Source organism: Homo sapiens, chromosome 1 (genome assembly GCF_000001405.40).
Source record: "Homo sapiens chromosome 1, GRCh38.p14 Primary Assembly".
In the NCBI taxonomy this organism is placed as follows: domain Eukaryota; kingdom Metazoa; phylum Chordata; class Mammalia; order Primates; family Hominidae; genus Homo; species Homo sapiens.
This window is the reverse complement of record NC_000001.11, coordinates 111,271,783-112,377,648: the sequence shown is the minus strand read 5'-3', so window position 1 is coordinate 112,377,648 and position 1,105,866 is coordinate 111,271,783. Positions and strand designations below refer to the sequence as shown.

At 43.1% G+C, this 1,105,866-nt stretch overlaps 12 protein-coding genes, 14 long non-coding RNA genes, 1 other non-coding gene and 9 pseudogenes across 74 annotated transcripts, besides 56 other annotated features; 18 read left to right on the top strand and 18 right to left on the bottom strand.

Annotated features, from left to right (window-relative positions):
• Positions 1–6,541: 6,541 nt before the first annotated feature.
• LOC124904812 (small nucleolar RNA U13) lies at positions 6,542–6,645 on the bottom strand. The gene has a single exon (XR_007067408.1). It is a non-coding gene; the product is annotated as a small nucleolar RNA U13 (small nucleolar RNA).
• TXNP3 (thioredoxin pseudogene 3) lies at positions 13,988–14,450 on the bottom strand (annotated as a pseudogene).
• Positions 17,042–147,976, top strand: LINC02884 (long intergenic non-protein coding RNA 2884). 2 transcript variants are annotated; one of them, NR_183465.1, is made up of 3 exons: positions 17,042–17,287; positions 139,451–139,579; positions 142,750–147,976. It is a non-coding gene; the product is annotated as a long intergenic non-protein coding RNA 2884 (long non-coding RNA). The 2 variants fall into 2 exon arrangements; NR_183466.1 differs by lacking the exon at positions 139,451–139,579.
• Positions 51,421–51,920: an enhancer, noted in NCBI's record as "H3K4me1 hESC enhancer chr1:112868351-112868850 (GRCh37/hg19 assembly coordinates)". NCBI's record gives its function as "activates a minimal SCP1, AML or CMV promoter by ChIP-STARR-seq in naive H9 embryonic stem cells {active_cell/tissue: H9 hESC(naive)}" and the evidence as "EXISTENCE:reporter gene assay evidence [ECO:0000049][PMID:30033119]".
• Positions 57,208–58,407: an enhancer, noted in NCBI's record as "MED14-independent group 3 enhancer chr1:112861864-112863063 (GRCh37/hg19 assembly coordinates)". NCBI's record gives its function as "activates an origin of replication core promoter dependent on BRD2, BRD4, P300/CBP and CDK7 cofactors, and independent of MED14, by STARR-seq in HCT116 cells {active_cell/tissue: HCT116}" and the evidence as "EXISTENCE:reporter gene assay evidence [ECO:0000049][PMID:35650434]".
• Positions 109,376–109,435: an enhancer, noted in NCBI's record as "active region_1511". NCBI's record gives its function as "activates an Ori minimal core promoter by ATAC-STARR-seq in GM12878 lymphoblastoid cells {active_cell/tissue: GM12878}" and the evidence as "EXISTENCE:reporter gene assay evidence [ECO:0000049][PMID:35858748]".
• Positions 125,175–126,374: an enhancer, noted in NCBI's record as "CDK7 strongly-dependent group 2 enhancer chr1:112793897-112795096 (GRCh37/hg19 assembly coordinates)". NCBI's record gives its function as "activates an origin of replication core promoter dependent on BRD2, BRD4, P300/CBP, MED14 and CDK7 cofactors, with strong dependence on CDK7, by STARR-seq in HCT116 cells {active_cell/tissue: HCT116}" and the evidence as "EXISTENCE:reporter gene assay evidence [ECO:0000049][PMID:35650434]".
• Positions 148,636–148,836: a silencer, noted in NCBI's record as "peak367 fragment used in MPRA reporter construct". NCBI's record gives its function as "represses an SCP1 promoter by STARR-seq MPRAs in K562 erythroleukemia cells {active_cell/tissue: K562}" and the evidence as "EXISTENCE:reporter gene assay evidence [ECO:0000049][PMID:32103011]".
• Positions 182,043–182,155, bottom strand: LOC124904845 (uncharacterized; annotated as a pseudogene).
• Positions 182,156–282,097: 99,942 nt separating this feature from the next.
• LOC124904319 (uncharacterized) lies at positions 282,098–290,954 on the top strand. Its single transcript, XR_007066407.1, has 2 exons — positions 282,098–283,198; positions 289,714–290,954. It is a non-coding gene; the product is annotated as an uncharacterized LOC124904319 (long non-coding RNA).
• Positions 293,835–294,035: a silencer, noted in NCBI's record as "peak366 fragment used in MPRA reporter construct". NCBI's record gives its function as "represses an SCP1 promoter by STARR-seq MPRAs in K562 erythroleukemia cells {active_cell/tissue: K562}" and the evidence as "EXISTENCE:reporter gene assay evidence [ECO:0000049][PMID:32103011]".
• Positions 320,976–321,176: a silencer, noted in NCBI's record as "peak365 fragment used in MPRA reporter construct". NCBI's record gives its function as "represses an SCP1 promoter by STARR-seq MPRAs in K562 erythroleukemia cells {active_cell/tissue: K562}" and the evidence as "EXISTENCE:reporter gene assay evidence [ECO:0000049][PMID:32103011]".
• Positions 336,513–336,682: an enhancer, noted in NCBI's record as "active region_1510". NCBI's record gives its function as "activates an Ori minimal core promoter by ATAC-STARR-seq in GM12878 lymphoblastoid cells {active_cell/tissue: GM12878}" and the evidence as "EXISTENCE:reporter gene assay evidence [ECO:0000049][PMID:35858748]".
• LOC105378906 (uncharacterized) lies at positions 369,391–371,716 on the bottom strand. 2 transcript variants are annotated; one of them, XR_947706.2, is made up of 3 exons: positions 371,441–371,716; positions 370,550–370,598; positions 369,391–369,741 (listed from the first exon to the last, which is right to left on the bottom strand). It is a non-coding gene; the product is annotated as an uncharacterized LOC105378906 (long non-coding RNA). The 2 variants fall into 2 exon arrangements; XR_947707.3 differs by lacking the exon at positions 371,441–371,716 and adding an exon at positions 371,204–371,291.
• Positions 371,717–378,806: 7,090 nt separating this feature from the next.
• On the bottom strand, positions 378,807–387,113 carry LINC01750 (long intergenic non-protein coding RNA 1750). The gene is made up of 2 exons (NR_145438.1): positions 386,462–387,113; positions 378,807–381,222 (listed from the first exon to the last, which is right to left on the bottom strand). It is a non-coding gene; the product is annotated as a long intergenic non-protein coding RNA 1750 (long non-coding RNA).
• Positions 387,981–606,987, top strand: KCND3 (potassium voltage-gated channel subfamily D member 3). 12 transcript variants are annotated; one of them, NM_001378969.1, is made up of 8 exons: positions 387,981–388,144; positions 394,851–396,028; positions 590,543–590,705; positions 596,858–596,959; positions 597,335–597,424; positions 599,157–599,213; positions 600,376–600,623; positions 601,371–606,987. In NM_001378969.1, the coding sequence occupies exons 2-8, from the start codon at positions 394,923–394,925 to the stop codon at positions 601,570–601,572; spliced, it is 1,968 nt and encodes a 655-aa protein (NP_001365898.1). In that variant the 5' UTR covers positions 387,981–388,144; positions 394,851–394,922; the 3' UTR covers positions 601,573–606,987. The 12 variants fall into 12 exon arrangements, with proteins under 12 accessions (NP_001365898.1, NP_001365899.1, XP_011539729.1 ...); XM_006710629.5 differs by lacking the exon at positions 387,981–388,144 and adding an exon at positions 388,475–388,713; XM_017001244.3 differs by lacking the exon at positions 387,981–388,144 and adding an exon at positions 388,475–388,728.
• Positions 439,702–440,202: an enhancer, noted in NCBI's record as "H3K4me1 hESC enhancer chr1:112480069-112480569 (GRCh37/hg19 assembly coordinates)". NCBI's record gives its function as "activates a minimal SCP1, AML or CMV promoter by ChIP-STARR-seq in primed H9 embryonic stem cells {active_cell/tissue: H9 hESC(primed)}" and the evidence as "EXISTENCE:reporter gene assay evidence [ECO:0000049][PMID:30033119]".
• KCND3-AS1 (KCND3 antisense RNA 1) lies at positions 466,719–467,992 on the bottom strand. Its single transcript, NR_046619.1, has 4 exons — positions 467,933–467,992; positions 467,756–467,807; positions 467,336–467,526; positions 466,719–466,863 (listed from the first exon to the last, which is right to left on the bottom strand). It is a non-coding gene; the product is annotated as a KCND3 antisense RNA 1 (long non-coding RNA).
• Positions 478,869–479,088: a silencer, noted in NCBI's record as "fragment chr1:112441183-112441402 (GRCh37/hg19 assembly coordinates)". NCBI's record gives its function as "represses an EF-1alpha promoter that drives an FKBP-Casp9 reporter gene in an ReSE screen in K562 erythroleukemia cells {active_cell/tissue: K562}" and the evidence as "EXISTENCE:reporter gene assay evidence [ECO:0000049][PMID:32094911]".
• Positions 485,796–485,996: a silencer, noted in NCBI's record as "peak364 fragment used in MPRA reporter construct". NCBI's record gives its function as "represses an SCP1 promoter by STARR-seq MPRAs in K562 erythroleukemia cells {active_cell/tissue: K562}" and the evidence as "EXISTENCE:reporter gene assay evidence [ECO:0000049][PMID:32103011]".
• Positions 512,475–512,675: a silencer, noted in NCBI's record as "peak363 fragment used in MPRA reporter construct". NCBI's record gives its function as "represses an SCP1 promoter by STARR-seq MPRAs in K562 erythroleukemia cells {active_cell/tissue: K562}" and the evidence as "EXISTENCE:reporter gene assay evidence [ECO:0000049][PMID:32103011]".
• KCND3-IT1 (KCND3 intronic transcript 1) lies at positions 520,744–523,887 on the top strand. Its single transcript, NR_046783.1, has 2 exons — positions 520,744–520,831; positions 523,600–523,887. It is a non-coding gene; the product is annotated as a KCND3 intronic transcript 1 (long non-coding RNA).
• Positions 521,952–522,545: an enhancer, noted in NCBI's record as "NANOG-H3K4me1 hESC enhancer chr1:112397726-112398319 (GRCh37/hg19 assembly coordinates)". NCBI's record gives its function as "activates a minimal SCP1, AML or CMV promoter by ChIP-STARR-seq in naive and primed H9 embryonic stem cells {active_cell/tissue: H9 hESC(naive and primed)}" and the evidence as "EXISTENCE:reporter gene assay evidence [ECO:0000049][PMID:30033119]".
• Positions 581,547–590,546, bottom strand: LOC124904312 (uncharacterized). The gene is made up of 2 exons (XR_007066392.1): positions 585,981–590,546; positions 581,547–583,349 (listed from the first exon to the last, which is right to left on the bottom strand). It is a non-coding gene; the product is annotated as an uncharacterized LOC124904312 (long non-coding RNA).
• DDX20 (DEAD-box helicase 20) lies at positions 609,649–621,748 on the bottom strand. Its single transcript, NM_007204.5, has 11 exons — positions 621,424–621,748; positions 620,909–621,003; positions 618,081–618,249; positions 617,061–617,175; positions 616,801–616,943; positions 616,524–616,662; positions 616,365–616,423; positions 615,312–615,394; positions 614,867–614,972; positions 614,642–614,743; positions 609,649–611,912 (listed from the first exon to the last, which is right to left on the bottom strand). The coding sequence occupies exons 1-11, from the start codon at positions 621,722–621,724 to the stop codon at positions 610,750–610,752; spliced, it is 2,475 nt and encodes an 824-aa protein (NP_009135.4). The 5' UTR covers positions 621,725–621,748; the 3' UTR covers positions 609,649–610,749.
• Positions 621,114–621,998: an enhancer, noted in NCBI's record as "NANOG-H3K27ac-H3K4me1 hESC enhancer chr1:112298273-112299157 (GRCh37/hg19 assembly coordinates)". NCBI's record gives its function as "activates a minimal SCP1, AML or CMV promoter by ChIP-STARR-seq in naive and primed H9 embryonic stem cells {active_cell/tissue: H9 hESC(naive and primed)}" and the evidence as "EXISTENCE:reporter gene assay evidence [ECO:0000049][PMID:30033119]".
• Positions 621,114–622,029: a biological region, named in NCBI's record as "NANOG-H3K27ac-H3K4me1 hESC enhancer GRCh37_chr1:112298273-112299157".
• Positions 621,410–621,489: a silencer, noted in NCBI's record as "silent region_1194". NCBI's record gives its function as "represses an Ori minimal core promoter by ATAC-STARR-seq in GM12878 lymphoblastoid cells {active_cell/tissue: GM12878}" and the evidence as "EXISTENCE:reporter gene assay evidence [ECO:0000049][PMID:35858748]".
• On the top strand, positions 621,852–655,585 carry INKA2 (inka box actin regulator 2). Of its 3 annotated transcripts, XM_011541783.3 has the most exons (4): positions 638,254–638,463; positions 640,075–640,198; positions 641,171–641,303; positions 649,845–655,585. In XM_011541783.3, exon 4 carries the CDS (start codon positions 649,845–649,847, stop codon positions 650,679–650,681), a length of 837 nt encoding a protein of 278 aa, XP_011540085.1. In that variant the 5' UTR covers positions 638,254–638,463; positions 640,075–640,198; positions 641,171–641,303; the 3' UTR covers positions 650,682–655,585. The 3 variants fall into 3 exon arrangements, with proteins under 3 accessions (NP_945120.1, XP_011540085.1, NP_061972.1); NM_198926.2 differs by lacking the exons at positions 638,254–638,463; positions 640,075–640,198; positions 641,171–641,303 and adding an exon at positions 621,852–621,948; NM_019099.5 differs by lacking the exons at positions 640,075–640,198; positions 641,171–641,303.
• Positions 621,900–622,029: a silencer, noted in NCBI's record as "silent region_1193". NCBI's record gives its function as "represses an Ori minimal core promoter by ATAC-STARR-seq in GM12878 lymphoblastoid cells {active_cell/tissue: GM12878}" and the evidence as "EXISTENCE:reporter gene assay evidence [ECO:0000049][PMID:35858748]".
• Positions 622,140–632,332, top strand: LOC101928718 (uncharacterized). The gene is made up of 3 exons (NR_125963.1): positions 622,140–622,361; positions 624,395–624,551; positions 629,945–632,332. It is a non-coding gene; the product is annotated as an uncharacterized LOC101928718 (long non-coding RNA).
• Positions 622,210–622,259: an enhancer, noted in NCBI's record as "active region_1509". NCBI's record gives its function as "activates an Ori minimal core promoter by ATAC-STARR-seq in GM12878 lymphoblastoid cells {active_cell/tissue: GM12878}" and the evidence as "EXISTENCE:reporter gene assay evidence [ECO:0000049][PMID:35858748]".
• Positions 629,851–637,808, bottom strand: INKA2-AS1 (INKA2 antisense RNA 1). Of its 2 annotated transcripts, NR_038951.1 has the most exons (3): positions 637,572–637,808; positions 633,120–633,274; positions 629,851–631,589 (listed from the first exon to the last, which is right to left on the bottom strand). It is a non-coding gene; the product is annotated as an INKA2 antisense RNA 1 (long non-coding RNA). The 2 variants fall into 2 exon arrangements; NR_038952.1 differs by lacking the exon at positions 633,120–633,274.
• Positions 630,423–630,502: an enhancer, noted in NCBI's record as "active region_1508". NCBI's record gives its function as "activates an Ori minimal core promoter by ATAC-STARR-seq in GM12878 lymphoblastoid cells {active_cell/tissue: GM12878}" and the evidence as "EXISTENCE:reporter gene assay evidence [ECO:0000049][PMID:35858748]".
• Positions 636,928–637,007: an enhancer, noted in NCBI's record as "active region_1507". NCBI's record gives its function as "activates an Ori minimal core promoter by ATAC-STARR-seq in GM12878 lymphoblastoid cells {active_cell/tissue: GM12878}" and the evidence as "EXISTENCE:reporter gene assay evidence [ECO:0000049][PMID:35858748]".
• Positions 637,188–637,347: a silencer, noted in NCBI's record as "silent region_1192". NCBI's record gives its function as "represses an Ori minimal core promoter by ATAC-STARR-seq in GM12878 lymphoblastoid cells {active_cell/tissue: GM12878}" and the evidence as "EXISTENCE:reporter gene assay evidence [ECO:0000049][PMID:35858748]".
• Positions 638,008–638,327: a silencer, noted in NCBI's record as "silent region_1191". NCBI's record gives its function as "represses an Ori minimal core promoter by ATAC-STARR-seq in GM12878 lymphoblastoid cells {active_cell/tissue: GM12878}" and the evidence as "EXISTENCE:reporter gene assay evidence [ECO:0000049][PMID:35858748]".
• Positions 638,338–638,407: a silencer, noted in NCBI's record as "silent region_1190". NCBI's record gives its function as "represses an Ori minimal core promoter by ATAC-STARR-seq in GM12878 lymphoblastoid cells {active_cell/tissue: GM12878}" and the evidence as "EXISTENCE:reporter gene assay evidence [ECO:0000049][PMID:35858748]".
• Positions 638,438–638,617: a silencer, noted in NCBI's record as "silent region_1189". NCBI's record gives its function as "represses an Ori minimal core promoter by ATAC-STARR-seq in GM12878 lymphoblastoid cells {active_cell/tissue: GM12878}" and the evidence as "EXISTENCE:reporter gene assay evidence [ECO:0000049][PMID:35858748]".
• Positions 638,868–638,957: a silencer, noted in NCBI's record as "silent region_1188". NCBI's record gives its function as "represses an Ori minimal core promoter by ATAC-STARR-seq in GM12878 lymphoblastoid cells {active_cell/tissue: GM12878}" and the evidence as "EXISTENCE:reporter gene assay evidence [ECO:0000049][PMID:35858748]".
• Positions 651,957–652,726: an enhancer, noted in NCBI's record as "H3K4me1 hESC enhancer chr1:112267545-112268314 (GRCh37/hg19 assembly coordinates)". NCBI's record gives its function as "activates a minimal SCP1, AML or CMV promoter by ChIP-STARR-seq in primed H9 embryonic stem cells {active_cell/tissue: H9 hESC(primed)}" and the evidence as "EXISTENCE:reporter gene assay evidence [ECO:0000049][PMID:30033119]".
• A 5,372-nt stretch (positions 655,586–660,957) lies between the features above and the next one.
• Positions 660,958–835,640, bottom strand: RAP1A (RAP1A, member of RAS oncogene family). 6 transcript variants are annotated; one of them, NM_001394066.1, is made up of 10 exons: positions 757,715–757,860; positions 750,086–750,179; positions 712,778–712,857; positions 686,232–686,315; positions 682,240–682,308; positions 680,152–680,208; positions 674,173–674,313; positions 673,163–673,306; positions 668,385–668,500; positions 660,958–665,218 (listed from the first exon to the last, which is right to left on the bottom strand). In NM_001394066.1, exons 4-9 carry the CDS (start codon positions 686,286–686,288, stop codon positions 668,414–668,416), a joined length of 555 nt encoding a protein of 184 aa, NP_001380995.1. In that variant the 5' UTR covers positions 686,289–686,315; positions 712,778–712,857; positions 750,086–750,179; positions 757,715–757,860; the 3' UTR covers positions 660,958–665,218; positions 668,385–668,413. The 6 variants fall into 6 exon arrangements, with proteins under 6 accessions (NP_001380995.1, NP_001010935.1, NP_001357146.1 ...); NM_001010935.3 differs by lacking the exon at positions 712,778–712,857; NM_001370217.2 differs by lacking the exon at positions 750,086–750,179.
• Positions 722,601–722,670: a silencer, noted in NCBI's record as "silent region_1187". NCBI's record gives its function as "represses an Ori minimal core promoter by ATAC-STARR-seq in GM12878 lymphoblastoid cells {active_cell/tissue: GM12878}" and the evidence as "EXISTENCE:reporter gene assay evidence [ECO:0000049][PMID:35858748]".
• On the top strand, positions 727,112–727,218 carry RNU6-151P (RNA, U6 small nuclear 151, pseudogene; annotated as a pseudogene).
• KRT18P57 (keratin 18 pseudogene 57) lies at positions 728,052–729,426 on the top strand (annotated as a pseudogene).
• Positions 729,636–729,836: a silencer, noted in NCBI's record as "peak362 fragment used in MPRA reporter construct". NCBI's record gives its function as "represses an SCP1 promoter by STARR-seq MPRAs in K562 erythroleukemia cells {active_cell/tissue: K562}" and the evidence as "EXISTENCE:reporter gene assay evidence [ECO:0000049][PMID:32103011]".
• Positions 757,178–757,307: a silencer, noted in NCBI's record as "silent region_1186". NCBI's record gives its function as "represses an Ori minimal core promoter by ATAC-STARR-seq in GM12878 lymphoblastoid cells {active_cell/tissue: GM12878}" and the evidence as "EXISTENCE:reporter gene assay evidence [ECO:0000049][PMID:35858748]".
• LOC107985184 (uncharacterized) lies at positions 757,251–760,038 on the top strand. Its single transcript, NR_160737.1, has 2 exons — positions 757,251–757,325; positions 757,433–760,038. It is a non-coding gene; the product is annotated as an uncharacterized LOC107985184 (long non-coding RNA).
• Positions 757,358–758,037: a silencer, noted in NCBI's record as "silent region_1185". NCBI's record gives its function as "represses an Ori minimal core promoter by ATAC-STARR-seq in GM12878 lymphoblastoid cells {active_cell/tissue: GM12878}" and the evidence as "EXISTENCE:reporter gene assay evidence [ECO:0000049][PMID:35858748]".
• Positions 757,358–758,122: a biological region, named in NCBI's record as "Sharpr-MPRA regulatory region 155".
• Positions 757,828–758,122: an enhancer, noted in NCBI's record as "tiled region #155; HepG2 Activating non-DNase unmatched - State 1:Tss, and K562 Activating non-DNase unmatched - State 1:Tss". NCBI's record gives its function as "activates a minimal TATA promoter and a strong SV40 promoter by Sharpr-MPRA in HepG2 and K562 cells {active_cell/tissue: HepG2 | K562}" and the evidence as "EXISTENCE:reporter gene assay evidence [ECO:0000049][PMID:27701403]".
• Positions 768,799–769,492: an enhancer, noted in NCBI's record as "H3K27ac hESC enhancer chr1:112150779-112151472 (GRCh37/hg19 assembly coordinates)". NCBI's record gives its function as "activates a minimal SCP1, AML or CMV promoter by ChIP-STARR-seq in primed H9 embryonic stem cells {active_cell/tissue: H9 hESC(primed)}" and the evidence as "EXISTENCE:reporter gene assay evidence [ECO:0000049][PMID:30033119]".
• Positions 769,331–778,642, top strand: LINC01160 (long intergenic non-protein coding RNA 1160). The gene is made up of 5 exons (NR_034126.1): positions 769,331–769,513; positions 772,947–773,020; positions 773,149–773,280; positions 775,394–775,457; positions 777,554–778,642. It is a non-coding gene; the product is annotated as a long intergenic non-protein coding RNA 1160 (long non-coding RNA).
• Positions 777,068–777,187: an enhancer, noted in NCBI's record as "active region_1506". NCBI's record gives its function as "activates an Ori minimal core promoter by ATAC-STARR-seq in GM12878 lymphoblastoid cells {active_cell/tissue: GM12878}" and the evidence as "EXISTENCE:reporter gene assay evidence [ECO:0000049][PMID:35858748]".
• Positions 777,508–777,617: an enhancer, noted in NCBI's record as "active region_1505". NCBI's record gives its function as "activates an Ori minimal core promoter by ATAC-STARR-seq in GM12878 lymphoblastoid cells {active_cell/tissue: GM12878}" and the evidence as "EXISTENCE:reporter gene assay evidence [ECO:0000049][PMID:35858748]".
• Positions 778,829–778,888: an enhancer, noted in NCBI's record as "active region_1504". NCBI's record gives its function as "activates an Ori minimal core promoter by ATAC-STARR-seq in GM12878 lymphoblastoid cells {active_cell/tissue: GM12878}" and the evidence as "EXISTENCE:reporter gene assay evidence [ECO:0000049][PMID:35858748]".
• Positions 779,929–780,088: an enhancer, noted in NCBI's record as "active region_1503". NCBI's record gives its function as "activates an Ori minimal core promoter by ATAC-STARR-seq in GM12878 lymphoblastoid cells {active_cell/tissue: GM12878}" and the evidence as "EXISTENCE:reporter gene assay evidence [ECO:0000049][PMID:35858748]".
• Positions 780,832–781,041: an enhancer, noted in NCBI's record as "active region_1502". NCBI's record gives its function as "activates an Ori minimal core promoter by ATAC-STARR-seq in GM12878 lymphoblastoid cells {active_cell/tissue: GM12878}" and the evidence as "EXISTENCE:reporter gene assay evidence [ECO:0000049][PMID:35858748]".
• Positions 784,449–784,498: a silencer, noted in NCBI's record as "silent region_1184". NCBI's record gives its function as "represses an Ori minimal core promoter by ATAC-STARR-seq in GM12878 lymphoblastoid cells {active_cell/tissue: GM12878}" and the evidence as "EXISTENCE:reporter gene assay evidence [ECO:0000049][PMID:35858748]".
• Positions 789,464–789,603: an enhancer, noted in NCBI's record as "active region_1501". NCBI's record gives its function as "activates an Ori minimal core promoter by ATAC-STARR-seq in GM12878 lymphoblastoid cells {active_cell/tissue: GM12878}" and the evidence as "EXISTENCE:reporter gene assay evidence [ECO:0000049][PMID:35858748]".
• TMIGD3 (transmembrane and immunoglobulin domain containing 3) lies at positions 813,687–894,301 on the top strand. Of its 3 annotated transcripts, none has more exons than NM_001081976.3 (6): positions 813,687–813,803; positions 886,887–886,993; positions 888,625–888,972; positions 890,997–891,063; positions 891,809–891,909; positions 893,892–894,301. In NM_001081976.3, the coding sequence occupies exons 1-6, from the start codon at positions 813,697–813,699 to the stop codon at positions 893,960–893,962; spliced, it is 801 nt and encodes a 266-aa protein (NP_001075445.1). In that variant the 5' UTR covers positions 813,687–813,696; the 3' UTR covers positions 893,963–894,301. The 3 variants fall into 3 exon arrangements, with proteins under 3 accessions (NP_001075445.1, NP_001289609.1, NP_065734.5); NM_020683.7 differs by lacking the exon at positions 813,687–813,803 and adding an exon at positions 874,016–874,644; NM_001302680.2 differs by lacking the exon at positions 886,887–886,993 and having other exon boundaries at positions 888,782–888,972.
• Positions 861,926–862,035: an enhancer, noted in NCBI's record as "active region_1500". NCBI's record gives its function as "activates an Ori minimal core promoter by ATAC-STARR-seq in GM12878 lymphoblastoid cells {active_cell/tissue: GM12878}" and the evidence as "EXISTENCE:reporter gene assay evidence [ECO:0000049][PMID:35858748]".
• Positions 869,843–869,922: an enhancer, noted in NCBI's record as "active region_1499". NCBI's record gives its function as "activates an Ori minimal core promoter by ATAC-STARR-seq in GM12878 lymphoblastoid cells {active_cell/tissue: GM12878}" and the evidence as "EXISTENCE:reporter gene assay evidence [ECO:0000049][PMID:35858748]".
• Positions 871,516–871,585: an enhancer, noted in NCBI's record as "active region_1498". NCBI's record gives its function as "activates an Ori minimal core promoter by ATAC-STARR-seq in GM12878 lymphoblastoid cells {active_cell/tissue: GM12878}" and the evidence as "EXISTENCE:reporter gene assay evidence [ECO:0000049][PMID:35858748]".
• On the top strand, positions 874,016–878,220 carry ADORA3 (adenosine A3 receptor). 3 transcript variants are annotated; one of them, NM_001302679.2, is made up of 2 exons: positions 874,016–874,150; positions 877,093–878,220. In NM_001302679.2, the coding sequence occupies exon 2, from the start codon at positions 877,178–877,180 to the stop codon at positions 877,697–877,699; it is 522 nt and encodes a 173-aa protein (NP_001289608.1). In that variant the 5' UTR covers positions 874,016–874,150; positions 877,093–877,177; the 3' UTR covers positions 877,700–878,220. The 3 variants fall into 3 exon arrangements, with proteins under 3 accessions (NP_001289608.1, NP_000668.1, NP_001289607.1); NM_000677.4 differs by having other exon boundaries at positions 874,016–874,644; NM_001302678.2 differs by having other exon boundaries at positions 874,016–874,644; positions 877,029–878,220.
• RNU6-792P (RNA, U6 small nuclear 792, pseudogene) lies at positions 887,226–887,332 on the top strand (annotated as a pseudogene).
• C1orf162 (chromosome 1 open reading frame 162) lies at positions 899,137–903,665 on the bottom strand. Of its 4 annotated transcripts, none has more exons than NM_174896.4 (6): positions 903,619–903,665; positions 901,584–901,631; positions 900,782–900,851; positions 900,221–900,315; positions 899,874–899,998; positions 899,137–899,666 (listed from the first exon to the last, which is right to left on the bottom strand). In NM_174896.4, the coding sequence occupies exons 2-6, from the start codon at positions 901,618–901,620 to the stop codon at positions 899,526–899,528; spliced, it is 468 nt and encodes a 155-aa protein (NP_777556.1). In that variant the 5' UTR covers positions 901,621–901,631; positions 903,619–903,665; the 3' UTR covers positions 899,137–899,525. The 4 variants fall into 4 exon arrangements, with proteins under 4 accessions (NP_777556.1, NP_001287763.1, NP_001287764.1 ...); NM_001300834.2 differs by having other exon boundaries at positions 899,874–899,923; NM_001300835.2 differs by lacking the exon at positions 900,221–900,315.
• An 11,210-nt stretch (positions 903,666–914,875) lies between these two features.
• On the bottom strand, positions 914,876–928,185 carry ATP5PB (ATP synthase peripheral stalk-membrane subunit b). The gene is made up of 7 exons (NM_001688.5): positions 928,068–928,185; positions 927,776–927,812; positions 923,293–923,438; positions 921,400–921,563; positions 920,894–921,019; positions 918,013–918,192; positions 914,876–916,732 (listed from the first exon to the last, which is right to left on the bottom strand). Exons 1-7 carry the CDS (start codon positions 928,105–928,107, stop codon positions 916,655–916,657), a joined length of 771 nt encoding a protein of 256 aa, NP_001679.2. The 5' UTR covers positions 928,108–928,185; the 3' UTR covers positions 914,876–916,654.
• Positions 922,427–922,476: an enhancer, noted in NCBI's record as "active region_1497". NCBI's record gives its function as "activates an Ori minimal core promoter by ATAC-STARR-seq in GM12878 lymphoblastoid cells {active_cell/tissue: GM12878}" and the evidence as "EXISTENCE:reporter gene assay evidence [ECO:0000049][PMID:35858748]".
• Positions 927,936–928,045: an enhancer, noted in NCBI's record as "active region_1496". NCBI's record gives its function as "activates an Ori minimal core promoter by ATAC-STARR-seq in GM12878 lymphoblastoid cells {active_cell/tissue: GM12878}" and the evidence as "EXISTENCE:reporter gene assay evidence [ECO:0000049][PMID:35858748]".
• Positions 928,096–928,465: an enhancer, noted in NCBI's record as "active region_1495". NCBI's record gives its function as "activates an Ori minimal core promoter by ATAC-STARR-seq in GM12878 lymphoblastoid cells {active_cell/tissue: GM12878}" and the evidence as "EXISTENCE:reporter gene assay evidence [ECO:0000049][PMID:35858748]".
• On the top strand, positions 928,393–937,759 carry WDR77 (WD repeat domain 77). Of its 5 annotated transcripts, none has more exons than NM_001317063.2 (10): positions 928,393–928,594; positions 928,845–929,030; positions 930,073–930,214; positions 930,505–930,554; positions 933,525–933,595; positions 933,728–933,782; positions 934,255–934,326; positions 934,888–934,996; positions 935,556–935,624; positions 936,266–937,759. In NM_001317063.2, the coding sequence occupies exons 1-10, from the start codon at positions 928,480–928,482 to the stop codon at positions 936,417–936,419; spliced, it is 1,023 nt and encodes a 340-aa protein (NP_001303992.1). In that variant the 5' UTR covers positions 928,393–928,479; the 3' UTR covers positions 936,420–937,759. The 5 variants fall into 5 exon arrangements, 4 of the variants coding, with proteins under 4 accessions (NP_001303992.1, NP_077007.1, NP_001303991.1 ...); NM_024102.4 differs by having other exon boundaries at positions 936,260–937,759; NM_001317062.2 differs by having other exon boundaries at positions 935,520–935,624; positions 936,260–937,759.
• UBE2FP3 (UBE2F pseudogene 3) lies at positions 939,612–940,135 on the bottom strand (annotated as a pseudogene).
• Positions 949,914–963,330, top strand: OVGP1 (oviductal glycoprotein 1). The gene is made up of 11 exons (NM_002557.4): positions 949,914–949,952; positions 950,558–950,587; positions 951,008–951,212; positions 952,210–952,266; positions 953,941–954,106; positions 954,598–954,722; positions 955,976–956,084; positions 956,188–956,373; positions 957,923–958,039; positions 961,191–961,326; positions 962,305–963,330. The coding sequence occupies exons 1-11, from the start codon at positions 949,928–949,930 to the stop codon at positions 963,183–963,185; spliced, it is 2,037 nt and encodes a 678-aa protein (NP_002548.3). The 5' UTR covers positions 949,914–949,927; the 3' UTR covers positions 963,186–963,330.
• LOC124904309 (uncharacterized) lies at positions 957,921–962,837 on the bottom strand. The gene is made up of 2 exons (XR_007066387.1): positions 962,747–962,837; positions 957,921–962,677 (listed from the first exon to the last, which is right to left on the bottom strand). It is a non-coding gene; the product is annotated as an uncharacterized LOC124904309 (long non-coding RNA).
• Positions 961,661–962,162: an enhancer, noted in NCBI's record as "NANOG hESC enhancer chr1:111958109-111958610 (GRCh37/hg19 assembly coordinates)". NCBI's record gives its function as "activates a minimal SCP1, AML or CMV promoter by ChIP-STARR-seq in naive and primed H9 embryonic stem cells {active_cell/tissue: H9 hESC(naive and primed)}" and the evidence as "EXISTENCE:reporter gene assay evidence [ECO:0000049][PMID:30033119]".
• PGBP (pepsinogen B, pseudogene) lies at positions 987,798–993,130 on the top strand (annotated as a pseudogene). The gene is made up of 5 exons (NR_029429.1): positions 987,798–987,887; positions 988,383–988,501; positions 989,196–989,395; positions 990,791–990,912; positions 993,054–993,130. The product of NR_029429.1 is annotated as a pepsinogen B, pseudogene (transcript).
• A 3,749-nt stretch (positions 993,131–996,879) lies between these two features.
• On the bottom strand, positions 996,880–997,461 carry HIGD1AP12 (HIG1 hypoxia inducible domain family member 1A pseudogene 12; annotated as a pseudogene).
• LOC105378904 (uncharacterized) lies at positions 1,005,957–1,016,109 on the top strand. 2 transcript variants are annotated; one of them, XR_947704.2, is made up of 4 exons: positions 1,005,957–1,007,045; positions 1,009,156–1,009,185; positions 1,014,017–1,014,141; positions 1,015,801–1,016,109. It is a non-coding gene; the product is annotated as an uncharacterized LOC105378904 (long non-coding RNA). The 2 variants fall into 2 exon arrangements; XR_001737802.1 differs by lacking the exon at positions 1,009,156–1,009,185 and having other exon boundaries at positions 1,015,801–1,016,075.
• Positions 1,012,137–1,013,336: an enhancer, noted in NCBI's record as "MED14-independent group 3 enhancer chr1:111906935-111908134 (GRCh37/hg19 assembly coordinates)". NCBI's record gives its function as "activates an origin of replication core promoter dependent on BRD2, BRD4, P300/CBP and CDK7 cofactors, and independent of MED14, by STARR-seq in HCT116 cells {active_cell/tissue: HCT116}" and the evidence as "EXISTENCE:reporter gene assay evidence [ECO:0000049][PMID:35650434]".
• Positions 1,017,621–1,018,448: an enhancer, noted in NCBI's record as "NANOG-H3K27ac-H3K4me1 hESC enhancer chr1:111901823-111902650 (GRCh37/hg19 assembly coordinates)". NCBI's record gives its function as "activates a minimal SCP1, AML or CMV promoter by ChIP-STARR-seq in primed H9 embryonic stem cells {active_cell/tissue: H9 hESC(primed)}" and the evidence as "EXISTENCE:reporter gene assay evidence [ECO:0000049][PMID:30033119]".
• Positions 1,023,785–1,024,286: an enhancer, noted in NCBI's record as "H3K27ac hESC enhancer chr1:111895985-111896486 (GRCh37/hg19 assembly coordinates)". NCBI's record gives its function as "activates a minimal SCP1, AML or CMV promoter by ChIP-STARR-seq in naive H9 embryonic stem cells {active_cell/tissue: H9 hESC(naive)}" and the evidence as "EXISTENCE:reporter gene assay evidence [ECO:0000049][PMID:30033119]".
• On the bottom strand, positions 1,024,632–1,052,986 carry CIMAP3 (ciliary microtubule associated protein 3). Of its 5 annotated transcripts, none has more exons than XM_005270472.2 (6): positions 1,052,766–1,052,986; positions 1,030,600–1,030,739; positions 1,029,877–1,029,975; positions 1,029,003–1,029,133; positions 1,027,426–1,027,543; positions 1,024,632–1,026,390 (listed from the first exon to the last, which is right to left on the bottom strand). In XM_005270472.2, the coding sequence occupies exons 1-6, from the start codon at positions 1,052,932–1,052,934 to the stop codon at positions 1,026,322–1,026,324; spliced, it is 726 nt and encodes a 241-aa protein (XP_005270529.1). In that variant the 5' UTR covers positions 1,052,935–1,052,986; the 3' UTR covers positions 1,024,632–1,026,321. The 5 variants fall into 5 exon arrangements, 4 of the variants coding, with proteins under 4 accessions (XP_005270529.1, XP_016855811.1, NP_001287760.1 ...); NM_181643.6 differs by lacking the exon at positions 1,052,766–1,052,986 and adding an exon at positions 1,030,978–1,031,027 and having other exon boundaries at positions 1,024,636–1,026,390; XM_017000322.2 differs by lacking the exon at positions 1,029,877–1,029,975.
• Positions 1,031,004–1,031,053: a silencer, noted in NCBI's record as "silent region_1183". NCBI's record gives its function as "represses an Ori minimal core promoter by ATAC-STARR-seq in GM12878 lymphoblastoid cells {active_cell/tissue: GM12878}" and the evidence as "EXISTENCE:reporter gene assay evidence [ECO:0000049][PMID:35858748]".
• Positions 1,031,184–1,031,393: an enhancer, noted in NCBI's record as "active region_1494". NCBI's record gives its function as "activates an Ori minimal core promoter by ATAC-STARR-seq in GM12878 lymphoblastoid cells {active_cell/tissue: GM12878}" and the evidence as "EXISTENCE:reporter gene assay evidence [ECO:0000049][PMID:35858748]".
• Positions 1,041,445–1,041,944: an enhancer, noted in NCBI's record as "H3K4me1 hESC enhancer chr1:111878327-111878826 (GRCh37/hg19 assembly coordinates)". NCBI's record gives its function as "activates a minimal SCP1, AML or CMV promoter by ChIP-STARR-seq in naive H9 embryonic stem cells {active_cell/tissue: H9 hESC(naive)}" and the evidence as "EXISTENCE:reporter gene assay evidence [ECO:0000049][PMID:30033119]".
• Positions 1,041,945–1,042,446: an enhancer, noted in NCBI's record as "H3K4me1 hESC enhancer chr1:111877825-111878326 (GRCh37/hg19 assembly coordinates)". NCBI's record gives its function as "activates a minimal SCP1, AML or CMV promoter by ChIP-STARR-seq in naive H9 embryonic stem cells {active_cell/tissue: H9 hESC(naive)}" and the evidence as "EXISTENCE:reporter gene assay evidence [ECO:0000049][PMID:30033119]".
• Positions 1,044,996–1,045,175: an enhancer, noted in NCBI's record as "active region_1493". NCBI's record gives its function as "activates an Ori minimal core promoter by ATAC-STARR-seq in GM12878 lymphoblastoid cells {active_cell/tissue: GM12878}" and the evidence as "EXISTENCE:reporter gene assay evidence [ECO:0000049][PMID:35858748]".
• A 99-nt stretch (positions 1,052,987–1,053,085) lies between the features above and the next one.
• Positions 1,053,086–1,053,898, top strand: LOC105378903 (uncharacterized). The gene is made up of 3 exons (XR_947703.3): positions 1,053,086–1,053,162; positions 1,053,280–1,053,398; positions 1,053,622–1,053,898. It is a non-coding gene; the product is annotated as an uncharacterized LOC105378903 (long non-coding RNA).
• Positions 1,053,899–1,057,085: 3,187 nt separating this feature from the next.
• CHIA (chitinase acidic) lies at positions 1,057,086–1,086,798 on the bottom strand. 9 transcript variants are annotated; one of them, NM_201653.4, is made up of 12 exons: positions 1,086,699–1,086,798; positions 1,067,157–1,067,249; positions 1,065,931–1,065,960; positions 1,065,258–1,065,459; positions 1,063,053–1,063,109; positions 1,062,214–1,062,379; positions 1,059,844–1,059,968; positions 1,059,540–1,059,663; positions 1,058,971–1,059,156; positions 1,058,410–1,058,529; positions 1,058,181–1,058,322; positions 1,057,086–1,057,436 (listed from the first exon to the last, which is right to left on the bottom strand). In NM_201653.4, the coding sequence occupies exons 2-12, from the start codon at positions 1,067,179–1,067,181 to the stop codon at positions 1,057,183–1,057,185; spliced, it is 1,431 nt and encodes a 476-aa protein (NP_970615.2). In that variant the 5' UTR covers positions 1,067,182–1,067,249; positions 1,086,699–1,086,798; the 3' UTR covers positions 1,057,086–1,057,182. The 9 variants fall into 9 exon arrangements, with proteins under 9 accessions (NP_970615.2, NP_001244933.1, NP_001244930.1 ...); NM_001258004.2 differs by lacking the exon at positions 1,065,258–1,065,459 and adding an exon at positions 1,061,777–1,061,915; NM_001258001.2 differs by lacking the exon at positions 1,065,258–1,065,459.
• Positions 1,086,799–1,091,540: 4,742 nt separating this feature from the next.
• Positions 1,091,541–1,097,125, bottom strand: CHIAP2 (chitinase, acidic pseudogene 2; annotated as a pseudogene). The gene is made up of 8 exons (NR_003928.2): positions 1,097,096–1,097,125; positions 1,095,174–1,096,098; positions 1,094,913–1,095,078; positions 1,094,544–1,094,668; positions 1,094,240–1,094,363; positions 1,093,400–1,093,584; positions 1,092,784–1,092,903; positions 1,091,541–1,092,668 (listed from the first exon to the last, which is right to left on the bottom strand). The product of NR_003928.2 is annotated as a chitinase, acidic pseudogene 2 (transcript).
• Positions 1,102,798–1,102,867: an enhancer, noted in NCBI's record as "active region_1492". NCBI's record gives its function as "activates an Ori minimal core promoter by ATAC-STARR-seq in GM12878 lymphoblastoid cells {active_cell/tissue: GM12878}" and the evidence as "EXISTENCE:reporter gene assay evidence [ECO:0000049][PMID:35858748]".

Below are 1,105,866 nucleotides of genomic sequence, written 5' to 3'. Positions count from 1 at the left end.
CCTTAGCCAGAACAATTAAGCAGGAGAAAGAAATAAGGGGAACTCAAACTGGAAAGGAAGAAGTAAAATTGTCCCTGTTTACAGATGACATGATCTTATATTTAGAAAGTCCTAAAGACTCCGCAAAAAAAACTGTTAGAATACAAGAATTCAGTAAAGTTGCAGGACACAAAATCAACATACAAAAATCAGCAGCATTTCTATATGCCAACAGCAAACAATCTGAAAAAGGATACATCAAGAAAGCAATCTCATTTACAATAGCTAAAAAATTAATAATAAAATACCTAGGAATAAATTTAACCAAAGAAGTGAAAGATCTCTACAATTAAAACTATAAAACACTGAGGAAAGACATTGAAGAGGAAACACACACACAATGGAAAGATATCCCACGTTCATGGATTGGAAGAATTAGTATTCTTAAAATGTCCATACTACCCAAAGCAACTTATAGATTATATGCAGTTCCTATCAAAATGCTGATGACATTCTTTACAGAAACAGAAAAACAATCCTAAAATTTGGATGGAATCACAAAAGACCTTGAATAGCCAAAGTAATCCTGAATAAAAATAACAAACCTGGAGGCATCACATAACCTGACTTCAAATTATACCATAAAGCAATAGTAACCAAAACAGCATGGTACTGGCATAAAAACAGATACATACACCAGTGGAACAGAGTAGAGAACCCAGAAATAAATCCATACATTTACAGCCAACTCATTTTTGACAAAGACACCAGGAACATACACTGGGGAAAGGACAATCTCTTCAATAAATAATGCTGGGGGACAGGTGCAGTGGCTAAAACCTGTAATCCCAGCACTTTGGGAGGCTAAGGCAGGAGGAATGCCTGGGCCCAGGAGTTTGAGACCAGCCTTGGCAAGAAAGACTCTACAAAATAAAAAACTTATCCACATGTGGTGGTGTGTGCCCATGGTCCTAGCTACCCAGAAGGCTGAGATGGGAAAATCACTTGAGCCTGGGAGGTTGAGGCTGCTGTGAGCTGTGGTTGCACCACTGCATTCCAGCCTGGGTGACAGAGAGAGACTTTTCTGTCAGAAAACTAAAAAAAAAAAAAAAAAAAAAAAAAAAAAAAAAAAAAAAAAAAAAATGGTTCTGGGAAAACTGAAGATTCATATGCAGAAGAATGAAATTAGATCCAGGTAAAAAGTGAGCAAATGTTCTGAATAGACACTTCTCAAACGAAGAAATACAAATGGCCAACAGGTATATGAAAAAATGCTTGACATCGCGAATCATCAGGTAAATATAAGTCAAAACCACAATGAGATATTATCTCACCCCAATTAAAATGGTATTATCAAAAAGATAAAAAATGACATGCTGGTGAAGATGTGGAGAAAGTGGAACTCTTGCACACAGTTGGTGAGAGTGTAAATTAATATAGCCACTATGAAAAACAGTATGGAAATTCTTCAAAAAACTAAAACTAAAAATACAACTACCGTATGATTCAGTGATCCCACTGCTGGGTATAAGAAAGGAAATTAGTATATCAAAGAGATATCTGGACTGCCATGTTTATTACAGCACTATTTACAATAACCAAGATATGGATTCAACTATTTTATACTGTCCTCAGTAATATATGAGATTTCTAGATGCTCTATTTTCTCACCAAACTTGGTATCATTACAATTTTTAATTTGTAGTCATTCTGGTAGGTGTGTGGTAGTACTTCATTGTGATTTTAGTTTCTGTTTACCTGATGACTAATGATTAAACATCTTATCGTGTGCTTATTGGCCATGCATGAGGTCTATTTCTGGTCTATTTGGTTGTATTTGTATATTTGTCTTTCCTTACCCTAATATTACATTGTATTATCTAGGGTGCTCTATATAATAAGCCTTGAAGTGAGGTTATACAAGTTCTCCAACTTTGTTACTCTTTATTTCAAAACTGTGTTGGATATTCTAGGTCCTTTGAACTTCCATATAAATTTTAAAATCAGTTTGTCAATTTCTGTGAAATAAAGCATGTTGGGTTTTTTACTGGAATTATACTGAATCTATCAATCATTTTGGTAAGAGTGGGCAACAATATTGTGTCTTCCAATCCATGGACAAAATATATGTGTCAATTTATTTAGGTATTCTTTAATTTCTCTCAGCAATGTTTTCTAGTTTTTCATGTGTGGATTTTGCACATATTTTGTTAAATTTATTCCTAAGCATATTATGTTTTTGATGCAATTTTATGATGTGCTTTGGTTTTTCATGTTTCTTGTGCCTGGGGTTTACTAAGTTTCTTAGGTTTCTGGACATCTAATTTTCATAAACGTTGGAAAATTTCAGTTATTACTTCTTCATATCTTTTTTTCTGACCTCCCTTCTCACTCTCTCTGTCTCTTTTTTCCCCCCCTTTGGAGTCTGATTGCCTCGTAGGTCACTAATGCTCTGGCCATTTTTTTTTTCAGTCTTTCTTCTTTCCGTGTTTCATCTTGGATAGTTTCTATTGCTCTGTCTTAAACTTCACTAATTTTTTTCAATGTCTAATGTGTTGTTATTAATCTCAAATATTTTAATTTTTCTCTTTACAAGTTCAATTGGGCCTCTTATTTTTATTTATTTATATGTGAGACAGGGTCTAATTTTGTCACCCAGGCTAGAGTGCAGTGGCCCAATCTTGGCTCACTGCAGCCTTGACTTCCCGGGCTCAAGCAATCCTCCCACCTCATCCCCAAGTAGCTGGGACTACAGGTGCATACCACCATGCCTGGCTAATTTCTAAAAAAATTTTGTACAGATGGGATCTTCCTGTGTTGCCCAGGCTGGTCTTGAACTCCTAGACTCAAGTGATCTACCCACCTCGGCCTCCCAAAGAGCTGGGATTAGAAGCATGAGCCACCGCAGCCAGCCAATTTGGTAATTTAAAAATATCTTTGATGTTTTTACTTAACATGCTCAATCTTTCCTTTACCTTCTTGAACATATGAATATAGCTTTAATAACCACTTAAATGTCTTTGTCTACTAATTCTATCATCCATATCATTTCTAGATTAGTTCTCATTGATTTTTCTCTTCATTACGAATTGTATTTTCTTGCTTATTTGTGTGTCTTATAATTTTTTATTGAATTCCAAATACCACGTATTTTACCTTGTGGGTACTGAATACCTTTGTATTCTTATTAATATTCTTGAGCGTTGTTCTGTGATGTAGTTAAGTTACTTGAAAACTGGTCCTTCTGAGGCTTGCTTTGTTAGACATGACCAGAATTCTTTGGTGTATGGCTAATATTGCCCACTACTACAGCAATGCCTTTCTGAATATTCTACCTGATGACCTGTTAATTATGAGGTTTCCTACTGTGGCTAGTAGGTGAATGCTGAAGATTTTTCCCTGTACTTTTTTCAGGTGTAATTTTTCTTAGCCTGTGGTAGTTTCCTCACACGAATGTGCAGATCAGCCTTCAGCTGCAGACCTTCCACAGATCCCTGGAGCTCTCTGTCTGTGCTGCTCTCTCAGCTCTTGTGCTCTGCCAGGTGAACTCTAGCTGGCTTGGCCTCCTCAGATGCCCAGCATTTTCTCCTGAACTGAGGGAGACTTTTGGGCTCTGCCTGCATTCCCCCTTGCTGTGCTGAAGCCTGGAAACCCTTTCCTATCACAGACTGCGAAAATCATAGAACACATCTTGCTTGTTTCCTGAATTCACTGTCTGTGCTGCCTGATGCTTAATGTCTGAAAGCTGTTGCTTCATATGTTGTGCCTGGAGTTTTAATTGGTCCCTGTCACTCCATGTTGCTCAGAATTAGAAGTCCTGATGCTATTTTATTTAATTTTTTATTTTTATATATTTAGGAGGTACAAGTGCAGCTTTTTTACATGCATATATTACGTAGTAAAAATAGTCTGGGCTTTTAGTGTACCTATCACATTGTACCCAATAAGGAATTTTTCAGACCTCACCCTTTGATCTGGTTTGGCTCTGTGTCGCCACCCAAATCTCATCTTGAATTGTAATCCCCACGTATTCAGGGAGGAACCTGGTGGGAGGTGATTGGATCACGGGGGCAGTTTCCCCCATGCTGTTCTCATAATAGTGAGTCCTCATGAGATCTGATAGTTTTATAAGTGTTCGGCAGGTTCCTCCTTCACTCACATCCTCTCCCTCTCACCTGCCACCATGTAAGTCATCCCTACTTCCCCTTCCGTCATGATTGTAAGTTTCCTGAGGCCTCCTCAGCCATGTGGAACTGTAAGTCAATTAAACCTTTTTCCTTTATAAATTACTCAATCTCAGGAAGTTCTTTATAGCAGTGTGAAAATGGACTAATACACCCTCCCTCCCACCCTTCCACCTTCTGTAGTCTCCAATGTCTGCTATTCTACTCTGTATGTCCATGTGTACTTATTGTTTAGCTCCCACTTTTAAGTGAGAACATGTGGTATTTGACTTCTTGTTTCTGAGTTATTTCGCTTAGGATAATGACCTCCAATTCCATCCATGTTGCTGCAAAAGACGTGATTTCCTTCTTTTTTATGGTTGAGTAGTATTCCATGGTGTGTGTGTGTATAACATTTTCCTTACTTGATGCTCTTTTAAATGGTATTAAAGTTTTTTTAAAAATTCCAATTATTTATTCATAGTCTATGGAGAAATACTTTATTTTTGATATTTGACCTTGTATATGGTAACCTTGTTAAATTCACATATTAGTTTTCACTTAAATTTTTGTTTGTTTGTTTGTTTTTGTTTTTGTTTTTTTAGACAGGGTCTCTCACTCTGTTGCCTGGGCTGGAGTACTGTGGCACAATCTTGGCTCACTGTAGCCTCGACCTCCGGGTTCAGATGATCCTCCCACCTCAGGCTCCCAAGTAGTTGGGACAACACGTGCGTGCCCCCATGCCCAGCTGATTTTTTTGTGTTTTTTTTTGTAAAGACAGGGTTTCACCATCTTGTCCAGGCTGGTCTTGAACTCATGGGCTCAAGCAATCTGCCTGCTTTGACCTCCTAAAGTGCTGGAATTACAGGCATGAGCCATTGTGCCTGATCAAAAGGAATTTTTTTAAAAATTTAAATATAAAATTTTTTTTTTTTGAGATGGGGTCTTGCCTGTCACTCAGGCTGGAGTGCAGTGGCATGATCACGGCTCACTGCAGACTTAACCTCCTGGGGTCAAACAATCATCCTACCTCAGCTTCTCAAGTAGCTAGGACTACAGATGTGCACCACCATGACCAGCTAATTTTTTATTTTTTGTAGAGACAGGGTCTCACTATATTGCTCAGGCTGGTCTTGAACTTTTGGGCTCAAGTGATCCTCCCACCTCAGCCTCCTAAAGTGTGGGATTACAGGCATGAGCCACCATGCCTGGCATTTTCATGTATATATATATATATATATATATATATATATTTTTTTTTTTTTTTGTGGTGGATTCCTTAGGAGTGTCTATAGGCACAATCATGTTATCTGTGAATATAGAACGTTTTACTTCTTCCTTTACAACTTGTATTATCTCTGTCGCTCTCCCTTCTGTACTGGAAATGCTATATACATTGTTGAATAGAAGCAGAAAGAGCAGCTATCCCTTGCCTTCTTTTTGATCTTGGGAGGGAAAGCATTCATTCCTTCACCATGAAGTATGATGTAAGCATTAGGTTGCTTTTTTTTCCTTTTTCTGAGACAGAGCCTTGCTCTGTTACTCAGGCTGGAGTGCAGTGGCGTGAATGTGGCTCACTGCAGCCTCAAATTCCTGGGCTCAAGATATCCTCTCGTCTCAGCTTCCTGGGTAGCTGGGTCTATAGGAGTGCATCACCAGACCCAGCTAATTTTTTATTTTTTGTAGGGTGTCATTATGTTACCCAGACAAAGCACTGTAGATGTTATTGATTTATCTATTTTTATAGAGACGGAGTCTATGTTTCCCTGGCTGGTCTCAAACTCCTAGGCTCAAGTGGCTTCCCAAAGTGCGGGGATTATAGGCATGAGCCACTGTGCCCAGCTTGTAGATGTCTTTACTGGGTTCAAGAAGACTATGTGGTGGGTAATGCAAGTATACTTATGAAAGAAGGGGATAAGTTGAGAGTTCTTGGATTTAATTTTCTCAGTGAAGCAGGAGGACAGGCTATCTGATGAGGGGTGGGGAGAATGAGGTGGATTTGTAATAGTCCTTCATGAACCTCTCAAAAGACAAACCTGTGGCAGAGTGTACAGTTTTCTGTACCAGGACTTGGAGCTCCAGGTTTAGGACGAGCGTGGGCAGCTGTAGAACTGGGTTCTGTAGTCAGGGTTTTCCAGCACTTATGAGTGGAGGGAAAAGGGAGCACGGGTATTGAGGGAGCTGGCGGGAAATAATTCAAGTTGTTGGCCAGAGGTCTAGCTTGGGTTTTAAAAGACTGAAGCCTGGGAATTGAGGGGAAAGTAAAGATAAACTGTGAGGCCACGAAGGGATTAAAGGGCTGGAACTCAGCGAGGCCAAGGAGTGGTAAAGTGGGAGGAAGAGAATAGAGCTGGGAGGATTGTGGTTCAAGTGGGATATTGAAGTTTCATTTTTTTCCACATCAGATGGGTAATGTGCCAATGTTGTAACAAGGTTTCAGGGAGGCACATCTTACACATGAAAGTGAAAACCCAGTCATCACTCTTATGAACTGTGAAAGGATCCAAAGATTTTTTGAGAGGCAGTGGAGCTATGGTAGTAATGGTCTAATTGTGGCCTTGAAAAGTGTAAGTAGAGCAGAAGGTTATTTGAAATGATTAGGGGAAGGTTAGGGTGTGGGATGGATTGGGTTCAGCAATTTGTCTCAGGATGATGGTGGGAGTTAATGTGTAAGGTAAATGGGGGAGTCCTCAGCCTCTGTGGGCCAGGGTCAATGACGGCCAGAAGAAGTAGAGGGCAATGAACCATTTGGTATGAGGGGGACTTTGACAAAGGTAGAAAAGTAATCATGTAAAACTGGCAGGGGAAGCTGGGAGACTGCTGACCCCAAGTGCCCCCTTCTTGGCTGGAAAATAGAACTCATGGGAGGAAGAGCAGCTTTCCCTTAAGAGGGCTGCAAGGGAACCAGTGTCCTTGGGGCAAGGCCAGGCTTCAGTTACGGTAAGGAGGAGGAAGGTATAGTGAAAGTTCTTGCAGGTTGTTGTGGATATAGAAGAATTTGTTTTTAGTGGAATGAGGTTACCAAGAACACAGAAGGAAAACTGACAGGAAGATGGCTAGGAGACAGGTGGTGTCCCAGTGACAGTGAAAGTCCCAGTGAAAAGACTTAAAGGGCAGAGACTGTTTCACCCATGTATCACAGTATCAGCCACATAGTAGGTGCTCATTTAATACAGCCAAGTGAATGGCTGAATACAATCCATTTCTTGTGGCTTCTTACTTTGATTCTCTGAGACTTCATTTTTCTGTGTTTCCTGGGGAGTGCTGCTGCTTTTATCCCCCTAGTTCTGAAATCTATAGCAGTTTTCTCTCCAAAGTCCCAATTCTTTCCGTCTGGCAGAGTCAGTGCCTTATTATTCTGCGGTGTAACACCCTAGGAGGGCCTGGAAAGCCAGAGCTGAAATCTCTCTCTGGTTACAACTTGGGAGAAGCTGAAGTTCAGAAAAAGCAAAGAGTTCTTTCAACAGAATAGATTAAGATTTACCATAGACTGTGAAAGAAATAAAGATGCTTCTCTCAGTCAAAGTTTGAGGCTACCAGCCTGTACTGGTACCTACCAGAGGGGTGGCGTCTGGGACTCAGGGAGAGCAGTAGTCCAGGGCGGGCTGTGGACTGTCAGGCTGTGTGCAAGGCAGCCTCCAGCAGGTGGGGCTGTGGAGTCGCAGAAGGCTGGCAGCCTTGAGCGGAACGCGGCGCTGCTGCCACCCTCTGATTTGGATGGAATAATCCCTGCGGTATGTAGAGTCAAGCTCGGGAGATTGCTACCTTCTCGTGGAGAGTCAAGCTTGGGAGATTGACTTTGCTACCTTCTCATGGAGAGTCAAGCTTGGGAGATTGACTTTGCTACCTTCTCATTCTCCACCATTACTCCAGAGCCCTATTGTCTCCGCGGAGGGGAAGATCTTGATGATGGGGAATGTCATCTGATGGAACGTTCGCAGGGTTTATGAGTTTTAAGTCCCAGTGCTGTGGGCACACAGGCCACTTGCTGGACCTCTGAGAGTGAGTGATAATGGAAATATATGTGAAAGCCTTGGTAGAGTGAAGACTCTAAAAATATAAGGATTTATTATTAATGCTTAATGGGTAGTTAAGAGCAAAAATATGTTCCTTGATCTATTCTAGAGAAGAGGAACTCTAGGGAAGGTATGGGCTGAAGATTTTCCTATTCGCAGAAGAATTGGTCCTTTTGACTATATGTTTTCACTTCTGTCAGGTCACATAGTGGGGTGAGGGGTAAGAATGCCAATTTGCCACAGAACATTCTAGGGAGGTTGTAAGCGCTTAGAAAACAGAATTCATAAAAATAATAGTAACAAAATACCATCTATATAACTACTATATACCAGGCACATTACATATGTTATTCAATTTGGTCATCATAACAGTATAATAGGGTAGATGTATTTATCTATTGTAACTAGAAATTGAACATCAGCATCTGAGAGGTATGAATAGCAGAAGGTTACAAACATAATAAGCAGTGATGGCAGGATTTGAACCCAGGCCTTTTTGGCTTTAATGGCTCATGTCTTTCCCATCATAATGTGTGAACTCATCCTTTTCTAAATCTCTAAGCCCATTTCCAAGGACCTGTCTTAAGCTGGTTGCTTAAGAATCGATCAGGGAACTTGTTAAAATGCATGTTCTTGAACCCCACCCTGGGGGAGCCTCATGAATGATTTAGACTTTTCCTTTTCTTTCTCTCTTTTCATACCACATTCCCTTCCATTACTTAAGTTGTTGAACAGTCACAGTAATCAGGACTTCTGTTTTTTGAACGCCTTATACCTTACACCTTTCACTGAAAACAATGGCTAATGCAAACTCATTTTGTCAAGCCAAAGATCCCTGAGTTTCCCCACCAGAGGATTATACAATCAGCAGCTCCTTTTTGTTTCAATAACACATTTTTATCTCCCTTATTTTGCTGGGGGTGCAGGAGTTATGTTTGGACACAGATAGTTCACTACTAGGGAGAAGCTTCTACTTGGGGAGGACTTAGCCCTGGAAGGGAGATAGAAGCAAAAACCAAGTGGATTCCTGGGGTTTTATTCACCTACATCAATCAACAAGTATTTATTGAGTACCTGGCACTAGGCCAGGTATTGGTGCTAGAGCAATGCATACGATAAAGTCACAAAAGTTATGGAGTTTTAGGTAGGTGGACAGAGAAGGGAGCGGATATTCATGCAGATATTCAAATGAAGTGGCAAAGTGAGCCATGAACTTCTGGGGAGAAGCATACCCGGCAGAGGGACTAGCAAAGTGCAAAGACTCTAAGCAGGAGTCTCCTGGGAGTGTCTGAGGGACACCAAGAAGGCCAGTGTCCAGCAGAAAGGCAAGAGTGGAGAGTGCAAGGAGGAGCAAGGTAGGAGGTGGGAGGGGAGAGGCACCACTGGTTGGATCATGACCTTCCAGGCCATTGGGAGGATTTTGGGTTTTGTTCCAAGTGAGACAAGGAGCCACTGGAGGGTTTTCTGTAGGAAAGTGACATGATCCAATTTACATTTTAAAAGGATGACACTGGGTGCTGGGTTGAACATAGACTTCAGGGGGCAAGGGTGCTACCTGAATACCAAGGCAGCTCTGTCTGTCTGCATCTCTTGAACAGTTTTGGCAGATTCTATTCCTCATCTCTCCACCATGGTCAACAGGTGTTAGTCCATTTTGCATTGCTATAAAGGAATACCCGAGACTAGGTAATTTATAAGGAAAACAGGTTTATGTTGCTCATGATTCTGTAGGCTGTACAAACATGGTGGTGGCATCTGCTCAGCTTCTGGTGAGGCCCCAGGAAGATTTTACTTATGGCAGAAGGCATGTCACATGGTGAGAGAGGGAGCAAGAGAGAGATGCCAGGCTCTTTTAAACAACCAGCTCTCATGTGAACTAATAAAGTGAGAACTCACTTATTACCGTGAGGACAGCATTAAGCCATTGGCGAGGGATCCACCTCCATGACCCAGACATCTCCGCCATGAACCACCTCCAACATTGGGGACCACATTTCAACATAGATTTGGAGGGGACACACATCCAAACCATGTCAGAGGTAAAGCTTTGCCCCTCCGTCAGTCCTTTCTGCTCCTCTTACTCACTCTCAATCATAGCACCATGTTTCTCAAAAGTTGCAAATTGGTTGCAGTAGTGGATTTGATAGTTGTGAGAATGTTGGCCAGAATTAGTTATGTCCGAATACCAGACCAGCCAAGCCAAAATGCCGCTATTATACTAGAATAAAGCAATTTCTACTTTACGGACAAAGTGGCAGAGCCATAACTCATTTACTCACTGACTCATTCACTCATTCTTTCAGCTCTCATTGAGCACGTAGTATGTGCATAAGCCACTGCATTAAGCCTCTGGAGAACTACACATTTTAAAAAAGCTCCCTAAGACATAAACTCTGCCCTTGAGCAAACTCTTAAACTAGTTACTAGCATTTATCAATCACTTTTGATGGGTAAGACTCTGGTTTAAGTGCTTTTTATGTATTGCCATATTTAATACTCAAAATTAATGTGATTAGTTAGGTACTATTTTACTATTTTAAAGATGAAGAAATCTAGGCACCTAGAAGTTAAGTAACCTGTTCAAGTTGGTTATTAGGTGAACTGTGATCTGAACCCAGATGATGTAGCTCTAGGGCGTAGATGACTGCTTCTTAGGCTAGATGGATAGCTAAACACATAATTATAATGCAATGTGATGAGTACTCACTAGAGCTACTGGGAACTTTTAACATTATTGAGGGGCAAGGCCCAAAGCCTTTTCAAATTTCTAATCCAGTTAATTTCGCTGTAGTATATAACTTCTCCCCATAAAATTCTGTGAAGTACAACTAAGATTTTTAAGTGACCCTTCCAGATTCTTAATACAAGATTAAAGTAATTTATAAAGCTATTTTCTGGCTAAGGACCATTCCATTTTTGGACTGTTTCACTCACTCATCATTTCCATCACCAGATGATAGTTTTTTTTTCCGTTGGGGGTGGGGTGGGCAGTCCATTCCTCATAAAAGAAAAATTAAAATTTGTTATGTTAAGCAGATGCCAACAAAGTTGGTTTGGGTTATGAAGTCTTGGGGGTAGGTGGGGGCTCGTCTTACTCACTATCTCATCTACTCCTTCTCTGTAGGGACTTCATAGCTGGCTGGAATCAAATTTGTGCCTCAGTAAAATGACAAATCAGTACAAGTTGGGGGACCTTTATGGTCTTTTGGGAACAGCTGAAACCACAAATCTTACATCCTAGAATATCAAGGGGGATATATTACTGGATTCCCAGTTGCTGGGAAAGCACAGACTGAGCCACAAACTAACTGCCTGGAGAAGACAAGGAAAGCTTCAGGGATTAGTTTAGATTTGAGCTGGGCTTGAAAAATATGTTGATAGTCAACAGCAATAAGGTGAGAGAAAGGTGTTCTAGTAAAGGAAAAGTTTGTATAAAAGATCTGGGGAAGTGTCAGCCAACTGGACTTTCTGGGATCATTCTATCCTGAAACACCGTCTTTTGGGTGGGACAGAATCTGAGCAGCAGTCTCTGTCACATTTTTTCCATTTTGTAGGATATTATAATGACACTTTTTTTTTTTTTTTTTTTTGAGACGGAGTCTTGTTCTGTCGCCCAGGCTGGAGTGCAGTGGCGGGATCTCGGCTCACTGCAAGCTCCGCCTCCCGGGTTCACGCCATTCTCCGGCCTCAGCCTTCCAAGTAGCTGGGACTACAGGCGTCCGCCACCACGCCCAACTAATGTTTTGTATTTTTAGTAGAGACGGGGTTTCACCGTGTTAGCCAGGATGGTCTCGATCTCCTGACCTCGTGATCCACCCTCCTCGGCCTCCCAACGTGCTGGGATTACAGGCGTGAGCCACCACCCCCGGCCCTTTTTCTTTTTTTTTGAGATGGAGTTTCGCTCTTTAGCCTTCCGGGGTTCAAGCGATTCTCCTGCCTCAGCCTCCCGAGTAGCTGGAATTATAGGCACTTGCCATCACGCCCTGCTAATTTTTTTGTATTTTAGTAGAGATGGGGTTTCACCATGTTGGCCAGGATGGTCTTGAACTCCTGACCTCAGATGATCCACCTACCTCGGCCTCCCAAAGTGCTGGGATTACAGGTGTGAGCCACTGTGACCGGCCTAATGATACATTGTATATTTACTCATGAATTCTCTCTCTCTGTCTCTTTCTTTTTTTTTCTGTCTCTCTAGCTTTATTGAGGTGTAACTGACATACAGTAAACTACACATAAAGTTTACCATTTCATGAGTTTAAAACACATCCCCAGAATCGTCTCCAAAATCAAGACAGTGAACATACTCATCATCCTCTGGAGTTTCTTTGTATCCCTTTGCCATCTGTCTTTCCTACCCACTTTGCCCCTTTCCCCCAGCCTCAGGCAACCACTGATATGCTTTCGGTCACTATACATTTGTTTGTATTTCTAAAAATTTTATATAAATGGAATCATATAATATGTACTCCTTTTTTCAAGAGTCTTTCACTTAGCATAATTACAGACTCATTCACATTTTTCTGCATATCAATAGTTCATTTTTTTAATTGCTGAATAATACTCCACTGTATAGATACACCACAATTTGTTTCTCCATTTTACAATGAATGGGCAAATGGGTTGTTTCTATTTTTTGGCTATTACAAATAAAGTTGCTATGATGAATCTTATACAAATCTTTTCTGAACTTACGCTATCTTTTCTTTTGGGTAAATACCTTGGAATATGTTTCGTATGTGTTTAACTTTTAAAGAAACTACCAAACTGTCTTCCAGAGTGGTTGTACCATGAAAGTTCCACCTGTTTCACATTTTTGCCAACAGTTGTATGGCCATTTAAAAAATTTTAGCCATTCCAATAGGTCTGTATGGTGCCTCATTATGGTTTGAATTTGCATTTCCTTAATGACTAATTATATTGAACCTCTTTTCATGTTCTTACTTTCCAACTATCTTCTTTGTTGAAGTGTCAGTTCAAACCTTTAGCTCATTTGAAAAATCGGTTGCTTTCTTTTGTTGGATTTTTAGAGTTTGTTATATTTTCTGGACATAAGACCTTTATCAGAAACGTCTTCTGCAAAGAGTCTTTTCAAGTGTGTGGCTTGTCTTTTCATTCTTTTAGCAGTGTCTTTCAAAGAGTAAAATTTTTAATTTTGATGAAGTCCAATTTATCATTTTTTTCTTTTATGGATTGTATTTTTGGTGCCTTAGCTGAGAAATTTTTACCTGAAACTCAAGTTCACACAAATTTTTCTTCTATTTTTTAAGAAGTTTTATAGTTTTAGGTTTTACATTTAGATCTATGATCTATTTTGAATTAATTTTTGTATGTAGTAAAATGTGTGGATTGAAGTTTATTTTTATTTATTTTTAATTTAATTTAATCTTTTTATCTTTGGCCAGCCTCTTAAGCCAGAGCATGCTCAGAGAGACTTCTTATTTTTATTTTTGATAAGATATCCAATAATTTCAGCACCATTTGTTGAAAAGTTATCCTTTCTCCACTGAGTTGCCTTTGCAATTTTGTCAAAAATCAGTTGTATATATATGTGTGGGTCATTAGTTCTTTTTTTTTTAAAGAAGACATGACCATTTCATAAACTTAATGAGCCATATCAGTTGTTCATTATGAAGACGTGATGCTTCGTAGTCTTGGATCCTTTCTTGAGGTTTGTGGTTTAATCTAGTTTCACAACTTGGACTAGGCACTGGCCTCAGATCAGGATAGAATTATTCCTATAAGGCCAGATAACTTTTTTTTGTTTTAGAGGGTAGAATTAATATTTGTTTGTCATTTATAATCAGATGGCAGCTGGGTATACAGTCTCCATACTTCATTTTTTTGGTAAATAAAAAAACTACAAGTTTTAAATAGCCAATGGCTCATTATGTTTTCAGACAACATGATTAGACCAATTTATTAATGGTGGCTTCAAGTTTTTCCTTATTAGCTCCAAAAACTGGAGCCCACCCACCTTTCATTCCTTTTTAAAAAACTGGAAGATGGCATGCATTTCTTCATACTCTGAAGCAAACATCCTACCCTGACAATCATCCACATCTGCCTTGAGGAACACCACGCTGGAATACTTTTCAGCAAGGGAATGAAAGAAGGGCTTGATCATTTTGCAAGGCCCACATCATGTGGCTGAGAAGTCAACTACAAGTTTATTCTTGTAGCATCCGAGCCTTCCTGAAAAGCAAACTTGCTCTTCTGCTTCACCACTTTGACTGTTGGGGTCTGATGACTGACTGTAAGAACCGATGGAAATGGATCCAAAGTGCTGGACCAAGCTTTGGCCAGAGGACCTTTGTCTTTTGGATTGTCCTCTAAGCCCTGATGTTGAACTCATTTTCTAACAGGAAGGACAGACTAGTATTTCTGTTTTCTGGTTGACTGATCTGTTCTCCTGATTGTCCTTAATGCCACATCTGGCTTTTCACTGGGTCACAACTAGCTGTGTTCTTTTCTCCCCTAAACGAAAGCTTCAGTGACTTTAGTTAATCTCGTCTCTGTCCTGAAGTATCTGAAATATGAGCCTCTTAGACCAAAGATAGGCAGTTTAATATTATCAAAGACCATGGACGTGGGGGGGAGGAAATCAGTCAAAAGTCACTTAATAAGCCACCTTAATTGAAGTGGTTTTGTCTCCTTAGGGAAATGTAAAATATTCAACTCAGCAGCTTAAAAATGTTTTTATTGAGATATAACTCACATATCATAAAATTTACCCTTTAAAGTTGCACATTTCAGTGATTTTTATTATATTCACAAAGTCGTGAAACCATCATCACTATCTAATTCCACCCTAAAATAAACCTTATACCCATTAAGCGGTCACTCTCCATTTTTCCCTCCTCCCAGCCCCAGGCAACCACTAGTCTACTTTCTGTTTCTATGGATTTGCCTATTCTGGCAAATTTAACATAAGAGGTATCATACAATATGTGGGCTTTAATATCTGACTTCTTTATTTAGCATAATGTTTTCAAGGTTCATCCATGTTGTGGCATGTATCAGTACTTCATTCTTTGTGGCTGAATAATATTCCATTGTGTGGATATACTTCATTTGGTTTATCCATTCATCAATTGATGAACATTTGGGTTCTTTCTACTTTTTGGAAATTATGAATGATGCTTCTATGAACATTTGAGTATGAGTTTTTATGTGGACACAAGTTTTCAATTTTCTTGGATATATACCTAGGAGTGGAATTGTTGGGTCATATGGTAACTCTTTATTTAACTTTTTGAGGAATTGCCAAACTGTTTCCCAAGGCAGCCATACTGTTTTACAGTTTTACCAACAATGCATGAGAGTTCCGATTTCTCCACATTCTTTTCAACACTTGTTATTGTCCATTTAAAAAATTATAGCCATGCTAGTGGATATAAAGTGATGTGTCATTCTGGTTTTGATTTGCATTACCCTAATGACTGATGATGTTGAACAACTTTTCATGTGCACGTTGGCTATGTGTATATTTTATTTGAAAAAATGTTTATTCAAATTCTTTGCCCTTATTTAATTGGCTTGTCTTTTTACTTTCTTTGTTATTATTATTATTTTAGAGATGGGGTCTTTCTGTGTTGCCTAGGCTGGCCTTGAACTCCTGGGCTCAAGTGATCCTTCTGCCTCAGCCTCCTGAGTAGCTGGGATTATGGGTGCTGGCTTATTTTTTCACTTTCTTGATAGTGTACTTTGAAGCACAAAATTTTTAGTTTTGATGAAGTCCAATTTATATATTTGTTTCTTTTGTTGCTTATGACCATCTGCTTTTTAAATTAAACTCAGAAATCCTAAAGCTTTTCCATTAAGCACAACAAATAATAAAACTATATATCTTAATTCCATGTTGTAGCAATTTAAGGGGGTGGAATTGACGTCAGGGAGAGGGAGAAGGTGGGGGTAGACTCTTTACTTGGACTTTAGACCTCAAAGTCTGAATGTTAGCAACTGCCTTTGAGCATTGAGCACATAATCATCAAGGATAACTAACTCTTTGGAAACTGCCTTAATCACTAAACCTTCAGTAGCTTTCTTCTGGAAGGGGTGAAGCCCCTGCTACCAAGAAGGAGCTCACTCTCTGCACTGCAGCAATGTTACCTAAGGACAAGTGAAAATGAAGATAAAGTGTCAGAAAAAGGGAAAGCTTTGCAGTCAGGCTGTTAGGAGTCTCCACTGGGTTCTCTGGAACTAGATGCTGCAACAGAGGTAGAAGTGCAAAGGGGAGGATCACCTGTGAGTGGAAAAGGGAGGAAGCAGTTTGGCCAGGAGGAGCTCTTGGCTTCTGATGCAGACTTGACAAAGCCTCTGCCAGTCTAACAGGGTGCTCTGAGCAAAAATTGCTTGTTAGAGGAGTTCCGCATTGGTAGAAGAGGGATGGGCCTTTGTACTACCACCTTGCTCAGCCATTGGCTAGGGGCTGCCTTAAGAAGAGAGTGACTGTGGCTTAAAAACTCAGGTGGTCCTTGAAGGAACTAATTGCTGGGGGCAAATAAAACCAACATTCTTGGTAGCAGGGGAGTGAGTCCTTTATTGAAGGGGCAATGTAAGCATGGCATCTCTGTGTCTGTCTACCACACAGACAAACATGAAGTTCAAATTCCAACAACATGTGACCTTAGGCAACCACTCTGCCTCAGTTTTTTCATCTGTAAAATGGAGAAAATGCTTTCCTTACAGGGTTGTGGGAGGATTAAATAAGACAAGAATGAACATAGTGCCTGATACAGCACAGGCATTCAATAAGTATTAGTTCTTCCCTTTCCCCCAGATGAAAATAAGCCAAGGGAACATTCTGTTCTGCAAACCAGTTCCCACCCTGCTCTTTCTAAACTTCATTTTCTTTCAATTTCCAGTAGGGGACCAAGCCTCTGCGGCAGTTTCCTGATCTTCTGGATATGCTGCCACGCTGTCCCAGGGCTGGTGGTGTCCCCTGACTTGTTCCTCTCCTGACTTTCTCAGCCTGGAGACTGAAAGCTCTCTTTGGCTGTTGGCCCTCCCAGGCAGAGTCCACTGGCTGTTAGGGTGAAATGGGGCTGATGCTTCCTGGAATCCACCAGAAGTATGCAAATTGCACCATCTCTTTCAGCTGCCTGCGCCTGCATTCCATCGAGGATTCCGGTAAGAAGAAACCATCCTGTTCCTCTTTCTAAGTGCCTCATTAAAGCTGGAGGACAAATTCCTCCTGCTTCTCTTGCCCTGGGAGGTGAGACAGCACCTGAATGGGAAGAGGAGGTTGTGCTCCGCGTGACATCATCCTTCATGGGGTACTCTGACCACAGGGACACTGGTGTCCAAGGCCCAGGTACTTCCTGTGTGCCTGATTCACTGGGGAGTCTCAACTCGTTGGGGTATAAACATGAAAAGATTTTATTTCTTCCAGTAACTGCCCTGGCTGTGCTGTGCCAGATCTCTCTTTCCTGCTGAGGAGCCGCTCCCTTAACGACATCTTGGTCTGGTTCCATAACTTTTCAGCCACTTTCGGTTACTATAACAGTCTCATTCCAGTAATTAAGACTCAGCCTCTTATATTTTTAAAACTTTCATTGCAAACTCGATTCAGAGCTCTTCTCTCCCCTTCCCTCCAGCACAAGTGAGAGTTGGGTCCTGGTTGTTTGGAGCAGTGGAGGGGAAGTAGGGCCTGGCTTGAAGATGCCTCACCTCCTCCCTCTTTGAGGCCTCAGCATCTGTATTTGGGCAGAGAGGAGGGATGGAGAGTAAGAGACCTCTTTACAGGAGTGTCCTTTTCCCCTTCCTGTTCTTTGTGGCTCTGTTAGATGCTGAAGATCTCACCCCACCCTCCTCCATCACTGAACACCACCCTTTCCCCCTCCTTCCCTCACACAGATGCACCTCTCTTTAGCCTCAACAGTGGTACAGGTGCCCAACGACCCTTTGTTGACTTGGCCATGGGTACCTGGGCAAACCCTCAGCTCCTGCCCTTCCACTGACTTCCGTGCATCTCCATGCAGAGCCACAGGGCCTGCAGGAATCCTCTCCCATAATCCTTCAAGGGCCCCACAGACCTGGGAAGGGAGAGCTGCCCCCATCTTCTTCCCAGTCATGCTGCCCCAGGGTCCTTCGAGCCCTGCCGGATGGGCTACTGTAGTGGGCCTCTTGCTTTCAGAATCTCCCAGACTCAGATGGATACCAGTCTCTACATTCAAGTGCAGTCCCAGCCCTCAAAGTAAGTTCATCAGGCATCCTGCTTTTCCTTCCCACAGTGGGGTAGGTGAACAACAAGGGCACTGGGCTGCAGTCCTAGGCTTCCAGGATGGCAAGGACTCTGACAGTGAGCTGTGCCTCTGAGGCATCAGGGAGAGTCTGGATTCCCTCTCCCCTCACACTGGGGCAGGAAAGCACCCTTATCATCTCCACAGGGGCGTGAAGGGTGACTCTTCCTTGATCTCTCTCAGTCCTGCTCCTGACTGGACGTGGGCTGGGTGCCGGTCCATTTAGAGGGTGCTGGTGCCTTGAACAGCAGTGTGTGGAGGTGGCTGGCTCCATCTGCTGGCGGCTTGCTGGTAATTCTGTGGGGTTGCTTGGCTCCTCTTGGCTGTGGGTCTAGCATAATGGGGACACACGCTAGGACATGCACAGCTGCAGGCAGTGCTATCCTGTCTCTTCTCTTTTAACCTGTGTTGAAGTTGTCCTTCCTCCTGAAAGGATTTCTTGATTAATTCCCACCATTTGACATGCTCCTTCACTGCACAACCTCAGCGCTGAGACTCTCAATTGGTAGTAAGTTCATGTGCCCGCAAGTGAAATGTCTCTTGAGTAGTTTTCATGTGTTTTGAGGATAGTTAGTGTTTATTGAGCTCTTCCATGTGCCATCTACTGTCCCAAGCACGTCACATACTTCATCTCATCTCCTCACACCACAATCCAATGAGCTAGGTACCGTCACTGTCCCCATTTTACAGATGAGAAAACTGAGATAGAAATGTTAAATAGCATCTCTAAGGTTTATAGTCAGAAAGTGATGTAAAGAGGCACGCTGAACTCGGAGCTTCTACTCTCTACCGATACTCTGTTCTGCCTACTTGGTTTCATACTGTGATCCCTCTGCCTCCTCACCTCTCCTCATCCCTTACCCTGAAAGCCTTAAATAAGTATATGTGGTTCACAGTGAAGTACTCCCCATAATATTTTTTTGTTTAGACTAACGGAATCTTCCCATTTGGGGCTTGTGCAAGAGCTGAACTAGCCCTGGTGAGATTGTGGTCAACTTACAAATGGGCCAAGCTGTGTGGTCATGTTGAAGTCATTAGCACAGAGCCTTTGGACACAAGGACAAATCCTGCTCTAACATTTTAGATTAATTTTTTCCCAGGGAGGCCTAGAATCTTGACCATATACTCCTGAGAAATACTTTTCATCTGAAAAATGAGAATCTCTATTGTTTGCATAGTGCATTTACTTTCATTGTCTCCTAGATATATTTGCAACCACTCTGAGCAGAGGGTGTTAATATCACTCTTGTTTTATGGGTGAGGAAACGGAGGCATGAAGGTTAGCAACTTGTCTGAGGTTACACAGCTTGTATGTGCTGGAACTGGGATCCACAGCCAAATCTTCTGCCTCCCCCCTGTCATGCCAAAAGGGTACCCTTACTGCCATTTGCCAAGAGCCTCAGGCTCCTGACTCCTTGCTATGGGCTCTGTTCCTCAGTGGGCATTTCCTTTCTTCACTTTTAGCCATGTCCATGGCCCTTGATCCTATCTCTTCTTCTAGCCTCCCCCCACTGGTTTTACCCACATCCTCTTCATCTTTCTCAAGGGCTGGTAGTGCCCCTTGGAGTAGGGGGACCCGACCTTGAAGCTTTCTCACTATGTCCCCCAAGGCCCTGAAGGGGCTGTTCATTGCCTTTATCGGCTCTAGTCATGGCGGATGTTATTTATTGTCAGATAAATGTATTTCCAAACAAAACAGAAAACGAACAAATAAACACAGTGACAGAGCTGTAAAAAACCCTGCCGGCTCGCTTACTTGTAGAAAAGCCTGCACAACTAATTAACCCGGGTAGACCTCTGTGGTGTTTGGAAACAAGCTTGGAATTAATATCGCCGTTCTCAGCTGCTGGAACCAGCCTCTAAATCTTTATTGGGTAGTAGCAAGAGAGAGACACAGAGAGTTATAGAGACAGTAAGAGGCGAAGATGGAAGGAGATAGAGTGACAGAGGAAGATAAACGCAGCTAGCCATCTGCCTCCATACCCATCCATATCACCTTAGCTATACTCTGGATCCTAGACAGACAGATGGAGAAACAGACAGATTGTGTCTCCTAAGAGCGAGAGATAGGAGAAAACAGAGCCTTTGTCAAGTTCAGAGTACATTTTGCTTCCCTATCATTGAAGTCAGAGAATCAGAGGCTCCTGGACTGGAAGGGGCTTGTGAGAGGTCATCTAATTCAGTGGTTTCAGAATTATTTTTAGCAGCAAAACCTTTTCCTGAAATGAAATCATACACAGAAGTGCCGTGTATAAAGCAGATGAAAGTGGAGCTGCCCCATTTGGAGCTTGCTGCTCCTCCAAGCCCCTCCCCTCTCCAAGCACAGGGCAGGCCCTGTGTCTTCTGGGTCTTCAGGGCTCAGGAGAGCACAGCTGGAAAATTAAAGCTGCTTGGCCTCTGGATGGCAAGCCTTTGGGAGTGTTCCTGGTTCTTCTCTGGATTCAGGCTTAGCCGAATTTGAGAGTCCCCCAGAAAGGGGGTGTGGTAGAGTGGATATGCCAGTTGGTGAAGGAGGTGGGTTACCCAAGGGAACACCTACTCTCTTGCCCTGAACCTGTTGGGTTCTTGAACTTTGATATTCACTTTCCCTGGGGATCTTTTTTGGCAGGAGCTGAGGTACTGGCTTGTTGACCTTGAGGTAAGGATGGCCTCTCAGCTGGTGGGCTTCAAGAGTCAACCACCTGATCCAGACTTTGCCTGGAGGAGGCTTGTCATAGCTCCACATCAAGTTCAGGAGGGGAGGCCAAGAGTACAGGAAGAACATCTCCCTTCTCTTTAAGTGTGGAAGGTGGCCAGGGTGGACTTCCCTATAGACCATTCGGTTATGCTCTACAAGCATGACTGGTGAGCTACTGGGAAATTGTACTTCGTACCTTTTTTCTTGTAGAGGAAGGAGGGGCAGTGGCCTGAGGCTGGAAAATCCCCCAACTGAGTGGCACTGTGGGGATTTGTCTGGCCTCTGCTATTGGAAGCCCTGTTCTCAGCCTCAAGAGCAGAGCCCTGAGGCTGGGTGGAAAGGCCCTTCTCTCGGAGTCAGTGGTGGATAGGGAAGGACAGGGGAAGCAGACCAGGCACTGTGTTAGGAGCCTTCCTGTCTCCGATTAACCCTGTGTGTCCTTGGCTCAGGCCTAGACATCAAAGGGGGCACAGCAAGAGGAGAAACACAAATCAAGAAGTAATGCTTTTTTTGAAGGAGAAATTATAAATTGCAATTTAATCACATAATCACTTTGACACTCTCAAGCAAGCTAATTTCTTCCCTTGCCTCATTTCATCCACTCGGTGAGATGAATCTTAATGAATAATGTCCTATGAATATTTAATTTTTGATCAATTTGAATTTTCTCTGGCATACCTGCTGGAGACATAAATCAGCTCCTTTCTGCCCAACAGAGTGAATTTGGACAGCAGCCTGAGCAGATCTCTGCCCATGGCCACAGAAGATGCCAGCCTGAAGTTTTTGATGTTCTTGTTTGCCACCATCTCAACACTGTGACTTGGACCTCCCTCAGTGCCATCCCTAAGTTGTGTTTTCTAATACTGCTCTGCGAGCAGAAGCCTGAAGCCAGTGGTTGTCTGGGCAGATAAGATGCATCTGAAACTGACTTTCCACAGGTGGCCCCTTTTCCTTCATCCTTTTTCTTCAATGACTTAAGCCTCCCTTCTGACACTAGCTTTATCTTTCCTGGACCCTGGAGACAACTGTTATGGTTCAAAATATGAAAAGAACCATTCTCAGTTGCCTGAGAAGGCTTCTTTTATGAGATAATACTTGATATTTGTACAGTGTGTTACAGTTTGCAAAGTGACTTCACATACATCTTTTCTTTCCATGTCTTAAAACATCATTGTGTTTGATCTTTCTTGTGAGGTGAGGAAATGGGGCTGGGTAAGTTCTTTCTTACCCTGGGTTAAGAAGAGCTAGTACTGGAACTCACAAGCTTGAAGAATGGCTAAGTTCAAAGCTGGGACAATGGGTCCAAACTGAGCTGTCTATAAAGAGGGATTTAGTAGCTGGGACTAGGGTCTGGAGGAAGCGGGAGGGTATCCTTAATAGACAAGTTGGAGGTGATCTCATTGAAGAATTGATGACAATAATGGTATTTTGGAGAAAATACTCCAATTGCTTAAGGCAATAGACAGAGATAGCATGTTTAAAATGTATTTTGGATGTGTATCCATATCCTGTACATTTTGTTTTCCTGGGGTTCTCCACCTATGAAAGCAATAGATTTTAGTGCTTTAGGAAGGGCAGCAGCCACCTCAACGCAGAGGTTATTGCTCAGTTTAAATCTCAGTGCCACATTCTTGTTTTTGAGTCCATCAAGACAAAACAGTCTTGAAAGTAAGATTTTGTGTAGAAAGCAAATAAATTTCTAAATTCAGCAACCTTCCAATAATATGATCATAGAATTTCCCTGTAAACAATAGGGTAGAGATAATTCAGACTATGGTATGATGGAAGTCACTTGGGAAGCTCACCCCTTCTCACCTGAGGGGCATGGAGAAAGAAGGGAGAGGTGGAGGAAGGACAATGGAGTCGGAGTGCTGTGTCCTCATTTTTATTCCCGTAGGCCAAATCACTGAACACAGTAGAAACTTTCAGATAGAGGCCGGGTGCAGTGGCTCATGCCTGTAATCCCAGCACTTTGGGAGGCTGAGGCGGGCGGATCACCTGAGGTCAGGAGTTCGAGACCAGCCTGACCAACATGGAGAAACCCTGTCTCTACTAAAAATACAAAATTAGCCGGGTGTGGTGGTGCATGCCTGTAATCCCAGCTACTCGGGAGGCTGAGGCAGGAGAATCGCTTGAACCCACAAGGCAGAGGTTGCGGTGAGCCAAGATTATGCCATTGCACTCCAGTCTGGGCAACAAGAGTGAAACTCCATCTCAAAAAAAAAAAAAAAAGAAAAAAAAAAGAAAAAGAAATATTCAGATAGATATGAAGGAAGCTAAGAACATGGCGGTTAATGTCTCCAGCCTTACATTCCCCTCAACATGGCACAGGAACTAAAGTGAAAGGAGACGGGTAATTAGATGAGACCAAGGCAGTGCTCCTGTTCTCCATGGCCTGGGAATGTTGTGCACTGGAACTTAGGAGTTCTAATGTGCCCTGGTTGAGGTGCTGGGAGAGCTTGTAGTCCAGCAGAGGCCTGGGGATAGAACAAAGTGTTCAGTGAATAGGGGACTTCGCAACTGGAAAGAAAGGACCAAACCTGTGGTTTTTAGTGGTTGGGAGCTCATGCATCATTCTGACAAGTCAGAATCAGTTATGAAAGAGTCTAGGAAACAGACTAGACGAATAACCCAGGCAGACATCAGCTTGGACCAGAGGTTAGTTCTCTCCCATTACCACAAGGTGAAGTAGGATCCATGATGTGCCTGCTACCATTAAGGAAAAGTCAGGGTAGTGGTGGAGTGCCTAGGGAGGAAATTTGGAAGTCTGAACATTTACCCTGGAGAAACTGAACTATCTGAAAACATGTTTATGTCAGTGCTAGTAATTTTCAAGATTAACTTCTTGTCTTAAGCCAAGTTTTGAGAACACAGAATTTGAGATAAAGATTATATGCTAAAGCTTTACTGAATGGTGCAGGCCTAGGACAGCAAAAATAAGGGAAAAAACAAAAGTGAGGCAGGGAAGGGGAGAAGTAAGCCATAGTCTCACAAAAAGCCCATTTGGTTTCAGACATATGGGACTTCCTCCAGATGGGCCATGAGAGATCATCATACCTCAAAACAGTCTGTGTGGGGAGGGGTGATTTGAATTTTTCTTTTGCATTCTCTTCTTTCTTGTCTTTCAGTGATCATCATTTGCCCCATGGTATATTAACTCTATTACACTGTGAGGTTATATAACCTGTTCCCTATGGTAGGATTCTGAAGAAGTTAGAGTTCCAATGCTCAAGCCATATTCCTTTACGGTAGTTTTAAAATATTTTCACAAATGCTTTCACAATTCTCTCTTTAAGAGGTGGAGCTTAATTCCCCTCTACTTGAGTGTGGGCTGGTCTTAGAGACTTGATTCTAACAAATAGAATAAAGTGAATGTGACATTGTGTGATTGCAGAGATTAGGTCATAAAAAGCACTGTGTCTTCTTCCTTACTCTTTAACAACAGCTGACCCTTGAACAACATGGGGATTAGGGGTGCCAACCCCTGCGTAGTCAAAAATGCATGTATAATTTTGATCCCTCCCAAAACTTGACTACTAATAGTCTGTTATTAATCAGAAGCTTTATAGCTAGTATAAACAGTTGATTAACACATATTTTGTATGTTATATGTAAGAAAATTGTAAGGAAGAGAAAATATATTTACTATTAATTAAGTGGAAGTATATCATTATAAAGGTCTTCATCCTTGTAATCTTCACCTTGAGTGGGCTGAGGAGGAGGAGGAAGAGGAGGGGTTGGTCTTGCTGTCTGAGGGGTGGCAGACACAGAAGAAAGTCCACATGTAAGTTTATCCTCTTGGTTCAAACCCATGCTGTTTAAGGGTCAACTGTTCTTGCTTTGGGAGAAGCCAGCTTCCTTTGTGAGAATGCACAAGCAGCCCATAGAGAGGTCTGCATGATGAGGATCTAAAGCTTCCTGCCAACAGCCATGACAGTGAGGCATTTTGGCAGCGGATCTTTCAGGCTCTGTCAAGCCTTCAGATGATTGCAGTTCTTGTCAACATCCTGACAGCCATTTCATGAGAGACCCTCAGCCAGAAACATCCTGCTAAGCCACTCCCAGATTCTTGACCAACTCAATCTGTGAGATAATCTTTATTGCTTAAGCCACAAGTTTTGAAGTAATTTGTTAAAAAGCAATAGGTAATAATACACCCTTTATCTGAGTCTGGAAGTGGTGAGAGGAACTTGAACCTTCATAAGTCCTGTTGAGTCAGACCTGAGCAATAGAGCCTTGTCTTCTGCCATGGGAGACCCACAAGTACCTGCTGAAGCCCTCACCATGGAGAAGGCTGAGATAGATACAGTGTCAGTAGATGAGGCTGTGGTGGTAGTTGCTGGGACTATCCATTGAGTATGTGGTTGAGGGGAGACGCAAGTGGAGCAAATCTGGTGAGACCCATATACTTTGTCTGGTACAGTAGACTCCTATTCCATAGTCCTGTACTTTCCACTAGGATGGAGACTCAAGAAGCACAATTAAGCATGTTACAGAGAAACAAAGAAGTCATAAATGTTTTGTATATTTGCATAATAATATGAGTAGAATTGGGACAATGGGATTTGTTAAACTAATACATTCCCATTACAAAAAAGTAAAACAATATGGAAAAATAGAAAGACAAAACAAGCATCACTTAACCCATAATACAGAGAGAACACTGTTATATAACTTGATTTTTTTACATTCACTCCTTATATTGACATCTTCCCTTGCCAATAAATATAATTAAATTTATCTTTCCATGAAATACAGTAGACTAGATGTTCTATGAAACTCCTCCAGGGACAGTATGCCTCCAAATGATGGTATGTGTGTATATACATACATGTATGTATAAATAGAGAGAGAGACTAATACACACACATATACACACACATATATATATATTCCTGCCCCACCTTTAAAAATACATGAATGCATGTTTGAGTTGGCACAAAATTTTATTTATTTATTTATTTATTTATTTTAGAGACAGGGTCTTGCTCTGTCACCTGGGTTGGAGTGTGCTCATAGCGCACCACAGCCTCAAACTCCTGGATTCAAGCGATCCTCCCACCTCAGCCTCCTGAGTAGCTATGACTACAGGTGCATAACAAAGAGAGGCATACTCTCCTGCCTGGCTAGTGTTATTATTTTTGTAGAGTTGAGCTCTTGCAATGTTTCCCGGGCTGATCTTGAACTCCTAAGCTCAAGCATTCCTTCTTCCTGGTGTTGAGATTACAGGTGTGAGTCACCACACCCAGCCAAGGGGAATAGGAAACAAGAAAAAAAAACATTAAATGAAAAGAATAAGTGAGCTGTAGAGCTAGACTTTGTCTTGGGGCCTAATTGGGTTTCAGTAATTGGGTAATATGGGTCACCTACATGAGAGATGGGAGATATAGTCCAGGGATCAAGCAGGTTGAATCCATATACAAAATTGGGATCTCTGAGGGGTGAAATTTTCAGTAGATGAAGTAGAAAAAACACACCCAGAGGGAGAAAGAGAGTTAGTGAAGATATTTGGTTGTCATCCTTGACTCTTGATGGAATAGAAGAAAAAAACAAAGAAAAGTCTTTCTTGGAGAATTTCTAATCTTAAACTTAGACACCATTAGAAAATTTGAAGTCTCCTAGATTTGTACTGTCCCTAGGGCTCCAATAACAGCAGCAGCACATTTTTCCAGACAGAACATAGTTTAAACCCTGGTCTCAGAGAATTCTCACAGATAACGTTCCAGAGGACATGGACTTCCCAATCAAAATTCAACAAATGCATAAGAAAATAAATTACCCTGAGTGAGAACAGCATGTTTCTGGAAGACTGTAATGACCTTGATTTACTTATCCAATATCAAATACAAAATAAATATATTTAATTTGTTTATGCAATAAAAGAGAGTACTGGAAGTATAATGAGGAGACAAAAGACTGAGAGTAACCTAGTTAGATATAATAAAGAAATAAATAGAACTTTTAGGAAAAAAATCATTGAAATTAGCAACTCAATAAATATGATAATAACTTAGACACAGCTGAAAAGAGAATTGGTGATCTGGAAGTTGCTCTGAAGAATGACCTAGAATACAATAGAAAGACAAAGATATGAAAGATTTAGGAGATATAAAAGACATAGTGGGGAGATACAGCATACATATAATCAGAATTTCGAAGAATGATGGTGAGAGTGGGAGAGAAGTGTTTGAAAAGATAATGACTGAAAAATATCCAGTCCTAATGGAAGAACAGTCCTCAGCTCCAACAAGCTCAGTGAATCCTAAGTGGGATAAAGGAAAAGAAACCCATATTTTATAGAAAAACTGAAAACATGGATTATAATTCATTCTACTATAAAGACACATGCACATGTACATTTATTGCAGCACTATTCACAATAGCAAAGACTTGGAACCAACCCAAATGCCCATCAATGACAGACTGGATAAAGAAAATGTGGCATGTCTACACCATGGAATACTATGCAGCCATAAAAAAGAATGAGTTCATGTCCTTTGCAGGGACATGGATGAAGCTGGAAACCATCATTCTCAGTAAACTAACACAGGAACAGTAAACCAAACACCGCATGTTCTCACTCATAAGTGGGAGTTGAACACTGAAAACATATGGGCACAGGGAGGGGAACATCACACACTGGGGCCTGTTGGGGGTTGGGGGGCAGGGGAGGGATAGCATTGGGAGAAATACCTTATGTAGATGATGGGTTGATGGGTGCAGCAAACCACCATGGCACATGTATACCTTTGAAACAAACCTGCACATTCTGCACATGTATCCCAGAACTTAAAGTATAATTAAAAAAAAGGAAAAGACAAACTGAAAACACTAAAGATAAAGAGAGGATCTTAAAAGAAGTCAGAGAGAAAAGATAGATTATCTACAAAGCTATAAGAATTCAATCCACTGCTTATCTCTCAACAGTAGCCAGAAGACTATGGAATGGCAGCTTTGAAATGTTAAGTGAAAATACCTGTTATGCTAGAATTCTACTCCCACCAAAATTATCTCTCAAACATGAGGGCAAAATAACGACAATTTAAAAATGTTTTTACAAACAGAATTGGTACAATTGACACTAAGAGACACTAAAGAAATGTATAAAGATACATAACAGGAAGAAGAAACGTGTTCCCAGAAGGAGGTTTGAAGTGCAAGAAGAAATGGTGAAGAAAATAGTAAATGTTTGTATGTATAAATAAATATTGATTGTATAAAATAATAATAATAATACCTAATTTATTATTATTAAACTGAAATTATTAGAGTGAAAATCAAGTTAGAACTAAAATCGTGGACAAAAGTACACAAATCGACCATATTTGAATAGAGATCAAAACAGGAACAACGAAACTTCTTCTTTTTTAGATATACATAGATGTGTGATTAAACTATAAAGGAAAGAAAGGAAACGATTAGTACAAAATTGGGGTAGTGGGTCAGGTGCGGTGGCTCACGCCTGTAATCCCAGCACTTTGGGAGGCCGAGGCAGGCAGATCACGAGGTCAGGAAATCAAGACCATCCTGGCCAACATGGTGAAACCCCGCCTCTACTAAAATACAAAAAATTAGCTGGGTTTGGTGGCCCACGCCTGTAGTCTCAGTTACTTGGGAGGCTGAGGGAGGGGAATTGCTTGAACCCAGGAGGTGGAGGTTGCAGTGAGCTGGGATCGTGCCACTGCACTCCAGCCTGGCAACAGAACAAGACTCCATCTCAAAAAAAAAAAAAAAAAGAAAAATTTGGAGCATGCAGAGGGCTTGGCTTTGAAGTATATTAAACATTCTGTTTCTTAAGGTGGTTGCTGGGTACTGACTGCTTATTTTTTTCATTATGGGTATTCTTTTTTTTTTTTTTTTTTGAGATGGAGTTTTGCTCTTGTTGCTCAGGCTGGAGTGCAACGGCATGGTCTTGGCTCACTGCAACCTCTGCCTCCTGGGTTCAAGATATTCTCCTGCCTTAGCCTCCCAAATAGCTGGAATTGCATGCACCCACCACCATGCCCAGCTAATTTTTGTATTTTTAGTAGAGATGGGGTTTCACTGTGTTGGCCAGGCTGGTCTCTAACTCCTGACTTCAGGTGATCTACCCACTTTGGCCTCCCAAGTGGTGGGATTACAGGCATAAGCCACCAAGCCCAGCCCATTATGGCTATTCTTTTTCTTTTTTTTTGAGATGGAGTCTCACTCTGTTGCCCAGGCTGGAGTACAGTGGTGCGATCTCGGCTCACTGCAACCTCCACCTCCTGGGTTCAAGCGATTGTCCTGTCTCAGCCTCCCGAGAAGCTGGGATTACAGGAGCACCACTACGCCCAGCTAATTTTTGTATTTTTAGTAGAGATAGGGTTTCACTATGTTGGTCAGGCTGGTCTCGAACTCCTGAACTCCCGAACTCCCGACCTCGTGATCCGCCCACTTTGGCCAAAGTGTTGGGATTACAGCGTGAGCCACCGTGCCCTGCCTATGGTTACTGGCCTATTATATATGGCTATTCTTTAAAATGTAAATATTGATTATATGTACTTTTTCTATGGTATAATAAAAACAGACAAATTACAAATGATGTTGTGATGACCATTGTTGCAGCATGTATTATTTCACATACAAAGTAAATTCCTAGAAAGATTTTGAGGAAAAGGGTGAGTGCAGTAAGTTTACTTTGAAACTTTGTCACCTATCTTCCCAAAGGGTGCACCAACTTATACTTCCACTGACAATGCCTAACAAGGCCCATTTCCCTACACCCTTTCTGTGCATGTTTTCTAAAATGTCCTCCAATCATGTATGCCAGCATGGTGAGCTAGGCTTGTTTGAAGAGACTGGAATGAGATGAACAATTTATGAAGCAGGAGTTATAATTAATCCCACTTTACTTATAAGGAAATTGAAAATCACTGAGGTTGAGTGACTTGTCTAGGCTCACACTGTGGTCCAGGCTCACATTGTGGTCCAGGCTCTTACCTCTATGTTCAGTGCATGGTCTTTTTGCTATATTTCACTGCTGGCCAAACTTCATTGAACCTGTGTGTTGCAACAGTGTGCTGCTGCACATAAAAATCTTTCCTAGTCTAGCCATGTCAGAAAAGAAGGCAGGAAGAATGTGCACATTGTGGGTTGCTGGAGGTGGTAGAGTTGGGTGGAGAAGAAAGGTTTTCAACATTTATATCCTCAAATCTGAGGACCATTCCCTTCCTTGGACTTTGTTGCTTAAGCCCGTGATTATAAACTTTGGAGACAGAATGTTGGATGCCTATTTAATCAGCCTGGTGTCTGGCACGTGGCAAGTACTAAATATTTGCTGGCTCTCGAGTAAACTCTGGTTGATATTTTTGTCACCAAATATGGAGGGAAAACTGCCCCTTTGGCTCAGCCAGGCTTCTTTCACTGCATGAAGTGAGTCTGGTCCAGGGCGGAAGAAGAGATGAATTGACCTTCCAAGGTCTCTTCCTGCTGAAAAGACAAGGATTTGTCAGCAGACACTGCTGTGGAGAGCAGGGCCCCATTCCTGACTCCCTCAGAGGTACATTGGCTTTCTTTTCTCCAAGTGATTAGCAGGGAGATTGGCAGGCAGTAGTGGCAATAGAAGTTTAATGTTCTGGAAACCCAGTCTTTTTCCCTTTTCTCTGAGGTTTTCCCTGGTGAGCCAGGGAAAGGTCTTGCAGCTTAACAGGCAGACAGGGATGGGGCCCTGGAGTTTTACCATCAGAGAGTGAAATTTATCACTGTGACACCTACCCCAGGCATGACTGCATTGGTAGGGGAGAAGTGGCAGGTTAGGGGGAGGAAACTGCTGTCCTGCCCTGGGGACGCTGTCCCTGGCAGGGCACTGAGACCCTGCTGTGATCCTGAGATTTGACTGACCCATCCCTCCCTTGGGCCCGTTCTGCCCAAGGCAGGCCAGAATACTTTTCGCTCATAACCCCCCACTGCAGCTAAATAAATCAATGGATCCTAAAGCACTGAGCTGGTACCCAACACTTGGTGGATCCTGAGTCCTTATGCCTGTCTAACAGAGGACTCGATGTAGTGGGGAGAGCTGATAGCCCTGCCTGCCTCCCTGCCTCTTTTCGTCTGCTGGAGGCTGCAATACACAACATCTTCCCTTTTCTACACTTGCCCTTAATATATGTGAAGAAAGCTGTCAGGTCCCTTTTTAGTTTTGTCATCTTCCAGCTAAATATCCTCAACTGTTTGTTAAATCATATGACATTGTTTCCAGGCATCTCAACATCTTGGCCTCCCTTTCCCAGATGAATTGTTGGTTAATAACTCCCTGATGTGATGCATTTTGTGTCTCAGGCTCAGTGCTTGAGATGTTATGAATCTCTGTTGGCGGTGTACTGCCATGATTTAAGGGCACAGGTTTTGCAGTTGGGCTGAACTGGGTTTAAATCCTGGCCCTGCCCAATTTAATAGCTGTGTGATTGTGGCCGATTGCATTCTCCAAAGTTGGCTACCACAATACTTCCTATCCCGCATATTCTTCTTACAGTGTAGTAACACGCATCCCATCAAGTGGTGGGGTCTATGTCCCTTCCACTTGTACCTGGGCTGACCTTTGTGACTACATGGCCAGTAAGTGATGGCAGAAGGGGTGCTGTGAGGCTAGGTCATAGAAGTGCCATGCACTTCCACCTTGTCCTCTTTAGTTGTGTACCCTTGGGACTCAGTCACTGTGCTGCGAGGAAGCCAAAACTGACCCAGGTGGAGAGAACCCATGGAGAGCCACATGTGGGTGTTTTGGCTAATAGCCAAGCTGAAGTCCTCATCTATAGTTAGTGTCAAGCACTGGACATGTTGTGAGGAAATCACTGAGATGGCTCCAGCCCTAGCTGCCATCTGACTGCAACATCATGAATGACCTCAGGCGAGAATCACCCAGCTGAGCCCAGTTAGCCCCAGAATAAAATAATCGTTTTAAGTCACTAAGTTTAGGAGTGATTTATTGCGCAGCAATAGATCATCAGAACAGCGATCTTAGGCTTTGCTGGAGCTCTCAAGCCTCAGTTTTCCTTATCTGTGAAATGAGGACTATGAAGTCTACCTTAGAGTATTACTGTGAAAATTAAAAGACAATGCATAAAAAGTAGTTAGCATGTGCTTGCCACACAATAATTAGGCAACAAATTATTAACTATGATTAATGACCTCACGAGTGAGATAGGAAGGGTGATCTGGATTGAGACCTTAGGTCTAGGTAGTGGCAGAAGGATGGGAAACTGAACTTGCAGTGGGACAGCCTCTGGGGGAATAAGGTGAGAGTCAAGCCACAAGTGCCAAATGTGCAGTGAGCTGCAACAAGATTCAGGCAGTATCTAGTGTGAGGAAGACCAGTCCAATCTGGGGAAGCTTCTACTTCTTGGTCTGCGCGAAGCATGCAAACTGTCAGTGTTAAGACGAGATGAAAGGCAAAACCTGGTAAATCCTGGAGCTGGCTGCTAGGAGAGTGTGGGCAGCACACAGGAAATGTATTGGCGAAAGATTAAGCAGTGTTGGGGATTTGGCCACTGGGGTGTGCCACAGAAAACTCTGGAGGTGAGAGGGATTTGTGTGAATATCCCAGGAATTTGAGGTCACAACTGGCAGAGTTAACAAAGCAACAAGGTGGGGAGCCAGGGAGGATGCCTGATGACATTCTTGTGTATGACGTTTTCTTGTGGTTTGGTTCCCTGCTTCAGAGGGTCTCAGGATGTGAAAGGTGTAGTTTGCTGAAGTAGGCGTCTGCACAATTCAGGCAGCCATGAACTGTTAAATCTTACAAAGCAAAACTAACCACATCCTCCCCAAAGAAATCCATCATCACAAAACCTTATATTCTACCTCCACAAACAATACGTATGCTCATTGTAGAAAGATTAAATGATATGAGAAGGAAAAAGAGAAAAATAAAAATCTCCCAGATTCCTACAGCCCAGAGATATCCTCTGTTAATATTTTGGTATACATATATAGCCTTCCAAAATGTATACAAAAACAGAACCATATTGTTTGGTAACCTGCTTTTATTGCTTAATGATATGCCTTGGACATCTTTGCATGTTATGAAATATGCATCTGTAATTCTGAGCTTTTCAAATGGGGACATGTAGCAGTGTGCCAGGGTTTCTAACAGCTGCAGGAAAATTGTTGTTCATCACACTAGAGCATCAATTTTATTCAGTGCTAAGTTGCTTAAAATATTATTTTAATATTAAAACCAACCCAGTTATGGTATGGAGTAGAGTACAAAATTTACATGAATTTTTAGGAGAAAATATGAGACTTCAAAGAAATATCCTTTGACTCATTCTTTTGTATTTTTTTTTTATGGCAGGTAGCCATTAACTTATGGGGATCATTTGAATAGATTGTGTGCAAGAGGAGGTGGGAAGAGTTAAGTGACAATTTAGAGGCAATAAGGGCACCCAGAGTCCTTCCTTGAGGCACAGAGTACCTTGCAGCGAGATGATATGGAGAACAATGTGGGCATCTTGAAGTCTTGGCTTGGCCTTTAGAACCTGGGCCTAGGTCGGTGGCTTAATCACAAGCAGTGCCATCCCTAACATCCTCCTCAGCCTGTTGGCTTAGAACAGTTGAAGGCAGGGGTGACACCAGGGTAGGGAAAGTATGGCTGTACCTAGCATGGTACTCAGAACTAACCCAGTAGCTCAAGGTGAACCATGCACAGAATGAAGCTATTCAGTCCTAGCTCTGCTATTCACAAACTCTGTGAATACAGGCAATTTACTTCTCTTTGCTTCAGTTTGGCACACCTGTAAACTGGTGATAAAAGTAGCATCTCATAGGATTATTGGGGGTATTAAATGAGTCGAGTACAGTACTTAGAGTATCACTTGGGACATAGTATGTGTTCAATATATGTTAACTATTATTACGATGTAATATATAGTTACACAGCTTCTCATGGTAAATGTGTCCCATTCTTGTTTCAAACTGAGCTCGTGGCTAATTGAAACTCTTTGGTCTTTTTCATTGGAATTGTTATCAAGCTTGCATTCTCCATGCTATTGTTAGTTTTTAACTGCATGGCTTATTAATATTCATTGCCTTGATTCTGATCTAGTATTCTAGCCTGTGGTAGTTATCCAACAACTAAGTCTTCCTTTTGATAGTCAGTTGGGTTTCAGGTTCTAACGACATTTGTAATTCTATTGCCCCTGTTTTGCAGATGACAAAACTGAGGGAAGGAAACTATGACCTCTTGAGTGAGTCCTTTGTGCCAGATTTTGACAAGGGCCTCTTGGTTAATCCTCAGAGCAAGCTATAGAAGCAAGATTTATTATTTCCATTTTACACATGCAGAAACTGCAGCTCAGAGTGGTTCAGCAAATCACCCAAGGTTGCTTAGATGGCTCAGCACTTTCCCCCTACATCACACTACGTCTTAGTTTTGGGTGTCCTGTAAACCTAACTGTCATGGTTGAATTTAAGCTGCTGAAGTAGATATTTTACAGGACAAAGCCAAGGACAGAGACAAATCACTGGAGAACCCCTTCTAGGTAGATCTATGGCTCTTATGTCAGTACCTAAATCAATAGTTTTTATAGGGGATCATTCAACCACTGGAATTGGAATCAGATGCTGCTATTGGAAACTGAGGTCTAGAGTGTGTTAAGAAGTCACAAAGAAATCTCCTTCCTTCATTTCTTTAAGGGAAGCACTTCCTTGCCCCAGCTCTTTCCTTGTCCCCTTTCAGCAGGAATCTGGATGCTTATAGAGTCACATGTCCTAAATCAATCCCAGAAAATGTTGCTTTTCAAGCTGTGTGTGAGAAGCTTTACAGAGCATCCTGGGAACAGTCAGCATCTGCCTGTATTTACTCTTGTTGTTTATTAAAGCCGACAGCTGGAGCACCAGCAGCCGAGGCTGTAGTCACAGGACTGCTGACAAGAGGGGAAAGAGTCAATGGCAGTGGCTAGACCAAAGGAAACCCGGTCCCTTCTTTCCCATGATCAAAACCCTAGACTTGACAGAAAAGGAGTCAGGTCAAGGGAAGAGGAGGAGGGTCATCTAAGGCAACTTTCTCCCAGGATGGAAACTTTCTCTGCCCCATTTTGAATGGAGATAAGCAGTGGCGTAGATTTCCATGAAGGCTGGTGCCAGTGGGCTCCATGGCTGTGGCCAGAGGTCAGTGGGCAGCGGCATTAATGGCACTTTCCCTAGAGGATGATGAAATAGTGGTGCCTGGAGCCTTGGACACTCTGATTAACTCTCTGATCCCCACTGATTCAAAGATACCTCAAGCAGAATGAGAGAAAGGCGAGTCGAGAGAGGGTGCCCCAGATCACTGCTCATGGAATGAGGTACCTATTCGAGTTGGAACTCCTTAGTTCCCATCTCTATGCTACATGGTGGCAGGTGTAGCGCAGTGGGATGCTTGGATGTGGAATAAGCCTGCACTTCCAACTCCTCCATATGGCCCTTCTGGAGGGGGATGATTAAAGTAGCAACCCTGTGTCTTCTGTTGCTGTCCTTCACAGAGCTGCTCAAACTCTTCCAGGCTCCCCATCCCACTGAGAATGAAATCCAAAGTCCTTACCAAGGCCCATGTGACCCTGTGTGCTCAAGCCTCTGCCTCCCTCTCCAGCCTCCCCTCCTACCACATGCCCCACAGGAGCCTCCATGCTGTGCTTTGAATGTGCCACGCATGTTCTTGCCTCAGAGTCTTCACACTTTCTGTTCCCTCTCTCCAATGGTTGCCAGATTTAGCAAATAAAAATACAGAATGCCCCATCAAAATTGAATTTCAGAGAAACAATGAAGAATTCTTAGTATAAGTATGCTCCATGCAATATTTGTTCACCTGAATTTCGAATGTAACTCGGCATCCCGTGCTTTGTCTGGCGACCTTGAGGGCTCTCTGGAATACTGCTCCCTCGGGTATGCATGTGGCTTGTTCCCTCTCTCCCTCCAAGTCTTGGCTCACCTCACCAGAGGACTCGCCTTCCATCCCATTTACAATAGCAATCGACTCTCTTATCCTGCTTTTTCTCCTTCAGAGCTCTTACCAGTATCTGATGCGATATGGTTTGTTTATTCATTTATTTGTTGACTTTATGTCTCCTTGGCAATTGTGAGCTCTACCAGCATGGGATTTATCTTCTTTTTATTTATTTATTTATTTTTTATTTTATTATTATTATACTTTAAGTTTTAGGGTACATGTGCACAATGTGCAGGTTAGTTACATATGTATACATGTGCCATGCTGGTGTGCTGCACCCATTAACTCGTCATTTAGCATTATGTATATCTCCTAATGCTATCCCTCCCCCCTCCTCCCACCCACAACAGTCCCCAGAGTGTGATGTTCCCCTTCCTGTGTCCATGTGTTCTCATTGTTCAATTCCCACCTACGAGTGAGAATATGTGGTGTTTGGTTTTTTGTTCTTGCGATAGTTTACTGAGAATGATGATTTCCAATTTCATCCATGTCCCTACAAAGGACATGAACTCATCATTTCTTATGGCTGCATAGTATTCCATGGTGTATATGTGCCACATTTTCTTAATCCAGTCTATCATTGTTGGACATTTGGGTTGGTTCCAAGTCTTTGCTATTGTGAATAGTGCCACAATAAACATACATGTGCATGTGTCTTTATAGCAGCATGATTTATAGTCCTTTGGGTATATACCCAGTAATGGGATGGCTGGGTCAAATGGTATTTCTAGCTCTAGATCCCTGAGGAATCACCACACTGACTTCCACAATGGTTGAACTAGTTTACAGTCCCACCAACAGTGTAAAAGTGTTCCTATTTCTCCACATCCTCTCCAGCACCTGTTGTTTCCTGACTTTTTAATGATTGCCATTCTAACTGGTGTGAGATGGTATCTCATTGTGGTTTTGATTTGCATTTCTCTGATGGCCAGTGATGGTGAGCATTTTTTCATGTGTTTTTTGGCTGCATAAATGTCTTTTTTTGAGAAGTGTCTGTTCATGTCCTTCGCCCACTTTTTAATGGGGTTGTTTGTTTTTTCTTGTAAATTTGTTTGAGTTCATTGTAGATTCTGGATATTAGCCCTTTGTCAGATGAGTAGGTTGTGAAAATTTACTCCCATTTTGTAGGTTGCCTGTTCACTCTGATGGTAGTTTCTTTTGCTGTGCAGAAGCTCTTTAGTTTAATTAGATCCCATTTGTCAATTTTGGCTTTTGTTGCTATTGCTTTTGGTGTTTTAGACATCAAGTCCTTGCCCATGCCTATGTCCTGGGGATTTATCTTCACTGTGGTATCTTCAGTCTCTGGACTTGTTGGTGCTCAATAAATGTTTGCAGAGTGACTGAATGACCTTACCCCAGCTCTCCCTTTGTGGTGTAGATCCCTCGATCTCTCTGATCTCATCTCAGGCCACTCCTCTTCCCACAGGGCATGAGCCATGCTGGTCTTCCAGCTGACCCTCAGACGTGCCAAGCCCATTCCTGCTTCTAGGACTCGGGACTTGCTGCCTGGCACAAGCCTCCCCCTGTGTTTGAATGGCTGCTCCTTCTCTTTTGCTGGGTTTCAGAGAGGGCTTTTCCAGCCTCTCTGCTAACGTGAGTCCTCTGACCCTGGGCCTTTCTTTCACGTGACAGTTTTATTTCCCTTAAATATCTTATTGCTGACCCGGCACAGTGGCTTATGCCTGTAATCCCTGCACTTTGGGAGGCCACGGTGGGCGGATCACTTGAAGTCAGCAGTTTGAGACTAGCTTGTCCAACACAGTGAAACCCCATCTCTACCAAAAATACTGAAATTAGCTGGGTGTGGTGGCACACACCTGTAATTCCAGCTACTTGGGAGGCTGAGGCATGAGAATCGCTTGAACTTGGGAAGATTAAAAAACATCTTATTGCTCTTGGAAATTATTTGTTTAATGATTTTTTTTTCTTTTTGAGACAAGGTCTTGCTGTCGCCCAGGCTGGAGTGCAGTGGTGAGAATGAATGAGCCCCTCTGCGTTCCCTTTCCCCTTCTGTGGCTTGCTGCAGTTGATGACAAGGCCCAAAGGGCTGGTGATAGCCACAGTGGCCTTGGAGGTTTCTGTGGAGGATTGTGGAGGATTGAAGCATTCTCCCCGGGCTGTCACATGAAAAATAAACCAACTTCTTGTGTTTTCAGTCACCAAACTTTTGGTGTTTGTTACCAAAGTTAAGCCTGCACTAATTAATACATGGTTGTATCCACTGTGTCTAATATATAGAAAGTGCTCTATAAATGTTTTGTTGAGTTCCCTGGTGAGGAAGATCTGTTTATTCCTGCAAATGGAACAGAATTGTAGTAAATAACTAAAGGGAACCAGCTGCTTTCCCTTATTTGCCCAGATAGCACTCATGTTCTTCTTAACTCCCTAAGGTCATCAAACTCACTGTGTGTGAGTCCCTCTTCTGGGTTTATCAGGGGTCGAACTTGCAAGTCACAAGCAAAGAAGAGTCTGTGAGAGATCCCTATGGTCAGCAAAAGGCAGCCATGATGGTCTTCCACTTGATCTGTGTTGCCCCTAAGACACCCTGGAGATAGATGCTACAGCACAATTGGCTGCATCTGTAAAAGATTCCTGTGATGAATTTCTAGGGACTCTTTTGATGGAAATTCATCTTAGCAGGTTGATGCCAGATCTTCCTGGCCCAACTGTTTCACGCTCTCTGTTTTTTTTTGACATATCTCCACTCTCAGACTGGTTTTCTGGCTCCTCAGTGTTGAATGACCCTTAAAATTTCTATAGCCTGGGGCTTAGTTGCACACTGTTTATTCTGTTTCTGTTAAGAGTTTTTGCATGAGACTTAACAGTTTTTTTCTTGTGGAGTCTTCATTTATCCTTAAAATGAACCTTGATCTCACTTTCATTACACGTAGGCACTATACGTAGGCATGGACAAAATCCCTCTGTGATGCAACCAAGCCTCAGCTTCCCAAAGTGCTGGGATTACAGATGGGAGCCACTGTGCTGTGCCTGGCCTGGATTTTTTAAAACAGAAATTTTACTTTGAAATCAAGGAAACAAAACAAATTTAAAAGTTGAGACCTGAAAGGGTTTAGAGAGCATTAGTTCCTGGTTGGCATAGCTTACAGTCTACCAGTTCATAGAAGAATCACTTAACAAGTGTTTACTGAGCTCCTTGTGAGGCACTGCACTAGGCGCAGGGGATTCAAAGATGAACACAGTGAAGACTTCGGCCTCAGAGAACTCCTGGTGTATACAAAAAACAAGTGGGAAAAGTTTTACAATATAATGTGATAAATACAATCAGGGAGGCATATAATGGTGGGATTTTTTTCAACACAGTTAAGAAGGTTCTAGATTCTTTCCTCTCCTAGGCGCTGTCTGAGGAGCCCTGCTCCAAAATCTCCTTATTCAGTTTTGAACACCACATTCCTCCTGTTTCTTTCTTTGTGAACCATTGCAGGGAAGAAAAGATTACAGAAAGGATTATGTTCTTTAGTACCCCTGGCAGCACTACACACTGGATTTGGGGGGAGTCCTACATCTATGTATAGCATTATTCTTTTGAGTAAATGTGATTCAATTAACAGATAACTTCATGTGATTTAATTTGTATACCTTTATAGGGATTTGCATATAAACAAATATAATAAATGAGAAAAAAATTCCCTTGAGTAGACTATATCCCCTTTTTTGATTTGGAACATCTGGCTGCTCCTATATGTGAACAAAGATAGAAAGTAGCCTCGGCTGGGCACAGTGGCTCATGCCTATAATCCCAGCACTTTGGGCGGCCGAGGCAGGTGGATGGCCTGAGGTCGGTAGTTCGAGACCAGCCTGGCCAACATGGTGAATTCTGTCTCTATTAAAAATACAAAAATTAGCTGGATGTGGTGGTGCATGCCTGTAATCCCAGCTATTCGGGAGGCTGAGGCAGGAGAATCGCTTGAACTCGGGAGGCGGAGGTTGCAGTGAGCCGAGATTGCACCACTGCACTCCAGCCTGGGTGACAGAGCAAGACTCCATCTCAAAAAAAAAAAAAAAAAAAAAAAAGAAAAAAGAAAAAAAAAGAGAGAGAGAGAAAGAAAGTAGCCTCTACCCTGGAACATTTGCTTACTCCTGGGAGAATCTGTGCCTCTAGCTGTATTTAGCAGTTCCCACCGTGCCCAGCCCTCAGGTTCCGTGGGAGGAGCGCCAGGTTCTCGTGAACACCAATGTTCTCCCCTAGCGGCTGTTCTCTGGCAGAGGAAGAGAGGAACCCCGATCAACTTCAGAAGGGATACTTCCTTCCTGGTCACCTTCCAGAGAGGTCAGAGAACCTCATCAAAAACAGCATCATCGGTCTTTGCTCTCTTGATCCAATTCTGATTTGAAAGAAAATAAAGAACAGCAGGATTAGGAGAAAGAGACATGGAGGGGCCCTCGGCACTGGGGTGGGAGAAAGTGGAGTTGGCACTGCAGGGAAAGTTGTTTCTGGTCCGGTGCTCTTCTGTGGAGGCCACAAGGGGGCCTGTGAGGTTCACAGACCGTGGGGAAGACGGAGCTGTCTTCCGTGTCGGGTTCTGCTTCTGTTCTTGTTCTTCTGTTTTCTGGTGGCTTTCTGGAAGAATGATCAGGATAAGGCAGAGGAACTGTAGATGACCTGGGAATGGGAAAGCTAGGGCTCTCTGGGATCAGAGGAGATCTGTTTATTCCTTAGGTCGGGGAGATAGACGAGGAAATCTCTCTAGAAGCAGATTCTCAGGATTAGCTCTTGACACCATGTGTGAGGAGGGAAGGAAAAAGAATTGAAATAAGCTATCCATTTTAGGAAGGACCCTGACGGGGACCCTGAAAAGTCCCCTGTGGTTGCCCTCCCTATAGTACCCCTTCCTGTCCTATGGACAAAAGTCCCAGTGGAAAATCCCTGGGTTTTAGAGTCCAGGATCTGGGGTTGAGTTCTAAGTCCTGTGGCCTCCTAGCCAAGTAACTTAACTTCTCTAAGATTTGCTTTCCTTTTCTGCAAACAAAGGAGTGAAATAAGATAATGTGTAAAAGTGCCTCTAAATATTAGTGTTGTGTAAGTGACAGCTAACTTTACTGCAGGTGTTGGGCCCCACGTGGAGATATTATCCTTTGGTTTTGTATCATAATACCTTGGGAATCTGTCCAGACTATGACCTTCTTCAAGGTCTCCCATCTTCCCAGGCTTCCAAAAGAACCAGGAGGTAAGAAGGGGCCTTGGATGGAGCCTTCCGGGATTCTCCTTGTCAAGGACTTACCTGAACATCTCCTTTCCCCTGTTTGTTTCTGTGCAAATGCTCTTCCCTGGGCTCTGGTGCCTCACCTGTCTTGTCTGTTAGGCTATTCCCGACTCATGGCCCAGGACAAACATTACCTGTTCTCTGTAACTTTCTCTGACTCTCTAAATAAATCAATTTCTTGCTCAGAGTGTTCCTGTACAACACTGTAGAGGCCTCTGTTATTGTCTAATCAAGACTAGTTACAGCTTTTCTAACATTTCCATCTATCTCATTAGACTGTGAGCTCTTCTAAGCCAAGGCCTCTGTTATTGTCTAATCAAGACTAGTTACAGCTTTTCTAACATTTCTGTCTATCTCATTAGACTGTGAGCTCTTCTAAGCCAAGGATGAGTACAGGATCAAAGATGTAGATGTGCTCAAGCATCTTTATTTTCATGGCTATGTCAGTAGGAGAGGGCTGGATCCCACTCCTATAATGCAGGAGAAGGAAGGGTTGTTTGGGAGCGAGTGGAAGGGAGGTATTTAGTGATGTTTCTCTTTGGCTATTCAAATGCCTGGAGGTAAAGAGAAAAGGAGATGACATGGCAGGGCCTGGTCATTCTTAAGACTCAGTAACTTGCTCAGCAACATGTACCCACAGGAGGGAGAAATTCTGCATGAATTAAAGAATGCATCAGAGCTAGAAGATTTGGGTTCAAGACTTGGGTTCAAGTCCATTTACTAACAGTGGTGTCTTGGGTGAGTCAAGCCATAGTTTCCTGCTCTGTGGAAAAATACTCATCTAATGGTTTTATAGCAAAGACAGTGCAGTACTACCTGTTTACCAAATGTGGTCTCCTTTGTTCCAAGCACCCAGTCTCCCTCAGGATTAAGTAAGCGTGTGACTAAGTTCTGGCAAATGAATGTGGGTGGAATTGATGTTCCCCATTTCCAGGCCTGGCTCATAGAAACATCCCCCGGGATCTTCTGCTCTCTCTTTCCTGGTCTGTGCACTGTGAGAAAAAGACATAGAGGCTCCGACTTTAAGGAAGACTTGGGGGATGGCAATGCCACAGATGAAGGAGCCTGGGTTCCTGATGTCTATGAGGGACAGAGTTTCCTCTCCTTTCTACCTACCTATATTGAATTGTGATGAAAACCAGAAATACTTTCATTATGGTAAGCCACTGAAATCTGCAGGTCATTCTTTACAGCAGTTGGCCTACTCTGACAGAGTTTAAATGGATAAAATGTTTCAAATTTCAAAATGCTACTGGTTATTCAAAATGATACTGGTTGTTACTACAGCTTTTTTTTTTTTTTTTGAGATGGGGTCTCTCTCTGTTGCCCAGGTTGAAATACAGTGGTGTAATTACAGCTCATTGCAGCCTCGAACACCTAAGCTCAAGTGATCCTCTTGCCTCAGCTTCCTGAGTAGCTAGGACTACAGGCATGTACCACCATGCCCAGCTAATTTTTATTTATGTTTTATTTTTGAGACAGGGTCTCACTCTGTCACCAAGGCTGGAGTACGGTGGCACCATCCTGGCTCATTGCAACATCTTCCTCTCAGGCTCAAGCATTCCTCCTGCCTCAGCCTCTCAAGTAGCTGAGTCTACAGGTGTGTGCCACCATGCCTGGCTAATTTCCCTATTTTTTGTAGAGATGGGGTTTTACTGTGTTGCTCAGGGCTCAAGTAATCCACTGGCCTTGGCCTCCTAAAGTGCTGGGATTGCAGGCGTGAAGCACTGAGTCCAACCTAACTTTTTTTTTAATAGAGATGAAGTCTCACTATGTTGCCCAGGCTGGTCTCAAACTCCTGGGCACAAATGATCCTCCCACCTTGGCCTCCCAAAGTGTTGGGATTACAGCCATAAATGGCCACTGCACCATTTACGGCTTTCATTCTAGAAAACTTTCCGTGTGCACAGTTAGGGATTTTTTTTGGGAGGGCTCCATATAGTCCCTGCATTTCCTCAAGGATGGAGAGGAGAGGCCACTGGATAATATGCAGTGGTCTGACTGTACATACGTGTGCATGAGTGGGTGTCAGGGGAAAGACTCCTTGCAGGAAGAAGAGCCCATTCGTGGAGGAGTAGCCATATCTCAAAATAGGTACCGGGTGGCAATATCCAGCACCGGGGGCCATCAGAAGAGCCTGGGGCTGGCTATCTTAAAAGTGACTGCTTGAGGGCTGAGCTACACCAGGACTAAAAAAGGGAGGTGAAATTGGATCAATTGTTAACAGGACCTGGGAAGCCTTGTTGATCATGTGAGCCACCCAGAGTTCTGTTCTCATGATACGTGGCTGCTCCCAGTGTTTGATCACACTTGACTTTTAACCATAGCCTTCTGGCCTGGCCTAGCAGAGGTCTGGTAGAAGACACAGAACACCCTGGAGATACTGACTTGTCCTGTGATGTGGGCGAGGAGTGGGGTGTGACATGGATGGATCCAAACACCAGTCTTCTGGGCCATTTCTCCAAGGAAGTCACGAAAAATTAGGGGACCACACTTTTGAATCACAGAAAGAAGAGGGAAGGAAAAGGGCTGGGCTCACTTTATTGATCGCCAGTCATGGGCCATAACACTTTATCTACATTAACTCTTTTAATCCTTGTAACAACTCTGAGATAGGTATTATTCTCACTCTTACAGATAAAGAAACTGAGGCCAGGGAGGTAGAGTCACTTGCCCAGGACCACACGGTTTGTAAATATTAGAGCCAGGATTCAAGCCTCAGTGTCTCTGTCTTAAAGGCCCGTGTCCTGACACTGTATCTTGCAGCCTTCCCAACAAGGTAGAGATACAAAGAAGAGGTCAAGGCTGAGAAAGACCCCCTGATTCAGCCCTGGGCTTCCTCATGGTGTTGGCTCTTTTCACTAGCAAGTCTGTCTACTGAGAAACATCTTTTTCTCCTGAGTTTGGGAGAAACTCCTGTCTGTGAGCATTTGAAGCCTCCGGTGAACAGGCAGAGGTCACCAGACTAAGGGAGTAGAGAGGGAGTCAGGGGGGTGTTGGGGAGAAGGAAAGTGGAAGGAGTGAAGGGGAGAGGAAGAAAAGGAGAGATAGGCAGCAGCTAAGATGGTGCAAAACACAGAAAGGAAGGGAAAAGCAAGGGGTGGGAGGAAGACACTTCCCCCCTGGAGGTTTTTATCTTGAGTTGGGTGTTTTCTCTGTGGGAAGGGAGGTGGTGGGCTGCCCCTGGGATGCCTGGGTGTCTTTTAGCGCCTGAGAATAGATGAGGATTTGATGCCTCTCTGGTACATAGCTGCTTCCCAGTTTAGCCTCGCCCAGAAACTGAGAACAGTTTCAGCTGTTTTCACCTGAGCAATTGATTATTCAAAACCTAGCCCTCCTCTGTGTCTTTTCTTGGGCCATGCAAGCCACACCTTCAGCATGTCCCTGCTTTTTCTTGGAATGTGTGCAGGATGTATCCGGAAGAAGTCATTCATTCTAGTTTGGACACGCCTGGCCTGGGAGGCCACTGATGGATGCCACCACATGGTTTTCTGGTATGCCTGCTGTGGCCATCTAACCAGCTCCCCTGAGAGAAGCCTGGCATAATAATGTTATATTTGTCTCTTTCCAGCTGTCATTCCATTAATGTTTGTGTCTAACCCATAAAGCTTTCAGCAACAGCCATCACCACTTCTCTGATCCTGTCTGAGGGGAGAAATATATTAAAAAGCAAATTACTTCTCCAGTCCTAGGTCTCTGGCTCAGGAAGGCTCTGGGCTAGGTCAGAGAACAGCGAGAGTCCTCCCAGGAGCTTCCCCATGCTCCAGCCTCCCTGCCAGTTTTCCCAGAGTCTTCTGTGGTGATGAGCTCCAGGAAAGGTAATGAGGATTCTGGCTAGTGGCTTGTGGAAAAGATGCACTTTGTGTATTTTTCTCAGAATTGGAATGAAGTAGGAGGAATAAGCAGCAGCTGGGCCTCTAGAAATACACCCTGGTGACCTAAAGATCTGCTAATGTGTTGGCGCTAGAAAGGGAAAATTCTTTAGGCAGAGTCTCATTAAACTTCCTTATATGAGAATTCCCCTGTCATGGAAAATCGAGATTTTACATGGTGTTTTAAAGTTAATCTGTTAGAAACACTTGTTTATTTTACTTTCAAAATAACCCATTTTTAGGGAAGGAATGCCTTTAGTCATGCTCCTAATTTTAAGAGGCTCTGCCGAGTCGTTTTCACTGGTTGAATTATAACAAGACTAGGGAGGTCGTAGTCAGTAGATTAATGATGGCAAGGCTGGTGAGAAAATTTAACCTGCTTTGATAAACACAGCTTAGCTACTTTCAGGGAACAATTTTCTACAGCAAATATTTTAACACATGTTGTCTCCTATAGCAAACTTCAGTGGTCTACTAGTTAATAAGTCAACACATCTTAGAGCTCTTAAACCATTCAATACTGTAGAAAAGTTATTTGCATTTTTTTAAGAAATAGACCTAGATGGAAACTCAACAATGACAAGATAGAGAAAAAGTATGCATTTAACCTAAATTTTGTATCAGATATGTAAATATGTTCTCACCTTTTTCATCTGTCTAAGCAGTCCCATGCTAGCCTGAGGTTTCACATCTTCAAAGCACTTATGTCAACAGCTTCTTTACTTCATGTTTGTTCTGAATGTTTTTTTCATTAGCTGCCATTTAATCATGGCTGAATAGAATAATCTGGGGCTTATTGTACACTATATATATGGAATATATATGTGGAAAAATATATATGGAAATATATATTTCCATATCTATTTGTAATATTTGCTGAGAGAGCTGCTCTGCAATCTAATGGGGGTAGGTTTGGAAAGAGCTGGAAGCTTGCCTTGGAAGCAAGAAAAGTAGTGGGGCAGCTTTACTCAAATTTGATCCTCTCCTGCGTACCACCTGAGACCTAAATTTGGAGGCCTTCCTTGCAAAGATGCAAACCCTAGGAGAACATCAAAGCATAGCATCGAGAATTAGGAGGAATAGTATGGTGTTTTTTGTCTAATCCTTGTCCAATGTGTGATTTTGTCTGAGCCATATCCGTAGCATGACTCCCTGTGAGCACAGCACTCACTCTGGACCTGGCCCATAGTGAATGCTTATTGAATGTTGAATGATTAGGTAGATCAATGAGCAACCCACTGGGTGGAGGCAGAGTTCACCGTCTCCCAAGCTGCCTGCAGTGTCTAGGTCCCAGAGAACGTATTGATTCCCTCTTTTAGGTGGATCCTCTGACTGTAGCTAGCTATGATTCTTGCCAGCCAATGCCTGGTGTTTCTCCCCTGGGCTTAGGCACTGAGTGATAGTGGGAACAATTAGGAGCAGGCTGCTCCCGAGACATCCTGGCTGGCCATCCTGGAGGTGGAATGGTAGTTGGATGAATAGGCTGGGCATACTCTGGCTGTGTTTCACTGGGACTCCTCAGACTAATGAGCTCAAGGTGTTGTCTCTACCATCACCTCATGTGTCCTCCTGATGTCCCAGGGAAAGGCAAGATGGTTCTATTCCACTAGATCAGGAGTTGCAAAGTTTTTCTACAAAAGGCCATATTGCAAATATTTTAGAGATTTGTGGACCATACAGTTTTTGTCACAACCACTGAATTCTGCCATTGTAGTATGAAAGCAGACATAGATAATAGGTAAACAAACAAGCGTGGCTGTGTTCCAATAAAGCTTTCTTTATAAAAACAGGCAGTGGACCCGATTTGGCCCATGGGGCATACTTAGCACTAGACTGTGAGGTCCATGAAGCAAGGAGTGTGTCTGTTTTTGTCTGAGAGGGAGTATACAATAGTGGTAAAGAGCATGGTCTGAGACCAGACAACTTGGGTCCAAACCCCGTCCCACCACTTTCTAGCTGGGTGACTATGGGCATTTTACTTAATTTCTCTGTGCCTCAGGGTCCTCATCTGTAAAGTGTCTACCTCTTAGGGTTATTGTGAGAATTAAGTGAGATAACATAAGCAAAGTGCTTAGAACACGTGGAACTTTTATGCCCACACATAAAAAGCATGTAGCTATTATTAGTTTGATCTCCAATACTTAGCACAGTTCCTGTCACAATGAAGATGCTCAATAAATATTTATGTCACGAACCAGAGGTCCAGGAAGGCAAGACATACCGTGAGATGCCTCCAAGTGAGGAGCGACAGAGAATCATGAAGTCACATGGCTGACTTCTGAACTCCTGTCCTGTCTTCCTCAAGCCTTCCATGGCACAACAAGTCCTTGTTAGGAAGACTTTAAATTATTTATAGTCTCATCATTCATAGGACAACTTTTGTGTAGGCTCATTGCCTTCACTCTCCCATCCCTGAAAATTCTGAAAATCCTAAAACCGCCTTCCCTAAGGGATGGGGGTTAGGAAAAAACCCTTCAAGTTCTAGGTTACTCGTGTGTCTGCGTGTGTGTGTAGGGGGGGCACATGTGTGCTCCCCCATCTCCTCCAGTGACCTCAGCATCAGTCTTTTCCAAGGCCTGACATAACAATAGTGACAGGGCAATGGGATGAAGTTTGGGTAATGGGGCGAAGGTTAGGAGAACAAAGAGGTGCGTGGTAGAGGAAGGGGGAGTCTCCCCCTAAGTGAGGATTTGCTGGCCTCACCTGTTCTGCCTCCTTGGCTGACTGGGCTGGGGCACCCAGCATGTGAAGACTCCCACTTCTGGAAGACATGGAAGGATGAATTTCACACCCCATTTAACTTTCCAGGGCTCACCAGCTTCGCACCTGAGTAGCTGTTGATGATCCTTTCCCCTGCCATTCTCAGTTACTGTCTGTTCTACAACACTTCCCTCCCCTATCCTCAGCCACCGCAGCCACAGGGTTGGGGCAGAAGGTGGGTGGGTGGGCTCTGCCCCTCCTCTGGTGGGCTGGTATTTCCTAGGCCTGGGGAGACTGGAGAAGCCTCAGGCAGCTGACAGATGGGGAGAGGGGAGGAGAGGGAGGGAGCCCAGAGCTGAAGATTGTGGGGCAGTGGAATCTATTTCTAGAGGGAAAGGGGTGGTGTGAATGCCCAGGAGCCATGGGAAGGACTTGGGTGAGCTCATGGAGGCTGCATGTGAATGGTGCTGAAGAGAAAGAGGACTGTGTGTGAAGACCAGGCCCCAGTGTCCACACTCAGACCTCCTGGAGGTGGTCCCTTCATCTCACCACAGGGAAGGAGCCACTCCAGCAAGCGTGACTGCCACCACCCCAGGAGGGGGATGGAGAAAGACCCTCTCCTCAGGGCTCCCAGCCAGCTTCTCTGGGGCTCTGTGTCAAGTGATAACAAGGTCCCTGCTCTCTTTCCCATGTGGGAGCTGGACTGTCCTCACTTTCAAAGGTCACCAGAGGTGGTCTGAGAGCTGGTGAAATGCCAGAGAGCTCTGCTTTGAGGTGGCTGTGGTTGGTACAAACCAACTCTATCTTGGTTGGGCCAAAGTTTTCTACCCTCCTGGCAGCTGACTCTTTCCATAGATGGTGAATGCTACTGGCCAAATGTCTCCTAGATGGACTTCTCTGCAGAGCCCAGAGAGTGAGTGTCCCCTTACATTTTGCACCATGAGTTTTTTACTCACCTTGCCCTAGCCCTAACCTGCCTCCTGTGTCAACCACGAAGGCCCCAGACAGCAAGCCCACTGATGGCCCACTAGGAGGCCTTGTGGGGCAGAGCTGAGAGGGCGGTGCTGCTGCAGCGGGAGGAGGACTGCATTTCTTTATTTTCTCCCCAAATCTCAAAAGAGCAAGGTGCTGACAAGAGAGTGGTCTCAGGGGCTTTGAAGATCAGAAATTGTGAATTTGGGTTTTTCTTTGAAAAGAGAATGCCTTTAACTTTGCTCCTTAGTGCCCTGCCTGATTGCCTGTTAGCAGCTCTGTTCTTTCTTTTATTCTTCTCCAGCAGGGTCCCTTAATTTGGTGGCACCAAATGTTGGATGGGCTTCGGGAAGTCTGTGAACACCCTGAGAGGGCATGTAAGAGTGTGGGCTTATGTGTCTATACGCATTTTAATGGGGATGGGCCTGTGGCTTTGATTAGATTCTCAGAGAGGCCAGTGGGCCCAAAGGTGTTGAGAAATGCTAATCATTTGTCTATTGGAACAAAAAACTGTTTTGAGGAAGTTTGCCTGGGGAGTTCCTTATCTAAGGATGGAGCTTTTAATCAAGGTGTGGATGAATGGAAATGAAAGACAGGAGTTGGGGGACTTGTGAAAGACATCTGCACTCTGTCCCTAGACCTCAGGAGAACTTCCACTGTGAGGCCTTTTAGAGTGCTTGTAACATTCACTTTCACTAAATATTTCTTATTTTTCCCTTTGTCTCTTTGCTACTAAAACAAAACAGAAGAGAAAAAAACATTAGAAATCAATGAACCTTAAGATAATGAGAAAACAAGTCATAGACTGAGAAATATTTGCAAAAGATATTTCTGATAAAGGACAGTGATCCAAAATATACAAAGAACTCTTAAAGTTCAACAATCGGAAAGCAAATATGGGCAAAAGACCCACACAGGCACCTCAGCAAGGAAGATGTACAAATGACAAGTAAGCATATGAAAAGATGCTCAACAACATATGTCATTAGAGAATTGCAAATTAAAATGATGAGCTGCACTACTGCGTATACCTAGTAGAATGGCCAAAATCCAGAACATTGACCACACCATATACTGCTGAGGATGTGGAGCAACAGGAACTCTCATTCATTGCTAGTGGGAATGCAAAACGGTACAGCCATTTTGGAAGACAGTTTGGTGGTTTCTTAGAAAACTGAACATACTCTTAACCATATGATTCAGCAATTGTACTCATTGGTATTTACCCAAATGAGTTGAAAATTGTGTCCACACAAAAGCATGCACATGAATGTTTATAGCAGTTTTATTCATAATTGCCAAAACTTAGAAGCAACCAAAATATCCTTCATTAGGTGAATGAATACATGGGTACACTCAGACAATGGAATATTATTCAGTGCTAAAAATAAATGAGCTAGCAAGCCATAAAAAGATGTAAAGGAATCTTAAATGTATATTAGTAACTGAATGAAGCCATCTGAAAAAGTTACATACTGTGTGATTCCAACTGAATGACAGTCTGTAAAAGGCCAAACTATGGAGAGAGTAAAAGAATGGGTGGTTGCCAGAGTTCGGGGTAAGGGAAGGATGAACAGGCAGAGCATGAGATTTTCAGGGTAGTGAAACTACTCTCCATGGTACTATAATGGTGGATGCATGCCATTCTACATTTGTCAAAACCCATAGAATCTGCAACCCCAAGAGTGAACCCTAATATAAACTATGGACTCTGGGTGATAATGATGTGTCAATGTAGGTTGATTGATTAAAACAATAGTGAGCAAGGCTGTGCTTGTGTGGAGACAAGGGAATACATGAGAACTCTGTACTTTCTGCTCAATTTTGCAGTGAACCTAAAACTGCTCTAAAAAACAATCTATTAAAAAAACAACCAGGCTGGGCATGGTGGCTCACACCTGTAATCTCAGTACTTTGGCAAGCCAAGGCAGATGGATTGCTTGAGCCCAGGATTTCAAGACCAGCCTGGGCAACATGGTGAAACCCCATCTCTACAAAAAATTAGCTGGGTGTGGTGGTGTGCGCCTGTAGTTCCAGCTACCTAGGAGGCTGAGGTGGGAGGATCACCTGAGCCCGGGTGATGGAAATGGAGGCTGCAGGGAGCCATGATTGTGCCACTGTACTCCAGCCAAGGCAACAGAGTGAGACCCTATCTCAAAACAACAACAACAACAACAACAACAAAAATCCAAAAAACATTAACTTTTTGAGGTTACATGTTTTCTTTTGGAATAGGATGGATGGGGTGGAAAACAGAGATGCTGTGATGTTCCTAGGTGGGTTAGGCTGAGGAAGCTCTGGTGACCACTGGAAGCCGGCAAGCAGGCTGGCTCTTTGCCGCAGAGGGAAGGAAGACAAGAAAGGGGAAATTGGCCCAGGGCAGAACTGTGCATCCAGAGGTTGCAAAGAAAGTAAGAGACCCCCAAAATAACATCAAAGTATCTTCCACCAGTCAAGTGCTTTCTTTATGCCAGGTGTTCTGTTTTGCACCCTACAGGCATTATTTATTTAATGCCCACAACAACCCCATGGGATAGGCAGACCTCATATGGTATAATAATGGGCACTGACCAAACAGAATGGAGGCAGCTGGAGCAAGGTCCTGGAGCTTGCTCTTGTGCCAGGCGCTGACTTTTTAGTTGCTAGATTGTCAGGAGGTCAGGGTAATCCTAGGGAGAGGCCAAGGTGGAGAAATGGGGAGACCACTGGGGTGGGGGTGGGGGAGGCTTGACCAGGTGTTCTCAAACTTTAGTGTGCATCAGAATCACCGAAAAGCTTGTTACAACATAGATTATGGATGATGAGGAGGCTTGAATCCACTCTCTCTGACCCTGAAGACCCAGCTGTTTCCCTCAGTTTCCAGTCTGCTGGCACCCTCAGGGCAAGTAGAGATCTTGGCCAGGGCTGGAGGTGAAGCTAGCAGCACGTTGGAAGCTCTGCCTACTCCTGCTGGGGCTCACCTTCTCTCTGCTGGCCTGGGGAATGCTACTGAGATTCCTGAGTGGCTTGGCGCTGGCTTCCTTGGCCCCCTCCCTCCCAAGTAGCAGCTGTGAAGTTGACGAATTACGCTAAACTGTGATGCCTCCTCGGGAGCCTGTTCCAGGACGTGCCGTGATGGCTTCCTAAGAAGGCGACAGGCACGTGGTCTGCAAACGAGCCGCTTGCTCTCTCGCTCAGCACAGCAGCTGCTCAGAGGCAGCGTGGGCTCTGAACGGCCCGCCAGGGGAGCCTATTAAGAGCCACAACACTGTGAAAAGAACAGCAGAAACGCTCCATTAAATCTGGTGGGGGGCCTCCTTAACAATGGGACCTGCCCCAGGAGTCATCACTCCACTCAAACCTGCCTCAGTCTCCAGCCTGGCTCTCCTCTCTCTGCCCCTGCAGTCTCTTCCCAAAAGGGCTTCGGGCTTGAGAAACTCGAGTTCCTGGCTGAAGCTGGTAAAACTGTGGCTGGAAGGGTGTAGCAAGGGCCCAAGCAGGCAGCGAATCCAATGGTAATGTTCTCTACACTGCCTGGGATGGGAATGAGAATGCTATTGGGTGTAGGGCATGATGTTGATGAGGATGCTGACAGCAAGGATCTGGGCATAGGGACCTCTGCTTTGGACCTGCCCGCTGTAATCCCCTTCCAGCCATATTCCTCCCCAAAGGGCAATAAATCCTTAAGGCCAGGAGGATACACCCACCCAAGGACGGTGACCCTCTTTCTACACCATACTTCAGGTACCTGAGAACCTGCAATTCCCTGCCAAATGGCTCCACACCTGCTCCTGAGTCTGTGTAAGCTTCTTCTCAGTACTTCCTTTAGAGAATGGACTGTCCCACTGGGGTTGTGGACAGAGCTTGGACATGCGGGCTGGGTGTCCACATGTGTGTGAGGTCCCTCAAGGGCAAGACAGAGCCCAGTGTGGGAAGAGGTGGGGGGCAGCCTGGGGGTGGGAAGTCATCCTTCTCCATAGCTCCATTTGCCAGTGCAAGCTCCCAGGAGCCTGGAAATTCTAAATTTAAACTTCTCAGGCTTATGAAGGTATATTTATCAAGGTAGGAGGGTAGAGTATATTTTTCTTAACAGTTTGTTAACTTGATTTATAATTTTAACCATCGTGCTCCTGGCTAAGTGTTTGGGGTGGGCCCAAGTGCAGGTGGTGGTGAGAGCAGGCTCTATTTATCATCTAAGTGTCTCAGAGAGGCCAGGCCAAGGGCCATGCTTTCAGACTGGCAAGCCAAGTGCCCAGTGAGGAGGCAGACACTGCGTGCTTCTCCAGGCCCTGCAGAAAAGGCTCACTTGTCTTCTGGAATCTTCTGCTCTGGGATGATAATGATAAAGATGAGGGTGCTGGTGAGCTGGCAGGAGCCCTGTAAAGAGGCACTTGGGTAAGCTATGGTCTTGTGAGGAAAGGGCCCTCTTCCAGGCACATCCTCCTTGACCTTTGACCATGCCCTCGACCTCACCAGCTTGTTGGGGGAGAGACAGACATGCTGCTCTTGCCTTCTCATGCTGGTGCTTCTGAGATCGCATCTCTTCTTCTTCCTACTGTTTATCTCTATGTGTCCCCTACTCCCATCCCATCACAGATACATCATGAAGTAGTGCAATAACTCTTAGGAGGGAACAGACCACTAGGGGAGGAAGCCCCTTCCTTGAGGGCTTCTGATAAAGACCTCTGTTGGACGTGGCAGTGTTTCCCCATGAGCAGTGCTACTGGAGGGCTTGTTTGGGAAGGGACTTGGAAAGGAGAATCACCTTTGTGATTTCCAAGAGGCCTGGCTGCTACTGGCAGGAATGGGAGGAGAGGAAGAGAGTAGAAGACCCTTCTTACATTTATCAGAAACCAAAAATTTATTTGAAAGACTTTCCTGGATCTCCTTCATCTATGTATCTGTCACCTGTCTATCAGTCAGTCAACCTATCTATCTAATCTCTCACCCTCCCTCCATCTGTCTATCATCTATATTTGTTGGTTTCTTTTTTCCAAACATGAGTTTTTAACATAGTGACCACGGGCCTCTATTTTCTAGGCTGTGAGCCATATTATTACCTTGTTTAATCCTTGTGAAAACCCTGTGAAGTATTATCCTTATTCCATAAATGGGGAAACTGAGACTTTCAGAGGCAAAACAAACAGCCTGAGGCCACATAGGTCAGAAATGGCAGAGTTGGGGCCTAAGTTCATGTCATCTGACATTGAGTTTTTTGCTGCTTGCACTGAGTGAAGATTATCTCTAGGCAAATTCTTTCTTTTTTTCTTTCTTTCTTTCTTCTTCTTTTTTTTTAATCTGGAAGAGAAATGCTGCCTTGAGTGTTTGCTTATCTCTCTCCAGCAGGTTCCCAGGGTCTTGGTTTCGGCTCTAGCCCTGAGGGGCCTGATGGGCATCAGCACTGACCTTTCTGTGTGGCTGCAGGCTTGGCCCATCTGCTCACCAGAGCGCCTTGCCACTAGCATGCTGTCTGGGTGTGCCTGGCAGTCAGAGTGTGCAGGCCGGCTTTGACAAAGTGACAGAAGCTGTAAAAACAGCTGTTTGATATTCCCTGCTTTTAAAAACAAAACAACCACAAAGAGGTTGAATGAAATAGAGAAAATACCCTTGTTTCATGCGTATATTTTTACTTACAGAACATTTATTTTCTCCTTTCCTTTCTCTATTCCCTGTTTATCTACCCAATCATTTGCTTCCCTTCCTCCTTGCCTCCTTTCTACTTCATCCTCCTTCCTTCCTTCTTTCTTTCCAACTAAAAAAATCTTCCTGCTTCTGTTTCTATGTCTTTTTTTCATCTACATTTTCTTCTCTTGAAATAACTATTAGCTATTTCTCTTTGTTTTCCATTTTCACATCATCCAAGCCTTTGTATATTAATTTGTCTCTAGCTTTGGGTTCATACCATCCCAAATGTGTAGTATGATGAACTCCAGTATTAGTTATATGACAGCCCATGGTGTCTTCAATTAAACCAAGGTGCGGACAGGAAACTCTAACACAAAATGAAATAATCTCTCCCTGCCAAACCATCATTTAATTTAGATAACTAAAAGTATGCATAAAAGAACAGGACATCTGGCAGTAATTGGCAGCCCCAATGGCCACCTCCATCACCTCCAGCTACAGAAACTTGGAGAGTTTTGTTGTCATTTTTAGCTTTAATTTTGAAATTGTGACTGAGCTCTGCACTGTGGTTTCATCCAGGTTCAAAAGCATGCTTCTGTTCAATCAGCTGTTCATTGTACAAACTCCTTCCTTATAGTGAGAGGAGCTCCAGGTTTCAAGGCATGCACAGATAGAAATAGGTATATTATATGCATTCAACTTAGTCATTCATTAGATGCAGTTTGACCAAGCTTAACATAGATTAACTTTTACATCCTGCAGTCATTCTTGGCCCTTAAGATCACTAGATTCCAGGCCTTTACTCCTATGCACGTTATCTGCATTTTCCAGAGCCCTTTTAGGTTCTCTTGTACCTAAAAATCCTTTGCTTCACGGCCTACTTAAATTCCACTAATGCTATGTCCCCTACCTACTATCTCCCTTTCAATCCCCTTTTCCTCTACTCTATCCAGACAAAGCTATTTCTTTCAACTGCCCTCGAATGCCCTTTACAGTTTGTTCCCCATGTTTCGTCATCCCTTGTTCTAGTTATTTTCCCTCCTAAACTGATAAGACATTTCCTGTCTCCTTCCCCTTCTCACTTCCTACTGTCTTATTCTCCATCAAAACCCTCGTGGCTTATCTCAGACTTGGCATTGTGGAGCTGCCGGTCCATTTCCACATGCAGAAGATGACGCTGGGTCTGCAGCTGGAGACAGCTACGATTGCTGTCAGATCTGTGGCCACATACAGGCTTTCTACTTCATCCTCCCTGAATTGGATCTACAAATATATCATTCACAGAATGGAAAAGTTTTGAGCCTCCCTCTAATCCCTGCATGGACCTAATCCCCACATGGAGGAGAAAAGGTGATGGCTACAGGCAGGTAGGGTTTATAAGATGCAGGAAGGGCTGAGTTATGCATTCACAAACATTTCTCCAACTTCGCCAATAAGATAGGTCATTTCTTCTCCTTTGGGGAGAACCAGAGGGAGTGGAGAGAGGATGGAGAGAGTTTTACTGTTCTTTCCCTGGGAATGAAGTGGCATGCCCCTTTCCCCATGGAAACATAGGATGTAGGGTATGGCCCCCTAATATTTGACTTTTGGACAGGAAATAGAAAGGGGCTGTCACAAATCCCAAGGGGTTGGGATTTTTGGTGACCTCCTTAATATTTTTACTACGGTCCAGGGAAGGGTGGAAATTGAGGTCCCTCCACCCCATCTCCTAGCCCTTTCCCTTGCTGACTTCAACTCTCACCCATCCATCCTTTAAGGCCTTTACCCACTTGTCCAAGCTATGTTTGTACAAGTGGGTATGAGGGGTGTGCATATTTTTGGCACTGACTGCCCTTGGAAATATGGACCTGTGGAAGTGGCCTGTGAAGGGCAGGGAATTCCAGTGTCCCAAGTACCCAGAGTGTCATCTACAAGGGAGTTCATAGGCTCTTGGAGGGCATGTTTCTTCACCTGTGGACTCATCACCCTTGAGGAAGGGATAAGAGGGAAGAGGGGTGGGCCACAGGGGTCTCTAAACTGTGGAGCCAAGGGCAGAGGTCCTGGTTACCCAGGTCCAGGGTGGTACTGTATATATGCCCTGCAGCTTTACCGTATACCCATTAATGGGTTTTGCTGACTTCCTGTTCCTGGAGATGTTCCTATTAGAAGATGCCAAGGGCAGAAGTGCAAGCACAAGTGGAATTGCAGACCTGGGACCTTCTCTTTAGTTTTAACACCTTTCTGATTCCAGCCAAGAATGTGTCGTGATTCCAAAACACACTCAACAACGATGTGTTAGGTCTATTTTGGTTTCTGCATTGATTCACAATGAATAAAAATTAAGTTGGTACTAAATTTTATGGACTCATTTTTTAAAAATTCCTCCCTTTTGAGCATTAACTAGATAGTGCCTGTGGAAGCTGAAGACAATTTTAATTAGCATATTATCACAGCAAAGAGGAACCCTGATAATTGCTCGGCAACCTCAAGTTGCAGCCTTCTCTCACCCGGCAACACTCCTCCAAGTACTTGTCTCTGTACACCCTACCCATCCTTTAGCACTCCCAAGACTCATTTTTATTACAAAGTCATCTCCAGTCACAGTACCCCTATCTTTTGCTTGTCTAAACTTCTAGATATGTGCCAACAGGACATTCCCACCCTTACCCCATCCCAGGTTGCTTATATTAGTAATGAACTTCCATGTCTATGCTTTGTCTTCCTACTAGGTTCTCCTGGTAAGTAACTGGAAGGTAGGGATAACATCTCAAGGAGGTTCTTCCTAATAACCAGGTGACTTTCCTTATATTCTAATGAGTTCCTAAGTAGAAATGAAAGAGAGAAGTGAGAGAATAAAAGCACTAAGTAGCAATTAGTCATGTAGCTCACGTGCTGTAGAGGAAGACAGAGCTGTTTTCTAGGGTAATGGTTTTTAAGCGTTACTGGTCCTTAGACTCAACTGAGAAATGTGTACAAAATGCAGACACCCAGCCCTCCTGCCTCAGAGACTCCCAGTAATTCTGATGCAGATCAAGATTTGAAAACAACTTCCCAGGGGTATGACTTGCAAAACCAACCCTACTGACAAGAAATATCACATGAATTTTTAAAATACTGTTTTTTTTTTAAAGAATAAGAAGTCTCCTATGAAAGTTGACAAAGTACAAATAGAATAAGTTCTCTTTGCACACACACCTATAAAAATGATACTAACAAATATACATGTCAAATGCAAAATTGGCTACTTCATTTGAGCTGGTAGGTTTAATTCACTTATAATTAATCCTAGGTTTATTTTCAGCTCTGACCAGTTTGCATTTGACCTTCTTACCTGTCCTCATGCTCTCTGTTGTTTCTGTAGTTTTACTCATTAACTGTTGGATTTGATAGCCCTAACGCGGACTCCCAGGTCAGGCTTGCTCACTGACATGCCCAGCACAGAGTCCTGCCTTCCGCCCACTGCCTGAGTGCTTGTCTTGACATGTAGGAACATTCTTTCACTCCATTGCTTTAATCAGGGTTTAAGACATAGAAGAAACATTTTAAATTGTCATATTCTTTATGCTTATTTAAAAATCCAAAGTATAAAGTAAACGAATAAATGTATAGTTTATTTCATCTCTCAAATGACTCAAAATATCCTCTAGACTTCAGACACACAGTTAGAAAACCATCCTTTGAAGTTGAAAAATGAGAACGAGGTTAGAATACATATAACTAACCCACTGTGAGTTTGTAAATGTATTTTCAGTGAGTTTAGATTAATTTGCAAATCTTCTTAAGAAACAAAGATGTCTCCCACGTCTTTCCAAATTAAAATGTGATGTGAAGAAAAGTTGTATAATTAATTGTAACATGTTTGAGGTGATGTTGTCAAACAGAAGGTTGGGTACTGTCTTGAGTCCAGATAAAAAGGAACACCAATAAACATTTGCCAGCACATGCACCTGCGATTTCCATCTATTTCATCAGTATATTCTTAGAACAGAGAACGGGTATGTTCAAACAGAACATATGTTCCAGAACAAGACAACATTTTTAATAGGAATACTCTCAAAGTTTCAGTTCTATACTTGGCTTCTTAACCTGGCCTTATGGGTTTTCATTCACTTATATTTTGTCTCAGATTTCTTGTTTCTTACTAGTTTTTTTTTTTTTTGGCACTTTTATAATATTCTGATGAACTGTTGCTTTAAACTTCCATTCTAAGATTGGCTATTGAAACCAGTTTCACTTTCCACTAAGACCTTATATTCCTTTTGCCCTGGTTCTACACTTGCCACTAGGGAGCTTTTGGCCTAGCCACGAAGAGGGGACTCCTGGCACTCTTTCAGGAAGAAGGCAGGGTGGGCAGTTTTACCTTCAGTTCCAGAAATGCAAACCTCTTGAGAGCTGAATGTGTTCTTGCATCCTCAAAGCAGTACCAGGAGAAGAGCCATATTTGGAGGCAAGTGTTGGGCATATCCAGCCTGGGCAGCCACTTCCTGAGCCTCTCTCCAGTCACCAGGCAGTAAATGGTTTATAGACACAGAGGGACTGGTATGTCTAATTAGAAGACAAGAAGCTAAGGGTACACTGCCAGCCAAACAATAAAGTGGTAGCAAGCATTTAATAATGATAAGTAATAATGACTTTTTGTTAATTATGATTAATGGTTCATTATTTAAGAATATCTAGGCATTATTTTATGCATTTTTACATCTAGAATTTTATTTCTCAAAATAACCCTATGAAGCAGGCATAATATTATCATCATTATAGAGATAAGGAAACTGAAGCAGAGAGTAGTTAAGCAACCTTTCCAAGGCCACACAGCTAGTAAGTAGCAGAACTTGGATTCCAACCCCGTCTGATTCCACGATGAAGATTTTTTGACCAGTGTGTTATACTATCTTCTGTGTATTACAGGGTAGGGGACACTGACATTCAGAGTTGTAACAAGGCCTGGGGTTAATTAACCTGGACTCTGGGCTTAGAGTATTATGACCCATGCCAGGCCCCAACAAGTGCTGGGCTTGTGTTGCTGAAACGGCTTCTTGCCCTGGTTAGGATGAGTCCTGGAACCAACGAGGCCCGAGGCCACAGAAAGAGGATGGATCTGGGAAAGACATAAGCTGACAGCCTCTTCATTCCCTCACTTAATTTCAACTTTGTACAAAACAGCTGCTCTTTATAGATGTGTTGTTTAATTGACTGATTGAAACTAGAATTCAAAATGACCCAAGGACAGTGCCAACATTTCTCCAAAGGAGGGGCTTAACAGATGACAACTGGTTGAGAAAAGAGGAGGCAGGCAACGGAACTGGTCTTGTAGTTACTTTGTACAGTCAACTATGGTTTTGTTTTAAAAAGTATGTTTATTTGGGGTAGCTTGGGAGCTGATGGAGATTTGGCAGGAAGAAAGAACCTTCTCTGAGACATTTCCTGGTTCCGCCTCTGGCGAGTGCTGAATGTGGATGTTATTAACATGTTTGTAAGTTCAGTGGCATCCATGTACATGTGGTGTAATGGTGTGCTGGCACCCTCGGATATAGAGAATAGCTGGGCACTTACAGCTCCAAGTGGTTTTGAAAGGCAGGGGCACGGCTAGTGTGTCTGAAACCTACCTAACTGAGAGCCGAACAGGAAGAGCTCAGGAATCTGCACTCTGGGATAGAAGTGTGCTTAGTTTAGTGATCAAGAGTGGATAAAATTCCATTAGAGGTAAATGTTGTCAGACAGCAGCCTGGAAAGATATATTTTAAGCTGAGAAATTACTTAATAAATTCAGACCAACACTCTGTGACATTTCCCACAAGACTTTAATGCTGTTTACAAATTCCAGAGAACACCCTGAGTCGTTTCTGGCATGGGCTTATGATTTATTTCAAAGGAAAATGGGACAGAGTGTGTGGGTTTGTGTTTAATGTGAAAAGGGATTTGGAGATGAAAAGTCAACTGGCATGAAAGATTGCAGGGCAAATGCAAAGCAGCGGAGCATGTGGGTGGCCTTGGAGCATATAATAGGGTGTTGAGAAGGGAAGGGGCCTCTCACCACTCAAGCACTAATCAAATAGTTGCATTTGCACAGGCCAGTAATGCATTCAAGAGGGTGAGTTGGAGGCAATGATAGATCCAGGGTTTCTGAAGCACTTGAATCCCAAGACTTTCATATGAAGAATAGGCAGAGCTTCCACCCTAAGGAGGGAGGGCAATTATATTTCATTCTCCACAAAAGTCAACATTTAGAGGGCACGACCTTCATCTGCAATGAGACGGACTTCAGTTAGACCAAAGGAAGTTATACAGAAAGAAAATAAGACCTTGGGCTAAGAACGTGAAGGAAGATCTTCCGGCAAGTTTTTCATGTCTCATACCCTGTGTTTCTTGGAAACAGAAGGATGGATTAGGTGACCTTGTGACTTAATCTCCTTATGGACAGAGGCCATTCAGGGGTCAGGGAAGGGGATGTAATCCCTGGTTGGCAGCTGGAGTGGTCCGGGGGACAGTGGGTTCAAATACTGGGTGACGAGGAAAGCAGCAACGTGAGGACAGGCTGGCAGGGGGAGGAAAAAGTGAAAAAGAATTTTTTTCCTCCCTTTCCGTCTCTGCCCTCTCCCCTGGAAACTCCAAGTCCCATTCATCTTGTTTGCCACTGAATATGTGGTTTGAATGGGAAATGAGGACAGTGACATCCCCCATCTCTCTTGGGGGAAAAAAATGACATTCCATTTGGTTTTGGAAAATACACAATATTCCACTTATAAAATATTCAATCACTGTCATTAATCCTCCCGCCTGGGCTAGCCCTGCCCCACTTAGGCATGAGCTACGGACTTGGGCTGTGGCCACAGGCTCAGGAACCACTCAGGCTTCTTTCTGCAGACAGTGTAATTAGAGCTCAAGGGTCCTCTGGTCTTAGAGTTGAGTTCTCCAGGGTAGGAATCTGGGTCTGCTTGGTGCTTCCAAAGCAATCGCTAGGCTTAGAGTCGAAGGGCTCTAATCAACATGGGACCTCTTGCAACCAGGGCTGAGGCTTTACAGAGAAATTTTAGGCCTTGAAAGATTAATTCCTCTTAGTGCAACCAAGGGCACTATCCCACTCTCCAAAGCTCATCTGCCTTAAAAAGTGGCCAATTCTCCCCACTCCTCTGCTATCTTACTGTTTTTTTCCCTCAAACTTTTCTTTCTTACCGTCCTCTTTTTGTCTCTTCTCTCTGTTTTTTCTTATTGTTTTAAATTTTATTAAGGTATAATTGACAAGTAAAAATGGTATATATTTATTGTGTACAATGTGATGTTTTGATATGTGTACATATGATGAAATGGTTAAATCAAGCAAGTTAACATGTACATCACCTCACATATCATGTTTTTGTGATGAGAACATCTAAGATAGACTCTTTTAGCAATTTTCAAGTATATAATACATGATTATTAACTTTAGTCACTATGCTGTAAAATAGACCCTCAGAATTTATTCATTCTGCCTAACTGAAACTTTGTACCATTTAACTAACATCACTGTATTCCCCCGAACCCCCCCACCATTTCCAACCCCTGGCAACCACCATTCTACTCTCTGCTTCTGTGAGTTTGGCTTTTTTAGAGGCAAGTATGTGAAGAAAGGGTAATTCTTGTACATTGTTGGTGGAAATGTAAATTAGTACAGTTATTATGGAAAGCAGTAGAGAGGTTCCTCAAAAAAATTAAAAAGTAGAAAAAATTTAAAAATATATGATCCAGCAATCTCACTACTGGGTAGATATCCAAAGGAAATGAAATTAGTTTGTTGAAGAGATATCTGCACTCCCATGTTCACTGCAGTCTTATTCACAGTAGGCAAGGTATGGAATCAACCTAAGTGTCCATCAACAGATGAATGGATAAAGAAAACGTGATCTATGTATGCAATGGAATATTATTTAGCCCTAAAAAGAAGGAGAAAATCTTGTCATTTGTGACAACATGGATGAATCTGAATGACATTACGCTAAGTGAAACAAGCCTGATGCCGAAAGACAAATTACTGCATAACATCTCTTTTATTTATAATAATCACAGACTCTCAAAATGTCAGAGCTAGAAGGAACTTGAGGAACTCTCAAATCCAACTCCTTTATTTGACAGTGGAGGAAACTCAGGCCCAGAAACAGGAAGACACTCTCGGATCCCTCAATAGATGTTTTCTTCGAAACCTGAAAGCAACAGCTCCCTCTTCTTCTCCCCACTGCGCTCCCTCTAGAAGAGTAGGCTATTTGTCAGCTTTCTGCGCACCTTGGCTGGAAAGAACTCTGTGATGTGTAGCTCAGCCTCCTGGGGATTCTCTTGACCTGGTGTACTCTCAGAGGATGAACTGAGGGCCTAATGTGGGGCAAGCTGGCAGACGGCTATTCAGTTCTAACTCCCAGGGCACAGTTTTCTGTGTATTGCTCTGCTTCCTGCTAAAATAATCTTCTTGTTGCAAGCGTTATATTTCTGCCCAGATGCTCCCTCACTCTGGGCATCAGACTCTTGTGCCTCCTGAGCCCCCTTGGCTTCCCATCTTGGGCCATCCTAGGATGCAGGACTCACCCCTGGGTCATGCTCTTCACCCTTGGCCGGGTGCTCTGTGCTCTTGCCCTCCCAGCCCCTAGAACACTCAGCCCTCTCTCCGCATTCTCTTTGCCTACCAGAGACGCCACTGGACATCACCAGAACTCCAAATTGGCTTGGATTTGGCATTTGGCGAACATTCCTCAGGACTTTTTTTTTTTTTTTTTGAGATGGAGTTTCGCTCTGCCATCCAGGCTGGAGTGCAGTGGCACGATCTTGACTCATTTCAAGCTCTGCCTCCTGTGTTCATGCCATTCTCCTGCCTCGGCCTCCCAAGTAGCTGGGACTACAGGTGCCCGCCACCAAGCCCAGCTAATTTTTTTTTTTTTGTATTTTTAGTAGAGACAGGGTTTCACTGTATTAGCCAGAATGGTCTCGATCTCTCCTCAGGACTTTTTAGGAGGCAGCCTCCAGCCTAAAAAGTAGGGAGAGTGGGGAGGGTAGTTTTTTCTTCTGAGAGGTAAACCAGCTACCAGGCAAGAATGGCACTTTGGTGCATCACACTCTCCTCCAGCCTGACCCCAGACCCTGAGGGGAGGTTGTTGATGTTCTTGCTGCTGGAACATTACATTCCTTGCCAGAAACTCACTCCAGCTTGTGAGGCATCTGTGGGTAACTGTCCTTAGCATCCAGCTGTTGGCACCAGGCTCCTGCTAAGGGTGGGGACATGGGCCTCAGGGCAGGGTAGACAGATACCTCTGCTGCTCCCCCTCTCCTCACCCCTTCAGGTCCCACAAGTCACCACCCAGGCCCAGGAGACTTACGGCCCAGGGGAGAGGGCCACCCAGAATCACAGAGTGGAGGAGCTCTTAGGAGACGTCACTCCTTTTGTCTAGGAGGTTTCGTCTAGAAGTTTCCCCAAGTCCCATAGTTTGTTAGTGACAGAGCCGGAGCATGAGCCATTGCCCTTGCTTTCTGGGATGTGAGGTGCCATCACCAACATGGCCACCATGAGCTCCCCAACAGCTCTGACAGTTCAACCAAATAGGGAGATCACCAATCACCCTTTTTCCCCAGAGGTAGAAAGAGTCCTGCCCGGTGCTCTGATATCAGGCTTCTTGGTCCTCCTTGGGTTTGCAGTATTCCTTAGAGGGGTACTGGCAGACACCAACCTGTGCTGGAGACCAGCACTGCCAAGACCTTTCTGGGGATAGCCTGTCTGTTCTGGACTTCACTGTCTCAGCTACTCCAAGGGTATACATAAGAAGTGGGTGGCTAGTTCATGGTGGCTGGGAATTACAAAGTCCTTCCAGGTGTGCAGAGGAATGAAAGTTGCATTTTTATTCTAAACATTTTTAGACATGCTTGGAGATGAATAGGAGAGGGGTGGTTTGGGTCTGGAGAAGGACCTACCCCAGATGCTCGCGATGCTAACTCTTGTTCTGTTTTTCTCCTGTTCCTTTCAGCACTGCAATTTCGTGATTCTAAATGAAACATTCTGCGATGATAGCCTTTCTAAGGAAGGGATTGAGCTAGTGGCTCCAAGGAAAAAAATATATCCTAGGAGCTGTTTGACTCTGAATCTGCATCTTCCTCACCTGAGGTTGGGGCTGGAAAAAGTGGCTGAGCTCCACAATCCACCTGGGTTTGATTCACTGAAGCAGCCCACCCGCTGGTGGCTCAGCCAGCCCCTGGAGAGTCACAAGTGGTCTTAAAAATTCCAACAAGAACAAAGCTAAAGCTAAATAAGCTGCGGCAGCCAGAGCAGAGGTTCTCTCTTATCACAGAAAAATAACTGCTGGAGCTGGCTCCGTCCTAACGTAGTGGGCAGCCTCCTCTCACAACATCCTCCACCACCAGGATGTTCTTTAATAATGAAAGGAACAATTCATGTAATCCTGCTAACAAGGGCTTAGGGATTGATGGGTGAGGGCAGAGCTGGACCTTCCACAGTAAACATTTTCCTTCTGGAAGCAACTCCTGTCCGAATACCGGCTCTGGGCTTCCTGTGATGCCCGTTCATAGATGATTCAGGCCCCACTTTTTGACAGTATTAAAGCTCTCTTTCTCTTTCTTTCACCTGGGAGCACAAACAGCAGTCTGATGCTGGAATTTAATACCCAGTAAAGCTTTCAGGTTCAAGAATAAAAAGGCAGCACTGTAAACAGCATACAAATCTCACGTCCAACCAGCAACAGCTGCCACTGTGGCCGGGGCTGAGGGGAGGTGGAGGAGTGGGAACGGAAGTGCCATTATGTCTCCATCTGGGGAGCTGTCCTGCATCATGCCCTTTGCAGGAGCTGCAGCATGGAGCGGCTCTGTGAGGCTCCCAGGATGCAGACTCCTTGCTTCTCCAAGAGCCTAGGAGCCAGCTGGTTTGATCTCTTCTCAGGAAGGTCAGTCACCCTCCCCAGGGCTAGTGTTCCCAAGCCGAGGCCACCAGGAAGAATGTGCCACAGGTTCCACTGCCCACAGTTTGAGGGGAAAGCAGTGCAAGTTCTTCCAGTTCTAGACCAATGTTCCCCTGCCCACGAGGAGGCTAGAGTCCTGCGTCCCTGGCTCCTATTCGTCTGAGACAACATCTCTTCTCAGTGCCCCTATGATTCTTAGCAACATTTCACCATCCATTCCTTCATAAAGCGATTCCAATACTCCAGCCCAGTTTTCTGAAGTCTAGTAGTAGTAAATTTCCATAACCAATAATAATGATGATGATGATATAGTGAGGATAATAATGAGAATAGCTAACATTTACTAAGTGCATACTTTGTGCCAAGCTCTCTTTTAAGTACTCTTTTGTCTTATGCAGTCTATTCTCACAATAGCCTTATGAGGTAAATAATAGCATTGTCCTCATTTTGCTGGTAAGGAAATGGAGGCACTGTTTGGTTTTGGTTGTGTGTGTGTGTGTGTGTGTGTGTGCGTGCATGTGTGTGTGTTAGTTCTCCTCCCCTATGCTGGGCTCTCAGAGAGAAGGGGGTGTGTTACACAATGTGGAGAGTGAGTGTTGAAGCCCACTAGGCAGGATCTGATGAATCCTTGCAGCAGCTGTGTGAGGTAGTCAGTATTCTACCCCATTTTCAAATGAGATTCAGAGATATAGAATGTGGGTGTCTCACATCTTCCATAATCTGGTGGTTGAATGCACAATATTATTACCACTTACTAGGTGTATGGCCTTGGGCTTCACCTCTCTGCACTTTAGTTTCATTATCTGAAAAATGGTAGGAAGAAGTACCTACCTCTAAAGTTGTGGAAGGGATGGAATGAGATAAATAAATGCATGTCAGGAGCTTAGAACAGGGTCCCTGGCACACAGTAAGCAGACAATAAATATTGGTCAGCATTATCATGGCTTAATGGAAGACAACAATCATTTAATGAGTGCCTGTGATGTGACTTAGGACCAGAGACTGTACTGGGTGCTTCCCTGTTTTTATTTCTCTTCTGCACTCTCCACAACGCCTTGAAAAGCATTAAGTGCATAGTAGCTGATCAATAAATACTTTGTGACTGATTTCTGCAACAGTGCTTGGGGGTGGGTCCCAAAATAGCCCTTCTGATTATTATTGTGAATGTCTTTCTGTCAGTCTTTATCTTCCTTTTCCTCTCTGCCATCCCTAATTTGGAAGAACCAGTAGCTGTGTGATGGTACAAAAGCCTGGTTCTGGGAGCCAGAACCTGGAAGTCTGCTTTAGATTTTACACTAAGTTTGACTTGGTTAAAATCTTTGGGCCTCAGGACCTTGGCTTAGATGATATCTCAGGTCCCTTATACACTTCAATTCTTAGAGAAAGTGAGTATCAAGAAAGGGGAGACCTTGCAATGATCCCCAACTCCTAACACTTGGATCCCAAATTTAGAACTTGGCAGCTATTTTAAATTGTTTTCAGCCAAAAAGTGTAGACTAAATGGTGTAAGAAACTCTCAGTTGTCAGGGCCAGTCTATATCTCTACTCTTATCCATGGCCGTGCCCCTGCTGGCCACACTCAGCATGCCCCCTTTCCTTTGCTAACTTCTGCTCAAGTCAAGGAAGGATTCTGTGTATATGTGTGTGCACACTTGTCTGTGCATATGTGCAAGGCAGCTACTTTGGGAAAAGTCCAGTTTCTTAAATGGCCATTGGCACCTTTGGCTGCAACTGTTGGGAGGGAAGAGGCTACCATTTGTAAATGTTCAGAGCTTCTTGTTTAAACTTTTGCTAAGTTGGTTAAATTTGATCAACCTGTTGGGCTGCCTTCTAGGGACCTTGGTACGTTAGTGTGTGGGGTGTGGTGGAGGGAGTAGTCAAACCACATGCTTCATCTGAGAAAATGGAGAAATGAAGTCTGGTGCGATTCTGGAAGTTGAGTGGAAAAATTAGGTCAGAGAGGGACATTGCTGGTGTCCTCTCCATCCTAGATAAGTGGGGTTTGCCCATCAAGTACATACCCACAGAGGGAGGAAGCAGAGCCAAGGCAAAACTCTTCAGGAATTGTTGCAAGACCCCACAGGTGCAATGCTTACCTGGGAAGCAGGAGTTGAAATCACTGGACTGGAAGAGGGAGAGCATGAAGTCATTCTGGAAATTCGAAATAAATTATCTGACCTCCTAAATTCTTTTTCAGCTCACTTGGGAGTTACTAATTTTCAGTTCCCTCTGGAATACTTTCTACAGACAAAAGATTTGCTCTTACTCTTCAAATTAGCTGCTACCAAATCCTTGGTAAAGGAAGTGGATGCACCTGGCCAAAAATGAGAGAAGAATGTGGGGGAAGAAGGCTGGGGAGGAGCCCACCTCCTACTTCTCTCTGAGGGCAGGAGCATCCCAGGGGCAGCCGGGCCCTCTTGTCTACCCAGGCTGGATTTGTACTTTATTTTAAGACTCTGTATATTAAGGAGTGCATTGAAAAAGAATGCCTCTAAAAGTTGCCTGTTACCTGCCAAAAACATGGTACTGAGTTGGCAGGCCAAAATTCTGTTGTGGAAATCCGTGTCGAGGAAGGCTTTAATTAAGATTGCCATGTTCTCTTGTAAAGTGCCTTGAGTACACCTTGCGCCAGCAGGTAGGGCCTGGGGTGTGAGCCAATCACAGGGTCGCAAAAGGAAATAGGTGGGAAGACAGCCAAAGTACAGTTAAGAAGCAGCTGCCCGAAGTAGCTGCCCCACACAAGTGCACAGCTATGTGTGCCCACACACATTCACAGACTCCTTCCATGAATTTGTGAACTGGGTGAGGAGTGTGGGCTAGAACATCCAGGGGCAGCAGACCAGGGGCAACTTCTGAATCAACTCCGTCCGACAAAGTCAGCCACACAAAGAGGCCCTAACACACTCCTTCTCTGGAAACCTTCCAGAAAGCCTCAGTCTTGGCCCACCCTTTCACTCACTCTACATCGCCTCATCTCAGCCCTTACTATATTGGAAGAAAATTACTTGTTGACACTTTGTCCCTCTAGATAGACTGAGAGACCCTTGAGGGACTGTGTCTTCCTGGTTCTGCACTTCTGTGCCTGGCCAATAACAGAGGGACAACACACGTTGGTTAGTCAATCAATAATCAACAATAGTAGGAACAACATAAATGCCTAACTTCCCTCCCTTCTGAGTATTGTCACATTGACTTTTGCCTTTGAGAATGAAGATTGCTTACTTTGCAGAAGTAAAACTTTCCAGCCCCTGTTGGTTTCCAGCTATCCATCTTTCTTTCCTCCCACTTCCCTCAGTCACATCGCCTAGCCTCAGGGAATACAGGCTTTTATGTTAGGCCACGTATTAAGGTTAGGCTTAACTGAGCTCAGCATACCTATGCTCCACGTAATAAATCCCTGAGAGAGGGAGAGAAGGGATTTGGGGATCATCCACTTTGGACGCTGACCCCACAGCTGTTCCCTCATTAGTATGCATTGCTGAGAGCTGGCTGTGGAGTCCCACTCCTGGGCCCTGCTTCCCTTCCCCTTATGAACCCCAGCTCAGATGGAGAAAGGCAGAGCCACTCAGCTAAGAAATTATCTCTGCTTCCTGCCAAGGAAGGAAAGCAGGAACAGGAGCCTCTTCCTTGGGGGCGAATTATTTAATCACTTGTCTTTCCCCTTGAATCAATGCAACTAATGAACAACTTTTGCCTCTTCCTCCTTTTCCCTCTGCCTTCCCCCTCTGCCATTAGCCTCTTATTATTCAAATTTCCTCTTCCTGCTTGTGCTGTGTGTCATCAAGGGTTTTACCTAGGGAAGGCTCTTCTTTGCAACCCAGCTTTTCTCTTCCTCTTCTCTTCATCTGTCTCCCATCCCAGCCTCTCTTCCCCTCAGGGTCACAATCAGTCTGTTCTGGAATGAGACCATCTCTAGGGGATTGTAAATGGCAGAACCTGCCACTGCCACATAAAGGAAAGGCCCTTGAGCTACCTCTGAGAAGGAGACTTCAGAACAAGGCGGTGCGGGTGAGAGGAGGGAGACAGGAGCAGCAGTCATTTGTCATAGCTAAATGGAAATTTATTGCTAGAATCCTAGGGCTATAGAAAGGCTTCAGCTAGGCTAGCAAAGGGAAGAGAAACTCCAGCAATTGCTAGAAAAAGCAAGTTACGTCCCTAAATCAATCTGGTGGCTGGTGGTTCTTATCTCAATCTGATGGCTGGTGGTTCTTATCTCCAAGGTGTGGTGGCATCAGGGCTCCTGGCAGCTCTGAGGCATGGGAAGCCTGAGGTCAGATGGCATGAACAGGAATGCCCATTTCTTTACAGCCTGGAATATGTTAGCTCTGGACAGTTGCTGATTAAGTTGAAGTGTGAGTTCATCTGTCTGCCTTTTCCCTTTCCATGTTGTATTGGGATAGATACTCTTGGGACAGCCTGCTTACACTTCAGGAGAGCTCAATTAACAAACCCAGATAATACTTACTAAGTGCCTATCATTCCCCTAGGCACCACAGAGGATGTAAAAGAGTATGGTATTTCTCTGTCCCTTAAACTCTCTGTAATCTAGTTGAGGAGGGAAAACCAACACCCTGATTCAAGTGGAGAAAACATAAGTGCTTGATGTTAAGTATGCATGGACAGGAGTGTGGAAAAGAGAGAGCTCCAGTGAGCCAGGTGTGAATTAATCTCTCTTTCCTTAAATTTGTGCCACAGTTGACAAAGTGCTTTCATACAGAAATGTATCTTATTTTGGAGTTTTGAGTCTTATGCCAATATTTCTGTTGTGGGCAGTTATTTCACCATTTTAAAGATGGGAAAATTGAGGTTGCGAAAATTTAAGCTATACATGGACTTGAACATGAGTGTTCTGACTTTGGGTTCTTTATTCCTTTTATTATAAAATGTCAAGGATTTAAAGAAGAGGAGATAAGACTCATGGTAAGCAGGATTTCTATTAGTGAAAAGTAAAGAGAATGTAATTTTAGGTAGAAGAAATAGCATGAACAGGATACCTGCTTGGCACATGGTAGAGGTTAAGAGTGTTGGGTGAATGAATACATATGCAAATGGAGTCAAGAATGCCCCATGTCCAGGGACCGTGGGAGATGGATCAACTTGTATGCAGGCCCTGTACTGCAGAATGGTGGAGAAGAAGGGTGAATGAGTAAGGTATGGCTAGATTATGGGGGCCTGGGGATCCAGCAGAGGAGTTGGGTTGATGTGATAGGCTTGGAGAGAGCCACTGAAGTTCTGGAACAGGGGATTCTCTCCTGTATATGTCAAGATGGTCTACCCCAAGGGCACAGATACAAGGAGGGCAGAGCACTGTACTAACATTCAGAAGAGGACAGTTCTGAGCCCGGATCTGAAGCTTCTAGACCCTGGACAAGTCTGAGAAACTCTCCAATTGTCAGCTTCTCCATTGCTTCAGAGCTCAGCTGAAACTTTATTGCCCTGTTATTCTGATTAAATTAGGTTTTCTGTCATACTTCTTTATGGCACCCACTACTTTCTTGTGGTGCTTGTCACAGTTGTAATTAGTTGTATAGTATATATCTTTGCTGTGGGTCTCTAAGCTCCACAAAGGAAAGTGCTGTATCCATCATGTTCAGTGTTGAATCCCTGGCACAGAGCATGGAACTGAGAAGTGTTCTCAAGACCTATTTTTTTAAAAATGAATGAATGGATTTTCAAATGGGTATAATGTTAGCTCACAGAGCAGTTTATAGGATCAGGGTCACTTTGTAAGTTCGTTGTAAAAAAGTAGGTAAATGGGAGAGATTATTGTTATTGGTAATGGGATAAAGACCATTTAGAGAGTACAGAGGCAGGGCCAAGCTCAGCATCAGTCATCCAAAGTGATGTGAGAGTGGCGAATGTCAGAGATGTTTGGAAGAATGACAAAGCACAGTGCCTAGCTATCTATATACAGAATGGAAGAGAGAAAAAAACTCTTAAAAGATTTCCAGCCAGAAATATGAAGAGAATGGAAATGTCTCCAAGGGCGATGATAAGGTCTGCCAGGAGAGCACCCCGTTTCTCAAGGGTTCTGCTGGTCTCCCATTCTCCCTCTCCAAAGCTTAGACTAATGTTCCTCTGTCTTTTCCTTCTGTACACCCTCTGTCCCATGTATCTCTCAGCCCTGCCTTCTTTGCTTCTATCTCTGACCCTCTGTAATTCAGTTTTTGTTTTTCTTTGTCCCTCTTTACATTTTTTAGTCCTTGGCCTTCCCTGCCTCTGATCCCACCCTGCACCCTCTGTTCTTATCTCGTTTTTCTTCTTCAGCCTCTTTCCTTTATCTTTAGATCACTTTGGCCCTCTCTTTTCAAAATAGAGATAAGTCTCTACTTTTCTACTTTGCATGTTTATCTCTTCCAGCCTTTCTTTCCTACCAGCTGTCTGCTGACTCCGTTGCTTGCATCTCAGATGCTTATTGAGATCTGCCAGGGGGATCAATACCAACATTGAAGGTTTCTTTTGGTCCTTCTTCTCTCAGCCTTCCCAGCCCTGCTGCCTGCTTCTGTCTCCCCTCAATTCTTCCTGGATTCACAGACCAAACAGGTGCTCCTGATGGGTAAAGATGGCCCCTGTAACTGACTCAGTCCTGCAGCCTCTTTTATGTTCCTTTCTATATATTTCCTTGTCCAAATTGAGCAAGCTTGAAGCTTTCTCTTACCTGGGATTCAGCCCTTCACTCTCCACTTAGAATACCCTCAGCTGTTTCCTTATCAGCTGTTTCCTTATCCTTACCTAGCTCTTGATAACGAGGCAAATATCTGACTGTCTCTTCATGTCTTAATTTAATGCCCTGTACATTTGTCTTAACATCAGCATACCCATCTAGAAAGCTATCAGGGGACGTGGACCTTACTGGTATCTCTGCTTTTGTGTCTAGCTGAGTGTTACACAAAAGCAGGCTCTTTGTAAACACTTTTTGATGCTAATGTTTATGATGTTGCTGATGAAGATGATAAGTGAGATAAATCACTGGCAATGTTTCTGGAACTGTACCTGGCACAAAATAGGTATTCAATAACCAGTAGTAGACTTCTAATCAGAATGATAATGTTAATTGCTTTTCAAGACTCCTTTTTTGATTGCAGATAATAGAAAGAGACTCAGAGGAGCTTAAGGAAGAAGGAAACTCTATGGGGCGGAGATGAGCCTAGACCTAAGGGCAGGACATAAGGCTCAGCTTCATTAGAGTCAAGAGCCAGGAATTCGAAAGTTATCAGCAACTGGGACAGCTACTGTCCAAGTTACGTGGTCTCATCTCCTTTCCCCTGTGCACCTGTTTCATTTTCCTCTTTCTTGGCAGATGAGTTTTCTCTGCTGTTTTGTATATATGGCAGAATATGGTCAGCCTTTCCCTGGCATTAATCCTCTCTCTAAGCTCCAGTGGCGCCAAACTATATTCCAGTTCTTCATGTCCACATTTATAGAAGACAAGCGTGATTGGCACAGCTGAGGTTAAGTGCTCACTCTGGTCCATCAGCTGCCAATAGGGGACAGGGTCACATTCCACAAACACAGGCACATGAGTGCTCCTCTCTGAGTGACAGGGCTGATCCTTAAATGAGTGGCCTGTGATGGTGGAGGAGTGGTGGGGGTAAGGCAAGTTCAACAGGAAGTGCCTCCTACACTAAATACAGAATGAAGAACGAAGTCTGGCACATCTGATATCCCCATGTCATTTCACCTGAGCTCTTCATCCCATTACTTTGGACTTGTACATCCCAGTTGGGGATCAAAACCTCATGGGATCCATGAAGTCTGGCCCTCAAATTGGAGCTGAACTCAGCTTGTCTGGTGTGAGGAAAGCGGCACCAGAACACCCCTAGATTCTCCACCATGACAGGATCCTGTGGGCCCCGGCCCTTGCTGGGCTCCCCTAGCCAAGCCTGAGTGTCAGCTCCTTCACAGAAGCTGATTACAAAGGCAAAAGCTCTTCAGCTCTGGTAAAGATAAAGAAAAGCATCTTCCCACACTGGCTGCGCGACGGATGGGTTTGCTCTTCTGCAAGTGATTACTTTGGCTCAGATAAGGCGTCCAAGTGGCTGGTGAACCAGCAGATTTTCTGTAATCTCCTAAGATTTGAACTCAAGCAACCTCAATCACCCTCCCCATCAGCCCCAACCCCTTGTAGTATCTACTTTGTTAACTCTTCTGAGAAAAATCAAATGTTTGGTCCTCTTGGAAGGGCTTGGAGGCTCTGGATGCTGGGAAAAAGCAAAGTTCTCTTACTAACGAAAGATAGGGGTTAAGAAGTCAGGCCTGGAATAGACAGAACTGAATTTGTATCCTGGTACATGACTCAATCGTTAATGAAGTATTTAAAAACATTTTATTTAAAACAATCATGGGGAAAGAAAGAACTTTGCGGATTTCTTTACATTTACTTTATGATCTATTTTGGTTTGTCTTTTGCATAATATTTGGGGGAAATTTCAGTGCCTTGGAGTTTCCCAATTCTAAATTCTTCATTTATTAATCATGTGATCTAAGTCAAATTCTTAACTTCTTTAGTTTTAGGGTTTTTCTAAGTAAAATAGGGCTAGTTATATACCAAATCCCATTGGCTGATTCTGAGGATAAAATGAGATAATTCGTGTGAGCCCTCGGCCTGGCTCCTGGCACTTAGTAAGCACCCTCTGAATTGTAGCTATTTTCACTACTTTCTAAAGTGACCATCAGCTCTAGGAAGAGAAGGACTTTTACAAATATGGGCCCAGAGCTGGAAAACAGACACATCCTGATGAGAATTGTCCCACAGGTATAACCAGTGTGGACTTTGCTTCAGGGTAGGTCCTGTAGAATTGTCACTTGATGAGAAACTCCTGACATTTTGGATGGGGTTGGGGTGCGGGAGCAGGAGAATGATGGGGGTGGGCCACTCTGATTTTTCTAATACTTCAGCATCTGGTTAAGTATGTTAGAAAATCAAGTGCTAACATCTTATATTCCACTTAGATTGACGCTTTGCTGTTAAATCTCTCATTGTTTTAGGATTCCAATGGCAGATGCCATTCTATTCATCTCCCTGCTTCTAGGAAAGGTGTTCCTCTGGACCTGGCCTTACATTTAGGAGCCACTTTCTTAGAGCTGGCATATCCTCCCTCACTCTTCATTCATCTATTTCTTATTTTACACAGTCAAGAAGTTCTTTTTTCAAGTCTCTCCTAAGGACTGGGGTTCTCTCAGAATCTCCTAAGATATGGTGTATTGGGAAACATTCCAGATTCTTTGTTACCTTTTGGCAAGATAATTATTTTGTTGATTTGTTCATTATTCCAGCTATCCTTCTTGAACATTACAAAGGGCAGGGATCTGTGTTGGGCAATGGGCATCCAGACCTTTATGAGACACTTCATCTGCCATGACCCATGAGTTGCTCTGGAAAGAGGCCTCACACTAAAGTCTTTCCTCTCCAGATTGCAAGGGGGGACTCCACACCTCACATTCATTCCTACTACTAATCCCACTGGCTGATTCTATAATTGAAAAGTTTGCACGCAGAGTAAGTTTTCTCAATATCCTCAGTGCTGCCTGGCTTTTTGGGCAGGGGTTAATATCTCTTTGTATGCTAAACGGCTCTCCAGGATCATCCACATTCTCCAGCTTCTCAAATGTAACTCAACCTGGAACCTCTTCAGCGAATAGAATCCTGGCATTTGCATAAATGATTATATCTGGTCTTTTCAATTTGGCCAGGGTGCTTCCCAGCTTGCTCAGTCCCTCCATCCTCAGGGAAGTGTCATTGCAGGCATGATGAAGAGCAAGGGCCTTTGCCCCCAGGTCCGTAGTGGGAAATAGGCACAGGGTTAGTTAGAGGTTAGTTAGGTTAAGAGTTCTGGCTTTAAAACTCAGTCCCAGCTCTGTCATTATTATCTGTAAAGCCTTGGGTAAGTTCCTAAATTCTTTGTGCCTCAGTTATCTCATCTGCAAAATAAGGCTAATAGTTCTATGCTATTGTAAGAATTAAGTAAGCCAATATGGGTAAAACACTGAACATGGTGTCTGAGCCAGAACAAGCACTTGATAAATAATAATAACTGCAGTTGCCCGGCGTGGTGGCTCACACCTGTAATCCCAGCACTTTGAGAGGCCGAGGTGGGTGGATCACTTCAGGTTGGGGGTTCGAGATCAGCCTGGCCAACATGGTGAAACCCTATCTCTACTAAAAATACAAAAAATTAGCTAGGCATGGGGCATGAGCCTGTAATCCCAGCTACTCTGGAGGCTGGGGTGGGAGAATCACTGGAACCTGGGAGGCAGAGGTTGCAGTGAGCTGAGACTGTGCCACTGCACTCCAGCCTGGGAGACAAAGCGAGACTCTGTCTCAAAACAAACAAGGAAACAAACAAAAAAACAAAAAAACCCAAAAAACTGCAGCAATACTTATTATTATTAATTCTGGGTTATGGGGGTGTGGCACAACAAGAGCCTGGAAACTCTGTTTAGCTTTCTGGGATTTGTTGGCAGGCTCCAGGAAGGTGACTATCTCATGTGCTATAGTGGTAAGAAGAAAAAAGGGGAAAACTGCATTTATTAAGACAGACATGGTGCTAGTGCAGTATATAAATATCCTCATGGGGTGGGCATTAGGATCCTCCTTTTCCAGAGAAGTAAACTGCCAAAGACAGTAGTAACTTGCCCCTGGATCACATAGCCAGAAGTGGCAAGGAGTATTTGAAACCATGCCTGTTTGACCCCAAGATGCATACTCCTATCTAGAGTCATAATGACCTCATTCTCTATTTACCCCATGGAAGGAAGATTCTTAAATGCTAGCAGAGGAAAAGAGAAGAGTAGACATGCTGATTGGCTACTTGGGCCGGGCCCTGTACACATATCATCTGCCTTAATTGCCCAAGTTGTTATTATTATCCAGTTTTGCAGATCAAAACAGTAACACTCAGAGCTTTACTGCTCAGAGAAGCAAATGGCCGTGGGGAAGAGCAGGGATGGGTCCTGGGTCCATCTGCCTGCTAGTCTGGCATTACCTCCCAGGTGGCTGGAATCATCCTGCTGTGTCATGAGCTGTCATTGTGACCTTGGGCAGGTGACTTGACTCATCTACCCTCCTGCTTCCTTACCTATAAAACAGAAGAAAAGAACATTTGCTCTGCCTGCCTCTTAGAGCTTCACAGAGGCTCAAATGAGGTAATGGATATGAGAGGGCTTTATAAACTGGAAAGCTCTGTATAAATGGAGGGGTTATTACCATCACTCCATAAAACCTCCCACACGCACCATATCTTCCATTTTCCCCCGACACTGTTGCCCAGCTTTAGTGCTTTTAGAGTCTGCCAGATCGTCTTTCTGTCTGCTGGCACCAGAGAGAAAGGTCCTCAGACCTCCGCAGCCCCCATGCCTTAGTGCACCTCTCACAGTGGAATGAATTGTGGTGCTTTGACCTCGACCCTGGGCTCTTCATGGCTGACCATGGGGGTCAGTGGGGCAGCAAACACCATCCCAGGGCAGGGCTCTGCTGGGACCTCATAAAGTGCCACATGTGCTCCAAGAAGACCCTGCCTTTTCCCACCCAAAGCACTCAGACTTTCTGTTTCAAGTTGCTCTCAGTGGAAGGCTCAGAAGAAATAACCTCATTCACTCTAAAGACTCATTTTAAGATAGTTTCCTTCAACCCTCTTTTCTCCTCTTCTTCCATGCCCTCCTTAAACTGCAGCCACAGCTGAGGCCAATCCAACAGCTTGGGAGCTGATCTAAGCCTTCTCCTTGGGCTGCTTCCCTTTGAGAGTTCATCTGAAGTCAGAGCCATAAGAGATCTTAAACATCGTCTGGTCTGACTTTGTCATTTTACAGATAAGGAAACTGAGACCAGAGAAAAGCAGTCTTTATTCAAGTACATTCAGCCTGTTAGCTTCCCTTATCCTTACGGGATGATTTTGATGGGGTGTGTTGGGAAAGGGTACAGGAATGGTGGGTCGGAAGGGTTTTCAGAGTCTTCTCATTTGAGAGGGTCAGATTCGATTGTCCTAGCTGCCTAGCACCACCCCCTACCCACTCCAAATATCAAGAAGAAATGGGCTGAAGGCCAGCAATGGTTCAGGTGGAGTGGGGACTGATGCTAAAGAGAGAATTCAAACTGAGTGCAAGCTGTGTTCCAAAATGACCAGCAGAAGAAATGTAAGACCTGGCCATACCCCTTCTTTTCTGCAACATTTATGGATACTCTTATCTAAAGGCGTAAGTCCTGAATAAAATGAACTTGATAAGTTTGACTTTCACTGAAACAATTTCACACCTGTCTGCGAATTCAGTTTCTAAGCTGGGGAGAGGTTCCTCAATGCCTGGCAGCTTTTTGGCACTCAGGAAAAGTTAAATAACCATTACCATCAGTGGCAGCAGAAAGGAATAACCTGCATGAAATTCCATTTTCCTACCTGCTCCCATGATCAAAGAGACACAGCAAATGAGATTATATTCTCCCTGCCCAGAGACAATCTCATTGCCTCTGCTCCATCAGCCACATAACCATGAGCAGCGGTTATTGCCATAGCTTATAACAGATGTGAAACAAACCTTAGGAGATGGAGCAGAGTTGCTGTTCAAACTCAGTTGCGAACTCTGAGGTGAAATGAATCACAGAATCAAAGCCTTCTTTATCTCTGCCTCCAGGCTGAAGGCTTTTTCTCCAACCCAGTGTGGGGAAGACAAAGGAAAAGTTTCCTTCAGCTTTTCAAAAAGACGCTCAGGTCTCTACTATTCCAGGCCCTAAAGTAGGTAAATGGGACAAAAAACAGAAGGAGGGCCCCACCTGCACTAGGACTCTATGGACACAGCCTGCTATAAGCAGGGCCAGATTTAGATAGGGGACCCAGGCAGAATCATCATTTGGTTCCCTTCCAGTCGGCTCAATTATTTATAGGCAAGGCTGAGAGCTTTGAGGGGAAGGGTGGAGCAGGAACTTCTGGTGGCTGGTCCTGCCTCTCTTCTCTTATCCCCAGCAATTCAGTGCTGGCCCCAAACTTGCATATGTTACCTAGTGAAATAAAAACCCCACAGGAAAGGGGGGATGGTCTAGCAAGCATCTATCATCAGGACATTCTCTGCTTTTGCCTCCTTTATCTCCGAGTTCTCTTCTTATTCTCCAACCACCCCCAGCCCCCACCCCAGTCTCAGTGAGGCATAGCAAATTACCCCACCAACTCCTACAGTCCTCTTCTTGAGAGGAATCCTGGCAAACACTTTCCAGCTTCCTACATCTCCAGGGATATTTTGATTCTCTTTATAGATGGCATTTGGGGTGGTGGCCTGGCTGCTCCATCCTTGATTCTGTTCAAAGTACACGCCTTGCACCTTGCTGGGTCTGCTCAGGAATTCTAACTCCCATTTTATCTCCTGAGACTGATGACAACCTGCTTTTAGCCCTAATTTGTTCAATTCCTTCTTTTCCTATCTCTGTTTGGCTCTTCTACCCACCCTCTTGGCACTGGCCTCCCAAGGGCTCAGGGTGGTTCAAATCTTTGTCCTCCTATTCGGATTGCTCTTCCTCCTGCCACTAAATACCCCTTTTAACCACAGCTCATCTCTGGCCAAATGGAGTAACTAGGCTGCTGGCTTCTCAAGGGTTGGTGCTCTGCTGCCCCCTGGGGGTGCACATTCTATAGGCTAATTTGGGAGATTCCATACCTAGTATAAACCAAAGGAAAGCTTTGAATTTAACATTTTTCCATTACACACTTCCCCTTCTTTCCTCCATACCTCCTTTCTCCTCTCACAGCTGCTCCTAAGCCCACAGATGTTTTTTCCATCTGCAAAGCCTCTTGTGGTGGCCAGGTGAGAATGCCATGGTTTTCCTTCCAGGATGGGGGAATCTCCATCCCCCCTTTCCCTGGGGTTGGGGGTCTGTGGAGAGAAGGCTGGTTCTTAACTGACTGTCATTCTTTTTTTTTTTTTTTCTATGGAGAAAGGAATCATTGTAGATTTGCTCCAGCGTGGGCTCTGCTAAAACAAACACACATGTGCACGTAACACCCACATGCCAAAAATTCAATTTCAGCAAATAACCAGACCCTTCTAATTAAAGTGTCTAATCCATTTAGATGAATGCAACAATTAATTTAGCCAGACAGTAATTGTGCAATTTGAATACTTTTCCTTTTCATTCTCATCTAGTTGGATGGAAGATTCATTTCCTGGGTGGGGGCCACACCTTGTGATCTTTGAAATCGAATTCCTTGCTCAGCTTCCCTCCAATGGAAGACGTCCAACCTCACTTGTCACCAACAAGACTGGCCCCTGCTTTCAGGAAACCTTGGTGTATTGGACTGTTTCTGGTTCAAGCCATGCTGATGGAGAAACACATGGCATCAGTCAGATTTATCCCCTCCCTGAAATGCTGCCTAATGCAGAGAACTGAATTCTCTGCCTGGGGTGGGAAGATTTGGGGCTATGATTGTCTCCCATGTTCTGGTCCTGCTTCAAAGACTGCCATATTAGCCCTATTAGCATCAGGGCCAGAAAGAGGAGAGAAAGATAGTGCTACGATTTAAGTTTGTTCCCACCTAAACTCCTGTTGAAATTTGATCCCCAATGTTTTGGGAGGTGGGGCTTAGTGGGAAGTGTTTGAGTCACAGACGGGAATCCCCTATGAATGGCTTGGTATTCTCTGGATAGTGAATGAGTTCTTGCTTTCACTAGACCCGCTTAGTTCTCACAGCAATATTCCCTTGAGAGTGGGTTGTTATAAAAGCAGGATACCCCTAGGGCTTGCTTTTCTTCCTCACACATGTCCACTTCTTTGACTTTCTTCACTTTGTTATGATGCAGCATGAAAATCTTCATCAGAAGCCAAGGCCATGCCCTTGAACTTCCCAGCCTGCAGAACCATGAGCTAAAATAAAACTCTTTTCTTTATAAATTACCCAGCCTCAGGTATTCTGTTATAGCAACACGAAACAGACTAAAATGAATACAAAGTAGAGAGACAAAAAGAGAGTAAGGAATTGAGATACATGGAAAGAGAGAAGGAAAACTTTTACCCATGCAATTTCATTATACAAAAGATAAACATCAGAGACATATTGTGCCATGACCAGGGTGCAGGCCCAGGAGTGAAGGGCTCCCTCCTGCCCCTCCACTTGGTCTACTCTTTGTCTTCTGGCTCCACGAGGCCTTTCATTTATTATGTGCAATGCCACGTAAGGCCCTGAGATGGTTGCTGGAAAGAAATAAAACAGGAATGTGAATAAATATAATGTAAGTAAACAGTGATGAGTGCTGTGAGAGGGGTATGAGGAGCTGCAGCTGTGGCCTAGGACGCCCACAGAGAACGGCATTGGTGAGTCATAATTTGACAGAAAGAGGGGCAAGGGCACTCGAAGTGGTGTTTGCATAGCAAGAGTACTTTTCTTACTGAAATTCAATGCAGATCCAGGTTTTTTTGGGGTGATCTGATGCTTATTAATTGGAAGGGAGCTTATTTAAGAAAAAGAAAACAAAATTGTGAAGACAGGATTTGGTGTAAAATTGAATATTTATTTTAAATAATAAAATATATCATTGTAAATTATGCATTCTAAAAGCTGACAATACCACAAACATCACAAAATCCAGAATAATAATGGAATTTAAATGCTAACTAGCTGACTGACGTACTTCTATAGCACTTTCTTCCTACATTTATTTTATTTTATTTTTATTTTTATTATTTTTATTATACTTTAAGTTCTAGGGTACATGTGCACAATGTGCAGGTTTGTTACATCTGTATACATATGCCATGTTGGTGTGCTGCACCCATTAACTCGTCATTTACATTAGGTATATCTCCTAATGCTATCCCTCCCCACTCCCCCCACCCCAGAACAGGCCCTAGTGAGTGATATTCCCCTTCCTGTGTCCAAGTGTTCTCATTGTTCAGTTCCCACCTATAAGTGAGAACATGCAGTGTTTGGTTTTCTGTCCTTGAGATAGTTTGCTGAGAATGATGGTTTCCAGCTTCATCCATGTCCCCTACAAAGGACATGAACTCATCTTTTTTATGGCTGCATAGTATTCCATGGTGTATAATTGGCACATTTTCTTAATCCAGTTTATCACTGACGGACATTTGGGTTGGTTCCAAGTCTTTGCTATTGTGAATGGTTCCATAATAAACATACGTGTGCATGTGTCTTTATAGCAGCATGATTTATAATCCTTTGGGTATATACCCAGTAATGGGATGGCTGGGTCAAATGGTATTTCTAGTTCTAGATCCTTGAGGAATTGCCACACTGTCTTCCACAATGGTTGAACTAGTTTACAGTCCCACCAACAGTGTAGAAGTGTTCCTATTTCTCCACATCATCTCCAGCACCTGTTGTTTCCTGACTTTTTAATGATCGCCATTCTAACTGGTGTGAGATGGTATCTCATTGTGGTTTTGATTTGCATTTCTCTGATGGCCAGTGATGGTGAGCATTTTTTCATGTGTCTGTTGGCTGCATAAATGTCTGCTTTTGAGCAGTGTGTGTTCATATCCTTTGCCCACTTTTTGATGGAGTTGTTTAATTTTTTTCTTGTAAATTTGTTTGAGTTCTTTGTAAATTCTGGATATTAGCCCTTTGTCAGATGACTAGATTGTAAAAATTTTCTCCAATTTTGTAGGTTGCCTGTTCACTCTGATGGTAGTTTCTTTTGCTGTGCAGAAGCTCTTTAGTTTAATTAGATCCCATTTGTCAATTTTGGCTTTTGTTGCCATTGCTTTTGGTGTTTTAGACATGAAGTCCTTGCCCATGCCTATGTCCTGAATGGTATTGCCTAGGTTTTCTTCTAGGGTTTTTATGGTTTTAGGTCTAACATTTAAGTCTTTAATCCATCTTGAATTAATTTTTATATTGTAGGGATCCAGTTTCAGCTTCCTACATATGGTTAGCCAGTTTCCCAGCACCATTTATTAAATAGGGAATCCTTTCCCCATTTCTTGTTTTTGTCAGGTTTGTCAAAGATCAGATGGTTGTAAATGTGTGGTATTATTTCTGAGGGCTCTGTTCTGTTCCATTGATCTATATCTCTGTTTTGGTACCAGTACCATGCTGCTTTGGTTACTGTAGCCTTGTAGTATAGTTTGAAGTCAGGTAGCATAATGCCTCCAGCTTTGTTCTTTTGGCTTAGGATTGTCTTGGCAATGTGGGCTCTTTTTAGGTTCCATATGAACTTTAAAGTAGTTTTTTCTAATTCTGTAAAGAAAGTCCTTGGTAGCTTGATGGGGATGGCATTGAATCTATAAATTACCTTGGGCAGCATGGCCATTTTCACGATATTGATTCTTCCTGTCCATGAACATGGAATGTTCTTCCATTTGTTTGTGTCCTCTTTTTTTTTTTTTTTTTTTTTTTTTATTGATCATTCTTGGGTGTTTCTCGCAGAAGGGGATTTGGCAGGGTCATAGGACAATAGTGGAGGGAAGGTCAGCAGATAAACAAGTGAACAAAGGTCTCTGGTTTTCCTAGGCAGAGGACCCTGCGGCCTTCCGCAGTGTTTGTGTCTCTGGGTACTTAAGATTAGGGAGTGGTGATGACTCTTAAGGAGCATGCTGCCTTCAAGCATCTGTTTAACAAAGCACATCTTGCACCGCCCTTAATCCATTTAACCCTGAGTGGACACAGCACATGTTTCAGAGAGCACAGGGTTGGGGATAAGGTCACAGATCAACAGGATCCCAAGGCAGAAGAATTTTTCTTAGTACAGAACAAAATGAAAAGTCTCCCATGTCTACTTCTATCCACACAGACCCGGCAACCATCCGATTTCTCAATTTTTTCCCCACCCTTCCCGCCTTTCTATTCCACAAAACCGCCATTGTCATCATGGCCCATCCCCAATGAGCCGCTGGGCACACCTCCCAGACGGGGTCGTGGCCGGGCAGAGGGGCTCCTCACTTCCCAGTAGGGGCGGCCGGGCAGAGGCGCCCCTCACCTCCCGGACTGGGTGGCTGGCCAGGCGGGGGGCTGATCCCCCCACCTCCCTCCCGGACGGGGCGGCTGGCCAGGCGGGGGGCTGATCCCCCCACCTCCCTCCCGGACGGGGCGGCTGGCCGGGCGGGGGGCTGACCCCTCCACCTCCCTCCCGGACGGGGCGGCTGGCCGACCACCCCCCGCCGCCTCCCTCCCGGACGGGGCGGCTGGCCGGGCAGAGGGGCTCATCACTTCCCAGTAGGGGCGGCCGGGCAGAGGCGCCCCTCACCTCCCGGACAGGGCGGCTGGCCAGGCGGGGGGCTGATCCCCCCACCTCCCTCCCGGACGGGGCGGCTGGCCGGGCGGGGGGCTGACCCCCCCACCTCCCTCCCGGACGGGGCGGCTGGCCGGGCAGGGGGCTGACTCCCCCTCCCCCCTCCCGGACGGGGCGGCTGGCCGGGCCGGGGGGCTGACCCCCCCCACCTCCCTCCCGGACGGGGCGGCTGGCCGGGCGAGGGGCTGACCCCCCACCTCCCTCCCGGACTGGGCGGCTGGCCGGGCGGGGGGCTGATCCCCCCACCTCCCTCCCGGACTGGGCGGCTGGCCGGGCAGAGGGGCTCCTCACTTCCCAGTAGGGGCGGCCGGGCAGAGGCGCCCCTCACCTCCCGGACGGGGCGGCCGGCCGGGCGGGGGGCTGACCCCCCCACCTCCCTCCCGGACGGGGCGGCTGGCCGGGCAGAGGGGCTCCTCACTTCCCAGTAGGGGCGGCCGGGCAGAGGCGCCCCTCACCTCCCGGACGGGGCGGCTGGCCAGGCGGGGGGCTGATCCCCCCACCTCCCTCCCGGACGGGGCAGCTGGCCGGGCAGGGGGCTGACCCCCCCTCCCCCCTCCCGGACTGGGCGGCTGGCCGGGCGGGGGGCTGACCCCCCCACCTCCCTCCTGGACGGGGCGACCGGCCGGGCAGAGGGGCTCCTCACTTCCCAGTAGGGGCGGCCGGGCAGAGGAGCCCCTCACCTCCCGGACGGGGCGGCTGGCCGGGCGGGGGGCTGACCCCCCCCCACCTCCCTCCCGGACGGGGTGGCTGCCGGGCGGAGACGCTCCTCACTTCCCAGACGGGGTGGCTGCTGGACGGAGGGGCTCCTCACTTCTCAGACGGGGCGGTTGCCAGGCAGAGGGTTTCCTCACTTCTCAGACGGGGCGGCCGGGCAGAGGCGCTCCTCACATCCCAGACAGGGTGGCGGGGCAGAGGTGCTCCCCACCTCTCAGACGATGGGCGGCCGGGCAGAGACGCTCCTCACTTCCTAGATGGGATGGCGGCGGGGAAGTGGCGCTCCTCGCTTCCTAGATGGGATGGCGGACGGGCAGAGACGCTCCTCACTTTCCAGACTGGGCAGCCAGGCAGAGGGGCTCCTCATATCCCAGATGATGGGCGGCCAGGCAGAGACGCTCCTCACTTCCCAGACGGGGTGGCGGCCGGGCAGAGGCTGCAATCTGGGCTCTTTGGGAGGCCAAGGCAGGCGGCTGGGAGGTGGTTGTAGCGAGCCGAGATCACGCCACTGCACTCCAGCCTTGGCACCATTGAGCACTGAGTGAACGAGACTCCGTCTGCCATCCCGGCACCTCGGGAGGCCGAGGCTGGCGGATCACTCGCGGTTAGGAGCTGGAGACCAGCCCGGCCAACACAGCAAAACCCCGTCTCCACCAAAAAAAAACGAAAACCAGTCAGGCGTGGCGTCGCGCGCCTGCAATCGCAGGCACTCGGCAGGCTGAGGCGGGAGAATCAGGCATGGAGGTTGCAGTGAGCCGAGATCGCAGCAGTACAGTCCAGCTTCGGCTCGGCATCAGAGGGAGACCGTGGAAGGAGACCGTGGAGAGAGAGGGAGAGGGAGAGAGGGAGAGGGAGAGGGAGAGGGAGAGGGAGAGGGAGAGGGAGAGGGAGAGGGAGAGGGAGAGGGAGAGGGAGAGGGAGAGGGAGAGGGAGAGTTGTTTGTGTCCTCTTTTATTTTGCTGAGCAGTAGTTTGTAGTTGTCCTTGAAGAGTTCCTTCACATCCCTTGTAAGTTGGATTACTAGGTATTTTATTCTCTTTGAAACAATTGTGAATGGGAATTCACTCATGATTTGGCTCTCTGTTTCTCTGTTATTGGTGTATAAGAATGCTTGAGATTTTTGCACATTGATTTTGTATCCTGAGACGTTGCTGAAGTTGCTTATCAGCTTAAGGAGATTTTGGGCTGAGAAGATGGGTTTTTCTAAATATCCAATCATGTCATCTGCAAACAGGGACAATTTGACTTCCTCTTTTCCTAATTGAATACCCTTTATTTCTTTCTCCTGCCTAATTGCCCTGGCCAGAACTTCCAACACTATGTTGAATAGGAGTGGTGAGAGAGGGCATCCCTGTCTTGTGCCAGTTTTCAAAGGGAATGCTTCCAGTTTTTGCCCATTCAGTATGATATTGGCTGTGGGTTTGTCATAAATAGCTCTTATTATTTTGAGATACATCCCATCAATACCGAATTTATTGAGAGTTTTTAGCATGAAGGGTTGTTGAATTTTGTCAAAGGCCTTTTCTGCATCTTTTGAGATAATCATGTGGTTTTTGTCTTTGGTTCTGTTTATGCTGGATTGCATTTATTGATTTTCGTATGTTGAATCAGCCTTGCATCCCAGGGATGAAGCCCACTTGATCATGGTGGATAAGCTTTTTGATGTGCTGCTGGATTCAGTTTGCCAGTATTTTACTGAGGATTTTTGCGTCGATGTTCATCAAGGATATTGGTCTAAAATTCTCTTTTTTTGTTGTGTCTCTGCCAGGCTTTGGTATCAGGATGATGTTGGCCTCGTAACATGAGTTAGGGAGGATTCCCTCTTTTTCTATTGATTGGGATAGTTTCAGAAGGAATGGTACCAGCTCCTCCTTGTACCTCTGGTAGAATTCGGCTGTGAATCCATCTGGTCCTGGACATTTTTTGGTTGGTAGGCTATTATTTCCTCAATTTCAGGCCTGTTATTGGTCTATTCAGGGATTCAACTTCTTCCTGGTTTAGTCTTGGGAGGGTGTATGGGTCGAGGAATTTTTCCATTTCTTCTAGATTTTCTAGTTTATTTGCGTAGAGGTGTTTATAGTATTCTCTGATGGTAGTTTGTATTCCTGTGGGATCAGTGGTGATCTCCCCTTTATCACTTTTTATTGCGTCTATTTGATTCTTCTCTCTTTTCTTCTTTATTAGTCTTGCTAGTGGTCTATCAATTTTGTTGATCTTTTCAAAAAACCAGCTCCTGGATTCATTGATTTTTTGAAGGGTTTTTTTGTGTCACTATCTCCTTCAGTTCTGCTCTGATCTTAGTTATTTCTTGCCTTCTGCTAGCTTTTGAATGTGTTTGCTCTTACTTCTCTAGTTCTTTTAATTGTGATGTTAGGGTGTCAATTTTAGATCTTTCCTGCTTTCTCTTGTGGGCATTTAGTGCTATAAATTTCCCTCTACACACTGCTTTAAATGTGTCCCGGAGATTCTGGTATGTTCTGTCTTTGTTCTCATTGGTTTCAAAGAACGTCTTTATTTCTGCCTTCGTTTCATTATGTACCCAGTAGTTATTCAGGAGCAGGTTGTTCAGTTTCCATGTAGTTGAGCGGTTTTGAGTGAATTTCTTAAACCTGAGTTCTAGTTTGATTGCACTGTGGTCTGAGAGACAGTTTGTTATAATTTCTGTTCTTTTACATTTGCTGAGGAGTGCTTTACTTCCAACTCTGTGGTCAGTTTTGGAATAAGTGCGATGTGGTGCTGAGAAGAATGTATATTCTGTTGATTTGGGGTGGAGAGTTCTGTAGATGTATATTAGGTCAGCTTGGTGCAGAGCTGAGTTCAATTCCTGGATATCCTTTTTAACTTTCTCTGTCGTTGATCTGTCTAATGTTGACAGTGGGGTGTTAAAGTCTCCCATTATTATTGTGTGGGAGTCTAAGTCTCTTTGTAAGTCTCTAAGTGCTTGCTTTATGAATCTGGGTGCTCCTGTATTGGGTGCATATATAGTTAGGATAGTTAGCTCTTCTTGTTGAATTGATCCCTTTACCATTATGTAATGGCCTTCTTTGTCTCTTTTGATCTTTGTTGGTTTAAAGTCTGTTTTGTCAGAGACTAGGATTGCAACCCTGCTTTTTTTTTGTTTTCCATTTGCTTGGTGGATCTTCCTCCATCCCTTTATTTTGAGCTTATCTGTGTCTCTGCATGTGAGATGGGTTTCCTGAATACAGCACACTGATGGGTCTTGACTCTTTAACCTATTTGCCAGTCTGTGTCTTTTAATTGGAGCATTTAGCCCATTTATATTTAAGGTTAATATTGTTATGTGTGAATTTGATCCTGTCATTATAATGTTAGCTGGTTATTTTGCTCATTAGTTGATGCAGTTTCTTCCTAGCATTGATGGTCTTTACACTTTGGCATGTTTTTGCAGTGGCTGGTACTGGTTGTTCCTTTCCATGTTTAGTGCTTCCTTCAGGAGCTCTTGTAGGGCAGACCTGGTGGTGACAAGTCTCTCAGCATTTGCTTGTCTCTAAAGGATTTTATTTCTCCTTCACTTATGAAGCTTAGTTTGGCTGGATATGAAATTCTGGGTTGAAAATTCTTTTCTTTAAGAATGTTGAATATTGGCCCCCACTCTCTTCTGGCTTGTAGAGTTTCTGCTGACATATCCACTGTTAGTCTGATGGGCTTCCATTTGTGGGTAACCTGACCTTTCTCTCTGGCTGCCCTTAACATTTTTTCCTTCATTTCAACTTTGGTGAACCTGACAATTATGTGTCTTGGAGTTGCTCTTCTCGAGGAGTATCTTTGTAGTGTTCTCTGTATTTCCTGAACTTGAATGTTGGCCTGCCTTGCTAAGTTGGGGAAATTCTGCTGGATAATATCCTGCGGAGTGTTTTCCAACTTGGTTCCATTCTCTCCGTCACGTTCAGGTACACCAATCAGATGTAGATTTGGTCTTTTCACACAGTCCCATATTTCTTGGAGGCTTTGTTCATTTCCTTTTACTCTTTTTTCTCTAAACTTATCCTCTCACTTCATTTCATTCATTTGATCTTTAATCACGGGTACCCTTTCTTCCAGTTGATCGAATGGGTTACTGAAGCTTGTGCGTTCATCATGTAGTTCTCATGCCATGTTTTTCAGCTCCATCAGGTCATTTAAAGACTTCTCTACACTGGTTATTCTAGTTAGCCATTCGTCTAATCTTTTTTCAAGGTTTTTAGCTTCTTTGCAATGGGTTTGAACTTCCTCCTTTAGCTCAGAGTTTGATTGACTGAAGACTTCTTCTCTCAACTCGTCAAAGTCATTCTCCGTCCAGCTTTGTTCTGTTGCTGGTGAGGAGCTGCGTTCTTTTGGAGGAGAAGAGGTGCTCTGATTTTTAGAATTTCCAGCTTTTCTGCTCTGTTTTTTCCCCATCTTTGTGGTTTTATCTACCTTTGGTCTTTGACGATGGTGATGTACAGATGGGGTTTTGGTGTGGATGTCCTTTCTGTTTGTTAGTTTTCCTCCTAACAGTCAGGACCCTCAGCTGCAGGTCTGTTGGAGTTTGCTGGAGGTCCACTCCAGACCCTGTTTGCCTGGGTATCAGCAGTGGAGGCTGCAGAACAGTGAATATTGCTGAACAGCAAATGTTGCTGCCTGATCATTCCTCTGGAAGCTTCGTCTCAGAGGGGTACCTGGCTGTGTGAGGTGTCAGTTTGCCCTTACTGGCAGGTGCCTCCCAGTTAGGCTACTCGGGGGTCAGGGACCCACTTGAGGAGGCAGTCTGTCCATTCTCAGATCTCAAACTCTGTGTTGGGAGAACCACTACTCTCTTCAAAGCTGTCATACGGGGACATTTAAATCTGCAGAGGTTTTTGCTGCCTTTTGTTCGGCTATGCCCTGCCCCCAGAGGTGGAGTCTACAGAGGCAGGCAGGCCTCCTTGAGCTGCAGTGGGCTCCACCCAGTTCGAGCTTTCAGGCTGCTTTGTTTACCTACTCAAGCCTCAGCAATGGCAGTCACCGCTCCCCCAGCCTCGCTGCTGCCTTGCAGTTCGATCTCAGACTGCTGTGCTAGCAATGAGTGAGGCTCAGTGGGCATGGGACCCTCCAAGCCTGGTGTGCCATTTGCTAAGACCCTTGGAAAAGTGCAGAGTTAGGGTGGGAGTGACCCAATTTTCCAGGTACCATCTGTCACAGCTTTGCTTGGCTATGCAAGGGCATTCCCTGACCCCTTGTGCTTCCCTGGTGAGGCAATGCCTCGCCCTCCTTTGGCTCTTGCTGAGTGCACTGCACCCACTGTCCTGCACCCACTGTCCAACACACCCCAGTGAGATGAACCCAGTACCTCAGTTGGAAATGCAGAAATCACCTGTCTTCTGTGTCGCTCATGCTGGGAGCTGTAGCTTTTCCTACGTTTTTTAGTTGTATACTCTTTAATGCTTCGTCATATGACAATAATTTTGGCATATTATTTTCTAAAGAGAGAATAGGAAGATAGTTCTGTCTTCTTTCTAGCACAGTTGATCAAAATTTGTTTTTTTATTTTTGATAGTTAGGATTCGTAAATCATGAGGCCCCACATACAGATGTACTTGCTTTCGTGATTATGGTACAGGTGTGTGCCCCAGCCTCTCAGGAATTCTGATAAACTCCAGCATGAGGAATTTATCAGAACATGGAATGTTTCCATGGGCATGTTCACAGTGCAATACAACCTCTGGCCCTGCACCTTTATGTCATGATGCCAAGTAAGTTGGCACAGTTGGTAGTAAGTGTACTCCCAGAGTCATTTCTACATTGAGACAGCTAGCAATAACTTAACTATACTCCAAATGAAATATAACAAGCCCAATTAACAGCTTTCCCAATTCAGCTTCCTATTAGCTAGATCCCTATTAGCTAAACACCCATGGACACTCGGGCACCACTGACATGAAGGGAAGCATGATGAAGGGAGGTTGAGATGGAAACAGACTAACTGCTTTAACAAACTCTGGTTAAAATATATTACTTTAGAAAGTTTTACAAAAACGTCATAAGAATCTTTGAATACATTGCCAGGTGCCTCTCCTGGAATCTTAGAAGGGGTCTCTGGAATGAGGATCCTTGACATTTAAAGCTTTATTGGCATAAAAATAAATTGATCACTGCTTAGATTATAAATTTATTTAGGATGGTGATGGAAATTACAGGTAATCCACCCTACTTACCCCTTAGAGCTTAAAAGAGAGTGCTGCATAGTAATTAAGGGCATAAATTGTGGAGCCAGTAGTTCTGGGTTCGAGTTCTGGCTATGCAATTTAGGAGTTCTGTGGTTCTAGGCAAACCCTCTAACTCTCAGCATTTTCATCTATAGAATGAGGATAATAATAGTGTTGACATGATGTGCATAAAGTGTAAAGCACATAACAGGCACTCAATATATGCTGGTTGTTTTTTATTTTTTGGAGGGGAGAAGAATTAGCTTCCAGCTTCTGGAGTGGCAGAGTGAAGGTAAAAGGGAGAGTGTCATGAAGGAGAGGATATTTGGTCTGGATCTTAAAGTTCCAATATGATCTAAATATTTGAAATGGGGGTGCATGTTACAGCAGAGATGTGTCCAGTTTGGCCGGAGTACAGGGTGCCAGAAAGTTTGACATGCATTTGACAAGATAATTTGGGGCCAAGGATGGTGGTGAATACTAGACTTTGTTTCCCATGGTTTAACATAATTAGATCTATGATTTTGAAACATGAATTTTTTTTATTATACTTTAAGTTCTAGGGTACATGTGCACAACGTGCCAGTTTGTTGCATATGTATACATGTGTTGTGTTGGTTTGCTGTACCCATTAACCCATCATTTATATTAGGTATTTCTCCTAATGCTATCCCTCCCCCAACCCCCCACCCCATGACAGGCTCCGGTGTGTGATGTTCTCTGCCCTGTGTCCAAGTGTTCTTATTGTTCAATTCCCACCTATGAGTGAGAACATGCGGTGTTTGGTTTTCTGTCCTTGCGATAGTTTGCTCAGAATGATGGTGAAATACGAATTTTAAGACATGGGAGAGGACTGATGAGGAGTGAGAACATGGAGTCAGGAATGGAGTCAGAAGACCCATTAGGAGGTTATCGAAACAGTCTAGGCAGGAGGTGATGAAGACTGGAACTAGGCAGTGTCAGAGACTCACACACACACACACACACACACACACACACACACACATACCACTCCACGTGCATGCAAACACACATCTAGAATAACAGACTGCACATTTATGGCATGGTTACCCTGTAGCTCTCTGAATTGTTTATCCTGATTTCTTTTTTTTTGTTTGTTTTTGTGTTTATCCTGATTTCTGCTGGGACTTGACAAATAGGAGATCAGCCTGGCAGAGCTGTCGACAGTGCCAGGCTGAAACTGTGCCCTTTTAGACATGCTGGGTTCTTGCGTGACAGAATCATGCTCCCTGGGTTACTTTCAGTGCTGGCTGCAGCTGGCTGACTTGTCTTCACATCTGAGTAGGCTCTTTCTGGGGGCCTGTGGGAGCTGCCAGCAAGTGCTGGCCTCCATCAGGCTGATGGGCAGTGCAATTTATTTTATGCTGAAATGACACCAGGGTGACAATGCCTCTTGCAGGAGACAATTTGGTTTCTGTAATTGCTAGCCTGGGGGCAGCGGGAGAGGTCCCTCTCTCAATTCAACATCTGCCAGATTAGCAGGGACACAGGGACAGGCTCCTTTGGAAACAAAGGTTCAGAGACCCCTCTCCTGTCCGCCTGTCCTGGAGCCTTTCAGCCCACAATCTTGTACAGTGGTTCTTCTGAGCCCGGCAGGAGGCAGAAATGAAGTGATTCGGGGCCCAAAGCATTAACCAGTCTGGATGTGGAATTTTGCTCAAAGGTTTTTACCTCATTTGAACCTAGCACTATTCTGGAAATTTCTGTCCAGTGATTCACGAGCCTGTTGCAAACCCAATAAATCATTGATGGTAATTCCTACATGTCCAGCTTCAAGATACAGAACATGGAGGCATAGATTGCTTCAGAACAGGCAAAATGGAAGTTAGAGTTCCTAGTTACAGATTATATTAGATTTTCATGAGACAATCTTCTCCTCCCCTATTTGTCTATATTTGCATCTTTATAGCAGTTGTATAGTGCTTAATATAGTTTTTGGCACATCAATTACTACTAATTTGTTGACTGACTGATTGTATTCTGAGATGAATAATAATTTGAACCAGGTAATTAATTTCTATTATTTTACTGTTAGAAGGAGGGAGAAGATCAGTATATGTCTTTATTCATTTATTCATTTCATAAATATTTACTGAGTGCTTACCAAGTCCTAGGCACTGTACTTGTGCTGAAGATAGAACATCAGATAGGCTACAGCTCCTGACTCAAGGAGTTACAGTCTTGTGGGAGATAGATAACTACATAACACATTACCACAGGGAAGTGCCTGGTGCAATGGGAACACATTCCAGGGGGGCACTTAACCCAGGCAAGGAATGCAGGAGGTGGTCAGGGAAGGCTCCTGATGTCTCACGAGGGATCTGAAGGAAGAGTGAGAGTCAGCCACGTGAAGAGTGGGTGGCAGGTGAAGGCAAGACCAATCTATGGTCAGGACATAAAAGAGTTTCTGGTCTAGGGAAAGAGTTGGACAAAGAGAAAGTAATGATTGCAATAATGTGTATGTACTGAGTGGGAGAAGGAATGGGGGCTTAGAGCTTTTACCAGTTAGGTTTCTTTAGAGGTAAACAATTGAATTGATTCCAGCTAGGTCAAGATGAAGGACATCATGTTTGTTCACAGTTTCAATGGGAAACCTGAATAACCAGGCAGTGCCAGGGTCACCACTACTGGTAAGTCCTCTTGGATTTTGTCTCTAAGACAATGAATGTTGTAAGCTCTGACTGTCTAGACTCTGTGTGACTGTACTCATGTCTTCTGCTTTCTAGGATGAAGAACCTGATTGGCCCAGATTGGGTCAGGTGTCTCTACCCTTTCACCAATCAGGCATGGGCAGGGAATAGGAGGGTGGTGGATATGGCCAATGAAAAATCTCTGTGAATCCTATAATCAGCCTCCTTTCCCCCCTTCCTTTTTCTTTTCTTTTTTTCAAGAGTGCAACTAGGAAGGGAGGACACTTCACCAAGAGTAGGTGCAGCTGGCAGGTAGGAAGTCAGAGAAGGTTTCCTAATGTCTGCACTGAATCTTTTTAGGTCTAGAGCAATCGCCTTTATTTGCAAGGCCCGTGGGTTTCTTTTTTTCCATGACAACCATGCCTATTAATGGATCTCACACAACCAGCTCTAGCACTACTGGACTTCAGTGGATTATCCAATGTCTCTGACAAACTCTGGAGATGGCAGAGGTCTGAGAATTTTCTAGGCTTGTAACTTGAGGGGGTTGAAGGGAGAGGGAGGAAGGTACGTGTGGAAGGGTGGGGCAGTGGAGAAACTCTCCAGACATCAGGAAGACAAAGAGAAATGTGCTATTACTTTTTGTAGTCTAATTTGGGTTTATCCGAATGAATAATTTCCTTAGGCAGCCAGGAGGAGCCTTACGCCCCCTGAGACCAAGACCACTCAGAATTCAGCCTGTTGTTCTGACAACTTTAAATAGGAATCAAACTTGGCTTTGGGGCCTTTGGGGTCCTTCACTGCTTCACTCTGTCTCCAGGCCCAGGAAAGAATTCCCAGGGTCTGAGGGCATGCTCTGCCATGTCTTTGCAGGTACATGAAAATGGCAAATGAGTCCGCAGCCACTCACCCCTCTTCACTTGCTCACCAGGCAAATGGCTTAATACTCCCTGGTCTGGAGAGTGAGGAATCTGACCTTGAATCAACATCTTTACTCACTCCACCTGGGAAGGGCATCCTCCAGCCTTTTTTTTTTTTTTTTTTTTTTTGAGACAGAGTTTCACTCTTTTTGCCCATGCTGGAGTGCAATGGTGTGATCTCGGCTCACTGCAACTTCTGCCTCCTGGGTTCAAGCGATTCTCCTGCCTCAGCCTCCCCAGTAGCTGGGATTACAGATGCGTGCCACCACAACCAGCTAATTTTGTATTTTTAGTAGAGATGGGGTTTCACCATGTTGGCCAGGCTGCTCTCAAACTCCTGACCTCAGGTGATCCACCCACCTTGCCTCCCAGAGTGCTGAGATTACAGGCGTGAGCCACCGTGCCCGACCCCTCCAGCCTCTTATTTATCCCCCGGGTGCTCTTGGCCAGTTGGGTGGGCAATTGCTCTCATCCTCTTAGAATCCTAGACTCATAGACAACCAAATCTAGAAGGCATCTCAGATACCTTTAGACTATCTTAACTTTACAGAAAAGGAAGATGCCCCCAGAGAGAGGATGAGACTTTCCCAAGGTTAAGCAGCTAATTGGTGACAGGACTGACACTAGAACCAAGAGCTCTTGAAGCCCAGTTGAGCCATTAGTTACGTTGACTCTCACACCTCTACTTTCTATTGGGAGTACTGAGTATGCTGGGATCCAGAGACAGCTTTCTCTCTTGTTGTCACCCCCTCAAAGGTCAGAGTTGGTTTCAAGACAGCCCCAGGGGGAAGGAACAACCCTTGCACCTCCCTCCCTTCTATGAAGCATTTTTCCTTGGATGAGGAGCTCTTGGTCTAGGAATCAGACCTAGGCTTTGCTGAGCAAAGGGAGCCACCTGATTCTAAGGAAGAGCTCCTTAGGCTTTTGTCACCAATTTAAGGATCTCCTGGCCCCAGGCCCTGACTGGCCCTGAGGACAAGTTTGCTCTTAGCTGAAGGCCCCTCATCGTGTCTGAATACAGAAGAGAAAAGAAGTGAACTAGTGGGGTTAGCCCAGGGGTCTCCAATCCCTGGGCCACAGACCCATGCCAGTCCATGGCCTGTTAGGAACTGGGACCAGCTAGGAGCCTGTTAGGAACCAGCAGGGGGTGAGCGATGGGCAAGCGAGCATCACTCTCTGAGCTCCACCTCCTGTCAGATCAGCTGTGACATTAGATTCTCATAGGAGCAGGAACCCTACTGTGAACTGCGCATGTGAGGGATCTAGGCTGTGCTCCTTATGAGAATCTAATGCCTGATGATCTAAGGTGGAACAGTTTTATCCTGAACCATCCTCCAGCTGGCCCCCGCTGTCTGTGGAAACATTGCCTTCCTCAAAACCAGTCACTTGGTGCCAAAAAGGATGGCGACTGCTGGGATAGCCCATTTGTCAGCTTGGAAGCTTGTTCTCTGGGCAATTTTGTAGGAACAGGGTGGTAACAGTAGTGGTCCAAGATGACCTGGAGATCCTGGTCATGCAGGGATGATGTGACCTGTTCCAGGTCAGCCCCTTTACCTGCTTCTGGACGCCAACAGGTGCTTCAGATGAGAGAGGAGCTGAACCTATCAAGCTCTTCCTTTCTTTTGAGGGAAGGCTTCTTCAGAACTTGAAATACCAACCTTACAACTCCAAGGGCAATGGTTGTGTCTCCTTCTTAGAGAGTGTTCTTTAGAGAGAGATGATTTTTTTTTCTTTTAGTAGTGGACAAGGTGGAGTGATCAAAGGAAATATTTACAGTCTCACATAGAAATAATTTGGAAACCTTTAAAAACTACTAGAAATTCTTATTTAATACAACCTCTTGAGTATTGGGCTTTCTAAAACTCCCCAGATATTTCTAATGTACAGCCAAGGTTGAAAAACCACTGGTCTTAACTAAGACCACACTGGAATGTTATTTTTATGACAGTAGGGACTTGGTCTCTTTTGTTCACTGCTATGTTCACAGCACTAATAAAGGTACCTGGCATATAGGAAGTCTTACTCAAAAAGCCTTTGTTGATGAGCGAATGAATGAATCCTTTGTGTATTACTGGGTGTATGCTCATCATTTCATCAACTCTTCCTGAGAAAGTGATGTTGGAAGGGCATAGAGAGACCATCTCTGCCTTGGACAGGGAAGGATGGAATGAGTCTTGTCTGGGCTCTGACCAATGTGCAGTTAAAATGATTTAAATAGGACAGGACAAAGCCTGCTGGCACATGGGAAGAGCTCTTGGTCCACAGTGCCTGTGAAGGAGGCCAGGTTCAGAACGTGATGACAACTTTTGTATTTAATTAACATGGCTACAGAGGGATCAGCAGCATAATTTAATGGAGGCTAAGATTACCCACTGGCTGGGGAAAGCTCAGCTCAAAGGAAGCATCTGGAGGCACTATTTATGTAATACAACATGGAATAAAGCCTTGTTGAGAAGTAGGCAGAAGATCGCCTTTCACTGCCTGGAGTTTTTGTGAGACATTTGAGACAACTAAAGTCTGAGAGGTATGGGGATGGTCTATTGTGCAGGCTGCAGCTGCACCTAAGAGTCCAAGGGCTCTTCCTGCATCCAGGGCACTGTCTCCATGGAGACTGGAGGAGCTCATCCTCTCCCTCCTCTTCTGTCTTCCATTCTGTGTTGTGTGGGGGAGCTATATAGTGGGTTCCAAGGGGGAAGAATTAACACAGAACCCACAAAGAGGGAATGAAAGAGGGACACTGAGTGTGAGAGGACAGAGCATAAGCTAAGAGTGTGAGGGTGATGGGGATACAGGGCACATGTGTCATGGGGGCAGAATCTGTTCAGGGGCAGCTTTCCGAGGGCAGGCAGGGTGGAAATGCTATAAATAATGGAAGAGACAAGAACGGATAAAGATTTGAATGTGTGTTTGAAGTAGACAGCATGGGAAGTTCAGAGGTTGTGCTCCAGTAACAGGGAGAGGGAACAAATAAATATCTGCCAGTGACATGCTCTGTGATAGGCAATATGCATACGTTTCCTCAGTTAATCCTCACAATTCCCCTATGAGGTAGGGAGTGTCAACTCATCTTACAGCTGAGTGTGCTGAGGCTCAGAGGGATGGAGTGGCTTGCCTAAGGTAATCAAACCAAGTAAATGGAGAGTTGGATTACACCTAAATTTGCCTGTCTCCAAAGCATGAGTTCAGAGAGGAGAAGTGTAGATGCTCAAACTTTGTCTCAGTGTTTAAAGAGGCTAACTCCATGTTGATATAAGTAATGCAGGTGGGAGTGTCTTCCTTCCAATTGCCCAGTCTATAGACTTTCTGTATAGAGGAGAAAACAGACTATCTGGAGGATATGAATGACTTGCCGGGGGAAACACATCACCGGTCCAACTTGATTTTCCAAGTTGGTTCTTGGAACCAGGTTCTCTTATGATGGAACACTCCCCTAAATAGAGGAGGGCAAATCCTTCCAATGCCAAACAGTTGGGGCAGAATTTCCAGGATATGAAGAAAACTAACTCCCCACATCCATTTTTTTCTTTTCATCTGGAAATGTGAAGCAGTTATTGATAACCACTAGAGTGGAAAGAGACCAGGCCCAGGAGACATGACATCTGAATTCTAGGCTTGCCTCTGACACTGTCTCTCCTGCACCCCTTTCTCCTTTGAGTAAACAGAATCCTCCTTTCCTGTGGGGAACTTCTTCCATGAGGTTTTGATGAAGCTACTCCACGGTCATTGTCAGTAAGGGCCCTGTCATCCCCGTCAGAGCTGCTGGTCACTGTCCAGTCAAGTGTGGAGATAAAGAGAGAGACAATTCTGACAATGTTGGAGCACTTAGATACTGATGTGGTGGATTCTGTATGTTTCAGTTATATGATTCCACAAGTAACAAATTATTTGCAAAGATGACCCCAGTATTTTCTCCCATCTTTGTGTGCATGCTTTTTTGCAATGAGATTTTGTCTCCTCCCATAGACAAATAGAGTCAATTTTCCCTCCCCTTGAATCTGGGATAGCTTTGTGACTTGATTTGACCAATAAAATGTGGTGGAACTCGCACATCTGGCTTCTAAGCTTTCATTTCAAAAGGCCCTGAAGTATCAGGTCTCATCCACTGGGCACCCTGAGACCATCATGCTGTGAAAAATCCTGATTTAGTCCCCTTGAGGATGGAAGAACACATGGAGAGAGGGACCCAGCCAACCCATCAGGTTAATGAAGCCACAGTGAGCTCAGGCAAGACTGGAAGAACCATCTAGTTAATCCACAGAATAATGAGGGACAATAAATCGTTAATGTTTTTTAGTCACTAGTTTTGGGATGGTTCGTTATGCAGCAATAGATAATTGATTCATGAGAGCACAGTCACCAACTTACCCTGTGACTTTGTGTATCAATCACAGTTCTTGACTTAAGCAAAACAAGATCAGCTTTTGCTAATTTGATCTGTATAGTAATTTATCTAAAGGATATTGAATCATCAGAACGGCTGAAATACTATGATCAGAGCTACTCAGACAGAAACATGTTCCTAAATTTGCCGCCATCAGCATCCCTCCATGGTTATGCCACAAGTTCAACTGTGTTCGGTTGTGATGCCAGAGTGACAGAGAATCCTTTACTATCCTTGCTTCTTTGCATCACTAGCTTCTGATTCAGTGTCGAGGGTGGAGCTTCTGATTGGACAACTCTAGGGCAAGTGTCTGCATCCTAGCTACAAGGGAATCTAGGAAAGTAAATATCTGTCATTTCAAGCTGTTATAATGGGAGGCAGACTTGTAAGATGGTGATTTTTCCAAATGTAGAAAGCGAGCCAAAAAACAATGACCGACATTCTCTATAGTCCACCCATTTTCCAAATCATCAATGCACCCCATTCTTTCCATATTCATATTTCTGAAAGAAAAATTTTCTTCCTAATAGAATTCAGTTATCTCCTGCTTAATCAAAGCCAGCTCATCTTCTCTCTAGATTCTCATCAGATACTGCATCTAGCTTCAAGTTTAGGATCTGTGGTTGATATCTATTTATCCTCTAGCTCTGGCATGTATTTGCATTAATATTCTGTAATTTATAGAATAAATTGTGAACCTAATCACAATGAACATATCCTACATGAAAACACGAGGCAAATGGAAAAAATGGAGCATAACATTTGTTGAAATACATAAACATTTATATAATACAACATAGAAAATAATTCACATAGGTACTCCTGTCCTTGTTTTCACTTAGTTGAAATATAGATATATTTTCGCTACAGTTGATATTTAAGATTTCCTTCTTGATTAACTTGTCCATGTTTCCTTTATTTTCACTCAGTACTCAGTTCTAGTTTTTACAATTGGTGGGTCGATGCAACATTCATTTTAGAGGGATTTGATCTCTTAGTAGTTTTATCTATGTGAGGTTGCAATGGTCTTCCATCAGCCATTACCACTGGAAGTGGAGATAGGTCACCCTAGGAGATCCCTTGTGTTCAATCCATACTCTTTTGTGGCCCCAGTGTATTGCAGCAATCCTATTTCCCCTTGATGATCTACAGCAATTGCTCCAGTAATCCTTTTCTGGGGGGAGGGCCTATTCATTCAGTGGGAATAGGAGCCATAAATGGTTAGGTTGGACTCAGCTTGCAATTCAATGAACTAGTTGTTGTGTTTCCTAGTAGAAGCCTTCTTCCTTGGATGCTAAAATTTCTAAGCCTGCAATATCCAGAGTTATAAGGATTGGAAGCCAAAGCTTTACTAATGCATCATTTAGTGTAGCAGTTAGATGTATCATCCCACTTTCACCCTTTGGTTTCTGGAGTCATGATTTCTGGCTAGCTAAAAAACAGTATTATTATTGTTTTTAATTTTTAATTTTTGTAGGTACATAGGTGTATATATTTATGGGGTACATGAGATACTTTGATACAGGAATGCAATACATAATAATCACATCATGGTAAGTGGAGTATCCATCCCCTCAAGCATTTATCCTTTGTGTTAGAAACAATCCAATTATATATATTCTTTTAGCTATTTTTAAATATACAATTAAATTATTATTGACAATATTCACCCTGTTGTGCTACCAAATACTAGGTTTTATTCATTCTGTGTATTTTTTTGTATCTATTAAGCATCCCCACTTTCCCTCCACCCCCTGCCACTACCCTTCCCAGCCACTCATAACCACCCTTCTACTCTCTATCTCCATGAGTTCAACAGAAACAGCATTTTGATGATTCAAAGAATATACTTCATTCTTCAAGACAGTACCTCAGCCATGGAAATGGGTTGAGTGAGGAGTAGCAACACATTAGGAACAGGCATACTGGGAATATAAGCTTATGAAATTCACTTGTACCATTAGGACTTACTTAAGCCTGACCTGCTTGTATCATTTCCATAGATAATGATGTGCTGCTAAGCCTGCCTGATTTTATAAGTAGGTGGATCGATAATACCCTGTTCAGGATGAGTAGTCCAGGATGCATGATTATCTAGTGTCTGATGATCACTCATTCACTCTCAGCCAGGGCCTAGTAGCAAGCTAACAGCTATTTCTTTTAAAATCATTATTTTTAAATTGACATATAATAATTGTATGTATTTATGGGGGACAATTTTGATATATGTATGCAGTAGTAACTTGCTGAAGAAGATCTGGCTTTCTCCAAAACCTTAAGAGGCTTATTCTATGATTCTCCTATTCAACCTTACTTCATACTCCATATAGTACCCTGAGCTGCCAAAAGTACTTCAAATGTCATTGGATCTTATGGATCACAAGGGCCAAGTGAAGAGGTGCTTATATTACAGCCTGAACCAGTTGGAGAGCCCTCTTTACCTCTGAATTTTGCTCAAAGTTGTTAACCTTGCTGGTTTCAGGGAAAATGAACTGGATCAGTAAACAAAATATGGTATACATTACCTCCAAAGCCCAAGGAGATCCTTGCAATGTTATGCCATTTCTCTTCATTGTAAGAGGTACAGAAAGTTGTCTTATTTTAGAAAGAATGACCTCCACCATTGGACCCCACCCACTAATTGGGCTTGTGGTCCAATTGGGCCTACCATGAGGTGGACTTAGGTAAACCCTCATTTATTGCTTGTCTCTCATTAGTACCTGCTCACACCACAGTAGTGTTCTGAGTCTTCAGATTTTGCTATTTTCTTACAGCCAGTATCTGATATTTTCAGGAAGACACTGGATATTTACTTTCCCCCAGGACATAGATACTCTGGTAAATGGCTGCAGGACTCTTTGGGAGACTTCTGGGAGAAAGATTAAAGGTATAGCTGCCATGTAATTGCAGGGTTCTTACTGAAGGGTACTCATCTTCCTCTTCCTACATGGAGAACTGAATCTGAATGAACTGAGGTACAGGGATTGAATGAAGAGCCAAGTATCAGTAGGACATTTTAAGCTTCAATAACAGAAAATCTTGACTCAACTGGCTTGAAAATTAAAGAAAATGTACATTGCATAAAGAAATGCGTGCAGACTAAGATGTACAAGAGCTGGTTAATTCAAAAGCTCAAAAATATCACTGAGGACCTGGGCTCCTTATATTTCTTTGCTCTGCCCTTCCCAGTGTCTTGGTTTGCTTCCCTCTGTGGTTGCAAGTGGGCTTCCACCCTGGCTGTGGGGACCACATGCAGTTAAATTATGTCCAACATATGAGAGACTATTCCTTCCTTAGAGTCTGTGTTTTGGAGGAAGGAATTCTCTCCTGGAAGTCTCAACTGGACTTCTGTTAGAAAGGAGGAAAAAGTATTGGTGAGTAGTTTATTGGATGGTAAGTGAACAAGGTCTGCTATCAACTGCAACTCTCAGTCATGAAGACACAAGTCAGGACTCTATTCATCAGGCCTGTTAAATCAAAATAAAGACTTTACTTATATGTCCATCTCTTTTACTCTTGGGACTCCATGAGCTGCCATGCCAAAGATCCGTATGGGCTTGTATTAGTCAGTGTTCTCTGGAGAGACAGAACCAATAGGATATATCTATAGATATATGAGAAGGGATTTATTAGAGAAATTGACTTACATGATTATGGAGGCTGAGAAGTTCTATGACAGCCCATGTGTAAATTGAAGACCCTGGGATTCTGGTAGCGTTGCTTAGTCCAAATCTGAAGACCTCAGAACCAGGAAGCCAATGCTGTAACTCTCAGTAACTCTCACCATTCTCAGTATGAAACCAAAGGCCTGAGAACCCAGGAGGTCGCTGATGTAAGTCCTGGAGTCTAAAGGCCAGGGAGCCTGGAGTTTTTGTCCAAGTCCAGGAGAGGAAGAGTGTATCCTGGTTTCAGTAGATAGATTGACATATTCACCTTTTTTCCCACCTGTTTTTGTTCTGTGTCCCCAGCAGATTGGCTGGTGCCTGCACAAATTGAGTGCAGATCTTCCCCACCTATAATCCACTTAGACTCATGTGCTAACTTCCTCTGGAAATACTCTCACAGACACACCCCAAAATAATGTCTTACCAGATTTCTAGGTATTCCTTAGTCAAGTTGATGCCTAAAATTAACTTTCACAGAGTCAGCCCATTCTGATTATCAGGCTGGTCAGCTGCCTCTTCTGGTAGCCAAGCTCTGATAATTACTGCTCTTCCCAGGCCTGTGCTACTTTGTGATTTTTCCCAGACAAATTGAAATCGTGCATCTCATTTCCAACTATATCATCTTTCTACTAGCATTCTTGGCTTACAGAGAATAGCCATGCTTTTTATAAAGATGTTGGCACTACTGTCACTAATGTATTTACCATTGCCTTAATGAAGGTAGTGTGTTTTGGGTCCTCTTGGGAGATACAGGAGGTGGGGAAGCACTTGTAATAAATCCGCTCTAACATTGCTCTCTCCCTAGGTCTTTGAATTTACTTTCTCTAAATTATAGCTTGTAATTTCTGGCATCTTGGCTCATTGGAGCACTAATGTACTGTACCATGGAGCACTAATGAGTCCAGGTTTTTGTCAACTCACCCAGCAAACAATTAAAATAACTAGATGCTCAAGCTAGTGCATCAAATACAGAATTACTGCACATATCAGCATATCAATAAACTCAACTTAATCTAAAAGTATGCTTTTCCCTTGTTGGTCTAATACCCTCAGAATCTACTCCCTCACATATTTCTCAGGTCTCTACTAATACAATGATCAGAGTCATAAACTTTTGTCTGTAAGTTTTCCCTTAAGATATTGTATATGGATGAGCTTCATCCTCTACCCCACTCTACTCCCAGGAACATGTTGAGATCTAACCCTAGTTACAGGAGACAATGAGGAGTAGAGCAGGTGGAACATGAAGAGAATGAACTTCCCTTTGCAAGATAATACCCTCAGGTTAGATCATTGCAGGATTTTTAGGCGAGATGGGAATACTTGCATAGGAAGGGAAGAGGAGTTGATTTGGCTAACAAGAGAGATAGGAATCAATAAAGTCTAGAAATTCATGCCCTGAGTCATCCGAATCCTCTCGTAAATCTCTGTTCCAATTCTTAGGTCTACCTCTTTCCCGTTCTATGCTCTAATTTTCACCTAAGCAAAAATTTGGAAGGCTACATGTTAAACGAATCTTCTAGGCTGGATGTGGTGGCTCATGCCTATAATTCCAGCACTTTGGGGCAGGCAGATCACTGGCGGTCAGGAGCTTGAGACCAGCTTGGCCAGCATGATGAAACCACATTTCTACTAAAACTACAAAAATTAGCCAGGTGTGGTGGTGTGTGCCTGTAATCCCAGCTACTCAGGAGGCTGAGGCAGGAGAATTGCTTGAACCCAAGAGGCGGAGGTTGCAGTGAGCCAAGATTGCACCACTGTACTCCAGCCTGGGAAACAGAGGAGACTCTATCTCAAAAAACAAAAACAAAAACAAAAACAAAAACAAAAACAAAAACAACAAAAACAAAACTAATCTTCTAATTCAGCAACCTGTAGGATCAAACTTTGTGTCTGATTTTTGTCTATTTCAGGGTTGTGGCTGTAAGACAAAAGAGATTCTTCAAGCAACAGGTAGAAAATCTGTGGTTTTTATTTTGTGTCTTGACTTGAGAACTTAAGAATTTGTGTGTTTTTATTCTTTGTTTTAAAAAATCCACCTAGCACTATTGGAAGAAAGCAGTTTATCCTATAGTCCTTGATTTTTTCATGCTTTTAATATTGTTGTATGGTGGCAACTGTTTCATACCCTAAACCTTGACTTTAATAGGTATTTAATTCCAGATGACTACAGGTAGAAACCTAATGGTATGCCACTATTTACCGTGTTGTGGCAGAGTCCCATATTTTACTCCAAGCTGAATTTTTACTGTGTGTAGCCCTAAGCATGTGAAACAAACCATCTCGGATTCCTGTTAATTTCTGGAGGGTCTGTTTCTACCCAACTCTTGGTAATATTTTGGCATTAGCCAAGGTTTTTATTTGCAAGCAACATAAATCGACTGTGGAGAAAAATAAAAGATTGATTAAAAGGATATTGGGTAGCTTACTGAACCAGGAAGGAACAGCATCCAAAAATCATGACCCTTGAGATAAAATCTTCCTCTATTGCCTTTTCATTGAGTTACCATCTACCAGTCACAACATGGGACAGGAGTGTCTGGTTGGCAAGAGGTTATGTCCAATGTCTTTGCCCTGGAGAAAAAAATAGCATGGAAAGTGAATACCTGGCATTTCTGGCTTCCATAGTGGGAGATGGGTTCCCCACGAAGGCTCCTAAGGTGGGGAATTGCCCAAAGGCAGGAGTTAAGTTGCTGAACAGCCAAAACAAATGGTAGATGCCCATTAGCCCTTGAGCAAGTTATTGCCTTCTCTGTTCCTCAGTTTCCTCCTCCCTAGAAAGAAGGGTGTAAACTAGATGGTCACTCAAGTTGCTCCCAGATCGGTTCTTCTGAGGCTCTACCACTCCCCTTTGGCTTCTGTGGAGTAGACAATTCTAGCTCACATTGTTCCAACTAAGAGGCAATGTGCCCTTGGACTGCTTCTAGTCATAGAGCACCAGGGGATGGGGGACAGAGGGGGTGCCCAAAGTGACAGCCTGAGGGGGTGAAGGCTACTCTTCCTGGCTTCTGGCAGTTGTTGAGTTGAGCTCTTGTGCAGCTGTTTGCAGCAGGTTTCACACTGAAGCAGAAAATAGAAACAGTGTCAGGCCAGCACCGTGAGTGATCTAGAGAACAAAGTCATTTTTCAAGACACTGCCCTGTTTAAACACTGGGTGTCGAGGTGACAGATTTTGTAGACACTTTATGGGAAAAAAAAATTCACCACCTTGAGTGATTTTGAAGCCTTTAGAAATATTTGGCAAGTGTGAACAGTTGGTTCCCCACACTTTCTCTTTAATCAATTGCTTCTTTAAGAAGTGGCTGTGCTGAAGGGAGAGAGCTGTATAGTTCCTCCCCCACCTCTGGCTCCCTTTCCGGCGCATTGGGTTTTCAATATGAAGAGGCAAAATTTTCTCTACAATCCCCAAAATGGTGCCTGCATATTAAAAATACACCAGCTTTCTTTGCTGTTTGCCTGCGGATTTGTTTCATTTCATACCTCACTGAAGCCTCCTCTCTGTTCAGAACACGCTGTACCCAGTTGTAAGGAGAGAAGAGGGGAGGGAAGAGACTTGAGAAAGCATCACTTGTTTTCTTAGCAAACTCTAAAAATGTTAAAAATTGAAGCCTGAACTTTGAATGAACAGAAAACTGAGGACTTTAAGAGGAGTTTTCATTCACTGGCTTGCCTGGAGCTTTGACCTTGCCCTTTCCTTCACCTGAAGGTGGCATCTACAAGCTCAATCAAAAGATGGACATTGGGATTCAGGGTCTGAATTACTACTACCTTTCAGCCCTTGTCCAGCCAGGATCTAGAAACAGATCCACGTTTCCTAAATGGGTGAAGCAAACATTTATGTAATTGAATATGACATGCCTCATGAGAAGCCAAGCCATTTCTTCTGCATCTACTTACCACCTGCAGTAGGTTAAATGTGTCCCTCCAAAATTCATACCCACCCAGAACCTCTGGCTGTGACCTTATTTGGAAATAGGATCTTTGCAGATGTAATTAGTTCAGGATCTTAATATGAAATCATCCTGGATTTAGGGTGGAACTAATCAAAAGATACATCTTTCTAAGAAGAGGAGAGGACACAGAGAGACACACAGAGAAGGTGATGACAATGATGAGAAGACGGAGGCGGAGATTGGAGTGATGATGCATCTACAAGCCAGGGAACATCAAGGACTGCCAGCAACCACCAGAAGCCAGGAGAGAGGCATGAGACAGTTCTTCCTCCTATCCTTCAGAAGAAATCAACTCTACTGACACCATGATTTTGGATTTTGGCCTCCTAAAATGTGAGAAAATAAATTTCTGTTGTCTTAAGCCATGCGGCTTGACATAATTTATTACAGCAGCCCCAGGAAACCAACATACCATTTTGAATGCCCCTTTGCTCCCCAGTTCTCAGCCCATAATATCCTGTAAAACTTTCTTTTCTCTCAAGTTTCACCTCAAATGCTACCTCCATGGTGAAGTTATTTGAAACTTCATTAAAAATTCATCATTTCTTCATTCCTTGTTCTCACAGCCTTTGGCACTGACTTTGTTCTATTATTTAGTTAGTGGTTTACATTGGTGCTCCTCCCTCCTTGATCATGGCTTTCTGAGGGTAATGACAGATCTTCGCATCTCCTTCTTTCTAATGCTCAGTAAAGCACCTGGTGTATAGCAGACACTAGTAAATGTGTGTAGAGAATGGATGGAATGAAACCATGGCATCCTCCAAAGGTGACACATTAGGTGCTGCCAGACTTCTGAAGAGGGACAGCTTGCCCCTGGTGGATCTTTCACACCCCTTACCTGTATGCATTTATTTTCTTCTGATGTCATCTCTGTCCTCTGTGCTTAGCTGCTGACTGTTAACACATTTCTTCTTAAGTGTTAACTGACAATCTTGGTGTTGGCTGGTCCCAGTTAAAGGTAAGGCTCTTTCCAGGATCATCCATACTCACAACATAGAAAATCTTCACACCTTAGGAGCATCTGGTTGGGGCATGGGAAGGTGACTTACTGGTTTTACTGGGGAGATGGAAGATGTGAAGGAGCACAGGCTTCCTATGCTGCTTCTGAAACACTGCAGATCTCTTCCTGGAAGATATGGTCCAGGTGGCTGTCTCTCACTCTGCTTTGTGTCCACTGCTGCTCCCCTGCCCCATTTCAGCCCACTCCCTCCCAACCTCCCCCAATTCCTTGCCAACCACCAAATGATCTGGATTGCTTGGGTATAAGAAATACTGTCTTTTGTCCTCATTGGGCTAACTTTTTGTTGTTGTTACTGCAAGGCAAACCTTAGGAATTTGACAGAATTGAACTATTTTATTTTTTAAAAAAATGTTTAAATGAAAGAATGGAAAGGAAAAGTGGTACTCAGACAACTTTCTGAGCATATGGTCAGGTGAGGTGGTAAGAGCTACCTGCAGGGTGCTCCATGGACTGCATGGACTCTCTCTGCCCAGGTGATGTTGTGTACCTTCCCATGCAGCATAGATCCAAGGGCTTGAGTGGGGTGCACGAGGAGCTCTGCCAGTGTGGTTGGGCAGAGGTGATGCTGAGAACTGCCTCCTGAGCAAGCCAACTCATGTGATGGGGACTGGGAGAAGGTGGCTAGGAAGACCCAGTGCCCCTCCCTGCTAACAGCCACCACTACCTCTGTGTCCTCACAGACTTCTGCTGGCATATTGGAGGTTAATGTCACAGTGCTCAGCTACTTGGTAAAGCAAGTGAGAATAGCAGGGATCTGTGGAGACCATGGCAGATTCCAGTTCGGAGGCCACATACTCTGAAGCTGAGGTTGATTTATGAGGTAGGCTTGGATTCTCCTGCTTCAGCTCCCTCTGGAACTCTCTTGAAGGTTCTGATCATTTTATTTTCTTTCTAAATTACCATATTGTCATTCACCCTTAGCAAATGGTCCTGGAACTTAAAGGGAGCTGCTTTGGTGGAGTCATTAATCACAGAGCATGGAGGGATCTTGGGGACCGCTCTCTTCTCTCCTTCCCTGCTCCACTTAGATGGCAGGATTCTCTGTCCTTTAAGTGTCCTGCTCCATGACTTGGACTTCACTCTGAGAGTGGGCCAGGACTTTTATGGGGAAGGCTTTCAGGAAGAGAGAGTGAGAGAGAAAAAGTGTCTTAGTTTATTCCTGCTGCTTTAACAAAATACCACAAATTGGGTAATTTATAAATAAAGGAAATTTATTTCTCTCTTCTTAAAGTCTGGGAATATACTTGGTGAAAAGAAAAGAAAAGACATTTATTTCTCTCAGTTCTGGAGGCTGCAAAGTCCAAGATCAAGGCTCCAGCAGATTTAGTGTCTGATGAGGGCGTGTGCCTTCTTGTTGTTCCTCTCACATGGCAGAAGGGGCAAAAAGGAAGTAGGGTGCTCCCTTTAATGTCTTCTATAAGGGCATCAATCTAATTTCTGAGGACTCCCCTTCATGACTTAATCACCTTTTAAACACCCAACCTATTAATACTGTCAATTGGGTATTAGATTCCAAAATATGGACTTTGGAGGGACACATACATTCAAACCATAGCAGAAAGATTGGTTCATTCAACTCATCTATGTATATTGAATACCCCTTTATGCCAGGCTCTATCTTAGGCACTGGGGATATAGCTATGAACAAAACACACACAAAAAACGGACCCTCAAGGAGCTTACGTTCTAGTTGTAGAATGACTTAAACAGTACATGTATTGTTTTTTCTTTTCCAGAAGGCAGAAACAAGGCAGGGGATCCAAAAACTTTATTGCTGACCTGAGGTGGAGAGTACATCAGAGGGCAGCAAGCCAAGTGTCTGTCTTATCATCAAATACCCCTGTATCTCTGCAGGGTTGTGTGAGGCTTGGGCGATGATGCCAAACAGACATCATTTAACCAACAAATTTGCCCTCCCTGTACTCAAAGCCTGCTGGGGGAGGATGGGACTGGGTGACAGTATGGCCAATTACTCCAGTTTCTACAAGCATGTCAAAAATTACTCCAGTTTCTGCAAGCATGTCACAGGCATCCTCTGCTGAGTCAGTTCTTGGACTGAATTGTGAAGATAAGGGTTGCTGAGTTTGCATTATCCCTCAGGGAGAGCCAACAAGCAGTATCACCCAGTCTCTAGAGGGCTCTCAAAATGGGGGGAAGAAAGAAGATCGGGAAGGTGGAAGAGGGGAGGGGAATCCATATGTCCTGGGGCATGAGTCCAGTGAAGACACAGACGGTGTCAGGGACTCAAACCTATTAGAAAGGAGAACATTTCTGTGTGACCTTGGCTTTCCTTTCTCTGCCTTTTCAGGAAAACCGGTATGTCCAGTGTCTTATATTCCAGCACCAGCCAGGCTCAGGTTTTGTCAGGGGTGCTGGGGAGTATCTCTGGCAGAGAGGGCAGAGCAGCAGGGCTGTCAGGCCTCAGGGCTGGGGGGACTTCCCTAGAGCATCAACAGGAGGAAGAGGACAGCAGGAGGCCAGCCTCCAGGCTGAAGGGTCATTGGTCTCTAGGGAGAGAGGGCTCATGGCCTTGGCCCAGGGACTTTGCTTGGCTGTCTGACAGGCCCAGCATCTGCTGGGGCCACTGCACAGCCAGCATTAGCTCTGGGCAGGAGCCTGACTCATAACAAGCTCCTAGGTCTCCTCATCTCCAAAAATAGGGCCTGAATTTGATCTGTCACTTACAGCATTTAAAATAATTTTTTAAAAAACAAGAGAACTACCTTTTAAACAAGAATTTACAAAAAACTCTGATTTTAAAACCAGTCAAAAAAAAAGCATATTGGTTGAAGCAGGACAGGAGCTGGAGTCCTGCCTGCTCAGTCTCTCTCCTCCCCTTACCATGGCCCTTGAACGGCTCTTGGAAGCCCAGGCTTCCCAGAGGTAAGTGTGAGAACTATTGGACAGACATGGTGTAAGGCCCCTCAAACTGACATTCATGGCTGTGTGCTGTTGGTCTTCCCAGGCACAGAGAGGCAAGTGAAGGGCCAGTGGAGCCAAGGATGTGAACTGCTGGCACTTTCTAATGAGGCCTAGTTATAAAGTGGTCTTCTTCATAGCTTCAGACTTTTTTAGTTGCTTTTTTCTGTTTCTTTTGGTCTCTATTTTCTGTTTTTCACATGAGCTCTTTTTCAATGTCTTGTAATGTTGGAAAAGCACCTGGAATTCCAGAGTTTGACCTCCCTGTTCTGGTAGAGTGAACCTGCCACAATGGCACCTGGGAGCCCCCAGGTTCACCCTCTGCAGACAGTAAACTTGCAGTCTCTTGCCAGCATAGGGGATGGGCGCTGCCTGGTGCTGGAATGGAGGAGGCTTGAGAGCTGCTGCTGCTGAAACAGCTTTCTACCTGTTCTCCTTATTTTGACAACTTCTTTTCACTTCTACTTCCAGAAATATTTTGTGCTGCCAATGCCAGGGCATTTTGAGGATTCTGTGGTATACATCAGGTTGACTTTTAGCTTTCCTCACATAGATTTCTCAAATCTGTCAAGTTCATTATCCTTTGCCTATCCACTTTGCAGCTTCCAAAATTTTATTGCTATTTTCTCCTTTCCCATTTTGTCTTGTCCTTGTGGGTTTACACCTTTGTAAACAATCCCTTTGCTGTAATTTTAGTGAGATTTGGGGAGGGAGAGAAATTAGATGTGTGTCTTCAGTTCACTACCTTTAACAGGAAGTCTGGCCATTGAATTTTATCACTTAAAAAAAGACCTTTCCCAGTTTCCCACTAAGCAAGGCCCCAGACACCCGGCACAGGCTTTATGCATTAGCAGGAAAGCTGCTATTCTCCCTGTGTGATGGCCCATTGGTCACTGTCTAGGCCCAGCATCTTCTCCCAGTCCTGATGATACCCTGTCAATCACATTCCCTCCACCTGTCATGCTTCATCACCTTCCCTATTCCTGTACATCATTCTCTCCACTTAGATGCCCTTGGGCCCCTATCAAGACACTTTCAATCCATCAAGGGAAAAAAATATCAATGATTTTTTTTTTTTAACTGAGCATCTAGGTAGGTCTGTGAATATGGGAATCAGATTTTCTGAGTCCCAGATTGGGATTTTTGTTCTGGTCTTACATTAAAAAAGATTGTTTTGCAGATGTAGTTTAAACACTAACATTTTTTAAATTTAGGGAGCACCAGGACAGAATATTTGAAATCTAGTTTGCCCAGAAAACCTGAGATGTCTTCATTATGTCTGGGGGAAAAGCAAGAAAAATCTCTTTTCTCAAGGAGCATATAATCTAGCTGGGATTGCAAGTTGGAAACACTAAAAAAGACAGTATCAGGCATGTTGGCAAGTGCCAAATAAGTAATATAGAGTGCCCCAGGAGCTTTGAGGACAGGAGGTCCTTGAGGTGCTGGGCTGGACAAAAAGAGATTTACTGGAGACAGGCTTTAAAGATGGGCCTTGTAAACTGCTCACAGATGTCTGAGACTGGTTCTGGTGGTGAAGAAACTAGGAGATTACACTGCCCTTGTTGCCAAATCTTTCCCTGTTTCTTGTAATCTGCGGTCTATTACCCACAACCACCAGTCACCTTCCACCATCTGACTGTCTGGGCTTCTTGGTAATTCCTCCTCAACCTTAGAACTCCCTTTGAATCATTTAGGATTAAGTTGTGCTTTAAGTAACAGACACCCCAAATAACTGTGGCTTAAACAAGAAAGTTTATCTCTTCCTCAGGAAAAGTCCAGAGGCATCTGGTTTTGAACTGGAAGGGAAGTTCTGTTCTGTGAAGTCTTCCTGGATGCAGGATCTTTCCAGCTTCCTGTAGTTCTCATCCTAATAGACCAAGAGGGAGGCTAGTGCCCTAGCCATCACATCCACATTCCAGGCAGCAGGATGGAGGAAGGACTAAAGAAGAAAGGGGAGCAAAGGATGACCATGAGCTGTCTTATAAGACAGGGTCTTAGAAGCTGCTATGTATTACTTTTGTTTATGTCTGTTAGGCCAGCACTTAGTCAAATACATTAAATTAAGTTGGGATATATAGCCTTTACTCTGGGTAGCCAGCTGTTATTATGGAAGAGGAGAAGAGAAGCTACTGGGACAACTAGACATCATGGCCACACTGTTGCCATCAATCCCTCTCAGGCCTCGTTTGGCCACCCCATAAATCTGTCCCTCTCTCATTGGCACATTTCTCCACCCGTTGATCTTGTTCTTTGTGGCCCCTGTTGCTTAGAGTTGATAAATGTCAGAGCTGCAAAGAGACTACGTCATGCAGTCAGATAGTTCCTCAAACAGCTGAAGAAATGAAGGTGCAAGGAGGGACCCGACTTGTCTAAGGTCAGTCACATCACTGAATAGTTGCAGAATTGTATTAGATCACCAGGATAAAGGTTCATCCAAATTGAGCACCTAAGTGGTAAGAGAGCAAGAGAGAAATAAAGTGCTCAAAGCCAGGGCAGTTAACCCGGAACGTCTTCTGGAGGAAGTGAGAGTTAGAATGAGTTTGGGGAAAGAGAAAGTCATTTGGAAGGGAAGACAATGTTTCTAGAAGGGAAATGGCCTACATAAAGCCACAGAGTCGGGTTAGAGCATTTTGCTAGGGCCTATGAGTTTGAACAAAATGGAGGGTATGTTGTCAGGTCTGATGAAAAATTAAACCATGAATTGAGGTAGGGGATAGGGAACATTGGTTGAATGGGGTTTGAACTGCACCCAAGAGTTTAGAATCAATAAAGAAATATGTCCATCTCAGGCTTTTTAAGTTTAACAGAATCTGGTTCAGTACGATCTCTATCCATCTGTTTCTGTCTCTCTCCCCTTTCATTTCTGCCTCTGACCCTGTCTCAGTTCCCAGCTCCCTGTTTCTGTGTCTTATTTGTTTCCTCTCTCTAGCTTCTGGCAGCAGCTTTTATGGTTACAAAATGTTTCCTGTAATCCCCTTAATAACTGTTGATGGGTTTCCAACTCTGAACCCATGCAGATCTCCAATCTCCAAACCACCGAGGTCAGTACTCCCTTACTCTCCCTCTTGTACTTTATGTAAACAAAGTCCAGGCTGTTTTTTTCTCTGGCCTGGACACTCAGAACAGTGACAGACACTAAAAAGGCTGGATAGTTGTCCTCCTCCTCTGTGATGGGGATTGGGAGACATGCTACCTCCACAGTTCCTGTGGATGAAGAGCCTCTCTTGCTCCCTTGAAATCTACCAGCTCTGAAATTTATGATGAATTCCCTGTCCCTACTCCTGGAGGTGGCTGCCAAGGAGACAGGTTAAAAGCCCATATTTATGGCAAGTGACACTTTCTGAACAAGATGTTGATTAAGAAGTATGTTGGGTTCTGACTCTTGCACAAACTCCAGGGGCTGAACAGCAAGTGCAAAGACCATGCATGGGGTAGGGCCTCCCACCACGTGTCTAAGCCCGGAGGCCCTCAGGGACAGTGCGGGGCCCGGAGACCTGGTAGTGCTGTGCTGAAGTTGACTCTCACTGGCGGATTGTTAAATGTTCAGGAATGTTAAAAGCTGGCTGTTAAACTGTTGGTTGCTTGAAATGGGCTGTAGTGGGCGTATTTACATCATGGAAATGGGCAAATACTATAACTCAGGATTTGTGTTTCCCGCCCACTTGGAGAACTGGTTTACCAGTAGGTTACTGAGCTATCCTCATTTCTGGGCACTTTGTGGGGAGAGTGGCAACTGCCTGAGATCCTTATGGCTTTGTCCGGGGCTCTGGCCTGGTTGAGAATTGATTCACCTGAGGGTGGGAAGGTTGGCATTAGGAGAGTAGTAGAAAAGTGAATGAGAATAAATCTCCATTCTGCCAAGTGAGGCAGAGCTGTGGCCAAGCTTCTTATCTGGTCCATGGACCCAGGACAGTGGGAAAATGTATCACAGTGACTATATTTGTTTACAGTGAAAAAATTAGCTCAGTTATACTTCCTAGTCAACACATTTCTCTCTTGGTTATCTTATCTACTGCATCCTTGCTTCCTTAATGCTCACTTTCTTTTACTAAGGGAAGGGGTGACTTTGCAATCAGAAACCTCAATATAAGAATGTCTTAAATGTTATGACTAACATTTAAGAGCAGGCTAACAGCTGACAATATGCACAGTGCTGCAAAGAGCTGACTCATGTCCAGTTGTAAATGTGAACCGTGGGACAAAAAAATGCCTAATTTGTGAAGCAAATACTCAAATGCATCTAGTCAACCAGGGCTTTTTGCACACTAGTGCCCCTCCTTGTGAGCATGAAGTGAAAGTTGCTTCTGCACTCTAAAGTGAATGTTTTGGCCTTAATTGAACATTAAGCTGCAGGGGGCCTCTTGGGTTAATACTGGACGTTAGCCTGTTGATGAACATCAAGCACTCCAGACTATTTCCTCTATATAACTATTGCAGCACACACTCAAACACACAGAGAACATAGATCCTCACAGACACATAGAGGAAGCCTTGGAGAGTCAGTATAGGAGAGATTCACCCAGAGCTATGAATCTAACTGCTGAAAACAGACCCAAGGAAAGTAATGCAATTGTCATTAACCAGAGTGAATGGCCTAGCTGATGGATGCCAGCAATGTGCGGAGGCTTGATAATCACCTGCTCATCTCAGGATGAATGTGACGCTTTCGTTCCCCCGCAAAGTATTTATTTGTGCGAGATTAGATTTGACTGGGGAATGCTTCTTCCTTTTCTAAATTATTAATGTCTAATAAAAGGTTATAGCCAAATTCCCTGACAACCTCACATGTGGAAATAAAACCATCATTTTTTACGCAGCTGCCATGCATTTTCCCTTCAAGATGAAGGAATACAAGAAAAAAGGAAAAAGAATTGGGGTTATGTTCCGCTCACTGGGGGGTGTTCCTTTTGCTATTGGTCTCCCTCTTTCGAGGTGTTTTTGGTGGGGAATGAGTCTCCTAGTTTTTGGCTCTTCTCCATTTACAAATGCAGCATGGTGGCTCTGTCCAATCACTTTAGCCTCAGAGCCCTTGCCTACTTTCAGGCAGAGCTGCCATTGTGTGTTGATGGTGAAGGAGGGGTTCTCTGATGGTGATGGTTTATGGTTTGGAGGCAGTGTGTCAATCAGCCTGTCTGTCAGTCAGTCAACAAGTCTTTATTTATCTCAGTAGGTGGAGAGCAGCCCCTTAGATGGTTGGGACACGTGGTCTGCCTGCCTGCAGTCTCTCCCTTTGTCACCATCCTACACACAGCTGTCACATTAACTCTTTCTCGGACACAATTCTGATCCTGTTGGACTCTTGCCCAAACATTTTAGCAGCTCCCCATTCCTTCTAGGGAGGAAAAAAATCTATGTAGCTTAGCCTAACATTCTGGGGTTGCCTCACTGTAACCCATCTTCAAAACTTTAGTTCTTGTCTCCCATAAGCCTCTTCATGACCCCAGATGGAACTACTTGCTGTTTTTTTTATATGTCCTGCAGTTTCCCACCTCTATGCCTTTGCTTACTCTGTTCCTCTTCCATCTCATCTCTCTGTGCACAATTTCTTCCATCACTTCAGCCAGAAAGTGCTCTGATACCATATAATTTGTATTATTTTTCTGGTACACTGAGTTTTACCTTGCTGCCCAGCAATTCTTGTGGAAGGAGGGCACTGTGGTAAAGAGCACAGATTCTGGAACCAGACCCAGAATTTGAATCCCAGCCCTGCTACTTAGTAGCTATGTGACTTCTCTGAGTCTGGCTTTTTCGTCTCTAGAATGGAGACCATTATAGTACCTATTTTGTGAGGGTAATTGCAAGGATTAGATGGTTTTATCTTTGTAAAGTGCTTAGAATATAGTCTGGTAGATAGTAAGCAACATAGAACCATTAGCTGTCATTATTTGTAAAAGAAAAAATCAGAGCACTATTAATTTACTACGGCTGGAATTCAGTATAACTTATCTGCAAACAAGGCAAGACTGATTCCAACACTAAAAGTCTATAATAATATTGCTGACATATAGAAGTTAACATTTACAAAGCATTTGCTCATCATTGCGAGTGCTCTATGTGCCAGGCGCAGTGTCTTACTTTAACTCTTGATGTAAGTATTATTTTCTCCATCGTAAAACATAAAACACTAAAATTCAGTGGAAATCAGGAACTTCCCCAGGGAGACTTAACTTGGATGGACAAGGATCAGGGTCTTCTGACCTCCAGCCACACCAGGTTTTTACTGCTGCCTCTGTCTATGATCCAACTTGCTATTCTGAGGCATTTGAATCTTCAGAGGAAGGAGTATAGAGTCATTGTAGATCAACAAGGGCCTGCTGTGTCCTGAAAAGCTGAACCGCATTCCACAACCCATGATCTCAGGTCTTACAGAGTGAAAATGTCAGGCCTACATAAAAGTGGGCAGTGAACTATGGTGGGCTATGTACCGGTAATCTGCTCTGTAGCCCACTTTCAGGAGCACTGGAGGCCAAATTGCTTTGTTTCTCCCTCCCAGGTGGCAGAGGTGTGTGTGAACTTCAAGAATATTAACTCTCTTCACTATTAGTCTAATAAAAATTAATTAGGTAGGCATATCTGCAGTAGAAATCCCCAAACAAATCAACGACATATTGTCTAGTTATGCATGTCTAGGCCAAATAGAAATGTTTCAGGATCATTTGCAATTTTGAATGATCTGACCAATTGCTCTCGTCTACCCAGTTTGGAAACAGAACACCTGCTTTTCTAGATATTCAGTCCTCAACTCTCAAAGCATTTACCCTCACTCCACACAATGACCTCTCACCCCATCATTGTCTGTCCAGGCAGTAGTTTGGGATGTCTCTGTCCCATGCATGTACTATACATAGTAGTTTATCTCAGTGTGCTTGACTCAGCATGAAGGTTCCTGGACAGCAGGGTTTTTCTTCTTATAATTCTCTCTGTAAGTGCCCCAGCACAGTGCCAACTAAAGTAGGTAGAACTTGGATGGTGATGACAATTAGCATGTTGTGTCTGGAGCAAATTAAATTTTCTAAATTATTGAGGCCTGGATTCTTAGGGTTTTTGATGATTTAGGTTCCAGTCCGGGTCCCAGCACTCATTAGTTGTGTGTGGCAGTCAGAGACCTCGCAGGACACAATGAGCACATTCAAAAGAAACAATGAGGAGGGTTTAAAGAAGGGGTATGCATGGGGGGAAGGGAAATCAACCAAGAATGGTGATGCTGTCTGGGGCCAGCAATGTCAGGGACACTGCTACTATCTCTAGGCCTGCAGGGGCAAAGGGAGGGACTGATGGTCAGAACCTGGAGAAGGCCCTGGCTATCACAGAGAGGGCTGCCTGACAGCCCCTGAGGCTGTAGACAGAGGACCACAGTCACTGCGAGACTATGACCCAATAAGGAGGGGTGAGAGGAGGAAAAATCCCAGTTTCTCTCTTCTCACACCCTCTGTTTTCTTGCTATTGCCTCCCATTGGCCTAATCCAACTATAAATCAGAGGGTAGGAGAACCTATGGATGCATTTCCTAGAAGTTAGCCTCCTAGGGCACAGAGCAGGGTGGAGAAGGGTGGAGAGTGGATCTGGGGTGGGGTAGTGGGGGACAAACTGACAGCATCCAGCCCACCTTGTGACCTTAGACAAGTTCCTTAAAAATTATTTGATTATTAGCTTTTCATTTATTTAATGGGGCTAATTATCTTATCTTGCCATAAAGTTGTTAAATGTGAGAACTATACAACATTATATAAGGGTATGAGGTTGTGATAACTTTTTTTTATGCACTTATTTGGCTTTCATTTGTTTGGATCAGTTTGACCAAAGACAGATCATGGGAGATGCAAACCTAGGGCAAAGAGAAAACTCTTGCAGGTACCTAGCAGGCCAGGGGTCATGAAGGAGCCAAGCCATTCATTGCTGCTATCTCCACAGAGTAGGACAAAAATTTTGAATTTGCTTTTGATTCATATTGAAGTAATCTTTTTCTCTTTGCTGCAATTTATTCAGGTTTATGGAGCACATAAAGACCTACAAAGGTGGCCTTTTGATGTAGTTATGCAGCTATAAACTTATACAGCTGTAATATTTGCATTTTAATGATTTCTTTATATTGCCATAATTGGAAGAGTTAATGATCACGTCAACTGGACAATGAAAACCATGCTCCTGGCAGCCAGTGCTCTTCTTACCCTCTCAGGCTCTCTGGAGAGTATGGAAGACAGATGTTTCCTGACTCCCCTTTATCTACAGCTGATGGACCACCAACTAGTAATCACTAAACTTCCCAAAGTTCTCCTTGGAAAGGCTTCCATTTGATACATACATTTTATTTGCCCTTGTTTTGGGAGCAAACTTCTCACCTCTCTCTCCAGAAGGAGCCAGGCTGGCATGTTGACTATTCCTTTTCCTCTTGCAGCTACAGTTTCTTTGCACAGTAGTTTTCCATTTCAGGCTTCGTTACTGAAGAAAGATCTGGGAAACAAAAAGGGTTTTGGGCTGGTATGTGCACATGTGCCTGTTATTTAATCATGTCCCAAGTGCTTAGAAAAAAGTCCCTCTGAGATCAGAGCTGGATGAAAGATCTTGATTTTAGCTGGAGGGGAAAGGGGGAGCTAAAAATCAGCTTGTCTGAAAATTCTCATAAAATTTGCAAAACCCTGAAACTGAAAGTTCTGCAGTGCAGAGGCATTTCCATGCAATGTAAACAAGGTCAGTTAGGGCCTCTTGGAACTATGCTGGGATGGGGGCCACTGTCAGTCAAGCTACTGTTGGGCTTGGGATGAGGATGGAGGGAACTGACCGTCAAAATAGAGATGGCTTTGGGCAAGATTAGAAAATAAGCAATCCCTTTCCTCCCACCTTTCCCATCTGCTTCTGACAAAGGGAGAAAAAGGAAGCCAGTTAACCCCCACCCTCACCCCCACTTAGTTTGACATGCAGTGCTGAAATTCTGGGCAGCTCCTGGAGGGGTGTCACATTGATTATTAGTGATAGTGATGATGGTGGTGGTGGGTCAGTAAAAGGAAGGTCTCAAAAAGGGCTGTGAAGGGGAAGTGAGGAGTACATATTCTGAGCAGAGAATAGCCAGAGCTGGCTGATGCTCAATAAGTAACTATTGATCGACTTGATCATTTAAATTGGCTCTGCAATATATTGTATGAGTCAGTGCCAACAGACATCCTTATTTCCTTATGCCTTGTTGTAGCTAATCCGAAAAGTAGTTTTATGCTTTGAACAATCACTAACCCATGGTGCAGAGAGGAAGCAAGGGCACAGCCAATATGGCAGGGGAAGCCAGCCTGGCATGAACTCAGAGAAGTTTTATAAAATGGTTCGTCATCATGAGAATGCTTGGGAGTTGACTAAAAACTGGTCTTGGATAGGGAGGAAATTGCTCCCCTTCCAAGAGCTATCAACACAAAGAACCTACATCTGTATCCCCCTAGATATGAGGGGATAAAAATCCTCTGGAGAAATTTACTTCTGACTTACAACTTTGAATTGGGCTGGGAGAAAGAAGAGTAGAAGGAAGGAAAGATTCTCCTCAGTACCATGTGGGCTTACTTTGAGTCTGAATAATTTGTTCCTAGAAGTGTAACTGGGGCTTTCTTAAAGGCCTTCTCTTCCACTTTCCACTCTCCAAATATCTCCTCTGCTCCGTCTGAAACATCAACTGAAGACTTGGGACTAATGTTCAACCATTAGAAGGTTAGGGCTCCACACATGAGAGGAGTACAGGGGTTCCACCACATTGTACTATATCTTAGTGTGACTTGACCCGACTGGCACTCTTTTTTTTTTTTTTTTTGAGATGGAGCCTTGCCATCACCCAGGCTGGAGTGCAGTGATGTGATCTCGGCTCACTGCAACCTCTGCCTCCCGCGTTCAAGCATTTCTCCTGCTTCAGCCTCCTGAGTAGCTGGGATTACAGGCGCCTGCCACTACGCCTGGCTTTTTTTTTTTTTGTATTTTTAGTAGAGACAGGGTTTCACCACGTTGGCCAGGCTGGTCTCAAACTCCCGATCTCAGGAGATCCAGCCCTCCTCAACCTCCCAAAGTGCTGGAATTATAGGCATGAGTCACCACACCCGGCCCCGACTGGCACTTTTGAATCATGACAATGAGAGGAGATCAGCAGCACTGGAAGAGGATGAGGCTGATGTAGGGAAATGGGAAGAATGAACAACATCTTGTAGACTCAGAGCACTGGTCTTTGGAGGGAACCTTAGATGAGAAATTTTTCTTGGGTTAAGGAGGAGAGTACCAGGAGGTGAGGAAACCAAAGATACACTTCACTTATTTTGGTAATTTTTCATCAATACAGATCTGATTGGTGGCAGCCCCTTTTATTAAGTAAATTTTTGTTTCTTTCTTACTCTGAATATGACCTATTGCTTTCTGATTTGTCGGTAGGAGGATCCATTCTAGATGACAGAACAAGATTACAGTTCAACTAGAGGCTTTTATTAATAGGTTAGATCTGTGTAGGCAACTGATTGACCATAAAACAGATGACATCATGGTGTTGAGCTGTATGGTTTTCAACTATCTGTCACAGTCATCTCATCTGGTATTCATAAAAATTTGGTGAAGGAGAGGGCAAAGAATCTTAAGCTCATGGAAGGGTGCTGACTTTGCTGTGGTACTCAGCAGATAAGTGGCAGATCCAGGAACTTGGATGCTCAATGCTCTCATATGCCAGTGTCAGTGGCTAAGATGGAAACATCTTTTATTGAATATCTTTCAGTACAACCCTGCTAATGAGGGGAATGAACAAAGTGGCTTTGGAAGGGCTTGGTCTCTATGTTGTTAATTATTCAAGGCAATATACTTAGAAAAAGGATGCAGGATTCTGAGAATGTAATTGTTAAAAGTCCTTAAGAACCCTACAGACTATAGGTATCTGGCCAATCAGGTTCTTTCCAGCCCAGGACTGTAGCCATTTGGCATCTTCTTCAAGTGTACATGACTAAGAATCAATGGTGATGAGGTTCTTTCCATTATATCTCCTTCATTTTGCAGAGGCTCAGGCATAATAAATGGGATGGAAATGTCTGCCAGATGAAAATTAGGACTATTTGCCATAAACACGTCTTTCCCCCACCACTCTCTGCCAATATAGGAAGAGATCCAGAAAGAGAATGAAGAAATGAGTGACTCAATTCAGATGCAACAAGAAATAAATTTCACAAAGTCTCCTTCTCTTCTTGTGCTTTTCTAGCAGCTGGATTCTTTTTGGGCTTGACTTGTGGCAGCACAGCTGTTCTAAATTTCTGGCCATTTTTGTATGTCTTAGAATCACTTTCTGCATAGTTCTTTTAGAATTTACTCCTTTATACTTATGAAATTAAAACATCCTCATTAAATTATGAACATCCATTCAACTCTCATCCATCCAATCATACCACTGCTCATCTATTTAATTAACCATCTGTTTATCCATCCATCCATCCATCCACCCATCTGCCCATCCATTCATCTAACAAATTAGCACATAAAATCACTGTATTAGGTGCTGTGGGAGACTCAAAGACCACTAAAATGCAGTCTCTATGTTAGTCAGGGTACAAATCAGAAGACAGAGATCACTTTAAGTATTTATAACAGTGAGAATTTAATACAAGAAACTAGTAATAGAAGAGTTGGGAAGCCAAACAGGAAACTGTATGGGAATGCAGAAATCAGCAACCCTTGGAAGACACTACCACCTTAGGTTGGGGAGACAAAGGGAGGGTGAGATGTTACCAGAGCCCAGAGGTTGAGGTCATTAGGTGGAAACTGGGACCATGGCGGAAGTGTTCAGTGTGAACTTGAACCAGGGTAGATGTGTCTAGTGGGACATGGAGGAGTCACAGCTGCTGAAGAGGCAGTAGTTGAAACAAAGAGGGAGAGGGAGAAATATCCTGACTTCTCCATTCCTCCTCACCTCTAGTCCTCTGAAAGTACCTCCCACTGGCTGAATCCAGCCAGAAATCTGGGAGATGCAACTTGCATGGCCCAGTTTCCCCTGTCCTCACCATAACACAGAATAGAGCAAAGAAAGGGTGAAGAATGTATCTGAGGGTAAACATGTGCAGTACTAGCACAGCCTCAGTTCAAGGGTTGGGGAAGGAGAGTCCAGGATCTTTCTTTGCTCAAATGCTAGTAAAATCTCTCTGATTTTAGAATAGCTTCATGAAGGAAATGGGAACTTTGCTAAAATAACCCAATGATCCTTTTAGGAATCCAGTAAAACACTGAGTACTCTTTCCAACATGACTACCCTCTGGAAGGGCTGTGATTAGGGACTTTTTTTTGTCCCTAGGGACAGAGCATAGTGGTCCTTCTGCCCCATGCCCAGTGCCCAGTAAATGTTTGTTCATGATGCTTGGTCATCACCTACCACACCAGGCCCTGTGTATTCCACATTCCTGTCAAACCAAATCACTCATACTTGTTTATATGATTTTGCATTGGCTGCAGCTGTTCTCTCTGCTAGAAGATTCTCATGCCTCTTGTCTCCTTGGAGAATTCTTACTCATCCTTTGATAACCAGATCAAGTGTCACATCTTCTGTGAAGACTCCTTGGGTCCTGCCTCTATGTTCCTCTAGCAGTTTCTTCATCTCTCCATGACTGCACTCAGCATCATGTGCACTAGTGGCTAGTTGTCCATGTGTCGGTCTCTTCTACTAGTCAAGAATTCCTGGGGAACAGGGACCATGTATTAACCACCTCTCACCCACACAGAAGTATAGCACAATGTCTGGTACAGAGTAATTAATAAATTTTAGTTGAAGGATTGGACATATCATCATTGTCTATGTGCAAAAACATGTAGCTGGCTAATTAAAACCTCTCTCCTCTGAGGCTCTCAATCCTTCCTACCTCCCTCAAGGGTGATGATGATTAGTTATTGAGGTAACTAGGGAGGTTGACCAAGTGAATCTCCAACCCTGGCTTTCCCATGCATGAGACCCTAGAAATACCGCCTGGAAAGAAATTCCTAGAGAAGGTGGGTCTGAGGGCTGTGAGCTGTTACTGGTACATTCCTTTTGATGTTTTAGAAATGTGTCTTCTTAGTCCAGCCCAGCCCATCACAGCTAAGCAGAGTTTTTGTCTGTTTTGAACAGCTCACACAGGTTTTTAAGCTTGATCTTGTGGGTGCATTTTTAGATATAGGAAACAAGATCCTTTCTCCCTTCCTCCTCTATATTTTATTCATTTTTTTTTTCCCCTGCCAAATGATAGACCTCCTCTGCCTGCACTTGGCTTTGGCCAGAACTTTGGTGTCTTGACCTGCTCTAGTGGAGAAAAGCACTATTGGGTTGTCTCTTTCAGGGCACCTGGCCCCTTTCTGAGTCCTACAACTTTTGAGCTCATTGATTGATTCTCATTCTTCCCCATGGCACTCCCACAGCCAAGGGGGCAGAGGATCTGGATAGGAACCTCCTATTGTTCAGGTAAAATATTAATATCAACAACGACTAACATCATTCTTCTTAAGAGTGTCAATCTTTTCTTTTTAACCTTCAATGCGTTCTCAGATAGTTCTGTAGAACAGAAGGAGAAGCTGGTAACTGTCAGCCACTTTATGGTAGATAAATCGAGGCCGGGAGAAGAAAAAAAATCACAGTAAGAGGCAGTGAGCAGAACCAGATGATGAGGTGGGTTCCTGAGTCTCAGCCCACGGGGCCACCTGTGTTGTGGAAAAGTTAAAAATGTACCTGGAATTGATCTCAGGTGCTGTCAGGCGAGGAGCCTGGACCCAGACACAGGACTGGGGAAGAGCCCTTACCTCAGCTGGTGATGGAGTCAGGGGACGGGGTCCTTCTGAGGTTTCTGCACAGCCCCTCCTCCACATCTACCTTCTTTCGCCTGCTGGTGAGAGGTGGGAGATGAGTAGTGAAGCTAAGATTGTCACTGGGACCAGATAATGACAATCTTAGCTTCAGATTTCTCTAATCTTGGTCTTATTTGTGTTTGTGGCCTTGGGCAAATTATATCACTAAGTTGGATTTCGCACCTGTAAATGGAGAAAATTCCTACCTAAAAGCTGTTTTGAGGGTTAAATGAGATAGGGAGTTTAGCCATGTACCTAGCACATAGTAAATATCAAAGAGGGAGTATTTATAATGATGATGATATTTGTCATATCAGCTCACTCCCTCTCACTTGTCCCTGGCCCTTTCCTCAGCTTTGGGGCTGGGCTTCATCTGCAGCTGCTGCTGGGCTGTCTTCTTTGTCATTTCAGGCCAGTCATAGAAAGCCTGCAGCTCCTGAGCTCAAACTCATGGGTTTCTTCCACGATCTTTTGTTTCCTAGTCTCTCTCCCTGTAGTTTCCAGTTCCCAGTTACAGGCAGACCTCCTGGGAAGACGGTTGAGAGGAGGAGGTCTCAGGAGTGAAGGGGGAAGGCTGGGCTCTGTGGACAACGGCAGGAGAGGGAAAAGGATAGGGTTATTCAAAAGGAAGGAGAGGCCCAGGGTCACTGTTTTGAAATGAATGTGTGTGTGTATGGGGTAGAGAGAGGGTGTGGTAAAGATGGTAAGCACTGTTGCTCAGTTAACTTGGAAATAAGAAAAAGCTACCAGAATCTTCAGCTAAGCATTAAAACAGAAAAGGATCATAGAGAATGGAGTGATGAGAGAACAGCTAGACCCAATCTCTGGAAAGTGTAAAGCAGCTGGGCCCAATTCCAAGGCCTATTCTTCCCATACCTTTTCCTTTTGGGGGTGCCTCTGCCAGCCCCCACCACCTTCCAGTAAGTTCTGCTCCTAATATTGTAAATTGCTCTGATTTCCGTCTTGGTAGGAATTGACCTCACTTTCATATTTTCCAAGGGTACTTGTCCTACAGAGTGTCTGGCTCCAAGCACCAGGCCTTCATCATTATCTCCCACAGTGGGGCTTCAAGGTGGCCCTGGCTGTGCTCTCTTTATGTGATTTCCTTTTTTTTTTTTTTTTTGAGACAGAGTCTCGCTCTGTCACCCAGGCTGGAGTGCAGTGGTGCGATTTTGGCTCACTGCAACCTCTGCTTCCCGGGCTCACGCCATTCTCCTGCCTCAGCCTCCCGAGTAGCTGGGACTGCAGGTGCCTGCCACCATGCCCGACTAATTTTTGGTATTTTTAGTAGAGTCAGGGTTTCACCGTGTTAGCCAGGATGGTCTCGATATCCTGACCTCGTGATCTGCCCGCCTCGGCCTCCCAAAGTGCTGGGATTACATATGTGATTTCCTGAGAATCTCTTTATGTGATTTCCCTCCTGGGCGTAGGCTCAGACACTCACTTCTCTCTGCCACATCCTTGTGCCATGTACTATTTCCCTTTTTCACTTTTATTCCTGGGGTGGTTGGAGCTGGGCTTTGCTGCTGAGCAGGCCTGGCCTTCACTGCTCTCTGGGGAAGGTCAGATCTGGCTGCCTGTGGACATTTCCGGGCCATTTGACAAATGGGTCCATGTAAATGGGGGTGGCAAGTGGCTGGCAGGGAGGGCGGGGATGAGATAAAAGGGTGGCTCTCCTTGCCCTCACTGAAAGGTTTGGAAATTCCACAGTCATGGATTCTCCTCCCTTTTCCACTCCAGTCCTCAGCTTTCTTTCATCATTGTCATTTCCTCTCTGTTCCTCCACTTCCAGCAATGACTTAGTGGCTCTCAGAATAACAAGTGTCTTCAGGGATGCCTACAGCTAGAGAAGTTTGGCGTCTTATGATCTCTAGAACATGCCCTTGCAGGGACTCCAGATGTTGGTGAGCCAAGATACCCCCCGATGTGTTCTTTGAACTGGATCCCAGCCAGGGTTGGGGAAGAGGCAGGGTTGCCCTGTGCAGGGCTAGGGTGGAGCAACATATCTGCAAGATGATGAATCATGCTCCTGGACGCTGGCTTACCAATCCTTTGAGAATGTCTGAAGACAGAGGGTTCTTGTTTGGCACTATATATACGTTGGCTATGGAAATGGGTGGAGGAGGTCACAGCCTGGCCCATTTATGTGGCAGTGTCCACACTTCTCCCTAGATTGGGCTGCTCGGATATGCAAATATCTTCAGGGCTGTCCGCAGTATCTATGTTTTTTTATGAAACAGCATGTTTCACTGGCATGGATACTCAGGAACTAGATTTGAACTCACCCATTGGTCTGCACTATTCTATAAAGATCTGAGTTTGTAAATCTATTTCTAAAAACATTAGGCCTCTTCCCCAATATGTCCTCAAGAGTTGTGCTGATCTAACCAGATCCATAACCCCTGGGAAGCTCCCAAATTTGAAACATCACTAAAATCCATCCAAGGATCAAAAATCTGAGTCTGCGAGCAAGAACTTCCAAATGAACTGGCATCTTGTCTGGTAATACACAAGCTCTGGACCTATGAAAGAAGGCAGAGTGCAATGGGGCAAGACAGTGGATTTCCCTGGGTTCAGGTCTGAGATACTCTCAATGGTTCAGGGCTCGAGCCACATCTTGGGACACAGTACGACCCTGTAGGCTTGGGCAGACACTGAACTAGACCCATTTGTGGGGAGGGGCACATCTGGAGGAAACAACTGCTGTGAGTAAGTACCTGAGGCAGGAAGCAGTGGCTTCATCCAGCAGTCCGCATGGGTAAGGATGTAGGGCAAGGGAGGGGACAGCTCTGGTGAGAGGCCTTCTGAGAGGTGGGTTTCACAGAAAGACAAGGAATCCAGCTCATGTGATTCTTGGAGGCCAGACAAGCATGTGGTTGTCATCAAGTACATTTCCCTACGTTGCTTCTTACAGCATTTACTTATTTATAACACTCTGTCATCTCAAAAGCAATCTCATGTGGCTTTATTATATAGATGTTATTAAAATTGTTCTTGAGCTTTAAATCATTAATGTGAAATGCCCAGTATAGACTGGGATTGCAAAAACAACTATAAATAGATCCATAAATTGAACCAGAACTCTATTTTTTAAAGCTTTTAATTTTGATATAATTTCATATTTACAGAAAAGTTACAAAAATGCCACAAAGAATTCCTGTTTAGCCTGTACCTAGGTTTACCAGTTGTTTTCATTTTGACCCATTTGTTTCATGATGTTATTAGGTACTCTTGAAAGCCAAGGGCAACACTCTAACTCTCAGGCCCAGGCTCAGGAAATGGGTGGAAGAGGTCACAGGCTGGCCCATTTATGTGGCAGTGTCCACACTTCTCCCCAAATTGCGCATCCTCAGGGCTGTTCACACTATCTCTGTTTTTTCATGAAGCAGCATTTTTCACTGACATGGATACTCAGCAACTAGATTTGAACTCACCCATTGGTCTACACTATTTTATAAAGGAGGGAAGTGTTCGGGGGTTAGAGGGGACATGTGATCAGAGGCGAGGTGGTCCTGGAGAGACAGGGGACAGGGCAGGTCAGCAGAGTAGCAGAAAATGTGCTGAGGCAGAAAATGTCACTGAGGCAATTTTCCAGAGGGATGGGGTCACTGAAAGATCAACATGCCCAATTCTAGCTCTGTGATCTTGAACAAAGTGCTAAACCTTTCTGAGCCATTATTTCCTCACTGGTAAGTAAAGAGATTAACATCTACTTCGTTGGGCTTTATGGAATAAGCTGGTGTGTGTAAGGTATCTTACAGTGCCCAGCTCACAATGAGTGCTCAATCATGGTAGTTTTTAATAATGATGAAGATGACGATGGTTAGAATAATAAAAAGAATACCTCGTGAGGTGGAGATGGGAGCCAGAGGCTGGGACCAGCTTGATGCAGCAGGTGGGTTGCTGGTTTTGCCTGCAGACCAGGGAGGAGCACACAGACCTGGATCCCAGGCGGGATTCATGGTTCCCTGGGCATGATGGGGAAGCTGCTGGCGTGGGGAGGACCACGTGAAGAATTCTTCAGCATGAGAGAGCCAAGTTCCTCTGGCCAGGCTCTAGAGGTTGGAGATCTTGGGTAAGAAAAAATTAAAACTGACAGCCATAGAATGCCCCTCTTTTGGCCTGAGGAAGGATGAATTGAATATTTGAGATGCTGGAAGCCCTCCTACATGGTAAGTTCAAAGAACTGAAAGTGTCTCGCTTCTCTGAGGATTCCAAACAGACTTTGCTAAAATGTAATTAAGTTCCAAGTCCCTGGAAATCAATCATGCTCCCAGGAACTAATACCTTGGCTTGTTGATTAGAAGTGAGGGGGAGCCAGGGGCAATTACTCTCTGAGAAGCAAATTCTTGGCTCAGAGATCCAAATGCTCAGAGATCCAAGGACAGAGAGCTGAGGGTGGGGGTGGAGGGTGGGAGTGGGGGTAGGTGTGGAAGTGGAGTTAGGAGAAAGGGTGATGAAGCAGTCTCTGGGAACTGCGGCTAATTACACATGACCTGTTTCTTTGGGCTAAAGTTCTTCATTGGCTACAAAGCCCATCTCCTGATCTATACTTGAGTCTCAGGAGCTTTTCTTTATATTGGGAAGAGACTGAATAGAAGTGATCACTGGATCGCAGGGCTCAATGAGGCCAGCAGTCATTATTTAATGCGTTTCGCTCCTGCCAAGCCAGAGGGAGAGCAAGTGGAGAGACAAGACAGACTGCCAGTTAGCCCCTTGTTGAGAGGCTCCTGAGTGCCCAGCCCTGCCCTGGGCTTGGTACTTGCTCCCAGAACTTGACAAGCATCCCTCTGAAAGGGGTAACACTGATCAGGAATGCAAGAGCCCTGGGTCCAGCCAGAGTTCTGCCTTGAACCAACCACATGACTTTGGTCCAGCTGGCCTTCTGGCCTCAGTTCCTCACCTATAGAATGAAAGGTTTGGACCACACAATCTGTAAGGTCCCTTCCAGCACAGACACTCTTCTCTCCAATTCTTTGCCACAGAGGAGGGGATGGAGGACGGCCTGGTGGTTGAGAGCCAGGGTAAATGCAGAGAGAAATCGGAGAGAGAGAGTACAAAGAGATGAGTTAGATGCAGTAGAGATGATGGATTGAGGGTTGAGGACTGTGTACAGACTCAGAAAACTCAGTCTGCATAGCACATGATGCTGGCTCTGCAGCTGAGGCTCCTGGAGGGCTGAGAGGACAGCAGGGGAAGGGGAGTGAGTCCCATTGTGACCTGAGTACTGATCAGCCTGGTGCTAGATCTCTCAAACTAGAAGAGCAGGCCCAGCTTCATTCAGACCCAGGCCGAACTGTCTGAGCTGCCCTTCTCCAGCTCATGCCTCTGTATCTGGACATGCTGTGGGGAGTGAGGGTAGAGAAAAGGAGAGGAGGGTAGTCAGAAACCCTTTCAGAAGCAGTGCCTCAGTGTCCTTCTTCTTTTGGGGTCTAGGGCAGCTTCAAGTGGGCTCCAGATCTAAAGCCTGCTGATTGTCCATGAGCGGCCTGTGGCAGGGCAGCCCGAGGCAGAGAAAGAGACTAGGCTCAGAGGCAGAGGCTGAGCAGAGGCTGCAGGATGGGCCTGAGCCTAGTGTCAGTGGTGCACCTGACCCAAGGCATCTGTGGACACTTGGCTGTCTATGATCCAAGGCCTGGGCTGGACGGGCCTCAGAGGGTGTGTGTGAAAACACTGGGAGACACTTCAAAGCCCTTGCTATAAACAATGTGAAAAGAAAATCACCATTGTTAACCTTCAAGCCTGGACTCCTGAGCTCCTCTGTCTCCCTCAAGTGGGTTGGCCCCATGCCCTTAGGCAGAATGCAGAAGGCAGCAGCTCCTGTCTCTGAGAGTTTTCGTTCTGGGGTTTCCTCCAAAATTTTGGGCTGGATATCCCTTTGCAGATGAAGCAACTGAGCTTGTCCCACTGAAATGAGTGGCTCAGGGGATTGGTTAAAAGCAGGGACTTGGGAGTCACAAGGACTTTGGTTTGAATCCCAGATCACCCACTTATTAGCTGGGTGACTTAAGGCGATTTCCTTATAATAGGAGACTCATCCTCTCATCTGAAAAATGAGGACAAAACTAATATCCTCCTCATAAAGCTGTTGTGAGGATTAAATGGATCATCTATGTAAAGAGCTTAGCACAGTATCCGGTTCATAATAAGAGGCTGTTAATACTACTGCTACTACTACTATTATTATTATTATTAAGTTCCTGGCAGAGCCAGACCTAGAATTCAGGTCACCTTACTCTAGGTAAGTGCTATTCTGTAACTTCACCTTGGCCTGAGCTGTTTTGGGTTCCTCAGAGGCAGGGCGATGATTGAGATGAACTCTGGACCTTTGAGCTTCAGAGCAGTTCTCCTGGTGTCTGCACTCAACTCTACCTGGGTAGTTCTATATCCCCTACTTCCATTTCCCCACCTCTCAGAGCCATATATGAGTGGGCTGAAGGCCTTCTGACCTCCCCTTTCACACATGGCAGCTGCCTCTCACTGGGCACACCTGAGTCTTTCTCCTGACCTGCTGTTTGTTCTGGGCCATTGAGGGCTGTTTGCTTTCCTAAGCCAAGCTGCCAATGGCCAATTTTCCATGAATCATAATCGCCTTACCCCATTAGGCAGGATAATTAAGATAGGATGGTGGGCCGTTTGCTCAGCACACACAGGAATCAACAGCTGTCCTGGCTCTCCAGAGAACCCCAGTATCTGTCCACAGCTGCAGCTGCCTCTCTCCCCATGAAACCTGGCATCATTCCCCCACCCTGGGGGATTGGAGGGGGTGGCAAACTGTCTACAGTCCCTGGGGTCCTTCAGGGAATTCCACAAGGTATTACTGAGCACAATTGCAGGAGATGAGCTGCCCAGTTTGCTGAGAGCTGGTTGTAACTAACATTTACTGGTATTAATTTACATCCATTGAATACCTCCTGTGTGCCAGGCCCCATGCTAAACATATTACATAGATGATCTCATTTAATCCTCACAACAGCCTTCTAACATTGCTATTGTTATTAACCCCAATTTACAGATGAGAAAACTGAGGCTGTCAGAGGTTAAATAAAGTACTCAAAGATAGAGCTGGGATTTGAATTTTGGCAGTCTGACTCCAGAGTCTACGCTCTTAATTGCCTCTTCTTTGTCTATGTGTAGGAAGTACAAATGTTAAATAGTTTTTCTTCTTTTTCACCATTTTCCTAAATAGTATTTTTATCTACAAATTCCATTCAGGCAACTCCTGCCTTGGAGGGCATGGTGCTGAAACCTTGGTTATTCTGTAATTAACAGAAGGTTACAGATCCCCTAGCTCCTTGGTTATATCCTGAAGACAGTTAAATGAAGAAAGCTAAAAATGTTGAAGGAAAAATAATACTGTGTTATGAAACCAAAGAGAAATCACTTCGAGGTATGTGTTGTTTTTGGATTATCCATCAATGTGGATAATCAAGAGCTGACTATATTTTTATGCACAACTTAATCTGCACCTTCTAAACAACTTCTGCAGTACAATTTTGGACAACAAATTGTTTCAGATGAGAGATTCTTGCTCCTCCTTGAAAACCATTCTTCATTTAGAATTATCCTCGCTGCCAGCCATCAGGGCTGACAAGAAAGCAGAGACTTAAGCTGTTGCTACAAATCCTGGCCCTTGGCTGTCCCTCATTTGCTCATCACAGATTCTCTTTGTATCTCCTCCTTCAGGAGATGTCCTGAGCAGGGAGGAGGAGCTGGTGCAGCATTATGGCAGGCTTCAAAGCTTTGCACGAGTCTTCCTTTCATCCTCCTGGAGGCATTTGCTTATTTGAGGAGCCCTTAGCCAATTCTGGAAATGGGGTCAGTTCAGGGGGGGCCTCAGAACAGCTGGGATCGAACCAGCAGCTTATTCTTCAGGCAGAGCTCCCTGGTGTGAGACCACACCAGGAGGGCCTGGCCACCTGCTGTTGTTTCCTTGAGCCCAGGCAGCCTGTGGGTAATAGGGCCATTTCTCCAGGAAAAAGAAAGTGGAAAGTGCGATGGGCACCTATGCCAAAGCAGACTTGGAGTTTGGCATCCTGTAGACCTTGATTTACGTAATTGATCTTTTTACAGCTCCTGGAAGAGGGAGCTATCTCTCCTAACTATGGGTGAAGAAACTGAAGCTTGAGGAGGTTGCCACTTTCCCAAGGTCACACAGCTTGTCAGTGGTCTATTTGGGATTTGAACTCCAGTGCAATGCCAGAATCCTTGTTCTTTACTTCTGTGGGGCACCACTTCTCTGCACCTGCCATTTGGTCTTCATTTGGGAGGCTTCCTTTAGATCCAGTTCCAGGCAAAACTGTGATTCCTCTTTTCTTGGATTGGACTGGCAGGTGCCCCTCAACTTCATGGAAGTGAAGAAAATTGTATCAGAAACATTATAAAACCATCTTCAAAAGAAGATGAAATTAGCTGGGCAACTTTGAAGCATAAGGTGTGTTTATTCTTCAAAGTTGCATGGTACAAGAAAAGTCAAAAAACTTTTGTCATGTAGAAAATACAAAAAGTAAAGTGTGCTTTGGTGTCACTTGGCTGATAATTTTCAATACTATCACGTCTACACAGCTTGTAGTCTGCCCTTGTGCCCATGCAGCTTTGCTCTTTTGTAATAGCAAATACTAATAATAGCAAGCACATATATAGCACTTGTAATGCGCCTGTGGCTGACTGTTCTAAGAGCACTTGCTTTGTAACTTACTAGCTTCATAACTAACTTAGTCTCCACCACAAACCCATGAGACAGATACTATTATCATCCTCAATTTACAGAATTTACAGGTGAGGAAAGTGAAGCACAGAGCAGTTAAGTAACTTCAAGGTCATGCAGCAAGTAAGGGGCAGAAGTGGGATTTGAACTTGGGCACTGCGATTCCAGAGTCTGTGTTCTTAACCATGCTTATATAAACTCTTCGTCAGCTTTGTATCACTTCAGTGCACAAGTTTCTTGCTCTGCTTTGGTGGTGTATTCTGTTGGGTGCGACCCTTCAGCTGGGGTCCCTCGCTTGGATATTGTACTCTGCACTTAGCATTTCTGTCTGAAGGCAGCTGTTGTATTGATGATGGAGCTGTGCGCCCCAGGGGCCTTGGCTTTTCCTTCTCCCTGTGTGCAGCCCAGTGCTGCATCTTGCCAGGACCTTGCATGCTTGCCCCTCTACTCAGGAGGAACACTTGCTTCTTTGATAAATGCATTTTGGCCGCACATCCTGTGCTGGCTCTTGTCTAAGCGTTAAGAGGTGTGGAAGCAACACAAAGCCCACTGGGGACCTCTCCTCTCTCCTGTACCCTCTGCCCAGCTCCATCCTTTTCCAGAAGTCAAGGAAAATCGAAGATCCAGGGCAACCTTGAAGGGAAAAGTGATCACAAAGCAGCAGCCTGAGGCAGTTGTGGGCAGGGAGACAGCAGCCCCAGCCTTTGGTTGCAGTGAGCGGCTGGATGTGCTAAGGAGTCCCCAGGCAGCTGGGGACCCCAAGTCTCTGCAGCCTCAGCTCTGGCTAGACAATGTGCTTCTAGAGAGTGGGCCCCAAATCTGAATCATTTCTGGGCCTTTCAATGTGTCTAGCACAGAGCAGACCTTTAGTAACCATGTTCTGGATGAGCGAATTTGCCCCTTAGTCACTGTTTGGTGCTCAGGATTTCTCAGGGAGTCTTGGGGCCTGCATTAGCCACAGTCTCCAAAAGAAAATGGGTTCATCTCAGATGGTTCATCCCAGATGGTTAAAATGAAGAGGACTTAACTTAGGAATGATTTACAGAAGTGAGGGCAGCATGGAGGGAAAACAAGAAATGGCGAGGCACCTAGAGACAAGCTGCACTATCCCTAAGGCTGGAGAGATGGGACTGAAGTGGGGTAGAGAATGGTGCCCCTGGAGCAACTGTGCAAAGGAGGCCACTCTGCAGGAGCTACAGCCATGCAGGGATAGAGCCAGAGACGTGGCCCTGAAACAGGCAGGGTATAGGGAAGAAATGCCCTGACTTTTCTCTCTTCCCATATTCTGAACTCTGCCAGCTGTTCCTGCTTTGGCCCCCCTACAAACCCTACTGGATGCACAGCAAGGGAGCCTGGTGAGACAGTCCTCTGGTGTCAGCCTCCTGGGGCCTGAAGGGTGGAGAAAGGATGGGGAGAGGGATCAGGATATGGTCCTTCCTGTCTCTCCTGTCCACGCCCACTGACCACTGGCAGGAGGCCTTTCACTTCTCCTCTGCAGGAGGATGATTCTAGGAGCAGCCAGATCCTGGGGGCTTGGCCTGCTTTGGAGGAATCAATCCCTCCCTCTCCTCTCCTTTCTCCCTCCTTCCTTCATGCTCTTCTTTTCTCTTGCCCTTCATTTAGACTCCACATTTTACAGGCGTTACTTGTCCCTCTGACTCTGGGCACCCAGGCACTGCTTCTCTCGTCTCCTCCTTCTCAGCCTTTCTTTCCCATCTTCCGGTTCACTGAAAGAACCTTGGCTGCTAGGCCAGCCCTGGACCAGCCCAGAGCCAGGGGTAGCTTCTGAGCCAGGGATGGGAAGTTGCTACAAGCCAGAGTGTGTGGCAGCCTGGATGGTCAGGCTCTCTGCTCAGCTTCCCACTCCCCCAAACCAAAGCCACAGGCCTCTGGGTAGCAAGTAACCACCTGTGTTGCTGAGCACCACAGCTCTGGGCCCTTCTCCTCCACTATGGAAGAGGAAAGCAAGTGGTTCTGTATGTCTACAGATTTTTCTCAAAGAGAATTTTGCTGGGGAGTGGGCAGGGGAGGGGCCAGAGTAGAGCCATAGCATATATCTCTTTGTAGCCTAGGAAGAAGTTGAGCAAAAGAACCACTTTTCCAGTGGCTAGCCCGGTGGGGCTTCCATTGCTTTGTTCATTCGTTTGTAAATGTTTCTGGAGCACCTACTATGTGTCTACCACTGTGCCAGACCCTGAGGATTCAGAGATGGCTGTTGCTTCTGACGGGCGATGGCCCTGTTTAGTGCCTGTGGGTGTATTTTGCCAACTTGAGCTCATTCTAATGTGTACCATACAGGCTCTTACTGATATCAGGTGATGGGACTCAGCCTGCAGTCAGCCAGATTTTGTGCATGTGGGTAAAGAGAAGCAGGAGAGAAATTTCCTATTTCCTAGAAATTGTGTGACTCTGGACAAGCCACCTAGCTTCTCTCTGTGGCTTCTCTATCTGTGTGAAAGGTATACCTTTCCTTTGAGGAATTATAACTTTCCCATCCCATGGGGCTGTCAATCATGAGGCTTTGCCTCCTACATTGGAGGGCACTTGACACAGGCTGGCCAACCAGAGTACCCCATTCATCCATCTTGCACAATGATTCCTCTCAATGTAGGCATGGAATCCTGCCGGTGTCAGTGGGTTTTCTTCGACTGTTTCCCCACCTCCCAAACCGGCCTTTCTTAGTCGTCCTTATCTGAGTTGATGATAATTCTAGCATTCCTATTGCTCAGGCTCGAAATCTTGTAATCATTCTGGACACTTTTCTGTCAATCCACATCCCAGTCATTATTAAGTCATTTTGGCTCTATTTCAAAACATGCTCCAAATCTTACCACTGTCCCACTCTGGTGGAAGCCACCATGATCTCTGCCTGGGTTACTACAATAGTCTGCTAGCATCAGTCACGCCCCCTACAGTCAAGTCAGTTCCAGGAGCCAGTGTGAGTTTGTTGTTGTTGTTGTTGTTGTTGTTGTTGTTGTTGTTTTTGAGACGAAGTCTTGCTCTGTCGCCCAGGCTGGAGTGCAGTGGCACGATCTCGGCTCACTGCAACCTCCGCCTCCCAGGTTCAAGAGATTCTCCTGCCTCAGCCTCCCGAGTAGCTGTGATTACAGGCGCCTGCCACCACGCCTGGCTAAATTTTTGTATTTTCAGTAGAGACGGGGTTTCACCGTGTTAGCCAGGATGGTTTCGCTCTCCTGACCTCGTGATCCGCCCGCCCCGGCCTCCCAAAGTGCTGGGATTACAGGTGTGAGCCACCGTGCCACGTCTATTGTGAGCTTTTTAAAATGCATGTCAGGTCATGTCATTTCTCTGCCTCAAACTCTTCAGTGACAACCCATTTCCCTTTCTATGTGGCCAAAGGTATAATGCGCCTCCCAGTCACGCCCATTATTTCTCTGATCCTGTAATCTCTACTTCCTTCTCTCTCGCTCTGCTTAGTCACACTGATCCTTTCTTTGTGCATCCATCATGCCAGGCATACTTCCACTTCAGGCTCTGTGCATAGGCTGTTCCCTTTGCCTGAAATGCTCTTCCTCCACATACCTGCGTTGCACCCTCCTTTGCCTCCTTCAGCTCTTTGCTCCCATGCCAGCCACTTTCTCGGTGAGTTCTTCTCTACCCTCTACCTCCAATTTATAACATAACTCCTGGCACTCTTATCTCCCTTCCTTGTTTTATTTTCCTTGTGATTATCACTATGTTGCATACTATACATTTTACCTACTCATTTAGCTTTTTATTTGTTCTCCACCCTTCTTCCAATAGAACGTTTTATTCCATAAGAGCATGGGATTTACATTTGTTTTGTTTATGGCTGTATCCCTGGTGCCTGACCACGATAGGGGCTCCCTGCATCCTGTTGAAAGAATAAATAGACTTGACATATCGGCTCTGGGAGAGGGAGTCTCTGCTCCCTGCTCAGAATGAGGGCTTGGGGCTGTTCTCTCTCCCACTGTGTGGAGAGCACCTCCCTGAGTGTGTGTTCCCAGGCACAAGGAACGCAGATGGAGGCATCAAGTCCTCAAGACACAGCATGTCCTCCTGGACCTGGCCAGCTCCACCCTGGCTTCCCAATCCCTCCAGAAACCTCCTCTTTGGCATAGCTGGTTTGAGTTTGGGTTGATCACTTTCAACTGAATGAACCCTGGCCAAAAAAGTCTTGGCCCTTGGGAATCATGAGAATTTAGCCAAGTGACAGGGTCAAGACACTTGGAACAGGAGCCTGGCATTGAGGCAAGCGTTGGTATACATTCTGTGGAGTTCTTTCACCCCAGACAGGCAGGGTAGAGTATTCTGGCTATGAAAGAACACTTCTGAGAGCAGAAACTAAACTTCTTCTGCTCTGCCCTATGCAAATCTACTAAAGACAGACCTTCTCTGTCTGTTACTCAGGGCCATACAGGAAAGAAAATGCAGGCTGGTAGTTCTCACCTGATTCCAGCCCCTTAAGCCTTCCAAGACCACTGCAAGTGACACAGGGAGGAGGTGCCCTAGGCACATGAAAGACCTTGACCATGATGTCTGAAAACCTAAGCCAGGATCTTGGCTCTGCTATCCCAGCTGCATGGCCTTGAGCACGTCTCTGCATCTCCTTGGCCTCAATTTTTCTCATCTGTAAGGTGAGAGGGATGAAATAAATTACTCTCAAAGTTCTTTTCCACATAACATTCAATGGAAGCAGTAGAGCATTATGGTTAAATACGTAGACTCTGGGGCCAGGCTGCCCAAGTTCAGTTCTATTGCTTACTGCAAGCTTAACTTCTGAGCCTCAGTTTCCTCATATTAAAATGGAATACAAAATGATACCTACCTCATGGGGTGGTTATAAGAATTAAATGAATAGAACACATAGAGGGCACAGAAGTAAGCTAGGCATATACTAAGTCCTCAAAAATATTAGCTACTATTATTATTTACCATTATTGAAAGAATTTACCCTGGATCCTGGAATGATTTCTGCTTCATCTGTAAAGGTGACCCCTTCCAAAGGCAGAGCCCTTTTCCCAGGGGTTGCAGCTCCCCCATCTTTGCATGAGCACTGACCATTCTCTCCCTCTCCTGTAGTGTCTGGAGGCAGCAGAGTGCCCTGAGGGCCAGGAGTCAGCTTCCCCACCTCCGGGCTGAAGGCTGGGGCTGGCTTCACTCACTTAATTTGGAGAATTTCCATAGCCCTTTTAGCATATTTTGCTTGGGCTAGCTTATTTTCGCCAACCATACATCTTATCACTGTCATAAATTTTTATTCCTATGGACATGTCTAAACTTATGGGTTGAAATAACGTAATTTACATGCTGTTTAGTATGCAGATTGGGTTAATCTGCTTCTGCAGATTCACCACCAGGCCTGTGTAGCCTCTCTCTCCCTCCAGGACCTCAGCCTGATTTGAATATTGCATTCTGTTTTGTGTGGGGCGGTGAAAGATGTGTGGATCACAAGCCTCCCCTAGACAGCTCCAGCACCCCACTCCCTGCGCCTGCGGTCCACCCTGCACACAGCTCCCCCAGGCAGAGGCCTCCTTCCCACTGCATGTCACTCCCACAGACTCCCCATCTCAAGGCTAAAAAGCCATCAGCAACCAGGTGAGCTCTCTTTTGTCTTAGGCTGCATTCTGAGATGAGGATTTCAATGTGAATGAATCCAGGGGACATTGAACCCAGGAAGCACTGGCAGGTACAGAAGGGAAGAAAGCCAAAACAATGTGTCCTGGAGCAGGTTAACCCTGTGGGCATGTGGGCTCAGTCCCACTGGGGACTCCGGGAGATGGTTTTGAACATGACTCAGAGTTGTCCCATAGAAAGGGTGAAGAAGCCAGGGTCTTTATTCTTTAACTCCTCACCATCATTTGCTGGATCCATGGTCCTTATTCTCTAACTGCTTGCCATCATTTGCTGAGGGCTGTTGGCTGAGGGGTATTAATCCTTGCCCACCGCCCCCGTGCATCTGACCTGCCCCATGTGCAGGCTGAGGAAAGCCTTCAGGAAGGGGTGATAGGTGTTCTCAGAAGGACGTCATTGGCACTTACCTGAATAAAGAATGACAAGGAGATATGAGTGGGGTGCCCTGTTCATAGCCTCTCTTTCCCATTTTCAGCCTGATTCTCCCTCACTTCACCTAGGCTTTGTATCCATTTCATTTCCTCAAGGAGGCCTTTCCTAACTCCCCTATTTGAGACAATGCCTTCTCATGCTTTATCCTCCTTTACTGCTTGTTTTTCTATCTGTGTGTTTTTTTGTCTGAGTCATTTTAGTGTGGGAAAAGACAGTAAGCAGACAAATATTTAATATATCAGGCAGTCAAGGGCATGACAGAGAAAATTAAAGCAGGAGAAGAAGACTTAGGAATGTCATATGGGGATGGATTGCTATTTTATATGGGACAGAGGCGTGTGTCAAGGTTGTCCTCTCCAATAAGACATCAGTGAGCTGGGAGAGACCTTTAGCAAGTGAAGGAGTGAGCTGTGCAGAAGAGCTTTCCAGGCAGAAGGAACAGCAGGTGCAAAAGTCCCAAGGGGGACATATGTTTGACTCATTTGAGGCTAACATTGTGGGAGCACAGCATTTGAAGGGGAGAGGAAGGAAATGAGGAGGAAGATGGAGAGGAGAAGGAGAGGTAATAGGAGGTCTGATTATATAAGACCCTGGAGGTCTTGGTAAAGACTTTGGATCTGTGTGTTAGTCAGGGTTCTGCAGAGAAACAGAATCAACAGGGTGTATATATAAACAGACTTATTGTAAGGAATTAGCTCATGCAATTATGCGGTTTGACAAGTCCCAAGATCTGCTGTTGGCACCCTAGAGACCCAGGAGACTCAGTGGTGTAGTTCTAGTTTGCATACTGGCAGGCTGGAGACCTGGGAAGAACCAATATTTTAGTTTAAGCCTGAGGGGTGGAAAAAAGCCAGTGTTTCAGCTCAAAGGCAGTCAGGAAGGAGGAGTCCCCCTTACTTGTGGAAGGATCAGCCCTTTTGTTCTAGTCAGCTTTCAACTGATTGGATGAGGCCACCCACACTGAGAAGGGCAATTTGCTTTACTATCAACAGATCCAAATGTTAATGTCATTGAGAAACACCTTGACTGACACACCCAGAATAATGTTTGAGCAAACATCCGGGCTCTCCATGGCTCAGTCAAACTGGCACATCATACTCTGAGTGAGATTGGAAGACACTGTAAGTTTTACAGATAAGTGGTGTAATTTGACTTATGTTTTTAAAAATTACTCTGGCTGCTATGTGAAGAAAAGTCTGCAAGGGGCAAGGGTTAATCAGGGACAATTTTTCAGAAGCTATTGCTATAATTCAGGCAAGTGATGGTGGTGGCTTGGGGCAGGGAGACAGTGGGTGGAGGTGGTGAGAAGTGGTTAGATTCTAGATGTATTTTGAAGGGAAAACCTGCAGGATTCATTGATGGGTTGGAATGTAAAATGTGACAGAAGGAGAGGCATCAAGGATGATACCAACGTTTGGGGCCTGAGTAATCAGAGGGTAGGAGGTTCCATTAATTGAGATGTGGAAGACTGTTGGACCAGCTGGTTTGATCAGGATAAATCAGGTGTTAGGTTTTAAATACGTCAAGTTCAAGATGTCTGTTTATGTTTAAGCAAGAATGTAGAGCAGGCCATGGGATATGTTTGACTGGAATTCAAAACTCTGATGTAGTTTAGTTCAGTTTGGCAATCAATAAGTACTTCTTGGCCAGTCGCATTGCCTCACACCTGTAATCCCAGCATTTTGGGAGGCCAAGGTGGGAGGATCGCTTGAGCCCAGGAGTTCAAGACCAGCCTGGGTGACATCGTGAGACCAGTCTCTACAAAAAAATTTCAAACTTAGCTGGGTATGGTGGCACATGCTTGTAGTCTCAGCTACTCAAGAGGCTGAGGCAGGAGGATCACTTGGGCCTGAGAGGTCAAGGCTGCAGTGGCTGTGCCACTGCACTCTGGCCTGGGCAACAGAGAGAGACCCTGTCTAAAAAAAACAAAAACGTACTTCTTGAGTGAGTGATTATGAGACCAGTCAGATTTGTCCCATGAGTCTCCAATGACCTTCTGCATATCACTAATCCTTGTAGTCCAGAGAGGCCACCTCCAGCAGGTGACATCAGTCTCTGCTCTAGAACTAGGACTCATTAAACTGTTTGCCATGATGCTCTTGCTAATTATTTGACCTGGTAGAGACAGGTAGAATCTAGACAAGTGTCTTTCACTGGCATTGTAAGCTTTTAAAACATTCTATTGCTCCATTCCCAGATTCTGATTCAGTTGATCTGGGGTGAAACTTGTACATTGGTAGTTTCAAAAGATCCTCAAGTAATCCTCTGGATCCTAAAGCCTGTCCAGAGACTGAGAACTATTATTCTAGGGGTCTGCCTTAACTGACCTTCTGTACTTCACTGTTTGTTTGTTGTGACTTTAAAGAAAAAGTCAGCCCTTGGCTGTTCACGGTGGCTCACGCCTGTAATCCCAGAACTTTGGGAGGCCGAGGTGGGTGGATCACCTGAGGTCAGGAGTTGAAGACCAGCCTGGCCAACATGGCGAAACCCTGTCTCTACTAAAAATACAAAAAATTTAGCTGGGCGTGGTGGCAAGTTCCTGTAATCCCAGCTACTCGGGAGGCTGAGGCTGGAGAATCGCTTGAACCCAGGAGGCACAGGTTGTAGTGAGCTGAGATTGCGCCATTGCACTCCAGCCTGGGTGACAAGAGCGAAACTCCATCTCAAAAAAAAAAAAAAAAAAAAAAAGTCAGCTCTTTTGTCAAGGCTCCAGAAAAATTACAAAGTCTTAGAAAGGAGTGTTTGAAAAAAAATCCCACCAATTAGAAGAAGAAAAGTTCTGTGCAAAAAGATATTTGGTATAGCATTATTTTTAATAGTGGTAACTTAAAACCACCAAATGGAATATTATACAGCCAGAATCATTTTGTAGACAGTATAGTAACTTGCAAATATGTTATGAGAGAAGGTTAAGTAAAAAAGCAATATGCTAAAATGTGTCTACATTATGAGTGCAACCATGCAAACTTATGCATGCATATAAATAAAAGACTTTAGGGGAACAAAGAAAAATGAAAGCAGTTGATGTGTTAGTATAATAGTATAGCGGATGATGCTGCTTTCCCATTTAAATGACTGCTTTACTGTTGTTAGGGTGTTTACGTAGTGAGCAGGAGAAATAAAGAAATGGCAGTGTTGCTCCAAGCACACAGCCATATTCCCTGCCTCTCCAGGAAAGGTCCTTAGGTTTTATCTCACTATCTCTGAAACAGCGGGATCAACCTCTGGACTCACTGGGGAACCTATTCTATGTCAATTAGATGCCTAATGTATGCCAGCACTGTGCTAGCTACTGAGTTGAAACTGGGTTAGGGGATACATGAATCAGTCATTGTTCTAGAGGAGCTCACTGTAGAGATGGAGAAATTAATGTATTGTAAGCAAACCATTATAATAATTGTAAGATAATGCCATGAGTATGATGACAATGGCATGAACAAAGTTCTGTGCAAACTCAGTTAAATCTGCTCCAGGACCCCAGGGTGTTGAAAAGAGGAGGTGACATTTGATCTTAGTCTTGAAGTTAGAAAAGGGATGGGGGTAAGGGGAGTAGGGAGGAACAGATATTCCAAACAGAGTGTGTAAGGACAAAGAGCCATAAAAGGCATGGAGTGTTTAGAAAACGGCAAATAGGTTTGGATGGAATATTTATTATTTATTAATTTACTCAACAAGTAATTGTTGAGTATTTGTTGTGTGCCAGGTGTTGACTTAGATATTGGGAAGACCAAGAATTATGAACCTTGTCTATGCCTTGAATACTAATCATAATAATAGCAAATATTTATTGAGAGCTTACTAAATGCTTTATATGTATTAACCCATGTATTCTTCCTGATAACTGCTGGAGAGGGTACCATTCTTATTCTCATTTACAAATGATGAAATTGAAATTTAAGGTAAAAGACTTGTTCACAGTCACACATTTGTCATGCAGTGGCGCCCCTAGAGATCACAGTCTAGTGGAGGAAACAGACAAGGAAACATGAAAGCAGAGTGACAAGTCTAAGATGGAGGTAAGGGAGCTCTGAGTAAGGGCCTAGATGCTGTCAAAGTAGAGTTCTTGGAGAAGATGACTTAAGCGGAATCCTGGAGGATGAGTGAGCATTAGACATGGAAAGTGGGAGTGTGAGAAGGAAAGACAAGAGCTTTACAGTCATGATGGGTGATGAAGCTGGCGAGGTTGGTTGGGGCCAGTTTAGGAAAGGCTTGAACATCCTGCTACGGAGTTGAGCCTTTCTTCTATAAGTAATGATGAACTAACAAGCTTTTTTGATCTGTTTTTAATCAGGAGGCTGAGTGACTTGGGCAATGATTCAGCAATACCAACTGTGAACTCTCAATGACTTGGGCTAATGAGAAGAATGACATGGATAATCTAAAAATAATGGACAACTGGAAAAAACATCAGCCTGCTTGTGGAGCACACCAGGTCATGATTTCTGCAGTGGGGGAGGAGCTGATTTGCTTCATTCATTCTAGAACCTCTATTCTAGCTGATGTTAAATCTGGTTGTTTTTGAGAGCACTCATAGCCATCATGCCCATCTCTGTATCACAGGGGTTTGGGAAAAGAAACTCTTCTGGCCAAGGATGGAAGAATAAAAACATAACTGAGTTCCAGATATGCTAATGTTTTCCACTATTGCATCTCTAAGATATCAGTAGGACCTGGAAAGGTGGCAATGACCTCATGGCTCCCAGGTGCTGGGGTTGCTGCAATGGCTGGAGCTGAGAAAAACTTGAAGGTTTTAGAGAAGCTCTGCTTCCAAATGAAGGGTGCAGAGTAATTAATGCCCCAAGCTACATGGAGTGGCCAATTGAAGAAGCTATAAAAGTTGGAGCAGTGCAGGAAGCAACATGCCTGGGAAAGGGGATTTTTTTGCACTTTTTATTGCAATAATGCAGGAACATTCTATGAATAGAATCCAGGGGAGCCATCAAGTCCATGTTCGGGTGACTGTAAGGGGAGGGATTTTGATCCTCTTCCGAGACAGCTGTCTTCAGGCTCAGGCACAGATCACATTATTTTATTAGAGCCTTCAGTAGTTAAGAGAAAGTTCTTGGTTGAATTGGGAAAGGGACCTAAAAATAACTGTAAAATTTTGAGCTAGCTCTGCCCCTTTCTGTACTAGATACAATCCTGGATGTAGAGAATCAGAGACTTGAGGTTAAGACCTAGCTCTGGCACCAACTTGGACAAGTCACATCACCTATCTCCACCTATCTCCTTCACTGTGAAATGAGAGGATTGGAATAAATGATATCTAAATCTCCCCTGGCCTCCATTGTTTCTGCTTTGTGGATGCCGTTTTATGGATTGAGAAATCAAAGTCTATTGATGAAAATGATTGCAATGTGCAGATTCACTTGGAACACAGAAAGACTCAGAGAGCTGGTCAGTACCAAAGGAGGTTGGAGTGCTTTGCCTTGAATGCAAGAAATAACGATGTGCAATGTCATGGAGAATTTTAAAACAATAATAGATACAAGAAAAAGTCGGTCTGCTTTTTATTATCACCATGCACTGACAGTTCTAAGCAATGTCAGTGATAAAATATTCCTCACCTTGATGGACAACTCTCCCCATCCTCCATCCTTGGTATACCACTGTTTATCTGTACAATTCTCTTTTTATTCAATGCTCTTTCAATTCCTCTCACTACACAGGAAGAAAATCTCTTTAAGGAGCTCTTTTTTTTTTTTTAACATTTTTCTTTCTCTCTCTTTCTTTCTTTTTCTTTCTTTCTTTTTTTTTAACCACTTCTTAGCATTGATTTATCCCTAGTAAAGAAGAATGATGAATTACTTTGAGTTACTTCTTTAGTAAGAAAGGTATGCTATAGGAGAGAACTGGAAAGGGACCAAGGAAGCAGGGACAATAAACATGGAGAGACCAGAATATGGAATGAGGTGTGGAATGGGTACAGAAGGCTGGGTGGCTTGTGGGTCAAGTCCTGAACACATGGCTTGTGGACAGGGTGTGGACAGCTCCCTGAAGGCCCAGGTTAGGTTGGGCATGTGGTGCATGAAAACAGACCCTGCCTGCCTCTCAGCTCAGATTTCTCAGATTTCCAGCACCCCGGCCCTTTCCTGGGGCTTCCCCTTGCCTCCCCTCAGGTGGATTTCCTAAGAGTGAACCCTCTGTACTACACCTGCAGTCACACCACTCGCCATCCTTCTCTGAGTTGGATTTCCTCTCCACCCTGCCCTGGTGTCTAGAATATGAAAAGGCTTTGCCACCCTGGGGACTTGCATATCCTGCATTGGTGCCTCCCTTTTGCAGGCCTGGCCCCCTTGGTGTTCAACCTTCTGCGAGCTAGCACCTGCTGCAGGGTGCATTTGCGTGCTCCAAGGAGCCATTCCTGTGACAAAATAATCTATGCACATTCTTTGGGGGCTGAATGGGCTGCTCTGGAGAACAACAGAGGGGACCCCCAGAAAAATATGAGTGTGGTGGAGGAAGAGGCTGAAGGCAGGGTGTTAACCCTAAAGATAGAGATCTTTGTCCTCTCAAATTAAATAAGAAGTTTTGGGTTTTTGTTTGTTTGTTTGCAAAGTGAGAACCCAGTTAGTAGCAATTAAATTGACAACCCAATTCAAACCAGTCCAAACTGAAGCCATGAGGGCCAAGTTCTAGTTTCTTACAGATTTACAATTTGCTAAATTTTCTCTTTGACACACACATCAGACACATATTCCCTCTGGCACATTCAGTTTCTAATTGTTATCCTAAGATGATTTATTTATTCTTACAGGAAGAGAAAAGAAAGGGGCAGCTTTTACCGAAGTTTGTCTTATTTCTTTCACTCTTTCTTTTCTGATTATAAAAGCCACACATGTTTACCATAGAAAGCTTAGCACATGAATATTCTAAACAGAGATAAATACTTCCTATCAACCCCATCATTCAGAGATGACCACTCTCCATTTGCAGCTGTGGTTGACATGGAATCGTCTGGGGAGTTTTATTGGCAAGAACTTGCTCTATTCAGCTGAGCTTTTCCTTAAGAAGACCCCTGAGGTACCAGCCCTCTCTGAGCCTAGTGGAGGGGGACTTTCTGTTCATGCTGAGGCCCCTTCCCAGCCTGACAGAAGCTTCTAGCTCTTCCTTAGTCAGTTCCCTGCAGGTCTGGGAACCTTGTGCTAGTTCTGTTCTCTGGCCTCTGTGCTGTCACCTGTGAAGCTGTGTCCTTTGATTTCCTCTTGCAATCCTCTTGTTGCTCACAGCTGGCAACCTTCATAGTCATTCACACTCACACACAGCATTTCTTCATTTATTCACATTAAGTCATTTCACACTCATTTTAATAGTTATTATTCACAGTACTGTTAGTTTATAGCACCGCACAACATTATAATGTTGTAGTGAACAGTCGTCATTTCTTTGTGCTGCTCAGCCAGCTACGCACCATTCTGGGTTTGGGACCTCCCCACCCACCTGCCTGCTGGGTGTGCAGGCTGCTCTTCTTTCACGATGGAAACCAAAGGGGGGAGTTCCTCTCTCCCAGCCCAAAGGCCATGCAGGAGCCAGCCTGTGATCTTGGTTCAGCCAAACAGGCAGTACCATCTCACACTTTGACTCTTAAGAGAACTTTGCTAAGAATCTGGAACAGGTCAGACTTTCCTTATGGTGGCGGCAGAGCCTTTGAGATTTGGCAGTCAGCCCTGTTGGTTTTGAGCACCCCTAGGCTGTGGTGGCCTAGGGCAGCACAGACACTGCCCTACCCATATGGGTCCTGAGGCCCTGGCTAGTCCCCACTGGCCATCCTGGGTTTCCATCGTGTTTCTGGGCCTTGTTCTCCAGCTTTCTGTTGATTCTGTGAGTTATCTGATATTCTTCAAAAATATTCCTTTTCATTTAATGCTAGCCAGAACTGCTTAAAGAACCCTATACTGTTTGACTTTTGTCTTAAAGTTTGAAACGTTACTTAGTAAGTCACAACATACTAATTTGAATTTCATTTGTAACATAACTTCTCTTTCCCTAGGCCACATAAGTCAGGGAGATGGAGAGAGAAACAGAGGGGACAAAAATATAGTCACAACAGTATTTACCTGGCTTCATTTCACCCTTAGCTGCAATTGTCCGGAACTCAGGTCCTGCCTCCTAAGATCCTCCACAATAGCATTTCTGCGCTTCTCACTGCCTTGTAGCCCTGTAGCCTTCTGCTTGTCTATCTCAGAGACTGCTGGTAGTGCTGCTTTTGTAAGGGTTTTCTTCTTCCATGGCCCATTTGTCTGTGGGCTATCTGGCTTGCTTGAGTCATATCCACTAATCAACTATTAAGGCTGATTCTTCTCTTTGGAAGACCCAGAGATTTCAGCTATGATTCTGGGCTACACTTTGAGCCTCAGAAATGACCATGTGTTTAGTGGTGACCTCACGGGCAAATGCCGCAATACTTTTCTGGTGCCTGTCTGCCTAAGTCTTTTCTTCTCTGTCACTCCAGTTCTGCTTGTCCCCAGGGATATGATTTTCAAGTCTCATGATCTTATGTCAAGTCACATCCAATATGATCTGACGGGTTGGGGAGCAGGGCAGGGTCGGATGATCTGGAATGACTGCCTCCTGTGCTGGAATAAGCGATAAGCAGACAGGCCCCTCCGCAAGTGCTGGGAGGAACGCCAGTGCCGCAGGTAGAACACAGCATGAAAGGGGTATGTGGAGGACGACAGGCCCGGAGAAATCCTGTCTCAGGCCAGAGTGGAAGGCCAGAATGTGGACTTTTCCAAGCAAGCAGGTTTTGCAACATCTCTAGGAACCTAGGAGCCAGCAGTGAACAGGAGTCTAGGTAGGCAGATGGGAAGCAGCGTCCTAGACACTCAGCTAGGGTTTGGGACCAAGAATGCAGAAATGAATAGCTCCGGGTTGGGGGTGGGAGGTGTGGCACAGAACTAGGACACATCTGTAGAAAAGTATTTTTCTCGAACCATATCTGTATTTTAGGTATTCCAAGTCTAAATATTCCATGGTTAAAAAAGTTTGGAAATTATGGAATTTTAAGTTCTTCTCTTGGAGATTCATGATTCACAAGACTATACAAGACGCTGAATCCTATGATTACAAACAAAAAAACAAAACCAAACCTGTTTAGTAGGTAAACAGGGTTATGTAGGCAGAAGACATTTTCTTTTTTTAAATTACTTTTTTCAAATTCATGAGCATTTGAAGTGGCAGCCAGCTGAGTCACAAAATTGCTTTTAAAAAATTATGATTATTTTGTAATTATAAAACTGCATATATAATACATATAAGTGGTTTCAAAAATATTAGAGAAACAATACGTTAAGAAATAGATTATTACCAGTCCCTATGAAGTTCCCCTGTGTGTCCCTCCTCATTCAAATTTCTCTCCTCTCTCTAAAGGTAACTCCAACTTGAATTTTACCACTTTTCTATGTATCCCCAAACAATATTGTTTAACTTCACCTTTTTCAAATATTATACCATTTGAAATCATTGTTTGCAACCTTCTGTGAATTGCATTTTTTCATTAAAGATATTGATAAAATCAATCTATGTTGACATGTTCTATAATTATTTCATCTTTATGGCTGTTTAATATTCCATTGTATAAATACATTACAAGTTAGTTGTCTATTTACCTATCGAACATTTGGGGTACTTTCATTTTTCTCCTGTAATTATTACAAACAATGCCATGTGAACATTCTTGGACTTTTCGCCTGCGTGTATGAATAAGCCTTTCTCTATAATCTATTCTTCCAAGTAGATGTTGCTGGGTCACGGGAGTTGTGCACATCATCCACTTTACTAGAAACTGTTTTCTAAAGTGGTTGTACCATTTTACACTCCAACCACTGTTTACATGCTAACCAACACTTGGTATTTTCAGAATTTTCATATTTTTTACAACTAGGTGGGTGTGAAATAATATCTTATTCTGGTTTTAATCTGCATTTCCCTAATTTGCTATCTCCACCACTATTCTCCCAGTATTCTCCAGTAAGAAACAGACATTATCATTGAAATTAAAGTTAATAGGATGTGGGCTACTAAACAGCCTTTGTAGCTGAAAGATAAAAATGCAAACTGCATAATTCATGGTTTATTGTTATATGTAACTCCAGTTGACTTCAATGGAAAAGGAATTTTGAATGAAACATCATGGAAAAGACAGTACCTACAGCAAGGCTGGAGGACCAGGCTCAGGGACAGGTCCAGAAGAATCAAGGAAGACCAGCAGGAACCATGGTAGGATTCACTCCACAGGGCCGTTCTGGTTTTGAATCACTACTGTTTACACAGGCCACTGCTGCTAGGGAACCACTTAAAGACAATACTAGTGTTTTTGCAGGGAGACCGGGGGTGGGAGGAGTCAGGTACAGATAAAATTTTACTTCAAACTCAACAATTCCACACCAAGAAACAGCTACCAGCATTCCTGGAACTATTATGCCATTATTTGCTGTAGCTTGCTTGTCCTGTAGCCTACTTTGGCACCTTAACATCTCTATTTGTTGATGTTGTCTTTCTTTTTGAATTATTTATCATCTTTATCATTTTTAAGTGTACAGTTAAGTGGTAATAACTACATTTATATTCTTTTTCCCCCTTCATCTCCCTTCCCCTCTACCCCTTCCCTGGTAACCACCAATCTGTTCTCTATCTTCATGCATCCACTTTTTTAGCTCCCACATGTAAATGAGAACATGTGATATTTATTTTTATGTGCTTGGCTTATTTTACTTAACACAGTGGCCTCCAATTCCATCCATGTTGCTGCAAATGGCAAGATTTCATCCTTTTTTCATGGCTGAATAATATTTCACTGCATATATATACCTCATTTTCTTTATTCATTCATCCATTGATGGGCATGTACGTTGGGTCCATATTTTGGCTATTGTGAATTGTGCTGCAATAAGCATGGGAGTGCAGATATCTCTTTAATATATTAAATTCCTTTCTTTCTTTTGATTATATACCTAGTAGTGGAATTGCTGGATCATATAGTATATCATATAGCAGTTCTATTTTTTATTTTTTTAGTTTTAGAGATGGTTTTTCACTGTGTTGCCCAGGTTGGAGTCAAACTCCTGAGCTCAAGTGATCTGCTACCTTGGTGTCTAAAAGTGCTTGGATTATAGGCATGTGAGGCACTGTGCCTGGCCCTATTTTTAGTTTTTTGAGGAACCTCCATACTGTTTTCCATAGTGACTGTACTAATTTACATTCCCATCAATAGTGTATGAGGGTTCCCCTTTCTCCATATCCTTGCCAGCATTTGTTATTGCCTATCTTTTTGATACAAGTCATTTTAACTGAGGTGAGATATTTCATTGTAGTTTTAATTTGCATTTCTCTGATGTTAGCAATATTGAGTATTTTTCTATACCTGTTGGCTATTTGTATGTCTTCTTTTGAGAAATATTTTTTCAGATATTTGCTTATTTTAAAATCGAATTTTTTTTTGCTATTAAGTTGCTTGAGTCCCTTACATATATATATATTCTGGTTATTAATCCCTTGTTAGATGGACATTTTGCAAATATTCTTCCCCATTCTGTGGGTCACTTCTTCACTTTGTTTCCTTTGTTGTGTGGAAGCTTTTGAGCGTGATGTTATCCTGTTTGTCTGTTTTTGCTTTGGTTGCCCATGCTATTGCTGTCTGACATAAAAAAATCTTTGTCTAGACCAAAGTCCTGGGGTGCTTCCCCAGTGTTTTCTTCCAGTAGTTTCATAGTTTTAGGCCTTAGATTTAAGTCTTTAATTCACTTTGTTTTTTTCTTTTTTTTTTTATTATACTTTATGTTTTAGGGTACACGTTCACATTGTGCAGGTTAGTTACATATGTATACATGTGCTATGCTGGTGCGCTGCACCCACTAACTCGTCATCTAGCATTAGGTATATCTCCCAATGCTATCCCTCCCCCCTCCCCCCACCCCACCACAGTCCCCAGAGTGTGATATTCCCCTTTCTGTGTCCATGTGATCTCATTGTTCAATTCCCACCTATGAGTGAGAATATGCGGTGTTTGGTTTTTTGTTCTTGCGATAGTTTACTGAGAATGATGATTTCCAATTTCATCCATGTCCCTACAAAGGACATGAACTCATCATTTTTTATGGCTGCATAGTATTCCATGGTGTATATGTGCCACATTTTCTTAATCCAGTCTATCATTGTTGGACATTTGGGTTGGTTCCAAGTCTTTGCTATTGTGAATAATGCCGCAATAAACATACGTGTGCATGTGTCTTTATAGCAGCATGATTTATAGTCCTTTGGGTATATACCCAGTATGGGATGACTGGGTCAAGTGGTATTTCTAATTCTGGATCCCTGAGGAATCACCACACTGACTACCACAATGGTTGAACTAGTTTACAGTCCCACCAACAGTGTAAAAGTGTTCCTATTTCTCCACATCCTCTCCAGCACCTGTTGTTTCCTGACTTTTTAATGATTGCCATTCTAACTGGTGTGAGATGGTATCTCATTGTGGTTTTGATTTGCATTTCTCTGATGGCCAGTGATGATGAGCATTTTTTCATGTGTTTTTTGGCTGCATAAATGTCTTCTTTTGAGAAGTGTCTGTTCATATCCTTTGCCCACTTTTTGATGGGGTTGTTTGTTTTTTTCTTGTAAATTTGTTTGAGTTCATTGTAGATTCTGGATATTAGCCCTTTGTCAGATGAGTAGGTTGTGAAAATTTTCTCCCATTTTGTAGGTTGCCTGTTCACTCTGATGGTAGTTTCTTTTGCTGTGCAGAAGCTCTTTAGTTTAATTAGATCCCATTTGTCAATTTTGGCTTTTGTTGCCATGGCTTTTGGTGTTTTGGAGATGAAGTCCTTGCCCACGCCTATGTTCTGAATGATAATGCCTAGGTTTTCTTCTAGGGTTTTTATGGTTTTAGGTCTAACGTTTAAGTCTTTAATCCATCTTGAATTGATTTTTGTATAAGATGTAAGGAAGGGATCCAGTTTCAGCTTTCTACATATGGCTAGCCAGTTTTCCCAGCACCATTTATTAAATAGGGAATCCTTTCCCCATTGCTTGTTTTTCTCAGGTTTGTCAAAGATCAGATAGTTGTAGATATGCGGCGTTATTTCTGAGGGCTCTGTTCTGTTCCATTGATCTATATCTCTGTTTTGGTACCAGTACCATGCTGTTTTGGTTACTGTAGCCTTGTAGTATAGTTTGAAGTCAGGTAGTGTGATGCCTCCAGCTTTGTTCTTTTGGTTTAGGATTGCCTTGGTGATGCAGGCTCTTTTTTGGTTCCATATGAACTTTAAAGTAGTTTTTTCCAATTCTGTGAAGAAAGTCATTGGTAGCTTTATGGGGATGGCATTGAATCTGTAAATTACCTTGGGCAGTATGGCCATTTTCACGCTATTGATTCTTCCTACCCATGAGCATGGAATATTCTTCCATTTCTTTGTATCCTCTTTTATTTCATTGAGCAGTGGTTTGTAGTTCTCCTTGAAGAGGTCCTTCACGTCTCTTGTAAGTTGGATTCCTAGGTATTTTATTCTCTTTGAAGCAATTGTGAATGGGATTTCACTCATGATTTGGCTCTCTGTTTGTCTGTTGTTGGTGTATAAGAATGCTTGTGATTTTTGTACATTGATTTTGTATCCTGAGACTTTGCTGAAGTTGCTTATCAGCTTAAGGAGATTTTGGGCTGAGACAATGGGGTTTTCTAGATATATAATCATGTCGTCTGCAAACAGGGACAATTTGACTTCCTCTTTTCCTAATTGAATACCCTTTATTTCCTTCTCCTGCCTAATTGCCCTGGCCAGAACTTCCAACACTATGTTGAGTAGGAGTGGTGAGAGAGGGCATCCCTGTCTTGTGCCAGTTTTCAAAGGGAATGCTTCCAGTTTTTGCCCATTCAGTATGATATTGGCTGTGGGTTTGTCATAGATAGCTCTTATTATTTTGAAATACATCCCATCAACACCTAATTTATTGAGAGTTTTTAGCACGAAGGGTTGTTGAATTTTGTCAAAGGCTTTTTCTGCATCTATTGAGATAATCATGTGGTTTTTGTCTTTGGCTCTGTGTATATGCTGGATTACATTTATTGATTTGTGTATATTGAACAAGCCTTGCATCCCAGGGATGAAGCCCACTTGATCATGGTGGATAAGCTTTTTGATGTGCTGCTGGATTCAGTTTGCCAGTATTTTATTGAGGATTTTTGCATTAATGTTCATCAAGGATATTGGTCTAAAATTCTCTTTTTTGGTTGTGTCTCTGCCCGGCTTTGGTATCAGAATGATGCTGGCCTCATAAAATGAGTTAGGGAGGATTCCCTCTTTTTCTATTGATTGGAATAGTTTCAGAAGGAATGATACCAGTTCCTCCTTGTACCTCTGGTAGAATTCGGCTGTGAATCCATCTGGTCCTGGACTCTTTTTGGTTGGTAAGCTGTTGATTATTGCCACAATTTCTGCTCCTGTTATTGGTCTATTCAGAGATTCAACTTCTTCCTGGTTTAGTCTTGGGAGATTGTATGTGTCGAGGAATTTATCCATTTCTTCTAGATTTTCTAGTTTATTTGCGTAGAGGTGTTTGTAGTATTCTCTGATGGTAGTTTGTATTTCTGTGGGATAGGTGGTGATATCCCCTTTATCATTTTTTATTGTGTCTATTTGATTCTTCTCTCTTTTTTTCTTTATTAGTCTTGCTAGCAGTCTATCAATTTTGTTGATCCTTTCAAAAAACCAGCTCCTGGATTCATTAATTTTTTGAAGGGTGTTTGGTGTCTCTATTTCCTTCAGTTCTGCTCTGATTTTAGTTATTTCTTGCCTTCTGCTAGCTTTTGAATGTGTTTGCTCTTGCTTTTCTAGTTCTTTTAATTGTGATGTTAGGGTGTCAATTTTGGATCTTTCCTGCTTTCTCTTGTGGGCATTAGTGCTATAAATTTCCCTCTACACGCTGCTTTAAATGCTTCCCAGAGATTCTGGTATGTTGTGTCTTTGTTCTCATTGGTTTCAAAGAACATCTTTATTTCTGCCTTCATTTCGTTATGTATCCAGTAGTCATTCAGGAGCAGGTTGTTCAGTATCCATGTAGTTGAGTGGTTTTGAGTGAGATTCTTAATCCCGAGTTCTAGTTTGATTGCATTGTGGTCTGAGAGATAGTTTGTTATAATCTCTGTTCTTTTACATTTGCTGAGGAGTGCTTTACTTCCAAGTATGTGGTCAATTTTGGAATAGGTGTGGTGTGGTGCTGAAAAAAATGTATATTCTGTTGATTTGGGGTGGAGAGTTCTGCAGATGTCTATTAGGTCCGCTTGGTGCAGAGCTGAGTTCAATTCCTGGGTATCCTTGTTGACTTTCTGTCTCATTGATCTGTCTAATGTTGACAGTGGGGTGTTAAAGTCTCCCATTATTAATGTGTCGGAGTCTAAGTCTCTTTGTAGGTCACTCAGGACTTGCTTTACGAATCTGGGTGCTCCTGTATTGGGTGCATATATATTTAGGATAGTTAGCTCTTCTTGTTGAATTGATCCCTTTACCATTATGTAATGGCCTTCTTTGTCTCTTTTGATCTTTGTTGGTTTAAAGTCTGTTTTATCAGAGACTAGGATTGCAACCCCTGCCTTTTTTTGTTTTCCATTTTCTTGGTAGATCTTCCTCCATCCTTTTATTTTGAGCCTATATGTGTCTCTGCACGTGAGATGGGTTTCCTGAATACAGCACACTGATGGGTCTTGACTCTTAATCCAATTTGCCAGTCTGTGTCTTTTAATTGGAACATTTAGTCCATTTACATTTAAAGTTAATATTGTTATGTGTGAATTTGATCCTGTCATTATGATGTTAGCTGGTGATTTTGCTCGTTAGTTGATGCAGTTTCTTCCTAGTCTCGACGGTCTTTACATTTTGGCATGATTTTGCAGTGGCTGGTACCAGTTGTTCCTTTCCATGTTTAGTGCTTCCTTCAGAAGCTCTTTCAGGGCAGGCCTGGTGGTGACAAAATCTCTCAGCATTTGCTTGTCTGTAAAGTATTTTATTTCTCCTTCACTTATGAAGCTTAGTTTGGCTGGATATGAAATTCTGGGTTGAAAATTCTTTTCTTTAAGAATGTTGAATATTGGCCCCCACTCTCTTCTGGCTTGTAGGGTTTCTGCCGAGATATCCACTCTTTGTCTGATGGGCTTCCCTTTGAGGGTAACCTGACCTTTCTCTCTGGCTGCCCTTAACATTTTTTCCTTCATTTCAACTTTGGTGAATCTGACAATTATATGTCTTGGAGTTGCTCTTCTCGAGGAGTATCTTTGTGGCATTCTCTGTATTTCCTGAATCTGAACGTTGGCCTGCCTTGCTTTATTGGGGAAGTTCTCCTGGATAATATCCTGCAGAGTGTTTTCCAACTTGTTTCCATTCTCCCCATCACTTTCAGGTACACCAATCAGACGTAGATTTGGTCTTTTCACATAGTCCCATATTTCTTGGAGGCTTTGCTCATTTCTTTGTATTCTTTTTTCTCTAAACTTCCCTTCTCACTTCATTTCATTCATTTCATCTTCCATCGCTGATACCCTTTCTTCCAGTTGATTGCATCGGCTCCTGAGGCTTCTGCATTCTTCACGTAGTTCCCGAGCCTTGGTTTTCAGCTCCATCAGCTCCTTTAAGCACTTCTCTGTATAGGTTATTCTAGTCATACATTCTTCTAAATTTTTTTCAAAGTTTTCAACTTCTTTGTCTTTGGTTTGAATGTCCTCCTGTAGCTCAGAGTAATTTGATCGTCTGAAGCCTTCTTCTCTCAGCTCGTCAAAGTCATTCTCCATCCAGCTTTGTTCCATTGCTGATGAGGAACTGCGTTCCTTTGGAGGAGGAGAGGCGCTCTGCTTTTTAGAGTTTCCAGTTTTTCTGTTCTGTTTTTTCCCCATCTTTGTGGTTTTATCTACTTTTGGTCTTTGATGATGGTGATGTACAGATGGGTTTTTGGTGTGGATGTCCTTTCTGTTTGTTAGTTTTCCTTCTAACAGATAGGACCCTCAGCTGCAGGTCTGTTGGAATACCCTGCAGTGTGAGGTGTCAGTGTGCCCCTGCTGGGGGGTGCCTCCCAGTTAGGCTTCTCAGGGGTCAGGGGTCAGGGACCCACTTGAGGAGGCAGTCTGCCTGTTCTCAGATCTCCAGCTGCATGCTGGGAGAACCACTGCTCTCTTCAAAGCTGTCAGACAGGGACATTTAAGTCTGCAGAGGTTACTGCTGTCTTTTTGTTTGTCTGTGCCCTGCCCCCAGAGGTGGAGCCTACAGAGGCAGGCAGGCCTCCTTGAACTGTGGTGGGCTCCACCCAGTTTGAGCTTCCCGGCTGCTTTGTTTACCTAAGCAAGCCTGGGCAATGGCGGGCGCCCCTCCCCCAGCCTCGCTGCTGCCTTGCAGTTTGATCTCAGACTGCTGTGCTAGCAATCAGCGAGGCGTAGGACCCTCGGAGCCACGTGTGGGATATAATGTCGTGGTGCGCCGTTTTTTAAGCCGGTCCAAAAAGCGCAATATTCAGCTGGTAGTGACCCGATTTTCCAGGTGCGTCCGTCACCCCTTTCTTTGACTCGGAAAGGGAACTCCCTGACCCTTGCGCTTCCCAAGTGAGGCAATGCCTCGCCCTTCTTTGGCTCACGCACGATGCGCACACTCACTGACTTGCACCCACTGTCTGGCACTCCCTAGTGAAATGAATCCGGTACCTCAGATGGAAATGCAGAAATCACCCGTCTTCTGCGTCGCTCACACTGGGAGCTGTATACCGGAGCTGTTCCTATTCGGCCATCTTGGCTCCTCCTCCTTTAATTCACTTTGATTTGATTTTTGTGTGTGGTGAGAGATAGGGTTCTAGTTTTATTCTTCTGCATATGGATATCCAGTTTTTCTGACACCATTTTTTGAAAAGACTGTCCTTTTCTCATTGTATGTTCTTGGCACTTCTGTTGAAGATGGGTAGGTTGTAGGTGCATGGATTTATATCTGTGTTCTCTATTCTGTTCCATTGGTCTCTGTGTCTGTTTTCAGGCCAGTACCATTATATGATGTTTTGATTACTGTAGCTTTGTCATAAATTTTGGAGTCAGGTAGTGTGATGCCTCCAGCTTTCTTCTTTTTGCTCAGGATTGCTTTGGCTATTCAAGGTATTTTGTGGTCCCATATAAATTTTAGAGTGTTTTTTCTGTTTCTGCAAAGAATGTCATTGGTATTTTGATAGAGATTGCATCAAATTTGTAAATTGCTTTACAAATTGCTTTATAATTTGTAAATTGTAATATTTGTCATTTTAGCAATATTAATTCTTCTAATCCCTGAACATGGAAAATATTTTGATTTTTTTGTCTCCTCTTCAGTTTCTTTCATCAGAGTTTTATAGTTTTCCTTCTGTAGATCTTTCACTTCTTTGGTTAGATTGATTTCTAGATTTTTTTTTTTGTAGCTATTGCAAATGTGATTTTTTTGATATCTTTTTCAAATTGTTCACTATTGGTATATATAAATTGGTATATATAAATGCTACTGATTTATTTATGATGACTTTATATCCTGCAACTTTACTGAATTTATTTTATCAGTTCTAACAGTTTTTTGGTGGAGTCTTTAGGTTTATCTAGGTATAAGATTGTGTCATATGTGAACAAGAATAATTTGACTACTTTCTTTCCAATTTGGATGCTCTTTATTTCTTTCTCTTGCCTAATTGCTCTGGCCAGGACTTTGAGTGTTAAGCCGAATAAAAGTGGTGAAATGGATATCCTTGTAAAGGGAATACTACTGAATGCTGCTGCCCCCGGAGTTCCAACTTAATTCCATCTCTCTGTTTTATGCCAGAGAATTTTGGCATCTCAATTTCACTTATCATAGACCAGTGTTGAGTCCAAATTTTAGTCAATCAAGCAAACTGTTGACTACTAAAGCCAATGCATTAAATACAGATTCCCATATATTGATTAATATATTCCCTATATTGATCAATTCTGCCTTATGCAAGGTTATTTCTATCCTCCTTGGAATCTACTCCTAAACATAAATACATATTTTCTGGGTTTCTAATAATAAAAATGAGCAGAAACACTCAATTCTTTTGGTGTGTATAGCCTATGTCCTCTTGCATGAGACTTTCCTGGGATCTGGTTATAGTTATGAATCTGGAAGCAATAGGTGTATATTGGCATGAGCTTGAGGATTACAGGAATCCTTTGAAAGACAACTAGCAAAGGTTGGCTAGTTTCCCTGGAAGAAGAAGAAGTAACTATTCCTGTTGGTAAGGGAAGCTTGGGGGATTTGGGGGATTTCATTTCTTAGATTCCTTCTAGTCTACAAAATATCTGCATTCAAAGTTGCAGGTTCCTAATCCTCCCATGTCCTAATTTTCACATAGGAGAATTGATGAAGCTATAAATTAAACTTATAATGTAATTCTGCAACATGTACAATCACATTTGGAATCTTATTTTCAGCCATATCTGCTTTATGGCTACAAGAATTAAGGGATAATTTTAGTGCTTCAACGTACTCTCTAGTTCTCTGACCGTGCCTTATTCTGAAAGTTTAAGTCTTTGAATCTGTCATTTTCTTTGTGTAAGCTCTCCAGTTTCATCAGAAATAGCTAGTCTATCTCAGTCTTTACAGTCACTGTCACTGTCGTGACAGTCAAGTACCCTAGCCACTTGGCCTTCCAAAGCCTGGTCTTTAATAGGCACTACATTCCAAACATTCACAAGTGATGATTTGAGAAATTGTAATGGCACCACAAGGCACAAATTTACAATATCTCATTTCCCACATGTAATGAGATGATCACTGCACTCTTACTCAACAGGTCAGCAACCCAACCCCAGGATTCCATTTATGAGGTTCTCTTTCTGCAAGCACTCCTGACACCAAGTACTGATATCAGTCAGGCTTTACTCAGGAATACAGAAACCACTCTAGGTATTTTGAAGAAAGGGAACTTAATAAAGGGAATTGGCTATGTTTTTTTTTTTTTTTTTTTTTTTTTTTGAAGGGCTGCAGAAGCAAAAAGAAGGAAATGTGCTGGAGGAGTCAGGAGGAAAGGGTAACACCTAAAGATTAGAAGCTGCTAATGCCCTGGATTGGAGCCTATTAACAGCATCTGCCATTGTGCTGTTGGAGGAACTATCTCAGTCAGTTCTGGACCCATCAAATGTTGACCTGGGTTGGAACCACAGACAAGATGTTGCTTTAGGCCAAGCTTCTGGAGTTCAGAATCTCTATCTTGACTGTTACTACAACAACAACCAGCAACTGCCACACTGTTGGAGCCAAAAGCAGAAAACTTCCCTCTTTGTCCACTTCTGATCTTCCAACAGTGACTTTAAATTCCCATTAGCAGGATCTAAAATAAAGGCCACTGGCAATGGAAGCTGAGGAATGTATTTTGCAGTTTCCAGCCTTGGCAGCAGAGAACACAGTACTAAAGGGTAGGTCTGAGCTGCCAAGGATGGGTAACAGGGTAAATAACTGGCACACATTGCCATGAGGGAGATTGGCCTGTAATGTTCATTCCCATTCTAAATTCATTAGTTTATTTTAATCATTTATTATTGAAAATTTAAAATACACAAAATCGAATAATTTAATGAACTTCCATGTTTATCAGCCAGTCAGCAATGATCAATTCACAGACAATCTTGTTTCACTTATATGCCCCTCTCTAGACCCTGCCCTTTATTTTGAAGCAATTCCCATAATAATTCCTCAATATCATCAATATTCAGTAAACATTTGAATATTTAACTTTCTCTTAATGTCTTCTCACCCTTTCAACAGTTTGTATGGATCAGGATCCAAATGGAATCCATACATTGCTACTAGCTGAAATGTCTCTCTCTATATATATATCTATAGAGAGAAAGAGAGAAAAGAGTTCAAAGAGTTCCATTTCCCCTTTCCTCGCCTCCAAATTTTATACATTTGTATGTTTAAGAAGCTGAGTTGTTTGTCCTACAGAGTTTAGCACAGCCTGAGCTTTGATCATTGCATCCTCATGGTGTAATTTGACATATTTCTTTGTTCCTGTATTTCTGGGGAATTGGTAGACAGGTAGAGAGGCTTGATCATATTTAGGTTTGAAAATTTATTTGGAGATTTAAAAACTTATCTCTTTGCATTGATTTATAACTTAATTGTATTGTACTTAGAGAATACTGTGTACGTACCAATTTTCTGACAGTTTTGAGGCTTGCTTTATGGTCATGTACATGATACATTTCTATCAGTGTTTCATGAATATGTTAAAAGAATGTATACAGTCCAATGTTGAGTCAATATTCTGTAGCTATTTATTAGATTAAGCTTGTAAGTTATGTTGCTTGCTGATTTTTTGGCTGTTTATTAATTATTGAAAAACAGGTGTTAAAATCTTTCATTATGGTAGTGAACATTTCTTCTTCTTTATTATTATTATAATACTTTAAGTTCTAGGGTACATGTGCACAACGTGCAGGTTTGTTACATATGTATACATGTGCCATGTTGGTGTGCTGCACCCGTTAACTCGTCATTTACATTAGGTATATTTCTTAATGCTATCCCTCTCCCCTCCCCTCACCCCACAACAGGCCCCAGTGTGTGATGTTCCCCACCTTGTGTCCAAGTGTTCTCATTGTTCAATTCCCACCTATGAGTGAGAACATGTGGTGTTTGGTTCTCTGTCCTTGCTATAGTTTGCTCAGAATGATGGTTTCCAGCTTCATCCATGTCCCTACAAAGGACATGAACTCATCATTTTTTATGGCTGCATAGTATTCCATGGTGTATATGTGGCACATTTTCTTAATCCAGTCTATCATTGATGGACATTTGGGTTGGTTCCAAGTCTTTGTTATTGTGAATAGTGCCACAATAAATATATGTGTGCATGTGTCTTTATAGCAGCATGATTTATAATCCTTTGGGTATACTCTCAGTAATGGGATGGCTGGGTCAAATGGTATTTCTAGTTCTAGATCCTTGAGGAATTGCCACACTGTCTTCCACAATGGTTGAACTAGTTTACAGTCCCACCAACAGTGTAAAAGTGTTCCTATTTCTCCACATCCTCTCCAGCACCTGTTGTTTCCTGACTTTTTAATGATTGCCATTCTAACTGGTGTGAGATGGTATCTCATTGTGGTTTTGATTTGCTTTTCTTTGATGGTCAGTGATGATAAGCATTTTTTCTTGTGTCTGTTGGCTGCATAAATTTCTTCTTTTGAGAAGTGTCTGTTCATATCCTTTGTCCACTTTTTGATGGGGTTGTTTGATTTTTCTTGTAAATTTGTTTAATTTCTTTGTAGATTCTCGATATTTGCCCTTTGTCAGATGGGTAGATTGTAAAAATTTTCCCCCATTCTGTAGGTTGCCTGTTCATTCTGATGGTGGTTTCTTTTGCTGTGCAGAAGCTCTTTAGTTTAATTAGGTCCCATTTGTCAATTTTGGCTTTTGTTGCCATTGCTTTTGGTGTTTTAGACATGAAGTCCTTGCCCATGCCTATGTCCTGAATGGTAATGCCTAGGTTTTCTTCTAGGGTTTTTATGGTTTTAGGTCTAACGTTTAAGTCTTTAATCCATCTTGAATTAATTTTTGTATAAGGTGTAAGGAAGAGATCCAGTTTCAGCTTTCTACATATGGCTAGCCAGTTTTCCCAGCACCATTTATTAAATAGGGAATCCTTTCCCCATTGCTTGTTTTTCTCAAGTTTGTCAAAGATCAGATAGTTGTAGATATGCAGCATTATTTCTGAGGGCTCTGTTCTGTTCCATTGATCTATATCTCTGTTTTGGTACCAGTACCATGCTGTTTTGGTTACTGTAGCCTTGTAGTATAGTTTGAGGTCAGGCAGCCTGATGCCTCCAGCTTTGTTCTTTTGGCTTAGGATTGACTTGGCAATGCGGGCTCTTTTTTGGTTCCATATGAACTTGAAAGTAGCTTTTTCCAGTTCTGTGAAGAAAGTCATTGGTAGCTTTATGGGGATGGCATTGAATCTATAAATTACCTTGGGCAGTATGGCCATTTGCACAATATTGATTCTTCCTATCCATGAGCATGGAATGTTCTTCCATTTGTTTGTATCCTCTTTAATTTCATTGAGCAGTGGTTTGTAGTTCTCCTTGAAGAGGTCCTTCACATCCCTTGTAAGTTGGATTCCTAGGTATTTTATTCTTTTTGAAGCAATTGTGAATGGGAGTTCACTCATGATTTGGCTCTCTGTTTCTCTGTTATTGGTGTATAGGAATGCTTGTGATTTTTGCATACTTATTTTCTCTCCTGAGACTTTGCTGAAGTTGCTTATCAGCTTAAGGAGATTTTGGGCTGAGACAATGGGGTTTTCTAAATATGCAATCATGTCATCTGCAAACAGGGATAATTTGACTTCCTCTTTTCCTAATTGAATACCCTTTATTTCTTTCTCCTGCCTGATTGCCATGGCCAGCACTTCCAACACTATGTTGGATAGGAGTGGTGAGAGAGGGCATCCCTGTCTTGTGCCAGTTTTCAAAGGGAATGCTTCCAGCTTTTGCCCATTCAGTGTGTTATTGGCTGTGGGTTTGTCATAAATAGCTCTTATTATTTTGAGATATGTTCCATCAATACGTAGTTTATTGAGAGTTTTTAGCATGAAGGGGCTGTTGAATTTTGTCAAAGATCTTTTCTGCATCTATTGAGATACTCATGTGGTTTTTATCTTTGGTTCTGTTTATATGCTGGATTACATTTATTGATTTGCATATGTCGAACCAGCCTTGCATCCCAGGGATGAAGCCCACTTGATCGTGGTGGATAGGTTTTTGATGTGCTGCTGGATTCAGTTTGCCAGTATTTTACTGAGGATTTTTGCATTGATGTTCATCAGGGATATTGGTCTAAAATTCTCTTTTTTTGTTGTGTGTGTCTCTGCCAGGCTTTGGTATCAGGGTGATGTTGGTCTCATAAAATGAATTAGGGATGATTCCTTCTTTTTCTATTGATTGGAATAGTTTCCTAAGGAATGGTACTGGCTCCTCTTTGAACATCTGGTAGAATTCGGCTGTGAATCCATCTGGTCCTGGACTGTTTTTTGTTGGTAGGCTATTAATTATTTCCTCAATTTCACAACCTGTTATTCGTCTATTCAGGGATTCAACTTCTTGCTGGTTTAGTCTTGGGAGGGTGTATATGTCCAGGAATTTATCCATTTCTTCTAGATTTTCTAGTTTATTTGTGTAGGGGTGTTTATAATATTCTCTGATGGTAGTTTGTATTCCTGTGGGATCAGTGGTGATCTCCCCTTTATCACTTTTTATTGCGTCTATTTGATTCTTCTCTCTTTTCTTTATTAGTCTTTCTAGAGGTCTATCAATTTTGTTGATTTTTTCAAAAAACCAGCTCCTGGATTCATTGATCTTTTGAAGGGTTTTTTGTGTCTCTATCTCCTTCAGTTCTGCTCTGATCTTAGTTATTTCTTGCCTTCTGCTAGCTTTTGAATGTGTTTGCTCTTACTTCTCTAGTTCTTTTAATTGTGATGTTAGGGTGTCAATTTTAGATCTTTCCTGCTTTCCCTTGTGGGCATTTAGTGCTATAAATTTCCCTCTACACACTGCTTTAAATGTGTCCCGGAGATTCTGGTATGTTCTGTCTTTGTTCTCATTGGTTTCAAAGAACGTCTTTATTTCTGCCTTCGTTTTGTTATGTACCCAGTAGTCATTCAGGAGCAGGTTGTTCAGTTTCCATGTAGTTGAGTGGTTTTCAGTGAGTTTCTTAATCTTGAGTTCTAGTTTGATTGCACTGTGGTCTGAGAGACAGTTTGTTATAATTTCTGTTCTTTTACATTTGCTGCGGAGTGCTTTACTTCCAACTATGCGGTCAATTTTGGAATAAGTGCAATGTGGTGCTGAGAAGAATGTATATTCTGTTGATTTGGGGTGGAGAGTTCTGCAGATGTCTATTAGGTCTGCTTGGTGCAGAGCTGAGTTCAATTCCTGGATGTCCTTGTTAACTTTCTGTGTCGTTGATCTGTCTAATGTTGACAGTGGGGCGTTAAAGTCTCTCATTATTATTGTGTGGGAGTCTAAGTCTCTTTGTAAGTCTCTAAATGCTTGCTTTATGAATCTGGGTGCTCCTGTATTGGGTGCATATATATTTAGGATAGTTAGCTCTTCTTGTTGAATTGATCCCTTTACCATTATGTAATGGCCTTCTTTGTCTCTTTTGATCTTTGTTGGTTTAAAGTCTGTTATCAGAGACTAGGATTGCAACCCCTGCCTTTTTTGTTGTTTTCCATTTGCTTGGTAGATCTTCCTCAAATGGTAGATCTTCCTCCATCCCATTATTTTGAGCCTATGTGTGTCTCTGCATGTGAGATGGGTCTCCTGAATACAGCACACTGATAGGTCTTGACTCTATCCAATTCGCCAATTTGTGTCTTTTAATTGGAGCATTTAGCCCATTTATATTTAAGGTTAATATTGTTATGTGTGAATTTGATCCTGTCATTATAATGTTAGCTGTTTATTTTGCTCATTAGTTGATGCAGTTTCTTCCTAGCATTGATGGTCTTTACAATTTGGCATGTTTTTGCAGTGGCTAGTACCGGTTGTTCCTTTCCATGTTTAGTGCTTCCTTCAGGAGCTGTTGTAAGGCAGGCCTGGGGGTGACAAAATCTCTCAGCATTTGTTTGTCTGTAAAGGATTTTATTTCTCCTTCACTTATGAAGCTTAGTTTGGCTGGATATGACATTCTGGTTTGAAAATTCTTTTCTTTTAGAATGTTAAATATTGGCCCCCACTCTCTTCTGGCTTGTAGAGTTTCTGCTGACAGATCCACTGTTAGTCTGATGGGCTTCCCTTTGTGGGTAACCCGACCTTCCTCTCTGGCTGCCCTTAACATTTTTTCCTTCATTTCAACTTTGGTGACTCTGACAATTATGTGTCTTGGAGTTGCTCTTCTCAAGGAGTATCTTTGTGGCATTCTCTGTAATTCCTGAATTTGAATGTTGGCCTGCCTTGCTAGGTTGTGGAAGTTCTCCTGGATAAAATCCTGAAGAGTGTTTTCCAACTTGGTTCCATTCTTCCTGTCACTTTCAGGTACACCAATCAGACGTTGATTTGGTCTTTTCTTATAATCCCTTCTTTCTTGGAGGCTTTGTTCATTTCTTTTTACTCTTTTTTTCTCTAAATTTCTCTTCTTGCTTCATTTCATTCATTTGATCTTCAATCACTGATACCCTCTCTTCCACTTGTTCAAATCAGCTACTGAAGCTTGTGCATGTGTCACATAGTTCTTGTGCCATGGTTTTCAGCTCCATCAGGTCATTTAAGGTCTTCTCTACATTATTTATTCTAGTTACCCATTCATCTAATCTTTTTTCAAGGTTTTTAGCTTCCTTGCGATGGGTTCGAACATCATCCTTTAGCTCGGAGAAGTTTATTATTACCGATCGTCTGAAGCCTTCTTCTCTGAAGTCATCAAAGTCATTCTCCGTCCAGCTTTGTTCCATTGCTGGTGAGGAGTTGTGTTCCTTTGGAGGAGAAGAGGTGCTCTGATTTTTAGAATTTTCAGCTTTTCTGCTCTGGTTTCTCCCCATCTTTATGGTTTTATCTACCTTTGGTCTTTGATGATGGTGACGTACAGACGGGGTTTTGGTGTGAATGTCCTTTCTGTCTGTTAGTTTCCTTCTAACAGTCAGGACCCTCAGCTGCAGGTCTGTTGGAGTTTGCTGGAGGTCCACTCCAGACCCTGTTTGCCTGGGTGTCAGCAGCAGAGGCTGCAGAACAGCAAATATTGCAGAATGGCAAATGTTGCTGCCTGATTCTTCATTTGGAAGCTTTGTCTCAGAGGGGCACCCAGCTGTATGAGGTGTCAGTCTGCCCCTACTGGGAGGTGTCTCCCAGTTAGGCTACTTGGCAGTCAGGGACCCACTTGAGAGGCAGTCTGTCTGTTCTCAGATCTCAAACTCCATGCTGGGAGAACCACTACTCTCTTCAAAGCTGTCATACAGGACGTTTAAGTCTGCAGAAGTTTCTGCTGCCTTTTGTTCAGCTATGCCCTGTCCCCAGAGGTGGAGTCTACAGAGACAGGCCTCCTTGAGCGGTGGTGGGTCCACCCAGTTCAAGCTTCCCAGCCATTTTGTTTACCTACTTGAGCCTCTGCAATGGCGGACGCCAATCCCCCAGCCTCTCTGTCACTTTGCAGTTCAATCTCAGATTGCTGTGCTAGCAGTGAGTGAAGCTCCATGGGCGTGGGACCCTCCGAGTCAGGCGCAGGATATAATCTCTTGGTGTGTCATTTGTTAAGGCCATTGGAAAAGGGCAGTATTAGGGTGGGAGTGTCCCGATTTTCCAGGTACCGTATGTCACTGCTTCCCTTTGCTAGAAAAGGGAATTTCCCGACCCCTTGCACTTCCTGGGTGAGGCGATGCCCCACCCTGCTCCGTGGGCTGCACCCACTGTCTGACAAGCCCCAGTGAGATGAATCCAGTACCTCAGTTGGAAATGCAGAAATCACCTGTCTTCTGCATCACTCATGCTGGGAGCTGCAGACTGGAGCTGTTCCTATTTGGCCATCTTGGAACCTCCTCCCAGATGTTCTCAACTAGGCTTCTTGTATGTCATTTCCTAGCTTCCAGGATGTCCTGGTATCTTAGCTATGTGTCCCCAAGGACCTGCAGATCACAGGGAAGCAGAGGCTGTGAGGATGTCGCCCGGAGCTCCCAACATGGAGAAGGCACAAGAGTAGAACATTTCTTCTTAAGAGTTCTTTTGATGTTTGTTTTACTTATTTTGAGTTATGTTTTAAGTGTGTATGAGGTTAGATTTGTTACACATTCCTGGTGAATGAGACCTTTTATTATTATATAGTAACTTTCTTTGCCCCACTATTCTATGTTCTTATGTTCTAGTTATTTGTTTATTCAAAGTAATATGACTGCATTTAACAACTTTTAAAATTTTTGTGGTATGTAGTAGGTGTATATATTTATAGGGTATATGGGGTATTTTGACACAAGCATACAATGTATAATGATCACATCAGGGTAAATGGGTTATCCATTACCTCAAGCATGTAGCTTTTGTGTTAGAAACAATCCAATTATACTCTTTTAGTTATTTTTAAATGTACAATTACATTATTATTGACTATAGTCATTCTATTGTGCTTTCAAATATTAGGCCTTATTCATTAGTTCTATTTTTTTTTACCCATTAACCATCCCCACTCCCTACCTCACCTCTGCACTACTCTTCCCAGCCTTTGGTAACCATCATTCTACTTTCTATCACCATTAATTCAATTATTTTAATTTTTAGCTCCCACAAGTAAATGAGAACAGGTGAAGTTTGTCTTAAAGGGCATTTTTAAAAACACTGGTTCTCATAATTTTTGTTTATTCCATTTACATTTAGTTTGATGAATTATACATTTGGATTTATTTTTACTATGGATTTTGTGCTTACTATTTGTTTAGTTTTTTTTATTCTTTATCAAATTATGGAAATTCCTTTCTATTCTTAGTTAGCTATGAGTTTTTATCTTAAATTGGAGTTACAATTTTTCAAAGCCTTTTCTGAAATCTCTATGATGATCCCATTTTTAAAATTATTTTGTTACTATAGTGAATTAACGATGGGTTTTCTAATGTTAAATTAGTCTTGCATTCCTGAAACACATATAACTTGGTCATGACTGTTACAATTATATATGTATACAAACAGTTCTCACTTTGTGTGGTGGTACACAATGGTAAAAGTGATTATGCAAGCTGAAACCATGCAAAGCAATCTTAATCCATAGAAAAAATTACAATTTTTCCATGATCTTTAAAAATTTTTTCAAAACACTAAAAACTATCTGTTTGTTATAAACATATAGAGAAATGAAAAAATAGTAAAAGTGATGCTTATTGAGTACACTATAAAACACTGAAACATTGAGCATTAAAGTGTTCTATTTCTTTGCAAAAAAGCTGATCAAAGAGTAGTTTGAATAGTGCTTGCTGTCTTATGGTTATATAATTTTTGAAGCAAGCATCTTTTATATGCCTTGGAGAATTGTCATACAACTTTCTAGGTTTGGGCTAACTTCCAACATTTTGTTTCTTATGCTTTCCATTTTGTGAAATATCTCTGAGAGCTTTTTTAATGTGAAATTTGTCACTAGTGTCACTTTCTCTGGGAACTCTTCATCCTTTTCGTCACAACCACCTTCCTTGTTTACGTCAGTAAGTTTGTCTTTGCTAAGTTTCTCTGATTGTCTATGTATAGTTTCTTGAAGGAGGCAGTGTCATCATTCCCATGACCATCTATTTCTTTTACAACTTTAGTTGCATTCTCTTTGAATTTCACTTTCAGTATTATCACTTTTCATTTCATTGCTGCCCTTTCATCTTTGTTGGCCTATTCCCTTTTAAAACTATCCATTTTTATGTCACATGAGCTTATCACTGAGAGACAAAAAGGCAACACAACTACATGCTTTGCTGTCTGTGTGTGACCTGAATAACAAACGTGCAGTGACCAATCACCAACAGTTTTGAAGGCAGTTATAGGATGAGTCACCAATCATATTGCAATCTGTTATTTACATAGTGATTTGTGGACTGAAGATCTACAGTGAATTTTGTATTTATGTAACTATTAGCAATTACTATATTTGAGGACTGGTATTATTTAAACTGTAGTAACTGAAATGTCTGCATTTCTGAACTGTGCAAAGCAAGACTTGCCCATGTATTGTTGAATACAGTTTACCAATATTTGTTTAGGAGTTTTGCATCTATGTTCATACTAAGATTGGCCTATGATTTTTTAAAATAATATTTGCCTTTTTGGGTTTTGGTATGAATATCAAAGTACCTCATACAATGTGTTGGGGACTATGTCCTCTCTTTTTATTCTCTAAAAAATATATGTGTAAAAAAAGATAAAATTTTTTCTTCCTTGAATATTTTATTGAATTTACCAGTGAAATTATTTGAAACTGGAGTTTTCTTTGGGAAGATTGAGGACTACAAATTCAGTTTACTTAATGGTTATAGGACTATTTGTATATTCTATTTCTTTTCAAGTTCAGTTTGGTAAATTTTATTGTTCTAGAAATTTATCCATTATATATAAATTTCCAAATTTACTGGAATGAGGTTATTTATAATACCTTTCTAATATGTTTAAGATTTGCAATAAAGTCTCCATTTTCACTTTTAACATTTATTTGTGCCTTCTTTCTCTCTCTCTCTTTTCTTGTTTAGAGGTTTATTAATTTGTTTTTTTCTCAAATAAGCAGCTTTTGGCTTTGACTATTCTATTTTATGTTTGTATTCTATTTTATTGATTCCTGCTCTTACTTTTATTATTATTTTTCTTTTCCATTCTTTGGGTTAATGCTTTTATAAAAGGCTTTTATAAAACTTCTCATGATAGATATTTAGTTCATAATTTTCAGCCTTTCTTGTTTTCTAAACTTTTTATAAATATTGCTTAGCTACATCTTATAAATTTTGATATACGGCATTTTTACTATCATGAAGACTATAATATTTTCTAAGTTTTCATTATAATTTTTTAATCTTCAGGCTATTTAGAAGTATAATGCTTAATTTCTAAATATGGTAAATATTTTTAATGTTTGTTAGTTACATTTAGCTTAATTACATTGTAATCAGAAAACACAATCTATGTGATTTCCATCCTTTGAAATTGTTGAAACCTGATTAACAGCCAAGTACATGTTCTTATATTTTTATAATTCTTCCATGTGTGCTTGAAAAGAATCTTTATTATATAGTTGTAGAATACAGTGTTCTACATATGACTGTTAAGTCAAGTTTGTTAATCAAATTATTAAAATATTTTATAGCTTCACTGGATTTATTTGTTCTATCAATTATGGAAAGAGAAATATTAAGATTTTCCATAGTGATTTGTCTTCTGTAGTTCTGTCAAAATTTGCTTTCTGTATTTTGAGGTCGTGTTATTATATACACAGAAACTTAGTGTTACATGTTTCTGGTAAATTGAAATGATCATTATTAAGTGTGCCTCTTTAATTTTCATTTTACTTTATATATTAAAATTTATTGATGGATATTAATATAGCTGCACAACTTTTTCTAAAAACAGATTTCTTGAGGTATAACTGGCATGCAATAAACTGTACATATTTAAAGTATATAATTTGATAGATTTTGATATTATGTATACACCCATGAAATCATCACCACAATCAATATATTTTAAAATTCTCTTGGATTTTTTTTTTCTTTTGAGGCAGTGTATCTGTTGCCCTGGCTGGAGTGAGATGGTGTGAACTCAGCTCACTGCAACCTCTGTTTCCTGGGTTCAAGTGATTCTCCTGCCTCAGCCTCCTGAGTAGCTGGGATTACAGGTGCCTGCCACCGCTCCTGGCTAATTTTTGTATTTTTAGTAGAGACAGGGTTTCACCATGTTGGCCAGGCTGGTCTCGAACTCCTGACCTCAAGTGATCCACCCACCTCGGCCTCCCAAATTGCCAGGATTACAGACATCAGCCACTGCACCCAGCCTGTCTTCGACTTTTTTGCATACTGCTTTTCTTTTTTGATAGTTTCTATTGTTATGTCTTCAAGTTCACTGTTTTTTTCTTATTTTATGCTAATCTGCTGTTAAACTCATCCAGTATATTTTCATCTCATATGTTGCAGTTTTCATCTCTAGAAGTTCAATTGGAATCTATTAATGCCTTTTATGTCTTCACTTAACTTTTTGAACATATGAAACCAGTAACAATAGCTATTTTAACATTCTTGTTTGCTAATTCTAACATCTGTATCAGTTTTGGATCAGCTTTGGCTTAACAATTTTTCTCCTCAGTATGGGTCATATTTTCCTGATTCTTTGTATGACTGGTAATTTTTAATTGGATGCCATACATTGTACACTTTACCTTATTTGATGCTGGTTATTTTTGAATTATTTCCAGTATTCTTGAGCTTTGTTCTAAGATGCATTTAAATCACTTGGAAACTGATCCTTTCAGGACTTTGCTTGTATGATTTTTCAAGTGGGAACAGAGTGGTGCTCAGTGTGGGGCTAGTTAGTCCCCATTATTAAGGCAGGACCTTTCTGTGCAATATGCTCAATACCCTGTGAGTCTTGAGGCTTTCCAGTCTGGCAGTTGGAAGAGTCATTATTCTTAGCTGTGTGTGATTGCTGCACACTGTCACTTCTGGTCCTTTCGGGTGATTCTTCTCCTGGCTTTGTGTTGTGTCCTCACATGCATTATGATGATCAATAATCTTGAATGCTAGAGGGACACCTGCAGATTTCTGGAGTTCTTTCTCTGTGCAGTTCTCTCTTCTCTGGCACTCTAGCCTGCTAGATATGTTTTGATCTATCTGGACTCTCAGCTTTATCTTCTCACCTGAAGTCCTTTGGGTTCTGTCTCGGTGTCCTCTCCCTGTGCCATGCCCTGGCATCTCTCTCAGTGCAGTAAGCTTGGGCAGGTGTAAGTTTCATCTTATTTGTTTTCTATCTCTCAGGGATCATTGTACTTTGTTACCTGATGTGCAGGGTTCTGGCTTTTTTTTTTCTCATATAGTTTGTTGGTTTTTTGGTTGTTTCTGGCATGAGGGTAAATCCAGTCCCTGTTACTCCATCTTGGTTGGAAGCAGAAATCTACCAGCTTTACTATGCTTGGTATTAGCAAAGTGTATCTTTTTCACCATTTTCCTTCTTTCTTCTTTCTTTCTTTCTTTCTTCTTTCTTTCTTTCTTTCTTTCTTTCTTTCTTTCTTTCTTTCTTTCTTTCTCCCTTCCCTTCCCTTCCTTTTCTTTCTTTCTTTCTTGAGACAGAGTTTCGCTCCTGTTGCTCAGTCTGGAGTGCAATGATGCGATCTTGGCTCACTGCAACCTCTGCCTCCCAGGTTCAAGCAATTCTCCTGCCTCAGCCTCCTGAGTAGCTGGGATTACAGGCATGGGCCACCATGCCCAGCTAATTTTGTATTTTTAGTAGAGATAGGATTTCTCCATGTTGGTCAGGCTGGTCTTGAATTCCCAACCTCAGGTAATCCACCTGTCTTGGCCTCCCAAAGTGCTGGGATTACAGGCATGGGCCGCCGTGCCTGGCCTTTTCCTTCCATCTTTCAGTGTCCTTATATTTAGTTAGATTTTGTTTCTTCATCTAGTCTGTGTTTATATTTCTCTTTTAACTAAGCAATTTAGTTTATTTATGCTTAATGTTATTACAAATATATTTCATTCCAAATTTACCACTTGTTTTGTGCTTTCTGTTCTCTCTGATATTCTGTTTTTCCTTTTATCTTCTTTTTTATTTTCTTTTGGATTGGGTTTTTAAAATCTTTGCATTTTTATCCTCTACTAGTTTAGATGTTACACATTCTATTTCTATTATTTGAGTGGTTACCTTTAAAATTATAACATGTGATCTTAATTTGTCAAAATCTAAGGTTGGTAAGTTTTTTATTCTTAAACCACCTGACTCAGCCTCCCAAAGTGTTGGGATTACAGGCATTATCCACCATGCCTAGTCTTTCACTGAGTGTTTAAGGGTCTCCGATTTATGCAGGGGCCTTAGATTAACTTCTTACTTTTTATAAGCCAAGGGCCCTTTTTTTTTCCCTTTTCTCCAGGAAAATGCTGATTGAAAAAGGTAACTTCAGTTTGCCAGTGATGAGCAGGTGTCCTCAGGGCAACTGGCTGCTCAGCACTCACACCTCTCTGGGTAGGTGTTTTATGTCTTTCTGATTTTTGAGGACTTTCCTTATTGTCATGTCACCTCTGCTATGCATTATTCACTTAAAAACATATTTGAGGCTGGGCATGGTGGCTTACACCTGTAATGTCAGCATTTTGAGAGGCCAAGTGGGGAGGATTTCTTGAGTTCAGGAGTTGGAGACAGTGAGACCTCATTTCTGAAAAAAAAAAAAAAAAAAAAAAAAAAAAAAGGGGGATGGAGCCAAGATGGCCGAATAGGAACAGCTCCTGTCTACAGCTCCCAGCATGAGCGATGCAGAAGATGGGTGACTTCTGCATTTCCATCTGAGGTACCGAGTTCATCTCACTAGGGAGTGCCAGACAGTGGGTGCAGGACAGTGGGTGCAGCCCACCATGCACCAGCCGAAGCAGGGTGAGGCATTGCCTCACTCGGGAAGTGCAAGGGGTCAGGGAGTTCCCTCTCCTAGTCAAAGAAAGGGGTGACAGACGGCACCTGGAAAATCGGATCACTCCCACCCTAAAACTGTGCTTTTTGGATGGGCTTAAAAAATGGCACACCAGGAGATTATATCCTGCACCTGGCTCGGAGGGTCCTATGCCCATGGAGTCTCGCTGATTGCTAGCACGGCAGTCTGAGATCAAACTGCAAGGCGCAACAAGGCTGGGGGAGGGGCGCCCACCATTGCCCAGGCTTGCTTAGGTAAACAAAGCAGCCGGGAAGCTCGAACTGGGTGGAGCCCACCACAGCTCAAGGAGGCCTGCCTGCCTCTATAGGCTCCACCTCTGGGGGCAGGGCACAGACAAACAAAAAGACAGCAGTAACCTCTGCAGACTTAAATGTCCCTGTCTGACAGCTTTGAAGAGAGCAGTGGTTCTCCCAGCACGCAGCTGGAGATCTGAGAATGGGCAGACTGCCTCCTCAAGTGGGTCCCTGACCCCTGACCCCTGAGCAGCCTAACTGGGAGGCACCCCCCAGTAGGGGCAGACTGACACCTCACATGGCCAGGTACTCCTCTGAGACAAAACTTCCAGAGGAATGATCAGACAACAGCATTTGCGGTTCACGAAAATCCACTGTTCTGCAGCCACCGCTGCTGGTACCCAGGCAAACAGGGTCTGGAGTGGACCTCTAGCAAACTCCAACAGACCTGCAGCTGAGGGTCCTGTCTGTTAGAAGGAAAACTAACAAACAGAAAGGACATCCACACCAAAAAGCCATCTGTATATCACCATCATCAAAGACCAAAAGTAGATAAAACCACAAAGATGGGGAAAAAACAGAGCGGAAAAACTGGAAACTCTAAAAAGCAGAGTGCCTCTCTTCCTCCAAAGGAATGCAGTTCCTCACGAGCAATGGAACAAAGCTGGACGGAGAATGACTTTGATGAGTTGAGAGAAGAAGGCTTCAGATGATCAAACTACTCCGAGCTACAGGAGGAAATTCAAACCAAAGGCAAAGAAGTTGAAAACTTTGAAAAAAATTTAGACGAATGTATAACTAGAATAACCAATACAGAGAAGTGCTTAAAGGAGCTGATGGAGCTGAAAGCCAAGGCTCGAGAACTACGTGAAGAATGCAGAAGCCTCAGGAGCCGATGCAATCAACTGGAAGAAAGGGTATCAGCGATGGAAGATGAAATGAATGAAATGAAGTGAGAAGGGAAGTTTAGAGAAAAAAGAATAAAAAGAAATGAGCAAAGCCTCCAAGAAATATGGGACTATGTGAAAAGACCAAATCTACATCTGATTGGTGTACCTGAAAGTGATGGGGAGAATGGAACCAAGTTGGAAAACACTCTGCAGGATATTATCCAGGAGAACTTCCCCAATAAAGCAAGGCAGGCCAACGTTCAGATTCAGGAAATACAGAGAATGCCACAAAGATACTCCTCGAGAAGAGCAACTCCAAGACATATAATTGTCAGATTCACCAAAGTTGAAATGAAGGAAAAAATGTTAAGGGCAGCCAGAGAGAAAGGTCGGGTTACCCACAAAGGGAAGCCCATCAGACAAAGAGTGGATATCTCGGCAGAAACTCTACAAGCCAGAAGAGAGTGGGGGCCAATATTCAACATTCTTAAAGAAAAGAATTTTCAACCCAGAATTTCATATCCAGCCAAACTAAGCTTCATAAGTGAAGGAGAAATAAAATACTTTACAGACAACCAAATGCCAAGAGATTTTGTCACCACTAGGCCTGCCCTAAAAGAGCACCTGAAGGAAGCACTAAACATGGAAAGGAACAACCGGTACCAGCCACTGCAAAAACATGCCAAATTGTAAAGACCATCAAGGCTAGGAAGAAATTGCATCAACTAATGAGCAAAATAACCAGCTAACATCATAATGACAGGATCAAATTCACACATAACAATATTAACATTAAATGTAAATGGGCTAAATGCTCCAATTAAAAGACACAGACTGGCAAATTGGATAAAGAGTCAACACCCATCAGTGTGCTGTATTCAGGAGACCCATTTCACATGCAGAGACACACATAGGCTCAAAATAAAGGAATGGAGGAAGATCTACCAAGCAAATGGAAAACAAAAAAAGGCAGGGGTTGCAATCCTAGTCTCTGATAACAGACTTTAAACCAACAAAGATCAAAAGAGACAAAGAAGGCCATTACATAATGGTAAAGGGATCAATTCAACAAGAAGAGCTAACTATCCTAAATATATATGCACCCAATACAGGAGCACCCAGATTCATAAAGCAAGTCCTTAGAGACCTACAAAGAGACTTAGACTCCCACACAATAATAATGAGAGACTTTAACACCCCACTGTCAACATTAGACAGATCAACGACACAGAAAGTTAACAAGGATATCCAGGAATTGAACTCAGCTCTGCACCAAGCAGACCTAATAGACATCTGCAGAACTCTCCACCCCAAATCAACAGAATATACATTCTTTTCAGCACCACACCACACCTATTTCAAAACTGACCACATAGTTGGAAGTAAAGCACTCCTCAGCAAATGTAAAAGAACAGAAATTATAACAAACTGTCTCTCAGACCACAGTGCAATCAAACTAGAACTCAGGATAAAGAAACTCACTCAAAACCACTCAACTACATGGAAACTGAACAACCTGCTCCTGAATGACTACTGGGTACATAATGAAACGAAGGCAGAAATAAAGATGTTCTTTGAAACCAATGAGAACAAAGACACAGCATAACAGAATCTCTGGGACACTTTCAAAGCAGTGTGTAGAGGGAAATTTATAGCACTAAATGCCCACAAGAGAAAGCAGGAAAGATCCAAAATTGACACCCTAACATCACAATTAAAAGAACTAGAAAAGCAAGAGCAAACACATTCAAAAGCTAGCAGAAGGCAAGAAATAACTAAAATCAGAGCAGAACTGAAGGAAATAGAGACACAAAAAACCCTTCAAAAAATTAATGAATCCAGGAGCTGATTTTTTGAGAGGATCAACAAAATTGATAGACCTCTAGCAAGACTAATGAAGAAGAAAAGAGAGAAGAATCAAATAGATGCAATAAAAAATGATAAAGGGGATATCACCACTGATCCCACAGAAATACAAACTACCATCAGAGAATACTACAAACACCTCAATGCAAATAAACTACAAAATCTAGAAGAAATGGATAAATTCCTCAACACATACACCCTCCCAAGACTAAACCAGGAAGAAGTTGAATCTCTGAATAGACCAATAACAGGCTCTGAAATTGTGGCAATAATCAATTGCTTACCAACCAAAAAGAGTCCAGGACCAGAAGGATTCACAGCCGAATTCTACCAGAGGTACAAGGGGGAACTGGTACCATTCCTTCTGAAACTATTCCAATCAATAGAAAAAGAGGGAATCCTCCCTAACTCATTTTATGAGGCCGACATCATCCTGATACCAAAGCCTGGCAGAGACACAACCAAAAAAGAGAATTTTAGACCAATATCCTTGATGAACATTGATGCAAAAATCCTCAATAAAATACTGGCAAACTGAATCCAGCAGCACATCAAAAAGCTTATCCACCATGATCAAGTGGGCTTCATCCCTGGGAGGCAAGGCTGGTTCAATATATGCAAATCAATAAATGTAACCCAGCATATAAACAGAACCAAAGACAAAAACCACATGATTATCTCAATAGATGCAGAAAAGGCCTTTGACAAAATTCAACAACTCTTCATGCTAAAAACTCTCAATAAATTAGGTATTGATGGGACATATCTCAAAATAATAAGAGCTATCTATGACAAACCCACAGCCAATATCATACTGAATAGGCAAAAACTGGAAGCATTCCCTTTGAAAACTGGCACAAGACAGGGATGCCCTCTCTCACCACTCCTATTCAACATAGTGTTGGAAGTGCTGGCCGTGGCAATCAGGCAGGAGAAAGAAATAAAGGGTATTCAATTAGGAAAAGAGGAAGTCAAATTGTCCCTGTTTGCAGATGACATGATTGTATATCTAGAAAACCCCATTGTCTCAGCCCAAAATCTCCTTAAGCTGATAAGCAACTTCAGCAAAATCTCAGGATACAAAATCAATGTACAAAAGTCACAAGCATTCTTATACACCAATAACAGAGAAACAGAGAGCCAAATCATGAGTGAACTCCCATTCACAATTGCTTCAAAGAGAATAAAATACTTAGGAATCCAACTTACAAGGGATGTGAAGGACCTCTTCAAGGAGAACTACAAACCACTGCTCAATGAAATAAAAGAGGATACAAACAAATGGAAGAACATTCCATGCTCATGGGTAGGAAGAATCAGTATCATGAAAATGGCCATACTGCCCAAGGTAATTTATAGATTCAATGCCATCCCCATCAAGCTACCAATGACTTTCTTCACAGAATTGGAATAAACTACTTTCAAGTTCATATGGATCCAAAAGAGAGTCCCCATCGCCAAGTCAATCCTAAACCAAAAGAACAAAGCTGGAGGCATCAGGCTGCCTGACTTCAAACTATACTACAATGCTACAGTAACCAAAACAGCATGGTACTGTTACCAAAACAGAGATATAGATCAATGGAACAGAACAGAGCCCTCAGAAATAATGCTGCATATCTACAACTATCTGATCTTTGACAAACTTGAGAAAAACAAGCAATGGGGAAAGGATTCCCTATTTAATAAATGGTGCTGGGAAAACTGGCTAGCCATATGTAGAAAGCTGAAACTGGATCTCTTCCTTACACCTTATACAAAAATTAATTCAAGATGGATTAAAGACTTAAACGTTAGACCTAAAACCATAAAAACCCTAGAAGAAAACCTAGGCATTACCATTCAGGACATAGGCATGGGCAAGGACTTCATGTCTAAAACACCAAAAGCAATGGCAACAAAAGCCAAAATTGACAAATGGGATCTAATTAAACTAAAGAGCTTCTGCACAGCAAAAGAAACTACCATCAGAGTGAACAGGCAACCTACAAAATGGCAGAAAAATTTCACAACCTACTCATCTGACAAAGGGCTAATATCCAGAATCTACAATGAACTCAAACTAATTCACAAGAAAAAAACAAACAACCCCATTGAAAAGTGGGCAAAGGACAAGTACAGACACTTCTCAAAAGAAGACATTTATGCAGCCAAAAAAACACATGAAAAAATGCTCACCATCACTGGCCATCAGAGAAATGCAAATCAAAACCACAATGAGATACCATCTCACACCAGTTAGAATGGCAATCATTAAAAAGTCAGGAAACAACAGGTGCTGGAGAGGATGTGGAGAAATAGGAACATTTTTACACTGTTAGTGGGACTGTAAACTAGTTCAACCCTTGTGGAAGTCAGTGTGGCGTTTCCTCAGGGATCTAGAACTAGAAATACCATTTGACCCAGCCATCCCATTACTGGGTATATACCCAAAGGACTATAAATCATGCTGCTATAAAGACACATGCACACGTATGTTTATTGCGGCATTATTCACAATAGCAAAGACTTGGAACCAACCCAAATGTCCAACAATGATAGACTGGATTAAGAAAATGTGGCACATATACACCATGGAATACTATGCAGCCATAAGAAATGATGAGTTCATGTCCTTTGTAGGGACATGGATGAAATTGGAAGTCATCATTCTCGGTAAACTATCACAAGAACAAAAAACCAAACACCGCATATTCTCACTCATAGGTGGGAAATGAACAACGAGAACACATGGACACAGGAAGGGGAACATCACACCCTGGGGACTGTTGTGGGGTGGGGCGAGGGGGGAGGGATAGCATTAGGAGATATACCTAATGCTAAATGACGAGTTAATGGGTGTATCACACCAGCATGGCACATGTATACATATGTAACTAACCTGAACATTGTGCACATGTACCCTGAAACTTAAAGTATAATAATAATAATAAAAAGCAATTTTGGAGACACTGCAAAATGGAAATCACCCTATAAAGAGTGGGTTGGATTTTAGTTTCTCTATGAAAAAAAAATATCAATTTTAAGTAAAAAAAAAAAAGAAAGAAAGAAAGGCAAATACCACACGTTTTCACTAATAAGTGGGAGCTAAAAAAATGTGTATACATGGATGTAGCATGTGGAATGATGGACAGTGGAGACTCAGAGGGTGGGGGCTGAGGGGATGGGAGGCAGGGTGGAGGATGGGGGGTTACTTGGTGGGTATAGTGTGTGTTGTTCCAGTGATGCCCTGAAGGCCCCGACGTCACCACAATGCAATATATCCATGTAGCAAAATTGCACTTGTACCCCAGGAATATATACAAGTAAATACATAAAAGCTCCAAAAAAAAAAAAAAAGACATTAAATTAAGCTGAGCATGGTGGCATTCATCTAGTCCCAGCTACTCAGGAGGCTGAGGTGGGAGGATAGCATGAGCCCAGGAGTTTGGTTACAGTGAGCTATGATGGCAGCCTAGGCAACAGAGTGAGAGCTCGTCTCCAAGAAAACAAAACAAAACAAAACAAAAGCAAAACAAAGCAAACAAACAAAAAACATACCTGAAAATATTTCACACTACCTTCTTGAGTTCTTTGTACTTTGGTGGTTTTTCAAGATTTCTGGTCTGAAATATGGTCAGGAATTGAAATCAAGGGCTTCCTTTATTTTCTACTCAACTGCTAGCATCTTCCAGAATACTTTTCTATTAACAGCTCTTTGGAAGATTCTGTGCCATGGCAAGCCAGATTTCAGTTTGGTTTAAGAGAGAGCTTTCTGTTAGCATGTCTGGAAGATGGAATGTGCTGAGGAGGTGGTGAGTTCCTGGAGGTTTTAGAGTGCAGACAAGATGATCTTTTTTTGGTAATTTTGGAGAGCAATGTATGCACGATGGATAGAATAATGGAGAGATAAGAAACGTGGATGTTTCTGAAAACCCACAATTCTTTGTTATTGGTGGTTGTCCTAAGGATGAGTACGGTGGTAGAAACACACTAACATTTGCTGAGTACCTATTATATATGTGGCACACATTATATTGGAAACTTACACAAACTTTATAATCTATTCCTTATAACAATCTTATTGTTGTAGGTATTGCTATCCCTAATTTATAGATGATATAAACAAGGTTATGAGAAAATAAATTTCTTAAGGTCACATATTAAGTGACTGAGCCAGAGTTGAAATTTGTCAGTTGGCTTCAAAGCTGAGGTGCTTTCTTTCACACTATGCTGCTGATTGTCCCTGTAATAGGACAGCAGAGACAGATGAGGCTGTCATAACCATCTCCCAGGGGTAGCTGAACAGATTCTTTCCTGCCCTTGCCTTAAGCTCCTCCCTTTTTCTCTGCTTAATTCCCCACCATTCAGATTTTCAATTGCTGTTTGAAAGACAGAAGTATACACAACCTCAAATCAATTTTGGCTAAAAAAGGAGAGCTTCCAAGTACATGCCACTGGAGGACCACCTAATGGCATCAGTTTGATTTTTACTGCAAATGCTTAGGGATAAATGCGGTAGTAAATATACTATGTTGTTTAGCAATTTAAATATTCCCTGCAAGCTCATTAGGTTCTGTCACCTTATGGCTGTTCCTTGTGTGGGAGTGACACTCCCACCCCCATAGCCTGCTGTTCCCAAGACAGGTGTTTCTGGGGTGAGAGCTTGGGGGGATGCTCGTCACACTGAGGGTAGAAGAGTTGGGAGGCAGCTCTTTAAAGGAATTACTGATAGTTTTGGTGTAATAAAGAATCTGACTCCATTTGTGGTGTTTGACTGCTGACAGCTTCCTAGCCCCACCAATCCCTTTTCTCTTTCTACCCTCTCATCTGGGGAGGCTTATGAGAGCCAGGGTGCTTTTTGCTTTCGTATCAGTGGGAAGCTCAAACCATGCAAGCCCAGGCCCTCACCCCAGCCCCACTCCATAATCACCATAAAACTCCAACTCAGTTGTCCCTTGCTACTCTCTCTAAAAACCATTTTTGACCCTACTTGGAAGTCTATCCTGCTTTTCCCAGAGAATCTCATTATATGAAGAATAAACATTTTTACCCTCTTGGCATGTGGGTGTATGGCATCATCAATCTTGACATCTGGAAGCAAATTCTGGGTGAGGAGGGATGGCTCATTCTGCCTCTGTGGGGTAATCACAATACAGTCATGCACCACGTAATGATGGAGATCCTTTCTGGGAAATGCATTGTTAGGCAACTTCATCACTGTGCGAACGTTACAGAGTGCACTTGCACAACCTAGATGGTAGAGCCTACTAGACACCTAGGCTATATGGCAGAGCCTTTTGCTCCTACACTACAAACCTCTACCGCATGTCATTGTACTGAATACTGTAGGCAATTGTAACACAGTGGTAAGTGTATGTGCATCTAAACATAGAAAAGGTGCAGTAAAATATGACATAAAAGACAAAAAATGATATACTTGTATAGGACTCTTACCATGAATGGAGCTTGAGGACTGGAAGTTGCTCTGGGTGAGTCAGTGAGTGAGTGGTGTGTGAACATAAAGGCCTAGGGCAGTACTACACTACTGTACACTACAGTCTACACTACTGTAGACATTATAAACACTATCCACTTAGGCTACACCAAATTTATGAAAAAAAATAAAGTAATCATGCTACAACATTATCATGGTAATGACGTCACTAGAAGATAGAACTTTTTCAGCTCCATTTTAATCTTATGGGACCATGTCACATGGTCTGTCATTGGGACCGTGTCACATGGTCTGTCATTGACCAAAACGTTGTTATGTGGCATATGACAGTGCTGGTAATGGAAAGATTGAGCAAGACGTGACAGATACCTAGGTTTTTGAGTCCCTGGCTGTCTGTGCCAGACATTGACAACTCTGAAGTGTTCCTGAAAGCAGTGTGTGCAGAGGGCAAGGTCAGGCAAATGCTCCAGTGTTATCACTGTGAGGCTGTGGCACTACATCTCACAGGCTCTTCTTGTATGCCATATGGATGACTCCTTTTGCCTGGTGGAAGGCAGCTCAGAACCAAGAACAGAGAGAAGTTGAGTCTCTGAGCCTCATCCTACCTAAGTCTGTACCCAAGTATCATGGCTAATGAAATTGGAGAAAGTTAATTTTAGAATAGTTCTATTTCTTCTTTTCCAGTCTGGGTGCTATTTATTTCTTTAGCCGAATTGCACGTGGCTAGTATGTCCAGTACTCTGTTGACTAGGAGTAGGGAGAGAAAACATCTTTTCTTTGCTTCTGATCTTAGGATAAAAAACTTAGCTTTTCATCATTTATTATTATGCTAGCTGTAGGTTTCCCATGCATGACCTTTACCAGGTTGAGAAAGTTCCCTTCTAAGTTCACTGAGAGTTTTTATCATAAATGTGTGTTTTGAATTTTGGCAAATGATTTTTGTGTAACTATTGAGATGATCATATGATTTTCCTTTTAGAATGTTAATATGGCCACTACACTGATTTTTTTTTTAATTTTCTTTTTCTCCCCCATGTCAAATGGGTAAAGTGCCAATGTAACAAAGTTCAAGGGAGGCACATCTCACACATGAGTGTGAAAACCTAATCACCACGCCTTGATACATTTTTTTAAATGTTAAACTGATCTTGCATTCTGGAGATAAACTCCACTTGGTCATGATGTATTAGCTTTTTTATATATTGCTGGATTCAATTTGCTTAAATTTTGTTAAGGATTTTTGCTTCTATGTTCATGGTGGAAATTAGTTTGTAGGTGAGTTTTCTTAGAATAACCACCTGGTTTTGGGATCAAGATAATGCTTAAGTAATAGAATGAATTCAGGGTGCTCCCTCAAATTTTATTTTTGGAAGAGTTTATGTAGAATAAATATTACATATTTCTTAATTTTGGTAGACTTCTTCAGTAAAGTTGTTTAGACCTAGAGTTTCCTTTATGGGAAAATTTAAAACTACAAACCCAAATTTCTTTAATAGATACAGGGCTATTCAAGCTATTTCTTTTTTAGTGGTTTTGACAGTTTGTGTCTTTAAAGGAGTTTAAACCATTCACATTTAAAGTGATTATTGGTATAGTTGGATAAATATCCACCAAATTTGTAACTGTTTTCTATTCTTGCACTCTTTTTAAATCTTCCATTAATCTTCTGCCTTCTCCAATTTTAATTTTATATTATTTCATTTTCCCATTTCTATCTTATCTAAAGTTATATTTATTGACATAAAATTTTTATATTTGTTTGGTCTCCTTTTAATGTTGGTAAGATCTATAGTTATGGCCCTTCTGTCATTCAGGATGATATTGGTAATTTGTTCTGTCTCTCTCCTGATCAGCCTGTCTATAAGGTTATCATTTTTATTGTTATTTTTAAAGAAAGAGGTTTGATTTCATTGGTTTTCTCCATTATTTTTCTGTTTTCTATTTCATTGATTTCCACTCTTTACTATTTACTTCCTTTCACTTTGGGTTTGGTTTTATTTTTCTAGTTTCTTAAAGAGGAAGCTTAGTCATCGATTTTAAATTTTTCTGTTTTTCTGATATAAGATTTAATGCTACAAATTATCCTGTAAGCCCTGCTTTAGCTTTTTTTTCAAGGAGAAATTTTAATATGTTATGTTTTCTTTTTTTTCAGTCAAAATATTTTCTGATTTTCCTTGCAATTTATTGTTTGGCTCTTAAGTAAGTTGGGTTACTTAAAAGGAGGTTTCTTAGTTTCAAATTTTTGGATCTTTTTCATGTATTTTTTTATTGACATCTACTTAAATTCCATTGTGGTTAGAGAATATGCTCCGGATTATTTTAATCCTTTTAAATTTTTTGAGACTTGTTTCATGATGTAGAATACGGTAAATATTGGAAAATATTTAGTGTATACACTTGAAAGGAATGTATTTTCTTCTGTTGGGTAGGATATTCTATAAATGTCAGGTCAAGTTGGTTGGTAGTGTTGTTCATGTCTTCTATATCTTTATTTTCTGTTTATGGGGTTTATCAATTATTTAGATAGCAGTATGAAATCGCTGACAATAATTGTGGATTTGTCAATTTCTTTCTGCACTTTTATTTCTGCTTCATGCATTTTAGAGCTCTGTTATTAGGCACATAAATATTTATTATTGTTATGTCTTCTTGATGAATTGACTTCTTTATCAGGGCTAATTTTTCTAGTTCTGAAGTCTGCTTTGTCTGAAATTAATATGGCTACTCCTGCTTTCTTTTAATTAGTGTTAGCATGTTATAGATTTCTCCATTCTTTTACCTTTTTATTGTAGCAAAAAACACATAACATTAAATTTACCATTGTAACCGGTTTTAAGTGTACAGTTCAGTAGAGTTAAGCATATTTACATTGTTGTGCGATTAATCTCTAGAATTTTTTCATCTTGCAAACTTGAAACTCTATACCCGTTAAACACTAATTCTTTCCTCCCCCTGCCCTGCTTCCATTCCTTTCCTTTTAATCTATATGCATCTTTATATTCAAAAGATTTCTTATAGACAACTTATAGATGGGTGTTTTTTTTTTTAAATCTACTCTGATGTTTCTGTCTTTTAGTTGCTGTACTTAAACCATTTCCACTTGAAGTGATTATTGATATAGTTGGACAAATATCTACCAAATTTGTAACTGTTTTCTATTATTGGACTCTTTTTTAATCTTCCTTTCTTTTGCTGCCATCTCCTATCTTAATTGAACATTTTATATGATTTCATTTTCTCTCCTCTCTTATCAGTTATACTTCTTTTCCAAAAATTAGTTTAGTAATTGTCCTAGTGTTTGCAATACACATTTACAACTACTCTGAGTCCACTTTCAAGTAACACTATACTGCTTCACAAATAGTGTTGGCATTGGAAGGTATTTCTAATCTCTCCCTTCTATTCCTTATATCATTGCTGTTATTCATTTTACTTATCCATAAGGTATAATAACCTAAAGAATTGTTGACATCTTTATTTTGAGCTACCAGTTATTTATTAGATCAGATAAGAATAAGAAAACTAAAGATTTTATTATGGCTTCATTTATTCTTTCTCTAGTGCTCTTTCTTCATGTAGATTCAAGTTTCTGACATATATGCTTTTCCTTTCTCTGAAGAACTTTTACTTTTTCTTGCAGACCATGTCTACTGGTGGAAAATTTTCTCAGTTTTTATTTGCTGGACACAGAATTCTAGGTTTGTTAGTTTTGTTCTCTTAACCTTATGTATTTTAATACGTTCTTATAATCCTGCCTTTTAATCCACGTGTTTACACTATTTACATTTAATATGATGATCAAATATAGTTGGGTTTAAGTTTGCCACCATAATATTTCTTTTTTATTTGACTCATGTGTTCTTGTTCCCCCTCCTTTGGTTTTACTTTTATTGACTTTAAAAAATTAATTTTATATCTTTTATGATCATTTTATCTTCTTTATTGACTTATTTGCTTTGCTTTTGCTTTTGTTTTTCAGTGGTTGTTCTAGGGTTTGTAGTACATACTTTTAATTTAACACAGTCTACCTTCAAATAATATTAACCATTACACATATTATATAAGAACCGTATAATAGTAAATGGTTCCATTTTTATTTTTCCCTCCTGGCCTTTATGTCTTTGTTGTTACACATTTCACTTTTACATATGTTTAAAAAGACCCCAAATGTGTGTTAATATTTTTACTTTAAACAGTCAATTATTTTTTAAAGAGATTTAGAAATAAGAAAACACATCTTTTATATTCACTCTCATATTTGCCGTTTTTGGTGCACTCCATTCCATTGTGTAGATCCTAATTTGCATCTTGCATTGTTTTCCTTCCTGTAAGAAATCTGAACATTTCTTACAGTGCTACTCCTCTGGTGATAAATTATCTCAGTTTTTGTATACCTTAAAAACGCTTTATTTTGCCTTCTTTTGTTAAAAGACATTTTAACTCTGTACAGAACTCTATACTGACAGGATTTTTCCTTTCAGTTGTTTAAAGATGTGACTCCACTATCTTCTGACTTACACTGTTTCAGATGGGAAATCTGTTGTAATTCTAAGTTTTGTTCCTCTGTATGTAACATATCTCCTCCCACCCCCACCCTCCTTTGGTTTATTTTAAGATTTTATCTCTATTACTGGTTTCCAACAATGTGATGATTTTTGATATTCTTTGGTGTGGTTTTCTTTATGTTTCTTTTGCTCAGGACTTATAGAGCTTCTTGGATCTGTGGATCTGTAGTTTGATTTTTTAAATTTTAGGATAAATAAGAGGTGGTTTTCATAGGTCAGGTTCCCTGGAAACACATCTTTGGATGTAGATTTTCATGCAGGAGGTTTATTGGGGTACACACTCAAGAACAACAACTGACAGGAGCAGCATTGGGCAGAGTGAAAAATCTGAACTGCAGTGCACTGAGAAGAGAGCTACTAGCCGATCCTATGGGGACCTCTGAAGCTGAAGTGGCCTTTCAGAGTTGTCTAAAATTCAGACAAGAGGGCTAAGCCCCACACTGACTGATCATTGAGTGTGGGCTGCCCTTACGAAGGTGGCATAACCATAAGCGAGGAAGCTGTCTTTGGCCAAAAGAAAATTCTGGAGAGGGATTTAGCTGTAAATTATCTACAGTCCACAATCCTGGCAGTTGGGGTATTAAGTTTTGCACTCCCAAAGGTGAAATGTAGGCAGTACACACAGTACCCTCTATAGAAGTGGTTTCTAGTAATATGAACTTGAAATCATCAGTGCTAGTGGTGAAATAGGCTCACTACAGTATAGCTTACTCCTACTATGATTTTTGGCACTTCCATCAACGATGATCTTAAATTTTTACTCAACAATTTCATGTATGTAAGTTCTCAATGAAACTGTAAACTTCTAGAAAACATTTTACCAATCTGTAGCCCCCTAAGTGACTTTCAGAGTATTGTGCTCATTTACTAGTGAAGTAATTAACCCCCAAAAGAAGCTTTTGGATTACCTCATCCAGACTCTACATTTTACAGCTGGGTAAACTAAGACTGAGACAAGTCGTACAGCCAATAAGTACCTTACTTGAGACTAGAATCCAGATCTCTTAACCTGTAACTCAATAAGTACTGCTTTCACTGTGCCTGGCTATATCACAAGGGGTCATCAGTAATTAATACATAAATACAAATGAGTATTTACTACTCTACCTCTGGTGAATAAATAGCTCCAAGAAGGCCGGGCGCTGTGGCTCACGCCTGTAATCCCAGCACTTTGGGAGGCCGAGGCGGGCGGATCACGAGGTCAGGAGATCGAGACCAAGGTGAAACCCCGTCTCTACTAAAAATACAAAAAGTTAGCCGGGCGTAGTGGCGGGCGCCTGTGGTCCCAGCTACTCGGGGGGCTGAGGCAGGAGAATGGCGTGAACCCGGGAGGCGGAGCTTGCAGTGAGCCGAGATCGCGCCACTGCACTCCAGCCTGGGTGACAGAGCGAGACTCCGTCTCAAAAAAAAAAAAAAAAAAAAAAAAAAAAAGCTCCAAGAAGACTTTAAGCAAACATGAGTGGTATTGCATAGATGTTTTAAGGTAATGTAGGATTTGAAGAAGACTCAAAGTTTTACTAATACAATAAATTACAAGTAATATATTTTATATTTGTAAACAAATATAGATTTTAAGTGTTTAAATACAAAGGAAAAGGACTATAAAGATATACAGTTAGCTCTCCATATCTGTGGGTTCTGCATCTGTGAATTCAACCAATAGTAGATTGAAAATATTCAGAAAAAAGGATGGCTATATCTGTATTGAACAGGTACAGATTTTTTTGTCATAATTGTTCTTAAACAATACAGTATAACAACTATTTACATAGCAGTTATATTATATGAAGTATTATAGGTAATCCAGAAATGATTTAAATTTTATAGGAGGATGTGCACAGGTTATATGCAAATACTACACCATTTGATATAAGGGACTTGAGCATCCGTGAATTTTGCAGAACATCCTCGGGTGTTCTGCAACCAACTTCCCATGGATATTGAGGGATGACTGTACCCTACATCAACATTTTAGCACTGATTATCTCTGAGTTGTGAAATTAAGAGCATTTGTTTTCACTCACCGCTAAAAATTTTTAAACAATAAACATAGATTAATTGTGTAATTTTAAATGAAGCTAAATCAAATATCTTGTCCAATGAGCCATTTCAGAATTGTGTTGTTATTCAGCATCCCTGTGACAAGTTGCTTACCACCTCTGTAGCTAGCCTAATCCATCTTTAGATATTACTGCCTCTTAGAATACCCTCATGTTGAACTGGAATCTATTTCCCTAGAGTTTTTGCCTTTGATCCTTTTTTTTTCCCTTGTCATTCATTGGAAGTTTTATTTTAATTCCACATGAAAGGCCTTCAGACACATAAAGACAGTTAGCCTATTCTTGTTCTACCCAAACATCTCCCCCTTCTCATCTTCCCAACTTCAGGATATTTGGGCATGTCCTTAGTCATTGGGGACCACCCCAAACCACACCTCAACAAGTCTCTGGGAGCATCAAGCCAGACTGTTAGATGGATCCGGAGTGGCCACTGCTAGTTTATTTACTCACTAAACTAATCAAACACTCAACATGTGTCATGCTGTGGGCTGATGGTACTGGAATAAGTATCCAGATGCTTCCCCTGGGATTCACAGTCTGGAAAAGGCAGATTTATGACAGATGTTGATCATGTATTAATAGGTTAATGAAGATGTGAAAAGAGATCAATGGAAGCACAGAGTTGTGACAGCTCTCCCTGGGGGAGTGCAGAAAGCAGTGCAAAGGAGATGGCATTAGAGCTATATCTGAAAGGGAGAGAATGAGTTTGCCTTGGTCCAACACAGAGAAAGAAAAGCTGAGGCCACCAGCTTTTCCCAAGGGAGTTATGCTTCTTCAAATACAGTGACAAGTTCTTAATGGTTCCCATCCAGTCACAGTGTGTTGGCTAGTTCACGTCTTGGGCAGGATAAGGTATGGAAATGGAAGCATGGCATAAAGCAATAGGGAGGTGTTGTAATCTACTAGGCAGATCCTTAGGCATTTCCCTCCCTTTGCTCCCAATCTGAACAGAGTTTCCCTAAAGGAAGGTAAGACAACAGAGTCAGCTTTTCCCACAGTGCTTGGCAAATCAGGTTCAGCCCAGTGTGGTATTCAGCCAGATCCTCTGAACTAAGTGTGTCAGTCATTTCTTCCTCATGCCACCTCATTCTTAGAAAACCTTCCCATTCACAGCCTGAAATGGATGGCTTTAATTACCATGTGTCTTTACATCAGTAATATCTGATTACATAGTGTAGACAGCTGGTCCTAGCTGAGCCAATAGATGGCTCTTGTAGGGAATTTAGAATGAGAGTGCAGAGATTGAGTCATTAATTTGTGGGAGCATTCCTGCAAGATTCCATTAACTAGGGGCTGAGATCACCATTTCAGGGCATTCATGACAGACTGTGTAAAAGTGGCATCATGAGTACAGAAACTGGTCTAGGGACAGAGAAATATTATCATGAAGATAACATGGAAGATGTGAAAGACATGCGGTTTGAGGAGGAAAGAAGATAGAAGGAGGAAGAGAGGGAACAGCAGCATGTCAACTCCCCATTTCTTCTAAGGCTCATTATAATTTTTTCTGACAATTTTGCTTTAGGAGATCTCTCTGATTTTTTTTAAATAAATTCTATTTTATTCAAATTAGCTTGAGTGAACATCTGTTCCTTGCAACCAAAATATCTCTAAGACATCTCATTTACTCAGTTTACCTCTTTAATTCTTATACAATGGCTAGTATAATTAGATTGAACTACTAGCCCCTTCTCCAGACCTCCTGTAGTCCTGACCCAAAAGCAAGAATCCTGTTTAAGAGAAAGGCCAGCCTCTGTTGGGACTGTATTTGGCAAGTAATAATTCATAATGCCAATTTATAAATGTGATCTTGGCTATTCCTGACTACTTTTTGCTCTCTTCAAATCTGTTTGGTCTCACAATATGTAGGAATCACAGGCAGCTGGCATGAGAAACTCATGGTGGCTTTGAGACTTCAACAATATGCCTGTTCCCCTGGCTGTGGCCTGAGAAAGCTGTCAATTTCCTCAGAGGGTGATGGCTGAGTCTCATACTGCAGCGCTTGAGAAATCAGAAAGTAGTTGCCTACCTTGTAGGACAGAGATAAAGATACGCTCAGTGTCCCTTGAGACATTTAACTTCATTTCTCCTCAGCCCAGGTGGTTTCAATTGATTTGCAAGTATTTATTGAGCATCTACTGTGTATCAATTATGTCATCTTTCTTTTCCCTATTGCCCCTTCTCTAACTCCTATCCCTCAATTTACATTCTGAGAACATTGTCTTCTGCAATACTCTCTTGGGTTACTGACGCACATCTCTGTTTTATTGCTGAATTTCTTAAAGAGACATCCTCAGTTGTTATCTCTACTTCATAAACTTTCTTTCACTAACTTCTTATCTCTGTGCCATCTATCTTCTGCTTTCCTCATGATACAATTTTTTTCTCTGAATTTTCTTGTATCTTTAAATAAATGCCTCTCTTCTTAAGTTAGTTGGAGTGATTTTCTGTTCCTTGCAACTAAACAGCTTTTGAGACATTCTTATTTCCTCGGTTCACCTCTCCAACCCTACACAAGACTAGCATACTCCGACTCAGAGTGTTTTTCCCTCAAGCATCTAAAGGAATGGGGATTTCTCTGTTAAAGGCCAGGTGGATCTAGAAATAGTCAAATCTTGCCTTAACTTAGCCACAAATTGTCCCTTAATGTGCCTGAGATGGCTATATACATACATGGCAAATGGGAAACCATGAAGCACTCTGTTATTGGTCGAGCTAGGGCTTGATACTTCAGCTGCTTTGAGTAAAGTCAGTTAGAGTATGCATCTTGAGCTTAAGCCCAAGGAGGACCTCTCTGCAGTTGGTCTTCAAGCTTGAGTGGGTGGGCTCAGTTATTGTTCCTGAGACAGGAGGCAGAAGAGAGGGTCAATCAATAGCCTGAAATCAGACCAGTGAGATCAGAATTTGACTCATTCTCCATGGGGCCTAGGAGAGGGAGGGATAGGGATGGTGGTGGAGACCTCACTTGCCAGAGAGAGACCAGAGGGAATTTATTATGAAAATTATTTTTCTCTAGGGTGTAGAGATAAATATGTAGGTAAAGTGAAGGAACAAAATTTGATACCACCTGTTGACTATAGACCATTTTTAGTATAGACGTTGATATATTTAACCATCTATTTGCACTTCAATTACTCTTGTCCCAATCAAATAATTATTCTCAAAGTATATAAATTGTTGTATCATTTATTCATGGAATTGTTATATCAATTCATTCTTTCACTCAGCAAATGTTTGCTGAGCTAGGTAGCAGAGAGAAAAAGTGAATCTGCAAGGCAAAATCCTTAGTCTTAAAAGCTCATAGTCTATGGGTAGGGTTGGGAATGGGAATGACAGGTTTATAAATGGGTAAGTGCCACAAGGTGTTGTAAGAGAAGCCTGAAGAATGTACAAGGAGAATACAAAGAAGGGAGGCTCTGAGCAGCCAGGTGAATACAGGAGACTCCACTTCCAGCCAGCTGGTATCACAGCAGGCCCAGAACAGAGGACTAACCAAATCCTACACTGTTTGTATTAGGGGACCGTGAGGAATCTTCTAGTTCAACTTCTTCAGCTATAGGATAAGAAAACAGACCACCCTTCACCCTCCCAAGGGAAGAACATAGATTGGACTAAAGTCTCAGAGCTGGTCAAGGGCAGGGCCTGGATCCCTGTTTTCCCAGCCCAGTGATCCCTTCTCTAACGTGCCTGCCCCAGGCATCCTTATACCCAGGTTGGGAGCCCCCAGCTCTGGAAGAGCTGCCTCTCTGGAAGATGTAGTACAGGGTCTCCAGCCCAAGCTCGGCCATTCACAGGCCGCAACCTAACTTGTGCTCCCTGTTCTTCCATTTCCAGAATTCTCTCTCTGGTCTCCACTGGGTGTGAAGCCCCCGGGTCAGCTCCTGGAGCTGTTCATTCATTTCCTCATTTTTCCAATTTGTTCTTGATAGCTTCCTGCTTCTCTCAGCCCTAACTAGTTCATCCTTGGTCTGATCTAGTTTTTCTAGTCAGCTTCTCTCTCCCCTTGGCTGTTTCTCCTCCAACAGCTCCTGCTTTCCCAGTAGCTCCCTCCTCCCCAGATGCAGCCTCCAGCTCCTCTTAGAAGCTCTTAACCTATCCTGAGACACAGACCCTCCAGCTGCCTGGCAAAGCCTGTGCACCCTTTGTCACAGTAATGATTTTAAATACATTAAGTAAACTCTATAGGACAAAAAAGGAAACATGTTATTTTGAAAAACAGTTACAAAAACATAAAAAACCAAATTTGTACTATAACAATAGATATACTTTAAAATCAGTGTGTTAAATAAGAAGATATAATGGTGAGTCTAATGACTTCTATCATGTTGAGGTAGTGATGAGCACAAATGATCTTGCAAGGTATCTGTGATGGTTGTAACATGTATGGAAATATCTGTAAATTCTATTGTTCACAAAAGTCACAGGTACTGCATATACTGCTGTAGGTTGCTGCCTACAGTCAGTCATAACTGAAAAAAATGCTAAATTTCAGGTAGAAGTTAGTAAAAATGAAGATACAATATTTTTTCCATTCAGGTTTATGAAATCCTTTATGCACAGATCCTTGGCCACTATATTCTCCAAGTCAAGAAATTCTGTATTAGATGTTACCATGATTTGAGATGCTGTACCTGTGTAGCTATTACCTAAATTAGAATTTTCAGACCAGTAACCATTTGGATACCTCACAGGCATCTAGAAAACTTAAGAGGTCAAAAAATAAGTTTTTGATCTTATCCTCCAAAATAGCTTCTCCTCATTTTTCTCATTTCAATAAATATCACCTTCAATCCTGGAATTCTCTCTCTACACCTTCTTCCTTTTCATTTTTACCTCAAATTTATAAGTCATTCCATCATAATTTCATTTGACAAATATTACCCAATACCCACTATATGCCAAGCACTGTTGTAGGCAGTGGGACTCAGCAGTGTATAAGACAAGTCCTTGTCCTCATGGAGCTTATGTTCTAATTGTGAAACATTGACAATAAATAAGAAAATACATTCAAGAAATTTGGTGGCAATAACTGTATCTCAAATATTATATCTCCCAAAATATTTCTCCAATATTGTCACTTCTCTGCACATCCATTGCCACTCCTTTAGTCTAAAATCTTCCCTGCCACAGTCTCCTAACTTAACTCTGTAGCGGGTCCAATCTTTCCCCATGCAGCACTCAAAGTGAAGGGTGGATTATGTTCCTTCTCTGCTGAAATCCTTCAGTGACTTCCTACTGTGCTTAGAAGAAACCTAGACTTCTAAGAAACCTGGAGGGCCCCACACTATCAAGTCCTCACCTACCCTCCATCTTCTTCTCCTAACAATCCCTCTGCCTCTACACTTGGGCCGTCTTGGCTTTGCAGTTTCTTGCAGGCACCAGTTTCCTATATTGGGGCCTTGTATGTCTCTAAGGCTGCCTGACTCTTACTGGCCCTTCAGGTCTCAACCTAGTTAACCTTTGTTTAAAATGCCATGTCTTTGAGGAGCCCTTTGCTGACCCTTCAATCTAAATTATGTGTGCTTCTCATTCTCCTTCAGAGTAATGTCTTCTTTTTCTTTATATAGCAAGCTACTTGTTATAATTATTATTTAACATAATATTCAAGTGTATACCTAATATCTGTTTCTCTCACTACACTGCAAGTCCCAAGAAGGCAAGAGCTTTGTCTGTTTTGGTCACCAGTAGCATAACAGTTCCTGGGATATGGTTAGTGCTTAACACACATGTAGCTGTTGAATGCGTTATGAGTTACTGCACCTTTCATCTCTGACATCTGCCCCCAAGCTCATCACATATTCCAGGTTCGTACTTCCTCTTTTATGCACAGGCATATTAAAATCTCTGTCTATATTTAAGTTGTTCCTCACCTAATCAGGTACAGTTATACTCAAATTCATTTATCCATCCATTCATTTAACCATTATTTATTGTGTACCTTCTAATTACAAGGCACTATGCCAGGCACCATATAAGATTAAAAGATGAATAAGACATGGTTCTTGTTCTCAAGACATTTGCAGTCTAGAAGGAGATTTAAGACACTGTCAGATAGCTATAGCAGGAAAACGGGTGCTATGTGCAACCATCAGCAGAGTCAGTGGCAATGAAAGTGCAGAAGAGGTAATAATAATATTTCCAACTAGAGGTTTCAGGGAAGCTTTTATGGAGAAGATGGCATCTGAGTTTGGCCTTGATGGGTGGGAGGAATTTAGACAGCCATAGATGGTAGGTAGTGTCCCAGATGAAAAAGCAGAGTAAACAATGTGTAGAAGCAGAAAAACACAGAGCATGTAGAAGAATGATTGGTCCATTACCTAGGTTATGTGTAGGGGAGCTGTAAAGGCAAGGATGGAGCATGTGAAATTTTGATCTTTATTTGATTTTGCTGGGGAGTCAACAAATATTGTTGGACAGAGGAATAAAATAAGAGTTAAGCGGGAGCACTGAAAAGATATAACTGCCTGCCTATATGATTTTAAGTTACATAGATTATCCTTATTCAATTAAGAGATAATCAAACAAAACACGAGGACAGGAAGAGTCCAGGGAGGAAAGATGTCTCTATGAGCTGGAGCAGATGAGGAAGTCCTGTGGAGGAACTGGACATTCCTTTGCCTTCAAACTGGAACACTGACTTATGGACATTAAAGGAGTCAAATTCAAAGTTATGACGGCCACTCTCATCTTTGGACCAAGAGGCCACTGGCTCCACAGCTGGGACTTATTGGTTCAGACTGCTCTAACAAAATACCAAAGAGTGGCTTAAACAACAGAAATGTATTCTCACAGTTCTGGAGGCTGAGAAGTCCCACATCAAGGTGCTAGCTCCTTTGATTCCCAGTGGGGGCTCTCTTTCTGGCTTGCAGATGGCTTTTTTCTTGCTGTGTCCTCCAATGGCCTTTTCTTGGTACACGCTGTGGAGAAAGAGATATTGCTCTTTCTTCCTCTTCTTGTAAGGCCACCAATCCTATTGGATTAGGCGCCTCCCCACCATGATGTCATTTAACCATTACCTCCTAAAAACCATATCCCCAATTACGGTAGCATCAGGAATTAAGGCTTCAACATATGAATCGCAGGGGGCTGGTGGGAGAGACACAATTCAATCCATAGCATGGGGCAAACCAATCTCTGAATCCTTTATAATCAAAGACTGTGAGAGCTTCTAACTCAGTAGCTTCCAAGCAGTGTTTCTAGGAGCATTGGGCATCCCAAGGAGCACTTTCTGGCGACAAAGTAAAAGTGGGCTCTACTTTACCTGTTTACTGTATTAGACCTCCATATAAATTTCCATAGAAGACAGGGTTTTACAGATAAAAACATATTAGAAAACCCCTGATCTGGTTTGATGACTTGATTTTATGAGAAAAAGATAGGATATTGAGATTTAGAAAGGAAAGGAGACTTGCCTACAGTCACACAGCAGGTAGGGACAAATTCTAGTAGCCAATGAGTAGATCTACGATCTTGTGTGTGGATTCCTAGTCCAGTGTTTTGTCCATTGTTCTTCTTAGGTCCCTCCAGGTCCAAGGGGGGAAGCCCCAGATGTGCTCACCGGGAGCGCTCACCGGGAGCATAGTGAATGGGGAACCCTCCTGGCATACCAAAGAGTGGTTGCTTACTGAAGGTCTTGTGCAGAGCAGATTCAGTGACCCGGGGCTCCAGCAGGGCACTGATCTTTTATTTATTTTTCCTTCGCCATCTGGTTCACATGCCCAGACTTTATAATGAGTTGGCAGGAGTTGTGGACTATTAAATAATTAAGGTATTTTTCCTAAATAAATATGCCCAGAAAATTATGCCATAAATGCCTAAGTGTCACCCTAATGGGCTGCTGTCAGACACTCAGAGGAATCAGAAGAGGTAAATGGTTTCCTTTCTGGAGATGGGAGAGACAAATCCATGCCACCTAGGGAGAGATCAATATGCTGAGGTTCTTCAGATCAGTTCAAATCCTTCAAGAAGTCAAAGACACACAATGAAGATACAGAACAAAGCTGTTGGAACAAAGAAGAAACCTGTCTGGTATTCCTTCTGAGGTCCAAATACCCAGACTTGGAGTGCAAAAGTTACATTTGTAGACAAAGAATTCATTTTTAAAAATTTGTTTTCCCTTATGGCTAAAGGGGTGTGTGAGAAAGTGGCAAAGAGCTCCCTGTATGATCCATGGAGTGAGGGACCTCACTTTCCCTCATCCATGGATACAGACCATCCAGGGGGCCAGACTCTTTCCCTTGGGCCATCTCCCTTTCACTTTTCACTCATCAGCCTTCAGGTTGCAGCTTAAATGTTTTGTCTTCTCTTCAGAGAGCCATTTCCTGACCATCTTGTTGCCCCATTGTTAGTCTCAACAAGTTATTTTCCCTTTTCTTCAGAGCAGTTAATTCAAGGTATAACTACATATTTATATGTTTGATGTTTGCCTGTCCCAGACTGTAAGCTTCACTCAAGTGCTATGCTAAATGTCAGGGTATTATGGGTGCTTGACACTATCTGGCACAACATAGGTGCTCAGTATTTACTGAATGAAGGAGTGGTTTATTTCCACTAATGTGGAAGTTTTGTTGTTTTCTCTTGTTTTGTTGAAGATCAACCGTCTGTATCTTCCTGTTACATTCTATAATTTCTATAGCTATGGATTTGCAGCCTAGAGCCAAAAACAAGAAGGAATGTGAGAAATGATTTTAGTCTGTAATTGGCTAATGAAAAATCAAATCCTGGAATGGAAATTCCTGTGATAAATTCACTCATTTAGTTTTTCAACAAATATTTATTGATCAAGTACTATAATACTTGCACTGTAAAGTACAAGGGATACATCATGAACAAGATATAGTCTCTGTCTTCACAGAGTAGAGAGAAAAAAAGGAATTAAGCAAAGTTGTTGAGAAAATCAGCAGGATGATGAGATGGGGTGTAAGTAGGGCAGACTATGTTGATAGGGGGCCACAGAAGGCTGCCTTATACTAAGACCTGGAGGATGAGAAGCCACTGGTTGTATAAAACATAGACAGAGGGAACAATAATGTAAGAGCCTTAAGGTGGGAATGAGCTTAGCATGTTGGAAAGACAGAAAGGAGACGAGACTGGCCAGAGGAGAGTAAGCAAGAGGGAAGAAGTGTGGGCCGAGATGAGTGGTCATGAAGAGCTCTAAAACTGTGCTAATGAATCTGGATTTTGTAAGAGCAATGAAAGATTTTAAACAGAAGAGTGACACGATTTGGTCTATATTTTAGAAATGTTGCCGAGTAGAGAGTGGTTTACAAAAAGCTAAAATAGAACCAAAGAGACAACTGAGTCTGATGGTAGTAGTCAAAGAAGAGGAATAAGGGCTTGACCTTAGGTTGTGACAGTGGGAATGAAGAGAAGTGGACGTCTGAGATTTATTTGGAGGCAGAACTGACAGGACTTAGTGACGGATTGAGTGTAGAGGGTGAGGGAGAGGGAGAAATTGAGGATGACTCTAGTATGATAAATGGCCCTTTCTTTGAAGTCATGCATCTTTTCAATTTTCTACTGACTTGATCCACCCTGCTTTCCATCGTTATAAACCATTAAGGCTTTCACTATTCTCTCCTTGGCATCACTTAGTCTCCATATTTAGCATCTTAATTCAATAATGTACAATCTGTATGGCTCATATCTTGATCTTCACAGCTCATTGAGCCCCTTTAAATGGCCTGCAACACACATGAATTAAACATGGTGGGCTAAGTGAGAGAGGCTCTAAGTGGCAGATATTCTGGCTCTTTTAGCCAAATGTTCTGAATAGAATCCAGGTGGGACTTATGACTGCAAAGTAATGCTGATGGCCACTGTCTCCCCAGGTATTTTCAGGAAAGATGGAGAAATTAAAATGTATCAAGGAGAAAAGGATATGGGGAAATGGAGGGAGAGAGAGAGAGAGACAATTTCTGAAATACCAGGGACTGCCTGATCAAGTATCTTGACCAATTTGAGATACTAAAATGGATAAAGTAATCAGTGTTTTATTAAGTCAGGCTATGAATGCGTGTAGACACACACAGTCAAAGGGAAAATGAGAGGGAGCTGGGCGTGGGGAAATGAGACAAGTAACAGGAATAATGTGGCCACCATTTATTGAATTTGTCATGCATTATGCTAAACCCTTCAGACAACACATGCGGTGTAGTCCTCACAAATCACCTATGAGGATTATCTCCATTTCACAGATAAGAAAACTGAGCCTCAGAAGATTTCAGTGACTTGCTTGTAGAAAAACGGCTAGTAACTGGTAGAACAAGGATTTAGCTCCAGATTAGCATGACTGCAAAGCCTGTTCAATCAATTATACTACACTACCTTCTTAAAACTGGGAAGACTCAATGAAAGACAGAGGTGGCATGTAAAGAGAGGGAGAGAAAGCCTAAGAGGACAAGTGTAACTGATATTGCAAAAAAAAAGTAGTTGACTAAAATGAAGGGGAATCTAACCTGAAGGAAAAAAAAGTAAATTAGTATATGACATGAGAGTGAATCAAATCTTATGAAATTTCTAGAGATGAATATGGTGTGTTAGCAGCTTCCCATTCTATTTCCCTGCTGGCTGTAGACTCATAACTTCTGTCTTTATTGCTGTTTCTGCTCCCAGCCATGAAACTGTCTGTCTTGAGATAAGCCAACAGCACCTTACTTCTCTGACCCAGACCAAGGATCACCCTGGGAATGAAGGGGCTGGGGAGGATTGCAGTATGAACCTCGATTCCCAAGTGAAGGCAATTCATGCCAGATGAAGGACCCCAAAGGAGCAGTACTGAGCTGTAATTAGCTGAGATTTGTAACTTGGCACAAAAACTGCTTATGTTAGATATTCAATTTCCCTGTTCTTGTTCCAGGTTTTCAAAGAAATTCCCCTAGCATCCTTGTCACTTCTGCATTCCAGGGGACATTCCAGGAATAGGCTGTTTTACTACTTGAAGAAAGAGGACTAGAATAAGTGAAGGGTGTCTCCTGTATCTATGTCCTGAGTTCACCAATCTCAGTATATGGGTAAATATTTATTGAGACCCAACTAGATGGCAATTAGTTGACTCATTTATACTAGTGTATGTCATTACCACAGTCAATGTGGATGTACCACATCCTGTACTAGATAGCGGAGCTACACAAGGAGGAACATGAAAGATACAGGCCCTGTCCTCATGATGCATGCAGAGCTGGATAGATATTGGATAAGAAATTATAATTGCCAAGGTGCACTTACAGTGGAGGAGAAATAATAATAAGCATTTTGGTGTCAGAAGACCTCAGTTTATGCCTTTAGTAGTTCTTTGGCCGTGGCTAAGTACTTTCTAATCACAGTGAGTCTCATTCTCCTCATCTACAAAGTGGAGATCATTCATTCATTCAACAGATGTTTATTGATTACCACTGGGATTACTGTAGCTTGAGTCACAAGAGAAAGCCTCTTTGGACATGGCATTTGAGCTGAGATCTGATTGATGTGAAGGCATCAACATGTAAAGGGTGGGGGTACAGGAGAGGTATACCAGATGAAGGGAACAATCTTGCAAAGGCTGTAAAGTAGGAATGAGTACAACCCTGTCTACCAAAGCCCATGGGCAGAATAGTATGAACTGCTAGTCCAAGACTGATTTATTATTGTTTTTGTCCTCAATATTTTCACATATCATTATTATCCTAATAGAATATACCCTACCCTTAAGGAGCTTCCTTTATACTTGGGGAGGTAACATCTGGAATATTTAGAGAGGAATATAAGATGATGGGTAGCAAAGTGCCAACTGGCGAGAATTCGAATATGCTGTGAAAGGTGGGGGCAGGGGGAGGTTAGTCTGGAAAGGATTAGGTGTATTCTCTTTGTCATGGGAGATACACCAAACAGTGACTGTGGGAGAGCCAGAGATGCTCCAAGCAGTGGAAACCACAGATGTTGCCCTGCAACTGGTAGCTTCATTTTTTTCTTTTGCTAAGCCTGCTCCAAGAGTGGAGGGGTCTCGTTGTCGTCATGGTTTTGATGATCTCTGGAGACATTAGCCTTGGGGAGAGACCTTATGGGGCATGGGGTGGCAGAGGATGAATCCAGAAAGAAGTAGAGGGTAGAATGAGAATAATCAAGGGAGCCAATGAAGCAACCCCAATAATTAGGCATTGGCTCAGTTGGTTGGATCCTTGGTGGCCATCAGAACTTAAGTTCTCTCCTGCCTTCTGCTCCTCTCTAGAGTGCTCAGGACTGTAGATGGCGTGGTTCTTGGGACTGGCTGTTTAATTCTGGCTTCATTTTAATTCCCAAGATTATTTTTCTTGCTGTAGCTTGTGTTGAAGACCATATGGGCATTTCAGACATCCCATGCCCACAAACCAATAAATATAAATGAAAACAAATGAGCTCAAAATACGTTCTCTCTGTATCTTGCAGGCTCGTCCCCCAGTGGCAACAACTAGAGAGGAGGTGAGGATCCCCGGCGCTGCCATCTGATAGGCTGTCTCCCTAGCTCCTCTTGCACTGGCAATCCTTTCATCACACAGGCCTTGTTTTGAAGGGACCTATTCCACCCACAGTCGTTTCTCACCTCTAGGAGGCCAAAAAGCTGTAGTCATTGCTGTGGTATCAGGAACTCGAGTTCCTCTCAGAGGTGTTGTGAAGAGCTTCCCTTCCAACAGTACATGGCCTAAATACCAGGGAGGAAGTTTCTGACTTTTTCCATCTTCAGTAAAACAGAACCTCTGTTGTGGATGCAGTGGCTTTGCAAGGAGAGTGGCATTGTCTCTTGGTGAATGTAGTTGTTCAAGTCATGGGGAGGAGGCAGGTTTAGTTTTGATGCATATATTTTCACTATTAGTTCTCAATAGTGAAAATCTTAATTCACAGATGAGCCAAGATAGAAGGGCATCTTCCCAACATAAATGAGACACAAAGACAATGTGGGTAAAAGTGAAATCAGCTTTATTGTGAAACTGTAATCAAAGAAGAACTGGCTATTGGTGCTACCACCTGGATTCAAGAAGATGGACAAAGTGACCTCAGAATCAACCCACAAGTACTTACTGACCACCCACAGTTTGTCAGGTACTCTCTATCCTAAGTCTGTTTCCTCTAGAGCTGTGCTGTTACTCTAGAGCAGGGACCAGCAAACTATGGCTCTTGGGCCAAATCTAGCCACCTGCTTCAGTCAATAAAGTTTTATTAGAATGTAGCCATGCCCATTCATTTACCTATTGTCTGTGCCTGCCTTCATACTACACTGGCAGAGGTAAGTAGAGTCATGAATCACAATGGGATAAAGTTTGAGAAATGTTGGGCAATTTCCTAATTGTGTGAACATCACAGAGTGTACTTACACAAACCTAGATATATAGCCTACTGCACACCTAGGCTATATGGTATAGCCTATTGCTCCTATACAGCATGTTACTGTACTGAATACTCTAGGCAATCATAACACAAAGGTAAGTATTTGTGTATCTAAACATAGAAAAGGCACATAAAAAGTATATAATATAAATATAAGACATAAGAAAGTATTATAATCTTATAGGACCACCATCATATACATGGCCTGATGTTGGCTGAAGTGTGTCATTAGCACACGACTGTAATTGTAACAGAGACTATATGGCCCACACAGCTAAAAATACTTACTATTTTGCCTTTTATAGAAAATTTGTTGACCCTTACTATCAAACCTTGCATCTTGACAAAAAATTCCACAGTCAGGTGGTAGTTGTGAGGAGAGATGAGTAGAAAGGGAGAAGGGAAGTAACATTTATTTATGTGTTTTGAATAGGTCCAGTAGTTAGGAACACAAGCCCTGGAATAAAAAAGAACTGGGTTCAAATCCCAGCTCTCTCACTTACTAGTTGTGGGTTTGGGGAAAGTTACTTTGCTCTCTATATCTTAGTTTCCACATCTGTGAAATGGCTCAGACAATTATCTCACAGGGTTGTCATGAGGATTGGAGTGATTAATGTAAGCACTGCCTAATGTACAATAAGTACTCAGGAGGGGGAAGCTGTTGTTTTTACCACTAATGCTGTATACCAGGCAGTAGGTTAAACACCTCATGTATTTAATGTCAGTTAATCCCTATGAGGTAGGTATTATTATTTCCATGTTACAGAAGGGATTTGTGGCATAGAACATTGCTTTAGGTCACAGGACTTGTAGGTGGCAAAGTGGTCTATGTGAACATATATCCTGTGGATCCCTAAGGAGAGAAAATGATATAGCAGTCCCAAGGAGTCACAGTAGGGGCTGGGTAGGGTCCAAGGAGAATCAAACCACCTCCTTTCGAGCTCATGTCAGTGCCAGTCCCAGCTCCAGGAGGAAACTGACTAGGCACAGAGGCATGGGACTTCTTGAAGGGTGAAGGGCAGAGTTCACTCTCCAGCCTAAGGAGGAAATAGGCCTCAAGTAATTTTATTGTGAGAGATGGAGCAGAAGTGGCCAGAGCCCTGAGAATCCTTGAATCAGGTAGTTGATGAGGTCTGCTTTGGAACATGGGATGGAATTGTATGGTTTCCTCCATTTTCTGTCACTATCACCTTTAATTTTTACCCATGGCCTCCTCACGTTATCCTGGGACTGGACCAGAAGTACCTGGGTTGGGAAGGGGAGGCTAGAGCTGAGATGAGGATGATGTTTAATAGTCACAGTAGATTAAGAACAGGGGAAGGGAGGGCAGCAAAGCTACCGGGTGCTGTCTTGAGGCTATATCATGCATATTTAAAGGCAAACTCTGGAAGTTTTATTCAGTTACCTGGGTCTATTGATGTCACTTGGACTGGATCAATATATCTTCCTGGATAAGTCAGAGAAGAAAAATCTATGTGGGACCTACTCTGTAGGGAGAGCACGTTCGTGCCAGAGTGACAGCTCTGTGAGGAGAGTGTTAAGCACTCACGCACTGAGGACCCCGCCATCTCCCTGGCTGGAGCTCTACCTTACCATCCAGATGGAATGAGCAATGAGAAGGGGAGTGAATGCGTGGGAAGCTGTCATACATTTACACACAAAAGGATCCAGCATCAACTGAGCTCCTGTGGTATGCCAAGCTGCATGATGGACACTGGAATCACAGGACTAATGAGGCACCATGACTGCTCATATGGGACAAACTCTGGTTTGTTTTGCCCCGGGACAGGCTCCTAGGGAGATCAAGATGTCAGGGGCCCCAGTAGGGCAGGGATGTGGAGCTGTCTCCTTCACCAGCTGCTGCAGCGATGCTTTATGGGATGGCAAAAGGGATAGTTTGTTTCTTCAAAGCCAGCCTCCTCCATTTCCAGGGTACAACACAACCTCCAGCACTGAGTCAACAGGGCTGTTTAGTCTCACATTTTTTCCCATCTCCTTTTTTTTTCTGCACCCACAAGTGGGAGAGCTTCATTAAGCTAATTAAAAAGGCACCAGGGAGAAAGCATGACAGAAAACCACTTGGGCTTTCTTGTGTGGCATAGGTGGGAGCATTGGCTCTGCTTTCCTTTTCTCCAGTTTGGGCTTCTTCTGGTCCTGTGGCTGTGGGGTGGGGGTAAAGACAGAAGCAGCAGCAAAAGGATGAAGTGAGAGAAGACAGAGACATTTCTCAAGCAGCTGAGCCAAAGCCCAGGCTTCCAGGCCCCAAGGAAGTCTCCATACCCCTTCTTCTCCCACTTGTACAATTTTCTAACACACTGCAAGAAGTACAGTCTGAAAATTGCTGATGGGCTTTGGAAGGAGCATGCCCATGTAGAGCTGTTGCTTGAGAACCTTTATAAAATAAGATGTCACAGATTCCTCAGCCAATATGTGGAGCACCCACATGTTGGGACAGGCCTTTCTTATATTTAATCCAAATCTTTTTGTTGTTGCCCAAAATCACATGTTTCTTGGAGGGAAAGAATGGAACAGATTTGGCATCGTGATCATTGTTCTTGCTTGGAAACAGCTCAGGAGGGCTTTTCCAGCCTGACGATTTGCTCCATTCTGGATGTGGCATAGGCTTTGTCCTGCAGTGGTTCACAGTTTATAATGCAACCTCATCCAAATGGAGACTCCTTTCCTGGACCTGCAGGGTGGACAGTGGAAAGAGGTGCAACCCCTGCTGTGGCACAGCTGGAGGGAGGGAGGTGGTAGGCTTAAGGTTGCCTCTTGGTGGCTGAGGACAGCCGTGTTTACTTTCTCTCCATCCTGGGGCTCCTCCAACTGCTCACTGGCTTCCAATCTTTCCCAACCGCCTGCCCTTAGAGCACTTCCTATGTAGCTTTTGGTCCCTGAGAGAAGGCAGTTATTGGAGTGCCCCTCCACCCCTGAATGAGCCACACACCCACTCCAGGATTCTGCTAGCCAAGCTGCTGAAGCAGAGTGGGAAAGGGGGTGAGGGAAGAGAGAGAGAAAGAAAGAGAGAGAGAGAGAGAGAGAGAGAGAACGCACAGATCTGAACTGTAAATTTCTGTGCTCTTTAAAGCCAGGTACACAAACACTAGGCACTACATTGTCATTTTTCAACATTTTATTATAGAAATTTAAAAGCATACATAACGTTGAAAGAATTTCACAATGAAGAATTTTACAATGAAGATCTATATACCCACTACCCAGCTTCTGCCATTAGCAATTTAGTATATTTATATTATTACATAATAATCTCTTCATCCTTCTTTTTTTTTTTTATTGACAGTTTTGCTCTTGTCACCCAGGCTGGAGTGCAACGTCTCAATCTTGGCTTACTTCAACCTCCACCTCCCAGGTTCAAGTGATTCTCCTGCCTCAGCCTCCTGAGTAGCTGGGATTACAGATGCCCACCACCACACCTGGCTAATTTTTTGCATTTTTTTTAAGTAGAGACAGAGTTTCACCATGTTGGCCTGGCTGGTCTCGAACTCCTTCTAACCATCTATCAAACCACCTCAGTCCCACTCCAGACCACAGAACAACTGAATCAGAAGCTCTACAGTGGGACAATGATCTGTGGTTTAACAAACCCTCCAGGTGAGTCTTCCAGGTGAGTGTTCAAACTACAGACACACTTAAATATCTTGGTGCATTTCAAGATAAATTGAAGATATTGGTATACTTCCTCCTAAATACTTTATTCAATGATTATTTATTTATTGATCACTTACCAGGTGCAAGGCACTATTCTTAATGATAGAGACAGCCTTTCACAGCCTGATAGACTTAAAATAGCTGTCGTTAATAGAGAAGAGAGAGCAGGTGGGGAGGGAAGGGGAAATAGAAGGAAAAAGGCATATGGGCAGGAAAGTAAGCAAGTAAAGCAAAGCTGAAAAATTTTATATGGTTATTGGCACATGCAAGTAACTAGAAGTAAATAGATCAGAAGCCCATTAAATTTTAAGGGACTTGTAATATCAAGGAACTTTACAATGCTTGCCTAATGGGATTTATAAATTTGTCACAGATCAGGGAATTCTGTGTGCCATTTATTCTTCCTCCTTTTCACTGGGAATGATTACCACAGTTCCATTGTCCTTGTTCCATCTCTGAGTGTAGCACAGAGGCCACTCTCCAAGGTGCTGAAGTTAGAGCCCATCAGTCTCTGCCAAGAACTGACCCAGCATGACGCAACCCTAACTATTGAGTAGACATTTAGGGCTCCCAGGCAAATTTTCAGAAATGACCTTCTTGGGATTTTCAAAAAACAAACTGCTCTCCAGGTTCCATCAAAGCATAGAGGGGAGGGAAAGAGAGAGGGAATGGGAGAGTGAGGGCTTGAAACTGAGAGTTTCACTGTACTTCATTGTTTCACACTGAGTCAGGCAAATAATTAAGCCTAAATAAGTAGAACTGTCTGGTAGCCAGTGAGGGATGTTTCTCATAAGTAGAAAGGTTTAGGTGAATTGGTTTTGATATGTAAGTAAAAGCCTTTGTGACACTTTAGAGCTGTGATTTTTAAAGTATAGTCCCTGGGTTAGCATCATAAGCATCACCTGGGAATCAGTCGTGAGTGCAAATTCTCAGCTCCCACTGCAGCTCAGCTGAATCAGAAACTCTGGAAGCAGGCCCTAAAATCTGTGTTTTCACAAACTCTCAAGGTAATTTTGGTGCTTACTAAAATATGAGAACCTCTGCATCTAGAGTGATGGTTCTCAACACTGGCTGCACTTTAGAATCACCTAGAGCCTTGTAAAAATATTGAGGCCAGGTACCAGCAGCTTGCCTCAAAAATAGAATCTGAATATGTAAGAATATTGTTCAGGCTTTGGTGTGTTTTAAAAGTTTCGTAAGTGATTCTAGTGTGCAGCTAGGTTGAATCACTGCCTTAAATTTTTATTGAAAACACATAGAAGCATCTACTGAATCAACAAGGGGTCACAACTCCCACCGCTGTGACTTCTGGTGGCCAGCCTTGGCCCTCTGGGCCCTGAAGGCTTTCTGGGGTTTCTTGGAGACTGACTAGACCCATCATAGCTGCACAAGGACATCACACTGATATGAAGTAGGAGTGTACTGAGGATATTTGTGTAGAATTGACATAAATAAGTGGGGTTTTGCCATCAGAGATTATAAACACTAATTCGCTGCATCGTTTGGATTGACATCATCATATTACAGCTCTCTGATGAGGTCACCAGATTTTGATTCATCTTTGATTTTCCCCTTCTATCCCCCTGGATTCCCTGATTCTAAATGGAATGAAAGACACAGCCATGTGGAGCAGAAGTCATGAAACCAAAAGAACGCAGAAACTTTTCTAAGACATCTTGTGGAATGAGGATGGGGAGCTCTCAACATATCACCTCTGGTTTTTGTTATTCAAGAAATGTGAACTACACTTCTTGCAGCATGTGGTTGGATCTCCAGTATGACAGGCTAAAGAGAAAAAAGATATGTGTAACTGGTTTGTAAACTATACAGAATTATATAAATGTAAAGCGCTATTATAACTTTTTTCTTTTTATACTAGTTATGATGTAGTTAGAAGCCTGATCTGATTCTAGAATAATCTGAAAGATGCACATCGAATGAAGGGTCTTAGCAGCATTTCTAATATATTAGAGTTCTTAGGAGCTGTGGACTCTGTTGAAAGTTGAATATTTAAGACCAGCCACAGTTTCATCTCCCAGTCGCTTCTCTGGGTTTTCTTTCCTTCCTTCCTTCCTTCCTTCCTTCCTTCCTTCCTTCCTTCCTTCCTTCCTTCCTCCCTCCCTCCCTCTCTCTCTGTGTTTCTTTTCTTTCTTTCTTTCTTTCTTTCTTTCTTTCTTTCTTTCTTTCTTTCTTGCTTGCTTGCTTGCTTTCTTGCTTTCTTGCTTTCCTTCTCTCTTTCCTTCTTTCAGACATAGTCTCGCTCTGTCACCCATCATGCCATCATGTTGGAAGCATGTTGAGATACTCGCTATCAGGAATACATGTGCATTAAAAGAGGATTTCTGGAAAGGCAATATTTAACCCAAAGAAAGGTCTATTTCAATGTTGGTGAGCTCTTCTTGGTCTTTACTAAAGCATTTCTTGTTTGTATCAACTACTAGTCACCTCAGTGAAATCACAGGTTCCCTCAGAGAAACTTCTGAATATTCCCCGTGGTTCCTACTTTGTTTTGAATCAAATAGAAGCAAATTAATATGCTGATTAACTGAGAGTCTACAGACAAAAGTTCAGATATCAATGAGGTGTATATTTTGGGAATGGGGTCCTTCTTGAGCTAAAGTGTGTGTACAAATAACCATCACACAGGATAGAAAATGGAAGCTATAGGAGAGGCATCCTTCCTGATGTAGGAAGAGGAGATCATCCCTGTAGTGAGGAATCAGGGAATATTTTGTGCTTGAAATGGGACTTTGAGCTCAGTCTTACAAAATTAGTAGAATGTGGACCTGCAGAGGTGAGGGCATGGACATTCCAGGCAAGTGCAATAGCATAAATAGAGGCATGGAGACCAGAAAGCATGAGGTATATAATGTGGAATAACCAGAGGTTCCATGTGACCAAAGGGAAGAATTCATGGAGGTAATGGAAAATAAAGTTGGAAAGAAATGTTAGAGCCAAATTATGAAGGACCCTGAATATCATCCTGAGATCTATGGACTTTACAGATAGACAGTGATATGACCAGGTTGAGTATATTCAATTTGAAGAACATGGGAAAGGTCCCATTCACCTGTAACATGTCTTCCTTGAGCTCATTAGAGTTTAATTTGAGTTTCCATTAGAGATTAGTGCATTGGGAGTAACAGGTCCTGTAGGGTTGACAGCTCCTGAATATAAATCTTTATTCACACATTAACTTAAACTAGTAAAATGGCCACTTTGTTTTCTAATAACTCATGAAAATTAGGCAACTGGGCTACATTTATAAAAAGAGGAACTGTCCACAGAGGGCAGGCTTTAACAGGGCTCTCTAGTATGGTACTTGGGGCAACAGACTAGGAACAAGAAAATGCCTGCAACACAGGAGGTAGCTGTGGGATAATATTTACCTATGTTGTTAACTAATTTACAATCAACAGATCAGTTTTACCTCCAATATTTCATTTTGTTCTCACAAGAGCTTTAGGAGGGAGATGAGACAGTGATTATTTTACGAATAAGACACTGAATATCACAGAGGTCAGCTTTCCTATCTAAAGGTGAGCTGACAGTATTTGGATTTGAGCCCAAGTCTCTGGAATGTAATTGCACTTTTCACCATTTTGCCATGCTCACATATTTCATACTCTTGCCAAAGGTCAGCCCGTCCAGGAGTTAAACCTTTGGTTCTTCCATTAAATGCTATCATGTAACTGAGACTGTAACCCTCAAAGCCATGGACATTGATACATCTCTGAGAGGCAAAATCAAGGAGGCTCAGACAGCCCTAGCTCTTGGCCTTCCTTCCATCTTTGAACTTCTATTTATTTTCTACTTGTCGGTGGATTTTCAGAATAAACGGAGTACAAAGAAAGGATATGAGTGATTACAGAGAGCAAAAAAGGTATTATTAATTTAATAAAAACACTGAATATTTAATATTACAATTATTGCTTAGACAGGTCACTGGCACTTGTAGGGAGAGGACTCTGATCCAAACCATTGCTAGAGTCCTTATTGTGCAGTTATTAATATGGCTGGCTCATATGCTCATTACTCCCAAACCCCAAGCAACTCATTTCCTGTTGGGTCTCCACTTTACGCTTCTCCCCATGGAGATTTTGCTTCCTGAGACTGAAGCCTGGAGCCGGGAACAGATGCTTGGGGCCCTCATGACAGCCCCAAGGGATATTTCAGAAAGCTTGGAGTTGGTGTGTCAAGAAAGAAAGCCCTTTGTTAAGCACACCCTGGCACTCAGGGAGGCAGGGAGGAGGGATTTGCCAAAACAGAGAAAGGCAATGACTCATACAGTAATAGTTGATAGAGTGTTTACACCCAGGTTATCTCATCGGGTCTTCACAACAACCAGAGGAGGCAGACAGGGTGGATAGAACCTTGAGGAAAATGAGGCTCAGAGAGGCTAAGTGCCTTTCCCAAACCATTTGGCTGGAGGACGTTGAGGCTGGCATATGAACTCAGAGCACCCCAGCCTGGATCTCTGTGCTTTCTGCTATATCACCCTACATCTCTAGAGAGTGGAAATTGTCCAGACTTAGGGAGCATTCCTGTCCAATTTCAATGGCCTATGGTGATTTCATTTTAAAATATTGGCAGGGTGCACCCTTAATTCTAAGCTTAAAGGTTCAGCTCTTGTGTGTACCATCTCTAAGAAGTTCTCCTTCCTAACCCTTGCCTCTTGGCCTGGGTTTAGTTGTCCCTCCACTGTGCTATCACCCTAATCTTTACCTCAATTGTAGAACTTATTGCTTTTGTTTACGTACCACTTGTTTATTTACTTGATAGCAGCTAAGCTGTGAGTTGCTCTGGATCTGGGTCATATTCCCTGTTTCTCCCTGGTGCTCAGAACAATGCCTAGGATGTGGTTGGTGGACAGTACAATGGAAATTGGATGAAATTAAGCTAAACAGTAGAAGGTAACTCCAACTGCCCTTGTCCAAATTCTTTGTTACTGCACGGAGTTAGACCCTCTCTGTCTGCTCAATTTTCATGTCTCCTACTGCCCACTCAGAAAGGATCCATTGCTCCCACTTGTCCTGAGGCATGAGTGACTGAGAAGGTTGAATGCTGGGTCCCTTCTTGGGGTGTTTGCCAATGTAGAATTTCCAGCATTGGAAGCCCCAGTTTTTGGTGGTGGTGGTTGTAGGGGGCGTTGGAGAAGGAAGGCTGATGATTCCCTGATGTACCATTGCAATGCAAAGTGTCTGGGTGAAGAGTGGCATCTCTTACTTGTGAGAGCTTGGGGGTGCATCTGTTGGAGCATGCTGTGAATGCACATGTAACTGTGGATGCTCTCGTGAATACTTGAGCTCCTAGAGCGAGAGAAAAAAAGTGTGAAGATGAACCGCACATGGTCTACTTCTCCTCCAGAAGCAACACCATTAAAGGAAGGGCCCCAGAGGGAAGACACCTGATGCAGTTGGAGCCAGTCACCTTCCTCGTGCCTCCCTCTCCTCAGTCCTCTCTTCCTTCTGACATAATGAAGGCCCTGGCCAGATATTGTATCTGTCTTGAATTTGGGAAATGATCTAATCAGATCAACACTGAGCTCCCAAATGAGTCCAATAAACTTCTATAGTGCAGAGGGCAACATGGGCACAGAGCAGGCTGGAAGAAAGGACTGAATAGATAACCTGGGACAGAGAGCTTGGCACACCATTCATTCACTTCCCATGGCACCATCAAATTTGAATGCCCACAATGTCTGCTCAGGTCACTCATTTTCCTGTCCTAGGCATGCATACTCTCCTGGTCACAGGCACGTTTGTTCACTATTGGTTCACACCATTTGGTGCATGCTCTCTCTGTGTCGGGCACTGTGAGGAGTGCTGCACAGGGTGAAATGTGCTGCGCTGTCCCAGGACACCATCTGCACCTCTGTTCCTGCCACTATTCTCATCTTTGCTTAGGTTTTACGCTCCCGAGGGCAGGATCTAAGTTCTAACAATCTCTCTCTTTCTCTAAATACCTTATGCAATACTTTACCCACAGATCTCACATATATATTTCTTGAATGCGTAAATAAATAAGTTAATGAATAAAGTACAAGATATGGCCTCTACCTCTAAGTAGTTCACAGTCTATCAGGGAAAAAAATATCTAATTCAATGAGTTCCAGATGCCTCCCGATTTTATGATTCTGTTTTTATGAAATATCTACAATACAATGCAGAATGCAATCCATTCCATACAAGAATATGTATCTTTACAGGAGAGAAGAAACTCAGTTTTCATTCAACCAATTATTGAGTATTTGTGGTATTCCAGGCACTCCTGAATTATTGCTTCCTTTCATCATCTTTTATTCAGGGTGCAGTATAGTTTAGTAACAGTAGATACTGTTCATCAAGTCTTGCTATGTGCCAGGCAATAGGCTGAACTCAGTGTGAATGATCTCCCTTAATCCCCATAACAAGCCTGTGAAATAGGTAGCATTATTTTCCTACATTAGAGATGAGGAAAGTGAGGCTGAGGAAGAGGAAATAACTTGTCCCTGGAGAGATGGTGTCAGTTACTGGCCTCGTAGGAGTTTAAAGTCCTGTTTGACATCAATCGCTGGGTGTTGAATCACTCTGTCTGGGATGTGCATGGACTCTGGGGCATGTCCTACATCTGATTCCTGGCCCCTTAATTTTTTGTTTTTTGAGACGGAGTCTTGCTCTGTCACCCAGGCTGGAGTACAGTGGCTGATCTTGGCTCACTGCAACCTCTGCCTCCTGGGTTTGAGCGATTCACCTGCCTCAGCCTCCCAAGTAGCTGGGACTACAGGTGTGTGCCACCATACTGGCAAATTTTTGTATTTTTAGTAGAGATGGGGTTTCGCCATGCTGGCCAGGCTGGTCTCAAACACCTGACCTTGTGATCCGCCTGCCTCGGCCTCCCAAAGTGCTAGCATTACAGGTGTGAGCCACTGCCCAGCCTGGCCCCTTACTTTCTAGCTATGTAATCTTGAGAACTTCATCCTCTCTGAACTTCAATTCCCTGACTTGCAAAACAGGGATAATAGCCACTACCATGAAAGATTGTTGTGAGGATTAAATGAGATAATCTGTGTATATGCCTGTCACATAGTAGGTGTCAACCCATGTTGGTTCCTTTAAAAAAAAAATAGGGTAACTTTCAAAAAATGAACCAGCAAATAACAACTTGTCCTTCAAACCTGCCCTGTTGGATAACCCTTCTCTGCCCCTGGACAGATTCTATAGCTTTTCCAGTCACTTTCAGATATTAGAAGTTTTATTTACAGGTATTAAAAAGGCCAGGTGGATCTAAATCAATACTTTCATTTCACATCCAATTTAAGCTTTTCTCTTTCCTCCCAACTCAGGCCCTACTCATGCTTAGCCGCCTGAGGTGGGGTGGAAGGTGGCTGTTTATTTCTTAAGCTCCCTGTTCCATCCCATCCCCCCTACTGGCCACTGCCTGGGGCTCTTGCAGGGCCAGGTGGGAGGGGAAAGCAGAGAGAAGGACACATCTAACTAGATTGGTGCTGCTGCAGTTTGGTAGCAGGGACCTGTGCGAGCTCTTTGGATGTCCAGATGCTGGCTCTTTCCCTCATGGGGTGCTTTCGTGGGTCCTTTAAATGTTTCCCTCAGTGTTCTCTAACATGAGGACTTCTGGATGACCTCCAATGACTTCTCCTAAGCTCCTTCTCCAGGATCATGCCCCCTACCCAGCTTCTCTGCTGGGGTCACTTTATCCCAGCAAGCAGTCCTTTAGGGCAGGTTCCTCTTAAGATAACTCTAATCTGGCTCTTATTGTGACATCGGCTTATCCCAGGGAAAGCCCCACTAGACTCGGGGCTCCCAGGTAGCTCTGACAGGCAGCTCCAGCCGGCCCCAACCTTCTGCTGCCAGGTGAGGATCAGGTGCCAGTCCCTAGTCTCTGTGCCCCTCAAACTCCCCAGATGTAGTTTAGGTCCTCCAGAAGCTCTTTCCCTGCTTTGCTTCAGCCTTATGGAGTGAAGGTTTCCTTCTGCTCATTGCAGATGGCCTATGCTTTCTAAATGTGTTTCTCTGCAAGACTGAGGTGAGAGGACAGGACTCCTTACTAAGTAAGGTAACAAGTCCCAGGAAATCCGCTCTCTGAACCATCCTTGATTTACCTGCTTTTATTTATGGGACTGAAGCAGGTGATGGGGTGAGGGTCACAGATGGAATTTTCCTGTGCAAACCCTGAAGATGAGATGTGTCTAAGCACTCTCTCAGAATGTGTGGGCATTTCACCATCATTTTTCTCAGTTTTGGAGCCTCAGCCCAAATTCCAAGACAATAAAAAAAAATTTCATGTAACATACTGTTATAGTTCTCACAACCAGCCTGCCCACCCCCACTTCTAATCAGAGTGACAATGTACATAGTTTTAAAAGTCAAATGGAATTCACAAGATTAATAACAGAAGAAAGCAGTTGCCTCTCCTATTCATCTTAATGCTGTGTCCCATTTCTCAAAGGCAAACATCCGACTTTTTCTATTTCTCTTGATAATTACATTTTTATTTCTAAATAATGTAAATGTATAACCACTTCTGGATTTAAAAATTTGTACTTATTATTTATTGCTTTCCCAACACAGAAGGGGAGAATTGGATCTTTCACCACCCTCTCTCCCTCCACCCACCGTACCATAAATATTTCCTTCCCCCAATCTAATATAGTTATTTAATACTTTTGATTAGATAGTGTATCTGTTATTGTTGCCATGCAAATGTTAACAGTCAAGCTGTAATGATTACATTTCTGTTCTTGAATAACTTTTTGTTTTCCCTGGGATCAATCTTTGCTCATTTTGGTTGTTTGTTTAATATGTAATAAATACATAATTCATCTTCAGACTCCTTAACAAAATTATCAAACTCCCCTCAGTAAAGTTGAACACATGAGGTAGTCTGTGTGTCCTAATGAGTTCTTCCTAGGATGAATACCCGCCAGGAGGCTTCAACCAGCCTTGTCCCTGGGCTGCTCACTCTCCAAGGTTCACTACACTGCCATGACCTTGGGATTTCCCTTCACTCTAATCCCAAGAAATCATGCCTTTGAACCATGTTAGACTTTCTGTTTCCTGGACTTGATATCTTCTTCTTCTTTTTTGATTTATTTGTGGCTTTTTTTTTTTTTTGAGAGACAGAGTCTCACTCTGTCTCCCAGGCTGGAGTGCAATGGCATGATCTCAGCTCACTGCAACCTCTGTCTCCCATGTTCAAGTGATTCTTCCACCTCAGCCTCCCGAGTAGCTGGGATTACAGGCATGTGCCACCACACCCAGCTAATTTTTTTGTATTTTAGTAGAGACAGGGTTTCACCATGTTGCCCAGGCTGGTCTTGAACTCCTGACCTCAAGTGATCCACCCACCTCAGCCTCCCAAAGTGCTGGGATTACAGGTATGAGCCACCATACCCTGCCTTTTTTTCACTTTGATGGAGGTTCCTGAGAAAGATTTATGGTAGATCAGTCTTTTTTTAGACCTTGCTGAACATGTAAGACAGAGTAAGAGAAAGTTTGGCTGGCTATTGAATTCCAGGTTAGATAAAATTTATTTTTTCTCTTGGAATGTTAAAGATATTGGTTTGTTATCTCCTAGCTTCTAATATTTTTGTAGATGTATCAAATGCCATTTTGTTATCTGATTTTTTAAATGTATTTTTCCCTCTGAAGTTTTTCTCTTTATCCTTGTTCTAAAATTTCATGAGCATGTGTCTTGTGTGGTTCTTTTAAAACTTATTATATTAGGCACATTCGGTATCCTCTTATTCTTTCTCTGGAAGTTCTATTAGCTGGATATTGGACCTCTAGATTGATTCCCCGCTTTAAAAAAAGATAGCTTTCCATCTGTTTGTCTTCTTGTTTCAGTATCAAAACAATTCCTCACTTCCCCCCCAATCTATTAAAACTTTTATTTATGCTATTATATTTTTAATTTCCAAAAGTTCTTCTGTGCTTTCAATTTTTTATAGTACTCTGCTCTTGTTTCATGGATGCAATATCTTATTTTTTTGGGAAATTGTTTTAAAATGGTTCTTTTCTGTTGTATACATTGTCTCTGTTCCCTTCAAGTTTATTGTCTTTATTTGTTTCTTTGGACTTTGTTTTCTAATATTTAGATGCTCAATCTCCACGTTTTCAGTAAGATTACTCAGCCCTGCCCTCAGTGGTGTCTGGTATCCTCAAGTTCAAAGTCTTATTGAAACTTTTCCAGGCCAGGAGTTTCAATAAGAGTTTGAACTTGAGGATACCAACTTGGGAGGCTGAGGTGGGATTATCGCTTGAAACCAGGAGTTTGAGACCAGCTTGGACAACATTGCAAGACCCTATCTCTACAAAAAAATTTAAAAATTAGCTGGGTGTCATGGTACGCACGTGTAGTCCTAGCTACTTGGGAGGCTGAGGCAGGAGGATTGTTTGTGCCCAGAAGTTTGAGGTTACAGTGAGCTATGATCATGCCACTGCACTCCGGCCTGGGCGACAGAGTGAGGCCCTGTCTCTCAAAAAGAAAATAGATAAATAAGCTTCTCCAATGCATAAACTTTACTCAAGACTTATGCAGGGTGGTAGAGGTGCAGTTGCCTGGCATCTGGGACTGGAAGGGGATCTGAGAGCATAAACTTCTTATATAGATTTTAAAAGACCCTCCTGTTTTTAGCCCCATCCCTCACACTTGCCTTCAAAGATCTCTGGGGGCTATCTGTCCTTGATTATTTTTCTGGCTTTCTGGTGGTATCTCAGCATGATTAAGAAAACATAGCCTTTATGTACTGTGTTATAGTAGGCAGCTCAATCCCAGGAACAAAGGAGTAAGGGAAAATGGGAGTGAGGCAGGGGTAAAGGAGAGCAAACACAAAATGTGTTCCTGTGCTGGCCATCAAATAAATCAAAAGCCACAAATAAATCAAAAAAGAAAAATATATCAAGTCCAGGAAACAGAAAATCTAACATGGTTCAAGAGCCACTGACTCCTGCAGTGGAGTCGATGGCTTTTAAATATGACTGCACCTTGGTATAATCTATGTGAGGGAAGGAAGAGGGATGAATTTACTTACTAATCTCTTGATCACACCGGTCAAAAGTTCACCTAAAGGGAGTTAACTTCTCTGCAGTTCTGGGTTGTGCAGGATGGGCACTGAGCAAGTCCCATAGTGTCAACAGGAAAGCTGCAGGGCAGCGCAAACATGAGGTGAGGCACTGGTGGCTGGTGCCTGCATGAATCTGTTTAGATCCTATGAACAGCTGGCTATGGCATAATACATGGTGAGGAGTAATTGGCAAAAGGCAAGACCAGGAGGTTGTGAAGTGATGCGTAGGAGGCATTTGATGCAGGTGGGATGCCTCTCATTGTTTCTTCACCATGGAACTTAAATTTCACTGTCCTGGGAAATCAGTTGTTTCCCATCTGCTTTCCAGGTTCAAAGATTATGTGATATTTCTCATTTACTATAGTCTCTACTTCCATGATCTTTGTCTTTGTGAATTTATATTTTAAAAATAATTTGTAGTCATTTTAGAAATTTGACATTTTGAGAAGAAATAGATATAACCATGTGCATTTATTCTGTCATGAGTCAATGTTCACAGCAACCTAGGTGAAATGATGTTTATGAGCACCTCAGTCTCCTATGCCCACCCTGCCATTGATCTTGATACCCAAAGTTCCATGATTGTTTCCTCTTGTCCCTGGTATGAAAAGAATCCCTTTTGTCTGTGTGTGGAGGGGTCCAACATTGAGCTTTCTTGGTCACCTGATCCAATAGATAAGGGAAAATCTCCTTCGCATGTGGGGTAGGGGATTCTAGAAGGCATCCTGAGACAGTGGAATCTTGGCAAGGACTCAAAGTGTGCCTGTGATCCCCAAAGGGGAAAACAGGATGTGGAGGCAGGTAGGACTTTCCCAGCATATGGAAGAGCAGGGAGAAATGATAGAGAAGGGGAAAGAACACAGTATTTGCAAAGACTGGAAATGAGCTATCATTGACCCAATATTTGGGTACTGTGGGATAGGAAGTTGGAAACATTGTTTGTGGAAGGTCTTGAAGCCAGGTTAAGGGGTTGGAACTTCATTTTGTATAAAATGGGAATGTTTGAGCAGTGAGTGACCTAATTGTATCAATACTTTGGGAGGATTAACCCAGTGGTCACGGATTGGGCTGATGGAGGAGGAAGATCTGGAGGCTGTGAAAACAACTTGAGTAATTGATAAAAATGTGGAAGAGAGGAGGAACCAAGATGGCCGAATAGGAACAGCTCTGTTCTACAGCTCCCAGCGTGAGCAATGCAGAAGACGGGTGATTTCTGCATTTCCATCTGAGGTACCGGGTTCATCTCACTAGGGAGCGCTAGACAGTGGGCACCCACCATGCGCGAGCCGAAGCAGGGTGAGGCATTGCCTCACTTGGGAAGCGCAAGGGGTCAGGGAGTTCCCTTTCTGAGTCAAAGAAAGGGGTGACAGACCCACATGGAAAATCGGGTCACTCCCACCCGAATACTGCACTTTTCCGACAGGCTTAAAAAACGGCGCACCACGGGATTATATCCCGCACCTGGCTCGGAGGGTCCTACGCCAACGGAGTCTGGCTGATTGCTAGCACAGCAGTCTGAGATCAAACTGCAAGGCGGCAGCGAGGCTGGGGGAGGGGCGCCCACCATTGCCCAGGCTTGCTTAGGTAAACAAAGCGGCCAGGAAGCTCCAACTGGGTGGAGCCCACCACAGCTCAAGCAGGCCTGCCTGCCTCTGTAGGCTCCACCTCTAGGGGCAGGGCACAGACAAACAAAAAGACAGAAGTAACTTCTGCAGACTTAAATGTCCCTGTCTGACAGCTTTGAAGAGAGCAGTGGTTCTCCCAGCACGCAGCTGGAGATCTGAGAACGGGCAGACTGCCTCCTCAAGTGGGTCCCTGACCCCTGACCCCCAAGCAGCCTAACTGGGAGGCACCCCCCAGCAGGGGCACACTGACACTTCACACGGCAGGCTATTCCAACAGACCTGCAGCTGAGGGTCCTGTCTGTTAGAAGGAAAACTAACAAACAGAAAGAACATCCACACCAAAAACCCATCTGTACATCACCATCATCAAAGACCAAAAGTAGATAAAACCACAAAGATGGGGAAAAAACAGAACAGAAAAACTGGAAACTCTAAAAAGCAGAGTGCCCCTACTCCTCCAAATGAACGCAGTTCCTCACCAGCAACGGAACAAAGCTGGATGGAGAATGACTTTGATGAGCTGAGAGAAGAAGGCTTCAGACGATCAAATTACTCTGAGCTACGGGAGGACATTCAAACCAAAGGCAAAGAAGTTGAAAACTTTGAAAAAAATTTAGACGAATGTATAACTAGAATAACCAATACAGAGAAGTGCTTAAAGGAGCTGATGGAGCTGAAAACCAAGGCTCAAGAACTACGTGAAGAATGCAGAAGCCTCAGGAGCTGATGAGATCAACTGGAAGAAAGGGTATCAGCAATGGAAGATGAAATGAATGAAATGAAGCGAGAAGGGAAGTTTAGAGAAAAAAGAATAAAAAGAAATGAGCAAAGCCTCCAAGAAATATGGGACTATGTGAAAAGACCAAATCTACGTCTGATTGGTGTACCTGAAAGTGATGGGGAGAATGGAACCAAGTTGGAAAACACTCTGCAGGATATTATCCAGGAGAACTTCCCCAATCTAGCAAGGCAGGCCAACGTTCAGATTCAGGAAATACAGAGAATGCCACAAAGATACTCCTCGAGAAGAGCAACTCCAAGACACATAATTGTCAGATTCACCAAAGTTGAAATGAAGGAAAAAATGTTAAGGGCAGCCAGAGAGAAAGGTCGGGTTACCCTCAAAGGGAAGCCCATCAGACTAACAGCAGATCTCTCGGCAGAAACTCTACAAGCCAGAAGAGAGTGGGGGCCAATATTCAACATTCTTAAAGAAAAGAATTTTCAACCCAGAATTTCATATCCAGCCAAACTAAGCTTCATAAGCGAAGGAGAAATAAAATCCTTTACAGACAAGCAAATGCTGAGAGATTTTGTCACCACCAGACCTGCCCTAAAAGAGCTCCTGAAGGAAGCGCTAAACATGGAAAGGAACAACCAGTACAAGCTGCTGCAAAATCATGCCAAAATGTAAAAGACCATTGAGACTAGGAAGAAACTGCATCAACTAACAAGCAAAATAACCAGCGAACATCATAATGACAGGATCGAATTGACACATAACAATATTAACTTTAAATGTAAATGGACTAAATTCTCCAATTAAAAGACACAGACTGGCAAATTGGATTAAGAGTCAAGACCCATCAGTGTGCTGTATTCAGGAAACCCATCTCACGTGCAGAGACACACATAGGCTCAAAATAAAAGGATGGAGGAAGATCTACCAAGCCAATGGAAAACAAAAAAAGGCAGGGGTTGCAATCCTAGTCTCTGATAAAACAGACTTTAAACCAACAAAGATCAAAAGAGACAAAGAAGGCCATTACATAATGGTAAAGGGATCAATTCAACAAGAAGAGCTAATTATCCTAAATATATATGCACCCAATACAGGAGCACCCAGATTCATAAAGCAAGTCCTGAGTGACCTACAAAGAGACTTAGACTCCCACACATTAATAATGGGAGACTTTAACACCCCACTGTCAACATTAGACAGATCAATGAGACAGAAAGTCAACAAGGATACCCAGGAATTGAACTCAGCTCTGCACCAAGCAGACCTAATAGACATCTGCAGAACTCTCCACCCCAAATCAACAGAATATACATGTTTTTCAGCACCACACCACACCTATTCCATAATTGACCACATACTTGGAAGTAAAGCTCTCCTCAGCAAATGTAAAAGAACAGAGATTATAACAAACTATCTCTCAGACCACAATGCAATCAAACTAGAACTCAGGATTAAGGATCTCACTCAAAACCACTCAACTACATGGAAACTGAACAACCTGCTCCTGAATGACTACTGAGTACATAACAAAATGAAGGCAGAAATAAAGATGTTCTTTGAAACCAATGAGAACAAAGACACAACATACCAGAATCTCTGGGATGCATTCAAAGTAGTGTGTAGAGGGAAATTTATAGCACTAAATGCCCACAAGAGAAAGCAGGAAAGATCCAAAATTGACACCCTAACATCACAATTAAAAGAACTAGAAAAGCAAGAGCAAACACATTCAAAAGCTAGCAGAAGGCAAGAAATAACTAAAATCAGAGCAGAACTGAAGGAAATAGAGACACAAAGAACCCTTCAGAAAATTAATGAATCCAGGAGCTGGTTTTTTGAAAGGATCAACAAAATTGATAGGCTGCTAGCAAGACTAATAAAGAAAAAAAGAGAGAAGAATCAAATAGACACAATAAAAAATGATAAAGGGGATATCACCACCGATCCCACAGAAATACAAACTACCATCAGAGAATACTACAAACACCTCTACACAAATAAACTAGAAAATCTAGAAGAAATGGATAAATTCCTCGACACATACACTCTCCCAAGACTAAACCAGGAAGAAGTTGAATTTCTGAATAGACCAATAACAGGATCTGAAATTGTGGCAATAATCAATAGCTTACCAACCAAAAAGAGTCCAGGACCAGATGGATTCACAGCCGAATTCTACCAGAGGTACAAGGAGGAGCTGGTACCATTCCTTCTGAAACTATTCTAATCAATAGAAAAAGAGGGAATCATCCCTAACTCATTTTATGAGGCCAGCATCTTTCTGATACCAAAGCCGGGCAGAGACACAACCAAAAAAGAGAATTTTAGACCAATATCCCTGATGAACATTGATGCAAAAGTCCTCAATAAAATACTGGCAAACCGAATCCAGCAGCACATCAAAAAGCTTATCCACCATGATCAAGTGGGCTTCATCCCTGGGATGCAAGGCTGGTTCAATATACGCAAATCAATAAATGTAATCCAGCATATAAACAGAGCCAAAGACAAAAACCACATGATAATCTCAATAGATGCAGAAAAAGCCTTTGACAAAATTCAACAACTCTTCATGCTAAAAACTCTCAATAAATTAGGTATTGATGGGACATATTTCAAAATAATAAGAGCTATCTATGACAAACCCACAGCCAATATCATACTGAATAGGCAAAAGCTGGAAGCATTCCCTTTGAAAACTGGCACAAGACAGGGATGCCCTCTCTCACCACTCCTAGTCAACATAGTGTTGGAAGTTCTGGCCAGGGCAATTATGCAGGAGAAGGAAATAAAGGGTATTCAATTAGGAAAAGAGGAAGTCAAATTGTCCCTGTTTGCAGACGACATGATTGTATATCTAGAAAACCCCATTGTCTCAGCCCAAAATCTCCTTAAGCTGATAAGCAACTTCAGCAAAGTCTCAGGATACAAAATCAATGTGCAAAAATCACAAGCATTCTTATACACCAACAACAGACAAACAGAGAGCCAAATCATGAGTGAAATCCCATTCACAATTGCTTCAAAGAGAATAAAATACCTAGGAATCCAACTTACAAGGGAAGTGAAGGACCTCTTCAAGAAGAACTACAAACCACTGCTCAATGAAATAAAAGAGGATACAAACAAATGGAAGAACATTCCATGCTCATGGGTAGGAAGAATCAATATCGTGAAAATGGCCATACTGCCCAAGGTAATTTATAGATTCAATGCCATCCCCATAAAGCTACCAATGCCTTTCTTCACAGAATTGGAAAAAACTACTTTAAAGTTCATATGGAACCAAAAAAGAGCCCGCATCGCCAAGTCAAACCTAAGTCAAAAGAACAAAGCTGGAGGCATCACACTACCTGACTTCAAACTATACTACAAGGCTACAGTAACCAAAACAGCATGGCACTGGTACCAAAACAGAAATATAGATCAATGGAATAGAACAGAGCCCTCAGAAATAATGCCACATATCTACAACTATCTGATCTTTGACAAACCTGAGAAAAACAAGCAATGGGGAAAGGATTCTCTATTTAACAAATGGTGCTGGGAAAACAGGCTAGCCATATGTAGAAAGCTGAAACTGGATCTCTTCCTTACATCTTATACAAAAATCAATTCAAGATGGATTAAAGACTTAAACGTTAGACCTAAAACCATAAAAACCCCAGAAGAAAACCTAGGCAATACCATTCAGGACATAGGCATGGGCAAGGACTTCATGTCTAAAACACCAGAAGCAATGGCAACAAAAGCCAAAATTGACAAATGGGATCTAATTAAACTAAAGAGCTTCTGCACAGCAAAAGAAACTACCATCAGAGTGAACAGGCAACCTACAAAATTGGAGAAAATTTTCACAACCTACTCATCTGACAAAGGGCTAATATCCAGAATCTACAATGAACTCAAACAAATTTACAAGAAAAAAAAAAACAACCCCATCAAAAAGTGGGCGAAGGACATGAACAGACACTTCTCAAAAGAAGACATTTATGCAGCCAAAAAACACATGAAAAAATGCTCACCATCACTGGCCATCAGAGAAATGCAAATCAAAACCACAATGAGATACCATCTCACACCAGTTAGAATGGCAATCATTAAAAAGTCAGGAAACAACAGGTGCTGGAGAGGATGTGGAGAAATAGGAACACTTTTACACTGTTGGTGGGACTGTAAACTAGTTCAACCATTGTGGAAGTCAGTGTGGCGATTCCTCAGGGATCTAGAACTAGAAATACCACTTGACCCAGCCATCCCATTACTGGGTATATACCCAAAGGACTATAAATCATGCTGCTAGAAAGACACATGCACACGTATGTTTATTGCGGCATTATTCACAATAGCAAAGACTTGGAACCAACCCAAATGTCCAACAATGATAGACTGGATTAAGAAAATGTGGCACATATACACCATGGAATACTATGCAGCCATAAAAAATGATGAGTTCATGTCCTTTGTAGGGACATGGATGAAATTGGAAGTCATCATTCTCAGTAAACTATCGCAAGAACAAAAAAACCAAACACCGCATATTCTCACTCATAGGTGGCAATTGAACAATGAGATCACATGGACACAGGAAGGGGAATATCACACTCTGGGGACTGTGGTGGGGTGGGGGGAGGGGGGAGGGATAGCACTGGGAGATATACCTAATGCTAGATGACGAGTTAGTGGGTGCAGCGCACCAGCATGGCACATGTATACATATGTAACTAACCTGCACAATGTGCACATGTACCCTAAAACTTAAAGTATATAAAAAAAAGTGTATTTAGAATGAATAAGATCTAGTACTTGATAACACAATAGGTGACTTCAGTCAACAACAATTTATTGTACATTTAAAAATAACTAAAAAAGTATGATTGGATTGTTTGTAACACAAAGAAAGAATAAATGCTTGAGGTGATGGATACCTCAACAAAAAAAAATGTGGAAGAGAAATTAGCGGACAGACTTGGGGGATCTCAAAAGAGGGCTTAAAGATTTGCTGAGCAGTGGAAAGCCTGAGGGTCCTCGCACATGTTCCCTTCACATGGCCAACTCCCTCCCCTCCTTCAGGGGTCAGTTTGAGGCCAGGGGCCCTCCTCTGCACTGCTATCATCCACTGGCTTGGATCTACCATAATACTCCTTATCTTAAACTCTAAGTATTGAACTTGTTTGAAAGGTCCTTGTGCATAGGGCCTTTGTTTTATCCAACACTGTTTGCCCAGACTCAGGAAAGAATCTCTTCAATAATAAATGCTCAATAGGTATTTGTTAAGCAAATAGGTGAATAAGTCTAGGGGTTCTCCATTAAAATGTGTTTGCTGACTTTCTCTGGCCTGTGGGCAGTCATGGAGGAGGCAGTCAATGGAGCAGGGCTAAGATCAGGGACTGGCGTGATGGCTCTGAGAGGATCAAGGCATTGGGGGTCCAGCATGTCAGAGGAGGCAGCATCAAACCAGACCACAATGAACTCAGGCTGGATCAGGAGGAACCACTCAAGGACACAGATAGTGGTTGTACTTATCAGTAGCATGTATTGATCACAGACTGTATTTATGTCCCTGTGACACAAGCTTCTGAAGTATGAAGGGACTGTATTATTATATTCATTTTACAAGTGAGGCCATTGAGGCTCAGGGTGCACAGGGATGCTAAATATCAGAGGCAGAACTCAAACCCATACATTCATCTCCTTGTTCCACATGGATTGAGTTTTGTCACTCACACCTATGCTGACACACGCATGCATGCTCAGGTGCACAGGTGAGCACAGGCAAGCCTGCACACACAGAAATGCACATGGACACACACCCTAAAACTAGAGGCTTTTATAATTTATTTCACTGTGAGTCTTCCAAAGACCCATGTCTCAGGCTGACAGACTGCATAAGCTGCTGGAGAAGGAGGGGAAAAAAAATCAGAGTCTCCTTGGCAGCTCCCATTAAGTGAAATATGAGGTGAAACAGAATGAAATAAAATGGGGAAAGAGATGACAGGGTTTTTCTATCTGACGGAAAATATTTTCAAGCCCTTGGCCTGATTGCAGCCCATTCATCACCACTGAGGCGGGTGCAGACCCCCTCTGCAAGTCCCTTCCTCACACTTGCCACGGAGACACTCTTTTCTGAAAAGGGATATCCCTGCCAAATCAGTTCAGGAAAGCAATTTGTGTCATGGATAGGCTTGAGGCCTCCTACATTCACTAGCTTTCCAACTCCTTGCACTAAGCTCCATTCCAGTACGGCCCTGTTCCCAGAACATCTCTTTCTGGTTCCTATTTCCCATAGTCTCCACCTTCCTAGAGCAGCTCTACATGCCCGGATCTTATTCTCCCCTTCCGAGCAAGTCCCCCTATTCGAGAACACTCCAGAATCAACAGTGACCCCTTCCTTGCATCACCCTGCCTTTCCAGATCATCCCGTATTCCAAGCTCATTTCTCCCACTCTTAACTCAGACTCCCATTTTCAGGGCAGCCCCTCATTCTCAGAATCTAGTACCCAATTCAAGGAGCATTAGCATAGTTGTCCCAGATCACTCTCCCTGTCCCCTCTGTATCTGGAGCCCACCCCTGGTTTGTGGGGACGTTGGTAGCTTTCCTGATCACCTTAGTCTCCCTCTCCCAAACCAGCCTCTTCCTTTTCTCATCATCCTCCATCCACAGGTGAGTGGGAACCAAAGAGCAACACACCTAGGGTGTGAGGAGCTATAAGGTCACTGAGACCTAAAACAGGTCCAAGCAAATCAGCTCATCCATTACTTGTAGAGGTTCTTTACTTGTCTTTGAAAGCTTTATTTCACTCTGAGCCTATGAAGGGGCTTGATCCTTTTCTGCTTTCTCCACCCCTGCCCACTGTGGTAGGGTCAGGAGATGCTGCCACTTCCTACTAGGACTAGATATTGGAATAAACTTCCCCTTTTCCAGCTTTCCTCTTTAATCTATCCTTATCATAGCAATTCAAGTCATCCTTCCCAGGTGCCATTTTTATTCCATTAATCACTAACTAATATACCTATACTGGTTCCTAATTATTTCTCCTTACAGACCCTTACAAAACAGTCACTCTTTTCTCTCCCCTATATAACTACTGTTTTGCACCAGACGTCGGAAGGATTAGTTATTAGTCTCATCTTTTGAGCACTAGTGTCGTGACCCTGAGAAAGTCCCTAAGCCTCTGTGTTCTCACCTAAATTGAAGGGTAAGAATTCTTTTTTTTTTTTTTTTGAGACGGAGTCTCGCTCTGTCGCCCAGGCTGGAGTGCAGTGGCGGGATCTCGGCTCACTGCAAGCTCCGCCTCCCGGGTTCACGCCATTCTCCTGCCTCAGCCTCCCAAGTAGCTGGGACTACAGGCGCCAAGAATTCTTATCTTTTAGGGTTGCAACGAAGTTCAGTTGAGACTGTGTGCAAGTGCCAAGCTCGTGGTGCCCCATAGATCTGGCTTTCTCTCACTCTCTGGGCTCTGTCTACCTGTGCCTGCTCTGCTCAGGACCATCAGCTTCCTACCTCCAACACAGGCTTGCTCTCTCCTGGCTTCATGCTTCACCAGCAAGAAAAACAACACTCAAACCAGCTCACGGTGAAAAGTGGGCTCACAGGAAGCACACATAGGTATCTCCTTGGCCATGGAACTTAAGGAAGGTGGGGAGCTGGAGGCCCAGACCCCATCTGTCTGGGCTGTGTGGTGTGTGGCCTCTTCTCTCTGCTTCTGCTCTGCCCCTCATTACTCCCTGCAGACCGGCATTCTAGGCACTGTGTGCATGTGGCAGAAATGCCCCCTCCCTGCCCTACTACCCATGCTCCTTTAGTGCTGGTGCTCAAAACCAATTAACCTTAATCTCTGGGTCCTAACTCACACCTGTCAGGGAGAGAATTCAATTGGTACTGCATGCCTGGTTTTCCCCCTATCTTGGCACCTCTTCAGTCCTTTGCAGATGTATCCACCTTTGCCTCTTTTGTTCTTGTTCTATGCTAGCTCTCTTGGTGACCTCATCCATTCCCATGGCTTCAGTGACTACACTGATGATTCCCAAATGTATAAACCATCCTAGACATTCCTTCTGAACTCAAGACCCATACATCCACTGGCCTACTTGATTGCTCCATTTTTTAAAAAATTTCAAAGACAATTCTAATTTTATATATGCAAAACAAAGCTCACACTCTCTCCACCCACCTTCCTCCCCACTCCCACCCCACCCAGTTAGGTAGTTTTCTAGTGTTCACACATTCTTATCCATTCAAGAGTGAGCTCTTTGTCATTGTCCTTGACATTTTCCTTTCCATGGGTGGATATCCTTATTGTCATTGTCCTTGACATTTTCCCTTTCTTTATTCCTTACACCTAGTCCATCATCAAATTTATATATTTTATTTCCTAAATATCTTTTCTCTCTATCTTCCTTGACATTTCCTTAGTTCAAGCTATTAGACTGCCTAGATTAATATGATAGCCTCTTAATGAGTATCTCCACACCATTTTTACACTCTCTCTAATATGCTGACCATTCTCTATATTGGGCCAGAAGAATTTTTTTTAAAATACAAACCTAATCAAAGCACTTCATTGTGTAAATGAAAATAGACTTAAGATTCCGATTTAAGATTCCTCCTGGGATTAGAATAAAATCCTAAATCCTTGACATCCTACGTTTTCTGGCCCACCTGTCTCTCCAATCTCATATTTTGGTGCACTCTTTCTTCTCCCATTTCTGCCACACTGGCTTTTGCTTAGTCAAGGCTACTGAGGACAAACTCAGTGGAAAAACGTTTCTGGGCAACCACTCATGAAGGTGTACTGTTAAATCACCTGTGCTGGTAACTCATACTGGCTTTCTCTCTCTCTCCTCATCTCTTGCTGGCCTTCATTTTCAATTCTTTAAAATTAGAAAGCTCCCTCCAATATTGGGCCTTGTGTTAGTCCTTTTTCACACTGCTATAAAAAACTACTTGAGATTGGGTAATTTGTAAAGAAAAGAGGCTTAATTGACTCACAGTTCCACATGGCTGGGGAGGCCTCAGGAAACTTACAATCATGGTGGAAGGGGAAGGGGAAGCAAGGCACATCTTACATTGCAACAGGAGAAAGAGAGAGAGTGCATGAAGGGGGAATTGCCACACACTTTTAAACCACCAAATCTTATGAGAAGTCACTCACTATCACGAGAACAACATGGAGAAAACCACCCCCATGACCCAATCACCTCCCACCAGGTCCCTCCCCTGACATGAGGGGATTGCAATTTGAGATGAGATTTGGGCAGGGACACAGAACCAAACCATATCATTCTGACCCTGCAGTCTCCCAAATCTCATGTTCTTCTCACATTTTAACACCAATCATGCCTTCCCAACAGTCTCTGAAAGTGCTAGCTTATTCCAGCATTAACTCAAATGTCCAAGTCCAAAGTCTCACCTGAGACAAGTCCCTTCTGCCTATGAGCCTGTAAAACCAAAAACAAGTTAGTTACTTCTAAGATACAATGGGAGTACAGGCATTGGGTAAATGTTCCCATTCAAAAAGGGAGAAGTTGGCCAAAACCAAGGGGCTACAGACCCAATGCAAGTCTAAAATCCAGAGGGCAACTATTAAATCTTAAAGCTCTGAAATAATCACCTTTGACTCCATGTCTCATGTCAAGGGCATGCTGAGGCAAGGGGTGGGCTCCCAAGACCTTGGGAAGCTCTGCCCCTTGGCTCTGCAGGGTGCAGCCCCCATGGCTGCTTTCACAGCTGGCATTGAGTGCCCATGGCTTTTCCAGGTGCATGGTGCAAGTGTTGGTAGATCTACCATTCTGGGGTCTGGAGGATGGTGGCCCTCTTCTTACAGCTCCACTAGGCAGTTCCCTAGTGGGGACTCTGTGTGGGGGCTCCAACCCCACATTTCCCCTCTGCTTGACCTAGTAGAGGTCCTCTGTGAGGGCTTCACCCCTGCAGCAGACTTCTGCCTGGATATCCAGGTGTTTCCACACATCATCTGAAATCTAGATGGAGGTTCCCAAACCTCCACTCTTGTCTTCTGTGTGCTCACAGGCCCAACACATATGGAAGCTATCAATGTTTGGGACTTGCACCCTCCGAAGCAATGACCCAAGCTGTACCTTGGCCTCTTTTAGCCATGGCTGGAGCTGGAGTGGCTGGAACACAGGGTGCCATGTTCTGAGGCTACACAGAGTAGTGGGGTCCTGGGCCCAGCCCATGAAACCATTTTTCCCTCCTAGCTTTCTGGGCCTGTGATGGGAAAGGCTGCTGTGAAGATCTCTGAAATGCCCTGGAGACATTTTCCCCATTATCTTGGCTATTAACATTTGGTGCCTTGTTGCTTATGCAAATTTCTTCAGCCAGCTTGAATTTTTCCCCCAGAAAATTGGTTTTTCTTTTCTACAGCATGGTCAGGCTGCAAATTTTCCAAATTTTTATGTTCTGCTTCCCTTTTGAACATAAGTTTCAATTTCAGATCATCTCTTTGTGAATGCATATGAGTATATGCTGTTAGAAACAGCCAGGTAACATCTTGAATGCTTTGCTGCTTAGTTATTTCTTCCTCCAGATACCCTAAATTATCTCTCTCAAGTTCCAAGTTCCACATATCTCTAGGGCAGGGGAAAATGCTGCCAATCTCTTTGCTAAAGCATAGCAAGACTGACCTTTATTCCAGCTCCCAATAAGTTCCTAATCTCCTTCTGATACCACCTCAGCCTGAGTTCATTGTCCATATCACTATCAGAATTGTGGTCAAAACCATTCAACAGTCAGTAGGAATTTCAAAACTTTCCCACATCTTCCTGTTTTCTCCCAAGCCCTCCATACTGTTCCAACCTCTGCCTGTTACTCAGTTCCAGAGTTGCTTCCACATTTTCAGGTATCTTTATAGCAGTACCCTACTCTTCTAGCATCAATTTTCTGTATTAGTCCATTTTCACACTGCTATAAAGAACTACCTGAGACTGGGTAATTTATAAAGTAAAGAGGTTTAATTGACTCACAGTTCCATATTGCTGAGGAGGCCTCAGGAAACTTACAATCATGGTGGAAGGGGAAGAGGAGGCAAGGAACATCTTACATGGTGGCAGGAGAAGAGAGAGAGAGCTTGAAGGGGGAACTGCCACACACTTTTAAACCATCAGATCTCGTGAGAAGTTGCTCACTATCACAAGAACAGCTTGGAGGAAAGCACCACCATGATTCAATCACCGCCCACCAGGTCCCTCCCCTGTAACATGGGGATTACAATTCAAGATGAGATTTGAGCGGGGACACAGAGATGAACCATTTTAGGCCTCTCCCCAGAAAACTGCACCCACTCACTCCACCATCTTTAAATCCTATTATCCATCTGCTCTGAGCTAAAACGTCACTTCTTCAAGGGAAAACTTTCTTGCTGCCTCAACTTACATTAGGTCAACTTTATCAAGCAATCACATCCTGTCCTGTAACTGTCATCTAGGATACTCAATCACAGCTAAATTTTATAGTTTTATTATCATTTGATTGATACCATTCTCCGAATGTAGGATGTGGTTTAGACAAAAATGGATACTCTTTTTGTTCATTTTTTTATTTTCCCTGTCTGGCACTAGGGCTTGCATTCCTAGGAGTTCAATAAAAATCTGTTACATGCATTAATGGCCCAGCTTGAGTTGGATCCATGCCTAGCCCCATCACCTGAAGCCACAGGGATTGGAACCTGAGACCAAATCTACACATCTACCATGAGCAACAGATACAAGACTGGGAAGCTACTGTATAAATTGGACACCATGCATGTTAGGAGTCTCACATTTGTAAAAGTCTGGGTATCTCTCTAGATTTCAGTGATGTATAAAACAGTCAATATGAGAATAAAAAGAACACAATGGAAAGTGTGCTATAAGAAAAGGGCTCACCATTCTTTATCTCCATTGGTATAATGAGGGCTTAGTTACTCATTCAACAGATATTTATTGAACACCTACTCTAGCCTGGCAGATAGTAGAAATCTACGGCAAGCAGGATCTACATCAGAGCTATTTGGTATAATCCTGCTTCCACACCAATTCTGGGTCTCTCAAGATTTCCCAATTTGTCAGCCTGACAGTTAAAAATATTCTTCTTCCTGTGGGTATAAACTCATTTTCTTCTTGATTCTGAGGATCACCTATCTTTATCCAGTAACAATCTCCAATTAATAGAGCCCTGCTGGACCTCTAAGTTCCTGCCATCTGAGCAGTAGAGACAAAAGCAAAGCTGCCACTAACCCAAATCACAAACTAAAAACCCATCCCCCATAAGCCTTGCTTAGGGATGCTCTAGCAGTCTGGATGGAGGGTGCTTTCCACCAGGGCCCCTACACTTGCATGTTCTCAGAAGGCAGGCAGGGAAGGAAGGAGAAAGAGAGGGAGGGAGGGAGGGAGTGAGAAGGAAGGAAGGAAGGAAGGAGGGAAGGAAGGAAGGAAAGAAGGAAGGAAGGAGGGAGGAAAGGAGGGAGGGAAAGAAGGAAAGAAGGAAGGAGGGAAGGAAGGAGGGAGGGAGGGAGTGAGGGAAGGAAGGAAGGGGGAAAGAAGGAAGAAAGGAGGGAAGGAGGGAAGGAAGGAGGGAAAGAAGGAAGAAAGGAGGGTGGGAGGGAAGGAAGGAAGGAAGGAGGGAAAGAAGGAAGCCTTCTTTATTCCTGGCTCAGACCTCTGCTCACACTCCTAATTGTGATTCCTATGAAGTGAAGATGCTCAGAGCACCTGGCTTTTCTTTCCTACAATAGTGTCTCATTTATCTTCCCTGTCTGAGGTAAACATCTGTTGAACCAAATTGACAACAATAGGGGAGGTGTTATTGACATGGGGCAGGGTGCTTTGTGTATCCAGATGCTTAGAAGCCTAGTCCTGGGCAATTTTCCTGGATGATGGGGAAGAAATAGCCAAGGGGGGCAGGCTGTGTGATGGGCCACATGGAATTCTTAGTTACACAGCCCCTTGGTTCTTGCTGCTCCCCTTTGTGCTTGTCACTTTCCATTTGCCTTCCCTTTGTCTCAAGTCAATTCATATTACTCTTCCTATTGAGGCATGATGTTACCTGGTACCATTCCAATTCTGAAGCTGCCTGCATATTAATCTTGACAATGCACCTGTGGTTTCACTCATTCTTATTTTAGCTGCTAATCCAAACAGTCCCATCTGTGCTCTGTATCACCTTGCTTATATCAGAAGAAGAGTTGGGAGCAGGACATACTGATTCACACTTCCATTGACCATGGGCCAAGGTAAGCAATTTGTCAGGCATTTGATATGCTGGTAAGGGAGGCCACAAAATTGGTGCTCTGGGCCCACAGGAGTTTTACCTTTTGAGGCTACCTGGTTCCTTGGTCCCTCTAAGGGAATGTTTTCCAAGTGCTCACCTTGTGTCAGGGGTCTATTCACAGCTGACAGGGACCTGGCATCTGCCCCTTTGCACCCTTTTCTTGGAAAGTGTTTCTCAGTGGAAACATGGAATATCTAAGTGTGCACTTCCTGGAATGAGGGTGGAGGGTGGAGCAGGGCTTCCACAGACTCAGTGAATGTGAGTGTCTGGGAGTGGGGTACAAGTCTCTGATTTAACAAGCTCCCTAGGTAATTCTGATGCGATCCAAGTTTGACAACCACTTTGTTGAAAGCACTGATGCAGCATGATGAAGACCAGAGACTTCCCAATCTCAGCACTCTCGACATTTGGGGCTAGCAACTTTTCTTGTGGCGGGGGTTGGGGGGCTGTTAATGTAGAATGTTTAGCAGTGTTTCTGGCTCCTATCCACTAGAAGCCAGTATAGCAATCCCTCCCATAGTTATAATAGCCAAAACTATTTCCAGACATTGTCAAGGGTCCCTTGTGGGGCAAAACCACCCTCAGTTGAGAGCCACTGATGTAGAGGAGAGAGCAGAGAAGTTACAGTCAGACAAAAAGAGATTCAAATCTGGTCTCTCACTGACTCGCTGCAAAACTTCAGGCAATTTACTGCACCTCCCTAAGCCTCAGTTTCCTCATCTGTAATTTGAAGAAAATAATAATACCAACTTACAGGATTGCTGGGATTTCCAGTCAGTGATCAGCAAAGATAAATGTCTGTCTTCTCTGTTGGAGAGGATGGCAGCTCTGGATGACTGCATGATTGGGGGTTAGGTTGAAGGGCAGGAAACCTCTCCCTTCTGGGGACTAGGAGGCATCTGTGGGTGGCATAGAAGAGTTCATAAGCAAAAAGTGAATGCAGTTGTAGTCTTTGGGGGGAATCACGGAGGCCAGAGTGAAGAGGCAAAGCCAAAGGAACCTCGGATGTACCCAGGTGCCCACTGCTGACCTCCCTTCTCACTGGCTCTGGGGGTGGCAGCCATAAACCATCTCACTGCCTAAGTGTGCTCTGCAGCCTCACAATTTCTGTGACTCTGTAGCCTGCTGTGTGCCTCCCAAGTTACTGATGGACCTGCCAGCCTTGAGCGTCTGCCTGTGTTCCTTCTGCCCCATCCTCCCCCTGCCCAGCTGGGGCCACACAGCTTCAGACCCCAGGGTTCCTGAAGCCCCTGCCCCTGCCAGCCTGCAGTCTGTGGGGCACAGGAAGGCTGCATTGTCAGAAGTGTATTTTTAGCTTGCCTCCTGCTCTGAGCTGCCCCAGCCTCCTGATGCCTATTTTTAGCACCCAGCTGCATCTCCATGTTCAATGGGAAGGTGGAGAATGGCTCCTGACTGGCATGTTTCTTTGCTAGTCCAGCCAAGTTGGCACAGCTTCAGGCAAGATAATTAAGTAGTAAACTCTAGATTTCACAGTTCGAGCTTCACTGAGCCTATGGGGATCACCATTCAGGAGAGTTCATTTTCCCTGCACAAGATTTGAAAACCCTCTGACACCATAATGCCCCAAGTCTAAGCTTCCAGGAAATATTAAATAGCCAAGGAGAGAGATAGAGGAAGAAATGAAGGCTGAGACAAAGAGACCCAGAGAGCACAGAGGAGAGAGAGAGGAACTAAAAACAGAGACAAACTGACAAAGACCAAAGCAGAGAGAGATACTAAGAAAGGTTTAGTGATGGGTACACAGAGACAGAGGCACAGACCAAAAGAGAGCAGAATAAAAGAAAAGGAGAGAGAAGAGAGGACAGCCCCAACAGTTAATGCTTAGGGGAAACTTCCAGTGTGCCAGGCGGGGACCAGATCTCGTTATATACATTCTCTTTATGGTTTTACGCCCATAACACTTGATTGTCAGTATCATTTCTTAAGGGGGGGAAGGTGAGTAATTAAGTATCTTGCCCAGGATTACACTGGGATTGAGTGGTAGAGCAGGACTTGAGCCCATGCCTGACTTCAGAGCTCGCACTCAGACAGTGTGTGCAGCAGATGGCATGGCCACACATAGGAACCAGCAGAACCAGAATGGGGGATAGGGACAAGTACCTACTGCCACTGCAGAGACTGCTGAACCGTTTGAGGCTAATACCTTGTCTGTTTCCCTGGGAAGACAGCTCCAAAATGACACTATTGATCGAGGTGTCAATGCTGAATTACAACATTTCCCAAAATGTGTGTCATGCTGATAAGGTCCCTGTGCCACAGTCAAGGCTGCCAGACGTGCTTCATGCCAGAAACCACAGCGATCGCAGCCCAGCTGTTTTCACTGTTTGAAAATACCATCTCCCACCATGTCATTAAGCTAATTGAACAGGCCAACTTTTCTCAGGAAGGCGGTGATGGCAGGGGAGCAGGTAATAATAACTTTGGATTTGGCAATTGTCATTCACATCCTGACCGACCTCTGCCACCGTTCTTTTCTGGAACTACTAGATCCACCAGCCCCTGCCAAGGGCAGGGATGATAAATGCTATGCATGGGGAAGAATTATTCTTGCTAATGATCTCCGCCTTAGAAAACCTCAGCCCCTGATGAGACCCTCAGTTCATCTTTCTACATTTGTTGAGGCTTCAACCAACAGAGGCAACAAGAAAGCCATTTCCAGCAACAAGGGCCTGCCTGTGTCGACAGCAATCGTAAGTCATCCCTTCTGCTACTGGCTCTCACCCCTCCCACCCCCATGCAGCCATCCATCTCTATAAATCTCCTGAGCAGGTAGAAATTTATATAGGAACTGAGGCTGCCCCTGTCTGTTGGCCCCTCTGATTACCTCTGACACTTCCAGGAAGAGAACCATGGGATTATTATACTATATTATATTATAATATATTCCTAAATCAGAATCTATTAATAGGTTGGTGCTTCATAGGGAGATGTATACTGGGGGAGCAGAGAATGGAGACTGGATTCCCCACTTGTCCAAAGATGTGTTGGGGGACAGAGAATGTGGGGATCATTTTTGAGACCTGATGGGCTGGCAAAACAGCATTGTCATTTTTTGCTATCTTGGGACTCTTTGCAGACTTGCTTTCTCTTTTGAAAGGGGCAGATGCTTTCTAGAACACCTGCTCTTAGTGGGGTGACAGGGTACGTGGGAAGGCAGGATATGTGAATGCAGCAAACCAGTTGTTGAAATATTAAGCCACTTCCATGCTAGTTGGTAAATCGTATAAGTTATTGAGCCACCATTTGATGTTGAGCCGCCATTTGATGCTGCCCAGAGGTGGCCACAGTGGTGGATAATGAGGTCTGGGAACAGCGGGGAGCAGATCTGGGGACCTTGGGCCACTGCTGAGCTTACTGAGATCAATCATGGGGGTGTACACAGCCTTCGCCCCCTTCTCCAACGTAGCCCATTGTTGATGAGACATGGAAGAGGGCATAGGGTAGGCAGGGTTGGTGGTGGCATTGTTGGGGGACCTAAGACAGGTCCTCAGATTTAGGTCATGTGGTAAGCGTTGGCATCAGGTGCACATCCAACCATGGTGTGACTTCTGCACGAAGATCTGACCCTGGGGACCTCCGGACTAGCAAGTGAATAGGAAGGTTATTGGAAGAGCTGATGCAGTTCTCTATGTCCAGTCATAGACAGAGAGGGCCATCATTTAGCTAGTGACAACGGCATCAAACAAAAGATCACAACAGCTTTAAAAAAAATCAACAAATAGGATGCTATTGGAGTTGTTTGATGAATGACCTGCAGTACAGCTTGCACCACTTGGTAAGCTTAAGTTAAGCTTACCTTAACTTACCTTAACTTAAGGTAAGGTAAGTTTAAGTTAGAGAATAGATTTAAAGGGAACAGATTTAGAAATTCTTTATTGATATATTGACTTGTGTGCTGCTTTATATTACTATACTGGCTATTAAATATTTTGAATATTTAATGTTACCCTTGCCCAGATACAACCACCCTAACTACAGGAATAGTTTCATGGTCAAAATAACAGACCCAAGCCTGGTACCCTGATCCAGCAGCAGCGACCAGTGAGTGTCAGCATGACCATGCAGTAAGAGGTAAGGGCGAATGGTCAGAGTCAGAGAGGGCTTCCTGGAGAGAGGAATTTTAAGTCAGGCTTGGAAGGTCAGCAAGGACATTCTAGGACAGAACATTGTGTGCGTGGGGCATGGGGGAGCAGGAGTTTGGCACAAGACATCTCTCCCTCTTGCAGAGGACAAAGCTGGGAACATAGGGACCCTCAGGGCTTGCCAGTGATTGCACCAAACACTTGACCTCTGACAGCCCTTTGAAACCTGGGAAGAAAAAGCCGCCCTGGAATCCTTGAAAGGCTGGGAACAATTACAGTGGTTACCGCGACGGTGAAGGAAATAGGATGAGGGAGATAGTGAGAGAGTCTTAATTAATAGTTTCTTGTGGCTGTAGTCCTGCTTTGATCATGAGGCTGATATTTCCGCAGTCTATTACAAACTTCATTAAGTTTATTTGCCTGCCAGGCACCTGCCCCTTCTCCCGTGCTGTCCTGTCAAAGATAAATGGCTCCAGTGGCTCAGCTGATCCCTTCTAAGCTTTGCCTCAAACCGTGGGCTGCTGGAGGACACCTGAAGGGAAGCCACAGTGCAGGAGACCCAGAGGAAACCAACGCATCAGATGATCCTCCCAAGTCAGTCTTTTCCACCACGATGGAGAGACAGTGTTCATTGCCAGGTGACCAATGAGAACTGAATTCCAAGTGCTTATGCATTCCTGTGAGGTTCTTTCTAAAGTTGAAAGTGAGCCCATAATGTGGTCTCTGTGGGCTCCAGGCTGTATTCAGGCCAGTGAGTTGTATTGGGGAAATAATTTATCATGAGAATTGTGGAATGTCCGCCTTAAAAGGCATTGGAAAGGTCACCTCCAGCCACCCACCCACAGCTCCAATCTCTTCTGCATGAGTGATTGCAGACTACGCTTGAACTCCTCCAGTGACAGGGAGCTCATTATTCCAGAGGTAGCTCATTCCCTCCTCAGACAGCTCTGACTGAGCCCGAAATCTGTTCCTCTAACTTCAAACTTATGATCCTAATATTCTCAATGGAGTCAATAAGTTTAAAAAGATAACAACTAATTTATCTTCCACAAACTTCATCATATATTTGAAGACAGAGATTCTGTCTTCCCAGGAATTTTCTCTTTAATCTGGCTAAACATCTTCAATTTCTTTATGAATTCTTCATGTGACATAATTTATGTCACTTTAAGTATGTCATTCCCAGAATTGACAAAATACAGTCAGACCAGCATAGGAAAGAACAGGACTATCACCTCCTTTGTTTTAGATATTATGCTTCTACTAATGCAGCCAAAATCACAACCGCTTTTGTGTCAGCCACATTACTCTGTTAATGAAACTTCTGAGATTTAAACATGGGCCAAAAATAACAGACTATAAAGTGTGCTAGTTTATCAGCGCCAGGAAATGGCTTAATGTAATAGGTAATGATATTCTGTGTTATGGCTGCTGATAGCAGATCAAACCCTGAAAGCTCTGCCAATTTAGAGGATTGTGGCTCAGTAAACTGATGGTTATTTTTTCAAAGGTTTTAAATTATATTAATTAATCTATTAATTGATTATGTTTAAAAGACTGGTTTTAGAAATGTTTTGAATATGTTCAAACCCGAATTAACAGGTAACTTGTTTGTCATTAGGACAATCATCCAAATAATAAGCTATTAAATTCACATTAACATATAATAATTGTGTAAAGAATAGCTAAGCAATTAGTTAATATCTAATGTAATTCATAGTAAATTAGATGGCAAGACTTATTAAATGTCAATTAGCCATATTAGCTACTGACACCTAAGCAATTCAACATGCTAATGCTAATTAATTTCTTATTTCTTACAAGCTTAATGACTTAACACAATGTATTTACATATTTAGAGGTTCTTAAAGTCACCAGACATCCAGATATGAGTGGCTGTCTCTATGGTGGTTTGGGAAGGAGATTAGGGAAAATTGATTAGTGTTTTATTTGGGGCCTCTTCTCAGCATCCTTTCTTACTGTATTCCTCTTGGAGAATTTTATAGGGAGGAAGAGTATGTAAAGAGTGTATTGGGAGGTGATCCCAGGAGCACTATGAGGGAATGGGGAGTAAGTCAGAGAAGGGATGGAGCCCATAAAGCATGCCTTAATGGGCAGGTTGCTGCTGTGGGCAACCAAAGCTCTCTCTTTATAGGGACCCCCTAGAGATGAGGTGAAATGAGAGGCAGTGTCAGCTGCCTGAGGGACAAGAAAGCTACTGTTTTGTTTTTTGTTTTAATACCAGCTCCCATCCAGGAGTTAGTTCTGACTGTTTTGGTTAACTGAATTGACCCACTGCTCTTGTGCCATCTAAGTTCAATGTGGACATTCTTTGAAGGCATTCATTCATTTGGTCATTAACATGCTTAAAGCCCAAGCTGCCAGGAGCCCAAGACCGTGGTTGAGTTTCAGGAGCACTTTGAACCATGACCCCTGTGTGCTACCAGGACTCTTCATCCCTCCTTTACTCTCCGCTATCCCTGACTGGCTTTCTTCACACTTCAGAAACATGGTCTCGAGCTCCAGGCTTTACATCTTTAAGATACAAGCCACCAGGACAAAATGGCTCTGAAGTTCTCTCAGTCTCGGGAAGAGGACATGGGCTTACTTGGATCAGTTGCCCATATTCTGGACCAACACAGTGGCACGAGCACCTACTGTGTCATGCTTCCAAGAGAAGAGCTGCTGGGTGCTGGTCAGACAATCCCACTGAAGTCTGTGATACCTCCTTGGACTAGGCACTAGACTGGAGGTGGACCTGCACAGCTGAGCAGCAGTTATTCCCTCTACTCCTGTTGCTCACAGCCTAGTGACAGAGAGAAGCAGGGCAGTGGGACGGGTGTTCAGAGAGGTATCTCAGGGAGCTACCTAAACACAGACATGGCCCCTGCTGAGTATTGTAAGGACTAGGGAATAGGGTGGGTGTAATGCCTGAGTTAATCTCCTGGGAGTTAGCTACTGGAAAGGTAAGGGCAGGCTGTCCAGGTGAGAGTGAGGTCTTCAGGGAACCTAGGGAAATTTTGCATGACTGGTTTGTGGCATCCCAAGGCAGTTGGCCCGTTCCATCCACCTCCTCAACCCACACTGGACATGAGAGTATAGATAGGACACTAAGTAGAAGTCTCCACTGGGACTCTGTCCATACAGAGACACAGAATCAAATGCTTTAGTTAATATATTCTTGTAATCCTTGGTATTGAAAAAATGCCTTCCAGAATAAGATAACTTTTTAGTGAGTGAATCAGTTTGGACTCTAATATTATACTCTATTGGTCTCATCATTCTTAACTGTATGTATGTTATATTGGCCAGTTTCTTTACTGATATGTTGAATTCTCGTAATAACTTCTATGATATAGGTGTTATTATTCCCAATTAACAGAGAAAGGCACTGAAATTCTGAAACTGAGTACATTGCCTAAGGTTTTAACCTAATCTGTGAGTTCTAGAGCCTGTCTTCAAACCCAGATTTGACTGACTCCAAAGCCCATATTCATTCATTCATTCAACAACACTGTGTAATAGGCATACTGCGCTATGCCTATTACATAGTGGGATAAAAAGAGCATGACACTGTCCCAGACTTCAAGTGGCTATAGAATAGCTTCAACAGTGAGAAAAGTGCTAGGATGTAGATAGACACAGAGTCAGTGCAGTCAAGACACTGGAGTCAGTCAAGGGTAGGGGGAGTCATCCAGAGGTAATGATGCTCAAATTCCAATGTGAAGACTGAAGGGGTGTCAAGCAGGTGAAGAGCAGGTGAAGGGGATGTGGTAAATGTATTTTAGGCAGAGGGAAGAGTGTGTACAAAGTCTGGATGGGAAAACAAGCAAGTGGTCTGGTGGAAAGTGTGGAGGGAAAGGCATGAAGGCAGGAGACACTGAGAGGTGAGAATGTAGAGATAAACAGGGACTAGATTATAAAGGACCTTGAAGGTCTCCATGAGGGGCTGGACCCAAGTTTTATGCCACCTTCACTAAAGAGTCTGAGAGTTTTTGACCCAGTTCTGGATTCTGGACTGAGGGCTCTAGTTGGTTGGCAGGAGTGTGGAAGTTGACACATGGGTAGAAGAATTCTTCCTGAATTTGTGAGCCCTCTTCTTCATGTAGGGAAATGCTCTTTAAGATAACCGTTCATTGCAGGTGTCCTCTCTGGCTAAACATAATCATAAGGAAGTATATAGAAAGATAAGGGCATGCTGCATAAGAGCAACAACAAACAAACTTCAGTGCAAGTCTTGGCTCTGCTGTTTACAAGTTGTGATGTTAGGCAAATTTCTTAGAGTCTCCCTTATCTATAAAGTAGAGGACTCAGCAGGGCAATTATGAGAATTAGATTAGATGTATAGGAAGTATCTGTAAACAGGGACTAGATTATAAAAGACCTTGAAGGTCTCTTGAAATCAATGTTAGTTCTCTTCTCCACAACCCCTTCAACATTCAGAAATCACAATACATAAACACCAGTAATTGTCTACGCACATAACAGAAAACCTATGCAATTGCATCTTCAAATATTTGAGGACAATTATCATTTGTCTTATTAAGCTTTCTCTTCTTCAAGCCAAATATTACCTTTCCCCCAATAATTCTCCATATGACATGCTTTCTAGACCCCTACCATGCTGACTATCCTCTTCTGAATAATTTCTAGTTGGCAATTGTTCCCTGCCAGGTGTCTTGGCTGGAACTGGACCAGAAGTCCAGATATAGTCTGAGCAACACAGAGCACAGCTGGGCCAACACAGTCCTTGTTCTGGATTTCATAATCCTATCAGAGCAGACTCAGCAACCATTTCCTCTGGGTAGCTACATCTAACTGGAGGCACATATGGAGTTGGTACCTTTTCCTCCACCTTACCTCTCACTTCCTGAGGTAAAATAAACCTACTAAACTTCCAGAACCTGAGGAGAGGCTCCGTTTTGTACAGCCCTGGCTACAGCTCAATACCCATGCACATTATTGGGATTATATGCAAATGTGGAGTCAGTGTGCTGTAGTGGAAAGATAGATCTGGGTTCAAATGTCAGCTTGGAAATCTACTAGCAGCAAAACTATAGGCAATTGAGTTAATACCTCTGAGACTTAACATTGTCAACTATAAAACGAATATAATAGGGCTGTTATAAACCCAAATGCCCATCAATGATAGACTGGATAAAGAAAATTTGGCACATATACACCATGGAATTCTATGCAGCCATAAAACCAAATGAGTTCTTGTCCTTCGCAGGGACATGGATGAAGCTGGAAGCCATCATTGTCAGCACACTAACACAGGAACAGAAAACCAAACACCGCATGTTCTCACTCATAAGTGGGAGTTTAACAATGAGAACACATGGACAAAGGGAAGGGAACATCACACACCGGGGCCTGTCAAGGGATGGGGGGCAAGGGGAGGGAGAGCATTAGGACAAATACTCAATGAATGCGGGGCTTAAAACCTAGATGATGGGCTGATAGGTGCGGCAAACCACCATGGCACATGTGGCAACAAACCTGCAGTTTCTGCACATGTATCCCAGAACTTAAAGTAAAATTTAAAAAAAGAATTAAATAGGTTTTGGATGGAAGGTATTGGCACCTGTAGGCATTCATGAAGTCTTTGTCTTTCCCTGTACGTGACCCTAGCCTCCTGAGATATCAAAGTGAGGCTTATTTTCTCACCTAGAAAAACTTATAAGAAGGGAAGCAGACCTGGTTCTAATAAAATGTATGGTATATGGTGATAGATGTAAGCTCAGGGAATGGTGAGATTGGCATATAGTAGGTTCTCAGTAAGCATTTGCTGAAGGAATAAATATTTCGCCATCAAGCCAGGTATCCCAAATCTTGTAATTAGGCAATGGATTTTGAAGAAATCTAAAAGCAGGGTTTAACATTTATCTGGTTAAGTTGATCTAATGGTTTTGTTGTTACAGCCCATCAAAATATTTTTAGTCTTCATTCTATCATACAATACATTAGCTATTGTGTTTAGCTTTGTGTCACCTAAAGGGGTGATGTCTCATTCAATTATCGACAGATATGTTGGCCAGGATGTTGCAGGAGATAGATCTGTGGCATCCTACTAAAGACTTCCCTTTAAGATGTTCCTATGAGCCTAGGATACCAGGGCATTAAAAAAAAAGCTACTGGAAAAACACCCTGTAGATGTTGCCAGAAGTCCCTTCCTAGGGCCCAGCCTTGTATGGGGCCAGGCAGCCATAACTTCCAAGCAACAGCAGCTCTCAATCAGCATCCTATTCAACCAATGAGTCAAAGGGACTGGCCATGCCTCTATTGCCATTACCTTGCGGAGCACTTTCTAGCCTATCTTTTTATAATCCACCTGTCACACTGCTCCCAAAGGGATCCATAAGTAAACTGACTGTCACTCACCTGCTTAAAACCCTTCTGTGGTGGGTTGCTTGATACATGAACTCCAATTTCGTTAATTTAATACAAAAGGTCCTCCATGGTTCAGCTCCTGCATATTCCTCAGCCTTATATCCTGACACTCCATTTTTCATAATTTAAACTCTAGTAATTCTTAATTGGTCATATTTACCCATATATCTTAATATTCCACTGCCATACTTTTGCTGAAGTCATTCTTTCTGTATGGGCTATTTTTCCCCTCTTCCAACCCCCTTCCCTAGTTTATTCTATTTAGTGTTCCAATTCAGGGGTCATCTGCTTTGCCCATATCCAGAGGGTTAGCTGGCCCTCTGGGCTCCATAGACTCCTGTGCATAGTCTAGTATCTGCACTTAGTATATTGATGGTAATCATCTACCCTACTAAATTTGAAGCACCTTGCACAGAAGGGCCAAGTTTCAGTCATCTGAGAATTTCCACCTACTCACTTAAGACCTGGTACATGAGAATTGTGAAATAAATGACTGTCGGAGAGAGAGAGGGGGAGAGAGAGAGAAAGAGAGCGTATTCTCAGAGCAATTCTACTAAGTTCTAATGATTTCCCTGAGAGTCAGAATAAAGATAATTTTGGGGTGGAAGCTGAGTCGTAGAGAGGTTGAATGAGTTGCCCAAGTTCTCTTGGCTGGGTTTAGAGTCTAATTTTGACTCCTAGCCCATAATTTCCATCAGTAGGCAGTACTGCCATCCACAACCTGATCCTTTAACATTCAGAACTGCGTGTATTAATGGCCCTGGCTCACTTGGGAATGCCCAGGCACTATTTTGGAGACAGGAGGTGCATTTACACTGGGCTACAGGTCACTGCATTTTTCTCTGGTGAGGGCATTTTCACCCTAATGGAGGACTCTGGAGGCATTTTGCTTTACCCCATTGGAATTTGTTTTTACTGGTAAGATTTCAGACACTCTGGCCGGTACTCTTCCTAATACAGGAAGTGCTGCCAAGCAGTAGATCTTTTGGTGAATGTGAAATCACACAGCACAGGTAACTGGCTTCTTCAGCACCTGTAGAGTCAGTTCAACTTGAGAGACCATCTTAGGTAGTCCTGAGGAGCTGGCCAAACAGTAGGCTTAAAGGTTAGAGAGCATATTGGGAGCCTGATGGGAAAGGGAAGGGTGGACTGGGGAGGAGAGAAGAGAACCCTGGTGTATAGCCTTTGAGAGCAGAAGTCAAAGGTTTTACCCATCCCCCAACAAGTTCACGGAAAAGACAAGCTCCCAAAGAGCCTCACATCTGTTGAATGTAGGCTGCATTGCAGTCCTCTGAAGGATGACTGGCATCAATAAACTGGCCCTCTCTGGAACAAGAACACCAGAAGTCTCTCACACAGACAGGATGCTTATGAGGTGGCTCTTAACATCTTCAAGGCAGGCTTTGACCTCAGGTTCTTTACCATGGTGGAGTGTTTGATTATAGCCTAAGGCTGCTTCTAGTGTTGTCACTGCAAGCAGTTTTAGTCCTGTGTGTCCCATAGTTACAATGCTATCAAGGATCAGGAGGCTACACTGAATTTGGAGCCCAGGGACCCCAGACCAAGAAAGTTCATATGATCAGCCCTATTTGGAAGGTGTCTGGCAGAAATGGAGTCGGCAGAGAGAATGAGGCAAAAAGAGCACAGAACAGAGCCTGTGTCGATCATTCAAAATCAAGAGAATTGTATGGGACACTACTCTGTACCTTCAGGCTAGCAAAGGCACCTCGGGGACTGGCTATAAGATGAAGACAGATTGCTTGAGGCTAGCTTCCCCTCTCATCTCCACACCCCAAACCTGCAGACCTCAATGACTGCCCAGTTCTCTGGTCTCCCAGGAGGTGAGTCACCTTCATGTTATAATTCAAATGTTAGTCTCCACATTATATCTGTAGAATTTCTCCCAGCCAGAGACAATTCTGGTGACTTACAAGTCATGCTGGTAACACAAGAGGAGGGAGCTGGAGTGAGGGAGCACACTTGTTTTCAGCCTTCAGCCTGGCTTCCACCTTCCTGGCTGGCTAGCAGAGTGCATCCTTCTATATCAGCTCAGCCTCTCCTGACTGCCTTTATTTTTGCCACTAAAAATCTGGAAATTTCTGGGACTTCCTGGCTAGGACCTTGGAGAGCTCTGAACCCAGCCAGTCTCCTGTGAGGTGCAACCACTTCTGGGGCTGGCATTACTGCTCTATGGGGCCTCCTAGACTATCCTTTAGCATCCCCACACCACCTCCAACCCCAATGTGCCTGCTCACCAAAGACACGGGGCTGGAATTTTCCTTGCTGTCCACTCCAAAGTCCTGTCTTTGGACATGGCCCACAGGCCCGGGAGGTGGTGTAATTTTATAATGGAGGAAAGAATCTTACAACTCTCTCTCTCTCTCTCTTTTTTTTTTTTAAGACAAAGTCTAGCTCTGTCACCCAGGCTGGAGTGTAGTGTCGTGATCTTGGCTCACTGCAAGCTCCACCTCCTGGATTCACGCCATTCTCCTGCCTCAGCCTCCTGAGTAGCTGGGACTACAGGTGCCCACCACCATGCCCAGCTAATTTTATTGTATTTTTAGTAGAGACAGGGTTTCACCAAGTTAGCCAGGATGGTCTTGATCTCCTGACCCCGAAATCCACCCGCCTTGGCCTCCCAAAATGCTGGGATTACAGGCGTGAGCCACTGCGCCTGGCCAAGAATCTTCCATCTTGATTGGGATTATTCCTTTCATCTCCTATTTACTCTTTTTTGCTTTCCCAGCATCAGTTTCTCTGATAAGTGTGGCTGACAGCCTCTCATGGGCCTAGAGCCTTTGGATTACAGAGCGGGTATGAAGTGCACTCATTGTCATTTTGTAAGGGGTGGGAAAAGATAGAAGGCAGAAGGTGCAGTCATGGCTTGAGATGAGAAAACACTCCCCAGGGAGTTTTTGACCCTGATTTCTTTTTAAGGACTCCTCTCATCCTGCCCATGAGCAGAACAGGCTTCACATAATCCAAAGGTGAAATATGTAGCACCTCCTAAGTTGGGAACACGTGTGGAGATAGAAAGATGTTAAGGAGGGGGAAGGGAAGTGGAAGGGTAAAAAAACAGTTTCCAAGATCAGAACTGATCATCCTGCAAATGACTTAAGGTTATTGGACGAATTAAAAGGGAATGTGGAAGGGCAGGGAGTAGTGGGGGTCTGAGCCCCTGGAACCTGATTTGTGGTCTTGCCTAGTGTGTTGGTTAATAACGAGTGTCAACTTGATTGGATTGAAGGATGCAAAGTATTAATCCTGGATGTGTCTGTGAAGGTGTTGCCAAAGCAGATTAACACTTGAGTCAGTGGGCTGGGAAAGGCAGACCCACCCTTAATTTGGGGGGCACAATATAATCAGCTGCCAGCAAATGTAAAGCAGGCAGAAAAACATGAAAAGGCCAGACTGACCTAGCCTCCCAGCCTACATCTTTTTCCCATGCTGGATGCTTCCTGCTCTCAAATATCAGACTCCAAGTTCTTCAGTTTTGAGACTCAGACTGGCTCTCCTTGCTCATCAAGCTTGCAGATGGCCTATTGTGGGACCTTGTGATCATGTAAGTTAATACTTAATAAACTCCCCTTCATATATGTATATATACTATTTCTTCTGTCATATATATATATATATATATATGTGTGTGTGTGTATATATATATACACACACACACACATGTCCTGTTTCTTCTGCCCCTCTAGGGGACCCATAAACTGATTTTGGTACCAGGAGTGATTCTAGAGGAACAGATATTAAGGATGGAGTTCTTTCGTTGGTTTTGGGGTTTCTGGAGTTGGCTGCTTAATATGATTAGACCCAAAAATGCTAAGGACTGTACTTCTAATAGTATGGAGAACACTGATAGTCCTTGGCATAAACTGTTTAGAGAGTTATGCAAAATAAATGCATTTGACCCTCCTGATTCACTGCTCATGAGAGGCAAGGAGTTTAGTGACTCTATACATAATACCTTTGACAGTATGTGTAGAACCGAGGAAAGTAATGAAGCTGGTTGGTTGTCCTTAAGTTCAGTGGACAAAGTGATGAAAGAAAATGATGAACTCTCAGGGATTCTGTCTCCTGGCTTCAGAAGCAAATACTGAGTCTCAATCTGCTAAGATTGCTCTTAGTGAGAGTCTTATCTCCTGTAGAGAAAGAGCTAAAATTGTGGAAAAACAGAAACAAGCTCTTATCATGTGAGTGGCTGACATGCAATGAAAGGTGCTTGCACAGCCTTGCCAGGTGTCTATTGCTAAAGTGAGGGCATTGATAGGAAAACAATGGGACCCTGAAACTTGGAATGGGGATGTGTGGGAGGACCCTGATGAAGCTGGGGACACTGAGTTTGTAAACTCTGATGAAACTTTCTTGCCAGAAGGAGCAGCTTCCCCGTCCCCAGTAGTGGCAACATCTGCACCCCAACCCATGCTGCCATCAGCCTTTCCACTTTTGTATGAGAAGATAAACCCTGCTGCCTGTGGCAACAGTGATGGCCTCTCCTGAGGCAGTTGCCAGGCAAAATAATGTTGAGTCTCCTCATGAGCCTCCCCCAACACCCCTATTTGCTTTTAGACCTATAACTAGACTAAAGTTCCAGCGGGCCCCTAGAGGTGAGGTTGAGTGTGTGACCCATGAGGAGGTGCACCACATTCGAAAAGAACTGCTTGAGTTCTTTAACTTATATAAACAGAAATCTGAGAATAGGCATGGGAATGGATATTAAGGGTGTGGGATAATGGTCAAGGGAACACAGAGTTGGATCAGGCTGCGTTTATTGATTTGGGCCCACTAAGTAGGGACTCTGCATTTAATGTTGCAGCTCAGGGGGTTCATAAAAGTTCTAATCATTTATTTGCTTGGTTAGCTGAAATATGGATTAAAAGATGGCCCACTGTGAGCAAGCTGGAAATGCCTGATCTCCTTTGGTTTAATATAAAGTAAGGGACCCAAAAGTTTAGGGAGATTGGGATTGTGGAGTGGATTAGTCACTTTAGACCTACTCATCCCAGCTAGGAATGAGATATACCCTTGACCAATGCCTTGAGAAATAGATTTGTGAGGGCAGCACCTGCATCTTTCAAGAGCCCTGTAATTGGTCTTCTCCGTATGTCAGATCAAACAGTGGGAACAGTAGTCACTCAACTACAAAATTGAAATACAATGGAAATAATTGATTCCTGAGGTGGCAGGGGCCAAGTGGTGGCACTCAACTGTCAAAGGAAAGGTTGGCATAGCTACCATAATGGACAACAGAGGCAAAGCAACAATTAGAATAATGTGACTTGTGTATAGCTGTGGCATTGGCTAATTAATCATGGTGTTCTTAGAAGTGAAATTGATAGGAAGCCTACTGCATTCCTACTAAAATTATACAAACAGAAAACTTCTAGGTCGAATGAACAAAAGCCTAATTTGAACTATAAAAACATAGAATCATGCCCCCTCAATCAGTTTCCAGACTTGAGCCAGTTTACAGACCCAAAACCCCTTGAATGAAGGGGAGGCTGGGTCTCTTTGAGGAAGGACCCCACTACATTACCGACAATTTATGCAGTGAATCTTTCTCCCATCCTTCCCCAAAGAGACCTCTAGCCTTTTACCAGGCTAACTGTGCATTGGGGAAAGGGAAATGATCAGACATTTCAGGGACTACCGGACATGATCTGAGCAGATGTTGATTCCAGGGGACACAAATATCATTGTGGTCCTCCAGTTAAAACAGGGGCTTTTGGGGGGTCAGGTAATTAATGGAGCTTTAGCTCGGGTCCAACTTATAGTGGGTCCAGTGGGTCCCTGGGCGCATCCTGTGGTCATTTCCCCAGTGCCAGAATGCATAATTGACATAGACATACTTAGCAGCTGGCAGAACCCCCACATTAGCTCCCTGACTGGTAGGGTGAGAGCTATTATGGTGGGAAAGGCCAAATGGAAGTCATTAGAGCTGCCTCTACCTAGAAAAATAGTAAATCAAAAACAATATCACATCCCTGGAGGGATTGTGGAGATTAGTGCCACCATCAAGGACTTGAAAGATGCAGAGGTGGTAATTCCCACCACGTTCCTGTTCAACTCTCTCGTTTGGCCTGTGCAGAATACAGATGGGTCTTGGAGAATGACAGTGGATTATTGTAAGCTTAACCAAGTTGTGACTCCAATTGCAGCTGCTGTACCAGATGTGGTTTCATTGCTTGAGCAAATTAACACATCTCCTGGTACCTGGTATGCAACCATTGACTTGGCAAATGCCTTTTTCTCCATTCCTGTCCATAAGGCCCACCAGAAGCAATTTGCCTTCAGCTGGCAAGGCCAGCAATATACCTTTACTGTCCTACCTCAGGGGTATATCAACTCTCCAGCTGTGTGTCATAATCTTATTCAGAGAGACCTTGACCACTTTTCGCTTCTGCAAGATATCACACTGGTTCATTACATTGAAGACATTATGCTGATTGGATCCACTGAGCAAGAAATAGCAAACACACTGGACTTATTGGTGAGACATTTGTGTGCCAGAGGATGGGAAATAAATCTGACTAAAATTCAGGGACCTTCTATCTCAGTAAAATTTCTAAGAATCCAGTGATGTGGGGCCTGTGGAGATATTCCTTCTAAGGTGAAGGATAAATTGCTGCATTTGGCCCCTCCTAAAACCAAGAAAGAGGCACAACACTTAGTGGGCCTATTTTGGAGGCAACATATTCCTCAAGTGGGTGTGTTACTCTGGTCCATTTATTGAGTGACTTGAAAAGCTGCCAGTCTTGAGCGGGGTCCAGAACAGGAGAAGGCTCTGCAACAGGTCCAGGCTGCTGTGCAAGTTGCTCTGCCACTTGGGCCATGTGACCCAGGAGATCCGATGGTGCTTGAGGTGTCAGTGGCAGATAGGGATGCTGTTTGCAGCCTTTGACATGTCCCTCTAGGTGAATCACAGCGGAGGCCTCTAGGATTTTGGAGCAAGGCCCTGCCATCTTCTGCAGATGACTACTCTCCTTTTGAGAGACAGCTCTTGGCCTGTTACTGGGCTTTGGTGGAAACTGAACATTTGATTATGGGTCATCAAGTCACCATGCAACCTGAACTGCTTAACATGAATTGGGTGCTTTCTGACCCATCTAGCCATAAAGTGGGTCATGCGCAGTAGCATTCAATCATCAAAATGGAAGTGGTATGTACGTGATCAGGCTCGAGCAGGTCCTGAAGGCGCAAGTAAGTTACATGAGGAAGTGGCTCAAATGCCCCTGGTCTCCACTCCTGCCACCCTGCCTTGTCTTCCTCGGCCTACATCGATGGCCCCATGGTGAGTTCCTTATGATCAGTTGACAGTGGAAGAGAAGACTATGGCCTGGTCCACAGATGGTTCTGCACAATATGCAGGCACCACCAGAAAGTGGACAGCTGCAGCACTACAGCTCCTTTCTAGGACATCCCTTAAGGATAGTGGTGAAGGAAAATCTTCCCAGTGGGCAGAACTACAAGCAGTGCACCTGGTTGTGCACTTTGCATGGAAGGAGAAATGACCAGATGTGCGATTATATACTGATTCACGGGCTGTAGCCAATAGTTTGGCTGGATGGTCAGGGACTTGGAAGAAGCATGATTGGAAAATTGGCGACAAAGAAATTTGGGGAAAATGTATGTAGATGGACCTGAGTGGTCAAAAACTGAAGATATTTGTATCCCATGTGAGTGCTCACCAATGGGTGACCTCAGCAGAGGAAGATTTTAATAATCAAATGGACAAGATGACTCATTCTGTGGACATTATTCAGCCTTTTTCCCCAGCCACCCCGTCATCACCCGACGGGCCCACGAACAAAGTGACCATGGTGACGGGGATGGAGGTTATGCATGGGCTCAGCAACATGGATTTCCACTCACCAAGGCTGACCTGGCTATGGCCACTGCTGAGTGCCCAATTTGACAGCAGTAGAGGCCAACACTGAGCCCTTGATATGGCACCATTCCTTGGGGTGAGCAGCCAGCTACCTGGTGGCAGGTTAATTATATTGGACCTCTTCCATCATGGAAAGAGCAGAGGTTCATCCTCAGTGGAATAGACACTTACTCCAGATATGGGTTTTCCTATCCTGCATGCAATGCTTCTGCCAAGACTACCATCTGTGTACTCACAGAATACCTTTTCCACCATCATAGTATTCCACACAGCATTGCCTCTGACCAAGGCACTCACAGTTTATGGCTAAAGAAGTGTGGCAGTGGGCTCATGCTCATGGAATTCACTGGTCTTACCATGTTTCCCGTCATCCTGAAGCAGCTGGATTGATAGAATGGTGGAAAGGCCTTTTGAAGTTACAATTACAATGCCAACTGGGTGACAATACTTTGGAGGGCTGGGGCAAAGTTCTCCAGAAAACCGTGTATGCTCTGAATCAACATCCAATATATGGTACTGTTTCTCCCATAGCCAGGATCCACAGGTCCAGGAATAAAGGGGTGGAAGTGGCACCATTCACCATCACCCCCAGTGATCCACTACCACAATTTTTGCTTCCTGTTCCTGCTACATTATGTTCTGCTGGCCTGGAGGTCTTAGCTCCAGAGGGAGGAACGTTGCCACCAGGAGACAGAACAACGATTCCATTAAACTGGAAGTTAAGATTGCCACCTGAAGACTTTGGGCTCCTCCCATCTTTAAGTCAACAGGCTAAGAAGGGAGTTACAGTGTTGGCTGGCGTGATTCACCCAGACTATCAAGATGAAATCAGTCTACTACTCCACAACGGATGTAAGGAAGATCTTCTGAATGGAATACAGCAGATCCATTAGGGCGTCTCTTAGTATTACCATGCACTGTGATTAAGGTCAATGGGAAACTACAACAGCCCAATCCAGGCAGGACTACAAATGGCCCAGACCCCTCCGGAATGAAGGTTTGGGTCACTCTACCAGGAAAAAAAACCATGACCTGCCAAGGTGCTTACTGAAAGCCAAGGGAATACAGAATGGGTAATAAAAGAAGGTAGTCACCAATACCAGCTATGACCACGTGACCAACTGTAGAAATGAGGATTGTAATTGTTATGAGTATTTCCTCCTTCTTTTGTTAAAAACATGTTTGTGCATATATACACTTGTGCTAAGAAACTATCTTCATTTTATTTCCTTTCTTCTTTATCATGTGACATATGATTTATTGACTTCATATCAGCACTTAAGTATTGTTAACTTTATGTAATAGTGTTTGGGTTGGGGATTGGTGTGTTTCCGGTTGTATGAAGGATAGTTGTATTATGTTAGGCATAATTATAACCTTATTATTGTCTACATTTGAAGATTATGTATGATCTCAGGGAATGTATATGGGTTCAAATTGACAAGGGGTGGACTTGTGATGGTTAATAACGAGGGTTAACTTGATTGGATTGAAGGATGCAAAGTATTGATCCTAGGTGTGTCTGTGAAGGTGTTGCCAAAGGAGGTTAACACTCCCCCAGTCAGTGGGCTGGGGGAGCCAGACCCACCCTTAATTTGGTAGGCACAATATAATCAGCTCCCAGCGACTATAAAGCAGGCAGAAAAACATGAAAAGGCCAGACTGACCTAGCCTCCCAGCCTACATCTTTCTCCCATGTTGCATGCTTCCTGTCCTCAAACATCGGACTCCAAGTTCTTCAGTTTTGAGACTCAGATTGGCTCTCCTTGCTCCTTAAGCTTGCAGACAGCCTATTGTGGGACCTTGTGATTGTGTAAGTTAATACTTAATAAACTTCCCTTTATAAATATATACATATATATTTATATTTATATATTTCCTATTAGTTGTGTCCCTCTAAGGAACGCTGACAAATACGTCTAGTATGTGTGGGCCATGCACTTTACACGTGCTCTACATGTGACGTCTCCCATACCCTAACAAGGTCAATCTGAGAAAGGTATTATGATGCCCATTTTGCTGATAACTCAGAAGGGAGAAATGAGAGGTGATTTTAAGATACATCAGCACAATGATAATAAACCCGTCACCTTTGTATACGCTTTGCTGTTTACAAAGCACTTTCATATCTATTTTTTTAATACTCATGACAATCTTGGGAAATAGTCTGGGAAGGAATGGCTATTTCCATGTTATAGGTTTTATTATGCATTTCTTCTAGGCCCACTGTATTGAAAGCAGAGGAATATTTCTTTCACCCAGGAGTCTGTGGTTTGGGTGATGACCTCCACAGAGCAGGCAGGGAAAATCCTACAATGAAGATTCACAAACACAATGTCCAAGACCTCAGACCACTGCTGGGCATCATATCCCCAAGAAAGGCTGGAAAAGTAGTTAGTGTATTAAAGTCAAGACATGGACATTAGCTCCTCACATTCTCTGGTCAGTCTCAACTCTAGCCTTATGTAATGCTTCCCACAACCATCTGATACAGCACATAGACTCAGAAAGATAAAGGGGTTCCTCAAATGACATACAGATAGTAGTGACCTGGAGAGGGCATGAATGCAGGTCTTTCGATCTTGGTGTGGTGTTTTTTTCACTCCACCATGCTGTTTCTCAAACAGTTGGGAACCATTATAGTGGCTCAGGCCAAATGACCTTAGAACAGTAATTTTTGTCCTGGTAGGGCAAGCTTTAGTTATTGTGCTCATTCCTTTATTTCTCCTTCCTCTTAACATACTGATACTGCCCCCACAGATGTCCAGGGTCCTTGAAATGCCACAGGTTGCCTTGGGCCCTTTCTATGCTGCCTCCACAGGCCTCCTTCACAGGCAGGTCCCTGGGTCCTGAGCCTGGCTCTCTAAGAACTTACAGAGCCTGGTGCTGTGACCCAGAGCCTGGCTAAGTGGCAGCCACAGTCAATTCTGAAATCTGATGCTGAGTCTTAAAGAGGGATGTACCTCTGCCAACCCTCCCTCTTCTCCACTGATATTAAGCCTGGGGACTGGAGCTTTTGGGGACTGGAGCTTTTGGGGCCACATTATCTATGGTCAGAGATTTCTAAAAGATTTTTTTTGTTTTGTTTTGTGTTGGTTTCTACTTATTACTACTGGGTTTTAAGACTCCAGATGTCTTTGAGGCTCAGCCCTTGATTGCAAATGGGAGCAAAGTAAATGAGACAGACTGCTTGGGGAAGATGGGTGGCAATTAAGGATTAAGATGAGTAAATGGGGAAGACAGATAGATATCTTACCCTCTTGCCAGGACTAAATTAAACATCTGTCTTGCCTGATGGCTTCTGTGGCGTTCTAGAGAAGCTTGAGAAGAGTGAAATAAAGGAGGTTTTGTTATCAGTAATACTTTTTAAATGGGTTTCAGCTAATTCTTAGGCTTTCCAGGAAGGCAACTATGACATCTGAAAATTGTGATCATTGTGTTATCGCTTTTCAGTATTTACTTTTACCTGCCTTGGCAAATTATTTAACCATTCAGTGACTTATTTCCTTATCTGTAAAATGGGCATAATAATGATACCTCCTAAGGTTATTATGTGAGTTAAGTGAAAACCAAAAAGTGCTTGGAGCAGTGCCTGGACTATAGTAAGCACACAATAAAATTTTAGTCTTTCGGCCAGGCACAGTGGCTCACGCCTGTAATCCCAGCACTTGGAGAGGCCAAGGCAGGCGGATTACTTGAGGTCAGGAGTTGAAGACCAGCCTGGCCAACATGGTGAAACCGCGTCTCTACTAAAAACACAAAAATTAGCCGAGCATGGTGGTGCACTCCTGTAGTCACAGCTACTTGGGAGGCTGAGGCAGGAGAATCACTTGAACCCAGGAGCCGGAGGATGCACTGTGCTGAGATGGCACCACTGGACCCCAGCCTGGGCGACAGAACAAGACTCCACCTTAAAATAATAATAATATTAATAGCAATAATAAAATTTTAGTCTTTTTATTATTATCTGTACACCTAGCCTTATTTAATTAGCTGGGGCTTTCAGAACAGTGATAAATAATAGTGGTGATAACAGGCATCCTTATGTTTTTTCTAAAACTAATAGGGCTATGTCTAAGACATTATAATCAAGTATGATGTTGGCTATTAGTGTGAGACAAAAAATTCATTTGTTAAGGAAGTATCTTTCTTGTCATAGTTCTCTGAGAAGTTTTTAAAAATATGTAATCAAAAAGACATCTTGAATTTTATTTGATTTGGGGTATCTGTTAATCATAATTTTTCTCCTTTGATCTATCAATAATTGGTTTGCATTGCAAATTATGTTAATGTATTTCCCAATACTAACTGCCCATGCATTTCTAACATAAGCCTTACTTGGTTATGGTGCATTTGAAATATGTAATATGGTTTGCATCATGTTTAGGACTTTTACTACTATATTAGTAGATGAGGTTTGGAGGAGGCCTAGTTTATGATTTAGTTTTAGGACATGTTGGATTCATAAAATGAATATGGAAGTTTAAAAATCTTTTTCTAGGCTCTGAAACTGGTTGACTAGTGGGAACGTCTTCCCTTCTTAGGATGTTTGAAAGAAATGAAAGTCTCTGGGTCTAAGATCTTCATGAGAAATCTTTATGATTTCACCCCTGGTTAATGCTTTGATCAGGTTTTCTGCTTCACAAGGCAATATTGGAGATTCTATTTTCCAAAAGTTGGTTTGTTTTACCTACATTCTCAACTCTATTAGCATACCATTGTTTCTAATATTTTCCCATTTAGTTCCCCTCTGTGGTCATATTCACTCTCTCATACCTCTTCTATGTACCTGTGTTTTCTCTGTCTTTTCATTGATTGCATTTGCCACAGATGTGTCTAATTATAAATACTTTCAACAAATCATCTATTGGAGTTATTTAACAATTTGACTTTTAAATTTTCATCATTTCACGCTTTTGACTTTGTTAATGTTTTTCTTCCCATTTTACTTATTTTTTCGTCTTTTCTAACTTTTTGAGTTGAACGCTAACTTTGATGTTTCTTATTTTAAAATGAAAGCATTTAATTCTATGTGTTTTCCTTCAAAAAAAACTTTGGCTCTATTCCATAAATTTTGGTATATGATATTCTGCTTTTTAGCTTGTTTCTTGACTTTATCGTGTTTTGTTTTTTTTTAAAAAACTTTTATTTTAGGTTTGGGGGTACATGTGAATATTTATTACATAGGTAAACTCATGTCATGGGGGGTTGTTGCACAAATTATTTCATTAACCAGGTATTAAGCCCAGTACCCAATAGTTACCTTTTCTGCTCTTCTCCCTCCTCCCACCTTCCACCCTCAAGCAGACCCCAGTGTCTGTTGTCCCCTTCTTTGTATTCATGAGTTCTCATCATTTAGATCCCACTTATAAGTGAGAACATATGGTATTTGGTTTTCTGTTCCTATGTTATTTTGCTGAGGATAATACCTTCTAGCTCCATCCGTGTTACCACAAAAGACATGATCTTCTTGTTTTTTATAGGCACATAGTATTCCATGGTGTACATGTACCACATTTTCTCTATCCAATCTGTCATTGATGGGCATTAGGTTGATTCCATGTCCTTGCTATTGTGAATAGTGCTGCAATGAACATTCACGTGCATGTGTCTTTATGGTAGAATGACTTTTATTCCTCTGGGTATACACCTAGTAATGGGATTGCTGGGTTGAATGGTGGTTCTGCTTTTAGATCTTTGGTGAATCTTCATACTGTTCTCCACAATGGTTGAACTAATTTATACTCCCACCAACAGTGTATAAGTGTTCCCTTTTCTCTACAACCCTGCCAACATTTGTTGTTTTTTGACTTTTTAATAATAGTCATTCTGACTAGTGTGAGATGGTATCTCATTGTGGTTTTGATTTGCATTTCTCTAACGCTCAGTGATACTGAACTTTTTTTCACGTTTGTTGGCCTCATGTATGCCTTCTTTTGAAAAGTGTTCATGTCTTTTGCCCACTTTTTAATAGGGTTGTTTGTTTTTCTCTTGTAAACTTGTTTACGTTCCTTATAGATGCGAGATGCTGGATATTAGACCTTTGTCAAATGCAGTTTGCAAATATTTTCTCCCATTCTGTAGGTTGTCTGTTTTATTCTGTTGGTGGTTTATTTTTGCTGTGCAGAAGCTCTTAAGCTTAATTAGATCCCCCTTGTCAACTTTTGCTTTTGTTGTGATTGCTTTTGGTGTCTTTGTCATGAAATCTTTGCCAGTTCCTATATCCAAGATGGTATTACCTAGGTTGTCTTCCAGGATTTTTCTAGTATTGGGTTTTACATTTAAGTCTTTAATCCATCTTGAGTTGATTTTTGTATATGGTGTAAGGAAGGGGTCCAGCTTCAATATTCTGCATATGGCTAGCCAGCTATCCCAGCACCGTTTATTGAATAGGGAGTCTTTCCCCCCGTTGCTTGTTTTTGCCAGCTTTGTTGAAGATCAGATGGTCATAGCTGTATGGCCTTATTTCTGGGCTCTGTATTTTCTTCCTTTGGTCTGCGTGCCTGTTTTTGTACCAGAACCATGCTGTTTTGGTTACTGTAGCCCATAGTATAGTTTGAAGTCAGGTAGCTTGATGCCTCCAGCTTTGTTCTTTTCGCTTCCGATTGCCTTAGCTATTCAGGCTCTTTTTTGGTTTCGTATGAATTTTAAAACGTATTTTTTTTCTAGTTCTGTGAAGAATGTCAATGATAGTTTAATAGGCATAGCATTGACTCTATCAATTGCTTTGGATAATATGGCCATTTTAATGATATTGGTTCTTCCTACCCATGAGCATGGGATGTTTTTCTACTTGTTTGTGTCATCTCTGATTTCTTTGAGCAGTGTTTTGTAGTTCTTATTTTGTAATTCTCAATGATCTCATTGTAGAGAGCTTTCACCTCCCTGGTTAGCTGTGGGAGCTACATATTTCATTTTATTTTCGTGACAGTTGTGAATAGGATTGCCTTCCTGATTTGGCTCTCGGGTTGGCTTTGATGTATAGGAATGCTAGTGATTTTTGTACATTGATTTTGTAATCTGAAACTTCCCTGAAGTTGTTTATCAGCTGAAGGAGTTTTGGGGCCAAAATTATGGGGTTTTCTAGATATAAAATCATGTAATCTGCAAACAGAGATCGTTTGACTTCCTCTCTTACTGTTTAGATGTCCTTTATTTATTTCTCTTGTCTGATTGCTCTGGCTATGACTTACAGTACTGTGTTGAATAGAAGTGGTAAGAGAGGGCATCCTTGTGCCAGTTTTCAAGGGGAATGCTTCTAGCTTTTACCCATTCAGTATGATGTTGGCTCTGGATTTGTCACAGATGGCTCTTATTATTGTGAGTTATATTCCTTCAATACCTAGTTTATTGAGAGTTTTTTTAGTATGAAGGAGTGTTGAATTTTATTGAAAGCCTTTTCTGCATCTGTTGAAATAATTTTGTGGGTTTTGTTTTTAGTTCTGTTTATGTGATGAATCACATTTACTGATTTGTGTATGTTGAACTGACCTTGTATTCTGGGGATGAATCCAGCTTAATCTTAATCATGGTAGGTTAGCTTTTTGATGTGCTGCTGGATTCAGTTTGCAAGTATTTTGTTGAGGATTTTTGCATCGATGTTAATCAAGCATATTGGCCTGAAGATTTTTCTTTTTTGTTGTGTCTCTGCCAGATTTTAGGATCAGGATGATGCTGGCCTCAGAGAATGAGTTGAGGAGTCCTTCCTCTTCAGTTTTTTGGAATAGCTTCAGTAGAAATGGTACCAGCTCTTCTTCATACACCTGGTAAAATTTGGCTGTGAATCTATCAAGTCCTGGGCTTTTTTTTTCTGGTTGGTAGGCTATTTGTTACTGATGGTATATACTATTCTTATTTTCTAAATAATTGGTAATTGTGGTTTTAGTTTCAACATTGATGTAGTAGTTATTTCAGAATATTTCTTTTTTTTTTAACCTCAAAGTGGTTAGGGGCTTTTTATGTGTGTGTGTGTGTGTGTGTGTGTGTGTGTGTGTGTTCTTAATTTCAATTTCATTATATTGTGACCAGAGATGGTGTCCTATAGAAGTTCTGCTTTTTGAAATATACTGATTTATTTTTAGGTCCTAATCTATTGTTGGTTTTATTAAGTATTCCTTAAGCCCTAGATTGTGGGCACATTATCATAAACACAATATTATTTGATTGACATACTACTCAGTAGGGTCCTCCCTTCTTGCTGAGCAGTGAGTGATCCAGTCTTAAAACCCCATCTCAGTCCCTGTTTTGTTGGGCCACTTCTGGTACCAACTGTATTATTCAGATGTCAGAAAGGGGTTAGAAGTGCAAAGATTCATTGGAAAGATGCCCATGAAAGATAAAGGGAAGAGAAATCTGGAGTAGACAGGAAAACTTTCAAACCATTTTGCAGACATTCCATGAAAGAAGAGGAGGAAGGAAGGGAGATTAGGAAGGAAGAGCCAGAGGCTGCACTGCAGCTCCGAGCTGGTGCAACAGGGGGACTTGGCATAAGGATCACTCATAGAAGAGTCCTGCCCTGGGCAGAACTGTCCAGACCCTAGGAGCCCCTCTGTGCTCAGTGATTGGCTGGCTGCAGCCCAGTGAGAGCATAACCTTGGCTCAAACACTAAAGTAGGCCTGAAGGTGCAGTGGCTGGAGGCTGTTGCCAGTTCTCAGAATTGCACCTCAACTGCCATAGCTACGACATACCACATGGCCACAACTATGATTTAACAAAATCCTCAAAGTCATATATTTGTATGTGAGTATATACATGCATAAAGTTTTAGAAATATACACACCAACGACTGAACAGAAGTTTACCTTCTAGGAATGGAGTAATATTCAAAGAATAGAAGAAGGAATTTTCACATTAAAAATATCTCTGTATTGATTTAATTTTTATAATAACCTGTTCTCATAATAATGATTTGTGTGATTAAACACAAATAAAAATATAAAATTAACCTCTTTATCCCATTTAATCTTTCTTCTTAACTTCTACTTTAATGGTAGTAACATTCCACCTTTGCTTTCTCTTATTTGCATTTACCTGATGTATCTTTACCAACTCTTTTAATCTTTCTGAGCTATTTTGACTTAGGTATCTCTCTTGTAATAACTCATTTAACATTGTAAATTCAACCTGAGATTTTTTGTCTTTGGAAAGGATTTTTGATCCATTTATTTTTATTGTTATAAGGAACACATTTGTGTTTACTGCTATCATGCTTTATGCTATAGCAGTTGGGTTCTTGTTTGCACACAACAGAAACCTAATATAACACGGGCAGAAAAACGAAGTACTAGAGGGATATCTAGAAGAGAAAATCAAGTTCTGAGAATAAATAGGAACTGTGGAAGGCAAGGCAGAGCAGAAATTATGCAAAAGGATGTGGCAGGACATTGTAGCTGATCCCTTGCAGCTGCCACCCCTCAACTCTGCTATTTCTTCTTACTTCCACTCTATGGCTGGACTCTTGATCTCACAGCAGCCAACCCCAAATAATCTCTGACTATAAGTATACTTTGTGCCACTCCTTCAACTTTCAAAGCCTCAGGTTGTAGCATCTAACTGCCTGAGCTAAGATTGAAGTCCAGGGCCAAATGCCAGGAAAATGATGATCTGCTCCTGTCAGCTTCCATTCTGGGAGTCAGAGACCTGCCAGATGCTGAGTACCCAGAAAAAACAAATATCCACCATGTACGCATTTGTCGCTCATGATGCCTTTTTTATTTTTTGGTATTTGGACTTCTTTTTTATTCTTTTATTCCTGTCATCTCCATTGTTTGAATGCAGTGGTACCATATTGAATTCTCTTAAATTTTAAAAATGTACTTTTTATATTTTATGGAATGTTTTAAGTAAACAGTGAAACATTATCTTTGGTATTCCAAATTTCATCTTTGGGTGACTAAAATTTAACCATTGCTTACTCTTTCCCCCTTCCCAATTCATTACAACATGCCTGTGGTCTTCTTATGGTCTTCTTTTTCCCTCCCCCACTTTCATCTCTTCATTCTTTGCCTCTAAATTAATATAGGAATAATATATCATACAGGAATAATTTGTTTCATCTAAATCATATAGGAATGATTTGTTCCATGTTTGGTATCCCACTAGATTGTCAAATTATGATTCCACTTTCCATAGTAAAGGTACTCCTCTTTACTAACTCCAAAGTACACACTAACTCTTCTAATCTATGTGTATATTTTATTTCCTCCAAATTCTTCCATATATCATTTATATTTCTTTTACCCATGTTATTTTAATTTCATCATGTCTTGAGTTTTGTTTATATTACTTAGAAGCACTGTCTTTTTGCATTCTATTAAAAATGTCAGATAATTTCTGGAATTTTTCTTCTAGCTCCAGTAGTACATCATTTTAAGAGGTATAAAAGCAGAGTGACAAAAATGATGGTTACACAAATTACTTGGATAAAGCAATGACCTAAGAAGTTTGCAATATATGATATATCTGTCTCTCTGGTTCCTAATAGACCCTGTTAGTACACATAAGAAAAGGATCTAGCTGGAATCAGCAGCAGGAAATTCCTTTGTAGCTGTACATACTGCTTTTTGTAATTTTCTGTTTATTCATTCATTTAACAAATATTTATTATTTACTTACTATGTGCTAGACTCTGTGCTAAGTGTTGGAGATACAGCAGTAAGCAAAATAGACATGAACCCTGTCCTTGTATAGCTGACAGTCTAGTGGAACACCAAAGATGAAACAAATTATTACTAGTATGGATGAGTGTTATGAAAGGAGACATTATAGGCCACCTTAGGGGGAAGGGGTCTCCCTAGACACTAAGGAAGTGAAGTCTAGTGGTCTAGTGTGTTTAAGTGAAAACTAGAAAATGAGTTGGTCTTAATTTTCTGTCTTGATGAAAAGATCTTTAAAACTATCTGCCTTATATGATTGCAGATTAAATAAATCATAAACCATTAGTTTTCTTTTACAAATGATTTAATATGCTTTTAATAGTTTTATCATATTTCTAACAGAAAAAAATGTGATCTTCTCTCCTCTCTACCCTACCTACCCCCTGCCTGGCCTCAGAGCTCTGCATGTGTTTACTAGCATATCTCTTTTTTGGTCTTCTGGATGATATTTTCCTTGTATCTTGGGCTCCTTATCAGACATTTTCTCTTACTCACCTTGAGCAAAGCAATATCTTCCAGACCCGATGTTTTCCTATAGGCAGGGTATGTGAACTATCTTGGCGTCCTTTGGATCCACTGGAGCAAGTCAGTGGACAGAGTGATGTTCATGATTCCGTCTAATTCCTAGCAACACAGGCTCTCCTGCTCCCATTTCCTGGTTTTTTGATGTGCTAAATAGGAAAAAAAAAATAGATCTCCTTGGTGTCTAGGTGACACCCCTGTTCCCAACAGTGGTCTATAATGTCTTCTTTCATAATAGCTGTTCATATAAGAATAATTTGTTTCATGTTTGGTATCCCACCAGACTGTCAGCTATACAAGGGCAGGGCCCATGTCTACTTTGCTTACTTGTGCACCCCCAATACTTACACAGAGCTTGGCACATAGTAAGTACATAATAAATATTTGTTAAATGCATGAATAAGTGGACAATTACAATAAGCAGTATGTACAGCTACGAACGTGTTTCCTTTTCTACTAGACCCTTTTCTTACATGCACTGATAGGATCTATTAGTAGCCAGAGAATGACAGATATGTCATATCTTGTGAACTTTCTAGGTCACCTCCATTTTGTGAGTATATCAGGGAAGACAAATTCTATAACAAACAATTCCAGAATCCTGGTGTTTTAACATAGTAAAAGATCATTTCTCATGCACATCACAATACAGTATGCACTGGTGTTGGAGAGTGAAGCAGGGTCCATGTCCTGGACAACCTACTCACAGAGGAACCTGGGCTTCTTCTATCTGTGTTTCCACCATCCTCTGTGTCTTTGGGACCATCTCCACTCAGTCTGAGAAGTGAGAGAGTATGGAGTATTGTGCTTGGGAGGTGGCCCTCATCTCTTGTGCTCATATTTTTTGGCCAGAACTCAGGCATGTTGCTACACCCAACTGTAAGGGAGGCTGTAAAATGCAGTGGCTCTGTGGGTCCATGAAGCAGAGGAGAGCACAGATGTTGGCAAGCACCAGCAGGCTCTGCCACAATGAGGCAGAGCTTCCATGTGATATGAAATGAAACCTGGGAATATTTTTTCTATCTCAATTCTGCTTGCCTCTTTGAAAGCAGAGATTCCCTCCAGATTCTGTCATTAAGTTTTCCATCAGTCTTAGTTTTCAGTGTCGTGATTTTCATCCTTATTGATGTTTCCATGAGTGTTTTAGTGAGGAAGTTGATAAAGGCTTCACTGAGAAATGTTAGCCAGGTGCAATTTTAAACGGGAAGGTCTCCTTGAATCCTTCCTAGTAGGTGTTTTGTTTTATGTTATTTTGTTTTGGTCCTAAATGAAAGATTATACATTTATATCTGTTAAGGTTCATTTTGTTAGAGTTAGACTCATTTCAGCCTGTCAAAATTTCTTTACATCCTGATATTATATCCTCTGCTTAGGAGGGCCTAGAATTTCCAGAGATAACACTGGAGTTTCTCCAGGAGGCAGCTGCCCACATAATCCAGATTATTTCTTTTGGGGCATCCAGAGATGAGAGGGCAAAGTGGGGAGGGCTGGTCTCTCTTTCATGACTTGGGGCTGGTTGACCAAAATATTTGTAGTAACTCTTCCATCTTGCAATTCAGCTGCCCACCACGATCTCCTGCTTTGGTTTTTCTGTTTGCTTGATGACTTTGTTAAAGGGGAGCAGAGAGAAAAGGAGCCTTGGGCAGGGAAACAGGCACAAAGAACCAGTCACTGTACCATTAAGGCCAGCCTGTGTGCCTTCCCTCTCTTTTGCCCTGGCCACAATAAGGATAGGTTGCTGGACTATACATCTCTGCTTAGATAGGGAAAGACTGTGGTCCCTGTCCTGGAGGTTCTGGTACATTTAAACAACAAGTACATTTAAATTGGGAGGCCAGTGGTGATGGTTAATTTTATGTGTCAACTTGGCTAGGCCACATGATATAGTCTGGATGTTTGATCCTCCAAATCTCATGTTGAAATGTGATCCCTAATGTTGGAGGTGGGGCCCAGTGGGAGGTGTTTTGGTCATGGGGGTGGATCCCTCATGAATGGCTTGGTGCCACCCTGTGGTAATGAGTGAGTTCTCACTCTATGAGTTCATGCAAGAGCCGGTTGTTTAAAAGTATGACACCTCCCTCCAGCCCTGCTTTGCTTCCTGTCTCTCTCACCATGTGACATGCTTGCTCCCCCTTCAAGCATGCTATGATTGAAAGCTTCCTGAGGTCCTCACTAGATACAGATGCTGGTGCCAGGCTTCTTGTACAGCCTGCAGAACCATGAGCCAAATAAACCTCTTTTTGTTGTAAATTACCCAGACTCAGGTGTTCCTTCATACTAATGCAAAACAGACTAATACATCACAGTATCCAGATATTTGGTCAAACACTAGTCTAGATGTTTCTGTGAAGGTATTTTTTAGATGAAATTACATTTAAATCAGCAGACTTTGAGTAAAGCAGATTACATGGGTAAGCCATGATGTGGGTGGGTTTCATCTAATCAGTTGAAGGCCTTAAGAGAAAAAAGACTGACCTTCCCCAATGAAGAGAGAATTCTGCCAGCTGACTGCCTTGTCCTTGAGCTGCAATGTCAACTCTTCCCTGGGTCTCCAGCCTGCTGGCTACCCTGAAGATTTTGGATTTGCCAGACTCCACATTCATGTGAACCAATTCTGTAAAACCACTCTCTTTCTCTCTCTCTCTTCATTTTCCAACCCGGTGGTTCTGATTCTCTGGAAAATGCTGACTAATACACTAGGCAACCACTTCCTCTCCTCTAAGAGACTTTCCCTTCTGGGAGACAAAAGCACCATCTCTAGAGGCCCCTCTTTCTTTTTCTTCCAACAGTTTTTCCTTAGAGCCACCCTATGATAGATTTTCCTCCTCTTCTTCCTCCTCCTCACCATCTGTGTTATCACCATCCCCATTTATAAAATTCTTAGTGTGTGCCAGATGTTGCAAGATATTTACATACATTGTGTAATTGATTCCTCACACTATCCTCATTCTACAGATGGGGAAATAGTGACCTATGGAGGAAGAATGACCTGTTCAAGGTCATGTACCTACTAAGCTAAAAAATAATTTTCAAACCTGGAATAACTAACACGAAAACACCTTGTGAGCAATCACCACATTGCGATATCTGTTAGAAATCTATTTGCACAGGTACTACATGAATCAAAATTTAACATACAATGACCTCCAGAAGCTCTGTCTACGCCAGGGCCAGTGTTTAGAAAGCACCAGAGACACAAAGAAGTTCATGTAGTCTGGGATAAGGAGTAGTCTATGGAATTGATCAGATGTGGGGTCAAATTCTGGCTCCATTACACTTACTATCGTATGAACTTGGGCAAGTTTCTTAACCTCTCTGTACCTCAGTTTCCTTATTAGTAAAATGGAAATAACACCTCTTCCTTCAATTTTTGGAGGATTAATTCAGAAAAAATATGCAAAAATACATGTTTTTAGTGATCAGCTGATAATAGCCTCTCAACAAACAAAAATGTTTATTTATTTATTTAAAAAAAGACAATTGAAGCATAAAAAACAAAAGCCAGAGGTGGAAAAATCTCAATGGCCAAAGCACAATGTCCATGGGAACTCTGTGCTTCTGTTTTAGAGGTTCGGAGTCAGTGACTCCCTCAATTACTTGCTACCAGAGAAAGATTTCCAGCAGTACTCAACTGAGTACCAAGGCAAGAGACAGTAGCAGCAGTCAGACCAGGTTGCTCTGACCCTTTGAGGGGAAGAAGTCTTGACACTCTATTGATTGTCATTTTGTCCCAGGGTCTTAAGTCACATGCTAGACAACCCTTTCCTTATCTCGTGCTTTATAGCTTTGACCCTCAATGGAAGGAGGGAAGGAAAGAAAATGCTCTGAAAATTTAGCATTGCTTCTATTCCTGCAAATCTTCAGGAAAAACTACAAGGACAGTCAAGGGGATGGCTGAATGACCTCTGAAGGACCTGGTTGCCTTTCTTTTGGTCTGATGAAGGGAAATAATGGTTATTGGCACTATCAGTGGCCCCAAGGAAGAATGTAAACAGCTTCATTAAAATCTCACCACCAATTCTATTCCACCATGGGGCTGCTAATGAAGGGGAAGAGTCATTTGCAAATCTGAGCCAATGTGAACTATTCACGTTCCCATTGGAGAAGATGCAAGTGGCTGGTATCACCTAGGTGGCCTTACAGAAAATCCAATCTCATAATCAAAGTCTCTGTAATTCAGTCTCAATTACTCCATGGTGCTCCACAGTGCCAGCCAGCTGCAAGAAAAGTCTTGCATTTGGTAAATTACCCATCTCTCTCCAAAGAGCCACACTAAAGTAATTTTACTCTGTTTTCCATATGCTGTCTCTTATTATTATTATTTTTTTCCTGAGAGATGCTTTCCAAATTGGACCACTTTTTCCTCCTGCAACCTTGAGGACCCCAGTCAGGACCCAAGGAAGGAAGCATTGCAGAAAGTTTCATGCTTGTTTATCAAGACCTTTGGACCTGAACAAGTGTCCCAGTAACTGAGATGTGGTAGGACTGGGTGTACTGTCCTTAGTCCCTGACCTATGAGTAGCCTCTTAAGTGTCTGTGTTACTGAATAGAAGGTTCTGATCATGAGTTTGTCCAGGTTCTTGGTGCATTCAACAAAGAATTGGACAGCACACACAAACCAGCAATGAAAGTAAATTTGCTGAAGTGAAAGGCAATAGAAGTGAATGCACAATCCACAGAATGGGAGTAGGCCTGAGCAAGAAGCTTGAGGGCCCTGGCAGGAAAGTTTTTTGGGGTTTGAATACCCTCTAGAGATTTCCCATTGGTTACACCCTATGTAAATGAAAGATTGAAGTGGAGGCTTGTTCCATGACTACTCAAAGGCTGAAGTGAATTGGCACCTTATGCAAATGAGGATTGGCCCGTGTGTGGCCTGCAGCCAATCAGAGGTACTTTTCCATTTTTCATCTACAATGCAGTGGAAAGGGGAGTTGCAAAGGGAATAGCCTCTAATCTTTTGTCACTTGGGTGTGGAGAGGTGGGGTTTTCCTTTTGATCCAGTTCTAGGAAGTCAGTGCAAATTGGTCTTAGGTTCCCTGCCTCCAGACTCTATTCTCCTGCCTCATCTGGAGAATCTGAAGTTTGGCTGGTCTCCTTGGGTTGGTGTTTGTTCTGAAAGGATAGGACCATAATTTTAGCCTCAATAGGCAATAAGACAAAACACCAAATGTGCTGTTTGTTTGTTTGTTTGTTGTTTTTTCAAAGGTATTGGGCAGCACCTAATCTATGAGTCAGGATCCTAAGAAAAACTTGAGATTTCCTTTTTCCTCTCAGCCTGGCTGGTTTCTCCTAAAGGTCAGGAGTATATGAGATCTACAGCTGAAGCCAGGATGCAAAAGAAGAAAAAAGACATAAGATGGACCAGGCCAAGTGTAGCTAGCAAATCTTAATGAGAAAAGAATGCAGTAAGGACTAAGAGATGCTGGCTGAGTTCCAGACCCAGTATTCTCATGTTGTGAGACCTCAGACCAGATTCTAAACTCTCTTATACTCAGTTTCTTTATCTGTAAAATGGGGGGGAAACTATACTTGCCTCACAGAGTTGTGAGGATAAAATGAGATGCACTTTATGAAATGTACTTTGTAAATGCTAACATGATTTACAAATATAAGTTATTTTTGGTTAAAATGAAATATTAGACCAAAGCTTTGTTTGCTACATTCCTCTCACTTTCCTTGATCCCAGCTGCTTAGGAAAAATCTCTTGGCCCTAAAGTCAAATGTCAGAAAAGGTCCCCACTGTGCTTTGTGAATTGCAAAATAAATCCTTCCTCAAGTAAAAGAGGCCTGTTATTTTTTTCCTCTCTGCATAGACAGCAGTGATAAGTCAAATTAATAGGTTTATGATGCTTTTGTAGTTTCAAAATCTGCTTTCAATATGCTTCCTTACATGTGCCTCACAATGATACTTGGGGGATGCTTCAGTGTGGATGTATGCCCATTTGGTACACAAAGATACTGTATCAGTCTGGGTTCTCCAGAGAAACAGAACCAACAGGAGATATACGTATATTATACACACGCATACCTTATTTTATTACACTTTGCTTTTTTGCACTTCACAGGTATTGTGTGTTTTACAAATTGAAGGTTTACAGCAACCCTGCATTGAGCAAGTCTACTAGTGTTGTTTTCCCAATAGCATGTGCTCACTTTTTGTCTCAGTGTCACATTTGGATAATTCTTGCAATGTTTCAAACTTTTGATTAGGATTATGTCTGTTATGATGATTTGTGATCAGTGATCTTTGATGGTACTATTGTAATTGTTTGAGGGCACCATGAACCACACCCATAGAAGATGGTGAACTTGATAAATGTTGTGTGTGCTCTGACTGCCTCACTAACCAGCTGTTTCCCTGTCTCTTTCCCTCTCCTTGGGCCTCCCTATTCTTTGAGACACAGCAGTATTGAATTCAAGCCAACTAATAACCCTACAATGGCCTGTAAGTGTTCAGTGCAGGAAAGAGTCTCAAATCTCTCACTTGAAATCAAAAGCTAGAAATGATTAAGCTTGGGGAGGAAGGCATGTCGCAAGCTGAGACAGGCTGAAAACAAGGCCTCGTGCCAAACAGTAAGCCAAGCAGTGAATGCAAAAGAAAAGTCCTTGAAGAAAATTAAAAGTGCTACTCCAGAGAACACAGAAATGATAAGAAAGCCAAACAGCCTTATTGCTGATATGGAGAAAGTTTAGTGGTACACATCGATCAAATCAGCAAAATCATTCCTGTTAGCCAAAGCTAAATACAGAGCAAATCCCTAAGTCTCTTCCAGTCTATGAAGGCTGTGAGAGGTGAGGAAGCCGCAGTAGAAACTTTTGAAGCTAGTAGATGTTGGTTCATGAGGTTTAAATAAAGAAACCATCTCTATAACATAAAAGTGCAAGGTAGGGAAGCAAGCGCTGATGTAGAAGCTGCATCAAGTTATCCTGAAGATCTAGCTAAGATAATTGTGGAAAATGGCTACACTAAACAACAGATCTTCAATGTAGACAAAACAACCTTATATTGGGAAAAGATACCATCTAGGACTTTCGTAGCTAGAGAGGAGAAATCCATACCTGGCTTCAAAATTTTAAAAGGCAGGCTGAATCTCTTGCTAGGAACTAACGCACCTGATTACTTTAAGTTGAAGCTAATGCTCGTCTATCATTCAAAAATCCCAGGGCCCTAGGAGACTTCTGATTCCAAAATTGTGGCATAGAAAGAAGCTGGCATCACTCTCCCAACCAGAAACCAAAAACAAATATACAGTGTTGCATTTATCACCAGTGATATCCCAGAACTCAAATATGAAGATAAGATAGTTTCTGGGGCTAGAAAGAAGTGAAAAAACTTGAAGTAGACAGTAAGAGAATTGGACTGCCACATCTGTGATGCCTCTCCCCACATTCTTCCCTGCACCAAATGTATGAAAATTACCCCCACCCAAATTACTCTATACTAGAAAAACTGAGATAGAGGTGGACAACAAGCTTCCCTATTATCTTGGATTTCCTGAAAGGAGATTTATCCCTGCCTTAACCCATGGGAAACATTGTGAGTGCCTGAAGGGAGAAATATCCCTGAGGACAGGCAGAAACAAAGGAGGGAGATGGGACTACCACCCTCAGTCACGGAGGCTCTGCTCTGTAACACAGCCAAAGGAGATGCCAAATAAGAGTTGCTGTTGAGCAGCACCATGCAGTAGGAGGTTTATCACACAGGTCCCCTAGCCAGCCTTCCCACATGGCCAGGACAACCCCTTTGGGACCTCCCCCATTCAGGAAGGTCAGTGCTCTGATCATTTACTAGAGCCAAGGCGAATCCGGGCTTAAGGCACCACCTTAGAACCAAAAGGGAGGCAGTGACCTAGTGGTAAAGAACCTCTAAGCAAATATATCCAATGAAAAACAGAACAACCCAGATAAAGCCAAGACTAGAATAAGTAACTAATTCTTCAGTGCAAAGACATAGACATACATCCACAAGAAACAGCAGCAAACAGGGAACCATGAGCTCCCTAACTGGACAAAACAAGGGACCAGCAACTGATTCTAATGAGATGGTGATATGTGAGGTCTCTGAGCAAGAATTCAAAAGAGCAGCTTTAAGGAAACTCAGTGATCTCCAAGATATCACAGAAAAGCAATTCAGAAATTTAACAGGGAAATTTAACAAAGAGATTGAAACAATAATTAATAAAAACCAGAAACCTTGGAACTGAGAAATATATTTGCTGAACTGAAAAATTTATTCGAGGCTCTCAAAAGCAGAATAGATCAAGCAGAGTAAGGAATTAGTGAATTCAAAGACAAGAGGGATAGCATTTGGAGATATACCTAATGTTAAATGATGAGTTACTGGGTGCAGCACACCAACATGGCACATGTATACATATGTAACTAACTTGCACGTTGTGCACATGTACCCTAAAATTTAAAGTATAATAAAAAATGAAAGAAAATACACAGTCTGAGGAGAAAATTACATGTAAGATACAGAAAATTATCTCAAAATACTAAGTCTAAGAATCACTGGTGTTCAAGAGGGAGTTGAGCAAGAGCAAGGGGTAGATTATTCAAAGAAATATTAACAGAAAACTTTTCAAAACTTGAGAAAGATATAAATATCCAGGTACAGGAAGGCCAGAGAACACCAAACAGATTTGACCCAAATAAGACTGCCCTAAGGCATATAATGATCAAACTCTCACAGGTCAAGGACAAAGAGAGAGTTCTAAAAGCAGAAAGAGAAAAGAAGTAAATAATACATAAAGAAGCTTCAGTTGGTCTGGTGACAGACTTCTAAACAGAAATCATGCAGGCCAGGAGGGAGTGGAACTATATTTCCAAAGTGCTGAAAGAAAAAAAAGAGCTGTCATCAAAAAATATTGTATCCAGCCAAGTTATCATTCAAATTTGAAGGAAAGATAAAGTATTTCCCAGATAAACAAAAGCTGAGACACTTCCCAACCATCAGAACTATCTTACAAGAAATGCTAAAGGGAGTTCCCCAGTTTGAAAGAAAAAAACCACTAATGTGCAAAAAAAGCATAAAACCCACTGGTAAAATGAAGACTATGGACAAGCCCAGAAAGTTTTAATTCTCTAATTATGGTGTGCAATCAACTCATAACTTCAGTATGAATCCCAAAACACAAATCTATCAAAAACATTAATAGCTACTACAACCTGTCAAGAAATAGGTAATATAAAAATGTGTAAATTGAGACAACTGAAAGTCAAAATGTGGCATAGGGTTGGGGTTAAAGTGTAGAAGTTTTCACTTTTTATTTTTTCTTTGTTTCTATTCTTTTATTTGTGATGTACGATAAGTTGTCATCTCTTTAAATTAACTTGTTTTATCCATAAGATGGTTTTTGTAAACCTCTTGGAAATCATAACACAAAGACCTACAATAGAGGCATTAAAAATAAAAACAGGAATGAATTTAAAAATCCTAGAGCCCTTAAGAATTTGCCAAGTCTACTCTGTCTGTGCTCTATAAATGGAACAACAAAGCATGAGTGATAGCACATCTATTTATAGCATGATTTACTGAATATTTTCAGCTCACAGTTGAGACCTACTGCTCAGAAAAAAAGATTCCTTTCAAAATATTACTGCTCATTGACAATATATCTAGTCATCCAAGATCTCTGATGGAGATCTACAAGAAAATGAATGTTGTTTTCATGCCTGGTGTGATATTGTGAAATATATATTTGGCCTTCCTCCCTGTTTCCTGACATACAACTTCTAAAATCCTTGGAATCTCCAAAGTGATGTCTTTATGTATGCTAATGATTGACAGCTAACTTCAGGATAGGGCTGGTCACTAGGAAGACAAAGGCATTAATAAAGCATTCAGCCCCACTCCCCAACCTCTGGGGAAGGGCATAGGGGCTGAAGGTCAAGTTGATCATCAATGATCAATGGTTTAATCAATCAGACCTACATAATAAAGACTTCGTAAAAACCCAAAAGAACAGGGTCCTGGAGAGCTCCCAGATAGGTGGACTCATGGAGGCTTCCGAAAAGTAGCACACCCAGAGAGTGCATGGAAGCTCTGTGCCCCTTCTCATATGCCTCATCCTAGGCATCTCTTCGTCTGTATTTTTTGCAATGTTCTTTACAATAAACTGATAAATATGAGTGTTCCCCTGAGTGCTGTGAGACACTCCAGTAAAATTAACCAAACCCAAAGAGGAGATTGTGGGAACTCCAATTTGATGCCAGTGAGTGAGAAGTTTGGGAGGTGTGGACTTGTGATTGGTGTCGGGAGCAGGGGAAGTTTTGGGGACTGAGCCCCAAACCTGTGGGATCTGACACTAACTTCAGGTAGATAGTGCTGGAATTGAATTGGAGAACACCCTGTGGGTGTCTGCTGCAGAACTGATTAGTCATTTGGTGGTAGGGAGAAACCCCCTACAAATTTTGTCACAGAAGTCTTCCTTTTTGTTGATGATTGTTATATTGAGAGAATAGGAAAAAAGCACTTTTGAGTGTATTTGAGATTTTCCCAATGCCTGCTAACACAACATCCATCCTGCAGCCCACAGATCAAGCAGTCATTTTGACTTTCAAGTGTTGTTATTTCAGAAAACATTTCATAAGGCTGCCAACAGTGATTTCTCTGAAGGATCTGGGCAAAATAAATTGACAGGCTTCTAGAATGGATTCACCATTCTAGATTTAAGGACATTCGTGATTCACAGGAGAAGGTCAAAATGTCAACCTTAATAGGAATTTGAAAGAAGTTGATTCCAATGCTCATGGATGACTTTGAGGAAGGAAGACTTTAGTGGAGGAAATAACTGCAGATATGGTAGAAATAGCAAGAGAACTAGAATGAGAAGTGGAGTCTGAAGATGTGACTGAGTTGCTGCAATCTCATGATCAAATGTGAATAGATAAGGAGCTGCTTCTTAGGGATGAGCAAAGAAATTTGTTTCTTGATGTGGAATCTACTTCTGGTGAAGATGATGTAACATTGTTGAAATGACAACAAAGGGTTTAGAATATTACATAAACTTAGTTGATAAAGCAGTGGCAGTTTTCGAAAGGAGTGACATCATTTTTCAAAAGATTCTGTGGGAAAAATGCTATCAAACAGCATCCCATGGTATAGAGAAATCTTTTGTGAAAGGAAGTTAATTGATGCAGAAAACTTCATTGTTGCCTTTTCTTAAGAAATTGCCACAGTTATTCCAATCTTCAGCAACCACCACCCTGATCAGTCAGCAGCCATCAACACTGAGGCAAGACACTCTGTCAGCAAAAAGATTATGACTTAGTGAAAGCTCAGGTATCATTAGTATTTTTTAGCAATAAAGTATTTTTAAACTGAGGTATGTACATTTTTTAGATATAATGTTATTGCACACTTAATAGTGTAAACATAACTTTTATATGCACTGGAAAACCAAAAAGTTCATGTGATTCACTCTATTGCAATATTTGCTTTATTTTGGTGGTCTGGAGCAGAACAGACAATATCTCTGAGATACACCTGTACATAATATATGTATATATTATATATATTATATAATACTATGTATTCTATATAGCATATAATATATAATATGTATAATACATTCTATCATATATTATATATTATATATACATATATCTATATAGATCTATATCTATATATACTCTATATAATATATAGAATTATATAATATATATTATACATATACATATACTGTTATATATATGTCCTTCTGGAGATATATATGTATATATAATATATGATAGAAAGTATTATACATATTATATAATATTTTATGTATATATTATGTATACAATAATATGGTATATATATGTATTATATACACATAACTCTTTTTGAAGATATATGTAATATTATATATTACAATATATTATATATGTAATAATATATTATATAATATATTATATATTATATGTTATATTATATATTAGATAATATATTATATATTATATGTTATATATTATATGTTATAATATATATTAATATATTATCTAATATATAATATATAATATATTATTGCATATATAATTATATATTATAATCTATAATATATTATTGCATATATAATTATATATTATAATATATAATATATTATTGCATATATAATTATATATTATAATATATAATATATTATTGCATATATAATTATATATTATAATATATATAATAAAATATAATATAAAATATAAAAATAAATATAAAATATAATATAAAATATATATTATATATTATATATTATTACATATATAATTATATATTATAATATATAATAAAATATAAATATTTTATTGAAATAGAATATAATATAAAATATATAGTCATATATATTATATATTATATGTTATATGTTATATTATATGTTATAATCTAATATATTATAATCTAATGTAATCTAATATTCTATATTACATATATCTTCAAAAGGAGATATGTGAATATAATATACTATGTATTATATAGTATATAATTTTTTATTATATAATAATGATATGTAATGTATAATATGTAATATATTATATAATATTGGATTATACAATATAGTATATAATGTGTTATATAATATTTTATATAATCTAATATCATATATTATATAATCTAATATTATATTGTATATTATATAACATATTATATACTACATTATATAATATAGTATATAATCTAATAGTATATAATATATAATCCAATAATATATTATATATTATATAATGTGCTATATATTATATAATCTAATATTATATATAATATAATACATTATGTTACATAGATAACATATATTACATATGCAATGTATCTATAACACTGTTATATATACATAATAGAATATATATATTTATGTATTTATGGATATATTTTTATATATTTATGCATATATTTACATGCACACACACACTTTCTGTGTATGTATATATCTATATATCTATATATCTATATATATCTATCTCCTGTTGGTTCTGTTTATTGGTTCTTCACCCACACAAAGATACAGAAAGAGAGAGAGAGGTTTATTATAAGGAATTGGCTTACACCATTATGGAGGCTCAAAAGTCCAGAATCTGCAGTTGGCAAGCTGGAAACCCAGGATACCTAATGGTATAGCCCAGTCCAAGTCTGAAGATGTGAGAACCAGGAGAGCTGATGTAAGTTCCAGTCCAAGTCTGAGTTGGAAGGCAGAACACAATTGATGGCCTAGCTCAAAGACAGTCAGGTAGAGAGTGAATTCCCTCTTACTCCACCTTTTGTGAATTCTCTCTTAGCTTTTTGTTCTACTGAGAACTATAATGGATTGAATGAGGCCCACCAGTTGTGGGGAGGGCAATCTTTTTTCCTCAGTCTGTCAATTCAAGTGTTAATCTCATCCAGAAATACCTTCACAGACACATTTAAAATAATGTTTAATTAAATATCTGAACATCCTGTACCTCAGTCAAGTTGATACATAAAATTAATCATGACAGATAATGAGGCTCAGAATCATGCGGCATTTAAGTGGTAGATCCAGGACCTGAGTCAAGTTTTCTTACCACAAATCCCTATTTTCCCAGTTACTGTCACCCACAGTAAATTGCCTCCCTGTGATCATGCCTAGGTTGTTGGTCAGAAGGGACTCAGATGAGAAAGTATGGAATAATTTGCATAAATCAGTCCTAACGTATTAGGAAAACCTGCCATCCTGAGGGAGAATCAGCCGCGTAGCTTAGAAGTTATCCTAAAGTTATGCCAAAGGGTGAACTCAGACTCTGCTCTCAGGGAACTCACATATAATACACAAGATGAAATTCTAGTCAACAAGGATTTCCATAAAATGTGGTCTGAAATTGTGTTTCTTAGGGGTGGTGATGATCATGATAGGGCTGAAGGAGCTATGTCAATCCAGGAGCCTTCCTGGAGAAGGTAACCCTGGAAATTTAAGAAGGAGAGTAGGTGGAGTGACAATCACTCTGTAAATCAGAATTACCAGGATCAAAATAATGGACTGGAGAGGAGACAAGAGCGTGTTTACCTGCTATACTGCCTATGGATTTTCCTGTCCCACTCTATTTGCAACATAAACTTGAAATAGACTCAATAACTATAAGCTAATAGTTACATCTTGTGCTATTACATAATGTGCTTGCAAAGCATTTTGATTTCTATTATTTTTAAGTATATTTCTCACAGAAGTTTTGTCAAGTAGTGTCTTCATCTGGGTTTCCCAGAAAGCAGAGAATGAGATAAAGTTTATGCAACACTAATTTATTAGGGAATGCAAGCTCAGGGAGCAGGAGTAAGGGAAAATGAGCTCAAAGCAAGGAAAGTGCATAGTATATGGAGGCATTATTTAGCTGGTTGCTGTGACTGCGACTAATTGCTTGATTTTATGGTGCAGCTCTCAGAGAAACTGTGTAAATTACATCTCACCCTAGTCCATATGGGATAAAACAGGGGAAAAAATTTATCCACTGACTACCTTCTCTCACTAGTCAAGGGTTGGCTTTTTGGAGGCCATTAAACTTTTGGGCTTCAAGTATATGGGAGCCAAACAGGACCCTATAGCATGCTAAGCCTTAGGGACAACAGGAAAAACCCATGACAAGAGGCAAAATGCTCTAGGTGCAGGCATAAGTTGAGGTACTGAAAAGTTGTATTTACTTGAAGTCAGTCAACACTCAAGCAGAGATGGTTAACACAGTGATGACTGAAACTAGAGACAGGAGACAAGTTCTAAGAGAATCAAGTGGTATACAAAAGGTGCCTGCTACAGTCCACCCCTTGCACTACTCAAATATTCTTGTTCTCTCAAGTATGTCTGGTTCCCATTTTACAATATGGAGCTTCCATTTTTGTGATAACAAAATGGACTCAATTCTTCTCAGAGAAATCAGATACAAATACAATTGACCAAAGAGTCTTTTTCAAATTGGTGGCCATGTGCAACCTCTTAAAAATGAAAAGCAAGAGGGTTAGAGAAATAAGATACAATCCCTATAGCTAGCTATAGTTACAAACTGTAATTGATACTCATATCTCTCTCTTGCCGTATCTATTCTATCCAGACTTCTCTCAAATTTGGCCAACACTTCTGTTGGTCTGGACTGCTTGCCAGTTGAGGTAAGCCAGGATTTCATCCCCACAAAGTCTGAGCTGTTGTAGAGTTATGATTGCTGAAGCTGCCAATTTATTGTTATTACTCAGAAACATTAGAGATTTCCTAGTAAAATATTTTGAGTTTCCAACATATTTTCTGCCACCACCATCACCTCCTGCCCCTACAAGTAGAAGCAACTCTAGCTTCTCTTGGTAGGATTTACTTGTGATTACTCTCACAAGTTCAGGAATCCTATTATTTGTCTGCTGGTCCTTTGGCATAAGGATTTCAAAGTGAGTAAGTGGCAAAAATAATTTCAAGTTAATTGTAGCCCTTGTCATGTTCCTGAATGGAATCATACTCTACTGACACTTGAGAGAGAAAATCTCTAACTTGGTAGAACCTAGGACTACAGCATGGTTCACTGAGAATGGGGTTGTGAGGGTTAATCCTTTTTCCATCTCTTGGTTCCTGGATCCATGTATTCCAGCCTATTAGATTACAGGTCTATCTAGTGGCCTTTGATTTGACACACAGACCACATCCTGGAAGAGAGTGCTCCAAACTTGCAATTATTATCACCAAGCTGGAATTTTAGATGAGCCTTTAACAGGTTATTCCATCATTCTACGAGACTAGCATCTTTCCAGGTGGAGATGATGGGTAAGAGCAATAAATCCCATGGTCATATGCCCATTGTTACATCTCTTTTGTTGTAAAGTAAGTCCTTTGGTTTTATATGATGCCGCATGGGTTAATATATTGGTAAGTTAATATATTGATAAGTCAATTCCTTCTGAATAACCAGCACCGAGAGCTTATATAGAATTCAGAAGGAATTGACCAACAATAATGGTTTCCTGCCCCTCCAGAATGGCAAGAGTCCAATACAATTAATCCATAATCAAGTGTTTGCCTAATCTCTTTGAGGAATAGTAGCATATCAAGGGATCAGCACAGTGGCAGTCTACAGATCAGTCTTGGTGAATGGGAACCCATGACATCTATCCCTGCCACCATGTTCACTTTGTTAATTGGCTCATTGTACCAGGACTGGAGTGGCAGAAGAGAGGCTTGAGGACAATTACATGATGTAGCACCCATTTACCCAGTTGTGGATCGCCTTCTCTCTGGTGAATTTTCTTTGGAGGGTGTTAACTCAGACACAAAGATCTGCATACTTTATTCCCATTCCTTAGGCCTTCATCTCCCAGTTTTCTGATGTTACTCCTTTTCAACCCCAGAGTAATCAGATAAACCATTCACTAATGCCAAAGAGTCTGTGTGTCTACATGGATGGATAGAGATATATATGAAGAGGGGGGTGGGCGGAGATTTCAGGCCACTTTTCCTTCCATTCAAATGGATGAACAAGTGTGTTGCTCCTAGATCTGTCCTCTAGGATGATTTCTCTTCCCTGTCACATTTAGGGTCACCCCTGAAAGGGACTGCATTGTGGCATCAGTTCAGCAGTTCATTTTCAGTTAGCACCAATATATTCTGCTGAGTCATCTGTGAATCTGGCCTGAGTTTTTCTTCTTCCATCAGTTGGTCATGGGGAAACCCTCATGAGGCCATAGGTTTGCATGGAAGGATAGACATCAATGCAGCATACATTAATGACATGGAACTCTGGACCACATATCTATGTGATTTATTAATGCCTTTCGAGCCTAATTCAGTCTGATTCCAAAAATATAATTTCTTTGAGACAGTTGATTGTTGCTGTTCACTCAACTTTATGACTTGGTGGATCTGAAAATTTTCAGCTCATGATGGGTAGTTCAAGTCACATGATCACTTGGTATCCCATGGTCAGGCATTTAGTTTCTGCTAGGGAGTCGAGTAGCATACCAGGAGCTGTCTTTCAAATGGAAAGTAGTTCTTGTTGTAGAAGTTATAGTCTTTTTCCGGAACATTAGGTGCAATCTTATCCACCATGGGTAACTCAAACACCATCGAATATGGTGAGTCATATATCCCCAGTGGCAGGTAGATTATCCTGCTACTGGACTACTGCAGAGCTCTCTTTTGTTCTTGGCCCTATTTGAAACTGGCAGTCTTCTGAGTCATTAACATTTTGGTCAGAGCAATATTTCCTGGTGTGGTAAATTCTATCCCAAAATACAAAGTCTACCAGCATTGTGCCTTTTTCTCAATGGGAGAAGGTACAAAGTGCAGCAACTTGACCTTTTCCTTAGAGATAATGTTCTTGTGTGCCCCAAGCCACAGGACCCCTAAAACTTTACCAATGCATCAGACTTCTGAACATTCCTATGTTTTATCTCTCATCCTTTGATATGCATGTATCTTACGAGGGCGTCTAGAATGCTTGCCACTCCCTGCTCACTGAGTTCAGTTAGAAAGATATCATTAATAGCAGACCATAATGATAAGCTGTGGAATTCTAAGATGATCAAAATCCATGTGAACTATATTGTGACGGAGAGAGGGAAGGTTAACAAAGATCTAGAGAAAGATAATGAATGTATACTGCTGTTTCTGTCATATGCAGGTAACTACTTTTGATTCTCTTATCGATGGGGATTGAGAAATATGCATTTGCCAGCTCAGTGGCTGCATACCAGAGGCTGAGTTAGTTTGTCTTAATGAAGATATCACATCCAGCATAACTATGGTTGGGACTACCACTTCCTTAAGTTTATGTTAGTCCAGCATGAAATGAATCTTAATTCCTGGCTTGTCTGTTTGTTGGTTTTGCAGAGACCACACAGGTAAATTAAATGAAGATATAATCAGACCGTCACCCTTACATTTTTTAAGCCTTTGATAATCGTACTGACCTCTGCAATTTCTCCTGGGTTGTGCTTCTGAGTACTATTTTGGTCAGTGCAGAAAGTGGGGAGTTGATCAACTTCAGAGGATATCCACTTGGCTATCACTATCATACTGACCCTTACTTCACAGGTTAGAGGACCGATGTGAGGATTCTGCCAGCTATATCTATCCCAAATATATACTTGGAGACCAGGATATAATGGTAGAATGTGTCTGCAGACTCATTGAACCCATTGTAAGATGGATTAGAGCTAGGATTCTATTTACTACCTGGCCTCCATAAACTCCTTCTCTAACTTTAGGACTTTCAGGTCCCTTGGTCAGAACTTATATTACAAGGTGACAATTCTTAAAGTTATTGAAAAGTCAAGATATTCTCCTGGTTTTACACTGGCAAATGGCCACATGTCCCCATTGGGAAGGATCAGAAGAATATTTACCATTTATACTTGCAGTTGCATTGCAGGGTCCTTCCTAGAAGAAACTCTGTCTTCTCTCCAATCACTGGGTTCGAAGTCTATGTACTTCCTTAGATCAAGAAAATAAATGAGGGACTATGACTTTCCATTTTGATGGCTAAATTACTTTTTCTTTTTTATATACACAAGTCAAGAAACACCCTACATGACAGGATCATGTAGTATGCTGGAGCCAGTCTAGTGAACTGTGCATATCTCCTCAACTCAATGTCTAGTGAAGTCAGATTCGTACCTTTAAAAATGGTCATGATGAAAGTATTTACATCATGGAAACTGGCAAATGCTATAAATAAGGGTTGTCTTTCTTTTTTTCCAAAAGCTGGTTGTATCAAACCAGCTTTTTTTTCCAGAAGCTGGTTGTATCAAACTTATTGATACTAGGAATCCGAGTTACTTGGCAGCATCTCCCATCAGCAATTTTAACTTACTATTAAAAAAAGCAAAAGCTGTCCCTAAGCTTCTCAAAGACATGGTCAGGTGGTAGGTTCTCAGGTCTTGTATAGTACCTTGTTTCTAATATTCCTGCTTTCTTGAGCCCTGTGATCTCTCCTTCAATACCATACCAAAGAATTACCAAAATCTTCACCTAATTTACTATAGGCCATTATCTGTCCAAGGTTTAAGGAGTCACCCAAATAGATTATAAGAAGAAGCTGTAAGTATCCTTGCCAGGATATAGGTGAGATCTCCCATATTAAAAATATTTCCTATTTTACACTTATTCCTCCATTTGACTCCTTTTGACAAAGATTCATTTTGAGGGATATCAGAAGATTTTGAAGAGAATAGTCATTATCTCATAAAGCACCTACCTCAGGTGAAGTCATTACATGGTCTCCAGGCAAGAGAAGGATGTTCTTCCCTGTCAAGGGAGAAGGAACTGCTTTTACCAACTTTCAACGTTCAAGGGAATCTAAAAGTTCTCAGGCTTGTCCACCCATATGCCCCATTCTTGGTTTCACAAGCCCTCTCTTTTCCTATCCAAGCCTTGACTCAAACATAAGAGAGGGAAGGTTGTGCATATACTCTCTTGGAAGTTATAGCACCCTTACAATTAGACCGTGGGCTTGATTTTCAGCACTGTGTGTTCTGCAGCTTCAGGAGATGAGTCTCCTTAAAGCTGTCATAGAGAGCTTCTGGTTTTCACACTGTGCCTTGAGTTGGCAGTTAGTTTTCCTTAACTTATCATTTTCTTTAGTAAAGTCTTCCAATGCAGTTAACAAAGTCTAGCTCACTCCATATAATTTCAATGCTTCCATATTTTTCAAGTACCACAGCCATCACACATTTCAATAGTTCATCCTACACTTTCTCCAATTAACATCAGGTAAAAATTTAGTATTTTTATATCACTGTATGCCAGAATTATTACTACCCTTTTCACCAATAGCAATGAGGTACTTCTTGCCATCAGATTCTGGGTAATTCATCTCCAAAATCCCACCTTGAGATTTTACTTTCCAGGGCCATTCTTGATACCAACTGTCTTATCCTGGGTTCCCCAGAGTACAAGACTGCCAAAAAGACTTATGTGCTTTTACTTTATTAGGGAGTTCCATCCCAGGGAACAAGAATGATATCAAGAGGGTGAAGCAGGGACAAATTATGAGGATGTTTTATCAACTAGCAGCTGCTAACTGTGACGATTACTTGACTTCACAGGATAGTCCTCCGAGAAGTCATTTAAACTGCATCTTAGCAAGATTGTTTCAGGCAGAGAACTGAGGAACAATTTGCCGATTAATTTCGTTATGTAATGGTCAAAGATTTACCCCCAATTACACCCCGCCCACTTCCTGCCTCTCAGTCCTTTGTCTCTTCCAAAACTCAGAACGAAGTTTCTGTGTTTCATGTAAGTAGGTACCAAGCAGGGGCCAGAAATGTTCCATGCCTCAGTGTCAACAAGAAAGCCTTGAAGGAGGCAAGAGTTATGCAGCAAGGGCATGAGATAAAGCACTATCAGCCCGTGCCTATGTAAAGTCAGCTGGAACCCACATAAAGCTGGAAACCTCAGTAGCAGGTGAGGCAAGATATCGATGACTCCAAGAGAACCTGAAGTAGTGCATACGAATGTCTGACACAAGTAGGAAGACTAGACTGTAAGCTCCTTGAGGGTAGGAGCCACATCTTATTTATCTTGGAATCCCTAACATGATTCTTGGCACATAATTCTATTGATCAATAAATATCTGTTAATTTCAATTGGATGAGTGGTGTTAGGCTCAGAAATTGATACCCCAAAATATGGTGCTTAACTGAAGAAGATTAACATGCTTAACTGAAGAAGAAGCCTCAGTATCTCTCTGACACTTACATTTCCCACCTGCCCCCATTTTCTGTCTCTCAGCCTTTTGTCTCTCCCAAATCACAGGATGAGGTTGTTTCCTGAAGGTTCTTTATCTGCCTAAACTTGGGACCCACCAAAGAAGAAAACAATTATGTCTGGTCCCTTTCCTGAATTTTCAGTAACTGAACTCATAATACAGGAAGAAAGACTGAAGTCTATCAACAAATCTGGACAGACTTTTATCACAACAATTGTCTGGTCTGTGGGTCCAACAGACTTTGTCCCAATTCCATTGAATTCCCCTAAAAATCATTTACTATTCCTCTAAAATCATTTACACTTCCCCATTTCTCTTTCCCCTAAGAAGATGGTTATCTGTACCATCTTCATGTGTGGTGGGGTAATAACTCTGTGATTTCCCCTGTGAACACTAATAAATTTGTGTGCCATTTTTCCTATTAATCTGCCTTTTGTCAGTTGATTTTTCAGTGAACCTTCAGAAGTCAGACGGGAAGTTTTCCCTTGGCCCCTATAATTATTATTTTTTTCTTTTTACAGATGTAGAAACCAAGGCTCAGATGGGATAACCGACTTTTCCAAGTCCAACAGACAGTAAGGAAAGGAATGGCGAGATCAACTCAGATCTTCTCTTAGCCATGCTGAGGGTAATCGCCTTGCAATTACCTCTTCAATGGATATTCCTTGCAAGAATTAAAACTCTATTAGGCTTTTTCCAAGATAGCTCCTTCCAGAACTCAGTTCATCCAGGTCAAAAAAGCACTGGAAGGTAAATTGGCAACCACTCATCATATCACATGATGTTTTCCAAAATGTAAGACTGTCCCAATCAAAGGAGCTGGTAGCAAACATAATGAACGTCAGCTGAGACTCTATAAACCAAAAAAGCCCTGGGTTGACTGTGTTCATGTGACTTCAAAAGAGGGTAATCTGCAGGGGGTGTTCCTGCAGGGCCTACTTTGCACCCTTTGCTACCCTTTAGATACCATTTGACCTCATTTTCCTCTCTGTGTGATGGCCAAACCACAGGCTCCCTCTTCTATCTGGCCCCATGAGCATTAATCAACTTCAACCTTCCCCAAGACCTGGCAGGAGAGATGCAGTACCTACTTCTTAATAAACTCAAACTGTCATTGAAGATGAAAGATGAGACTGCAAAACTTCGAGCATCCCAACTCCCCAGCTTGCCAAGTGCTGGGAATCCGGAGGGGAGTGCCCTCGAGGACAGGTCTCTGTGGATGGTGCAGAAAAGTCAGCTAGCTGCCTTCTCTTTTTTCCCTTCTCTTTCTTCCCCTAAATGCTCCCTCAGTGATACCACTGTGTCTGCAGTAAAGAGAGACTGTCTAGCTGTTTCTTTTTCAGCAAGACAATTTGGTGTGTGGTCTGTGGTGCCCACACATTCTTCTTTGCAATGAGTGGTGGGTGAACAGTGTTTTCCAAGTTGGATGTTACAGTACCATAAGTAGAAACAGATCTCCCGGAGCTCCGAACACTTTTTCTGCCTGAGTTGGGAGGATCAGCAGGCTCCTGTGTAGATGGCCCAGCAGATTCCTTGGGAGCAGCTTTGCAGCATTTCCCCACTCACTGGCCCTCACCAATCATAATGAAAGCTCAATTAGGTGGTGGACTTCCACTTTTGTAACTGCCAGGTTAGTTATAGCATTACACGTTCATGCAAGATGAAGCTGAGATATTTGGAATCGGTACATGTAACTATTTAAATGACCGGGATGCTAACTGCTCTCTACACATTCCCACCCCCAAACCCCTTTCACCAAGCAGCTGGTACTAAGTACTGTTTACAGAGAGTTTTCAAAAGGCAAGTCACTGTGCTAAGCATTTTACAGATATTATTTCATTTCACCTTCACAACAATCCTATTTGATAGATTTTTTTTTATCAAGAAGGAGAAATTTGAAGCCTAGAGAGACTGAATGATTTGCATAAAGTCATGCAGTTAATGAGTGGCAACGTCAAACTTGAATTCAGGTCTGCAGATTCTGAATATCACTCTTCCCACAACTACAACCTTACCTTTTAGGCAAATTAATAAATAAGCAAGCATTTCCTGAGCACCTACTATACAAGAGGTTCTGTGCTAGGAACTTTCACATCCACCTAACAACAATCTTGATTTTTAGGGGAGGAAACTGAAGGCCTAGCTTGTTAGCACTGTCAGGGCCAACCCAGGATTTGATGTCTATTTAACTGTAAGATCATTCCCTCCCTTCCTTCCTTCCTTCTTCCTTCCTTCCTTCCTTCCTTCCTCCTTCCTTCCTTCCTTCCTTCCTCCTTCCTCCCTCCCTCATTCTGTCTCTCTCTGTTTCTTTTCAATTAATCATGTATCAATTCAGCTAAGGTTAGAATCTTATCTTTGCATTCATAAGAGATAATTTATACATTATGCCTACCTCAGTATTTGGCACACTGTATTTGGAGGCAGTTGAATCATGTTAATCTCTGCCCCCAAATCACCTAGATAAGTTTTTTATTGCTACTTCCCTCCCTGGTAAATAGAAAAGAGATGCTCTTTCCAGCTACCTGGTGAGAAGAAAGTCTGTCCAACTTGGCTCGTGTTTCCTCTACTTGGGGAGCTGTGCCCTGCAAATGGTATAGCCCAGCCCCTTCAGGGACACTTGGAAGAACTGATGGCATCATGTCAGGACTGAGGTCTCCTTTCTTGTAGTTTCTGAAGAATTAATGAAAAGGTAAACTTTGCAGGATCTCAACACACAGGCTTTGTTTTTCCCTTACTTCTTGTTTTGCAAAGAAAGGCCCCTGCTGGCCTTTTAAGCCCAAGGAAAACTTAACAAACACTTGCTGCAAAACACCTTGCTTTTTACCCTGCATCAAATAACCTCCCCCACTCCAGAGATTTGCGTTCCAATCTCTGCAAAGGAGCAGCGAGAGGAAGCAGGATATTGAGTCTCATTAAGTTTCTTTGCTGTGTCAGTCATCTTTCCCAGAGGGGGATGTAATATTCTCTTCATAATATTCAGCCCCTCTCACAAGTTGGCAGCTCCTTTCTCTCAACTTATATTCTTAGCTAAGAATGTGTTCACAGGGATTTTTTAAAAGCCTCCCCAAATACCTGTTTACTGACTTTCTCAGAGCGTTTCTGAGATGGCACAAGGATGTGTGGTCTCTGAAGTCAGCTTCTTCTTGCTAATGAGGCTCAGCTCAGCACCTCTCCCCAGCACTCCAGGCAGGGGTTGGGGGAGCCCGCTCTGCCCCTCTTCCTGTCCCCAGGGCAGACACTCATTCTCGGCTAAGTCCTGTCCCGGCTGGAACTGGTAGCATCTTTCAAGGCCTTGTCTCAGATGCCTTCCTGGGTTGGCTTCCCGGATCAGGACCCCACATGGGTCTCCACATTTGGCTTTAGAGTCTTGGCTTTGCCCTTCCCCCAGCTTTGGTACTGTTTTGTATGACTTTATTAAAAATGTTAAGAGATATTTTCTGGTATAAAAAATACCTGAGATTTTTCTGCTTTGACAAATGTTATGATGTCAAGTATTGGATCTAGTCTTGGGGTCTCCCCAGGAATAATAAAATATTATTATCTAATAATATTATAAGCTAATAATTAGCTTACATAGCTGTGGCACTATTCTAAGTGCTTTACTCATTTAATCCTATAATAATCCTAAAAAGTAGGCGCTGTTATGTACTTATTTTAAAGATGAGAAAACTGAGACAGAAAGAGATTAAACTACTTTCCCAATGCCAGATAAGCTAGGAAGTAGCAGAGCTAGAATTATTACCTGGTCATTCTCACATGTTTAAACTTGACATTAAACTTCCTGAGCAAGCGAGTCCCTGCAGATAAGCTGAGCAGTAGGCCTTGGAGAAGAAAGTCTCTGATTTGCTTTGTCTGAACTTTAGGGCCCCTATGTGGACCCCACTCCATCCCATCTGAACATTCTCATTTCCCCCCATTTCCCGTTGTGGAGATTCTGCTCCAGCCAAGAGAAATTTCTCCCTGTCCTCTATCACAACCACACCACTCCCTCTGCAATTCTGTGTTTATTCATCTGCCACCTCTTTCTCTGAATGCTTTCCCTTCTTCCTCCACCCCAATTGAAATATCACCTTGCTCTCCTTCCAAAATTATTCCTAAATCACCTAGCCCAGGACAACATTCTGGTCTTACCCAGTCCTGCCTATCTCCTAATTCAAATTTATTTGTGGCTGTGTTAGGGGGTGGGTGTGAGGCAAGTGGGGGTGCCAAGAAAGAGAACTTTTTAGGTGGGTGACACTGAAGACCATACTTCTAGAGAACCTTGGTCCAAGGTGAGGCATCCTCCTTAAAGTCCCAGGAGTCTGTTCTTCTATTATTCTATTCACTCTTGCCTTCTTCTATGAGCATGGCACTACATTAATATGGTGGGAATGCTAATACAATAAGATGCAGTCTTTTCCCTAAACATACTTGCAGGCTAGTGTTGGGTTGATAGTACATGTACATTACAGTGCAAGGAAGCAAGTCCCTAGTATCTCACTAGAGATATCAAGTGCAAGGGAACTGATATGGGGGAGATCACCTGGGTTAGGGGCAGGGAAGGAAGGTTTGGAGGGATGTATTCATTTTGAAGATAACATTTTTCAAGGCTAACAGACAGTATAAAAATGGCAATGCAAAAGCAATATTTGGGCTCGGATAAAGGAACCTGGGTGAGGTAAACAGGAGACAAAATGCTGAAAATGTACATTGTGGTCAAAATAGAAAGAACTTTACAGATTAGAGAGCATACTTGAGAATGAATAATAAGTGTTAGAGAATAAGGAGTCTGGATTTTATAGTGGGTGCAATGGGGAGACTTTGAAGGTTTTTAAGGTTGGGGGAAATGGTCAGAAGTAACTCCAATAGCCACATAGAGGAATTGAGGTATTAGGCATCTGTTGTACAGACCAACAGGCCTTTGTAATAAAGAAATCTAATCACAGGGATAATGGCCTAAGCAAAGGCAGTGGCAGTGAAACTGGACAGGAAAGACTTGCCATCTGATTGTATACAGAGAGGGAAGGAGTAAAGGCGAGTGCAGGACAGCAAGAGGAACAGGAAAATAGGGGGAAATGGAGATTTTTATAGATGAGGGTTTCAAAGAGACAATCTGTTGGGTTTGAGGTGTTTAAAGAACCTCCAGTGAAATCATTAGCACACAATTTGAAATTGTGGCAGAAGTTGGAGCAGCATTGGTCTATTGGTCCCTCATAGAGAGGAGTACTCTGGGCCATTAAGGATTTGGGTCTTTGCTGCTACCTCCCACCCCAGCCAAGGACTGATTTGCCTAAGGACAGATATTTCCTGATGTGCTTCTCATTCAGGAAAAAGCCCACTTGGTTCACAAGCACCACTATCTTGGGTTTCTGTCTCAGTTTAAATATTTATTTTTTCTTCTGTTGGAGCTCAGAAAATGATAACCCAAAGTGAAAGCCTCCAAGGCAAAGTTTTTTTCTTACCTTCTCCTGCCCTCCTGTCTCTCACCTCTCATCCTCCCCCATGGCAGCCATAGAAACTAGAATTTCTCTTCCCTAATGTGGGTCATAGAAATCAGAACCCCTTCCCCTTACCAAACCAGCCATAAAGCCTACAAATATTACTCTAACCTTCTCATTTCTTTCTGTGTAACAGCTGGTCATAAAGGAAGTAAGACCCTCATTCCAGAGGGGTCCTATCCCATACATGGGAAGAAGAAAGGCTATGACAGAGAGGCCAAGGAGAATCTGGACAGGCCTTGCTTGGTTTTCCACTCAGTCTATTACCATTAGATCATACCCTTTTTGTAAAATCACATTTCTAGACAACCATCCCTGCTTCATTGAACCTAAGCATACAGTCAGATAGCTACCCTGTGTCTTGGAGTCTTCATTCTGAAAGCTCCCATGTTATGTAAAACTATCATCAAATCAATTTGTTGTGCTTTTTTCTTGTTAACCTGTCCTTTGTTACAGGAGTGCTGGCCACGACCCTTGTGATGGGGAGGAAAGGGGGTGATCCCTTTCCGCCCTTACACTTCCCATGGTTAGCCTGACTTCTCTGCCAGGATTCTGAACCACAGGGAAAGAAGCCCTTATATGAAGATACTGATATCTACCAGGTCTTTCCTCCAGCTCCCATGCACACTGTTTTTCTTGATGTTACTCACAGAGTGGCTTTTCCAATGTATTAGAAATAAAATGCCTCCCTAGCTGCTCTCTACTCCTTTATTAACTCAATCCAGAATCCCTGCCCCTTCACCTGAAATGTTTAGAATTGGGAACATCTGTTTGCCTCTCCATTGACATTGCTGACTTTGATACTCATTGGAATGAGTGAGTTTTCCTTTTTGAGCTGCTGTCCCATAATAAAGTAAACATGGTATTGATTTTCCATGCATGTTCAGTTGGGAGTAAATCTTAAACAAATGTGCAACCTGCTGAGCACTCCTCACTCCTCCACCTTCCTACAAGAGTCCTTCCATGTTTTTGGCACTTTTGAGGAATGTCAATAAATTTTTCAGGGGTTAAGAAGAACCAGGGTGGAAAGAGAAGAGGAAGGATAGGAGGGAAAAAATGCACTGGTTTTCATTTTCAAAAACAATGATAAACATTTCAAAGATATTCATTATTCACAATGAATACCCACAGTTATTAGTTCTTTTGCTTCTCAATCCACAAGGGAAAAAAATCAGCCTAGTCCAAAAGCATTTACTGAGCATCTACTAGAAACCAGAAAAGTAAAGATTCAGGAGGCATAAAGATGAATAAGAGGCCAGGTGTGGTGGCTCCTGCCTGTAATCCCAGCACTTTGGGAGGCTGAGGCAGGCGGATCTCGAGGTCAGGAGATCAAGACCATCCTGGCTAACACGGTGAAACCCCGTTTCTACTAAAAAATACAAAAAAATTAGCTGGGCGTGGTGGCGGGCACCTGTAGTCCCAGCTACTTGGGAGGCTGAGGCAGGAGAATGACATGAACCCGGGAGGCGGAGCTTGCAGTGAGCCGAGATTGTGCCACTGCATTCCAGCCTGGGCAACAGAGCGAAGATGCTGTCAGAAAAAAAAAAAAAAAGAATAAGCTACAGACCTAGCCCATAAAAAGCAGAAAATCTCAGTCAGAAAGACAGATGTATAATAAAAAAGTAGGATTGTACAGAAAATAGTCCAAGTATGTACAAAGTTTAGGACCAGAACAATGACTCATCTCTCTAATATAATGGGGAGACCTCAGAGGTCCTTAGTAGGATTTTGTAAATAGAAAAGAGAAGTGAGATATAGAACATTGCAGACAGAGGATAGACAGGTGGAAAAGCATGAAACAGCAAGGTCCTTTTATAGGACTATGAGAAATCTTGTCTTGCTGAGGAAAAAGTGGAAATGAGTGCTTCAGGATGGGTGGAAGGACCAGGAAATCTTCAGGAGACATATGTAGGGCTAACGACGATTCTGTAAAGTGCCTTGTAGGCCACACTAAGGAGCTTGACTTTTATCCTGAATGTCAAAGGAAGGCAATGAGAGATTGTAAAAAGGAAACTAACTTTAAATTTGTACATTCTAGGAAGAAGATATGAGTTCAGTTTTTGATATGAGTTTGAAGTTCCTATCTAAATTAGTTAAATGTAGATATATCTAATTTAAACTATCCAATGGGGATATATTGGGTTGGAATCCAGGGGAAGCTGGAGTTGGGGAGGAGATACAGAGAGGGGAATCATTGCATAAGTGGTATTTGAGCCAGCATAGAAGATGAACTTCCCCAAGTTGAGTGCATGGAGTCAACAACAGCTCTGGACAGCACCCTGGGAAGCATCAGCATTCAAAAGGTGGACAGAGAAAGATAAGCCCATGAGAGAGATCAAGAATGTCCTCAGCATTGGAAGATGACAAAGATAGAATGGGGTCAGGAAAGTCAAGACACATTTCAAGGAGTGTGGTCATCAAAGCTGAATGTAGAGAGGTCAAGCAAATTTATGGACTGGAAAGGTCTCATACACTCAGGAAACATAAGAATTTTTCAATGAAAACAGCCTGAATGGATGGCTGGTAGGTGGAAGTCAGAATGAGGTAGGTTGAGAACTGAATGAAAATAAGAAAATTGAGGTAGCAATTGAAATCTTCTCTTTCTGGAAGCTGAACTGCAAAGAGAAGTGGGGAACACTGAATCAATGAAGTTTTTGTTTATTTTAAGGTACGAGAGACTTGAGCATGAGTGTGACTACAGGAAGAAGCCAGCCTTAAAAGAGAAGAGGAAGATATAAGAAAGAGAGGAGATAATTGAAGGAACAAGGTTCCTGGCCCCTGAGGAGGCAAGGGCCGGTTGGTTGGAATAAGATACAGAGCACAGAAGAAGGTGTGATCTTGGACAGGAGGAAAGACAGTGCTTCTTCCTTGGGAGGTAGGAAAGGGGTAAAGCTATTGGTAAGGTAACAGTTGTGAGACTGGAGGAAGAAGCAGGAAAGGAAATGAAACTGATCATCTTGAGGTTAACATGAGCTAATTGGGGGAAATCACATCACAACTTTTTGACTGGACATCCCTGTGATAGAAATCTCTATATACAACAAAAGCTTTCCAAGCTCTGGCTAATGGCCCATGTATATGACAAAGCCAAATACTGTGGTCAAAGAATGAGGATAATTCATAGAGGCAGTGTCAAGGAGACATTGCCAATAATGAAAAAGCACTCCAAAAAGGAAGTATAAATGATTTGCAAATTGTAGCTAGTCTTGTAATTACTGTGCAGGTAGATGTCCCTAACTCTGTATCTCCTGATTCTTCCCCAAGCTCTTGTATAGCTCACTTAAAAAATTAACACTAGTTGAACATACTATCTAAAGGGCCAATTGGGCACAGTCTGACACTCCCAAAGCAGGAGTTTTCTGTATCCTCCTGGGAACTGCACCAATTATAAGCCAGAGGGTGAAGTTAGTTTGAGTTTGCTGCCCTGAGCCTCCCTCTTTTGTCCTTTTTCCCTTCTTAGCAGGTAGATTCTTTTCTCTCCTCCAGGCACTCCACCTCCTAATCACTACTCTTCACCTGCCATGAAAACTGGCTTTCAGCATAGGATCTGAAATTACATTGGTCATTTACACCTTAATGTAATTCTAAGGAACTGTTTACTCTCTCCCAGAGGCATGGTTACACAAGTCTTCCATTTTAATTTTATTAAAGGCTTTGATCCCTCTTAGAAGGTGTTAGACACTCAGAATCTGGAGAGAGAGCACTTGTTATAACCTCCCAAATCTTCCAAAAGCAGGGCAGGACACACAGGCACTTTCTGAAGTGACAGCCCAGCAATGATCAGAGTCTTTGAGTATTTCTCTCTCTGGCATGCTGCTACTTTTCCTTCTTTGTAGTTCTTTGTTGATAGAAATGGATTTAAAATGGCATAAATTCTTGGAGACAAATAAAATTCATTGTTGGCAGAAATGCAGTCTCATCTTATTGCCTTCTCTCAAACCCTTATGACTATCCTTTTCTCCTGGCTTCCCTTAGTGAAGCCAGTGGCCTTTGCATAGTTCCAACCGTTTAACTGCTTCTGAGCACCTCTGGATGCCTGTATTGCAGGTGTTAGAGCAGCAGCTTTGTGGAGACCATTTTACTCAAGCTTCATCTTCAGGCAAACAGCTATGTCTTAGAAAAGTCCTGTTTCGCTAACCTTATTCCATTCATACTTCCATATCAAGGGACGAAAAATCAGAGCTGACATCATGTGGATTATTTATATGGATAAAATCCCACCAGGCTGCTCAGGATGTACAACAAGCACATGCTATTCTGCTATTCTGGCCCTAGGAAAACCAACTGCGGTTGACACAGTAGTCCGTTGCTCCTGAGAATGTGGTTCTTTTAAAAGTTTTCAGAGACTCCAAGGGGAAGGCCATAAAGTTTTGAGGGTCCAGCTCCTGGGATTGCTATGACCCAGCATCCCTAAAGTAAAGGTTTCACAAACACTAAAATCAACATCTAAAATAGGATCTTGGTTAGACAGATACCTTATTTCATTCCCGAGTAAGACTTGTCTCTCTGTCCTTGAAGGGAACTTTAGCACTAGGGCAGCCAAGAATGGTGGGGCACCTGCCCTAAAGTGTGGGACCTCAGAGGAAGAAACTTACACAGCAAACAAACGTTTTCTGGATATTTTTTCCTGCTTATAAAAGTGATACGTACCCACTGAGGAAGTTTGGAAAATAAAAAAGACATGAAGAAGAAAATTAAAATTACTCATCATTCCATCTACCCATATCATTCTCATGTATTTTCTTTGAGCCTTTTGTATATTTTACAAAATGGAAGCTTACCACATATACAATTTTATATTTTGATTTTTGCACTTTACATTAGGGCTATAACAAGTTTGATGATAAAATCTCAAACTCACCAGGTTTTAAACATGGAATGCTTTTACTTTTACAATATTTCCCGATTACTGTGCCATGTCAAATCCATCTCTCTCTCACTGGGGAAAAGAGATTCTTGACAACACTATCCAGTTCCATAGCTTTCAGTCACATTCAGTTATTAAGGTGGCATTGTTTTGGTTTTAAGCTTAGTCTTTCATATTTAAAACATTTAATTTTGTATTTAATTGATTCATGAATGTCCTCAGATTTCCTCTTATCCGCAAAGGGTGGGCTGCAGTTGCAGCTTATACTAAAAAGTAAAGAGGGAGCAGAAGGAGAATCTGTGCATTCTTATTCATACCCTCTCTTTTCCCTGCCTTTACCCCCTGCTGTATAGGGATATGTAGGGGAGTAAAAGGAAAAAAAACACCTACCTACATGACTACCTTTGGCAAGTTGCTGCCCCTTCCTGTTGGTCATCACCGCTAGTCTGGCTCTTAGTCACTAGGTCTGCGTGGATGGGCAGGGGACCCTGCAAGTCGTACTGATGTGGGGACCATCCCCATGCTACTCCCTTTTGTCTCAAACTTCAGCATTCCTGCCATGCTTATATACTCTCTATGGCCCTACTCTATGGCCAGTGGGTATAAGAAATATCTAGTGGGGCTGGGCACGGTGGCTCACGCTTGTAATCCTAGCACTTTGGGAGGCCGAGGTGGGTGGATCATGTGAAGTCAGGAGTTCAAGACCAGCCTGGCCAACGTGCAGAAACCCAGTCTCTACTAAAAATACAAAAATTAGCTAGGCGTGGTGGCACGTGCCTGTAATCCCAGCTACCCAGGAGGCTGAGGCAGGAGAATCACTTGAACCCAGGAGGTGGAGGTTGCAGTGAGCCAAGATCACGCCATTACACTCCAGCCTGGGTGACAAGAGTGAAACTCTGTCTCAAAAAAAAAAAGAAAGAAAGAAAGAAAGAAAGAAAGAAAGAAAGAAAGAAAGAAAGAAAGAAAGAAAGAAAGAAAGAAAAAATGTCTAGTGGGCACCCAGGTGATGTTCTTGTCCCTCATCACTTGACCATACCACAAAACCTCTCCCTACACCCTGCAGTGTTCTGTCTCCAGCTATGGCAGAACCTTGGAATAAGATGTTAGTCTCTCCCTCTTGGAGATACCCACTGGGATCCCCTCTTTTGGTTTGAAGATGAGAATAAGTTAAATTTTCTTCATCTCCTCTTCCATGGAGAGATAAAAATGAGTAAATTTTCTTCATAACACTGTTCTTCATTAAAAGGTAGCTTTATTTTATATCTCAGTGATAAAAAGCCACCAAATCAATTCTAGTTTTGTCAACTCTGTTGGTATGAGGAATCTCAAGATTGAAAATCAGATTCCCTTTAAACTCAGCCCCTATAATATTTAGTCACTTTGTTTTTGACAGTTCTCTGTCTCTGCTGTAAACTGCACTATTCCTAAGGGTAAACATCTCAATCAGTACCATCCTATCACAAAGGAACTTTGAAAACATCATTTCATGGCTCCTTTACTCCATCATATGGATTATGATATTTTTACATATTTATGTTGTTTCTACTTTTGTATTATAAACAATGCTGTGATAAACATCTTTGTTCACATTTTAGGTAGTTTTCTTAGGATTATAGCTAACAGTTATTATGCATATCTTATATTTTAGCATTTTGTTAAGCAAGCATTATCTTATTTAGTCCTCATAAGATATTGGTACAATTACTGGTGATAGATATACAGCATTGATTCATTTATTAAACAATAACATTGAACTCCTAGCATATGCCAGGCACTGTTCTCAGTGTTCTCTTTCATCTATGCCTTTCTTGGCAGTGGTACACTACGCAAGTTCTCAAACTTGCTATGTGACCTTAGTAGCTGGTTGAAAGCAGGTCAGGTCAACTCCCCACACAGGCTGAGAAAATCTCTTGGATGCCAACATCCTTGATTCAGACCCCATAAAGTGCAGGTTATGCCACAAGTCATCCGGAAAAGTCTCAGGAGATCTCTGCGTTGTCTCAAGGTTTTAAAGTCAGAAAAGTATAAACCCTCTCCAAGGTGCTGAAAACAGCTGCTCTTACTATGTGTGAACGAGAAAACTATCAGGGACTGCATTTGGTCATCACTCAACCCTCTGAAGGATCAGCAGGACAGATGCTTTTCTTCTAATCATTGTTTAAGTAATGAATGAAACTAAGTTTTTGAAGTTTCCTCCTTTCTCCTTCCCCCAGGACCAAGTGATATTAAGCTGTAGAAATAGCATTCATGTCATCTGTGGAGTGACCCATCCTTTCTAGGAGTGAGAGAGTGGAAAAGGGTCCTTAAGATATCTGAATCCTTGAAATCTCTGGTTAGCATTGTGTTGGTTATAGGTGTGATAGGGGAGAGAGAGTGGGAGGAATGGTATATGCCCTAGCTGCACTAAGTAATCCTTCCCTCCTATCTACTCAACATTAATGCTTTGTCCTTTTCTACTGGGAAAATAGTAGAATTTAGGAAAGAGGCAGATATAATAGCTAAAAACTTGAGTCTAGAGTCTGATAGTCTCAGATTTGAATTTCATATCTGTCATAAACTTGTTTAATATAGTTGCTGCTTTGGCATCTATTTTTAAACCTGACATCAGTTATTCGAAACCCAGTTTTGCCTTGTTGCCTTTGGTCAGGTTAAAGCTCCCCTTCCCTGTGTGGTTGTTTCAACACAGCCTGTTTGTTCCTCCTTTCAAAGATGGAAAGCCAGATACACCCCACAGCTGCTGGCCAAGATACAACCTAGTGATCAACACCAGAGTCATGTAAATAATAAGTTCTCTCGTATGCATGTGCTTTTAAAAAAAAAAAAACAAATCAATATGCAACCCCCACAGGAAAGCCTAAGGAATAATGCCCATGGACATTAATAAAGGCGTAGTCCCACAGGCGCTCTCTCTCTCTCTCTCTCTCTCTCTCTCTCTCTCTATCTCTCTCTATCTCTCTCCCCCTCCTTCCACCTTTCTCCCTCTCTCACTTCCTCACTCCCTCTCACTGTCCGTCCACTGGTTGAGCTTCCTGCTGCCTTCAGACTTCCCAGCAGTTCCCCAGTCAGCACCCCTAACTTCTTGGGGACCTGTGAGTTGTACATTTCTCCTGTTTTATGCATTTTGGTTTTATGTCCTCATTGTGGCTCACCTGACAAACCCAACTGAATGTAACTCCACCTCCCCCTCTACCCAAATTAGGGCTTTCTTGGAGAGTGGCTGTCTTGGCTTATGGATACTCTTAACAGAGAGACCTCAAGAACAAACCAGAAGAAACCATAACAGTAAAAATTACAATAGTATCACCATATGTATCAATTAGGATTAGGCATAGTTCCAAATAAGAGAAAACAAAAGTTTCGTGAGCTATCAGGGATTAATTTTTCCTCATCTAAGTTCAGAGCTAGGCAGTTTAAGGCTGTGAATCTCCTCAGGAATGCCATTATGAGCCCAAGTTCCTTTTTCCTTCCTGCTATGTCTTGGTATCATGTGGTTTCCATCCTCGGAGTTATAAAATGGATGCTAGAGTTCCAGGCTTCATGTTCACATTTCAGGCAGGAAGAATAGGCAAAGAGCATGGAAGATGAGTCTGTCTCTTAAAAAAATTGTTCCAGGAGATTCACCTAGAAACTTTGACTTACCTCTTATTGACCAGACTTTCTTATTGCAAGAGAAAGTATAAAAAACAATATTTTATACTTTGGGAAGGAAGCCGAGGCGGGCGGATCACAAGGTCAGGAGATCAAGACCATCCTGGCTAAAATGGTGAAACCCCATCTCTACAAAAAATACAAAAAAATTAGCCAGGCATGGTGGTGGGCACCTGTAGTCCCAGCTACTCGGGAGGCTGAGGCAGGAGAATGGTGTGAACCCAGGAGGTGGAGCTTGTCGTGAGCCAATATCACACACGCCACTGCACTCCAGCCTGGGTGACAGAGCGAGATTCCGTCTAAAAAAAAAATGCAATATTTTAGCTTTCTAATCTCTATAGCAAGGAAATCAAGGGAGAAGCCAGTTGTAAATGTTTTATTATCTGTGTGACCTTGGTTATGTTACTTGACCTAGAAGCACTTTCCATTCATGCCTCTATAAAATGGGCATGATGTTGCCCCACCTTGTAGAATTGTTTCAAGGATTGAGATCATGCATGATAAACCCTTATCAGAGTGCCTGGCATGTCATTAGCTCTCTATAAACCTTTCTTTTTAACAGTAAGTTAGACCAATGTTTATAGATCATGAAGAGGAAGAAATATACAATTCAGAACAGAGTTGCTGCCTCTTGCCCTAGGATTTCTCACTTAGCTGGGAGCTCAGCTGAATTCTGAAAACTTACATTGCTAATGCCTATTTATTGATGGCACCTGGCGGAATTGAGAAACTACCAAAAATCGTGATCCACTTTGCAGTGGTAGCTATTACACACAGAATGTTTAAGAATGCACCCTCTGTTTGGCATGATGCTTGTGATGATCTGCCTCACTGTCATAGCTGTGTTCTTAAAGAGCTATGCATAAAGAGAAATTTGGTTAATATCTTTGGATGTGGAATCAGTGGGTTTGGATTTGTGACCTTGTTCTGCCACTTAGTATCAATGTAACCTCAGGTTAAACCTCTTTGGACTTCAGTTTACTCATCTGTAAATTGGGGATATAATAACTCTTCTCCACCTCACAAGATTTTGGAGGTCAAATAAGGGAGTGGCAGGGGTGTGGATATAAGAAAGTGGGTGTTTGGTGACTCTCATCTGGGAAACCCCTTTTTCCCTGTTAATACATTCACCTGAAAATGCACAGCCACTCCCATTTCCTCTAGATCTGGGGACACGGGCCCAGATGCCATGTAGGAAGTTTATCTTCACACCCCCTCTTCCCATTCTGTGAGCAGCCACTGCTGCTCCAGGATGTCTATGCTCTTCAACTCTTTGTAGCACAGGACTCAGCTCCTGTGCATACAGCAAGAGGACAAGAATGACTACAGGTGCAGGCAAGATAACATTAATTTTTTTTTTTAGTCCTACTATGTTCTGGGCACTTTGCTGAGTCCTCTACATGTGGTATATATCTTAAATTTCAAACATCCTCTTCATATATATGTTTTATACAAACACATGCATATATATATTTTGTAAAATAAGCAAAATAGACTTCAAAAGTTAAGCAACTTGCCCATGGTTACATAGCTAGTAACTAGCCAGAGTGTGATTGAAACCCAACTCATCTGCTAAGGAGATCAAAGTATCAACTAGGGGACAATTTATCCAAAATTGCCATTTTATAGATGACAATTCCAAGGGTTATAGCAGTGATATTACTTGCCCAAGGTTACACAGTGACACTAGATGGGCTAGAAGTGGATTCTAGATTTCTGAATGGCCAAATTAATAATTTTCCTACGGTGTGATCATGCAGTCCTGACGGTAGAATTTCGGATATCAGTTGAGGAATGGGAATGGATTCTCAGGGCAAACAATGTTACTTGCCCTCCAAAAATCAGACTGGGAGGCCCTGCAGCTGGCAGTGAGTTGGTTCCATTGGACTAAATATTGACAAAGATTCTTCTACTCCTTTTGAAAATATATCTTACAGAAGGCTCTGCCAAGCCTTGCTTGAACTCCCAATGAGAATCTGCGGGGAGGAGGTAGAGAGATGGGAGAAGAGAAGAGAATGAAAAGCAAGAGAGAGCAAAACAAGGCAAAGAGAAAATCAATGCCTCATTGCAAGCAGGTGGGAGCTGTGGTTGTGATGAATATTTACTGTGTAGTGGTCTAATGATTTTAGAAATTTTTTTTGACTGTACCGAGCGCTTGTGGGATTGTTTTTCAAGAAATAAAATACATTAAAGCTCAGTCGTTAAGAGCTTAAAGGAGGAGGGATTGCAGGCTCCAAGCCCATTAGCACACCCTGTCATTAAGTAAGGCCTCATTCCTAATGCATTTTTAATTTATTCTGTTTTGTAAAATAAAACTTTAAACTGCTTCTTGTACCATCAAATTTGTAGGCAGCTCCCAAGCCTGTCCCCAGCCATGGAGCTCTGCTAAGCTGCCGGGTGGTCACAGCTGAGTTGCAGGTCCAAGTGTTCTCCTCTTCTGGGCTTCCAGATGGCTCTGCCAGGCTCAGATCTTTGCAAAAGCCTTGCCCAGTTTCTGCTTGTGGAGGAAGCTGTCCTGTGCTGCTGGGATTGTTGCTGGAGATGAGAGGAAAGCATTTCAGGCCAAAAGTGGTTTTGCCCCTTGGAAAACCTGTAGGTCTCTGAGACCCGGACCTGTAACCAAGGCATTCACCCTCCCTGAGGAGATTGGAGACCCCAGGAGAGCATTCCTGCCTGAGAAGTGGGAAAGGGCGGTATGAACTTTGTAAACCTGGAATGCATTAGCTCACGTAATCCTCTCTACAGCCCTAGGAAGTAGGCATTATTTTTTGTTATACAGTTGACAGAATTATGACTTAGAAAGGCTAGTCACTTGTTCAAAGTCAAATGGATAATAAGTGACAGAGCCCGTGATTCAGGTTAGTCAGACTCCAAAGCCAGGATACGGGAAGGCAGGAGAAGGGTTAGCAAGATGGCCATGTCAGGATCCTTTCCAACACTACTCCTAGAGAGGATTCAAAACTAAGCTTAAAACTTGCATTGCCTCTTTCAAAAGACAAAAACACCACTTGTCTGAGGTACAGCTTACCAAGAGAATTTGGACTTTTTATTTTTCTTCCCTATCTAATTTCTTCCCATAACATCTCCCCCTTCCTTCCTTCAGTTCTCTGCTCAAATGTCTCTTTATCAGAGAGGTCTTCCCTGACTACCCATATAAGACAGACCTCCTACCACCACCCAGGATACTCAGAACAATGAGTATCCTTACCCTGCTTAGTTTTCTCCATAGTGTTTTTTTTTGTTGTTGTTGGTTTGTGTGTGTGTGTGTGTGTGTTTGTTTTTTTGTTTTGTTTTGTTTTACCGGCAGATCCATCATATTTACATATTTGCTTATTCCTAGTCTTCTCCATCAGACTGTAAGCTCTGTGTGGGCAAGAACTTCATCAATTTTGTTGCATCTAGAGGAGTGTCTAGCATATAACAGGTGCTCAATAAGTAGTTATTGAATAAATGAATAAGCTTCCTAATTCTGGGGCCCATCTGACTCACTATAATTCACTGGTCACAATTTGTGGGCCAGAGTAACTGATTTATATCAGCTTGAGAAGAGTGTACAAGAAGTTGATATTTCCAACAGTGAATACCCTCAAAGTAGAGTCGGATTATCTTAATCCACAAGGTGCTTCAAAGATTGGCCAAACCAATCCTCTCACTTTAGAGATGAGTAAGAGGCCCAGAGAGGTAGAGTAATTTCCCCAAAGTCACAAAGGTCAAAGCTTCTTATGACCAATCTGGTTCTTTTTCCACACAACCAGGTGGGCTGCTACTAGGGGTTTGGGACCCTAATGTCTGAGGGCATGTGGAGAATTTTCAGAGCTCTGTATATCCTCTCATCTTTGTGGGAAGCTTGGGTCAGGTTATCAGGTTAGGAGAGGTGAGGGGCTGAGCCCCTTGCTAAGCCAGGCAGTGTGGCTGTTATGCTCTTTCTCCATCTCTGCTTGCTAATACCACCTAACATAGCCTGCACAACTGGCTGGCTGTGACCACAAGCACAATAGGAAGCTTATTTTTTGGTATGACTTTTGCAGCTCTGGGAAGGACCCCTTACTCCGTATCTGCTTTTCCAGAAAGCCTGAAGTTTCTCTAACAGAATATGAATCCTGACGCAACAACAAGGAGAGGGAGGTAAGCTTTCTGGGAGAAGGAGGAGCACATGGACTTGAAGTCCACTCAAAGGGATAAGTCACTAGCAGACGATCACACGCTAATTTCCTAAGAAGTAACAGGGAAGCATGTCCATGGTGTGAGAGTGGGAAGACCCACTCTCAATGCAAGCCTGCTGCATACTCCAGTGCTCAAGGCTCCCTCTCCCATCTTTCCAGATAGAGTCTGCTGCTGGGCCTCCCATCACCACCCTTGAGCACCCAGGAGACTTCCCTGGGAAGAGACTTCTGAATTTGCACTTAACTATGAGGAAGAAATGCACATTTATTAAGCATTTATGTGTCCAACGTGCTGCTGCTTTCACACAGTTTTTTTCAACCGCAGAAGACAAATGAGATCATTCAAATTCAAAGATGAGAATTCCTAGGCTCAGAGAGGTACATAAACTTGAGCTAGTGTACACAGACCTGGCCAATCCAGGCAACCCTGGCTCTCAAGCATCAGGTGGGCTGCCTCTGTAATCAAACTGACTGTGTTGACTAGGTGACATGGTGGCTAGGCAGGGCCTTCGTTTGGTGGCTTTGACTATGAGGATAAGACTCCATCCTGGAGAGTCTCTTAGGGAGTCATCTGAGTGAGAATCCTTCAAGGAGCTTATCCGCAGGCCACAGCGGGGAGAACTGTCAAGAAAATGCCTTGAGGCAAAAGTGGTTACCACCTCCATCTTGTTACTGTCGTGGAGACCCATGAGGCCAGCTCAGTGCGCAACATACCCAGACCCCTGATTTGGGGAAGATGCATAGTAATGGATCAGATTACCAGGCCTAACTTAATTACTCTTTTTACTCTTCATTATCAGGGAGAAAGCAGTGGGAAGATCCTCAGAGTTTCTTTTCTCCATACCGATGTGATCGTCCACGTCAGTGGGGCTCGGTCCAGTGCCTAGTGGCCTTCTCCCCTCCTGCCAGTGCCACATGGACTTTTCTTCTGGGATAGTGCAAAAAGCTTCCTCCTCACCTTTCATGAAAAAAATGTTTTCTGTTTTTCTTGATAGCCCTACCCTTCCCTGACCTCTGGTATTATTCAGCTTGGCTTGCAATTTATTTTAAGGATATCAATACCAACAAATCATTTTTTAATTTTCATGGCACTTGCTGAAAGTTTGTTGATAAAATAACCCACAAGTGCATGATATTGGTGGGAATTGTGAGTGGAGGGGGAAATGTCCTCTGCTGGCAGCCAGTTCTGGGAGCTGTGCTGGCCTACTGAGGAATGCAGGCTGTTAGGAAGGTGGGCCTTTCTACTCAGGGTCTAGCCTTATGGGTTCAATTGCTTTGCAAGAGGAAGAAAAGTGAATTTGGAAAAAATGCAACTTATGGTGGAGACAACTGAGGCAGAATCCCTAAAAGACATTGTATGTCAATGAGGGCGGAAAGGCTGGGATGTAATGGAAAGTAGGTATAAGAGGATGCAGTACTCAGTGAGATAAAAAAGAAAGTCCTTGGTGAACCCAACTCAAATTGGGAAGCAATAATAGAGGTGAGTTCATCCATAAATCAGCTTGTCCATTTCTCTGCCTCTGGGTGGTATTACCTGTAACATCAGTTAGCCAGGATTCTCCTCTATCCCAAGAGAGTATTGAGGAGAAGGGTCTCCTGGGATCACAAGAAACCATCCAGTCTAATGGCCTAGTTTTTCATGTGAGGAAATGAAGCCCCACAGAGATGAAGTAATTTGTGTCATAAAACTACCCTGTGGCAAAGATGGGGCTGGAGGCTGGTTTAAGAACTTTAGGTTCAGTGCTCTTCCATTTAGCAAATATATTCACACACCTAACCCCCCACCTCCACCCACTCACCCATCCAACCATCCCTTCACCAATCCATCTACCCACTCACCTACCCATCTGCCTATCCTTTTACCCATCCATCTACCCACCCATCCATCCATCCACCCACCCATCCCTCCGCCCACCCACCCATTCATCCATCTATCCACCCATCCATTTATCCACCCACCCATCCACCCATCCCTTACCCACCCATCCCTTCACCCATCCATCTATCTATCCATCCATCCATTCACCCATCCATTTACCCAACCATCCACACATCCCTCCACCCACCCACCCACTCACCCACCCATCCACCCGTCCCTTCACCCACACATCCCTTCACCCATCCATCCCTTCACCCATCCATCTATCTATCCATCCATCCATTCACACATCAACCCACCCATTCATTCATCTATCCACCCACACAACCATCCTTCCACCTACCTACTCACCCACCTATTCCTTTACCCATTCATCTATCTATTCACCCATCCATCTATCAAGTGTGTACACTTGAAAATGGGTAAGTTTATGTTTTGTGAATTTTGTCTCAATTAAAAAACATATGATCTTCTATTTCCTTCAGGTCCTGGACTGAGGTGGGGCAGGGGAAGAGAGTGCATCCATTGGGCTACAAATAGGAAACTATGTGACTGCTTCTGGGCCTCATGAACAGGGTGATTTTCCTATAGAAAGTGCTCCCTACAACCAAGAGGGCCTAATCCTGAGGGATCCTAACTCTTGTGGGCCATGTGGCCCTAGGCCCCCAAGCAGGGGTATTTGGTGGGCTCTTCCCTCCATGTGTCCAGAGTCTTCTCCACAGCCATACCAGAGGCAAGGCCACAGTGAGCTATGTGAGGAGAGGCCGCAGACCTTGAATTTATAACAGAAATATGAATTTGAAAACTCTCAACAACTTTAGTAACTGTCACTATTTTTAATAGGTTGTTATCCTTTATGCATTCAATTATTATCATTTTCACCAGCACATGGGGGAAATTTCAACGTGCCTGTTAAAAATGTCAGGTTTATTAGACTCTCACTCAAAGCTTAGTTAATTTTGTTGTTTTGTTCTCTTCTCCCTGCTGCTTTTATTTATTTATTTTTTGGTTGTGTGTGCATAGCTAGTCTAAACATATGGGCTAATTTTTCTCTCCTGGTTTTAAAATACTTTAATGAATTCTGCAAAGGCTCATAGCTGGAATGAGTACAAGAGGCACAATGCTCCCTTGAAGTTGGAGGGAAGGGGGTACCTGCTGGCTCTGCCTAAGCTGCCATCTGCTGGGCCTGTCCCTGGGTAGAACAATTCTTTCTCAATAGAAGCTGCAGGGCTTCTGGACTTGGAACTTTGGTTTCCATTTTCTTTTTGTCCGGGGTGGGAACATTGCTTCTGTCTTCCTGACAAATGGTCTTTTCAGAGAGTTCAAATGATTCATCGTTGACCTTGGGCCTCTAAAAAGGGTCTCTGTTTAACATCCACACTCACCACTTTGGATGATGACTTCTCCTTCATTCCTCTTGTCTTTCCTGGTACAGAACTGTTTTGTTTTTATTGTTCTTGTTGTTGTTGATTTTTAAAAATTCCCACTGAGAGTGAAGACATTCAGGAGATGCTTTGGGCCAACTGCCAGAGGGCACATTAAATACTTCTGGGTACCATAGAATTAGCCACCTGATGAAGCCAAGGAAACGCATTCAGTAGTGAGATGTCACACTTGCCGTTGCCTCACTAGCCAGGGCTAGAGAAGGAGGGGCACGCAACAGCCACCTTCCTCAGTAGGCTTTCCTAGCATTTGAGTCTGTCTGCTGCAGGATCAATAACTCTAATATCTGCCCTGTGCTCTGCAAGGGCTACACAACTGTTAGCATGGAATAGTGAACTCCCAAGACAAGTTCTAGGAGGGGAAATTCATGACTTTAGGTTGATTCATCAGATACCAATTTTCTATTTTAGGTTTTCTCTGGTAATCAATCTTTTCCTTATACTGTGTGTGTGTGTGTGTGTGTGTGTGTGTGTGTGAGGGTTGGTGGGGGATCATGGGGTAGGGGAGCTAATTTAGTGTTCTTTTCTCATTTCTTAAGTTGGAGGCATAGCTAATTCATTTCTTTCAACCTTTTTTCTTTTCTAATGTAAATTTCAAAGCTATAAACTTCACTCTAATTACTAAATTAGCTGCATCCCACAAGTTTTTATATATAGCATTTTTGTTATCAATAATTTCTAAATTTTAATTTCATTATGATTTTTATTTGATGTATTTGAAGCTTTTATCATTGTGTTACAATCTTCCTTATATTAGTTAATGCTTTACCTTACCATGTACTTAATCTGATATTGATATAGTCTCACCAGCTTTTTATTGCTAGTATTTGCTTGGTATATCTTTTTTCATGTTTTTGCTTTCAATTTTTGTGGACTTACAAAAACCATTTAATTGGACTTTAAAAACCTAGCCTGGCATCTTTTCCTTTTAACTGGAACATTTATCAATTTATATTTATTGTGATGGCTGATAGGTTTATTTCTCTCATTTTATTTTGTACTTTTTATCTGTTCCACTCTTTCTTATTCTTTCTCCTTTCTTGCCATCTTTTGGATTGATTGAAGTGCTGTTAATATTATTATTGAGCTTTTCCTCTACTATTTTGAAAACTTTTATATGTTTATTCTTTTAGTGCTTATCCTAGATATTTTAATATGCAAACTTAATTTAACAGTGTCTAAAATTAATCAGTATCTTTATCTTCCTTACAAATGATTTAAGAACCTTAGAATGCTTTAAGTCTCACCACTCCTTTTCCAGCTAATATACTATTTTTGTCTAGTATTTTGAGTTATAGCTGTTTGTAACCTCATGATTTAGATATTATTTTTACTTTATTCAGTCAGTTTTTATTTAGATTTACCTACATACTTCCAATATAATATCTCATCATTCCTTCTTTGAGATCATTTTTATTCTGCCAAATGTACATTCTTTTAAATATCTGTTAATAAGAGTCATTTATCTGGAAATATACTTATTTCATCCTCATTCTCAAAAGATAATTTCTTGAGGTGTGGAAGTCAAATCATTCTCTTAGCACATTGAAGATATTATATTACTGTTTTCTGGCTTCTACTGTTACTGCTAAAAAGCCAGTCATTGGTCTAATTATCATTCCTTTGAATGTGATCTGTCTTTTCTCTTTGAAAGTATAAATATTTCTTACTTTAAAGTGCGTGAATCATAAATATACAGTCTACTAAATTTTTACAAAGTAAATGCACCCATGCAATCATCACCTGAATTTTTAAAAATGAAAACAAAACCTTACAGCACTCTAGAAGCCTCCCTTAGTCATTACCCATCTCCCTAAAGATAAATACTGCTTTCATATCTGTCTTCATAGATCAATTTTGCCTATTTCTGATCTGGCTGGTTTTTTTTTTTTTCCTTTTTGTCTTTTGTGTTTTACAGATTCACTCTGCTTTGTCTGGGTGAAGATTTCATTTGACATTCCTGCTTAGCATTTCCCAGAACTTCTGGAACTGAGTTTTGGTGTTCTTTAACAATTCTGGAAAACTGTTAACTCCTTCACCAGTGCCTCCTCCCCATTTCTTTTTTTTTTTTTTTTTTTTTTTTTTTGAGAAGGAATCTTGCTCTGTCACCAGGCTGAAATGCAGTGGCACCATCTTGGCTCATTGCAACCTCTGCCTCCCAGGTTCAAGCGATTCTCCTGCCTCAGCCTCCTGAGTAGCTGGGACTACAGGCATGTGCCACCACGCCCAGCTAATTTTTGTATTTTTAGTAGAGATGGGGTTTCAACATGTTGGCTAGGATGGTCTCAATCCCTTGACCTCGTGATCCACCTGCCTCAGCCTCCCAAAGTGCTGGGATTACAGGCATGAGCCACTGCACCCAGCCCTCCCCATTTCTTTATTATTCCAGTCAAGCCAATAAAAATTAGAATTTCTTACCTTATTCTTCAGATCTCATCCTTTATTTCATACTGTCTCAAATCTTTTGTTTCCCAGGGCTATGTTCTGAATCTTTCAATTCACCAATTTCTCCTTCAGCTGCATTGAATCTGTATACTATTTGAGTCTCCACTGAGTTTTTAACTTTAGTTATATTTTTAATTGAACTTCTATTTGTTCTTTTTAAAAACATGCTTGGTCATTTGTTATAGTCTCTTTTTCTTTGCTCATTATTTTCAAGGTTCCTTTTTATATCTGCAAGCATATTAAACACACTGATTTTATATTCTATGATAATGTTAATATCTGAAATATTTAGTGTTCTGATACTGCTGTTATTTCTGCTGGATTTCACTTATAGTACTTTGTTTCATATGTGTTTTATAATTTTTGATGATAACTTCATGTTTCTTGAGAATTCACCTGGGGAAATTATTTGAGGCCTCAGGCAAAATTGCATGCTTTCAGAGAAAATTTGTGTTGGTATCTGCTGGGCACTTTGGAGTTTTACCAACTGGATGCCATTTAAAATCAAATTTCCTGCCTGGGGATTTCAGTCACAAATTCAAATGAATGGTTATGATTCTCAGGGAAGATTTTTCCCACTCCTCCAAATATCAAGTTAAGACTTGTAAGTTTTCTCGCTGTTCCCTTCTGCATAGTGGGTTTATTTTAGTTTTAATACAGTTTTGTATTGTAGAATAGTTACAGATTTACAGGAAAGTTTCAGTTAAGTACAGAGAGTTCCATATACTTTGCATCTAGTTTCCTTTATTCATAACGTCTTATATTTGTATGGTACATTTGTCACAATTAACAAAGCAATATTGATAGATTATTATGAACTAAAGTCCACAATTTATTCATATTTCCTCAGTTTTTACCTAACATTCTTTTTCTGTCCCAGGATCTTATTTAGGAAACCATGCTACCTTTTATCAACATGTCTCCTTGGGCTTCTCTTGGCTGTGACAGTTTCTTAGACTTTCCTTGGTTTTGATAACCTTGATACTTTTGAAGAACACTGGTCAAGTATTTTGTAGAATATCCCTCTATTTGGATTTTCTCATTATTAAACTGGAGTGAGTTGGTAGGGGACATCATCAAGTGGTATTGTTTTTCATTTATTCTTTTACTGAAGAGACAACTCTCTGCAGTCTTAGCTTTATGCAATCTGTTTTATTAGCTTGCTCAAGCTGGATGGGCTTGTGGCTTTATCTCCTGATTTCTGAGCCCTCAGCAGCCACCAAGACAGAAGCTTAAAGTCCACAGGGTTTGGCAGACATGCCAAGGGCAGGAGCTGACCAAGGCTTTTGCTTATCTCCCAAGGCCTTGGCTTTCACTTCGGTTTGGCTTCTGCAGATCCTTACTTTCTTACTAGCTCAGCAATTCTTATAGGAAGGTGTTTCGACATAATTCATCCAGCTTTTTATGTTGCTTTCATTGGGATAGTTATTCAGAAGACCATCCTGCTGGAACATAAATTTGCTAGAAGAGTCTATGACCCTACTTAAAGCCTCAGCCTTGTATCTCAACACATCTCACTTTCCATGTATCTAATTCTGTGTACTGAACACCTGTCAGGGACCAAGTATCTTGTTAGGCCCTCGGATAACAAGTGTTCAGCCTCTGTCTTTTTGTCGTTAGGCTATAGAGACTAGCAGAAAAACAGCATGTGATGGAATGGCATGGTGGAGAAGCCAAGGGAATGGTGTGGTCTCTTCCTTGGAGAGTGAGGAAGAGAATGCTGACAGGAAATGTCAGGGCAGAAGGCCGGGATTGAGCCAGGGAAGCCTGACAAGCAACACTCAAAACGTTAGCTTTTATCCTTAGAGCACTGGAAAGCCACTGAAGGTGTTTTGACTCAGAAGTGTGATGGTGATGCATGGGGCTTTTGGGAAAGCCCTCTACTGATGCTAGCGAGGATGTGTCAGAACTTGGGTTGAAAGACTAGTGACAAGACTGTTACAGCAGTCCAGATGATACCGTGGAAAGGGGAAGCAATAGAATCTGAGGAATATTTAGGAAGTAGAAAGTATAGGACTTGGTGGTGGTTTGGATGTGCAGAATAAAAAATGGAGAGGATCAAGGGTCATGCTCAAGTCTCTGAAAAGAGTAACTGGAGGGATAGTGGAGCCATTCCTTGAGAATGGAACGCTGCAGATGGAAGGCACAGGTTTGTTACGAAAAGTCACTGCATTGAGCTTATAACATATTTACTTTAAGCCACCTTTGAACACCCAAAAAGAGTTGTCATATAGGCTGAGATAGAGTCCAGAGCTCAAAGACGAGGGCTGAGCTAGAGATATAAATGAATCCTGCTGGAGGTCCTAGGGCAGAGGGAGAGTGGTGGGGGAGAGGCTGTTGAGAGTCTGAGAAAAAGGCGGGGGAGGGAACAGGTCATTACTCACCCAGGGAGGGGATGCTGGGGTACAGGGATTCATGGGATTCTTCCTTGTGGGATTTCAAATGCTGAAAGAGGGTGCATTTTGTTCTGGAATGTATATAACATGATACAACTTACAAAGTCCCTTCTGGAATATGATCTTATTGAAAGCTGGCCTTTTTCCTCCTGTTTGGTTCCACTCCCTGCCTAGCTCTTTCTGCTCTATTCATGATATTCCTTCTGTTCCTCCAATGCATCATAAACTTTCTTGCCTCAGTACTGTGCCTTAGGAGACCAAGGCAGCAGCACATTAAAATAAATCCTCAGGCAGAGCTATGTTACCTGGATCTGATGCCAAACCCTGTGACTTTTCTATCACACCTCAGAGCACGCTCGAGCCATCTTCCCTTTAGCAAGGGGAGCTGGTCGATTGCTGGATTTAGACAACTGGTTCCTCCAGGGAGAGTTTGAGAATTGCTCGGAGCTGGGTAGGTGTGTGCTAGCATTGCCAAAATCGGAGTAAGGTAGGAAGGCAAGTAGGAGGCCCTGAGCTGAGCCTAGGGAGGGGGGGGTATGTATCTGAATGTGTGTGGGGAAGTGAGGAGGGTAGAAGTCACACAGGACAGACATCCAGGGGCCTCCAGAGACAAGTTTTGCCTCACTGATGCTTTTTCACTGACAGCACCAGGCCATCAGGCACATATGACATGAGACAGGTCCAGGACCTGAGATGCAGCTCCCACTTGGTGATGTAGGGCTCTTGACAGCAGGAAGGCCCAGGCTAAATGAACCTCTAGAAATGATTCCTGCTTTGAGTTCCAGTCCTGATGGAACCTTGTGATCTGCTCAAGCACTTGTATAAAAACTGATGGAAAGCCCTCAGAGCAGTTGCAGAAAGTGTATCTGTACTTCCCAGATGACATCCCTGTGGCTCACAAGGAAAGCCTGGGCAAGAAGTGGGCCCCGTGAATGTGGGGCAAAATGCTTGACCCCAGCCTCTCCTCCCCATCCTCATGTGACCTGCCATTCTGGCTCACCTCAAAGTCTAGACTAGTCTATTCATCCAACAGACATCTACTGAGCACCTATTACATGCCAGGCACTATGGGATACAAAGATGATTCAAACGTGAGTCTTTCCTTCTAGGAGACGAGAAAAGGAGATGAGATGAGCCCCAAAATAGTAACAGAGCAGAATGTAGGGGGTTCAGAGAGCTCCAAAGAAGTTTAAGGAAACTGTGGATCCTCTGGCCCTCTCTTTCTTCCTTGTTCAACAAGTATGTATAGGTAACCCACCTAGCCCAAGCACTACCATTCCTGTGGGCTGCCTGAGACAGGAAGACCTGCTTTTCCATGTGAGCTCCCCAGCTTCACTCCTGGCCTCCCTGTCCAGTGGGACAGGATCTCCTAACTTTCAAAGGCCTCCCTAACACCTGGGGCCTAGGTTTGGGATGGCAGCAGAGGCTTTGGACTCAGACTGGCCCATATTTGCACCCTGGCTTTGGCACGCATGGTCTTGAGTGAACCTCTTTGAGATTCAGTGGCCTCACTGAAAAATAGGGATAATAATAGCACTGCACAGGCTCTGCATGTCAAATGAATAAATACATATGGAGATTGTGTTGCAGAGTAGATGTCCAGTCCATGCCAGTTTCCTTTCCCTTCCTCAGGGCTCTAAGCTTCCTGGGCTTCATCTATACTTCTGCCAGCTAAATCAACCTTCACTTTCAGGCCTGAAAAGCTGTGGGGGACAAGGGCTTATAGGATTTCAGAAAGGGAAGGAAACAACCAGCCTCTACATCCTCTCTCAGACCTCCTCCAAGAGGCCTGCCACTCACTGGCAACCTGAGCCCCATGCCAGTATGGGGCTCACCAAGCACAACTGGCTACATGAGGTTTATCAGAGGCAAGATTGACCTTGGGTAAAATGACCGAGTAGGGAGCATTGTGCCCCATCTCTCTCCTCTGGTTCCCATGCCAAGGTTTTTTGTTCTCCTCTTCCTTGGGATCAGGACATGATTCAGATGCTTATTTAACCTTGAGGACTAACTGACAGAAAAGTTTAATTTGTTCCTTCACCCAAGGGCACTTCCATTCAGTAGAGCCAACCATCCTAAGGTCAAGTAAGCTCTAGTGTGGACTCTAAGATGTTTGAACTGAAAGAGTATTTGAGAGTGGGAGGAGGGCAGAGGGCCATCAGGGTCTCCTGAGAGCCCCTTGGGCTAGGGACATGTCCTACACCTTGAAAGGGGCTGCAGAGTGTATCCTGACCTCTGATTAACAGCTCCTCCTTTAGGTATAATTCTCACCTTGTGGCAGCCAGAGAAGGGGCCTCGCAGACCTCCTTCTACAGAAAGAGCAGTTGACAGGGTCCCAGCCACTGCACTCAGGAATTGACAGCCACTTCTGCATTGAGGCCATGCTTTCCACAGTCTGCTCCTGCCCAGCGATAAGCCACAGCAGGGATACTGAGGTAGACCCAGCCCTGGGAGACAGGTGTCTCCTTTATTGGCTTACTTTGGCTCAAGCACTTCCCAATGGCTTTAGACTGCCTGGCAGTCCAGGACACTTTCACCTCATTTTCTCTCCCTCTCTCCTTTACTCTGGGTCAGATTTGCATTGGTCTGACATATCTCCCCGGTTCCTCGACTCCCCCAACATCACCACCACTTTCTTTTTTTCTTTCACACAGGTGTTTTCCCTAACAGGATCCTTGCACCTTGAATCTTGGGGAACCTGAACTTAGGCACACCTCCATGCCCCTCTGTCAGCAATGCCGCTAATGCCATGGGTGTCTAAACCTACCCGCCTTTAAATGTGCTTCCTTTCCAGTAATGAGGCCTGGGGAAGGCTTTGGCCAAGTGTAACTAGGAGGTAATGCCGTCTAGTGTGTTTGTAGGAGTCTTGGCCAAAAGACAGATACAGTAGAAGAAAATATATCCAGCATGGGTAGACCTCACCTGCTTTCGATAAATGATATTTCAGCAGTTAAGAATGTTGACTCTTATAGAACAAAATGCTCTAAAAACCCAAAGAAAAACAAAACCCAATATATTTTATCCATGAGGTAAAGTATTTAAGATGTGACATAAAGTGTGATAGGAAAGAAAATAACTTGATAAGTGTATGTGCTTCGTAGAACCTATTGTACAATAGAAATACATCATGTAAATTGAGTGAACATCTTTTGAGAACAGTTTCATGCTGCTGGTTGCTAATTCTCCAGACAGGCTTCCTATTATGTATGTTTCAGAGGGAGCCAGAGGCTGAGTCCAGAAGCAGCCGGAAAGTTGACATGGGTGAAAGTTAAGCTCTTCTGAAAAGGAAGCCAGAGATGATCTGAAGGCGTGAGCCTTGGGAGTTTGGCTGAATCTAGAGCGGCCTCTGGACATAGAGTGAGCAGCCCCAGCAGCCATTCCTCTGGCTCCTGTGTCATGCGGAGCAGCTGGCAGATGCGTAGGTGCAGCCAGAAGCTAGGCATTAAAGACTAAGCTTGAAGACCATCTCCTTCTTGAATTCCCCCTGATTTTCCAGCTAGAAGGTGCTCCAAGTTGTTCCAGCTCACTTTGCCTGTGCCTTGTACAACATGGTCCACTCTCTTCCTTGTATTGTGGCTCTTTGTATCTGGCTTTTCTCTGATGCTCAACTCTTAACTCCTTGAAAGCCAGGACTATACACAGCCTGTCACTTAAGGCTTAGCAAGGTGATTACTTTGGAGCAGCTCAAAGCAGAGAGGAAGTCAGATTGGCAAGAAAAACCCACCACACAAAGCAAGATCTCCCTGAAAGGTCTCTGTGGATTTGTACTTGCAGGCACTGACCCTTGCTCTAAATTTCTGAGACCAGGCATAAACTTGAATATCATGAATAAGAATGCTATTTGATTTTATGAGCTATATTTTGTTCTTCCAACTTTGTGCTGTAATTAATTGTCTGGTAAGTCCATGGATGGGGACGACATTCAGATGCGTTTAGACTAATAAATTGTTGTTGTTTGCAAATGATACAGTTGCTTCTGGCTTAATCAGTGGATCCTAATAGACTTTTATGATGGGCATTTGATTTTTCAGCAGGGAAGGTGGTGCTGACATCCTTCCTTTTGTTTTTGCTTTTGTTCCTGGAGGCTTCCTGACCTTGGTACCAAAGCTCAGGAAGCTCACTGACAAAGTCTGGCATTGGGTAATTGTTGGAAAATCTGCCCTCCAGCTAGCACCCTGTACTTGGAACTGAAGGGAATCCTAGGAAAATGTACTCCCTCCCTTTTTCCTATCACAACCTGGATGTACAGATGGTGACGTGCTATCTGTGCTTCTAAATGTTGAGATTCCATCAAGAACTTTAATACAAGAACCTATTACTTTATGAAATAGGACTGCCCTAAAAAGTCACATATAAATCTGATTGTGTTCAAGGGGAGAGATGGGCAGATTGAGTCAAATTGGATTTTAAATGTATTAGAGACTCTGAATGTTTGAGAGAACACTGGGTGATGCTTAGAAGAGTGAAGAATTTTATGAAGAGAAAATAACCAACCCTAAACATTCTGCTTGGCTCATATATTCATCCATTTCATCAAAAAAATTGCCTTATTGGGCACCTACTGTGTGTTCGACATTATTCTAGTGACTGGTGATACAAAGATAAATAAGCCACCTGCTGTGCTTTTGAAGGCAAGGGATGTGCTCAGGACTCAGTTGGGCAAAGACTCAGTTGAGTCCCAGAACGCCTACATTAATAGCACGTGAAGATGTCCATCAGAAGAGACAAAGACCCTGCCCTTGAGATTGACCGGTTGTTTCCTTGCCTGGAATGCGCACATTCATGAGTCCCTGAGCTAGCAATGCCTGCTCCTGGGCTCTTAGCAACTGTGTCCCTCTCTTTCTGTTAACATCCCCTTGCCTTTAGGATAACAATGACATAAGAAACACACAGAGGAGTATTAGTGAACCTCTGATGGAGGAGAGGAAACCACTGTGGCATTATTGAGTGGAAAGTTATTCCAAGCACCAGGGGTGGGAAGAGCTTGCCTTCTTTTCAAAGGCATAGTCTTTCCTTTCATCCCCAGAAGAAGCTTGTCTCTCTCTTCCTCAGCTGCCTTCTATCCCCTTCTTCCTGCTGCCTCCAACCTGTGGCTCCAGGAAAATCAAGTGTCTCTAAGGTCAATTGCCCATGGCTGTGGAGAAACCTTATTAAAGTGATATTTTCTCTGGATTACAGCTGGCGCAGGGGCGGGAGGCCGCTTTACATATGTTGGCCTGGCAGTACACAGGAAATGGCTGTGTTAAGCTGTAACAACAGCACTCCATGCCACCAGGCAGCAAATTTCGGTTCTGCTTTAATTTCTAATGAATGGCCATGCCTACACTGCATCCATCAGCAGGAGACGATTCCTCTGCGTTAACAGCCTTGTTTAGTGGCTGCCTCCCTGCTTATCACACCTCAGCCTGATTAAATTGTTATATAAAGAGAAATGCTTTTGTAATAAATATCTGTCGGGAATTTCAGTCAGGTTCCAGGACCACCATTGCTGAGTCATGGTTCTTTTCTTTTCAATTAATGAGGCTTTCATAGGTGCTGGCAGGGGTGACTTCAGAGGGAACAGCAGATTGGTTTCAGGGGCACAGAGAGGAGGAATGAGTAGAAATGTAAAGAACTGCCTGGCCGGGCGATTTCCAGGAGTAGCTAGAACTCTGGGAACCAGTCAGAGTTCCCAAGGTCTCTCCAGGACTTTGTGGGTGACATTCCTCCCCCAGGTTAAGAAGGCGGAAAGAATGAGGCATGCTGGGGCCCTGCTGGGCTCACCGTGTCCTCTGCAGTCTGGCCACTTCACTGGCCAAATCAGATATGGTACATCCAGAAGGAGGGGAGGGCCAAGGGGAGGGAGCACAGTGCTGCGTGTCTACAGGATTCTGAGGTCTGTGTAAGCATGGATTAAGTGTTTACTGTGTGAAGTTCTCTTCTAGGAACTCTCTATGCCTTAGCCCAGGGGTCCCCATCCCCCTGGGCTGGAGACTGGTAAGAAGTAAAGTTAGGAACCTGGCCACACAGCAGGAGGTGAGTGGTGGGCCAGCCAGCATCACCGCCTGAGCTCGGCCCCTTGTCAGATCAGTGGGGGCATTCGATTCTCACAGGAGGGGGAACCCTGTTGTGAGCTGTGCATGCGAGGGATCCAGGTTGCAAGCTCCTTATGAGAATCTAATGCCTGATGATCTGAGGTGGAACAGTTTCATCCTGAAACCATTTCCTCCCTCTAACCCCCACCATCCATGGAAAAATCTCTTCCATGAAACTGGTCCCTCCTGCCAAAAAGGCTGGGGACCCATGAAATCTGCACAAGGAACCAATGAGGTCACCATTATTATCTCTATTGTATGCATGTGCAAACAGGGAAGCAACAAGGAACTGAAATGAGTTGATCAGTTCACATAGCTAAGTAGGTGGGAGAGCCAGGATTTGCCCCAGCATCTGCTCCAGAACCTTGCCCTGAGGCTCCATTTGATACTTCCAAGCTCTGTGAGGTAGGGAACACATTGGAGCATCTGCCTACTCAGCTGTGTACCACACATGTTAGGCAGTGTTGGAAGCAGAAGATAATTAGATGTGGGTCTTGCCCCACAGGAATTTGTGATACAACTGGGGCAGAAAAAACACACCTACAAAATGGCTAAAAATAAAAATAAAAAAGTTCACATTAGCAGATATGCAAGCAACCAAAAAAAGAAAGTATACACATGTATAATCACCTTTGAACTCAGAAAGCAAAAAGGCACCAGCGTCTGCACTCTGGGCCTTAATCATTACGTTTGAGAAACCTGTAGTTAGCTTGATATCTAAAAATGTTAAATATTTTTTAAAAACTTTTCTCTTTCTGCTTTTTTTGGATCGATCATATATATTTTTACTTTTTATGTTATATATATTTTTCTCAGTCAGCTTTTAAAAAATACATTCTTTTAATGGTTACCATCAACATTTCATATCTTCTATATTTTGTTTTGTGAGCATATTAAGTTTGGCTTTATAAGGAATTCGTTTATTTCATCTAATTTGTTGTATTTTCTTCTAAAAAGATAGGTGACTTCTCCTCTCTTCTAACACCAGTCAATGCAACTTTAGGATCTTTGAAAACATTTTATAAGCTTTGATTACTAGAGTAATTACAAAATAAAATGTATTTATTAAACAAAATATTTTGACAAAACAAAAAGAAAGCTGTAGTTAGAACTGTGGTGAGGGAAGAAGATTTGCACCAACTTTGTGATCAGAATGGATGCACAGCTAATCTTCCTGGGTATGGTGACTGTTTGGTTAAACCCTGAAGACAATTGTGGATTTGAATGGAAGTAAGAAAAAGAAGGGCAAGTGCATTGTCAACTCCGTCCATCCTCTCCAAGGAGCCAAGGGGAAGTAGCTGTGTGGATCAGGCCCACTAAGCTGCAGTTGTCCATGCCTGGTGGAGGCTCTGTTGGCAGTGTTGGTGACAAGGCTGTGGAAGAAGGGGGAGGGACACCACCTGGCTGTTCATCGGCTGTGATGGACGTCAAGTTGATGCATGTTTGGTTCTGATCATGTGGAACAGAAGCTGAGCATTTTGACTCAGTATGAATTGCTCTATGACTACAGAACAGGGAAAGGGAGAAATGAATAAACTTTCCAAGAAACTAATTAACCCACAGACTGTTCATACTGTCATTCTAATCCAGACAGAAAGCGATAATGGACACATAGTTCAGAGATAGCTCATCAGCACACAAAGTAGACCAGTTTAATCATCTTTCTCTGGCAGATAATGAAGCCATTTCATTTTATTTTGGTTTACATCATGTCGGGCTCCCCAGGCCCAGTGAGTAAAGGGATGGCATTTTTCCAGGGAGACAGAGAGAGAGAGAGAGAGAGAGAGAGAGAAAGAGATCATTGATCTCTGGAAGCAAGGAGACTTCTCACCAAACCTAGCCTTCATCATCATGGTATAAAAATTCTGTGGTGAGAAATGCATTGTGGGAATGGGGGAAGGGAGTGGGTTTACAGAATTTTCAAAAGGCAAAGAGGCCAGTGTGGTGGTGCATGCCTATAGTCTCAGCTACTGGGAGGGTCACTTGAGCCCAGGAGTTCGAGGCTGTAGTGCACTATGATTGTACCTGTGAATAGCTACTGCACTGAGCAAAGGCAAAGAGAAGCTCAGACTAAAGAGCAGTCCATGGCCTTGCATAGCAATTAGTAAGAAAGATGACCAATTAGTAAGAAAGAGATGACCTGCTTTGTCATTGAATTATAACCTCAGTGTCACCTTGAATGCCCTGGCTCAACCACCGAAGCCATTGTGGATTTGGGGAGGCAGCAGCCTTCTGCCAGGGAAGATAAGTGGCCCTGTCTGTCCTTCAAGAGGGGCACCCAAGGCACAGAGTTTGGGGCCTGGACCCATGATTCTCTCACTTTCCCTGGCCCTAGCACTGGAACAGCCCCGGGCATCCATGCTCAGCTTTATCTCCCACATATCCGGCCACCAAGCTCTGCCATGTATCCCTTCTTGCCCAGGCATGCCGCCACTGCAGAGTAGCTCTGCAACTTCCCAGCTCTGAGCTTCAGTTGCTTATCCAGAAAATGGAGACACGAAAACCTGTCTCACAGGTTGTTGAAAGTATTCCAGGAGATACAGTGCCCAACATGCTTTGTAGGGGGCCCAAGATGAGTGTTCAGGAAGGTCTGGGTATTAAAGCAATGTCCTTCATTATGCCCGGTAACATATGCCTCCCATCTACATCTCTTCCTGCAGACTCTCTGATGCCAATGCCCAACTGGCCCTCTGAAATCCCTACTTTTGTCATTTATGCATAAGTAGCCACAGCCCCTACTGAATGCCTGTGGGATCAAGTCCAAACTTCCCAGCCCGGCCTTCAAAGCGCTTCTTCCACAGCTTCCACCTCATCTTGCCAGCTTCGTCTCTCATAAGCACACAATTTGAGGCTCTTGCCCTTATCATCCTGGACTTTTTACTGTTATTTCCTTATGCCAACATATTCTTGCATTTTAGAAGAAGAAAGTAATTAACACAGTAGGCACTCAATTTTTATTGGACACATGGATAATAATAATGAAAAGAATAGATAAGCTTTGTATTTGACTTTAAGATAATATACGAATATCTCTATAAAAATATCATACCTAGTTGAAAGAATGGGTTCAATTTAACATTGACTGAGCATCTACCCAGTGCCAGTTACTGTACTAGACAGAATATGAATCTAAAATAGGACATCAGGTATTGTGGCAGGCTGGGCTGGAAGATGCTTCCTTTTGGTGTCTCACATAATTTCCCATGCATGAAACCATCTTCTGGTCCCGTGGGTTTGGCTAGGTCTACTTGTTCATACAAAACACAGATGCCAAGACACACACCATTGCACATGGACACCTAAATGCACACAGTTAATGTAGCAGAAATACTCAACAGGGGTATGCAGATTCCATGTGGCCTGTCCTACAGGCAGGATTACAACTCCTCAAAGCTTTGACTCTGTTACCCTTCACAGGTTACTGGGCAGCATGCAATGAAACACACAGTTGCTTTTTGTTTGCCTCGATTCCTTGGCTGTTGGACCCCACTCCCTCATGGCCATCGGGCTGTGTTCCTCTCAGCTCAGACCCCTCCTTCCTAATCCCTTCCCCCAGGTCTCTAGCATTTTCGTCCTGTCATCTCCAACAGTCCAGGTTAGGAAGGAGCTAGGGTTGGCATTCACAGCACCAGTTTCTACCTGGCAGCACTAGTTCCAGTTGAGTATCTGTCAGGTACTGTCTGAGTGCTGTGCATGGGGCAGCCCAACCTTTGGCAATTTGAGGAGGTGGCAAGAATGAACTACAGTTGGCCGGCCTTTGATGCAGCAGCTCTCCACTTGCTAGGGAGCGCCAGTGTGAGGGTTAGGGGAGAGAAGGCTGCAGCCCCAGCACCCGTCCCAGGAGTGGTTCTGCGGAGTGCCACACATGGTAACCCTCCACCACTATGAAGCGAAGGGTCAAGACTGCTGCCTTAAGCAAGCTGGGGAACCGAGATGCCTGGCATGGAGCCAGACTCCAGGGTGAACTTGGGCCTATCAGTTAACCTCTCTGAGCTTCTGTTGTGTCATCTGTAAAGTTAAAATAATTACTTCACAAGGCTGCTGTGAGGAAGTGCAGGTAAAAAGCCAGAGCCCAGCACTTGGCACCCAACTGACGCTCAAAAGTGTTTGCTTGTACCTTTCATAATCCTTGCCCTGCCCACATCATGGGATTGTTGGAAGGATCAAAAAAGTGCTTTGTGAACGGCAAGGTATATACAAATGGGAAGTACTGAAATGTTAGAACAGGGGTCTGCAAATTTTTTCTATGAAAAACCAGATAGTAACTATTTTAGGCTTTGTGGGCCATATATTCTGTTGCAACTACTGAATTCTGCCAGTGTAGCAGGAAAGCAGCCATAGACAATAGGTACATAGACAAGAGTGACTGCACCAGTAAAACTTGATGTATAAACACAGGAAGCATGCCTGCATTAGCCTATGGGCCATAGTCTGCCGCCCCCTGTGTTAGAAGTTGGGAGTAGGGCATGGATGTACTGGGAACTCCAGTCCTCATAAGCCCCACGTCCCAGCAGGAAACTTGTAACTGAGAAAAGAGTGTAAGAGTTGCCTCCTACCCACTTGCCAGCATTTTGTGAGTCTACAGAGCTGACCTGGGAAGGATTCGACCAGGGTCAAAAAGTTCAGTCACTTGCCCAGGCAGGAACCACATGGGATGACACAGCCAAATGCCCACAGAGTAAGGCGGGTAATAAAAATGACTGACGGCTCTGGGTGCAGCCCCGGTCTATCTTTTATTTTCCCACTTTTAATTGAGGTATGTGGAGAAGTATTCCTCTGCCATAAGAAAACAGCAGTGTAAACACGATAATAAATAGCAAGTAATACTCAAAGTCAGAGAGTAATAGAGAGTGGTGAAGACTGAGGTGAATGGGACAGATGTCAAGGGGCATGGGGAGCTGCTACTCAACTCCCACTGAATGCTGCCAACTGGGAATTAGGGACAAATGTTAACCTATCTTCCACTTTTAAAGACAAACTGTAAACTCAGATTTTCTTGCAAAATATCTTGATGGTCTTAAATATTGGATCAATTCAAACAAACAAACATTATACAGGCCAAAGAAAACAGATCTAGAACATCTAGGGAGATCATGTTATACATCGAAGCCTCCAGACCCCTAGAAACAAAAGCTTCGAGGCCTGTTCTGGAGAATGCAGGGCTGTGCAAGGAAAGGTTTCTTGGGGAAAAGCCTGGGAGTTTTCTATATCTAGGGTTTCTTAAACTCAGCACTGATAATTCTCCGTTGTGGGGGACTGTCCTCTGCATTGTAGGGTGTTTAGCAGTATCCCAGGCCTCTACCCACTAATGCCAGTGGCACCTCCCTCCCCAAGGCAACCAAAAGTGTCTCCAGACGTTGCCTAATGTCCCCTGAGGGGCAAAATCCCCTGAGTTGAGAACCACTGGGTTAACCCTTCCAGGGACAGAGGCAGGAGGCCATGAGAGGACAGCCCTGAGATGCAGCGGCCAAGTGATTGCACTTCAGCAGCCGATTAGTGGGCAAATGCTTTTAAATTAGCAAATTTTAATTTAGACCTAAACCTCCATTACTGCTCAAGGCTTAAGGAAAATTGGTGACCATTTAAAATTACTAATTGAAGCCTGTGGGGAGTCAGTGGAGGGTGAAAAGCAGAAATGGTCTGGATAATGAAGCGGGCTGGAAGATCAGGGTGGAGGGGCAAGAAAGGTGGGGCAACAGCTGGCGACAGACTGACGAGGAGCTGCGGCTGGCTGGGAATCAGGAGACTTGTCAGGGATCCTGGCTGCCATGCCCTGGAAACAGCTTGGCAGCAGCAGCAACACCAAAGGACCTGAGGGGAGATGAGTATCCAGGGCTTTGAAGGTAATCCCAGCGGTCTGGAGCTGGAGCCCAACCCATTTCCATGGGGAACCTGCTATGGCAGGGACAGAGGCAGGAGAACAAGTCCTCAAATAGGGAGGCCAGTGGGCATTTTCCTAAAGTATTAAAGCACTTTGGTGCTGTGCTTTACAAAACTGTTTGAGTGGCTGAATTGATTCTTCTCTCTCATTAGACTCAGAAAACCTCAGAAAAAAAATAAATGCAGATTTCTCCTCAGACTGATGGCTAAAGATCTAAATGTCTTCAGAGTTCAGCTCCGCCTTCAGGCACTGGAGGCCTGAAAAACATGGAGGAAGAGATGCAGGGATTTGAGAGAGAGATGCTCCTGGTGGAGGTGGTGAGGGGCCTGAAGGCAGTGGCAGGAGCGTCTTGGAGAAGGAGGATGGGGCTGAGGAGGGCCCTCAGGAAGAAAAAGTAAGGGCTGAGGGAAGTCAATAGTCAGTCAGGTGGGGACACTTGGGGCTCTGGATGTCAGGCAGGAGTTGGAGGAGGACATCCTGATAGAAGAAGCTGTGGTCTCAAGCTTCCTCTTGTTTTGATCTTAAGTGAACCCCCAGTAAATCAAGGTTTCTCTATTTTAGTTTGTTGCATGGATCTTAAAGTCAAAAGGATACAGCTGAAGCCAGAAACATCCCTGAGGTCCTTGCTGCTGGCCACCAAGGGCCTCCCGGGGAGAGGGGAGGTGGGGACTAGTCTCAGGCCTGGCCGTGTTCTGGGGCCTCTGCTGCCTGCAGTCTGGGGTAGATGAAAGCCCACCTTCTAGCCCTCTAATCAAGCAGGGCAGTAACCAGCACTCCCACTTTTGGATTAAAAAAATGGAGACATGGAGAAGTAGTGACTCACTCAAGGCCACCCAGCCAGGAAGTTGCAGGTCAAGGTAGGCACCCAGGGCTCGCATTCTTAGTTCAGGGTCCTTTGCACATTCCACATTGCTGGTTTTAAGAAAGAAGGGCCTGTGGATGCAGAGTTAAATGAGAAGAGAAAGCCTGAGTTCAGGATTACCTGTGGGGAGTGGCTTGGACTGTATTGGGGTCTCTCTGGTTTGCCTGGTACACTTAGCAAGAGAACACAAGCACTGCTCTGAATGTGAACTGACAAGCCCTGCACCCACCACCCACCCACCTCAGCCTCCACCACACACTCACTGACCTTATTTCCCTTTGACAAGGCACGCATGGTCTTCAATAATGCAGGCCCCCACCTAACACAGAAGATGCCTGTCACCCAAAAATAACTTGAAAAGCAGACAGAGGCAAGCAGATAAGCATTCAAAATCATTTATTTATAGCACAGAACACAAAGCCGTCAAAGAGACTTCAGGCAAGCGACAGCCACAGCACCCTTTGCAGGGCAGCTGAGGGAAAATGTGTCTCCAGATCTGGCCTGCCCAGGGTGGGTATGCTGAGAAGTGGAGGACGGAGCAAAGTATAAGGGTGAGGAGGGGAGAGAAGGAGCAAACACCAAGACCTCAGCCGAGTAGTAGATTCGAGAGCCTCAGCAGGAGATTTTTGGGAGACACAGAGATCCCCATCACTAGGGGGTTTATGCAGAAGCTGGGACCCCATAGGCTGTGTTGGTAGAATTTCTGCATGGGTTTGGAGATTTGGGAGGATCAGTGCTTTGTAACTCTGGTTATAGCTGAGAAAGACAACTTTTTGCTGGCTCATGCTCCATTCCTTCTGGGGAAAGTGGCACCTGTGGCTCTGTAACCCTCGGGTCCATGGCGTGGAAGTCAGTCTACATTCTAGATCAGACACTGCACTGACAACCTGTAAGTCCCCTTTCGACTCTGAGAATCTGCAATTCTGGAATGTTCTAGCCTAGTGCCACAGTCTTTAGAAAAGAAACATCAAAAAATTGTGTCACATAAACAATTACTTCTGCGGAACAAAAGGGATGAGAATCTAGAGAATTTCAGACTTATAGAACAGAATTATTTCTGCAGAAATTTCAATAATAAAGGTGCTTGTATAGCTTTATGTGTGTATTTTGTTATTGAAAGCCAAAGGTACACACTGATCAAAACTGACAACTTCAAACTTAAATGTCACTGAATCCTGAACAAAACATACATCCAGACCCAAGTCAACAAGATTCTATCTAGACCATCAAAGGAAATGGCAGCCTGGCTCCCAGCCACAGATGGTCAGCAGATGCTTGCCAGGCCATGAACTGGCTAGCCACTGAGGCAGAACAGCTCTACGATTCTGCACCATTCACCACCAATTTCTTCCCTCACTTAAGATGTCACTAGTCATGTTGCTCCTGAGGGCAATTGAGGTAAAACCAATAGTGGCCTGTGAAAGCAAATTGTAATCCCTCATTGATCAATTATGTGACATCTAACTCAACCCATGAAAACTTGCAGTGGGAGAGCCAGAACTCTGCAAGGGTGAGCACTGAATTTTTGCCTTGGCCTGCCTGCAGCAAGTCTATGTCAAGGATTCTCTGTATGCCAGGAAATCAGCGGGAGTAAAAGACAGACTTTTTCTCAAGGAATTGAAATCTCCTTGGGGAAGAAAGATGATTAGGTTACTCCTTTCTCCCTGCATTAAAAAAATAAATTTATTTTGAAATAACTTCTAACTTACTGCAAAGTTGTAAGTATGTAGGTACAGTGCCATATCCCATCACCCAGATTCCCTCATTGTTATTAGCTCTCTGCATTTTCTTTATGCATGTGTGTGTGCTGATTTATTTACCTGTGTTTATCTATACCCATTACCACCAGTCATTTTCTAAACCATTTGAAACAGCTGTAGACATGATGTCCTATCACTCCTAAATACCCCAATGTGTGTTTCCTCCAAACAAGGACCTTCTCCACATAACCACCACACAACCCCACCAATCAGAAAGTCAACATTGGTACAATACCACCACTCAATCCTCAGACTCTATTCAGCAATGGCTCTTTCTTTTTGGGTCCAGGATGCTGTCAAGGAGCATGTGTTGCATGTGGTTTTCATGTCTCTTTAGTTTCCTCCATCTGGAAGAGTTCTTTCATGTCCTCAGCCACTTTCAAGAGGACAGGTCTTACATTCTCTAGGATGTCTCTTAGCATAGGCAGTCTCATGTTTCATCTTGGCAGAGTCAGGCAGGATTTCCTGGCAGGAATACTGCAGAAGTGACACCATGCTCCTCTCAGTGTGTCACCCTGGGAGCACAGGATGTTGACCTGTTTCAACATCAGTTGACTCCCTAGTCATGTCATTAAGTTTTCCATCTTAAAGTCACCACTTTCCTTTTATAATTTGTTAGTATTACATATAGCGCCAATATCGTATTCCTCATCTAACCTCTACCCACCAGCCTTGGCCTCCATCGATGACTGATCAACTATCACTCTGGTGGTTGCCAAATGGTAATATTTTATTTCCATGATTTCATACTCATTTATTTGACATTCTACTTTAAAAAGCTTTTTCTTCTCATTTATCTATTTATTCTATCAGTGTGGACTTATGGAGTCCTATTTTGTTCAATAGGGACGTTTTGATGCTCAAATTATCCCAGATTTAGCCGGCGAGAACCCCTTCAAGGTAGCTCCTGTGTCCTTTTGATGTGTCCCGATCACTCCTTCAGCATTTTTGCTTTCTAGCACAAAAGATACTCCAGAATCATCCTGTACTTATCCCATCCCAGCCTGGAATCAATTGTTTCTCTAAAAGGTACTAGTTCCTTTCAGTGGTGGATGGTACTGAACGACCATGATCGGAACATGCGGTGTGCCCTTTGTGTTGTGATTTCATTGCTTCTAGGCCTGTGCAGCAGACAGAGCTAGGAAACACATGTATGTATATATGAACACACATACACACATTTGTACTATTTGTATATTTGCGTATAGAAACCACAAGTTCATACTGAGTCCTCCAATTCCAATCCAACTCTTTAGGGTTCTTTCTAGCCTCTCCTCTTTTCATGTTTGTTAGTACCATTTCCCAAAATGGGAAATCTGGTTCTCATTATTCTTAATATACATACTTATTTGTTCAATCCATTTACTTATTAGCTAAGGTAGCCCATCTCCCACACATGCAGGCCATCTCCTCTATCTGCTTCCTGCACCCACCCTACATCCTTGGGTGCCAGATGGAACTGTCCGATATGCCTTTTCATGGCTCCCCTCTTTTCGTTCCCCCCCCATAGCACTGTGTGACAGGCCTGCTGCTGGCTGTTTTGTGCTGAGAAGGGAAACGACAATGGGGAAGGAAGGGAAGATGAGAAGGGTTGATTATGCCTTTAAACGTGCTTAGTACTTGAGCTTGAAAAGCCTTGTAAATTTTACTGTTATTATAACACCCTTTTGTATACATCACCTACCACATTTTATAGATGAGGAAGCAAAAACAAATCTCAAAGATTAAATAACTTACCCCAAAATTACACAAATCATAGGTGACTGAACCCAAACTAAAACCAGGAACTCTTATTTCTCAAAAAAAAAATTCAACTTTTATTTCAGATTCAGAGGTACATGTGCAGGTTGTTACATGGGTATATTGTGTGATGCTGACGGTTGGGGTGCAAGCCTACGTAGTGAGCATAGTGCCCAATAGCTAGTTTTTTAACCCTTGCTCCCCACCTCTTTTCCTCCTGTGGTAGTCCTCAGTGCCCATTAAGGAACTCTGATTTCTTACCCAGAATTCATTCCACCATGTAATAGAAGAGGCGATGACACACATCATGCTTCCTCTCAAGTCCTAGAGCATGTGGAATAAATTTGTATCTGTCACCTCTTCCACAATATAGATTGTCTATTTCATTGATTTGGCTTTTTGCCAATATGATATGGCAAAGGTGATGAGATGTCACTCCCATGATTACATAGTTTTGTTATATAGGACTCTGTCTTAGCAGGCTGGAGAAAGAGAGTCTCCTGCTGGCCTGAGGGAAGGAAGCCACCTCGATGTGAGGGTCTGTGAGAGGCCACGTGGCAGGGAGCTGCAGGCAACCTCTAGGAACTGCGAGCAGGCCCTGAATAACAGCCAGGAAGAAAATGTAGACTTCAGTCTCATCTGCAAGGAACTGAAATCTGCCACATGAGCTTGGAAGAGGACCCCAAGCTTCCCAGTGGAGTACAGCCCAGCTAGTACCTCAATTGCAGCCTTGTGAGTCCCTGAGCAGAAAACTCATGTAATCGATGCCTGATTCCATGCCCACAGAAACTGAACTAATAAATATATGTTGTTTTAGGTTGCTCATTTTGTTATGCAGCAATAAAAAGTGAATATACTCACTACTTCTCACTGGATGTTAATGATAAGATACAATTATGTATTTTATGGTTTCAGTGATGAGATTATGTGGATTTATGCATACTTTGATGTATAAACTTGTTCCAAATGTATCTGCTAGGTGAGAATATTAATTTCTTTGACTAGCTGTGTCAACGTCACTGTCAGGGAAAAATCACTAGACTTTACAGTTTAATCACTCAACAGTGCTTATCATATGCAATCCATGTATTGGAAAGGTAGTATATACAGTAGTTTAGAGCACGAATTGTGGAATCAGGCAGCATGGGTTCAAATCCCAGCTTAGCTACTTTTTGCTTATGTTCTGGTTATCTATTGCTATATAGAAAACCACCCTAAAACCTAATAACATCAAAGAACAGCTAGTTTATTTTATTAAAATTCTATGGGCCAGAATTGGGTAGGGTTCAGCTTGGAGTTTATTCTGTTCTAGGAGGTGTCAGGTGGGGTCATTCAGGCACCTCAGCTCCTCCACGTGTCATCTCTGTCTGTGTGTTGTAAGCCTGGGCTTCCTAGGGGCATGGTGGTCAGAATTCTAACATGGTAGCTGGCTTCTACCAGGGAATGCTCCTAGAGGTCAGAAGTAAAAGCTACAGATCTCTTAAAGCAGCCTGGCCTTAAAGATTACATAGCACCCCTTGCATCTTATTGTATTGATCAAAGCCAGTCACAGCATTTGAGGGAGGTTGGAGGGCAGGGGCAGATAGGCCCTACCTTTCCATAGGGTGAGTGGCAAAGAATTTGCAGCTATCTTTCACAACAGCTTGGTTAAGCAAAATTTTTTTTTTACCATTTTAAAGAAATAATAATAGTAGCTATCTCATAAAGTTGTGATGATTAAATGACTTAATATATGCAATGTGCCTATTATAGTACCTGCACATAGTAACTGCTTTATAAGTGCTTGTTATTATTACTAGATTTAAACAAAAATGTTATTTCCCATTCTGGAATGTCAGCTTCTGGAGAGCAGATGCTGTACTTCACGCATCTTCGTCTCTCACAACCCTTGCTTGGCCTGGCACTTTGGATATGTTAGCTTAAACCATATGAAATTGGCCAGTGTTTGACCATTTTTGGCATGAAAAGACGGTTATTTCATGTGGTTCAACCTCATAGTAATAGTACGTGCTCAATAAATGTTTATTGAATGAATGATAAGGACTTTGTATTTATTTGAAATTTTTACTTAGGCAGTTGAGTCAGCCAATTCCACCCTGAATCTTTCTCTTGGAAGCCAGCCTTATCCGCCTTCTTAAAGTTTCCCCTTGGGTGTGTCTAATAGGCATCTCAAACTCAATGTGTCCAAAATGTAACTCTTACCTCCAGTGCCCACGCCTAATCCCTTTCTAACCCAATCTTCCTCATCTCAATAAATGGCCTCACTATTAAAGTTAAAAAAAAAACTGTATTTCTTGATTTTCCCCTTTTTCTCACAGCCAGTTCACAAGCAAGCCATGATGGGCTTCTTTCAAAGGATATCTCCAATCTGCCACTATCACTTGCACCCTGTTCCAAAGCTCCATTGTCTCTCACCTCATTTTCCTATTGCTCCCCTGATTCCAATCTTCCGCCCCACATCCGAAAGTCTACTCCATACTCAGAACCCCAAGGGATTATTTAAAAATGAAAATCAAATCATGGCCCTTCTCTCCCATGACCTGGCCCTGACCACCTCTCTGGCCTCATCTCCTACACTCTGCCTGCCATGCATTCCTCTCTTACCACACCAGTTTCTGCTAGTCTCTAACCTGCCAAGCCCATTCCCTCCACAGGCTTGACTACCTGGGCTCTTCCCCCAGATATTGTCATGGCTGATCCCTAGCCTCATGCAAGTCTCTGCTCAACTCTCAGCATCTCTGAGAGTGCCCCTCACCCCAAAGCCTCCCCAGCTAGAGAGGAAGAGGAAGGAGACGGGTGACTGGTTCATCACGTACAGGGCAGTGGCCAGCACAGGGCATGGCAGGCAGCAAGCACTCAATACATAGCTAATGAACGAATTAATAAACTGCAAATGGAAGAGAGACATAGGAAGTGGAGGTAAAGGAAAAAGGAGAAATGGGGGAAGCATTTCAAAGGTATCAATATATGATTTCCAAAAGTGATATATTTTTTAACAAAGAAAACATAGAACCAGTAAGTCCTGTGGCAGTACAGAGTGGGGTGCTGTTACGAAGCTTTGTGGCTGAAATGGCTTTTGAGATGGTCCCTAAAGGGTCGGGCAGGGTTTCTGTAGCCAGGAAAGGGCAGGTAAGAGATTAGCAGGTGTGAGGGCATCCCAGAGCTTTTCTGCATGGCTGGAGCATAGTGTGCCCAGTGTTAACTGGGACAGGAAGGCATCCCAGGGCACCAGCTAGGAAGAGGCAGGCTTTGCTCTTTGGTCAGTGAGACCCTCTGAAGAATTATAAAGTAAAAAGAAACTAGCGTTCATTGAGGGCCTCCTGAGCAGCAGGCACCAAGCTAGGCAATCTCACATTTGATAGTCATCTCCTTGTATTATTTTGAGAAAGAAAATGATCCAGAATAACTTCAAATAGTGTTTGAGGGAAGCAGTGTGCAGGACTGATTGGGAGGGAGAGGCTTGTGTAAGGGAGGCAAGAAGTGATGTGGGCCCTACTGGGGTGGCAAAAGAAAGCAGATTGAAAGGACATTGCAAAGGAAAAGGAGGTATTTCATAGACACGATCGTTTATATTAGCACATCATATATGCACGTGTGTATGTATACATGTATAGAAAGCTCTAAAATTAAAAATAAAAATTTTTCTTCTTTCTACTAGTTCCTCTACCCACAGGTAGTGGTGATTAACCCTTTCTTATGACTCTGTGAAGGAATGTTGATATTGCTAGTTGAACCTTTAAGTGTTGTCCTCTCTAAATCTCATGTTGAAATATAATCCCCAATGTCTGAGGTGAGGCCTGGCGGGAGGTGTTTGGGCCATGAGGGTGGATCTTACATGTTTTGGTGCTGTCATTGCTACAGTGAGTTCTCGTGAAATCTGGTTGTTTAAAATGTGTGGCATCACCTTGCCTCGCTCTCTCACTCTGGCTGTCACCATGTCATGCACCTGCTCTGACTTTGCTTTCTGCAATGAGTAAAAGCTCCCTGAGGCCTCCCCAGAAGCTGAGCAGATGTGTGGTGCCATGCTTCCTGCACAGCCGGCAGAATTGTGAGCCAATTAAACCTATTTTCTTTATAAATTACCCAGTCTCGAGTATGTCTTTATAGCAATGCAAGAACAGCCTCACACACTAGGACTTGATGACAGAGAAGCAGGTAGGGTGAGGAGGAGTGAGAGATGCCTCTGAAGTTTCCATTTTGGGTGACTTGGAGAAGAAAATGCCAATATGTGAGAGTCAGTGAAACAATGGACTCTACATTGCTCATCCTTCTTTCCTTTTACCTGTGTAAAGCCACCCTGACCAGGAAAAGGCCAACAACCTAATCTTGCGCCACCTCCACACTCTGTGTATCCTGAATCGGGATGGCTTTGAATCTACAGATGGGACAAAGACTTTGAAGTGCACACACTGCCTTGGAGGAAAAGCCCAACTCTCCTGCTTTCTGGATTCCCTGTTAGGCGGCAGCAAGACAGCTGCTGGTGAACAAAAGGATAGCAAGAATGTGAACAACTGTGCCTTACTTTACCAGGAACTTCTGCCTAAAGAACATCTATGATCATCTCTGCCTGCCTGTAAACATCCCCCAGCCCATCAGCCATAGCCTCTCAAATTATATTTATACACAACACACATGCACACATGTATACACACATATTTTGTGTATAAATAGTGTCAGTCAGAGTTTTCCAGAGAAAAAGAACCAATATGGTGTGTGGGGGGTGTGTATGTGTATATAAAGGTTTACTATTTAAACCTTTGGCTCACATGATTATGGAGACTGAGAAGTCTGCAGTTGGCAAGCTGGAGCCCCAGGAGAGCTGATGTATAGTTCCAGGCTAAGTCCAAAGGCCTGAGAACCAGGAAAGCTGATGTAAGATCCAGTATGAAAGCCAGCAGACTTCAGACCCAGAAGAGTCAGTATTTCAGCTTGCGTCTGAATGCAGGAAAAGACCAATGTCCCAACTCAAGCTGTCAGGCAGGAGAAATTCCCTGTTACTCAGGAAAGGGTCAGCCTTTTTGTCCTATTCAGACCTTCGAGGGATTAGATGAGGGCTGCCCACATTAGGGAGGGCAACCTGCTTTACTCAGTCTGCTAATCCAAATGTTCATCTCATCCAAAAACTCCCTCATGGACACACCCACAATAATGTTTGACCAAATATCTGGGTACCTCGAGGCCCTGTCAAGTTGACACATAAAATTAAATACACACACACACAGATTGTGTGTGTGTGTATATATATATATGTAAGTTGACACATAAAATTATATATAGTCATTGAATATATATATTCAAGTTGACACATAAAATTATATATATACACATATATTCTCTAATATATATTCATATACATGTGTCATTTTTTTCACTTGGAGTCTGGCCCATAGAGAGGAAGAGGAAGAAATCAAACATTTGATTTCTTATCAATTCAGCCTGAAACTTTAGTTCTGTCTTAGGAAAATACTCCCTTGTAAATGCTGGTAGAATAGCTTATGTTCAGCTTGATTTCAAACCTATATATTTAAGTTTTGTTTTATTGAGGAATTTATCCTCATCAGGGATCTTAGCACTTTGAATGGTATTTGCTCAGGGAAGTGTTGTCTTTCAATCCCTGATAGCTATAAGAGATGCTCAGGAGAACTGGAGTCCTAGGGTGGTCTCTTTGTAAAGCATTAGCAATTGCTCCACTTTGCTATCATGATACCTTCTGTCCAGAGGGACATCTCAGGGGTGTGGGCAGCATCATTCATTTGACCTATACTTACGGAGCACGTACTATGTATCAAACATTGTTCTAGGCACTAATGGCATAGAAATGAACAAAACAAGGTCTCTGCCTTCATGAAGCTTGTATTCTAACCAGGATAGAAGTGGGGAGATAAACAATAGCCACATAAACCAATAAACATGTATGTTTCAAGTAGCAATAGACATTTTATAGAGAAGTGAAGGATTGTGTAGGGAACAGAAAACAATGGCAGAGTGAGGGGAAGCTGATTTTGATAGGGTAATCAGGAAGATTGCTCTCTGTCTCATAAAAAGACAACTGAAGGAAATGGCCAAGAAAGTCGTGAACTCACCCAGGGTAAGAGATTGCCCAGCAGAAGGAACAGCAAGTGCAAAGTCCCTGAGGCAGGGAATGCAGGACATGTCCAAAGATCATCAAGGAGGCCCATGTGACTACAGTGAAGAAGTGAGATCAGAGAAGTGATGGAGGGTCAGATGTGTAGAACCTTGTTAGCCAGGGTTACAAACTAGGATTCTACTCTGCGTAAGATGGGAAGGCACTGGAGAGTTTTGAGTATAGCCTAGTCATGATATGACTTGTGTTTTAAAAGGATTGCTATGTTGAGGGTAGACTGTATGGTGGCAAGAGTAAAAGCAGGAAGACCAGGTAGGTAAGAGGCTATTGCAATGATCCCGGTAGATAGGATGGAGGTTTGGAGTGGGAGCAGCAGTGGAAGGGGTAAGAAGTCAGTGGAGTTCTGGTGAACCAGTTCTCTGGAAAAGAAATTAAAAATAAAAACAAAAGCCCTGATTTGTAGCACCTGCCAATTTCTGTGGTGTAAATAGTCCCACCACAGCTGACTTCGAGTACTTATAGTTTAACAGCTAGATTGCAAGTTTCATGAATATTTAACAATCAGTGCTCAGCACACCACTATAGGAAGTGGTTGGGTGAGGACATATTTGGATAGTAGAGAGCCCAGAATTGTTCATGGATTACATATGGATTGTGAAAGAAAGGAAGGAGTCCAGGTTGGCTCCAGGATTTTTGGTTTAAGCAGATGGAAGGATCAAGCTCTCTTGATGGAGATGGAGAAGAAGACAAGACAATCAGGTTTGAGTAGGAGCACTGGGAGTTCTGTTTTGGATATGCTATGTTTGAGATGCCAGTTACATATCCAAGTGGAGATGTCTGGCAGACACAGTTGAGGGGAGAAGTCTGGGTAGCATATGAAGGGAAGTATATTACCTCTTCCCAAAAGGGCTCCCCTTGCCTGGTTTCAGCAGACCGGATTTATTTCCACAGTGTCTACTGCCACAGGAAAACTTTTCAGAGTTTTGGCTTCCAGCTATGGCTGAGGGTTCTTTAGTGAGCCACCCAGGAGAAGACAACAAATGCAGTAAACACCTCAGTGCAGTGAGTGCCCAGCCAGGGCTATATGCTATATAAATAAGACTCAGGCTCTGCCGTCAAGAAGTTAGTGTGCATGTAAGGAGATAAAAGAGAAGAATACAGATATTCTGTAAAAAGGTCTAGGTTTTGCTGAAACTACTCAAATCCACCCTCTGGGCCTGGGTCTTATTTACACGGCATCTAGCCCTGGCTGGGCACTCACTGAACTGAGTCATTTACTGAATTTGCTGTCTTTCCCAGGTGGTTCACCATAGAAACCACATCTCTAGCTGCCAAAACTGCCAATACATCTCCTGTGCAGGTAGACACTGTGGAAAGAAATCCACTGTCAATTCTTTGTACTATTAGAGGGCAAGGAGAGAGGGAAGATGATGCAGTCAGCTGGACTCAAACTAAGCCGCAGAGGAGGCGTCTGCTCAGGGGAAATGAAGAGGCAGAGACATCTCAGCCTGTTGGGTCTGCAGAAGCAAAAAACACCAGGGTTGCTGGGGAATATGCATGCCCAGGGATTATGATGATGATAATGATCAAAATAACAACATTTATTGAGCATTTAAAATGTCCCAGGCATGTGAATGTCTAAATGCTTTACACGTTTTAAGCCATTTAATCTTCATAATAACCCTAAAAGGTAGATATTGTTTTTCTGTTTTACAGATGAGAAAACCGAGGTACTCTGGTACCACAGTGAGTAAGTAATGGGGAGAGAATTCTAACCCAGGCAGCTGGACTCCATGGCCCTCACTCTTGGCCGGTAGGTAAAATGGAAAATAGAGGTGGGCCTGGCGGGGACACCAAGTTTGGCTGCGTTCCACTGGGCAAGGGTTGGGGATGCGGGGAGCAGAGGAGGCTGCCCAGGGCCCCCAGAGAGTTCCCTCAAGGAGTTCCATCTTCCTGATTCTTCTAAGACAAATGAGGACACACACTGGCCATATGCTCCCTGACAGTGAGAAGGCTGCCCACACCAATGATACTGGGTCCATTCTATGACTTTGAGCCTCTGAATAGTCATTTTTAATAACCACCCTTTTTTTTTAAAAGAAGAAATGAATTGCTCAGTTTTATTCTCCGTTTTTGGATAACATACAGAAGCCACTTAGAGCGTAATATTAACACTGTACATCAATGTCGTCCCGCTCTAAGTGGCGCATGTCACATCTCAGCCAACTGCAAGCTCTAATGTTAGATGAGCAGGTTTTCTCCTGACAGCAGAAGCTGAAAAATTCAATGAGAAACTCTTTTCTTTTCAACTCAGCACTGCTGCAGGACGATGAGTCCCAAGGCCATCTATTTGTAGAAATATCAGAGATCTGTCCCAACCCCTGACACCCTATGTGGCCACAAATACTAGTCTGGCAACTTGCCAAAGACCTGTTAGGTGTCTCTGCTAATCTCCTGGACATGCCAATGCTCTCAAAATTCCCATCTTTAAAAGACAAAGGAGTGGTTCAAGGGACCTTAAGGCAAACTGACGCCTCAAACCAAGCAGCCATATCGCCCTGACTGTGCCAAGAACTGGTTGTTGTTACTCTCTCTTCTCCCTTGCTCCTCTCCTTTCCTTCCCTTGTTCCTCCGTCTTCTCTGTGCCTGCATCTCAGGCCCACCTCCCCTGTATGTCTAGCTCTTTCCTTGTGGCAACTCACTTCCCACTCTCCCCTCACTTTTCTTTCTGTCTCAGGCACTGCTCTTCCTGGCCTGGAACCGTTTTTAATCTCTTCTGTTATTAATCTCTCCTTGACTTGTAATTTACATGCAGTAAACTACACAAATCTCAGTGGACAGCTCCATGCATTTTGGTATGTACCCACCCATGCAACCACCACCGGATCAAATACAGCACACCCCCAGCACCCCAGAAGGCTCTCTTGGGCCCCTTTTCTCTCTGAATGGGTCATCACTGTCCTGATTTTTACCTTTCCTTGAATTTCATCTAGATGGTATTACGCAGGAGATCATTATTAGCTCCCTGGCTATGGCACTGCTGAAAGAAGGAAACTTTCAGGAGAGAGACCTGATAGGGGTCTGACTTACCCTGCCTGGTCCCCTTCCCTGGAGGCCCTCAGTGCAGACATTTTGTGCCTGGGGTTGCCCTGGCTCACACTGTCCTGGCTCCTGCAATGTCTCTGGAAGGGTGAGCAGCATTCCTGAGCCTCCAGATGCCCATCCCTGGTCCTCCATGGGCTGGGGCCTGCTCCAAGGGAGCTTCTGTTACATTCTTGGCAAAGCTCTCACTGATCCCTGCTCACTGGATGCCTCAGCTTCCCTTCTATGTGACCATACATGTTAGGTATGAAAAATAATCCAAAAGATCTTCCTGTTTATTATTTAAAATCAGGAATTTAAGACCTATAGAATGGCTCAGCTGGGACTAGAATTCATGCCTGTTGACTCTATCTTGCACTCTTCCTACCACAGCATTCTACCTCTGCAGCCTTGTCACCTTGTTTTTTAGGCAGTTCTGCTTAAGCCCCATCCCCTCCTTGGACCTTTCTGCTGATCTCCAGAGTACATTTCCCACTGGGGACAGCATAGCTGTTGTAGGTCCTACCCTGCGGTAGACAGATATCCCTAACCAAACATTTACTCCCCCTTCCCATCACTGAAACCTGGAATTCCTTTCACTGGGATCATGCTCTTTACCCCGTAGTGAGAGAGCAGGCTCAGATGCAAGCATCCCTGGAAAAGGAAACACAGGAACTTTAAACTATTTGCAAATGATGGCCTTTGATTCGTTTTTTCCCTAGTAAAAAATTATAAGGCTTACTAGTTGTTGACATCAAATCTCTACGTGGTGTAGGTCTGAACAGGGAAAGTAGAGGTAAACATCGGGAAAGGGGGAAGACCCATAGGAGCATCCACTGAGAGCCCCTCCAAACTCCACGATTCTGCCCCGTGAGCCCTCTTCCTCCACCTCCTGCAGATCCAGATGGGCAGCGCTATTGTCCTAAAGACCTGTAGACACACTGTGGCAGTCAGGCATCTGGGGAATGGGGGAGAGAGCACAGAGCTGCCCCGCACTCGGTACCCTCTCCTCCCCTCTGTCCTCTGGGATCTCCTACCCCAAGGGAGGAAGATGATCTCAGCCACCCAGGAGCTTCTGTCTAAGAGGGAGTGAGATCCCTCACACAAGACTGAGTAACTTCAGGCCATGTAGACATGAGAGTTTTACACGCAGGTGCACACAGCACAGATCAGCAGCTTCAAGCGCTCAGGTTAATTAGCCCACGTGTGCTCAAGCATGTGCGGGAGCCACAGGATAAGAAAGGCCTGAAGGGGAGATTTCATCTTGCCCTCATTGGTACTCAAGTCAGGGGCCAAGCTGGCAAGTTGGAGGCTAATCCAGCACCTGCTCTCACAGACAGAGCCACCAGGGGAACAACTCCATCTTCGGTCCCAGTGTGGCAGCCTGGGATGAGATCGGGGGTGACCCCATTCCCCTGGTCTCTGCAGTGGCCTGTCTATCGCCATCCCACCCTCCCTTCTCTGTCCGGCTCTTCCTGCCCAGTGGAATCCCGGGCAGGGGCTCTGTCTACTCCATCATGCATTCAAACACTTCATGCAGACACCTGCTGGGTCACCACTTGTCCCCACTAGTTCTTGAGACAAACTCAGTGGGAACACAGGGTGAAATTCTCCAAGTGCCTTTTGTTACCCCAGATCCTGTGGCAAAAAAAGTGGTGGAACTGAGACTCAACTCTTCACTTCTGATTCTAGTCCAAGGATGGGGCAGTGGGGGTCTTAGCAAGCCATCAGAAGTGGGTGAGGGGCACTTTGAAACTAGGGTTTTGGGGCCCCTTCAAATGCCCTCCTGTGAGGCAGAATGAGTTTAGTTCCTCAAGGCCAAGAACCCAGCTAAGTACATTGTTTTCTCATTGGCTCTCTTTGGCCTCTCTGAGTTGAATATCCTAGCAGGTTTTGAGAGGCTTGTGTGGAAATCTATTTAGCTGGAGAGGGCTGTGAGGAGAGGAGTTTGAGGGACAGTGACAGCAACTTAGAGAGAGGAAGTCGCTGCTGTAGGGAGAAGAAATTTGTGGAATGAGTACAGAGATGGTAAAAGGGATGTCTGTGAAGTTTTGGCATTTGATGTGCAAGTTAATCTCTGTCTCCCCATTCAACCTTCAGGGGAAAAAGATAGTGCTCATTGAAGTTTGGGATTTGTGTATGTGGGGTGTGTGTGGCTGTGTGTGGTTGTAATGCAACTCTTACTGAGTCTGGCTGCATGTAGGGGTTACCCAGGAGCTTCTCTCTGATATGGATATGGGGCTATGGGTAAGCAAGGTGGCCCGGGCAGGTCCAGGGACATGAAAGTTGCCATGTGAGCCTGACAGCATAGCCTGACTTCTGCCACAGTCCTGCCCCAGGCTCAGCCTCTTCTCTCATCCTATCCAGGCTACTGAGAAGTCACCTGCCTGTGATCTCACCCCTTGGGACATCATCTGACACACTCCTCTGGAGGTTCCAAGGTGAGGTGAGGCCTGGAGAGTAACCAGAAAGATGTTCAGAGGCACTTGCCAGTACAGATTTAAAGAGAGAGGCCAGGCGTGCCACAGAGATGAGAAAGGAAGAAGGTGGCCAGGAGCTTCTGCACCAGGCTTTTCTGATTTCTCATCAGCTTTGAAGGGGGGAGGAAGAAAAGAGGATTTTCTCCTCCCTCCTTTGCTCAATAAGCACTGTAACTACTCAGAGCTTGGGTATAATCCTTATTGCCTCCATATGCCGGGGGAGAGAGAGAGAAAGGAGAATTTCCTGGAGCTGGGGCCCTAACTCTCCCCTGGGAGCTGAGAGCCTGGGGCTTATCCCTCAGTGCTGATCTTCCCCTAAGCTATGGATAACATGCTGCAGGACTCTGAGTTAGAGAAAGAAGCAGCAGTCAGACCAAAGGCCAGGCCTGAGGGGCAGTGAGTTGGAGGGAAACCAGGTCCTGTTTGTCTTCTGTACCTTGGCCAGAGGCCAGAGATGAGGCTAGTGGAGATGGGGACTTGAAAGAAAGCCCTGGAGCCAAGAGATTCTAACAATTACCGACAAAGGAAACCAGGGTTTTAATTATCCCCCCAAACTGGGGGTTTCTTCGTACTTTTACATCTATTCTTGGCCTCAGAATTTTTTTAAAAAAAGTTTTGACAAAATGCAGAAGTAAGCAAAAGTTCTGTAGAAACTGGGAGGACGTCTAACGCTGGGTGAAGACAGCTGCCTTGCTCAAGGTCATGCCCTTCTGAGAATGGCCCCATCCAATGACTGAAGGAGACAGGGTGTAAAAGCCCAGTCATTTCAAGCCAACATAGGATGTTTTATCTCGAGTTTCCTGTGGGGTCTGCCAAGGCTGCCGTCAGTGCTGCATGGAAGACTGACCTCCCCCTGCCTATTCCTGTGTCCTCTCCCTCCCTTGGCCAGGGTGTTGACTCTAGGATCCTCTTCAACACACAACCTACCAGCTAAACTCCAGCTCAGAACTGGCTTCCCAGAGACCCTAACTGGCCATATCACATACTCAGAATTTCTAATAAGTGTAAGGAAGGAAATTAAACAAGGCCCTGTGATAGAGAGGAACTGCAGAGGGAACAGAATAGTGATGGGAGTCTTCTCTAGGTAGAATAGCTGTGACATTTGGGTTGATCTCAGAGAAGGAACTGGTCCTGTGATGAACTAGAGCAAAAGTTTTCCAGGCAGAGAAAACAGTGAAGAGCCTCCAGGATATAAAAGGGCCTGACACACTCATGGTATTCCTCTCTGTGCGAATGGAGAGGGAGGTGCATCAGAGAAGGCTCTATGGTGGAGAGGAACTTTGAGTAGAGGCTTGGATATGCATTGGTTGTTTCCAGGCATAAGAGTGGGAGTTGGGAAGAGGAAATCCTAGCCCAAGAGGACAGCAGACACAAAGACTTGGAGGTGAGAAAGGAATCCACTGTGGCTGGAGGGTGACGTTCAACTGTGGAAATGCAAGGAAATGGAGGTGGAAAAATAAGCTGGAGCCAGAATTCATAGCTACTAACTCTGTGTGTGTATGAGCATGTGTGTGCACACATGTTAAATGTTCTGAGAAGAAAATAAAGAGCAATGTTGTGAGAAGATTGCATGGGAGATCATTTGGAGGATCCAGCAGGAGCCAACAAATGCTAGATGAGGACAATGGCATGGGGCATTAAAAGGAAACCAACTTAAAAAATATTTTACAGAACTCAAACACAAGGTGGCTGAATGGGGCAGAGGGGAGATGTAGAAAATGAGCATGGGTTTTTCTGGCTTGGGTAACATAGGTTTGGGTTTTTCTGGTTTGGTGACCTGATGATGCCAAGGTAGGAGACATAGCAAGGGGAGCAGATTTGTATGGCAGAGGGAAGGAAGAGATGAGTTTTTGTCATGGGAACGCATCCATGTGGTGTCGGTTAGTGGGGGATTCTGCACAGAAGGGAGGGCCAGAGGTAAAGAACTGATGCTTGTTCATTCATTAGGGATCCTTGAGGCCATGAAGAAGGTGCAGCGCGAGCTGAAAAGGGAGAAGATTACACAGACCTAGGACAAGAACAAGAGGCACTAGCAAAGAAGCACTGATGAAGGGCCGTCGGGAGTTAGGTGAGGGAAGTCCGGGGAGAAAAGCAGAAGAGGGAGGCATAAAGAGTCACACTCAGCAGCTACAGAGAGGGAGGCAGAGTAGAAACAGGAAAGAAGCCACACTGGTGGCAGCAAATAAGAAGTTTTGGTGACCTTGACTTGAGTAGCTACAAGACAGTATGCTCAGGAAAGGAGAGGCAGAGCCAGATGGCAAATGATTGAGGGTTAAATGAAAGGTAAAAAGTAGAAGTGATAAGATAAATTACTAACATTCATTGAGTAGTTCTTATGTGTTAGGTTCTTTTTACCCAGATAAATTAATCCACTTAACCCTCCCAGTGAGTCTGCAAAATGGGTGATATTTTCATCATCACCATTTTTCCAGCTGAGGAAACAAGCTCAGAGAGGTTAGGAAACTTGTCACTAATAACATTGTAGAGCTGAGCCCTGAATCCTATTTGCTGACTGTCAATCTTGTGCTCTTTCCACCCTCCCATGCTGCCCTCCCTTTTAAAGCAAAAGGAGAGGAAGAAGATGAGTTGGTGGTTCAGGAGGGAAGCAGGGTCAAAGTATGGTGCTTTGATGTTTAGGATTGAAATGTTTAACATGTTCATAGACTTTTGGAAGGAAGCCAGAGGAGTAGTGATAAGAGTAAAGGGAACTATTATCAATGGATCCAAAGGCATGAGGGAATGGAATCAAGTGTGGAAGAGGGCCAGGGCCCATCCTTCTCTGATAGGTGGACAGGGAGAATGAGTGAGTTAGTGAGTGGACAAATATTCTTTGAGACCAAAGTATTGAAGCTGGGGTACGTTTGAGTTTGATGGCCTCAGCCTCATTGATGAGGTGGAGGTGAGGTCATTTGCTGAGACTGAGGAAGCAAATGTGACTTTTTGGAACAGAAAACTTAAGCTATCTAGAGTAGCTTAAGTACAAGTGGGGATTTATTGGGAGGCAAACAAGTTCCATCTCTACTTCTCTTTGTGCACCTGCCTCTCTCTAGCTTTCTCTGCTTCTCTGCAGTTGTTTAGCTCCAGGATCCAATATGAACTATTTGGACCCTCTGTGGCACGATATTTCCTAAATTTCAGGAAATGGAATCTCATTGGTTCTCAGCTTGAGACAGGCAACACCTTTGGTCTAATCAGATATGGTCAGGTTTGGGGGTGTCCTAAATCCAAGAAGAATGCTGGGTTCAAGGCAGTGGAGGGTGTAAGTGGCAATAAAGGCCATGAGCAAGAGTAGAAGCAGTGTTGAAAAGAATGTCAAGGTCTAAAGCTGCCACAATGCTCAGTGTCAGAGTACTGCCAAGCAGCCCAGAGCCAGCTGCAGTTGGAAAACTTTAATTCATAAGGGAGCTTGTCAGCATGGATGTGAGATTTTTTCCTAGCAACTTCAAAAAATTGTGAACAGAAGTGGAAAAATCTTGACCCTTCCACTGTCCCATGATTAGAGGAGATTAGGGAGGTGATGAGCAGAAAGATGAGGGCAAGGAAACTGGTGTTGGTGACAGCATAGCTGGAAGGGCCAATCTATCCGGGCTGAATAGGAAATGCTGAGAGATGGGTGGCTGGAGAAATAGAGAGTGGTCAGTGTCTGACATCAAGGGGAGGGTGAAGAACAAGTCTGGGGGAGACAAGGAGAAGAAAAGAAGTCAACTGGGTTTCGTTTTCCATAAGGATCACTAAGGAATTTTCAGGCAGTCTTCACTCTCCATAGTGACCCTTCACTCCAGACATGAGACCAGTTTGCTGGGCTTTTCTTCCCTCCTTTGAGAAGCATAATTGACATACAACTTGGACCTAATAAAAGCTTCCTCCAGGCCCTGATAACTGTGTAGCACCAGGAGAGAGAAACAAGATCATTATCATTTTGTAACACCCTCAGAAGCGGGGAGATAATCCATCACCCAGAGATATACAATCTCCTCTGCCTTCATTGCATCAAGAGGAGTTTTGCACATTTTCTCATTTAATGTCCCTACTGCCTTGGAGAAGACAGTCTCTAAGACAAGGGCCCTGGCTTTCTCCACCTGGCTGACATTGACTTTCCAATTCTGTCCCTTAGAGCATGTGAGGCTAGTGAATAGAAAGTACCCCCTGTTGAGGGAAAGCCTTTTAAAGCATAGTGAGGGGAGAGGCCTGAATTGGGCTCCTCTGTCATTCCGCACTCTCCTTTGAGAAGCCGGCCTTACCTTCAGCAGAAGTAGGACTTGGTAATTGACAGGACAGGCAGGCATGACTAGTGCTGGAACCCCATTCTCCAGAGATTTTGGAGACAGAAGAGGGTCTGGATTCTCCCCTAGTAGATTCTAAGTTCCCTGAGGGCAGGGTCTATGTCTGACACATTCACCTCTATATCCTTAGCAGCCGGCTGGCACCTTTCCAGAGCAGTGGTTAATGTGATTACTGAACAAATGAATGAAGCATGGCACCTTGAGTTATGAGGCAGTTCAGACAGATCTGTCTGGAAGCGGGTGAATAGACTGAAGGGCCTGTAATCTCCCCACTTGATCTCTAACTCAATCCATGAAAATGATGAGAGCTCCTTTGTGGAGATCTGACTCCCTCCTCCTACCCTAGCAGAAAGGAGGCCTGGCACCACTTAAGTCAGGTAATGGCACTGAGGAGGAAGCCCTATCAAGGCAGGATGGGGCCTCTTCTTCCTGACTTTCAGCCTGGGGAATTATTCCATAATTAAGGGGAAAAATGATGAATGAAGAGACAGGGAAGTCCCCATACTTTATCCTTATTACCATTGAATTAACAGCATAACACATTATGTTTTATTATAACTTCATAATAATTACAGTTATTACTGAACTCATGTATATGGAAAAGACAGAAATCTCATCACTGTATTAATTCTGGAAGCCCTGCAAAGGGATTTATTGACCAATAAGTGAATTCCAGCCACTTGGCATGAAACAGAAACATTTCCCCAACACAGGACTCTATTAGCTATTATGAAACACAAATAGCTCACTTCACTTGAGACCATACTGCTTCTTCTTTTCTCCTCCTCCAGGAAGTCTGCCCTGATTTAAAGGGTTTATTCTCCTAGCATGTATCAAATATCACAAATGTCAGTCCAAATATTGAGATAAATCTTTTTCATTTGCACAGGGCTTTATAATTTTCCAAGCATAATTACAAACATGAACTTTCTGTTTGGAAGGTCAAACAGAAAACTATTTTGACAACAGAGATATACGGGCATCAGGGGCATCAAGAGACTTTGCCTTTGGTGTATGTGTGTGTGAGTGTGTGTATGTGTGCGCACGCACATGTGTGTGTGTGTTTTGGGGGAGGGTCACAAATGTAAATGGCCAGACCCTTTTAAAGAATGACAAGTGCTTGGCAATGATCACATGCAGTCAAGGGAAGCCTGCCTGTGGGTACCTGCTGGTCAGGGCTCTAGAAATGAGAGGCAAAGGAGAGGCAGAGGCTGAGGCAGGGGGAAAGTCTAATGTTTAGCTCAAAGGAAAGAGGACTTTGGAGAATTGAGATAACAACTATCAACTCTGGACTTGTGATAATTGAGATAGCCATCAACTCTGTGCCAAGGGAGAGGGGTGGAGAGTGGCAGACAGAGCTGGGATCTAGGGGGAATAAATCAGTGGCAGGTTTAGTTTATCCTAAGGCACAACTTTCGGGTGGGAAGACCAGTCCAGCTGCCAACAGGTCAGCCTCAGTGGTGCTGGGCTTCTTGAAGTTTGGGAGACTGGTTAATTGGTTTATTCAACCAGTACTCACCTCATTGTCATTATATGCAGGTAGTGTGGACAACGCTGCCCTTGGAGAACTCACAGGCAAGTTGGGACACTGGACAATAAAAAATTAAATGTACCATTACAAGTTGTGAAATGGTCTATAGAAGAAGAGAAAAAGGATAGCATGAGAATAAAGGGAGGAAGGATGGAAGCAAAGAGAAAAAGAGAGTCTGGTGTAGATTAAGGAGGTAGGGGTAAATGACTGGCATTTCTGTTTTATCAGTCTCCCCACTTGATCTCTAATTCAATCCATGAAAATGGTAGGAGCTTCTTTGCTGAGGCCTGCCCCCCTCCTCCTACCACAGCAGAATGGAAGCCTGGCACCACTTAAACCAGGTAATGGCACTGAGGGGGAAGCCCTACCAAGCCCTATCACTTCATGGTGAGTGCCTGTTAGTGCTGGGTATGTTCAGATATCTTATTCTGTCCTCCAGAACTGAGCAGAGGTGTTATTTCCCCCTGTTCTTATGGATGAAGAAACCAAAATTCAGTGAGGTTAGGTGGGTTATGCAAAGTCATTAAGTCAATACACATTTTTTAATGCCCACTTCATAAGTGACCACGCTGGGAATGGAGCCCATTCTGGTAAGTGGAAGCAGGTGGAGACAGTGCAGGAGGACTATGGAGGACAGTTCTCTGCTGGGTGGAGTTCAGGCCTCATGGCCATTGAAGTTCCATCTGCCCTGAGATCATGCATATCCTCCTATGCGTATACCTGAGTCAGCACCACAGGTCCCACACGCAGGATCCCAATGGGGAGAGAATTTTAAGGTAAAGAACACCCATCACTTTTCCAAAGCATGGATTCCCACTGCAACACCTTTTTGGGGGCAGTCGTGCGGCCTGCGTATGAGCATCTTCGTGCGGCCTGTGTAAGAGCATCTTCAGTGATGGGGTTCGCTGTCTCCATGGGAGCTTACCTTAACTGGACAGCTCTGACAGCAGGGAATGCCTTTCCTTATATCAGACCCGACTCTGTCTCCTCTTGGAACACACCCACCTGCTGCGGCACTTTTCCACATGGGCTCCCTTTCCATAGGGCTTTAAATCCAAAGCCTTCTGGATTTAAAAGAATGCCTGGACTTTCTTGGTATGATTTCAAGCCTACTAGGTCCCTTTCTGGTTTACTATTCTGCTACTCAAAGGTAGAGAAAGAGGTGAACCCCTTACCTCACCCCATGTAGGCATCTACTATTCTCCAGAAAGGGAGCATGGAGCTATGTCCCCTCTTCAGAGCCCAGTGGACCAGATAGTCCTAGCACCAAGCATCTCCTCCAGGAATGTCTGGTTCCCCACAAAATCTGTTCCCATTGCTACCATGTCCACTGTGACTGCTGGGATTCATGGTTCTGTTAGAAGAAACTTCCTATCTCAGTCTTTTCATCACTGGGCTCTAAGAAATTAGCAGGCAACTGCTGCAAGGATTCTAGACCTATCCCAGGACTATGCATAGATAAGGCTGAAAGTTGATGCCTGTGTTGCAAGGCCAGAGTGTTATTCATGCATTGGGAGGTGCTCAGATGTGATGACCTCCAGGCTTCTTACAGTTCTAGAAGTCTGCGAATCATTCCCCTAAGGCACTGGGAAACAACCCAAATGCCTGGCCCCTGGACAGAGACCTAGATCTCATTCAACCTGTCTGCAAAACCTTAATCAAATGGCATCAACTTTTATGAAAGAGCTGGTCATTGTAATGGCAGTAGATGTTCCTAAAAGCTCTTGCCACCTGGGTACTAGTGATGTTGTTTGATAGGGGCTTTGTTGTGGTGATGGTTAATTTTATGTGTGGACTTGACTGGGCTACGGGGTGCTCAGGTATTTGGTTAAACATTGTTCTGGGTGTGTCTGTGAGGGTATTCCTGGATGAGATTAACCTTTGAATAGGTAGATTGCCCTCCTCAATGTGGGTGGGCCTCATTTGATCCATTGAAGGTCTGCATAAAATAAAAAGGAGAAGTAAAGGAAAATTCCCTTTTTTGACTGTTTTAGAGCTGGGGCATTGTTCTTCTTTGGCACTCACACTGGAACTTATGCCATCCACTCTCCTGGTACTCTAGGCTTTGGACGTGAACCAGAACTACACCACCAGCTCTCCTGGGTGTCCAGCCTGCAGATGGCAGATTGTGGGATTTCTCAGCCTCCATAATCATGTGAGCCAATTCCTGATAATAAATCTCTTTATATTTATTAAACAGAACTCTGTTGGTTCTGTTTATCTGGGGGACCCTGACTAATGCAGTTGTGCTGCTGGTAGAATAAGGGTGTTTGGAAATGAGGGAGAGGTGACAGTAGTAATAATTAATAACTGTCTATAATATGTGTGCCAAACACCTGACTAAACATTTCGCAGAAGTTACTTTATTTACAGAGAGCCCAAGCAAGGTCTTCAGCATTCTGGTCTTGTTTGTTTCTTATTCTGGATGCTGGCCAGAGAAGTGTGTTCATTTTACGAAAATTCATTCAACTGAATACTAGAGACATTTCTCTATATATTATCTCAACAACAACAAAAAATTTTGAAAAAATTATGTAACCCTTGCAACCATTTACAATGCAGGTGCTGCAATCCTTATTTTGCACATGATGACATTGAGGCATAGAAAGGTTAAGGAACTTGTCCAAAGCCACACAGCTAGGAATGGCAGTGCTAGGCTTGCAATTGAGATCTATCTGGCTTCAAAGCTGGTGCTGTCTCCATACCCCACACTGCTCCCCCAGACTGAGATGCAGGAGGGGTGATTCCTCAGGCACTCCCTCACCCTCAACTCCCCCATGCCACACTTTAACACTACACACACACAAAGTCAATCCTAAACCAGAGGGCCAGGCTAGAGAGAGTGGCAGAGGGAGGGCTGGGTGGCTACCAAGACCAATAAGTACAACCCTATTCTCAAAGAAGCTTCCAGTCTGATGGGGAGGCAGGCATGGCACAATAACACAAGACTATGCTTTCGGGGCATGGGGACAGTGCCAAGCACCAGCTAGGCATGAAATCCATCAGCCTCCGAGTTTGGGGTACCTGAAGAAGAACTGCTTTCAAAGCTCTCAGGTGGAGTTAGGCCAGATCTGGGGCTCGGTGTCTTAACTCCTTTCTGCTCAGGGCTGCTGCTGAGGTGGCCAATGGGCTCTGGATCCCTGATGGCATAGCAGGGTGGTATGACTGGATTAATTAGGTTTTATTAATAGCCAAGCACTTCATGAATTATAATTAAGCAGATGTGCATCTGGTGGCAGTAGTGGCTGAGGGTGGGAAGCAGTGGTTCCAGGAGGCTCTGAAGCACTATTAAGTATGAATACCATGTCACGGGATATAGCGAGAACCCAGTCCAGGTGCCTTGTTAAACAGCCTGCCCAAGTGCTCTGGTGTCTGAGATCTTGATTTATTCAATAAACATGCCTTGACCCTGCTAGGTATTGGGTGAGCAGCGATACTTTCTGAGTGAGACACAATTGTGGGTGTGGGGCCAGGGGGTAGAACTGGCCAAGTGTTCAGCTCTCTCAAAAAGCAAGGAGGTGATAAGGGTGCAGTGGGGTACGTACACAAGCCTGGGGGAGCACTCACATATGAGGACTGCTTCTTGAAGTAATGAATCTCACCCTGCCCCAACTCTCTCTCTCTCTTTCTCTCATAATTTGGCCTTTGGATATCTTGGGGTCAGGGCAGCCTGATCTCTGGGGACTAAAAGAGCTAAGCAAGAGGTCTTTTGTACCAAGGGGCTATAAGGGCTACACTGGCAGGCAGCCAAGGAGGCAAGAGACCCGCACACAGCGCAGCCCAGGAGATGGAGAAGGCAGGTCGCTCGGCAGAGAGAGGGGCCTGGAACTGAGTGTTTAGACAGGAGAAGGCATGTTTAGCTTGTGGAAAAACAGAGCGCAGAATGATAAAGTGGACGATGAAAAAAGAGGTCTGAACAATGAAATATTCCACTGTTGCTTGCAGCCCTGACAGCATGACAGATGCAGAGGATAAATTTTCATCTGGCCTTTTCTAAACCCATTCTGATTTTCCATTTGGCCACAGAGAAATATCCCAGCATCAATTTTTGCCTTTTGGAATTTTAGGATGTGTTAAATTTACCTCCATTCTGCCTCAGAAATACATTTTTCTGTGTACTCTGCAACACAGCTCGCAAAATTAGGCTGATTATGGAATGCTCTAGGCATCTGCCATCCTGGGCCTTGTTAATGCTACCCCTTCATCCTGAAATGCCCTTTCACCTTTCCGGGGATTCAACCTGCTTCACCTACTAAAGTTCACTTCAGGTCCCTTGGAAAAGCTGTCTTCAAAACCACCAGTCAGGATGAGCTACAGAGTTTCCTCTACTTTCTTGGGCTGTAAAGGGAAAAGCCCAGAGTCAGAGGCCTGGATTCAAGTCCCAATTCAGGTCTCCTTGGGCAGCAAGTCACATAATGGCTCTCAACCTTGGTTTTCTTATCTATAAAATGGGGAAGATGATAGCACCTTCCTCACAGGGTTGTGAAGATTAAATGAGATGAGGCTTGTGAAATGCTTTATAAATGGTAAAGTACATGTCCACATAAAAGCCTACATAGCACTTTGTGCTTTGTGTTAGTTGATTACTTGACTGTCTCTTTGATTGGTGCTCATTACTTGTTAGTCAAATGGATAAAGGAATGAACAAGGCAGAAGATTAAGATGAATGCTTTTTTTTTTGAGAGACAGGGTCTTGCTGTGTTGCCCAGTCTGGAGTGCAGTGGCATGATCATGACTCACTGAAGCCTCGATCTCCCAGGATCAAGCATTTCTCCCACCTCAGCCTCCCAGTACTACCGGTGCATGCCACCACACCCAGCTAATTCATTTATTTATTGTTTTATAGAGACAGAGTCTCACTAGGTTGCCTAGGCTGGTCTTAGACTCCTGGGCTCAAGCAACTCTCCCTGCTCGGCCTCCCAAAGTGTTGGGATTACAGGTCTAAGTCTCTGTGCCTGGCCATGAATGCTTCGAGTTAGCTGGCTGTGCCTGTGGTTTGTTTCCACAGGATCTCGGGGGCCTATGTCTCAGCCAAGTAGTCAACCCAGGCAGAGAGAGAGTGACATGAAATATTTAGGGTGGCAGGAATTGTGTGCCAACCTTAAAGGCCCGTGTGTGTTAATTAGTATAATTAATGATGGCACCAACTGGCTCATTACCTGAGGGAATTAATGGGGATCATTTGTCTCCCTAGAGCAGCCATTCTGTGTGCTGGGGGCTGTCAGGGAGATGGGGAGATACCACATGTTCTCTGCCTCAGGGATGGATTCCTGAGCTTCTGTCTAGATCTGCCTGCTCTCCAGAAGTTTTTCCCCTGTTTCCCCCTTTGGCATTCCCCTGCCCAGGGCTTTTGCCACCATTCTGAAGCCCAGCTTCACTTTATATCAAAATAAACTATTGATATCTAAGCCTAAATGCATATAGGGATTAAAAAAAATAACAGCTGTGGGATTTTTATCTTTCCTCTAATCTTTTCTCCCTCCCCAGCCATGACCAGGCCACACAGACGTCATCTTCAGCCTGGGCCAGTCACACCCATACAGTATTCTGGGAGCTCTTAGAGACCCATGTTAAGAGGAGCTGGTCTGTTGCCACTAAGGCCGATTTAGGGATAAGTTAGAGGCAAAGCAATCAAGCTCAGTGACGTCGGATCCCACTCTGAGACACATGGGCTGTCTCTTCCTCTCCAGCATCCAATGCCTCTGTTCCAAGCACTTCTCCCTTTCGGCTGTTAAGAATTAGCTGCTGCAGCTGCATCTGAATTATACCTTCCTTATGTGGGAGCAGAAACAGAGTGCCTGGACCCATCTCCCTTCTAAGAAGACCAGAACACATATTCAAGGCAAAAGAAAATACTGTGGAGAATCTCTTGGCCCCTAGAGCTCACAGCTGTGTGCAGTCGTTTGTAGGAAGATACTGAAACTCTTGACCTTTTCAAGGGAATGTGATGGGCAGATAGGAGCCCATGTTGGGAGTCAGGCAGCGTCCCGTAAATCATCCTACAAAAGTACTCAACTGGCCCCACACATTTCTAGCAATAAATGGTCGGCCACCCAGAAAGGAATGCCTACCACAGCGTTCTACCCAAAGGTGATATGATAAAACGATGGAACAGACTTGCAGGCACATTTCAGGTTCAGGTTCACATTTACAGCCCAAGAAGTTTATACGTACGGATGAGTCCCTGTAGCTACATTTTTGACTGTGTATGTTGGGTTTACATATAAATGTGTGTTTGTGTGACATAAATATGTGCTTTTCCTGCTTTGGTGACTGTTATGGTTTACAACTCTGTTGTGTACATCAGCGTATCTCTTTACAGAGGCTGACGGCCTCTAGGAATGTGTATGTACCTATGGGTATTGCATATCTTTCTGTGTTGGTGGCTGCATTTGTCTTGTTGTGGGTACATGTGTGTGGATTTCTGTCTGCTCTCTGAGTGTGAGTGACTAATGCAAACAGTGAAGACAAAACATCTAATGTGTCAAGACTAAATCCTCTATTTTCCTTTAAGTGGATCTTAGAGTTCAAGAGACTGAACACTGACCGGATTCATCTACTCTACTCCACAGGGCCATAACCCTGGAATGGTATATGCAAATAGTATTGTAATGGTGAAGGTAACCAAGGAGTACATTTGTGTGTGCCTGTGATGGGTGTGGGAAGGGTACACTGCGGTGTTTATTAGAGCAGAACTTGTCCCTGTGGACCATTTCATGCATGAGCAGCACCAACAACACAGCCTGGGGCCTGCGTGGTCCAGAGCAGCTCTGGGAGACAGCAGAGGCACAAGGTGTTTGCGTGTGTGTGTGTGTGTGCATGATCAAGGCCAACACATTGCCGAGCTCTGGATCCACCATTTGCTGTGTGTTCTGTGGAGTTCCAGGAGGTGTCATGCACACTGAGTACAATGTGAATATGCCCCGTGGATTTGTGCAACACAGAGGCCCTGGGCAGCGTGGTAGACACAGGGTTCCTTCTCACCATATCCCTATTCCCAGTCCTTCCATCTCAACCAGACAGGCCCCCGCCCTGAGACAGTGTTGCTATCCCCAGGCCCCTTCTCATGACAGCTCCCTGATCTGAGGCTGGACAGAAGAAAGCCCAGGCACTCATTTCCAGGGGCCCAGCTCCCCAGAGTGTGGAAGCACAGCCAGAAACCAAGTCTTCTTTCCCTGGAAGGTTGCAGTGACTTGTAAGAAAAAAGGTTCTTACTGAAAGAAATCAGATGAAAAGGATGGGGAAGAAGGCAAAAAAAATTTTTTTAACTGAGTTTTGCTTAGGAAAGGTCAGCCCCAGGAATCTGCTTCCTCACCAGCGTGAGTGCTCCGCGACCTTCTCCAGATCAATAGGACACTGATCACCTCATAAAATCACGTTGAGGCAGCAGGGGGCTGCTGGAGGGAGGCTGCCTAGCACCAGCACTGAGTCCCCTGAGGGCAGGACTCTTGGCAGAGCCCCATGCTGCCAACCTGCCCCTGCCCAAGCCCTCCTGCCACCTCTTAGGAGCCCAAAGCAACCCGGTTCTCATTTTCAGGCTCTACGGCTCCATGGATAGCTGTCCTTGCTTATGACTATGAGTTGGGAGCACCCTTTCTGGAGCAGCCTGGGCCCCTTGGTCAGGCCACCCACCACAGTCTTCCAAGGCTCAGGCCACTGCTGAGTAGAGTGTAAGTGACACAGGTAGTCCCCAGGACAGAGAAATGTGGCATTTACCATTGGTCAGCAGAGCCACTTGCAAATTATTTCTCAGTAAATGGTATAGGTGCAGTTGAGGGAGAGAGAAGCTGAGAATCCTCTGTGCACATGCTTGGCCTGCACATGAGCATCTGCTCAATCCCTTGCACCCTCAGAGGATGCACAACTTTGACATCTTTAGCCAGCCCTAGCTATAAAGTGCAGCACAAACAGTCCACAGGCTTGAGGGGTGTGGGAGCAGGAAAGGGGGACAGTGACACTTTCAAAGACTGGAAGATGCTATTAACATGTCAGTCCAATTATGGTAATGTGCTGGGGTAATTGGCCCTCCAAGGGCTCAGGGGATGAGCATGAGTACAGTAATTGCAGGTTCACTTTGCTCTGCATTCTTTACCCTGCTTTGGTGACTAATTATTAGTATTTAGCAAGTGGATTTTGTCATCTTCAAAGCAGGTGCAGCTGTGGCTCAGGCATTGGAGCTGGGGCCAGCTAAAGGTCAGCTTCTGCTCGGGGATAATTAATTTGTCTTTTGTGGATCTGAAATGTGCTCCAAGCTTGTCTCTTCTTTTTTGCTTCCAAACAAACAAACCAAAGGGAAGGAGAATATACCTTACAGTTTATTTCAGTGCCCTTTCCATTAAAAGGCCAGAATTGACAAATAGGGGTAAAATGACTGGAGGAGGTCATTTGTGAAACTCCGTTTTCTTTAGGAAAAGAGCCATAAATTGATTCCCTGCCAGGATCCCCATGAATAGAAAAACCACATAGTCTGAAATGGTAGTCAACAGGTGAGTATAGTCTATAAATTCTTTGACATTCTACTTATTTGCTTGTTACCACTTACAGATTGGACACTAGGACACTCTGTTCCCAAAAGGGTTTTGGAATTCAAAAATGAAGGAGAATAACAATAGTGCATAGCTATTGAATAACTACTGGGTCAGATACTACGCTCATGCACATAAAATGCTTACTTTGTCTAATCCTCACCACAGCCCTAGGAAATAGGTGCTGTTATTATCCCCATTTTATAGCTGAGAATCTGAGGCTCAAAGAATGTAAAAATGTTGCTCAAAGCTGAAGTAACAGAGCTACATTTAATCCCTGGTCTGTCTGATGCCTAACAAAATCCCTTTATTTAGTGAGGTGCTATGCTTATCTTTCTGGAATGCAAAGGCAACACTCACTAACTTTCCTTTATGGAAGACCAAAAACCCAGACATTTTTTTTTATCAGAGCCTTCTAGGGTACCTCAGGAGGCCAAAGTTTGAATTAAGCATTATTCCATGGGTATGATGCATGATGGAATTTTATCAGAGACAAAACAGAAATCAGCATAGATGAAGAAATAGGAAAGGCAATGGTCCCATCCTGAGTCCTGCCTCTTTATTGAGTCTCCTCAACAACTCTGGCACATGAAGCCCTTTCCCTATCCCAGCTGCTTTCTACCCTGTAGGGTCCTGGCTCTGTTAGATTCCCACTCATTTTCATGAATTGTCTTGGAAACTCTAATCATTTCATATTCATTTATTTCTCTAACAAGGATCCAAATGCATTTAGGTCACAGAACTGACCACATGTGCTTTTGCTGCTCCTGGGGTATTTGGCTCTGCCCTGGGGATATAGGAGGTGCCCAATAAGTCCTGACTGAATCAAATTGGGGGAGGAGGGTAGATAAGGCTCCTCTTCTGATAGTTGGGTTGACAAAGGAAGACCTTTTGTTTCACGTTGGCTTGGCAAATACAGGATAATTTAAGAGATAGGTGTGACCTTCTCACACATATACATTTTGAATTCAGAAGAGTGTATGGAAGTTTCTTGTGACCCACCTGCATTGCAAAATGGAATTCAGTCATATGGTATCATTCTAAGGAGTGGCTGGCAAGGTGAAAGAAGTGAATGTATAGGAGGGAGTAGATGCTTCAGGAGTTCAGATTTGTGTCCAAGCCTTGCTGTTATGGCAGGGCAACAAAATTTTGTTCGGTGGTTTCGCTGCAGCCTACATATTGATGCAGCCAAATGAATTCTCCTCTTTGCAACCTGACCTCCTTCTTACTGTGAAATGATCTCATTTCAAGGCTAACCACAAGAGGTTTGGCTGGGCACCCGGCATGCCGTGTGCCTGGCATTTGCAAATCTTCATGCAAAGTGCAAAGTTTTTTTTAAAAGACAGTAAATAATCCTGTCCAGAGAAATCTTGGAAAGGTCTGCTCCCAGCCACGAAGTGAAAAAAAAAAAAAAGCAATTGCTCTCCCCACCCTCACAACCATTATCTGCCGCTCTTCTCGAATGCTAAGGCTTAAGTCGCTTTTAATTTTAGATCAGGAACAATCTGATTTGGGGCCAAGGTCTTTTTTCACTGTCCTTCAAAATGTATTAAGCTGTGGTGTTTTTCCACATCCAGCCTGCTCTGTTTCAGTTTCTTTAGTGCCAAAAGCTGAGGCTCCACGAAGAATTCGACCTATGGCCAGGATGCAGTGAGATTGTACCCTGCAAAGAGCATCACCCTCCTGCCTACAGTGGGAAGCCCAGCAGTTATATGAGGAAGACAGAGAGAAAGAGAGATGGTTCATTGTCTGCCCATTGTTGGGGGGTACTCCTCATTTGCTTGGTAGAGTGTGGTGATGCCTACATGGCTGGTCAGGCAAATGACCAGAGACTAAGAGAGTAGGCAGAGTTCCCAGAAGCTCAGGCCACTGCTGCCCACTTCCTAACAGCATACTCCCTCTGTGCCCCTGTCTAACACAGAAAAGAGAAGGTCCCCTTGCAAACCAGGTTGTCCCTTGGTCAGTGCCATCTTGCTCTCAGTCTCCTGTGCCACCAGTGGACCCTGAGCATGCAGGTCATTCTTCCCAAGCAGAGGGACCAGGTGTGGGATGGATGCTGATTACTGGACCTCACTTTCAGTTCTGTGGACAGAAACTCAGCTGCCCATACCAGCCTTTGTTGGTGAAGCCTTAGCTCTGTCTCCTGGGGGTGTTCTGCTCCCAGCATGAACCTCCACCCAGGATGAGATGTGCAGACATGGTGGAGGCTGAGATGCAAAAGACCCCATTTCCCTAAGCGGACTCTATCTCACTGTAGACATCAACATTGAATCTACTTGGCAGGACATCAATCCTCTCATTTTGTTCCTTTGAAGTCTTCCACACCTCAGTAGACAGATCTGATTCTAGACCTTGGCCCATTCCAGAGTCCCTCAACTGCAGTTCCTAGAGCAGGTCCCAGGATATGACCAGGTAGTCCTGTTCAACATGGCCTGGACACCATCTTGGCCTCTCAAACTGGATGGAGTCTTGTGGATATCAGAATTGACTCCTGAGCAAGATGCCAAATTTCTTTAACCCAGGTACTCCCCATTGGGATATTCTTTCTCTAGGCCTCTGACAAGAGGAATGTGTGGTGGAGGGTGGGAGAAATGTGAGGAAAGGAGGACGAGCTAACAGTGAGTGATAGGTTGAAAACGGGAAGAGTTTAACTCTAAGGCACTGCTGGGCCCCTTGGGATCCCAGGCTCTAAAGAGCCTGGGAAAGTGACAAAATATTTATATACATATATTTTTTCCTTCCTTTAGCCATGACCTTTCTTGGGAACACTTGACAAGGTTGTTGGTGAACAAGCATATCCAGTGTGCAGCCAGACAGGCTGGTAAGGTGCTAAGGAGAACAGCAGCAGCAGCAGCTAATGGGATGGCCTCCTTTTTCAGAGGAAGCAGTACCTCTCTGGCATCTCTGCCTGGTGCCATGCTGCCTGAAGTAAGAAGAATCAGCTTCTGGAAAAGAGATAAGTGTCTCTGAGTTGCACTAATGAAATGCCCTGAATGCTCATTGGGTGGGGATGCAGGAGTGAGTCAGAATGGGACTGGTCCATGCAAGAGACTTGGTTTCCTAAAAATCTGAGCATATTTGGGCTTGAGTCAATGTAACTGGGTCTTTGGAAGGACCTCAGTAACTTACCCTGTTTCAAAGGGATGATTTAAGATTCAAACCACAGGGGACCCATGCTCCAGTCCTCACTGCATGCCCCATAGCCCTGACCCCATGGAGATATTGTTGGGAGCAACACAAGGTGATATTCCTCAGTCCTGATCTTCATTTGAACTGACATGCCATCCTACATATGCCCCTTCCTCTTTTCCTTCATTAAATTTCATTAGAATCCACACAGAGTTGTGGAAAGGGCATGGGGACCAAAAAAAAAAAAAAAAAAAAAAAAGATGTGGAAAACTATCTCCACTCTATCCACAAATAGCTGACTGCAGGTAATTTGCTCTTTTCTGCTGGATTGGATCTGTTTATGTTTTATGGTTCTGCGCTTTCAAGATTCTATGCCTAAATCTTGATACCTGGCTCAGTGTTCTACTTTCCAAATATGTCTTCTCTGTCTAGAACTTTGGTTGGGACACCTTAAATCCTAGTGTGGTTTTAGGGACCAAATCTGAACTTTCCTGAGATTCATCCTGAAGAGTCTTTGGGCTCTTCTCTCCTCCTAGGTTTTAACCCTCCTCTTCTTTTCTTCTTGGGTATGGGCTTCCAACGTCTCCATGATAAACTCTTTGCACTCTCTACCTTTTGGCTTTCTCCAAAGGAAAATATTTCTTTCATTCATTCAACAAATATTTACAGAGTGCCTTTTATGCAATAGGCCCATGTAGCAGTCAGCTGTTGCTGCATTAATGCTACATAAGAAAGAACCCCCAGGCTGGGTGCAGTGGCTCACGCCTGTAATCCCAGCACTTTGGGAGGCTGAGGCGGGTGGAACATGAGGTCAGGAGATCGAGACCATCCTAGCTAACACGGTGAAACCCCATCTCTACTAAAAACAGAAAAAATTAGCCGGGCGTGGTAGTGGGTGCCTGTAGTTCCAGCTACTCAGGAGGCTGAAGCAGGAGAATGGCATGAACCTGGGAGGCAGAGCTTGCAGTGAGCCAAGATAGCACCACTGCACTCCAGCCTGGGCGACAGAGCAAGACTCCGTCTCAAAAAAAAAAAGGAAAAGAAAGAACCCCCAAATATCAGTGACTATCAACAACAAACATTTGTTTTTCTTGCTCACAGAGCTACAGGTTGGCTGAGATAGCTCTTCTTCAGGACTCAGGATTGGGTTCAGGTCTGCTTCTCAGGTCTTCATTTCAAGTTACAGGAAGAAGAAACAGCTATGTAGGGAAGCTCTTCTTATGGCGGGGAGAAATATCTTCAAGAAATCAAGCCAGGCCGGGCGCGGTGGCTCACGCTTGTAATCCCAGCACTTTGGGAGGCCGAGGCGGGCGGATCACGAGGTCAGGAGATCGAGACCATCCCGGCTAAAACGGTGAAACCCCGTCTCTACTAAAAATACAAAAAATTAGCCGGGCGTAGTGGCGGGCGCCTGTAGTCCCAGCTACTTGGGAGGCTGAGGCAGGAGAATGGCGTGAACCCGGGAGGCGGAGCTTGCAGTGAGCCGAGATCCCGCCACTGCACTCCAGCCTGGGCGACAGAGCGAGACTCCGTCTCAAAAAAAAAAAAAAAAAAAAAAAAAAGAAATCAAGCCAAACCATGCAAGCATGTTTAAAGCCTTTGGTCAGATGTAGTTTACTTTACTTCTACTAACATACCATTAGACAAAGCAAGTCACAGGGCCAAGTTGAAAGTCAATGAGACAGGGAAGAATTCTCCACTTACAGTTAAGCCGTGCAAGGATAGGAAAAGAAGGAAGAATTATGAACAGATAATATGATGTAAAATATAAAAACATAAATATAAAACAGTTTCTACTTTCATAAAGGTCACAGTCTAATATAAATGACAGATATTAAACATGCAACAAGAAAATTAATATATAATAAACTGGGATAAATTTTGTTTTTTTGTTTTTTTGTTTTTTTTTTTCGAGACAGAGTCTTGCTCTGTCACCCAGGCTGGAGTGTTGCTTGGCTCACTGCAACCTCTGCCTCCCAGGTTGAAGCAATTCTCCTGCCTTAACCTCCCAAGTAGCTGGGATTACAGGTGCCTGCCACTGCGCCCAGCTAATTTTTGTATTTTTAGTAGAGACAGGGTTTCGCCATGTTGGCCAGGCTGGTCTTGAACTCCTGACTTTGTGATCCACCCGTCTTGGGCTCCCAAAGTGCTGGGATTACAGGCGTAAGCCACCACGACTGGCCTGATGAATGTTAAACAAAAATGCATAACATGAGGGACCTACATGTAGATTGGGTGGACTGAGAAGTCCTCTATGAGGTAGCACCATTGAAGCTGAGACCTGAAGGGCAAAACGGACTCAAGTAAGCCCATAGAGGACAAAGAGTTTTCCAGCCAGTGGGAATGGCTTGTGCAAAGTTCCTGGGGGAAGTGATGATCTTGACGGTTGAAGAACTGGAACAAGATCCAGTGTAACTAGAATGTAGTAAGGGAGGACAAAGTAGTGTGAATGAGATTGAAGATGCCTGCAGGTGCCAGATCATGCAGGTTCCTGGACTGTTACTGCTCTCTCTCGGACCTACCAACTATTGCTCTTCCATTTATTCAGTGATGCTTAAAGCACACACACAAACACACACACACACATACACACACACACACACACTCCTCCTTATAGCTTCCTTAGGTTGATCGATGTGTCAAAGTCATTTTGTATTTCAAAGAACAAAAGCAAAAACAAAACAAAACAAAAAACCCTTTAGTCTATGTGTTGCAGGGGCTTGTGCTGGGCCAGGATTCAGAAAGTCTGGAGAACTATAAAGTTTCACCTGGTTGAGAATCACTTGCAAAACCAGAAAGTAGCATTTCACGGCTTAGAAAGGATTAACAGTCACAGCTTAGCACGGACTATCTGTTAAGTGAATTCCTGCATCTATGGGGAGCTGGTAGAGGCTCCTGTCCCGAACAAAGGAGGATTGGAGGAGTCTCCATGCTGAGAGTCATCATTCAGGGCAAGAGAAGCAGGCCTGGTAAAGTTATGAGAAGGTAAATTTCTGGATACAGCTTTAAGTTGGCCCTCAAATCTTCTCTGGCACAAGGAGACGCTTTGGAATAATGAAAATCTTCTATATCTTTATTAATTAAGGTGGTGTTACACAGGTTTGTCATTTGTCAAGACTCATCAAACTATACACTTAAAATGAATACCTTTATTGTATGCAAATTATAACTTAATAAAGTTGATTTTAAGGGTAAGAAATCAAATCAAATCAAATAATAAACAGACAAGAAAACAAAGTAAAAACCTGACGCTGGCCCACCTCCATGTTTTCTGCAAAGATTACAGTAAATTTTAAAAAGGAAAAGCGTTCAATGTACTCTTAAATATTAGAGCACAAATAGCTTTCTCTACTCTGGGACTCTTTTAACAGGAAAATGAGAGGGGTAGGGAGGTGCTCTCTCCCACCTTGCCAGAGAGCACTGGGCCACTCTGAGAACCCGAGAACTCAAGGATGTTAGTGGTATAGTACCTGGGTGGGGATCAGGAACACCACACAGGATTGGTGGCTGTGCCTGGTAGATGATATAGGACCTTCTAGGGGAACAGAGACCCCACCCGGCAGAAGGGAGAGACACCCAGCCATTTGGAGAAGATGTGGCAGCAAGGGTGGGCGCCGGTCCAGTGGAGCCCAGGAGAAATGGCAGCATGTATGGCAGGGCTGTATGCAGAAACACAGAAATATGGAAATAAAATGCCTGCCACAAGTGCAAACCACAGATGTAACTTTAAATTTTCTAGTAGCCACATTTGAAAAGGCAAAACAAACAAAAAACTAAACTCAGTATCCAAAATATTGTCAAGTCAATATGTAATCCATATGAAAAAGATAGTACTGAGACACTTTACTTTTTTGCACTGCCTTTGAAATCCAGTGAGCATTTTACACTATGGCATGTCTCAATGTAGATCAGCTGCATGTCAATGGCGCAGTAGCCCCACACGTGACCTTCCTTCTGGACAGCACTGCTCTGTGGGCATAGCAGCACCCACGTGACCAATTTTATTGTATGCAAGGGCTCTCGCCACCCCACTCCACTCAAGAAAAAGCCCACAACTCAGGGTTTCCACCCATACCAGGAAGTAGGGAGTTCACAGGGGCCAGGCCTTGGGTGGGCAGGCAGAGATGAGAGTCAGAAATAAGAGCTATTGCCATGAATGAGAGCCATAGGCTAGAGAGGCTTGGAAAGCTCAGATTACATGTATATTTTAAAAGTCTAGCTCCAGTGTAAGCTTCAGTGTTCTGTTAACAATGAGCATCACAGAAAAACATCAATTGCATCTTGTCAACCCTCTTACCCTTTGCACTTCTATTTACCAACAATGTTCATGCTACATTGCAGGACCCCATTTTCATTCAAGCCACCTATAATTCTTTCTTAGTTTATCTTGTTTATTCCATCCCATCCTAAACCAACTGGCAGAGTAGAATATTTTAAAGCTTAATTTCTGCAATTTGTGTTACAAAAACAATTGGCTTATTGGATCAGTGTTTCAAACTACAGTTACCCTCCTTCCTCCTTTTAACTCCCTCTTCTCCTTTTAGCCCCCTCCCCCTTTAACTTGTCCTGATTGACAAGTTTCACCCGGCTGAGAATCACTTGCAAAACCAGAAAGTAGCATTTCACAGCTTAGAGAGGATTAAAACAGTCACAGCTTAGCAGTTACTATCTGTTAAGGGAGTTCATACCTCTACAAAGCTTAAAACTGTGCCTGGCACAAAGTAAGTGCTCAAAAAGTGTCAACTACTACTAGGACCAAGTAATTGAACAATATCATTCAACAGGTATTTCTTGGGTAACTGCTCTGTGCCAGGCACTGTCCTAGTGTTAGGGAACAAAAGGGAACAAATGGATCCCTACCCTCAGAGAGTTAACATCACAGCTGGGAAGATAGACAAGCAACAGCAAACATCATAAATATGTAGATTTTATTGAATGCTAGAAGGTGGTAAGTCCAGTGGAAAAAAAATATAGAGCAGCTTAAGGGGATTGAGAGTACAGGGTGGAGAGGCAGTGTGACTGGAGCAAAGGCTTGAAGGAGGTGAGGGGGGTTATCAGGTGGAACAGCCAGTAGAATAGTAGAATAGCTTTAGGGCTGGGGTGTCTGGTGTGCTGAAGAATCATGTCTTTGTCCATTTGAACTGTGAGAACAAAATGCCTTAGGCTGGGTGACTTATAAACAACAAAAAACTTACTTCTCATGGTTCCAGAGGCTGGGAAGTCCAAGATCACGGTCCTGGCAGATCCTGTATCTGGTGAGGGCCCACTTCCTGGTTCATAGATGGCCATCTGTTTGCTGTGTCCTCACATGGTGGAAGGTGCGAAGGAGCTCTCTGGGGCCTCTTTTCTACAGGCCCTCTAATCTCATCACGACCCAGGGCCCTCATGACTAATCAACTCCCCAAAGCCCCACCCCCAAATACCACCACACTGGGGATTAGGTTTCAACATATGAATTTGGGAGTAAACATTCTGTTTGTAGCAAATAGCAAAGGGGCTGATATGGAGAGAGCACAGAAGGTGAAGACTAGGAAAGTAATGACTAATAGAGAAGGAAATCGAAGAATTAACAAAGAGAACAGAGTGGGGGTAAATGATAGCTTACGGGGGCCCTCAGGCTGGCGTAAAGACTTCAGCTTTCACTCTGAGGAATGGGGACACATTACAGGGCTTGGGGCTGAGGAGGGACAGGACCAGATTTCCATTTTAAGTGGCCTGGGTTAGCTGCTTTACTGAGAATAGACTGTGGAAGGTGGAGACAAGGGTGGAACAGGAGACCAGTGAGGAGGCTATTGTGGTGATTCAGGCAGGAGATGAGGTGACTTGGCCCAGGAAGCCAGCACTGGAGTGGTGAGAAGTGATATCACTGACTTGTAATCAACTGGCCACGTCTGTATGTCCCTATTAGCTGGAACTGCCCATCAGGCAAGTGATGATGTTTCTTACCTCTTTATGCCATCGTCAGTAATAAATATTGGTCATTTAGTTTTGTATCTAAACCAAGTTTGAGACGCAGCTATAAGGAAGTGTCATGGAGAAAACTTATGGGTTATATTCAAATTACCAGCAAATTTCAAGCAAAACCAAATATATCTATAATGGAAGTGTTAATGAAGCAGGTGGAAACTTTGGAGAAAAGGAAATCTCAGGTTCAGGAGCATTAGAAGGAAATGCAGGGAGGGAGGAAGAGAGAGAAAGAGAGGGAGAGAGAGAGACAGAGAGGGAGGGAGGGAGAGAGAGACAGGGACCGAGACCAGAGGACATGGCTCAGCTGTGAGAAATAATCTGTCCACACCTGAGAGAGGCTTAAGTCAGGAAGTTGTGTGGAAATGGCAATCTTGGGCCTGGTCTGGAATTGCAAAGCTGAGAAATAAGGAGTCGGGGTGAGCTAAAATAAATCTTTTACTCAAGCCTAAGGGAAAGAAATCAGGTTAGATTGAAATCCATATTTAAGGGTTAATAATGGTAATAAATTGTACTTAGATGACATTTTTAAAGTTTACTTTTTAAGATACTCTTTTTTATTTTTTAATGTTGTTGAGCTTTTTTTAAAAAAAGTTTTATTTCAGGGGTAGAAGAAAAAGAAGCATGATCATCACATAGTGGAAAAAACACGTGTTGGCCTCAGGGTTCCTGGATATTTAGCTTTATTCTTATTAATTAATTGTGTGACTCTCGGGCAAGTCTTTTCAACTCTCTGAGCCTCAGTTTTCTTTTCTGTGAAATGAAAGCACAAGGTTAAATGGTCTCTTCTGGCTCTAAAATCGTGTGGGTTTTTAACGGAGAGAAAAATGCACTCAGTTCCCTCTTAGTTAATACCCCTTGTGGACTGCCTGCCAGTGTGAAACTCAAGGTCAAGGGTACGAGTAAAGCCCTCCTTACCTATCAGTTCATCCTGACTGAAGGCAAACAGGGGGTCTCTTGAGAGCTGGATTTACAAGCTGAACCCATCACGTGACAACAGGCAACCCACTCAGAGCGGGTGGAGGTCCAACACAGATCCTGGCTCCTCTTACAACTCTGGGGGAACCTGGCCTTGGCTCATCCCTGGAATGGTGTCTGCCTCTCCATAGCTGTTTGTGAGGGTCTGCCCTCTGACACCTTGTCTTCAGGCTTTAATTGACACACGTGCCAAGCCATGCACTGTGTGCCAGGGACCCAGCTGTGAACAAAGACCCTCACAGTCTAAAAGGGAAAACAGACATTAAACAACAACTACGAATGATTTATTAGAAAATCCTGAGCATGCAAAGTGCTATGCGAAGTAACTACAGAAGCACTTAATATTGCTAATTTAGTACCCCAGGCTAAAAAAGCGATTTAAACTGACCCCTCAAGGATGAGCTGGAGTTAGATGAAGAGAGGGAAGAATATGCTGGACTGAGGAAATAGCTTTGAAGAGGTGACAGAGGACCCCTCTCTGGGACTTTCCTCCTATCATGCCACCATGTTTACCAAGGTTCCATATGGCAGCTAAGATTTAGAGGGATAATGGTAGTCATTCATTTGTTCATTCATTCATAGCCATTATTATGTACTTACTATATGCTGGGATATAGCAGTGAAGAAGCAGAACAAACCCTCCTAAATAATTCTGCCCTAATGAAACTTATATTCTAGTGGAGAAGGCAGACAAATGTATAATAAAATATGATGATATTAATATAGAAAAAAGCAGGAAATTGATAAAGAAATTGTCCGTTCTGGGGGTGGGAAAACAACATTATATGAGGTGGTCAGGGAAGGCCTTATAGTGAAAAACCTAAAAGAGTTGGGGTGGGTGGGGAGACTTGTCATACCCAGGTGAAGAGAATTCCCTGCAGAGGGAACAGCAATTGCAAAGGCTGTGAGGCAGGAGTCTGCCCACCCAACTTGAGGAAAGGCAAGGAGGCCAGCACAGTCAAGAACAAAGTGAGCAGAGGGTTGGGGGGTGAGGCCAAGGGGGCTATGGGGCCAAGTTTTCTGTGACTTTAGAGGGCATTTAAGGATTTGGGCTTTTCCTTGAATGAGGAGTTTGAGCAGGAGTAACATGATATGACACATAATTTCAGAGGATCACTCGGAGTGGCTGTTGAGAAAAGACTGTAGGGATTCAGGCAAGGGTGGACCAAGGAAGCCCATGTCAGAGACTGGTGATGTGGACTAGGATAGCAGGGACTGAAGTAATGAGAAGTGTTAGATTCTGGGTATATTTTAAAGGAAGAGCCAATAAGATTGGTTGATGGATTGGATATGGGGTATGAAAGAAAGAGGAATCAAAGGGAACACCAAGATTTTTGGCTTGAGTGTCTGGAAAAATGAAGTTGCTATTTATGACGTGGGAAAGGCTATAGGAGGAGTCGGTTTAGAGGGAGAAATCAGAGAGGCTATCACTGGGACATGTTAAGTCTGAGATCTCCATTAGACATCCAATGGAGACAAGCAATAAGAGTTCAGGGAAGAGGTCTGGAAGGAGATAAAAACAACATAGGAGTTGTCAGATATTTAGAGCCACAAGACTAGATGAGATTATCTACAGAGTGAGGGTAGATGGGAGAAGGGAGAGGTCCCTGAAGCCCTACAGCACTGAGGAAGAACTTGCAAAGGAAAACTTCAAAAGAAGCCATGATCAAAGCTACCTTGAGTAGGCCAAACTTTATTCTTTACCAGCTCTTTCCACCCACCTCATGCTAGCCTCCTCAGCATCCAATGCCTGACACAACGCACACACAAACACATAAACCCAAGTCAATTTCCTGGTTCAGCCCCCGACTCTTCATGATGCTCTTAAAGACCCCAGCCCAGAACTCAGGGAGATGGATTTGAAGGTCTCCTCCCATCTCCTTGCTCCATGCTATGCAATGATTAAATCCTTTCTCTGCTTCAAACCCTGCTGTCTCAGTGCAATTGGTCTGTTTCTGTGCAGTAAGCATGTGAACCTGCTGGTCCTGCAACATTTCCTTTGTGTTCTATGCCCCTGCAAAGAACTGCAAGAATGTGAAGCACCGTCCCCAACCATGCTGCATGTGGGGCAGGCTTGGACAGGGGCAGGAAAGCTTTCTTACTGGAGATTGGCACCCTAAAATGTTATTTTCATATTCCTTCCCTATTGTTAATTCTACTGATCACTGATCACACTGCTATGCCCATGGAAGAATTATGGAGAAGAGATCTCCTATGTACATTCATAATAACGTGAACTTTAAAAAAGGTGTTTGATTTTGAATACCAGGGATATTATGGAGCTCTCACACCAAAGAATGAGTCATCTCATCTAACCCCTTCCTCTGGGGACATCTGAGCCAGTTTCAGGTAGCCCGGTTGCTGTATATTCTGTTCCTGGGATCTCGAAGAGGAGTTGGGCAGGGAGCCTTAGTGGCCTCACCATGTGCCATGTGCCAGCTATTGGCCATAGCCATAACCATCTTTACTCTCATGAAGTTCTTCCTGATCTTTCAACTAAAGTTCTCTTGCTGTGGGTTAAGGTCAATCTCTCTTGCATTCTCCTCTTTGAGCCTGTTGAATGGTGACTGGCCACTCAGTCATTCTGTCTCCTGACAATCTGGTGGGGCACCATACTAGATATCATCTGCTCTCCTGTGTCTCATTGTCCTCAGGTCCCAGTAGCACATGAAGTGAACAAATTAAAGGGCTACTGGCAATTTTGTCCTCAGTGGTCTGACTTGCTGATATGGTGAGGAGCACCCAGTGTAAAAGCCAATGGAACCATTGCTTGAGAGAGCTGGGGAGAACTGGGAAGGGGAATGGGCCCAGACCCTCTGTGGGGAAACCAAAAATATATGTGCCTCAAATGAACCCCAGGGGATGGAGAGGCCAAATTAATACAATCTACTGTTAGATGAAAGTCAGACAGAACAAAAATGAGCAGCCAGGGAACCCAGATGCCAGCAGCATCCCTTCATTCTGATGTCCCATTAGAACCCCTGTTTTGTATAACCAGTGTATACCTATAAAGCAAGGGATTTGGGAAGCAAAGAACAGCTGACAGAGGTGTCAATAAGCCAATTTGTGGCTTGTTAGAGTGTTACGCTTGTTTATCGGCATTTAACGAGACAAGACATTGATGTTAACACAGTGGGAGGGAAGCTGTCTGGACCAATAGTATCCCTTGCTGAAAATTAATTTAAACTCTCTTTTCTTTGTGCCAGAAATGGTAGAGCTAATTCATTATCAAAGTGTTGAAATGCCATTGAAAATGAGTTAGGGTAGTAGGGAAGAGTCATCAGCAGCTGAAAAAAATCCCAATTTAGCTTTCTTTTGGTAACCTCTAGTAAATGAGACATCATGAAATAATATGCTTTATGGCAGGGAACAAAACAACAAGCGCTTATTTAATTGGGGGATGGGGAAGGCTGCAGGGCTGGGAAAGGAGTTTCATGTATGTATTTTTGGAAAACTATGAGTTGCTGTCGCCACAGCCCCATTCGCAGCCACTCTGCACGCATGGCAACTCAGCAGTCTGTGTTTTGGACCTCTGTTGGCTTGAAGAGTCCAGGGTTGTGGCAAGGCCAAGTTCTTTTACTGAGCTTCTGTGAAATCTCTGTTCAGATCATTTACAAGATCTCGGCTCCATGTGATGGTCTGCGGCTGAAGCTGGGCACAGCATTTCTCATCCTGCTTGTTCACGCTTCCCATTCAGCAGTAACATGGGTCACATGACCCGAATTGGAGCAGTTTTTGTTTTTTGCTCCTTGTCGTATATACCTTTGGCCACTTTATTTTCCTGGGGAAATTTCAGACGTGAAAACTACAACTCATCAGGACTTAACCACTATGAGATTGAAGTAATCATTTGGCTCACTACAAACTCTTTGTCTTTCCATTCTGTCTGTGCCCACATTTGAACCAGCACAGGAAAGATGGAGAGGGAGTCATGAGGCCAAGTTACTCTGGGTTGGCCGGGTTCTTCTTCAGAAGATCCCCCCTCATCTCATCCATCCCAAGCAGAAGAGGTATGGAGGGGGAGACCTCTGCAAGAGCTTCAAGGTAGAAAGCACAATTCTGACATCTTTCTGGGTTCTGCAGACTTGTCATTAGGCCAATTTCCTCACCCCCTCTATTCATGCCCCTTGCCCTGTGACTCTGCAGTTCTTCCCATAAATGAGTGGTCGCTTTCCCTCTCCTTAGCTTTGTCACTGGCCATGTGGCAGTGTGACAGTTCTGAGCCTAGGTTTTAAGAGGCATTGTATGCTCTTGCTCATCTTCAGGTGCTTCTGACATCCCCATTGGTCCCAGAGGGAGAATGAGAGATACATGGTACAGAGCTGTATCCCAACTGTCCAGCCAAGTCTGGCTGAGACCAGCTGACTGCAGGTGACCCACATCTGTGAGCTAAATAAATAATCACTCCTGTACAGTGCCAAGATCTGGGGTGCTCTGTTACACAGCAATAGCAAATCATAATGCCCCATTCGAAGCAGAAAAGAGAGTCTTATGTACAAGAAGAACAATCCTTTGGAGGGAAAGACTGACCTCTACTTAGGCAATTATCTAAAATTAAGAGAGTCAGGGCATATTTCCAGCCTGAATGCCCTTCTTAGAGTGAACTGTGCTACTGCACTGTCACTAGGGCCCCCTCTCTGCCTCTGTCCCCTCTCTGGGCAAATAGGGAAATGCCACAGTTTCACCTGAAGAAGCTACCTTTCTAGAGTTTGAGTACCTGTTTCTCTCATCCTCTCACCATCTCAAAAGGAGGGGAAAAAAACCCTGTATCTGTTAAGGACCCATTCCAAACAATTGTATTGGAATCTTCCTTAGACTCCTTATCCCATTCATGATAGGAAGATAGGATTGATAGTTCCAGGATTCAAGGGCCAAACACATAGGAGAGTCTTTGTTCAGGGACTGCCATGTGCCCAGAGAGCCTGTCCTTCCATGCCTTCCAGCCCACTGACAGAGCCGAGAGCTCAGGACAGTATAAAAGGGTGTAATATGGTTTTGTCAAAGCCTTCATAATATGAGCACAGGTCTGGCAGCTTGAATGTGAGCTGTTTGGGGATAAAAACCTAGATTATTCATTTTTCTGCTCATGAAAGGCTAGCGATTGCTACGTTTCCACTAAGCCTGGTTGGCATATAGCACAGAACCTCCTTTTTTCCTGCCGTTTATATAAATGGACTCACCTTGCCCAGGCTCTCTGCTGCAAATGTGTGATTAAAGGATTATAATGGTGATGGAAATAGTAATCATGTCTGTTTTCAGACAGAGCCGTCCCTCCAGGGGCCCAAAGTGGTTGTGCTCTTATTCATACCTGTAAGGAAAGGGAACCTAGCAGGCACTTTCATAGATGAGCCCATAGGGCCCCACAGAGAGTAGGATCTTACTTCAGGATACCCAGCCCACAGGCTTCTAGCTTTGATGGGATGGAGGTGGAGGGTGGCTGTTGAAAGAGAGTTTAGAGCCTACAGACAGCCAGACCACCAGATCACCCAGACTAGAATTGGAGCATTATCCATTGTGGTGGGTGAGTAGCATAGGGGCAAACCTACCAGCAATGGGAGGTGGCCAGCCCACCAAGCAAAGATATTTATTTGGAAAACACATCATGGGAGCTAGACAGACACCCTAACTGGTGGTCAGCATCAGGAAGGTCCAGTAGTTGGTGTCTAGTTACTGAACAGAGCACAGAAAAGGGGATCTAGAAACAAGCAGTGCACAGTGGTTCCAGGTAGAGGTTCTGGAATCAGCATCAGGATAGGGTCAAGGGCAGGACTGAACTCCTACAGAGGGAGGACTCAGAACAGCAAGGCAGGACCCAGGCTCAGAGGAGCAACGGGGTGAAGCAGATTATCAGGGATGTCCAGCCTGATCACTAGAGCCAGGCAGAAATCCTACTCAGCTGACTCAAAGGCCAGAGCAGGCCCAGCAGCCAGATCAATTGGTGCTGACTCACCAAAACCACTCACTAGACTCATTCTTTGGAAATAAAAGTCTGGCTCCAGCACCCAGGGAAAGGCTTATTACGCTGCTGGGAGGACAGTGAAGGAGGTGGGAGGAGCACCACAAAAGCCATTTAAGTGCAGTCTTCTGGAGGTCATCAGGATTTTGGATTGCTCCCAAACAGAATTTTGCCTTATGGAAAAACAAAACTTCAACTAACTTCAACTAGTCACGTATCATGATAAAAGTCCAGTGTTCTAGCCCAGGCTGCACCACTGCCTCACCATGGGACTTAGGCTGAGTAGCCTCCCTTGGCCCTGCCTCAGTTTCCCCACCTCCCTAACTCCCTCCTTCACATCATTGTTATGAAGAACACATGAAATAACATATGAAATCACTTTGAAAAAATATAACAGTAAGGTGTTTTCGGTATTAATATTTACGTGACATATGCATCATCTTCTCTCAAAATTGAATTTCCCAAGGCTGATTTGCCAGTTTGAGGACTATCTCTAGTCCTTTTGCTCCTTTTCCCTGATCCCCCACTCTTGGCCATTTCCTTATCCCTCATCTCCCAGCAGAGGCTTCAGTGATTTTAGAAGAGATAGAGCCATAACATGTGAGAGAACTGCTGGGGCTGGGAAGCTAGGGATCATCTGGTCAACCTTTTCATTTCAGTAGTAGGCCTTTTCACACATGAGAGATGTTACCTGACCAACGTCACACTCCTAGTTAATACAGAGCCAGAAAGCAGTGACTGGCATACAGTGGAAACTCAGAATACGGTAGCCTCTCTTATTATCATTGCAACTATACCATGCTTTCACAAAGCAATTTATTTTGCTACTTAGTAATAACTTTGATAGAAGGTTGGTATTGGAAATAGTGAGAATTGAACAAGAGGCAAGTCATAATTAATGTTACAAAGGGCATTTTTAGATTATCCAATGTCACCTTCAATGCCTCCTCCTCCAGGAAGCCAAAGCTGATCAGGATCCTTTCCCATATTCTCATTATATCTCCTTGTATCTCAGACTTATCCCACCATGCTAAACTGAAATTACTTCTTTTTTTTTTTCTCTCCCCTTCTAGACTTGAGATTGCTTGAGTGTAGGGACTGTGGTTTTCTCAAAGTTGAATCCACAGTGCTTAATGTTTAATATATGAAACTGTAGATTGTATTAGAGTTCAGCAATCTGTAGGATATATCTTAGATGTTCCCATTTCTTTTTTTTTTTTTTTTTTTTTTGAGATGGAGTCTTGCTCTTTCACCCAGTCTGGAGTGCAGTGGTGTGGTCTCGGCTCACTGCAAGCTCCCCCTCCGGGTTCACGCCATTCTCCTGCCTCAGCTCCCAAGTAGCTGGGACTACAGGTGCCCGCCACCATGCCCGGCTAATTTTTTGTATTTTTAGTAGAGACGGGGTTTCACCATGTTAGCCAGGATGGTCTTGATCTCCTGACCTCGTGATCCACCCACCTCAGCCTCCCAGAGTGCTGGGATTACAGGCGTGAGCCACTGTGCCTGGCCTAGATGTTCCCATTTCTTTGAGCTCATGGGCCCAGAGAACCCTAGTGCTCAACAAACCTTAGTTATCATCCCAGTTGCTTTATGTATAATCTGCACAACTTTAATAAAGTCACTTACCCTCTTCAAGCTCCAGTTTTGTTATAACTAAAAAAAGGCGGCTATTTATGAAAGGCAATTTGTCAATAACTATCACATTTACAAATGAATAAAGCCTTTGCCCAAACAATTCCTGTTATAGAAATTTGTCTTCACATACACTCCTATATACCCTACAGGTATACTTACCCACAGGTTATTCATTACAGTTTTATTTGTAAAGGTTAACAATTGGAAACAACTTAAATTGGTTAAAGAAACTAATTTCTATAATATAATACTATGCAGCCACCAAAAAGAATGATGTAAGCCTACATATACTGATATAGAATAAGCTCCAAAGTATAATATTAAATGAAAAAAAATGCAAGGTGCATGAAAGTGTGTAAAGCAAGCTTTCAATTCATGGAGAGGGGAGAGAGAATATATGTGTATATTTGCTTATATATACATAAATACCTCTGGAAGTTACTCAGGGAACTAGTGACATTTAGTGGAACCATGTGAATAGGAATATATTTTCAAAGAAAAAAGAAAAGGAAAGAAAGAAAGAAGAAAGAAAGAAAGAAACAAAGAAAGAAAGAAAGAAAGAAAGAAAGAAAGAAAGAAAGAAAGAAAGAAAGGAAAAAAGGTCCCAACCTACTCATTCATCTGTTGAGAAGCATGTGGGATGACCCCTATGAAGGCACACTGTCCAAGTCAGGATGTGATACCAGTGTGGGGACCGGCACGGCTCTCAGGCCTTGGTTTACCTATTGCCTCTGAATTGCATAACTTTTTTCCAATCAAGATTCTGTCCTGATCACTCATAGAAGATCCATAGCACAACCATCCAGCAACATGTAGATAAAATATTTCCACTCTCCATTGTGAGAAATCTCTTGTGAGGCATAGAAGGAAGGAGAGCTCTCCCTAAAAGAGTATAGGGGTTGACTCTCGAAGGGGTCTTATTATGCCAGGGTCTGAGGTCAGCTGCCTGCAGCACTCTCCCTCTTTGTCTCATAGTGAACAAGCTGATGTGGGCTTTCCAGCTTCAGCACGTATACAGGTTGTGGCAACTTTCCTAGGGAGAACCTAGGAAAGGTTGTCCCTGTAGCTAGCAGTTTCCTTTGTCTCTTTTATCCCCTTGATGGTTATCTTTCTAAGGTTTCATTGCTTTTAGAGTTACGAGGGAGATTCAACCCTAAAGGAAGATAACTGTGAGCTACTGACCAGAAAATCAGGCCTAGTTATGTTCTAGTAATTATGTGACTCAATATGAAGGAGATTGAAAAGAACCACTGACTCAAAATCCCTTTCCCACACATGCCTGAAATCACACCATTAGCCACTTATGTGTAAAGCCTTGTCATCATAGGTCCTCTCTTTAGATTTCCCTGGGAATGGTAATGTCTTTGAAAGAATTAGCTTAAATGAACATTCATTCATTCAATGATTATTGCATGTTTATTTATGCCACTCTACCAAGTACCTGGACATATGGGTAAATAAGATAATCATTGACTTTAATAATAAATATCATAACAATAATAATAATGATGATGATGATGACAATGATGATAGCTAACACTTTCTGAATGTTTATTATGTGACTGGCACTCTTCCAATCTCTTTACGTGTGTTTGCGCTGAATTCTTATAATAAATATGAGGAAGATAATGTTATCTCCATTTGTTAGATGAGGAAACTGAGGCACAGAGAAGTTAAGTAGCTTGTCTAGGGTTCCATACCAGGTAAGTAGCTAAGCTGGTATGTGAACTTTTAATCTAACAGATATTTTTCCAGGAAGGGGCCGTAGCTAGGAGTTGAAGGCCTGGGTTCTTTCTCCCTGAGTCATGGAGGGAAGGGAGGTGATCCAGAGTGAGATGACAGATGGTCCTCAAGCCCAGGTCCTGTCCTGGTGATGTTGAGAAGACCTCAAGCTGCATACAGATTTGAGGAGACCAGAGAGAGATTAATCAAGTGACAAGGAAATTGCATGGAAACCAGCCAGGATGAATGGTATGCCCAGTAAACAGAAGAAGCAAACCTAGGGAAAGAGCCTGGGCTGAGTCAGGATCCTGAGGGCTGCAAAAACAAGCACATTTTACCCAAAAGCAGCATGAGGCTTGGGATCCAGGTAGCCCAGCAACCAAGCAAAACTAGAGAAATAAATCTGCCTGGCAGCAGTGTGAAAATTTGAGCTTTAGTAAGGAAGGATATAGTGACCCAAAGGATCTGGCTACATGAGGAGTCTACCAAATTGAGGTGAGACAGTAATGGTCTGCAATTCCTAAACCATATTTCAACGTCAAGCTCAGCCAAGTTGAAAGGAATTGAGAATCTGCTTTGGGCCTGGCTGAATGTCCCCAAGCTCATCGTAAGTGGCTTGGAGTTGGATTGACTGAGCCACTTAGGATCAGGCCAGAGACTAAGCCTGACACATTAAATTCAGGTTTGTCAGGGGGCACTTAGCTGGTCTCCCTCCCTTCTCATGCAAATTATGGATATGCCACTGAGAGGGGGAGATTGTTTCTTCCTAAAGTGCTCCCTGGGACATGGAATTGAGCCCTGAATAATAACTTCATTCTTTTTCTAAGTTTCCCTGCCAGATCTCCCTGGCTGAAGAGGAAGCTGTGTGCTTGCAAGCCAGTCTCCCTCTTTTTGGGCTGTATCTTCTAGGAACTAGGTGATTGGGACAATGGAGGTAGGGAGAAGCCAGTGGGGGTGGGGAGGCTAAAATGGACTCACCTGTCACCGAGTCACATTCAGAACCTGGTCTGCAGCACTCATTTGGGGGCTGGAAATGGAGGGGGAAGAGATGAGCTTTAGCCTATTCTAGAAGAAAACAAATTCTGGGTTTTTTCCTCCCTGATTAGCATTTTTATTGCGTCCCTCCTATTTGCTCTGCCTGCTCATAATTAAATACTGCCCATGGTGTCTCGTCTATCTTGGTAATGTTCTCTTGGACACTGATGAATTGGATTTTCTTTATGGACTCGCTCCACTGAGAGAAAATAAGACTCAAGTTCTGCACCTCACCCCTGGCAGGGTGGCTCAGTCTCAAGAGGGTGTTTGGCACTGAGGTCAGGAGCCTCCTCACAGCACTCTCAAAGTGCCTGATCTGGAGTCTTGGAAAGAAAACGAAAAAAGTACCGGGTCTTCTTGTCCACAGAGCAACCCCAGTGAGAGATGACCGAGGATATGAGGCAGCTGCCTCTGTTCTGCTTGGGAAGGCCTGGGGCCCAGAGCCTGGCAATAATCCTAGAACGTTAGAAGAGAGGGGCTGGGGAGAGGGATGAGGGATGAGGTGCTCTAGAAGGGAGACTCTAGGCTTTCATCCAGGACTCCAAACAGAACTGTGGGGCTGTTTGTAATCCCTGTACTCCCATCTGCCAGACTCACCATTGATCTCTTTACACAACCCAAAATCATAGATCCATAGTCATGGCTGCGGCTGTGCCCCTCGGGTCATCCCTCCTCTATGTCATCATATTCCCTCAGTATCCACTCTATTTCCAAGGAACTGCCTTATACTCTCCATCTTTTTCTCCACCTCTGCTCTTTAACCAAAGCCCAGCATCTCCTCTCATCCTGTCTAACTTGGTCCACAATAAAGGGTGGATGAAGTGAAATTTGAACCTTCTCAAGTGCAGGTTTATCACTGTACAGATTCACAAGATGCGTCCCTAGACCAGCAGCATCAACTTGCATTTGGGAACCTGTTAAAAATGTAAATTCTAGCCCAGCTGGTGGCTCATGCCTGGCCTGTAATCCCAGCACTTTAGGAGGCAGAGGTGGGGGGATTCCTTGAGTCCCGGAAGTCAAGGTGGCAGTGAGTCAGGATCCATGACTGTTCCATTCTGGGGGACAGAGGGAGACTCTGTAAAAAGAAAAAAAAAATAGAAAGAAAGAAAGAAAAAGAGAGAGAGAAAGAAAGAAAGAAGAAAAGAAAGAAAGAGAAAGAAAGAAGGAAGGAAGGAAGGAAGGAAGGAAGGAAAGGAAGAAAGAAAGAAAGAGAAAGAAAGAAAGAAAAAGAAAGAAAGAAAGAAAGAAAGAAAGAAAGAAAGAAAGAAAGAAAGAAAGAAAGAAAGAAAGAAAGGTGAATTCCTGGGTTCCACTCCAACCTAATAAATTAGAGACTCTGGGGGTAGGGCCCAGCCACCTGTGTTGTAATAAGGCCTCCAGTCATTGTGATGCATTTTCACATTTGACAGCCCCTACACTAGCCTGATTTTCCACAACTCCCTCAGCAGCATCTTCCCTGAAGCCCACACCATATGTGTACTACTAACTATTTCCTACCAACAACTGACTCCAGGCCACTCCCCTGCTTCCTAAAAGAAACTAATTGCCCTGCCTCTGACCACTCTCCAAGGAGCAATGCTTGCCTCCTCTCACATCCCTCCTCTGCACCTTCTTCCTGGGCAATGTCATCTTTTCTCACAACTTCAGCTGTCACCTCTAGGCCGATGATTCTCACATGCGCATTTCTAACGAGCAACTCTCTCCCAAGTCCTAGAAATACACTTCTTTCTGCTTATCGGGCACTTGACCTTGAATACACCAGGCACCTCACTCACCTGTGCCAAACAGAACTCCCCCACACTGATGTCCCAGGTTTCTCATTTTAGTTCATTCCCCACCTTGACTCTGCACAGAGATTTCTCTGACTGAGACTTGCAAACACATGATCACCTATAATCTACTATAACCTTCTCATCCCCACTCCCTTATCATCCAAGCAAAGTGGTGGTGGTCAGGGGAAGGGAATGTCATTCCTACACACCCCTCAGGCAGCTCTTTGACATGGGCTTCCATCCTTGTCATTTGTCTTATGTGTCAAAACTTTTCCTGCATTAGAATCGTGGAGAAAATAAGTATTATTTGCACCTCAGGTCCCATCTAGGGACGGTCCTATTCCACAGCAGCTTAGTTTCTAGGATCTCTGATTCCTCTCCACATGCTCAGCAGCCCTGAGCTGTGTGATGAATCTTCCTCCAGCAGAGAAACGATGAAAGGGAGATGTCCCACAGTCCCTAATCTTCCTGTCAGGGTCTGACCCTGACTGGCCATTCTCCTGAAATCTCAGAGTGGTAGCCACACAGACATGTGCTGTCAGGGGACATTCCCTGTGGCTCTGGATCCTGAGCTGCCCCCAGAGAGACCCCTGTCTAGGCAAGCAGCCTAGAATACAGTCACCCTTCAGTAAGTGTTTGTTGAATGAGTAACAAAATGCTGAAGAATGGAAGAGGCTCTCAGAGTACCTTGTGCCAGTCCCTGCCTTTCCAGCCCATCTAACTCCAATGCGTCTATGCAGAAAGGAGCTAAGGCAGCGAAGAGGAAGATGGAGAGACTTGCAAAGAACATTTCTTTGTGATTTTCTCTTCTGTTTGCCTCTGAGGAAGACCTCTGGATCAGGAAACACATGTAGGCTTCCCAGGGCAGCAATCCCTTATCCTTCTTGCCCTCCATCCTGGGCCTGTGCCCTTCCAGGCTATGGGCAGAAAGAAGTAGACAGAGTAGCTTGGAGACAACTTTAAGTGAATTCAATTACCATAGCAACCAAAACCACCAGAATGGAGATTAGGCTCCAGACAGCAGCAATCCTGGCACCCAGGAGAGGCAGCAATCTGAAGGCCATTGCTGCGAGGCCAAGGGGAAAGGGGCACCCAGCTCATCTGCCCAGCATTCTCCAGCTCACTTGTACTTTCCGGACTCTGCAGAGCTCTAACCTAGCAAGCAGCAGACATCCATCCCTGCCTGGAGCTGGAGAGCCTGGAGGGGTATGGGGGTCAGAGCAAGAGCAAATGCTGGCCTCTTATTTCCTAATGTGCCCTTCTATGGAAGGTCAGGGTACTGGTTTGCCTTCTGCACTTCCCTGCAGCATAATATTTAAGAATAGCAGCTCTGGAATCACATTGTTTGGTTTCAAATCCCAGCTCTGCTATCTGATCTTGAGGCAATTGCTGAACTTATCTGTACCTCTGTTTTTTCATCTGATAAACGGGGATGATAGTACCTGCTTCAGAGAAGCATTATAAGGACTATAAAATAAGAATCCAGAGAAAGGCTTAGAACACTGCGTGGCACATAGTAAATGTCAGGCAAGAGCTTCTGTCGCGGTCATTGCTGTTATTGATTTCATAATGACGATGATTCCAGTCTCCAGCACCCCCGGCCCTTGTCTGTTGCCCTGCTCATGAGCACCACCTTTGTCAAGTTAAGGTGCCCAGCCCGAGGCAGGCAGAGATGATTCTTGGGAGACTAATAAATTGGTTCATAGCGGTCAGTCCTCCTCCTGCTCCTGAAGCCAATAAGAACCCAGAGGACTGCACAGGCCACCTGACAAACAACCGAAGGTTTCGCTCTCTGGGGGGCTTCATCTGGGCCCACCAACTGTGGTCAGCCTGGGGAATCTCTGTAAGAACCAAACCCCAGACAGCTGGTGTTCTCATTTACCTACCCATTTCCCTTGAAAGATGTTAAACAAGTCTTTGATCATTTTAGTCCAAAAGAGCTGTTGCCTTCCCTGAGGGTGAACCCTTATCTGTAAAGTGGGGATAAATATAAGGGCCAATTTCAGAAAAATAATTGACCTGTTCATGTAGAACTAAGGGTGAATGTAGGCACCACCTTTATGGCCCTTGTCTCATGTGTTTTCAGGCTTTATTTCCCAATGGCATGTGAGTGTCCAGAGAGCAAAGACACCACCCTTCATTGAAGTGAAGAACTTGAGATCATGGCTAGGGAAGGTATATTCTAGTCCATCTTCAGGGGTTGTGCTCCTTCCTCAAACAGTTTTTGAGCACCAGTGATGGACCAGAACTTGTGCCACTGCTGGGGATGCCAAGATTGACAAGACTTCAGGAGTTCGGCTTGGCAGTGAAGAAAGACCTCAGGGAAACACAATACAAAGTGCTATTTGATGGGGGAGAAAGTGTGGAGAGGACACTTAGGGCAGGACAATTAACCCCACATGGGGTAGTGGGGCTGGGCATCAGAGAGGCCAGGCATCTGGATTGGTGTGGAAGGAAGAAAACAATTTTGCCCAGTGGAGAATTTGGAGGAAAGACTCTGCAGGCAGAGAGAACAGCAGGTGCAAAGAGGAAGTGGGGCAGGCCTGGTGTGTCTGGGGGAAGGTGAGAAGTTTAAGGATGATAAAGCGTATGCACATGCGCATATGCATGCTTGAGCGTATGTGTGTGCACACGTGTGCTGATTGGGGGACACAAAGGGGGTGGGAAGAAGAATGATGGGGGATGAGACCCAAGAGTTAATTGCTCCTCTCATGTCTCAACTGTGATCAGCAGTTCTATAATCCTTTAGCTTCTGTGGCCTGCTATCCTGGGAATTGCTTAGACTTATTTTGAAAATTTATCCCCCTATAACCAAAGGAGTTATTGAGTTTGTTTCAGGTGAACCCAGCCTGTTTCTGAAGATCTGCATTGCTCTCAGGCCTTGAATGTCCCCAGCTGACAGGTGTCTCCAGTCCAGCATAAACAGCTCTGGCTGGAAAAGACCCTGAGAGAGAACTATGACCACCTTCCTTCCTGGAAGGATTGCATCTACACCCGCAGCAGCTCTGCTTTGCATTGCTGTGTCCCAGATTAGCACAGTCATTTGTCCAGGCAGCACAGCCTGACCTGGGACCTTCCTGTGCTGCTCCACATCCAGCCAGAGTCCTGATCATTTTTACCGCAAACATATTTCTCTCATGTTCCCTCTTGTCCATCCCCAGTACCATTGCCCTAGTTGAAGCCCTCCTCATCTCTCTCCTGGAATGCTGCAATAGCCTGCTAATTGGTCCCCCTGCTTCCCATCCGGTCCTCCTCAAATCCATCCTCCATATGGCCGGGCCAGAGTGGTTTTTTCAAACAAGATCTGACTGCATTATGCATCTGCCTAAAGCCCTTGGGTGGCAACTCATGGCCTGCAGAATAGGGTCCAACTCCTAAGCTTGCCACACGAAACCTCCATGGGCTGCTTCCCCCGCTTCGGCCCTGAAGTGCCCTCCCTCTGGCTTCACACTCCAGGCACATGCTTTGATGTTTCATGCCCCGGTGTCTTTGCCCTGTCTGGTGGTCACATCATTCCCCCACTCATTTGGCAGATTCCTGCCTTCTTTCCAGGCTCAGCTCAGATGTCATCTCCTCCAGAGCATCTTCCCTGACAGCTTGGCTGGACCAAATGTCTCCTCCCTGTGCTTCCCTAGAGTCCACACACACCCCTATCACACATACTAGCTCTGCCACTACTGCAGCTGTGTGACGCATGCCTCCAGTTCTTCATCTGAAAATGGAATCATAGCTCTGTCTCATGGGATCATTTTGAGAATTTGTAAATCTAGCTTCTAGTCACCCCTCAGGCTTCACTGACCCCAGATGAGGTTTTAGTAAGCCTAACCATCAGTGCAGAATGCAGATTCACTGTCTGTCTTTCTCTTTAAACATGAGCTGTACTCCAAGAAGGCAAGGTCAGTGTCTATCTTGCTCACCACCATATGCCAGGCACAGCAATTGCATTTCAACATTTGTGTGTAAATGAATGAATGAATTGTTTAAGAAGTGTTTATTGAACTAGCATTAGTGGATAAAGACCTATCAGTTCAAATAAAATGTTTATTGAATGCCAGGTTGCCAGGTTCCCCTGCTAATATGTAGGTGGGGCAGAGGAATACAGATAAGACAAAGTACACTGACAGCAAAGCATGGCCAAAACAGCATCTTGAGTTGGGAGTTGCATTCAACTCAGTAGCACTTGAATAGAGTGAAATGAGGAGTAAAAGCAATCTTCTAGAGAAAAACAGTAAGTCACTCTCTCTCCTGACCCTCATCACCATCCCACTGATGCAAGCAGTGCTGTAATTCACTAAGAAGGCTGTTGTGTTTCCTTTTCTGTCTACGTCAGGAATCTGGAGCAAAGAAGGAACCTGCTAACATTGAACCTGTATTTGCAAAATTGACTCAGGCATTAGTTAAGAAGTCATTAGCTTGCCACTTCGGAGATTCTAGTCTGTCTCAGTGGGAAAAAAGCCCCATGGAGCTATCAGGAAGGGTATTCACTCTGTCATCAACAAAGAAGTTAGAATTTTCTAACTTCTTTAAGCATGTGGCTGTTTTTTTGTTGTTTTTTTCACACCGAGGCTGGCTGTCTCCATTCTTTGTGACTCTGGGCATGATTTAACACATACACTTAAAAAATGGAAGAACAGCTTCTTAAATTTGCAGTAAATATATTGTTCAATAGATTTGATTTACTAGTTATGAGCCATGGAAGAGCCACCATGGCGATTTATTGTCATGCTATCTCAGGCATTGGAGTCACTGCTTCTATCTGCTCCAATCCTATAAAAGTAATCCAATGAAGTGAAAACCCACAGCACTTCTTGGCACCAGCTTGGATTGTGACTGCCACACCCTATTCTGTATATCAAGCCCCCCTTTCAGATGATGGGATAATGGCAGGTAGGAGGGGGAGTGGGGCATGGCCCATGGATTTAGTAGCACTTGTTTCACAGTGGCTGGCTGGGGTCAAGGAGCAGAGGTTTCTGGGTGTTACAGCTTGTGAGAGATTTACAGGGCTCCACTTGCCTCCCTGGTGACTCTGCAGAGGAATTAAGTCGATGGGAAATATGTGTGTGTGTGTGTCTGTGTTGGAAGGAGGGAGGGACTGAGACTCATGATTTAGATGGATTGAGAAGGGTCATCCTCTTGAGAAAAACCTCCACAAAATAGTCTCTGCTTTTGATACCTGAACTGAAAACATCTGCTGTTCCCTAAACATGGCTGGGAAGTGTGGTAAGTTCTATAGTGGGAAAGGGGGTGGGAGTGGGGAAGAAGTATTTCCAAGCTAAGCCCTACATGTAGGAGTTAGCTAAACAGACATGGGGAAGGATAGAGTCCCTGCAGAAGGAACAGCCTGAGCAAACACTCAGGGGTAAAAGCAAACCTGTAAGTTTGGAGAACTGCAGCACTTTCAACATGGCAGGAACACCAGGTTCAAGGGGCCCAGGAGTAGAAAGTGGAAAAGCAGAAGTAATCAATGATTCAGTAACAACAGGAGACACGTTGAGATATGTTTACTCAATTCTGAGGGCAGTGAGAATTATAGAAGGATTTCAACTAACGGTCAACATTGTTGGATATGTGTTTTGAAAAATCACTCTGGCTGCTGTGTGAAATATCCCTAATCCAGGCCAGGAAGCGCAGCCCTGTTGGCATCTACTGCTCAGCATCTACACAGTTGCTGGGGAGGGAATGATGTGTGGACCCTGCTCTCAGGACTGTCTGGAGAACAGGGTCAGACAGAGCTCCTTCTGTTTAAGGAAGTCATATCCAAATTATGTTACCAGTGAGTACAGGAGGGCCATAAGATGATTGTCTGAGAGTTAACTAGGAAAGGCAAGAACAAAGATCCAAGGTTCAGGTCAGGGGAGAGAGAGAGAGACCTTTATGTCTATGACAATCTGGTTGCTGGCTATGCTACCCTCCGCCCTCTCGTGAGCAGCATCCCCGTCTTCTTCCAGCTTTTCTGCAGGGGTCTGGGGAGGGGTGCGTTGTGAATGAAGGTCTATCTAAGACAGCATTATCCAACAGCACTTTCCATGATGACGGAAATGTTCTCTGTCTGCACATTCCAATGTGGTAGCCATTAGCTACATAAGACTACTGCACACTTGAAATGTGAGCCTGCAATTAAGAAACTGAATTTTTAACTTTATTTTAATTAATTTAAACTTTAATTTAAACAGCCCCATGTGGCTAGTGGCTATCATATTAGCACAAATCTAAGATGCGAGATCTCCTTGAAGACAGTCCTATCACATGCTGAGCATGTAGGTGATTCTTATAAGCAATTCTTATTTGTTGTGCCTGGAGGCAGTGTGGTTTAGGGGAAGACTTTGGACACTGGCATAGTCAGATTGAGGGTTTAAATCCCATCTATGCCACTGTATTGGTCAGGGTAGGCATTACTACTTGAACATACATCACCCACATTTCAGCAGTTTCACATAATAAAAATTTATTTATTTATTTATTTTGCGTATTTCACAGTTCAAAGGAAGTTGGGAGGGACCTCTACTTCACATAGTCACCCAGGGACCCAAGTTCCTTCCTTCTTGTGGCTCTGTCCCCTTCTAAGCCCTTGAAATTTTTTCCATTCAGCCAGTGGATGGAGAAAGAAAGAACATGCTAAATTGCCCTAGATGTTTTTCATGGGACTGGCCTATATTACTTTGGCTAGAACTTAGTCAGATGACCAAACCTAACTGCAAGAGAACCTGGGAAAGTAATCTAACTGTATCTACAGAAAAGAGGAACTGAATTTGATTGGCATCTAGTCTGTCTCTGCCACAAGTAACTACTAGCTGGGTGAGCTTAGGTCTTAGTTTTCTTATCTGTAAAATGGAACTAACATGAGAATTGGTGAAAGCTAAATGAAGTAAAGTATGTGGAAAATGATGAATCCAGTTGGGATTCATGATCATGACTCTTTTCTCTCAGCTTGGACCTCATCACAGCTATTGAGCATCATCCCTGCTGACAAAAAAAAAAAAAAAAAAAAAAAAAAGCTTGCACACAGTGGCACCTCTACCAGACATTTTATGGGTTCCTTTTTCTACCCAAGGAAAAGGACAAACTTTGGATAACATTCAGTAAACCCTCAAGCTTGCCTAACCCAGAGACCACTCCTGGGCATGGATGCAGGTACTGGCCAAATGTTCTTAGCATCATGGAGGGAGGGAAGAATGACTTCTCTTCTAGAAAGATGGATTTTGTTGGCCATAACAAAGGTGCAATCACAGAAATATTTACAGATGAAATTATATTTGGAATTTGTTTCAAAATTATGGTGGGGGAGTGTGTGAGTAGGGTACAGATGAAAAATGATTGGCCATGAGTTGGTAACTTTCAAAGCTAAATGACAAGTTCATGGGGGTATATTATACAATTCTTTCATCTTTTGTATGTTTGAAATTTTCCATGATAACAAATTTAGTTATTTCCCTTTTTTCTTTCTTTACCTTGCAGTCTCAGCACAAAGGACATAATAAAGAATTCTGTAAGAGCCATGAGGACTCATCTTTAATGAGGATTTTGTGGAGAAGTCCAGAAGCCTCTTATGATTTTGCAGTGTGGGGACAATAGCTGGACTGTCTTTCTTTACTTGTTGATTCACCAAAGCAATTAATGACTTTGTAGCTGAGTCTCCTACAAACCCAGTGAGGCAAAAACACCCAACTCTAGCCTTGAGCTCTGAAGAAAAAAATGCACTTGAGTATAAGTATCATAGATGTGCAATGCTGGAAAGGCCTTGGTGCTCATGAGCTATGTCTCTTTACCAAGAAGAGGTTGGTATATAAAATTAGTGTCCAAGTTTCCCTATTACAACACTTTTGCAAAAGCTGGAGACTTGATTTTCCAGCTGCAGAATTCAAACACGGACCACCTTGTTGCTTATAATGCATCAATAGTACCAGTTTTATGAATGGGCAGGACTCTGTGGAATTGGGAAGAGTCTCCTGGGACCCCAAACTTTCCCCATTACTTTGATGAATGCTTGAAGTACCATCCACTCTATTTCACTGCCTTGGCTTAAGGCTCTGACCTACTAAAATGTGAATACTATATCTCTGGATGAGATGGTCACTTACATATCAGTTCAAATAATTTTATCAGTTCTTGCTAATGAGGAGGAAATGGAGAGAAATGGGCTGAAGCTCAAGGCTGCAGAAATGGGGTTGCACAGAATGGAGAGAGGAGCCAGTGGGGTGAGGGGAGTGTCTAGGGACAAACTTCTGTGATTTCACACATTTACCAAGGTTCAGTAGAAACAATAATTACATAGAAAGAACTCAGGTGATCTGTCTAAACTACACAATACTGCTTGTAAAGCTGTACCCAGGATTTAAAAGAGCTAGTTTCAGATACATGTAGACTCAGTGACAATATTATAACAGCCAACATTTTTATTTATTATTGTATATGAAACATGTTGTTTGCATTATCTAGCTCAGTCCTCATGAACCTTATGAGTTGATGCCATCATTATAACCCATTTTGCTAGGTGAGGGAACTGAGCATCAGAGAAGAAAAGTGGTTTGCCCAAATTCACACAGCTGGTGAATGACAGAGCCAAGACTTGAAGCCAGGTCTATCCAGAGCTCATGTTCTCACCACTAAGCCTCCACTGTCTCAGACCTGCAATGTGCTTTTCATGCAAGTTTATACTTAAAGTTCAGCAGCCTTTGGTCTTGGCATCTTCCTGAGCCAAGCCATAGTTTGGCTAAAACATTTTTGACAGGTCCCCATTTTGGCTTTTATGGTGAGCCGTCAGCTTCCAGCAATCAGGAACATTTTCAATGGACCATGCCCTGGCTGTGCCCAAGGAGGTGATATTCTGGATATGTGATTGACATTCTGCCAGAAAGGAAAGAAAAGAGTTATCTGAAAACCAATCTGGTTCAAGAAAAGAACACTGGCAAGGTCTCTGCAGGCAGCATCGACTGAGGCTCACTTTGTAGATACGAAAAGACTTTCCTTTCCTCCCTACTGGAGGAGTGGGGCTTTGGGGCTCTTTTCATGTAGGATCAGCTGAAAATGGAACACCCTCATTCTTCTTTCTGTCCTCATGCTAGTGCTTAAGATCAATCAGATAGGACCTGGAGACCAACCAGTTGACAAATTAATCACATATTCCCAGTTACATACAATCAAGGGAGCCACGTAAATTAAAGTTAAAATAAATTATTAATGCAAATGTATTGAACATCTGCAATGTCCCGAGCACTGAGCTAGGATTCAGAAATGGCTGACAACGGTCCTTGCCATAAACAGCTTGAAGTCCAGAGAGGGATACCACTATGCAGAAAACAAGGCCATACAGGTCATAAGAACCATATTTGAGGTATGCAGGAAGGACTGTGAAAATCCAAAGTGGGGAACGACTAGTTCATCCTGGGATGTGGGGGAGGACTTTACCAACACTTACATGACTTTTTTCTTGGGTATTTAAGGTTTGAGGCTGAGTGGAAGTTTGCTAGGAAGACAAAGGAAATAGGAAGTGGTGGAAGGCATTTCTGGAAGAGGGTGCAGCATGTACAAAGACATGAAGATATGAGATTTTGCAGGTAATGAAGAAAAGATCTACATGCTAGAAAGGAAGATGTGAGTAAGTAGAAGAAGGTAAGGCTGGAAAGAAAGTAGAGGATATACCATGATAGGAAGAGGGTTTTTTAGGGGAAACAATTGATTGCAGAAGGATTAAGGCCACTGGTGAGATGAAGCATAGAGGTGCCTATGTACAAAGATGGAGATGCACAGTGGATCATTACTGGGAACAGAAGAGTGCAGGAAGAAATCATAAGCATCTGAGTGAACTTGAAACCATGGACTTGCATAAACTCTCCAGGGAAAAGGGCAGAGAGAGAAGCAAAGAAGGCCAAGGACAGAGACCTGGGAAACATCAGCACACAAGCAAAAGAAACCACCAGCAGAAAACAAGTCATTGCACCTAAGAGTTATATCCCCAGCCTCCACTCACCCTTCTCCAGATTTTCTAGCAAGAAACTAAACAAATGATTAGGATTTCCCCCAAACTCCCAGTACCTATCTCTCCTTCTCATATTTGCTTTCCTCCTTCTCTTCCCTCCTCTTCCTTCCCTAGCATCTCCCTCCAAGGGAGGTCTTGATGAGCAGAAAACCCTCCACCTGGACTTTGCTTTCCCCAGGAGCTGCCTTGGTTGGAGCAGGGGTCAGGCTGGCAGAAGGTCCACTGGAAGGGCTGACTTTCAGAAGCTCCACTGGAGCCCAGCAAGTTGGATGGCTTCTCATTTGCCATAACTGGTCTAAGCATATTGATCAATGAGATGACCATCCAGGCCACTACTGGCCTCCAAAATGGAGTTAGTGCTGCAGGAAGCAAGAGTTCTCCACCCTCAGAAAGGGACTAGAAGCATCTGATAGTTGTGAGCATTCAGCCATTGGGGCCACCAATGTTGGACAGTGCCTCCTGGCCTGGAAGCTGGACAACCTGGGCTGATACCCGGTAGGCAAAGCCCTGGCCTTCTGAGACTGGGGCAAAGCTCGTCAGCATTTACACCACCACCTCCTACCCCACCTTGGGAAACTAGAGAAAGCCAAGCCACCCCTAAGCTTTGGAATTCCTCAGGCAGACATCACCCTGAAGAAAAATAGGGTGCATCCCCACCCTGGACATACTGAGCCTCCACCCCCGTATTAGTCCAGGTTTATTTGGCTCATGGTTTCTGCAGGCTGTACAAACACGGCACTAGCATCTGCTTCTGGTGAGGTCTCAGGAAGCTTTTATTCATGGCGGGTGGGAAAGGGAAGCAGATGTGTCACATGGCAAGGGAGAGCAAGAGAGAGAGGAAGGAGGTGCCAGACACATTACAACAACCAGCTCTCACGTGAACTAATAGAGCAGGAACTCACTCATTACCATGGGGAGGGCACCAAGACATGCATGAGGGATATGCCCCCATAACCTGAACACCTCCCACTAGGCCCACCTCCAACATTGGGGGTTGCATTTTAACATGAGATTTGGAGGGGACAAATATTCAAACTATGTCAACCCCACACATAACTTATGGAGGCCAAATACAGGAGAGGTCAAGAGTGTCCTCTTAGGATAGCCCCTCTATCTGACTGAGGAGGATACTCTACTTTCAGAAGCGGGGAAACCAAGGATCCTGGGATAGCGGCAAAAGGGAGAGGTCAGAGTTCCAATCCAGCTATGCAGCCTCACATCCTTCTGGAGTGTCCCTCTCCACCAGCTACCTTCAGGTTCTCTATCAATAAAATGATGGTAATATCTACAGTGCAGGATTATGGAAAATCTAGCAAGGAGCCCAACATATGGTGGCTCCTCAGCTTACAGCTGATATGCTAAGCCAAGCATTTGCAACGTTGCTTTCATCCCTTGGACAGCCTCCTGTCCTTCAGAGCTCCTCTTCCTGCTAGCAGCTTCCTGCGGGCCCATCGAGGTGAAATAAACTCTAATAGCAACTGAATAAAAGCTCACATGCCCAGCTGTGGGAATAAGGGATGGAACGCAATGGCAGTATGAAAGTGAGAGTACCCCAAACCCAAGGGGAGCCTTGGGGAGAATGAGGTGCCACCCTCCTGAGTTTCTCGCTGGAGCTCACTTTCAAAAGGCCTTGCTTTCAGTGGTTAAATAAGGGAGGCTGGGACCACATGGATAGTGAGGGGCCCGGGACTTACTCTTCAGCATAAAATCGGCTCCCAAGAAATGTCCCATGGGCTTCTGACATGGTCAAGCCCCTTCCTCATCTCTATCCCTAGACTCTTCCTCTATTCCTTCAACAGAAATCTCCCTTTTCTGGGACTTACAGAATTAACTATCTCAGCAAGGTGAACTTGACTGCCTGTGGGCTGTGGCCTGCCATTTTTATTGTTACATGCATGGGTGGGTGAGTGACTATATGTGTCTCTGTGTACAATCCGGCAGTTCTATCTTCCTCCTCAGACAGATTTCTTTGCACCTCCTGCCTGCACCACTCCTACCTTGAACAACAACAACCAACAATTATATTGTACTTCCCATGTTCCAGGCACGATTCTAAGCACTTTATCTGTGTTACTTCATTTAATTTTCACAACCCTATAAAGTAGATAGTATTATTTATTGCCATTTGAGAGAGGAAGAAATCATGGCACAGAGGGATTAAGTACCTTCCACATGATCACACAGCTAATTAACAGCAGACGCAGGTTCAAACCCAGGCAGTCTCACCTCAAAGTCTGTACTTTTTACTTCTAAGGTACATAGCACCCTAAATGTAGAAAGGCTGTAACCCTCAGAGGTACAGCCCACCCCCAAAATTCTTGCCCCAGCATGGGGCAGATTGCTAAAATGGGACAGCTATAAGCAGTGAGGGTGGGAGTGACCCTTAAGGACATTCTCAGGCATATGAGGCATAGCTTCAAAGAGAGAGCCTGAACAGAGCAGCCCTGGGAAACAGCCACGCAGACACACTAGCCTGGCACGTCAGCAAAGAAGCAGCCGACTTTGAGCTGGGCTCCCAATTACCCTCACAGTCCACACGGTGACAAGCTTTGCAAATACCGGCCACAGCCATGAGACTAAAGAAGAATCCTCATGTGTGCACAGCTTGGAAAGGACACACACACAGAGAAAGAATAGTCATCCATAGGAGCACCGTCTTTAAATAGAAAAGATAGCCTGAAATACACCCTGAGCTCGCGGGTGCTCACACACACAGACACACACGGCCAGGGCCAGAGGAGTGACTGAACAAATGCCTCAGCTGTGCTGGTGGCAACGGGAGGAAATCTAGTGCCCTGGCAGCTCCTGACTTTCAGTTCCTATTTAAAATGTCTGAATTGGGAGCATCGACAAGCTCCCAAATTAGCTTTTTAAATAGAAGCTGAGAGTTAAAGGAAAAGCGGCCGTGTCATGGGGGAAAAGCAAGTGAAAATCCCGGCCAGGCCGGGACCAGAGGCAGAGGGGGAAGGTGAGGACAGGCAGTGCTGGAAAGATGCAATAGATGACTGGGGACTGGTGGGAGGGACAGCATCTCCTGGGCAGCAGGACTACTCCAGCTGCCCGAATCAAGGGGCCTCCTTTCTCCCCATCGCTTGCTCTCATTTTGCAGATCACCTGGTTGTAGGAAGGACTGGTAAACAAAACCCACACTGGCCTAGACTAGAAATCCCAGTCTTTCCTATTTTCCCTAGATGGTTAAGACAGAAAGGAGAGAATAGTCTACAGCTACCACACTTAAGCAATGAGTTACGAGCTTATGAGGAATGAGGGGGCAGGTGTCTGGACCAGTGTCTGGTCTTCAAACGGAGCTTACGAGTCTCAGGAGGCCACAACTGTCCCATTAGTTGACTTTCTGAGGAGAAATGATGTGCCCAACTGTCTCCTGAAGCCTCCAAACACTGAGGGGGGCACTCAACCCCTGAGCTGCCCCCAAGATGCTAAACAACAGTGAGAATGTACAGGAGTTCAAACCTGGGCAGAAATAAAATATGGGTTTCACTTTCCCGAATTGAACATGGGATGGAGTACTGAAGGAAAGTGCCCCTGCCTCCTGAGTAGTGACCACCCAGGACCTGAGGCACTTTATCCCAGGGGTCAGAGCAACTGAGGAGTGCAGTTGCCAGAAAATTAGCCCTTCCCCAGAGGAAAGGGAGGAGGGAGGTGGGAGCAGCGCCAGGGCCTTCCCCGAATTCTTCCCCTGTCTGCCAGGGAGTGGCAGTGTTGTTAATCATTATTACTGTATGCAAATCCCACACAGCTCCGGGACTCCTGGCAAACGCTAATGGAGCCCACGCCCACCTCCTGAAGGGCCAATTGTGTACCTTTCAAACTGACAGACTGAAGGGGGCTCCGGAAAAAGTAAGAGTGAGTGAATGAGGGACTCCAAGGTGCCAGGGGCCACAAGGGCCCAGACCACAATTACCGACTTCCACTCCTTCATCTGGAAGAGGGCTAGGGGTTCTCACAAGCCAGAAGCCCCGTTCCGGATTCAGGGAGGTCCTTTTCCAGCCCTGGGTCTACAATTGTCCTAGGGTCTAGAACACCCTCGCAGTCTAGAACACCCCAGAGGTCACAACGCACTTTGCATTTCTCTGCCTCGGCACCCACCTCTCCACACCCAGAAATGTGATCTCTCAAGCCAAGCGTTCCCCGTCCCTGCTGGGGCACGGAGCTGCCTCGCTTCCGGAGCGCCAGGCCGAGATCCAGGATTCCGGGCACCGAGGCTGGAGACACCGGGAAAGCCGGAGCCGCGGGTCCGCCCAGCGGCGGGGACTGCGCCCTTTGCGCGCCGCCGCCCTGAGGGTGGGAATCTGGGCCGGACACCTGGCCCTGTGGGCACATGCTGACCTTCCCACTCCCCATCCTGGGTCGACGAGGCACGGAGCAGTGGGGACCCATGGGCTTCAGGGAGGGACTGAGGGGCTGGGCGGGCTCCAGTTGTAAGGGGACCGGCTCGGGTGAGAGTTCACGCTCCCAAGTCCAGACTCCCGGTCTAGGTAGTGGGTAGACGTGGCGGGAGAGGAGGGCGAATCTCGACCTTCTGATGGTGCCTTCGTCCTCCGAGAGGAGAGCGGCTCATAGGTGGGGTTAGAGGCAGTGTGTCCCCCGGGTACCTCTTCAGCCTCTGCACTCGGAGCTGAGAGCCGGGGGCCAGCCGCAAAGATTGCGCGGTAGGGGGCCCCACCTTGCCAGGTCGCCGGGCTTGGTCTCAAGCAGGTGCTGCTGCCCTGTGGACAGTCAGCGAGAAATAGACACACAGCTAGGTGCACACATACCCCACGCGCGCACACGCCGGCCCTCCCTGCCACCTCTCCGTGGGTCCCCAGCCACACACGCCCCCGAACTTACGCTCACGCCGTACTCCCTGCTCCTCCCCCACCCCCAAACCCAGCTCACCTTGCCACGCTCACCCCCGTGCCCACCCTCGCTGGCACACGCGCTCACACCCGCGTCGGTACACTCCGCCACCTCCAGGCACACCCTAGGATTCCTCCACTCGCCCGGGGAGACGCACTAGGCTCTGCCTCGTCTCCCCACCCCCCGCTCACGCGCGCGCCCCTCTCCACACACACAGACACACACACACGCACTCACACTCATACACACCCTCGCGCGCGGAGTCACTCCCCCTCGCACGCCCTCGCCCTGGGCACCCTCCCGCGGCGAGACTCCGGGTCCTCCTCCTCTCTTCCTCCACTGCCTGGCGGCTCGGCGCTCTCCGGCCCGGCCTGGGGCCGCTGGGCCCGCGGGGATCGGAGGGGAGCCGAGGGCGCAGCCTTGCCGCCTCCCCCGGACTCTCCTCTCCTCCCCGCCCCGCCTGCGCCGCGCCCCCACCACCTCCCCCCCTCGGGAAAGGGACCTCGGGAGAGGCAGCCCGTGGCCGGCCGGGCTCCGCTCGGCGCGGCGCCGGCAGCGGCGGGGGAAGGGAGAGAGCGAGGGAGCCCGCGAGCCCGCGAGCGGAGCGGCGAGGCGGGGAGGGGACGCGCTGCCGAGCCGGGGCTGGAGCGGCGGAGGCTGCGGCAGCGGCGGCGGCGGCAGTGGCGGCGGCAGTGGCGGCGGCAGTGGCGGCGGGGGAGGGAGGGCCCCACGGACGGACGGACGCACGAACCGACCGAGCGAGGGAGGCAGCGAGCGAGACTGCGCTGGCGAGGAGGAGCCGCGCGAGCGGCGGCTGCTGGGCGCTTCCCCGCGCTGCTGGGCGCTCGGCGCCTCCGCGGCCCCGGCTCCCGGCCGCAGCTTCCTCGCGCGCGCGGGGCGCCGGGCGCGGGGCCCGGGCTGGCTTCGCGGAAGGTAAGAGGGACGCGACCGAGCCTTCTGGAGCCAGGAAGTGCGAGGAGCGCTGCTCCCACGCCTGTTGCTCCGGCTGCCCACGCGGCACCCTCCCACTCCCGCGCCCGGGTGGGTGGGCGCTGGGGCGCCGGAAGGATTGGGGGTGGGGCCCGTGCCGTGGGGGAGCAGACAGCCGGCCCGGGGGCGTCGGTTCCCTCGGGCTGTGGAGCCACCTCCGGGCAGCCAGGCGCTGGGGTTCGGGGGTGGGGTGTGAACCTCTGCCCTCTTTCCATTGGCCTGTCTTCCCTCGGCGGGTGCCAGAGACAGGTGGCGAAGGCTTGCTCCGTCCCCGCTCTTGGTGAGGGGACAAGGAGAGAAATGGCTGAAAGTGGAAACCCGGAGCGGTTTGGGGCGCTTCGCAAAGTTCTCCAGCTCGGCGAGCCGGCGGTGTGTCTACCAGAGGCTGGGGGCCAGTCCATCTGGTCCTGCCCGACGCCACTTCCACCCCGCGAGCTCTGGGAAAGGTCTCTACGTGACGCCAAGGGCCGTCGCGGCCCCGGGGAGAGGGATCGAAAGACTCACTCTGCGAGGTGTTTACACTGGAGGTGGGGGACGGGAAGGGACTGGGCAAAGTTACCTGGACTCAACTAAATTCCTGCGCTTGCTTAGTGTTGACATTTGAATAGGATCCGAGATGTTCTGCTTTTATCCCGGGCAGCCCTGATATGTCAGCAACAGGCTGAGGTTCCAGACCTGAAATCGCACTGCAAGAAAAAGGGTCCGTATTTCTTAAGAGAGAGCGTCTGAACTTTCTCGGGGTCCTAGGCACAATGCGATCTGTTTGTAAGACCAGGCATGCGTTGCTGTATTTTGCATGAATGTACGTGATGGTCAAATGTATGCCTTGTTTACCTTACTTCGAGGGAGCCTGTATGTTTACTGTCTGTAGAAAGGGCTCCTGGGTGTCCACGAATTCAATACAAAGCATGTGTACATTTCCCCATGTGGACCTGTTGGCACACAGGAAGGGAACTGATGTGTTTATTTTTTCCTCGTCTCTACTTGAATGCAACAAAATGCAAGTATACAAGGGACCCCCCAGAGAAAGAGGTTAGTAGCTTGTTCCCTTTTGCTCTTGAGGAGGCTGGAGAAAAAGAGTTCAGGAAAGTGCCCTGGCTAGCCTAGGAGTGGCACCGTTGGAGAAGAGGATCTGTGCGTGTGTCCCAAGCCTGTCCCCCAAGGATCCCCAGCTTGGTTCACCTTGTCAGTTTCATGCTTTGCCTACCAAAATCCTGTGAACACAGGAGAAGCCCTCCGGGTCATGGGCACCTTCCTCTGCCCCCAGACCAGCCCCATTCTGAGCTAGGGGATGTGATGTGAGATTGTGGAAAGTAAGTTTCCAGAGGCTCTCCACTGAGGTCATTGAAGGACAGACCTTGGTGACATGACTTTTTTTGCTGCCTTATGCCTGTACTCAGCTAGGTGTCAAACCCCAGGACAAGCTGTCTGGTCACTCCACCCCCTTTTGGCCTTTTACCTCCAAAATAGAAGCTGTTTAATGGAGTAACTGACTTTTTACAGCAGGGGAAAATGTTTTCCTTTGCCAGGATTTGTCACCTTTTTCATTTCAGAGCTTACCTGTTTTGAATGCCTCTTTTCCAGCCTCCCCCCACCCCCTATCTTTCCCACTGTCAAACTCTTCTGCCAAAAACAAAAATAGCTTCAGATTTTTCATTTGTAAGGCGTCCACGTCCTAGTAAAACCTTGGCATTTGAGGCATGTGCAGTGCCATTGGCTGGAAATGGGGCCGCACTGTTGTGCCTGTTGCAGGAATTCATACCCAGGCCAGCTCCGGAAGGTGTTGGCTCCTGTCAGGGGGTGAATGCTGCTGTATGAGCTGTGGAGAAGGCCTACTTGAGTGGGTCATTCCTGCAGTGTTGTGGGGTGGGTATGGCCAGTGTGGCCTTGGATATGGTATCTGGTGGGACACTTGTCCTCCCCTTTCACCTCCCAACCCCCACACACAGAGAAAGTAACAATGGGGTAATTGCTCCTTTTTTGGTATGTTTTACCAGGGGGACAGGGGCTGAGCCTCTGGAGACAGCCTGGTGCTTGCTTGGCCTTCTTTAGGAAGATTGCCCTGGATTCACGCATGGGGTAAACATTTGGCTGTGGGACCAGAAGCTTTTATGGTCCCAAGATAGGGAGGGGTTAATTTTTCCTTCCCCTGAGCTCTCAATTATTCATCTGAAAGCAGTTTGTAAAGGACTGGTGGTCCTTGGAGATTGGCTTAGGGTAGAGAGGAGAAGGTGATGGGACTCAGCTTGGCAGGGGCAGGTACCTGGCATTAAAGCTTGGGAATCAGGGTAGAGCAGGACTAGGAGAATGAAAGGGGAAGGGCATCACCCTTTCAGGGGGCAGAACTGTGTGTCTGGCCACACAGGGTTCCACAGGGTGCCTCTGATTCAGTGATCTCTTACTTTTTGCCTCTTGAACCCCCTCAAGATTCTGCCTCTCTGAGCTTTATTCTGGGATAAAACAGGATATTAAGGGTCAAAGATCCAGGGCTCAGAGTCTGGGAGCTTGGTCTCCTTTACTCTCTAGGAAGGTGGCCAGGGGTTCTGTGGGTGAACTAGGCCTTGGATTGCCCCTGGTTTCCAAGTGACACAGGTTGTGTGCCCTGTGCTGAGCACCAGCCTCAGCAGGAATTCCCAGAGCTCCCTTTGCTACCTTGAGGCTCAGGCTAACTCCATCCTCACAGCAGTAAGCCCAGATGCTCTACTTCCTTCTTTGCATGGGTGATTGTCATTAAGAGGTCTCAATGAGACCTAAGCTATAGACTTGATGTCCTGGATCCAGTGGAATCAGGGATCATTTGAGCCAAAGGGTCTTTTGTCATGTTCCTGTCCAATTCTTCTCATTTTACAGAGGAAGACTCTGAGGCCCAGAGGGTGATCATGGCTTGCTTTCACAAATTGAGGATGGGACTGAAACTGGAATTGCAAGGCCTCATGAGCCCTTGCTCATTGCTGCCTGGGGAAGACAGGGAAAGGAATCTCTGCATCTTGCTGTCTTCTCTTGGGAACATCAGTATTGGGCAACACCTAGATCAGGAAAGCCATTTGGCAGTGAGGTGATCAATGGTCTGTTTGAAAATTGTCAGCTCCCATATACACAGAACTTAGCCACTTTGAAAGAGACTTCTGAGCTTCCTTCTCCTTACCTGTAACCTTTGGGCAGAAAAGCCTTTATCATAGGATTTTAGTGGGAATAAATTAAATGTTGTGTGTAAAAGTGTCTCAGACAGTGTCCAGAGCATTGTCAGTGTTCAATAAATGTTAACCAACTCTGAATTGGAACAGAGTTGAACTTGTGAGCTTGCTTCTCAAACATCCCTTGCCCCTTAGAAATAAATCCTAGCTAAGTGCATGCTGAGGAACTACTAAGTCTCCTAATCCTAAACAAAGTATAGTTAGAAGGGTAAATTTCTTCTAGAAAGAAATACAATGCAGGATGTGTTCCTGACTCTTCTATCAGTAGCATGTGGATTACCCACTGCCATGCATGAACGACCTCCATTCTTTCCTCAGTTCCTCAGTTCCTCAGTTCCAGTAATCAGCTCATCAGGCCTGTGCTGTTTTTCTGTTCTCTGAGCAGTGACGCTTACGGGAAATGTCATTGTCATTCCTATTGTCTTCTGCAGCATCTGACTCAACCTCCCTTTATTAGGGAGAGAAGGGACCTGTGACAATTTCCTTTAGCATGCAGATGGGGAAACTGAGGCAGAGATTGGCTTCTTTAGAAAACTCGACTGAGTGAGTCAGAGGCAGATACTTGAATTGGATTCTTCTGATTCAGATCTGTCTTCAGATTTTACTCTGGAGAAAGAACGCTCACCCTTGGCAACCCCTGAAATATATTAGCAAGGCATAGAGTAAAGTTGATGGGAAAAAAAATGGCACATATAAAACCAGGGGTCCCAGCTCGAGCACCTACTGATGCAGTTCACTATGCTGCCTCCTGGGTTGTGATACAAAAGTGGAGGCATCTCGGCCTTTGCCCGAAAGAGCTTAGTGTGGGATAGGGAAAGTTGGGAAGTGGTCTGGCTGTACTCTTGAACTCCACATTGAGACTGCCTGGGTTTAATGGCGCCGCCTACTTATTACATCCTTTAGACAATTATTACAACTCCTTATGCTTCATCTTTCTTTTGTGGGCAAAACATGGCCTACAGTGGTGTCTACCCCTCAGGGTTGTCGGTGGGATCTCTTGAGACGCTCCATGTAAGTGTGTGGTACTGTGCCTGGCACACCATCAGCCCTCAGCAGACTGCCTGAGATGGAATCCCTATTCTGCCACTTTGGGGTTGTCAGACTGCTATGTCTCAGTAAGCTTTAGCTTTCCTTATCTATGAAATGGGGGACACAACAGACTCTTCTTCCTAGGGTTGCTGTGAGGGTTAAATGAGATAATCCATGGGAGACAGTGTAATGCCTTGCATAGCGTAAGTGCTCAATTGTTAGTCATTACTATTAATTAAGATGTATATAAAGTGTGTGTAATCCTAGCTGCGGGGTGATAGGTGCTAGGGAAGAGGGGCAAACAACGAGTCAAGAGCCCAAAGGAAGAAGAGAATCTCATAGTGAGGAGAGGAGGAAGCATCACAGAGAGAGTGATGAATAGGTAGGATTCTAATAGGAGGGGTCCAGGGGAAGGATATTCTCATGAGAGGGAGGAGTGGTCCAGAGGCAGACCTCCCCAGGGTCTGTCCATGAACAGGTCTTGGTCTTATTGCTGGATACTAGGATGGGTGCCTGGGCCATTGGGCTGGAGTATGAAGCTAGGATCTATTTGTGGGAATTCTGGAATGCCAGGCCAAGGAGTTTGGACTTTATTTTGTAGGTCGTGGGGTAAAATACAATCAGAACCTTGCTTTAGGGAGATAACACTGAGCAGAATGGATTTCAGGGGAATAGGAGAAACCGGGTGGGGTGTGAGAGTGAGAGACAAGAAGGCCCGTGGGAAGGAGGCCAGAGGGAGTTTGGGCCTTCATGAGGGCAGTAAGAACTATTGCCTATTATTTGGCAACTCTTTAGAGAAAAATGGTCAAGGTGACAGCCCTGCAGTTAGGGACGTCATGAAGAAAAGGCGAACAGCAGCTTTTTACAAGGAGGCAGGTTCTGTTTAAACCTGTCCACTTCAGAGGCATCTGAGCAGAAAAGTCCAGTGGCAGCTCAGGAGTTTGAGGGAGGTAGAGATCTGAAAAAACTCAAAGAGTTGGGAGTCAGGAGAAGGTGAAGCAGGTTTATAGGGAGAGATGAAGATCGACTCCCATTACAAGTCTTCGTGTAACAGAAAAAATTTTCCAAGACTCACCTCTTCCTCGTTTATTTAAACTTAGAATCACAGCAGCTGAATTCCAGAGGGCCCAAATAATTCCAAGTTAGGATTTGTTCTGTGTGATCAGTTTAGGATTAGTGGAGATGAGTGTGTCAACCCCAAACAATTTCCAATTTCTGTTACGTGTGTTTCCGTGTCACCACATGCCTTCCCACAGATGGTATACATTTGGGGACTGCAGAGTGATTTCACTATCATCTTTAAAAAGCCAGATTTGGGAAGGTAAATCTGCTTCCCAAAGCCAAATATAATTCTCCGTGCCATTGCTCCCTCTGTCCACACAGGTAATGGGGAAGTGCTTATGCAGTGTGGTTTAGAGAGGTGAAGGGACAGGGTAGCCTGGCTCTGGAAAAATCTCTGAGGGTGGAGTGGGGACCAGGTGAGAGAGGCTGGTATGGGAAGGAGTGTTGTTATATAACCTGAGGGAGTTATGGATGGTGGGCAGATGGAGATGGGAGGAGAGGAATCTAGGGACGGCAGTGAGCGCGGATCGGCTTCTTCTGGGGAGGGAGAGAGACGATGCATGGAAGTCAGGTGAACCAAGAAGCCAAGACGCCCTTCACAGAGCAGGGAAAGAGACCCTGCCCAGCCTCACAACCCTTCCCACGTCTTTCCATCATGGCTCTGAGGGTCTGAGGGGAAAAATTTGATACTAGGTTGCTAGGGCAAGGAGTAGGGGCTAAGTGTCCCTCAGAGTAGCACTTTGCCAGGGAGAGCCTTCTCCATGGGAGTTGGGGACAGAACCTCACCAATCCTGGTGGTCACCTGCCATCTCAGAGAATTTTCTGGACTTGGGCAGCCCCAGCCTCTTCCTCACTAGGGAGGAGTAGAAAGAATTGTTTACCTGATCTCACTCATCTACACCCCGTTCCTGATTACCCCAGTGGGTGAAAGAGTGAAATAAAAATTAGCATGTTTATCCCACTTTTAAATTCATTTAATGAGAACTCATCTACCCTCTCCCAATTTAAATTGGTAATAACGCCATAACCTTTCAGAGCTGATTATTACCCACGTCTTGCCAGATCTTCCTGCTAAAGAGGCCTTCCCTCCAAATGCTCTTGAGCCCTCTTGGAGCTTGACGATTTGTCAGGCAGTCAGCAACATCTGGCGATCCCACCCTGCCGAGCTCCAGGAGCTAGGTGTTCTCCCAGTGTCTGGATGGCAAAGAATCAAGTCCCCTCTCTGTGGTGGGGATTTCAGTTTTATTAATCTGCCCTGGAGACTTTGGCCGTTTCACTCACCAGTGATCCTTTCCTGTGTCCCATTTCTTACCTGCCAGTCGATATGGACTCACCGCTTCTCTCTCTCCCCTCCTGTCTCCCAGGGTTTGCTGAACTAACTCCAAGCTGGTGTGCCTAGCGTCCGCGCGGCTGCCGGCCCAAGAGCTGGAGTCACCATGGCGGCCGGAGTTGCGGCCTGGCTGCCTTTTGCCCGGGCTGCGGCCATCGGGTGGATGCCGGTGGCCAACTGCCCCATGCCCCTGGCCCCGGCCGACAAGAACAAGCGGCAGGATGAGCTGATTGTCCTCAACGTGAGTGGGCGGAGGTTCCAGACCTGGAGGACCACGCTGGAGCGCTACCCGGACACCCTGCTGGGCAGCACGGAGAAGGAGTTCTTCTTCAACGAGGACACCAAGGAGTACTTCTTCGACCGGGACCCCGAGGTGTTCCGCTGCGTGCTCAACTTCTACCGCACGGGGAAGCTGCACTACCCGCGCTACGAGTGCATCTCTGCCTACGACGACGAGCTGGCCTTCTACGGCATCCTCCCGGAGATCATCGGGGACTGCTGCTACGAGGAGTACAAGGACCGCAAGAGGGAGAACGCCGAGCGGCTCATGGACGACAACGACTCGGAGAACAACCAGGAGTCCATGCCCTCGCTCAGCTTCCGCCAGACCATGTGGCGGGCCTTCGAGAACCCCCACACCAGCACGCTGGCCCTGGTCTTCTACTACGTGACTGGCTTCTTCATCGCTGTCTCGGTCATCACCAACGTGGTGGAGACGGTGCCGTGCGGCACGGTCCCGGGCAGCAAGGAGCTGCCGTGCGGGGAGCGCTACTCGGTGGCCTTCTTCTGCCTGGACACGGCGTGCGTCATGATCTTCACCGTGGAGTACCTCCTGCGGCTCTTCGCGGCTCCCAGCCGCTACCGCTTCATCCGCAGCGTCATGAGCATCATCGACGTGGTGGCCATCATGCCCTACTACATCGGTCTGGTCATGACCAACAACGAGGACGTGTCCGGCGCCTTCGTCACGCTCCGGGTCTTCCGCGTCTTCAGGATCTTCAAGTTTTCCCGCCACTCCCAGGGCCTGCGGATCCTGGGCTACACACTGAAGAGCTGTGCCTCCGAACTGGGCTTTCTTCTCTTCTCCCTCACCATGGCCATCATCATCTTTGCCACTGTGATGTTTTATGCCGAGAAGGGCTCCTCGGCCAGCAAGTTCACAAGCATCCCTGCCTCGTTTTGGTACACCATTGTCACCATGACCACACTGGGGTAAGTCAGCGCTGGTGGATGAAACCAGGACGGAGGTTGGAGGGCAGCTGGATGACCTCTGAAACCTTGGATGGTGTCACCATGGGTAGAGGAGGAGGGAGTCCCTTACCCAAGTGTTGGGGGCAGGGGAAGTTGCTCTATCCGAAGGGTAAAGCCCATGAGTCATCTGTTTGGGGGTGGTAGCTTGCTGGGAATTGAGTTTTCTTTTTGAGGTCGGGGCATGTGTTTTATAGAGCTAAGAAAATTAAGTCACCAATTCTTTTTTCAGCCATGCCTTGTGTGCGTGTGAAGTCTCGGGGTGAGGTGATGTCTGCATTTGTATATGCATTTGCGCATATGGGGCAGCGTGGGGAGAAGGTCAGGGCAGTTGTTGGGGAGGGAGGAGACTGTTGAGAAGTTCGGAGGGTTCAGATGTCCATTACCAGAAGACACCAAGAGCACTCTTTTTGGATCCTTTCTGCATTTTTTCTTTGTAGTATATTTTGCAGGCCATTTTCCCATTTGTTATGCTTTTCTCCTGTGCTGCCACAGACACTCAAGCGTTCAGTAGCTCTGAGCAGACTTTCTCTAAGTGACTCTGAACCTGGATTTTTCGCAGTAAGGCACGTGGTTTATTCTTTCTTTCTAAAGCAGTATCAGTCTTGCTTTTTAGTCTGAGTCAGTGATTGAATGACCTGGGTGACTGTGAGATGGTCTGAATGGATCATGTGGTCAGACACAGAAGCAGCAATATCATCAGAAGGAGGGACAGGTGCTCGGTGAGGTCATGGTAATTCCGTCTCTCCGAGGTCTCCTCTCCAGCTGAGGTCACAGAAATGTATTCATGATGCTGGGATGTGAAGCTTTCCATCAGAGGAAGGGGGCTCAGGAAGGAGATTACAGTCTTCACCCTAGCAGGATTATAGCCAATAAAGGTGGCTTTATGGAAACATAGATTTCTTAGGGGTTTCTGCCTCAGCTATTAGAAACCATGGAGCCTAATGCAAAATCCCTCCACAATTCATATACTGGGTCTATATTTGCTTAGGCTAGGAAGCGTTATATTGCTGATGGAGAATTCATGAAGCTTTTTATTTTGTCTTTGACAGTGTGGTTGGTGGTGTCCTGGTGATTTGATTTTTTTTTTTCCTGGCCAAAACCCAGAGGCAATAGTGTTGGTTTTTCCATAGTGCTGCGTATGCTTATTGGGAATGACTGAGCAGGTGACGAGACCTTTTAAAATGATTACATTTGTCATTCTGCCACACACAAGAGGGAGGGAGTAGCAAGGGGAAGAGCAAGGGTGTCACCATCCATTTGTGAAGGCCACATTTGATTGGGGCATTCCCTTTACTTCTTATCTGTCTGACAGAACCACCCTGCCCCTTCCTCCCACTCCAACCCACACACACACACACACACACACACACACACACACTCTTCAAATGGCTGCTCACCCAGAGTGGGTAAGAATGTTTGGTCATTTGACCTTGTTTCTCTTGGCTCAGGTGGCAGATGTGGGCTTTTTGGCACAGTGGGGTATTTTGGAGATAAAATGGACTGGAGAGCTTGTGCTGTCAAGAGGTCGTCTTTATCCCTTTTAGGCTGACCCTAGCCATCCCTTCACCTTCCTGAAGGGGACCTCACCCATGGCCAGACACCTCACTTCCACTTCTAGTCAAGCTCCTGATGTGGCTCTGACTGCCCAGTGCCCTCAGATGCCCCTTGATGGGACTCATGACATCAGAGAGATCCTTCAGGATAGCCATGTGGAGGAAAACAGGCATGGTGATAGCCACCTACTCATTACTTTTTATTAGTAGTATAACAGCATATGATTGTCTACTATATGTCAGCAGTGTACTAAGAACTTTGCATATATTATCTCTTTAAGTTTTTACAACAGCCCTGCAAGGTTGGAAAAAATTCTGTACCCTATAAAGATGCAGAAGCTGAGGCTCAGAGAGACTATATAAACTTCCATAGTCACGTAGCTGATAAGGAGCAGAACTAATTTTCAAATACCAATCTGGCTGCTCCAATGCCCTTTCTCCTTTCACCCTACTACTCATTCCCATGCCATCAGGGCCCCTAGGTAGAAATCAGACCTTCAGGGTTATTACTTTTTTATTATGGCCTCAGGGTGTGATATTCTCTTCTAGTCATATTGCCAGTCAAGAAAGCATCAGCCCAATGAGTACTATATGCCAGGCACTGTACCAGACACACAGAGATTTTAAAAATAAAACATTTCCTTCTGAGCAGTTTAAATACTGACTTAGAAGTTAATGGTGATTAATCCATGTTTTAATGCTCTGGGGAAACCGCTGACTTCTTTTGTCATTCACCCTGTAGATTAAGGGGCAAGTCCAGCATCAAAGTGGAGTATCTTGGTCTCATTTTTACTTTCTTGGGAGGGAACTGATAGATTCTGCTGGAGGGTGAAAGGAAAGGTGCCTGCACTAGGGAGAAGCATGCTTTCCCTGAACGTGGACCTGGTGGGTTCCCTCACCCCACATCTGACAATGAACAAGTTTGTTTTACCTTCCCCATGCATTTAAATGTCTAGCTTCTGGGAGGAGAACCAAATGGGCAAGAAAGGAAACCTTTAGTAGTGTCTTCCTTAAACTCAGATAAGTAATGAGAAAGCAACCTTTTTCTTTCCCTCTTTCCTAGCTAGTGTAGGTCATTGCTGGGTCAGGCTACTTTGACTTTGACCTGAGTTGGCAGTTGACACCATTACCAGGCTCGTTGCTTGATTATACATAGCAAGCACTTGGCAAAATGCTTTTTAGTGGATGAGCCAGTGTGAATGGAGTGCCTCTTCCATTTGCTTGACCTGATACTATTCTCAGTCCCTTCTAGACCTACTTGTCCTCTCTAGAAGGTAGACCTAAGATTTCAGCCTGCACAGCCTGCAGCCCCCTCAGATATGTGTATTCTGCCCCAGCCCTGGTCCCCCAGGAGGGAGGTGAGCAGCCTTTACTTGGTGTATGATCTATTCCCTGGGCTGCCCTGCAGTACTGTGGAGATCTTCTTGTCTTTACTGGAGGTTTCACTGACGTGACCTTGGAAACTTTTCCCTCTTCCATGGCTAGTTTCTGTCCTGACCACATTCATGGTTAGTTGTAGCCTTGTTCAACCATTCCAGAAAGCCCATTTTTTCCTTTACACTGGCATTTGAGTCCAAGTGGCCATGGAATACCAAGGACCAATATCTTGCCATCATTCAGTTGCTTCTAACAGCTCACAGCAGATATCTACCTCTTCCTTTCTCCAGACACTCCCTTCCCTGGTCCTTCCCTGAGTTCCTATTTCCAGTCTGGAGCGGGAATGTCTCCAGCTCTTCTGCAGAGCAGGGCCGACTGATGCACAGAGAGCTGATACGTGGAGTAAAGGCATTCACTCTTCCTGCTCTGGTTGCCCTCTCTGCCTGCTTTCCCAGCACCTCGTTGATGAGTTACTCAGGTGTCCTCCAGGGAGGGATCTCCTGGAACCAATTATTACCGTTTAGTTAATATCTCAGAATACCTTAAGCACACAAGAACAATAACAGCCCAGCTGCTGTCAGGGCTTGAGGATGGCTTTTCTATGCAGCCTCCTGCACTACTGGGGAAGACCCTTTATGCTTTGCCCAGGTTTCCCTTGAGCCCCCTGACAGCTGAGTTCCCAAATGCTCCATTTGAGGTTTAATTTCCATCCTCATAATTGATGCTATAAATAAAATAAATCCTCAATTATCTCAGTTAACAGAGGGAAGGGATAACATAGAACTCCCAATATTAAATAAGACCAACCTAACTACTTTGAGAATGTATTATATGATGTAAACTCTCTCAAAGCAGATTTCCCTTCTTAACTTCATTTGACTTTGTTTGGCATCATGATTGTCCCGGACAGTCCATGGGGGAAGCTCAGGAGGGACTGGGAAAGAGGAGAGCATGTGAGAGTAAAGCCTTGCAAGCGAGCATCCGCAAGGACCATGGGAGGCCAGTCCCAGGCCTGGTTTTGATGAGGCTGCTCTTGGGTATCCTAGGGAAGGGTTCAGAGCAGTGTCCGATCCCGATGAGATGGCTCACTGCTACTGGTTGTCTCAGTTATGTAATTGAGACCGGCAGCCTATCTGTCACCCCATGCTCTGAGATGAGAGAGCGTTTGACAGTGTCCAAAAATCACTTTAATGAAAACGGAATTGATTTTTACTTCTTCCAAGCAGGAAGCCGCCTCCAGGTGATTTGCATTTCACTTTAAAACATAATCCTGGAAGGGGCCTGCCTGAGGTTCGAAGAGGCGAGGAGACTAAGCCTGGGAGATCAATACAGGCACACCACAGAATGGGGTACTTGATAAGCCTCCCCACAGTGCCAGAAGTGGAGCCAGTCTGAGATCTGCTTTTGTTAACCCTTAAATACCTGAAATTTTATCTGCACCTTTATCTACTGCCTCCGGAGCCCATCAGTGCTCCTCTCAATGCCCAAGCACCTTGGCCCCAGGACACTGGCTAATAGTGTCCACCTACTTGGGGGTGGGCCCCTGCCTAGGGGACTTGGATCTTAGGACACCTATTGGGAACAAACGACCTCAAAGCCTTTTCTTTGTTGACATTTCTCTGTTGACATTTCTTTGTTGACAGTTCTCTGGTGCTGAAATTCTTAAGAGAGGGTGCAGAACTGCATCTCAACAAGGAATCTTTCATTCGTTCAACACTTATTGAGTGCTTCCTACACTCCAGGCAGCATGGCAGCCTCTGAGAATACACAGGCACTATGATTGCACATCAGCCAATGTAAGGAACAGGCAACATGAATTGAATGAGACCCAGTTGTCTTCCTTTGAACTTGAGCACTCTTTCTGGTGCTCCAGAGACTACCCTTCACTCTGCTTCTGTGTCTGGCTGATACACATCATCCTTCAAACTCAGCCCCACGTCACCTCCAGGAGCTGGGTACACTTCTCTTGCCTCCTCTTGTAGCCCTTTCATTACTCTGTTTTGTCATTGACACATTTTGTTAACTTCAGCTGTTTATGTGTCTTTCCGCCAGGATGTGAGCTCTCTGTTCCAGAGATCATGCATGATTCATGCCTTACACAGAGCTTGATATATAGTGTGTCTCAATAAGTATTTGTTCACTCAAACAGGTTCGTTTGTTTACACAGCTTTAGTTTTCTCATTTGATAACCATCTTCTGGCGATATGAGAACCGATGAATGTGCTATCAAAATGTTAGCTATATAGTCATGGCAGACATGATATTTGTGGACAGAGTGGAGATAGGGAGGCCAGGCAGGGCATTCTGTGGTTCTGATTTTAGGCTTAGGAGGGTTGGGGCTTTCTTGCAAGGGAAGTTTGCCTCCAACTCTTGGCTACTTGGCTACGCTTTTTCCTGCAGACTCTGGAGCCAGGGAGGAGGAGAAGGGGAGCCATAGGTAAGCCCCTCTACCCATGATGTTTTTCTCCATTCAGTTATTTACTCAACAAATGTTTATTGAGTACCTACTAGACACTGGGAATACAGCAGAGAAGAAAATAGTCTCTGATCTTGTGGAGGTTACATTCTAGTGGACAGCACCCAACAGCAAATAAATAAATACATTTTATCAGGTTGCAGAGAAAATTAAAGCCGGATATGACAAGTATGGAGTGCTGAGTGTGGGGGCCTGGGCAGAGCAAGGGATAGTTTCTATTTCATGTTAGGATGTCAAGAAGGGCCTCTCAGATATTCGAGCAGAGACCTGAAGGAATGAGGATAGCCTGGGGAGCAGCATTCCAGGCAGAGGGAATAGCAGATGCAAAGTCCAACAGGCAAAGTCCAACAGGCAGGAGGGACCTTGGTGTGCTGTTCTTGAAAAAGTAAGAAGGTCCAAATGGTCAAGCTGCAAGAGCAGGAGACAGGAGAGTACCAGGAGATGAGGCCAGAGAGGTAACAGGGGAAGCAGCTCATGTAGGGTCCTCATGACCACCACAAGGACTTTTTCTTTGCTCTGCTTGGCATGGGAAGTCACTGGAGGGTTTTGAGCCACTGACTTGCATTTTTAAAGGATTGCTCTGGCTGCCAGATAGTAAATACCTTGTAAGAGAGAAGCTAACACAATAATCCAGGCAAGAAATCAAGGTGGCTGGGACTGAGGGTGGTGGCAGTGGAGATGGGAGAAGTAAGCAATTCTGCGTGTATTTGAATGTAGAGGCACCAGGAAGCTTTCTCAGGAAGTGCTTGTTGGTCCTGCTCCCACCAAGCTTCACCAGCTCCCACAACAGGGGACTGGCTCAGAAGACACAGTCCTGAAGATCTTCTCTACCCCTGGGAGAAGCATTTCACAAGAAGAAACCTCAAGGCCTCGCAGGATGGCTTCAAGGCCAGGGGCAGCCGAGACCTCAGAATGTAACAAACCAGCCAGAGCACCTGAGTTGTAGCATCAGCATCTCAGAGTAGGCCTGATGCTGACAGTAAGCAGGCAGCATCTGTATCTGGGTGGAACTTTCCTTTCAACCCGGGCAACATTTACTGAGCACCTGGCAAGTGGCTGGGCACAGTTATCCCTGCCATGAGGAGGACAGTGTTGACACAGACACGAAAACAGAGAGGCCACTCTAAAACTCAGCAGCTATGATAGCTGCAGCAGAGGAAGCCAGAGGGCTTCAGGCTGCAGAGAAGGGAAAGATTAATTCACACCATAGGATTTGAGCCTTTTGGGTGCTTCACACCGGGAGCATCACTTTGAATTTGTCTTCTGATTCAGCAATTCAAATTGCTGCAATTTTTGGAAAGGGATTTCTAGGCTGGTGCCCATTTCACAGATCTTTTCTGGAATCCCTCAAAATCAATCCCAATCTCTCTCTGTATCTCTCTGTTTGGTTTTGTTTGGGTTTCCCTCTTTAAACACACCCATTAAACACAACCGGGATTCCTCCTGAGGAGCAGCAATTATTCTGCCTCAAGATAGTATAAATAAAAGGCAGCATTTCCATCTTCAGGAGGAGGGAAATGCCCCTCAGTAATTACTTGAGTATTTTTGTTTCTCCCACCCAGGAGGGAGCTCCTGTCCCAGGCCATTGCAGGGCTCTTGTCCATGCTCCATTGTAGCTGGGAGCTCTTTCCCATCAGGGAGAGGAGCAGAGACTTTTAGCTCTGAGTCTCCTCACCTCCCACCCGCTATCCTCAGGCAGGTGGCTCTGCACACAACCAACCACTTCCAGGAAGCTGATACTCTACCAAATACTCATACCTTAAGTGTTCATCCTCTAGTGATGTCCAAGTTTTTTTTTTTTTTAATCTGGGAAACAGGGACCAGACCCCCAGAAATTTATTTGGAAGAAGTGCACAGTATTGACCTCAAACCAACTTCTAGTGACAAGCAGGAAGGAGTTCCCACAATGCTTTTGGGTATCCAAAGTTTTTTGCCAGAAGGCTCAGCTGCCACAACCTCCAGAACAAGTTCAGACTCCAGCCTCTGTCCAGCCTGCTTTTCTCCGGCCAGAACACAGGCATCTTTTCCCCACTCTTACCTCCCTCCAACTAGCTCAATGCAAATGATGGGTGTATGGGAAGATGGGGACTGGAGAGGGAAGATAGCTGAGCCTTTGCTGACCATGACTGGATGGAGGAAGATTGCATTTAGCTCATGTAATCTTATTCTGGGTGTCAGGACTCGAATGAGTGTCATTAAACTGAATCAGAAAAATCATTTTAATATAAGTGCCACCTCATACACAAGCTAGTTGATGGAGAGATGGATGAGGCTGGGGACGCCTCCTTTGTAATGTGATGCTGTAAGATCCTATCACCCTCATTATTTCCCACTGAGCCAACGCATCATAATACCCATGAGTGGCAGAACAGCTTGAATTTAATATACAGAAAGTCCAATCAAACAATAAATGGATGAAACTATATAAAGAAACCATTTTCTGGGAGGCTGGCTCCATTCTTTGGGATTCAGCTCCCTGACACAAGAAATGTGCATCAATTTTCTCCAACTAATGCAGCTGCCGAATCTACCACATGTGATATTTGTTTGCTTCAGAAGTGGAAAAGGGGAACTTCCCCCCTACATTATCTAGCTATCACTGCAAAATTGCAAACCACATTTTCTTTGATTTGCACCCAGTGGTTTCCAGTGGCACAGCCAGCAACTTCCGATCCCAACAGGACTGGAAACATAGCCCTCCCTCCATCCCAGAACCTTATCAGTCCCAGTAGAACTTTGTTATCTTCTTTATATGAAAACAAATTCTGGACACCAGAGTGGGCTGTTTAGGAGACTGGGAAATCTCTACCCTTTGCAGTCATCCAAAAGAAATGGCCAAACCATGGGGCCTTGCTGACACACTCCAAGTGCCTATGATGTTCCAGCTGTCCAGAGCCTTGCCTTCGAGGTTGTACAAAGTAAATGTTTCACTCTGAACTGGATTTCTCCCAGTGGCATAGTCCTCCATCTTTCCTTCCATCTCTATTTCCCAGCCAGTTATTGAAAGACTGTAAATGCAAATATTAACTGATCAGCCAAACAATTAAAAAGGCAAATCAGCTGCTTAAAAACTAAACAATGCATGTCAAAGACTGATGGAAATAATGTTTTTATGATTCTTGATGTGGGAATTTTTCCAGTGCTATTTTCCCAGTGGCATGGATAACCAAGAGTTAACCATAATTACAGGCTTATAGCTGCTGAGGAGTATCATTAGTTTATTTTTACTTCTTCCTGGACACGCATACTTAAGCAGAAAAGAAAACTAAGAGAATTAAACTAAATGATATCAAAACCATGGACAGCACAAATCTTGATTCAATTCAACAAACATTATTCAACATCCAGTTGAATTTGCAAGGCATATTAGTAGGCATTTTGGGGGATAGAGAAATAAAGAAAACATGAGGCTTGTCCCTAAGAAGTTGTCAATATAGTGGGGAATTGGAGTATGTCCATGAGAGTGTACAAGAGAGAATGGGGCATGTGCTGAAAAGATCAGGAGTACAGAATAAATGCTTAATAAACATTTGTTGATGAATGAACGATTGGCTTCATGGTAAAGAGATTTTAGCTAGACCAACAATGGTGAATAGGATTTTGATATGTGGAAATGGGAAATCCTAATAAATTGCAAAAGGGCTTGATGTTTGGGAAGCTTAACTAATATGCTGGTTTGCTAGTGTTTAAGATATACAAATAGGGGCCGGGCGCGGGGGCTCACGCCTGTAATCCCAGCACTTTGGGAGGCCGAGGCGGGCGGATCACGAGGTCAGGAGATCGAGACCATCCCGGCTAAAACGGTGAAACCCCGTCTCTACTAAAAATACAAAAAATTAGCCGGGCGTAGTGGCGGGCGCCTGTAGTCCCAGCTACTTGGGAGGCTGAGGCAGGAGAATGGCGTGAACCCGGGAGGCGGAGCTTGCAGTGAGCCGAGATCCCGCCACTGCACTCCAGCCTGGGCAACAGAGCGAGACTCCGTCTCAAAAAAAAAAAAAAAAAAAAAAGATATACAAATAGGAAAATAGCTAGAGATAAGCAGTAACAAAATATTTGACAGAGATGCAGAGAGCCTAAAATATTAGGCTAAGGAATTCATTTGATAGGCATTAGGGAACCACTAAAGGTAGTCCAGTGTGTATTGATCAGGAAGATTTATTTGGCAGCTGTCTTCTGGATGAATGTGGAAGGGAACCCTTGGACACAGGAAAGTCAGCCAGAAGATTAAGCCAGGTAAGAGATAAAGAAGGCTTGACTAAGACAGTTGCAATGAAACAGAAGAGAAAGGACTGGAATGGAATGACACCCCGGAAGAGAAGTCAAAAGAACTCTGGAATTATAAGACTGGATGAGTAGAGGTGTGGAGTTGGCATGAGTAGAGGTATGGAGGTTGGAGTTCCTTAGAGAAGGAACAGGTTGTCAGGAGGTCAAGAGGGAAGACAGAGCCAGTGAGCTTAGCTTTGGACCTGTAGTGTTTGCAGTTAACCCTGGGTGTCCTTGAGGTGTTTGGCAGACAGGTGGAAAGATGGGTCTGGAGCTTAGCAGGGAGAAAGGATAAACAGGCCGTTTCCAAAATCATCAGCTGAAGCAGAAAAAATAGATGAGATTGGCCAGGGAAAGATGAAGGGAGGGAAGAGAAGAGGGCATGGGGAGCATTTCCTGCCTTGTGCCCTACTTCTCTGGCACCTGCCCCCAGTAGGAACTTTGGTGCTGTCTATGAACAGCTTTGCTGAAGCTTGGATTCAGTCTCTCATCTTCACCTGTGGAAATTCCCTTTTATACTGTGTTTCTGCTGAAGCCAAAAGGTCACACTGGGTTTCTGAGTAAAACAAGGGTTTTTGTTTGTTTGTTTGTTTTGTGGTGTTTTTTTTTTTTTTTTTGCCTCCTGCAATGATTATTAAACAAACAGTACCCACCCAAGAAAGCAGAATTTATGAGCTTTGCTAAAATAATAATAATAATAAAGGGACCCTTACATTGGCATGTGGATGGCACATGGGGTCTAAATGGCCACAGACCAAGGACCATTTCTCCTTGTCCAAGGGTGATGCTACTTCAGAGTGGTACTACCTTCGTGGGTGACACTGTCCTGGTTCTTGCAGTGCCAAGCTCTTGGCAGAACTTCCAGACACTTAAGACACCACTTCTCTCATTTACTCCTTCCTTTCCCTTGGAGAAAAATGTCAGATGCACCCGCTGGTATCACTGGGAGCATCCTGTGACCTGCCCCCTCTAGGAGACATCTGTCTTGGGCCCTTGGTAAGAAACTAGGGGAAGTGATGGTTCACTAATTCAGCAAACATGCATGGAGCTGACACTATGAAGATGACCCAGTCCTAGTTGATATGAGGGGCTGCAAAGAGAGAAAGAGGTGGGGACTAAATCCCTCGAGGTGGATGTTAGGTTCCCATTCTACATATGAGAAGATTATGAGAAGATTAAAACATTGTGCCCAAGCTCCCACATGGTAGTAGCATTACTGGGTTTAGACTGAGGTCCTTTGACTTCATTAGAGTCCACTGGCTTCATTAGGAGCTTTAGTCCAGTAAGAGAAATGCCTGTGTTCACAGGGCTATACATTTCTGGGCTCAACAATGTCAGAGGCGTGAGTCAAGGACAGGAAAGTGTGAGGAGAAGATGGAGGAGGCAAGGATCAGGGAAGGCTTCTTGGAGGAGGTGGCATTTCAGCTGGCCCTTAAAAGATCATTTTGGTGGAAAAATTAAATACATTAATTCATTTGATTGTTTATTCAACAAATGTTGTGGGTCTGCCATGCAACAGGCATCATGCTGGAGGCCAAAGACGTATCTGTGAACAGAACAGGCAAATTATCTGAAGTAGACCTTTTAGTAAGAGCAACACATGATCAACAAATGAATGTTTAAAATGAGAAGGATTGGGAGGCTGAGGTGAGTGGATCAACTGAGGTCAGAAATTCGAGACCATCCTGGCTGACATGGTAAAACCCTGTCTCTACTAAAAATACAAAAATTAGCTTGGAGTGGTGACAGGCGCCTGTAATCCCAGCTACTCAGCAGGCTGAGGCAGGAGAATCTCTTGAACCTGGGAGGCAGAGGTTGCAGAGAGCTGAGATCGCGCCATTGCATTCCAGCCTGGGCGACAAGAGTGAAACTCCATCTCCAAAAAAAAAAAGAGAGAGAGAGAAGGAAAGATTGGAATAAAAGCTATGAAAAAAAGAGAGAAAGCTGGTAAGAGGAGAGACAGTGAAGGCCATTAGCTTGCATGTGGAGTGAGCCAAGGGGTCACAGCAGGAGAGTGCACAGGGGCAGCCATCCAGCATCCCCCCAGGAAAGTGTCATCCGCAGTTGGTTTTGAGATGGAGAGAGGCTGCCCCACAACAGAGATGACGATTTAATAGCTGTGTTTGAGTCTCTTTAGGGTTGTTAGCCAGAAGGTGGAGAAACAGCTGTTTGCCACTCCACTGAAGATTGAATGAGTAGAAATAGGTTCACCCTGACATGTGAGATGACTGTCATTATCCCTAACAACAACAATGACAGCAATAATAACAGCTAATACTATTGAGTCTTTATAATGTTATTAATTATTTTTACGTATTTTGCTCTCCCAATAACCATATGAGAGCAGTATTACTATTATCTGTGTTTTGTAGCTGAGGAAGCCTGCTCAGAGCTTACCACTGATCAGTGGAGAATTTGGGATTCAGACTGGCAGTGAGCTGACCAGTGTCTGCTCTTGCCTATCATTTTCCACTGGGATTGCCACTGGAGGCATTTGGGAGCCTGAAATGCCTTCCCTGGAAGGTGGAGAAATCTCCTTCCACAACCTCTGACTTGAGCATAGGAGAGGAAAATACATGTGCCCCCAATGTCCTACCACACCAGGACCAAAGACTCTTGGGCTCTGTTGGCACAGGTTCTGAGGGTGAAGGGTGGACACAGAATGGACGAAGAATGGACAAAGGGAAGGTCAGAGTCAAGGGAGACAAGGTCAGTAGGCACACGAGGGTGGGCATGGAGGCTCGTGTGGCCAACAGGGATATGGACACCCGTGGCAGGCAGGCAGTGGTTCACCAGCAGGGGAAGCACATACTGGCGAAAGGGAAGGAAAACAAAAAAGAAGGAAATGGGAAACTTTCATGTATTATAAACTTCGTGTTTTTGCCCCTCCAAAGAAAAAAAAAAGCCTGAGAGGGTAAATATGCATACTATGTAAATATCTTTTATAATAACTTTTAAAATCTCATGCCGTCTCCTGCTCTTGAGAGATTCTGGTTCCAGGGAGCCTTGTTGCTAGTGTCCTGGACTGGGAGTTGGTGACGTCCCTACCCACTCCACAGTGGCTTTGGGTATCACTCAGCCTTTCAGCCGATCCCCTCCTAGTCCACTAGAGAGATCACAGCCCAGCCAGCAGAGAGCTGGAAGCCAGTTCCCACATTTCTGGGGACCAGGTGGGGGAGCCTGTCAGAAGCCCATGACAGAGCACAGGTTCCCCCGTCTGCCATATGCCCCTCTGCAGTAGGTCCTGGCATTGACCTGCAGACACTTCTGGTTCCAGGAGATAACAGAGATGGGGCCGGGGGTAGGGGAGGAAGATCCTCCTGGAGATGTCACCCCTGGGTGTAACAGGACAGGCATTGCCTCACAGCCTTCCTGAGGAACCCCCAGTCACCAGGTATGGATCTTTCTTCATAAGTTGTGATCCTCACTTTCTCCTCTGCTGGCTCTTCTGACGTTGTAGCTGTTGGCCTCATTCTTTTTCATGCCATTTTTGCACAAGATAGATGAAGATCAATACAGCTTATGTGACCCTAGATTTTTTTTTCTTTTTTCCCTTCTTCTGTGGCCCATTTCTCTTCTGCCTGCAAAAATTGCTTTGAGTTCCTGAGATTTTTGTACCTGAGGACTCGTGCCCCTGCCTTCTGAGCCAAATCCCCCTTCTCTCCTTTCTTTCCTCACTGCAGCAGAAGCTTGTCTCAAGCAAGCAAAAGTGTGTTGTGTGGATTAATAAAAAAATTCTGCAGCCCAGCTGGCATGCTCAGAGTTTGGGCAGGGCTTACAGAGAGATTATGAAGCATTATGCCCACCTCCCTCCTTCTCACCCCCACGCATTGTGTGTGTCTTTCTGAATATTTCCATGTAAGGTCAGCTTCTCATCCGAGGAGCAGAGGCTGCTGTGTCCCTGCTCTGAGTTAAGTGCTTTATGCCTGAGCTGGCCCACATAGGTTGCCTGAATCCTTTGGCTAGAGTGGGGCTCTGTAGGACCCTGGCAAGACCACTGGATTGGGAGTCAGGAGATGTGGGTGTGGGGCCAGCTTTGGCAAGCTGTGTGACCTAGGGCAGGTCACTTCCTCTCTCTAGTCCTCAGTATCCTCTTCTGAATGGTGAGGGGGTTGGATTGAATGAATTCTCATCTACTAGCCAGCTGCACAAGGCTTAAATCTCTCACTTTTCCAAAGTAAACTGGTCATTAGCCCAGTAGCCTGGATAATCCTTACCCTGGAGAACCAGCCCCTAAGAAGGTAGCGCACTGGGGTCCTTCTATTCCCATTTCTTCTCCTCCAAAGAAGCAGAAGTTAAAGAGTCCTTGACTAAAGCAGCCATCAGAAATGCAAGTCTGCAGAGAGGCCTGGGAGGCCCTGCCTGCAGACTCCTCCAGGGTGCGTGAACAGGGTACTTGACGGTGAGCTGGCAGGACGCAGATCAAGGTCAACAGCCTCGCCCACACAGGGCTGAGGTGCCGTGCTTGGAGAGAGCAGGGAACTGTGAATTCAGCTCCCTGGATGCCTCTCGTTGGGCCAGGAGAGGGAAAAGCATAAGACATTAACCCTGGGACCAAGAGGCTTTTTAAAGGATGAGCTCAGACGGACACTTAAGCCCCACACATCCTAGATTTAGGGTCTAGTTTGCTATTCCCTTTGGAGCTGGGCTGTCTTCAGCACCCTCCCCAGCAGAGGGCAACAGGTCTGCCTGAGTATTTCCAGGGATGGGGAGTTTACCCCCCGACCCCGTTTTTGTTTTGTTTTTTTTTTTGTTTTTGTTTTTTTTTTTTTGAGACGGAATCTCACTCTTGTCTCCCAAGCTGAAGTGCAATGGCGTGATCTCGGCTCACTGCAATCTCTGCCTCCTGGGCTCAAGCGATTCTCCTGCCTCAGCCTCCCAAGTAGCTGGGATTACAGGCATGCGCTACCATGGCTAAATTTTTTTGTATTTTTAGTAGTGATGGGGTTTCTCCATGTTGGCCAGGCTGGTCTCAAACTCCTGATCTCAGGTGTTCCGCCCACCTTGGCCTCCCAAAGTGCTGGGATTACAGGCATGAGCAACCATGCCCCATGAGTTTACCCTTTTTGATGCAGTTCATTCCACTGGTAGAGAGATTCAGTGATCACCAACCTCCTCTTTGTGTTGAACTCAAATCTACTTTCTCTATACCTCAGAAAGACAAGAGCTTTGAGAACCTGGAAGGTTCTGTTATGAAACAGTTCTGGAAGGCAGGTATAACTCAGATCAGGGAAGTCATTAGGGGACTCTGTGTCAAGAGGACCTGTGATACATCTGTCCTGGCACAGACTTAGGGTGACCCAGGCCCAGCCCTGGAAGAGTGAAGTCCGTCGGTGGGTGGAGGCTTCCCCAGTGAGCCACCACTCAGGGACCTCACCAGGCCCTCTAGGATAAACAGCCAAGGACGTTTGCAGCATGAATGGGTGGGTTATGGGGGTAAGCAGAGCTCTCACCCCTTCTTCTGTCTCCTACCACCCCAGCCCTACTGATACCTCCACTAGTGGCTGGTTTCCTCCATTCCCACTCCCATCACCAACTTGTTTTTCTTCCCCTATTATCCTGTTGGTCTGTAAATGGCCCTTTCCTTCTCCACCCCCAGTATTTTATTACATGAGTTCCCTGCAAAATGCAAGGGAATCTATATATTGCTGTTAGCATCCGTGTGGGCAGCATGGCTTATATTACCTTGAGTTATTTGAATGAAACCAACCATTAAATGATCACAGAGGGCTGGAGAGAGGGTAAGCGTGTGGGCTGTCTCCAGGATGTGAGCATCTTCTTGACTTTCCTTCCAGTGTGCAGAGGGGATAAGGACTGGGGAGCCAGCAGCAGGGTGGTGCCAAGGAAGGCCAGCTTGGTGGGGTGAGCCAGGTGAGTGAGTCTTGTAGGGAGGTCCCAGTCACCACCATCTGAAAGCCTCCTAAACAAGCCCTGCTTGCATTGGCAGCTCTTGCTCCCCAAAGCCGGGGCAATTGTCCTGGAACCCAGCTCCCAGCAGAGTGCCTGGCACACAGAGGGGCTCAGTGGACATATACCGGTCCATTGCTGCCTTGTCATGGTCATGCTGGCTCACTTCAGACAGGGAGAGGCGCCTGCACATGTGTGGATCAAACATACTGAAGGATAAAACTTCAAAACAAGCAGGAGTCAAGTGCAAGGTTTGTATATTTCATGAAATGATATGAGGGAGGGTGTGCCCAAATTTGGAATGGCATATGTAATTTGGGGACATTTCCTATCCAGATAGGGGCTGCAAGGGGATCATCAATCTGTTCCACTTAGAGAAATCACAGAAGAGCTAGAACTTATAGGAGGGTGTAAATCACATGAGAAAGCTGGTTTGGAGAGCTGGAAAGGGCAAGTACTCTGGGCAAAAAGTGGAAGTTGGAGGAGAGACTCAGAACCTGACACCATGCTCCTGGCGTGTGTGTGTGTGTGTGTGTGTGTGTGTGTGTGTGTGTGTGTGTGTGTGTGGTTTTGCTGGCCATAAGGGGTCGGGGAGGGAGGAGGGAGTTCTCAGGGTAACCTGGGCCATTGTTGACTTAGGGAACTTTAGGATCCTGCCCTCTTCCTGCCATCTAGAGTCCCTCCATTCTTGGAAGATTACCTCTTCAGAGGTGACCCTTCTCTCACACCAGAGGCAGCATTCTGATCCAGAGCTGGATCTTCTGGTCCTTAGATGAGCCTCTGACCCAACCTCCACACCCCTTTTACTCAGAAAGCAACTCTGTGCCTGGAGAATCCAGAGAGAATTGCTGGGGGATCTTTCCTGAGCCAGAGAGATTCAACAGTCCTTGGACTTGCAGTCCTGTTTACAAAAAAAATGAGTGTTTGGGGGCAGTTTGGGGGGGTGCAGCAAAGCTTTTGACTGCAGATGCTGTTTCGAATCTGCTGTTGCCCATTTCCTTTATCCGCTCAACAAACATTCCTGGCCTGCTGACCATGTGTTCAGGCCCTTTAGGGTGATGAAGAGCTTGCCAGGTGTGGTCACTATGCACAGAAAATGAACCAGATGAACTGGATGACAGGCTCATTGGCAGAGTTAAAGATTGCACACATCGGGAAATGGGGAGAAAGGTGAGGGAAGCAGCCCTCAGTGCCCCAGCTCACAGGATCCCTCTCTCGTCATTGCTTAGTCCCTCCCTGGTGGGTAGGACAATACCCCCTCCTTTTCCCAACTTTGCAAAGGAAATAGTTCTGTTCTCCATTCTATTCTTGTGTCTACCTCCTAGTAACACCTAGAATTTCAAAAATATAAACTTTGATTCTGCTGCAAGAGGAGCCCCTCTGAGTTAGTGCTGCCTTTCCTGCTCCAAGTGTGCTGGTGTTTTCCCTTAGAGCTGTGCTTCCCATTGTGGTCACCTGGCTGTGCTTTTGACCTTGTTCCTCTGGGGCTGGCTAGGCTGCTTGAGGCAGGAGGTTACTGACCAGGGCTCTGCTGCCCCCACCCCACCCCACCAGCTGCCTCAGGAGCTGTGGGGGCCGGGGGAGGGAGGGAATCTCTATCAGTCTGCATGCCTGTAACTCCTTCTCACCCACCTGTGTACTGCAGCCCGCAGGTTGGGAGGCTGTACTTTAGCATCCCGGGCTTCAGCCTGCCCAGGAGTCACCCCTCCCCACCTACTGCTCTCAGCGTCCCAGCTGGGCCATCCTCAGTGAAAAATCTGCTTTGACCAGAGCAGTGTGTCAAGCCAGGGCAGACAGTCAAGTCCCAGAGCCCAGTATTGTGGCCCAGGAAGACTGTTGGCCCCTTTCCCCTCCCTGCCTGGCCCTGGCTGGGAGCCTGGGCAGCCATAATGGCATGTAAGTGCCTGTTTCCCTCCTTCTGCCGAATCACAATAGAGTTACAATCAGAAAGCAATTCAGAGACCCTGACTAGTAGGTAGGATTAAGGATTGGGATAAAGGATGACTTCTCTTCTTCTTTCTTGGGGAGGACTAATTCCCTCTGAATCCTGAGATGGTGCCTCAAGGAAGGCCGTAAGATGATTCTGAGAGAAGCTGAGGTTTTGCTTAGGCAGGAAGCCCTTCAAAAAAGAAGTCCTTGTGTGCATGCTGGTGTGGTGATGGAGAGGCAGTGCAGCCTGCCTAGGCGTTTCTGTCCCCAGAAGGCCATGTAGCCATAAGGTCCACTATTACCTTCTTTGTGTCTAGCAATGCTTGCTGTCAGGAAGTCTCTCCTGAGGTCTGACTTTGTCCCTCATGACGGTAGGCTCAGTTCACTTCCTCACATCAGCCCTCACTGGAACTAGAGATCTGCTAGTCAGCCCCCTTCCTCCATGTAAAAACTCTTTGACAATTGGGACCTTGGCAGGACTGTCTGTTAGGGTAATAATGACAGGAAAATCCTCATACGGTGGACCAGGTCATGTTCTCAGTGCTCTGTGTTTAATTCCATTTCACAGCAACCCTTATCAAGTAGGCATTACTATCATCCCCACTTTACAGGTGAGAAAACTGAGGAACAGAGAGATTAAGTAACTTGTCAAGGGTCACGTAAGTACTGAATGACAGAGAAGGGTTTCACCCTGAGGCATTCTGGCTCTAGGATCCCCTTAACCACTGCCTTCAGCTGACTCTCTCAGGTTCACAATATTCTCCTTAGGACCTATTTTCTAGCTCCTTCTTCAATTCCTTTGTGGGGCTCTGAATCAGTTAGCTTTTACTGTATAACAATCTACCCCTGAAAATCTAGTGGCTTAAATCATAAACATTTATTACATCTCATGATTCTGTATGGTGGGGGGTTGAGTTGTCTCGGCAGTTCTCTTGGTCTGGTCTGGCTTAGCTGATATCCCTGGTCATTGGAGACCCAGCTGGGGATGGGTGGTCTAGGATGGCCTCAATCACATATCTGGTGGCCTGCTCAAGATCTCCTGGGGCAACAAAGAGAGGTGACATGGCTGTTGTCTCACATCATCCAGTGGGCTATCCCAGATCCTTCAAATGGTGGTGGTCACAGGGTTCCCAAGAGCTGCACGACAGGCCAAGCCCTCATACACAAGCTCTGTTGAAGCCTCTGCTTGTGTCACAGTTGTTAATGTCCCAATGGCCAAAGGAAGTTGCATGGCCAAACCCAGATTAAAAGAGTAGATAAACAGATTCTACCTTTCAATAAGAGGAGAAGCAGCAACATCACATTGCGCAGTGGTATAAATACAAAGGGATGAAAAGAGTTGGTGGCCATTTTCACAACCAGCCTCAGGGTCCTAACCATGAACCATGTGGACTGAATTTCATAGTGGGAAATACAAAGAAGGTCTGGACAGGCAGGGCATCCACATAGGCTTTCGCCTGATCAAAAGTCCAAGTTGTTTCTACGGAGGTAGTGAAGCCCATGCAAAGGCAGGGGCTCTAAGTCCCTAAGAGTGGGATGTAATGGCATGATGTCACTGTTTTGGTTGGGGTTGGGGAAGGTAGTGAATGGACAGAGAATGGATTTTCTTCTCTGGTGCACTAACTTCCTCCTATCCCTAGGCCTTCTGCAGCTCCCCCGGGCCAAAGGGGAAGAAGCCACAGACGTGTTCATTCCTAAGATCATGATTGCAGTCTCAGCAGCGCCCTGTGCTGCCCGGGCAGGTCAGACCCTCTCAAAGAAGACCCCTCCTGGAGAGTGTGGGTTAATAAGAGCATGTGTTCCAAAGGCAGGCAGACCTGGGTTCCATCTGCAGCTCTGCCACTTTCTTACAATGTGATCAAACAGAAACCCACCTGTGAACCTCACTTTCTTTTTCTGGCAAATGAGGATTGCTGTGATGATTAAAAATAATGACGTTTATAATGTGCCTAGACCAGGGCCTGGCACATGTGCGTGCCCAGTCTTAGCCATCACTGGGGCTTGGATGAGCTCTCCTGCCCTCATGCTTGGGTGGCAATGGCCAGATGAACAGAGCTGTTACTGGTAAATAACTCTTGGCTCACCCAGGAATACCAGATGGCGTGCCAGCAACTCGGGCCAGAGAAACTCAGGGCAGAAGCTGCAGGGAGAACAGAAGTGGGACTGTAGCCGCCTGAAGGCTTGGCTCTGTGGGCATCACTCACTTGGGGTCGAGGGATGTAGTTGAGCCCCCTTGTCTCAGACATGAGAAAGCTGAGGCGATAGCCCCAGTATTAGCCAGGCAGCAACTGTGGTCACATCACTGGAACCCAGATCACTCTATTTCCTGGTGGATGCTCTTCCCTTCATGCCATGAAACCTTCAAATGCCCCCCCTCTGGCCTCCCTTAAAATACCCAGTTCCCTAGGTCAGTGTCCTACTGGATCCCCATCCTGCTCCCATCCCACGATGCACACCTTCGGCACAGGGAAAGGGAAGAGGAGGTATTCAGACAGTAGATGGGAAGGGAGGCAAGGAGGGAAGGAGCTTGGCAAAAGCTGGCAGCTGCCAAGTAGGATATGGGGCTTGGCAGAGGAGCCTGTGCTCCCCTGCACTAAGCAGAGGTCAACCCTGGCTTTCAGATGCCAAAGAGACAAAAGAATGGACCGTCCCCATCACACCAGCCTCCACCCTTCCCTAGCTTGGAACTGCCTGGAGGGAACGAGGAAACAATTATTTATCAGGGATGAGTTGGTCAGGAAATTGGACATATTCAACAAAGACCAGGAAACATTGTGCCAGCCGGGTCTGATGGGGTGACAGAGCTGCTCAGAGCACAATGGCCTCGCTGGCGCCTATATTTGCTTTCTGAGGAACAGCTGAGGACACACACTGCATATGTGATGAGTGCAGGTGGACAGGCCCCTCTGTGGCCAGCCAGAATCCTGGCCGCCAGCCCCTGGCTGCTAAGCCAGGGAGGAGCAAACTAGGCTGGGCTGTAGCCCGGGTCCCTGGACAGAGAGAGCTTCACCCCTGTGCTGTACCTCTCTTCTCCGGGACAAGAGCACAGAGTCGAGGCTACCCCTATCTAGGCCCTCTCCTCATGGCTCTGGCAGGGACATGGCAAGGCACCACCAAGAGAGGTCTTCCCTAGAGTGGAAAGCTGGCATTTGGATGGGGTTCCCCAGTCACTCACTCACCTCCCCAACTGCCATGGCCCCAGGCCTCCCTCGGTCTCCTGATGAAGAATTAAAACCATGAGGGCTGGTGGGAAGCACTCTGGAAACAGCTTGTTCTGTTCTCTCCCCTCATCCCTGAGGACTTAAGCTCATTCCCATCCTAATAGAGAAGGGGTTGGAGAGAAAGTGTTCCCCCAACCCCAGCTGAGGGTTTACACTGTTTACACTTCAGTCAAGCCTCCCTCCCTGTCTCAGCCTGTATGGTTAACATGGGATTTCTCCCCCTACCCCACCTCTGGCCCAAGTTTTCCCCAGTATCTTCCAGTTTTTTTGTACCTGGCCACTTTCTGGGCTAGGGGAGGGAGCTGGAGAGGTCCTCTTGCACTCTTGGGAACTGTCCGTGCCTGACCACTGCTGTGGGGAAGGGAGGAAGGGGTACCAGCCCTGGCTGGTCTTTAGCTCATATAGTTCCCCACCCCTTGGTGTACCCTGTTTCTCTGTTTGGAGGAATGTGCTAAATACGGCTTTATCAAGCAGCTGAGGATCAGCATCCTTCAGAAGAAAGGATCTTTGGCTTTTTGATATTTACTGGGGGCCCAGATTCCAAGCCCTAGATAGCTGGTCAGGCCCTGAAGCATTTACATGGGGTCTGCTGTGAAGTCAGCTTGGGTAGAGGAGACAGATCCCAACATTGGGTATGGAGGGCTTTGGTCCAAGGTGGGAAAGGGCTGTGTATTAGTCCGTTCTCATGCTGCTAATAAAGACACACTCAAGACAAGAAAAGAGGTTTAATTGACTCACAGTTCTGAATGGCTGGGGAGGCCTCAGGAAACTTACAATCATGGTGGAAGGGGAAGCAAACGCTTTTTTTTTTTTCTTTTTTTCCACATGGCGGCAGGAGAGAGAAGAGTGAGTGCTGAGCAAAGGGGGAAGCCCCTTGTAAAACCATCATATCTAGTGAGAACTTACTCACTATCATGAGAATAGCATGGGGGAGACCACCCCCATGATTCAATTACCTTCCACCAGGTCGCTCTCACAACATATGGGGATTACGGGAACTACAATTCAAGATGAGATTTGGGTGGGGACACGGCCAAACCATATCAGGCTGTGAGACCATTTCACTGTGAACTATTTTTTGCACCTCCAGCCTCTGAGGAAGAGGCTCACTACTAGAGTTCTACCATGTACCTACAGTGTGTCACAGAGCACCTAGCAGGGACACAGAAGTTGCTTCTGGTCATTGCCCACAGCTACTGGTGTCTTGGGTTTACTGCCATCCCCAGCAGGGGGCAGGAAGAGAATATAGACCTTACTGCCCTCGCTGGCCCTAGGAAGACTCCAAGAGCCAAGTTAAAGCGTCTACAGTTTAGTTCACAGGAGCCCCTGGAAGCTTCCAACCCTGGTGACCTTTAGGAAGGAGAGAGACCCTCCCTGATGAGGGTAGGAAGTGGTGGATGGGGCGAGCTTCCTGGGGCAAGGGAAGTAACAGAAGACCCAGAGGGGTGGGAAGGGAGGACTGTTTGCCTCAGAGTGCTTGAGGTGGAATGTTTAAATACTGGGGAATAGCCTCTGTTTACTTCTGTGTTTATAGTTGTCTCTCCATCCTGAAAATAAACCATCCTTGAGTAACTATAGCAAAGAAAGCTGAGGGTTTATGGGGGGTTAGAGGGAGCGAGTGAACATGGGAAAGCACTTCTGGAAGCATGGGCCAGGCTGTCCACCACCGACCGAATCCCTTTGATACACAGAAGCAGTAACTGTGCATGCAACACATTCTCTATTTAAGCAAGTGGACACAGTCCAGCTCTTGGAATTTCAGAACAATTACTCTGCCTAACTGTTATGCAGTCTGGCTGACTCTGTGAGTGTGTGTGCGAGAGTGTGTTTCCCTTCTCCTATATGGATCTGTCATTGGGTGATAAAATAGAACATGATGAGTGTCATTCTAAAGCAATTACAAGCAAGATGCATAATGGCAGAGCTGGAGAACATGGCATATGGCCTCCGGCAGCCTCTGTGTAAAAACTAATCGAGAGATTTTGTTCCCCCACCACCACCCTCAGAACCCAGTTCAGGCTTCATGTTGAGGAAGAGAAGGCAATGAAAACCCTCCACAACCCTGCAGGTGGATGCTGGACACTGTGGGGTGGAGATCAAAGGGCTATAGTGCAGTGTTGTCTGCCAGGACAGATGCCAGACAGAGGGGGCCTGCCAGCTCCAGAGCGGTAGAATAAAGGGGAGCAACAAAAGCATCCCCAGAAATCCAAGGCCGAAGCAGCACAATCCTGGAGAAACTTGGGAAGCTATGGGGAGCACGAAGAGTGGAGGTTAAATGGCGATGTGTTTTATTTCACCAATTTCGATTCTACTTAATTTTCCTGTTTCTAGCCGCTTCCTGCTCCCTAGTTCCCTAGCAGCACCTCTGCTCTGGTCATACATCAGAGAACTAAGTGAAGCTCACAGGGCCTCCATTCTGCTTTGTTTGTCAGTGACCAACTTTTCCTACTCTTCCCAGGGAATGACTCTGCTTCTGAGCACTGCGAATGGACCTGAGGCTCTCTCCTACCTTGGCTGCAGCTCAGGGTCCTGCAGGGTTTGGGGGAGCTTTTCTGGAGCAGATTAGCCATGGAACCCCAGCGGGGACGAGAACAGCCTGGTCAGGTTGGATGCTCTTTACATGAGTTGGATTAGGATCCTTATTATCACACACTCAGGATGAAAAGAAAATACCTCTCTGTCCTACTCCACCCCATGGTGTGTATGTATGCCAGGTGGTTTGGGGACAGCCTGTCTCCAGGCTGCTAGGTCACTGGGCAGGGTCCCTAGGGCTCAGGGTCATTATCCATGTCTCCTGGAAAAGTACTAGTGATTCCTGCTACACCCTGAGTTGCAGGACAGTGGAGAATAGAAAGTCAGCTCTGCCCAGGATCTCCCCAAGTTTCACCTCAACTGGAGAGTGCTTTCCCCCCTCTTTTTACCCCACCAACATGCCCTGGCAGAGTTTAACAAACTTATTTTGTAAAGGGACAGAGAATCGATATTTTGGGTTTTGTGGGTCATATATTCTCAGCTATTCAACACTGCTGTTGTAGCACAAAAGCAGCCATAGACAATAGGTAAATGAGGGGGCATGGCTGTGTTCCAATTTTATTGATAAAAACAAGAGATGGGACAGATCTGGCCCACAGCCATGGTTTGCCATAAAGAGTAGAGGGCAGGAGCCTGACACCAGGTCCAGCCCTCTGCAGATGCCCTCCTTTTGGAGCCCAAGTGCTTTAAGATGAAAACAGAGCCTGGGCTCTTCCATGCTCTCTTCCTGGCATATGTGAACACATATCTCTCTTTTTTTTTTTAAACTTATATCATTGTGGAACTTGGAACAGAAAAGAACCTTAAAGGTCATTTTGTTTCACCTACTCATTTGACAGATGAGGAAAACTAAGGCATAGAGGTTAAGCTGCATTCCCAGAAGCATCCCTTGTTGGTAGCAGAAGCGGGATCATATGAAGCCTGGCAACTTAAGGGAAGACCCTTCCTCTCTGCCACACCGCTTTGTTCCCGGCCCATCACGTTCCTCGGGTGGGGCCGGATGAAACAGAACCAGTTACCAAGAAATCACAGACTGGACTGAGTAGCAGCACTGTGTGTGTGCTTAGTGGCTGTTGGGGCCTCCTTAGTGGGAGTTGGGAAGCACTCCTGGAGAAAGAATCTTGTGGCTTTCTGGGAAGTGACTCTGAAAGGCATCTAGAGGGGAGACAGAGTGTTCTACCTGGTGCTTTTCCACCAGTATAAAAATGTGTTGGTCAGAGGGATCATAATTAATGTGTTTTGTTTGAGATGTTTTCCTCCCCTTATTGTGACCCTGGGTCTTGCAGGCCCCAGGCCCTTCTTCTCGTTCTGTCTTAAACATAGCGCTGAGTACAGCAAAACAAGATTGGTTCCACTTTTGTTAAGGAAGAGAAAGAGGCACGGACAACCCTAGTTGTGAGTTAGTTTCTTCTCCAGAGACCTTTAAACAAGATCTTCACTTGTCTGGGCCTCAGTTTCCCTACTGGTATAATAAGGAGGTGTCCAGGTGCTGTAGGGAGGGATAGGGCTACTGTCCTCATTTGCAGAGAGAGGGAAAGACTCAGGTCCTGAAGCAACCCAGGAGAGACGGTGTTCCAGCTTCTTGAGGTCTGCGCCTGCTTTTCTCTGGGGAAGCCAAGTACTTCTTGAGCCAACCCTGGAAGGAGCTGTGGAAGTGGGGGAGGGCTGGGAAAATGAGCTGAACTCAAGCCTGGTGTTCAGCTGCACCTGCCCTTGAAATTAGGAATGCCGCACATCAGAAAAAGAAAAGTGGGACTCGAGAGCCCAGGCCCGGCTTGGAGAGGCTCCCGGAGGGTGCTGAGCTCACAGCCCAGACCCTCCAATCAATAGGGCATGGCTATTTATAGCATCAGCCTGAGAGAAACTTAATTATGATCAAAAGGAGCTATTTAATACCATGCTTGCCGAAGATGCAACCTCTTGTCAGTGGAAATTAATCAGCTGCTGCCATGGGCTCTTGCCCCCTCGGGCTCCGGAACTGGGGAGGCGACTGGCGGGAGCACTGATGACGTTGATGCCCTCACAAAGTCATCCAACATGCAGTGGTCTCCCCAGGGCTCCAGATGCACAGGGGTCAGGGAGGCAAAGTGAGAGTGAGGGGGATTCACAGTTCAGCTCAAGTGCAGCCTCCCCTCAAAGCGGTCTCCAAGGACTCCAGCTCACAATCAACTCCCTCCTCTCCTAACTCCTCTAGTATCTGCAATCTGTCCTATGCTTGTTAGGACTGGGCATGCCCCTTCCTCACTTTAAGCTTCAGTTTCCTCATCTGTAAATTAAAGGTAATAAAAACACATTCCTCATAGGGTGATTACAAGGATTAAAATGAGTCGGTTATCACATGGTAACCACTTGGAACTGTGCCTGGCATGTGGCAAGCACTCCATAAGTGCTAGTTGCTGTTACTGCCGCTACAACTACTACTTATTAGTTCCCTCTGCCTCCTCAGCCAGATTGTTTGTTTCTCGAAGGCAGAAATGGCGTCCTCATGCTTAAGGTGACCCCACTTCGTGCCTAGCACAGTGCTGGTCATGTAGGGTGTTGAACGCAATGTTGGCTGTTTCATCCATATGATTCAAAAACTAAAAGAATTCATTCTTTCATTGAGTCATTCATAATTTATTCTAAAAAACCTTTATTGGACCCTCATGTGTCAGGCCTTATACCAGACATTGAAGATATGAAAATCATTAAGCACTAATGAACCTTGTGTCAAGCTGTTCACTGCCTAGTGAGGGCCCAGCGAGGGAGACGCACATGTAAACAGATCATTACAATGCAGCGTGACACAAAAACAGAAATGTGGCCCCCCATCCAGCAGAAGCACAGAGGAGGGGATGATTTACCCTCCCAGGGACACCATGAGAGGCTTCTTGAAGCAGATGGTTTTTGTTGTTGCTGTTGTTGTTGTTTGAGACAGGGTCTTGCTCCGTTGCCCAGGCTGGAGTGCAATGATGCAGTCATGGCTCACTGCAGCCCCAACCTCCTGGGCTCTAGCAGTCCTCTCGCCCCAGCCTCCTAAGTAGCAGGGAATACAGGCATGTGCCACCACACCTGGCTAATTTTTTAATTTTTTATTTTCTGGAGACAGGGTCTTGCTATGTTGCCCAGGCTGCTCTTCAACTCCTAGGCTTAAGCGATTCTCGTGCCTTGGCCTCCCAAAGTGGTGAGATTACAGGCCACTGTTCCGGGCAGGGATATAGGGTTGGACTTGAAAGATAACTACAGGAGATGAAGGAAGTAGAGAAATAGAGGCAGAGGAAAGAGTATGTGCAAAGAAAGGCCTGGAGTTGGGAAACTCAAAGGTATTCAAATCATTTGTGAAAATCTTGGCCGGATCCTAAGGACAACAATAAGACAGACAGCTCCATCTAGGTTGACATAAAAGGCAAAACTGAGGGCATTAGCAGTGAGTGAGGAGGAGGACCTATGTCACAAATCATATTGTATATAAGTGCATTGGTTCAAAAACATAGACCAGTTTCCTCCCTAGAGAAACCAAAGGAAATGCCCCGAATCATGGATTTAGGTTAGAGTCCCAGAGGAGAAAGACGGAATTCTGAATGAAGGCTGCTGGAGGAGAAGTCTAGGTCTCCATTTGCAATGGACATTGGAGGTTAAAGAGGTTTTCACTCCTACGTTGACTAGTCCTGATAAGAAATTGTACAGCAGAGTGATGACACCATGGGCCCTAGAGGCAGATGCCAGCCAGAATCCCACTCTGGCAGTTGGGAGAATGGAACAAGCACAACTCTTTGGTATAATCAGAAAGCAACTTCACTTTCAGCTCCCACTGTTGCTGCAAGTTTATTGGGTTGAGGCAATTCTGCACCCCAGATGAAATCTGGGTCAAGTCCCATGACTTTTCAGGTCACTTTTAGATGACACAAATGGTCTCAGTTCTGTATGTTCAGTTTAATAATCATAACTTTAAACTTCACTTAAGAGTTGGGTGTCTCCTATCCCCTGGCTCTGCCTACCACAGATGGAAATGGGGTGGGGTAGCGGGCACAGTTAGCTCCTCGTCCCTTTCCTCTATGTCATTAAGGGTCCCAACAGGAAGCAGATGGCTCACAAAAACTGGACAGTTGAGGGGAGGTTCATAAAAGGACTATTTACAAAGGTGTTGGCATGGTTTGGGAGAGCAGAAAATTCCACAGTCTGCAGGTGCAAGGGGAAGGAGAAGTTACTAGAACTAAGAGAAGGGAGCTCTATGGGCCATCTGAGGGGCCTTCCATCTTTGGGAGCGGGACACAGCAACCCACAGTGACCTGGCAGGGAAGGGCGGAGAGTACACTTCCCCCCACCCCCCATCCTGGCTTGTTAGCCCATGGTGCCTCCCTGTGGAGGGCAGGGAGCCTGCTGATGATGTCCATAGAGGTCGGCTTCCCAGGGTTTGGGGCTAGGAAAGGGTAGAGAGTGATCTGGAGCAGGAGGGAAAACGCCCTCAATGAGCCTCCTCCTTCTCCTAGATTGCTAACCAAAGCGTCCCTGGGTTGGAACTGAGGCAGGCAGGGAGAGGAGAGCAGGGCATGGAAGTTATCACTTGAGTGACAGTGTCATGACCTGCTCCCAAGCTCTCTGGGCCTGGAATATATGTAAAGCTGGCTCCTTCTCCCTTGAGGGACACTTTCAGAGTTCTTTGGAGAACTTTGCCCCACATAATCATGAGGAAGCCTACACAGCTCCTTGGATGCATGTGACGCCCTCTCCCTGAGTGAGCACTCAACTCCCTTCTCAGTTGGGCAGGTTCTCCGCTTGTCTTCTAGGCAGGCCGTTTCCCAGGCGTAGTCCAAACCAGGTTCACAAGAAACACTTTGCCTGGAAATGTGCAAGTAACCTGTGAAGCCATCCAAGCTGCCTGTGACACATCGCCTTCCCTTTAGATCATGCGAGCATGAATCAACACTGGTTTTCTGTGTCTCCCAAATGCAGAGAGCCCATATAAAACTCTCTGAGAGGTTTTCTTAACGCCCCTCACTCTTGGCTTGACCTGAAAGGAGAAGCACTCACAGCACACCAGTAACTCTCTTCAGAGGTCCTCTTCCAATCTCCAACAAGCTTTTTATTTTTCTCTCCAACCTCATTGATGGACCGGGTGGGTGGACAGCTGGGATCCTGTGTGGTGGCCTTGCACCTCACTGGAGAATGTGGTAGCTATTCATGTACAGCCTCATCTGAAACTGAGATTAATGAAGTCCAGCATCTAGTTATGCCAGCTTTGTGACATTTAGTAGGTCGGTTCTCCTCTCTCTGCTCTGGTTCCCTCACTTGTACACTGGGGATAATGGTACCTCATCTGATTTTGTGAGGATTTAGTGAAATTGTTCATATAAAGCATTTAGAATAATGCCCAGAATATAGTAAGTGCTCAATAAAATGTTGTTTATATTATTTTCCTTTTTATCTGATTGAGAATTGGCTTGGGGGAAGGTCTTCTGCAAGAGGAAGAGCTGAGAAGAGGGAACCAGAGACACCCTCCTCCATCCCCTTGTCTCTTTCCCTCCCCTTGCTGGCTTTTCAAGCCTAATGGGAGTGGTTGGGAAGCACTGGGCCTGTGTATGTCAAGAAGGAGGCAAGCATGGGAGTTTTGGGTTCTCTCATATTTAGCAGTAAGCATGACCTGGGGAAGTCCATCCTTCGGCATCTCCCTCTGGGAAGGAGTGAGCTTCCTCCTTGCTCTAGATGTGTGAATGGGAGAAGCCAAGAGGGATGTTCCCTCTTTTTCCAGCTACCTCGGTTGTGAGGGGAGAAGGAAGGCAGGGAAATGGCAGCCAAGCCCCAGAAACTTCTTACCCGTATTGAGCTGCCAGAAGCTGCAAGTGCTGTTGCAAGATGGTGACACATGAGCTGGGACAAAATGAATCACTCTGTCAAAGTTGCCCCAGGCCCCAAAATTCCCCTGCACCAGCTTCAGGGTTTCCTTTTCATTTTCCTAGACCCTACATGGGAGAGTGTGAGGCAGAAGGAGGGTGTGCCTGTGTGGAAGAGGCTTCCAGGTCAGCCCTGCCCTGCAAGGGTTGGGTAGGGAGTGGGGCGAAGACTCTTTTGAAAGCAAGAACTCCCAGACATGCAGCAAGCAGCCACCTCCTAAGAGGCTGCAGGAGTGGCTTTCCCTAGTCCAGGCTGAAAGCAGCTCTTGCCTAATGTGACTCCCGACCCCCTAAGGCTGACTCCCAGAGACTTTTGACAGTAACTGTGTCCTGTTAATGGACCAAACCACATTCCCAGAAGATTCCACCATCCCAGGCTTGGATGCAGATGTGCCCTGGCTGATTGCAGCCATAGCTTGGCAGCATTTTATCAATGACTTCAGTGGGGATGTTTATGCCTCCTGGCTTTCATGCTGTTCCTGGACCCTGAAACATTCTCTTCTCCTACCAAATCCCTGCTGTCTTTCTGTAGGGACTGCTCTTAAATGATTTTTCTTAGACCCTCTGCTGTTGCTTCTCCGTCTTCCCACACTATCACCTTGGATGTTCCTTTGGAACTTCTCCCTAGGTCTCAGTTCAAATTTCACCTCCTCAAATGATCTCTTCCCAGACTACTCTATCTAAAATAGCCAAACTCCAACCCAGCTTCTTCTTAGCGCTTATTCCTTCCTGGCATGATTTTGTATCTTTTTGGTTATTGTCTGTCCCTCCTTACTGTAGAATGTGAACTCCACAAGGGCAGGGAACTGTTTTATTCTCTATTGTATCTTAACATGTTGGCCAGTACTTGGCACATAGAAGGTGCTCAGTAAGTATTTGTTGAATGAATGAATGAGTGCCCTGCTCTTCATCCCTTAGTTGTTCCCATACTTAAGGTGGTCAACGCAGATGCCATCTTTACTCCACCCATCCAACCCCTCTCATACATATATCTACTCTCCTGATTATAAGCAGTTCCCAATTCTAAAGAAATTGGGAACTTTTAGACTGTGTCATCCATAAAAACTGATGAACAGGAGGGGGCAGCCAGAACTGAGGTATGGGCAAGGTGGTGCAGGAGAAAGTGTATGGACCATGGACTCACACTGATCTGATTTGAATCCTGTCTGGGCCACTTACCAGCAGTGATTAGATGTATGCAAATGTTCTGGCATAGTACCTGTACATAGTAGGTGCTCAATAAATGCAGGCTGTTGTTACTATAGGTCTTTTTTTTTTTTTTTTTTTTTTTTTTTTGCTCTTGTTTGCCAGGCTGGAGTGCAATGGCGTGATCTTGGCTCACCGCAACCTCCATCTCTCAGATTCAAGCGGTTCTCCTGCCTCGGCCTCCCAAGTAGCTGGGATTACAGGCATGCACCACCACGCCCAGCTAATTTTGTATTTTTAGTAGAGACAGGGTTTCACCATGTTAGCCAGGCTAGTCTCGAACTCCTGACCTCAGGTGATCCCACCAACTTGGCCTCCCAAAGTGCTGGGATTACAGGCATAAGCCACAATGTGCAGCCCACTATTTCTTTACTAAGCTGCAATGACTGGACAAAACATCTATCACAGGGCATCCTGCCTCCAGGCCAGAAACTTGGGGTCCTCTTTGTCGCTTACTCTCTGGCAAACCCACAGCTCTCTGCCATAAAACCTTGTCACCTCTCCCTTCAAAGGCCTTAAGGAAGGGCTCTTCCTTAGACGGTGCCCTGACCAGGCCCTCCTCCTTTCCTGCCTAGGATTTCTGCCCTCCTGCCCTCCCATTCTCTCTTAAGATTTCCTTCATCTGCCTGCCTTTCAAGGCCCTCTCCATTCAATCCCATTCTTATTTTGCATTCCTGTGCTCCAGCAGGACATGCCTCCATTCAATAATTAATCTATTCAACAATTTTTATAGCACCTGCTGGGCACCAGGCACAGTGCTGCGGGCTGGATCGAGGGGAGAGCACGGTCAGGTGCCGGTCCTCAGGGAGTGAGGGGGATAAAGTCTTGCACTTGATCCAATCCGGGGCAGGGCAAAAGTGCTACCACAAGGACAGGCGGAAGGTGGTGTTGTCAAACAGTGGGTTACCAGCCCATTAGTAGGTCACAAAATTAACTTAGTGGGTCACGACCAGTATTTTCAAAAAAATTAAATAGAGCAGAGTAGAAATATCACAGAATGCATCACACTCATAAGGGGAAATGTTTAAAAAACTTTTGGCCAGGCACAGTGGCTCATGCCTGTAATCCCAGCACTTCGGGAGGCTGAGGCAGGTGGATCACCTGAGGTGAGGAGTTTGAGACCAGCCTGGCCAACGTGGTGAAGCCCCGTCTCTACTGAAAATACAAAAATGAGCCAGGTATGGTGGCATGCACCTGTAATCCCAGCTACTTGGGAGGCTGAGGCAGAAGAACTGCTCGAACCCGGGAGGTGGAGGTTGCAGTGAGCTGAGATCGGGCCACTGCACTCCAGCCTGAGCAACAGAGTGAGGCTCTGTCTCAAAAACAAAACAAAATAAAACAAAAACTTTTGTTTTCATTCTATATGTTGAGTGTGTGTGTGTGTTTATGTGTGTGATGTAAAATATATTTCTTTTTTGAGTCACAGTAAAAATATTTAGAAAACACCCATCCTTGGGAATCAAGAAAAGCTTCTTGGAAGGAATCACATGTTAAACCTGAAATATTAATGAAAGTTCATCAACCGGAAGGGTACAAAGATAGGAGCCTGTTCTAGGCAGAAGGAATCAACTAAAAATATGAGGGTGGGAGGGGGAAGGGGGAGAGAGAGAAATGCAATGAAACAAAAACAGAAAATTCATTTTTTAATTGTCCTACAAATAAAACAAGTATACTCCTGCTTCCTGCCCTTTTGTAGTGTTTGTCTTCTCCCTCTCTACCCCCTCACCTTTTCCTTACCCTTCTAAATCTGACCGTTTACTTTTCCCAGCCCAACTGAGAGGCTCTTGCCTGCAGGGCTCTTCTCTGGCTCTCCTGTTCTCTCTGGCTGTCTTCTGAGTGGCCCCAGTGCCAGCATCCAGCCCTAGGTTGCTCTTTTTCCTGCACCTCCGCGGGGTTTTAGAATTTGAAGTGCATTTTCACCTGCAGTCTCCTTTGAGTGTCCTGATAGCCACATTAGGTCAGCAGGACGTACCGTATTATCTCCACTTTACAAAAGAGAAACCAAGGCACCCGGAGATCCACCAAAGGCCCAGGCTCACTTTGCTGTGAGTGACACAGTCAGAACTATCATCCTACTTTCTATTCCCAGACAAAAGCATTTTATTTCCATTTAGTTGGACTTGCACATGTGATACTCACACCAGCCCTTCAGCCCAGTTGCAAGCCCCTGTGGGACAAAGGCTGCGTGTCATGCTTCTACACCTCCCACAAGCCTAGACACTCAGAGTGAGGCTCAGAAAGGCTTGTTGTGGTTTCCTGCCCATGCTGGAATATGGCATTGGCCCCCAAAGAAAAGATCTTCTTGATAGCCAGCCCTTCTATTGTTTGTGTTCTTCTTTGTTTGGACTTGCCCTCTCTTCTCTGCCTGCTGCTTGCTGCTCCTCCTTCTCTCACCTTCCAGAAGCCCTTCCCTTCTCGCCTATCCCTCCCTCATCTTCCCCACTTCCCTGTCCCTCCCTCTCCTGCTGTGCATGGTTGTCTGCTCACAGCTGTGATAAGAGGATCTTGCCCAGCCCTCCTGGCAGTGAGGAGGGCTAGACTGGGCCAGCTCCCCAGAGGGGAGCAGCAGGTCTGCTTGCAGCAGAGGGAAAAGACCCTGGCCACAGGCTTCCAGCTAATTGGTCCGAGGGTTTTTAAGCCTCTCTGGGGAAGTGACCTGTGCAGATGGGATAGGAACTCTCTCCAACCCAGGGGGAAAAAAGTGGGAGAACAGAAGAAAGAAGAAAGAGAAAGTAGAAGGCAGAACAGCCCTATGCTGTGGGGAAGGGAAGAGATAAATTCTATCCTTAAGTGTGGGCCAGAGTCCTGAGCACCTCCCTGGCACCTCCCAGGGCTGCCGCCTCCCTACGCCACCTCAGGAGGCTGGCTTTCTGCCCTGTGAATCACAGGCTCTGTGGGGAGTGATCTATTTGCTGCTAAGCACTTGTCTGTGGCTGCTTTTCCAGGAGCTGGAGTCATTTACAGATGGGAACAGCACTCATCTCTGGCAGGGGAGCCCATGGCCAGCACCAGCCCCGTGGCTTGAAATAGATCTTTCTGTAGAGGCAGAGCAGAGAGGGAGGCCACGCACAGGATAGGGGCATGGTGGGGCCCATTTGCCCTGTGGGCATGATGGGGCAGCCTCCCCAAAGCACACAGATAGGACTTTCCTTGGCCATCCTTGTACCCCAGGGTACACTAGGAACTCACTAGGTATTCATGGAAGGAATGAGTGGTGGCTGAACAGGGCTCCTCGGAGGTGAGGCCTGTACAACCTGTCCCTCCTCACTTCCCCCTGACTGCTTACCTGACCCTCCTCACATATATACACACATAGTCCCCACTGGAGAAGTGTCATCGTACCCAAGACAAGGGTTAGAAAGCCAAACACAGTAATACAAGCAAATAAACAAAAAACTAATCGAACAACAATTATCATCCCAGCCCAGGATTTCACAGGTCCCTCTGACAATTCTTAAACAGCTGGTCTACCGATATAGGTTATTTTTTAGCCATTATGAGAATACCTGGAGTTCTTCCAAACCTCAGCATCCCTCTTGGAAGCCCCAGACAGATGAAGAAAAGCCCCCACAATGAAAATGCCTTCTTGTTTTAGCTGTTTTGATTGACCATTCACCTGACAGAGGATTGCTTCAAGAACACATGGTCTCATGTGTTGAAAACTGGGGTTTGAGTCCTAGTCTCACCAATTACTAGCTGTGTGATTTAGGGCAAGTAATTTAACCTCTCCAAGTCTGAACTTCTTCCTCTATGAGATGGGAATAACACAAATACAATTTTCACATCACTAAAGTGAAAATTAATTGAGATGTTTGAGAAAGTACATTATACATTTTAAAGTGCTGTGGAAATGTTCTGTTTATGTATTGCCCCATTTATGTAAGCTCCATGAGGGCAAGAACCTTGTTTTACTCACTGTTATATCCCTAGCACCTGGAATGGTGCCTGGCACATGGTAATCATTCACATGTTGAGTAAATTAATAAATGAATGACTGGTTATCCAGAACACAGGAATTGGGCAAAATTACCTAACCTGGAATATAGCCTAATTACCTTCTGTGGAGAAAGGGACTAGTCCTGCCATCAGAAACAATTAATAAAATGGTACCAGTCTATCAATAATTACTTTGAATGTAAATAGATTAAATTCTCTAATCAAATGGCATAGAGTAGCTGAATGGCTTAAAAAAAAACAAGACCCACCTCTATGCAGCCTACAAGAGACTCACTTCACCTTAAAGGATACTCAGACTGGAAGTGAAAGGATGGAAAAAGATATTCCATGCAAATAGGAACCAAAAGAGAGCAAAAAAAGGGACTAATCCTGAGTCTGCCATTGTATCTGCAGAGCCTAATAGAGTTCCTGATCCATGCAGTTCTTTCTTATGCATTTGTTATTGATTGGCAGATTCACTGGTTGAACAGCTATCTCCTTGGCCTTGCCTACCCAGTGGGGCCCCCATATGTGGTGTGGGAACTAAGACCAGCTCTGGCAAGATATGGATAAACCCCCTGCAAACCTGAAGAGGAACACAACCTTCAGACTTCTCACTTTTCAGTATTTAATAATAATCTGCAAGTCTCTGGGGGAGTATTAAAAGGAGAATGTGGTATTCTCAGTCCAATGAGGTTAGAAAATAAGGAAACAGGAATGCACTAAGCCAGGGGGGTCTGGAGACTTGGGAGTGATCCTGGCAGGCCCTGGGGCTGGAGGCTTTGAATGGTCATCAAGAAAGGCCGGCTGCCCTTCCCAGTGCCAAGGAGGGCATGAAGGACTCAGACAACATTGCTCCCATCTTGTCTACTCAACAACTGCCACATGGAGCACTGACTATGCTCTCAGCCCTTTGCTCAGCACATGGTCTACGAGAAACAGTGGCTCAGTGTTTTGTTCCATTTCTGAATGGAATGCCTTTCCCCTTGCCCACGACTTGAACACCAACTCAGACTAGGAATTATGGAGCCTTTCCTGGCCTTCCCCAAACTCTTTCCCCCAACCCTCCCTATGCACACAGGACATTATGAGTCACCTCCTGCTTTGTGTGTCCACTGTACTCTGAGCATGGGCCCACCACAGCCTTGATAACACTTTGTTGCACTTACATATAACAGCTGAGCTGATAATTTATTACCAATAACAGCTACCATTTATCAAGTACCTACTATGTGCCAAGCACTGGGTCGAGTGCTGTACATCATTATGTACACACTTAATACTCACAACACCTAGTGATGTTGGTAGTGTTCTCCCCTTTTCTCAGATGAGGAACTAAAGCTTGTCTGAGGTCACAGGGCTAGTAAGTGACACGGTGGAGCCAGGACCAGAGCCCAGTCCATCTGACGCCAAAGCCCATGCTCCTTGCACCACTCATACAGCATGGAGACAGGCTGCAGGGCCAGTGCACCAAGACCTCAGAGGACCCTAATTGGTGTGGGCATCAGACACCAAAGGAAGGCAAGTTCTTAGTAAACATCACCCTGCAACACTGATGACAGCCCAGGACCCTACTCAAGGTTCTTGTTTGGCAGAAAACCCAGCTGCTGGGGACTTTTGAGCACAGAAGCTGAGGCAAGAGCCCTGGAACTTCAGGGCTCTGAGAAAGTGATGAAGGGGCAAGGCTGAGACCCGGCCAAAGCCTGAATCGATCATTTCCACACAAATGGCTGTCCTGGGCCAGTGAGAGCAGCTGCCAAGCTCCCCCGTGAGCCTCAGTGCATTCATCTGTGGAATGGGCAGTGACAGTGCCTGCTTCGTGGGATTGTTGTGAGGGTTAATGGGGGTAGGCCATAGATGTAAATCTCTCAGTACAGTGTCTGAAACTGGCAGTGCTCCGTTAGTGGGAGATAGCCATAGAAGGGCCCATGGGATTTGCCCTTGACGTTGAAGGCTGCACCATGCATTCCAAACTTCTATACTAATCCAGTGTGAATTTGTCTTCCATGAAACCCCTCCTGTGCATGCCGAGCCACATGAAGTTGCCACCTGGGGTTGTGCTGGTGTACCTCGAACAAGGGCATCAGAGGCAAGTGGTGGCATTCTGCTCAACAAATCATCTGCCCTGCAGGAGGAGGGGTGCCCTGGGGCTGCCTTTACTCCTTCTCGCTGACTTCTGCTCTCCACAGGTGTCCAGTGTGTCCGTGGGTGGGGCTGTGTGGTTCAAGACAGTCCCACCACCTCCCCTCTACCACTTGACCTCCTTCCTTCCTCAAATATCTGTTGAGGACCTACTATGTGTTGGGCACAGCTCTGGCACTGAGGCCCCTGCCCCATCATCATGGGGCTCATGGTTGAGTGACAGAAGCAGGCAGACAATTGGCAGCACAGCACCATGTGTGCCAAGGCTGAGCGGCGGTGAAGACAGGGAGTTCATGCTCACTGCATCGCCTGGTTCAACCTGGGCCTCCGGTAATGGTAATGGCTGAAATGCCCATATTTGTTTTCATTTCCCTCCCCTTGGAGTGTAATCACCCCCAGGGAATATATTCACGTGTTCAAAAAAGAACATTTACTGAGTTCCTTGTATGTGCTAGGCACTGCGGGAGACACACAAAGACCAGTGAGCCAACATCAGGGCAATAGAGGGTGACAGGGAGATGACACGTGAACAGATCCATTACAGGGCAGCATGCACATGCCCCCACACAGCCTGCTGGGAGGCCCCAGGGTCCAGGCAGCATGCCCAGGAGGGGCAGCTGGGACTCACCCTGTGCCCAGGGCATGGCTGGCCGGGCTTCACCTCGCAAAGGTCTACTGGGGGAAATGACAGAGGGAGTCTTGGGCCAGACGGAGCCTCCAGAGGGAGTCTCCTTGGGAAGGGCCTCCTTGGGGGTCCTGCTAAGCTGCTGTCCCACTGTTGCAATCAAGGGCACCATTTGGCTTTGTAATTGTATCTTAACCTTTCGTTTATCGGAGTGGAATGACAATGGCAGGTGTGTAAGCCAGCAGCACAGCCATTGCCAGCTCTGAGCGGGCTTCTTGTGGCCTGCGCCCCACTCTTTCCTCTCCCCTCAGCCGGGCCTCCCTATGGGTCTCCACAAGGGACAGAGGGACAGAGGGGCCTGGGCTTCCCTCTACCTCCCCTGCAATCCACCCCTTCTCACCCCCTTAGAGAGGCAGCCACTTGATTGGATTTTTAATGTAGTTTTCCCCTCCTCTTTTATATTTACATAATAATAAGTCTAATAAATAGTTGTCAAGAAGATGGATGAGGGCGCTGTCTTTATGCTTTCCTGACAGATTTAGTCCTTTATAAAACTTGCCAAAGCAGAGGCTTTTCTGCAGCTGATAAAAGGTAATCAGTGTGCGGCCCCGGCTGGGTTTAGCTTGGAGTAATGGGAAAGAAAACGAAACTTGAAGCAGTTTCTGGATTTGGGTCCTGGCCATGCCACTCCTGGGCCGAGTCAACTTCCTCAGCATCAGTTTCTTCCTCTGTAAAATGGGGTGAATAATGCCTGTCCTGCCTGCTTCATGGGGCAGAAGGACTGTGAGAAAGCACCTTGTAAAGGCAGATGCATCATCTGAGTGCAGTGAACACATCTGGATGGCCTCCTGTTCTCACCAGCCTCTTCCCATCTAGGCTCGGGACTGTCCAGGTGATGCACAAGAGGCATGACCCAGCAACACGCTGTGCAAATAGAACCCTTCTTCTAGGAGAAAGGGCAACGGCTAGCCCAGCCCCTGAGGAAACATCAGGAGACTTAGGTTCTAGCCTTAGGTCTGCTTCTGCCTTACTGTGTGACTTTGGACAAGTCACTCGCCCTCTCTGGACCACAGCCTCCTCCCCTGTAAGATGAGAGTATTCCATGAGCCAGTGTCTTAAGTTTCCTCCAGCTTGAACTGCCTCTAGTCCAGTGGGCAGGGGAGAGTGAAACAGTGCTCTGAGGAGATGCTGGGGCTGCAGGCTGGGTGAGGCTGGGCATGGTGCGCTCCATGGAGAAGGAGCTGAGTGGAAACAGGTGGGGGCCAGGGCCCCTCTGCCCTATTTGCAGCTGCTCTTCTTGGCCAGGATTCAGCCAGGGTCCTCTGGCTGCATCTGAACTCATACTGGGGTGTAGCTTTTATTACTTCCTTCTCCATTAGAATGCCACCCCGCCCCGTCCATCCAGCCTGAGATGCAGCCTCCCCACACTGAACACTCACTTCACTCCTGGGTGTCCCCTTCTCCCGGACAGTTTGCCCTTTCCTGCTCGCAGCTCACCTCTGCTAGAAGTTGTCCCCATGAGTGCCTCCTCCTGTCTTCTCCGCATTCCCTCCAGCACAGCATTCATGGGTTTTAGCTTCGGTTCTTCATCCAGGAGAGAGGCCAGGTGTATGGTGCTTAAGAACATTTCCACTTTTGTGTCAGAAAGAAGGCCGGGAAGTCCAAGTTCTGCACTTCCTAGCTGACCTTGAGAAAGCCATTTAAATGGAGCCAGAGCCTCATTTCCTCCTCTGGAAAATGGAAATGCTATAGTTCCTTCCTGACTTAAAATGGAAGCTCCACCCCCTTTCCTGCTTTATTTTCTCCCTAACACATCTCACCCTGTGTCTTGGTTTGGGTTCCCCTGAAAACAGAGCCAGGACCAAGACTTGGGGCGGCAATCCCAGGTGGCAGGCATGAGACAGGAAGGTGGAGAAGCCAGCGATGGGTGTAGTGAGTTGGTTATCCGGAGGGCAGGAGGGGCTTGGCCCACAGGCCTCAGAGACCTGTAGGAACTGTGGGGACAGTGCCTGGAACATTTGACTTTTGTCCCCACTGGCTGTTCCCTTGGCTCAGCAAAGCAGAGCAACCTTGAGGTGCCTGCCTGGCATGGACTCGGGCATCCCACCACCCCTGCACTCAGTGACATGGGCAGGAACTATGGCACAGCGCCCCAGTCAGCCACCCCATTTGATTCTCTACTAGATGTTTTTCCTATTTGTTTTACCATCTGTCTTGCTCCCCCGCCACACAAAAGTGCAAGCCCCACAGGGACGGGGGATTGTGGCTATTCACTACTGTGCCTAGAACTGTGCCTGGTATATTGCAGATACTCCATAAGTATGTGTTTGAATGAATAGATGAGCAGATTAAAAGGAATAATGCACATACAATTTTTAGTACAGGACCTGGCTCGTAGTACATGCCCAATGAACATGTGCTATTTCCATTATTGAATTATGTGGACGTGGCTTGTGCCCACCAGGGTTCAGGTGGGCAAAAGGGCAGAGGTATTTTTCTCTTATACTCCAAGTCCCTGGAGCAGGATAAGCTGATAGATTGCAGGAGCCTGTGAAAAGCAGCAGCCCCGTGCAAGGCAAGGTGATCGGATGATTATTGGCAGCAGCTCAAGGCTCTGATTCCCTGACCCCCAATCCACATGGCCTCTGATGGGCTGACTGATGGGGCCTCTTGCGCCCCGCCCTAGGGAACACTTGTCCTTGCTAATTGTATGTCAAAGAAAAGCTGTTTCCTATGTCAAAGGCAGTTTCTGTTCTTCTGTCAGAAATTCAAAGACCATATTTCAGTTGCAAGCGGGGAGACAGTATGCCTAGAGGTTCCCCTTCCCAGGGTCAGGGCTGCGGGGTCCCCCTCGTTGGCTCCCTGCTTGGGACTGTAGGAGCAGCCCTGCCTCTGGCTGCCTGTCATCTGCTGGGGATTACCATGCCATTTGTTCTAATTCTTGTTGACATTTCATTTCACACATTATTAAATGAACCTCTCCAGAAGGGATGGGAGAGAAGTTTGCTTTAGTGAGAGAGGAAAAGTAATGTGTACTCGAGGGTAAAACAAGGCCCTGATTTATTTCTGTGATAAAAACCCCAGTAGATATGGAGCTAAGCCCCCCAGCTCTGGGGAGCTGGACGGAGGGTTTGGGCTCTCCCAGATTATATATCCCTGAAGACCTGTTCAGCCCTGCTGCTTGCAGAGAGACTGGGGCAGGTGGGGAGGTAGGAGGGGGCCTGCAAGGGGGTCCCACCAGCAGAAGGCACCAGATTACCTCCTCACAAAGAGACACAGAGCCGACACCCTTCCACAATGTTGGCTTTTCTGGGTGCCTAGCAGTGAGAAGTAGAAAATGTGTCTGGTTTTTTTTTTCTGTGAAGTTGGTTACCAGCTCTGCAGAGGCCCTGCTCTGATTTTTAACCCTGACATAGCAGCAGCTGCCACTCATCTGAGGTAAGTTTGTCAGAGCAGGACAGTCTTCCTTTCTTCTTCCCCTCCTGCCCCGCTGCTTTCCTTTGAGAAGTATTTATTGAACATCTACTTTGTGCCAGGCTCTGTTTTGGGAGCAAAGAACAGCAGTAAACAAGGCAAACACAGTCCCTGCTCTCATGATACTTACACAAAGGAGAGAACCATGAAGGATTCAGTTACCACAAGTGTTCAAAACTTTGGTTGTACATTGGAAACACCAGGGTGTGTATGTGGGGTGGAAGGTGGAGGGGGAGAGATTAAAAAATGTGAATGCCTGGGTCTCCACACCAGAGGCTCTGATGTCATCGGTGAGGGGTGCAGTGGACCGTTGGCACTTTTTACTTCTCCCCAGATGATTATCATGTGCAGCAAGTTGGAGAACGATTGCATGACAATGTGGTAAATGGTATGAAAGAGGATTCAAAACTGCGTTGAGACAATAAATCACCTTGTGGGAGGCTACAGTAAGCAAAGCAGCATGGTACTGGTACCAAAGCAGATACATAGACCAATGGAACAGAGCAGAGGCCTCAGAGAGAATGCCACACATCTACAACTATCTGATCTTTGACAAACCTGACAAAAACAAGCAATGGGGAAAGAATTCCCTCTTTAATAAATGGTGTTGGGAAAACAGGCTAGCCATATGCAGAAAACTGAAACCGGACCCCTTCCTTACACCTTATACAAAAATTAACTCAAGATGGATTAAAGACTTGAACGTAAGACCTAAAAGCATAAAAACCCGAGAAGAAAACCTAGGCAATACCATTCAGGACATAGGCATGGGCAAGGACTCCATGACCAAAACACCAAAAACAATGGCAACAAAAGCCAGAATTGACAAATGGGATCTAATTAAACTAAAGAGCTTCCGCACAGCAAAAAAAAAACTATCATCAGAAAGAATAGGCAACCTACAGAATGGGAGAAAATTTTGCAATCTGTCCGTCTGACAAAGGGCTAATATCCAGAATCTACAAGGAACTTACAAAAAAAAAAAAAAAAAAAAAAACCATCAAAAAGTAGGCGAAGGATATAAAGAGACACTTCTCAAAAGAAGATATTTATTCGGCCAACAAACATATGAAAGAAAGTTCATCATCACTGGGCATTAGAGAAATGCAAACCAAAACCACAATGAGATACCATCTCATGCCAGTTAGAATGGCGATCATTAAAAAGTCAGGAAACAACAGATGCTGGAGAGGATGTGGAGAAATAGGAATGCTTTTACACTGTTGGTGGGAGTGTAAATTAAATTAGTTCAACCATTGTGGAAGACAGTGTGGCGATTCCTCAAGGATCTAGAACCAGAAATACCATTTGACCCAGCAATCCCATTACTGGGTATATACCCAAAGGATTAGAAATCATTTTACTATCAAAACACATGCACACGTATGTTTATTGTGACACTATTCACAATAGCAAACACTTGGCACCAACCCAAATGCCCATCAATGATAGACTGGATAAAGAAAATGTGGCACATATACACCATGGAATACTATGCAGCCATAAAAAAGGATGAGTTCATGTCCTTTGCAGGGACATGGATGAAGCTGGAAACCATCATTCTCAGCAAACACGGGAACAGAAAACCAAACACAGAATGTTCTCACTCATAAGTGGGAGTTGAACAATGAGAACATATGGGCACAGGAAGGGGAACATCACACACCCGGGCCTGTTGGGGGGTGGGGAACTACAGAAGGGCTAGCATTAGGAGAAATACCTAATATAGATGACAGGTTGATGGGTGCAGCAAACCACCATGACATGTGTATACCTATGTAACAGACCTGCACGTTCTGCACGTGTATCCCAAAACTTAAAGTATACTAAAAAAAATTAAAAATAAATAAATCACCTTGTGGGGCCTGAGGGTTTGGAGGATGCCTTGAGGAAGTCGTGTTTGGCCTGAGATCCAGGACAGAGCTTCTCAAATGTTAATGCGTCTACCACAGACCTTCTGAGGATCTTGCTAAGTGCAGATTCAGATTCAGACGGTCTGAGTGAGGCCTGTGATTCTTCTAATAAGTTTCCTGGTGATGCCAGTTCTGCTGGTCTGGGAACCACACATTGAGCAGCCAGAATCTAAAGAATGATTAGGAATGACCTAGGCAGTTGGGGTATAAGTACAGCATTGGAGCTGCAGGGGTTCCCTGTTTAGCCCTTCCTTCCTTTGTGTGAGGTCTTAGCTTGGCTCCCTCCTCTGCTCAGGACCCAGTGATGCCTCCTTTCACTTTGAGTAAAAGCCAGAGTCCTTGCTGTGGCTGGCACATCCCTGCTCCCTCTCTGGGATTATTGACATTACTCTCTCTCTTGCTCTGTGCAGTCCTGGCGGCCTCCCTGCTGTTCTTCTCTTTAGCCAAGCACGTTCCTGCCTCAGGGCCTTTGCAGTTGCTGCTTCCTCTCCCTGGACCCTCTTCCTCAGATAACCTTACTTCTTTCAAGTTTCCATTCAATGTCCACTGATGGAAGAGGCATTCCTTTCACACCCTAGATAAAATTTGCATCCCCACTGCCGCTGTCTCTATCCCCTTCCCCCGTGTTGTTCTTCATAGCAGTTATCACCATCTGACATAGTTTTTCTTATTGGTGATCTAGCTCCCCAGCTCTCCAAGAAAGCAGGGACTTCACTGCTTTATTTCCTATTACATTCTGACTCTAGCCTGGCACATAGAAGGTGCTTAGTAAACATTTGTTAAATAAATGACTAAGGGTAGGTTTCATGTTCATACATGAACTACAATAGTGTCTGGCAGGAAATGGACACTCAATGCAGGTTGAATATGAGAATGAATGGGCAAATGAACAAACCAACATACTCTAGACTCAGCTCAGACCTCGGCCAGAGGCAGGTCACTTCCCCTCCCTGGTCCTGGATGTCACTGTCTGTAAAATGGAAGGCTGGGTTTGATGATTTCCAGGGTTTCTTCCATCACTAACAGTCAATGATTCTGTTTTTATGAGGGCTTAAGTCAGTGAGGATACCTGTTTGGCTGCAGTGAAATAGCCTTCTGGGGAGAAGTGAGCTGAAATGTCGAGAAGTCAGGTTGAGGTTAAACTAGAGGTGGCTTTGAAGGCTGGGCTTCAGACTTCACCTTCCTTCCAAAGGCAACAAGGGGTCACTGAAGGTTGAGTGGGAGAGTGGCATGATCAATGTGGTAACTTTAGAAAAGCTAACTGAGCAGAACAGACTGGGTGGAGGAGCAGGGCGATTATGCCTCTGGCCAGCTCTCCATCTTGGCTCCCCAGCCCAGAATGTGTGTTCAGGCCTACCCAGGGAATGGATGGAGAGGCTGGTAGACCCATTTCTAGGCCATGAATTCCAGCTAAGGGCCTGTCCCCTTTTCCTTGGCCATTCCTGGGAATGGAGACTGAGTGGCCAGGAAGTTCCTGGACTTTATGCCCTGGCCTCGTCCCTCTCTGATGGCTACACTGTTTTATGCCTGCCTGTCTTACACCTCACTGTAATAGACTTGTTACAATGAGCCAGAAGCGTTCTGAAAGGCATGAGCCCCAGTGTGGAGCAGTCCCCTGGCCTGTCGGGGGCATCTGCTTGAATCTCATTTCTACAGCAGACATTCTTTTCGTCCTCTGCTACAACCAGCAGGCTCTGTGGGCCAGGCCTCCACCCACCTTCCCCCAGGGAGTCTGATGACTCGGGGCATGGCTGGTGGAATGGAAAAGCGCCTGGGGCTGGTCAGTCTACAGCAGGATCAGCATGAATCCTAATGCTGCCTGTGGAGGGGTTGCCTGGGGTGGCCAGAGAGGTCACTGTGTCTGTTTCCAGGAAGAGAATGCTTGGAACCTCTGGGAACTCAGACTCCAGCTCACCAAGTCCATGATGGACTCATGCTTTCCCTCTCCTACCCTCCCCCAAAACCTGCTCCTCTCCCTTGTTCCTTATCTCAGGAAATGGCCCATTGCCTCTCTAGGATGTCAGCCCAGCTTGGGACTTACCCAGACAACTCCCTCTCCCCACACCCAGATCCATCAATGTCTGCCTACTGTTCGTACCTTTTAAATGTTTATGCATTCTCTCCTGAGACCCTTATCATTGATCAGGCAAAATTATTCCACTAGCCTTGCAACTGGCCTCCCAGTCTCTAGTCTCACCCCCATCCAACCATCTCATGATGAGTTGCAAAGATCATTCATTAGCCATTTCATTCAACAAACATTGAGTGGCTCATATGTACCAGAAATGTGCTAGGCACTGGAGATGCAGTGAACAGAAAAGCCCAGTGTCTAGATGGAGAGACAGTGCCCCCAAATCACTTGGATAATGATAAAATTCCAATTGGATTTAGAAGCACTGTGGTGGAAAGGAAGGAGGCCTGAGAGTGCTTCACAGAGGGAGCAGGGACGTTTCCCTGAGTAGTTAGGATAGGACTTTCAGTGGCCTCTCACCCACACAGTGAAGCCAAGATCTTGGCAGGGTGGCCAGGGCCTTCTCTTCTTTTCTGACTGCTGCTTCCCACACCAGCCTCAACTCTTGCCTGTCCCGCCGCATGCCTTGATGATACCAAGCAACCCTGTCCACCCTCCATTTCCTGGTGCCCAGCACCCTTTGCTCTTACTGTTCCCTCTACCTAGAATGCCATTTTCGCCTTCCTCTCTGGTCACTGTGCCTTTATCCTTTAAGACTCAGACCCTCTTGCAGGAAGCCCACCTGGTCCTCTGTTTCTGCACTGTGATCAAACCTACTTTGTCATATTTTTAATCTGTTCTAGGGTCTGCTTGCTCCACTAGGCCCTTATTCCTCCCTGGGGAGCCCTCTGCTCACCAATGCTGGCACGTTGCAGGGACTTGGTAAATATTATTAAGCTAAAAATGTCTGAGCTGGGACCAGCCTCACCAGTGGTAGATTGCAAGCTCCCCACGGACACAGCCAGTCTTCAAACTTGGGGTCTCTCCATCTCTTTACTGAAATACAAGCAGTATTATTGAAATACATACAGGGGCAGTCTGTGCATGCAATGTGACTGTGTGTAATCAGCAAATTCATGGAAACTACAAAAAGCACAATTTATCAGGATATTTCCATGTTTTCTGCATGAATTATACAGAGCAGGTTTGTGCTATGAGTTTTGCTATTTTTATAAACCAGTCTTGCAGAGTTTATTTTCCCTCAGCACATTTGTTGGGATGATTACATAGGGGGCATGTGTGTATGTGTGTATAATTGAAAAGTGGATTGGGGGTGTTCTGTGCTCCCTATGAGTTGGAATGAGGTCGGGATTCCAGGAGGATGCTCTTGAACTCTCTGGATCTGCAGTCAGGGCTATAGGACCCTTGGCCCCTCGGCCCCTCTTCCACAAACATGAACAGGGTAAGTTTGCCCCTCAATTTGCAGGAGAGACAGGTCTGTTCTGGTGCCAAAATTAGAGGAGCTAATGCGGGGAAGGACTTAGTACAGTTCCTGGCACACTTGAGTGTTCAGCAAAAGATAGAGGCTGTCACCATCTCCATCATTATCATTATTGTTGCCATTTTAATTATTTAATATTTCATTATTAATCATTGCCAAGTGTATCACCAAAATACTAAAGGTTTGCATCTCCCAGGGGAAAAAGGACATGTTTTTCCTCTCTGGGCAATTATAATCAAATAAGGAAATTAAAAGGATTTTATTTATGTAGCTCTCTCTCCATGTAAATGAGTAAAAACAGGCAAGTCAATTATCTGGGAGTAAGGGAAGCAGGTGGTTGCACAAATAATCCACAAGCCAAGAGAGTGGGCTCTAAAATCAATTCAGAAAGCTCCCTGCCATCAAGCCAGGGAGCATGACGTAGGTTGGGCTGGACCAGTTTGAAAGGGTTTGGTTGATGAGGTATACAAAAGACTTTTTTATAAGGTTATTAAATATATAAAAGGTTCCCAATGGCAGTGACTCTATGAATGATATTTCAATAAAGTTCGTCCTTGGGAATTTGAGAATCTAATGAAAACCATAAGACTTGTGTTTATGGACATACCCCATGTTCAAGTATGCCATATAGATAGATGGATTTGGCTTTAAGTCTGGTGACCTCCAGTGATTACTCAGTTTAGAGTCAAGAAGCAAAGGTGACATCCATCAGTCAACTGATCTAGATAAATAAATCAGAAGAATAGCTAATAGTTGTTGAGTGCCAACCACATGCCAGGCATTAATGTAAGTGCTCTATCTGTATTAACTTGTTTAATAATCACAGCAGTCTCACATGACTTAGATACTATTAGTATCTCCATTTTATGGGTGAGGAAACTGAGGTATAAGCAGTTTATAGCACTTGCCCAAATTCACCGAACTGCTAGATGACCAAACCAGGATACAGACCCAGACTCCAGAAGCTGTGCATGCAACTGCCCCATTATTTGCTTCACTGCCTGCACTGTCCACACCCAGATTCAGAGTACGCACACACATGCACAAACATACCAAACATGCATGCACACACTCACATGCCTACTTGGTGGCAGATTTACACTCCTTTTTCTAAGAATGATAATGGCTTTTCCAGAACATACACGAGTCTGGCGGGGCGCTGGTCTGGGATTAATTTACAAATTCCCCGTGGATTAATTTAGACAACCGCTTTCACCTGGGCCTTCTATGTCTGGGGCTGAGGTGCTTGCTGTGGCCAGCATCTCCTAGCTCTGGTTTCTCTGATCCTATTGGTCATCAGCTGCCCTGATTCCTTAGCAAGCAAGAGTTTTTGAGAGATGTGAAAACTGCTTGGGCTGAGCCCCACGTCTGATGAGTCTGTGCCTTTGACTCAGATGTCTTGTCATGAGGCCAGAGATGGAATGGGCTGGGGGCTGGGGTGTCTGGAGTGTCTGGAGGATGGGAGGGAGTCTGCTCTCTTGGGCAGGCCTTTCAGCTGAAGCCTCCACCCCAACCCTGCCTCCCACCTCCCACTTTTACAGGTGAGGAGACAGCAACCTGGCGACTTGGAGTGACCTACCCAGAACCACACGGGGAGAAGCTCGGCTGCCACAAACTGACCTGCTGAGCCCCCGCACCACCTTCCCCAGGGCCTTTGGGAGGGAGAGAGTAAGCACTTAGCTAGTGGGATGGGTCCAGGAGTTGTCATTTTTTCTCCTTCAATTTGCTTCTGTCAACAGATGCTTGATCTGTGCCTCCTGCCTATAGCACGGTATCTAGGTTGGGGAAGGGTTGGGATTGTTTTTAAAGTCTTGGGCAGTGTAGACAGATCAAGTACTTTAATCCAGATTACTGAAGTGCTTTTGTGCCATGACTGATAAACAAGTGCAAATTGATTAAGTACAGACAGTGTAGGGAAATGTGGAGGAGATGTCTAGTGAAAGTCACTAGAATTCTGTGGGTTTAATTATGGAAAGCTTCCTGGAGGAGATTTAAGATGAGGATCAGGAAAACCCATCAGCTTTGAAAGGTGGAGCTTGGCCTCCCTGCCTGCTTTCCCACATGCATGCCACTCTTGATTTGGTCCTGCTTCTTGGATGCCTCTCCAGCTCCATTTAGAGCCCCTTTAGAGGCCCCTCCCCAGAGCAGCCTCCCCTGACATCTTAAGAGATGCTGCAATAATTTCGTGAATGCTCTTCTGCCAGGATTCAGACTGAGGCTCCTAACAGGACACTCAATGTGGAATGGTAGGGGTAAGTTTTTCTCTGGACTCTGCCCCTGACCTCCTTTATAAGCTAACACTCACAAAGTACTTACTAAGTGACTGGGGCTGTGCTAAGCAGTTTCTGTGCTTCATATGCCTCGCACAGTGACTGGTGAGTTGTTGGTACTTGTATTAATCCAACCTCAGGCTGCCATGAAGAAATACCAGAGACTGGGTAATTTATAAAGAAAAGAGGCTTAATTGACTCACAGTTCCACATGACTGGGGAGGCCTCAGGAAACTTACAGTCATGGCAGAAGGCACCTCTTGACAGGGTGGCAGGAAAGAGAATGAGTGCCAATAGGGGAAATGCCAGATGCTTACAAAACCATCAGATCTCATGAGAACTCACTATCACGAGAGCAGCATGGGGGAAACCGCCCCCATAATCTGATTACTTCCACCTGGTCCCACCCTTGACACATGGGGATTATGGGGATTACAATTTAAGATGAGATTTTGGGTGGAGGCACAGCCAAACCATGTCAGTACTCTATAAATGTTTGCTGATGAATGAAAGTCAAGCAGCTAATAGATGGCTGGGTCTGGACTGGAACCCAGTGCTCCGAGACCCCAGAGCAATGCATACCACCATATCAGATCACACTCTGTTCTTTTTAAATCTCCAGGCCACCTGTTGGCAAACTTTTAGCCTAAAATGCAATTTCTAGTGGGGACTTCCTGCAGGGCCAGCTTTTGGGTAGATGAGCAGAATCAGTAGCACGGAGTTGTTGCAAAACAAGAAACCAACATGCTATAGTATGTGTGAACTTTGAGGACAGTGCTGGGTGAAATAAACAAGTCACAAAAAGACAAACTGTATGATTCCATTTATATGAGGTATCTAGAGTAGTCAGATTCTTAGAGTCAGAAAGTAGAATGGTGGCTGCCAGGAGCTGAGTGCAGAGGAATAGGGAGTTAATGTTTAATGGGTACAGAGTTTCAGTGGAGGAAGATGAAAAAGTTCTGAAGATGGATAGTGGTGATGGCTGCACTGCAGTGTGAATGCACTTAATGCCACTGCATTGTAAGCTTAAAAAATGGTAAAAACAAACCAACAAAACCCAAGAGACCCAGCCCTTAGCACAAGTGAAGAGGGTGGAGCTGGTTAAGAGCTGGCCCTTGTGGGAGGCAGGATAAAGCCCCCAGTGGTGCCCAAACTCTCATCCCCTGCTCCCGTGGATATGTTACCTTTTCTGACATAGGGTAATTAAGGCAGCAGGTGGTATTAAGGTTGCTAGTCAGCTGACCTTAAGAAAGGGAGAGTTTCCTGGGTTATCCAGGTGGGCCCAGTGTAATCACAAGGGTCTTTAAGGTGGAAGAGGCAGGCAAGAGGAGAGGTCAGAGTGGTGCAATCTGAGAAGGACTCGGCCTGCTGCGGCTGGCTTTGAAGATGGAGGAGAGGGGCCACAAGCCAAGGGCTAACCCAGGGAGGCCCATTGCAGACCTGTTATCTCCAGAACTGTATACGTTGGTGGTGCTGAAGACACTACGTTTGCATTTGTAAGAGCTGCAATGGGAAACTAATACAGTCTCGGAGCAGGGGCATTTGCCACCATGGTGAGACCGCCACTGGAAAGTTCCATGTCAGTCTGGCCCATTCCTAATCTTAAGGGATGTCCTAGTGGGAAAAGGGAGCTATTATCTCATGGCACAGAAGATGAGTCTCTGCAACTGCCCAAAACATCAAACCCTAAAATAATGATAATCATGCTAGCAAGCACTTACGCAGCACTATGCCGATGCTGCCCTAAGCCTTCGTTTTGTGCTGACTTACAAGCTCCCCATAATGGCTATGTGAAGTAGTTACCGTCTTACTCCATTTTACAGATGAGGAAATGGAAACCCAGAGAGGTTAAGCAACTTATTCAAAATCACACGCAGCCTGTAAATGATATGCTAGGATTTGAACCCAGGCTCTAGAATCTTTGCTTTCAGCGACTACACTAGGAAAGCTATGGGCTCTCCTTTCTGTGGGACCTTTTCCTTGAGGAAGACAGAGTCTGCTCTCAGGGGGAACTCTACAGGTTTTTTAGGGGGTGGGTGGGAGACTCCTTCCACATCCTGTTGGTTTCATTTGTTTATTTTGGGTGTATGAAGGCCATGTGAAACGTTACTGAGCTTTTCAGAATCAAAACAGTACAAGAAGGTATTATCAGAAGTGTCCCACCCTCCTCATCTCTTCTCCCAGTTCCCATTCCTCCTTCCTTCTCACCTCTTTCCCACCTACCTCTTGTAGATAGCCAGTCTCTTAAGTTTCTGGTTTATCTTTCCTCCATTCTTTTGCACAGATGAGCAAGATGCCTGTGTGCTTTCTTACATCCCTCTCCTTCTCATACGAGGCAGAGTATACTGTAGACACTCTTCTGTGCTTTCCTTTGTAACCTAACTTGTTCAGCAGACAATGTGCTGGATGTGCTGTGGATCAGCTTCCTTCATCACAAAGACAGGGGTGTCGTGGGATGGGGCTGGATAAAGAACCCACCTCTCCCCAGCACACAGTTTGGTTTAAAACAGAATGACCTTGTAGCATCGCAACCTTTTTCACCTGCAGAACTGAGCTACCTGGGTGTGTGCCCTCCAGTGGCCTCCCTTCCTGGCATTTCCAGCATGTCACGGTTAAGTCTCACTGTATCTTTGCCATCCTTATAATGAAGATAGAAACCAGAATCCCCATGTTGCTGGAGGAGAAACTGAGACTCAGAGGGGCTTTTAAGTCATTTACTCAATTACATGATGATTCAGCACAGGGTTAAGCCAAGATGCCTTTTTTTTTTTCTACACTTGGGTGCAGCCAGTGGTGCTTTATGGAGATGGTTACTGAGAAGGGGGTTGGGGGTGGCACCTAGCCAAGAATCAAGGACCAGAGGCAGGCAAGTGCCCTGGGGCCAGGTGGACAGGAACCAGAAGCCCCTTACCCAGGTCCAGGGGCTGGCTGGCTTCTTGGTCTACTGCTCAGACACTGATTCAGTTATCCATCCAACCAGCATTCATTGAGGAACACCTTGTGCCTTCCTGCAGAGAGAACCTGAATGAATGCTTTCCCAGCCACGGATGAAGACGCCAGTTCTGGTGTCACATTAAACGGCGAAGGCCCTCTGCCTTTGGGTGTGCTGGAGTTCAGCACTCTGTGCAGTATATGAGACCCCCTTTTGGGGTTCCCTCCAGCCCCAGGATTTATCAACTACTAACACAGGGATGCCCTCCTGTTCCTTGTCACCTCAGTTTTCAAGCCAATTTTCTGTGACTTTGAACACAACTTACTGCTTAGAAAAAAAAAAAACAAAAACCGAAAACAGTGAATTGCATCAAATCACCTCGCTTTGTCCCGCATTCCAGCAGCCCTTCTAAATCTGCCTACCTAATTAGCTTCTTCTCCTAACCCAAAATATGATTAAATCTGTATTAAAAATATCTGTGCAGAGTAGGATCAGACACACCTGAGCATTTTCTAAATTTAGCAAAGGACAATGGGCCCTGGGTTACTTTAATTGGGTGCAGGATTGCTGCAGGAATACATTTTAATTTGGATTTCCAGAGCGTTTCTCTGTCTCCTGCCTTTAAATTGCGTAGCAAAGGAAGGGGGAGCATGATGGGGCCCGTTCATAACTGCCATCCCTCCCAACTTATCTTGGAGCTGAATGAACAATGTGCGTCTGCTGGGGGAGGGGACAGGCAGCCAAAGGGTGTTCCTGTCCACTCAGCTCTGCAGCTCCAGGAGCACTGCTTTGACAGGTAGAAAGGCACAAGCAGGATGGGAGAGGCAGTCGTGGGATCCCTGCAGCGTCCTCTTCACACACTTTTTTCTGGGAGCCCCCAGTAGTTCACTCCACTTTCTGGTACTATGGGAGAAGGTGCTTACTCAGAGGTGAGAAGCAACTGGGTAGTTGGGACAAGAACTTAAAAAAGGAACAGTTTCGATTAGGAGGTGCATCTCCGGGTTTTCTGTCAGTTCCTTTGCTGAAAGATGAAACAGTGCCACTCGATAGTGCCACTGATGATAATGATGTCCCCCCAGGAGATGCCAAGGCAGGCTTCTTACAGAAGGCTTGAATGACTTCCCTGATTGTACCTACCACCCTCCATGGCTGGGGAAGCGGGAGGCTGGGAGTCCCAGCATCTGGAAACCACTTGGGTAAAGTCAGCCAGTGGTGCTCAATAGAGAATAGTTTACTGAGCAGTGGGGGTTGTGGGGGGCAGAATGCAGCAGAGAACCGAGGTGGTGACCTGGTGCCCAGGTACCAGAGGTGGGACAAGGCAGGCAAGGTCTGGGCGTGGGCTGGTTGGTGTGAGAATACCTGATTTCTCCTTAGGGTTCTCAGTTCCCTCTTGGAATTATTACACCAGGTGCTTGCAACTGATTTCCAATTTGCGAAGCAAAACAAATTTGCATTAATCAGAAAAATCCCCAGGAAAAACTGTTCAGGTTTTAATGCAGCTGCCAGAGCCGTTTGGATTCCAAGTTTGCAGGAGGCTCTATTAACCTTGATGCCATCACAGGCTTGTTATCTCATCTGTGAAACAGTCATGTCTGCAGAGCAGATATTTCCTCCCTGATCCCAGGCTGTGTGGCCTTTTCATCCCGAACACTGGAAGGCAGGGGCAGGAGGTGGGATTCTGTCACATCCCACAGTGACACTGCTCCCAGGAAGGGCTGTGTAGGGAGTGCGTGAGATCTATGTGGCAAGGTCCTGGGACCAGGACCCTGAGGTCTCCTGTGAGCTAGACTGCCTCCCTTTCTGAAAACTCAGGAGTTGCCTTCACAGCAGCTTCTTCGTTCCTGGCTGCCCCTGCCACTGTTCACTCAGTTTTGGGGCTCCCTGCTTGTGTGTTGTGCCCAGAGAGTGAAAGTTCATCTTAACCTCAACATATGCAAATGCAGTCGGGGGTGAATTTGTCTCCACACCAATTGCGTGATGCCGTCTGAAGCCACTTAGGAGTGGGCTCCACAGCCAGGCCCCACCCCTGGTCTTTGCTTGAGCTTCATTCCCGCTGCTTTCCACTGAGGTGGAACAGCAGGCATGGGCCATGATCTGCGTTTTTTGTGGGAAGGTAAGAAGGGACTTGGAGATCTTTAAAAGCAGGTATCCCATCAGCTGAGACTCCGAGAAGCTGAGCTTCCCGGGGAGTAGGTGAGCTTCACTCCAGGGCCCGTTCACTTTCTAGTGCACCATGACCTCTATGCCACTCATTCATTTAACAAGTATTTGTCGAGCTCCTATGCGACAGACACTGTTCTAATCATTTGGTGATACAGCAGTGAGCAAAGTAGAATAAAATTCCTACCCTCATGGAACTTATATTCTAATGGGAGTTAATAACCTAGAGATACGTTAGCTAAAAAAAAAAATTAAAAAGTCAGTGGTGGTAAGTGCGCTATGGAGAAAACTAGAGCAGGGCTAGAGCATGGAGAGTGGCAGGGGCCTGGTAGGTCCAGGCAGTGGGTAGGGGAGGCCCTGGGAGAGGTGAGCAGTGACCTCAAAATGCTGAGGGAGTGAGCCACTCCTGTGTCTGGGAAGAGGAACGTCCCAGACATGGGGAGCAGACAGGCCGGCAGGAGCAGGCCTGGGATGCCTGAGGAGTGCTGTGGAGAGGGAAGAGGAGTGAGCCCTGGCTTGGCCTCACCCTCCTGCTGTCATGTTTACAACACCACTGTGATTTCTGGCCCACTTTTCTGATGAGTGCTTGTCCCCTAGGGCAGGGCTGTTCTTTGCATCTCTGGTGCCTAGCACAGTGCCCAGCATGGAGTGAGGACTCAGTGAATGCTTGTTGGATGAATGGAAAAGGAAGGAGGAAAGAGGGAGGAAGAGAAGGCAAAGAGAAGAAAGAGAGAAATGCATATAAGCATTGTCACTCACATTTCATCCTGGAAAGTCCACCCCAGGGTTCTCTCCCTCTGCACACGTGGGAAGTAGTGACTTGCCCTTTCACCTGTAATGCAGTCAGCTACACAGGAGGACATGGGCTGTCAATCACATTCTCCATCCTGTTCTCTAACTCAGTGGCTTATAGCCAAAAAGAGGGAGGCATGCCCATTCAGGAAGGGGTCTCCAAAAGTGGATGAGAAAATGATGTGCCCTCCTCCACCTATGGGTGTGAACACTGAGGCCTAGATACCAGGCCTTGGAGTGAGAACAGAGTCTGCAGGCTTCTGTGGTAAGAGGGAGCCCTGCTCCTCACAGCCTCCTCAGCCTGTGGGCACCCCATAGCCCCCACTGGGGGGCAGCCCCATCTCGTTGGTCCTAAATCTGTTGGCTCTAAATCTGTGCTCTGACATTCCCAGCTGTGTGACTCAGGGCCCATATTTAATGTCTCTGGGCCTCAGAGTCCTTAGCTAGCAAATGGGGAGATAATGGTGGTTCCTACCTCACAGAAGTATTGTGAGGATTCAGTGGAAAAATAGACATAAAGCACTTAGCAGCATAATCAGCCCCTAGTAAGTACTCAGTTAATGCTAGCAGTTGCCTTTTGAGGGAAGATAAATGAAGGAGTGAAAGGAGATGCATGTTTAGAAAAAAAAGAAAAAAGGACAGAAGGGGAAGAGACCAGGCATCTTCCAAAGGGAGCACTTCCTAAAGCAGGTCAGCTTTCAAGAATTAGAGCAAACTGCTGTTCTTGACCAGGCTGACGATCTAGCAGTGAGGTGCGCGCAGCTGCCTGCGTCAGCCCCGAGCGATGAACAAGAATTCAGAGATGCTGCCTCTGTCCCCAGTACAGCTGCCTCCTAAAGTGCTGAAGGGGAAGCCAGGCATTGAGAGAAGCAGGGCTTTATCCCGGTCTGTCCTCACCTGGCCCTGCAGGCCTGGGCAAGCCACTTCCCCACTCTAGCCTCAGTGTTCTACCGTGAGAACAAGGGGAATGGACTGGATGGCCTCCAAGCCCCTCCCTGCCACCACCAGGGCTCACCTTGCACCCTTCTACGGGACAGGCACCTGTGAGGTGATGGAGGTCAGGCTCAGGACTCAGACATACCTGGATTTGAACCCCAGGCCTGCCAGTTCCCATCTGGGTGACCTTGGATGCATTACTTAACCACTGTGCCTCACCTCATCTTTAATAAGAGGTTGGCTATGGAGTTCAAATGATATCATGTATAGAAATGCTGAAGTGTCCAGTACATAATCGCTCAAGGAATTGCAGCTATTACTACTGCTGCTGCTACTCCCACAGTTGTTCTTATGTACCATCACAGTGCAGTGTGGCCTACCCTAATGTCCCCCAACTCAGTTTAAGGAGATCTTATGCCATGGGAACTAATGTCCCCCAACTCAGTTGAAGGAGCTCTTATGCCACGGGAACCACAAACTGTGGAGTGAATCACACACAAACCATTTAGTATTGAAGTTAAGTAAAATTCACTGCAAAGTTACCCTGATAACATCCTTAATGGTATGCATAATTGTTTCTGAACTGCACAATAATTAGGAATAAATGGTAAGCTAGGCATATAAATGGAAATGATTAGTATGTATAATAATTGGGCAAATAAGGCATTTTTGTGATCAGTGGGGAGGGGGAGGATACTAAGGCTGGGAAAGAGGATGGTGTCGGGGGAAGGATGCCTAGCCCCTGTGCACAGTCCCTGGAAGCCCATCCTTTAATCTCATGTTGGGGGGTTGGTCTTTTTTCGAGTTACATCAGAGCCAGACCCATTAACCACCACACCCCAGCTTTCAATAGGAGGGCCTGATAAACCACATGGGCAGGCACTCTTCTCTTGTCACAAACACTGGACTTGTGACAAGAGAAGAAAGTACATAACTAACTGCCCATGAGAGCTTCAGTGTGCTGAGTACATTATTCCATCTTTACCTCCTTGAAGGCAGGTGTTCTTGTTCCATTTTACAGATGAAGAAACCGAGCCCCAGAGAGATTAAGTGACCTTTCCAAAATCACACAGTTAGAACCCAGGTCTCCTTGTGTCTGACTCCAGAACCTGCTCTGTTAACCACTAAAACTGCTATTTTAAAAGGACACTGTGATGCTTCCAAAGTTAAATGAGGAATTCAAGTGAGAATGATGCAGTAGGTAAGAACTTGGGCTCTAAAATCATATTCGTAGGGTTCAAATCCTAGCCCAGCCACTTGCTAGCTTGGGTGACCTTGAGCAAGTCCCATAACCCCTTAGTGCTCATATGTACAGCAGAAACAGTCTTGTGAAAATGAAATGAGTTAACCCACGTACAGCAAATGCTCTTGTTCAATACATCTCATAGTACCTGGCACAACATGGACACACATTCTGGGGTTGCTGAATGCCAGGGCAGCCTGCGCCAGCAACAAGGGCCATGGGCAGCCTAGGTGTGGGGAGTGAGGCCAGCCAGCTTCTTCTTTGTCCTCCCTGGTACCCTGGCAGTCAGCTGACCACAGAGGTCAAAGGGGCATTTGAGGTGAGGTCTGAAGCATCACCCAAACTTTTAGTGCTAGTCCCTGGATAGGTCGGGTTGCCCACAAGGTGGAGATGAGAGCAGCAAAGGCCTTCATTTGAAGACTCCTGGGCTGGCTCCACAGATCCCTGTCTCAGAAGTGTTCACTTACAGAGTGGATACACATGCAGGGTCTGGCTTCCCTCCCAGGTAGGAGACAGCAATCAGAAAGGAGGATGCTCTTGTCCCTCTCAGGGTCATAGCCAGAAGCAATATGTTTTCCTCTCCAGGGAAATTAAAGAGTCAGATGCAAGGCAGCCAGTGTCTGGAGGGAAGACAAGCCAGTCTGTTATGTCTTAAGTGTCCTGAAATAGCCCTGAGCTACGGCAGCCCTGACCTCTGCTCCTCCTAAACTAAGACCATCCAAGGGCACCCTTGCCCTGGCCCTTCAGGCTGACAAAGTCCTGGTAGGGAGGCATTTTCTAAGTATGAGGGACCTTTGGCCATTGTGCTGGGATGGCTCTGCCCTGCTGTTCCATTGGACAACCCCTGAGCCCAAGCTTGCAGCCTGTGGCTTGGTCTCCTACACATGTTAACAAATAAAAACTTCACTGACTAAGGTGTGAGCTAGAAATGCTTTTGGATGACCTGTGCAGGCCTGATGAAGCTCCATCTCTGCTTCTCTCAACAGTGTTCTATAGGGTGTAATGTTCTCCAGAATCTCCTGTGGTCCCTGAGCATCATATTTATTGCTCAGAGACCACTTTATAGCTGTATTACAGCATTTAGTGCACATTATCATAATTATTTGTTCGTGTGTCCATAATTTCCCCTTCCAGGCTAGAAACTCTTCAGAGAGAGGCTGCTCATGTTGTTCACCTTTGCTTCTGAGGTCTCACACTCAGTGCCTGGCACGCAGGTGCTTGATGAATGTGGAGTGGATATGAATGAATAGTTGGAGGGCAGTAGAGTGCAATGCACAACTCTCTGTGGCCTGTGCTGCCATGAGCCATCTGCTTGTGACTGCGAGTCCTAGTTAGGGTTGTGCTGGTGGTCCTGGCCCGTGGGCACATTGGAGGAACAACTCCTGAATTCCTGCATGATTGAAGTCCTAAGCCATGTCATTTGTCCAGTGGTCAGACACTCCCATGCCCTCTGCCCAGCCCCCTCTGCATGGTGGTGCTTGAAGCAGCATTTCTGCCCACCCCACTGCCTTCAGGAGGAGGAGTAAGGTAAGGAGGAGTCATTTACCTACCAGTGTGGTGGCCCTAAGTCAACTGACCATTAGCACCCTGTGCACGAAGCCCCTGCGCTGCACCTCTGCTGAGGAGCTTAGAGCTTCAGACGAGGTAGCAGGGCCCTGTTGGTTTTTTCATTGAGACAGAAATATGTGCAGCTTCCTTAGCTGGCAGTACAGAAATAAATTTCCAAGATGTTGACCCAGGTGTTATAACACCGGAGATTAAAATCCTGGAGACAAAAGTGAAAAGGTCACACACACTCCCTCTCACCAGCCCAGCTGCCCAGGTTGGATGCTTCTATAAACTTTCAGGTTAGGCACAACTACCTGTCAGGGTCCTGAGCCTGGAAGCTTCAGTGGGATAGATTCCCTGAGCTTGTTGGAGAACCAGAGGAAGTCACTTTGGGAAGATGGGGCACAGGAAGAAGGGTATAGGGCAATCTTGGGGCACATCTCAGCTTTTCAGCCTCAGCCCTGCATTGAGGAATCAGATAGTAATGACTGTGCTGGCAAGGGAAGCAGGCAGGAAACCACCTCTGGTCGTGTCTGATGCTGTGCTAGGCCATCAGGTACCTAGGATGCAACCCATATCTATTCTGATGAGCCGTGTCCTCTCCACTGTCCCACACTGGTTCTCAAGACTAGGTCTGGGCAGAAGTCCAGAGGGTCTGGGAGAATGTGCCCCAAGCTGTAAGAGGCCTTAGAGGCCATATATTCCAACCCCTTCATTTTGCTGGTTGGGAAACTGAGATTGAGAGGTCAGGCAATTTGCACATGGTCACACAGCTAATGAGGACAGGGTGGAACCAGGCCTCCTCACTGGTGTTCCAGTAGTCATTCAAAGCCTGCAGGGATGATCAGATCTGAATGTGTGTGCCTGGTTTACCCCCAGACATTAGCCTTAAGGCAGGGCCATTATCAAAACAGAAGAGACAGTCAATATTTATTGAATACTATACATTGCCATCTCATTGAATTCTTACAACTACCATATAAAACAGAGACTTATTCTCCTACAGATGAGGCAACTCTAGCTCAGAAAGGTCAAGTAACTTGCCTGAAATCACACAGCTGCTAATTGCTAGATGCAGAACTCAAATCCAAATCTCACTGCATAGCCAAAGTGGATCTAGCAAGGTTCCACCATGCTTCCTATATGCCAGGTACTGTTCAGAGCCCTTACATGTATTAACTGAATTAATCTTCCTAACAACCTATGATATAAATGCTGTTAATATTATCCCCACTTAAAAGAGAGGAAACAGGCACAGAGAGGATAAGCAAACTTTCCTGAAGTCACACAGCTAGTATGGAGCAAGATTTGAACCTAGACTTTCTGACTCAGAAGAGCTCACTCTTAAATGCTGTACTGTACTCCGTAAACATTTGTTGAATGAATGAATAAAAGTACAGGAATAACTGCTGGTGCATCTTCCACAGTGCTCTTAGCACCTGGTGGTCTGGTGTGTGGGAAGAACCCCTCCTGTCCTGACCGCAGCTGTATCACCCTTCCTCAAACACAAATTGAAAACCACTTAGCTGTGCTGGAATGGGCTAAAATCTCAGTTTTACCTTGAGTCCAAGGCAGAGCCTCAAGGCAGTTCCTCTTAATGTCTCCCTTCCTTTTCTCCTGCCAATGCCGCCCTGCTCATGAATTAAAGATGCTGCCTGTGGCCATGGGTTCATAATGGCATCGCCTCTCTTGTGTTCGTCTTGGACAAGTTAGGGCTGCCTGGAAGCATTCTTAGGCTTCAAGGCAACAAATAGTTGGAGACAGAAATGTCTGCAGAGTGAGTTTTTTAGCTGCCTTGAGAAGAGAACACCGTGGCTGTTGCAGTAGCGTTAAAATTTTTTAAATCATTGCTTACCCATAAGCATTTTCTTGTTATCCCTACCACTGGGATAGCTAATATTTAGGCATCCACATTATCTCCCCAGGAGCTCAGACCCCTGGTTTATCCTGTTGATCTTCCTAACAGTTTTAGAAAAGGCAAGGCCAGGGTACCCCTTTCAGCTTTTTTTTCATGCAATGAAAAAAATTAACCATGAAAATACGTAGTGATTCCTCCTAACAAAGGCCTGGGAGAAATCAGGTGGTTGGTGACACTGCAAAGATAAAACATTACTTGGAACAGTTGGCAGACTTGTACTGCATCCCCAGTCCTCCCTTGTGCCTGGCATCCAGTTGAGTTCAGCCTGTGGGAGACCTAAAGGTGGGAAGAGAGAGGCATGAGGTATTTTCTCCCCACTTTCTCATGATTGGCGCTGCTGCTGGGCAGCCCCTCATCCCTACTCCCTCCCCTGCCCTTTCAGGCCTGAGGTAGACACAGCTTCCTGCCATTGCTAGTCCCTGGGTGCCTCAGCATCTCTTGCTGGTCCCCATAATCCTGCCTCTACCTCTGTAAATGGTCCTTCCAAAAGACTCTTGTATTCTCTGAGATGGGGTCTGTTAACCGCCTGGCCTTGACCCAAGCTCCATTGAAGAATAAGCTGCTTGAGGGAGCTGCTCTGGCTTCATGGAAGAGATTCGAGGGCCCTTATGCTGTACGGCTGTAAAAGCAAATTCCAGCTACACATTTTTCAGCTGTAGCCTTGCACAAGTTACTCAACTCCTAGGAGCTGCTTTCCTCAATTGGTTTACAGAGTTAAGAAGACAATAAGAATCTCTACATCATAGGGCACTATAGAGATTGAATGAGAAATAAATGAGACAACTTGTGAGGCTCACTTAGCAGAGTGGCTGGCTAAGTGTAGGAGTTCAACCATGTTAGTTTTCCTTACTCTTTCCAGCCACAGACCTGTCTTCTTCCCCCTGGAATTCCCACTGCTGGGTATGCTGCCCACCACAAAGCCTGGCACATTGCACACAACCATACACAGGGTTTAGAGAATGAAGAAAGGCAGATAAAGAGGATACTTTGCAAAGACTCCCTGCTGGGGCCAGGGGAGGGATTGAGTCAAAGTAAGAGGTACCGTGGACAGTGGCCTATCCCCAGAAGAGGAGTCCTGGAGTGAGAAGGTCAAGGCAGCCCCATCTTGGTTACACAAAGGAAGAGGTTGGTTGCTTGGGAGTGTTGGGGCACACACAGAGCTACCGGTGGCTTGACTGGCAGTGGACCTTCAGCGTGAGTGGGGACCCGCAGAGCATGTGGAGTGGATGAGGAGGGAAGTAGGAGGAGCCTGGAGTGGCTTCAGCCCAGCAGAGTGCACCAGCCCTGGGCTGGACCCCCACAGGGGCTGCAGCTGCCCCTTCGCTCACATTTGGCCTGGGGTTTTCAGCAGCAAGAGACTGTTTCAGAAACGGGAGGGAAGAGGAGGAAGCACCCAGCACTGGGAGGCTTGAGTGCTGCCAAGCAAGCTGGTACTGGAATTATTTGCAGTCCATATGCCAATTTGCTTTGTCATTGCCTGGCTATTTTTAGAAGCCACTGGCGTATCTAGGAAACCAGAATCTGTTGACTGTGTTTCTTCAGTGTGGGGAGTGTGATTATTTCCCAGAGATGCTGAAGGAATGTGTGAGGTCGGGCTGTAGGAAGACGACCTCTCCTCCCCCAGGTCAGGACTCACGTGCAGATGGCGCCCATGCAGCTGCATGCCCTGCCCTCCCCAAGGGTTTGCTTCTGCCCAGTTGATTGTGAGTGCAGGGTCTGCATGACCTTCCCCAGATGGAACATTGGCAGGAACTGGAGGCCTCCATTTTGTCTACCAGCTGGAGGGGCCAGGTGGGGTTCTCTCCCACTCCCTTACGTTCCCTAGGGCATCAGGTGGTCATTGGTCCAGTGGCCTGGGGGCAAAGCTGTCCTTCATTCCCTGTTCCTAAGGAGGAGTAAGAAGTAGAGACGAGAGGGAGATGTTATAGCAGCAACCTGAGCTCCTAATGAGAACCTTGAAACATTCCCCATCTCCCTCCATCCAGGCTGGCCCCTTCAAGGGCAGTGTCATTCATTCACATGCTGCTTAGAGCCTGGAGAAATGAGTGGCACCTGTTTCAAATCGGTTTGAATCCTAACAGTCCCAAGATGCCATCTCAGGAGGGACTGGGTTCCAGCTTTAGGTGAGGTTATCCTGTGGTAAGAGTGTTGCTGAGGGGACTCCAGCACGGGTTTGACTGAAAGAACTTTGTTGTGAGATTTTTGTATTTGTTCATGTGTAAATTTGCCCAGCCTGCTTCGGGGACATCATTCAATCTGAATTGGGGACCACTTTGGTAAGGGACAAATTGAGGTACTTAGAATAAAATCCCAGAGCCTTCCAGACCTTATCCGATGAGACCCTGCCTCCTCTCCTAACCCATCTCATACCATGCCCCCTTGCCCTCAGGGCTTTATCTCCTCTGGCCTTCTTTACAGTCCTTGAATTTGCCTCAGGACTGTGGCACCAGCTGTTTCTTCTGCTTCCTCCACATCATCATAGGGCTTGCTCTTATCATTCAGGTCCCAGGCAAAGGTCACACCCTTGGAGAGGCCTTCCCTGAACCCCATACCTAGAGTTGCCACCCACCTCAGCTGTGTGCCCACCATCAGCCTCCCTTTGGTCCCATTACCCTCTCTTACTTCATTCATAGCACCTATCGTTACCTATATTTATCTTGTTCATTTACTTGTACACTTGTTTACTGTCTGTCTCCCCAATCTAGAATGCCAGTATATTGAGGGCAAGGATTCTCCCTTGTTTACTGCTCCATTCCCTGCATCTAGAACAGTGCTTGGCACATAGTAGGTACTCAAGACATTTTTGCTGAATGAATTAATGAATGAAGGCACCCCGGGGGTGAAATGATGCCCTGAGCTCAGGCTCTGGGGCTAGCACAGCTCAGCACCAGGTCCTCTCATGTGATTTTGTCATCTTTCTTCTGCCATCACTTGGACAGCTCCCCTCTTCACCCTTCCTCAGCTGCCTCCCCTCTACAGGGGCTTCTACACACAGTCATTTAAGATGTAAAAATCATCTTAACATTCATTAGGTGGCAAAATCTTGAGGGTATAACCCATGCACAGAAAAATAATCTCATGACTCAAAAGCCTGCTTCATCATCCCTAGTTGTACTTCCTGGCTCATCATTCCCTGCCTCCAGCCTGGAAAAGTACTTCCCATACTTCCTTTGGGCAACAAAGGAAATTAAGCTGTTTTTGTTTTTTATTTGGGCTCCATTCAGCCCCTCAGTTTCATATTAAAACTGCTTTCTATCACCACTCTTTTCTGGTCTTACTAGCAACTCCCCTCTCCCCTTCCCCAAATCCTCTGTGCCCCCAAAGCACCATGGACTTACCACCATCCCAGCACTCACTATAGCTATGGAGGGTCTCTATGTGCCTGTTGCTCCCCACAAGGCTATGAGCTGGTTAGTGGTGGGACTGTGTCTTTTCATCTCTGTCTCTCTAGCATGTAGCACGGTACTGAAAAGTCCTTAAGAGATGCTAGAGAAGCCTGCTTCTCTCCCCAAGCCCTATGCCTATCAATTAATTTACTACATGCTTTGTAAACTCTATTTTTCAAGTTTCCAGGTCTCTTCCGAGCTCTGCTCCTACACTCACCCAAAAGACAGTTTGCTCAGGTCTTCCTTTTTAGATCTCATTGTCTTTTCACACAACTGCTAGCATTGACGTCAGTGTTTGTACATTGTTTTACAGTTTACAAAGTGGTTTTCTTGTGCACACTTATTTCATTAAATCTAAGCCACTTGCATCTTCCCTGGGCTCCAGTCAGATTCGAGTTTCTAAGTAAACATTTACTGAGCACTTATTATGTGCCACAATTGGATTTGGGTATTTTAAGTTTTAGTCTTCTAGGAGCCTCATTGTGTAAACCTCGGCCAAATATGCAGGGTAGGACAACCTCACAAAAGCAAAGAGGCAAATCCTCAGGATCCTGGATCCCCAGTGCCTCGTAGACTACCATTGTTTATCAAGGTGCACTTGTGTTCTGGACCATCCTTCTCATAAATGTGCCTATTCAATTCCGTCTGCAGAAGCAGGGAAGCACCCTGTTTTGAGACCTGTCCTGTGGAAAGGAAGAATGGTGTAGTGGAAGGTGCAGTGGTCTGGGATGGAGACCTCAGGACTACTCCTGGTATTGCACAGGTCTATGGCTCTTTACCTCAGTTCGCCCATCCTTAGGATGAAGATAATTCTACCTGCCCTGTCCCTTCCCACGGTCATTAAAGGATTATATGAGATTTGGAGTCCTAATGGCCTTTGATGGAGAAGTACCAATGTAAGGGCTCATTTTTCCCCGTCTTCCAATGGCCCTCCCCGATTCCTACATGGGCATGAGCGTCTGGTGCTTCGGAGGCAAGTAGGCATTTTTCTCACAACCACCTCCATCAATGGATAGATCCCCATTATATAATCTCAGTTCCGTTCTGTAATCATTTGAATTAACAATAATAGTGAGCATTTACTGAGCACTTTTGAGGTTCCAGGGACTATTCTAAGCACTCCACATACTTGCAGTGCAGTCCTTGTAATTCAGTCATTACGCCTTCCCTAGGAAGTGGGGTACTTTTACACGGATGAGCATGGAGCCTGCAGTTTTACTTATTTCCAGTTTGCATCCTTTTTAATTTTTTTCTTGCCTTATTGTACCAGCTAGGATTTTCAATACAATGTTGAATGAAATGGTAAATAGAAATGATCAAAGCAGGCATTCTTGCCTTGTTATCAGTCCAAGGGAGAAAATAAATATCGAGTCTTCACTGTTAAGTATGATGTTAGCTGTAGGATTTTTTCCAGTCATAAATAGGTATCACATTTTGTTAAAAGCTTTTTATACATCTTTTGAGATGATCATATGGGCGTTCTTTTTTAGTCTATTGTATGATCAATTACACTGAAGAATTTATATAGAATTAGTATTATTTCTTCCCTAAATGTTTAGTAGAATTTATCAGTGAAGCCATCTGTACCTGAAATTTTATTTGTGGAAAGATTTAACTAGAAATACAATTTATTTAATAGATATAGGGCTATTCCAGTTATCTATTTCTTCTTGAGTGAGTGTTGGTAGTTTGGTAGCTGGTGTCTTTCAAATAATTTCTCCAATTTGTCTAAATTTTCACACTTACTGGCATGAAGTTGTTTATAATATTCTCTTATTATCTTTTTGATGTGTGTGAAAGCTGTAGTGATGTTCCATCTTTCATGTCTTGTATTGGTGATCTTGTCTTTTCTCTTGATTAGTCTGGCATTTTTTTAATTTTATTCATCTTTTTTAGAAAAGAGCTTTTGGTTTTATTGGATTTCTCTTTGCCTTTCTGTTCATTGACTTCTGCTCATTATTCTTTCCCTTCTGCATACTTTAGATTTAGTTTTCTTCTTTTCCTGGTTTCTTAAGGTAGAAGTAGAAGCTTAGATCATTGATTTGAGACTTGTTTATTTTCCAGTATAAACATTTAATGCTATAAATTTATTTCTAAGCACTTTTAGCTACTACATACCATTGACTTTGGTATATTGTCATTTTTTTCAGTTCAAAATATTTTCTAATTTCCCTTGTGATTTTTAAATTTGACTTATGGGTTTTTAAGAAGTGCCTTATTTAATCTTCTAATATTTGAGGATTTTCCAGGTATCTTTTTATTTTTTATCTCTAGTTTAATTCTAGTATGGTCAAATTAAAGGCTATATGATTTCATTCTATCACAATATATTAAGACTTTATAGTCTAGAATACGGTCTTATCTTAGCCAGTGATTTATATGCACCTGAAGACAATGTGGATTGTGCTGTTGTTGGTTCGAGTGTTCTAGTAATGTCAGTTAGATCGAGGAGGTTGATGGGATTGTTCAAGTCTTTTACACCCCTCCTGATTTTTAGCCTACTTTTTCTATCAATTACAGAGACAAGAATGCTTAAATTTTCAACTATAGGTGTGGTTTTGTCTATTTCTCCTTTCTTTATATCAACTTTTGCTTCATGTATTTTGAGGTCTATCAACAAATACATATACATTTAGGGTTTTGTTTTTTTTTTTAATTTATCCCTTTATCATTATAAAATCCCTGTTAGTCCTGGTAATATTCCTTGTTCTAAAGGCTACTTTGTCTGATATAGTCACTCCAGTTTTTTTTTTTGTTTTTTTTTTTTTGAGACAGAGTCTCACTTTGTCACCCAGGCTGGAGTGCAGTGGCGTGATCTCGGCTCACTGCAAGCTCCGCCTCCTGGGTTCACGCCATTCTCCTGCCTCAGCCTCCCGAGTAGCTGGGACTACAGGCGCCCACCACCACGCCCAGCTGATTTTTTGTATTTCTTAGTAGAGACGGGGTTTCACCATGTTAGCCAGGATGGGCTCGATCTCCTGACCTCGTGATCCTCCCACCTCGGCCTCCCAAAGTGCTGGGATTACAGGCATGAGCCACTGCACCCGGCCTCCAGTTTTGTTTTGATCAGTCTTTTCTTGGTATATCTTTTTTTGTTCTTTTCCTTTTAACATACTTGTGTCTTCATATTTAAAGTGTGTTTCTTGCCGATAGCACATAGTTAGGTCTTGCTTTTTAAAAAAAAAATCCAATGTGATTATCTCTGCTTTTTAATTGAAGTTTTTAGATTAGGTATACTTAATGTAATTATTGATATGATTGAGTTTAAGTCTACTATCTTGCTGTTTATTTTCAGATTGTCTCATATGTAATTTGTTTATGTTTTCCTCTCTGCCTTACTTTGTATTAACTGAATATTTTTATGATCTCACTTTATCTCCGCTGCTGGCTTATTATCCATATGTATTTTTTTTTAGTGGTTGCTCTATGATTTAAAATATACATTTTAGCATATCAAAATCTGCCTTCTAATAATATACCACTTCATGTATACTATAAAAAACTTATATATTCAATTTTGTACCTCTTGTCCTTTGTGATATAATTGTCATATATTTTACCTCTATATTTTATAAATCCAACAATACAGTGAAAATTTTTGTTCTAAACAGTTAACACTTTTAAAGAGACTTCAAAAATGAGTACAAAATTTATTTCAATTTACCCACATATCTACTATTCCCAGTGTTTTTTATTCCTTTGTGTAGATCCAGATTTATATCTAGTATCATTTTCCTTTTTCCTGGAGAACTTCCTTTAAAATTTCTTACAGGCAAATCTGCTAGTGATGACTTATCTCAGCTTTGATCTGAAAAAGTATTTATTCTGCTTTCATCTCTGATTGATATTTTTGCTTGATGTAGAATTCTGGGTTGGCAGGTTTTTTTCCTTTTCAGTACTTAAGGCCATTGTTGTCTTCTGGTTTGCATAATTTATGACAAGAGTCTGCCACTTTGTCTTTCCTCTGTGTGTAATGTCCTTTTTCCACTGGCTGCTTTTAAGATTTTATCACTTGTTTTCAGCAATTTGGTTATAATGTGCCTTGGTATGGTTTGTGTTGACTGGGAATTCAATGCATTTCTTGGATCAGTGAGTTTATAGGTTGCACCAAATTCTGAAGGCTTTTGACCATCTCTTTAAAATATTTCTTCTGTGTTTCTCTTCTTTTTGGGGACCCCAGTTACATATATGTTAGATGACTTGTTACTTTCCTACAGGTCACCGATGCTATGGGTTTTTTTTTTTTTTAATCTTTTTTCCTTCTTTGCTTTATTTTGAATATTTTCTATTTCTGTTCTTCAAATTCACTGATCCTTTTGATGTATCTGTTAATCTCATTTATTATATTTTTATTTCAGTTATTGTATTTTGTCTTTTATTTAAGTTTTATTGGGGTCACTTTTCTATCTTCCTTTTTTAATCCTTACCATGTTCATGTTTTCCTGTAAATTCATGAGCATATAGTATATTGGCTATAGTAGTTTTACCATTCTTGTATGCTAATTCCATTATCTCTGGCATTTCTGAGTCATTTTCTAATGATTGATTTTCTCCTGCTTATTAGTTATCTTTTTTCTTTTTTGCATAACTTGTGGGGTTTGTTTTTGTTTCTTGTTTTTTGTTTTGAGACAGGGTCTTGCTCTGTTGCCCAGGGTAGAGTGCAGTGGCACTATCATGGTTTGCTGCAGCCTTGACCTCCCAGGCTTAAATAGTCCTCTCACTTCAGCCTCCTGAGTCGCTCGGATCAGAGGTACACACCACTACACCCAGCTTATTTTAGAGATGAGGTCCCCCTATGTTGCCCAGGTTGGTCTCCAACTCCTGGGCTCAAGTGATCCTCCCATTTCAGCCAAAGTGCTGGGATTACAAGCATGAGTCAATACACACAGCCCTATTTTATTAGATGCCAGACATAGTTAATTTTACTACCTTAGCCACTGATTTCTTTTCTTTTTGTATTCCTTTAAAGGGTGTTGGACTTTGTTCTGGTATAGAGTTAAGTTAATTGGAATCAGTTTGATTATTTTAGGGCTTGCTTTAAGATCTCTTAGGGTAAGTCTGGCACTGCCTTTTGTTTAGGGCTAATTTAGCCTCACTGTGAATGTGATGCCTTTCTGAGGACCCTACCTGTTGCTTTGTATACAATCGTGCATCACTAAACAATGGGGATACAGTCTGAGAAATGGATTGTTGGGCAATTTAGTTGAACAGACATGATAGAGTGTACTTACACTAACCTAGATGGTATAACCTACTACATACCTAGGCTATATGGTATAGCCTATTGCCTCTAGGCTACAAACCTGTACAGCATATTACTGTATAGAATACTGTAGGCAATTGTAACACAATGGTAATTGTTTGTGTATCTAAACATAGAAAAGGTACAGTAAAAATACAGTATAAAAATAAAAAATGGTATACCAGTATTAGGGCACTTATCAGGTATGATGCTTGCAGAACTGGAAGTTGCTCTGGGTGAGGCTGTGTGAGGGGTGAGTGAATATGAAGGCCTGAGACATTACTGTACACTAGTATGGACTTTATAAACATTGTACACTTAGGCTATACTACAAAATTGTTTCTTCTTCAATAATAAATTAAACTTAGCTGACTGTAACTTTTTTACTTTAGAAACTTTTTAATTTTTGTAACTTTTTGACTCTTCCAGTAATAGCTTAAAACACAAATACGTTGTACCGTTATAAAAAATATTTATTTACATCCGTACTCTATATAAGTTTTTCTATTTTAAAAAAGGGGGTTTTGGGGTTTTTTTACTGTTTAAACTTTTTTAAAAACTAAGACACAAACACACACATTAGCCTAGGCCTGCATCAGGTTAGGATTACCAATATTACTGTTTTCCACCTCTACATCTTGTCCCACTGGAAGGTCATCTGGGGCAATAACATGCATGGAGCCATCCTCCTCCATGATAACAATGCCTTCTTCATGAATACCTTCTGAAGGACCTCCTTGAGGCTGTTTTACAGTTAACTTTCTTTTTTTTCTACATAGGAGGACACTGTAAAATAACAGTAACTGGTAAATACATAAACCAGTAACATGGTCACTTATTATCAAGTATTATGTGCTGTACATAATTATATGTGCTATGCTTTCATAGGACTGGCAGCACAGTGGGTTTGTTTATACCAGCATCACCACAAACATGTGAGTAATGCATTGCACTACAGTGTTAAGATGACTATGATGTCACTATGTCACTAGGTGATAGGAATTTTTCATCTCTTTTATAATCTTATGAGACCACCATCATATACGCCATCTGGCATTGGCCAAAACATTGCTATGCAGCACACAACTGTATCATGAAACCTGTTCATTCTCACCTGGGAACATGAACTCTTCCCAGTTCTGGAAATCATTTGGCTTAGTGCTTTGCGATGGTTCTTTCTCCAGCCTTATGGAGTTTCATTCCTTGTATGTGAAAATCAGTATTTTGGCAAAGCTCTTTAAGTGGATCCCCTTTCAGATAGCCAAAGCTGTTTCTGGCATTGTGCCTGCACACTCTAGCTGCCTCAGTCGTCTTGAACTCCAAGAATTCTGGGCTCTGTTTTGGCTCCCCTTCCCTGTGCTGCAGCCTGGAAATCCGATGCAGGCAGTAGGGTAGAGAAATTGTAGGGGTCTCTCATTTGATTCACCTCTCTCAAGGATCATAGTCCTGTATCGCCTTTTGTCCAATGTTTGAAAATATTTGTTTCATATATTTTGTATGACTTTCTAGTTGTTTAAGACAGAAAGGTAAATCCAGTTCTTTTTATCATGGCTGAAAGCAGAGGTGGCAATATGTACTTGCATTATCCTTATTTTAGAGGAAACTGGGGCACAGAGAGATTAAGCAGCGTGCCCAATATGACATTATTCTTGAGTGGTGTAGTCCAAATTTGAGCCCTGGTCAACAGTCTTCACTAAGTCTGTGTTGTTCACTGCTATATAACTATATACAGCAGCTGGTACATGGATTTGGTACTCAATAAACGTTGTTGAATGAATGAATGACCAATTTGAAGGTACTCAGCTTTTGTTATACTACACCCTTGTTGTGTTTAGGTTTATATAAGTGCACCTGAATGGTCCATTCTGATTAGCAAGTCCTAGGGTCTCCAGGCCCCAACAAATACTTTTTTACCTACTCCTCCGTGTACCTTGCAGACACCCCTGTGTGTAAGCAGCAGCTGCTGCCTTCTAATACCAAATCTGCTGTCTGGCTCCCACACTGAAACATATCATTTTAATCATGTACTTTCAAGCCAGGAAGTAAATTTGCATTACAAAAGTCAAATTCCTTTCCCTGGTGGTAGCCATGCAAAAGACTTGGCCACTTTTTCACTCTTGTCCAGGGAAGAAATTCTAGAAGTAGGAACCCATCTTAGTCAGAGTCAGGGCCACATAAAAAGAGCAAAAAGGTCATCTGGCATAGACCACCTCCCTGCTTCCTAATGTACATTCTTTGGGATGCTGATGGCAAGGGGGCCAGAATTATCTCTTAGCGGTCCCCTCATCCAGAACCATAGGTCTATTCACGATGATGCCAGAGCAATTGATTAAAAATTGTATGCCCATTTCCACATCTGCATAATTTTGCATATTTATTTAATGGACAAATAAACTCATTTGGATTCTCTCATTCCCTTTCTTTCTGTTCTGCTTTTGATGTATCATATAGGTCTGGCTCGGCCTGGGTAAATGACCAGTTCTGGTCTTCGTTCTACAGGAGAAATGGGTTCTTGTTAGGAGACCTCTAGAAGCTGTCCTGGTCCAATCTCCCAGAATTCACTCCTTTGTACCACAACCCAGGCAGTGTGGCCTGGGCAATGTCCTGGTTAGCTGAGGTCTGTGCCTGGCTAGGGTGTGCGGAGAAAGTGAAGGGGGTGGAGGTTGGTGTTGCTTCTCGGGAAGATTTCAGGTGGACAGGTTGTTGGCCGCCCTGCAGATGAGTATCTCCCCAGGGACTAAGCTGCTGTCACTGTGGGTAATTGGATTCCTGCTCCCCAGCAGAACAGGCACCAGTAAACTTTAGGATTAATTACTCCAGGTGACCTCAGCTGCCCACTCTGGCTGGTTGTCCTCCCCACTCTTGATCAGAAAGCCCCAGGGGCTCAATGTCGGGCACTGGATATTGGGACAGGAGTGTGAACTGGAGACTTCTTGATATGAGCCTTGAAAGACTGTTCACATACATTTGCAAAGGCACTTGAGAATGATGTTGTGCTTCACCTTTAAGGAAAGGCCATTCCGTGCCCTTGGGTGGGGTTATGGAGCTCTTCTGTGGATGGCAGTGCGAAGTCAACAGCCATTCCAAAGAGAATGCCAAGCTGTCAACCTTCTCTCCACTGGGTCCTCTGAGGGGGAGGCAATGGCTTGCTCCCACCTAGCGCGAGAAAGAGAAAGAGAGAGAGAGAGTTTGGGAGTTTCTTATGGCAAAAGGCTATAGCTGTGGCTCCCAGGCCACTGAAAATTTATTCCTGCTGCATTTGCTCGCCAAAACGTGAAACCTAAGGTAGGGAGATAGGGAGACACTGCAGTGGCATCATCCTTGGTGGCACTGAGTGTGTGTGATCAGTTGGAATAGTAATGGCTAATATCTCTGAAGTTCTTACCATGAGGTGGGCACGTGGGCATGCATTAGCTCATTCAATCCTCACAATGGCCCTACAAGGGATGTGGTATTATAATCCCCATCTCATAAAGGTGAAAAAAGGGCTGAGAGATGTTAATCGGAGAGAGACCACACAGCTGTTAACTGGCAGATCTTCAAAGCATAATGTGTTTGTTACCAGGCTTCACTGGTTCTTGTCCTTGGAGGTCTTGACAACAGGACTTTTCCTTTTCTGTTTCTGGAATGGGGGGAAGGAAGAAGCAATGACCATGGTGACACTAGGTTCTATAATCTTTGGCCCTTCTCGGCACCGAAAAGAACTAACTCCCATATATCCTTCATATGTATCACGTAACAATTACCACCTTGAAGGGCCTTTTGCTTTCTGTGTTACCGTTTGCTGTTTGGTTCTCCCATCTCATGCTGATCAATAACCTGTCACTCAGCAAAGAGACATTCACATGGACAAAATGTCCCTCTGACTCTCGATCCCTTGGCCGAGATTAGGCAGGGTACTATCATTGTGCCCCCTCAATAGGGTCCTCACACACTCATCTTTATTCCGCTCAGCTCTGGCAGTTGGCAGAGAGCAGTGTGTCATGATGAGACGTTCCTGGAAAGCCTGATTGGCCACTCATTTGTTTCCACTGCCACCTCCCCACCCCCCAGATGGCAATGGATATTGCCATGACAACATAATGGGATGCAATCACACCTATTGTGGGGCAGGAATGTTGACTGCATGAAAGAGTGTGTGTGGGGCCAGGGAGAAGATGAGAGAAACATAGACCCTCTTGTGCCCAGGAAGAAAGGAAGTTAATTCAGAATTGAGGAGTCTGCCTTCTGAATTTTAAGTTCCCACCTGATGCCTATAGAAACTGTTTATTACTTGCCAGCTCACATTATTCTCCTACTGTCACAGTCTTTAAAAAAAAAAAAAAAAGGCATGAGACCAGAGTTTTGGACTCATTTTGAAACAGAACTTAGCCACCGAGATGGGAAGTTCCTTGCTGCTTTAGTTTTATTTATTCCTTTCTTGTCTGCCCCCCTCCTTCTCCCTTTCACACACGTCTCCCCAATAGCAAGACCTCCACAAAGTTGGGGAAGGGAATGGGTGACCTTTCTATGATAGGAGAAGAGTTCTGATTTCTTCATTTTTGAGACAAAAAAAGTGTTGAATTAAGTCAAGGAAATACTCAAGAGAAGCAAATTCATCATCAAATTGGAACATCACTGGAACACGGGAGAGAAGTTGGGTGGAGGGAGGGGGTCTGGGCAGGAGGTGGGAAAGAGCATCTCTGAGCAGGGGTGACAGACTGGGGACTCCAGTCCAAAGACCTAACTCTGAATTTTAGTCCTGCTACAACCCTTAGTGTTGTTACGAATAAGAATTCTAAAGTCAGAGCCCTAGGTTTTGTTCCTGGCCCTGCCACCTACTAGCTTACAAGTGTAAACTTGGGCAAGTTACCTAACATTTATTTGCCTCAGTCTGGGCTGGAGGAGGACTAAATGAGTTTGTTCAGAACATTCCAAAAGGGTTTGCTGTTATTTTTACTGTGCAACTGAAGCAAGTTATTTTGCCTCTCTGAGCTTTGATTTACTCACTAGTAAATGGGAATTATATTTGCCTCACAAGCAAGCATTTGTGAGGATTAAATAAGCTAATGCATGGAAAAGTGCCCAGCTGCTTTCCAGACATATGATAGGTGCTAAATAAATGTCAGTCAAATCTTGATCTATCCAAGGGGAGAAAGGAGGAGAGTGACTCTTAAAACCCTCAGAGTGTTTTCAGGGAAACCAAGGGAAGAGGAACAACGCAAGTAAAGCTGTTATGTCGGCATTGGGAGCTGCAGGCTCCTCTGCAGTGGGGAATAGTCCTTAGTCCCTAGGAGGCACTCTACAAATATTAATTGAGTAAATGAATGAATGAATTTCAAGTAGAAAGACAATGAACTACTAAGACAGGCAGTGTGTTCTGGAGACACTGCAGAGAGGCAGAATCCAGTGAGTATTAGAATGGTTAAAAAGCTGGTAGAAGAGCTGGCATTTGAGCTTGTCTTCATCAGGGCTCTGCTTCCTAGCACAGAGTCTCCAGACAGCTTTCCTTTCCAGTCCACTGGTCTGTTCTAAGCCCTATTAGGTGCTATGCTCACAGCATGTGTGCACATAGGAGGAATACAAAGGACAAATATTAATCAGCTATCTATTGCTATATAACAAAATTCCCCCAAAACTTAGCTACCTAAAAATGACAAACATTCATCATCTTACAGTTTCTGTGGGTTAAGAATCCAGACATGGCTTAGTTGGGTGCCTCTGGCTTAAGAACCCTCACGTGATTGTAGTCAGGATGTCAGCCAGAGCTGCAGTCACTTAAAGGCTTGACTCACATGGTTGTGGGTTGGTCTCCATTCCTCACCATGTGGCCTACCTCTTGTCATGACAGCTGACAGCCGATACAAGGGCAGTTGATCTGAGAGACAGAGGCCACCAAGATGAACGCCATGTCATTTCTGCCATAATAGGTAGAAGCAAGTCAACAAGTCCAGCCCACACACAAGGGCAACACACAAGATGTGAATACCAATAGGATATGGTCTGAGAGTCTTCCCCTTTGTTATTTTGTACACACATAAAGAAAACATTGCCTTTTAACTCTTCTGCATCTGAAGACAACATCTGGGACTCCCTGAGCACACCCCAGCAACAAGTCTGTTCTCTCATGGAGATCAGTTCATCAATCTCTATTGCACACTTGTGCCCCATGAAGTGTGGCAGGTGCTGTGACAGCTGGCTGAACACGAGGGAACAGGAGCCCAGGATTGGGGGACAGTAGGGGGGAAATGAGGACAGAGATGTCATCCCACTGAGCAAATTCTGGACCAATCCTGAAGGACAGGAAATGTTAGCCAGAAGAGGGGAGTGGGTGTTTTAATCTGCAGGGACAGTGAATGCAAGACTTTAGAGGGAAGAAAGGTGTGGTGTGTGGGGATGAGAAAGGCTTCAGAGATGTTGGAGTATGGAAGTCAGGAGAGCATGGGAAGCTTGGGAAGCAGTGGGCAGCTGTTTCCCTAGTTTTCTTTGGATCCATCTTGATGGCTGTGGTCAGACTGGATTAAGGAGTGGACGCTTTGTGCACAGAGAGATCTGGAATAAGGAAAGAATGAATGATCAGCACAACCTGATCCCCCAACCCCAAAAGTTGGGATCGAGGGGATATCTCTGAGCCCAGGGTAGAGAGGAAAAGCAAGGTGAAAGAAGCAGTGTCCTGAGAGAGAACCAGGTCCAGCCTAGGGCAAAATTTAAAAATCAAGTTGCTTATTTGGCTTGATAAGACAGGAAAAGAGTTACATTTTGTTTTATTTAGAAAAATAAATAGTGATTCTAGGTGTCACATATCACAAGTAAATGACAACTGCCAAATAACTGATGCTGACACGAAATGGCAGGAGGTCAGAAAGGATGGAAGCTCCTCTTCTGGAATGGTCTGGACAGTGGGGAACTTTACATGGACAGTGGGTCCTTACAACATGGGCTGGATGTTGCCAGGTAAGACGCTGTGCTGTTTCCCAGGCAGAGGAGGTGGTGCAGATGTTCGGGCGTGTTCATAGTCACAAATGCTGACCCCAGAGACTGAGGGTCTCTGCACACCACATGCACTTTAAAGCATCAGGCTCTATGTGTCTATCTCTACCTTCTTTCACAGCCTGATAGCTCTTTCTCCAAACTAATGAGTCTAGGAAAGGAAAATTAGTATACTCTTCCCACCCTACACCACCCTTGAGAATGGGACTCCAGTGGCTACTCTGGGGCTCACAGCCCCCAGGACACAGAGCTTAGAAGTAGAGAGAGCTTTGAAATGAAAGTCAAAACATTGGGTTCTCCTAGTTCTCCACCCAGGTAGTTACGAGACTGCTGACAGCTCATCCAACTCACTCCCTCTCACAGAGATGCAGGGTCCTCATCTGTAAAATACAGGGGCCAATGCTGCAGGCACATGGTCCAGTGTTCCAGCTGCACATTAGAATCTCCCATGGAGCTTTCTAAGGTCAGGCGTCCCCAGGCCCCAGCATGAAGGATTCTACTTGAAAGGGCCTGGGTGGGGCCCAGGCATTACTGTTCCTTTAAACTGCCCAGGTGATTCTGATGCCCTGCTGGGGCTGAGACTCACTGGACCATGTGCTCACCAAGGCTCCTGAAGGAAGCATTGATGGTTTTATACGCGACTCCCAGAAGGGCTGCACGCCATAGTCACCTGAAGACTGATCAACACCAGCCTCCACCTCTGGAAGCAGAATCTCCAGGTCAGAGCGAGACCCACAAATCTGCATTTAAGATTGTCCCCCAGGGAGTTCTGTTGCTGCAGACGCATGGTCCAGTGTTTGGTAAACACCAGATGTCCTTACCCGGTACCAGAGCTGGAAAACTTGAGTGCATCCACTTTGCCCCTTACCAGGGATCCTTGTGAAAGCACCGAGCCTCTCTACTCTCATATTCAGTTAGAATTCTAGCAGTTCCTCACAGGGCTGTGGTGATCAGCTGAGTGCTGGTACAGCAATATTGTTTTTATTATTTCCCTGCTGCCTGGGTGTTCTGGGTGCGTGTCTCCCATCAGTGTCTCCTGTTCTGTTGCCTCCTTGGGTACAGCACACAGTGCTGTGTGGTCACAGATGCTTAATCAAAGGGTGTGCATGGAGATAATGAAGACCTGGGCCTGCTCTGGAGTGTGCCTCAGAAATCCACTCAAAGAACAAGACCACGCAGTTTCTAAATCAGTCATTTGGGCTGGTTTAGCATGAAAGGCTCTGATGAGCCGGGACTGATTCATCCATTCTCAGTGTTCTGGGGAGGTACGGGGAAGAGCTCTCTGAGAATGCCATGGACTTCCGGCGTGAATAACACAGGCTGTCTCCCCCTCCATCACTGACAGGGCTGCCCCCTCTGCAGGTGGCCTGGAGTGGCCAAGGCAGAGGGACGTGATCCCTGCTTGGCCAGCTGGGAGCCCCCGAGGGTGGTGGCCCAAGTGCATCCTGAGTCTACCTCCACAGAGTCAAGCCCCTGTCCCCTCCCCGCTCCACTGTGTGAGGTCGCCATGGTGACTTCCTGTCCCCAGTATGTCAGGGCTCTATCAGAGCCAATCGGCGGCAGGTGCAGATAAGGGTCTCTAAGCAGGGGCGGCTGTCACGCAGCTTGCCGTCGCCACCAAGCGTAGCATCGATTCTCGCCTGTGCCCGTGCCCACAGAGGATGAGGGAGGCTGGGGGAGGAGGGAGCCCTTTCTATATTTAGCTCCTGCACTGGGTACATCCCAGTGGACAGCTTTGAAAGAGGCTGACTTCCAGCTCAGCATGGGAAGGCTTAACATTCCTCAATTAGGCACACTCACGTGGGGCTGTGTTTTGCCCATAGAGAGGGTTAAAAGAACACAGGCAAAAAGTAAAGCAAGAGGGAAGAGAACAGCAAAGCTAAGCTGATTTATAGCAGCTAGGAAAGCTGCCCCTAAAGGGTTCCTCCAGCCACCCACCAACCCCCAACCCCACCCATAGGCCTTGGGGACAGTGGAGGGAGGTTGGCCCAGTGGGTGCTGGGAAGGGTGACAGGATCATCAAAATAGGGGGTCCTCTGGGTTGTTTAGCAGTCAGCTTAGTCCCTTAGACCAGAGGCAGAGCCCAGGGCAACTGAGCCTTTGCCCCGGGTCCTAGAGTAATGTCCCTTTGGCGGGACTCCACCATCTGGGAGGGGTGCAGTGGGAACTCTCAGGTTGCTGGAAATTGAGGTTAATGGACAAAAAAAAAAAAAACAAAAAACCAACCTCCAAAAAGACATGAAAGGGATTCAGCACACCAGGGGAGCCAGAAGGCCAACAAATTGTTTATTTGCCTGAATTCACCAGGTAATTGCTTGTCCTTCCGCTCACTTCTGCTACCCAAGCTGTGGCCCATCCAGTGGCCTGGACTGAGCTCCCTCAGTCTGGACATTGTAAGATAAGAAAGACCAGGAAAAAGGATCAAGGTTCTGGCCTCCCAAGGCTCCTAAGCTCCCAGAACACAGGCATGAAAGAGAGACCTAAGGACAGACATGGAGAGACTCATGCAAATCAGCATCCTATGAACTGGCTGAGAGGCAGGGAGGAGCAGCCCATGGGTCTGGGGGACTGTGACTGAAGGCAGATGACCACCTGACTCTGGCCTCAGGCCCCCTCCCAGCCAGTCAGTGTGGGGAGTATGCAGCCAGCCTGGCATTCTTTCAGAGATGTCACCAATGCCAGGTGAGGGCTTCAGTGCAAGATAATTCTCATTGTTCAAATTGTGCTCAAATATGGCAGTAGATGCAAGTCACCCTGCTGCTTAATGAGCAGATTCAGAGATCAGAAATCAATGGCTTCTCCCCTGAAAGCTTCACTCTGCAGCATCACTCTGAGCCTGAGCAGAGAAGAGGCTTTCGGAGGCTTGGCCACAGTTGGCCCAGGACATACTGAGTGGGTGCTGTCTCCAGGTGGCTAGGCTGGATGCTAGCAGGGACATTTGGAAAATCTTCCCTCCCCCACTACATCCGTGTTGAATGTCACATGACCTTCCTCCGCCTCCCACCTGCTCAGCCTTTCCTGCTCTAACTTTAGCCTGGAGATAGTAAGTAGGCACCAAGGAAGGCTGGAGAAAGCAGCGAGGTACTGAAGCTGGTACTTTCCTTCTGCTCCCTCTGGTCTGATGGTCACCAGACTCTCAGGGAACAGTGAGCCAGGCTGAGTATATGTCCCAGACTGGAGTCAGAGAGAAAGAGTTCCACCTCTTTCTCTGGACAGCCCGGTTCTGCCCCAAAGCATATTGGATGAAAGAATCCCTTCTGGCCTTCAGAATCTGTTTTTGAGCTCCTACAGCCTATATGTATGTGTGTAAACACTTACACATGTATGTTGACTGTATATCCACATGTCTGTATATATGTAAATACGGATCTTTAAAAATATATATTGAGCACCTACTATGAGCAAAGCACTCTGCTACTCTCACAAGTGTTCAGAATGGGCAGGGGGATATATGAAGGTACTAATCATATTATTTACTGAGTACCTAGTATATTCCAGGCACAGTATTAGGTACTTGACACCAAGTGCATCACATTTATGCCTCACAACAACCTCAAGGTAGATATTGCTATCCCTATTTTGCAGATGAGAAAACAAAGGATCAGAAAGGTTAAATTTGCCCAGGGGCACAACACTGGAAAGTAGCTGGCAAAGTTCAGATTGGAATCCAAAGGATCTCCTGGCCCCAGACCTGTGGACCACTAGTTTTTAACACTAACGAGCAGTGGGCACATGAGACAGGTGCATTCACAAACCCCTCCCATTACAAAGAAGTGAGGAAGCAGGGCTAGTAGAATCAAGTTGGCTCCACATAGGAGTGTGGTGTTAGACACTGTGTCCTACCCAGGACCTGTGAGCATGGTGTTGGGGGCCTCTCTTAGCCACACTCCCTGTGTCCCTCATCCGCACTCACCTTTGTCCCAGGGTGCCTTTCCTTCCACCAAATTGCTGTCTGTTGCTCCAGGCTCATTCAGTTGCCACTGGATGTAGGTGTGTTGTTAAGTCACGTCCTCCTCACCTGCTCCGTTACCCCTTTAATCCCTGCACACTGGATTCTCTGACTTGCAGTACAAAGTGTCCCACGTATTAGCTCCCCAGAGGCCTGGACCCACTTTGGGATTGGCTGCCCCCTCACTGGTCATTTGAGCCCCGTTCCTATCTCGGACCCACTGGCCAGGTGCTGGGAGCAAGGATACACCTCTCTTCATTCACCTGCTGCACCTGAGTGAGGCCGGAGGGGGCTCTGGGAGATTCTGAATCCTCAAGCATTTTTGTGCTTTAGTAAGTAAACCGCTGAGCACGTGGGATCTTACTCAGCTTTGTTGCTGCCTAATGGAGTAGTTTGGGGTCCTCAACTTCTCCTGGCCTCAGTCTCAGCTGCAAAATGAGGCTCCACTTTTCATTCAGATGATTTCTAAGTTCCCCTCTGGTCAGAGCTGATGCTCCAAGATTCCTGGGAACCTTGGGGTGGGGACCGTGGTGAGAGATTATGCTTTCAGGGTGGGGTCAAAATGAGGTGCCTGTGGACAACCTGGTTCTCCAGCCTCCAGGCAGGAGAGGTCAGGCTGGGGCTTTGGGACCCACATCTCTCAGAAAAAAAGAAAGCATTCTTCCTAAGCCTCTTCATCAAAAGTACTGGGAATGAGCCTCCCCACCGCCTACAGAGGTGGCGCTCTGGGCTCTGCTTCAGCATTTATTGTCCTGACCCATTTTCATGAGGTCTCATTCTTTAGTCTGGGAGCAGCTCATTGAATTCATCATATATCTCCGGGTCCCCAGTGCCTAGCTAGGGGCCTGCCACTGCACAGCCAGTGCACTATGAATATTTGTTGAAGAAACAAATGAAAGTTTTGCCCCGGCCCTTAGAATGCAGGCTGAGTCTCTGGCTCCAGCTGGAAAGCTTTTATGCTAATAAGTGTTGATCTTGCCTCTCCAAGTAGAAAGTAACTCCTTTAGGAAGGTAGCCTGACTTAATTCTTTTGTAGCTTGCATGGGATCTCACCAATTCTGGGCACATAAGATGGGCTCAATATAAACTTGTTAAATTAAATGGAATGCAATATAACACATCACCCTTTGGACTCCAGGGGCAGCTGCTAGATTCTTTGGGGCATGTCACTATTTATCCTTAATTACCTGCTTTTATATTAGCTCTGGGAACCAATCTGACTGAATGATAAGATTTTGCTCCTGGATAATAGCTAACAATAATAACTACCTTATACTCAATTCATAATATGTGACATTGCTGTGATAAATTCTTTACTTCCCTCAACTCAATCCCAATAACAATCCTTCTGTATTCATTTATTCATTCAACCAGTTTTTGTTTGTTTGTTTCTTTTGTTTTTTTAGATGGAGTTTCACTCTTGTCGCCCAGGCTGGAGTGCAATGGTGTGATCTCGGCTCACTGCAACCTCTGCCTCCCAGGTTCAAGCGATTCTCCTGCCTCAGCCTCCCAAGTAGCTGGGATTACAGGCGCATGCCACCACACCCGGCTAATTTTTGTATTTTTAGTAGAGACGGGGTTTCACCATGTTGGCCAGGCTGGTCTCGAATTCCTGACCTCAGGTGATCCGCCCACCTCGGCCTCCCAAAATGCTGGATTACAGGCATGAGCCACTGCGCCTGGCCTCAATCAGTATTTTTTTTTTTTAGCATTCACTGTTTACCAGGCACTGGGCATATGGCAGTATACAAGATAAACACAGTTTTATTTTCCTCATTTTACAGATGAGGAAATAGACTCCAGGAATCTCAGTAATTTGCGGTAGTCACAAAGCTCCTAAGTGGCAACACTGCATTCATCTAATTGTTTTCACAGTGTCAGGGAAGTGCTGCCCCTCTGCAAACTCAAGTTAGTGGCTAGTTTGCAGGGTGGAGGCTGCTGTTTGGTTCCTTTAGAATCTAAACCAGTGCCTTATGCAAATGAATGTTTGGCAGGTAAGCACACTTGTCACTAGTACCTGAAATGCTGTCTCCTGGAGGTTTGGAAGGCAGGTCCGGGGAAATGCTTCTGCACCGTAGTCTCAGATACAGCATCACTGGGGCTTTCCAGAGGGAGGTAAAGAGTCTTGAAGTGGGAAGGGTCAGAGGGAGAGAAGGGTCTCTCCCTCCGGGCAGGGGTCTCTTGGGAGAGATGTGGAGAAGGCAAGGGTGAGGTGCCCAGCAGCCCTGCATATCCATATGTCTGTATATATGTAATGGCTAAGATAGTCCCCCAGCACCATGCTTACAGGTCCCAGGCAAGACACAGTATCTAACACTGCACTCCTGTGTGGCGCCAAGTTGATTCTACTACCCCTGCCTCCTCACTGCTTTGTAATGCCCCGATCAGTGCCCGTGATCATTCCCTGCTCTGGGTCATGTTGCAGAGAGTCCTGGGAGGCATTGCATGGATGTGTGGTTCCCCCGAGGACTCATAAGGAGCATGTACAGGAATCTGCTTGTGAGTATCACACTCCTCCTTCTTAGTTGCTGGGGCTCACCCACACCTAAGTGCCACACACACATATACCCAGGTGGCCAAACAGCTCACCTAGGAGTGTCCAGCTCTGTTCCCTGCCTTCCTTTGCAACTGCCCTATGCTGACACACACCCACACACTCACATGTGTACCTGAGTGCTCACACACAATCTATAAGGAAATTAAAAACAACTTCCCAGGTCTGACTTTTAAGGGGTGGTCTAGAGTACAACTAATGAAATCCAGTCTCCTCACTGTGGCAGACCCCCTGTAACTGGTGGAGGGAGTGCGAAATCACAGAAATTGCCATTGGGTTTTGATCTTAGGAGGCCTTTCTGCAGACATATCACTTCCATCACCTACAGCAAGAGGCAGAAGGCCAGGGCCACCTTGCCTCCCTGACCCCGGTCCCTGCCTCAGGCCAAGAAGCAGAACATAAAGCCATTTTCAAATTGATGCTCATTGAGCAGAAGGAAAAGAAGCAAAGATGGAAGGGAGAGGGACTGGTGTTTGCAGAGGGCTTCCCATGAACTAGACCTGGGTGCTTTACCTTCATTGTTTTATTGAATCCTCATGAGAAGCCCCTGGGGGATCAGTGTTACTATCAGGGCTCTGTGGAGTCACCTGCTGGAACAGTGATAAGCTAGGTATTGAGCCAGAAAGCAGGGAGGAGACAGAACAGAGGTTTGATAGTGACCCTTGTAGTCACTGTGGGGCTGCACTGTGAGCAGATCTTCAGCAAGAAGCACTGTGGAGTAAGGATGGAACCCAGATCTCTAGCTTTGGGAGATTTAGAGAGTACTCCTGCCACAGCTAGTAGGAGGATGGGATAGGATTATGCCACCCTGTTCCTGGCACTAGTGGGACAGCCACTATAATTGATGATGGGAAAAAGAACAGTAAGATGGTGCTGAGCCCCAGCAATGCTTGGTACCTAAATAGGAGAGGAAATGGGGTTGCCATGTTAGGCTGGTCTGTGGTCCTGCAGCTGAGGGCCAGAGGCAGCTGTGGTCATAGGACTGTGTCCTCTACCCCCAACTCTGCCCCCTGCCCTCTTAGCCTCAGTGGAAGCTGTCTGGACCCCACACTCTGTGGTCTCTGCTGTTTCCCCTCTTTCTGTCTCCGTTTCGCCCTTTCCCTTGGACTCAGCTTCAGGAGGGCAAGGCCTGTGCTTTGTGTACAGTTGAAGCACACACTCAGTAAATAACAGTAAACACATGACTTTACTGCCCATGGGGCTGCTATATTTGAGTTTTCATTTCACTTATTGCTTACTGAAAGTCTCCTTGTGCCAGACCCCAGGGACCAAGGGGCAAATGAACAGTTCTGGCCCTCAGGAAGCTTGTAGTCTCCCCAGGGAGATGGCCACGTGCACCACCAATTGTAACCTGGTGCAGTCAATGTCAAGCGATGATCAGAATGATAAGGTCTTTTTGAGTACTGCACATGTGCCAGGCATGTGGAGGTACAGGTGCTGAGCCACGGGGGAGCAGATGGAGGAGGTAACCCTGGTGGGCAGATTCAAGAAGACCTTCTCAAAGCAGGTGATGGGCATTTTAAAATTCACTTTTGTTTCCCACCCAGAGGTAGAATCATGGTAAAGAAAGGCTAAGGTAAGAGCTAAAATGAATAGAGTCCTTCACTCTCTAAGCATTCCAGGTGGATTGATCTATTTAATCCTCAACCCCCTGAAGAATACTGTTGTGGTCCCTGTTTTACAGTTGAGGAAACCAAGCCAGAGGACAAGGACCATGCGTAGGGTCATAGGTAAAATGTTAAGCTGAGATGCAAACCTAAGCAGTCCAGTTTTGTGGGGTGCTCTTGTAGGAATTGCCCAAGGACCAATGAGGCTGGAGAGGGAGAGAGACCGTGTTTATGGAAGGAAGGTGGTACTTGGAGGTAAGAAACCGCTGGTGTCCCAAAGTATTTGGTGGCCTAAGGCATATTTGGAAATAAAAAGTATTTTCTCCTTTATGCCTGGCCTGTGTTTGTCTATTCTTCAGGTTCTAAATAAAATACGAAGTGAATTTCTGTCTTAAGAGCTGATTGTGGGGACTCACTCCTGCCCTCTCCCCATGTGACATATGTACACATAAACCTGCAAGCCAGCTTCTGCACCTGCACCCAAGCTCCCCTCAGCCACACGTGGATGATCTAGCTTCTTTCTGTACCCCAGACTTACAAGTGAGCCCATGTGCCTTCAACGCCTCAGTCCACTGCCCTCAGACCTGCATGCCCTGCCCTACCTGGCCCCACATAGGCAGAAACCCACATACCCAGCTAGACACACTCCGCTCCTGTGCCCCACGCACGTTCACAGGGCGCCACACACCGAGCTGTCCAGCACGCACAGATGAGGCCTGTGTGCCTGACTGCCCCACACAGGCAAAAGCACCTCCGGAGGCGGCAAGGAGGAAGCCACAAAACCAGATGCAATGTCTGAAAGGACATCTGGGACTGAGGTCCAGGTGCCCTGCCAAGGGCTGAGTCCATATTTTTCTGGGGTGAGCAGATTGCAAAGAGGGCAAACCATAGAGGGTGGGGAAGATTCCCTTCTCTAGGCTGTGAGGACCACCAGGGTGCAGAGAGGCAGGCCGCCCTGGGACTGTTGGACTGTCACAGCAACCCCAGGAAATCCTACAAACACTAAACGTGGATGAGGACTTAGGAAAGTCCTGCAGTTCATGGGCAGGGCCAGCGCTGTAGGAAGGCGGGGGCTGGTGTCCGTTCCCCAACTTGCCCCATGTGGGCTGAGCACCTGCTCCTCGCCTGCCCCGTGTGCTAAGCCCTGGGAATACAACAGCGGACAAGACAGACCCCAGCCTGCCTTAAGGAGTTTGCAGTTTGCAGGAGTGGGGCAGTGATGGTGGTCATAATAATAGTGACTAAGCCCCTCCTATGTGCCAGAACTCTATCACTTACACATGTGGTATGTGTGTAACCCCTGTAACAACCCATAGGGAAGGTACTTATGATGGTGGAACTGAGGCACAGAGAGGTTAAGTAACTTGTCTAAGGTTCCACAGCTCATAAGTGAAGGAGCCAGTATTTGGACCCAGGCAGTCTGAGAGCCCATGCTGTTAACTAGGACTTGATGATGATGCCCATAAAGGGGATGCCACCTTCCAGCTTGGCCTGACACTGTAGAGTTTGTACAGCATTTTAAACACACCTCCTTTTGCTCATTTGAACCTATTGCTGTCCGCTGAGTGGATCTCAACATTCCCATTTTACAGATGAGGAAGATACAGGTAGACATTTCAAATAATGAGCTCTCTACTAGACAGCTGACAGGTAGCCTCCAGCCCAGTTCTGTTGGGTCCAGATGGCACTGCGTAGTTTCTGTCAGCACCATGTCCACTTGCCTCCTCTCTCTGGGCTTCAGGGTCCCCACTTGTAAAACAGGAAGAACCACACCTGCTCCCTCCTGATTTCCAGAGAACATGTCATGTGGTATTAATCAAATGGTATTAAAAATAAAATAGTAATGACAGCGAGCTGAGATCTTCTGGGTGAAGAGCCAGGAATAGGGGGTCAGTCCCCTCCTGTGTTCTCACCACCTCCAACTCAGAAGAGAAGCAGGTGCTCAACCACCACGTCATGCCGTCCGTGGACAGACTCAAAGCCAATAGGCCCGGGTTCCGGGTTTGCTCTGACGCGTATTCACCGTGTTCTCGGGGAGGTCCCTCCGCTTCCGAGCCTCTGCTTCCCTCAGCACCGTGGGGCTGGTCACACCTGCCTCCCGGGGCTGTTATGAAGAGAAGTGAATGAACGCGCGTGGAGCATGTTGCCCGCAGTCAGCTCTCGCATCCTGGCAGTCATTTAAAATTATCCTCATTATTTTTATCTTAGTCCTGGAAGTGCTCATGCCTGAGGGGATGGCAGAACTGCTTCCTGAACTTCTTCCTCCTGGCAGTGAATCAAGCTTTCTTCGAAGAAATCCTTTTCCACACTTGATGTGGCCCCAGATACAGGACTCGTCATACTCTTACCCCCAGGAGTTTGCAGGAGGCTAGGACACACCAGCCGGCTGGCCCCGGGAAGAGCTGGCAGCGTTTCCGCTGAAGCTTCCTGCCCACCCACTGGGCCCGAGGCCTGTTCCGCATCCAGCCCCCTGGCCCCCTCCACTCCCCACGGCAGGCGCGCTAGCGCATTCTGAGCATATGGAGAAGGGGTTACTCCGCAGCCCCCTGACTCATCCTGCTGCTGAATAAGCCTGGAAGGTGACTGATCTAGGGAACATGCCAGTTTGCTATCAGGGCCTGATCACTGGGATGCAGCTCCCCGGGGACGAGAAAATGAAAAATATGACTAAACTGTCCTCCCACACGGGCTGTCATTAAAACAGTGCTCGCTATGTCACAGATATTTTTGCTTCGTCTCCAAATAATTTGTTCTTCCAACTTTAAAAAATTTCTTTAATTTAATTTTTATTACCCCTTCCCCCACCTCCCCATTTGGTGTGCACTTTGCTCTGTGAGGCCAAGGCCATGTAAAATGCATGACGTTTTTGCCCAAAGGCCTCCCCCTGACCCTCAGATTTGGTAAAAGCAGAGAAACCCCCAGGCAGTCTGGTCTACAGCCTGGTCCCACAGCTGAGGTAGAATCATCCTTCCCTCCTCCCTCTCCGTCCTCACCCTGCCTCCTCCCCCTCCTTGCTCTTGGTCTCCCTCCTTCCCCCTCCTTCCTTCTCCTTCTCCCTCCCCACTTCTCCCTCCTCCCCTTCCTCTTCCTTCCCCTCCTTTTCCTCTCACCCTGTCCTCCCTTCTTTTTCCTCCCTCATGCTTCCTCTCCCTCTCCACATCTCCCTCTCATCCCTCATTTCCTCCTCCCCTTCCCTCCCCCTGAGTCCTCTCCCTTCCCTCTTTTCCCCTCTTTCTTCTCCTGCCTCTACTTTCTTCCTCCTCTTCTCCCTTCTCCTCTTTCCTCTTCCTGCTCTTCCTCTTCCTCCTCCTCCTCCTTCTGCTGCTGCTCTGACTTCAGCTGAGGAGGAATCTCTTTGGGTATGTGTTTAGGAGAAAGAAATCTGTAGAAAGGTCAGGCAGGCACAGGGCAGAGGCCTTCCTTGCAGGCACAGTCCCCGTAGCCAGAGCATCTCCCCTTCTCTACACACTTGGGACCAGATGGCTGCTGGCCTGATGACCCTGCCATTTGCAGCCTCCGCCAGTCCCAGCTAGGAGCTTCCCACATTGCCGTGGTGCAGCGCAGCCTGCTAGTCATCACGCCTGCCATCCTTCATTCCCGGGAAGAGAGTCAAACTATTTACTAAGTGCCAAGTACTGTGCTAGGATCTGGGGTAGAGCCAAAAATAAGACCAAGTTCCTGCTCTTACATGCTGGTGATAGTGGGGGGATAAAAAACACATAAATGTACAGATGACTAAGATGACTTCAAGCAAAGTGCTATGAAGGAGATGGAACAGGGTAGGGTGGGAGAGAAAGACAACTTTAAACCAGGGTTATGAGGAAAGGCCTCTCTGAGAAAGTGACTGAGGGCCTGATGCTAAGAAGTTAGCTCCACAAAGGCCCAGGAAAAGAGCATTCTAGGGGGAGAGGAACATAGAACACAGCCAAAGCCTCATAATGGGAATGAGCCTGGCGTGTTTGAGAGAAGGAGGGAGGCCGTGAGGCTGGAGCAGAGTGAACAAGTGGGGTAAGGCAGAGGCACGTGGAGTTGAGAAGAGCCCTCAACCACACCACAGCGCCCTCGTTCATAGGCTGGGGAAGATTTAGCCTGTATTTTAGGTGCAGTGGAAAGCCACTAGAGACTGTGAGGCAGTTGGCTGATTTGATCTTGTTCATGCTTTAAAAGCTCACTCTGGCTGATGTGTGGAGGTTGGATTGTGGGGAGCAGAGGGGACCGGAGAGCCCCAGGAGAAGGCCAAGTGCAGTGTCTGAGTGATGGGGGCATGGACCTTCTTCTCTTCTGTCCTCCCCTCTCCCTCAAACTGCAGGGAACTCAAACCTACTGTGTCCAGATGAAGCTCTTGGTTCTTATCTCCCCAAATCTGACCTTATCCCCATGTCAGTGTCAATACCATTAACCCAGTTGCCTGGGTCAAAGACCAATGCTGGCTTTACCTTCAAGGCCATCTCAAACCTGACCCCTTCTCACCATGACTCCTGTCACTTGGGCCCTGGGTTGTTCACCTCTGATAGGTCAAGGAGTCACTTGGCTTCCTAAGAGAAGGGCTGGCCCCCAGGGAGCACCTAACAGAGGGTGAAGCACCGCATAGGGGCAGGTAAGTAGTGTTGAGTTTTCTAGCCTTGCCTGTACTATAGAAATGACCTCATTTACATGTGAATTCCTTAAAGAGTTAAGGAATTTTCAAAAATATTCCCCACCTTCTCCAGCCACACTTCCACAGCCTGTGCCTGGCACTCAATAGTCCCGAGTCTCCTACCAAGGCCATCATTCTTCCAAGACTTCCTCCATATTCTGCACTCCCTGAACACCTCCTGAGGGCCTTCTCCCTGCCCCCACCCTGGTTCCCAGCAAACTCCTAGTCATCCTTCAGGCCCCAGTTCAAATGTCACCTTCTCCGTCAAGTGTCCCAGACCCCACATTCCCTCTCTCAGCTGTCTGCCCAGCCAGAGTTCACAACTTCCCACTTAGTACTCTGTACTTGCCGGGCTGCCATAGCCTTCATCAGCTACATCACTGTTTATTGTAATTGTTTGTTTACCTGTCTATCTCCCACTTCTGGACTGTGAGCCTTCAGAGGGTGGGGATGGTCTTCTGTCACCATCTTCCTGTCCTCAGCCAGCTCAGCCCAGAGCATCTGCTCAATAAGCATCTGTTGACACAGAGCCTTCTCTTCAGGTCATCGCTTAAGCAAAAAGCCAAGTTGTCTAATCACGTTTGCAAGTCCAAGGTGAGCAAAACTCACCTTCTCCAGGAAGTCTTCTTATATCTTAGAGGATACTTTGGTGTGTCGTCTCAGCCCTTGGGCTCCCTGTTTGAATTCTATACCTCCCGGGAATGTGGTTTTCAGAAAGTCTTCCTTCCTACTTCTCTTTTGTTCATTAATTGGTTCAGTAGATAGTTATCATTCAGTCTCAGCTTAAATGTCAGAGACATGAATTAATTAATCAATCAATTAACTGTCAGAGACCTTTTCTGATTACCAGTCTAGGGGAGCCCCACTCCATCCGATCACATTACCCATTGTTATTCTCTGCGTGGCACTATATTATCTTTCATGTATGTGTTCATTTATTTATTGCATAACCTTCCCTCATAGAATGTACTATAGTTCCAGGAAACATAGCCTGGTCTGTCTTGTTCACAGCTGCCTCCCTTTTGCCCAGAAAACAGCCTGGCACTCAAGTTGTAGGCACTCAAGAATTATTTTGTAAGCAAATGACTCTTGAGCTCTTATTACACATGAATTGTTGCTATGGGCACCAGAGCCCCTTCCCTGAGAAGGAAAACCACTTGCCTGAGGTCTCAAGACTCACACATTGGAGAGCTGGCTCACTGCATTGTCCAGGGCAATGCCCAATAAATGATACAACATGAGATGTTAGGGTTGGAGCAGAGAGAGAGAAAGAGAGAGTCTAGGGGGCTGAGTGACCAGGCAGGCTTCATGCACAAGCACTGAGGCGAGCTTTGGATGCTCCCTTTCCCCGCCAGGCCTCAGCCTGTGTTGCTCTGCCACCTGAAACACCTGCCTCATCCGTCGTCGTCAGTTCTGGTTTTGTTCTTCAGGTTCCAGCTGCCCCTTCTCTAGGAAGCTTTTCCCTGTCCCTTATTCCCAAGTCTGCAAGACCCTGAACAGCCCTCTCTTGTAAGACTGACGACACAGTTTTGGAATTGCTTTTTATTTTTTGCTCTCCTCCAACACACACACACACACACACAGACACACACACAGACACACACGCACACCACACACACACAGGCTAAATAAGGGCAAGGATGGTGTCTGATTCATCTTCAAGTCTCCAGGATCTAATACAGTTCCTGGAACATAGTAGATGGTCAGAAAGTATGTGTAGAATAAATGAAGAAGAGGACTTTTCTTCCCCGAATGGCAAGAAACTAAGTACAGATACCAATTTATTCATTTACTCAGCAAATATTTATTGAGATCTGGAGATACAACTGTCAACAAGGCAGACAAAAATTTCTGCATTTAGTGAATCTACATACTAGTTGTGGGACAGACAACACAAGACATGATTAAGTTTGCTGGTAACCCATGTGATGGAGAACGGTAAAGCAGAGAGGGAGATGGGGACAGCTGAGAACAGTGTTTAACAAGTTAATAAGTGCCGGTCTCCCTGAGAGGGTGTTGGTGGGGATGCCCTTCGGGAGCTGAGGGAGGGCACATACCGTCTGTGCATTTGTGCCGTAGGTACTGTGCCTCTTGCATGACACCACTCCAGCAAGCCTTCTGCATCCTTGAAGTCTCCTCTCTGATGGACCATTCAGGCTGGCACTCAGACATTCTGTTATTTATTCCTTCTTAAAATACCTTCCTTTTTACCCTACTTCCCTGCAAACAGACTCTCACCATTTTTTTCCTTCTCTTTGCAGCAAAACCACCTCAAAAGAATGGTCTGATTCATCTCTTGCCCATTCTCTTCCTTTTTTCTTTGTAACCTGATAAGCATTTATTGTGCTGCCCATGTGCCCAACCCTTTACAAACACCAAGTGATTTTATCCTTCTAACAACCCTATGAAGTAGGTGGCCTCAGATTTAGGAAATAGGGCAAAGAAAGGTTAAACAACTTGCCTACAGTCACATGGCTAGTAAGTGGAGAGCTGGTTTCTGACCCCTGGCAGGCTGGTGCCCAGACCTGTGGTCTCAGTCACTCTGCCATGCAGCCTGTCAGTGCCACGCCCCCTCAAACCCACCCCACTCAGGGTTTCACCTGCACCACTCTCCCGAAACACTTCTTGTCCAGATCACTGTGACCTCCATGTTGCTAAATCCCATGGTCACTTCTCACCTCTCATCTTACCTGATGACTCTCAGGTAAGAGATGGTTGAGCCAGTTGGTTATTCTCTTCTCCATAAAACCACACTCTGATTTTTTCTCCAGGCTTCTAGGACACCACACTCTCCAGGTCTACCCACCTTGCTGTTCACTATTTATCAGTCTCTTGCTGGCTTCTCTTCTCCTTCCTGGGCAGGAGAGCCCAGGATTGGGTTCTTGGTCCTTTTCTCCATTTACACTCACTCCCTGGCCATCTCTTCTAGTCTCCCACCTTTAAAAACTCTGCATGCTAAGACTCTGGTATTTATATTTCCATTGCTGATCTCTTTCCCCAACTGCAGAGTTACATACCCATCTGAGTTCTTTGCCTCTACACTTAGGTGTCTAATAAACATCTCAAACTCAATGGGCTCAATACTGAACTTCTGATTTTCTCTTGCCAGCTGCCTGGCCCAAAGCTGCTCCACCCATATATCTTCATTGATGGAGAACTCCATCCTTCCAGGTGCTGAAGCCAAAAGCCTTAGAGTCAGCTTTGACGCCTCTGTTAATCTCACGCCCATATCCAACCTCTCAAGACATCTTGCTGGCTCTTCCCTGAGAGCACACTCAGAAACTGACCCCTCTCACCATCTCCATCTTCAGCTTACTGTAATGTCCTCCTAGCTGGTCTTCACTTGCATTCCTGACTCCTTATCTACTCATCCCAACTGCCAACATGACCCTTTGCAAACTTAAGGCAGAGCATATTTTCCTCTGCCCAGGACCCTACAATTCCTCCCCATTTCATCCAGAGGCAAAGCTGAATTCTTCAGTGTCCTTCAGAGTCTTCCATGTTCTGGTTTCCATGGCCACTCTGGAGTCATTGAATGCGACTCTTGCTCCTAGTCCCTCCCGACCAGCCATTCTGTTTGTTGTCCCTCAATGTTCCAGGAATGCTTCCACCTCAGGACATTTTCATTGGCTGTTCCCACTGCCTGAAATTCACACATCTCAGAGATCCTCAGGGCTGTCCCCCTCAGATGTCACCCCTGAAGGAAGCTACCCTGACTTCCCCAGGCCTCCTGCTCCCCGTCTTCTGCTCTGTTGTTTTCCTCCATAAGATTTCTTACCTTCCAGCTTATTGTTCCCCTACCCCATTTTGTCTGTGTTATCTTATGTAAAATGCAGATTCCCTACATTTTTCCTCTGCTCCTTTTGTTTATGTGAAAACTGTGTGCTTCTCAATATCCTGCCCCTTCACCTTTACATTTGGAGCCCTCAAAATCACAGAGACAGGCATAGACCTGTCTCCTGGGTGCATCCTTAACTTTGGCAAAAAATTCTCCTAAAATGATTTAAAAAAAAAAGATTTCTTACCTTCCCACAGATGGTGTGGTTTACCTATTTAAGTGAATCTTCCTTTACTAGAACCTTCCTTTACTAGAAGCTCAACTTCCTGATCTCTACAGGAACAGATATCTTTGTTTTGTGCAGTGATATTCTAAGCATCTAGGACAGAGCCAGTGCTCCATAAATGCCTATTGAGTGATTATCTGGGTGAAGGCATTGCAGGCAGTGGGACTAGCAGGTGCCAGGGTCCCATCTTGGTCTCCTCCCTGCTTTAGCAGGGCCAGGGGCCGTCACTCAGTCCATGGGGCAGACCCATTGGCAAGGCTGCGGTGTCTGTCCCCTGAATTTTTGGGGCAGGCCTCTGTTCACTTATGGTGGTTATGTCTGTGGTTTGTGGCTGGTCCGGGGAAGAGCAGCAGGTTGCTGAAAACAATACAGTGAACCCCAGCCCTGCAGCCACATCGCCTCCATTTACCCAAACGAACTCATTACATCAAGATAAACACAAAACCCTGATCTAAAGAAGTCCCAGTGATGAACCAACCCCTGCCCCTCCTCCTGCTGCCCTCGCACACACAACCAGAGAAAAGTCCCTCATTAGCAAAGCTGCTCCCGGTGAGTGCCAAGAGGATAAGCTCCAAAGGGACTTCAGACAGCAGGAGGGGCTTCCTTCCTCTCCTCTGCAGCCTCTCCTCACCAAAGCCCAGGGTTCTTTCTTCTCTTCCCTTTCTTAATGCATGCTTGCCTCTCTGTGCTGCTCCTTCTCCATTGTTCCTTCTCTCGGTAGCCCCTGCAGAGGTTTCTGTCTGTCTTTGGGTTTCTCTGTACCTGGGTCTTCATGTCACTGTCTTTGTTTTCTTTATTTCTTTTTTTTTTTTTTTTTTGAGATGGAGTGTCACTCTGTCATCCAGGCTGGAGTGCAGTGGTGTGATCTTGGCTCACTGCAACCTCTGCCTCCTGGGTTCAAGCGATTCTCCTTCCTCAGCCTCCCGAGTAGCTGGGATTACAGGCGCCCACCACCGTGCCCTGCTAATTTTTGTGTTTTTAGTAGAGACTGGGTTTCTCCATGTTGGCCAGGCTGGGAACGCCTGACCTCAGGTGATCCACCCGCCTTGGCCTCCCAAAGTGCTGGGATCACAGGCGTGAGCCACCATACCCGGCCTCACTGTCTTTGTTCTCTTCTGCCACCCTCTGTGTGTCATCTGCCTCTGTCTCTCTGTAATCTTTGCCCTCATCCTCCTTTGCAGCTCTTTTTGACAGCCTCTTGCCATCTTCCTTTCCCTCCCATTTCTCTCCCTCTCTTGTAATTACCACAATCCCCACCACCTCCAGCTTCTTCTCTTGGCCTCTGGCCCTTGGAGGGCAATGCTCTGCTGCCCCTGCCAGGCATCCACTGCGTAAGTCCCATCCCTCTTCCCTCCCACCCCACAGTTAGGGCTCCAGCTGGTCTGAGCAGAGCCTGCCTCCAATCCCTGCCCTCCCAGCTCCTCTGCCCTCTCTGGACCTTGCTCTGCCCATCACTCTGGTACACCCAGCCAGGGGTACCTTGTGCTAGGTCCACTGTGTTGGCTTGTGGGCTGGCTCACAGCCTTTGCCAGGACCTGGGACTTTTCTCCTTTTCCAGGGCTGTCCCTGTAGTTGGGTCTAAGGTGTAAGATTATTGTTCAAGATATCATGTTAATTTTCTGAGTCTCCTGTGTACATGGGTTCCCTGGGAGAGCCCTCTCCAAATGACAAGTCCTTCTCCCAGGTCCTTCCCACTGAGCATGAATTTCCCATTCCTGGATGCTTTGAAGTGATTCCCTCTCATATTTAAGTGCCGCAGGTCTTTCTCTTTTCCAGCCAGCACATCAGATAACTTGATAAAGCTATATGCTGGCCCCTTGGTTTATCTGCTCTGATTCAGCCTGCTTTAAATGTGGCTTACCTGCTGGCTCTTCCTTTCTCCACTCGGTAAATGTTTACCCCTGCTACTGTGTGATAGAGGAACCAGGCAGTGACCGGGGGTCATTTGCCTTTTGGAGCTTGTTTAGTTTGGAAATATTGTTAAGTCCTTGAGGCAGCTGAGCTGGCCCAGCTGGGCCCCAGAGGAGGTTGAGAAGCCTTAGATATTTTTTCTCTCCTCTCTCACCTTCCCCTCTTTGTCCTTCTCTGGTATGACCACCACCAAATTGTTCTCTTACTTTTGTGGTTCTCCCCCTTCTGTCTCTGGAGAAACTTCTCCCCATCCCTCTCCACCCGCACCCTGCCAGAGTTGTATTTTCTCACAAGGTATGATTACTTAAATGAGATATGTCTTCAAAGGGGCTTTGTGAGTCAGGAAGCATAATACCCAATGACTTGTAAGTGCTGCCACAAGCCTCCGTGGACAGAACAGACAACTCTTCAGCACTGGGGCAGCGTTTCTCCTCGGCACTCACCTCTTTGACTTCTTTACAGACCACCACCTCCACCAAAAACTCCACTTTAGCCCCTAGATAGCTGTGAGCAGGAGCCTGCTTGCCTCTCTCTCTCCGTATGCCTCACTCCTTTCCCTGGCAGAGTCACACACACAGGGCTTATTTTCTTAGAGGACTACAGTGTGGTAAGCATGAAACAGGCTTCTCCCACCTGCTCCAAGAATTTCCTCAGAGCATGGTGACCAGGCAGTGTTTACCCCTCTGTTAATACTGGCCACAATACAGTGCTCACTGCCTTCAGGAAGGAGGCTTAGTGGTCAAGCATATATGTGTTGGGGTCACACAAATCCACCGTCTACTGGCCATGTCACCTCAGGCATGTTTGCTTAACCTCTGTAAGCCTCCTTTCTCCTTTTGGTTAAAATGACAATGAAGTAAGTGCCTTGGCCAGGATGTTGTGAAAAGTCAGGGAAATAATGCAGAGAAAGTGCTTATCACAGGGCCTGATGCTTTGTAAGTGCTCAGTAAGTGTTGCTATTTTATTATTATCTCACAAAGCAGCCTTTGCATGGTTCTAAACTGAAATTGGCCTCCCAATAAATTGAAGAGGGCCTGGTTCTGCAGTCTAGAGCTATACAAAAAGCCCCTAACCCTCCTCGCACAGGACAAGCCTTCAAATGTTTGAAGACAGGTTTCATATCCTTCTAAATCTTTTCCAATTTAAATGTCCCAAGTTTCATCACCTCTTCCCCATATTTTTCATGGTTTCCAGGCCTTTGCCATCTAGGTCACTGTTCTTTGTACACACTTGTCAATGCCTTTCCAAAAATATAGCAGACAGAAATGAAGGTAAGGCTGAATTTGGTCTGACCTGCCCAGAGTACAATGGGCCATTTCCCTTGATCCAGATACCATAAACAGTCCAGGCTTTCATTGTGTATGTTGGTGGGTCTGCTTGTTGTTTGACTTAATGGCCTGTGACCATCTAAAACCTCCTACCTGATTTTCACATGAACCTCTCAAGCCTGATATTATACTCATCATTGCCAAATTAACTTTTTAAACTAATACAGGATTTATTTGCATCTGTTCAATTGCATTGCATTTGATTTCAGCCACACTATAGGTTGAGTTCTGTTTTTAATTACATTACTTGAGTAGATAACACACTATCATGTCTAGCGATCGAAACATGCAGCTGGGTACGGTGGCTCACGCCTGTAATCCCAGCACTTTAGGAGGCCGAGGCAGGTGGATCACGAGGTCAGGAGTTCGAGACCAGCCTGGCCAACATGGTGAAACCCCATCTCTACTAAAAATATAAAAATTAGCTGGGCATGGTGGCAGGCGCCTGTAATCCCAGCTACTCAGGAGGCTGAGGCAGGAGAATCGCTTGAAACCAGAAGGCGGAGGTTGCAGTGAGCCAAAATCACGCCACTCTACTCCAGCCTGGGTGACAAGAGTGAAACTCTGTCTAAAAAAAAAAAAAATCACAAAATGTAACAGGGTAAATGGAAACGTTCCCGTACCACACTTGTTTCTCATCTGCCCAGTTGGCCTTCCCTCCACATAAGTAATGACAATGTTGTTCTTAGTTTCTCATGCACCCTTCTGGGGCTCCCTTATGCAGCTCTAAGCAAGTATCAAAATTCATTTTTATATTTGACTCACTTTTTACACAAATGGGAATGTGTAGTGCACACTGCCCTGAAGCTTGTTGTTTTCACTAACAAAGTCTGGAATCCTTGTGAATCCTTAGTATTTCATCTGACATAGTTTCATGTCTACCAGTCTTATGACATTTGTACCTATGATAAGCATGCCATCATTGTCTTTATTCGAGTTGTTGATAAGAGTTCTGTTAGTAGAGGCTGGAGGTTTGTGAACGTGGACGTGCCCAGGCTGATGCCCGTCATAAATCAGCATGCGGGTACACAGTGTCCTGCTGGTTACTGGGACAACTAACTAGGCTCATTCTCAGCCCACCTTCCTCCTCCTTAGTCACAAAGATAATGTCAAATCCAAATCTATCAAATATCTCACTACAGAACTAGGTGTAGAGAAGCTTCCTGATTTATCAGACTAGAACAATGGTTCTCAACTAGGGAAGATTTTTACCATAGGGGACATTCGGCCATGTCTGGAGACATTTTTGGTTGTCACATTTGACTGAGTGGTGAGATGCTACTGGCATCTAGTGGGTAGAGGCCAGGGTGCTGCTGAACATTTCACAATGCACAGGACCGCCCCCATCGCCATACTCACCCCCAACAAAGAATTATCAGGCCCAATGTCAATAGTGCCAAGATAGAGAAACCCTGCTTTAGAACCTTACCAAAAAATTTTTTTAAGTTAAAAGATGAATTTGGTGTCACCTAGTCTTAATGAATCCATGCTGGTTCTAAAAACTACCACTTTTCAACAGTTACATTAACATGCAATTCTTTTTTGGCAAGGGAAAATCCTCTGATTGAATGAAAACATCTTCTGATTGAATTAAAACTCTCCAGTCTCATGGGGAGAGTCCCCAGATTTGGGGGACTGCTCCTCTCATGGGAATCAGTTTGTCCAGGGGTGCCCTGCTCCAAGGAGATCTCTCAGCGTGGTCTCCTCTCTAGTGCTTTCTCTCCTGTTTCCTAGAATTGCTCACATCCCTGGCGATGACTTCGGGTCTGGCTCCTCTCCCTCCATTGTCCCCCACCCCAGTCAGGAATGGCACAGAACCCACAGAAAGTTAGGAAGTCCTGGGGAAATGTCAGTAACAAGGGAACAGGCACAGCAGGGCAGCTCTCCTTCCCTCTTTCAATGTGGCCATTTCCCACTTAGGCAGGTATCAGTGTCCCTAGTGTAACAGCTGAAAAACCTTGACAAATGGAGGGAGAAACACTCCCACCTATACCTGTGTAGAAGACTGAGTCCAAGAGAATTGAGTTGAAACTTTAAAGAAGGAGTTGTTGGTGTTCACAGAGCTCAGAGCCCCAGGATCCCCAAGGAGACTATAGTGGCCGACCAGTCCTCCTAGCCAAAAATGGCCCATCTCCATATTCTCTACTCTACCCAAGATGCTACTAGGGTCTTATTCATTCCGGAACAAATAAATCATGGACCCACCTGTTGAAGAGCCTACAAGAGGCAGCCTGTGTAATGGGAAAAGCATGAACTTGAGACAGATCTGCATCGGAATCCCACGGAGATGGTGAGGCAGCATTAAGCAGAACATACCTAATGCCTCAAAGAATCAGTTTCTCATCTTTAAGAATGGAGAAAGCAATACCCACCTCATAGTTGGGGGAAAAATTCAGCATCTGCAATGCCTTGCACATGTAGTAAGTCAATATTGTGGCTATTATTGAGTACTCTCATATCCTAGCACCAATATCAGACGTGCAGAATCTGATAAGCACTGAATAAAGGCTCAAACAAAGGACTGTGGATGCATAAAGGGAGAGTCATTGACATGGTTGAAAGTGTTTTGAAGAATGCTGAATTTGGGGCCATCAGGAGACCTGGCCTTGAATCCCTCCTCCGTCACTCAGTGTAGTGTCTGTGTAAACACAGATACTTAGCTTTGTTTCTCTAAGCCTCTGTTTTCTTATCTATAAAATGGAGATAATAGGACCTATCTAAATGGCAGTGAATATTAAATGCTTATCGAGTCCATGGTTGAATTCCAACCAGGGAGGCTTCTTTAAATAGGCGGCATTTGAGCTGAGCCCTGAAGAATGAGGAGGATGTTCATAAGGGCAAAAACGAAAGAGAAGACGGGTGAGATAAGAGCTGAGCAAAGCAGGGAATGATGAATGTTTGTGTAATTCTCCAGGAAGTTAAGAATGTAAGCTTGTGTATCAGACAGATCTTGCTTAAGTTATCTAAGCCTCCATTTCTTCATTTGTAGAAAGTAACCTACAAGGTGGATATGAGTATTCAGTGAAGTCACGGATGAAAGCATTGGCTCAGTGCCTGGCACGTGGCAAGTGCTTAGAGGACAATCGCTGTTATGCCCACGGGAGTTGGGGCTGGAAGGTTCAGATGGACCAGTTGTCAACGGCCTTGTCTGCCAGGCCAAGGAGGTGGCCAGTTGTTTGGGCAATGGGAAGCCATTATTACTATCTTTTGAGAGACATGACTTGATCCAAACTGTTTTAGGCTAACTCTTGGCAACAGTGGAGGGAAGGCTCTCGAGGAAGGTGCCTGGAAGTAGGAAGACAAGTTGGCCCAGAAAATGGGGCCACAGTTTAGTTTTTACCATTTATTTGCTCTGGACTCCAAGCAAGCCACAGAGATTCAGCAAGGCCCCAGGCTCACAGCTGGGCTGGGCCGAGGTCCTGGGGTGGAAAGGAAGAGTTCCAGCCCCTCCCTGCTGGACTCTCTTCCACCACCCTCACCCAGCCTCTCTATGACAGCTGCGGCTCCCACCCCCAGTCCCTGTTTGGAGCAGTGATTAATACAGGTTTAAAATAATCTTTGTCTTCTCCCTTTGTCCGCCCCCAGCACAGCCGCTGCTCTCCTCCCATCCCCCACACCCTCGCCCCCTGCACTGAGCCGGCCACACCTCAGAAGCCAGCCTCAGTGCACCTCAGGGCCTGGGCCCCAGCCTTCACTCACACCCTGAGACTCCGTTGCACACTGTCACCTTCACACACACCCCCAAAGCAGGACTAGACCACAGAACTTCCCCTCTAGGCCACTTCTTGGCCTTGGAATCTGCACAGTGTTCTCTTCCTCAGAGGTTCTGGGCTTGGGGCAGGGAAGACCAGCAGCAGGTCATCTTTCTCTAACACCGATGTCAAGAAGTGCCACTGGGCCCTGCTGGGCATCCAAACCGGACGCCAGAGGCCCTGCCCCACTCGAGCATATTTGTAGTCGGTACTTCTAGACTATGAGGAGTGCCCCATGCCTCGATTTCCCCATTGGACCTCTGGCTTCTTTTTCTTCCCAAAGAAAAATATTTTCACCTTCTCATTGATCCTCCTAAGTTGGGGCATGGGAAAACACCTCATTAAACAGACAGAGAAAACCAGAGCTCAGAGAGGGAAGGGTCAGAGCTAGAAACTGGGTACAGGCACTCACTCCAACAGCCAGCAGCCAGTCTGTCCCGGAGAGGCCACCCACCTGCCTCCCTCTACAGCTGCTGGGTCTCCATTCCTATTTCTTCAGTTCACCAGGGTCCCATGGTGTTCCGTTCCCAGGAATAAACCTGATCATTAACAGGGGCCCCCTCAGAACCATGTGACTCTGAGCCAAGCACGGTGCTCTTGTCTGGCTCCAGCCCTGTAGACCTATTCTCAGGGAAGGACATATGGGAATGGATAAGGCAAAACAGCAGATAATGGACCAAAATGGGTATCACTGAAATGTACAGTTGTGGGGTACTATAGTTTAAAGGGATGCAAAGACATCTAGTCTGCCTTATTTTACAGAGAGGGGAACTGAGGCCCAGAGAGGGGAAGGGAGTGCTCAGAGCCACACAGCTGCAGAATGAACTGACTTCCATGCCCCTGCCCTTTGCCCTGCCCCAGGGGCTGCCCCGGACTCCCATGATGTCATGAGAGGTGGCTGCTGAGTGACTTCTCCCTCCTAGAGACATTGGAGGTGACATAGCACAAAGAGGATTCATTTTTCCACACGCAGTAGCCAGAAGCAACAGGGGTTAGGAAAGAAACAAATGTGTCTGGTGACAGGGGAAGCCCGCTCAGAGTTAAACCTGAGAGGCCAGATGAGAGAGCAAAGCCCTGTGCGGGCAGCTGTTGGGACTTGTGCCCACCCGGCCTTGGGCAGGTGCACACTTGGCTGCCAAGCTCAAGTGTGCATCTGAAAGCACAAAAGGCACTTTTTCTTTGCTCTGTCTGGTGGGAGAGAGCCGAGGAGCTCACGCCTGTGCTCAGACAGAGCTGACAAATGTCGAGTTAATCCCGAATTGCTTGCTTGGGATTAAAAAAAGATGGAGGTGGGGAAATGCATCTCTCTGGGTAGGAACGGGAGACAGGAGTGTGTTTGATGGCCTGGATGGAGTCAAGCCAAATATGTAATGTCCTCAACAGAGACCTGGAGGGGGGCCGCCCCTTTCTCTAAACAGTGACATGCAAGGCTTCCAGGCTGGGAGACAGAGCCAGCAGCTGAGATGGGAGAGCTGCTTCCAGCTGCGTCTCAGAGGAAAGGCAGGAAACAGAGGAGGTCGTGTTGGGAAGTGTGACAGAGGATGTGGGAGCCAAGGGCCAAGGCAGACCGAGGCTAGCAAGTGGAGGGGGCTGGGACGGACCGAGAGCTTCCTTTATTAAAAAAAACGGTTCATTCTTTACATTTGGAATAAAAACCTGTTGTAATTACCTAGCAGTGGGAAAGCAATTTCCAAGCAGCTTTATTATTCTGCTCCCCAACCAAATGTGCAACGAAACATTCACCAGGGAATAGCAGGAGCGAAGGCACACTGCAGTAACTATGATATTTAAATGTTTCCACGGTAGAAATTTCAATAAGGTTTAAATGAGCCATAAGTTGATTTCTCTCTGGATTATTTTTTCCTCCTTCTCCTTTATTACTTAAGACATTGTGCTCCTAAACCGTATTTATATGGTACTACCAAAGAAGTCCCAGTAGGAAACCTCAAACTTTATTTGTTGCCATTTGGAGTGCCTCTCTCCCAGTCCATGTCCTGGAGGAGATGGGCACCTTCCATCCACCTGAGACATCAGCTAAGTTAGCCTGAGGCCACAGGGGTCTCACCTCACATCCCAAAGGTGCTGCGGGTAGATTCCACCCTGGCTGGCTAAACTCTCCATGGCGCCCCACCCTGTTCTCAGTTGTACCTCCTCCAGCAGCAGTTGTCAGTTTATAACCCAGTGAGAGTAGACAGGGCTTTGTAAGATAATTTCTAAGTCCTTGAGGACCAAGACCATGTCTCAGGAATCCACTGCTGTTCCTGGCAATGGGTCAGGTCTGAAATCAGAACGTTTAGGATCTCCCTATATTATTATTAGATATATAATTCTTAGAATACCAGGCAGGTTCTAGCGTTAGTGGGAAATACAAAGAAGGGTAAACTATTCCACTAACTTAAAAACATCTGCTAATGGCTAAAGTGTATATAGCGCTACTATAGGTTAACCATTCACTACATATACATGTATAATTTCATTCAATCCTCACAGCAACCCTAGGAGGGTAGTTACCACTATAATCATCCCATTTTTTCAAATGAGGAAATGAAGGTACAAGGAGCTTAAGTAACTCTCCCAAGCTCTCATAGGTAGTAAGTGTTAGAGCTGGGATTGAACCCAGACACCATCACTGAGCACCCCACCGCCACCACACTACCGCACCAGCCTGTCCTGGATGCACCTACTCAAGTCTGCATTACAGAAACATTGACTTTCCTTGGAATTCAAGGATTTGAAATTTTCTGGATGAGCCAACACTGGAATAGATAAGTGAGACACTCATAGTGGTACCCTCCTTGGAAACCTTGAGGAACTGCAGAGACTACATGTCACGAGGGAAGCTCCTCCTTCTTGGAGGCAGAAAACTGGCAAAGACAGCCCCCTTGAATTCAGCCATTGTTTTTCCCCAGACTCTCTTGCATCTAGACACTCCAGTAAGCTGCTCTCTGCTCTTTTCAGCCCCATAGCACATGCAGAGCTTGGAAAGAATGAAGAGCTCTGAGCATGGACTTTAATTTCAAGCTTTGAAAAACAGGCCATATCTAGAAATATTTGGCCAGAGAAGTGCCTTCATGCTGAGTTTCCTGGTCAAGGCTGTATTTCAGGGGCCATTTGAGTCGTCCCTGGAAGCTGAGAGGCAAGAATGTAAACACTTTGACTCAGAACCACCGGTTACATGCAAAAACCCAACCTACCAACCTCCAAGCCAGGTCCCTACCAATAAATATTTATGGTACTTGTATTAGTCAGGGTTCTGCAGGGAAACAGAACCAATAGGATGTAGAGAGAGAGAAAGAGAGTTATTATTCAGAGTTGGCTCGCATGATGATGGAGGCGGAGTAGTCCCAAGATCTGCAGTGGCAAGCTGGAGACCCAGGAGAGTTGGTGTGTAGTTCCAGTACAGAAGCCAGCAGGCTCAAGACCTAAGGAGAGCTGATGTTTCTGTTAGAGTCCGAAGGCAAGAAAAGACCAATATCCCAGCTCAAAGCAGTCAGGCAGGAAGAATTTTCTCTTCTTTGCAGGAGGGTCAGTGTTTTTTGTCCTATTCAGGCCTTTAACAGAATGGATGAGGCCTGCCCACATTAGGGAGGGCCATCTGCTTTACTCAGTCTGCTGAATCGAATGTTGATCTCATCAGGAAACCCCCCTCACAGACACACCCAGAGTCATGCTTGAACAAATACCTGGGCACCCTGTGGCCTTGACCTAGCCAAGTCAACACATAAAATTAATCATCACAGTGCCCTTGCCTGGTACAGCTAACTCTGCATTCTCTACCCCTTACCCCTCAACTGCTGTTCCAGGGGGCAGGAGTATAGGGAGAGTGCTTACAGCATCCTCTTAGCTCCACTAATGAGGTCGCCCTTTCCCTTGGCCTCCCACATCTGTCGGCTTCAGCAGCCAGCTGTGTGGGTTAAAGCACCAACACTTGACAACGAGGGTGCCTCTCTTCACTCCTTACCCCTTCTTTTCCTCCCCAGACCTCACCCCACCAGGGGGAATGGAGCAGAGGAGCCAGGGGTGGGGAGAAGGGGCCACAAATGGGCCCTGTGTCATCTGTTGCCTTGGGCGGGCGCCACAGCAGGTGCCCTGGACAGGAGGAGGCTGGGGTGGAAGCAGAGTCCCCATGTCTCCCCTGTACTCAGCAGCTGAGCTCGTGCTGACTAGAAGCCCGTGTCTTATTAGGCATAATCAGGCCATATTGTGGCTGGCAGGAGGGAAGCGCATTTCACACTCTGGGAAATAGGATTCGGCAAAGAGACAGGAAGAGGTTTCACGTACATGCTTCTCTGCCTGTTAGTCTGAAAGTTGGCAGTGGCATCAAGCCAGAGGAAATAAGTACAGACTTCCCATTCCACTAACCCAGAGGCAAGACAGCACTAGGGCTCTGATGGGGGCTTTTGTCCCAGGCACACATCATCCCCCACCTGTTAGCTGTGTGACCTTGGGCAAGTTGCCTAACCTTTCAGTGCCACAACTTCCTCATTTGGAAAAATGAGAATAATAACACACCAACTCCATGGGGTGGTTCTTGTGATGATTAGATGAGTTAATATATATGAATTGCACATAGTAGGGCCCCGGTAAATGTTGGCCATTATTCTTGCCCATCAGCCTCCTCCTTTTGCTTCTTGAGATGTGATGATTTGGTTTTCTGCTAGTTGAATATCCACCACAAATGTACAGTCCAAGGCTGGCTCCCATTAGCAGCCAAACTTACTTCAAGAGGGGATGAACTTATTTCAAGAGGAAGGTCAAGGACTCTATCCCTCTGCCCCTGCTACATATCAGGAGGCTGGCAACCAACCACCAGCGGCCAGGTGGATGTGGGAATAATATATGAGATCCTCCATTATGACGCCTCTCTCCCAGCATGGAAAATAGGAGCAATGGCTGTTGACCCTTGTGGCACGAGATAGAACCCTTTCAGTTCCATCCTCATAATTCCCCTTTCCCTCCACACTCCTCTCTTCCCTGGCCTCATAGTCTCTCCTGGGCCTTCCTCACTGATATGGCCATGTAGGAAGTGAGTGGTCCCTCTAGTCCCCTCCTACAGGCAACTTAAGGTGCCCTGCCCTTGCCTCCCCATCCCCAGGGCACCCCCTGCCACCTTCTAGTGTGCACATAGGTGCACATGAACTGAAAGTGCTGAGGAAACCAGTGTGATGGAGCTTCAAGCATTTTTGGATAGAGGCAAATTTAAGACATAGAGGAACCTCATCCCAATTCCACTGTAGATCATTGACGCTTCAGACAAGGACAACTCGCAAGCCCCTGGCACAGTGCCTGGCACTTCACGGGAGTGCTCAGTATGAATTCACTTAAATAAATGAGATTTTTGGCTAAAATTGACCAGGAAACCTCTTTCTCTAGAATAGATGGTATCTCTGAGACATCCATTTCTTGAGGACAGAATTCTAATACTTCTTTGCATCTCCCAGAGCATTTAGCACAGAGCCTGGCACATACTAGGCACTTTTCTAAATGTGTTTGGATGGCTAAGTGAGTCAATGATGGGGCTCTGGAGCAGGATCCCAATCAGTCCATCCAGATGTGGAGCCATCCTACCCGGAGAGAGAACGATGCCGAAGGTCCCTGGGAGCCAGGCTTGATGCTGGAGGAAGCACCAGGGAACTGGTTGCATCATCATTAAGGGGCTTGTGATGATCTGCCACTTCTGGGCAGGAGCCAAAGCTCCAGCCCCTCCTTCTCCCTTAAGCCTATACATTTCCCTTTGCTCCTCTTCCCCCCTCTTCTTGCCTTCTCTGCCTTGGGGAGAGGCTGGGCAGAAGACAGAGAACAAAATCTGTCTCTTTGCCTACCCCTATGTTGTCTGAAAATAGTAACTAATTCAAAAGTCACTTTTCTTTGGCCTCAGAATAGGTCCCATGAGTGTTTGGGAGCAGATTGAACTTGCCTGGTTTTATCTTGCTTGGGCTGAAGTTAAAATCCAGTCACAATTCCTGGCCGCCCACTGGCTGAAGTCAGGGTAGGCAGCCTGGAAGCAGAGGTGTCAGATGGGGTGGGGATGCATTGTGGGAATTAAAATTGATCCGAAGAGGGCCTCGGAGGTGAATTAGCCACTCACTGGGCTGGGCCAGAACAGCCACCTTGCAGTGCTGAGTGCTTCATAGGCACTCGGCAAATGCACGCCACTGAGTCGCACTGGGCCTCCCATCACAGGGTTTGTCTTGTATCAATTCCAGACAGTATTTGGAATTATAGAATGTAGAATTCTAAACCGAAAAGGATCATTTTGCAGATGTGGAAACTGAGGCAGACAGGTGAAGGGACTTGCCCAAATGCACAGACTAAGTTGGGAGAAGGGGAATAGGCAACTGGTTCACTCCAAAGTTTCAGCAGAGTGGATTTAGCCCTTGAGCTATTATATAAACGTGACCTAAGGAGGAAATGGACATTTGGGGGCTAGTTTCCCTGCGAGTTGAGTAGTGGATTTCCTAAGACCTGTGTGTTTCTGATCTTTGCTGCCTCTCCGGTACCTACACTCTGACCAGAGAAGGAAAACAGCAGACAAGCACATTGGCCCTGTTTCTCTGCTGCCTCCATAACCATCCATCAGCCACAATTTCATGTTGAATGGGGCTGTGAGGAACTTCAAAGCTGAGATTATTACATTTTGTACATTACACTTCTGCCAGAGAGCTAAAAATACCATCCTGGTGGTTGCTAAGTGCAGGTCTAATGGTTTTCCTTAGCGGAAAGAATGGAATTCTAGTTTCTCTGAATCTGGAGGCCCCGAGTCCAGGGAAATGAAGACAAAATTATTGGAGCTGGTTGTAGAGTGTCCCAGGGGGAGGAGAAGCTAAGAGAGGCAACACAAGAATTAATTCTCCCCTGTGCCAGGGAAAATCTCCAGGGACTGATGTCCTCAGAGGTGCTGATCCCGGGAAGGAACACAGAGGAGCTGTGGCTTTCCTAGAGAATTCTCCCTGATCCTCAGGGTCCCCTTGGGGACCCAGCTTTCTGAACTTTCATTCTTGGAAACCTCACTCTTTGGTTTGTATAGAAATGGCCAGTCCCCAAAGCAGCACCTACAACCTAGTTATTTTAAGGGAAAAATATTGATTTAGGGAAATTAAGGAGGGTCTTGGGGACAGCTCACTGCCTTCATCAAGACCTGAAAATAGATCTAGGCTGTCTCCTAGTCGGTAAGTCCCAGAATTACCAAGTATATAGTCATCCCAACACTGTCTGCTTCCTCTCACCTGACACAGCCCTCTAACTACAAACAAAAACATTTGATTTATTATTTAACCAATACATCAAAAAAAGTCTTAGATCCAACTAGGAGGCTTGATCTCCCCTGAGAGATCCTCTTGGAGGATTCATGCATTCCAGTCACTGCCAACTCCTAGAACAGCTTCAACCCTCCTCCTTTGAAAAAGTGTCCAGCCCCAGGTCCCTGGAGCCACCATGGCCCCTCTGGAACCAAAGCGTCTCCTCGGGACATTTGATTCATTAGCTGGAGACTGTTGCCATGATTTCATCCTCCTGACTACCTAGGGCATTGAATTCATGTGAGTTTGCCTTCCCTATTGCAGGCTGATCAGTGGCCCTGGAGGTAGGTGAGGAGTTAGTTGGGTTGCAGGGAAGCTAGCCTGGAGCGAGATGTTTGAAGCAGTTTTTTAGCAGCTCCACAAAGGAAAGGCCCTGGGGTCTAGTGAGACGTTGTTTGTATCCATGTGGCAGTCAGTGGGTGCCAGGCTGAGAGCTGTGTACTCAGCAGAAGAAAAGGCGTGTGTGTCATTGTTGGGGGATAGGGGGTTGGTTTTATCTTGCTTATTTTGTTCAGGGAAGCATTGACGAGTTCACCTCCTTGCTCAGGCAATGATCACAAATGCAGAGTTCATCTTAGATGACTTCCTTGGGAAGAAAAAATAGTAGGAAAATAAATCTTTATGAGTAAGAAGTATAAGATTGCACTTGACTCACTACACTTGGCTCCACAGTTCTTTCTCCTGTCACCAAAAATCAATCCTGCTCTCCCGAGATGGAGATCTGCCCTCTTGGTAGACCACAGGCACTTTAAAGAGCAGACAAAACGCTCCAAAGGCAATTCCAAACAACAAAGAAAAGAACTTCTGGAAGTTCTCAAGCAAGGCAGCAACTCAGTCCCAAGGTGTCTATTTTGAAAGAACAGCGTATTTGAATGTGTATGTTCTCAGATGTTTGTTAAAACAGCCCCATGGGTTGCAACTCCTCAGCGGTCCATGCAAGAGGGGGAGCAGTGGGGTGATTCGTTTAAAACAGTGGAAAATCACAAAGCTCAGTGTTGTTTGACTTCCAATGTGTAGTGGGATACATAGATATTGTATATTTCTGACAGTATGTTTGCCTTACCAATTATGTTTTGCTTCAACCAGTATGGAAATGAGCTGCCCATCTGTGAGTGCGCAGCAATTAATGGCTGGGTCAGGCTGCTTGGAAGCTTTCTGAGTATGTGGAGCAATGGGTAAAACCTCACAGGATTTAACATTTCTACAGATGACTCGCCCAGTGTGTAATCCACCTGGGTATAATCGAGTGTTGGCTGCAATCAGATTCATTAGTAGCCCAAGAATTAAACCTACCCCCATCCCCAACCCCGTCCAATCATTCTCCGTTCTCCCCTGCTTGTGCCAGATATTTTATGAATCTTGAGTACCACAGGCTGCCAAACAGGCAGCTCTGCATCAGTGGCAAGGGGGCTAATCTATATTTGCATATTAACCATACTTCCCAGTGAATTTCAATAACTTGGAAATGGACATTTAGCAGCTGGGAGGGAGAAGGCATGTTGAGTGCTCAGAACAAGTCTATAATAAGCATCTGCTTGAGAGAGAGATCCTCTCTAGCCAAATGCCCAATGCCTGATCGGGGCCCTGGGCTAGGTCTGCAGCTGCACATAACAGACACTTAGCCTGTCTTCCCAGGTGGAGCAAGCAGCATTTCTGGTCCAAAACATCACTCTCTTATTCATAAAGTAGAGTTCCTAAGCTAGACTTCTGCCCACAATCCTTCTCACCCCAAGTAGGGCTACTGGTGTAAGACTCTCTCCTTCAGAAGATTTCACCCAGTAATTCCCACCACCTATCATGCCACAGGTGCCTCCATACCACATGCCACACCATTACATGCCTTGTTAATATGCTGCTAGGCAAGCAGTCCTAAGGAGGGCTGGTGCCACGTTTGTCCTGGCTAGATTTCTGTCTCCTGAGGGCAGGGTCTGTTCTTGTCTGAGTGCTTCATCCTTTGTACCACCACCCTCCACACACAATGCACACAGCTCCTGGAAGAGGGCAGAGACATTTCGAGGCAGGACAGGCAGGGATACTGCACAAGGGAACAATGTCGGGTAGGTGGCCCAGGCCAGGACTGGATCAGCATTCTCACCTGAAGCTTCTTCGGACACTGGGACCAAAAGAGGCATTAGCCAGATGCCACTGGGGAAACTGATCTTCAGACTCTGGGAAGCCCAGACATAGCTTCAAGTCAAAGGATCAGAGGCAAAAATAAAATCCAGGTTGCAAAACCAAGAGCTGAAGTTGAGAAGAGACAGCATCAGAGTGAGAGCAATGCCTAACATTGTACCTGGCCCAGAGTGAGTGTCCATCCTGGAGTTGTTGAATGAATGAGGAATGCTCCCTAAAGCCACGGAGACATCTGCCTTTGTAAAACTGATGAGTGTTCTCACTGGGTACATGGGAGTGGACAGGCCAACTTAAAGGGCCTGAAGTGGAATTGATCATAATTTTCTCTCTCACGGCCTCTTTTTCAGGAATCCCGGCTCCAACCTCTATAAATGTGTTGTTCATTTATTGTCTGGCACTAAGATTCCTTGTTTCCCATTTTCTCTGTCACTTTCTTTAGCCCACCCTAAAATTTTGCTCTCCTTCCATAAAAAAACACTCTTTCTCCCCAAAAAAGACGCAGTAGTATCCCTTCAGCCTCCTCATGTATCTGATCCTAATGCTTCTGTCCATGACTTTATGAGAGCCTTCTATACCAGCATTTCCCAAAGTGTGCCTTGTAGAACATTGTTCCATAGAATGTTAATGATAAAAAGGTTCACAGGTCAAATAAATTTAGAAAACATTGGATTTAACAAAATTAAACAAGGTTCTTCAGTGTAGGGCTTCTCTGTCTTTAAAGATACTAATAATGTGCATTCCTAGAAGGGAAATGCCAAATTTACTTAACCTCAGAGCACTTTTCTGTGGTGCTTCTGCTTCTTGCAGGACTAAGGGTCTGTGGAGCACACCTTGGAAATCTACGGTCTTGTCTTTTCTTTGGTGCCCCATCCTCTGTCCTCTTACCTGTAAAGTGGGGATAATAATAGTGCCCACCTTAAAGGGTTATTGTGAAGATCAAATGAATTAGTACATGTGAAGTGTTTACAATGTGTCTTGCACTTAGTAAGCATCACATATAAGGTTTTATTTTTAGTATCTTTGTTATTATTATTTCTGGCTCTTTTTAATCTACCTTTGGCCTTCGCTGCTCCACGGAACTTGCTCTTGACGGTACTGACCATTTCTCAGGCCCCAAATCCAGTGGCCTTTCCTTGCTCCTGATCTCCTTGGCCCCTGCAGCATTTGATGCTCAGTTCTCCCCACTTCCTAACACTTTACCCTTCTTTCCTTGGACCTCTCTTCACCTGCTCTCTCCTCCTGCTGTCTTCCTGCCATTCTGGTCATTACTCCTTTTGTTCCTCCTTTCCTCCACCTTATAAATTTAGGTTTTATCCAAGGATCATCCTTGACTCTTTTTTGCTCTTTCTCAACACTCTCCTTTGGAAACCATATCCAATTTCAAAGCTTCATCTGCCAACCTTGATGAAGGCAGGTGGTACCCAAATTAACTTCCTATCCCTAACTTCTCTCCTTAACTCCATACTGTCCTGCTTTTCTATCTTTGTGTCTCCACCTTCATTCCTTACAATCCATTAAACTCAATGTGTCCAGTGAGTTTATAGCTTTACCCCTTTAACTTTGTTCTTCCTTTCATGCTCCCTATTTCTCTTAGTGACACCGTTGTCCTTCCTGTCACACAAGCTGACTCCTCCTTGCCTCTCTCTAGGACCTACCAATTGTGTTACCAGCTGGCTCTGAACTCCATTTCCTTGTCTGTGTTTTCTCTGCCTCATCCATGATTCACTCCTTCATCATTCCTTCATTGCCTTGATAATCATAATGGCTTCTTAACCTGACGTTCCTACCACAGTTCATTTCCCACTGTGCTTCTAGAATACTCTAAAAAAATCATTATTTCATATCCTGCTTGAAAACATTCAGTTACTCTCTACTTACAGAACCAAGTTGCAACTCAAGGCCATTCACAGTATAGTCTCAGCTATCTTTCTCATCTCACCTCCCATTCCTTCTCTTCACAAACCCTTCACCACAACCCTCTGATATCTCAATGTGCCTCACATATGCCCCCATTCCTCCACATTTCAATTGCTGCTTTCTCCATGCAGTCACAGAGTTGATCCAGCTAGAGCCCGCCCTTTCCTCTTCAGATCTCTCACTGCACATGCAGATAAGTATGTCTCTTTGTGACATCCCCCTATGTGTGGATGTTATATTCCCGTTATATCCCTACTGTTATATCCCTACTAGGGGGATGTTATATTCCTTCAGGACAGGATCTATGTCTGACTCTGTCTGTCTTCCATCCCACATATGCTTTGCACAGGATAGTACCTCAATAGATGTTTGTTAGATTGAATGGATGGATAGGTGATTGGATGGAGGTACCTCTTTCTTCTTTTTGTGTCTTTTTTTTCTTTCACTGAGTGCAATCCCATGTACCATCTTCAACAAGAGACCCTGTAGCATCATATTTATTGGCTTATATGGCTGCTACTCCAGATCTTGGACTTGATGCTCCCTCTGCACAGATCAAAGCTCTCTTAACAAGGCACCCTAGCTGATAGCTCTCCAAGCAGTGCCCTCCTTGGATCCCTGATGCTCTTATCTTCAAAATGGCACTGGCATCAGCTGACCCTCTAATTGAAGCCATAAGCCTTTGTTATTCCCAGTAATTTCCTTCAGTGTCAAAGTGATCATCTGTCCTCTTAGTTCAAGCTAAGTCTCCGTCTGTGACACAGTGACTCTGATGTCCAGCATCAGAATGAGAAGTCCCCACCTCCCTTCCTTCTGCACTGCAATTGCCCCCTAATGCCTGCTATTAGCAAAGCCTGATAGAAAGCCAGTTATCAAGGCAATCCACAGAGTTCCAGCTCAGAAGAGAGAATTTAGTTGGAGCTGTGGCAGTAGGCAAGTAACTGGCACCATCATTTGCTGGGTCTGTAAGCTTGGGCAAGTTGCTTATCTTCTCTGTGCTTCAGTTTTTTCATCTTTAAAATAGGAGTAACAATTATGCTTACTTCATAGGGCCATTGTGAGGCTTAAATGATACAAGCAAGTGCTTGATAAATTTTACCTATTATTAGTCTGCCAGTATGTGTCTCAATTAATCTCTGCTTCCCATTCCACTCCCTCAAAAAACACACATACTACAGTTGTCCTTGATATTTATTTGATACAAACACTTTATTTCAGCATGTGACATGTGTGTCTGTACGTGTGTGTGTGTGTGTTCATTCTTTTGGAAAACAGCTTCACACACACAGAGTACGGACTTTACCAGGTATGAATCCCAAACCTGGATCCACCACTTACTGGCTGCATGTTAATCTTCACAGTAAAGACCCGTGGTCTTCTGGGAAATTGTAAAAGTTTATTTGTGAGCAGTTAATTTAGTGTCTTTACAAATCCCTTCCTCATCTGTGAAAGCAGGCTAATAATACTCCTTGCAGTGTTATTAAATGAGGTGATACACATGGAACTGACTAGCACAGGGTCTGGCAATGAGAGAACATAGTGCATGTTCTCTGTGTTGGTCTCAATTCTCTCTTCCTTCCCAACTGAGCACATTGGGCAATGGGTGGCTTGGAGCTTTGAATACCCTGTGACTGTCCCTATTTATTGTCCAGTTAGGCCAATCCCTGGAAGAATATGTGGGCCAGTATATGCAATGTGGCCATAACCCCAACTCATTCAAGATCCCATAGTGGCACTGGGGATGGAAGAAGGTGAAGTGATGCTGTGACAGAAAGAGCTCAGGCTGATGGACAAATTTGGATGAAGGTGAGGAGGAAGCTCATATCTAGGATTCCTGGGGGGTCCTAGAGGTGGCAGGAGGAGCCTCTAGGAGCTCTGTTTCTGTCTGATAATTCTGACAGCTTGTATAGCCCTGTCTCATGAGCTCATTTTTTAAAAAGTCTGAAATCGATAAAGCAAACTTTTTGAGAGGAAACATTATAATAAGGAGAAGGAAAGGGAGAAAGAAGCATTCTGATTTTAGCCAAGTACTGCTGGTACTTGACTTCCTGCAGTGAGAGGGCCCGTGGGCAGGATGGGCAGCGTGTGGAAGGAAGTATGGTGTGGAGCTTAAGGGGACAGGCCTTGGAGTCAAGGAATCCCAGGCTCAAATCCTGACTCATCACTTACTATTTGTATGACTCTGGGATGAAACCAGTTACGTTAGCCTAGGCAACATAGTGAGACCCCATCTCTACCAAAAATAAAAAGTTAACTGGATGTGGTGGCACATGCCTGTAATCCGGCTACTCGGGAGACAGAGAAGGCTAAGATGGGAGGATCACGTGAGCCCAGGAGTTCAAGGTTGCAGTGAGCCATGATTTTGCCACTGCACTCCAGCCTGGGTGACAAAGCAAGGCCCTGTCTCAAAAAAAAGAAACAGTTAAATTCCCAGGCCTCGGTCTCTTCAATTATAAAATAGAAATGATAATTCAAAGTGTTATTATGGAGTTTAGATAAAATCTATGCATGAAGCAGTATAACAAAATGTTGGCATATAGTAAATGCTTAATAAATGGTAGCTATTATTATAGTCAGCTGCTTACAAAAATATGGTAGTCCCCCCCATGCCCATGGGGGATACATTCCAAGACCCCCAGAGGCCACCTGAGACCACGGGTAGTACTGAGCCCTACATATACTATGATTTTCCTATGCATACATACCTATGATAAATTTTAATTTATAAACTAGGCACTGTACTCTTGTGTTTTGGGTGTTTTGGGGCCTTTATTAAGTAAAATAAGAGTTACCTAAACACGAGCACTGGGAAATGCAGCAGTTATCTGATAACCAGATGGCTGCTAAATGACTAACTGGCAGGTAGCGTGGACAGCGGATGTGCTGGAGGAAGGTTCTCATCCCGGGCAGGTTGGAGCCAGACAGCATGAGCAGGACAGCATGAGGTTTCATCACACCACTCAGAGCAGCCCACGACTTAAAACTTATGAATTGTCTATTTCTGGATTTTTGTCATTTAATATTTTCAGACCATGGTTGACCACAAGTAACTGAAACTGCAGATAAGTGGGGACTACTGTAATAGCAACCACTTATTATGTTTAGTTTGCCAGGCACTCTGCTAAGTGCTTTATGGGCCTCTTTCATTGAAATCTTCTAACAGCCTAATGAGGTAGATGTTAGGATTATTCCCATCTGACCAATGAGGCTCTGTGGCTTAGAGCGACTTCCTCCATGTCACCTTGTTTGTGTATGTAAGACCAGAATTGGAAACCAGGTCTGTCTGCCCCCATAGCCTGTGCTCTTACCTATGAAGACACTATGTCTTATACATTGCTAGGATTTTCACTGTGCTCAGAAGGGTTTCTTCCAAGTTCCTTCCAAATAATCAAAAATTCTACTCTTCACCTCTATCAAGGTGCCTGCCATGCTTTCCTTGGAAAATCTGTAGAGTTTTTAAAGCTTCTCCCTCTTAGATGTGCATACTACCCTAGGAGAGAGGGAAGAAGACTCATAAATCAACACTTTAGCAAGAACTGCTCCCCAGTGTGACCAAAAGAGCTCCTGTTGAGAGCACAGACCCCAGCCTTCCAACACCCCACTGCATGGAAATACAGGTGTTCCCATAGGGAAAGGGATGCTCTAAAAGCATCCTAAGGCGGGTTTCCCTTCCAAAGTCAGCCTCACCTTGGTTATAACCCAGGATTGGGGTGCTCTGCATATTCAGAAAATATCTAAAACATGTTGATTATAGAAATCAATCCAAGAGAGATTCCTGTTTTCAGTAAATCCTGATGCAAGCCCTTCAGCTTCTAAAGGGGCTATGTTTAGTTCTATTTGCATCCACAAACACACATTGAGCACCTACCTGATGCCAGGCATCAGGCATGCCAAGGTACCTAATAGGCCTCAACTCACTGGGTTTTCTACCCTAGGATGTGCCTAGAAAATGACGGGCAAGAGCTTATATGGTGGGACCATCAATTAAGGGCTTACTGTGGGGTGGGCATTGTTCTAAGCACATTTTACTGGTATCAACTCATTAGCGACTACTGCTGTCTCCTTTCTACAGATGAAGGAACAGAGGCCCAGAGAAGTTAGGTAACTTATCCAAGATCACACAGGTGACTAACTGGCAGAGCGAGGACTTAAAAGCAATAAAAAATATTTTTATTAGCCTACATAGGATTTTTTCATGATGTGCATTTAAAAGATCACAGTGCCCTTCAAATGGCTTCCTTGGGAAGCTGCATATTTAATCCAATGGTGCTGGCACTGGTGATTAGTTGTAGAATATCCCTCTAGAAATTGCCATTAGACCTGATTTAGAAATCAAAGAGGAAAGTCAGCTTTAATACATTAGAGTCATACTTTGTTTTGTTTTGTTTTTCTCAGAGTTGGGGGTCTCACTATGTTGCCCAAGTTGGTCTCAAACTCCTGACCTCAAGCGATCCTACTGCCTCAGCCTCCTGAGTAACCAGGACTACAGGTCACACCTCGTTTGTGACCCAAAATAACACTACTCAGCTTCTCAGCCGTGTGTGTGTGTGTGTGTGTGTGTGTGTGTGTGTGTGTGTGTGTTTAAAGAAACAAACAGGTCAGGCACAGTGGCTCATGCCTATAATCCCAGCAATTTGGGAGGCCAAGGCAGGTAGATTGCTTGGGCTCAGGGATTCAAGACCAGCATGGGCAACATGGCAAAACTCTGTCTCTACAAAAAATACAAAAATTGACTGGGCATGGTGGCGCACTCCTATGGTCCCAGCTACTCAGAAGGCTGAGGTGGGAGGTTGGCTTGAGCCTGGGAGGTCGAGGTTGGAGTGAACCTAGATCGCCCCACTGCGCTCCATCCAGCCTGCACAACAGAGCCAGACCTTGTCAAAAAAAAAAAAAAAAAGAAAAGAAAAGAAAGAAAGAAAGAAGAAAAGAAGGAAAGAAAAAAAGAAAGAGAGAAAGAAAGAAAATCAATGAAACAAACCTAGAAAAATAAAATGGTATTCATTCAATTTTGCTACAAACCTAAAACTGCTCTTAAAAAATAATCTACTAAAAAAATTAGAACTAAAAAATAAAATAGTGAAAAATATTTTATTTAAAAATTAATCTGCGCCCCCAAAAAGAAAAATTTTTTCAATTGAAAACATAAATGTGTTTGGGCCAGGCATGGTGGCTCACACCTGTAATCCCAGCACTTTGGGAAGCCAAGGTGGGCAGATCACTTGAGCCCAGGAGTTTAAGACCAGCCTAGGCAACATGGTGAAACCCCATCTCTACAAAAAAATACAAAAATTAGCTGGGCATGATGGTGCATACCTGTAGTCTCAGCTACTCAGAAGGCTGAGGCAGGTGGATCAGTTGAATCCAGGACGTAGAGGCTGCAGGGAGCCATGATCACACCACTGCACTCCAGCCTGGACAACAGAGTAAGACCTTGTCACAAAAATTAATAAATAAAACATAAATGTCTTTAAGGAAACCCCAAAAAAAGGATTCCAGAGCTGTTTTGAACAATAGCAATATAACTGGAATGGGTTGGAGTTGCTAGAATCTCTACTATGAAGGATCCTCTTTCAGAGACATTATTTCTATGTCTTTTGAAGATAATAATTTATAGAAACACAAAAAACTTCCCAGGACCCTGACCCCTGTTAGCACATACGGGCCATATTCTGGTGGGACATGTCCCTGACAAGATCCACTGTGATGAGTGCTGGCTCACTCCCTGTGTAGCCCTGACCTCTTTGGGAATCATTTAAATGTAACCAGCAACCAGCTCTCTCCCCTTATCCCTGCCTTTCTGTGAAGGTCCTCAAAAAGTAAAATACTGTATCAGTACCTACCCCCTACTGTAGTTTGGCTTCAATAGCCGAAGGCAAGACCTGTGGCCGTTCTGTGAATTCTTGTGTTAGGAAGTTATTGTGTGATTAAATAAGACTATGTGTGAAAGCAAGTAGCAGTATATCTGGCATACAGTGGCTACTCAATAACTATTAATAATAAGGAACTAGGTGAATATAACAGCTTAAAGTCACAGCATGGTTCACCCACCTCTACCTGATAGTGGGGCCTTAGCATTCAGCACCATGGCCAAGGACACTTTCAGACCAAGATGAAGATTGGGTTGCCGAATGTCTGGCTGTTCCTCGAACATGCCTGCTGCCCACCCCCACCACCCTGTGTCTGTTTCCTGTTTCCTGTGTCTTGCTTGTGCCTCTCTCGTATGTGAGCATTCTCTCTGTTGCTCTCTGACCATATTTGTCTCCTTCTATGCCTTTCTCTCCCTTCCCTTCCCCCCAACCCTAACGTATACACACAAACATGCACACTACTGTCTTACTCCTTGGGAAATCTCTGTTCTTTCCTTCTGCTCTGCCCATCTATGAGGCCAAGGCTGGGGACTGAAGTGAGGCCATCTGAAGGGCATAGTTTGGGAAGCTGCTTGACCTTGCTGAGTCAGGAGTTCCTCCTGAGATGCCTTCTGTGGTCCCAGGAACTGTCCTTAGTGGAGCAAAAGTGCAGCAGCAGCAAGGGATGATTGGGGTCTGGAGCAGATGAGGACAGCTAGGCAAATATTTTCAAGCTACATGAAAGAAAGCCTGCATGCAAGGACATCCTTTGTTTGCTCATCTGTGTTAATGGCACTACAGCCCTTAAGAAGCCAGATAACTAGAACTCAGCATAATTATCAAGAATTACATTTTACTGAAATACAAAAAAAGAGAGAGTGAGCGAGAAATGAATGAATTTGCAAGTTGTTCACAGCAAAGTAAGTTCTTACTGAAGGGAAATTCTTACCTGAGATTTCCCCTGGGACCCTCCCCTAGAGCTGAATGTTGAGGCTGCCCCACCAACAGCAATCTTGGGAGTACCCTCCACTGTTCCCACAAAGTTGGCTCTTGGGGCCTGATGAATGTGCTATTTCCCAGCTCTTATCAGTGAGTGCCATGTGGGACTGAGAGAAGAATATGTGTCCTTCTTCTCTTCTTCCCCATCCTGCCTTCCACACGCCCACCCCTCCACCACATCTAGCCCCACACCAGCCACCCTCAACATGACCAAAATGGAAATTGTGATCATTATGTAAACCCCTGCTCCTCCTCCTCTGCTCCCCATATCAAAGCTGCCCCCATTTATCTCATCATCCAAGGCAAGCTCCAAGTCAGCCCAGATTCCATTCTTTCCTTCCCACCTCACTCCTCATTTCAATCATCATCAAGTCTAGCCTCCCCACTTCCTCAGTATCTCTTAGACCAGTCTCCCATTTTTTATTCCCACTGCTACTTTTTAGTTAACCCCCCTCATCATTTCTCCCCTGGATTACTCAGTTGTCTTTCAGCTGGTCTCCCTGCATCCTGCTGCATTCACCTTCTAGTCCAGCCTCCGTTTTTAAATTTCTAAAACACAATTTAATTATGTTGCTATCCTGCTTAAAACCCTTTAAGTGCCTCCCCATTGTATGCAGGATCAAGTTCAAACTCTTCATCATGAGCCACCAGAGCCTCCCTAAGTCCCCTGTGACCTCTGCCTCTCCTACTTCATTGCCCCTCTGATTGCCCTTGCAACTCTGCCAGAGCAAATCGGTGGCTGTTTTCAAAAGCACAATGTTATTGAATGCCTCTGTGTGTTTGCATGTGATGTTACTTCTTGGAATACCTTTTCTCCCTTGTCGTCCCAGAAGACTCCCATTCATTCTTCAAGATTCAGATTAAGTGTCTCTTCCTTGCTGAGGGCTTCCTGCTTCTCATAACTTTCCTTTGCAACCCCACCTTAAAGATTGATTTAAATTTTCATCTCTATCATCGAGAACATAAGCTGTTTTTTTTTTTTTACTGTTTCCTAGACAAATAGGTTAGTCAATGTCTGGCACATAGTTGGTGAAAAAGAAATATGATGAAAGAATGAACTTTTAATTAGTCAGTCTGGGTGACCTTGAACATGTCACACAACCTTTCTGAGACTTAATTTCTTTGTCTAAAGATGAGGATAGTAATGCCTGCCTTGCAGGTTTGTTGCATAGATTTAATGAAACAAAATATGTAAGGCACCTAGCCCTGCCCAGCCCATTGTAACAATTCAATAAATGTATTTTCCTTGTCTTTTCTCTTTCTTCTTCTTGTTGCTATCATTAGTCCGCTTTCTATTCTAATCAAAATGGGCAGAGGCAAAAAGAGAAACCTCAAATGTCCAGTGCCAAGGTGCCTAGATGGGAACGGTCACGTATTGCCCATCTGGTAGGGACAAAGTGTCCTCACACCTCCACCTCTTACATCACCCAAGATCAACCAGCCCCTGGTCAGGATTTAGTGAAGGTTAACTAAGGTCTGGCAACAGATAGGTGTGCAGACTGATCACATGCCAGACACTGTTCCAAATGCTTTACCTATAATAGCTGATTCAGTTTCAAAACAACCCTGTGAGAGTAAATTGTTATTGTCCCTACTCTACAGAGAAGGGAACTGAGGTAAGGGAGGTTAAGGTCATCCAACTAGTAACTGGTAGAGTAAGGATTAAATCCAAACAATATTGCATCAGAGCCTATACTTTGAACTCCTACACGGTTCTTTCCTACACTGATTAAAGGGTATTGTGAGAACTAATGGCCACAGATCCACAAGAGAGCAGATCCCTTGCTTTCTTAGACTTGACGATATAATTTACAGACTCACCATATTAGAATTAAGGGTATACTCCAGTGGCCCCATTGCATAGTTTACAGTTTTTCATTGCAAAACTTATTTTTTAGTGAAAGGGTTGGGGGCATTAGCATTCGGCCCATGGCCATTCACTTTGTTTTTGTAAAGTTCTATTGAAACATGGCTATGCCCATTTATTTTTGAATTGTCTGTTGTTGCCCTTGCAGTACAGTGGCAGAGTTAAGTAGTTGTGACAGAGGCCTATGGCCTGCAAGCCTGAAATATTTACTATTTGGTCCTTTTTGGAAAAAGTTTGCCAACCCCTTCAGCTAATACTGTACTTTCAGCCAATGCCCTCTTGTCAAAGCAGGCTAAGAAAATCTCAATGACCCCAGATATCTGTCTGGGCAGAGTCTCTAGGGGCTGCTCCCTCCCCAGCCAGCGCCCTGCACTATAAAAGCCCTCGTTCCTACAGGCCATAAGGAAATGCATCATCTCCTTTAGGGAGTCTGTTTAGCCCAGGGTAGGAGCAGGCAGCTGCAGTTTGTGAGGCAGTAGCTCTGTGGATGATGTGGGGTTGGATTCCTTCTACTTATTTGGGGGTCCCTCGCATAACTCAGACCACAGGAGCCCAAATAAAGTGGCTGAGCAGTGCAGTCAAGACAAATTTCCTGACCCCACAGAGGCTGCTGGAGGCGGTCCGCTGATAGATGGCATAAGGAAGAATTTCTCAGTTGCCATCTAATCTGTGCCTGGGAAATAAATTGCTCTTGTCACTGGTGTCTGCCCTGGCCCTGCAGGCCCCTCTTCCCTGCAGAGCCCTCCCTGCACCTCCACCCCTGCTCTGCCAGGCTGGGAATGCTGCCTCAGGGAGTGGGGAAGGAGAGGAATAAGGAGATAGGAGAGGGTGACATGTTCTCTTCCACTGCCGGTGGGCCCCCTCCTGCCACCCGCTTCCCTCCGTAAACACAGGAACAAGGTCCTGCAGTGGGCCTGGGACAAGTCTTATGACCCCAGTTTTCTTATCTACAAAATGAAAAGCCTTTTAAAGTGATTTCAAAAACCTTGCCATTCTAAGTTCCTGAGACTGGGCTGGGGGAGGGAAAGGAAAGGGATTTGCACAGTTGAAGTTTAGAAGGATCCCTAAATCTACACATAAAGTACCTCTATGTGCCTCAATCTCTCAGCCTGAAGTTAGAGCACATCTTGGTTGGAACCCAGGGTGTAAACTCAGGTTATTATGGGTCATCGAGGGACCCTTGCCTGGACAGGGCCTCTCCTGGGAAACTTTCCCTTTCTCTAAAGGAAGCCCCTACCCCATTGTTATCTACGCCATCTACCTCTTTCCCCACGCCCCGCCCCCCTTCCTCCTTTCTGCCCTTTTGGTTTTCAAAAGGCAACCTCAACTAGTCACCACCTGAGAACTGGTGAGTTGACCCCATGAAGCCCTTTGGAAATGGGAGATGGTGAGAGGAGCTCTGCCAGACCCCATGAAGCCCTTTGGAAATGGGAGATGGTGAGAGGGGCTCTGCCAGACAGCTCCTGTTTGAAAGGGGACTTCCCTTGGGACACACAGGAGGACTTCCTTGCTGGGAGCTAAGTGTTTACTGAGGTGTCCTATCAATAATCCAGTAAGACAGGGACAGATGCTGGCTAAGACTTGGGCTCAAAGCTTTTTCTCTCTGGATGGAAGAACCCACATTAGCTGACATCCAACATCTGGTCAACCCGGGAGGACTAAATGGAGGAGGCAGTGTTTTAGTAGCCACCTGAATGAGAGAGGAGAGCTCACTTGTCATGGGCAAGGACAGAACAGGGGTCACCTCCCTGCTGAGGCAGACATAATCGCAGGCTCATCCTGGGAACTAAACTGGAACTGTCACTATGATTTCACAGTTGCAGCTCAAGGATAGATAGGGCTGAGAGGGAGCTTGGAAGTGTGGGTCATGCATTAGCAGCATGGATAGAACTAAATCCCAAGTTGGGGGGGTGGGGGACTGAGAAGCTGTAACCATGCTCCAAATTCCTCTCCCTCTCCTGAACACCTCTTCCCCAGGGGCCTGGATGCACAATGTTGGTCTTCTATCCTAGACAGAGCTGTCAGCAACCCAGTTTTTGTTAGCCACCTAACAAGTATCAATCAAGCACCTAAGCTGTTAGAAGCAAGTCAAACAGATCTGAGGACAGATCCCAGCTTCTGCGTTTATTAGTTGTGTGGCCTTGGTTAAACTGCTTATTCTCTCTGAGCCGTATTTCCTTATCTGCTAAATGAGATTAACAATAGCTACTTCTTAGGGGTTTTGTGTGGCTTAAATGAGATAACGTGTGCAACTTACCTTTTAGAGCACTGGCACTAAGTACATGCTCAGTAAACTAATTTATCTACCGAATATTTTGAAGTGCCTGCCGTAACTATTGTTGGTAGTATCTAAGACGGTGAAACTTGTGTCAACTTCAGCTGTAGCTATATCAGAATAGCACCAATGAAGTTATGACCTCAGGATCGTTCCTGATTGTCTTTAGGGCCATTTCCTGCAGCATGCAGAAGATTCCTTCCCAAAAAGCGTTAAAGGTCAGGGAAAGGCTCTCTCACACCTCCCGCCACCCTGGCATCATCAGTAGGGTGCAGGAGACAGGGTCTCCAAACCCTCATCTCATCAAATACTACCCACCTCCTTGGGCTATTGTGAGGAATAAATGACTTTATGCATGTAAAGAACTTAGGACAGTGGTTGCCATATGATACAAGCTTGATCGATATTCATTTTTGTTGTTTTAATAGGGCTCAGCTTTCATGGAAACAAATGGCATGTGGAGGGAGGATCATCCATCTCTCCATTTCCACTGAGGAGTGAAGTTGTAGCATGCAAGATGTAGGGTAGGCACAAGGAAGTACTTCCTGGCTGTATCCTATACATCCTGCTTACTGTGGCTTCTGTAAAGTACTGTCCAGACTCAAACAATGCCTAGAGTTGAAAGAAGGCAAACATGTCCAACCAAATTCCTGCCAGTAGTGACTCCTTTTGCCTTCTGGGCCCCGGTGTCCTTCAGGGTCTCTTCAGTGGTTCTAGCTGGGTTCAGGGAGAGAGTAAAGTACCACACTTGCAGGGCTTTGTGAAGTCATCCCATCCAACCTCTCCTTTCCCGCGATGCCAGTCCCAGCCCTTCCCTGGCTCACTGAGGTCTCTTCTCTTCTCAGAGGAGGTAATGCTGAGACCAAGATGGCCCAAAGAGCTTCTCTGTGCACTCAGAGGACCTTGGGAGAAGAAGAACTTCAAAAGGGTCAGCATTGCAACTCCCAGCCAGTGGCTTCCCAGCAGGAGCCTGACACATAGCATCAGCTCATCAGGGCCTTGTAGGTCATGCTAGAGAGTTTCAATCTTCTAAAAACAGTGGGAACTGAGAAACATTTTAAATAGGAGACAGACATGATCAAATTTGCTTTTTTGAAAGGTCACTCTGGCTGCTGTGTGGAGAAAAAAACTGGACATGAGTAGGAGGGAGAAATGGAGACCAGTGAGAGAGCTATTGTGCTGCTGGTCCCAGAAGGTCCCAAATGACAAGTTGACATTTGACCAAAGATCTGAATAAAGTTAGCCAAGCGTTTATGCCAGGCAGAGGGGAGGATAAGTGCAAAGGCCCTGAGGCAGGAGTGTCCTCATTTGATCCAGGACCAGCCTGGGGGCAGGGGAGTGTCTAGAGCAGAACTGGCCAAGGGAAAAGAGTAGGCATTGAGGTTAGAGAGGCAGTGGGGAGTCAGATCATGGAAGGCCTTGTAGGAGAGTGACCAACCACTCCATTTTGCCTGGGACTGAGGGTTGTCCTGGGATGGGGGACTTTCAGTGCTAAAACTGACCTGTGGATAACAGAACTGACCCATCCATCAGGCACAGGAGAGACTGTGCTTAGGGCCCACAACACTTTTAGGGGCCCATGACAATGTTTTAACTTTTTTTTTAATCAGAAGAAAAAATCAACATGATAATAATGAATTTAGTCTGGATTATATTTGTCTTCATTCCCATGCTATTTAAAAGTCTAATTTTTAAAAAGTTTTTATGGAGAAATGGGACCATGAAAGCAAAGGATCCACAAAAATCATAATGCAGCCCCCAAAACCATGATGTCAAGTCACCCTATCTCATAGGCCTTTGGAGGGACTTTGGCTCAGGATAGGTTGAACTTACTCACCTTTTACAGAGGAGAGAACTGGACACTTTGAAGCGTCAAAGTAAGGCAGTCCCTAAGAGATGCTGGTGGGTTTGCCCAGGGAAATGGCAAGGGAGAAGGGATTTGATGGAGTTAAGAAAAACTCTAATAGTGGGGTTTACAAGACTGGATGATTGTTTCCATGTGTGCCTTTGGTGGGCACGGGTGAGAAGGAGGCCTACGTGACTCTCAGTTCACTAACTTGGGCAGCCACATGTTTGAAGGTGCCTTTCGCTGAGATGTAGAACCGGCAGCCGACAACCTCCAGTAAGTCACGTCACTCTTCTGAGTATCAGTTTCCTGTCCTAATGGGGGCACTGCAGACCATCTCACAGCATTATTGCGAGAATCAGAAAAATTTTTTAATAACCCAAGTAAATGTGCCTGGTACACAGTAGGTGTTCATAAACATGAGTTGAAGCTTTCTTAAGGTCTAGTATCATTCATTCATTCTAGATTGCAAAAAAAGTGAAATTCATATATTACTAAGGTTAAATGTACTATTAAGAAAAATTCTATTAGAAGATGGAGAGTCAAGGAGGGGGCTCTTTAGATAGGGGGATCAGAGGATGCCTCCCAGAGGCAGCACCTGTGGACCAGTGAGTTCACCTGGCGCTGGGGAGGACCTTCCACCGAGAAAGGGGGCAAGCCTAGGAGTACTCTGGGTACCCCTAACAGGAACAGAGAGGAGAAGACAGCTGGAGTCCCCTGGAGGGCTGGGCCAAGCGGTTGTCAGAGGCATAGATTTGCTGAGGAGGCAACAATCACCACACTGTTCTTCTGACTGAGGGTTGCCAACACCCCCCATAAGCGACGGGTATTTACTTCTCCCGGCTGTACTGCATATGCTGGCAAAAGAAGCCTTCGGAGCTCAGCCAGGAGAGGAGGAGGACAACACTCACTCCATCAGCCCACAGGAACACTTCGTCCTGTCCCCGCTACCTGGGTCAGCAAAACCAGCCCCGTGCCCTCTGCACAGAAGCAGAATGGTGCAGACATCTCTGTCCTCCTCAGCACGCGCTGTGACCCCACGCCCAGGGCTGCACCTTCTCTCAGGGACTGTGGAGCCCAGAGCATCTGTAACACCGCGATGATGATCCTAGAAACCATACAGGGCTGCTGTGAGGCTTACCCAAAGTAACGAATATGAAAAGTGCTTTGTAAACTGCAAGGCGTTTTACAGATGTTCACTTACTATTTGTAAATGAAATCAATGAGAAGGCGCATGACGAGTGTCCAGGAACTGGGTGGAGGCAGAGAAGGTTAGAGGAGGAGGAGTGGCCACAAAGCACCCACAGGGACTGTGACCGACACAGAAAGACAGTGTGTCAAAGGTACATGAATAAACATGAGACGTCCTCGACTCCTAACTGCTTTAATTGTGCTCCAGTTAACAAGGTAGACAGGCAGCTGCTGGTTTCTCTCAGGCAGAAGAGGCCCTCCCCCTCTTCCTGCCCTGCTTAGCTGCTTGCCCAGAGGACAGGGGACAGGATCTCACAAGGTAGGTCCCTTTCCCTGGGTCCCCCTCCCTCCTCCATCCAGTCTGGCCCCCAGCTCCTTTGCACACCTTGACACCTAGCAATGCAGTCACTTGGGGCTTGGAACCAGTGCTCATAAGTAAGCTCTGCCAGATGCTGGGACAGGCCAGTGCTAGCCAGCAGTCACCTTTGGCAGGTGGGGCTGGCAGCAGGCTTCCTGGCGCTGACCCCAAGTCGGGCAGAGGCTCAGGATCCACCATGTGCAAGGGGGGGTCTGGCCTGAGGGAGGCTGAGAGAGACAGCAGGCAGGAAGCCCGGGTTTGGAGGGGAGGCCGAGGCTACCAGGCGACCACCAGCTGCCATTCTAGATTCAGGTTGTGCTTATTGCACATCTACTAAGTGCCCTGTGCACAGCACGCAGAGAGCTTCCACTCATGTTATCCTCTGTAATGATCACAGTCGCCCTGTGTGGAATTAGCAATGCTGCTATAGGGAGAAGAGCAGGGACCAAAGAGGGCAAGCAACTTGACCAGGGCCACACACAGTGCAAGGTCTCAAGGCTTCTGAGACCAAATTGTGTGTTCTGAAACTTCTGAAAACATCTCCCCACCCCACATCCATGCCCTCACCAAACTTACTGTGGACAGTGAAAACACCCCTGCTATCCTACCTCTTCTCTCCCCTGCAAGGCAGGTGCAGAGTGCGGAGGCAGTCCCTTGGGTATTCATCAGGGAGGGTCTCCGTCCAGGTCTGCTCGCCATCCTTCTCCATCCTGGCTTCTGGCTGGGTTTGGCCAGTGGGGGTCCTGGCAAGAGCCTGGAGGGAGAAAAGAGGGTGAGGTTGGGGTACTCCCTTGGCTGCCTCCCTGCAGGTCATCTGGGACTGGCTCTGCCCCATAGTTGAAGGCCATAGCTCCTCTTGAGGGGGCCGTTTCTATGATTCTCTTCTCCTAGGCTTTGGTCCCACTCCCTCCCCTCATCCAGTTAGCCTAGATGGTGACAGTGCCACTTTACTTTCCTTTGAGTGGAGCCATCCCTCGTGGTTTCTGTAGACCCTGCCCACATCTCTGTAGGCAGCCCCTTTATAAACCTTCTCCCATACCCTGATTTGAGTGTGCCACCTGCCTGGGGTGGAGGTGTGCAGCAGGGGGTTATGGAAAAGGTCTAAGGTGAGAGATATGGTCCTCCTAGACCCATATAGAGAACAGGATGCTGACTCTGACCTATGCCCCAAGGATATGTACCCCAAAGCTTCCCAAATTTCAGCAGTTTGGCCAGAGATCCAGCAGCCTCCTTGCTATCGGAAGATCCCCTCCACAGCCTTCTCAGGCCAGGCTGGTATGTGGTCATTAGCATAAGACAAAGACTCAGCTCAAGGACCATCATGATGTAACCAAGGTGTGAAAAGTAATTACAAGCTGGTGATCAGAGTCACCCTGGGTTGCACTTGCTGGAACACGCCTCCCTGACCTTGGAAGATGAGGGGGATGAGTTAGCTTTCGGATAACGGACACTGGGAACTCATACTCAGGAGGGAGGCTGGCAGGCTTGTCCCCATGAGGGGAATATATGGGACTGGAGGCTGCCCAACTGGACATTCTGGGGCACTGCAGGATTGAGAAGCAGCCCAGGCCTTGGAGCTCCAGAACACAAAAGGGGAGCTCTGGTTGTGAGGTTTCAGTCTGGGTTTGACCTCAGCTTAACCTCCCCCATGGGCCTAAGGATCTCAGTTTCATGAAGTGGACCCCAGGGGGTGGTGAGAGCAGCTGGCCAGACCAGGATGGAGACAGGGCACAGTCAGGTGAGCCCTTAAGCGGCAGGACTGACGAAGCCACAGAGTGGCAGGTACCTTACTCTGTGACAGGATGCCGGGGATGTAGAAGGTCCCCAGGAAATGTGAGTGAGATTCTCCAGGTGCTTTGAAGTTCCCTAATGGCACTGACTAGACAGCGAGGCCTTGTTTCACCCCTTTTCAAAGAGTAGCCCGGCACCAGGAGGCCAGGAGGCTCCAGCTCAGCAGCTAACCAGTGGGGAAACACAGGCAGTGCTTTTGGTAACTCGAGGCCTTAGTCCCCTCATCTCTCAAACAGAGGAGACATCCACCCTGAGACTGATGGATGAAGCAATTTGCAAATGTGGGAGATATTTTAGTAGCAGCAACTAAGAGCAGGATGTGTGTGTGTCACAAAGAAACACTTTGTACTGCTGCCCTTTCACAGCCACTCCTCAGAGAACCAGCCTCTGCCCAGTGGCAAGGGTCAGTGTCTCACCCGACGCCTGCCTTTCCTTGCCCCTCTGACCCCTCCACTGGACAACCGACTCACCTCCCACAGGTCTTGGTTTCTGCCTTTCTGCCTCTGAGCTCCCCAAAGTCCCTATCTAGGCTAAGCCCCTCTAGCCACAGCAGAGGAGAAGAGATGGTCGTAGCCCAGGGGGTCTCCCTGATGCCTCCATCTTCTCAGAGTGCCTTGAAAATACATCCTCCAGCTTGGGTGCCAGATTTCACAAATTAAAACACAGAACAATGAAACTTTTTAGTTTAAATATGTCCCAAATATTACATTATCTGAAGTTCATATTTAACTGGACATACTATATTTTATCTGGCATCTCTACCCCCTGGTCAAGAAGGTTTCCAACTAGAGTCAGCTGCCAGGTGCCTGCTTTGGTGAGCGGCCATGCTCTGAGCAGTACAACATTCTCAGCTAGGACCCTCTGTGGGCCACAGGCCATTTTTTAGAGCAGGAGCATGAGGGGCCCCATGTTCTGACAGGCCTTCTGTACTTTTTCAGGCTCAAAAAACCTTCAAACAATAATCCACTCAGCAGATATTTAGCAAACATCTACCTTATATGAACCACTCTCCTGAGCACTGGAGCTACGCTGGTGAACAGAGAATAAACAGCCTCATCTCTCATAACTATCGTGTTTGGAGCAAGTACCAAATGCCAAGCACTGTATTATGCATTCTAGAAGCCATCTCATGCAATCCTCACAAAAACTCAAAAAGGTGGTGTTTTACAGATGATGAAACTGAGGTTAATCATTTATTCATTCAATAAACCGTTATTGAGCACCTACTAGGTGCTGGGCATTATCCTTAGTGCTGGGAAGACAGCAGTGAACAAAGCAGATGAACCTCACTGCCCGCATGGAGCTTACACTCTAGTAGGGAACAGGGGTGGGGACACAGGAATGAGGAAAGAAAGCATCATGGACCGTGTGTGAAAAGATAATGAGTGTTATGAACAACACAAAGCAAAGAATGAGGCTATGGAGTGCCGGGGTGGGCTTTGTGATTCAAATTAGGGTAATCAGGGGAGGTTGCCTGACAAGGTGACATTTGAGCAAAAATGTGAAGGAAGTGAGGGGAGGTTGGGAGAAGCAAAGGAGATTCCCCCCAGATTGTTCTGGTTCTAGAGCTGGGTTCCCAATCACTATGCATTGTAGCTCACCAGACCTCAATTGAAGGTCTGCTGCCTGCTTGCCACTTTCACATACAAGATTTCATTTAATCCTCACACCAGAACGACCCTGAAAGTTAGTTTTATTGTCACACTTTCCCAGAGAGGGGAGATAAAAATGACTCAAAAAAGATGAAATGACTTGCCTCAAGTTGTGATGCTGGAAATTCCAGCCCAGTTGTTCCATTTCCAAGTCCACCAAGCACAATGGGCTCACCCTGTCTGCACAGCCTTGCACAACCCACTGCATTTTCTAAGCCTCGATTTCTCCACCTGGAAAGTGGGGTTAGTATCATTACCTATCTCATAGCATTGCCGTGAGGATCAGTGGATAATTCATGTAAAGTGCCAGGCTCCCTGCATGCATGCTGTTACTATGACTCTAAGAATCATGCTCTACTTATCACATCACCGTGGAGGACCAGGGTTAAACAATGTGGTGCTCAGGACTTGGGGAGGGAAAGGGTGCTGTGGGAGAGCAGGGGTCGGGGAAGTGGAGGAAGCACGGGCAGAGCGGAGCTGAAGAAAACCACCACTAGGCAAGCCCACCTGCCTGAGAGCGGATGAATGAATGTTGCTTAAACCTAAGTGGTACGACTCAGTGATTGTAATTACACTGGATTGAGGTTATGACTTCAGCAATTTTATTTTTCTTTTGGAGGTGCTGGCTCATTTTTTATGCATGCACAGGAACTAATTGCATCCCAGAGAATGCTCTCCGCCTGTTGGTCTGGAGGTGCGCTGCCATATGCTTGGTGTGTGCGTAATTAACCCAGTGCAGCTGCACTCCCCTCTGTCTGGATTATGGATTCGATTTCAGTTTCACTCTCAGGCAAGAGGCCCACAATCCCTATTTATTAAAATGATTACCCCTTAAAAGAAGGTGCCGGAGACAGAGCCCAGCACCAGGCTGGAAGCTGTCTGGGCCAGGCTTATGTAGATGACGCCTGTTGCCAGCATGCACAGCTCAGGCTTAGTCCCTGCCGGCCCACAAAAAGGACTCCCCACCTGCTAGGCATGTTGCTGAGCAGGCCCCACAGAGGGCTGAGGGCTGCAGGCTGCCTTGAAGGCATTTGTAATTTCTTGTTCCTGGGCTTGCTTTGCTTTTCCAGCCCCCACTCCATCTTCTCCCTGCCAACCTTCCTCCAAGTCATGACAACCACTGACCACTCAGACTTTCCAGAAAAGTGCTTTCAGCACCTGGAATAGGGACTTAGACATAGTAGGCACCTGATTAATATTGGGCAACGCAGGTGACTAGGATGAGAAGAGGACAAAGAAAAGCTCCATCCATCCTCCAGGGGAGAAACCTGAGCCTGTGACCCACGTATTTTGTGACCTCCACAAATAGTTGATTATCCAGACAGTGGCAGCTGTAGAGATTGATGGGTCAGGTACTCCTGGGAGCTTAGAGGCAGAGACAAGAGGAGGCTATAGGGAGCCAAACCAAGTTGCTGGCTGTCGTGGTAAACATCCTTTGCACCTTACTGCCCTCAGCAAGTGGGCAGTGGCTCTGAGGAGTCTCTCCTGGAGAATCCAGGGTCCCTGTTGAGCTGTGAGCCACTCTTTGTTCCATAGCCACGGCCGCCTCATGGTGGTGATTCACCCCACACACAGGCACTGAGTGTTCGCATTGTGCCAGATTCCCTGCTAGGTGCTGCGTTGGGGAATACAAGAAGAATGAGGAACAGGCTTGGTCCCTGAGGAGCTCACGTCTAGTGAGGAAGACAGATAAGTAAACAAATGTTTGCAATACAATGGGGTAAAGACTGTAATGCAGGCATGTTTACAGAGGTTTGAACACAGAGAAGGGAGTGACTAAATTTGCCAGGAGGAGTTGTGATGAGATTGTTGAGATTTTCATTGAGTACAGATGAGTTTTGGGGCAGAAGGGAGGCAATGACATTTCATTTATTCCACAGAGGTATGTGAGCTGGGTTAAGCACTGTGCTGGCTTTTAGAAGATGAACAGTCCTTAAGGACTCAAGGAAACTGCATTCTAGAGGGGAAGACTCACACTGCGCTCATTGACTCAGCAAGCATTTATCAAGCACCTACCACATGTGTTAGATGATATGAAGGTGCTTAGACACAGTTACTGCCCTGATCTAGAGGAAAGACGGACAAACAAAATCATTATAAGTCAGTGGAATATGTCCATCACAAGAAGAGCCTTTTAAAGGTAAGAGAGAAAGAAACAATTACTTATGTGGAGTGGATAAAATAGCAGCTCAAGGAAGACTTCCTAGGAATGGTTATGTCCAAGTTGGGTTTTGAAGGATGATTAGGAGTTGTCAGATAAAAAGTAGCAGGGGTGGGGGTTATTAGGTCAGTGGGAATGATTCTAAGGACATTATAGGGACCTAAACAGCTGCACAGTACAGGAGCTCAACAATAACATGGATGAGAGATACACAAGGAGACCAACATTGAGGAGAAACCTAAGTGCCAGGGTCCTGTTACAGAGAGTAAACCCCACACGGGGTTTCTCATGTGAGAGACATGCTCAGTTCCATCTTCGCAGTTGTGGTTTGTGCCCTATGTGTCTGTGTCATGTGGGTGTTTGAACATGGGGCCAGCCTTTTTCTGCCGCCAACAATGTCACTGGTCACTCTCCCAGTCCCTGGCTGAGAATGCTCAAGGGCCACTGCTTGGGCTTCTTGTGAGTTGAAGACAAACACGAGAAAGTCCTGGTGCAGTGGTCCCCAGTGGCCAGTGGCCGGACCAGCCATGTCAGAATCCCCTGCGGGCTATCTTCACACACAGCTTCATGCCTCTGTCCTGGAGGTTCCAGTTCAGTGCGCCCAGGCTATGACCCAGGGTCTGTACATGTTAGGCTCCCAGAGTGATTGTGATGAGACCCCTTCATCAAATATCCCTATATTGTTCACAAGGAAAGGAGGGTCCACTGTGGGGACATTTCAAGGGGAAGGAGGCCTATGGGTCAGCTGTGAGGGGTCCCCAGATGGCACAGCAGCCTCCAAGGATTCCCGAGGGGGTAGAGGCTCAGGAGCTGTGTCCCCAAGCACACTGGGGTGGGGGTGCTGTCAGTCGGGTTGTTTAGTCACTGATGATGATGCTATTCTTAGCACTCAGGCAATTTGGGCTTCTCTAATCAAGGAGCAGGGAACAGGCCAACTGAGGGTGCCAGGAGATTTGAAATTCTATGCAGGGCCTGTTAGGACTAGACCAGGAAAAATGACATTTTTGGGCAGGGATTGGTTAGAGGAGAATCAGATATTCTCCAGCTCTGCAGAGAAAAGGACAGAGTTAAAGGTGGTAAGATGCAGCAGGAAGGAGCGCGGTGAGATGTCTGATGAGTTATGGGCTCTCTGGTGGGTTACCTAGGCAAGAAGGTAGGCTCTCTCCTCTGCTCTCAGAAAGTCGAGAGCTGAATCAGGCAGGGAGATCCGATGGAAGATATGGAGGGCCCACGGGGAGGAGGCTGGGTCTCAGATCCAGAATCCTGTCACAGGAGGGCTGGAGCATCATACAGGAAGTCACATCCCAGAAAGAATGCATAAAGGGATCAGAGAAGGAGCCAAGCCACAGAGGAAATCAGTGCCGGCAGGGGACAGGGCCACGGAGTTTTCAGGAGAACAGATAAGCAAAAAGACACTAGGTTGAGCCAGGCCTGGACAAGCTAAATGGCATCTTTGTGCAAATTAGAAAAGGTGCTTCCCTCCACCCCGACAGATATAGCCATGCAGATTTCAGCCCCTTCTCAGCCAGGACCTGCACAGTTGTACCAGTGGCCTTGAAGCCGAGCTGCTACCTGGACTCCTCGGCTTCCCCCATCTAGAAATGGGATTGTACCCAGAGCTTGGTCTAGGACTGCTCCTACAATACCCACAGGGGTAGAGGGACTCAGGGGCACTGGGCCAGGCCTGAAGCCACAGGTGTTCCTTTCACAGAGGTGGGATTCCTTGAGTCCTTGGGAGCAAGAGACCCACCCCAGGGGGCAGAGAGGAAGATGGGGTAGGCTGGGTAGGGACCCTGAGCCAGATCCCCTGGGCTTAGCCCCTGCTTGCTGCTTCCCGGAGGCTGAGTGCTGTTTCTGGGTGCTGTGGCACAGCTGATGGCTGGCCAGGTCACAGCCTCTGTCTTCTGCTCACCAGGAAAAGGGGAAATTAAGAGTCGAGAGTCACTGAGGAGTTTTTGGTGGTATTGTAGCAGCACCCACTTTGGGTAGTTTGCTGTGTCTAGACAGTGTTCAGGCCCAATCAATACACCACCAGTCTCTGAGGGCCACCTGCACCTGGCCAGGAATAGACAACAAGCAGAGCACAAGTGAGCTGCCCAAACCTCCCACGCCTGTGCCTCGAGGAGGAGGGAGCTACAGGGAGCGGCGGGGGAGAAGGAGAGGAATCAGAGAGGAGGAAAGGAGAGGGAGGGGCAGGAGAGAACTGGGGGAAGGATGGAGATCAGCCTGGAGACTGGAAGACAGGGGAAAAGGGAAGAGCAAGGAAGAGAGGTGCCCCCAGCCCCTGTGGATGAGGCAGCCAGCGCTCCCTGTGGACAGCACATCCCGCGTCCCTGGCATCCTTCTACTCTGGCCTGTGCCCACCTCACGTCATCTCCACGCCCTACAACGTCAGGTCTTACTATCCACATCCTACAGGCAAGAATGGAAGCTTGGAGAGGTGAAATAATTCTCCCAAGGTCTCGGAGCCAAGAGGAGGCAAAGTCAGGACTTCTGCTGGGTGGGCCAGCCCCAGGGGCCACGCACCATGCCGCCTGTAACCAAGCCTGTGTGGCTCTGTGAGTGCAGCCCTCCTGGGCTTGTGCAGTGCCTAGGGAATGGAGTCCACGGTTTCTGAGGCCTTCAGGTTTGGCTTGAGTATCTGTGAGCCTATTTGTTTGCAGCTATATAGACAGATACCTGAGAGTCACTTCAGGGTGGAGATCAGCACCTAGGGGAGGGGGACAGGAAAGGAGTTAGTCATCAGGAAAGGAGCGGTTAGTCCCAAAGCCCTGGCTGTGTGACATTTCCATTGGACTTTCTCGAATGCAGAAAATGGTCTGTAGGTGCCCACCCACAACCATACCCCTCTGGGGTCCCAGGGTCAGGAACTCAGCACTCTATAGAGCAGACTACACAGACATGAGTTCTGATCTCAGGTGCTGAGTCTCAGACAGCCTTTGTCATGCCCAAGATCCAGCTCCCTTCCCCGTGACTGCACTCCCTTAGTATCAGGGACTTCCAGGCGATCGCGTGGCTGAGGAGTGGGCCATGAGCGAGCTGCTCGAGACAAGGCATATGCTCCAGTCTGTCAGCTCCCTCAGTGCCTAGGACACACAGGTCCTCATGAAACACAGGCAATGTCTCAAGAAGGTGAGGTGGCAGCAAAGGAGCTGCTTAGCCCTGCCTTGACTGCACAGTGGCCTGAGGGGAGGCCGTGGGAGAGGCGAGGCCTAGGCAGGTGCTGTCATGGGAGCTCAGGGAGGGGCTGTGTGATTCCACCAACAGCTCTGTCAACCTGGGGCAAATGATGTGACCTTCTCCCTGTCGAACTTTTCCTCTGACTTTCCCCTTCGCTGTCCTGGGATCCTGCCTGCAGTTCCAGGACTCCCTGCCCTGCCAGAGGGAAGCTGGAGCATTCTGTTCCCGCCATCCTCCCTCTCCAGCTGCTGCAAACAATTAAGCCCAGGACAGCCATTACCTCGTGCTGAAGGGCCTGTATTGATTAAGGATAATTATATTTACTCTTTGGCAGTGTGAGGCCTGGTGGGAATATTTTTTGTTAATTTGCTGCTGCTTGCCCTCAGGAATGGGGACTGATACACCCAGCCCCACGTAGATCACGCCTGCACATATGCACGCGGGCACGCACGGCTTCACTGTTGTTGAATTACTGTAAATGCTCATCTAAGGCCCATGGCATTCTGGGCTGCCCTGCCTGACGTGTTTATTCCAGAAAATAACATGGAAATGGTTGAAGGAAGTTTATTTTCTTTTGGCCATTTTTATCTTGGATAAGAGGCATAGGCGAGCCCACGTTGCAGCAAAACACACACACACACTCACACACACTCACACGCTTTTCCTCCCTCCCTCCTCCTCAATCAATATACTTTTGTAACCTAATTTCTAGGAGGAAAGGTGATACAGAGGTGTCTCTTTGGCCTGTCTCTGTGATATGAAAACCCCAATACTATGGGAAGGAAGATGGCCCTGCTGCCCCTCCTTCGCCTGCTGGAGAGCATCTTCCCGCCTCTCGGTTTCTCTGGCCAGTTTGCCCTGCCTCCCTGACAGCACTCCTCGTCATGGGGTTTTATTTTGGTCAGGCATGAGCATGCCTTCCCCTCTTTGTAGGTTATAAGTGCCTGTAGATATTTGCCAAGACTGGGCCAGGCACTGGGCTTGAGCTGAGAATATGGAAGCAAAAGGTGCCGTCTCTGCCCTCGGGTGGCTCACAGTCCAGTGAGGGAGACCCAGTAGGAGAACACAGGTACTACCGTGCTGTGAGTTAGAGGCCTGCGTTCAAACCTGAATCCAGAACTGCCCAGGGCTGCTTCATTACCTAGGGCAATAGCTTCTCTAAGACTCAGTTTCCCCCCATTGTCAAATGAAGATGACAACCCCTGCTTCACAAAACTGTTGTGACAAACAGTACATGAGGTCATGTCTGTGAGGTGCTGACAATGCCTGGCACATAGCAAGTGCTCTGTAAAAGGTCATTGTGAATGCTCAGTAGATGCTGACTATGTCCCAGGCAGATGTCCTGTAGACTGTCCCGTATAATCCTCGTGAGAACCTTATGAGGAAGGGGAAGCATGAAGAGGCCAAGTGACTTAACCTGGGTACATAGGAAGCTGAGATTCAGCCCCAAGCTGTCTAGCTCCATTGTCCATAGGCTCAACTACTGTGCTGTTCTGTCCTGCACCCCACCCCCAGGTAACATTGGCTGCCATTCTTTTATCAGCAGCAGCAGCAGCAGCAGCAGCAGCAGCAGCAGAGAGTGTCATGGGTGTACAGAGGAAAGGTATCTTACATAACCCGGGGAAAGTAACATCAGGGAAGAGCTCCCGAAAGAGGATAAATGGGCTTTTTCTGGCAGAGGGAACTGTGTGTTCAGTGGCCCAGAAGTGAAAGAACACGGAGTGTTTGGAGAACAGCAAATATTTCAGTATAAGTGGATGATAGTTAGGGTGGCCATATATCCTAGTTTGTGTGGGACTGTCCTGGTTTACACTTATTGACCAAGCTTAATTATAAATAGTCCCTCATTCACTCACAGACAATCCCAGTTAGGATGATAAATTATATGGTCACCACAATGCTAGTGTGCTGGTAGGTAACAGGGAAAGGCAAGGAGCAGGGCCAGAGAAGTAGAAAAACAGAGCTTTGCAAACCCACTGAGGCCTCTGATTGTATCTGGAAGGATATGGGGACTCACTGGGAATGGATTCTAGAGAGACTAGGCTGAAGCCAACCAGACCTTTAGGATATGGTGGTGCAGGGGGACAGCAATGTTGAAGGCATTATTCAGGAAGGAGAATCCACAGAATTGTTACCAAGAGGCAGTGGGGTTAGTGGGTAAGAAAGAGCATGAAGTCTAGCACCAGGCTCACTAGGTTCAAATCCCAGGCTGGCCACTTACTAGTTCTGTGCCCTTGAGTAAGTTATTTAATCTCTCTGTGTCTCACTCTGTTTGTCTATGAATAAGATATAATAATAGAAGCACCTCACAGGGCTGTTGTGAGTATTCCATAGAGTTAATATAAGACAATTGGAACCACACGTGGCTCACAGCAACAAGTCAGGGATGACTCCTTGGTCTCTGACTTAAATAACTGGAAGGGAATCTTGAGAACAGGAGGAGACCCTGGGGTATTGGGGGCGGGAGGGTGATGGGGAGAGACAGTAAAGCTCCATTTGGGATATGCTGCATTTGAGGTGTCAGAAGTGAGTGGAGCTACTGGATAGGTAGCTGGACATGCCAAGTCTGGCATCCAAGGAAGATCCAGGTTAAGATTCCAATCTTGACATCATCTGCATGTAGCTGGGAGTGGATGGAGTAGGAGAAGAGAGCACTGTGGGGAGCCTTTAAATTGCAGGTGGAGGAGCCTATGAGAAATGTGAGGTGTGCTCAGAAAGGCAGGAGAAAAACCAGGAGAGAATTGTTTCCCAGAAGCCAGGAGAATTGAATTGCAACAGGAGGGGCAGTTTTCAAGTGTTAGATGCTGCAAAGAGGCTGCCAAAAACTTTGCTCTTCAGACTGAAGAGCGCCCACTGGATTTAGCATCAGAGGCCATCAGTGACCTTGGTGAACACATTTCACTGTAGATGGCAGGGCTTACAGTGTGAATGGAAAGTAAGGAAGCCGAGAGAATGCACGTGGACTGCACTGAAGAACCTGGGCTATGAAGGAAAGGGGAACAATAACAGCAGTATGCAGGGTCAAGAGAGGTGTGTTTGTCTTGAAGGAGCACAAGCGTTGAGCTTGGGAGAGAATAGTAGAGATGGAGAGGTTGAAGAAGATGTCTGATGAAGGCACAATTGCTGGAACAAAGTCCTTGAGGAGGCAGAAGGGACCAAGATGCTGGGTGTACCAGCAGGATTAGCTCTGACAGGAGGAACGCTGCCTTCTCCAGTGACATGGAGGGAGAGAGAGAAGGATGAGAGGGGACACAGGTAACTGTGTGCTGTGTGTATGCCAAACATGGAGAGGTGGGTGGCCACCATTTTCTGTGGAACATCAGAGGCAAGATCTTCTGTCTCAAGTGAAGGGATGGGAGTGAGGAGGCTTGAGGAAAGGGATGAACATTTGTAAAAGCTGTGTGGAGAATGAAGAAAGTGTTTCCAGAGGATAGTCAGGGACCTGGGCAGACAGCTGTTGTTAGAGTGGTCCCCGTGGATCCTGGGGCCAGCTGGGATGATGGCAGGGCTCAGAGTAGGATGACAGCAGATGCCAAGGTTCTCAGCGACCAGAAAGCTGAAAAATGACAGAGACCAAAAAGAGGATAGACGTGTGTACCTTCTTTGTATATCCATCAAAGAAGCTGGATCCTTTAAAAAATGGAAATAGGAATAATAAAAGGAATAATTCTGAAGTGGCATTGCTTATCAAAGAGGGGGCCTCCCCACCTCCTGGAAAAGTGAGCTTCTGTCCTGGAGAGGTCTGCAGGGACATGATGAACTTGAAGGCAGAGCTGGTGTCCAATTTGCTTTCATCTCATGTTCTTCCCCCACTGGCATTCCACGTGTCACAGGTCGTTTTAAAATGTTGAGTGGTTGAGTGAGTGAGAGAGTGCCTTGCTCCCATCCTGAGAGACACATCCACCTGAACCTGCGTTTCCTGCTGTGCACCTCACCTCTTCCTCTCTCCAAGAGGTGTTCATTGAGCCCCTGCTCTGCTGCGTACAGGCCACTTCTCTTCTGGGGCCATATGGGGAATTGGAAGGTGGAGAAAGGGGAAGAAGCCATGTTTACTGTCACTCTCAGCGTGAGCCAAAGTCCCAGAGAACATAAAACCTGCCTACCCACCAAGCTCCATTCCCAGACCCCATTTTATGCCAACATAAAATGATTGCTACATCATCTGCCAGCACTTGGGTTTTCAGTATCTCTAAATAACATTGCAAAATGTCGCCAAAGGAGCAGCAGTAACACCGTGTAAGGGGAAACACAAGGTTCAAATTTGAGGAGCCTATGTTTTTGCAACCCTAGTTCTATTCTCTCAATGGGCTTATTTTGTCCTTATCACTATCTTCTTTCCAGCCTGGCACCAATGCCTGCATCAGAGAACCCTGAAATGCAGGGCAGAAGGGGCTTCACTGGCTCCTGAAGTCAAAACAAAGCAAGATGTCCACCCAGGCAAGAGTGGACACCCCACTCACCCATTCCCAGAGGCCACCTGGACACTCTCCAAAGAAGCAGAAACAGTCAGGCTTTGTTTTTAGCTCTCCTTGTGGGCCCCTGAGGCCTGCCCCACTTTCTAGAAACAGGGAGCTTGGGGCCCATGCCATCTGGAGGGACTGGGCAGCCTTTGCCTTCTCTTGCCACTCATGGGGAAAAGCCAAGGGAATGCAGCCCTCTCCATGTGCACAGCTTCCAGGAAATCCACGTGGTAGGGCCTCTGGTGGGACTGGAGTCTATCAGAACCACAGTGGTCAGTCTGTGCACAGGGCTGTGTCCCTTGCAGGAGCTCCAAGAGCCTTGCTATGGAAACCCCAAACTCCGGAGACTGTTCTGATTCTCTCATCCACTCCACAGAACCCAGCTAGCATTTTTCTGAGCTCAACTTGAGCTCAGGTCTAGGAAAAAATCTATAACTCAGAGGGAGAAAGACAATGAAAGCAATGCAGAAGCTCCCAGTTGAGCTCAATCCAGACAATGTAATAACAAGCATCATTTATTCATTCATTCAGCAAAGGGTGGAACTCATGCCTGTAAAGATGCTAACCATGCCAAAAATAAACATAGCATAATCTTTGCCCTCAAGATGCCGTTTATACTCTTGTTCTCTGTCTCATAACTGATCACAAAGACTGCCGTGATCCAAGGACCCAAAGCAGAAGAGGTGGGGAGAGCTGGGATTTCTCCTTTCTGAAAAGAATCCCTGGGTTTGTGGTACCCACCTCCCCAACTTTTTCTCTTCTCTGACAGTGCCTCTTGGTTCATTCTATCTGCCACATATTCTCAGATCATATACACAACTGAGTTGGAAAGGCACCTGCCATACAGAGACAGTCCTACAGATGGAGGTGGGGGCCACTCACGCTGGCAGAGCCACAGCATTAATTAGCTACTCCGTGGAGCTCCCGTTGGTCACTGTCCAGAGTGAAAGCTCCTTGGCATCATTTTCCACCCCTGCTCACTAGTCATCCCAGCCTCAGCTGAGATGGTTTTTCCAGCCCTCCCAGCCCCCACTGCATCTTTCCCAGCCTGGACTTCTCTCAGTGGCATTTCCTCTCCAGTCAGAGCCTCACTGGACCTCTCCAGGGAGAGTGGCACTGCTTTCTCACTCTAGGACCCTGACATTTTGGGAGGTCCCACCTTCCCTCATGACTGCTCCCCACAGGGATGCTAAAATGGAATGACTGAATTAAAGGGCAGGCAGGCATCTGGGCAGCATGGCCCGCTCAGGGTGGGTTGGGGGGCCTGGACAGCTGGGGCCTATGTGGAGCCCAGCACTGACCCACCCTCACCATCAGCCCTTCTGCCTGGAGTTCTGTGAGTCCCTGTCCCCTGCGAATGCCGTGTTTATCAAGAGCAGTCCTGAATCCAAAACACCTGGGCCCCTTTCTGGTTGACACTGGGGACCCACAGTGATGCCCATATTGCCTCCCAGGTGCCCTGCTTCCCAGCTGCCTTCCCTCTCTCCAGGACATGTTTTTATGCTACAAAGTCCCAATGGGCCCTGGCCTAGAGGCAGGGTCTGAGAAGCAGAAATGGTTGGAAATGACATATCTCAGTGAAGAGCCATCCCCTGACCCCCCCAGGCCTGTACTCCCAGGGCCGCTTGGGCATAGCCTTCTGCCAACCTGACCATCCTTCTAAATTCTTTCTTCTCTCCTAAACAGCCTCAAACAAGCAGACACTGAAATGAGACATTAAAGTGAATGTAAGCAGAGGAAACGGAAATGCCTAGAAAAGGCCAAACACACTAAAGGAAGACAGGCCTGGCAGAGCAGGAGCCAGGGAACTGATATGGCCTGTGCCCTTATGTGGTGGCCTCATTTTCTGCAACAGGCAATTTAGCTGCTTACAGTTGTCTCATTTACTCTTCACATCAACCCCAAAAGATAAGTAGTATTATCCTTGTTACATAAATGAAGACACCTCAGAGAATTTAAGACACCTCAGAGAATTTAACTTGCTCTGAGTTGCATAGCGATTAAATTGAGCATGCTGATTCTAGAGAAAGAAGAAATTTTCCAGAAGAGTTGCCCAGCAAGCCTCAGGAACTAGTGGGTGAAGAGTCAGGAACAATTCGTTTTCTGATATTTACCTACTGAGAAAGAGAGAGTGGTCAAACAAGTTAACATAAGCTCATGGGTCCTCCTCTCTGTTGGATGGAACGCAGGCCTGAAATGTACAGCGAGGGAAGTTCTAACTGCGCAGAGAAAGAGAAACACTACGTGCCTGAAAGGTGCATGCTTGTCTGAATCTGTGAGCCAGAGGAAGCCGCCCATGTGAGAGGATTGGAAGAAGGGTATGCCACACACTGCCTCCCAGATGACGATGTCCCAACAGCACAGGACAGAAAGGAATTGTGATAGGGCCTCTGACTAATTAGATGACTGCAAGTATTCTGCTAAAAGCAGAAGAGCTGATAAATTTTTTACTTGACCCACTAATAATTTTATCCCTTAAAAGGTGGAACAGACAAATAGGGGAACTGAGTCTAGACTTCATTGTGATCCACAGAAAAGAATGAATCATTGATATGAAGACTGCTGGTCTCCAAAGGATGAGGACTTGACTGTTTTCTTCACTGTGGTGTCCCCTCTGCCTAGAACAGTGCCTGGCCATTGTAGTTGCTGCATTATTTGTGCAGTGACCAAAAAGAGCAGGGATGGGAAGCTAGAGGAGCAGCCACGTCATCCGAGCATGACTGATAGCCTGGGGAGGGGACACCGGGCATCTTCAGACATAAGCCTGAGGCTTTATAAAGGGAGAGTCTACAGAGCACAATGGAGCAGGAAGTTCAGTTCCACAGCCAGAAGAGCCAAAGGGGAATACAGCTTAGGTGGGACAGGGAGATTATAAAAGTGAAATGTCTATATTACAGTCACAAACCGTGCCCACCTAAGAAAAGATACATCAAAAACAATGACTTACAAATTTCTGAATGGGGCAGTGGAGGGGAGCAGAAAATAAATCACTTTGAGAATCTAATGAAAACTCTAAACACTTCCCCCATTAAAAAAAAAAAGACACACCTATACAATGTTTTGTGTATAATTTTAGAGGGGGTTGGAGACTTAATGTTAAAATGACCTAACATAGAGGAACCAATGAAGACGCAAAGAATGCTTGCAGGGAGTTCCCACCTGGAAAAGGTGCGGGGCCCGTCAGAAGATGAGAGGGCTCCATACCAGAGGAGCAGCACCAGGGGGCACAGTACTCTGCAAGAACTGTGTCTGGAGGTCTGAGGCCAGTGTTGTGTCCCCAAAAAGTTCATATGTTGGAACCGAATTTCCAATGCTATAGTTATTAAGAGGTGGGGCCTCTAGGAAGTGATTAGGTCATAACTGCAGACGTCTCATGAATGGGATTAGTTTCCTTCCTTCTAAAAAAAATGCCCAGGGGAGCTTGTTCACCACCTTCCACCATGTGAGGATGCAGCAAGGACGGCCATCTCTGACGATCAGGCCCTCGCTGGACACCACATCTGCTGGCACCTTAAACTTGGACTTTCCAGGCTGCAGAACTGTGAGAAAGAAATGTTTGTTGTTTATAATCCACCCAGTTTATGGTATTTTGTTATAGCAGCTCGAATGGACTAAGGCACCCAGAATAAACCATTTTTTAAACAAAGAATTCCAGCCAAAAAAGGGCACTTTTGTATTTCTGTGGTTGTTACTGTTAACAGTAAGGATTCAGAATCAGACCTACCTGGTTGAATCTCAGCTTTGTGACTTTGGGCAAGTTCTTTAACCTCACCAAGCCTCTGTCTCCTTATCTGTAAAATGGAGATGATATCCATTCTCAAAGGGTTATTGTAAAAAATAAATGAGATAATGCATGGTAAGTGCTTGGCCTAGTGCCGGCACATTTGGTTCAATACATATTAGCCATCATTAGTATCATTATTCCCTGCGTGTAATGCTCTTCCTCTCCTTTTCTGACTATCAAACCCTTAAATAAAGGTTAGCTTTTAGTGGTTTTGTTATTTTTAAGTAATGCCTGAAGCAGGAAAATGAACAAGGTAAAGGACTGCTCCTTGGGGAAATGACATAATGTTAGCTTTGTCCAAAAGAAAGATCTAACAAAAGGGAATTAGGATAATGCTGAAGGGCAGGAAGGAATACAACATACCTACCTGTGTGGAGAACTGGGCCTCTGGAGAAGAGTGAGGAAAATAAAAGCACCTGCTTCTTGTTTGCTTCCATCTTTTTCACCAAAGGGAACAAATTTTGAATGAGGTCAAGACTCCAGACCCAAATACTTGGTGTCTCAGGACTGAAAGAATGGGCAGATACAATAGCTGAAATGTTGCTGGGAATTGTTGAGAAAGCACATGGAACAAAGGACATGCTCAAAGACTGGAAACAGCTTTTTCAAAAAGCAAGATTCTCGTTCTGGGTTGATCAGCCTGATGTCAAACCGATGAAACTCTAAAAAGATAGAGCAGTAAATAGATTGTTTGTGTGCACTTGGGAAAGAGATAGATACCCAGGAGCCAGCAGGGGCTCACTAAAAACAAATCATGCAAAATTTAAATGATTTCCTTTTCCTAGTAGGGTATTTTTTTTTTAGAACCCAAGGGGAATAGAATTGGCATATAGCGTGATTTCAGGAAAACATTAATGAAGTTATTCCCTATCACATTGTGAGTAAAATACAGAGATGTGATCTGGACAATAGTACAACCATTTGACTTCAAAACTGTCCTCCAAAAGTGCCAGCCCTTTTTCCCAAGTGTCAACAGAACATCTTAAAAGGTGATTTGTGAAGAGGTCTCTGTCTTTGGCCTCATCTGTTGTGTGTGCTTTTGTTGATGTTGTTGTTGTTGTTGTTGTTGTTTTTGCTTTTGTTTTTGTTTTTTTGAGACGGACTCTCGCTCTGTCGCCCAGGCTGGAGTGCAGTGGTGCGATCTCGGCTCACTGCAACCTCCGCCTCCCAGGTTCAAGCCATTCTCCTGCCTCAGCCTCCCGAGTAGCTGGGATTACAGGCGCCTGCCACCATGCCCGGCTAATTTTTTGTATTTTTAGTAGAGACGGGGTTTCACTATGTCGGCCAGGCTGGTCTCGAACTCCTGACCTCGTGATCCGCCCGCCTTGGCCTCCCAACGCGCTGGGATGTCTGTTGTGTTTTTTATAAGTAACAGTAAAAGATAGAAGCCATGTTAATGGAGGCATCCATAGCACATACCTGGGAAAATTAAATTAAATTACCAGTTGCATACAGCAGCAGGATTCAAGATGACCTCCACCACCTGGAGTGATAGGTTTACCCTGAATAAAGTGTAGAGACATCTAGAAGAATTCCAAGTATTTTATATAGATGTCCCACCCTCAAGGAGCTGGAGTACCACTCCCTACTCCGTAGTGTGGGCTGCAGGTAGTGACTTCCTTCCAAACAGTACATCACGGAAAGGAGGGGTGTAGTGTAACTTTAAGCTGACTTGACAGTGGAGAAGCCTGGCAAAATGACCTCAGCCCAGGTGAGCAAGGTTGACCTCGACAGTGACGCGTTATGTGGATCATATGTGCCCTCGGTATGACATGATGAGAACGGCACCTCTGTGGTCTCCCCCCAAAACACCCAGTCTCATTATGAAAAAAATATCAGACAAATTCCAATTGGGGAACATTCTACAAAATATCTGACCAGTACTCTTCAACACTCTCAGTGTCATCAAAATCAAAGAAAGTCTGATAAACTGACAATCTAGAGGGGCGAGGGTAGTATGTTAGTGTTTTTCGAGGGGGGGCATCTAAATTAGACACAGCTTATGGGAAAGACATCTAGGGCTTTTAGTTGACCACAGTCTCAATCCACGGTGCTGGGCAACATGGCTGTGAATACACCCGTGTGATCCTATGCTTCATCGACGGCCCTTGGGAGTCTAAATCAGGCAACTAAGTGGGACTCTGTACTGCCTAGACCACGTGGGAGTCTCAACTCTGAGCCAAAACTTCCTGGTCCAAATCCAGGCTCTGTCACATACTAGCTTTACGAGCCCAGTCAAGTCACTAAACTATTCTCATGCTTAGTTTCCTCATTTATAAATTGGGCTAATAATGATAGCTACCTCATAGAGCCATGGGACAGAGCAGGGCCCCTGGCACATAATAACTACTCAAAAATTGGATCTCTTTGAGCAGCAGAGATCTTCTTGTTTTTTAGAGTAGGCCTCATATCAGAAGGATATCTGGTATCTCAGAGAGTAGCATCAGGTGTGGGAATGTTGAGGGGCTCATGATGATACTGCAGAGAAAAGACTGGGCCTGGGAACTGTTACATCAGAGGGCAGAGTGAGGGCTAGCAGGGGAGTGACAGTCTTGGTCATTAATTCACTGAGACCCTAAGTATGTCCCTAAGCCTGTCTGGATCTTTGCTCCTTTATCTTCAAAATACAGATAAGGACACTTTTTGGTCAGTTTTATAGGGTGACTGAGAGGATAAAATGACTTAATACATATGGAAATGCACTGAATGAAAGACACTGTGGTTAATAAACATATGTTGGTATTAAAACTAACTTAAATGTTGATTTCCTTTTGTGTCAATTCACAGGGGGTGGGGAAAAGTACAAGACACTCTTACTAGAAATGCTTACTTTATTTAAACTGGAAAGCCACCAGGGACAAGTGAAGGGTACCGGGGATGGAGTTTGGAATCCTGAACTCATAGAGAAGTCAAGGCCAGACTGGAGAGAATCCACAGGCCTTAGACTCAGAGGTGGGATCTTGGGAAATTTACCCAACATCTGTCAACCTGTTTCTGAGCCATAAAATGGCTCAGGGGTCGCTGGGGGTCTATTTGCATGAACAGGTTAGCACTCAGCAAGCTCCTTATAATCTGCCCCTCTGGAAGCTATGAGGAAATGGTGGTGATCCTAATACCGCTACCCACAGGGTCTGTCAGGTGAGATGGTCACTGCCCTTGGAGGCTTCTGGAGGTCAGAAGAGAAAAAGCCCACCCTCACAGGAAACAAACCTAGAAGGTGCAGGGAAGCAACTAAGAGAGCAACTAACAGAGTCCAACAGAGTACAGACTGAGAATCATAACCCATCCCAGACTCTTTAACAAACACTTTCTATCAAAATCTTGCCAGTTGAGAAGATTCTTTGTAAAGTCGGAGCCCAGAGAAAATCAGATTACTGGGAGGGAGTGCGATCGGGCTGGTGCGAGAGACGGGGAGTCATTGCCAAGCTGCCCGCAGGGACTGTGGCTTACAAGGAAACATGGGGAGCCCCAAGAAGGCAGGCGGCCCAAACTGGCAGTGCCCAGTTCCAGACAGGGATGTGGCAGAGACAGTACCCATGACTTGGTTCTTCAGGATTCATGTTGACTTGTCACAAACCTCAGATGACCAAAAGTCTCTTGTCCAGGATCCACCCATGTGAACTTCAACATCCTTCAGGACATAAAGCCATGCATTATGCCCAAATTTTCATTCCCTAGAGATTTCTGAAGATGTTACCACATGCCTTTGGAGAAAAAAGCAACAGCAAGGTAATCAAAAAATTTTACAGAGCCTGCAGGTACACTAGATGATCACAGATGTGTTACCAGAAAGGGGTTCTGATCCAGACCCCAAGAGAGGGTTCTTAGACTTCACACGAGAAAGAATTTGAGGTGAGCCTATAAAGTGAAAGCAAGTTTATTAAGAAAGTAAAGGAATAAAAGAATGGCTCCTCCATAGGCAGAGCAGCAGCATGGACTGCTCGACTAAATATGCTTGTAGTTATATCTTGATTATATGCTAAACAAGTGGTGGATTATTCATAAGTTTTCTGGGAAAAGGGCAGGGATGTCCCAGAACTAAGGGTTCCTACCCTTCTTAGACTATATAAGGTAACTTCCGGATGTTGCCATGGCATTTCTTAACTGTCATGGCATTGGTGGGAGTGTCTTTTAGTATGCTAATGATTATAATTAGAATATAATGAGCAGTGAGGATGACCAGAGGTCACTTTCATTGCCATCTTGGTTTTGGCCAGCTTCTTTACCGCATCCTGTTTTATCAGCAGGGTCTTTGTGACCTGTTTCTTGTGCCAACCTCCTATCTTATTCTGTGACTTAGAATGCCTAACCCCCTGGGAATGCAGTCCAGTAGGTCTCAGCCTTATTTTACGCAACCCCTGTTAAAGATGGACTTGCTCTGGTTCAAACACCTCTGACAGATGGATCTGGATTTACATAAAATGACACAAATACTGATTTTCTGAATATCTGTTGGTAAAATCAACAACTAAAAATGATCCTCTCCCTGCCCTCCAACCGCCTACCCACCCATTGTCAAGCCACGGAGGCTCCCCGCAGGGGCCAGCACAAAGATCTGAATGCAGAGCTTCCAAAGGTCAGGAATTAGACCCTCAGCTAGATGTGGCTGACTCCCTCCCAGATCCCTGGCCCCCAGCGCTGCCTCAATCTCTGTAGGTTGCTTTGGAGGATGATCTGCCTGGCGTTTCTCTGAGAAACAGCTCTCAGCTTAACTCTTAGAGGCACTGAGCACCCTCCAAGCCCCAGGGATCCAGGTTGCCTCCTGTTCTTCCAAGTTGGTCTGAACCCATTGGATGCAATGGGTTGGCTTCTCTGCACTCATAACAGGGCCCACATTTTAAGAAGGATATTGACAGACTGAAGCATGTCCACAGCTGGGCATCCTGGCTGATGGAGGGCCTGGCCCATGTCCTACTGGGAAAGTTGAAGAGGGGCTTGCTGGTTGTCTTCAACTATCTGCAGGATCATCCCTTATAAAAAGATGTAATAAATTTCTGTGTTTCTTCAGAAGGCAAAATGAGGACCCAGGTATGGGAGTTAAAGATTTGGGCTTAATTCTGAGGCAGACTTTTTCACAGTTGGTGTCTCTGATAGTCTGATTGCATGGAAAAGTAATTAGTTCTTCATTATTGCAAAAGTTCAAAGCCTGGGTGACCTCTTGTCAAGACTGGTGTTGAGGAGTTCCACTTTGAATGAAAGATTGAATTAGAAGATCTCTAAACTCCTTTCCAAGTTTCAGATTATATATGTTTCTGTGTTCTCAGTAAGTACAGAGAGCAGACACTAAGGATTGGAGCTTAGCCAGAAGGAACTGAGACAAATATGGAGAATGGGGAGAAAATCCTTAAGTTTAGCAAGTCTTGGGGTTGGTTTTTCAAGCTCTTGTGTTTTGTTTTTCAAGCTCTTCTCAGCAGAAAGGGCAGTAAATATGAGTCTAAGTCCCAGGATCAGATTTGGCTTCTGCTTTGGTGTTTAAAGACATCTCCCCCTTACAAGAAAATTCTCTCCAAATCCTAGTGGGCATCTATAGCTACTTTTATTCCCTGGACTTTACCCTCTTTTCCAACTCCAAGGTGAGTTGGAACAGGGAGAGAGCTAGATGCAGATCTGTAACCCCCTTCACTGGTCAAATCCTTGGTCTGATCCCTTGTAAAATGACAGAGTAGATAAATGGCATTAGGCCTCTTCAAGTGGCCATCTCAAGTGACTCAGAGTTTTACTTCCCAGCTTATCAAGGATTTTCATACCTGATTGGATAACTGATCTTCCATCTACTCCTGGCCTGTGTGCCCTGGGCCCTGAATCCAGGCCCTGGACAGTCCTTCTCCCTCCTGAAATAAGTCCCCTTCAGGCCCACTTCTTGTTGGGTTTCCCTTATTCTTTCTTTTTCAGTTTCTTTGATCAGATTAGTTTGTTCTTTTTAAAGGTTTTTAACCACCACTGCCCACCACCACCTTCCTTGAATATCTATCTACACACTATTTCTCAGCTATCTATGTGAGGAGATACCCCCGGAGATTAAGAAATTGATTAATTAGGTGATATTGAGAGAGTCTGTTTTAGACTTCTGGCCTTCGTATATGGGCAGCAGAAGGCAGAGTAATTGTGCCAGAAATCAGCACCACCAACATTTGGACAGCGTTCTCTTTAATTTGTTCTCTTTTCCTCATCCAACAAATTCTGGCTGGCTTGCTGCTCTTGCCCTGACCTGCCTGAATTTCTTATTTTGAGCATGATTCCTAAGAAACTGAGGACTTGTTACCAGCTTGAAGTATAATTTCAAGCAAGTTACCTTTCTTTCTGGGCCTCAGGCTCCTTGTCATTGAGCCTTTGACTGCCCCTATGGGCTTCATTGGGAAAGGCCATTCAATAAGGATATATTGGATACCGATAAAACGAGTGCAAGGTTCCAGGCTGCTTGCAAGCAAGGGAAGGTCTGCACTAATCATCCCAGATTCTAAAAGGTTTCCAGCATCTGTCAAGATCCAAGTATAAACTGGGCACCATAATTGGGCCCTTAGTATCTCTAGCAAGTTTGCTTGACACCTCTGCAGAGCAGTGGATGGATCAGACATAGTGTCAAGTGGTGAGCCTGTTAATGTGCAAAGCACAGAGATGTCAAAACTGGCAAAAAGAAAAGCCTCCAGTTCTTCTCAATCTCCGTAAAAACAAGTGAATGCAGATGCTCAGCTGTCACCAGGAACCAGGGACCAAGGCCAGTTTGGCAACACTGCCAGTGTATGGTCCTGCTGCTTTCTTGGCTCTCGCCCCTCTTGCTTCCCACCTGCCCCTGAAACTTTAATTACCTCCTGGACCCAGTATGATGTCTGTTTGCTGGTGGTGAGCTGGAGGAGGGAGGAGAGATGGCTCCTGGAGAAATACAGAAGCCCATCAGTCTTCACAGCAACCATAGGGAACAGAGCGGCTGCTTTTAGTTATAAAGACATCTTGATGGGAAGATTTACCAAAGAGGTATTTATTCCGTTAGAACTACACCTCCCTTCAGCCTCGTTATCTTCGGCATCACATTTATCATTCTGCCACTGCATTCTGGGCGGGGTGGGGAGCGGGGACACACAGAAACTCTGTCTGAATCGAAACTGAGTTTTCAGATGGAGCAGTTCTGAGTCTAGGTAACCAGCAGGACCAGGGGCTCAGCTTTCCCTGCACTGTCTTGGAAATCGTTCTGGCTGCTACATGCTTTAGGGAAGGGGCATCAGAGAGATGTTTTCAGAAAAAAAGGAAAGGGAGTGAGATAATGGGGAAATATATGGGTAAAAATGATAGATGATTGGAGAATTATAGTAATGTTTATTACAGATGGCTTTGGTCGACAAAACCCTCCCTGGAAACCTTTCTGGAACTTAGAAAGTCTCCAGAAAAAGAACAAAAGAAGAACTGCCAGATCTGGTCCACATTGTCACCCAACGTCCCAGGCTTCTCTCGGAGTTACAAACCATAGGTTCTTCACCATTGTGTCTAGGCACTCTTACATGCACATGCTTGGGACCACATGCACCCCACCTTTTAAAGAGGCCTTGTCATTGGCTTCTTGATCCTTAGCCTGGGAAGGTGTAGACCCAATGTGGGTGAATGTACAGTGTGCTGAGTCTGTGCCTTTGATTTCCTAGATACTTCCTGAGTAAGGGGAGACCTGTGGTGTGGGTAATGGGATGGGAGGCAAGTAGAGAGGCTGTTCCAGCTAGAGTTATGATTAAAGCAGTATATTCCCCCCATTGAGGATCCCAGTTCAGTGGGCTTCCATAACCATGCCTGGAGCCCTGTGCCCATTGTTCTGGAGATATGAAAGAAGGAGGCATTCTAATCCCTGTGCTCTGGGAGATTATAGTCTGTCAAAGGGAAAACTTACAGACTCAGCAGTTCCCATTCCTGGCCTCAAGGATCTCCTAGAGAGTTTTTAAAAATATGTATCTCTGAATCCTGTAAATCAGTGTATCTCTGAAGATGTGTTGGACTTGGAGAGGCTGGGCATTTTATGGACTCTCCAGGTGATTCTCGTGGGGCCAGCTCAGTATAGATCTGTGGATCCACATTTGAGAACATTTAAATTGGGCAGTTAGTGAAGACTTCCTGGAGTAGGTGAGACCTGAGTTGTTACCTTGAAGGGAAAAATAGAATGGGAAGGTAGGACGTATTAGAACCTTCTCACTCTGCTATAAAGAAATACCTGAGACTGGGTAATTTATAAAGAAAAGAGGCTTAATTGGCTCATGGTTCTGCAGGCTGTCCAGGGAGCATGGCTGGGGAGGCCTCAGGAAACGTACAGCCAGGGGAAGCAGGCTCTTCTTACATGGTGGGAGCAGGAGGAAGAGGTTGGGGGAGGTGCTACACACTTTTAAACAACCAGATCTCCTGAGAACTCACTCACTATCATGAGAAATCTGCCCCCAGGATCCAATCACCTCCCACCAGATCCCTCCTCTGACATTGGGGATTACAATTCAACATGAGATTTGGGTGAAGACACAAATCCAAACCATTATCACAGGAAAAGTACAGGAAGAGCAAAAATGACAAAAGGTAAAGGCATTCAGGACAAGAGTTTTGAGCCTGTGAAAGGAAGAGTCTTACCTTCATCAATTTTCTCTTTCCCTACAGATGAAAGGGGGAGTCAGCACAGCCGGTGTCAGAGGAAAGCAAGTGTGGAAAACCTTCCAGGCCAGGAGGGTGCTGCCTGAGGCATCCACCCTAACTTCTCTGAAGTCCTGTTTAGTCACAAAATTCATGCAACCAGTGCTTATTATAAGCAATGTTTTCCACATTGTCTAGTTTAACAAAGCAGTTCTTCAACTTTCTGGTTTCAGAAAAATTACCAAGAATCCCAATGACCTTTTATTTCTGTGGAATATGTAGGGTTAGAAATTTAGCACTGTGAATTTTTAAATGTTTTTAAATACTTGTTTATTAATTCATTTTAAAATAACATATCCCATTACACATTAAAATACATTTTATGGAAAATATATTTCCAAAATTTAAAAAACCTGGAAGAGTGGCATTGTTTTATATTTTTGAAAATCTCTTTAATGAATTAGAAGACAGCTGGATTCTCACATCTGCATCTGCATTCAATCTGTTGATATCTGTGGTTTTGTTTGTAGTATATAAAGAAAACCAGCCTTACACAGCAGGGCGCAGACTCAGGGCTGAAAACCTAAGGAGCCACCCACTCTTGAGGTCCTGCAAGGGTAGGGTTGTCCCTGAGAGTGAGGGCCTCCTTAAATTTTGCACTCAAGGGCCCTGCCTTGTCTCACTTGGGTCCTAGCCTGGTCAGGCGGGAAAAACCACTGGCTTAAGATATGCTCCAGGGATTGCAAGGAGGGTCTCCTACCTGGAATATAGGCCAAGATACAAAGTCATGAATGAGTGCAAGGTCTGAGGAACCGCACTGGGCCCAGATCTGAGCAAGCCTTTTATGCTGCATGAAGAAACAGGCCTTTATCTGGAAGGCTATGAGGAGCCACAGAAGAGTCAAGCAGGGAGTGATGGGATCAGATTTGCATTTTTAGATTCATTCATTTGTTTGTTAATTGATATGTATTGAGCTCCTATTGTGTGCTGGGCACTGGGAATAACAGTGAACAGAGGTTTCTGTTCTCATAGAGCTCACATTGTGGGGAAGCAGATAATAAATGAATATAGATCTATAGATCCACGCTGCTGACGTAGAAAGATGGACCGGAGGATAATTAGATGGAGGGGAGAAGAGTTCAGGCAGTTGGAACAATAGCCACCGAAGAGTCGATAGTGAACAGAATGGCAGTAGAAATGGAGTAGGCGAGAACATGAGAGGGTCAACGCAACACTAAGGATGCAGCCACCAGTGCTACCTGGGAGAAATCAAAGGTGATGCCCAGCTTCCACCTCAGGCAGTCGGGTCTACTGTGATTTGGGCACCCAACAGGAGAAGCATTTGGGGGGGATAATCCATTTTGTTAGCAACAACACGTTGAGTTTGAAGAGCCTGAGAGGATGGGGTCATTTGGGTGGAGATGTCCAGTGAGGTGCTGGGTTATATAGGTCTGACCTTCAGAATGGAGGGCGGGACGAGGGATTGGATTGTGAGAGCTGTCAACCATTCAGGAGGTGAGTGGATAATGGCATTCAGGAACAGTGCTCAGAGTGAGACCGGGGACACTTATTCCTGCCACTCTTCCTCAAAGTCAGCGTATCTGAAATCAGATTTGTAGTCTTTCCCCCATCCCTGAAGACCATTCTCCAACTTAATTAATGACACCAACAACCTTGCATCTATTAGAGCTAGAAACCTGAGGTTCAGCCTGGATGCTGTCTCCTGCTCAGCTCCCACCTACCATGGCCTCATGATCTACCAGCTCTCTCACCTTGTCTGCCACACCCCCAAACTGCTGCTTCACTCTTCCAGCCCATTTCTTCTGTCTGGAAGGCCCATTTGAATTGTCCCTACCACTCTCATCAGAAACATCCACCTAAGAAATTCCTACTCATTCTTCAAGACCTGCTCTAGCATCCCCTTTCATTTTAGGTCGCCCCATATCCCTGCAACCGCACAACCACACAGCCTGAGACATAATTGTTCGTCCTCTTTAGTTTCCAATTTCGTGACCATGACTCTGTTTAACACTCATAACACTGCAGCGCAACCATTTGCTCACATGACTTTCTCTCTTACTACAGTGAAACTCACATGACAGAAGAAAATAGATTGAATTGTCTTTGTAGCATTTGTTTCGCGGGTGGCTCCTGAATGAATGCTAAGACCTCAACCAGATGGGTTTACTGAGAAAGGCAGAAAGCCAGGACCAGAACTAGGAAAGTGACCCTCCCCAGCTAGTCTACCCAGCATCTAGGTCAATGGGAATCCAGTCTGGGGTATAAGCAAGACCACAGTGGGCTGTGAGCATGGTAAAACTCAAGCAAATAGGAAGCAGTACCTTGGTTCCAGGGGCCTCATGCAGCAGTGGCTGGGGTGGCTAATGGACGGTGGCAACAGCAAAGAGCAAAGCAGTGGATCCGAGTAAAAGGACAGAGAGCTGAGCAGAGCTGGTGGCAGGATGGGGGGTCTCTCCATACCCCAGCACACCAGGCATATGGTGCATAGCAGATCCCAGAGCTCACCTGGGGTAACAGTGAAGATAGGTCCTACTCAGGATGGTCCTGGGGCTGGGGATTACTGAGCCTTCTTGAGTGAAATGCCTCTGAGCCTTCCAGCCAGAAGGGTTTGTCCAGGTAGCAGTGATAACACCTGTTGTTTGTGGGGACAGTGAGGAATCTGGCCTAACTAGGGCAAAGGGTTTGCACTGGTGACTAATGGGAGATGCAGTTGAATAGTATAAACATACTCTTTTTTATCTATTCAATCAAGAGAAGTAACAGCTACAAACCCAGACAGAAGCCCATAAAATGAGACAATTATTTTGAGATGGCCACAGGTAGACGGAAGTAAAGGTTAGATCCTATCCTTGTTCACAAAGACACGGGTAAATTGTGTGAATACCAAGCTCTGTGAGGAAAGGCAAAAGCTTTGTAAGACTTGCTGCCCACACCAAACACAGCCCTGAGCCCAGCGAACATAGATGGAGCTGTCATCACAGGGAGTTGCTTCCCACTCCAGATATGCCCCGTCAGTGCTGCTGCTTGGGGCAGAGCGGCAAGCCTTGGGCTCAGAAATGCTGCTTCCAGAAGCCCATAAACAAAAGGCAGCTGTCTGCTCTCCCTCTTCCAAGAATTCTTAGCAAGTACCAGTTTTCATTAATGGGAAGCAAATCCACTAATGGCATTCAGGAACAGCGCTCAGAGTGAGACCAGGGGCCTCACTCTTTTCTCTTATTCTCTATCCCAGGGCTCTAGAAAAAAGATAGCAGGGCCCCCTGCTGCATCCCTTGGAGCCCCATTTCTTCTTCCTCTGCTCAGCCCTGGCTGGTCATCAGGGTATCCTGGAGCAGGAGGGAGAGAAGAGCTCCATCATATCAACATTCCTCACCCAGGAGGGCAGAGAGCAAAGTGAAGATAATATACAGACTTTGGAATTGCACAGGCTTGCCAGTTGGAGATGTGTAACCTCTCTAAGACTCAGTTTCCTCATATATAACATGGTTGTAATAACAGTACCAGCCTCATAGGATTGTTACAAGATCTTTACATGTAAAGTTCTTAGTCCAGCGCTTGGCATGTACTTACTGCTCAATATAAGTTAGCTGCTGCCACTGTGATTATTATCTGCTCCTGGCCCTCATTGGAATTCCAGTGCTTAACTTGCGATGGAGGCAGGTAACAAAATTCTGTCTGCTTAGTGTCCTGGGACCCCTGGCAATATCTCGGATTCCTGTGCAAGATGTGTTCCTGCATCGTGAACCCACTGAAAGTCAAGGGACCAAGTGCTGGGGGTCACAGGACATGGGTGTGCTTACTTGGGCTCCACCCCTAGGCTGCACCAGCTGCCTTACCTCTCCTCTTGGCACTTGTATTTCCTGTCTCTGCTTTCACTCATGGGCAATTCCAACCGTCATCTGCGTACACATCTGTTCTCATAGCAACATACACTACATATGCATGTCTTCCAGCTTTGCTGTACACTTAGGCAAACTACTTAACCACTCTGTGCCTTAGTTTTCCCATCCAAAAACTGGAAATAATCATACAGGCTAAGTATTCCTAATCCCAAAATTCCAAATCTGAAACACTTCAAAATCTGAAACTTTTTGATTGCTGACATGATGCACAAAGAAAATGCTCAGTGGAGTATTGGATTTGGGATTAGGGATGCTCAACCATAAGTTTAATGTGAATATTCCAAAATCTAAAGAAGTCCAAAATCCAAAACACTTCTGGTCCCAAGCCTTTTGGATAAGGGATACTCAACCTGTAGTACCAGCCTCATAGGGTTGTTGGAGATTAAACCAGGTAATTAATGTGAAGCACTTAGAACAAAGATCAGCATATTTCAGGTGATCATTAAACATTAGCTGTTATTATCATGACTATTATTATTATTATAATAGAAACTTCACATCTCCCAGTAGTAGGGATTTTGCTCTGAGGCGCCACTGTCCTATTGAAACCCTGAATGAACTCTTCAGCCTTAGGAAACATTCAGAAACCATGAACTCGTTGACATAGTAAACCACCTGTGAGTGACCTCTTGACCCAAATAAGCATTAAACGTAGAAAGATTAAGAGCCCTGAGCCAAACCTGAGGGCCTGAGACCTGCATGTCTTTGTATGTTCATGGCAGATGATGGTGGGTGTGTGCACATACAAAGGAAGAGCACGTGGCATGAGAGCAGACACGTGTCCTAGACCTGAAAGTTGAAAGTCAAGGTTTTATGGTCCATGGCTGCACACTCTAAAAGAAAACATCTCACAAGGAGTGAGAGACTCTAAAAATGAAATTAGAACAAGAAATTCACATATACTTCCAACAAGGAAGAAAAATGAGACATCTAAAGAAATCAATGTGGCTACCTGGGAAACCTCTAATGAACCTAGATTTTAAAAGCCAAAAACTATATTTACAGCAAATATTGGATAAATTGTTAATATCTTTAATATATAAAGAGCTCGTGCAAATCAGTAATGAAACCCCTAAGGCAAAATAGAAAAGTGAATCAAGGATGTAATAAACAATTCGCTAAAGAAGAAATAAAGCTAGCTTTCCAACAGATGGAAAATCTTCAATCTTACTAGTAATCACAATGAAAATTCAAACAACTAGATAGCTATTTTTGGCTTGCAAATTAGCAAAGACTTTGATTTTGATTTTTAGTGAGTACCCTACCCAATGCTGGTGAGGGTGCAGCAAAATAGTCTCATTCAAACACTGCACGTGGGATATGGCACTCAGGAGAGTCACTTCTTGGATCTCTCCCGAGGAAATAGTGCTACTTTAGAAATACTGTTATTAATAATATTTGTATAAGCAAAAATTAGAAAGAATCAGAATGCATCCATGTAGAATAATGCTTATTATTATTTCAGATGGTAGTGTGGGAAAAAGCAGGAGACAAAATTATACACACAATATGTAAGTATGATTTAAAAGAAAAACAAGACTAGAAGAAAACAAAATACAATGATGGTATCTTTGGGTGGTGGAAGCATGGATGATTTGTTTAATTCTTTCTGCATTTTTGCTTGGTGATCAGATTTCTTACAATGATTGTGCATTACTTTTATTATGGAAAAAATAAACTTTATTGTAATACTGGAGATGTAGAAAGAATAGGAAGAGAGCTCACACCATGGAAGACAAATCCAACAGACAAGTGCATTCCTGTGGTCCAGTGTCAGGGATCCTTAAAGCTTCAAGTGGATCTGGCTTATGGGCAGAGCTACAATCAACATGAGGAACTTGTACTGTGTGAACATGGCAGAGATTAGTGTGCTGCCTGGGAAGTATGTGCGGCATTTAAGAACAACCTGAGCTGATGGGCCATTGTGCCACAAAGTAGGAAGAATCCTGGACCTCGGACATATGGGTCAAAAAATACTAACAGTGTCATAGACATCACTGATATCGGTGATCACCAGCCTAGTCCACCACTTCCCAAAGTGTGGACCCTGGATCACTGGTGGGCTCAGAATGACTCCAAATAATGCTGAAGCAGTTTAGGTGGTGTATGGACATGGAATTATTATTTTTAAGTTTTTCTTCTTGAATTTTCTTTCAATCTTTCTAGTGATACCAAAGAGAAGTCTTAATTTGATGCTAGGATATCTTTAACACTGTTACTGAAATGTCAGGGGTTTGGTCTGGGTCCTGCTGCTTGCCACACAGAAAGCCAATCACTGAGACAACAAGTGCTGCCAGGGAAGAAGGCTTTATTCAGGGCTGCAACCAAGGAGAATGGGAGATCAGTCTCAAATCCATCTCCTCAACCAACTGAAGTTAGGGATTTATATATAACAGCAGGAAAGAAATGTAACTATGTGTGGAAAAACAGGATTTAAGGAGGGGTAAGGAAGAGGGGTTGGAAAACAGGAATCGCCATGGATGAGGGGTCTGGCATCTCATGTCTGGATGCAGTGATCTGGTGAGTTTCAGATCCCTGATACTCTCTGGGAGGCCTGAGGGTCGGTTTTCTGAGGATGGGACTCAAATAAGATAAATGTAAGTTTCGAGCTTTAAGATCAAGAGGGTCCATTTCTATGTTTATCCAAAAAACAGTAAACATCAGTTTGATGGAACAGTTGGGCCGGTTTCAACACCTCTTTAACCCTTGCTCATCTCCCTTTCTAACCAAGTAGGAGCAGGCTTCAGGCTCAGTTCCTTAAGCAGACAACAGCATCTGGCTAGAATTCAGTAATGCAAGTGGTGTGTGGGTATGGCAGAATCACCAGGGCAGAAGAAGAATTAAAGTAGTTTGGTAAACACTGAACTAGTCCAGAACTTTGGGCATCTGGGACATAAAGGGTCAGGGAGGGAGGGTGATTTGCTGCAAGTCAACCAACTGGTCAACACCAGACCAAGCCTGGTCTCCCTGCTTCAACTACCGGCCCTTTCCCCAAGCTCTTCTGCTCTCCACGTGGAGCTGTCAGTATTTCTCCACTTTCCTTCAAAAAGCAGACCTAGTACTATCTTGTTCTTTGCTGTCTTTGTTATTTCTTGTTTGAGCTTTTTTTTTTTTTTTTTGGAGTTGGAGAAGGCATGGGATCATGCTATTAGCATAACTAAAAATGTTTTTAGTTTGCCTCTGCATTTTCCCCAAGCCTCAGCTTTTCCTAAAAATCCAGCATCTTCTGCATCCTTCCCTGGGGACCACACTACTCCTCAGTGCTGGGCATTGTCTGTTTACAACTAAAGCAGATTTTTTCTTTTGCTTTTGTCTTCAAATGTGAGCTTTTCAGAGTCTCTAGTGCAACCATATTAGTGTTTTAGATGCTTCCTGATTATAGTTATTTGTGCTTATGTAGTCAGAATTTCCCCCAAAGTGTTTCTGGATATGGATTTACACCTCAGTTCTGCCTGGGCTGCTAACTAGCTGAGGGACCTTGTGCAAGTCATTCACCCTCACTGAACAGGTAATAGCACTGCCCTACTTAGCTCTGAGGGTTGCCATGAGGACCAAATGAGTGGTAGTCACAAAGATGCTTTGCAGGGCATAATGGACCCCACATAATGCACCCCACAATGAAATGTGTTATTCAGCTCCTATTTTTCTTTTGCTTTTCCCATCAAGAAGAATGCTCTTCAGATTGGACAGTGTAAAACCAGCATCATTAAAAAAAGAACTAAAGCTCAAAATAGGAGCAAAGATAGAGAGCAGCTCAGTCTTTAAAGGAACTCAATCCCTGAGTGTCTCAGAACCATCAGGCCTGATCTGCAGAGCTGTGATGGATGTGTCAGGCTATGTTATGTCAGGGACCAGAGTAGGTTCCATGGAGGGAGAACAGGAGGGCCCGTGAGGGCTTTGGCCACTGTCACTGTGAGAAACCGTTGAAAAAAAAACTATGAAATTTAGATAAGAAAAGACTCAAAAGATGGCACACACATGCCACTGCCTGCTTAGAATTAGAGATTCCTCCAAGAACCTCACGATTTGTGGAACACCTCTCCCCACCCCACACCCTGCCCTGCCCCCCAGGACATTCCTCAGAATCTCACCATCTTCCCAGCAGGCCCCTCAGCAGTAATGGGGAAGAAGTAGACAGCCAAGGAAGAGTAGGATCCTTGCTTCTGTGATTCCGCCCATAGCCACCCCGTGGGTCCCCCGCCGTCTGTCTGGGTTCAGTTTGTGCCTCCACACTTATAAACCGTGTGACCTTGGGCAGGGGCTGTGTCTTGAATTTCCCATCATATGGAAATGATATCTTGTTCATAGTCTTGTTACAGAGTTTAGACAAGATGACATAAAGTTCTTAGCACGAGTTCTTCTCAAAAGACGCTAGGTTGTTTTTGTTTGTTTGTTTTTGCCTTCTCCATTTCCTGTAGCCCTATCTATTTCTGATTATAAAAAGAGGACTGTTTCAAAAAATTAAACATAAGCTTACCATATGATCCAGCAATTCCACTTCTGGTGGTATACACACCCAAAAGAATTGAAAGAATTGAAGGCAGGACTCCAACAGGTATTCATATGCCCATACTCATAGCAGCATTATTCACAGTAGCCAAAAGGTGGGAACAACCCAGTGTTCATCCGTGGATTAATGGACAAGCAAACTGTGGTCTATCCTTACAGTGGAATATTATTCAGCCTAAAAAGGAAGGAAATTCTGACACATGCTACAACATAGATGAACCTTGAAGACACTGTGGTAAGAAAAATAAGCCAGACACAAAGGACAAATACTGTATGAGTCTACTTATATGAAGTATTTAGAGTAGTCAAATTCATAGAGAGAGAAAGTGGAATTATGGTTACCGGCGGGGCAAGAAGAGAGGGTATGGAGTTTCAGTTTGGGAAGATGAAAAGAGCTCTGGAGATGGATGGTGGCGATGGTTGCGCAACAGTTTAAACAATGTCACCAAACAGTACGCCTAAAAATCACACATAGATAAAATATACATTTTATGTTATATATATCTTACTACAGTTAAAAAATTGCTTACACGACAAACATATTTTAATTTCAGTTATGACATAATTTTAGAGATATTAAAATGTGAAAATCACATAAATCTTTAGAATAAAAAGAATATGGTTTTTAACACTCAAAAAAAAAAAAGAAAGACTGCTTGAGCCCCCACATACAGAGGAGGTTAGAAATATAATCCATGGCTCATTGTCAAGGGCATGGAGAGACCAATCCTTAAGGGGAAATCCCAGTCAGAGTATTGCTTATAATTGCCTGGAAAGAGCCCCCATTACTCACAGTTCTGGGGGACAGGGTAGACACTGCAGGAGATGAACCCCGCATCTTCTGTAACATCAGCACACACACACACCCTCAGAGCCAGCCATCCCCACCACCCACTTCCAAACAGCAGAGGGGCTGCAGGATGCTCAGGGTCCCAGGGACTGTCCCCCTGGCCCCTGCAGGAGGCCATGCCTGCTGGCAGAGATGACAAGAGCCCAGGGTGAGACACATCTGGCTGTTCGTACTGGAGGAGGAGAAGACACTAACTGGGCCTCCAGTTGGGGGTGGTGAGGAGAAGCTCACCACTGGGTGTTTCCAGAATGTGTCCTGAGCCCCACAGCCTTCAGCTTACCTCTTAGAAAAGCCAAATCCCAGAGCAACCCTGTGACCCAGGACCAGAGCTGGCCACCCAGGGCTTCCTGAGCAGGCGGGAAACCAGGCATCTCTGAGTCCTCTGTCCAGCACCACCATAGACCCAGCACATTTCTAATGGCTTCAGTTAATGGTGCCAAAGATACCCGCTGTGCACTCAAGGCCTCTGAGCTGGCTGACTCACATCAGAAGACAAAATCACACCAGCTGCATTTCCAGGTGCCACGCTGTCTAGCTGTTGAGACCCAGGACTCCTGTCCTGGAACCAGCTCTGCTGCCAGCTAACTGTAAGGTAAATGACCTCGCTGGGCCTTTAACACCCATCCATAAAATATTTACTACATTCCTTGCCCCTAGGACCTCTGCAGATGGGGCGTGAAAATCTGTGGTGCATTCCACAGGCATTTACTGAGCACCTAATCATCTGAAGACAGCACACGGATCTCTTAGAAGGATAATGAGAAGGGTAAAAACAGATCCTGTCCTTGAAGAGCATACTCGTGTCTTAGGGCTGCCATAACAATGTATCACAAACTAGCTAGCTTAGAACAACAGAAATTTATTGTCTCACAGTTCTGGAGGCTGGAAGTCCAAGGTTAAGGTGTAGGCAGGGTTGGTTGGTCTTGGAAGGTTCTCAGGGAGAATCTGCCCCTGCCTCTCTTCTGGTCGTTGCTGGCATTCCTTACCATTCCTTGACTTGTAGATGCCTCACTCCAGCCTCTGCCTCTGTCTTCACATGGCCGTCACCCCCCTGTGTCTGTGTCCAGCTTTTTCTTTTCTTATAAAGACATCAGTAATTGGGTTAGGGCCAACCCTCATTCAGTATCTCCTCCTCTTAACTTGATTACATCCACAAAGAGCCTATTTCAAATGAGGTCACCTTCTTAGCTTCTAGGGGTTAGGACTTACATACATCTTTTTGGAAGACACAATTCAATCCAGGGAGCTTCCAAAAGTAAGAATGAAAACAATCCTGGAGAAGGAGAAGAAGCAAAAACTTTAGAGCCAAATAGAGTTGGGCTTTTTAACCTCTGAGAACCTCAGTGCACTCCACTGTAAAATGGAATAGCAATATCTACATTGCAAGGTATAATATATTCAAGGCAACAGGCGCATGTTGGCAGTAAGTACAAATATTTTTACAACTATTATTATTAATTGAATGACAAGGCACAAGAAGATGATGTAGCATAGAAGAGGTTCAAGCAAAATACCCTAGAGCAAGACTCCATCAGATTGTAAGGAATAAGATTACTTAATGGAATAGACATTTGAAATGACATTTGAACTTGGAAAGATGGACAGGATTTTGACAGGTAGAACCAGCAGGGGGGAATTCCAGGAAGTGAGGGCTACATAAACAAGCCTTGGAGGCAGGAGAGTTTAGAGCATGTTTGGAGAAGAGCTGGAGTTCCATTTGGCTGGAACATTGGGAAATGCATAACAAGTAATGGTAATTAGGGTTGTAAAGGAGCATTTGGACCACAGAGCATGAGGAGTTGGCATTTAATTCATAGGCAGTGGATGAGCCAATGAATGTTTTTTGGAAGGAGTGACGCAATTAAGCCTGCATTTCAGAATATTAATCTGGCTGCAGTGTGCAGGATCAGGGAATTCTGCAACCTCCGGGGCAGGGAGGGATCAGGGCCTGAAGCCCAAGGAAAGCTTTCCTGGTCCTGGTTAAAGACGGAAGGTGGGTGGTGGAAAGCATCCTTGGACTCAGTCATGGCTTGGCCGGTCACCTTGGACAAGTCATATACCCTCCGTGATTACAGTCGCCTCATTGTAAGATGGGGCAAGCCAGTGACAGGTGCTGGGAGACCTTCAAGACCCTCGTATGGCTAACACTTCCCAGCCTGAGGAGACACAAGCAGGCCTGTGAGCTGCTTTCACAGGGCGTCTTGCAGGTGCAGAGGGGGATCTTCTGCTCAAACCTCTGTCCCAACCCCTGCTCCTCTTCCGCCCCTCTGGAAGACCAAGAGCCTCCCAGATCTCTGGGCTTTGGGGAGGCCAGAGCCCAGTCAGGCTGCTGGTGAGCTGTGAGCAGTCTTAATTGTTCCGCATTAAGTTAACTTTCACCTCGATCTTACTTTAGAATTCTGTGAATATTTATGAGCGAGCTCTTGCTTAATGAGGAGGGGAAGAGAGACATTAATGAGCTTTCTTTCCCGGTTGGGTTTGGGGAATTTTTTTTTTTTTTGGCTTCACATCTCTAATCTGAATTCCAGTGATGCTGTACCTTTCTTCTCCGTGGTTCTTCAGAGGGAAGAAGACCTGCTGTAACTTTTCACTTCTACTATCCAGGTAGAATCCAAGCACACAAATGCAAAAGCTGAAGCAGTCCCACACTCCCAGGCTGGGGAGAGGCCTCTTCCCCCTGCAGTAGAGTATTTGTGTGTGTACACATGTGAGTGTGTGAGTGAGAGGCTGTGTGTGCACACTTGTGGTCACACATGGGGAAGTGTGAGCTCTCCTAAAAGCAAGAAGGCCTGGGTGGGTTCAAATCCAAATGACTGTGATGGTGCCACTGCACTCCAGCCCGGGCAACGGAGCAAGACCCTATCTCTAAATAAATTAATAAATTAATAATAAAATAAAACAAATGCATACAAAAGCTACTTCTCTCCTCAGGGATGAGAGAAAAGATAAGGCAGGGCCTCTTTCTTTTCTTGGGTCTCTTCTTTGCGGGACAAAAGTGTAATGTTTAGGGCCTCTCTGGATGCTATGCCTCAGGGACCAGCCCCAGGATCTCCCCTGGGACAGCACCTGTGGCTTGCACTCCTGTCAGCCAGCTTGAGCCAGGGCAAGACTGAGAGGGGAGGCCCGGGCGGCCCTTCTGACACAGAGGAGAAAGTGAGGAGTCTCCTTGGTCTAGCCACCCAGGGCATGGAGCAAAGAAGGGAAACTCAGGGGACAATAGACGGGTGTCACCCCCACTCAGGAAGTTTGGAAAATGTCAACAGTTCCCGCACTCCATCTGTTCCCCTGGGATTCATTGCCTGGTCTCTAAGGGAATGCAGAAAAGCCTGGAAGTTGCATCATGGATGGATCAATAAAGAAGAAGCAGAGAAGGCTCGCAGACAGGTGAAAACCCCTCGCTGGCACAACGTGAGGTTGTTTCTCCCTGGCCTCCCCTTGGCCTTTTAGCCAAGGGGCACTCTCCAGCTCATTCCATCTGACTCCCATCTGCCTTTGGCCTCTGACGTGTGATGTTAGTCACTTTGTACTTCACTGTACATTTGGCCAAAGCTGGTGGGAATCTGTTCTCAAGAACTCCTGCTGGGGTGGAAGCCTCGGGCCCTGGCGCAGGCAGATCCTCTTCAGTCCTCCCAGCCCTGGTCCTCCTTCCCTCCTGCCCAGAGGCCATCCTTGCTCCAAATCCCCTCCCCACACCAACTGCATCTTTTGTAGCAGCTTCACTGCCTAGAACCACCAGCCCAGGAGGGAGGTTCATATGCCCAGCCCTGAAGCCTGGCTGGCAAGACAGCTGCCTCATAATTCTGTGTGTGTGTGTGTGTGTGTGTGTGTGTGTGTGTGTGCACGCGCGTGTGCCTATGGGAACAGCTCACACCTGGTATTAGGCTAACCTGTCAGCCCTGATGCAGTTGACAGATGCTGAAGAACTAACAACAAAGAGAGAAACTAAACACTGATTTTGTGGTATAAAAGGCAAACTAATTACAGCTTCTTATGAGCATGCTCTTCACTATTTAAGTCCAATCACATGTGCACAGTGGCTGCTTTGCACATATTGACGCAATAGATCATTTCTGTTGTGGGTTTCGCTTGATTACAACACTAAATTCTGTATCCATATACTCAGCTTTCTATCACTCATGCAGTGTGGTGATCTGCTCCCAACTTTTTCCATAAAGTTTAGCTTTGTTAGAAATGTGAGGCATGATCTTTTTCAAGAAAAATGCAGAAAACCGAAGAAAGAAGATGGGTAGGGTGCTAGGAACAAATTAACCATAGTCTGATCACTCAAACCCAACCACTGTTAACATTGTCATGTTACTGTTTGTCTTTTTTCAGTCATTTTTCCTTGACAGAATTTAATTAGCTAACCCCCCAGTGTAAGTCATTTGGGTCGGTGTCGGGTCTGTGCTATAATAAACAATGCTATGTTAAACATTGTTATGCATTTACTACTGAGTGACACTCAGGTGAAATTATTGGGCCACTTTTGGTCTTGGACATTTTTAAACCTCTTGATGAATATTGCCAAGTCACTTTCCCAAAGAGTTGTACCAATCAGCAGTGTACAAAAGTGCCCATCTCAATGCATCCCCACCAGGACTATTTTCTCATTTATTTTCTCCCTAATTTTTGGTATTTTGATGAGCTAAAATGACAGCACTTTCTTGCTACCCCACTTCATTTTTTTTTTTTTTAGTAACTAGTGAAATTAGATATTTTTCCATGTGTTCACAACATTCAAAAGTTAAGGGAAAAAACATCGAGACTGCATATTTGGTACAGTGTACACTGCTTTGGTGACTAAAGTCTCAGAATTCACCACTAAACTACTCATCCATGTAACCAAAAACCACCTGTACCCCCAAAATATTGAATTTTTAAAAACATTGATGTGTGCATGTATGTGCACATCCAGGTGTGTAGGCAGATGCACCCTGTGCTTGTGGACTGCACCAGACACAGGCGCGTCTCAGAGCTCAGTTGCTTCCAAGTGTGTGTCAGTAGGTGTGAGTGCATGTAGTTGGGATGTGGCATGTAGTTATTTCACTTTCTTGTGGGAGCAAGGGAGGTGAAAAGAGAAAAATATAAGCTCCTTAATCATTCAGACTCAAGTCCAGGGTTACCAAGTTAATAGTTGTATGAGTTGAGACAAATGACTTCCCTTTCTCTTTAGGTTTTTGTTTCTCCACCTGTAAAACAGTTGGCAATAATACCTATGACCTAGAATTGTGGAGAACATTACATGAGGAATGAAGACACAGTAGAAGCGCCCACCCACAGTAGGAATTCCCCCATCTTTCCCAGTTCGGGGTGTGAAGGCAGGTATGTTTGGGCATCAGTGAAGACTCATTGGACAGCCACTCCTTGAGAGCCACACAATCCTCTGCTCTGTTCTCCAGTCACTAGGAAAGAACCAGGTTTATTCTTCAGGTTCTGCAGATGTTTGTGGAATGAATGAAGGAAGCTCCGTGCGAATGCACGCAAAGCTTTCCTGGAGGAAACAAGGGAGTCTGAGTCAGTTCACTCCACTCAGGCTTCTCTTCTCTGTGGACTTGACAGCCTACCAGGTCTGGGGTGACCCTTTGAAGTCTGACATTTCCAGCTCCTGGAGAGATGTGGCCAGGCCTCCTTAGGGAGTGAGAGGCTCCAGTGCTCGGACCCCACCCCTTCCCAAGAGGCCATGTGGTAGGGGTTTGCCTCCTGGCCACACCCGGCCGAGCTTTGGGCCTGGGCTAAGTCACAGAAATGCCCTATGCCTTTGTTTCTTCATCTGTAACATGGAAGTATCAATAGCACCTACCTCGTTGACTGTTGCAAGGATTAAACGAGATGATTCATATGAAGCTCTTGCTGCCGGGCACAGCATTAGCGCTCAGGTTGGCCCCACCCTGCCTCCCTTTTCCCCTTATTTCCTCCCCGGGGTCCTAGGAGTCACTGCTGGCAGTGGAGGTAGGGGCTGGGCAGCTTTCCAAGGAGGAATTTTTGTGTGGGGGGGGAACATCCAGGAAGGCCCAGAAATTCCTGCTTACCTTCTTTCTATCTTAGCCTCTCTAAGGAGCAGTGCTTATGGACTGCAGGTATGATATGTCAAAGAAAACCACAACTAGATAATAGCTAAAGCAGTAAAAATATATGTTATTCGGGACTATTGCAACGGGGGAAAAGAGACTTCAATATAGAACTGGGCTCAGTTCTCAATGTAACAAGAAGTGCGAATTTATAGCCAAGGAGCAGGGTCAGAGGTGTTGGTGGTTGGAAAATTACTAAGAGAAAACATCACAGGTAAGGGGGATTCTGGCTAAACCAACCTAACAGGAGTCTTGCTAAAGTCAGGCCAGGGCAACTAGATATCAACTGGGGGATGGCAGGGGATGAGGAAGCCAGCAGATACCAAGGCTGATCAGATACCCATTTAGCAGGATTCTTACTAAAATAAGGCAATCCAAAGACAGACATGGAAGTCCAACCATGGAGGCCTAGTTGGGAAGAGGATTCAGAGAAGCCTGACCAGAGTTTGGTCAAGGAGAGACTCTGTCACATGAAGGGAAGTGACTGATGAAGAAGGAGAAGAGGAAAGAAGGAGAGAAAGGAAAAGAAGAGAGGGGAACATCACTGTGCTAATTGCAATGAAACTTACAAAGAGGCAAAGGGATTGGTCTCAGCCCTCCGAGAGCTGAGATGGCACACAGAAGTCAGGACTCAGTTTGCCTGGATGCCCCATAGATTCTAGTCCAGGTTCTACCACCAAGGCTCTGAGGATTCAGACAGACCACCTTGTTTCCCTGGGCCTCATCGGCCTCCTCTGCCAAAGAGAGAGAGCCGGTTGTTCCTCTCTGAGGCAGGAGCAGCCTAAACAGAGCAAGGGCCCATTGCTTTGTGTTCTTTGTAACAAAGGTACCACATGAGTCAAGGTACAAATATAGCCAGGTATTCTGCCATTTGATAAAAATATTAGGGCACTGGGTGGGCCTCCTTAATATGGCTGAGCAGACACATCCTAGGGACTCTGGTGGATAAAATAGATAAGCACGTGCCTAGAACAGCAGAGCTGTGGGCTGTGGAGATAGCCGTCGGGATGGGATCTGGGCAGCTGGGCTGCTGGGCCTGTGTCCCCTGCACAAGCCAGACATCTGAAGAAACAGGGAACTTATGTCAGTATCAGTTTTCTGGCAATAACTTTCAGGCTCCTAAAGCAGATCTTTATACCAGCAATAGGGGTTTCTTTGGTAATAAGGTCTCTGCTTTAAGCATTTGTTAAAACCAGATTAATCTGAATAAGAAAATAAGATGACAGAGGCACATCAGTTACTCATCGCTCAGTTAATCCCTGGCAGTGCATGTATCTACCGAGCACCCAGCAAGGTATACGCAGAGCTCGTGCTAAGTTATGTCGACACAGTTCAGGCCTCAGGATACACCCAGGTCTTGTTCACAGGTGTGTTACTTATAGTGGATTCTCAATATACGCTGTTTCCTCTTCTCACGGCGTAGAATCCACAGTGCTTTCACAGATGTCCCCAAGATTGGCAGCCGCCTCCTCCAGGCCCCATGCTAGGTTGCTGTGCATGTTACAGAGCTCCCCGTGCTGCCTTGTGATTTCTCCGTTTATTTGTTGGGCTCCTCCACGAGCCTGCTCCTAGGATAAGCACCACGATCAGTGTTTCACCTTTCTGGACCCGGTGTCTGACGCAATGCCCGGCACGTAGCATATGTGAATAAACATCTATTCATGTCAGACAGTCACAGATCTGTCTTGGATTGTGGGCTTCCTGCTGGCAAGACCATTTCCGTTATTTATATTTGCACCTGAAGACCTTTCCTGGGGCCCAGCACATCATAACTCCTCTTCATTTGATCAGTGACTGATGCATTCAGCAAATTGTGTAAAAAGCTCAGGGAGACTGCCAGCACGTTGGTGGGGCACGGCCCCCAGCAGAGGGAGATGTTGTGTATAAAGCACTTAGCACAGTGCCTGACAATGAATAGGAGCTCATTGAATACTATGATTGTTGCCTTGGGCAAATCACTGAATGCCTTTGAAGCTCAGTTTCCTCATCTATATAATGGGAAAGGAATCCCAGCTGCCACAGGATTGTTGTGGGAATTAAGGGCAGCCACCAGTGAGGCCTGCCTGGCTCCTAGCAGGTTCTAGTCAGTGCCAGCTGAACCTGTCCAGCACCCTTTGACCTACCTAGGGAGCCAGCATCTGGCTAGGGAAGATTCCCAGAGCAGAGCCTCCGCACCTGGTACAGGTGTGTGGGGCACGGACCCCTTGGCCCGGCTGTGGCTAGGCGAGCCTAAGACAGCTAGAGCCTTCAGCTGCTTGCCTCTCATTACAGATGGCAGCCTCTGTTGACTCCAGTGTCCTGGGCGAATATTATCATCTTCCACATGTGCTATGATGTGAAGAGGGTCAGGAGGCTCTGACCTAGAAGACCAGACAGGCCCCTGCTGAGGGAGAAGAGACTTGGCTTCAGCTCTGGTGCTCAGCCTCCTCGTTGCCATGACTCTTTTCTGACTCTTCATGTATTTTTTAAAAATATGTAATTTTCTAAAGGGAAATTAAATTGGATCGTGCATTAATTTGAGGGACTGGAGTCTGATCAGGCTGGAATCAGAAATTGCTGGCTTCTGATCCTTGCTAGGGTTCCAAGCTCCCTGAGCTTGCTAGGGTTCCAAGAGTGATCTGGGGGCCCCTGTGACCTCACTATGACCCCTTCCCATACCCCCACTCCCACATGGAGGGCACTTGTGTCCACTGGCCTCCAGGCAAACTCCTCACCTGCTTGTCTCACCTGGGGAGATAGGGGCTATAGTTGGATTCCCAGGAGCCTGTGGTTACCTCACTCTCGTGGGAGCACCCCACTCCTGCCCACTACTTGACTTTGGAGCCTGAACTGGCTGCTCCTGCCTCTAGCAGTTCTAGATGGCAGACTGTATCTTGGTGGGAGTGAGGGGCACAGGATGCTGGGAGAACATCTTCCTGGATGCTGCCAGAACCAAGCAAGAGAAATCCGAGGGATGGGACAGCAGTAGTGTGTGCAGCAGGGACTGGCCTCTGGCTTCTTCTGCCAGCCTGTGCCCGGCTCCCTGTGCCCTATAGCCACAATGAGTGGGGCAAGGGCTTTAGCTCAGATACTCATGTGAAGCAGGACTGGGTTTGAGGCCCACTTCTACTGTTTATGAGCTGAGTGATTCCAGAGAGGTTATTAAGCAAATGAGGCCTAGTTTCATCATCTGTAAAATGGGGATGATAAGAGAACCTACTACATTGGGCCCTCGTACAGATTAAAAATGTAAAAGGTCCACGTGAAGAAAGTGCTTAGCACGGTGCTTGGCATGCAGTAAGCACTCATGACATGCGCACTGCCCTTATTTTTTATGATTGTCTACTTTGTGCAAGGAACTCTGCCCCTGCTTCCCCTGGAGGGAAGCCACATTGCAATCTGATGGCTCCTTCACACTGTGGCCCTCAGCCTTAAGCCCTACCACTGCTCTATGTTTGGTAGCATTGGGTGCCCAGGGACCCCACCATCATTTTTGCATTTCCCCTAATTCCCCATGCAGGGTGTGGCACACAGAGGCCACAGGCAAAATCAGCTGGGCAGCTGGCCCTGAGGGTGTGAAAACCAGCTCCTCCAGACCCACCAGTGGAGCCGGGGAGTTGGCCTTCCCTCTTTGTCATCACTGTCGGTGAAGATCAGCTGTCCAGGCCCTTCCTTTCACAGAAATGGCTGCTGCTCACTGAGCATCTACCAGGCACCGTGCCCGACACCCCACAAGCATCACCCCTCCAGTCATCACTATGGTCCTGTGATGCAAGATTAACATCATCCCCCATTTCCAGACGAGAACACTGACCCTCCAGAAGGCTGACGTGCCCGGCGTGGCACTGCAAGGAATGCTCTCACTGGTCCTTCATCACCACTCTGCGCTGTCCCTAACTCTTGAAGTCATTTCTGACCCGGGCCAAGGAAACAGGCAGGTGGGGAAAAAGAAATAGAAATGTCTGAGCCTAAATTCTCCAGGCCCCAAACTCTCAAAGAAAAATGCTAATGATACTTACCTATTCCCAGTAAGTAACGTCTCTCCAGGGGAAGTTGAAAATAGAATTTTAGTCATACCATAATGGAGCCAATTGATTTTTTAAAAATAATGAAGGCTTTGTCTTATGTAGCCAACTCTGACTATGGGTGCTACAGGAAAAGAGGAGAGGCAGAGAGTCCATGGCCTAGGGGTGGACGATCCGAAGAGCGCATTTGCCTTGGGAATTCAGTAAGTGGGATTCACCCAGGGACTCAGAAATACCCAAACCTTAAAGATCGACTCACCCTGTCCTTTCATCGCCCACCCCTTAGCCAGTCCCCACAGCTGAGCCCACACCCAGGTAAGGGAGGGACAGACCCCTCACAGCTTTTCTGCGTATTTCTTGAGCCAAGCATTGTCAGGATTTCCTGAGTGTGGGTAGCAAGCAGTAAAAATACATCAACTTTCATCTTGGTGTAGTATTTTCTGGTTTTGTCTAAATTCCTTGACCTCTCTTTTTCCATCTGATTTTCACCATAACACAGGACACAGAGACAATGTATACAAAACACCTAGTCCAGGACCTGCCACACTGTTGCCCCACTCAGTAAGCACTGATCCTCTCTTCTTCCTCTGTCTGAGCAGATGAGGAAAGTAAAGCACAGAGAGGAAGATGACCTGCCAAGACTCACACATCAGGATAGTGATAGAACCAGGACCTTCCCCCATTACACTGTTCAGACCCCTCTCCCCTGATCATCAGTTTTATACAGATAAGATCTAATGAAATGGAACATTGACCTGGTGTCAGGAAGATGCCACAGCAGCCGGGTGTGTGTGTCAGCCTTCCTGAGGCCCTGAAGCTGGAGGGGTGACAGGCAGAGGCTAGAGGGAGTCACATCCTGAGACCAATTATTTTAGCCCAATTATTGGCTTGGCTCCTTTTACAGCTGCCACAGCCCCTCACAGCAAAGACCCAATTTGTTGGACCCCAGGGAGAGTTCCTGCTCTTTGCACACACCCACATAAAAAACCCAGACAGACTCTGGAAAAAAAATATAGCCAAGTTTTGCACTTATTTTATGCTACTTAGTGGAGTGTTCCTTTGCCTTTTGTGTTATTAAAGCCTCGAGCTGACAGCCTGAAACCAGCTCCTTGGAGTCCTGGAGGTTACTCCGTTCTCGCCCTTCACAGAGACGTCTACAAGAAAGACTGGATTCGCTGTTAGCTCCAGGGCTGGAAAGAGACATTTTCCACCTCCCTGGGCTCAGCTAATTGGCTATAGATTCTCACTGAGAAGAGAAGGAATAGTTCTCAGACACCTGCTGTCTCTCCAGCCAGGATGGGAGCTTGGAGAGAAAGTTAGAAGGTGCCAGTCTGTGCCCAGCATCGGCCTTTGGGTGCAACCTTTGGGCAAACTGGAGGGATGGAGCACCAGAATGGGGCTTCTTCCTCTGTGCCCTGTCCTGGGTCACAGTGCAACCAAGAGGCTCTCCTCTCAAGGTATTCGGTCCCAGCATGAGAGCTGCCCTCTTCCAGGTAGGGAAAGGCCCATTCTACAGGACCAAGGACTGGAAGAGACTAGTCACTGGACCAGGGCACCTAACCTAGTCCCAAATCAGAAGAAGGGACATAAAAGCCAGAAGTGAGAAGAGCCACAGTCGCTCACCCAGTTTATTCAAGATAGAGCCACAAATAGATTCAGGAGGCCCCTCACACACTGACCCCTTGGTCATCTCCTGTTCCATGATCCTGGGCAGAAATGGCAGACAAGAGCTGGAGCTGGTCATGCATCTTTTATCTCAGTAATATCCTGTCCACATTGGGTGATGCTGGACCAGGAAGCAGCTTCTTGCTTGAAATTTCTGGTGCTGCCTTTAGAGCCCAGGAGGGGGCTAGGAAAAACCATTTGGTTGGTCCAAATACCAATCAGTGAATGAAGAGGCTTCTAGAGCAGGATGGGCACAGAGAGGAGCCATCAAGAGAAATTTCATCTCCCTGGAGCTGATGAACACCCCCAGAGCAGGTTGGGGACCCTGTCTTGGTCATTTTTGAATCCCCAGCACTCAGCCCAGTGTCTGACATGTAACGACTATCATTTAATATTGTTTTAACCTTTGATCAAATGAGTGGGTTGGTGCATGCATGCAAGCATTTGCAGGCGTGCACACACACGCATACACACACACACACACACACACACGGGAAATGTGACAATTTTTCCAAGTCTAGAAAAATAATCTTCTGGCTGGGCGCGGTGGCTCATGCCTGTAATCCCAGCACTTTGGGAGGCCGAGGCAGGTAGATCATGAGGTCAGGAGATTGAGACCATCCTGGCTAACATGGTGAAACCCCGTTTCTACTAAAAATACAAAAAATTAGCCGGGTGTGGTGGTGGGCGCCTGTAGTCCCAGGTACTCGGAAGGCTGAGGCAGGAGAATGGCATGAACCTGGGAGGCGGAGCTTGCAGTGAGCCAAGATCGCGCCACTGAACTCCAGCCTGGGGGACAGAGCGAGACTCTGTCTCAAAAAAAAAAAAGAAAGAAAAATAATCTTCCGCTGTTGAAACAGAACCGGTAAGGCCAGGACATTGGGTTCTGTATCCCCTTGGGCTCTTACTAATCAAAACACAACTACCACAGCTTCTGCTTTCTGCCTGCACAAAGCTACTTCCCTGGTTTCCACCTCTACCTTCAACAGCGGCCCAGGGCCCACCCATAGCTCCTCCATCTCAACACAGCCCAGCAGCCAGGCTTCCAAAGCTTCTCTCTTCTTTCTCTCCCAGAGCTAATTCCAATCCTTCTCCCTTACACTTCAGGCCTATTTAAAGGGAGACAGGTCACTGGCCCTGGTCTGGCCAGGGGTCTGAGATGATCCAGATTAGGGGTGGAGGATGGGGTCATTCAGGGTGTCCCCTCCCTCTTGCTCCATGGTGCTTGAGAATGAAGGGCAGACACTTAAAGTCAACATACAAGAGGCCTCTTTGGCAAGGCACATCTTGGTTCTCCAAGTCCTTAAACAGGCGCTGCAGAGCACAAGTATTTAATGCTTTTTGCAGAGTTGGCAGTCTCCTCTTGGAGCTGGGGATTTTGTTGGTCCTATTGATGTCCATCTCTAGCCACTTCCCCTCACCAACTTTGTGCATCAGAATTTCCAGAATGAGCTGAGATGAGAAGCTCTAATAACAGAGGAGAGCAAGGCCTGAGAGGGCTTGTGCATGCTCCCTGTTTACCATGAACACTGAGGTATTTATTGTGACCTTTAGTCTGCAGTTGTCTTGACACAGCATTGACCAAGGAAAAGGGTCAAGAAGCAGACCATATTTTGGAATTCAACTAACTCCTTTTCCTCGGAGCAATACCTCTCATAAGCAAGCCCTTGCATTTGTACATCATCATGGCACAGAGGAGGAATGAGTTTGTGGACCAGGAAACCTTTGACCCATGGCATTAGTTTTGGGGGAGGCTTTAACTCTCGCATTCATTGATCTCAGGAAATAAGTGAGTACCTGTCAGTATGAACAAACCGATTACAAAGATGCTGAGAAAATTCAGAGAAATGGAGTGGCAGACGTCAGGCCAAGTGAATCAGAAAAGGTTTTCTGAAAGAGCAGTGTTTTTTTTAAGACTTGAAAGAGGAAAAGGATGAAAGTAACATTTATTGAGTTCCTACTTCTCTATCCCAGGCGTTAGACAAGGTGCATGGACTTTCCTGTTTGTTTCTGTGTGCTACATTCTGGATAATTCCTTCTAATCTACAGTGCACTAATTTTCTCTTCAGCTGTGTTTATTTAGCATTTAATAAACCCATTCGTTGCTTACTTAATTTTAGCTGTGCTTTTTAGTTCTAGAATTTGTATTTGGGTTTTTTCAACATTTCTAGGTCACTTTTTAGTTCCCATTTCTTAAGAAAATGTTCAAGCTTGCCTTTATTATATTTTCTTGAATTGTTAATATGGTGGTCTGTGTCTGATACTTCCAATACAGCCATGCATCACTTAACAATGGACATAAGTTCTGAGAAATGCATTGTTAGGCAATTTTATCCTCATGCAAACATCATACAGTGTACTTGCACAAGCCTAGATGATATAGCCTACTACACTCCAGACTATGTGGTTTAGCCTATTGCTCCTAAGCTACAAACCTGTATAGCATGTTATCTTATTTTATTTTTTTGAGACGGAGTCTTGCTCTGTCGCCCAGGTTGGAATGTAATGGCGCAGTCTAGGCTCACTGCAACGTCTGCTTCCCAGGTTCAAGTGATTCTCCTGCCTCAGGCTCCCAAGTAGCTGGGATTACAGGCCCCCGCCACCACACACAGCTATTTTTTGTATTTTTTGTAGAGATGGGGTTTCACCATGTTGGCCAGGCTGGTCTCAGACCCCTGACCTCATGATCCACCCGCCTTGGCCTCCCAAAGTGCTGGGATTACAGGCGTGAGCCACCACTCCTGGCCATAGCATGTTATCGTACTGAATACTGCAGACAACTGTAACACAATGGTAAGTATTTGTGTATCTCAACCTATCTAAACATAGAAAAGGTACAGTAAAAATACGATACCACAATTTTATAGGACTGCCATCATATATGCAGTTCATCACTGACCAAAATGTCATTATGACATGCATGACTATATGTCACTTCTTTGGGGGTCTCTTTTTATCATCATTTTCTTCTGGTTCTTACTCATGGTGTCTTCTTCCCTTATATGCTTTATCTTTGACTCTGTGCTGGTCAGTGTATTTGAAAATTATTTGAAGGATAATCTGTGGTTTAGAATCAGTATTCTTCCTCCAGAGAGGATTTTAATTTACTGTGCTAGTCACCTGGGAATGTTACCAGTCCAGGACCTCCTTAACCCAAATTCCTTAATCCAAATTCAAGGCTGCAAGTCCATAGAGGGGATATTTACTCTCAATTCGTCTTCACCCTGAAGGTAAAGCACTTCAGGACCCCAACTTTGAGTGAAGTGTAGGGTATTTATTTAGGCTTCCTATCTTAGAGCTGGGTGGGGAAGCTGCAAAAACCACAGCTCATTGTTGTCACTATTGCTTCTGGATTAACTTTTTTTAAAGGCAAGGGTGGGGTTGAATACTGGGCTCACCTCTTTGAGTTCTCACTTCCTCAGAGATTATGGCCCATGATTCCTTATTACTTCGTTATGTCTTTGATGTTTTTAAGAAAATGTTTGTTATATTTCATCCAGCATTTTAAATTATCCTCAGCAGAAGGGTTTATTCAAACTGCTTAGTTTTACATTACTGGAAGTGGATATCCCTTCTCTCATTTTCCTCACAATAACCATGTGAGATGAGTAAATATAAATATTCCCATTTACAGATGAGAAAACAATGGTTAAAAATTTTAACCCAATCAAATGGTCCCCAGGTTGAGGACCACGATTTTTCTGAGCCCAAAGCCCATAGCGTTCCCATTATGCCATGCTTGGGAATGGAAAAGAGGAGCATAAAAGCCATTTAAAGTACATGGGTGAGAGTTCAGAGGAGAATGGGAGGGCCGGGCCGTGAGGGCCACGAGCATGTCCACGATAAGCAGGGCTTCCGCATCAACAGGAGTGTCCCCAGGGGAAACAGCAGGCCAGGCTGTGCAGACACTCCCCACTAGTGTAGAAGGCCTCTGTTGAAAAAGATGTGCCCCCCTTTGAGTGACCCCGTTCTTTGGGAGACAGATGTCCCCTGGAGCTGCAGCACACAGGAGGCAGGTGAGGACCCAGCATCTGGGAGTCAGTGTCGTAGCAGGGGTGCTCCTCAGAGCAGAGGGTGCCTGGTGGGAGCCGTGAGATGTCGCTTGGTGAAAAGGCCCCTGGGGAAGGCCAGACAGGATTTCGGATTTGGCCTGAGGGGAACCACAGTGTTCCTCTGGCTCACCTCATGTTCTTTTCTCTCCTCTTCCTGCCCTCCTGTCCCCGTCCTGCCACCAGAAAGTAACCCAGCAGCTGCTCCAGGATACCTTGGTCCCAGACCTCTGAGCCTCTGTTTTCATTCTGTCCTTCTGTAATTACTTGTCCCCCACATGCAGGTTGCTGCCCTGCTCTGCAGCCGCGGGGAATTTTCACACCGTCCACACAGGTGGCTCATTGAATTCTCCTTAGGCGCTCCCCTAGCCACATGGGCCAGCGGCAGACTCCAGCTCTCCATGTCCCCCCGCTCCTCGCTTGACTCTTGTTCTCAAGGAGTTTGGTTTTTCCCTAAAGTTTAAGGTCTCTGCTTAGCCATGCTCTTTAAAAGAGGTTGACTTACATTCCCCTAGGAATTTCCTTTTGGACTTGATAACATTTCTAAGATTAATTTTCATACTGTCCACACAGGAGGCCATTGAAATGCACAGGGTATGTGTCAGTCTGACTGTGAGGGGCTCAGGAAGGAACCTACCAACTGGGAGACAGAGAGGGCAGACTGGAAAGTGCAGCCAGACTGAGGCAAGGGTGAGGGGACAAGGCTGGCCCAGGTGCCCACCCAGGTTGTGGCATCCAGGTTGTGGCGGTGGATCTCTGGCCAGACTGGAAGAGTTCCTCCCAACAGTGTCCCCACGTTGCCCTGTCTGGTGGACTGGGCTGAGATGTATGTGTTCTTTTCTTGAGGATTTTCTTACCTTTTTTTTTCCCCCTGTTGGGGTTGATATTCCATTGAGACTAATAGTCTGTTGAGTCATTTTAAAGGGGCCCTGTGACAAAGAGAAAGGAAATAAATAAACCCTGCCTGTCAGCTTAGGCCGCCCTTTCCTCCATGCCACCTGGCTCTGCTTTGTAGCCAAGAAGTCCCCTGCCCTTTATGTGATCCACCCGCCACCCTGCAGCTGGGAGGATCTCCCTGTGCTTCACCCGTGCTGTCAGCCACTCACACGGGCCCTCAGGGGAGCATGGGACAGGGAGGTGGGGAAGGCGGTGGCGCCTCCTGTGCTGTCTGTCCTGCATGCAGCATCCGCCCTCACTGAAGGGCAGCAGTCAAGGGCCTAGGCGCCTGAGGCAGACCGCCCGGGCACCAACTTCAGCTGTACTGTTAATTAACGCTATGATTTGGCAATTATTATTTAACCTCTTCAAGCCTTAGTCTCCTAATATGCAAAATGGGGATAATTATAGAACCCATCTCCCTATCTGGGGTTGTTTGGAGAATTAAATAAACTAACAGTCACAAAATACTGGGACCAGTGCCTGGCACATAGTAAGCATTCATCCATTGTGACTTCTCATGCTCTCCCCAGCAGTGGAGCAGGGCACCTTCACTCCAGCCTCTTCCCTGGGGGTCAGCTAGATTTCCCACAGAGGCTACAGGCAGGGCTGCTGAGGAAGCCTTGCGGAGCCCTGCAAGTGACCTCAGCATGTTCCCTTCCCTGCACACTGCAGCTAGGTCAGACCCAAAACACAGAAGGTTAATTGAAGGGCAGAGAGCAGAAATGTTGTAAAGGGAGGGTTCAGAGCAAACATAAAATGCGTGCAGTCGCAACAGGGTGTGGGGAAGGCTGACAGATGGGTCCCTGCTAGCCCTGCAGCAACCCCTAAGACCACCTGCCTCTTTCCTGCCTGATTAGAACCTAAATTAAACTAAATATTGACCAACAAGGAGAGCATGCTGCCAGGGCTAAAGAAAGGCTCTGATTGCCAAGGAAACAGCAGAGTCCCTGGCCATAGCATTACCCTGTCACCTTGGCGGAAGCCAGGGAGGAGCTGGGCAGCAGCAGGGGTTGGGGGACGGAAAAGGAGTCAATGCCAAGGACATGAGGCATGTGAAAGAAGGCCTCGGTCCAAGGGGAAGGGCTGGGCAGCTCGGTCTAGTGGCCATTGATGCCTGCCCTTCTATAAGCGCTATTATAAAAAGGATGTAAAGTAGCATAAGACACAGCCCTGCCCTCAAGAAGCAAGAATCTAGTTGGCAAGATGAGCCCCACATAAAGAAAAGTTAAAGAAGGCAGGAGGGATTTTGCAGGACTGTTTGTCACATGCGCAAAATGAGTAGTGGCCTCAGAAGGGAGTTGGAGTCGATGGTTCTTCTTTTAACGAAGTTTTTTTTTCTAACTTTTTAATTATGGAAAATTTCAAATGTATACAAAACCGGAGAGGGTGGTGAATGAAAGCCCATGCACCCACCCACCTGGCTTCAGCACACTGCACATCCTATTTCTCACTTGCCTTTCATTTTTTCCCAGAGTATTTTAAAGAAAAGTCCACATACGTGTCCTTTCACCCATAAATACTTCAGTATGCATGGAGCAGATGATGGAGCACCATCTCCGACCTGGTGTGAGTGTATGTGTGATGGTGAATATCAGAGGGTTTCTCTGACGGGGTGAGGAGAAAGTGATGTGTCCATGTGGGGGCTTGGTGTCTGTGAGGAATTTTACACAAACACACACACAACCAGCAGCCCTAAGGACCACCTCTAATCACCCCAAAACTGATCCTAGCATATCTCAGCACAGACAAGGCTGGCTGGAACAGCTAAGACATGGGGATCTGAGAGAGGCAGAGACTGAAAGAGAATCAGAGAAGCATCCATGTACTTATAAAACATGTAATGGAACCCTACAGCATGGCAGGTGCTGTGCGAGGCTGTGGAGAGGCAGAGGTGTCCCAGGCAAACGAGGCCTCCACTGTCACCAGCTCACATGGGGTGGGGGCGGGTAAGGCTAGGGTGCTAGGGTGTCACACCAGAGGGCATCTCACCTGGAACTAGAGGGCAGGAAACAGAGAGAAAAAAGGCAAAGGCTCAAAGAACCAGAGACTTAAAGATAGAGGCCGAAGGGGCCCTGGCTCCTGTCCTTCGCAGGCAGGTGTCCAGACCAGGCCCCTGCTGAGGACTGCAGGAGGAGCCTCCTCACCCCACACAGCCTCAGGGAGTCAGGTGAGCCAGTGTACAGCACGCAGCTCCATTTCTGCCTTCCAAAGCAGAAGAAATACTTCAGGAGAATGTTTGATGCTCAGTCAAATTTACTGAGCTGGGTCAAACCAAACCCAGAAGCATGGAGCCCAGAGCTGGAAGCTTGCAAGATGTGAAAGGGCTCTTCAGGGTTTTCCACAGCTCAGTTGAAACATTCAATTGTCCCTAGGCCCTGAGCAGGATTTTAAGTACCCAACATGAGGTTAGAGGCCATAGTTAAGTTGGGGACCCATTTAGTCCTGCTACAGGCTCAATGTGACATTCCTACTATGTGCCTAGTACTGCACCGGGCCTGCTCTCATGCAGCTTACCATCTGGTGGGTAGAGAGACATGAAACAAGCATCTTGTCAGTGCTGCACTGTGGGGTCTGTGAGTGCATATTAACCATTCCCTGTAGGGAGACATTATTCTCAATTTTACAGCTGAAGGATCTAAAGCTTAGAGATCTAAGTCGCTGCCCCGAAGTCACACAACTAGAGAGAGGAAGATGCAGACTTGCAGGCCAGGGACTTCTGACTCCAAGGCCTACGTTCTTTGCATGACATTGTCTTGTACCCAGCTTAGGGCCTGCCAGAGCGGGGGCAGGCAAGTGTGAAACAGCCACTGGCAGTGCAGCCAAATGAGATGAGGAGCAGGCGGTGCTTTCAGAGCTTGGAGGAAGGCTGTGGTGTTGACAGAGGGACAGATGTACTCTGGAGTTCCCAATGGCAGAAGTGGCACTCACAGGTGCAAGTTACAGGAAAGCCGATGATGTGAGCAGCCCAACCATGGCCCAAGTTGTTTCATGCAGAAGAACTAAGCACTGTCTGCCACTGCACAGATCATGAAATGCTTTTACAGACTTGATTTTTATAACAACCCTGTGAGGTAGTTTATTGCTATTCCATTGTTCAGATGAGTCAACTGAGGCCCAGGAAGTTGTGCCTGCTTGAGGTCTCTCAGCTGGGTAGTGGGAGAGCAAGGACTTCTGCACAGGTCTGTCTGGCTCCAAAGCCTGTGCCTGGCAAGTTCACCAGTAGGCTGAAAGGCCGCCGTGGAGAGGATTCCTGTGCCACGTGGGTGTAGGTCCTGCCACCCTGTACAATCCTTCAAGACCTGTAAGAGTCTGAGACTTAATGGAAGAGGGATAACTTCTGGTTCTCGGAGGATGAGGATGGGTGAAAAAGGGAAGAGAGGATGCCCAAGATGGAGGGCAGCACAGCGTGGGGAATGCCAGATCAGATTTGCAAAGCGCAGTTGGAGCAACCTGGATTTACCCTATGAGCAGTGGAGAGCAGAGTGCTCTGAAGAGTGGGGGACACCTGGTGGCCATATATTGGGTCAATTGGCCAAACCGCTAAGCACTGAATCTGGCCTGGCCTGGGGCTAAGACTCCTCTGGTCACTACCGCTACCGTTTTGCCTCTTGCCTACTTCTACCTCCCACCTGTCACTACCTCAACCACGTCCCAGCTGGAGCCACAGAAGGCAGAATCAGGGGTGTGCGAGGAGAGGCAGGACTGAACCTCAGGGAAGACTCTGGCCATAAGAGTTTGTCTGGTTGACCAGCCCAGCTTCTGTGTCCTAGCTCCCTGTCACCTCTGTGGACTTCCACTTTGACGCTTCACCACCTCTAGCTGTGCTATTTTTGGGAGCTACGTCAGGGCATAAAGGTGTCTGACTCTGGCCAATGCTGCCTGTGCTGCACAGACTGCATGGAGCCCTTCCCACCTTCCCGCTTTCTCCCAGCATCCAGCCCTCCCTTCTGCCTTACACGCCCACTTTGGCACTAACCAGGGCTAGTCATGGCAGTTGCTCTACTGTGCAGTTGAGGCAGCTCATCCCTTTCTGAGGAATGTGTGCTAGCCTAGGGTGGCAGAAGGCTGAGAAGCAGCCCCGGGGAGAAGGCTTTTGTGTGAACATACGGAGAAAGAGAAACAGGGTACAGGCCTGAGGGACAAGGGCTCCACCGCTTGACCAGACACATGTGCTGCTCCTCATGTCTCTTTCTTGTGAACCCTGACTCTCAAGGCCTGGAGAGATAAATTAGAAGTTTCCTGGGATCTGAGATTGGGAAGAATGGACTGAGCAAGGCCAAGTCTCTGTAAAAGCATGCCTCTCATAATTGGGCTTGGGCTTTCTACCTGCCAGCATGGCTCCCAGCCCCAACCAGGGATGCCCCAGGTCAGGGCGTGTGCTCTCTCCAGAGCTGAGGGGCTGGCTCATCACTAGGCAGGGGGCAAGTGGCTTCACAGCCTCTTGAGCTTCAGCCCTTCTACTTTTCCCCTCCAAAGTACAAATGTCCTTGTAGACCACACTCTGAGCCAATGCATCCATAGGGCAGGGAACAACTGACTGGACATTTAGGAAGCATCACCACAAATAACCATATCCCAATTTTCTTTTTTTTTTTTTTTTTTAAATTTATTTTTTTATTGATAATTCTTGGGTGTTTCTCACAGAGGGGGATTTGGCAGGGTCATGGGACAATAGTGGAGGGAAGGTCAGCAGATAAACAAGTGAACAAAGGTCTCTGGTTTTCCTAGGCAGAGGACCCTGCGGCCTTCCGCAGTGTTTGTGTCCCTGATTACTTGAGATTAGGGATTGGTGATGACTCTTAACGAGCATGCTGCCTTCAAGCATCTGTTTAACAAAGCACATCTTGCACCGCCCTTAATCCATTTAACCCTGAGTGGACACAGCACATGTTTCAGAGAGCACAGGGTTGGGGGTAAGGTCACAGATCAACAGGATCCCAAGGCAGAGGAATTTTTCTTAGTGCAGAACAAAATGAAAAGTCTCCCATGTCTACTTCTTTCTACACAGACACGGCAACCATCCGATTTCTCAATCTTTTCCCCACCTTTCCTGCCTTTCTATTCCACAAAGCCGCCATTATCATCCTGGCCCGTTCTCAATGAGCTGTTGGGCACACCTCCCAGACGGGGTGGTGGCCGGGCAGAGGGGCTCCTCACTTCCCAGTAGGGGCGGCCGGGCAGAGGCGCCCCTCACCTCCCGGACGGGGCGGCTGGCCAGGCGGGGGGGCCCAATTTTCATTTTAGTATCTTCCTATTGACAGGAGACCGGTAGTGAAGTTGATGACATCTCCTTTCCTGGTTTTTATCCCACAGGTGGCTGGCTAGCATTTGCTCTTCCATCTCCGTCTCGTTTTAACACTGGTTTGCAGTCTGCTCACACTCTCTGTATTCATCCATGTCAGTGTGTTTTTCCTAGGAGCTGTGCAGGCTAAAGGAATTATGTCTCTACAAGAACCAGACTTCATTGCGCTCTGCGATGGGCTACAGTGATCACCTCTTTTGGTGACAGGGCTGGTGCAGGCAGCTCTCTGGTCTTTATTGCCCTCCTTCTTGTCTTAATAGGAATAGACTCAGGTACAAGAACTTCTTGGGCCAAGTGACAACAGGAGGGTTCCCAAGAATTAGGTTGGGAAGAGGACATCCACTTTAGAAGATGCCCAATAAGAATAACCAGTTGGTTTAAGGCATTATACTCAGTAATAATGTTAACATTTAACTCTTTCACTTCTAGAAACTCCATTTGTTTCTTTTTCACATCTGCATTGTGATTCCTGATAGTGTTCTGTTGCTTGCTAATCTTTGTGATTTTATGCTTTATTTTTAGAAAACATTTCATACATGACTGTTCCGTATCTATCAATTCTAGTACCTGAAGTGTTTGGGGAGGGTCTAAATCTATTGCTTGTTTGTTTGGTTGACTCACTCTTGGTTGCTTGCTTTTTATGATTTATTTTACTTGATCTTAATCTATGGGAATCCTGAAGCCCTAGGTTAAGAATGTTTACCTCTGGACAGGATTTAAATATGGTTTGCTCATAAGTCAGGTAGTACTACCATCTTGGGATGACTTCAGCCCATTTCGAGGCCCAACTTAAAGCTCTCTCTGTTTGCTTTTAGCCCAAGGTTCCATCTCCCAGTGACAAATCAGGGATCACCTGGTTACGGTTGGTGTATACCTCAAAGCAAATGTTCCTCCCTCTGCTTACTGCTGACTCCTCCCAGCTGTGATGTGGCCTTAGATTTGTTCCTTTTTATTGGAGGTGAGATAGATTCCCCTACTTCAAGTGAATCATACAATGCATCAAAAAGTAGACTTTATTCAGGATAAAAGTGTTTTGCAGCAGAAAGGCCCTCTGATGATCCAGTATGCCGAGTCAGCAGTTCCACCGATAATCTTTTCATAATTCATTCACTCATTCAACAGATGTCTTGAGTGCCCATCCTGTGCCAGGCATGGTTCTAGGTACCAAGGATACAGCCTCTCTTCTCCTGGAGCTTGCAGTTTGATTCATGAAGTCCATCCCAGAAGCCAGTCCAGTCCATGGAACACACACCAGGGGGATTGCTTTCCTTCTCATTCACTCATGAACAATTGAGTCCCTACTTGGCATCGTGCAGCATGTCAGGCACCAGGGATCCAGAGATAGAAAGCCCTGTCCTCAGATTGCTCTTATTTCAATAGGGGAAATAGACATTTTGGGGAGGTATGTCAGGGCATAAAGGAGTAAGTGCTCCAACCAAGGTGGAAAGACAGGAATAGGTAATACTCTGCCTGGGGAAGTCAGGGAAAGCCCAGGGAGGTGACATTTGAACAGCATCTGGAAAGATGAGTCTGAGTTACCTAGCAAAGAGAGAGAGAGAGGGCCATTCCCAGTTGAGAGAAAGGCCTGGTTAGAAGCTTGGAGTCATGGAGGAGCCCAGTGCATATGGGAGCACAGATGCATACAGTGTGGCAGAAGCATGTGACAATAGAAAGAAGGGAAGGGTGGGAGCTTCGCTAGAGATGGAAGGGGCTGCCCCACTTCCCAAGCCTGAGCCTCACCCCAAGATTCTCCCCTGCACCCTCACAGTGAGTCAGTTACTAAGCCCAACAGAAAAGGACGAATAGGTACAATAAGTACCTATCTGTCCTCTCTTTCCCATCCCCAGTGTCATTGCCTTGGCTCAGGCCTTTCCTGCCTGGACTGATGCAGTAGCCTGCTAACTGGTTTCCCTGTCTCTACTTTCATCCCCATCCAATACATCCACCACACTGCTTTCAAGGTGATCTTTCAAAGATGAATATTTTTTCCTATCATTTAAAATCCTTCACTGGAAATCTGCTGATTTCAGGAAGAAGTTCAAATTCCTGGATTAACCCAGAAGAATCTTCATGTGACTACCCCTCCAGCCTCATCTCCCACCTACCCTTTACTCCAGCCAGTAATTTCTCATAGTTCTTCCTTCACAGCTCAGAAGTCAGCCAGTGCTTCTGCCTCCAAGAGATCCTCTGACCACCCTCCAGTTTGATTTAGAGGCCCCTCCTTTGTGCTCACACAGGACCCTGCATACATCCTTCTTGTAGTGTTGTGACATTGGACCATCATCAGGATTTATTTGTCTGTCTTCCCTATAAACATCATAAGCTCCTTGAGGGCAGAGGACATACCTATCTATTTAGCTTTGTATTCCCAGTCCTAACAAACACCCAGCAGATGTTTGATGAGTTCATCAATCCAGGAGGATGGGGGGGAAAGTACTGGCCAGTGCGAGGGGCTATGGGTAGGTGGAGTAGACAGTGCGCAGGGAATCCCTCTGGATGAACAGGCAGGATCTCCCACCCGATGTCTGACTTTGTCTGTTTCCTCATGTACGCATGACTGGTCTGAAGCTGGTTGCTATGACCCCTTTCCGCTGACATGCTATGAGTCTACAGATCTGTGACCTATGGAAAGAGGATGATTTAAAGCAGTAGTCCCCAGATCACCAACATCAGTGATGCCTAGGAACTTAGAATGCAGATTCTCACATCTCACTCCAGAGCTACAGGATCAGAAATCTGAGATTGGGGCCCAGCAATCTATGTTTTATCGAGCCTTCCAGGCAATTCTGATGCACACTAAAGTTTGAGAACCACTGGTTTAGAAGAACAGCTCTGTCACCCAGGACAGCCATTGAGGTGGCAAGACAAGATTATTGCCACAGGCCAACAGTAGTAAAGTGATCTTGGCCAGGAGCCTGCCGCTGTGACTGGCTGTGACTCTACAAGCCACAGCAAACCACAGCAATGATCTGGAAGGGTCGCCCACCCCTTTTCGCAGGACTCTCTGCTGGCAGAGCTTAGGAAACATCTCCCAGAGAACCTCCCAGCAGGGTTTCTAGGTTCATGCCACTTTGAAAGTTTCTCCATTGTCTCAAGGCTGTTCTTTTGTTTTTTATTTAACTTTAAGTTCAGGGGTACAAGTGCAGGTTTGTAAACTTGTGTCACCCAGGTATTAAGCCTAGTACTCATTAGTTATTTTTCCTGATCCTCTCCCTCCTCCACCCTCCAATAGTTCCCAGTGTGTGCTGTTCCCCTCTATGTGTCCATGTGTTCTCATCATTTAGTTCCCACTTAAAAGTGAGAACAGGCAGTATTTGGTTCTCTCTTCCTGACTTAGTTTGCTAAGGAAAATGGCCTCCAGCTCCATCCATGTTCCTGCAGAGGACATGGTCTTATTCTTTTCTATGGCTGTATAGTATTCCATGATGTATATGTGCCACATTTTTTTTTTGGTCTGGTCTACCATTGATAGGCATTTAGGTTGATTCCATGTCTTTGCTATTGTGAATAGTGCTGCAATGAACATTCACATGCATGTGTCTTTATGATATGGAAGACAACCTAGGCAATACCACTCCGGACATAGGAACAAGCAAAGATTTCATGACAAAGATGCCGAAAGTAATTGCAACGAAAGCAAAAATTGACAAATGGGATCTAATTACACTAAAGAGCTTCTACACAGCAAAAGAAACTGCCGACAGAGTGAACAGACAACCTACAGAATGGGAAAAAAATGTTTGCAAACTATGCAATCCGACAAAGGTTTAATATCTAGCATCTATAAGGAACTTAAACAAGTCAACAAGCAAAAAAGCGAATAACCCCATTAAAAAGTGGGCAAAGGACATGAACAGACACTTTTCAAAAGAAATACATGCGGCCAACAATCATAGGAAAAAAAGTTCAACATCATTGATCATTTGAGAAATATAAATCAAAATCTCAGTGAGATACCAGCTCACACCAGTTAGAATGGCTATTATTAAAAAGTCAGAAAATAATAGATGCTGGTGAGGTTGTGGAGAAAAAGGAACACTTATACACTGTTGGTGGGAGTGTAAATTAGTTCAACCATTGTGGAAGACAGTGTGGCAATTCCTCAAAGACCTAAAAACAGAAATACCATTCGACCCAGTAATCCCATTACTGGATAAATACCCAAAGGATTATAAATCGTTCTGTCACAAAGAGGCTGTTCTTTCTCATGTGGATTAGCCAGGTCTTCAGCTCATTCCTCTCCTCCTCCAGCGAGAAAGCAGAACGCTCTGAAGTCAGACAAGCCTGATGTGGAGCACTGGCTTGAATGAGCCGATGATCTTGAGCACGTTACTTAACTTCTCTGAGCTTCAGTTTCCTAATCTCAAAAATGGGGCTAATAGTACCTTGTAAGTTTATGATAATTAAATGGCCCATACTTATGCTAAATAAAAATAAATTATTACTGAATTGCCACTGTGATTATTATTAGATTACCTTGCTCTGAGCCTCATCTGTCCCGTCTGGGTCCACCCCTAGGTGGTGTCTTCAGAGGAACTTCAAGATTCCTAAAAGCCATCCTATCTTTTTGGTTCCTGGCTCACTGCTGGGGCTCACTTTGCAGGTGAGCCAAGGAGAGTGCCCAGCTGCAGAGACACGAGCAGAAGTGTGTGTTGGGGGTAGGGGGTGCATGTGGTAGAAAGGAGAGGTGATATGGGGTTTCATTTCATTTCCCAAGTCTCCCACCTTGAGACTTGACAACATAGGGCTAAAGTGTTTTTGTAGAATTGTGGCTAGGCTGATGCCCTAGATCTGGTCGCCTCTGAAGTGTTCTCCTCCCTTGCTCTCTACCAGGACTGCTGCCTTCCATGTTGGCTCCCCAGAAACCATAGCTTTGGGCCAGATAACTAGGAGCTATGCTTTGACTTTGGAATCAAAGGGACCTGGTCTGTGCCCCAGTTCTGCAGCTGGCTAGCCAAGTGACCTTGGGCGTATTACTTACCACTCTGTGCCTCAGTTTCCTCATCTGCAAAATGGGGATAATAATAGTGTCTACTCATGGGAGGGGATTTGGACATGAAAAGAGGCTGCACAGGTGTTTGTCACAGGATGAACTCAGCCCTGGCTGGTATTTTTGGTGTCTTCCATGATGGTCTACTGTTGTCTTTTGCCCCCGGACAAGGAGGAAGCCACAGAGGTCTGAGTCCCTGGAACACACTATGGTGGCCCAGTCTGCTCTAAGAACTCTCCTCACCCTGGTCCCACCCAACAGGACAGCTTCTGTGCCCCATCCCCATCCCCAACACTGAGGCTCTAGGAAGCCAAGTTCAGGGGCATCCCAGTGGAGAAGATAGGTGCAGCAGTGGGTGTGGCAGTGAGGCTGAGACATCATCCTTGCAGAAACTCATTGAGGATGTGTCTCCCTGGTTGAGCTCCCAGCAGCTGGGCCCTAACCGGCCAGTGCCCTGGTCTCCAGTAAAGAATGGACTCCCCACCACACAGGCAGCCGTGCCCCCACCTGAGAGGCAGGCAAAACTGGATGGGGGAGCTTGGCTTGCACTTATCTCTTGGCACCTGGAGGAAGAAATGAAGGGAGCAATTAATTGTACAAGTCAGGTGGTTTGTGCAGCTTAAGTTCAGATAAAAAGTTTAATTATCCCTAAGCCCTAATACAAATTAATTAGCCTTCCATATTAGGAGGTTAAGCTTCCTTGCTTTTGCCTCAGTCCAGACATTACTGTGGATTACTGAGGATGTGCTGGGAGAGAGAGAGCAACCAAAGCAGAGTCCCTGAGCCCCACCTGCTCAGGGCGACAGCTGCCTCCACACTGGCCCCAGATAGGGTTTGAGTGTGAGTCCTAACTCTGGGCTGGGCACCACAGCTCACCTGTACCTGGGATGTCACCTCCAGGAAGGGCTTTCTCGTCCCTTACTATCCCTACCCACAAAGCCAGGGTAGAGAGAAGAGGAGAGTCGTTATTTGCATGAGCAGAGGAAGACAAAAAGGAAATAACGCTTTGGGTTTAAATTTTTTTTTTCTAAGCCATGACTGTTTCTGCTTTTTCTTTTCTTACCCTTTCTTTCTTCAAAATTCCACAGAGAAAATAGGCCATAAATGCCATTAGGACTCAGAGAATCACCATTAGCTCCCCTACTTCAGTCTTCTGCCCAGGTGGGCCCCAGGAGGGACCATGGGATAAAGGGCCCTGCACACCACGGTCATTACACTCATAATTAGCTGCCATTTAATGAGTGTTTACTGTGTAATAGGCATGTAGTCTTTGCAACAACATTGAGTTAATTTACTCATTAACTCATACATTCAACAAACATTTATTGAAGTGCTTTGAGCAGGGGAAATGACATGCTTTGATTTGCATTTTAAGAATATGCTTCTGGCCGGGCGCGGTGGCTCACGCCTGTAATCCCAGCACTTTGGGAGGCTGAGGCGGGCAGATCACGAGGTCAAGAGATCGAGACCATCCTGACTAACACAGTGAAACCCCATCTCTACTAAAAAAATACAAAAAATTAGCCAGGCGTGGTGATGGACACCTGTAGTCCCAGCTACTTGGGAGGCTGAGGCAGGAGAATGGCATGAACCCAGGAGGCAGAGGTTGCAGTGAGCCGAGATCGCACCACTGCACTCCAGCCTGGAAAACAGAGCGAGACTCTGTCTCAAAAAAAAAAAAAAAAAGAATATGCTTCTGGCTGGGTGTGATTGCTCACACCTGCAATCCCAGTGCTTTGAGAGGCCAAAATAGAAGGATCACTTGAGGGCAGGAGTTCTAGACCAGCCTGGGCAACATAGTGAAACCCACCTCTACAAAAAGTAAATCAGCTGGGCATGGTGGCAACCACGTGCAGTCCTTGCTACTCAGGAGGCTGAGGTGGGAGGATCACTTGAGCTCAAAAATTGGTATTATTTTATATATAAAATAATATATAATTACATATCTATAATTATAATATATATAATTTTATATATATAAAGGGAACAAAAGTAGAAGTGAGAATTAATTCTGGTTAAGAGACTTTTGCAGAAGTCCAGTTTAGAAAGTATGGTGGTCTGGACCCTGGGTTTATTTAATAAACACTTATAAATAAAGCTCTTCCTATATGCCAGGTTGAGCTTTCACAAAAAGTAACTCATGCAATCCCTCACAACAACCCTGTGACGTAGGTACTATTAATTGATCAATGCCAGGAAACTGAAGACAGAGGATTTAAGTATCATGGCCAAGGTCACCCAGCTAACAAGTGGCAGAGCCAGGATTTGCCCTGGGTAGCCTGACACTCAGAGACCACGCTTTTAACCACTGTGCTGTGCTGCTGCTACTGAGCGGAGGTGGAGAGAAGGGGCTAAGCTCCCGCTGACTCCTCACAGCCCTTTTCCACAGCCATCCTCTCTCTAGCCCCACCCTCACTTCCCCTTCTGTCCTTCCCTGACCCTGGGAGGAGCAGGATATGACGGAAAGAGCAGAGGCATGAAAACATCTCTGCTCTAACCCCAGTTGTTCTGCCTCTGACTACCTGAGTGACCTTGAACAAGTTCCTGTCCTCTCTGGACTTTCCCTCCTCATCCCTAACGTGGGTTAACCCTACCTGATAGGGTGGGTTACTGTGAGACCCACTAATGCAGATAAGTTCCTAGCACAGGCTCTGGTACATTGTTCCTTTCCATTCTTCCATTCCCCAACTCCTCTTCTTCGGGCCAAACGTCCCCATTCCTTTGATTTCCTTGAGAGGAATTCCAGACAGTTCACCATCCCAGCCTCCCTTCTCTAGACATGATCCAGTTAATCAGTGTCCTATAGACTATATAGTGCCTGGAACTCGACACAGCAGCCTAGAAATGGTCTGCATCTAGGAGCAGAGTACGACACCCACTCCCTTTTTCCAGACACTGCACTCCCATCAATCCAGCCAAGGATGGCATTAGGTTTTTAACAGCCTCTTTATACTGGTGGATGATGTTGAAGTTAAATTCCCCGGTGATTTTTAACAGAGACTCTTTTTAAACCAGGTCCTTCCCATCAGCTATACGTCATTGATTATTTGAATAAAAATGCTGGTGTTCTCATTTATCTTTGTTAAAATTAATCTGGTTGGTTTCACCCATAATTACAACCTGTTAAAATCCTTTTGACTCCTAAAGACCTCAATTCATAGTAGCTCTGTCATTTAGAAATGTGAGGAACTTACTTTCAAACAATCACCAGTAGCAGCCTCATCACCATCGCTACCACAGGATCTAAATGAAAAAAGGTTAAACGAAAACAGTAATTTGTTAGTGAGCAGAGTCAAAGGAAGGATGGAACAGCTAAGCGACAGGAAAGTCGGGGGTACAGCTGGTCCTCGGTAAGAATTAGAACAGGAACTCCAGCTCCATCACTGTCTTTTCCATCACGCATCTCCTGCTAGTGCCAGCCTTCTTCCTCCCCGACTGCAATCCCGCTTTTCCCCATGGCAGACAGCATGGCTGCCAACAGCTCCAGAGCTTTGCTTGTTGCAGCATCGGCTTCTTTGAAAGAGACTGATCTGGTCCCTAACGTAAAAGTCCAAGGAAGGGGAAAAGATGTTCAACATCATCAGCCATCAGAAAAATCCAAATCAAAACCACAATGAGATAACACCCACCAGGATAGCTATAAAAAGACGGACAATAACAAGTGTTGTCTCAGATAAGGAGAAATTGGACCCCTCATTCATTGCTGGTGGGAATGTAAAATGGCACCGCCACTCTGGAAAACATTTTGGCAGTTCCTCAAACTATTCAACATAGTTACCGTATGACTCCTAGAGAAATGAAAACGTGTCCACACAAAAACTTGTACACAAATGTTCATAGCAGCATTATTCAGAATAACTCAAATGTGGGAACAACCCAAATGTCATCAACTGATGAGTGAATTAACAAAATGTGGTCTACCCAGACAGTGGAATGTTATTCAGCCATAAAAAGGAATGGAGTACTGATACATTCTACAACATGGGTGAACCTTGAAAACACAGTCAGTGAAAGAAGTCAGACATGAGAAGCCACATATATGGTTCCATTCACATGAATTGTCCAAAACGGGGACATCTATAGAGACGGAAAGTAGATTCGTGGTTGCCTAAGTCTGAGAGGTGGGGTGTGGAATGATCACTGACTGCTAATGGGTACACATTTCTTTTAGGGGTTATGAAGTGCTCTAAAATTAAACTGCGGTGATGTGAGCGCAACTCTCTAAATACATTAAAAACCATTGAAATGCATAATTTAAATGGTTGGATTTTATGGTATGTAAATTGTGTCTCAGTAAAGCTTTTAAAAAATAAATCCAGGAAAGGAAGTCATTGGTTCAGCTTGGGTGAGATGCCCTATTTTGAACTCACCAGCTGTGGCAAGTGGGCATTGGGGCATGGGAAATATGGCAGCTTATCTGGACAGTTTACATCATCATGGGAAAGAGGGACACAGTTCCTATTGGGGTGTCAGCAGACAAAATAGGTGCCCACTACACTGGCTAATTCTAGACAATTTACAGTTATTCAAACACTGAATTAAGTGTTTCTTTTGAATTATCTCATTAATTATCGCAACAACCCTGGGGATATAAAACCCATTTTATAAGTGATAGAGGCTCAGGTTAAATAAATGCCCCAGGGTCACTTAACTAGTTGGTAACTAATGTAAGCTAGGGTTCAAACCCAGGTTGGACTCCAGTGTCCTCTCTTAATTATTAGGCCATGCTGCCTCCCTCTGGCTTTTATAAGTTGTTGAAAAATTCCGGAACATACCACTGGAGACCTAACTTGAGATCCATTCTTTATTTCATTTACTTATTTACTTTTTCATTAAAGGAGACATTTTAACATGAAAACCATGAACTTCCTTTGCTGGCATAGGACCATAGTTGGTAATCTTTGAGAAGTGCCAGAAGACTGGAGATGGTTGTGCAAACCCTGCTAACCACACTGCTATCCACACCACACTCCTCCAGCTTGTCAAGGGTATAAAGAACTGGGACAAGAACACATCTTGTTAAAATCATGATGCAATAGGTCTGGAGCAGTCTCCTGATCTACCAACCAGTTAACCTCACTGTCAAAACAAGAAATAAGGTTAATTTGGCAAGATGTGTGCCTAGTGAACCAATACAGCTTATTTTCCAAGTATTCACAAGCTGTCTACTTAATAATCTGCTCTCAAATTCTGCCAGCAATTTGATGGCACAATTTACAGATACCAAGCCTATTGGTCTGTGGTTTCTCAGACCTCCTTTTGCCTTCTTTAAAAATTCAATACAGCCGTTTTCCATCTCTAGTCTCTTGGTAATTTTCTGCTGCACCATGATTTCTCAAAGATCCAGGGCAGTGGTTCTGCAACCCCATCTGCACATTCCTCCTGTCTCCCGGGTGGGATTCATGTGGGCCTGTGATGTAAATTTACTGAATTCAGCTGGACACTTGCCTGCTCTCCCGTCTCCTACTTTAAGCTCTGGATCCTTCTTTTTGGCATTTGTTCCAGCCTCTCCAAGATGCAGCTCCTTATTCCCGGTGGAGAAGGCAGAGGACGCCTGGGAGTGGATTGTTCGGCTTTCTCACTGTCATCTGTCACTAGCAGACCATCTGCCCCAGCAGGAGGCATGGCTTCCCTTCTCCCTCTTTCTTCATATGGATGAAGCAATCTTTCTGTTGTCCTTAGCATTCCTCATCAGCCTTGGTCACTCTGAAATGCAGCCTTCCTGGCATTGTTCTTCTGCACTCCTGCCATGCTTTATTTTCATCCACAGCCCTGTGCCCACAGGCCCCCTTTCAGTTGTGTCATCTGAAAATCCCAGCTAAGGTGATATATCTCAGAGGCAGCCCCTTTTTCTTCATCAATGGGGCTATTTGAACTTGGGACAACCAACTGTGTTTTTAGAGTTTCCCATCAACAGAGACTGTGGTTTTCAGAATGCCTAGCTAAAAGTAATAGTATCTATTGTTTGTGGAGCTGTATATGTCACAATAGGATTATGATCTAGGTTACTGTTATTATCTTCATTTTACAGACAACGAAACTAAGGCCCAGAGTAACATTCCCCCAAGATCATATGGTTATTTTATGGAGCAGGGTGAGTCTTGAACCCACATTATCTAAATTCAGAATCCATGTTCTCAACCACTTCCCTGGAGGCCTCTCCTGAGTACCACGGCAGAGGAGACAACCCTAGCTGCAAAGATCTAGAAGGCTCTAGCACAGGCCTTAATGCTAGTGCACGTCCAGGAAATCTTGAGCCAGGGCAAAGGGCATGAACACTGAAGGAGAAGGAAGACAGTCTCAAAACAGGAGCCTACTTCACAGGGAATTGAGAGGCTTAAGTGAGATCATTCATTCATTCATTCACCGAATACCTGTCTACCTCTGCCATGTCCTCCACCAAGTTCTTGGGTGTTCATACTTCTGAAATAGCTTGCCCCATCCCCTTCCACATCTTCTCTGGAAACCCAAGCCCCGTGGTTTCCTCAGGACAGATGACTTTGAGTCTATTTTAGCAGAAACAATTCCTGGTCATCCTAAGCTTGTTTCTGCTCCAGACACCCAGAGGGCACAGAGGCAGGGGAGATGGTGTTTCTGGCTTTAGCCGAAGGAGTAATCACAGCTCTTTGCTTAATAAGGCCTTTCAATTATCTCAATAAAGAGGAGACTAAACACTTAACCACTGTGGAAAGCATCTTATTGATTGGAGGGACAGAGGCTCTGGCCTGCATGCCGAAGACTGAGTAGGATCCAGGCCAACCTGGTTCCAGAGGGCAGCTGCTAGGGTGTGAAGTACTTAAAAGAGTTTCTCCAAGCTCTGAGAGGAGCCAGCACAGTTCCAAAGTGGCTTCACAGCTTTAAGGGGCTGAGCTTCAGAGCTCATGGTCCTCCTCTGAGATGCTATGGCTACTGGAAAATAGACAAAAGCAAGAAGAGTGGCTTTTAATCCCAGCTGAGCAAATGAGAGCAGTCCATGTAATTATCTCAGCCTCAGTTCCTGCATCTGTACAATGGGGATAAGAATACAAAGTTCACAGGGTTCATGGGGCTTATGTGAGGTAAATATGTAGAAGTGCTTTGTAAATTATAAATCTACATGAATAGGTGAGTTTGTTATTTGTTGTTATCATCATAAATGAGATTCTGTTACTCTTTTGCTTAAAACTCCTCATGGCGCCTCACTGAATGGGATAAACCCATATTCCTCCCCATGGCCCGTCAGACGCTGCATGATCTGGCCCCTGCCTGCCTTACCCTCCTCTTGTGGTGTCCAGTCCTGCTGACCCTTTGACAATTCCTAGATCAGGCCAAACTCCTTCCTGCTACTTCAAGGCCTCTGTACTTGCTGTTTCCTCTACCACACACACTTGTCCCCAGGTGTTTTACATGGCTGGCTCCTTTACATTCAGCTCTCAGCTTAAATGTTAGCTCCTCAGAGAGGCCTTTCCTGACCACACTCCCACCACCTGATGCAGCACCTCTCTCTAGTCTCTTTGTAGAACCAACAAAGACATGATATTTTTATGTATTCACTTAATTGTTTACAGTCTTGTTAGGATGTTGGCTCCCTGCACATAAGGATCTTGTCTCTCTTGTTCACCCCCAGGTCCATGTCACAGTACCTGGCACATAGTAGATACTCTAAGCAATTGCTGAATGAATGAATGAATAAACAGGTGAATGATTGGCAGGGAAGCCTGCCTTGTTTCCCAAATGGCCCTCTCTCCCTTACACCCTGTTTCTCTCCCTCTCTCAGATACGGAGACATGGTGCCTAAGACGATTGCAGGGAAGATCTTCGGCTCCATCTGCTCCTTGAGTGGCGTCCTGGTCATTGCCCTGCCAGTCCCTGTGATTGTTTCCAACTTTAGCCGGATTTACCACCAGAATCAGAGAGCTGATAAACGCAGGGCACAAAAGGTAAGCCTCAGACGCAGGGAAGCGGGGGCAGTGTAAAGGATGCGGGGGAGCACCAGTCAGGGAGCCAGGACTAGAGCTCCTCACAGGATCACTGCACAGATGGCCTCTGGCTTTGCAAGGTAAGGTAGCTTCAGTCCCTTCCTGCTCACCAGTCTCCTGAATTCCAGCCCCAGTCAGTTCCAAAAGGCACTGAACCCTCAATTATCTGTAAGCTGATTATCCCCCTTTGGACATTTTTTGGCAATTTCCTTGGCTCCTGGCTCCACCTCCACTCCCTCAGCCACTGCCACTCAGCCATCCCCGCACTCCTCCCTCTCCCAGCCAAGAGCTTACTAGGAAACATAATCTCTTTTTAATATCCTATAAAAGCCTATACAAAACCCAGTGGCAAAAATAAATTTGTTGAAAAGAAAAATAAATACTGTGAAAGGAGAGCATCCTGAGGCCGTTGAGTTCAGGGACAAATGGCACAACAGGCTTTAGGAATTTCCAAGATATCATAGGGCAAAGGCACTGAAGTCAACTGCAGTTGGTGATCAGGAGACTAACCATCAGTCCTGGGGAAAGATTTAGATTATGTTCAATACACACTGCTGAAAATGGCAGGAGAGGGTAAAATACGGTCATTTGCCCATGCAATGAGGAAAAATGTCTGAAGGCTTTGGTGCTCAGAAAGAAGCCTCTTTTTCCAGCTAGCCCTCAATCTTGTTTCTAGAACAACTCATCAACTCAGCCAACTCTTGTTCACTTGCATTTTTAAGGCATCTAGCCAGTGAGGTTCCTGGGTAGTGACTTTCCCCAGGTTTCCTCTCAGAAGAGGGATATCTGTGTTGGGGAAGTGGGAAAGCGGTGTTTTTCATTGTCTTCAGATCTGGGCTGAACTGTGGTGCCCCTTCAGCAGCATCTCAGCCCCCAGGGGTTATGGCCAGAGCCTTTCTGAGGACAACGGACAGGAGGAGAACTGTTGAAAGACTGGCTTTTGGAGGCTTGGGGTTTTGTCTCCTTACTTTATTCTTTTATCCATTATTCCACAAACATTTACTGAGCACGTACTATGTGGTCGGCCCTATGCATTGCAGCCAGATTCTTTCCTTGCTACAGAATCCCTGCTACTGGCCTTCTGCTTGCAGGGATAACCTCCAGGTAGCAGGGCTTGCCTTGGGTGTAAAGGCTCAAAGGGAAGTTAATGTCGTTATGGAGGAAGAAATCCAGAATTTCAGAACAGATCTGTGTATGCCGACCATCACAAAGCTATAAAGGTTACGAAAGCTAGCTCCAAAATGTATAATAATTATTACATAACAATTTACATATAATTGTGTAGTGAATCCAATTGGTTCCCACCTCCAGCCTATCACCTTCTGTGTGCCTTTATGGTTGGCTCCTTGCCCTGCTGTCCCCTCTGCCTCTGCTTTTATTTATCCTGACCTGGTCTGTTAAGTTGCCACCTTAAGATTTATCTTCTGGCTCTGTCCGTCATCCTTTGTGTCCCATACACACCTATCTCCTACCTCTTCACCCAAGGTCAGGGTTTCCCTACCTCCTGTTCCCTGACAGTCATCCCAGAAATGGAAATCTTACCTCTTTCCCTGTTCAAGTCAGGCAGCAAATTTGAATAGGGCCTAAATTTGTTATACAGAAACTGGGATCTCCTTCCCACATTCAGGAACCAGAGACCCTGAAGGGCCAGGGATCCTCTAGTGGCCCTGCCCCCAAGGGGCTAGAGCTGACACAGGCTTCTGGCAGAGCAGGTGAGGTTCACAGGAATCCTCAGCTCACACACTAGCCCACGGCTGTGCACACACCAGTGACAGCCCATTCCAGCTGTGTTCTCAGTGGCTCCTACAGCTACCTTTACTTCACCTGGGAATTGATTTATTATTATTATTATTTTAGAGATGGGGTCTCACTATGTTGCCCAGGATGGAGTCAAACTCCTGAGGTCCAGGAATCCTCCCACCTCAGCTTCCAGAGTAGCTGGGATTACAGGCGTGCTCCCAGCTCTCCCCTAGGACATTATAAAGCTCATCCTGTGTGATTAAAATCTAGGAGCAACTCAGGCTTCTTCCTTCCTCTCGCTGCTAAAGATGGGTCTCCCTCCCACCCTGACCCTTTCCCTCTCCCTCTTCTCTCTCCCCTTGAAATCAGAGTAAATATTTACAGTGTTTTCACCTTGCCTGGATACTGTTTCTCCTCAAGGCTGCTCAGCTCTGTGTCTGTCACCTTGGGCTTCCTATAAGAGGGAAAAAAAATGCTGGCTGCTCCAGCATTGAGTCTGTCACCATGGGTCAAGGCAAGTAGGTCCAGAGGATTTGGTGGAAAGTGGAGAGATGGGATGGGAAGGAAACTAATGATAGTTCTCAGCCCAGACCACATAATTGGGAGCTGGAGTAGCTATATCGTCATCCTCTTCCCATGACTGGTTTGCTTGGGATTATTACTAAGATTAGTCTATTACTATTTGCCTTAGATACTGTGTCCTCTGAGCCAAGTGAACTGGAGATAAGGGTCTGGCAGTGGACAGGTAGAGAGGAACATCTGGATTGGGGCATTTCGTTCCCATCTCCAGTTCTGGTGCATACCCATATTCTTTTTTTTAATGAAATGTTTTATTGAGATAATTATAGATGCTCACGCAGTTGTAAGAAATAACACAGAGCAATCTCTTGTAAAGTTTGTCTACCAGTTTCCCCTAGTGGTAACATTTTACAAAACAATAGTACTATATATCACCACCAGGATATGGACATTGTACAACCTACCAATCTTATTCAGATATCTCCAGTTTTACTTGGACTGGTGTGTGTGTGTGTGTGTGTGTGTGTGTGTGTGTGTGTGTGATAAGTTAATGCATCCACTGCCACGGTCAAGAGACTGAACAGTTTCAACATCACAAGGATCCCGTGGGTTGCCCTTTCATAACCCCACCTTCTGCCCTAGCCCTGCCCTGTCCCTAACCCCTGGCAACCATTTATTTTTCCATCATTTATAAATGTTTTAATTTCAAAAATGTTATATAAATGAATTCATGCAATAGGTAACCTTTGGGTATTGGCTTTTTCCATTCTATATGATTCCTGGATTTTCATCCAAGTTGCTGTATAAGTAATCCATTCTGCTGAGTAGTATCCATGGTACAGATGTACCAGTTTGTTTATTTGCCTGATGAGAAACACCAGGGATGATTTCAGTTTTGGACTATTACAAATAAAGCTACTGTGCACAATCATGTAGAGGTTTTTATGTGAGCATAAGTTTTAATTTCTCTGAAATAAATGTCCCAGAATGCAATTTCCCATGTTTTGGCCTTTCCATTTCTTTCTCTTTCTCTTCCTTCTGCCTCTCCAACAGCAAAAGATAGAAATACTCATGGTTAAAAGGCACCCATCAGCCAGACAGGAAGAAAGTGCTTAATTGTGAGAGGCCTCCCAAGGATTGATAGAAGTATTGGCTTGAACATAGATGGTACCTGCAACTGTACCTAGGGTAGCAGCATTCTCCTTCCAGATCCCCTCTCCTCCAACCCTGGAGTCTCCACATTTGTTGAAAATGCAATCTCCTGGGCTTTGCTCAAATTTTGAAACTTGTCTGATGGTGGAAATTCAGGGAAGGAGGAGGAGAATGTTCTGGAAGCATCATTTGGTCTGAAAGTTGGAGGTCCTGAGCTGAAGTCTTGATCGTCCACTGCCTTTCCCTGGATAAGTCACTTCCCTCACATCCTCCTTTTTTTTTTTTTTTTTTTTTGTCTTTGAATTGGTCTGGATGATCTCCAAGCTCTCTTTTAACTCTCACATTGTTCTTAAGGCCATGGAAGAGGGTGAAGTTGACCAATCCACTCAAGGATTGAGCCCATTACAGTGGCAGTATAAGCATGGCCTTCCAGCCAACTCACATAGGATCTTCTTCCTTCCTCGGCCATCATAAACTTTGCTTGAGCACCTGTGCAGTGTGAAACCCTGTGTTGGATGTTAGAGATAAAAATAGGTATAAGCCACAAGCCCCAGCCCCCAAGAGCTCAAAACCAAGCCATAGAGCCCCACCAAATTTCATATTCTGGGTATGGTTATGTAAATCCATTGCAAACCTCTTTGTCCTGTGTGGGAAGAGATTAAATGATCTAGTACATTTGATATGACAATCTGTTGCTTTAATAGAGCCCAGGGTAAGATATGATTAAAAGAAGTGCCACAAAGAAGAACAGGAGAATCTTTCATCTCTAGAAACTAATGAAGACGGACCCCAGATACAAGAACGGTCTGGCTCCAAGTGGTGCAATCAAATTATATAAGACTATAATAAGCTTGACACAATTGGATTTCCATATGAAACTCTCAACACCCAGCACTCACCTAAAGCAATTGCAGCCACATCCTCAAATGATGAGGAACTTGCTTGAATGTAAATATCTAGCCAAGGGGAGGGCTGGAGCAGGATTCCCATGGAGTAAAACTGTCCTGGCCCCCTAGTCAATGTTCTCTGCTTGTAGAGAGGAGGAATGATAGGGCTGATTTGCCATCATCCTTTCTCTCCCAGGTCCCCCTTTTTATTCTCTCCTTCATCAAGAGGAGCAGTCTTCCTCAGACTTAAAGGAAGATCTTTCAGGCTCAAGTCCTGGCCCCTTCCCCACATTTAGAAGCCTGGGAAGGGAGTTGAATTGTTTCTGCAAGGAGATACTTCCCAGGAAGCAAGAGATATACATCCTTTGTGCTTCTGTTGTCCACCTGAACCCCTGAGACTGTGGCCTCCTTTTAGCAGATGAACCAGCCCAGCAGGACACTTGGGGAGAGGGTGACAAGAAGTGGAAATTGCCACAATTTCCCTAGGACTCTTTTCCTGCTTAGGGTCCATGCTGAAGTCACATGTGGACTTGCTCAGAGCCAGGAGGAGGGACCTTCTACTCCAGGATGGGTCTGCTATCCTTGTGGGCTGTTCTGCTTCCAGTAGCAAGCACCTGGGGCTGTAAATAGATTTACAGAGCCCAAACCTCAAGCTGCATTTTTTTAAACTAGCAAGAAACCTCTACCCAGTCCCTTCTCCCTCTCTCAGTCTCATTCCTTAGTCCTCTCTCTTTGGCTGTGCTACTGTCATAGTGACAATGATTACAGTCATTAGGAAGGAGAAGGGCAGCCAGCATATGTAATGTGTTCAGCTTCTCCCTGTGCAAGCAGGAGAGATGAGCTTGATACCATGCAGCCCTCCTGCATGGTATCAACATGGTGATACATGGTGAAACCCCATCTCTACTAAAAATACAAAATTAGCTGAGTGTGTTGGTGGGTGCCTGTAATCCCAGCTACTCAGGAGGCTGAGGCAGGAGAATTGCTTGAACCCAGGAGGCAGAGGTTGCAGTGAGCCGAGATCACGCTACTGCACACCAGCCTGGGTGACAGCGAGACTCCGTCTCAAAAAAATAAAAAAACCATATACATGCATGAATCTACTCCCAAAGACAGATATACAATTGTAAATGTGTTTATTAACTTTAAAAATCGAGAACCTACTGTTTACTGGGGGTACATCAGTAAACAAGGCAAAAACTCCTGCCCTCAAGGAATTTACATTTTAGTGGAAGAGAAAGAGAAAGTATCAAGAAAAATATATAAAACATATATTTCCTTAGTAATACGTGCAAAGAAAAAAATTGCAGAGGAGTTAAGAAGCATTGAAGAGCACATAGGCCCACTCCTTGCTTTTCTCATAATTAACTAATACTTGGGGACCTACTATATGCAGAAAATTGTACTGGACCCTAGAGGAGAATCAGGGCAGCTATCACATACACTCCTCTAAGGAGTTTGCAATTTAGTTAGAGATAAGAAAACTGAGGAGCACAACTGAATAGCACATGGCATTTTGCAATACTGAGTAGATAAAGGTCATGAAACCTTTGGGAGAAGAGAGCTTGGATGAGTGATATTTCTCCTGCCAGGATTATACCCGGGCTGGAGAGATGAGTGGAGACTCCTGGGAATTCTGACCCAACCAAGCTATACAAAGTGGGTACACAACTGGAGATGCATGAGGTTGGAGAGAAACAGCCTCATCCCCTTCATCAGGTGTCACCTGGGAAGCCAGCCTCACAGCTTCACCAGCCTTGCTGTCTTTTTGTATCATGGTCTGCCTCATTCTTTTATTATCTCTGCCAATCACAGAAGGCCCGCCTTGCCAGGATCCGTGTGGCCAAAACAGGCAGTTCGAATGCATACCTGCACAGCAAGCGCAACGGGCTCCTCAACGAGGCGCTGGAGCTGACGGTAGGTGCCTAGAGGACCTGGGCTAGGGAACATAAAGGGGTAGATGGGCTTGTTTTCTCTTTCCCGGGACACCAGCACTCTCACCAGAGCCCCAGTATGAACCCCAAGGAGGACACGTTTCCAAACTTTCCCCAGGTAGCAGCCCCCCATTCACACACCACTTCCATAGGATTATCACCACTACCTCTAAACCAGGTTTAGACCAAGGGCCCCTGAGCCCAAAGGTTAGCATATTCAATGCTGACCCTGAAATTTGGTCAAATAAAAAAAAATTTGATTATTCTATTGCCCTTTGACCTTTAGTGGAGAAATGAAGGAGCTGGAGAGGGGAAGAGCCACCAGCTTTTTACTCAATCTCTCTTCTTTTTTTACTAGGGCACCCCAGAAGAGGAGCACATGGGCAAGACCACCTCACTCATCGAGAGCCAGCATCATCACCTGCTGCACTGCCTGGAAAAAACCACTGTGAGTCCCAGCCCTTTGCCACCTCCTTTTCATCGCTGACCCTGACCCTTTTCTAAGGCTGTACTCACATCTTCACTCTGGGCCAGAAGTCAAAGTCTGTCCCCTTCAGATCCAAAAGGTAGTGATGGGATCTACTGGCCCTCAGGTGGAAGACCCTGAGGAGTGGGGCAAGGTCACCAGGGTGGGAGACCAGCTCTGTCCTGCAGGAGCATTGAGGAGGCCATTCCCCCAGCCTCCCACACACTCCTACACTCGTCTCCACAGCCCATTTCTTGATTATTGAGGACTTAGGGGTCTGCCTATCAGTTTCTCAGTTCTGACAGGCATCACCCTTCAAAGCTTGGGCTGAATTTGTGTAGGAGAGTAGAGAAGAGTGTTGATTTCTGTCCCACCTCTGGGGCTGGGTTGATGCAGCCTGTGGGCCCCTTGGCTCCCTACATCCTCCTGCAGACAGCGTGTGAAGGAGGTAGTGCATGTATTTCTCCAACTAGGATTCAGAAGTACCGCCCCCCCACCCCCACCCCTGCCCAGTCACCCTGTGGTTCTCAGGGAGTCCAGATGCTAACAGGCTGATTGTTAAAACAGAGCCATGGTTTAGGGTGCCACAGCTGGAGTGTGGAATGATGCTTGTGCCTAACCATCAGACTGAAAGGAAGGGCAGTGGGGCCAACCCTGGACCCTTGGCAGAAACTGCTAGGAATAGTAGACAGGGAAGAGAGGTCAGAGTAGAAAAGCCAAGGAGAAACAAAGTGAAAGCCTTCCTGCTCCTTTCCAGAACCTCCTCCCCAAAGAGTCTATAGTCAGGGCTCAGTACCCTAAGGAAGGAACTTCCTAATTCTAGATGTTCCATATCCTGGCCTCCCAGATGTAGAGAGAATAAATGTTAGATGACTCCTTTTTTTTTGGTGGGGAGGGGGGTGTGGGGCTGCAGGGACAGGATCTTGCTATGTTGCCCAGGCTGGTCTTAAAACTCCTGGCCTCAAGTGATCCTCCCACCTCAGCCTCCCAAGTAGTTGGAACTACAGGTACAGACCACCATGCCTGGCTTCGATGACTCTATCTGAGCCAAATGTGGACCCTGTGGATGACAGTTGAACCCAATAATTACTTCCAAAATGGGAAGGTGCTCTGCAAACCCTAGTTACAGGATTTATCATCAAAAACATATATTCATGTATAGACTTTCTCTCAAAGACTCTGAGCTTGCCAAAGGGATAGGCCCGGACCCAACTGCCCTTTCCAAGTTGCATGTGCTGGGTGGAATGTGTAAATTGAAAGGATATGGGTGAAAATATTTGGGTTTGAAGGGCTGGAATGTTGGCATTAAAGAAATGAGATTTTAGAATTGAGGGATGGAATGCTGGCATTGAAGGGATGGAATGCTGAATTTGAGGGAAAGAATGTTGGATTGTGGGGGTGAGATATTGGGATTAAAGCTCTGGAATGCTGGATTTTAGGGGAGGAATGTTGGACTTAAGGGGTGGAATGTCAGGACAGGAGAGGCAGAATGTTGGGATAGAAGGAATGAATGTTGGGGTTGAGCAGGGTCCTGTTGGGGCTAAAGGGTGGAATGTTGGGAGGAAGGGGGCAGAATGCTGGGAATGAGGGGTGGAATGTTTGACTCAAAGGGTGGAATGCCGGGATCAAGAGATTGAATGTCAAAACTGGCTTGGGAATGCTGGAATGTACAATCAATGGTGTTTTTATCTTCTGTTGGCATGTTGTCCTGTAGGGGTTGTCCTATCTTGTGGATGATCCCCTGTTATCTGTACGAACCTCCACCATCAAGGTATAACTTTTTAAAAATTCAATTGATGTTTTTCTCTCTGATAATTCTGAGTCTGTGGATTCTCCCCTTTTTACCCCCCGGCCTGGTTCTGTGCATGTGCTGCTGATTCTTCTGGGGCTCCTCCTACCTCTGCTGTCACACCCAGCACCAGCTCAGGCTTCCAGTTTCTTGCGCTGAACCACCCAACTGTCTTTCTAGTTCCCTCTTTGGAACTCCCCAGGGGCGTGGAAGGGGTGGTGGAACATGGCACCAGTGCTGGTATCCTGTTAGTCTCCAAGTGCCACATCTGTCTGTGCCACATCCCAGCTCCGTGGGGACTCCTGGTATTTGCCGCCAGGCTGGTCTTTCCCTGAACTCTGTTTTCATGCCACTTCTCTTCAGACTTTCTCCTCACTCTGGCAGCCTTAGCCAGACCATCAATGCCATAGATTTGTAGTCAACTTGGCCAAACAGCCATTTTTTAGTTATCCTGGGTTCAGCTATACCCCATCCCAATGGCCTCCAGTCAGGAGACAGTTAGCAATCCCTTCCCATGCTTACACTTGACCTAGGGAATCCTGTGCCTCCAGGTATATTAAGGACTCATATCCCATAATCAGGTGGGGAAAAAAATAATTAAAAGAAACCCTATCCGTGACAGTTTGCCCACTGGCCTTCAGGATCAGTGCTCTCCCAATTCTGTGAATGACCCCCATGTTTAAAAGTTTTTGTCATACCCTTACCTATTAAATCCAGGAAAGACAACCTAGCATACCCACTTCCCACAGTCAGTGACTCCTTATCTGCCACCTCTGGCAGATCTTGTACAAAGCCTGGAAAGTAAAGTCTTTGCCTCTAGCTGTGATGATGCCATTGAATTCCTCTGTGTCCTCTATGTCCCTTCAGCTCAAAGCTGTAGGTGAAGTATATGTCACATCATGATTTCACAACTGCAGTCCCTACCCTTTGAACTGATGGCCAGGGCTGCCAATATGATTCTCTTTCTGTCCTCATTGGATGCCCATGGGACATCACCCCTCCTGAATGCTTATCTGTGATCCGGGCAGCTGGGAGCCCTTCCTTCAAGGTCCAGAACAGAGACAGGCAGCCATACAGAGTATAGGGGCTTACCTCTCTCCTCCCTACCTCCTTTTCCTACTTCTTCTCCTTCTGCCTCCCGCAGAACCACGAGTTTATTGATGAGCAGATGTTTGAGCAGAACTGCATGGAGAGTTCAATGCAGAACTACCCATCCACAAGAAGTCCCTCACTGTCCAGCCACCCAGGCCTCACTACCACCTGCTGCTCCCGTCGTAGTAAGAAGACCACACACCTGCCCAATTCTAACCTGCCAGCTACTCGCCTGCGCAGCATGCAAGAGCTCAGCACGATCCACATCCAGGGCAGTGAGCAGCCCTCCCTCACAACCAGGTGGGTGGCTTCCATCCCATCACCCGCAAAGGCTCGAATCATCCCATTCACAGAATTAGACAATTGCAGCATTAGGAGAACCTTGAGGATCCTCTAGCCGCTCCCCTTATCTAATGCATGAGCCCCTCTACCTTCCTCCTTTCCTTGCAAGGAAACCCAAAGGCCCTTCATATGCTGTTGGAGTAGGTACTATAGCAGTTTAGGCTGAAAATAGGTAACAGGGAAAAAAAAAAACTTTAAAAATAATTATATATATACATATAAAATAATGTGTCTCTAGATACACAAAAATGACCTGATCTGGTACAAGGAATGGACCAACCATTTTCTCAAGAAACAGTTTTCGTATCTGTGTTACTCATGGCTTATCCTAGGCTGATTTGAATCCCAGAGACTGACTTTTCCCTCCCCCTCTGCTTATATTTAGGCCACTTCCCACTACCTCCAAATGCGTTGCAGAGAATTCAGGGAATGCAAATGCCAAATGCCACAAATGATAGATATACAATCACTGGTGGGGGTGATGTACATTCTGCAATTCAAAGCCTACTATATACAACTTGGTAATTTCTGGTAGTTTGGGAATAATAATTAGAATGGATAATTACAAGTTGATTACAAAAGGCAGAGATAGAGGCACAACAAAATATCCTCCTAGTTACCACGAGCAAGAAATGTAGGGGGTCAAGGAAGCTTTGGGACGCTGGCCAGCAGGAACCATCATCAACTCACTCTTTTCTATCCCAGTCGCTCCAGCCTTAATTTGAAAGCAGACGACGGACTGAGACCAAACTGCAAAACATCCCAGATCACCACAGCCATCATCAGCATCCCCACTCCCCCAGCGCTAACCCCAGAGGGGGAAAGTCGGCCACCCCCTGCCAGCCCAGGCCCCAACACGAACATTCCTTCCATAGCCAGCAATGTTGTCAAGGTCTCCGCCTTGTAAAACCACTGGACAGAGGGCCAGAGTGGGTAGTGGGGAATGAAGGGGACTGGCATGTTGGTGGGTGGTCACTGAGACCACTCCCTCCCCCCTTTCCCCACTATTTCTGCCTGCCCCATTGTACCCCTAGCACTGAGACTTGTGCCTGGAAGGAAAAAGAGGTAGCAAAGGGGCACCTGAGGTTCACGCTGCTAGCGTGGACATAGCCCTGTGATACTGCATCTCACTGGGGCCAGAGGAAGGGAGGGAGGGTGGGGGGGTCGGGGATAGGCCGGGGGATATAGGCTATGTGCCAGGACAGGGCCTGGATGGAGGAGCCTCAGACTCAGACCAAATAACAGTCGTTTCTGGAGACCCCAGTGAGGAAAATACAAGACCAAGAGCAGCAAAGAGGCCAAGTTGTCACAAGCAAAACAGGAAGAAAATATAACACTGTGTATTTAAGCACCTTTTTCAAGGCTCTTAATGGATAATATTTATTCATGGGAAAAGGTGGAAAACAAAAACACCAACGGATTTTTGTGAAATGTTTTTCTCCATGGACCCAACACCTTTGAACCAAAACAATGCATTTTGTGAGGGATTTTTTTTTCTCCTTTTATAGCAAAAGCTTTTAGGCTAAGAAGTCAGTTATTGCTGAGTTCTCTCTCCATTCCCCCAGGTGGGTGAGGTCAACTGAGCCTGGGCCCCCACTGCCCAGCTGACCTGTGCAGAGCTGCCAAGTGACCACACGGCAATCCTTACCCTTTGTCTGTCCCTGTCTCCCTTGTCTCTGTACCTCTCTGCTTACCCCTAGCTGTTTCTGTGTCCAGCCATCTGTCTCTACCTGGATCCCAATGATCCTGAAACACATCAGTAAAGCCTTCTTCATCACTGCCACGCACAACAGACTTGTGCCTGGGAGTTCTATCTGTGTGAATGCAACTGCAGAGGAGGAAAGAGTGAAGCAAAAATTGGGAGAGTTTAGGGGTAAGGGAAGTCTACCTCACAGAACAGAGGTACTTCCCTTGGGGTTGGAACCACTCGTGTTTGCAGTTTCAGTTTCTGGGAAAGAAAGGGAATGAACAGATTTATCACACTGGAATCTTGAAAAGGCAAATCGCCAACACCTGAGACGCGGTCAACTCTGGTATGTGCCAGTGAGGGGAGAACGGAAGGACCCAGGGCTCGCAGCCTCAGCCGGTCATTAGGGCACCTTGCTATGGACCCTTCCTTCAAGACCCACCATAAAGCCCATCCAGAGCCCTTCCAAGAGGCCCCGGGAGTAGTTTTCTCCAGAGAGGGCAGTGGTACGGGGACCAAGATTCCTCTGACTTATATCAAACCAGAGGCAACTCCCACACAGAGGCTGTGGAAGGGTAAGCCTGTGTGCCTCAAGAAAAATGCTTCAAAGCAAAAGCAAGTAAGAGATTCTAGATGATTCTTACCTGCTATGAAAGATGCCTTGATGTCTGAAGAGGCTTCGGCCTGATCTCCCTGAAGATGCTGAAATGGGGGAGAAGCCTCATCACCTCTGTGCAAGCAAAGGAGTGAAGATTATTTCTTGAACACCTGGACAACATATCTATTCAACTAGCTTGCACCCTGGTGGAGCTGGGGGCAGCATTTCTGGAATCCTCCTAACCATTGTTCACTGCTTGTAGCAGAGTAGGTGGGCCTCAGGGTTAGTGACAAGTCCTTTCCTGCCCTTCCCAACACCCAGCCACCTTGCTGCAGTCTCTGTAGCCTGGGCTCTGAAATACATGAGCTCCTCGGGAGCTGCCTATCCATCCTACAGCTTAGTGGTTAGCTGTTTAATTGTAGGCCAAGAATTTCTCTCCCCACCACAGCCATCTAAATGAGTTTTACTAGCCAGGAACCTAAAAACACCCTTCGTGGGCTTCCCTATGACCCCAGCTCGATTGACCCTGTAGGTTCAAAAGGTTTCGAGGTGGCACCTAACCAGAATGTGGGCAGAAGGCAGAGGAGAGGGAGCCTTCTTTCTGTCTTTATCTCTTTATGCTTATCCTCATTGACCATGGGCTGAGTTCTTTCTCTGGGTCCCCTAATGTGGGAATGGAGTGGTTCTTGCCCTCTGAGCTTACAGACTAAGAAGGCAGAAAAGCTTTACAACTACAGAGTACATGTGTATACACACAACCAACCTAAACACATCAGAGAATACATACTTAAATCAATTCACTTCATATACACATCTCATTAGAAGACCAAGCTAAACTTCACTTAGAGGGCGGGCAAAGGACTAGAAAAGAATTTTTCTCTTAAAAAAAATGAGTACTAGAGCAAAATTATGAGTGTCTAAGTATCTTAGTTATGCTTCATAAGATCTGACTGGGGTAAGAGATAAAGAGGTAAATAGGGCTGGGCGCGGTGGCTCACATCTGTAATCCCAGCACTTTGGGAAGCCGAGGTGAACAGATCACCTGAAGTCAGGAGTTGAAGACCAACTTGGCCAACATGGTGAAACCCCATCTCTACTAAAAATACAAAAATTAGCCAGGCATGGTGGTGGACCCCTGTAATCCCAGCTACTTGGAAGGCTGAGGGGGAGGATTGCTTAAACCCAGGAGGCAGAGGTTGCAGTGAGCCGTGATTGCACCACTGCACTCCAGCCCAGGTGACACAGCAAGACTCCGTCTCAAAAAAAAAAAAAAGAAAAGAAAAAAAAAAAGGAGGTAAATTAGAACTGGTTGCACACACATACAAACTTCCTGTGATGAATTTAAGAACAGATCATTACAGGGTTAGAATAGTGACAGATTCAACAAAGGATCTGTTTGATAGGGCACCAAGGGAACATTTTACTGGTTCCCACAAAAATTAATAAATGTTAAATATCATGTCCCAAGCAATTTCCCATGTTTTTTTATTGGTCCTAATCAACAGAATGTTTTGTGTTCCTTCCACTTCACGTTCAGAGCCCACGTCATGCCACTTCCTAAAAGACCATTAGACCATCCCCTTTTCCTCCATCCTCCACTGTAGCCTTAGCCAGAGAAAAGATCCAGCTCACTTCTGGTCCAAAAAATGTCAACGTTTGGAAAATGGCTCATCTACACTACAGAACACAGCCAGATGACACTGCTAAAGGGTACTGTAAGAAAACACAAGGTCCAAAGTATGCTGAATTGGTTTCATAAGTCTAACTCATTGGCCAGTGACTGAAAAACCAGGATATCAGGATTTTCTGGGGGCCAATAGCCATGACCCTTGAGCTTTCATAGTTCATGAACCACTTTGACATAATAAAATATTCCCAAAACCACCTATTCCATTCAGTCCCACTCAGCATTAAGAGGGGGAGGGAAAAACAAACCAACCAACCAACCTAACAGTTACATTCAAATGTCAAATGAATGTGAACCTAGAAAATGTAGTATTAAGAGCATATCAGAACTAGAAAAGATTTAAGAATATCTAATTCATTTTACAGTATAGAAAACTGAGACCCAGAGAAATTAAATGACTTGTTCAAGGTCATGCAGTTATTTAATGACAGATCTGAGACCAGAACACGAGTCTTTTGGCTATTAGTCTAATGCATTTTCTACCACACCCACTGCCTCTGAGAGCAGTGATGCTTTGGAGAAGATCCATCAAAGAATCCATACTGTAATTGGAGACATAGTCTTATATGTCAATACGTATATGTCAATACTACTTGGACACAGCCCTTGGAAATCACCTGACTGTACCAATACAAACCATACTTTGGAAACCACCATTCTCTGGGTAGAAACATCTATGGACTATCAATTTTGTCAGAAATCAGTGAACAAGTGAAGAGTCAATTTTTTTTAGTCAAATATTTTCTCTTCTCAATGAAGAGAAGACTAGGACAGTGACATTTTGAAGCATACCTTTTATACTCCTTGTGGTTCTTATGACAGTCTGTGATGGTAGTAGGTAAAGTAGCTAAATCCTTGATTCAGAGAGGGGAAAACATGTGGAAAGAAACTGAACGACTTATCCAAGTTCACATGACAAGTTAGTGGCAGAACCATTATTGCAATCCAGGACTTAAGACATCTTGTCCTAGGATTTTTCCTCCACATTATATTGCACTGCTCTGAGGCTTGCTTATATTTTTCATACCTGGATTTCCAGGGTGGTGACGTGGGGGAGGGAAGTATTCAATTCAGAACCACCGTGAACCAAGATCTCTGGAAACAAACTCTGTACTATTTCTCCTTCATCTCCTATTTTCATAACTAGTGCCAAGCTCAGGACTAACTGCATAGACTCCCTTTCAAAAGACCAATAGATATTCTCAGTGACAGTTGAACACATTAGTTTACAATCACACAGAATTTGAACAGAACTTAAAGTTGACAGTTAATGCCGATCTATAATTAACAAAAATGTCAACTTGTGGATATGCTGATGATTTTATCCAGTTTTCAAAATATGATTCCTACAGTTCAGGATATCACTTATTAGATTGTAGACAAGGAAAATGTACATTGGGACATTATGTACTTAAGAGTTTTTCCTTAAGTTTTGCAGAGGAAGTGGTTGAAAATTGAGCTAACACTAGATTTCGAGGTTACTAAAGAATTCCAGTTTTCCAGTCTCCCACTTCAATTACCAGGTAACTATAAGGCAAAAATATCCCAATGCTGTGAACTTAAGGCAATATTCATTTCCTTTCTACACTACTTGGCATGGTAACCATGACAAACTTTTATTTTCTCTTTCTGATTTCCTAATGAAATCTCATTATTTGCAAAGCTTTAAAATGACTAGATGAAGGAAAAACATTGTTATGACCCATGACCCTCGGAGCCCAAACAGCACCATGAAGAGCATCATTAAAACTAAGAGAAAGTGGCTATCAGAAAATGAAACAGCTTTAAAGGGGTTCCTTTTAAGTCTTGTTTTCTATTCAGAATGTTCTGTGTTTTTTCTCAAGTGTGGGAATGACATTTATCTTAGCAGGTTACTCAACTACACTGGATGATGTCACTCTAACCAGTGTACGGCACTGACCCAAGTCCTGGGGGGCTCCTTGGACCAATGGACTATTTTACAAACCTGGGAGGTGGGAGGGATGGTATATTTTTGATAATCAGACATTCCAATGTAATGTTTTCCTTAGAGGTCACACCCTTCCCCCCATTAATGTCATCGTGAGATACATCAAGTGTGTTCTTTTCTATTTTCGTATAATAAATGGGCTTTGCTTATCAACATCACAATGGCAAAGAAGAAATATACTGTACAAAACTGCAGGAAGATAAAACATGAAAACTTTCTATGAAAAAAAAAAAACACCCTTGAGTTTCCTGTCGTCTTCTTTTGAAACTGTAGTGCATATGTTAAAACATGTATATCATTTACAGTATTGAGTCGTGTGCCACTGCTGTACCTGATGTATCCAATCTGGATTAAACAAATTATGTGCCACAAACCCTAAAATGACTGTTTCTTTGAATACTGATTCTCCTTTCCTCCCAAAGGTGCTGGTATATGCTAGAAAATAGAATAATTTGAACACAGATTGGCTTTCTACCTTGCTAGAGAAAACTCACAGAATCTTAGAAGGGTTATTAAAGGCCTAGAGTAATCTTCCCACTCCATCCCTCAATGTAAACATAAACAACTCCTCTATGATATCGCTGATGGTTCTTGCCTGCTTGTATGCTGTATTTGTGGATGTTCGCTAACAGGTAAAGCATTCGATTTTATCTATCAACGGCTCTATTTTGAACACTGACCCCATATTATTGAAAGAAAATCTGACTTTATGTATCAGTACTGGTTTTACTGAGTACCAAGTTCTCAAATTAAAAAGAAAACTCAGAATTAAATGTTCTGTGGGGTATTGTAGAAAGCTTGGGAATCAGATGGTGGAGATTCAAGTTTAGGTTCTAGCACTGAATTGTGACTTCCCATCAGTAACTCCCTCTTGGCTTCAGTTAGTTTCCTCCTGTTAAAAATGGAGAATTAGAGCATAGTGGCATGTGCCTGTAGTTCCAGTTACTTGGGAGGCTAAGGTAGGAGGATCCCTTGAGCCCAGGAGTTCAAGTCCAGCCTAGGGAACATAATAAGACCCTCATCTCTAAAAAAACAAACAACAAAAAATGGGGATTGGATTAGTTATCTTGGAAATCTGTTCCAAACTTAACAATTCTGACTTAGGTGATAAGACCAACCGGCAGTCTGTTTCACCGTTGGCAATGAGGAGAATCCTTTTAATTTCCCCACAACTAGATCCAATTGATGAAAACAGTAATAGAAATGGAACACTAAAACAAATACATGATGCCCAAAGACCTTAGAAATTAGCTGTGAAATTCATTTTAATCATTGATGCTCACATCCTTATCACCCACTAGGTGTCACTGCAGACCCACAGACCAAATAATCTTCGGGTAGAAATAACTGGAAACCAGATATGCATTGAGCAATTTGTGTTCTTTTTCATTAAGACGCACTGAATGTCAAGTGAGACATACGTGCTTGTGTACAGAGGTACAAAATAATAAACACATTCTGCCAAAATAAGTCAATAACCTTGCGATGGAGTTCTGTCAGCTAGGGTTATCAAAAATACATATTTTTAAAAGACTAATGTAGATTTCATTTAAGGGGGAAAAAAACATAAAACTTCATACTACTCCCTTTGTCTCATACAGAGTGATCCGCAAGTACTGTATGTTCAATTATTTTTAGTATTCAGGGGCTGAACTTTGCCTTTAAACCACATTTTAAAAGGTTAATAAGTATTACTGTAATACCTAAGCTACTTTAGAAAATATTACCTTTAGTCATCCAAAATAATTCATATTCTAAGTCAGAATTATTCAAAGTAGCAGGTTTCTCAAATATCTCGCTACATGTTAATATTGCTAGCCTAATTCAAGTTACAGCTTAACGTGAATAGTTGCAGTGTTAATGATTTACAAGTATTCACAAATTCAGACATTTAACCAATTCACATCAGCCTTCGTCCAAATTACTTGAATTTATAAAGGCTTTCTGTATTTATAAATTTGATTATCCTTTTCCTGAACTAGAAACTATTTTTTCTTCAGCATATGTCATATAATCATAGAACTAGAAGGGATCCTAAAAATCTTCTAGTCCAACTTTCATTTTATTGATGGGAAAACTGGACCATGAGAGGTTAAATGACTGGTACAAGGTTAAAAAGTAGGTAGTAGCAGTATCAACCAGGACAAGTACCTTTTTCACACCACCACAGAGCCTTCTCAAGTGAATCTACTGTAAACCTCTCTATGGTTCCTAACAGATGATGGAAAGATGCACCTAGACTGACAATCAAAAAAAAAATTTTTTTCCACACAAAGGTGAGTCACACACAAATAGCAGTATGTGGAAGATCCCTTCCACATCCACAACTATAGCTACCTGTTAGTTGAGAAGGTGGCAGCTGCCATTTTCCTGGTAAATGCTTATGGAAATTGAAGCAATTAGTATTTTTGTATGTTATACATATGCTTACCTCCAGCTTATTTTTGTGGGGAAAAAAAAGCAAGCACAAAATAGAGAATCCAATTACTCTGAAGACTAATGGGTAACCTCGTCTCTAATTAAGATGAGGCAGTACCCTAATTAAAATCCCCCAGCAATGACAAACTGAACTTGGCTGTATTGTGGGGGAAAGGATGGAAAAAGTAAATTCAATTATATATCAATGACAGGATCTTATTTAAATGTGTAATTAAAATCTCTACTTCTTAATGACATACTGGACCTAATTATGGATTTGCTATCTACATTATTAATTAATTCACATACTGACACATGTAAGAAAAGCCTAATATTGCCCAATCCAAATGACAGGAATCCAAGTTAAGTAGGATTTTAGAATTGTGTTATGTAGGTGTTGGACAATAAATGACAATGGCTGTGGGTGTTTGCTGACAGCCCTGGGGAAAGTGTTTATACTACCTAGACAAGTATGTACACAGGAAAGAAGAGCTTTCCTTTTAAAAAGTGAATACACATCTCTCTACACAAGTGGTTCTCTCATAAAAAATCCAGTTCACAGAAAGGCTTGGGAACCAAAAGCTTAATCATAAAAGGATTTCCAGAGGAAAAAAGCAAAGAATATGTAATTTCCAATTATATTTTTCTAAATCGTAATTTACAGATGCATCAGCTCAGATCCAAGCTCCTCTTGGATCCTAACATTAGAGGTAAAAACTGGGGAAAATTTTCTAGAAGACACAAAATTAGGATGTACTAAGAAGTGTCTGAAGAGAATCAATTCCAGCTTCCACAAAATACTTAAAACTAAGAGCTAGAACTTCCCCTAGCCTACCAGCAGAGCAGGTCACTTGTTAATCTGGACTGTATAGATGAACTTCAGAGGGTCTATGAACCCCTTGAAATTACACTCACAATTCTGTGCTTATGGAATGAGAAATTTCCTGAAGTCAATCTATAGCTATCAGCTGATTCATAAAAGGATCCAAGAACCAAAAAAGATTAAGAGCTGCTCCTCTATCTGAGCAACACAAGTAAGACAGCAACTGATGACCCACAGCTATTTAATACACAGCAAAAATGTGGACAGCTTTCACAGCCTCAAAAGACATTCAAAAGATAAACAACAAACATGTAAATATATTTAAATTTGTTTTTACTAAAAACAAATATTTTTACTGGAAGCTAACAGATCAAATCAAATACCTTTAGGAAAATCTAAAGCAATGTTTAAATATTCCTTCCTGCCTAAAACCTAAGAGGATTTTCTGATCTACCATGCTACAAATTTCTACAAGAATGCACCTCTATAGAAGGAAATGCAGCCTAAGCCCTTTGTAAAGAACTCCACAGCAATAATATTACTAATCAAATCTATTGCTTTTATTGTTTTTAAGTAAGTGGTGGTATATGTCATCTTTTTAAATGTTTCTTTTGGGAAGATCTTATAGAAAATGGCACCCTGAAACTTTCAGCTCTATGTCCCAAAAATTATCTTTCAACAATCTGATGAAGTTTCTTAAAGAAACTCTTAAAAATGAAGATAATATACCTGGCCTAAATCAAAACAATCTGAAAAATGGATGTGTCCCAGTGGAAAGACTCAAGTCTTTTCAAGTTTATCAGAAATGCCACTATACACCACTGTACTATAAGTCGAGGAGGATGGATATCCAAAGGTATCATTTGTTGACAGTTCCTGATGGTCTCAGGTATATCCTATAATCACTGGTTACTATGCATCATTTCTTGTAGATAAATGGTATTCATGTGATAAGCTGCCATCCAACTTGGATGTCTCTGAGCATTCCAATAATATGAATGAGAAGCGGCAGCATAATATTCTTGCCATGCCCTGTAGTAAGCTCTCCAGTACTCCTCATAATCCTGATAGGTATCAGAAAAACTCAGACGTATTTCCCTATGACAGTCATACCAATCATCTTCCTGGGCTTCAGTCTGCAATCTGAAGGAAGACCGCCTGGGTAGGTTTCTCCGGCTCTGCTTAGCTCTCTGGCTAGCCCCCTCTTTAAGTCTTGTCTTCATCTGGATTCCAGGTGATTCTTGATATTTCTCTGGATTGGGGGTGTCACTTCCATTTGGTGGTTGTTCCAAAGAAATACGATCATCCACAGGCGTAGATTCAGAGTCTTTCAGCTGATTATCAGAAGAGCCTTCCAAGTATGACTTATTTCCTTTGCTCTGGGAAGAGGTTCTTGAGCTGTAAGAATCACTGTCACTCTCAGAGTCTCCAGATTGGCTACTACTTGCCAACACAGGGACTCTCTGTTCAATAACTTTATTTCTCACAAAACCATTTTGAGGATTCACAGTCTGATCCCCAGGGCCTGTGTAGTGCCTGATGATTTCCACAGGTTTCTCTAACCCCTCTTTAATATAATGTTCATAATCCTCTACCAATTCAGCAAAAGTCAACGTGTATGGCTGATGGATTTTAAAGGAAGACAGACAAGGAATCTGGGGGAGTGACACAGGTAAAGCTTCTTTGACCTGGTGCTGACTGTTGGTGGAGTTTTCAACGGGAGTCTGAACAGAATTCTTCATTTGCTCTTCGGATTGCCTGTCACAGCCCAGTTCTTTTGGTGACGTTGCTTTTTCTATGATTCCACATTCTGAGTGGCTTTTCACAGGAAGCTTTTGTTTGGTATTATTTTTTGATTTGACTGATAGTCCAGATACAGAATTATTTCTAGAGGAAGCCATGTGGTCACCATGAGCTTTCTGAATTTGAAGGGTTCTCTCTATTTTCTGAATTTGCTTTTTTAAGGGTTGGTTAGGTACACTTGCTATACCATATGTATGCACAGCAGCTTTAACTTCCACATCCCAATCCACACATTCTTCCATCAGACCAGAAGGAATGGGATCTACATAAAAAGGAAGAAAAATGTATTAAAATTCTCAAGCTACTCTAGACCACTGTTTTCTGAATGATTTCATAAAGTTTTCTATGATCAAATACATTTAAGAAACAATATGCAAATATACTAAGATGTTTAATAGATATAACATTTTTAAAGACTGAAGCAATCCTGTAATAAAGAAACCTGCCTAAGAAATATGTAAGACCCATCCCATACTCACAAGCACTATCTCCCCTCACTCTCACTAGAAAAAGAGCTTACTCTAGGAGTAATGTACAAGCCTGCAACAATTCTCCCATCTTTTCTCTCCTCCCTCTCCACAGCCCCTCCCCTTTATCTCAATACTTCTGACAGCAAAACAAGATATTAGAAAATGGATTGTGCTCCCCAAAGCTTATCAACTAGGAAATAATACAACTGCAACTCTGTACACCCAACTAAATCTGTCACCCAATATTCCAACAGGGAGAAATCACTGCCCTTAACAATAAAGAGAAAACCTCTATAGGGGAAAAAACTAGATGACTATGAAAAGATCTGTGACTATGAAAATCAGAAATGACATTTCTAATTTTTAAAAAATTTGCTGGCTTCAACCCTCTAAATTTTCTATTCCATCCAGGTGTGACAATTTGCTTCCCACACTCAGACCTTTCAAAGTGTGATCAATTTTTGTCTTAGGCAGACAAGATATATCAAGCCCCTGCTTTACAAAGATCTTGCCTGTTGTTGCTATTTATGCTCCATGTTATCTATAAATCCCACAGGTCTGGATACTTCAATGAAGTCTCTTGATCCTTTGCTGAACAGATTCTATGATTAAAACTCTCATTCCTACTCAGTTGATATCCCTTGCTTGCCTAGTCCTATAATACAGGCCAATTTCCCTCCTAGTTCTGCCCCAGGAAACTCATCTGAACATCTGTTGTTACACAAGTTCCCAGTCCAATACAGACCTAACAGCATGAATATCATTTTCTCATGATTTCAGGGCCCTATTAACATTACATAAAGATCCAAATATATCATTTTCCAGTATCCAAAGGCAATTTTTATCACTAGATGCTATGATATTGAATCCTACAAGAAGTCTTAACCCTCTTCTACCAATTTTCAATTTTTTTCCCATATCAGACTACGAATAGACTTATACACAGAAAGAACTGACAGTTTTAGAACTGACATAGAGCCTAAAGACCATTTACTCTAAAGTACTTTGCAAATCAGGACTCTAAGCTTACAGCAATTACAGAGATTTGTAAAAGATCATAAAATGAGTTATTACTAACCCGATCTACTAGAATACATAGAACTCCCAGATCTGTGCTTAATCTAGCTCTGTAAAATAATTAAATATAAAGTCGGTAAAATACTCAATTATATTTATTCAATAACTACATATCCTATATTCTGCAAAGTCATGTATATACTATATGTGTATTTTTCTTTTTTTTTTTTGAGACTGAGTCTCGCACTTTCGCCCAGGCTGGAGTGCAATGGCGGATCTTGGCTCACTGCAAGCTCCACCTCCCAGGTTCATGCCATTCTCCGGCCTCAGCCTTCCAAGTAGCTGGGACTACAGACACCCACCACCATGCCCGGCTAATTTTCTGTATTTTTTTTTAGTAGAGACAGGGTTTCACTGTGTTAGCCAGGATGGTCTTGATCTCCTGACCTCGTCATCCGCCCGCCTCAGCCTCCCAAAGTGCTGGCATTACAGGCGTGACCTATATGTGTATTTTTCTATATAGACATACATCTATATATGAATAGACACTATTTATAGTGCACATTTTCTGTATAACATGCACGTCAAAAATGCCATATTTCCACTCAAGGGTTTTTTAGAATTTTTTGTTTTTAAGAGATCATTACTAGTTTTAAACATGCGTTGTTTCCAAGAGGGCACTTAAAAAGAAGCAGAACAAATGACTGAACTGAAATCAAAAGAAAACATTTCACTCCAATTTTTCAAAATAGTATTCAAATTAAAGATGCTGTTCTTTCCACATGGTGACAAAGGAGAATATGGCAAGAATTACCTTCACAACAATTTAAGAGGTAAAATATCCCCCCTTGTATCAAAGAATAAAATCAAATTGCAAAGCCACTAACTAATAAAATAGAGCTAACATAGCTCTCATTTTTCTTTCTTTTTTTTTTTTTTGAGACGGAGTTTCACTCTTGTTGCCCAGGTTGGAGTGCAATGGCTTGATTTCAGCTCACTGCAACCTCCACCTCCTGGGTTCAAGCGATTCTCCTGCCTCAGCCTCCCAAGTAGTTGGGATTACAGGCACCTGCCACCACGCCCAGCTAATTTTTGTATTTTTAGTAGAGAAGAGGTTTCACCACATTGACCAGGCTCGTCTTGAACTCCTGACCTCATGTGATCCACCTGTCCTGGCCTCCCAAAGTGCTGGGATTACAGGCGTGAGCCACTGCGCCTAGCCAGCTCTCATTTTTCATGTGCCAGTGGTTAGCTTGCACTCCTCTCCGTGCTACTTACTAGCTGTAACACCTTTACTTACCCTCTCTATGTCTAAATATCCTCATCTACAAAACAATTGCACACACCTCATAGGAGTGTGGTGAGAAGTAAATGAGTTAACGTACATACAGGACTGGGAACAGTACCCAGCACATCATAAGCACTCTGTTAGCTATTATTATCATTTTTATTATGCTTATCACCACTATAATTATTTTGAAATAATGAAACAGATGAAATGTACCTGGTAAAGGGAGAAGGTTGATATTACATTTCTGGGCAATTCTCATCATCATATTTTCTTCCTCTCCCCGGCAACAGTAGGTCACTGTCAGCCCCAATGTACCTAAAAGCAGAGAGAATGTTAGGTAGTAAATCATTTTCACAAAAATAATATTCAAAGCCCACCTGTCACATTATAGATCCCTCCCCTTAAAGAAAGCACTCAAACTTTTTTTTTTTTTTTTACCAAAACGGCCAGCTCTCCCAATCCGATGCATGTATGTCTCCCAATCCAATGGTACATCCAGATTTACAACCAGATTCACCTTCTCAGCATCAATCCCACGAGAAGTCTTGAATTGAAGAAGATAGCAATTATTTGTTTGCATTAACTATACAGCATGGATACCAATGCATATTATATTCTTCCAGTACAGTCAAGAGACAAATTAAGAACTGAATACTGAGGAGCAGAGGAAAAGGAAATTCATTCCTAATGACTAATTTCAAGGACAAAGATAAACATATTAAAGACATTTTTAAGAAAGTATTTTCCTCAGCACTGGAAAGATAATTATCTTCTGGTATTCTTGTTAGATACGCCTACATAAAATAATATATGAAATCTGTACATCTGATAATAGAACATATGTCAAGATGGATTAGTCACCCAAACTGAATAGGAAATTTACCAAATCTGTGGAAATGAGGACTCTGCAATGAAAGTGCTTCAGTTTAGCCATAGCATCAAGACGCTGATTCTGATTCATATTGCCTAAAAGGACCCCAAAAGAAAGTCACATAAAAACAACTAAGCTAATACATATTTATCCAATCCACAAAAAGTAAAAAGCATAACACCCAGTCTTAACACTTTTAATACACCAACCACAGTTAATTCTGTCCTTCTGTGCAAATCTAGGTTAAGATCCAAAGTTAAAATCTTTTAAACTATGGTTTAGGCAATCAACTTGAAATTCAAAAATCAATCCTAAATAGTGATCAGGCCATGCCTGAATATATAACATTCTATTTGCAAAGTTACATATGAAGTATAACTAGCAATTCTTAGGAAAATAAAAATGCTTTAATCAGCTGTTTATAATTTGGTGTTAAAGTGTGATCTATAGTTTAAGTATTGGTTCATTAGAAAATAGTCTCCCCAGTATCTCGTGATATACCATAACTAAACAAGCTCATGCCAACAGGTTAAAAATTAAGCTGACACCAAACAAAACTCTAAAAAGGATCTCACTGATCAAAAAATCCTTCGACTCTTTCATTCTTATTATGCCAGCAGTAATCATTTAACTTTGCAGCAAGAACTCAATCACTTTTGCCTTCCACAAAACCATAAAACAGTCAATTCAGTTAGCAATCTCCAGCATTTTAACAATTATTAAAAAAAAAAATTCTAAAGAAAAAATATTTTTATCTTAACACAATACAGACAAACTTGGTTTTATAGAATTAAGTTATATGTGGCTATAAGAGAGATTCTAATAAAATTGTCTTTCTGAACACTAGTTTTCTAACTTTTTACTATATACCAAGTTACTCCTTAAAAATAGAATATTGACATATCAAATTCCAATGAAAAATAAGCCTGAAAATTCCTTTACTCTAAAAGATACAAGATAATTTCACACTCTCAAGACAACTCATAAAGTGGTATTTTTTCCTCCTGACTTTGGAGGCTTCAAGTCAGTATACTAAATAAAGATTAAAGTAAGAGATGAACTTACCTGAAATGCACTCAGCAGGAAAGCCTTTAGAAGAAAGGATATCAGCCAAATGTTGTGCTCTATGAAATATAACATAAATGGTTACAAATTTACAAATATTGCCCCATGACTATCCTTTTATTTCACAAGTTCCCCAGATGACCTTTTAAGTTACATTACCTGCTGTGCAAATTAGAAAAGACTAAAGCTTGATTAAATGGAATTCTGCTGAACAGTTCCTGTAAATGCTGAGTCTTTTCCTCAAAAACCTTATGTGCCAAAGGGTATGAATTGACAACTTTGTAATACTGCTTCAAACCTACAAAGAAGAGCTATCAGTTAAAACAAATATATATGCTAATGGTAACCATGAAACAGCAAGACAAAACTAGGCAAGGGAAAGCTCCAGCATATCACAAATAAACCAATAATATAAGTACCTAAAAGCTGTACACACCTATGAGACTTGGATCACTGGAATTCAGTCTTACAAAAGTGGGATCTCTCATGTACTTTGTCAAAGCATTAGCCAAAAATTCGGGATAAGTAGCTGATACTGCCAGCATCTGTTTACTGGCAGGCAAGGAAGAATAAATCCAACTGCAAAATAAAAACAGATACCATGTAAATTATTCAAACAATAATCACCACTTGGAAAAGCTAAAGATAGATACTTCGGAACACTGTTTTAATAGTCAAGTTAGTTATTTTTCTTACTTTATTTGCTCCTGGAAGCTGCCTTCTTCTAAAAGCTTATCTGCTTCATCAAGAATAAAGAGGCGTATACTGCCTGGGTTCAAGTAGTCAAGTTCTATGAGTTGCTTAATTCTGCCTAATTAAAAAAAAAAAATTGAAATATTTATGATGTACCAAATTTGTGTAAATCTCAGCCAATATTGTTACTCTACTTATTACTTACAGGTTGTTCTGCTGAATTTCCTGATTCAACTCTCATTATGCATGTACACACTAAACCACAAATTAGAAATCTGGAGCTCTGATCTTGACTAAACTCATTGTTTTCCCCTCACGTTTCATCACCAGTAAATAAACACCATTTCTATCAAAAGACCTAAAGCACTGAATGCAAGATGCTGATTCTGAGTGATTCGCAACCAAATATAATAGAGAAGCCAAAGAATAATCCCAATCCATGGCTTAGAAGGGCCTCCTGAAAGTCACTGCATTTCTCCTCTTCTCAAAAGCCTATCCCATGTCTTCTCAAACATACTTAGGAATGGAGATTTCATAAATTCCACTGGTAAACCAGTCATGTACCTAAATCTCACTGGTCTAATGCTCTTCATTTCTTTTTTTTTTTTTTTTTTTTTTGAGATGGAGTCTCGCTCTGTCACCCAGGCTGGAGTGCAGTGGCGCGATCTCGGCTCACTGCAAGCTCCGCCTCCCGGGTTCACGCCATTCTCCTGCCTCAGCCTCCCGAGTAGCTGGGACTACAGGCGCCCGCTACCACGCCCGGCTAATTTTTTGTATTTTTAGTAGAGACGGGGTTTCACCATGTTAGCCAGGATGGTCTCGATCTCCTGACCTCGTGATCCGCCCGCCTCGGCCTCCCAAAGTGCTGGGATTACAGGCGTGAGCCACCGCGCCCGGCCTGCTCTTCATTTCTAATCAAAATAATTATCACAGTTATCAAAGACTCCCATATATCTTTATTGTTATATTAAAAGTGTGTAGTTCCTTAAAAGCCCTGGTTACCAACAGGCATTGTTATCTTACCAGGAGATCCAACAGCAATATGACACTTTTTAAGTCTGGTTTTGTCTTGTGATAATGGGGTCCCTCCAATAAAGACATGACACTCTAAGCCTTCCATTTTTATTCCAATGGCTGTAATAACAGAATGTATCTGTACAGCAATTTCTCTTGTAGGAGCCAAGATCAAAATCTAAAAAAAAACCATAAATTACACCTTTGAGTCAGAGGAATAAATACATAGGGGACTGGTATATTCATTACATGACACACTATATTTCATTTAAATGATCATTTCAAATGAGTTTTTATTGATAAGGTAAGGTACAGTTATCCCTTGGTATCCACAGGGGATTGGTTCCAGGAAGCCCCCAAATACCAAAACTGGCAGATGCTCAAGTCTGTTATATAAAATTGCATATATCTGTATATTACCTGTGTACATCCTCCCACATATTTTAAACCATCTCTAGATTATTTATAATACCTAATACAATTTAAATGCTATGTAAATGGTTACACCGTATTTTTGTTTATATCTTTTGATTGTTGTATTATTTTTTATTGTTCCTCCATCCTGCCCTGAGTATTTTGATCCACAGTTGGCTGAATCAGCTGATACAAAACCTGAAGACAGGGAGGGCTGACTGTATTCCATTCATTCATTCATTCATTCAACAAATATTAAGTAAGAACCTACTCTGTGCTAGGCAACATACTAGTTGCCGGGGAATCAACAGTTAACAGTACAAAGTCTTTGCCCTCATGGTACTTTCATTCTTGGATAAGAATATATACAGTAAACAAAAATAAGTAATGACAGGTAATAAAAAGTATCATAAAAAAATCAAACAAGGAAAAAAGGAGTCATTTTAAATGAGGTGATCATGAAACCTCCTCAAAGGAGGTACTTTGAGCAGAGACCTACGTGAATGGCATAGAGTAGAGCTGGCTATATGACCCCTGGGGAAGCGTTTTCACCAAGAGGAAACAGCAAATGGAAAGGCCATAAGATGGCAGTGTTCTTGGTGTATTTGAGGAAGAAAAAGAAGGCCCACATGACAGAATTCAGGGGAAAGTAAAGGAGGTCAGAGATCTACCTCCAGGGACTAGATCACAAAAGACCTTGAGAGTCATGGTAAAAACTTTGCAATGTAACTACTGGAGGAGGAGAAAACAAAACTTTGTGCTCTTAACTACAAGAAAAAAAAATTGATTTAAAAAAAAAAAAAAAAAAAGGACTAGGAGAAAACATGCCAAAACTGTTAATAGCAGTTTCTCTCTAGGTAGTAAGATTACAGATTTTGTTTTCTGGTACGTCCTAATTTTTCTGAATTTTCCCTATTTCTAAAAATGAATATGTATTACTTTGATACACACACAGAGAATAATGTAATTTTCATAATCCAAAGATCTGAAATTAAAAATATGAATTTGCCGGGCATGGTGGCTCACACTTGTGATCCCAGCATGTTGGGAGGCTGAGGCAGGTGGATTACCTGAGGTCAGGAGTTTGAGACCAGCCTGGCCGACATGGCGAAACACCGTCTCTACTAAAAATACAAAAAAATTAGCCGGGCGTGTGGTGTGCACACTTGTAATCCCAGCTACTCGGGAGGCTGAGGCAGGAGAATCACTTGAACCTGGGAGGCAGAGGTTGCAGTGAGCCAAGATTGTGCCACTGACTCCAGCCTGGGCAACAGAGTGAGACTCGGTCTCAAAAAAAAATGAGTTGATGAAACTTTTCCAGGATTTCAGCATTTTATCTGCTGCCAAATTGTCAGAAGCCAAAATCTCAAATACATCTTAGTCTACAATTAGACTAACTCAGGTTCTTGGGAAGTAGGAGGATTTCCAATGTGCAACATCACCTAGGATTTGGTAGACATAAGATGGACTCAAAAAGCTTCCCAGGTGATGAACATGGATATCTGGGTTAAAAACCACTGTTGAAGATTCATCATCAGATATACCAATGCCTGAGAACTTGAAATACAGTCTGCCATAACAACTAAACTACCAAGTAAGGCTATGAGAATCACATCTAATTCATCTTTGAATCCCCAATGCCTGGCACACTGTTTATACGTAATACGGACTCAACAAACCTTTGTTGGAGAAATGATCCCCAAACTCAAATTTCCTGCTAATTTGGGTAAGGCAATCTTAGAAACACTCTAAGACAACCTGGAAGATGGGAGATCAATATGATACATTTACAGAGCTTTAAGAACCACCTGCATACCGGCTGTGGTGGCTCATGCCTGTAATCCCAGTACTTTGGGAGGCAAAGGTGGGAGGATTGCTTGAACCCAGGAGTTCAAGGCTGGTCTGTGCAACACTGGAGACCCCATCTCTACAAAAAATACAAGAACTAGCCAGGTGTGGTGGCACACACCTGTAGTCCCAAATACTTAGGAAGATGGGTGGGAGGATCACTGGAGCCCAGAAGTTCAAGGTTGCAGTGAGCAATGATCCGCCACTGCACTCCAGCCTAGGTGACAAAGCGACACCGTCTCAAAAAAAAAAAACAAACTCTGCAGTTACCAACAATAGCCAGAGCACTACATTACCATGAATCAAGTCAAATGTTAAGTCTCACATTAATCTAGTCAGTAAGTAAAAGAAGAATCCCTGTCTGTATTACCAAGTAGTGACAAAATTGACATATATGGTAGCTTTATTCTATTTAAATAAGGTACGCATAGAAAATTCCAAATTTCGCCACCACCACCACTTAACTCAATCATTCATCAAATTCACTTCCAGCTCTGAGGAGCTACTGGTATTTCATCTGACCTGTGGTAAAGTCCACAAAACACATCCTCCTCTGGTCCTCTCAGCTAACTCACCTGGGTACTTAAGTTTTCAAGAACAAGAGAGTCCAAAGCTATGGTGGAGAACACACAGGTTTTCCCGGTGCCAGATTTAGCTTGAACAATTAAATCTGCGAAGGAAAAAAACAATTATCACTAGCCAGTACTCACTGAAGCAACTTAGGGGCTAACATGGAATCAGAGAACTAGAAGGGTCTCCTGAGATTCCCCTAGTTGGCACCTTCATTTTTAGTTGATTCTCAAAAACGTATGAGAACACGCCTAGTCCCTGAACGTTTACCGTTTATCTTCTCAAACTTAGAACCATTTGTCAGTGCTTAAAAAAAGGTCTTAACTATCCTCAAGTTCAATAGTGCACGTTAGTTTTACAAATAAGTTAACTGAGCGTAGCGCCTAGCCCCCGGCAGGGCCCTGCTCCGGGGGCCGACCGAGGGCTCTTCCTGAGCTGCGGCGCGGGCCTGGCCGCCGCCGCCCGTCGGTCCCCCTTCTCCCACCCCACCCCCCGACCTATCCCGGGCCCCCGCTCTCACCGAGCCCGCAGCGCCCCAACGGGATGGCCTTGAGCTGCACCGGCGAGGGCCTCTCGAAGCCGGCCGCCCGCAGCCCCTCCAGCACCGGCCGCGAAAGCAGCAGTGACTCGAAGTCGGCCGGCTCCGCCAACAGCACATCCCCCGTGCGGGTCCGCGGGCTGCTGAGATCCTGAGCGGTCCGCAGGATCCTCACAGGCCCGGGTGTTGGCTCTGGGGCCGGGACCTGCACGGCCACATGCTCAGCCGGCATAGCAGTCGCCACTGCTGCTAAGGCTCCCGAGGCTTCAAATGCCGCCGCCATGGTAGCCGCGCCGTCAGATCTCGCGGTGCTTAAGGGGAGGCGGGGATCTTGGGAGCGAGAAGAAGAAAAACTTTATTGGCAGTTTTCCCGCGAAGACACTAACACGCCCGGCCTGGAAGTGGAAGAAAGGGACGGGAGTCGGAGGCTGAGAGACTGCCCAGACACACAAAAAATGTGGCCTGAGGAAAGCCCCAAGAGGGAGGAGAGGAAAGATGAGGCAACTGGTGAGTCGCTGCCTGTGGCCTGCAGAGGGCGCCGCGGGCCTGCGGTGGGGGCACCGCCCCGCCTCTCGGCCCTCTTCTGGGCGGAGCCGCCCAGCCGTGCCCCCGGCGCCACCGCCCTCTCGCCGTTCTTTGTGATGCGCCCGGTGCGTCACGCCCCCGTCTCGTGCTTCCGTTTTCCGTTCCGCTGGCCTGTCTCGCTTCGCGGCCACCTCTTCCCCAACGCTACCCGCTCCGTACCCTGACTCGCTGCTCCTCTGTGCTGGCAGAGAGCGCGCAGAACGTAGCTGGACCCAAGGGTTTATTTACCACATTGGCTGGTGTGTCCATCTGCTGTGCAACCACATTTATCTCCGGTGAGATAAACCCCATTTATCTCCTAGCAAGTCCCTGGCGCACAGTGAGCTCTGATAAAAGTACGTTGAATTGGAACCTGGAACTGGACTAACAGCTCCCAAGTTCGTATCTCCGCCTCAGATCTCCTTTTAAACTCTAGACGTGTGCATCCATCTGCCTCCATGCATCCGCCTCCATGCATCCGCCTCCGCATCCGCCTCCATGCATCCGCCTCCGCAGCACCTCCCTTGGGATGCCTAATAGACTCTCAAATGTTACATGCCTTCTGTATTGCTCCTTCCCCCATCATTTCATGCGTAGGCAGCTAGCAGTCTCTGCCACTTTTCCTTGCTGTGGTCTTCTGCTCAAATATCAGCTTTTCAAAGAGGTCTTGAACACCCTAAGACAGCTCTGTCATCCTCTCTGCTCCCTGGCCTTTCCCAGCACTCTCTTGTTTTGCTTTATTTTTTCTTTATGATACTTATACCTACCTGAAATTATATGTCTTCTGCCTGTCTCCCACACTCTATGAGGACAAGAACCTATTCTGTCTTGTTCTCCTCTGCATCCCTAGTGGGAAAAACAATCTGACACATAGGAAATGTTCAATATTTATCAAATGATTGAGCTCCTATAACAAACTCTTAGTCATCATGCCAAATTTAAATATTTCTGGACCTCAGCCATATTCATAATTCCAAATTTAGTTGTGTGGGGTGGCTCGCACCTGTGATTCCAGCTTCTTGGGAGGCTGAGGCGGGAGGATTGCTTGAGGCCAGGAGTTGCCAGCCTGGGCAACATGCAGAAACCCTGTCTCAAATTCTTAAAAAGTAAACAAATTTTTAAAAATACAAAGAATACCAAACTTAAATATATTCTGCAACCAAGCCCAACTTTGTCCATAGATTATAATGCTGGTCATTGTCCCTACCCCCTTGACACACACACAGTGATGGTCTAGATTCCATATGATATAGGAGGGGCTTTGACATGGTAATCCCATTGGAAGGTGGTCCTGAAGGTTTATTTTGCCTGGAAATGTACAAAACATTGAGAAAATGTCAACTATCCGTTTGAAGGAATGGAGACTGATGGTGGAGATGGCACTAAAGGTCCCAGCCTTCCTCTTAGTGCCCTCACCTCTTTTATCTGCCTAATCCCCAGACCACAAACCTGGGAATTATTCTTGACTCCTTTGCCACTTTCTAACAATTTACCAAGCACAAGTAATTTTGCCTCCAAATATTTCACCCATTCTTCTTCAGTCTCCGTAGAATCTGCCCTATATTTTAGATCCCTTTATCATCCTAACTCGCAAAAACCTCCTGAATGGTTTCTCTGGCCAGAGTTTCTTCTCTATCCCAGCCATGTACCCCACAGGTGCTGGAGTGATCTTTCTTAAGTGGATATCTTAAGCTGTTTGGGTCCAGCTCCAGATCCTGCTCCTTTTGATCCTGCTCCTTTTGATACCCTTTTTTATTCCCCACCCCAGGGTCCCACATCACACTATAAATAATTCCAGTCTGGCTCTTATGTTGTATTTGCTTGGTTACTTGTATGTGCCTCACATTAAATAAACTGTGAGCTTCTCAAGGACAGTAATTTTGTCATCCTAGGCCCTCCAGGCCAGCACCAAGCACCTGGTAGACCCAATAAACATTGAATGGCTGACACCTTCTTGCTCAAAAATCTCTTCTGGGTCTCCATGCACATAGCAGCGGTTCTGTAGAACTCACACCAATCACTGCTGAAGAACCACAGGATTATCCCAAGAAAAGCAAAAAGACTACATTTCCAGAAAACATTTATAGTTTTATAGGCATTCTGTTACTGCATTTGTTGTTTTTGATGTTTTACAGACACAAATATTGCAGTAATGTTATTGGGAACCATGGTGAATAACACAAATTTTTTTTCTCACTAGTCAAAAGTTATAACAGTGTTGTTGACCATAATTTTTAGTGCTATAAAGATCTCTTGCACAAAAGCAAGAAATCATTTAATAACTAGGTAAGGTGTGAGCATAACACATACAGAAATGGGCTTGATTGTGTCTGTCTCCCAGCCTCCCCCGGGATAAATAACAGTGGGATCCCTGTCTCTTCTCTGGCAGAGCAGCCCATCTACCTCCTCCAACCAGACCCAACTAGCCCAGATGCTTAATTCTCCATGACTTGTAACACCTCAATACCTTTGTATTTGCTGTTCCATCTACCTGGAGAGCCTTTCCAGGGAGCTAGAGGAGGGAGAGATTCCTATGAACTGAAAAGGTGAGAGTGACACTTAGACTCAGAATGGGTGTTAAGATTCAAATGATCTCATCCAATCATTTTGCACTGGAGGCTTCTGAACCCAGAGGAAAAGAAAACAGGCCAGGCGCGGTGGCTCACGCCTGTGATCCCAGCACTTTGGGAGGCCGAGGTGGGCGGATCACAAGGTCAGGAGATCAAGACCATCCTGGCTAACATGGTGAAACCCTGTCTCTACTAGAAAAAAAATACAAAAAGTTAGCCGGGCGTGGTGGTGGGCACCTGTAGTCCCAGCTACTCGGTAGGCTGAGGTAGGAGAATGGCGTGAACCCGGGAAGCAGAGCTTGCAGTGAGCCGAGATCACACCACTGCACTCTAGCCTGGGCAACAGAGCGAGACTCCGTCTCAAAAGAAAAAAAAAAAAGAAAAAGAAAACAGTATAAAGGAAGGCATACTGTAAGGTGGCCCACCCTGGGTGTGAGGATCGGTGGGGGAATGTGGAAAGAAGGGAAGAAAACTTAAGATTTTAAAGCCACTTTTTCTCATTTGACCCTCAAAGCAACACAAGGTAGGCAATATTATTATTTGCATTCAATCTACAAAACATCTCTAATCATTCAACAAAAATTTTCTGAACACCTAGTATAAACCAGCCAAGTGCTAGAGATACAAAAATGGAACAAAGTAAACAGAGCCTCTGCACTTGGGGAGACAGATGCACACAAACAGGTATCCTCATTTCCTGTATAAAGTGCAGGGTGCTACTGAAGTCAAGGAGGTAACCAGATGTGGGGAGCCAAGAAAGACTTAGCCATCAAGATTAGGTTTGATTGAAAGTAAGGCCCCAAAATAGGAGCTTACCTCCCCAAGATAGAAGTTCATTTTGCCCTTGTAGAGAATTCTGGAAGCAGGACTGATAAACAGCCCTGATCCACAAAGATCCCAATCACCCAGGCTTCTGCCTTGGTCCCCAAACAGTTGCTGTAGTTCCAGTCATCACGTTTGCATTGCAGCCAGCAGGAAGGAGGAAGACTCAAAATAGAAAGTAGAAATGGTAATGGTCATCATGCCAGCAGTCCTTTTAAGAAATGTTCTCAAAAGCTGCCACACTATCTGGCATTTCTTGGAAAGAACTTAGCCATAAAGTTATACCTTCTTGCAAAAAAAAAAAAAAAATCTGGGAAATGTCATTTTTCTGGACAATCACGTGCCCAGCTGTACACTGATTTGAGAGGAGGTCCATTACTATAGAGGAAGGGGGAAAGGACATTGGAGGCAACTAACAGTCTCTGCCACATCTTCCTAGCATTAGTGAGAGCTACAGTAAGTCTGAAAAATGAATCAAAGTTGGCCTTGTGACAGAGGAGGGGAAAACGGAGGTCTGGAGGTGAGGACCACCATAGCACATTCTAAAAGAGCTTAGAATGCAAATGGGACAGTAAGCTTTGATGAGCAGGAGAGTGAAGTGTAGGCCAGGTTGGTGTCTGGACTTTATCCTAAAAGCCTTCTACATGTCAGATGCCGAAGGAGATGCTGCCCTCAAGTAACTCCTCAGAAGAAGATTAGTAATCTGCTCAAAGTCACAGAGCTCATAATTGGGATTGGAACTCAGATCTATTTGACAGCAAAGTCTAGGCTCTTTCTATCCTCTGTCCTAAAAGAGTTGACAGCCCAGCTGGGGAAATGATCAAGCATGAAATATGCAAGTAGCACAAGCTGGTGTAAAATCATATGCAGTACTGACATTTTTTCAGGGCCTTAGTTGTTCAAAGTGTGGCTGTCGTGGGAGAGAGTGAGAACTTCTGAGAAACTGAGGAAAACAGCTTTTGGTATTCAAAGAGCAATAGCTTTCTTCTCTATGTCCTTCTCCTCCACACCCCAAATCAAAGTTGCTTCAAGTATGTATGGAAGTATGAGAGAACAACTGCACATACAAGATCATTGTTTACCTAATTCCTGGAGTCCAGCACTTCTGCCAAGACAGCAGCACCAGGAGACAAAGCTCAAGTCCTGTGAAGCAGTGGGGGCTGATACCCTGAGCTTATCCTGAATAAGGCGTTCATCAGGCAGTGGGAGTGGAAAGAGAGCTCACCAGGCAGACAAGTCTCAGAAAGATATTCTAGGCACAGAGAACAGTTTGTGTAGAGGCGTGGAAGCATGAAAGCCATAGTTGTTTAGGGAAGTTAAGTCTTTTACTGTGAGTAGAGGCAGGTATGGCAGAAATGACCTGGACATGAGGATGCAGAGATATACTGGCCCTATATTAAGGAGCACCTCATCCATTATGCTCTTCCAAAGGGGGGTAGTGTTATTTAGCAGTAAAGAGAAATACAGCTGGAAATGTAACTTGGGGCTTGGGTAGTGGCAAAGCCGAGCAGTTTGGATCTTAACTTGCAGACTTTGGAGCATCACCTAGGTTTGGGATCTAATATGAGGCAAGTAATGGAAAGGCCCACAACACACACTGTTTCTTAGATCTAGCAGTTCCTAGGACTTTAGGTGTTGGTACACTGCTTTCCAAGTGCCAGTGCCACCCCTATGTACATGCTGCTTATCCAGCAAAGCACAACTAGCTTATGCTTCCTAGTTGCTTTGCCTAGCCACGGGTACTTTCATTGTTATATTCTTGAGCCATCTGTTCAGTGAACTGGCACCATCTATAAACTTATGTTGTATCAAGTTTATCAAGAAACAACTTCTGCCCTTCTAGATAGAATGTATTATTTCATGACCCTGCTCAATCCTAGCTGGCTACCTCCCAACGTGGAAAATACCCATTTTTACATGTGTCTCATGGCTTATGGGGTGACTAGCCTCAGGAATTAGGAAAGAGGGAGAACTAGCAAAAGCCTGAGCCCATGCCCACTGCACAGCCACCCCCCACCATGGGGATTGCCTGACTGGCTTTGGAAGAGAACCCCAGGTGATCCTCCCTCAGGCTTCAGACCAGATTCCTCTCTGCACAAGGCCCACATTGATTAATTGTCCCATTTAACACCACTGCCTCAGTCTTTAGGGAGGAAGGTGGCGTGTTTGCTCTTCTTTCGAGAAAGGGGCCCAATTTATTCTTGTCCAGGCAGCATAATAAATAACCTGCCCCTTTTGGCAGGGAGTTTATTAGAGACTGATGGGACATTTAACAATAACTGGGGGCCTATGATTTATTAGGGAGGTTCATGGCATCTCTGAAGACGGAATGTGGAATTTAATTGATAAAGCGGCTGTCAGCAGCAATGAGATGCACTCAATAGAATATGCATTTGAGGGATCCTCTTTGGAGCTGTCAGGAAGGGTTTCTGCTAATCATATTCAGCTCCTGTGGATGGTGGTGTCTGCTGGATATCTGGGTGAGAGACAAATGGCAGGGAGGGGAACTCTGAATGGGGCTCAGGGAGGGGTACACCTGTCAGTTGCCTGCTGACCGATGGAAGAATGTGACACAAAGGAGCAAAAAGAAAAAGAATTTCTATCACCCTAAGTAAGGGCTTCCCTTGAAGAGGCCTTTGTCTCTTCTCTGAGCTGATTAGGAGAACAAGAGGTGCTGAGCACCCACTTCCTGAAAAGAGAGGGAAATGAAAGGGTTAAATGACAACAAAAGAGATTTGTTCTGGAATTTTGAACTGTCTGCACCAGAGACTCCCCTGCCTTGGCTCCCTAGCACGCGCGCGCGCGCACACACACACACACACACACACACCCCAACACACACAGCATAGTTACCTCACACCCACACAGCTGCCCCTGAACCCCTGGCTCAGGTGGCATCTCCTCTTGTCACTGCAGCTTCCACACCAAGAACAGAGCCACAGAAGCTCAGATGGATGGGGCCTCGCCTTCCTGTTGTTGTGGTTGTCTCCCAGCTCCGGAGACCCCAGAATCCAGGCCGAGAACCTGGAAATAAATGCTCGTGGTCTGGAGTACATAGAGCATGCAGCTATCTTACTTCTCTACCCACCCTCCACCCCAGTTTCCTGACAATAAGGGAGACTGGTTTTATCTCTGTGGGGCCATCAGTGATGGCACAGCTCTGTCCTCAGGCAGCCTTGAGCCTTTGCAAGGCAGCTTCGCTCACATTTTCTATTCCCTCCACCCTTTGGGCTGTTACTCAGCCTTAAACAAGGCCATGTAAGGTATGGAGAGGGGCTTTCTCAGGCCAGAGCCTGTTTCCCTCCTTTGATCCTCCCGCATCTATTCTTAGGTCCCAAGAGATTGGTCTGCCTCCTTGTTCCCTCCAGGGAGTGAAAGGGAAGGGGGAGGCAATAGCCAGGAAAGAAGAAGTAATTGTCACTGTCTAATCTGAGCCTCGGTGGTGACACTGAGGGACCTCTGAGCAGGATGGATACAGCAACTGGGTTGATTAAATCAAACCTCTCCCAGAACCTTGTTAAATTAAACTGACAGGCCCAGAACAGATGAGGGAGAGCAGCAAGATCATCGCATCAGGTCAGGGGGAGGGGAGGCAAGGGTAGGATTGGTAAGAAGATCAGACAGAAGCAGAGCATCAGCCTGCCCTTTTTCTTATTTGCTGACTATAGATAGGAGGTGAGATTTATGGATGTGAGATGCTTAAGTACCTGTCTGAGCACAGACTGTAGAAACTGACACAGAAGCAAACTGCTGCCTCCCAGTAGGCCTGGCAAATTCCTTTGGCAGGCAAGCCACATTTAGAACCGTGCTCTCGACATTTCAAAGGGCCTTTGCATACTTTACCTTCACAAGAAGGTAGCAGTGGGATTATCTGTCCCACTTTACAGTTAGAGAAACTGAGGCATTAGAGATTACAGGGCCAATCTAGAGCCAGCCCAAGAACCCATATTTCCTGCCCTGGCACACACTGCCTCCAACATTATGCCAGATGGCAGAATTTCCTAGGACTTAGTCCCTGGAGTGCCATCTTTTCTTCCACCCACTAGAAATGAAAACCACACAGCTTGCTTCATGGGCCGTCAGGAAAATGCTAATTCGCAACTAGCCTAGCGCAGCCCACCTGCAAGCACATGGCTCACTTACAAGGTCACAAGGCCATTGTAACATCTTCATATTACTCTCCCACGTGCCCAAGCCCTTCCAAGTCATTTCTACTCTACCTAATTACATTTCATGGAACAGGGAGAGGTGGGAGAGATATTGTTAGCAACACCAGAAACAGCAATAGTAGAAGGATAACACTGATACCCTGGTGGCTTCCTCACCTGTCACCCAGTTCTTCACCTGCCAAAGCTAATTTTCCACTCACCAGTGGGTGAGAGCTCATTTCAGACTGTCTGAACCACACACACACACACACACTCACACACATATATGGATACACATTGTGAATAATGCCTCACCCAGGATGTCCTTGTTCTATTTCAGATGCCTTCAATGTTGTGTTTATTGACACATCCACCCCTTTCCCATTTCTTTTTCAATAGGGAGGATACTGGGATGAGGATGCTTGTAATGTGGTGCACACTGATTACCAGAGCACAGCTGAGATACTGTTGGGTCCTGTCTCCTCCCAAAGCACACATCACATCCCAGGGTGCACACCAGTAAATGATCAGATTCTGGACATGGGGAGCCAAGGACAGGGGAAGGCAGAGAGAGGAGCAGAATTGCAACCACTGTCGTCATGAAGGAAGCTAGGTGAGAGAGCTGGCACAAGGTGGCAACATTTGCATGAAGAGGACAAACAACTGGAAATACCACCAGGGGGCGTGTGTAGCTGTAACACACCAGTCATGCTCTTTCCCTACAGTTACCAGGCGGGGTTTGGTCACTATGCATAACCTGAGAAAGATAGACAAACAGCAGACAGATAGATAGGTTGGGGGTGCTTAGATAGACAAATATCACCAGCCTCCTAAGCTCATCCTGGTGTTGTGATTGGCCACACCAAAACGTAACATCTCCAGTCTATCTGATATCATTGAACAGGTCTCCTCTAAGGCAAGGAGTTGGATTCCCCTAGAACACCTGCCAAAGTGCAGTGGAAGGGAAGGAGGTCTTGCCTGGGGGCAGTGGTCACTGGGCCTGGGTTTCTGTGCTGATTCTGCCCTTAGCAACCTGGGTGACCTAGGGCAGGTCACTTAACATTTCTGCGCTACACTTTTCTGACTTGTAAAATCACATGCTTGGGTGGCAGATGCAGACTGTTAGTAATTTTTAAACTTTAGAGATCACGGAGGAGAAAACTGAGATCCAAAGAAGTTAAATTACTTGTCCAAAGCCACTTGATGTGGGAGTGGAATGACCGAGAGGATGTGGATTCTGGAACCAGAGCCAGTTCCACATGATGGTTCCAGCACACCCCTCACACTGCCCTCTGGTGATCTACTGTCTCCTCATCTCTTCCTCCTCTGCAGAATGGAGGAATAGCAGCACCTACCTCCCAAGGTTTTGGAAGAATAAATGAGTACCTGACACAAGGAAAGCCTCCAATATATGTTAGACTAGGCCTATTTTTAGTGATGAACCAGAGGCTCATACCCACAAATCTTTTCTTCCAGTCTTTCTGTGAGGCCACATGCCCTGATGAAGGTCCTTTTCAGCTCCCAAATTCTATGATTCTAAGTCAGAAAGATTAAGATGCAAGTTATTTCCAAAACCCTCCAGGCAGAAACACAAAAGACTATTTGAGAGATTCATTATTCACTCTCTATTGCCTCAGTCACTTTCTATGGATGATGATTCATGGAGAATAATCAACAGCAGAGAAGATCTGTTCAATGCTAGGAGAGAAGGCAGTAAAGCCGAAACTCCTTCGCGTGTTCAGTTCCTATTCTCCAGTATGCATCTTCACTTGTTAAGCGGCGGCAGCATTTCTTGGCCTCGCTGCCTTTCTTCTCTGGGAATTTGAGGTCTTCTCTTGGTATAGACTGTTGCTAGTGCAGTCACTGCCCACCCGGCACCACTCCTCAAAATGCCAGGGAGAAGGTCCTGCCTCTCTGGCCAAGCAAAAGCCCGCACAGAAGCAGCTGTCACCAGTGGCACTGGCTCTTCTCAGGGTGTCCAGGCTGAAATGTTTAGCATGCCCAAGGTTGATGTCTAATCACAGCTACGAGAATTCTCTGGCTCCTGAAAAACAACAGAAGAGACTTAAGAGCCAGTCTGGTGGAAGCAAACATGCAGACAGCCAAACCTGAGATGTGACCTCTTTTTCTCCTCACCCCATGGTCTCAGGAGGAGAAGCAGGTGGCTTTTCTTTCCCTCTTGCTAATATGTCTCTCCCTGGCAAGCTGCCAACCACTGGTCCTTGCTTACAGCTAGCTAGTGGAGATGGCCAAGTGGTATGTGATAAAATGAGCCTTTGCTCTGAGTTCCAGGCCATGGTAAGGTTACAGGGCAGCCAGCACTGGGCCTCTGGAGTATCAGATGTTACAGAATGTCCCAGGAGAGTCCTGGGTATGAGCCATTTTCTTTCCTGGTACAGTTTGCATCCACCATCATTAGTTTGCACAAATACCATATTTCCCTTAGGTGTGCCCTGGCATTCTTCACGTGTTCTTCGTAGTTCAAAAATATTTGCTTTTCCTGGCCCAACACGGTGGCTCACGCCTGTAATCCCAGCACTTCGGGAGGCTGAGGTGAGCAGATTGCTTGAGCTCAGGAGTTCAAGACCAACCTGGGCAACATGGCAAAACCCTGTCTCCACAAAAAAAACCATATATATATATACTGGGCATGGTGGCATGTGCCTGTAGTCCCAGCTGCTTTGGCGGCTTAGGTGGGAGGATCACCTGAGCCAAGGGAGCTCAAGGGTGCAGTGAGCCGTGATCACACCACTGCACTCCACCTGGTTGACAGAGTGAGACCCTGTCTCAAAAAAAAAAAAAAAAAAAAATATATATATATATATATATATATATATAATATCTCTGTGTGTGTGTGTGTGTGTGTGTGTGTATATTTGCTTGCCTTTCCAGTAAATGTTTGCAAAATGGAAATACTTGCTTCCCAAGTAGCAATGAGATCTTTGCTTAGGCACCATAAGCACCAAGCCCATAGCTCCAAATTATTCCATATAGAAGTGAGTATCAGCCCACAGACTACCTGTTCATTATTTGGACAAATCTAATTTTGCACTTGAAAACTGTTCAGATGAGATAGCCTGGGAGCCATTCATACATGAAGTTTACTCAAAATACCATATTGCTATTTCTTCTTCTATCACCTTCCTTCAGTCCCTCTCTAAAAAGTTTCAGCAACTCTGTAACTGATAGCCTGATCTTGAAGCCCAGTGACTTTATAAAGAAGTAAAGGTTGTGAGAGTGGTGGTCTAAGTTAGCACTATGGGTAAAAGCACGAGGCGGGCAGATCACGAGGTCAGGAGTTTGAGACCAGTCTGGCCAATATGGTGAAACCCCGTCTCTACTAAAAATACAAAAATTAGCTGGGCGTGGTGGCGCACACCTGTAGTCTGCACACATGTAGTCCCAGCTACTCAGGAGGCTGAGGCAGGAGAATCGCTTGAACCCAGGAAGCGGAGGTTGCAGTGAGCTGAGATCATGCCACTTACTCCAGCTTGGGCGACAGAGCGGGACTCTGTCTCAAAAAAAAAAAAAAAGAGTGATGGCAATTCTGTGGATGTGGAACATCAGAACTCACTTCCTCAGTGGCTTTCATCATTTCAATAGTCCACCTTAGGGCACATCCCTCCTGCTTTCTGAAGAGCAGAATAGCTGAATGAGTGCTGTGCTGAAAACTGGGAGACCACATTCCGTCACCATACAGACCAACCTTTTTGGGTTGAGTTGCTCCATCTGTAAGAGAATGACAACCTTTGTTTGAAGACACCCAAAGTTCATGGACCTTTTTATGACTGCAGTCTTTGATTCCTCCACCCAGTCCAAAGGGTTTTTTTAATTTTTAATTAAAACCCGAAGTGATTATTTCTTTTGGAACTGAGAGGGTTCCCCAACACACAGGCCACTTCATCCTCTCAGCTGTCCCTCCTGGTATTGGAATTACAAGGGTCAGAGGAGCCCAGTCCTGTGTCTAAGGTGGACAAAGGAAGATGTCATGAAAGCTAGGAGTTGGATGCTTTCAAGAATAGCTGGGCCTCAGTCCAGTTCCTCCCCTACCATCCCAATGTGTTCCCACACAGACACGTACACAGTCTCTGCTCAGCACCTCTGGGCCAGCCTGTCAGGCAAGGTCCTCTCCCTAGAGAGAAACAGTTCCGCAGTGATATCTGAACACATTCCAACAGCATGTGTTTATCTCTAGGGTCAGCCTTTCCTGTTGATGATCAGGCAGCATGTGGTGGGTGATGGGATTGGGGTAATAGTTGTTGGCAGCCACAGTCGGGGGCAAGGAATGAGGGCACTGGGGATAGGGCCCCTGCCCTTGGGAGGGTGATGTTATGATGAGGTTTCCAGACTGGTATGTGACCACATATCTCTCTCCTTGCACCAGGATGTGCTGTCCAGCTCTCCTGTTGCCAGTAGAGATGAGAAGCTGGATACTGCCTCACTCGGGTATGTCTTCCAGAGCTGGCTAGGACCTGGTGGATAGGGACCTCCAGGTGGGTGCCATAGGATCTGGAGCCAGGAGAATGGTGGTGTTTCCATTATTTAATATAGGATCTGAGCTCCCTTGGGACACAACTGGTTCTGCCTCTTCATTTGAGCTCATTGATAGGTGCCAGGAGCTTCAGGCTCTGGCAGTGGGACAAAGGGGGCCACCTTCCCTGGCTAGGTTAGGCAGTCAAGTCCCAAGAGTTGACAGCACTGGATACAGTTTCCAGGAGCTGCACCCTCTCTGTCAGGTAAAGTACCGACCACTGGAGGGCAAATGGCTACGTACCTTCTGAGGGTTCCACCCCAGGTCTGAACAGCATTAAGAAGGTATGTTCACAACCAATCCCAAGACCTTTGATTTCTTTATTATTTATTTTCGAATGAGATAACCTCATCCTTCCTCCAGGCTGAGTTTCGGAGGGGGGTGGGTGGAAGGGAGGAGGCTGAGCCATCTGATTCCTCTTCAGCAGAAATGAATCACGTCCCCCAGCCCCCATCCCCAGCCCAGAAATATTTATCCATGTTTATATAACCATGGCAACAGGCTTTATTCTCATCACTTAAATCCTTTTTTAAAAAGAAAAAGCAGAAGGCAGCTATTTTTCCTACTTTTGCCACCTGCCTGCTCTGCCCAGATGAGAGTTACCTCTTCAGCAACAAGGCAAGAGAGAGACTGCCCCCCAACACACACACACTCCTGGGGTAACGTTGGCCTTCTCAGAAGCAAGGGAATACGTAAGTTGCAATGGCCCAGCACCATGAAAGGACTTCAGAGTTAGACAGTAATTGTCCTCCAAAGTCTTGTGGGAACCACACAGTGATACCACCTCAGACTTGTCTAAAACTTCTCTTTTGAGCTCTGCACTGGTATTATGATTATCAATTTGTTTTCTTGCTATCTCTCTCTACCTGAAAATGGATGGAATGTGAGCTGGCTTTGCTAACAATACATTCTTCATCTGTAAGATGGGGTAAACATTCCCCTGCTCCTGACTACTTCACAGTTAGTTTTCAGAAGAGAGTTATTTTTTTGAGACGGAGTCTCGCTTTGTCACCCAGGCTACAGTGCAGTGGCGCGATTTCGGCTCACTGAAACCTCCGCCTCCCGGTTCAGGCGATTCTACTGCCTCAGCCTCCTGAGTGGCTGGGATTACAGATGCCCGCCACCGCACCAGGCTAATTTGTGTATTTTTAGTAGAGACGGGTTTTCACCATATTAGCCAGGCTGGTCTCAAACTCCTGACCTCGTGATCTGCCCACCTCGGCCTCCCAAAGTCCTGGGATTACAGGCATGAGTCACTGCGCCCAGCCCAGAAGAGAGTTTTGTAAGGAGTATAAAGTATTAGACTCACAAAGGTTTAAACCCATAAGCAGGGGAAACTGATGCCCAGTAAAAGGAAAGCATTTGTGCAAGGTCATACTCTGTTGTCAGCAGCACAGAAGACCCAACCGCCCAGTCCTAGGTTCTTGCCAAGAGATCAGCCCACTTCTTTTGGATTTTCAACCTTAGCCTCCCAACTTCCAAGTGGATTCCAGTCCATGAAGTCTCAGAGATGGAGAAAACTGGGGCTTAAGCTTGACCCTAAAGACTATTTCACCAGGCCAGGCACGGTGGCTCATGCCTGTAATCCCAGCACTTTGGGAGGCCGAGGCAGGCGGATCACCTGAGTTCAGGAGTTTGAGACCAGCCTGGCCAACATGGTGAAACCCCGTCTCTACTAAAAATACAAAAATTAGCCAGGCGTGATGGCATGCGCCTGTAATCCCAGCTACTCAGGAGGCTGAGGCACGAAAATCGCTTGAACCTGGGAGGTAGAGGTTGCAGTGAGCCAAGATCACACCACTGCACTCCAGCCTGGGAGTGAGGCTGTCTCAAAAAACAAAAACAAAACAAAAACACTATTTCAGCCACAGATCCACAAATGTTTACTCAGAGTTTCTTACATCTGACTACCGTGCTGGAGACTGGAGATGGAGCAAAGCCAGGCCCTTCAAGTTGGGGAACCCTTTTGTGGTGTTTGTCCCCATTGAAGTCCCCCTCTGTGGACTATATGTCAATGCTGGGTCCTTTCTATCCCAGTCCCATAGTATTCAACTACAGAACTTCTTCAGCTGGACTGGAAACCACAGCTGTGTCCTTGGGGGCAGCTCTCACTCTGAACATCTGGTGGGTCCCATAGAAAGGGATCTCTTGGAGAATTTCTGCCCACAGCTGCAGAAAAGGCAGGAGGGCCAATACTGCTCAGACTGGTAGGACCAGAGTTGCCTGGGCTTGGCCAGCGGTCACCGACCAAGTTCAGCCCATATTGTGCCTCTTTTTTCTTTTCTCTATCCATTGGCTACAGCTGCCCCAGCTTCGCCCAGAGGGACACTTGGGGCTAGGCTGAAAGGTGTAGGCAAGGGCTATTGTGTAATTGAGGACCTGGGGTTGTTAAGTGGAGGCCATTCAACTGGACTCTGCAAACTCTTCTAAAGATTAATTCTGTTTCTCTCTCTCACCCTCCCTCTCTTCCCCTCCATCTCTGTCCCTCCTCCCTCCCCGCGCCATGTCTCTGTGTCTCTCTGTATCTATCTCTCTCCTCTTCCTCTCCCCTGTCTTTTTTTTTTTTTTTTTTTTTTTTTTTTTTTTTTTTTTTTTTTTTTTAAACGGAGTTTCTCTCTTGTTGCCCAGGCTAAAGTGCAATGGCCCGATCTCGGCTCACTGCAACCTCCGCCTCACGCTTTCAAGCGATTCTCCTTCCTCAGCCTCCGGAGTAGCTGGGATTACAGGCATAGGCCACCACGCCCAGCTAATTTTGTATTTTTAGTGGAGACGGGGTTTCTCCATGTTGGTCAGGCTGGTCTCGAACTCCTGAACTCAAGTGATCCACCCGTCTCGGCCTCTCAAAGTGCTGGGATTACAGGCGTGCGCCACCCGCGCATCTTTCAATAGTTAGCATATCTGGCACTTTTGGCTGCCACGGACGGACCGATGGCGGCGCCGGCACCGTTCGTGCCTTCTCTGGTGTTCTTACAGTTGTCCCACTCAGAGACCTCTAATCCTGCCTGGGGCAAACTTTTCCCCGTTAATTACCTTTTAACAACACGTCGCTAATTGCTTAATTACTCTCCGTGCTCTCCGCCACCGTCCCCGGCTGTCCCGGCCGGGCGCGGCGTCTCCGCGCTGGGAGGGAGCAGCGCTGGCGGGCGCGGAGCCCGGCGTCCAGGGCTGGGCTGGGAGGAGCACCCCCCACCGGTCTGCGGAGCCCATCGGCCTATCGAGCCTATTGGCCGCAACTCCATCCTCCAGGGCCTGGCTGGCGCTCGCCCGGCTCCTTTTGAATAACAAAGGAGCGTCCCGGCCTTAGAGCGCTTCGCCAAAGGCGAGAGCGTCAGCTAGGTTGACTGACGCCGAGCTCTGGGGAGAGAAAGGCTTGTTCCCTGCCCACCCCACTGAAGGCCCCAGGGAAAGCAGCCCGACCCCCTTACCCCGTTTCATGTTTTCATAAAAATCATTGTCTGAAATTACCGTGCTTACCGTGTGTGTGTGTGTGTTTACCTGTTTATCTTGTCTCCCCTTCTCTCCCATGTAAGTTCTTGAGAGCAGGGACCTCGCCTGTCATACTCAGTATCCCCAGCCCTACAGCCTTGCCAGGGGCGCAGCCGACCCTCGGCGGCTTTGTGTGACAGGCGTGAACCGGCCAAGCGGCGGCGTCTCTGCTCCGCCCGCGAGGGCAGGGCTGCGAGGATTTCACTCTAGGAGTGAGGCGGGAGCCACCTTCCCAGGGTCCTCTTCGGGGAGAAAAGAGCTTCTGAGGGACTTCTGGGGATGGGAGCGGAGTGGGTGGGGGTGTTTCCCTTCCTGATCGGAGTTTGGGAAAAGGGACTGACACTATGGCACTCTGCCTGTTACTGAGACCGCTACCCAGTCCCTCCCCGTAAAACTGTGCTCTCCCTTTATGACCACACGAGGGTCACGTGCTTCGTTGGGGGCCGCGGTACAGCCTGGAGTCACGATGCCCTCCGCCGCGCTGGCCGGGACCAGGTGTGTCCTCGCCAGCCCCAGTGGCTGCGCCCGGGTCCTGTGCAAACACTGCGGTAGGGTCCGCCTCGGCCGCCCAGCCCGGCCTCCCGGCCGCCCTGCCCATTGGCTGAAGACAGCCCCCCTGAATTCTCATTGGCTGTCCCACTTTTCCCTCCACCCCCAGCACCGACCGCGCGCGGCTAGCCGCTGGGGAAGCGACTCTGAGTCCCGGGCTCGGAGCGCAGGCTCAGCTCCGCGCTGCGAGCGCTACGGGCGCAGGGGCGGGGAGCCGGCCCGGAGCGCAGTTTCCAGTGGGGCCGGGGTTTCACCCGGGCCCTCTCTGTTTGAACCGAACCCGACAAATGGGCGCATGACGATGGAGAGCAGGGAAATGGACTGCTATCTCCGTCGCCTCAAACAGGAGCTGGTAAGAGCGAAGCTGGCGCCGGGGCAGGGAGGGCTGCTCCGCCCCGACGGGCACCTGGTCTCCGCCCCGGCCCCCGGGGAGCCGGGACGTAAGCAGGGCGGAGGAGGGCCAGGGAAGAGAGGAGAGGACGCGGGCCCGCAGGCAGAGGGCAGGGCTTGTCCTCAGGAAAGGGGACCACGAAGAAACTTTGAGCAAAGATTTGTGATGAGACAAGAACAAGTGACAGAGAGACAGAGGGAGCAAGCCAGCCAGGCTGAAATGTGACACAGAGAACCCCAGAGAGAAGATAGGGCACGCCCAGAGACGGCCAGGCACACGGACGCAGTGGGGCCCCCGCGCCGCCGACGCGGAAAGCGCGAGAGCGAAGGCCTGGGGAGCGGGACGCGGGCGCCTGGGTGCGGGGCTGCGCGGGGCGACCTGGAGCGCGGGGAGGAGGAGGGTGCTGGGTCCTGATCCCTGCGCGGGCACGAGGTCAGCGGGACTGCTCGCTCGAGGGAAGCGGGTACCACCCTGGGCCCCCAGCTCTGCCGGGCTTGGCAGAGCTGGCGCGGCTGCGGGGGCAGGCTTGGCCGGCTGTCTGCCTGGGCTTGTCTGCCAGCAGGGAGGGGGCTGGCAGCTGGAAAGGCGGGGGAGGGCCCTGCGCTGGAGGAGGGGCTCTGCCTGGCAAATCGAGAGCGGGAGCTGCGGAGGCCCAGCCAGATGTCAGGTCTGGGCTTGGGGAGTGCGCAGGGAGCGTTCGGAGGCCCCGCGGTACGGGGAGGGGGAGAAGTAGCTCAGTCTGGGGGGGTGGAAATCACCGAAGTCGGGGGAGTGGTGTTCGCTAAAGCTATGTTAGGGAGAGCCAGGTTGATTCTCACTGGCTTCATATACCACTGCCCCCGCCCCCACGCCACCTGCCACCTTTCTTATTCCTTCACCCACCGGAATTCAGGCAAATGTTATGCACATACAGCCCCATCTCTGCTTTGCCCATCTCTCCTTCCACTAGGCTCTCTGTTGTGTCTTTGCCCTCGTCTCTTTTTGTCTCTTTTAGTTTGTCTCTCTTGGAGTCGACTCTTCTCAGTCTCACTTTTCTGCTCTCCTCTTTCTTCTTACTTTACAGAGCCAGGGGCACTCAGGCCACACAACAGCAGGCCTGGATCTAGAAAGGGCCAGCTTATGGCTCTCCAGATTCTGTGACAGCGTTTCCCACTGCTGCCTGCAAAGGCTACACTCTTCCTGCTTGGGAAGGAACTTGGCAGTGTGTTAGGGGCCAGCTCTGGGGGTAGGGGGCAGAGTTTGAAACTGCAGGTGTTCTCACTGATGCTTCCTGACCAAGTAACCCTGCCACTCTTCCTGTCAGTCCTACTCCAGGGTCAGCCTGCTCACATCAACGATCATTTCTCTCTCTAGTCCTCCCTCCTGGAGCCCTTTCTGTGGTGACACTCAGATGCAAAAGTCACTGACTCAGAGATAAATTTCTTGAGAGACAGGAGTATTCATTGCTTTTCTTCTGAACTTACGCCATGTCCCTTCCCATAGTCGTTTGCACATGCTTCTCATGCCAGATTGGGATGGCTGGCCCCAGCCCACACGTACACAATTCTCATTTTTTTCCATTTATGTGTGCAGTACCAGAAAGAAAGCTCAAGGTCATCACAGATAATGTCTGAGGTCCAAGACCCATGCAGAGAAAAGAATCTAATGGAATCCTCCTTTTTGTGCTTCGAATTGGGGACTACACCACCCACCTCAGGTTCTGCCTTAATGGAGGGTTTGTGGGTGTTCCTGGCATGGGCTCGAATTTTTAAATCCTACTGATTTGCATTTTTTATAGCAGTCTAGGTGGGAGGTGGTGAGGGGAGGAAGACAGAGACTACGAGTGCCAGGAGAATAAAAAAGGCAAATAGGAATCTGCACTGAGCTGAGCTTCACATCTTGATTTGCACCCTCTCCTGCCAAGGACTTGAGCCCCCAATGCCTGAGAGGAGGAAAGGGAGAAGCTGAAGTCACGGAGTGCCCCATTAGCTTTCATTTGGCCCTTTGTCTGAGCAGCTTCAGCCTTTGACTCTCTTGGAGAGGAAGCCGAATGCCTGGCCTGGATCCCAGAATGACACTCAGATGGGAGAGCTCTGCACTACCCCCCATGGTGCTCCACCCCCTCCCCAATGCCAGCCTGCTCAGAGACGAGACAGAGCAGAAGGACAGACAGAGCTAGTAGAGTGTCACTCACTCCCTGACACCTCAGTTCAGTGCTTAGGTAGCTGGGCCAAATCTCAGTGCCTTAGTATCCCCAACAGTAGCAAAGGGGAAAGTAGAGCTGAGTTAGTCCAGGGTTAGCCCTTTGGCTGCCTTGCCCAGGGACAGTAGGGACTGAATTCAGTGCAGCTTGCTTGTGGCTGGGATAGAAGTGTGTTGACTTAATACCCTAGGTCTGCAATGGGGTGGGAAAGGAATACAGTTGGTTTCTGTCATGAGCTAGGGAGCTTTTGCACTGCAGATGGCCCATCCCAGGCAGGATCTCCCTTGCCACCCAGGAAGACATTGTGTTGCCTGGCGCTGCCCTTAGTTTGTGTTTACACAGGCATGGCCTCCTGTAATACTGGTCAAGTTCTATATTCATTTATTTCAGTAAATTTCTTTCAAGAATCACACATTCTGCAGACACTGTGGGATAAACCTGCTGGAAAACAAAACATTAACAGGTTGTGAAATTATCTTTGTCAAGGGTGTTTTGTGCTCCCCTCCTGCATCCTACCCCTGTCCTTGGCCCAGAAAATCTAGGCAAGAAGAGTGTGTTTCTGAAAACCAAAGTAGTGGAACTTCCCAATTCCCTGAAGCAGAAAATTTCATTGTAACAGGTGAGCGCTGGGAGAAGGCTGAGGGTTTGGGGATCCTGACTCAATTAGTTGATAAGTAGAGAGCTGACCCTTTCCTTCTGCCTGGAAAGGGAAGGGGATCGGGTTTCAAGGATGAAATGTGGCAGGAGAAGTAGCAGCAGCTGACACACTTCTTCATTAGAATGAGGGGTTGGGGCTGCAACAGCTCAGCAGGGAACACATCTCTTTTCTCCCTCCAGCCGCCAAAGAGGGGCCCTGCCTGAACACAGGCCTTGGGACCAGCTGTTCCGTACGCACAGCTCCCTTGTGGGCTGCCAATAAGTGGGGGTAGACACAGGCACACAGAGGAGGCAGATGTACGATGCTCACAGGGCATCCCTCGTGAGTTCAGATCAGTGTAGAACAAATAGAATGCGTAAAGGCTGAGTGATCAGAGCTCATGAAGTACAGCCAGGCTGGGAAGGCTTCCTGGAGGAGGGAGAGGTTGCAGGAAGCCATCTCTGGGAATGTCTGTCCTAGCTGAGGCATGGGGAAGCAGTTCTCTAGCTTTTAGTGGCCACAAGTTCAGGGGGTTCTGGCAAATGGGTAAGGACCAGGGTCTGAAGGCAAAATAAGGAGAAGAAAAGTAGGAGATGGAGAAGATACAGTAGGAACAGCCTTCAGATCTTGGGGCAAAAAGGCAAATTTCCTGAGGCAGAAAAAAGCTTTTGCAAAGGATCTCATAATGCCTCTTCTTTGATGTTTAACGCTGGGGAAAGATGACTATGTGACTAGTTAAGCAATGTGGTCAATGGGAAGAATGCATAGTATAAGATTTGGGGTCAGGCCAACTTCAGTTCAAATCCTGGCTCTGTATGACCTTAACATATTACTTAACCTCATTGTGCCTTGGTTTTCTCATCTCTAAAATGGGGGTTTTAAAATACCTACTCTATACGGCTACTGTGAAGATTAAATGACAATTTAAGTGCCTCGCCAACTATTTGTCTTTCACACATAGCACAGTGTCAGATGTGTCATATCGTAGGCACTTGGTAAACTGTTGATGATGGTTTGATCAGACTGTTTTGCGTAAGAGTCATTCATACATAGAACATGTTATTGAGTTCATACTGTGTTTAGGGCATTTACTGGGCACTGGCACTATTGTTACAAACCAACAGACACAGATCCTGTCTTCAGGGAACACACGGTTTAATAGAAGATATAATAATGATATTAATTGATGTTAACATTGATATGCCAGACATATAATTTATGATGTCATTTAATTGCCAAAACAACACTAAGAAGTTTTACTTTCATTATTCTCATTTTATGAATGAGTCAATAAAGACATGGGAAGGCTAAGTCACTTGGCCAAAGTCATAGAGCTGGTAAGTGGAGGAGCCAGGATTCAAACCCCGCCAGTCTGATTGCAGAGCTTATGTTCTCAACCAGTACCTGTATGCAGACCTCTGGGGCAGAAATAGAGGAGTTGTGCTATATAACAAGCACGGGTTCAGTGCTCTGAGAGAGGGAAGTAAACTCCAGCTGGGAGATTGGAGAAAGCTTCATGTCATGGAAGAGGTAGCATTTGAACTAGACTTTGAGGGATAAATAGGGACACGCACAGCAGAAGAAGAGCAATCCAGGCAGATAATGAAACAACATGAGCAAAATGTACAGAAGCTGAAGTGGTGGGGATGTCTGAAGACCAGCTGGAGTTTGCCTAGAGCATAGGGTAAAATGCAGAGAAAGAGTGGGCAACAGTGCTGAAAGAGCTGTCGTGGACACACGCTGGATGTCATGCTAAAGAGTCTGGCCTGTTCTGTATGCATTGGAGAGCAGCCCTGGGATCCAGAAGGTGATATGGGGTAGAGGTGGAGGTGGAGGGAGGGAGGAAATTGAGGCAGGAGGATGAGTTAGAAGGTTATTACAAGAGTCAGGCAAGAGACACTGAAGGCCTGAACCAGAAAGGAAAAAAAAAGAAGGTAACTTCTTGAGGTCCCTTGGATGTTCGAGGAAGTTGATTGACTGCAACGGAGAGAAGTTAAAGGTGGTCAGAGGGAAGAGGGCTTGCGGAGACTAAGAGGCAATCTCCGGGAAGAGGCAGCATTGGAATCCCCTCTCCATCTGTCTGCCCCTTGCCTAAGCAGACCCCCATAGATGGTTGTGTTGGGAAAGCGGGCCCATCCATTTCACAGCCCTCACTTCCTCCTTTCTTTACCCTCCTCCCTCCTACAGCTCTTGGCACAGTTTCCGCTTTACCTTCCTGTTGAGAGTTCCAGCCAAGTGTGAGGGGCTGTGAAGGTCCCTATTCACTGAGCTGGAGAATGGGCCACTTGGCAAAAGCAGGGCTTTTCCCATTTCCGGCCCTCAGCCTCCTCCTAGCTTCCCCAGGGGCTGAAAGGAACTTTGTGGGGATCTTGTGAGTAATGGGGTGGGGGAAGTGAGGCAGGGCACACAGCCAGGCTCATGGGCAAAGCTGGAGCCTGTATCAAAGGATTCTGGCTGAGCTGGGAGAGGGCGTGAGATGGATGGAAGGAGGGCACAGCTGCGGGATCAGTCGGGGCCCAGGGGAGGGTTTGGGAAGGGAGCCGAGGATGCTGGCGTCACATTTTCCCATCCCTGCTCCTCCCTCACCACAAAGAGCCCCAAGAGGGCCCAGGGGGAGGGTGCTGTCCATGGCCAGCTGACCCCACACAACCTCTGTGGGGCTCAGGGCTGGAAGTCCAGGATGGTGGGATCTGGTTCCCAACTGCATCTTCCCCTCCAGCCCCAGGCAGGCAGTTCCTCTTCCCTCTTCAGATGACTCAGTGAAAGGGAGGCCTCGGAGTCCCTCAAAAGGATGACTTCACGTTCTTCCTCCCCATCTGGTGGTAACTGCCCTTTGCACTTCCTGCTGGTTGCCCTGGTTTCTTCTCACAACAATCCCAGGAGGCTAAGAGGTCAGGGGTTATGATGACATGGAAAGCTCGTTGGCCTGGAGTATGAAAGCCAGCCTTGGGGTCCCAGGCCTCTCACTAATAAGCCTCAGGACCCCAGGGACCACTGGTGGTGCTCAGGATGATGGAGGCGATACTCCAGGAAAGCTTTCAGTTTAAGATGTGTGTTGATAGGTGCCATCTGTCTATGGCAAGTGTAAACACTTCACACAAGTTCCCTCATAAGTACACTATTTACATAAACAGATAGGAGATGTGTTCATGGAGACGAGGTCCTATGTAGATATGGTGAAAATCATGAAGGAGGTCTGGGGAGGAATGCTGGGAAACACTGAGGGAGAAGATGGACCTCCCAGCCCCTGGTTACCTAATCCATTACTTGGGGATATCTCCACCTACCTGGCCAGCCCCTCAGAGTTTAGCCGTGGGGATCAGGCCGTGCAGAGGAAAGGGCTAGTGCTGACACCAGGAGTTGTCGTCTGAGATTCAGAACCCCGGGCACAAAAAGTGGGCGATTTTGCCCAGTGTCATGTGGCCGAGTAAGTCAGGTCTCCAGATGAGTGTGGGGCCCTTCACAAACACCAGGAGGGCACCTGTGGCACTACAGCTCTAATACAGTGAGGAACCCAGGGGATGGTTTAAACTGCAGCCATGGAGACTGAAGTTTGACATGCAGACTTCCAGAGACGCTGAGGGTGGGAGAGGGACTGTGGGGTGGTATGGAGGCAACAAGCAGGTGAGAAGACCTTTCCTGGCTTTTCACAGGAGGGATTCCCACAATCTTCATTGGAATATGGTTATTAAGGGTTTTACCTTTGATGGTGGAGCAGGTTAGTTCTGTGTGTGTGTGTGTGTGTGTGTGTGTGTGTGTAACAGAGAGAGAGACTAGGAGTGGGTTAGAAAGAGGTGGCTCTTGCTCAAACTAATCAGGACCAGGTCGACCTTCTTGTGAATTCTCTCAGCTGACCCCTGAGAGCAAGCTTGTTCTGAGGAAGAACCTGAGGCTCCAAGACAGTAAGAGGCTCCGGAGGAACTCCGCACCCTGCAGCCTGGAGATGGGTTTAGAGCTACTCATGTCTGCTCGGGATTTTGTCTATCTGAGCTGGCCCCTCTCCTTTCCTCTACCTCCCTTACTGCCCCCTTTTCTTCCCCTTTTGGTCCTGAGGCAAGGGAAGCCCGGGGACCTGAGAGGATCCCAAGCTCTGGAAGAAGAAGGCATATCCCAAGCTCGGCCTCTGACTCTTCTTCCTTGGGTGATGGCATCCCCTGGGGTCAGTCTGGAAAGGCTGTTTTGCTGGCTCCTCTCTTAGTCAAGAACCAGCTAACGCTCCTGCCCCACCACTGTCCTGGCCCTCCCAGGTTCCCACAACTCCTCCTTCGCTTCTCATCCCTCTCCCAGCTGCCTTCTTGCCCTTCAGTGTCGGCACCCTGGATGTGGCTGGGCTGACTGAACGTGGCTGGGAGTGGGCAGGAGGGTGCCAAGACTTCCCTTCCTTCCCTCCCCAGCCCCTGCATGGGGCAGGAGTGGGGAGGGAAAAAACAGGACCTTCTCCTTGTGCTTCTCCTTGATTAGACCAGATATAAGGAATGGAACCCTGTCATTACTATGTGCTAAGTTTCACCAAGGAAGAAATGTTGTGAAAGTACATGGGAAGTCTTAAACTAACAGCCAGAATTCACCTAATGCTTTCTTGGTTTCATGCAGAGATACACATTACCTCACCTAATCTGCACAATAGCTGTATGAGGCAGGAACTGTTATTCCCATTTTAAAGAGTGGAGAAATTTGGCTGGGCGCGGCAGCTTACGCCTGTTAGCCGAGCACTTTGGGAGGCTGATGTGGGAGGATGGCTTGAGTCCAGGAGTTCGAGACCAGCCTAGGCAACATGGTGAAACCCCATCTCTACAAAAATACAAAAAAGTTAGCTGGGCATGCTGACCTGTGCCTGTAGTCCCAGCTACTTGGGAGGCTGAGGTGGGAGGATTGCTTGAACCCAGGAGGCGGAGGTTGTGGTGAGCTGAGATCATGCCATTATACTCCAGCCTGGGCAACACAGCAAGACTGTGTCTCAAAAAAAAAAAAGCATGGAGAAATTGAAAAACAGAATGTAAATAACTTGCCCAGGTCACACAGCTACTAATGGCAGAACTGAGATTTGAACTTTGTTCCATTGTCTCCAGAAACCAAATTATTAACCAATGCAGAATATTATTTTGCAGATGGGTGCAGTTTCAGCACTTGCTTACTTACATAGGGCCTCTGTTTTATGGGCAGCTTGAATTCATGCATACCCACACATTCATTCTCACTGGAAAACTGTGCAAAATGTCAGCATTATTTCTTCTGGATTTTTCCACACTGGAAGAGATTGAATGGAGTCATTTCATTCCTCCCTCTACCTCCGACCTGGGCTGGGTTTAGCCTTCTGGAAGGAAGCCTGCCAGTTTGGACTCCTTGCCTCTGGGTGAAACGAAACCTTGGGAAGCAGCCCTGCTTCTTTCTCCCTGTGTAGTGAGTTACCGTCTGAGGGTAGCAAGCAGCCTGGAGGGTGATCTGGGGTGGTCAGTGATATTCAATATGTGTTTTATGGGTATGTAGCAAGTGCCAGGTGCTAGCGAGGTTCTGGGGTGACATACTGATGTATAGATCTCAGCCCCTGTCCTCAAGGAGTAGATACTCAATACATATTTCACAAGGGACTGAGCATTTAAATGCATAGAGGACATGAGGTGAGTGCATAAGTGGCAGGACTACAGGGAAGAGTATATTAAATATCACAGAAGATTTCTAACAGGAGCATGGGGGGTACGTCTCAGGGAGTAGGGATATTCCTGGAACTGAAAGTTGGAATTCTGTCCTGGAGGATCTTGACTGCATGACCAAATAGTTTGGATTTGAGTCTGGGCATTGGAGAGCCACGGAGATGACAGGAGGTGTGTGCTGGGAAGACTGATCAGGTGCTCACGTGTCTGGCGGTTCGGAAGCTGTCTAGGAGGCTTCTGCAGCATTCCTGAGGGTGGAAGGAAAGATATGCGACATTTGTGGGAGGAAAAATCCAACATGAGTAAGTTGGGCAGGAGCAGGGGTAGTTGAATGGAGAAGCCAAAAATGACTGAGGCTCTAGTTGGGAAGACAAGGAAAGTGGCACTGGAGGAAGTGGGAGAATAGGGAAGACAGAGGGAGAAGCAGTTTGCAAGGGAGGCACTGAGTTTGGTCTGGGGCTTAGAGTCTCCTCTGACTCTGCTCCAGGTCTTAGCAGCTGTAGCTGAGTGCTTCCAAAAGGAAGGGGTCAGTAGAGTAGAAGCAAAGAGGCCAGAGAGAGGGGCTGTCAACAACATGTGCATCTGTCCCACAGGCTCCTTGTCCCTTGTTGCTCCTGCCACTGCCCCCCATTCAACTGGTGAAAACTCTGGCAAATCCCAGGGCTGTCAGGGCCTGGAACCACCATTTCTTCTTGCCTGTCTTGGGGAAAGTGCACAGAGCGTGGGCAATCTCCACGCCCCAGCAAAGGCCTCCTTGCCCTCAAGGGCAGTCAGTCCTCCACTGTCCTTTAGTGCTGCTTCTGCTGGCTCATTGAGAGCCTGGCTGGAATCTCCCATCCCCCCCAGGGCCAGGGTTGGCAGGGGGAGGATTTGACCCAGAAGCCTGAGAGGGTCAGCTGCAGCCCAGCCCTGCAGAGCCTCTGTGCCTGCCCTTCGGATCCCTCCACCTTCTGGGTTTAGCCCTGTGCATTAAGACAAGCCTGGGAGGTAAGATGATCCCACGGGTCTCTGGGGGGCTTAAGAAACACATGGTCCCTGCATATGAGGTTTGCTGTTGGTAACTTGATCAGGAGCTGGGGAGGGAGCTGGCAGGACCAAGGCAGCTTGGGCCCAGGAACTGGGAACCTTGTGAATGTTATCAGACACAGCCCCCACCCCGCCCCGCTGCAGCCTCCAAATTAGGCCCTCACCCAAGTCAATCTCTCAGCACCTTCCAGCTGGCAGCCGGGACTCAGGCCTTAGACACCCACAAAGGGGCTGGGAGAATTGGCCCCCAGCATCTCACTATGGCTTGGCCGGGGCGGCAGAGCCAACTGGGCTAAGAAGGCAGGAAGAGTGTTGAAGCCAAGTCTGAGAACAGCTGAGAGAGGACAGGTGTTTGGGAGGGAGAGGCAGGCTGAGAAGCGCTGGGTTTTCAGCAAACAGGAGTTTCCTGGCCTCCTTGTCTCCCTTCTGACCAGTCAGATATGAACAGCAATTGCAGGAAACCCCAGGCCTACCCTTTCTCTTGGGGAATCTGAGCTCTTCCTTTTCCACTAATGCCCTTTTCAGCCCTTCTTCACTGTCCTGTAGAGGACAGAGTAGCCTTAAAGTCCAGCTCTGGGTGCAGGCAGCACACACCTGTGGTCCCAGCTACTCAGGAGGCTAAGGCCAGAGGACTACTTGAGGCCAGGAGTTAGAGGCTGCCGTCCACTATGATTGTGTCTGAGAATAGTCACCACTGTGCTCCAGCCCAGCAAACAGCAAGACCCTGTTTGAAAAAAAAAAAAAAAAGCCTAGCTCCACTGCCCACTGCCCAGCCATCTCGAGTCTCGAGGTAGTACAGGAGGTTTGGGCATTCCTTATCTGAAATGCTTAGGGCCAGAAGTGTTTTGGATTTTGGATTTTCGAATATTTGTATATATACAATAAGATATCTTAGGGATGGGACCCAAGTCTAAACATGAAATTTATGTTTCATATACATCTTATACATACAACCCAAAGATAATTTTATACAATATTTTAAATAATTTTGTGCATAAAAGAGTTTTGACTGTGTTTTGGCTTCCGCTTGTCACATGAGGTCAGGGTAGAATTTTCCACTTTTGGTCACGTTGTGGCTCAAAAAGCTTTGGATTTTGGAGCATTTTGGCTTTCAGATTTTTGGAGTAGGGATGCTCAACCTGTATTTGGTAGTTAGGACTATGGCATCTGGAGTGGGACAGTACCGTGTTTGAGTCCCAGCTCTATGACCTGTGTGACGTTACGTAAGTTACTTCACCCCTTCCAGCTTACTCGTTTGTTAAAATGAGAAAATAGCAACCTCATACGGTCTATATAAAGATGAAATGAGATGAAGCACATAGAGTCCTTAGCACAATTCCTGTTACAAAGCAGATTCTCATATTGTTTTTTCCGCCATCATCACTGTCATCATTTCAGGGAGGCCCAGGGAGGAAGAGCGCTCAGACTCAAAAAAGGATGAGGATGGGCACTACAGCTTTGTGCACTTCAAGCTGATCTCAGCCCCACCTCTTACTATCTTATCTTGGGCAAATTACCTGTGAAATGGGAACAGTAATAGTCACTACCTCATAGGGTAGTTGGGGAGATGAAATGTCTGTGTGTGTGTGTGTGTGTGTGTGTGTGTGTGTGTATGGGGTGGGGGAGCCTTCTCAGGACAGTGCCTGCCTTAGCTAGTTAGCTACCATTATTATTTCCTTTACCCAGCACTGATCTGCACTGCACTAGGCTATAGAGAGATGGGGCTGGTGGCAGGCTGGATGACCCTGGAAGTGTATGTTTGGGTGGGGGACCTAAGTTCAGGGCTGGGAGAGGCACTGCTGCCCACTGTGGCTCATAGGCCCCATGCTTTCTCTCTCCCCTGCAGATGTCCATGAAGGAGGTGGGTGATGGCTTACAGGATCAGATGAACTGCATGATGGGTGCACTGCAAGAACTGAAGCTCCTCCAGGTGCAGACAGCACTGGAACAGCTGGAGATCTCTGGAGGGGGTCCTGTGCCAGGCAGCCCTGAAGGTCCCAGGACCCAGTGCGAGCACCCTTGTTGGGAGGGTGGCAGAGGTCCTGCCAGGCCCACAGTCTGTTCCCCCTCCAGTCAACCTTCTCTTGGCAGCAGCACCAAGTTTCCATCCCATAGGAGTGTCTGTGGAAGGGATTTAGCCCCCTTGCCCAGGACACAGCCACATCAAAGCTGTGCTCAGCAGGGGCCAGAGCGAGTGGAACCGGATGACTGGACCTCCACGTTGATGTCCCGGGGCCGGAATCGACAGCCTCTGGTGTTAGGGGACAACGTTTTTGCAGACCTGGTGGGCAATTGGCTAGACTTGCCAGAACTGGAGAAGGGTGGGGAGAAGGGTGAGACTGGGGGGGCACGTGAACCCAAAGGAGAGAAAGGCCAGCCCCAGGAGCTGGGCCGCAGGTTCGCCCTGACAGCAAACATCTTTAAGAAGTTCTTGCGTAGTGTGCGGCCTGACCGTGACCGGCTGCTGAAGGAGAAGCCAGGCTGGGTGACACCCATGGTCCCTGAGTCCCGAACCGGCCGCTCACAGAAGGTCAAGAAGCGGAGCCTTTCCAAGGGCTCTGGACATTTCCCCTTCCCAGGCACCGGGGAGCACAGGCGAGGGGAGAATCCCCCCACAAGCTGCCCCAAGGCCCTGGAGCACTCACCCTCAGGATTTGATATTAACACAGCTGTTTGGGTCTGAATCCTAGAGACAGAAAGTTGACTGAGCCTGAAAGGGCCAGGTCCCAGTGCTGGGCCCCTGGGGAGGAGGGAGGGTGGGCGGTATGGCTCTCGAAAGCCCAACTCCAAGTTCCTTTCCCCCAGAAAGCGGGGAGAAGCCAGAGTTCTTGGCTCAGGACTGAAGGGAAGGTGGTTGGGAGAGGCTGTCTTGGGGGCTAGCTGGTGGAGGAGGTAAGAGTAGCTGGAGAGTGAGCTGTGCGTGTGTGTGTGTGTGTGTGCATGTGTGTGTCTGTCTGGCATGCATGCACTCACTTTGGGGCTGGAGGTGACAGTAGGTGAGGGCAGAGGAGGAGATCAGAAAATCCCTCTGACATCTCCACTGCCCCCAAAGACCTCCGTTGAACATTCTGTATGGAAAAGAGCCCTGGAGCATCAGGTTCCCCAGATAGGCCCCCAAATAAAGACCTGTCTATGGCTCTCCCAACCTTCTGTCAGCTTCTTTGGCAAGACATTGCTCCAGGCACAGGGACTGAACCCCAGGCCTCCTGGGACTGGAGCAGCAGTGAGGCAAAACCCGACCTGCTAGCCCTTTCTGCCTTGGAGGTTTCAGTCCATACCTGGACTCTGAGAAAATGAGCTGAATAAGGAGTACAGTGTGTAAGGAGCAGCCAGGGAAGCCCTAGACACTCCCCGCGTCTCCCCCATGCACAGGGGAAGGATGTTGACATAGCACTGGGCTGTTTGAATGCCTTTTCATCTCCATGGTCTCATTTGAAAGTGAGCGAGGCAGGCAGGCATGATCCCATTTTCCAGATAAGGAAACAAGCCTAGATATGCTACATGTCCAGGAACAACTGCAGCCAGGAGGCAGAACAGCCTAGGTCTAACTGCAGAGTAGAAGCTGGACCCTGGAGTTACCAACACTCCTCCCCAACAGTTCTTAGCACCCCGCAGGCTGGGCGCTGTGGCTCACGCCTGTAATCCCAGCACTTTGGGAGGGCAAGGCAGGCGGATTACCTGGGGTCAGGAGTTCATGACCAGCCTGGCCAACATGGTGAAACCCCGTCTCTACTAAAAAAATACGTAAAAATTAGCCAGGCGTGGTGGCACACGCCTGTAAACCCAGCTACTTGGGAGGCTGAGGCAGGAGAATTGCTTGAGCCCGGGAGAGGGAGGTTGCAGTGAGGCGAGATCATGCCACTGCACTCCAGCCTGGCTGACAGAGCAAGACTCCCCTGTCTCAAAAAAAATAAAAAAAAACAGTTCGTAGGGCCCCATACCCCACAACCCCTGTCTCCTGCACTTAACTCCCACCTGGGTCAGAGAACAGCCAATTCACCAGTGAGGTAGAAGTGAACCCAGAAGAAATAGCCACTTGATTTTAAAATTCCCAGCTCCATTCCGTGGCCTTCTCCCCACTAGACACAGCAGTCCCAGGCCTCCTGTTCCCTCCTCACCTAGAGGCAGCCGGGACGGAGGGGGAAGGGCCAGGCAGCAGCTCAGCTCCGGCTTCTCTAAAGCCACTCTGGGCACGTGGCCCAGGAGGGCCACCTAGTGATCCAGGCCCCCCCCCAGGACTGCCCTGGGAAGCCACTGTCCCTCCCACTCCAGTAGGGAACACTCACTGGCTGGGAAAAGACAATGTGGATCTTCTTTTGGGCTGACCAAGCCAGGAGGGCACACCCTCCCACTGCCCCTCTCTGCCTCCCACTGATTGTCCCTCAGCCTGATGGGGTGTGACAGCTGCAATTAGAGGCAGGATTCCTTCCCACCCTCAAAGCATTAATAGCCAGTTGGAGAGGCAAAATAGTAAGAAAAGGCTCTTCTGCTTGCTTCCTGGATCCCTGGGGAGAGTGGAGAGAGGGGCAGAGCTCAAGATGGGATTATGGGGGCGCAGCCGCGGTGGTTAGGGTCACTCTCAAATCCTACCCAGTCAAATGGTAAGATGTTTCATTTTTGGTGGGGGAGCTGCAGGAGGGAGGAAGGCGCTCATGCTTTTTGGGTTTTGTTGAGCACTCACTGTCTGTCAGGTAATGTGCACATCTCTCAAACTTAGAAGGACCCTAGAAGGCATTGTTCTCCAGACACATCTATGGAGGTTATTAGGGGGCGTGTAAACTGCCCCGATTAGGCTGCTAGCAAAGGAAAGGACAGAGATTTGAACAGAGGGTTGGGTTATCTGGCTCCAAAACCCCTGTCCTTTTCTTGCTATTTCTCTACCTGGAGTTTGCCAACTGAGCAAGCCCACTCTGGTGGAGCCAGCCACTGCAAATCCTTTGTGTCTTCCCAGAGAATACCAACATTTCAGTTTTGAGTGAGGGAACGTTGGCTCTGACTGCCTTTGGAGGTGGAGATGGTGGAGGTGGTGGTGGTGGTGGTGGTAGTGGTGGTGTGTGTGTGTGTGTGTGTGTGTGTGTGTGTGTGCCTGCGCGTGCTAAGAAACTGCATGTTAAGATTCCACCTACTGAATCATGAGCGGAGGAAGTCGTGGGACACTGGCTGGTGGAGAAGCCATCTAGCATATTATTCAAGATGACACCAGCTCCAAGTCTGGAATGAGTCTGTGGGAAACCAAGGTACTTCTTGGACATTCACCTATAACTCACGTGTTTCGTGGACTGGTCACAGTGGTTCGGATAAATTGAACAGAACTTTATGAACACCTCCCAGCACCAGGTGTTGTTATAGAAACTAAGAACAGAGCAATGAGAAGGACCCAACTCCTGCTCTCAAATGGATGCAGTGGAAAATAAGCAGACTTTGAACCATTGGTTAGTCAGAAGAGACTTGGGAGACTGAAAACTTGTTTCAACTTGGGCCAGAACAAAAAATTAGGAAGCAACACTTGCTGCCAACATGATTTACAAGTGCCAGCACCTTCACCTCTGTTACTTCCTTCTCACTACACACTGAAAGCAGTTGCTCTTGTTTTACATGGACAGGCTCAGAGAAGTTAAGCAACTTGTCCAAGGTCACACAGTAGTGGAATTGAGATTGAATCAGTTCCAACTGACTTGCAATCTTGTGCTTTTCAGACGATCCCACTAATTGTCCATATCTGTTCCAAAGCCAAATCAAGAGGAACAAGAGCAAAATCTGTCCTCTCATATTATTCATGGTCCTGCGTGGATCATAAATGGCATGCTGACTGTCTGATGGAGACTTACTTTTCCCTTCCCCCTGGACACCTGCCATGGCAATGACAGAGGCTGTATTTTACTGAAGTGGAGGGAAGAGGTGAATGCAAATGCCTAGGGCCTAAGTATACAGGAAGGTGTAGGGAGAGGTAAGCAGTGTGTATGTGGAGGAGATAGCAGACGTAAGCAGAGAGAAATCAGAGAGCTTAGTTCTTCCTCTGGGGCGCACTTTGTGGTTAATTAGGACATGCAAATGAGCTAGAAGCTCATTTAATATCCTCCCTGACATGTAGCCCCACCCCACCCTGCCCCACTTCCCTGGCAGGTACAAGGGCCACCTGATTGGCCCAGGTATCTGTGGAAGGTTCCACCTGCTTCTTTGTGGCCCAGGGAACAGAAAAGAGTCCCTGCTGGGCATGCTAGTGGGGCCGGCCTGGTCTCCCTCCTCCCTTTCTCTTCCCAACCTTTCAGACTTGGGACCTCTCTTTTCCCTCTCCCTCAGACACTTCCCTTGTGCCCCGCCCCTCAGGGTGATCTCTGAACCCAAACTTGCCCCAAAGAAGGTTGCTCTGTCCTCTCCACATCCCCATCTCCTCCCTAGGGCCTTGTTGGGGAGAGGCTCCTCCATCTTTCCCAAGTCACACCATCGTTTCCTACGTGGTCTGGACAAGAGCAAGAGCACACCTTGTCCCCACCTTCTCCAGAGCAGCCAGAACCCACCTCAGGTGCCTTCCCCATCCGGTGCAGTTAAGGCACTTCTGCCAGCACCATGGTATGAGCACTAGACTTGGAGTTAAGATTTGAGAGCCCCCTCTGTCACTGTGGAAGCTTGAGCATGTTGCTTGATCTCTCTGAACCTTGTGTTTCTCATCTGTGAAAGGTGATAATGTGGGGCTGCTGTGAGATTTAAAGGACATAATGCACCTACGGTCCAAGCACTGCCTGGAATACAGCAGAAGCTCAGCAGATACTGGACAACCCATCCCCTTAGTAGAGGCACTAACCATGTGACCCAAGGCAAAAGTGCTTAAGAAAAAGTGCTTTCTCTGAGCGTTGGTCTCTTCTTCTGTCGAAACATTTATATTGATTTAATATCTCACAGGATTGTAGCAAGGGTCAGAGAAGACAATAGGTGACATGTTTTTGTACACTGTATACTAGCCACCCAGATGGGCTGTTATTTGCTAAATGGCAAATTTACACTGTTCCCCAAAGGATGACATGCACTGGGGAGGCGGGGGGTGTGGAGGTGGAGAAAGGCTGAGCTTGGAGAAAAGGTGCTTGAGGACCCCACTGCCTAAGGACCTGCTCTAGGAAACATTCCCACTCCCTACACCCTAGCTGCCCCTCACAGTCAACCCTTAAGGACCTCAAATTCTTGGCAAGGGGTAAAGAGTTGAAAGTGCCAAGTCCTAGTGGTTTTGAGAAGCCTCTGGTCTGCTCTTTCTGCTCTGTAAAGTCTTAGTTGCCAGAGTCCCCTATAGCCCCCACATCGCTCCCTTCCTCCTGCCCTCCGGCCACCCTGGAAACTAATGGCCTAAAGGTGCTGTGGCTGTCCTCCTAAAATCCATTCCCTCCTGATGGGGTGGAGGAATCTGTGAAGCCCACCTTCAGGAGAGGTCTCGGGGCTCGGGCTGGTGCTGCCAGAGAAAGGGTGACTGAACCAGAAAGGCCTAGGGGAAAGCAGCTCAAACTGCAGCCATCCCCTTAGTACGATTACTAGGATGTCCCTTGCCTTCCTTTTGCCTCCTCCACCCAACCCCTAAAATAAACAGTATGATGAAACCTCTCTTCCAGATTCCCTCTGAATTTGACAGAGGACGTACTTCCTGGCTCTCTACCCTTCAGTGAGTCCTGACCTATCACTCTGTCCACCCCCTCCAAGCCCCAGATCTACATACCCCAGTTCCGGAGCACACATGCACATGCACGGGCGCCCCAATGAAGTCGGCCTTGCCAATGTCCCGGAAACAAAGTCCTTGAATTCTTACACTCTTCTCTCCCACTGGAGTCCTCCTCGTCCCCGCCACCACACACACACACACACACACACACACACACACACACACACACACACACACACACACTATCCCCTGAAAATGCCTCTGTGTTCCTGGTCAGAGAGGACACTGAGGAGCAGTGTGTCCCTGAACACAGTTTGGGGCAATACTTATTTGACAAGGGGGCCATGACAATCACCATATGCTTTCCCTTTTCCTTGCATCTTTGAGGAGAAAGAGCAGAATTCTATGCCTGGCTTCAGGCCACGGCTGCGCACAGTCCCCGGCTTCCACTCACAGAACCTATTCACCTATATGCCCCTCTGGGCATGTCCTTCAAGATGACTGGCCCTTTACAGGGACATACCAGAAACACTGCCAAAAACCAGCTCCTGTGAGCTCTACACCCCCACCCAATCTTGTTCCCAACTCGCCTCCACCCACCATGACCTGGCTCTGGGCTGTCTGCCTTGTCCCTTTTTGAGTCTTCTCCACTCTGAATGTGATGATCCCAGTTTCCTTCAACTGGCCAGGGAAGGGTGTCTCAGGAGCCCATCTGAGGCTGCCTGGGGACTGCTGGTTTGCAGGGGAAGCTGTCCTCATCCAAAAGAAGAATCAAGTTTTGTTTTCCTGTGGTTCCCTTGCTCTCCCCCGGCCTCACCTCGAGCTTCCACTTGGGCCCTTTCCCATGCTTCTACTTGAGCCCCGCCTGCCTCACCGTCTGCCTCACCGCCACCTCCTGCTCAGAGTCTGAAGGACAGAGGAGTGAATGCAGGATCTGTCTGCGAGATCCTGTCACTTCATCCTGTCTCCTGTCTTCCCTGGTGTCTAGCCCAGTCCTGCCCAATTAGATCCCACCCAGTTTACCCTCCAAGGTGATGGGTTGAGTGTGCCAAGCTTGGGTTCTTTCCATGCCACTAGGTCTTTGCATATGCTGTTTCCTGAGGAATCTAGTTCCCCCACTGCCAGTACTTGTTATGTAAGTTACTTCTGTGCATGTTTATCTTCCTCTCTACATTGTTGCACCTCCTGGGTGGCAAATACTCCTTACTCATTTCCGTACCTCTAGTACTGAGCACTGGGTTCCCGGGTGACCTCCACTCCTCAAAGTGAGCCCTGGGCTGAGCCCATCTCCTGCTTCAGGGAAGACCAGCAGTCAAGGCCTCCTTAGCTGCCTCCTAAAGCCCATTTTTCACTCTTGTCCTCAGCCCGTTCTCCAGAAGAGGGGGAGCTGTGGCCAGAGTCACTTTCAAGAGAGCAGGAAAACTCTCTGTCCCCAGCACCCTCTCCAAGCTGTTGGGCAGTCTCCTTTGTCCCTGGCCTGGTGCTCTGGCTTCTCCACCCTAGCCTCCCAGGCCAATTCTATTTTAATGTAGGCCGTCTGGTGAGCCTTAGTCCTCACCCCTCCCACTTGGCTCCCTGTCCCCATTGTCATGCTCTTATTGGCTATCCAGAACCCAGGCCCTTCAGATGATCACAGGCAATTCCCACGTCTACTCAATCCCAAGTGGGTCCCAATTTCCATTCCAGAGGAAGTCACCTTTACCCTATCCTCCACGTTTTTCCCTTTCTTCCTCGATCCCTTTCCACTCGTCTTCCTGGCTGGGTTCATCTCCTTGTCCTCTTTGGCAACAACATCTGGTCCCAGTTTTACCCTACCCAAAGATTTTTTCTAATTTGCTATGCTGGTGGCCCCACTAGGGACATTGAGTCTGCTACATTCTCCTCCCATCATTGTGATTATGGAGGGAGGGGCAGGGCAGGGCAGTGGGAAAGGAAGTTGAGAGTTGGGTGTTCAGCGCCTTCCCTGCCTCCGGCTCCACTACTGGCCACACTCCAGGCATTGTCTCCCTACCAGGGATTGAGCTGCCAGTAAGGCAGCAGCAGTATAGTCATTTGTGTAGAAGAGGTAGGAAAGGGGGGGGGTGGGGGATGGGCAGATAGGCATTAAAAAAGAAGCAAATGGAGTAACTGAACTGAAATCCCTGCATAGCCTCAGCTCCCTGAGCAGAGGTGCCAAAGTTAGTATCATCACACAGATCACCTCCATGTCCTGGCCCAGGGCCTCCCCTTGCACTCCCACACCACGCAACTGGCTTAGGGAGCTGAGTTATCCTAGTAAGCAATGGGCCAGATTGACTTAAGCAGGTGTTAGAATCCCTGCTCTGACGTTCCAAGCATCTGTTAAGTCAATTCATATTCCAGAAAATAAAATTCATATCCCAGTTAGACTTTATGTCAGTGATTTCAAGGGCCCAAATAATTCCAAAGCTTCTGACCTGGGCTTCAGGACCCTGCTGGGAGTATAAGGATCAAACATCTCTTTCTCCATGCACATGTATCCCCTCTCCAAGGAAGACAGGCAGGTCCCAGTGCCTAGTCTCACTATTCCAAATCCTACTTTCCAAACTGAGGAGGCTGCATGCTTAGAGTTCCCTTGATCCTGGTGGCTGCGTTGAACTCCCCAACCTGTGCAACTGGAGACATTAGTGATGCTAAGGGCAAGGATGACAGCGGCTAGAGAAGTGTGGCCCGTGCCCTTCGTCTCACCCACAAGAGGTCTGATGATGGGACCCTGGTGGGAACATTGGCGGCTAACAGATGGGGGTGGATAAGGAACAGTCCCCACTAAGCCTTCTCAATATGATATGGTAGATCACTAGGATGGGACAGAGGGGCTGCTGTCTCATGCTGTTCATGAAGTAGGAGTAGAGAGGAAAACTGGGAGGATACCAACAGTCTGCCTGCCAGGTAGGAGCTACGTCCTCTGCTAAAGAGTCTGAGAAGAGCAGAATCATGGCAAGTGAAGCACAGGAATACAGGGCGAGAAAAAGAGATTATTCTCTTCTTTAACATCTTTGAGGGCCAAACAATGAATGCTGGTTCCCTTCTAAATGGAACATTTGTCTGGGAGTCATGGCCTTAGAGGTTATCTTCATTAAAGAAAGGGGGGAAAGGAAGTGAGAAATGAAGAGAGGACCATCAGAATTCATAAGAGAGTAACCCTTACAACTGTGATTTTCATGCTACTCAGGTCTGAAATTTCTCCATCCCTGTCCTCACCAAGTCTCACTGAGGTGGTTCCTATGCCCTAGATATTTAATTCAACCTACTAGATAGTTAACTTCTTGTTTCAAGGCCAGCCATGACATGGCCCCAATGTATTCTTCCAGCCTATTCCTTCCACATTTCCCAACACTAAATGGAACTAGATAACTTCTTGTTCATTTCCGTTTTCTGCACTTGCTTTTTCCGGAAATCTGTCTATAATATTCTTCCTTACTCTCACCTGTTGAAAATCCCACCTTTTTTTTTTTTTTTTTGAGACAGAGTCTTAAACTATTGCCCGGGCTGGAGTGCAATGGCATAATCTTAGCTCACTGCAACCTCCGCCTCCCGGGTTCAGGCGATTCTCTCCTGCCTCAGCCTCCCGAGTAGCTGGGATTACAGGCGCCCGCCACCACGCCTGGCTTATTTTGTATTTTTTAGTAGAGACGGGGTTTCACTATGTTGGCCAGGCTGGTCTTGAACTCCTGACCCTGTGATCCACCCACCTCAGCCTCCCAAAGTGCTGGGATTATAGGAGTGAACCACCGTGCCCAGCCAATCCCACCCTTTCTTAAAGGCCTACTTCAAACGCCCCTCTGAGGAACTTCAAATCTCCCAGAATGGAAAGCATCTGTCCCGTCTCATACTACTTTCCTTCTTTGAGACCTTCTCTATACCTATATACCATTTTCCCTCCTGCAACTATGCCCACCTACACTCCTGAGTCAGCTTCTTTACTTTTATACTAGACTCCACCCATTTAGCTTACTGTTTTCCTTCTCAGTGGGTCATCCCCCTTAGCTCAGAAACATGCACTGTTTCACCCATCTTAATAGGGTAATGCATGCTTGATGTCTCCAATGTTTTTCTTCGCATTTTTTCCTGTGTCTACTCCAGACAATGTCCCCAAACATTCCACAGTCCATCAAAGTCACCAGTGCCCTCCATGTTTTTCTCTAATTCCTCTCCATCTCTCAACCTCTTGATAGAATTCCTCAGGAACCTCTTTTCTATCTACACTCAACCCTACTGATCCTCCATAGTTTCATGTTTTAAAATACTGAATGTCCTCTCCAGACTGCTTCTGCTGAATTCGACTCGTATCCAACTGCCTACTATAAATCTCTAGAATGTGACACACTTCTTACACATAGTAGGTTCAAAATGGAACTCCTGCCCATTCCTCATTCTCCTTCCAATCTGCTCCTGTCATAATCTTGATTATTGGCCCAAATCTTGGATTCTTCCTTGTTCCCTCTCTATTATACTCTTATGTGTCAGTAAATCCTGTTGGCTCCACTTGCAAAATACACCTAGAATATAGCCACTCCACTGCTACCACTATGGTCCAAATCACTGTCCCTCACATGATTCCGTGTTCTAAGTGGTATCAGCCTTCATGTTTGTCCTCATACGGGCTATTCTCAGCTCAACGGAGCACTCCTGATGGCATATTATGGTTGAGGAGTCTGATCACATTATACCCTCTGCTGAAATCCTTTCCGTGGACTCAACACAGAGTAAATGCTGTGGGAAATTTCCCCCTACTCAATCCCATTACCTCTCTTTTACTACTCTTCTCCCACTTGCTCACTCTGCTCCACCCATACTGACCTCCTTGCCAGTCTTCAACACACCAGGCACATGTCCACCTCATGGCATTGGCACAGACCCTTTCCCCAAGGAATGGAAAATCCTCCTTTCCCCCAGGCAGTTGCATGGGCTGCTCACTTTGAACACTTACTCGAGTATCAACTTCAATGAGATATTAACCCACTACCACCACCTCTGCCCAGTACTCTTGCCCCTTTACACGGCTTAATTCTTCTTCAAAGCACTCATCATTACACAAGTTATCTTTTACCATTTTCTAAAGATAAAAACTCCACGAGGAAAGGGATCTGAGTCTGTACTGTTCACTGTTGTTTCCGCGGCATGCAGATCAGCACTTGCCATACAGTAGAAGTGCAATGAATATTTGTTGGTAGGCCCCTAAGGATCATGTCCTGTTCTGATTTGCATGTCCTACAACATTCAGCACAAAAATTTGAACATGGTAAGCTTTAAAAAAATTCATTGAAAACAACAGCTCAAAATAAGAGTCACACCACTGTTTAAAATGGGAAGGTTTATTAAGGTTTTTCCTCAAGAGGAACAGCCAATCTCTTGCTTCTTGAGAGAAGCAATTAGTGGGAAATGTATGTCACACCTTGGGCCCAGAACCACAGGAGGCCGCTTCTCAGCATGCCCAACGAACATACATCATCCCCAATTCCCATTTAAAGCTCATTAATGTCTACAAAACAGAATCCACGTTGCCTTCCCAGAAAACAGAACTAGGAACCCAGTCAAAGCCTCCAGCTGTTCTCAACAAGAATATTTAAGCAAGACAGGGCAATAAATGGACTGCACATTCAACAAACCCATGATGAAACTGCAGTAAAATCCAGGATCAAAGAAATGTCTGGACTACATTTTCAAGAATAACTTACAGTTTTTACATTTTGGGGAACATAAATACTAAAAGCTGGGTAGTTAGACCGCCTCAAAGCTCACATTTATTTCCCTCTCGGCAAGATGAGCTCTTTCCAGACCCTGGACAAGAATCCAAACCACTCTGCCCTTTTAAGCCTGGAGCTGATTCAAGAGGGGATATTTTAACACATATTTAGCACCTTAAATAAGTACAAAATCCAAATTCTTAAAAAGGTTATTTTACAAATTATTTTCCTCCTCCAAATACCTGACAATTTCTTCACACTTTGGTTTCAACACACATACAATTTATAAGAGTATATTTTATGTTTTCTAGCATTCTGCTGTGATTGCTTGCAAAGGAAAATACCAAGGTATTCCTTATTTCTCTTTCTGTCCCTCAGTGCCTAAGACAAAACTGAGGCACATAAACTGACAAATACATGTGTATCTACAAGGGTAATGGGGCAAAATATTTTAAACTGGCCATGTCCAGGAAATGTAGAATGTCTTATTACTATTCTTCTATGGAGAAAAATGTTCCAAGCCTGTTTTAATAAAGTTGGTAATAAAGATCATTATTTTCTATAAGTATTAACTTTTCCAAGTACATTATAACCTCAAAGAAGAAGAATATTTCAGTGAGGAGTAAATGGTGGCCATTTATGATGGCAAATCAAGGTGCCAAACACAGATTAGTTCAGAGTTGTAGGGAGAAGAGAGTAACACACCAACATCCATATTTTGCCAAAAGTTCTTAAGATAATTACCCATGCAGCTGCAGTTCAGAAAACTAGGGTGTTATTCATATCTTTGATGAACTGTAGTATCTTCCCTGCCCAATTAGATTGTAAACTCTTGAGAGAATGTCTCTATGCCTTTTTGTGAACCACACAGTGTTTATGTACTAGGACTTAAATAGTTACTTCAATGCTTATGAAAGTATTAACCGGGCCAGGCGCGGTGGCTCACGCCTGTAATCCCAGCACTTTGGGAGGCTGAGGGGGGGGCGGATCACGAAGTCAGGAGTTCAAGACCAGCCTCGCCAACATGATGAAACCCCGTCTCTACTAAAAATACAAAAATTAGCTGGGCGTGGTGGCGGGTGCCTGTAATCCCAGCTACTTGGAAGACTGAGGCACAACTGTTTGAACCCGGGAGGCAGAGGTTGCAGTGAGCGGAGACTGAGCCATTGCACTCTAGCCTGGGCGACAGGGCGAGACTCCATCTCAAAAAAAAAAAAAGTATTAACCGATGTTGAAGCTCCCCCTGGTGGAGGGTAAGATTACAGCTGGATTGTGTATTTACTGTTAATTTCTAAAAGTAGACTGTTCAGGGATACCACCAAGCCATTAGAGCAAACTATGAACTATGGCATGAAGCCTCCTTAAATTCTGTGTCACTCATATAACCAAACCAAAGTCATTATACTTTAAATAGCCACACATACTAATATGAAATCAGTTTCTAGATATTTATCATTTGACATTCACACAATATCCTAGAAACTCTTGATTTTTCAGCTATAAAAATACATTTATTTTCAGGTACCCTTCCCTTTGGAACCAAGACTAAGGAGTTCACATTAGGACAATATAAAAACACACCTATCTCACTTTCTAACAGGATACTTTTCATCCTGCTCAGCAACCACAGATTTCCTTGCACATCTGACTTCAGCTGGTCCTGCTCTGCATATCACTGTGTGCCAGAAAGGCGTTTTTCTTGACAGTTCCACCTTTAACCCAAGTGGACTGTATAAGATGTGACAAAGGAATCTAATAACTATCATCTTTCTCCACCACATTCTAAAATAGAATAGACTGAGTTTATGCTACTAGTCAAGCAGACTGAGACTTGGAGTCTTATTAAATGACTTCTATTTAATCTGTTAAATAACTACACAATAGATGTGACAAGGTAGTATTTAGAAAGTTTTACTGGTTGATGAGATGTCTGTCTATGATCTTAAGTTTAAAGGTATGTTTGAGGGGTGTTTTAAAGCAGAATGACTTTAGAGGACCTTAAAATAAAAGATGCCACCCTGACCTGACAACTGGCCCTAATACTTCATTCAAGTTCGCTATAGTTTTGGCCCCTCAATCCCAGACATATGCATAATTGGATAAGTAGAAGGGAAGTGTAAGGTAACTAAGTTTATTCGAAACTAAAACAAAAACACAAACAAAAAAAATTTCCATTTTTTTAAAAACAATACTTTAACATTTTCTCAGGTTGGTCAAAGCTTAACATTTGAAACCTGATTTTAAAATTTCAGTTTAGTAAGTGACAGGCTGACCACATGCCTGGAAAATCTCAGCAAGGCATGAACACTTCTTCATACCTAGTTGCAAAGAGACAGTATCTAGAGATCCCTGAGCAATGACTTAGACTTTCTAGGACTGGTCTGTCTCCTCCTTAATATTTGAGGACAAGGCACAGGGTTTTCTAAGCTTGTTTCTTTCCTTTTCCAGAACTTAATTGGCTAACAAGCTTTTTGTTCTACCTCTCTTTATAGAGACTACATAAGTAGTATCACCCTGGGTCCATGTCTTACTTAAGCCCTATCTTTTGTAAAGAGGAAAATAACTGGGAAGGAAAAGAAAAAGCACCACTATATAGGAAGCTACAATTTTAACTTAGCAATCTCTTCCATATTACTACTACCATACTATTTCATAAGTAGTTTAAGCAAAAGTAACACATTCCTTTTATGTGTTTTAACTTTCTCTCACTTCTCTCAAATTCTTCAATCTATTATAAAGCAAGTTTGAAATTTTTCACATAACACTTCATTGGTGGACTCACACCCAACAAATTAACAATGCAAAAGGATTCCCTTGATGAAATTACAAGCTGTGGAAGATCTGAAATAGTAAAAGTTAAACCCTGATACAGTATTAAACTTATCTTTTTACATATAAAAATAATATACAGTGGGATATTCAATAAGATACAATCTTTAAGATCAAGAGAGAATATACAAAACTATTCTATGTTGTCTGATGTATTTTACTGTATAGTAGGAATAAATATATTTAGAACAGAAAGTGCGAGGTCTGTTCCTAGAGAAATCACCAGTTACTTAGTATAGTTTAAAGCCAGTGTTCTGCAGATACTAGGCAGAAAGGAGCTACTGTCGCATTTAAAACAATGTGGTCATTATAAAATAAACGCTTTAATCTATAAACAATAACAAAAACACACAAACCAAATGAAAATGTACTAAAATTTAATCATCCATAAAAGCTGTAATTTAATCTGACAGTAAAACACAAGAAGCAATATTAGAGTTGGTTTAGTATATTATATATTTTAGCTTTGAAAGCCATAGAAATCAGTTATCCCAGTTTTTTTCCTATAAAAGACCCATTTTTCCAAAGCATTATGCACAATTTTAATTAGAATATAATGACAGATGATATTCCATAATTTTTTAAATATAAAATGAAGTCAATGACTCAAAAAAGTTATCTGCTGCAATGAGTTTGAGGGGACATTTCATAATCAGTATCATTACAGATATAAAGTATAATGGTTCAACTTTTTAGTGCTTGATAGGGAGGATCATGATAAAAAGATCAATATGAAATCATTTGATTATAGTAGCAATATCTAACATTTGAAATGCATCCATGCTCTTTTGTATAATCATATTAGAGTCAAGTATATTTTCACATCTGTTATAACTGCTATTGCAAAGGAGAAATACTATTGTCTTATTTTCCAAGAGATATACACAGAGCAATTTTTTTCTCCAGGGAACTTGTGCAAACCAATATAAGATCTAAATTCTTCACATAATATATAAAACAGGAGAAGCCTCTTCAGATTTTTTATTTTTGAAGTCTGGAATGCTGGCACTTTCCAATTAGGCAACAGTTCTTCATTCCTGTAATCTAAGACATTGGATACAGATATACATATATGTATGGTTAATCTCTTGATGTCAGAAAATGGTACTAAACAAGCAGGTATTCAATAAAATAAAAAAATAATGATTTTAGCTGATCATAACTTGAGAACTAAATTATGCTAAACAGCTACAGTAACAGTGCTATTTTAAATTCCCTTTAAAAATGTTTTAAAAAATCAAAAATAGAAGTTTACAAGAGGAGTCTATAACTGATCAACTTGAATTATCCTCAGTTATACTTAGTTATACTCAATTATAGTGTTTCCCATTACATCTGACAATCCTGTCTGTACAAAGGAAGACAATGATATTTTTATTCTATCTCATTACCATCTTATTTTTACTTTCCTTTTTTACTGAAGGACACACCTGCCTCCATAAACTTTCCATAAGATATTCTTTATTCAAGCATTTTATGATTATATATTAGAATTACCATTTCTAATACAGGTTAAGGCAAGGGATGATACAGAAAGAGCTAATCCCCATAGTCAAGAGCAGAAGAATCAAAGTTAGTCTTATTGTCAACAGACAAGAATCAGGTAAAATAATCCACATGATGAATTTCTCTCAGATGTCTTTAAAACTGGGACATATAAAAAGGAGATTAACATGATTCAATACAATTTTGCCTAAAGGCTATGGACTAGATAAGGTGGCCTCAGAGTTCATGTACTCTTACTAAAAACGTTTATAATTTCTATTTAAATCTATCCTGTATCTCAGTACTTTTAAAAGTACAGGAACAACATGGCACTTCAAATCTACAATCACACTAAAATGTATGCAAAGCAGTCTGATTGCTAAGTCACCTATTATTTGGTATTATCAAACATCCACAGAGATCTTGGATGACTTATTAAGTAAACTTTATCACACATCAGAGTCTAAGAATTTATGCAAGCAAGACTAAAGTCTTATTCCAGATCTAGGTCAAGATTTATCTTCTCTAAGGTAAAACTCACAAGGGACTGTCACATTGTTGGGTGTGTATAAATGAATTTTAAAAATCGTAATAGGCCAGGAGATGGCACCTTTTCCTTTAACATAAGCTAAAAGGATATTTTGTGAGAACTGGAAATTAAATTAGGGCCAGCCATGGTAATGAGCTGTCAATAAGCCAGTCAACTATAACAGAGTTAAATAATATAGTATTTAAGAACTGGAACTGGAGTCTTCATTTTCTCTATCTTTGCACCTTTACCTAAACAAATACATACACCAGTAATCTTAATAATCACTTTCAGGGAACTGATGATTTAAAGTTATAGAATCAAGGCCAGGCGCGGTGGCTCACGCCTGTAATCCCAGCACTTTGGGAGGTCGAGGCAGGTGGATCGGATCACCTGAGGTCAGGAGTTTGAGACCAGCCAGGCCAATGTGATGAAACCTTGTCTCTACTAAAAATACAAAAATTAGCCAGGCATGGTGGTGCACACCTGAAGTCCCAGCTACTCAGGAGGTTGAGGCAGGAGAATAGCTTGAACCCAGGGAGGCAGAGGTTGCAGTGAGCAGAGTGTGCCACTGTACTCCAGCCTGGGTGACAAGGCGAGACTCCGTCTCAAAAAAAAGAAAAAAAGTTATTGAATTAAGATTTCATTAAAAGCCTAAAGCAAACATTAGCCAGATGCTGTCTTTCCTAAATCTGACTACCAGAGATAATCCCTAGGCCCTTTTCTCCTTTCTGCCCATTTTTCCTCTATGTACCTTCATTTAAAAAAGGAACTACAATTACTCAGGTGTTTCCCTTAATAGAGAGATTCATATCTCTAAGGAAGCACACAGTAGTTAATTGGGAGCTCTTAAGGGATAATCTACTAAATAGACCAAGAGACTTACAAGAGTTAGTGTAACCAACTTTCCAGTGGGACCAGTTTACTCCAACTGGAGACCAAGTTTAGTAATAATCATGTAATAAGCACCAAATTATGTAATAAATCCACTCCATGAAAATAATCTTTTATGGTATTATTTATAGAACTGATTAAGTAGAAACCTTCAGGGGATTTAAATACAATACAAATTAAAGAAAAAAGTCCCCATAGATCCTGGTTTCTCACTTGAGAGTCAGCTTAAATGCTGTCATAAATTTCTTTCCAATGGGGTCACTTAGTGGAAACTAAAATGGTAAAGTCAACTAATACTTAGAAGCCCAAATAGAAAACCTTTATTTGAAAGAAGTTGACTCATACCAGAGAGGGAAATAACTACCAAAATTACACTGATACACCACCACACATCTCCTGGAATGGGTCAAGTTAAGAAGACTGACAATATCAATTTTGGGGAGAATGTAGAACTCAAAAACCGTTGCAGGGTGTGTAAACTGGTACAGCCACTTTGAAAAACTTTTTAGCAGTATCTACTAAAGCTGTCCATATGTATAGTATATGATCTGGCCATTCCATTCTTAGATATATACCCAACAGAAATGCATGTACATGTGCACAAAGACATATAGGAATGTGCACAGAATTATTCATACTAATTCCCCCAAAGAAAGAACTTAAATGAACACCAACAGAAGAATACATAAACATACTGCCAGTACTGTCATGCAATAAAAATGAACTACTGATACATTTAACATAAATAATTCTCAAAAACATATTTTGGAGTGCAAGAAGCCAGACACAGGAAATACACTACGTTTTTGTTTATGTAAAGTTCAAAGAGAGGCAAAACTAATCCATGGAGTTAGAAATCAGGGCAGAGTTTTAATTTAATTTGGGGAAGGGTGACTCTTGTTGTTATATACGGGTATGTCACTTTGGGATAATTCACCAAATGTGCACTTAAACTTTTTCAGAGCAACTACTGTTTCACTTCAATTAAGAATGAATTTGGGAGTCATCTAGGAAGGCGTTCTATTCATTCAACTACTATTTTTTAAAACCCAACTCTGTATCAAGCACTGGGGACACAGTGGCAAGAAAAAACAGAAATGGTCCCTGCTGTCAGAGAGCTTAGAATCTCAAGGGGAGAGGGCAAGTTATCCAACAGATGACGTACCTACAAGTTATATATCACATTTACAAGTTACAGAAGCTTAGAAATACCATAACAGATGAAATGGGAAGTAGCTAAAGTCTGGAAAAAGCCAAAATAGGAGCATGAGAAAGGCACTTGTTCTGCTTTTAGCATCTTACCTGGCTCAGAGCTGCTGCTGACTATGGGCCTAGAGCAGCAGACATGATTTCTTTTTAGGCTTCTTCTTTTCCACTGGTGTTTTCCTATTTATCTGTCTGACCAGGTCATAAAATATCTAAGTAAAAACAAGAAAAAAAGTACTTACTCCACCAGTTTTTGAGACTTTGTTCCACAAAACAATTCTGGTAAGTACTATTCTGGTCTTAGATCTGCATTCTGCTTCTTTCTTTTAAAGTCAGGTTTGTTAGAAGGCTCTGCTGACTTTCAATCAGGGTAGAAAGCAGGACTTACCTATTTATAATGAAGGAAATGCCCTTGCTCCTAGATATTCGACATCAAATCAAGAAAAAGAACTGGTAGTGAAAAATAGTGAAAACTCCAAACCAACGGAAAAGTTGCAAAAATAGTACCAACAACTTCGGTTCTATTCTTCCCAGATTCACCAATTAGTAACATTTTGCCACTTTTACTACACATACATACACACACACGTGCACACACACACACTTTCTGAATCATCTGAGAGTAGACCTTAACTATTAAGTCCTTTAACAGTTAAGTTGTTCCTAAGAACAAGGATATTCTCTTACATAAACACGTTATAGTTATTGCACTTGAGACATTTAAGGATTGACACATTATTTTGTATAACTACAGAGCAAATTCCAATTTTGTCAACTGCCCCAATAATGTACTTTATAGTAACTTTCCCCTCCAAGGACAGGATCCATTCAGGATCACACATTGCAGTTTATTTCCTCTCACTTTAGTTTTTAAAAATCTGGAACAGTTCTTTGGCCTTTGCCTTTCAGGACATTGTCATTTCTGAAAAATAAAGGCTAGTAACTTCCCTTGATTTGGGTTTATCTGAGGTTTTCTCGTGATTAGATTCAGGTTATATACATTTTTGTCTAAAATAGGACAAAAGAGATACTGTCTCCCTTTCAAGGTATCACATGCGGAGGCGCATGATTTTTGTTTGCCTTTTTTTGATGTTAATTTTGGTTAAACGTAAAAAGTAGAAAAAGTCTGCTAATCCTTGATTTGAAATAACAAATATTTGTGGTTTTTAGTTTGTTTGTTTTGTTTTGAGACAGAGTCTTGCTCTGTCACGCAGGCTGGAGTGCAGTGGTGCAATCAGCTCACTGCAACTTCCACTTCCCAGGCTCAAGTGATCCTTCCATCTCAGCCTCCCGAACGGCTGGGAGCTACAGCGTGCACCACGACACCCAGCTAATTTTTGTATTTTTCGTACAGACAAGGGTTTTGCAATGTTGTCCAGGCTGGTCTCAAACATCTGAGGTCAAGTGATCTGGCTGCCTCAGCCTCCCAAAGTGCTAAGATTTTAGGTGTGAGCCACTGTGCCCAGCCCAAATAATGTTTGTTAATACATCTTGTGGATTCATTTTTGGATGAAAAGTGCAAAGTATCAAAGACAAAAATACAATGCTACTTATCTCATAAAAGCAGACTATTTTAATTCTGATGCCAAAGTATTAAAACATGAAACAGATAAGCTTTGCTATGAAATACAACACTTACTAATGATTTGGAATAAAAACAAATATCACAGAAGTCCCTTATTGATACTAATCTGGAATAAATAATTCTTTGCAGTATATTAAAAAATGGACTGGCTTTAAGGAGCATTACAGGGACAACTGGTAAAATCTGAATATATACCAAACACAGACTGTGTCATCAATTTTTAGGATTCTAATCATTGTGCTGTGGTTGTGTAAGACAATGTCTTTGATCTGAGGATACATACACTAAAATATTTAGGGGTAAAGAAGTGTAATTTCTGTAAACAAGTGGCAAAATTTTAATAATGGGTGAATCTGATGAAGGGTAAACAAATTCTTCTTTATTGTTCTTACATCATTTGAGTACATTTTAAGAGTAAAATATTTTTAAATTATCGGTCTACATGTATTTTAAGATAGATGGCAAATAATTGTATTTCTTTAAAATGATAATTACCTATTTCCTTTTTTAAATGGTCCAGACTACAAGACTAAATTAACCGTTAAAAAAAAACCTGAATGATTTATCCAAAAGCTACAAAAGTGACTCATTTAAATTCTTTTCTTTCTGCTCCATTCTTCCCACTCCCATCCTCTTCAAATCATTTAACTCTCTGTCATCTTATTTCTAAAGAAAGTCTGAAAACAGAATTTATAAACAAAATTGTAGTTTCTGTTTTACAACTCCGAAGTCCAAGTTGTTTCAAAACTCTGAAAACTTCAAGAACTCAATGTGCTTAAGCCACAAATGAGTTTTCATTAGTTCCCTATACTCAATGCATAAGCTATAAGATAAAAAAATAATAAAAGTAAACTAAAACAGTAAGTTAATAAAAATTACAAGTAGTTTCTATTTCAGTTTCTTCATACTAGCCAGTTTCTGGTTTCTGGTACTATATAGAAAGGTAACTAATGCTTGTAGTATTATTCTAAATTATTTCTTTGGAAAACATTGCCTACCTCACAGCAGCAGATGGTTCAGTGATGAGGGCAAGTTCGAACTATAATATTTGGTTAGAAATGCTGAAAGGCCCCAGCCTAGGTTCTTCCTCATCTCTCTGAACTATAGAAAAATCTAAAGGGAACACAGAATAGAGTTTCTCAATCCCTCTCCCATTCCTAAATTGGGTTGTCTTGATTCCAATTACTATTCCAGCCTCAGCAAAGAACAATTAATTCTTGATTAAGACTACTGTGATTCTGGCATAGCCATATACTACTTTAAGAACGTTGCAAAGTGGTGTGAATAAGAGTTTTTGAAAAATTATATATATATATATATGAATGAATTAGGGGGCTCTTTAGCCAAGCAGTATGTCCTGGTGTCTGTTTTCAAATTTAAGGCCAAGAGGTGAATTTTTGAAAGTATCTCTCTATACTTCAGGCATTCAAAACTCACAAAAAAATTTACAAGGCAAAAGTTGTGTGAGGAACTATTAACTACCAAAGAAATCCTGTAGCTGGATTATTGGGTTATAAAGAGAAAAATATTAAAAGAAACTCAAATTATCTGCTCCATTCTCCCCACTCTCAAGAACTGAGCATAAAGTTTGTATGTTTTCCAAAAAGTAAAGATTCTTGAGATGGCTAATGCATTTCATTTTATGGTTTTTCTATGTTTGTTTTTATAAACCCTCGTTTATAAACTCTCTGCTTTAACAAGACTGCTATGAAAAAGTATCTCTGCTGCATTGGAAACTAATCCAGAGGAAGTTTAATAGCATGTAGGTTCTCACAAACATGTAGTGTACTGTCCTCTGGCTCCCAAAGGGAGAAGTCCTATGCACTGGACTCAGGCCCAACCCAGCCCCACCGGAGCCTGGAGTCTGATGAACTTGGTTGGTGGGTCCCATGGAGGTAAGGACAAGGACAGCAAGGAACCACATCCCGTAAGGCCAATTATCTTGTAGATAGTGACCTCATGTCACTGTTCTGCTAGCCAAACATATTCACAATTTCTAACAAATTCTTTATCAAAATCACTTTTTTTCTTTAATTATTGCTGAAAGACTTGTTCCCCCAGTAGGATGCAAACTTCTTCAGGGCAGGAATAGTGTCTGTCTGAGTGACTGTTACCTGAGGGCCTGACACAGTGCCAGACACACAATAGTCAATAAATATTTGCTGAATAAATACAATTTATAAATTTCTTGTTTTTATGTACTTGTTAAAAATGGTTTCACATAAAAAAACAAGCTTTGGCATTCTTGATTATCTGTAAAATACAGAAGTTGAAGCAAGCTTAATTTTTTTTTACCTGCCAGGTGTTTAAAGTAACCTGGTCATTTTTAAAAGTCAAATAGTCTATAAGCATAATATTAGTCAAGAAAAAGTGGCCAGCAGAACCACAGGCCAGAGAGAATAGCAAAAACAGAGGACTCATAACTTAACCCACTCTCACTCTCACCTATGTAGTTAAGTGATCTGAATTCTGACTGATTACCTGTAATGCTACAAATGGCAAAAGCAACGGCAGGAAAGAAGCCCACTCTGTTGTTTTTATTTTTTTAAAAGGCTTATGTTAAGGTTAACAAAAGCAAGGGAACTATTTAAGGTTGACTGGTGGGGACAGTTGGAAATTGCTCTAAATTTTTAGGGGCCCAGTAAACTAGTAAACTGTTGGCCCTTTACACCCAGGCATGCAGCTTATTTGCTAAGTATTCTTGTCCACAGCTGTTTTCAAGATAGTGGAGTGCTTAACCCAGTGACCCCACCCCCATGCCCCACACAAAAGCCTTGTGCATCAGCTGTATCAGGCCTAAAGGACTGAGTGAATTCCAGGTACATGTCCATACCCACACAGATTACCCACTTATGAGTCATGCACCAAAGGTGAGGTAAGACTCAGAACACAATTCTGTGATATCCATAAAAACATATTATTTTCCAACTTGACTTTACAACCTATTTATATACATTTGGGTAAATAATTATTACAATATAAGGTGATGTAACAATTTTTACACACCACTTTATCGCATATCACTTAGAGGCTTAGCAGGATTTTACACACATTCTTCAATTTTAGCTTCCTCTTTTACAATAAGGTAAATTTAAGTATCCTCATACAGCCATCAAAGTGACCTTATGCAAGCTAAAAAATATAGTTTCCAGGAATTACTTAGTGTTTCCTATAAAATTATGGAATCAAGATTGCTTAAAAGATAAAAATTTTTTCTTAAAAGTCTGGCTGTTAACTTAAAGCAAACTAAAAAGGCACTTGTTTGTGCTGCCCAGCAGTTGTAGGTTACCTCATTAACATTGATCTTTGACTTTGCAGAAGATTCTAAAAAGGCACAGTTACACCACTGTCTTGCTAAATTCTGGCCCTGCTCTTTGCCAACTACTCGCTCATCTTCCAGGTCACATTTATTGCCAACCAAAATCATTGGAACCTGTGGGAAGAAAAAAACGTAAAATGAACAATAACATACTCATTACTTAGCCTTTTAAAAAAATAAATAAGCAATTATCTGCCACCAACTGAAATGCATTAGTTGGGACCGCAAGCTTCATCAAATACTAACGAAAAGTATATGTTGAGGGGAAGAGGCGAAGGAAGAAGGAAGAGACAAAAAAAAAAAAAAAATGGAAGAGATCCTACTACATAGATATGCCAAATTATTTTAAGAATATAATCCTGGCCAGGCACAATGGTTCATGCCTGTAATCCCAGGGAGGCTGAGGTAGGAGGACTGCTTGAGCTCAGGAGCCTGAGACAAGCCTGGGTAACATAGTGAGACCTGGTCTCTACTAAAAAATTCAAAAACAATCAGCCAGGCAGGGTGGCACACACCTGTAGTCCCAACTACTCAGGGGGTTGAGGTGGGAAGATCACTTGAGCCCGGGAGGTAGACTGTGATGTGTGAATTATACCAATGGAATTTTAGAAATAAAAACACACCACTATGGATCTTAATAATGTTCTTTGAACACTGTTTCTGACACAACCATCACCTTTCAAAGCTCAACTCAGGTCCCACTTCTATGAAGTATTCTTTGGCTCCTCTTTTTCCTCTACTGCACTTTTTAACCTATAGCACAATGAGTACTTTATCACATATGTCCTCATTTTCTAAACATCTCACCACATAATTTTGAGGTTAATTTTGAAAGTTAAATTTTTTTCTTTTGGTCACAGGGGCTCTTTCAGGCATGTGGTAGATAGCTTCCAAATCCTCTACTAATAGAGAAAACAGGCACTTTTTTATTTGGCCACAGAGAGATGGCATAACATCTTACAGAGAGAAAAAATACTTACATCTTCCGTGTCCTTAACCCGTAAAATCTGTTCCCTCAGGTCCTGTAAGTCGTTAAACGTGGACTGAGCTGTAATAGAATATACTAGTGCAAAACCTTGGCCGTTCTTCATATACAAATCCCTCATTGCTGTAAATTGCTCCTATGATTTAAAAAATATGCAATTATAAATATATAAATTTCTTGAATGTATACTGCAACAATTTAAAACAGCATAATTACAAGTGAGTAACATTTTTTATTACTTGCTATCCTGACAGAAAACAAGACATAACACAAGTTTCTAGCAACTGAGGTGACTAGAAACAATGACAGTAAACTAGAATTAAAAAGGAATTCTTAACCACTTTAATTTGCTTTTGTGTGATTTAGAGCTGTATATAATTTTTTAGAAACAGATCTTTTGATCCTAAATAATTTTATTTGCAAATTTATGACACAACTACTGCCCAAGTGCTAACAATCTGAGGTATAAGCCCAATACTAAACTATGACTTCATCATCCAGAATCAATATCTCTACTGGCAGATTTTATCATCTTTCTTTTTCTATTCCCATGGCATAGCAATATTTTTATCATCTTGACAGTCAATAAACTCTTTATAAGAGCTTGTTAATGGTCAGGGGCAATGACTCACACCTGTAATACCAACACTTTGGAAGGCCAAGGCAGGTGTATCACCCCAGGTCAGGAGTTCAAGACTAGCCTGGCCAACACAGTGAAACCCTGCCTCTACTAAAAATACAACATTAGCCGGGCGTAGTGGTGCACACCTGTAGTCCCAGCTACTTGGTGGAAGAAGAATCACTTGAACCCGGGAGGTGGAGGTTGCAGTGAGCCAACATCGCACCACTGCACTCAAGCCTGGGCAACAAGAGTGAAACTCTGTCTCGGAAAAAAAAAAAAAAGAGCTTGTTCATGTATTTTCATTTTCCCCCTCATTCCAAACCTTTAGAAAAGATGTGAGAATAGTGCAATGACTATCTATCCCCTTTAGTTAAATTTACTAATGGTTAACATTTAGTTACTGAGCTTTAGTCATGCCAAATTAAAATTACTTAATTTTAAACTTCCTTTTATTTGGTGACAATCATTACTTTATGTTGTAACTATGGAGGTTAATATAAGACAAAATCTTCTTTTAGAAAAGTTTTGGTATTATATATATATATTACTTAAAAAGCACATATGGCAGAATATTAAAAATGTGTATGTCTTGGGTCTTTATATTAAATAACTATACAGTTTGGATCTTTTTACCTCTGGATGCATTAAACGTAAAAGATAAATCCACAAAGTTTCTTAAGCTTGTTGTGCCTTGGCTTCCTTGTTCCCCATGACCACTACCTCTATTTTGTCTACTACATCTAAAATAGTTCTGGTTGTTCTACCCTGGCTGATGTACTCTTTCTTGTATTCCAGGGAGTTAGCTATGCTACCACTCAGCCATTTCCCCAGCTTCAAATTCGTCTAAGGTGTGCCACAGGAACATGGCTGAGCTTCCTATACTGCTGCCAGTGTATTTTCTGGGAAAGATGTAAAAACTGGAAGTTTCCTGGATTTTTCATTGATAAAGTTTGCATATTCCAGAATTGCACCACTATGGTAACCAATTAAATTCTGCCACTGTCCAAATGTTTATATAATAAATGAGTTTACTTACAAATGTTAAGTGCTACAAATACTAGCAACACTATTTCTATGATGTTCTCTAGAGATCATGGTCTCTGCTTCTTATTAAATCAAAAGAATAAACATACAGGCAACCTGAGTTCTGAAAATCCAGTTTAAGAAAAGTCCTTACAGAACTGCTGTGGTTGGTGTTCCCTCCTATTGAGAATGCCAACCTCCTTCTTAAGGACATTCTACAAGTTTCATCCATTCACAACAAATATCCACTGACATAGTTGTAGCCCTATGGATATGTTAGTGATCATGAGAGGCAAAAATTTCTGCCCTGGAGGAGTATACATGGAGACAGACAAAAATCAAGTATGCAAGATGGTAATAAATGTTATAGAGAAAAGTAAAGGTTGGGAGTTTATTTTGAGGGTAGGAATATAAAGTTATATTTTAAAAGACTATGCTCAGGGAAGGCCTCACGGGTAACATTTGAGCAACCATGTGAGGGAGGTGAGGGAATAAGCTCTATGGTTATGTGGAGGAAGACTACCCCAAGCACAGGAAAGAGCAAATGCAAAGGCCCCAAAGGGAAACATGTCTAAAGTGTATGAGAAGCTGTAAGGAGGCTGGATTCATTGAAACATTGTTACCTAGTGGGTGAGTATAGCAGTGGGGGCCAGAGAAGGGACAAAGAGAGAGGATTCTCATTTGGACCTTTCAGGGAAATGTAATAAAGACCTGGGCTTTTACTCTGAGTTTAATGCATAATTTAAGCTGAGGAAAACATGATCTGACTTACATTTAAATGGAATTATGATGGTTACTGTGTGGAGAACAATCTGAAGGGGGTGAAGAAGAGAAGCAGGGAGATCAGTTTTGAGGTTATTGAAATAATCCAGCTGAGAGATGACAACTGTTTAGACCAAGATAGTGTCATTAGATTCTAGTGGTGGTAGCTGAGTTCTGGGTAAGTTTTTAAGGTAAAGCCAGTAGGGTTTTCTGAGAGTTTGGATGTACACATAATATAACAAAAAATACAGTCAAGGACGACTCCATGGTTTCAGGCATAACCAACTAAAAAGGTACTATTTACTGAGATGGGAAAGACTGGAAAGACCCAGGTCAGGGAAAGGTTATCAGGAGTTCAGTTTGGACATGTTATATTTGAGATGCTTATAAGACATACAAAAAGAGATATTGAAGAGGCAGTTAGATATAAGAGCTCGAAGTTCAGAAAAGAAATGAGAGATAGGGATATTGTTTGGATGTTTGTCACCTCCAAACCTTATGCTGAAATGTAATCCCCAGTGTTGGAGGTGAGGCCTGTGGGAGGTATTTGGGTCATGGAGGTGGATCCCTCATGAATAGCTTGGTGCTATCCTCACAATTATGAGTTCTCGTGAGATCTGGTTGTTTAAAAGTGTGTGGCATCTCCCGCTCACTCTTTGCTCTTGCCATGTAAAACACCTACTCCTCTTTGCCTTTCACTATGATTGTAAGCTTCCTGAGGTGTTCACCAGAAGCAGATGCTGGAGCTATGCTTGTATAGCCTGCAGAACCATGAGCCAATTAAACCTCTTTTCTTCATAAATTATCCAGCCTCAGGTATTTCTTTACAATAATGCAAACGGCCTAATACAGACAGGGTTACAAAGTTAGTATTTATCAGCATACAGATTGTATTTAAAACCAAGCAACTACAAGATCTCCAAAGCAGTGTTGTTAGGAAAGAGAAGTGCAAGTATTGAACCCTGAGGTCCTCCAACATTAAGAGGTAGGGGAGATAAAGAGGAATTAGGAAAGGAGACTTAGGAGTAACCAATGAGACAGAGGAAATCAGGCAAGTATTGTTTCTTGGAAGCCAAATGAATAAAGGTTTTACATTAGAAAGCAATGATAAACTGAGTCAAAGGCTGCTGAAAAGTCAAGGGAGTTGAGGATATATTCAAGAGAATTATAAATGATGGACCGTGGACCTGAAGCTATATGCAGAGGGGGTTGAAGATATAAGGGATAATAAAAAGATGTTAGGATAAATGGACTACAGGTTGTAACGAAGTTGAAGGGCACTAAAGGAAATGAGATGGCCTGGGTGCAGTGGCTCACACCTGTTATCCCAGCACTTTGGGAGGCCAAAGACAGGAGGATCCCTTGAGTCCAGTTCAAGACCAGCTTGGACAATATAGTGAGACCCTGTCTCTACAAAAAATTAAAAAAAAAAAAAAGCTAGGTGTGGTGGTATGCACCTGCAGTAGCACCAGCTCCTCAGGAGGTTATGGTGGGAGGATTTCTTGACCCTGGGAGGTTGAAGCTGCAGTGATCTGTGTTCACACCACTGCACTCCAGCCTGGGTGACAGAGAGAGACCCTGTTTCAAAAAAAAAAAAAAAAGAGGAAGTGAGATGGATAAAGAAAAAAGTAGTGAGTAATGGAGGATAAGATGCTTGGAAATTAGATTAGAGAGGTATTATACTTATTGGTAATCACATAGCCTAGAGTAAAACCATGGTATGAATGCCTTAAAGGTAGGATGGACATCAAGGAAATGACAGGCCAAGCCAGGGTAGTAAATCATTTATAATATCCATATAGATTCTATATGGATAGTAAAATCACTAAGAATTCTGATTGAATCAGTGTATGTGAAAGAGAGAAAGCAAAAATCTTCAAAGTGTAAGGAGTGATTTTGAGACAAGATTATGCAGCTGTTTGTAAGGTTTTATGCAAGGTACTGGGGACACAAACAAGCAAATAGGCCTTATAACACAGCGTGTTGAGTGCTAGATGGGAGACAGACACGATATTGGATAGCACAAAGTAAAGATCTCTGTGATAGAGAACTTCCTTCTTACAATCTGGACAGAGAAAGAAGAATGCCCGTACACTGTGGATGTGATTTAAAAAAAAAAAAAGCAGAAAGTATTCATTTTAGCTATTAGGGTCTCTGGAAACAAAGGGGAATTCTGCTGATTCAGAAGCTAAAAACATTAGAGAGCAGGAGGGTGGGAGAGGGAGAGATAGCTTGATTCAGCTGATAGAAAATGTAGTTTCAGAAGGTCTTTACCAGAAGCTTGTTGTGAGGGCAAAGGTCCCTGATAAGAGTTAAGCCATTTTCCCAAAAAAGAATGGAAAAATACAGTATAATTAGTACTATATTGTTGTATAAAATCACTCCAATTTGCTTACATGCTTTTTTGAACTATCTGAAATGTTTCCATCATTTATAAAAATTATAGTGGAAAACTTTGTGCTGAATTTTAAACAACTTATCACATTTAAAAATGCCAGCCAGGTGCCATGGCTCACACCTATAATCCCAGCACTTTCAGAAGCAGAGCCAGGAAGAACACTTGAGGTCAGGAGTTCGAGATTAGCCTGGGCAACACAGCGAAACCACCTCTACAAAAAAAATTTTTTTATTAGCTGGGGGTGGTGGTACGTGCCTTTAATTCTAGCTACCCAGGAGGCTGAGGCAGGAAGACTGTTTGAGCCCAGGAGACTGCGGTGAACTATGATTGCACCACTACACCCTAGCCTAGGTGACAGAGCAAGACCTCGTCTCTTAAGCAAAACAAAAAACGAACCCATCCATTTTAAAGCTAAGAATTGCCTAATGTGTCAAGTCTATGTGCATGGAGAAAAATAAACAAAGAAAAGCAAAGATTGCTTAATGTATGTATTTTATGTGGCAGTATAACTGGAAACCATCAGTTATTAATAAAAATTATAAAGGTGATGGTATTAATGAAGAAGAATAAAAGCAAATACACAATTCCATACTGTGTAACAGACATTATGCCTAATGATTTATAATTATTAACTCATTTGCTTATCACAAACACCTTATGATGTACTAACATCATTATACTCATTTAAAGATTAGAAAAAGGAGGCTCAAAATAATTCTAAATCTTCTGAGGAAGATTTTTGCCTTCCTCAGAAAACATGTATCTGTCACCAGCCCCTTGAGATGTCAAAATGCTAGTGAAAAGAAAAAATTATAAAAATTAATGACTATGGTGCCAAGAGACAAGGTCTTATTTAAACCCATAGAAATACAAATATTAACTAAAGCTCTAAATTTAAAATAAATTTTAAAAAATCACTGACAGCATAATCCTTACCTCAATGTAGGAAGAAACCCAACACACAGATTATTACAGGTGAACTTTGTGATATGTGAGCATGAACTACATCAGAGTTGATTTCATATACTTAAGAATCCCTATGTTCAGAGAATTTCTTCTTAATCAGAATGATTACTTTTACTCAGAATTATCTGGATGACAAAACCTACTCAGATGACAAAACCTGCTCACAAATTAAAATCTATCAAAAAAAGAGAAAACATCCTTACTGTCCCTGCAGTATCCAGGATTTCGAGCATACACTGTTGGCAATCGACTTCAACTTGCTGTGGGGGCAAAAAAAAAAAAAAGGTTAAAGAGTAACATCAAAATCTCATTCTGTTTTCTTCCCACCTCTTCCATCAAAGTAACTATTAACAAATACAAAGCCTGTCTCCAGCAGTATGCTGTAATGGCTGGGGGTAAACTTGGTACCACAATAAAGAACAGCGGTCTCAAGTACAGTCTATTCATATTACAGAAGCCAAGATGGTTAATGCTGAGTTTAGATATTTTCTGACCTCTGTAACGATTCTTATTTGTTATTAGAAAAGGCAAAAGTCATATTTTGAAATTTAAGGAAAACTTCAACGAACAAGTATAGTTCTAACAGAAAAAAAAGTACATATGTGTATTTATATTATCTCCAAAGAAAACAAAGTACAAAAATATTAAATGGCTCAAAATGCGCACAACATTTTGGGGTAAAGAAAATCTTGCCAACTTACCATGTTCAAGTTGTTAAAATTTTACTAAAATATGCAGAAAATTAAATACACAGTAAAATCTGAGTTTAAGACATAAAAGAAACACAGGAGTACTAAAATAAACAGCAATGAGCTAAAACAGTGCCTCAAGAAAAAGGCACTTTTCTAGAAAAGCTCTATGTGAAAGGTGAAATTTTATACACTGAGTTCTATTTACCCATTGGTCTTATAAAAGAAAAGAAGGTTGGTCTAATGAAAGTATCAACTATCAACTGTGTGGAAAACTGTTTTAATAAAGAAGGGATTAAGAAAAGTTAGTCCCTTAGAATTTTAGGTACAGATCTTGCTTTGCAGTTAAAGCTTTAACTAGCAACTTACTTTGGGGAAATTTCAGTAGAGCAACACTGTCTTCTAAAAATAAATGTGCTAACCTAAAGACTATTTTAAACTCTGCTTCTGTGTCAGATCAGACATTGATGAGGGGCACCACTGGTCAGACCACAAACTCATCCACCCCACCACTTATGGGACAAGTGTGATAATCTGCAAAATTTGTAACTGGGAATGTTCAGTGAATAATCAATTAGGACTATAGTTTCTTGATGTATCTAGAGCATAATTCTGTTTCCAATTTGAAGACAATGAAACTGCTCTACTAGTAGTCCTTCATGAACTAACAAATTAATTCAACAAAAGTTACAGCACTATTAAAGGTAAATTCTAAAAATGTCTTCAAAAGCAATCCTTTCCTATTAAAGTTTAATCTTTTTAAAAAATATTCTTGGCTACTAGCCTTTTATAACCTCCACCCCACCCAATATATTTGACATAGAAAATACTGAAAATTTTCCACAACTCTGGCTGGTCTTCTACAGAATATTTTTTGTCAAGACCAAGTACCTAATTTTTTTTCCCTTTTAAATAGACTTTATTAGAGCAGTTTTAGTTTCACAGCAAAACTGAGGGGAAGGTGCAGAGATTTCCCACATACTCCTTGCCACCACAAATGCATAGCCTCACCCCACCATCAACATCCTGCACCAGAGTGGTACATTTGTTACAACTGATGAACCCACATGAACACATCGTTATCACCAAGAGTCCACAGTTTACATTAGGATTTTCTTTTGGCATGGTACATTCTATGGGTTTTGACAAATGTATGGCATATAACCCAATTATAGTATTACACAGACTCTAATTTTTTGGTAGTCTAAAGATATCTTTAAACTTATAAAACTAAACAAAAATAAAAATGTTCAGTCACTGGATAACTTCAAGCATAAAGGTGGTCTTAATTGTTGGTAACAAAAGAGTAAGTTGAAAACACACCTACTATTTATATGCAATTTTTTCATATGTGGCAACATTCCCCACCAGGAAAATGTCCACATTAAGGAACAAGTCACTAATCAGTAACAGAACATAGAGCTCTGAATATCAAAGTAGTATTCTGTTAAGAAATGTTCTGTCTTGATGAAACTTTTAAAAACAGATGCACAATATTTGTATTATTTCTCAAAACTATTTTCAAAAAGCAAATCTACAGATCAAATTTTAACATCATAAGGAACTACTTGTAAGCATGTGTGTACAAGTTTCACATTTTACCTTTCTGTAGGAATCTTCTATCGTTGGGTCATATTTTTCAACAAAAATTCCCTGAACAAACTGAACTGTCTGGGGGAAAAAAAAAGAGAAATATTAAAAAATTAAAGGAAAACTCCTTTGAATGTTACTTAACCTACAAATTATAATGATTAATTGAAATTATGTGAAAATTCTGGGTAAACACGTAAATGTAAAGTATATTATTAATTCTTTCAATATAAGGATACATCCATAACTAAGAGTACATTTATTATGAAAGGAGGTAGTCATGTTAAAAACTGTCATCAATACTGATAATACACTGTTAATTACATTAAGTCTTAATATACAAGGATACAAATAACATATCTGAACTAATTAAAACATGAAAAATTATCAATATTTAAACTCCTATTGCCCCTTTATATATCTATAGTAACTTTTATCCCATGCCCTCTGCCCTTAATGGAGTGACAAAGGTTCTAATTTTTTTTTAAACACAGGGTCTTTGCTATGTTGCCTGGGCTGGCCTTGAACTCCTGAACTCAAGAGATCCTCCCGCCTCAGCCTCCCAGGTAGCTGGACCTCAAGCAGCATCTTGTAAATTTGTTAAAGCCTTTCTAAATTGTGGTGGAAAAGAGAAAGGGAAATTTAAACTTACTGAATGTCTATTATGTTCCAGACATTAAGCTAGTCACTTTTAATTTATAACCACATTCAAATTTCACATTTGTCCCAGAAATAGTTATTCTTCCTATTTGCCAGCTGAGATTCAAACATACATCTTCCTGATTCCAAAGCCTTACTTTTTCCATTGGAAAATATTGCCCATTCATCTTTTTCAGATATTATCAACTTTTAAAGGCATCCAAAAGCACATACTAGAAAATACGTATTTATCATTCAGTAAGTGAAAAAAGTACAGAAGACGGTTTTAAGATATTTCCTAGGTAACTTTAAAACAGGGTCTGGTACATTATTGCCTAAAAAGCAAGGGTAAGAATGTGGACTGAGGTCATCTACACTTAAATTACTCAGAGGAATATTTGATATACTATTTTAGCTTGAGCTAAAGAGATTAACTCAAATATAGTAAACAAACTTCTTTCTCCTACTAAGCTTCTATTATTCAAAGGCAACTCAAGATATAATCACACCAAAAACCTTAATCATGATTTTTATCAAGGATTTAATCACCTCATCTTCTAAGTACGACACATAATTTAAATATACAAAGCAGTCTACGCTGGATGCAGTGGCTCATGCTGTACTCCTAGCACTTTAGGAGGCCAAGGCAGGAGGATTGCTTGAGCTCAGGAATTTGAAACCAACCTGGGCAACATAGTGAGACTGTCTCTACAAAAAATTTAAAAATTTAACCAGGTGTGGTGGCATGCACCTGTAGTCCCAGCTACTTGGGTAGCTAAGGTGGGAGGATTGCTTAAGTGTAGGAGGTTGAAGATGCAGTGAGCCATGATCACGCCACTGCACTCCAGGGCAAGATGCTGATTCAAGATTTAAAAAAAAAAAAAAGGCAGTCTAATACAGCTTCCTAATATGCTTTAGGCTAGAGCAGAGAGTCTCAAAATATGGTCCAAGGCAGAGGCTCCCTAAGGTCAAACTATCTTCCTAACAATACTAAGATGTATTCTAAGAGGTACTCTTCTTCTTCTCTCATAAGTTTACAGTGGAATCTTCCAAAGGGTATAGAACATGTGCTATTGAAAGAGACTGGATACAGAAGCAGGCAAAAGAGCCCATGTGCCTTCTATAAGCCAGACATTAATAAGACTTGCAAAAATGCAAAACAATCCAACGTTTCTCATTTCTTTCTTACTAAAAGTAATGTTTGACTACTCCTCTGAATCTTATCCTCTGTCTTAATTTTCAGGGACATCTCATTCATTCATTCACATAGATTATAATTTTATTCCTCAGGTTTTTGTACTGGATCATCTCCTCTTTCCCTCTCCTGTATCCTTATTTTCCTCTCCAGTGGAGAGGAATTGCCCCCAGCATACAAATATGCTTTACTATCTCCAATTCTAAAACAAAAACAAAAACCTCCCTTAACCCCAATATCTCTCCAGCTTCTGCCCCCATTCTCTGTCCCCTCTCATAATCAAGCTTCTTCAAATGTCTATATTCCATTTCCTCAGCTCTCATTTAATCTTCAACCCACCCCATTATGGTTATGGCAACATGACCTGACTAAAGCTGCTTCCTTTATCATGTCCAACTGCCTCTATGCTCTCTGATCATCTCTTTCCTCTTTTTTACTTGACTTTTGAGGAATCAAGTAAAGACACCTTCTTCTATGCTAGATCCTCCAATCCTATCTACTTTCTAAAGGTTGAGAGGTACTCAGAGCTCAGTCCTGGGCTCTGCTCTTCTCTCTCTAGTATCTCCCTAGACCTCTTTCACTCCTATGGACTTTTTCCAAAATTATTTTTGAAAAGGTAATTCATGGACATAGGACTAAATTCAAAAAGGCACAAAAGGCTATGCAGTGATAACTAAGCTTATCTACCACCCTTGTTCCCAGCTATCCAATCCTACTCCCAAGAAAGTAACTGATGTTATTCATAGCTTATTTAACCTTGAAGAGATACTCTATGATTTTACAGGTATCTACCCTCAGCCTACATTTTTTTAAATATAAAACACAAATTATAGTCTACACTGTTTAGTACCTTTTTTCTCTCTAATAATGTATCTTGGATATCATTACATATCGGTATATATAGAGCTATTGCATTCTAATGGCTGTATTCTACTCTGAAAATGTATTAAAATTTACTTAACTAGCCCCTTAATGGAATACATTTAGGTTGTTTCCAGACTCTAGTCACTGTAAAGAATGTTGTGATGTTCCCTGACCACACCATTTTGCACATGTGAACTTATATGTGGGCTACATTTTTAGAGAGGGAATCGCTGAATTGAAAGTTATATGCCATTAAAAATGACAGATATTCTCAAACATTCTTGACAGAGGTACTGACTTACATGCCTAACAGCAATGTAACTCTCATGAAATTAAATATCATCACCATATTGATGGCACCCAAAATCATATCACCGGCCTCTCTTTTTTATTACTTCAACATGTCACAAACATAAAATTTGACATGACTCTTTGATTTGGACTCTCACTGCTCCTTCTCCACTGTTTCCCTTCTTCTTTTAATCCATCCATAAAATTAGTAGCTCAAACTAGAAACTTGGGAGCCATCCTTGACAGCTCCTTCTCTCCTAGTCCCCATATCAATCTAGCACCAAGTTATGTCAGTTCTACCACTTACTCAATCCTCAAACATTTACTTCTCTTTTCTTAACTGCCATGGTCCTAATCCAAGCTTCCATAAACAATTATCTGGTATACAGTATTAACTCCCAATTTGTCTCCCACATCCACTCTGCCTTTCTTCTAAATTAATCTGTATTTTTCTTTCAGAGTATCTCGCTCACAAGTAGAACCAAGTAGTTCTTTGTGTATTTATTACATCTCCTCCACTATAATGCAAGCTCCATAAGAAACTATGACTGTTTTCATTCACTGTTGTGACCCTAGAATCTGACACTATAGAAACTCAGTAACTATGTACTAAATAAAAACAGCATGAACACAAAAAATGACCTTCATTCCATCTAAGTCTAGGGTGGAAGCAGGTGAGGAATTATCCCACTAGAATCTGTAATAATCAGTTTCCCCCAATACAATGTAAATTCCTTAAAAAGAGAACAATCTTACTCCTCTCTGCATCATCAACACTGGTGCTTGACATATAAGATAGCCAATAAATATTTGGTAAATATAAGAATAAATGAGCCAATGTTATAAAACTATATACATCTGTGGTTATTAAATGATTTCCTGTCCTTTGTGGGACAGATATCAGATATATAATAATGCCACCTTTTCTCTTTGGCATCTAGAAGTCTGAAAGCAAGGAAATGTCAAAATTCTTCTTGTATTATATTAATCAGTTACAGTTAGGTGGCTAACTTACCAGAGCAGACTTCCCAACGCCTCCTGAACCAAGGACCACTAGCTTGTACTCACGCATGATGTGATCTGTTTAAATACTGACGATCTGAAAAACAAACAAAAAAATCAAAGATTAAGAAACATGCTAACAGTCTAATAATGTACACTACTGCATCAAACATAGGAGTTTGTTTTGTTTTTTTCCTTGTAAGACTATCAAAGGGACAACAGAAGCTACATGGCAAAATCCATACAGATTTTAACATAAGTTTATAGGATTACTTTCAGATATTTTAATTCACCGAAGATCATCTTTGACTAGGCATCAATTATGTTCATATTACTTCTAAAAATCTTTGATTAGAAAACAAGATGATTAAATCCAACAGTTGATAACCTTATGACTACAATGATAAACCCAATTCTTTGCAAAGCTATCATTTAAACAACTTATGTACTGTTTAAAAACATTCACTCATGAGCTTTAATATAATGTACATGCTATTTTATTTGTTTAAAATATCCTACAGTAATTCTATACTATTTTGTTCATTATTGTATTATAGCTGAACCATTTAAAATGTCATCTTGAAAATAATTAAAGATGTGAACAGGAGATCAGATGAAATTGCTAAACACTATAGGCAGTTATTAGCAATATACGCCATAAGGCCCAAATAGCCAGAGAAAATAAAAGGAACGTAAACTTTATTTTTTGTCTCCATGATTATCTTAAAAGGTATAAAAACAGGAAATAATTTTCAGTGGCCACGGTGGAATAACTAGAAACAGACTTTTCAACCCACAATAACAGCCAGAACAGTGAACAAAAAAATATAAAACTCTTTTTAGATATTGGATAATAAGCAGTGTAGGACTGTGATTTCTGAGATGCAAAAGAAATGAAGTGAGACCTAACACTGCCCTGGCTTTCTGCCTAGAGGCATTTTTCAGACTGTGGTGAAGGGAGAAAGAACTCAAGCAGAGCTTGGAAGTGGGCCAGAGAAGTGGAAGCTAAGCATATAAAATTCCAGAAATCTGCAGAAGGATTCACTTGAGTCTGTGGCCAAGCCCAGCACACAGACTAACTTCAAAAGGTAAGGCAAAGAATAAATAGAGATTTACAGGTGGAACAATTCCCAGAGTCATATGGTTCTGACTAGAAGTCTTCCTTGTTGAAAAACTAGGAATTCAGTAGAAACCTCAAAAGACTCTTATCTTAGTAGCAAAGCTAAATAAGCTCTAGAGTAAATGATATTCTAGATGCTTCCTAACAAAGCTTAAAACAAGGCTCAAAAGGATGGAGTTGATCCACGTGTAACTCAACCACTTGTCTGAACAAAGTCCAAAATTCTTTAAAAGAAGCAGAAAAAAAAAATTCCACCACTCAACCATATAAAATTAACAATGTCCAGCATCCAATAAAAAATTAATAGAAATGTGAAGAAAGAAAATGTGACCTGAGGCCGGGCGCAGTGGCTCACGCCTGTAATCCCAGCACTTTGGGAGGTCGAGGCGGGTGGATCACGAGGTCAGGAGATCGAGACCATCCTGGCTACCATGGTGAAACCCCATCTCTACTAAATGTACAAAAAATTAGCCGGGCGTGGTGGCGGGTGGCGGGTGCCTGTGGTCCCAGCTACTTGGGAGGCTGAGGCAGGAGAACGGTGTGAACCCGGGAGACGGAGCTTGCAGTGAGCTGAGATCGCGCCACTGCACTCCAGCCTGGGCGACAGAGCGAGACTGCGTCTCAAAAAAAAAGGGACCTGAAACCAGAGTGAAATAAATCAGCTGAAACCATCCCAGAAACGAGATGATGAAATTAGCCAATGAGGACTCTAAAACGGCTATTATAAATACGCTCAAAAATTTAAAGAAAAAAATGAGGAAGAAAATGGCACACATATAATAAGAACCAAGAAGAACTTACAGTATTCAAAAACAGTATGTGAAATAGAAATATCACTGGAGGGTATTAACAATATATTAAATACTGCAGAAGGAAAGTTCAGGGGATCTGAAGACACAGCAACAGAAAATACACAAATTTAAACAAAGTTCAAATGTGATGAGAATAAGAGGAAAGAAGAGAAGGGGAAAGGGAGACAGGAGAGAGGGAAGAAAGAAGCAAGGGTAGAAGGGTTAGGGGTGTAATAAGAAAGAAAAGAAAAAGAAAAAAAAAAGACTAGAACTACAGGACAATACCAAGCTATCAAGCAGTATAATATATATGTAACTGGAATGGGGAGCAGTGCATTTGAAGAAATAATGACATTTTCGAAATTTGATAAAACTGATATATCTGGCCAGGTGCAGTAGCTTATGCCTGTAATCCCAGCACTTTGGGAGGCCAAGATGGGCAGATCACTTGAGGCCAGGAATTAGAGACCAGCCTGGATAATATGGTGAAACTTCATCTCTACCAAAAATACAAAAAATTAGCTGAGCGTGGTGGCATGTGCCTATGGTCCCAGCTACTTGGGAGGCTGAGGTAGGAGAACCCCTTGAGCTCGGAAGGCAGAGGTTGCAGTGATCTGTGATTGTCCCACTGCACTCCTGCCTGGGCGATAGAGTGAGACCCTGTCTCAAAAACAAAACAAAAAAACAAAAAAAAAAACAAAAAAAAAAAAACAAAAACAAAAACCCATCTACACATCCAAGTAACTCAATGAGCCCCCCTCCTGAAGGAGTATAAACACAAAGAAAACCACAACGAGGCACAATAATCAAATTCCTGAAAAGCTGTCAAAACCAGAAAATCTTACAAGAAGCCAGAGGGAAAAAATTTAGATAGAAACAAAGTTAAAATATACAGACTTTGGCCAGGCACGGTGGCTCACGTCTGTAATCCCAGCACTTTCGGAGGCCAAGGTGGGCAAATTGCCTGAGCTCAGGAGTTCGCAACCAGCCTGGGCAACACGGCGAAACCCCGTCTCTACTAAAGTACAAAAAATTAGCTGGGCGTGGTGGTGTGAGCCTGTCGTCTCAGCTACTTGGGAGGCGGAAGCAGGAGAATCGCTTGAACCTGGGAGGCAGTGCTTACAGTGAGCCGAGATTGCACCACAGCACTGCAGCCTGGGCAACAGAGCAAGACTCCGTCTCAAAAAAAAAAAAAAGAAAGAAAGAAAAAAATATATATACACACACACACACACACACACACACACACACACAGACTTCTTGTGAAGCTATGCAAGACAAGAAAATAGAACATCTATAAAACAAAGAAAAAACTGGTCAACCTACAACGATAAATACAATGAATATATGTTGAAGAAATGAAAGTAAAAGATTTTTCCCAGACCTTATCCTCCTGGTGGGGGCAGGAAAAAAAAAAAAAAAGCTGGAGGCAAAAAGTTCACCAGCATACATTTAAATCGTGAACAAGTCTTTTTTTTTTTTTTTTTTTTTTTGAGACAGGGTCTCACTCTGTTGCCCAGGCTGGAGTACAAGGAATACAGCGGTGTGATCATAGCTCACCCAAGATCCCAAGCTCCTAGGCTCACGCAATCCTCCCACCTCAGCCTCCTGAGCAGCTGGCACTACAGGAGTGCACCACCACACTTGGCTAATGTTTCTAATTTTTTTTGTAGACACAGAGTCTCACTATGTTACCTAGGCTGGTCTCAAACTCCTGGGCTCAAAGGCTCCTCCCACCTTGGCCTCCCAAAGTGCTGGGATTACAGGCATGAGCCAGCACACCCAGCCACAAAAGTAATTTCACCACTTAAATCAAAAATGGTAACAATCACAGGGTTTACATGTAGAAGTAAAATATATTACAATAGTAGAAGAGAGAGAAATAGAATACTTAAGGTCCTTAGATTATATATGAAGTAATATAGTATGTTTTGAAAGTAAATTCTCATATGTTAAAGAAGTATATTGTAAGTCCCAGAGCAACCACTAAAAAACAAACAAAATTCAACTCAGGCTAGGGGTGGTGGCTCACGCCTATAATCCCAGCACTTTGTGAGGCTGAGGTGGGTGGATCACCTGAGGTCAGGAGTCGGAGACCAGCATGGCCAACATGGCAAAATCCCATCTCTACTAAAAATATAAAAATTAGCTGGGCATGGTGGCAGGCGCCTGTAATCCCAGCTACTTGGGAGGCTGAGGCAGGAGAATTGCTTAAACCCAGGAGACAGAGGTTGCAGTGAGCCAAGATTATGCCACTGCACTCCACCCTGGGCAACAGAGCGAGACTCCATGTCAAAAAAAAAAAAAAAAATTCAACTCAATCAAAAAGAAAGTATGAAAAATGCAAACAAATAAGCAAAAAAAAGCAAAGAAAAAAATGGGACAAATACAAGGCAAAAGGCAAGATGGTAGAATTGAAAGGAAATCACATCATTACCTTAAATGCAAATTGTCTAAACATTCCAATTCAAAGGCAATATAAAAAAGCAAGACCTAACTATATGTTGCTTCAAGAAACAATCTTTAAATATGGATATAGGAAAAAACATCTATTGGCAACAAAGTCACAGTTGCTGCTAATATTACTGCTGTGTTTTGTTGCCTGCATTCAAAATAGAAACACTGAATTTCATTCAGAGGTTAGTGAAAAAAAAAAGATATATAGATATAAAAATATTTTTTCTTTCTATAAGAGTATTGGGAACCCTGGATTAAGAATCCCTACCTACTTTAAACAGTTACCATTTTAGGTTACTTTAGTCCAGTTCTCAAACTTTTTGGTTCCAGGTCTTCTTTATAAACTAACTTTTTTTTTTTTTTTTTTTTTTTGAGATAGGGTCTCACTCTGTTGCTCAGGCTGGAGTGCAGTGGCACAATCACAACTCACTGCAGTCTCCACCTCCCTTGCTCAAGTCATCCTTCCGCCTCAGCCTCCTGAGTAGCTGGGACTACAGACATGCACCACCACAACTGGGTAATTTTCTTTTTCTTTTTCTTTTTTTTTCTCTTTTGCAGAGATGGGGTCTCATTATGTTGCCCAGGCTAGTCTCAAACTCCTGGGCACAAGTGATTCTCACTTTTGGGAATTTGAATCATTTGAGACTAGCCTGCGCAACATAATGAAAGAGGCCATTAAGTAAGGCTCAAGACGCCTCGGCCTCCCAAAGTGTTGGAATTATAGGTGTGAACCACCATGCCTAGCCAACACTTTTACATTCTTTTTTTTCCAACAGTATCAATAATCACTTTATTATACTTTAAATTCTGGAATACATGTGCAGAACGTGGTTTGTTACATTGGTATACATGTGCCATGGTGGTTTGCTGCACCCATCAACCTGTCATCTACATTAGGTATTTCTCCTAATGCTATCCCTCCCCTTGCCCCCCACCCCCCGACAGGCCCCGGCGTGTGACCTTCTCCTCCCTATGTCCATGTGTTCTCACTATTCAACTCCCACTTATGAGTGAGAACATGTGGTGTTTGGTTTTCTGTTCCTGTGTTAGTTTGCTGAGAATGATGGTTTCCAACTTCATCCATGTCCCTGCAAAGGACATGAACTCATTCTCTTTCATGGCTGCATAGTATTCCATGTGTATATATGCCACATTTTCTTTATCCAGTCTATCATTGATGGGCATTTGGGGTTGGTTCCAAGTCTCTGCTATTGTGAATAATGCTGCAATAAACATATGTGTGCATGTGTCTTTATAGTAGAATGATTTCTAATCCTTTGGGTATATACCCAGTAATGGGATTGCTGGGTTAAATGGTATTTCTGGTTCTAGATCCTTGAGGAATCACCACACTGTCTTCCACAAAGGTTGAACTAATTTACACTCCTACCAACAGTGTAAAAGCATTCCTGTTTCTCCATATCCTCTCCAACATATGTTGTTTCCTGACTTTTTAATGATCGCTATTCTAACTGGCGTGAGATGGTATCTCATTGTGGTTTTGATTTGCATTTCTCTAACGACCAGTGATGATCAGCTTTTTTTCATATGTTTGTTGGCTGCATAAATGTCTTCTTTTGAGAAGTGTCTGTTCATGTCTTTCGCCTATTTTTTGATGAGGTTGTTTCTTTTTTTTGTAAATTTGTTTAAGTTCCTTGTAGATTCTGGATATTAGCCCTTTGTCAGATGGATAGATTGCAAAAATTTTCTCCCATTCTGTAGGTTGCCTGTTCGCTCTGCTGATAGTTTCTTTTGCTGTGCAGAAGCTCTTTGGTTTAATTAGATCCCATTTGTGGCATTTTGGCTTTCGTTGCCATTGCTTTTGGTGTTTTAGCCATGAAGACTTTGCCCATGCCTATGTCCTGAATGGTATCGCCTAGGTTATCTTCTCGGGTTTTTATGGTTTTAGGGCTTATGTTTAAGTCTTTAATCCATCTTGACTTAATTTTTATATGAGGTGTAAGGAATGAGTCCAGTTTCAGTTTTCTGAACCAGTTTTCCCAACACCATTTATTAAATAAGGAATCCTTTCCCCATTGCTTGTTTTTGTTAGGTTCATCAAAGATCAGATGGTTGTAGATATGTGGTGTTATTTCTGAGGCCTCTGTTCTGTTCCATTGGTCTATGTATCTGTTTTGGTACCAGTACCATGCTGTTTTGGTTGCTGCAGCCTTATAGTATAGTTTGAAGTCCGGTAGTGTGATACCTCCAGCTTTGTTCTTTTTGCTTAGCACCATCTTGGCTATATGGGCTGTTTTTTGGTTCCATATGAAATTTGAAGTAGCTTTTTTTCTAATTCTGTGAAGAAACTCAATGGTAGCTTTATGGGGAGCACTGAATCTATAAATTACCTTGGGCAGTATGACCATTTTCACGATATTGATTCTTCCTATCCATGAGCATGGAATGTTTTTCCATTTGTTTGTGTCCTCTCTTATTTCCTTGTGCAGCGGTTTGTAGTTCTCCTTGAAGAGGTCCTTCACATCCCTTGTATGTTGCATTACTAGGTATTTTATTCTCTTGGTAGCAATTGTGAATGGGAGTTCACTCATGATTTGGCTGTTATTAGTGTATAGGAATGTTTGTGATTTTTGCACATTGATTTTGTATCCTGAGACTTCGCTGAAGTTGCTTATCAGCTTAAGGAGTTTTTGGGCTGAGACGATGGGGTTTTCTAAATATATAATTATGTCATCTGCAGAGACAATTTGACTTCCTCTCTTCCTGTTTGAATACCCTTTATTTCTTTTTCTTGCCTGACTGCCTTGGCCAGAACTTCCAATACTATGTGGTGAGAGGGCACCTTGTCTTGTGCCAATTTTCAAAGGGAATGCTTCCAGCTTTTGTCCATTCAGTATGATACTGGCTGTGGGTGTGTCATAAATAGCTCTTATTATTTTGGGATATGTTCCATCAGTACCTAGTTTATTGAGAGTTTTTAGCATGAAGGGGTGTTGGATTTTATCAAAGGCCTTTTCCACATCTATTGAGATAATCTTGTGTTTTTTGTCATTGGTTCTGTTTATGTGATGGATTATATTTATTGATTTGCATATGTTGAACCAACTTTGCACCCCAGGGATAAAGCCAACTTGATCGCAGTGGATAAGGTTTTTGATGCGTTGCTGGATTCAGTTTGCCAGTATTTTATTGAGGATTTTTGCATCGATGGTCATCAGGGATATTGGCCTGAAATTTTCCTTTTTTGTTGTGTCTCTGCCAGGTTTGGGTATCAGGATGACACTGGCCTCATAAAATGAGTTAGGGAGCAGTCGCTCTTCTTCTGTTGTTTGGAATAGTTTCAGAAGGAATGGTACCAGCTCCTCTTTGTACCTCTGGTAGAATTCGGCTGTGAATCTGTCTGGTCCTGGACTTTTTTTGGTTGGTAGGCTATTATTTACTGCCTCAATTTCAGAACTTGTTATTGGTCTATTCAAGGAGTTGACTTCTTTGTGGTTTAGTCTTGGGAGGGTATATGTATCCAGGAATTTATCCATTTCTTCTAGCTTTTCTAGTTTATTTGCATAGAGGTGTTTATATTCTCTGGTGGTAGTTTGTATTACTGTGGGATCAGTGGTGATATCCCCTTTATCACTTTTTATTGCATCTATTTGATTCTTCTCTTTCCTTCTTTATTAGTCTGGCTAGTGGTCTATTTTGTTAATCTTTTAAAAAAACCAGCTCCTGGATTCATTGATTTTTTGAAGGTTTTTTTTGTGTCTCTATCTCCTTCAGTTCTGCTCTGATCTTAGTTATTTCTTGTCTTCTGCTAGCTTTTGAATTTGTTTGCTCTTGCTTCTCTAGTTCTTTTAATTGTGATGCTAGGGTGTTGATATTAGATCTTTCCTGCTTTCTCCTCTGGGCATGTAGTGCTATAAATTTCCCTCAAAACACTGCTTTAGCTGTGTCCCAGAGATTCTGGTACGTTGTGTCTTTGTTCTCATTGATTTCAAAGAACTTATTTATTTCTGCCTTAATTTTGTTATCTACCCAGTAGTCATTCAGGAGCAGGTTGTTCAGTTTCCATGTAGTTGTGCAGTTTTGAGTGAGTTTCTTAATCCTGAGTTCTAATTTGACTGCACTGTGGTCTGAGAGACTTATTATTTCCGTTCCTTTACATATGCTGAGGAGTATTTTACTTCCAATTATGTGGTCAATTTTAGAATAAGTGTTATGTGGTGCTGAGAAGAATGTATATTCTGTTGATTTGGGGTGGACGGTTCTGTAGATGTCTATTAGGTCCGCTTGGTCCAGAGCTGGGTTCAAGTTCAGAATATCCTTGCCAATTTTCTGTCTCGTTGATCTAATATTGACAGTGGTGTGTTAAAGTCTCCCACTATGATTGTGTGGAAGTCTAAGTCTCTTTGCAGGTCTCTAAGAACTTGCTTTATGAATCTGGGTACTCCTGTATTGGGTCCATATATATTTAGGATAGTTAGCTCTCATTGCATTGATCCCTTTATCATTATGTAATGCCACTGTCTTTTTTTAATCTTTGTTGGTTTAAAGTCTGTTTTATCAGAGACTAGGATTGCAACCCCCGCTTTTTTTTTTTTTTGGCTTTCCATTTGCTTGGTAAATATTCCTCCATCCCTTTATTTTGGGCCTATGTGTGTCTTTGCACATGAGATGGGTCTCCTGAATACAGCACACTGATGGGTCTTGACTCTTTATCCAATTTGCCAGTCTGTGTTTTTTAATTGGGGCATTTAGCCAATTTACACTTAAGGTTAATATTGTTATGTGTGAATTTGATCTGGTTATTTTGCACATTAGTTGATGCAGTTTCTTCATAGCTTCATTGGTCTTCATATTTTGGTATGGTTTTTGCAGTGGCTGGTACCGGTTTTTCCTTTCCATATTTAGTGCTTCCTTCAGGGCCTCTTGTAAGGCAGGCCTGGTGGTGACAAAATCCCTCAGCATTTGCTTGTCTGTAAAGGATTTTATTTCTCCCTCGCTTATGAAGCTTAGTTTGGCTGGATATGAAATTCTGGGTTGAAAATTATGTTTTAAGAATGCTGAATACTGACCCCCACTCTCTTCTGGCTTGTAGGGTTTCTGCTGAGAGATCCACTGTTATTCTGATAGGCTTCCCTTTGTGGGTAACGTGATCTTTCTCTATGGCTGGCCTTAACGTTTTTTCCTTCGTTTCAACCTTGGTGAATCTGACGATTATGTGTTTTAGGGTTGCTCTTCTTGAGGAGTATCTTAGTGATGTTCTCTGTATTTCCTGAATTTGAATGTTGGTCTGTCTTGCTAGGTTGGGGAAGTTCTGGATAATATCCTGGAGCATTTTCCAACTTGGTTCCATTCTCCCCGTCACTTTCAGGTATACCAATCAATCGTAGGTTTGGTCTTTTCACATAGTCCCACATTTCTTGGGGGCTTTGTACATTCCTTTTCATTCTATTTTCTCTAATCTTGTCTTCACGCTTTAATTCATTAAGTTGATCTTCAATCTCTGATATCCTTTCTTCCACTTGATCAATTCAGCTATTGATACTTGTGTATGCTTCACAAAGTTCTCGTGCTATGTTTTTCAGCTCCATCAGGTCATTTATGTTCTTCTCTAAACTGGTTATTCTAGTTAGCAGTTCCTGCAACCTTTTATCAAGGTTCTTAGCTTCCTTGCATTGGGTTAGAACATGCACTTTAGCTTGGAAGAGTTTGTTATTATCCACCTTCTGAAGCCTACTTCTGTGAATTCATCAAACTCATTTTCCATCCAATTTTGTTCCCTTGTTGGGGAGGAGTTGTGATCCTTTGGAGGAGAAGAGGCATGCTGGTTTTCGGAATTTTCAGCATTTTTTCCCCTGAGACGGAGTTTCACTCTGTTGTCCAGGCTGGAGTGCAATGACACAATCTTGGCTCACTGCAACCTCCGCCTCCTTGAGTTCAAGTGATTCTCCTGCCTCAGCCTCCTGAGTAGCTGGCACCAACCATTATAAATGCACCACACCTGGCTAACTTTTGTATTTTTAGTAGAGACGGGGTTTCACCATGTTGGCCAGGCTGGTCTCAAACTCCTGACCTCACGATCCGTCTGCCTCAGCCTCCCAAAGGGCTGGGATTACAGGCGTGAGCCACCACACCCAGCAGTTTTCAGTATTTTTGTGCTGGTTTTTCCTCATCTTCATGGATTTATCTACCTTTAGTCTTTGTGCTGAGGACCTTTGGATGAGGTTTTTGCATGGGCTTCCTTTTTGTTGATGTTGATGTTATTGCTTTCTGTTTGTTAGTTTTCCTTCTGTTAGTTTTCCTTCTAACAGTCTGGCCCCTCTTCTGCAGGTCTGCTGGAGTTTGCTGGAGGTCCACTCCAGACCCTGTTTGCCTGGGTGTCACCAGCAGAGGCTGTAGAACAGCAAAGATTGCTACCTGCTCCTTCCTCTGGAAGCTTCATCCCAGAGGAGCACCTGCCAAATGCCAGCTGAACCTCTCCTGTATGAGGCGTCTGTCAACCCCTGCTGGTGAGAGGTGAAGCCAGCTGGACTTCCTGGGTCGAGTGGGGACTTGGAAAACGTTTGCGTCTAGCTAAAGGATTGTAAATGCACTCTGTAAAAACACACCAATCAGCACTCTATGTCTAGCTAAAGGATTATAAATGCACCAATCAGCACTCTGAAAAAAGCACCAATCAGAGCTCTGTGTCTAGCTAAAGGATTGTAAATGCACCAACCAGCATTCTGTAAAATGGACCAATCAGCAGGACATGGGCAGGGACAAATAAGGGAATAAAAGCTGGCCACCCCAGCCAGCAGTCGCAACCCGCTTGGGTCCCCTTCCACGATGTGGACACTTTGTTCTTTCGCTCTTCATAATAAATCTTGCTGCTGCTCACTCTTTGGGTCCGTGCCACCTTTAAGAGCTGTTAACACTTGCCATGAAGGTCCGTGGCTTCATTCTTGAAGTCAGCGAGACCAAGAACCCACCGGAAGGAACCAACTCTGGACACACTGGGAGGTGTCTCCCAGTCAGGAGGCACAGGGATCAGGGATCCACTTAAGGAGGCAGTCTGTCCCTTAGCAGAGCTTGAGTGCTATGCTGGGAGATCTGCTGCTCTCTTCAAAGCTGGCAGGCAGGAACATTTAAGTCTGCTGAAGCTGTGTGCACAGCTGCCAATTCCCCCAGGTGCTCTGTACCAGGGAGATGGGAGTTTTAACTATAAAGCCCCTGACTGGGGCTGCTGCCTTTCTTTCAGATGCCCTGCCCAGAGAGGAATAATCTAGAGAGGCAGTCTGGCTACAGTGGCTTTGCCATGCTGCAGTCTGACCTTCCCGGAGGCTTTGTTTACATTGTGAGGGGAAAACTGCTTACTGAAACCTCAGTAATGGCAGACGCCCCACCTCCCACCAAGCTGGAGTGTCCCAGGTCAACTTCAGAATGCTGTGCAGAGAATTTCCAGCCAGTGATCTTAGCTTGCTGGACTCCATGGGGTTGGGACCTGCTGAGCAAAACCACTTGGCTCCCTGGCTTCAGCCCCCTTTCCAGGGGAGTGAACAGTTCTGTGTTGCTGGGGTTCCAGGTGCCACTGGGTACAAAAAAAAAGAAAAGAAAAGAAAAGAAAAACCTCCTACAGCTAGCTCAGTGTCTGCTCAAACAGCCGCCCAGTTTTGTGCCTGAAACCCCAGACCCTGGTGGTGTAGGGACCCAATGGAATCTCCTGGTCTGCGGGTTGCAAAAACTGTGGGAAATGGGTAGTATCTGGGCTGAATAGCACCGTTCCTCATGGCACAGTCCCTCACGGCTTCCCTTGGCTAGGGGAGGGAGTTCGCTGACCCCTTGCACTTCCCGGATGAGGCGATGCCCCACCCTGCTTCTGCTAGCCCTCCATGAGCTACACCCACTGTCTAACCCAGTCCCAGTGAGATGAACTGGGTACCTCAGTTGGAAATGCAGAAATCACCTGCCTTCTGCGTTGGTCTCTCTGGGAGCTGCAGACCGGAGCTGTTCCTATTCGGCCATCTTACCCGGAACCCCCACTTTTACATTCTTAAGAGCTTTCATTTATCTGGGTTCTGAGGAAAAGATGTTGGATTTTTTTTCCCAAAATGCTTTTACTGCATTTACTGATAGTATATGGTTTTTCTTTTTATTGTATCAATATGTCTACTCTTACCACTTCTATTGACATTGCACTAAGCTAGGTATAGTACATATGCAAAAGGAAGAAGTAAAACTGCTTTTATCCACAGATGACAATCCTGTATGTAGGAAATCTTAAGGAATATACAAAAATGCTACCAGACTAACAAGTGAATTTAGCGAAGTTGCAGGATAAAAAGTTGATACAAAAAAAAAAACCCACCTGAACAGTCATGTGCTGCATAATGACATTTCAGTCAACAGACTCTATTACATATACGGTGGTGGTCTTATAGATTATAATAACATTTTTACTGTAACTTTTCTATGTTTAAACACACAAATACCATTGTGTTACAACTGCCTACAGTATTCTGTACAGTAATATGATGTACAGGTTTGTAGCCTACAAGCAGTAGGCTATACAATACAGCCTAGGTATGTGGTATGCTATATTATACATCCAGATTTGTGTAAGTACACTCTGTGGTGTTCACACAATGATTAAATTGACTAACAAGGCATTTCTCCCCATTATGAAGCAACATGTGACTGTATTTCTATACACTGGCAAAGAACTGAAAATTGAAATTAAAAAAAATGCCATTTACAAAAACATCCAGTAAGAAACTACTTAGAGATACATTTAGCAAAATATGTGCAAGACTTATATACCAAAACTACAAAACATGGCTGAAATTAAAGACTTAATAGAGAGCTATGCCATATATTAGTATTTGCCCATATTATTAGTAAGATGTCATTCTCTTCATGTTGATCTGCAGATTCAATGCAAACTCAATCAGCAGTGTTTGTAGAAACTGACAAGATAACTTTAAAACTTATATGAAAATGCAAATAATTCAGAAAAGCTAATATGGTTTTAAAAAAGAACAAAGTCTTATATTATCTGATTTCTAGACTATAAAACTGTAGTAATACATATTGTGTGATATCAGCATAACGACAAACATACAAATCAGGGAAACCAAATTAAGTCCAGAAGTCGAAACACAGCAACACATTAATTCATTTTTAATAAAGGTATATTGTGACACCCCATCCTGCAAGACAGCTCTCAATCAATGATCCTGGTCTCCTTGTATTCATACCTTGTATCGTTCCCTCTCATTATACATATCCTTGAATAAGTTCCCTCCCATGCTGAATCAAGATTCGTCATGTGACCAATACGATACGGCAGAAGCTAAAATATGTGACTTCCAAGTCTAGATCCTAAAAGGCACCGCAGGTTGTGGTGTGGTCTCTTGGATCATTTGCTCTGAGAGAAGCCAGTCACCATGTCAGGTGAACACCAGCCCTTCAGAGAGGCACACCTGAAGAGGAGCTGAGGACTCCTACCAAGAACCAGCACCAACTTGCCAATTATGTTAGTGAACCACCTTTGAAGCTTATCTTGATTTTAGCCTTAAAACAAATATCTGCAGCCTCGTGAGATATCATGAGCTAGAACCCTCCAACCAAGTCACTCTCAAATCCCTGATCCACAGAAACTGTTGACAGAAAAAAAATGATTATTGTTGTTTTAAGCCAATAAAATTTGGGTCAATTGGTTACAGAGCAATAGATCATTAACACAAGTAATTCAATGTGTAAAAGACATTATTTTCAACAAGCCAAGCTGAGAAACAATGTTAACTTCAACTTCTGTCTTTGTAATAGCCAAAAATCTACAGACAACCCAAGTATCTATCAAGAGGTGAGTAGATAAATTGTGATATATCCAACTGACGGAATACTACTCAGTAATGAATGTAAGGAATGAATTACTTGCAACATGGATGAATCTCAAAAACATGTTCAGCAAAATAAGACAGACACAAAGAGTAATATTCTGTAATTCTACTTTTATAAAAATCTAGAAAAGGCCGGGCACGGTGGCTCATGTCTGTAATCCCAGCACTTTGGGAGGCCGAGGTAGGCGGATCACCTGAGGTCAGGAGTTCGAGACCGGCCTGGCCAATATGGTGAAACCTCATCTCTACTAAAAATACAAAAATTAGCTGGGTGTGGTGGCACGCACCTGTAATCCTGGCTACTCGGGAGGCTGAGGCAGGAGAATTGCTTGAACATGGGAAGCGGAGGGTACAGTGAGTTGAGATTGTACCACTGCACTCCAGCCTGCACAACAGAGAAAGACTTGGTCTCTTAAAAAAAAAAAAATCTAGAGAAGATAAAATAAAATCTAGAAAAGATAAAACAGTGACAGAAAGCTGTTTGGGGCCAGTGGTGGTGGCACAGGGGTAATGGCTACAAAGGAGCATGAGGATACTTTTTGGGGTGATGAGAATGATCTGTATCTTGATTGTGGTAATAGTTGTATAGGTATATTTATTTACCAAAACTTATTGAACTGAATTATTTAAAATATATACATTTTATTACATGTAAATCACAGCTTAAAAAGTTAATTTAAGTTAATTCAATGCGGGAAAGAGAGAAATTTCTCAGAATACTAGATACATACTGATATGGTTTGGCTCTGTGTCCCCACCCAAATCTCACCTTGAATTATTTATTTGGGAAATTTCTCAGAATACCAGTTACATACTGATATGGTTTGGCTCTGTGTCCCCACCCAAATCTCACCTTATTTATTTTTTATTTTTGAGACAGAGTCTCTCTCTATAACCCAGGCTTGAGTGGCATGATCTCGGCTCACTGCAACCTCTGCCTCCCAGGTTCAAGTGAGTCTCCTGCCTCACTCTCTCAAGTAGCTGGGATTACAGGCGCCCACCACCATGCCTGGCTAATTTTTGTATTTTTAGTAGAAACAGGGTTTCACCATGTTGGCCAGCCTGGTCTCGAACTCCTGACCTCATGATCCGCCTGTCCTCAGCCTCCCAAAGTGCTGAGATTACAGGCGTGAGCCACCATACCCAGCCTCACCTTAAATTTAATAATCCCCACGTGTCAAGGGCAGGGCTAGGTGGGGATAATTGAAATCATGGGGGCAGTTTCTCCTATACTGTTCTTGTGGTAGTGAATAAGTCTCACAAGATCTTTGATAAGGGGAAACCTGTTTCACTTGATTCTCATTTTCTCTTTGCCTGCTGCCATCCACGTAAGATGGGACTTGCTCTTCCTTGCCTTCTGTCACGATTGTGACGCTTCCCCAGCCACATGGAACTCAAAGTCCAATTAAATCTCTTTCTTTTGCCCAGTCTTGGGTATGTCTTTATCAGCAGCATGAAAATGAACTAATATACATACATAGTGAGGACACTATAAAGCAGACATAATGGCAAATATCATTATTCTGAATCAGGCATTTGCAAAGTATTTTCTAGGTACCAGTTCTGTACTAGGTGTCAAGGAAACAAAAATGAAAAGTATGTGTTTTCCATCCTCAAGGAGCTTATAAAGGAGAAAGAAACAAATAACTACAAAGCAATGGGAATAAAGCTGGTACAAGACAAAATTAATGGGCTAGGGAAGGATGGACGAACAGAGGAGACTCCAGGCTGTTTTTTTTGTTTTGTTTTTTTTAGACAGAGTCTCACTCTGTCGCCCAGGCTGGAGTGCAGTGGCGCGATCTCGGCTCACTGCAAACTCCGCCTCCTGGGTTCACACCATTTTCCTGCCTCAGCCTCCCGAGTAGCTGAGACTACAGGTGCCCGCCACCACACCTGGCTAATTTTTTGTAGAGACGGGGTTTCACCATGTTAGCCAGGATGGTCTCGATCTCCTGACCTCATGATCCACCCGCCTCGGCCTCCCAAAGTGCTGGGATTACAGGTGTGAGCCACCACACCCGGCCCAGGACAGTTTTTTAAATTTTGACTAGCTCATATGAAGAGCTAAGCAAAAAACTGAATAGGAATATTTCAGCTATAATGCTTAGAAGGACATTCCAAGCAAAGGAAACAGCTTAAGCAAACACACTAAAGAATTAAATACAAAAGATCCAGGGATACTACATAGCTCGGCATTTGTCATGTTAAAGAGCTCATATTTTATCTAGTAAATAACGGGGAAAAGACAAAGTGATTTAAAAACAATTAATATGATTAGATTTGTATTCTGGAAAAACAACTGACAGTATGCAAGATGGACTGAAGAAAGAAGAGACTAGAGGCAGGGAGAATAGCTAGGAAGCTACTGCAGTAACTCGAGTGAGAGATGACACGGGCCTGTACAGGAGCAATAGGGCTGAAGAGGGGCAATGCTTTTCTGAGGATAAAACTGACAGGACTCCATAACTGATAAGCTACTAAAAGGAATGAAGAAGAGTCAGTGATAACTCCTAGGTATCTAGCTTGAGCAAGTAAGTGGTTGATAGCCTACCTCCAATTAAGACAGGAAATACAAAAGGAGGTTTAAAAAGAAAGATAATACTTTCTTCCAAAAATTAACTATGAGATTCCTATGGGAAGAACAAGTAAAGGTATCTGATAGATATTTTAAAAGCCAAGTCTGGAGGTTCTGTAGAAACCAATGGACTAGAGGTACAGACTCGGGAGTCAATGGTGGTCAAGATGGTAGCATTGAAACCATAGCAGTGGATGAGGTCAACCAATGAGAAAGAGAAGCAAGGTAAGAACTGGGTGAGCCTTTAAAAATAACCACCACATTTTTGAAAAGGTAGAGTGAGGTGGGAGAGTTTTGTGTGGGACACTAGGCATCTTATACCTCTATCTGTATTAGGTGATTCCATGAAAAAAAAAAAAGTGATGTCCATGAAAAGAAAAATACTGACAGCTAAACACAAGAGCATATATTTCACGTAAAAGGATGCCTACATCCCTACCCCCTTTCCAGTCTGGGGATCGCTGACATTTTAACAAGATGTGAATTCATCATCTCTCTAATCCAAAAATGCGTATCTTTCAAGACAGAATCCTAATATAGCATGGATCATTTATATTCCCCAAATGCCTCCAGCTTTTCTACAGCAACAGAAACTAGGGAAAGAACTCAGAGATGGTCAAATTATTTTGGATATTCTGCAACAACAAAATATTTGGCCCCTGTTCCTCAACTAAAATGGCAAGACATTCAAGTTCCAAAGCCATTTTTCACAGAGTATGTATAGAAAATTTTATTTACACCTAACAAACACCATGGGTCACGAATGTATACACACAGGTACACTCACAAATATAATAAATAGGTCACACAAGAAAGCATACACACAAATGAACTCCCAATAAGAATGTAAGTTAATTTTTCTTTCTAAGGGGAATTAGTTCTAACTCATTACTGCCAAGTTAGAAAACCTCTATGTTCTTCCAAGCAAATCCCATGCCTTTTTATGGAAATCTCTTGTGCCCTGCACTCCCGACACAGCACCAGAAAATTTCTTACTCTGGTTAAGATTCCCTGACAAATATGGAAGACAGGAATAAACATTACACTATGTTTAAATTTTAAGTCAATTCTGAGTCCCTAACATTATGGTCCAAGTTATAATCTAACTCTTCATTCTTCCTTCAGGAAGCCTACTTCTAACATTTACAAAAATAATATGACTTGATTGTCTTTGTGAATTAAATTGATCCCAACTTTGTTGTTTCTGCAATTTTTAACATAAATGAATGTATTACAGACAAAAGTTTCTCCTGTAGAACTGAACTTATAAAACAAAATTCATTAAAGGAAATTTAGTGATCAGAAACTTTGGAGAAAAATTTTTTACATTAAGGAACAGTGAAGGTAGTTTCTTAAGCAGTATATTATTAGTTATCTTTAAATATTTACAGGGATCATAAATATTTAAAACTGGCAACTCACCACAACATGCTGGTGGGGAGGGGAGTGAATATGGAAATCATGGTAAGATTTAACTTTCCACAACAAAGGACAGTGCTCTTTAGAGTACATCATAAGAAAAACTGTACTTTTTGGTAATGTGAAATCACATAAATATACCAATACACAAACCAGAGAGTGCCGAACAAAAGAGCAGAGAGATGGAATGTATGAAAGACAGAGGTAAGGAGGATACACCCAAAGGTTTCACCAGCTATCTGATGGGAATGTAGAAAGAACACCAGACCCAAAGTAACAGCAGAATAACATTTCCAGAGGTAAACTAAGAAAAGTTAGGAATCATCAGATTCAAACACCCAATGAATGCCAAACACAGTGGGAAGAGGAAAGAAAAAAGATTCTTGCACCTGAACATATTGTAGTTAAAATTCCAAACCCTAAAAACAAAGACAAAATCCTAAAAAACTTGTAGAAAGAAAAAACATATTCCCCTCTCCTTGAATACAGGCAGGGTTAGCAATGAACAAAATCCAGCCAACATGGTGCTGCTGTCTGAATTCTTAAGCTAGGTTAGAAAAGGCATCAGAGCTTCCTCCTGAATTTTTTCTCTTTGGGGATACCTATCTATGGAGTCCTAAGTGTTAGGCTGCCGTGCAGTCACCACTTTGGAGAGACCACAGAGAAAGACATGGTTGCCAGAGTCCCAGCTGTTTCTGTCTTCCCACATCTGTGAATAATAAAGGCTTCAAGATGATCCCAGACAGCAACCATCTTACTGCAACATCATCAGAGATTTAGACTCGATTCACCCAGCTGAGCTACTCCCTAATTTTATACCCAAGACATTATGAATTTCTTGCAGTATCCTAAATAACAATCTCAAAGAAACAAAGAACAGATCAACAAACTGAAAATAAATGGAAAGATGTCAGACAATCCATGTATATAAATATGTTAATATTAATTTATGTTAATAGCACTCAATAGAAAAATAAAATTTAAATATAAATTAAAGCATACAAAGCAAAACTTGACAGAATGGGAATCATGAATAGAATTTAACAGAACTTACTCAGTAAATGACAGAAAGGGAAGACAAAACCAGGAAGGATATATAGAAGATTTGAGCAGATAATGAATCAACTTAAGAGACATATAGAACACCACACCCAACAACTGCAAACTATACATCCTTTTCCAGTGTACATGGATAATTTACTAGAACAGACCATGCTGAGCCATAAATCAAGTCTCAAGAAATTTCAATGGACTGAAATCATACAGAGTGTAATTTCTAACCAAAATGAAATTAAACTAGAAATCAACATAAAAATATAACCACATTATCCCCAAATGTTTGTAAATGAAACAGAATTCTAAATAATCCATAAGTGAAGAAAGAAATCAAGATGGAAATTAAACAATTTGAACTAAATAATAATTAAAATGTAACATGTCAAAAATTACTGGAGCTGGCAGGGCGTAGTGGCTCATGCCTGTAATCCCAGCACTTTGGGAGGCCAAGGCGGGTGGATCGCTTCAGGTTAGGAGTTCAAGACTAGCCTGGCCAACATGGTGAACCCTGTCTCTACTGAAAATACAGAAATTAGCCACGTGTGGTGGCATGTGCCTGTAATCCCAGCTACCCGGGAGGCTGAGGCACAAGAATCGCTTGAACCAGGGAGGCGGAGGTTGCAGTGAGCCAAGATCACGCCACCGCACGACAACCTGGGTAACAAAATGAGAGTGCCTCAAAAACAAAAAAAAAGAAAGAAAGAAAAGAAAATAGTATACTTGACTTACATGAGGCAAACTTTTTATGAATAGCTGATTTTGTGTTTTCTTGTTTTAAATGAAGTCAGTATTTAAAAACAACAGAATTCCTGAAATACAGCAACTTTCATTTGTGGCAATCCACTCTAAAAACATATCTAGATATGGTCATCTAGCCCTTTGAATTCTATCTTCACACAACAGTATGTTTTAGTTGGGCGTGGTGGCTCTCACCTTTGAGGCTGGAGGGTCGCTTGGGCCCAGGAGTTCTATGGGCACAGGGAGCTGTGACTGTACCACTGTACTCCAGCCAGCCTTTTAAAAATACAAGGTTTCCACAATTTCTCAGGTTTACGCATTTCCCCTCATCTTCCTTATGTATTAAAAGGGAACACATATTCTACTGTTTTAAAGAAATTTATCCATATCTATATCCCCAGATAAATCTTTACCACAATCTTTAGTAAAGTATAACTGAAGCAGAGTTATGTGATTCATTGCACCTTTGTAACTCTCCAAATATTCAAGTAAAGGATTAAAATATTTAATCCAACCATCTTACATATTCAAGAGTAAAATTTTTGGCAAGTTTGACAAGTCGTCTTGATAGACTTGATATACTATTATGACAACAGATACAATAATCTACCATCTGAAATTATTCCCTGCACAAAAATGTGTTAGTGTGTGCACTTTTCTCTCTTTTATAAAAATCTGCCACATCTTTAGTTATATCTCCTTTTTCATTCGGATTGTTTATCTGTGCCCTTCCTCTTTTACTTCTGGTCATTTTACCAGGTTTGTTACTTTTATTAGTCTTTTTCAAACAACCAACTTTGGCTTTGTTGATGTTTCATTGTAGACCTCTTTTCTATTTCTTTAATTTCTGCTTTTATGTTTATTATTTCCTTTCTTTAGTTTATTCTAATGTTTTTCTAACCTAAGTTGGATACCTGCCTCAATAATTTCAGCCATTTTTGGTTTTTTTGTTTGTTAGTTTGAGACAGAGTCTCAACTCTGTCACCCAGGCTGGAGTGCAGTGGCATGATCTTGGCTCACTGTAACCTCCGCCTCCTGAGCTCAAGCAATCTTCCCACTTCAGCCTCCAGAGTAGCTGGGACTACAGGTGCATGCCACCACGTCCGGCTAATTTTTTTGTATTTTTGGTAGAGACAGGGTTTCGCCATCTTGCCCAGGCTGGTCTCGAACTCCTAGGCTCAAGCTATCTGCCCACCTTGGCCTCCCAAGGTGCTGGGATTACAGGAATGCACCAATGCGCCTGGGACCATTTTTCTTTCCTAATTAATATTTCAGATCCTCCATTAGGGGTCACTTTCCTTCTACCTAAAGTATATCTTTTGGAATCTTTCTTAGTGCTGTGCAAATAGTGAGAACAAAAAAAAACTCCCAGTTTTATTTATCTGAAAACTTTGCTTCACTCTTCAAGGATATTTTAGCTTTAATAGTTATTTACTCTGAGTACACTGTAGTTACTATTCTACTGTCTTTTGATTTCTACTTTCCTTTCAATAAGTCAGCTGCTAGCCTAATTGCAGAGCTTTTGAAAGTGATCTGTGTTGTCCTTCTGGTTATTTTTGACATCTCTGATCATCTGCAAATTTAACTATGAAGACTTTAGGTTTACATTTCTATTCACTCTGCTTAGGATTTGACTTCTTGAATTTGTATCTTTTTGCAGTTTTGGAAATTCTAATTGTAATCTCCTTAAATACTGTATCTACTTGATTTTTCTTCATATCTGAAATTCTGGTTAGACAACTATTAGACCTTTTCATGCTCTTCTTGGATTAGTTAAGATGTAGACACTGGCTGCTGTTAATAAGAGACTCAAAAGTGGCTTAACCAAAATTCAGGGTTATTTTCCTCTCACATGACACTCTTGTTTGGCAGCTAGGTAGTCTGAGAGAGCCAAGCTCTTATGTCTTATTGCTCTGTCATCCTTAGAGTATTGCCCCCTTCTACACAGGCAAAAATATCTCATTGCCATGTTTACATTCCAGTTCATGGGCAGGAAGAAAGATAAAGAAAACGGCATATCCCCTTTCCTCTCACAGGCATGATCTAGAAGTTACACACATTTCAATTTGCACCCCAAATTACCAAAGCCTTGTCACATAGTCAAATCTCACTATCAGGAAGGCAATGAAACAGAAGTTTTAGCTAGGCAACAGAGCATCCAACTAATATATCCACTACTTATTAGACACAGAATGGTATCAGGGAAAACTAGCAATTTAGGCTATGGTTGTCCAATTTTCTTTTTTCCTTTTTACATATTTTCCATTTCTGTCTCTTTATTTTGGTTAACTTATTTTTCAGGTCATCTTCCAGGTCACTAATTATAATCTATTGTTAAGCCTGTCCATTGACTTTTAAGATTTTTATTTATACATTTCTTTTCTTTCTTTTTTTTTTTTTTTTTTTTTTCTTGAGATAGGGTCTCATTCTGTTGCCCAGGCTGGAACGCAGTGGCACAGCTCACTGCAGCCTTGACCTCCTGGACTCAAGGGATCCTCATACCTCAACCTCCCAAGTAGCTGGGACTACAGGCACACACCACCATGCCCAGCTAATTTTTGTATTTTTTTGTAGAGATGGGATTTCACCATGTTGCCCACATTGGTCTCGAACTCCTTGGGCTTAAGTGATCTACCTGCCTTGGCCTCCCAAAGTGCTGGGATTACAGATGTGCATCACCGCATACAGCCTATATATTTCATTTCTAAAAGTTCTCCCCCTAAACACAAAAAAGCTATTTGTAACTTCTCATAACCTCGCTATCTTTCTTATAAGCAGTATAGTAAAATGGTTAAAAGCCTGACTTTAGGACCCATACCGCCTGGCTAGAATCCTGGTTCTACTACTTTACTAACCTTGGTCAAGTTACATCCCCATTCTGTGCTTCATTCCTTCACCTGTAAAATGGGGATAATAATAAACCCTACTTTAGAGTTTTTGTGAGGATTAATTAACATGTAAAGTACTGAAGAGTTCAAGGTTCATAGGAAGCACTACAAAATGTTAGCTATCATAATCCCATCATTCTTATATTTTTAATCTTTACCTCGCTAAACACACTGATTTTAAATTCCTGTCTAATAATTCCAAAATATGAAGTCAATGGGGGTCCAATTCAGTTGTCTGTTATCCTGGATAATCCGTATTTTCAGTCTCTTTTTCTTTTTGAGTTGTGTGATCTTTTACTGTGATGTGCATTTGCTTCTGCAAGTGCCTGGAGTTACTAGTGGCCAGAATTACTTTGAACCATAGTCAAATTTTAAGATACTTTTGGGCTAACCCAAAAAGTGTGATTTAGATATGGAAACATAAAGGCTAGGTTGCAACTATAAAATGTCAAAGAATAACAACCCCCAAACCTGCACCACCACTTCAACTTAGTGCCAACATTTGTGACAGTCCAGTTTCCTCGGAGTTGGCAGGAGTAGGGGTGGGGAGGGGTGCACAGACACTCGGTGGAGTCTCCTCATAGACTGAGCTTAGTCTCCTATCCTCTATGTCTGCGAAGGCAATGAAACCATAAGCCCAGGTTTAGCTGGTTCAGTAGGTGCCATCAAGACAAAAATAGGCTCTGAGTGCTGAGTCTAGCTTTCACTTACTTTTTAGCCTCTGAGCATATCTTATGTCAGTTCCTTGATACTGTTCCTTTAGGTTTCCAGTTGTAAAATGGGACCTTCATTTAAAAAATCTTAAATGGCCAATATGCACTTCTTCACAGTGAGAAGTCATGAACCCACATTTTTTTTTTTTTTTGAGACGGAGTCTTGCTCTTGTCGCCCAGGCTGGAGTGTGATGGCGCGATCTTGGCTCACTGCAACCTCCGCCTCCCAGGTTCAAGCAATTCTCCTGCCTAAGCCTCCCGAGTAGCTGTGATTACAGGTGCGGGCCACCACGCCCAGCTAATTTGTATTTTTAGTAGAGACAGGTTTCGCCATGTTAGCCAGGCTGGTCTCGAACTCCTGACGTCAAGTGATCCAGCCGCCTCGGCCTCCCAAAGTGCTGATATTACAGGAGTGAGCCACCATGCCCAGCCATGAATCTACATTTGATGAAAACATTTCTTTATAATATTCTCAACATAAAATTATGAATATTAGTTATCAAGAATATAATCTATAATAAAAGTGTGATAATTTAATCACAGAATACTACTTTGTATTTTCTATCGCCATTTTTTTAAAGAGTGGAGAAACAGGAGAGGAGGGTAGGAGTGTCAGAATGACCTGAGCAAAGAACCGTTACCCTCCAGGCAAAGAATCTGTCAGTTCCTTTTCTTTTCCACTACATGACTCTAGCCTAAGCAACCTCCTGGGACTACTGAAATAGCCTCTTAACTAGTCCATTGTTGCTCACTTGAGTTCCTCTACATTGCAGCCAGAATGATCTTTTCAAAACAGAAAATTAAATGATTTCCTTTTGCTCATAGGGTAAAGATTAAACTCCAAGTTCTCAAAGCTCCTAATGATTTGGCCTGTATCCACTTCATCTTGCTCCATATCCCTATTTACTCTCTATGACAGCCACACTGGCCATCTTTCAGTTTCTTAAACCTGATATGCTCCCTTCTGCCACAGGGCTTTTGCAGAAGCTATTCCCTTTGCCTGCAATGACTTCTTCCTTCTCCACTTAGTTAATAATGCCTGCTCTTTTCCTTGGATCTGAGCACAAGTATTAATTCCCTAAGATATGCTTCCCTGACCCCTTTGAGTCAAAACTTTATATACTCTTATAGTATCAGGCATTTTTCCTAAGCAATACTGATCACAAATGCAAATCAATGCTTTTTTTTTTTAAATCTCTGTGATTTGATTACCTAAATTAGACTGCTGAATATCATTCAAATTATTTGCCACATATAATAATCTCAGAATTAGTGTTAAAACCTAATTTACATTCTATTTTTAGAATATCTGCAATGTGATCTGAGTTCTTACATTCAATGACTACCATGTTGTTATAAATAAGGAGTTTTTAATCTAATTCTTCATCAAAAAAAGTCTAAGACAGATTGTTTCAGTAATTCCAGATTTTACATATGGAAACTAATATATGCACATGTTGCATGGCTGAGTGTTACCACATAGAACTGTACAAATAATCCCTAAATGACAGTTTTTGCAGGTATTAGTATAAATACTTAATTTGAGAAGAGTCATCATTCTGAATTTTTTTCTGAAGGATAACTAAGAAAGTAAACATTTTTGTGAAATTCAAATATAATAGCTTTGTTTACTGTGAATTTTCATGTCATGAGGCAAATAACACTTGTACTGTTTTGAAGACTTCAACAAAAGATTATACAAAATTATATCTTTCCTGTATGCTTTGTCTCAATGCATTTAAAAACTATTCTCCCTTTATTGATTTCAGTTTAAACTGTCAGTCATCACGGTTACGTATGTCATCAGATTGAGCCATCTTCTCTCTTCAGAGAAACAAGTATTTTAGAAACAAATGAAATGAAAATACTTTCAAGACAAACCCAAAGGTTACTAAAATTGTTACTTTAAATCATTTTAAAGCTCTAAAGTAAAATATATGCTTCATATTAAAATGATTTAAAAGAAAGAGATGGTCTTCTTTGACTATAACTTTTCCTCCTAAATGTTTAATACTGGGAATGCTTCTAATTACCAGAAGAAAGGGGGGAATATCACAGTATCCAAAAATATCCTATACTCTGTGCCTTTAGGAACTACATGTGCTCTTGGATCCATGAGCTGTCAAAAAACAGTGAATGCATATCCTGTTTTAGCAACATAGCAAATCATCAAAAGCACATCACCAGTAAATGTTTGACTAAGTGAAATGGAAATGAAAGACTGCTTTTTAAATGTATTACCATCTACTTAAGTAAAGTGAATATTCTTCAGTATAACTATTATCATTGCAGACAAACAAAAAATTTGTAAACCATGCAGAAAAAATTTAAGGCCATGACTAATACTTTCTAGGTTGACCAAAACATTATTTTCCTTAAAAGATACATTTGGTCAGGTGTACTAAATTATGCCAAGTATAGCTAAGTTTATCAATTCTGGAATCTTGATACATTTCCATAAATAGAGGTATTCACTCTCTAACTTTATTCCCTTAACAGCACTGCCACATAAACTATATATGACCAAAACTAAAGCATGCCAAAGCTAATGAAAAAGTATAAATTTGGAATAATTATAAGTAAAAATGCATAATTATAACTAAGTTTCTGATATCTTTGTTTTTCAAACTATTATCCAGCTAAAATGTTATAACCTTTCCTTGAAGGGAAAGTAAAACCGTGTAACCAACAGCAACTAAACTTTATATAGCATTCTGTCACTTACAATGCTCTTTCCTTTTTATTTTTTAGGTAATCAAAACCAAAACTATATGTCATTACCCCCACTATAAAGAAACATACAAGGCTTAACTTGGATTAAATGACTTAAGCATAAAGTAATTAGGAAGCTGTATTCAAACCTATGTCTCTAGATTTTAAATGTTGCTCTCTTTTGAATATATTATGCTGTTATATAACAACAACACAACAATAGTAATGGCAAACATTTACTGAGTGCTTACCATGTGCCAGGAAGTGCTGTAAGAAATCCTCACAATAAGCTTACAAGGCAGATACTAGTAATATCCCCAAAGTCACATATCTAGGAAGAAAAGCCACGATTTAAACTCAGGCAACCTGGTTTCAGGGTTCACAATCTAACATGCCAATCTGCCTGTATTCATTCATGTACATAAAACTTGTATATGCATAGAATACCTTTGGGAAGGAAGCTGAGGAATGACAGGACATGGAAAGAAAAGAGATTTTTCACTGTGTACTTTGTATGTATTTCTTGAAGCCCAGGGAGAGGAAGGGGGTGTAGGTAGACAGAATGTTATAGACATGGAATTCCAGAAAAAAGGCAGAGACTCAAGAGACTCTGTGATGATCTAATAGAAAACTTATATTTAAAAAAAAGTCTAGGTGGCCTGAGCATTTACTGTGAAAGGGTGAGAGAGGAAAGGACTTAGTACATATGTGGTTTTGTTTTTTGTTTTTTTTTTTTTTTTTTTTTTTTTGAGACGGAGTCTCACTTTGTTGCCCAGGCTGTAGTGCAGTTGCGCAATCTCAGCTTACTACAACCTCCGCCTCCTTGGTTCAAGCGATTCTTCTGCCTTAGCCTCCCAAGTAGCTGGGACTACAGGCATGTGCCACCATGCCCGGATAATTTTTTTGTATTTGTAGTAGGCAGGGTTTTACCGTGCTGGCCAGGCTCGTCTTGAACTCCTGACCTCAGGTGATCCACCCTCCGTGGCCTCCCAAAGTGCTGGGATTACAGGCGTGAGCCACCGTGCCTGGCCCATATATGGTTTTAAATAGCAGGCTATAAAAGTTCCTCTATGACATCCTATGAACTTGAAACTTTCCTATCAGATGAGAAAAGCCATCTAAGGCTTTTGAGCAAGAGTTTGAAGAGAAAAAAGAAAGCTCTATGAGTACTCTGTAGATTGCAACAGAGGAATGAAAAACTAGAGAAGGAAGATCAGTTAGGAGGGCAAGGAAGCAAACCTTTTTTTTTTAAGTGCCTTTTTCTTAGACTTTAGCAACCTTCAAGGCAGACATTATCTTCCCTTCAAAATGCAGATAAAAGATGCCATTCCTAGTGCTCAGAACAATAGTTGGAAAATAGTAGATGCTCAATAAACATTTATTGAATGAAAGAAAAAAGGGGTTGACCTTGGCTTCAAAGCTAGGTGTCGTCTAACACTAATGCCTAAGACCTTTTCCACTATATTCGGTAATTCAATTAATCCAAGCAATCTTTAAAATGTGGTGAGACCATTTAGATGGAGGGCTAATCTTAAAGTAAGGGACATAGTTCAGCAATGTTGCTGTGAACACCAAATTAGATAATGCATATGTAGCACTTAGGAGAGTGCCTGGCAATTATCCACTTAAAAATACTACTATCACTACTTTATTAATGTAACTAGAGTGTTATTGATATTTTGAGAAGAATTTTGGAAAGGTAATGCAAGACAAGAATGGAAAGCACTGTCAGATTAGGAACCCCAAATCAGGAGGCAGTATAATCAAATTTATTGATTCTTAACTTTATTGTATTCCTTAATCCAGTAAATCCAGTTATTTGAAAAGAATATATACACTGGGGGAAGTGAGGGAAATGTTGGAGACCAGGGAACCCAAATTAACAACCTCTGATCAAAAACAAAGAGCCTTGGCCAGGCACGGTGGCTCACGCCTGTAATCCCAGCACTTTGGGAGGCCAAGGCGGGTGGATCATGAGGTCAGGAGATCAAGACCATCCTGGCCAACATGGTGAAACCCTGTCTCTACTAAAAATACAAAAATTAACTGGGCATGGTGGCTCGTGCCTGTAATCCCAGCTACTCAGGAGGCTGAGGCAGGAGAATCACTAGAATCAGGGAGTCGGAGGTTACAGTGAGCCAAGATCATGCCACTTGCTCCAGCCTGGCGACAGAGCAAGACTGTGTCAAAAACACAACAACAACAACAACAAAACCAAAGAGACTTTTGCAGGAATATCTGGGTCCAAAATCAGGATCTATAAGTTGTGTGAGCCAAGACAAGTCATTTATCCTCATTAATATTCAACTTCTTTATTTACACAACAAAGCTGGACTAAGATACCTCACTGGTTTCTGTTAAGTAAACAACATATTTAATAACATATTTTAGGTACAGAAGCTTAATGCTTTTTTCCTTCCCAAACTAAAGTGAAGAGAATCAATGTTTTAGTTGATAAAAACACTGCCACATTAGAAAACTATTAGAATCGCTGTTTATTAAATCTGTTTGCTCATATAAGAGCATCAAATCTCTCTTAGTATGGCCAGAGTGTTATGAGTTTCCTATCCTCGTAAGTGCTACAGTTCTACACAAATTTTTTGTTCCCAGAGCTATTAATTTTGTGAAGAGAAATAACACCCCCTAGACACCTTTGTTTTGAAAACATCTGATTGAGGAACAATCTTAGCCCTGATCAAGTTAATTTTTTTTTTTTTTTTTTTTTTTTGAGATGGAGTCTCGCTCTTTCGCCCAAGCCTGAATACGATGGTGCTACCTCTGCTCACTGCAAGCTCCGCCTCCCGGATTCACGCCATTCTCTTGCCTCAGCCTCCCGAGTAGCTGGGACTACAGGCACCTGCCATCACGCCCGGCTAATTTTTTGTATTTTTAGTAGAGACGGGGTTTCACCATGTTAGCCAGGATGGTCTCAATCTCCTGACCTCATGATCTGCCCGCCTCGGCCTCCCAAAGTGCTGGGATTACAGGCGTGAGCCACCACACCCGGCCAATCAAGTTAATTTTTTCAGATGAGAGAAGGTTGGGAAAAACAAGGAAATTAGTTAAAGCCCTGCCTTCATGAGAGATGAATCAGTTTGAACAGGATCTAGAAGTGACCATTAAATAATAATTGGTTTAATAAGGAATCTTTGATTTTGTGCCAAATGCTAAGAAATACACAAAAAAAGATACATAACTATTTGACTAACAGAATTTCTAGGGTTTATTCTGAAGAATTACGTTGGGAAAGTCATTCTACTTTCTTACCATGGAACCAAAAAGAGATCCTCTCAATTGGAAATTGCTTTTTTTTTTTTTTTTTCTGGGACGGAGTTTCGTTCTGTCGCCCAGGCTGGAGTGCAGTGGCGCAATCTCGGCTCACTGCAAGCTCCGCCTCCAGGGTTCAAGTGATTCTCCTGCCTCAACCTCCTGAGTAGCTGGGATTACAGGCATGCGCCACCACGCCCGGCTAATTTTTGTATTTTTAGTTGAGACAGGGTTTCACCATGTTGGTCAGGCTGGTCTCGAACTCCTGACCTCATGATCCCCCCGCCTCAGCCTCCCAAAGTGCTGGGATTACAGGCATGAGCCACTGTGCCCGGCCCCTAAATTGGAAATCTTAACCTGGCAATCAGGAGTTATGAATTGCTGACCACAGATGTATATAAATACATTACTTCAGAGAATCATTCTTTTTGTATGGCCATCAACCATAACAGACTAAATAAGCTACCATCAGCTTACACCTGGATCCCTATAATAGCCTCTCATCTGATCTCCCTACATCCAATCTTTTCCCCCTCCAATATATTCATAATGAAGCTAAAATGAACTTTGTAAAATGACAAATTTAATCACTTAGTGACCTCCTCCGAATCCCTCCAGTTCAGATACTTCAGTGATTTCCCATTTCCCTTAAAGATAAAGACCAAAGATGTTAACATGGCTTACAAGGGTCTGCACAGTTGGGTCCCTAACTCCCATTCTGGCTTTATTTCACAACAGTGCTCCCTTCATTCTCAACACTCCAGCCAACTGGCTTTCTTACATCTTCTCCAATGCATCATGCACTCTCCTGCCAGAAACAAGTCAGCTGGTAAAGTGTTCCAGAAAACAAAAAGCAATGGGGAGATCGTAGTCCATATGGCATGTAGGTTTATAATCTAGAAGAGTGATGTTTGAGTAAACAACTAAAGATGATGGGCAGTTAGAGGACAGAGTTGGGCAGACATCTGAGGGAAGCAGAAAAGCCTTGAGATGCCTGGTGACTTCGATAAGGAACAAGTAGGGCACTATAATTGGAGGACAATGAGGAAGTCATTAGGAGAAGAGAAGGTAAGATATTAAATAGAGAGCTAAATACAGGCTTTTAGGCCACGGTAAGGACTTCAGCTTTTACTTGGTATGCGTGGGAAGCCACTGGACAGTTTTGAGCAGAGGATGTCAAGTTTCCACTGAAATTTTTAAAAGGTCTCTCTGGTTGTAAAAGAGAAGGTCAAGGGCAGAATCAGGAAGAACTGGAAGGCAACTGAAATAATGCAAGAGATAGGAATGTTGACCAAAGGAGTAGCAGTGCAGGTAGTAAGAATTGGTTAACTTCCACATACATTTTGAAGACAGGGCCAAACGAAGAGACAAGTTGGGAGAAAAAAAAGACTGCTAAAAAATAAAGAGAGGATAGACACCAAACCACAGACCCAGGAAGTTCAGAGAACACTAACCAAGATAAATGCCAAAACATCTACACTTAGGTATATTTCAGACTGCATAAAATCAAGGCAAAGAGAAAATGCTGAAAGAAGCCAGAGGGGGGGAAAACATCTTACCTATAGCAGAACAGAGACAAGAATTGCATCAGACTTCTCTTCAGAAACCAGGAAAGCAAGAAGAGAGTGAAGTAAAATATTTAAAGTGTTCCCAGAAAAAACCACCAAGTTACAACTCTGTATTAAGTGACACTATCCTCCAAATGAAGGAGAAATGCACACATTTTCAAACAAAAATGGAGAGAATTTGTCACCAGCAGACATGCCTTGCAAGAAATGTGAAAATTTCTTCAGAAAGAAGGAAAACTACTTAGGTCAGAAACTTTACTTTTACTTGTCTTATCCTTTATCGATCTAAACATATACAGTTTGTTCAAAATAACAGCAACAAGGTATTAGGTGACTATAGCTTATGGATAAGTAAAATGAATGACAGCAATGTTATAAGGGACTAGTGTAAGTAATTAAGAATATTCTGTTCCAAGGTACTTGCACTACCCATGAAGTGCTATGTTATATGAAAGTGGGCTTGGCTTAGTTGTAAATGTATACTGCAAATTCAAGGGCAACTAGTAAAAAAAAGTAAAAACAAGTATAATACAGTAAGTGAGGAGAAAAAATGAAGTAACATAAAATGTTCAATTGAAATCAGAAGGCAAAAAAAGGAAACAACAAGGGAGGGCAATGAATAGAAAACAGTAACAAATATGGTAGATATATATTAATCCAACACCAATTAAAAGAGACTGTCCAGCATGGCATAGGTATACATATGTAACTAACCTGCACAATGTGCACATGTACCCTAAAACTTAAGGTATAATAATAAGAGAAAAAAAAAAAAAGAGACTGTCACAACGGACTAAAGAAACAAGACCCAACTATATGTTGTCTATAAGAAACCCACTTTAAATATAAATACAGTAGACCCCCCCATCCATAGTTTTGCTTTTTGCAATTTCAGTGGCCCAGTCAACAGGTATCTGAAAAATATTACAATATTGAGAGAGAGAGACTACTTTCACATAACTTTTAATAAAGTATATTGTTAGAATTGTTCTATTATTAGGTATTGCTGTCAGTCTCTTACTGTGACTAATTTATAAATTAAACTTTATTATAGGTATGTACAGGAAAAAATACAGTACATATAAGGTTTGGTACTATATCCGCGGTTTCAGGCATCCACAGAGGACACTGAAATGTATCCTCCATGGGTAAGTGGGGACTACTGTACAGAGATTAAAAGTAAAGAGATGAAGAAAAATATATCATGCTAACACTAATAAAAAGAAAGTTAACAGTAGCTATATTATTCTGAGACAAAGCAGGCTTCAGAGTAAGAGAAGTTATCAGGTATGAAGAAGAGTATTACATAACGATAAAGGCATCAATTCTCCAAGAAGACATAACAATTCTTAATGTGCATGCATCTAACAACAGTGTCAAAATACATGAGGCAAAAATGGATACTGCAAGGAGAAACAGATGAATCCATTATTATAGCTGGAGCCCTCAACACCCTTGTCAGTAACTGACAGATCCGGCAGGCAGAAAATCAGTAAGGTCGTAGCTGAAGTAAACAACACCATCAATCAATTGGATCTAATCAACATTTACAGAATACAGCCAGGTACTGCAGGACATTGTTTTAATCCGCATTGTTTAGACCGCATATGTGATGGTGGTCCCATAGGATTACAATGGAGCTGAAAAATTCCTATTGCCTAGTGACATCTTAATGATCCTGAACCAGTGTAGGCCTAGGTGAATATGTGTGTTTGTGTCTTAGTTTTTAACAAAAATGTCTAAAAAGTAAAAAATTTTAAAAATAGAAAAAAAGTTTATAGAATAAGGAACTAAAGAAAGGAAATTTTTTTTAACAGACAACAATGTGTTTGTGTTTTAAGCTAAGTGTTATTACAGGAGTCAAAAAGTTTATAAAGTAAAAAAGTTACAATAAGCTAAGGTTGAATTGAATGATTTACTTTATTTATTTACTTAATTATTTTAGAGACAGGGTCTCACTCTGTTGCCCAGGCTGGACTGCAGTGGTGTGATCACAGCTAGGAGATATGTTGTTAAGTGATGTGTGACTGTATTTCTATATATTGGCAAAGAAGTGAAAAATAAAATTTAAAAAATCACTTACAAAAGTATCTAAAAAGAAACTACTCAGAGATTAATTTAACAAATTGCCTAATAATATATTTCTCCGAACGTATCCCTGTTAAGTGATGTATGACTGTACTTTATCCAACAATGAAAGAATATATATTATTTTCAAGTGTACACGAAACATTTACCAAGATAGACCATATTCTAAATTATAAAGTAAGTCTCAATAAATTTGAATAAATTTAAATCATACAAGGTATGTTTTCTGACTACTACAGAATTAAATTAGAAACCAGTAACAGAAAGATCAAGAAAATCCCCAAATATTTAGAAACTAAACAACATATTTCTAAATAATCCATAGTTCAAAGAAGAAATCAAAAGGGATAAATTGGTATTTTGAACAGAATGAAAATGAAAACACAACATATTAAAATTTATAAAATAAGACAGTCCAGAAATAAATCCCTCACATATATGGTCAAATGATTTTTGAAAATGAGGCCAAGACCATTCAATTGGGAAAGGATGGTCTTTTCAATAAATGGTGCTAGAAAAACTGGATATTCACATGCAAAAGAATGAAGAGTTGGGCCCCACCATATACAAAAATTAACTCAAAATGGATCAAAGACTAAATGTGAGAGAGCAAAACCATAAAATTCTTGGAAGAAAACATAGGAGGAAAGATACATGACAATGGATTTGGCAATGATTGCTTAGATAAACACCAAAAGCACAGGCAACAAAAGAAAAAAATAGATAAATTGGACTACAGGTTGAGTATCCCTTTGGGAACAGAAGTGCTTCAGATTTCAAATATTTTCAGATTTTGGAATATCTGTATATACATAATGAGATCTATTGGGAATGGGACCCAAGTCTAAACTGTTTCATAAACACTTCATACACAGCCTGAAAGTAATTTTATACAATATGTTTAACAACTTTGTGCATGAAACAAAGTTTTGACTACTATTTTGACTGCAACCCACATGGGGAAAGATATAAAATGTTCCACTTCTGGTGTCATGTCAGCACTCAAAAGTTATGGATTTTGGATTTTGGATTATGGATATGGATTTTGGACGCTCAACCTTGATGTGTTCTTTGATGCACAGAAGTTTGCAATTTTGACATATAGGTATCCCTAATCCACTTATATGAAGTACCTATTGTAGTAAAAAATTCAGAGACAGAAAATAGAATGGTGGTTGTTGGGGGCGGAGAAGGGGGATGGGGAATTACTGTTTAATGGAATCAAGTTTCAGTTACACAAAATGAAAAGAGTTCTGTAAACAGATGGTGGTGAAGTCTGCACAACAATGTGAATGTACTTAATTTTACTGAATTGTATACTTAAAAATAATTACAATGGTATGTTATGTGTATTTTACCACAATATAAAAAAATACAACACAATTCTCCATATTAACTAAAACAAAAAAAAAACAATCAGAGCAGAGAAGCCATCAAAGCAGGTCAGGAAAGAGCAACTAGTGAGTGAGGCAGTGGCGGGGGGGAACCATGTATATAGTTTCTTGGGATAAAGAGAAGAAAATATTTCAAAGAGGAAGAATTGATCAATTATCAAATGCTGACATGTAAATTAAGATGCGACTGAGAACTTGACCACTGGAGGTCACTGGAGACTGGATAAACCAATTTCAGTGTAATAACCCAGGACAAAAGCACAACTGGGTTCAGGAAAGATTGGGAGGCAAGAAATTGGGAGATGGCATTATGGACAATTTTTTTGAGGAGTTTGCTTTAAGGAGGAATAGAAAAATCAGGTGGTCACTACTACAAGGGAAAGGGGAATGTGGTTTCAAAAAGGGTTTTGCCTTATTTATTTTTATAGTAGATACTTATTAATCAAACATTTAAGAGCAACTCAGTAAGTATTTGTCCAGAATGAACTGTTCTCAAGACTAGGTTTACTGCTTGACATTAGAGGTTAAGGTGTTGCAATTCTGAGTCTTGTTTTTTATTACTACCAACCCCCACCCCCGCCGATATTACTTCATCTCCCTCCAAGGTCACTGAAGTTTTTCATAACTATTTTAACAGATATTGCAATAAATGTACAGTAATTTAACTATCCTTCTTGCTGGGCATGTCAAAGTGTTTTCTATTATTACAGATAATGCTGCAATGAATCTTTATTTATATAATACACTTTTATCCAGTTGTCATTTTTTTCTTTGTCTTATATTCTCACATGGAACATTAATTAATCAGAGATTAGGAGGCCGGGCGCGGTGGCTCAGCCTGTAATCCCAGCACTTTGGGAGGCCGAGGTGGGCGGATCACAAGGTCAGGAGATCGAGACCATCCTGTGAATGGTGAAACCCCGTCTCTACTAAAAATACAAAAAACAAAAAAACAAACAAAAAAATTAGCCAGGCGTGGTGGTGGGCGCCTGTGGTCCCAGCTACTCGGGAGGCTGAGGCGGGAGAATGCTGTGAACCCAGGAGACGGAGCTTGCAGTGAGCAAGCAGTGAGATTGCGCCACTGCACTCCAGCCTGGGCGACAGAGCGAGATTCCGTCTTAAAAAAAAAAAAAAAAAAAAAAAAAAAGACTATGAACATTTTTAAGGTTCTTCATGGAGATTAGTTTTATCAACTGGCATTCCAATCAGGAATGTGTGGGTCCCATTTCACCATATCCCTAATAGCACAGTTTCAACATAAATGTTCCTATTTAGTTAACTGTATTATCAAAATTTTATTACTCTAAGTTTCTCCGATTAGTGAGGTTAAAGTTTTCAAATATTTATCAGTCATGTGCTTTTTTCTTTTGTGAATGCGTATTCTTTTTCATTTATCTTTAAAAAAAGTTTGTTCCTATCAAGCAGTCTGTTCTATTTATTAAGAATAGCCACTTTTTTTGATTATCCCGTTTTCCCTCAGATATTGTTTGCTTTTAGCTGTTTATCACGCTCAAGTTAATTTCTGTTGTTTTTTTTTTTGTTTTATTGCATTGTTTTTTTTTCTTTTTTTTCAGTTATTTTGCATTAAATCTATGTTTCCCATGGTCATTTTCCCCTCATAGCTCATGAGTTTGGTTTATAACTGCTAAGGATTGGGTACCAGTGGATTAAAGCAAAAGACTAGTTTAAGAATGGAAGTTCTGTTGTGAGTAATTTAGAAACTCTCTTTTGCTATAACTACTTGGTCTATGGTCTGGCCCACATTTATTTTTTCAGACAGGGTCTCACTCTGTCACCGCTGGAGTGCAGTGGCACGATCACAGCTTAGTGCAGCCTCCAACTCCTGGCCTCAAGCAATTCCCTCCCACCTCAACCTCCAAAGTCCTGAGATTACAGGCGTGAGCCACCGCATTCAGCCAGTCCACATTTAAATCAAAGTTTAGAAGGCTAATAATTTTATGTCCAATAAGTAAATAAACATATAATAAAATATGGTAAAGGCAACTAGATAAATTAGCAAGTAGGACTTAGATTCAGATCACCTATATTTAATCACTGGCTCTACCACTTATCAGGTAGAAGTCTCTGGACTTCTTAAACTTACTCAGTTCTCATGATCTATAACCAACAGTAGCAGTTTAACACTTACTGAGGACTTATTATGTGCAAGCATGTTTCTAAGAATTTTACTTTTAGTCAATTTATTTAAAACAATTCTATAATATTATTATAATCACCACTTTGGACAAGAGAAAACATACGACCTACAGAAGTTCAATAACTCAACAAAACTCACAAAACAATTAGTAAATGGCAGAACGAGGATTTGAACCTAGGCATTCTGCCTCCAGTGCTCCCATCCTGGCTCCTAAGCACTCTATTATATGGCCTCTTTCATCTTTAAAATGGGAATGATACCACCTAACTCAGGTGTGATGGAAGGATTAAATAAAACAGTATACATGAAAGTGTGAAGTGGCAAGAACAAGAAAGTATTAAGAGGGGGGTTTGTTTGAAGTAACAACAAAACCTGATAGACACTTTGTATGATTTAAAATAGGTTAAAAAAAATAAAAAAGATGGCAAATTCCACAAAGCATATGCAATGAACTAAAATCCTTACAGTAACTCGTTAAGAATACCATGGCGGAGAGTCCTTAGGCTCTTGCTCTCTGGCTGGAATAAAAAATTCTTGCCTGAGACTAGAAGGATATGCAATTTATCCCATGAAAATAATTGTGCAAAGCATTATCCTTAGCAGGCCAGATCAGTTAATATGCCAGTTTAGAAGCCCCATGAAAACAAGAGACTCGCCTTGTCTTTTCTTCCACTTACATCTTGCCACTTCTCTTATGTCAAAATAATATCTTGGTTTATACCCCTTCCTAAGTAATGCCTTAACCACTTCCTCTATCTATCCAAATCCTCTGTGCCTTTTGAGGTGCATTTCAAGCCCCAACCTCAGAGTTGTATCCATTAATTCATGCCCACAGTCTTCTTTTCTCTCCCTGACCTCTCATTACCTCTTTTATACTACTTAATCTCTGGTTAAATTTTCTTTTGTTGACATATAATTCATACACTGTAAAATCCACCTTTTTTTTTTTTTTTTTTTTTTTTTTGAGACAGAGTTTCGCTCTTGTAGCCCAGGCTGGAGTGCAATGGCGTGATCTCGGCTCACTGCAACCTCCGCCTTCCCGGTTCAAGGATTCTCCTGCCTCAGCCTCCCACGTAGCTGGGATTACAGGCATGTGCCACCACGCCCAGCTAATCTTTTGTATTTTTAGTAGAGACGGGGGTTTCTCCATGTTGATCAGGCTGGTCTCAAACTCCCAACCTCAGGTGATCCGCCCGCCTCAGCCTCCCAAAGTGCTGGGATTACAGGCGTGAGCCACCGCGCCTGGCCCACCATTTTCAAGTACACAATTCAGTGGATTTAAAAATTATATTCACAAGGCTGTTATAACCACCATCACTATCTAATTTCTGAATATTTTCATCACCCCTCCCAAAAAAAAACATATCCATGAACAGTTACTCCCCATTTGCCCTCCCTACAGTCTCTGGCAACCACTAATCTACTTACTGTCTCTAAAGATTTGCTTTTTCTATACATTTCACATAGATGGAATCATACAACTTGTGGCCTTTTGTGTCTGGCTTTTGTGCTTAGCATGCTTCCAAGGTTCATCGATGTTGAAGTTGTGTCAGTATTTCATTCCTTTTTATGGCTAAATCATATTCCATTGTATGGCTATATCACATTTTGTTTATTTATCAGTTGATGGACATTTGGGTTCTTTCCACTTTTTGTTTATTGTAATGAACAGTCTTGCACAAGTTTTAGTGTACACATACGTTTCCAATTCTCTTGGGTATATACCTAGCAGCAAAACTGCTGGGTCGTAAGATAACTCTATATTTTTCTTTTATTTTTATTTATTTATTCTTTTTCATTGCATCTCTTTAGCATATGTTTAACTTTCTCAGGAACTGCCAAACTGTTTTCCACAGTGGCTGTACCATTTTACATTCTCATCAGCAATGTATGAGAGTTCCAATCTCTCTACATCCTGGCCAACACTTGTTATTGTCCTTTTTTCCCCTAAATTACAGCCTTCCTAGTGTGTATGAAATAATATCTCATTATGGTTTTGATTTGCGTTTCCCTAAGGTCTCTGTTTATATTTTATATGATATATATTCTTCTAATCCATAGTCAGCAAACTTTATCTATGAAGAGCTAGATGGTAAATGTTTTATGCTTTGTGAGCCACATATGGCCTATGTCACATATTATTCTTTCTTATTTAAAAAAAAAAAACTCTTTAAAAAGTAAAAACCATTCTTAGCTTGAGGGCCATACAAAACAGGTCTTGGACCAAAGTTTGGTGACCTCTCCTCTAACTGTTTCATAATTAGCCTTGCCTTTGCTGTCAACGTCAACTTTGCTGAATGCAAGGTAAGGATTATTTTGTATTTCCACATAGAGATTTGCACAGGGTCTATGAATACAAGAACAGAGGTTCTAAAAATACTTGAACTGGGTCAGGCCTATAATCCCAGCACTTTGCGAGGCTAAGGTGGGTGGATCACCTGAGATCAGGAGTTCGAGACGAGACTGGCCAATATGGCGAAACCTGGTCTCTACTAAAAATACAAACATTAGCTGGGCATGGTGGCACAAGCCTATAGTTCCAGCTACTCAGGAGGCTGAGGCAGGAGAATCATTTGAACCTGGGAGGCTGAGGTTGCAGTGAGCCAAGACTGCACCACTACACTTTAGCCTGGGTGACAGAGCGAGACTCCGTCTCAAAAAAATAAAAATAAAAATACTTGAACTAAACTTTTTGCACAAAAAAAAAAAAGTCAATTAAAAAATACATATATTTGGAGCCGGGCACGGTCTCTCACGCCTGTAATCCCAGCACTTTGGGAGGCCAAGGTAGGTGGATCATGAGGTCAAGAGATCGAGACCATCCTGGCCAACATGGTGAAACGCTGTCTCAACTAAAAACACAAAAACATTAGCTGGGCGTGGCAGCGCATGCTGGTAATCCCAGCACTTTGGGAGGCCGAGGCAGGCAGATCACTTGAGGTCAGGAGTTCAAGACCAGCCTGGCCAACATGGCGAAACCCTATCTCTACTAAAAATTAAAAAATCAGCTGGGCATGGTGGCACATGCCTGTAATCCCAGCTACTCGGGAGGCTAAGGCACAAGAATTACTTGAACCTGGGAGGCAGAGGTGACAGCGAGCCAAGATCGTGCCACTGCACTATAGCCTGGGTAACAGAGCGAGACTCTGTCTAAAAAAAAAAAAAAAAAAAAAATTATATATATATCTCCCATAGGCATTATGCAATATAAAGGGTACTGGTTTTTTAAGTGATTATTAAAAGTACAAAGTCATTTTTCTTTTTTGAAACTAGCTAACTTGAAAGAATTTTGTTAAGAACCAGAAAAAGACTTTTTCATAATGCCCTTAAGAGTCAAAATTATAATCAATTAACTTAAAGACATACTTCTGAATCAAGTATTTCTAAATCCCACAACTACAAATAAGATTAAAATTACAGTAATACAATGTGGAAGAACTTGCTATCTGTTCCTCTTTATATATAGCCAAAACAAGCAAACAAACAAGACAGGAACACAGAAGACTTTTAGGGCAGCAAAACCATCTGTATGAAACTATAAGGTGAAGACGGGCGCAGTGGCTCACACCTGTAATCCCAGCACTTTGGGAGGCCGAGGCGGGCGGATCACGAGGTCAGGAGATCGAGACCATCCTGGCTAACATGGTGAAACTCCATCTGTACTAAAAATACAAAAAAATTAGCCGGGCGTGGTGGCGGGTGCCTGTAGTCCCAGCTACTTGGGAGGCTGAGGCAGGAGAATGGTGTGAACCTGGGAGGCGGAGGTTGCAGTGAGCCGTTGCAGTGATCGCGCCACTGTACTCCAGCCTGGGCGACAGAGCAAGACTCTGTCTCAAAAAAAAAAGAAAGAAACTATAAGGTGGACACACATCATTTTACATTTGTCCAAACCCATAGAATATACAAAACCAAAAGTGAACTCTAAGGTAAACTATGGACTCTGCATAATAAGTATGTGTCAATGTACATTCATCAGCTGTAACATATGTACCAATTTGGTAGGGGATTTGTTGATAATGAAGGAGACTATGCATGTGTGGGGGCAGAAGATATACGAGAAATCTGCTCAGTTTTATTGTAAACCTAAAACTGCTCTAAAAAAATTAAGTCATGCTTGCTTTGGCAGCACATATACTGAAATTGGAATGATATAGGGAAGATTAACATGGCCCCTGCATAAGAATGACACACAAATTCATGAAGCATTCCATGTTTTTTCAATGGTCTATTTTTTTAAATGGCATACTTTTCTGGTAAATGCAGAAAAGCCGGAAATTCAACAATTTGAATTTTATATTTTAGAAATTATAAGTAAATCATATAGAAGTCTTTCTGCATAGAAACTCTTTGATATAGGAGAATGAAAACTAATGCAAAAGATAGCAGACATAACTAGCTATTTATCTCAGGGCAAGTCACTGAATTTCTTTGAAGCCCAAACTTCTTATCTTTAAAAGTAGGAGTGACACTATCTGTCCTACCTTTTTCACAGAATTGTGAAGATCAAATGAGACAAACTTAGTAAATGTAAAAAAAAAAAAAAAAAAAAAAAAAGCACTCTACCACTCCACAAATATTACTTATATATATTGTTAGAAGAATTCTAAATCAAAACCAAGTTTTCACTATTAAAATAAGTGTAAACAAGAGTTCTCTGGGTCTTCATACTCATAACAAACATTTTTCCTAATAATCCTAATGACATCAATGAACAGTGTGGTGATTCTTTTTTAAGCCTAACAGAGGAATGAAAATCAGACCAAACTGGTCTCACATTCTGAATGGCATAAAGGTTAACCCAGTGCATAAAAGCATTCAGACCGGTTTTCCAGGTCTTAGGAACCTAAGACAACATTCATTCTTTTGCACCTTTAGCTTATTCTAGCTAAAAGAAATAATGTATTAAATATCCCTTTAAATACTAACCTCTCTGCTAAAAATTCTATGGGAACCAAACCTCAAAAATCAAGTCAGAATCAGTAATAAAGTTTTGATTATCAACAGCAAAAGAAGAAAGGGATATTAGGCAATGATAATATCTAATATTCTGGTCGTCGGCAAAGCCTGAGTCCTATCCTCTCACTCTCCTCCCCAGAGAGCATGAGCTTTACCACTCGCTTCACCTTATCCACCAACTACCAGTCCCTAAGCTCTGTCAAGGCAGCCAGCTATGGCGCCTGGCCAGCGTCTATCCAGGTGCTGGGGGCTCTGGTTCCCAGATCTCCGTGTCCCACTCCACCAGCTTCTGGGACAGCTTGGGGTCTGGCTGCAGGGATGGCCGAGGGGCTGGCAGGAATGGGAGGCATCCAGAATGAGGAGACCATGCAACGCCTCAATGCCTGGCCTCCTACCTGGACAGAGTGAGAGCCTGGAAACCGAGAACCGGAAGCTGGAGAGCAAAATCCAGGAGCACCTGGAGAAGAAGGGACCCCAGCTCAGGGACTGGGGCCATTACTTCAAGACCATCGAGGACGTGAGAGCTCAGATCTTCTTAAATACTGTGGACAATGCCCACATCGTTCTGCAGATTGACAATGCCCATCTTGCTACTGATGACTTTAGAGTCAAGTATGAGACAGAGCTGGCCATGTGCCAGTCTGTGGAGAGTGACATCCACGGACTCCACAAGGTCAATGATGACATCAATGTCACTTGGCTGCAGCTGAAGCCAGAGATCGAGGCTCTCAACGAAGAGCTGTTCTTCATGAAGAAGAACCATAAAGGGGAAGTAAAAGGCCTACAAGCCCAGATTGCCAGCTCTGGGTTGACCATGGAGGCAGATGCCCCCAAATCTCAGGACAGCAAGATCATGGCAGACATCTCGGCCCAATACAATGAGCTGGCTTGAAAGAATCGACAGGAGCTAGACAAGTACTGGTCTCAGCAGATTGAGGAGGGCACCACAGTGGTCACCACGCAGTCTGCTGAGGCTGGAGAGGCTAAGATGACGCTCACAGAGCTGAGACATACAGTCCAGTCCTTAAAGATTGACCTGGACTCAGTGAGAAATGTGAAGGCCAGTTTGTAGAACAGACTGAGGGAGGTGGAGGCCCTCTACTTCCTGCAGATGGAGCAGCTAAACGGGATCCTGCTGCAACTGCAGTCAGAGCTGGCACAGACCCGGGCAGAGGGGCAACGCCAGGCCCAGGAGTGAGTACGAGGCCCTGCTGAATATCAAGGTCAAACTAGAGGCTGAGATCGCCACCTACCACCACCTGCTGGAAGATGGCAAGGACTTCAATCTTGGTGATGCCCTGGACAGCAGCAACTCCATGCGAACCATCCAAAAGACGACCATCCACCAGATAGTGGATGGCAAAGTGGTATCTGAGACCAATGACACCAAAGTTCTGAGAATTAAGCCAGCAGAAGCAGGGTACCCTTTGGGGAGCAGGAAGCCAATAAAAAGTTCAAAGGTCACTGGAAGTCAAAAAAAAAAAAATACACACACACACACACACACACACACACACTGTTTGAACCTGGGAGGCAGAGGCTCCAGTGAGCCAAGATTGTGCCACTGCACTCCAGCCTGGGCAACAGAGCAAGACTGTGAAAAATAAATAAATAAATAAAATTTAAAAAATAAAATTCTCTACAAGAGTACAGACAGGTTGTGACCTAGATTTGAACTAAGAAATGTTAAACAGAAAAAAGTATTTACAGTCAAACCAAAAACCACCTGAACACAGACCTTAAAAGTGTTACTAAACGCCTTGAAGTTCAGGGTTCAAAGGAAGAAACTACAGTTAAATACCTATGACTAAACATTCTAAAAGCTATGATCTTAACATGTATTAGATCTGGATCCCTGGCCAGGCACACTGGCTCATGTCAGTAATCCTAGCACTTTGAGAGGCTAAGGTGGGAAGGGGTTAGGAGTTTGAGACCAGCTTGGACCTCATCTCTTAATTTAAAAGAAGGAAAAAAAAAAAAAGATCTAGAGCCCTAATTCTAAGAAACCTTACAGTAGCAAGAAGCAAACAATTGAAACATTAGCCATATCAATCTGTAAAGCATGTTGAGCTTTAGCTAAATATCTAGATTAATACAGAAAAAATGTTATAATAGTCCCTGATATAACCACAAATATCTGTTACGTTTATCTACATAATTTAAGGCAGCGATCCCCAACCTTTTTGGCAGAACCAGTTTCATGGAAGACAATTTTTTCACAGACTGGAGTGGGCGTGGGAGATGGATTCAGGATGATTCAAACGCATTACATTTATTGTGCACTTTCTTTCTATTATTATTACACTGTAATAATAATAATGATATGAAACAATTATACAGCTCACCATACTGTAGAATCAGTGGGAACCCTGAGCTTATTTTCCTGCAACTAGACAGTCCCATCTGGGGGTGATGGGAGACAGCAACAGATCATCAGGCATTAGATTCTCATAAGAAGCGTGCAAGCTAGATTATGTACATATGCAATTCATAATAGGGTTTGCACTCCTATGAGAATCTAATGCCACTAGTGATCTGATAAGAGGCGGGGCTCAGGCAGTAACACTCAACGCTGCTTACCTCCTGCTGTGCAGCCTGGTTCCTAACAGGCCATGGACCTTTACTAACTAGTCTGTGGCCCAGGGGTTGGAGACCCCTGATCTAAGGGTATGAGACAGTAAGAGACAAAGGAAAATATGACCAGTTACCCAAATTTAACAATAAAAAAACTTTAACTCCTTTTCTCAAAGTGCTAGTTTGACTAATGTTATCTTGGGTAACAAAAACTTGGAAAAAGCCAAGCATTAGGAAAAAATAAATCAACTAGTTCTGTGTTAAGAAGGTGTTCCACTCGTCTGTGCGCGGTGGCTCACGCCTGTAATCCCGGCACTTTGGGAAGCCGAGGCGGGCGGATCACAAGGTCAGGAGATCGAGACAATCCTGGCTAACACAGTGAAACCCCGTCTCTACTAAAAATACAAAAATTAGCCGGGTGTGGTGGCGGGCACCTGTAGTCCCAGCTACTCGGGAGGCTGAGGCAGGAGAATGGCGTGAACCCGGGAGGTGGAGCTTGCAGTGAGCCGAGATTGCACCACTGTACTCCAGCCTAGGGGACAGAGTGAGACTCCGTCCAAAAAAAAAGAAAGAAAAAGAGAAGATGTTCTACTCCAATGGATGCATTCATTCATTCATTCTTATTCCCTTAGTCTGCAATTGCTCAAATTTATTTATAATTTGGGAATTGAGGTTTTGTTTTGTTTTTTTTTTTTTTACAAAAAGGAAAACTGACAGAGAATTTAAAGACAGACACACCCTGTCTCTCCAAATTAGAACAAAACATCACTAGCTCTAATTGGCAGGGATCTCCTATTAAATGGTCAGAGGTATACTAGTGGATACAAACATACTAACATTTTTTAAAGCTTGCCAAACCCATGTTACGTTGTGGGAGAGAAAAAAAAGTGTAAAAAACAACCTGGTCATTTACTAAGGGTTCTATCAAATTCGCAGTGATGAGGGGTACAAAAGGAAAAGATGTTTACTTGTACAAGAATTCCTTACTGCCTTCAACTATATAAAAATGAAGCAAAAAGAATTGTGCAGTGCAAATATGACTCATTAAAAATGCTTCTGAAAGAATTCCTGGTAAATATCTAAATTAATTATCTTTTTTTCAGCACCTGATATAAACACGTGTGCACGTGTGTGTAATCTGAGGAAAACCCCACAGCACAGGTTTTCCACCTCACTGAAGCATCAGCTTTGAGCCCTAAGTCCTTCATCTTCTCCCACCTTATTGTTTCCCTTCCTTTTCTCCTAACCCACGACTCCAAGGGTGATCAACAGTGTAGCTTAGTAGTTAAGAACACAAGACTTTGGAATCTAGCTTCCTGGGTTTAAAGCCCAGTTCTGCCACTTACTAGCTCTGTAATCCTTGGCAAGTGTCTTAACCTCTCTGAGCCTCAGTTTCATCACAGGGATAACAGTGCCTGGCTCGCAGGGTTATTTGAGTAAATGAAATGGTATCTACAAAGATCATTTATGCGCCCAACACAGAATGGGAGTTCTATAAGTTATACACCACCATCTTTGAGTTAGTCTTTGCTCAGATTCCTCTATTCCATGTATTCCTGTTGTTTCACCCGCAAATCAGCCAGTACACATCAACTGTTAGTGAATCTTAAACTTTCTCTTCATTGGTGGAGAAAATATTATTATATAACTGATGTCACTACTTCAAATTCCTGGTCTGAAATCTCACCTGGACCCTCAGTACTGCACATCAATCCTTTTACCAATCTCTACTCCACTTCCTCTCTCATTACCTTCCTTCTTGATAAACTTAAGTCCAGTTACTATGATCTTTTTTCCTAAAGTCCCACTCAAAGGATGAGGCTGTCCCTTCTCACATTTAAGGTCAACCTTTCTACCTGCCCTATATATTTCCCCTGCAATTCCTACAAGCTAAAAACCTATAAGTCATACTTGACTGTACTCCCCATATATAATCAACAGTCGAGCTAGTTCTGCATATTGTTTCCTAAATAATTCTTTAAATTGCAAATTATTTTTATCCCTATTTCCACACTGTGTTAATAAGACCCTCATCATCTCTTAACCAAATTCCTCCAAGAGAAATCAAAGAGATTAAGGAGAATCAGCAGTGCAAATATCAGAAGCTGAGAGAGATATAATATTCTGATTGTTTTTCAGGTTGAGACTAGCTCCTTTTCCCACCAACTATGGATATACTTCAAGAGGTAAAACAAACTCTTGAAATGTTATACAAAACAAAACAAAAACAAATCTTTTTTAAAGCATAAGCATAATCTTCTAGGAGAGAAGAGGGCCCAATATGTGGCCCCAAAATTTCAAAATTTCAAAGAGATCTATGACCCTCCCCCTTCCCCAAAAAAAGTTTCATTATTCTAGAGAATAAGGCCCAAGCTCATTATCAGGCCTTGTAACATTCTACATAATCTGGCTCTGATCCATGTTAGTTTTACCAGCTGACCATCTATGTGAGATATCAAGAGTTGGCGAAGTGGATATCTTTTATTTGTGCATGTCTAGTATTCCTCCTTCTTTTGGTAACAGCCTTGTGACACTTTATTGGGAAACAATCCTTGTCTTCCTGAATGCAGTTGTGGTGAGAATGTCAATCAAGGTGTACCCACCTTTCACTGGGCAAGGGAGACATGTGACCTAAACTCAGCCTACACCAATCAGGCTGAGTTTCCCGGGAAGCTGAATCTTAGAGTGATGTGAGGAAGCAAAATGGCTAGAGCTGATTTTTTATGACTGTGGTACACTGAAGGCATTGTTCCTTACTATTACCTAGGTCCCTACCCCTGCAAACTGCTCTGGTTCTTCTTGGGACTTCTTGAGGCCTAAGTGCTCACTTTTTACTTAAATTCTGTTATTCAACATCCTCCAAATAAACATTTTTCTGCTTAAATTAACCATTTTAGCCATTTGTTCTTCCTTTTATTGGACAAATATATATTGAACCATGTAACGGTTAGTTGGACATGTCAACTTGGCTAGACTATAGTACCCAGTTATTCAAACAGATGGAAGTGTTGCCATGAAGGTATTATCTAAATGTGGTTAACATCCACAATCAGCTGACTTTAAGGAGATTATCGTCAATAATGTGAGTAGGCCTCATCCAATCAGTTGAAAAGCCTTAAGAGCAAAACTCAGGTTTCGCTGAAGAAGAAATTCTACTGAAAGACTGCATTATCAGCTTCAGCTACAGAATCTGCAATGTGTTGGCCTGCCATATAGATTTTGGACTTTCCAGCCCCCACAATCACATAAGCCAATTCCTTGAAATAAGTATCTTTATTTACATAATGTATGCATGTGTGTGTATGGTATGTGAATGTGTGTATGGTCTTATAGGTTCTGTAGGTATCTGCCCAGTTCTCTGAGAGAAGACCTACTACACACCAGTGCTGATGATAAGCACGGATTGTCATTTGCTTGCTGCTATGACTCTGAAATAAAGGACTCAGTTTCATGTACATCCACAAGGCATTTAAGTTAAATTCTGTACCAAAGAATAAAATCTCCAATGAACCATGATGGTTCTGTTGCTTGCAACCAAAGAACCCTAAATACAGTTATATATGTCATTGTTTGAGGAGGAGAGAGTTCACAAAGTTTCACTGTTTCAAATAGTGCTAATAAACAGCTTAAGCTCAAAGCTGTGAGTAGAATTTTAAAGTTCTAAACTTGATGCCAAAAAATTAACTTTCTAGAGTATCCCAATGTACAGAGAAATTTAAAAATGAAGGAATGTCCAAGAAAGAAAAGACGTCTAAAATAGTTATCAGAATGTGCAGGTTTGTTTACCTTACTTCAGGGGCCAGCACACTATGAACCACAGGCCAAATCTGGGCCACTGTCTGTTTTTGCGTGGCTTGTGAACTAAGGACTGTTTCTATATTTAAGGACACCTTCAGTGTTCATAAATAAAGGAGACACAATCACTCTCATTTGCTTATGTAAATGGCTTTCACCCTATAACAGCAGAGTTGAATATCTGCAACAGGGACCATATGGCCCCAAAATCCTAAAGTACTTACTATCTGGCCCCTTACAAAAAAAATTAGCTGGCCGGGCGCAGTGGCTCACGCCTGTAATCCCAGCACTTTGGGAGGCTGAGGTGGGCAGATCACAAGATCAGGAGTTTGAGACCAGCCTGACCAACACGGTGAAACCCCATCTCTACTAATAATAACAAAAAATTAGCCGGGTGTGGTGGCGCACACCTGTAGTCCCAGCTACCCGGGAGGCTGAGGCAGGAGAATCACCTGAACCCAGGAGTGAGCCAAGATCACACTACACTCCAGCCTGGGCGACACAGCGAGACTTTGCCTCAAAAAAAAAAAAAAAAAGGCTGGGCACGGCGGCTCACGCCTGTAATCCCAGCTCCTTGGGAGGCCAAGGCGGGTGGATCACGAGGTCAGGAGATCGAAACCATCCTGGCTAACATGGTGAAACCCTGTCTCTGCTAAAAATACAAAAAACTAGCCGCGCGTGGTGGCAGGCGCCTGTAGTCCCAGCTACTCAGGAGGCTGACGCAGGAGAATGGCGTGAACCTAGGAAGCGGAGCTTGCAGTGAGCTAAGATAGTGCCACTGAACTCTAGCCTGGGAGACAGTGAGACACCGTCTCAAAAAAAAAAAAAAAGTTAACACCTACTCTAGTTTATCAGAAGACGCATTAACTTCAGGAGGAATAAGCAAGAAAGGGGTAAGAAATGTTAGAAAATAGACTACAAGAAAGGAATAAACTAATTAACTGTTATTTATTGTACATTTACCATGCATAAAATACTGTTTGAGCACTTTACATCTACTAGTATTTTTAATCCTCACATTTCTGTGGGGTGGGGATTATTGTCCCTTTATTTTAATTTAATTTAATTTAATTTTTTGAGATGGAGTTTCCCTCTTATTGCCCAGGCTGGAGTGCAATGGCTTGATCTCGGCTCACTGCAACCTCCGCCTCCCGGGTTCACGTGATTCTCCTGCCTCAACCTCCCAAGTAGCTGGGATTACAGGCATGCACCACCACACCCGGCTAACTGTTGTATTTTTAGTAGAGACAGGGTTTCTTCATGTTGGTTAGGCTGGTCTCAAACTACCAACCTCAGGTGATCCGCCCACCTTGGCCTCCCAAAGTGCTGGGATTATAGGTTTGAGCCACTGTGCCCAGCCTACTGTCCCCATTTTATAGACGAGGCAAAAAGGCTAAAACTAACTTGTCCAAGCTCAACATACATAAATTATGGAGCCAGGATTAAAACTCTGGCACTGTGGCTCTAGCATCAGTGTGGTTAACTACAATACTATATTGCCTTACCAGTCATCTTCTTGTCTATCTAATCTGTACTATGCAAATATTATTTTTCTTTAGAATTAAAGTATACAAACACTATGGATGAACCAATACTAGAATAAATTAGAAATCTGTGGTGGTACATTTCTTAGAGAATTTAAAGGATTACAAAGACCTATGTGCATGCGCGCGCACACACACACACACGCACACACCCCTTCCTTCTAGAAGATAGAGAAACTGAGGAAGATGGCCCCTTGGATTCAACCATTGCTTTCCCGCAAACCATATTTGAACTCTGAAGCTGAGGCAAGCTTCCATATGCAGGCTAAGATAAAGAACGTTCTCCTCCCACATCCCCTGCATCATTATGACCAATTAATTAAGAATCTGGAAGGTGGAGCCAGAATGTGGATATTTCTCAAAGCTCCCAGTTAAATCTAATGTATAGCCAAGCCAGCGTTGCAATCCACCACACTATACGTTCTCTCCTCTCAAGGAGAAGAGTGGTAAGAACAGAATAAGAGTGAAGGGAGGAGCAAGCAGAAAGATGAGAGAAACTTGACAAAACTTATCTCTGAAGAATGGAATTTTTATTTGCTAACATGCTAATATAGAACTAGTCTTCTTGTCTCATTGCTACACCTGAAGACTTAAAAACAAAAGGAATTGTAAAAAGAAAACTAATTATTTCTATATATGCATATATGTACATATGCATGTTTTTACAGGAAACTTCTGTAAGGATACACAGCAAACTGATAACCATTATTTTTGTCTCATTTGCATTCTTTTCTTGATCTGTACTTTTCAGGGCATTACTTGTATTCCTTTTAAAATACATTACTTAACAAAAATAGTGGTGTTTTTTGTTTTTTTTGAGACAGGGTCTCACTGTCACCTAGGCTGGAGTGTAGTGGCACAATCATGGCTCACTGCAGCCTCAACCTCCCATGCTCAAGCGATCCTCCCACCTCAGCCTTCTGAGTATCTGGGATTATAGGTATGCACCACCACACCCTGCTAATTTTTTGTTTTAATTTTTGTAGAGACAGGGTCTCACTATGTTGCTCAGGCTGGTCTCAAACTCATGGGCTCAAGCTATCCTCCTACCTTGGCCTTCCAAAGTGCTGGGATTACAGGCGGGAGCCACCATGCCTGGTCAAAAATAGTGAATTATTAAAAAATCGTGTGTTAACTAAAAGGATGTTCAAGGATTACTTTATTATTACTTTGAATAGGAAAATAATTATAAAAAAGAGCTAGTAACAATTATTTAATACTTTCCTGAAAAACAGCTTACTTTTAAGTCACTACACAAAACATAAAAATCTCTCAACTTTTATGTACTGTGAAGATGTATACTCTAACAAATCTATTAAAGAATCCCTGCTATCAGATGGCTATTATTAATTAAAGTCTTACTGATACTAATTTATCACAATATTTAGTGAGGAAAAAATGTTTTAAATAATGAGAAATAATAAAATGAAAACATTTGAAGTTTTATAAAACACAAAATATCACATAGTTTTATAATCACTTATAATAGTCTCACATAATATTTAGTTAAAATCAAATATTGTCCTAAAAATAAGTTAAACATCCTCCTTACATGGACTATTCAGTTAAATGAATTTGAAGTTTTTATATGGCTTCAGTCTTCAAAAAACAAAGAAGTAGGCAAAGGTGGAGGGTAAGGCTTTATCTAAGCAATCACAGGCTTGGCCAAAGGTCTAAGTGATAATGAGTTAATGCTCAAGCATGGGTTGTCATTTGTTTGCAGCTGTGATTCTGAGATAAAGGACTCAGTTTTGTGTACATTCACAAAGCATTTAGGTTAAATTTTGCACCAAAGAATACAATCTCTAATCTAGTTAAATGGTAAACCTCGACACAAAATCACCATTGTGATGTTAATTTTCATAAACACACCATGCAAAAAGCATACCACTACCATGAGGGGAAAAAGTTGGCTTTTCACTTTGATAGACGCAGACCCACAATCCAAAGCAAGGTAAACCTCTGTAATAAGCTTAACCTGGCTGTGGTGACAATTCAACTCCAAGGGAGGCTAGTGTCAGACAACAGTCCTGTCTGAAATGCCTGGGTACTGACTACCATTTTTTATATTTATTTGATTAGTTTTCATCCTAGCGGTGAGTGCAGTACTCTCATGAGAGATTTTTCATTACAAAGGTAAACTAACTCTTCCAGAACACTAAAACCATTTGAGAATCTCACCTGACAGTATGTCCTAAGGAAAAAAAAAAAAGTTCATAATGTATTAGTTACTAATAGTATATAGTATCAGAATCAACATTTAAAAATTTTAACAATGCTGTGAGTGGCTACATTTAAAGAAAGAATAGTCTCAGAAAAAAATTAGCATTTTTAGAAACTAAACACATTTCTACTTTAAAAAGCAAAGTGTAATTCTTCTGCAATGTTTACTGTTTTCTCATAAAGAAACCTACATAAATCCAGCCAAAACACCAGACTCTTAAAAAATCGGATTCTAATTCAGAAAAGTGTTACCTACTATAACATCTATTCTGATATTTTGAGCTATATTAGATTAATAAACCTCAGGAAAATCTATGTATAACTCTGAAGGTATAAGTAGAGAACTACAGAAATAAGCAGAAACAACACAGTATGATGTACCTAAACTAAACACATTACCAGAAATGTAAAAAAGATAGTGTATCTCCTTTAAAAAGAATAAAACCTTGATAGCAGAAAGAGTCCAAAATACTTCAATCAATAAACCAAAGATTAAAAGGCATATTTGACAGAAATGTTATGGTTCCAAGTATTCCCAGAAAGCTCACAGCTCAATAGCTTGTTTGTTCACTATGCAACTTTGATGTGCCTTTAGAGTTCTGAATTACTGCCTGGACCTAAAAGTCCTCAAAAATCTGTATTATTCTAGACTACTTAAAATACATATACTTGTCTTAAAAAAAAAAAAGATAAAAACCAACACCTAGCCAAAATTCAACTGTGACTTATCTGCCTACTTATTAGAACATGTTATATTTCCTGATACAAAAGTAATTAACATCTGGTCCAATACCAGAGTAGGCAAATAAAGGAATGAAAAAAATAGAAAACACAGGGTACGGTGGCTCACACCTATAATCCCAGAACTTTGGGGGGCAAAGGTGGGTGAATGGCTTGAGCCCAAGAGTTCAAGACCATTCTGGGCAACACAGCAAAGCACTGTCTCTACAAAAAATACAAAAAGTTAGCCAGGCATGTTGGCATGCGCCTGTAGTCCCAGCTACTCAGGAGGCTAAGGTGGGGGAATCACCTGAGTGGATAAGCCGTGACCCTGCCACAGCACCCTAGCCCGGGGGTAGGATTAAGATTCTGTCTCAAAAACAAAAACAGAAAAGAAAGAAAGAAAGAAAAATAAACACAGAAAAAGACCAGCACATATAAAGTACTTTCAATTCATAAATGACCCAGAATTCTATTACAAATGGGAATTTATGCTGCAGAAATAAAAAACAAAGACATACGCAAAAACAAAACAAAATGGGAAAGAAAAGATCCTTCCGTAGAAGAATGGACAAATTACTATGTATCATACAGCTTACAAGAATGAGGTAGAATTATACATAGTGATATGGGATGACTAAAATCTCTCAGGCAAAATGCGTTAGGCAAAAAAGCAACTTGCTGTAGTTAAGGAACAATATATTTTTCTTTTTTAAGAGACAGAAACAGCTATATAAAATTATTTATATGTAGGTTTTATATAAATAATATATATAGTTATTTATGTTAGGATATATACAGGAAAAGGCTAGACAAAGATTGATTTTGATGGTGGCTGTCCTTGGGGAAATGGACTTTCACTTTCTAAGTCATATACACCAAAAAATATTAAAATGTACAGAATGAAGTAATTCTACTTTTTGGAATTTATCCTACAGAAATAATTAAGGATGCATGGAAAAATTCAACTATAATGATATTCATAGTAGAACTTTTATAATAAAAAATTGAAAACTATAGACAAATCATTTAAACAAATGATGGCAAATTCACATACTACTATACATCTATAGTATTTATCCATTAGAGATGGGGTACTGTTAAAAGATACTCATTTATCATGAAAATTCACAAAATATTAAGAAAAACAGGAGCATGAAGTATTATGTATCTGATTTCATTTTCATCAAAGAAAAGGCATATATGCATTGAACATCACTGAGAAAGATGTACACCAAAATGTTAACAAGTTGTAAGGTAAAATTAAAGGTGATTTTTCTTTTGGCTTATTGCATGCATTCTCAACAGGAGCAGTATCACCACCAATGGGGTGAAAATTGGCTCTTGAGGGGCAAAAAAATAATTCTTATTCTTTTAGTGCATAAAACACAGATATACATACAATACATAAACAAATATACAGTTATATCTGTGGCATTAAAATTTCATGAGGGGGACAATTAGAAAAATATCTAAAAAGGCTGAGAAATAATGTCTAATTGGTACTTTATTTTTTTCTACAGTGAACTTGGTATTACTTGAGTTTGACTTAAGTAATCTATGTACATTTAACTAATTGAAAAAGTAAAACAAAACATAACCATGGAAAGCTAAGATATATCATTAATTTTCATTATTAACTATAAAATGTACTTCTTTATTCCTATGGCTTTAAAAATATAATACAAACCATTTTTTAAAAATAACACTAAAATGAAAATATGGAGATAAATAAATTGAAAAAGCATCTCATCAGAATCATCTGAGGATCACAGGAGTAAAATACAGCACCCTAGCCCTATCACAGACCCATAAAATCAGTATTTCTGCAAGGTTATGAGGTATACCGGAGTAGCTTTTATTAAATGAAGCACACTTACATCATCACACCACTCCATGGAAATATGAAATCTAGACAGGAAATATATTTTAATTTGGCCTGAGAGATTTAAAAAATTATGTACTGAAGTAATAGAAATAATATAAGAGCCTAGAAATCTAGAAATTCCCAGTCAACTCACCCCTTTCCTTTAATGAATTCAAAGATTTACATTTCTTGGTTGGGAGCAGTGGCTCATGCCTGTAATCCCAGCACTTTGCGAGGCCAAGGCGGGTGGATCACCTGAGGTGGGGAGACTCAGCCTGACCAACATGGAGAAACCCTGTCTCTACTAAAAATACAAAATTAGCTGGGAGTGGTGGCGCATGCCTGTAATCCCAGCTACTCAGAAGGCTGAGGCAGGAAAATCCCTTGAACCTGGGAGGTGGAGGTTGCAGTGAGCCGAGATCACATCATTGCACTCCAGCCTGGGCAACAAGAACGAAACTCCGTCTCCAAAAAAAAAAAAAAAATTTACCTTTCTTCACAAACTACCAAACACACCTTATTGTTCATTATCTCCACTGGGCGCAAGACATTGTGAAGAACAGAAAAGAAATAAGCAACACTCATGAATTGAATTGCTACTAAAATAAACTTACTTTATTGCCATAGTGTTTGTTGTCTAAAATCAAGAGTTTATCTAAATCTGCAAAAACCAGTATTAACTACTGGCTTTCCCCGGGCACTAAATTCACAAAGAAACAGTTTTTAATTCTAGGATGAAAATTAAGTAGAGAACAAAAGTCACGTCACTGTTGGGTAATAAAAACTGGGATACTGTCAGCTATATTCAATTCTCTAGTTAACAGACTTGTTCAGCACATCAGCCTTGAATTCAAAATTTTGCCTATACCAGATTATAAATTTTTCATGCTAAATACTTTAGGTCTAAACTATTAAGTCGTGAATGCCAAAGATTTATTGTATACATAAACAATGAAACTACCTAAGTGAGGAACTAACCGTCCCACTTAATTAATGGGGAATACACAGGGTTGACCAAAATAGGGGATACATGGCATAAGATATTGTTCCAGTCCCTAGGGATCTTTTACCTCAGTTTCATGGAAACATCAATGCTGGCCAGGCACAGTGGCTCACACCTGTAATTCCAACACTTTGGGAGGCTGAGGTGGGGGGATCACCTGAGGTCAGAGGTCAGGAGTTCAAGACCAGCCTGGTCAACATGGTAAAACTCCATCTCTACTAAAAATAAAAAGATTAACTGGGTGTGGTGGCACAAGCCTATAACCCCAGCTACCTGGGAGGCTGAGGCATGAGAATTGCTTGAACCCTGCAGGCAGAGGTTGCAGTGAGCAGAGATTGCAGCCACTGAACTCCACCCTGGGCGACAGAGTGAGACACTGTTTCAGAAACAAAACAAAACACAAAGAAAACAAAGAAACATCAATCCCAACTTTGGGGTAATAACAGCAGCAATAATTTTAAGTGCTTCTTGTACCTCAGGCATGCTTATTTAATCCTCAAACAAGATATAGATATTGTTCTTTCTCCACTGACAGATGAGAAAACTGAGAAAAACTGGTAGGCACTACATGCAAACTTTTGCAAAGTGTTTTGCCTGCTGACCACAAATACAAATGACCAAATATTCAAAGCAAGATTTTGCATACCATTTATATAAATAAGTTTAAATCCTATAATTAAACACTTATCCATAAAACAGCATATGACGTAACTGAAGCAAATCTGAGTTAGAAGAATCAAAAGGTTTCCAAGGCAAGGTACAACAGTACAAAATCTTTCCTATTTCTCCCATCCCCATGCCCAGAAAATGGCAACTTAATTTTGCATCTGTTTTAGTTTTAAAGGAAAAATGTTTACCATAACATAAAATTCCATTTCAGAAATCCTATTTATTATTTGTAAAGCCTTTAACTCATTTTATCACCTAAGAATCTTTATCTTTAAAAGCTTTATTAAATTTAATTTCATACTCTATAATGAATTGATTTTAGAACTTTTAGTTTGATTATAAAATATATGAACAGGCCAGGCGTGGTGGCTCATGCCTGTAACCCTAGCACTTTGGGAGGCCGAGGCGGGTAGATCATGAAGTCAGCAGATCGAGACCATCCTGGCCAACATGGTGAAACCCCGTCTCTACTAAAAATACAAAAATTAGCTGGGCGTGGCGGTGCGTGCCTGTAATCCCAGCTACTCAGGAGGCTGAGGCAGAAGAATCGCTTGAACCCAGGAGGTGGAGGTTGCAGTGAGCCGAGATCACACCACTGCACTCCAGCCTGGCAACAGAGTGAGACTCCATCTCGAAAAAATAAATGAATAAAATAAATAAATAAATAAATACATACATACATACATATATATATATAAATGTAAAGTTCATAAAAGGCTTAACAAGGGAAATAAAATATATGACATATAATAATACATATAATATATAACATATAATAAAATATCTATAACCCATACATCAGAGATAATAATCTAGGTCTTTTGGTGTTTCCTTTTAGCCTATATTCTACATATGAATAGATATATATTTTAAAAATAAGTACTAAAATCATACTATGTAAACACTGGTAATCTGCATTTACCAATGTAACAATAGAGAACTTTTTAAAAATAGCACAGACAAATGCAATTTTATGATTGATTTTCTATAGAACACTTTGGCCTATATAACTAAAAAATATTTATTATATTGTGAAAATTAACCAGGGAGGGAAGAGATAGTTGGTCCTTCATATAAAGGGCACTCTCTCAAATATTTGAATGTTTTTAAAATCACCTTTAAATTTTACTGATTAAACAGCCAATTTCTTTGCACTATTAAAAAACTTCACATGTCCATCTTTGGTATACCAACACACAGAGGACACTGAACATGTGGTTATGGGAGTGTTGTTATAAATGCAAAAGATCAAAATTGACTACAGGCTCAGCCCAGAACACTAGAAGTTAAGCAGAGTCAGCTAAGAAAACCACAAAGCAATGATTCTTTATGTCCAATATTTAAGGCCTACTATATAGCTTATGTACCCATGTAGGCAGATGGCACTGAGTGGTGACACATCTCAAGTATGTTCTGTTGTGACAGCAGTCCACGTCTGAAGCCTAATGGGAATATTAGGATGAGTATATCATCTAAAACCCTCCAACCCATGGTTTCTACTGCAGATTTTGGTTGGTTCTTGAATTATAATGCTATCATATTCCAATGTAAAAGTTGTAACACTTGAGTGAAATACTAGTCAGAAGTTATTAAACAGTAATTTAAAATTCAAAGGGATGTTTTACAACTGAGGTTTGTCCTAGGTGTGAAACTCGGTATTTAAAAGACACAGAAACTTTTTAAGAGTATATACTATTTGACCAATTTCGAGATACTAAAGTCCCAGGCTTCTTACCAGTTGAACGAAAAAGAAACACTACCGAAATAACCTAATATATGAAAATCTAAACATGCAAATAAAGGTGTGTCTGATTATAAGATTCTCCCTCCCAAATCACTTGCCTATGGTTTTTCTTAAGTTAATCTGATATCCTTAAATAATCACACTAGTTTTTATAGATACACATCTATAGAGCAAATTGATACTTGCACTTTATATGCCAAACAATTTTCTGAAGCATAAAAACTTCATGCCAGGGGTTATGTATGTCATTACCAAATCAACTGTATGATTAGAATGGAGAACAGCAGGATGCAACAATAGGGCAGTCTAAAGCTGACATACAGAAATCCACCAGGAAAAATTAAAAACCAACACTTTGAGGATACCAAGAACCAAAATATCACATAAAGTTATCTTTTATAGACCTGTCATACCAAGTCTCAGACAACTAGAAACAAATTTTAAAATATGTTACCTCTTCACAACAACCCTCTTCATTCGATCTAGGTTTATTGTCCTTCCAACTCAAACCAACAAGACACCATACCTCATGAAGTAGTAATTATACTGCCACAAATGGTGACAGATTAATCATATTCTCTCTGAAGGTCCCTGCAGGCTGCAGTATCTTTTTTTTTTTTTTTTTTTTTTTGAGACCAAGTTTTGCTCTTGTTGCCCAGGCTGCAGTGCAATGGCACCATCCTGGCTCACCACAACCTCTGCCTCCCAGGTTCAAGGGATTCTCCTGCCTCAGCCTCCTGAGTAGCTGGGATTACAGGCATGCGCCACCGCGCCCAGCTAGTTTTTTTGTATTTTTTTTTTTAGTGAAGACGGGGTTTCTCCATGTTGGTCAGGGTGATCTCAAACTCCCGACCTCAGGTGATCCGCCCGCCTCGACCTCCCAAAGTGCTGGGATTACAGGCATGAGCCACCACACCTGGCCGTAGGCTCCAATATCTAATCCAAAGTATTCTACTCCTTCAACCATAATTTACCTCCTCCTAGCCCTCATTCCATCAATTTCATTTCTCTTTTTTGAGAAAATAAATTCCTTTTCCACAGTCTAGCACGTCAACTTCCATGTGTTATTCCCCTATGGTAAATTCTGTATCATAATTACGTTCCTTTCTCAACCTTACTCTGATTTCTTTCAATTTCTCAATTACTTATATTTACTTTCATCCTCTAGGTATCCATTCCTATGATATTCATTTAAAAGAATACTAAACTTAGAATTTATTAAGATATTAATTAATTTGAAGGATTAGAAACTTTATAAACACAGGGTTTAGAGATTTCATACTCCTATTCTGCCTGGGTGTAGGCATTAGTTTAAAAAAAAAAAAAAGCCCTCATTTATCCTACTAACCATTAAATGACCCAGAATTATGAGTTCATATTTCTGAGCAACAAATCACACACTTTGATATTCTAATAGAAGACAGAAACAAACACATGCCACCAACCCTGCCCCACTCCCCACAGACTGTGATAGATATTAGGCAGACAACTAACACTGGCTACATAAACATTTGGACTACTGTAATTCCATCACCTCATTTCAGAATACTAAATTCTTAAATGGTTACAAAAAAAATTAAGATATAAACAGAACCAAAAGATGTTATTGATAATGAACACTATGGTGCAAAGCAGACTTTTTTTTTTTAAAGCCAAAAACTCTACAAATTACTCAGTTAACAAAGCCCAAGAGAAAATTATACTTTGTAAGTGTTTGGTCTTTATTTCTCTCCTCAGGATTTTCACCGTATGATTTATGGAAAAAAAGACAGGTTAAGTCACTTTATTTCTGAAGAAATTTTCTAGACTCATTTAGGAGAAAAATGGTGTGACTCACTGAAAACAGTATAGGGACAGAGGCAGTCTCCTGTCATTTACTCATTCATTCATGTTTACATTTAAGCAAGATACAAATATGTATTGATCACCTATTTTCTGCTTTGTATTGCAAAAGTCCCTTCTTCTGGAAGTTTACTACCCACGTGATTCTCTATAATTAGAGCTGTGTAAATTTTCACAAATTACATAATTACTTTGAGTTTCATCACCTGTAAAAAAACTGGACAATAACAATATCTACTTTGTAGATTTACTGTGCAAATTAAATAGGATGTAAGGGGTCTACACTCAAAAACATATGAGTTCCCTTCTCCCTGTAGGTCCATTACAGATAGGACATTAATCAATGGCTCCCAACCTTTCTATAAAAAAACTTTATTCTATTCCATGGATTTCACGTGTTTAAAGATCTTTGTCTACCAACTGCAATGACATCTTATTAATCACATAAGTAAAAGCTAATCAAAATTCTCAAATTGCCAAAGACTTAAAAACTAACAAAACCCAGTGCTAGGATCTTGAAGGGATAAGTACAATATTTTATTTCCTTAACAATCTGCAAATCGCTACAATGTATGATAATGATTTGAGTCAATATAATCACTGGTCAAAGAAAAGATACATAATATTTTATCTGTATAAGTCTATTTAGGGTAAATGCACAATTTTCATTTGACTTTTTGTAATACTAATCATAATTCCTTCCTATCTCTGCAGATCCCTGGGAAAAACATAATTTATGGACCAGGAATTAGTGATTCTGTATGTCTAGAAAAACTACTGGTTACCCTACAGATTTAAATGAGTATTATTAGTAACACCATCTTCAAATTCACAAGTTGCATATATTTACCCATAAAGAGAAATAATGATATCCAGTGAGCTGTTCCCTATCAACCTCATCTACCAGGCTTTTCCTAGCCTTGTGATGACAAGGGTCTTTTTGTTCTTCCTCAAACATGATGATCTGCTTCCCACTTTAGGGCCTTTGCACCAACGGGCCCTTTCTCTGCCTGGTTCATTCTTCTTATATACTGTTATATGTCTGGCATTTTGTAATTCAGGTGCCACATTAAATATCACCATCTCAGCGAGCTTTTCCACAACACTCAATTTAAAACCCTTTCATCATTCTCTATCATTTCATCTTGCTATAGTTTCTTCATGGCATTTGGGACCTCTGAAATTATCTTATTTACTTGTTTTTCTACTGTGTCTCTCTACTATCATCAACCCTTCAGTGGTATAAAAATTGCCATGAAAGCACGTCTTATTCACTGCTAAATCTGTGGTTCCTAGAATAGTATCAAGCACTCAATAATCACTCAATAAATACATGTTGGACGACTAACCAAACTGTTTATTATTACTGTAGGGAATGATTTCTTAGTCAAGAATTTATATTTAGCATTCAAAATTGCTGATTCAAAAGGAGTATGAAAAAATCTTCTGATAAAGAAAAATGTACATAATATTCTATTCAACCAGTACACTTCATTTTGTTTTATTTTAATCCTTTGGGATAGAAGCATATAAAAGTCTATTCACATTTCAGACATTTCGTATTTCACCTCATGTAAAAATTAAATGAACTATCTTATAACAGTATCCCATAAACTGCTAGCTACTTAATTTAATAATTTATTTTTTCTGTCAAGATGCAAGCAAGTTTCTAAAAATGTAAGACAACAGGCCATCATAGTGGCAATGCCAGAATGGCCCAAACTAAGGACTATGCTATTCTCTCAGCTATAGTTTAAGGAGTAGGAATGATGGGGAGAGAATGACTGTAGTTCAGATTCTGCTGGACAAACAGGCAGAAGTATCCTCAAACCTATTTAAAAGAGACTCTTATAGTTTGTAGACATTAAATCATCGTTTTGAATATCTGAGATCCCTTTAGCAAATGAAATTTCATTCAGTTGACCAGATCTGGGCTTTTGCAGATTCACACAGGAAAAACACAGTATTTGTAAAAAAAAGTCACACGCACACAATCCCCAACACTACGAGCACTGTGAGTTACATTTGCTTATTAATTTAAAAATATTTTCAAGGATAGTTTTAAAGGGAAGAGATTTGAATAAAAATAATAAGTACTTTATTTCTGAATTTAGGCAGTATTTGGAAACTAAAAGAAACATTAAGAAAGGTATGATAACTCACTGTTTTAAAAAATGCAAACACCTTATAAGTATCACAAGCCTGTATTTTTTTAAATTGGTGGTTGCTTCTTTTCTCCATTGGAAGATACCGAGCAGACAATTCACAGTTCATGTGAGTTTACTTATCAGTCAAAAAGAAATACTATTAATATCAATCTCTGGCTAACTTGCTTTATATTATTCAGTCAAGTGGAAAGTATGAGTAGAGCTCTAGTCAGGTTCTAGAATGACTAAAAATGGCATCTGCAAACTCTCTTTTTTTAATTAGGAAAATTCAGGGCTGAGAGAGAAAACAGGAACACTAAAAGTAATGTTTTTCTAAACATCATACACACAATTTCCCATTTTTTTGCTCCTATATTTTACTTAGAAGCTGCTTAACAAACAAGAAGTCTGTATTTCACTTCTCATCACCTCTGCTCACACGACTGGTTTTTTTAAAGTCCTGCAGCAATCACAAATGCTACAAAAACCACATGCAGAAGAATTTCACCTTACAGTGAAGAGTTTTAAGGTAATAGCTCCAGAAATACAAAGTCTAAAAGCGAGGATATCCTGTTAACCAAGAACTCAAAATGCTAACTAAATAAAATTACTGCAGGAGATTGTACATATATATTTTTAAAAGCATAAATATATGCTTTTTACTGACGAAATGATAGGAATCTTGGAATGTTTTATCCTTCAATTTTTAAAAAAACAATAGTAACAACCAAAGTGTACTGAGTCCCATCTTCTCTCAAAGGCTGCCTAACTGCATGTAAGCCTAGGCTGTTTCTTTTGAATTTGATCTCCAAATTGGTTGTACAGATCTTCACAAACATGAAGCCTAAGCACTTCCTCCAAAACCCTCCCTTTTGTTTTCCTTTAAACCCTCAGATCTTACCTTACCTGTGTTACTATTAATCCAGATTCCCTGTCTTCAACCTCTTCCTTCCTCAATTCATTCTTTACTCTACAAGCGAATTCATCTGCTTTTCGATGAATGCTTTTATCAAGTCATTTTCCACATACCAAAGCTTGTACTCCTGAAAAAGTCTACACTTATCAACGTAGCATTCAATGGCTTAAAAGTCTAGCCCCAATCTCCATAATTCTCCCTTATCTCCATATTTTCTAACTATACAAAAGCCTAGGCTTCTGTCAAATTAATCACCTGTCCTCCAACTTCTCCTGAACTTTCTTTCTATCTTGGCACATGCCATTCCTACCACAAAGAATGTCCACCATTCCCCTCCTGCTGCCACTGCTCACCACAGCCCATTTGCATTTCAGTATTTATTCATGTAAACAGAAACACAAAAATGAGATATTTCTTGCCCTTGAGGAGACTGGCAGAAAAAACAAATTTAACGAAAATAGCTAGTTTTTATTAAATACCTATGTGCCAAGTGGTCTTACACATTATTCTAATCCTCTCAACAATCCTATGGGGTAGATATTATTCTCCTTTTATAAAAATAAGGAAGCCAAGGTTCAGAAAAATCAAATCATACACATATTTAGCAGGTTGCCTCCAATCATGTACTTAGTAAGTGGCAAAGCAAGGACACAAACCCAGGCTGCCCAACTCCAGAGCTACTGCTCTAAACATTCACAGATTTTTTTTTTGTTTTTTCAAAGTCAGAACCATGTGACTACCCCCCTCATCTATCTGAAATAATTTAGTTTTACATAATATTTATATTTATTACATACTATAAAACAAGCTTTCTCATGTTTGTCATTTTAATAAAAGAACATTAAAATTCTAGCTCTCCAAAAAAAAAAATGCTGAAATTCCAACTTTAATCAGTAATTTTTTTTTTGGTCACAGATTACTTTTACCTAAAATATTTTTAAAGAAACTCATTTCAGGACAATTGCAAATTTCTTTCATACACTATGATGGTTTTACAGATTATTAATAATATGAGGATTTCTGCTATTACCACCCAAGAATGTAACAGATATCTATCACATTGGCAAAGATTGTAAAAACTGACCTACTCAATGCCATTGAAGGTGCAGTGAGACACATACTCTTATACACAGGGTAATCACCCTCTGATCCAGTTATCCCACTTCTGGGAATCTATCCTACAGGAAGAAAAAAAAAACAGAGATGCAATCAAAGATACATGTACAAAAAATGTCTGTCCCAGTGTTATTTAAAACAGTAATATTATAAAGAATCAACTTTAAAGTCTCAAACTAGGAGACCAACATCCCATTCAGGAAAAAAAAGTATGATCAAAACAGTATATATAAAGTTATAATTCTAAGTTTCGTAAAAAAAATAAATAAAAAATCCGTACATGCAAGGAATAAACTGGAAAAATGTATATTAAAGTATCAGTAGTAATTTTTTCTGGATGATAGGATCATGGATGTTTTCAATTTATTCTTTACACTTAACATTTTTTTCAAAATTTGCCACAGTATAACATGAATTACTTTAAACAGAAAAAAAAATGTTTAAGCAGTTATAACCACTGAAAAAGATCCTGAACCTAACAAGGGCATATTACTTGGAATAAGAAATACATTTCCTAGTGCAAAGAAAACGTCAGACTTGTTACCAGCTTCTATTATGCCCAGCAGCTTGTTTCCAGCTTCTATTATGCTCACCTTTACTTTTAGGTTGTGTAAAGAATGTCATCCAAAACTCAGTAGTACCTGTATTTATGAAACTGCACAAGGCTCACTATCTAAAAGTCAGCCAATGTTCCAAGAGAAAGAATCACAGTTAAATGGACTATTTTATTATATATGTCTACTGAGAATAATACAAGTCCAATTAATCCAAACTCAAAACATGCAAAAATGGAAAAACCAGAAAAATTGTTCTCATTTTGCAAACTAACTAAATATATTATTGTTGCCTTATAAACACATCATAATTAATTAGGTCGGGAGAGAAGAGGATCTTGAAAATAAAACTGTCAAGCTAACAACAGTCACTAAAAATGCACATTTACGCATGCTATTTGCACATTTCTGTCCTAGCAGATACTTGACTTTAGTGGCAAAGGATGATTTTAATCAGTGTAGAAAAAAATATTAACATCCCATTCTACAAAACAACTTCTGACGTTAAACAGAGAATTGAAATTGCTAGCTGAACCAGGAAACAACTTCCCTACAACGTGTGTATATACATGCATATGTGTGTGTGTGTGTGTGTGTGTGTGTGTGTATGTATACATATGCAGAAAAGCTATTTACAAAAAATAAGTCTTGGACTGAAGTAAAACAGGCAGTAAAGCAAACAATTCTTATTTAACTCTATTTTAAACAACTGGGAAACTGATTTGGTCTAATACTCATAAGCTGTTAGAAAACAAGACCACCAAAATAGCTGTTCACCAACTAAGAGAATGTGAAATGTTCACAATTTATTTTACTTAAAAAATGAGTATCATTCTATTTTCACTCTATCATGAAAATACAACACTGATTTATAAAACACATGACAGGCTGTGGCAAACAAAATAAACTGCTAGACTATAAATTCCTTTAAGCAGAAACTACACCTTCACATCTCAGTATCCATCAAAGAGCCTAATTTGGGGTTACTTAAACATCTGTTCAATGACTGAATCTGAAATCTATTAATGAAATTATGAATTAACTGTGGTGGCACACGCCTGTAGTCCCAGCTACTCAGGAGGCTGAAGTGGGAGGATAGCTTGAGCCCAGGAGGTGGAGAACAGCGTGGGTGATATAGCAAGACTCTGTGAAAGAAAAAGGAAGAAAAGGGAAATAGAAAAAGAAAAAGAAAAAAGAAGAGGAAGAGAAGAGAGAAAAAGGAAAAGAAATTATATGCAACCTTTTCACAAGCATAGGATGGAATTTAAAGGGTAGTTCCAAAGGTATCAATAGATTTGGCCTAGATTGTTAACTGTGTAAAACTGTAAGATTAGCATTAAATTTCAACTGCTACAATATTTAACTTAGTGCCTGCTTGCTTAATGTTTTATAATATAGCCAACTTGTCTAGAACAGAATGATCCTACTGATAAATGAATTTTAAAATATCACTGAAAATACAGTGAGTGAATTTACTCTCTGGATTACACATCTGACATATCTGAAATGTATAGTCAGCAATAAGAGATTTCCACTACTAACTTAGAGTCATATAAACTGCATTTGGGATATGTCCAAATAGTTGTATTCAGTTCTTTGTGCCTCTTTTTATAGTTTTGTCTTTTCTAAAGACAAAAACAAAACAAAAAAAAAAGAAAACAGTTAAAAAACGAAAGACAGCTAACCACAGTCCTATCATGAACAAAATTATCTTTTACCTCCAGAATAAGTGGGTACAGCACTGCACTGCAAAAAACCGTGAAGGAGTAACATGTTATAGGCGTATACACCTAGGTGTTCAAGGTAAGGCACTTCAAGTTTTAATTAACCCAATAGTATCTTTTATTAGCTTTTTTAGTTTAATATACTGCTATTCTTATGAAATATGGCCTAATTTAAATACATTCGGACACTAAAACATATGATTACACATTTAATTTTAAATTTGGTTAACTTTAACACTTTGAACCACTCTACCAGTGTAAACTAAATAGGTTAGAGGTAAGAAACACTGGGAAAATTTGAGTGATTTATAAAGAATTTTTTTTTCAGATTTATCTAACCTAAATTTATATAGCCTAAGTAAATAAGTCATTAGTGCTTTTAAAAAAGCCATTAACTTGTCTACTGATTGGAGTTTATTTCATAAAACATTTAATTTTCCATGCGTATATCAAGTATTTCTGAAAATTTTATTAAAAGAATTATTTTTAAACCACTTATAAACGCACGTTATTTCCTGTTTCAACTCTACCTTAATAACCATACACAATTTCCTTTTTTTATTGGTGCATGTGTATATGCATGTTTGTACCTTCTACCTCTAAAAGGCTTATTTTCAAGCAGAAATGACAGCATGGCATGGTTCTCTGTTGAACTGCTTTGTTGATCAGAACCTCATGATAATGAACAAAGCTAAGCTTATAGGTTCAATACTCATCTGGATCATTTAACTTTGAAACAAAGTGCCCTCTTAACCAGTCATCTCACAACTGTGTGCAGGAGACTGAGAGAATGTGAATTATGCAGTGCAAATCTATACCACTATTACAAAAGTTTCAAAATGTAAATGAGCTAATATTAACATTATCTTTGTATATGAAAAACTAAAAAGCACATAAAAACTACTGCTTGTAATCCCCATACTTCATGCACACAATAAAAGAAAAAATGGACACTTCATCTGTCTCAGTAACATACTAAAGCTTAAATATTTTTGTTTAATGCTAATCTTTTTCATAAGATATGAATCTGGCATTAAGTAATGCAGCAATTATATGACATCAGAATAAGCAAAAAATTCTTGGAAATAGGCCGTAACTCTTCTTACAAATGATTAGATGTAATCAATTAATTGTTATAACCAATTAATTTGAAAAGGGACATTATAAACGAGTAAACTTACATTCACAATTTCAAATGTATTCCAATATTAAAATATAAATGCTTTACATTAGTTATTTTCATTGACCAACTAAAATAAGAGAATTTTAGAATCACGAGATTAGAAGTGATCTGAGGTTCAATGAACATTTACGGTGTCCCTATCACATGTCAGAAACAGAGCAAGGTGCTTTCAAGTAACTCAAGTGATTCAACCCACTCCCTTGTGTAGATGTCAAAGCTCCCCACCTATGCCAAATCAAGCCATCTAGGTTCCAGAACCAGAAATTCTGGGCAAAGCCCTCACAGTGGTATAGTTTTCTATCAAAACTGGCTGGTGTCGTCATCCCCTATAAACCAAATAAAATTTCAATGTTGACCTATTTAACAAAAACAATAGTCTCAGCCGCAGGAGTCCAGCATTCTGGGAGGCTGAGGCGGGCGGATCATGAGGTCAGGAGTTCAAGACCAGCCTGACCAACATGGTGAAACTCTCTCTCTACTAAAAAAAAATACAAAAATTAGCCGGGTGTGGTGGCACGTGCCTGTAATCCCAGTTACTCAGGAGGCTAAGGCAGGAGAATCCCTTGAACCTCGGAGGCAGAGGTTGCAGTGAGCCAAGATCACATCACTGTACTCCAGCCTGGGTGACAGAGCAAGACTCTGTCTCAAAGAACAAAACATGGGGCGGTCACAGCTATAATATTCTAAAAGCATCATACAAAACAGAAATTAAACAAATTACAGATACCATTAAAAATTCCTTTGTTGCCAGCCACAGTAGCTCACACCTGTAATCCCAACACTTTTGGAGGCCAAGGTGGCTGGATCACTTGAGGTCAGGAGTTTGAGATCAGCCTGGCCAACATGGGGAAACCTCGTCTCTACTAACGATTAAAAAAAAAAAAAATTATCTGGGCGTGGTGGTGGGTACCTGTTATCCCAGCTACTGGGGAGGCTGAGACAGGAGAATCGCTTGAACCCAGGAGGCAGAGGTTGCAGTGAGCCAAGATTGCACCACTGCACACCAGGCTGGATGACAGAGCAAGACTCCGTCTCAAAAAAAATTTAATTTTTAAACATATCCCTTTGTAAGGAAAAAAAACAATTACCAACATGAAAATCTGGATGTCTAATCCCTATTTTATATAAAATATCATCAACCATACACTAAAGTTCATGGGTAAAACTAAACACTGGCAAGATCTGGAGTAACTTAACTATTACAATACAAACAATGACAGACTGTGAAACTCCCTGAGGGCAGAGACCCTGTCTAATTCATCTCTGTATCCAACAATTAGCATCCTGTAGTTAAATGTTGAAGAGAGGTAAGCTAACATCCAAAATTTAAATGTGAGCTATTGAAAAATTCAACTTAACAATCTGAAAGTTATCTTTTTATGACTGACATTATTTTTTAAATGTTAAACAATAATGTCCAATGCAAGTATACAAGCGACATTACCATGGAATGTTTGTCAACAACTGTGGCTGTCAAAATCAGTATAACCTAGTCTTAAGAGTATAAGGTAGGGTGAGAGGATAGAAACAGTGGCAGGGAAGGGTAGTAAGGGAAGACCTGAGACTGGTGCAGAGACCTGAAGAAGTGAGGGATATATACTGCCTTGGGGAAAAAGGTTACAGGCAGAGAGGACATTAAGTGCAGACACCTCAGTGTATTTGACCTTTTTGGGATGTAGGAGGCCAGTGTGGCTGGAGTACAGTAAGCAAGAGGAAAAGTAAAGGGGCTTGAGATTAGGGAAATAGCTGGGCAGCTGTAAGGCTTGTAGGCCATGGTAAGAACTTTGGATTCTACTGTGAATGAGATGGGAAAACACTGGAGGGTTTTGAATAGAAGAGAGACTTGTTCTGAAGTTTGTGAGCATCATTGTAGCTGCTGTGTGGAAATCAACTTGGGGTGGAGGGGCAAGAGTGGAAGCTGGAAGATCAATTAGGAGATTAATAATCTTCACTTCTAACCTTTTTCAGTGATTGCAAAATTGTGTATCTTTCTGCTGTTGGGCAAGTAGTTTCCTTTTCTTCCCATCTATTAAAATAATTAAATGAACATGTGCATATACAACATTTTCTTTCTTTTGGAATATTTCCTTGGGATTCATTTTCAGAAGGACTACAGGAACAACGTATATGAATATACCTGTCTTCTGGGGTATATTAAGTGTAGATACTGTCCTTCTTGAAGCCATACAAAAAGTGAACAAAGGCTTTTGAGCTGTTTTAATATGGAACTGTGTAACACTGAGGGATTCCATCCAGTTCACTTCTAAGACATAAGTTCATGGTTGGCCTCAGAGGGTCCCTAAAACTAATGCAAAATTTTGTGAATAAATGCCTATTAACTTTATTCTGGGGAGAGAGTTTATATATTTCATCATATTCTCAAAGGTGTCAGTGGCCTAGAAAAGGTTAAGAATTACTATCTTACAAACTGGAAATGGACTGCAGTATCCTAATATAGGGTACCTCTCAAAAGGACAGAAGATTTAATAACTAGACTCATCTTTGTAATCATTCAATTCATTCAACAAATACTTAACACGTATGATCCTCAATACCTAACAGCTAATCGTATCTGAAGTAGGCCATAATTTAAAACACCAAGAAAACTAGACAGGATTCACTGAAATATCACGCTACAAAAGAATATCGAACTATATGATTTCAAAACAACAATGTTATAGGAAAGCATAATAAAGACAGAAAGTCTGGGGCCTAATTTAATGCTTATTATGTCAAAGTATCACAGAAATAAATTACATCACAAGGAAAGAAAAACTACACATAGGCATGTCCACCCCCACACATTCTGACAGGAAACCCAAAGAAAGTTTCCAAATCCTGTTTCCAGCAGCATCTCTTCTGAGACGGCCCTTCATGCTTTTGAAGGTAGGAGCCCCAAGTTAAATCTAAGAGCTGATACTTTATTCTTACTGTAATCAAAACAAAAACATCATCCGCCACCTAAGAAGAGTGGCTGGCTACCTGTAGGGCTGTGGCTCATTGACCTTCTGCTCTATTATTCTATTTCATTTCTTATACCTCCTCCCTTCAAAGAAGTAACAAAATGATTTTCCCTCCCAAAACAGAATGCATTACTCCTCAATGGCAGTTCTTTTTCCAAGAGGTCAAAGGTTCCCTAAACTCTGGTTCTCAGCCCTAAGAGGAGATCCCATTTTGTAGGCACAAATGTCTTCCTCTCATCTTCTCCCCGTAGCAGTAAATTACACAACTCGGCTGAAGACACCGTCCTTAACTTCCTGATTAAGGGGGCAAGAGATACTCTTACCAAGCCGCTAGTTTGAAGGATAACAAGAATCACACCGTGACCTCTTCCCTAACAAAATTCAGGGAAGAAGCAGAGACCCATGAAAAGTAACACTGAAAAGGCGAACACATGGTAAGCTACGGAAGACATGAGGGTAAAGAAGGCGGGAAAGGGGCTGGAAGGTGGAGTGGGATGTAGATGTCAGCCCTATTAACTGGGGGAATAAAGGAAGGAAAGGGAGACCCTGAACCCTGACAGAAGTGAGCCCGGAGACAGCAATGCTCCAGTCTACCCGCACTCCTACAGCAGAGGACAGAGAATTCACCCAACCCTCCAACCCCGTTCCCCGTGTGTCCCTCCCCCCCGCCCCCGCGGGCCCAAAAGGGAGAGCTGGGTTTGAAGGAAGCTCTGACCCTAGACAGGGGACATGCAAGAGGAGGAAGGCAGCGATGTCCAACCTTCTACTTCTCTCAGGCAGTGAGGTACGAGGGCACCGTGTCTGGGGAGACGGCGAGGGAAATGGGCTTGTGCTATGACACCTCGGGGAGCTGAAGGGTGGGGGACACAATGTCCTCTTTCTCTCCCACAGCCGGCCGGGGCCCCTCCCGACGGTCTCCCGCAGGCCTACAGTCGACCGGGTCGGTCCGCGGGCGTGGTTGGCTCTGGCCCTGGCGGCGGCCGGGCCTCCCAGATCTCCGGCCCCTCCCGCCGGCCAGGCCCCCGGGCCGCCGCCCCGACACCGATGGAACGCGGAGGAGGAAGGGGGAGCCAGGCGACTGACCGGCGACATGAGCCGCCTCACCCTCGGCTCGGCCGACCCGCGCCCCCCGCTCCCTCTGGGGCCGTCTGGAGCTCCCCGCCCCTTACTCACCCCCCCGGTCCGGCGCCTCCTCCACCTCCTCCACCTCCTCCACCTCCTCCTCCTCCTCCTCCCTCCTCTCGGCCGTGGCTCCTGCTCCGGCTCTGCGCGGCGACAGCAGCGGGAGCGGCGGCGGCAGGGGCCTCGGGAGCGGCGGCGGCGCCTCCTCCAGAACGCGCACGCACGCACCACGCAGGCCCCGCCCCCTGGTTCTGCCCCGCCCCTCCAAGTTGGCGATGGCTGGGCTTCGGCCCCGCCTTCCCCACGGCGTTCCGGAGTCCGCTTAAAGGAGCCGCGCACACTGGAGCCGGGAAAGCCTGGAGCTACCGGGAAGGGGCGGGGAGTTTTAGCTTTGCGTAGGGCGGGATGGGAGGTGGGTAAGACCGGAAAAAAGATGAGGAAGGGTCCAAAGATTCAAGAAGAGAATTTGGAGGGAACTCAATCATTCGACAAGCCCTAATTGAGCACCTGTTAGGTTCCAGGCGCTGTTCTAACTAAGCGCAGAGGTTTAAAGTCATAGACAGGCAAAGACCCTCTTGCAGCTTGCATGCTGGTGGAGTGAGAGAGGGGAGACAGACAACAAACAAGTGACAAAAATTGCAGGTAGTGATAAGTGGTGTGGAGAAAAATAAAGCAGAGGATAGGGTGACTTTACACCTGGTGAGATACTGCCTCTCAAAGAAGACCTTTGAGCGCATACACACGGGATGAAGGAATAAGTCTTGCAAACACGCGGGCCTGGAGGAGGAATAGCCTTTCCAAGCTGAGAGAAAATCAGCCATAAACCCAGAGGTGGGGATACGCCTGCCATGTTGCAGAAACAGTGAAAGGCCGGCATGGCTGAGCAGCGTCAGCCAGCCCGAGAGCAGTACCAGCTAGGCTTGGCCAGATCCAGTGAAGCCTGTGGGCCATTATAACAGGAACGGGAAACCATGAGAGAAGGGTGAGCCGAGGAATGACCGCATCTGATTCATGTTGTTAAAAGTTAGTCTTGCTGATGTGTGTAAAATACACAATGGAGAAGCACAGATGTCCTTGGGATACCAGTAAGGTAGCTTGGACTAACTAGCCTGGCAGCCACGGACAGGATGAGAAGAAGGCTATTTTATTTTATTTTATTTTATTTAGATACATTTTGATTGGAATGGATTTGGATTTGGGGCATAGTGTGTGAAAGAACAAAAAGAAATCAAGAGTTGATTCTTAGGTTCGGGCCTGATGACTGAGTTAATGGCGGTGCCACTTAATGAAATGGAGGAGCAGATTTGGGGATGGGGAAATCAAGAGTCTTTTCTTACACATGTTATGTTTAAGGTGTCTGTTATACATCCAAATGGAGATATTGAATAAACAATCGATATATGAGTCTAGAGAGATACATTTGGGATTCATTAGCAAATAGATACTTTTTAAGTCTTAAGTCTAGTTAGGATCACATGGGGAGGGGAGATAGCTGAAGGAAAGGACCAAGAGGCACTCCAACACTTGAAGGTTAAGTAGAAAAGGAGGCGCTACCAGTCAGGGCAGGAGAAACACCAAGAGAAGGTGAAGCGTTGGAAAACAAGATAATTGTTTCAGGAAGGAGAGAGTGAAGAGTCTTATCAGATACTGCTGAAATTAGTAAGATAAGGACTGAGAATTTGAACACTGGATGTGGCCTGATGAAGTTGCTGATGACCTTGATGAAAACAGTTTCAGTGGAGTCATAGGGGAGAAAGTCTGATTAGGGTATGTTAATAGGATGGGAGGTGAGGAAGAGAAAGTGTTCTAAACAGCTCTTGAGAGGCTTTGCTTTGAAGGAGAAAAGGGCAGTAGCCAGAGAGGTACTTGAGATCAAGGGAGGATATTTTAAGATGAGAAATGCTTTTTCTCATTTTAGTATGCTGGAATGATTTTTTTTTTTTTGAGGCGGAGTCTTGCTCTGTTGCTAGGCTGGAGTGCAGTGGTGTGATCTCCGCTCACTGCAACCTCCAACTCCCTGGTTCGAGCGATTCTCCTGTCTCAGCCTCCAAAGCAGCTGGGATTACAGTCATGTGCCACCACACCTGGCTAATTTTGTGTTTTTATTAGAGACGGGGTTTCTCCACGTTGGCCAGGCTGGTCTCGAATTCCCAACCTCAGGTGATCCACCCGCCTCGGCCTCCCAAAGTGTTGGGATTACAGGTGTGAGCCACTGCGCCCAGCTGGAATGATTCTTTAGAGAGGTAAAATTGGGCCAGGCGTGGTGGCTCACACCTGTAATCCCAGCACTTTGGGAGGCCAAGGCGGGTGGATCACGAGGTCAGGAGATCGAGACCATCCTGGCTAACACGGTGAAACCCCATCTCTACTAAAAATACAAAAAAAATTAGCCAGGCGTGGTGGCAGGCGCCTGTAGTCCCAGCTACTCAGGAGGCTGAGGCAGGAGAATGGCATGAACCTGGAAGGCGGAACTTGCAGTGAGCCGAGATCGCGCCACTGCACTCCAGCCTGGGCAACAGAGCGAGACTCTGTAAGAGAGGTAAAATTGATGACACAGAAGGCAAGAGGAGACAACTGGAGAAAGAGTGTCCTCAAATAGGTGAGAAGCAATTGGATCTAGCACAGAAGTGAAAGGGTTGGCCTAGGATAGGAGTAAGGGAATGCATTCACACACTGTTTCTGGAGAGAAGGTAGAGTGTCTGGGTGCAGAAGCAGATAGATTAGACAGTACATTTGGTTGTGGCACGCTCAGGCCCCTGTAGAGCAGAGGCGGCAGGTAGGAGCTGAAATGTAGCCCTTGTTTTGCCCACAAAGCCACGTGCCCTGGTGGGGTCACATCAGCCTGGAGGAAGGGGTACTTTTCTGATTGCTCCACCAGGAGAGGTGGTGCATGTTAGCATCCTGCATATAACACACACACATGCGCAAACACACACACATGCGCATACACACACATGCATACCCACACACACACGTATGGACCTTTTCCCAGTTTCCACTGAGTGCCATATGTACTGGCTGCCTCACTGGGATTGATGAGGTAAGATCTGTTCTCTATGCAATGAAAAGCTGTTGGCTATTAAAGGAGATAGAAGAAGGTGAGAAATAATCTCCTTGAAGAGTGGAAAAGTGACTAGAGAAGCTTAGCATGGACAGTGCTGAGGGCCCTCTTGAGTTGATGATCATACATTAAAGTGAGACCACTCAGCAAGGCCGTGTGATTCTCCTCCAGCCACACTCCATTGCTTGGGGGTTGGAGGAGAATTGTATTTGACCAGGTCTGAGTTTTGCTGGGGAAAGCCTATGAGAGGGGTAGGAGTATTATGTAAGGGAGTGATTATAGTGATAGACCTTGGAATTTAAGCTGGGAGGGAAGACAGGGCAAGTAAAAAGTGGTAGAGTCAATGGTTTGCTGTGGTCCCTGTGAGAAGTAGTTTGAGAGGAAGTAATCAAACAAGTGAGGCCAAGGGGACTTTCCAAAAGTTGAGCATGGGGAAGGGTGAGTAAGGCGGTTAGGGGACAGGAAGCACAAAGCATCTGTGAGAAAAAGGTTCAAGCTGGCTCCAAGGAGCTAAGGAAACAGCAAAGCCCTTGGGCTTCTGTCCTCATCACGGTATATGTGAACCATTGGTTTGGAGAGGTTGAGGAACTGGATTGCCCACTCATAATCTTCAGGGAGCTGCACAAACAGGAGAAACTGAGTGCAGGAGGAGATAAACCAATTAAATCCTCCCAGGGCTCCTTTACAAGCTTTGGGAGAACCCAATGGGCACTTTGCTTTCCCTGCCCTTTCCTTTCACCAGGGATATCTGATGATTTGGGTAGACACTTTATCTGGCCTAGTATTTGACAGAAACTAAACACCTTTCTTCCTAAATCCAGCTCCTCCTCTTCCTGACTTCCTCTTTTCTGTTCATGGCACTACCTTTCTCAGTCACTCAGCTGCCAAACCGAAGCCTCCTTTAATCCATCTTCCTCATTCTATGCCTAATTAGTCCCTAAAGCATAGTGAGCTGCACTGTTCAATAAACATTGCACTGTGATGGAAATGTTCTTTATCTGCATAGTCCAAAACAGGAGTTACATATGGCTATTGAGCACTTTAAATGCAGCTAATGCAACTGAGGAAGTAAATTTTTTTTTTTTTTTTTTTTTTGAGACAGAGTCTCACTCTGTCACCAGGCTGGAGTGCAGTGGCACGGTCTTGGCTCACTGCAACCTCCACCTCCCAGGTTCAAGCGATTCTCCTGCTTCAGCCTCCCGAGTAGCTGGGACTACAGGCACAGGCCACCACGGCCAGCTAATTTTTTTATTTTTAGTAGAGGCGGGGTTTCACCATGTTGGCCAGGATGGTCTCAATCTCCTGACCTCATGATCTGCCTGCCTCAGCCTCCCAAAGTGCTGGGATTACAGGCGTGAGCCACCACGCCTGGCCTGAATTTTAAATCCTATTTAATTTTAATTAAAGTTGCATTTAAAGAGCCTTAATTAGGAGCTGCTATATTGGACTGCACAGGTATAAATACTATACTTTCTACACAATGGCCCTTCCAGCTGCCCCCACCTCTCTAGCTCTATTGCCACGACCCTAGGTCAGGTATTGGTTAACCTAGGTCGAGACTTTTGCTGTGATCTCCTGTTTGGTCTCCTGCTTGGTTGCCTTCCCTTCAGTCCGTCTTGTGTTCTTGCCAAAACCATCTTCCTGAAGCATTGTCCAGATCATGACTCCACCCTATTTTAAAAACTATCAGTAGTTCCCCATCAAATTTAGTACAAACTGCTCAATCTGGCACTTGCCCAATTGTGTATCTCCATCCCACTTTTCTAGCCTTACCTTTCACTATACCCTTACATGTATATCAAACTACTTGCTGTAACTCCTACTAACTTTTTACAAAGGAGTCAACGTATTAAGTTACCTCTCTGCCTGCAACAAATGCCTTCCATTCCCTCTATCAAACCTAAAATCTGTTGAAATCCTTGAAGGCCTGTCTCATATTGCAACTCCTAAGTGGAGCCCTCCTCTGAAGTCCCATAGTTCCTATTCATTCCACACCTATGGCACTTATATGCTGCTTTATAGTGCATTTTGTGTATTCATTTTATTCTCATTACTAAATATTATTCCTTGCAAGTCACTGTGTTTTAATTATGCTAATGTCCCTTGCAGTATAAGGGGCACCTTATAAAATAAGGTACTCTTCAAATAGCCACTGAATGTAGTTATGCACTTTCATGAAATCTGTAGAGCATCCATACCCCTGTCTAACTCTAACAGTAACATCACTAGCCCTCAAAAAGAAAGTCTTTATACCCTGGAAGCAACTTTTCTAACATGAAGTTCAGACGTTTGAAGAGAAACAGACTAGGTACATTTCTTTTCATGTTATTATTGGCTGAGAATTTCTTCCTCCCCAAACTTAGGGCACTTTTACAATTCAGTTCTAGGTTGTAATGCTAAAGAACACCATTATTCTTAGAACTGACAGGAAAAGCATAGACACTTCTAGGACCAATTGAAGACTTTAAGAAGATTGTGATACATATCAATAAAAAGAAGCTTCCATCTAATAAATGTTTAGAAAATATATTTTTAAGCTTGCCACTTAGCAAGCCCTTATGCTTCCTGCTAAGGATACAAAGGCAGGAAAAATACCATCCCTTCACTCAGGAAGGGCCCATGATAAAAATGTGACCTGGCATTGGTATGTGATTTTACAGTTTTCACAATATCTAATGCTACCAATGATGACATTAAAGTACGTATTATTAGTCTCATTTTGTAAAGAGAAAGACTTGCTTAGAAGGATTAAATGAATTTATACAAAAGCGGAGAGCTATTAATTAGCAAGGCCTCAAACTGGTACCCAGATGTTTGGGTATTAAGACATTGGTTGAATTAGAATTTTAAGTTCCCTGAAAGCAGGTACTTGATTTGCTTTATTCATTACTATATTCTCAGAGCCTAGAAAAGTAACAAGAATATAGTAGGTTCTTAGTAAATGTTTCGGGAATAAATATTCAGGAGCATGTGTCTGTGTGTTTCGTAGAGAGAGAGAATATAAGCGAGCCATATACTTCACTGGTTATTTGTATACTTGAATTAACTAAACCGATGTTATCTATATTAGTGCCACTCAAAATGTGGTCCATAGATTGTTGATGCTGGTCCACAAAATGACCAGTTGACCTTGAGATAAGTAAAGAAAGTGAGAGTAAGCATTTAGAATCCTTTCTGGCAACTTAACATTGCTGTGATATCCAAGCAAGTGATTAGTGGCCTCGTCTAGGTGAATCAGGGCATGGACCAGTCCAGGTGTTGTCCAAGTCTTATGGTTGGTTACATGAGGTATAAGCTATGTACTAGTCACATAGCGTTTCATTTAATCCTATCATGTTGGCCACTTACTGCCCAACTTCTCCTCTTCCTAGATGTTCTTTACTATTTAACAAAGAGAACACTTCATGCCTTTGAAATGAAAGAGCTGGCCGGGCGTGGTGGCTAACGCCTGTAATCCCAGCACTTTGGGAGGCCAAGGTGGGAGGATCACGAGGTCAGGAGATCGAGACCATCCTAGCTAACACGGTGAAACCCCGTCTCTACTAAAAATACAAAACATTAGCCGGGCATGGTGGCGGGCGCCTGTAGTCCCAGCTACTCGGGAGGCTGAGGCAGGAGAATGGCGTGAACCTGGGAGGCGGAGCTTGCAGTGGGCCGAGATAGTGCCACTGCACTCCAGCCTGGGTGACAGAGCAAGACTCCGTCTCAAAAAAAAAGAAAAAGAAAAAGAAAAAGAGCTTGCAACAGATTTAAAACTTAAAAAAAAAAAAAACCCTACGTTTTCACCAAAAAAGCGCTATCTACCACTGATCTTATGATGTAGAGGTATTGTTATGCAGTAATTAAGTATATGATCCCTGGAATGAGGCTACATAGCTTTAAATGCAGCTTTTGCCACTAGCTGTTCAGCCTTGGACAAATTACTTAACCTCTTGTAGCCTCAGTGTTCTTGTCTGTCATCTGATACTAAAAAGAGTACAAAATTTTGTAGTACTTTGGTAAAAACTAAGAGAGAGAATGCATGGACAATACTCTTCATAGAGACTGGCACATACTGACAAAATGTTATTTTTATGTTATAATAAATATATCTATTACTATTATTCTATTCTTGGGTTATAGAAATTCAGGCTGTTTGAAATATTTAAAAGATCTTGACTATAGAGGTAATTCTATAAACATCCAGGTTTGTAAATAGACAATTACTTTTCGGTTATTCACATTGTTAAAAGATGATAAAGATCAGCCAACTCCAAAGGCTTTTATATTTGTTTTTTAATGCATTGTGTGATTTGAGCGGCAATACAGTTGGTTTCTTGATGGCCATTGAAAACAGTTTCTATATTTTCAGCTTAGGTGATCCGAGTGGTGAAAGAAGGTATACAGGCAGGTGCATATTGTGCATTGTGAGAGAGCTAAATCAGAGTGGAAGATACCCATGGAGAAACAAGAGTTGTTCATTTGGTGGTGTATATATTGCCTATTTATATGTTTTATTCAACAGACTTTATATATAAAGTTCTTCTAAGTTCTAGCCCACTGATTCTTTTCTCTTTCCTTCTGTGAACACTGTTGTCTGGAAGGAAGCTGCTACTTAGCCATGCACCTCTGCAAATCTTGGAAAGAGTCAAGGATTCCTGAGGCAAGGAAGTTGGATAATGATGAGCACCAGGCAAGACACAGCTGGCCACTGGAGAGAGAGCCCAGTGTAGGCAGAAGGCCAGAATGTGCCAACAGTAAGTGAAGTCTTTTTTTATCAGAAGAGAAAAGCTTGCACTTAGCTTCACTATCAGGGAGAAGACTGGCATCAGACCAACCCGCCCTTCAATAAATGGAGGGAAAGAGAAATCCAGAAGCCTAGTTTTGTAGATGTGAATTAACATCATTTATTCTGTAAAAAAAAAAAAAAAACTCAAGCACGTGTAAACTGCAAATTAAACAACCCAAATATATGGATATCTGAATTTACAGAAGGCAGAATAGTGTGGTTAGGGTTGCTAGATTTAGCAAATAAAAATAGAGGATCCCCAGTTGAATTTGAATTTAGATAAACAAAAAATGTGCTTTTAGTAAAAATATGTTCCATGAAATATTTAGGATTTGTTTACCCAAAAATCCAGTGTAACTATATTTTATCTGGCAACCCTAAGTGTGGTTAAACATGTAGGCTCTGGAGTCACACAGCGTGAGTTCAAATTCTGATCCTGCTTCTTACCAGCTGTGTGTGTAACCTTGGGCAAATTATTTAACCGTTCTGAGCTTCAGTTCCCTTGTGCGTAAAATTAGGATAACATTTACTTCACAGGGTTGTTGTGAAGGTTAAATAATACATTTAAAAATTTACAATGTTAACTGATACAGCATAAGTGCTCAAAAACTATTAGCTATTTTTATAGGAAAGATAAACCGTTATTCATTAAGCAAATTACTTTTTTTAAATTGACATTATGATTCAAGTAACTTTAAAAAAATCTGAAGTGGAGCTTTTTATTCCCTTCTATTTCCATGGTACTGTCACTTTACAACAAACTGAGCTAACACAACTTTTAGACTCACTATTTATGGTATAAAGGAATACACACCAAACATTGTACAATATCATCAGGTTTCCTGTTCCTTCCCTTAGTGCCTGATACTTGAACCCAATTTTGAAGCCATCCTAAGCACAAAATTTCCAGTGAGAAATTTGGGCAAACTTTTACAAAATATTCCTTGAATGTTTACTAGATAAAAGTTAGGAGCCAATGACAGCTCTAGAATGGGATTTTCTTAGAAAGAGGTTTTGTTACAGTGGATTTGTTGTAATAGGATTTGTCGTAATAGGACTTCTGCACTCTGTGTAGATCATTTAAGAATAACCAACTGTACAGACAGTTCCAGTTCTTGTAATAGAGCTCTATTATCACAAAGTTAAAAATCAAACAAGAAGAAAGGGCAATGGGCTTGGAATAAAAAAAAAATATGTTTCTTCCATTCAGTACAAGTCACTTTCTGAATATTTGCTTTCGCATTTATAAAATGGGAATACTACCTTAAAGAGCAACAATTAAATTAAATGAGATAATATGAGGGACAATAGAGTACTGGTTTTCAAAGTAAGCACTCAATAAATGCTTGTTAATATGGATCTGTTATATTCAGTAGAAGAACGACTATATACCAGTGCAGCCTTACAGGAAGATTAAAGCCTGGGGCTTATGCTACTTTATATGGCTGAGCTAAAACTCCTTACTCTGTCCACGTCTGCTTTTGGATAAGAACCAATAACTTCCAAACAATGATACAACCTAAGGGGAATTCAAGGAAGAACTCCATCTTCCCCATCTTCAGTGACTGGTGTTGGGTGTGTGTGTGTGTGTGTGTGTGTGTGTGTGTGTGTGTGTGTGTGTGTTGGGTGGAGGGAAGTAGTGGAATAGGAGAAAGGCCAGAAAAGGAGCTGGAGATGTCCTTTTTCTTTCAGTAACTAGTTAAGCCAGATAGCAAACTTTGTGTATAAAACTACTAGCTGAGTCCGAAAAGTAGAAAACACATTTGCAGTAAATTTACAATATTAATTTTGAGCTGAGGGAGCAAATTCCAAATTCAAACCAGATTCAGAAATTATGACCTCAGTTTTTCCAGAGTTTCTACTGATTAGGATTGTTATAGATTGGCCAGGGGTAGACTGTATTAGGGGAAAAATAAGAGAGAAAAATAGAATTCACAAGAATATGTAAACTCAGAGAATGAAGTTTCCTGTGTTAGCATTTGCTGCTAATAAATGAGACTCAAGCAAAGGAATATAGTATTTTTCTAAGGAAGAGTGAGGGGGTGAGTCTTAGGGTTTTGCAAGGAGGATTACCAAGGGAGTCAATCATTTTTGGCTGTAAGGTCATAAGGGGCGTATAGTTTTTCAGAGCAGTACGTGAATGATGTTAAACTAAATTAGTAGAGCTGGTGGTTACAGAATAAACTAGAAGGCAATTTTGAAAGTCAATCAGGCCAGATGTGGTGGCTCATGCCTGTGATCCCAGCACTTTAGGAGGATCACATGAGGTCAGGATTTTGAGACCAGCCTGGCCAACATGGTGAAACCCAGCCTGGCCAACAAGGTGAAACCCATCTCTACTAAAAATACAAAAATTAGCCGGGTATGGTGGTGCGTGCCTGTAATCCCAGCTACTCAGGAGGCTGAGGCAGGAGAATCACTTGAACTCAGGAGGCGGAGGTTGCAGTGAGCCGAGAGCATGCCACTGCACTCCAGCCTTGGCAACAGAGCAAGACTCCATCTCAAAAAACAAAAAAAAGTCAATCAATATTTACATATTGAATATCAACTCTGTGCTCAATAGCCTCCCATTGTTCAGGGGCCACAATGACACAGAGCGGAGCACCAGCACCCAGTGTGTCTAGTTTAGGGAGAAATAACCTATGAGCCTAGATGAAGACAGAAGAAAAAGATGGAAGACTCTGTAACCAAAGGGTTAAGAAATCTTGAATGACTAACATTTAAGTAAAAAAAAGTAAGGGTCAAGTTCTAAAACAGAGAATAGAAATAGCATTTGCTACCAAAGAAGTGGGCTTTTGATTAAAAAAAATAATAATAATGAAGTGTCAGGTGTGCCAGGGACCTGATTGAAGGTCTCACTTGGGCTTTGAACCTGGCAAAGGGTAGAGGTGAAGCATTCTCAAATCCTTCCCTTGCCTCCTGCACCCAGGGTTCAAGGTGTAAAGGAAGAAAAGCCAGGGCATGTGCATCGTTGACAGACATCTGAAATGGATCATCTTGCTGGGAGTTGGAGGGTTCTTTCTCACCGCCCCTCTGTTCATCCTCTGAGCTGTAATTGCCTAAATAGACAGATTAGCACAAACTCAGCCTGTGCAAGTATCTTTTAATGCTCATTTGCTGACTTTAATGAGTTCCAGAACCAATTTGTGATCTTAAAATCGCTCAGGTTTATCACCAAAAGAAAGCACTGTAAGTCTAGTGCAAGAGGTCAGCTCAGCAGAACTCAGCAGTGAGACATTGATATGAAAATGAATTCACTCCCTCTCCCTCTCCCTCTCCCGATGCCGAGCCGAAGCTGGACTGTACTGCTGCCATCTCGGCTCACTGCAGCCTCCCTGCCTGGTTCTCCTGCCTCAGCCTGCGGAGTGCCTGCAATTGCAGGCGCGCGACGCCACGCCTCACTGCTTTTCGTATTTTTTTGGTGGAGACGGGGTTTCGCTGTGTTGGCCGGGCTGGTCTCCAGCTCCTAGCCGCGAGTGATCCGCCAGCCTCGGCCTCCCGGGGTGCGGGGATTGCAGACGGAGTCTGGTTCACTCAGTGCTCAATGGTGCCCAGGCTGGAGTGCAGTGGCGTGATCTCGGCTGGCTACAACCTCCACCTCCCAGCCGCCTGCCTTGGCCTCCCTAAGTGCCGAGATTGCAGCCTCTGCCCGGCCGCCACCCCGTCTGGGAAGTGAGGAGCGTCTCTGCCTGGCCGCCCATCGCCTGGGACGTGAGGAGCCCCTCTGCCTGGCTGCCCAGTCTGGAAAGTGAGGAGCGTCTCTGCCCGGCCGCCATCCCATCTAGGAAGTGACGAGCGCCTCTTCCCGGTCGCCATCCCATCTAGGAAGTGAGGAGCGTCTCTGCCCGGCCGCCCATCGTCTGAGATGTGGGGAGAGCCTCTGCCCCGCCGCCCCGCCTGGGATGTGAGGAGCGCCTCTACCCGGCCGCGACCCCGTCTGGGAGGTGAGGAGCGTCTCTGCCCGGCCGCCCCGTCTGAGAAGTGAGGAGACCCTCCGCCTCGCAGCCGCCCCGTCTGAAAAGTGAGGAGCCCCTCCGCCCGGCAGTCACCCCGTCTGGGAAGTGAGGAGCGTCTCCGCCCAGCAACCACCCCGTCCGGGAGGGAGGTGGGGGTCAGCCCCCGCCAGGCCAGCCGCCCCGTCCGGGAGGGAGGTGGGGGTCAGCCCCCCCGCCCGGCCAGCTGCCCCGTCCGGGAGGTGAGGGGCGCCTCTGCCCTGCCGCCTCTACTGGGAAGTGAGGAGCCCCTCTGCCCGGCCAGCCGCCCCGTCCGGGAGGGAGGTGGGGGGGGTCAGGCCCCGCCCGGCCAGCCGCCCCGTCCGGGAGGGAGGTGGGGGGGTCAGCCCCCCGCCCGGCCAGCCGCCCCGTCCGGGAGGTGAGGGGCGCCTCTGCCCAGCCGCCCCTACTGGGAAGTGAGGAGCCCCTCTGCCCGGCCAGCCGCCCCGTCCGGGAGGGAGGTGGGGGGGTCAGCCCGCCGCCCGGCCAGCCGCCCCGTCCGGGAGGGACGTGGCGGGGTCAGCCCCCCGCCCGGCCAGCCACCCTGTCCGGGAGGTGAGGGGCGCCTCTGCCCAGCCGCCCCTACTGGGAAGTGAGGAGCCCCTCTGCCCGGCCAGCCGCCCCGTCTGGGAGGTGTACCCAACAGCTCATTGAGAACGGGCCATGATGACAATGGCGGTTTTGTGGAATAGAAAGTGGGGAAAGGTGGGGGAAAGATTGAGAAATCGGATGGTTGCCGTGTCTGTGTAGAAAGAGGTAGACATGGGAGACTTTTCATTTTGTTCTGTACTAAGAAAAATTCTTATCCTGTTGATCTGTGACCTTACCCCCAACCCTGTGCTCTCTGAATCATGTGCTGTGTCCACTCAGGGTTAAATGGATTAAGGGCAGTGCAAGATGTGCTTTGTTAAACAGATGCTTGAAGGCAGCATGCTCGTTAAGAGTCATCACCACTCCCTAATCTCAAGTACCCAGGGACACAAACACTGCGGAAGGCCGCAGGGTCCTCTGCCTAGGAAAACCAGAGACCTTTGTTCACTTGTTTATCTGCTGACCTTCCCTCCACTATTGTCCTATGACCCTGCCAAATCCCCCTCTGCGAGAAACACCCAAGAATAATCAATAAAAATAAATAAATAAATAAATAAATAAATAAATAAAAGAAAATGAATTCAAATGAACTCTTGTGGCCATTGTAAGGCCTCACTGTTCTCTAATATCATTAAATAGAAAAACATTAGGTGCTGGATGTCCTGATGAGCCAGTTCTTGTACAATACCTGTTTTACAAACTACATTCGAGTATGCTTTTGTTCTCTCTTCAAATTTCACAGCTTCCTCTACTCTGCCTAAAAAGGAAAACTCACATCTTTGAGCTGTTACAATAAAACTATCGGCAGCCTGTAAAGTGAGAACAGAGCCTTGCCTTAATTTATTGCACCACACAGATTTATTACACATCAGGGTAATAATAACAACACCGTGACTTGCTGCCTGATAATCTCCCCTTCTGCTCCAGTAGGAGTGTGGTGGTGGGAGCTTGGAGGGCCCTGCAGACTCCCTGTATGGTGCTAAGCACGGCTGGGCACACTCTTGGCTCAGTGCCATGAAATGATGTGGTACTACTGGGCCGTGCAGTGCCAAGATACATGCAAAGCTGGTGAGGAGATGTAGTATTTGGACAGAAAATACTGGAAGCTGTTTGCCAGGTCTATATGAAAATAGTGTTTCCACAGTTGCTATTTGCCAGGAGAATAAGCATTCTCCAGCTACCTTCTTCTTATAAAAGGTTCTTCGTGCTCTGAGAATGAAGGCATTTTTTTTTTAAAGGTTCCTCATCCTGAAATATGACGAGAACCCAGTTTTAGAACCATAGAGGTGAGGAATTCCCTTAGGGGGCATTTTACCTGTCTTTAGGCAACACCACACCTAAAAGAATCCAGGACTATAAAAGTTAAATAGATTCAGAGAGAGTTTCTGAGAAACAGTTAACAGAATTCAGGGTTAAAGATGATCACCCTTCAGGTCAAGGGTCTCCTTCCATGCCAGCCTTGCTTCTGGCCTGCTTCTCTGTCTTTTCTTATGGCTCCTGAGTCCTGGGGTGCCTAATCAATCTTGGCTGCTTCCAGGGAAACTGCGCAGAGGCATTTGGGCCCTCAGCTTGCCCCTGGTGACGACAGTGACATCCTTACAGAGGACAGCATCCATCAGAGGTGCCCTCCTGCTGCTCAGCTTGCTCTGGAAGCCTCTCATTAGAGTTTCTCATTTTTAAGATAATGGGAACTTAATGGGGATTATTTTGATTTTCTCTTACCAGCCAACACTTTTGTAGCTGAAGCCCTGCTGCCCCCAGCTGCACTGCCTGAACAAATTGCATCTGAGCAAGCCAAAGCTGTGGCCCAGGAGACTGCTGACATGACTTCAGCAAGGCACAGCCCAATCCTATTGCCTAATTTTCTTTGTTCTTAGGCCAAGACTTTGGCCTGTAACAGTGTTTGGATTTCTGGCTTTTTGGGTGACCACTTTAGTTCCTCCTTTCTTCACCTACCAAGACAGAAACATCTTTAACAAATCATCAGTAAATTAATCCATGAATTCCAAGCAGTTGAGAAGGTCAGGCTACTGCTGCTTCTTCCATACCATGCTTGATAAAAATGAAAAATTCAGTCCACCCATTGTCCATCACCTGGTTGTACTTAACACAGAGATTCACTCTCTGAATATAGTACGAAGACCAAAATGATTGGAAAATTATGTATGCTTAGCCTCTCAGAGGAATCAGATGACCTCAGTGAATATTTTTTGAGACCATTAGGCCCTGGGGATCCAAAGACATTGTCCCTGTCCTCTCCAAAGCTTTGGTTTTCTTCCCAATAAACATATGTACGTTTATTTGGTTTTGCATTGGCAAGTGGTAATCGGTCGGGTAAATTGGCCCTTGGGAAATTTTATCCTGCCAAAGTGATTCACAAGCCACAAAAATGTGGAAACTACCTTCCTTAGAATACCAGTCATGCCCTGCACTTCACAGCATAGTCTGGGTTTGGGTCTCCTCTTCTCCTGTTGGCTGTTACCTCTTACAACTACTAGGCAAATCCTGAATCTTGGAAACCACTTCAGTCCTGTAGTCACTAATTGCTGCCTGGCAAGAAACCATGTCAGTCTCTTGTCTGAGTTCAATGGAGAATTGTCACACTAACTTGAAGCTCTGGTGGTAGATCTTCCTCTCCCAAAAGACCTCAAAGCAATCTAACATCAGGGAACCCAGTGAGGCAGAGTGGTGGCCGAATCATATAAATGGAGATAAACATGGTCCCAGGTGCCATCAGAGAGTCAGCAGACCCCAGGCTTCAAAGCACATTGCTGATTACTCTTGATAGAGGGCCCACAACTGTTTTAATCATGCAATTATTTTGAGGATGAATTTATAAGAAAGGAAATTCACCTCCTTGCCATTTTGCAGGGTGGCTGTCAATAGATTGGCCCAAAAGGAAGAACAAGGAAAAGGGCACCAAAGAAGATAAATGAAAATACAAGGTAAGAAGTGGGTAGAAGCTGTAGCATTATAAAGAAATCCAAGCCAAAATTGTCAGGGGTGGGGAACTGTTTTTAAAAATTATTTTGATGATAATGATGACTTTTTTGTTTTGTTTTTATATTTTAAGGGTATAAGCTGAACTGTGGACATCCTGCCACTGGGAATTAAGTTAAAGTAGAAAAAAGCAGAATGTAATGGGGAGTCCCCTCACAAGAAGAATTTGGATCAAAGCATGGCAGTGAGGGGAAGCATTGAGCAGGTGAGAGTGAGGCAGAGGCTTTAGTCCTGCAAGAAACAGTCGCCTGACTTTAAAGCATGCCTGTGTCACTGACAGCATTTAGCAGTGCACAGTGTGCAGAAACTTGGCTTGTCAGCTCTCCTGATGCTCACAGATAGGGCAGCTTCACTGTGGAGCACTACACAAGCCCATTTGCTGCCTTCATCAGTCTGTAGGTGCTGACTTTGCTGGTAGAGTCACCACCGCAGCCTCAGGGCCTCTTCTCACTTACCCACTTCCTCCGCATTCACGTTGCTCCTCTCATCAGAGACACCAAGGCCCACTGGAGCCTGCTTTGCATCACTTACATGAGAGGTTTGGGATGGCACATTGTAAATGATCTTTGCAAACTTTTCCTTTTATACTCTTGAAGTTTAAGCAGAGAGGCAAAGAGTAAGTGGCCCAGGAGCAAAATGTCTACATTTCTAAAATGAGTCTGAAATGAAGGTCATCTGAAAATGTAGCTGGAGGCAAAGACAGCTTTCAGGGTCAAAGTTGGGCAGGATCTCACAGAGTTGCAATCCTGCAAATTTTTTTTGTTTTGTTAAAAAGAGAAGGAAGTTTTTTTAAAAGCTAGATAGTACCCCCTTAGTAGGCATGGTATGAAAAATAATCTAAAAGATGTTCGTCATTTTTTAAACTGCAATTGTGAACATTTTAACTGGGAGGAGTGGGTTTCGTATTCCAACACAACTGGTCATGCCCCGAACTTGGGAAGGGAGAGAAGAAAACATTTTACAAAGGAAAAAATGAAATATTTGTTACCTAAAATTTTCTACTTTGACAAAAATGAAAGTTCAATTTACAAGCTAAAGGAACATTCTGTTGAATCTTCAGTGCACCCCAGAACATCCTACCAATGGCTTCAGCTCTGCCAAACTTGGCACCTTTCATCTCAGAGTCCCCAGTAAACTAATTTCCACAGCATTCTAAGGTTGGCCAAGTCATTCAAATTATAGTGATGACAGGTTGGGCGATAGGTGGCAATTTTCCTTTGTTGTCATTACCCTTCCCACATACTGGGCAACTGAGGCATGGAAGGACAGAGGTAAGATGTTGGCTTCAAGGTTCAGGACCAGATCGGTGGCGTTCCAGGAACCAAACCTTGAACATTCATGTCGTCTCTGGGAAGTGGCTTTTTGATTCAGCACTGGTACTTTCCAGTGTCAGCACTTGTATGTGTCAGTAGCTAAGTCTCTCGTCCAAGGGCCCCAGGTTCTCAGCCTCTGCTTCATCTCAGGAAAGCCCTCTGGCAGTTGAAGAGAATGGGGTAGGTGGGGAAGTAGGGTGAAGCCTCAGTGAGTTTGATGGTTGGGTGCTTGAATGGGAATCTAAGAGGGGAAGAAGGGCTCTGTGATTGTGAATTACTATAAGGAGAGGTGATTGGATTGGAAAGAGCTGGCAGGACTTACACTATGTCCTCCCTTGATAATGATGCATCACAGTGCCATGGCCACGCCTGACCACACACTTCACTTGCCCTGCCCCCTTGGGTGTTAGGTATATCCCTTCAACTTTGGAAAGGGGCATAACGTGTAGATACTGGGGTAGATTTTCCTGAGGTCTTATTTGTATCCACCTTTAATAGAAATAAACAGGATACTTATTTCTAGGTTGATAAAAATGGCCAGAGTAGCTAAATAACTCTGTGTCAGCTGGACTTTGATTATTTTTTTAAGTGGCAGAAGAGAAGGATGAACAATGTTCACTAGGTTGAAAAGGTTAGAGCAGTAGATGTTTGTTTCCTCCCATCATCTTCATGATCTCTTGCTTCAGAAAAGTGGGAGAAAAATAAACCAACACACCACCTGATGAATGTCCCACCCCACAGAGTAGTCTAACTCTGTGTCTCAGCAGGAAAAGGGGAAAGAGGAAGAGAAACTGACATTTAATGAGTGCCAACTCTATATTGGTCACTATATATAAATAGTTTAATTTAATCCTCCATTACAAGCCCCTACTATGTAGATATTATTATCCCCATTTTTAAAGATAACTATTTGGCTCTTGCAATTAGGAAACCATGAGACCAAAATTTAAAAGCCAGAGCTTCCTGACTCCAAAATCCTCTTTCTTTCCTGTTATCCTGCTGAAGTGCCGATTTCAAATGAAGACTGACTTGATCCTGAACATAACCTACAAGAAGAAAGGGACCACAGGTGGGTACTGTCTTCTTACCCAACATGGTTATTAGAACACCCTCAGTGACAGAAAGGGTCAGGATGCCAAGCAGTTGTTTGCAAACGCTGTTTGGCTAAAGGATCTAATTCACTGAATGAACACATTTCTTTCCAGGGTGTGGGATGCAGGTCCTGGTGAAGGGTCATAGACTGTGGAGGAAGAAACCCTATGGCTTGTTTATTGAAAATTCAATTAAAGTTTACCCTGAATCACTTGTCAGTAAATTTACACATGCCTTAAACTAGATGGACCTTTGAAATCATATTCCTCTTACCCTTGTTATAAAAATAATAATAGCCATATTTATTGAGGGCTTATCACATGCCAGGAGCTGTACTTTAGGCTTTATGTGTCATTTAACCCTCCAGCGATCCCATGAGGAAGGTATTATTATTTTCTCTTTTTTACAAATGAAAGGCACAAAAAGGCTAAGAAACTTGTCCAAGGTTACACAGGAGAGAAATGGCAGAACTGGGATTTGAACTTTCAAACCTGGGCACCTCTCAACTATACTTTCTGCTACCTGTCATCAGGGAAGATGGTACATAGACAGGAAGGGTGAGTTTTTTCCTGAGTGTTTGTTTCTCTACTTGGAGAAGGAGATATTTTTCTCATTTTCCATTTCTAGAGTAATAGCAACCTTCAGCCACAGAAAGCACCAAATCCCTTTACCCCCATTCACGTTAACCTGCTAGATAAGTCTATTCAGTAAAATCTCTTAGTCCTCCTTAGTCATTACATAGCTTTATTCCTCCCTTTCCTTCTCCTCAGCTGGTCTTTGGCATCTTCCTCTTGTGTTAGGAGTGAGGGGTGATCATAGACAAGGATCTCCTTTCTCAGCAGTGGGTTACCACTCTCTGGTATGGTCATTGTCCTGGACACCCAGGACAATCGGTGTGGTTGAAATTAGAGAGTGGCTGAAATTCAACTTCTTGGATACAAAAGATCCCACGGTGATCACCGGCCTCACCAAAGAGAAGCAGGTGGTTTACCCACACTGAACATTGTCATCGAGGTTAATGAATGCGTTCTTACATGGTCTAAATATAAGTATGTGGACCTCACTGAGGAGAGACCAGGCCCTCAAGAAAGGTCTTGGAAATCCCACATTCTGCTGTTATGGAGAGGGGAGTAAGCCAGATGCAGCAACCTCAGCTTCTGATTTTGACTGCTGAAACTCACATCTGCCTACCCTTCATGTGTAAACAGGGTTGCAAAATTACTCACTCCGCTCACATGCATAAAGAATGTATAGTTTCTTTTTTCTCTTAATCACCCTGATCTCCCTTATGAGCCCTCACCTGCTGGGTAGCAAGAGAGAAAAAAATAATTTTAGCTCAATAGATTTTAAAACTAGTCTGATACAATTATTTAAGCAGTTTCTTTAGGCTTAATTTTTGACTTTGGGATAAAGGAGTCTTTCAGATTCCTTGCTTCTTCTGGTTTCTTCTCTGTAAATGGCACCAGTGGTTCTCAGACCAGGTCCCCTGGTGCCCTCCCCACACTGCTCTGCCCTCTTAAACATGGTGGTGCGGGGCCATCTACAAAGCAGTGTCCTAACAAGGAATTTCAAAGGGAATGGGGAAAGAGCTCTCCTGCTCTTGATGCTCTCTAATTGATTTCATTCTTCAGGCAGAACGCTGGAGAGGGGAGGCTAGGAGAAGACAAACAGCCTTGCTGCCTGGCGTGTGGCCACTCCCTACCTCTTGTAGCACTGGCTGGAAGAGGAGGCTTGCTAGCCTCTATCACAGGCAGAAGAATATCCATTTACACTTAAGGGAAACTCTCTAAGATCAGAGACTTGGTTCTTGAACTTCTAGAGATGGTAGAATATCTAGTTTGTTTTTCAAGCTGTTGTGATTACCAGTCCTGACTGGCCAAGGCATTAGGCCAGGCGAGGCCTCTGCAATGTGAGCTGAAAGAAGAGGGGTTTAGAGAGGAATGGAAATACTGTGTGTGACATTGTGAAACACATATTTGGTCTTTGTGTTAGTCTGTTCTTGTGTTGCTATAAACACCTGAGGCTGAGTAACTTTTTTAAAAAGATGTTTTATTTTGGCTTGTGGTTCTGCAGGCTATACACAAAGCATGGTGCCGGCATCTGCTTCTGGTGAGGGCCTCAGGAAGCTTACAATCATCTTGGAAGGTGAAGAGGAAGCCAGCGCATCACATGGCAAGAGAGGGAGCAAGAGAGAAGGGGACAGTGCCGCACACTTTAAAAAAAAACCTTATCTCACGAGGCAGAACTAACTGAGTGAGAGTTCACTCATCACCAAGGGAATGGTGCTGAGTCATTCATGAGGGATCCCCCTGCCGCCCCCGTGATCCAATCACCTCCCACCAGACCCCACCTCCAACACTGGGGATTACATTTCAACATGAGACTTGGGGGGGACAAACATCCAAACCATGTCAGTCTTCAACCCCTCTTCCTGACATACAACTCCTAAAACTCTTAGAATCTCCAAAGTGCTGTCTTTTTATGTGTTAGTAATTGGCTAGTGGCTCACAGCCCCTTGGTAGCTTCAGGATGGGGCCTGGTCACTGGAAAGACCAAGTCATAATTAGAGGGTTGAGACTTTCAGCCCACCCCCAACATCTGGGGAGAAGAGAAGGGCCGAAGCTCAAATTGATCACCAATGGCCAGTGTTTTAATTAATCATGTGGCCAGGCGTGGTGGCTCACGCCTGTAATCCTAGCACTTTGGGAGGCTGAGGCAGGTGGATCACGAGGTCAGGAGATGGAGACCATCCTGGCTAACACGGTGAAACTCCATCTCTACTAAAAATACAAAAAATTAGCTGGATGCGGTGGCATGCGCCTGTAGTCCCAGCTACTCAGGAGGCTGAAGCAGGAGAATCACTTGAACCCGGGAGGCAGAGGTTACAGTGAGCCGAGATTACACCACTGCACTCCAGCCTGGGTGACAGAGCCAGACTCCATCTCAAAAAAACAACAACAAAAAAAGACAAATAAAATAAATAAAAATAATGAATCATGCCTATGTAATGAAGCCTCCATAAAAACACAAAAGAATAGGGTTCAGGGAGCCTCTGGATAGCTGAATATCTGGAGGCTCCTAGAGAGTGGCATGTCCAGAGGGCATGGAAGCTCTGTGCCCCTTTTTCACCCTATACACCTCATCATCTGTATGCTTGGTAATATCCTTTATAATATACCAGTTAAACGTAAGTGTTTCTCTGAGTTCCTTGAGCCACTCTAGCAAATCAATGGACTTCAAAGAGAGGATCGTAGGAATCCCAACTTGAAGTCAGTTGGTCGGAAGTTCTGAGGCCCAGACTTGCGACTGGTAGGAAGTAGGGGCAGCTTTGTGAGACTGAGCCCTCAACCTGTGGTTTCTACTGCTATCGCCAGGTAGATAGTGTTGGAACAGAATTGGAGGGAGCCCAGCTGGTATCCACTGCAGAACTGCTCGCTTGCTTGCTGTGTGAGGATAGACCCACACACATTTGGTCACAGAAGACTTCTGTGGTCACACAGACTTCTGTTCATCACAGAAGTCTTCTGCGATGATTGTTGTGGTGTGAAAGCAGAGGAGAAACACAGTTTGAATTTTTCTACTTTCACACTGTGTTTACTGAAGGTTGCTCAATGTAGGCTTGGGATGGTTGGTCCGGGGTATGTAATAGAAGGTGCTTAAAAGTGCTCCTCAACAGTTTTGAAGCGTGTGGGACAAAAAAAAAAGTGCTCCTCAAAGGGTAGGCAGGATAGTGTAATGCTTAAATATATGGAATCTGGATCCAAACTGGGCTCTGGTATTTCCTTGTGATGTGGACAACTTTACTTATATGTAAACTCAGTTTCTTCATCCTAAAATGGCATAATAACAGTATCTACCTCCTAGGGTTGTTACAAAGTTTAAATCTGTTAACGTATATAAAAAAGACTTTTGCCTGTCTCATAGTAAGCACTCAACAAATGTTAGCTATTTAGATTCCAAACATATATAACATTTGATTATAAACCATGGAAACATCTTATGTATGGTATAGCAGAAAGAACAGGGATTTTCAAAATAGCCTAAGTTATATAATCTTGAGCAAGTTGTATGGCCACTGTGAGCCTTGTCTGAAAAAGGAGGATGATTACATCATAGGATAGTTGTGAGAATTAAATGAAATAATATATGTGAAACACTTAGCAAAGAGTGGCACCTAACTGAGGCTCACAGTGTTTCTTCCCCTTTTTCCTATGTCAGTAGTATGCTGTCTTATAATTATTTACTATTATGTTCTCAACGAGGAGTCTTAAGCTTTTATAATCTCCAAACTGGCTAGCACATAGTAGAAACTCAATAGAGTCATTAATGGTTCAAATGAGCCTCCAAGTCTGCGGCATGAGACCTAGAATGTCTCCCCTGTTGAGTGTTGCTGGTCAGAGGAAAGTTCCCACCCCTCCACCGCCAACTTCAATTGTTCTAGGTGTATATTTCTCCCCTTTCTTTATGAAAATTGCTCTGTGGTCTGTCGGAGGCATTTATGTCTGCTTTACTCACATTGCTCAACCCACACTTGGAGAGAAATGTGTTTGCATAAATACTAGCAGATGAATTTTTTAAATATCGCTTTTTCTTTCCTGGCACTCTGTAAGAGAAATGAGCAAATATAAACAGAGGAGTGTCACACTAGAAATATAGCAGATGGGCTTCTGTTGGGGATCTGGACTTTCCTGGAGTATACACATTTGGGATATGTAGGATTACGACAAAATCCACTTGTAATGTTCATGCTTTTTATTTCTTGGGCACAATATTAATTGCTTAAAGACTGGGCTTAATGCACACTTTCAGCCCCAATTCTCCCTTTGGGAAACAAGCAGGATCCTATAAACACTCTGTGTAGTAGGGATTGTCTTCCTAAGCCTAACATAAATCCAGTTTGATTGAGGAATCAAGGAGAAGTAAGAAAAATAAAGTTTTTCTTCACTCCGTGCTGCAATGACAGGGGAAAAAAGGAAACTCTTCACTCCTCATTTCAGATGGCTTCATGCTTGTGACCAAGGGCTTATCATGGATATTAAAAAGTGGAAACTGACTACATATACTCCTGACATATCTTGACTTAGGCCACCTCAATTCAGACCACACATCTTGAGGAATACATTTATATGCAGGCATTGACCATGAGCCATCCTTAACTCCAGCCCACACCTTTCGCCCGGATAATATTTTCATTTATTTATTCATTCAACAAACTTTATTAAGCATCTATGCTATAGAATGAATGTTTATGACCCCCTAACCCCAAATCAATACATTGAAAGCTAATCCTGAATGTGATGATATTTAGAGGTGAGGCCTTTGGAAGGTGATTAGGTTATAAGGGTAGAGCCCTTAAGAGGAGAATTAGTGCTATGCTGTTATAAAAAGGACTCTGGTGAGTTTCCTCACCCCTTCTACCATGTGAGGACACAGTGAGAAGACTGCCATCTATGAACCAGGAAGTGGGCCCTCGCCAGCCACCACATCTCTCAGCACTGCAGATTTGGGACTTCCCAGCCTGCAGAACTATGAGAAATAAATTTCTGATGTTCATAAGCTACCCACTCTATGGCATTCTGTTATAGCAGCTCAAATGGACTAAGATCATCTGCTATGGACCAAGCACTGTACAAGGAATGGGACTATGGCAATGAAGAAGACAGACATGGTCCCTGATATTATAAAACTCAAGTCTAGTGGGAAAACAGACTCTTACGTTATAATTTAACCATTCCTTTAAAAAATGCACCAAGAAGCAATAGTTTCCATTTCCATCAACCATACTATGTCCCAAGGATTGGCCTAGGAAAAACTGGGAGGTGGAAGCTGTCCTGTGGCCTCCTTGTTGTCAGAGCCTCTGTAGGGCCTTTCAGAACTCCATGGAAGAGTTCCTCATCCATTGTTGACCTGGCTGGACCCAGTGGTCATTTTTTTTTTAAAGGGATCCTCAAAAGAATGTTGTAAATGATCCTGCCTACCCATAATGGTGACTCCTGGATCCCAGAGAAAGCCCTGCCTTTAATCAATAAGCATTAACTCTTTTTTAAAATTGCACTTATGTTTATCTGTTAGGTTTAACAAGGGAGGCAGCATAATGTAGAGCAAAGATCACAAACTTTGAAGTCAGCTCTATGTTCTAATGTTGGCTCAAACATTTATTAGCAAGTCCTCTTGGCAACTTATTTTACTTTTCTGCTGTTTAATTGTCCTATGTGCAAACTGGAGAAGAGAGCACTTAACTCTGAATTGTTGAGATTCTTAAATGAAATAATCATTTAGAAGTGCTTAGTATGGAGCACATGCTCCTTTACTATGCTCGGGAACTATATTTTCTATGAAACAGGACTTGCCCTTGAAAAAAAACAGCATTTACATGAAATATTTAATGATATTCATACAACTTTGAGCTATTTGGCAAATGATGGATTATATCCATAGCCAACTCTGCCCATCCTCACTGGTGCCAACTCTCTCTGCTTTTGCTGCCCTAACTGCAGCTCTAAACACACCTCTCCAGCAGGTAACCTAACCAGGGAAGCCCAAAATAAAGATGTCAGAATGCTCCAATAAGAAATGAGAATAAGAGACAATATGACCCTTTATGTTAAAACAAAAAAGATCCTCAGCTTTGCCATGTGTTATCCCTGTCCTTTGTTTTACTGTTTTTTTTCACTCATTGAAAATGTCATCTCTATTCTCTAGGATGCTTGAAGATGTTGAGCTGGAAATGAGGCTTGTGGGTGACATTGGACAGGGAATACACAGCTAGAGGGCTGGTGACCTTACGTCAGGCAATTTCTTTGTCCTTCAAGACCCCTGTACCAGAAACTCCTACAGCCCGAGGAATCTGTACTAGTACCTCCCTCTGATTGTCCTATAGGTTCCTCCTGCAGCCTTCAGGTTGCTGGTCCAGATATTGGTAAGATTTGCTACATGGCTAAGTAGTGGGGCTGATTCAAAAAGCTCTAAATTTCGTACATTAATTAAATCAAGACTTACAGTTTAAAAAGCTGAATACAAATTTAATGTCCAAAACATAGTGGGGGAAGATGGGCTGATTAACTGTATTGGTTATTAGGCAACTATTAATAATGATGGTTGCATAATTTTCTATATGATAACAGTAATATATATTTAGCAAAAAGCAGCATACACAATTCCATATATACAGAATGAGTGCAACTGTGTTACAAGAATAAGTCTATATGCCTATAAGAGAACTGGAAGGAAACACACTGAAGTGTTAACATTTGAGGGTTGGAACTATGGCTAATATTTTTTGTTTCTACTTTTATTTTTATAAGAATCGTGTATTGTTTATAGTCTTAAACTATAAACTTCATTTTGAAATGAAGACTTCAGAGGCCAAGAATATGCTTCCTTGTGATGATTTTCATGAATCATTTCCAAAGATTTTCATTTATTCATCAGTGGGCTCAGGTGAGCAGAAGACTAAATGAGCAGAGGCAGCACTTAAGGAACTTTATGGGTTCAGAAAGTTCACCTTTATCAAGTCTTTGGTCTCGGTCTTTGTTTTTTTCTTTTTCTTTTCTCGCTCTCCTTGCTTCCTTCCTCCCTCCCTTCCTTCCTTCCTTCCTTCCCTCCCTCCTTTCCTTCTTTCTTTCTTCCTTCCTTCTTCCCTTTCCCCTTCCCCTTCCTTCCTTCCATCTGTCCTTCCTTCCTTCCTTCCGTTTTTTGTCTATCTCTCTTGCCCAGGCTGGAGCACAGTGGCATGATCACGGCTCACTGCAGCCTTGGCCTCCTGGGCTCAAGCAATTCCCTTGCCTTAGCCTCCCAAGTAGCTGGGACTACAGGCTCACACCACCACAACCTGCTAATTCTTTTATTTTTTATTTTTTGTAGATATGCTGTCTCACTATGTTGCCTAGGGTGTGAATCTTTCTTTGCAGGGGCTATAGTTGTTTCTTTCTAGCTGCCAAAGCTGTGTTAGTTTTACATTTTCCCACTTCCTCTCAAGATCAAATTTTGCTCTTTCCAAGTCGTGGCATCTGGTTTTATACTTATGCGGGATAGGGGTGGGAGAACTGCAGAAGATAAAATCAAAGGCTGACACCAGCCCCCACTGCAGGGTCAAGTGAAGTGAAACGTTGCTGGAGGCTTAAAAATCCAAATCAACTTATTTTGTTTTCCTCTGTTTGTAAGCTAGTCCCTGAACTTCCTGGTTTTGACCTAAGAGAAAACCAGACAGCTTGTGATCAAATCCTGTTATCCTTGTGATCTGAGACCACCTGTCTCAGAGGACATTTTATAATTCTTTTTTCAAAAGATTCTCCCGGAGGTCATTTCACATTAACAGTCCTGAATGAATCTTAGGCCTTGTTCTTTGCACACATGGATTTTCTTTCTGGTTTTTTTTGTGACAGATTAAAAGTCCACTGTGGGCTGGCCAGGCAGAACCTCATGAAATCAGACCATTTGTCTTGTTCCAAGGGCTCTGCCTATTCCACTCCTTTTTTACTTAGAAAGGTAAAAAAAAAAAAAAAAAAAAAAAAAAAGTAGGAGTCATAACTTAAGCTGCCAGGACAAATTCCCAGTGGCTTCTAAGCAAAGCTGGCCCTATGGGGCAGCATCCCAGGATCTCTCAGCAGAGCCTCATCCTCTTAGGGTGCTGGGCATGGTCAGGATCAATGCTGCCTGGAGCCTTAGCTTTGAGGTGGCGATCCAGCTCCACCACTACACTTCAAGATAAGGTTTTGAAAAAAGGATGCATTCTAAACATTCCCAACAAACAAAAAAGTACAAAGAAGAAATTTAAATTCTGCCCTGACTCTTATCACCCAGATACCATATAACCAGAAAGGGAATGGCCCTAGAGCAATATCATTGCAGGTTCCTAATTAGCAGCTTTGCAGCAACTTGAGCAAAGAATTCCAAGCCCTACAACTCAGAACTTGTAAACACAAGAGAACGGCAGTTAGGCGACTTGTCTAGCTGATTTTTACTAGACAGCCCAGTGTGAACAGTTCCCGAGGGGCCTGGGCTTAGCTTGAGTCAGCCAGGGTGTGACAAGCCACAGCACTGATCTCACCTTTGCAAGCCAACACAACCCGGCTCCCCGCCCCCTCCACCCACTCAGCTGCTCTCAGCCACCTCTGCCAACTTGCTCGTTTTGTTTCTATTTTTTCTCTCTCTCCCTCTCTCTGGGCAGCCACCTCCTCTGCTATTTACCCCCCAACACACCCACTGATCCTCAGAGCTCTTCTGTGGAAGTGTGGTGACTCATTTGTTACTTAGGTATTTTGGGTTCATTACTCTTCAGCCACTTTACTCAGAAGAGCCACGCAGAGCCAAAACAGAGAAGAGAGGAAATGGGGGCGTGCAGATGGGAGGGGGTGGGGCAGAAATCCAAAAGCTGCTGTGGAAAAGTTCAGCACAGTTGCTGTTGTCAAAGCTAGGACTCAGAGAACAAGGCCATTCCAAAAGCAACAACGGGAAGGAAACAGTGCTTTGATTAAAACTTCATTGAGAGAGCTGGAAACATACCCCAGAGTTCTCCCACAACAGAGATGGTGTGTTCAGGAATCCAAAAGAATCGTCATTGCTCTTTGGGAATATTTATGAGCAACCACACCCAAACTGTGTTAACTTGGCCAAAGCAAGGTGGAAGGGTGCAGTTACAGGACTGTCAAGCGTGGCCTACAGAACATGATAGAAATCATTTACCCTAAACTTCAGGTTTCCTGCTCCCCAATATACATGTGCCTTTGGCTCATATACCTAGATTTGCTCTGTGGACAATATCTGGGGTTAAGTGGCTGCTGTCCTGAGTAGACAGACTGCTTGTGCTGTGAACAACAGTGACCCTTTGTGACAGGTCAGCCAGGAGATTGGTGAACATATATGTTTGAGAGGCTTTCAGAATGTTATTGTTTAGAAATTAATTTTCCTTAAATTGTTCTCCCCAAGAATGTGCAGCACGTGATGCTTCTGCTCGCATTATAAGCCTGCCTTGTTGTAGACTGTGTTCCAATCTCTTTAGAAAGAGTATTGAATTACTATTTGTGACATTTGCCATCCGTTTCTAGTTTGGGGCTAGCAGGATTAGCATGCAGGGAGTATTCATTCTTTTCTAATTATGTATTCTTTAATCTAATAAATATCCCCCAAATGCCTAATGTTGGAGCCAGCCCTCGAGGTCCAGAGCTGGGGCGTGGGATAGAGTCCAGACCTCTGATGTGCAAATCCAAAATGGGGCTCTGAACTTCGAATTCTGAATTCTGAAAGAGAAAAGCTGATGAGACTGATTCATGATAAATCTCATGATTATTGTTTGGGCTGTTAAATCTTTCTTATGTAGCATGATGTAGGATGTACCCTATAGCTGCTATGTGCAAACCATTTTACTGAAAACAATGGGAAATACAAAAAAGGTCTGTGATGGAAGCCATGAATTAGGATGACAGAACAGAAAGATAGAAGGATCCAGGTCTCTGGTGACATCATGACACCATCTCAGCCCAGACAAGTCAGTATCATATAGATCATGTTATCTGATCGGTTTTTAAAAAAAGCTTTAATAACATCATGCGCTCAGATATTTTAAAACACTTCTAAATAACTTTAGGAATAAATCAATTGTGATTAAGTCCTAAATAAAAGAACAAATTATAACTAAAGTTAGATAATATAGAGAGCTAAATAATGAAATATATTCCAAAACTTACGCAGAGAAATTTACAAAAGCTTTAAAATGTTTATTTAGTAAAGAAGAAACACTGGAAATTAATGAGTCACATGTCCATCTCAAGACATTGAATAATGGAACAATAGCATACACACAAGAAAGTAAATGGAAGGAAGTATTAACAGAGCAGAAATTAATAAAATTTAAAACAAAGTTATGATAGAAAGGATCAGGAGAACAAAAAGCTGGTTCTTTGAAAAGACTAATAAAACTGACAGGAATTAAAAAAAGAAAATCGCTACATAGGTAACATTTTTTAAACAATAGGAGATGATTATAAACTTCATGCAACTAAATTTGAAAACTTATGTGAAATGGCCAGTTCCCTAGAAAAAGAAAACTTACAAAACTGACTCAAGAAGAAACAGAAAATCTAATTAGAAAACTATAGCTATTTTTAAAACGTTGAATTGGTAGTTTAAAATCTACCTACAAAAACAAAACATACCAGGGCTAAAGGGATTTATAAGCAATTCTGCCAAACACCTAAGAACAAGATAATCATAATCTTATATGATCTATTCCAGATAATAGAAAAGGAAGAACTGACTGTAACTTATTTTATAGTGCTGGCAGAATTTTGATACCAAACCAGACAAGGAGAATTATAGACCAATCTCTCATAAATGCAGAAGTAAAAATTCTAAACAAAATAATAGAAAATTAAATCTAGCAATGCATTAAAGCTAATATTTGTGATCCCTTTGGGCTTATCCCAGAATATAATATTAGAACATTGGAGAGGCCGGGCGCAGTGGCTCACACCTGTAATCCCAGCACTTTGGGAGGCCGAGGCGGGTGGATCACTTTCAGGAGTTCAAGACCAACCTGGGCAACAAAATGAGACCCCATCTCTTAAAAAAAAAAAAGACCATTAGAAAATGTATTATTATAATTTACTACATTTATACATTAAAGGAGAAAAAATTCAAATTATTTTAATGGATGCAGAGAAAACATTTTATAAAATTTAATTCACAGTAAACATTCTTAGCTAATCATTACAGAGGGAAATTCCCTAACTTGATAAAGGATATTCATCCAAAATTTACAGCAAATAATATGCTTAGTATGCATGCTTAATGGTTAAATATTTGTTAGAAGCATTCTTTAAGTCAAGAATAAGACAAGAATGTCCACCATCACTACCTCTATTAAATTTAGTACTGGGGGTCCTAGCAGGCAGTAATAAGATAAAAAAATTAAATGCCTAAGGATTTGAAAGGAAGAAACAAACTACAGTATTCACAATCAATGTGATTATCTACATAGAAAATTGAAGACAATCTACAAACTATTAAGAGAGTTCAGCAAAATCCACAGAAACAAGATTAAAATGCAAAAATCAGCTGTGTCCCAATGTAAGAAAAAACAAATAATTAGAAAGTATAGTAGGCCGGGTGCAGTGGCTCACGCCTGTAATCCCAAATCTTTGGGAGGCTGAGGTAGAAGGATCCCTTGAGCCCAGGAGTTCATGACCAGCCTGCGCAACATGGCAAAACCTCATCTCTACAAAAAACAAAAACAAAAGCAAAAATTAACTGGGCATGGTGACGTGTGCCTGTAGTCCCAGCTACTCAGGAGGCTGAGGTGGAAGGATCACTTGAGTTCAAGTGATCTAGGTGATCTAGTTCAAGTGAACTTCTAGTTCAGTGAACTAGGAGTTCAAGGCTGCAGTGAGCCATGATAGCACCACTGTACTCCAGCCTGGGTGACAAAGTGAGACCCTGTTGCAAAAATAAATTAATAAAAATAAATAAATACATAAAACTGGATGTGATAAAAGGCACAAAATCTCTCTGAAAGGAATCAGAAAACTGTATGTGCATGGAGTTGGACTTAGTATTTAAACAGGTAGAAATGGAGCAAAGAGATTCTCAGTGTAAGGAGTTAAGGCCCATATAGAGGAAATAACACATTGGGAAAATGTGGAGCATTTTCAGGGAGTGTTTAGGAGTTTAATTTAACTTGAATGTAGATTTAGTGCTGAATAATGGTGAAAGGTATGTTGGGATAAAATCTTGGAAACATTTTATTTTATTATCTTATAGAGTCAGAATCTTGCTATGTTGCCTAGGCTTGACTTGAATTCCTGGGCTCAAATAATCCTCCTGCCTCAGCCTCCTGAGTAGCTGGGACTACAAGCATGTGCCACTATGCCTGGCTTTGGATAAATTGAAATACCCAGTTAAGGTATTTGGTAAGAAAACCTGAATTGCCTAAGGTATACTATGGTGTCCAGATTGTGTTTCAGGTACATTGGCTCCACTTGAATTATTTTATTAGGAGTTTGGATCCAGATGCTAAAACTAATAAATTAGTTTCTTCACTTAAAATTAAAATATCATCAAGACACCAAAACAATAATAGCTGTGTTAACACATTTAAGGGGATGATACAATTTAGAGAAATATATAAATATAGATATCTAATTATAATAAAGCACTTCTTTTACAGTTCTTTCACTGTTATCACTACTTAATTTTTCTAAAAGTTTTACTCTGTCTTGATTATAAAAAATGCCTTATTCACTTGACCTTGTTTTTAGACCCAAAAGCTCAGTGGTTTATTCATTTAGTCATTCATTTAATGCTAATATTTTTAACACCTTCAGCCAAAAACATACAGTCTTTGCTTTCATGGAGGGTATATTCTAGTGCAGACGTATAAACAAATCATTAATGATAATAGAGGTGATAGGGGTATGCACCAGTTGCTCTTCTAGAATGGAAGAGAGGCTCCCAATTGAAGTAGTTAAAGCTTCCTAGGGAAAAGATGCTTGAGAGGGATGTTCAGCAGTTAGTAAGCTGGGCCAGAGATAAGAAGGTAGAGAGTATCCCCAGAGGAGTCTCAGGGGCATGAAACATCATGTGTATACAGTCAAGTGTGATCAGAAAACAGGAAGCCATTAGAGGTACCTGATGGAATAAGAGGCTAAAGATGTGGGCAGGGGCGTATCATGGGGGATCTTGTGTGTTCCATGTTTTAATTCCATCCTGAAAGCTACCGGAAGAACAATCGAAGTATTTTTAAACAGGGAAAAAACATGATCTGATTGATTTGCATCTTAGAAAGATTATTCTGGTAGTAATGTGGTATGTGGCAGCAGTGTGGCAGATAGATTAGAGAAGAAACACCCAGCAGCCCACTATGATGATCCACATGACAAATGGCAAAGGCCTCAGCTAAAGTAGAAACAGTAGAAGTGGATTACAGAGAGGGTGGCTTACAGGCTCTAAAAGCCTAAGTAACCAATCAGATGTGTGGGTGAGGAGGGGCACATCTAAAGGAAGGGACACATTTCCAGCTTGACACCTGTGTGCATGGCTTGACACCTGAGGCAGGAAGAGAAGCAGGCTTATGGGGGAAGATGATGAGTTTGAGACCTGTTATCATCAACGCAGAGAGAAGTTTCAGTTGGGCGTAGAGATTTGAGGCTGTGGGTCATATGCAGAAGCTGAAATAGTGTATTTGTGACCACCAAAGAGAACTCATAAGTAGACTGGGGAAAGCAAAAACTTTTTTTCTGTCTGACCAAAGAATAAAACAGAGAAGGACATGAAAAAGGAAGAGAGAACAGTATCACAATAACCAAAAGGAACAGATGTTGAGGAGGGAATATTTCACAGCATTAAATACTGTAGAGGGGTCAAGTGAGGTAAGGATAGCCCTGTGCAGGTAATTAGTGACTTTAGGGAACAATTTTGTTGGCATGGTGAACATGTTTGCCAGATTGCACTAGATTTGTAAGTGAATGGGAGGTGAAAGTGGAGGCAACAATAATAGGTAGACTTAAAAAACTTGGCTTTGAAAAAGAGAGAAATGACTAAGAGCTAGAAGAGAAGAGTGGGCGAGTGGAAGTTGTTTTTAGATTAGAGATGATAATATTTATATTTTGCCAGGAAAGATCAAGTAGAGGGGAAGCTTGGAGTAAAGGAGATAGAGAGGATAACGAATAGAGTAACAGTTTCCTGAGGCGTAGGCAGAGGTCAGATGGAGGGATTAGTTTTGAACTAGAGAAAATGTCCTGAGAGGAGAGAAAGAAGGGATAGAATTAGACTGAGAGTTTTTAGGTGTTGTTGATGGAGCTCAGGGAGTTCCGACCTGATAGCTTTAATTTTCTCATAAAGTAGAAAGATGATTTACTGAAGTTGCAGGTGATGAAGGTGTTGAGGGTTTAAGGAAAAAAAGAGAATGCGTGAGAGAGCTGTTGAGAAGAATGACAGAAGGAACAGGTTAGCAGCAGCTTGAGGGTCACCTAAAGTTGGAGCAAATGAATCTATATAATTGCTTGTAGCCACCTGGATGCAGAAGGCAGGAAGTCGATATGCAGGGATGGGATGTCATAGAATGGTGGAAAAACAAGGACAAGGAGGAGTAGGGCTGGGAGCAGCTGCAGGGGAGGATAAGAAGGCAAGGCCACTGGTGTTGAGGAGTCAAGGAAATGTAAGCTCTTGTGTTACATTGAGTCCTCTACGTGGACCTTAGCATTCAGTTTCGCAGTCTGATAGAGGCATGAGAGGTCAGCAGAGGCTGGGAGGTGAATGTGAATCAGATTCCAGAGTCTTAGGTGAAGGTTGGGTCGCCATGATTTTAGCCAGCCGTGGTGATTCAAGACTGCAGTGCAGTTTGCCATAAGAAGCAATCTCAAAGAAGGCAGTAAAGTGCCTTCTCAACATTCCCAATTAGCTACTTGTTTGTTTTTTCATTCATCCTTTCATCTATACTTTCATTCAGTCCTTCAACAACCTGCAAATATTTAGGGAACGCTTGCTATATGCCACTCCTCTCTCACTGGAGGTGAAGAAGACATCTCAGTTCATCAGTTCTAAACCACATATTTTTCTCCTTGCCACCATCCTCCACTTTTTTGTTGTTGTTGAGATGTGGTCTCACTCTGTTGCCCAGGGTGGAGTGCAGTAGCACAATCTCAGCTCACTGCAGCCTTGACCTCCTGGGCTCAAGCAATCCTCCCACCTCAGCCTCCTGAGTAGCTGGGATTACAGGTGCATGCCACCATGCATGGCCAGTTTTTGTGTTTTTTGTGGAGATGGGGTTTCACAATGTTGCCCAGGTTCCTGGTTGTTTTTTGACATCTCTGAAGTCAGTAGGGATGTCAGTTAGACTGTAGCCATGATGTAGTTGTCCTGGTCTGCCCAGGTTCAAAATTAGTCATAGCTGTTCATGTTGTCACGACTTCCATTCAGTTAAGGACACTATTGGTAATAACATGTTGAGCTTACTTGTTGTTTAAATTTTAAAAAAATTACACTATGATTCCCGTATTTGTAGAAGGCATGAACATAGTGGGGCATGAATTTGATACTAGTGAAGCAAATATTCATCATCAGAGAAATGATTGCAGTTCCATATATTATTCTGAAAAGAACAAGAATCAAGAGTTTTATGGGACCTGAGAAAGAAAGATACCTACAAGCAAAATTGTGTTGTTTTATTAGTGAGATACATACAAATGAACTGTCTAAAATCAACCAAGCAATGCAATGGAGGGTGGCAGGAATTGTCCTTTATTTCAAAGCATGAGAGGCTGGTGTGATTAATCCTGAGGTCACAGGGCTATAGTTAGGGTATTCTGTCATAGTTTAGTTGGCAGGATCTTTTTTTTGTTAGTAGTACATAAAATAATGGCTTATCTTATAATTAAATGTGTCTTAGTGTAGATGATATATGATAACTCACATCCTAGAACTCTCTAAACATCTTTCAGAGAAACACAGAATGTCAGAACTATGAGAACCAATTCCCTCCTTTAGCAAATGAGGAAAGTGAATCCTAAGAGGTGGGTGGCTAGCCCAGGATTACATTCAGAGCATGTTTGAGGCAGAGGAAATTTATTTACTACAGGGGAAATAAATTGTCTTGCCTCATGGCAAAAGGAGTAAGAAAAGATAAAAATTACATAATGGCTTGATGGCTCAGACTGACATCAAAAAAACCGTATTACTGCTTTTTTTTTTCTGTTGGAAGGACAATAAAGAGCTTTAATATCTACTAATCTTTGACAACATGCTTCTGATTTGTATCCATCATCCAGATCTATTTAATCTCCTTAATCACCGGCCTTGCTGCCTTTATGGTTTAAATATTTCATTGAGCATACTCTCTCAGTGTACCTTTTTATTTCTCCCATGACATTTTAAAGACACACGAGACAGTTTTAAAAGAGATATAGAGAGTAATTTATTATTTGATGTGATTTTCTTTCAATACCTAAAAAAACAAATTCCCTCCCTGTTAGTCCTCCCCTGGAGCTAGGATAGTTGAGGAATGCAGGTGTCCAGACTTGAAAGAGGAGGATTAAATCGGCAACAGAGGTGACATTCACCCTGTCCAATTGATGAAGCCACGATGGAATAGCTAGAGACAGACTTATCTCTTTCTACACCATTCTTTTTGGTCCATGCTATCATAGAAACATTCTATTGATTTGCCATCTGCGGCTCCTAATATTAGTAAGAAAATACAGTAAAGGGTGTGAAAATGAAGATGAAAGATATTTAATTTTCTAGTTTTGCAGTGGAAAGCTGCAGACTCTTGTAGTGAGATTTTTATGGCAAGCAGTTGAAGCTCATCCTCCTAGGTTTGGTATTTTAACTGAATAAGCCTCATATTTGTGGGTTTATTTTTTTCCTTAGTTATCAGAGCTGCTACTTTTTCTACTCTTCCTAAATAATGGCATTCTGGTCACCGGCCACATCAGGCATATAAAGTATTCCCTATTTATATATGAATTTCTCTAGAGACATTAGAAGGATGTAAACAACACTATGCGAGAGGCTGTTTGTTTCTTCGGCTCCTTTTATCTACAGTATGAATGCAGTGTCCCCCCACATGCATATGTTAGAGCCTAATACTCAGTGTAATAGTATTAAGAGGCGGTACCTTTGGGAAGTGATTAACTCATGAGGGCTCCACCTGAATGAATAGGATTAGTGCCCTTATAAAAGAGGCTTGAGGGTGCTTTCTTGCTCCTTCTGTCTTGTAAGGACTCACAGAAGGCACCATCTATGAAGAACCGGCTCTCACTAGATGCTGAGTCTGCTGGCACCTTGATCTTGGACTACCCAGTCTCCAGAACTATTAGCAGTAAGTTTCTGTTGTTTATAAATTACCCAGTGTAACGTATTTTGTTATAGCAGCCCAAGCAAACAGACAGGGAGATTTGGCCTTTTCTGGTGGTAAAATTAATCTGTGGTACATCTTGTTGTACATCTCCAATCATTTCTCTATGCATGACATTCACAGTTGAAATATCAATTGTGGCCAGGTGCAGTGGGTCGCACCTGTAATCCCAACACTTTGAGAGGCCGAGGCGGGTGGATCACCTGAGGTCAGGAGTTCAAGACCAGCCTGGCCAACATGGTGAAACCTCATCTCTACTAAAAATACAAAAACTAGCTGGGCATGGTGGTGGGTGCCTGTAATCCCAGCTTACTAGGGAGGCTGAGGTAGAAGAATCACTTGAACCTGGGAGGCGGACGTTGCAGTGAGCCGAGATCGCGCCACTGCACTCCAGCCTGGGCAACAGAGTGAGACTCTGTCTCAAAAAAAAAAAAAAAAAAAAAAGAAATAACAATTGTATAGACAGTTGTGTATCTTGTTTTGCTTATTCAACATTATTATATAATCGTTCCTAGTGTTACTATTACTCTTGTTAAGTATAACGTTTAATAGCTGCAAAATATCTACTGTTAATGTACCATAACTTTCTTTACCCATTCTCTTGTGATTGTAAATTGCATTTAATTTTTTGTCTATTTTTTAGTTCAGCTTTTTTTTGCAATTCAGATTTTCATTGTAAATAATGCTATTTTAAACAATTTTATGCATTAATCTTTTGTGTGAAATGAGACTTACATAGAAATTGTGAAACTATGACTGCGTATTTTAAAAATAAACTGGAGTAGAGATTAGTGAACTCGTGACCTGAAAATGATACATCGTGCTTAAACTGACTGTATTTTTTTTTTTTTGAATGGGGTCTTGCTGTGTCGCCCAGGCTGGAGTGGAGTGGCGCAATCATAGCTCACTGCAGCCTTGAACTCCTGGGCTAAAAGTGATCCTCCTACCTCAGCTTTCCCAGCCACTGGGATTACTGATGTGAACTATTGCGCCTGGTTAAACTTGCTGTATTTTTTTTTTTTTTTTTTTTAAAGCATGAGCATTTATATATATCACTATCAGGGGTAGACTTCTTGCCCTAGAGAATAATTGGGCATATGTCCAGCAGCCTGGGATGTATACTGCTTTTTTGCACTTTTCCAGGACAGGGAAAGACATTGGGGGTTGGGGAGAACAGGAATGTTTAGAGGTTCAGTGGTGATCTGTGCCTGTCAGCCTCTGCTCTGTGATCCGGAAATACAGAAATCTCTGCAAGATACTTTGTAAACATTATTCTTTCCCACTTTCCAATTAAATTATACTTTCCATGAAAGTGAATTGGCCTCTAGACCTCCATGCACCCTTCATGCTCTGCAGTTATTACAGACTGTATGGTTGTAGGAGCTGGGAACCCAAGATAGCCAGGTTCAGGCCGGGAGACCAGGCTCTGGCCTAGGTGGGAGTAATCCCCTAGCTTGGCACTCAGTAGCTTCAAAGGACAAGCAATCTGAAAGCTCTTAGGTCACACTTTCTAACACAGCTGTTAGAATACACACCCTCTAAACAGGAAATGCCTTAGGAAGTACAACTGAGTACTTTTAATTTTTTTAATAAATTATTAAAAAGCCTGAGCAGAGGGTGACATTTATCTGGCATTACAGTTAACAAGCTAGAGATGCTCCCTGACTGTCCTGGTTTTATGTTCTAGGCAATCGTGTGCCCACTGCTGCTTAACCGGAGCTTAAATATTCCCAAATTAATCCATAACTCACTTTGCTTGTAAAATGAATGTCTCAGTCAAGGGAGTTGTAAGTTACATAGCTCGTTTTTGCTGTCATAGGAAAGAAAAAGATTTACTAAACCCCAAACCAATATTTAGACACCTCTGTGCTTGGAATATGAAAAATATAGTACTGGGCAAAAGAAAAACAGTGTAAAACAGAGGATAGGGAGGCTCAATTATTTGAACAGCATCAGGAAAGGCTAAAATTAAGAGCTGCTGACTTCTAGAAAAGACTTAGCTACATGGCTGCCATGGTACTTCTCCACCCCTTGTGGTCCACCTCTGCCCCTGCCCTGCCCTGTGCCATTTATTTCAGTCACATAGCCTCACCAAACGACTGTTTCATACCTCAGGGCCTTTGCATGTGCTCCATAATATCTGGAATGCCCAGTCCTCTCTTCCCCTCTCTTTGTTTTGCAAATTCCTGCTCATCATTCAAGGCTGAGATGTCACTTGACTTGGTTATTGCATGAAGACAGCATAGTACAATGGAAACAACTTAGATTTTAGGGTGAGACTTAACTGGGTTCAAATCTTGGTTCCATTTCTCACTAGATGAGTGACCTTGGACAAGTTAACTTGACCTCTGTGACTCTGTTTCCTCCCTAGTTAATGGAGCTAATATCTCACTCACCAGAGTGTGGTGTATATTAAATCACACAACTAAATAAAGTGCTTGTATAAAAGCATATTTTAAGTGCTTATATAAAGTGGACACTTAATAAAAGTCAATTTTATTTCTCTATTCCCATCTTCCAAGGCTTCCCTGAATTCTCTAGGCAGCATCATTTTATTCAAAACTTAGAGTACGAGCTTGTGTCTTATCTTTGAGTCTGCAGTACCTACATAGTATTCAATTTTTTTATGCCATGCTTAAGTTATAGGGCTTCCAGATGAAAGGAAACAGGATGGAATCTATTTATGGAATTTTAAATTCATTAATTTATTTAACAAATATGCATTGTGTTATATCAGGTGGAAGCTAATCCTATCACTTGCATTCTTGGTCTGTTTTTTCTTCCTTTAGAATAGGGTTTCTTGACCTCCACATTGTTGGCAATGGCCAGATAATTCTTTGTCATGAGGGGCTGTGCTGTACATTAAAGGATATTTAGCAGCCTCCCTGGACTCTGTCTAGCAGATGCTGGTAACAACTCCTCTACCCCAGTTGTGACAGCCAAAAATGTTTCCAGATACTGAATGTCCCCGGTTGAGAAAAACTGCTGTAGAACTTTGCAACCTTGGTTATTCCCTCTCTCCAGTCTTCATGTTTAGCCACTATTGGCTCCTTTCTATCATAAAAATATGCTATTTTCTCCAGTCTTTAAAAGCAAAACAAATCAATCCACCACAAAACCGTCTCCCATCATAGTCAAGCTCTCTAAAAGTACAGACTGCATTTACCGTCACTTTCCATCCATTCTTCCACCTGCTGCAGTGAGGCTCCCTGCATCCCACTTCATAAAGGGCCCAGGCAAAGCTCCCACTGAGAAATAGCAAAACCCTGTGTCCTCTTTGCACTGTTCATCTTGATTGGCCTGTGTGACATTTGACAGTTGGTGAATTCCAGGATCTTTCTTTCATGGTTCTTCTTTGACCCTCCTTCACAGGCCCTAGTGGTATCTCCTTTGCTCTGCCTCTTAAATTCTGGCATTCTCTAGGGGTCTATTCTGTTTTTTGTTGTTTTTTTTTTGTTTTTTGTTTTTTTGTTTTTGAGACAGTCTTGCTCTGCCGCCCAGGCTAGAGTGCAGTGGCACGATCTCGGCTCATTACAACCTCTGCCTCCCGGGTTCAAGCGATTCTCCTGCCTCAGCCTCCCGAGTAGCTGGGATTACAGGCACCTGCCACTGCACCTGGCTAATTTTTGTACTTTCAGTAGAGATAGGGTTTCACCATCTTGGCCAGGCTGGTCTCAAACTCCTGACCTCGTGATCCGCCCGCCTTGGCCTCCCAAAGTGCTGGGATTACAGGCTTGAGCCACCACGCCCGGCAACTAGGGCTCTAGTCTTGATCTTCTCTCTTCTGTCTTTCTGGGGCACATTCACTTATTCTCATGGCTTTAAATCTAATGTAAATGCCAATTCCAAAGTTTTTACTTCCAGCCCCGATTTCTCTTTTGAGTACTAAACCTATACATCCACGTGTGTGCCTTACAACCATCTCAAAAAGAACTTATTATCCTCATCTCCTCTTCCCAAAGTTGCTTCTCCTCCCACCTTCCCATGCTCCATCTTATCTAGCCATGGAGCACAGTGAGAGCATTAGATCCTGGCGATGCAAATATTTGGCACTTTTGTAAAGATGTTCTCCTTAGTTTACCTAATACAAACAGTCCCTAACTTACCAATTTTTGACTTTGTGAATGGTATAAAAGCAATACACATTCAGTAGAAACCATACTTTGAGTACGCATACAACTATTATGTTTTTCACTTTTAGTTCAGTATTCAATAAGTTACAGGCAGCCGGGAGCAGTGTCTCACACCTGTAATCCTAGCACTTTGGGAGGCCAAGGCAGGTGGATCACCTGAGGTCAGGAGTTCGAGACCAGCCTGGTCAACATGGTGAAACCCTGACTCTACTAAAAATACAAAAATATTAGCCAGACATGCATGGTGATGTGCACTTGTAATCCCAGCTACTCGGGAGGCTGAGGCAAGAGACTCGCTTGCAGTGAGCCGAGATCACACCATTGCACTCCAGCCTGGGCGACAGAGCAGGACTATCTCAAATAAATAAATAAATAAATAAATAAATAAATAAATAAATGGAGATATTCAACACTTTATTTTAAAATAGATTTTGTGTTAGATGATTTTACTCAAGGTAAACTAACATACGTGTTATGAGTTTGTCTAAGGTAGGCTAGGCTAAGCTATGATGTTCGGTAGGTTAGGTGTGTTAAATACATTTTTGACTTAGTTGATATTTTCATCTTACAACAATGTGACCCCATCATAAGTTGAGGAGCCTCTGTAATGCAAGACTGAGTTTATTCTTCCCCTTCTCTAGGCCCTCTTCAAAACCCTCTGGCTGTGGACCCACATGGAGCAGCAAACCTCAGTGTTACATTAAATGAGATAAACTTCATAAAGTACCTGGCACATAGCTCAGTACATGTTGGCTCCCTTTCCCCTTGTGATATGATGTAAAATATCTTTGGTCTTTTTTCCTGGTTCCTATCATAGCTTCTAAAACCCCTAGAATTTCCTGGGTGATAGGAACATCTTTGTTATTCATAATGAGCTCCTTTAATAACTCCAGCATTTATACTAATAAGGTGACTTAGTGTGGGGGCCCTAGTTAGTCTCAGGATAGGACCAGTCACCAGAAAGACCAAGTGATTAGAGGATTGGAACTTTCAACCCTACCCTCCAACCTCCAAGGAGGGGAGGGAGGGTGTTGCTGAACATCAAGCTCTATAAACACTCAAACAAGAGTTGATGAGCTTTGGGACTGCTAAACACTAGGAGACGCCAGGAGGGTGGCTCACCTAGACACGGCGTGGAAGCTCTGCAACCGCTCTGCCATACCTTGCCCTGTGCTTCTCTTCGTCTGGCTGTTTATCTGTATCCTTTGTAATATCGTTTGTACTAAACTGGTAAAACAGTTAATAAGCTGGTAAATGTTTCCCTGAATTCCATGAGCCATCCCAGCAAATTAATCAAATCCCAGCAGAAAGTTGAGGGAATCTCAGTTTATAGCCGGTTGGTGAAAAATAAAGGTGGCCCAGACTTGCAATTGGCCTCTGAAGTGAGAGCAGTTTTGTGGGACTGAGCCCACAACCACTGGGATCTGATGCTATATCCAGGTAGATAGAATCAGAATTGGATTCTAGGATACCCAGAGAGGGTCTGCTGGAGAATTGCTTGGTGTACGGGGAAAAACACACATCTGGTCTAAGAAGTGTTCTGTATTGAGTAAATAGGGAGCAGAGAGAGTAGGAAAAAACCTTTTTTTTTCCTTTTACACTCTGTTATTCTCTCTGGAAAACTCACTCCAGTACATTATGAGTTGGGTATTAGTAGTGAGTTCATATGTAATTTTTTTTTGTGGTTTTTTTTCCCCATTGAAAATAAACTATTTTTGCAACTAGAGAAAAAATTTTCCTTATAACACCCATATGTCTGACCAAACCACTCCCCTCTTACTGGCTTTTCATTGCCCAAACTTCTAAGTATGGCTTACAAGACCCTCTGTGAGTTGACCTTGATCTAGCTGTGTAACCTTATCTATTGCTCTACCACCTTCCCCACACATCCCATCCTCTGGCAACTTCAAACCTCTTCCAGGTCCCTGACAAGCCATGCTGTTGCTTGTTTCTTGGTGACCCATGCCCACCAATCCTCCCCTTCCACCGAGTGCCCACACACAACACACACACTCTAGAATACCTGGCCAATTCTCATTTCTCAAAACTCAGTTCAAACACATCCACTTTTAATCCTTTTCTTATTTAAGTCTCCAAACTAAAAGTAAACATGCTCTGCTTCATCACTCCTTGTCCATTTAGACATTTGCCAGAGCACCTGAGATACTTGATTATATTTATTTGCTGACTCATCTTGTCTCCCTCTAAGTGACTGTGGACTCCTTTACGTGCAAAGACTGTGTCTTTTAGTTGACATACAGGAGATGCTCAATTAAATATTCTCTAACAGAGAAGCAGTGTAGTAGACTTTAGGATGGGTGGAGAGGAGGGATATAGGCCCACAGCCCCAACTGCCTTTATAGAGCCTGACATTACTTCATGGGAAGAATGTAATTAAGTGGGATAAGAAGAGAAAGAATTATAATAAAAGCCAATCACTTTATATGCTTTATGTCTCATTTAATCCATTATATAAATATTATTTTTTAAATTTGGGAAATTGAGACTTCAGAGAGGTTAAGGATCTTGCCCAGGTGAAACAGCTAGCAAACCTCCAAAATCCAAGCTCCTAATCTAAACCCAATAATATATTTGATCTTACAGTCTGAATGAAGCCCTAAAAAAATCTGTTTATGGAGAAATTACCATCAGGGATCATCTTGACCACTTAATATACAAGAAACTCATGTTTCTACAAAAGAATACCCATATGTCAGCGGATAAATCCAAGTTTTCAGGGTCTGGAATTTCTGCTATTCTTTTTTTTTTTTTTTTTTTTTTTTTTTGCGATGGAGTCTTGCTCTGTTGCCCAGGTTGGAGTGCAGTGGTGCGATCTCGGCTCATTGCAACCTCCACCTCCTGGGTTCAAGGGATTCTCCTGCCTCAGCCTCCCAAGTAGCTGGGATTACAGGCGCATGCCACCACACCCAGCTAATTTTGTATTTTTAGTACGGACAGGGTTTTGCCATGTTGACCAGGCTGGTCTCAAATTCCTAACCTCCGGTGATCCGCCTGCCTCGACCTCCCAAAGTGCTGGGATTACAGGCGTGAGCCACCGCACCTCAGCAAATTTCTGCTATTGTTTCATAATTCATCCTCCAACTCTAGAAAAACCACTAAAAACATAAACATCCCCAAGTATTTGGATCCACATCTGATTGCCCCATGGAACTTCCTGGGTCTCAGGGGACAAGGAAAGTCTGACCTGTGTGTGGTCAGGTACCTGGAAGGGACCACATCTTGGAGCATAGTAAGAGCCTTGGTGATGCAGATTCTGGAGCTCTAGTATAAAGATGTTCATCTTAGGTAACCCAAGGTTGAGTTTGTTTTCCCTCTCCATACTCCCGCTTCCTAAAGCTCTGGCTGCAGGCCACGTGGAGGCCTACCTCCTAGTAGCTTCGTTAATGACTTTAGAGTCTGATTGAGATCAGGTGGCCTCCAAGCTGGCACCAACACCCATTACACTCTCCAAAGATAAGGAAACCAAACATTAGCTAGCCGGAGCAAACAGTGCCATAAGCACACCCACACGTTCCTCCCTCCCCTCACCCTTCCAGAGGAGCAGCAAATGCCGCCCCTGTACTTATTAAGGTAGGGAAGTAAGGAACTAAATACAACTCAACTTGAACTATTTAAGTTCGCTTTAACCCAGACGGGTTCTCCTACAGAGAATGTTTTCTTTATTTTCCCCTGCTGAATCAAGTGTCTTCCTTTCTTCCTTCAGGAATTCTCCAGATGACTTTACCTGCCTGAGCACTTTAACTCCATGGTCCTGAATTATTATATATATACTTAAGTGGCACTGCCATCTCTAGTCATGATATATACAAATATAGGATTCAATTTACTGAGTATTTTCTGGCCACTCGATGTATTTGGTTTTGTGTCTTGTGTATCCAAGGGTTTATAACTCTCCTTAGGACTCAGCAACCTATTTCTTCAGTGTTGCCTGGTGTGGTCCTGTAACCAGTAGCATCAGAATCAACTGGGAGCTTGTTTGAAATGCAGACCGTAGACCCACTGAACCAGAATTTGCATTTTAACACGTTCTCCAGGTGATCCATATGCACTTTAAAGTTTGAGATGTTCTGGACTAGAATGTCATTTGTGGATACACTCTTTCATGATCCCAGTGCAGAGAATAGTATGCAGGGCAGGTTCAGTTTTCTCTGTCCCCCAAGGTCCTCAGGTGTAGAAAAATAATTCTACTGATTCCCTTTTGTATGTTTTTGTGTGTATTATATATTTTTCAGTGCCCTGCTCAGATATTTTTAGTATTAGAAATATTTACTGAGCATTCATGTGCTAGGTGATCTATGAACATTATTTCTCCTATTGTATTAGTTTGATAAGGCTGCTATAACAAAATGCCCCAGGCTGAGTGGTTTAAACAGCAGAAATTTATTTTCCCACAGTTCTGGAGGCTAGAATTCCAAGATGAAGGTGTCAGCAGGTTTGGTGTCTCCTAAGGCCTCTCTCTGTGGCTTGCAGATGGCCACTTTCTCACTGTCTCCTCACATGGTCTTTCTCTGTGTGCACGTGTGCCTGGTGTCTCTGTGTCAATATTTCCAATTCCTATAAGGACACTTGGAGGTATTGGGGGTTGACTTCAACATATAAACTTGGGCAGGGGGACACAATTCATTTAGCCCATAACAACTATGAAGTGGCTAATTATTATCATCCCCATTTTACAGATGAAGAAACAGAAGCTTAAAGATGTTTAGTACCTTCAGGCTGGGTGTGGTGGCCCACACCTGTAACCCCAGCACTTTGGAAGGCTGAGGCAGGCGTATCACTTGAGGCCAGGAGTTTGAGACCAGCCTGGCCAACATGGCGAAACCCGTCTCTACTAAACATACAAAAATTAGCTGAGTGTGGTGATGCATGCCTGTAATCCCAGCTACTTGGTTTTAGACACAAGAATCACTTGAACCCTTGCACTCTGGAGGCAGAAGTTGCAGTGAGCCGTGATCATGCCACTGCACTCCAGCCTGGGCAACAGAGTGAGACTCTATCTCAAAAAAAAAAAGAAAGAAAGAAAGAAAGAAATTCAGTAACTTAGGTAATGTCATACAGGTAGTAATGATAGAGCCAGACAGAGCTGGAATTCATTTATTCATTTACTTCACAAATATTTATTAGAATATTTACTATGTGGCTTGCATTGTAGTAAGTGATAGAGTACAGAAATAATTATTCCTTCTCTCATAAAACATATATGTTTGTGGATTTTTATTTTGGAGTCTATATGCTTACACTATCTACTGCTATAGCAATTCATTTTTTTGTGTAGCCACAGATCACATAATTATTTCTTGCCAAATTCAAAAAAACAGTATAGCAGAGCCACTGCCTTCCAAACAAAACCAGCCCCTGAATTTGGCTTCCCAAAAACCTATCTGGTACTACACTTGTTTCAGGTCAGTTCCAACTATTTACTACAGTTACTGACTCATCTTAGTTTGTCTGGGACTTTACTAGTTTTAGCCTGAAAGTGCTGTGTCCCAGGAGAAGTGAAAGATCTCTACAGTGAGAATTACAAAACGCTGCTCAAAGAAATCAGACATAACACAAGCAAATGGAAAAACCTTCCATGTTCATGGATCAGAAGAATCAATATCATTAAAATGGCCAAACTGCTCAAAGCAATTTACAGATCCAGTGCTATTCGTATCAAACTACCAGTGACATTCTTCACAGAACTAGAGAAAACTATTTTAAAATTCATATAGAACTAAAACAGAGCCTGAATAGCCAAGGCAATCCTAAGCAAAAGGATGAAGCTGGAGGCATCCTGCTTCCCAACTTCAAGCTATGCTGCAGAGCTAGAGTAACAAAAACAGCATGGCACTGGTACAAAAACAGACACATGGACCAATGGAACAGAATAGAGAACCCAGAAATAAGGCCGCACACCTACAGCCATCTGATCTTCGACAAAGCTGACAAAAACAAGCAATGAGGAAAGGGCTCCTTATTCAATACATAGTGCTAGGTGAACTGGCTAGCCATATGCAGAAGATTGAAACTGGACCCCTTCTTTACACTATATACAAAAATCAACTGAAGATAGATTAAAGACTTACATGTAAAACTCAAAACTATAAAAACTCTGAAAGACAACCTAGGCAATATCATTTTGGACATAGGAACAGTCACATATTTCATGATGAAGATGTCAAAAGCGATTGCAACAAAAGCAAAAATTGATAAATGGTATTTAATTAAACTAAAGAGCTTCTGCACAGCAAAAGATACTATCAACAGAGTAAACAGACAAAGTATAGAATGGGAGAAAATATTTGCAATCTATGCATCTGACAAAGGTCTTATTTCCAGCATCTATAAGGGACTTAAACAAATTTACAAGAAAAAAAAACCATTAAAAAATGGGCAAAGGACATGAAAAGACACTTTTCAAAAAAAGACATACATGTGGCCAACAAGCATATAAAAAATCTAAATATCACTGATCATTAGAGAAATGCAAATCAAAACCACATTAGATACCATTTCACACCAGTCAGAGTGGCTATTATTAAAAAGTCAAGGCCGGGCGCAGTGGCTCATGTCTGTAATCCCAGCACTTTGGGAGGCTGAGGTGGGCAGATTGCCTGAGGTCAGGAGTTCGAGACCAGCCTGGCTAACATGGTGAAACCCTGTCTCTACTAAAACTACAAAAATTAGCCAGGCATTGTGGCGCATCCCTGTAGTCCCAGCTACTCTGGAGGCTGAAGCAGGAGAATTGCTTCAACCCGGGAGGCAAAAAAAAAGTTAAAAAATAACAGATGCTGGTGAGGTTACACAGAAAAGGGAATCCTTATACACTGTTGGTGGGAGTGCAAATTAGTTTAACCATTGTGGAAAGCAGTGTGGCAGATCCTCAAAGAGCCAAAAACAGCTACCATTTGTCCCATTACTCAGTATATACCCAAAGGAATATAAATTGTTCCACCATAAGGACACATGCACACATACATTCATTGGAGCACTATTCACAATAGCAAATACATGGAATGAACTAAATGCCCATCAATGATAGACTGGATAAAGAAAATGTGGTACATATTCACCATGGAATACTATGCAACCATAATAAAGAATGAGATCATGTCCTTTGCAGGAACATGGATGGAGCTGGAGGCCATTATCCTTAGCAAACTAACACAGGAACAGAAAACCAAATGCTGCACATTTTTTCTTATAAGTGGGAACTAAATGATGAGAACACATGGACACAAAGAGGGGAACGATAGACACTGGAGCCTACCTAAGAGTAGAGGGTGGGAAGAGGGAGAGGAGCAGAAAAAAATAATTGTTGGGTACTAGGCTTAGTACCGGGGTGATAAAATAATTTGTACAACAAACCTCTGTGACACGAGTTTACCTATATAGCAAACCTGCACATGTACCCCCGAACCTAAAATAAAAGTTAAAAAAAGAGAAAGTTCTGTGTCCCAGTAACCTCTTCAGTCCTGAGAAAACCATGATAGTTGGTCATCCTCCTATTTCTTAGCCTGGGCCTCGAAAAGATAGAGGATGTGGAAAGATCAAGCATTGCATAAATAGGTCTAACTTCGGAATCAGAGCAGATTGATGGGGTGGTGAAACTTCGGCTTCACCCAGGCCTGTCTCTACTGCTGAAGTAGAAATAATCTGGTCCAGCCTATTGCCTCCAAAGATGAGAAGTGAATCAGGGGATAAATGGAACATCTCAAGCATTGTCCATTCTCAGTGTAGGCATGCACGCTGTAAATGAACAAGATGATCTCTTGAGATACTTCAGGCTGAGGAATCCTGAGTTGCAAACCTCCAAGCATCTTTCCTTAATCTCAGCTTCAATTCACAACATGTAAGAAACTTGAATGGTAGGAAGCTGTGGGGTGGCCCAGGCAATCCTCTCTGAGTTTGCCATCTTGAGGAGAAAAGAGTGCTGTGTGCCTTTTAATGCAAGAGCCTTTGGAATGTGGTGAAAGAAGCTTCTGAAAGGCAGCCAAATCCTACTACATAATTGATTGCCGCAGCATACCCTGGCTGACCTGCTCTGATACCTCCCTGGTGCTGATGCATCTTTCTGCTGCCAGTTGTCTCTTCGCAGCTTGCTCAGATGCAGCTCTGGCAAGCTTCTGCATATGGAAATAGCAGGTTTCTCAGCTGCAGGAGGTGCCAAGGGCACTGTGCTGCAGCCCCTGCTTTCTGTCATTCTGTTAGCTCACAAGGATTCAATAAAGAGGGTCAGGGAATAAGGAGTAATCAGAGAGCCTCATAATTAGCTAAATCTGGGAAAACTCCCGAATCAGAAATTTAGCCTTTTTAAATTACAAAAATAGCCAAAAATGCATGCCATTTTATCTATCCTCTCACCAACTTCAAGGTTATGTATGGAGTTGGGGTTATATGTTCTTCTAGCAGAATGACCTGTCCCAAACTAAAGGGTTTCCCATAATCTTTCTGATTTTAGAGATAAGGGATTTCTTAGCCATTTTTAGCCCCTCATCAGGCTTCTTGTGTTCTAAGCTAGTCAGTGAATTAACTGATACATGTTTAATTAAGAATCTGTGTGCAATTGTGGTACAATAAAAAATATATTTAGTTTTAGTCTCTTGTTCAAGTCAAGAAGTTCCTAAAACCCTTGGAACTTCCCGACTGACAGGAGTGCCTTTTGTTATTCACAAGGAACCCCTTTAACCACATCTGGATTTATGCTAATGAGGTGACTCAGGTTGGAGCGCCTAGATATCTCCAGGATGGAGGCTGGTCACCAGAAAGGCTGAACTTTCAGTCCCATCCCCTGAACTTCAGAAAGGGTGGGAGGCAGGGCTCTTGAAATTGATTATAAAAAGTCTTGAACAATGGGACCCAGGAAGCTTCTGGGCTGGTGAACACAGGGATGGGCTGGGACAGGGTGCACCTGGACAGAGTGTGGAAACTTTGCGTGCCCTGCCCCATACTGTGCCCCAGACATCTCTTCCATTTGGCTATTCCTAAGTTGCACCTTTTAAAATAAGCTAGTAAATGTAAGCAAAGTGGTTCCCTGAATTCTGTGAGTCATTCTAGCCAGTGATTAAACCTGAGGGGGAGTCATGGGAACCCTTGAATTTGTAGTCAGGCAGAAGTGCAGGTAGCCTGGGCACCTGAAGTGGGGGCAGTCTTGTGAGACTGAGCCCTTACCCTGTGGGGTCTGTGCCAGCTCCAGTAGTTAGTGTCAGAATTGAATTGAATTGTTGGACATTGCTATGGTTTGTCTTCACCAAAACTCATGTTGAAATTTGGTCCCCATGTGGCTGAATTGGGAAGTGGCGCTTGGTGGGAGTTGTTTGAGTCACGGAGGTGGCTCCCTCATGAATGGCTTGGTGCTGCTCTTTAGTGAGTGAGTTCTTGCTCTGGCCAGACTGGGTTAGTTCCTGCGGGAGTGATTTGTTATAAAGCCAGATGTCCCTCAGGCTATTCTCTCTTCATACATGTTTGCTTCCCCTTTGACCTTCTCTGTCATGTTATGACAGCACAAAAACCCTCACCAGAAGCCAGGGCCATGCCCTTGAACTTCTTAGCCTGCAGAACCATGAGTTAAATATACCTCTTTATAAATTACCCCGTCTCAGGTATTCTTTTATAGCAGCACAAAATGGACTAAGAGGGACACCAAGTTGGTGTTGGAGAATTGAAGAATCAGTGTGGAATCCCTCCTCTGCCTGCTCCCCCACATTTGGCATCAGAAAATACAATGAACATACTAAGTACCAAGGAGGAGACACAAAAATAATAGATGGTTACTTACAGAGTTTGCAATCAACTGCGGGTTCAAACGCACATGAAAAAATGCACTATTCAAAGCCATTTTGATAGGTGCCCAACCTTCAACCTTGGTTTGACCTTGAAATCCCTTTCAACTTTAGTGTATTTTCACTCTATGATTCTCAGGCACACAGACAATAGGACTGTGAAATGGATCCTTGCCTCTTACGTGGCCTCTGAGGCTTGGTTTTGAAGCCTCAGAGGATCTGCCACACTCACCAATCATGACGCTGGCATGGCAGTGAGAGCAGGGTGCTGGCTGTTTGCTCACAGGGCATTTGAGATCTCATGCCAAAATGCAGGTTAGGTTGGCACAACTTTGCCTGTCCCCTGGGACATTAAGAAGGTTCCCCTCTCTACACAGTCAGGACATAGCACTCAAGCAGTTTCCTCCCTGACGTTTTACACTTTGCTTTTATATTTTCCCTGTCCAAGTGGAAGGAATACCACAGAGACTCCTGTTCTCACTGGGAAAAGACTTCTTAATATTTCTTGTTAATCAGAACCTTCCAGTGAGACCTTTGAATTCCTGTGTCCCCCAAACATTTTGTGGATCCAAAAGTGCTAAAAAGTGGGAGATTCTAATACTTCTGAGCAGGTAGTACAGCTACATGTATACCAAACACTATCTGAAGACTTCTGGGAAGACCTCTTGGCCAAAGGTACCTCCCCATCTTAGAGAATGATTCCTTTATGTGGGCCTTGGAGACATTCATGAAGTCTTTGGAGGCTCTTAAAAGTGAACCCCAGAAACATAACAGTTTAGAACCCTGGAGTCACCCAAGTAGAAGACAGCCTAGGAATAATCTAGCTCATGTCCTTAATTTTCTAGTACAGAGACAGAACTTGATTTGCCTGGGACCTTGCACCCAGTACAGCAGCTGAGCTAGGCTATTTCTAAGTACAGTTGACCCCTGAATAATGAAGGGGTTAGGTTAGGGGTGCTGACCCCTGGCACGGTCGGAAATCCAAGTGTAACTTTTTTTTTTTTTTTTTTTGGAGACGGAGTCTCACTCTGTCTGGAGTGCAATGGTGCGATCTCGGCTAACTGCAACCTCCACCTCCTGGGCTCAAGATTCCCCCGCCTCAGCTTCCCAGGTAGCTGGGACTGTAGGTGCACGCCACCATTCATGGCTAATTTTTGTATTTTTAGTAGAGACAGGGTTTCACTATGTTGCTCAGGCTGGTCTCAAACTCTTGACCTCGTGATCCGCCCACCTCGGCCTCCCAAAGTGCTGGGATTACAGGCGTGAGCCACCATGCCCGGCCTCCAAGTGTAACTTTTGACTTTCCCAAAACTTAACTACTAACAGTCTACAGTTAACTAGAAGCCTTACTGATAACACAGTCAACATAAACAGTCAATAATATGCAAAATAAAATTTTGTATATTATATGTATTATATATTGTATTTTTATACTATAGTAAGCTAGCGAAAAGAAAATGTTATTAAAAATCATAAGGAAGAGAAAATGTATTTACTATTAATTAAGTGGAAGTGAATCATCACAAAGGCCTTTATCCTCCTCATCTTCATGTTGAGTAGGCTGAGGAGAAGAAGGTGGAAGAGGAGAGGTTGGTCTTACTGTCTCAGGAGTGGCAGGGGCGGAAGAGATGGAGGAAGTGGAAGGGAGGCAGGAGAGGCAGGCATACTCAGTGTAACTTTTATTGAAAAAATCTGCATGTGAGTGGACCTGTGCAGTTTGAACCTGTGTTGTTTAGGGGTCAAATGTATTACCAGAACTCTTTCAGCATTATTAGGCTACCTCCCTAATGAATGAGCAAAGAATCATTAGCTAGCTGTGATTGATATGGTTGGGATGTTCATTTCCTCCAAATCTCATGTTGAAAAATGCGAATCCCAGTGTTGGAGGTGGGGCCTGGTGGGAAGTGATTGGATCATGGGGGTGGATCCCTCCTGAATGGTTTAGCATCCCCTTGGTGATGAGTGAGTTCTTGCTCAGTTCACTTGAGATCTGGGTGTTTAAAAGAGCCTGCCCTCCTCCCCACCACGTGTGGGTTCCTCACTGGCCATGTGACCTGCCTGCTCCTGCTTTGCCTTGCACCATGAACAAAAGCTCCCTGAGGCCTCACTAGAAGCTGAGTAGAGATGCCAGAGCCATGCTTCCTGTACAGCCTGCAGAACCATGAACCAATTAAGCCTCTTTTCTTTATAAATTACCCAGCCTCAGGTATTCCTTTATAGTAATGCAAGAACAGACTAACACAGTGACTATGACCCTAAGAGTAGCCTAGAGGGGCTAAGGTGTGAGAAGGAAGGAATAAAGCCCAATGTGGTAAAAGGACACTAAACATCATTCTTGCATTTCCCCTGGAAGTATGGACAAGGAGGCACAGCAATGGCCCACTGTTTCTGGTATTCTGCTCAGGGGCCAGGCATAGGGAGAAATGGACCATGTTTGTCTAAAGATCTTTATTAGTCTGCTCAAGCTGCCACAACAAAGTACCACAGACTGGGTGGCTTAAACAACAGAAATTTATTTTTTCATAGTTCTGGAGGCTGGATGACCAAGATCAAGGTGACAGAAAATTTGGTTTCTGGTGAGGACTCTCTTCCTGGCTTACAGAGAGTCACTTTGTCAGTATGTTCTGGCAAGGCCTTTCCTCTGCCTTTCCACTGCCCTGCAGAGGTTGGGGGTTGTGGTGGGGAAGATAGAGAAAGAGTAAGAGTGACAGAGAGACACATATATGTCTCTGGTGTCTCTTCCTCTTCTTATAAGGACACCCAAACTATCAGCTCAGGGTCCTACCCTCAGGACTTCATTTAACCTCAGTTACCTCCATAAAGACCTTATTTCCAAATACAGTTACCTTTGGGGCTAGGGCTTCAATAGATGAATTTTGGGGGGACACAGTTCAGTCCACAATAGGATTGTCATTTTATTCTGGGGAGAATCTCCAGCTAGTAGTACAGAGTTAATCTTGGCAGTGATGAGACTTTTAGCAAGAACTGGATTTGCCATTTAAGGCCTTTCTACTTTTAGCTGACAAAGTTTCCAGCTTCATGGGGCACAAAATATTATCCAAAACCTATTTTCTACCTAGTGTTTAAGTAATTCACGTATCTTACACATCCTGCTGGTGTAAGATACCCAAGCACCTTTCACCTCAGGTGAGTTGAGTTCTCCTCCTCTCTGCACCCACTATACTCTGTGGATAGAGCTCTTATAACTGCATTCATAATGTAGTTCTACAATGACCTATTTATCTATCTCCTGCTTTAAATGGTGGACTTCTTGAGGGCGGGGCCTATGTCTGTTCTTATTCATGTTTATATCCCTATGTCCTGCTCAGTGCCCATAACCCATCAGCTGATACATGTTCAATGGATGAAAAAATATGGCCTCCTAAAACTATCGATATACCATGACGCTAATGAAGCTTAAGTGTCAGGGCCCCTCATTTGCATGAGAACCTACCTAGTGATTTTAAATTCATAATTGGGTATTATTTTACTTAAAGAGACCCTTCCTCCTCCCCCCTCCAAAAAAAAAAAAAAAACCCAACCACCAACTATATAAATTTTAGGCTCCACAAAACCTGGGCACGCCCCTGGGTTGCTGAGATGGAGTGTGACTCTATTTAATTTATGTTCCCTGTTTGCCATTGGAGGAGAAGGAAGAACCCCAAGTACATTTCTCCTTTCCTGAGATTATTTTTGAGAGATATAATCTTGTCACTTAACCATCATCTGATCAAAGGAAATGAAAATGCTGGAGCAGTGTACCTGGCAGCATGGAATACATTAACTTCCAAAAATTATACTAATCAAAGACAAACAAGATGCCCAGGTGAAATTCCAGGTGATGTTTCTTTATTCATAATGTTTACGGTCAGGGGGAAATATGGCCACTGAAGTCAGCCCTCACACCCCGCATCCCTTTAGGAGCTCAGTCATTTGCTTGGACACCCAGCTTTGGAGGGCAGTAGTCATTTGCTCCTCAGAGCCTACAGTGTTAGGGACTGATCTTTAAGCCATCCTGTTACCCTCATTCTTCATACCTATCCAATGACAAGTCTAGCCAACTTGACCTCTCATAATGTCTCACATTAGCCCACTTCTCTCTTCTCCACTGTCACTGCCCCCGACTCTTGCCTCATTTTTGCAACCAGCACTAACTGGTTTTCCTCCTTCCATTCTTGCCCCACTTCAGTGTATGCTCCACATGATAGCCAGAATGACCTTTGCAACAATCCCAGCTGGCTGGGTGTCTTCCCTCGGTAGCTCCCTGTTATACTCACAATGAAGTTCAAATTCCCTTAAATAACACACGAGACCTTCAGACCCAACTTCTGTTTATTTTTTCTTCCTCATCTCCGCCTACCTGCTTGCTGGCACTTCAGGACTCATCATTCTGAGTTATTTGTTCCTCCTCGAAGGTGCCATGCTCTCTTTGTGATCTGGACGTTGGCACATGTAGACCCTCTGCCTTGAGGTTTCTTCTACATCCCTGGTTTGTCTCTTCCACTTTGAGTTTAGATTAGTGCTGTCCAGTAGAAATATAATGTGCTGTCCAGTAGAAATATAATGTGAGCCACATATTTATTTAATTGTAGATTTTGTAGTAGCCACATTTTTTGAAAGTAGAAGTAAAAAGTACATGAGCACTAACAAAACAATCATGAAATCTTATGGGATGCAATGACAAAAGTAGAAGTAGTCCTACCAAAACTGTAAGGTTGAATTTAAAGGAAAAATGCTTCACACTGCTTCAGTTTTATATTTAAATTAATTAATATTAAACATTTGGTTCCCCAGCCATACTAGTCACATTTCACATCTTTAATCACCCCATTCTGAATGGCACAGGTTTAGACTTCAGTTTCTCTGACATCCCATCTGCAGTAGGTGCCCTCCATATGTTACTACAGGAATCAGGGCTTAACCCTCTTGCAGTACCAGTTACACTGTGATATAGCTGTCTGCTTACTTGTCTCTGTTCTTCATCAGACTCAGCTTCTTGACAGTAACGCCTTTGTCTTATTCATCTCTGTATCATCAGCACCCAACAATTCTGGCCTAAAATAATTGCTTGGTTTGTTTGAACGAGGTTGAATGCCTGAAAAACAACAATCTTCTATGGGCCTATGAGGCATTACAAAATCAGGTCCCTCACTTGCTCACTCTGACCTCATCTTCTACCACACTCCCCCCCTTTGTTCATTCTGCTCCAGCCACACTGGCCTCCTTCCCATTCTGTGAATAACCTAAGTATGAGTGAAGCTTAGGGCCTTTGCATTATGTTCTCTGTGCCTGGAAAACCCTTCTCTTGAGGGCCAATTGGCTTCGCTTCTTCCCTTACTGCATTTAGGTGTCTTATTAAATCTGCCTTCCCTGACCAACTTCTTTCCAACATAGACCCCATTCCACCAGTTAATTTCCTAAGTTTATTTTTCATCACAATGTCCATCACCATTTGGCATGTTAATTATTTAGTTAGTCTGTCCTGACTGTAATGCAAGTTTCATGATAGCAAGCATGGGGGGCTTTTTCTGGGGTGATCAGTGATGCATTCACCTAAGTAACTTTTTTTTTTTAAGAGTTGGGGTCTCACAGGCCGGGTGTGGTGGCTCACGCCTGTAATCCTAGCACTTTGGGAGGCCGAGGCGGATGGATCACAAGGTCAGGAGATCGAGACCATCCTGGCTGACTCGGTGAAACCCCATCTCTACTAAAAATACAAAAAATTAGCCGGGTGTGGTGGTGGGCGCCTGTGGTCCCAGCTACTTGGGAGGCTGAGGCAGGAGAATGGTGTGAACCCGGGAGGTGGAGCTTGCAGTGAGCCGAGATCGTGCCACTGCACTCTAGCCTGGGCAACAGAGTGAGACTCCGTCTCAAAAAAAAAAAAAAAAAAGAGTTGGGGTCTCACTCTGTTGCCCAGGATGGAGTGCAGTGGTGGTGCCATCATGGCTGACAGCATCTTCAATCTCTGGGGCTTAGGTGATCCTCCTACCTCAGCCTCCCAAATAGGAATATAGGCATAAGCCACCAAGCTAGGCCTATACTCCCAACTTAGAATAGTTTCTGGCACCTAACAGGTGCTTGATAAATATTTATTGACAGCAGGAATGTTAAGACTATCACAGGGAAGGTTAGGGAATGGGAAAAGGCAATAAGGTACTCAGAAGTAGAGTTCCAGAAATTTCAATGTTTCTCTCATTTCAAGTTTCACAATGTCCAAATGGCTTGGAAAGCCACACAATGACCAGATTTTCATTGATTTATGTGTAAAACTTGAGGCAGGAGTAAAAAGATAGTCATGAGTTTTAGGAGCTTAAGGCTTTATGAGTATGTCCAATTCTCTACCCCCCAAAACAGGGAATTCCTGGTTCTCTAATGGCAGAAGGGTTGGATGGGTGGAATGTGGCTGTTGGAAGCTTCTGTGGCAGTTGGTAGAGACCACCAGTTGGACCAATGGAAGGGTCTCCAGCAGGACCCATTGAGCAGAAGGAGGCCAGGTGGGAAAGCTCCTGGGAAGAGCAGCCAGACTGGACACTGGGCTGCTTGAGTCCTGAGTCACAGTGAGTCATAGCAGAAAATATAGCTGCTGGGAGGCAGAGGTTGGGGTCTGAGTCTGCATACTGACCACTTTGGAACATTTATTCATGATATGGGGCAAGCTACTTAATCAATGCTTTGTCCTAGCGTGTAAAATAGAGATAATTTGTATTCCACAGGGTTGTGAAGATGATGTGACATAATATACGTGAAAATGCTCTGTGAACTGGAAAGTGTTTGACACATACAAGTTATTAGCTCTGGAGGCATTTTCCCATGAATTCTCTTGTCTACCTACCCTACACCTTCGATCACTGAATTTATTGTATATAACTCAGGGCTCTTGTAAACTTTTATTTTGTTATATAAAACTCAGGCTCGTTTCTCCCGAATGTCCCTCAAGGTTCAGAAAAACAAATCTCAATCTGGCCTTGGAGAACTTAAGGAGCCACATCCTGACATTTCAAGGAATACTGTTTTCCAATTATTTCATATGTGAATGTCTTATCTCCCCAGATAGACAGTAAGCTGCTTGTTGTTAAGAGCACAGACTTCAGTACTGGGTTTATTTATTTATTTATTTATTTATTTTTGAGACAGGATCTCACTGTTTTGCCCTGGCTGTAGTACAGTGGTGCTAATCATGGCTCATCGTGGCCTCAACCTCCTGGGCTAAATCGATCCTCCTGCCTCAGCCACCTGAGTAGCTGGAACTACAGGCACATGCCACTGTGCCCAGCCTCAGTATTGGGTTTAAAGTTAGTTTTGCTTACTTACTAGCTGTGTAGGACTTTGAGTACGCTGCTTACTCTCTTTAAGCCTTAGTTTTCTCATCCACAATATTGACATTATAATAATAATTTATAAAAGGCTGTTGTGAGAATTTCAAAAGATAATCTATCTAAAGTTCTTAACCCAGTACCTGGTACATAGTAAGAGACTAATCAATGTATCTTTTTGGCAATAGCTACCAGCACAAGGCTAAGCATCTACTTGTATTGGGCTTTTCTAAAGTACTTGATTGATTGAGAACTAAAAGCAAACCAAAGAAAGCAGAGTAATTCAAAGCTAATCTTGGTTTTAGTCTTCCAGCCTATCAAGAGGAACAGAAAGGTGTATGGCCTCCTGATCCAGGCAGAGAAGTAAACAGCAATATAGAGGCAATTTATTTTCTTGGATTCACAATGGATTACTTTCATTTGAAACATGGCAGTGGGTTTAGGTAGAGGGAGGGAATATTGGCAATTTTAGTCCTGAAATGTTGGTGGGATGTTTATGGGACACAAGTATGGGACAAGCATGACACAAATTTTCTAGGACATTTTCCACTTCCAAATCATCTGTCACATTTTCAGACCACACATTTTGATTTTTGTTCAGGAAATCTGATGGACACAAATGCAGGTGTACATGACCAATAATGATTAACATTTTATTTCTATGGTTATTTGTTTAATTTAACCACACAGACAACAGTTTTAAAACTCTTACTGAACTCTACCAACAGGTTCTAGGGGTCAAAGATAAGGTATAATTCTTGACCTCCTATTATGGTTGAGGAAACAGACACATAACTGTATTGAAATACTGAAGTGCTGTTCTAAGGGTTATGTACAAAATGATATGGATGTGGAACATAGGGGAAGAAGTGGTGGGGTCAGAAGAAATTTCACAGAGGAAATGGCGTATCTGAAGAATAGCTAAGATTTGTCCACGTTGCCCACAAGAAAAGACCATCTCATAGAAAAGAAATGGCACAAGCAAAGACCTGGAGACACATATGATGTTATTGAATCACAGGGTGGGGTGGCTGTCCCAGTTGAGAAAAAAGATTGAAAAGTTAATTTGGGTTCAGAGTGTGGAGGGTTTGAATTCTATCGTAAGCAGAAATTTAAACTAGGGATGACCTGGTGTCAGTAGGGAGGGTAAATGCAGTAGGGAGAGGCCAGGGGCAAGGAGGAGATGGGGAGGAGTGTTGAAAAAGTCCGGGCCAAAAATGCTTGGCCCTGAGTTAGGACTATAGCCGTGGGAATGGAGAAAGGGGATTAAATTCAGACATACTTCTGACAGAATGGACCCAACACAGGGCCCTCTTCCAATTATACGTACACACACATACACACAAATACACACACATATGAGAGAAAGACTCCATTAAGAGACACTTCCATAAATGAGAAGGAAAAATTACAAAAAATTCTATAGTAGTGAGCAGTAGGAGAGAAGAGTAATGGCCTATGATTGAATAAAATTCTGTGACCTTCTGCTCTGTGTTTGACCTGACCATGTGGCCTTGATGTGGAGACTATGACCTCTGTATCTCAGTCTGTATTTCCTCCTCCCTTCCTCCCTCCTTCCCCCAATACATACACAATCTGCTTCTGTGTCACATGTTAATAATAGCTGCCAGCTGGCCACCAGATCCTCCATCTAAAATTAATGATTGGAGCTGGGCACGGTGGCTCACGCCTGTAATCCCAGCACTGAGAGGCTGAGACAAGCGGATCGCTTGAGCCCAGGAGTTTGAGACCAGCCTGGGAAACATGGCAAAACCCCGTCTTTACAAAAAATACAAAAATTAGCCAGGCGTGGTGGTGTGCACTTGTACTCCCAGCTACTTGGGAGGCTGAAGTGGGAGGATCATCTAAGCCTGGGAGGTTGAGGATGCAGTGAGCCACAATCGTGCCACTGCACTCCAGCCTGGGTGACAGAGGGAGACCCTGTCTCAAAAACAAACAAACAAACCAACAAACAAAATTGTGTAGGGAGGAGCTTTGAAGATGGAAAGTCCTATTATTTTCTTCTTCAGGGTATGGTCCTCTTTCAAGTCAGCCTTGTTCGCTGGACACAAAGCAAAACTCAGCCTAGTAAAGGATGGGCTTTCAGAGGATGACAGTACTCTTTCACCTGACTTCTGGACCAGCCAGAGATCTGGTGCGGTTGTTACAGGAGGAAGAGCAAATTGGGCTACAGGTCCTGAAGCAAGAGGAAAGGCCTGGCAAGGATTTGGGAGGATGGAGAGAAATTGGCTGGATACATTTTCCTTGGTCTCTAAGACGATCAAGAACTATTTACCCAGCCAGGTGCTGTGGTGTGTGCCTGTAATCCCAGCACTTTTGGAGGCTGCGGCTGGAGCATTACTTGAAGCTAGGAGTTCAAAACCAGCTCCGGCAACAAAGTGGGTCCCTGTCTCTCCAACAAATGGAAAAAAAATTAGCTGGATGTGGTGAGGCATGCTTGTAGTCCCAGCTACATGGGAGGCTGAGGCAGGAAGAGTGCTTGAGCCCAGGAGTTTGAGGCTGCAGTGAGCTATGATCGTGCCATTGCACTCCAGCCTCAGTGACAGAAGACCCTGTCTCTAATTAATAAGTAAAACATTTAAAAAGTATTTATTGGATATTGTGTACCTGCTACCAAGGGCTTCTTTCAATCTGTTCCACAAAGTCTATTCATTTACCCAGCAAATATTTGTTAAGAACTTAGTGAATATCAGCCCCTGCCTTAGGCCTTAGAAATACAGAAACAATAAATGAGACCAGGACCATCTACCTCTGCCCTCACTCTCCATTCTAGATTTTAGCCAAAAGGCTGAGAACGATTGACCTCACTCTCTTTGTTAGTTCAGCTCTAAAGATTGTAAGACGAGGTTGGGCTTGTATGTAGGTGGGGAGTCTTCTCTTGTGATCTCATGTGTTTAGATAAGTATGCTAAGAGAATGCTAGACAATTTTGTCAGCCTCACCAACTATATTGTAATCTCTGAGCTTCCAATGCTCAGTCTATTACCTAACACATAAGCAATGCTCAGTAAAAGAGTGTTGAATGAAAAAAATTGCCTACTCTGAGCGGCAATTTTTAACTCAGTGTTTGATGTGTCAAGAACCTTTGATCTTGAAGTGTGGGACAGGACAACTGATAAGTGCTAAATCCTACTGTGAAAATTCCACTGTTCAGAGTTGCAGAAATACAAGGCATACATGAGAGTAGACTTAGTAATTTATGCTGCATCTTTGATTTCACAGTAACACTCAACACTCAGTCTCTCCCAGCATTAAGATTTGAAGCCACCTCATAGCTAGACTCATGTTATGGCTTTTAGCCAATTGAAGGAAGGAAAGTTTTAAATGAAGCAGTCATTTTATTTCCCTAAGACCAGGAAGGCAGTGATAGCAAAAGGAACATGGATGTTTTAAATATTAATAATAATAATTTTATATTTGCATAATGCTTATACTTTCCCAAAATATAGTTTGTGTCATTGGATACCATTTGATTATATCATGATAGATAGGATAGAAATTATGATCTCCTTTCCAGATAAGAAAAAGGAGGCAAAGTGAGAAAAAATGATTTACCTAAAGACACACAGCTGGGTACTGGAAAAATTGGACTGCAACTCAAATCTCTTGATGACCAGTATTATGCTGACTTCCATATTTGGTTTTGGAGGCACTAAGTTTCATAAAGAATAGGATTTTTTTTAGGTCACTGCTGAATCGTAAATGCCTAATAGTGGGTGTTCAATAAACATTAGTTTAATGCATGAATAAATTCCTTCCTTCCAATTCTTTGAATCTGTTTTAATTGCTTTAGTCCTAATTTCTTGTGTTAGTTGATTATCTTATTAATATTTGTATTTTTTCTTGCTCATATAGGCAATTAAGACTGTGCATTTCCCTCTAAATACTAGTTTAGTTGTATCCCACAAGTTTTGATATGTATTTTCATTATTATTATTTATCACTTAGTCCTAAATATTTTCAAATTCTAAAGAAGTTTAAATACATGTTTTTTAAAAATTATCTTTTAAAACTGGATATATATTGTAATTTAACTGCATTATGTTCAGAGAACTTGGTCTCTGGGAAACTGATTATTTTTAATATGTTAGAATATAATTTATGACCTCATATATGCTTGATTTTTATAAAAGTATACTTTTCACTTGTTACTACGTTTTACATATAATCAGTTGGATCAAACTTATGGTGTTGTTTAAATAATCCCCTGTAGATGTTTTAAGCAGAGATTCTATCAGTTACTGAAAGAGGTATGCTAGAATCTGTCACAATGGTGGTGTATTTGTCAATTTTTTTGTAAGTTTGTCATTTTTTACTTTACATAGTTTAAATTTTATTAGGTACATAAGAGTTAAGAAGTTTATATCTTCCTGGGAAATAAAAACATTGATGGTTATGTAGTAACCCATTTATTTTAGCAAAATTTTTGTCTGATAGTCATGTATTATAACTACACAAGCTTTCTTTCAGTTACTACACTGCCATTCTTTAAGTTTCAACCTTTCTTTGTCTCTTTGTTCTGAGTGTTCACCTTATAAATAGCAAATGTGGATTTTAAAAAGTGCTTTTTAAAAATTATTTCCCTCCAGGTGCTTTGGCTTATGCCTGTAGTCCCAGCACTTTGGGAGGCTGAGGCAGGTGGATTGCTTGAGCCCAGGAGTTCAAGACCAGCTTGGGCAACATGGCAAAACCCTGTCTTAAGACAAAAAAAAAAAAATAGAAAAATTAGCTGGGAGTGGTGGCACGTGCCTGTAGTCCTCGCTACTCAGGGAACTGAGGTGAGAGGACCACTTGAGCCTGGGACATGGAGGTTGCAGTGAGCCAAGATTGCGCCACTGCACTCCAGCCTGGGCAGTGGAGTAAGACCCTGTCTCAAAACAAAAAGAAAAAAATTTCCATATTGACTTTTTTAACCCAAAGAGTTTGGTCTGTTTATTGTAATTACTGTTATATTTAAATTAATTTCTATTATCTAAATGTGCACTTTCTATTTCTTCTGCTTTTTCTGTTTGCTTATTCCTATTCCTTTCTCTCTTTCTTTTGGATTCAGATTCTATGCCTTTATTCAATTTTTTCCCCTTTAATAGATGTTCTATTCTTATAATGGTTACTCTAGAAATCTTAACATGCATAATTTTCTTAATACAGGCTAAAGCTATTTGATACATTTCTCTTCTAACAATTTAAGGAAGCTTAGAGTGCTGTTACTCAGATTAATCTCCCCCAATTTTTATGCTGTCACTGTTCACATTTCTGTTTGTTTTACTTCTTATCCCATAAATTAGCTATTTTACTTATTGTTTTATATAATCAATTGTTTTTAGATTTCTGTCTATGTCTATATATTTGTCAGGCTATTTGTTTAGTATCCCTTCTAGCATCTCAAACCTTTTTTCTGATATCATTCTACTTCTCAGAATGTATTCATTAGAAGTTCATTTGGGTCTATTAGTAAAGTTCCAATTTTTAATTATCCAAAATTTTCTTTATTTTCCTCCTTATTTTTGTAAGTTTTTTTTTTTAATGGAGTCTCACTCTATTGCCCAGGCTGGAGTGCAGTGGTGTGATCTCGGCTCACTGCAACCTCCTCCTCCTGGGTTCCAGCGATTCTCCTGCTTCAGCCTCCCGAGTAGCTGGGACTACAGGCGGGTCCCACCATGCTCAGCTAATTGTTTTTGTATTTTTAGTAGAGACAGGGTTTCACCGTGTTAGCCAGGATGGTCTTGATCTCCTCACCTCGTGATCTGCCTGTCTCGGACTCCCAAAGTGCTAGGATTACAGGCGTGAGCCACCACGCCTGGCCTTCTGTAAGATTTTTAAAATATATACATTTTTAGGTAAACTTATTTTTCATTTCAGTCTTTTGAAGAAATGATGCTTTTCCATCTGCCTTCCACTGTGGTGTTGAAAAATCAGTTGTCAGTCTAAATATCATTCCTCTGTAGGTAATATCTTTCTAACTAGTCTTAACATTTCTCTTTGTAGATCTGTGGTTTTACAAAGACATTTTACAAAGTGTCTAGATATGTATTTGTTTTATGAGGGATTCTTTGTGATTCCTTAAGTTGAATATTTGCATCTTTTATCAGTTCTGAACAATTCTCAACCATTATTTTTCCCCAAGTTTTGAAAAAACCTTGGTAATATATATGTACATACATATATATAATGTAAAATGTACCATTTTAACTATTTCTAAGTGTACAGTTCAGTGACATTAAGGACATTCACATTGTTGTGCAATCATTACTACCATTCATCCCCAGAACTTTTTAAAAAGCTTCCCAGAGTAAAGCTTTATACCCATTAAACACTAACTATCCACTCCTCCCTCCCTCAAGCCCCTGGCAACCCATTATACTTTCTATCCCAATTCTAAGTACCTCATATAAATGGAATCATACAATATTCATCTTGTTGTGACTGACTTATTTCACTTAGCATAATGTCCTCAAGTTTCATCCATGTCGTAGCTTGTGTTGGAATTTCCTTTCCTTTTAAGGCTGGATAATATTTTATTGTATGTAAATGCTACATTTTGTGTGTCCATTCATCCATCTATACACATTTGGGTTGCCTCCACCCTATGGCAACTGTGAGTAATGCTGCTATAAACATGGGTGTACAAATATCTGTTCAAGTCCCCACTTTCTATTCTTCTGGGGAGTCATATGATAATTTTATTTTTAATTTTTTGAGAAACTGCCATACTATTTTATATAGCACTTGTACAATTTTACATTGACATCAGCAGTGCACAATAATTTCAATTTCTCTATAGCCTCACCAATACTTGTTATCTGTGTGAGTGTTTTTTTGGTAATAGCCATACTTATAAGTGTAAAGTGATATCTCATTGTGGGTTTTATTTGCATTTCCCTAATAATTAGTGATGTTGAATATCTTTTTATTTACTTACTGACCATTTGTATATCTCTTTGGAGAAACGTTTACTGAAGTCCTTTGCCCTTTTTAAAAATCAAGGGTATTTTGTTGTTGTCATTGTTGAGTTGCAGGAGTTTCTTGTGCGTTTTATATATTAATTCCTTATCACATACATGATTTACAAATATTTTCTCCCATTCTGTGAGTTTCCTTTTCAATCCATCAATAGTGTCCTTTGATGCACAAATGTTTTAAATTTTGATGTAGTTCAATTTATCGATTTTTTTCTTTTGTTGCCTTTGCTTTTGGTGTCATATCCAAGAAATCGTTGCCAAATCCAATGCTGTGAAGCTTGTCCCCTTATGTTTTCTTCTAAGAGGTTTATAGTTTTAATTCTTATGTTTAGGCCTTTAACCCATTTTGAGTTATTTTTTGTATATGGTATAAGGTAAGCATCCAACTTTATTCTTTTGTTATTATCCAGTTTTCCCAACACCATTTGTTGAAAAGACAGTATCTCTTTGAATATTACCTTTTTAATCCCTCTTTTGGGAAGGTGAATAGATACATACATACCTCTCACTTCATTCTCCATGTTTCTTAATATTTTGTAGTTTCCATTTCATGATTTCTCTAAGCTGAATTCTGTAAAATTTCTTCAGCTATTCTTCAATTTACTAATTCTTCTGGGTGAGTCTACTATTTAACCTGTCCACAGAGTTTCAAATTTAATTATTACATTAAAAATTTTTTTTCTGGAACTATTTGGTTATTTTTCAAATATGTCTGGTAATTTTTTTTTTTTTTTTTTTTTTTTTTTTTACAGAGTCTCAGTCTGTCACCCAGGCTGGAGTGCAGTGGCACAATCTTGGCTCACTGCAACCTCAGCCTCCTGGGTTCAAGCAATTCTTGTGCCTCAGTCTCCTGAATAGCTGAGACTACAGGAATGCACCACCACACTCAGCTAGTTTTTGTGTTTTTAGTAGAGACAGGGTCTTGTCACGTTGGCCAGGCTAGTCTCGAACTCCTGGCCTCAACTGATCCTCTTGCCTCTGCCTCCCAGAGTGTTGGAATTACAGGTGTGAGTCACTGTGCCCCGCCTGCCTGATCATTTTTGATAGCCTCTTTTTCTTTTCTCCTGTTTTCAATTAGTTCTCTTACTTTTAAATGTGTTATATATACTTAAAAAATATTCTGTAGCCATTAATAACTACATTTAAAGTCTCGGTAGGTCACTTTTTCCTTACATGGTGTTTCTGCTGTCCCTTACTCAGGGAATTTTGTTTCCTTGTGTATTTTGTGACTTTTGTAAATTGTGAGCTAACATTCTTTGGAACTTTTTTAGATTCTTAGATTCCTGAGTAGAGAGAATTTGTGTTTGCTTTTGCCAGGGGCTTGGGGTCTACCAACCTGAATCACTTTGAAGAAACATGAAGGAAATGTGAATTCAGGCTGTAACCTTATTTGAAGTCTCACATGTGGTTACAAATTCTCAAGAGAAGACTTTTGGACCTTGTACCAAGTGCCATTATTTTTTCACCATATTCCTTTGAGGGGTATATGTGTGTCTCTTTTAATTATTCACTGAGCATATGATCCTTTGCAATCCTGGATAAATGTTTGGGTTTCTAATCTTACTTTTGAATTTGTGTAGACCTGAGACTTATTGTCCTGTAGCCAAGTGGCCACTGAAACAAATGCTCTGGATTACTGTGGACCAGCAAATGTTCTAGAACAGCTACCAGCTTTAGCATTCACCCTCCTCTTTAGATTTGTGCCATGCCACCTTTGACTTTGGAATATTTCCTATATTTTTTGTCAAACAAAAGATGTTTTTAATTTTTTATCTGGTAGGTTTGAGAGGTTTTTAAGAAAGGTTTTTCAAATTCCTCTGTAATACTATATACCTCCACAGGTTCTTACAGTTCTAAACTCCGGGATGTTTCTAACTTGATCTATGTTTTTATGTGTGTTAATTCAATTTTCACAAGAAGTCTATGAGATAGGTATTATCATTATAATTATTTCTATTTTAAAGATGGAGAAACTGAGGCATAGGGAAGTTAAGTAATAAGCCCAAGGCCACATAGCTAATAAGTGGTGGGGATCTAAATCTGGGAATTCTGGCTTTAGTGCATATGCACGTAACCATTCCAATCAGTCACATTCCATTTCTGCTTTGTGCCTGCACTCCTCTTCTTGCTTACAGTCAGAATGGGGAAGCAATGCATGCCCATATGGAACCACTAGAAAATAACACAATATATATTCAAGCTCTTTGTATAGGTTCTTAAGTTCTACAGATGTTTGCAGAAAGAGTGATCAATGAGGAAGTTTCTTGACAGTTTTGGACTTGATACAGGTGTTAAGAGATGGATTTGAGTTGACTAAATAGGAAAAAAGGGGAAAGGAAAGGAATTCCAACAAAAGGGGGTGGAGTGGAATTTGAGCCTAATGTCAGAGGTAGAAAGGAACATCACAGTATACGTGTGAAAATACTGGTCTATGAAGCAGAAAGTCTTCTTCAAGAAGAAATAGATATTCAGCTGAGTAGGTAGGAAGGAGTCTGAAAGCCAGATAAAGAAATTTAGATGTAACCAGTAGAAATTAGGTTTAAGGAAGATACCTTTGTAACAGCATACCGGCTAGAAGTTGTCAAAAGCTGAAACACTGGAGATTTTACTCTGCATGTAAGCTAAAAAGTTATCCTGTTGCGTGGATGATGGTGGAAGACATGAGACTCCTGAGTCAGAGACAAACGACTCTATTAATCATAGCATAGTGGCAGCATGAATGTCAGTTTCATATCCATTCCCCATGCTCCTCAAATTCCACAGAGGTGATGCAGAATCAATGCTGTATATGTCATGAGTTTTTGCCAGAGCTGAGGAATCCCAAGCCTAGGAAACTCAAATCTTCTATAATGGAATGTGTGCATACCTGCCTGGCCTTTGCCTTGGAGAAAGACATTTTTATTATACTGTACAATAAACAAATCTGTTCTCTGCTCTAGAGGAAGACAGTCCAAAAATAAGGCCATCTGTGCCTCTGCTTACAAGATGGGAAGAAACATGAGAAATTAATGAGAAATTGTTTCCCAGCAGAAGTCATCTGAGAAATCGCAATCTGAATATGAAGTGTTTGGGACATTTCACGTAAGTTCCACAAAAGTGGAGCTCTTACCTGTTGTCAGTCTTGCTCATTGTAATAGTCCTAGAGATGAGTATATAATCTTAATAAATTTAGCTTTAATAAATGTTTGCTGGATGCATTTAGTGCCTAACAATTTTTGAGTGTTCACTATATGCAGGCCTAGTACTAATCACTTGACAAGTGTTAACTCATTTAATCCTCATAGCAATACTTTTATTATCCCATTTTACAGATGTTAAAACTGAGGCATAAAAAGTTTTAATTGGCTTGCTCCAGGTCATGCATGTAGGAAGTGGTAGAGCTGGTATTCAAACACCAACATATGATTCCAGAACTGATGGTTTTAAATAGTATAATAAATTGCCTCTCAAGGCCTGCCTGGTGGTGGTAGTGATTAAGAAAAATAGATAAAGGTGACTTTTAAAGGAATAACTGGCTGTCTTTGGTGATTTTCTGGATATAGTGGATAAAAAAATGGTGAATTATGGTCTCTGTGAAGATGGTAGAGTAAGGTACTCTGAAAATGAACTCCAACATAAAAGCAACTACAAATTTGCCAAAAATGATCAGAATCTACTTTTTCAGAACCCTGGAAATTAACCAAATGCTTGCAGCAACTCAGGGAACACGTATTCAGGAAAAATAGCTGAGTCTTCATAGGAGGGACAGACTTGTGACATTATAACTTGCCTTCGTTCCATCTCTAGCTCCCCAGCTCAGTGGCAGATAGCCACTTGAAGATAACAGCCTGCATTCTAGCACCAGTACCAGAAGAAGGAGAATGAATGTCGTCATTTGGAAATATTTGTCCTTGGTTGATTGTCTGGTGACTCCCTAAGAGATGGGCTCAAAAGTCATGTTTTATCTTGTTTCAGAGCTTGCCCAGCCCTAAAGTCACTATCTGGAGTCATTTGTTGAAAACACAAGTAAATGTTTTAGCCTTTGCTACTGAGACAATGGATAACAGTTGGGGCAAACAATAGATTAACCAAATATCTTGGGAGAAAAGCCTAAATGAGATGCTTTGGCGAATAAGGACTTTGAAAAGCTCTTACATTTCTGGGAATTTAGAAGGCCAGGTGCATGCCGAGAACTGTTCACATGCTCAAGAAAGACCAGAGAAAGTCCTGATTTCTCCCCTCTAGTTTACCTGAGCAAACAGTAAGTGAAGGCCAAGGCCGAACTGTAAACCGCTCGGCTGAGTGCTGAAGGCATGCCCCAATAAAGTTGCAGAATCCCTCTGTAAAGACTCCATCTCAAAAAAACAAAACAAAACAAAACAAAACCAAAAACCACAAAACAAAACCAAAAAACCACTGCCACTGGTAATGATAACTACATAGATAAATATAAAAGATGTTATTAATGTATTTTTGTTTGTAACTCCCTTTTTAAAAATCTGATTTAAAAGACAGCTACATAAAGCAATAATTATAAATTTATATTGATGGAAAAACAATGTATTAAGAAGTAATTTGTGACAGTAACAGCATAAAGCAAGAAACTGAACTATATAGGAACAAAATTGTGTATAACATTAAAAGTTGGTATTAATCCTAATTACATTGTTATAAATTAAGATGTTAATTATAATTCCCAGGGAAATTGCCAAGAAAATAGCTCAAAAGTATGTAGTAAAAGAAATGGTAAAGGAATTAAAGTGGCCCCCTAGAAAAGTGTCTATTTAACACAGAAGAAACTAGTAACGGAGGAACTGAGGTGCAAAAAAGATATAAGACATATACATAATACATAGCAAAATGGCACACGTAAGCCCTTTCTTTTCAGTAATTACATTAAATGTGAATGAATTAGCTCTCAAAAGGCAGAGGTTAGAAGAATGAATTTCAAAAAAAAACATGATCCAACTATATGCTGTTTGTAAAAGTCTCCCTTTAGATTTAAAGACACAAACAGGTTGAAAGTAAAAGAATGAGAAAAGATAAGTATTTCCTGCAAACAGTAGCAAAAAGAGAGTTGAAGTGGCTATCCTAAAACCAGACAAATGTGTCAGACTTCAAGACAAAAATTGTCATGAGAGACAAAGAAGAACATTTTATAATGATAAAAGAGTCACTCCACTATGAAGATATAACAATGATAAACATGTACACATCTAACAATATGGGACATTCTCCAGGTTAAACTATAAGACAGGCCACAAAGCAAGTCTGAATAAATTTTAAAATGTTGAAATTACATAAAATATGTTCTCTGACCACATTAAGATGAAATTGGGCTGGGTGTGGTGGCATGTGCCTGTAATCCCAGCTACTCAGGAAGCTGAGGTGTGAAGACTGCTTGAGCCTAGGAGTTCAAGGCCTGCTGGGCAACATAGTGAGACCCCATCTTTTAAAATGTTGGAAGTCAATAACAGATGTAAATCAGGAAGGTTCCTAAATATATGGAAATTAAACAAAGAAACTCTTAAACAACAGTGGGTCAAAGAAGAAATTGCAAGAGACATTAGAAAATATTGGGGTGAATAGAAATGAAAACATAACATAGAAAAATGTATGGGATACAGGGAATGTTGGAAGAATGCTTAGAGGGAAATTTACAGTTAGTTGAACACCTTCATTAAAAAAGAAGAAAGATCTCAAATCAACAACATGATCTTCCATTTTTAGAAACTAGAAAAAGAAGGGCAAACTGAACCCAAAGCAAGAAAAAGGAAGAAAATAATAAAGATTAGAGTGAAAGTAAATGAAAAAGAGATTAGAAAAATATTAGAGAAAATCAATGAAGCCAGAAGTTGGTTCTTTTAAAAGGTCAACAAAATAGGCAATCCTTTATCCATGCTGACCAGAAAAATAGGGAGAAAACTGAAATTACGAAAATCAGGAATGAGAGCAGGCACCTTACTATCAATCTTAAAGAAATAAAAAGAATTATAAGGCAATACTATGAGCAATTGCATGACAACAAATTTTATAATCTAGAGAAAATGGACAAATTTCTAAAAACACACAAAGTACTAAAACTCACTCAAGAAAGACTAGAAAGTCTGGATAGATGTATAAAAAGTAAACAAATTGAATCAGTAATCAAAAAACTTCCAACAAAAAAACCCAAAACAAGGCTGGCTGTGGTGCTCATGCCTGTAATTCCAGCACTTTGGTAGGCTGGGACAGGAGGATTACTTGAGGCTAGGAGTTTAAGGCCAGTCTGTGCAACATAGCAACACCCTGTCTCTACAAAAAAATTTAAAAAAGATTAGCTGAGCATGGTGGTGTGCACCTGTAGCTCTAGATACATGGGGGGCTGCAGTGGAAGGATCTCCTGAGTCCAGAAGTTTGAGGCTTCAGTGAGCTATGATTTGTCCAATGCATTCCAGCCTGGGTGACAGAGAGAGAGATCTTGTCTTTTTTTTTTTTTTTTTGAAACAGAGTCTCACTCTGTTGCCCAGGCTGGAGTGCAGTGGCATGATATCGGCTCACCACAACCTCCGCCTCCTCAGTTCAAGCGATTCTCCTGTCTCAGCCTCCCTAGTAGCTGGGACTACAGGCGCATGCCACCACACCAGGTTAATTTTTGTATTTTTTAGTGGAGATGAGGTTTCACCATATTGGTCAGGCTGGTCTTGAACTCCTGACCTCAGGTGATCCACCTGCCTCAGCCTCCCGAAGTGCTGGGATTACAAGCGTGAGCCACCGTGCCCAGCCCGACCATGTTTTAAAAGGGGGAAAAAAAGGAAAAAGACAAGAAAAAAAAAAAAAAAAGCCCATGACTGGATGGCTTCACTGATAAATTCTGCCAAATTTTCAAATAATTATCCTTAAGCTTTCACAAAGATTTTTTAAAAAAATAAAGGGCAGGGGATACTTCCTAACACCTTCTATAAGACCAATATTACCCTAATACTAACACCAGACAAAGACAACAGGGAAAAGAAAATAACAGACCAATATCCATTGTGAATATGGATGTACAAATCTTCAACAAAATACTAACAAATTGACTTCAGTAGCATATGAAAATGATTATCTGAGGGATCTTCAAAAGTTCATGGAAAACACATATGAGAAGAGAATGCATGGATTTCAATTTTTTGCACTAAAATGAACTTGTACTAACTTATAACATGTCTGAACAAGATCTAGATTGAGGCACTAAGAAAGATAAGGCATCAGTTTGAAAACAGCCCATATCAGAGCGACATGAATTTTGTTAAAATTGAAGCAAGAACAAACATCACATTTGTAGTGAAGCTTGAGTTGGAGAATGGTGAAATCACTGGTGCTTTACAAAAAGTTTATGGGGACAACGCCCCAAAGAAATCAGCAATGGATAACTCATTTTAAGAAAGGATGAGATGATATTGAATATGAAGCCTACGGTGGCAGACCATCCACATCCATTTATGAGGAAAAAATTAATCTTGTTTGTGACCTAATTGAAGAGGATCAACGATTAACAGCAGAAACAATAGTCAATGCCATAAACATCTCAGTTGGTTCAGCTTACCCAGTTCTGACCGAAAAATTAAAGTTGTGCAAACTTTCCACTTGATGGGTGCCAAAACCATTGTGCCCAGATCAGCTGCACAAAAGAGCAGAGCTTTCAAAGGAAATTTTAAACAAGCAGAGTCAAGATCCTGAAGCATTTCTTTAAAGGATTATAACAGGAGATGACATATAGTTTTACCAGTATGATCCTAAAGACAAGGCACAATCAAAGCAATGGATACCAAGAGGTAAAAAGTGGTCCATGCCAGGTGCAGTGGCTCACGCTTGTAATCCCAGCACTTTGGGAGGCCGAGGTGGGTGGGTCGCTTGAGGCCAGGAGTTTGAGACCAGTCTGGGCAACATGGGGAAACCCCATCTCTACTGAAAACACAAAAATTAGCCAGGTGTGGTGGCACATGCCTGTAGTTCCAGCTGCTCAGGAGGCTGAGGCAGGAGAATCTCTTGAACCCAGGAGGTGGAGGTTGCAGTGAGCCGAGATTGTGCCACTGCACACCAGCCTGGGCAACAGAGTGTGGCTCTGTCTCAAAAGACAAACAAACAAACAAACAAACAAAAAAAGTGGTCCAGTCAAAGCAAAAGTGAACTGGTCAAGAGCAAAGGTCACAGCAACAGTTTTTTGGGATGGTCAAAGCATTTACTTGTTTACTTTCTGGAGGGCCAAAGAATGATAGCATCTGCTTATTATGAGAGTGTTTTAAGAGAGTTAGACAAAGCTTTAGCAGAAAAATACCAGGAAAGCTTCACCAGAGAGTCTTTCTCCACCATGACAATGCTCCTGCTTATTCCTCTCATCAAACAAGGTCAATTTTGTGAAAGTTCTGAAGGGAAATCATTAGGCATCCATCTTACAGTCCTGATTTGGCTCCTTCTGACTTCTTCCTATATCTTAATCTTTAAAAAATCTGTAAAAGGCACCAATTTTTCTTCAGTTAATAATGTAAAAAAATGGCATTGACGTCAGATTTCCAGGACCCTCAGTTCTCTAGGGATGAACTAAGTGGCTAGTATCATCACTTACAAAAGTGTCTTGAATTGATGGAGCTTAATGTTGAGAAATTAGTTTATATTTTATATTTTTTAACTCCATTTTCACAAACATTTGAAGTCTCCTTGTACATCACTACCAAGTGGAGTTTATTCCAGAAATGAAAGATTGATTTGATATATAAAAATTAATCAATATAATATTAATAGGATAAAGGGAAAAAAATCATCATCTCAATAGATACAGAAAAAGCATTTGACAAAATCCAGTACCCTTTCATGATTTAAAAACACACCAGACCAGAAAAAGAAAGGAAATTCTTCAATCTCATAAAGGTCATCTTTGAAAAACCCACTGCTAACATTATACTTAATGGTGAAAGGTTGAAAATTTCTCCCTAGTATCATGAAAAAAAAGAAAATTACTATTCTCACTACTTCTATTCAAAGTTGAAGGATACAAGACCAATATACAAAAATTAGTTGTATTTCTATATATTAGCAATGAACAATCCAACAATGAAAGTAGGAAAATAATTTGATGCACAACAGCATCAAAAAGAACACAATCCTTGGGCATTGTTCCACTTTACACTCCTTAGGATGGCTATTATTAAAAACCAAAACAAAACAAAACAGAAAATAACAATGTTGGTGACGATATGGAGAAATTAAATTCCTTGGGAACTGCTAGTAGGAATGTAAACTGGTGCAGCCACTGTGAAAACCAATATGACAATTCCTCAAAAAAATACAAATAGAATTACCATATGATCCAGCAATTCTATTTCTGGGTATATATCTAAGATCATTAAAAGTAGGGACTTAAATAGATATTTGTGCACCCATGTTCATACCAGCCTTATTCACAATTGGCTGGAAGGTGGAAGCAACCAAGTGTCTATCAATGGATGAATTGATAAACAAAATGTGGTATATACATGCAATAGAATAATATTCAGCCTTGAAAAGGATGAAAATTCTGACACATGCTACAATATGGATGAAACTTAAGGACATTATGCTAAGTGAAATAAGGCAGTCACAAAAGGACAAGTATTATGTGATTTCACTTATATGAAGTACCTGGAGTAGTCCAATTCACAGAGACAGAAAGGAGAAGAACGATGCTTCCCAAAGGCTGGGAGAGGAAGGAATGGGGAGTTACTGTTTAATGGGTATGGAGTTTCAGTTTGGGAAGAGGAAAACAGTTTTAGAGATGGATGGTGGTAATGGTTGCACAACAATGTAAATGTACTTAATGCCACTGAGCTGTACAGTTAAAATACTTAAAATAGTTAAAATGGTAAAACAAAACACCAAACAAATTGAAACAAGAAGAGAGGAAAAAATGATGGCAGTACTTTCTAAATTGCTCTGCAGTTTTAATGTAAAACTTATAAAAATTCAAACTGCCTCCTTGGTTTTTGCAGAAATGGACAAGCAGATCCTAAAATCCATGTGGAAATGCAAGAGACCTTGAATAACCAAAATAGTTTTGAAAAAGAAAAAATTGAAGGACTCACAATTCTGGATTTTAAAACTTAACTACAAAGCTACAGTATTCTAAAGGGTATGGTACTCGCATAAGGCTAGACATATAGACTAACTGAATTAAACCGAAAGTTCAGAAATAAATCCATCCACCTGTGGACAATTGATTTTCAACAGGTTTCCAAGACTGTTCCGGGGAGAAAGGACAGTCTTTTCAACAAATGGTGCTGGGACAACTGAATATCTACATATCAAAGAATGAAGTTGGACTCCCAGCTTACACTGTATACAAAAATTAAGTAAAAATCGATCAAATAACTAACTATAAGAGCTAAAATAACAAAGCTTTTCAAAGGAAACAGGTGTAAATCTCTGTGACCTTAGATTAGGTAATGGTTTCTTAAATATGACACAAAAAGCACAAGCAATAAAAGACAAATAGAGAAGTTGGACTTCATCAAAATTAAAAACTTTAGTGCACCAAAGGGCACTAGCAAGAAAGTAAAAGTACAAACCAGAGAACGGGGGAAAATATTTGTAAATCATATATCTGATAATAGTCTAGTAGCCAGAATACATAAAGAACCCTTAAAATTCAACAATAAAAGGACAAATAATCCAATTTAAAAATGAGCAAAGGACTCGAACAGATATTTCTGCAAAGAAAATATACAAATGATCAATAAGCATGTGAAAAGATGCTTAACATCATTAGTCATTACACAAATGCAAATTAAGACTACAATGAGATACCACTTCACATCCACCAGGATGGCTTTAATTAAAAAAAAGGAAAAATAAGTGTTGGCAAGGATAGGGAGAAATGGGAATCCTCATACATTGCCGGTGGGAATGAAATGGTGCAGCTGCTATGGAAAACAGTTTGGTAGCTCCTCAAAAAGTTGAAAATAAAGTTACTGTATGATTCAGCAATTCTGCTTCTTGGTATATACCCAAGAAATTGGGTATATACCAAATTGGATATACCCAAGAAATTGGGTATGTACCAAATTGGATATACCCAAGAAATTGGGTATGTACCAAATTGGATATACCCAAGAAATTGGGTATGTACCAAATTGGATATACCCAAGAAATTGGGTATGTACCAAATTGGATATACCCAAGAAATTGGGTATGTACCAAATTGGATATACCCAAGAAATTGGGTATGTACCAAATTGGATATACCCAAGAAATTGGGTATGTACCAAATTGGATATACCCAAGAAATTGGGTATGTACCAAATTGGATATACCCAAGAAATTGGGTATGTACCAAATTGGATATACCCAAGAAATTGGGTATGTACCAAATTGGATATACCCAAGAAATTGGGTATATACCAAAAATGGATGTTCATGTACGTTTTGAATGTATAATTCAAAAACATATGTTCACGCAAAAACTTGTACACCAATGTTCATAGCAGTGTTATTCATAATAGCCTGAAAATGGAACAAACCAAATGTTTATCAGCTGATAAGGGGATAAACAAAATGTGGTATATAATGGAACGTTATTCAACTACAAAAATGACTGATATACTGATACAATGCATGTTACAACATGGATGAACCTTCAAAACATTATGCTGAAAGAAATAAGTTAGACACAAAAGACTGCACATTCTATTATTTCATCTATAGAAATGTCCAAAATAGTCAAATCCATAGAGACAGATTGTAGATTGGTAGTGCCAGGATGAGGGGAAGAGGAAATTGGGAAATATGGGAAATACTCTGGAATTGGATAGTAGTGATGGTTGTACAACATTGTGAATATACTAAAAATTACTGAGTTGTGCACCTTAAAGTTGGTAAAATGCTGAATTTTATGTAATGTGGATTTGATCTCAACTTTTTAAACAAGGGATAAATCAAAGATGAGTGACTCCACTTTAGATTTTATGCCTGCGTAAATTTAGAGAATAATATTGCATTAACAGAGATAAGTTAGTTTGAAAAGGGAGCCTGCTATTTTAGGACAAATGGCAAATTTGACTTTAAACATGTTCAAATGCTTCAAACTGAAGGCTATACATTTGATTGGAAACTATGACTTCCAATAGATGCCTAGTGAGACTTCAGGGTTAGAAATAAAATTTAGAAACCTTCAACACAGACTCTAGTAGGGACTGGGAGTATGAAATACCTCCTAAGAAGAGAGCCCCATCTTTGCCTATCATTGTCTACTCTCTCTCTGAGAAGGCCCAATCCTTTAAAATAAACCCTTACCAACTTCAAAATGGCCCACCCTGGGATAACAAAATGAATGAAATGTAGGAGTAGGGGTAATGCTATTTTTGTTTGAAGCTGTCCAATCTGCAGTAGGGCTTCTTCCCTCCTCTTCCTCCTCCTCTTTCTCCTCCCTCTCTTCTCCCTCCCTCTCCCCCTCCTCCTCTCCTTTTTCCTCCTCTTCTTCCTCCTCCTATTCCTCCTTCTCTTCCTCCTCCTATTCCTCCTTCTCTTCCTCCTCCTCCTTAAGACAGAGGGCCTAATCTTTTAATGAGGAAAATCTACTGTTCATTTTCTCAAAGCATTAAGACACCCAGAAAGGATTGTGTTAACATTTTGGTGAATACTCTCCATTGGGAGTTTTCAGCAGAAGAGTGATATGACCCAATTATGTTTCTAAGAGATCACTCTGGTTGCTGAGTGGCGAATAGACGGGAGATGGTATTTGGTGAGACCAGACAGGATGGTTTTTCCCTTTTGGCAGCGAATCTCCCTGGAAATAAAATTTGTCAGTTGCTCTTTCAAAATCAGGTTCTTCTCTGATTTTAAGGTGAAATATATATATATATTTATACAACACACACAGAAACACGCATACACACCAGAGTTCACACAGAATCACTGTAGTTTGATCTTTCATCAGTGAAAATATTCTAAAAACTATACTTCATAGTTGAGTTACCAAAGAGCTGTCACCTGCGCTGTGTGTGTGTCTCTCTGTGTATGTGTCTGTGTGTGTGTAGCAGAAATAATTTCTTCAGAAATATTCCAGATTTTATAACCCACTGGGAGAATCTACAAATAGACTTTTGATTTTAGTTTCTCATGGTTATAAAACAAATACATGGCCGGGCGCCATGGCTCACTCACGCTTGTAATCCCAGCACTTTGGGAGGCCAAAGTGGGAGGATCACCTGAGTTCAGGAGTTGGAGACCAGCCTGCCCAACATGGTGAAACCCCATCTCTATTAAAAATGCAAAAACTAGCCAGCCATGGTGGTTCATGCCTGTAGTCCCAGCTATTCCAGAGGTTGAGGCAGGAGAATCACTTGAACCCGGGAGGCGGAGGTTTCAGTGAGCCAAGACAGAACCACTGCACTCCAGCCTGGGTGACAGGGTGAGACTCCATCTCAAAAAAAGAAAAAAAAAACAAAAACAAAAACAAAGACAAGTTTTGAATCTAGGAACTGGTCTGGATGTAGACAAACATGTCCACTATGGTTAGTTTGCACATAAGAGAAATGCTCCCTTTACAGTGTAAGTCACAGAAGAAAGGGCATTCATACTTTTGGCTGCATGAAGTCTGTACTGCTGTAAATGAAATAAAAATTTCCCACCTTCTGCTGACTCTTCCAAAATTTCATTTCTCTCCTCCAACTCCTACACGGCCCTCGACTTGCTCTCTTAAGGGCGGAGCCCAGTTTTTCACCAAATAAATGGAGGTCCTCAGGCAGCTTCCTGCTCTACCACCTCTCAGCTGGCACAGTCCTTCACCCACGTGGAAGGAGCCACACAGACACTTCTCTTTTAACTTCTTTGCTCTTGTCGCGTGTGTTCGAACCGGCAGGTCTGATCCTGAAATACGGCCTCAATATGTGCCGCCAGTGTTTCCGTCAGTACGCGAAGGATGTCTGTTTCATTAAGCTGGTCTAAACGATCTTCCTTCAAAGGATTATCCAAGGCATCTACTCAATTAAAAACATGATAGTTCTTTGTACATAAAATAAACATTTGAAAAAACCCTTCAAAAAAAAAAAAAAAGCTTCTTTGCACCACCCTGAGTTAAGCTGTTAAGAGAGGTATTCCTCTTTAAAGAAAGGAATGCTTATGGAATGAATGGTGTTCCTGGTGACACACCTCATAAAAATTCATCACCTTGCCTTTCCTCTCCAGTTGTTTCTTTTGAAGGCAGTGGATCTTTTGTTTCAATTTTGACTTAGGACTTTCTCAACCTCTGCCATGTGCAGTTTTATTGCATTCACTCGCAGTTTCTTGATACACTCCAGTTCCTTGATCTTGGCGATGCTACTCTCTTCTGGGGTCTTCAACTTCTCAGGCTCTTTTACGGGCCCCTCGTCCCCTGTCCCTCCACTGAATGTTGGGTTTCTTAGGGTCTGCTTTAGCCTCCTGCACTTTCTCTCTCTCTCTCTTTCTCTCTCTCTCTCTTTCTCTCTCTCTCTCATTTTCCTTGTTACCTCTTTTATTCTTGTGATTATAACAATTGAGTACGTGTGAGTGATTTCCAAATGGACATTTCTCCCAGAGTTTCAGACTATGCATCCTACTGTCTGCCAAGCGTCACCACTTGGACGCTTCATTGACACCTCCAACTTGGCATGTCCCAAATTAACTCCCCTACAAATTTATTGCTTCTTTTTAAAGTTAGCCTGCAAAACATCTACTGATTTTAGTTCAGTCATCACTGTATCAGTCAGAATTCTTTTAGGGTAATCATAGAAGAGTTTAGCTTCCTTATATAGACCTTGAGCTAAGAATGTAAAGCCCAGAGCTCATCATTTTCTTTTCTGAAGTTCTCCAGCACACTTAGAAGCAATTAATCAATCCCATTATGGTTTGTATTTTCACTGAAATATTCTATGGCAGCAAATACTTGTTCATCCAAAGCTTTCCTTCTATAGCAGAAGTCAGCAAGCTATGACTCCTGAGCCAAATCTGGCTTGCCCCTATTTTTGTAAATAAAGTTTTATTGGAACATAGCCACGTTCATTCATACACATATGTCTGTGGTTGTTTTTGTGCTACAACCACAGAGTTGAGTAGAGACAGAGACTATGCAGAGTCTAGGTGGAGTGTATGCAGCAGAGACTATGTGGCTTCCAATGCCTAAAATATTTATCATCTGTCCCTTTTCAGAAAAAGTTTGCCAACCGTCGTTCCATAGGCATTTGATTAAAGGTGTCAATGTGATAATTTGTGTAACTGTTTGCCACTGCATAATACTAATGTCCTCTTAACCATTGGAAACAGGGCATTAGGAAAATCAGAGGATGAATTCCAAGTAACCTGGAACCTGTTTAGACAACTCATTCTTCAGGTTCTATACCCCTGGAATCTTGTCTGCTACCAAATTCTCTATCAGGGTTTGTCAGGGAAGCAAAACCACCAGAAGTTGAACCTTACACAATTGTGAGATGTGATTATCCAGTCTCTGTGAGGCTGTTGTCTTTGTGTCTCATGCTGGAGCATGAAGTTTGCATGACTGGCAGTCAGGAAGTGGGAAGATGCATGTAAATGGAGAAAAGGAGGAGGAACAAGCTGAATCCTAGAACCACCAACCAGAACCCAGAAAGATGGATGGATCCTGTGTCAGTCTCTCTTACCTCTAACTTTGATGATGTGGGTGTCTACAGGAGAAGCTGGCACACTTTGTCTTGGAGCTAAATACTCCCCGGCTCAAGAGTTAGAAAAGCTGAAGGAAGATCCAGGAGGAGGTGGAGAAGCTAACTGCAGGACTGGCTGCTGCCCCATGCCAAGGAGATGAAGCAGCAGATAAGTGATATCACGTACACGTGAGCTGCATTGGTGCCTAGTGCTCCTGCACCAACCCTTTGCATGTCAAAACATTCTGGGTGCTGCTTCACTTCCACCTTGCAGAACTCACACAAAATGTCTCTTACGGTTTACCCCAGCCAGAAACATATGAGGAAGAGCAGTCTGGGAAATAGCCATTTTAACCAAGTTAACAAATTACAAACCACTATAATCACATTCCCAATTAGCAATTGTAATCAAGTTATTTAAAATTTTAGTGAAAATATTTAAAATTTCTAATTAAATTATTAAATTTCAGTTTCCCTGTGTATCTGGTCTCAAGTAATGGTGCATCGCTAAGTTTCTAAAGCTAGGTACCTAGATTTCTTCCTCTTCATCTTTATCATTAGTCACGCACCAAACATATTTAGGTTCTCAATGTGTTTCTAATGTCTGTCTTTTAGCAGAGAGCTAGCTAGTTAAGGCTTTCATTATCTTTTGCCTTATTGCTGTCACTGCATCACCAGCCTCCCTGCCTCTCCTTTTGTCCTGCTTAAATCCATCCCCTTTCTATGGCTGGAATAAGCTGCCTCAAACATAAATTAACCTGCAATATGCTTTCTCCATTTACTTCTCCAGAAAGTTATGATTGACAGTGGAGACTGGGAGTAGGGGGATATTGTGTAAGGTTATGAGTAGCTTCCTTGCTTTTTCTGTAGTTCCTTGTGTTTTTTAATTGTGGTAAAATATAATAGCATAGGCCAGGCACAGTGGCTCATTCCTGTAATCCCAGCAGTTTGGGAGGCCGAGGCGGGCGGATTATGAGGTCAAGAATTGGAGACCATCCTGGCCAACACGGTGAAATCCCATCTCTACTAAAAATACAAAAATTAGCTGGGCTTGATGGTGCACACCTGTAGTCCCAGCTACTCAGGAGGCTGAGGCAAGAGAATCGCTTGAACTCGGGAGATGGAGGTTGCAGTGAGCCATGATCACACCACTGCACTCCAGCCTGGCGACAGAGCGAGACTCCGTCTCAAAGAAAAGAAAGAAAGAAAAGAGATGGGAACAACAGACACTGGGACTACTAGAGAGGGGAGAGAAGGAGGCAGGCATGGGCTGAAGAGCATAGTATCAGGTACTATGCTCACTACCTGGGTGATGGGATTCTCTGTATCCCAAACCTCAGCATCACACAACATATCCAAGTAACAAACCTGCATTTGTACTCCATGAATCTAAAATAAAAGTTGAAATTATTTTTTAAAGAAGTTAAAAAAAATAAACCTAGGTGTCTCCAAGGCAAGGACCTCTTGCTAAGGCTGGGATATCACTACCATTGGCAAGTGGGAGAGATCCTTTAGTGTAGGTCCTGGGGATCAGGCCCATTGGGGGTGTAGAATATACGAATGCTTGCAGAAGAATGTAAGCATCACATGTAATAGAGTAGACTTGGGAAATTTCTCTACTGCCAGGTGATGACTATACAGGGCATCTATTTTAAAAAGTATATAAAGTTCAGGTCATTCCAAAGGCCACTGGGCAAAAACCCAATTCCTCTGTGGTGTAATAGTCCTTTCCTGGAGCAATGCCAGAGGCCCCGTGAACCCTTTTTTATTCCCCAGTGCATTTAGATGGAAACATGCTTTATGTAACTTCAATTCTCGAATTCTTGAGAATGTTTCTCCAAATGCCTTTCAATGACTATAGATGTTGCGATTGTTTTGTAGACAATATGGTTCTAAACCCAAAGGAGACTCAGTGGGCTTGGTTCCTGGCACATCAAAGGTAAACAAATGCATTTAGGACAAAATGAATAGTGGTAGATGCCCCCCATGAAGGGCCAGATGTGGGGAGTAGGCTGACTCAGCAGCCACAACAAAAGAGAGACATCCTCACCAGAACCTCCTCCTCATGCGCTTTCAGAGCCCTTAGTCACACACAGATGTGTAGTGTTTCTAAACAGTGAGCCTGGTACTAGAAAGACCTCGCCATTTCTGTATACACATGGAGGGGAGTGAGTGAAAAACTTCCCAGCTCAAATGCCCCTTCCCTGTATGGTCAACTTGAGAGCAAGGAGTCGCCCAGGTACAACCTGGTTTTCTGCACAGGATCTTGTCCATCATATGTATTTGATAAATGTTTGATATGAGATCCAATTCCAGAGGCACAAATTGTGTTTTTTTGGTGAAACTGATGTGGTTTTCTGCACATCATAGGAAGTGTATTTTTCATGGCTGGTATCATCCATAACATCATCCTGATATGCTCAGTTTTCTGAGCCAACTCTTTTTAAAAACTGAAAATGCCATATGAGTTAACAAATAGCAAATAAGTGGTATGATATCCTAAATGCTTAAGTATTTAAGGAAAGTATTTTAAAAAAATAGCATGAGGGCCATTTTAGTAGTTAGGGTACAGGGAGGAAAATGCCCTTAAATAAATGAATAGTAAAGTGGTCCAACAAAAAAGATCACATCTGTTTTCATCCTGGTCATCATAGCCCCCATATGTTTCATATTGCTAATTACATTGTTTTAATTTTACTTAAAATGTATTATTCTAGATTAGGCATACCTTCAGGCTTGGTAAAATAAGATTGCTCTTTCAGAGATGTAATATTTTTATTCCTTAGCAATTATGGAGTGAATCCAGACTTTCTTTCTAATTCTTTAAAATAATGGGGGCACTCCTTTAAAATAATAAAAGGGAAAGCTCCTCTTTAAAAACGAAATCTCTGGTGTCCTTTCTGATGTTCTAAGATAAATTTTAAAGTACTGCTTGGACTTTTGATCTCTTTGGTCTCATTTTCTCAAAAAGGGAAATTTCTTCTTTAAAAAAGAGTGCTTTATGAACATATCTTTTGTGTCATGATTGCTGTTTATACACCTGTCTTTATCACTGAATGATGCCCTGATGTCAGATGCTCAGCAAGTCTTCACTGAACACCGTGGAGAGCTCTGTGCTGTGCTAGGAGCTATAAATGAATCCAACACAAGATATTTATTGAGCTCCTCCACTCTGTTGGACATTGGAATACAACATTTAAAAGGATAGTCCCTATGTTCAGAAAGCTCAGAATCCAGGTGAACAAATAGGCATACAGCAATTTGGACAGTCTTGTGCTAGAAGTGAGTGCCCTGGGAGGAGTAAGAGGGAGCCATTGCTCCAATGGTGGGGAAGAGGGACTTTTTAGAGAGCAGGTGATACATGACTCTAGGCCTTGAAGGATGAGTGCAGTTTCACCAGTTAAAGAAGAGTTAGGTGAAAATAGTGGGAGCATAAGTTTGGGTAGCTAAGGTGGTTGCAGGAAAACTTGAAAACCAGGGGGAAGAACTTGAACCTGAATTGCTAAGTACTAGGAAGCAGTCAACTGCAGACTTCCTGATGGCATGACTGGTGCAATGTTGAAGGAAGATTGGCCAGACATAATGTACTGGAGACAGGTGGCCTGGAGGCAACCATGTAGTTCTTGCAGCACCAGTCATTGGAAGGTGAAAAAGCTTGGGCCTGGGGGATGAATGAAGGATTGGAGAGGAAAGGAAGGGACAACCACACGGAGGAACAGTGCTTGGCACAGGGAAGGAGATGAATACATGCCTGTTGAGAGAATGAATATTTAATGGGTAATTAACAGGACTTGAAGTATCAAAAAAAGGGGTGAACATGAAGCATGGCTATGACTCTAAGGATTTGAACATAAATGACAAAAAAAATGGTTTATCATTGCATTGACAGGGATCGCGGGTATGAGCGATGAAATGGATTCAAAGAAAAAGACATTAACTCAGTCCTGGTAAACTCCTGCTGGGTACAGTTTTGCTTCTTTCTCCTGAGTATAGGACTTAGTATACAGCAATTTATCGTAATCATTAATAGGAAGTTAATAGTGCAAGTAAGTAAGGGAAATGAGGGCATGGCTTTCAATGTTGTGTCCTAAGATGGCTCATCCTAGGGATTTTCCCACAGTGCTGCTAGGGCTTTTAGCTTCTTTGGCCTCAGTTTCCTCATCTGAAAAATGTGGAAGTTGATCTGTGTCTAGCTAATGTCCTTCTAATATTAATAATGAGTGACTCTTCTTTTTGTTGATATCAGTGTTTTTTTTCTCCTTAAAAAAAAAAAACTTAAAAAATAAACCCCAACTCTTTAGGCCTATTTCTTCCCTCCGATGTGAGCAGAGAAAACGAATGTATGAGGCACAGGAGAAGCTAAAGGACTTATGAGCTGAAGGACTATTTCTCACTGGTTTAAAGGATCCCGTTGCCATAAATGGAAGTGGTGTTTGGAGTGTTGTTTTTGCCACATCTCCTGGACTTAAATGGAACGAAATTCTCTTGCAGAGTTGAAGAGAAGGGAGGAGAGGAGGGGGTGCCTGGGCTGGAAGCTGGCTGCTGGTCTGTGCACTGAAGGTCCAAGTTCAAATATGCTTGCAGGAAAGCTTCAGTTCAATGCTCTCTCCTCATACAATGAAGCTGTTGTGTGTCTGGAGGCCGGGAGAAGGCAGCTGGGTTTCTAGAGCTCAATGGCTAACATCTTTTTGATTCCTTTTGATTGTTCTCTGTTGGAGACATCACACAGGACACACTCATTTCTACGTGAGTCTGGAGAGTAAAATCCTGGCCAGTCATTGTTGTAAAGTCTCAGAAACAAGCAGCACATTCCAAACGGAGTTATCGGCCCTCATTGGCACATGTTTTCAGTGATTGCTGAGCAATATGTGAATAACACCTTTCAGTAAGACAAGGGGCAATTAAACGCTGTATCCTCACTTTAAACATTTGCTCTGCCTACGATGACCATTTTAGGTGGGCAAGTTCTTGGACTGCTGGGTCCTTTTGCCGTGTTAGTTTAATTTTGTAGACTACCCCTACAGGAATGTGTTGAACAAATGCCCATCTGATTTCAAAAGTCCAGAGGGATTCCATGCCCGCTGCTTACAGCATCTAATCAGATGGTGCCTGAAATGGCTCTGAACCTCTCCTTGGAACAATTTCTAGAGTGATACGTATATGTATATTGCACTAAGCGTCTGTGTGATATTTTTTCTGTGATTTCTCTTTCAACAGAATGAAGTGTAAGGAAGTTAGCACAAAAGGAACCTGGAGTTTAGAGGTGGGGTGGGTGGATACATTTCGATATAATAGTTGACATTTATTCAGTGCTTCTCAGTGTCAGGCACTGTTGAGGTACTTCATGAATTTAATTCATTGAATCCTCAATATTAGTCTATAAGGTAGGTGTTATTCTCTTGATCACCTTAAAAATGGGAAAACTGAGGCACAAATAGGTTGTCATGAAGCTGATAGGTAGTTGAACTAGGCTCCTAAATCTGGTACTTAGAGCTAGATACTATACTAATTTCCTGTGAGCTGGGTGTTCCCCTAACTTTTGTGTCTCTTTGTTTCCTGATAGCCATGTTGTGTTTTAGTTCGGAATACAGCTCTTAACTGTTCATTGACTTTATGCACTGATTCCTATACATAAGATAAGTAGAAAGTGATGGGAGAGTAAATAGGGGGTGGAGAGTAAGGGAGGAAGTCAGCATTGAGTCCACACTCACACATATGCACATGCACATTCTCATACATGCACAAACACAAAACACACACACACTCACACACAAATCTGCCCCCTTGATTTTACATTTACATCATTCATGTGCTCCCAGAGGCTCCTTTCCTGCCAGGTTATACATAGACCTTCCCTGAGGGATCAGTTCTTCCCACTTCAGGTCATGGGAAGGGGCAGGAAAAAGATGACTTCTTTTCAAAGGGCCTGCTAGAAAACCATGTTTGGAGAGAACACTTATAAAAATTGATCAATTAAACAGCAACCGTAAACACCGAACATCTAAGAGTGAGACAATGCAATCGTCAACTCTCAGATCACAGCAGCAAACCAGTCCTGTCCTTTAGGAGCTCAGCATAGACAAAAGCAAACACCAGTTCTGACCTCTCCTCTCCCTGACATTCCTACAACCCAGGATGCCAAGATTGTCGTTTTGGGACATGTTTTGTGATATGCTGTCATGTACACTACAGTTTCTTACACCTTGGATTTAAAAACAACTCCAACTCCTGCAATCATACAATTGAATGCTGTGCTGTCATTACAATGAATGAGGTTGTATTAATATTGAAAGATACCCATGATATGTTCATTAGGTGATATAAGTTTGTAGAACAACATGCATGGCACGATTCCATTTGTATAACGAAGATAAAAATGCATGCATAATAGCAATAATAAAATATATAATAATATCTATATCGTTCTTATTATATAGAGGCATTATTGTAAGTGTTTTACATTTATTAACTTATCCTCAGAACAAATCTATGAAGTGGATACTAATAGTATCTCAATTTTATATGAAGAAACCGACATATAGAGAGGTTAAGTAACTGGCCCAAAGTCACCCAACTAGTAAATGGGCAAGTCAGAATTCAAACTCAAGCATACTGGCTCCAAAGTGTTTATTATTAACCAATATGCTGTACTGGCCGGACATGGTGGCTCATGCTTATAATCCCAGCACTTTAGGGGCCGAGGTGGGTGGATCACTTGAGTTCAGGAGTTCGAGACCAGCCTGGGCAACGTGGAGAAACTCCATCTTTACGATAAATACAAAAAATTAGCCAAGTGTGGTGGCACGCTCCTGTAATCCCAGCTACTCGGGGGGCTGAGGCAAGAGTATCACTTGAGCCTAGGGAGTGGAGGCTACAGTGAGCCTAGATCATGCCATTGCACTCCAGCATGGGAGACAAAGTGAGACCCTGCCTCAAAAATAAATAAATAAAGCTCTACCGTAAGTAATGTGTAAGTACAGAAATATTCTAGACAAATACACAACAAACTGCTAATAATGGTTAGCTAAGATATGTGGAAATGACAGGTGGGATGAAGGATGGGAAAGGATATTTTAATTTTATATACTTTTATACTTTTTGGTATCATTCTTAAACTATTTTATTACTTGTTTACAATTTTTAAATTCCATTAAGGAATGCAGATAACCATTGAATCTGTGGTAGCCTAGTTAAAAATATTGAACAGATTATTTCCAGGAATCAAGGTATGGTGAGGAATTTGGATATTTAACACTGTCAGCTTCAATAACCCACACTTAAATATGAAGTGTCAGTGGAGGGGAAAAAACTTGTGTCCTCCACGTACAAAAATGAAGTATTTTGCATATTTAAAAAGTTAACCAATAATTATCCTTTTGGGGGACAGTCAGAGGGCCCCGTGGATCCAATCATAACATGCTTGGCTCCATCCTGAGACCAGATATTCTGGTTAGGAGGGGCAGTTACTGTTTTAAAGCAGGAGTGGTCTCCTTGTCTTTGAAAAAGGCAAAGACAGATTGTTCCTCCCCTCTACAGAGCAGTGTGGATAAACAGGGCCACCCGCAACCACACTAGTGGGACACCTCAGGCTTCTGTGAGGTAGTCTCACTCCAATAGATTGCAGAAGCTCTTTTACCAGGTCCGCTATCAGCTCATCCATCTTCACCCTTGGACTAGAGCTGAGGTTTCTGGAAGAAGGAGTGTGCCATTGCCTTTCATGCCGGGGCCTTCCTGGTACAAGCCACGGTTAGGCAACACTCAGCCCTGAGTGGTGTCCCACAGAGACCATCACCCCTTTCAGGGGCTCACAGGGGGCACTTTTACAAGAGGGACTGAGTTTCTTTTTTCCTTTTGCTCTTTCTTTTTAAAAATCTTAAAAGTAGAGACAGGATCTCTCTATGTTGCCCAGGCTGGTCTTGAACTCCTGGCCTCAAGCGATTCTCCTGTCTCAGCCTCCCACAGTGCTTGGATTACAGGTGTGAGCCACTGCACCCAGCCCAGGGACTGAGTCTCTGGAAAAGGCAGCCTCTGAAGGACTATCAGCCAAGTCCAAGAACAGCCATTCACTTGGAATACTTCTGGCGAGTGCAAATGAGATTTTCTTAGTTTTTCCTGGGCCTGGATGGACTTCATTTTAGGGCACGGCATGTTTTCACTGTGATAAATATAAAGAGGTTCCATCTTCATATCTCCTTCCTGTGGTTGAGAAGATAGACATGGGAGTCCAGAGAAACCAAGGTGGCTAGTTTGCAGAACAGAGTACCGAACAGGAGAGAGTTGTACCCAGAGAGAGAAAGCTTTGGAGATTTGAAGAGGGTCTCCCCGAAGCCTTCAGCTGAGTGAGTGCTGGTCAGCACATGCATGTGAGAAAACTACCTTAAGCTAGGAAAGGAACCACGCCAAAGAAGCAGAGTACAGGGCTATAATCTTTCCTCCCAGCCAGAGTGAAAACCTCATAATTAATAGGGTTTTGGGTAGAATACTTAGGTATTGTCTCAGTGGTAGGACAAATTAGCCTTAGACCAACAGTCGCATCTAACAAAGTTTTTTTCCTTTGTTTTTCTTTATTTTTAGTTAAAACTTCTTTTTCACCTAACAAAGTTTAAAAGTAACATAACTATGTTCCAAAACAAAGCTTATAAATATTTATAGGAAGCCAGGTGTGATGGCACATTCCTGTAGTCCCAGCTACATGGGAGGCAGAAGCAGTAGGATCGCTTAAGCTCAGGAGTTTGAGTACAGCCTGGGCAACATAGAATCTGTCTCTTAAAAAATAAATAAATAAATAATTTTAAAAATAAATTTACAGGGATACAAAAATATCTAGCACTAACAAGGTAAAATTCACAAGGCCTGCCATCCAATCAGAAAATCATCTGGCATGTAAAGGAACAGAAATCTGATTCACAGTGAGGAGCAAAATAAAAAGAAGCAGACCCAGAAATGACACACTTGATAGAATTAGTAGACAACGTTTAGTAGTAGTTATGTATTTTATGTGTTCAAGAAGGCAAAGATAGAGCATGTTAGATAGAGACATGGAAGACATAAAAATAGACCTGAATGAAGTTCTGGAGATGAAAATGACAATATCTGAGATTTAACATCCAGCAGATTAAATACTGTGAAGAAAAGATCAGTAAACGTGAAGACATAGCAATACAAATGATACCAAATGAAACATAAAGAGGAAAAATAATGTTTTGGGTTTTTTTTTTTTTCTTTTCTGGAGACAGGTGTTGCTCTGTCACCCAGGCTGGAATTCAGTGGCATGACCTTGGCTTACTGCAACCTCTGCCTCCCAGGCTCAAGCGATCCTCCCACCTCAGCCTCCAGAGTAGCTGGGACAACAGGTGCATGCCACCACACCTAGCTAATTTTTGCATTTTTTGTAGAGACGAAGTTTTGCCATGTTGCCTAGGCTGGTCTCGAGCTCCTGAGCTCAAGCAACCTATCTGCCTTCACTGTGCCTGGCCTAAAAGAATGTTTAAAAGTGAAAAAGCATGAGTAAGCTATGACAAAACTTCATACAGCCAAATATACTTGTAAATAGAGTTCTCTAAAGGAGAGGAGAAATAGGGATGGACAGCAAAAATGTTTGAAGAAGTAATGGTTGAGGAATTTCCAACTTTGATTAATGCTGTAAAGTCAAATATCCAAGAAACTTAATGAACCCCAGGCAAAATAAACAAAAAGCCTCATGAATAATTACATCAAGAAACATCATTATCAAATTGCTCAAAAGCAGAGATAAAGATAAAATCTTAAAAACATTCAGAAAAAAAACCCCTACATTACATATAGAGGAACAATGATAACAATGGCAGAAGACATCATGTCAGAAACAATGTAAACCAGAAGACTGTGGAACAACATCTTTAAGGTACTGAAAGAAAAAAATTTGTCAAAACCCATCAAAAATGTCTTTCAACAATGACAATTTCAGGCATTTCAAATGGCTCTTCCAGACTTATAAAAAGTAAGGGAATTTGTAACCAGCAGAGCTGCGCAACAATAAATGTTAAAGGAAGTTCTATTGGCAGAAGGAAAACAATATCAGAAGGAAATCTGGATCTATACAAAGGAATAAAGAGCAATGGAAATGGTAAATATATAGGTAAATATAAAAGATCTTTTATTATTTAAAAAAATCTCTTTAAAAATAATTGTGCAAAACAAAAACAATAACATTATATTGGAAGGTTTATAACATAAAGAAGTAAAATGTATAACATTAACACAAGGAAGGGAAAATGGATATATTGTTTTAACATACTTTGTGTGAAATGGTATAATATTATTTGAGGGTAGTCTGTATACTATAAACCTTTTGTTACAAAAATAATAAAAAAGAGTTATAGCTAATGAGCCGACACAAAAGATAAAACAGAATCATTTAAAATACTCAATTACAGAGGGGCGCCTCTGCCCGGCCGCCCCTACTGGGAAGTGAGGAGCCCCTCTGCCCGGCCAGCCGCCCCGTCCGGGAGGGAGGTGGGGGGGTCAGCGCCCCGCCCGGCCAGCCGCCCCATCCGGGAGGTGAGGGGCGCCTCTGCCCGGCCGCCCCTACTGGGAAGTGAGGAGCCCCTCTGCCCGGCCAGCCGCCCCGTCTGGGAGGTGTACCCAACAGCTCATTGAGAACGGGCCATGATGACAATGGCGGTTTTGTGGAATAGAAAGGGGGGAAAGGTGGGGAAAAGATTGAGAAATCAGATGGTTGCCGTGTCTGTGTAGAAAGAGGTAGACATGGGAGACTTTTCATTTTGTTCTGTACTAAGAAAAATTCTTCTGCCTTGGGATCCTGTAGATCTGTGACCTTACCCCCAACCCTGTGCTCTCTGAAACATGTGCTGTATCCACTCAGGGTTGAATGGATTAAGGGCGGTGCAAGATGTGCTTTGTTAAACAGATGCTTGAAGGCAGCATGCTCCTTAAGAGTCATCACCACTCCCTAATCTCAAGTACCCAGGGACACAAACACTGCGGAAGGCCGCAGGGTCCTCTGCCTAGGAAAACCAGAGACCTTTGTTCACTTGTTTATCTGCTGACCTTCCCTCCACTATTGTCCTGTGACCCTGCCAAATCCCCCTCTGCGAGAAACACCCAAGAATGATCAATTAAAAAAAAAAGAAAGAAAGAAAGAAAGAAATTGTATCCATGGGGTTGACAATGGTTCTTGAGGTAAGGAAGTTCCAAAGGATAGGATAACCTTGGAAGAGTGTAGGGGTTGCTTGGGCAAGCTTCCCCTTCCTGCTTGGAAAGTCTTCTTCCAGAGTTAAATCTTGAAATTTTTGAGTTTTGTTCTATGATAGAGACAATATGGTAGTATACCCATGATCTCATAAGAATTATATAATAATAAAAACTTTATGGTTTTTCAAATTACAAAAAATAAAAAAAATAAAAAATAAATAAAATAATTACAAAGACAAGGCAAGAATGTCTCCTATCACCACTGTTTTTCATTATTGTACTGGAAGTTCTAGCTAATGCAATAAGACAAGAAAAAAAGGTACACAGATGGGAAGAAAGAAACGAAACTGTCTGTTTTTGCAAATGACATGATTATAGAAAATTCCAAAGAATAAACAGGAAAAAACCTCCTAGAATTAATAACCAATTATGAAGAAGTTTCAGGATGCAAGGTGAATATTACAAAAGTCAATTGCTTCTCTATACAAGGAATAAACAACTGAATTTTGTAATTAAAAACACAATACTATTTATATTATCATCCCCAAAATAAAATACTTAGGCATAAATCTAACAATATAAGTACAATATCTATATGAGAAAAACTATAAAACTCAGATCAAAAATAAAAAAGAACCAAATAAATAAAGAGATATTCCATTATCATGGATAGTAAGACTCAATATTATCAAGATGTCAGTTCTTCCCAACTATATCTATAGTTCTGAAACTATATCTATAGTTCTGAAAATTCCACCAAGTTATTTTGTGGATATTAACAAACTGATTCCAAAATTTATACGGAGAGACAAAAAACCCAGAATAGCCAACACGATATTAAAGGAGAACAAAGTCAGAGGACTGATACTACCTGACTTCAAGACTCACTATAAAGCTATAATAATCAAGACAGTGTAGTATTGGCAAATGAACAGACAAGTAGATCAGTGGAACAGAATAGAAAGGCCAGAAGTAGACACATATAAATATGGTCAATTGATTTTTGACAAGTGAGCAAAGGCAATACAATGTCTCCATTGTAAGAAAGATAGTATTTTCAACCAGTGATGATGAGCAAATGACATCCACATGCAATAAAATAAAATAAAATCTGGACACAGACCTTACATCTCTCACAAAAATTAACTCAAAACGGATTATAAACTTAAACATAAAATGCAAAACTATAAGACTCCTAGAAGGTAATGCAGGAGAAAATCTAGATGACTTTTGGATATGATGATGCGTTTTTATATACAACTCCAAAAGCGTGATCCATGAAAAAAAAAATTGACAAGCTAGACTTCATTACAAAAAAACTACTTTTCAAAAAAACAATGTTAAGAGAGAATGAGGTGATAAGCCACAGACTGAAAGATAATTTTTGCAAAAGACATATCTGATACAGGAGACTGTTATCCAAAATATACAAAGAACCCTTAAACCTCAACAATAAAAAAATTAACAACCCAATTAAAAGATGGGCAAAAGACCTGAACAGACAGCTCACCAAAGATGATATAAGGATGGCAAATAAGCATATGAAAAGATGATCCATCTCATATGTCACTAGAAATTGCAAATTAAAACAACAATAACACTACACAACTATTAGAATGGCCAAAATTCAAAACATTAATAGCACTAAATGCTGGTAAGGATATAGAACAGGATGCATTCATTGCTGGGGGAAATGCAAAATGGTGAAGACACTTTGGAAGACAGTTTGGCAGTTTCTGACAAAACTAAATATATTGTTATCATACAATCAAGCAATCATGTTCCTAGGGGTATTTATCCAAATGAGATGAAAATTTACGTCCACAGAAAAACCTACACATGAGTGTTTGTAACAGATTTATTTATAATTGCCAAAACTTGGAAGTAAACAAGATGTTTTACAGTAGGTGAATAGATAAATAAACTGTGGTACATGCAGACAGTAGAATTTTATTCAGTGCTAAAAAGAAACAAGCTATCAAACTATGGAAAGACATGGAGGGTCAGGCGCGGTGGCTCACGCCTGTAATCTCAGCACTTTGGGAGGCCAAGGCAGGCAGATCACTTGAGGTCAGGAGTTCGAGACCAGCCTGGCCAACATGGTGAAACCCTGTCTCTACTAAAAATACAAAAAATTATCTGGGTGTGGTGGCATGCACCTGTAGTCCCAGCTACTTGGAAGACTGAGGCAAGAGAATCACTTAAACCCAGGAGGCAGAGGTTGCAATAAGCCGAGATCACACCACTGCACTCTAGCCTGGGCAACAGAGCAAGACTCAGTCTCAAAAAAAAAAAAAAAAAAAAAAGACATTGAGGAAACTTAAATGTATATTACAAACTGAAAAAAGCCTATCTAAAAAAGCTACATACTGTATGATTCCAAATATATGACATTCTGAAAAAGGCAAAGCTATGGGCAAAGAGCAGTAAAACTAAGTAAAAACATCAGTGGCTTCCAGAGGTTGGTGGGCAGGGAGGGATGAAAAGATGGAGCACAGATGATTTTTAGGGCAGTGAAACTATTCAGTATGATTCTATAACGGTAGTTACATGTACTACGCATTTGTCAAAACCCAATGAATGAACAACATCAACAGTGAACCCTAATATAAAGTGTGAACTTTGGGTGATAATGATGTGTTAATGCAGGTTCTTTCATTATAATAAATGTACCACTGTGGTGGGGGATGTTCTTTCATTGTAATAAATGTGCCACTCTCATGGGAGAGTGTTTTAGTCCATTTTCATGCTGCTAATAAAGACATACCCAAGACTGGGTAATTTATAAAGGAAAGAGGTTTAATTGACTCACAGTTCTGCAGGGCTGGGGAGGCCTCAGGAAACTTACAATCATGGCAGAAGGGGAAGCAAACAAGTCCTTCTTCACATGGCAGCAGGAGAGAGAAGAATGAGAGCCAACTGAAGGAGGAAGCCCCTTACAAAACCATTAGCTCTCATGAGAACTTACTCATTATCACAAGAATAGCATGGGGAAACCGCCCCCATGATTCAATTACCTCCCACTAGGTCCCTCCCACCACACATGGAGATTATGGGAACTACAATTCAAGATGAGATTTGGGTGAGGACATAGTAAAACCATATCAGAGAGATTGTGTGTGTGGTGGGGAGGTAGAGGGACATACAGGTACTCTGTACTTACCACTCAATTTTGCTGTCAACCTAAGACTCCTCTAAAAAATAAAGTATATTTTTAAAAAGTATTCAAAATGCTTAATTCAAAAGAATGCATAAAAAGAGGAAAAAGAACCCAAGAACAGATGGAATAGAAAAAAAATGGCCAGATGATAGATTTAAATCCAATGATATCAATAATCACATTAAATCTAATTAAAAGGCAGAGATTATCAGATTAGATAAAAAAATTAAAAATCAATTCTATACTTCCTCCAAAGAGATTAGTTTTTGTTTGTTTGTTTATTTGTTTTGAGACAGAGTCTCGCTCTGTCTCTCAGGCTGGAGTGCAGTGGTGCAGTCTTGGCTCACTGAAACCTCTGCCTCCTAGGTTCAAGTGATTCTCCTGACTCTGCCTCCTGGGTAGCTGGGACTACAGGCATGCACCACCATGCCCAGCTAATTTTTTGTATTTTTAGTAGAGACAGGGTTTCACTATGTTGGCCAGGCTGGTCTCAAACTCCTGACCTCAAATGATCCATCTGCCTCGGCCTCCCAAATGCTGAGATTACAGGCGTGAGCCACTGTGCCTAGCCAAAGAAATTAGTTTTAAATATAAAGACACAAATGGGATAAAAGTAACAAGATTAAAAATCATACACCATGGTAACACTCATCAACAGAAAGTTGCAGAGGTTCTATTAATATCAAACAAAGTAGATTTCAGAGCAAAGAATATTACTAGGGATAAGGAGAGTAATTTCATAGCAATAAAAAGGACAATTCATCAATAGGACCTAGTAATTCTAAACTTTTATGTACTTAATAACAGAGCTTCAAAATACATGAAACGAAAACTGTTAGAAATGCAAGAAGAAACAGACAAATTCACAATTATAGTCAAAATTTTAAATCCTCTCCCTCAGTAATTTTAGAACAAGTAGACAGGAAGTCAGCAAGCATATAGAAAGACTGAATAACACCATCAATAAACTAGGCCAAACTGGCAGTTATAGACCTATCCACACAACAACAGTAGAATACATATCTTTTTCAAGTGCACATAGAACATTTACCAATTAAACATAAGTTTCAATACATTTAAAAGGATTTAGATCATACAAACTGTTCTCTCAACACATGGAATTAAATTAGAAGTCAATAATAACAAGATAACAGGAAAATCCTAAAATATTTAGAAATTAACACATTTTTAAATAATCTACAAGTCAAAGAAAAAATCAAAAGGTAAATTAGAGGCCAAGAGGGGTGGCTCATGCCTGTAATCCCAGCACTTTGGGAGGCCGAGTCAGGCAGATGGCTTGAAGTCAGGAATTTGAGACTAGCCTGGCCAACATGGTGAAAACCTGTCTCTACTAAAAATACAAAAGGTAGTAGAGTATGGTGGCATGCACCTGTAATCCCAGCTACTCGAGAGGCTGAGGCAGGAGAATCACTTAAACCCGGGAGGCGGAGGTTGCAGCAAGCCGAGATCATGCCACCGCACTCCAGCCTGGGCGACAGAGTGAAATTGTGTCTCCAGAAAAAAATGGGGGTAGGGGGCATAAATTAGGAAGTACTTTGAAATAAATAAGAGTAAAGTAAAAATATAACATCAAAATTTGTAGAACACAGCTAAAGCAGTGCTTAGAGGGAAATTGATAGCACTAATTATCTATGTTACCAAGTGTTCCAGAAAGTGACAAAACCATACTACTGACAAGTTTATTTCACCCAGTGTGGTAGAAAAGGCACAACTCCAGTAAATATGTCATTTAAAATTTTTTTTAAAGAATAAGAAAGGTCTCAAATAGATTTCCTCAATTTTCACCATAAGAAAGAAAAAGAAGGCCGGGCGCGATGGCTCACGCCTGTAATCCCAGCACCTTAGGAGGCTAAGGCAGGCAGATCACAAGGTCAGGAGATCAAGACCATCCTGGCTAACATGGTGAAACCCCATCTCTACTAAAAATACAAAAAATTAGCCAGGCATAGTGGCGGGCGCCTGTAGTCCCAGCTACTTGGGAGGCTGAGGCAGGAGAATGGCGTGAACCTGGGAGGCGGAGCTTGCAGTGAGCCGAGATCGCGCCACTGCACTCTAGCCTGGGCGACAGAGCAAGATTCCATCCCAAAAAAAAAAAAAAAAAAAGAAAAGAAAGAAAGAAAGAAACAAGAAGAGTAAACTAAACTCAGTGCAAGCAGAAGAGAAAAAATAAAGATAACAGCATAAATCAGTGAAATAGAAAACAAAAAAAATAGAGAAAATCGTTGAAACAAAAGCAGATTCTTTGAAAATATTAATAAAATTGATAAACCTTAGTCTGATTGATCAAGAAAAAGACTAAATTAATAATATCAAGAATTAAAAAGGGCACATAACTACGGCTCCCACACACACTGAAAGGATAATCAGTAAATATTATTTACAATTTTATGCCAAGAAATTCAACAATTTAGATAACATGGAACAAAAATTTTAAAGACAAACTGTCAAAGCTAAATAAATTAAATTTATATTACAAATTTTCACATAAAGAAAACTCGAAGCCCATATAGTTTTACTGGTAAATTTTATCAAACATTTAAGAATGAAAGATTACCATTTCCACATAAACTCTTCCAGAAATTGAAGAAAATACTTCCCAGCTCGTTCTATGAAATCCACTCTTTGTGACAACCTATTCAGTTTCCAGCATTGCTTTGTTATTGAAATCAGACGACATTACAGGAAAAAAAAATCATAGACCAATAGCTGTCATTAGATAAATGGGGAAAAGAACCATAAAATCTTTAGCAACGTTGAGTCTAACAATATATAAAAAGAATAATACGGTACATAGTGTCCAAGTGGGCTTTATCCCAGAAATGAGAGGTCTATTCACTATGCAAAATCCAATTTATAATCCATATATTAACATCTAAAATAATAAAAACCATATCATTGTGTCAATAGATGCAGAAAACAGTTTTTGACAAAATCCAGTATCACCGATATAAACTCTTAGTAAAGTAGGAATAGAAAAAAACATTCTCAATGGGATATAAGGCATCTGTGAAAAAACTACAACAAACATCATAGTTAATGATAAAAGACTGAATGCTTTCCCCCTAAGATCAGGAAGAAGTAAGCATGGCCACTCTCTCCATTTCTATTTAACATTGTGCTAAAGTTAGCCAGTGGAATAAGGCAAGAAAAAGAAGTAATAGACATTCTGATTGAAAAGGGATGAGTATGACTTCTTTTTTTGCAGGTGAAATGATTGCCTGTGTAGAAAATCCTACATAAGTTCAATACACAAAAAGTAATTGTATTTCTCTATTCTAGTAATGAACATGAGACACTGAAATTTAAGATCAATACCAGCCAGGCGTGGTGGCTCACGCCTGTAATCCCAGCACTTTGAGAGGCCGAGGCGGGCAGATCACGAGGTCAGGAGTTCGAGACCAGCCTGACCAACACAGTGAAACCCCATCTCTACTAAAAGTACAAAAAAATAGCTGGGCATGGTGGCACGCGCCTGTAATCCCAGCTACTCAGGAGGCTGAGGGAGGAGAACTGCTTGAACCCAGGAGGTGGAGGTTGCAGTGAGCTGAGATCACGCCACTGCACTTCAGCCTGGGTGACAGAGCGAGACTCTGTCTCAAAAAAAAAAAAAAAAGCAACAAACAATACTTAAGAGTACATTTAATAAAAGGTTTGTAAAATCTGAACACTGAAAACTACAGAGAATTGCTGAGAGAAATTAAAGAACGACAAATAAAGTGGAGAGATATGATGTGTGTGTTCGTAGATTGTAAGATTATGTGTTGTTGAATTGGCAATTCTCTCCTAAACTGATTTGTCAATTTAACACAATCCAATCAAATTCCTAGAAGACTTTTTTGAAGAAATTGAAAAGCTGATTTTAAAATGTATGTATGTGAACATTCAAAAGACCTAGAATAGCCAAAACAACTTTGAAAAAGAACCAAGTTGGAGTACCAATAATACCTGATTTCAAGACTTTCTGTAAAATGACAACAATCAAGATGATGTGGTATTGGTATAAAGATAGACAAATAGATTGATGTAACACAATACAGAGCAAAAATGGAAATAAACCCATACGTATATGGTCAATTGATTTTCAAGAAAGGTGCCAAAACAACTGAATGGGTAAAGGACAATCTTTTCAACAAATGGTGCTGAAGCAATTAAATAGCCATATGCAATAAAATGAACCTCAACCCTTACCTCATACCATATACAAAAATTAACTTGAAATGTAATATTGACTTGAATATAAGACTAAAACTATAAAATTTCTAGGAGAAAACACAGGAGAAGGTCCTAGTGGCCTTGGGTTTGGCAAAGATTTCTTAAATATAACACAAAAGCACAAAATATACGAGCAAAAATTAACAGTAAAGATGAAATCTTTTGTCCTTCATAAGGCACTCTTAAGAATGTAAAAAGTTGGCCACAAACCAGGAGAAAAGATTTGCAAATCTTATATCTGACGAAAGACTTATAACTAAAATATACAAAGAATTCTAACAACTTCATTAAGAATATGAATAACCCAATAGAAAAATGGGCACAAAATTTAATAGTTACTTCACCAAGGATGATATACAAATGTCAAAAAAGCACATAAGAAGATGCTCAGTCTCAATGGTTAGTAGGCATATGCAAATTAAAATGAGATACCATTATGTAACCACTACAATGGCTAAAACGAAAGCAACTGACCATTCCAAGCACAGGTGAGGATGTATGTGGAGAAACTGGAACTCTCATTCATTACTGGTGGGAATGTAAAATGATATAATCATTTTACAAGAAAATTTGGCAATTTCTTTAGTGAAATGCATCCACTGTATGATCCAGTCATCCCATAACGAGGTATTTACCCCAAAAACATGTCCTCACAAGACTTCTTCACAAATATTTATGACAACTTTATTTGTAATAGTCCCAAACTGGAAACAATCCAGATGTCCATCAATAGGTGAATGCACAAGCAAATTACGATAGATCCACACAATGGAATCCTACTCAACATTAACAATGAATGAACCACTGATGCACACAACAAATGGATGAATGCCAAAGTTATACAGAAAATACAAACTAATCTGTAATAACAGAGAGCAGATCAATAGTTAGGGGATAGGGTGGGAAGGGGTGGGAGGGAGGGATTACAAAGAGGCATGAGGAGACTTGGGAGCGACGGCCATATTTATTATCTTGACTGTGGTGATGGTTTCACAGGTGTATACATATGCCAAAACTTGTATAAGTCAAAGCGTGCACTTTAAATATATGCAATTTATTGCATGCTAATTAGACTTCAATAAAGGTATAAAATAAGGAGAATTCATTTCAGATTACTACCTACCAGCACACAAACATATAACTGAAACAAAAATACCATTGCTATGTACAATGTAGTCTGACATATCCATTCCACTCCATTTAACTGAAAATGCAATGTGGTCATGATCCACTAAGTTGATTTCAGGATTCCTGAATGAATTGATACCTGTAGTTTGAAAAACACTGTTTTCAGATATATTTGAAAAATGAATGGCTTCCATCCAAAACAGTCTCTTAGTTACATTGACAAGCACCTCTGAGACAGTTTCTGCCTTTACTACTAAATTTCATCTCCCCTTCTATTCACCTGGTTAAGAAATTACACAGCCTTAAAGTAAAAGTCCTAATCTTCCAGTTTCCTGCATGGGAGACTGAGATTTACTCTCACCCTTTTGCCATCATCATCTTATTATCTTGTTGGCGAGATTGTTGATTTTATGATCTTGTAATAAAAACTTTTCTGTGATGACTCTAGTCAGGAGGAACACATGGGGAGATTTTGGGGAACACTGAGATGGCAGCTACCTGACTGCACATGTACTAAGGTTGTCAAGGCCTTTGGACTTCACTAACATGGGTAGCAGCTGCTATTAACTATCGTTTCCTCCATAAAAGAAAGCAAGCTGGCTCTGGCAGTGAACCCACTCTTTATGACAACCTATTTAGTTTCCTGCAGAATTTACTATTAGTTGTTGTTGTTTTTGACTGTGCATTGAAGACCATATGGAAAGAGGTTCCTGTTCGTCCTGTTTGCTAATGTACAGTATATTAACAGTGGTTAACCGGGTCTGTGTACAACAGGGCCCAGCAAAGAAGAGAAAAAGGCAGCCAGGTACGGTGGCTCACGCCTGTAATCCCAGCATTTTGGGAGGCCGAGGCAGGTGGATCACCTGAGGTCAGGAGTTCGAGACCAGCCTGGACGATATGGTGAAACCCCATCTCTATTAAAAATACAAAAATTAGCTGGGTGTGGTGGCAGGTGCCTGTAATCCCAGCTACTCAGGAAGCTGAGGGAGGACAATCACTTCAACCTGGGAGGTGGAGGTTGCAGTGAGCCGAGATCATGCCACTGCACTCCAACCTGGGTGACAGTGAGACTCCATCTCAAAAAAAAAAAAAAGAAGAGAAAAGGCACTAAGCTCGGGGAGGGAAAGGGAGAACAAAAAAAATGATAAAGAAACCTGGGCTTGGGTTAGTTTCAACTCTGCTGTGAATGAGTCTTCCTGTATGCAACTTGATAATTATGTGCCTGGTGGTCTCTCTTTGATTACACATCTCTCCGTGTCACAGGCTGTGGAGTCATTTGCAAATTCAGTCCATTTTGTGTTCATAAAGATTTTAATAAATTAATCTGGAACCAAAAGGAAATGAAACTCAGGCAGAAGTTTGAGTTGTGATTCTGCCCTCAGCTCTTTTAAACAATGGCTGAAGATAAGAAACACAAAGTGCTGCCATTATTTCCCAAGACCATGATCTTCTCAGTGGTTCCAGAAGAACTAGTGGAGTAGGTGCTCAAACCAAGCCTCATAGCACACTCAGGGGACACAGGACTGTAAATAAGAGCTTAAATTCCTAGTTGGGGCTGGTTGCGGTGGCTCACGCCTGTAATCCCAGCACTTTGGGAGGCCGAGGTGGATGGATCACCTGAGGTCGGGAGTTTGAGACCAGCCTGGCCAACATGGTGAAACCTCGTCTCTACTAAAAATACAAAAATTAGCCAGGCGTGGTGGCAGGCACCTGTAATCCAAGCTACTTGGGAGGATGAGGCAGGAGAATCGCTTGAACCCGGGAGGCAGAGGTTGCGGTGAGTCAAGATCACGGCACTGCACTCCAGCCTGGGCAACAGAGTGAGATTCCGTCTCACAAAACAAAAAACAAACAAACAAACAAACAAACAAAAAATGAAAATATTCCTAGTTGGGGAAGGATGGCCTAGGTCACAGTTGATTTGGCTCCAAAAATCTTACATCTAGATTGTGCTCTGTTAAGTAGCCAGAGGTTGTAAGTTCAGAATTTGAACCATATTGGCATAGGAGAATCAGAATGCATTAATGGTATTGCTTCTGGGCAAGTAGATTTCAGTATCTAGTTCACACCTTCCTTATTTAGGAACTAGGAGAGAGCATGATGTAATGATCCTACTTGGACCTTGGTGTTAGGCAAAGCTTGGTTCAGATTCTATCTCTGCTGCCTGCCAGGCTTGTGACCTTGGGAAAATCGCTTAGCCTCTCTGAACTTTAGGCTTCTCGTTTAGATCACTGTTTCTCAACTGGGAGTGATTCTCATCCTCCAAATTCTCCCAGGGACCATTTAGTAATGTCTGGAGACGCTTTTGATTGTCATGACTTGGATGTGGGGATGCTACTGGCATTTAGTGGGCAGAAGCCATGGTTACTGCTAAACATCCTACAGTGCACATTCAGCTCCTCACAACAAAGAGTTATCCAGTCCACAATGTCAATAGGGTTGAGGTTGAGAAACCCTGGTTTAGAGATAATGTATGCAAAGTGTCTGGCTTAAAATAAGTAGATGCTGAATGAATGGTAACTACCATTGTCAAATGATCAATTCAGTGTGGCTGATTAAAACCCAGATTCTGGAGAAATCAAGACCATCCATGTCTGTCTTATATTCAGAAAAAGTCCCTAACAGTGGGAGCCACAATCTGTCAAACAGTTAGCACAGGTATAGCAAAAAGGTTAAAAGTGGTTCCTCTGGAGCCAGCCTGCTTGGGTCCAGATCCTGGCTCTACCATGAACTGCATATGTGTTCTTGAGTAAGTCACTGAACCTCAGCCTACTTATCTATAAAATGGGTACAAAATGATATCCGCCTCACAGGGATGTGTTAAGATACAAAAGAACCCAGTCTGCATAGAAACTACTCAACTAATATTTGCTGTTATTACTGGGGAGTCATTATGAGGCTAATGCTGAGAGGGGCACTGGTTTTAATATGAAGCTCTGAAGTTTTTGATGTGGAGTATGAAGGGGAACACACCAAACAGAAATAGATAATCCATGCAGCAGTAGAAAAGTGCATCAACCCACTGAGGACCCACTTTTTGTTGTTGGGCAAGGTGCCAGGTATCTATAACTAACATCTCATTGAATCCACTTCACAGCTCTTTGAAGTGGCTTTTATTAACCTCTTTCAGTCTCACTTTACAGATGTGAAAATAAGCTCAGAACAATTAAAGCAATTTGCCAAAACTCACACAGCCACTAAGTGGCAGGGCTGGGGTTTTGAATCCTAGTATGATTCTGGCATGTGTTTTTTGTGGACTGAAATTCAGAAATGCTCTACTCAGGGCAAATTCTCAGAATAGGACACATTTAACCAGTTTTCTATATGTAAGGAAAGGAAGAGAAATCTAGTAGCTTGGCTGCAACAAATGGCCTGGGGTATGTAGAGAAGAGAGTGACAGGCAATCTAGACAGCAGGATGCAATTAACAGGAGCAGTCCTCGCTTTTTTTTTTTTTCCATTGACTACTGCTAAATCCAAGGAAGTCACCCTGTATTGCCATAGCAGCATAAAGCTACTTAGGAAGAACATTTCTTGGAAATGTCTGAGGCCTGATAGCCTAAGAGAAAGGATATGGACTCAGTCTCTCCAGGAGAGACTTTATCGAGGGTTCCTCAGACATCCCTCTTTGCCCTAAATGTTTCCATGAGGCTAGTGTGTGCATGTGTGTGTGTGTACACATGCGCAAGCATGAGCTTGCACTCCTGCACTTGGGACAGAGGGAGGAAGGGAGAGTGAGAGTGAGAGAGTGTGGGATGGGGCCATAATAGTCTGGGACTGAGAAGCCAGCAGAACCAGGGAAAGGTTCTAGGTAGTTGCTGTCACCTTCCCCTAAGCAAACAGCTCTATTTAGATAAGAGTGAGAATGGTGCCTAGAAAAAGCCAGAAGGTCTGATTTATCCCAATACTAGCTGTGTTAAGAGGTTTACCCATCAACACTCAGGGCTGGGGCCGTGGAACAAGTGTTGTTTTGTGGATTTCTGGCTTTCCTGAGGGCCCCCTTCACCTTATCCCGTGTTGGAAGGCATCACACACTGCTCAACCTGGGACAACCCAGCCATCTGGCCTGCCTACTCTCTTTCAAGCTGAGGTCTTCTTCAGACTTCAGCTTTGTGGCTTTCTGCCTGGAATAATGGGAGCTGAGGCCTTCTCAGAAACCCTGGGCCCCACTCACCCAGCAGAAGCTGAGGAGGAGTTGGTGTCATTGTGTGTCCTGTGTGTTCTGTTGAGGGCGTAGGAGGGTCTGCTGTTCTCTGGGCAGAAATGCTCTCTCAAGTTCACTAACCTGGTTGTTTAAATTTAGGAGAGGAAACAGATGCTGGCTGGGGCGGAAGTCTAAGGAGAAGAAGGGGTCTTGGCAGTGGTTTGCTGAGGCTGATAAGAGCATGAGATGTGCTCCAAGCCCGGCCTCTGCTGATTTGCTTTTGGGCTTTTCTGACGTCGCCCTGAGCCATCACCATCAGAACTTGGCTTTTCTACAAGTTCCTCCTCCTGACTGACCTGGAGGGGGTGCTATTTTTAAGTTGATCTTCGTGACTTCCTTTTGGCTCGCATTCCCACTCCCCTCTCTCAAATGCCCTGAGAGCAGCTTCCTGCTTAGGCCAACTTTAGCACAAGGTGCTGCCTGCAAGGCCCTGGGAGGTGAGGGCCGTCTGCCCTGGACCGCGGCCCTGCCAACAGGGGTGCTGAGGGCGCTGTCCTGGCAGGCAGGGGGCAAACCCAATTGCTCTCATGACGGGGTTGTGCAGAGGACGCCCAGCCTCCTAGAGACTCGCCTCAGATGAGTCCTTCAGCAGGAATCATGCGGTCCCACCTGCAGGTTCCCGCCGCTCCCTGACATATAAATGGTAGGAACGCCGCGGTCAGTTCCTCCAGTCTGGGCTGGGGCTGTGCTGACCTCTGCGAGCTGCGGGGAACACCCCTCCCTCCGGCCTCCCCGGCTCCCGGAGTTCCGGAGGAGTGCGTCCGGCCGGCGCAGCACCAGCATCCTCAAATTGTGTCTTGGATGAATCAGGTCGACAGTCCCGCCCCCTCCACCAGCCGCAGTAGAGCAAGGGAGAAGAGCCGACGCCACTGCGACTTCTGGGGGGTTGTCGGGGCCACAGTCCCCGGCGCCAGGGCCCCCTCAGCGCTGCTCCTGGGCAGTCTCTGTGTCCTCCTTCCCAGGCTCAGGGGAGCGGCCCGTGCTGCCGCGGAACCCAGCCGCTGCCAGGAGGCCCGGTGCTCATCGCCTCTGGCACAAGGGGCAGCTGGCTGCTGCAGAGACCTCCTTCCTTGTCATCTGCTGAAAGGGGACTGGCAGCGTCCCCAACTCCCATCGGGGAACACCAATCTCTACAACCAGGGCATGAACAGCCTCTCAGCGGCGACTCCTTCCTCACACAAGCAGGGCTGAGGACCGCAGGCCACAGGGTAGGGAACTGGCACTTCCCCAAGGCGCAAGAGAAGCCAGGCTCAGTTTTTAGTAGGTGGGAGTTCTGGTTCAGCGACCCCAGTGAAATCAGGAAGGAAGAGCTAGTGGATCTTCCCCCTTGCGCCCGCCACTGTGATGCTCAGAAAATCATTTCCAGGTTAGTCTGGGTCAAGAAACTAGGTCTCACTCTAGAGATTCCCTCCGCAGTGGAAGAGCTGACCAAGGGCTGTCTTTCTGTTGAATTCAGGATTCTAAACTCTCAGCCTCTGTTTCCCATCTGCAGAAATGAGCAAATCCCACTTCTCAAGGTTGCAGTTGGATTCAATGTGGGGTTCCAGGCAGTGTAACACAGGCGGCTGGGCATGGGACTGCCTGAGGTCAAGACGGGCTCTGCCCTTTGCTAGCAGTGCAAACTTGGGCAAGTTGCTTGACCTTGCTCAATGTCAATATTCTTATCTGTGAAAAGAAGAGGTGATGAAAATGACAGGCTCTATTATAGGGCTATGTCAAGGATCCAGGGAGAGCCTCTGACAAGAGTATTCCAAGGTTAATGAAAGATTAGAGGATGTGCTAGTGTGGTCCAGGCCCGGAGAGAGCCCTGGAGTGTTACCATTATTGTGTTACTGCATGGGGAAGTCTGAACATGGCTCCTGGCTTTAAGGGAGGCATGACTCTTTTTACCATGACTTTAAGGGAGGCAGCATGGTATGATGTGTGTGTGTGTGTGTGTGTGTGTTCCCATACTGTATGCACACTCATATACTAGCAGTAAGGTAATGGCGGTTCTGGGTATGGTTCAGACTTTGCTGCTGCTTTTTTTTTTAAGTCAAGGTCTCATCCTGTCATCCAGGGTGGAGTGCGGTGATGGTGTGATCCTTGCTTACTGCAGCCTCAACCTCCCAGGCTTGACCTCCCTGACTTCCCAAGTAGCTGGGACTGCAGGTGCAGGTCTATAATTTTTTACACCACGCCCAACTAATTTTTTCTGAATTTTTTTTGTAGAGACAGGGTCTTGCTATGTTGCTTATGCTGGTCTTGAACTCCTGGGCTCAAGCAATCCACCTGTCTCGGCCTTCCAAAGCACTGGGATCACAGGTGTGAGCTGCCGCACATCCCAGACTTTACTTGTAGCTACTACATCTACTCCCTCTTTGGGCCTTTGTCATCATCTCTGAAATGGCGAGTTGCACCTATTGCTTTCTACGAGCCATTTTGGCTTTACCACACAAGAGTTTAACATCTTAAATGATATTTATAAAAGGGTATGTGCATCCTCCCTTCATTTGGTCAAGACACTGCAAAGAGTGAATGTTTGGAAAGTAAAAGAAGGGACGGGGTTGTGAGGCCCATGTGCCTATGTGCAGTTTTCTGTTGAGGCTTCACCCTTTGCCCTCCTCCCTGAGATTCTTGGACCTTCTTCCCACAGCCCCTCCCACCAGCTCCCATGCAACCGCACCCCAACTAGGGGATGCCCTGCCTCCCTGCAGATGTTTCCAGTTTGCAGACAGCATAGAGTTCACGTTGGTCATTTGTTCCATTTGCTCAGAAACAACAGCTAGCATTATTGGCAGGAAATGGAGAGGGCGCCAACTCCGAGATAACACAAAAAGCCCTAGTCATGGGCACTAGGCGTGGGTGGGGTAGAGGGAGGGAGGGGGCATAGGATGGACCATCTGCAGTGACCTAGAGTTCTGTTGGCCCTGCTGAAGTCACGGTCACTGAAACCGTGTCGAACTTTCCTCTGGGACTGAGCAGGCCAGTTGACTTATCTTAGAGGGACAAGGACAGAATGAGATTTTATCTTGGAGGCCTGGGAGAGAATGGAGAGCCTGGCTCCCCAGCCCAGCCCTGAGGCTAAACTCCCAACCTAGAATAAATTTTATTTATTTACTTCTTTGAAAGCAGAAATGTTTCCAGGGTTAATGAAAGATTAGAGGATGTTTTGTATTTCAGGTCAAGAGAAAATACAAATAAATGTAATGCAAATTAAATTACTGGCCTCATGTGCCTCCGTGTTTGCCGATGTGCAGTTGTTTTGGCTGGGGTTGGCTGTAATATCCCCACTTGTTGCTGTTTATTCAGCAACCCTCACACCCTGTGCAGGAGGTGGCCCCTTTATAGCAGTGAGTAGTGCTGAGTGATCCGCCAGGCCTTCTAAAATGAATGACACTCAAGAAACAGAAACTGTGATTATTGCTCTGAATACTCTAGTTCTTGATATCTGGCCCTTAGAGGGCTTCACCTGCAGCAACTGAGGTGGCCTGGGTGGCTCTTGGGGGCTGGTGACCTGGAAGACTAAATGTCTGGAAGCTGTGAACTGTCAGACCTGGGGCAGCCTTTCCCCGGGGTTCGCAAAGTCCACCCAGCAGGCCTGCTTATGCTGACAAACCACTGCTTCTTGGCAAGGGTGGAGAAAAGAGAGGAAAATGGTACTGCCTCCCACAGTCTCTTTTGGATACTTCCTATTTCTAAAGCTGGAGGTACCACTGGGGCAGTTGGAACAGGGATAGAGCACCTCCAGAGAAAGACTGAGACAATCAGCCCTTCAGAAACACAGGGTCTATGGAACACACCCCTGTGGCTTCCCAACAAGTCTGTATCTCACAGTTCAGTAGCCCACAGGGTGGTGGGTGTGGAATGACTTTCCTTTAATTCAACCTCTACCAAGCACCTTGTAAGTGGAAGTGGAGCACTGGTTGGGCACTGGAGTGGCTCTGATAGTGAAACATCAACCCCCAACCCCACCCAGCTGCAGCACTCACATTCCTGGTAGCTGCCCAAGGTGGTGGTGCAGGGGACCAAGTGCTGTGCTAACTGCTGTGCCTGGGTTACTTCATCCAGTCCGCAGAGGGGTATCTTATTTATCAAAGGGGGAAATGAAGGCACAGAGATTAAGCAGTTTGGCTAAGGTCATCCATTTAGACACAGAGTTCAAAATAAGAAAGACACAGCATATTCAGAAACACATGGCTGGAGCCTGACAGTGATTTCTCCTCTGGAGCACGTTGGGGTGAGTGGAGTGGGGCGGGCCTGATGCCCAGTGAGGAGGCACTAGAGTGCGTGCCATGCTGGACGCACAGGTGGCTGTGTCTCACTGCAGCTGAACATCAATTAGGCACAGCTTGAGAGGGCCTGAAGGGCACTGCTGATGTGGGTAATGTAACTGATTAGCACCCACTATTCTACCCACTAGCATGGGTTGACTGGCCAACTGGCAAAGGGCAAGTGCAGTGATGAAGAAGGAAGGGTCAGCTGTGTGCTTGATTGGAGGGCCCTAAGCTCTTTGGCCCAGGTTTCAGAAAACGGGGACAGAGTGACAAACGAGCCAGTGAAGGGGGCTTGCTAGCAAAGAAACCTGGCTGCTTTTCTAGTTTTGACCCTGAACTGGCTACTCTGGGCCTCCGTTCCCTCTGGTGTTACATCTTACTCCAAATGTGTTGTGTCCTAAAAACCCCATCATGAACACTGTGATTTGGGGCAAGATCAGTGGTCAGTGATCAGGAGTAATGTGTCAGACTAAGCTGGTAACTAGGGCCAGAGGTGGTTCCAGGTCTGGCAGATAGAATTGTGAACAAGACAAGCAAGGGGACAGACCAAAGACAAGTAAATGAACAAATGAGCTCTGACTGCGAAAGTTGTGGCATAGGAAATAAACAGAGAGGATGGAAAGAGCATGTGGACGTGTGTGTGTGTGTGTGTGTGTGTAAAGGGCACCATTTGAGATAGATCACAGAGATGAGGGAATGAAATGGTTGTTATAGGTAAAAATGCTGAAATAGCAACTGTAATGTAAATATTAGACATTCTGTCTGAGGTTTCCTTTAACTAGACCCAAATAGGTCACGTGGTGTTTTCTATCTGTAGTGGTTTGTGATTGAAGTTAGAAGATGCAAAAACCTACTTTTTGTTGAGGAAGAGGTCTTCCAAATATCCCTTCTGATTCCTCACTGGACATAGAGTGGTATAGCCAGCATTCTTACAGGGAAGGAGAAGACAGACCTGAGAGTACTACATAATACATTCAACTGGAATTTATTGCAGGTTTCTTCTGTGGCAGGTATATTTTAGGATCTTCATGCTTTGGGGAGAAGGGAAGTGGGAGGAAGACATAAAAATGAATAAGACATAATTTCTACATTTAAGGAGTTTACCAGCTAGCGGGAGAAGCAGTCATGTAAATAAATAACTACAGAATAGTGTAGTAAGTGCTCCAAGAGAGGAATGTGTAAAGCGATGTGGGCGTGTAGAGGAAGAAGCCATCAACTCAGCCTGACAGTAACTTCAGTACTTTGTGGAAATAGGTGGGGTGCACATCAATAAAAATACATTCTTCCTGGGGGAATGATAGCATTATGGTTTACCCAGTGCGATTCCTAAGGAAGCATTTCCTAAATATTGCTGGATGTGGGTGCCCGTGAGTGCTGTATTAAAAGACTCACTTCAAATGAGGGGACATTTTCAGTCTCATCAGTTTTTTCTCTTTTGCCAAAATTGATCATCGAAAATGTCATTTTGGACCACTTGTGGGAGAAAAAAATCCTCACCCCCAAATCATGGGGGTAGTGACAGGTATCCCTGCATGACAGACTGGACCAATCAACCTGCAATATGCCTGAAAATAAACGCGTACTCCTTCTAATGTGAGTTCTATGGAGTCATTTCTTATACCTTGCACACTGCCAAAAATGATGTGCAGCTCCTCATGAAAAACAGGGCCTGACAGAATTATTAAAACACCGGTAGCCAAGGAATGATATGGGGCACAAAGGCATCCTAGAAAACCTAAGCCAAGTGTGATTACCGAGACCGAACATCGGCTCTGACACTCCTGGCTGCTCACACACAAATGAATGGGACAAAGCTCTGCCACTAACCAGATGAACAAGGCAGTCTAGTTTATTAAGAAAAACGACCTCTTTTCTAGCACTAAAACTCCTCAGAGAAATTTATCCTATGAAACTTTATGTAAGAGACATAGCAACAGATAGTATTTTCGATCATGATGAAACACCGAGACATACTTCATAGTACAGTTTTTTTATATTAACCTTTCATACAAAGCAGAGGGACTAAGGTCATCTGGGAAGACATTTCAGCAGGGAACTAAAGTAAAACGGTTTTGCAGTGCTGTTGTCTGATCAGGGAGTAGATGCAGGAGTTGCGGGTAGGGAGTGTAGAGGAAGGGCCTGTTGGCTGCTCTCCATGGGCCTGGAATAAAACTCTTGGCTGAGCTTTGACAGGAGCTGGAGAGTAGACAATTGACACAGAATGCACAGCCTTCAATATCTGGCCCAGCCTAGGAAGCAAGTCTACCCATTAGGATACTGAAGAATGTCTGCCCAAAATGGCAATTTGGGTTTTGGCATAATTGATATTGGACTGTTTTTGTGTGGCTCATTGAAAGAGCCAGGGCTTTGCAGCCAAGATAGACTTGGGTTCAGGCCCTAGCTCTGCCATTTGCTGCTGTGCTGCCCAGAGTGAGTCAATTCTCTCCTAGCCTTAGTTTTCTATCTGTGAAATGGATCTAATAATACTTCCCAGCAGGACTGATATAGAATTGTGAGTGATGTATGCAAAACACCTGGCATAGTGCCTGGCACATGTGAATTGGCATTTTATCAATGGCAGCTCTTACAGTAATAATTACGAAATGACCTTGTGCAGTAGGAGGGGAAGACACATGCCATCAAAATCAGAAGGTTGCTTATCTCCCACTGTGGCGGTAAGGTTTGCATGCAATTCCGTAAGAAGTTTTGTCCCATTTGGTAGGTAGCAGGTTAAAAGAAGGAGACCAGGACATTGCCCTACTGTAAACATTTGGGATCAGTAGTTGGTATATCCAGAACTCATTCCTACGCCTCCCGGTGTTTAGATAAAGGGCATGAGAATCAACACCGGGATCCAAAGTCTTCCTGGGTGAAATCAAGGGATGAGGCCCTACCACTGTGATAGGGGTGGGGACACCCGGCCTGAGCACCCAGAAGCCTAGGACTGTGATAAAGAGGAGGCTGGGTGGCCAAGAGACATGAGGGCATTTGGAGAAATCTTGGAAGCTCTCCAGCAAAGGCTGGGAAAATTGACCAGTGGGACCTGAGCTCACAAGAGGGGAAGGATAGGTCAGAGGTTGACAGGTGCCAAGGGAAGGATCAATGACGTAGGTGGCTAAAAATTCCACTGCAACCCCCTACTGGCAAATCCCTCCTGGTCTTCCCCATTCTCATCTTAAGCGAGGAGACCAGGAGCTGGGCTCCCATCCTGGTGCTGCTTTTGTTTGTTTGTTTGTTTGAGACGGAGTCTCGCTCTGTCGCCCAGGCTGGAGTGCAGTGGTGCGATCTCACCTCACTGCAACCTCCGCCTCCCGGGTTCAAGCAATTCTCCTGCCTCAGCCTCCTGCGTAGCTGGGATTACAGGCGCCCGCCACCACGCCCAGCTAATTTTTGTATTTTTAGTCGAGACGGGGTTTCACCACGTTGGTCACGCTGGTCTAGAACGCCTGACCTCGTGATCCGCCCGCCTCGGCCTCCCAAAGTGCTGAGATTACAGGCATGAGCCACCGCGCCTGGCGGTGTATGATCCTGAGCAGGTCATTCATTCTGATGAGATTGATGATACCTGCCTTGTGGGGTTGTTGAGTTAATTCAGTAAAGTTGATTGTGGGAGGAGCTTTGCACATGACAAAGCAAAACACAAATACTGTGTTTATTGGAACAGTCACAGGTTTGAAAGGCAAAGCTGCTTCTCAACCTTCTGGAGTCAGGAGGACTGAATTTGGTACTGCCCAGGAATATTCTATGGGATTGGATTGACTTCAGGCAGTTGGCTACCTATTCTCGACCCCTTTGCCTTCCCTTGATTCTCACTTCTTTCATTTTCTGCACCATCTGAGGTTGCTGGTTAAGCAGTTTCAAAGGAGCGTTTCAAGTTCTTCCCGTTTTCTTTCTCGGCAGCAGCCTGGGTCCCGAGTGACAACAGAAACGTGCTTCCCTCTGGTGGCCACCATTGAGCATAGCGCCTCAGCTGGGACGCAGGAGTCACTCTTTCAGACACTTGAAGCTGACGCTACCGTGCTAAGTCTCCGGCAGCTGAAACGCTTCCTCACTTTCTGAGTGCCTTGAGTTCAGTTAGCTGAACCCTTCTCTTTCCCCCAGGGCCTGGAGACCTCCTGACACACTCGGTGTGGGTGGGGGGGTCTGGTGGGTGAGGCTGAGCGCCCAGAGCAGCTCCCCTTCGTGGGGCAGGATTTCCTGTTGCTCAGAGTGAAGGAACCTTGACCTCCCTTTCCAGGCCTCACCCTCCCTCCCACCAACACTGGCATGGAGTGAAACTCCTTGTGCTCAGACTACAGCCTGTGAGTCTTGGGCTCCTTGGATTGGCCTCAGTGGCTGGGCCCTGGTTAGAAGGCCCGTGTGGACAGAGGCTCCAGATCAGCCCCCGGCGCGGGAAAGCCCAGCCTGACCCCCGGGGCTTGATGGAGAGGCAGAGCCCGGAGAGTGGTGGGGGAGGGGCCTAGGAAGCGCCACCTTCAGGGCTGACCCTGAGCACTTGTCTTTTCTAAGCCTCAGCTGTCGGCTAGCAAACATGAAGCTCTATAAAAATGTAAGGCTTTGGGGAAGTGGTGATGGGGCCAAGAGGAAGTGAGCAAGCTGATTTTGTGCAACTCTGCAGACAGCCGTGGGGTGGGAGACAGCCTTGGGCAGAAGCCCCACCTTTCGCCTGCCTGACATCCGGTCTTAGCTGCCCGTGGACCAGCTCTAGGGCTCCAGAGGCCTTTTCCCTGGGCTCCTGCTAACACTGCATCTTGCTGTTTTTGTAGGCTGGCAACTGGGGTTTTTTAGGGTTTTCTGAGAAGCTGCAAAGGATCAGATGAATCATCTCTGCTGCCAGCCTCTCAGATTATTAAGCGGAACCCCAAGGGCAAGGTTGCAGCCTTGTGGTTGAGCTGTGCCCAGTGGCATCAGACCCAAGTAGGCCCCAGGCCAGGGTTTGGGACAGGTGAGGCCTTTCCCCTCCAGTCACTCTTCCTGTGATTTAAGCCAATGGTTTCTCCTAGATCTTTGCTTCCCTGATGGAGTTCAGGTTCTTTTAGTAGAATTTTAAAATTTATTTTTAATTAAAAAAAAAATAGAGGTGGGGTCTCAGTATGTTGGCCAGGTTGGTCTTGAGCTCCTGGCCTCAAGCAATCCTCTCACCTCAGCCTCCCAAAGTGCTAAGGTTGCAGGCTGAGCCACCACACCCAGCCTCTTCTAGTAAAATTGAAAACAGCCATGGCCTTTCTTTTAGGTGGGAAATTCTCCTGAACCACAGTTAACTACAGTTAACATATATATATATATATATATACACACACACACACACACACACACACACACATATGTGTGTGTATATATGTATATATATGTATATGTGTGTGTGTGTATATATATATGTGTGTGTATATATATGTGTGTGTGTGTATATATATATATAATATATATATATATATTTTTTGTTTTTAAGAAAAAAATTGTACCTTGATCCAATAAAAATGGTTTCCTTTCTGGCCCAGAGCTCACCTTGGGGCCCCAGCCTTACCAGCGACCTGCTCATGCAGTCATCTCTCTGGTCCTGCCATCTCTTCCTAGCTCAGAGCAGTTGCCAAATCTACATTATACTTGTGCTTTGTGCCCATAGTCTTGGTGGCTACTTTCTTTTTTAGATCTGAGAATACTGATCTCTACTGATTTTGATAGCATGGCAACATCAAACCCAGGGACTCCTTGTACTTTTGAAAGGTTTGTAGAGTTTATTTGCTCATTTACTTACTGAGGGCTGCCATTCGGAACCTGGGCTCCGAAGCAGAAGCCTGGGTTTGAATGCTGGCTTCGCCACTGCCTAGCTTACAACTTTGGGCAAGTTATTTAACCCCGCAGAGTCTCAACTTGCTCAGCATAATGGTAGTATCTATTTCATTCGAGAGCATTGAATGAGTCTGTGAATAGAAGCTGCTTAACACTGAGTAGTTGGTATGATGCAGAGCACTTAAGAGTCCTCGCTGATTTATTGTTTCCTTATATACCCAATGCCTAGTTTATGCCACCTGATTCACTGAAGTGCTTTCCTATTCATTCATCAAAAATGTACTGAGCACCCATGATCTGCCAGGCATCATAGTAGGGGCGAGAAATGCAGAAATGGAAAGTGGTGGTCCCTGTCCTCCAGGAACTTACAGGCTAAGCGGGGAAGTCATATACACACAGCACAGTGTGGTCCCAGAGGAGAGGTGAAGACTGGGAAGTTTTCTTCAAGGTCCTGTTGGGTAACAGTCTTGGAGGAAAAGTATTTGTTTTCTAGATGGACTTGGGGGAGAAGGGCCCTGCAAACCAGACAAAGAGTGTGTGCACAGGGGAGAGGAAGTGAAAGAGAATGACTCTGAGCCACGAGTTGCTCAGTCTGGTGCAGCCAATGGTGTCTGTGCGGACCCAGGTGACAGGAGACTGCAGAGGCTGGGAGACCCATCAGAAGGGTATAAGCCACTCTAAGGAGTCTGGACTTGATCCTAAGGCAATGTGCAGACCAAATGGTTTAGAAGGGGCAGGGGTCATCCTGGGCATGGAGCTCTGGCGTGGTTCCTCTGGTTGCCTGAGGCACCGAGTAGGAGGCTGCAGCATCTCCTACTTGAGATGTGATGAGGCACATGACCAAGAGTGGCTGTGCGCCATGGGCTGTGGGTGCAGCGGTAGGAATGGGCAAATGAAGTGACCTTCTGCCCCAGCCTCTCTGTCCTCTTTCCCAGATTGCCTTTTGGTTTTCAATCTACGGTCAGGTTCCAGGCCAAAATGTTAAGTGACTGTGAAAGTCCTTCTCCTCTGTTCTCAAATCACCCCACCCAGCACTGATGGACCTTGTCTATTCAGAGAACATGAAGGAAGGGCTTCTCTTGTTCACAGAAAAGAAACCCCCATGGTATGTGCAGAGAATTCTGAGGGTAGAATTCCCAGATGGGCAGAGGTGGCTGGGCTGGTGACCCTAAGTGTGTCTCCTGCCTTTATTCTCTCTAGTGGGTTATTCTTTCATGTGGTATCTTGCCTACAGCATGCTGTGTTTGGACACAAACCCCTTTCCTTGGTTTCTCTGACCCAGCTGAGATGGACTGATTCCAAAAGAACTCACCTATGTACTGGGGTAGGGGAGGGAGGGTTTTTTGCAGTATTTAACTAAGGTTCAAAGAGTGCTATATAGTGAGAAAGGCTTCTTTTTTTTTTTTTTTTTTTTTTTTGGCAGAGTGCTGCCTCCTAGAAATTTCTCTTGGTAACTTCCTTCTCTGAAGCACAGATAAAGAAAACAATTACAGTAGAAACATTTATGAGGGACACATTGGAGGCCGATGAAGCTTTTCAAGTTCCAGCAGTGCAGGGATGTGGGCAGAACTGACATTGGAAAATACTAGAATGATGGAAATTCAGTTGGAGAGGACTGCCCTTTTTAATGTCTGGGGAGTCTGCTCAGGGAGAAATGACAAGTCTGGCGGGGACAAGTATGGGATTTGGTAAGACTTGGATCAACTTGGGATACAGGGTGGGGGTCGGGAGTGGAATCAATGAATGATGCCAGAGCAGATCAACTAACAAGAGGACCCTGATGAGCCCCAGGCAGAGGCGTCTCCCTTATGCCCCACTCTGAAGTGTTTGTTAGTAAACACCAGAACGCCATTGTTGTTACTGCTGAATTTTATTTTGGGCTGTACATATTTAGATGCTTAAGGTAAAAATGATAAAGCCCTCAAGCCACTGTGTGGGTTTGGGTCCAAGTGTTCCTTCTTGCTGCCTCTCTAACACGCCTGGTTAAAATAATCCCTTTGGATGGTGCTGAGAAGCACCTGAACCAAGTGGGTCCCCAAATAACAATGGCGTGCAAGTGTCTGGTTCCCAGAAGTTGGTGACTAGGTAAGCAGCTTCAGGGAGAGGGGGCTGATTCCCAGACAGTCGCCTGTTCCTGCGGGGATGGGGCTGAGGCTTGGGGAATGTGGGCAGGAGGATATGCCATTTGATTCTGTTGCACACGTTCTTTTCCCTTCTTTCTGTATGTCTGGTCATTCTGCTATTCTGTCGTTCCTCACATAGGTTGGACATTGGCCGGCTGCCAGCATAAGTGCCAGTGTGATTTTGCTAGGGTGTGAGCTGAGAAAGAGAGGTGGAGGCTAAGCAGGTGTGATGCTTCTCAGAGGTGCTGAGTTTTTGCCCTTCTGAGCAGGGAATCTTTGCTTATCCCTTTGACCAAGGATCTTTGCTGCAAAGGCTGGGTATCGGCTGTGCTCAGCAAAGCGTCAACTCGTGCAAGAACTTAGCAGGAATAGTTCTGGCTAAGGTTAGGAGGCTGCCACCAAAGTCTCTTTTTTGTTCCTCTGCTTCTCCCGTTTGCCTCCTTATCATGAGATCTTTTTGCTAAGCTGGCAGAAAGATTGCATAGTCAGTGCTTCCAGCTCTGCTCCCACCTGATCCTGCACTGTCCTCTGGTCCCTGAATGAATGAACTCTGATACCCAATCTTGTCTCGAGCCTTCTCTATGCCACTCATGGCTCCTCTTCTGCTCTTTCCATCTTTTTGCTGAGAGTTCTGAGCTCTGTACTTCCTCTTGGCCCATCTCACTTCCTGAAACACCCCTGAAGAGGGTTGCTTATCTTGATGGAACTCAAAAAGCCAAAAAGCTGCAGGCAGAGGCGTTGAGGACATCTGTTTGGGGAACTAAGAGCAGCAGCACTTTCAGATTCAGTCCATATAGAGCTGTCCTACAGCATTCTGGAAACTTGAGGATGTGCGGTGCATAAAGGGGCTGGAAGTGACCCACCTGTGATGAGCCCTTTCTAAGGAGAAGGGTTTCCAAGAGATCACCCCACCAGAAAAGGGTAGGAATGAGCAAGTTGGGAATTTTAGACTGTCACTGCACATGGACCTCTGGGAAGACGTCTGGCGAGAGCTAGGCCCACTGGCCCTACAGACGGATCTTGCTGGCTCACCTGTCCCTGTGGAGGTTCCCCTGGGAAGGCAAGATGCCCAACAACAGCACTGCTCTGTCATTGGCCAATGTTACCTACATCACCATGGAAATTTTCATTGGACTCTGCGCCATAGTGGGCAACGTGCTGGTCATCTGCGTGGTCAAGCTGAACCCCAGCCTGCAGACCACCACCTTCTATTTCATTGTCTCTCTAGCCCTGGCTGACATTGCTGTTGGGGTGCTGGTCATGCCTTTGGCCATTGTTGTCAGCCTGGGCATCACAATCCACTTCTACAGCTGCCTTTTTATGACTTGCCTACTGCTTATCTTTACCCACGCCTCCATCATGTCCTTGCTGGCCATCGCTGTGGACCGATACTTGCGGGTCAAGCTTACCGTCAGGTAGCCTGCGGCGTGGGGTGGGCAGCAATTGAGGCAGCTGGGAAATGAGGCTACAAAGCCCAGAGCCCAGACTTTTTGAGTAAAAATGTATCCAAATTGGCCCTTGATGTTGAAAGAGGGCAATAAGTGTCTTTTTGTGATATGGTCTGTGAGGGGGTTAGCAACAATGGGCTGGGACTCAGGAGCTAGAATCAGAGGAATGCTCCAATCCTTTCTCCACTGACTAGGGGTGGGTGCTCAATCCCTCCAGCTGTAATTACTAATCCTTGGCTAAAAATGATGAAATCTTGATGCATCTTTAATTAGTAAAAAATGCTCTTCAGTTTTAGAAATGATAAAAGCCTACTAGATAAGACTTATTATTTTAGGAGAAGCAGGCAGATAAACATAAGAGGAGATAAACTGATGGTTCTGTTGTTTTGCAAATGTAGGTTATTATTTTATCTTTGCTTCCTATTCTGTGCCTACTTCAATGTTGAGAAAGGGATTCTTGGAATATATATATATTCCAATATATATATATTTATTATAATAAATATATGTATCCTATATATATTCATTATAATAAATATATGTATCCTATATATATTCACTATAATAAATATATGTATCCTATATATATTCATTATAATAAATATATGTATCCTATATATATTCATTATAATAAATATATGTATCCTATATATATTCATTATAATGAATATATATCCTATATATTTATTATAATGAATATATATCCTATATATTTATTATAATAAATATATCCTATATATTCATTATAATAAATATATATCCTATATATTTATTATAATATATATATCCTATATATTTATTATAATAAATATATATCCTATATATTTATTATATTAAATATATATCCTATATATTTATTATATTAAATATATATCTCCTATATATATTTATTATAATATATATATCCTATATATTTATTATATTAAATATATATCCTATATATAATATAATAAATATATATATCCTATATATATGTATATTTTTCCTCCTCCTCCTGAGATGTGAGAGCTTTTTTCGTAAAAATATTCTTCATTACATGTGACCATATGAATAGAACGAACTGCCAAATGGAGAAATCTACTTCCCCGGGTGACCTAAATTGCATTGGTCTCGTGTTTCTCGTCACTTCTCTGGAGGAAAGAGCAGAGTGAGGGAGCTACAAACAAGCTTTAGATGTAGACAGTCTAGGTTCAAATCCCAGATTAGAGATCTGATCTTGAACAAGTTGTTTAACTTTATCTCCTTTGGTTTCCACTCTGTATCACAGTGGTTACGATGCTCGGAACTCAGACTTACCTTGTTTTAGTTTTAGCCCCACCACTTCTAACTTGTAGAAGTTACTTGTTTGTGTTTCACTTTTTAATCTACAAAATGGGGATAATTGCACTATCCTCATAAAATGAAATGCGTTAACATATGTAAAGCTTTTAGAAACATACCTGTCACACAGTCTGTGCTCAATAAATGGTGGCTATCATTACTATTATTTTCACAATTGCCATCAATAAAATTGAGGTTATAATAAAATATCTCCTGTTTGTTGTGAGATTTAATTGAGATAAAAATCTACTGATACTTAACTATATTTGTTTCCTTTTTGTGGTCTGTATAGGCTGCTGTCAGGAAGGACAGTTTAAGGAGCAATGGGGACTCTTACTCTTACTGTCCTTTAAGGTCTCTGAAACACTTCAATACAATTTTGTAACTTCATTGATTCATTTAACTCAAATACCAAGTATGGATGCCCATGAAGATAGAGAAGCAGGAGCAGGCACAGGTAGAGGGGAAGTGTCGGGGAGGCATAGTATAATTTATGAGAATCTGCACAACAGCCAAACAGAACAGTGCCAAGAACAGCAGGCAAGCTTGCTTTGAGAATATCATTTCTCACCAGGCAGACAATCCTAGGAGACTTAGATGAATCTCAGCTCCCAGGAACTGAATAATTCTTAGGCTTACACCTTATTGGGAACAGAAGGAGTAAACTGAGTTCAAGGGGGACTTAAACTGCTGAATTCACCTGTGGATGTTTTTGAGTTAAAAAAAAAAAGAAAAAGAAAAGATAGGTAACAGTTGTATAGCTCTCAGTAAGTGGAGCCCTGAGTGGAGCACGTAAGCACTTGACTCTAGGCAACATCCTCCTTATCCATTCAAGAGTTTTCTTCTTTAGAAAAGTCCCCAGAGAAGTTTCCTGGATTTTTCTCCAATCGTTGTCTGCTCATCTTGTCTTCGTATCCAGTGGAGTTTAGCTGGAATCACCATAGGATATCAATGCTGCCCTCTCTTAGCAGAAGATTGGAGAATTAAGAGAGTATATGCCTTATCTCACCTCTCTCTCTCTCCTTTACCAGCTCCATCTCCCCTACCCTTTAGCAATTACTGCTGTGGACTCACTGACTCTCTTCATTCACACAGATACAAGAGGGTCACCACTCACAGAAGAATATGGCTGGCCCTGGGCCTTTGCTGGCTGGTGTCATTCCTGGTGGGATTGACCCCCATGTTTGGCTGGAACATGAAACTGACCTCAGAGTACCACAGAAATGTCACCTTCCTTTCATGCCAATTTGTTTCCGTCATGAGAATGGACTACATGGTATACTTCAGCTTCCTCACCTGGATTTTCATCCCCCTGGTTGTCATGTGCGCCATCTATCTTGACATCTTTTACATCATTCGGAACAAACTCAGTCTGAACTTATCTAACTCCAAAGAGACAGGTGCATTTTATGGACGGGAGTTCAAGACGGCTAAGTCCTTGTTTCTGGTTCTTTTCTTGTTTGCTCTGTCATGGCTGCCTTTATCTATCATCAACTGCATCATCTACTTTAATGGTGAGGTACCACAGCTTGTGCTGTACATGGGCATCCTGCTGTCCCATGCCAACTCCATGATGAACCCTATCGTCTATGCCTATAAAATAAAGAAGTTCAAGGAAACCTACCTTTTGATCCTCAAAGCTTGTGTGGTCTGCCATCCCTCTGATTCTTTGGACACAAGCATTGAGAAGAATTCTGAGTAGTTATCCATCAGAGATGACTCTGTCTCATTGACCTTCAGATTCCCCATCAACAAACACTTGAGGGCCTGTATGCCTGGGCCAAGGGATTTTTACATCCTTGATTACTTCCACTGAGGTGGGAGCATCTCCAGTGCTCCCCAATTATATCTCCCCCACTCCACTACTCTCTTCCTCCACTTCATTTTTCCCTTGTCCTTTCTCTCTAATTCAGTGTTTTGGAGGCCTGACTTGGGGACAACGTATTATTGATATTATTGTCTGTTTTCCTTCTTCCCAATAGAAGAATAAGTCATGGAGCCTGAAGGGTGCCTAGTTGACTTACTGACAAAAGGCTCCAGTTGGGCTGAACATGTGTGTGGTGGTGACTCATTTCCATACCATTGTGGAATTGAGCAGAGAACCTGCTCTCGGAGGATGCCTAGGAGATGTTGGGAACAGAAAAAATAAACTGAGTTTAAGGGGGACTTAAACTGCTGAATTCACCTGTGGATGTTTTTGAGTAAATAAAAGCTAATAGCTAACTGGAGTGTAGCTCTTTGCTGGGGTAACTTGGGGCTTAAAGACCCAGCTGGCTGTCTTTGGCACTAAGCTTGCTTGCTACTTGGAGCCATGTGTTGGCATACTCACCTTCTTACTCTTAGCCCCAGAACACCCTGATCCTTATTCCTGGGTTCATCAGAGCATTTGTCAGCTTTATGAACCATTCATCTATTGTGAGAGAAAGAATCCTATTCATTTCCCCTGGTGTTTCATTCTCATAGGAGTAGTGGGGGTAGGGCAAAAAGAGACAATGGATAGCTATTATTTGTTGAGCCCTTTTCTTTTCTTTTGTTTCTTTCTTTTTTTTCTTTTTTTTTTTGAGACAAGGTCTCGTTCTGTCACCTAGGCTGGAGTGTAGTGGCTCGATCGCAGATCATTGCAGCCTCAACATCCCTGGCTCAAGGGATCCTCCCACCTCAGCCTCCCAAGTGACTGGGACCAGGTACATGCCATCAAGCCCAGCTAATTTGTTTATTTTTATTTTTTATATAGACAAGGTCTCTTTATGTTACTCAGGCTGGTCTTGAACTCCTGGGCTCAAGTGATCCTCCTGCCTTGGCCTTGCCAAAGTGTTGGGATTACAGGTGTGAACCATTGCACCTGGCCTGTTGAGCACTCTATATACACTAAGTACTTTGCATGCATTATCTCCTTTGATCCTGACAATCTGTGAGGTAGGTACCACTATAATGATCATCTCCATTTTGCAGAAGAAAAAACTGAGGCACAGGGAAGTTAAGTAACTTGTCCATAGTTTCATGATTAACAAATAATAGAGCCAGAATTTAAGCTTAACCCTGCCTTACAGGAGAACTCAAGCTTCTTGCCACCTATTCTCAGACATAAAGAGGAACTTGTAACATTAAAGCCCAAACTTTCAAGCTCATATTATGTACAATTAACAGATAGGCACAAACTACAGCTTTGTACGCTTGAGGACTTCCAGATTTTTGCCTTAGCTACTATTGCTGATCTCTAATTAATCAGGATACTAGACAGGATAGAGTGCCAGTCACATCTTCTGAGCACTGAATGTGGCTCTAGAGATTCAAGGTGTCATCTCTGGTTTGATCTATCCAAATTTGCTGCTGTGAACTCTCACTTTCAAGAAAATATTTTAGCTAGACAAGAGCAACAAGATGGAGATTTCAATTAAACAACATCAAAGTGGGTAAGCGTATCTGAAAATGAGATTAATTCTTAGCCAGTCCTGAAGGTTTATCCTGAACCTACTTTTAGGCCAGAGCCTGATAACCAAATTTATCTTGTTAACATTTCATTTCAGCAAAGGAGCTTTGCTTCTCCTCCTGTCAGCCCAGGAATCAAGAATTCTAGGTGTTTCCCCTCTAATTTGTGGTATTTAAAAGGCACTTCCAGGATGAGGCCCTAGGTTTATTCTAGGGCTTTGGGTGTCTCAGGCACACTGTTCACCTTGGAACAACTTTTGCCCCATTGGAGAAATGAGAGGAAGGGTCCTGCTGCCCTCAGTCTCCTGGTAATCCCCGCACCATGCTTCTTAATTTACAAACAGCTTCTAACGTAGATACACTACGTTGTACACTACGTTGCCATAGAAACACTTAACACTGCCCTGTTTTTTAAAACTTGATTTAAATGGACCACTTCCCTCAAGACAAAACAGCGTTCTGTCCTGAGTCATTTGGTATCCTTAGCTTCTGAGTTTCAGAACTGCTTTTACTTTTTTCTTTTCTTCCCTCTTCCTCCTCCTCCTTTCTGTCTCTCTCTCTCTCTTTTTTTCTTTTCCTGATTGCCACAGCTTAGCAAGTCCACTGATGGCTTGCTGGGAGTTGTGTTTTTTATCTTTGTCTAACGGGAATCTCCTGACTTAAGGTGTTCCATAAGCCCAGGAGTCCGTACAGTGAAAATAAATGTCTTTCGAAGTAAACTCAAAAAAGATGAATGAAGAATCACTGGTGAGGAGCTTGGTTAGAAGGGACAAGATCCACTCTGGTTTCAGGTTTAGAGATTAGTGTTACAGGAGCCGGGTGCAGTGGCTCATGCCTGTAATCCCAGCACTTTGGGAGGCCGAGGTGGGCGGATCACGAGGTCAGGAGATCGAGACCATCCTGGCTAAAACAGTGAAACCCCGTCTCTACTAAAAATACAAAAAATTAGCCGGGCGTGGTGGCGGGCAGCTGTAGTCCCAGCTACTCGGGAGGCTGAGGCAGGAGAATGGTGTGAACCCGGGAGGCGGAGCTTGCAGTGAGCCGAGATCGTGCCACTGCACTCCAGCCTGGGCGACAGAACGACACTCCGTCTCAAAAACAAAAAAGAGAGATTAGTGTCACAGGAATCTCCTGGGAACCCCTCTTCTGGCTTGCTCTCTCAGCTAAATGGTAAAGAATAACTGCGGGCTTTTATTCTAAAGGAATAAGATTAAAAAGGCCACCCAGACAAAACTGAGGTTTGCTTCCTCCCTTTCCTCCATATGAATAAGCTGGAACTAGGGTGGATGTTGAGCAACTGGGTTTATTTGCCTTATTTTAAAAATCAAGACAACTGGGGAAAAAAGTAGAGACCCATCTAATGAGAAGAAGCAAAGACTTTTTATTCTGAGCTTGCTATAGCAAGGAGGTCAGCTGTAGTCACTTGCATTTTGGCAGAGACTCAAAGGTAGGCAGAAGAGTGGGAAACATTTATAGTAGCATAAAAACACGAACTTAAGCACATTAAAATTTTAATGAGTTTATTTGAGCATTCAATGATTCATGAATTGGGCAGCACCAGACTACAAGTGGTTCAGTGCTCCACCAAAGGAGGTGAGAGAGGAAACTTTCATGAGGTATTTGTGAAAGTAAGACAAAGAAAATATATTTTATTGGTTAAAGTGGAAAATCCCTAGTTTGAGGTTAGTTTGGTGGTTTCTGATAGGTTAAGCTTAAGTTTTGTTTTACTGTTTGCACTGAGTTGGGTTTCAGTTTGCTTTATGTAGGAATCCAAGGCACCAGAGCCATCTTCGACTAATGGCCGTCCGATTAATTTTTTTCATCAGTGAAAAAAGGGAAAGGCTTTAGGTGTGCCTTGATTGGAGGCTGTTGGCTTGGGGAAGCTGTAGGCAGGGTAACTAGAAGTGGGGCAGCCTATTTGATTAACTGGGGGCACACATTTGGCTTTCTTGGTTGATCCTAAGTTGAAACTGGAGACAAAAATTAGGAGAGTTTTCAGTTATTAATCAAGTCCTGGCTATTTTTTAATGTCTCTTTTTAAAAATTTTAATTTTTTATGTTTTAAACTTTTATTTTAGGTTCAGGGATACCTGTGCAGGTTTGCCATATAGGTAATTTCATAGGTTTGTTGTATAGATTATTTCATCACCCTGGTTCTAAGCCTAGTACCCAACAATTATTTTTTTCTGCTCCTCTACCTTCTCCCACACTCCATCCTCAAGTAAGCCCCTGTGTCTGTTGTTTCCCTCTTTTTCTCCATGTTTTATCATTATTTAGCTCTCACTTATAAGGGAGGACATGCAATATTTGTTTTTTTGTTACTGCATTAGTTTACTAAGGATAATGGCCTCCAGCTCCATCTATGTTCCTGCAAAGGACATGATCTTGTTCTTTTTCATGGTCACATAGTAGTCCATCGTGTCTATGTACCACTTTTTAAAAATCCAGTCTGCCATTGATGGGCATTTAGGTTGATTCCATGTCTTTGCTATTGTGAACATACACATGTATGTGTCATTATGATAGAACAATTTATATTTCTTTGGGTATATACCCAGTAATGGGATTGCTGGGTTGAATGATAGTTCTGTTTTTAGCTCTTTGAGGAATTGCCATACTGCTTTCCACAAATTAGTTATACATGAATTGAACTAATTTTATTTAGTAATTGGTTCAATTAGTATACTAGTTGAACTAATTTACACTCCCACCAACAGCGTATAAGTGTTCTCTTTTCTCTGCAGCTTCACTGGTATCTCTTATTTTTTGACGTTCTCATAATAGCCATTCTGACTGGTGTGAGATGGTATCTCATTTTGATTTTGATTTGCATTTCTCTAATGATCAGTGATATTGAGCTTTTCTTCACATGCTGTTTGGCCACATGTATGTCTTCTTTTGAAAAGTGTTCATGTCCTTTGTCTACCTTTTAATGGGCTGTTTGTTTTTTTCTTGTAAATTTGTTTAAGTTCCTTATAGATGCTGGATATTAGACCTTTGTCAGATGAATAGTTCGCAAATACTTTTCCCATAATATCTTTTGCTGTGCAGAGAAGCTCTTCAGTTTAATTGGATCCCATTTGTCAATTTTTGCTTTTGTTGTGGTGGCTTTTGGCCATTTCATCATGAAATCTTTGCCAGTTCCTATGTCCAGAATGGTATTGGCTAGTTTGCCTTCCAGGGTTTTTATAGTTTTGAGTTTTACATTTAAATCTTTAATCCATCTGAGTTGATTTTTGTATATGGTATAAGGAAGGGGTCCAGTTTCAATCTTCTGCATATGGCTAGCCAGTTATCCTAGCACCATTTATTGAATAGGGAGTCTTTTCCCCACTGCTTGTTTTGTCAGTTTTGTCAAGGATCAGATGGTTGTAGGTGTGTAGCTTTACTTGTGGGTTCTCCATTCTATTCCATTGGTCTATGTGTCTGTTTTTGTACCAGTACCATGCTGTTTTGGTTACTATAGTCCTGTAGCATAGTTTGAAGTTGAGTAATGTCATATCCTCCAGCTTGGTTCTTTTTGCTTAGGATTGCCTTAGCTATTTGGGCTCTTTTTTGATTCCATATCAATTTCATTGGTAGTTTGATAGGAATCACATTGAATCTGTAAATTGCTTTGGTCAATATGGCCATTTTAATGATATTGATTCTTCCTATCTATGAGCATGGAATGTTCTTCTGTGTTTTGTAATTCTCATTATAGAGATCTTTCACCTCCCTGGTAAGCTGTATTCCTAGGTATTTTATTCTTTTGTGGCAATTGTGAATGGGATTGCATTCCTGATTTGGCTCTCAGCCTGGCTGTTCTTGGTTTATAGGAATGCTAGTGATTTTTACACATTGATTTTGTTTTCTGAAACTTTGCTAAAGTTGTTTATCAGCTGAAGGAGCTTTTGGGCTGAGACTATGGGGTTTTCTTGATATAGCATCATGTCATCCAGAAACATGGATAGTTTGACTTCTCTTCCTATTTAGATGCCCTTTATTTATGTCTCTTGCCTGACTGCTTTGAGTCCTGGCCATTTTGGGTTGATTGTTAAAGGGGCCATTGTTTGGCTTTCTGGCTTAAGATAGCAATCCGACTTCCTATAAGTCTGACTTACAGCAGGCTGGCTTACTATTTATTGATTAGCAGTTGGTTTCCTGAGCAGGTTGCTGCAGGTTGCAGGTCAGGATTCTATTTTCATGTATGGTGTGGCCATAGTCCACTTGTATATTCAGTTTCTTTTAACCAAATGCACATTTTCTAGAGAAACTCTGCTCTTAGCTACTATAGCTGAGTATGATGGGAATAAGAACACTTGGGCTGCATCTTGCTCCAACTACTCAGATGACAGATATCTTTAAAGACCCTTTGTAAATTCTAATATGCTCTACAGTTTTACAGTATTATAACTATTGGGAAAGCAGCACAATGTTTGTTTTCCTCCCAGATTTACCATCAAATCATAGTGGCTCTACTAGCTGTGTGAATGTGGGCAAGCGACTTAAGCTTCTGAGCCTCAATTTTCTTCATTTGTAAGATCAGATTAATAATACCTGTGTTGAAGTTGTTTTTGTTTTTTGATTTTTACTTTTTCTTATGGAAAACTTCATACATACAAAAGTAGAGTGACTATGTCTTAGTCTGTGTTGCTATAAGAGAATACCTGAGGGCAGGTAATTTATGAAGAAAAGAGGTTTATTTGGCTCACAATTCTACAGGCTGTATAAGAAGCATGGTGCTGGGACCTGTTTGGCTTCTGGTGTGGGCCTCATGCTGCTTCCACCCATGGTGGAAGGCAAAGAGGAGCCAGTGGGCAGAGATCACATGATGAACGCAAGGGAAGCAGGGTGGGGGGAGGTGCCAGACTCTCTGAAACAATCAGCTCTCATGGGAACTAATAGATTGAGAACTCACTCATTACCATGATGACAATGATGGCACCAAGACATTCATGAGGGATCCACCCCCATGACCTAAACACTTCCCACGAGACCCCACCTCCAACATAGGGGATCAAATTTCAGCATGAGGTTTGGAGGGTCAAATATGCAAACTATAGCAGACTAGAAGAACGACCCCTTATTTATCTATTATCCTGTTTGGTAGTTATCAAATTATGGCCAATCTTATTTCATTTGTGCCTGTATCCACTTACCCTGCCTGACTATCTTGAAATTTTAGATATTAAGTTATTTCATCTACAAACTTTTCATTTTCTATTTCTAAAAGATGTTTTAAAAATTATTTGGCTTATTCTTATTGCCTATTTACCTTCCTATTTATACATCTAAATAGAATGAAAGTTAATTCTATGGAATTAATACACCAAGTAATATTCAGAATACTAGTAGACACATCATTCATTCTCTGTAGCTCTGGCACTTTCATTTACTTTAGAGATACTTTTTTTTTTTTTTTTTTTTGAGACAGCATCTCACTCTGTTGCCCCGGCTAAAGTACAGTGGCGTGATCTCGGCTTACTGCAACCTCCGCCTCCCGGGTTCAAGCGATTCTCCTGCCTCAGCCTCCTGAGTAGCTGGGACTACAGGCACGCACCACCACGCCTGGCTAATTTTTGTATTTATAGTAGAGATGGGGTTTCACCATATTGGCCAGGCTGGTCTCGAACTCCTGACCTCGTCATCCGCCCACCTCAGCCTCCCAAAGTGCTGGGATTACAGGCGTGAGCCACCGTGCCTGGCTAGAGACACTTTTTCATGTCTTGGGCATTTTGCTGATATCTGTGCACAATCCATTTCTCTTTTTGCTGCTTTCTTTGGTTTCATGTTGCCATCTCTGAGCAATGCTGAGTGTGTTTGTTTTGCATGAAGTATTGTCAGAGATAAGGACTGCCTCTTAAAAATATAACAACAATATTTGCATTAATTATTCATTGCTGTGCAACAAATTACACCCGAAACTTAGAGGCTTGAAATAGCAATCCTTTATCATCTCTTATGGTTTCTAAGGGGCAGAAATTCAGGGGGCATTTTGGTTGGGTGGTTAATGCATGGTGTCTCATGAGGGTGCTAGGTCTGCAGTTCTCTGAAGGCTTGACAGTGGCTGGAGGATCCACTTCTGAGATGACTGTCACATGTCTGGTGAATTGGTTTTTCCATATGGGCCCCTCTGTAGCCTACTCAAGAGCTTGGTGGCTGACTTTCCCAAGAGGGAGCAGCATGAGAGACTAGGGTGGAAGTTGCACGCCTTTTATGACCTAGCCTCTGAAATCACATGCCATCACTTCTGCCATATTTTATTGATCACACAGGCCAGTCCTGATTCAGTGTGGGAGGGGACTACATAAGGGCATGAATTCCAGGAGCCATCGTGAAGGTTGGCTATGGCAATGCCATTATCACATCTCAAAAAATAAATTGAATAATTATATCCTAATAGTATCACTGTCCATATATTCTAAATTGTTTGCTTCAATCAGGATCCAAATAAGTTCCACATATTATAATTTGTCATATGTCTCTTAAGTCCCTTTTGATTCATAGATTCTCCTTTCCTTGCTTCCTTTTTTATTCATGTAATTTGTTTGTGAAACTCATAGAGGTTTTTGATGAGGAGCAACTGAGGTGATGTAGATAAAAACCTACCATCATGAAGGCTTGCTGCTTGCCCACATGCTGACTTCACATGAATTAGAGACAGGCTCCCCTTCCTCCAGAGAGGACATTATTGCATAACCTGGACAATCTATGTATGACCCTTGATGGGATGTGCTGGCTCTGGGATGTGATAAGTAGCACCCAGCTTAACTTCACCTGAGAGGTGATTCAATAATTCCAACTTTTAAAGCCAGTGGTCAGAGCACATGAGTCCCATTAGAATCAGGAGAAGCTGCTGCTGCATAGATGAATCTCCTTGCTTTGTCCCAGCTCTTCTCAGGAAAGCTTTCAGGAAGTCTGAAGACCGCAGCCCAAACTGCGGCCACCCACACTTCCACCTGCTCACGTGTTCCAGGTCCCAGGCACGCAGGCTACTGACAGCTGGCATGCGCCACCCGTGGCCGTACTCCCCAGATGAGCCTGCAGTGTCCACTTGGGAGCTGGGTTAGTTAGAAATCTGATTACTAGGATTCCTCTCAACTGTATAAGAAATTGGGCCTCCAAGATTGGTAGACAGACAAAAGGAGTGGCCTCTGATGATGCCAGGACCATTGGCAGCAGGACAGGGCATAGTAGAGCACATACAAATGTGTACCAGTGATGGCTGTGTGCATGTGCTTTTCTGAGTGTGGGCCAGAGCCCATTTACGCAGGAGGGAGATCTCTACTGCCCAGAATTTTCTTGGTTGCCCCGTCAGTAAGTTTATGTCTATGAAGAGCATGTGGTATGGTGCATTGTGCAGTGTATCTATACATGGCAGCACTGCTTGGACTAACTGGTTGTTTCCCTTTTCACTGGTCTCTTCAAACCAGGATAAAGCCATATTAAGCTCAAGCATATCTGTTTCCCTTAAACAGATTCAGAATTCCTGGGCTCCCTGGGTGCATTCTATCATTCCAGTTGAAAGTTTGCTTCCTTCCAGTCATGTGGCTCTTCATTCTACTCTCCTTGGCTCTCATTTCAGGTAGGATGGGGGACGGAACAGCTCCAGCCCTTTAAGCTGTGGCCTTTCCAGAGACTTTGCACTGAAGTCCTCACCTACTTGGAGTCCTTGCTTATTAACTCGAACCATCTAAGGAGTGGGATGGGAAAATAAAAGGCGATGAAAATAGGTCTTGTCCATATTAGTTCTTGTTCTTAGCTCAGATAAGAGAGTTTGTGAGGAAATTGAAAAGCTTGACTAAAATGATGACTCTGCACTCACTTTGGCAGCACATATACTGAAATTAGAATGATACAGAGTAGATTAGCATGGCCCTTGTGCAAGGATGACATGCAAATTCATTACGCATTCCATATTTTTCCCCAGCATCTCCACTGGAATAAAATAAAACGAGAGCTCTGTATTTTCTTTTAGTTTACCCAGGTTCCCCCTTCCCCCTTCTCCCCTCAAAAATATATGTGCACATATATGAGGACACGACTTTCCCCTTTCCACTTGTGCTTGACCCCAAAGATGAGACTTGGAACACTGGCCTTTTCCCAGCTCTGTCTGACCTTCAGTTGTGTGGCATTTAGAGTTGCTGAACCTTTCTCTGGGTCAGCATTCATACTTATAAACTGAAGATCATGCTATCTTCCTTGTGGGGTTGTTACGAAAACAAAATGTTATAAAGAACCTGAGCCTGCATTTTAGTGGTTTTTGCTATACTTCTGGAAGGCTGAGAGAAGAATGGGCTCTGCTGTCTCATCTCCTCTTCTTGGTCAGACACTTTCCCTGCCATGGTCAAGCTGGACATGGTGTGCGTGACTTCCTCATTGTGCAATATCCTGAGATGATAGAGGTGCCTATGCTGGTCTTGTACGGAGGGAACATGAAGTTCTTATCCCCTAAAGACAGAACATGACTTCCTCTGTTTTCAGCCCTGTGCAGCCAGCAGAAGCCTCCAAACATCACTTTCTTTCTGAGGGTGCTAAGGTAGGGTGGGAGCTAGGGACAGAGGGCCTCCTAACGGTAAGCCTCAGGCTCTTCAAGGCCCTCCGTCAAGCAATGGTAGGAGGCCTCCATATTTCACCCACCCTTAGGCCAGGGAAAAGGACTTCTCCAGAGTTGCTTTATTAGTTTGCTAGGGCTGTGATAACAACAACAGCAACAAAACCACAGTCTGGGAGGCTAAAACAATGGAAATTTATTTCCTTATGTTATGAAGGTGGTAAGTTCAAGATCGAGGCATTTGGCAAGTTTGGTTTCATTCTGAGGCCATCTCTCGGTTTGCAGATGATTGCCTTCTGGCTGTGTCCTCATGGGCCATTCCTCTGTTTGTATTGTCAGTGTCTTAATCTCTCCTTTTTATAAGGACATCAGCTGAATTGAATTAAGGACTACCCCAATGACCCTATGTTAACTTAATTATCTCTTTAAAGGCCTTATATCCAAATACAGTCACATTCTGGGGTCACTGGAGGTTAGGACTGAAACATATGAGTTTTGAAGGGGACATAGTTCAGCCCATAATAGTTGCCAATCAAAAAGAGGCAAAAATCAGCCTCCGATTCTTTAATTAATTATCCTTCAGGAGGGCAGGAGCTGCAATGTTTTGAGAGAACAATGGTGTGTGTGTGTGCACGTGTGCGTGTGTGTGTGTGTTTTCACAGATGCCATGGTCATGGATGAAAAGGTCAAGAGAAGCTTTGTGCTGGACACGGCTTCTGCCATCTGCAACTACAATGCCCACTACAAGAATCACCCCAAATACTGGTGCCGAGGCTATTTCCGTGACTACTGCAACATCATCGCCTTCTCCCCTAACAGCACCAATCATGTGGCCCTGAGGGACACAGGGAACCAGCTCATTGTCACTATGTCCTGCCTGACCAAAGAGGACACGGGCTGGTACTGGTGTGGCATCCAGCGGGACTTTGCCAGGGATGACATGGATTTTACAGAGCTGATTGTAACTGACGACAAAGGAACCCTGGCCAATGACTTTTGGTCTGGGAAAGGTAAGGAGCCTGCCTGGGGTCTGGCTGGATGTAACCCACAGCCATGGGTGTTTGCTGCTAAGAGAGCACTCTCTGAAGCCAGTGAGCCCCAACTCAGACTCCCACTGGGTACTTTGGGCCTGCCTGGCCTCTCTCTTCCTCCGGCAAACATAGGGTGGTCATTAACAGTGCTGGGGAATAGCTGGAAGTTGGGGACAAGGAGGGTGTCTGCGCCCTGGGGCACTTTTAGAACTTCTCTTCCCTTACAGCAATCTGGTTTAAGGACCTTAGAAGAGGCTGACAGGGTCTAATAGATGTGAGATCTTTATGTTGAAAGGCTTTGAAGTTGTTATTAAATGTCTGTGTGAGAATCGCTTGAACCAGGCGGCAGAGGTTGCAGTGAGCCGAGATTGCGCCACTGCACTCCTGCCTGGGCGATAGAGTGAGACTCAGTCTCAAAAAAAAAAAAAGTCTGTGTGCCTTGTCGGTCTAGAATCTTGAAGATTAGATTCTTGAGAGGTGTCTGAGGCTGCAAAAAATGACCCACGTGCCTGGTAACTGTCAACTTAAATAATTTAATAGTATACGGAGGTAGCCAGGTGCGGTGGCTCACTCCTGTAATCCCAGCAGTTTGGGAGGCTGAGGTGGGTGGATTGCTAGAGCCCAGGAGTTTAAGACCAGCCTGGGCAACATGGAGAAAGCCCATCCCTACAAAAAATACAAAAATTAGCTGGATGTGGTGGTGCCTGCCTGTAGTCCCAGCTACTCAGGAGGCTGAGAAGGGAGGATCATCTGAGTCCAGGGAGGTTGAGGCTGCAGTGAGCCGTGATTGCACCACTGCACTTCAGCCTGGATGACAGAATGAGACCCTGTCTCAAAAAATAATAATAATAATTTACAGATATAAATTTCATGGTCCAACTAGTAAGCACCCTATTTTGCTTTTAAGGAATGTGCAGTTTATATTTGGAGACCACAGGGAAGGTGTGGGTGGAACTGGAACCCATAGCAGAAAAGTCGAGTTAACAAATTACAACTCTTGGCTGGAGCTAAGACATAGGATTTCCAGATGTTCACTCAGGTTCCTTCTGTTGAATGATGAAAATCTCCTTTTGCACCAGAAAACCTCTGTCTCTCAGACAGAGGACTTATGGAAGGCGCTAGCCTTTCTTTCTTCCTTTTTTTTTTTCTCTTTCCCCTGTGCCTTCTTGTTGTTTCCATTTCTAGAAAGGATGTCCTTTTCTATCACAGTCCAGAGCACAATGCTGGTAGGAAAACAAACCAGAAGGGCTTAAGGGGTGCCCTTGGAAACCTGTCCCCATGCTAGAAAGAGAGTTTTGCTAACACTTGACTAGCTAGTGATTGATTCAGCAAGCATCCTACGGAATGTAACATCGTTCACACCCACAGTGTTTCTACTTTGTGTTGTTCTGCTTTTACTTAACTGTGCAACTTGACCTGAATCTTAGGCTCAGACAAGAGAACGTTCCCACCTGAACGTACTCCTTAGTTTAAATGAAACACAGACCTCTCCCACGTCTTATCAGAGGGGGTATCGTAGGTGGTCGTGGTGCCACTGCTCCCGTTGGGTTTTGGTGGCTGTCATAAGAAAAACATGGCAATTACATCACGAAATGAGCAGTTCTTTAAGGATAGGATTGGCCCTCTTGTGCCTCTGGCATCCCCTCCTATGGGGAGGAGACCTCAGTTTAGGACTGTAACTATGGGCCACTTCTAGTCTACGTGGGGCCTTTGTTCAAATCTGGAAAAGGGGCCCCTTCCTTCAGGTGCATGGAGTCCAGTGGTAGGGTGCATGGCCTGGCAAGCAGAGTGTGGGCTAAATGTCGGCCCCTGCTTGTCCCCTCAGCCTTGTTCCCTGTGCAGGGCACATTTATACAACTGCGCGTGGTACCTCTGCTTTACTCTGGAGTCAACCAGGGGACTCACTCTCTGGACATAGAATGACAGGCAGAGCTGCAGCTGGGAGGCAGAGGTAGGACCTGGCTATGGGCCTCACCTGACTTAACAAATCCTTTCTGATTCAGACCTATCAGGCAACAAAACCAGAAGCTGCAAGGCTCCCAAAGTTGTCCGCAAGGCTGACCGCTCCAGGTGAGTCATAGTCTTGGCGGATGAATGGGCTTGGGGCGGTGGGGTGGAGGTAGGGGCTGGGGTGGCAGCAGTATGATATGACAGTTGATTTGCACCGACAACTTTTCTACTGCACATTATTTCTCCACCTTAACTATGTATCCTTAATCTGAGTATTTGGTTTCCTCAAAAAAAAAAAAAAAATACAGTTTAGGACTCTTGGTTGCAAGCAGCAAAAAAGCCCTCTAGCTATTTTAATTAAAAGGGGACATTTATCATAAGGAGAGAGAGGTGTTTCAAATGCAGGAGCAGGGATGTGGCCACCCTTGGAAATTGTCAGGAACATCATCACGAATTTACCTCAGTCTCTAATCTGCTTCGAATCTGTGTGTTTCCTTCCTTCTGTCTCTGTATTGCCCTTGTATATTTCTCTTTTTTCCCCTAATAGTCATCCATTTATGGTTCCTAAGTTTATTTCTCCCCCATTCAAGAGACTGGCCAGTCTGAGACTGGATTCTCCTATTCCCAATCCACAGTTAATTTCTGAGGAAGGGGTTCATTGGCCCAGCTTAGTCAGATGCTCAGCAGGTCCCATCGAGGGTGGTCCAAAGGACAGGGTCACTCTAAAGGAATACGGTTCCCAGAAGCTACTGTAACTGGGTTGGGGGGTGGGCAGGGGTGCAAATCCCAGAAAAAGGGATCCAGAGCTGAGAATCAATAGGCAGTTTCTTCCAAGCAACATGAAATCTGCTGTGGTTCCTTCTAGGACGTCCATTCTCATCATTTGCATACTGATCACGGGTTTGGGAATCATCTCTGTAATCAGTCATTTGACCAAAAGGAGGAGAAGTCAAAGGAATAGAAGGGGTAAGTAGCTATTGTTGAGGGAGGGGGTGGGCAAGAATTAGAGAAAATGAAAGAGGTCAAGGAGCAGATTTCAAATGAGTGAATGAGAGCCTCTTCATATTGCCTGGTCACCTGGAGACCAATGCAGCCAGCCATGGGCTGGGGTAGATATCTGCTTGATGGTGACAAGGCATCACGAGAAGTGACAGAGGGAGCACTGGAGCTTTCTTAAGTGGATACATGTGTAGGTCAGGAAGGAAGGAGGTCCTGAGACAACCACACCAGGTTCCCATCTGCAGAGCCACCTACCTCCCCAGCACACAAACTTCGGGCTCCTGTCGAAGGAATGAGCTTCTGGGACCGCTGGGTAAGCAGGTATAGAAGAGTCTCCTTTTTCATATACACAGGATGTTGCCCTGTTGCCCAGGCTTGAGTGCCGAAGTATGATCATAGCTCACTGCAGCCTCATGCTCCTGGCCTCAAGCCATCCTCTCACCTCAGCCTCTCAAGTAGCTGGGCCCACAGGCGCCTGCCACCATGCCTGGCCAATTTTAATTGTTTATTTTTTTAAAGACATTGTCAAGCTCTGTTGCCCAGGCTGGAGTGCAGTTGCTCGATCTCAGCTCACTGCAACCTCCACCTCCCAGGTTCAAGCGATTCTCCTGCCTCAAGCCTGATCTTTAGGTCTCCCCATCCCTAAATAGAGAAGGGACTGTGTGCCCACCTTTCCCTTTAGGGCAGCATCAGAGACATGACTGGTCAGTAAGACAAGGCTGGTCTTACTGTTCAGAGAATCCTCCAGCATGTGGCAAATATGCCAACCTCTGAAGTGTACACAGAGCAGAAAGAACATTGCACAGTTGCCACTGTTTGGCTAATAGTAGTTTTGCATTTTTCTTTTTATGCTCAGAAATCACAGGAACACCTTAGGCAATGAAGAGTCTGTAGGCATAATTAAAAACAGACTGCAACCTCCCTTGGGTATGGAAATGTAGAAGAACAATATTTCAGAAAAAGACAGAAAAACACTCCTAGTAACCCTTGCTAGTGATACACCAGGATCCATAGCCAGAAGAATCTGAAATGCAAAGCAAAGGCTTCAAGGCCTCATACTTTCCCTGGGATATTTTGTTCCTGTGGTCAGAATAGGAGCCCTAAAAAAAGCAAAGTAGTGGCTCCCACAGCATTCTTGACCTTTTGTCCTCTAGCAGCCTTGGGAACTGTGAAGGTGGGGCATGTGGACAAGACAATGGCTTTCTCAGGTCTGCCCAAGACCAGCCCTTCTGGACACAATTGTAGTCTAGGTTTTTGCTAAAACCATTGTCACTTTTTTAAGGTGTGACCTTGGGCAACTTTATACTTTTCTGGGCCTGTTTCCTTTTCTATAAATTGAGGGTCTCATTTTCATACTCCCCAATATTTTTATTCGTTAGTTCAACAAAAAAGGACCATGCTAGCTAGATGCTGGGGATACAAAGATGGGCAAAAGAAATGCCATCTGTGTCCATGGAACTTGTAGAGGGGGAGGAAGACAAACTATCACACATCACACATCAACACCCAAATGTAACATTGCCACCAGGAGTCAGTGCTCTTAAGGAAAGGCACATGATACTATGAAAGATGAGGCAGTAGAACTCAACGCTACTTCTTTTTAGCAAGAAGTTGTACAGCCTGTTGTAGCCATGGCCTGCTTCCTCAAACTCGGGCAGATGAAATGTGGCAGCCTGAACCAAGGCTCCTAGCTTTGACATTCTTGGGCTCTGAAGAAGTTCAGCTGTGTTCACAGAGGTGAATGCAAGCCCTGTGTACCAAGCCTTCTTATTGACTTTCCTACTGATGGGCTTTGCAGTAATGATATCTGATCTCAGCCCTGAAAATAAACTTGTGTTTAGTCCCCATGAAAGCCCCATGACAGAGTTTGGAACTTTTGCTGCAGAAACACTCTTCAGGGGTAGGCAATAGATCTCAACTCCATTTTCCCTTTCTATTCCCCAACAAAGTAGGCAACACTTTGAAGCCCTTCTCGCGTGTCCTGACTCCAAAGGAAATGGCTCCTACTGAACAGATGTGACTGAAGATTTTTTTAATTTAGTTCATAAAGTGATGCTACAACAGAATAATCACCATGACAACTGGCCCACACCTCAGAGACTGATTCTGATCTCCCAGGAATTCTGAAGGACCCTCTATCCTTGACAACAATCATTTGCAGCCAGGTAGCAACGGCGGTAGTCAGAGGAGCTATGATAGACCACACCCAAGCAAGGCTGCCCTCAAATAACATCTCAAGATCTTAGTTCTTATGCATTCCATCAGTCAGAAGTGAAGAAGAGGTGGAGAATCTGGATTGGGGACCAGGAAATCACTTGTATTTTGTTAGCCAATAAATTCCTAGCCAGTGTTGAATGAACTCCAAGGTATGAGTAACTTCTTCTAGGGTATCACTGTAAAAATATTTCTGGAAAAGTTTCTTTCAAAGAATAACGTTCTAACTCATTTCTGAATTGGTATCAAATGCTGCCCAACCCAAAGAAAGGGAGATAGACTAAATCAGTGGTTCTCAGATTCTTTTGGTGAAAAGGCCATTCCTCTCATCCTTAATGGGAAACTTCCACCTGACTAAAGGGATGCTGCTTTTGATCAATGAGAAACCAAGGTGTGATAACTTAAGTGAAATATTCATTCAAATCAGGAAATACAAATCAAGAACAAGACATCACAGCCATGGGTGTGAATGAGGTTATATTGCCATTCATGCCAGAATTACCAACACTCTTAGCTCCCACCTGCATATCTACACCCTCTCTCCCCATATAGGGTCTCTCCTGCTATTTCTGGGAATTCTCAGGGCCTCCCACTCACTGTCTGTGCTGCCGTCATCACAAGCCTGCTTTTCATTGTGTTACGATCTCTTCTAATGGGTGTGCTGGCCAGCCTCAGTCCTCAGGATACTCAAGTGGCCTTCTGGTCTGAGCAGAGTTGGAACAGGGAGGTTGTTTGTTGAAATAATTCTGCACATGTCCTGTGTGTTTAGATCCAGACTCCCACAAAATCGTTCATGAACACACTTCCTTCAGCTTCCACCCTAAGTCCTAATTCCCCAAAGGTAGGGAATTCAAAGCTACTCAACGGCCTGATGGGAAGGGATGAGGGTGTGGACACCACACCTCTGTGTTTCTGTACAACCCACCTCCTTGCCAGAGGCTCAGATCAAACAACATCAAAAGTGCTCTCTTTTCCCTTAGCCACAAAACAGCCCCAATTCCTCCCCTGTGGCCCTGTATTGAATTTAAACAAATGGGATCATTAACCCACCAGTTCTGCAAATAGCAATACAGTTTGGGTTCAGTTAGGACATTCCATTCTACAAGGCGAGATAGCAGACATAGACCTTCCGCGGCAGATGAAGACATCTACAGATGTCTTGGAAGATTTACATTCACGATGTCTGGAGAACCATTTCCCTGTAGGTTTGTTCTGATTCCATGATCCAGGATTCAAGAGCTTTGTTCTGCTCTTACCTAGCAAAGATCTTTGAATTTGGGGTCAATCATTTAATTACTCATTTTATCCTCCAGCAAGGCTGGCTGCATAATGTGAAGACAAAAAACAAGACGCTGTTTAGGGCTATACCATTAAAAAAAAAAATGGGCAGCTTCAAGAAAACAGGAAAGAGCAATTAATTTGATATTTCTTGTACAAGTAGATAGCCAAGTGACAGTGCTAGCCAAGTGACAGTGCTTACTCTACTCTTGTAGCGATGTTTATAAGGTGCTGGCCCTGAACTGGAAAGCTGATATGGCCTCTAGCTTCAGGGATGGCAGAATTGTTTGATGTCAGCCCCAAGTTTGGGAACAGCTGAAAGCTCAAGAGGCCTCCCTGTGTGCACTTCCTACAGTCAGCGAACGGGAGAAGGCCATTCCTGGGTCTCTGCTGCCCTCGTGGGGTGGCTGCCCTGGTGGTGCTGTGGCCACCTCACTGAATTATCTCCCTTAAACCTGTTTTTCTTCTAGACCTGTTCACTCCCACAGAGAGACTAATTTTTTTTTTTTTTTTTTTTTTTTTTTTTTACTCAAACTGTCTTCCACTGGCTTCTCCCTCAAAATCCAACTTCCAGGAGCAGTTGCTCTCTCTCAGAAAGAACATGCTGTCTGGATCACGTCACCTGACTCTTTGCCTTTCTCGTCTCCTTGACACCATAAGTGCTGTGGGGCGGCTTGATGTGGAGGCCAGATGCAAGGAATTTGAAGTCAGAGGACTTGATTTAAATTTTTGTTCTGCCATTTATTTTTAGCCAGATGTCATTGAGTAAATTATTTCATCTCCTTGGACTTCAATTTTCTTAACTTGATTTTGCAAATAATAATAAGAATTATTATTATTAAGACAGAGTCTCATTCTGCCACCCAGGCTGGAGTACAGTGGTGTAATCTTGGCTCACTGCAGGCTCAACCTCCTGGGCTCAAGTAATCCTCCCACCTCACCCTCCCAAGTAGCTGGGACCACAGGCATGCACCACCATGCCTGGCTAGTTATTTTATTTTTTGTAAAGGTGGGATCTCCCTATGTTGCCCAGACTGGTCTCAAATTTTGGGGCTCAAGCAATCTTTCTGCCTTGGCCTCCCAAAGGACTGGAATTACAGGCAAGAGACACTACACCCAGACCCCAAAATATTATTTAATGTATTTTTGAAAGATCTGTGGTGGATGCTTCTCTCCCACTCCTGCTTCCTTTGGTGTAGACTGAGCTCCATTAAGGCAACACTCCTCAGTGACCCCCCACCATGGGAGGTAGAGGGGGCTATCTGACATGGCAGACTGGGAATAGGAACTGGGCATACATACTTTCTTTCTTCCTCTTCCTCTTTTACTCTTTTGGGTGCAGATTTGAAAGAGCACATGAGCTCTTCTGCAACTCCTTAGGGGAAGGTTGAACAACTGCATTGCTTGTTGGGACGGGTGGGCTTGCTCTGGTGCAGCTTATAACTCAGTAGTGGAGTTCAGTATTCTGAACTTCTTTGCAGCTGTAGTATAAGCTCTATTCTCCAATGTTGACCATGTTCATAATAAAGATGATATTTTGGTTTCTGTCTGCTCAGTCCTCTTATTTATATCTATATGTTTAGGGATCCTCAGTCCCACAGGTAGCAATTTCCCCTCCCCAGAGGCCATCACCAAGACCATTCATTGTGTTTTCTTCCAGAGGTATACTAAATATATAGATACACATATACTCTACTACATGTGAGTAGAGCATATTCATAATTCTGTTCAACAGCTTGCAATATATCATAGATATCTGTTTTTATTAGAACATATAGAGCTGCCTCATTCTTTTTAATGGCTACATTGCACTCAATGAACCAGTCTCCTCTCCATGTACAATGAAGATTTTCTCGATCTTTTGCTGTTTCAGAGAATTGAGCATAATGTATAAACATGCAAACTCTGGAGCCAGCCTACCCAGGGTTGAGTTCCGGTGCCACTACTACTAGCAATGTGAACTTGGGCAAGTTACTTAACCTCTCTGTGCCTCCATTTCTGTATCTAAAATGAGTAATAATTGTACCTCACAGTGTTCTGTGAGGATTCCACGAATACATGCCACGCACTTAGAATCGTACTAAAAGTGTAATAAGCCTCAGTAAGTTCTAGCCAATTTGATTACTGCTGCAGTTCAAGTTACGTAGGCAATTTTCCATGTATTTGAGTAGGATAAATCCTTAGAAATAGGATTATTTATAAATTCTTAGAAAAGAATTTAGAATGTTGTTGGCTATTGCCAAATGGTCTTCTGTGGTAGCTGTACCAACGTGCTCTCCCACCAGTAGTGTATGTGTGTCTTGGTTCCCCCCAAGTCTTGCCCACACAGGTAGCAAACTTTTTGAATTTTGCCAGTCTTACTGATAGAAAAAATTATGTAATTTTAGTTGTAATCATTATTTCCCTTATTATGAGTGAAGTCGAGTATCTTTTCATATATTTGAGCCATTTATATATTCTTTCCTACAAATTGCCCACCCCTATCCCTTGTCCTTTCTATTGAGTTGTTCATTTTTTCCCCTGTTGATTTACAAATGATCTTTATATATCTATAAGATGCTTTGCAAGTGTTTTCTAAGCTTGTCATTTGCCTTTTGACTTTTTAATGGTACTTTGGACTTTTAATTGTACTTTAGAAGTCAAGTTAATCTTTTCTGGTTTCTGGGATTTGTGACATACATTCAAAGGCATGCTCTACAAAAATATTTTTAAAAATTCTCCCATATTTTCTTCTAGTGCTTTTATGATTTTTTTTACTGTTAAATTTTTCACATCTGGGATTTATTTTCATATAAGAAGTGAAATATGGATCCTACTTTATTTTCATTTACATGGTTATCTAGTTATCTTGCTACCACTTATTGAATAAACCAATTTCTCCCAAATGATTTCATATGCCATCTTCATCATACTCTAAATTTCCTTATATATTTTGATGTATTTCTGGTCTTTAAATTCTATTCAATTGATTTATTTATTCAGGTACCATTAACATATTGCTTTAATTAGTGATGCTTAATAAAACAAGTACTTTTAGTTAGCTACTAGGGCTAGCCTTCCCATATAACTTTAATTATTTATTTTTATACATTTTTCTGGATTTGCTGTCTTGTTTATGGTTTACATAGGAAATTTAGAGTAAGCCTGCCCGGTGAAAAATAATCTTATTGATATTTTGTTGTTGTTCACCTTTGGGAACTCATCTGATGATATTTTTAATGGGATTTTTATATGTGATTATTCATTGGGATTTTGGGGGAATTAATGTTTAATCTTTATCTTTGGTTCTCATATAATGTTGTTATGCATACCTCTTATGCTATAGGATGGAGGTAGAAATCTCCATTTGCATAGTGCTTTATACAGTAGGGACCTTGTGTTTGTGTAGAGCTCTTGGATGTATAGAATGTTTATGTATAAGATATTTCATTTAATCTTCACACTAAATATTAGTGGTAAGTGTTATCTCTGTTTTCAAGATGAAAGACTTCAGGCTTGAAAAGTTTAACAAGTTTGCCTAAATGAATGCTGCTAGTTAGTGGCAGAGTTTGGTACCTGCACCCCAATCAAATCTGAGCTTGTTTCCAAGTGCCATCACCTTTGGTGGTGTTTTTGGCTGTGAATGAGCTCTGGACTTTTAATCTTGACCTCTGGAGAAGGTGGCAGGAACAGACAAACAAATAATAAAGATGGAGGCAGCACTGTGGGGGGTTTGACTTTATTTGAAATTTTTGGTAGATTGTTCATTTGGTTGACTCCTCCCAAGTTGATTCATGATGCTGGGTGAATACTCTGTGCACTGAGCTCTGTACCACACACTTTGGAAGGGTCCAAGGAAGGCAGTCTATGCCCCCAAGGGGCTCACAGGCTGTCAGTTCAAGTGGGAGGGCCATCAATCTTTCCTCTGGCCAGGAAAAGACTGACCATTGGTCTCCAAAGATGCTGGATAGCATTGCCAGATCACATCTAAACAACTCCGACTGCAGTTTCACACAGGTGGTGGTCCAAAATTTGTAAAAAAGTGAAAGTGATGTGTGAAGATAGGGCTGAGATGAGAGGAAATGGATTCAAGCCTCATTGGAAAAGCTGAGTTAGTTTGTTACTTTAATTTGAGCATAGACAATGGGGTCAAAGTCTGCAGAATGGTTCTCAGCCAAGTGATTGCTCTTTTCTTCTGAGAGTTTGAAAGTTGTGCTGGCATAGGTAAGTGATTCCCCTGGGATGGATGAAAGCTGCAGAGGGAGAAAAAGGAGGAATGAGTGAGTCCAGTCTGGAGCAAAAGGTTGCTCTTTAGAAGCAACCTGAGCACTTTGGTCAAAGAATCACTTGCCCAGTGTCTGGAAATCAATACCACCATTCTAGCAGATAATGAAGAGTATGGAGGGGAATTCCAATGACGGTAGCCCTTCAGTGTCCCCAAAACAGTGTGGTCATCTTACCTTGGCTGGAGGATCTGAGTGAGGATCTGGGGCCTGGGGCTTGGAGTGATCTGCCATGGTGCCAGAAAGAAGAGGGACCCATCTCAGCAATGGGCCTGGGGAAATGGGAAGCCTCTCCCTTCGATCTTGGGTGAAGGGTGGGGTGGGGAGGAGGTGTTGGCAGGTGGGTGGGGGGCAGGGCGGAAGAAAAATGAAGGGATTTGAATCTTCAGTCTGCAGACAGGGTGGGCTAAGCAGGTTTTATCACACTGCACCCTCCCCTACCTCCTCCCATTACTCACTCATAGCTAATTCTAGTATCAATGGCAGAGAGAGAAGGGCTGTCCTATCCCTTGGAGACCACTTACATTTTCTGTAGCTCTTTATGATGAGGAAGATAAAGGCTATCAGCAGCAGTGTCAGTAGAACCCCAGCACAAAAGGCAAGGATTAAATGTTTTTTGCTGTTTTGGCAAAGAAAGGCAGGGGATGAACTGTTGGGCTTTTGAAGGCCTTTCCTAAAGAGTGAAACCTTTCCTGCCTATGGATGGACTCCTGAAATGGTTTTCACACTGATTAATGAACTTTCACCCAGTGGTTTTCAGCTTTTGCTTTTGAGTTTCACATCCATTTGAGGCCTCAGAGGAAGCTGTGGCCTCTTCCTCTCCCCCTCCCTCAACCCACACAATGTTCATAATTCCCCACCCAGCAAATTTTACCTATAAGCTTAGGGGATCCATGGATCTCTTGAAGCTTAGGGGATGCCAAATTAAGAGCCATACTCCTGAGATCACAAACTGACTTTGTTCTTTTACTGTTTCTAGTCCTTTCTCCCCAGTCTCCCTGCCCAAATCCCCAAGCCGAGGCTGTCAGCACAACATCAAATCCCACGTGGTACAAGATGAAACAGATAGGAGAATGCTCATTTACTTGTGGTGGTTAGAGAGACAGGGTGCAGGGCTAGTTGTTGGGGCTGCTGTGGAGAGAGTGCCTTGTCTTTCTACAAGAAAACACAAAAGGAATTAGTGTATCTGTCACTTTTCATGATACCCTTCCAGCTTAAGTTTCCCCAGGTGCCCCATTCTACCCAAGCAACCAGTGGAAATTAAGGATGGGGCTGCAACTCTTACAAAAATGAGAGAACATTGTTTTTTAGATTCCAAGTACTTTTAAATGAAAAATAGAACTTAAAAATCAACTACATACATGAAATACAAGCCTAGTGTTCCTTTGATTAAAAAAAAAAATCTCATATGTTGCTCTCCTCAAAGATTTTAATAGGAACTCCTGAAGAGATATGCTCCCTCTGGCCTAAGGAAAGCATCTCCCAGCTAGGGAGAAACAACAAATGCTTCCCAAAGTCCTTGGGGAATTTGACCTTGAAACTGCTGCCCTTTTATGTTTGCCCTTTTTGCAGAGCAGCTATTAGCAGTGCCTAGCCAAAAACAGCCACAGTGGTTTTCCCAATGCCTACACCACAAATAGGGGAGCAGGACCCACCTAGTTTGATATTGAGCAGAGACACCCTTTACTCAGATTTGGAGGGCCAGGCAGGTCTCTGTGGTTCCCCCTTTCACCCCTCCTGGCATTAAATTCTGTGTCCTGGTAAAATTGGATTCTTCCAGTTTCAGAAATGCACTAGCTAGTGCCTTTCCATTACAGCCCTTCAGCACAATTTCTAGTTATTTTAACTCAGACGTGAGGCAGGTAATTATTCCTGTCGTAAACTCACCAGTGTCGGGTTTACATGTGGAGCCATTGCCTCCCATGCTGTCATCCCCTGAGAATAAAACAAGGTATCTCTTAGAAAGCTTGGAAGGGAGAGCCGGCTTAAGGGCCAGCTCTGAGACTGTGATTGTCATATAAGAGTAGTAACAATGAGAGGCAATTTGTGGGTGTTCTAGTGCCATCAGTGGTCACAGATCACTCATCAGTGGTTAACAATTCTGGTGTTGTTTCTGCAGCTCAGCAGCCAGCCTTCAGGTTTGCAGGTCCAGAAATTTGATCTTATCAGGGCACCAAGAAATGACTGATTTCTCCAGAACTGATTCCCACCAACCAACTCACAGGAGACTGATGTATAAGCCGAAATAACATTAGGTACATGTTGGTGCAATCAGTGAATTTTGCCTATCAGGGGAACATATAAGAATGCCAATGAAAATCATAAATTTGCTTGGTAAGCACTGAACTGAAGTAAGTATGAGAGAAGATGAATGGATGATTTTTATATTGACTGCCAACTGGGTCTGATGTATCAATCTTACTCTTCCCTGGCATTGCTACATAAACTTTGACAAACTTGCTCTTGGAGACCCTTACTCTAGACCTCATTAGACACTTCTAATCTGTTCACGTATTATCTTCTCAAGTTTGCCAATATTCTTGTTTAGGCTTTATATCAAAATGTATAAAATATCTAAAGGCAGGAAAGTGAAATCACCCAAACTCCTACTACTCATTAATGTTTTTAGTGTCTTTCCTTTTAGTCAGACTTCCATGCATTTTTTAAAAAGCTACTTGAGATATTTCTTTTTATAAGAGGTTATATCTTCCTTTTACACTCAGCATTTTGCCATACACATTCTTCTATGTCACTAAAAACTTTTTATAACATTTTTTAGTGGTGATAGGTCTTTCCATTATAGCTATGTACTATAACTTGCTTAACAAATTCCCCACTTACTGATAGAATTGTTTCCATTTTTATTTAAATCAATAACAATGAAAGAGATATTTTTGTGCATAAAACATTGTATGCATCCCTGATTTTTTTTTTTAGGAGGCCAAAATTTTACTTTGTATTTAGGCAAACTCATGGGAAAATGTTTTGGCTTTGTTATTTCTTCTATATTTTAAGGTCATTTCTTTAAACAAATGTCATCAATTATTTATTGTTTTATTGTTCAGCTCTCAAAAGTTAACTTCCAAGTCCTTGGACCTGTGGGAGGGTTGGGAGAAGGACACCTCATCGCCCTGTACCTGTTACAATAGCAGCAACAACAACATTACCAAGTACCTTACAATTCACCAAACATTTTTAGATCATGCAATGTCAGATAAGAAAAGGGCCAACGGGAAAATGTGTTGAGGAATCTGAGCCATGAGAATAGGAGGCCCACAGTCCGCAGCAGAATCGGCAGTGGTAATTTTTCTCACACTTTTTGCTCCTTTTCTAACTTGTAAGTCAGTGGTGCTCTTTGCAGACCATCATAAAATATTGACATAATATTTTTAAAATATTGAAATATATGCTGGTGCTAAACAGAGTATGAGCTTACACTAGGCTTTGCCACTGGAGAGGTGGAAGAAGATAGGATCATAGGTTTCTGTAAAATCCTGAAATTCACAGTAGCAGTTCTGAATTTACAAAAATGTTACCATAGCCGCTGTGAAAACATTAGGCCACCCCACCCTAACTTTCACATAAATGGACAAAATCATCGTACAATACCACAGGGAAATAGCTACTCACAAATCCAGGCCAAGAAAAGCAGGAAATATATTTCCCTTTCAGCACAACCCAAACAGTTGGCAGAAGCATAAATTAAAATAGAAGCGGTGCTATATATACTTTTTCACGTTTCATCCAGCACTGGAGAATCTTACTGATAGCGTAAAATCCATCAACTTAATAGAACCATTCAAATACAACCCTTCCTGCATCAAAGAAAACAAGTGATAGAAACCACTAACAATTAGACGACACTTTCTTTTGGTGAGTGATTATTTAATCTAGATTAAAAGCATGTGGTAAATGCATTTACCTTTCAAGAAAAAGTCCGGTCATAGCACGACGCAGTCGTCTAAGACTGAGCATTTCACTTGCTTCCGTTACGGCTTCTATGTTTCAAAAATGACGAAATAAAGATTACTGCCCCTGCCACTGCCAGCATCACATTGTGTGTAGCAAAGATCTTACTAAACTCAACGGTAGGCTTCCTCTTTGAGGTCAACATTATGATTTATTTTATTTTTTGAGACGGAGTCTCGCTCTGTGGCCCAGGCTGGAGTGCAGTGGCGCTATCTCGGCTCACTGCAAGCTCTGCCTCCCGGGTTCACGCCATTCTCCTGCCTCAGTTTCCCGAGTAGCTGGGAATACAGGCGCCCGCCACCACGCCCGGCTAATTTTTTGTATTTTGTTAATAGAGACGGGGTTTCACCGTGTTAGCCAGGATGGTCTTGATCTCCTGACCTCGTGATCCACCCGCCTCGGCCTCCCAAAGTGCTGGGATTACAGGCCTGAGTCACCGTGCCCAGCCCAACATTATGATTTTTTAATCTTTCTTTTGTACCTTTTCTTTGTGTCTGACACATGAATGACAGAACATAAGGAGGCAAGACAGGTTTCTTGCTAATTAAATATTTATTAAGTGTTTACTTTAACCACTGTGCCAGATTTACTGTGGAGGTCGCATCAGTATGACATTGTCATCAAAAACCTTATAATCTCATCTATTCTAACCAGGGAGATGAGGCTGATAATGAAAAATGAAGAGCAAACAGTGCTAAGAGTTAAGTACTAGCTGTGCAGACTTCAAATGTGTTAAGAGTGTTAAGATCCCTTCAAAGGGAAGGCGAATCATTTCTTTATAAATATTTATTTGTAAAATAATATTAATAAATATACTCATTAAGTAAATGCTATAGGCCATACAGTGAGCTAGTATTATAGGGTTTTTTTTTTCTTTTTTTTTCTTTCTTTTTTTTTTTTTGAGGCAGAATTTCATGCTTGTTGCCCAGGCTAGAGTGCAATGTTGCAACCTTGGCTCACTGCAACCTCCACCTCCTGGTCTCAAGCAATTCTCCTGCCTCAGCCTCCCAAGTAGCTGGGATTACAGGCATGCGCCACCATGCCCGGCTAATTTTGTATTTTTAGTAGAGACGGGTTTCACCATATTGGTCAGGATGGTCTTGAACTCCCGACCTCAGGTGATCCGCCTGCCTTGGCCTCGCAAAGTGCTGGAATTACAGACGTGAGCCACTGTGCCTGACCAGGTTATATAGGTTTAATAACTGACCAGATTATTACAGGTTTTTCGGAGAGCAAGGCAGAAAAGTTCCTTGCCTCACAGACTCTACCACATAATTGAGAAGAGAAATGAAAAACAAGTAAATGATAAGTCAATGACACATTGTATTAAGGGCCTTGAGGGAAAAAAAAGAGTGCTAGCTAGACAGAATACACTGGGAGAATGTCTTCAGAGAAGATGGAGGACTGGGGAAGGCTTCTCTAAGGAGTGCACATTTCCACTTAGAGAACTCGAAGATGAGAAGGAGCTAGCCAGGCACAGAGTCTGGGGAAGAGGTTTCCACGTGGAGAAGAGTAACTCACAGCTGGCAGAGCTGGAGAAATCAGGCAAGGAAGTATTCAGGTAAACCTTGAGCGTGGATAGGCTTTGGATGGATGGAGGGAGAAAGGGCTGTGGGAGGGGTGCCCTAGGCCCAGGGTTGGTTGCTGAAATTCAAGTGATGTATTTCTGGGATATTAGCACAGTTCAAGAGTGGAACATTTTGGCTGGGTGTGGTGGTTGACGCCTGTAATCCAGCACTTTGGGGGGCTGAGGCAGGAGGATCCTTTGCGCCCAGGAGTTTGAGGCTACAGTGAGTCACGATCATGCCATTGCACTTTAGCCTGAGTGACAGAGTGCTTAAATAAATAAATAAATAAATAGGGAGGGGCATTTGGAGAGGGTGGGAGATGAAAAATAGTTGACTTAGATGGATTGCAGCCAGATGGTGGGGAGCTTTAAGTCCAAGCAAGACATATTTGAAATATTTAAAAAATAAACACTAAATATTTTTGATTGAGATATAACATGATAAACATAGCCTTTATGACAGATTGTACCATATCATATAAGATAAATTGTGGGTAGAGACAAAGAAGCTAGATGGTACGGTGATATTCTGGGTATTGTGTAGTAAGGGTATAGGCTGAAACCACAGGGATCATAAAATTGGAGGACATATAACTTGGGACCTGGATATTGGGAATAAAACAGTAGGATGAGTCAATGATTACTTCAAGTTTTTGAACCTCAGTTGCTGAGATAATTCATTTCTTCATTCACTTACTCCAAAACATTTATTGAACATTTACTATGTGCTGTGTACCATTCTAAGCTTTAAGGATATTATGACGAGCGTGAGGGGCTGCCTTCATGGAACTTTCAGACTAGTAAAGGAGGCCCTTACCACACAAAGAAATGGTAAATTGTGATTGTTAAGTGTGCTGTGAAGGATCAGGACCCTGTGCCATGGATGCCTACAACAGAGGGGAAGAGGACCAGGGAAGCCTTCCTAGAGCCAAAAAACATAACAAAATGACCCAACACTTAAGCTGAAATCTGAAATGTGAGTTGCAGTTCCACTAGAACAAGAGGAAGGGAAAGTTCAGAGGGAACAGAACATTTAAAAATCCTGTGCCAGAAGGAAGGTAGGAAGTTGAAGGGCAAAAAAAAAAAAGACTAGTTTGACAAAAGCTGAAAGAGGAAGTATGTGAGGTGGCACTGGGTTGTGGGCAGAGGGTGGAGCATGATGAGGATGAGGTTGAATAGGCAGGAAGGGGCCAGTCCGTCACAACTTTTGTCTTTAAGAGAAGTGGGTTTATCTGTACTAAAGATATTTAAGCAAGGGTGACATGATCAGGTTTGCATTACGGAACAATCACTAAAACTGGAGCAAACAGATTGGAAGTTAGCCAGAATAGATATGAATAGACCGGCTGAGAGATTACTGCAGTGATACAGTTGAGGAGGGTAATAGTAATGTGGACTAGGATGGTAGCACTAGAGATGAAGAGATATATATGGATTTGGGAGATATTTAGGAAGGTGGCAGCAAAAACAAGGGGGGATAAAAGATTAGACAATGATCAAAGATACAACCAAAGGGCAAGAAGGAGGAAGAGGAGCCACAGAAGGAAACAGCGGTATTTCAAGACTTAGAGGGAGGATTAACTAATTAATCAGACATTTAGTTAGCACCTACGAAAACACCCTGTCAAGCTCTGGAGGTTCAATAATGAGTAAGACAACAGTTCTTGACTTGCGGGATCTGTCCGTTGCAGAGAGACAGATATCTTCATTCATCTACAAAAGCATGTTCCAGACTGGCCAGTCACATAAATAAGCATAATGAAATATTGTAGATGTGAGACATCCGTACAGGATAGAGTGAGATGCAATGAACAAAGAGGTCAGGCTACACAATAAGGAGGGAGGATAGGTGTCAAGAAAAGCCTCATAGAGGAGACAATGTTTGAGTTGCACCTTGAAAGATGAATAATTTTCTAGGCAGAGCGAGGGAGGAAGTGTATTCCAGGTAGAGGGACAGGGTAAACAAGGGCATGCTTTGGCACGATGGTTGAGTTTAGGGAAATGCAAGTATTTCACCATAGGTGGTGCTATGGGGAATGAGGATAGGATAAGGGTGGGTGATGGAAGAGGAAAGGCTGGAGAGGATAGATAAAACCAGGTAATGGCGGGCCCTAAACATATTTTACCCGTATAGGCAATGGAAAGACTGCTGAAGAGGACTAACACAAGCACATTTGGGTTTAGGCAACAGAGTGTAGGGGGGACTGGTGAGGTGCCAGACAGTGGGTGAAGAATCCTTTGGTGTTGCAGAGTTCCAAGTGAGAAACTAGGATGATCTGAATAGCGGCAATGGCCATGGGGAAGAGGTAGAGCAGATAGGTGATGAGTCTAGTCATTTATTAGGTGTGAGAGGAAAGTAAGAGAGAGAGGGGATGTGGCAATAACTAGGTTTCCTGCGTTGTATCCATCAACTAATGTTGATAATATAAAATAAGGGGTTATAGGATTGGGAAAAAATAATGAGTTTAATTTTGGACACATTGGGTTTGGGGTGCCTGTGGAACATTTAGGTAAAGATGTTGAGAGAGCAGTTGGATGCACAGATCTGGGGCTCACAAAAGAGATCTAGATTTGTGTGGTAGACAGTACTAGTTCTCACCAATAACCAGTTCTCCTCTCCTTCTTGTGTGGAGCCTCCCTTGTGGTTGGGTAATGTCATGTGACAAGTTCTGGCCAATGGGTAGTGAATGAAGTGATGCATGTCTCATTTAGCCAAAGCATTTAATTGCTAATGCAAAACCTGCTCTGACCCCCTCCCACAACAATGGAGATTTTATGATGGGAAGGTGAAGGTAAGAGTTCTAACCCTGGATCACTGAGTCAACATATGGAGGACAGTTTCTCTGGGGAGTCACTTGGACCCCCAGTAGACTCTATATGAGCAAAAAGTAAACTTTTCTGTATTGAGCTACTGAGATTTTGGGTAGATCTTTTCTTTTCTTTTTTTTTTTTTTTTAAGACAGGTCTTACTATGTTGCCCAAGCTGGTCTTGAACTCCTGAACTCAAGCTGTCCTCTCACTTCAGCCTCCCTAATAGCTGGGATCATTGCACCTGACACGTGCAATGTCACACACCTATGATCCCAGCTATTGTCTCATCTCACTGAACCTAATCTATCTTTCCAAATACAATTTGAGGTATAGATTAGGAAGTCACCAGTATACTCATGATAGTAGAAGCCATGGGAATGGATAAGGTAATCCACGTACAGTATGTATTACAGAATGAGAATAAAATTCCTAGGATAGAACTCTGAGGAGCACCAAGATTTAAGAGGGAGGCAGAAAAAGTAGAGTCAGCTAAGGAAATTGAGAAGAAATGGTGACAGCAGAAATAGCATAAACATATGTGATTAGGAGCCAGAGGAGGAAAGAAAGGAAGGAAAAGCTGTGGCCACCTGTGCCAAATGCTGCTGAAAGAGAGAGGCCAATTAACATGAGGACTGGAAAGAGTTGACTGGATTTGGCAATTAAGAGATCATAATCTCTTTTGCTTAAGTAGCCTGGGGTTTGGTAGTAGTAGGAAATTTACCTTCAATGGGCTGATGAGTAATGGAAATTCCCAGGTGTATAGCAGATTAGGTATGTAAGGAAATCCTCTTGTTAAAAAACATAACACTTGTTGGATAAAATATTTTAAACACCATAATTTAGAAGCACATGGCTAAAGTAGATGTGGGAAATAAGAAAGTTGATTGAGACCTGAAATGGGTGTTTGCTCTGGATATAGCTACCAATTTTTGGTGACCTGAAGGTTGGGTTTAAAGGCCATGTGTGCAAGGTTAGGAAACCAAGTCTAGAGCCTGCACAAAGGTGGCGATTTGGATTGTACCCTCTGAAAAGGGACCCCTGGTGGGTGAATGAGGAAAAAAAATCCATGCCACAGATAGAGATGGTGGAGACCTTTGCTGTATTAGTTTTCTATTGCTGCCTAACATATCACACATTTAGAGGCTTAAAACAATACACATTTATCTTATAGTTTCTATGGGTTAAAAGCTTGGACATGTTTTATCAAGGTTCTCTGCTTCAAGGTCTCACCAGGCTGTAATCCAGGTATTGGCTGGGGTTGTGTTCTTATCAGAGGCTTGACTAGGAGAAGATATACTTCCAAATTCCCTCTGGTTGTTGGATGAACTCATTTCCTTGTGACTTACATGACTGAGGGCCCTGGCTTCTTACTGGTTGTCAGCTGGAGCCTGTTTGCAGGTCCTAGAGGCTGTCTACAGTTCCCTGCTTTGTGGTTCTCTCCACAGGCAGTTCACAACATGGCAGTTTGAATGCCACAGAAGAGTCTCTCCAGCCTGTTAAGACAAAGTTGTATATAACATAATGTCATGATGGAAGTGACAGCCTGTCACCTTTGCCATATTCTGTTGATTAGATGCAAGTCATAGATTCCACCCACATTCAGGGGAGGGAGGATTATACTTGCAGTAACACAAGGGAGCAGAGATCATGGGGCATTGTAGAATTCTGCCTGTCATACTTGCTTATCTCAAGCTTGGCTCTGGATAGAAGGGGACAAAAAGAAAAACAAAACAAAATACGCTTCCCTTGGACATTCCTAACCACAAACCTAACTTTAGGAGGTTTTAGGCCAGACTTTGTACTGTCTGTGGACCTCAAAATTCCAAGTTTAAATTGGTTGTTTAAGTTGGACGCTGGGAGAAGAAAATGCAAGTTATCTGTAGAAGAATGCCTCTTCGACCAGGTGTCAAAGACTTCCACAGACACATTTCCAATAAATATGAGCTAACAACAAGACAAATCACAAAAACACAAAAAGTAATCAAGCCATCATGAAAGAGACAGCAGAAATAACAAACCACAAATGTTAGAGACAGAGACCTGCAAAGGCTGTAGGTATAAGAATGATCAGATCCAAAATAAAAGTATGCTTAATATTTTTAAGTAAATAAAGTGGATATTGAAAGTGTAATGAAGGAATAAAAAAGTACTAAAATAATCAGGCAAATTTGAAAAGAAATAAGTAGAATGTAAAGATATTAAACCTATCATTGAAATTAGAAATTGCTGTGTTTGGATGTGTCCCCTTCAAAATTCATGTTGAAACTTAATCGCACTATGATGGTTTTGAGAGGGAAAGCCTTTTGGTAGATGATTAAGTCATGAGGACCTTGCCCCCTGAATGGATTTAGCATCCTTACAAAATGGCTCAAGGTTGAAAAGAGTCCTCTCTTGCCCTTCTGTCCCTTCTGCCACGTGAGGACACAGTATGCCTTCCCAGCAGAAGGTATAGAAGCAAGGTGCCATCTCAGAAGCAGAGAGCAGTCCTCGCCAGATACCAATCTGGCTGCCACCTTGATCTTGGACTTTCCAGCTCCCAGAATTGTGAAAAATTAATTGTATTTTCTTTATAAATTATCCAGTCTCAGGTACTCTGTCATAGAAGCATAAATGGACTAAGATAGAAATTCAATAGTGGGGATAAATAACAAGTTTAAAACATTTGAAGAGAAAAATAGTGGACAAGAAATATAACACAGACAACAATATAAAACATAGAAGAGAGATTAAAATATTAAAATTTCTAGAGTGATCATTATAACAGAAATAGAGTAACTCAAACTATTAGAGAAAAAAACAATTGGAATTAAATTAGTCAATCCAAAACAATGAATAGCAAAAACCAGAATAGGCCACAAAACAGAAAATATAAAATATATTAGTGGGAATGAATCAGAATAGAACAGCAATTGCTAATTACAATAAATGAAAATGGACTATACTCTTTAGTTAAAAGTCAAAGATTGCCAGATTGAATAAAAAATCTGCTATATACTGTTTGAAAATATGTATCTAGAACTTAAACAGCCATAAAGGTTGAAAGAAGGATGAAAAGTTACACCAGGAAAATGTTAACAAGATAGCTGGTATATTCATATCAGGCAAAATATACCTTAACGTAGACACTATTCGTTAAAAAAAGAGATCATCATTACATGCTGATAAAAGCTTAACTCAGTGAGAAGAGATAACAATTCTAAACTTATTTGCTTCTAGTTACCTAAACTATGAATTTATAAAGTAAAATTGACAGAACTATAAAAAAAGCCCCAAAACAAACAAACAAAAAATACAAACTTAACAGATCCACTGCCAAAGTAGGAAATTTAGTTTACATTTCTCAGTATTTGGTAGATTAAGCAGACAAAATGTTATAAGTATATAAATTTGTGTAATACAGTCAGTAAGATTAATCTAATAAACATATATAAAACCCTGCATATGTTATCTGGAGAGTACAGATTTTTTTCAAGAACACCTAAAACATTAAAAATTGAACACGTTGGAAGCCAGGGGCAGGTAAACTTTTTCTGTGAAGGGCAGATAGTAAATATTTTGGGCTTTGTGGAGCATATGGTCTCTGTTGCTAGTACTCAGCTCTGCCAACATGGTAACAAAGAAGCCGCAGACAATATGTAAATGAATGAGTGTAGGTAGCTATGTTCTAATAAAACTTTATTTATGAACACTGAAATTTGAATTTTGTATAATTTTTATGTATAATATTTAAAATGTAAAAATCATGCTTAGCTTCCAGGCTGTACAAAACTAGGTGGCAGGCCAGATTTAGCTCACAGGTTATAGTTTGCTGACACCTGTTTCAGGCTGAAAGTGACTCTCAATCATTTCAAGTTGATATCATACGGACCACATTCTCTGACCAGCCTGTAATTAAGTTAGAAATCAACAATAAAAAGAACTAAAAGAGCAAATATGTTTAGAAATTTCAAAAACATACTTTTAAGTAAATCATAGGTCAAAAAAATGATAATTGAAATTGGCCCTTTCTCACCAGTCTCCTTTGCCTGCTTGATTTCCTCCATCCAATCTGGCTGAGACAGCCCTCTCTTCTTACTCCATACAATTTTCCTATGTTACCTCAGCCATTCCCTGGACTTACTATCTATATGCTAACGATGCCCTACTTTATTTTTTTGGCCATTACTTTTACCAGATCTGAAGCTCATTTCCTCATGTTGCCAAAGAACCATCTAATTGTCAACTTATATTCAACAATAAAACTGAATGCAGTAGCTTCCCCCTTAAAACCTGCTTCTTCTCCTCTGTTTTGTATCTTAATTAACAGTACCACACAGCCAGAATCCTACGAGGCAATTTACATGCTTTCCTCAATCTCACATCCTCCTCTCCTCCTATCTAGAAGCAAGCTTTGTCAATTCAACTCTAAAATCTTATGGCAAGTCTCTTCTTTCTCATTATGGCCATTCTCTCCCAAGCCATATCAGGTCCTCCTTAGACTACTCTGATAGCTTCCTAGATGCTCCCGCCATCTACTCTTACTATTTTCTACAGTTTTACAGGGGTCAAACAGTTGTAAAAAGAAAACACAACAAAACATAAAGACAATTATGTAGCACAGACTGTATGTGGCCCTCAGAGTCTGAACCATTACAATCTGGCCCTAAAGAGGAAAAGTTTGCTGGCAACTCTTTTAATACATTATCCATACTTACCTTGCATAAAGTCTCTTAAAAAAAAAACTGGCTTTCCATTATTTAAAAAAAAAACAACATAGAATTCTTTAATATGGTCAAAAAGGCCATAAACATGCATAATCTGGATGATCCACTTCTCCAGCATTATCTCCCACACCCTCCCTTCCCCTGTGCTCCAGTCATTCATTTCTAGGGTTTTCAAGGTGCCATGTTCTTTCCTATCTCAGGCGCTTTGCACAAGGTATTAATATTTCCTCTGTTTGATGATCTCTCTTTTCTACAGATACCAATTTAAATATTACTTGCTCCAGAAGGGCTTTCATAATCTCCTACACTAGATTAAGTTTACTTATATATGCCCCTATCACCCTACAGTTTTAACAATGGCAACCCTTATACTACTCTATGTCTAGATTGCTAGACTGTAAAGTCTGTGGAGATGAGATGACATATTGTCTTATCTTAATTTCTAGCAGTAAGCATGACACATGGTATCTTTTTTTTATATAAACGATTGTTGAATGAGCTTCCTGTTCCACCACTGAAAAACTTCATTCTTTCAAGGTCCATCTTTATCTTTCTAGTTTCAATGGAAGATGTTTACCTTCTGTTAATTCCTGTCATCTGAATATTATTCTCTCACTTAGGGATTTTACTATGTGTATCCTCCTTCACTGTTTTCTTTTCATCCTCTTCTTCCATTGACTTTTTCTTCATTCAAGCCTCTTATCTTAAAACAACATTCCCCTGAGCCAACCTTTGGTTCCCTCTAGTTACTGGGGTGAGAAATGTTCTGGAAATTATTCTATATTTAAGTCAATTTCTTCATTGCTGTTCAATCCTTTTAACCCCATGTAATCTTCTTCTGTCCCTACCATTCAACCAAACAAAAACAAAAAAACCCAAAAAACCCTTTGGGAAGCTGAGGTGGGCGGATCACGAGGTCAGGTGATTGAGACCATCCTGGCAAACATGATGAAACCCCATCTCTACTAAAAACACAAAAAATTAGCCAGGCATGGTGGCAGGCACCTGTAGTCCCAGCTACTTGGGAGGCTGAGGCAGGAGAATGGCGTGAACCCGGGAGGAGGAGCTTGCAGTGAGCAGAGATGGCACCACTGCACTCCAGCCTGGGCAACAGAGCGAGACTCCATCTCAAAGAAAAAAAAAACAAACCAAAAAAACCCATTAATATAATTTATTAAATATTTATATTTCACTCAAACTTAAGAGTTTTTAAAATGTCACACTCTCCTACATCTATGCTGTTCCATCTTCCTGGACTCTATCTAATCCCTGAGACACCCTCTTGGCTAACTTCCAAATGCCAGCTCAGACACCATTTGTTTTCGAACCTGTCACTTTCCCTCTCTCTCTCTGTTTTACTTGATCTCCTGGGGCTGAAATTTTTAAGCATTATTCATTCAGGTTAACAATTATTGATAGGATAGTTATTGTGGTGGTTTGTAATGTCAGCTTGGTTAGGCAGAACTACATTTTCCAGAATTATCTTCCCTCAATGTTCTGGTTAGGGTAAGCCACAAGTCTTGAGCAAAATTTGGAGGATAAATGTGAAGCAGCAGCTGTTTTATAGCTCATACATGTGTTAGCTCACAAGCTGCAGCTGGACAACTTCCCATCCCTTCCCTGGATCACTCATTTCTCTAACCAGGTTTCTCTAAACCACATGTTTGTGTTGGATATGGGGTTACACAGGACAACCACTATCAAGGCCAGAGATGATAAAAACGGACATGGGTTTGTCTGTGCTTGTTACTTCCACTTGTTCTTAACTGCCTCCCATTTTACACCCGTCTTCCCTTAACTGACTGCCGTGTGGACTCTAAGCTCCAGCATCAGAAAGAACACTAACAGCTTTACAGATTGTTTAGCTCCCACAACAGCGTAGTCAAATTCCTTATATATAAACATATATTCTGCTTCTCTGACTGAACCTTGACCTGGATGATGTATATGAGGGAAACAAGAGGCTGGTGAGACTACCTAAAATGGTGCTTGCCACACTCTCAGAGCACCCTGTGCTCAAGTTTGTATTATCACATATTCTTGCTGTCTTCCTAGTAGATATTTAACTCCGAGGTAAGGACTTTTATCTCTGTATGATCACTGCATTACGTTGCTTAGCACAAACTAGGTGTTTTATAATTTTTTGTTTAATCAATTTGAAATAACTGCTGATCCAATCAAATTATCTTTAAGTAACAAAGATATCAATCTGATTTCAATATTAGATTAGTACATTAGCTACCAATATTGACTCAAATGATTATTACATAAAATCTTAGGAAGTCAATGAAAATAGCAATTACCCATGATAAATATTTTCAAATATTTCCTATTGCGTAATTTGTCCATTTGAATACAAATAAATCCTTGTACAAGTATGGGAGAATCAAATGCAGATAAACCTATGAAGGGAAGAATTTTCTAATTTATCTACAGGATTTTTCTTCAATTTAAAAAAAGATTGTAAAATACACATAAAATTTACCATTTTTAAGTGTACCATTTAAGAACAGTATTAAATACATCCTTAATGTGCCACCATCACCACTATCCAGCTCCATAACTCATCCTGTAAAACTGCATAACGTCCTCAAGGTTCATTCATGCTGTAGCCAGTGTCAGAATTTTCTTCCTTGAAGTGGAATAATATTCCATTGCATGGATATACTACATTTTGCTTATCCATTCATCTACTGATGGCCGATTGGGCTGCTTCTATGTTTTAGCTATTGTGAACAATGGCTGCTATCACCATGGAACACAAGTATCTCTTCAAGACCCTGCTTTTAATTTTTTTGAGTATATATGTCGACTGGGATTGCTGGATCATGGTATTTCCATTTTAATTTTATGAGGAATCACCACACTTTTCCATAATGGCTGTACCATTTCATATTTCTACGAACAGTGCACAAGTGTTCCAACTTCTCCACTTCCTTGCCAACACTTGTTATTTTCTATGTTCCTGATAGGTGTCTGCTGGATTTTTTTTTTTTTTTTTCTAGATGGAGTCGAGGTCTGTTGCCCAGGCTGGAGTGCAGTGGCGTGATCTCAGCTCACTGCAACCTTTGCCTCCTGCGTTCAAGCAATTCTCCTGCCTCAGCCTCCTGAGTAGCTGGGATTACAGGCGCCTGCCACCATGCCCGGCTAACCTTTTGTATTTTTAGTAGAGACAGGGTTTCACTGTGTTGGCCTGGCTGGTTTCAAACTCCTGACCTCAAGTGATCCGCCTGTCTCGGCCTTCCAAAGTGCAGGCATTACAGGTGTGAGCCACTGTGCCTGGCCTGCTGCATGGATTCTTAAGAGTGATTTTATGACACTCTGAGTCCATAATATTTTCTATAGGCATACTACTAAAATAATAAAGTCAATGATATGAATTGATATATAATACTCCATTTAGTTATTTTAAGAGTACTAGAAAGCTTTACATATCTCATAACCTATCAGCCAGAAACAGTTCACCACTGAATGGTCTCATAAACAAGACAGTAGTTCAATGACATCTTTAATTTTTACCCATATGACAAAAGCTGAGTATTTCAGAGAATTATACAACTTGAAAAACCCTGTTTCATTCAATTGTCACTTTATTGCAAGATGGTAGAATTAATTACAAATTTAAACTATAACCTGTTAATCTTTAGTCAGGCAGCAAGTTTTTATAAAGGCAAACTGCTTATTCAGAAGTGATCACGGAACAACTCAAAGGCAGAGCAAGAAGGATGAGAAACATCTGACTGGCCGATAGAGATTTCGTTCTCTCACTATATGAAACAAACTTTTCATTTTTAGGAAGGGTAAACTATAACTTCAGTAGACACCAACACAGAAAGACTTTGTCAAATAGACTAGTTTCCATTTAGTCAGTCAACTGTTTCTAGCTGTCTCAATTGGGATAGATACATTTACATAACTGGCTGTGCTTGAGCCTTCTTTGCCAGCAGCTTTAGGTCCGCAATGCACTTGGCAATTGTCTCCTTTTCCTGTGATAAGGAAAGAGAAATCTGGTTAGACCTTTCCAAAACATAGAAAAGTATAGAGTATAAACACCATTATTCTAAAAGACACCTCCTACCAGACCAGAACCTCAAGATGATTACTGGCTTAACACTATACAGCTACTAGACAGGTTTAGAAGTAAAATTAATTAACACAGAGGAGATATAATTTATTTTAAGCAAATCCAGGGGGTTAGTTAAAATTCCCTGGCTCACAGCCTTTATGGGTGAAACCTGTATAGAATTTGAGGCCAGATATTCCTGTAACCATCTGCCACTGATGTTGGCTTGTACAACCAACAGTTGCTTGAAAAAGACCAATTCAACAAATATTAGTAATATATAAATGTTAAGAATGAAAATAATTTTTAATCTCTTTTCTAGACTTCTTTTGTATTTTCTAAGTTTCTTAAGTAAGCATATATATTACTTTTATGTAAAAGTTTATCAAAAAAAAAAAAAAAACTTTGATAGACACTGTTTTTCTAATCCTGTATAGGTTATGCTGAAAACAACCAGAAATACTTAAATGTTATAAACTCGAGAAAGAAAAAAAAAATCAAGTCATATTAAAGCAAAAATATAAATGAAAAAAAATTAATTCAGTTTAAGCAAATAGAAAACATTTCCGTTCAAAACAGACAAGTTATGCAGGTGAAAAGAAGAAATGGAATGTCATGGAATTAGAAAATGGAAGGGGCTTAGAAATAGCCTTGTTCAGTCTTTTATTTATTTTTTGAGGCAGGGTCTCGCTCTCTCACCCAGGCTGGAGTGCAATACTGCAATCACAGCTCACTACAGCCTATGCTTCCTGGGCTCAAGAGATCCTGTCACCTCAGCCTCCTGAGTAGCTGAACTACAGGCGTTTGTCACCGCACCCAGCTACTTTTTAAATTTTTTGTAGAGACAGGATCTCGCTATGTTGCCCAGGTTGGTCTTGAACTCCTGGCCTCAAGTGATCCTCCTGCCTCGCCCTTCCAAAGTGTTGGGATTACAGGTGTGAGCCACCGTGCCCAGCCCAGTCTATTTTATAGAGAAATTAAATATATCAGTTAATGTTACCCAAATTTAAGGAAAGAGAAAAGCCATCCTGACAGGTATGCAGCATCTTCCTGCTTATCACTATCCAGAAAAACAAACCGGGGTTACACTGCTACTTCTAGGCTAAAGACTCCTTGCCAGCTATTCCTACCTTAACAAAACATCAGCAGATACTTGTTAAGAGATACCAGTACAACATCAGAACCTACAAAAATGTTGTGTACCTGCTGTGTGGAGATGCTTTGCACCACGTGCTTCTCCACCCAATTTATCATGTGTTCTTGTTCCTTTCGACGCATCATGTTCTGCACAGATATATGATAGTCCAGGCGATTCTTTACTTCCTTATATACTCTATACAGTCGTTCCCGGTAAGTAACTTCCAAAGCCATAGCAATGTTATTCTGGGGCAAAATTAAGAAATGATAAATATTGTTTGTATACTTGAAGGAATACTTCTACTCTGAAGATTCTGCCAGTGAGAATGCCCACTTCTTTTGTATTTTACGTGAAATTCTTTTATTTAATAGGTAATATGTACCTAGAAATTATAACAGCATATGGCAAAAACATATTTAAAAGTGATGCTGTATGAAATAAGTCTCCTTCAGCCTCCCCCATAGGCCATTAACTTCCTGTATTTCTTGTATTCCCTCCCAGAAATATTTAATAAAAATATAGGTATACCCATCAAAATATAGGCATATACACATCACTTTTATTAATTATGACACACAAACCTACCTCAATTTTAAGTTACACTGGATTCCACTATACTGGTATTCTATAATTCATTTTTTGGTACTACAAATAATGGTGCATACATTGTAGATTTGTCTTTGTGTTTATGTCATAATACTTGCTGGATCAAATAATAGTTAACATTTGTAGAGTACTGACTACACTCTAAACACTCTTGTGTTTAGATTCAATTAAACCTTGTAACCAAACCATGGCATAGTTATTATAATTGTATCCATTTTGCAGTGAGGAAACTGAGGCAGAAATTAGGAAACTTGCCCAAGGTTACAGAGCTAATAAACTGTGAAGCCAAGATCAGCATACAGGCAGTAAGGCTACATAAGGCCAAGCTCTTACATATCTCTACTTGGCTAACCCATAGGCATCACAAACCAATGCATACCAAACTGAAGGCTATTGGCAACAAGGCAATCAGAATGATCCTTCAATGACTTTCTCTCATTCAGAGTCCAAGTCAAAGTTCTTATAGGAGCCTAAGGTCTTTATATATCACAGTCCCAGGCCTCCCTCTATCTCCTTTTATTCTCCCCCGACCAATTCTACTTCAGCTGTATGGGCCTTCTTACTTTTCCTTGACTGTATCAAGCAAACTTCCAGGTTTAGGGCATTTGCAACTGTTCTTCCCTCAGCCTGGAACTTATTTCCCCAAAAATCCACATACTTTGCACTATTAGTTCTTTCAGGTGTCTGCTCAAATATCATATTAGAGACATTTCTTGAATGCCCTATAAAAACAGTGACTCCCTCCTCCTGCAATTTTGTAGAAAGGGGGTCTATGTTGCCCAGGCTGGTCTCAAATTCCTGGGCTCAAGTGATCCTCCCGCCTTGGCCTCCCAAAGTGCTGAGATTATAGGCATGAGCCAATGCGCCTGGCCTGCAATCTTTTTAATACTAGTTTATTTTTCTATCTGGCATTTATTACCTGTTGACATTTGCATCTGTTCAATTATTTATTTTCTGTGCTTCTCCCAAAGGCTGGCTAGAAAATAAGACTCCATGAAGGCAGAAGCTTTTTGTTCTCCACTATATTTTCAGCACTCTGCCTTGATCAGAATATCTACACAGGAAGAACTCAATAAATATCTATCAAGTAAATGTAAATAAATAAAAACCTAAATTACTATCATTTGACTCTTAGGAAAAAGCTACATTTTCCAATATGGTTTTTTAAAAAAGCCAAAATATATGTATGCATGCATTCACGTGTGTGTATATACTATGCAAGAAGCAGGAAGCATTCTCCCTTTGTAACCTAAATATACATGGAATTAACATTTTCTGAGATTTTCAAATATCCATGTGCTTAAGAGTCTTTAGGGATCTTGTTTAAAATAATACAGATTCTGGATAGCCCCTAAGAAAGGTTCTGATTCCATAAGTCTTGGAAAGGGACAAAAAAATTAACACCAAAGATAACTCTAATCCATGTGGTACCAAGACCACATTGGCCAAGATCCTAAACATTTCAGATGCTTAGTATCTTGGCCAATATTGAGAAATATTGGCCAAGATCCTAACTATTTCAGATGCTTACTCTACCTTAGCATCTCATTTTTCATTTCATTTTAATATAAAACTTCAACATAACAGCACCTCACTTTTAAATATTAGCCATAAAGTACAAGGCTCAAAATAAAAACAGTAATAACAAAATACTTGAACATATTCCTAAAGATTGTTTTGGAAGCTGCATATTTTAGAATCTAATCATGTTCTGACCATGATAAAAAGCTCTACTGCTATCTGAATTTGTTGTTTGTGTGTGTGTGTGTGTGTGTGTGTGTGTTTGAGAGAGTCTTGCTCTGTTGCCTAGGCTGAAGTGCAGTGGTGGGATCACAGCTAACTCCAGCCTTGACCTCCTGGGTGCAAGCAGTCCTGCTGCCTCACCCTCCTCAAGTCCTAGGATTACAGGTGTGAGCCACTGTGCCCTGCCTGCTTTGTGGATTTAGAATGTACAGTATCAGATTTCCTTACAGCAAAGATGTTAAGATGTTCTTGCAGCAAGTGTGTATGAAATACACAGGATGTATTTTACCTAGTCTTCCTTACACAGTGCATGCCATTTTTAAATCAGCTTTAACTTAATGACTATTTCATTTTGTGTGGATCCAAAATTTTTTTTAATAGCTTCTATAGATTCTAATTTTATAATAATTTGAACTATTTTTCCACTTGACAGTTCTTAAATGTTTGAATAGCCGTGAATGCCAACTCCTACACAAATCTTCTCTTTTCTAAATAAAATACGTTCAATCTATTTAACCATTCTTCATAAAAAATTCTGAATTAAAAAAATGCACACAACAAGTAACTTCATTCTTCCTAGAAACTTCTGAAACCTACCCTTTGCACATCAAAAAGGTAATGGCGCTTCTGAACCAGTGCCTGTTGTGACTTCTCCGTATCAATTGCATTCTGGATGTGTTGGATGGAAGCCTGCTTCGCCTCTTCTAGTTGGGCAAGTTTTTGCTACAATTGTGATAGCAACAACAAAGATCAGTGAAAGCACAAAGGGTAAAAAAAGGAGATTCATTTCATGCTTCTTCAAAGTTGTATATCTCATTTGTAAAAACACCCACAAAGAAACATAGAAAGAAACGCACAAATCCTTAAAAAGAATTGCCCATAATAACTATAGAATATCTTTTGAATGATTAAACTATAGAAAAGCTAAAGTGTTTAGTAGATATAAAAAAATTATCTCAAATTAGTAACTAACGTTAACACTTATTTGAAGCATTAGATTCATTTCTATATGTTGCTCCCCTAACACTCATATCAAAAATATCACTAGATGACCTTCATGTTTCTGCTAGTCTAAAATAGGAAATAAAGTTTATGGTTCTTACCTCATTGAGTTTATCAGCAAAGTCTGCAACAAAGGGACCATATTTTTTAATTCCATAGACCATTACACCTAGTACTGATAGGGCAGTGAAGGTCTCTGCGCTAATCACATATATTTCTTTGGATAAAGCGTACAAGATAAGCCCAGTTCCGAGTACATAGGGTCCTAAAAGAAGAAAGAGTTATTTTATGAAGGGATATGCTATGCCTAAAAGAGGGAAGATAGAAAGGTACTTCTATATTTGATTAGCTGAAGGCAAAGTAATGACTTAATTAGATTCAAAGACAAAACACTGGATTGGGAAGCAGTATGGTAGAGTTGAAAGAACAAAGATATGGACTCAGGGAAATCTGTATACTGACTCTACAATTTTAAAGAAACTGAGCAATCTAAATAATCTCTGAATTTAGTTCCTTATTTGTAAAATGGGGACAGTACCTTCTTCAGTCTGATAAATTTGAGAAATAATGTTAAGCACAATACCCCGCACAGTAAATTAAACTATTCTACAAAGATGTCAGATAACTTTCTGAAGTAATTTGTCCAGCAAAATATACTATTTATCGAATGGGACACTAGACCGGATAAAATTTACACAAGAAACAAGCAAAAAACAACTACAAAGTGATATGTATATAAAAGGATGAATAAATATTAGGATTCTCAATTCCTGTAGCACCTAATTACAATGCTTCAAATATGGCTTTTTCTTTAACCAGGCCATGTGTTCTGAAAGGATGCAAACCATGATTTACATTTATTTAGTCTTTCCTCCGCGCCTCACAGGATGTAAGGGAGGCCCAGAGCAGGCTTTTAGGAAAGCATTTTACAGTATTTCTGAGAATCATAGGATGGCAGGATGTATCATAAGAACAACAGGGTTACAAACTCAAATACATTTTACCTGGTTTCCCATACAAAGTTCCAACAGTTTTTTTTAACTGCCTTTAATATACAAATTTTAAATATGAATTTGCAAGAAACATCTATCATATGTAACATTGTTATCACCTATGGACGTCTGAGGAGACTAATGTTTCTAGCAATTTCAGTTAGGAAAATGCTACTTTAGGTGACTCCAGGGCTAAAAAAAAAACAATCTTCGGTTTCCAATGTTCCAGTCATAGCAATACTTGGGTATGGGCCAAGAAAGGCAGTACATGTAGTAGAGAGAATCATAAACTTAATCAGGGGACTCTTGCCTTACATGGCTTCATTTTTATTCGTACCCTTTTCATTACCTAACAGTATATTATACAGTTACTCATTTCTTTATTGTCATCCTACAACAGAATGTATGTTCCAGGACAGCAGGCACTTAACACTGTTCAACACTGTATGACTGCAACAGTGCCTGGCATAAAGCAGGCATCAAAAAATTTGATCTACTAACAAACAGAGATAATGCTGTAAAATTAAGTTAAAATCCCAAATAAATTTATACCAAAGACAAGTTGGAGCAATCAAATCAATTGTTACAATTTCCTTTTAAAAATAGCTGACTTGCGGCTGCAGGCGGGTGGCTCAAGCCTGTAATCCCAGCACTTTGGGAGGCCAAGATGGGTGGATCCCACAAGCCCAGGAGTTGGAGACCAGCCTGGGCTACATGGTGAAAGCCCGTCTCTACAAAAAAATAGAAAAATGAGCCGGGTGCACGCCAAGTCCCAGCTACTCGGGAGGCTGAGGTGGGAGGATGACCTGAGCCTGGGGAGGTGGAGGCTGCAGTGAGCTGTGATCTATCACTCCATCCTGGGTGATAGAGTAATACCCTGTCTCAAAAAACAACAACAACAACAACAACAACAACAACAAAAACCAAAGAAGAAAACCCACCTAACTTGATTTTAGTGGTGCCATCAAAACATATTACCAGAGACTAGGCAAAAATGCTCACCTGTTACACCAGTTTTAGGATAAAGAAACTGGAAGAATTCCTCAGGGATCAGTCCATAACGAACTTTTCCTCCGTATTCAGGAAGAGGTGGTACAGGGACAAGGTGTGGCTGCCCTGTATGAAAGGTCCTTGTTGCCTGCAATACCCTACAGGTAGTAATTGTACAAATGTAAAGCCTGTTTCTTTAAGGAGAATACAGTGTATGAATAATGAGCAGAAACAATAAATAGGGTTGATAATTGAGGCAGTTTTCTAACTCTCATAATGGAAAGAGAATGGACTGGGAATGGGAAGGTTAGGGTCCAGTAATCAGCTGTGACAACAGCAAAGAATTAATCACAGACATTTAACCTTCTACCCAATACTGGAATCCCTTCTATCAGCCTTGCAGATCATCTGTCTAGCACTTTGTATGTCTATCATTAGCACTGAAATATGTAAGAATGTGGACGTGGCGGTCAGATAGGCATCTTGAGTTCAAATCCTAGACCTGCTCCTTGACTTTGAGTAAAGAACTTAAGCTTTTGTAATCTCAGATTTCTCTCAGTAAAATGGAAATAGAAGATAATACCTTATATGGTTGTTGAGAGGATTAATTGAGTTAATATATGTGACGTGCTTAGAATGATGCCTGGCACATGGAAAAGTTCTACGTAAGTGGTTAGCTATTATATGCCTGATATGTTGTAAGCTCCTGGACCTTTTTGAATACTCTCTTTGATGAGAGTGCTAAACACTATATGTAACAGACTTTTTCAGTACTGGGTAGCTCTAATTATGTTCATCTTTGAATTGAGATGATACATACATTCTTGGAACCTCAATCCATTCTTAGTTCTAATTTTGCTTTTCTATGTAAGATAACACACATGTACCTGGGTCAAACATCTGTTCCCTCACAATCCTGATTGCCCGTAAGGACTTCTCTGGTTTTATCTTTTTTTTTTTTTTTTAATGAGGTATACAGAACTGAATATAATACTTTAAGTATAGTCTGGCCAATTTATTCATCCTACAAATACTTATTGAGAACTTACTATTGCCAGTACTGAGCTTGAACAATTGAACTATTATCAACAGTGGATTTGGAAACTATTCTTGTATTAAAGCAGCTTAAGACTACACTTTTAACAGTTACAGCATACTGATGTCTCCTTAAGCTTCTGATGAAATAAAATCTAGTCCCTTTATATCTGCTGTCATTTAGTCTCCTTCAAGTTTTCAGTGTATTTCTGTCCCACTTCCTACCCTCCATTCCTCCAATCTCTCAACTTCTATCTCCTTGTAATATAAGAATTTACATTATTTCATTTATTTTGGTACAATGCTTATCTTTTGAATATTATTTCTGCCTCCAAATATATTAGCTACCCCACCAGGTTTTGAAATCTGAGAATCATGCTTGAGATTCCTTCATTTACATCAAGGTTTCTCAATTCAGCACTACCGACGTTTGAACTGGATATTTCTTTGTTGTAAGAGGTTGTTCTGTGCATTGTAGAATGTCTGGCAGTATCTTTGTGGCCTTTATACAATAGGTACCAGTAGCCCCTCCCTCCCCGACCCATCCTATGGTAACACTGAAAAATATCTCCAGACATTGCTAAATGTCACCTGCAGGCAAACCACCCCAGGCTAAGAAGCACTGATTTAAATCATAGCACTAAATGGTATGCTTAGGCTGACAAGTCTCCCTAACTAGCTACCTTAGTTCAAGTCCTTATCACCTCTTGCTTAGTTTAACAATACAAAACCTGGTCTCTCTGCTTATTTTATTTATTTTTTTGAGACAGAATCTTGCCCTATCACCCAGGCGGGAGCACAGTGGCATGATCTCAGCTCACTGCAACCTCCACCTCCCAGGCTCAAGTGATTCTTGTGCCTCAGTCTCCCGAGTAGCTGAGTAGCTGGGATTACAGGCGTGTGCCACCACACCCAGCTATTTTTTTTTTTTATTTTTAGGAGAGACGGGGTTTTGCCATGTTGGCCAGGCTGGTCTCAAACTACTGTGATCTGCCGTCTCGGCCTCCCAAAGTGCTGAAATTACAGGCGTGAGACACTATACCTGGCCTCTGCTTCTTATTAAATACCCCAACTTAAACCTAGCCCACTCACATTACTGCCAATGTTTCTAAAATGAAAATCTGACTTGAAAACTCAACAGGCTCTCTCCTGCCTACAGAAAACTACTTAATATAACATACATAATCTAGTACCTGTCATTTTTTTTTTTTTTTGAGACAAAGTCTCACTGTGTCACCCAGGCTGGAGTGCAGTGGTGCCATCACTGCTCACTCGCAGCCTCCACCTCCTGGGCTCAAGCCATCCTCCCACCTCAGCCTTCCCAATAGCTGGGAGTACAGGTGTACACCACAATGCCCAGCTAATTTAAAAAATTTTTAAAAATTTTTGTTGTTTTGTTTTTGTCTATGTTGCCCAGGCTAGTCTTGAACTCCTGGGCTCCAGTGATCCTCCTGCCTTGGCCTCGGGATTATAGGCATGAACCACCACTGTGCCTGGTCCTGCCAAATTTTATAACCTTATCTTCCTTCATTCTCTTACTCTCCTGGAATTACTTAACAGCTCTCAAAAACAAACAAAGAAACACCACAAAAAAATTGCCTTATGCTGCTCCTTCTGCCTTGTATGCCCTTCATACCATGACTTTATAGCAATGACTATCAAGACCAATCAGGAGCAATGACTACCAAGACCAATTAGCCTCCAGATTTGTAAAGCCCTCCCCCCATTTTGGGCTAACATTCATTCTTTTAATCAATTAAAAAAAACATTTACTGACTTTCTACTAATGCTAGGCACCGGTAACATGGCAATGAACAAAGCTCCAGCCTTCAACATTCTAGTGGGGGTATGGGAAGGGTGAGTGTGTATCTCCATACAAAATTTCAGGCAGCTCTAAGTGCTATGGAGAAAAACTGAGCAAGGTAAGCGGATAGGGAGCAACAAAATGGGGAAGAGTTTTTTGGTAGGGAGTCAGATGACATTTGACCCAATCATCTGGGGAAAAGAGAGAAGAGCAAGTAGAAAGATATTGAGGCAAGAATGCGCTTGGTAGTTTTCAGAGGAACACCAAGGTTGGAGAATGAGCTAAAAAGAGACCACAAGGAGATGGTGTCAAGAGATAGGATGGAATCAATTCATGTTGGACCTTCTGGGTTATGCTAAGTTTGGATTTTATTCAAGTGGGATGGGGAGCTCTGGAAGGCCTTGGTGGGGGATTGACATAATCCTCCTGGCTATTATGAGAATGGGCTGTAATGGGACAAGAATAGAGATGCAAGACTAATTAAGAGACTACTAAAATACCTAGGTGAAAGTTTATAGTGGTTCCTACTTTAGCGGTAGTGGAAGCAGCAGTCAGAGTCCAAATTTCTAGAGGAAGAGCCTTGCTGAGGTACTGGACATGGAGTGTGAAAGAAAACCAAGGATATTCCTTGTATCTTGTAAGTATAAGTTATTTACTACCTGGTATTACAATTATTTGTTTACCAGTCTGTATGGGGTCCTTTTTCTTCTAAGTTGGAAGCAGTCAATTATAGCCTTACTTTTTGCATACATGAGACTTAATTATAGATAAGACCACTTTTTCAAGTCCATTTTTTTTCAATTTGAGTTACCGTATTTTGCAAGCTTTAGAACTAAGTTTGGAAGTAAAAAGAGAAATCTCTAGGAAAATGGACATGTCTTATGGAACAATTTTAACGGTAACAGCTGCTAAATTTACTAAGCACACGCTATGTACCAAGAACTGTTTTTGAGTTTCACAGCAATTGTCTCTTAATTCTCAAAAGCCACAATGCACTATTATCGCCATTTTATAGATGAGGAAATTGAGGTCACACAGCCAGTAAGTGGAGGGGCCAGGGACCCTGTACTGGCTGTGGAGCCCTCACTCTAAACCAATACTCTTAAGGTGCCTCCCATTCCTAGACTGTGAGCTCCATGAGGGCAGGTAATTAGCCATACTCATTCTTGTATCCTTGGTTATGTTTTTAGGCAACATAAATATTTACTGAATCAATGAATGATTTCTCTGATTGTTATCATATGGCAGCAAAAACTAGGTATCTGGGAAACCGACTGTAAACAACATGCTTTACTGTTTTATTGAACAAAATTTATTCTTGGGTATGTCATCTACTCGGATTCAGGCTGTGGAAGCTACATGTCATAAGGTCCCAAGGGAAGGTCACAAAGGAGTAGGGCGGGTATAGAAGACAGCAAAACCAATTTCTAGTTTAGTTAGAATACGTTACTTATCCTGCTAAAATCTTGGTCATTAGGTGACATGAGAGCGTTCCTGGCAGTTACAGGAACAAGTGTCTTGTCTGAAAGAGGGTTTAAGTGTCCCAAAATTATCGGAAAGAAATTTCTGACCTAAAGCTAAGGGGGTGGGGGCAGGAATCGGGAAATAAAAGGTAGTGAAAACAAAGACGAAAGGGAGCATTATCCTCACACTTACCCTGGACCTAGGAAGGCTGCATTCTTCAGAGAGGGGGCTGCAGATAGACAAGGCGAAGGTCAGCAAAGTCAAATGAAATCTGGTTTGCCCTTTCCTTACCCCCGCCAGGCTCTATCACTAAGCCTATGTACCCCTCTTTCCCGTCCCTCAAGACCCCACGCTCCCTTCCGAACTGCACTGACCACTCGCCTCTCAGGCCCGTGTCGCTGCGCCCTTCTCCCCTCCCTGTCACCCCTAGATTCGCTTCTTTCCAATCACTCTGATAGTCCAGAGCAGGGTCTATACCCCTTACCCGCTGTGGCGGCGGCGGAAAGTACCACCCGGGACAGCATGGTCAACGAAAGTCCAGGTAGCAATCTTAGCGTCCCTGTGACCCCGATAGGAGAATCTGTCAGGGCAGGACCAAGATGGCCGCTCACAAGTCTCGCGAGATGAAAATTTTGTACTCTTCCTTCAACTTTCCTTGGGAGATTTTTAAAAAAAATTATCGCGAGAAGAGTCAAGTAACGCTGAGAGCCTATCGCATGAGGGCGACAGCCGGAAAGCAGGATGGAGCCATAGAAGCAATTCTCGCGAGAAGTAGAGTTGCGGTTCCCTCGGGAGAGGGGCGGAGGCTCAGAGGTGCACCACGTGGGGTTTGCTGCCGGAGCGGAGTCTCCGGCCGGCGTCCAGTTTGAGTCTAGGTTGGAGTTGGAACCGTGGAGATGCGGAAGGAAACCCCACCCCCCCTAGTGCCCCCGGCGGCCCGGGAGTGGAATCTTCCCCCAAATGCGCCCGCCTGCATGGAACGGCAGTTGGAGGCTGCGCGGTACCGGTCCGGTGAGCCGAGATCCCGGGCCTGGGAGCTCCCTTACCCCGGCCCAGGGCGCCCCTCCCCGGAGACTGACCCTCCCAGCCCATCCCCGCCCTGCATGTTATCCTGACCCTGGGTCGCGTCACCGAGCTGTCCCCAGCCCTGCCCCGCGTTCCTGAGCTCAGATCCAGACCCGGCCGGAACGCTGTTCTGTGCGGTCTCCATGGAGGCGAACCCTTCTACCCTTCACGCGCTGACAGCTTGTACCCCCCGTAGATGGGGCGCTTCTCCTCGGGGCCTCCAGCCTGAGTGGGCGCTGCTGGGCCGGCTCCCTCTGGCTTTTTAAGGACCCCTGTGCCGCCCCCAACGAAGGCTTCTGCTCCGCCGGAGTCCAAACGGAGGCTGGAGTGGCTGACCTCACTTGGGTTGGGGAGAGAGGTATTCTAGTGGCCTCCGATTCAGGTGAGTCACTATCCCATTATCCACCCCCACCCCCGGGTGGAACGGTAGAATGGAGACTTGGGGTACCGTAGGGTTGAGCTCAATATCTAACGTCCTATACTCAGTGCTTGGAGGAGCCTGAGAGTGTTGGCCCCGAATGCAAACTCTTGTGTAGGTGGGAAATACCTTTTCTAAAATTCTAAATTGTCTGGTGAGATTTCCTAGAAAAATCCGTAACAAAATTAAGCAACGGATTGGAACCATTTTTCTTCTGTGTAACCTGCCCCTTAACCCCCACAGCCCAGACCAAGCATAATCTTGATTTTAAGATGACATTGAAGCCAATCTGTGCTACATGTCTCTTCCCATTTCTTACCGCTTTCTTGTCTTCATTCTGCTTTCTTTTTGTTGACTGTTAGGCTTAGCGATGCAGGCTTTGGCTTTTTTTTTTTTTAAAATCAGAATTTGGAAGTTGGCCGGCATTGCATGGAAGTTTAAAGTCCCAGTTTTTGATAGATTTAACCTCTCTGACAGTTGAGCTTGAACACTACATAATCAAGACAACTTTTGGCGGATTCTCTATACTTAACCAGTCACTGTGCAAGACGTTCAATTATTCAACATATTTTTAAAGACTCTGCAAGACATTTATTCAACTAGTTCAGCAAATACTTACTAGTGTCCAAATATTGGGGAAGTGTTAACATCACTGGATAGTGTGCTGCTTAAACAGTTGTGGAAACTTCATCCTTGTCCCCTTGCAGCTCATTTTCCATATTCTCTCACTAAAAGCAGATAATGAATTTTACAGACTGTTCCATCTTTGTCTTTTTCTGGAAGCTTTCTGCACCTACTTGTCTGGGCTGTCATTAGGAAAACAGTAACGCAGAATAAAGTCAAAGACTCAGAAATTAGCTGAACTCTCCAATGATGTGGACTTTGCTTTTACAGGAATAACTAACTTACTTTGTTAATTTAGTGACAATGGCTCTTTGAATCCTAGAAGTGAATTACTGCCTTGGTATAATCCAAGCTCATGTTTTCCTTACCCTACCCCCAACAGGTGCTGTTGAATTGTGGGAACTAGATGAGAATGAGACACTTATTGTCAGCAAGTTCTGCAAGTATGAGCATGATGACATTGTGTCTACAGTCAGTGTCTTGAGCTCTGGCACACAAGCTGTCAGTGGTAGCAAAGACATCTGGTGGGTCCCTGTTCTCATTGCTCCTGTCTCTAAGCCTCCTGTGGGTGCCTTTCCTATCCTGTTAACCTCATTAGGTAACATTTTGGGCTTATTCTAAGAATCCAGTGACTTATTTTAGCATGTCTATAAGGTTTCCTTAGGGATTTTGCAGTCCATCGTAAGTAGACCATAGCAGCAGTCCAAGAGGCAAAGACTTGGGGAATGTTGATTACAGGAAGTTCTTGTTTGAACACGTTTTTATGTTGATAGTGTAGGTCAAGATTAAATGTCTGTTTGCTTTTGCTTCTTAGCATCAAGGTTTGGGACCTTGCTCAGCAGGTGGTACTGAGTTCATACCGAGGTGAGTATTCTTTCATTTTTAGCCCTGGTGTTAGCTGTTGTGTTTTTGGACTTTTTGAACTTTGCTTTGATGTTAGGAGCAGCAATTCCATGTTCTGATAGTTTTCTTGTAAAACAATAGTCAGGCTCCGGTATCTACTCCTTGTCCTTTTCTCAATTTCCTTGTTTCTTTCTTTCTTTTTTTTTAATTCGACTAGTCAAGTGCAGTAGTGAAAAGGGAGGAAAGAATAGAACAAGGAGTTTAATCTGTAACTGACTGAACAATCAACTGAGATAACTCACTACCTTCAGACCAGCCAGTTTCCCTGTTTCTATTGATGGCCTCACCACCTTGGCAACACAGGGCTCAAACTCGGTCCTTTTCCACCTCTTCTGTTTTCCCACCATCGGTTGGCCACTAAGTTCTTTTTAGTCTTTTCCACTGGTCAGTCACCTTCCTGTCCATTTCTATGCCCGTATTCACTTTCAGGCTTTACCTTACACAGGCAGTGGCACTCATCTCTCCACTAGCAATCTAGCTCTTTTGGTCTTTTATTAGTTTCTTGTGGCCTGTGGATTAAAATCCCATTTTCTTGTCATGGCATTGAAGCCCTTTTACTCCATTTCCTCTCTTCAAGCTTACTAGATCCTTGACATTCTTGAGGGATAAATCTTGAGACTTTTAAATCTTGAACTTTTGAGTATTTACCTTCATAAAATGTCTGTTTTCTGGTGAGAACCATTACTTTTTTAATGCCCCTCTTTCTGCTCACTTTCATTAACAGCACTAGTAGTTAACTTTATCTTGGGAGCCATTCTTTGTGAAGATAATGTCTAGAGCCTTAATGTGTACATGGTTCCAAGGTTTAGATGCTGGGGGATCACTGTGGTTCTCTCAATGGCTAAGTGCCTTTCCCTGCCATTTCTAACTTCAAAGTACATGACTAAGTTATAGGCCAGAGAAATCACTGACTCATATCCAAGGTCCAGTATCCTGGACCCTCAGGGTCACTTGGAAATAGTTTTACAATAATGTTGAATGCCCAGCTGTGCGCAGTGGCTTAACGCCTGTAATCCCAGCACTTTGGGAGGCTGAGGCGGGTGGATCATATGAAGTCTAGGAGTCAGAGACTAGTCTGGCCAACATGCCGAAACCTTGACTCTACCAAAAAGTACAAAAATTAGCCAGGCGTAGTGGTGCACATCTGTAATCCCAGCTACTTGGGAGGCTGAGGCCCGAGAAGTGCTTGAACCCTGGAGGCGGAGGTTGCAGTGAGTCGAGATCACGCCACTGCACTCCAGCCTGGGCAACAGAGTGAAACTGTCTCAGGGAAAAAAAAAAAGTCAATGTTCTATGTCTATTATATTTGCTTTTTATTTCTTAGACATATGATGTGCTTTCCTGGTTAATGCTAACTCTTTTTCAGCATTTCTGCCATGCAGCCTTTTTGTTAGTTCTTTGTGTTTGTGTCTTATTCCCCCTGCTGAATTCCAAATCCTTTATTATTTTTCTATTTTTTGTAGAGACAGAGTCTTGCTATGTTGCCCAGGCTGGTCTCAAATTCCTGGGCTCAAGTGGTCTCCTGCCTTGGCCTCCCAAAGTGCTGAGAGATACAGGCATGAGCCACTGCACCCTGCCCCAAAACCTTTGAGGGTAGAGGAACCATGTATTCATCTTTTGTACACCACCATGGTGCTTGTCCCAGAGCTTTGCTTTTTTCAAGTGAGCAATAAATTCCTTTTCTTACTTCTTATCCTGTTGGCTTTCTATGAATTCTAGGGCTAGGAAAGAACTATGGAAACTGGTTTAATTCCATCCTTCTGCCTCAGGGAAGGGCCACATTCAGACTACCTGGGAAAGTCTGGTAAAATGACTGTAGAAAAGGTTTCCACAGCTTCTAATTAACATGTAGCAGTGACTTTAAAGTTTTTTACATGTAGACCTCCTAAAACAGTTTTGAAAATCTGTGCCCCCTCATACATTTTTAAACTGATACCTAAAAATGCTTATTTAAGTAGTTGCAGAGAAGGTAATTTCTGGCATATAATTTATTGTGTGCTTATTTCAAGCATATATTTGTCAAAATTTTAGATTCGCAGGTTAACGCTACTTAGTTTGCATGAATGTCTACCAAACAGCCTAACTGGCAAAAGCCAGTCTGCATTGTAAAGCCAGTGGACCAAGATAGACTAAATTTTCTGTCAGAAAAAGTCTGACTTTGTTTTTAAATTCAGATAAAGTTGTTGAATATGTCCTTATCACAATGATCTATCATATTTTTTAGTTCTCATTATTAGACAGAAACAGAGTTAAGTCACAGAGCCATACTTGTGTTTGTGGTGTGACTGAAACAAGATCAGCCCCCTTCATTGAATTTTACCTAGATGCTCTTTCTTTTTGCTCTTTGGTTCTTATGGAAAAGCCCCTTTTGTCCCTTAGTTTAGAACCCTTATATTTTTATACCCCTGAGCATTGTAGCGTGGAAAGATCTGGGATGAATGACAGGTATGTGTTCTTTCTATGAAGTGGGAGAAGAGTGATTGAAAACAGAGGCAGTTCAATTTTAAGAAAGAGAACATTAGAGAAATTGGCTCTCTTAATACTATTAGCGCCCAGAACTCCCTCAAAAGTTTTTGTATACTACTTGGAGGTGTGTGTACTCCAGTATGAAGACTGCTATTCTAGAATTATTTAGCCCTCACGTCTAGGATGCCTAAACTGGAAATTCCTTTGTTATTCTTACTAAGCCCCTAATTTCTCATTCATTATCTTCACTAATACGTTTTTTTTTTACAAGGCTTTTTAGGTTTTATAAGTCTATAAACTTCTCCTCTTAGCTTTTGTCTAATCCATAATCTCCCACAAAATTTGTTAAATTGCATCATGAGACCAGCCCTCCCTCCCTCCTGCCCCTTGATTATTCCTGGGCTGGCCCTCTAGTAATGCTTCAGCTTGTTTTCTATCATATTTCTCTTTCTCTCTCCTTTATAGCTCATGCTGCTCAGGTCACTTGTGTTGCTGCCTCTCCTCACAAGGACTCTGTGTTTCTTTCATGCAGCGAGGTAAGAGATAGCTCCTTCTTCCCTAAACACACTCCAGCCATCCATAGGCCAAAGTCTCTAGTGGGGAGACTTTCTGGCCTGCAACTGCTCCTTTGGATTATGAAATCCTTTTTCTGTTCCACCTTCCTCTAGGACAATAGAATTTTACTCTGGGATACCCGCTGTCCCAAGCCAGCATCACAGATTGGTGAGTCTGAGATTCATTGGTGGGAGAATAGTACTTGGAACCCTGATAGAAGAGACTGTCTTTGGCCAGTGTCAAAGCATAGTTGCTAGATGCCCAGTGTAGTTACTGTGACATGAGTGACATAATCTCCTTCTTTTCCAGTGAGGCTCTGCTAACCCCATTCTGTGCAATGAATACCAAGAGGAAGGGCCAGTTCCTGGGTGGGTGATTTACTTTATTAGATGGTAGGACAAAGGGGCCAGAATTGTTATCGTCATGATTCGTGCCTGAAACTTGCCTGTGACTCGTGTCCAGAAAGGGCAGGAGGCTGCTGGGATAAATGGTTATGAGGCTCAAGGATGAGGACACTGCTGCCTTAGCAGGGTTTGGGAAATCAAATAAAGGTGCTCCCAGGATTTAGAGTGATATCATTTGAGAAACTGCTTCTTCTGTACTCTGAGTTTTGGTCCAGACCCTCGTCTCTCCTTTGCAGGCTGCAGTGCGCCTGGCTACCTTCCTACCTCGCTGGCTTGGCATCCTCAGCAAAGTGAAGTCTTTGTCTTTGGTAAGGCAGCGTGTCAGACTTCATATTGACTCTGGGAAAGGGGAGGAGGAAAAAGAAAGAGCTGACTCCACAACACACAAGGCCCTTGTTGCTCAGTCTTAGCCCTCATGGACACTAGATGAATTATGAATTGAGGGTGGGGAGGTGGGGTGATGCCAACGTAGTTTTAGTGTAGTTTTGGAGAACATGATTATTTTCCCAGTGGATTTGATTTTTGATTGATTGATCCAGCTTCTGTATTCTGGGCATGGCTATAAGTCAGTGATCCACAAAGCAAGTGGATTGCTATATAGCGAATTCTGTCCTACTGTGGGTAGGTGTAGCGCTATCGTGGTCATGAGGCTGTGTATATGGTGACATAGTTTGTGGTTAAAATAATAACTGCTTCGTTCATTAACTTAATTTTCACAATGATCCAGTGACTTATTATTCCTACTTTGCAAAAGAGAAAACTGATGCTCAGAATGGTTAACTTTTACAAGCTCGAGGAACTAGGATTCAAGTCTTTGGCACAAAAGTCCATGCTCTTAATCACTATGACATGTTCCTTCTCTTCTACAGGTGATGAGAATGGGACAGTCTCCCTTGTGGACACCAAGAGTACAAGCTGTGTCCTGAGCTCAGCTGTACACTCCCAGTGTGTCACTGGGCTGGTGTTCTCCCCACACAGGTACTGTTCTTTGTCATCAGGGGCCTGATGGGTATAAATGGGAACCGTGAGGGTGTGTGTGTATGTTTTCAAAGCATTAGCTGATGAAGTAGTTCCTTAAAGCAGACAGTGTTCTAGCTGAGGTTTCGGAACATCGAAGATCTCTTAAGTGTGAAGTAGAATCCTTTGGGAGTCAAAGGATTTTTCAGATTAGATGGTTTCTGTCTGAAATGGCTAAAATGTGATTTCATTCCTGCCCAACACCCAAAATGGTTAATGTTGTGGGCTTCTAGGACTGTGAGATTGGAAAAGCCTGTGTTTCTGGGTTATTGCTGAAGCTATAGAGAGGGACCAGATGGGGTGGTTAGTTGCCAGGATGGTTGTCAACCCTAACTTTGCTTCATTTCCCTCATCTTTACTTGAAACTTTTAGTGTGGACTTGTAGTAGCCAGATTAGCCAAAAGTGGGAATCAGGCTGCCTCTCCTGGGTCACTTTACAGTGGCGGCAGGGCCGGCCCAGTTAAGGTTTTGTCTTGGGATCCAGGCTGGACCTTTCACAACCCTCTCCTCCATCTGATAGTGTTCCCTTCCTGGCCTCTCTCAGTGAAGACTGCTCACTTGCTGTGCTGGACTCAAGCCTTTCTGAGTTGTAAGTGTGAAGTGGAATCCTTTGGGAATCAGGGAAGGGGAGCAGTGGGTGGGCGAGTCATTTTCCTCTTCAGAAAACTGTGTTGTGCTTTTGGAGAACAGATTCTCCATCTGTATCCGAAGGGACTTGGTAATGGAAGCAGGCTGGCTGTTGACCCTGTCCATTCCTGGGGCACATTCACAACCCCAAGGACAAGCCGTGTCCTTGGTAGAGGGGGGTGGTAGGTGAAATTTTTAAGTCTAGCCCTCCAGCGCTCTCCCACAAGGGGGCGGCAGTCTACCCTCTCACATAAAGAACTGCGTATGAAATGCAGCCTGCTACAGGGTAAAAGGCAGCACCTGGAAGACCTGAATTGTACTTCCCTCCTTGCCGTGATTTGCTGCCTGTTACTGCCCCTCATCACTGTCTTGTTCTATCCAGCATTTCTTCATCTATGAAAATAGAAGACTGGATTGGATGACTGATGACATCCACTGTGGATAGCTACACTGCTATCCTGGCGATGAGGCCATACAGTTGGTGAAATGTGTGTAACACACCCAAAAAATGTGCCCCAGATGTGTTGGGTTCTCTTTTTTTCTCCAGGTCTGCTTTTCTTGTCTCTACTCTGCCCCGACTTTTTTTCTTTCTTCTAGGTTTAGAAGCCAAGCCCACAGAGACTTTGTGAGAGATGCGACTTGGTCCCCGCTCAATCACTCCCTGCTTACCACAGTGGGCTGGGACCATCAGGTCGTCCACCACGTTGTGCCCACAGAACCTCTCCCAGCCCCTGGACCTGCAAGTGTTACTGAGTAGATTGGATTTAAGACAAAAAGCAAGTCCCCCATGAGTGTCCACTTCTTTGCCCTGCCCTCTCAGCTTGTGAGACAACACAGGAGCCTTCTATAGTATGTTGATATGCTAGATCTGTGCCGTTAATAGGCATCGTCTCTCAGCCTGAGGGAGGCTGGATTCTGGGTTCCTGTAGTCACAGGGAGGAAAAGCTTTCTTAAAAATGGACATGTATGTGCGTGTGAGTGTGTGTGTAGATTTATAGTTTTTGGTAGTGGCAGGAATAAAAAAAATCCATCCTACATCTTCCCTAAGCACTGCCTCTCTCTCACCCCCCAAAACAAGTTGACGAAAGGGTTTTATGTAGCTGTCTATGAGGAATTGGCCGTGTCTGGGTGGGTTATGGGATGTGGGCATCCCTGGGTTCTTGGAAGCAGCTCTTATGCTACTCATAGAGATGGGATTGACTTTATTTTTTTATAGTGCTTAATTCACCATTATGAGAAATGCTTCCAGTCACAAAAATGCAGCCCAGCTCACTCTGAGGAAGAAGCAGGACTTGGTACGGTTTTACACAACTCCTTACCATTAAACTGAATCAGAAATCCATTTTCTGGCTGAATAAAAAGTTTGGCTTGCCTGTGTAATGCCCACTCCCTTCCCCCTGGCTCCCTAGTGATGGGACATATATGAGAGAGAAGTGTTTTTCTATCATAGACACCATAGGGGAAAGTTTGGGGATGAAGGAGAGCTTAAAGGTGTTTCAATTAAGTTAGAAAACTGACACAGGCTGTTGAGAATTCTTTGCCACTTTTCCCACCCCAAAACAGCATGGGGCCTGACATCTTCTGCCCTGGTCCCCTTTCTCTTGATGTGGAAAGTCTGAATGCAGTATTTATAGACTTCTAAGGTTTTAAAATCCAGTATCAAGAAGAAAATCAGAAATACTGGTTGGTGAAATAAAGAGTTTAGGCATTGTTGGCCTGTCTTTTTTGAAGCATGTGTGTTATGTGTAGTTAGATATATTTCACTTATGTGAGTCATCATGGTGTTGGTCTTGTAGCCCATTATTTTTCCTGTGCTTCCCCAGCTTCCCAAAGTAGCTAGTTAGAACTTAAGGTAAATATTTATTCTTGGGTTGGTGGAGTGGATATTGCCAGTTAGGAGTCATGGATCAATTACTGATTATATTGAAAGTAAATATAATCAATTATGTACTTTTGAGCTTTGCAGGTTCAATTTAGGTAAAAATCACATTATGAAACTGGGAAAGTCTGAAGGAATATGGGCAAAATATTTCTCAGTAAAGCTTCCATGCTTCACCCTTGACATGATTACCCTTGAGTAAAACATGGGAATTTGTAGTTGTGTGATCCTCTGGCGTTGATGTGGAGTAGGAATAAAGTCTTGCATCATTTTTATAATGTGGGAGGAAATAGAATGGGTAGGTACAATCACTTAAGTTCTGCCTCTCGAAGATAAAACTTTAATTTTGTGGACACTTAGAGAAAGTAAGGGGTGGGGGAGCTTGAGGTGAGTAGGAATTTGCATAGCCCTTTTCTTCCTGGACTTAAGAATGATGGAGAAAAAACTCAGTGAAAGAGATAAGGAAGCAAATGTGTGGAAATGTGTGATAAGGAAGGAAATGTGTCAAGGTGGTTACAATATGGAAGGGAAGCATAGGTTTTTTTTTTCTTTTGTTGAGATGGAGTTTCACTCTTGCTGCCCAGGCTAGTGTGCAGTGGCATGATCTTGGCTCACTGCAACCTTCGCCTCCTGGGTTCAAGCAATTCTCCTGTCTCAGCCTCTTGAGTAGCTGGGATTACAGGCTAATTTTTGTGTGTTTAGTAGAGACAGGGTTTCACCCTGTTAGCCAGGCTGGTCTCGAACTCCTGACCTCAGGTGATCTGCCCGCCTTGGCCTCCCAGAGTGCTGAGATTACAGGCATGAGCCACCGTGCCCGACCAGAAAGCATGGTTTTTGAAGGACCATATTTTATTGTAAAAAAATGTTTTGGTTCAGATAGATGTGTGCTGATGGGAGTAATTCACATCTATCAGTGACCACCACCAAGATATTTATAAACCTTATCAAATACAGTAGGAAGAGCAACCAGCACAATTTTGGATAAATGTATATGTTGCAGTGAACAAAGAAGATAGTTTAAAATAAAAGATGACCACAGAATAATTAGAAATGGTACTGTCACATATGGAGTGATTTGCTACGTCCTTCACTTGAGGATAGTTCTAGTAGAGTGAGTGCAGAGCTGATGACAAGTTGAAATGAGATCAATCTATTTGTTTAAAAATATACAAATATTTTGCATTTAATTTCATCGGTTAAAATGTCTAAACATTAGAGTAAACCCATTTCCCTATCTACATCCTTACTCTGAAGTCCACTAATCAAACCTACTCTTCCACAGCTGTTCTCTGGTCCACCAAGGGCTATGAGGCTCACCCCTTGGATGGTGCTCAGAACCACAAGGAATACTGAAGAAGCCTTGCCTATGATTTCAGGTGGCATCAGACATTGGGCTAATTTTCAAGGTGTCTCTCCTTCCCAACAGGACAGTCGGAGTCTGGTTCTTTAATAAATAGCTATATGGATCTTACTTACTGGTTCACAATCATATTACAGCAGCAAAAACACCCAAGCTCTAACTGCTCTGGGCCTCCAGCCATGTTTCCTCCAGATAGCATGTTAGAAAGGACAGGAGATTTTAAAAATCAGATTGGACTTCAGAGGGCTCCAAATTTTCTTGCCACATCTAGACCTGAAAGTAAAGAGCTCTGATTATTAAGAGGCAGATTCTCGTTGCATTTGGACAGCGTGAGTAATGGTCACACTGAACACATTAGAATCAGTTGTGAAATTGATTTTGTTTCAAAAAAGGATAAGCAAGCTGTAGTCTCAATTTTGAGTTAATTGAAATTTCTCAAGAACTTCATCAGCAGCTCACATGATACAGTTTTGGAAGAGTAAACAAGGTAAGCAGACAACCCTGGGACCCCAAACACATTTTCTTTTTTAGTTCTCCATCAAAAATAGGCATTTCTGGAGTTTTGGTCTCACTGAGTGATCACAGGACTGCTGCAATCCAGGGAACTGAGGGAGCTGTGAGCATCTGAGAAGAAAGGTTAGCTCTTGTTTTAAGTTGTAGAGACAACTTAAAACAAGTTGTGACACAATTAGTGATCCCATAATCTTTTATCATCTGGTACAACATTTAATATAGTAGCATTCTACTTACTGTGGAAACTCCTTGTTTCACAAATGATGTTCTGCAGCTTCAATATGTAATGGATGGACCATCAAAGTTCAAAATATAATAAGGAATTTAATTCCCAAACAACATCCTTTAACATTCTGGTGAAAGCCCAGCCAGTGTCACTGGTTGAAAGTGCCTTCAGTGGATATAGCTATATTTCACCTGTCCCTGTGATCATGAGGTACCAGATTCCGGTCAAGCATTTCACTTTGGGAGGCACCATGTTGTAAACATTAGGAATTTCAGGTGCAAACTAATTTTCCATTCTGGTAGTAACTCTTACCTGGAGTGTCAGCTAAGTCATGAAAATTGTTTAGATTAGAAAATGCACTTTTTATATATAGCCTAAATTAGCTTCATGTTCTGTAGTTTCTGCAGCTTGTCTCAGAAATCCTCTGAGTAGAACTGATGTATGAGACCCTTTAAGACCATTATCCAACTGCAGTTTGCTTGGCAGAGTTAGCATTAATGCACCCTTTGATCTAGGCACCTGGAGGCAGGTAAGACAGGCTCTGCGTGCACCACCGTCCCTGGACCTGTTGTGGCGGACTCCTTGAAGCAAGATCAACTTGGGCTTTGTTTGAGTTTTTAAAGTCTTTTTTTTTTAATGTAAAATTTGTCATTTTAACTTTTTAAGTATACAGTTCAGTGGCATTAAGTTTATTTGCATTTTTGTGCAGCTTTCACCACTTCCATCTCCAAAACTTTTTCATCATCCCAAACTGAAACTGTACTTATTAAACAGTAACTCCCCTTCCTCAAGACCCTGGCAATCACCATTCATCTTCATTTCTATAAATTTGACTATTCTAGACATACGTGTAAGTGGGAGCATACAATATTTGGTTTTTTTAGAGGGGGGTTCTGGCTTAATTTTATAAGGTGTTAACTTGTTCCTCAAAATGTGTTCTATAAACTGGCAGCATTTGCATATCTTGGAACTTGCTTGAAATACAGAATGTCCAGATCTACTGAGTCAGAATTTACATTTTCAAAAGCTTCCTACGTGACTCATGCATATTAAAGTTTGGGAAGCACTGACTTAGATTACCTTTTGAGAATTCCAGATGGGTCAGAAACCAGACAGAAATACTCAGTAGTGAGAAGCTATGGTGTATCAGAAGCTGTTAGGCATTTCATGGTTTGGTAGTGAGCAAGACAGATAGTTTTCCTGTATTCAGCGACTTAGTCTAGAGAGAGACAGGATGGAATTAAGTGTTTAGGTGCTAGCCAAAAGTAAAGATTCGTAGAAAACAAGGGTTCATATCCCAGTCATCAAAGTGATAAATTTTCCCTGCTTAACATTTAGATTAAAAAGTAATAATTAGGCCAGGTGTGGTGGCTCACACCTGTAATCCCAGCACTTTTGGAGGCTGAGGTGGACAGATCACTTGAGCTCAGGAATTCGAGACCAGCCTGGGCAACATGGTGAAACCCCATCTCTACAAAAAATACCAAAGTCGGGCACGGTTGGTTGTGTGTGCCTGTAGTTCCAGCTACACGGGAGGCAGAGGCAGGAGAATCACTTGAGCCTGGGAGGCAGAGGTTGCAGTGAGCCAAGATTGGGTCTTTGTACTCTAGCCTGGGCGACAGGAGTGAAACAGTCTCAAAAGAAAAAATTAATTGACAAACATTGTGTATATTCAAGGTATACAACGTGATTATTTGATAGACGTGTAATGAGTTATCACAACAAGCAAATGGTACACAATATAGTTTCGGAGGGTTTATGTATAAGGGGACTAATTAGAAAGGTTTGGAAATGGTGTAGGAGAACCAAAGGGCTAGTGCCCAAGGGCAAGGGAAGGGAGTGGTTACCTGAAACTGGAAGAAAAGATAGTTTTGTAGAGCATCTGCTTTGAGAGCAGCAGTGACTTTTATCAAGAGATAGAGTTACCTTGATGCCACATCACGGGGTGATCCAGGAGAATGAATACGCCGATTTCTGTCCTCCCTTCCTCTACTCTTCCATCAGGCTGTACCCAACAGAGCCCATTTGATGTAGTCCAAACAGACAGACTTTCAGGGGCAGCAAGTGAGGTGGAGAAAGATGGGAAATACTAATAGAAGGGCAGTTGGAAAATATGTTTAGTCTGCCTTTTTGCCCCTTATCATCCTCTCTTGTCCTTAATATAGGTGAAATTTCATGTCCTTAACACAAGAGATGCCTAGAGTCCCATCAACTATTTTATCATTATGGGGTGATAACCATTTGTTCGTGCTTCCATCTTAAACCTAAAGGATTAGGTATCATTAGTGTCCTCATATAAAGCAGCAGTAGAAAAGTGAGAAGAGAAAAACAAGGAATGAAATATAGCTGTTAGAGTTCCTACTCGTAAATGGTCATACAGCCTAAGTATCATGGCCATCTTTTCCCACCATCCATTCGACGTTGGGTTCCCCTCACCCTCTGAGAACCCCTCGTCCAGGTTCCCCTCGCCCTCTGAGAACATTGGTGAGATGACCAAACCTGAGTGCGGGGTCTGAGTTCTTAGTGATTTGCTCTTTATTGGGTTTCTGCAGCTTTCCGTCATGGGAATTACTGGGCAAGGGAGTAGTGAAGATGTCCCAGTGAGTCCCCAGAGTCGCAAACACAGTCCTCCTTTCTCTGGTTGTGTAGCAGCAACTCAATTCCCCCCTGGTAATTGGGATCAATCACCCCAACTGGTGCAATGGCTTCTTTCTTTACATTTTTTTTTCCAGTGGCCTAAGGAGCCCCAGATGGCCAAGAGGTAGCCTTAGCTTCTAATTCATTGAGACCATAACTGTACTGGGTGAAACATTCCTCATTTAATGCTAGAATCTTCAAGCCTACTTAGCCAGGACTACTGAATAAGCAGCAAAAACTCTTCAAGTGAATTATTAGATATAATAGTAAAACAGGCAACTTCTGTTCCTACCCCTTGGTTCTTAATTGCAGCTATGCATTTTGGCCTTGGGAGAGATGACACCATATATTCTCCCTGATTTAAGGCATAGTGGCATTAATACAGTGGACCAATATAATGTTTTGTGGGCTACTAAGAAATTTAAGTTCCCTTTGGACTATATTATAACAAAAAGTGGAAGAGTTGACACAGTCCTGGGGCAAGATGGTATTAATAAAAGTATACTCTTGTCCCTACCATACAAGTGCAGTTTCCCCAAATTTCTTAATGATTGGAATGGAAGATAAAGCAGGTCAGTAGCTGTATGTCAAGTGCAAGGGGCTATGTCATTTTGCTCCATTAAAGAACAGCACATCTGGAATTGTAGTTGTGATTGGCAGCACAACCTGATTATCAACTGTAATTCTTCAGAATTTGTCTGGTTTTCGCACCAGCCAATTAGGTGAATTAAGGGATGATGTGGTAAGAATCATCACTCTGCATTTCTCAAGTTTTTGATGGTAGCATTATTTCTGCAATTCCTCTAGGGACGTAGTAGTGTTGTTTTGTTTTGTTTTGTTTTGTTTTTTACTATTTTTTTAAACTATAAAGTTTAAAACACACACACACAACACACACACGCATACATATATGCAACTCCAGAGGTTTCTGCCTGACCCTTCCTACCATAACAGTCCTCCTACCAGAGGCCAAGGAAATAACGTAAGGACTCTGCTTGTTAGTGATATCTATTCCCAGTATACATTCTGGGACTTGGGAAGAATCACATAATAAGTCCGTGGTTATGCTGCTTAGATGGACTCAGGCCAAGACTTCATTTACCCCTTGAAATTTATAAGCCCCCAGTGACATGTTAGGCACATTGGTGTTTCCAGTCTCTGAGAATCAGTGTAAATTTAGAGACAGTATCTAATGCCCCTGCATAGTCTAGGCATTTCTTTTTCCCAGTGTGAAGTCATGCAGCCCACACTATCTCTGGGGAAAGCTTGGGTGAAAATTCAGAATGCATACCTATAGCTACATTGCAGGATCCCTTCTCAGAAGGACCCAGCTTCCTCATAGTTAAGTGGCTCCAGGATTGTGAACTAGTTTAGATCTGGGAACTGGGTAAAAAGCTATGAATATGAATCCCTTCTATAGTAATCTGGGTTCGGTTTCTGTCTTGTAGACCTAGAAATTTTCCACCTATGTATGTCTAGCTGCACCTTAGTAGGCTGCTCATTTATTTCATTTCTTGGAACCTTACCATCAATTAGTCATCACTACAAATTCTTATAGGTCAAAACACCATGATTATCATTTCTTTATATTTAGTTTAATTAACTTATTTATTTGAGACAGAATCTTGCCGTCACCCAGGCTGGAATGCAGTGGCACAATCACAGCTCACTGCAGCCTTGAACTGCTGGGCTCAAGTGATTCTCCCACCTCAGCCTCCCAAATAGTTGGGACCACAGACATGCCAACATACCCAGCTAATTTTTTAAAAAACTCTTTGTAGAGACGAAGGTCTCTCTATGTTGTTCAGGCTGATCTTGAACTCCTGGGCTCAAGTGGTCCTTCCACCTCGTCCTCCCAAAGTGCTGGGATTACAGGTGTGAGCCCTGCGTCTGGCCCATGACTATCATTTCTTTCTTATGGGGTTTATTGTGGTCACTGCCTAGCTTGTATCTGATTGATCAGGGAACTGATTCCCTTGCATCTATTCCTACCATTATCTCCAGCATACAGAGGACAGCCACCATAGAGCTGCACCTTTTTGAATTGGGAATCAGTCATCATGAGCAAAGGCACAGCACTGGGAAGGTGGGAAAAGATAAACTCAAGATGGTTTGGCACCCTGCCCCCTTCCTGCCATCCAGTGGGTCTCTGCTCCATTCCTTCTTTTACTTGTCTATAAGCATCTTCCTAGAATATCCTTTTGATTGTTTCCCTTTCCTGCCCAGATACCTTCCATGGTAAAGAAGTTTCTAAACCATGTTCTTCCCAAACAGTACATCCTGCATGTTTTCTTAATCATACTTATACAAAATATAAGTAAATAGGAAAAAGTAACTATAGTAACAGTTGCTATTGGAATTCCTCTTTGGATTTATTAGAGAAAGTACCCTAATATCTGCCTTGGGTATAGATAGTGAAAGCCCAAGCATTTTGGGTCTGGTTAGAACTAAACTGTAGCAAACAAGGGAGGAGTTTTTCAGGGACTCTGGAATGGGAGAGAACACTGGGATAACTGAGAGGAGCCAGGAGTTGGTGAAGTCTTTGCATTAGGGGATGTGACACTTCACAGGCACCCCTCTCCCCTATGTTTTTACTAAAAACTACCAAGAACTTGATGTGTAAGGATTTCTTATAGAGGCCAGTAAAAAGGTTAAGTCATGCAACAGGAAGCTTTGCAGAAAAACAGTCTATACCCAAGGATGCAGGAGCACAGAAGTAGAGAACATAAGGAGGAATTCTTGAGAATTTGCTGGATTATCGGGGACACTTCGGGCTGACACAGGGAGTGGGGCTGGGATTATAGGCAGAGTGTAATCAGACCACTGAGGGGCAGAGAGTCTCTAACATCTAAGTTACATACTTATATTTTAAATTTTTGTGATTTTAGTTTTTGCTTGCTCCATTAGAGTAGAAAATAAGTATTTGTTGAATAAGTTAGAAAAATGAATGAATGAATGAATTGCTTTCAGGACTATGCCACAGAATGTTAGAGTAGGAAAGGACCTTAAGGATCTATTAGTTAAACCTGTTGAGCAATTAGTTCAATGTTGTTAGGTATTGATCTCACTCCAAAGATAATAACCATTAGCAGCAATAACAACAGTCACTGCTATGAGTGCCTACCATGAATCAGACAGTTTACATTTATAATCTCTATTTTTTTAAACCTTTCAAGAAAAGTGTCATTATTGCTACTTTTCAAATATGTTGTCCAAAGTTTCTCAATTAGTAACCCAAATCTGCCTGTTTCTAAGCCGGGGTGTGCCCACCTTTTTGGCTATGCTTTTTCTCAGGTCATTCCAAAGACAGACCATTTAACCACTGGATCTGGGGCAACAAAGGTGGATCAATCGTGAATCCTTCACTAAAAAGCTTGCTTTGTAATAGATGAAACAGTTTAATTTTTAAATCTAGTGTTATAAGGGTTTAAGTAGTAGCACACTGTCAAACTTCTGTTGGAATGAAAAGAATAAGAACTGACGACCACAAAAAAGCAATTCTGCTTAAACCAGTGTCTCTCACCCTTGGCACTATTAAATTATCAGTACAGGCGGTCCGTGACTTCTGATGGTTCAACCTACGATTTTTCAACTCTACAACAGTGCAAAAACAAAAACAAAAAACAAAACAACAACAACAAAAAAAGTGTTGTCAGTTTGTTCATCGACTTATGATGGAGTTACATCCTGATAAAATAGTGGTTAGTTGAAAACATTAATATTTTTTATTTTACTTTAAGTTCTGGGATATATGTACAGAACATGCAGGTATGATGCATAGATATACATGTGCCATGGTGGTTTGCTGCACCTGTCAACCTGTCATCTAGGTTTTAAGCCCCACATGCATTAGGTATTTGTCCTAATGCTCTCCCTCCCCTTGCCCCCAACCCGCCGACAGGCCCCAGTTTGTGATGTTCCCCTCCCTGTGTCCATGGGTTCTCATAAACATTAATATTTTCAACTTACAATGGGTTTATCGAGATGTAATCCCATCATAAGTCAAGGACCCTCTGCACTGAATATACTTCATTGTGGAGGGCTGTCTTGTGCATCAAAGGAGGGTTAGCAGCATCCCTGGCTTCTACCCATTAGGTGCTGTGGCATACCTTCTTCCACTGTTGTGACAACCAAAGTGTCTCCAGACATTGCTAGATCGGGCAAAATTGTGCCCAGTTGAGAATCACTGGCTTAAAAGGAAAAAGGCCATTGCATGGATGTGCAATAACACCTTTAGCCATTTCCTAATGATGTCATTTAATCAGTTAGGATTTTTGTTTTGTTTTTAGTATTTTGCTGTTACAAATAAAGCTGCAATGAACATTGTTTCTTTGCGTACTTGGGCATGATACATTTCTAAAAGTGAAATTGCTAGGTTACAAGATTTTATATTTAGGATTGCGATATTGGCTATATGACCTGTAAAGACATTAAACAAATAGCACTACCTTTACTATTTTATTACAAATATTCTTTTTTGAATTTCCTCAATTTTTAAACTTAAATAAGATCCATGAAAGTATGGGATTATATGATAATATTCATTTTCCTACTATACATTAAAATAAACACATTAAATATTTTTAAAAATCCCTCATGCACAACCAAAAATCATCTTTTACACCAAATATTGGAACACTCCCTTCACTTTAAAGATGTGGTAACTGACTAGAAAAGAGTCTTCCCTTCAAGTTTACAGTGATCTGTAGTCAATATTCTTTGGATTTTTTTTTAATTATTCAACCAACTGATTTTGTTTAAGTCATACTTCTCTAATTCATTCACATGGGTATCATGAAATATTTCGCCAAATGCTCTGTTAAAACGAAAGCACTTCACGTCTTTGATCTTGCCTTCATCTTGATAATTGTTGTAAAATGTGAGAGGTGTCACACTGCTGCAGGGATTTCTTCAGTTACTCAGTAAAGGACATTTGCAAATGGTCATTTCTAACTCCATGAGAACAGGCTAAGCACTAGGGAGGGATATTGTGTAAGTATCTGGGTGGTTGGGTAAAAATAAAAAGCAATGGTTGTAATTTTTTTTTGACAGCAAGAACTGAAGGAAAAGGATTGAGAACACACAGAGCGACACGACACACTGATTTTCAACATAATCCCCATTCAGCATTTTACTATTCATCATCTCTGAACATATAGGGGCATAGTTGCCAGCTCTTTGGCACGGTCATCCCTGCATTATGCAGAGGTCATTCCTGGGCATCCATTGTTATATCTTGGCATTCTGAGCATCATCAGTCATTTTTGCAAGGAACAGAGGGGTCAGGTCTGAGATCTAGCCATGCTCAATGCAGCAGAATAGGAATCCAGAGGATGACTCAAGTGCAGATGAATTAAGTTCAAATTGGCAGGCCAATTTGGCTTCTGTGTTAGGTACAGCATTAGCAGCTAGTGCCCCTATTAGGAGTTTCGGTGGAAGGTCACAGCCTAGTGGGCAATCTCAGTGATGTGAAATCTTGAGGGGCAGGGGATACTGTGGGAGGAGGCTCAGAAGTGGAGGAAAGTAGGCATTCCACATCAAAGAGGTCTTAAAAGACAGGAGGCCTTTAGGCTGTAGGATATGAGGAACCTAGCAAGACAGAGTCAGAAGACCCAGGCCCTAGGACCCAACTGTGGTGCCAGCAGTTTGTAGAACAGGAAGAGAAGTCAAAGCAGGGACCAGACCCAGTTACAAGAATGAGGGCACAAGGGCTAGGAATGGGGGAACAAGAGCATGGTTGTTGTAGCCAGAAAACGTACCAGGGGTAGTCTAACCAATGGTACAAGTTGTTGCCAAGCATGATCCAGTGTTGGTCTCAGGAGGCCTAATTATCTCCTAATTCAGGTTAATATTAGTCCAAGGAATGGATGGTGGCATTGAGCATGCAAGTGGGACCCAAGTTGCCTCAGTGATGGTACAGAGTGGGAATTGAATCTGAAATCATTTTGGCAACAAAACTCATGTTTTCCTCACTGCACTCATCATGCTACTTCTCCAAGAAAGAGACACATACCCTAGCTCTAGGGATACGATCAATCTGTTCACTAAATCATAAGCTCCTTGAAAGCAGAAAATGTTTCAAGTGCCGAGCAGGGCATGGCACATGCTCAGTGATAATTTGTTGAATACATAAAGAAAGGCAAAGATGGATGAAGAAAAGGAGACATAGTCTGGGTTGGGTGGGGTATTCCATCAGGCTTTCCCAGAGTTTCAGTGAAATACTCCAAACATTCTATACAATTTGTTGCTTTTATTCCATCATATCCAAGCAAACTGCTGATTTAAAACAATGACTCCTGGTTTCTTCATACTGGAAATGAAGGATAGATGTTATATGAATTTGACCACTAGTCATTATTTCCCTGTGTCGTGGATTATATTGACATCTGGTTAATACCTCGTGAGTAGTTCATGTGGATTAGATGAGCAGCATCAGTCTCTGTGAAGGTGGGCATAAGGTCCAAGACCCTCTGTAGCAGAGAAAGAAAACTGATGAATCATAAAAGCATCTGGCTTGCAGTCTGGTAATAAAAACGGTATATATATATATATATATATATATATATATATATATATATATATTTTATCTTTCATACTCCTGTTGTTGCATTTTTAAAAAACTGGCTCTTAGATGTCCAGAATTGTATCCATCATATTCTTGAGGTTCATGACACATCCTCACAATTGGCTCATATACTGACTCAAATATTGTTGACTCATAAAAATTCAGGTTTTGCCTTCTCCTGAGAAACTGAAGGATCCAGCAACACTGGGTCTGTTTCCCTGCAGGGAAACCATTAGCAGCTGCTCAGAGTGCTGTCCCTCTTTATACTGATCTCTGTTGTCTCCTGACCAAGAGGCTTCATGTCAGTTGATGTACATCATTGGGCATGAACTGTTACTTTTCTAATAAAATAGAGATAGCTGTTTTATTGCATCTACACCATCCATTTACATTACCTGCCTGGCAAGCGTCATCTGAGTTTGAGAACTCTGCTCTGCTGGGCAACCCTTTTGACATCCCTAATAATAGCTACCATTCACTGAGCCCTTATTATATGCGAGCACGAAACTAACAATTTTTGACCCATTATCTCTTTGATCTCTATAAAGCTCTATGAGGTAAGTCTGAGCTGTCATCTCCATTTTACAAGCATGGAAACTGACCTCACAGAGGCAGGTAATTTGTGCAAGATTACAAAACTTCTAAGTGGTGACACTGAGATTCAAACTTTGAATTCAAACCTTGGATTCAAAGCCTAAATCCAAAGCTATGGTTTAAACTTTTTTTAAAAATTACGCTGCTTCCCAGCCAATAATCTTTTAATAATAGAATTGCTGCTACCATATGGGGTTTCTCCCCCATATTCAGTCCCTGTGGTACTGAATACCAGGAAGACCCTCTTCCTGGTATTCAGTGCCAACCTGGTGCTGTTGCTTTGTTGGAGAGGGAGGCCAGGTCGTTCTGGGGTCACTGTGACTCTCATAAATTACTGATCCTGGCACTGGGGTGTGTGTGTGTGTGTGTGTGTGTGTGTGTGTGTGTGTGTGTGTGTGTGTGTATGTGTAGCTGGGCTGTCCCAGCGCTATCCACAGGGAAGCTCCTATAAAGGGCTGCATCTCTGGACTCACAGCTATCAGACCATTGAGATGTGGAAGCTGTTGCTGTGGGTTGGTGAGTGTGGCAGGTCCCAGCAGTGTCACTCAGTCCAGGAAGTGCCAGGCTTTATGAGTTCGTCATCTCTCTGGTGCCTGAGAGAGCAGCCTGAGACTCAGGGAAGCCTAGATTAGGTAGAGATGGGATGGGCCATAGTTAATGGTCAGAGGTCAGAGGGACCCAGGGAGAAGTGGTCAGAGCAGTGGTTCTCAAACCTGGTGGCCCATTAGAAATTTTAAATGCCTGAGTTCCACCTTGGACCAGTTCTGTTAGAATCTCTGCATGACCAGCCAGGATATCAGTACTTCTTAATTTGCAGCCAGGGTTCAGAACCACTGGCCTCGAGCTTTTTCTGGGACTTCTAACACTTGTCATTGTCCCTGGGCAAAGCATGAGCATATACACATGTTTATCAAAAAGAAAAGGAACTTATATCTAGCTCCACTGGTCCAACTTTAGAAACTAGGAAACGAGTAAATGGTGTGTGTGTCCCCATTTGTGTGTCTGCATCTGCATAAGGTGGTGTGTTGGTGGGCACCCTTGCTAATCAGAGGGTGTGCTGTGCCATACCACTCTGGTGAGGGTATGAATCTCTGTGTGACTCCTTCCTTTGTTTCTCACAGGGCTGGTTCTTGTGCTGAAACACCACGATGGTAAGGAAACTGTGTTTTCCCTTCCAGAGCCAGGGAGAGTCTCTGGCTGAGAAGTCCTCCACATTGAGTGTCCCCTGCAGCCCACCTTGCCCTGGCTTCTCTGACAGGGATTATTGATCCAACACAGTTTCTCAGAGGATTTTTGGTCACCTGCTGTTTGTGTCGCTGACTGTGTGCCTTGGTCCAGACTTGAGAATCTGTTCTGACCAGGATTTCACAAGGCATTGTTTTCTTCCTGAGACCTCAGCAGTGGGGGAGGAATAGAACCTCAGTGTAGTTCTGAGGTGTACTTCAGGGCCAGGGAGAGAGGATGTGAAAATGTGGCCTGGTCTCTTGGGCTGCGTTCACATTGCTTTCTGGAAGCTGAGCTCCATCCCCTCCCTTGGTTTTTGCCAACTAATGTGTGCTCTCCCTTACCAGGTGCTGCCCATAAACTCGTGTGTTATTTCACCAACTGGGCACACAGTCGGCCAGGCCCTGCCTCGATCTTGCCCCATGACCTGGACCCCTTTCTCTGCACCCACCTGATATTTGCCTTTGCCTCAATGAACAACAATCAGATTGTTGCTAAGGATCTCCAGGATGAGAAAATTCTCTACCCAGAGTTCAACAAACTAAAGGAGAGGTGTGTTCATATTGGATGTGGGGGTTGTATTTTCAGATTTCACAGGTATAAGATAACAGTCTATTTCTCCTGTTACTCTTCAACTTTCTTCTATTTCTTCCAGTCCTACCTTCCTCTCAAATAGGGGTCCAGAGCACCCCCAACTTGAGAACTCCTTGTCACAGACACCTTGAGCTCTTTCCTGCCTCCTTACTTTTGTAGTTGCTGTTGTCTCTGCCTGGAATGTGCTTCTCTCTCTTCTCTGCCTGGCAAAACCCAACTCAGCCTTTGAACCTAGTTGTGAGGATTTTAGTTATTAATGCTGTTAAAGTGGGCTTACACATCCCAAATGCTCAACAAATGCTCATGTTTTTATTACCGTTTGTTACCGGTGAGCTACTCCAGGGAAGGGGCAGTGTCTGCTGTGTTGTTGTATCCCCAGTGGCTAGGTCAGTGTCTCACACAGGGTTGGTGCTCAGTAAGTGTTTGCTTACATTTTCCTCTCTCCGGAACTCCTGGGATCTCTCTGTGCCCAAAGGAAGGCTTGTTACTGCATTAATGGTTATAGATGGGCAGAGTAAAAGTTCTATGCCACTAGATTATAAACTCCCTGAAAGTGGGGAGCTTATCTGTGTTGTTCTTTGTTCTAAAGTGCCTAAAGCAGTAAATGGCACATAGACATTGCTCAATAAATATTTGTTGAATAGGAAAAAGAGAAACATTTTAGACTGCTCTTTTTTTGGAAGCATCATAGGGACATGCGCGAGTTTGGCAGACTTTGTGCAGCCTTGGAGTTGTTGGGCTGTGATGGCCCTTGGGTTGATTGTTCTCTCTGTCTTTCCTCCTCTCTCCTGTGCTCATCATCTCTCTCCTTCTATCACCTTCCCCCTTTTCCTTTCCTTACCTCCCATCTCTCCTGTTTCCTGTTTTCTTCCAATGAGCAAAATAAAAGAATGTGGCAGCAGCTGCCCACCGGAGTGAAGAACCCAGCTCATCAACCCTCTCTCTCACATCATAGGAACAGAGAGCTGAAAACACTACTGTCCATCGGCGGGTGGAACTTTGGCACCTCAAGGTGAGACTTTGCTGTTATTCTCTTCTCCCTGGGAGGGTGGAGCAGGCTGGTTAGACGTGAAGACAGAGGGGGAAGGCAGCTTGGCCATGCGGACAGCAAAGCTAGCGCAAATACTTCCCCAACTCATGAATCTTAGACCCCTGCACTCAAGGGATATCCTGGCCTCTTCTCCATGGTGGGTCAGGGGAGACAAGGAAGTTCTAGCAGGTGGTGAGAAAGAGGCTGGGGGAAAATTAGGGACAAAATGAGGCACTCATAATTGTTTCCTCAACCTTTCATAAGAGGCAAGGGTTTTGTCTCCAAGGGGAGGAATCAGGTGCAGGATGAGAATAACTCCCAAACCTCACAGGTTTCTTCACTTTATTAGTGGATCCAGGGATATCAACCTCAAAGGGTTGGAACAGAGGAAAGGAAATAACAAAATGCTAAGCTTAGTGCTGGGACATAGTACATGTTCAGTATGTAGCAGCTGCTCTTGTTAGCACTTCAATCTCCATGAGACAACGTGGAGATTACAAACTGCCTTCATATTTTCTGAAGAAACATTTCCCCTATTTCATGGCTGAGGCCTGGGTTAGAGGCCGTACTTGCCTTGTTGCCTTAAAGGCATGAGATACACGAGAGGGAGGCCTGGTGGGCTGGGAGTGTGTGAGGATGCACTTTACAAGATGGAGGAAAGATTCAGGGCAGGGGGGTGAGAACTAGCTCTGCCCAGCCCAGGATTCACCTCTTCCCATCTCTGAACACTCCCTGTGCTCCAGATGCTGGGCTAGGGCTGTACACGCATTATCCCGTGAACACTTGCAGGAAGCTTTACAAAGTGGTTGTATTCAAAATTGGTAGAGCAGAAAGCACAAGTCACAGTTATTAAGGAACTTGCCAGATTTGTCACAGGTATTCCTCAGAGATTGCCCAGCAAGGAGGTGGGAAACTGACCATGGAACCCAGATCTATTTATGAGTCTGGTTAATTTTTTAATCATGGCTCATCTCAGGATTACCCCAGAGTTGCTTAAAGTTCAGGTCCAATAAGTTAGAATTTTTCCAAAGTGTCATCACTACGGAAGAGAAAACAAGTAAAATAGAAAAATATCAAACAAAAAACGAACAAAAGAACACAGGATCAGGATCCCGTTATCAGAACACAGGCCTCTTGTGCCAAGTTATACAGCCCAGGCCCAGATTAACTCATAGATGTTTCTGGACATGCTGGCCCTTGACTCATGTTCTCTCCCCTAATCCAGTCAGGTAGAAAATGTCAGTGCTAGGACAGGTTGTGGGAATTGAGTAGTTACCTATGAGGAGACAGCACAGAGAGGGGCAGTGCCTTGCCAGTGGGCATACCATGTTTTGGGGGCAGAGCTGGACTGAGCCATTTCTCCACACCCCAGGCTGCATGCTTGGTTCTGTGCCTGCTGTTCCCTGTGCCGTCTGGCCTTGGGGCAGTACATGGTTTTCAACTTCTTTTAGCTGCCTGAATTCCCTACTCCTGGGTATTGAGCTCCTGGTGCTGGGAGAGGCATATAAGAAGGTGGGAGAGTTTTGGAAATCTGCCTTCCTTTCCTCCAGCCACATCTGCCAGGCCCACCACAGGGAACCAAGCTTGCAAGGGGCCTTGTAGGAGGTTGTGATTCTGTGGATAGAGTTCTTTGCCTTACCCCTGGTCTCCCTACAGATTCACCACTATGTTGTCCACATTTGCCAACCGTGAAAAGTTTATTGCTTCAGTTATATCCCTTCTGAGGACACATGACTTTGATGGTCTTGACCTTTTCTTCTTATATCCTGGACTAAGAGGCAGCCCCATGCATGACCGGTGGACTTTTCTCTTCTTAATTGAAGTAAGTCTGGTCTAGAAGCGCCAGAATCCAGAAATGATTCTACTTTTATATATCTAGGCTTATGGCAGGAGAAGAGCATAAGTCCAGGGCCAGGGGCAGAAGAGGGTGACAGAATGTTCTTTTACTGTGAACCCCTGGAGGGTAATACCTGTAACTCCCTGAGGTTGCTCTTTTCGCTGCACCTGGGGCTTGCTCCAGTCCTCCAGCCTAAGGGATGCCTTCTCTCTGCAGCTCCCTGCACTCCCTTAGGCAGTGTCTGTCTGAATTCTGTGCTTCTGAGCCTGCTTGCCACCCCTCAATTGATTAAATCATTAACCACATCAGCCCTCATCTGCCTGTCTCATGAGCCTGTGGCATGGCCCATGTCCAACTCACCTTCGTGTCCCAGAGCCTGGCTCAGGAGCTCAGTAAATGCTTCCTAGATGACACTCCCCCCAGGCCCCGCCTCTCTGTTTGTCCAGTTCTCTGTGTCTTTCTGTCTTTCCTCTTAGGAGCTCCTGTTTGCCTTCCGGAAGGAGGCACTGCTCACCATGCGCCCGAGGCTGCTGCTGTCTGCTGCTGTTTCTGGGGTCCCACACATCGTCCAAACATCCTATGATGTGCGCTTTCTAGGAAGGTGAGTGGATATTGCTTTGGTGGGGCAGGACATTGGTGGGAAGCAGGTGTCTTGAGCTCAGAACCCCAGAGCTTCCCAAGCACTGTTTTTGAGCTCACCGTGTGCCTGCCCTGACGTCAGTGCAAGTTTGGGGCTGGACTGAGGAGCATGGGTGGGGAGAAGGGCTAGTTCCATTATACCCTGAGGGTTTCTTTAGACCTCAGAGGGAGGTGATGTAATATCTGCCCACAACAATGTTAGCACGGGTAGAGTCTTCTGCACAGCCTATTGCTGGGTCTCACGAGGAGAGATTCCCAGGGGCCTGTCCTCTTTCTACCCAGAGTATATCTGTAGACATACACTATGCAGCGGATGCTGGCATCAGAGACAGATGAATTAATAATCACTGTCACAAAAACAAAAACAGGAATGCCCAGTCACATCCAGTATTCAGAGCAGTTCTTCATGCAAAAGTTAAAAAGCTAGACAAAGAGCAGCACATAAATCTTTTTGGACATGTCATCTCTAGGTATATTTTCTAGAATTTTGAGAATCAAGTATTTACAGAAGAGGAAACTGAGGCAGATGCAGACCAAAACAGAAATGGGATGTTCCTGTGTATGAGTGTGCTAGAGAATTGTTTCAATGTGGGAGGAGGGTGAGAGACACAGGGGACATGGAGTGTGTTAGTGTTGATCTTTTAGCCAGACAGGATTGAGAGAGTCCTGCCTTCACCCAACTGGGCAACATTAGGCAAATTAGTTAACCTATCTGAGTTTCAATTTCTTCAACTTTAAAATGGAGATAGTTACACTACTTAGGGAATTAGCCAGATTAAAATTAAATTAGATAATCAGTGTAAACCCTTATCCCTGTGACCTGGTAATGATGAACGCTTTCTAGAGGAGGTGGGTTTCAATGGCTCCTGGAATTGTAGAAAGACAAGCTATGGAACAGACTGCTTTTACTCATGACCATTTGTGCAGATGCCTGTTAGCATTTATATCAGGCCTGAGTGTATTTTCTCTCATCTAACTCCTGCCTACCTCCACAGGTACTCTCAGGATGCATAGCTCCTCATATACAGCTGTTCCTAACCAGCTGTTTGTTCCAGTGGCAGGTGGATAGCACAGCCTGGGCAGGCCCCACAGGCAGAAGGAGCAGGGAAGCTCTGGTGACCAATGTCTAGCTAGTTAGCTAGACAGTGCTGTGATGCTCTGACTTGAAAATCTGGCTAGCCCAGTCTTTATATCTCTTCCTCCTGCCCCTTACAGACTCCTGGATTTCATCAATGTCTTGTCTTATGACTTACATGGAAGTTGGGAAAGGTTCACAGGACATAATAGCCCCCTCTTCTCTCTGCCTGAAGACCCCAAATCTTCGGTAAGGAAAGGAAAGATCTCAGGTGGTCCAGACATCTGCCCCCCTGAGCTCAGGCCATTGGCTCTTAGTAACAAGGAGGAGTCTGGATTCTTCTTACCTGCAGGCATATGCTATGAATTATTGGAGAAAGCTTGGGGCACCCTCAGAGAAGCTCATCATGGGGATCCCCACCTATGGACGTACCTTTCGCCTCCTCAAAGCCTCTAAGAATGGGTTGCAGGCCAGAGCGATCGGACCAGCATCTCCAGGGAAGTACACCAAGCAAGAAGGCTTCTTGGCTTATTTTGAGGTGATGGGAATATCAGTCTCTGTCTAGCAGTTAGGACTCTCCCACCCCCAGCTGGAGCAAAGGCCAGGACAAGGGGCAATGGCAAGGGTGAGAGCTGTAGACAGGGCAAAGAGGTGGTCTATTAGTACAAGAGAAACCCACTCTCTGGGATATTTTCTTTTTCTTTGAGGTAAGTTATTTGAGTCCTTTGTAAGGGACGAAGGACTTGGTGGAATCTGGATGGAAGGGTTTCATTGCACCCCAAAAATGATCTTATATGCTATACAGGTAAACCCTGACTTTCTGTATGGCCTAAATAAAAATCATTAATATTTGCAATATATATAATTTCAAACATATGCAAAATTAAAAGAATAGTATAGCCTCTGTACCTCCCCCACATACTACTCACTCAGCTTCAATCATTAATAATTCATGGCCAATTTTGTCTCATCTCTGCTGGCTCCCTCCCTCCCTACTACTAGATGATTTTGAAGCAATTCCAAGACATTATCTACTACAGGTTCTTTCTCTCCACTCCAGCTCTACCCTCTTCATCTTCGTCTCAACCAAGCTTGCTATTGGGTGGCGGAAAGAGACATGTTTCCAAGGGAATGTAACCACCAGAGGTGGCAATACGAGCCACATAACTGTGTGGCTGTAGTGACCTGGAAAGGTCTTATGGAGCAGGTAGAGTTTGAGCAGAGTTTGAAGCACAGGAAAATCCTGATGGACAGGAATGACTAGACGGGAAGGACTTCCCAGGTAGAGGACAGCAGGTACAGAGGGACAGGGTGAGTACTTTAGGCAGTAGTGGAGGTGCTGCAAGTCTCTCCAATCTCTGCTCTGCGCTGGATGGATGAGGGTGTTTTTCTAACCCAATGAAGCATTTTTATGAGTGCTGGCATAGTTGAAACAATGTTCTTGAAGGGCAAAGAAGCTTTGATAGACAGACCCTTTGAAGCACCAAAGGAGAAAAGGAATGGCTTAGACATTAACTTCTGCAGCACAGCTTGCGTACCTCTACTTTTTTGCAGCATATAGTTTTTAGCACAATGCTGGGCACTCAGTGGACACTCAAATGCTTAATTATTTATAGCAACCTAGTTCTCCCTGCCTTCAAGAACTTTAAATCTACTAGAAGTTCAGGTGCTAGTTTGAGAACCACCTATATGGGGCAGTCTGTGCTGGGATCTAATGAACAGGAGAGACTTGTTTATGAAAACACTTTGAATGAGATACAGATTTGGTCAAGGATCATGTATGTTACTCTTACTATTTTGGTACTGGCATTATACCCCTGGCTTGGTTTCTTAAGGATGTCATCCACTCTTTGGTTCCCTTTTTTCCATCATGGACAGTAGAGAGAGGAAAGGGTAACAGTAGGAATTTATTCAAAATAGAGAGGAACTCATTTGTGAGTGGCCTCTCCATTCTCTCTTTGGTTTACCTTCTTCTCATTCGCTGGTTAGGGATTCTTGGATTCTTTATCCTTGGGCAAGGAACAACTGTCTCTTGGTGCTTATCTCCATGGCACTTCCCAGAACTAACCTGGTGGTCCTCTTGGCAGATTTGTTCCTTTGTCTGGGGAGCGAAGAAGCACTGGATTGATTACCAGTATGTCCCGTATGCCAACAAGGGGAAAGAGTGGGTTGGCTATGACAATGCCATCAGCTTCAGTTACAAGGTGAGACCCTGGCTCTTTCATGCTCCAGCACATGGTTTCCTACCGGTTTCTATGGGGTCCTTATTTGTACAATGCATGTATGTGTATTGGGTGGAGAGTGAAAGGTGAGGATGATTAGACCAGGGGTTTCAGGCATGCCTACATTTTAGTTCTAACTGGGGCTTTATAATCCCATCTGTTCCAAGTCTCTATTCTGAAGAGAAAGAATCTAGGTTCTGAGGGAATAAATAGTTCCCTCAGTTCTTACAGCTTTTCGATGATCTTTTTGGTCTCTTCCTTTCCATTTGGACCAGCTAATTTCATAACAGATAAATACCAACACAAAGTAGATCATGGTAAGTGCTCTGTAAATATTACTGACATGTAGCAGAAATGAGGAAGTCTGGGAGGGCTTCCTGAGGGAGGTGAGCAGGAGTAGGAGAAGATTATGACATTGGGGAAAGGCTCAGTGGTGTAGAAAGCTTATAGCAGGTTCAAAGAAGAATTTGGGTGAAGCAGAGGCTTTTTATAAAGGGACTTGAATGCTGGTAAAGGTGTTCAGTCTTCATCCTGTGGGCATTTTAAGGCAAAAACAGGTTTCTACAGGTGGATGACCTTTAATTTTCAAACTTTTAGAGCCAAACTATGACCACCACCCTCCCTTCATGTAAGTGGTATTTTATGAAGTTGAATCTGGCAGGTTTTTATAGTGAACTAAAAGAGAACTGACATGCTCCAGTAGTTCCTAAACCTGCCTCTGTTTTGGAATCACCTGAGAGACTGGATACATGTAGAAATCATGGTTCCACTCCTCAATATTCAGTAGGTCTTAGAAAAACTTTGGAAACTATTTTAGAATGCCTCCATATATGATCCTTCCAAATGCTAAGTTGGCATTTTGGGAGCTCTGGGCGTGGACACAGAGGTGTCCAAGCATGAGATAATGAGGGTCTGGACTAGGGTAGTTGGAAGGAGCAGCAGTTTAAAGGTGAGAAATTGTCGGAATGTGGCAACTGCTTGGATATTGAGACTTAAATAGAGAGAATTCACAGTTCTCCTGTTAACGGTGATGCAGAAATGGCAGGTGTCGGCTGTTTTTTGGGGGAAGTTTGTGTGGGAAGCACCAGAGAGGAAGGCACTCATGAAGATTCACTGCGTAGCTCCTCTGTGCATTAACACTGGGTGAGGCCTGCTGGGGCGGAGAGAGATAAAAAAGCATGGCTTCTCCCCTCTGGGATCTTGCTCTGTGGTTTGGGAATGGGAAGACACAAACAGGAAAGATTAATGACTCAATGGATTTACCCAATTGGATGGAGTTAAGTCTATGACCCATAGGACATCAGAGAGGGGATTGATCCCTTGTGTTGGGTGAGGCCCTGGGATGAGCAGCAGAGGGTGGTCTTGCTTTGAGGTGCAGTTACTGTAACTTGCAGAACTAGGTGAGGAGACATGAAGCCAGGTTGGGGATGGTTAAGGGATTTTGACATAGAATATCAGAGCTAAAAGAGACCTTGGGGATTATTGTTGGGAGATAATTATACCCTGGATTTCTCAGAGTTCCTGCACAGTTTGAGGATTCTGGGCAAAGGAAGCAGACAAGCTTTACTAAAAATAGAGAGCTGCTTTCCTCTTTCCCCCAGAGCCATTTGTTTACCTTCAATGATTGTGAAAGTCCCCTTCCCAGGGAGGACTTGTTTACATTCCAGGTTCTCTCCTCTCTCTGGAAGGGAGGAGGGCCACATATGTCAACCATTCTATATAAGCTCTGAGTCTCATAATTTCAGAGTTCTTCTCTGTAGCGCAGACCCCACTGCATATGCAGGTGAATTGAACATCTGACCTTCATCACATTGTCCTTGGGACATGGAAACTGACTCAAGGTGCTATTCTGGCTATTTTGTTTTGTTTTTTTTCTGTGAGTAATAAATATTCTGTCCTCTGATCCAGAGGTCTGGGGTGTTGGGGTATGTGAGTATGTGTGTGTGTGTGCATGTGTGTGTGTGTGTGTATACACACAAAACTGGCAGACTAATTTCTTAGCTTGTAAGTAGCATAAAAGTCTCAGAAACTTCACAGTTTCAGACTTAATGATTGGATTCCTCCTTCCTCTTATTTTACATTTGGGGAAAGTCAACTCCTGAAAGGAGCCAATTGACTTGGCTAAGGCACACAGCTATTTGGACCTGATAGATTCTGTCTTTTCCATCAGACTTGACAGAGAGCACTGGCAAGGTAATAATAAAACCTGGACTTGAATCTAAGCTCTGCCATTTAGTTGTAGTGGAGGTTTTAAAAAGTGTGGATGAAAGCCTTTATTTTCTCATCTGTGAGAAGCATATAATATTTTGTGCTCTACTGTATTTTATAGCATCACGGTGAGATAAGGAAATGAATTTTAAACAGTAGAGCAATATCTACAGTTTAATAGGATAATAATGGTGATTAATGAGGTGGGGAACCCAGAGGGTTAGTAGCTAACTTTTATTGAAGATTCACTATGTGCCAGGTATTGATCCAAATATCTTATGCATGGGAACTCTTTAGGAAAACTTATGTAGCATTCCTATGTAACATAAAACATAAGATTTACCATTTTAACCATTTTAAAGTCTGAAATTCAGTTGCATTAAATACATTCATGTTGTTGTGCAATTATCACCACCATCCATCTCCAGAACTTTTTCATCTTCTCGAATGGAAACCCTGTGCCCATTAAACAGTAACTTCCCCTTCCTCCTTCCCACGTCCCCTGGCAACCACCATTCTATTTTCTGTTTCTGTGAATTTGACTACTCTAGGTACCACACATAAATGGAGTCATACAGTGTTTCTTATTTTGTGCCTGGCTTATTTCACTTAGCATAGTGTCTTCACGCTTCATCCATATCGTATGTAATATGTGCATGTAAGAATCTTTTGGGTCTAAACATGTTGGACATGTTATTATCCTCTTTTTTTTTTTTCACAAATGAGGCAGTTAAGACACATAAGGGTTACATAACTTCTTCAGGATCCCATAGCTAATAAACAGTAAAAGCTAGATTCAAATGCTGGCTACACTCCTAACCACCCAGCTACATTGCTTCCTGAGGGACTATCTTCAGTTTTTTGCCATTGTACCCAGTCTAGAGACTGACAAGTACAGCAGGTTGACTGACTGTTACTTTTACAGGCATGGTTTATAAGGCGAGAGCATTTTGGGGGGGCCATGGTGTGGACATTGGACATGGATGACGTCAGGGGCACGTTCTGTGGCACTGGCCCTTTCCCCCTTGTCTACGTATTGAATGATATCCTGGTGCGGGCTGGTAAGTAGCTGTGACCTAGAAGCTGGGGTTGGAAGTTGCATAACCAAGCACTGGGTAAGGCCCTTCTGCTAGATCTAAATGCCTTGGTGAGGCAACATGACATTGAGGGGAGAGAAAAAGCTTTGCCAGGCCAATATGTTTTCCAGTCTTTGTTGGGATACTTGGCCCTTATTTGACCTCTTTGAGCTTCCTTTGTTCTATTTAAAATGGGAATAATCTGTATACTCATGACATTATTATAAGAACTAAGTGAGCTATGGAATGAAAATTCTCATAGTTAGCACTCAATATATGTTATTTATTTCTCTCTTTCTCTTACTCTCATGGGCAAGGGCTGAGGGAATTAGGTTTCTTTTGATATCTCTTTTTGATAGTAGAGGCTACCCTGGCAATTAGGAAATGGAAGCTAGCATGCAAGAGGTGAAGCATCCTTACGGATGGTTTATAATCTTCATTTTATGGGTAATGCGACTGGAGCTCAGTCAGGTCAAGTCTTTAGGTGGGCCCCAGTCCCATTGTTCACAGCATGCTGTCCCTAGCCTCCTTGCCTCTGGCTTTGTTCCTGGTGCCTCCTACAACATAGAGACATAAGAAGCTTCTCCTTGAGCATTCATCAAGTAATTATTTAGAATTAGGCCTCGAGGCAAGGTTTTGCTGATGATGCAATCAGAGATGTCAAAGTGAGGGCTTAAGCACAAGGAATGGGTGGGCTCCTTTCTGAGGTCATTCATGGAAAATGTAGCAAATCCACTGAGTGCCTGTGGGTGTCTGGGACCTGTGAACATGGCGGGGTCTGGAGCAAGGCTTCTATGTGGTGGGATTTCATCTATGTCCTCAAGTAGGTATAGTATGAAATCTTACACTTCTGAATTTTTGGAGCAGGTACTTCAGCCCTGGATTGGTTCTAGTTCTGCCAGTAATTAATAGGATGAGAATGAAGTGGTAGGAATCTCATTCTTTTCTGTTGATTTTCTCTAGAGTTCAGTTCAACTTCTTTACCACAATTTTGGCTGTCATCTGCTGTGAATTCTTCAAGCACTGACCCTGAAAGGCTGGCTGTGACCACGGCATGGACCACTGATAGTAAGATTTTGCCCCCAGGAGGAGAGGCTGGGGTCACTGAGATCCACGGAAAGTGTGAAAATATGACTATAACCCCTAGAGGTACAACTGTGACCCCTACAAAGGAAACTGTATCCCTTGGAAAGCACACTGTAGCTCTAGGAGAGAAGACTGAGATCACTGGGGCAATGACCATGACTTCTGTGGGTCATCAGTCCATGACCCCTGGAGAGAAGGCCCTGACCCCTGTGGGTCATCAATCTGTGACCACTGGACAGAAGACCCTGACCTCTGTGGGTTATCAGTCTGTGACCCCTGGGGAAAAGACCCTGACCCCTGTGGGTCATCAGTCTGTGACCCCTGTGAGTCATCAGTCTGTGAGCCCTGGAGGAACGACTATGACCCCTGTCCATTTTCAGACTGAGACCCTTAGACAGAATACAGTGGCCCCTAGAAGGAAGGCTGTGGCCCGTGAAAAGGTGACTGTCCCCTCCAGAAACATATCAGTCACCCCTGAAGGGCAGACTATGCCTTTAAGAGGGGAGAATTTGACTTCTGAGGTGGGCACTCACCCCAGGATGGGTAACTTGGGTCTTCAGATGGAAGCTGAAAACAGGATGATGCTGTCCTCCAGCCCCGTCATCCAGCTCCCGGAACAAACTCCTCTAGCTTTTGACAACCGCTTTGTTCCCATCTATGGAAACCATTCCTCTGTCAACTCAGTAACCCCTCAAACAAGTCCTCTTTCTCTAAAAAAAGAAATCCCAGAAAACTCTGCTGTGGATGAAGAAGCCTAAGCCCCTCTGGTGTCAGAAACCAGGGAAAACCCTTGTCTTTTCTTCTAAGTGACATGTTGGAAGCCTTCTCATCCCGGGGCAAAGCAGGCATCAAAACCAGAATAGGCCAATCTCTTTTCCATTAAATAAACTGTAAACACAAGAACCCACCGAGTTCTCTGAGATTCTTTTCTTGAATTGAACTCTGCAACTCAGTTGTCAGCTTCTTCCTTTCAAGGTCATTTTCCCCACTGCTATTTTTGGAAAGAGGGAGTTTGTGTCTAGTCTACAATGATGCTATCCTGTGTGGATTATGTGCTTCCTTCTTTGCTGTGAGCAACTGCTCACTTCACTGTTGGTTGGAGCCAGAATCTCTTCTAGAACAGTTTCCACCATCCTCAAGGGGAGCTGAGATGGGGAGGGGGAAGTTGAGTCTTCCAATTACATTCTCTCCTTGGTAAAATCCTTGTTTTCCCTGAAAAAACAACCCCATCTATTCTCTCCTCAAGAAGTGTTTGAGGAAAAGGTATAAAAAAGGTACTTTAAAAATTATTTTCTTATAGTATTACCTTCACACTTCTGCTAGGTCTCCTCTAGAAACACCAGTTCTCACACATTAAAACTTTAATCCACTCAGGGAACATTTTCCTAGGCATGACTGTCCCTCATAAGTTGCTATAGACACCAGATCAATTTCTAGCCCTCCAATTCTAGGAGCTAGTGCTACACAGAGTGGGTGCCATACCTATTATTATGTTACTTTTTCTTTTGGAAGTGTAGCCTCCAAGTCTTTAAGCCAGAGTCTGAAATTAAAATGTCCATAGGACCAGGCACCTGCCATAAAGATTGAAGCACGTGAAAGCACATGGCCATTTGCTTAACAGAACCTAGGTCACATATGAAACCCTTTTGCCTTGACAAAAAAATTAGCTGGGCATGATGGCTCACGCCTGTAGTCTCAGCTACTTGGGAGGCTAAAGTGGGAGGATCACCTGAGCCCTGGAGATTGAGGCTGCATTGAGCCACGATGGTGCCACTGCACTCCAGCCTGGGTGACAAAGCAAGACCCTGTCTCAAAATAAATAAATAAAAAAATATTTTTGATGAATCTGAGTTGTTTTTCTGTCCCATCTTCTGCATGCACTTTATTCAAGGGCAACTTGCCTTCCAGTTTCTAATTTATCTATTTTTTTTTCTTATTTATAAGCTTCCTTGAACTTATCTCTTAGGTATACAATGATTGGGTCTTCTGTCTTTATCATCGAATCCAAAGCATAGATCAATGGGTTGTCAAGATTCTTGCCTCTATTTATGACAGCTGTTAGTTGCAGATAATGGAATCCACTAAAGCTAATTTAAGAAAAAAGACATTAGATGGTATTAGAGTTTCTGGGAGGGTCAGGAAACCAGGATGGGATACTACACATCTGGAAACAACATGTCCAGGAGATATGGATGACTCACTTTTTAAGACATACTGTTAAAGGTCTCAGCTTTTACCCTACTTGCAACCTAACAACCTAGCCTTTTGCCGTGTGTGTATGCACACTACAAAAAAACAAGACCTGTGGGTCAGAGACAAGGGAATGTATTAATAATAGCAAAAGCCAGATCAAAATCTTTTGCCAGTTCCACAAGCTACAAGGGAGATGGAATGAGGACCAAACTGTGCCTGCACATTCAGTGGGTGCATTTCAAGAGAGAAACCCAAAATTAGGAAACTATGATGTTATATATAAGGCTGCTGATGACCAGCCCATTTTTCCCCTCTTCTTCTTCGTCCAGAGATAGAGATTTATCTGCAGTTTTCAAGGCTATTTCCTATTTGAATATCCTTGAAAAGATAGTCCAAGATGTGCAGAAAGGCCAGATCCATGGAGAATACCTTGGGACTATTCTAGCGGTAATCCCACTGCTGTCACTGCCTGCAGCTCAGCATCCGTGATGTTGGAGACTAGATACTAGAATCTCTACCTCAGCTTTTCCAGAAGAGCTGGTCTCCCCTATACATTAATTACCTTTATTCTGTAATTCACCTAAATTTCCTATAGGCACATTTGCTTAGCAGAACCTAAGTCACAAATGAAATCTTTACTTCAGGGAATCTGGGAATTCTAGGTTTAGCTTGCTAGCCTATATCACAGGAAAGCACACTGGAGGGGGTTAGAATGAGTACTGAGTTAGGCAATGTTACAGCTGTAAGGATCACTCTGGGGGTATGCAACATACATACATACATACATATTAATTATTCTTCTCATACTTGAGTATCCTAACAACAATTGCAAAAAGCGCTCTTACCTAATATAATGCAAAAATTCATCCTCTCAATGAAAATGTGGTAGTGATGGGGGCAACTAAAAATGGAATACGAACAGTAACAAATGAATTCTACTTAACAACAACAATGTAACTGCACTGAAGAGGCTAGGAAAGAAAAGTACTAACCTTGATAATTTTAACTTTGGAAAATAGGATTTTGAATTTATATGGAAAGGCTAAAGACAAAAAGAACTATACACAAATACTGTACTCTAGTTAGTAAATTTATTTCTTACCGGTGTACACATTAGCAATTCTTTAAAAAAAAAAAAAAACCTTTATTTTAGGTTCATGGGCAGGTATGAAGGTTTGTTACACAAGGTAAACTTGTGTCACAAGTGTTTGTTGTACAGATTATTTCATCAGCCAGGTATTAAGCCCAGTACCTAACAGTTACCTTTTTCCCCTCCTCCCACTTCTCCCACCCTCCACCCTCAAGAAAACCTCAGTTTCTGTTGTTTCCTTCTTTGTGTTTATGAGTGCTCATCATTTAGCTCCCACTTATAAGTGAGAACATGTGGTATTTCTTTATCTGTTCCTGCATTAGTTAGCTAAGGATAATCGCCTCCAGCTCCATCCATGCTCCCACAAAATACATGATCTTGGTTTTTTTTGTTTTTTTTTTTTTTGTTTTTTTTTTTTGAGACAGAGTCTAGCTCTGTCGCCCAGGCTGGAGTGCAGTGGCGCGATCTCGGCTCACTGCAAGCTCCGCCTCCCGGGTTCACGCCATTCTCCTGCCTCAGCCTCCCAAGTAGCTGGGACTACAGGCACGTGCCACCAAGCCCGGCTAATTTTTTGTATTTTTTAGTAGAGACGGGGTTTCACCATGTTAGCCAGGACGGTCTCGATCTCCTGACCTCTTGATCCACCCACCTCGGCCTCCCAAAGTGCTGGGATTACTGGTGTGAGCCACCCCGCCCAGCCGATCTTGTTTTTTTTATGGCTGCATAATATTCCATGGTGTGTATATACCACTTTTCTTTATCCAGTTTGTCACTGATGCGCATTTAGGTTGATTCCATGTCTTTGCTATTGTGAATAGTGTTGCAATGAACATTCACCTGCATGTGTGCTGTATCCTTTTTTTTTTTTTGTCTGAGGCAGGGTGTCACTCTGTCACCCAGGCTGGAGTGCAGTGGCACGATCATGGCTAACTGCAGCCTTGACCTCCCCAGGCTCAGGTGATCGTCCCATCTCAGCTTCCTTGGTAGGTGGGACCACAGGCATGCACCACCACACCTGACTAATTTTTGTATTTTTGGTAGAGACAGGGATTGGCCATGTTGCCCAGGCTGATCTCAAAGTGCTGGGATTATGGCTGAGAGCCGCTGTACCTGGCCACATGTGTCTTTATGGCAGAGTGATTTCTATTCCTCTGGGTATATACCCAGTAATGGGATTGCTGGGTTAAATGGTAGTTCTGCTTTTAGCTCTTTGAGGAATAGCCATACTGTTTTCCACATTGGTTGAACTAATTTACACTCCCATCAACAGTGTATAAGTGTGTTCCCTTTTCTCTGCAACCTCGCCAGCATCTGTTATTTGTTGACAGATACTGACTGTCAACAAATAGCCATTCTGACTGGTGTGAGATGGTATCTCATTCTGGTTTTGATTTGCATTTCTCTGATAACCAGTGATGTTGAGTTTTTTTTTCATATGCTTATCGGCCACATGTATGTGTTCTTTTGAAAAGTGTCTGTTCATGTCCTTTGCCCGCTTTTTGATGGGGTCGTTTTTCTCTTGTAAATTTGTTTAAGTTCCTTATAGATGCTGGCTCTTAGATCTTTGTCAGATGCATAGTTTGTAAATATTTTCTCCCATTCTGTAAGTTGTCTGTTTACTCTGTTGATAGTTTCCTTTGCTGTGCAGAAGCTCTTAAGTTTAATTAGATCCCACTTGTCAACTTTTCCTTTTGTTGTGATTGTTTTTGGCAACTTTGTCATGAAATCTTTGCCCGTTCCTATGTCCAGGATGATATTGCCTAGGTGTCTTCCAGAGTTTTTATAGTTTTTGGTTTTACATTTAAGTCTTTAATCCATTTTGAGTTGATTTTTGTATATGGTGTAAGGAAGGGGTCCAGTTTCAATCTTCTGCATATGGCTAGCCAGTTCTCCCAGCACCTTTTATTGAATAGGGGAGTCATTTCTCCTTTGTTTTTATCAGCTTTGTTGAAGATCAACTGGTCATAGGTGTGCATTCTTATTTCTGGGCTCTCTACTCTGTTCCATTGGTCTATGTACCTGTTTCTGTACCAGTACAATGCTGTTTGGTTACTGTAGTCCTGTAGTATAGTTTAAAGTTGGGTGATGTCTCTAGCTTTGTTCTTTCTGCTGAGGTTTGCCTTGGCTATTCGGGCTCTGTTTTGGTTCCATATGAATTTTAAAATAGTTTTTTCTAGTTCTACGAAGAATGTTGTTCGTAGTTTGATAGGAATAGCATTGAATCTGTAAATTGCTTTGGGCAGTATGGCCATTTTAATGATATTGATTCTTCCTATCCACGAGCATGGGATATTATTCCATTTGTTTGTGTCTTCTCTGATATCTTTGAGCAGTGTTTTGTAATTCTCATTGTAGAGATCTTTCACCTTCCTGGTTAGCTGTATCCCTAAGTATTCTAACCTTTTTGTGGCAATTGTAATTCCCAAATTAGAAAGGGATTGCCTTTCTAATTTGGCTCTTGGCTTGGCTGTTGGTGTATAGGAATGCTAGTTATTTTTGTACATTGATTTTGTATTCTGAAATTTTGCTGAAGTTGTTTATCAGCTGAAGGAGCTTTTAGGCTGAGACTATGGGTTTTTTTAGCTATAGTATCATGTGGTCTGCAAACAGAGATAGTTTGACTTTCTCTCTTCCTATTTACATGTCATTTTTTTTCTTTCTCTTACCTGATTACTCTGGCTAGGAACAATTCTTAAACTACCTCATGTATCTTCCAAAAGTAAGCAAGTAAATAAATGTCCTGTAGATAATGAGAGCTGTGTTTCTCACTGTCAGAGAAATAAGTTATAAATAGGGAAAGAGAAGAGGCTAGAATGAACCCTTTGGTATTGGAATTGAAGGTATTTCAGTATTTAATTAAGGTTTTATTTAAATATATATTTAAAATATATATTACAATAATATATTTTAAAATATATTTAAAACCATGATTATATATCCATACAGAAATTGATATAAAATATGTATAACATATATTTCCCAGCTTTAACTGCTGAGAGGCCCTTGAAACAATTACAATATTATAATAATATATTTATAAATATGTATTTAAAAATATATTTAAAACCATGATTACATATCCATACAGAAATTGATATAAAATATGTAAACATAAATGTATTTCCTAGCTTTAACTGCTGAGAGGCCCTTGAAGCAATTATATTCCAGTAGCAATAAGTATATATAGTGCCCAGATATCGGTTTTTAAATTCCATTCTTCAATAAAAAGGAACCAGGAGTCCCTGAAGAAATGGCTGATTCTTGGGCTGAGGCAGGGAAAGTAGAAGAAAAGACTGTAACATCTTATGGTTACAGAGAGTAGTAAAGAAGTGCTAAAAAAGATGATTGAGCCATGTCAAAAGGATACAAGATCCACCTTGAAGGAGTTCCCAATGGCCAATCAAATCTGGGACAATTTGAGCAACAAAATAAATGATAAATATAATAATAAAATGAATTATAGTTCACAGAATAAAGTAAATATCAGGAGTCTATACTGTTGTCAATAAATATTGAATAAATATATAATTAGGGAAGAAAGGGCAGTTCTTCCTTACAATAGAATGCCAGTTAATAAATGTAAAAGTGGTAGAAACAGAAAATCATGATTTGGCAAACACTACATAGTAATAATTGTTAGAGACAAGAAATATCATGGGATGTTAAAATTATTGTATAAAAATATGATAAGAAACAGGATATTTGCACAGTCTGAAAATATTCTGCTACAAGATATTAATTATAAAGGGAAAATAGTAACTTCATAATGAATGAAGCAAGGCAGACACAATTTAAACCAAATGATCAAAGTTGACATTACTTTCTCATCAACAATGAGACATGTCAACATTATGTAACACCCAATGTACTGAGAAAGACACAATATCAGTTCTGTGATATTCTTTTCAAAAATACGTAACTTGAATTCAAACATAGAAAAACATCAGACATACCTAAATTGAGAAACATTCTAGAAAGATAACTGGCCAGTCCTCTTCAAATGTGTGCAGGCCACTAAAGACAGGAATTGTTCCAAGTTGGAGGAGACTAAGGAGATACAACATCTAAATGCAATATAGGGTCATGGATTGCATTCTGGAACAAAGAAGATGTTTCCTTCAAGATAGGGTTAGTATTGAACAAATCTTACCATGTCCATTGCTACACTGGCCTGAGACACCTCTCACCTGGGTTACTAAGATAGCCTTCTTGGCTTCTCTGCTTTAAACCTTGTCCCCTGTGCTCTATTCCCAACCCAGCAGCCAAACTTTAGTCTCATAATGTTCCTTTGCAATGGCCCCTGCTTTCACTCAGGGTGAAAGACAGTGTTAAAAACGGCCTAGGAGACTCTCCCGGATCAGGCCTCTCTCCTCACACCATGCTGCAGTTCTGCCCATCTCCTTGTTTTCTTGAACACCCAGACACGGTTCTGCCTCAGGACCTTTGCATGAACTGTTCTCCTGGCCCAGAACACTCTTTTCCCAGACGTTCCATAGCTCATTACCTCCATTCTGTCTTTTATTTAATAATTCCTTTTTCAACAAGGCTTAAGCTGATCACCCCGTTGAATACTGCAAACTGCACTCTCCCTGCCCCCACACTCTTGATGTTCCTTACCCCGACTTACTTTTTCTTCATTCCATAGCAGCAAACCTTAGCTTTTTGGGGAACCATCACACTGTTTTCCACAGCAGATGTACTATTTTACATTCCCATCACAATGTATGACAGTTACAATTTCTCTACATCCTTGCCAACGCTCATTTTCTATTTTTTATTATAGTCACCTTAGTAGGTGTGACATTGTACCATTTTGTGGTTTCAATTTGCATTTCCCTGATCATTAATGATGTTGAGCATCTTTTCTTGCACTTATTGGGCATATTTAACCCTCTTTTGAGTTTACTTTTTTTGTTTATTATATTTTAATTTCCATGGTTTTATTTTATAGACTGTTCTTGCTTCATAATTGCCCTCACTAGTTTCATAACCTCCTTTTCTTTTTTGTGGGTGCTATTTCTACCTTATATACTGGAACGTTAATATATGCTATTTCAAAATCATTTTTTCAAATCATTGTCCTTTTATGTGTATTTCCATTCATGTTTTCCCATTTGTCGGATCTGCTGACTGAAAGACATTTTCTAATTCTTGTTCAAAGGATCATCGTCATCTGACCATGCTTCCTCAGTGGCCCTACAGTGTACATCACCCCAGGGCAAGTCCTGTGTTTCCTGCTCAGTTCAGTGTCCTCCTTTTGTGCAGGTGGATCAACTTGAACCAGTATCTGGTCCCTGTGTGATGTGGATCTCGTCTAGTCTCAGACTCTCATTTGTTTCTGCTTTTGGCCACAGGCAAGGTTTCTGCAGCCTTAACCCATCACATTGACTGGGAGTGATTGTTTTCTCCTGTTTCACACTTCTTCCTGTTCAGGTGCAGAGCTGGGTGCTGCAGCAGCTGCAGGCTGCTAGAGTCTGCTGAGAGAGCATGCCAGAACGAGGAAGGGAAAACCCCTTTTCTCCTACAGTGTTTCTCTAGCATCCTGTACTGACAAAGCCTAAAATCATGCCAGCTGGCAAAGGAAAGCTATTTAAAAGGTCCAGTACCATATTTGCAGAGCAAGCAATAGAGAATGAATGAATCTGGAACTGAGAGATAATATACTGATAATGCTCAGTAGATTATAAATATCTTCGCCAACTCTTTAACCCTTTCAGTGATGCCTTTAGATAAACAGAAATTCATAATTTTAATGTGTTCCAAGTTATAAGTTATTTCCTTTATGGTTAATGAGTTATTTTTGTGTCCTGTTTAAGAAATCTTTCTAGCTAAGGTTATGACAATTTTTAAATGTTATTTTCTAATAGCATTACTGTTTTATCTTTCACTAGAATTGATTTTTTTGCATGTGATGTGAAGTAGTCATTTTCCATGTGGTTATTTAATTACCCAGTACCATTCATTGAAAATACTATCCTTTTTTTTTCCACTGCTTTTCAGTGCCACCTTGGTTATAGATAAAATATCCATAATGAATCTATTTCTGGACTCTCTATTCTGTTCTGGTTGTCTGTGTCTCAGTTGTCCCACATGTAACTATATCTAACCAAATAGATCCTTCACCATTTAGTTTCTATGTCTACCCCATCTAAGTAACCACATCTTACATCCTGAGTTTATCATTACCTTAATTTCTTGAGATATAAGTTCAGTTGTGGTAGGTGAATTTCCAGAGTATGTATCTTTATTGTAGTTGTTTTAACTTTACAAAAAGGGTCTCAGATACTTTATGGGGGACTTTTAAAAAACCTAACATTATATGAACTATTTATGGTTTCTCCAGAAAATGTTGAGGGTTTAGTTGAGGCACACATGAGCTAAGCTGTCTCTGTGTAATGTCTGCCAGTGTTTGTCCTAATCTTCATCTCAGGCTAGCTGAACACCTTCCCCTGCCTTAGAATTTCTCATTTCCTTCCCATCTCACTCTCCACACTCTTTTACTCCTGCGTCCTAGGATCACCTTGCAATTAAACTACCTACTCACAATTCAGGCTCTGTTTTCAGGCAAACTCAAACCAGGGCAGTGGATAACTAGCTGCCTCTGGCACCACCCCTCATAGCTAATAATAGCAGAAATAATATGACACTTACCAGGCACTAGACATCAGACTAGGCAATTTACATATTGTACTTTATTTAATGTATATAATACCTTACGATGTAGTCACTACTTGTTATCCCCATTTTGCCAATGATGAAACAAGCACAGAAGTTGTTAAGTTCAGTCATATGCCGCGTAAGACATTTTGGTCAACAATGAACTGCATATATGATGGTGGTCCCATAAGATTATAATATTGTGCATTTACCATACCTTTTCTATGTTTAGATACACAAATACTTACCATTGTGTTATAAACGCCCACAGTGTTCAGTAAAGTAACAGGTTGTATAGGTTTGCAGTCCAGAAGCAATACCGTATACCCTAGGTGTGTAGCAGGCCATACCATCTAGGTTTGTGTATGTACACTCTATGATGTTTGCACAATAACAGAATTGCCTAACAACACATTTCTCAGAGCACATCTCCATATTTAAGGGATGCACAACCATGGCTTGTCTGAGGTCACGTAAGTAAGCGGCAGAGCCAGGATGCAAATCAGAGCTGTCTGGTGTCTGAGTGCATGCTCTCAACCACTTTTCTATACTTCCTCTCACTGCCCAAGGTACATCACGAAGATTTCATAAAAGACAAGTGGAATAGAACTATATGAACAGAATGCAAATGTAAAGTAAGATGCTAATATTTATTAGGCTGAAAGATCACAGAGGGCATAAACAGATGTCTATCCATTATTTAGCCCCACTGCACCTACTCTGTGGTGGTCAGTAGAGCTGGATGATTGATAATTATGCCCACAAGCAAAGTTCATCATGGCCAAGGAATAGAACTTGAACATGCACATTTCCCTTCTTCGGTGAGGCATATGCCCTTTCCCCATATCTACTCTCTAAAGACCTGACAAATGCCAGTTAACCCAAGAGCTGGGAGAACCTGGGACAAGTTGGGTCCCTCATATTACGGCTTAGTTTCCTTAACATTAAGTGTGGCAGAAGCATGATGTTGTAGGAAAAGCATGGACTTTGGAGTTAGGCCCACTTGGATTCAAATCCTAGCTCAGCAATTGCTGGCTGTGTGACATTAGTTATATTATTTAATCTCTCTGAATATCAATCTTTTTATAGAAAAAGTTGGGATGATTTTAGCCTATTCATCAGGACTTAGAAAAATTTGCAAGTGGCAAAAACTCAAAGAAGCTTAAGCAACAAGGGAATGTATTAGTTCTCTTTATGCAGGTGGGTCTAGATCACTGTCTTGTGCTCATGCGCTTTCTCTCTTCCCCCACGCCAACCCCCGCAACACACATATACACAAACATACACATGCATACACAAACACCTCTGCTAGCTTTTATTTCATTTTATTCTGCAGATAATCTTCATCTGGTCAAAACAATCACTACTGAAGTCCCCAAGCTTGTATTTTTCCAGTGGAAATACTTGTTTCACCTAACAATTATATTTCAATCTGAAGAATGACTCTAGGCCACACGCAGTGGCTCACGCCTGTAATCCCAACACTCTGGGAGGCCAAAGCAGTTGGATCACCTGAGGTCAGGAGTTCGGGACCAGCCTGACAAACATGGCGAAACCCTGTCTATACTAAAAATACAAAAAATTAGCCAGGTGTGGTGGCGGGCACCTGTAATCCCAGCTACTCAAGAGGCTGAGGCAGGAGAATTGCTTGAACCTGGAGGCAGAGGTTGCAGTGAGCTGAGATCACACCATTGCACTCCAGCCTGAGCAACAAGAGCAAAACTTCGTCACACACACACAAAAAAAGAATGACTCTAATGACCTCATGGGAGTCATGCATGACTCCCGGTTTCATCATTGTTTCTAGGGGAATGAAGTGCTACAATTTTTCTGGACTGAAAAAAAGTACCCATTGCTGAGGTTAGAGTTGGGAGAGGGTAACACCAACACTGTTCACCTCGTTAGAAGTACACTGGATAGGGGAAAGGTGAATTTCTAAGGAAGGACTTTGGAACCAACAAAATCCAATATAACCTGTGGTATTATGGTGAAAACAGGCTAAAATATGACATATAAAGCACCTGGTATTTTATGCTTGCTTCCGACTACACTGAAGGAACCATTGTTCCTGCTACAACAATTAGCAAAAGCCAACTAAATTACAAAAATTATGGTGTTAAACGCATCACAGCATTATGGAGGCAATCAGGACAAGGTAAATCCAGATAAATCAGATAAATCAGGACTAATAAAATCCAGAGAGATGAGAACCTTTCTGAGGTGAGATGAAAAGAGCCAGCCACCTTTTTTCTCTGCAGACATTTGCCGATTTTGTACACATGCTGAGATATGCCCAAGAAGAAAGCCAATTGCTAAGGAAGGGTGAAATCAGCAACATATTTAAAGGTCACATTGAACTAGAATGACATGTGGAAAACTTCCGGGACCCCAAATACGTGACCAGTTTTCAAAAGGGCATTTGCTAGTTTCCGGAATCATACAGGAGGCTGTTAAACCATACCAAAAGCTTCTAAAAGGCAGAGTGAATTCTCTTACAGTGTTCTCATGGTACTTTTAGAAAACAAAGACTTATCACGGAAAAGTGTTCACCTCAAACGTGTGTCTTCCCTTCAAGACATTTGCCAGATTTGAAGCTGCACGGAGCAGGAAGCCATAGAGTTGAGCTGGGAACTTCTGATGACGAGAGATGAACCCCCTTAAGTCTTTCAAAACTTAAGAAGAGATAGATAACCACCAACTGTCAAACAAAATCCCAGAGAAGTCATTCCAGAGCAACAGGGACAAATTAGAGGCAGATAACTATTTCAAAAGCTGCAACTCAACCCTGACCCAGCTTAATCCCTAAATAGATTGGAATTAGCTGGCTTTGCACTCTGTCTGCGTAACAAAAGAAAAGAAGGATATTTTTAAATGAAACAAAAACTCACCCAGAGTCCTTATAGTTTACTTATACACAATTTCCAGTACACTCAAAAATGACAAGCTCAGAGAAATGACAGTAGAAAGCTGGGACTGCCCCGTCGACACCCACATATTAACCAAGATGAAAACATGCAGCTATGGATGTGTTACAGGGTGAGCAAGAAGGGTAGTGTCTAGGTTCTAAGAGTGTGCAAAAGTATGGGTTTATAGGTACCTCTCATTTGCCGCTGCTAAATCTGTGCAGGAATAAAATGTTTATTATTTAGTTCGATGCTCATGAGTATCATGAGAGGGCTGTGGGGCTTCCTCTTTGGTAAAAATGTTTGGGCCGGGCGCGGTGGCTCACGCCTGTAATCTCAGCACTTTGTGAGGCCAAGGAGGGCAGATCACTTGAGGTCAGGAGTTCAAGACCAGCCTGGCTAACATGGCGAAACTCCATCTCTACTAAAAGTATAAAAGCTGGGTGTGGTGGCACGCACCTGTAATCCCAGCTACTCGGGAGGCTGAGGCAGGAGAATCCATTGAACCTGGGAGGCGGAGGTTGCAGTGAGCCAAGATTGTGCCATTGCACTCCAGCCTGGGCAACAAGAGCGAAACTCCATCTCAAAAAAAAAAAAAAAATTGCTTGATGAGAGGCTGGCAGAGCCCATGGAAACATAGTCCTTGGTGTAGAATTTCACGTTTTCTCAGCTTCCCAACAACCCTGCAGCTGGAGTGGGAACACTCTGGTGTAATTTGTTTCTGCAGTTCAAACACGGACTTCCAGGAACACTGGTTACAGTCAGGTCCTGTGGAAGAGCCAAGGGCAGGGCAGAGCAGCAGAAACTAAATAATTCAGGAAAGAAGTGAAGAGAATATGTTAGTTGAGTTGTGAATGCCCTGGAATTAATGTAGTCTAATACTGAACCCATAGCAAGGGCTTAGGCTTCTCCTCATTTTGAGAAAGAAAACGTCAACATTCTGTGCCTGTTTTCCCTAGGACCCCGTGTGAAGCTCCATGTTGATCCTCCCAGTATCATCATCTACCTTTTATTTTTTCTTTCATTGAAAAGGGTCTTTTTCTTCTGTTATGCAGACAGAGTGAAAGCCAGCTAATTCCAACCTATTTGGGGATTGAACTGGGTCAGGGTTGAGTTGCAGCTTTTGAAATAGTCATCTGCCTCTGATTTGTCCCTGTTGCTCTGGAATGACTTCTCTGGGATTTTGTTTGACAGTTGGTGGTTATCTGTCTCTTCTTAAGTTTTGAAAGACTTAAGGGGGTTCATCTCTCGTCATCAGAAGTTCCCAGCTCAACTCTATGGCCTCCTGCCCCATGCAGCTTCAAATTGGCAAATGTCTTGAAGGGAAGACACATGTTTGAGATGGACACTTTCCCGTGATAAGTCTTTGTTTTCTAAGCACCAAGAAAACACTGTAAGAGATTTCACTATAAGAGAATTCGCTCTGCATTTTAGAAGGTTTTGTTAGGTTACAACATCAGTAGTTTAATATTGAACACATAGCAAGGGCTTCACTAGACTTCTACTAATTTTGAGAAAAACATCTACATTCTGTGCCTGTTTTCCCCAGGACCCAGTGTGAAGCTCCATGTTGATCTTTCCAATATCATCAGTTGCCTAGGACGTTGTGCCTACCTCTTTCCATTCTCATTTAAAATGTGTCTGGTCTCATCATTCCATTCCCAGCTAACAGGAAAAGCTAAACTACAGGCATGATAATATTAAAAGTATTGGCAAAAACCACAATTACTTTTGCACCAACCTAATAGGAGCTCTGTAATAAACTCGAACTGGCAAAATATGTGTATTTTAACAGGACTGTTTGAAGTCCCCGTCTATACAGTTGGCTCATTCCATACTTATTTATTGGGTGCCTCTACATAGAAGCCACTGTGCTGAGTACAGTGTGTGATATTTCATGAACCAGGCTCCCACAAGACTTTAAAAATGATGAGGGGAATGACGTATCCTGGAGAACTCAGAGGCTGCTCTGCACTTTACATACATTCTTTCATCTTAGGCTGAGGAAACACTCAGAGAGCTTATCTACTAATATCATGCTGCAAAGAAGACTGTGCAAACATAGGAAGAGAACACTTAGAAAGTTTTCTGGAGTGTTAAAGGGATGAACACTATCGTGTTAAAGGATTGAGAGGTCAGAGGCATGGATGTGAGACGGGGGAAATTTTAGAATAGCTGGAAAGGTGATGTTTTGGCTGCTTTGACGTGAGTGGGGAAAAGGGGCAGTCTCAGACAAGACAAATGAACAGTTACCTGTTGTCTTCACCTAGGAAAGAGCTGTGGAGATGTTAGGAGCCGTTTTCACATCTGACTTGGATTGTGAAACGCCAGTCACACTTTTCAACCTTTCAAAACCCTGTTTTTGTAAGCTAGGAATATTGCCACCAGGTGGCAGCAGTTATCAGGGTTAAGTTTTTATATGCGGGCAGGAAAAATCTAGGAAAGATGAGAAAAGCAATTAATATACTTTTCCATAGAAAAAATTTTTTTATTATACTTTAAGTTCTAGGGTACATGTGCACAACGTGCAGGTTTGATACATAGGTATACATGTGCCATGTTGGTTTGCTGCACCTGTCAACTCATCATTTACATTAGATGTTTCTCCTAATGCTATCCCTCTCCCAGCCTCCTACCCTCCAACAGGCCCCGGTGTGTGATGTTCCCCGCCCTGTGTCCAAGTGATCTCATTGTTCAGTTCCCACCCATGAGTGAGAACATGCGGTGTTTGGTTTTCTGTCCTTGTGATAGTTTGCTGAGAATGATGGTTTCCAGCTTCATCCATGTCCCTGCAAAGGACATGAACTCATCAATTTTTATGGCTGCATAGTAATCCATGGTGTATATGTGGACATTTTCTTAATCCAGTCTATCATTGATGGACATTTGCATTGGTTCCAAGTCTTTGCTATTGTGAGTAGTGCTGCCATAAACATATGTGTGCATGTGTCTTTATAGTAGCATGATTTATAATCCTTTGGGTATATACCCAGTAATGGGATGGCTGGGTCAAATGGTATTTCTAGTTCTAGATCCTTAAGGGACCGCCACACTGTCTTCCACAATGGTTGAACTAATTTACACTCCCACCAACAGTGTAAAAGTGTTCCTATTTCTCCACATCCTCTCCAGCATCTGTTGTTTCCTGACTTTTTAATGGTTGCCATTCTAACTGGCGTGAGATGATGTCTTATTGTGGTTTTGATTTGCATTTCTCTGATGACGGGTGATGATGAGCATTTTTTCATGTGTCTGTTGGCTGCATAGATGTCTTCTTATGAGAAGTGTCTGTTCATATCTGTTGCCCACTTTTTGATGGGGTTGTTTGTTTTTTTCTTGTAAATTTGTTTGAGTTCTTTGTAGATTCTGGATATTAGCCCTTTATCAGATGGGTAGATGGCAAAAATGTTCTCCCATTCTGTAGGTTGCCTGTTCACTCTGATGGTAGTTTCTTTTTCTGTGCAGAAGCTCTTTAGTTTAATTAGATCCCACTTGTCTGTTTTGGCTTTTGTTGCCATTGCTTTTGGTGTTTTGGTCATGAAGTTCTTGCCCATGCCTATGTCCTGAATGGCATTGCCTAGGTTTTCTTCTAGGGTTTTTATGGTTTTAGGTCTAACATTTAAGTCTTTAATCCATCTTGAATTAGTTTTTGTATAAGGTGTAAGGAAGGGATCCAGTTTCAGCTTTCTACATATGGTTAGCCAGTTTTCCCAGCACCATTTATTAAATAGGGAATCCTTTCCCCATTTCTTGTTTTTGTCAGGTTTGTCAAAGATCAGATGGTTGTACATGTGTGGTATTATGTCTGAGGGCTCTGTTCTGTTCCATTGGTCTATATCTCTGTTTTGGTACCAGTACCATGCTGTTTTGGTTACTGTAGCCTTGTAGTATAGTTTGAAGTCAGGTAGCATGATGTCTCCAGCTTTGTTCCTTTTGCTTAGCAAATTGTCTTGGCAATGCGGGCTCTTTTTTGGTTCCATATGAACTTTAAAGTGTTTTTTTTCCAATTCTGTAAAGAAATCATTGGTAGTTTGATGGGGATGGCATTGAAACTATACATTACCTTTGGCAGTATGGCCATTTTCACAATATTGATTCTTCCTATGCATGAGCATGGAATGTTCTTCCATTTGTTTGTGTCCTCTTTTATTTTGTTGAGCAGTGATTTGTAGTTCTTCTTGGAGAGGTCCTTCACATCCCTTGTAAGTTGGATTCCTAGGTATTTTACTCTCTTTGTAGCAGTTGTGAATGGGAGTTCACTGATGATTTGGCTCTCTGTTTGCCTGTTATTGGTGTATAGGAATGCTTGTGATTTTTGCACATTGATTTTGTATCCTGAGACTTTTCTGAAGTTGCTTATCAGCTTAAGGAGATTTTGGGCTGAGACAATGGGGTTTTCTAAATATACGCTCATGTCATCTGCAAACAGGGACAATTTGACTTCCTCATTTCCTAATTGAATACCCTTTACTTCTTTCTCTTGCCTGATTGCCCTGGTCAGAAGTTCCAACACTGTGTTGAGTAGGAGTGGTGAGAGAGGGCATCCCTGTCTTGTGCCAGTTTTCAAAGGGAATGCTTCCAGTTTTTGCCCATTCAGTATGATATTGGCTGTGGGTTTGGCATAAATAGCTCTTATTATTTTGAGATATGTTCCATCAATACCTAGTTTATTGAGAGTTTTTAGCATGAAGGGCTGTTGAATTTTGTCAAAGGCCTTTTCTGCATCTATTGAGATAATCACATGGTTTTTGTCATTAGTTCTGTTTATTTGATGGATTATGTTTATTGATTTGTGTATGTTGAACCAGTCTTGCATCCCAGGGATGAAGCCGACCTGATCATGGTGGATAAGCTTTTCGATGTGCTGCTGGATTCGGTTTGCCAGTATTTTATTGAGGATTTCCACATCGATGGTCATCAGGGATATTGGTGTAAAATTATCTTTTTTGTTGTGTCTCTGCCAGGCTTTGGTATCAGGATGATGTTGGCCTCATAAAATGAGTTAGGGAGGACTCCCTCTTTTTCTATTGATTGGAATAGTTTCAGAAGGAATGGTATCAGCTCCTCTTTGTACTTTTGTTAGAATTCAGCTGTGAATCTGTCTTGTCCTGGACTTTTTTTGGTCAGTAGGCTATTAATTATTGCCTCAATTTCAGAGCCTGTTATTGGTCTATTCAGAGATTCAACTTCTTCCTGACTTAGTCTTGGGAGGGTGTATGTGTCCAGGAATTTATCCATTTCTTCTAGATTTTCTAGTTTATTTGCGTAGAGGTGTTTATAGTATTCTCTGATGGTAGTTTGTATTTCTGTGGGATCAGTGGTGATAACCCCTTTATCATTTTTTATTGCATCTATTTGATTCTTTTTTCTTTTCTTCTTTATTAGTCTTGCTAGCAGTCTATCATTTTTGTTGATCTTTTCCAAAAACCAGCTCCTGGATTCATTGATTTTTTGAAGGGTTTTTTGTGTCTCTATCTCTTTCAGTTCTGCTCTGATCTTAGTTATTTCTTACGTTCTGCTAGCTTTTGAATGTGTTTGCTCTTGCTTCTCTAGTTCTGTTAATTGTGATTTTAGGGTGTCAATTTTAGATCTTTCCTGCTTTCTCTCATGGACATTTTGTGCTATAAGTTTCCCTATACACACTGCTGTAAATGTGTCCCAGAGATTCTGGTACATTGCGTCTTTGTTCTCATTGGTTTCAAAGAACATCTTTATTTCTGCCTTCATTTCGTTATTTACCCAGTAGTCATTCAGGAGCAAGTTGTTCAGTTTCCATGCAGTTGAGCAGTTTTGAGTGAGTTTCTTAATCTTGAGTTCTAAATTGATTGCACTGTGGTCTGAGAGACAGTTTTTTGTGATTTCTGTTCTTTTACATTTGCTGAGGAGTGCTTTACTTCCAATTATGTGGTCAATTTTAGAATAAGTGCAATGTGGTGCTGAGAATAAAGTATATTCTGTTGATTTGGGGTGGAGAGTTCTGTAGATGTTTATTAGGTCTGCTTGTTGCAGAGCTGGGTTCAAGTCCTGGAAATCCCTGTTAACCTTCTGTCTCGTTGATCTATCTAATATTGACAGTGGGGTGTTAAAGTCTCCTATTATTATTGTGTGGGAGTCTAAGTCTCCTTGTAGGTCTCGAAGGACTTGCTTTATGAATCTGGGTGCTCCTGTATTGGGTGCATATATATTAGGATAGTTAGTTCTTCTTGTTGAATTGATCCCTTTACCATTATGTAATGGCCTTCTTTGTCTCTTTTGATCTTTGTTGGTTTAAAGTCTGTTTTATCAGAGATTAGGATTGCAACCCCTGCTTTTTTTTGCTTTCCCTTTGCTTGGTAGATCTTCCTCCATCCCTTTATTTTGAGCCTATGTGCGTCTTTGCACGAGATGGGTCTCCTGAATACAGCACATTGATGGATCTTGTCTCTTTATCCAATTTGCCAGTCTGTGTCTTTTAATTGGGGCATTTAGCCCATTTATATTTTAATGTTAATATTGTTATATATGAATTTGATCCTGTCATTATGATGATAGCTGGTTATTTTGCCAGTTAATTGATGCAGTTTCTTTATAGCATCGATGGTCTTTACAATTTGGCATGTTTTTGCAGTGGCTGGTAATGGTTGCTTCTTTCCACATTTAGTGCTTCCTTCAGGAGCTCTTGTAAGGCAGGCCTGGTGGTGACAAAATCTCTCAGCATTTGCTTGTCTATAAAGGATTTTATTTCTCCTTCACTTATGAAGCTCAGTTTGACTGGATATGAAATTCTGCATTGAAAATTCTTTTCTTTAAGAATGTTGAATATTGGCCCTCACTCTCTTCTGGCTCGTAGGGTTTCTGCCGACAGATCCGCTGTTAGTCTGATGGGCTTCCCTTTGTGGGTAACCCGATGTTTCTCTCTGGCTGCCCTTAACATTTTTTCCTTCATTTCAACCTTGGTGAATCTGACAGTTATTTGTCTTGGGGTTGTTCTTCTCGAGGAGTATCTTTGGGGTGTTCTCTGTATTTCCTGAATTTGAATATTGGCCTGCCTTGCTAGGTTGGGGAAGTTCTCCTGGATAATATCCTACAGAGTGTTTTCTAACTTGGTTCCATTCTCCCCATCACTTTCAGGTACAGCAATCAAACATAGTCTTTTCATACAGTCCAATATTTCTTGGAGGTTTTGTTCATTTCTTTTCTCTCTTTTTTCTCTAACCTTGTCTTCTTGCTTTATTTCATTAATTTGATCTTCAATCACTGATACCCTTTCTTCTGCTTGATCGAATCGGCTACTGAAGCTTGTGCATGAATCCTGAAGTTCTTATGCCATGGTTTGCAGCTCCTTCAGGTCATTTAAGGTCTTCTCTACACTGTTTATTCTAGTTAGCCATTTGTCTGACCTTTTTTCAAGGTTTTTAGTTTCCTTGCGATGGGTTCAAACATGTTCCTTTAGCTTGGAGGTTTGTTTTTACTGACCTTCTGAAGCCTACTTCTGTCAACTCGTCAAAGTCATTCTCCATCCAGCCTTGTTCTTTTGCTGGCGAGGAGCTGTGATCCTTTGGAGGAGAAGAGGGACTCTGATTTTTAGAATTTTCAGCTTTACTACTCTGGTTTCTCCCCATCTTTGTGATTTTATCTACCTTTGGTCCTTGATGTTGGTGACCTAGAGATGGGGTTTTGGTGTAGATGTCCTTTTTGTTGATGTTGATGCTACTCTTTTCTGTTTGTTAGTTTTCCTTCTAACAGTCAGGTTCCTCAGCTGCAGGTCTGTTGGAGTTTTCTGGAGGTCCACTCCAGACCCTGTTTTCCTGGGTATCACCAGCAGAGGCTGCAGAACAGCAAATATTGCTGCCTGATCCTTCCTCTGGAAGCTTCATCCCAGAGGGGCACCCGCCTATATGAGGTGTCTGTCAGCCCCTACTGGGAGGTGTCTCCCAGTTAGGCTACATGGGGGTCAGGGACCCACTTGAGGAGGCAGTCTGTCCGTTCTCAGAGTTCAAATGCCGTGTTGGGTGAACCACTGCTCTCTTCAGAGCTGTCAGACAGGGACGTTTAAGTCTACAGAAGTTGTCTGCTGCCTTTTCTTCAGCTAAGCCCTGCCCACAGAGGTGGAGTCTAGAGGCAGTAGGCCTTACCGAGCTGCGCTGGGATCTGCCCAGTTTGAGCTTCCCGGTGCTTTGTTTACCTACTTGAGCCTCATCAATGGCAGACACCCCTACTCCAGCCAGGCTGCTGCCTCATAGTTCGATCTCAGACTGCTGTGCTAGCAGTAAGCAAGGCTCCGTGGGCATGGGACCTGCCGAGCCAGGCACAGGAGAGAATCTCCTTGTCTGCCAGTTGCTAAAACCTCGGGTAAAGCACAGTATTTGGGTGAGAGTGTCCCATTTTTCCAGGTACAGTCTGTCATGGCTTCACTTGGCTAGGAAAGGGAAATCCCCCAACCCCTTGTGCTTTCCGGGTAAAGCGATGCCCCGCCCTGCTTCACCTGACCCTCCATGGGCTGCACCCACTGTCCAGCCAGTCCCAATGAGATGAACCAGGTACCTCAGTTGGAAATGCAGAAATCACCCGTCTTCTGTGTTGATCATTCTGGGAGCTGCAGACCGGAGCTCTTCCTATTTGGTCATCTTGGAACGGATCGCTTCCACAGAAAATTAAATCAAATCTTCTTGTCATCATTAAAGTTGATGATTTCATGTACATTAACTCAAAGAGAACTTAAGCACACCAGGCCTAGAGGAGGAGTTTATGTTTAGATAGGAGTTCAGACAAACTGGACTTGAAACCACAGTTCTACCTTTCATTAACTGGGTGGTCTTGGGAAAGTTAAATTAGCCCCACAAGTATATTGCAATGATTACATGAAATATGTGTCTGCTACAAAGTTGGTGTTCAACATGTGGGAGTTATGGTCATTATGAGTGTACAGTGGCTCTTAAGTTTCCCTTTAAAAACATATTTCTACATAAAAACATTAAATCATACATATAAAGTTGAACCTTCTTTGGGGTTGTGCGTAGCTTCAAGGTAGATTCATGACAAAGTTTCATGCCAGCTACAATTTTACTTAGGGAATTATTTTGGTAACTGACCTCTTTCACTCAGTACTTCTGAAAGACTACAATGTAAAAAGCTCTGTATAAATGGTAGGCAGAAGGGCATTCAGTGTTTTGCTTGCTGGATTAAAAAAACTTTAATGGCTTATTGTTGCTTACAGAATTAAATCAATATTGCTTAGTGTGGCATAGAGGATTCACATTACAAGATTCTGATCATGAAAGTCATGCCCATATAGATACCTTGTACTGTATATAGCAACTATCCATGTACTACTCTTGCAGTAGTTCAGTATTCTATCCATGGTGCTCTGGTTGTAGTCAGTTATGAAGCATGCCATAAATAATTTGATAAAATAATAGTTAAAATTCTGAAGGTATTAAATATGCACTGCTTTAGTATCGTAGACTCAATAGTATTCCTATTATAGCATTACAGTCTTTTCCATTTAAAATGGTTTCTTGGCTAGAAAATAATACTCAGAGTAACAATTAGCATGATGAGAATTGGGCACATGCAGGCAAGTCCTGCAAGTGTGTCTTGGGCTGGTGATGAACTGTGCTGAGAATTGCTCTTCTGGCTATGTTGGCCACAATGTTCTCTGAATCATCACAAAACTTCACCCCTTTGTGCCACTGCTGAAGATTTTCATCTGCTTGCAATGGTGTTTTCTTTTTTTTTTTAATTTCTTCACTTCCTCATTTATCATCCTGCAAGATCCTTACTTAAATGTTACCTCCTCTGTGAAGCCTTTTCCATCCCACAAAAAACTACCACTCCCTCTCTCTGATTGCTTTAACATTATTGTTATCCCTCTCACTCATTCAACAAACATTTGAATGCTCAGAGTGGTCACACTGCCTGACAATTTGATTATGTGTCCATTATTCCAGCAGGAATGCAAGCATTTGTATACAAGGATCATTTCCTAATTATCTTTGCACTTCCAGAGCTTAGTACAGAGGTGAACACAGAGTAAGCCTTCAATAAAAATTGACTAGTTTGCTAATGAAGAAAATGAAAGAATAAAGAAAGAAGAATGTCATGGGCTATGAAAATCATATATGGAAGGCTACAGATGAGACAGAGAAGAGGAAGAGAGAGAAGGAGAGGAAGAAGCAGAGAGTAGACTGCAAAGCTCAAGAAAGCACTTGCCCTTAGGAGCTAAAGAGCAAATTGTTCCATTTTCCTGGCGGAAGTTGCCAACACCCATTGCCCAGTAGACACAGGCACCAAGGTCCTCTGACCTCAGTGCATTTTACATTTGTTATCAAATCCTAATCTTTAGATTCCACCAGTAAAGCCATTAATTGCTTTTTAAATTCACTATGGAGTGAATATGAAAGTTCTTGATGCTTGCCAGAGGGAAAAACAAACAGAATCTATGGATTTGTAGGCAAACAAGCTGGTACAAAGGTAGGAAAGCCCATGTACCTAGAGACCAAAAGTGCAGGGGGATCAAAATATAAGAGAGAGAGATCTAGCCTACCTCTGTGTGCCCCAACCTCTGGCTCTGCCATCATGTCCTGCATGTTGGTGGGGAGTTAAAAGTCAGCACCATGAAGATCCTGGTCTTGGTCTTGCTTGCCTACATCTCTCAGGAGGTGTGGAAAGTTATGTATTGGGATTTGGCCTAATTGTGGATTCCAGCCTTCGGGGAGCATGACAAGCTAGGAAAGGGCAAAGGCCTTCCTCTGTAGGTCTCCTGGAACACCAATCAGGTTGACTCTTTTACTGTGAAAGGAACACCCACTGGGGGCTAAGACTTGAAATGGATGGATGGTGTGTGAGTATTTGGGGGGTGGGGTTATGGGTGTGGGTGTTGGCTAAGAAGGAAGGATGCACAATCCTTACCCCAAACTTATAGAAGAGATTGGAAAGAAATAAGATATTTATTCTCTGGAAACAATATATAAACACAATACCCCAAAAATATGATATGGTCTATTCCACACCAGGAATTCTGGAGTGACAGCAGTGGTTAGAATGTGCTAAAATCTGAGAGCATTGCTTATAGAGGGCTTTTCTTGAGTAGAGTACTGGAGAGATTTAAACACTGCAGGTCAGGTCATTGAAGAGATTGCTTTCATGGGGCCAAGACTCATTCCGTTTCTATTTTTGTTTGTTTACCCTATTCTCTGCAGGATCATTCTGAGGAAAGGCAAGTCTATCCGCCAGAGAATGGAGGAGCAGGGTGTACTGGAGACGTTTCTGAGGGACCACCCAAAGGCTGATCCAATTGCCAAGTATTATTTCAATAATGATGCTGTTGCTTATGAGCCCTTCACCAACTACCTGGATGTGAGTGATGGGGCGGGGAATGTCCATAACCCTTGTATAACCACCATTCTTAGATACTCACTTATACTGCTCATTAGCTGTAATTTTTGACTAGTTACTAAACCAAAGTCTCACCCTTTCTATGGAAAGAATCAGAACAAGTTATGAGTTGGTACCATCTAAGAGTATAGTAATTCCTTTTCTTTCCTCCTTTCCTCTCGTTGCTGGCCCATCCTGCTAAAGCCTCATTTACATGATTAAGAGATTCATGGTGGGAATGTTCAAGTCAACTGAGAGATCCAAAGGAAGTCCTGGCAATGAGCTGCAGGGGAAAGAAGGAAAATACATGTGAGGATGTCAGGCAAAAGCTCCAGTGGCTCAGATACTGCATCTCTCCCTCTTTGGAAAGATGCAAAGTCCCCGGAGCAAATGTCTGAATATTCTCAAGCCCACCAAGTCTCATCAGGGCATCTTGACATTCTGCTGTCCTGTGGACTGTCCTTAGTGAGATGTTATGTTGCATGTCTGAGCTGGAAGCCACGTTAGGGATCTTCTATTTCAACACCCACATTTTATAGGTGAAGAAACTAGAGGTAGGTAAGTGACATGACTGGCCCATGTTAACTTAGAGCTTAAACTACCTTCCAGTGAAGAGCTCTTCTTTCTCTCCATGCTGTCTCTTTTCCAGCTGCCTAGCACCCTCTGCTAGTGTGTGACCAGAAGGGAGGAAAATGGTGGTAGAAGTATCTAACATTGAAAGAGAAGGGGAGAAGAGTGTGATGGTGGTGGTGGTGGTGGTGGTGTGTGTGTGTGTGTGTGTGTGTGTGTGTGTCTGGACACCAGGAAAAAAGAAAAAGTGATTGTTTCCCCAATTCTGGGTACTCCAGTATAGCATGATAAATCTGTGAAGATATCAGCTTATTGTAAAAGTAGAAAACACTTTGGAAGAGGATATTGTCTTGCCATACTAAGTCTTAGCTGGCCAAAGGCTTGCAATTAGGGACAAAAAGTAGAATCTTGAAAGGAACTAACTCCAGATGGGAAGGAAAACTTGTGGGATAAGCCTCTCATTCCCCCAAGAAAATGATTTGGGCAGAGGGTGGCTTCCTGTGGGTTAACTGCTTGTCCGTTCTTAAGACAAGGCTTGGTTACTTAATGAAGGTGATAAACCTTTCTTTTGCAGTCTTTCTACTTTGGGGAGATCAGCACTGGGACACCACCCCAAAATTTCCTAGTCCTCTTTGATACGGGTTCCTCCAATCTGTAGCTGCCCTCCATCTACTGCCAGAGCCAAGTCTGCTGTGAGTATGTCACTACCACCCTCCACACCATGAGGGGAGCAGATAGAGGAGTGGAGCTGGGATTTGAGTGCAGGTGAATCATTCTAAGTCCAGAGTTCTTTGTCCATCACGTATCCTCCTTCTGTTTGGAACATTGAGAAATTGCTCTCAGTCTGTCACTTCAGCACCACTTTTCAGAAGTGCTGACTTTTTTGGAGACAGACAGCAGAAACAGACTAAGGCTTCCTTTCCTTCCCCTGAGCGCCCTTCTGTGGCCCAGTGTTTCTGGTAAGTCTGAGGCAATCTTTCTCTCAGGGAATGGTCAGCTGGAAGGAATTTGGGCAAAGTGTGTCATAGACTTTTCTAGGACTAGCACAGTTTGTCTACAAGAAAAGATCTAGGGTGATGCCCTATCCCAGCCTTGGTCTGATGAGCCCAATCCATCAAGGATAAGTAGCCTTCACGTGTTTTGGAAAACTGCAAATGAAATGAATATTCCATTCTGTCTTTCTATAGCCAATCACAACAGGTTCAATCCCAGCCTGTCCTCCACCTTCAGAAACGATGGACAAACCTATGGACTATCCTATGGGAGTGGCAGCCTGAGTGTGTTCCTGGGCTATGACACTGTGACTGTAAGTAATGTTTTCATAGCCTCTGAGGGTCTGTGGTTTGGCTCCCATTTTCTAGAGTCTTACACTATTAGAGAAACCCATGCTTACTAATTAGGTCCAAGCTTCCCAGAAGCTGAGTGTTGGAAGGAACACAAAGACTAATTCAGCCTTCATCCCAGGACGTAAATCGCTTCCACAGCAGTCCTGACTGCAGGAAGCCTTTATGTTGTGCTAAAGTTGTTGTGTCTTCTTGCAGCTTTGCTGTGTGGTCCTAACTCTGCCCTCTGGAAACACACAGATAAGTCTATTGCCTCTTCCACCCAGTTGCACTTCGCATATTTGAAGACAAGCCTTTTTACTATTTTCTTATTTCTTTAGTTCAAACACCTACAATTCCTCTAATCATTCTTGCACATAGATTGTTCAGTATGAAACCATTCAATTCTTTCACTGTCCATGGAAGTGGAAACTATAACTCCAGAAAAAAACTTCTTCCACTTCTCCAACATCCACACTCTTTTTTCCGAGACACACCTGATGAGAAAGGTTGCTCTTTCACCCTCCACTCCCACCCTTGTGGTTGGGTTCTGCATGAAAGAAGCTGATGTTCTCTCCCCAGGAGGGTTTCTGGATTCCATACCCTGTGCACATTAGTCTGGGAAGCCATGCAATTTGTGCACCTGAATTGTCAAGCCATACTGTCTGCTTGCCATAGGTTCATAACATCGTTGTCAATAACCAGGAGTTTGGCCTGAGTGAGAATGAGCCCAGCGACCCCTTTTACTATTCAGACTTTGACGGGATCCTGGGAATGGCCTACCCAAACATGGCAGAGGGGAATTCCCCTACAGTAATGCAGGGGATGCTGCAGCAGAGCCAGCTTACTCAGCCCGTCTTCAGCTTCTACTTCACCTGGTGAGAACCTTCGTCCTGTGAAGGGCTCAGAAAATGAGGGTCCCTGGGGATTCTAGGCAACCCAAGATCAGATGGGGTCCAGGTTATAAGGTGTTCTGACACAATGAGTATAACTTGCTATACAAAATTCATGTATTTCAGAAAATTTGGGAAAAATCTTATTTTAAATACACTTTAACAATTTTAAATTAGGCCAGGCGTGGTGGCTCACACCTGTAATCCCAGCACTTTGGGAGGCCGAGGCAGGCGGATCACGAAGTCAGGAGATTGAGACCACCCTGGCTAACATGGTGAAACCCCATCTCTACTAAAAATACAAAAAAATTAGCCGGTCTTGGTAGTGGGCACCTGTAGTCCCTGATACTCGGGAGGGTGAGGCAGGAGAATGGCGTGAACCTGGGAGGCGGAGCTTGCAGTGAGCCGAGATCACGCCACTGCACTCCAGGCTGGGCGACAGAGTGAGACTCCATCTCAAAAAAAAAAAAAAAAAGAATTTTAAATTATATTAGCTGTAAGCCACAAGATGACCTTTCATAAAATTGAGTAACAGTCCCTCAGTGTTTATTTAGGAAATCTGGAGACTGCTGTATTAGCACTAAAGAACAAGCCACATGAGCATTACTAGTAAAGAGAACTATAATGGAGGAATAATCATAATACTATGTCTGGCTTTATAAAGTGTTCTCCTAGCAATTACTTCAAATGACATCTCAAAAATCCTCATATTAGCCCCATCTTGCCAGGGAGCAAATGGAGGCTCAAACAGCTTGTCAGAATTGATCAAGGTCACTCACAGTAAGTGTGAAGCCAAGACTCAAACTCAAATATCTTGATCACAAATCCAGTACTTTTCTTGCTCCACTTGGCACTGTACTTTTGTGCCAAACTTTATCCCTTGTTCCTTCTTTCCCAAACACATGATCCTCAAAGTACCTAAAGTTCACATGTCTTTCTTCTACGACTGGCCAGCATAAGAAGCACAAAAGGCCAAAGTCCTTCCAGTATTGTCTAGTTAATGACCTGACCATGATGGGAGCATGCCTCTCAGAGCGCCTCGCGGGCTCTCTCAGGCCCCGTTCTAGTTGTCCCTAAAACGGTTTCCTATTGTTCTCACTTCCTCCCAGGGAGGGTTTCTCTGGGATGCTTTTCTAGTTTGTTTTTGGGTGCCTGGTTTCCACTTCCGTCTTCTTTATGGGCATCGTGTCTAGTAGTTTGGTGTTACTCTGAGAAGTCTCCTCCTGTGCCTCAGCAGGCTGAGTCTGAGAGCAACTCAGAGGACAGCGTCCCCTCGTCTGCAGCACCCCTGTGTCTGAGGGAGTGCAGGAAGGAGAGAGGAGAGAGAACTGCCTCACCGACTGTGTGTGGGCACTCACGTTCTTGTACATCTCTTCCTAGCCAGCCAACCCGCCAGTATTGTGGAGAGCTCATCCTTGGAGGTGTGGACCCCAACTTTATTCTGGTCAGATCATCTGGACCCCTGTCAGCCCGTAACTGTACTGGCAGATTGCCATCGAGGAGTAAGTAGAGAGGGCAATTCCTGTGGATTGTGGACACTCGCAGGGTGTTCCTCCAGCTTAACAACATTTCCTGTTCCTCCACATCACACAGGTTTCTTAAATAGAATCACCAGCCTCCAGGCTGAGGTGGTCCTGGAGCTCAGTAGACTCTGGTGTCTAGCTCTGGTCTGAACTTTTTGAACTGGGTACTGAGTCTCAGCATGCTGGCAGGTTGGCCATTCCTAGGCACTGTGAATCTGTTCCTATTCTTGGAAGCTTGATGATTTCCATCAGCATAATCTTTACTACTTCTATCATTAGTGAAAGTAATAGCTGTCATTGATGTTTGATATGTGCCAGGTGCTATGCTAAGTATTTGATTTATTTATTTATTTGAGACAGGGTCTCACTCTGTTGCCCAGGCTGGAGTGCAGTAATGTGATTTCGGCTCATTGCAACCTCTGCCTCCAGGGTTCAAACGATTCCCCTTCCTCAGCCTCCCGAGTAGCTGGGATTACAGGCGCCCACCCCTACACCCAGCTAATTTTTTGTACTTTTAGTAGAGACAGGCTTTCACCATGTTGGCCAGGCTGGTCTCAAACTCCTGACCTCAAATGATCCACCCACCCTGGCCTCCCAAAGTACTGGGATTACAGGTGTGAGCCACCGTGCCCGGCCTAAGTACTTTAAATATATTATTGCATATAATTTCCACAAGAGCACTATAAGGAGGTCAGCAATACGTTTCATTCTATCGATAAAGAAGTCAAGGCTCAGAGGGCTAAGTAACTTGTCCAAAGTCACATTTTATAAAGCCAAAATTTGAGCACAAGCTTATTTGATCCGCGTTGGGATCAGTTAAGCTTGTGCTCAAATCAGTTATTTTTACACCTGAGAATTCTCTATCACATGCCAGTTAAAGACAAAACTCCTTTGATCTGTATTTAAGACCATACAGAATCTCGGCTCCACCTATCAATATAGCTTCTCAGTGCTTCCAGATATTAAGCACAGACTTCAACAAGTCCTTGCACCTGGCCATGATTTTCTTGCTTTTGTTCTTTTAATCATGCCACCTGGAGTGCTTACTTGACTTGTAGGCATTCCTCAAAGCCCAGATTAATTAGTATCTTCTCCTAAAAATCCTCCCAGGGGCCCAGAGCACAGTGATTTCTTTCTCTTTTGATCCTATAATGCTTACCTGTGCTGCTGTCACAATTAACATGTCCTAGTCACTGGGTAAGGCACTGGAGAAACAGCCCAACCTACAAGAGCAGAAAGAGGTAAGAGCTTGGCAGATTATTTGTGCATGGAATGGAGGTGGCTTTTCATATAGCCCAATTCTACTCATCCTTTATCACTTCCTCAGAAAAATCCTTGTTCTGGCTTCCCAAGAAAGATCAAGTCCCCTTTTCTCTGGCACATTGTAATGTGCACCTATCAGGGCTGCAATGAGACATCATTTGTGTGTTTTTGTTAAATGTCTGGGCTCTCCACTAGACTGTGGTGTATGTCTTGTTTACCATTGTATCTCCGAGTGCCTTGCATGATACCTGGCTCATAGACAGATCTCAACACATCTATATGGGATGAAGAGGAAGGGTAGAGCAGTAGAAAAAAGCAAGACAAGGAATCAGAGACTGCATCATGTAAGAGTCTATGTACCACATTACGGGGTTTATCAGCTACTGCCTTACAGTGTTAGTCATGGCTTGATTAATTGTGTTGTTCCATCTCTATTAGAATAAGCTCCTTAAAGCAGTAAGCACTAATTACCCACTCCTTGTATCACCATAAATCCTGAAAGAGTGTCTTCCACATAGTAGGTGCTCAAAATGCAGCTATTTACTGATTACAAGCCCTGACTGTGTTTGGCACTATGTGCTGGACCCCATATAGGTAGATGAAAGAAGATAAGACACAGGCTCTGTCTTCCTAGAGCTTTCAGTCAGAGCTGGAGTGAGCACCAAATCAAGACTGAGGATACGACTCCAATAATGACAAATGGACAGAAGCATTTCATGGGCAGATGTGTAATAGGAGTGGCTTGGCTGCCTGGAAGAAGAAGAACATCAGAGCTGCTGGGTTGGAGGACAAGGGATGACATGGCTCATGTTTTCAGTAGAGGCACTTGATTCCCTTTGTCCTGGTGTCCCCCTCAGATTTGCCATCGGTAACCAGGCCACTGGCTTGTGCTCTGAGGGTTGCCAGGCCATTGTGGATACCGAGACCTTCCTGCTGGCAGTTCCTCAGCAGTACATGCCTCCTTCCTGCAGGCAACAGGACCCCAGCAGGCTCAGAATGGTGACGTGAGTACCAGAAGCCAAGAGGTTTTCTGCACACCCAGGCAGACTCACCACAGGTGCCTGAGTGCAAGGAGTTCACAACAGAGAGGAGGAAGGGTTGGATGGGACCTGAGGCTTTGGCCGGAAAGATGGGTGGGGACACAGCATGGCATTTCTGTCATGAACCTTCAATGCAAGGAAGGGGAAGGGGAGGGAGTAACACCATCTCTACTCAGACTGGTTGAGTATGGGGTGAATGGTTGTCAGGAGGTGCTGTGAATCCACAGTATGTCCTAGGGGCAAATTTCAGCTTTCTGGCCACTATCACTTGACTGCTCTGAAATATTAGAGTCAACACATTTTTCCATTCCTTTTGGTTTCTTTCTCCCATAGGAATACATCTTTGGATTTCACTCTGAGTAGCCTCCTCTCCCCACACCTGCCCGCTTTGTACTCATATCTGTTGTTTGCTTCTCCTTGCATGCAAGAATCTATTCCCAGACTAAATCTTGATTTCTCAGGTTGTGTGTGTGTGTGCACATCTGTACACGTGCATGCATACATGCGTGCACATGCTATGGTGAGTACATGGACGTGTGCACACAAATGTGGATATGAGTGTGTGGGAGAGTATGCTTCCACAAGTGTGTGCCCCATGTCTTTTCTCTGTAATTTTCACTTTCCAAGGCTAGAGACTCTGTTCTAGAATAAGCCTCCTTCTTTATGACCATATCAATACAACCAAAATCCAAAAGCTGAGATGTATTTAAGGAGAGGACTCAAGAAAGCAAGAGGGCCTGGTCAGAGTTATTCCTGGGAAGGCCAGGCCTTCCATGCTCTGAAACAGCCTTTACTGGAAGGTGGAGGGGAAAGTCTTACAGGGAACTCACGGGAACAAAGTGGGCCTTGGGCCTTTTACCTGGGCTTCTAGTCCCCTGGAGTGCCTCAGCTTTGCCTCTTCCCCCTCTCAGTTTGTGGTCAACTGCAGCTACATACAGAGCATGCCCACCATCACCTTCATCATCGGCGGGGCCCAGTTTCCTCTGCCTCCCTCTGAATATGTCTTCAATGTACATATTCACTCCTGGCTTCCAGGGTACTGGGATTTGGTGGGCCCAAACAGGTGTTCCGTGTCCCAGCTCACATCTGGGCACCTATGATGTGAGCGGGGCACCAGGGACCAGGCTGAGACTGAACAAGAATTCGGGGCCCCCTACAGGTGTCACGTAATATAAGGTGGGGAGTCCCTGTGGGGAAAGGTCTCTACAGTACAGCTAGTTATGTCTTCATGTCCTTTGTCTCTTCAGAACAATGGCTACTGCAGGCTTGGAACTGAGGCCACCTGCCTGCCCTCCCGCAGTGGGCAGCCCCTCTGGATTCTGGGGGATGTCTTCCTCAAGGAATATTGCTCTGTCTATGACATGGCCAACAACAGGGTGGGCTTTGCCTTCTCTGCCTAGACTAGCCAGCGACTGCTGTCTCTACCCCTCTCTGCAGGACTCTGGGATTGTTCTGATGTTTCTGTGGGTCCATGGCAGCATTTTTAATGATCCTGACTCCCTCTGCTCACTAGAGTCTTACTTTCTGCAACTAATAAATTGGAAAACTCCAAACACCTTTAATGTTCATTCCCAGATGTCTTTTTTGGTGTGTTCTGCTTTTTGTGGCTTATTCTAAGTTGAAACTTAGCAACAGTTACTACAGGGGATCAGTTAGTTAATCGATGGGAGAGAAAAATAAGGAGGTAATCTCTGCCTGAGTATGGAACTCCAGCATAGGCATTAAGGACACAGTGATATCTCCTTGGGAAGCTCTGGTTGGAGGTTATCACCCACCTACCTCTCTCTCCCCCAATATTGTTTTTGACTATCCTTAGAAAGAACGTGTACCAGAGCAATGGCTGACTCAAGAACAATATAAGGGATGAGGGAAGCAACAACCTTAGAGAGCATTTCAAACAGGTGTTTTGCAGGCCAAATATAATCAGAGAACATTTTTTTTTGAGGGCAGCAGCACAATTTTAATGAATTTGCAGATTAATGGTCATTATCATAGTCCTCATTACTCCCTACTGGTACTCGGGCTACCTCACATGTTCACTTTGCCTGCCTGAATCTGAAAGCATTTGAGTTTAAAATCCCCAGTTTTATTTTACATTGGAAGGAGCCTGAGGCATGGAGAGGTGATCATACAGTTGGTGTTCAAGTCAGATTCAGATTCAATGTAATAATTTTTTAAAGTTATATTTCTATGTAATAAAGTCCACTATGCCATGGGGACATGGAAAATATAAATGAGGCATGGTTTTGATCCTTAGGAATTTTTAATCTGGAATACCTTACTTTTGAGCATTTCCCTGTTTGAAGTGAGCTCAGTGGTTAAATTTGCATTACACAGTCAGTAACCAAAAATCATTTGAAGTGAGGTCGTCTAATTTAGAAGGTTGCCTCAGGGAATTAAAAACTGTCATTGCCTTGGGATCTCAAAAAGGTTTCAATAGTGGAGATATCACATTAATTCCAGTATAATTAGAAAAATGTATCTGGATAAAAACATGCAAAACATTCTCAACTCACCCATGTATGGGGTAGGGGGCAACAGTGTTGAATGTCAGTGTCCATTTTCTTACATAGTTTTATTGGTCCTCTCTACTGACATGTAATAGAGCTGGTCTTATTGAACTAAGTAATGTCTGCATTGGGTCATTTCTTTTTTCTTCAGTGTTGTGTTTATCTTATGGAAGAAATAGATTCTTTTCATCAAAGGGAAGGGCGATGCAGGTCAGCCCCAATGCACCTCCATCCTCCTCCCCCGCCCTGTCAGTCACTGTTCTTGCCTCAGCATCACCTCTGTTTATGCTCTGACTTTTGACCTCAAGCATTGAGAGCAAAGATCTTGAGTTAGAGATATAATTTCTTTTTTTTTTTTTTTTGACATGGGTCACTTACTTTAATAACAATACATATACCATGTTATCACCATGGAATGTAAATTCAGATTAGACAAGAGAAGTTCACAAGTGTAATAGCTTTCTGTATATTATATAAAAGTTTGGGTATACTGTCTGCCAAACCAGCTTGCTCATAAGTCTTTTATCAAATCCGTTATAGGTAATTTGTTCAGTTCAATGTTTACAATTCTTATTGAAAAAATAAGCAACACACACATTTAAAAAGTGTTCATTTACCTTTGCATGAGTGCTTAAAATACATATTTCTGTTTCAAGATGACATTTAAAAATTATTCTAATATATCAGCAGCAAAAATATAATTTGCAATTACAAAAAACTAAACTAGAATCCTTTATTCTCATGTTTACAGTTGTGATTTTTTAATAAATACTACTATTATGCAGCTCTATTGTTTAAGCTTTCTGGATTTGGCTTAAACACATGCACATATATTGTCAATTGTGGGAAGCTTTACAAGTTATATTCCATGCACTTTTTGGACAGAGTTCTAACAGAGCCAGCCAGTCCACAGAACAGGCAGACAAAAGTTGAATTAACTGGGGCAAATAGGACTCTTATACAACATCCAAAATATGTGAGATTCTGCAGCAAACTGGGAGTACCTTCAGGATTGGTCTGTTATCTTCTTTAGAACTAAGTTCATCTTAAAAATTTAAGAAGGTGGACATTTCAACACCATCAAGTGCATTTAGGTGACATGTTTAAGTTAACTTGACTTCCTTGAATGACCTAGTTAGTAAACTAGTCACTAGTAATTCGGTCACCAGGCAAATCAAGCCTGCAAGAAAGGAAGCCAATATTCAAAATGCCATGTTACCATCTAAACCCATACAAATTAGTTTATTTCCAGCAATAATAGGTAACTTCAATAATGAGACGTCTAACTAAAGCAAGCTCCTCCAACAAGACTAAGACAGCATCTCTTCTTCTAAGGCTTAGGTTTTGCCTAGAATTCCCGATACATGAAGTAGCCCATACCAACAGTCATTGCTCCTACAACAAAGCCTTGGGTTGCCATATGCATGTGGATCAGATGAATGGACATTTTAGTATTTCCCTTGCTCTTCAGTTTGTATAATCCATATGCAACAATTGCTGCAAAACCTGCTGCTCCAACAGGTACGAATGGTGCCTCTTTAGTTTTTCGAGTAAGTTTGGATCCCTGATCTTCCTCATGTGAAGGAAGGGAAACACCTGTGTCTGTTGACATAGTGATTGCTTGAAGAATCTCCCTAGAGCGAGAAAACCTTTCACCCACCAACCGGCTTCTGATCCCTGCACGCGCACCCAGTCCTCCCGGCTTCTCCCCACCCCTAGAGATATAATTTCCAGAAAGTTCTCAACACAGTTACTGAGAGATAATCAAATTCAAGTTACTACAAGTCATCTGAGGTTTTTCAGCAGGTACCAGTCTGCTAGAACAATTACAGTATTTGCAAAGCCAGAGTTAGAAAATTCTATCTGCTCCCGTTTTCTAGAAAATAACAACCAACGGCCAGGCGCGGTGTCTCACGCCTGTAATCCCAGCACTCTGGGAGGCCGAGGCGGGTGGATCACAAGGTCAGGAGATCGAGACCATCCTGGCTAACACAGTGAAACCCTGTCTCTACTAAAACTACAAAAAATTAGCCAGGCGTGGTGGCGGGCGCCTGTAGTCCCAGCTACTCGGGAGGCTGAGGCAGGAGAATGGCGTGAACCCGGGAGGTGGAGGTTGTAGTGAGCCGAGATCGTGCCACTGCACTCCAGCCACAACAGAGCAAGACTCCGTCAAAAAAAAAGAAAAAAAAGAAAAAGAAAAAAAGAAAGAGAATAACAACCAACAAAAGCTCCCCCATAGCTTAAGGTCTGTTCCACTTTGCTTATCGTTTGTGGGGTGGGGACAAGACTTATTAATATGTGAGTGTTCCCCACTTTCCTTTAACACCCTTCTGTCTTCATTGTACTAAATAAAGACCTTGGCTGTCCAATTCCTATATTTTTGTGAAAGAGAATTGGGGGACTGCCAAAAACCAACAGATATTGGTGAGAATATGGAGAAAAGGGAACACTTATACACTGTTGGTGGGAAAGTAAATTAGTACAACCACTATAGAAAACAATAGGAGATTTCTGAAATAACTGAAAATAGAACTACCCTTTGATCCAGTAATCCCACTCCCAGGTACCTACCCAGAGGAAAAGAAATCATTATATCAAAAGGACACCTGCATTCACATGTTTATTGCAGTACAATTCACAACAGCAAAGTCATGGAATCAACCTGAGTGTTCATCAACAGATGATTGGATTAAAAAATGTGGTATACACATTTCATGTAACACCACACAGCCAAAAAAAGAATGAAATGTTTTTTGCAGCAACATGGATGGAATCAATGGGAGAGAAAAATAAGGAGGCAGTCTCTGCCTGAGTATGGAATTGCAGCATAGACATTAAGGACACTGTAGTCCTTATCAGAGGCTATTATCACAAGTGAAATGACTCAGAAACAGAAAGTCAAACACCAAATGTTCTCCCTTGTAAAAAGGAGCTAAACATATGGAGTGGAATTGTAGACAATGGAGACTACAAAAGGTGGGAGGGTGGAAGAGGGATGATGGATGAAATACTGCCTATTGGGTGCAATATGCACTATTCAGGCGATGGGTACACTAAAAGCCCATACTTCACCATTACACGGAGGTAACACACCTCCATCTGTATCCCTAAATCTATAAAAATAAAAACAATAAAAATAAAAAACAAAAAGAGAAAGAAAACACATGGATAGCTAATGACAGTTTCAGTTTCCAACACAAAAAAGACAACTTTAAAAACATGAAAAAAATTTGTGGACTGGGTTGAGAGAGAGGGGAAGGTCTGCAGAAGTAGAAGGAAAGATGAGAGAATTAGACAGAAAGAGCTGGAAAATAACAGGGACGTGAAAAGGCATAGAAACTATGAAGGGTGGATGTGAAGACAGGGATTTGGGCTTTATTGGGGGAAATGTCCCAGCCCAACATCTCTGGAGGAGAATGTAGAATGGCAATTTTGAAAAATGTTGCCAATGCTTACATAGTAGACCCCTTTAAATATTCTTTAAGAGATGTAAATAAGCATTGGAATTCCTATTTAATTGCTATTTGTGCAGGTGTAATGTGCTTGTTAAAATATTTTAATTTTTAATTTTTGTGGGTATATAGTAGGTGTATATATTTATGGGCTACATGAGATATTTTGATACAGGCATGCTATGCATAAAAATCACATCAGGGTAAATCAGGTATCCATCACCTCATGAATTTATCCTTTGTGTTTCAAACAATCCAATTATACTCTTTTAGTTATTTTAAAATGAGCAACTGAATTTTTAAAAATATAGTCACCCTGTTGTGCTAGCAAATATTAGATCTTATTTATTCTTTCTACCTATTTTTTTTTTTAACTCATTAATAATCCTTCTTTTCCCTCCCTCCTGACTACCCTTCCCAGCCTCTGGTAACCATCCTTCTATTACTCTATCTCCATGAGTCCAGTTGTTTTAATCTTTAGCTCCCACAAATAAGTGAGAACATGCAATGTTTGTCTTTCTGTGCCTGGATTATTTCACTTAACATAATGACTGCCAGTTTCCTTCATTTTGTTGCAAATGATGGGATCTCATTGATTTTTTATGGATGAATAGTAGTCCATTGTGTATATGCACCACGTTTTCTTTATCCATTTGTCTGTGAATGGACACTTAAGTTGCTTCCACATCTTGGCTATTGTGAATAGTGCTGCAATAAACATGAGAGTGCAGATATGCTTTTGATATGCTGATTTCCTTTCTTTTAGGTATATACCTAGAAGTGGGATTCCTGGATCATATGGTAGCTCTATTTTTAGTTTTTTGAGGAACCTCCAAACTGTTCTCCATAGTGATTGTACTAATTTACATCCCCGCCAATAGTGTATAAGGGTTCTCTTTTCTCCACATCCTTGCTGGCATTTGTTATTGCCTATTTTTTTAAATAAAAGCCATTTTTTAATTAGGGTGAGATGATATCTCATTGTAGTTTTAATTTACATTTCTCTGATGATTAATGATGTGAACACCTTTCCATACCTATTTGCTAGTTGTGTGTCTTCTTTTGAGAGATGTCTGTTCAGATCTTTTGCCCATTTTTAATCAGATTATTAGGTTTTTCCTATAGAATTGTTTGACCTCCTTATATATTCTGGTTATTAATTCCTTGTCAGATGGGTGGTTTGCAAATATTTCTCCCATTTTGTGGGTAGTGTCTTCACTTTGTTGTTTCCTTTGCTGTGCAGAAGCTTTTTAACTTGATGTAATCCCATTTGTTCATTTTTGCTTTGGTTGCCTGTGCTTGTGGGTTATTGCTCAAGAAGTCTCTGCCCAGTCCAATGTCCAGTAGAGTTTCCCCAATGTTTTCTTTTAGTAGTTTCATAGTTTGAGGTTTTGGATTTAAGTCTTTAATCTATTTTGATTTGATTTTTGTATACGGTGAGAGATAGGTATCTTGTTTCATTCTTCTGCATATAGGCAATCTAGTTTTCCCAGCATCTTTGTCAAAAATGAGTTCACTGTAGATGTATGATTTATTTCTGGGTTCTCTATTCTGTTCCACTGTTCTATGTGTCTGTTTTTACGCCAGTACCATGCTGTTTTGGTTACAATAGCTCTGTTGTATAATTTGAAGACAGGTAATGTGGTTTTTCCATTTTTGTTCTTTTTCCTTAGGATAGCTTTGGCTATTTTGGGTCTTTTGTGGTTCTATATACATTTTGAAATTTTTACAAAATTTCTGTGAAGCATGTCGTTGGTAATTTGATAGAGATTGCATTGAATCTATAGATTGTTTGAGAACTATGGACATTTTAACAATATTGATTCTTCCAATTCATGGATGACATGGAATATCTTTCTATTTTTTGGTGTTCTCTTCAGTTTCTTTCATCAGGGTTTTATAGTTTTCATTGAATAGATCTTTCACTTCTTCAGTTTAGTTAATTCCTAGGTATTTAATTTTATTTGTGGCTATTGTAAATGGGATTACTTCTTTGATTTCTTTTCCAGATTGTTCACTGTTGGCATATAGAAATACTACTAATTTTTGTACACTGATTTTGTATCCTGCAACTTTACTGAATTTGTTTACAGTTCTAATAGTCTTTGTGTGTGGAGTATTTGGGTTTTTCCAAATATAAGATTGTATCATCTGCAAACAAGGATAATTTGACATTTTTCTTTCCAATTTGGATGCACTTTCTTTCTCTTGTCTGATTGCTCTAGCTAGGACTTCCAGTACTATGTAGAGTAACAGTGGTAAAAGTGGGCATATCTGTCTTATACCAGATATCAGAGGAAAGCCTTTCAGTTTTTCCCCATTCTGTATGATACTAGCTCTGGGTCTGTCATGTATGGCTTTTATTATGTTGAAATGTGTTCTTTCTATCCCCAGTTTTTTTAGGGTTTTTATAATGAAGGGACGTTGAATTTCAACAAATGCTTTTTCAACATCAGTTGAAATGATCACATGATTTTTGTCCTTCATTCTGTTGATATGATGTATCACACTGATTGAGCCATTCTTGCATCCCTGGGATAAATCCCAGGTGGTCACTATGAATGAATTTTTAATGTGTTGTTGAATTCAGTTTGCCAGTATTTTGTTGAGGACATTTGCATCAATATTCATTGGGGATATTGGCCTGTAGTTTTCTTTTTATATATATGTTTTTGTCTGGTTTTGGTATCAGGATAATACTGACCTTGTAGAATGAGTTTGGAAGTATTCTCTCCTCCTCTATTTTTCAGAATAGTTTGAGTAGGATTGGTATTAGTTCTTTCAATGTTTGGTAGAATTCAGCAGTGAAGCCTTTGGGTCCCAGGCTTTTCTTTGCTGAGAGACTTTTTATTACAGCTTTGATCCTGTTACTTGTTATCGGTCTGTTCAGGTTTTGGATTTCTTCACAGTTCAATCTTGGTAGGTTGTATGTATCTACGAATCTGTCTATTTCTTCTAGATTTTATAATTTATTGGCATATAGTTGCTTATTGTAGCCACTAATGATCTTTTGGATTTTTGAAGTATGAATTGTAATGTCTCCTTTATCGTCTCTGATTTTATTTATTTGGGTCTTCTCTCTATTTTTTAGTCTGGCTAAAGGTTTGTCAATTTTGTTTATATTTTCACAAAACCAATTTTTGTTTCATTGATATTTGTATGTTTTTCCCTTTCAATTTTGTTTATTTCTTCTTTGATCTTTATTATTTCTTTTCTTCTACTAATATTGGGTTTCATTTGCTCTTGCTTTTCTAGTTCTTTAAGATGCATCATTATGTTTTTTTTTAATTTTTTTCTACTTTTTTGAGGTAGGCATTCAATGCTATAGACTTTCCTGTTAGTACTGCTTTAACTGTATCCCATAGGTTTTGGTATGTTGTGTTTACATTTTCATTTGTTTCTTGAAACAAATGAAACATATTATATATTCTGGTTATTAATTCCTTGTCAGATGGATATACTATTCTAGTATAAAAGTTTTTTCCTTCAGCACTTAATAGATTATCTATCCTTGAGTATGATCCATGTGCTGAGGAGAAGAATGTGTATTCTGCAGCCATTGGATAAAATATTCTGTACATATCTATTAGGTCTATTTGGTCTATAGCGCATATTAAGTCCAGTGTTTGTTGATTTTCTGTCTAGATGATCTATCCAATGCTGGCCTTTAAGGTTTCCACTCAGAAGTCTGCTGCCAGATGTACTGGAGCACCTTTGAATATTATTTGTTTCTTTTCTCTTGCTGATTTTAGAATCTTTTCTTACCTTTGACCTCTGGGAGTTTGCTTATTAAATGCCTTGAGGTAGTCTTCCTGGAGTTAAATCTGCTTGTGTTCTATAACCTTCTTGCACTTGGATATTAATATCTTTCTCTAGGTTTGAGACATTTTCTGTTATTATCCCTTTGAATAAACCTTCTGCCCCTATTTCTCTCTACCTCCTTTTTAAGGCTAACTTCATTCTTTTTTGTTCTTTTTTCTTTTGTCTCCTCTGGCTGTGTATTTTCAAATAGCCTGTCTTTGAGCTCACTAATTCTTTCTTCATCTTGATCAATTCTTCTGTTGAGAGAATCTGATGCTTTCTCCAGTATGTCAATTGAACTTTTTAGCTCTAGAATTTCTGCTTGATTTTTTAAAATTATTTCAATCTCTTTGTTAAGTTTATCTGATAGGATTCTGAGTTCCCTCTCTGTGTTGTCTTGATTTTTTTTGTTGTCTCAAAATAGCTATTTCGAATTCTGTTTGAAAGGTCACATATCTCTGTTACTCTGGGATTCATCATTGGTGCCTTATTTAGTTTGCTTGGTGAGGTCATGTTTTCCTGGATGGTCTTGATACTTGTGAATGTTGGTTGATGTCTGGGTATTAAAGAGTTAGGTATTTGTTGTAGTCTTCGCAGTCTGAACTTGTTTGTACATCCTTCTTAAGAAGACTTTCCTGGTACTTGAAGGGACTTGGGCTGGGCGTGGTGGCTCATGCCTATAATCCCAGCACTTTGGGAGGCCAAGGCAGTAGTATCGCCAGAGGTCAGGAGTTCGAAAACAGCCTGACCAACATGGTGAAACCCCGTCTCTACTAAAAAAAACCCAAAGAGACAAAATTAGTCAGGCACGGTGGCATATGCCCATAATCCCAGCTACTTGAGAGGTTGAGGCAGGAGAATCGCTTGAACCCAGGAGGCGGAGGTTGCAGTGAGCCGAGATTTCGCCATTACACTCCAGCCTGGGTGACAGAGTGAGACTCTGTCTCAAAAACACAAACAACAACAACAAAAAAGAAACAAAAAAACCCAAACAAACAAAAACAAAAACAAACCAAAAAAATGAAAGGACTTGGGTGTTGTGATCTAAGTCTTTGGTCACTGCAACTGTGTCTGCATTAGGGGGCAACCCCAACCCAGTAAACTATGTGACTCTTACAGACTTGTAGAGGTCCTGCTTTGGTGGCCTTGGTATGATCCAAGAGAATTATCTGAATTACCAGGTAGAGACTCCTATTCTCTTCTCTTCCCTTACTTTCCCCCAAACAAACAAAGTCTCTTTCCCTCTGTTCTAAGCTCCCTGGAGCTGAGGGAAGGGTGACACAAGCATCTCTGTGGCCACCACCACTGGGACTATACTGGGTCAGACCTGAAGCCAGTACACCCCTGGATCTTGCCCAAGGCCCAGGGTGACCACTGCCTGGCTACCACGGATTTTCACTCAAGGCCCAAGGGCTCTTCAGTCAACAGGTGTGAATCCAGGCAGGCTTGTGTCCTTCCCTTCAAGGTGCTGAGCCCCCTCACAGCCTAGGGTGGGTCCAGAAATGCCATCTAGAAGCCAAGGCCTGGAATTGGGGACCCCCAGGAGCCCACTTGGTGGTCCACCCAACTGTGGCCAAGCTGGTAAACAAGCTGCAATAAAAAGTCCCCTTTATTCTTCCCTCTCCTCTCTTCAAGCAGAAGGAGTCTCTCTCTGTGGCCACCATAGCTGGGAATGTGCTGGGTTACATCTGAAGCCAGCATGTTATTGGGTCTCAGCCTAGGCCTGTGGCGAGTACTGCCCGACTACTGCTGATGTTTATTCAAGGCCCTTGGGCCCTTGAATGAAGGTGATGAATCCTGTCATAGCTGGGTTCTTCCTTTCAAGGCAGGGCATTGCCTTCTGACCCAGGGTGTGTCTAGAAGTGTCATTCAGGAACTGGGGCCTGGAATGGAGGCCTCAGGACTTTGCCTGATGCCTTATCCTATTGGGGCTGAGCTGGTATCCAAGTTGCAAGACAAAGTCCTCTTTGCTCTTTCTTCTTCTCTCCTCAGCAGAAAGAAGGCATCTCTTTCAGAGCTGCAAGCAGTACTGCCTCAGGTTGAGGGAGGGGTGGTGCAAGCACTTCCTTGGCTGCCCCAGCTGGTGTCTCACTGGGTTGTGTGCACCCAGTGCACGTCTGCTGGCTCCAAGCCCAGCACAGCACTAGAACTTGCCCAGGAATTGCAGTCCTTGTAGCCTAGACTGCCTTTCAAGTTTATTTAGGACCCCAGAGCACTTCAGCCTGTGGTGCCAAGGCTAGCTGGAACTCAGTTTCTGACCACTGGGATGGGCAATTTCTCTCTGGCTAGGCCTGGTGCCCACTGAATTCTATCCTGTGTTGGTTTTTGCAGCACTAAGTTCCAGTGCAAAGTCCCACAATCACTGTGCTCTCCCTTCCCCAAGCATATAGATTCCCTCTCTGCACCATGCACTTGCTGCTGCTGCCAGGAGATGCGAGAAGGGTGTGTCAGCAATTCAAGACTGTCTTTCCTATGCTGTTCAGGCCTCTTTCCTTGCTATGATGTTAAAAGCAGGTACTGTAATTGCTCACCTGATTTTTGGTTCTTATGAAGGTCCTTTCTTGTGTGAATAGTTATTTAATTTGGTGTTCTTGTGGGGAGGATGATCATTGGAGGCTTCTGTTTGGCCATCTTGCTCTGCTTCCTCTCCCTATGAACTGAAAATATTTTTTTAAAAAATAAAAGTAATAAAGACTTGTCTTATGAGATGTCAAAAATATTACATAAAACATTTATTAATGAAAAATAATGCAAAGTTCACAATTACTTTTGTATTTATTGAAATGTATTTGGTTTTCCTTCTTTAGGCTATTTGTTTCCCCTAAATGATGTGCAATTTTCCTTTTTCCATGTGTGTGGTTCAGCGCTCATGTAGGTCAGCCTATTGGGCGGGGGGTGGGGGGCTCTCAGGTAGTGATAGAAGTAGGAGGTGAATGATAATTTCAGTGTTTCTTTTCCAAGGGATCAGAAATATTTCTAGGCTAATCTTCAAGTTACTGTGAAATGGAAAAAAATGTTTTGGGTCAAGGTAATAGAAAAATATATCTTAGGTGTTAGGTGTTAGACAAATAGTAAGACGTGAGAATATTGGGAATCTTGAGCAATAATTTTTATATACCTGGTAAGATTTTACTGGATATACTAGTAAGATTTATATACCTGGTAAGATTTTACTAATTTTCCAAAAGATCTTGGGCTGGGTTATCTGCCCTTCTGTATGCCAATGTATATTTTTACTGTTCAAAGAAGGAAGGAAGAACAGAGTGGAGATCATTTAACCTAAAAAACGCAGACTGTTCTATTGCTTGGGGAGTAACTTGGTTGATGGAAGCCAAGACATGGGCTGTAGTCTGGCAAGTCCCATCCTGAGTTGTAGATATGTGCACAGTGGACAGCAAAGCAACTGGGCAGACCCAGTCAGCAAACTGGGAGAGTAAGACCCATCAGGAGCTCTACCAATAAAGTGGGCCTCAGACAGGAATCATGTCTGGAAAAAGAAGAAGGAAACTCAAGATTTATTGAGCACTCTCCATGTGCCAGGCACATGTCCCTGGAGAACAGTGGGTAAGTGTATAAAAATCTGAGAACCCTACTAAAAACTCCAGTTGGATGAGTCAGAGACTTGGGAGGCTATGGGTAAGCAACTCAGTTGGGGCCAAGTACTCTTGCCCTGTGCTCCCATGGCACCCCACAATAGCCCTATCTCCCCAACTAGTCTCTGAGTTCCTGGAGGGCAGGGATGGTGTCACCAATTTTTGGCTGATCTGACCAATGGGATATTGGGGATATGACAGAATGTGACTTCTACTATGCTCTTTCTTGATTTACTTACTCTGGGAGAAGCTGTCTGCCACTCTAGAATCCCTATGGAGAAGTACATCAAGGAAATACTGAGGCCTCCTGCCAACAGCCAGCACCAGCTTGCTAGCCATGTGAGTGACATATCTTATGAGTGGATCCTCCAGCCCTCATTAAACCTTCAAAGACTGCCCCAGCCAACATCTTGACTGCAACTTCATGAGAAAACCCAAGCCAGAACCACTCAGGTAAGCTATTCCTGAATCACAGAAACTATATGAAATAATAAATATTGCCTTATTGTTTTAAGTGGTTAAGCTTTGGAGTAATTTGCCATACAGCAATAGACAATGAATAAGGTCAGGAGTAGCTTGTTGGTTGAATACTGCCAACACCAGAACAGTTGAAGACAAGACATTTATTAATTAAACCAATTTTTATCAAGTGCCTAGTCTGTGCCACGTGCCACATATCTAAAGATGAATGTATTAGTTCATTCTCACATTGCTATAAAGAACTACCTGAGACTGGGTAATTTATGAAGAAAGAGGTTTAATTGACTCACAGTTCTGTAGGCTGTGAGGAACTGTTAGTCAATTATGATTGAGGAGGCCTCAGGAAACTTACATTCATGGTGGAAGGGTAAAGGGGAAGCAAGCACCTTCTTCATATTGCGGAGTGGGAGAGAGAGAGAGAGAGAAGGGGGAAGAGCTACACACTTTCAAACGAGCAGATGTCGTGAGAACTCACTATCAGGCAAACAGCAAGGGGGAAACCACCCTCATGATCCAATCACCTACCACCGGATACCTCCCACAACATTGAAGATTACAATTCAACATGAGATTTGGTGGGAACACAGAGCCAAACCATATCTATGAACATGGCCATGAACCACCTCTTTCTTAAGCGGGCTAAAAGGAAGCTAGAATCCTTGAGGAAATTCTTGGCTCAGCCTGAGGATTTGCTTTTAAGCAAAAGCTAGCAGCTGCCCCTGCACCTGTGCCCTCTCTTATCTGCCTGGCTTAGCCCCAGTACTGAGGGGTACAGCCACTGGCAGTGGAAAATCTATAGCCTTGGGGTTATCAAGGTGAGACAAAACAGAGCCTGGCACCTGCAACCCTAGCTTCCCAAGTGCGTCTGACCCCTCTTTCAGCCATATATCTCTCTTACTCACAAATCTAGTCGGTTTTATTTGTTTTTGTTTTTGTTTTTGTTTTTTCCCTAGGGAGTCAGACTCTAGCAAAGTAGGTTACAATGTTCTTTGCACCATACTTCCACCCCTCCTCCTAGGGTGAGGAGAAGGGGGCAGGGGTACAAAGATAATGTTTCTCTGGCAGCAGCTGCCCTCTCCCCATTCTTGCCCTTGGCTGCAATAAGGGAAGAAGAAGCTGAAGAGCTGGCAGCTGCAGCATCTTATAGTTGTTCCGTCCTTCCTCTACAGCTGTGCAGCAAAAGCACAAGGAACTGAGGAGGAGATGACGCACAGGGATAATCATGCCACTTTCCTGAACTGGATTCCTTCCAAGACCCTGCTGCTGACTTTGGGCACTGGGCTTGGTCCATCAGGAGGAAAATTACATGCTTTAAATGAGCATTCCAATATGTTGGCTCTATCCCCCATGAGCTTTTCTAGCCCTGAGCCCTGGACCTGGGGACCCTAAGTCCCAGCATAGCACCCTTCATTCTCTCCCAGGGCTTCTGCATTCTCTGAGGGAAGAACTCAGCCTCAGTGTCCAGCTGAGGCTTCCAACAGCAAGGAGTTCTGTCAGAGTAGCCGGGCCTGGGCTGGTGAGGGGGTCTTTGCTGCCTTTGCTAGGTTTCTGTCCCTCTGGGTGGGGTAGGGGTGCTTGCTGTTATGAAGGATAGGAGACAGGAACACGATGGTCTCAGGACTTGGGGTCATGAGATGGCAGCTAAGCTGCTCCCACAGTGATAAAAGGGACCTCTTCTTAAATGAGGCTGAACCAAGAGGCTGAGCAAGGCAGCTGGTGTGGAGGCACAATGGAGAGGATGCTGCCCTGGGCCTGTGAGTCTCCCATTCCTTTTGCCCTTTATCCTATAGGTCATGGGGGTGCCTTGGGAATGGGGTGTGAAGGCCAGCATCTGTTCCAGTGAGATTTCTTTATGGAGTTCTGATATAAACCTGGAGGTTTCTATATGGAGTCCCTCTGAGCAGAGGGACTTGAGCTCCAAGCCTGGGAATAATAAAATGGGGCCCTGGGAATCGCCACTGATAGGTCCAAAGGCCCTTGGGTCCTTGAAACCCTGTGAGTCTCCTCGCTAGCACTAGATCCTAACCGGAAAGTCCATATGAGGATTTCTTGTTATTGTATTATTTTTTTTTGTTTGTTTCAGGCTCAGCTACTCTACTGCAGGTGCAAATAGGTAAGGAGTAACAGCCTCCTACCTACACTCCACTCTTCCTAATAGTTAACTCCTCTTTCTCTTTTTTCTTCCAGCTCTAAATTTCTTTCTCTTTCTTCATTTCCTTCTCCTTCCATGATGAAGTCAGGACTAGAGCCCCAAGCCCCCAGCCTGCTTGCTGGATCCCAGTTTGTTAGAACTGGGAGGGAACATATAGATCATTAATCTCAAACTCCTCATTTTATAGGTGAGAAAACTAAAGTGCAGAGAGGGAAGTGGCCTGTCCCACACCACTCGCATCAGGATTTAAACATATGTCTTGATGCTAAGCCTGGTGTAGTCTCTATTATCTATTACTCTCCACTCCTCTTTGTTTTGTCTTTTTTCTCCTCAAATGTCCTAACATTTTTTTCTAATTCCTGGGCATTGGGCTATACATATGAGACACGGCTAAGACCTAGATAGGGGGAGTCAGGAGAGTAGAGTGGGAAGGGCATGAACTTTGGAGTAAGACTGGCTGGAAATAGTAGATGCACAATAAATACCTGGGGAATAGATGGATAAATGATTTGGTATTAATCTTAACCTTGCAGTCTTGAGCAAGTCAGTTTTTCTGAATCTCATCTGAAAAGAAGAGAATAATGTTTCCCTTGTAGGATTGTTATGAGAATTAAAAATATAAGCAAAAAGATGCATGTAAAGCCTTTAAATAAAGCTTCAGTCACCTCATATGCCAACTACAAAAGGTTACCATTTTATTGATAATAACGTTTAACAGTCTATTCTTGTGATAAATTGATGCATAATATCTGAGGAACATCATTACCCCGACCACTTGCTTCTGTGATAGCAAATTCATTTTACTTTATATCTTGACTCTTACTGAATTTTAAAGCTTTCTGGCTATGAAAGATGCTTAGGTCTTGCTGAGACTATGGAAAAAAATGTCATGACTATTTAGCAAGGTCTTACATAGACATAGGAAAGGTGTGTAGCAGTATCTACCAGGTATATGCCAAGCTAATTCTTAGGTTACTTACTCTTCCCTTGAAGAGTTTATTAGCAAGTGAGACACGCACTGGGGGACTTGAACCACATAACTGCTGCTTTCTCCTCTTAGGCTCAGCCTATAAGCTAGTGTATTACTTTACCAACTGGTTGCTGTATTGACCAGAACCAGCCAAGTTATTTCCTAAGAATGTGAACCCATATCTGTATACAATTGATGTACGCCTTCGCCACTGTGAATGACAAAATTGCTTCTTATGAATGGAATGATAGTGATGTCCTATATCCTCAGTTCCAAGCCCTGAAAGAACAATCTGTAGGAATTGAGTCTACAGTGAGTGAGAGACAGGGAGGGATAATGGAAAGTCCAAGCTCAGTCTCCAGTTCATTCTCACTAGCATAAATTTCTGAGAGGAAAAGTCCTTTGCAGACAGTTTGTTCCTGAAAAGAATATGCACATTTCTGACAGTTATGGTAAAATATAACATAAACACCACCTGGGCAGTTGGGGAGGAATGCTTGCCATGGGGACTTTAGAAGTTGTGCTTGGCAGCTGCCCATTCCCCAGAGAGTCACGAATGAGGGCAAGAAAAGTTGCTTTCTGTGATATCTGCATCCTGCAGGCTCACAGAGTTCTCACGGAGATCTCACAGAAGCACATTTTGTTTCTTTCTGCAGCAATGGTGACCTGGTCAACTTGCTGGCCACTGGTAGAGGGAACTTTGGTACTCAGAAGTAGAGCCTCCTCATGGCCAGGGGATGAGGGTGGAGGCAAGAGAGTCCCCAAGGCTGAGGTGGGAAACAATAATGCCAGAGAAGGAGGTGAAGATGGTTATTCTAGAGGAGAAAAAGGTTGGCACCTGCAAAGATGATATCTGAGTGGGAAGGGCTGGCTACAGCAGCTATGGAGAGATAGCAACGGTGCAGTGAGAATCAAGTACTTAAAAGAATATAGAGAATGATGCATGGTAGGGAGGAAGGTTGGTGGTAAAGAAGAGCTATTGTCTGCTGATGAGAATGGAAGAGCCCTGGGCTGAGTCATAGGCTTTGCTGCTGGAAAGTAGTAAGAAAAGATAATCAGCATCACAGACATGTGGACTCTGGGGTTGGAAAAGGAGATGGTGAAATAGATTTGACTTGTATATAAAAAAGCCATTTAAGCTACTTTTTAGATTATGAAAGTAATGCATTCCCATAATTATTTTAAAAATCAGATAACTCGATTGTTTGACATAAAAAGTAACTTGCTCCTCTTCCTTCTTCCCCTCCCCAATTATCTAGAGGTAGCAGTGTGATGGTTAGAACAAGTTGCAGTTAAGTTTTTAAATTCTCACTGTAATAGTCAGTAGACTTTCTGATGGTTACCTATAAGTTAACAGGCTAATGCTTACTTGTGGTATTTGACCAATATTTCTTCTTCCTGAGATGTCCTTTCCACCAACATGGCTTTTTCTGCCTCCACAACTCGAATAAATAAGAGTCTTTGCACCCACAACTCCAAACTGCATCTTTTCTTCCCCATTTTAAATTATCCAGTTTGATGCTAGTCAATTTACTTCCACCAAACAAACAAACAAACCTTTCTAGCTATTAAATACCTGAACTTAAAAAACAAAACAGATAAATTAGAGAAGTTGTGATATGGTTTACGAAACATTAATTACAGGCTTATCATAATCAGGAACAAACCTGGAGTGTTTAAATACTGTTTATAGGCTATACAGTTATTGACTATGGCAGAGGATATGACAGAATTTTAATACCTATAAGTTCTGTTCTAGATATTGAGGCACTTTAAAATGTTGGATTCAGCTTAAATTTAATAGTACATCTTTGGGGGGCAGAAATGCCGTATTATATATATATATAGATTGTAAGTCACATCTTAATTTTGGAAATAGTAAGTATTAAGAAATAAACATCTAAGAGTTAAAGAAATATAATATTTGAACCACTGCCCTATGAAAGATCCCACTAGTAAAGAAAATGTATATGTACCTTTGATGTTATAAATAAATGGAAACATACTATTCAATAAGTACACTGAAGAAAAAATTTAAATTAAAAACACGTATTTGTTGATTAACATTTACATTTTTGGGTTTCTTTATCTTAACTCTAAAAATCCAGAAGGGGTTATTATAAAATACAGAATAAGAATTGCTATCAGAGATCATGTGGGGAGAATTCCTGGGGTCTGTTAATGTTAATATAGACAAGCTCTCTGCCTATATTCATAACCATTGGTGCCACAGATGCCAATCACAAGATTTTCAACTGTTCTGTCATTGACTTCTTTCGCCAACGTGGATTTGATGGCATTGACCTGAATATCAAATATCCAGGGTCTCAGGGAAGCCCACCTGAGGACAAACAGTAATTTACCATCCTGGTTAAGCTGGGAATTGTGGGATATGATGAGGTTTCTCTTCAAACAGCCTGATCAATCCTTTATTCTTTAATTCATAGTACCCCCTTTCCCTTTTCTCCTCTTTCTTCCTTTCTGCCTTTGTTACATGCCCAGACATGCCACAGTACCAAGTGTTATCAGTACCAGCTCACATTCCTTTCCTTATTTGGAAAGAAGACTAGCTCTCTAGCTCACTGCAGACACCCCGTCCCTTTCCCCTCTCTCCCTGAGGTGCCCACCTTATCTAAAGAAAGTTCAAATGTTTAGCCAACCAGGAGTAGTTTAGATTGTGTGGCTCGACTTTGGCTAATGGGGAAAGGGCACAGGGGCAGTGCTTGCATCAGGAATAAAGGCCCTCGCGCCCCTTTGTTCAGGTGTGCTCTCATGGCGACTGCACAAGCAGAAGCACCTCTTTGCGCAGAAGTAAAATTGCTTCGCTGAAAATCCTTTGTTTGAGTGTTTAATTTCCTTAGGATTTTGAGCATTATTTCCAACAGAATGGAGCACCAGCTCTGTGTCGTCTTGTAGAGAAGCTTGTACCTTAATGGATTTTCTGTAAGGGCTGAATTTCCTGGGGATAGCAAAGGATGTTGCCCTCAGGCAGTACACGAGTTAAGGTGTTTGGGAGTTGCAAGCGATAGAAACAGACTCTTTGGTTAGTGTAAGCCCAAAGGGAATTATTGGAAAGATATAGGTATCTGAAGAAACACAAGGGAGAAATCCTTGGACTGGGAAGGAGGAACTGTTCATTATCTCAGTCGTTCATTCAGTAAATGTTTATTGAGCATCTACTGTCATCTAGGCACTGTGCTTCACACTGTAGCTAGGGCAGTTAATGACAGAAACATGATCCTTGCTCTCGTGGGGCTTGCAAAGAGGATACAGACTCCAAAAAAGTATCAAATAATCATAAGTTGTGATAAGAGCTATGATGGAAGCAAATAGGATGGTCAGGGAAGTCTTCTCTGAGGAAGTGACATTTAAGCTGTGATATGAATAATTAACAGCAACCAGCCACAAAAAGAATAGGGAGAAAATTGTTCTAAGGAAGTTGGAACAGCATTAGCAAAAGCCTGGAGGCAGGAAAAACCTTTCCGTGGCTAATTAGCAAAAGCTTGGGGGCAGAAAGAGCTTAGCATGGCTATCGACAAATCCAAAAAGTTTAGCACTTTAGAAGGAAGAGTGAACTCTGCCAGGAGGTCCTAGTTTTTTTCTTTGGAATTGCCATTAACTGTAACTTGGACCCTAGGACAACTAGTATGTGTAGTATCTCTTTGTTCCAAGTTATACTTTATCAAGACCCATACCTGTATATTGGGGACTATTTCTAGAAAAGGGGAATTGCTAGGAGCTGGAAAGAAGCCTAAGAGGTGCTTACTGTAGAAAATAGATAATAAAGACAGCCACTCAAATCCACCCTCACTCTCTCTGTAGGAAATGCTGGAGGCTTTTGAAGAAGAGGCTAAAGGAACAGGACACCCCAGGCTGCGTATCACAGCAGCTATATCTGCTGGCAAGGAGACCATTGATGCAGGATATGAAATTTCAGAGATCAAGAAGTGAGTGCAGTGTGTCTCTCAGGGGTCCCCAAATCCCAGAGCAGAGATTTCTAAACTTTTTGGTGGACAGCATCCCAAGCAGTGCTGTAAGTGTAGTGTTGGAAAAACTAGTGTCCAATGCCAAACAGACTTGAGGACTTGGTGGCTTTGGGATAAGATGGTGGCTCCTTTAAATGGTCATTGTGGTAGGCTTTGGGAAGAAGAAGACTAAGATTTAAGGCCATGCAGAATCTTTATAATAGCAATCCTCATTATCAATTTCTCCTGAAAAATGATATAAAGTCACCAAAGCTATTATTGACAAAGCAATAGGAGAGTTACTCACTATGATTCCCATGCTCCCAGAGACATGTGTTTCTCAGTTATGAGCTCTAACAACCACATTTCCTAGCTTTCTGCTTTGGGTTTTTTCTGTTTTTGTCAAGGAAGTAAAAAAGGCTTCCTCTCCAGCCCTATGGGGGTTGCAGAAAATAACATCGTTCCCTGGAGCACCATAGGAAGCCACACTGGTGGGGTCATATGGATATCTACTTGACATATGTTTCCCATGGCTATCATTTTTTGCTCTTAAATTTTCTATAAGAAAATGCCCCCAGGGAGTGTAAATTAGTTCAACCATTGTGGAAGACAGTGTGGCGATTCCTCAAGGATCTAGAACTAGAAATACCATTTGACCCAGCAATCCCATTACTGGGTATATACCCAAAGGATTATAAATCATGCTGCTATAAAGATACATGCACATGTATGTTTATTGCGGCACTATTCACAATATCAAAGACTTGGAACCAATCCAAATGTCCATCAATAATAGACTGGATAAAGAAAATGTGGCACATATACACCATTAAATACTATGCAGCCATAAAAAAGGATGAGTTCATGTCTTTTGCAGGGACATGGATGAAGCTGGAAGCCATCATTCTCAGCAAAATATCACAAGGACAGAAAACCAAACACCGCATGTTCTCACTCATAAGTGGGAGTTGAACAATGAGAACACATGGACACAGGGAGGGTAACATCACACACCGGGACCTGTTGGGGATGGGAGACTGGGGGAGGGATAGCGTTAGGAGAAATACCTAACTCTAAGTGTACCTAGGCAAACACCCTACATGGAGTCAGACTGTTACTGTGTCTATGTAGAAAAGGAAGACATAAGAAACTCCACTTTGATCTGTATTTTGAACAATTGTTTTGCCCTGAGATGCTGTTAATCTATAACTTTAGCCCCAACCCTGTGCTCACAGAAACATGTGCTGTATGGAATCAAGGTTTAAGGGATCTAGGGCTGTGCAGGATGTGCCTTGTTAACATTATGTTTACAGGCAGTACGCTTGGTAAAAGTCATTGCCATTCTCCATTCTCGATTAACCAGGGACACAATGCACTGTGGAAAGCCGCAGGCATCTCTGCCCAAGAAAGCCTGGGTATTGTCCAAGGTTTCCCCCCACTGAGACAGCCCGAGATATGGCCTCATGGGAAGTGAAAGACTTGACCGTCCAACCCAGCACCCATAATCTGTGCTGAGGAGGTTTGGTAAAAGAGGAAGGCCTCTTGCGGTTGAGATAGGAAGGCCTCCATCTCCTGCATGCCCCTGGGAAAGGAATATCTCTGTAAAGCCCGATCATATGAATTCGTTCTATTCTGATATAGGAGAAAACCACCCTGTGGCTGGAGGCGAGATATGCTGGCGGAAGTGCTGCTCTGTTACTCTTTGCTACACTGAGATGTTTGGGTGGAGAGAAGCATAAATCTGGCCTGCGTGCACGTCCAGGCATAGTACCTTCTTTGAACTTACTTGTGACACAGATTCCTTTGCTCACATGTTTTCTTGCTGACCTTCTCCCCACTATCACCCTGTTCTCCTGCCACATTCCCCTTGCTGAGATAGTGAAAATAATAATTAATAAATACTGAGGGAACTCAGAGACCGGTGCTGGTGCAGGTCCTCCGTATGCTGAGGGCTGGTGTCTGGGCCCACTGTTCTTTCTCTATACTTTGTCTCTGTGTCTTATTTCTTTTCTCAGTCTCTTGTCCCACCTGATGAGAAATACCCACAGATGTGGAGGGGCAGGCCACCCCTTCATATACCGACATGTATGCCTATGTAATGTTGTGCCCAAGTACCCTAGAACTTAAAGTATAATAATAACTAAAAAAAGATATACTTAAAAAAAAAGAAAAAGAAAAGAAAATGCCCCCAGGCCGGGCGTGGTGGCTCACACCTGTAATCCCAGCACTTTGGGAGTTCCAGGTGGGTGGATTGCTTAAGGTCAGGAGTTCCAGACCAGCCTGACCAACATGGTGAAACTCTGTCTCTACTAAAAATACAAAAACTAACTGGGCATGATGGTGGGTGCCTGTAATCCTAGCTACTCAGGAGGCTGAGGCAGGAGAATCACTTGAACCCAGGAGGGCAGAGGTTGCAGTGAGCGAGATCGTGCCATTGTACTCCAGCCTGGACAACAAAAGTGAAACTCCATCTCAAAAAAAAAAAAAAAAAAAGAAAAAGAAAAAGAAAATTCCTCCAGAATCCTGTTGGCTTAAAATCCTTTGTTCCAGGCTCCTTGATTTCATCAGTGTGATGACTTATGACTTCCAAGGTGGCTGGGACACATCTACAGTACACAATAGTCCCCTACACATAGAATCCAAGGATCAGGGTGAAATGCATTATTTCAACTGTGTAAGAAAGAAAAACCTCAAATCATATGCAGAGGGGAGATGGGGAAGGGATTGGGGAGAATCTTGGTTGTATATTAAGGCTTTCTCTTTGGGGAACAATTGCTAGACTTTGTTCATCAAATACAACAAACTGTAGGGAAAAGAGAGATCAGACTGTAACTGTGTCTACATAGAAAGAAGTAGACATAAGAGACTCCATTTTGTTCTGTACTAAGAAAAATTCTTCTGCCTTGAGATGCTGTTAATCTGTAACCCTACCCCCAACCCTGTGCTCGCAGAAACATGTACTGTGTGGACTCAAGTTTTAATGGATTTAGGGCTATGCAGGATGTGCTTTGTTAAACAAATGCTTGAAGGCAGCATGCTTGTTAAAAGTCATTACCACTCCCTAATCTCAAGCACCCAGGGACACAAAACACTGCAGAATGCCACAGGGACCTCTGCCTAGGAAAGCCAGGAATTGTCCAAGGTTTCTCCTCATGTGATAGTCTGAAATATGGCCTCGTGGGAAGGGAAAGACCTGACCGTCCCCCAGCCTGACACCCGTAAAGGGTCTGTGCTGAGGAGGATTAGTAAAAGAGGAAGGCCTCTTTGCAGTTGAGATAAGAGGAAGGCATCTGTCTCCAGCTCGTCCCTGGGCAATGGAATGTCTCGGTGTAAAACCCGATTGTATATTCCATCTACTGAGATAGGAGAAAACTGCCTTAGGGCTGGAGGTGAGACATGCTCGTGGCAATACTGCTCTTTAATGCATTGAGATGTTTATGTATGTGCACATCAAAGCACAGCACCTTTTTCTTTACCTTGTTTATGATACAGAGACATTTGTTCAAATGTTTTCCTGTTGACCCTCTCCCCACTATTATCCTATTGTCCTGCCACATCCCCCTCTCTGAGATGGTATAGATAATGATCAATAAATACTGAGGGAACTCAGAGACCGGTGCCGGAGTGGGTCCTCCGTATGCTGAGCGCTGGTCCCCTGGGCCCACTTTTCTTTCTCTATGCTTTGTCTTTGTGTCTCTCTCTTTTCTCAGTCTCTCATCCCACCCAATGGGAAACACCCACAGGTGTGGAGGGGCAGGCCACCCCTTCGCAAACACTGGTGATGAAATAATGTTGCCTTCTTCAGGACTATGCCATGATGTACTGGAGAGACAATGGGATCCTAACAGAGGAGCTCATCACAGGGCTCCCCACCTATGGGAGGACCTTCTGGCTCAGAAGCTCTGACACCTCAGGTAGAGCAGGGTCATCTCATCTGGTCCTTCTGCATGCTAGGCTGGATTCGGGACTTAACTGTGAGGTAACTGACATGGCTAATTCAGACTTCAGATGCGCTGGGGAAAATTCCTTCACTCTTCAATTCACCCTGTCATTCTTCTCTTGAGTTCCTATACCCTGGCTTCTCATTGTTCTGAGTATAAGCAGCTCAATGGCTGTGGAACAGTTTCACTTGGGAAAAAAAAATGTGAATTTCCTCTTTGGGCTTTGAAGCACACCATCATTCTTCTCACAGCCTCCAAGTAATACCAGATTCTACTATACCCATGTAAACAACCACAGAAGGATTTTAATAGGCTAGCCCAGGTATAATAAATAATTCAATCTTACAAGTAGAATTAATTGTGTTTACTTGAATTCTGTCCTGAAAATTCTGAGACCGATGGATGAATGATAAGCAGTGTTTGCTAAAAACTCAAGAGCAAACTTGACCACAGCACACGTAGCCATGCTTACCATTTCCCAAATAAACTGGGTATAGAATTAGAATTATACTTGTTTGTAGCCTGGTTTCATGGAAATTTATGTCTTCATTTTATGAGACAAAATCACTTTCTGGAAAGATATGTGAGCTTAATGTAGATTTCATAATGTCCTCTTTTCCACACCCTCCCATTTCTTCCTATTTTTTTCTCCTGTTTAAGTCCTTTCTCCTCCAATACACGGCATAGATCTGTGAAGTACTCAACATTCCCTTCTCCATTCTCCCATAGATCTGCACATTCTTAAGAGAAGCCACAAGTACATGGATTGAAGATCAAAAAGTCCCATATGCTTACAAAACACTGAGTGGATTGGTTATGATACCATTGAAAGCAATGGGTACAAAATACGAGCATCACTAAAAAATAACAATTCTGGCTTCAAATCCTACATTCATCAGAAGACCATTTTCCTAAGACATGTGATTTCAAGATTTTAAATATGACTAGAGAAAGGGTAGACCAACCTTATTATTACTTACTTTTTCTCCAAGACAGAGAAAATTATATAATTAAATATAATATTCAATAATACAATGTATAACATATAGCACAATATACCAAAATATACTAGAATTTTCTAATATGATTAAAGTTTCCCAATGTTTGTCCACTGTGAATCTCTACTAGTATATGTGATGATTTTAAGATTATATCATTACAAGATTTGTCGAAGACCATCACCTTTAATGACAATAATAAAAATAGCCCTTTATATTTTTACCTAAATGCTTTACTCTTAGAAACCAAGAATTTACAACCATTATCTTACTTGATTATACACAATCCAGTGTAGTAAAAAACACCCTCTCCATTTTACAGGTATATAAGCTGAGGATCATATATGCTCATAGACTAGTCCAAGGTCACATAGCTGGAAAAGAAAAGCAGTAATCGAATATGTGGTCTGGCTCACAGTCTAGGTTCTTTCTACTATGCCACTCTGTTTGTTCATTACAGAATCCGGGTCAGGAGAAAGGTGGCTGACAAGGAGGAAGGAAGGGGCCTTATAGTGCAGTGGTTAAGAGTTTAGGCTTTGGAATCAGTTATACCTTGTTCTAAATCTTCAGTCTGAGACTGGGTGAGTTCCAACAAATTTATGAAAGAATAATAACAGAATCTATATGGTAGTTGTGAAGTATTGTGAAGATTGAGTAATTAATGTAAAAATATAGCTTAACCTAATGCTATTTAATACTAGAATTAAATAAATAATAACTTTATTTATATTTACTACCCAAGAGTTTATTAAATAGGACAAGAAAACAAGAATAGAGCTGAGTCCATCAATTATGTCTTGAATCCACAAAGCACATACCCTTTTATAGAAGAAGAGCATTTATCTCCCTATTGTCACCTGTCAGCCCATACTCAGTTGTCTGCTTGTTGAATGGATGCCATCTGATTCTGGTCCAAGTACACTTTTTGTCCACAGGTGGACTTTCTCAAGGAGAACAATTTTGCTTGGTCCATGGTTTGGACCATTGATTTGGATGACTTCTCAAGGTCCTTCTGCAATGAGAGGAAATACCTGCTCATAAGCAAGCTGAAGTCACACCTGGTTCTGTCCTCAGGTGCATCATGACTAAGTCCAACATGCTGTTCTGAAGAAGATGCAGGTGAGGCTGCAAAGAACAGCAAAGACAAGAGAGGCCAGGGTGCACGGAGACAGCCAGGGAACTTCTAGGCCCTCACAGCTGAGAAAAGGGACACACTTACAGAAAGTGCCCTTTTAGAAATCTGCTTTTTAGTCATGGGACCAGCGCTAAGTTTGATAGCTAGAATTTGAATGCACTAGATACCCTAGACCTAGGCCTTGTTGCTCAGAAAAATTTAGGCCAGGAACTGGGTATCCTGAAAACCAGCTTGATATACAGACATGTCTTGTTTTATTGCACTTCACTTTATTGTGCTTTGCAGATATTGTGTTTTTCACAGATTGAAGGTTTGCAGCAACCCTGTGATAAGAAATTCTATCAATCAGTGCTGTTTTTCCAACAGCATGTGCTCATTTTGTGTCTCTATGTCACATTTTGGTAATTCTCACAATATTTCAAATGTTTTCACTACTATTATTTCTACTATGGTGATCTATGATTAGTGATCTTGAATGTTGTCATTCTAATTGTTTTGGGGCACAAGTAATAGCACTCATGTAAGACAATGAACTTAATCAATAAATGTATGTGTTCTGACTGCTTCACCGGCCGTTTCCCTATCTCTCTTCCTCTCCTGGAGCCTCCCTATTCTCTAAGACAGAACAAAATTGAAATTAGGCCAATTAATAACCCTATAATATCCTAAGTGTTCAAGTGACAGGAAAAGTTGCATATCTCTCACTTTAAATCAAAAGCTAAGCTTAGTGAGGAAGACATGTTGAAAGCCAAGATAGGCCAAAAGCTAGGCCATTTGTGCCAGTTAGCCGTGTTGTGAATGCGGAGGAAAAAGTTCTTGAAAGAAATTAAAAGTGCTACTCTAGTGAACACATGATTGATAAAAAAGTAAAACAGTCTTATTGCCATATGAAGGAAGTTTTAGTGGTCTAGATAGAAGATCAAACCAGCGATAACTTTCCCTTAAGCCAAAGCCTAATCCAGAGCCAGGCCCTAACTCTTCAATTCTATGAAGACTGGGAGGAGTGATGAAGCTAAAGAAAAAAAGTGTGAAGCTAGCAGAGGTTGGTTCATGAGGTTTAAAGAAAGAAGCCACCTCTACAACATGAAAGAGTAAGGTGAAGCAGCGAGTGTTGACATAGAAGCTGCAACAAGTTATCCAGGTGATGAAGTTAAGATCATTGGTAAAGGAGGCTACACTAAATAACAGATTTAGTTATTTATGTAGCTAAGGTGACAAGACATCCTTCTATTGGAAGAAGATGCTCATCTAGGACTTTTGTAACTAGAGAGGAGAAGTCAATGCCTGGCTTCAAAGCTTCAAAGGACAGGTTGACTCTCTTCTTAGGGGCTAATGCAGCTGGTGACTTTAAGTTGAAGCCAATGCTCATTAACCATTCTGAAAATCCTAGGTCCATTAATAATTATGTTCAAACTACTCTGCCTGTGGTGTATAAATGGAACAATAAGGCCTGGATGATAGCACATCTGTTTACAGTATGGCTTCCTGAATATTTTTAGACCACCATTGAGACCTATTGCTCAGAAAAAATTTCTTTTAAAATATTACTGGCCATTGACAATGCATCTAGTTACCAAAGGGCCTGGATGGAGATGTACAAAGAAATTATTGTTGTTTTCATGCCTGCTAACACAACATCTATTCTGCAGCAAATGGATCAATAGTAATTTTGACTTCCAAGTCTTATCATTTAAGGAAATACATTTTATAAGGCTATAGCTGCTGTACAGAGTGATTCCTCTGATTAATCTGGGAAAAGTAAATGGAAAACCTTCTGGAGAGGATTCACCATTCTAAGATACTATCAACTACCTGTGTGATTCAAAGGAAGATGTCAAAATATCAACATTAACAGAAGTTTGGAAGAAGTTGATTCCAACCCTCAAGGATGACTTTGATGTGTTCAAGACTTTTGTGGAGGAAGTCACTGCAGATGTGGTGGAAATAGCAAGAGAACTAGAATTAGAAGTGGAGCCTGAAGATGGGACTGAATTGCTGCAATCTCATGATAAAACGTGAACAAATGATGGGTTGCTTCTTATGGATGAGCAAAGAAAGTAGTTTCTTGAGATAAAATCTACTCTTGGTGAAAATGCTGTGAACATTGTTGAAATGACCACCAAGGATTTAGAATATTATATAAACTTAGTTGATAAAGTAGCAGCAGAGTTTGAGAGAACTGACTCCAATTTTGAGAGAACTGACTCCAATTTTGAGAGAAGTTCTACTGTGGGTGAAATGTTTTCAAGTAGCATTGCATACTACACAGAAATCTTTCATGAAAGGAAGTCAATTTCAATTTGATGTAGCAGACTTTATTGTTATCTTAAGAAACTGGTACAGCCACCCCAACCTTTAGCAACCACCATCAGTCAGCAGCCATCAACACTGAGGCAAGATGCTCCACCAGCAAAAAGATTATGGCTCACTGAAGGTGTAGATAGTTCTTAACATTTTTTAGCAATAAAATATTTTAAAATTAAGGTATGTACACTGTTTGAGACATAATGCTATTTCACACTTAATAGACTACAGTAGAGTGTAAACATAACTTTTATATGCACCAGGAAACCAAAAAACTTGTGTGACTCATTTTATTCCAACATTTGCTTTATTGTGGTGGCCTGGAACTGAGCCTGCAACATCTTTGAGGTATGCCTGTATATACTGGCATTTATCTCTGAGCTAGATCAATTCTCTCATTCATGGCAGTGCACCATTTCCTAATTTAGATGCATACATTTTGTTGTCTGGGTCTTGGTGAGGATGGCTAGAGGGACATCATAAAAAGGATCAGGGACAAACACTCAGGTGGCTGATGGGTCTCAACATATGAAGCAAGAAACTCCTGCCCTTCGTGGGCTTTGTGCATTCCTTGGATTAAGCATCCCTTGAGGCAGGTCTCAAAGTGGAGATAGAGAAGTGGAAGATGCTATCTGAGAGGTTCCTTAGGTCTCTAAGGAAATTAATATAATTGTTGATTTTTAGAACTGTAAAAACCTATGAGAGATTATAAAATGATTTGCTTGGCTGGGCGCGGTGGCTAATGCCTGTAATCCCAGCACTTTGGGAGGCCGAGGCATGTGGATCATGAGGTCAGGAGTTCAAGACCGGCCTGGCCAATATGGTGAAACCCCATCTCTACTACAGAACACAAAACATTAGCCGGGAGTGGTGGCACGCGCCTGTAGTCCTAGCTACTCAGGAGACTGAGGCAGGAGAATCGCTTGGACTCGGGAGGCAGAGGTTGCGGTGAGCCAAGATCGTGCCACTGCACTCCAGCCTGGGTGACAGGGTGAGACTCTGTCTCAAAAAAACAACAACAAAAAAATTATTTGCTCAAATTAAACAATGAGCCAGAAAATTTTAGTGGTTGAGAGCATTCTACTGGTAGAGGAAAATTAAATATAAAACTTCTGAATCACCGTGGAAGAGGAAAGAAGGGAAAAACAGTGCTGAAACGAAGCAAGGAAACATAGAGCACAAAAGACAAAGCATAACAAGATGACAAAAACCCAAATATATTACATATGACAGAAATACTGACAGATAAGCCTCCCTTATCGAAACCCAAATATTAATGAATCTCAACATAAAGTCCTTTCCTATCACTGTAGGGTTGGATTTGTTTCCCCTCTAGTGGAAGTAGAATGGAAGCCCAGGCTTGACATCCTGCTAGGACCCCAGAGGCCTTTGTTTCACTCCTCCCTGCTTTGGACATCTGTCCCCGTGCAGCATTCTTCCCAGCTAACAGCTTCCCTCCAGTTCTCTGAGAACAGAACTGATATAGGGGAATGTCCAGAGCTGCTTGTTTCTATGTTTAAAAGAGGTTAAGATGATGCTTTGAAATGTTTTTATTCTTTTAGAATGTATTCCACCAGCTGTCAACAGCTGGTATAACCGACCTGTGACACCCAGAAGTGAAGGCTTCTGTGCTAATATTGGCAGAGGCAGTGGCCGTGGTAGAGAAGGTGGCAGTGATGGGGGAAGTGATGGAGAAGGCGGCAGTGATGGGGGCAATAGGGGAGACAGAGCTTTCTGTAGTGGTAAAGCAGATGGCATTTATAGTAATCCTGAAGATAATAACAAGTTCTACTGGTGTGTGGAAGGCAATACCTTTCACCTCAAGTATGCCCAAGGTTGGAGCAGAACTGTAAGTGTTGCAACTGGCCTTAAACATACTCATAAAATCCTAGTGTCATAGATTCTGTTGTCTGCATGTCAAACTACATCCTCCAATATGTCATGTAGTCTACGTATTATATAAATCTGTCACTTTGGAAGCTTTACCCCACTAAAACTGCATTATAATAAAGCTTAACTCTATTAAGACCTAAAAATACTATAAACTCCTCGAACCAAGTCTAGATGTAAAATAAATATGGCACAGTATGTTTTAGTCTTCGTGTTCATTTGTACTTTATTACTTTTATATACAATGTAGCATTTAAAGTATCCTGAAGGTTAACTGAAGCTATATTAAAATTTTATCTTTCATCAAATCAGATTACTATTTTAGAGAGTTCCTTTCCCTGGGAAAAGCTTTGAGCGTCTCTGTACCAAACAGTGTGAAAGATGTTCTATCCCCACCTCCACCCCCATCAATATCCTCCAAAGGGACCTAAGAACTTGAAGCAGAAAAAAAAACATTAAATGCTAAATTGTCACCTCTGAAAAAATCTGCACATGTGGGTACAAAGGAGAAAAAGGAGGGAGGTGTACAGGAGAGGTGATAACAGTTAATCCTGACTTATCTCAAGTCATAAATACTTCTTGATAACAGAAATCATTAAGTCATCAGATTAAAAGAAGTGTATATATTAGGTATGTTCTTGCTGAGGTATCTTTATCATTATCTTAATATATCCTATGTGATTTCTCATAAAGACTTTTCTGTCCTTCACCATTATTATTTCAGAAGACCTTGGCCTTTAAGGAATTAGGCACCCCCAGCATCATATGACCAGGAGGCTTCACCTCTTGCTAGCCCTTTCCCCAGGTAACACTCATCAGGGGGTGGCCATGAGGGTTACAGTAGGCTCTCTTGCAGCCACTGGCAGCTTCTCAATCTTTGGTGTCCAGACACATGCAGGCTTATCACCTTTCTGGTAATTACGAAGAAGCCTAAGTGGGTACAAAAGGACCCTTTTATTAAAAGATTAAATCACATTTAGTGCCAATCCTGAACAAACTATATACTTGATTATTTCAGCTAGTGCTGGAAAGAAAGGGGTCTATCTCTCAGGCCTGAGTGTCTGAGTAAGTACTTTAAATGCAGCTGCTTACAAGTCAGTCTGGGGCTATAAATGTTATGATCTTTATAACCCCAGAATGACTTGTAAGGTTCTAGGGGGTCATTCAGATTGGAGGGCAGACCCAATCCCCTAGCTGCCCTGGGGAGTCCTCCTCTGACTTCAGGCCAGGCCCAAGGACTTAGTAGATAAGTTTATTTTGATTCCTGCCATATCCCCAGTGCTTACTGCTCTGCTCAACACATAGTAGGACCTCAGTATATATGTTGACTCACAGACTAAATGGATGATGTCATAGGAAAGGGGCAATTTTTTGGTTTTTGAGTTTTATGTCAATCTGGGAAAGTCAACCAAATCAAGACCTTCCCACTCCACACTGAGCAACACAATTGGGAGAGCTCCAATACATGTTTTAATCTGCCTTAAGTGTTTTCTGTATCTAGCAAGCCCAAATCCCATCCAAACCCTTGACATGTATAGGCTAACAGCCTCCTATGACCAGGGCTAGTGGTAGAATATATAAAATTGGCTCCTGGGAATTAGAACTAGAGAGCAGGGGCCCACAAATATTTCACTAAAATGAAATCACCCAACTCAGCACCCAACAGAAACCCACAGACCCAGACATGCACGTGTACACCACAAGTCAGTAGATGGAGATAGCACTGTGCACTAGTCTTTATGTTCTCATACAGCAGCTATAAGCCCCTGTCCCTCCCTGGGCTCCAGGCTGCCAGACAAGAGGGCCACAGTAACGTAGAAGAAGAAGAGCAGCTCTGTCCTCAGTCCTGGAGAGTCTGTGTATAAGAGGAGCACGTGAAGGTAGTTACAGCCGCTCAATTATAATACAGGCTTAGGTAGGCCACACGGTTCCGATGCTTTCTAAAGTCTTTGTCTGTGGACAGCTGCAATGAAAGAACGTTTTCTAGATCAATATTCTAATGAGAACCCTCTGCCTCTGGTCTTCCCAGTTATGCAAAAAAAAAAAAAAAAAAAACTGTACATTATAGAGGTGAATCCCAACTCCATAGTAATCTAGCCTTAGTGATTCTCCCAAAATTTGTATGTACATCTACCCTTTATCATCTTACTATAGTGTATACCATGCTAGGAATTATTTACTACTTAGTAAATCCCCAAGCAGTTGGTGGGCTTCTTGAAGTCAAGGACTATATGTTTAATTCTTGAGTTGTTGCCCATAGGCCCTAATGCAATAATGTTAATACATTTGGCATTTAATAAATAATTGTAGAATTAATGAAAAGTTCCACTAGGAAAGAAAAAAGCACCTCTGGAATTATGATAGCTAACAGATTGAACAATTACTATGTTATCAAGTACTGTGTTAAATGATTTTCCACATTTTCTTTATAACCTTATCGGATTGATTCTATTTTAATACCCATTTTACAGATTAAAAAACTGAGGCTTAGAAAAGTCAAAAGATTTGCTCAAGATTACACAAGTAAATACTGCAGCTAGTATTTGAATCCAGGCAGTTTTGTCCCCATAATCCATGCTCTTAGCTGAATTCTCTATGGCTCCTCAGTGATCTAGTACTCAAGGGGTATGTCGGAAAGAGCAATGTATTAGGAGTCACAAGATCCAGATTCCAGTAGTGAAACCTGCACAAATCACTTAATCCATCTGGGCCTCTATTGTGTAGGGATATTTCCTCTGTACCTACCACAAAAGTTATTTAAGGATCAAATAAGAAAATGTCACTTTTGTTTAGTCATATATACCTTTAAGAATCTAATGAAATAGTGTAATTCTCCAAAAAGTTCCTCAGATTCATATACACACAAAATTGTGCATATAATTTTTTGGGACCAAGGACTTCCTGAAGTTCATTCACAGACCCCTAATTAAGAGTCCCTAATACCTATGAAAGTACTAGATCGAATAAGAGTCTTCTACAGAAGTTCCAATCTTATTACCTCAGCTTTTAGGGTTCTTTTCTGTAGACATGGAACCTGAGCCCAGTCTGGAGATCCAAATTTCATTGGCCAGGCAATTTTTGGCGGTGGCTTCTTCTCTGGGTTGTATGCACCAGGGCTAGAAATAAAAATACAAGCATCATGTCTAATGAGTTAGTGATCATACACAAACTCCATCAGTACCAGAGCCGTCCCTGGACTAGGCCTAACCTCTTGGAAAAAGGCAACAGATTGATTAGCTTTTTAATTAAGCATGGGATTCCTTTACCTGTTAATGTATTTCGAGTTAGATGTTAGCGTTAAACATCTAACTTGACAATCTTGACATCCAGTTAGAGCACAGATCGACTCCAGATTAAAAGATATTTCTGTACCTCAGTATCTATAGCTGAGAGATGAGAAGGTCCTAGAAGCGGTGGGTGATGAAAGAGATCTAAAGCAGTGATGAATTAGTACTGCCCACAATTTAAAGTTGGTGATAAAAGTGCAGTGATAATCTATCTGCAATGTAGGCAAAGCAAAGCAAAGCAAAGCCAGTTAAATTTTCTTGACAATGGGGTCATTTAAAAATTGTCTTTGTTCATATACACTTTGTCTTTTGGTGTGGACTCTTTACTGTCAGGAAATAATGGACTGGACTTGGGGGTCAAGACTCAATGCTTCTACTTCCTTAATGCAACTTGAGAAAGTTACATCACTCTGTGATCCTTGGATTTCTCATCAATAAAAGAAAGTCCTTGATCTTTTGCCCTACAAGTCTATACATTCTGAATAGCTTCCTAAAGCATTGAGAATAAGCCTGTTGGCCTGCAAGGCCTATGTGCTCCAGCATGCCCTCCATTTCTGTCTCATTTCCTACTTGCTCACTACACTCTAGCCATGGCAGCATGCCTTTTTGTTCACGTCAAATTCCTTCCCAATTTATAGCCTTTGCACTTGCTGTTCCTTCTGCTGGGAATGCTCGGTCCCCAGATCTTCACAGGGCTGGCTCAGTCTTGTCATTTAGATCTCAGGTTAACTGTCATTTCTTCAACCCTTTCTAAAGTAGACTCCAGGCCATCACTCCCTATCACATTGTCATCCTGTTTTACCTTCTTTGTAGCCTGGACAACCTACTTCCTGGTTTGTCCATGACAGTCCCTACCTTATGGGTACTGTCTTGGTAGAATTATTAATAGGCCCCCTTTTACTCTCAGAAGTGTCATCGTTTGACTAACAAATTATATGGTCACTCTATCACTATTGATATTTTCTTGTGTATTTGCCTGTGCTCTGTCTGGACTCTAGAATGTAAGCCCCAAGAAATCAGGAGCCTTGTGTGATGGATTTAGTGCAAAAATCTATCGAACCTACAAAACTACCTGGCATGTTAATAAAAATTCATTGAATGAGTAACTATGATTCTACATTCTACAATGCCAGAAATCTGTGAGACAATTGATTAAATCTCTGAATGGTTCCTTATTTAACTGCGATGGTTTGGATGTCATCCCTTCTTTATGTGCTTCTTTTATTACGTACTTCTTTTCCTCCTATTGCTTTTTTTGTTGAAGTGCACCAAAAGGGAGGAGACATACCTGGGATAGTAAGTGTCCTTTGGGTAGTTCTTAAATCGAGGCACCAAGACATTAAATGGAGCAAAATTTTGTTTGTGTTTTTCCTGCTGAGGACTTACTTTCTGGTACCTGCCTGCATGAGGTGTCATTTCCTGTTTCCAAGAAAAAGATCATTATGTTACAGAGTGATATGTATATATATACACATAAAGCCTTCCAGGTAGAAAAAACAGAATCATCCTCTTTCTGTTCATAAATCAGCTATGGTTCAGCCACCTCAAGCTACAGAAATAAGTCTTCGGTAGGTAGAAAACCGAGATACGGGTGTGGTTCAGCTACCTAGTGATACGTAATATATAGGTTGTAGAAATAAATCTAGGATGGGTAGAGAACCAAGGCAACTTATCACGGCCACTATGCTTAACACCTCACTGAGAGATTTTTAGAGATAGTATCTCTGCTCCCTAAGCTCAAGTGTCAGGAAAATGTCGTCCAATAAGAGATTAGGATCCCCTACTGAACTTTAGACTTGCAACCCAATCACACAAAAGGGTGGAAAAGTTGGAATTTGTTATTTAACTGACAAGACAATATAATGTATATAAACACAAGCTTCGAATGTTTAACCTCAGGCATCTCAACACTAAAGCCCTGTGTTGGGACCATTTCTTCAGTAAATTGTTTTCCACTCTCCCCGGTACACTCACACGCATATTTGCAATGTTAATGCCCAAGCTTTTCAGATAGGCTTCTTAATAGCTTTTGCTTAAATGCCTACTTTTCTTTAATTTCAGGGCATATTCTTTTAGATCACCCCCCTCTTGCTCTCTGCCCTTTGCACTCCTGTGCAAATGCATGCAACAACGTGGATAACACTAAAATCCCAGCACATTACCTTCTGTATTGGCTTAAACCTCACAGCTGTTCTGGCTCCCAAAGTATATCCTTTTATACTGGTTGGGATCTTAGATAAGTCGTATGCCAAGCCATATCCCTTTGGGTGGTATATTAAAAAACAAACAAAAACACCAAAAAAAAAAAAAAAGAAAGAAAAAACAACGCATAGTCAGAGAACATCAGGGCCATCGAAATGGAGTGAGCTTAGTGTGTTCCCATCTGAACCTTCTCTGCAAGGGATTATTCTTTATTGTCTTGACTCCTTTGAGGTCAAGACCATAGAATTACACAAGTAATACAGGTAACTTTGTAGAGGGGTGTGGCTGGATACGTAGACTATAGGACATTGCCATATATTCAAATGCATCAGTCTTCGGAGCCCCACAGAGCTGAACTTACTCTAATGCAACTGTCAGCCTGAGGTTTGGAGGAATGGGAGGGTAACTGGCACTGGCTCAGAGGCCTTTGGAAGTGAGGAAGGAGTAGGGATTTTATGAAGCTAGGGCTTGCGTTTAATGGAGGTGCAAGGCGGGGAGCAATAATCCTTTAATCTCTGGCATTGGCTGAAACAGCTGCTTGCAGAAGAACAGAGCGCTTTCTTATGCTGGGACTCTGGAGATCTCAAGTCCCACAGAATTTTTTCTTTTACGAAACTTGGAAACTTGGCTATCCCTCAATAGCCGGGGAACTGAGGAGCATCTAAGGGGAGGTGAATACTCACATCTGAAAAATAACACCCAGGCCCTCTGTGGGGTGATCCCCTAAGAGGGACAAACTTGTTCCCAATCAAATTCGGGGGATGGAAGTGAGGAAAAAGTTTCCTCTGTTGACATGTTCCAAAAGGGTAGTTATCCGCAGCGTCTAAAATAAAGAGGAGAGGCTCCACGTGAGGGACGGCACCTGGGTCTACGTGAGCGCGTTCCGGGAGGGGAAGGTCGGGGAGACTGAGCAGAGGACAGGGCCCAACCGTGCGCTTACAAAACCACGCCAAACTCCTGGAGGGGGGCGAACTGCACTTCCTCCCACTTCGTCTTTCCCAGCTTCCCCACCCTTCCCCCTACCTGCCCTCTACTCTAGGCTTCTCGGCAGCCCTCCTCACCTGCTCTGCTGAAGCACATCGCGAGCTGCTAGGGCTAGCACTTGTGTACTGCGTTGCCAAGGAAACGAAGGCTAGTCCCGTGATTCCCAGCTGCGGAGCGCGGGGAGGGGGAGAGGGCCCGAGCGCGCCTGCGCGGCAAGTTGGGGCGTCCACCGAGCCACTACTGGGGCAGGAACCCGCACCTTGGAGCCCAAAGCCCAGGGGATTGTAAACTCAGTAGCTGGGCTGCGGGTAGAGGGTTTCCTGGATTCGCGGCTGTAGGGGCTGCAGGGTTGACGGGGCGGCAAATAGCTTTGGAAGCTGGGCCAAGAGGAATGCGCTGTTGTAGAGGGAAGGACAGTGAGGTTCAGAATGTCCCGAAGTCTGGGCCACCAGCAAGTAAGGTGAAAGTAGAAAGACAGCCGCTGCAGCGTACCGGGGTGGACTCCCTGGGCAACGCCCCAGCAGAGGAGTAGGGGGCGGAGTTGAGCTGACAGCTAGTTCCATATTAGGCCCTTAGACCATTTTTCCTTTTCCTCAAGCCCCTCCAATCAGGTTGCCCATTCTATCCCGGGGGGCCGTGGGGAGGGGGCGCGAGGTTTTAAAAGAACTGGAGGCCTTGCGTGGACCGGGTAGAATGCCACGGAATCAGAGAAGACTCTAATAGTTTTTTTTTTAGAAGTTGGGGCAGTCAAATTTCTAAGCCCCAGTTTTCTCATCTCTAAATTGGGAATAAAAATTCCTCTATATAGGATTGTTGAGAGGATCAAGATGACGGGATTAAAACAGTTCAGAACGTGGTACTTGGTGGGTGACATACGACAGGTTATTATCACTGAAGATAATAATAACCGAAGAAAAAAAGATCAGAGTGTGTTTTGTCTTTTTTGCCTTTGTCATGGATATTAACACTAGCTTGTTTTCACTCGATTTTTAGGATGGCTTTAGGAGTTGTCCAGGTGTTAGAGGTTAACAGAACACCCAGTGTGACTGGTCCATACTTTGACCCTTTACAGGTGATGACCCTGGAATCCACACATACTCCGCGTTAGGACAGCCTTCAGGGATGATTTTTATAGATCTAAGGTAGACTTTCCAAAAAAGGTGACAGTGACTCCCAGAGGGTGTTTTGGAAATTTGTGGAAGAATTTTTGCTTGTTAAAAATTGTTGGGGTGTTGTTCCTGGTCAACAGGCTAGGGAGGCTAGACATCCTACACTGCATTGCCCAGGCATACAGTGAGTTGTCCCATGTCCCACATGACATTCAAATATGTCCTGTTGGACTCTACAAAAATAATTAGTAGTAGTTATATACATTAACATTGTGAAGAAATTTATAGGAAATAATGCAGAAAGCCCAGTAATATAAAAGGTTGTTATGAGGAGCCAAGCTTAAATGGAATAAAGATAGGGTCTGAAAATTATTGTATAATTTACTCCAAGCATTTTGTCTACTTAAAATACAATTGCAATAATACTGATAGTAAATAAAATGTAAAGAAATGCAATCACCCATTACTTAGTGATGAGGATGTTTTCTAAGAAATGTGTCATTAGGCAACTTTGTTTTGCGAACGTCATAGACTATATTTAACACAAACCTAGATGGTATAGCCTACTACACACCTAGGCTTATAGTATGGCCTCTTACTCCTAGGCTACAAACCTGTACAGCACATTACCATATTGAATACTGTAGACAATTGTAACATGATATTAAGTATTTATGTATCTAAACTTACCTAAACATAGAAAAGGAACAGTAAAACTATGGTTTAAAATTAAAAATGGTACACCTGTATAGGGCTGCTCCATTGTAATTTTAGGGAGCCACCATTGTATATACAGTTCATCATTGATCAAAATGTCTTCATGTGGTGTATGACTGTATTGGTATGGATTTGATGATTTTTACTTCCATTAATAATTTAGGTAATATTAACATTTGTAGGTATTAATGTGCTTTTTGAAAATAATGTTTACATTATTTGTGACATGAAATGTATTTCGCAAAGTTTCTTGAAAATGTGGTAATCCATTCTTACTTTGGTAGACTGGTTTGCTTCAGACTAATTCTCCAGCTGAGAACAGGTGAATTGAATAAGTAAAATATATATGTTTGAAGATATCAAAGATATACCCAGAAAGAAAGAACATTCAGAACCAAAATCTCAGAGAGAAGAGAAGCCCAAAGTGGTGAGTTCAACCTTGGTGCTGCTGTTCCATTGGAACGCTTGCTAAATAAAAAGCTGGCTAAGAAGCAGAAGATTTGAGCAGAACTTTGGTTAGACAGCCTCTGAGAACTCGGAAACAAGATTTAGGTTGGCCATGGAGAAGGGGAAACTGGAAAACACAGTTTGAAGTTTAAGTCAGAACTTCAAAGAGATAAACCCTAGGAATAAGGGTAAACAAGAAATAGACCAGCTGTCAAAAAACCCTGAAGTTCAGCTTTACACCAATTCAGTTCCCAATTGCATTAAAGTGATCCACTTCTATCCTTATTGCATGTAATAAACAAAAGTAAGTATTTTCTGAAGATATCATCCAGAGACTCAACTAATTTTTACATTTTTTTCATGCAAAATGTTTGGCATTTGATATAAAACAAGAGCTTATAATAAAAGAGTAGAAACAGACCCACAGAAAAATCCAGATATCAGAGTCATTAAACATGGACTTTAAAATAACCATACTTGGTTTGAGATTTTGGAGAAAGCAACAGGACTGCAAGGTGAACATAGGGAAGCGAAAGAAAGCAAGGAAATAACATAAAGCAAATGCTTGACTTCTTAGGTAAGAGCCTAAAAGAAAAAGATCAGACTCTAAAAACAAAGTCAATAAAGATCCCAGTATACTCAAGGAAAGAGAAATTTCCCATCAATCTCTGTTCATATTGCCAATGTGATCAACATAACTTAACTGGGCCCATCTACATCCTGAGTGATGCAAAATTTATCAACTTTTCAGTAAAGCCAGACCGAACATCGTATAGTCAAAGACAGACTGTCTATATGTCATGTGTATCTCCTGTATAACCATCTGTGTAATGATAATAGGCTAATGCAGAATTTCAGGTAGCTCTAAGAATTGCCAAAAGGCCAGTTTTTGAATGATGACCATGCACAAAGGAACTCATGCAGGTGTCTGCTAGTACCAGGGAGTACTTAGACAAAGTTTTATAGTGTAGCCAGTTTTGATGAAGACCTTAAGAATTCAGTAGTTTCCATCATGCACATTTTATAGTATCAAGAGGATGCCAGATGTTTATGGAGACTGTTATAGCTTTATGAGACAGTTAATGGCTTTTCTCACTTGACTGTCTCTGAGGACATATAAGAATTATTATTATTCCAGGGAATTACTTGCTCTGTTGCAATGGTCTAATTTAATGAGGATAAGTAGATTCAATTTTTTGTATAATGTTTTAAATAGATTTGTCTCATTTTAAAATTATTGAATTAAATAATAATCAATTCAACACAGAGGAAAAGCTGATTACCATATTTAAGAAATTAAATGACAAGATGAATTTAGAAACAGTAAATGAATCAAATAAAATTGTAGAAGTAAAAAGTATTGTTGCTGAAAATAATAATTCAATGTATGGGTTTAACAGCAGATTAGAAAAGCTGAAAAAAGTGAATGAATGGACTTCCAGTTCCAAAATAGCAGCATAGAAGCAAACTGGCTTCACCCTTTGCCTTCTCTAGAAAACCAAAACCAGATATACAGCACTGGGATTATCACCAACAATATCCCAGAATTCAAATATGAAAACAGTTGCCAGGGCCACGAGAAGTGAAAAAATTCCAAGCAGACGGTAAGAGAATTGGACTTCCACATCTGTGGCACCTCTCCTGCCATTCTGCCCAGAACAAGCATGTGGAAAATTTTCCTCCAGTTCAGTTTCTACATTGGAAAAAGTGATACTGAGATGGACAACCAGTTTTCCCACTATCTTGGGTTTCCTTGCAGAAGATCTGCCCCTGCCTTAACCCACAGGAAGCATCACAGTGCCTGGGGGGAGAAATATACCTGAAAACAGGCAGAGGCAAAGGGAGGAGGCAGGATTACCTAACCAGCCCTGAAAACTCTGTAACTCAGCTAAAGGAGATGCCAAATCAGAGTGGCTGTTCAGCAGTGCAAAGCTGTAGGAAGTTCATCCCACAGGTCTCCTGGGCACAAACCCCTAGCTGGCCTTCTCACACTAAGAATTTATCTCAACAAGGGATATCTCAACAAGGGGTTCCACTTTTGGCTCCAAGGCTGATGCTCTTGCTAGGTCTCAGTTTGTGGAAAGAGAAAGGGACCAGGAAGGCAAGGCCTGAAAGTTGGACACATCATTTCCACTCATGTACAGAACTTAGACATGGCCACCTGGATACGGTATTCTTAGCTGGCAGTTTTTTTCTTTCAGCACTTTGAAAATGTCATTACACTTACTCCTAGCCTGTATAGTTTCCATTGAGGAATCTGTTGCTGGATGAATTGGGGATCCTTATATGTTATTTGCTTCTTTTCTCTTGCCGCTTTTAGGATCGTCTCTTTCTCCTTGACCTTTGAGAGTTTATTCCTTGGGGTAGTCTTATTTGAGTCATATCTATTTAATGTTGTCAGACCTTACTGTACATAGGTGTTTATATCGTTCTCAAGTTTCGGAAAGTTTTCTGTTATTATTTCTTTGAATGAGATTCTACCCCATGCTCATGCTCGACTCCCTCTTGAACACCAATAATTCTTAGATTGGGTCTTTTGAGGTAATTTTGTATATCTTGTAGGAAATTTTCTTTTTTTTTCATTAAAACATTATTTTATATCACCAAATATAAAATAAAGCTTTTCAAGTGAAACGAGAAATAAGTCCAAAGTAAATTAACATAGATCATTATATGATAAAAAGCTTCATGCAAATTGTCTGCACTGTTAACAAAGCTGCTTCAGAGTCATCCAATCAACAGACTCTTAGAATCACAGGCCTGACTACGCGGGATTAAACTTGAAGGAAATTTGCCATGCAACAGTATTAACTACTGATATATGAGAAGCTTCATATGTTGATACATTACCTGTAAGCCTCACAACAACCTTGAAAAGTAAAAATTGTTATCTCCCCCATTTTACAGATGAGGAAACTAAGGTTCAGGGAGACGGTGACTTGCGAAGTTCACACAGGCCACACAGAGCAAGATTTGGTGGGCCCGTATGATCCCAGGCCCACATTTGTCCACTCTTTTTTGCTACCTCTCCTTCTGGAACAAAGTTCCCTTTCTATATATCTGATATTTTCTCAATACTTTGACGCATTCAGATGATTAAAAGATTTTTTTTTTATTATTATACTTTAAGTTTTAGGGTACATGTGCACAATGTGCAGGTTAGTTACATATGTATACATGTGCCATGCTGGTGTGCTGCACCCACTAACTCGTCATCTAGCATTAGGTATATCTCCCAATGCTATCCCTCCCCCCTTCCCCCCACCCCACAACAGTCCCCAGAGTATGATGTTCCCCTTCCTGTGTCCATATGTTCTCATTGTTCAGTTCCCACCTATGAGTGAGAATATGCGGTGTTTGGTTTTTTGTTCTTGTGATAGTTTACTGAGAATGATGATTTCCAATTTCATCCATGTCCCTACAAAGGACATGAACTCATCATTTTTTATGGCTGCATAGTATTCCATGGTGTATATGTGCCACATTTTCTTAATCCAGTCTATCATTGTTGGACATTTGGGTTGGTTCCAAGTCTTTGCTATTGTGAATAATGTCGCAATAAACATACGTGTTCATGTGTCTTTATAGCAGCATGATTTATAGTCCTTTGGGTATATACCCAGTAATGGGATGGCTGGGTCAAATGGTATTTCTAGTTCTAGATCCCTGAGGGATCGCCACACTGACTTCCACAATGGTTGAACTAGTTTACAGTCCCACCAACAGTGTAAAAGTGTTCCTATTTCTCCACATCCTCTCTAGCACCTTGCTGTTTCCTGACTTTTTAATGATTGCCATTCTAACTGGTGTGAGATGGTATCTCACTGTGGTTTTGATTGCATTTCTCTGATGGCCAGTGATGGTGAGCATTTTTTCATGTGATTTTTGGCTGCATAAATGTCTTCTTTTGAGAAGTGTCTGTTCATGTCCTTCGCCCACTTTTTGATGGGGTTGTTTGTTTTTTTCTTGTAAATTTGTTTGCGTTCATTGTAGATTCTGGATATTAGCCCTTTGTCAGATGAGTAGGTTGCGAAAATTTTCTCCAATTTTGTGGGTTGCCTGTTCACTCTGATGGTAGTTTCTTTTGCTGTGCAGATGCTCTTTAGTTTAATTAGATCCCATTTGTCAATTTTGTCTTTTGTTGCCATTGCTTTTGGTGTTTTAGACATGAAGTCCTTGCCCATGCCTATGTCCTGAATGGTAATGCCTAGGTTTTCTTCTAGGGTTTTTATGGTTTTAGGTCTAACGTTTAAGTCTTTAATCCATCTTGAATTGATTTTTGTATAAGTTGTAAGGAAGGTATCCAGTTTCAGCTTTTTACATACAGCTAGCCAGTTTTCCCAGCACCATTTATTAAATAGGGAATCCTTTCCCCATTGCTTGTTTTTCTCAGGTTTGTCAAAGATCAGATAGTTGTAGATATGCGACGTTATTCCTGAGGGCTCTGTTCTGTTCCATTGATCTGTATCTCTGTTTTGGTACCAGTACCATGCTGTTTTGGTTACTGGAGCCTTGTAGTATAGTTTGAAGTCAGGTACTGTGATGCCTCCAGCTTTGTTCTTTTGGCTTAGGATTGACTTGGCGATGCGGGCTCTTTTTTGGTTCCATATGAACTTTAAAGTAGTTTTTTCCAATTCTGTAAAGAAAGTCATTGGTAGCTTGATGGGGATGGCATTGAATCTATAAATTACCTTGGGCAGTATGGCCATTTTCACGATATTGATTCTTCCTACCCATGAGCATGGAATGTTCTTCCAGTTGTTTGTATCCTCTTTAATTTCATTGAGCAGTGGTTTGTAGTTCTCCTTGAAGAGGTCCTTCACATCCCTTGTAAGGTGGATTCCTAGGTATTTTATTCTCTTTGAAGCAATTGTGAATGGGAATTCACTCATGATTTGGCTCTCTGTTTGTCTGTTATTGGTGTATAAGAATGCTTGTGATTTTTGCACATTGATTTTGTATCCTGAGACTTTGCTGAAGTTGCTTATCAGCTTAAGGAGATTTTGGGCTGAGACAATGGGGTTTTCTAGATATACAATCATGTCGTCTGCAAACAGGGACAATTTGACTTCCTCTTTTCCTAATTGAATACCCTTTATTTCCTTCTCCTGCCTAATTGCCCTGGCCAGAACTTCCAACACTATGTTGAATAGGAGTGGTGAGAGAGGGCATCCCTGTCTTGTGCCAGTTTTCAAAGGGAATGCTTCCAGTTTTTGCCCATTCAGTATGACATTGGCTGTGGGTTTGTCATAGATAGCTCTTATTATTTTGAGATACGTCCCATGAATACCTAATTTATTGAGAGTTTTTAGCATGAAGGGTTTTTGAATTTTGTCAAAGGCCTTTTCTGCATCTATTGAGATAATCATGTGGTTTTTGTCTTTGGTTCTGTTTATATGCTGGATTACATTTATTGATTTGAGTATATTGAACCAGCCTTGCATTCCAGGGATGATGCCCACTTGATCATGGTGGATAAGCTTTTTGATGTGCTGCTGGATTTGGTTTGCCAGTATTTTATTGAGGATTTTTGCATCAAATTTCATCAAGGATATTGGTCTAAAATTCTCTTTTTTGGTTGTGTCTCCGCCAGGCTTTGGTATCAGGATGATGCTGGCCTCATAAAATGAGTTAGGGAGGATTCCCTCTTTTTCTATTGATTGGAATAGTTTCAGAAGGAATGGTACCAGTTCCTCCTTGTACCTCTGGTAGAATTCGGCTGTGAATCCATCTGGTCCTGGACTCTTTTTGGTTGGTAAGCTATTGATTATTGCCACAATTTCAGCTCCTGTTATTGGTCCATTTAGAGATTCAACTTCTTCCTGGTTTAGTCTCGGGAGAGTGTATGTGTCGAGGAATTTATCGATTTCCTCTAGATTTTCTAGTTTATTTGTGTAGAGGTGTTTATAGTAATCTCTGATGGTAGTTTGTATTTCTGTGGGATCGGTGGTGATATCCCCTTTATCATTTTTTATTGTGTCTATTTGATTATGATTATTCTCTCTTTTTTTCTTTATTATTCTTGCTAGAGGTCTATCAATTTTGTTGATCCTTTCAAAAAACCAGCTCCTGGATTCATTGATTTTTTGAAGGGTTTTTTTGTGTCTCTATTTCCTTCAGTTCTGCTCTGATTTTAGTTATTTCTTGCCTTCTGCTAGCTTTTGAATGTGTTTGCTCTTGCTTTTCTAGTTCTTTTAATTGTGATGTTAGGGTGTCAATTTTGGATGTTTCCTTCTTTCTCTTGTTGGCATTTAGTGCTATAAATTTCCCTCTACACACTGCTTTGAATGTGTCCCAGAGATTCCGGTATGTTGTGTCTTTGTTCTCGTTGGTTTCAAAGAACATCTTTATTTCTGCCTTCATTTCGTTATGTACCCAGTAGTCATTCAGGAGCAGGTTGTTCAGTTTCCATGTAGTTGAGCGGCTTTGAGTGAGATTCTTAATCCTGAGTTCTAGTTTGATTGCACTGTGGTCTGAGAGATAGTTTGTTATAATTTCTGTTCTTTTACATTTGCTGAGGAGAGCTTTACTTCCAACTATGTGGTCAATTTTGGAATAGGTGTGGTGTGGTGCTGAAAAAAATGTATATTCTGTTGATTTGGTGTGGAGAGTTCTGTAGATGTCTATTAGGTCAGCTTGGTGCAGAGCTGAGTTCAATTCCTGGGTATCCTTGTTAACTTTCTGCCTCATTGATCTGTCTAATGCTGACAGTGGGGTGTTAAAGTCTCCCATTATTGTTGTGTGGGAGTCTAATTCTCTTTGTAGGTCACTCAGGACTTGCTTTATGAATCTGGGTGCTCCTGTATTGGGTGCATATGTATTTAGGATAGTTAGCTCTTCTTGTTGAATTGATCCCTTGACCATTATGTAACGGCCTTCTTTGTCTCTTGATCTTTGTTGGTTTAAAGTCTGTTTTATCAGAGACTAGGATTGCAACCCCTGCCTTTTTTTGTTTTCCATTGGCTTGGTAGATCTTCCTCCATCCTTTTATTTTGAGCCTATGTGTGTCTCTGCATGTGAGATGGGTTTCCTGAATACAGCACAGTGATGGGTCTTGACTCTTTATCCAATTTGCCAGTCTGTGTCTTTTAATTGGAGCATTTAGTCCATTTACATTTAAAGTTAATATTGTTATGTGTGAATTTGATCCTGTCATTATGATGTTAGCTGGCTATTTTGCACGTTAGTTGATGCAGTTTCTTCCTAGTCTCAATGGTCTTTACATTTTGGCATGATTTTGCAGTGGCTGGTACTGGTTGTTCCTTTCCATGTTTAGTGCTTCCTTCAAGAGCTCTTTTAGGGCAGGCCTGGTGGTGACAAAATCTCTCAGCATTTGCTTGTCTGTAAAGGATTTTATTTCTCCTTCATTTATGAAGCTTAGTTTGGCTGGATATGAAATTCTGGGTTGAAAATTCTTTTCTGTAAGAATGTTGAATATTGGCCCCCACTCTCTGCTGGCTTGTAGAGTTTCTGCTGAGAGATCTGCTGTTAGTCTGATGGGCTTCCCTTTGTGGGTAACCCGACCTTTCTCTCTGGCTGCCCTTAACATTTTTTCCGTCATTTCAACTTTGGTGAATCTGACAATTATGTGTCTTGGAGTTGCTCTTCTCTAGGAGTATCTTTGTGGTGTTCTCTGTATTTCCTGAATCTGAATGTTGGCCTGCCTTGCTAGATTGGGGAAGTTCTCCTGGATAATATCCTGCAGAGTGTTTTCCAACTTGGTTCCATTCTCCCCGTCACTTTCAGGTACACCAATCAGACGAAGATTCGGTCTTTTCACATAGTCCCATATTTCTTGGAGGCTTTGTTCATTTCTTTTTATTCTTTTTCTCTAAACGTCCCTTCTCACTTCATTTCATTCATTTCATCTTCCATTGCTGATACCCTTTCTTCTAGTTGATTGCATCGGCTCCTGAGTCTTCTGCATTCTTCATGTAGTTCTCGAGCCTTGGCTTTCAGCTCCATCAGCTCCTTTAAGCACTTCTCTGTATTGGTTATTCTAGTTATACATTCTTCTAAATTTTTTTCAAATTTTTTAACTTCTTTGCCTTTGGTTTGAATTTCCTCCTGTAGCTCGTAGTTTGATTGTCTGAAGCCTTCTTCTCTCAACTCGTCAAAGTCATTCTCCGTCCAGCTTTGTTCTATTGCTGGTGAGGAACTGCGTTCCTTTGGAGGAGGAGAGGTGCTCCGTTTTTTAGAGTTTCCAGTTTTTCTTCTCTGTTTTTTCCCCATCTTTGTGGTTTTATCTACTTATGTTCTTTGATGATGGTGATGTGCAGATGGGTTTTTGGTGTGGATGTCCTTTCTGTTTGTTAGTTTTCCTTCTAACAGACAGGACCCTCAGCTGCAGGTCTGTTGGAGTTTGCTAGAGGTCCACTCCAGACCCTGTTTGCCTAGGTATCAGCAGTGGTGTTTGCAGAACAGCGGTTTTTCATGAACCGCGAATGCTGCTGTCTGATCGTTCCTCTGGAAGTTTTGTCTCAGAGGAGTACCCGGCCGTGTAAGTGTCAGTCTGCCCCTACTGGGGGGTGCCTCCCAGTTAGGCTGCTCAGGGGTCAGGGGTCAGGGACCCACTTGAGGAGGCAGTCTGCCCATTCTCAGATCTCCAGCTGCGTGCTGGGAGAACCACTGCTCTCTTCAAAGCTGTCAGACAGGGACATTTAAGTCTGCAGAGGTTACTGCTGCCTTTTTGTTGGTCTGTGCCTTGCCCGCAGAGGTGGAGCCTACAGAGGCAGGCAGGCCTCCTTGAGCTGTGGTGGGCTCCACCCAGTTCGAGCTTCCGGACTGCTTTGTTTACCTAAGCAAGCCTGGGCAATGGCGGGTGCCCCTCCCCCAGCCTCGCTGCCCCCTTGCAGTTTGATGTCAGACTGCTGTGCTAGCAATCAGCGAGATTCCGTGGGCGTAGGACCCTCTGAGCCAGTGCTGGATATAATCTCCTGGTGCGCTGTTTTTTAAGCCCATCGGAAAAGCACAGTACTTGGGTGGGAGTGACCTGATTTTCCAGGTGCCATCTTTCACCCCTTTCTATGACTATGAAAGGGAACTCCCTGACCCCTTGCACTTCCTGAGTGAGGCAATGCCTTGCCCTGCTTCAGCTCATGCACAGTGTGCTGCACCCACTGACCTGTGCCCTCTGTCTGGCACTCCCTAGTGAGATGAACCCGGTACCTCAGATGGAAATGCAGAAATCACCCGTCTTCTGTGTCTCTCACTCTGGGAGCTGTAGACCGGAGCTGTTTCTATTCGGCCATCTTGACTCCTCTCTTGTAGGAAATTTTCTGTTTTTTATTCTTTTTCTTCTCTGTTTCTTTTTTTTTCTGTCTTTTTTTTTTTTTTTTTTTTTTTTTTGAGACAGAGACTCACTCTGTAACCCAGGCTGGAGTGCAATGACCCAATCTCAGCTCACTGCAACCTCCTCCTCCCATGTTCAAGTGATTTTCCTGCCTCAGCCTCCCAAGTAGTTGGAATTACAGGTGTGCACCACCACGCCCAGCTAATTTTTGTATTTTTGGTAGAGACAGGGTTTTGCCATGTTGGCCAGGCTGGTCTCAAACTCCTGAGCTCAAGTGATCTGCCAACCTCAGCCTTCCAATGTGCTGGGATTAACAGGCATGAGCCACCTTGCGTGACATCTGTTTATTTTCAAATAATCCATCTTTGACCTCACTGATTCTTTCCTTTCATTGATCCATTCTGCCGTTGAGAGCCTCTAATGAATCTTTCAATTCAGAAAATTATTTTCTCAATTCCATTTTAAAAATTTTTAAAAATTATCATTTAAATCTCTTTTTAAAATTTCTCTGATAAGTTTCTGAATTGCTTTTCTGTGTTATCTTAGAGATCACTGAGTTCCCTTAAAACTGCTATTTTGAATTTTTGGTCAGAGAACTCACATATCCTGTCTCAGTAGGGTCAGTTACTGGTTCCTTGCTTTGTCCATTTGGGGAGGTGATGGTTCCCTGTCTGCTTCTCTTTCTTGTGAATGTACATCTGTGTCTTGGCATTGAAGTATTATTTATTCCAGCCTTCTCTGTCTGGCTTGTTTGGTTTTTATTGGATATATTTACTAATAGATTCTTTACTGCTAGGTCACTGCCTCCTTTTGAGCTCCAGGTGGTGCCCTAAGCCCAGATTTGCCTCAGCTCTGGTAAATGATTGGAGCCCTGCCCTTCCTAAACTGTCACCACTTTTCTCTCTGAGATTTTGGCTTTTCATGTTCTTTCTTTCTTGGTATATCTTTGATATCGTTAAACATATATATTTTAGTTATTTCGTCCAGCCTTTTCTACCTGTTCTCAGCTGGAGAATTAGTCTGAAGCAAACCAGTTTACCGATGCAAGAAAGGATTACCATATTTTCAAGGTACTTTGTGAAATATGCTTTATGTCACTAATAATGTGAACATTGTTTTCAAAAAACACTGTGATTACCTACAAATATTAATATTACCTAAGCTATTAATGAAAGTAAAAATCATCAATTCTATACTAATATAGTCACATACCACATAAAGACATTTTGATCAACGATGGACTGTATATGCAATGAGAATGACAGACCAGGCCTTCCAGCTCAGAATTGCCTACTTCTGGTTATGAGGTTCTGAACATCAGCAAGAGGGCTGATTGCAGATGCCTGACATTTATTTCTGACACTCCCCAAAAGAAGACAGTACCAAGGCAATAAATAAACAGCTAAGATTTGACCAGAGTATCAGACAGAGTGCTATAGTACAGTGGGGGAGCAAAGATGCATCTGTGGTCATGGGAAGTCCAGGAGGGCAGAATGGAGACACCTTTCCTCTGCAGCCTCTCCTTCCCCACCTGAATCAAATCTGCTGGGAGTCAGGAGGGACTTCCTATTGTGGGGAAAAGGTAAGCAGAAGATTCCCACCAGTCACCACAAACACCTACAGTGCTTACAACAGGAGAATACCACAGTCCTCATGAGCCCTGAGCCCAGTTTGGAGATGTGCTGGGAAATCACATACCTGCATTGCCCCAGATTAGGAGCACAAGGATATACACCTCACCCCTCTATCAGCCAAGCTGCTGCAGCATGGAGCCATCTTGAGACCAGAGGTACTTCTGGAGTGCTTCCTCCTCTGGGGGCCAATAGCCACTGCACCTCTCCAGCACTGCGCTCCATCTTTATTCCACAAGCTTCCACTGGTGGTTGAATGTTGCAAGCCCAGCAGTGTGGAGCCCGATCTAGGATAGGCTGTGATGCTGGTCCTGCACAGCAGGGAAACCAATTCCCACTGCTTTCACCCCCAGCCAGGGGAATAGCCTGAAATTTCCATCCAGGGTGAACCTGCCTTCAAGCCAGCCAAACTTCTGTGCACCCTTCCCCAAACAGGAGAGACTCTCAAGCCTCTGAGCATCTGACATGCTCCCAGGCCAGTGGAGTGGCTATGGGCCTGCATCCAGGGCCTGAAAAACAGCCCTGAGATGCCCTACTCACTGCAGACAGGCCCTTGTCCTGTCCAGTGCCCCTGTGCCTACAATTAGAACTTGAGAAACAGCTCCACAGGTGGCACCTGGTACAAACGCCTCTGGGCTGGTGGAGCAAATATGTATCTATGCCCCAGGACTGAGAAATTCACAGGCCGCCCCTGGAGGGCAAGCCCCCAGGCCAGCTGAGCAGCTGTTTGCTCATGTTCTGGGCCTCAGAAACTATCCTGTGGGTCACCTCCTGCAGACACATCCCTAGATCAGCCAAGCAGCTATGCACCATTGTCCTAGGCCCAAGAAGCAGTCCCACAGGCCACCCTTCCAGACCAGCTGAGCAGCCCTGTGTCTGTGTCTCAGAAAAGCCCTGTGCATACCTCCAGACCAGCCAAGTAGACCTTGAACCTACATGCCAGACCTGAGAACCAGCCCCACAGATCACCTCAAGCAAAGATACTCCTAGGCCAGTTGAGCAGTCCTGTGCCTACGTCTCAGGCCTCTGAAACATCCCTGTGGTCTACTGTCTGCAGAAATGCCCCCAGGTCAGCCAAGTAGCTGTAGGTCTGTGTCCCAAGCCACAGAAATAGCTTTATAGGCCTCCCACTGCAGACTCATAACTAGACCAGCCAAGAAGCCATATGACCACAATCCAGGCCTGAGAAACAGCCTGATGGGCTACATATGACAAACATGGCCTTAGGGCAATGAAGCAGTCATAGAGCTGGGTCCCAGACAGACCTGAGAAACTGCTGTGGGTTGTCTCCAGAAGACACATCCTCAGACCAACCAAGAAGCCAAACAACTGCATAACAGCCCCACAGACTGCCCAGGCAGGCACACCTCCAAGTAACCACATGCCCATTCTACTAGCCAGAATAACAGCCATGTGGCTCCAATCCTGGTGAGCCAGACTCCAAGTTGGCCAACCCACCCTATGCACACACATGCCCCTGACCTGAAAAACAGCTTAGTGAGCCCACTCTGACAAAACTAAATAATCATTGCCACCAATTCTCTCAGCCTAAGCCACTGAGAAACTCTCAAATGCCATCATTGTGGTTTATAGCTGGTCACTACATGGAGAACACACTACTACTCCACCTAGAACAAGGCCAATGCACCCTCCCTGAACTGACATCCCAAGACCCATTCATATAAATAAGTCTTTATTTATGAAACCTACTGCATAACATTTGAAGAGATGACTTTCCTATCAGATGTGTAGAAATCAATGTAGGGACACATTAACACGACAAAGCAAGAAAACATGTCACCACCCCACACCAAAAAAAAAATTCTCCAGTAAAAGACCCCAATCACAAGGAAATATATGGAATGCCCCCCCCAAAAAAGAATTTAAAATAATAATATTAAGGAATCCTAGTGAGATACAAAGAATGCAGATAGAAAATTCAATGAAATAAGGAAAACAGTTCATGATTTGAATAAGAAATTTAACAAAGAGATATCATAAAAAAGAACCAAACAAATCCTAGAGCTGAATAATTCAATGAATGAAGTAAATATACAATTAAGAGATTCAACAACAGACTGGACTAAGTAGAAGAAACAATTTCTGAACTTAAAAGACATGTCCTTTGAAATAACACAGGCAGATTAAAAATAAAAGAAGAAAGAATTAGAAAGAATGAAGAAAGATTACAGGATTTATGGACATCATTAAGTCCATACTATGGGCATTGCAGAAGTGAAGAGAAAATGTGAGGGAAACATATTTAAATGAAATAATATCAAAAAACTTCCCAAGTCTAGGGAAAGAGACAGACATCCAGGTTCAGGAAGCTCAAAGAATGCTAAATTGATTCCACCCAAACAGGTCCTGAGGCACATTATATTCAAATTGTCAAAAGTAAAAGACAAAGAAAGAATTTTGAAAGCAGCAAGAGAAAAGTATCAAGTCACACACAAAGGAATGTCTATTCAACTATTAGATTAGTAGCAGATTTCTCAGCAGAAACCTTATAGGGCAGGAGAGAATGGGTTGATATTTTCAAAGTGCTTTGAGTTTTCAAAGTGAATAGAAAAAATTGCCAGTCAAGAATATTATTCCCAGTAAAGATATTTTTCAGAAATGGAGGAGAGGAGAAGAGGCCAGCTCATCTCCCATGGGTCCCCACAACTGCTCATCACCAGACAAGGAACCCCTGGCTTGGGCCCACAGCACAGACCCTCCATCCTGGGCTGATTGCACTGAGTGATTGCTGAACTGCATCTCTTTGGGGTGGAGCCCCCAGGAGACAAGCAAGTAACCCTTGGCCACAACCACTACTAAGATCTCTTCCTCTGCTGCCTCCATGGTGAGGAAGAAACATAAGCACTGAGATCACCCCAGAGCTGCAGTGGGCAACTCAGGAGTGCCAAGTCACAATCTATGGCCAGCACTGAAGTGGGAGAAGAACTCTGCAATTTCAGAGCATTGAAAAAGAAAATGCTGCAACTGTGCAGAAACATAGGAAGCTGCATAACCAAGCAAGAGTCTACTGACTGACCAATAAGCCTAAGTGCCACTTGCTGGATCACACCCCAAAGCTTCAACACCAAAAATACCTCACTAACGAGCCTCCCTCTGAAACCAGAGGCAAGAAGTCAGCTTCAAATAAAGGCCCCACACAAAGCCTCAGCCTGGTGAACACATCCAGAAAAGAAGTGTAGTGATTGTACTCAATCTACACTGCAGTTAAATGCACACCCACAGTCAGAGATGAGAAAGAACCAATGCAAGAACTCTAGTAACTCAGAAGGCCAGAGTGTGGTATATCCTCCAAATGACCATACCAGCTCTCCAACAAGAGTTTTTAACCAGGCTGAACTGGCTGGAATAACAGAAATAGAATTCAGAATATGGATAGGAACAAAGATTATCAAGATTCAGGAGGATAGCAAAACCCAATCCAGGAAAAATAAAAATCACAATAAAGCAATACAGGAGCTGAAGTACAAAATATCTGGTATAAAAAAGAACCTAATGGATCTGACAGATCCACAATACAAGAATTTCACAATGCAATCACAAATATTGACACCAGAATAAACCAAGCTGAGGAAAGAATCTCAGAATTTGAATACTGGTTCTCTGAAATAAGACAGTCAGACAAAAATAAAGAAAAAAATGAAAAGGAATGAACAAAACTTCTGAGAAATATGGGATTATGACTGGGTGTGGTGGCTCACACCTGTAATCTCAGCACTTTGGGAGGCTGAGGCGGGCTGATTACCTGAGGTCAGGAGTTCAAGACCAGCCTGGCCTATGTGGTGAAACCCTGTCTCTACTAAAAATACAAAATTAGCCAGGCATGGTGGTGCATGCCTGTAGTCCCAGCTACTCAGGAGGCTGAGGCAGGAGAATCACTTGAACCTGGGAGGTGGAGGTTGCAGTGAACCGAGATTGTGCCACTGCATTCCAGGCTGGGCAACAAGAGCAAAACTCCATCTCAAAAAAAAAAATTATATATATATATATATATATATATATATATATATATATATATGGGTTTATGTGAAGAGGACGAATTTATGAATCATTGGCATCCCTGAAAGGGAGGGGAAGAAAGCAAACAACTTGGAAAACATGTATCAGTATATCATCCATGAAAACTTCCCCAACCATGCTAGAGAGGCCAACAGTCAAATTCAGGAAATACAGAGAACTCCTGCAAGATTCTACACAAGAAGATCATCCCCAAGACACAATCATCAGATTTTCCAAGGTCCAGATGAAAGAAAGAATGTTAAAAGCAGCTAGAGAGAAAGGTCAGGTCACCTACAAAGGGTACTCCATGAGGCTAACAGGTGACCTCTCCGCTGAAACCCTGCAAGCCAGAAGAGATTGGAGGCCTATATTCAACACTTCTAAAGAAAAACAATATTCAACCAAGAATTTCATATCCAGCCAAATTAAGCTTCCTAAGTGAAGGAGAAATAAGATCCTTTTTAGATAAGTAAATGTTGAGAGAATTCATTACCAGGTCTGCCTTACAAGAGATCCTGAGAGGAGCACTAAATATAGAAAAGAAAGACCACTACTAGCTAACACAAAAACACACTTAAGCACACAGACCAGTGTAATTGTAAAGCAACTAAACAAACAAGGCAACATAATAACCAGCTAACAGCACAATGATAGGATCAAATCCACACATATTAATATGAACCTTGAATGTAACTGGGCTGAATGCCCCACTTAAAAGGCACAGAGAGGCAAGCTGGATAAAAAAGCAAGACCTAATGGTGTGCTGTCTTCAAGAGACTTATCTCACAAGTAATGACACTCATAGGCTGAAAATAGAGGGATGTAGGAAAATCCATCAAGTAAATGGAAAACAGAAAAAAGGAGGAGTTGCCTCTTAATTTCCAACAAAACAGATTTCAAACTCACAAAGATAAAAAAAGACAAAGAAGGGCATTACATAATGATAAAGGGTTCAATTCAATAAGAAGGCCTAACTTTCCTAAATATATATGCACCCAATACAGAAGCACACAGATTCATAAAGCAAGTTCTTAGCAACCTGCAAAAAGACATAGACTCCCACACAATAATATTGACAGACTTCAACAGTCCACTGACAGTATTAGACAGATCACTGAGGAAGAAAATTAACAAAGATATTCAGGACCTAAACTCAACATTGGACCCAATGGATCTGATAGACCTTTACAGAACTCTCTATCTAAAAACAACAGAATATACATTCTTTTCATTGCCACCTGGCACATACTCTAAAATCGACCACATAATTGGACATAAAATAATCCTCAACAAATGTAAAAGAACCAAAATCATACCAAACACACTCTTAAACCACAGCACAATAAAAATAGAAGTCAAGACTATGAAAATCGCTCAAAACTATACAATTACATGGAAATTAAACAATATGCTTCTGAATGACTTTTGGGTAAATCATGAAATTAAGGCAGAAATCAAGAAGTTCTTTGAAAATAATGAGAACAAAGATAACAACATACCAGAATCTCTGGGACCCAGCTAAAGTAGCGTTAAAAGGAAAATTCATAGCATTAAATGTCCACATCAGAACATTAGAAAGATCTCAAATTAACCTAACTTCACAACTAAAAGAATTAGAGAAGCAAGAACAAATCAACCCCAAAGCTTGCAGAAGATGAGAAATAACAAAAATCAGAGCTTAACTGAAGGAAATTAAGACAAAAAAAAATTCAAAAAATCAGTGAATCCAGGAGTTGGCTTTTGGAAAAAATAATAAAATAGGCCACTAGCTAGACTAATAGAGAAGAAAAGAGGGAGGATCCAAATGAATACAATTAGAAATGATAAGGGAATGTTACAACCGATCCCACAGAAATAAAAATAACCATCAGAAACTACTAAGAACACCTCTACACATAAAAACTAGACAACTTAGAAGAGATGGATAAATTCCTGGACACATACACCCTCCCAAGACTGAGCCAGGAAGAAATTAATTCCCTGAATAGGCCAATGACAAGCTCTGAAACTGAATCAGTAATACATAGCCTACAAATAAAAAAAAAGCCTGGGACCTGATAGATTCACAGCAGAATTCTACCAGAAGTACAAAGAAGAGCTGGGACCATTTTCCTACAGAAATGATTCCAAAAAATTGAGGAGGAGGGACTCCTCCCCAACCCATTCTATGAGGCCAACATCATCTTGGTACCAAAACCTGGCACAGACACAACAAGGAGAGATGGATATTCAAATGCAAAAGAATGAAACTGGACCTCTATCTCTCATCATATAAAAAAATCAACATAAGATTTATTAAGGATTTAAATGTAAGACTTGAAACTATAAAACTACTAGAAGAAAACATAGGGAAAACACTTCAGGACATTGGTCTAGGCAAAGACTTTATGGCTAAGACATCAAAAGCACAGATAATTAAAAAAATAGACAAATCGACTATATTAAACTAAAAAGCTTCTGTGCAGCAAATGAGGCAATCAATAGAGTGAAGAGATAACCTGTTGAATGGGAGAAAATATTTGCGAAGTATTCATAGACAGGGACTAATATCCACAATATACAAGGAAGTAAAACAACTCAAAAATAAAAAACAAATAAAATCTCACTAAAAATTGGACAAAAGGCATGAATAGGCAATTTTCAAAAGAAGACAAAGAAATGGCTAACGTGGATATGAAAAGAACTCAACATTACTAATCATCAGAAAAGTGCAAATTAAAACCACAATGAGATACCATCTTACCCCAATTAGAATGGCTATTATTAAAAAGACTAAAAGTAACAGATGGTGGTGAAGATGTGGAGAAAAGGGAACTCTTATATATTGTTGGCAGAAATGGAAATTATTATAACTACTATGGAAAACAGTATGGAAATTGCAAAAATCTAAAAATAGAACTACCATATGATCTAGCAGTATATCAAAGGGATACCTGCATTTGTGTGTTTATTGCAGCAGTATTCACAATTGTAAAGATATAAAACAAACAGATGAATGGATAGAGAAAATGTAGTATATATACCCAATGAAATACTATTTGGTTATAAAAAAAGAGTGAAATCACGTCACTTGTAGCAACATGGATAGAACCCGAGGTCATTATGTTAAGTGAAATAACCCAGACACAGAAAGACAATGTCACTTATATGTAGGAGCTAAAAAAGTCGATCTCATAAAGGTAGAGAATAGAGAGTAGAATGGTAGATACTAGAGGCTGGAAAGAGTGAGTGGGTGGTGGGGGATGAAGAGAGATAGGTTAACGGGTACAAACATACACTTAGATACAAGGTGTAAGTTCTGTCATTCAACAGCAGAGTGACTATGGTTATTGATAGCAAATTGTATATTTCAAAGTAACTGGAAGAGAGGACTTGAATTGTTCCTAATATATAGAAGTGACAAATACTCAAAGTACTGGACACCTCAAATACCCTGACTTGGTCATTACACATTCTATGCAAGTAACAATATCACATGTACCCCATAAATAGGTAAAATATAATGCATCAGTAAAAAAACAGCATGTTTACACTCTCTTCCTCTTTTCATTTCAATGGCTTGTAATTTGTCTAGGTATTATTCCTATTTCAACTAAAGCTATTTACCTTTTTCTGCTATCAGAAATTGGTAAATCTGGAGTGTTATTAGTTCTCCTAATACTGGTTTTTGTTCTGGTGTCCACTTATAACTCTATTCTTTTATTTTCCTAAACTGCTTGTATGAAAGGACTTCTGATCTCTTAATTCTGGACTAATTCATTATACAACATATGGTGCAAGAATCTGACTACTTCTTTGTCTCTAAAGTAGTTACATCTAAACATTTATGTACTGAAATCCATATTATTTTGTTAGAAATTATTTTTTCTCCTTTACTTTATAGTTAGGGCATTATACCAAGTTGTTTGTGAAATTATATGTAGTAGGTTATGTTATCCATGAATTAATTCTAATTTTAGGATAATAAATAGAGTGTTATAAAATAATCTACCACTCAAAGCAGGATTGAGAATCCCTGTCCAAGAGAATAGAGATCTCTATTCTGGAGAAGAGAGAAAGAGAGGAGGAAAATATAATTTCTACATACTATCTTCCAGACTTTCTTAAAACCTACATCTACCATCTGATGGTAGAGGAATGAATAAAGGCTTTGAAATTTCTCAGCACTGGCTTTCAATAAGTATTAGTCTGTCATTGACTAACTATGTGACCTTGTGGAAGTTACTTAAACTTCCTAAGCCTTGGTTTATCTATAAAATGGCATGAATCATTTCTTTCCTCCTAAGGATGCCATAAGAATTTCAGAGCTAACACAAGGACAAATCGTATACAGTGAGGGACTAACCTATATTTGGTATTTAACAAATATTAAGGCACTTCCACTTTACCACCTCCATGCCCAGGGCTGCAGCTGGCTCCAATGGTATCTTTGTGCAAATGAAGAAACAGTGCAGGTTTATTAAGATGGGAGCTGGCCCTTGCTGAAACAAATAATTTGGTGAGTGGAACACTCTCTCTGCCTCCATCCAGAATCAGAGAACTTGTGTAATCAGAGACCTTGTGAATATTCTACTTCTTTCCAGTTAGACTCCAATGCTAAAAGGATGAGTTTTCATACATCTACTAGAGTCCAAGAACATGATTACCATTACCAAAGTTCCAGATGTATGGCTGTCTGATCCATGATATGGTTTTGTTGCCTCTCAAGCTCCCAGGTAGAGAAGATAGCATGGACCTTCTGGATTCCTCAGTCGTTCTGGGCAAGAACAGGTCCTCAGGGGAACTTCCAGTAAGCCTGGATCTCTCATGTATTATTTCCATGAGTTGCCACTCTCACATGGGGACTTTAACCAAGAAAATGAAGGGTGTAACTAAGACTGGCTGCTAAGCAACAGCCCCACTCTGGAAGTCCCTCTTCAAGTCATTGTGACATTGATTTGTGCAAGGCAGCATTGTGGTTTAAAGAGAGCCAGAGAGGCCTAATTTTTGAGAATGAGGTCCACTAATTACCAGCTCTGTGATCCTTGGCAAGTTGCTTATCCTCACAAGGTCTTGATTTCCTCACCCTGAAACCTGGGGACAATACTCACTAAGTAGGAGATAACCTATATAAAGTACATTGCCTGATGCTTGAAATATTCAGCTTGTTTTTCTTTTCCCGTACAGCTAAATGTTTAATAAATCAGTACAGAAGGCATCAGGAGACACCAAATATGGTCAGGACACCGCACAGCAATGATTGGGATGCAAGTCATCTACAGGCTCACCACCATTTGTCCTTCCTGGTAGAGAATGGACAAGAGACTTTTATAAATTTATGTCCTGTTTTTTAGACTATAGTGGGAAGGCAGAGAATTTCTCTTGCATGTGACTCTTTTCAGTTGCCTTCAAATCAAAATAATACTTATTTTGAGGTGGCATATTCTGGTCTCTTACATTGTATTCAAACGGGTTGCTGCTACTTCTCTATTGTTATTAATCTTTTTATCATCTTCTTATTCCTCTTAGCACAGTCGGGGCATAACATGTTATCTTCTATGCCTGGGGATGGGAAATTGCAGGCAGGTAACAAGAAGAGAGAATTCATCCTCCTGTGAGTGGTAGGCACCCAGGACTGACCTGCATGAAACTGCAGGCCTACCCAACCCTTTGTGTCTGCTGAGAGAAGTCTGCCATGGACCACACACCACCTGACGTGAGGGGTCAGCTTGTTAATTCCTATCTCACTTCCTTTACCACATTCATTTATTAATTCACCAAGTATTTATTCTCTTATAATATGCCAGGCCTTGTTCTAGGCAGTGAGAATGTTGCAGTGAACAGAAATGCCTTTCCTCATGGAGGTTAATACTAGTGAGGGAGGTAGACGATAAAAAAGGTAAATACGTTAAATGAATGGTAGGTCAGGTAGTGACAAGTGTCAAGAAAGGGCAAAAGAAGCACAGCAGGCAGAGGCAGAGAAAGGGGGTTTCAAAATCAGGTTGAGTGGCCAGGAAAGACCTCACTGAGAAGGTGACTTCCAGGAAAAGCCTGAAGAAAGTGAGGGAAAGAGTCAAATGGAAATCTATGGAAAGTGTGTTCTAGCTTGTATGAAGGCCCTGAGGCAACACATGCCTGGAATACTTGAGAAACAGCAAGAAGATGACATAGTTGGAATGGAGTGAGTGAGAATTGTTGGAGGTGAGGTCAGAGTGGTCAGGGGAGCTAGCTCATGCTCACCGTCTTTTTGCACATAGTAGGTGCACAGTAAACATGCATTTGAATGACCAATTAATATGTAAAAATAGGAAGAAAAATGGAGGGGACACTACTTGTTTTGGCTGCAATAATTTCCCTGTTCTAGAAATGGTGGCAGAATTCATCTTTGTGGGAAAATAGTGGCATTGAAAAAGGTGCTAGTTTTGAAAACCACTTTGATTTAGCCACTGGACACTAAGTTGTTCAAAGATGCTCTTCCTCAAAGCCAACAGCTGATGTCATGTCATTTTTTCATTAACTCCAGAGCCCCACATCCCCATGTCCCCCCTCAGTGCTATTTACTTTAGTAGTGACCTAAATAGGAAACTCCTTTCAAAAGCCACCCCCAAAATTTCTATGCTCTATTTTACTCCAGATTTCATCATTCTTTGACTAGAAATATAACGACATTACTAGTGATACCCACTTTTACTGTCTCTTGCCTTCCTCTGCTCATTGAAGACACAAGTCCCCCACTTCTGTCTTCAATCTTCAAGGCATGTCACAAAGGTGCTCAGTCAATCCATTGGCTACCATCGCCATGAGTGCCATTTTCCTATATTCTTTAATCCTATTCCAGCCTCATCTCATCAATGTTGAATTTAGATCCTGTCATCAACCCCATCCCTATTATCACTTTCCAATGGCTTCACAGCCCACTTACAATAAAATACAAACTTCTAACCATGTTTCAAGCCCTTGAATGATCTGACCCCTGCCTATTTCTTCCCTGTGCCCACCATCTCATGGCCATACTGGGCTTCTTGTATCTAACACTCCATGTTCATTTCCACCTCAAGGACTTTGTACTTAGTCCCTCTGCCCAAAACACACTTTTCCCAGATCCCAAAACAGACAACTCTTTTTGACTGTCAAGGCCATCTTGTATAGGACCTCCTCAGAGAAGCCTTCTGGGATTGCTCCAAATAAAGTAGTCTCCTCTTTTGGTCACTTTCTATCACTGTTTTATTTTTCTCATTTGTTCATTTGCTTATTTATCATCTAACACTTCCACTAGCAAAATATAATCCCCATGAGAGTAGAGTATGTCTTATTTACCACTATGTCTTCAGTACCTAGAATATCACCTGACACATAATAATCAATAAATGGTGTGAGTTTATGAATGAATGATGTTGCCCAGAGAGTGGTGTGCACCTCATCACTGCCACCAGTGTTGTCATCTCCCATGAGAACAATGTGGTGTGTGTCAAGGGAGGCAAGTAAAACATAGTAGATAAGACTGTGAGCTCTGGGGCCAGTCCACCTGGCTATGTATCTGGCTCTGCAACTACCTAGCTGTGTGATTTGGGGCAGGTTAATTAATTCATCTCTACTTCAGTTTCCTGGAGTTAACGTTATCCACCTCATAAAGTTGCTAGGAAAACTAAATAGGAAAATACATGTAAAACACTTAGAACAGTTTGACACATAGTAAGAATGCCAGAAAAAAAGAAATGAGCCCTTATATTCTCATTACATTATTTAGGTTTCTTTCATTTGCATGTAAAAGAAGCAAACTTTAGTCAGCTTAAGCAGCAAAGAGGAATTTATTATGTAATTATAGGGATATTTCACAAAATCCATAGGCAAAAGTGCATCTGGGCCTCAGGAAGGAACTATAATCAAGAGCTAGAAAGCTATTTATCTGGCCAGGCGTGGTGTCTCATGCCTATAACCCCAGCACTTTGGGAGGCCAAGGTGGGTGGATCACTTGAGGTCAGGAGTTTGAGACCAGCCTGACCAACATGGTGAAACCTCGTCTCTACTAAAAATACAAAAATTAGCTGGACATGGTGGCACGTGCCTGTAATCCCAGATACTTGGAAGGCTGAGGCAGGAGAATCACTTGAACCCGGGAGGCCGAGGTTGCAGTGAGCCGAGATCATGCCACTGCACTGCAGCCTGCTGATAGAGCGAGACTTCATCTCAATAAAAAAAAAAAAAAAAGAAGAAGAAGAAGAAGAAGAAGAAAGCCGTCTATCAGTAAATGTTCTCTCTCATCTCACATCCTGGCTTTTGTCTGTAGCTCAGCTCTGCATGTAGGACAACTTTTCCTTCCCCCTAGTCCCTCGCTACAGCTCCTGAGCTTACATATTGCAGACCCACCCACACGAGTGATGACAGGCAATTCCTTGTTCCGAGCTGCAAATTCTGAGGTGTGATAATCTTATTGGCCCTCTTGAGCCTGATGTCTATCCCAGTCTATCAGCCAAGCCATGGGAGGGGGTATGCATACAAGCACAGCAGCTGGTGGCCACCACTACGATTCCAATGGTAGGTGTCATCTCCTGAGAAAGGGAGCCTGGCTGGCCCATGGGCTAGGCAGAAACCCTAAATGGAGTCTACTGCACAAATCTTCCCGAAGCTGCCAGTCCACTTCAGTAGAAGTGGAGAGGATGTCCCAGTCTTCCACTCCTTGAGCAAGCCAGGCAGCACTGCTTATGTCCCCCAGTCTTACAGAAGCACTTCAGCTCCTTCCTGAGGAAAATTGCCTGGTGACAGACCTATCCTCTTCATATCCTCATCCCTCCCATGCACCAAACATTCAGACATTTCCTCCTTACAGCTTCCAACCTTCATGCAGATGAACACAGGCAGATAGAAGACTGTGGCGCTGTTAGCTCCACCACTTCCTCTCACACTCTACTCCACCACTCCACCCCCATGCATAGCCCCTATTTTCATATCTGGAAGAGGTTTCCACCCAAATCACTTAAAAGCAAGGACAGTCATGTTTTGACTGCTGATTTTATTGCAGGACTTTAGGTAGGGGCAACATGTCCTAAGCAAAAGAGACTGGAACTCTAGGGAATATAGACCAGGTCAGGTTTATGCCCAGTTGCAGCAATCACAGCTGGTGTCGAAGACAAGCCCGGCCTGGCAGTTCTGCTGGTACGTGACTCCATTCACGCAGTGCCAGAAGGCATTTCTGTTATTTGCCACGGGGTAGAGGCCGTTGGCTCTGACAGCACAGAATCCACTGCCTCCCGAGCTGCCTCCAGAGCTGCTACTCCCGCTCCCGTTCCCGCTGCCACTGGGAGCAGCAGTTATTGGCTCAATGGGCTGAGCTGGAGCCGTGCAACCTGAAACATACAGCAGTAAGAGCAGACTAGTGGGCTTGGGAGAGGCTCTAAGCTTCACCTAGAGGTGAAGAGAACTGTGGGAGTGGAAGTGTGGAGGTGGGGTGCAGTTGGCTCTGGATCCCTGCAACTGAGAAGAGAAAGTAGCTCCATATTCAGGAGATAAATAAAGCTATTGTGTCAAGCCAGCCTGGCTTTTAATTGTAAAAAAAGGTTGCTCTTTCCTTATAACATCTAAATCATTCAAAAAAAAATTTACTAACCACCAAATGTATGCAAAACACTTTTCTAGAATCTGGGCATAAATGGTGAACAAATAAATTCTAGGAAAAATCTGGAAAAAATTTAGAGAATTGATACATCCCCTGAATCACTGATTAGAGATATGTGAGCATTGGTGAGGGTTTCTTAAATCTCCCCAGGTGGGCTGAGAAAGATTTTGAATAAGGGATTCATAGAGAAGCAGATACTTATATTGATGTTAGTATAATTTCTTGAGGCTCTTCCACACCCTTAAGACTTAGCAGACTTAGAACACCCACCCAGTTAGGCCTGGCTTCCCATAAGTGCACAATGTTCCTGACATGGCCGTTCAAGGGTAAAACCTGTCTCTCATCTGGGCAAGAGCGGTGAGGTGAAGTGGAAAGAGGATCCCTGGGCAAGGGGGAGGTGGGAAGACATCAGGGTTGCTTTTTGAGTTGGAGAAGGGGTATTTATACACCTGGGCATTCCCCCTCAGTCACTTACTTGCACTCTGCAGGCCGAGGGCCTTCTTCAGGGTGGAGATTAGGGGAAACTTGCCCTGGTTGCAGAAAGTGCCAGTGAAGTCATCCAGATCAATGGCCCAGACCATGGCGCCTCCAAATTTGTTGTGCTTAAGCCATTGAGCCTGTTTAAAGAAAGAGGATAACAGGAATCACTTGCTTTCCTGGGACTCAGGGCTGGGACCTCAGCACATTTAAGGGACTGATCTTACCTTAATATCGAAGCTCTTGATGTTGTCATAGCCAACCCACACATTGCCCTGATAGGCATAAGGCACTTCCTGAGGGGCATCCCATCCCTGAGTGGCTCCATTTTTCAGGAAGGTACAGATCTTTCAAAAGTCAAGAGATTCAAATCTATTAAATGTTACTCCCATTAAAGAAAAACATGTTTCAAATTTTTCTTCTTTCATGTCTCCAGTTGGGGTTTTGCTCAATTTCTAGTTACAGGTTTTTATTTGTAGTAAAGAGGATCAAGTTGCTTGTCAAATGATTTTGGGAACCCACAGTAATATGAGAGGTATATTTATTTTATTACCTGTGTGCTAATATAAATTACATTTAAAAGGTAGTCTGTTGTGTGAAGGGATATTATGCATTGTTAAATGCTATTCATTTGGATTATGTAAATGAATGCTATTTAAACACTTTAAGCAGCTGTGTTTAAAGCATTTAGGTAGGAGACAGAATGAACATTCAAGATTTCAGCAGATTCTAGCCCTAAGGCACAGTGCACGGAATTCACAGAGCACTTTTCAGTCCAATCTACATACCTCGTAGTAAGCCCAGATCCCAGACTCCTTGGCATAGGGCCCAGCAGGACCAGCACCAGAGGTGGGGGCACCAATTCCAGTGTTGGAGGGGTTGCTCAGGATGAAGTTGTGTCCATAGGTAGGGAATCCAACGATGAGCTTCTCAGCTGGTGCTCCATTGTCCTTCCAGTAGTTCATGACATAATCCTGCAATGTCAGTGGGTTAGTTACATGGCCCAACCAGCTGAGGACCCAGTACTTAGTTATATTAGTCCCCTATTCCGACAGGTAAAACTCTATGCTGTTAATTCCAGATGGATTAGTATTTTTTTCAAAACATTTTGGTGAAGTTGTAGTTAATGAAATACGATCAACTTGAGGACAGTTGTTTAAGTGAGACACTTGCAGAATTTATGTTTACTTTGTGTCCCAGTCTCTGTGTGAAATTAAATGAGAATATTTAATTAATTATGGCAGCCTAATTTCCCATTTGAGAAAACCACTAAACTTATGATGCCTTTTGTGCCTGAATCTCTATGTGATTTTCATCATCATCTCTGGTCTGCTCTTGCATCTGTACAGGGACTCACCACATTGAGGTAGGCGTTGCTGCCGGTGTCAGTCGGGTATTTGTAGAGGGGGCTGTTCTCTCCAGTGTAGCCCTCCCAGGAGCCATGGAGGTCGTAGGTCATGACATGGATGTAGTCCAGGTACCTGAGGTGGGGTGGAGGATTTAAAATCATTCTGATGGTCATTTCCCACACCTATGCAGGCACAGGACACCACTTCTAAAGTCTCCTAAACAAGGTCCCTGAATAGCAAGCCAGACCAAGGACAAGTCTAGTGTGCCCGAGTGACACCTCCAGGAGTTTGAAGATAAGGCACATCACTCACTGTGACAGTTGGGGGATCTCATAGCCAGACTGGATATTGGAGATGCCAGCAGCTACTGCAGCAGTGACCATCAGCCTGGGCTTGTTGATCTGCTTGGCCTCCTGCTCAAAAGCTTCACGCATTTCCTACAGAATAATAAGGCATAATAGGACATCTATGATGCTGATTTTAGCTCCTTAAATAATACTAATAAACATATGTCTGTATAATGCTTCTCTCTCTTAAATTGCTTTCACATATTTTATTTTACTTTAGTCTCTCAACAACCAAATAAAGTAGATCGGATAGATAATATTATTGAATTTTCTGGCTATCTAATATGCATAAGAGTTAGGACACTTCACCAAAGTCCCACACTGAGTTAGTAGGTAGGTCATGACCAAAACCCAGGTCCCAGATGACCATCAGGGCTCCATTGTATCTCTATACTTTGAAGCTCTAGTTGCAGTGATACCCTACATCCAGCAGTATAGAAATTTGTTTCATAAAGTAGATGAACTACTTTATAGGACTGACATCCCATCAAATAAAATGGTGTATTGGCCAATAAGGAAGGTGGTAACAGCTAGATGATAGGTTCCCATTCAATACTAGAGATTAATCCACCTGTATCTGTGCGACTGTAATCTCATTTGGAGTACTGGGTTTAGTTCTTATAATTGCACTATTAGGGTGCGCCAGAGTATGTTCCAGTGAAGGCTGGCTCTGAAAATTGTCATGCGGTTATTGATTGAAGGCATTAAGATATTTAACTGGAATAAGAGAAATTATAGGCAAGGTATTTACAGCTGTCTTAAGACATTAAGCCCATATATTGCAAAAGATGCAGTCTTATTCTCTGTTGCTTCAGCAGGAAGAACTAGAAACAATGACCAGAAGTTATAAATTATGACTAGAGGCATGTTCCAGCCAAGAAAGAGATATTCCTTTATGATCATTAGGGCAATTCAACAAGTAAGTAAATTGACTTTTCACCTATTACTTAACATTGAAACTATTCAGAGGCTGGGTGACGATCTGTTACATAGAATGGAATAGCAAACAATCTGTCTTGGGAGACAGTAAGTCTAAAAACCAAGTATATCAAGCTTTTTTGTCCTGAACTCCAGATTGATATTTATCTGATGCCTACTGGGCACTCTGTTAGGATGCTCTACAGATACCTCATACTCATCAAGTTCAAGGTCAATTCTTCTTCTTTCAAATCTACACTTCTTCCTGTATTTACCATCTTAGTTAATAGCATTAAAATCAAACCCATCCTCAAAGTCAGAAAATTGGAGGTCCTCTCCATTTCCTATTTCCAGTTGATCTCCAAATCCTATTGATTCTATCCTCTTGATATCTCTTATATACATCCTCTTCTTCCCTCAGTGTTAGAGCCTTTGTTGGGGCCCTGATCATTTCTTGCTTGATTTACTGCAATAACCTCCTAATTCTATCCATGACTTCTCATCTCCTTCTAATTTATCCTCTATGGTAAAAGCCAGCTCTCTACTATTTAAAATTCTTCAAAACAGTCCCATTGTGTCAAAGGTAAAGTGCAAATTCCTGAACATAATATAAAAGTTCTCACATTATCTGGTTCTTCATGCAACTTCACAGCCATTATCACCCACTTGCTCACACTTATCTGTATATCATTTGTGCCATTCCCATCCTCACTTAATTGGTTAACACCAGTTTCTTTCAAGACTGAGCCCAAGCATCACTTTCTCTAGGAAACACTTTCTGATCCTGCCCCAGAGCAGAATTAGTTACCCTCTTTCCTTGTTACTTTTGTACTCTGCAGACCTCTAACATGGCATTTATCACAATGCATTGCCATTGTTCATATTCTTTCAGTCTTCCACCTCAGAAGAAGTTCTTCAAAGCCAAGGATAGTGTCTTATTCTTATATTTAGCCTGACAATGTCTGCCACAGAATATGTACTCAGTAATAACGGGCAGCCTAGTGTAATGCTTAGAAGCAATGGACTCTGTGGCCAAACTGCAGAGGAAGTTATGATTCCTACTAGTTGTGTGATCTTGGGCAAGTTGCTTAAATCCTCTCTGTACTTTAGTTTCCTCATCTGTAAAATAAAGATTATAACACTTATAGTATGTATGCCATAGAGTAAATATGAAGATGAAATGAGTTATGGTTCTTAAAACAACATGTAGAGCAGTGCCTGGCACAGAGCTCACATGTTGCTTTGTTGTTGCCATTAAATGTTTGTTTAATGAACGCACGATATATAAGACTCTTTGCAATGCTAATATTCTATCAGTTTAAATTCAAGTTTTGTTTTACCCTAGAGCCACCCAATTCTCCTCGGAAAGAAAGACTTTGAATCTTTTTGGGCTAAAGACTGGGACTTCCTTCCCCACCTGCACCAGGACAGTGAAGAGATGCTTGTCCTGAGGAGGGCTCCCACGAGAGCCAGGGTACTCCCAGTCAAAGTCCAGCCCGTCAAACTCATACTGGCGCAGGAATTTGATGACTGAGGTGATGAAAGTCTGGCGGTTCTCAGGAGTAGAAACCATGGCAGTGAAACTGAGGGAGACCCAAAGAAGGCAGGGTGAGACCTTGGTGGTCCCAACACCTTGGAGTAAAATCAAGCTCTCAATTCCTGCCTCAGAGCCCTTCATCAGGACCCACAGCCCAGAGTAAAGCATGTTCTTGGTTTTCTCCTCTCCTTCCTTTGTAATCACTACTCTTCCCAGCCATGGTATCTTAACATTCCCTTTATTCTGTTATCCCCCCAACTCTGCTCTTTCTCCCAAGTTGCCCTTGTTTCTTTGGATACCTGGCAAACCCAGCACACTGTGTTCCCTCCCCAAACATGTACCCTCCAAGAAGTCCTCTTGTTTATTTGTGTGATTTTCTCATTCCTCCCCCCACCAGAAGATAAATAGAGGGAAGCATTATAACACTGTCCTCAGGGTTTGTACTCTTGAAATACTTTAAGAAGAGGTTGTTTGGGAACCTCAGTAAGTAAACCTCTGTGGATAGGGCCCCCAAATGTCCACCAAATTAAATGTATGAAATAAATTGTGTTCCACTTAATAATGAGGTTCTGGTGTAGCAATATATTTAATTCATATATTTGTTTATGTACATCCTCAATACCCTGTCTTAGATTGTGAAGTCTAAAGGGACAGTGATCACATGGGGCTAACTTGTTTTCCATAGCAAACGAACAACATGCTCTCCATAGAAGACTTACGGGGCAGTCCCGAAGTTCCAGCCTCCAATGGCCAGGAGAGTTTTCAGCTGGCTGTTCCTGTAAAACAAAGGATAGAAACAGATAAACTTCAAAAGTCAGGACTCCCTCCATTTAAAATACATTGCTTTAGTGTTGGATCTGGTCAGATATTTTTGTTTTGCCTTTTGTAGAACAATTTTCCTCCCCTACTGAAAACTTCCTTTATAAAAATTCTTTGTGTTGTTCCTGTCATGAATGCACTCAGGGTTCCCTAGGGAAATCTAAATTTTGAAACTGGGCTTTAAAAAATATTGTGTGTTGGCAGTATCTTTGATTGTGTAAGTTTAAAAAACATGAATAGCTAATATAATATTCTATTCTATCAGATAAAATGGTAAATGTTGCTTGAGCTTAATTACATTTTTAGCCTCTGTAATGTTAAAATAAATTAATTGGCTTGAAATTATACACATTCTCTTGAATAGAGATTCCCAAACATTAACATACATAATAATTAAGTGCAAGGGTTGTGGGAGGACAACATGAAAAATCTGGGTTTATCGCCCCTTCCCCTGAGATTCCAATTCGGTTGGATTGCAGTAGGGACTAACACTTACTCAGGTACCTCACATGATTTTGAGGCAAGTAGTCAATGGAGCACACTTCAAGAAACACTGCCGTAAAGGAGTTTATTTACTCTTAGTCATTGTAACTTAAATTCTAGTAGCTGTATTCACGATAATGCCATTACTGATAGTAGCAATCACCTGTAGCTTTCCTTCTCTTAAATATGACTAAACTGAACAAAGTCAACTCAGAATGGATTAAAGATCTAAATTTATGACCTCAAATTGTAAAACTACTGAAAGAAAACCTTAAAAAAAAGCTCCAAGAGCTACAGCAAGAATTTTTTGGATATGACTGGAAAGTGCAGCAACAAAAGCAAAAATAGACAAATGGGATTACATCAGGCTAAAAAGCTTTTGCATGACAAAGGAAACAGAGTGAAGAGACTACCTATGGAATGGGAGAAAATAGTTGGAAACCATATGTCAAGTAAGGAGTTAGTTAGTATCAAAAATATATAGGAAATTTATACAACTCAGTAGTAAGAAACCAAATAACCTGATTAAAAAATGGGCCAAGGACTTGAAAAGACATTTCTCAAAAGAAGACATACCAATGGTCAACAAGTGTATAAAAAATGCTCAACATCACTAATCATCAGAGAAATACATATCAAAATCAAATGAGATACCACTCAATCCGCTTAGAATGGCTGTTATCAAAAAGATGAAAGGTAAGTGTTGGAAAAGACATGGAAAAAAAAGGAACTCTTGCCCACTGTTGGTGGGAATGAACATTAGTATACCCATTATGGAAAATAGTATAGATGTTCCTCAAAAAATCAAAGAAATAACTACCATATGATCCAGCAGTTACACTACTGGGTTTACATCCAAAGGAAATGAAATCAGTGTGTTGAAGAGATATCTGAATTTCCATGTTCATTGCAGCACTATTCACAGTAGCTAAGATGTGGAATCAATCTAAGTGCCCCTCAATGGATGAATGGACAAAGAAAATGTGGTCTTTATATACAATGAATACTATTAAGTCTTAAAAAAGAGGCAGAAATCCTGTCATTTGCAGCAATATGGATAAACCTGGAGGATATTATGTTAAGTGAGATAAACCAGGCACAGAAAGACATATACCACATGATCTCACTTATAAGTGGAATCTAAAAGAAGTTGAACTCATAGAAGTATATAGTAGAATGGTCGTTAGCAGAGGCTGGGGGTGGTGTGGGGATGGGGGTTGGGGGGCATGTTGGTCAAAGGATACAAAATTTCAGTTAGAAATGAGGAATAAGTTGCAGAGGTCTATTGTACAACATGGTTACTATTGTTAGTAACAATATATTGTATTTTGAAAATTGCAAACAGTACATTTTAAGTGTTCTCACCACAAAAAACATTAAGTATTTGTGGAAATGCATATGTTGATAGTTCGATTGAGCCATTCCGCACCGTATACATATTTCAAAACATTACATTGTCCATAGTAAACACATACAATTTTTGTCAGTTATAAAAGAAAAATGAAATGCAGAGTCTTGGTCCCCATCTCAGATCCATGGATCTGAACTACATTTTAAGAAGCATTAATGTTTGGGAAGTACTGAAAAAGGGGATGCCAAATTAAATATCTCCCTCATCCTACTTATTTTTCAGGCCATTGAAAGCTTGGTAGAGAGTCACATCATTCCATTCGATGGTGGTGATCTCGTTGTTCTGCCTCCCAGCAAAGGCGTAGATCAGGTGGGTACAGAGGCAGGGGTCGATGTTGTCAGGCATGAAGCGCCCCAGGCCTGGCCGGTACTGGGCCCAGTTGGTGAAGTAGCATGTCAGCTGGTAGGCAGAGCCTGTGTGTAGTCAGCAGGAGGGACAATGGCCTGGTTTAGGATCCACTGAAGTGTGCTGTGAGTTTTGGCCTTGCCTCTGTTTCCCTCCCTGTGCCTCAGATGCCTGATCTCTGTGTGGAGGTAATTAGTATGAACACTCTTGCAAATGCATCCTAAGATTCTAACTCAGAACTGGTCACTAACTTGGAGTTGTTTATTTTTAACTTTCACAGACTCATTTTGGGATTTTGGATAAGCCTAGCTAGCAGCCTTCTAAGAAAAGATGCCCATAGTCCTATGAAGCCCAGTGAGTACCAGTTTATAATTCAGATGGTCATGCTGAAGAGGATAGCAGTGACAGCCAATCCAAAACACTAGATTACTCCCAAATCAAACCCATCTGTCTGTGAAGCAAACAGCGGCTCTCTTTCCATAGTATGGTTTATCTCGTATATATACATTCAATGATAAAACATGGAGTCCATGACTTACCGAGCTGCAAATTCAGTATAAGGACAAGACCTGGATAGAAAGAAAAAGCATGTACTTTGAACCGATTGTCTGTACCCCGTAGAATCTAATTCTGAAGGATTGATTGCCTTCCAATTTGCCATAAATTGTTACAACCTCAGTGAGATTTGGTGGTGATTCCAAAGGCTTTTCAGTGAATACAACAGTAGATCTACCTTTCCCCACCTTTATCAAAAATGACCGTGGTACCTTCGTCTCACACCTTTCTTGTCACAAATAAATGTTCCTGAATGCTGAGTCCGAAGTTTACTATCTATGGAAGATGTACTTACTGAAATCACCAACTGATCACTGTAGTCAATGATGACACATCCATTCGTTCTTCCCCTACCTGAGTGATAGAACACAGCCTTCCAACAGATAAGGCATCTGCTAAATCAGAGAATTCAGTATCTTCTGGCCTTTAGTGGTTTTTTGGAATGACTTTCAGGAGGCCTTATATGAGGAGAGAAGAGCTAGGAACTATGGGGTGAGACTCCAGATACCTTTCCCTGACTTCTACAAAGCAATTCTTCTACTCTGATTGTTTTATAAATTGAGCTTGAGGTTTCATTTGGAAAAGGTTCTGAAGCTTAAACAGTTTGCAAATCCCAGCTCTAGAGCAACTAATAAATTCTTGGTATGACTTGTCTCTAAACAACTTACTGAATCAACCTCTTTGAATAATTTAATTTCTAACATGTTTATGGTACATCATCAACTCAGTAGGATAATAGGGGAGTAAATAGAGAAATAATTCTGAAAACAGCAGAACAAAGACAACTTGCATAACTCTATCTCAGTTCCTACTGATTTTCTTCCCCAGAAAAGCTAGTCCAAGGACACAAGCAAATAAATAAACATTATTCCAATTAAAATGAGATGGCGTAGGAAGAAGAGTAAAGAAAAATGAATGGCTGAACAAAAGATGAAAGAGTAAGACTAGCACTAGGAGAAAGTATGCTTTTCCTTTAGGACCAGGTCCATGGGATTAACAAAAGCAGAAATGTTACCAGAGTCAGTTGAAGTTAAGAGAACAAGAGGCAGACTGATTTGTATATAACAAGATTCATTTGAAATTTGAAATGATGAAAGAAGAATGGAAAAGTATAGGGATGTAGTATGAAGACCACTTCATGATTTTCAGAGCCTGTGAGAGAAAAAGAAACTAGATAAGATGAAGGGTCAATCTCTGATTACAAACCCACCTGTGAGGAGAATAAGCTTTGTCATGGTTGCAGTCAGCACCAGTCCCGCAGAGCTTTTTATATGTTCTGATTCTGTGGTTATCACAAAGGCTTCTAAATAGAGAACAATTTGACCCAGATGTGTATGTAGTTAATCAGTAAATCAACGGACCTTCTCTTCTACAAACACCCTCCCAAGACCTTCAACCTACACCCTCCCACCACCAGCATCACCACCTTCTCTGCCCAACAAGGACAGAACAATGTCATGGCTCCTAACAGGGTGGTGGAGACCATCACCATGGAAAACACCAGTTTAATAGCTTTTTTGGCAGTTCCAAGGGCTGATAAGCAACTGTTTAGATACTGTGGTCAGATTTTCTATTGTGGACATTTTGTGTCTGGCATCAAAGCAAGTCTTTATGGAAAAATAAATAAAAAGAAACTTTGGAAGTTATTAGCTGTTCTTAAACCTTTTTTTCCTCATGGAATTATTCATATGTAATTTGTACAATCAGTGCCTAAGAAATCTTCCTTCTTTAGGTGCTACTCTCTCAATATTCTACTCACACATGTTCTTTGGAATGGCTTCAAGTCATGACTAAATGATAATTTTATCTAAGAATGTTTGGATCTCAAAATGTCCCCTATAAAGGTCACCAAGAACTCTCTAGTGTTCTGTAGTTTCAAATTACATCCCCTAAAAACTGCGTTGCTAATGGATAGAAATAATATAGATGATATTGAAATGAGTCTCTTCATAGAAATATTTGCAACTTGACCGTTTCTGGAACTTTGTATTTAAATTAACTCCAATCTACCCCTTCCAAACATAATTCACTACCATTGTTCTATAATACATTTCTCTTTTGGCCAAAGGACTATTCTTTGCCCTCAAACATGCCTTGCATGTCTTTGCTCAAGGTATCCCTCCACTCCTTGCCTGTAATGTCTTGCCTGCAGTGTCTCCTTATCCTCACTGCCTATCCCAATCTTAGCAGTTCTTCAAAGTCCAACTCAGATCTTTTCTATCTTAATGCTCTCTCCTTCTTTTGATTTACTTTATGTACTCTAGCACATATTTTCTGTATTGCTTATATGATGCTGTCTTGTGACAATACCAGGAATGCAGTTGGCGGGAATATGGGTGATCATTATGGGATTTCAGCACCTTAGCAGAGTTCTTGTGAGTCCAGACAGGTTTATCCATTTATCACATTTGGAAACTAAATTGTATCCATTCTTCCTGTGATTGGTAGGTTAAGTGTTTTGTTCTACTCTCAGAACCAGAGAAAGTCTAATAGAAGTGCTGCCAGGAAAAATTTTTATTTTATTTTAGTTCCAGGGTGCATGTGCAAGGTGTGCAGGTTTGTTACATAGGTAAACATGTGCCATGGTGGTTTGCTGTCCCTATTAACCCATCACCTAAATATTAAGCCCAGCATGCGTTAGCTATTTTTCCTGATGCTTTCCCTCGTGCCACCCCCACTGACAGGCCCTAGTGTGTGTTGTTCAGGGAACATTTCAATTGTGAAAATAATCATATCAACAAACACTACAAGTGCCTACTATGTGCCAGAGACTGTATTTGGTGCTTATATCACTTAGGCTTTAATTTTGTAAGCAATCAAAACCAACTCTAAGAAGCACAAATCAATATATTTGAAAGACATGAAGAAACTCACAGAATCAAAAAGAATACAGAACCTGCCTCTAATACAATAGAAACCAAGTCTTTCTATGGGGAGGGGTGTGGGAGGAAGGCTTAGGAGAAATAAACTCCAATTTTATTTTCCATCTATGAATGACAAGAATTAAATCCTGGGGAAAAAGCATATTGTTGTATGACACCAGACCCTCAATTAGGGAAAGGGCAGGGCACTTGGATTTACATTTTCACAAGGACTGGTCACAAAATGAAATTCTAAAAGAATAAAAAGTAAAGCTGAGTGACTAAAAAAAATGACTATCATCAGAGGGCTTGACTTTATTGTTTCTTTTACCCTATAAAGAGGATTATTACTATCACACCAATTTTGCTGATGAGAAAATTAATCAGCTATTAAACACCAGATCCAGATCCCTGTGTTAAGTACGCAAGCTTTTGGCCCAAGTTAAACTGAGTGAGGCATTTTCCCAAGGTAGTCAAGAGAATACAGTTGAGCCAAAGAGAATGTCAAATCAAAGTCAAGGATTTGCAAAAACAAACAGCAAAGCCAGTAGCTCCAGGTTTATCGTATTCAGGACTATAGGGTGTAGCTACCATTTATAGCTAGTGAGGTATTTTCTATTGAATTTGGCATCCCCAGTTCTAAATAAATGACATGACCTACAGATTAAACATTTCTTTTTAATAGCTCCTTAAGAGCCCCAGCAAACTTGCATCCCATCTGAGCACTTGGTTATTGGAAAGAATTACTGCGTTTATGAGTCATAGAATGAATAGTTTTAAACTGTGACCATGTGTATCCTTTTACATTATTGTTTTCAATAACCTTGTATTATTTTTAGTTTCTTTAATTGTAAAATCTACCATACACATGAGTTTAGGTATACATTTTAAGAAAAATATGGCCAAGCCTGGTGGCTCACACCTGTAATCCCAGCACTTTGGGAGGCCAAGGCGGGTGGATCACCTGAGGTCAGGAGTTTGAGACCAGCTGGGTCAACATGGTGAAACCCCGTCTCTACTAAAAATACAAAAATTAGCTGGGTGTGGTGGCAGGTGCCTGTAATCTCAGCTACTTGGGAGGCTAAGGCAGGAGAATTGCTGGAACCCGGGAGGCGGAGGTTGCAGTGAGCTGAGATAGTGCCATTGCACTCCAGCTCAGGTGACGACAGCGAGAATCCATCTCAAGAAAAAAAAAAAAAAAGTAAAAATGAAAACCTTTTCTCCATCACCTAACTTAAAAAATAACATTAACTTTGACTATTACCCTACATACTTCTCCCCAGTTAAATGCTCCTCATTCCCCTGGAGTAACCACTATTCTGAGTTTTGAACTATTTTCTTACTTCATTTATAGTATTATCACATATGTCTGTTTCCCCAAATGATACATTCATTAGTTTTATATTCACTTATTATAATCACTTTATTATATTAGTTTCAACATATTCATTAGTCTTGACTTTATAGAAATGAAATAATACCATATGCATTCTTCTATTTCTTGCATTTTTAGCTCAGCATTGTTTTTGAGATTTATCCACTTGGTACAAGTAGCAGCTGTTCACTTATTTTCATAGCTCTATGGTATTCCATTATACAAATATGCTGTGATTTACTTATCCTTTTTATGTGTAACAACATATGCTTTATTTTCAGTATTTTTCTTCTACATGCTGCTATATAAGCGTTCCTGTACACATGTCTCTTGGTACTCATTTACAACAGTTTTTCCAGTGTTTACACCTAGGAATGGAATTGCCCAGTGAAATAACACATGCATATTAAAATTTACTATTTAGCTAGAAAGTTTCTTCCAAAGTAGTTATATCAATTTACACTACCAACAGCAACGTATGAGAATTCCTATCACTCCACATCTTTGCCAAAACTGAATCATCAGACTAAAATTGCCAAAACTTAATCATCAGACTAAAATTTGTGTCATTAAGGTGAGTAGTTTTAGTTTATATCTATCAAATTACTGATGTGGTTGAGCATTTTTGACATTTATTGGCTGTTTTTGTTTCCTTTTCTGTGAAATGCCTGCTTGTATCTTTTGCCCATTTTTCTATTGTGCTGCCCACAAGTTTATTAATTTTTATAGCCATGCTTTATATATTCTGGATTGTAATTATTTTTCAGTTACGTGCATTGAACATATCTTTTCCAACTTTATGGGTTATTTTTTCACTCTCTTTATGGTGCCTTATAATGAAAATAAATTCTTAATTTTAATAAAGTCAAATGCACACCACTTGTTCTTTATAGTTTGATTTTTTGGAATCTTATTTGAAAAATTTCTCCCTACTCTGAGAATGTAAATATCCTTTATATTTTCTTCTAAAATTTTAAATGTCACCTTTAAATTTGAGCTCTTAATTTATCAAATTTATCTTTTGTGTGTAGTGCATAGACTTGATCCAATTTCATTTTTTCCATGTGGGTAACTACTTGCCCCAGCATAATTTTAATAACCCATCTTTTCCACGCTAATTTGAAATGCCATTTCTACCACTCCTCAGACCTGTCATAGCTAATGGTATCCCACCCTCCAACTCACACACACTGTTTATCATCTTCAGGAATGCCTTAGTTTTCTTGGCCTTTTACGCTTTCATTTTAGTTTTATCATAAAAATCCCATAAGAAACCCCATTGGAATTTTGATTGGAATTACATGGAATAACATTGGAAAAAATGAAAATCTTCATGATTTTAAGGTTTTCCATGAAAATGGGTTGCCTGTCAAGTTATTTACATCTTTGAAAGTGTCTGTTAATAAAGTTTCATAACTTTCTCCATAGTAGTCTTTCACATCTTAAGAAATTACAGATCTTTTATATATTTTGTCTCTGTTATAGATGGTACCATTTTAAACTGCATCTTCTATTTATTACTTGTTTCTATAAATGCAATTAATCTTTATATAAAAACTTTAATTCCAGCAATATCACTAAACATGATTATTAGCTTAAATACTTTTCTACGCATTTTTTGGTTTCTATGTCATCTGAGAATAATGGCAGCTTTCTTTCTTCTTTTCCAATATGCTTAGCTTAAAGGAGAATCACATAAAAGGAAAATGAGGAACGAATTCTGAGAAGATGGCAAAGTAGAAAGCACCAGGAATCTGTCTCCCTTCCTAGACAAAAATTTTACTGGCAGAATTTGTCTGATGCAACTACTTTGGAACTCTAGAGTCTATTAAAGGCTTGCAACTTCAGAAGAAAGCTTCGTAGGTAAATTGAAGTTAATTTTAGTCAATTTCAGTTCTTAGCACAGTAGCAGATATTCTTCCCCCACCACTAAGCCCCAAGGCAGGCAGCTGTGCATGTGTTCCAGGAGCAGCTTATACAGAGCTTGTGGGAGCCAGGGTGGGCAAAAAAGGACTATGTCCTTCAACTATCAGAGATCTGTGCTCTTATCACTGATTGCTGCTTCTGATTACAAAGGTGCAGACAAAGAGGTAGGCAGTCATTGTTCTTGCACCTCCCCCCATTGTTGCAAGCTACTTCCCCTCTGGATGAAGTAACATTTGGGCAATGTAAAGGGTTGGCACCATTCTTATCTTTCCTTTATTTTTCTCTTTCCAACATTTGGAAGCCAGACATCAAACACTAGGACATTAAAAAACAACTGTATATACTGGGAGAATTAGAAAGTCACTGCATATGCCCAAGGAAAGGCTCAGAAAAGACCTGTGAAGATCTTAAGTTTATATTTCAGGCTTATTCTCAGCACAGAGATACCTTACAACAAAAACAACAAAACAAAACCCCAAACCAAAGCCAAGTGCAGTGACCTGTAATCCCAGCTACTGTGGAGGCTGAGCTGGGAGGAGATTTGAACTCAGTAGTTTGAGGCCAGCCTGAGCAACACAGAAAGATCACATCTCTAAAAAATAAAAAATACAAAAAAGACAAGAAACCAAAACAGTAACAAAAAACCCCCAGCAAATTCTGGGGAAAGGGGAGAATCTGCTTTTCAGAGATACCACATTATTAGATTCAAATGTCCAGTTTTTAACCAAAAATCACAAGGCATACAAAGGAACAAGAAAGTATAGCTCATTCAAACGAAAAAAATAAATCAACAGAAATGTCTCTGAAAAAGACCTGATGGCAAATATGCTAGGCAAAGACTTTAGAACAACTGTCTTGAATATGCTCTAAAAAAAGGATGTAGAGAATGAAGAAAATGATGTATGAACAAAATGTAAATTTCAATAATAAGATTTTTAAAAATTTGGACAAAAACAGAAAATAAATTCTGGAGCTAAAAAGTAATATAACTGAAATGGAAAACTTACTAGAAAGGTTCAAGGGCAGATTTGCACTGACAGGAGAAAGAATTGGTAAACATGAAGATAGGAGAGTGAAAATTATTAAGTTTGAGGAACAGAAAGAAAACAAATTGAAGAACACTGAAGAGAGCCTAAAGGACATGTGAAAAGCCATCAAGTGGACCAACATATACATTGTGGGAATTCAAGAAAAATAAAAGAGAAAGAAAGGAGCAGACAGAATATTTTAAAAGATAATGGCCTAACACTTCCCAAATTTGATGAAAGACATGTATATAGACATCCAAGAACTCAGCGAACTCCAAGTAAGATGAACTCAAAGAAATCCACGCAAGACACAATATAATCAAATTTTAAAGGACAAAGGCAAAGAGAGTCTTGAAATCATCAAAAGAGAAGCAACTGGCCACATACAAGGGATCTTCAATAAAATTATCAGCAGATCTCTCATCAGAAACTTTAGAGGCCAGAAGGCAGTTGGCAGATAGATTCAAAGTTCTAAAAGAAAAAAAGTGTCAACCAAAAATCTTTTTTCTGGCAAAACTATCCTTCAAAACAAGGGATAACATGAGACATTTCTAGATAAACAAAAGCTGATGTAGTTTGTTACCAATAGACCTGTCCTGCAGGAAATACTCAAGGGAGTCCTATAGGATGAAATAAACAGACACTAGACAGCAACTTGCTGCCATATGAATAAACAAAGTTCTCAGTAAAAGTAAACACATGGGCAATTATAAAAGCTAGTATTATTGTAACAATGGCTTGTAACTCCACTTTTTGTTCTCCACATAATTTAAGAGACAAATGCATTTCAAAGAATCATTAGTTTACATTTTGGAACACACAATGTATAAAGATAGTATTTTATGCCATCAACAACTGAAAGGGGTAGGGAATGGGGCTGTAAAAGAGCAGAGTTTTTTTAAGTTATTGCAGTTAAACCTGTGTAAATTCAAATTAGAATGTTATAACCTTAGGATATTAAATGTAATCCCCATTGTAACCAATGGGGAAGAAAATAGCTATATATGTGTGTGTATTCATATGTGTGTGTATATATATGTGTGTATGTATATATGTATATGTGTGTATACATGTGTATAGATGTATATGTGTGTGTGTGTATAAGGAAACGAGAAAGAAATGTAAACATTTCACTACGAACAATCAACTAACCACAAAGAAAGACAATAATGCCAGAAATGAGTGACAAAAAAGCTAAAAGGCATATAGGAAACAAATAATTAAAATGACAGAAATAATTCCCTCTTTATCAGTAATTACTCTAAATATAAATATATTAATGCTTCAATCAAAATACTGAGATTGGCAGAATCAATTAAAACACATGATCCAACCATACGCTGTCTACAAGAGACTCATTTTAGATTTAAAGACATAAATAGTTTGAAAGAGAAAGGATGGAGACAGGTATTCCATGCAAATAGTAACCAAACGAGAGCAGGAGTTGCTATATTAGTAACAGACAAAATAGATTATAAATTAAAAAATGTACAAGAGACAAAGCAGGACATTATATATTAATACAAGGTTTAATACAGCAAGAATCGAACAATTACAAACATTTATGTACCTAATGACACACTATAAAAATATATGAAGCAAAAACTGACAGAATTAAAGGAAGAAATAGATAGTTCGACAATAAATGATAGTTGGAAACTTCAATAGCCCGTTCTCAGTAATGAATACAACAACCACACGGAAGATAAGTGAGGAAATAGAGGACCTAAACAACATAATAAACCAACTAGATGTAAGAGATATATACAGAATACTCTACCTAACAAAAACAGCATTTACATTCTTCCCAAGCGCACACGGGACATTTTTCAGTATAGACTATATATTAGGTCACAAATTAAGTCTCAACAGATTTAAAAATATAGAGATCATACAAAGTATCTTCTCCAACCACAAAGGACGTGAAGTTAGAAATTGATAATAGAAGTGAAACTGTAGAAGCCACCAATTTGTGGAAACTAAACAACACACTCTTAATAATAGATTAAAGAAGTAGTCATAAGGGAAATTTAAAAATACTTAGAAATGAATGAAAATAAAAACATAACATAGCAAAACTTATGGGATACTGTGAAGGCACTACTAAGTGAGAACTTTATAACTCTAAATATTCACACTGAAAAACAAGAAAAATGTCAAATTGACAATCTAATTACACCTAAGGAGCTAGAAAAAGAAACACAAATTAAACCCAAAGGTAGCAGAAAGAAGGAAATAATAAAGACTGGCGCTCAGATAAATGAAATAGAGAATAGTAAAACAATAGAGAAAATCAATAAAATAAAAAGTTCTTTGAGAAGATAAAACATTTCAACAAACTTTTAGCTAGATAAACTAAGAAAAAAGAGAGGAGACTCAAATTACTAAAATCAGAAATAAAAATGGGGACATTACTACTGACTATAAAAAATAAAAAGGATTATGAGGCTTTTTTTTAAATTTTACTTTAAGTTCTAGGGTACATGTGCACAACGTGCAGGTTTGTTACATAGCTATACATATGCCATGTTGGTTTGCTGCACCCAATAACTTGTCATTTACATTAGGTATTTCTCCTGATGCTATCCCTCCCCCAATCCCCCACCCCGCAACAGGCCCTGGTGTGTGATATTCCCTGCCCTACGTCCAAGTGTTTTCATTGTTCAATTTACACCTATGAGTAAGAACATGCGGTATATGGTTTTCTGTCCTTGTGATAGTTTGCTGAGAATGATGGTTTCCAGCTTCAGCTTCATCCATGTCCCTGCAAAGGACAGGAACTCATCTTTTTTTTTTTTTTTTTTTTTGGAGAGAGAGTCTTGCTTTGTTGCCCAGGCTGCTGGAGTGCAGTGGCACTATCTCGGCTCACTGCAAGCTCTGCCTCCCAGGTTCATGCCATTCCCTGGCCTCAGCCTCCCGAGTAGCTGGGACTATAGGTGCCTGCCACCACGCCTGGCTAATTTTTTTTTGTATTTTAAGTAGAGACGGGGTTTCACTGTGTTAGCCAGGATGGTCTTGATCTCCTGACCTCGTGATCTGCCCACCTCGGCCTCCCAAAGTGCTGTGATTACAGGTGTGAGCCACCGCACCCGGCCCAACTCATCCTTTTTTATGGCTGCATAGCATTTCATGGTGTATATGTGCCATATTTTCTTTATTCAGTCTATCATTGATGGACATTTGGGTTGATTCCAAGTCTTTGCTATTGTGAATAGTGCCGCAATAAACATATGTGTGCATGTATCTTTATACTAGCATGATTTATAATCCTTTGGGTATATACCCAGTAATGGGATCGCTGGGTCAAATGGTATTTCTAGTTCTAGATCCTTGAGGAATTACCATACTGTCTTCCACAATGGTTGAACTAATTTACACTTCCACCAACAGTGTAAAAGTGTTCCTACTTCTCCATGTCCTCTCCAGCATCTGTTGTTTCCTGACTTTTTAATGATCTCCATTCTAACTGGCATGAGATAGTATCTCAGTGTGTTTTGGTTTGCATTTCTCTGATGACTAGTGATGATGAGCATTTTTTCACATGTCTGTTGGCTGCATAAATGTCTTCTTTTGAGAAGTGTCTGTTCATATCCTTTGCCCACTTTTTGATGGGGTTGTTTGTTTTTTTCTTGTAAATTTGTTTAAGTTCTTTGTAGATTCTGGTATTAGCCCTTTGTCAGATGGGTAGATTGCAAAAATTTCCTCCCATTCTGTAGGTTGCCCTTTCACTCTGATAGTAGTTTCTTTTGCCGTGCAGAAGCTCTTTAGTTTAATTAGATCCCATTGGTCTATTTTGGCTTTTGTTGGCATTCCTTTGGTGTTTTAGTCATGAAGTCCTTGCCCATGCCTATGTCCTGAATGGTATTGCCTAGGTTTTCCTCTAGGGTTTTTATGGTTTTAAGTCTAATATTTACGTCTTTAATCTGTCTTGAATAAATTTTTGTGTAAGGTGTAAGGAAGAGATCCAGGTTCAGCTTCCTACATATGGCTAGCCAGTTATCCCAGCACCATTTTTTAAATAGGGAATCCTTTCACCATTTCTTGTTTTTGTCAGGTTTGTCAAAGATCAGATGGTTGTAGATGTGTGGTGTTATTTCTGAGGCCTCTATTCTGTTCCATTGGTCTATATATCTGTTTTGGTAACAGTACCATGCTGTTTTGGTTACTGTAGCCTTGTAGTATAGTTTGAAGTCAAGTAGCATGATGCCTCCAGCTTTCTTCTTTTTCCTTAGGATTGACTTGGCAATGTGGGCTCTTTTTTGGTTCCATATGAACTTTAAAGTAGTTTTTTCCAATTCTGTAAAGAAAGTCATTGGTAGCTGGATGGGGATGGCATTGAATCTATAAATTACCTTGGGTAGTATGGCCATTTTCACGATATTAATTCTTCCTATCCATGAGCATGGAATGTTCTTCCATTTGTTTGTGTCCTCTTTAATTTCATTGAGCAGTGCTTTGTAGTTCTCCTTGAAGAGGTCCTTCACATCTCTTGTAAGTTGAGTTCCTAGGTATTTTATTCTCTTTGTAGTGATTGTACATAGGAGTTCACTCATGATTTGGCTCTCTGTTTGTCTGTTATTGGTGTATAGGAATGCTTGTGATTTTTGCACTTTGATTTTGTATCCTGAGACTTTGTTGAAGTTGATCGTCAGCTTAAGGAGATTTTGGGCTGAGATGACGGGGTTTTCTAAATATACAATCATGTCATTTGCAAACAGGGACAATTTGACTTCCTAATTGAATACCCTTTATTTCTTTCTCTTGCCTGATTGCCCTGGCCAGAACTTCAAACACTATGTTGAATAGGAGTAGTGAGAGAGGGCATCCCTGTCTTATGCCAGTTTTCAAAGGGAATGCTTCCAGTTTTTGCCCATTCAGTGTGATATTGGCTGTGGGTTTGTCATAAATAGTTCTTATTATTTTGAGATACATTCCATCAATACCTAGTTTATTGAGAGTTTTTAGCATGAAGGGCTGTTGAATTTTGTGGAAGGCCTTTTCTGCATCTATTGAGATAATCATATGGTTTTTGTCATTGGTTCTGTTTATGGGATGGATTATGTTTACTGATTTGCATATGTTTAACCAGCCTTGCATCCCAGGGATGAAGCCAACTTGATCGTGGTGGATAAGCTTTTTGATATGCTGCCAGATTTGGTTTGCCAGTATTTTATTGAGGATTTTTGCATCAATGGTCATCAGGGATATTGGTCTAAAATTCTCTTTTTTTGTGGTGTGTCTGCCAGGCTTTGGTATCAGGATGATGTTGGCCCCATAAAATGAGTTAGGGAGGATTCCCTCTTTTTCTATTGATTGGAATGGTTTCAGAAGGAATGGTACCAGCTACTCTTTGTACATCTGGTAGAATTCGGCTGTGAATCCATCTGGTCTTGGCCTTTTTCTGGTTGGTAGGCTCTTAATTATTGCCTCAACTTCAGAGCCTGTTATTGATCTATTCAGAGATTCCACTTCTTCCTGGTTTAGTCTTGGGAGGATGTATGTGTCCAGGAATTTATCCATTTATTCTAGATTTTCTGGTTTATTTGTGTAGAGGTGTTTATAATATTCTCTGATGGTAGTTTGTATTTCTGTGGGATCGGTGGTGATATCCCCTTTATCATTTTTTATTGCATCTATTTGATTCTTCTTTCTTTTCTTCTTTGTAAGTCTTGCTAGCAGTCTATCAATTTTGTTGATCTTTTCAAAAAAGCATCTCTTGGATTCACTGATTTTTTGAGGGGTTTTTTGTGTCTCTGTCTCTTTCAGTTCTGCTCTGATCTTAGTTATTTCTCACCTTCTGCTAGCTTTTGAATGCGTTTTCTCTTGCTTCTCTAGTTCTTTTAATTGTGATGTTAGGGTGTTGATTTTAGATCTTTCCTGCTTTCTCTTGTGGGCATTTAGTGCTATAAATTTCCCTCTACACACTGCTTTAACTGGAGATTCTGGCACGTTGTGTCTCTGTTCTTACTGGTTTCAAAGAACATCTTTATATCTGCCTTCATCTCGTTATTTACCCAGTAGTCATTCAGGAGCAGGTTGTTCACTTTCCATGTAGTGGTGCGGTTTTGAGTGAGTTTCTTAATCCTGAGTTCTAATTTGATTGCGCTGTGGTCTTAGAGACAGTTTGTTGTGATTTCTGTTCTTTTACATTTGCTGAGGAGTGCTTTTCTTCCAACTATGTGGTCAATTTTGGAATAAGTGTGATGTGGTGCTGAGAAGAATGTATATTCTGTTGATTTGGGGTGGAGAGTTCTGCAGATGTCTATTAGGTCTGCTTAGTGCAGAGCTGAGTTCAAGTCCTGGATATCCTTGTTAACCTTCTGTCTCATTGATATGTCTAATATTGGCAGTGGGTTGTTAAAGTCTCCCATTATTATTGTGTGGGAGTCTAAGTCTCCTTGTAGGTCTCTAAGGACTTGCTTTATGAATCTGAGTGCTTCTGTATTGGGTGCATATATATTTAGGATAGTTAGCTCTTCCTGTTGAATTGATCCCTTTACCATTATGTAATGGCCTTCTTTGTCTCTTTTGATTTTTGCTGGTTTAAAGTCTGTTTCATCAGAGACTAGGATTACAACCCCTGCTTGTTTTTTTTTTTTTTTTTTTTTTTTGCTTTCCATTTGCTTGGTAGATCTTCCTCCATCTCTTTATTTTGAGCCTATGTATGTCTTTGTACATGAGATGGGTCTCCTGATTACAGCACACTGATGGACCTTGACTCTTTATCCAATTTGCCAGTCTGTGTCTTTTAATTGGGGCAGTTAGCCCATTTACATTTAATGTTAGTATGTTATGTGTGAATTTGATGCTGTCATTACGATGTTAGCTGGTTATTTTGTCCGTTAATTGATGCAGTTTCTTCATAGCATCAATGGTCTTTACAATTGGGCATGTTTTTGTAGTGGCTGGTACCAGTTGTTCCTTTCTATGTTTAGTGCTTCCTTCAGGAGCTCTTGTAAGGCAGGCCTGGTGGTGACAAAATCTCTCAGCATTTGCTTGTCTGTGAAGGATTTTATTTCTCCTTCACTTATGAAGCTTAGTTTGACTGGATATGAAATTCTGGGTTGAAAATTCTTTTATTTAAGAATGTTGAATATTAGCCCTCACTCTCTTCTGGCTTGTAGAGTTTCTGCAGAGAGATCCGCTGTTAGTCCAATGGGTTTTCCTTTGTGGGTAACCCGACCTTTCTCTCTGGCTGCCCTTAACATTTTTTCCTTCATTTCAACCTTGGTGAATCTGACTATTATGCGTCTTGGGATTGCTCTTCTCTAGGAGGATCTTTGTGGTGTTCTCTGTATTTCCTGAATTTGAATGTTGGCCTACCTTGCTAGGTTGCGGAAGTTCTCCTGGATAATATCCTGCAGAGTGTTTTCCAACATGGTTCCATTCTCCCTGTCACTTTCAGGTACACCAATCAAATGTAGATTTGGTCTTTTCACATGGTCCCATATTTCTTGGAGGCTTTGTTTGTTTCATTTTACTCTTTTTTCTGTAAACTTCTCTTCTAGGTTTATTTCATTAATTTGATCTTCAATCACGGATACCCTTTCTTCCATTTGATCAAATCAGCTACTGAAGCTTGTGCATGCATCACGAAGTTCTCGTGCCATGGTTTTCCGTTCTGTCAGTTCATTTAAGTTCTTCTCTACACTGTTTATTCTGGTTAGCCATTCGTCTAACCTTTTTTCAAAATTGTTAGCTTCCTTGTGATGGGTTCAAACATGCTCATTTAGCTTGGATAAGTTTGTTATTATCGACCTTCTGAAGCCTACTTCTGTCAACTCATCAAACATATTCTCCGTCCAGCTTTGTTCCGTTGCTGGCAAGTAGATGCGATCCTTTGGAGGATAAGAGGTGCTCTGGATTTTAGAATTTTCAGCTTTTCTGCTCTGTTTTATCCCCATCTTTGTGGTTTTATCTACCTTTGGTCTTTGATGTTGGTGACCTACAGATGGGGTTTTGGTGTGGATTCCCTTTTTGTTGATGTGGAAGCTATTCCTTTTGTTTGTTAGTTTTCCTTCTAACAGTCAGGTCCCTCAGCTGCAGGTCTGTTGGAGTTTGCTGGAGGTCCACTCCAGACCCTGTTTGCCTGGGTATTACCAGTGGAGGCTGCGGAACAGCAAATATTATAGAACAGCAAATATTGCTGCCTGATCCTTCCTCTGGAAGCTTCGTCCCACCTGTATGAGGTGTCAGTCAGCCCCTACTGGGATGTGTCTCCGAGTTAGGCTACACAGGGGTCAGGGACCCACTTGAGGAGGCAGTCTGTTCATTCTCAGTGCTCAAACACTGTGCTGGGAGATCCACTGCTCTCTTCAGAGCTGTCAGACAGGAATGTTTAAGTCTGCGGAAGTTTCTGCTGCCTTTTGTTCAGCTATGCCCTGCCCCCAGAGGTGGAGTCTATAGAGGCAGCCAGCCTTGCTGAGCTGTGATGGGCTCCGTCATGTTTGAGCTTCCCAGCCTCTTTGTATACCTACTGAAGCCTCAGCAATGGTGGATGCCCCTCCTCCTGCCAGGCTGCTGCCTCACAGGTCAATCTCAGACTGCTGCGCTAGCAGTGAGCAAGGCTCCATGAGCATGGGACCCACTGAGCCAGGTGCGGGATATAATCTCCTGGTCTACCATTTGCTAATACCTTTGGAAAAGCACAGTATTTGGGTGGGAGTGTCCCGATTTTCCAGGTACAGTCTGCCATGGCTTCCCTTGGCTAGGAAAGGGAAATCCTCCAGTGCCTTGCACTTCCTGGGTGAGGTGATGCCCCACCCTGCTTTGGCTCACCCTCCGTGGGCTGCACCCACTGTCCAACCAGTCCCAATGAGATGAACCCGGTACCTCAGCTGAAAATGCAGAAATCACCTGTCTTCTAACCAGTCCCAATGAGATGAACCCGGTACCTCAGCTGAAAATGCAGAAATCACCTGTCTTCTGCGTTGATCACACTGGGAGCTGCAGACGGGAGCTGTTCCTCTTTGGCCATCTTGCCTAATTCTCAGTGGTTGGATTATGAGGCTTTTATGAACAATTGTATGCCAATAAATTAGATAATCCAAATGAAATGAACAAATTTCTAGAAACAAGAAACCTAACAAAGCTAAATCATGAAAAGATAGAAAATTAGAATAGACTTATAACCACTAAGGAGATTTAATTAGTAACCAAAAATCTTACACTGGGCATGATGGCTCATGCCTGTAATCCCAGCACTTTGGGAGGCCCAGGTAGGAGAATCACTTGAGCCTGGGAAGTTGAGGCTGCAGTGAGCTGTGATTGTGCCACTGCATTCCAGCCTGGGTGACAGAGTGAGATCCTGTCTCAGAAAAATCATAAAATGCAATAAGTTTCCAACAAAGAAAAGCTGTAGACCAGATGACTTGAGAGGTTAATCCACCAAACATTAGTGACAAATGAACACCAATTCTTTTCAAACTTTTCCAAAAAAATGAAGAGGAGAAAACACTTTCTGACTCATTCTATATGTCCAGCATTACTGTAATATCAAAGCCAGATAAACATACAGGTAAACTACAGACCAAAATCCCTTATAAACACTGATGCAAAAATCCTCAACAAAATACTATTAAACTGAATTTAACAGGATGTTAAGGGATTATATACTGTGTTCACGAGGGATTTATTCATTGAATGCAAGAAATGATTTAACTTATGAAAACCAATGAATGTAATACACCACATTAAAAGAATGAAGAAAAAAATGGCATAATCATCTCAATTGATGCAGAAAAAGTATTTGCCAAAAGTTAATACCCTCTCATAATAAAAACAAACTAGAAATAGAAGCAAACTACCTCAATATAATAAAAGCTATGTTTGAAAAACCCACAGCAAATATCATACTCAATGGTGAAAGACTGAAAGCTTTTCTTCTAAGATCAGCAACAAGATAAGAATGCTTCTTTTGCCACTTCTATTCAACATAGTCTTAACCAGAACATTTGGGCAAAAATAAGACATAAAAGGCATCCAATTTGGGAAGGAAGTGGTAAAATTGTCCCTGCAGATGTGGTCTTATATAGGAAAAACCCTAAAGATTCCACACCAAAAATTTTGTCAGAGCTAAAAAATGAATTCAGCAAAATAACAGGTTACAAAGTCAACACAAAAATCAATTGCATTTTTATAAACTAACAAAGAGAATAAAAAAAGAAAAATTATAAAAATAATTTCATTTACAATAGCATCAAAAAGAATAAAATACTTAGAAATTAACTTAATGAAGTGAAAGACTTGTACAATGAAAACTATAGCCTGCTGTTCAAATAAAGAAAATGTGAATAAATGGAAACATGCCCCATGTTCATGAGTTGGAAGACTCAATATTGTTAAAATGTCTATACTACCCAAATGATGTACAGATTCAATGCAATCCCTATCGAAATCCCAGTGATGTTTTCTTTGTTGTCATTGTTTTTTGAGACAGGGTCTCACTCTGTCACCCAGGCTCGAGTGCAGTGGCATGATCATAGCTCACTGCATCCTTGACTTCCTGGGCTCGAGCAATCCTCCCACCTCAGCCTCCTGATTAGCTGGGACCACAGTCATGTGCCACCATGCCTGGCTAATTTTTTTGTATTTTTTATAGGAACAGGGTTTTGCCATGTTGCCCAAGCTGGTCTCAAACTCCTGAGCTCAAGAAATCTGCCCACCTTGGCCTCTCAAAGCACTGGAGTTATAAGCATGAGCCACCACATCTGGCCCCATTGATGTTTTTGGGCCATTTTCTAACATCATAGGCAAAATTAACTCAAAATAGATCAATGGCCTAAATGTAAGATGTAAAAGTATAAAATTCTTAGAAGAAAACATAGGGCAAACAGTTCATAACATTGGACTTCCAATGATTTGTTGGATATGACACCTAAATCACAGACAACAAAAGAATACAATGCACAAATTGGACTTCATGAATATTTTAAATGTTTGTATATCAAAAGACAATGCAAACAGAGTAAAAGTGCAACTCACGGAATGGTAGAAAATATTTGCAAAGAGTTTATCTGATAAGAGATATTCAGAATATAGAGAGAACTTCTAAAATTCAATGACACACACACACACAACCAAACAACTTGATTCAAAATGGACAAAGGACTTGAATATCTATTTCTTCAAAGAAGATATTGAAATGGCCAATAAACACATAAAAAGATGCTTAATGCCATTAATCATTAAGGAAATGCCTATCAAATCTACAATGAGACATCACCTCATATCCACTAGGATGGCTACTATCAAAAAACAGAAAATAATAAGTGTTAACAAGGATGTGGAAAAATTGGAGCAGTTGTGCCCTGTTGGTGGGAATGTAAAACGGTACAGCTGCTATGGAAAACAGTATGGAAGTTCCTAAAAAAATCATACATAGAATTACCATATGATCCAGCAATTCCGCTTCTAGGTATACCCAAAATAACTTAAAGCTTGGTGTCAAAGAAATATTTGTACTTCCATGTTCACAGTAACATTACTCACCATAGCTAAAACATGCAAGCAACTCAAGTGTCCTTCAGTGAATGAATGGATAACAAAACTGTTATATATACATACAATAAAGTATTATTCAGCCTTTAAAAGGAAATTCTGACTTGCTACAACATGGATGAATCTTGAGACATTATACTCAATGAAAAAAGCCAGTCCAAAAAGACAGATAATATATGATTTTTCTGTTTATGTGAGATACTTAGAATAGTCAAAATCATGGAGACAGAAAGTAGAATAGTGGTTTCCTGGAGCTGGGGGAGGGGGAAATGGGGACTTACAGGTTAATGAGTATAGAGCTGGAGTTTTACATGATGAAAAGAATTATGGAGATGGAAAGGAGAGATGGCTCAAGAACATTATGAATGTATTTAGTACCACCGAACTGTACACTTAAAATATTTAAGTTGGTAATTTGTTTTGGTCTATTTTACCACAAGAAAAACATTTTTAAAACATGGAAAAAAAGATAACGGAGACTGGCCCATGCAGTCAATGTAAGTGAGAATGCCAGTTTATTCACATACAAAGAGGGTAAGACTGTTAGAATAACCAATGCCAGTCAATTGCAGAGAGCATTCTCCCACATCTGTCCAGCACAAAGGTTGCCATATGACAGAACAGAATATCAGCATGGTCTCTAGAATCGCTAACTTATATTTCAATTTTTGTTCTCCTTCTTTCTAGATATGTGACATTAGACAAGTTATTTCACCTGTGAACCTCAATTTCCTCATGTATTACATATGGATAATACTAGTTGTTGTCTTATAGGGTTGTTGTGAGAATTAAATGAGATAACCTACCTAGCACTGGGCCTAGCACATGTTAGTTATTTAATAAATTTTAGTTAATGTTATTTTTCCCAATCTGAAGACCTCAAGTCCTTGGATAGCTGAGGAGTAATTATAGGGGAAAGGGGAGTTTGCACACAAAACATTGTGTGTGAATTAAATACCTTACATGTTTCAAATATAAATTTATTACAATTACTATTTTTAAGATTTAATTTAATTCTATTTTATTTTAAGTTCCGTGATACATGTGCAGGACGTGCAGGTTTCTTACATAGGTAAACATGTGCCATGGTGGCTTGCTGCACCTATCAACCCATCACCTAGGTATGAAGCCCCACATGCTTTAGCTCTTTATCCTGATGCTTTCCCTACCCCCACCCCCCCCCGACAGGCCCCAGTGTGTGTTGCTCCCCTCCCTGTGTCTATGTATTCTCATTATTACAATTATTTTTAAAATATAGATGTTTAAATAAAATACTAATTCATTTGGAAATTCCAGTTGCATTTTGCTATATATTTTTCCCCCCTTTTTAAAAAAAATTTTACTTTAAGTTCCAGGATACAAGTGCAGAATGTGTAGGTTTGTTACATAGGTATACGTGTGCCATGATGGTTTGCTGCACCTATCAACCCGTCATCTAGGTTTTAATCCCCACATGCATTAGGTATTTGTCCTAATGCTCTCCCCCCCTTGCCCCCAACCCCTCAGCTGGCTCCAGTGTTTCTTGTTCCCTTCCCGGTGTCCATGTGTTCTCATTGTTCCAACTCCATCTTATGAGTGAGAACATCCAGTGTTTAGTTTTCTGTTTCTGTGTTAGTTTGCTGAGGATGATAGCTTCCAGCTTCATCCATGTCCCTGCAAAGACATGATCTCATTCCTGTTTATGGCTGCATAGTATTCCGTGATGTATATGTACCACATTTTCTTTATCCAGTCTATCATTGATGGGCATTTGAGTTGGTTCCATGTCTTTGCTATTGTAAATAGTGCTGCAATAACCATACGTGTGCATGTGTCTTTATAGTAGAATGATTTATATCCCTTTGGGTATAAAATGATCTGTGTGAGAGATGTGTGAGGGGAGGAGAAAAGACACACACACAATACCTTTAAGGGTAAACAACCTTTATCTCACATAAATGGCAATGCAGATGTAATAAGCAAACGATATAATAAACAACTTGATATAATAAGCAAATTGATATAACAATCAAATTGCAATGGGAAAGGGAGAAGGGAAAAGATATATATATATTTACACTCACCAGACTATGGAGGATTCACCACCAGACTGGAAAGCAACAGCCTGGGCTCCAGAGTCGGCCACCTGTTCGTGCACAGACGAGGAGGTTTCATGAAGCTTTGGCACCGTCTGGGACTCTAGCTGTTTTTGTAACGAGTTGTTTGGCATGAGGCCCAGTAACAAGGGCCCTTCACAACTAGGTTCAAGGAACATAAAAAGGTCAGCTTGTTTTTTGAGACTGTCTATTTTTTTCAATAACTAACATATAGGACTAGATTGAAATAGAGATTTTTCCAAAACAGTGCTGGATGAACGCCTCAAGGGGCTCACACAACCTGTTCCGGGACTTGGTGACCATTGTTTGTGTCCATGTTCAGTTGAGTTCAAATTTAATATTTAACTTTTCCTCCACATTTGGCCTCAATCTGATACTCAATTGCAGGAAAATACCCTTACAGATACATGGGGAAGGGATATTTGATATAGTTTACAGATACAGGTTAAGTACAGCAGAATTAAAAGCACAATTAATAAAAACCACACCCAACATGGCTTTGTGAGTAATATTGTGAGAATTGTTAGGGCTATACACAGAACATTCAGTATGCAGTAAGGTGCAAAACCCTCCTTGGGCTGAGGTAAGCGTATCTAATGCCATTTGATTTTGTAACACAACAGTACGCAGCTGAGCAAATTCATCTGATAACAACTTAAGTCCAGTGTCCGACTCTGGAGCCTAGGCTGTTGCTTCCCAGTCTGGTGGGGAATCCTCCTTTCAAAAAGCAAAAGTTAGCTTCCTGTTGGGCTTTGCTGGAAACAGAACACCTCTGCTTCAACCATGATGTCTTTATGAAGCCTGAAATTCCTATTATGACTTGGGTCATGAGTTCCCCCAAAACTCACTGGATATTTTTTTCCATAGACAAAGATAGGGACCATCATCAATTTTATCATGTTTAACCCTTTATATAGAAGCAGTAATCACATAGACTTTCTAAGACGGAGCTATAGTGGGAGTCTACCCAGAAGTTCGGTTAGTTCAATCAGCCTATTTCAGATTATCTTCTTCACTTGTTATGAGGGAACTAACCTCATAAGTCACATACTTTGTCTTTCCTTCCCTTTGCACCCATTTAACTGGAGCTCATAACACCCTAATAACATGACAACCTGTGCCATCTTGAACTGATCCTATCAGTCATAGGAAGAGGGTCAGAGGATGGAATTTGTTTGATCCTGCTTGGATAAGACCATATATAAATCATTTCACATTCACCAAAGTTTTCAAATTGTAATTTCATTCAAGATGCTGAGTCAAGTTCCCCTCGGTCTGCCTCCTTAGAGCTAATTCTTCCAAGGCCAATAATAACAATCATGGAATGCTAGGCTCGATGATCTTAACTACGCAGTATCACTTTTATCACTCTGTATCTTCAGGAATTTAGTGGACTAGTCCCCATGACTGCCATACGAATCTTTGAAAGCGATGGGATCATCTGAGAAACACTTTTTAAATCCCAAGTCCCTTGGTTCACTTCTAGAAGGCCATGGTAGGTGCCCCTAGTCTGACATCCAGCTCTCTACACCAGTTGTCAAGTGATTCAGGGTGAGTAGCCAAGCAGCATGCACACTGGGCTTTCTGGAATAGTACTTCTGGGTAAAAAGTCAGAGACAGAAGCGATGGCAGATGAGTGATCCTCTGGTGTTTATTTTATTCTCAGGCAGCATACAACAATCTAACATAGCACATATCTAGCTCTGAGAAAGAGGCTCTGGGCTTTGGATGTTGGGACTTTTAAGCTTCTTAACAAAACTCTTCTTTAGTGAGATTAGGATATGGGATCTAATAGCAGTATGATATAGCAGAACCTTGGCTTTCAGTCTTATCTACTACCTTAGCATTCATCTGTTGGGAGAACACTTGGCTTTCTTCTGGTGTAATCCAACCCCGTGATTATGCACAACTGCTTGGTGTAAACTTGGCTGAAGTTCTCATTCACCATGGTCAGCTCTCTGCCAGGATGGATTGCATTAGGACCTAGGCTATAGATTATAGCTGGTTTCCAGAGGCAACAGGCCAACTTTCTTTTCCAGGAGGCCGCCTGCAGGTCTGTTAACTCAGGCAAGTTAAATCTTACCTCTCAACTGTTTTATAGGAGAAATTGACAAAAACCATCATAATCAAGGTATAACCTTGTTAAGTTATTGAACTTCAAGAATAAATCATGAATTCTTCAGGCACTCACAGGAAAAAAATCAAATAACTTTAAAAGTGTGGATTAAAGAAAGGGTAGTGATTATCCACTGTCTTCAAACATCCCTACAACAATATTCAATGCCAGGACACAGTGGAGCAATGCCTACTATCTAAGGCTAAGTTCACCTGGAAGTAGCTCATGTGAGAGTAATTTGGGAGTGGAATGCAAAGAATAAGTAAGAGACAGGGGAGTGAAACAGGGAAGAAGGGAGGGCCAATAAAATCATGCTTTTATCATATTAGCCACTGGTAGAAACAACTAAATGCTCTATCCCTTTGGAACGGTGTTAAAAGTCTTACAAAATGTGCTTCTAGAACATCAGGGGAGGAAAGGTGGAAACATTACGTTTCCCTGATGTTTGTAAGTGACAGTAACCCCTCTGCATGTCTAGATTGTACCTGCTTGAGTGGAAACCTGTATCTCAGAAGCCCTAGGAAGGGTAGCAAGAAGTACACAACACAGATCTGAGGTAAGATTCCATAACGCCATGAAGACCATTAAGGCTTATGCAGAATTGGTGGCTGTAGCTTCAACTGGAATTAAAAGGTAAGGCAGAGATGATTTGAAATAATGTTAAGAAGTTTTGTCTACACCTGAAGAGTTCTGAGGAAAAGAAAGTACAAGCCTATCGTATTATACTCTACCAAGTATAATATTCTTGAAGTATACTTTTCAAGAACCGAGGAGACAGGCAGATATTCTCACGTATAAAAGAACTTAAGGCCTGTGGCAGCCACAGAACTACTTGAAAAAACTGTTCAACTACAAAACATCCAAACCTGAAAAAGTAAATGAAAGAGCCATAGGAAAAACACTAGCTCAATATTCAATGCCAGAATAAAAAGCAGTAATATTTACAAAATTTTGAGTAAAAGAGTGAGCCAATATCTATGTCCAAAAAGTTACCAATCAAGTATAAAGGCAACAGTCAGGCACTTTCATACATGCAAGAAAATGGAAGATACTCCAAGTCCTTCTTGGCAAACAAAAACAAAACAAACAACAAGATAATTAAAGAAATGAATATTGGATAAGCTGTAGTGTAAGTATAGGGGATGAATATTGCATTGATTTAAATATAGGACTTCAGTTCTGTTATAAAACAAAGTGATATTAAAAATTTGGGGCTGGATGTGGTGGCTCATGCCTGTAATCCCAGCACTTTAGGAGGCTGAGGCTAGAGAATTGCTTGAGTCCAGGAGGTCGAGGGTGCACTGAGCCATGTTCGTGCCTTTGTACTCCAGCGTGGGGAACAGAATGAGACCTTGTCCCAAAAATAAAAATTTTTAAGTTAAAAAAATTTTTTGACTCTGTGAAAATAATAATAAAAATAAGAAAGTGAGAGGTATGGAAAGAATGTTAGATTTTTATCTCCCATATCTCTAAATAAGTAAATGTGGGTTTGAAAACATAAATTCAGCTTCTGTTTTCCATAATCTTTTATTCTTAATCCCATTTTTTGCTTCCCTTTAACACATATAAGACAGGTTTTTGTATCCTTACTGTCTTCAATTCTTACCTTTCCATTCTCTCTGAAACCTACTGCACTCAGGCATTTGCCACCAAGATGTTTACCAACCCCACTTCTGTCAAGTTTGTCAATGATCTACAGGTTGTTAAACATAATGGTCAATTCTCAGACTTCATCTGACCTGACCTAAGTAGTATTTGACAAACTTGATCGCTTTCTCCTCCTTAATATGGTTCTTTCCTTGGCTTTCAGGATACTTGACACTTGGTTTTCCTTCTACCTCACTTAGCCCTCCTTTTTTGGTCTTCATTACTTGTTCCTACTCTTCTCTCCAGCCTCCCTCTGAATGCTGAAATGCTCAGGGCTTAGTCCTTGAATGCTTTCCTTTCTCTGTCTCCCTTAATGATCTCATCTAATCTATTGACTTTAAATACCAACTACCTCTAAAAATGTTATGTCCAACTATAAATACCAACTACCTCTAAAAATGTTATGTCCAACTATCTACTCCACATCTCCAATTAGAAACCCAATAACAATCTTAAATTCAACATGTCCAAAGTTGAACTTCTGCTCTTCCTTCATAATCTACTCTACTTTTAGCTTTCTCCATTTCAGTTGATGATAATTTCATATTTGCAATTTCTTAAGCCAAAATGTTGAAATTATCCTTGGCTCCCCTTTTTGTCTCCCACGTTCTACATGCAACCCATAAAGAAACCTGCTGGCTTAACAAATCTTAAGAATACAGCTGAAATTCAATCACCTCTGACCACTTCTACTGCTACTACTTTGTTCTGAGCCTGCACCTCTCCCCTGAATCACTGCAATAGCCTCCTAATTGTGCATTCTCAGCCAAAAGGGCAAATCAATCACTTTAAAATGACATTTGCTTATGGGTCATTGTTATCTGAGTCTTACATTCTTGGGCTCCCCAGCCTTCATCTGAATACATGTTTTGAGAATGAAGGGACCATGTATTTTCCTTTAATCCCCCTGCTTCCGCTACCCAACATCCAGGACTAGCAGTGCATGCTGCAGGCTTGGGTGCTGGTGGAGCAACTGTATATCATTGGGAAATAGGGATCAATTACATCTAAGATCCTACAGTAAAGAAGCAGAAGCGATTGTACAGTAATGCTCAACCTTTTATTGCACAACAACTTCTGAGGCTGGGTGAGGTGATATCTGAAAAATGTTATCACCAGCTGCAGCAGGAGCAGAAGGTATCAAAGACACCACCAGGCTGGCAGTGCTGAGTGAAAGTCTTTCCATTCACACAACTGTAGGAGGCATTCTTGTCAGTGGGGTCAGGGTACAGGCCACTGGCCCTGTCAGCACAGAATCCACTACCTCTGGGGCTGCCCCCAGAGCTCCTGCCAGAGCGGCCCCCAGAGCTACGACTGTGGCTGACACCGCATGTGATGTTTGCCTCGGCAATGGGAGCAATGGGTTGGGCTGGAGCTTTGCAACCTGAGAAGAAAAAAGAAAACAAATCCTGAACCTCCTTGCTTTTAGCCAGTGATACCTGATGTGTGAGAGCTAGTACCTGGATTTTGTTCTTGGCTCCTCCTTCTATGTCTCCACATATTTCAGTCTTCTGATCTGATATATCCTTCCTGCTCCACTCACCCCTTTGCTTACCAACTCCTTCCTCATCCTTCAAGTCACAGTGCATTTTTTCCTCCTTACATCTTACTGATTGAAATTTTTCATTATCATGAACTCACAAGAAGGTTACTTATTCTTTTAGGGGGCACAGTATCACATAATATCTTCTGTATTGTTGTCTAGCTTTGCAGTTTTTGTAAATCCAATTTCTCTCACTAGATTGTAAATTTCCATAGAGTAGATATGGATATTTATGCATTTAGATCACCTGTGGTACCTACAGAGCACTGTATATGTAATAGATGTTCAATAAATTTCTTGTGAAATGAATGAAGGAAGGAAGAAATGGTGAAGAGCCCTGTTTGTTCTTCCCACCATTAATCAATTGTTACCAGATAGGAATGGACAATGTCAGACAATTACTTGTGCAACAGCTCCATGACTTCCAAGGAACCTTTGGAATTTCTCTTAAGTCTGAGGCTTAGTGTCCCTTCTCACTCCCTAACTCACTTGTACTCTGCAGGCCCAGAGCATCCTTCAGGGTGGTGATCAGAGGGAATTTTCCTTGGTTGCAGAAAGTGCCTGTGAAATCATCCAGGTCAATGGCCCAGACCATGGCACCTCCAAAGTTGTTCTTCTTTAGCCAATCTGCCTGTGGTAATTAGAAAGGAAGTCAGTTATGTACAGACACCAAGGCTGAGCTGTGGCTCCAGGGCTATAATGGGAACATGCTCACAGGCAACAACAACCCATAGAACACAGTCTACCTTGATTTGGAAACTCTTGGTGTTATCGTATCCAAGCCACTCATTTCCTTTGTAGGCATAGGGAACATCCTCAGAAGCCTCCCATACTTCAGTAGCTCCATTCTTCAGGAAGGTACAGATCTAACAGAATATAAGGTACAGGTCAAGAGGTAGGCAGTGTCCTTGTGGTGGCAGAGGTAAAAGGACATGGGGAAGGGGAAGTAGAGGAGTGTTGCATAAAAACTCCTTGAAAATGAAGGTCTATTGCTTTACCAGCAAATTTCTTAGTTATTTGGGATTCTGTTTGTTTACTCCTTTTGAGTAATTTATTTTCAATGTGGGGAGAAACTCTTAAATCAAGGAATACCCTGGCAGTCAGAAGTGTCTACAGATTGATATACTCTCACTAATGGTAGCCTACTTTCCTACACTCTCTGTGTTTGGAATCTAGCCTCAAAGGGACCTAGTGAAGGCCCAATTAAAGTGGTGCAACAGGAGGGTTTATCTTGCCTCCCTTCTAGATAGCCACAAACATCCACTTTCAGCTCCAATCCAAGAACTGTTGCATATTGCTCATATTATTAGCTACATGGACCAAGAGAAAGCCACATTTCCTCTAACATTTCTGAGTGTATACCTCATAGTAGGCCCAGAACCCAGACTGCCTGGTATAGGGTCCAGCAGGGCCAGGACCAGTGGTAGGGGCATCAATTCCATGGTTGGAGGGGTTGCTCAGAAGGAAGGAGTGTCCATAGGCTGGGAATCCAACATGAGCTTCTCAGCTGGGGCCCTGTTGTCCTTCCAGTAGTTCATGACATAATCCTGCAATGGCAGTGGGTTAGCTAGAGTTCTCACCCACAGCTGATGGCCTAGTGATTAATTATTAGCTAAACTTTTTTTGATTTGGTTGTGCCCACTGTACAAAGTACTTGCAACATATTTTAGAGCATCACTGACATATATCTGTTAAAGTGATAGGTCTAATTCTCAACTAAATTCTTTTAATAACAAGCAGGCTTTACATATACCCTTTGGATAAAAAAAATATGATAGAAGAGCAGAGATTTTAAAATGATATTCCTGGTATGATTCATTAGTTAATGTCCGAAATTCTATATGATATACATAGGCAAGGGATTAGAACAGTAGAAAATGGGTAAGGCAAAAGGGAAACAGCAAAAGGGGGAAGGTGGAAAAAGCCTTTTATAATTTATTGAAATAGGAGCAGTGGCATATCATTTTCTTTTATTAAAAAACAATGCACTTGTTATTAATCTTCTTTCATATTAGGTAAAATTATCAGTATGGTGTTAATAAATAGGCAAGTTTTTTAGTAAATGAGAATATTTAATTGATTATGGCAGCCTAATTTCTCATTTGAGAAAACCACTAAACTTATGATGCCTTTTGTGCCTGAATCTCTATGTGATTTTCATCATCATCTCTGGTCTGCTCTTGCATCTGTACAGGGACTCACCACATTGAGGTAGGCGTTGCTGCCGGTGTCAGTCGGGTATTTGTAGAGGGGGCTGTTCTCTCCAGTGTAGCCCTCCCAGGAGCCATGGAGGTCATAGGTCATGACATGGATGTAGTCCGGGTACCTGAGGTGGGGTAGAGGATTTAAAATCATTCTGATGGTCATTTCCCATACCTGTGCGGGCACAAGGCACCACTTCCATAGCCTCCTAAACAAGGTCCCTGAATAGCAAGACAGACCAAAGACAAGTCTAGTCTGCCTGAGTGATACCTCCAGGGGTTTGAAGATAAGGCACATCACTCACTGTGACAGTTGGGGGATCTCATAGCCAGACTGGATGTTGGAGATGCCAGCAGCTACTGCAGCAGTGACCATCAGCCTGGGCTTATTAATGTGCTTGGCCTCCTGCTCAAAAGCTTCACGCATTTCCTGTACAGGAGCAGGAGAAAGTCTGTGAATAGTAACTTTAAGTTTACTTTCATGAGGTTCATGACACTGAATTAAATTAACCTCTTCCATCCTTCCATTCATTCCTCAGCATCCTTACTGGAATAGGATTTTCAGGTCCTTCACCCCAAATAAAATTCTAGGAAACTAGGTTTAAGGTCCCAGTGATCTTTCATATGAGATGGGTGTATGCTTTCCAGTGAAAATGATCTGGAACTTAGCTCACCTGCACCAGGACAGTGAAGAGATGCTTGTCCTGAGGAGGGCTCACACGAGAGCCGGGGTACTCCCAGTCAAAGTCCAGCCCGTCAAACTCATACTGGCGCAGGAATTTGATGACTGAGTTGATGAAAGTCTGGTGGTTCTCAGGAGTGGAAACCATGGCAGTGAAACTGAGGGAGACCCAAAGAAGGCAGGGTGAGACCTTGGTGGTCCCAACACCTTAGAGTAAAATCAACCTAGGAAGTCATCACCAAAAAGAACTTACGGAGCAGTGCCAAAGTTCCAGCCACCAATAGCCAAGAGAGTTTTCAGTTGACTATTTCTGAGGGAAAAGAAACAAAGTGTTTTACCAGAACAAATGAAAAGAAAGGGAAGCCATTTCAACATTTAGCTGCAATAGTGAGCAAGAAGCCAGGAAAGTGTCATGCAGCCTCTCATCCTGGTTTATCTTTGTTCTTATCCTTATTTCCTACTTATGAATGTTGGAGTAGGTGACTATGATTGGTATGTTTCAATGTCTCCACAGTTTTTTTTTTAAATATACTTTAAGTTCCAGGGTACATGTGCACAATGTGCAGGTTTGTTACATAGGTATACATGTGCCATGTTGGTTTGCTGTACCCCAATGTCTCCACAGTTCCAATTATTTCCCTAGGAGTGAATCTCCTGACCAAGGAGACTGAATGCTTTATCAATGCCAGCTTTGGATTGCTTCTAAGTGGAAGATTGTTCTCAACTGAGTCCACCAGTAGTTGGACTTATAAGCTTCCCTTGGCAACTGAGCTGGGCTTTAGTTAGCAGCTAGCTTCTGTGAGCCAGCCATTCCCCTTAAAATTAGAGTCATTCTTGCACTTGAAATAATAAGAAAGCTGAATTTACCTGCTTGTTGGCCTGTTTGGAATTTCAGCCTGAAGTCTGCTGTGGAAGATCTTGTTTAAACTGTCCTTAAAGGTTAAAAGATTTGAAACTCAGGTTTTCCGTCATTTACTTGTTTTTCAGGCCATTGAAAGCTTGGTAGAGAGTCATGTCATCCCATTCGATGGTGGTGATCTCGTTGTTCTGCATTCCAGCAAAGGCGTAGATCAAGTGGGTACAGAGGCAGGGGTCGATGTCATCAGGCTTGAAGCACCCCAGGCCTGGCTGGTTCTGGGCCCAGTTGGTGAAGTAACATGTCAGCTGGTAGGCAGAGCCTGTTACCCAGAGAAAGAAGGTGAGAGACAAGCTCCCTAGTGAGTCACAGATTTCTTTAAAAACCACAGATTTCCAAATGATTTCCCTATTTGAAGTCTCAAAGGAAAGGGGAAAAGTCAATGTAAGAACTTTATGTTGCAGCAAACCTATAATTATATAATTTGCAGGCAATAATGAGCAGGCAATTCAGGGCTGAAGATATCTCTTAGAGATAGCTCTGTTCCTCCAAGAGAGAATTAAATAACCTTAGAAACCAGTGCCTTTAGCTGAAATAGAATTTTAAAGCTTAGTGAACTATGATTTAGATGTATTCTAGCTCCCTTATGTGGCAGCTTACGTACCAAGCATTGCTCTGAGAAATTTACTTATATTTACTCATGAATCCTCACCAAAACCCTTTGAGAGAGGTATTATTATTTTCTCATTTTAACCCATTTGGAAACTGAGACACAGAAAGGATGATAGTATAAGCCTATTTAGCCCTTTTGGATATCTCCCTGAGTAATTCCACCCAGGGGGAAATGAGTCTTCCACCAAGAGACAAGGGCCCTGGCTACTGGTTCAGATTCTGCCATGAACTCTCTGTATTACCTAGGTCAGGTCATATGTCTTATCTCTGCCCTGGTTAACTGGTCTGTGAGATGGAGTGGTAATGCCTTTCCTGTACACCTCTCAAAGAAGAGTTGTTTTAAAACTCAGTAAGATGACAGATTTTAAAATGTTTTAAGAGCAGAGGACACTGTGTAGCTGCCTCACCGCATTAGTTTTTATTGTTAGCACGTATTCTTTAAGACTGCCATCTAGTTGGTTTCTGCTTTGGGATTTTTAGGCCAATGGTATCAATCCTTTAAACTTGGTTAGGGAATTTCAAACTCTGTAGAGAGTAGTTAATATTCTTTGTCTGATGTGGAAGGACACAGGGCAGTACTGAGTTTCCAAATTATGAATAAGCAAAAGAGGAACAATATAGTGGTTCATCCCAAGAAATATACCTACCTATTTCAGCTGTCAGCACAAGGAGCAGACCTTAAAGCAACAGAGAGAATAATGAACTGGAGGAATGTGAGTAGAGTAGCCTTTATACATTAGTCACCTCACTTAAGCAGTAGGAAGCTTTTTCTATTTTTCATTCTCTTAAGATCCTCTGTAGATGACCAACCTACTGAGGCTGGCAAAGCCTTTGGATTTGTCCTGGAAACCCACTCCCCTCTATTTCCATTCAAAAGACCATTAAAGTACCATGAGCCTTTGAGGCTTGGTGAAGGGAGGGGGACAGCAGGGCAGTGAGAAACCTATCACCAGGCAATTTGGGGCTGTCCCCCTGTTCAGTACATCCCCATACTTTTGCCGAAAGCAAAAATCTCAGTTGATCTGGTTTAAATTTGAAGGTAAAAGAGTTTTAAAGGGGCAGAAAAACAAGATGGAGAGAGTCATTCAGAGGTACAGAGATGAGACGATCTCTTACCAGTGAGAAGGGTGAGCTTGGCCATGTTGCCTCAGTGGTAGTGTCCCTCATCCAACCTGCCATTTATACCCTCTTTGCCCTCTCTTGTGCCTTATCAGATTCTCCTTTATCAAGATTGCCTCTAAAGTAAGTGTTGATATTGGCAGTGCTCACAAAGCTCAAGCCCATTTAAGAACCCATTATTGACAGGGAAACAATACTATCTTGATTTCGTTTCACAAGAAGAAAAGATTGGGCTCAAGCCCGGGAACCACACTAATAAGCTCCATTATGGAGTAGCTTATATAATTCAAAATGGCTTATGTATAGTGGGCTATATTCTCCATTTGGATAGTGAAGCAACTGATTGGCTATTTCACGCACTCTTTGTCAGATGGAAGCATTGAGTAACTTTGCATTCATTTATTCTTTGCAGTCATTCATTCACTCATTGTAAGAACAAAGTTTCCTCCTTAAGCAAAGTCTATAGAGGGTCATTACCTACTCTGTCTTTTTGACCCCAAATTCATTACCTCTTTTCCTTCTGTTGATTTTTCTACTCCTATTTCTCCTACCCTTTCCCAGCCCTCTACCCCTGAAGTGGCCTTCACTTGGTTCTTCTCTTCTCAGGAAGCTCCTTTCCTTTGTGATACTTCCTCGGATTCAGCCTGCCCCAGGGCCCCCGGTGTAACATACCTGACCACAGACCCTGTGTGGCTGACACTTTCCAGGTGGTTCTTTCCCCTAAGCCAGCACCTCTTCCTGTTGCCCACATTTCCGTGTGTGGTTCCAAAGTTCTCTTGATCACCCAGGCTCTCACCACTATAGTTTTTGTGATTCATACATTTCTTCTACTCTCCAAAACCCATTGGTCACTGAAATCTATAGTCCTCTTCTCTTTGGTCTTAGAGTTCCCCTTCTCCTTGGAATCATCAATTCCATTCCCCGCCACCACTTCTGTCAGAGTTCAGCACTGTGACAGTGCACTGTAGCTCCCTTCTTTTTCTTCTAGATCTTTTCTGTATATGGCTCCAAATCCCTGGAGTTGGGGGGCAGAGTTTAACAGCTCCTTATTGCCTCATAGAGTTCTTTCTCCTTCGCCTGTCATCGACTCTGCAATCTTGCCTCAATTTAACTTTCCGCCTTGCCTTCTGCTAGCCTCTCAATATAAATCTTGCATATTAAGTTATACTGTTCTCCACACTCAAAAATGGTCTCATCTTCACCCTCCTGCTGAGGCCATTCCCTCTGTCTAGAATATAGAATATTGTCCTCCTGTACCCACCTCCCACTCCATTAAAGGCCCACCTCAGTGGCTTTCCCCCATGACCCCTTCCCCAATCATCACACCTGGAAGTGACTACCTTCCTCACCTCTACTTCTCTGGTATTTTGTTTGTACCATTTGGAAAACTCACTACTTCTTTTTATGAACCATTGGTAGGGAAGAAATGTGGAACCAGTGGAAAAAGCCACACATATTGGAGTTCAAATTCTTTCTACCATTGAGGTTCAAATTCTTTCCATTGTTCATTTGGTTTGAGAAATTGGGACAGTTCCTTAATCTCAGTTTCCTAATTTGTAAAATTGGGATACAAATGCCTACTTTGCATGGCAGTTGTAAGCATTAAATGAAATATTTGTAAAGAATCAGGTGCATAATAAACACTCCACAAATAATAATCATTATAGACTATTTGCACATGTGCCTTATCTTCTGTTTAAAAATTCCTTAAGAATACCAGTCCTCCAAAAAAACCCAATACTACTCAAACCCATGTTAATTCCCATGTTGTACCTAAAGTCTATTTCCTATGCAAAATAGGGCTTCTAAATAAACATTCACTGAGCACCAAATAAATTAATTTTAGTAGCAGTAATTGTTGTATTTTACACATGAAAAAGCAGGCTGGCACAAGGGCATCTTTTGGGTAAAAAATCTTCTGATATTTTTAAACCTACATCCTACAGAAGGATGTGTAGACATGCTGCCTACCTTAACGCAAGTGCTAGGAATTGCAAGATGGATTTTAGTTAGGCCTTTTTGCAGTTTGAGAAAGATTGCTGTAAAGCTCATAGCCATAAGACAGAGGCACTGAGGCACTGTGTACGTTAGGAGCACCTGCAGGAAGGTAAGTGGTTTCATTCATCTTGTACTCCAGCTTTCCCAGATCACCACTGTTTTCTCCTGTGCCTCCCTAGTTGTGTTTTAGAATGCTTAAAGCCTTCCTTGTTCTTAAAAGTAAAATAGGCCAGGCGCAGTGGCTCATGCCTATAATCCCAGCACTTTGGGAGGCCGAGGCGGGTGGATCACCTGAGGTCAGGAGTTCAAGACCAGCCTGGCCAACATGGTGAAATCCCGTCTCTACCGAAAATACAAAAATTAGCTGGGTGTGATGGCTCATGCCTGTAGTCCCAACTACTTGGGAGGCTGAGGCATGAGAATCACTTGAACCCAGGAGGCAGAGGTTGCAGTGAGCTGAGATAACGCCACTGCACTCCAGTCTGGGTGACAGAGTGAGACTCGGTCTCAAAAAAAAAAAAAAAAAAAAGTAAAATAGGTGAGCTAGGGAGTGCTAGCAATATAGCATAGGTAGTTCTTTGCTGGTGGCTGTGGGTCCTAGATTCAGTCCTACCTTAGATATGTTTTGGGTTCTCAACCTGTAGTATGGCATCAAGGTCCTGACCCTGAATTTACTCCTGGATCTTAAGGCTTTCAGGTGAGTTCAAGGAAATTCACAATTGTTTGTGCTACTTCACTAATGGAACTGATTTCTTTGAAAGCCTACCAACCTTATTGTGTGGGCTCCTGGAAAGCTCACAGAGGGCTATTAACATTCCTTTATTCTGGAATCAGGCTAAGATTCCAGAGCGGTGCCGCCTATATCTCTGAAGGAACTTGAAGGACTAAATATTACAGCAGTGGCAGAAGCAGATGTGAGGGTGGGAAATACAGCCTTTAACCCAAGTCTGAGGTAATGAATGAGAAAGCATCCTGGACTTGAAAGTCAGGAAATGCCTAGTGTGCACTCTCCCACTAACATGCTGTGGCTTTGGGAAAGTTACTTAAATATACCAGAAATATACCAGTAGTTACATTAAATATAAATGGGCTAAATACTCCATTTATTAGTCAAAGATTACTGATGTGTTTTCTTTTTTAAAAATATTCAAGTAAATGCTACTTTTAAGAAAAATATGACAGTGACACAGCAAGATTAAAATAAAAGGATGGAAAAAGTATGCTATGCAATCACTAACCAAAAGAAAGTAGGTATAGCTATATTGATATCAGACAAAGTAGATTTTAAAACAAGAAGCATTCCTAGAGATAAAGACATTTTATAACAATAAGTGTCAATCTAACAGGGAGATATAAAAACTCTTAATCTCTATGTACTCATGAACATAGCTACAAAATATGGAAAGCAAAAATTGCCAGAACTAAAAGGAGAAAAGACCAGTCTACAATCATAGTAGGAGACTTCTAATACCTCTCACAGTAACAGAACAAAGAAAAAAGTCAGTAAGTGTCTAGACCTGAGCATGTTATTAATATTTGGCCTAATTGACATATATAAACATTACACAAAAATTTACACAATATACACTTTTACACAGTCATATTCTTTTCAAGTGCATATGAAGGAATGATGGGGGAGGGGCTCTTGTTTCTAGAGCACTCTCATCAGTTAAAGCACATATAGAGGAGAAATACTCTAATAAAGAGATAGAGTCTGGCAGATGGTACTCATGGTGTGAACACATGAAAGCTGAGAGTGTTGATTTGCATATGGGAAATCAGGTAGGAGATATTAAAAGAAGGTATCCTTCCAGTAAAAGATGAGTCACAAGCTAGAAGGAAGAAAGAGAAGAGGTGCAATTCCCATCCCCTACAGGGAATCCCCTATAGGGGATCTTATAGTTAGATGGTGTAGTTTGCAGTAAACACCTTGGGAATGCACCTACATCAACCTATTTATTAATTAATGTTTATTCATTTATTTAATAATTACCTACTGAATGCCTATATTGTGTCAGGTACCTTGTGAGTGCTTGGCTATACAAGTAAACAAGACACAGGGCTTACCATCACTGGTGCAGATAGATAAGTAAATAAAAACTTATGACCTAGTGAGTCAAACATTACAAGGCAAGTTAGCCCATAATAACTACTACAGCAAGTGAAAAGGAACCCAGCCTAAGGAGTGGACAGCCAGGCATCTGGATTTTAGGATTCCCAAGGAAATTGTTAGAGGCAGAGGGAGAAAGTCAAGGAGACACTTTTAGAGAAGATTGTTTTTATAATATTTAGCATTTAGCATTGAGATACAGCAAAGATAATGGAGAGACAGGGGAGTGAGGCAAGCCCAGCAAAATGATAATGCAAAAATTCACCACTAAAAAGAATAAAATACTTCTGATATGCTGATGAGATGAAAGAGTGTCTGAGAAAGTAAAAGAAAGTGATGCACAAAAGAGTAGTATGCTTCTGAGTATATAAAATATAAGAAACAGGAAATTTTCTCATATAAAATATAAGAAAATGGATTATTCTAGAAAATGGGATGCAGGACAAGTGTGGACAATTGTAAAAATAGTCACAGTGCTTTTTAGCGCCTTGTATCAGGAGTTGCTTAGCTCACCCCTTGAATCTGGGCTAGCCTTGTTATTTGCTTTGACTAATAGGACACAGCTAGAGTAACATTGTGTGAGTTCTAAACCTAGTTCTGAAGAGGCCATGAGGCTTTTGCTCATACTCTTGGAAAGCTGTTATTGTCATGTGACCAGAGTTAGCCTGAGGGACAATGAGAAACATGTGGCCAGTCACTCCCAATGGCCTCAGCTGACAGCCAGGCAACCCCCAGAAGCAGAGCCCACTAGTTGACTGCCAGCCAACCACAAATGCATGAGTAAGCCCAGCCGCCAAGACCAGAAGTACTTGGCTCATCCCAGCCCAAACTGCTGGCCCACAGAATTGTGAGCTAAATAAATTGTTGCTGTTTTGATTTTACCTTATTTTTAATTTTCTGAAATTATGGTTAAAAAACACAATAAAAATGTACACTCTCAACCATATTTAAGTGTACAGTAGTGTTAGCTATAATCATATTGTTGTGTAACAGATCTCTAGGACTTTTTCTAACAACTAACTCTTTCGGTTTTTGTTTTGCAAAACGGAAACTCCGTACCCATCAAATGACTCCCAATTTTCCTCCACTCCCCAACTCCTGGCAACCACTATTCTACTTTCTGTTTCTATTATACTGACTAGTCTAGATCTCTCATAAAAGTGGAATCATACACTGTTGTCTTTTCATGACTGGCTTATTTCATTCAGGATGATGTCCTCAAGGTTTATCCATATAGTAGCGTGTTAAATTGTTGCCACTTTAAACCATTATATTTTGGGGTAGTTTCTTACACAACAAGGCTTAACTAACACAAAAGGGTGATCTCCAAGGGTCTGATTGATTACGTCTGGGGTGAGGACTTCACCAGTATCTGGTGAAAATACTAGTCTAGCTATTAGTTGAGGGAAAAGCTAGAGAAAAGACTTACAATGCAAGCCTTGAGCCATACAACAGATATATGAAGCAAAGTAAGGCCTATGAGCTTTATCTTCTACTCCAGTTCCCTAAACTCTCCTTCAGAATTGTATTAATGGGGGTTGTGTTTATGATGAAAAGCGTTCTTTGAGTGTGTTGGAGAAATACTGTATATAAGATGCCTCTCTTAGAAAATCATAATTCACATTACATTGAGAGTTCTAAGTCCTCCGTTCTTAACTGGCATATCCCAAATACATTTAATCCATAAAAATTTTTCCCCAAAATCTCAGGTTACCCTGCAGAACACAAGACGAAGGAATATAGTAGGCAGTGCTTTCCAAATTATTAAACTATGAAACCCTTTTGTCATATATAGTATATATATTGATATCTTAGAGTATATAGTTCAAGAAACATTGCAGCTCTGTCCAATAGAAAAATAATGGGAGCCACATATGGAACTCTAAATTTTTTAAAAAGCCACATCTAGAAAAGTAAAAAGAAACAAGTGAAACTAATGTAATAATATATTTTATTTAATCTAGTATACCTAATATATATCATTTCAACATGTGATCAATATAAAAATTACTGAGATAGTTTACTTTTTTCCCCTCTAGAAAATATTCAAAATCTGGCGTGCATTTCCAACTTATAATACATCTTAGTTTGGACTATTCGCATTTCAAGTGCTCAGTAGCCACCTGTGACTAATGACTACCATATTGTACAACATCGCTCTAGAGAGATCAGTAGAAAGCTGAAACCTGCCTTTTATATAAGCGTCCCATAGGTTTGCTTTGATTGATTGCATTTTTTTTAACTTTTAAGTCCCGGGATACATATGCAAGATGTGCAGGTTTGTTACATAGACAAACATGTTTCATAGGGGTTTGTTATACAGATTATTTCATCACCCAGGTATTAAACCTAGTATCCATTAATTATTTTTCCTGATCCTCTACCTCCCACTCTCCAGCCTCTGATAGGTCCCAGTGTGTGTTGTTTCCCTCTATGTGTCCATGTGTTCTCATCATTTAGCCCCCATTTGTAAGTGAGAATATGTAGTAGGTATTTGGTTTTCTATTCATGTGTTAGTTTGCTAAGGATAATGGCCTCCAACTCCATCCACGTCCCTGCAAAGGACATGATCTCATTCTCTTTTTTTTTTCTTTTTTTTTTTTTTTTGAGATGGAGGCTCGCTCTGTCGCCCAGACTGGAGTGCAGTGGCGTGATCTCAGCTCACTGCAAGCTCCGCCTCCTGGGTTCATGCCATTCTCCTGCTTCAGCCTCCCCAGTAGCTGGGACTACATGTGCCTGCCACCATGCCCAGCTAATTTTTTGTATTTTTAGTAGAGATGAGGTTTCACTGTGTTAGCCAGGGTGGTCTCGATCTCTTGAACTCGTGATCCACCTGCCTCGGCCTCCCAAAGTGCTGGGATTACAGGCATGAGCCACCGCACCTGGCCGATCTCATTCTTTTTTTATGGCTGCATAGTATTCTATGGTGTATATGTACCACATTTTCTTTATCCAGCCTAACATTGGTGGGCATTTTGGCTGATTCCATGTCTTTGCTATTGTGAGTAGTGCTGCAATGAACATAGGCATGCATGTGTCTTTATAAGAGAATGATTTATGTTCCTTGGGGTATAATACCTGGTAATGGGATTGCTGGGTCAAATATTATTTCTGTCTTTAGGTCTTAGGAATCACCATGCTGTCTTCCACAATGATTAAACTAATTTACACTCCCACCAACAGTGTGTAACTGTTCCTTATTCTCCACAACCTCACTAACATCTGTCATTTTTTGACTTTTTAATAATAGACATTCTGACTGGTATGAGATGGTATCTCATTGTGATTTTTATTCGCATTTCTCTAATGATCAGTGATGTTGAGCTTTTTTCATATGATTGTTGGCTGCATGTTATGTCTTCTTTTGAGAAATTTCTATTCATGTCCATTACCCACTTTTTAATGGTTTTTTAATAGGGTTGTGTGTTTCTTTCTTGTAAATTAGTTTAAGTTCCTTATAGATGCTGGATATTACACCTTTGTCAGATGTATAGCTTGCAAAACTTTTCTCCCATTCTGTAGGTTGTCTGTTTACTCTGTCGACAGTTTATTTTGCTGTGCAGAAGCTCTTTAGTTTTCTTAGATTCCATTTGTCAATTTTTGCTTTTGCTGCAATTGCTTTGGCATCTTCGTCTTGAAAGATTGATTGCGTTTTGGACTTAAGCCCTCCCTTTCTTTTAAGGGATGCTATAGGGAGCATTCATATGTAAAAATAGGCCTTTGTGTTTACTGTGAGGATGTTGATCCTTGGATTATGCAGTGTTCTGGCAATAAAAATCCTGGAGGGAAGTATATTTCTGGTCTTTCAATCTAAAATAGTTTGCCTTGTTGGTTTGCTCTGATTTTCTGCACATTATAAATTGTGTAATTAATTTTGTTTCTAATTTTTCACTGGTCTACCAGAAATATAAAACCAAATTTGTGGCCCACACACAGCATGAGTATAGGATAGCATTTCCCAAAAAACAGGTTTAGTTTGTTACTAGCTTGCAAAAAGCTAGGGTTATTTGAAACATTTTGTGAAATGCTGCTGCAGCTGATGGAACTGGTCACATCCAAAGGATTACTCTGATAGCGATTTTTTGAAAAAACAACAGAGTAATGGAGTGAGGAACTAGAGGTAGAACAAGAGAGCAGCAAGTGTCATTGGGGTGGGGGTGGGGGACAATGGGCAAGTCTGGGCATCTGGTC

Coding starts and splice junctions, on each gene's coding strand:
- KCND3 (NM_001378969.1), top strand. CDS start 394,923: ATGGCGGCCGGAGTTGCGGCCTGGCTGCCTTTTGCCCGGGCTGCGGCC. Junction 590,706..596,857: donor ATAAACGCAGGGCACAAAAG/GTAAGCCTCAGA, acceptor TGCCAATCACAG/AAGGCCCGCCTTGCCAGGAT. Junction 599,214..600,375: donor TACGAACCTCCACCATCAAG/GTATAACTTTTT, acceptor TGCCTCCCGCAG/AACCACGAGTTTATTGATGA.
- DDX20 (NM_007204.5), bottom strand. CDS start 621,724: ATGGCGGCGGCATTTGAAGCCTCGGGAGCCTTAGCAGCAGTGGCGACT. Junction 616,944..617,060: donor AGCTTCCAGGAGCAAATAAA/GTAAGAAAAATA, acceptor TTTATTTTGCAG/TTGGATTTATTCTTCCTTGC. Junction 615,395..616,364: donor TCCTGCTGAGTGCATTTCAG/GTAAGTTCATCT, acceptor GGGTCCTTTTAG/GCAATATGAATCAGAATCAG.
- INKA2 (NM_019099.5), top strand. CDS start 638,407: ATGACGATGGAGAGCAGGGAAATGGACTGCTATCTCCGTCGCCTCAAA. Junction 638,464..649,844: donor GTCGCCTCAAACAGGAGCTG/GTAAGAGCGAAG, acceptor TCTCCCCTGCAG/ATGTCCATGAAGGAGGTGGG.
- RAP1A (NM_001370216.2), bottom strand. CDS start 686,288: ATGCGTGAGTACAAGCTAGTGGTCCTTGGTTCAGGAGGCGTTGGGAAG. Junction 680,209..682,239: donor TAGAAGATTCCTACAGAAAG/GTAAAATGTGAA, acceptor TTGCCCCCACAG/CAAGTTGAAGTCGATTGCCA. Junction 674,314..680,151: donor TCCTGGATACTGCAGGGACA/GTAAGGATGTTT, acceptor TTTAAATCATAG/GAGCAATTTACAGCAATGAG.
- ADORA3 (NM_000677.4), top strand. CDS start 874,295: ATGCCCAACAACAGCACTGCTCTGTCATTGGCCAATGTTACCTACATC. Junction 874,645..877,092: donor CGGGTCAAGCTTACCGTCAG/GTAGCCTGCGGC, acceptor TCATTCACACAG/ATACAAGAGGGTCACCACTC.
- TMIGD3 (NM_020683.7), top strand. CDS start 874,295: ATGCCCAACAACAGCACTGCTCTGTCATTGGCCAATGTTACCTACATC. Junction 891,064..891,808: donor CGCAAGGCTGACCGCTCCAG/GTGAGTCATAGT, acceptor GGTTCCTTCTAG/GACGTCCATTCTCATCATTT. Junction 891,910..893,891: donor AAGTCAAAGGAATAGAAGGG/GTAAGTAGCTAT, acceptor TCCCCAACAAAG/TAGGCAACACTTTGAAGCCC.
- C1orf162 (NM_174896.4), bottom strand. CDS start 901,620: ATGGGAGGCAATGGCTCCACATGTAAACCCGACACTG. Junction 900,852..901,583: donor CACATGTAAACCCGACACTG/GTGAGTTTACGA, acceptor GTTTTCTTGTAG/AAAGACAAGGCACTCTCTCC. Junction 900,316..900,781: donor TGTCTCTCTAACCACCACAA/GTAAATGAGCAT, acceptor TTGCCAAAACAG/CAAAAAACATTTAATCCTTG.
- ATP5PB (NM_001688.5), bottom strand. CDS start 928,107: ATGCTGTCCCGGGTGGTACTTTCCGCCGCCGCCACAGCGG. Junction 927,813..928,067: donor TTCCGCCGCCGCCACAGCGG/GTAAGGGGTATA, acceptor GTCTATCTGCAG/CCCCCTCTCTGAAGAATGCA. Junction 918,193..920,893: donor ACCTTTTTGATGTGCAAAGG/GTAGGTTTCAGA, acceptor ATTTTGCCCCAG/AATAACATTGCTATGGCTTT.
- WDR77 (NM_001317062.2), top strand. CDS start 928,480: ATGCGGAAGGAAACCCCACCCCCCCTAGTGCCCCCGGCGGCCCGGGAG. Junction 928,595..928,844: donor GGCTGCGCGGTACCGGTCCG/GTGAGCCGAGAT, acceptor TACCCCCCGTAG/ATGGGGCGCTTCTCCTCGGG. Junction 930,555..933,524: donor GGTACTGAGTTCATACCGAG/GTGAGTATTCTT, acceptor TCTCCTTTATAG/CTCATGCTGCTCAGGTCACT.
- OVGP1 (NM_002557.4), top strand. CDS start 949,928: ATGTGGAAGCTGTTGCTGTGGGTTG. Junction 950,588..951,007: donor TGTGCTGAAACACCACGATG/GTAAGGAAACTG, acceptor CTCCCTTACCAG/GTGCTGCCCATAAACTCGTG. Junction 961,327..962,304: donor TGATATCCTGGTGCGGGCTG/GTAAGTAGCTGT, acceptor GATTTTCTCTAG/AGTTCAGTTCAACTTCTTTA.
- CIMAP3 (XM_005270472.2), bottom strand. CDS start 1,052,934: ATGGAAATAATACATGAGAGATCCAGGCTTACTGGAAGTTCCCCTGAG. Junction 1,029,134..1,029,876: donor GGTTTAAGCCAATACAGAAG/GTAATGTGCTGG, acceptor TCTTGGAAACAG/GAAATGACACCTCATGCAGG. Junction 1,026,391..1,027,425: donor AAAGAACCCTAAAAGCTGAG/GTAATAAGATTG, acceptor CTTTCATTGCAG/CTGTCCACAGACAAAGACTT.
- CHIA (NM_201653.4), bottom strand. CDS start 1,067,181: ATGACAAAGCTTATTCTCCTCACAG. Junction 1,062,380..1,063,052: donor TGGAACTTCGGGACTGCCCC/GTAAGTCTTCTA, acceptor GGTCTCCCTCAG/TTTCACTGCCATGGTTTCTA. Junction 1,059,969..1,062,213: donor TCTTCACTGTCCTGGTGCAG/GTGGGGAAGGAA, acceptor ATTATTCTGTAG/GAAATGCGTGAAGCTTTTGA.